At 38.7% G+C, this 999,445-nt stretch overlaps 1 protein-coding gene across 1 annotated transcript; it reads right to left on the reverse strand.

Moving 5' to 3' along the window:
* Window positions 1-39,746: 39,746 nt before the first annotated feature.
* On the reverse strand, window positions 39,747-590,963 carry HMCN1 (hemicentin 1). Its single transcript, XM_064276506.1, has 107 exons — window positions 590,434-590,963; window positions 468,048-468,118; window positions 441,679-441,837; window positions 437,341-437,463; window positions 390,151-390,322; window positions 387,858-387,964; window positions 372,180-372,300; window positions 370,991-371,254; window positions 368,952-369,096; window positions 363,874-363,995; window positions 360,070-360,345; window positions 316,032-316,173; window positions 314,784-314,911; window positions 311,180-311,293; window positions 307,278-307,436; window positions 299,835-300,029; window positions 289,223-289,318; window positions 287,841-287,968; window positions 286,396-286,540; window positions 283,325-283,437; window positions 279,250-279,409; window positions 278,203-278,371; window positions 274,120-274,247; window positions 272,279-272,551; window positions 269,801-269,896; window positions 267,131-267,325; window positions 265,798-265,928; window positions 265,484-265,631; window positions 263,331-263,457; window positions 260,344-260,498; window positions 250,159-250,437; window positions 249,171-249,452; window positions 248,329-248,437; window positions 247,106-247,275; window positions 245,808-245,962; window positions 241,237-241,360; window positions 205,671-205,772; window positions 204,574-204,750; window positions 203,361-203,512; window positions 202,365-202,488; window positions 197,944-198,119; window positions 194,782-194,878; window positions 189,772-189,894; window positions 188,854-189,015; window positions 185,778-186,059; window positions 184,536-184,703; window positions 180,779-180,892; window positions 180,125-180,211; window positions 173,696-173,887; window positions 170,796-170,969; window positions 169,137-169,250; window positions 168,213-168,358; window positions 164,024-164,174; window positions 159,040-159,234; window positions 156,492-156,605; window positions 152,237-152,424; window positions 151,108-151,204; window positions 144,765-144,926; window positions 143,598-143,711; window positions 143,279-143,481; window positions 142,907-142,988; window positions 142,665-142,796; window positions 141,987-142,136; window positions 139,300-139,459; window positions 136,714-136,838; window positions 136,290-136,473; window positions 135,703-135,800; window positions 134,488-134,766; window positions 124,356-124,552; window positions 119,467-119,548; window positions 117,786-117,922; window positions 116,747-116,888; window positions 115,379-115,523; window positions 114,865-114,992; window positions 114,405-114,561; window positions 112,363-112,484; window positions 111,721-111,885; window positions 108,550-108,657; window positions 107,814-107,951; window positions 107,548-107,682; window positions 104,355-104,624; window positions 101,603-101,793; window positions 96,783-96,996; window positions 95,063-95,197; window positions 94,482-94,672; window positions 92,868-92,949; window positions 88,370-88,639; window positions 86,505-86,675; window positions 86,197-86,367; window positions 80,264-80,434; window positions 79,699-79,869; window positions 78,851-79,021; window positions 78,511-78,681; window positions 75,097-75,246; window positions 74,365-74,502; window positions 73,049-73,170; window positions 72,437-72,674; window positions 66,035-66,097; window positions 64,154-64,273; window positions 62,907-63,041; window positions 59,977-60,090; window positions 59,229-59,354; window positions 57,108-57,236; window positions 54,387-54,737; window positions 49,446-49,565; window positions 42,686-42,812; window positions 39,747-41,172 (listed from the first exon to the last, which is right to left on the reverse strand). Exons 1-107 carry the CDS (start codon window positions 590,699-590,701, stop codon window positions 40,806-40,808), a joined length of 16,908 nt encoding a protein of 5,635 aa, XP_064132576.1. The 5' UTR covers window positions 590,702-590,963; the 3' UTR covers window positions 39,747-40,805.
* Window positions 590,964-999,445: the final 408,482 nt, after the last annotated feature.

Here is a 999,445-nt window from a genome sequence, read left to right on the forward strand (position 1 = left end):
TCAAAAGAAGATGGAAGGATTACAGAGTCACTGTAACAAAAGGAATTGGCCAAACCTCAGCCTTCCTCTATTTCATTGGCCAAATCAAGTCACAGAGCCAATCCCTACCACCGTGCAGGATGCTTACTTAACCACTGTGGCACCAGGGCTCCATTATAAGGAGAAGAAGAGGAAGAAATACAGAAAACCAACCACTGGCTAAAGTTAACATGATTGATTGAACCCTGTTCTCCCTCTTTTACTGAAATCTACTCATATCAGGTCTCAAGATGGTTTCTGGTCCTCTACCCAGCTATGTCTTTTGAAATTCAAATACAGCAAATCTGCTTTGAACAGGAAGGAAAAGACTAGCAACTCTGGGTAAGAGAAAAGCACCTCAAAGTATCAATCTTGGCCAGGAATTTCTTTACAGTGGCTATTTGGTTTAGTGAGTAAGAAAACTCCAAAAGCAACGCAAGATGTCTGCTATCAATTTCTCTCTTTGACACTATGTAAGGTAAGCTATTCACAGGTTCCAGGAATTAGGACGTGGATGTCTTTGGGGAACCATTATTCTGCCAACCACGGCAGCTTTCCAACTCCATAATAGACTAATTTTTTCTATCTTGTGTAATATGTTACCTCCAGTTTCCTGGGATTTTTCGTCAGTTTTGTCTGCCAGCCTTAAAGACAGTATTCTAGAAAATAGCTACTCTATTATCACTGCAGTAACATGCATTAAATCCTGTTGGACTGGGTGTGAAGGAATTAAACTGTCTTTTAGTATACAGGATTGTCTCAGGTTACAATGGGGCAATGGAGGAGATGGGATGGTAGATTAGGTTGATTGAGATCTTCACTTTAAAGATGCTCCGAAGCTCCCTCGAAGATGCTACCAACACTGTGGACATTAGGAGGCAGGGTGATGTCATTCTAAAGCAATTTTGAAGATTTATTTATTTTTTTAAATTTTTACTTAAACCCTATGAGAGGAAACATCAAGAAGGAAAGTAGACAAAGTAATTAAAAGGTTGATTCAGAATGATACCAAAGCAACTGATTAATTTGATCATTTCAATCAACTGGATAATTTCTCCAGGGGTAGGGGAATACATCAAACTTATTATTTGGTGTTATATATCAAAAGAAAGAAAAGGTTACAGTATTTGATTTGATTTTTTAGTTAATTATGACCATATAGAAGTTCTATTAAATTCCTTTTATATTCTAAGCACTATGCCAGACAACTTTATCTACATCATCGTATTTATTCCTCATAGCAATTGTTCAAGGTAGGTATTATACTCACCATTTTACACCAACAGAAACTGAGGCAGAGAAATTACGTTACCTGTCCAAAGTACCAGAGGTCAGAGTTGGAATTTGTTTACAGATCTGTCCTAACCCTAAACCACTTTTATCCACTGTGTGATGCTTCTAGGATGCTATAAACAGATTGATTAAGGAGCTGGAAAGAGGATGCCAATTAATGAAGTCTTAATTGTTCTTTTTTTCCACAGAGGATACAGTCTTATGGGTCATGTGTAAATGTGCTTCAGTTACATGGAAACGCCCAGGCAGGGGTTATTTAACGAGGATAATTATGTTTCTTTCTAGAAGAGTACAGGCGCCTTGCTTCCCATACTCTTTGTAGATCAACTTCCCCTTCTCTCCCTTCTTCCCATGTAGCTTAATATTAGTTTCATAAGAAGATTATATTGAGGTAATACATTCTGAAGGTCGAGACATATTTTGGTCTTCTCTGGAAGAGACATTAATTTCTGACCCTCTTTAATGTTCGTCTTTCATCCTTTTGTACAGTGATTTCCGCAGGATTATTTTTTCCCCCACCAGGATTTCACTTCTGAGGCATTAGAAACCCCCAAAAAATGGGTGAGCCAGTGAGAGGCGTAGGCCCCTGGTTAGACCCAACCCAATGACATAAGCTGAGAGACAATCTTGCTCTGCCAGATTTTTTTTTTTTTTTTAACCACGCTGTGCTGCTAATATGTTTTTCTGAACACACCCAAATCCCAGAGATTTTCATCCTTTCTGGAAAGAGAAATATTAAACCTAGGGCTTCCCATCATTCGCTTTGTCAACTAGCAAAGTGTTACAGAGAAAGGAACTGTTTAGATTCCCAGCAGGACTCCTACTGGGAGCAATGTTCCTCTTTGTAACAGAATCTTGAGGGACGATGACTTTCAGAATCATACTTGAGCATTTGTTGGTCAAAGATTTTCGAGATCATTTCTTTCTGCTGAAGAACTCAGTCAAAGGGAAAATGGACACCTGCTCTACTAGTTTGGAAAACGCAAGAACCCTTTAGCAGCAAATTCTGTGATTTATTTTCCATTCTTGACTTCGAGTGTTCTAAGTATCCCCATGGTTTGCTGGCAGGGAGGGACTGTGGGCTTACAATTTAAGCATAGGTTAAGCACTCGGCTGCTTACCAAAAGGTTGGTGGTTCAAATTCACTAGTGGCTCCATGGGAGAAAGACCTGGTGATCTGCATCCATAAAGACTCCAGCCTAGAAAACCCTATGAGGCCAAAAAAACCAAAGCAAACCCATTGCCATCAAGTTGATTCCAACTAATAGTGACCCTATAGGACAGAGTAGAGCTGCTCCATAGGGATTCGAACTGCTGACCTTTTGGTTAGCAGCCGTAGCACTTAACCACTTACTGAAACCCACTCAATGGAACCTAATAGCAACGACAACATTGACATGGAAAGCAGCACAGCATGGTGGAGCCAGGCAAACCTGGGTTTCAGTCCCAGCACTATCGTTACCAGCAATGTCATGATACATGAATAATTTAACTTTTCAGGTCCTTAGCTTCTTCACTTGTAAAATGGGGTAATAATACTCTTCTCAGCATGCTAGTGTGAAGATTAAAGAAGATAATATTTAACAAGTGCCTGGTACCCAATAAGGGTTGACACAGTGGGTGCAACAATGGGCTCAGACACAGCGATTGTGAGGATGGTGCAGGACCAGGCAATGTTTTGTTCTGTTGTACACAGGGTTGCTATGCATTGGAAGCGACTCGACAGCACCTAACAACAACAACCCAATAAGTGCTCAATGAGTGGTAGCTATTTTAATTTTTTTCCTCTTTTGCACCTTTTATATAGTTGACCTTCAATCAATTTTGGAGAGAAGGAAAGAAGGAAGGCAGGAAGCCCGAAAGGAGATGTTTAAAGTCACAGAATTTCTTTTTTTCTTCAAAATGCTGTGGTCTTTCTTTCTTTCTTTTTTTTTTTTTCAAAAAGACCACAGCATTTTGAAAAGAGAGAATTTTTTTCTTCAAAAAGACCACCCAAATGAGAAAAAAGCAAAGGCTATTCATTCAGTTTGCTATGGCAAGGGAACCAGCCACCATAGCTTGTGCTGGGCAGAGCCTCAAAGGCAGGTGGTAGAGTGAGAAAGCTTTATAGTTACAAAAAAAAAAAAAGCTTCAGGTATGCTCTGATAGGAGGCTGTCGGCACAGAAAGCTGGAGGCAGGCTAATTAGGAGTAAGGCACCCTACCTGATTAGTTAAAAACCAGAACCAAACACATTGCTGTCAATTCCGACTCATAGCGACCTTATAGGATGGAGTAGAACTATCCCGTAGAGTTACCAAGGAGCACCTGGTGGATTTGAACTGCCAACCTTTTGTTAGCAGCTGTAGCACTTAAGCACTGCACCACCAGGGTTTCCATGTGATTAGTTAGGGGAGTGCATTTGTCTTTCTTTCTTTGGTCACAAACTGGAAGCGAGGGCAAAAATTAGGAAAGCTGCCAATCTTTGCTCAAGCCCTAGCTGTTAAGAGCCGACTGCTGCTTTGGCTTCCTGGACTGGTTTCTGCAGAAGTTGTGGGTCAGAGTTCTATTTTTATATACGGTCTGGCCATTGTCCTTTTGAATCTCTCAGTGCCTTTCCCCTTTCTAAGAGATCATTGAAGTCTGCATTTGCTCCTGCTCACTTTTGCACATGCTGATCCTGTTTTCCATTGCTATCCACCATCTTTTTTAACCTTTGATTATAATAAAGCAACAAACAACAGTCATTGCACTCCCTCAGTGTACCAGTTACTTGGCTAGGCATTGTGGAGAATATAAAAAGAAGAAGATGATCCTTCTCTCAAATAACTTATTGTTCAGTAGAAGATATAATGTGTGTAACACAGGCAGAATAAGAGTAATAAGTAATAAGAGTCCATTAGAGTGCTTTGGGAGAAAGATGGGCAAGGGCTTCATATAGGCGGCAGCATTTGTGCTGACCTTAAGCAGGGTTTGGACTTGCAGAAAAGGAGCCCAAAGCCATCCAGGAGGGGAAAAAGCACAAGCAAATGGATGTTGGATGAATAGAGTAATAAAAAATCATCACCATAACTGCTATTAATGGAGGGCCTATTACACGTCAGGCCCTATGCTAAAAAAAAAAAAAATTTATTTCATTTGATTGTCAAAACACTTGTAAAGATAAATTATTATAAGTTCGAAATATCTCTGTTTCAGTCTTGATTAAAATGACTGTTATAGGAAACTTAAGCGTATTAGAACATTTGAGCTGTTGACACAAGTGCTTTGAGAATAAAAAAAAAAAATTTTTTTTTTTTTTATACAAAGGACTAATTAACCTTAGCTACTTCATTTTTAAGTGATAAATGTAAGAAAGAAGAGTGGAGAATATTAACCAGTCTGGTGTTTAAAGGTAAACCTACTTCTTTTTGGAGCCCTAGTGGAGTATGAATGCTAACCAAAAGTTCAGCAGTTCAAAACCAAATGGGACAGTTCAACTCTGTCATATAGGGTTGCTATGAGTTGGAATCAACTCAGTGGCAATTTTTTTTTTTTTTCTTTTTGGTTGGTTGGTTGGTTTTTAATCCTTTGACAGTGTTTGCTTCTTGGCAGGGCTTCAGATCAGTCCGTTTGATTGGAACCCCTGCTGAGAATCTGCATTTCTAACAAGTTCCCAAGCAACGCTAATGCTGCTGGTTAGGGACCAATTCCGAGACCCACTATGAGAACAGCGATTCTCAAAATGTACTAAAAAATTACCCAGGGATCTTGTTAAAATGTAGATTCTGATTCAGTACATCTGGGGGTGGAAATGCAAATTCTCAGCAGGGATTCAAACCAGAATGAACCAGTTCTAAGCCCTGCTCCTTGGGGGCACCCAGTGACTTGTGCAAGGTCATACAGTGATGAAGTGTCAAAGCCAGGACTTATACCCAGGCTTGTATAGCTCTGAAAAAGTAATGGTATTCAGGAGAGAGTAGTGGTTACTATTAACAAAAATTCTCTGTAGTTCTTCTAGTAAAAAATTCTGTGACAAGTTGGTTGTATTACAGTCAGCAATTCCCGAAGGACCTTATTTTAGAGCTAGTGTAGTGAGACACCACTTTGGAACACTTACTAGGTGGAAAGCTCCAAGAGAGAGAATGTTTCTTTCTTGGCTGTATCCATGTGGCATAAAAGACCACCTAGCACATGGCCATTAAATATTGTTGCATGAATGAAACAAATGAAATAATGAAATTAAAATGCTTACTTCAAAGTAGATCCTGTGATAACTTTAGCCTCATTCCTTTCAGGTACCCTGTTAAGAACTTTTAGTAGTTTCAATACACACCTTCCAAGAATATGTGTATTTAAAAGAGAAGACAGTGTCGTAACCCAGTGGAATGACTGTCAAATGGTATTTTTACAGGTTTGAGGACAGAGGATAGAGTGAGTGTCTCTGTTGGAAACTTGGAGAGACTATCCCTCAGACAAAGTAAAATGTAATAAAAGACTCTGGAAGAATTGACAAAGGTGCGTGGGATCGAAAATCCCCAAGGGGCTTGAGCCAGGTTCCATGGCAAAGAGCTGGTATCAAAGGACTTGGGCCAATAGGTCACCTGAGCAAAACCAAGGGCCGGTGGGCCACACAGTGTTGTTGTCAAGTGCAAAATGCTGCCCTGCAAGGGGTATGTAGGTCTGTAAACAGAAAGACTTGGCTTCCAATCCAGGTCTTCCACTTATCAGCACTGAAATAGTTGTGAACTTCAACTTCCTCACAAGTAAATGGGGATGATGATATAAATAAATAAATAAAAATAAAGTAACTTTTTAATAAGAAAGCTGTGAGAAAAAAAAACGGCTTGGTGCTTGGCATAGACTATTGTTGTTAGGTGTCTTCAAGTCACTTCCAACCCATAGTGATCCCATGTAAAAAAGAACAAAACACTGCCCAATTCTGCACCCCCCCCCCCCCCACAATCTTTGCTGTTTGAGTACATTGTTGCAGCCACTGCATCAGTCCATCTCATTGAAGGTCTCCCTTTTTTTCTCTGACCCTCTGCTTCACCAAGCATGATGTCCTTTTCTGGGGACTGGTCACTCTTGATAACATGTCCAAAGTACTTAAGATGAAGTCTTGTCATCCTCCCTTCTAAGGAGTGTTCTGGCTGTACTTCCAAGACAGATTTGTTTGTTCTTCTGGAAGTCCACAGTATATTCAATATTCTTCGCCAACACCGTAATTCAAATGCATCAATTCTTCAGTCTTCCTTATTCATTGTCCAGCTTTCTTATGCACATATGGCAACTAAAAATAACATGGCTTGGGTCAGGAACACCTTAGTCCTTAAAGTGACAATATTGCTTTTTAACACTTCAAAGAGGTCTTTCGCAGCAGATTTAGCCAATGCGATAAATACATCATTTCATTTCTTGAATGCTGCTTCCATGGATGTTGTTTGTGGATCCAAGAAGCATTGGTGGTACAGTGGTTAAACCCTTGGCTGCTAACTGAAAGGTTGGTGGTTTGAACCCACCAGCTGCTCCACGGGAGAAGATGTGGCAATCTGCTTGCATAAAGATTACAGCCTTGAAAACCCCATGGGGGCAGTTCTGCCCTGCCCTGTAGGGTCAGTATGAGTGGGAATAGACTCAATGGCAAAGGGTTTGGTTTGGGCATAGACTAAAAAAAAAAAAAAAAAGACTAAGGCACTCAATAAATACTGCTTTTACTTCCTCTATCAAGAACACAACTTGTAGTTTAAATAAACATGAACATGGCTGCGTCCCAGTTACCGTGTCAGAGGAAATTCCTGTTGGTACAGATTCTTCTCAACAGAGATGAGCAGTAAGACTCTACTGTGAGCTGTGCTATTTCTGAACAATTTTGGATTCAACCTCCCCGGGGAGACTAAGGCACACCGCTAGTTAAATGAACCCATAACAACACCTATAATATACATGTGCTGCCCCTTCTTGATGTTGAATCTCCCTCAACACTATTGATCTGGGACCCTCTTTCAGATGATTAACTTTGGGATTGGGTACACTTTTTTTTTTTTTATTAGTGTGCTTTAAGTGAAAGTTTACAAATCAAGTCAGTCTCTTGTATGAAAACGTATATACACCTTGCTATGTACTCCTAGCTGCTCTCCCTCTAATGAGACAGCATACTCCTTCTTTCTACCCTGTATTCCCCATGTCCATTCAACCAGCTCCTGTCCCCCTCTGTCTTCTCATTGTGCCTCCAGATAGGAGCTGCTCACATAGTCTCATGTGTCTACTTGAGCCAAGAAGCTCACTCTTCACCAATATCTATTTCTGTCTTATAGTCTAGTCCAATTCCTGTCTGAAGAGTTAGCTTCAGGAATGGTTCCAGTTTGGGGCTAACAGAAGGTCTGGGGACCATGACCTCCAGGCCCCTCTAGTCTAGTCAGACCACTAAGCCTGGTGTTTTTAAGAGAATTTGAGGTCTGCATCCGACTGTTCTCCTGCTCCATCAGGGATTCTCTGCTGTGTTCCTTGTCAGGGTAGTCATCGATTGTAGCCAGGCACCATCTAGTTCTGGTCTCAGGCTGGTGTAGTTTCTGGTTTATGTGGCCCTTTCTGTCTCTTGGGTTCATATTTACATTGTGCCTTTAGTGTTCTTCATTCTCCTTTGCTCCAGGTGGGTTGAGACCAACTGATGTGTCTTAGATGGCCACTTGCTAGAGTTTAAGACCACAGAAACGCCTCACCAAAGTGTGATGCGGAGCATTTTCTTAATACGTTTTGTTGTGCCAATTGACCTAAATGTCCTCTGAAACCATGGTCCTCAGACCCCTCCCTGTCCTTGCTACTCTGGCCTTTGAAGCATTTGGTTGTATTCAGGAAACTTCTTTGCTTTTGGTTTAGTCCAGTTGTGCTGACCTCTCCAGTATTGTGTGTTGTCTTTCCCTTCACCTAAAATAGTTCTTGTCTACTATCTTTTTTTTTTTTTTAATAATTAGTGAATACCCCTTCCCTCCCTTCCTCCCCACTCTCGTAACCATCAAAGAATATTTTCTTCCCTGTTTGAATTATTTTTTCTAGTTCTTATAATAGTGGTCTCATACAATATTTGTCCTTTTGCAACTGACTAATTTCCCTCAGCATAATGCCTTCCAGATTCCTCCATGTTATGAGATGTTTCACGGATTCATCATTGTTCTTAATCTTTGCGTAGTATTCCATTGCATGAATATACCATAATTTATTTATCCTTTCCTCAGTTGCTGGGCACCTTGGTTGCTTCCATCTTTTTGCTATTGTAAACAGTGCTGCAATGAACATGGGTGTGCATATATCTGTTTGTGTGAAGGCTCTTATTTCTCTAGGATATATTCCAAGGAGTGGGATTGCTGGATCGTAAGGTAGTTCTATTTCTATTAAGGAAGTGCCAAATTGATTTCCAAAGTGGTTGTACCATTTTACATTCCTACCAGCAGTGTATAAGTGTTCCATTCTCTCCACAGCCTCTCCAACATTTATTATTTGGTATTTTTTGGATTAATGCTAGCCTTGTTGGAGTGGTTGGTTTTTTTTTTTGTTGGAGTGAGATGGAATCTCATTGCAGTTTTGATTTGCATTTCTATAATGGCTAATGATAGTAAGCATTTCCTCATGTATCTGTTAGCTACCTGAATGTCTTTAGTGAAGTGCCTGTTCATATACTTTGCCCATTTTTTTACTGGGTTGTTTGTCCTTCTGTTGTTCAGTTTTTACAGTGTCATGTAGATTTTAGAGATCAGAAGCTGATCAGATTTGTCGTAGCCAAAAACTTCTTACCAGTCTGTAGGTAATCTTTGTACTCTTTTGGTGAGGTCTCTGGATGAGCATAAATGTTTGATTTTTAGGAGGCCTCAATTATCTAGTTTCTCTTCTGGTGTTTGTGTACTGTTAGTAATGTTTGGTATACTGTTTTTGCCATGTATTAGGGCTCCTAACGTTATCCCTACTTTTTCTTCCATGATCTTTATTGTTTTAGATTTCATATTTAGGTCTTTGGTCCATTTTGAGTTAGTTTTTGTGCATGGTGTGAGGTGTGGGTCTTGTTTCACTTTTTTGCAGGTGGATATCCAGTTATGCCAGCATCATTTGTTAAAGAGACTGTCTTTTCCCCATTTAACTGACTTTGGGCCTTTGTCAAGTATCAGCTGCTCGTATATGGATGGATTTATGTCTGGGTTCTCAATTCTGTCCCATTGGTCTATGTATGTCTTGTTGTGCCAGTACCAGCCTGTTTTGACCACTGTGGGGGTATAATATGTTCTAAAATCAGGTAGTGTGAGGCTTCTCACTTTGTTCTTTTTCAGCAATGCTTTACTTTTCTGGGGACTTTTTCACTCCTGTATGGTGATTTGTTTCTCCAGCTCATTAAAAAATGTCATTGGTGTTTGAATTGGGATTGCATTGTATCTATAGATCTCTTTGGGTAGAAGAGACATTTTTACAATGCTGAGTCTACCCATCCATAAGCAATGTATTTTTTTTTTTGTAGGTCTCTTTTGGTTTCTTGCAGTAACATCTTGTAGTTTTCTTTGTATAGGTCTTTTACGCCTCTGGTTAGATTTATTACTAAGAATTTTATCTTCTTGGCAGCTATTATACATGGTACCGGTTTGGTAATTTCCTCTTCGATGCGTTCTCTTTGTTGAGGTAGAGGAATCCAACTGATTTTTGTATGTTTATCTTGTATCCTGATACCCTGCTGAACTCTTCTATTAGTTTCAGTAGTTTTCTTGAGGATTCTTTAGGGTTTTCTGTGTATAACATCATGTCACCTGCAAATAGAGATACTTTTGATTCTTCCTTACCAATTTGGATGCACTTTTTTTCTTTATCTAGCCTAATTTCTCTGGCTAGGACCTCTACCACAATGTCGAATAAGAGTGGTGATACACGACATTCTTGTCTGGTTCCCATTCTCAAGAGAAATACTGTCAGACTCTCTCCATTTAGGATGATGTTGGCTGTTGGCTTTGTATAAATGCCCTTTATTATACTAAGGAATTTTCCTTCTATTCCTATTTTGCTGAGAGTTTTTATCATGAATGGGTGTTGGACTTTGTCAAATGCCTTTTCTGCAACAATTGATAAGATCATGTGGTTCTTGTTTTTTGTTTTATTTATGTGATGGATTACATTAATTGTTTTTCTAATGTTAAACCCTCCCTGCATACCTATTATGAATCCCACTTGGTCATGGTGAATTATTTTTTCGATATGTTGTTAAATTCTATTGGCTAGAATTTTGTTGAGGATTTTTGCATCTAAGGTCATGAGGGATATAGTTCTGTAATTTTTTTTTGTGGTGTTTTTACCTGGTTTTGGTATCAGCAATGTGTTGGCTTCACAGAATGAGTTTGGGAGTATTCCATCTTTTTCTATGCTCTGAAATACCTTTAGTAGCAGCGGTGTTAATTCTTCTCTGAAAGTTTGGTAGAATTCTCCAGTGAAGCCTTCAGGGCCAGGGCTTTTTGTTGTTGTTACTGTGAGTATTTTAGTTACCTTTTCAGTCTCTTCTTTTGTTATGGGTTTATTTAGTTGTTCTACCTCTGTTTGCGTTAGTTTAGGTAGGTAATATGTTTCTAGAAATTCGTCCGTTTCTTCTAGGTTTTCAAATTTATGAGAGTGCAATTTTTCATAGTAATCTGATATGATTCTTTTAATTTCAGTTGGGTCTCTGCGATTGGATACCCTTTTGCTTTAGGTCATTGTCATTGTTCTGTGTTCCCAAATGTTTAATGCTTTTTAGAAACTAGCATAAGTTTTAATTGATTGAGGCTTTAGCACTATTCAGGAAACATGTTTCATTTTGTCATTAGTTCAAGTGGAAGTCTGCTCTGCTCTTTGTCATGCAAACATTTGCTGCTGCATAGAAATCTCTGTTGGCCAAACACAGAAATTCCTTTTATTCTCAGGATTAGCATTCTGGTTTTTGGTAACCCACTCGTGCTAACCTCTCTTATGTTATACGATGGTTTTATTTTCAGAAGTTCTTTTTCTGCCAGCAGCAGTTTTCAATATGGAGCAGAAAACACTGGTTTATTTAATCTTGTACATAGTGCACACATTGCCACACTCGCATTCTAAAAATCGTTTAAACTCAGTACTTTCATTATGATTCCAACCGAAGCAATCATAATTAACTCATACTGTCCAATATCCAGGCTGTCTCAACTTGGAGTATACAAAAGGCCTCCTGCTATGCCATCAGCTTAATTAAATCATGATAATTCACAAACATATGACCAACTTCAATGCATATAATGAGATTTAGCATAGCTTTTCCTTGGTTTCCTATAGGCCTCCTACCCACTTAAGTGTGCTGTTGTTGTTAGGCCCCATCGAGTTGGTTCCAACTCAAAGTGACCCTATGTACAATGCAATGAAACATTGCCCAATTCTGAGCCATTCATAATCATTGTCATGCTTAAGCCCATTGTTGCACCCACTGCGTCAATCCATCCCACTGAGGGTCTTCCTATTTTTTGCTGACCCTCTACTTTACCAAGCACGGTGTCCTTCTGCAGGGACTGATCCCTCCTGACAACATGTCCAAGGTTTGTGAGACGTAGTCTCACCATCCTTGCTTCTAAGGAGCATTCTGGTGGTAATTCTTCCAAGACAGATTTGTTCATTCTTTTGGCAGTCCGTGGTATATTCAATATTCTTCTCCAACACACAATTCAAAGGCATCATTTCTTCTTCGGTCTTCTTTATTTGATTGAAAACACCATGGCTTGGGTCAGGTGCACCTTAGTCTTCAAAGTGACATCTTTAGGTCTTTTGTAGCAGATTTGCCCAATACAATATGTCTTTTGATTTCTTGACTGCTGCTTCCATGGGTGTTGATTGTGGATCCAAGTAAAATGAAATCCTTGACCACTTCAATCTTTTCTCGTTAAGTGTACGTTACTAAAAAGTAGGGTATCTGGTAACCTTGAATAGTCGTGTTATTTGCAAATGGCTGACAGTGTGTGGTTTTTTTTAATAATTTTTATTGAGCTTTAAGTGAACATTTACAAATCAAGTCAGTCACATATAAGCTTATATACACCTTACTCCATACTCCCACTTACTCTCCCCCTAATGAGTCAGCCCTTCCAGTCTCTCCTTTCTTGACAATTTTGCCAGTTTCTAACCCTCTCTACCTTCCCATCTCCCCTCCAGACAGGAGATGCCAACACAGTCTCAAGTGTCCACCTGATACAAGTAGCTCACTCTTCATCAGCATCTGTCTCCTACCCATTGTCCAGTCCCTTCCATGTCTGATGAGTTGTCTTCGGGAATGGTTCCTGTCCTGGGCCAACAGAAGGTTTGGGGACCATGACCACCGGGATTCCTCTAGTCTCAGTCAGACCATTAAGTCTGGTCTTTTTATGAGAATTTGGGGTCTGCATCCCACTGATCTCCTGCTCCCTCAGGGGTTCTCTGTTTTGCTCCCTGTCAGGGCAGTCATCGGTTGTGGCCGGGCCCCACCTAGTTCTTCTGGTCTCAGGATGATGTAAGTCTCTGATTCCTGTGGTCCTTTCTGTCTCTTGGGCTCATAGTTATCGTGTGACCTTGGTGTTCTTCATTCTCCTTTGATCCAGGTGGGTTGAGACCAATTGATGCATTTTAGATGGCCGCTTGCTAGCATTTAAGACCCCAGACGCCACATTTCAGAGTGGGATGCAGAATGTTTTCATAATAGAATTATTTTGCCAATGGACTTAGAAGTCCCCTTAAGCCATAGTCCCCAGACCCCCGCCCTTGCTCCACTGACCTTTGAAGCATTCAGTTTCTCCCAGAAACTTCTTTGCTTTTGGTCCAGTCCAGTTGAGCTGACCTTCCGTGTATTGAGTATTGTCCTTCCCTTCACCTAAAGCAGTTCTTATCTATTAACTAATCAGTAAATAACCCTCTCCCACCCTCCCTCCCTCCCCGCCTCGTAACCACAAAAGTATGTGTTCTTCTCAGTTTATACTATTTCTCAAGATCTTATAATAGTGGTCTTATACAATATTTGTCCTTTTGCCTCTGACTAATTTCGCTCAGCATAATGCCTTCCAGGTTCCTCCATGTTATGAAATGTTTCACAGATTCGTCACTGTTCTTTATCGATGCATAGTATTCCATTGTGTGAATATACCACAATTTATTTAACCATTCATCCGTTGATGGACACCTTGGTTGCTTCCAGCTTTTTGCTATTGTAAACAGAGCTGCAATAAACATGGGTGTGCATATATCTGTTTGTGTGAAGGCTTTTATTTCTCTAGGGTATATTCCGAGGAGTGGGATTTCTGGGTTGTATGGTAGTTCTATTTCTAACTGTTTAAGATAACGCCAGATAGATTTCCAAAGTGGTTGTACCATTTTACATTCCCACCAGCAGTGTATAAGAGTTCCAATCTCTCCGCAGCCTCTCCAACATTTATTATTTTGTGTTTTTTGGATTAATGCCAGCCTTGTTGGAGTGAGATGGAATCTCATCGTAGTTTTAATTTGCATTTCTCTAATGGCTAATGATCGAGAGCATTTTCTCATGTATCTGTTAGCTGCCTGAATATCTTCTTTAGTGAAGTGCATGTTCATATCCTTTGCCCACTTCTTGATTGAGTTGTTTGTCTTTTTGTGGTTGAGTTTTAACAGAATCATATAGATTTTAGAGATCAGGCGCTGGTCGGAGATGTCATAGCTGAAAATTCTTTCCCAGTCGGTAGGTGGTCTTTTTACTCTTTTGGTGAAGTCTTTAGATGAGCATAGGTGTTTGATTTTTAGGAGCTCCCAGTTATCTGGTTTCTCTTCATCATTTTTGGTAATGTTTTGTATTCTGTTTATGCCTTGTATTAGGGCTCCTAAGGTTGTCCCTATTTTTTCTTCCATGATCTTTATCGTTTTAGTCTTTATGTAGGTCTTTGATCCACTTGGAGTTAGTTTTTGTGCATGGTGTGAGGTATGGGTCCTGTTTCATTTTTTTGCAAATGGATATCCAGTTATGCCAGCACCATTTGTTAAAAAGACTATCTTTTCCCCAATTAACTGACACTGGGCCTTTGTCAAATATCAGCTGCTCATATATGGATGGATTTATATCTGGGTTCTCAATTCTGTTCCATTGGTCTATGTGCCTGTTGTTGTACCAGAACCAGGCTCTTTTGACTACTGTGGCTGTATAATAGGTTCTAAAATCAGAGTAGAGTGAAGCCTCCCACTTTCTTCTTCTTTTTCAGTAATGCTTTACTTATCTGAGGCTTCTTTCCCTTCCATATGAAGTTGGTAATTTGTTTCTCCATCTCATTAAAAAATGTCATTGGAATTTGGATCGGAAGTGCATTGTATGTATAGATGGCTTTTGGTAGAATAGACATTTTTACCATGTTAAGTCTTCCTATCCATGAGCAAGGTATGTTTTTCCACTTAAGTAGGTCGTTTTTAGTTTCTTGTAGTAGTACTTTGTAGTTTTCTTTATATAGGTCTTTTACATCTTTGGTAAGAATTATTCCTAAGTATTTCATCTTCTTGGGGGCTACTGTGAATGGTATTGATTTGGTTATTTCCTCTTTGATGTTCTTTTTGTTGATGTAGAGGAATCCAAGTGATTTTTGTATGTTTATCTTATAACCTAAGACTCTGCCAAACTCTTCTATTAGTTTCAGTAGTTTTCTGGAGGATTCCTTAGGGTTTTCTGTGTATAAAAGATCATGTCATCTGCAAATAGAGATAATTTTACTACCTCCTTGCCAATCCGGATGCCCTTTATTTCTTTGTCTAGCCTAATTGCTCTGGCTAGGACCTCTAGCAAATGTTGAATAAGAGCGGTGATAAAGGGCATCCTTGTCTGGTTCCCATTCTCAAGGGAAATGCTTTCAGGCTCTCTCCATTTAGGATGATGTTGGCTGTTTGGCTTTGTATAGATGCCCTTTATTATGATGAGGAATTTTCCTTCAATTCCTATTTTGCCGAGAGTTTTTATCATGAATGGGTGTTGGACTTTGTCAAATGCCTTTTCTGCATCAATTGATAAGATCATGTGGTTTTTGTCTTTTGTTTTATTTATATGGTGGATTACATTAATGGTTTTTCTAATATTAAACCAGCCTTGCATACCTGTTCTGACAGTGTTTTTTACCTGTCATGAGATTTATTCTAAAAACTGATATTATAAATGAACTGTAATAGAAAGGTTTACATAAACTCAGATTTTTTTGAGAGACCAGGAGAAAACTCTAGCTAGCATTCAATTCTATGCTAAAGCTACATTAAAGTTATGCTTGGAATAAAGTTATTTTTATAACAATTAAGCTGCTTTTGATTAATTAATTAAGAGTTGCTGTTCAATCCACCAACACCATGAAGTAAGTGATCTTGGATATGGATGAATTGAGAGAACGCATTGCAATGACCAGAGACACAGTCCACTGCTGTTTCCTAAATGAAGCCCTGTTGAGGAAATTCTCCCTGAAAAACTTCTGAAGCCCCCAGGATCTCTTGCTGTGGTTATTGCTTCAGTACTGCCAAAGATCTGTTTGCAGCCACCATGTATACCGAGTCATGTTATGTATAACTGGACGGTGCAATCTCAGATTCCAGCTTCATAAAGTCATAAGCAAACTGAATCTCATGTTGTCAATGTTGTTTGTTAGGTGTCATTGAGTCGATTCTGACTCATTGTAACCCCATGTGGCAGAGTAGAACTGTCCCATAGGGTTTTCTAGGCTGTAATCTTTGCAAGAACAGATTGCCAGTTCTTTCTCCCATGAGCACTGCTGACCTTTTGGCTAACTGCTGAGCACTTAGCCATTTGTGCCACCAGATCTCCTTTGCTGTCAATGGACATATTAAAAAAAAAAAGAAGTCTCCATCCTTAGTCTTCTACTGCTGTAGCTAAAATGATACTTGCTTCCTGGGTACAATGGGACAGAAGAAATTCAGGAGGATATTGAGATTATTCAACAATTTTATATTTTCTCAGACTGTATAAGGTTCTAATGTCCATTTTCCATTTGACTTATTTCCTACAAGATAACTTCATTAAGTAAAATAAAGTGTTCATGTTGTCATTCTTCACAACTTAGGATCTATTTTCCTTAGTTATCATCTGTTCATTAGATTGAAATTGACACATAAAGCTGGAACTACATTTCCCTGTGTAGTCCCAGGTCTGCATGGGTCACAAGATAAATTTGGTATGTGATTTGGAAGGTGGAAATAAGCATCAACCATGTTATTTTTCACATTGAGAAGGTCAACGCAGCTTAAATACTTGGTCCTGGACTTGCTGGCTCATCTTGTTAGCATGGGATCGCAACTGGACATCTTCAGGTCCTACCAGACTCTTCCTTCAGCTCCTTCTACATCTGGGCCAGGTGCGCTTTAGCTCCATTGGTGAAAAGTGCCAGCTCCTTCTGTAGGTCATCTACATTTTCAGTTGGAGAAGTGGAGTCTGTGAGAGATGAACATGAGTTCCAGATTGTCCTTGCCCTCCCTCGCCTGGGGGTCATCATGACTGCCTGCCCCGCTGACCTCAGATCCAGCAAAAATGGGGAAGTAACTGTTTAACCAGCTTCCACAATTTCTTGAGGTCAAATCTCTACAATAACCTACTATGTACAAAAATTCCCAGTGGTTTTGCTTCTCTGACCAAATCATGACTGATACAACTGGGATTTATTTTGGTGCCCAAATTCCTTTCCCTAGTAGAGTTGAGCCCACAAGGTGTTACAAACTAAGGATATACACTGATGCAACAATCCTGCTAGTAGTTGTGTTGGCAGGAAATTTAACGAGAATCTGAATATAAAGAAGTAAATGCTTACTAGTTTTGATGACTTTTAAGATTTTTTATACATTTATAATCTTATTATGTTTAGTAGTAGTTTTTATGGAAAATAATTCTACAGGAATAGGAATTCTTTGCTGAGTCTGTAATATACATTCTTTTAAAACACAGAATAAGATGCAAACTAGAAAACTTGAAAAAAACAAAACGGTATGCATTGCCCTTATTATTGAGTTGTTTTGAAAGCTTGGATCTTGAAATCAGGACAAACTGGGTTCAAATATTTATTGCTGTGTGAATGTGAGCAAGTCATTTAACATTTAATCTTTGGTTTCTTTATCTGTAAAATTATGCTTATCCAGAACTGTGATGAGGACTGAAAAACATAACATATAAAGACCAAACAAGTGCACAGATGAATGCAGGGTTTGCTACTCACTGCCATGTCCATTGCTACCTGTGCACAGACCTCAGACCTTTTTTCATTTTAAAATGCCCTTGTGCTTTTTTTTTTTTTATCATTGTTCCCAATACTGGGTAAGATATTCAGTAACTAGCATGTATTTGATGGCGTCCCTGGGTGGTACAAAGAGCTAAAGTGCTCAGCTGCTAACCAAAAGGTTGGAGGTTCTAGTCCACCCAGAATCAGGTTGGAAGAGAGGTCTGGTGATCTGCTTCTGAAAAAATCAGCCATTGAAAACCCGATGAAGCACAGCTCTACTCTGACATAAATGGGTCGCTGTGAATCAGAATCCACTTGATGGCAACTGGTTTACGTTGTTCAAGCTCAGTAGTATTTGTGGTACAAATACCAGAGATGGACATCTTTATTGCTGACGCATCGTACCTAGACCTGGTATTTACTGCATCTTTTTTTTTTTCCTGGGATTCACAGCAGGTAAAACTGACCACTCTGCTTGGAAATATGGGTGTATGCACTGGTGAATGTCTGAGACTGACTGGCTGGCACGATGTATAAGTTAAGGCTTTCTTGTTTGCAGATCTTGGAAAGCCTGTACATGTAGTTATGACTGTAGTCCAGTGGATGTCACCCTTGAAACACACAAATATGCTTCTTGGGTCTCCTTGGAAAGGCAAGGCAGACATTCCACAAATGTTTGCTTCTTTACCCAGGGTAGTGTGGGAAGTGACGGTGCTTCCAGACGACACCCGTCATCATGGAACCCTCCGCATTGCCTCTTCATCCAAGGGTAGAAAGAAGAGTTGGGAGGAGCCTTGCAAAGTACACTTTTATCTTTAGCGATGGTGTTTGTTGATTGATAGAATTTGGGGAATGCCTCTTGGTGAATTAATACATTTTAAAACGTTGTTTGGCTGTAATAATAGTTTCCTCACAGGAAAGAAACCTAGGGGTTCAAGGCACAGGAATGGGAAAGAGATTTACTTTTTACTTTTGTGTTTTTGTACTTTCGCTTATACTTTTCTAATAAACTGCTCATTCAAAAGTAAATATTAAAGAATAAATAAAAAATTGTTTGGCCAAATCTTTTGAGAGTATACTCTTTCTTCGTTGAATTATTTGTCCTGTTACTGACAAGGGAAATTTCCATTTTAAAAATACCTTGTTAATGTTCTTGTAGCTTCCCGTTCTTCAAACTAGTGTCTCATTTAGATATTAATGCACATTCATTTATTCAAATACTTACTCTACACCTAACTGTGCTAGGTAGAGTGGTGAGTAAAATATTTGTTTGTTTTATACAGGAGTTAATAAGAATTAGAGGTAAAGAAACATGTCAGTTTCAAAATTATTTTTGCCTAGTTTCTATTTGGATAAAGTTAAAGCTTATTTTAATACATAAGCTTAAAATAAAAATTGTACAGTTTATCATTTTATGAGTAAGAACTTATTCTCCGGTTGACAATCTCAAATGTTTCCCACCTGGGAGTGTAAATTGGCACAAGCGGAAGTCAGAGCAATCTGGTGATGTCTCAGAAGCCGGATCAGCACAGGATTTGACCCAGTGATTACACTTCTAGAGCTCATCCTCAGGTGGCAAAGAGGAATTTTCCAAGTATGTACGAGAAGGTTTTCGTAAGAACAGTTTAAGCTGGAGGAAAACTAGACGCACGCGTGAGGAAGTGTAATCATCACCGTTTGGTGGGACAGTTCTGCTCTGTTCTATAGGGTTGTCATGAGTTGGAATCAACTCGATGGCAATGGGCTTGATTTTTTTATTTTTTAGTGGGACAGTGGGAGCCCTGGTGGTGCAGTGCTTAAGAGCTATGGCTGCTAAACAAAAAGTCAGCAGTTCAAATCCACCAGCCACTCCTTGGAAACCCTGTGGAGCAGTTCTATTTTGTCCTATAGGGTCTTTATGAGTCGGAATCCACTCCATAGCAAAAGGTTAGTGGGACAGTGTGGCCAGGAGACTGCGGTTGCCAAAGCACAAAGACAAAGCCTCCTTGAATGACTCTCAACCATCCTTTTGCATTTGGGTTACTTTGTGTCATTTGTACTCTATGCAAAGTCCCAGGCAGAAAGATGGTGTTATGGATTAAATTGCGTCCCCCCCCAAAATATGCATTGTAAATCCTAACCCTTACACCTGTGGTCGTAATCCCATTTGGGAATGAGTTCTCTTCATTATGTTAAGGAGGCAGTATCAGTGTAGGGTGTGTTTGAAGTCAATCTGTTTTGAGATATAAAAAGAGCAGATTAAGCAAGCAACCAAGAGAGCAAGCAGAGACAGGGAAGATAGAGGCCACGCCACATGAGATCTCCAAGGAACCAAGAAACAGAAGCTGAAAAGGGACAAGGACCTTCCCCCAGAGCTAACAGAAGGAGAAAGCCTTCCCCCTAGAGCCGGCACCCTGATTTTGGATTTCTAGGCTTCAAAACTATGAGAGAATAAATTTCTCTTTTTTAAAGCCATCCACTTGCAGTGTTTTTGTCATGGCAGCACTAGATAACTAAGATAATTGGGAAGAGGAGGGATCTCTCTTTGGATGGAGCTTGGCTATGTCACTGTGGATCACTAATGCTATACACAGTGCACGATGCCCCTCCATAAAAGAGGGGAGTTACGTAAGGCAACACCTGACGAAAGCCCACTACAGCTGAAAGGGAAAATTAGAACGTCTCCGAATGTAATTGGTTTTAGTTCTCTCTATTGACAAGAATGAACTTCAGTTTGAAGAAGATAGAATGCTGTTAAGATGAAATTAAAATGTGAAGATGGATTGAGAGCCATCTGGTGGCCCTAAATGAATTCAAGTCTCTAGGACTAGCCAGCTTAAACCCTGGGCTACTGAAGGGACTAGAAAATGAAATTATCAAGCAGGCATCAGATATGTCCATCACTGTGGACGGAAAGTTGCTGGAAAACTTGTTTTGATTTTCAAAAAGGCAAAGAAGATTCTGGAAGAGTTAGGCCTTCAAGCAGACTGTTGAAACTTTTTAATTCTATGTCATATCAGGGAACGGTTGAATCACCTCAGATTATCAGGTTCCTACTTATGAGTCCCTGCTTTATTATTTTTCTTTAATTATTGTGTTCTTTTTTTTATTCCATACCCCATAGTCTATTACTTTTCCCAAAGGTCCCTGGGTGGCACAAATGGTGTTCCCGACTACTGAAAGTTTGGCGGTTCAAACCCATCCAGCAGCATCTTGGAAGAAGGCCTTTCTTCTGCTTCTGAAAGATTACAACCATTGACAACCCTGGGGTGCACAGTTCTACTCTGAAGCACGTAGGCTCACCATGAGTCGGAATCAACTACAGGGCAACTGGTTTGGTTTATTCCTTCTTTTATTCTGTACTATACCTTCACCCACAACCTCCACCACCTACAAACTCTTCCCCATACTCATTTTTATTAGTAGCAGTATTTCTGTTATCCATGTTCAGGGGACTCAGGGTATAATTTGAAATTTACCACTGGGACCAGAAAGGAAAATATTGGGAAGTGCTTTATTACAAGGCACCCAGTCTAAGGTAGAACCTAAACGACTTGGTTTGATCTTATGCCTGCCACTTATCCTTTCAGGACCTCAGCTTTCTTATCTGTAAAATGACCTCTAAACTTCCCCAACTGAAAATTAAAAATTCTTACTAACAAAGCAGGGTAGCCAACATTTCTGAAACAGAGGCCTTTGATTAGGGGCAGAGACTAGGGCAGTCTGAAACCAGCCCTACCGTTTGGCATACCGGCATCTGCAGATAAATCCTAGTAAGTCCTCATCTCTCTATTGGAACAGACACATCAACAATCTCTCTCTTGTTGCTTTTGGCTCACACTTCAAGGTTTATCCGGATCCAAGGTCTGAAACAACCTCCAAAGAGTGGAAGAACTGTGGAAGCAGCAGGCCAACAGTCAAGTTCAATCTGTAGGTCTGGTTATTGTTTCTGCTGCATAGCTAAGCATGTTTATTTTTCATCTCCATACTGTGTTGCCAAAGAGGTAATAATAACGAAGTGCTGCTCTGTAAAAGAAACAGCCCTGCATCATATGCATGTCCTTCTTTGATCCAACCAAGCCAGATGATAGTTATTTTGATGTCAAGAGAGTAATGACAAAAGGCCAGCCAATGCTGTAGCATTTTAGCTGGGTGTATGTCAATTGAGGACAGATGGGTGTTCCTGTTCTAACTGGAAGCTACGAAGGCTCAGTTTTATTTGAGTCCAGATGTAACAACTGGTACTGAAAAGTCAGCTCATAGGACTGAAGCTCCCTGAGAAAGGTTAAAGCCGCTTCTTTTCTGCCTTTAGTCTGGGAGTAACACCCTGCAGGCAGGAACGGAGTGGATGATAGAAGGGTTTGCTGATTGTTCACTCTCATCTGCTTTGAATGAAAGCTGGTTTTTGCGCTACCTGGGAAGAAAGATACTGTTTTGCTTTTAAGAAACACTTTTCTAGAGTTTAGCCCAATACTTTGAGTTGTGGTTTATTCCATAGTGAAATTAAAAATTGCAAGCAAGACGGGAAAACCATTTAGGCTTGATAATGTTAATTCAGTAAGTTTTAGCCTTACTTTTAATTTTACTTAATAATAAGTATATAGAGGTTTTGCCTACCTCTTCCAATTGCTTTCCAAATGCTGCCAAGTGCTCTATTTCCTCCTGTAACTCTTCTACAATTGTTGGTAGCTTTGCCTAGACCAGGAACAAGAACTGTCATGAAGACAAACATTCTGTGTATCAGTTGCAGCATGGACCGTGTTTCCTTTTCAGTGTCCAGTTCCAAGCTTTGCCAGAGAGGCAATGGCTGGATGACATCAATTTCCCAAGGGAATCTCATTTCAGAGCCGGATAACTCTTCCTTTATGGTAGTTGGAGACTCACCCATTTAAACACACATGATATCATTTATTCTTTTTAGAAATAATGAGGTTATATTTTCTCGGATCCTTGGGTGGTGTTATTTATTTGTTTGTTTTTTGGTCAGTGTGCCTCACTTTACTTCTTTAAGTTTTCTCTTGCCAGTAAGTCCACTTCTAGCCTCCCAAACCCCTTGAATTCTGGTACATTCTCCCTTAAGAGGAATGAGGCTAAAACCCATCAGACTTCATGACCTAGCACAAGGGCATTCACTCGTTTTGCTTTATGGAAAATAAACGAGCTCCAACTACAAAACAATCTATTCCTAAAATTCCTGTAACATTTCCCAGCTTGGGATGAGAATCAATAAAAGGAAACTTTCTGGGGCTGGTGGCATTGAGTATAGCCCTCAGGATCTCTTAAAACAAATTCTGTTTCACATCACTCTAGAAATAAAGTCAAAACTTCTTAAAAGGATTTAGCGGACACTTCATATTTTTGTATTTGCTTAATTCTCCAGCCTTTTAGCCACACTGAACTATTCAACTGCTCACCTCTGAGCCTCTACAAAACAGAAGCCCCCTTTAGAGAATGATCCCCTTCCAGTGACCCATTTTCCCTGCCCCTTTCTTTTCCTTACCACCTGGTTAGCACCTAGTCATCCATGGCTCAGGGTAGCACAGGCGTTAAGAGCCGAATGGAACCCGTCTTTACATCCTGGCTTTGCCACTTACTACCCATGTGAGTTTGGGCAAGTTACCTCCCTCTTTATGCCTCTGTTTCTTCGCTATACACTAGGAATAAATCATAGTACCTCCCTCATGAGGTTATTAAAGTATTCATTAACTCAGTTAATCTATGTAAAATATGTAGAACTGTGCTTAGCATCAAGTAAGTGCTCAATAAGGGTTAAGCCAATATTATTATGATTCAGATGGATGGAGCCCTGGCGGCACAGTGGTTAAGAGCTTGGCAGCTAGCCAAAAGTTTGGCAGTTTCAACCTACCAGCTGCTCTTTGGAAACCCTATGGGGCAGTTCTACTCTATCTGTAGGGTCGTCATGAGTCAAAATTGACTTAACAGCAATGAGTTTTGGTTTTTGGTCACATTCCTTTGGGATCATTTAGTCCTGGTTTAGTGACCCTACATCAGCCCTAATTGTACTTCTGTGCTTTTCCTTGTCTTATCACTTATTATGCAGTATTGCAATATAAGGAAAGAAGAACCTGCTGGATAAGCTAGAGCATTCGGGTCCACAGGCATTTAATACTGTCATCGCAGAGTAATTATACTTCACTTTCACTCTCTCCTATTTTGAATATTCCAATCACTTAAAGAATGCTCCTTGCATTCCCAAACCACTAACCCCACAAGATACCACATAAAAGTTTAGTTTTCAAAGGAGGAAAGATGAAAGCCATGTCTGTGGAACACCCAGTTCTTTCCCTACTGGGCTCATAGAACTTCCTCTAGCATGCTAATACACTGCAGGGAGCCTTGGAAGGCTGCTTTAAGCCTGTGCACATGACAGATTCTTTTTTTTTTTTTTTAACCAAGTTTCTCTATGCAAACTTAAGAGAATGTATTGTGCAGTTCAATAGAATGGAATCCTACCTCTGTTGGTAGCTCTATTTCTGCCACACACTTGGTGATAAATATTCAGATGTATGCAACGTACTTCTCTTTATTGTTTTTAATAGGATCATTTATTTGCTGGAAATGTTTATGGGGTGCACATAAAATCTTGCCCCGTTAGCAACTATGATCGTTTGCCATCTGTAAATCACTGTTATTTCAGGCTCTGGATTCACTGAGACTCAAAGATTTGAGACACTCAGCTGTGCCTGAACACACAAGAAAAACACATAGGAGAAAGAAGAAGCATTCAGACACTCTTCCCAATGCTTTCTAATATTAGGGAGGGAGGTTTTGTGTAAATCAGACTTCTGGAAAAACTGACCAAAGTTTTCATTTGCCATCCAGATGTTTCTATGTACTGCCCTGATTTCTTCCATCTCACTTTGTCTCTTTGACATCAAAACAGCTGATCTATTTAGTAACTACTCTTCAGTGCCTTTCACTAAATTTTTCATTTGATCTTACGCTGTTCTCTGGAACTCCTGCCTGTTCTATTTAATTGTTAACTGTTTGAACAGTTCTGATACTGCAATCCACACGTGAATGATCATGAAAGTATTAAATAACCTTATAGCAGCATGGCAGAAAATTGGCAGCTTCAACCATAACTTCAAGGATCTTTGACTTCAGGGGTGAACAGTCTATCATAAAGAGTTTCTGAGCAAATTTCAGGTGTCTTTAGGACAATACTCAATGTATTTTTTTTTTTTTCCTTCTATCTAGATTCAGGCAAATCAATACAACTCTCCCTACCAAAACTGTGTTAGGCACATGTTCATTCACTCATACATTTATCAAACAATTACTCGGTGCCTACTACATGCCAGGCACTTCACTAAGTGCAGGAGATACATTACTAACAAATACTTGGGTATGGACTTGGGGAGATCATGAAAACAGATAATCTCCATCTACTGTTGACAAGCATGTGGTCTTATGTGAGCAGAGGGAAGGGGAACCTGATCTAGTGGGGATTGGAGATAGGATTTCCAGAAAGACAGGAACGGACAATGCCTCTGCTAAATGCTAAAGCTATGTTCATAGGCAGCATTTTCATCTTGTAAAGGCATTTTACTTCAGGCTTTCAGCATAGCAGAATACCTTCACATCGAACTAGAGTCCAGCAGCGTTTCATTTCCAGCTTTTGAATGGGCCTTTGAAAATCCTGTGGAGCATTGTTCTGCTCTGAAACACATGGGGTCGCCATGAGTCAGAATCTACTCAACTGCAACAGGTTTGTTTTTTGCTATTAATAGATAACAACAGAAATATCTGGGACAGTGGTTTTCAATCTTTTTAAAGGAAAGCTTAACTGGGTTTTTAACTGACTTTATGCACATAGCCTTAACATAGAAAGCAGATTTTAAAAATGTTTGTTGAAATGGGTATTGGGGCCTATTTCAACCTAGCCATCCAGCCACCCACCTAGACTTTGCTGCCTAAAATGATTCATGAGGCAACCCTGGATATCTCAAGGCTCTAAGGAAAGCTATTGATCTAAAGTAGTGTAGGGAAAAAAAACAAAAACTCTCCATGTTAAGGACTGAACTAGGCTCAGTTGTAGATAGATACTAAAACCTTTTTCCAAGACCCTTTCAGCTCTTACATCAGAAGTGACATTTCACAGACACCTGACCTGACAAGGAAACAAAAGAAGATTCAGTGGGAGAAAAGAGCCATTAACTGCCACTCTTAGGCCAGGGTCTCGCCAAAACAAACAAACAAACAAAAAACACCTCTTTACACTCCCTGGCTTTGCACCAGCATATGAAGAGTGAGTTCTGAGCAAAGCTTGAAAAGAGAAACACATTCCATTGTCAGAGAGAAGTGGGGTGGGAATTCTAGTTGGGGGAAATAGGCACCGCTGATATTCTTAAGAATGATTGAGGGGTGTGAAGAAACAATGGATTGGGGTATACATTAGCCTGGAGATCATACGTAGATCTTTAAAAGGAGACAGAGATTATTGAGTAAGTAAAGGATCAGTTAGAAGAGAACCTGAAAACCCACAATGAGGATTTTTCATATCAAACCTCGGTATTGGCTGTTTCTCTTGATTTTGGACCTTGCAAATTTTCCTGACTATTGGAATGCGTTTTCTTCCTCACTGCTGGTTATTTGCTTTTGCCGTGACCTTCTCACTTTGTGTATATCCTGACCCTAGATGGCCTATTAGTTTGAATGCCACGTCTCCTTCTTCTAAGCTTTGGTCATGTAAGTGTCTTCATTCTGATTTGATTCCTACTTATAGGTGCCCTGACTATCAGCTTTCCTGTAAATCTTATTCACTTCTTTTCCTGCCTCTTTTATATTTATTTATGTCTAAGGGGTCTTGGGTGTATCTCCTTAGCAGCGAGATGGCAAGACTTCATCTCACATACTTTGGACATGTTATCCGGAAGGACCAGTGCCTGGAGAGGGATATCATGCTTGGTAAAGTAGAGGGTCACAGAAAAAGAGGAAGACTCTCAATGAGATGGATTGACACAGTGGCTGCAACAGTGGGCTCAAACATAACAACTATTGTAAGGATGGCACAGGACCTGGCAGTGTCTGGTTCTGTTGTATATAGGATTGCTATAAGCCAAAATCGACTTGATGGTGCCTAACAACAGCAACAACTCAGAAGTCCCAACTCAGGAGCAGCACAAACAGTTAAGTGCTCAACTACTAACCAAAAGGTTAACGGTTTGAACTAACCCAGAGGCCCTTCCGAAGAAAGGCCTGGCAATCTGCTTCTGAAAGGTTACAGTCTTGAGAACCCTATGGTACACAGTTCTATTCTGCAACACATTGGGTCACCATGAGTCTGAATCAACATGACAGCAAATTTTTTTTTTTTTTAATTTGCTTAGGGGACCTCACATCTCAACCTCAATTCACCGTTGAAGAGAGAGAATTGCTGATATGGTAGTTAACTGCAAGAATGTTAATGGCTCTTGGAGCTAAGGAGTGGCATGTTTAATAGGGTGAACAGAAGAGTTACATGCTTGAGCTTCTATCCAGGTATTCTCTTTTTCTCCTTGACCTTTCTTCCTTGAGATTCACAAATCTGTCTCTCTCACTTGAGATTCAATCTCTTGAATTTTGTAGTCTATCTCCCATGCAACTATAGGATGCACACCTTCTCTGGAAAGGCCCAGTAAAAAAGAAGCCTAAAATATCCTGTAGGAGTTTCGGCTCAAGAGGTCTCCATATTACTGACTGAGGCAGAGCATTCAGCTAGCAATAAAAAACATGCATTTGCTTGAACTTTGTAAACTGATTCCTTGTGTACACAGACTGACTGAGTGGCAAACTTTGGGTTGAAGATTTGGTTGCTGACTTAATATCATCTCTACAGCACTCACATGCATGTGGAAGCTGGACAATGAATACGGAAGACAGAAGAAGAGTTGACGCCTTTGAATTGTGGTGTTGGCAAAGAATATTGAATATACCATGGACTGCCAAAAGAACGAACAAATCTGTCTTGGAAGAAGTGTGGCCAGAATGCTCCTTAGAGGCAAGGATGGCGAGACTGCATCGTACATACTTTGGACATGTTGTCAGGAGGGATCAGTTCCTGGAGAAGGACATCATACTTGGCAGAAAAGACCCTCAACAAGGTGGATTGACACAGTGGCTGCAACAATGAGCTCAAGCATAACAACGATTGCAAGGATGGCGCAGAACTGGGCAGTGTTTCGTTCTGTTGGGCATAGGGTTGCTATGAGCCGGAACCGACTTGGCACCTAACGGCACCTAACAACAACGTGTCAAATGTTACTGCAGGTTCCAAGAAAGATGGAGACAAATCCTAATAGAAGATGATTCTGCTACTGAGTGCAGGCTGGTGGAAAGAAGAGAGAATTGACAAAAAAGGAAGTAAGCTGATGCAGCTAAGGCGGTGAAGGCCAGCATGAGCGCTGAGGTAGTAGAAATGGGAGAGAGGCGCTCATCCAGAAACCCTCGCGGAGAAATTCCAAATTCCCAGGCTGTTCCTCTGAGAATAGAGACTTTGAAATAGAGTTTTGGCAGAGCATGGTGATCGGGAAACTACAATCATTCTGACCAGTTACATGTTCTACTGCTGCTCTATCTTGGCAGTGAGCTTTCTGACTCAGTGGAGAGGTGATCACACACTGAAAACTTGGCCCCAACCTGTCCTCTCCAAGGACCTCTGGAATGCTGTTGTTAATCAGCAGAAGGGCCATCAAGGGTCACTTGACATTTTGAAAATGTGTTTTTGGTACATGGGCAAGCCTGTTGATACATTCTTTCAGTGTCCCCACAGACTTGGAACAGCCCGTGGCCAATGGGACATGTCAGGCACTGCCTCCACACACGGAACCGCTTTGTAGGGAAGCCCGGGCCAGAGAGCAATGAGGTCGTCTCCACTTGGAAGTGGAGGAAACTAGAAACATCAGGACAGTGTGGATTATAAGCTTGAAAATCAGACACGCTGGGAGCCTGCAAACCAACAGGAAGAGAAGAAAGGGTCTCCCTACAAATAAGCCCCCTAACAAACCCAGTGCCTTCAAGTAGATTCCAACTCATAGCGACCCTATAGGACAGAATAGAACTGCCCCATAGAGTTTCCAAGGAGCACCTGGTGGATTCGAACTGCTAACACTTTGATTAACAGCCGTAGCACTTAACCACTACGCCACCAGGGTTTCTGGTTTCCATAAGCCCCCTAGCACCAGAAAATAATGTAGGAGGCAAAGACTTTGTTTATCCCATTGTTCCCTGAAGAAAGTCTGGAAAGAAAGGAAAAGCAACTGTTCCATTGGGTCAAAGTGCATTATTAGCAACAGGGATGTACTTAGGGTGACCAGGTCATAGGGCTTATCCTTGGGACCTGAGTCAATAAAACTCCACCCCCCACCCCCCACTGCCACACACATAAACTTATCTATGTGTACATTCTTACTCTGTAAAATAAAGTTAAAATGAACATAAAATCTTGAGAAAAACAGGTCTCTGCAGGAGTGGGAGATGAGGGAACGAGGCCATCTCTTCCAATTTTGCCTTTTGAATATTAAGTAGGGGGTTGGTTGAATAAATATAAAGCCATTGGTATACATTTCATCAAAGGAGATATAAACATGTCCAATAAGCACATGAGTAAATAGCCGTGCCTTTTTAAAGGCAGCTGGTGGAGTCAGTCCTTTTTCCCTTCCACATGTCTTCCTACTAGGAGTCATCAATCCTGTTCCTCACCAACACCAATGCTATCTTCTTGTCCCTCACTCACTCAAAGCAACAAAAACACAGAACTCAGGGCAATTCCATTCTTCCTAAGACTTCTTCAACTTATAACTCTTTTTACCTCTAGGGCCTATATGGTGTCTGGTACAGAAGAAATGACGATATGATAATAATATCTAACATGAAGGAAATATATCTTTAGATTCTAAAGAAGTATAAGTAGGTATTATTAATATCCCAAGTTTAAAGACGAGGTGTAGAAGCAATGTGAGGCAGTGGGGGTAGGTCCTGAGGAGGGTTAGCAGTCCTTTACAAGGTAATTACTTTGGAGAAAGGGGTATAAAAGTTCTTCAGGCAAGAGGAACCTAACCTCCTCAGGCAGGGAAGAAGTATTACCTCTATTGGCAAAGAAGACTTAAAAGATTTGGGGTTCAAGGCCCTCAGCTTCATCAAAATCTGCTTATATGGCCCCATCCCAATTTTCAGGGTCCCACTTCTTTTCAATTAGTGCTCTATCTTTCACATAAGAGACACTGTGAGATTAGGAATTTAATTTGTGTTGCAATTCAGCCACCCTCGGGATTAGACTTTTGGTTTGGTTTTCAGAAACCTTAGCCTGTGGTTATAGAAAATAAGATTTTATTCTTTTTTTCTTGGTTGCTATTCAGCTTTACATCCCTTTCACAGGCCTTGAGCTAGGAATTTAAAGCTCGGGTGATCATTATTTTCTTTATCAAGTTCTCTAGTGTACTTAGAAGTAAGCAAACAGCCCCACTGTAATCCCATTTTGAATAAAATGATCTTTGGATGTAAATACTCAATTGTCCAAAGACTTGCCTTCCACAAGCACTTGATTAGAGGTGTCTATTTATAGGTAGTAATGGAGCCCTGGTGGTGCAGTGGTTTCGGCTGATGACCAAAGGGTCGGCAGTTCAAATCCACCAGCTGCTCCATGGAAACCATATGGGGCAGTTCTACTCTGCCCTATAGTGTGGTTACAAGTTGGAATCAACTTGATGGCAATGGGTTTGGGTTTTTCTTTTCTTTTTTTTTTTTTAAATAGGTATTAATATAAGTAACTGATTTGGCAGTACATCCTATGAACTACGTGTTCCTTTTACCATTAAAAACAGGATTGTGAATGCCATCAAATCTAGCCAGATCAAAGAAATAATTACAGAATTACAGTTAACTCAGAGCCAATTTAGAAAACCCATCCAAATCCTGATTCAGCTGGTTCGATCACAGGAGCTGGAACCAGTAGGAAGAAAGTTATATGTGCATGTGTGTGTGCACGTGTGTGTGCACGTGTACGTGTATTGCAATTTGGGGAGCTTATTTTTTATTATCACCAGTAGGATCTCTGGGTGGTGCAAACAGTTAAGCACTAGGCTTCTAACCAAAGGTCAGCAGTTTGAATACACCAGCCACTCCTTGGAAGCCCTGTGGGGCAATTCTACTCTGTCCTATAAGGCCGCTATGAGCTGGAATCAACTCATATAGCAATGGTTTTTTTTTTTTTTTTTGGTTTAGAGGAATTTCAGAAGAAAAGTCTGCTGGTCTGCTTCTGAAAGGTTGCAGCCATGAAAACTCTGTGGAGCATAGCTCTACTCTGAAACACACGGGGTTGTCATGAATCAGAGTAGACTCAATGGCAACTCCTGTAGTTTTGATCTTTTATCATCCTCTGTATAAAGTCTCTATAAAGTGTTGCCTCTGGGGTGGGAGCTTGAAGTCAGCATAGCAGGGAGTTGAAAAGGGAGTGCACTGGGGGAGAGGAAGAATAAACTGAAACCCACAGATAGGAGCTGGAACCCAGAAGGACTGAATGGAACCTGTGCTGATCTCTCCATCATCCATCTTCCAACTTTCATGGCGTTGGTCCCTTGCAGGAAAAGCTGGTGCGGTTTGCCAGATAAAAAATACATACCTGACCCAGGAGTTGTAGAAGATAAAGAGGAACTTGGTGGGAGGAGGAACAGCTATGCACCCCTCATTGTCTCACACCAAGAGGAGCCAGTGGAGATTGACAAAATCCATGAGCTGCAACAACGCCTGGTGCCCCAGCACTGACTTTGCAAGTGCAAAAGCAATATGGTTGCAGCTGCACTTTTACTTTCTAAATCTCATACAAACTGTCTCTTGTGGCCTGTACTCTAAACTGTTCAGAGAAAGGAAACATAGTCCCATTTTATTTAAGTTTAACCTGTTGCCATCTTCTTTTGATGTTCCCTGCATTGTTTAATATTTTCCCCATAGAATGCTTCACTATTGCAACTCGAGGCTTGAATTTTTTCTTCAGTTCTTTCAGCTTGAGAAATGCTGAGCATGTTCTTCCCTTTTGGTTTTCTATCTCCAAGTCTTTGCACATGTTATTATAATACTTTGTCTTCTTGAGCCGCCCTTTGAAATCTTTTGTTCAGTTCTTTTACTTCATCATTTCCTCCTTTTGCTTTAGCTGCTAGAGGTTCAAGAGCAAGTTTCAGAGTCTCTTCTGACAACCAGTTTGGTCTTTTCCTTCTTTCCTCTTTTTAGTGATCTCTTGCTTTCTTCATGTATGATGTCCTTGATGTCATTCCACATCTCGTCTGGTCTTAGGTCCTTAGTGTTTAATGCATCAAATCTACTCCTGAGATGGTCTCTAAATTCAGGTGAGATATACTCAAGGTCGTACGTTAACTCTTGTGGACTTGTTCTAATTTTCTTCAGTTTCAACTTGAACTTGCATATGAGCAATTGATAGTCTGTTCTGCAGTCAGCCCCTGACCTTACTCTGACTGATGACATTGATATTGAGCTTTTCCATCATCTCTTTCCACAGATGTAGTTGATTTGATCCCTGGTGAGGCCAACCTGTAGAGTCACCATTTATGTTGTTGAAAAAAGGTATTTGCAATGAAGCTGTTGGTCTTCCAAAATTCTATCACGTGATCTTTGGCATCGTTTCTATTACCAGGGCCATATTTTCCAACTACAGCTCCTTCTTCATTTCCAACTTTCACATTCCAATCACCAGTAATTATCAATGCATCTTGATTGCATATTTGATCAATTTCAGACTTCAGAAGTCAATAAAAATCTTTAATTTCTTCATCTTTGGCCTTAGTGGTTGGTGTGTAAATTTGAATAATAGTAGTATTAACTGGTAGGCATATGGATATTATCCTATCACTGACAGCCTTGTACTTCAGCTTAGATCTTGAAATATTCTTTTTGAAGATGAATGTAATGCCATTCCTCTTCAAGTAGTAGACCATATGATTGTCCAATTTGAAATGGCCAATACCAGTCCATTTCAGCTCACTAATGCCTAAAAAAATGCCTAGGATATCAATATTTATGCATTCCATTTCATTTTTGAAGATTTCCAATTTTCCTGGATTCATACTTCATACATTCCATGTTCTGATTATTAATGGATGTTTGCAGCTGTTTCTTCTCATTTTGAGTCATGCCACATCAGCAAATGAAGGTCCTGAAAGCTTGACTCCATCCACATCGTTAAGATCTATTCTGCTTTGAGGAGGCAACTGTTCCCCAGCCATCTTTTGAGTGTCTTCCAACCTGGGGGCTCATCTCTGGCACTATATCAATGTTCTGTTGCTGTTCATAAGGTTTTCACTGGCTCTTTTCAGACGTAGACTGCCGGGTCCTTCTTTCTATTCTGTCTTAGTCTGGAAGCTCAGCTGAAGCCTGTCTGCCATGGGTGATCCTGCTGGTATCTGAATTCCGGTGGCATAGCTTCCAGCATGACAGCAACATGCAAGCCCCCACAGTATGACAAACTGACAGACAAGTACAACCAGAGTGCTTTTTAGAAGCAAGGATGGCAAGACTACATCTTATATACTTTGAACATGTTGTCAGGAGGGATCAGTCCCTGGAGAAGGACATCATGCTTGGTAAAGTACAGGGTCAGCAGAAAAGAGAAAGACCCTCAATGAGATGGATTGACACAGTGGCTGCAACAATGAGCTGAAGCATAACAACGATTGTAAGCATGGCGCAGGACTGGGCAATGTTTCGTTCTCTGGAACATAGGATCCCTATGTGTTGGAGGTGACTTGATGGCACATAACAACAACAACAACCTGTTGCCTTTGAGTCCACTTCGACTCATAGTGAGAGGCTGGTGGATTCGAACTGCAGATCATTTTGTTAGCAGCTGAATGCTTAACCACTGTGACACCAGTTTACCCACTAAAAATATATCACAAAGAGATAGGGAGAAACCAGATCATAAAGGACATGTAGGCCATGAAAAAAAGAGGAATGGAAAGTAATCGATGGAGTGATATGATGTGATAGTTGTTTTTAATAGATCAATCTGGTAGAAAATGGGGTGTCACAGAGCAAGAGAGGGAAAGAAACCAGTTAGGAGTGTATGTGTGAGACAATGGTGGCCTTGCCTAGGACGGTGACAGGAGAGACAAAGAATTATATTTTGATGGACTGGATGTGGGTGTTTGAGTGAAGGATGAGTTAACCATGAATCCTAAGGTTTTAGCTGGAGTAACTGGGTGAATGGTAGTACATTAACTTAGGAGAGATGAGGGAAGCAGAAGGTCTGAGTGGTCATGCTTAAAGGCATGAGTATATTCAGGTATAAATATAGACAATCCAACTAACAGTGTCTTAAATAAGTAAGTAATGTATTGGTCTCAGACAACCAGAAGTCCTGGAGTAGATAGTCCAGTACTGATAAAGTAGTTCTATAATGTCACATAAGGTCCCAACATCTTTCCATCTTTCCCCATTCTTAGTGGGTAGATCTTTGTTGTCAGAGTTTTTGCCTCATTGTTGCAAGATGACTGTTGTTGCATCTCTATTCACTTTCTGAACATGAGAGGATGGAAAAGGCCAAACTGCCCCTCCACGAAGACTCTCCCTCTTGAAGTTATTTCCCAAAAGCCCACTACATGGTTCCTGCTTACATCTTATTGGAAAGAATGATACTATATGATCACCAACAGGAAGGTTGCTAAGGAGTGGGAGATATGTGAGTGAGTCAGCCATATGTCACACATATTAAGTTTGAGTTGGCTGAGAAAGCCAAGTGGAAATGTCAAGTAGCCAGCTGGACAAATGGGTTTATATCTTGGAAACCCAAACCAAATCCCCTGCCATCGAGTCCATTATCTTTGCCCTGCTTGGCTCTCCCCAAGAGACTGAGATGTAAAATGATCAGTTCTGGTGAGAGTGATATTATCTAGCCCTGTAAAGCAGGTTCCTGTGTACATGTATGTATGCATATGAAGGAAGTGTGGGGTTTGAACATAACTGATAACATGATAACACCTAAGTCTGCAAGCTGGGTTAATGTAAAGAATGAGAATGGGTTTATGGAGATGTGGAGGATTGCATGTGCAGAGGTCAGAATTCTATTATAAAACTAATCAGAGCCATTGCCTAACAGCTGTACTCTCGGTTCCCTATCCCTACATTACCCTTAACTTCACCTGTGACAAAGATAACATTTTGGGCTGTTCTGCATGATAAAAAGCATCTAATAATAGGTAGTAAATCTAATCTACTCATAATAGATTAGAGGTTGGCGGGCCAAATTTTGCCTGATTTTGTATAAAGTGTTATTGGAACACACACTCTTAGGCATGGTCTATAACTTCTTTCTCACTAAAATAGCAAAGGTGAGTAGTTGCCACAAAGACACATGGACCACAGAGCCTAAAATATTTACTATCTCGCCTTTTGCAGAAAAAGTTTGCTGCCCCTAGTTCAGATCATGCCCTTTTATATTAAAAATCAGATTAATTATATTGTAGGTAGACTTCATATAATATGTAAGAGATTATCTGATGGTTTAACTATTTGAGTCTAATATACCTATTATGCCAGGAATGACAACTTGAAGAGTAATGGCATTGCATTCATCTTTAAAAAGAACATTTCAAGCTCTATACTGAAGTATAATGCTGCCAGTGATAGGATAGTATCCATACACCTATGAGGAAGAACAGTTAACATGGCTATTATTCAAATTTATGCACCAACCACTAAGGCCAAAAATGAAGAAACTGAAGATTTTTATTGACTTCTGCAGTCTGAAGTTGATTGAACATACAAGCAGGATGCATTGATAACTACTGGTGATTGGAATGTGAAAGTTGGAAACTCAGAAGAAGCTGTAGTTGGAAAATATGGCCTTGGTGATAGAAACGATGCTGGAGATCATGTGATAGAATTTTGGAAGACCAACAACTTCATTGCAAATACCTTTTTTCACCAACATAAACAGCGGCTATACACATAGACCTCACCAGGTGGAATACACAGGAATTCAATCAACTACATCTGTGGAAAGAGAAGATGGAAAAGTCCAATACCAATGTCATCAGTCAGAGCAAGGTCAGAGGCTGACTGCGGAACAGACCATCAATTGCTCATATGCAAGCTGAAGTTGAAATTGAAGAAAATTAGAACAAGTCCACAAGAGCCAATGTATGACCTTGAGTCTATCTCACCTGAATTTAGAGACCATCTGAAGAAGAAATTTGACTCATTGAACAGTGATGACCTATGACCAGACAAACTGTGGAATAACATCAAGGCATCATACATGAAGAAAGCAAGAGGTCATTAAAAAGATAGGAAAGAATATCGTCTAGCTGAAGCAAAAGGAAGAAATGATGACGTGAAAGAGCTGAACAGAAGATTTCAAAGGGTGGGTCAAGAAGCGAAAGTATTACAATAAAATGTGCAAAGTCCTGGAGTTAGAAAACCAAAAGGGAACACAAACTTGGCATTTCTCAAGCTGAAAGAACTGAAGAGAAAATTCAACCCTTGAGTTGCAATATTGAAGGATTCTATGGGGAAGATATTAAATGACGCAGGAAGTATCAAAAGAAGATGGAAGGAATACAAAGAGTCACTACATCAAAAAGAACTGGTCAACATTCAACCATTCCAGGAGGTAGCATATGATTAGGAATCGGTGGTACTGAAGGAAGAAGTCCAAGCTGTACTGAAGGCACTGGCGTAAAACAAGGCTCCAGGAATTGATGGATTACCAATTGAGCTGTTTCAACAAATGGATGCAGCACTGGAAGTGCTCACTCATCTATGCCAAGAAATTTGGAAGACAACTACATAGCCAGCTGACTGGAGGAGATTCATATTTATGCCTATTCCCAAGAAAGGTGATTCAACCAGATGTAGAAATTATCAAACAATATCATTAATATCATGCACAAGTAAAATTTTGCTGAAGATCATTCAAAAGCAACTTCAGCAGTATATCGACAGGGAACTGCCAGAAATTCAAGCTGGATTCGGAAGAGGAAGTGGAACAAGGGATATCATCGCTGATGTCATATGGATCCTGGCTGAAAGCAGAGAACACCAGAAAGATGTTTACCTGTGTTTTATTGGCTCTGCAAAGATATTTGACTGCTTGGATCATAACAAATTATGGATAACATTGTAAAGAATGGGAATACTAGAACTTTTAATTGCACTCACGAGGAACCTGTACATAAATCGAGGCAGTTGTTTCAAAAGAACAAGGGGATACTGCTTGGTTTAAAATCAGGAAAGGTATGTGTCAGGGTTGTATCCTTTCACCAAACCTATTCAATCCATATGCTGAGCAAATAATTCAAGAAGCTGGACTATACGAAGAAGAATGGGGCATTAGGATTGAAGGAAGACTCATCATCAATCTTCATTATGCAGATGACACAACCTTGCTTGCTGAAAGTAAAGAGGACTTGAAGCACTTACTGATGAAGATCAAAGACCACAGCCTTCAGTAGGGATTACACCTCAACATATTAAAAAAAAAAAAAAAATTTTTTTTTTATATGTTGACAAAAATTCTTACAAATGGATCAATAGGTGACATCATGATAAACAGAGAAAAGACTGAAATTGTCAAGGATTTCATTTTACTTGGATCCACAATCAACGCCCATGAAAGCAGCAGTCAAGAAATCAAAAGACACATTGCATTGGGTAAATCTGCTGCAAAAGACCTCTTTAAAGTGTTGAAAACAAAGATGTCACCTTGAAGACTAAGGTGCGATGACCCAAGCCATTGTGTTTTCAATCACTCATATGCCTGTGAAAACTGGATGATTAATAAGGAAGATTGAGGAAGAATTGAGGCCTTTGAATTGTGGCATTGGAGAAGAATATTGAATATACCATGGACTGCCAAAAGAATGAACAAATCTGTCTCAGAAGTACAACTAGAATGCTCTTTAGAAGCAAGGATGGCGAGAGTACATCTCACATACTTCGGACATGTTATCAGGAGGGATCAGTCCCTGGAGGAGGACATCATGCCTGATAGAGGGTCAGCGAAAATGAGGAAGACCCCCAACGAGATGTACTGACACAGTGGCTGAAACAATGGGCTCAAGCATAACCACAATTGTGAGGATGGCACAGGACCGGGCAGTGTTTTGTACTGTTGTACATAGGGTTGCTATGAGTCAGCACCTAACAACAACAACATACCTATTAGATCTTTCATTTGCCCACTTGGTTTCCTTCCTTTGGAGACCTTCCCTTTTCTGCTAGTCATCTTATCTAGATTATTTGTGGAATTTGTAGGTGCAGAAGGCTGTAACATTTTCCTCGAAGCCCTGACAGACGGCTTCCACACCCTGTCCTGTATGCTGAGGGCACATTCAGGCTTGAGGATTGATGTCATTGCCTAACTCTGCTCATGAACTGGGGTACTTACGAGAAATTTCAAGGGAAATTTTGTCAAAAGTACTTGGTTAAAACCAAGATTCTAGCTGGATTTACTGGCTTCACGTAGAAATTTCCAAGTCAAATATTGTAGTAACCAGAAGTCTGTCCCTACTAGTGACTGTGCAATAGCTCATGTCTGGTTACTGCTTTGTCATGTTCTATGCTTCCAAAATATTGGACAGAGGAAATGAACAGAATCAATGCAGTTTAATTTTAGGAAGAAGCTCAGTGACCAGGGTCACACACTGAAATTATTTACCAAAGTAGGCTGTGAACCATCCTTTTTGAGTAGGGAGGAGTCAAGCGGATCCTTTGACTGTATGAATCCAGCCTTCCCCCAAGTGTCCAGTGGGATTATGATATACTGGGGAAAAAGGCTTGTGATTAAATACTTTGGAAAATGTTGGCTTGAACAAATTAAACCTGTTTACAAATGAACTTCCAAGAGTCTTTAAATGTCAGTGTTCATTGTACACATTTAATAAGAAGGCATGTTATGTAGTGTTTCCCAAACTTATTTGATCATGTAATCCTTTTCACTCAGAGTACCTTTATGGCAATAATTGTACTACAGAACACTCTTTGGTAAACAATGATTTTGGCTATCACCTATTTCAGACTATGGAGTAGATGATTTTTCCAGGTTTCTTTGAATAATGTGATTCTAGGAAAAAATTCTTCAGTCATAGGAGATGACAAAGACCTTTACTGGTCTAATACCTATTTGTTATGGATTGAATTGTGTCCCCGAAAACATGTGTTGTAAATCCTAACCCCTACACTTGTGGACCTGCTTCCATTTGGGAACAGGGCTTTCTTTGTTATGTTAATGAGGCCATATCAGTGTAGAGTGCTTCTTAAGCCAATCTTTTGAGATATAAAAGGAGCAAATTAGGCACGGAAGCAAGGAAACACAGATGGGAGAGGACAGATGCCATGCCACACGAAGACTGCCAAGTAACTAAGGAACAGAAGTTGAAAAGAGACAAGGACCTTCCCCCAGAGCCAACAGAGAAAGCAAGCCTTCCCCTAGAGTCAGTGCCCTGAACTCGGATTTACAGCCTCCTAAACCAGAAAAAATAAACTCCTGTTGCTAAATCCCTCCACTTGTGGTATTTCTGTTATAGCACCACTAAGAATCTAAGATACTATCATAGTAGGAATCAAACTCACTTGAGATGAAATATGAAGGAATTGTTTAGGTAGGTGATGAAACTGTCATGCAATGGAGAGATTGTTTGACTTGGAGTGAGAAGAGGTAGAAGGTATGTCATTTCTGTTACTAACTGTGTTATTTTGAGGAAGTTATATAAGTTATCTTAGTCCCAGGACCCTGACCTATAAAATCTGGATAATAATGCTACCTATCTCATGAGCTATTGTGATGAGTAAATTATGGCATGTATGACATATACAAGAGTCCCTGGGTGGTGAAAATCGTTAAGCACTTGACGAACAGCCAAAAGGTTGGCAGTGTAAACCCACCCAGAGGTACCTTGGGAGACAGTACTGGCAATCTGCTTACAAAAGGTCACAGTCTTGATACCCTATGGGGCAGTTCTACTTCGTACACATGGAATTGCCACAGGTTGGAAATGATAACAACTAACAACAACATAGCTATAAGAGGAATCCCTGGGTGGTGTAAATGGGTAAGTGTTTGGCTACTAACTGAAAGGTTGGCAGTTTGAATTTACCCAGTGGCTGCTTGGAATAAAGGCCCAGTGATCTCCTTCTGAAAGGTCACAGCTGAGGAAAACCCTATGATGCACAGTGAAACACATGGGGTCACCATGAGTCAGAATCGACTCAATGACAACTGTTTTAGCTATAAGAAAACAAATTTTAGGTCCCCAAAAAGTTACTAAAAAGGATGTGAAAATTTTATTTAGATTGGTTTTACCATTACATTGGTATTTTTTTTATAAAATAATTTTATAAAACAGTCCGTCAAGATATTGTATAGAAAATACACACTAAGGTAATATATATACACTTCATAAAAATAGAATACATCTTGGCAATTGCTTGCAAAGTCTGTTACCGCCACGTACAGTGTATTGACGTTTAACATTTATGCTAATTTTAACATATAAGAGTTTTCAAGAAAAACAAAGAAACCTGTCCCATTGATACTTTTCAAATTCTTTTCAATTGACAGGAAAATCTTTACAAAGCTGGAATGTAAAAGTTTTGGAGCTAATTGAATGGAAGGTTATAGGCAAAACGTTAGAGGAAAAATCGACGCTCTGAACAATCATCTGAGGACAAAATAATGTCTTTTTTCTATCATAAATGGTTCAGCTGATTTCATTAAATCATTGACAAAAATATTCTTATTATGGAGATTCAATCAAGGCGAGTACCATGGGATCAAAATAAACCTTCTGTGGCTAAACCATGTTTCTAAAATGAGTGGTGTTTCCTTCTTTCCTTAAAATGAAAATATGTGTATAAACCCTATTACAAAGCATCAGGACTTTACAAAAAGCTTCCTTGTAAGTTATTTCATAAGCTTTGATCAAAACATGTAACAACCAGGTTTATTAATCTAAAAATGGCTAAATGCTCAAAAATCCACTAGGCTTTGACTTTGTTGTTTTTGTTTTAAGGAAAATAATCTTGGCTACTTTGCTACTAAAAAACACTGCTGATGTGTCCTGTTAGATGTTCAGGACAATCTTTGGAAAAGTAACTGCTCCAGTGTAATAAATAAAGAAAATAATAAGGGAGTTTTCTAGACCTTATTAAAAGATATGACCATGATGGAATAATGAAAATACCTCAGCAGAACCAAGGAAGGTATGCAGAACAGAGCATAGCACCATTTCCAAGCTGCCAAGAGCGCAACTGTTCAGGAGATAGTAATCTGGAAAGGGACTTGATTCCCATGATTAATGCAGTTTAAATATGTGGATTAGTTTTTGAGAACTTCTTAGTATGGATAGGCAGACACAGCTATATAAACTATAAATGTGGTCTGATATTCAATGGTCCCATTGGCACTGTAGGATAAGGCTCGAACCCTCATGCGATAGGTCTCTGGTTCTTGAAGAGGTCGTGTTGTATACACCACTCCTTTCAGGTTTTCATCCCTTAAGGCGAAAGGAACAGTCTGTTCCTCATCTACCATGACGAACGTTGTCCTGGGATGCATCACTCCATCCTGCGTGTATGCAACCAGCCGGATTAAATCTTGATTGGCAGCTATTCCAAATGGGAGGGAGACAAGTTTGTATTCCAAGGCATAAGGGCTCAAGGTACATTCCAAATCATTGGGTGGACAGTTCTTGAAGCAGAACCTAAGGACAACAAACACATGAAATGCACAGAGTTATCCGAATTGGAAGCAGGAGAAGGCTTGATGCAGGTGATCATGATCCAAGACAACTTTGAGGCATTAAATGCAGGAGACAGTCTGACTGAAAGAGCAATAAGGCTCACCCCAAGTTCTAAGTCACTAACGCAAACCAGATGCCAGATGGCTAGGAGAGTATGCTGGTCTAGAATCAAGTATCTATCTCTCAGCTCCTTTAAAATCAGAAGTCTTTGGACCATGGAAGTAAGTGTAAATACACAAGGGTGTCTTTAAAACGAAACGTGAGATGTGGAAATAAAAGCGTCTGGAAGCAAGGACATTTTAAAGAGAAGAATACAACATTTTTTTTTTTTAATTTAATTTAAAAACAACATCTTTCCCAAAATAATTTGCAAGCTGAAATAGGACAGATTAATTTTTGGTTTACTTTCTAAAATGATAAAAAGTCAATTAGAATTCCTGGTGGGGGCAGGAAGACAACTTCCTTTTGTATTTGTGTTCAAAATTATTTTAGATTAAAAGTATTATATTTTCTTTTGTGAGAACTCATATTGGCTATTTATGAATCATCATGACTTTTAGATTGTCTGGCAGAAATCACTGGTAATAAAGAAGAAAATAAAAAGTACACAAAGCACCACTTTCTGAAAATACAGGTTCTTCACTCAGGTAGTTTTCAGAAGTCTATACATTTAATTTTCTTTCCCCTTTCAAGTCCCCTCAAACCAACTGCAAACACGTTTTTGGTGGATCCTGGACAGGCCGCATTTGACCTTAGCACAGTAGCTTGGTAGGCACCACCCAGAGGAAAACTAAGCATGAGCTCCAACCCACATTTGGTTTTAGAACCACCCTTTTACCAGCAGGGCTTATCAAGATGAACATCATCACTTGTTTTCAAGCACTCCATTAACTTGGTACGTGGCCAAAGTACAGAACTTCTGTAAGAGAGGGAGAAAAACAGAAGAGCGGAACCCAGAGAAGACAGTGTTTCAGACAGCAGAAAATGTAAGCAAGTGACATACGCAGGGTAGACTATTGCCTCATCCTTGCTCATCTCCATTCTCTAGTGGCACGGTGAGTCATCACAGTAACAGAAAAGATGCTGTTTGAAGTGTTCTAAGTGCTGAGAATCCTTAAAGCCACGAGGCGACACAATCGGAAACAGGAACATTTCAAAGAAAGGCAAGCTCTATCACCCCATAGAGCTAGCTGCTGAGGCAGACATCTAGATGTTGCACGGAGGATTACATACTGGGGAGACTGCCCCAGGAGACCTTGGCAGCCAAAAGCGATGGCTTAGGCTGCAGTGGTTGCTGCAGGATGAGCTCATTTCTTGCCCATTCATTGAAGAAGGAACACATTGTTACTTCATTTGCTCCTGGGGTCATTGACTTCCTGTGAGTTAAACATGACTACAGACAGGGTTTCTGGCCAAGGAGACAGAGGAAGAAGGATTTTCAAAAGCATGTCTGGGATGACAAGGCAAGACATACCCTGAAACAGGATCCCGTTGGTAGTTGGGTGGACAGGGTGTATTGATGCACCGGTAGCTTCCTCTCATGTTGAAGCACATGCGATTTGGTCCACAGTGCACATTCTGTTCCAGGCACTCATCAACATCTAGTAACAGCACAAGGAACACGCAGCATCAGCAACACGGTCAGAGAAGGCCCTCAAAGCAGATTTTTGGGACACTGAACTAGAACATACAAGCCCAGGATTCTACTTTTCACAAAGAAACTTGGCTGGACCTAAGATTTTTTCTTTTCTTTTCTTTGTGATTTAGGTAAAAGTTAACACAGTAAATTAGTTTCTTATTAAACAGTTAATACACATATTGTTTTGTGACATTGGTTGCCAACCCCATGATGTGTCAACACTCTCGCCTTCTCCACCCCAGATTCCCTGTTTCCATTCATACAGTTTTTCTGTCCCTTCCTGCCTTCTCGTCATTGCTTTTGGGTTGGTGTGCCCATTAGTCTCATATACATGATTGAAATACAAAGTAAGTTTCTCAAGTGTGTTATTTATGGCCCTATAGGCCTGTCTAGGAAACTCTGGTGGCGTAGTGGTTAAGTGCTACGGCTGCTAACCAAAGGGTCGGCAGTTCAAATCCACCAGGCGCTCCTTGGAAGCTCTATGGGGCAGTTCTACTCTGTCCTATAGGGTCGCTGTGAGTTGGAATCAACTCGACGGCACTGGGTTTTGGTTTAGGCCTGTCTAATCTTGGTTGAAGGTGAACCTCAACCTCAGGAGTGAGTTCAGTACTGAGTTAAAAGGGTGTCTCGGGACCATACTGTCAGGGTTTCTCCAGTCTCTGTCAGACCAGCAAGCCTGGTGTTTTTTTTTTTTTTTTTTGGTAAATTTAAATTTTGTTCCACATTTTTCTCTTGCTCTGTCTGAGACCCTCTATTGTGATCCCTCCCAGAGCAGTTGGTGGTGGTAATCAGGCACTGTTTAGTTGTTCCGCGCTCAGTCTGGTGAAGGTTGTGGTAGTTGTGGTCCATTAGTCTTCTGTGCTGATCCTTCCCTTGTGTCTTTAGTCTTCTCCATTCTTTGTTCCTGCTGGGTGGATCTAAGTTTTTCAATCACAAAGTGGGGATCCTGACACCTAGTGCATTTTTTCTTTCAGATTTATTGAGTATACATTTCTTTAACGTATGTGAAAGGACATGGAAAAATAAGAGCTATAAAATAGAGGGAAAGCTATTAAGAGCTCTCTGGTGTCTCTCTTGTATTTGGAACATAGAGTGCATTTGAGTTTTGGAAAGCAAATAATACTTTAAACACACTAAAAACAAGCTGAAAATTAAAGGACATTTTTTGTGGCTTTTTTTGTCAAGTGAAGAATCTCCTTAAAATCTAATTCTTCCCTAGAGTTTTGTTTGTAAGTTAAAATTGTTGAGTAGGAAGTAATGATCAGAGGAAGACTTTTTTGAATCGGGTAGTGGAAAGTAAATGAGTCGAGTCATTAATTCAGGGGAGACTGTACAGGTCAGTCAGATCATTTGGAGAGGGAGAAAACAAATGTAGTAATAGAACAGGATCAAATGAATGAGCCTAGAACCACAATCCAAGTTTGAACAAATGAAGCAAGGAGTCCAATTGAAGCTCAACTGCATAGGGTCATTCTCAGTTGCTATGATGACTGGATGCTCTAAACATACAAATGAAATAGTGTTTATTTTCTACACAAATTTGTTACATGAATAGAAAAATACCTAAATCACAAAAATTAGGAAACATCAAGATAGAACTGAAGAAAAAAAATTTTTTTTGAGCTTTCTGAAAATCAATGTCTTTGAGTAGTAATTCTTAATATGGGGTCATATTTGAGATTAGGGGATCTTTGAATCCTTTGAATTTACACGGAAATGGTTTTCCATGTCTGTATTTGTGTGTGAGGGGGAGAGAGAGAGAAAGAGAGGGAGAAATTGATGGCTGGATGGGTTTTCTCAAGAGAGGGTCCATAGAGTTCAACACATTTTCAGATTTGAGAGTCCAAAGAAGTTAAGAGCCAAATTTTAGAGCAGTGGGTACTTGGGTATAAAAATCTTCAACGAAAGGTGACAACATTGGAGTCCATATAGAGAGCAGCAGCATTTATTTTATCATGGCTACAAACCAATAGACTTAGCTCTCTATTCTAAATTATATTTTAAAAGCTAGTTGTTGTGAGAATATCCATTAACACTTTTATTTGAACAACAACAACAACAACAAAATGACCTTAGACTTCTTCTAATAGTCAGTCTGGTTGGTTTGACAATGAGTACAGACTTTCAAGTCATACAGTGGCCCCCCTCCATGAACTGAGAGAGTTCAACCTGGTTAAATCTGCAGCTCCAAGATTTTGATGGAAATATATTTAAAGCACATGTACATTAAGTAATGTGCCAGAAATGACATCCTTTGCAACTATTTAAATTGGTGATGAAAAATTTTAGAGATTGATTTTTAAAAATTATGAGAGAACTACAAAACCAAACCAAACCAAACCAAACCCATTGCTGTCAAGTCAATTTCGACTCATAACAATACTACAGGACAGGGCAGAACTGCCCTGTAGGGTTTCCAAGGAGTGGCTGGTGGATTCAAACTGCCAACCTTTTGGTTAGCAGCCAAACTCTTAGCCACTGTGCCAGCGGGGTTCCGAGAGAACTACAAGGTCTGCAAAATTTTTTTATGGGTATGCAGGCCAAAAAAAAAAAGGAAGACCACTTATTTTAGAGGAAGTCTAAATCAATTGGTTGGATACAACTATTTGGAACACTCCTTCTTTAGTATTTGACTAAAACTAAATGCCAATGCCTGAGAGAGAAAAATTACAATGAAATGGACCCAAATCAATTCTCTTTTGAGGTATGCCCTAAAGGTCAAATGCACCTGTATCATGGGGTTGGTTCCAAGACCAATGGGCATGGATAACTCTTTTGTCATTTCTCAGTAATAGGTGACTTTGTAGCTGTCTAAATTTAATGGTATTTATACTGGACTTGGGCTTTTTTTTTGGGGGGGGGGCTAGAGTTGTGAAGTTCTGTTGTGAACCCTTAATTAACTCAGGATTTTCTATTAAGAAAAAGAAAAAGGAGGGGAAAAAAATTTCAAGAGACAATATGTTAATCATGGACAATAAACATCAAATCTTACTTCTAAGTTACTTAGCATTTGAGTTTTTGTCTCAAAAATGAGCCTTTTAGATTTGGTTCCAAATTAATTCTGTTTTCTAAGGAAAACAGAAGCTTTGTAATTATTTACTTAACAACCTGCACCAAGTAAAAAGATATTGAACTAGCATATTATGGAGTAAGTCACTTACTTCACTTTTTAGTTATTTATACTACTGAATGACATAAGGAGCCTTCTATTACTAGTTTTACATGAGGACTAATTTTCATATATGAGCAAAACAAGTTTTTATTTCAGTTAAATCTTGCTTATTATCTCTGTGAACCAATTTCTAATTATGATTTTATCATCTCCTTGACAAAAGGAGGTTGTCTCAGAATGAAGTGAAAAGCCCGCTAGGAAAATGTAAAAGAAAATCAATTAGCCTTATCTTCCTTTCTCTTGTTTTTTTTTTTAAAAAAAATCCCTTCACACTCATGCTCCAAATTTTATGTTGGCTCTAAATTTTACAGTGAACACAGGCAGAAACACAGGGCTCAGTGGGCTGCAGGGGCCCATGATAATGGTGACACAGAGAGCAGAATATGGGCACACATGCTGGTATGCATAACAGGAGCAGCCACTTAACCACAGATTTTCATAGGCTAAATATGAATCTATAAAGAAATACCAAAATCTAGTATACAAAGTGTTTGTGCTTGGGTCCATGATCATGTACAATTCACAGAGAAAAGCTTTTATAAGTGTTTGGGTGGCTGGGCAGGTGGCTGTCCTTTCTCTTCAGTCTATTACTAACTCCTTAAGGTTAAACATCAGAATTCACTCCACTCATTCACTCTACTCACTCTACGCATTGGTCTTAGTAAAAAGAAGCCAAAGAAAATGGAGAAATCCTGCTGTCTCTGTTAACCAACAATGTGGTGATGTCTGGTTTTTATAAAGTCTATTATAAGAAATTATTATGTTAGAAATTATAGACATTTTATAACATAAATATTATTGGTACAAGAAAAGAACAAGAAGAGCTGAAACACTTTTATATTGTTTTAGAACATATGAATTAATTTAACCAAGTGCTTCTGGATACTCCTTTTTTTTGAAAAAAAATTTAGACTAAACATTTTGAAACATCTGTCTTATAGGAATTATATAAAAATTCAGACCCTTGATAAACATTATGGATGACTTTTTAAAAACATGGCTGAATTAGAACACTCATTTCAAATGCAGTACCAATACAGTGTTCCTACATTTTTGCAATTAGAATAATGATGCTTAAACTTAGCAGCATAAGGATCTTTTAATTTCTCCTCTCTACCTCTTGGGCAAATCATGATTGGTCATTTTTTTTGTGTGTGTGTTTCATTTTGCAGCCCTGTGACTGCTACTTTTTGATTAGAGTCTCTGTCCTTGTTCAATGTCAAATTCATTTTAATTCCTCTTTTATTACTGATAACATTTCTATCACTAACATAGAAAACTTTAATAAAATCATATGTGAATGAAAAGTAGTGTTTTGTTCCTCATAAATGCCTCAAACACTTTCTAAAGCTATAAAAAGACTCCAAGTTATTCTTTTTAGAGTAAAGGCTTCTTTAAAGGGCATAATTGTTTTCTCTCGTGTCTACTTAAAACCAGAAAAAATATGTAACCCTTTTAAATTGCAAACATTTCAAATGACACCTGTTTCTGATTTGTTCACATTATTTTCCACTCTCTGAAGCACAACTGAAAATTGAAAAACATTTTGAACTGAATGGGTGACAAGGACAATTAAAAAACAAACTGGAATAACTTAAAAAAGAAGAAAAATTCTTTAACTGCCATATGGTATAATTTAACCCTTTTAAATCTGACTAAGGGATTTTGAAGTTTGGGTTGTGTATGTTCGAATGCTCTAGTATCTACCCCGCTTCCTTCCTGTCTGCCTGGTACACCTAGAGGGAGTGTAGTTTTAGTGCTAGACATGGCCACCTCCTCAGCAGGGAAGTTATCCAACAAGGACAAGGTCAGTGCTCTTGTCCCAACCTGCTGCTACAGTTCAGTAACCCTGGTGCTCACAGCAACGTAGGAGACAAAAGGACTAATCTGGACATTGTGACATCAGGGGTCAGGTCCTACCTCTGATCTTGATTGTTCTAGGACACTGAAGCTCATGCAATACTGAGAATTTGTTTTATTATCTGTAGAAAGGGTACAAATTATTGCCCTAGACACATCTGTATTACTGATTAAAATAGAAACATTAAAATTTGAAAAACATGAGACTGTAATGTAAATATGTTACTTCGGTACTTAAAGTGCAGTAAAATATTCTACATAAGGTATATTCTTAATAAACATTTGGTGACTGATGGCTGAAAACAAAACTTATTACTGAGTTCACTTTTTTCCTCCAGCCCACATGCTCCAATGGAGCTCTCAGGGAGTAGGAATGGGTGGGTGCCGGTAGGGGAAGCTCATGGTAACTCAGGAGAAGCCATCACTCTTTCTGGTCTTCCCTCCAGGAACACATTTTTCATGAGATGAGTCCTAGTAAGTCTTGTGTGACTCCCACAGAGAGAGAAAAGTCAGCCTAAATTTGATTGTTACTGATAAAGTACTCTCTTGGAGATTTTATTGCTATAATTTAGAATATGATATAGCTTGTACATGACAGAAATTAATAAAATTCAGAAGCTTATTAAGACATACAGAATACTCCCAGGCATTGCCAACAAAATTGAGGCAGCATCTTAGAAGGTTTTCAAGATTTATAAACCACCGTTGCCCTTGAATCGATTTCAACTCATGGTGACCCTACGTGTGTCAGAGTAGGGGGGAAAAAAACCTGTGATTTTCCCCATAATTCTTATTTCTTTGTAATCTAAATACACACTGCGGTGTAATAAACCTGACCAAAGTACAATGCTCTCTCATGTTTTTGCATAAAGGGTAAACTATTGAGATTGATATTTTTTCCTTCTATCACTACTATACTTTGTCCAAAACTCTACTATAGCACCTATTACTTTGTATTTTAATTATTTACTTATTTTCATGTCTCTAGACCAAGGTCTGAAAGGGAAGGAACTGTTTCTTATTCATCTGTGTAAATGTTTTATATCCTACAATGTTAACACATGGTGGTGCTCAAGAATCATTTGTAGACTCAAAGAATGAAAGGGTTATTTACTTGATTACCCATTGACCACCCTAAAAAAACTGTCTAACTTGAGTGACAAAATATAAAACAATGCCTAAAGCCCAAGTAAATTTACTTGGACTGTCTCCATTTCCCCTTCCATCTTAGCTGAACTGTGAAAAAAAAAAAAAAAAAACGTTTGGAGAGGTCTATTCCCATTAAGTTTTCAAAATATATAATACGAACTGATTTGGGCATTCTAGTTCTTTCTAGAAAGAACATACCAAAAAGGTTTCTCAACTCTTTTCTTTGCTTAATTGCTTTCTCATTGCTTCTCCTACTTGTAAAAGTAATGTTTAAGATAAGCTTGCCTAATGGGAATGGGAAGAAAGGGGAAGCAACTAGATAATTATTCAAAAAGAGAAAACATTTCATTCTCACACTCTGCTATGTTGGTTTTAAGTTAAGTTGCAACAATAAACATAACAACACTCCCTTACCTTGACATGTCTTTCCATTCAGCATGAGTTGATAACCAGGTGGGCAGATACACTGGTAACTTCCAAAGGTATTTTTACACTCATGCTGGCAGACGTCTCTGTTTTCACATTCATCAATATCTGTTCAGAAAGAAACACAGTGTATAAATATGCAAAACAAAGGCAGAAACTGTGACAGAGCCAACTATAAACAAGTTGTTGATATATCGGAGAAAAATTTCTTGATGGTTTTACGTTCATGTGTTTAAAAATGCTCAATGCTGTTTTATACCAGGATATGTTTTTAATTAAGTCCGATATACACTATATTATAAAATATGAACATTTCTTCTGTGTGTAAGTATATATAAGCTGCAACCCAAAACTGGACAGTTTTTACATTAGTTAAATAAGGCAAGACTGAAATGACACAGGAAAGTGATTTGTACAAGGTCCTAACTCACCTTAACCTGTAACTCGTTGCCATCCAGTCGATTCTGACTCACAGGGACCCTATAGGACAGAGTAGAACTGCCCCTTAGGGTTTCCAAGGAGCGGCTGGTGGGTTCAGCCTGCTGACCTTTTGGCTAGCAGCTGAGCTCTTAACCACTGTGCCACCAGAGCTCCCACCATATTTTTACACAAAAAGGAGTGCACCTTCTGTGTTTCTTTGCTAACCTCGCCCTCCCCTGCAAGATATTTTTGAAAGTGTGCTATGCTAAATGTTTTTTTACAGCAACATGTAAAAAAAACTGGCATAGCAGCACTTATGAAAACACCTTGAGAGGGAGGACATGGTTGGCCGACAAATGTAAACGTAAAAGGCGAACGTTATTTGCCTATAAATATGGTAAACTCTTGACAGAACGATGGGACTTACTTAAAAGATAAAGTTTCTATTAACTGGAAAAATTATATCATTTTTTAATTATTTAAAGTTTAGTACTCTCTTTTTCCCTGTTCTCCCCACATGCATGGTTTTCCCAGTCAGTATCATCAAAAAAAAAATTTTTTTTAGTATCATTAGACACCACAAATATTTTATTTTGTGATAGAAATATTCTCTGAAATTTCTCATATAACTGTAAAGTACTAACGGCAATTATGTAAGTTGCCATTCAGCATGAGTTAATAGTCAGGTGGGAGATACACTGAGCTTCCCAAGGGTTTTTTCACTTTCATTTTAGCAGGTGTCCCTATTTTCACAGTCACCAACACATCTGATAGGAAAGAAAGTAAAAGTATATAAATATATATATATGGGACCCTGGTGGCATAGTGGTTAAGAATTCACCTGCTAACCAAAAGGTTGGCAGTTCAAAACCACCAGCTGCTCCTTGGAGACCCTAGAGGGCAGTTCTACTCTGTCTTGAACAGGCCACTTAATCTCTCAAGATCTGTTTATTCAACGGTCAGAAGGAGACATTGCTTATTTCACAGGTTTGTTGGGAGGTTCATGTACAGTACTATATGGGAAAGTATTTCATAAATTGTAAAGTCTATCCGTCTGCTGGTGGCACAGTGGTTGAGCTACAGCTGGCAATCAAAAGGTCAGAGCTATAGCTGGTAACCAAAAGATTGGCAGTTTGAATCCACCAGCTGCTCCCTGGAAACCCTACGTGGCAGGTGTAGTCTGTCCTATAGGGTCATTATGAGTTGGAAATGACTTGACAGCAACGGGTTTGGTTGGGTTTGATCTGTCTGCTATTACTAAACAAAGCCAAGAAAAAAACAATAAAAAGGGTAATTAAGAATAGGTTGCAATTCAAAAATTAATTGATATTTGCTTTCAGAATAAGAGATGTGGTTTTGGGGGCCTCAGATTTCTCTTCCCAATTGTACTTGGCTTTGGCTAATATTAAAATTTTCTCCTAGTCCCTGAGCATGCATCAATCAATGGAAGTGTGAAGACGGGAACATGACATGAAATGGAAACAGAAGTGCACTACGGTGGAATTAAAGTGAAGACAAAAGAGTGGAAACTGGGAAATGACTTGGAACATAAGAATCTGTTCATCTTGCATACTTTGCATATTCTGAATATATACGTGCAATGATTCCAAATCTGTTCATGATAACCTCTCATCAAATATTTATTTGCTAATGTTTTTGCATCATTTCAGTTAACTGAAGCATTCATTCCATAACCTGTGTTGTTTTCTTGTCTTTAGAATTTACTTTAACCAAAAGTAACAACACACATTTAAATCATGTTGAACTCCAAGTAGTTAACATAGCATTTCCCAGGGTATGAATTTTAAAGTGGTCCCAAGTGTCATTTCTGCCAGGGGCCCCTGCATTCAGAAGCAATGCGATGTTCACTCTTCCTATTAATCTTTGGAATCAACTCCTAAAAAAGCTAGATTTCAACCCAAGTTTAACAAAATTCTACAGCGTTAATTTGAATATTTTGTAAGTCATCTATCCCAGATGGTTAATTAAAAGGCTTTTGGTGTTTATCAAAAATTGTTCTTGTTTCATAATTTCAAAGCTGTTTGCAATCTCGTGCAAATTTCTTTATTAGTACCCAATACAACAAAACACTCACCATATTTTAAGAAATATCTAAGCTTATTTACTGCCCCAAAACAAAACTTAAATATCCAGCACTTATCTAGTTATAGATGTCTCTTTTAGCCTCTCCAAGATTGATCCTCACTGTGAAACAGCAGCTGCCTCAACCAGTGGATGGTTGTGTGGAGATGGTAATTCTGATAAATATCATGTTGGTTTAATATGAACACAAAGACACAGAAAACATTTATAAGAATTTACTGTGATGAAACCGTAGGTCATAAAATAGATAGTGATAAAGAAATAGAAAATTGGGAAAATTTCCTAAAATGACTTGGACCTTCAAATGATTTAGAAGAAAACAGCTTAATGGTTTACGATTATGGGAGGTGTGGTTGACTTCATTTACCATAGCATAAACAAAGACTTTGGGGTTGGAGGGTAAAGGTAGAACAGAAGAGAAGAGCTTGTCTAAAATCAAGGCTGAGAGTAGAATAGTAATGGGACATGAAAACCCTCCAGTGGGGATGATTATTTGGAAGAAACTTCAAAAGGCAAAACGCCAGATGTCAATTTTGTTGATAAAAAACTGTTTTAACTAAGAGTCAGATCAAAACTGTGGGCAAGAAAAATTACCAAGAACGGTTTGAATTAAGTTGAGAGTGGTGTTTGACATACTAGCAAGGACAGTGGCATTCCCCAGATTTAGTAATTCAGTAGTGCTTGAGCAAAAAAACAAACCAAACCCGTTGCCATCCAGTCAATTCAGACTCAAAGTGACTGTACAGGACAGAGTAGAACTGCCCCATACAGTTTCCAAGAAGTGCCTGGTGGATATGAACTGCCGACTTTTTAGTTAGCAGCTGTAGCTCTTAACCACTATGCCACCAGAGTTTCCAGTACTTGACCATATAGTAAAAAATGTAGAGACTTGTTAATGACTGCAATAATGGCTGAAGAAGGGGCCCTGGTGGAGCAGTGGTTAAGTGTTCAGCTGTTAACCAAAAAGTCAGCAGTTTAAACCCACCAGCCATTCCATGGGACAAAGATGTGTCAGTCTTCTTCTGTAAAGATTACAGCCTTGGAAACCCTAGGGGCAGTTCTACTCAGTCATATAGGGTCACTATGAGTTGGAATCAACTTGACAACAATGGGTTTGGGGTTTAATGGCTGCAGTTCAAATAGCTGAAGAAACTGGCACTATCCACAGTGATGGAAAGCTGATCATGCAGGAGAAGTTTCCACATCCATTATGCTAAGTTTCAGGCACATCAAAATGTCTAGACAGAAAAGTCCTAGTAAATATTTAACATAGAGATCAAAAGAACCAAGGGTAAAAGCTGAGTGTCCAGAGGGTTTGAGAATCTAATGGAGTAGAGGTGAGAAGAGAATCTGGGTCCACCTAAGAGAAGTTAAGGGCTTCGAGAAGGCCGGAGAAAGAGAGGACAAAAGGTGAAGTCAGGAGGAGAAGAAATGTTTAACAGAAACCACATTTAGGAGAGAATATACAAAGTGTAAAGCACTTAAAAGAAACGTAAGAAAATGTGGTTGAAATAATGACCTTTGAATTTAAGCAGTTTTTTTCTTGCCTCCCTCCCTCTCTCTCTCCTTCCTTGCTTTCTTTTTCCATCTAACAAATAGTGAAGCAATGAACTACATGCTCCTTGTGTTGTGTTTGCTAATTTCCCTTGGTGCCTAGCTCAATGACATGCAAAGCGGACACTCCCAGAAAACTGAGTTAAATGAATGACAGATGGTAATGTCTGCAACTTAACTGAAAACGAGATCTCAATTCTTGACTTGGAAATTATACTTCACTTTTACAAACAACTGAAATTACAGACTTGTGAGTTTAGATAAAGATATTGAAAGCACATATTTTAGAGGGAAGGAAGCAATGCTATTTTGTCCTGGCTCACATTATCTTTTAAGTGACTGACATAAGCACAAGATAATGGTTCTGAGAAGTTCTATGGGGAGTGCAGGATAACAGTCAACAGGGTGTCACTTGTCATATAAAACAAGCAATCATGTAAGTAGTTGAAATTGTTGCTTGTTAATCCACTGTTTTGGGATCAATCAGATACAGCCATACTCACATGGTATAAAGAGTACGTGGCATTATAGTATAATAAAAAACATATTCTGGATGCCACTGAAATTTATTTCTACATAGCATTAAATTGAGTAGCACTTACAGAAGTGATCAAAGGAAGAAACTGGCATAAAGACAACAAATTATTAAATGCACATCTGTAAAGAGTTTATCTGAATAAAATTTTAATAGTTTTAGGTACCAGAGTAACTGTCTTGAAACACTGAGTCATCTCAGATTTGAGGTCAGATGTAGCTGCACCCAAACTATTACAGGTGCTATAAATAAATATGCACAGTCTCTGGTCAGTAGGTGAGTCCACAGAAAGGAAATGCAATATGGCTGACATTTACCTACACACGTGTCATGGCTTGCCTCAGAGCCTTCAGGGCAAGTTTTCCTAATAGTCCTTCTAGTCCTGGAGAGAGATGTCCTGCTGTTTCTATACTCTGAGTAGGAACTGTAGAGATGTGAGTACTGTCTGTAATGCTGTTGAGGTTGATAGTTGTTTCTCATAGGGGAGAACCACGCAAGGTTATAGCTATTGTATCGATTGCCATAATTGGGCAGCCTCTCCAATCCAGCGCAAGATTTCCCGTCCCCTAATAAATGTTGTCCTGGGGGACAGGTACACTTGAAGCTGCCGGGGGTGTTGGAGCACTGATGTGCACAAGGTTTAGGCACTTGTTCGCACTCATTAATGTCTGCTCGTGTGACATGAGACATAAAAAAGAGAAAAATAAAAACAAAAACACACATACACACACAAAACACAGGAATAAAGAATCAGTCCGTGAAACAAATGGAGGACATTATATTACCCTCCAAAGCCAGGAATACACACAGTAATTTCTGCTCAACTGATGTAAACCACGGAAAACCTTTAATCGCCCAGTTTTAGAATACACAGAAAGAGTCTGTGTCACCCCCTAAAGGTTTGCTTCAATCTTTATTTGAACATTCTCTTTGGAGTAGGTGGCTCAGAAACCAGACAGTAGTTCTGTGAATCCATCCTCCTATTACTTTCAGTTGTGATGGCCTCAAGATCTAATGAACTCTGCCTTCAGTCTGTCTCCTTGTCTGAAAAAAATGACTTGGATGTTGTATCAGTATGGGCTAATTTGTCATACATTATTATATATAGTTGTAAGTCTAACACTGGCATCTTAAATCATATATACGCTATACACAAGTTTCTGAGTTCAACTAAGTAGAAACATCCTAAAATGTTGATATATGCATAGCTTCCTTTGCAGGTAAGAAGGTTCAAAAGACAGTGGAATCCAAAATTAATACAATTAACATTAAACTGCAATTATAAAAACAGTTGCAATAGTATCTCTAATACTATTAGAAGAGTTGACGCTTTTGAATTGTGGTGTTGGCGAAGAATGTTGAATACACCACGGACTGCCAAAAGAACGAACAAATCTGTGTTGGAGGAAGTGTGGCCAGAATGCTCCTTAGAGGCAGGGATGGTGAGGCTGTGTCTTACATACTTTGGTCATGTTGTCAGGAGGGATCAGTCCCTGGAGAAGGGCATCATGCTTGGCAGAGTACAGGGTCAGCAGAAAAGAGGAAAGACCCTCAACGAGGTGGATTGACACAGGGGCTCCAACAATGAGCTCGAGCATAACAACGATTGTAAGGATGGCGCAGGACCGGGCAGTGTTTCGTTCTGTTGTGCATAGGGTCACTATGAGTTGGAACAGACTCAACGGCACCTAACAGCGACAACAACAACAACAACAATACAATGCTATCTGTAAATATTGAAACTACATTTCTTAACTAGCTTTCTTTCTTTTGACAAATAGATCTTTCAGATAGATTACTAATTTTCCTAACCGGTTGAAAATGTTGGAAATATTTCATTTGTTTAGATGTAATTTTTGTAAGTATGTAACTATCTTTATGAAGGAGCCCTGGTGGTGTAATGGTTAAGCGCTCGGCTGCTAACCCAAAGATCGGTAGTTCAAACCCGCCAGTGGCTCCAAGGGAGAAAGACCTGATAATCTGCTTCTGTAAAGATTTCTGCCTAGTAAATCCAGTGGGGCAGTTCTACTTTGTCCTATAGGGTAGCCGTGAGTTAGAATCCACTTGGCACAAAACAACAACAAAAAACCTACCTTTACGCTTATTTCTTTATTTTTATGTAAGTGGACTTGGTCTTCCTGCAACCACCTTTGCCCTCCCAAGGTTTTACCTCCACATAGCTGCGAGAGTGATTGTTTCCAAATGTAAATCATTTCACCCTGCTCCTCTGCTCAAGATCTTGTATGTCTTCCCATTACACCTTTAGAATAAAATCTAAGTTCTTCGTCATGGCCGCTTTATCCTCTGCCTAACTTTGCTCCAACAACGCAGAGTTTCCTTTCTCAGGAACTTTGCTCTGACTGTCCCTCAGCCTGGAATACACTTGCCCAGACCTCTTGCAGCTGCTCCTTCATTTCCTTCAGTCTTTTTGAGAGGCTGCCAGGATCACAGTGCCACTACCCTACCCTACCCTGGGTTACTCTCTCCTCTTACCCTGCTTTAAGACAGAGTAGAACTGCCCCCCTAGATTCGAAGTGCTGACCTTTTGGTTAGCAGCAGTAGCACTTAAACACTATGCCACCAGGGTTTCCTGGCATATAGTAAGCTCTACAAGAATGGTAGATGAAATAATTATTTGTTTGAATATTGAGTTAATATGTTAATCCTTTACCCCTAAACCTTATACTGCATACTCAAACAAAATTTATCTATGTGAACATTTATGCCATGTTCATAGAGAGATAATAAGATAATCTAGATAATTAAGCTGTCACGGCAATTATATCACAGCCTCACTTTGATATGTGTGGTGTATAGTAGGTATTTAAAGTATTTAAAATGTCAGTATAAATTGAACTCAATATGAAGTCTCTGAAGAAGTAATCTAAATTACATTATGAATTACTTAAACCAATTTACATACCTTCTAATTGGAGCAAGAGAGCATTTGGGAATAGAGAGTGATCCTCAGCAAGTGGGCATGGCTAGGTACCTCCGTAAGTAGCTTCATTACTCAACAAGAGTTCCTGTTAACTTACCCATGCAGGGTTTTCCAACTCCTTGAGACCGATAACCTCTTGGGCATACACAATGATAGCTGCCTCTTGTATTTTCACATATCTGGTTATATCTGCACTGATGAGTCCCATCTTTACATTCATCAATATCTATAGACACGGAGGCAACAAAAAGTAGTAACATTTCCTCTTTCAAATCCCAAGGCATTATATTTAAAATAAACCTTCTGTAGCAATTGCCAAAGGTTGCATTTCTCAGCATTGTGGGAGAGACCATATCAATTTAAGATATAGAGTCAAAAAAACCTGAGTCAAGTTCCAACTCTGTCACTTATTGTCCTTTTCCTCCTCCTGTTCCCTAATAAGGAAGGAGTTTACATAAAAACTCATATAATCAGGTTTTCCTCACCCCTCCTCTTTTGGCCATCTTATTTGTACTAGTGGCTCTAGTAAGCTTGTTTATACGGATCTAGAGCAATAGTGTTATGTTGCTTCTGATCTCTGGTCCCACATTTACAGCTGCTAGCTGGACACCTCTATCTCCATGATGTACCAGTAGTTCAAACTCAGCAAGTTCCCAGTTTCGTATCCTTACTCCCTTATTTCTGACAATGGCACTCCTGTTTTCCCAGTTGACCAGGCTGCAAACATTAGTCGTCTTCTACTTATTCTGTCAATTGCCAAGACTGTGTAATCCTACTTCCTTCAATCAAACACATATACCCTCACATTTTCAATTCCACTTAACCAGATCTTTGCAGTACTTTCTTAACTGACCTTCTGACCTTTCCATTAATTCTCTTTATAATTAATCTTACACGTAATTACAGGCCCCATCTTCCTAAAACTATGTATACTTGCGTGAAACTATATATGGTGCCGAGCTGGGTGCTATCCTTACAAGATAAGAAAAATATTCATAGAATTACAGATGAAGAGAGTCTTTGAAATCCGACAGTCCAACTGCCCTAGTTTGTTTTTGATTTAAGCTTATTAAGAAAAAATTTAAACATACAAAAGTAGAGAAAAAAGTATAATGAACCTCCAAGTACCTCAACGTGCATCAACACATTGTCAATCTTCCTTCTTCTGTATTTCTACAGCTCCCACCCTCTTATCATATTATTTTGAAACAAATCTAACACATTTTACAACTTTATTAATATATATTTCAGAACAATTTTTTTTTTAAATCTCCTATTTTAAAAATGAGAAACTTAAATGCAAACTGCTGTATGATCTTGAGCAAGGTCATATAGGCGTCCAGAAGGAAAGAGTGATTTTAATACTTTCTATACTTTTTCTTCCTTTTCCACCCATTAACATTTCACCCAAGGTCCTTGTGGTCACTTCCATGGAACCTTGATCATCACTCCTGTAAGGTATGATCCGTCTCTCCTGGGTACACTCATACAATTGTATTTGCACCTTTTTAATGATATTTCATTCTGCCTTATATTACGGCTTTTTTTTTCTTTTTGTTTCTCTTGGTGGGGAGGGGGATTAGCCAATCTACCCTAGTAGATTATAAATATATGACCCGACCCAACCCAACCCAGCGCCGTCAGGTCGAATTCCGACTCATAGCGACCTTATAGGACAGAGTAGAACTGCCCCATGGAGTTTTCAAGGAGCGCCTGGCGGATTCGAACTGTTTTGTTTCTGTAAATTCTGCAGCTCATAGCTCTGCTAGCTTTGCAGGTTAGGGAGAAATATAATTGACTGTAATGTCTGATAGTCACTAATTTGATGTTTAAAAAAATATTTACTTCTAAAATAATTTTCTGAGACTTTAAAAGTCTTTACAAACATAATTTTTTCTTAACCCCCTAGATGAAATTCTAAACATCTAGGCTAAATTTCATGTTAGAAATAATGTTAGATAGTACTAAATTATGTGGGTATTAAACAAAGCCAATTATGTAACTGATTGGGGCTCAAAACTGTCCTAAGTCTTTATGGTGAGTTTCTATTTCCTGGTATAGTCATGATGGGGGGCCCCAGAACACAATCATATTAAAATTGGGAGCTAAAATCTGTGAAAAAAGAAAGATTTCCTTTTTAGATAAAATAAAAATGGATGCCTTACTTGGCTTGTTGATGGTAAATTGGTCTTGATCACTGAACTAGTCCTACACTTACCAATACAGGTTCCATTTTCTGCCTTGGTCATTCCGTTTGGACAAAGATCAATGCACTTATAGCCACCCCTGGTGTTCTTGCAGTGCTGATCTGGTCTGCATACGTTCTGTCTGCACTCGTTCACATCTTGATCGAAGAACAAAGGTAATATAGATTGAGAAAACGATTTCTTCTACTTTTCTAGAGAAACCATATCTTGGATTTTATGGCTATCACCTCTTAAACTAATACACATCTTTATTGCATAATCATCATGTAAGATTAAGGTGCTTAAATACAATAAGGTCTGTAACATGCTTTATTTTAAAACAGATTGATAAAAATAAAAAATGAAATAAAACATCACTTCACAGAGCTGGTAGACATGCCAACAACTTCCTCCTCCCGGAAAAATAAAAATTATATATATATATATAGTTTTATATATTGTATATGTGTACTACATATAGTATATACATACACATACATATATAGGTATACGTGTGTGTGTATATGGATATATACTTTTGCAGGAAAATTTTATAAATATAGTAGGGAAAATGTGGATAAAAATTATTTAATTAGAAAGTGAAATCTCCAAAGTATAGCATTTTCCTCCACTTTGTTTTTGCACAGATGATATTCAAGACACATAATAGGTGTCCAATGTATATGAATCAGGCCCAGGACACAACATATGTTTTTAGTTCAGGAAGCATTAAGAAGTTACAGAGATGCCATTGCCTTGCACTCAAAGCCCTTTACTTACCTATGCATTTTCTGCCTTTGAGTTGATACCCGGGTTCACAGCCACAGTGGAAACTTCCTATGGAATTGGAACAGCGCTGATGACAGGGGCTGGATTCCTGACATTCGTTAATATCTGTCAAATAAAACAAAACTTTCATTAGATGCTGTTAGGAAACCTGGTTTAATTTCTCCCAAATGTTTATTTAACTTTGTATGATTGTTGAATATTGTTATGTTTAAGATTTTCTAGTCTAATACATTTACTCTTATTTGAGCTGCTGAATAACTAATAGGATGATGAATTGCTGGAGAAGGCGTCTCTCTTCAATACTCCTCAAAGGTAATATTTGCTAATGCCTCAGAACTATGTGGATGCAACACTCCTCTATTTCAAGTATTTTACCGTATGGCTCCCACTCCTGTTTCTATGAAGTTTCAGTCCTTGGAATGTTACTGACAGACCGGGATTCTGAAGATAGGAAAAAAAAAAAAAAGCTAGGATTTTGCAATACCTTTTGAAATTGACCTTTCTTTCCCATTCTTGCTGCTAGTAGCCCAATGAAGGTCTTTCAAACCTTGTATCTGATTGGCTGCAGCAACTTTAGTATTTTTCCTTGTCTGCAGTTATTGCCAAATTAATTTTGTGAAACATCACCAGGGTCAGAGTGTAACAGAAAGAATGCAGACATGAACTCCCCTAAACTCCTGTGTACTTGTGTATTTCTGGTATCTTCTTTCTCTCTTTCCCTCCAGTTTCAAAGGAAGAGAGATCGTTTCTTATGAGACACACAGATAGGTAGATAGGTAGGTAGATAAATGACAGATGATTGATAGATGACAGATAGATGATAGATAGATGGCTGACAGACAGGCAGACAGCTCTCATCAAGTTGACTTTGACCCATGGTGCACTTCACAACAGAATGAAACGTTGCCCTGTCCCTCATCATCCTCACAATCACCGGCATGTTTGAGTCCTTCACCAAACATGATGGCCTCCTCCAGCAATTGTTACCTACTGACAATGTGTCCAAAACAAGCAAGTTGGAAAACGTTCTGCTGTGATCCAGAAAGTTTTCACTCATTAATTTATTGGAAGTAGATCACCAGGCCTTTTTTCCTTGTCTGTCTTGGCCTGGAAACTCCACTGATACCTGTCCATCACGGGTGATTCTGCTGGTATTTGAAGCTTTCAGCTTCATAGCAACACACAGGTCACCACAGTATGACAAACTGACAGATGCGTGGTGTTTTAGAACAGTCCCTCTGTTTGAGCCCTGCAGCCCATCTCCTCTCTCAAGGCTGTACTAGTCTCAAGCTCCTGCCACTTCTCTATCCTTCCTTATCTTACAAACCCTTCGAAAGAACAATCACCATATTTAGGCTTTTCACATCCTCCCCTTACATTCCATTACAAACTCAACATGGCCAACGACTTTTATTTTGTGCTTGTTTTCTATTTGAGCTTTGAATTTAATCTCTTAAAATCCACATATGTGTTAATTTATATAAAAGCACAAATATAATGACAGACTTGTTCTTTTTCTACAAGTTTTCCTTTTAGCCTCACTTAAATCCTCTCCTTGATTAAATAAAATGCTCCTCTTGTTTTTCCCAAGGTTCCCCCATGAAAATCCAACGAATCTCTTTAATTTTGCTCAAACTCTTTTTTCTCAAGACTATCAGTAACGTAATTCTTTTTTTTTTTTTTTTTTACTTCTTATTCCTCCCTCCCCCATCCTCTGGTAACCACTAGTCTTGCTCTACCTCCATGGATTAGCCTATTTTAGATACTTTATGTAAGTGGGATCAGACAATGTATTTGTCCTTTTGTGCTTGCCTTATTTCACTCAGTATAATGTTTTCAAGGTTCATCCATGTGGTGGCATGTATCAGAAGTTCATTTCTCTTTATGGTTGAATAATATTACATCGCATGAATACACCCCATTTTGTTTATCCATTCATCTGTTGAGGGGCAGCTGGACAGATGACACAATACCTTTTGGCTATTGAAAATAATGCTTCAATGAACACTGGTGTACAAGTATCTCAGTTGCTGCTTTCATTTTTTTTTTTTTTTGAGTATTTTTTTTTTTTTTATTATACCTAGGAGTGGAAGATCACATACTTTTAAAAAGATTTTTCTTAGTGAAGATTTTTTCTTCCATTTCTTTTTTTGTGTGGTCTCCCTTACCTCTTTTTATCCTCCTTTCCCACCAAAGGCAATCTACTTAGTAGTCTAGTATGAATCATAATATTCACTCTCTCTCTCTCTATATATTTGTTGTTGTTGCTGTTATATACACTTAAAGATATAAATTCATATTTTTTTTTCCTGTGGCTATTGCTTGTTTTTCAGTTCCATACACTTTTCTACACAAGTCACATATACTTTTCTACATTTTTGGTCTTCTCACTCAATAACACCTCATGGAAATCCCTCCAAGTCAAACAGTGGAGCTCCAATTTATTCCATGACACCTAATGCCTGTATAGTGGTTGATGGTGTAGATGTACCATAATTCATTCATTCTTTCTACTTTTGATAGGTAATTAGTTTTGCATTCACTGTTTTTGCCTTTGTGAAAAATCCTGCGAGAAAAATTCTAGCACTCTTATGCACTGGAGTTTTATGGAATAGATTCTAATAGATGGTGCTGCATAATCTCCTCTTTCAAATGGTAATGGCAAGATGTTAGCCCTCAAAACCACTGTGCTACCAGTATTTACAAAAGAAGTGTAGCCTATAAAACATGCAAAATGAAGTTCTGATTTAAGTTCTGTTGAAGGACAGAAGACCCAGTTGCTTGATATCTACCCATTCTGTTCCTCTTGATCCAGCCCTTCTCTTTGGAGTTTCCTGGAGAGTTTATTAAAATGATACAAGAGTCAAGTGGTCTTCATTATTAGAATAATAAAGATAAAGCTAGGGCCTCCATTTTCATACCTTGACAACTGAGCCCATCAGAGGTTCTCCGAAAGCCCATTCCACAACGGACCACACAGCGATAGGATCCAATGGTATTGTCACAGTCCTGGCCCATGTGGCAGCTGTGTCCACTCAAAGCACACTCATCAATATCTGCAACAGAGCAAGTAAGTCATTCAGCTGAGGTTAATGGAGAAAGCGCAGCCTAGGAGCCAGCTGTGAAATGAGATTAAGAAAAGCAATGAATGACACTTGAAAAACACTGGGTCATTTCAGGTGGATTAAACAGTTGACAAGCTCACAGCAGCATGGTGTGATAGCTTCACAGGCTGTCTGATCAACGAGACCACTTATGAATTAAAAGGTTTTAAAGAAGTTACTTCTCCTCTCTCAAATATGAGCTTTCTCGTCTATAAAATGAGGATAATAATTCCTGTCTCTCAGAATCACTTTGAAAACTAAATGAAACAACGTATATGAGGTACTCAATCCATACTAGACATTCCATAAAAATTATTCCCCTTCTGTACCCCTAACTCCCCCTCTCCTTTGCATTTGGAACAGGGCTTCCTGAGACACAGAAGGAGAACTATTTTCCCTTTCTCACTTTTGATTTATTTATAAAATTAGGCACTTATGCAAGTCCAATTTTGGAGGATACATAGAGTTTGATAGAAAAGTGTTTTTTGTTTTTTAACTACATACCCAAAATACTACCAGGAGTGTGCAATTTACTTAACTCTTTGTTGTTGTTGTGTATTGTTGAGTTGATTCTGACTCATAACAACCCCATGTGACAGAGTAGAACTGCCCCATAGGATTTCCTAGGCTGTGATCTTTATGGAAGCAGATTGCCAGGTCTTTTCTCCCACGGGGGTACTAACCACAGACCTTTTGGTTAGCAGCTGAGCACTTAACCACTGTGCCACCAGGGTTCCTTCTTAATCTCTTTATAACCTCTTTATTTCTTAGTTCATCGTTGCAAAATAAGGTTGGTGGCAGTTGTGCCTGCTTCCTTGAGGTGTTGTGAGGACTGAGTGAGTCATGGCAACATCCCTGCTTTTTGAGCGTACCATTTTGAAGCACTGCAGTAGTATTCCTTCTTTATTACTTTTTCAATGCAACGAAGGCCTGCTCTGCCTATTGCCAAGGTGGAAGCAGAGGGAGTAGGAAAAAAGAGGATTGGCCTAGCACACTTTTCCTAGGTCATAGATTGCCTTGGCCACGGCTTAAATGTGTTCATTGGATTTAAGCTTTCCAAATACCTTGACAAGTTCTTCCATCCACAGCTATGGTGAGGCCCATGGGACAGGAGCAATAATAGGTTCCCATGGCATTGTGGCAGGTGTGGGAGCAGGGATTCCGCTCTGCACATTCATCTTCATCTGAAAGAAGAAACAAGAAGGCCCAATCAGCATGTAAGGCCCCTACCCTTCTAGGAATCACTAAAGTCAGTAAAAATAGCTGCTTAGAGAGGTCAGTGAATTGAATCAAATATAAGAGAAAATGCTTCAGTGCCACAAAAAGGAAACACTAAATAAAAATTAATTTGGGGTTCCTAAATTATTTTTGACAGTGATTAGATGTTTAGATCATCTTCTGAAACAATGACTAAACCAATGACAATGACTAACATGTTGCTCATTTACCTTGATGGAAACACTGCACCTGCTTTAACATTTTCCTCACAATATTCCCAGGAGGTAGGTATTTTTATCACTATTTTCAGTTGTCAATGATAAAACTGAGGAATAAAAAGGTTAATTAAATTGTCCAAGGTCGCACAGGTCATTCTTGGCAGAGCTGGGACTGGATCTTAGAGACAATATTTTCTGAAGACCACCTCTTTTAGTACTATACCCAGCCCAGTGCCCTCGAGTCAATTCCGACTACATTACATTGCCTGCTAGACCACTACACCACCAGGGCTCCTTGAAAGAAAAGCACCATGCATGAAAACTTGAGCTCCTCAAACCATTTACTTAGCTGTTTACCCTATCTATGACTCATTTGTACTGGCACTTGGGTGGAATAAGGTTGGTTTAGTCATCGGTCTTAGGCCCACAGTCCTGGCCTATCTATGATTAAGCAATTCTAGGGTTAGGTGTTTGAGGGATGGAATATTGCTGTCTCACACAGTAGGATAAAGAATTTAACTTTACCCAAAGAATTTGGTCTTTATCTTTGGTTTCTGAGAGATAATCTCTAAAATCTTGGAATTGAAATGTCTTTGATGAGGCCTCAAGCCCACATCTAAGGTTTTATGCTAATGAGATGCCTCTTGAAGCTGATCATGACAGAAAGACCCACCACTTGCTATCTAAGACCAACCACAGGGGAGGGTGATTGATACAATCAATCATGCTTAAGTAAAGAGGCCCAAGTAATGACTCTGAACAGGGAAGCACCATGGGCTTCCTGGTTGGTGATAGAAGTCAATGCACGTGGGAGGGTAGTGTATCACTTTTTGGGATACAGAAGCTCTGTATTGGGAACCCCAAGACCTTGCCCTATGTGTCTCTTCATTTGTACCCCTTTTGCTGTAACAAAACTGTGATCAATAAGTACAGTGATTTCCTGAGATAGTAGTGGGAGCCAGCAGGTCAGATGTGAGGGTGGCATGGAGTCCCCCAAGTTTTCGGCTGGTATCTGAGATCTTGGGCAGATTCGTCAGTCTGGAAGACTATGAGGTTTGACCTAGCTCTAGGTGCTTCGGGTCAAAGGAAGAAGTACTACATGTGCAGTTAGAAACAAATTTGAAATGGAATTGATTGCATCGATCACAGATATTCACACACACCGAGGGCAACGAAGCAGCCACAATGAGTCCAGCATTATCTCTGTGCTCACTCCACCTCTGTACGTGGTCACTATTCCTGATATAGTTGATGCGGCCCCATGGAAAAAACATGGAGCTTGTAATCTAACTTAAGTTCAAACCTAGCTCTGCCACCAGATAGCTGGATGATCTTAGGCAGTTTACTTAACTTTTCTACATCTCAATTTCCTCACGTATAAAATAGAAAGTTTATAGGACTGTCGTGATGATTAAATACCTAGAACAATGGCAATGGGTGTCCAGTAAGTGGTATTCATTATAAACATTTTTATAAAAATAAAAACACGTTATTTATTCATGTACTTACCAGCACAAAAGGGTCCAACTGAGTCTAAGGTAAACCCGGAGGGGCACTGATTACTTCGATCTCCTACCACAGACAGGGAAGTAAAGTTAACTGACATTAGAATGTTAGCAGTTTGTTTCTTTCCAGTACAATCTTCCCTGGGAAGATATGCCAAAAGTGGAACACATGATGCAACACTGGAATAGGTGAAAATAAGCAGAAATAGAAATTTTTCCCATATTTCTTAACCAAGAACCAAATGAATCACAGTCCAGAGATCGTTGATTATTGGCAAGCTACCACTGGAAACAGATTTTCTGTTTAAGCTGTTTACATCAATCAAAGGAAAATTAAATAAAATTATTCAGTGATAACTAAAAAGGATTCAAGATCAATGTGCACACCAGGCAAAACCACAGGCAACATCCTATTCATCCAGCCTTTACACTTTGTGTTGTTCTAGAAGCAGGGACATTATTTTCCAGCAACTTAAAATAATTTGTGCCAGTGAAAAATAGAAACTCCATGAAGAAACCCTTTTGTGGGTCACTTTTGTGGGACTCCTTTATTTTTAGTGTCAAGTGTCTGCGTCCCTCATGTGTGACCAAGTGTTTTCCGTTTCCATGTAGTCAAAGCAGGGAAAAACAGGCAAATTGTGTTAGAACAGATTTGTTAGATGTCATGAAAAAAAAAATGCTAACAAGAAAGAGGTTAAAAGAGTTAGTTAGGGAATCCCTTTTTTGATAGGTCATGTAACTTTGTCTTGAATGAGTTATGCAGTTTGGCAAAAAATTTTCGAACATCTTTGACCTGCAAAAAATTAAACAAAACTTATCTTTCAAATTACCATAGTAATGTGTGTACATGTGCACACACATACACACACACACACAAACTTAAAAGACAACTGTCAATATGTGTTTCTCATTTCTCTTGGGGAAATTTTTATTTAATTCATATTGAATACCTTAGAAATCATCTTAGGTTGTCTTTCTATTTTAAATGTATGAACCTGTATTTATTGTTATTATTGGCCTATGTGCTCGTCTTAGAAGAAGTCTTGACATTAGTTAATTTTTCAGGTTTGTTCTACTTTGCAGATTCTCTGATTATAATATTGTTTAAGTCCTGCTGAGGACATGAAACTGTTCAAAAAACTGATTTATATACATATATACACATTTTTGGGATGTATATATATATACATATTTGGTTTACCTGAATGAAAAGGTTGACTACAAAGCTAGAGTACTGTTTGCTATTTCCAAAAGGTCGGCAGTTTGAATCTACCAGCTGCTCCTTGGAAACTCTATGGGGCAGTTCTACTGTGTTCTGTAGGGTCGCTATGAGTTGGAACCAATTCGAGAGCACTTAACAACAACAAGCAACCAAGTTGTCTAAAAAGTTCAACAAAAAGCAGAGGTTCACAATCAATTTCTACCCTGAGTGTAAAAATGGCCCTTAGAGCACCAGCGTTTTCCTTCCTGTACATGCCAGGGAGTGGGAATAGGATGGACAGGAGGGACAGAGACATCTGGGACACATCGTGAAGTAATTAGTGAAAGGTTGCTGCACGTGATAGAGGTGCCGGGAGCTTTGTGTGCTTTCTCATTTAAGCTTTCTTTTTTTTTATGTCCCTACTCCCACTGTACCCAATATTCTGATGAGGAATTTGAGACTGAGGTTATACAAATTGCCTAACATCAAATAGCTAGTATGTGCTGGGGTGAGACTCTAGATTCAAATTTGTTTGACTGCCAACCACTGAAATCAAGAATACAACTCGGGTGGTGGTTTTTACTGGTTTCATTTATTCATTTATTCAGACATTCCCTAATCCAACCAATTTAATGTGTGGAGCACTGTGCTGGGTATACAACTGGGGGAAAAAAATGTCATATAGACATAAAAAATTACCTGATATCATCATACAAAGTTATTAACTAGATTTTTGGTTCTAGATGGGAGAGAGATCTTCCACTGGGTGGCATTTGGGAAGTTTCTTTGGGAGATACTTTAGTAGCCATGATGATACGGTGGCCTATTAAAATACAGCAAGTGGTGGAAGACCACGGGACAGGTTTTATAATACTTCACTGTAGGAGCTAGTATGGCAAGATGAAGATTTGTCCCTTGTCCTGCGAGACTTCCATGGAGTTAAGAAAGCTGTCTGTAATTATCTAAGCCTGGAACTCATCTTCCAAATATTAAGCATTTTTTGCATAATCTAAATATACAATGTATTTTCCTGGAATGCAACTGTCATATAAATTGATGGCTGGCTGTACTTCATTTCACCTAGAACTTTACCAAAAGTTGCCCAATGTTTTGAAAGAAATCACACCAGGATTCTGCATTTAGGTTTGAGCATATGACTACTTCTCTGTGTCTTTTAGTGTAATCAGGTCCAAAGATTTACATATTTAAATAATAATATTTTATTGTGAATTGTTTTACTTTTATTTATTCTTTATATTATAGTTGGAGCCCTGGAGGCACAGTGGTTAAGATCTCAGCTGCTAACAAAAAGGTAGGCAGCTTGACTCCACCAGCTGTTGCTTGGCAACCCTATGGGGCAGCTCTACTCTGTCCTACAGGGTCGCTAAGGGTCAAGATCGATTCGACAGTAGTAAGTTTGCTTTTTTTTGGTTTTATATTACAGTTAAAGTGTGGCATTTTGAATTATATTGGCTAACATTTTAAATCCAAGATAATAGGTAATACAAAATATTTGCTTGTTTGTGTTATCGTAATTATGATCATTGCAGAAACTTTAAAAAGTATAAAACAAAACTGTGTAATCTTGTCATTTGTAACAAATTACTGTCGATATTTTAGTGTTTTTACCTGCAATCATTCTTATAAATACATACTTTAAAATTTTTAATTAGTTAGTATCTTACTCCATAGGCCAATAATTACCCAACTTTACTGATCATAAAAATTACTTGGGAAGCTTACTACATATAGATTTCTTAGTTTCACGACAATCAGATTAGGCAAGGGAGAAGCCCAAGAAACTGTGTTTAACCAGTATAAACCAGTGACTATAACCTTATAATCACTCTGGTGTGGGAAAGCCTGATTCGGATCATACTGTACACTGCTTTTCAATTATTATTATTATGTCCTGAACATTCTCCTTTGTCATTTGTTTGTAGTTATATTGTCAGTATCTAGAACAGTGTCTGGTACATGGTAACCAAAACCTCTTTTTGTCAAGTCGATTTGGACTCATAGCGACCCTATAGAACAGAGTACAACTGCCCCATAGAGTTTCCAAGGAGCACCTGGTGGATTCGAACTGCCGACCTTCTGGTTGGCAGCCATAGCTCTTAACTACTATGCCACCAGGGTTTCCTGGAATGTGGTAGGCACTCAATAATATTTTTTAAATGAACAGACGAGTTAAATATTACTTAAAATTATTTTAATGATTACTTAAGAGTTTATTATACAGGTGTGCCATAATTTACATACTAATTTCCTACTTCCAGGAAATTTATTAACGATTTTTCTATTATAAATAGCACTGGATGAAACTTCCTAAACATATATTTTTGACCATTTCTGTGATTTTCTTAGGATAGATTCCTAGAATGAGATAACTCAAAAATAATTGAAAATTTAAAAGGGTACTAGTACATACTCCTTTCCAAAAAAAAGGAACCAATTTTTGCTCTCTGCCAGCAGTATATGAGGAGTTCATTTCCCCATAGCTCTCCAATACAGGGAAGTTATACTTTTTAATCTCTGACAATAATAGTCAGAAAGTCGTATCACGTTGGCTTAATTTGCATTTCTTTGCTTAGTAATGAGGTCGACAACTTCTCACATTCATTTTTCTTTATGGTCGACAACTTCTCACATTCATTCTTCTTTATTACTTCCTTTGTGAATCTCTTGTTCATAGTCTTCATGCATTTTCCTATTGGGTGCTTGCCTTTTCTTACTGATTTGTGCGAGCTTGTATATATTAAGGTAATTAAGGTAAGTCATAGTTGTCCATAGCATGTGATGCAAATATTTTTTCTTGGTACATATTTCACCCTGCCACTTTTATGTTTTCTTCTCCCATAAAGAATTTTTTTGTAGTTAAATTAATTTTTTTCCTTTATGGCTTCAGCTATCTTCCCCTAATTAATGTTTAAAATAAAAATACTTTTTATAATTATATTTTAAAAACCTGTAATTTACTTTTAAAGATTTAACATTTTTATGAGATTTATATTTGTGACTTGTTTTGACCAGTGGTTTCCAAATGCCTGTGTGCAAACCAGCTACATTAGAATAATCTAGGGGCTGTATTAAAAATACAGATTCTCAGACCCTATTTAGACTTGCTAAACCAAAAATCTTCGGGCCCAGAAGTCTGAAACTTCATCAAGCCCTCGAAGTGATTCAAACGCACTGTAACCAAAGTGCTAGTCTAGACCAACATACCCAGTACCCCGTAGTAGAAGAGAAAGAACTTGCGGGATAAGCTACCAAGAATGCAAGCTTGCCCCCTGGTGGTCAATCAAAACTCAACTGCTGCTGCAGTTTTTGTAACTGACAGGAACAGCGTCAACAACAAATGGGCACTTGTATCAGATGTAATTCACAGAATCACAGTATTCAAGGATAGAAAGGAGCATTAAATGTCCTATAACGTATTTCCCTATATCGTGGGGCCTAAGTGTTCCAACAACACTCTTACAGATACTATAAATATGTTCAAGCAGTTTTAGGCTTGGAGGATTTACATGATAGAAAATATACTTGGCTTTTCAAGAATAATTTTAATTAGTCTCATATATACTATAAATTCATTTTTAGCCAATGTCCTACACCCATTAATCTTTTTGAATTGGATGGAGTAATGAAGAAGGTAGAAATAGAGGTCATATACTAAAACTAGACATAACAGGTAATGAGAAAAACATCGCTTTATTCCAGTAATTCTTCTTTCTTTGCAAGTGATCCAAATATGCATGCCAAGAGCAGAACGCGATGGCGGCGGCACAGTATGGGTGGAGGCGTGGGGCAACACCGGCTATTAGGCTTCATGAATCTGTGAGTACCTCAAAAAATGTAAATGTATACTCCCAGATTACTCTGACCTCAAACGTGATTGCAGCAGTTATGACAGACGCTGAAGAAGAAAACGGTCATGGGCGCAACGGCTGAAAGCAAGAGTAAATAGTGAAAATGAATGTTTAGTTTATCTGTGGAGCATGATAAAAGCCAATGGTGCTGTTTAAATCTGCTTGGGTCCATTTTAAGAAAGCTAGCACAGAGCAAAACAGCAAGGTCAATATGAATCATTTCAAGTTTCCTCAGTGGGATCCTAAGTTCACAACTACAGTCATGTAAACAGTTAGTGTCTGTAACATCACTGCTTGCAAGAGTCTCTCGGCATCAAAACCCCACAGAAGATGGAAGGATAATTGCTGCAGTGCCTCTGTGACTGAAAAGGAAATCTCAGGGGACAGGCACATCAAAGGCCCACACAGCATAACGGAATGCTGAGATTAATGATTGCAAAACTATGCTTGAGAAATGGAAAGCTGTTCAAAAATTATACTTTTGAGCAACAGGAAATGACAGTTGGAATTCTAATTACTGCTGCCCCATTTGTGGAAGCAGCTTTTAATTAAAGTACGGAAGTTTTTTTTTTTTTTTTTTTACTAGTTTAGGCGAAGACACACCTTTCACATTATGTCCCAGGAACTTATAAAATTCCTTGGCAAATATTAAATTCAGAATAACAAACTTTATCACCCAAAGAAAAATGTTTCTGACAGATTTTACATTTTAAACCCTCTTTTTCTGCATAAATGGACTAGAATGATAACAACTCTACGATGCTGTAAGGAGAAGATTAGTAAACCAAATATACTAGGACTCGGATTGGCTTTACCATAGGATTTACTTGCCACAAAACACAGACAAGACACATGAAAAACCTGATATCATCATGGTGGCAGTGTTGTTAGCTGCCGTTGAGTTGGCCCCTCACTCGTGGTGCCCTGATGAAATTCTGCCTGGTCCTGTGCCATCCCCATGATCTGCTGGGCATCAGACTGTTGTGATACATAGGGTTTTCTGTGGCTGATTTTTGGAAGTCGATTCCAGGCTTTTCTTCCTAGTCCATCTCAGTCTGGAAGTTCCACTAAAACCTGTTCAGCATCATAGCAACACGCAAGCCTCCACTGACAAAGGGGTGGTGGCTATGTCTGAGGAGCATGGGCTCGGAATCAAACCCAGGCCTCCCGCATGGGAGGTGAAAATTCTCCCACTGAACCACCGATGCCTCAATATCATTGTGTTCGGTGTATGCTCTAATATCCTTAATTTTTGAATGGCATCAGTGCAATTCATTTTACCCTTCCAGAAAGGACAAATGGCATAACAATATGGACTTCCCTGTAACCAAATTACCTTTGGAAATTGAAGCATGGATTTTAAAACCCAAAGTCTCTTTTAATTGGTTGTAGTCAGATTCCACAGAAGATGCACGAAGCGTTTCCACCAAGAAAGGCATTCTTCCGCGTGCCTGGTCATAGGAAATGGTGTGGTTCCATGTGTATGGGACGCTGATGCCATCGATGCTGAACAGCCGGGTTGAGTAGGCATACAGCTGCCCAGGACCTGTCTGAATGTAGTCTTCTGTGTAATCCTAAAGAGGACAATATGGATTTGAATATTAACATGGTTTATAATACAGACTTTTTGAGAGTGGATTTAAACTGCTGACCTTTTGGTTAACAGCCATAGAACTTAACCACTACGCCAAGAGTGAAGGCAACAACAACAAAAAAACAAACTCATTGCCATTGAGTAGATTCTGACTCACAGTGACCCTATAGGACAGAGTAGAACTGTACCCTAGGTTTCCACGGCTGTAATCTTTATGGTAGTAGATTGCCACACCTTTCTCCCACAGAGTGGCTGATGAGTTTGAACCATCAACCTTTCAGTTAGCAGCCGAATGCTGAACCACTGTGCCACCAGGGCTCTTCAATGTGAAGGTATGTTATTCTGAAATTTTACCTTTACAGCGACATCAGCAGGTGACTGAAGCTGCAGAACATAGCCACTCACAACGATATCTAGCAGCAAAGCACCATCGGAATCTAAGCCCCTGGCAATATGAGTCATCCGCAAGATTTCTCCTGGGGATTATAATGCATTCATTTTAACAATACAAAAATATGATCTGTGTGAACACAGAGCGGATTTACCTTACATACAGTTCAGCTATGTCATTCTCATTCAAACTTGAACAAACATAAACAATAAGGGAAACAGATTAGCATTTAACATGTCCCCAACCCTCCCTCCCCCAATTAAAAAGTTAGGCCTAAAATTTCCTTTTATGTGACAAAAGTGTGAAGGACTCCACACTTAAAACTCACAAGCAGTAGCAAGGCCAAAACAAAACCAAACCTGTTGTTGTTGAGTCAATTCTGACTAATAGCAACCCTAGAGGACAGAATCAAACTGCCCCATAGTTTCCAAGGAGCAGCTGGTGGATTCCAACTGCCGACCTTTTGGTTAGCAGCTAAGCTATTAACCACTGTGCCACCAGGGCTCCAAAACAGCAAGGCAGTTATACAAAAATGGATAGCCTGTGAGAAGGGATGAACAGCTTCACCAGCGAGACTGGCATCCCCACAAGACTGGCCACAGGGCTTTGTTCTTTCCGCTGCTTCAAAAAGTAGCAAAAGGTCATCTAGGTAAGTGGGTCGTCATGAAGAGATCCACTTGTCTTCTGGGATGATTAAATGCAAGTTAAAGGTATGCTCTCCCTCAGCCCTTCTTCCTTAAGGATCATTTCTACAGGGGCCCGATCGCCTTTAAAACGGTTGGAAATGGTGATGTACACAAACATTTATGCACCCAAAAAATAGCTAATGCATATTCATTAAGACTAAGGATAAAAGTAAAAAGCCTTTTGATCTGTTTATTTTTATCTCCATCTTTTTACCAAAGAGCACCTATAAGGTATCAGAATGTCAAGTTCACTGACAAAGCCTTTAATGTATAGCAATGACTCATTTTCCTGCTCTGCTTTGGCCTTTAAGACCCACTCTAAGGACTTAACAAGAAAAAGACACAGAAAAGAGGAGAAAAAACTTTTAGGGTATAAAACTCGCTATGCTACTTGGGAACACATGATCTCTTACAGGCCCCATGTCATTTCACAAGAAAATGTGGAATTGCTTTTATATCATTTCTAATAAAATTTCATCAAAAACTTTGAAATTATTCTCTGCAGGAACATATAACCTATTTTTCTTAACCACCAACTTTAAAGCAGCCATATTTTTTATACTAGGAGAATATTAAGTTCAGCTGACACTAACCAGTTGCAAATTCTACTTGGGTTTCTCTCTTGAAGACTGCATTGGTGAGGGTAAAGCCGTTGACTGCTTCTCCTATTTCCTTTGCTGTTGTCCAATAAATGGGATTTAAAATAGAAACTATCTTTCTCATTGCCGGACCTAAAGAAAAAAAGGATATATAAAGTAACAAAGCAAAATACCTACAGTCCATTGTTACTGTTTTTTCATAGCACTTTATTCATAAGGATGAATCCTTAATAATCATGAATAACAATAAAACATATACCAATGCATCATGTGCCTTTAAGAGCTTACCACTGTCACAGAGCTAAGGAGTATCAGGCTGATCATTTAGAAATCCTCCAGAGGTAAAAAATGATACTGGTGAGGAGGGAGCTTCTTGGCTCAAGTGGACACATGAGACTATGTGGGCAGCTCCTGTCTGGAGGAGAGATCATAGGGCAGAGGGGGACAGAAGCTGGCTGAATGGACATGGGGAATACAGGTGGCGAGGAAGAGTGTGCTGTCTCATTAGGGGGAGAGCAATAGGAGTGCATGGCAAGGTGTATACAAATTTTTGTATGAGAGACTGACTTGATTTGTAAACTTCCACCTAAAACACAATAAAAATTAAAAAAAAAACAAACAAACAAGTGCTCCTGAAACTTTAAGTGAAAATAGTAAGATGAAAAAGCATGTATAAGCTATTTTTAAAAAAGTTTATTAACAACTTTTATCAGCAAAGAGACTTACCAAGACTGCGAGGTACATTGGTGATTTCAGCATGTATTATTCTAGTATCAGAGTTAGGACTATCTGTTACTGTGGCATTGAGGAAAGCAATTCCAAATTCAACATCATTAATATTTCCAATAATGCCTCCTCTGGCTCGCTGTGGCCCACCTATTGGGGGAAGGAAAAACATTCCCGGATAAGAAAGCAATTCCATCAACATTCCAATCAAAATCCAAACCCACTACCATTGAGTCGATTCCACTCATAGTGACCCTATAGGACAGAACAGAGTTGCCTCATAGGGTTTCCAGGCTGTAAATCTTTACTGAAGCAGACTCGCGTGGAAAAGCTGGTAGGTTCAAAGCACTGACCTTTTGGTTAGCAGCTGAGTGCTTTAGCCACTGCACCACTAGGGCTCCTTCCACCAACATTACATGGGAGAAAAGATGGCCAATATTCAGAGATGCTACAAATCTTTTCTTGAGCATCAAAAAAGTTTTGATGACATCCGAATTTGAGTGGAATAAATAAGCTTTCGAAACATTCTAATTTCATGTAATATCCATCATCCCACACAAATCTAGGATCCTTCTGTCCACATCATAGTATTATTTCACAGTTCAAAAAATACAATGAGCATTCAGTCCCAAAGCCAAAATAAAGTATGTGTTTGTTGATTTGGGATGAAATGATGATGCTAATGAGAATTTATTGACCATGTCATGTGCTATCCCACTGCCCATCCAAAGCCATTGAATAGATTCTGACTCATAGTGAGAGCCTATAGGACAGAGTAGAGCCACCCTCTAGGGCTTCCATGGCTGTAAATCGTATGGAAGCAGACTGCCACATCTTTCTCCCACGGAGCAGCTTGTGGGTTTGAACCCCTGACCCTTTGGTTAGTAGCTGGGTGCTTTAACCACTGTGTCACCAGGGCACCTTTGTCATGTGCTATAGTAAGAACTAAGTATGTGTTAACTCTTTTAATACTATTAACAATCCTACAAAGTAGCCACAGTTTGCAGACTAAGAAACTGAAGTTCAGAGAAGTTAAGTGACTTTTTCCATCCTTACGTAGCTAGTAAGTGGTAGAATGAAAATCTGAACACAGGTCTGTTTAGCATCAAAACTCTTGTTCTTTTATCTCTTCTCTTTCATGTGGACACAGAGGGAAAGGAGGGGTTCAGTCCCTAACTGGCCCCTAAACCTTGTTCCAGGTCACTGGCAGCATAAATGTGGAGTATCTAGGAGGCATTGTTCAGTCTTGGGTTTTTAGAGCAAGATTTTCATCACAGTAGATCAGTGAGAAAATTATACCTGTATTGGAAAATAGCTTTGAGAAAAAAATTGAGAATGATATTATACTTTCAACGGTGCTATGAAATTCATACCAATACAGTTATTTTAAAAAACAATCGCACATTTTAAAAAAAGTACCTCTACGGTAATTTTATGTCTTCTCATTGTTCAACAGACTAGGGGGTTAGTTAGTGACTGCTGCCTAAATGAACAGCATGCTTTGACAAGACAGGTAACATGTTAGAAAGAAGGTAGCAGTGAAATTAATAAATACTCATTATTTGATGTCTTTAATTGAATACATTTTACAACAATCACTAGTTGCTTCAAATACTGTTACCATGTGTTAAACAGTGGGGAAAATACAACTGCATTCAACCTCAGGAAAATCACTAACTATGGCACCACACCATTTTTATTTGCATGGCTTTGATTATACTGAGAGAAAACCTTTTTTCATGTTGATTCATTTTCTGGAATACTTTCATTTGTTAAGTATTGTGTCAACAAAACAAAACAAAAACATGAAGGCTGCCTTTATAGAACTTATATCCTAATAGGAGAGACAGACATTAATCAGAATTCCACAAATAAACGGAAAGTTGAAATATGATAACATACGAAGTATCTAGTACTCAGGACAGTGAAAATAGAGTGGTGACCTGAGGGAGATTTAGACCTTAATAAAAGCCAGGGAGGGCAGGGGAAGAACTTCCCAGGTAAAAGAAACATTTTTTTTTTTTTTGGCACAGGGGAGGGGGGTGTTTTGCCACATCTGAGAAACCAAAAGGAGCAGAAATCTTAGAGGGTGACGGGGACCATATTCAAGATGATGTAGGAAAGTATGTAGTAGGGCCAATTGGGACCTGGTAGGCCATTTTGGTCCTTACCCTTAGTCCTAAGCAGGGACTAAGATGGGCAGAAGAACTACTACTGAGTTATTCTCTAAGTTGTTATTGACAAAGTTGGTTTTCCATTTTGACCTTGGTTACTCTACTCTCACAGAGGAGCTTCTCTTGAGTCCTAGTGCTCAACAAAAGTCTCCTAGATATGGCTACCTGACTGAAAAAAAAAAAAAACCTGACTAGGATCCTTAAAAATTTCTGCCAGACTTCTGTAATCCAAATTGTCTTGCCTGTTTTGGACTTCCTGCTACCACAGGAGCCCTAATAACATCAGATGCTGAGCTAGAAAATGCCTCGACTGAAACCAGAGATGTTACCCTGCTTATTTATTCGAGCCTCAAAAATCTTTGGTAATTCGTTGATATGTTGAACAAATTATCAAGCAGTTGGCTAGTAGACACTTGCCCTTTTAGGTTGTCTAGGTCCTATATATAGAGACCCGGTGGTACAGTGGTTAAGTGTTCCCTGCTAACCAAAAGGTCTGCAGTTCAAATTCACCACCTGCTTCTTGGAAACCCTATGGGGTAGTTCTACTCTGTCCTACAGGGTCGATGAGTTGGAATCAACTTGACAGCACCTAACAATAACAACGGATCCTATGTACCTTTCCATGTAATTCCCTTCTCTCATTCTGCTAAGGTCTCTGTCACTTTTCAGGGACATTTTGTTTCTAAAACTTTGGAAATTCTGATGGTTCCAAAAGTTCTAGAATTCTGAATTCGTTCCTTCTGATTTTTGTATCACTTAGAAGTATTGCATGACTTGGGTTATGGTACTCAACTCCTCCTATTCTTCCTCCTTGACTGAACAGGGTCCTGTTGTACGTTCCACACTAATGGTCTCCATATGCCCATCCGTGAATGAATAGCTTCCAACTGTGCACTTCTCTTAGATCTTCAGTCCCTGCCCCACCCTCATCTTGAGTTCTGAGTCTCAGTCTTGGTTTTCCTAACTCTCCCTTGCTCTTTTACCCTTGAGCTCAGGACTACAATTTATAGCTATGCATAATGTACCCTTTTAGAGAGAGGCCTGACGGGTGGCAAGCAGAGGCTAAAACCCTTGACGTAGAACTGCGCCAAACTAGAGGGAAAAAAAGTACTTTTTTTTTTTCTAATTCTTCCTCCTAGAGTTGGCATCATTTTGTAATTTATGGGCTCATAGTGGTATCTTTTCCTAATTTGCACAAAGTCTCTACATGGTTCTGCCAAAGTCTGATTTAACTGCTTACCAGGACATGCTTGTATATTGCATCTAGATGCCTGAGTAGCATCTCCTGTGCAGGGGCGGCCACTCTTAGATGGCACCGGATTGTCGCACAGCCGTTTCCGAGTCTTTTCACCTCCTCCACAAGAAGTAGAGCACCGGCTCCAGGCATGCCAGTTTCCCCAACTTCCATCCACTGAGAACAAGAATGCAATGGTCAACATCAACATGTCGGTTTTGAAATCAACACTTAGGGTGACTTTGCCTATACAGCTTCTGTGTTAAGATCTGAAAGGATGGGCTGCTACAGTGATCACCAAATGAAACGCCTTACTTGTGCTACTACCAGAAGGCAGGACTCTCACCAGGACACATGGCAGTGTTGCATCTCTGGATCTGGGAATCTGGCCCCCCACAAGCTCTTCCTCCATTGGAGGGGCGAGGGTTGTCACAGGTGCGGTACCGCCGCATTTGCCCTCCGTTACACGGCCGGCTGCATGTTCCCCAGCCACTCCAAGGACTCCAGTTACCATGAGCTACAAACACAGAATCATTTGACATGAAAATGAAGCCCTGTAAATGAGAAGTGTTAAACAATGACATCCATTCAAAAGATATGGAAAATCTCTCTTCAGAAACTTAAACATACAAATCTATGAAGAGGCAACTTCCAAAGGTAGCTGGTTTAGCGGACTAGACAGTGGGCATACATGTCAGTGATTGTCTTTTTCCACTTAGCATACATTTATTGAGTCTTAAAACATTCCAGGAGCTGGAAGGCGTGAATAAAACAGTCTCTGCCCTCGCTGAGCCATGGCTGTAACACTCAGGTACAGTCAAACTCAGGTTTCCAGATATTGTGTTGCTACTAAGGTCTAAAAATACAGCTTGGTGATTGAATTAAGGCCAAGAGCTGCCTGCTTGCCTTCCAAAAAGGAATCATCACCATCATGAAGTTAGCAGGTGAGGGTGCCATGGTCCTTGCACTCTGCAGCATGTCTTATATAAAACAAATGAAGTAGGACACAGCCTCTGCCTGTATAAATCAAAGACATCTGTGATATTACACAGCCACAACAGCAACCGTGTGACATTTGTTATCCTAAACCACAGGCAAAAGAATCAAATAACAGAATATTATAATTTTAAGGACCTGAGGCCTTAATGAAACTTTAAGGAAGTGTAACGGTGACTCACTATTTCCAACACTCACTTGGACAAGGGTCACTATTACAAAAATCGCTCTGGACATCACTGCCTTCACATTTGTGTCCTCCATACTGGGGGGCAGGGTCAGAGCAGTCCCTTGTTCTCTGTCTGGCACCCCCTCCACAGGATACAGAGCAGGCATTCCAACTGGTCCACGCTGCCCACTTGCCATCAACTGGATTTGAGGAAAAACATATGTGTGTTACTACCTGAAAGCGGTCAGATGAAACTCTGGACACTGTTAGACTGAGTGATGTTCTCGTGGGGCACAGTCATAATGCAATAGATTCTTATCGATATACTATTTTGGTAAGTTGTTGTTGGCTGCTGTTGATTCCAACTCATAGTGACCCAAGTGACAGAGTATAACTGCTTCATAGGGTTTCCTTGGCTATAATCTTTACAGAAGCAGACTGCCAGGTCTCTCTCCTGCAGAACCTCTGGGTGGGTTCAAATCACCAACCTTTGGGTTAGCAGCTGAGCACTTAACTACTGTGTCACAAGGGCTCCTTATCTTGATAAGAAATAGATGTAAAGTTATTAAAGGTATGACATTGCATTTCCCTTACCTGGACAGTGTCTTTCGTTGCAAACTTGCATCTGCGTTTCTGCTCCCTTGCAGTAGGGTCCATCAAACGACGGTGGTGGGTGATTGCACAGTCTTGTTCTCGTCTGGGTACCTTTCCCACAACTCTCACTGCATGCACTCCAAGGCTGCCAAAAGCTCCATGCTCCATGAACTGCAAACATCCCAAGAGACAGAGGTTTAGGCCACAGAAACGTGTTTGTTTAAAAAACAAACACAATTATACAAACAAATTAACTCAGTAACAAGTTAATTCATTCAGAATCCAAAGGAATTGAAATTGGACTAATGGAAACGTAACAAATGATGTTCTTTCTTTCTCCTTTTGGTTAGGTTTTCATGGGGATTTGCGTCTATAGACATGCAGAAGGCTGCCTAATGCCAAAATAAGAGCTTAAAATTATCCAAAAGGGTTATTTTATTAAAATTAAATATAATCAAACTTGCATATATAGACACGATTTGAGTGTTTAAAATCCCAGCTGAGTACTTGTGCTCTGGAGAAAGTGGAAGGACCTAGGAACAAGGTTGCATAACACTTCTAGAGGCGGTTATGGACAATATCAATATTTTCATAACAATAACTTAGACCCCAGACTATGAGACTGCATCTTTAAGCCTGATTCAGCTTCATTTTTCAATATGTACTTGGATCTTTCGTCAACACGATTACTTGCACAGTTGTAACTCTTTGAAAAATTTTTCCATTACAAAATGTTCACGAATTAACACACTTCTGAATAACACACTTGCTTCCTAAACAACAGAAAAAACTGACCAGCAGTTTCCAACGAGTGATGTTAAGGTCTTTCGGTAACTAACATATTACGGCATCTGACCGCAAGGCTGAAACAGCCTTATGTTTTCTACCAGGTGTATGGACTGAGAATCGGCACTACGGTTTCTCTTATGTATAAGTCACCAGCAGGGCATATTTCTGTTTTTAGGAATATTCTGGATAAGGGGTGTCTTAGTTATCTAGTGTCGCTATAACAGAAATACCACAAGTGGATGGCTTTAACAAAGAAATTTATTCTCTCACAGCCTAGGAGGCTAAAGTTCAAATCCAGGGTGTGAGCTCCAGAGGAAACCTTTCTCTCTTTTGGCTCTGGAGGAAGGTCCTTGTCATCAGTCTTCTCCTTGTCTAGGAGCTTCTCAGCACAGGGACTCTGGGCCCAAGGGGCGCACTCCCCTCCTGGTTCTTCATTCTTGGTGGCATGAGGTCCCTCTTTCTCTCTGCTTGCTTCTCTCTTTTATATCTCAAAGGAGATTGACTCAAGATACAACCTAATCTTGTAGACTGAATCCTGCCCCATTAACATAACTGACTCTAATCCTGCCTCATTAACATGATGGAGACAGGATTTACAACACATAGGAAAATCATATCAGATGACAAAATGGTGGACAATCACACAACACTGGAAATCATGGCCTAGCCAAGTTGACACACATTTTTGGAGGACACAATTCAATCCGTAACATGGAGTTCACAAAATGTTTTTTTAGTCACATGGTTTAACCAAGATATGGACCAAAATAGGTGCTTCAAGACCCATGCTAAAATATGCTCTTAGTACAACCTGTAAGATCAAAACAATAAGCTGAAAAGCAAGTAATGAAGTTATTACTTGCATGCTTTGTTTAGAAAATATTTTAAAATACATATTACATCTTCTTTTAATGAACTTATTTCTAATTGAGTTCACTAGCTATCCTTGTACTTTATAGACACAGACAAACACAAACACACAAATTCCATTTTAGCTGGCATGAAGTTACACTAAAATGTATTTGACTAAACTGAAAAGGAAAGATGAGAGCCTTTAAACATATGGTAGACACTACTCAAAACTACTTCTGCATTAATTCAGATTGCTGACGCTCATAATTGTCATATATCCAGTTGCCACTGAGTCAACTCTGACTCACGGTGACCCCATATGTGTCAGAGTAGAACTGTGGTCCACAGGGCTTTCAATGGCTGTGTGTGTGTGTGTAATAAATATGTATCAGAACATCTGCCACTTCAAATTCTTAACATGTACAATTTGATGACATTAATTGTAGTTATCAAGTTGTGCAACCTTAACCATTTCCAACTTTTCCCATCACTCTTAACAGCCTTTTTGGAAGTAGATCACCAGCCCTTTCTTCTGAGACACCTCTGGGTAGACTTAAACTTTCAACCTTTCAGCTCGTTAACTGCACCACTGAAGGCCAAAAAAAGAAAAAAAAATCCATTGCTGTCAAGTTGATTCTGACTCATGGTGACTCTATGTGTTACAGAGTAGAACTGCTTCATAGAGTTTTCTTGACTGCAATCTTTAAGGAAGCAGATTGCCATGCTTTTCTTCTGTGGCACCTCTGGGTTCCAACTACCAACCTCTAGGCTAGTAGTTGAACACCAACTGTTTGTACCACCCAGAGACTATACACACACACACACACACACTCAATATCCTAGCTCTGTCTGCTGCGGGAGTCTAGGCCCCCAATCTTATTTTTTAAGTTCTATTCTTTTTTTTTTTTAATTCTTGGATCCTTGGAGGAATGACTGATTCCAGGCCTGAGCCAGGGAAAGTACAAGATGTACCTGAAATACCTATTTGCATTAGCAAGTAAAGAAGTGCTCAAAGAATCATGGGGACATGTCAAGAAGGCACTGGAGCTGATGCGAAGGGGCCTCCACTAACCAAATCTGGAAGAACTTGAGTATCACAATAAGAAATGACTCAAAAAACAGCAGTAAATTATAAACCACTGAATAAAGTAAGACTGTCCTTACTGATATAAATTCAAATATAAAGAAATAAGAAAGAGACAAGTTCTTCTTTAAAATAGGCCAATGATAAATATGGAAGAAATTATGACATTAGTACATAACTCTTTCTCAGAGATCATAGTACTGATTCAAGCCAGAATAATCAACAGATGCTAAAACTAGTAGGTGAAAGTTTGATGAGAAACAAGATGTTTATATAGTCTCAAAATATCCCTACAAAATACTTATTAATTACAAAGGTAAAAACAGCAACTAAATAATGGAAGATACCACCTTAAATAAGTAGTCAAACTTAATATTACCAGTGTGGGAAAAACTGAGATCATGTACCTTCTGATGCGAGGCACTGAGAAGGACACAAAACCATTTCTGTGGTTTTCCTGCCAAAATGCAAATCCTGGGTCTAATCATGAGGAAATATTAAACAAACCCAAACTGAAGGTTTTTCTACAAAATAATTGGTCTGTACACTTCAAAAATGTCAAGGTCATGAAACATAAAGATAGAGAAATTGTTTCAGAAGATACCAAAGAAATATGACAAATAAACGCAATGTGTAATCCTGGATGGGATCTTAAATTTGGCAAAAAATTAAATAAAATAAATAAAGGATATCATAGGGACAAACAACACAATTCAATGTAGATTAGATAATAGTATTACAGTATTAGACAACGTTGCTGTTGTTGGTTGTTGTTAGTTGCCGTCAAGTTGATTCTGACTCATGGCTACCCACGTGTGCAGAAAAGAACAGTGCCATAGAGTTTCCAAGGCTGTGACCCTTTGGAAGCAGATCACCAGGCCTGTCTTCCAAGGAGCCTCTGGGTGGGTTCGAACCACCAACGTTTTGGCTTGTAGTCCAGTGCTTAACTATTTGCTCCACCCATGGACTCCTACTAGACAACAGGATTAAATAGTATCATATCAATGATAAATTTTTCAATTTTGATAATTGTACTGTGTTTATGTAAGAGAATGTTCATTTTTAGGAAATACACATTATTGGTGAATCTGGGTAAAAGATAAATAGGCTTTCTTTGTATTATTCTTGCAATTTTTCTTTAAGTTTGGCATTATATAAAAAATTAATTAGTACTAAAAGAAAATCTCTTCTGCTCCTAAGATTCTGACATTCCCCTGGATGAGAAAGACTCCCTTCAGCTATCTGCCCATTTTATAATGGCATGCTGATAAATGTTTAACAATCAGCTCTCTGAGGGGGAAAAAAACCGTCTGATCTGCAGCATCTGCTAATTTCCACGGTGTAAATATTCCCAACATGGTTGATATCTAGCTACCAATATGACATCACTAAATTCTCAGTTTGGAAGAGATATCACAGTTGGCTTTCATTCGTTGGCTCCACGATACCAGTGACATTATGCCAAAAAAAAAAAATGGCTAAATTCAATCAATTTTGAGGCTTGGGGGAATAACCAAAGAAAACCAAATAAAGAGTAAGCTCAACAACAGTAAGCAAATAAACAGTCAACCAATAGCTGCTGAACCTGAAGAAAAACAAACTGATTTATTTTAGGACATTTATAAATATCATTTAGTTTTTCATTACATAGGTATCATAGCTGATAATTTGTACAAAAATTGCTGTAATTAGGTATTTCTGGCTCTTTTTACTCTCAAATATTATGTTACTATAATTAGTTTTCTAATTCTTCATGATTTAAAAAAATTGTCTTTTGGTTTCTTTTCTTTTTCATGACAGTATTTGCAAGTTTTTATTTTTTTATTTTTTATTTTGATATAATGGGACTTCCGAACCATAAAATCAAGATACCCGGGATCTAAATGAGCAGGCTTGAGAATCAAATCAACCTACATTTAAGTCCTTGACTTACTCTTTACTAGCTAGGCAAACTCAGTGAATTATTTAACATTATGTTTTCTGAATCTTAGTTTCCTCCTTTGTACAGTAGGATGTAATAGCCAATGTAGCAGACAACTGTCCCTTTTTTGTCTGTCTGCATCCATTTTTTTTGACAATCCCAGCTACGGCGTCTCTCCCGGTTGTGCTCCATCACTTCAACTCATTGAGTTTGTTCAACATGCTTATCAATATCCGAAAAATATTCTGTTTTGTTTATCATTCTAGCCCTAGCACTTAGAAACGTGCCTCAGAGACAAAATAGGTGCTCAACAAATATTTGTTGCATGAATGAATGAACAAACAGTCCCTCTATTATTCCATGATTCCTTTTGGGCTGCCATTTAGTGAACAGTTATTATTCCTATTGGCTGCTGTTGAGTCGATTCCAACTAATGGCAACCCCACGTGTGCAAACTACCTCATAGGATTTTCAAGGCTGTGACCTTTCAGAAGCAGACTGCCAGTCCTTTCTTCCAAGGTGCCTCTGGGTGGGTTTGAACCACTAACTTTTTGGCTAGTAATATTATTCCTTCACCTATGAAAGTCCTTAATCTCTTTTCATTTTTCTCCCTAAAAATGGCTGGATTAGATGTTACCTAAGGCAGTGGTGGTTTAATGGTAGAACTTTAACCTTCTATCCAGGAGGCCTGAGTTTGAATTCTGGTCAGTGCACCTCATGCAAAGCTACAACTTGTCTGTCAGTGGAGGCTTCCATATTGTTATGATGCTGAATCGGTTTCAGTGGAGCTTCCAGACTAAGCAGACCAGGAAGAAAGGCCTGGTGACAGACTTCCAAAAACCAGCCAGTGAAAACCCTATGGATCATAAAGGTCTGATCTGCAAGGGATCATGGGAATGGCACAGGACCAGGCAGTATTTCATACCATTGTATGTTGGGCCACCGTGAGTTGGGGACTGACTTAATGGCAACTAACAACAACGAGGTCCTTTATTTCAAAATTTCAATGACGTAATACTTACGTTTTCTCTACATGGTTAAAAAATACACCACAGTTTGGAGCCTGTATCATGTTCCACTAAATCACATATTTTACTTAACATTGACTAATGCCGTACCTCTACAAGTTTATCCATGAGACAGATCTAAGAACACAGAGAATGAATATATTCAAGGGTAGAGGCTGTAGCGTCTTTTCACAACAAAGAAGTAAAGATATTTAAAACTTCTTAAAGGACTTACAAATATAAAAGTTTTGATTATCCCATATTATTGGGAGATACTCACCTGGGCAAGGCCTAATGTTGCACATGATGATTTCCACAGCATTCCCTTCACATGGTCGTCCACCATGTTGAGCTGATGGATCATTGCAAGTTCTGGTCCTGGTTCGGTTGCCATGTCCACAGCTCCTTGTGCATTCTTCCCAAGAACTCCAGGCTGACCAACTCCCGTCCACTATTCAAAGGTGAACAATTAATTACCCCATCAGATATCTTTTAATTGAAAGTACTAATACTGAGTCAATCTAAAGCTAGGGATGAGAAACATTTATCTGTTAAACACATGCCTGTTGGTTGAATAAAGAGATGTACCTGGACATGGTTTATTTTGACAGTTTTGCATTTCTGAATCTGAACCTTGGCAAGACTTTCCACCATTGGCTGGAAGGGGGTTGTTGCACAGACGGCTCCGCTTCTGGATACCTTTTCCACAGGTGACACTGCAGGATCTCCATGCAGACCATTGGGAAAATCCACCGTGAACTGCGGGTAAAAACACTGTACGTTGTCTCAGGTTTTGTAGATAAGAAATTGTAAACCACATTCCATTTAAAACATGCACTAAGTCTAGAGCTGAATTTGTAATTATCGAGACATTGCTATGGAAACAATTCCCTTTTAAGGTCTCAATCTAAGAGTGAGAGAAAAACCTCCCAACAATTAACTAGAGTTTCTCCTCAATCCCACTCCTGACTCGCACGGACATGATTGCTGTAAGAGTTAGAGAACAAGAAGTTAATATACTGGTTAACTTTAGGACAGAAATCATTCTTTAAAGAGAAATGTATGCATTGATCTCTGAGGATAAATTTGACTTACTTTTTTTTTTTATTAACTTTTATTGAGCTTCAAGTGAACGTTTACAAATCAAGTCAAACTGTCACATATAAGTTTATATACACCTTACTCCGTACTCCCACTTGCTCTCCCCCTAATGAGTCAGCCCTTCCAGTCTCTCCTTTCGTGACAATTTTGCCAGCTTCCAACTCTCTCTATCCTCCCATCTCCCCTCCAGACAGGAGATGCCAACACAGTCTCAAGTGTCCACCTGATACAAATAGCTCACTCTTCATCAGCATCTCTCTCCTACTCACTGTCCAGTCCCTTTCATGTCTGATGAGTTGTCTTCGGGAATGGTTCCTGTCCTGGGCCAACAGAAGGTTTGGGGACCATGACTGCTGGGATTCCTCTAGTCTCAGTCAGACCATTAAGTATGGTCTTTTTGTGGGAATTTGGGGTCTGCATCCCACTGATCTCCTGCTCCCTCAGGGGTTCTCTGTTGTGCTCCCTGTCAGGGCAGTCATCGGTTGTGGCCGGGCACCAACTAGTTCTTCTCGTCTCAGGATGATGTAGGTCTCTGGTTCCTGTGGCCCTTTCTGTCTCTTGGGCTCATAGTTATCGTGTGACCTTGGTGTTCTTCATTCTGCTTTGATCCAGGTGGGTTGAGACCAATTGATGCATCTTAGATGGTCATTTGATAGCATTTAAGACCCCAGACGCCACATTTCAAAGTGGGATGCAGAATGTTTTCATAATAGAATTATTTTGCCAATTGACTTAGAAGTCCCCTTAAACCATGGTCCCCAAACCCCCGCCCTTGCTCCGCTGACCTTTGAAGCATTCAGTTTCTCCCAGAAACTTCTTTGCTTTTGGTCCAGTCCAGTTGAGCTGACCTTCCATGTATTGAGTATTGTCCTTCCCTTCACCTAAAGCACTTCTTATCTACTAACTAATCAGTAAAAAACCCTCTCCCACCCTCCCTCCCTCCCCACCTCATAACCACAAAAGTATGTGTTCTTCTCAGTTTATACTATTTCTCAAGATCTTATAATAGTGGTCTTATACAATATTTGTCCTTTTGCCTCTGACTAATTTTGCTCAGCATAATGCCTTCCAGGTTCCTCCATGTTATGAAATGTTTCACAGATTTGAAATTTGACTTACTTTTGATTAAAAAATTGAGTTTGAGATTTTGAGTTATTAACTTGGCATTTACAGCTACAATCTGCTTTGCTTTAGTATCTTTAGTCTATAAACTGTAATGTGATTCTGTCCTGTCCCCATAATGTAGGATTATCTTAAGGATAAAGGAGATCTGGACTAAGATGCTTAATAAGTTTTATGGTTTGGGTTACCCCAGCTGCTCTTCAATATGAATATCTCTTTGATCCACTCACCCTGAACTATGACAGGCACCCTGACAAGGACAGAACCCATCATGTTTCGAGCAACACATTCATATTCAGAGGTATCTTCTTTCTGAGCAGCAGCAATATATAAGGAGTCATTGGACAACACATTAACTCGGTCATTCCAGGGGATGGGACGCCCTTGACGGGACCAAGAAATGGTTGGACGAGGCTCTCCAGTTGCCTGACAATTCAATATGACTTTGCCACCAGCATTGGTAACAGTTTCCACTGGCTCAAGAGTGATAATAGGGGGACCTATTGGAAAAAGCACACAGTGTTTTTTAGTTTTTGCGGAGTTGTATTAACATTTTATCATGTATAACCACTATAGCTTCCTGACTATTAGGTTGTAACTGCCATTGAAGGAATATTCACGGTTCTTTTTTACTTGATAAATGTCAAAAATTTAAGGTCCCCAAGCATATTAGCCTACCACATGGTCTCTGCAGTGAGGCTATCTGGATTCAAATCCTGCCTTTGTTCTTTATGACCTCTCTGAGCCTCTCGGTTCTTAAAAATGGTGCTTACTTCAGAAGGTTTCTGTTAGACTGAACTAAGAGGATGTAAGCACAGCTCTTAGACAGGGTAAGCACACAATACTATTGGTTATTCTTGTTGTCATTATTGTTATTGTCTGTGCCTTGGTGAACATTCATCTTTTTCCCTTTGATCATTATTGAGCTAAAGAATCATCATTCGTTCATTCTTTTTTTTTTTTTAATTGTGCTTTAAGTGAAAGTTTACGGCTCAAGTTAGTTTCTCATACAAAAATTTATGCACACATTGCTCTCCCTATAATGTGACAGCACGATCCTCCTTTCCACCCCGGATGTCCCATGTCCATTCAACCAGCTCCTGTCCCTTTCTGCCTTCTCATCTTGCCTCTGGACAGACGCTGACCACTTAGTCTCATGTATCTACTTGAACTCAGAAGCACACTCTTCATGAGTATCATTTTATGTCTTATAGTCCAGTCTAATCTTTGTCTAAAGAGTTGGCTTTGGGGATGATTTTAGTTCTGGGTTAACAGAGAGTCTGTGGCCATGTCTTCTGAGGTTCCTCCATTCTCAGTCAGACCATTAAGTCTGATCTTTTTACTAGAATTTGAGTTCTGCACCCCACTTTTCTCCTGCTCCATCAGGGACTCTCTGTCGTGTTCTCTTTCAGGGCGGTCATTAGTGGTAGCTGGGCACTATCTAGTTCTTCTGGTCTCTCATTCGTTCATTCTTTTGCTCATTCATCATTCATTTGATCAATAAACATGTATTGAGAGACTACTCTTTGCCAGGCATTATACTAGATGCGGAGAGGACAGAGATAACATATATAATTTCTAGTTTCAAGGTGATCAAAGCCTGCTTAGATGAAAGATAAGTAATTACTGATCTGTGTTATAGTACAGTTTATTTACTTGGGTGGTAATATAAGAGCATAAAAAACAGTAACTTAATAGAGCAAACATGTCACTGAAAACAGAGAGGAAAACAAAGGCATATTTAACGATTATTTTAAAAGTAGGAATGACAGAACTTTGTCACTGGGTAAGCATAGAGTAAGGGGAGAAATTGATGACCACTGGGTTTTGATTTGGGTAACATAGTGTTGATTGGGAAAATTCAATAGAACATAAGTGAAAGAACAATTTTGGTGGGAAGAAGTGAGACATAATTATGTGTGTTCATTTTGGGTTGCTGAGCTTGAGGTATCTGGGGACATTCATGCAGAAATGTTTAGAAGGCATCTGGATATTCCTATCTGAACTCAGACTAAAGATACTGGCTAGAAATATAGATTTGTGAGTCTTTCATAGGTGGATAAGATTGCTTCAGATGAGAGTCCAAAATGAGAAGAAGAGGAGCAAAGATAGAAACCACAGAGACATCAGTATTTAAGGCTTTAAAGACAAGCCTATAAATGATACTAAGACCTGACCAGTGATGTAGGAAGAAAATAGAAAAAAATGGTATACTGGCAACCAAAGAATGGGTTTCAAGAAAGACGGAGAGGTTAACAGAATCTGTAGTGGATGGTAGCTGCTCAAGTGGAGTCCTTGGAAAGAATGTACAAAGAGTTGTATGGAACTGATGCCAGAATGTTTATCTTTATACTTGTCTACAGTGTCAAGAAAGATAGAGTATGAAAGACTTCATGGGAGAGAAGAGACTTCAACTGGATCTTTGAGAACCAGTAAGAGTATATGGGTAGGGAAGAGAGAGGAGAGGGGAAACCACTTGGAGAGAAGGGGAAAGAGAATGGCATTGAGGTGGGATTTAGCTTAAAAAATATTTTTTTATTTTTTATTTTTAGACAATGAGGAGTTTAGAAAGAATTATTCACCCTGAAGAATGGTAGCATATAATGCTGGAAACAATGGTTGTAATCAATTCACGAAGAATCTTAAGGAGAATGTGGCACATAGTAGTAGTACAGTAGGTAAAAAAAAAAAAAAAAAACTCTCTATATATTGCTTTAATAAACGAATGCACTTGGTTTAAACCATCTTTTATCAGATTTATGAGACCACATAACCCCATTTTTCCCCTAAAAACATACCACAGGTTATCATTTGATAGATATGTATGTTAGTGAAACACTGCTTTCGATATCTATTAAACGTCTATTATCTATTAAAGGTCTCACTGAATAGAACTAGATGGTACCCAGCTACTGCTACTGACTGTTTTAATTAGGGCCACAATAAATGGACCCTGATAGAATGGGAGAAAAATGTGGAACGAAACCAAACACCAGATCTACTGGACTGGTTGAGGCTAGAGGACTCCCCAAGACTATTGCCCTGACATATCCTTCAAACCTTGAACTGAAACTAACCCCCAAGGTCACCTTGTAGCTAGATAATGAACTGGCTCAAAAAATAATGAATATCACCCGTAAGTACTATGCTCCTTTAAAAAATCACCAAATGAGATCAAATGGTCAGCAATTAGGGCTTTAAACCAAAGATGAGACTGTAAGGGGGAAAGGAAATTAGATAAATGGAAATGGAACAGTCAGAATAGAAATAATGAGAGTGTTCACACATGGTGAAGAATGTAACCAATGTCACTAAATAACCTGTATAGAAATTGCTGAATGGGAACCTCAACTGCTGTGTAAATCTCTACCAAAAACACAAAAATACAATAAAATGTAATAAAAAAAAAAAAAAGTCTTACTAAATGGTAGTTTGGTAAACACCTGTTAGGAAACCCTAGTCTAGAGCATCTCTTAACAGTGAATGAAAAAAATGCAAATTTATCTCATTAAATCCTGAATCTATTCACAAAATAAGTTGGTTTGCTTAAGTTCTCAATCCAATGACTTTCTCCTCAAGTCAGTCCCTGTAGACACTCCAATGGGCTATTGGAGTCATTTGTGTTTTTCTAACTATAAAAGATCTATCTTCCCATGGCTTTTACTAAGGGGCTTCATGATGAGCACGCGGCTTCCACTCAAAACCAAGAGTTAATTCATGGAAACTTGATAGCAATAGACCTGGAGCACTTCTGAGTTCATTTACATTTATTTTACTTGTTTTTATTTTTATCATCCTTTAGATGAAGGTTTACAAAACAAACTAGTTTCTCATCAAACAGTTTGTACACACATTGTTGCATGACACTGGCTAACAACCATAGGACATGCCAACACTCCCTTCTCAACCCTAGGTTCCCTGTTATCAGCTTTTCTGTTCCCTTCTGCCTTCCAGTCTCTGCCCCAGGGCTGATGTGCCATTTAGTCTTGTTTTGTTCCATGGGCCTGTTCAATCTTTGGCTGAAGGGTGAACCTCAGGAGTGACCTTATTACTGAGCTGAAAGGGTGTCCAGGGGCCATACTCTCAGGGTTTCTCCAGTCTTTATCAGGCCAGCAAGTCTGGTCTTTCTTTTTGAGTTACAATTTTGTTCTACATTTTCCTCCAGCTCTGTCCGGGACCCTCTATTGTGATCCCTGTCAGAGCAGTCATTGGTGGTAGCCAGGCACCATCTAATTGTACTGGACTCAAGTCTGGTGGAGACCATGGTAGATGTGGCCTGGTAGTCCTTTGGACTAATCTTTCCCTTGTATCTTAAGTTTTCTTCACTCTTCCTTGCTTCCAAAGGGGTGAGACTAGACATTCATTTTATTTTTAATAAATATTTAAAAATGACATCTTTGTGAGTATGTTGTCAAGAACTGGAGTAAGCTGTAAGAAAAGTATTCCACTGAATATGTTCTCAAAAAAGCTTTGTCACCAAGCAACTACAATTTTGGACTCCATTTTTTTTTTTTTGATACATTAGATAAAATAGAAAAAATTCCTGTATTAAAGTGTATCAGTTTTACGCTTGATGACAATTGCTCCGTCAACAGCAGAAAACTAAATTAGACACACTCGGAAAGCTACCATTAATGCACTTGCTATAAAGTTAAGAAAAGTGAACATTCTCTACTAGGCATTGTTTTTTATATCAAGTGTTCAGTTAGAGTTTAAAAAGTGGCTTACTTTGCAGAGTCAGACTCAGGCTGCGCTCCACCACACCAGCCTCATTGGTAGCTACACATGTATAGTCACCGGCATCATCATTCTATGGGAAGAAGCAGTGTTTTATAAAAATACAAGTCTATGGGGCAGGGAAAATCAATCCTTTCAGTATGATGCTAGTTTATACGAGACTTCATTTTTGAGAAGGCATTTTAATAGAAAGATAAACATAAGATGAAAAGAAATTTCCAGCCTAGCTTTGTCAAAATAACTATCATCCATCTTCAGAAGTAATAATTGGTAGGAAACCAAAGCAAAAATAACATTATTTTGTAATCACCAATCAGAAATTATCTTAAGATGGAAGCACACCAAAGCTTGTCTTATGGATATCTCAAAAGGCATTAAAATAATCAAAACAAATATTGGGTCCTTTCTAATGGGGATTATTAAAAAATATTAAGTTTGGCCTCTGTCTTTAGAGAGCTTGAAATACAAGAGAAAATGAAAAAAGATAATTTACTTATAATCATAAATCAGAGAAAGTAAGTCACAAATTTATACATATGTGTTATAGAAAATAAGTACTATATGAGTTTAGATTTGGTAACTAGTTAGAATCAGAGATTTTTCTAGAGGTCTTGTGAACAGGAGAATTCTGGCCTCAGTAATAGAAGTAGGAAATCAATACGGAGAACTGATTTGCAGGGAGTGCAGAAAGGTGGGAGGGGAAAGATAGATATTGATTTAATTTGAGGTTTCCGTATATTATCCAAATGGAAGTTTCTAGTAGGCAGCTGGAAATGAAACTTGGAAGAGGTTCAGGGTTGGAGATGCATATTTATGAGTCTGAAATTGTGTAGCAAAAATATCAATATTAGTATTAACACTGACATTAGAAGAAGTACCAAGGACTTCAGAAATGGTAGCATTTGTGTAGAAAAGAAGGGAAGAAGCGGTAACAAAGAGGCTAGAGACTTATTGTTACAGCAACTACAGGTAGAAATCATCTCGAAACTGAACAGGCAATCAACAGCAGCTAACGTGGAAGTGAAACCAAGGAGAACGAGACTGATTAGTGGATTAGACAGCACATTTTAATTATCGCTTTAATTAATTAAACTATGAAAGCACCTAAAAGGTTTCACCAAATGTGAACTGATAAATTATCCACATATATTGTAGTTGAGGAGTTTTTAGATAACATATTTCATTCAGTTGACCCTGAAATTAGAATAATCTAAGGAACCACTCATTTGCTGAATTACTAAAGTTTTAGGAAAAGTTTCATATAGTTGTGGGCTCAGTGATGGGATCTACCCTATAATTTATTTGTAACTGTGACTGTAATTCTTCAATTCCCTTGTTCTAAACAGATTTGAGAAGGTTATCTTCTTGCTATAGAATAATAAACGTCAATGTTGGGGACAAAGCAGTAAAATTATCTTACTACCCTTATTAATTTAAAAACGGCTAAAATAACAATTTGAAGTGTTGTTTCAGTGTTGTAAAGAATCCATCTATTTCCATTTTATGCTTTCAGAAGAAATTTAAGAGAAACTTTTCCCGTCGTGATATCACATGGGGCATTGACTTTGGCAGTGTACGCACATCAATAATTCCAGTGTCACTTACTACGGTGCCATAGATGGCCAGGGAGCCATTGCCGAGTTGCCGGATTCTGTGATTAATTTCAATATCCACTCCCTTTCTGCTCCACTGGATGGTTGGGACTGGGTCTCCTTTTACCTCACAATTCAGGACTGCATTGCCACCAAGTGGCTCAATCCAGTTGGAAGGGTAATCACTGTTGAAGGCTGGAGGTTCTGGGAAATAACGTAAGACACAAAGTAAAAGGAAGCTCTGATAATGTCTTTGTGACTTTGACCTATTTAGAAAGATAATTTAGTAAAGAGGGGAAAAGCCACTTTGGAACTCAAGGAATTTTCCAGAATTAACTGTTCATGCTCATCAACTAAATAATTTTGCCAATTACCACAACATACACAGATGATTCCTCTCTGTGCAATCTCTTTACTTACTGCTCATCTCATTTTTAGTCAAATGTTCATAATTTATTTCTCATGAATATGCATACCTGTGAGGACTGGACAGGTTAACAAATTGAAACTTATATTTTATAACTAAATAATAAGCAAAAAGAAGCCATTCATTATAAATAAACTATAAGTAAATAATAGAGCACTTTTACCTACCTTTTACATAAACAAATCCAATTGCCTTCACAAAACCAACGCTGTTTTCTGCAGTGCACACATAAGTACCTGAATCCTCTTTTGACACTCTTTCAATAACAAGTTCACTGTGTCCATTCACACTGTCAAAGTGGGCTAAGGGAAACAAGTAAGGAAAACAACACAAATGCCGCTCAGTAACCTAGGAAAATATTCATGGCAGTCAATATTTTGCCGGTTAGGTTTATGAGTTAGTCAGCAGCTGATACCAAAGAGGTCTCATCAAGGCACGGAAGACAGGGTTGTCCACAGATTTCTTCCTCTGAGCTATTTACTATGTTTATAGCCACTTGTTTGGAGAATAAAAAGAGCAGAAGAAACAGGAAAAGAGAATGAAAACAAACATCTTTTAAATGCATTTTAGATTTAAAGTGCATCTTTCAATTCAAAGTGTTGCTCAAAGCTGATTTGTATCCTTTCCGGGTTTCAAAAATCTTTCATTTGGAAACCTGATATTTTCTATTTCTTTTTATCTCATCACAAATTTTCTTCTCAAACAATTTACATCAAAAACATGAAACCCTTTTCAGTTATAAGTCAACCAATTTGGCAGGTCAGAGGAGAAATCACAAAACATATGCTAGTTATGTAATACTGACACCATGATCAAATTTGCAGTAATTCAGACTTCTCCAAAAAGGGCGATGATATATTTATTTCAAAAAATTTATATTTTTTTCTCAAAAAAAAGGTGATGATCTATTTATATAAGATTCGAATTATAAGGTTCGATGTAGAACATAAGGTAAACGTGCTAATCCTAAAACAACTGACATTAAATACGATTCTGATTAGACCAGCCACTGTCTAATTACATTAAATATGTTTTTGCATAATTTTCCCATCCAAGTTACCCTTTTAATTTTATATGGCTGAATGTTAAGTGGAAAGTTAAGCTTTAAAAGTTTAAAATCTAAATTAGCACTATACTTTCTGAAACCAATATGGATTACATTTTCTTAGATTTTGCTATTCCTTAAAACCAAAAAAAGCGATGTGTTATTGCTATTATTAAAGTGATATAATGGATGGACTCCAGTTATTAACACAGATCTTTGTAACAACAAAAACTCAACCTTATTACTACTTTTCTAGCAAGGTATTCATTAAACGCTAATAGTACAGTACCTCAGAGCTCAATTTTGGGAGACAACAACTTATTACTGACATCACCACTATGCTGATTTGTCAGGAAAGAGTGCTACTGCGTTCCAGGCTCTACCTTAACATGTAGCGTATATGTCATCTAGAAATTTTTTACATAAATTGATCTATACTTAGAAGTTGATTCATACAGCAGGAAGCAGAGTTCTCCTTGGTAAGGTCAGGGGGATCTCTGTAAGATCAGGATCTTAATGATGAAGCAGGTCCAGGTGATAAGCTTAGGTGCCTGTATATGCAATATTGTTTTCTCATGAAATAACTTCTTCTCTCTTAAAAAATCTACTTATGTACTACAATATATGGTCCCAGGATCAACTTATTCTTTCAAAAGAATGAATAGAAAATATATACTGGGTATAGAGTAAAATCCAAGCACAGATACACATTTTGCAGAATTTAAAGCAATCGATTCTTCACAGTAACTTCTCAATCAATTCCCATAGCTAGAGGAAAAGGAGCTTAGCTTAGAGTCCTATATGGGTTTATGTAGTCACTTCTTAAGACTTAAATCACCAACCTGGAATAACGTTGTTGTTGAAAGTCCATGTTAACTTGGGCAATGGAACACCAGTGGCTTTACAGCTTAATCGTAGCTGTTCTCCTTTGTTTAATGACACATCTCCAGGAAGTTCAGTGAAAGTGGGGAGGACATGTACAGTCAGGCTGACAGTATGTGTGTCTTCACCTGCAGCATTGTTAGCAACACAGGTATAGGTGCCAGAATCCTCCTGCTTAAATGAAAAATCATAGTGCTCAAAATTACATAAACTTACATCACATTACATGAAATACATAAAATTGCATAGTCTGGTCTCTAAGAAAGCACTCTTATCTAAATGAATAAATAAATGTCTTATCTAAAGACAATTTAAATTTCCATCTTTAGTCTGAATCATCAGGTTAGCTTGTACATAACATAAATTAAAATATGTAGGAGCTTAAACATAAATCCATACCTTACAGAACTATAACAATTAACTTATAGCAATAAGATCTCAGAAAACTTTAGGTCCAAGTTTGGACAGGGTTCTGCAATGTCCAAAGGAAGAATAAATAAGCCCAAAGGCTTGTAGTATCTTTCTTTTCTATTTTAAAGCAAAAAGCAAGTTTTATTTGGCATATATTCAAAAAGGTAAAAATGGGAAGTGAACAAGCATGCTGCCAGAGCCACGTCTGCCTGAGTCCAATGAAATATTACAGAGTAAGAGAGAACGGGAAAATGGACAAGCACACTGCCACAGCCATGTCTGCCGAAGTCCAAGGAAACTACAGAATAAGCAAGAATGGGAGAATGGACAAGCATGCCGTCACAGACATGTCAGCCTGAGTCCAAAGATGTTACAAAGTCATTAGTATACATTAACATTACAAAATGGACAAAGCCATTGAAAACATCATCTTTTCACAGATTGGCTAGAAACTGTGATCTTACATTTTGAATTGTCTTTCTTAACAATCATTGGTACAGGTTTCAGTAATGATAGTCTGGAGGGTCTTCACTGGGCCGACAAATTTTCTATTCACTAGATGCTGATAGAAAAACGTAAGAGTGGAAAGTCTTTTGTGTTCTCTTAGACTGGCTTACGTGAAAGGTTCCCTAAAAGATATTTTCCAAGATTATCTTATCTATTGTCTTTTTTTTTTTTTTTTTAACCTCAGGGCCCTGCTAATGTGGCCTTGTGAGTCCTGTGAGCCCAGCCCCAGCTGGGTCACCAAAGGCTGGTAGCATCTTGACAGCATAGTTGCCACTCTGGGTGATATGGCATCACAGACCACCAAATTTATCAGGAGAAATGACAATGAGTGAGGACAATATTATCTGCAATTCTGAAGTTCCACTTGCCAAATCCAATGGCCAGTTCTCAGCACTCATCTTAGTCGATGCATTGGCAAGATTTGACAGTTATGACTCCCTTCTCTTTGATAACCTGTCTTCACTTGGCTTCTAAGACACCAGTTTCCTAGCTTCCTTCTTACCTCACTGGTTGCTCCTTCTTCACGCCCTTTGCTGGCTTCTCCTCAACATTGATGACTTAATGTTGGGATACGATAGGACTAAGTCTTTGAACCTCTTTTTTTCTCTATCTAGACTCAATTTCTTGGTGATCTTACCCAGTCTTAAATCTTTAAATATGACCTACATGCTGATGATGACTACCAGTATTTCCAGCCTAGATCTTTCTTCCGAACTCCAATTATATGAATCTCTCACTCAAACTCTCTCGTTGGATGCCTAATACCAGTTGCCAGAGTCAATTCTGACTCATGGTGACCCCCTGTATTACAGAGTAGAACTGCTCCATAGGGTTTTCTTGGCTGTAATCTTTATGGAAGCAGATTGCCAGGCCTTTCTTCTGTGGTGCCAGTGAGAGGGTTTGAATTCCAGGTACTCACATAGATTTAAAAAAAACTCAAACTTATTATCTTAGGTTAGTGTTTGAGTGCAAACTGTTTGCAACACCTAGGGAGGGACCCTGTATGTAAAATAAAATAAAAAAACCAAAACAAAACTTACTGTTCTTGAGTTGATTCTGACTCATAGCGATCCTATAGTACAGAACAGACTGCCCCATAGGGTTTCCAAGGCTTAAATCTTTATGAAAGCAGACTGCGATATATTTCTCCCATGGAGCAGCTGGTGGGTTCAAACTACTGGCCTTCTGGTTAGCAGCCAAGTACATTAACTGCACCACCAAGGCTCCTGAATGCAGAGCAGACCTCTCAAACTCCTGTCCAAAAGAAACCTAATTTTTTTTTTCCTTCCTGTTCCAGCGGTAGCCTTGACATTCCCTGCCTATCTCAACTGATGTCAATTTTGTCTTTTCAGTTGTTCATGCCTTTGGTCTCAGACATTTGTGTGAGTCATCCTTCACTCTTTCTTCCTCACACCCTACTTGCAATTTACTAGGAAATCCTAGCTTCAAAATATAATCAGAATCCAACTGCTCCTCACCTTTTCTTTGCTAACCTTCTGGTGTGAGTCCCATTATCTCTCAGGTGGAACAGAATGCTCCATTAGCTTCCCAGCAAGTCTCTGCAGCTATCCTTGCCTCCCTACAGTCTATTCTCATCACAATAGCCAATGCAATCCTGCTAAACATGTTCGGTAGTATCTCTCCTCTGCTCAAAGCCTGCAGTATGGATTTTGATTCAGAGTAAACACCAAAATTATTACAATGGCCTACAAGAACCTACGTGATTTGGCCTCTACTTTTCTCTGATTTCGTTTATTCTTTGGTTTCACTGGTCTCCTGTTTCTCAACTACCCCTGACACATTCCTACCTTAGGTTCTTTGCTCTAGCTGTTTTCTCTTCCTGGTATGCTCCTCCCTGTGATATCTGCTTGGCTAATTCACCTTCTTCACGTTTTATTCAAATGTTACCTCCCCGGGGGGACTTCCTCTAGATACCTTTTTTAAAACTGTCACCACCACTACCCCCAACTCCTGATCCCCTTTTATTTTTATTCCACTCATTATCTTCTGAACGTGCCGATCACAGAGAAGGTGCTCAGTAGATGTTTGCGGAATTAATGATTGAATGCCTCTGGATACATTAAGGTACAGATTACGTACTTTTTCTTCTCTTTTTTAAAAGTTTAAGGATAAATATATATATATATTTTTGCATTGAAACACCAAAGATATTTACAGCAAATGTGGCATACAGATGTATAATCATTCATTATGAATACAATCTAAATTTGATTGCTTACTACACTTGTTACAGAAAGGGCACATGGGAATAAATCATATTCCCTGTAAAGGTTTCCCCTACCATCTCACTTTCCCATGTGATGAAAACTTAAGTTTAAAAATCAAGGATTTTATGGATGCAAAGAATATAAAAATTTGGATTGTATGTATTACTCACAAATAGACTTCTGCTTACCATCTCTCTCTCATCTGGTAGTTACAAGCTACCTTATTGTTGATATTCTTTTAACGTACTGAGTCACTTTCCCATTACAATTGTAAATTTTATTTTTCATTTTTAATTTCTCAAGGCCTAGGAGGGTGATTTATGGGCCAAATTCATCATTCTTAAACCTGGGGTGATGATGTCCACTAGAGATAATTAGCAGTTTAAAGAAACAAAATTACCCTTATTTTATTAATTCTAAAATCCACATTTTTTTTTCACATTTTAATCTCTCTGAAATTGGGACACAACTTAAAAATCAATGGTCTGTTATAGTTTAACTGGCTGTATATTTTTCATTCTTAGTAGTACATAAAATAATGGTGATCCTTATAATTGATGGAAATTCAGATTTGAATAAATATGACTTTGCTGGCACATGTCATTTGAGTTAGGGTCTAATGACACAGGCTCACTATGACTGTTTAATCTGGCAATCTACAAGTCTGCTAATTGGCTGAGATTATACTATAAATGTGCTCGATTTCATAATTTTAATCTGTTCAGATTTTAATCTGTTCAACTGTATTTCACCCAAATTTTTTAATGATACTTAGGCATGTTGAAAGGTTATAATAAAAAGGAATTAGATATGTGCAAAAGTTCAAAAATTGATTCACATTTTAATCATATTTAATATCTGGTGGCAAAGGTTGGCACCAAACCCCCAAACCACATAATCATTTTTAATAATCTAACAATTTTTTTTTTAAAAGTCATGTGGTATGTGCAGTTATGGGTGTCTGTTCACGTGGGCTTCTGCTGATAATCTGAGATGCTCCTGATGGTTACTATTCTGCAGAGCTGGAGAGGTATCATTCAACATACTCAGCAACATTGACTTCCATAGATTCCTAAGACTTTAGTTTCTATGTCAATGATTAGAAAAGTTATTTAAAAACCTGAAAAGATCAAAAAGTTGTTTTTTATATTTGCTTAATAATACATCAGACATTCTTGCATCTCCACTGTTATAATCATTCCCATACATGATTACATGCAAGGTCATAGTGACCCTATAGGACAGAGTAGAACTGCCCCCATAGGGTTTCCAAGGAGCGCCTGGGGGATTCAAACCACCGATCTTATCGTTAGCCACCGTAGCTCTTAACCACTATTCCACCAGGGTTTCTGGAATATAGCATAGGCACTCAGGATTTTTTCCAATAAACACAAATATTCACAAAAACACAACAATGATTTTTAGAGGGTGCCATTCATGAATTCCTACTGTTTGTTAAAACACTATTCTCAGCCCTGGAATATAAAATGAAATATGTTTAAAATTAATTTTCTGACCTAGATTTATAATTGTTCTTTTATTATTAAAAATTATATTTCCAAGCAAAGTTAGTAAAATAAGAAGGTGAATTAAAAATCTGGTTTACTGTATCTGTTCATGTTTATTAAACTTACCACGACATTTTCCAAAATGAGTTCTCCATATGGTTCAGCAGTGTATTTTCCTAACAAGTCAGCTAAAAGAACGTTGTCTTTTTTCCAGTTAATGGTTGGTGTGGGGATTCCATCAGCCATGCACGGAAGAATGGCTTGTAAATTCTCATTGACCGTGTAGTGTACTTCCGTACTATGGATTCTGGGTGGTACTATAAAAGGTTTAAAAAAGACAGCCATTCAGGATGTTGAGTTCAAGAATGTCTTTATTCACATAGAAAATCAGCACACAAAAGACTCTTTGGGGGGTAATTTCACTAGAAATACTAAAAAATATTGATTAAGCTATGATAAAAGAAATAAATATTTTTGATGATAGCAAGAACTCTAATATGTTTGAAATTATTGAGTATATTTAAATTTAATTTCTGAGCAAATGACTTGGAACTGGGTTGGAAGTCTGTACATTTTATTTGGCTGCCTGACTTCTTACTCAAGTTACTTCTGCTTAATGTAATGAAGTAAAACAAATGGACAAAGAAACAAACAATATCTAAAACCAACCAAACAAAACAAAACAGAAAAGTTTCTATGGTTGTATAAATGCTGCGTTGGTATCACAGAGCTATTGTGAGGATAATCTAATAAACGTCACTGTAGAACATTCACTTGATATTAAATACCACGAAGTGTTTTAAAAAAATTACAGTATTTCAAGTGTGTTCCAATAAATGCAATTAAAACCAGACCAAGACATTTGATATCAGTTTTATTTTACACTGTTTCAGAGGAAGTTTTTACAATGATTTCATAACTGTGCATTGTAATGCCAAGCCAAATACTTGTTTCTCTCTCTTTTTTTTTTTTTGAACTGGAGTTAGGGCAATATAAAAAGATGAATATAATACTTGAGTGTACTATGAAATACCTTAGTGGACTTAGAGCTAAGATGTTTACTTCTAAAGGAAATGTTTTTACACTAAGAACACACGACTGAAAATACAAAAATACACTCCTCTCCCAAAACAATTAATTTTGGAATTTTCAAACCTATCAGTGAGAAATAAACCAATCTTAATGACATAAAAAAAAAAGTTGATCTCACCAAAAATAAAGTTACTGTGCAAACTCTAATTTTTCATCCTTTAATTTTTATGATTACACAAATATTCCAAAATTATGTGAATGATTATATGCATAAATATTATAGAAATCTCAAAAACACAGGCATCTATTTTCCTGAATGGTACGACATAAATATTCAATTCATTTTTCATTAATTTATCCTGTATTTTAATTATCTCCTTTATCCTGGCTTCCTTGGAATTGGTATTTCTCTTTAGTTAATGGTTACAGAGCGGTAGCAGTAATATATTTATTTCAATTTTTCTTTCCAAAATGAAAAGTTCAAAGCTATGGCTGTATCTTTAATTTTAGCTTTGGATACACACCATATATTTTGATACATAGTGTCTTTAGTTTTATTATTTTCTAAATAACCCTAAAATAAAAACATTCTTTGACCTACTTGTTAGTTGGAAACCCTGGTGGCATAGTGGTAAGAGCTATGGCTCCTAACTAAAAGGTCAGCAGTTCAATTTCACCAGCCGCTCCTTGAAAACCCTATGGGCAATTCTACTCTATCCTACGGGGTCGCTATAAGTCAGAGTCGACTCGACGGCAAGGGAGTTTTGGGTTACTTGTGATTTAGGAAGGTATCTTTGAACCTGCCTTGGGTTGGGTTTGCAAGGTTTTGGTATTAAAACTTCATTACTAACTTCTAGCTTTATTGAACTGTGGTCAGGAACTGTGGCCCGTACTTTCAGTAATCACTTAGTACATGGTCAATTTTGGTAAATTTTCTACAAATACTTGAAGAGAAGGAGTATTTTTGTAAGGTAGAGGATTAATACGCATTGATTAGTTTAATTATATTAGTTGAAAGCAGGTCAAAATCAAAGAAGTGAGAAAACTCACAAATGGTGACTTTTAAAAAAATTTTGCTGAATTATTCAATTAAAAATATTTGCACTTGAAATTGTTACTGTAACTAAGAAGTTGTAGGAGACTCAAATATACTTGAAAAATAAAAAGGACCTTCACAATTTCTGAAAACAAAGAAAAGCAGAGACTCATCATTTTAACAAGTTCTCTCTCAAAATGGCAGCTGGAAACACAGTTAATTTGCTTATTGCTTTTTCTTACCACTGATATTAATAGGCATTCTATCTTTAGTCTTAAAATATACATGCAAGAGTTAAAATGTTTAAGTATTGCATCAGTTGTCTGAATATATAGGAAAAATGTGTAATTTTTTTGTTATAAAATACATGTATAAGTATTGTACAACTTAAAAGTAATGAATCAAATAGATTTCCAGTTCCCACTGGATTCAGGCTATATTTATAGTATAGTTCATGTCATGATTAATGTTGAGCCAAGGTGACTTGCAGCTTGAGAAATAGAGCAGAAGAGTCACAAAACACAAAGGGACTCCTTATAAGCCAAAGAGATCCCAACAGTTAAAGTTCATTAACCTGTCTATATTAAAAAATCTCTCTCACACACGTGCACACACACACACAAACACAGCCTACAGAAAACAGATTTGAAGGGCATGTGTACCTGTACACACACACACACACACACACACACACCACTCTGGATTGCTGGTTTTGCACAGTTTTGATTTCTATCATATTTGGCCTTACTGATCTTTTCTCTTTGCTATGGTAATGCAACAGCCTGAAATCATTTATGTTAAACCACCTACCATGGACAGTGAGTTTGCTGCTGGTGCTGCTCGATCCTGCCACATTAGCTGCCGTGCATGTGTACTGGCCAGCATCATCAATCTGGGCAAATGCTATTTGCAGAGCTCCAGAGCTGAGGATGCGCTGGCGGACTGTTTCCATAATTGCATGCCCGTCTTTATGCCATGTAATGTCAGGTGCTGGGAGGCCATGTGCCTCACACGGTAGCATGATGGGCTTATCCACAGCAGTGACATATTCCTTTGGATGGGGGCTAATGACTGGAGGAACTAAAAGACATCAAGTTTAAACTTCATCTTAAAACATGAGTGCAGCCTTCACATATTACAGTATCGCTCTAACAAACTGAAATAACATCGATAAGAAAGAAAGGCCTGACTCTACCAAATCACACAAAAAAGAATCACTATAGTTTGTTTTCATTGGAACATAAGATGCATCAGAAAATTAGTTTCCATAACGCTAACAAATAAATGCAAGTGATAATTAACTTTAAATGAGGAAATAACATGTATTCAAGAGGGTTTAAATGTCTAGAAAATTCTGGCTGGGTGGACAAAGGCATTTTAACATATGTACATTGTCTGATGCACTTCAGCTGCTTCAACTTCAGCTACTTAAACTTCCAAAATAAATCTCATCAAAGTTTGAAAAATATTCAGTTCCTCAAAGATACTTTTATTCATGCATTTCCTATTGTGCTTAGCATAGTGCCTCACATACAGTGGCCGTATTTATAAAGAATTATTTCAGTGAATGAACAAACGAATTCATTACAGAAAATGCTTACAAAGATAAAATTATTACCACTTCTTCAGAAACCTATGGAAGGGCTAATGATAATGTTTCGCTTCCTAGTGTTTCCAACAGAGTAATCGACACTTAGATATTAGCCTAGATATCCTACCAAGTGGTGAAGTATGCACTTAATTATTTAAACATGCTAAATAATCACGAATAACCGTGTTGAGATTATTTATAGCAACTAATATTTTTTGGTTTAATTTTTGCTTTGCCATTAAGTACTTTATCTGCAAAGCAGAGGTTTTGCTCAGAATAATTCATGCCTCTAGAACATGCAATTATGTCTGAGTGTTTTTGGAATGCTGAAGTTATTAGTTGTTTAATGCGCTTCTTTGTCCCATAGCTGCTCTGGTATCAATAATTTTAATCACCTGGTAGAGAAAAAGCCTTCAGATCTCTAACTTCTTTTCTACTACCTCTATATTGCTGAAAATCAGTGAATACTCCTCAGTCTTTATCCTACCTGACTGTCAATCATGTTCAAGTCAAATACAGTCAGCAACACTGTCCACTCCCTTCTTCTTGAAACACTCTCCTCTCTTGGGCTCCATGATGGCATAGTTTTCTAATTTTCCTGACTTCTTTGCCATCTCTTTTGTATTCTTTGACAGCTTTCTTTCCTTTATCAGACCTCTAAATAATGCAGGGTCCCAGCCAGAGCTTTGTCCTCAGCTATCTTCCTGACCACATTCTTTTTTCCTAGGTGATCACATCCAGTCTTGTGGATTTAAATACTCTGATGACTTCCAAATTTATATCTTAGACTATACTTCTCCTATGAGCTCCAAATTCATAAATATCAAGCTATATACTTTGACATCTCCACTAGGATTTCTAATAGTTTCCCATATTTAACATGATTAAACTGAAATCACGATTCTCTTCTTCCAAAACTAGTTCCTCCCCCTGCACTCTGCCATGGCACTATCATCTATTCACTGGCTTAAGCCGAAAGCCCAGGAAAGAGCATCAATTCTTCTCTTTTCCTAACCTCTCAAATCTGATTCATCAGCAAGCCTGGAAATTATCTCCAGAAATATCTTGAATCCTTTACTTTTTCCCTTCACCCCTGCAACACACACGGCTGCCCCACTGCTGGCCAGACCATCACATCCATCCTGCCTAGACTACTTTAACGGTTCCTCCAGCTCTCTTCTTGCCCTTTCTCTATACCATTATCTACAGAGCAACAAAAGAGGTCTTCTTAAAACCAAATCAGAGACCTGTTCAAATCCTTGGACAGCTTCCCGCTGTGCAGAGAATGAAATCTAAACTCCTGATGGTCTAAAGGTCCTCCATGGACTGGTACCACATACATTTCTGATCTCCCTCAAGTTATGCCAGCCTTCCCCTTGCTCACCACTGTTTGGCCACACTGGCTTTCTTTTCTCAGCTTTCTCCTGCCTCAGGGCCATTGTACATGCTGTCCCTTGGACACTCTGCAACCTTCACATCACTTATCCTAGCTCATCATTCAGGCTTCAGCTTACAGGTCACTTCCTGAGGGAAGCCTACCCTAATCATGGAAAAAGTAGTTCCTATGGACCCCCATTATTCTCCACCTCCACCTGTCATTTTTTTCTTTATATAGCAGATATCAGAATTTATGATTTCATTTATTTGATTGTGTAGTTGTTCTATTTTCTACTAGAAAGCAAATGCCGTAAGGGAAGGATGATGCCTATAATATTAAATATATCTACAGTTACTACCCCAATAAACATTTGTTGAATTTTGAAAAACAAGAAGAAATTAGATTTACAATCTTCAGGAAAGTGAGTTTTACTATATTCATTAATTTATCATAAGGAAATCACCTCATATTGAAATTCAAAATTAGCAAATTCAAATTCAATGGTATGGAATCTATTTCCAGGTCACTTCTTCATTCACAGACACAGTGCACGCAAGATAGTAAAATTATGTCAAAAATAATCTGTTAAATGTGGAGACAACAGGGAGAGAAAAAAAAGAACCTGCTTTATCTTCAGAATAATTTTTTTCCTGATCAATTTGGTGAAACTGCTGTTTAGATTTTTTTTTAAGTGGACAGTACAATAAACTGTTTCATAATGTTTCCAAGGTAATATTATAGAAAGCCTCGTTAAAAAAAAATAATAATAAAACCCTTAAATATATGCTATAATGAAATGAATTATCAAATGGAGGTTTATGGAAGTCCAAAATATGGAATTCTTTGTTTTTTATACAAACAATGACAAAAAAAAACCCAATTCATTTCATTTTTTCTTCGTAAGGATAATGTAAACTAAGTATATTGAGAAATATGGGGGAAAGGCAGTAAAATCATTTTAGACATATGCGTATTTGAGATACCTTGTTAAAAACAGCTTTGAAATGAAGACATAGAGATTGACTCTTAAGTACCTTGAACATTTAACTTGATTTTGCCCAAGGCAGTACCAGCTGGGTTGTGAGCCACACACATGTAAGTGCCAGCATCCTCTCTGACTGCTCTTGAGATCTGCAAGCCACCATTCGGAAGAACTGCATGATTTTTGCCTGTATCACAATTACGAAAGCCGAGAGTGAAACAAATGTTTATTTTCATCATAAAAAACAGTCATACCAACTTTTGAATTCTAAAACATAGAATTTGCCATGATTTTCTTGATAGAAACAGTGGTAGGTACCTGAAGTGATAACATTGATGCCTTCTTTTTGCCAAGTAATGAAAGGACTGGGTGTCCCTGTTACTTCACATGGTAATAAAATGGGATTGTTTAGAATGACATCTAGATCACTTGGCTGAGGCTGAATGACTGGAGGTTCTATAAAAATCGACCAACAGAAATAAATAACATCAGTTAATGGCAGAAATGTCTACTGTAGGCATGAGATTAAACACGGCCAAAGCTAACCCACTGCCGTCGAGTTGATTCTGACTCATAGCGACCCTATAGGACAGAGTAGAACTGCCCCACAGACTTTCCAAGAAGCACCTGGCGGATTCGAACTGCTGACCTCTTGGTTAGCAGCCGTCACACTTAACCACTACACCACCAGGGTTTCCACTATAATTCCAAAATATCAGTGAGTTGATTGTCTAAGAGAAAAGCAAATATTGGTCACGTTGTATTCTTTGAAGTCATCACTACAGCCAGTTTCTGTTATAACACAAACAGACCAGAAGCAGAAACAGATTATACAAATCCAAGAATGAAAATAATTTTGGGGTTGTTCTGTATTCATTTATCATTTTTGTGCCTTGTTTAGTCTATTGAAGAGTATCTGCCTAGCTTTCACATCCCCAAGATATTACGGTGGCTCATAGCTTTGGAGAGTACTGTCTTTCAAGAATTACAAATGCCTTGGGAAGGGGGGAAGAAAGAAACAGCACGTTTTTAATGAGTAAGTAACCTTTCATACCCTGGACATGAAGGGTCACATGTCGGTGTGCAGAGCCAGCTGCATTCCTGGCGATACAAGTGTACCTTCCAGCATGGTACAACTGGGTGGCAGATATTTCAATTGCTCCTAAAAAGAAAATGTTATAACATATATGCATCCTTGTTTATCTGGTTTTACAGATTTTGTCAGTTCCATTTTTGTGTTTTCTGCACCTAGCAGAAAACTTGCTTGGCTTATACTCATGTTTGTAACCACGGAAGTTTCTAGCACAGTACTTTTTTTTTTGTGACATTAGTTGCAATCCCTACAATGTGACAGCTCACTCCCGCTTGCCAACCTGGGTTCCCTGTGTCCATTCAATCAGTTCCTGTCCCTTCCTGCCTTCTCATCCTACCTACGGACAGGAGCCGCCCATTTGGTCTCGCGTATCTGACTGAACTAAGAAGCACACTCCTCACGTGTATTTTGTTTGTTTGTTTTATAGCCCGGTCTAATGTCTAATCTTTGTCTGAAGAGTGAGCTTCGGGAATAGTTTCAGTTCTGGGTTAACAGTGTGTCCAGGGACCATAGTTTCTGGAGTTCTTCCAGTCTCTGTCAGACCATTAAGTCTGGTCTTTCTGCGTGAATTTGCATTCTACTCCACACTTTTTCGCTCTCTGTCCAGGACTCTGTTGTGTTCCCTGTCAGGGTGGTCATTGGTGGTAGCCAGGAACCATCTAGTTCTTGTGGTCTCAGGCTGGTGGAGTCTCTGGTTCATTTGGTCTTTTAGTCTCTTGGACTAATATTTTCCTGTGTCTTTGATTTGCTTCAAGTGGTATGGGACTACTTGATTGCCGCTTGGAAACCCTGAAGACAGCAGACGCCACTCATCAAAGTGGGATGCGGAACATTTTCTTAGTAAACTTTGTTATGCCAATTGACCTAGATGTTCCTCCAAAACTATGGTACCCAGGCCCCCGCCCCAGCTACTTTGTCCCTCAATGTGTTTGGATGTGTTCAGGAAACTTCTTAGCTTTTGCTTTGGTCCAGTTGTCTAACACAGTACTTAAAAAAAAATTATTATTAACAGCTTTATTGAGGCATCCTTAACATACCATAAAATCTATCCATTTAAATGCACAATTCAATGATTTTTAGTATATTTACAGTGTTGTGCAACCATCATCACAATCCAATTTTAGAACATTTTCTTTACCCCGAATAGAAACCTTGTGCCCATTTAGTCACTCCCTACTCCCAACCCTAGAAAACTACTCATCCACTTTCTATCTCTACAGATTTGCCTTTTGTGGACATTTCATATAAAGGAAATCACACAGTATGTGATGTTTTGTGTATGACTTCTTTCACTACGAGCACAATGTTTTTGTGTAAAACATTTTCTATGTTTCTGACACAGCCAAAATACTCTGCCTTGCAAGCCAAGTTGCATCCTAGGTACCAAGCTCCCATTTTTTTTTTCCATTGAAAAAAAAAATGCAAAGTCTCTAAGAATAATTTGTATACACTCTTAAAGCCCCAGGATATTGGTTGTGATTTTAGCTTATCTCTAATGAACTTCCTCATTGCATAAGTTTCAGAAACATACATGTGAATCAACTATACTTTTAAGTAAATTGTTTTTTTCTCCTCAATATTAAAACTTTAAATTGTATAAATGATGGCTACTGCCACCCTGAGAAATTATCTATCATGGCACTTATTACCTAGTTTTACTTGCTAAACTATATAAACCTTAAAAGCAAAAAACCTGTCTTAGCTTTGTGTTCTCAGAAACATAGTCAAGTAAGTCTATTGTTTCAGGCACTAAATAAATGGTGAATGAATGGCCATTCTATTTGATGAAAGGAAGCAAGGCGGTATACTCACAGGTAGCTAGTGAATTTGTTAAACTTTAGGTTTAGCAAACATGTACATAAAATGCCAGTTATCATGCTTATCAGATCAGTCTTGTTAGTAGCTGTTGAGTTGGCTTTGACTCATGGCAACCTTATGTAAAACAGAACAAAGCAGTGCCCAGTTCTGCTCTGAGTCCACTGTTGCAGCTTTGGGTCAATCCATCTCACTATTTCCCTCATTTTTGATGGCCCTTTACAATACCAAACATGGTATCCTTTTCTAGCGATTGGTATTTCCTGGTGATGCATCTAAACTAAGTGAGACAAAGTCTTACCATTCTTGCTTCTAAGGAACATTCTGGTTGTATTTCTTCTAAGACTTATTTGTTTTGTTTTTGGCAACCCATGGTATATTTAATATTCTTCACCAACACCATAGTTCAAATACATCAATTCTTATTCTGTTTCCTTTTTCACTGTCCAGCTTTCACATGCATATGAGGTGGCTGAAAAGATCATGGGTTGAGTCAGACGTGCTTTAGTCATCAAAGTTACATTTGCCTTTTAAAATTTCAAAGAGGTCTTTTGCAGTAGATTTTTCCAATGCAACGTGTTGATTGATTACTTGACTGCTGCTTCCATGGACACTGACTGCTGATTCCAGTAGAATGAAATCATTGACAACTTCGATTTTTTTCTGCATTTATCATGATGTTGCTTACTGGTCCAATTGTGAGGATTTTTGTTTTGTCCATGTTTAGGCGTATTCATACTGAAAGATACCTATTTTTTGATCTTCATCAGTAAGTGCTTCAAGTCATCGTCATTTTTGACATGCAAGGTTGTGACATCTGCATGTCACAGATTGTTAAAGAGTTTTCTTCCAATCCTAATGCCACATTCTTCATATAGTTCAGCTTCACAGATTACTTGTTCACCATACAGATTAAATAAGCAAGGTGAAAGGATACAACCCTGCCCCACGTCTTTTCCAACTGTGAACTTTGCAATATCCCCTTGTTCTTTTCAAATGACTGCCTGTTCATCCATGTAGTTTCTACATGAGCACAATTAACTGTTCTGTAATTCTCATTCTTCATAATGTTACCGGTTTTAGATATTATTAGATATTATCCAAGATCAGTCTTAAATACTATTTATTATTTTGCTTCCAGATCTCTTTTTTCTTTTTCTTTCCCTAGTACCCTTCCCACTTTCACCACATTTCTTCCAGATGCCTAAGTCCAGGAATGTAAATGTATTTTATTCTTGTTCAACAAAAGGCCTGTTAAGGCCACCCATATATAATCAATTCAACTGATAGATGTTTAATCACTGAGCTTGGTCTTACCGGAGGACAGAACTCTATAGCCATCTCCCCTGGGAAGCAGTCTTATACCATTTTTGGTCCAGTGAATTGAGGGAAATGGAACTCCTGAAGCAGTGCAGGTAACTACTGTCGGGGTATGTCTGGTTACTCGGAAGTCCGTAGGTTCATCAGCTATGGAAGGTGGAACTAAAACAACAATAACAACAAAAAGAGAAAACTATACATGTTTCCAACTCTTACAGATTCCAAAAGCCTTCTCATAAAGCTTTTTCTCCCTTCTCTGAATGTAAATGTTAAAAAACAGTGGCTATCGAGTCTATTCCAACTCATTATCGAGTCTATTCCAACTCATGGTGACATCTAGTCTATTCCAACTCATGATGACCCCATGTGTGTTAGAGTAGAACTGTGCTCCATAGGGTTTTCAATGGCTGGTTTTTTGGAAGCAGACCACCACGCTTTTTTTCCAAGGTGCCTCTGGGTGGACTCGAACCTCCAACCTTTTGATTAATGGTCAAGCATGTTAACCATTTGCACCACCCAGGGACTCCATGTGAATTTGAATATTAAGTAAGTGGAAAAGGAAGCTCTCTTGAGAAGTATTGGAATGATGAAGTGGTATCATTATAATAACTTTTAATTCACATGCTAAGCCAGTTCTACCTTGTACAGTGAGATCCACGGTTCTCTTATCCTCTCCAGCAGCATTTGTCACAGTGCACTCATAGGTTGCAGTGTCATCCACAGAAGGGGAAATAATTGCTAGTGAACCTGAAGACAGAAGTCTAGAAGAGAGATTTCAAAGCAATGAGATACTATATATCAGGTTTAATAAATTTCTTCAGTTGCTTCAACATGCTACTTCAAAATATGCATCACTTCTCTGATAACTAAGACAAGTTTAAGTTTATATGGTAATGGGTTAATAGATCCTCAGCCTTGGCATTTAAGGAAGCAGTTGGGTGGAAAGGTTGTCTAAAGTGGGAATCTTGCATTTTCTGAATGCTTATGACATTGATGATAGCCACTGTTTACTAAGCATTGAATACGTTCCTGGCACCATGATAAATGCTTTGCATAATTATCTCTAAATTTCACAATAGCTCTGCAGGTTGGTATTGTGATTATTTCCACTGACAGATGTGAAGACTAAAACTCAGGCACTAAGAAACCTACTTATTGCCTCAAAGATAATAAGTAGCTACCTTGGTATTTAACTACAGGTCTGTTTGTCTAGTCTTTTTCAGTACTTCACATGTCTCCTTACATGTGATGGCTACCTTGGAGGTTCATGCATCAATAATGATGTATGAAGCTCATACAGCAATGAATCTTTCCCTTAACCTCTAACCAACTGAAAACTAAAGCAATCTGGATCAGTGCAAATGTTTAGGAGATTTAGTAAGCACACATCCATGATTTAAGTAACTGTAAATAAAAATCTGTTTTCTTACTTCAAACTGTGAACTGATTAAAAGACTAGAAATGATTTGATTTAATGGAAACATATTTGACATGCTTTTTTATTCAAGGGCATTATACATTTTCCATATAGCATATACCTTCAAGTTACTGAACTCCTAATCCAAAAGATGAAGAGGATGAGAAAGAGAGAACTGATAGAATTTCAAGTGAAACATTTCTAGTTTCATGTTTCCTGATGTATCAGAATTGATTTTTGTCCAAGTAGATCTACGAGAGCATTTGTTTTCAGTACCTTGCCAAATCTTTTGACAGGATAACTATCTATTAACTCAATTCAGATACAAGAAATTATGTTCACCTATTTTTTTTATAGCATCAGAAAGGAGCCCTGGTGGCGCAATGCTTAAGCTCGGCTACTAACCAAAAGGTTGGTGGTTCGAACCTACCAGTCACTCTGTGGGAAAAAGATGTGCCAGTCTGCCTCCATGAAGATTTACAGCCTTGGAAAGCATGCGGGGTAGTTCTATTCTGTCTTGTAGGGTCATTATAAGTCAGAATCAACTTGACAGCAGTGGGAAACTGCTAGTGATATAAAGAGTAGCTTTTTAAAAACAATGGAGCCCTGGTGGTGCAGTGGTTAAGAGCTCAGCTGCCAACCAAAATGCTGGCAGCTCGAACCCACCAGCCGTTCCTTGAAAATTCTATGGGGCAGTTCTACTCTGTCCTATAGGGTTGCTATGAGTCGGAATCAACTTGACGGCAATGAGTTTTTTAAAACCATACATTACCATATTAGGAGATGGCCGTAAATCAGGAGGAATGCAAAAAATTGGAGAAAATGATGTTTTTCCTTCCCACACGTGCTGCTACATACATAAATTACATATCAAGGTATAAAAAGTGATTTGTATTTACAACTAAAACTTGTATTTATATTTACAGAATATTTTGTTTTTATACCAAATGGTTTTTTTTGTTTTGTTTTTTTTTGTTTATCCCTTGTCTTTATAATATTTCATTAGGTGCTAAAAAAATAAAGTGGGATAAAAATATAATCCTATGGACTCCTAGAGGGCTTGGGTATGGAAAAGTTGCACTTATAATTCAGAAAAAAGGTTTTAGGCTGAAAAACGAATTCCACGTTAAGGAAAAAGGAAAGTATACTTTCTACATATTAGTTAATTCTTAATTTTTATATTTATTGCCCCATCAATGTTAATTCTTATAAAAATATTTTTCTAAACAGCAAGGTGGGATTTTTAAACAAAATCATTTTTTACCTGTATGAATTCTGATTTTGATCCACACTAAGAAGATGCCCATTTTTCCTCCAAGTGATTGATGGTTTTGGTATTCCAGTTACCTCACAAGCCAGAGTAGCTTGAACATTTACCATTACAGTTATGTTGGTAGGACCGGGAGCAATAGATGGAGGAACTAAAACAATATCACCAAATAAGAAGGGAATATATTCAACAAATAGTGCCATTTGAAGTATTTGTGCAAAATTAAAATTAATCATTGGTAACTTGTCTCATAGTTATGAACACAATAAGACTCTGTGAATTTAAATAGTGCATTGATGGTGCTAACCATGCTGGGGAGAAAACATGGGCCTTTATGCTCATGAAATAATGTAATGCATTTAAATAGCCCTGGGTGTCAAGGTCACTAGTTTAGGTTATTTGATCCAAAGCATTTGACCCAAAGACTGGAGGTTGTTTATAAAAGTATATTTACCATGGACCTGTAAATCTATTCGCCTGCGGTCCATTCCAGCAGCATTGGTAGCCATACACAAATACCGCCCAGCATCACTGACAAGTGCTGACTGGATAAGAAGGAATCCATTTTCCAAGATGGCATATCTACAACAAAGATCAGAAGTGATGGTCCCTGAATCAGTCTCATCTGACTCTTCTCCTTTTGATAGAAGGCATTTTTAAAGGCTTAGTCAAATCCACTTTTAGTCCTTTTCCTCTTTTAGATAAAACATATTTATAAGCCCTTGGTGGAAGAAAAGGATGCAAAGGTGAATAGAAAATGAGCTTGTGATATTGGGTGGATTATAACCATTGTGTTTTCAGTATGAGTCTTTGGAATTATACTTGTGAAACGCTCCATTTTCAATCTCATGTTAAGATGAAAAGACTAATTATAAATATAATAAAATAAAAATAATGCATTGGAAAAAGATTTAAGGATTTATGTTTCAGTTCTTACAGTATTTTTCATTCTTTTCCAGCATTGTTACCTTGCGTGATTCCCGGCTAGTGCAACACCGTCCTTTCTCCACGTTATTCTTGGGGTTGGCACACCTTCAGCGAGGCATTCCAATGGAATCGACTTATTTAAGTGAATGACGAGGCTCTGAGGGCCACCCTTTATATTTGGAGGAACTGTACATGAGATTCAATGAAAAAATTCAGTTATATTAATAGCATAGCCTGAACTAAGACCCTGAAGAAGTAAAGCAAGGTGAGCTTTGAGTCACATGCACAGCTTTGTCTACAGCTAATTTATGTTAGTACAATAAATAGAATTGAGGTTTAATTCCTAAAATCTTACAGAAGATACTTTGTGTTTAAAAACAAAGCATTGATGGGGGAGGGGGATTTTAAATCCCTGATATGGTGTGTGAAATTTGGTTCTCTGTGAGAGCGCCTTCAATAAAAATCAGCTCTGGCTTGATGCAAATTAAAGATGATATTTCTTATTTCTCCTTGGCCAAATAATGGTCAGAGAATGTTAACACTGGAACAATTTCACTTTAAATAAAGAACAGAAAGTAGTCTGTTTTAATGAAATGCACATCTGTGATTAATCATGCAAGTCTCAGAGCATTTATTTTATTAAACATTGAGTTCATATGGGAATAGAAAACCTGCATTTGAATTTTAGTATTAGAGGTATAACTTTGGCGGGTCACCACTAACCCATACAATTTCATATATTGAAAATCCAAAAAGGAGTCTCTTGAGGGAAAAGCATATTTTATATTCCTGAATTTTGACAAATTTTACTAGTTAGATTTTATTCTTCAGAGAATTACAGTACTACAGCAGTCTACATCTTGCTCATATAAATATATGTATATACCCATGCCACCATCAATAATAGTGAACTAAATCATGGGTCACTTGTCATCCAGGGATTAAGTGCCTTTGTTTCCTCAATGTCTCTGATGTGAATGACACAAAACATCAGGATGTACTAATAACCACCAGTCATATATTATCACCTAAAACCCATTGTCGTTGAGTCGATTCTGACTCATAGTGACCCTATAGGACAGAGTAGAACTGCCCGGTGGATTCAAATTGCCAAACTTTTGGTTAGCAATGTAGCTCTTAACCACTACGTCACCAGGGTTTCCACATTATCATCTAAGATAGAGTCATATATCTCTAATTATGTTTTTTTCTAAAACTGAATTAATTTAAAATATAGCTCCAATACAAATTGAGCATCTTGGTGTGTATGTGTTTTTTGTTTTTTTTTCCAGAAGATAACCACAAGGATTCATTTAGCATGTTCATTAAAAAGAAAAAAAAAAAAAATCATTTCTTTGAATGCCTCTGGTTAAATTTTTTAATTGTAAAGCAATTATAATTTTTCTTACCATGTACAGTGAGAATAAATTCTCTTGTAGTCTTTCCTGCAACGTTGCTGGCAACACAGGTATAATTGGCTGTATCATCTAGATCTGCATTATTAATTTGAAAGTATCTCCCTCCAGATAAAATTCGCACCCGAGGCATTGCCTAGATTAAGCAAGTAAAATTTACCATGAAAATGTCAGAAAAGGGGAAGAAAATGTTACTTTCCAGTATCAAATGTAACTATAGTGAACTGCGGAGCTTCTGTCTGCCAGCATGCTTTGACTGCTCCCTCACCATTTATTCTGGTATCAGAAACCCTGGGGAGCTATTTCTATGACTGCAGTTAAGGCAAGCACACAATCAGTGCCTCCACTTCCTCTGGCCACAATGACCCACTCAAGAATGGGCAGATGACTTGAGCTGGATTTCTATCAGAGCCCTCCTCAAGACTGCTGATGGTGGTGTTTGAGGGGAGGGAAAGGCATGAACTTTTTACTAGAATCACTGGATGTAAAGATGACAATTCTGGAGGCAGTCTTTGTCACCATTTGGGGACAGCCTGCTCTGAATTTAAGACAAACGAAACAGTTGAGAGTGGAAGAAAGAACCCAGATGCCTGATTATAAGTTCTGTGGACTATATTTTAATTTTTAACTTTTAAAGCAGGGTTTTTTGGCTAGTAAAAATTTTCAGAGTTGATTCTTAAAATGCCTTTCTTCCATGAACATCACTAAGTGCTACTAAGTAAGTCTCACTATAATTTCTCTTATCAATTATCTCTTTAAAAAAATAAATAAATGGGTTCCAGTAGATACACAGGTCAATTCACAGAGTATCTTGAATCTAAACACCTGTCTTTTGGCCTGTAGTCAACCACAAACTACTCCAGTAAAGGCTGAGAGGAGAAGGCCAATTCATGGACCCTGTAACCACTGCTACAACGCTGACTAACCAGTAGTCTTATGTTATTTTGTCTTCCCTACTAGCAAAGACTTCACAGTTGAGTTTTTTTTTTTTTTGGTCTCAAAATGAATCTGTAGAAGCTCGCAAAAGATTCACCTGTAACTGCTCTCCATTTCTCAGCCAAGTGATTATAGGTGGGGGCACAGCATCCGATTTACATTCCAACGTCACTTGTCTATTCTGTAATACGGTGAAATCCTGAGGCTCATCAGTTCCAGCAATATTAGGGGGTACTGGGTGTGAGAACAAATGCATAAAAGGCTTTCAATAAATGATATGTAGAATGATCCAAAGTATCATAGGCATTCAATGACTTGTTGCCACTCTAATAAATAAGAGGTATGAATTTTAAACATTACTTGATTAATTTATAGTATAAATAGTGGAATGGCTTTACTTTACTCAGCACTTTCATATACATTAATTGGTAAAATCCTTCCAACAACCACATGAGTGACAGGATAGGTGCTATAATAACATTATTATCACCATTTGACAGGTAAATTCACTGAAGCAAAGAGAAAAAACCAAAACCAAACTCACTGCTATCCAGTCAATTCTGACTCCTAGCGACCCTATAGAACTGCCCCATAGGGTTTCCAAGGCTGTAAAGCTTTACAGAATTAGACTGCCACATCCTTCTCCTGTGGAGTGGCTGGAGGGTTCAAAGCACAGAACTTTTGGTTAGAAGCCGAGAGCTTTAACCACTGTGCCACCAGAGCTCAGGATCCCTTTTCTAGGTTCTATGCTTGGTAATAGTTTCCTCTGAACACCAGATTTTAAAACCACCAAATCTGTCTACCCATTAATATTCAGAAATGTGTCTACTTTTCTACAGTGATCTTTTTATGTGACTGTTAAAGGTCAAATTTACATATCAATTATGACAGGTCTAATTTGTGTGTAGGTGTGTGTGTGTTAGGGGAGGTCTATTTAAATTCATGGTTATGAGAACTCATCGAGATCTTATGTTTACTTTTCTAAATGTTTCTCTCCATGAAGAGTAATTACCATTTCTATGTCAAAACAGTATTGGTCAGAGTCTTATTGGCCCAATTTTCCTAAAGGGTAATTTAGCAATAAGTTTCAAAAGTCTTAAAAGGGTGTTGTGTGTGTGTGCGTGCTTAACCAAACAAGTGTACTTATAGAAATTTACCAAATAAAATAATTAGGGGAATAGGTCAGTATGTAAGTACAAAGATGTCTATAATGGTATTGTTTATATTGGTGAAAATGAAGAAACAATCTAACTATCCAAAACTAGGGATATGATTAAATAAATGATGGCATATTAATATAATGGGACACTATGCTTTTTTTTTTTATGCAACCATAAAAATATATTTATTCTCATTAAAACATTTTCACCATACTGTTAAGTTTTTTTTTTGTTAAGTGAGAGACAAATCAAGTTAAATACTACATGCTGTATGATCGTATTTCTGTGACAAAACATATATATAGATAAAGTCATCTTTCTCTAGTGAGATTATGGCTGATGTTTGTTTTCTTCTTTATCATAATTACAGTCTACGGTTTTAAATCAACGAATATAAATTCTTTGTGCAGGAACAAAACAAATAACTCAAAAACTCAACTGAACTATCCTCAAAGAATACTTGATCAGTCAAATATAAGATGCCAATTTGTAAAATACAAATTGCCTAATATATAAACGTATCTCATGCTGTGCTGTGGAGTTACCCCCTTTTGCCTAGCGCGTGGCTTCTAAGTAGGTGTGTGTATGGTAGACTGCAGGACGTTTTGCCAGATTTACCATGCACTCTCACTAAATATTCTTTATCATCATCTCCTGCAGGACTGGATGCCAGACAGGTATATCTTCCTGTATCCTCCACCTGCAAAACCCAAACAAGTGAATTAAACAATGCCTAACCTGTTTGTTTTGGTGATGAGAATCAATATGCATGAGAATAAATTATCCCAACTGAAAATAAAAGTCCCAATGAAAAAACAACATATCCTTACAGAAACACAATAATTAAAAACTTCACAAACTGATTAACACTTGCGATTAGTGCTCCGATATTGAGCATTGCTTGGCATTTCTATTACATGTGAATCTACGTGTAAACAAGGTTTCAGTATCTGATCTCAGGATGCTTGCATGTTAGGATCTTTGTCCAGGAAAAGATGCAGGGGATCTTGGAGAACGCAGATATATAATGTACCTAACACCATACATGGCAGACTAGATATTCAGTGTTTATTAAAGAAATAAGTATTTATGGGTTTAAACTGTGAACTGAAAAGTGCAATTAGAGCCTTACTGAAGAAAATAAAGTCCATTTGTTAAATAAAAAGCAAATAAATAAAATGCCATACTATTAAAACAAAGCACATTAATCCTACATTTTGAATACACCTTTGATGTGCATCATGAAAGGGCTATAAGGCAATTTGGCTGTAAATAGCATCAGACTGAAGCAGAATCCATTATTACCCTACTAAAAATGGAAGTATTGCTTTAGAAACCCACAAGACGACTTTCCACTGGAAGCGTTAGTCTTCGTTCGTGTGTATGACATTGTGCAGACACAACCTGGGCGTATGCACATTTAGGGCATACTCGGGAAAGCAGTTGATCTTACTACTGTGAAAACAGCATTTGGAAGGGTAGAAAATGTCTATTTTCATTTTTTTTTCATACTTGGACTTCTCTAGAATATTGGGAATTTTTTAATTCTTGCGTTCAAGGTTGATTTTATAGCTTATGAAAAACTTTTTGGAGGGCTATGAAAATGCCTTCAAAAAAATTAAGACTAGAACATTTGGAAAAATAAATACAATTTTACAAGAACTACTTTCATACAGTCCTTTTGTTTATGAATTAAAAATGATGCATCGCTGCCTACAGAATAGCTTCTGAATGTTTTATCGTATTTTTTTTATTGTGGCGAAAGCATACACAACATACCCCATCTCAACAAGCTGCACACGTAACACTGATTATACTACATTTACCAAGTGGTGCAACCATTCTCTCTCTCCTCTTGCAAACCATTTCACCACCGTTAACATAAACTCAGTGCCACCTAAGCAAAAAGTACACTTTTCCCACTTCCGCCCCTGGTAACCACTAACAATCTTTGGTTTCTACATATTTGTTTTTTCCATATAAGTTACAGCATACAATATTTGTCGTTTTGTGACTTATTTTGCTTAGCATCATGTTTTCAAGGTTCAGCCATACTGTGAAGTGCATCAATACTTCATTGCTCTTTATGGCTGAGTTGTATTCTACTGTGTGTGTTTACCACATTTTGTTTATCCATTCATTTGTTGATGGGTGTTTTGTGTTTCTACCTTTTGGCTATTGTGAAAAGTGCTGCAAGGAACATTGGTGTACAGGTTTCTGTCTGTGTTCCTGCCTGCACTTCTTCTGGGTATATACCTAGGATTGGGATTGCTGAGTCATACGGTAATTCTATGTTCAACTTGCTGAGGAACTGCCAAACTGTTTTCCACAGTGGCTGTGCCGTTTAATATTCCCATCAGCAATGGATGAAGGTTCCAGTTTCTCTACAAACTTGTCAACACCTGCTGGGTTTCTTTTTTTTGTTTGTTTTTTGATCATTACCATTCTGATATGGGTGAGATGATATCTCATTGTGGTTTATCAAATTCATTGTTTTGTATCTCTCTAATGGCTGATGACGTTGAGTATGTTTTCGTGTGTTTGTTGGCCATCTGAATATCTTCTCTGATGAGCTGTCTGTTCAAGCCTTTTGTCCATTTTTTTGACTGAGTTGTCTTTTCATTGTTAAGTTGTAGGAGTTTTTAAAATATATTTTGGATATTAGGCCCTCATTGGATATATGGTTTATGAAAATCTTCTCCCAATCTATAGGTTGTCTTTTCACTTTTTTAAGTCCTTTGATGAACACAAGTATTTTCTCATCATACTTTAAAACTTCTAAACACTAACTCTTCTCTCCAACTCAATTAATTCCCAACAGATATTGCCTCTTCCACTTGTCTTGCCTTAGCCAAACTTGAACCATAAATCATAAACTCTTAAATCCTGTCTCCTCTAAGAAGTATGTCTTTAGAACTTATACCCTGGATACCCACAGCCATTTGTAACTACATTTTCTAAAGTGTGTTCTGTTAATAGAGTTATTTATAGTTAAACAGGTTTCATTAGAATATAATTTTGCAGAGGTGTCTACATGCATTATGGCTCACAAAGAAGGGGTATGTAAACTTTTCCAAACCTATTTGGACATCAATTTTTTTTTCTTTCTTAGAATAAATTACAGGACTGGCTACTGTTCCATGAAATATGTTTTACAAAACTTTTGTCTCTGCCACACAATTTGCAAAGCATCCACTATGTGCTAGGCATAACCATGTGTTCCAGATACATACACAAAAAGACAAAGTTCAGATATGTAAAATATAATGCAGGAAGTGCTATAACAGAAGTATGTGAAAACTGCTATGAAAATACAGAGAAGATGAATAAAGACTAGTTCTGGGACTTGGTCATATTTAATTTTACACATCTATCCTGGCAATGGGTTTGATACTGTTTTTAATGGTTTTATTATTGTTTCATGGAAACCTTGGTGGCGTAATGGTTAAGTGTTACAGCTGCTAACCAAAGGGTCGGCAGTTCAAATCTACCAGGTGCTCCTTGGAAACTCTGTGAGGCAGTTCTACTCCGTCCTATAGGGTTGCTACAGGGTTGCTTTGAGTCGGAATCGACTCGACGGCACTGGTTTTTTTTGTTTTTTTTATTGTTTCATATCTAATTGTATCTTATGTTTAGTTTTATTTTCCCTAGACAAGCTGAAATGTCTTTCAAGGCTGAGATATGTCTTGTGTACATCTGTATTCCCCACAATACCTAGAACGTGTTGGAAATCTGGTCAACAAATTCTTACAAAATTGAATTCAAGCCCCTTTGTTTTCTCGATAATATTGCATATTCTGCAGAACGTCACTATTTAACACTATGTGGGAACTTTGTCTTGTTTAGTTGTAACCAAACATTCCATTCTTGCATTTCAGATCTACTGCACTGGAGCCTTAAACCCTCTTTCAAGCTCTGTTTACCATTATTACTGTTGTTGTCTTCCATCGACTCGATTTCGACTCATAGTCATGTCACCCGGTAAGGACCTACCCAATCATCCTATGTGACAGAGTAGAACTGCTCCATAAGGTTTCCTAGGCTGTCTTCTTTATGGGAGAAGATCACCAGCTCTTTTCTCCCGTGCAGCGACTGGCCAGTTTGAACCGCAGACCTTCTGATTAGCAGCTGATGTTTAACCATTGTGCCACTAGGGCTCCTTTTCCTGTCTACCATTATTTCTTTATATTTATGCTTCTGTTTCACACACTCCCTTGTCTCCATGCTGATTGTTATGTAAGAACATTCTTTTGTAACATTTTTTTTTTTTTTTTGGCTGAAAATATATCGCCCAGGAGTTTTGAATCAGTAAGTAGTTTGACAGTTTAACCTGACTCCTCTCTGAGCTATTGCGATGTGTGATTTGTAGAAGAAGGAAATGGGAGACATATGTTCCTTGATGTTAGAAACAAAGCTGCACTGAGTTCTACTGCCTGGGCTTTTGAGCCGGACCCACACTTGAGTCTCAGTTCCGTTACCGAGCAGTGGCCGCCAAGTGCTGGGTCTCTCTGTGCCTGTTTTGGATTTGCTCAATGGGGATTAAGACACTGCCTCACAGCGTTGTCGTGAGGGCTGGCTGTGACAGACAGCCCAGTGCTGAACACACGGCTGACACCGTAGACAATTTACAGTCGTTAGCTCTCTTCTTGCAGTTCCCCTTCCCTCCTCTTTGCTCAATGAAGATGCAAACAGGATATAAATACCTAACTTTGTTATTCTATATTGAAAGGGATTTTGAAGATGATAATAGCACCATCAGCAGCAACAATTCTAACTCTTAGATTTCTATCTAACTCTTTTTAGACTGTGGCAAATGAAGTTTAAACACTTCATGTTAGAATATCTCACTAAATCCTCAACTGTATGAACTGGGTATTACTATTATTTTATCCCCAGTTTACAGATGAGGGCATTAGGGCCCAGACAGAGAATGTTTGTAATACAGGGTTTGTCTTTGTTATTAGAACAGAGGATTGTTACCATAAGTCATTTCCAAATATACTTCTCTCTAATATATTCATATTTCAGATAAATTTCTTCAAGTGCTGATTAAAAGAACTAGTCAATTTTATCATTTGAAAAAGTACATCTCTTCAGACTTTCACGTCTCCTAGTTCATTTTGGGAATCAAAATGCTATTTAAAGCCTCCATATATGTGATAATGGATTGCTTTTTGCCAGTTTAGTAAAGGGCTGCATGGCACAAAATAAGTGCTCAGGAAATATATTAGCCTTTATAGCACTGCGAAAATTGCAAGAGTTAACGTGCAGCTATCTTGCTCTCTTCAGAATTTAATGAGCTACCTCTTCTGGTTTCCTTTTAGTCACGTTACCCTGTAAGTCCCTACCTAGTCACACATGTGATAGAGCCAATCTACCTTTGCTAAAGTTACACAGGTGTGTGATATATTCTGGTGTAAGGACATAATTTCTCCAATGTTTTTCATGTACTAACAAGTGCAAAGTTTAACCTAGGATAAAGCAGTTGTATGAACGTTGACACCTACCTGAGCACTGTATATGCGAAGAACCTCTCCTCCTCCTAGAGTTTGCACCTGATGCAGCTGTGGAAGTGGCCGTCCATCTTTCATCCACATAATTTTAGGAGCTGGGATTCCAGAAGCAATGCAAGTAAGTTCAAGTGGATTACTGACAATCACTGATATCTCTTCAGGTTCTTCAGAACCATTAATATGAGGTGGCTCTATTTAAGAGAAATCAAAAACAATGACAAAATTAACTTGCTGTTTGATAAAAGACTGCTGATTATAAAAAGTTAAAAAGAATATCCAACTCAAATTTATGTCCACATGATATGAACTGATTAGAATAAGAAAACCCAAATGATAATTCCTAGATGTCATTGCCATTTTTCACTGGCACTATTTTAAAAAGTATGGGTTATGCCTTCCATAGATCATGAAGTAAATGCCAGGCCATTAGAAGGTAATTATAGGACATTAGTTGGAATTCTGATAATTAGAGCATTCTTATCTAACTGGGTGGATCTGAAAAGAATAAAAATGAAATCCATTTTGTACCATTTATTTAAAGAGAGGTACTAAAAAATACTAGCGTGTTTTTGCACGTTTTAAATACAGATTGATCTCACAAAAGCAAGAGGCAAATGCTATGGAATTTTTGCTATCGTATTTTCCATGAAGAACTCTAAGGCAAAAAAAAAAAGATTATGCAGGAGAAAAAAAATAGTTATATCAGGAGACAATGATTTCCGTATCAAACACATTCGTTATGGTTAGGCATGAATAATTTTATCTTTTCTTCCTTATACTTCTAAAACGACCTTTCTCAAGAGGATGTAAAAGAATTGAAGCACTGGGAAGAAATATTAGGGCCCTCAATCCAACTCCCACACCCCTCCCCCCACCAAGTTTAGAAATCCCTTTAAGACAGAATGCCCTTGTAATGATTATTCAAGCTTTCTATGGATGTTTCCAGCTTAGAATTTCATAAGGCAGCCAAAACAGCTGTTGGACAGCTCCAAAGGTTAGCTGTTTTCTAGCAGGCACATAGTTTAGAATAGTGGCTCACAGCAGAGTCTCTGGAGTCAGACAGCCTGAGTTTAAATCCTGGGCTCCAACAATTATCAGCTCAGGGGATTTGCATAAATCTCTAAAATGAGAATAATGATATTATTTACCTAATAAGATTGTTGTGAGGATGCAATGAGATAACCTCTATGCATTTTACAGGCGCGTTAAAAAAAAAACCAAATCTGTTGTCATCGAGTCTGTTCCAACTCATAGTGACCCTACAGTACAGAGCAGAACTGTCCCATAGGGTTTCCAAGGAGTAGCTGGTGGATTTGAACAGCTGACCTTTTGGTTAGCAGCTGTAGCTCTCAACCACTGTGCCACCAGGGCTCCAGGCACATAGTAAATGCTTAATAAATTATTACTACTATGTAGCAATTTAGGGGAGATGGTAGTAGTGGTACAGTTTTTTAATCTCTCCAAAATCGCATGTAAAAATAAATAAAGTATCTACATATCAAAACCAAACACTCATGGACAACATTTGCAAGAATACTGGATGACAAAATATCCCTACACACCTGAGAGTACAAACAGATAAAGACAAATCACCAAGACCTGTGTGGTATGGTGTGAGAGAAAGCAGAAGGAAGCAAGAGGCTTTTCTGAGAATAGGAGATTCACAATATGGCTAACAGATACTTACTGGAAACCACTGTAGGCCAATTTAAATAGAGCAGCTAAAACTTGGAGGGTTTATGCCTATTCCAAAGATCAACTCAGTAGCAATGAGCATCCCCAGCCCCCAAACTGTGGTTTTTCTTTAAGTATAATTTTGTTCTCAAAGGAACCAAGGCTTATTGGAGAAATATATAATCACAAGTCTGGGAAAGAAAAAGAACAAGATAAGCCTGGAACAGTTTGTCATACCAGATAGCAAGAAAGTTATCAAAGACTACTAGGGTCACATTCCAAAGACTCAGGAACCAACTTGATTGTGCCAAATATGAGACAATTTAATCACTGTAATTGTCTAAATTCTTCGGTTCATGATGATATATATTTTTAACAATGTTATTCAAAAATTACCTGGTTAACTTTGGAGAATGATATGGAACAAATCTGTTTTCTTGAAATCTGGTAGATTAATTGAAAGGATCAAGCATTCAACGGGCCTTTTCTCTGTGAACTGTTCTATGGGTAACTAAATAGTAAATGAGGGAAGCATCTCCTTATGACATTATTTCAGCTAATAAATGAAACAAAATGAAAGAGTGGATCTAGGCATTAAGCATTAAGAGCATCTATGACTGCAAAAAGAGAGATAAGCAGATATTACGTGCCTCCTTTTTTGGTAAAAGAAAACAGCTTGGCCTGTAATCTTGCTGAAGGGACTAAATCCAAATCTAGAGCAAGACTTTGCCCATTTGTAGGATCCACAGAAAACAGAGGAACATGTTGAACTAAATCACAAGTGTGCAACTGGCAAAACCCAGACTGTGGGAGAGTATACAGGACAAATGGCTCAAGTTCTCTGACAGATACAATGAAGGGAGAAAACAGGTGGGACAGTGCAGGAAGCTGTGAGATTAAAGGAGACCTAAATTTTTTAAAAGATACAAAAATTTAAGTAGGCGAGATTTAACTGTCTGAGGATGCAAACTTGAGGGATAAAATTATTTAAAAAAACCTCAGGTAAATGATTACCATAAAAGTCAGAATGGTGGTTACTTTTGAGGGCAGGATAACAGTTGATATTGAGATAGAGATACAGCAAGGGGTCTCCGAGTGGCCAGCAAAGTTCTATTTCTTGACCTGGATGGTGATTACAAAACTCTATGCTGTATAATAACTCATTAAGCTATATATTTGTTTTGTGTTTATGTATCTGTTATATTTTACAATGAAAAGTTTTATTATTTTTTTTAAGTCACTACTACTATAATCTCTACTACAGCTGTTGGTACCATTATTAAAATCTGCCTTCTAAAAATCTTTGCTTCTTAGATCTAGTTTTCCTGTCTGGAACAACAAAAAAAGGATACCATTAAATCTGTTGTCTTTTTCAGATTATTTGCTGGCAAAATACATTTTCTTAAGTGCAATTTAAGACAGACCCAAGATTTCCTGTGCAAAAGGTTTCAATAGCTTATATCCTCATTATGACTTCCAAGTCTTCCACAGCATGATTTTGGTCTACCTTTAAAACGTTATCTACTTTTGAAAAATATTTTATTTTGTTGTTGAGAATATATACAGCAAAACATACATCAATTCAACCATTTCTACATGTACAATTCAGTGACACTGATTACATTCTTTGAATTGTGAAACCATTCTCACCCTCTTTTTCGGGGTTGTTCCTACCTCATTAACATAAGCTCACTTGCCCAGAAGGGTTCTGTCTAATCTTTTGAGTTGCTATGGTCACTTTGATCCTATATGAAACCAAAATAAATAAATAAATAAATAAATAAAACACACCCATTGCTATCTAGACAACTCTAATAGAGACCTTATATAGTTATTAAAAAAGCATAATGCTCAAGGAAGACATTTTTTTACTATTTAGGCTATTGTTTGCTTTTAAGAAGACTGCAGGGGATATTTTTGGCTTAAGGTTTAAAGAATATCTCAGGGCAATAGTTTCAGGGGTTCACCTAACCTACATGGCTTCAGGATGTCTGGAGGCCATGAGAATTTGAAATTCTGTTCTGTATTTTCCCCATTTTGATCAGAATTCCTCTACGGAATCTCTGATCAAAATGTTCAGTAATGGTAGCTGGGCACCATCCAGCTCTTCTAGTTTTGTAGCAAAGGAGACAGTTATTTATGGAGGCAATTAGCCACACATTCCATTTCTTCCTCCTATTCCTAACTGTCCTTCTTCCTCTGTTGCTCTAGGCAAATAGAGACCAATTGTGCTGGGATGGCTACTTGCAAGATTTTAAGACATTGCCTACTTTTAATAAACTTATATGTAACCTAACTTTCAAATTTAGGACAGAACGAGGAGATATTGTGTGGTTTAAAGTCAGGAAAGGTGTGCGTCAGGGTTATATCCTTTCACCATACCTATTCAATTTGTATGCTGAGCAAATAATCCGAGAAGCTGGACTATATGAAGAACAGGGCATCAGGACTGGAGGAAGACTCATTAACAACCCACGTTATGCAGATGACACAACCTTGTTTGCTGAAAGTGAAGAGAACTTGAAGCACTTACTGATGAAGATCAAAGATGAGAGCCTTCAGTATGGATTACACCTCAACATAAAGAAAACAAAAATCCTCAAAATTGGACCAATAAGCAACATCACGATAAATGGAGAAATGATTGAGGTTGTCAAGGATTTCATTTTACTTGGATCCGCAATCAACACCCATGGAAGCAGCAGGCGATAAATCAAAAGACATGTTGGATTGGGCAAATCTGCTGCAAAAATCTCTTTAAAGTGTTGAAAAGCAAAGATGTCACATTGAAGACTAAGGTGCGCCTGACCCAAGCCATGGTATTTTCAATCGCATCATATGCATGGGAAAGCTGGACAATGAATAAGGGAGACCAAAGAAGAATTGACGCCTTTGAATTGTGGTGCTGGCAAAGAATATTGAATATACCATGGACTGCCAAAAGGATGAATAAATCTGTTTTGGAAGAAGTACAACCAGGATGCTCCTTAGAAGCAATGATGACAAGACTGTGTCTTACATATTTTGGATATGTTGTCAGGAGGGATCCGTCCCTAGGGAAGGACATCATGCTTGGTAAAGTAGAGGGTCAGTGAAAAAGAGGAAGATTCTCAACAAGATGGACTGACACAGTGGCTGCAACAGTGGTCTCAAGCATAACAATTGTGAGCATGGCGCAAGACTGGGCAGTGTTTCATTCTGTGATACACAGGGTTGCCATGAGTCAGAACTGACTCGACAGCAGCTAACAACAACAACAACTTCAAATTAGACTTAACTCTTTCATAACAAGCCCAGTGCTTTTGTGCACTATGGCTTTACTAATGTTTTTTTCCTTCCACTGGCACATTCTCCCTCATAGTATTATTCTCTATCTACTCCTGTCGAAACATTATCAAGTTTCCATTCACGTTAAGTTGATTTGTAAAAAAAAAAAAAATCCTTTCTTGATTCTCTGAAATGAGTGTAAGATCTCTGCCCTCTAATTTCCACAACATGTTGCTTGTACCACTTAAAAGCACTTATCCAGTTCTGCATTTGACTACATTCAATTATTTCTTCCTTCTATATATTGGTTACTTACTATGAATCAGTCACTGAGGGTACAAAGATTAATACGACACGGCCTTTATCCTAAAAAAGTCATAGTCACTAGACCTAAAACAACAACAATGAAATTTCCCAAGAGGGTCAAACCCCGGTCTCCAGATCTTAAGTGTGTAAAGTGGCTGTGAACTGTCTTATTCCACATCTTGTCCATGTGTCTTGTACATCGAGTAGAACAGTAGCTGTCCACACCCTGGTGACTCTGAAATTTATGTTTTCAGCCCAGAGCTCTCTTCTGAGCTCCAGAGTCATAAATCCAATCATCAGATAAACATCTCCATGTGGACATTTGAAAGCTACTTCAAACTCAACACGTCCACAACTGGTGCTGTTATCTTACTCCCTAAAACCTGGTCCTTTTTCAGCATTCCCTTAATCTATGGCTCCTCCAACTGTTCAGTTACACAAGCCAGAAACCTAGGAGTCATCCTGGATAGCCCCTTCTCTATCACTCCCCTATGTCCAAATCTACAGCCAAGTTCTAATACTCCTACCTGCAATTATGACTAGAATACATCCTTTTCTCTCCACCCCCTACCCATCACTCTAATATGAGCTATGCTACTGTTCACTTGGAATGCAGTCTCCTCCTTCTGGGGTGTAGTTACCTACCCTACCCAGTATTACTTCTTTCTTTCTTTCTTACTTACAGACCCCAATTTTGTTGGGGGTGCCAAAGTGCTAAACAAACAAACAAACAAAAAAAAACTCCTGCTTTTTCCAAGCCTCTTTAGCAGATAGCAGATAAAGTGGACAGGTGAAGATTCTGGCCATTGCGATATAAAAGGAAATAGTTTTGTGGGGCTTCTAAGGAAGTCCCTAAAGGGGCAATCTTTCCCCCTTCCAATTTTTCATCCATGCTGTAAAGACCATGAGAACTGCAGTTATCTGAATTGCTGAACCAATGCCAACAATGGCTTACCCCCAGGCATCTCACTCAGTGAGGAAAGTAAGTTATTTTGTGGTTTAGACTCTTGGTTATTCACAGTCAAACACAATTCCTAATAATATACAGGTCTCTCAGAATCCACTCTTGCCCTGCTCCAGGTGGTTCTCCATTTTATAGTCAGAGTGATCTTTTCAGACTGCAATTCTAAAAAAAATCCTTTGCTGTCAAGTTGATTCTGACTCATATTGACTCTACAGGACAGAGTAGAACAGCCTCATAGGGCTTCGCATGTTGTAATCTTTATGGAAGCAGACTGCCACATCTTTCTCTTGCGGAGCAGCTGGTGGGTTTGAATCGCTGACTTGGTTAGCAGCCGAGTGCTTAAGCACTGCACCACCAGGGCTCCTTGCAACTCTAATCATGATATTTCATTTATTAGAACTTTTAATGACTTTCTGTTATTTTGAAGATAAACCAAGATTCTTAATGTGGTCAAGATGATCCTTCATGGTCTGGACCCTGTCAAAAACCCCTAACTTTATTTTTTATAGCGCTCTCCCTTGTTTTCAATGTTCTAGCCAAACTGGACCTTTTAGAACCTCTAATGTACCATAACACCTCCCACCACTTGGTTAGATTTAAGTTGAAAATTCTGAACGGTAACTCTGTTCCAGGTAAGGAGTTTTCCAGGTTTTAATGGGATTAGCTATTAACAGACACTGAAATATTGAAACCTCTTTTTTTTTTTTTTAATTGGGCTCTAAGTGAAAGTTTACAATTCAAGTCAGTTTCTCATACAAAAAGTTATACACACATTGTTATGTGACCCTAGTTTTTCTCCCTACAATGTGACTGCACACTCCTTCTCTCCACCCTGTATTTTCCGTGTCCATTCAACCAGCTCCTGTCCCCCTCTGCCCTCTCGTCTTGCCTCCAGACAGGAGTTGTCCATGGGTCAGCTCACGTGTCTACTTGAGCTAAGAAGCACACTCCTCACCAGTATCATTTTATGTCTTATAGTCCAGTCTAATCTTTGTCTGAAGAGTTGGCTTCAGGAATGGTTTTAGTTTTGAGCTAACAGAGAGTCCAGTGGACATGACCTCTGGGGTCCCTCCAGTCTCAGTCAAACCATTAAGTCTGTTGGTCTTTTTATTAGATTTGAGGTCTGCATCCCACTTTCCTCCTGCTCCATCAGGGATTCTCTGTTGCATTCCTCTCCAGGGCAGTCATTAGTGGTAGCTGGGCACCATCTAGTTCTTCTGGTCTCAGGCTGATGGAGTCCCTGGTTTATGTGGTCCTTTCTGTCTCTTGAGCTCAGAAACCTTTTATCTTTATGGTAAGCCAGTTTTCGATCTATTTCAAGGAAAAAAAAAAAAAAAACCCAGTGCCGTCGAGTTGATCCCGACTCATAGCGACCCTATAGGGCAGGGTAGAACTGCCCCATTGAGTTTCCAAGGAGTGCCTGTCAGATTTGAACTGCCGAGCCTTTGGTCAGCAGCCGTGGCACTTAACCACTACACCACCAAGGTTTCCAATTTCAAGAAAGTATTATCCTTAATAACTCTTTAGCTTGGAAGGTTGCTCTTTGTATGGTGCTCTAGCAATATCATTGCTGTTTTTCTTCTTCAGTCTCTTCTCTCCAAAGTTCACTCTACTGTGATTCTGCTCCCGGGTTCTTGAATTCCTAGACATATAATCTTTCTCTTTTTCCTCACTGCCACCATTCAAGACTGTATGCCTGTACTTTCAGGCCTGTATGAGTACAACAGTCTCTTCAATTAACTCTCTAGTCTGTCACCAGAGGGAAATTTTTTTTTTTTTTTTAATGAAATCTGGCTGTAATATATCCCTGCTTAAGTTTCTTCCTTGGCCTTTATAATGAATTCCAACTCCCTAAGATGATCTCAAGGCTCTTCACAGTTTGGCCTCTGCCCATATTTCCAGTCTTGTTTCTTGCCACTCTTCCTTTTATACTCAGTCAGCTTCAATCAGTTCAGACAGACAATTCCAGCTCTCTCTTCCCTCTAGGTGAGAGATCTAGGCAAAAGGCCTCTAACCCTCACTTACTTCCATAGTCCTATGCTTCAGGTCTGAGGTTTATCCTTAAAGAGATCTTCTCTGAACCTTATTATCCCACAGAATATTATTTTAATTATACAATCCTCATTATACTAAAAAATACTTGTTCAGTAGCTGTGTTTCCCACAGATGTAGGAACTTAAGGATCGAGGCCACATCTGTCTTATTCAATGATGCATCCTAGTACCTGTCATATCATATTGTCACACAGTAGGTGTTCAATAAGTATTTGTTAAATGATGACTAGAAACATGCCTGGCACATAATATGTATGCAATAATTAATATGTGAATAATAAACGTGTGAGATCACATATCATTTCATGTTATTTCTTATATGCTGTGAATTGATGTGCAGGCATTTGTTACCTCTCCTACACACAGGTGTGTACATGCACACACACACACACACACTTTTTCTGCCTTTTGCCTCTAAATATTATGGAGTATTTCTTTCACTACCACACTTCTTTCGAAGAAGACTCATCCACACCAGAGTATCACATTTTACTTACTTAGGGAACAGTGGAAACTCCCCTTATCCAACTGGCAAATCTCTGATTCAGTTCAATTCAATCCAACAAATATTAAGAGTTCTCTGCTGAGCCAAATGCAGTGCTAAGCACTGGGAAAAGAGCAATAACTAAGATGGATGCTGTCCCTGCCCTCATAGAGTTCAATATCTAGGAATGAAGCAGACTTTTAAATTTACTAAATAATTAAATTTTAATAGGTGTTATGAGAAAGAATTGCAAGGCACCTGAAAGCATATGCTAGCCCCCACCTAACCTAGACTCTTGCCAACACTCTTCTTGCTGTTCTTTGTGGAGTGCACTCTGGGCTATGCAATGAGCCTGGGATGGGGGTAACCTATAGCTGTTGTTATATGCTATTTAGTTCCAACTCATAGCAACCCTATGTACAACAAAATCAAACACTGCCCGATCCTGCACCATCCTCACAATCATTGCTATGTTTGAGACCATTCTTGCAGCTACTGTGTCAATCTATCTTATAGAGGGTCTTCCTCTCTTTCACTGACCCTCTACTTTACTAGGCATGATGTCTTTCTTAGGAACTGGTCCCTCCTGTATGTGAGTAACCCACATCCTGGTAAAACACACACACAACTCCCCCCCCCCAAAGGTCTTAATTATTGAAATAATCAGTTTGTTTTATACATCTTCCCGTCACTTCCCAGGTCAGAATTTTTGACTTCAAGAAAAAAATATATTTTCCCTTTATACTATTTGTTTGCATGTAGAACATAGAAATAACATTTTAAATATTTACTTTAAATGGACACAAGAATAAATAGAACTACACTATTTGAAATGAGTTTTCCAATTATAATCTACAGACTGGATCGTTTAAAATCTATTTGGAATAACATATTATAGCATAAATGTTACTTTTTTTTCATTAAATTGCTTTTATCAGATATGCTTTTAGTTCTTGGAAAAAGTCAAAAAGCTACTTATCAACTGGTTGTATTACTTTTCTCAAGGAATAACGTTTTACAAATAGGAGTTTTCATTTTTTCAGCCAGATAAGAAATATAATAATTTAAATTTAACATGCTTCAGGTAAGAGTAAAGGTGAATTTCAAAATAGAAATATTTCAAAATATGAAATATGCAGTTCTCACAACTTTTGTCCCATAGCACAACGATTCTCGGAATTATACCTACTCACTAAGCTTTATTGCCACTTAATGTCCCAGTGGGCTCAAACACAGCAGCAACTCTGAGGACAGCACAGGGCTGGGCAGCATTTTACTCTGTTGTACATAGGGCCACCATGAGTTGGGAACGGCTCAAAACGGCACCTAACAACAATAGTTCTTAATTAGTCTACACTTATTACAACGTTGACATACCCAGGACCTTCAGGATAAAGTGTTTGCTGACTTCTCCAGCTTCATTTGAGGCGATGCAGGTGTACCTTCCCGAATCTTCAATCTCTGCTTCGATGAGCTGAAGGACCATTCCTCGAGTGCTTATTGTCATATGGGAGTCAAGCTCAAGAGGCTGGCCATCTTTAAGCCAGGACACACTAGGAGTTGGAGTCCCATCTGTAAAGCATGTCATTGAGGTGGGATTGCCTTTGACAATTGTGGTTTCCTCTGTTCCCATTGTATTGTCCATATTTGGTGGTACTAAACAGAAAAAAGAAAGGCAAAATTTATATACGGATATTTGAGATTAAATTAAAACATTTAAATTGTTCTACAATGTTTCTATATAAAAAAATAGCTTATAGAAAATATATACTTTTAAAATTAGTATGTAATTTATTGATGGCTTTAGCATAAACACATGTATTAAGTACACTAGTTATTAATCTTTTAAATGTTAGCACTCAAACTTCAAAAAATGTTTTCTCATAGGACATATAAGCAATGTATGGTCATTTTAAATTACTGTCATTTTGGACATTTTTTGGGTCATTTTTCAACTTCTTAAGTTTGTCTCTTAGTTATATTCTATGTAAAAGTTATAGTAGTATATTTTCAACCAGCTTATGTGGAATAAAGAAAATAAGATTAAATTCTAGAGAAAATTTTATATAATCCAACAAAAGTCATTTGTAGACTGTAAAAAAGGGTTGTTTAATTGTTCTGAGATGTGCTTGGAGATTCAGGAATGTGGACAAGGAAATCTCAGTATTTCCAAAATTGTAGGCTTTGAGTTCTCTCTCTGTGCACATACATACAGAGACACATATCCATCTACCCATATGCATTCATATTTTAAACACATTAAATGAGCTGCTAATATTAGATGACTGTCTTAACTTTCTCTTTGAATGAAAACTACTGTTCTTGTGTCTGGATTAAAATGTTATTTTTTTAAATGCACATCTGATCTACTGGAAAATTCCAGGTCAGAACAATATTTTGCCCATCATTGTGGTCCAACAAATATGGGACCTTTGGGAGAAAACGAATTCTTCCCTATTTAGCAAGATTCTATCTTACCAGTCTTTTCTGATATATGAGGAAGTACATTTCTAAATATCTGTTTAATACTGGACCAAATATGAGCTTGATGCTGGACGCACAGTAAAGTACTAGGTCATTTCTTCAACCTACCAAAAACTTGAAGGCTGTAATGCTTATTATCCACCCCAGCTCTGTTGGAGGCCACACAAGTGTACACACCAGCATCAGACACCTGAGCTCTCACAATCCTGGAAAACAATTTGACACAATTACTTTGATCTCATGCAACATGTGCAGAATACAGATGCCTCAAATACAATTTATTTTCAGTCAGCTACTGAAAATATAACAACCTGAGGAGTGAATATTCTTCAAATATACATTAATAGAGAATGACACTAACATGAAAATCACAAGATTACAGTAGATGTCTTCCTAATATTTCCTGCCATATACATAATTTTAGCTAAAATAGTAGTTCTTGAAAATAAAATTGTGATAACATGCTGTCTACGAAAAGATCCATTTTGTACAAATTTACAAAAATATGAGCCTTTAAATAAGAATAAAAACATTTCAATTTTATATTTGTTAACTTCAATTTCTAAAAACACACTGAAAGAGGGGGAAAAAGTCATATTAAAAGCTTAGGAAAAAACATTTCTTAAACACTGTTAAGATGAAGGAAAGGTCTACAACTACAGTTATTTTGTTGTTCACACATAATAAAAGCTGACCTGATAACCTGCCCTCCTGGCAGTAACCGGATATGGGAGGAAAGAGGTAGAGGAAGTCCATTCTTTAGCCAGTTTATCTGTGGTGGAGGTGTCCCTGTGGCTCTGCATTCAATATTTATTGAAGTATCCAACATAGCCATTAGTTTCTCTGCCTCTTCTTGATTACCCTTGATTACAGGTGGAACTATGCCACGCAGAAAAAGACAGCGAGAGAGAGTGGAGAAGGAGAAAGGCACATGTGTTACTACTTCAAATCATCTCAACTACAATCACTCACATTTCTGCTCTATATCCAAGGAAACACCAGTGGTGTCACATTGTAACAATAAATGTTTCAGACATCTACTGCTGGATTTTCATTCCCACTGATAGATTCCTAAGGTAGAGGTAGCATAGCCAAAAAAGGGTGATATCTCAAATTTACCATAGACATTCAAATGAAAAATTCGGTCTTCTTCTCCAGCGGGATTAGTGGCGACACACGTGTATTTCCCCGTGTCAGTTTTGAGAGCGCTGTAAATGTTTAATGTGCTGCCATCTGGAGTCACCCTATGGGAAAGGTCATAGAAGAGGCACTGAGTTGACTGATGTGGAGCTAAGATCTGGAGGGCAGTAGTTAAGAGTTATGGCTGCTAACCAAAAGGTCGGCAGTTCAACTCGACCAGGCGCTCTTTGGAAACCCTGTGGGCAGTTCTATTCTGTTGGATAGGGTTGCTATGAGTCGGAATCCACTGGACGGCAATGGGTTTGGCTTATATTTTTAAGATCTGGAGGCACAGTGGTTAAGAGCTCGGCTGCTAACCAAAAGGCTGGCTGTTCGAATCCACCAGCTGCTCCTTGGAAACCCTATGAAGCAGTTCTACCCTGTCCTGTAGGGTTGCTATCAGTAAGAATTGACTTCAAGGCAATTTTTTTTTTTTTTTTTTTTTAAGATCTAGAATACTCACTCCAGATTGTTGTATTCTTTTAAAAATACCATTTAAAATGATGTCTTCATCTTGGATATAATAGCTCAAATTTATTTCATTAAGAAGTTGGAAGGCCGTTAAAGTCTGAGCTAGTAAAACTGATGTAGATTTCAGGCAACCAAAAAAATTCTACAATAAGGTGCTTCATATATCAAGTGCCTCATATATCAAATGCCTCCTTCCGAGAAAAAGGAAACACACAAAATCAGACTAGGAGTTCTCTATCTCAATCATAAATAAAGACATGTTTTTCTCAGGGTTAGAGTGTTTTAACTTTAGTTACCAATATTAGGTTTGAGTTAAAGGACAATTATAAATATTCTGGTGTGAAAATTGAATAATGTTACATACAATGAGAAACTGAAGAAATTATACATCAAAAATCTACCTACAAACAGCTGAGTAGACCCTTACTAAGAAGGAACAGCATAGGATAATTTACTTTAACTGTGAGAACAACTCTGTATCATATACATGATATACTGTGTAAAAATTTTTTCAACAAATTGCTTAAGCTTTTCCTTCAAAGCACATAATAGTAAATGATAAATATACAATTAGATCATTAAAGATATCTGAGATTACTGTATTATTAGTTCTCTTCACACACCACTAAGTAACCAAACAAAACTTTCTGTTAGATTACTATCTGTAGTTCCTCCTACAATAGTGCCTTCTCAAATCTCCGAGTGTTAAAAGCAAATACTCAAACTCTACTATATCATATTATTAAATATGATTATTCAGAATGAAAAACCATAGGTGGGTCTAGCTGTATTTCCTCTTCTTTGAAATATAAATTTTAAAATTCCATATGAGTAAACAAAAAAGCAAGTTGTGAACAAGAATGGAAAGTAGTAAGCTGACTCTGGAAGAATTACTCTATTTTACTGAAAAGTTGTTTCACATTTAAATCTACACATATTGCGAAGAAGTGAAAAAATATTTTTCAGTACTATGAATATAAGAAGTTTAGGATACTAATGCAAGAGAAGAAGTGATAGACTCGAAGTTCCTAAGTACAAATATTATCTCATATCTTTAGGTTCCACCAAGTATCTAGTACTTGGCATACAGTAATTATGCTGTATTAATTCGGCATATCAAATCAGCTAAGAGCTGATTCAATAAAAACTAATTAAATATTTGTTAACTAATCAGAAATGCTTGTATCAGAGAATTAAAACTTACATCCTATCTCTAAGATAGTATTTGCTAATTTATGTAATCTTTTTTTTGTAAACAGGAAAATGTGTAAATTATAATATATAATAAGTATAAAGAAATAACATTTATTTATCTTTCTTTAAGTTGCATTTATTCAACTGATTGATTAGAAAAAACACTCCAAACCCTTAAATTTAAAATACTGGTCTAAAGTGATAAACCTTTAGCTTATAATACATTTAATTAATGTCTACATGTGTATTTATGATTCTTCAAATAGTTAAAATAATTCTGGTATGTGTGTACAATGGAGCTTTGCGATAAAGTAATGCAGTAGAGTACAGAATTTGAGATTGTTCCTCCAAAGGAATTTGTTGTTGGAAACAGCAGGAGATACTTGCTACATCATTATTCTATCTTTAATGTGGTCTGTGACATGTGTAACGAGTCAGATGAGAACTGGATTTTGGACAAACCACAATAAGGACTGAATTGGCTTAGGGTTTACTACGTCTTTTCTGAAAATAAGTCAAGCAGTACGGCAAGTAGACTACTTGGTGGTTTCACAACACAAAATAATGTCTAGGATTATTGATAATTACTGATTAGGATTAGTCACAAAACAAAAAGATAAAAGTTTGGCTCTCATAATATTGACAAAAAAAAGATCAAAATCTGGTCACATAAATTCTCCTTTACTTGTCCAAATTTCTATCATTTTTGTTTTTTTATCCTAATTTTAATCTTTGGTCAATATTATCATAGCCAAGTTCACAATGAACCTGAATTTAATATTTTTATTCATGAGAAATTGGAAGCATAAACCATTGTAAAAGACTTCACAATTTATAATGCAGCGGTCCTTTTAAACATACCGTATTCTTTCTGTTTCACCACTGGTTATGGGCTTTCCACCTCTAAGCCATTGAATAACTGGAGTGGGGATGCCATTTGCATTGCAGGCCAGCTCAACATTCTCCCCTAGAAGGACACTGACTTCGCTTGGCATTTCGGCACCAGCAACACTTGGAGGAACTTCAGAGAAATAATTAGGGCTTTCATTGACAAGGTACATGGATAAAAACTCTGATGAATACAACAGAATCATAGAACAATATGCCATTTCTATTTCACATTCTTCCTAGATCAAGGTTCAATATCAAACCATCATTAGCCACATAAATTATTTTTAAATGAGCAGTAGGAAAAGGAATCACTTCAATATTCCTGGTATACTTGTAAGTCAACATAATTATTTAGTTATAAGAGTTGGTGACAGCTGTTGATGACGCCTCATGGGCATGCTTCCCTAAGTCCTGGCTGGACTCACTCTTAGCTTAATACTAAATAGATGGCTTGGAATTAATGATGTTCTGGAGAATCTTACTTTTTAATAAAATCTTCCATAAATTTCTGAGGAGAGTATCAATGTGGGTTATTTATTTCTCCATGAGTCAAATTAAATTTTATTTTTTCTAAACAACAGGTAGGCTTATTGTAGGTTTTAAGATCCATTAGCTTCTGTTTTATTTTTCTATTTATCTTTGGTTTGCACTCTCAGGATTTGTTAAGAAATAACGTGTAATAAAAATACTGACAATGGTATTAGAAACTGATTTGAATTCCTGTTCCACATTTACTAGCAAACTTATGTAACTGCAATTTTGTGCTGGAGCCAGCTCCTGAGAGTCAATTTTGCACATGTCTTCCTTACCCATGTTCAGTGACATCACGTTGGTAGCCTGAAAGTGGCCATGGTGGGAGTACTTATACCACGGAAGCTGACAAATGCTACAAATTAAGGCCTTTTTGTCAGTAGAGTCTATGATTAAACATTTACCAATCCATCACTACACGATCTCTCCAAATCTCAGTTTAGTCATCCAGAAGGTGACGGTAATTATGCCAAATTTAGAGTATTAAAGATGTAAATCAATAACAATGCTAATAAGAGCCATCTTATATTAAGTATCTAATACATGACAAGCACTAGACTTTATGATTATACATAATATATATAATTTCTAGTCCAAAAACATCATAAAGTACATTTAAAGCCTGGCAAAATATTCGGTCATAACACATATACCATAATTGGCATTATTATTCTTAATGTGTTAAATATAATTCCACTTGCACTTTCCAACACTATATCTCTAATAAGCGAGTGTTTTTTTCCTTTTATGCTTCTGAAATCTCAAAGCATCACCAATCATTACATAGAGAGCACAAAACTGATACACGTGAACGTTTTTTTTGAGAAGCTGCCCTAGCTCATCATTTCCCGTCCACCTTATTTTAAATCTTTTATTGCAATTTAGGTGGAAGTTTACAGAGAAAGTTAGTTTCTCACTAAACAGTTAACATACAAATTGTTTTGCAACACTGGTTACCAACCATGCAATGTGCCAATCAATACTCTCCCCCTTCTCCACCCCAGGTTCTCTGCTTCCATTCATCCAGTTTTCCTGCCCTCTCATCTTTGCTTTTAGGCTGGTGTGCCTGTTAGTCTTGCATACATGATTGAGCTGTGAAGCACATCTCTCATGCGTGTAACTGTTGGCCCTATTGACCTGTCTAATCTTGGGATGAAGGGTGAACCACAGGAGTGACTTCAATACTGAGGTAAAAGGGTGCATAAATTTATTTTAATTTCACTTTTATTTTCAATATTTTGGCTTCAGCTTTAGCAGAACGCACAACAGGTAAAGAAAATATTCAAAATTTCATTTATAATTTATGAAAAATGGTTTTCATAATAACCATAATAAAATTATAAAAAACAAGCATTTCAACTTATTTTCAAGTTAGACTTCCTTTTCATTTTAAATATTGAGTCGAAAGTCATAATCAGAGGGTTATTGAAAGTCAAAATTATCTACGTATTTTCTTCAGTGCTCATTAGTCTGCTGGAATAGTCATCCACTAAATATTTGTTGGATGGATAAATGTTCCTTATTCTCACCCCAAAAGAGTGTAAGATTTATGTTTATTTGAAATTTATCTAACCTCCTACCTGTGGTTAGAAGAGAGTGCACACTCTTCATGAATTAAAGCTTACTTAGCCCTGGTGGCAGAGTGGCTAGGAGCTCAGTTTGCTAACCAAAAGGTCAGCAGTTCAAATCTACCAGCTGTTCCTTGGAAACCCTACGGGGCAGTTCTACTCTGTGCTATAGGGTCTTTATGAGTCACAATTGACTTGACGGCAATAGGTTATCTATATAAATAAGAATAGTTCTACAGGGTTAGAGTCAAATAAATTATGCCAGTTTTAAATCAACAAATAAAATTTAATATAATATGTATTGCAGAAAGGCAACAATTTAGTAAACATCAAAAAAAAATAGAGATCATCGAATTTCCATTTTCTTCTTCCGTATATATATCCATTTCCATAAAAACAGAATCTAGTGATAAATGCAGGACAGAAAATTGACAATATTTTTTGTTGATTTAAAGATATTTTACATTATAAAATATCTTTTTAAATGTAGAGTTACTTTGAACTATAAATGGAATATGACAAAGAAATTAAAGATGAATTTCAGTGTACCCCACATACCTTGAATTGAAAGAATGTAATTTTTCTGTGCCTTTCCTTCCACATTTGATGCAATGCATGTATAGTTTCCACTATCTGACCACTGAGACCGGGCAATTTGGAGTTTGCTACCTCCAGACAAAATATGAACTTCAAGTGAGCCAGAATTTTCTGTAGTTACAAACAAAGCAAAACAAAACATAAATAAGCTTTATTTTTAATATCACTACAATTCACTACGAAAATATCTTGCTTTATATGAAATAAATGTTTCACAAGTTCTTCCATTGTACTTTTATTTTAAATGAGAGTCAAATTTGAAGAAAAAAAAGATAAATACTTTTTGTAAATGAATAATTATTCTATGGTTAGTCTATATTTTAAGCTTATATTTCATTACATTACGTTTTCTTCAAGGGAGCCCTGGTGGTGCAGTTGTTAAGTGCTTGGATGCTAATTGAAAGGTCAATTCTCAGAAGAAAAACGTGGCAGTCTGCTTCCGGAAAGATTACAGCCTTAGGAACCCTATGGGGGCAGTTCTACTCTGCCCTACAGGGTTGCTATGAGTTGGGATCAACTTTAAGTTTTCTTCTAGTGAACACAGCTGTGAGCACAATACTGAAAATGTGCTAGTTTTTAAATCTAGTCAATTAAGAACAAAAGAAAACAACCACAAAAAAAAAAGCGTAACTGCCTTACCTATAGGCTTGTGGTTTTTTAACCATGTTATCATGGGAGGTGGGATCCCAGTGGCATCACATGTTAAGGTCACAGGATTGCTGATTGTCCGAACAACCTCTTCTTCTGCAGGCCCTTCAATACTGGGTGGAACTATAAGAAGACAGAAAAAAAATCATTTACCCTCATTAAGCTAATGAGGACAATTTCTTTCATTTGCATATCTGGGGGAAAAAAGAGTTGTATTAGAGTCAGATGCTCACCATATACATTGAGGTGGAAATTTTTATCATCCCGTCCTGCTACATTTATAGCTCTACATACATACTGGCCTGTGTCAGATACCTAAAAGAAAAAGATACTATTGTATGTGCTCCATTACGTTATAGATGACCAATCACACTGTTCCAGCGTACATTAAATCATCAGTCATCTTTATGCTCAGATGCCCCAGCTCTTATTTCCTTCTGCAATCCTTCCATTATTTTTAAGAAAAGAAGATTAATGGCATTGAAGACTTAATTTTTTATTAAAAATCATTTTCCCTAGAGTGAAGATAATATGCAACTTCCAACTATCTATCTTTTCCATCATCCCACAAAGGAATGACATAAATACAAGAATCAAAGATGCACCTCAGCTTTCTTGATGTGTAGCGTTTGTCCGTCTACTAAAATCTCCACGTGAGTGGACTCTGTTATCATCCGCCCGTTCTTATACCAGGTGATGACTGGAGGTGGAACAGCGTTTGACTCACACTGCAATGACACTGAAGTTCCCTCTCTTACATTAACTACAGAGAGAGATTCACTACCACGATCTTTAATGCTTGGGGGCACTGAGGGAAAGAAAACAAAAACAGAAGCAATTTTTTTTTTCATTAATGTGTTCAGATAGAAATATCTAATACCAGTTTAAAAATGAAATGATTATATGAAGAGAGTAAAAACAAACCATAAACAGTCAGGGAAACTTTTTTCTTGCTTTCACCAGCTTGGTTGATAGCTATACATGTATATTCACCACCATCAGATACCTTGGCCCGAATAATTTGTAGAGTTCGGCCACCTATAATACAAATTGAACAGTGATATAGAGGTTGTTCTCAGTGTTTAAGATAAACAGCAAAATCTGTCCTTTCACTTGGAGTGAAATGGATATAGAAGGAGTCCCCATTTAAAATGGAAGAATCGAATCAGTTTTATTTGATCCTTGCTTTATCATTGATTCTACTTCCTTATAAAGGAAGAAATTCACAGGATTTTTCTCCCCAGTAACCCAGGATGGGTCATAGAACTGTCTGATACAGGTTCTAGTGAACAAATAGTAAGTATACTTAGGAAAGATATGCCCAAATGCATTTTCTGTGCTTAAAATCATCTATCCATCTATTCTCAAAGAACTTTAATATTGATTAAAGCAACCAGAAAATTTATCCAATGAAAATTTATCAGTCTACCACTCCCACAGAATTAATAAGTTGTTCCTGAATTTCAAAATTTGCTGAAGAAGACCTTGTTACTGTGCTTTCCCACTAAAATCATAAAAGTCTACACAATCCTTATCCTAATGGCTTTAAATGGGTAAAGAGAGGCATTTAATGAGAACAAGTAAATGAAGCAAGAAAAAAGTTTGAAAAAGACTAAGGTGAAATGTCATTTGTAGTGAAATAAAGAAAAATGTGAACACTTATAAGAATATTATTACATCACATTACATTATATTACACTATTCCATTCCACACACACCACACCACACACACCACACCACACCACACCACACCACACCACACCACACCACACCACACACACCACACCACACCACACACCACACCACACACCACACCACACCACACACCACACACCACACCACACACCACACCACACCACACCACACACCACACCACACACCACACCACACACCACACCACACACCACACACCACACCACACCACACCACACCACACCACACCACACCACACCACACCACACCACACCACACCACACCACACCACACCACACCACACCACACCACACCACACCACACCACACCACACCACACCACATCATATCATGTACCACCTAATATTAAAGAAACTTTTGAGAATAATAGATTCTTTACCTGGCACAATGAGAGCATTTGCGTTTGGGTTGATGGGTTGCTCATTCTTGAGCCAGCTGAGATCAGGAGGTGGAAAACCAGAGACCTCACATGTCAAAGAGATGAAATTATTCACCACAACAGTCACATTTTCAGGGTTAGGACCAATGATACTTGGAAGAACTATAACAGTAAATGTATTAAAAGTAAAATCTGATGTTATCAGCACATACATTCCAATTTACTAAATATAAGCCAAATCACTATATTCTGCCAAAGCACTCAGTTCATGATATCATTAGTATACTATGAATTATTATTCTGGTTTCTACAAATACCTAAAACTTTTGTAATGAAAACCAATCTAGTTGTCTTTCTTCTTAGCATCCCTTATTTCTTCATCAAATTCATTCCCAGCAGTTTCATTTTTTCCAATTGAAAGAGTACCAGAATTTTCAAAAACAGATATTCTGTATTTGTAAAACACGGCTGGCAATTCTTTAGATGGTTTTGTCAATGTACAAAGACCTTTTATTAAGAACATCTGAATATTTTTGCTCTTAATATTACATCTTTATTTAAAGCTTTTCTTTCTTTTTAAACCAATGAAAGACTCTTTGGAAATTTAATGTTATGGTACCTATAAATAAATAATACAGATTATTTTTCAACAATGTAGATTGATGACTTTTGAGGTGAACAGAAAATATAAGAAATAAACAATAGTATTAAGTTCCTTGCTGAAAATCAAAAAGTAACTCAAAAAACAAAAGCAGTGCTGAAAGAAAAAGTGGACTAAAAACACAATGATGCAACACCATTTATCTATATTAAAATATATGCACATGAAGTAATGTGCATTTCATAAGAGCACGTGCAGGTGGGAGTAAAAATGTCATGCCATTTGAATAGTTTTGTATGAAGCACATGGGAGAATACAGGGGAGGAAGGGTCATAAAAATGAATGAGTGAATGAATGTATGAATGAATATATTAATAAGTAAGACATAGGTCTTGTTTATACTAATGAAGACAGTGAGACATGAACTAAGAAATATAATACAACACTTTGTTGTATTAAGACTGAGGTCTTAAACAACAAAAAGTAGAGCATGAAAAAGACAAAAATCTCTTTTTTTCTTTAAATATTATATGATTGATCATTTTTCATCCATTAGTTAATTCTAATATTCTTCATTCATTCCTTCATTCATTTATCAGACACTTATTGAATGGCTACTGTATGCTAGACATTGCATTAGGTGTTGAGGGTGCAGTGTGAAAAACATTTATACAATACTCATATAGATTTAATGATCTAGTGGGGTTGCCAGGCGTTGAATTAAAAACAACAGCTAACATTTTTTGAGGGCTTACCCTGTGCCTGGCACTGGTCTAAACACTTCACATATAGGATCTCACTGACGCAGCCTACAACCTTATGTATTAGATACAGCTCTTATCTGTACATAATAGAGGAGGACAATTGAGGCATAGAGAGGTTAGTATTTGCCTAAGGGTACAGAGTTAGTTATTGGAAAATACAGATTTGGAAACCAAGCAGTCTGGTTCCAGAGTTCTTTTCCTACTCACTATTCTGTACTACTCTAGTTTGGGGACCAGGAAACCCTCCTGGAGGAAGTGACATTTAAGATGAGACCTGAAATATGACCAGGGATTAGTTTAGTAAAGGAGAGAAAAGGGATGTGGCTTCTGGAAAGACGGCACATCATATGTCCCCTCTACAAGGGCCAGTATGTGACCCAGGCTGACCAGAGTACCATTGTGGTCCATGTGAGGACACAGGACCCAAGCAAGGTCAACTAGAATTATTTTTTTTAGGGGGTTTACTGTGACTTTTGAGAGAGAGAAGGTTTGCATTACACTTTGGACTGCATGGAGGACGAAGTGTGAAAATTGAAGAAGCCCTCTTGTTACCATATGAAATTTAAAAAGAAGAAAACAGGGCTGATAACAGAGAGAGAGGAACCAGATGGAGATAACAGTCAGAAAAAGAGAGATTGAGAAATGGGCAGAGTGAGACTGACAGACTGAAAAAGGCAGAATGAGAAAAAAAAGTAGAGATACACAAAGAAAGGGAGAGATACCCTAGACACATACACATATAGACACATCACGCAGAAACATATGCCCACAGGCACATAGAAGGACAGGGAGCAACACACTCATAGGCACACATACATAAAAAGACACATGTGGGGAAAGAGAGCCACAGGAACTTGATCCCACCAAATAGGGAAAAGAACATAGGACCTAGAAGGCTAGCAGGGTTTGAAGAGCAAAGGGCAGGGGGTAGGAGTAAAGGGCTAAGTAGATATCCTACAGGATCTTCTGGGCATCATTAAGAATGTTGAAAGCTATCCTAAGGGCAATGGGAAGCAGAAGGGTGGTTTGATCAAAAAATAATTTTAAAACTATTTGCCTGCAGCAGAGAAAACTGATTAGAAGGCTAGCAGGGTCTTATAAAAAAGTTAGGAGGCTCTTGCTGTAACCTGTGCCAAAGATTATGGTAGCTGGATCTGGAATGGTGTCAGAGGATCAAGTAAAGTGGGTATCTATATCCCAGACTATTTTGTAGGTAGGAATGTCAGGACTTAGTATTTATGGGTTGGGCTGAGGCAGGCAATGTTAGGGATGATGCTTAGGTTTCTGGCTTGAACAAGAGGTAGGTGGTGGTTTCCTTACTGAGAGAGAGATCACTGGAGGAGGAACTCATTTTGGGGAAAAGGTAAGGAGCTCAGTTTTATATATGTTGTTTCAGGGTGACTATTAAAGACATTAATGCCAATAAGAAGTAGATATTTGGATAAAAAATTTGGGGCTGTTGGGGAGCGGGGCTGGCTGGAGTCAAAATTTTGGACACTACTTGCACATAGATAGTAAGTAAAATTTGGGAGTGCATGAGATCACCTAGGAAGAGAATAAGCTCTAGAGTGCTAAGAACTGCAAAGTGTAACAGTTGGGTAGAGAAGAAGGAACTAGTAAAGGCAGAGAAATTGGAAAGGCAGGATATATACACAAAGGATGTGGGTGTTCCAGAAAACAAAGGAAGATAATTTTTCAAAAAGAGGGGGTCAAGAATGTCAAATGCTTGGAAAGATGAAGTAAGAATGATAAGGCCTGAAAAGTGCCCACTGGACTTATTAACAAGGATGTCATTTGATGAACTCAGTGACAGTCTCAGTGGAGTTGTGCTGGAATACAGAATGCAGTGGTGGGAGAAATGAGTGGGAAGCCAAGAAATAGAGACATTAAATACATATGGCTATTATAGGAGTTGGAGCCCTGGTGGTGCAGTGGTTAAGAGCTATGGCTGCTAACCAAATGGCTGGCAGTCCGAATCCACCAGCTGCTCCTTGGAAACCGTACAGGGCAGTTCTACTCCACCCTATAGGTTTGCTATGAGTCAGAATCAACTCGACAGCAGTGGATTTATTTGAGAAGTTTGCCTTGAAATGGGGGAGAAAGATAAGGAGTAGCTGTAAAGAATTGTTAGGTCTAAGGGAAGCCTTTTTTTTTTTTAAATGAGAGAGGTTATTAAATTTACATGCTGTTAGGAAGGAGCCAGTAAAGTGTGAGAATTTCCATATTTGAGTTAAAGAGAAGAGACAGATTTTTGAAGAGGTGGTGGACAGTGATCTAGAATTCAGGTGAGTGTCTGGCATTGGGAAGGTAGAGGGATGCTTTTCCCCTTTATTGTAACAGGAGAGAAAGAAGAAATGGCAGAAACAGATGCAAGAATGTTTTCAATTTGACGGTAGGAAGCTGAGGCGATTTTTGTGATACCTCCTTTTACCCCAGTAAAACAGGAGGTGAAGGCATTTTCCCAGAAAAAATGCAAGGGGGATGTCTGGCATTTGGATGGAGGGGTGAAGGTGTGTGATAATCATTAGGGAACAGAGACCAGAGGAGGTAGGCCAGGCAGTATGGACAGCCCAGTTGACTCTAACATTTCCTTCAGCCATGGTTAGCTCTATAGGTAAAGGTACAGTGCACTTGAGAAATGTATTGGGGGGGCAATAGAGAAAAGGAGCCCTGGTGGTGCAGTGGTTAAGTGTTATAGCTGCTAACCAAAAGGTTGGTAGTTCAAATCCTCCAGCCACTTCTTGGAAACCCTATGAGGCAATTCTACTCTGTCCTATAGGGTTGCTACAGGTCAGAACCTACTCAACGGAATTTTTTTTTTTTAATAGAGAAAAGAAGCTAAGTGAAAAACCTCTGAAATAAGACTGCCTGGGTTAAAATCCTGGTTCTGCACTTGCATTCTGTGTAACTTTGAACATGTTACTTATTCTTTCTGAGACTCAGTTTTCTCATCTGTGAAAGAGGTATAAAATGGTACCAAACACCCGGAGTTACTGGAAAAATTAAATGAAAAAACATACATAAAGCACTTGGCACAGCACCTGGTAGGTCAGTTTATATAATTAAACAGTCATTATATTGTGGTGGCACAATAGTTAAGAACTTGGCTACTAATGGAAAGCCACCTGGTGGCTCTGCGGGAGAAAGACCTGGCAATTTGCAGCCCAGAAAGCCTTTAGGGAACAGTTCTATTCTGTCACATGGGGTTGATATGAGTCAAGAATTGACTTGATGGCACCCAACAACATATTTTGTTGTTGTTATAAACATGTAGAGTTGAGCTTTTGTGGAGCAAAATTGATGAAAAGATAAGGGCTAAGACAAGTAATTAAAATGCTCTTCTATGTAAGTTAAGCTGGATGGGAAGGAAAGTGAAGACAGGAGAGAGTTAAAAAAAATTGACAGGTCAGTAGGCTTAAGGTTAGAGTGAGAAAGCATAAGTGTAGTGGAAGATAGTAAATGGTATGGCTTTAAGTGAAAATAATTTAAATGATTTCCCCCTCAAAATGACTTTTCCAGTATTTAAATGGGTTTCTGATTGTGGTTGGGAGTTAAAGACACCATTAACTGGTAAAGGAAGAAACACAGCCTGAACTCCATTTCTTAACAGTAAAACAACAGTAGCTACTTCCTCTCAAGTCACCTGGGGCTCCCACTTTATATTTCAACTGCGTAATCGGAAGAGAAAATATGATAAACAAACTGCAAATATTTATTTAGCAACTACTACAACTCCAGCTCTCACTCTAGGTTTAGGAAGACCGAGATAGGTAACACCTAGGAGCATTTATAATAAAGTAAATGGATAGAAGTAAAGATACAGTCTCATAAAAAGAACACAAGCAACAAACGTAACTGCTATAATTGGGGTGTTTATAATCTTCTCTTGATTGCATAGGGGAGGAAAAAATTAATTCTGTCTTAGGAAATCAGGAAAAATAACATTTTTGTTTTTCAGCATTTATTCTACTATACAGAATAGAATGTGTGCTTTCACAAGGATTATATACATTTTAAGTTTATACATTCTGCTTGGGAATTCATAACACAATTGTTTCTACCTTGGTTAGATTAATTCATCCAATAAGATATTTATTAAGCACCTACTGCATGTTAGTCACTGCGCTAAGCACTGGGAATACAACTACAAAAGTATTTCAAATGTCCGTTACACAAACACCAAACATTGCCAGATATCAATACTTGCATATATATGACATCAAAAAAGAATGTCATGATGTTAAGTAAAAGTATTTTGAGGAGAGAATTTTTTTAATAAGATAATTTTAAATTTCAGCTATTCCTAAAATGAGCTAGAATTTTATATATGTATGACATATGTAAAAGAAATCTTTTGTAATCATCGTTTACAATTTCCGATTTAATATTCTGGAAGCAGCTGTACCCTAATGGGAAAAAAACAAACAAAAACAGACAATTTTCTTGTGGTTTTTAGATATCCAACTGCCTTTTTTTTAGCAACAAAACAGTATTTATGAAGTGTCTAGCATGTATTGAGAACTTCATTTTGATGAAGTTTGGTGAATGAATTAGGTGAAATGGTGCTCTTCAGGAATTACCTAACTCCACAAAGTGATTTTTTCTTCTTTGTGAGTGAGTATATCAGGCACAGGAGGATATAGCTCAACATGAATCCTGAACTTGGAGAAAGACAGTGGCTCTAATGTCATATAAACTTGTAATGTTTGGAATTTCAAATTTTGATTTTGCTTTCAAATACATAAGAGTAACTAATTCCTCTTGAGGGACTGAAATAATATAAAAATGGTCTTCCTAGAAGATTTGTACTTTATAAATCCTTGTTATGGTGGGAAGAAAAAAAGGAAGAAACTGAATGAATGCAAGCTCTACACATTGCCCAAGTTCAGAAGTGTGAAATAAACTTACATAATCTAAAACGTGGTTGTGTGCTTTTTCATGAATAGTCTAACAGATGTTTTTGGAACTGAGTTCTTACCATGAACATTGAGGTTAAAATATTTTTTGGCACTTCCAGCTGTGTTCTCAGCGACACAAACATACCTGCCGATATCCGTTATTTGACTATTTAGAATCTAAGGAAAAAATGAAAAAATTCCAACTGAAATTTTTAATACAGCAACTTGTCATAATTGTCATTAATTTTTTAGGATTAGGGATATAACACATATAATACATATACTTTCTAGTTAATACCAGATGAACATAAAGAAAATTATACATAATAGTGCTAATGTTGACTTTTATAAGTCAGGTCAATCAAATAACTATTTATTTATAAAGATTTCCAATCAGAAAAGGCAGTTTTAAAGGTAGTTGTGGTAGATTGACTACAAAAATGTCCCCAATGGTTCCCTTACTTCCCCATCCACACCTCTTGTAATGTGACTTTGAAGTTCCACTCATCAAGAGATGGAGTTAAGATGCGAATGAAGTCTAGGTTGGACTTATCCCTTGCTTTGACCAAGAGTGTGATGGAAGTGACCCTAAAGAGATGCTGTGACCTTTTTCCTACTCTTTTGGAACGCTGTGACCACCCTGTGACTAACCAGGACTAGTCTGCTGGAGGAAGAGAGATCACATAAAGCAGTATCAGCGAGTTGTTGCAGTTGAGGGCACAGATACGTGAGGGAGCCCAGCCAAGATGAGCAGACTCACAGCTCTCTGCAGACACACGAGTAAGCCTAGCTGAGACCAGAAAACTTGTGAGCTAAATAAATGCTTCTTGGTTAAAATCATTAAGTCACTTATCAACTATCTCATTTTCTGACATTTTGCACTTACAACAATAGTAAAAAATCTATTATCCAACTATTTTGCATATTAACCATGTATGTCTGGCAGTAACAAACGCCGAGGTGTGAGGCAAGAGGTCGGCCGTTTAAATCCACCAGCTGCTCTTTGGAAACCCTAGGAGGCACTTCTACTCTGTCCTATAGGGTTGCTATGAGTCGGAAATGACTTTTTTTTTTTTTTGTATATGGCTACACATTTTTACAAATAAAATATTTAAAACCAATATAAATTATTTTACAAGTAAAAAAACAATTTTTATAAAGCACAAAGTCAAAATAGCTTTCCTTTTTAGGTTAGATTTTTGCTTTTACCTGCATAATTCTTCCATTAGATAAAAATTTACGATGGCCATCTTCTAGCAAAGGCTGTCCATCTTTTTGCCAGGAATTCCTTGGAGCTGGGCTGCCACTGGATAAACACTCCATCAGCGCGCTCTTGCTTACCAGTACGGTGACCTCTTCAGGGAGGTCACTATTTGCTCCCTTGATAACTGGTGGCACTAATAAGTGATTGCAACGGAGATATCAATGGGCAACAGGTATTTTCTAAATTATTCTAGTTTCTGGTAGTTTTTAAAAAAGTTCTGCATGATAATAAAGAGCCCCATAATCTTCAGTGACATTTTATACTATTAAATTTGGGTAGCAATAACAATATTCAATTTTATATTTTTTCTCTCCCTCTTCTTCACCTACCTTTGACTAGCCTTTCTCACAATATTATTCCCATTTAGCTTAATCCCAGCTCTCCCCCAATGCATCTTGTCCTGCTTCCACTATGACTGTGATTTTCAGTCATACAAACAAGTAGCATTTCCACGCATGAATAAATATTTATGTCTATTTGGTCATCTAGACTAGCCTGATAAATCAGATCCTTTAAAGTATAAGCGTTCAGATTTGGTCTCATTTTCAGTGGAATCCTTTGGGCTATTCAAACTTTGTTTCCCAGCATCAGTCTCGGTGGCATCAGCATCACCTTGGAGCCTGGTTAGAAGTGCAAATTCTCATCCCCACCAAGACTTTAATTAGAATCGCTAAGAGAAGTTCCATAACTCTGTGTTTTAAAAAGCTCTCCAGGTAATCCTTATGCATGCTAAGTGTGAGAAGCCCTGCTCTAGATTTTCCTACACATATGCATCCTTGTTTATAATATTATTAAAATTCCAGGTATATGGCTACCTTATGAGAAGTCACATATGCACACAATTTTTAAAAATAGAAATATTAGGTAAGCAAGACAATGCATGTCTTTTCCTCTTTTGTAAATGCAGAAATTCATTTTCAAAGTGAATAGGCATTTTTTATTTTGTTTTGAAAGCCTGGCTATTTTATGTTTCACTCTCTTAAAATGTGTCGTATCTTTAGCAATTCATAAAGGCTGCATGTTTTATGTAGATGCAGTCTTGTGATATTTGGGTCTCTCAAAAACTAAACCAAAAATCTGTAAAGAAAAAAATCACTGTTACGAGGACATAACAGGGTTGCAATGTTATTTTACATGTATATTTTTACATTCCAAGTTACGTGATTTTTAATATACTTTAGATAACATAAAATATATAACTTGAACTGCAGATTGGTAAATAATAAACTAGAGTTTCAGATTGAATGAAGTTATGACTCTCTGAAAGTTAATTAAATGAAATATTGAGACATAAAGACTTAATGCTTTTGACTGGAGCTGAACCATTAAGAGCTACTATGAAGTACACTATTGGTTCAGCAACTGGTATGTAGAGGCCTGTATGACAGCTCTCTGCCCTGACCTGCTTCTCCAGCTGCTTTAGGTGAAGGTTTACAGAGCAAATTAGTTTCTCATTCAACAATTTATACACAAACTGTTTCATGACACTGGTTCCAATTCCGGCAGTGTGTCATCACTCCCCCCACTACCACCCCAAGTTCCTCATTTCCACTTGTTCTGTTTTCCTGCCCCTTCCTGCCTTCTCCTCTTTGCTTTTGGGCTGATGTTGCCCTTTTGGTCTCACACAGATGACTGTTCTAAGGAACATTTCCTCACAGATGTTGTTTATTTATAGGCCTGTCTAAAATTCAGTTGAAAGGTGATCTCTGGGAGTGGCTTTAGTTCCACGTTAGAAAGGTGTCTAAGGGCCATAGTCTCGAGGGTTTCTCTAGTCTCTCTCAGACCAGTAAGTCTGGCCTTTTTTGTGAATTTAAATTTTGTTCTACATTTTTTTTCCACTGTAACCAGGACCTTCTATTGTGATCCTGGTCAGAGTGGTCAGTAGTGGTAGCCAGCCACCTACTATCTAGTTCTTCTGGACTCAGACTAGCAGAGGCTGTGGTTTCTGTGGCCCATTAGTCCTTTGGACTAATTGCTTCCTTAAGTCTTTGGTGTTCTTCACTCTCCTTTGATCTGGATGGAAAGAGACTAATAGATGTATCTTAGATGGCCGTTTGAAAGCTTTTAAGACTCCTGTCACTACTCACCTAAATAGGATGTAGAACAATTGTTTTTATGAACTATGTTATGCCAATTGACCTGGATGTCTCCTAAGACTACGGTCCCTAGCCTTCAAGCCCAGTAACTCAGTCCCATGAGGTGGTTCGTTATATCTAGAAAGTTTCCATGGCTATGGCTCCTGTGTGTTCTGTTGTATATAAATATACAGGAGGCACATACAAATATATATAGAAATGTCCACAGTCATACCTATATATCCACATGGGTGTACTCCCATACACTCTCTCCCATCTATTCTGCATACATATCTACCTATGTATCCACTCATAAATTATTGTTCATTATTACTGTTGTTGCAGGATTGTGTATGTTATAGTATAGTCTTTGCCTTTTACTCTTGCGTACCTCTCAGTGTCTTCCCTTATCTTGATTATGTTTGAACTGACTTCCCACATATAGTGTATTGCCTTTCCCTTCACCACAGTTAACTCATGTCTACTCTCTCCCTCCCATCCCTGGTAACCATCAGAGAATGTTTATTTCTGTGTGTAAGCCTTTTCTTGACTTTGTATAATAGTAGTCTTATACAATATTTGTGCTTTTGTAATTGATCTATTTCACTCAGCATAATGCCCTCCAGATTCTTCCATGTTGTGAGATATTTCACAGATTCATCATTGTTCTTTATCTTTGTTTAGTATTCCATTGGGTGTATGTATCACAGTTTGTTTATCCATTCATTGTTGATGGGCATTTAGGTTGTTTTCATCTTTTTCCTATTGTGAATAATGCTGCAATGCACATAGGTGTGCATATGTGTATTTGTGTTACAGCTCTTATTTCTCTAAGATATATTTCTAGAAGTGGGATTGCCAGATCATATGGTATTTCTATTTCTCACTTTTTAAGGAGTACACACTGTTTTCCATAGTGGTTGTAACATTTTACTCTTAGTTTATTAGTTTTCATTAACTCCTCAGATGTTTCCTCCTTTGACTCCATTTTTCTTTTCCTTTCTCCTACTTGTAAACGATCCCACAGTGATCTTCTTTTGACCTTCTCCTATTATTTCTATAACACTTTCTGTTGGGAATCTCATGGCTTTGAATATCACTTGTTTATAGATGACTCTCGAATGTATATTCTAAGTCCAGTTCTATTTCCTCCGGTGTAGTTCCATATTTCCAAATGCCCATTCAACATTTCACAAAAGTATCCTCGTACCATGTCAAATTCAGTACGTCCAAAACAAAATTCACTTTCTCCCTTCCCAAATCTGGTCTTTTTCCAAAGTCTTTTATTTTTATTAATATTGCCACCACCGTCTTAATTGCCTGCGATAAAAATCTTAGTGCCATCTTATACTCAGAAAATATAATGCTTCATATTATGTAATCACTTCCTCTGTGAAATCTTCCATCCTGATTACTTCCTATACGCACCCATGACCACTTCTTTAGCTTTAGTTCTTTTAAAGGAAGCATCTATTTGCTTCTGCTGCTAGTAACATCACCTCTCTTTTCCGTTGAAGGAATACTTCTTCCACTTTCAGTGCAGGCATTCACAACAGTGGGCACACAAACTAGGCTTCATCAGTCAGAACACTGCAACCCTTTGGCCACTGTAATTGATTCAGGGATGATACATGACTCATGCTTGGCCAATTAAACTTATGGTAATTCAGTTCTAGGGATTCAACTGTAAATACTGGGAAAGAAAAGTTTTCATTTGAGGATATAAGCCTAAAACTGCTACGGGCCAACTTGCCACCCAAGGGAATCCACACCTGAGGGAAAAGCTAAGACAGAAATGCAAACTCAAGTGAAAGAGAAAAGTAAACATTGGTTGACTTCTTTTGACCATAGAAGTCAGCCATGGGACTTTACAGGTTCATGAGTTAATGAGTTTTCTCTCTTTCTTGGGGGGAGGGGCTTAAGCCACTGTCTCATTTGATATGCATGAAGTCCTGACTAATATACTGTCATTATATACAAGACAATTAACTCTTTGGAGGAACTATCAGTTTCTGATGATCTCTGTAGTCTCTAAATTGCTTAGTGCAACATCTTGCAAACATTAGTTCCTCATAAATATGTTTCAGTGAAGGAATGCATAATAAACAACAGAAAATAAGCTCACAGAGTACACGGACGTCATACTGAAGGGAATCTTCTCCAGCCTCGTTCACAGCCACACATGTATATCTTCCAGCATCTTCTACTTTAGCCCGAGGAATCTGCAAAACTCGCCCTCCTGAAAATATATTCCAGGATGTTTACTTCTCTAAATCTTAGAATAAACACAGGTCATAAGCAGAAATATAATTCTTCAGGTCTGATGACTTCCATGCGATTTGGGCGCTGTGCAATCGCCACTTTATATACAAGAAAGAGGCACAATAAGGAGGTCACCGGACTGGCCCAGGATCTGCACCACCATTGCTGTCGAAGGACTGCCAAAAACTTCAGCTCCAACACCGCGGATGCTGTGTGGTTGCTGCCCAGCGTCGAAGAGCCATGCCTGGTGTTCGCCCCACTCGGAGTCCAGCCGGCTGCCTCCCAGCCCACCCCAGTGCCAGCTCCTTTCCCCTCCTTCCTCCCTCCATGCCTTCCCCACCCACCCAAATGGGCTTTAAACTTTTCCAGCCCCACCCACCCCTCCTCTGCCTCCTACCCCATCGCCTTTCCTGCTCCTCCTCCCACCACCTCCAAAGCCCAGACTGCTAGGCAGCTGCCACCAAGGGAGGAGCTGCAGCCTCAGGTCCCGACATGACATGTAGGGCACCCAGGAGCTGAGTAGGGCAGCGGCTTCACAGAGTCCGTCTGAGGTGAGTGCAGTTGGACAGGCAGCTGAGAATGGGCACTGGGACCACCCCTCACCCTACCACCCCAGGGCTGGGGAAGACTCCCAACCTGGAGAGCTAGCGAGAGACAGATCAGATCTACAGTACTTAGCAAAATACCTCTCCTATATCCTGTTCTCTGATGGAGATTTCTGAGCTGTATTATAACCTTATGGAACTACGGACATATATATACACACAAATATATGTATGTATATGACCACTTGCTCTTATGACATCTCTCATACTATTTCCTATATGGAGCCTGGTGGTGCAGTGTTTAGGAGCTCGGCTGCTAACCAAAAGGTCTGCCGTTAGAACCCACCAACTGCCCCTTGAAAACCCTATGAGGCAGTTCTACCCTGTCCTATAGGGTTGCTGTGAGTCGGAATTGACTTCACGACAACGGGTTTGGGTGTTTTTTATTTCCTAAATATTTCCACTGTCGCTTCTTTAGCCCATCCTCTTTTAATGGAAGCATCTATTTGCTCCTGCTGCTAGTAAATTCACCTTTCTTTTCCCTTAAAGGAGCCGTTCTTCCATATACATATATTCCATATATATACATATATTTTTTTTTCTGAGTCAGTTGAGGTAAGTTGGAGACATAGTACCCCTTTACCCTTAAATACCCATAAATGTTGTATTTAAGGACAAGGATCTCATAACAACAGAATAATGATCAAAATCAGGATATTTAAAATCAATACAAATATACAATATTAATACTCCATATTCACATTCATTATTGCTACAATAATTTTCCCCAGACTCAGATCCAATTCAGAATCACATATTACATTTAGTTGTCATTTCTCTGTAGACTCCTTTCACTTAAAATTTTTTTTCAAGGTATTATTTTATTTAATTGCGGTAAAATTTACACATGGTAGAAACCACTGACCTTAATTTGATGTGTTTTGACAAACTGTGGGTATTCTAATGTTTGACTATTCCGTTATTCCGTAACAATTTAAACAGCTCCTTTATTATCAGTATATAACATTGTAACTGAAATATTTGAAAGTGATATTTATTTATTTAGTGGTATCTTTACTATTTATTTAGAATAAATGCATTTAATGAACTGAGTAGTAACTATTTGAAAACATATTTTAGAATCTGTCATTAATAATTATAGACACAAAACTGATTGTCACATTGCACTATTAGACACTTGAAGGCACAAGAAAGCCAAAGTTTTTTTTTTTTTTCCTAATTGAGCACTTTCTGAATGCCAGACTTTGTGCCAAGTGCTTTACATCCATAGTCTCATAGAATACTCTCAATAACCCTATTGGATAGGTTTTATGATAATTACCCTCATTTTTAAGAAGAGGAAGTAGAGGCTTAAAAAGATGAAGTAACTGGCCTGAGATCAAGCAACTGAGTCACATTCAGGATGAATCAGGGCTGAGACCGAACCATAGGAGAGAACTGATCACACACCTGTACCCTTGACCACTGCACCAGTGACTCTAACAAAGGACTTCCTGAAGTTGATGGAGTGATCCTATAGTTAACTGCAAAAGTTAACTACGGTGGTCTATTCTATTTTCTAATTCTCAACCTAAGCTACATGGATACCAGTACCATTTGGCAGCCTGTGTGAGAGATTACATGTTCAGGAAGCTCATCAATTTAATTTGTCTAGTAAATTCCAAATGGTCGGCAGTTCGAATCTGCCAGGCACTCCTTGGAAACTCTGTGGGGCAGTTCTACTCTGTCCTATAGGGTCACTATGAGTTGGAATTGACTCTGCGTCACTGGGTTTTTTTGGGTAGTAAATTAAAAGAAACACACTTGGCCAAATCAGATTTTTATCCTGCTCATACAAATCCTTACCTGGTAAAATCAATACTCTATCACTCAAGGTCAGAGGATGTCCATCTTTGTACCATGTCAGCGTAGGAGGAGGAGAGGCATTTGTCTCACAGTAAAGAGAAATGGGATTGTTGATGATCACATCTTTGGCTTCACCACTCCGGCCGGTATCAAGCATGTTTCCTATTTCCCAGAGTTTTTGAAAACTTGGAGGAACTATGGAGGAAAAACATTAAATCATGGTCATGTGTGAATGCCAGTGTCTATCCAGTAAACACAGGTCCTGGCTGTATTTCACAAGATTGATTTGTAAAAATAAAAAATTAGATAATGTGAAAATATTTTCAAGTGCTTATACACCTACCAGCCCTAGCCTTGAGTCATTTAACCAATAAAAGTAGAAACTAGAAGTCGGAGCTGGTTCTCCTGTGGAAGAAAAAGAAATATGGGGCTTAGAAGGCCGTGCTTATGGCTTTGCTCTCCCTGTGAAAGGGCTGCAGTGCCTAGAGGGTAAAGGAGTCCACCCTCAAAGCTGTTGTCGTTGCTAGCTGCCATCACATTGGCCTCGCACTCATGGCGACTCCATGCACAAGGCCTTTCTTTTATAAGCATGGCTCATGAATATGACAATAATATGAAAAACTCATTTTGAGTAACTACTAAAACAATAGGGGCTCAATTCATAGTGTTTCCCAATTTTGTGCCTTATTCAGAAAGCTAACAAAGGTATGTAATCTGGATTCCCAAACCTATTAATAAAAATAATAAAGCATTCTCATAATTTTTGGGGGGAACAAGTATGAATCTTCTAGAAGGTGATTTGTCTGGACATCAAAAGCATTTAAAAAGTGTATAACATTTCCACTATTAGAATCTTGTTATAAAAAAATTAAAGATGTGCACAATACAGGAAAAGTCAGCACAACTGGACTAAATCAAAAGCAAAGAAGTTTCCTGAATACAGCCGAATGCTTCGAAGGCCAGAGTAGCAGGGATGGGGGTTTGGGGACCACGGTTTTGGGGGACATCTAGGTCAACTGGCATAACAAAATGTATTAAGAAAACTTTCTGCATCCCATTTTGGTGAAAGGTGTCTGGAGTCTTAAATGCTAGCAAGCAGCCATCTAATATCCCACCTGGAACAAAGGAGAATGAAGAACACCAAAGACAAATGGTAAAGATGAGCCCAAGAGACAGAAAAGGCCACATAAACCAAAGATTCCATCAGCCTGAGACCAGAAGACTAGATGGTGCCTGGCTACCACCGATCCCTGCCCTGACAGGAAATACAACAGAGAATCCCTGATAGAGCAGGACAACAGTAGGATGCAGATCTCAAATTCTCATAAAAAGACCAGACTTAATGGTATGACTGAGAATAGAGGGATCTTGGAGGTCATGGTCCCTGGACCCTTTGTTAGCCCAAGACTAGAACCATTCTTGAAACCAACTCTTCAGACTAGGATTGGACTGCACTATAAGACTGAAAATGATACTGGTGAGGAGTGAGCTTCTTGGCTCAAGGAGACACATGAGACTGTCTGCAGGTGAGATGAGAAGCCAGAGGGGGACAGGAACTGGTTGAATGGACACAGGGAATACAGGGTGAAGAGGAGGAATGTGCTGTCTCATTAGGGGGAGAGCAGCTAGGAGTACATAGCAAGGTGTGTATAACTTTTTGTAGGAGGTAATGGCTTGATTTGTAAAATTTCACTTAAAGCACAATAAATTTTTAAAAAATTAAAGATGTTCAGATCAATGACATCAGCAGGATGGTGGAGTAGGTAGTTCCAAGTTCCTGTCCCCCCACAGAAACAATGAAAAATAAGCAGATACTTCGTTGGAACTATGGAAAATAATCAAAGGTTTACAACAACCAAGTGAACACTGAATCAAGAAAAAAAAAAAAAAAAGGAACTTGAAAAGGTAGGAAAGCTTTGTGGCATTTTTACTAGCCTGTACTATACCTCTTCCCTGGCTCAGTGGCCCCCTCTACATTTCTGGTGTGAGACCTTGGTTCCTGATTCTGGAGGGAGCAGAGTAAACCTTATTACAAATTATATTGTTTGTCTGTTCTTACCTGTCTTGAGCGTACTAAAGCAAGGAGTTCGTTCCTGTTTGACCTACCTTGGAGCTTATTCAGGTGGAAAAGTAGCAGGTGTTGCTGAAAAATACTATATCCACTTGGGGCAAAAGAAAATGGTTGAGACATACAATAGACTGCCTAAGGCCTGGGAAGGAAAGCCAGGGAAAGAAATTTCTACGGGAAATTTGGACATTCAAAAGCACCCATGTATATGGGGACATCTGGAAAGTCACATCACACCTAGGATAAGATGTATGCTCAAAAAAGACCGGGAAAACTCTAAACTTTTACCTCAAGCTGATTTCTCTAGGCTCAGTGTAAGCTCAGCTAAGCCCTGGAGAGTCTCAGAACAAACCCAATCTATAGAGACTGGGAGAGGTGTTTCTTTTGTGTGTGTGTTTGTTTTGTTTTAGCTCCTGGTGTTCAAGCAAATCTTCGTTAAAACACCTGTTGATCACAAGTCAATGGAACAGAGACTTCAGCGACTGGAAATGAAAAAGAAAAAGTCTTTACAAAAATAGGCACTAAACCAACAGACTACTACAGCTTTCAGCAGTAATAATAAAAAAAGAAAGAAAAAAAAAGCAAAAGAATGAAGTTGGATCCCTACCTCACAACATATACAGTAAAATCTGCAAAATCTAGGACTTGTCAGAGAAGGAAAACTCAAATATTTTCCACTAAAATGAACAACAGAAACCCCTTAAAAAAAGGTGAAAAATTTGTGAGACCCAGAAAAGCAAAGCAATCCTGTCGATTTCCGACTCTCACAGGTTTTACTGTACAAATATTAACTCAAGATGGATCAATGACCTAATTAACAGTTAAAACCATAAAACTCTTAGAAGAAAACAGAGAGAAACCTTTATGAACTTGGATTTGGCAATGAATTCTTAGATATGGAACTAAAAGCATGAGCAACAAAAGAAAAAATAAATTGGGCTTCATCAAAATTAAAAAAAAAAGACATTACCAAGAAACTGAAAAGACAATCTACAAAATAGGAGGAAATATCTGTAAATCATATATTTGGCAAGGGTCTTGAATCCAGAATATACAAAGAACTCACAACTCAAGAACAAAAAGATAAACAACCTAATTAAAATATGGAGAATGAACCTGAGTGGACATTTCTCCAAAAAAGATATACGAATGGCCAAAAATCATATGAAAAGATGCTTAACATGACTAGTCATTAGGGAAATAAAAATCAAAACCACAATGAGATAATTCTTCACACCCACTAGGATGAACATTAAAAAAAAAAAAGAGAGAGAAAGAAAATAACAAGTGCTGGAGAGGATGTGGAGAAACTGGAACACATCTGTACTGCCAGTAGGAATGCAAAATGGCGCAGCTGCTGTGGAAAATAATTTGGCAATTCCTCAAAAAGAGTAAACATAGAATTATCATCTGACTCAGTAATTCGACTCCTAGCTGTAAGCCCACAAAATGAAAACAGAGACTCAAACAGATACTTGTACACCAATGTCCACTGCAGCATTATTCACGATAGCCAAAATGTGGAACCAATCCAAGTGTCCACCAACAAATGAATGGATGAACAATATGGGGTACATAAACACAACGGATATTATTCAGCCATAAAAAGGAATGAAGTTCTGATACAAGCTACAACCTTGGATGAACCTTGAAAACATAACGTTAAGTGAAATAATTTGTAAACATGTTGCCATTGAGTCAATTTTGATGCATAGCACCCTTTAGGACAGAGTAGAACTGCTCCATAGGGTTTCCAAGGAGTGGCTGGTGGATTTGAACTGCCAACCTTTTGGTTAGCAGCCATGCTCTTCACCATTGCACCACCAGGGTTCCACAAAGCAATACACCAGACATAAAGGGACAAATATTATATGATTCCACTTATACCAAATATCTCAACTAAGCAAATTCATAAAGACAGAAAGCTTAGAAGTTACCAGGGCAGAGGGGTAAAGGACAGTTATTACTTAACGTATACCTAGTTTCTGTTTGGGGTAACGAAAAATTTTGGAAAAAGATAGTAGTGATGGTTGCACAGCATTGCAAATGCAATTAATGCCACTGAAATGTACACTTGAAAATAGTTAAAATGACATTTTTATGATATATGTATTTTACTATAATAAATTTTTTAAAAATTAGAAGTAAAATTTTTAACTCCGGAAAAAAACAAAGATGTGCAAAAGTTTTATGTACAAAGATGTTTATAGTTAATAGTGAAGCATTATTAATAAGTAGTGAAAACTAAAAAACAACCCAGACATTCAACAATGGCATCTGGTTAAATATGTGGATATTCAACTGGTGAAACAGGAATAATTATTAAAAGTAATATTCCATATTGACCTCAAGAATAAAAATACTTACAGAAATAACAGCAGGTTTTATATCTTAAGCATTTTCTAAGAGCTTTACGTACTTTGTATCAGTTAGTATTCACCTCAATTCTACAAAGCATTATTTTAAAAGCGAGGAAACAGTCTAAAAATATTTAGGTCACATACCCAAATCACATAACTTTTTAAGAGTGTAAATCATCATTTAATGCCAACTCTGACTACTCCAAATCTTTTATGGTTTTCCTGCCTTCCATGCTCAATGGTATGAAGAAATCATCCTGATACATTATTAGAGGAAAGCTAATGCGACCAAGAAGCATGTATTATGTGATCCCAATTTTGTAAAATTAAGTATACATTTGAAAATACCAAAAGGAAACACGTTAACATAATTAAAAAAAGGTTAATCCTGAATAATAGGATGATTTTCTTCATTCTTAATTTCCTGAGTCCAAATTTCCAGTACAGAATTTATATTATTGTCAACAGGAAAAAAAAAAAAACTAAAATAAGCCAACTCAAATCTCTTTCCATAGCTTAGAACTTAAATTATTTACAATAAACATGTTAGTATTACCTTGTATATTTACATCAAAATCCAGTTCATCTTCACCTGCAATGTTAGATGCTACACAAGTATATCGGCCAGTGTCTGATATTTGAGCCTCTTTTATTTGAAGTGTGTGTCCATGTGCAGCAATATTAATGTGATCATCTGATTTAAGGGGCTGTGATTCAATCATAATAATGTTAGCATACACACTCTAATAAACCTTTCAAGAGATCATGCAGCTGATATTTTTTATGACTCTTAAAAAACATAGAAATAAAACAATGTAGAATATTCAAGATAATAATTTAATTTGATTAAACCAATTGCTTTGGAGTAATCTCATTTTTATTTATTAAAAATTGTACCTGATAAAGTTTTATTTATTGAAAATTGTACCAGGTATTTGTGGTATTGTATTTATACATTTTCTATGATAAAAATATATTCTTAGGAACTTTATACACTTATTTATGCAGGAAAAATATTTTCAGCTGATCCCATATTGAATTAAAAAAAAAAAGTCTTTTATGACAATTTTGTAGAAAATACTAGAAATTTTTATGAACAATTGAGGGTATTAACATAACCTGATTTCACTGAAAAACCATCCATGCTCATTCAGAAACATCTTCGCCTCATAAATGAAAAATTTTAACCTAGAGATATGATACGACATTTTATTGATAATATTACCTACACTTAATAGAATAGTTCATTCTCCTTCATTCCTTCAAGATTTTAGCTCCTGATTCACTGTTATTCCTTCTAATGATCTTTTTTTCATAATTCTTGGTGATTCCAGTACCTACAGTCTTCCAATGTTGTGTGTGCTCAGCTTCTTGACCTCCTCTCTAATTTTCTGTCCCTCCCTTTTTCAGTCACCCAATGTGAGAATCATACTCTAGATCTTATTATTACCAATAATTGTCTTCATAATCTCAATTTCAGGCTCTTATTCTCTGACCATCACTTCCTAACTTTCTAACTCACTCCCTTTAGCGTTCCAACTCCATCAATTTTTGGACTCTGTGAGATGACCCACAATCCATGACCTTTGCAACCTTTTCACAGCCTCTTATAGTCCTCATGGCCTCTATTCCCTCCTTATCCAGAGAAAAGTCAATCATTATAATCATCCTTGTTTAACTTCTCAGACCTTTACCCCCTTTCCCTTTATTGTACTCCCCTGGCAAAACCCTAGCCCTGGTTAAAGCTTACTGCCCATTCTAATTATTCTCTGGTCTACTCAAGGACATCCCTCCAGCACTGTATCCTCTCTTATCTATATTATCATCAATTTATTGTTTTCCACTGGACCATTTCTATCTATGTAGAAAACGGTATAAAGGTCAGGAGTTTGAATCCACCAGCTGCTCCTTGGAAACCCTACAGGGCAGTTCTACTCTGTCCTACAGGGTCACTATGAGTTGGAATCAACTTGACAGCAATGGGTGTTTCAGTTTTAAGCAACGGCAAAAAAACAAAAACAAAAAAAAACTGTCTTGATTGCAACTCACCTCCAGTTGTCAGCCATAATTTTTTACTCCCCTTTACAGCCAAATGAGTTTTACATGCTTTCTGTGCGAAATTTCTTTCTTTCCAACTTTTCTTGACTCTGCATCAGTCAGGCTTTCACCTTCTCTACTTTACCAGAATGACTTTTTCAAGGTCACCAATGAACTCCATTTTGCTAAATTTATTGGCCAATGCTGTCTTTACCTGATCTGTCATTGACATTTGACACATCTTGTCTCTAACTTTGAGATACTTTTTTTTTCCCCCTTGTCCTTAGGTACATGCCACTCCCTAATCTCCAACCTTTCAATGTAGCAGTGCTCTAAGGCTTAATTCTTGAATCTCGTCTCTTTCTATTTAAACTCACTTTCCTAGTGATCTCATCCAAAATCTTGGGCTCATCTTTGACTCATCTCTTCTCCTCACATTTTACACTTAAATTTATCAAATCCTGCTACCACCTTGGTTGAAGGAACCAACATCTCTTCCCTGGGCCATTACAATAGCTTCATAGCTGGACTTCATTCTGCCCTCCAACATAGAAGCCAATGTAATCCTTTTAGACCTTAAATCAGACCATGTTACCCTTATCCTCAAATTTTTTCAGTGGCTTCCCATTATACTCAGAATAAAGAACAACTGGTGGCACAGTGGTTAAGAGCTCAGCTCCTAACCAAAAGCTCTACAGTTCAAATCCACCAGCCACTCCTTAGAAACCCTATAGGGCAGTTCTCTTCTGTCCTATAGGGTGGCTATGAGGCAGAATTGACTCGATGGTAATGGGTTTTGGTTTTATCCTCTCTCTCATTGAATTTTCTCCATACACTTATCCCATCTGACATATGATATGTTTTACTGGTTTGCTTGTTTAATTTTTGTCTCCCCCAACCAGCATACAAACTATATATGGGCAGGGATTTTTTTTCTGTTTCCTTTATGGCTGTATCTCAGGACCTAAAACAGTGTCTGGTAAATAGTAGGTGCTCAATAATACTTTGGGACTGAATGGATCATTATTATCACTATATCAATTAAAAATATATCATAATTTAAATTTTCTGTGCCAAAAGAAAAACTTCAGAGCATGAATAAATAAAACTGAAAGATTCTATCAAACTTTTTATGGCCAATGCTGCCAATATCTTTGGAGGTTTTTCTCTGCTTTGCTCAAGTAATATTGCTTATCCACAGAGTGAAATAACAGAAGGGATATGAAAAATAAACAAAAATCAGAATTTCTTTGTACACATTCTAGATGACCAACCCAAACCCAGAAAGATTTAACAGTTTACCTAAAGCATCTTTATTAGATCAATTCTATAGTGTGAATTTGAAACTGTAATTTAAACATTTATTATGAAAAACAACAAAAAACCAAGTTGCTTCATTGCTAGTGTAATTTCAGTCTTTATCCAGTCTTTACGTGTATGTGTTTGTGCTTACGTGTGCATACAACAACTAAAAAAACCCAAACCCATTGCCGTCGAGATGGTTCCTACTCATAGCGGCCCTATAGGACAGAGTAGAACCACCCCATAGGGTTTCCAAGGAGCAGCTAGTGGATTCGAACTGCCAACCTTTTGGGTAGCAGCTGAACACTTAACCACTGTACCACCAGAGCTCCATGTAGTAACTAAAAGGAATGAAATAGCTTTAGGGAAAATTAAAACTAAAATACTACTACAATTTGAAAGGAGAAAGAAATTATCTGTTTCCCAATAAACTCATACAAAATTGGTATGGTACTATGAAGTGTGCCTGTAGTCAGAAAAGAAGCTGTAAACAGAACATGGTGGGAGTTCCATATTTTTCCTTTGGCAATGGCTTCCAGATGAAACTTGCTTATTTTATAAGAGACTTTTTTTTTTTTCCTAGCTGCCAACATTGCCAAATCCATCTAGGATCTGAGAAAAATAAGTCGTATCTTCCCTGCATCTCAAATCATGACTAAGACCTAAAATTCCATATGTGGAATTTAACTGACCATTTGGTTGATTCTGTGTAAAGCAGGACAAACAACAGTTAGCTATTTCACATCTGTATTAAGTACAGTGTTAACAGCAGTTTAAAAAATCTATTTTTGCCTGAAAAACTAGGACATATGTCTCTAAAACATGCATGGAACAAAACTGGTTGAATGAGAAATAAGGGCGTGTGGTCTGAAAGTCAGGCAATAGAACTGTGAAAGATCGCCCTTTTATTGAGAGTTTCTGATTTTTCCTAGTTAATTGTAATGGACACATAATCATGTCTTTTGGCTTTTTTTCCTACATCTTGGGATATTAAAAATGTTACTTATTTTAATAAAAGAGTTAAAGATGTTTAGAGAAAGTTCTGAATAAACTTATTAATACCCATGCTATGCTTATCATTCTAATCTGGGTTAGCACTGACTCTGTGTTTCCTATCTACAAAATTTACTTACTTATCTGATAAAACCAGGGAACAGAGACATGTCCCCTAACACCTCCAGCTAGAAGGTGGCCAGGTTATCACAGACAACTGTGAATATACACAAAAACAATCCTGCAAACTTCCAGTGATGGAATAATAATAAAATTGCTGAGCATGGTTCAGGGTTTTAAAGACCACATTAATTCTTTGAGTCACTTAAGCCTTGTTTATTTATTTTTTTTAATTGATCATTTTAATCTTCAAAAAACCATCAGCAAAAGAAAAAAAAAAAATTGTGACTGGCCTGTCCATCCTTGTACCAGCTGAGAGAGGCAGAAGGAATCGCATAAGCTTCACACTCCAAGGTCAAGGTGTTGTTTACTTTTATTTTCACTTCTTTAGGGGAAAGACCTGGCCCCAAGAGGTCACTTTTATTGATTAGGGGAGGAACTGCATAAAAATGAACATTAAAAAGTTAAACACTGGTTTTTTTTAATAGGTGGAATACCATGCAAATTGTATTGAGAATCACATAAGAAAATAAGGAAATAAAGGAGGCATTTCCTATGCTCCTCTTTCATGAAGGACCTAAGTTAGCATCTTATAAAACAGCAGCATTCAGATACAAAGTGTGAAGGAAAAGAGTACTGCCGATGAGGAGTAAATCCTTCAGGGAGCAGTTATATTTTTTTCCAAGTCCACGGACACAGTCTAGCATAACCGATAAAGTGCATGCTACTGGTCATCAAAGAGACTGAGCAAAGAACAAAAATCAATCTTTATAGTAGGGAAAAATCCTGAAACTTAGGACCTATTGTTACCTGTTGTTTATAGGTTAATTTACATTGAAACAGCCCCAAGTCACTGATGAACTCACCTTGGGACTGTTCTCTAAAGCATATACATTTAAACACTGTTTCATGGATGAAAAAAACTATAACTCAGCCCAGAGGGTAATTCAGAAGGAAAAACAGTAACTTAAGTAAGTGCCAATGACAAGTTCTTCAACAAAAAGTCTCTGAGCAAACTGAGCGAGCTTCTCGCATCTTTAAGCAATTGGGGTCATGGGCACAATGTTTAATTCAACTTCCATCCTTAATGAAGTAAGCTGCATAAACAAGTCTTTAATGTGAGTACAAATAATTATGAACCTATAATCAAAAACAGGATTGAAGAAGTGAGAACAATTGGTGAAGATATGAAAACATGGTGCTTTTTGAGAACTTACTGTAGACCTTCACTTCATAGTGCTTTATCATTTCCCCAGCCTCATTAGTAGCTACACAAGAGTATCTTCCAGCATTGTCTTCCTGTGCATTTAGGATCTGCAGAGTCCTGCCTCCTGAAAAGCCAGAGAACATCAAAGCCTCTCTGAAATCACAGTGGCAGCAGTGTATGCTCAAATTACCAGTTTTAGTTCTTGTTATTGGCATATTTCTTTTTATATAAGCCCATTCTGTGATAGACATTTGACAGGAGACAAACTACAATACAGATGGGAACTGCATGGCACATGATGGCAGTCACTAAGTCCTCAGTGCTCTTCTGTCGTAATGACTCTCATGCCCATTCGGTCCCTCCCAATGGGCCTCTGTACACTACTCTAGTCAAGACCCCTACTTCATGGTCTTCATAAACAGGTCCTCTGCCTTAATCCTCTCTCTCCTCTCATTTATTGGCTGATTAGTAGAGATTAATCTTCTAAAACAGTTTTTACTATGCGAGTTTCTTCCTCAAAAATCTTCCATGGTTTCCAATTAACTAAAGTATAAAGTCAAAGTTCTTTAATACAGACATTCACAGCATGACTCCAGCGTTCCCTCCTGGCCTTGTCTGCTAACACCCGCTGCCCACACACACAACGTCTCCCCTAAAGTGGGGGGTGAGGGGTACCCCCTCCATATGGTTAGGTCATTTTCTCATTGTACTTTTCCCATACTAGTGACCCTGCTGGATCTGAAACCTCTGCTAACTTACCTCCAACCAGCTAAATTCTATAACTGTGTTTAAAGTTTGGTTCAAGTTCTGGCTCTGCAACAAAGCTTTTCCTAACCACTTGGGCCCATGGTCAGTCGCAGTTTCTTCTTTCAAATTCTTATAAAATGTGTCCCTAACCCCATTTATCTTACTCCATGATTATTCGTGTCCCATGAATATTCACAGATTTGTGTTGCTAATTAACTTTTCACACATATTCTCTCTCCTCCATATAAGACTGTGTTTCTTAAAGCCAGTGATCATACTTCTTAATTCTATTTCCATAGTGCCAGGTCTTAAAGAGGAATAAACAAACTCTTTATCTAGATACTAATTCTCCTTTAAGATTCAATTCAACAAAAAATGAACTTCTACCCTTTTTGTCACTCTACATGTTAATGTACTTTAGAAATTAATTATGTTTTGGTGAACATAGAAGGAAATGCATTATTTGCATAAAAATATGCTGCATTGGTGGTGCAGTGGTTAAGCACTCAGCTGCAAACCCAAAGCTTGGCAGTTTGAACCCACCGGCCACTCTGCTCTGCAGGAGAAAGATTTGCCAGTCTACTTCCATAAAGATTTACAGTCTCAGAAACCCTATAAGGCAGTTCTACCGTGCCCTAAAGGGTCATGATGATTTGAAATCGACCGGATGGCCATGGGTTTTTATTTAGGTAAATAAAAATAAATAAATAAACAAGAAGGTAATTAAGGTACCTTTTTATTTAGGTAGTAATTTTAGGTATCTTAGATTACAAGATATATACAAATAATTAAAAATTTACATCAATAGAATATTATACAACCAACAGCAATAGGCACTTTTGTAAAAAATAACTAATGCTTCTGCTTTTCTATAATAATAGATGGAGAAATAAACCTTAAAAATCCGAAGTAAGCTAATTACCTGGAAGAATTCTAATATTTTGGTTAGATTCTAAAGGAGTTCCATCTTTAAACCAAGTGATGGTAGCTGGAGGATATGAATAAGCTTCACAGACCAAAGAAGTGGGGTTGTTAAGAGTAACAGTGACATCTTCAGGGCTGCCATCATTATCTACACCAGCAATTGTAGGAGATACTAAAACAGATTCAAAAAGTGATTAAAGAAATGTAGTCAGAAATTTCCGTTTACACATTTCTAAACTTCCATTGTACCTATTTGTGCAATTCCATTCTCTCACAGACATAGGAAAACAATTGGTTTTTGTTCTTATTTTACACAAAAGCAGTGAGATCCCTCAAAAAGCTCACAGGGTAATGGAGGATACAGGCACAAAAACAAGGAATCCTAACACGATGCAGTAAAGTCAATCATGGGAACTTTGTTTCAGGGATGGAGACATGACATTCAATTGGATTTGAGATAGGCAGTGTGAGAGCTCTCATCAGAGAAGGCCTCTTACAGGAGACATGCAAAGTGAGCCTTAAAGGATTAGTGGTAGTTAGTTAGTGAAAGAAGGGAGACTAGTCAAAGAAGGAGGGTATTGAGCAGAGGAGAGGTAAATAGTGAGAGGCAAACAGGGAATATATAAAGGATGGATTTGAAAGGGTCAGATTGGAAGGATATCAGTTAGAGACGGTACATTTGTTTCACAAGAGATAACGAGGGACTGGAGTAGAACACTGAGGGAACCATAAAGAAGAGGGAGTAATTACAGAAATATTTAGGAAGTCAATTGGCAGAACTTGATAGAATTTAAAGAGTGAGAAGAATAAGGGAGACAGACAAGTCCACGATAACTACTAGGCCTTTTTTTTTTTTTGGCTTGGAAATCTATTTAAACTGCAGTGAAGCAACAGAAACAGAAATTTCAGAAGATTTTCTCATTAGAAGAGGAAGATGGTTTGTTCAATTCTGAATATCTTAAATTTTAAGTGTCCATGAGAATTTCAGGGTGAAATGTCCAACAAGCAATTGCACATGGGACTCTTGGCCTTGGGAGAAAGATCTGGATTTTCAAAGTTACCAGTCTATAGAAAATGATAATTAAACCTACGGGAATGACAGTTATTACCTGGAGAGAGTATATAAAGTAAAATGAGCAGTGGAATAAGAGCAAAATACTTGGAGATGTTGCAGTGTTTAAATGCTGGACCAACTAAGAGTCCGTAAAAGAAAGAGAAAATGAGCAATCAAAGGTGTATAAGGATAACCAGGAAAAGAGCACAGTCAAGGAGAAAGTGATCAATAGTGTCAAAAACATTAAGATAAGGACTTAAAAAATAGTCATTAAATCTATAAGTACAGTAGTCCGTGCCAGAGCAGTGTCAAGAATGGTATAGGCTGAAGTCATCTTTCAGTGGGGCAGGGAATGGTTACAATACAACGTGATGGAGACAGTAGAAGGTGAGACTGTAGATAAGACAGATGGTGGAATAGATAACATATCAAAGAAGGTAGAAAGACACAGGATCTAGGGCATGATTGCAAGCAGTAACTGTGAACAAGAAGGATGCCTTAACCTCTGGGAAAAGGAGGAGTAAAGGCATTCAGTTTATGGCTGGGTGGACTGACAGTTGTAAAAGCTCACACTTGAATAACTGTGAAATTGGTAGAACAGAAGGCTTTTATTTAGATTCCTAATTCTTCAACAAATGACAGGAAGTAGGTAAATAAGCATGGAGGATAGTAGTGGGGGTAGTCAGATGGCATGACTTGGGATCCCTGGGAATAAAGAATGAGTGGTCTCACCTGAAGAGGGTTTCTGGTGAACTGATGTCTCTAGGAAGAGCTACATTTCCATTACAGAGGAGTTGGAGGGGGTTTTAAATCAGGTTTCCAGAGAGCATAGGAGAGGAGACAGGATTTGGAGATGGGTTACTACTGAGAGATGAGTCAGTGGTGGGAGGAATGTGGCAGGAGAAAACTTAAAGCTCTAAGGGAAGCAATGAATTTCAAGAGAGGAAAGGAGAGGCATTTGCCTTTCATACATTGACTAGGTATCACAGGCATGTTTGGAAGAAACTGGATTGTGAACTGTCATTCATAGAACTGTCATTCAATATATTCTGTTATTTGGTACTGTGTGGTAGATGCTAGGACTAAATCCCATACAAGACAAACAGGGGTTCTGCCTGTGAGGAGTTTATAGCCTTATACAATTATTATCTATCTATATCATTAATTTTGCACTTACTTACACTTTACCTAATACTATGCACTATGATTTAACATTTCTTGCACATATATATACATATACATATCTTCTCAGTTAGACTATAAGCTACCCAATGGCTATGCTCTATATGGGAGGTTTCTGAGCATGGAAATTTCTGTGTATTTCCATATAGTTTAGCCAATAACTACAAAAAATAATGGGTAGTCAGATATAGGTTAGCTGATTTTAGTAGGATGAAAAGTATTTTCAGATTAGTAATCAAATAAATAATTTTGTTGGTACATTCTAAATTTCAAAACATGAACTGCAATGAAAATGAAGAATCTATTTTAACTGCAATCATAACTTTGATTATGCAAGAGCTAAATGTATCAATAGGCTTATTCTCCTTATTACCCAGTGCACTCTTTTAACCTTTTCCTACTGCGTGTTCAATGTCTACCTTGTGCTCCTAGCACAAAATGCAGTGCCTGGAGCATAGTAAGTGTTCCACATGTAACAAATTAATTTATGAGTGAATTAATTAGCAAGCGAAAGAAAAACAGCAAGTGTACACAATGCTGGTCCTTCTCACGTAATGAAATACAACAGTAGAAATATTAAGTACATAGAGGAAGAAAAGAAGAAAACATAGGCTATAGTTAGGTGTGATTCTTCAAGACTTTGTGGCAAAGCTTAAACCTACCAAACACATTAAGACTGAAACTTTTGCTCTTGTCACCAGCTGTGTTAGAAGCCAAACACGTATATCTCCCTGTGTGTAATACTTGGGCATTGGTGATTTGAAGAAAACGGCCACCAGGCATGATGTGGTGGCTCTCATCTCCTTGGAAGAGCTGCCCATCTCTGTGCCATGTTATTTCTGGTACTGGGCTCCCTGTTAAAAAAAAAAAAAATTATTTCTGAGCACTGGCTAATAATTACTTCTACAACTTATGAACAATGAAAGGGGGTATTTTCACTTGCGTTTTTTAAATATCCTACTTCTGAAACAATGTAGTAACACTCATTTTAAAAATAAATTTGCAAACAGCCTATTTTATAATAATAATGACTATGCTACAATTTTTAAAAAGTATACATATATTACTAATGACTATCAAATAGGAATTATTTTTGGTCTAAGAGTTAAAAGATTCTAAATTAGTTTTTGTACTTAACTGAATTTTGCCATACCTTAGACTATTATAATTAAATATTTTATAAAAATGGTACTTTTCTTTTCTTTAGTGGAAAGGGGGTGACATCAACAAAATGGTGGTGAGCAGTTCTAGACTCTAGTCCTTCCACAGAAGCATCAAAGAAACAAGGAGAAACTGTCAAAATCATCTTTATCAGAACCATGGAAAATAGTCAAAGGTTTACAGCTGAATCAAGAAAAAGGCAACTTAAAAATGTAGAAAAGCTTTGTGGCATTTTCACTTGCCTTTACCCCACCTCCCTCCCCAGCTTGGTGGCAGTGTTGAAGACTGTAGCCTTGAAGACTGCAGCCTGTGTTCTCAGTGTGGTGCCTTGGCCCCTGGCTTCAGAGATCTTATTTACAAATTATTTTTTTGTCTGATCTCACCTGTCTAGAAACTACATGAAGGACTGAAGCAAGGTACTTGTCTCTGTTTCACCTAACTCAGAATTTACTCTGGGCTGACAAGTGGCAAGCATTTTTCAAAAAACAGTAAGGCAAATGAAAAACCCAGAGCCACCTGGGGCAAGAGATTATGGTTGAGAGAGAAAATGTTGTTGTTTAGGTGCCGTGAAGTCAGTGCCGACTCATAGAGACTCTATGCACAACAGAATGAAACACTGCGCCGTCCTGTGCCATCCTCATTATCATTGTTATGCCTGACCCTATTGCTGCAGCCACTGCATCAATCCATCTCTTCGAAGGTCTTCCTCTTTTTTGCTGACCCTCTATTTTACCAAGCACGATGTGCTTCTCCAGCGACTGGTCTCTTCTGATAACATGTCCAAAGAAGGTGAGGCAAAGTCTTGCCATCCTTGCTTCTAAGGAGCACTCTGGCTGTATTTCTTCCAAGACAGATTTGTCCATTCTTTTGGCAGCCCACAGTATATTCAATATTCTTTGCCGACACCATAATTCAAATGCATCAGTTCTTCTTGTCTTCCTTATTCATTGTTCGTCCAGCTTTCTCACACATATGAGGCGACTGATAATATCATGGCTTGGGTCAGGCACACCTTAGTCCTCAAAGAGACATCTTTGCTTTTTAACACTTTAAAGAGGTCTCTTGAAGCAGATTTGCCCAATGCAATACATTGCTTGATGTCCTGACTGCTGCTTCCATGGGCATTGATTGTGGATCCAAGTAAAATGAAATCCTTGACAGCATCAATTTTTTCCATTTATCATAATGTTGTTTATTGGTCCAGTTGTGAGGATTTTTTTTTTTTTAATTGTGCATTAGGCTAAAGTTTACAGCTCAACTTAGTTCCTGATACAAAAATTGATACACACATTGTTGTGACCCTAGTTGCTATCTTCCTTTTCACCCTGGATTTTCTGTGTCCATTCAACCAGCTCCTATCCCTTTCTGCCTTCTCATCTTGCCTCCGGACAGGAGCTGCCCATTTAGTCTTGTGTATCTACTTGAACTGAGAAGCACACTCTTCACGAGTATCACTTTATCTTATAGTTCAATCTATTCTTTGTCTGAAGAGTTGGCTTCAGGAAGGGTTTTAGTTCAGGGGCCATGTCTTCTGGGGTTCCCAGTTGTGAGGATATTTGTTTTCTTTATGTTGAGGTGTAATCCATACTGAAGGCTGTATTCTTTGATCTTCATCAGTAAGTGCTTCAAGTCCTCTTTGCTTTCAGCAAGCAAGGTTGTGTCTTCCGCATATCTCAGGCCATTAATGAGTGTTCTACCAATACTGATGCCACATTCTTCTTCACACAGTCCAGTTTCTTCAATTATTTTCTCGGTATACAGACTGAGTAACTATGGTGAAAGTATATAACCCTGATGCACACCTTTCTTGATTTTAAACCATGCAGTATCCCCTTGCTTTGTTCAAATGACTGCCTCATGGTCTGTGTACAGGTTCCACATGAGCACAGCAAAATGTTTTGGAATTCCCATTCTTCTCCGTGATATCCAAAATTTGTTATGATCCATGCAGTCAAATGCCTTTGCACAGTTAGTAAAACACAGGTAGACATCTTTCTGGTATTCTCTGCTTTTAGCCAAGGTCGATCTGATGTCAGCAACGATGTCCGTCTCTTCTTATGCATCTGGCTTGAATTTCTGGCAGTTCCCTGTCGATATACTGCTAAAACCACTTTTGAATGATCGTCAGCAAAACTATATTAATGATATTGTTTGGTAAGTTCTGCATTCTATTGGATCACCTTTCTTTGGAATAGGCACAAATATGGATCTCTTCCAGTCAGTTGGCTACGCAGCCATCCTCCAAATTTCTTAGCATAGACAAGAGAGCACCCCCAGCACTGCGCCCATTTGGTGAAACATCTTAGTTGGTATTCTCTCATTCCTGGAGCCTTGTTTTTCACCAATGCCTCCAGTGTAGCTTGGACTTCTTCAATACCATTGGTTCTTGATAATATGCTACCTCCTGAAGTGGTTGAACATCGACTAATTCTTTTTTGTACAGTGACATTGTGTATTCCTTCCATCCACTTCTGATGCTTCTTGCATCATTCAATATTTTGCCCACAGAATCCTTCAATATTGCAACTCGAGGCTTGAATTTTTTCTTCAGTTTGTTCAGCTTGAGAAACGCCATGTGTGTTCTTCCCTTTTAGTTTTCTAACTCCAGCACTTTGTATATTTCATTACAATATTTTACTTTGTCTTCTCAATCTGCTCCTTGAAATCTTCTGTTCAGGTCTCTTACTTCATCATTTCTTCCATTTGCTTTAGTTACTCTACATTCAAAAGAAGTTTCAAAGTCTCTTCTGACATCCACTTTGATCTTTTCTTTCTTTCTTGTCTTTTTAATGACCTTTTTCTTTCTTCATGTATGATGTCCTTGATGTCATGCCACAACTCATCTGGTCTTCAGTTATTAGTGTCCAATGCATCAAATCTATCCTTGAGATGGTTTCTAAATTCAGGTGGGATATACTTAAGGTCATACTTTGGCTCTGTAGACTTGTTCTAATTTTCCTCAGCTTCAACTTGAACTTGCATATGAACAATTGATGGTCTGTTCTGCAGTCGGCCCCTGGCCTTGTTGTGACTGATGATATTGAGCTTTTCCATTGTTTCCTTCCAGAGATGCAGTCAATTTGATTCCTGTGTATTCCATCTGGTGAGGTCCACCTGTATAGTCACTGTGTTGTAGAACAAAGGTATTTGTAGAGAAAAGGTCGCTGCTCTTGCAAAATTATATCATGCACTCTCCAGCGTTGTAACTATCACCAAAGCCATGTTTTCTAACTACTAATTCCTCTTCTTTGTTTCTAACTTTCACATTCCAATCACCAGTGTCTTAGGTATCTAGTGTTGCCCTAACAGAAATACCACAAGTGGATGGCTTTAACAAATTTATTTCCTCACAGTAAGTAGACTAAAATCCCACATTCAAGGCCTCAGCTGCAGGGGAAGGCTTTCTGTCTCTGTTGGTTCTGGAAGAAGGTCCTTGCCCTCAATCTTCCCCTGGTTGAGGAGCTTGTCAGGCACAGGGACCCCAGACCAAAGAATGTGCTCTGCTCCTGGTGCTGCTTTCTTGGTGGTATGAGGTCCCCAACTCTCTGCTTGATTCCCTTTCCTTTAATCTCTTGAGAGATAAAAGATGGTACAGGCTACACCCCAGGGAAACTTCCTTTACCTTGGATCAGGGAGGTGACCTGAGTAAGGGTGGTGTTACAATCCCACCCTAATCTTCTCTATATAAAATTACAATCACAAAATGGAGGACAACCACACAATACTGGGAATCATGGCCTAACCAAGTTCATACACACACTTTTGGGGGGACATAATTCAATCCATCACAACCAGTAATTATCAATGTATCTTGATTGCATGTTTGGTCAATTTCAGAAATTGGTAAAAATCTTCAATTACTTCATCTTTGGCCTTAGTGGTTGGTACATAAATATGAAAAATAGTATTAACTGGTTGTTCTTGTAGGCATATGGATATTATCCTATCACTGACAGTGTTGTACTTCAGGATAGATCTTGAAATATTTTTTTTGATGATCAATGCAATGCCATTCCTCTTAAATTTGTCATTACCAGAATAGTAGACATAAGATTGTCCAATTCAAAATGGCCAATACCAGTTCATTTCAGCTCACTAATGCCTAGGATATCAATTTTTATGCATCCCATTTTATTTTTGATGATTTCCAATTTTCCTAGATTCATACTTTGTACATTCCACACTCTTATTATTAATGGTTGTTTGTAGCTGCTTATTCTCATTCTGAGTTGTGCCACATCAGCAAATGAAGGTTCCAAAAGCTTGACTCCATCCACATCATTAAGGTCGACTCTACTTTCAGGAGGCAGCTCTTCCCCAGTTGTCTTTTGAGTGCCTTCTGACCGGAGGGGCTATATCTGGCGATGTTCTGCTGTTATTCATAAGGTTTCTACTGGCCAAGTTTTTCAGAAGTAGGCTGCCAGATCCTTCTTCCTAGACTGTCTTAGTCTGGAAGCTCAGCTGAAACCTGCCCACTAGGGGTGACCTTGCTGGTATTTGAAATACCTGTGGCAAAGCTTCCAGTATCACAACACGCAAGCCACCATACTATGACAAACTGACAGATGCGTGGTGGAGTGTTGGCTAGGATGTGTATAAATTGGAACCTTTGGGTATTGCTGGTGGGAATTCAAAATGGTTTAGCTACCGTGTAAAACAATTAGGCAGTTTCCCGAAAAGGTTAAGCATAGAATTACAAAATAAGCCTGCAACTCTATTAGACCTATGTATATACCCAAAATAATTGAAAACATGCACTCAAACAAGTATACGCACACACATGTTCATAGCAGCATTATTTACATAGCTAAAATGCAGAAATAGCACAAATGACTGGATGTATCAATTGTGATATATTCATAAAATGGAATATTATTTCACATTCAAAAGAAATGAAGTACTGATACATGCTACAGTGTGGATGAACCACCAAAATGCCATGCCGAGTGAAAGAAGCCAACCACAAAAGACCACACATTATGTGATTTCATTTATATGAAATATCTAGAATAATAAACCCATAGAGACAGAATGCAGATTAGTGGTTGCCAGGGGCTGGAGGTCAGGAGAATGCTTCATTGGTGAGCAGTTTACTGTGGAGTGACGGAAATGTTCTCGAGCTACACAGATATGGTACTTGCACAACCCTGTGAATGTACTAAATGTCACTTAATTGTCCACTTAAAAATGATTAATTTTATGTTATATGAACCTCACATAATAAGTTATTTAAAAAATAATGGAGAATGCATTTTTATCAAGATGATGAATTAAGATGATAATTTTAGTAAGATAATTAAAAAGAGTAATTGTATTGAATTAAAAGAAGTGACCAGTGTTTTTTATCTCCACAGAATCTTAGGCATTTTTTGTTTGTACTTCTAGCAGCTACATTAGAATTCAATTTCAACTGCCCATTACAGTAGCTATAGTTACTCTTTTTTAATCATTTCTACTTATATGTAGGCTTTTCCTGGCTACCTCCTCTTATTTTCTCTGCTTGCTCCTTTCTTTCCTTTTCTTGTTTTCTTACATTTCATTTCAAAGAAATAAGCAGGTGCTTTGGTGACATTATTGATAGTGGAGATTACCCAGGAATGAGATTCTAGTAGCTGGGAGCCCTGGTGGCAAGGTGGTTGAGTACTCAGCTGCTAACCAAAAGATCAGTGATTTGAATCCACCAGCGGCTCCATGGGAGAAAAGATGTGGCAGTCTGCTTTTGTAAAGATTACAGCCTCGGAAACCCTATGGGGAAGTTCTACTCTGTCCTATGGGGTCACCATGAGCCAGAGTCAACTTGGCAGCAATGGGTTTGGTTTTTAGTTTATTATAGAAGCTTGGCTTTTCCCAACTAATTAAGGTATACAGAGGAGGCAATGAATAATCACTTAATGGGGCGACAGCAGAAGTATGAGAATTGAACCTCTTACCCGTCACTTCGCAAGTCAGTGTAATGTTCTGTTTCTCTCTTACCCTCACATCTTCCAAAGTATTCTCACCCACAATGCGAGGTGGTACTAAATAAATACATAGAAAAAGTAAGTCACAACTCCAACAGCGGGGCTCTTATAGGCGTCAATTCTATTCCTCATTTGTTTATTAGGATGATATCATCACATTAACATGACCAAGTCTAATCTTAAGATATATAATAAAGTTATATGCCACAAATCCAATTATAATACAGTTTATTATAATTTTATTAAACCATAAAGTCTGGATAAAAATATGTCAACAAATCAATGAGTAAGAGCCTTTATTAGATGTTTATTTCCTCTGCTATAACCCTAACCAGGACTCAAGTTATTCAGTGTCTTGGATACGGTTGAACGATTGTGAAATGCAAGATATGGCATTTCAGCCACTTTAATCAGGCTGGTTGCTCCAAACCATTCTAATAGTAATTCTTGCCAAGTGTGAAAGTCCAGGGGCCAAATCACACATCAGCATGAGACTAAGTCATAAATAAATTTCAGCTGTGCTCCCAGAGTGGATTTGAGCCAGTTAGAATCTGAACCGACTCAACGGCAATGCGTTTTTTTTTTTTTAGAATCTTTTCTAGATATTGCAAATTACTGAAGTACCTAATACTGAAAGTCCAAAGATTTTTCTTTCTTCACCAGCTGCATTCCTTACAACACAAGTATATTGGCCAGCGTCTTCGCTTCTGGTCTGCATCAATCGTAGAGTCCTACCTCCTGGAAAAGCAAATCGCCAGATAACTCAAACAGAAACTAAATCCTTACAAGTTGTCCAAGCGAGACACAATTCAGGTAAAAATTTAACCAATACACTTCAAAGGCCTTTAAAATGAATTTATGTTACGTTTTAAGCCTAGATAAAGCAGACTAGAAAATTCAGACTAATTTTCTGGTTCAGTGGAAAAAACAAACGAACTAAAGAAAGCAACTTAAAATAAAACAATGCTGGATGGACAGCAAACAAAAAACGGAGTCTCACAGAGCAGATGAATTTTGAACATGATCTTACAAACACGTATACTGTAATACACAGAGGTGTTGAAAGAAGCCATTCTACATTGAATATGAACAAGGACGTGGAGGTAAAAAGATGTGAGTAATTGTACTTAATGCAGAGTAAAAAAAAAAAAAACCCAGTGCCATAGAGTTGATTCCGACTCATAGCAACCCTATAGGACAGAGCAGAACTGCCCCATAGAGTTTCCAAGGAGCACCTGGCAGATTCGAACTGCCAGCCCTTTGGTTAGTAGCCATAGCACTTAACCACTACGCCACCAGGGTTTCCTAATGCAGAGTAAGTAAAGGAAATGGCAAGAGATGAGGCTAGATGGGCTACAGCCAGCATCTGTGGGCCCTTTAAAGTCTTGCTAAGGAGTTTAGGCTTTATTGTGTACACAGAAGGCCATGAAAGTGTATAAACAAACAAAAGTCATGATTTGATTTGTGCTTTAGAAAGACAACCGTGGCAGGATGTTTAGTAAAAGATTCTCAGTTTGCAGTTGAACATATGAAAAGGGAATTTTAGATAGAGGAAAGGATCAACAACGCTGATTTGGGTGACATCAATGTGTAAGTGATAAGTGAAGGCATGAGAACTGACTTACTGGTTTTCAATTGTGTGCCATGGAACCCTAGAATTAGGATTTATATTATGTTTATAGTACTACAACTCTGCTTTTGGTTTTTTTTATATTTGGACTTCTATGTAACATCTTGTTTGAGGAAGTATTCTTCATTCAAGGAGAACATATAGACTGAAATGAAACTATAATATGATGAAGGGTGTAATTTGGAGGGAACCTCCATTTAAGGACAAAAGAAGAACCAGCAAATGAGCGTGAATTTTGATTCTTCAGAGAACTAAGAGAGGCACCAAGAGAGTAGGATCCTGGAAACCATTTCAGGAGTAAGTCTAAGAAAGAACAAGTCATTCTTAGATTTTGTAATTATTTCTATCTTGTGTATTTTTGCCTGTGACATTTGAACTGAAAAAATTTAAACAGTGTCCTATGAAATTTTCATGTAAATATTCACCTGCATCTAGTTTTCTCGAGTTTTCATCTGTTTTGTTTTTATAAACACAACAAGCTGTCATCCCATCCTCAACCCACAGAAGTGTGAAGTTAGTAGTACCAATGGTTGGATCTTATTTAGATATAGCCGATTATCTGAATTCAGTTTTGTTTTTTCCCAGTTGAATTTAGGCAAACAAAATTGAATACAGAAATAATTTAAACATGTTAAAATATATTAATTAGGAAAGGATTCAAGCTCTCACTGCAGCTCCAGATTAGTGAGACCATAGTATGATTACAGTTGAAAGAAATTTAAGCAATACTACTTCTATGAGTCACTGCTGGCTCTACCCACTCAACGTCATAAGTCTCAGGATCTTTCTTTTCTCTTTGTTCCCTCATCTTCTTACTTACTCCAGAGGAGGTGGAGGAGGGTGTTCTCACAATAAGTTATATGGAGACATTTATTGTACCTGTTAAATTTTAATAGCAGTTATCTGTTCTTGGCAGATGACTTCTAACAATAACAGGGCCTTCGCCAAAGTAATGGTTGCAGAAAAGCCTCACATAAGGTCTCAAGAGGACTAATCTTAAAGAAACAGAAGTGTGCAGCAGACCAAGCAAGGACCAGGCCGGTCATATGCCATTGATTTGATTCTCATTGATCTATTGCAAAGGGGACATGTTCAGACTGTAAAACTGGATGACTCCTCTGGCAGCACCACAAGGTGAAATACTTTTAATGTGGTTGCTCAGGGATCCCTAGCAGCTAGTCAGGTAATGCCAGGTGGTACTAAATGAAATGAAAACACCACTCCAGTAAATCTATAGTAAGCCAGAGTACATCACTCTGTGTTGCCTTTTATATCTACAGGAGTCTAATGTAGTTATAGTACTTAACAAGTGTTCCTACTTTTGCAACAATAAGGAATTTCAAATAATATGAGGGTCTTTTCAAGACAAGAAGAAAATGTGCTCAAATTTTTGACAACCAATTTTTAATCCTCATTACTACGCATTTCTTAAGGTCAACAGCGACTGGAAGTCCTACGACAATGAAAGCACCAGAGTAAGGACACAGGAAAATTTCCCAGGACAGGGAGTCCTTTTACCAGATTGTCTACGGCAATAATAACAACAAATGTGTATTAGCTGCTTTACACACATTACCTCATTTTGCCTTTACACCAACTCTAAGAAGCAAGTTATTAATTTTAATTATTTATACCTCCATTTTACAGGTGAAGAAATTGAAATTGGGTAAGTAACTTGCCTGAAGTTATGTATCTAGTGAGTATCATAAATAATAAATAGAGTTAATAGCAATGTACACTGCTCTTCAAGCTCCTGTCATTTATAGACCAAGATCACGGAGAAACGTATTCTTTGGGATATTTAGGCTAATTCCAACACTGCAGGTTCAAACCTACCACCTGCTTTGTGGGAGAAAAGACCTGGCAATCTGTTCCCATAAAGATTACGGCCTAGGAAACCCTATGGGGCAGTTCTATTCTGTCATAAACGGTTGCTGTAAGTCGAAATTGACTCCATAGCATACAACGACAATTCCAAAACTAGGAAAGGATCTTTTCTAAAAAAGCTTTCAAAAATGGGAATCTGTTTTGTTTGAATAGATTTAAGAGAATGGAGCCCCCTCCCTTTAAAAGTAGTTCATCTTGATTTTAAAGAATCTAAATATTTTTGAAGTTGTTTATATTCAGACCCAAATCTATCCTTACAATCTTCAGCACACTGAATTAGTTTTAGCCTCTGGAACAAGACAGAATCAATGTAATATTTTTCTGCATTATGTCTCTTCAAATATTTAAATTTAATTTTCATTATTTACCCATAAGATTTATTCTTCCAGACTAAATACAATCAGACATATTAATTATTTTGACATCATTTACCATCATGGTTACTGCCCATTGAAAATATTGTCAGTAAATACTTCTTCTAGCCTTCCTGATAAGATCTGTTAAGTACAACTGGCCTCTTAATTTTCTTATTTGAGAAAATCTAGCCTTTTTTTTTTTTTTTTTTTTTAGTGGTGTAGTGGTTAAGAGCTTGGCTGCTAACCAAAAAGTCGGCAGTTCAAAACCACCAGCTGCTCCTTGGAAACCCTGTGGGGCAGTTCTACTCTGTCCTATAGGGTTGCTATGAGTCAGAATCAACTCGACGGCAGTGGGTATCCATTTTCAGATAGCTTTCTGAGTCCATCTAAATACATATTATATAGTAAGCAACAGAATAAAAGAGAAAGATAAGACTATAAAAACACATAGAAAAATTTTGGCCTTATGAAGCTAACCAGATTATCAGGCTACTAGAATTTCTAATACCTGAGAGAGTTCTCACAGAACTGCTAAGACTGACAGGCCACCCATCTTTAAGCCAGGTTATTGAAGGCAGGGGAATTCCTGAAGCTTCGCAAGTTAGCGACACTGAGTTCTTTTCTACCACACTGATATTTTCAGGTGTTCCATGGTTCCCTACGATGCTTGGAGGGGCTATAAGACAAAACAAAACAAATAGTAAACAAAAAGAACAGTTGCCAATACATATGAAAAACCAAATACAAGATAGCTTATTGTTAATAAGATCTCCATTTTCTAGTCCATAGTAAGCAAAATAGGCAATCACAATGCTTATTATTATTTGCATGTATGTGTGACATTCCTATAAATAAAAATGTCACTTCTTCCCCACTATTAGCACTAAATGACTTTCATATGAATATTCTAAAAGTGGTGAATGATTTCACATGGGTCACTTGTCTTTTCTGATAAATTTCTAATATGAATTTGTGACCTTTATGTTACAGGCAGGATTTTCTAACAATTCTACTCCAAAGAATTTAAACTAATCTATGAGTTGGAATCGACTTGACGGCAGTGAGTTAATGAAAAGATACTTAAGACTGATTTTTCTTTTTTATGTTCTGATTCCTTTAGCTTTGACTCACACATTGGTTGCAAACCACAGAACATTAATACTTGGCTTTGTGTATGCCTTAACTGGATTCAATTTGTAAGATGTGTATTTATTAAATCTACTATTATTTCTATAGACTTAAAAGTTACAGTTCAGTTTGGATATATCCAATTAGGTGTCCCTGAGCATGTACATTTTTGGTATATTCTTTTTGACATTTATGGCTTACTTCAGCATAAATCATATTAAAGCTGACTTTTGCAAGAATCTTGCTCAACTGATGGAGAGTCAGAAATCTCTAAGGAACCTAGGTTTATATCAGCCTAGTCAAGACAATTAATTTGGAAAACATAATTGTGGAATTTTACACTGGACAACATTAGATCAAAAGCACTTTAGGACAACAATTATCTATTTTATTATTTTCCTAAAAGAATATCAGTATGTGCTTATCTCAGCAAAGCGAGAAATGGGCAGTAGGACATAGAAGGAGTAATGAATGACAAGACATATTTAGAGAAGTGGTGCATATATGGGAAAGAAGAGAATAGATATAAAAGACTTTCAACATGGAGGCCTACATCTCCCATCCAGGATACTATAGATTATATCGGCCAGAAAGCAGACCTATTGAGCCTCTTTATACTTACTATGTACACTTAAGTCATATTTTCTGTCAGTCATTCCTGCTACATTCACAGCCACGCACACATAGCGGCCTGTATCAGACACATGAATGTTCTTCAACTTAAGGATACGACCTTCATTCAGTATTTCCACTCCCTTTCCCTTGGCCAACGGGTGGCCATCTTTCATCCAGGTTACTGCTGGTTGAGGAATACCCTGCACCTCACATTCCAAGGAAATACTCTTTCCTCTAGTCACAATTACTTCAGTAGGTTGGCTGCCACTGTTGGATATGGTTGGACGAACTGGGAAAAAAAAAGAAAATTGCAAATGTTTGTTTCAAGTCTTACACAGAAATTATCATCAGCCAAAATTAAATAAATGTTGATGTCAAAATATTAACTACTAAAGAAGAGACCAGAATCAACCTGATGGCAAAGGGTTTTTTTTTTTTTTTTTTTTTTTTTTAAAGAAGAGACCCAGGAGTACAGGCATGGCATACAGTGACAGGTAGAGTTCTTCTTCAATATGTCTAAGTAGGATCACAACTAAAATAAAGCTATCAATACAGTAACTAAAGAATGTGGTATTTCCTATCTTACCTACTTTTTGAGAAATTATATACACATATTCAAACTTATCATTTGTGGCCCTGATTTACAGAAGTCTTCCTACTACTAACTTTAAATAAATATGGTAACCTAGCTCAAGGTATGTCCTCAATGAACATCTGTAGAATGACTCGTACAATTAGAAAGATATGGATACATCCTTGTCATAATTTCAACCACAGGAAATATATTCTTTTCCCTTTACCATAAAAAAGGGGGAGAATATTCTTAATGGGTGCATATCTACCATGCACTATGTTACTTGATCTTTTTGTGTTGCTCCTCTTCAATGGAATCCCATTGCTCTTAGTACAAAAACCAAAACATTTAAATGGTCTATCAGTCCCTGGATGGCTTCATCCTGCCTACCCCTCAGATTATCACAAAATTCTGTTCCTGAATAGTGTCTTGCCCACTCTTGTCACAAGGCAGTCTGAAATTCCCTTCCACCTCCATGTACCCTTGCCTACACTATCATATCCTTCAAATTTTAGCTCAAGAGCTATTCCCTCAGAGAAGCTTTCCCCAGATCAGTAAAACAAGCACATTCTTTGGTTATGACTTTCACAGGACTGTATTACTTTCATTTAAGCAAATCTCTGTTTGTAATTATACTTTGCTTAGTGGTTAGCCGTTTAATCTCTCTTTCTCCCCCTCTAGGCCAGCACTATCTATAGAAATCTAATGCAAGTCACATACGTAATTTTAAACTTAAAAAAAAAATTTTTTTAAGCACATTAAAAAATAACAGAAACAGATGAAATTTAGTAATACATTTTATTTAACCTGGCTTACCAAAAAAGTTACCATTTCAATATGTAATCAATTTTAAAATATTAATTTTTTTTTTTTTGTATAAAGTCTTTGAAATCCAGTGTGTATTTTATAGTGACAGCATATCTCAACTGAGATTAGTCACATTTCAAGTGCTCAATAGCCACATGTAGCTAGCGGCTACCATGTTGGACAGTGTTGCTCTAAATCATAATCACGATGAGCTCCAGGACTATTTTTGGGTTTGTTCACTGTCATATATGCCTACGGTCTGGCACATAGTTGGGAATTAATAAATATTTTGCACAAAGAAGTAAAGTATCAGGGAGATTGTGGTGTTTCTTTTGAGTGTGTCCCTTTTTTTGCTTGTTCTAATTTTTCTGCAATGAACATACACTGCCTTTGTAATGAGAAAAAATAAGTTAAATAATTTGTTTTAAATTTTGAAGTAGAACATTTCAGTACTGGAAGACTATTTTGTCTTGCCGCAGTAGAAAAATAGTAGAAATACAAAGGGACATCCCATTTTAAATACTTTAGTGATATGATATAGTAAACACACATTAAACCCATTTTTTACCATTTTCTTTCTTCTTTAGGATGAGTCAAATCACGTTAGGATACTGTAGCAGACACTACTAACTGGCTGACCCAACATCCGTTACAACTTTCTTCTTCCTTCCACCACTCACTACAGAAGTTGGAAAAGTTACACCTGATTCTCAGTCTTCTTTGAAAATTGGGATGGCCATGCAGATCAATTCAGATGAATAAAATCTAAACAGAGGTCTGCTGAGGAGATTCTGGGGAAGTTCTTGCTTTTCTGGTGAAAGAGAAACATATCACCCTTCCCCTTCTCGTGGCCTTCGATGTGGACTTGACACCACAGCTGCAACGATCATCTTGAGACCATGAAGGAAGGGCCAGGGGAATCCCAGAGCTCCTGTCCTGATTTGGTTAGATGCTGACCAACTTCTGTGACTAACTGCCAGCCTTGCACCCCTCATATGTAAGAAAATAAACCTCTACTCGCTTGTCACTGATCATCAATTATTGTTACTTTGCAGCCGAATTCACCTAATTGATACAGATCGTAAGTAAGAAAATTAGACCAACTTAAATACAGACATGTTGTAGCGGGAGGGCCAGTGGACCAGTGTCAGTAATCTCATGTACTAGTGACACTTCTACTACATACAAGCCATGTGACCTTGGTCAGCCACAGAAATCTCCACAGGCTTAGGTCTCCACATCTGCAAAATGGAGGCAATAGTTTTATGTCTTATGTAAAGACTAAATGAAATAATGCTAATATTCTAAACACTCTGGAATATTATACAAATTAAAATTTTTTAAATTTAGATATTTTTGCATATTGTAAATATACCTTATCCTATAATACCACCCTCCTTCCCTCTCCAACCCAGACATGTCCATTATCCTGCCCCCAACAAATCACAGCCACATTGACGTATCTGCTATTGGCAGGCTGATGCAGAGGGGACAACTGTATTGCTGAATAAACAACAGCCATAAATAATTGCTCACTGGTATGTCAGCACAATTTAAATAATGCGAGGTTCATAAGACAGTTGTTATATTATAACTATACCACTTTAAACGAATGTTAAAGATATGAAAAAAAAAAGTAAAAAAGAAAGAAGGAAAATTTTAGAAGAAAATTGTACCAAGGCCAAGCTAATTGATAACTTACCATAAACCTGCAGATCGTAGTCTTTTTTTGTAGTTCCAGCAACGTTCGATGCTACACACGTATAGAGCCCTGCATCAGATTTTTCAACAATTGAAATCTGTAGCTGCCTGCCCCCAGATAAAATTCTGACTCGTCCCGCAGAGTCAGCCAGGACTGGAGAGCCTGCAAAGAAAACCAAATGGCAGAATATGAGGCAAAATTATAAAGCATTTTGTATACATACTGTAAGTATTTATACTTATTTGCTTCCTAGTCCAAGTATCTAAATGGCAGATGATATTGTAAAGTAATCCCACCCCCCAGCCTGCAAAAAAAAAAAAAAAATGGAAGAAAGAGAAATGTTTTCCAAAGTTTACTTCTGTAATTTTTCCTTTTGTTCAATGTTATACTTGAAAGAGAACATACTTAGTAAACAAAATAAAATCTTAAAATCGTAAAAGAAAAATGATTTTTAGAATCAGCTAAGGATTTATATAATCTGATACTAATGCAAATAAATATTTTATGATGAATAAATTAAACATCTGTGCATCCAAAGAACCCAATCTTAAAATACATTTCAAAATGGTTACAAATACAGCAAAGATGTTTGCTTTGGAAAATGATTATTTTAAATCTATTTAAAGAAGAAAATCTGTTTTTTTTGAGTAGTCTGCCCTATAAGGCATTTGATCAAAAAAAAAATTAATGCAGAAAATTAATATCTCCTGGGGAGCAGTTAAAACTCTGAAAGGTGAAGATTTTAGCTGGATAAGTACAACACATCGTATGTTTAATATGAAGCAATTATACTGTCTAATATTTTGGTACATTAAGTCCAAGAAAGTTTATTAATAGATTGACATGCTTGTCAAAGAAAATATACATGTACTTCATGTTTTTATTTCATTTTATAAATGCCAAAGGATAGGAACTGACCTTTGTTATTCCAAATGAGATTTGGGGGTGGAATACCACTGGATTCACACAATAGACTAATGAGGTTCCCTTCAATAACTGTAAGTTGAGCAAGTTCATCAGAACCATAAATATTTGGTGGAACTGAAAGAAGAAAAAAAAAGAAACTTCTTGCCCTTATCTCATATACACTTTTCCTAACATGTTACATGTAAGAAAAAAGGCTTATACTCAAATGGCACAAAGAAAGCATTAATATGTGAGGTTTACATATCAATAAAAAAAAAAATACCACACTAAAAATCACCTATAAGGTTATAAGGTATAAGGAGCCCTGGTGGTGAGGTGGTTAAGAGCTTGGCTGCTAACCAAAAGGCAGGCACTTCAAATCTGCCAGCTGCTCCTTGGAAAACCTATGCACAGTTCTACTCTGTCCTGTAGGGTCGCTATAAGTTGGAATCGACTCGATGGCAACAGGTTTGTTTTTTGTGGTGTGCGCGTGTGCAGTATAAGATGTAAAATAAATTCATAATGGCAGACTTTCCATTTTCCATCATGCGTTATGTATTTATTTTACATCTTATACCACACACACACACACACACACACACACACACACACAAAACCTGTCACCGAGTTGCTTCTGACTCATAAATACGTAATGGCAGAGTTTCCATTTTCACAGATAGAAGTTTAATCATTAAAATATTCGTAGTAAAGTAACATAAAAAGAAGCTAATTTATTATAGGAGCCCTGGCGGCTAAGTGGTTAAGAGCTCAGGCTGCTAACCAAAAGGTCGGCAGTTTGAATCCACCAGTGGCTCCTTGGAAACCCTATGCGGCAGTTCTACTCTGTCCTATAGGGTTGCTATGAGTTGAAATCAACTTGAAGGCACACAACAACGATTTATTATAGATAATTCAAAATCTTACATCAAATAACTAAGGCATCTACCAAGGCTAAAATTAACCCAGCCACTGCTGCCTAGCCAGGCTTGATATCTCAGCTGCTGAAAAGGACTGGAAAACCTCAGGCATATAACATATAGTAGAGAAGAAGCGAGAGACTTGATGTAAGAAACAGGCGTGTTAGCTCTTCTAGACTCACCTCCAGCTTTCTCCTGGAACCTTCAAAGTGAAACCTGACTACCCACTCTTCTAAAGAGGCTGGAGTCTGCGGATGCTGGCCTAACCCTCTTCTGAGGACACTTTCTTGTTTGCAGTATTACCAGGTGGCAGATGCTTATGTCCCCAAGCTTCTGGGAGTTGTGGAGTGAGAGAATTCTCCTCACTTTCCAGTGCAGCTGCCAGTAATTGTTCGACCACTCCCACATAAAAGCCTCTATTCCTTCAAGACTTATGCCACCAATTTACTTCTCTCTCTCTCTCCGTCTGTCTTGCCATCCTGTGAATCTCCCCGTCATTCCTCCTCTGCTCACTGAACAATCTGGTGCCTGTTCTTAAACTGCCCCATCATACCTCCTCCTGTGTGAACTGAACATCCATGTGTATCTGCAATCAGTCTAACACGCTGGATACTCAGTTCCTTTATCTGCCCATCCTTTTCTCCATCAGAGGCCACATCATAGCCCTTGTCATCACCAGCAACATTCCTCTTACGAATTTATAAATTGAGGTCATTCTCTGACAACACATCTATCCTTCTAGATCTCTCATTTAGTTATTCCTGATTCTCGATTTGTCCAGTTGAGTCCCAAGTCCTTTCACCTAATTTCTCATTATCCATCTGCCTACTTTTTTTATTGACTTCTCCACCCAACTTAGATTATATGATCAATAATTTCAACTGCTCCTTTGCCAATCTTCTTAACTGCATTGCACTTTTGTCCTTTCCATTTGGCAAAACTCTTACTTGGATGAATCCTATGGTTTACTTTGTCATATATCAGGTCCTATCCCGTGGATTCTAAATGCTGCAGAAGAAAATAATACAGCTACACAGATTACCGCCATGATAAATTAATGACCTTTAACCTAAACACTACCCACATCTACCTCCATTGCTTCAATAATCATTAATACAAATACTCACAAATCTGCGTCTCTAATGCAGACTCCCTCTGAGATCTAGATTTAGATATCCAACTGACTGCTTGACATCTCAACTTGAGCGCCTTAAAGGCATTGTCAAACTCCACCTGTTCAAAACTGGAGTCATCCTGCCTTTGTCTCCTCTCTGAGGGAAGGATACTACTGTCCATCAAATTATTTCCCCTACTTATTTTATTTTAAAAAAGGATTTCAATAAGATTTTATAAATAATAGTCAATATCAGCTCATGGTCTCAATAATTAAAATTTAAACAAACATTAAAAATTAATGAGGGCTTAACATGTCACGGAAACCCTGGTAGCATAGTGGTTAAGAGCTACAGCTGCTAACCAAAAGGTTGGCAGTTAGAATCCACCAGGCACTCCTTGGAAACCATATGGGGCAGTTCTACTCTGTCCTATAGGGTCACTATGAGTCGGAATCGACTCAACGGCAACAGGTTTGGTTTGGTTTTGGTAGCATGTCATAAATGAATTGAAAGTAGTCTCTATGAGTTGGAAATCAACTCAACTGCAATGGATTTGGTTTTGGTTTTTCATGCTGGAAATGGAAGCGCTTCTTAACAAGTAGCAGATGGGCACACTGAGGTAAAAGTTGTGATTATTCGTAAGGGTTGCCTTAATTAGCAACAAATGATACAGGTTCAAGCCCATGTGGGCATCCATCCCTGACTCTTCTTGTTCCCTCATCTCTCCATCAGATCAATTAATCCTATTGATTCAATCTCTTAAATACTTCTAGAATTTATGTGTTTTGTTTCTGAAACACAAAACACAAATCTAAAACACATCTCAGTCCTCCTGGAGAAAAGGGTTAAGCCCTCAATTACTAGCCAAAAGGTAGTTCATATCCACCCAGGGGCATCTCGGAAGACAGGCCTGGCCATCTGCTTTTAAAAGGTCATAGCCTTGAAAACCCTATGGAGCAGTTCACTCTGCACACACACGAGATCACCATGAGTTGGAGCTGACTTGACAGAAACTAAGAACAATGCTATTCTATTGCTGTTAAAATCCAAACCACACTTTTCAAATTGGTTTCAAAGGCCCTCTTCCATCTGCCACCTTCTACATTCCCACTGTCCTCTCTATCACTCTTAGGCCCTATATCACTCTTAGGCTCCACAGCAAACAGCCCTTGGTTCACTAAATGCAAACAGAATTCTCCAGGTATTTGTAATGTTTTCATCCTCTTCACAAAGCTAACACCTATTCATCCTTAACGTCTCAATTAAATGTCATGTGTACCTGATACGTCTTTCCACATACCCACCTATCATAGCTCTCAAAGCATTTAATTTTAATTGGCTATTTAAAGGTATGTTTTCACCAACAGAGTATAAGTTTTGTGAGAGCAGATCTGTCTTTCTCAGTCATCTTGCTATCTTCACACATGGCATAGTGCCTAGTATCACCCATCCATCCATCCATGTCCAATTTATATGTTGCCCATTTTCTTCTTCCGGGAACACTACTGTCTCTTAGTTTCCATGACACAAATTTTACTCAGCTTTCCTCCTACCGACTGTTCCTTCTCGGTTTCCTATTTAGGGTTCCCTTTCCTGTCTTCCTTCTTATACTGGTGCATCTGAAAGCTACTCTACAGTAATTTTTTGTACATATTCTTTTTACTACTTCTAAGACATCCAACTTCAGCCTATATATTCGTGTCTCCAACTGTATCTTTTTAACTCATTAATCTCTTTCCTATAGGCTTGTCTCTCTGACTGCCTGGAGGTCATACACACAGCACTTTCAAAATGAATTCATCGTCTCGCTTTCTAATTGATCATCACTCCTAATTTTTCAATTTTTACTTGATAGCACCTAGCTCAATGTCTTGTTAATATTGGGAGTTATATGAATATTTTTGTCAGTTGAAAGACAAGGGGAAAGAAGGGAAGGAGAAATAGAGAGGAAAAAAGAGAAGAAGAGGTAGAAACAGGAGCTGATAATATATGACTAATATGTAGTAAATATAAATTTACTAGATAGCAAATTTTACTCTTTAAAAGTAAACAAATCCTTTTGCAGGTTGGATAATAGCATGCTTCTTATAATCAGCCTCAAGGATTTTTAAAAATGGTAATAATAATTCATAATTAACAACTCGTTTTTCTACATAAATGCATGCTTTTAAAGTTTTTCAAAAATATTCTTCCTTCACTGAAATCAAATTATTCCCCCTACTTATTTTATTTTAAAAAAGACTTTCAATACGATTTTATAAATAATAGTCAATTTCAGATCATGGTCTCAATAATTAAAATTTAAACAAACATTAAAAATTAATGAGGGCTTGACATGCCATAAATGAGTTTAAAGTAGTCTCTCTGAGTTGGAATCAGCTCAACTGCAATGGATTTGGTTTCGGTTTTTTATTCTGGAAATGGAAGCGCTTCTTAACAATTAGCAGATAGGCACGCTGAGGTAAAAGTTGTGATTATCCATAAGGATTGCCTTAATTAGCAACAAATGATAAAATTTCATGCAATAGAATAGCTTTTCTCCCCGGTCAGTATAGTAACCTCACCTCCCACCACACAAGTGTTCACGCTCGTGCACACACATACACACCTGACACATGATTTGGCCTATTGACTGGTTTTTCAATTGACCAACCCACTACTAATTCCTGGAGAAGGTTCAATCAGTATGAGATCCTAGTTGTAGATGCTAACAGGCATATTACTCAGCTAGAAGAGGAGAGTCGTACTATATAAAAATTATAATGACTAATATGTTTAGGCTGAGGAACTCTATCTATAGTTGATCTTGAATTAACTATACAAACTGATACTCAGGACAGTTCAACATCATCTAAAAGCACTTATTAGTGTCCACCTATGCATTACAATCATCTATAGATTATAGATGTGATTTTAAGAACTGACACAAAGAACAAAAGGTTAAACTAGAGGCTGTGTCTTTCAGTTTACAGGGAGTTGATCACACTTACCCCAGATGTTGACATTATAGTTTTTCTCGGTTTTTCCAGCAACATTTATTGCCTCACAAGAGTAACGACCAGTGTCTTGTACTTGAGCATCTTCAATCTGAAAATAAAATCGTACTTTGAAACCACACATTTTCTATTCCACAAGTAAATGAGATTTTCCATTAATGCTATCTCTGTTGTCTTATTTTTCATTTTTATTCTGAAGAATTTTAACATATAGAAAGCAGAGAGACCATTAGAATGAATGGCTATACAGCCATTACTCAGATTTAACATTTACACAGATTTACCAGGTTTTATTATTTTTTTTATCTATGTCATATTACATTTTAATCTGGTGTATACTGGTGGCTGTAGGTGTAGGAAAAAAAAAACAAACCCACTGCCGTCGAGTTGATTCCAACTCATAGTGACCCTACAGGACAGAGTAGAACTGCCCGATAGAGTTTCCAAGGAGAGCCTGGAGGATTTGAACTGCCGACCTTTTGGTTAGCAGCCGAATTTTTAACCACTACGCCACCAGGGTTTCCAGGTCTAGAAAGGCCCCTTAAATACAATCCAGATAATATATAAAAAGCCTAAAATTTCTGATAATTTTTTTTTAGAGTTTATAATATATAATCCTTATACGTCCAAGACACTGTTTAGTAAAATAATACCCCTATTAGTGGTTTATATGTCTTTTCCCCACATTGGGTTTGTAACCTTCCTCAAGCCAGTTATTATATTTAATTAGCTTCAATTTCCTAGTACGTAGTCTGGTGCTTGGTAGACAATTGGGTATTGGCAAATATTTTTCCACCTATTTATTTGCAACATGCATCAATGCTAATTCATCATTCATTTACTGACCATTCAGTAGTTAATGAGAACTTTGTGCTAAGCACTGTAGGTGAAAGATATAAAGAAATGTAATGTACTATATGGTGTCTGATTTAATGAGTTCACATACAGTTAAGAAGATAAAGCATATGAACATAAAAGAGTTTAATAATAATATAAAGTGTAAATAAAAATACTAGCTAATACGAGAGGTATGGCAAGCAGTATGTGATTGACTGCCAAATGAGTTTTCAATCAATAATTGCTAAAATATTCAAAAAAGGGAGAGTCACCTGGGTTGGAACGATTAGTGAAGGTATTTAGCATAGTAGGGGTGCATAGTAATAGGAACTCATTAAACACTTAGTAGTTGACCGATGTGAACAAATAGAGCTGGAATTTAATCAAAGCATAGATAGAAAATCCAAGAATATTACACCTGAAGAAGTACTTAAAATCCAACCTCGTTATTTTACAGATAAGGAAACTCAGAATCAAGGAAGAGATTTAAATTGACCAAAGTCCCATAACCACTCAAATCTAGACTCCAGATGCTAAGTGTCAGTAATCGCAGGCCTCCATGTCTCATAAATAGAGTCAGTAGGTGGAGTGCTTACTGTATGCCAGGCAAAATAAAATGATAAGACTCTGTTACATAATCAAGTTAAAAATGTGTGAGAATCGTTTCGGGTTCACAAAGTATATAATCTCAAAAAAGCTATGATAATTTAAACGGACCCGTTAGGTTTGAGTTCTGTAGGAGTTTTTACTTCCCTGATGTCTTCCCCTACCCTCCTCAATGGGACCTGCACACTGGTCTCCTGCTCACTTTCAGTGTAGAGAGTCCATGGATCTCATGATTCCTTCAACAGCACCTGCCTCCTGCCTTCCTAGCCCCATCAGAATCTGTGCTCTGAAGATACATGGATCCAATTCCCACGCAAATTTGCTAAGATGGTCCTAATCACATACGCTCTCCTTTAGCCGTGCTGGGACTTGTGTTCCCACAATTGTCTCCCCCGTCATTCAGTCAGAACTGAGGTTCCAGAACTTGGGGCTGTGCGTGTTTTTGCACAGGCAACTCGACTGACTTATTACTCTTCCCTCTATCAGTGATTCTGATCCTTCCTTCCTCATCCAGCTCCATAATTACAAGATCTTAATACCCAAGGTCTTTACCCTCTTGGAAACCCTGGTGGCGTAGTGGTTAAGAGCTGTAGCTGCTAACCAAAAGGTCGCAGTTCAAATCCACCAGGAGTTCCTTGGAAACCGTACAGGGCAGCTCTACTTTGTCCTATACGGTTGCTATGAGTTGGAATCGACTCAACGGCAAGAAGTTTGGTTTTACCCTCTTGCCTCCAACATGTACTTTCATGCTCCCTGCCCCTCCTCCCTGTTGAAGCTCTACTGCTCTTCCTATGCATTGACACACATCACCAACTTCATTTCTCAAGAATCTCTGTGTTTGCCAGTTATAACTTTCCTTTACCAAGAGGCTATGCGGTGTAGTTCAGTAGAAAGGACTCTGAAGCCATACTCCCTGTGTTCAAGTCCTAATTCTGCCACTTAATAACTGAGGGAAGATTACTTAGTCATCTGTTCTTCAACTGGGTTATTATAAGCATTCCAGTGGCCTACTGATTTCCCAAATTCTAACTCCTTACAGTGCCTTTCAACGTCAGTTCTTATTTCACTCAATTCGACCTTATCAACTTTATTTTCAAATATTTACTTTGCTAAATTCTTTTTCAGCTAAAAGATATTATTCTCTTTCCTTGATAAGCCCTTTCACTGCATCTATCCTTAAAGAGCCAAGTAGTCTTCCAAGACTCATCTAGCCAACCACAACTTCACCTTTGCTAGCCCCCCAAAATGTACTGTTTTTACCACCCAGTTGGTAATTAATTCAGTCTTTCTGTACTTAACACATTTTTTAACTGAACTGTTATTCAATTTTTCACATGCTAATGGGAAATTAGAAGACACCCAAGGGTAGGAAATGTGTCTTATACTTTTATATGTCACTATCAAGAGTATCTAGAATGGGTATTTGCTGATTGGTTGACTGACTGAAGATGAGGTGCTCCTTAAGGTATTCTACAATATTTTCCTGGATGCATTTTTTTTTTCTTTTGAGAAGACTTCTAGCTACAAATCTTAAAAGATAATTAAACATTTAAATTTCTTAAGCATAAAACTTAAAAATATTATAAACATCTACAATTAAATGGTTCCTGGACTTTTCGAACACGAAATTAGTAGAACACTCATAAAAGAGTCATAGCTAAACCATGAGGTTAAAAATAATACAAGAAGTAATAAATGAAACAATAGCTTTACCTTCAGCACGCTTCCATTTTCAGAGATACTGAGGCCTGGTTTCTTCAGCAAGGGGCGGCCGTCTTTTAACCAAGTCAGAGTAGGTGGGGGAATAGCATCGCTCTGACATAGCAACTCCACAGCTTGGCTAATGAGGACAGAGACGTTCTGTTCTTCTCCCATAATATTTGGTGGAACTAAGTGAAAGATGGGTTTTCCCTCAGGATAAAACAGACCAGCATACTGTTTGTCTTCATCGCTGTTGTTGTTGTTAGGTACTGTCAATTAGGTTCCAACTTAGAGCAACCCTACAGGACAGAGTAGAACTATCCCACTGGGTTTCTGAGGAGTGACTGGTGGATTTGAATTTCCAATCGTTTTGGTTAGCAGCTGGGCTCTTAACCACTATGCCACCAGGACTCCTTGTCTTCATTAGTCATCACGATATATACTGAATAACTTTATTGGTTCTTTTAAGATATAGAATCATAATCATTTTAACATACTCACTTTGCATCATTTGGTTCAGAATCAAATGTTAATAATAGATTAATGTGTTCCTCTTGAACAGAAATATTCATAACTTTTCATTTAGAAAATTTCTAGTACTGGAAGCTCTCCCCAAGTGTGCAGTTAAGAAACTTCTAGAACTGGATGTTGCTTCTTAAGGTTTTCAAAAACAAATTGCTCATAGAGTATTTTGGAAAAACAAGGAATTAAAAGCAAATACACTTTCAACATGTGTTTGAGTTTTTTTTTGCAAAAGAACTCAATTTCATAGTAGCAGAGGGGGAAAAAAACTGAAAGAGATTAAAGAAATCATCCTGTTCTACCTCACAGTGTGTAAAACATAAAATGGGTGACAGAGAAGGGCTTATTCAAGACAACATGACTGATGTTGGCAAAGCTAGGAGTCTTCGGAATCACAGTTTAGTGCTCTTTACGGTTTTCCACGGTGTCTGTCAATTTTCTATAGAATGAAATCATGCGAAATAAATGGCTCAGTAAAGAACAAACTAAATCAGCGACCAGCTAAGCAGCATACCACAATTACATAAAAAGAGGAAATGAACTGAAATTTTAATAAGATTAAAATTAGAATTCCCTGGCTATGAGACTTGTCAGCTGCTGAAATATGCTCATGGAGAAGTTTAAGGAATCTCCTCCCTTGGGTGCGTTCAGGCGTAAACAACCACTTGTCTTAAATGGTTTAGGTGCGGCCCTGCCAAAAACGAAAGTGTGGGTTTCATAACCTCTCAAGGATTCTTTCAGGCCTGTATAGTATAATTCAGAAAATATAAAGAAATAATGAAACCAGGCCCGTTACAAAAGGGCCATTCTGAAAAAGCAGAGACAGGCATATCCTTGACCATTTCTTACTAACTCCCATAAATACTCAGGATTGTAGAATACGTATCATATTTGTAGAGAAGTCACATTGTTTAAATTGCATTGAAATGGATAGTAAGGGGCTTTTCAGATGCTTCGGTAGAAAAAAGGCTTTTTTGGTAAGAAATATTAGTGGAGTCCATTCGCATTGTTTTGGGCTTGATACCCAACATTGTAGCAAACATGACAATGAATGAAAAAGGCTTAGACTAACAGCATGGTATTTCTGTAATTATGAGACTTCTCTGCTATCGTGTCTGCCACAGAGGGAAAAGAACATGAATTAAAAAGGCATTTTCATGGGCTGTTTCTGGACTTGTGCTAAGCCCAAAAGAACTGCTGGATGCTAAAGGAAGCAATACCCTGCACAATGGCTCGAACAGACCAATGGAGCATTTGTGCAGAGATTGGTGATGACCTTTCTGCTGAATCCAATAGCAAGCATACACAGACATCTGGCTCTCGATAAGCTTAAAACTAATCTGTGCGGGAACAGAAAACAGTTGGGCTGTTTCTGATATGCGACACATTAGGTAAAAAGGAACACAGTTTGTATGAGATTAAAACTGCTATAATATTACCAATGTAAGCACAATTAGTGCCATTTTCTAAAATATCATGAAAACAGATACATTCACCAGTCTTTTTCTTAGCCAGGAAGCCCTAAATTGAACAGCTGATTTCTACAGCTTGGAAATAATTTTGGGTAAAGTCTCTTGTCATTGGATAAAAAAGTACCATAACTGTGTAAGAATATGTTTATCTTAGATTATTTGCAGAATTCAGAAAAGAACAGAAATTCTTTACGGCTGTTTATAAAAGTGAAAGTCAGAAATAATTTAAGAAAGCAGAATGCTAATTTATTTCCAAATATTTTTCCTTCAATTACTTTTCTTTACAGCTAAATGAGTTGAATCAAGTTCAAAAGAAAACCAGATTTTAAAACTGAAAGGAAAAAATAAAAAAAAAAAAATAGAGCATTTGTTTTTCAAAGAATATAAAGTGAGCCTAATTACAGCTAAGAATATATATCACTGCAAACCGCATCTATTTTTTTATGCTCGGTCTCTCACTTTCAAATCTTGTTTAGTCTGAGAGCACAAGGTTCCACCCTTTCGATCCTTAGCTTCCTTAGATCTTATCCCTGTGTTGCTTAAGAAGGGGTGTGCTCTGGACCAATTTCTCTTCCTATACTTTAAACTTGTTACATTTAATTACCAAAATCAGAGTTGTGATAGGGTTATACTTGTGGAGACATGGAGAATGTGTGACCTCTAAGAAAGTTCTCTGAACTGAAAAAAAAAAAAAGAAATTTTTTTTAAAAAGGTACCATAGGAATCCAAAACTTTTTAAAACTCAATTCTCTTGTGTATCTCAGAATATAGCAAAATATAATCTGAATTTATAACACCAGGGAGAAAATTCTTTAATGAACTACTCTTGTAACAGTATGAAAAAGCCATTTTATCCACTTTCTACTCCTCCTACTGTCCTTACACTCAACAATGTAAATATGATGGCGACTTTCCTCTGAGGAGTAACATCCATTAGGGTCCAATTAAGGAGCTCTGGTGGCGCAATGGTTAAACGCTCGCCTGCTAACAGAAAGGTCAGTAGTTTGAACACACCAAGTGGCTCCGCAGGAGAGGAGACCTGGCGATTTGTTCCTGTAAAGATTTCAGCCTAGGAAACCCTAAGGGGCAGTTCTATTCTGTCACAGAGGATCACTATGAGTCGGGATCAACTTGACAGCACACAACAACCGGGTCCAATTAGGTACAAGATTACCAAGGTTACTGCTACAAATACGAGAATATGTAACGTATGGAAGCAATGCTAATAGTGGAGTATATATTAGAAACTAATTTCAGATTAAACATCTGTTATAAATTTATAATTCTTTAATAGCTTGCCATGTATATATACATACATAACAGCTCACCATTCAACTTTTACACCAACAGGAAAAATCCTGGCTTTCTGCCTGAAAGGGTAGTGTAAAATTATCCTAGCAACTGATAAAGAATAGTGATGTACGTTTCTGTAACTCCCGGAAAATATCAACTCTCAATCATCTCCCAGGCCCACTTTGACACTAACCAATGTAGAAAAACCCAGATTTTCATTACTAAAACTCAGCCAATATCAATGTCACTTCCTCTGTGAGTTTAGAGGAGCTATTGTATCACATACTTTTTTTTGTATTGTGTCACATACTTAGATTGATGGATGAACCATTCTCTAGGATATTTTATATTGGCAGCCTTCTAGTTCCTCATAAAGCATAAAAGTGACCCCATGAAAGAAGGCAGTTAGAATCCCTGGGACTGGGCATTATAAAGCCATCTGGTATTTCAGATGCATCACAATGGCAAAAATGGAAGTCAGATGTGGAACCATGCCAAATGCGACAGGGAGAGAAAAGACGGATGTCTAGAAAACCCTTTAGTAATCTGCTGATGATGACTGGGATTTATTACCTTCATTAGGTATACATGGCATTCATGTTGTAAAAATGGATATTTTTATGAGAAAAATTATATAACATTATACGAGTTACTTGTGATCATTACATTTGCTTTCAGCAAACTTAGGAATCAGTCCACGTGGTCTGGAGGAAAAAGATTAAGTCTTATATTTAGTATTGATTGCAAAACATGCTTATTGTAATTATAAGTAACAAGTAATAAAGTCACAGTCTTGAATACGATAGATGGAGAGAGCTACATGATCAGATACTTGCTTTGGTGAAGAGATTTTGTCTTCCAAAAGCAGAGGTGCTATCCAAAGTCATGTTCTTCACAGTACTCTACACAACCAATTACCTACGTTTTGGATGTATGCATTTTAATTTCTCACAACTTTAAAAAGGAAAATCAGTTAAAATCAAATATAAGGCAGAGATATGGAATTTGATTGGAATTGATCTTGTAATATTGTCATTTCTATTGTTCATGGTTCTTCATTGTCAACAAATTCCCTTAACTTCCTCCATGATTTTAGGACCTAAACACATCTATATTACAGCAGAAAGAATTATTAAAATATCTCACCATATACTCTGAGGTCAATGTCCCTTTGTTTTTCCCCAGCAGCATTCACTGCCACACAGGTGTATCTCCCCGTATCACTGATTTGGGCGCTGGTCAATGCTAAGATGCGACCCCCAGAGAGAACCTATCAATGATAAGAACACTCAATAACAAATATATCCCTGGCAATGGTCAGTCTAAATAGAATTCTTCTCTTATTTTATGAGGCTGATCAATTGACATTTGCTTCTAGAAGGATTTTCTCTTGGTTTTTTTTTTTTTAGGTGGGCAAGCATCATGTAATGTCTCTCTCCTCCCTGTGGAAAAATGTGAGGCTAGAACCAAACATGGTAATAGCCACTGAAAACAAATCTCTTTAAAAAAAAAAAATCTCTATATACAGGATTAATTGCAGGTCAAATTTCATTCATACTCACTACAGACAAAGAGATCCATGGAAGGTGGGGAGGGATGAGAAGAAGTGGAATTAAGAGGAGCCAATTCTCCCTCTAATTCTTTTTTGGGTGAGTAATTAAGAAGTTAACACTAACAGAAAAGTAGTAGTCAAATTCATTAGTCACATCCATTGCCCTTTTGTTCTACTGATCCAGTTGTACCTCTAAAATGCCTTTATAATTGTATTATGAAATTCTGTTTTTATTGTTGATAAACATTTCTTTATGTAAAGTATCTCTTGTGGTGGAGGTGATGGGGGGAGGTGTGAATACAAATGAAAAGTGCCTAAAACAAATGGGTTGAAATATGAATGCAAAAGCACCTACATATGAGGTAAGGAGATCATTCAAATGATGACCCTTAGAAATACTGAGCTTTTAAGGAACTGTTTTAAAACCCAGTTGCGGGTCCCTGGTATTTGCATATACAAATATGTACGTATTTGGATAACATTTGTTAATCATTCATTGTTCTCCAAATCTCTTCAACAGCTTTACCTGTTTGCACTTTCTGTATTGAATGATCAGTATGAGATTTCACCAAAGGAATGAAAGAGGGTACCTGAATTCCATTAGCAAAACTAGAGACCGGACTCCCATCTTTTAACCAGGTCAGACTTGGAGCAGGGATCCCTCTGGCTTCACATTCTAATCTCACCAGATTATTAACCACCACTGCCACCAAGTTATTGCTGCCAGAAATGGACGGAGGTACTGAAAGAGTAAGAAAAATAAATAAAATATGTTAACATTACAGAATATTTCATCTTTAGATAATGAAAACAATATGGAATTTTCCACAAAGTGTCTTTACAGGTTTTTTTTTCTTTGAAGACCTTTTACAAGCAGCCCTGGTGGTGCAACAATTAAGCACTTGGCTGCTAACCAAAAGGTTGGCAGTTCAAACCCACACAGGAGAAAGACCTGATGATCTGCTTCCATAAAGGTGACAACCAAGAAAGCCCTATGGGGAAGTTCTGCTCAAAGCAACATGAAGTTGCTATGAGTTGGAATTGACTTGATGGCGCTCAACAACAACAAACCTCTTTTACATCTCTCATCAGAGCCATCTGTGAGATAAGCAGGGCAAGCCTCAATATCTCCAATTTACAGATGAGGAAAAGGAGATTTGCTACTTGTTAGGATATCCAATTTCATGTCAGAGTTGAGGCTAGGATGTTCATTTCTTGATTTCCAAAATTATATATATATATGTAAAACCGCTGCCATCAAGTCAATTCAGACTCATAGCAACCCTATAGGACAGAGTAGAACTGCCCCATAGAGTTTTCCAAGGAGCAGCTGGTGGATTCGAACTGCCAACCTTTTGGTTAGCAGTCAAGATCTTAACCACTGTACCACCAGGGCTCCATACATTATACACACACACACACACACACACACACACACCCTCACCCCCACTGTAGTATATTACAATTTCTCTTAATGGTAATATTAGAGGTAATTACTTTAAATGCTTCTTAAACTAATACCTATGATTCTGTTGGAGAGTATTTACAAGTACATTCTTATAATTTGTTGATAAGATCAACGACTATTTCAATAACTCAACTAAAACAAATTTAAATTAAACAGCATGTGAAATTAGGAATTATAATAAGAATCAGGTTTATAGGTTTTAGAACACTGTGCCCTTAAATAAAGATGACAATAACACACTCTGCTAAATGTTTATACCAGAATTTTATAGAGGAACCTAGTCATGTTGAATGTTGCCTTGAGCCAGGATGAATCTAGAAAAAAGCAGCACTCACCGTGGACCTGCAGACTGTAAAATAACTCTGTAGCTCCAGCTGAGTTGATGGCCACACATTTATATATGCCAGCATCTGAGATTTGGGCACTTTCAATATCAATGATCTGTCCTCTGTTTAAGAACAACACACTTGTGGAACCTGAGAGTGGACGATTATCTTTGTACCATGTAATAGCTGAAAGGGGGAGGAAAGAGAAGACGGTCTGTAAAAATTTACGTATACTAAATTGGAGTTTATCTGAAATATTAAAAATGGTTTTATTCTTATGTTTATCATTCAAGTTTAATTTGCTTAAATAAACATCATTTTAGGATCGACTATTAGGGGGAGAAATTTCTAAAGAGCCAAGTCTTTCTAAGACTCCTGAAAATGATTTTAGAAAAAAAAATTCTTTATATTATCTTTAATGTCTCAATATTCCTTGATAGTAAATTTTCTACCTACTGTATTTGTGTTATGTATATTCTTCTAATCTATACAAATTTGATAATCAAAACCAAATACTATGCACAATGTTAGCCTTCAAAAATTTTATATGAGTGATTGAGACCTGGTGGCGCATTGGTTAAGAGCTCGGCTGCTAACCAAAAGGTCAGCAGTTTGAATCCCCCAAGCACTCCTTGGAAACCCTACTGGGCAGTTCTACTCTGTCCTATAGGGCGGCTATGAGTCAGAATCGACTTGATGGCAATGGGTACAGTACCAGTGATGTGAATCAACAAAACAAAATAATATTCTCATCAGAATGACTGTAACTTATTATCAAATGGATTAGTTTCATTAAGATAATCTTAAAGATTATAAAACTATTTTCAGCGTAAATGGTTGTAAAATACAATATGGGCAGCAAGAAGATTAAGGTATTCACACATTTCTCCATTGCTTCAATGGAGAAATTATTTCATTCAACTAAAAGCAATGAAAAATTTAAAATCTCATCTATCTTATCATATTCTTATTAACGTTTTACTCTTGAAATATATTCGATAACTTTTCCTTTGTTAGTAATTATTATATTTTGCTCATAAACAGTTTCATTTATTCCCAGAAATCTTCAAATGTTAGTAAGTTACAGAGTCCAAAAGTAAACATACCAGGCAAAGGGTTTCCAGCTGCCTTACACTCCAGCTGTACAGGGTTGTTCAGCACCACAGTCTCATTGAGCATCTTCCCTGCGTTCTCCAGACTGGGTGGTTCTAGAAGAGGCCCAAACAGATAATTAATTCACTTAAGTAAGATATGTAAACTCAAAAAGTTTGCTGAGTGGAAATGATATTTTCTTTCTTTTCTTCCTTCCACATATATACATTATATTTGGAATAAAAGCATACTATATAGGGTTTCTATGAGTCAGAACTGACTCGACATCGACAGATTTATTAAGTAGAATTGAAGAACAGGATGAAAAAAGATCCTAATATGTTTTCTGAATCATTCCTCTGTGTACAAATAGGAAAATCTTTAGAAAAGTGCATTAGCAGAATAGTAAAAGTAACTTAAATACATATTATTTTTATTCCAAGTACTGGTCTGAGGATGCATTCTCTACCAAGCAGTAATTTACACTATTTAAACTCTTCCATATCTCTTTCAATATCTACCTAGATCTTTAGACAGTGCTGTCTTAAACCGTTTCTGAAAAATGGAAATCCATTTTTTATTTATGAGTGTTTTTTCTTTTGATATAGCATTTATATACCATTAAATTTTTAGTACAATAAAACAGAAAACCAACGGCTTTAAATAATTACTGATAACACTGCTCTATAATTTAATGTACTTGTGAAGCAGGGACTCCTAAAGTCTTAAGGGGCATACCATAAAAGGAATAATAATTTGAAACAGAAATTCTAGATTTTTTGACAATATCTCAAGGACTGTGGTAGGGATTCCAGGCATGAAAAAATTACAAGGGCACTAAAAATGCTATTGATAACAAGTAAATATCTGAAGTTTATAGAAAAAAAACATTTTAAATATTTGCTAAATTTAACTCATTCAGTGCACTAGAGGGCCCTTCACTATACACACCACATGAAATCAATCACTCTGGAAATCTAGCAAAAATGAAAAACCACAGAAAGGTAACAGGAAAAAGAGTGATTAGAGCTAAGTAAGATGGCAGAAATAAGATCAAATACATAAATCAAGAACATAAGTATGAATGGGTTCATATCCTTGTTTAAAAAAAAAATCTCACACGGGATTAACATTACTTTTTTTAATTAAAGATGCAAGTGTATAAAAAGCACAAATAAAAGAACCACAAAAAGGTGTTACAGTAAAGAGTTACATATATATATCTCTCTCAAGACAAAGAGAAATATAAATTCCTGACAAACTGGAATAAGAAGAAAAATCATTAAAGGTGACAAAAAAAGCATGCTTTGTATTAACTGAAATGTTACAATTCATGAAGGGTCTGTTATAATGTCAATGCTTGTCAATGCTATATACATCGAATCATAAAGCAAAAATTGTTCAAAGAAGAATCTGAAATCTCTAACAAGTGGCATATTTCAATATATCTCCTTCAGAAACTGTGCAGTGAAACAAAAAATAATGTTATTGAAGATTTAAAAAATAAAATTACCCACCCTGATTGTACTTATATTTATTTATATTTATATAAATTTATAGTTAATAAAGTTAATATTTATAGTTTATTTATTAACTATAAAGTGGGGTGCAGAATTTAAATTCTTGTAAAAAAAAAAAAAAAAAGACCATACTTAATGGCCTGACTGAGACTAGAGGAACCCCAGAAGACATGACCCCTGGACTATTTATATTTATAGTTAATAAAGTTAATATATATATACAGTTAATATATAGTTAATAAAGAATATATATTCTTTTCAAATGCCAGTGGAATAATTTCAAAGAAGACTATATATTGTTGCTGTTGGGTGCTGTTGAGCCTACCCAACTGACAGCAACCCCATGTGACAAAGTAGAAATGTTCAATAGGGTTTTGTTTTTAGGATTATTCTTTTTAAAAATAATAATAAAATTGTGCTTTGGGTGAAAGTTTACAGCTCAAGTTAGTTTCTCATACAAAAATTTATACACAGATAGTTATGTGACCCTAGCTGCAATCCCTATAATGTGACAGCACACTCCCTTTTTCCACCTCAGATTTTCCGTGTCCGTTCAACCAACTCCTATCCCTTTCCGCATTCTCATCTTGCCTCCAGACAGGAGCTGCCCATTTAGCCTCCTGTATCTACTTGAACAAAGAGACACACTCTTCACGAGTATTATTATATGTTTTATAGTGCAGTCTAATCTCTGCCTGAAGAGTTGGCTTCGAGAATGGTTTTAGTTCTGGGTTAACATAGAGTCCAGGGATCATGTCTTCTGGGGTTCCTCTAGTCTCAGTCAGGCCATTAAGTATGGTCTTTTTACATGAATTTAAATTCTGCACCCCACTTTACTCCTGCTCTTTCAGGGACTCTCTGTCGTGTTCCCTGTCAGGGTGGTCATTGGTGGTAGCTGGGCACCATCTAGTTCTTCAGGTCTCACACTGATGGAGTCTCTGGTTTATGTGGCCCTTTTTGTCTCTTGGGCCAGTATTATCCTTGTGCCTTTGGTGTTCTTTATTCTCCTTTGCTCCAGGAGAGATGCTTCTTAGATGGCCGCTTTCAAGCTTTTAAGACCCCAGACACCACTCATCAAAATGAGATGCAGAACATTTTCTAAATAAACTTTCTTACGCCAATTGACCTAGATGTCCCCTGAAACCATGGTCCCCAGACCCCCACCCCTGCTACTCTGTCCCTCAAAGTGTTTGGTTGTATTCAGGAAACTTCTTAGCTTTTGGTTTAGTCCAGTGGTGATGACTTCCCCTGTATCGTGTGTTATCCTTCCCTTCACCTAAGATAATTCTTGGCTACTATGCAGTTAGTGAATTCCCCTCTCCCTCTCTCCCCATCCTAGTAACCATCAATGAATGTTTTCTTCTGTATTTAAACCTTTTCTTGAGCTCTTACAATTGTGGTCTCATACAATATTTGTCCTTTTGCAACTAATTTAACTCAGCATAATGCCCTCCAGTTTCAACCATGTTGTGAAACGTTTCGCAGGTTCATCATTGCTCTTAATCATTGTGTAGTATTCCATTGTGTGTATGTACCATAATTTGTTTATCCACTCGTCCACTGATGGGCACCTAGGTTGTTTTCATCTTTTTGCTATTGTGAACAGTACTGCAATGAACATGGGTATGCATGTATCTATTTGTGTGATGGCTCTTATTTCTCTAGGATATATTCCAAAGAGTGGGATTACTGGATTATATGGTAATTGTATTTCTAGCTTTTTAAGGAAGTGCCAAATCAATTTTCAAAGTGGTTGTACCATTTTACATTCCCACTAGCAGAGTGTAAGTATTTCAGTCTCTCCACAACTTCTCCAACATTTATTATTTTGTGTTTTTTGAACTAATGCTACCCTTGTGGGCTGAGATGGTATCTCGCTGTAGTTTTGCTTTGCATTTCTCTAATGGCTAATGATTGTGAGCATTTCCTCATGTATCTGTCAGCCACCTGAATGTTTCCTTTGGTGAAGCACCTGTTCGCATCCTTTGCCCATTTTTTTAATTGGGTTATTTGTCTTTTATTGTTAATGTTTTGCAGTATCCTGTAGATTTTAGAGATTAGAACCTGATTGGATATGTTGTACCAAAAATTTGTTCCAGTTTCTATAGATTGTCTTTTTACTCTTTTGGTGAAGTCTTTTGATGTGCATAAGTGTTTGATTTTTTGGAGCTCTCAGTTATCTAATTTCTCTTCTGGTATTTGTGCATTGTTAGTAATATTTTGTACACTGTTTATGCCATGTATTAGGGCTCCTAGCATTGTCCCTATTTTTTTCTTCCATGATCTTTACCATTTTAGACTTTATATTTAGGCCTTTGATCCATTTTGAGTTAGCTTTTGTGTATGGTGTGTGGTATGAGTCCTGTTTCATTTTTTTGTAGATGGATATCCAGCTATGCCAGAACCATGTAATGGACTTTGGGCCTTTGTCAAATATCAGCTGCTCATAGGTGGATGAATTTACATCTGGATTCTCAGATCTGTTCCACTGGTCTATGTACCTGTTGTTGTACCAGTACAAGGACGATCTTACTACCATGGCGGTATAATAGGTTCTAAAATCAAGTAGTGTGAGGCCACCCACTTTGTTCTCTTTTTTTCAGTAATGCTTTACTTATGTGGGGCCTCTTCGCTTTCCATATGAAGTTGGTGATTTCTTTCTCCATCTCATTAAATAACGTCATTGGAATTTGGATTGGGATTGCATTGTATGTGTAAATTGCTTTGGGTAGAACTGACATTTTCACAACATTTAGTGTTCCTATCCATGAGCAAGGTGTGTTTTTCCACTTATGTAGGACTCTTGGTTTCTTGCAGTAGTGTCTTGTAGTTTCCTTTGTATAGGTCTTTTACTTCTCTGATTAGAATAATTCCTAAGTATTTTATCTTCTTGGGGGCTGCTGTAAATGGTATTGATTTGGTGATTTCCTCTTCGATGTTCTTTTTGTTGGTGGAGAGGAATCCAACTGATTTTTGTATGTTCATCTTGTATCCTAATACTTTGCTGAAAGTTAGTTCCAGAAGTTTTCTTGTGGATTCTTTGGGGTTTTCGGTGTGTAAGATCGTATCATCTGCAAATAGGGATACTTTTACTTCTTCCTTACCAATTTGGATGCCCTTTATTTCTTTTTCTAGCCTAATTGCTCTGGCTAGGACCTCCGCCACAATGTTGAATAAGAGTGATAAAGGGCGTCCTTGTCTGGTTCCCGTTCTCAAGAGGAATGCTTTCAGACTCTCTCCATTTAGGATGACGTTGGCTCTTGGCTTTGTATAAGTGTCCTTTATTATGTTGAGGAATTTCCCTTCTTTTCCTATTTTGCTGAGAGTTTTTATCACGAATGGGTGTTGGACTTTGTCACATGGCTTTTCTACATCAATTGATAAGATCACGTGGTTCTTGTCTTTTGTTTTATTTATGTGATGGATTACATCGATTGTTTTTCTAATGCTGAGCCATCCCTGCATACCTGATATGAATCCCACTTGGTCATGGTGAATTATTTTTTTGATATGTTGTTGAATTTTATTGGCTAAAATTTTGTTGAGGACTTTTGCATCTAAGTTCATGAGGGATATTGGTCTGTAATTTTTTTTTTTTTTTTTGGTGTCTTACCTGGTTTTGGTATCAGGGTTATGCTGGCTTCATGAAATGAGTTAGGGAGTAGTCCATCCTTTTCTGTGCTCTGAAATACCTTTAGTAGTAGTGGTGTTAAGTCTTCTCTGAAAGATTCGCAGAATTCTCCAGTGAAGCCATCAGGGCCAGGGCTTTTTTTCTGTTGCAAGTTTTTTTCATCATTTTTTCAATTTCTTCTTTTGTTATAGGTTTATTTAGTTGTTCTACCTCTGTTTGCGTTAGTTTAGGTAGGTAGTGTGTTTCTAGAAATTTGTCCATTTGCTCTGAGTATTCAAATTTGTTGGAATACAATTTTTCACAGTATTCTGTTATGATTCTTTTAATTGCAGTTGGGTCTGTTGTGCTATCACCCATCCCATTTCTTATTTGGTTTATTTGCTTCCTCTCTTGTTTTTCTTTTGTCAGTTTGGCCAATGTTGATCTTTTCAAAGAACAGGCTTTTGGTCTTGTTTACTCTTTCAATTGTTTTTCTATTCTCTATTTTATTTATTTCTGCTCTAATTTTTATTACTTGCTTTCTTCTGGTGTTGAGGGCTTCTTTCGCTGCTTTTCTTTCCTATCTGTTTGAGCTGTAGGGTTAATGGTTTGATTCTAGCCCTTTCTTCTTTTTGTATGTGTGCATTAATTGCTATAAACTGACCTCTGAGCACTGTGTCCCAAAGGTTCAGGTAGGATTTGTTTTCATTCACATTTGATTCTATGAATTTCTTTATTCCATCCTTAATTTCTTCTATAACCCAATAATTTTTTAGCAAGATGTTTTTCGGTCTCCCTATGTTTCATTTTTTTTCCCTTGCTTTTCTTGCTATTGATTTCCACTTTCATGGCTTTATGGTCAGAAAAGATGCTTTGTAATATCTCGATGTTTTGGATTCTGTTAAGGCTTGCTTTATGGCCTAATATGTGGTTTATTCTGAAGAATGTTCCATGTGCAGTGGAAAAGAAAGTATACTTGGCTGCTGTTGGATGGAGTATTCTGTATATGACTATGAGGTCAAGTTGTTTGCTTGTGGCATTTATATCTTCTGTGTCTTTATTGAGCTTCCTTATGGGTGTTCTGTCCTTCACTGAAAGCAGGTGTGTTGAAGTCTCCTACTATTATTGTGGAGCTCTCTATCTCTGTTTTCTGTGCTGTTAGAGTCTCTTTTACGTATTTTGGAGCCCTGTCATTGGGTATGTAAATATTTATTATGGTTATGTCCTCCTGGTGTACTGACCTTTTAATAATTACATAGCGTCTTTCTTATCCTTTGTGATGGATTTTGCTTTAAAGTCTATTTTGTCAGAGATTAATATTGCCACTCCAGCTCTTTTTTGATTGTTGTTTTCTTGATATATTTTTTCCTATCCTTTGAGTTTTAGGTTGTTTGTGTCTTTAAGTCTAAGGTGTGTCTCTTGTAGGCAGCCTATAGACAGATCATTTTTTTTTTTTTATCAATTCTGCCACTCTCTGCCTCTTTTTTGGTGCATTTAGTCCATTTACAGTCAGTGTAATTATTGATAGGTATGAGTTTAGTGCTGTCATTTTGATGTCTTTTTTTGTGTGTTGTTGACAGTTTCCTCGTTTTACTTAATTTTCTGTGCTGCATCGTTTCTCTTTATGTATTTTCTTTTCATCTTTTTCATTGTTGTTGATTTTGTATTTTCTAAGTCTTTATGTTTTTCTTGTTTTTTATTTTGATTGTAGGATTGTTAGGTTCCTTTGCGGTTGGTTCCCTTAATATTTATTTCTATTTTTCTAAGTTTAAACCAATCTTTTATTTCTCTATATTGCCTTGACTTCTTCTCCATATGAAAGTTCTATGATTACAATATTTAGTCTCCCTCTTTTGTTTTAATGTTGTTATCTCTTACATACTGTGTATTTTTGTGCCTTCCCTATCTGGGTTGATATCTGGTTGTTCTGTCCTGTGTTCTAGTCTTGGGTTATGATCTGATGTTATTGATTTTCTAACCGGAGGGCTCACTTTAGTATTTCTTGTAATTTTGTGTTTATTTATTTATTTTTTTTACAAATTCCCCAAGCTTCTGTTTATCTGGAAATGTTCTAATTTTGCCATCGTATCTGAGAGACAGTTATGCAGAATATATGACTCTGGGGTGGCAATTTTTTCCCTCCAGGATTTATATCTATCATCCTATTGCCTTCTTGCGTGCATGGTTTCTGCTGAGTAGTCATAGCTTATTCTTTTTGACTCTCTTTTGTAGATCACTTTTTTGTTTATCCTAGCCACTCTTAAAATTCTCTATTTACCCTTGGTTTTGGAAAGTTTGATTATATGTCTTGGCGACTTTCTTGTGGAGCCTACCCTGTGTGGGGTTCAATGAGCCTCTTGGATAGATATCTTCACATCTTTCATGATATCAGGGAAGTTTTCTGTCAACAAATCTTCAGTGATTCTCTCTGTATTTTCTGTTACCCCCCCCCCCCCGTTTTGGTACTCCAATCTCTGATAGGCTCTTCTTCCTTTAAAAAAAAAAAAAAATTTTTTTTTTTTTTGATAGACTCCCACATAATTCCTTGGGTTTCATCTTTTTTTTTTTTTAATCTGATTTTTTCTCACATAAATTGTTGTCAAGTGCCTTATCTTCAATATCACTAATTCTGACTTCCATTGCCTCAGTTCTGCTCCTACGACTTTCCACTGAGTTGTCCAATTCTGCAATTTTATTGTTAATCTTTTGGATTTCTGTTTGCTCTCTATGGGTTTTTGCAGCCTGTTAAATTTGTCATTATACTCCTGTATAACCTTCTTAAATTCCTCTGTTGCTCTGTCTTTGTGTTCTTTGGCTTGATATGCATTTTGCCTGATCTCCATTCCGATCTCTTGAAGAGCTCTGTATACTAATCTTTTGAATTCTACCTCCAATAATTCCAGGAAGTTATCTTCTCCTGGGAGGTTTCTTGGTTCTTTGTTTTGTCACTTGCTGAAGCCATCATGGTCTGCCTCTTTATGGGATTTGATAGTAACTGCTGTCCCCAAGCTATCAATAAGTTATTATATTTATTAATTTTATGTTTGGTTACTCTGTCCTAGCTTCTTGTTTTGTTTTTACATGCTCAAATAGGCTGGTCATATGAGATACTTTGATTATTGGCATCTTTGAAGCTCTCACATCCTGTGATTAGAACTGTTACTAGTTATGTGGGCCCAGGAGTCCATTTACTTTCCTTTGTGTGGATTCAGCTCAGGTGCCCAGGTTATCAGTCACCAAGTGTGTGGTATAGGTTCTTACCTACAGTTCTAGAGAGGCAGGGGTGATTGGAATAGGCACAAGTATCTGGCTGCAGTAGAGGGTCATGTGCTGAGCAAGTTAGTGAGGGCTGACAGCTGTCCCTGAGTGCCTGGGTTGAAGGCGGGAAGGTGTGTCCTTGTTTCCTAGAGTGTGTAGGTGGGTAGGTTTTGTAGCCAGATTTGGGGCATCCAATGTTATTGGCTATAAGGATTAGGAGGGACCACTTATTCTCAGACTGCTGTCGAGGGTGGCTAAGTGGAGTGAGCGGAGCCAACAGTTCTCAGGTCCCTGAGGTGGTAAGTGAGAACCCTGCTTAATGGGCAGGGCAGTGTCAAATGCCATGAATCTGCCATGCCCCCTTAGCCATTGCTGTTGAAAATAGGCTTCAGGTATACCCTACTGTATTGTGCTAATGAGGTCCTACACTTTTGAAATGGGCCCAAACAGGTCTAGGCAGGGGTGAAAGGCATTCAAAGTCTGGCCCCCTTATGCCTGTGCCTAGGCAAAGGGGCTGTGCCTGCCCCAAGTTCTTGGCTTAAGTGAGCTGGCAGATTATTTTTTCCTTTTTGTTAATTTGGTCTGTCTCCAAAGCTGGGAGAATGACTCGGAGAACAAGATAGGTCCTATTTCTGGCCCAGAGGGCACAACAACCACTGAAGGCAGACCAGGATCCAAAGCAGAGCAACAGGGGGCGGGTAAATGGGAGAGAGGTACTTCCCAGAGGCAAGGGTTTTTTTTTTTTTTTTTAATCCCATGCAGTATGTTAGACGCTCTACTTAACTTTTGCCAATTCAGCACCACTTCTCCCTTGTTCTGGAGGCTTGGGCACACTCTCAGCTGCTCGTTTTCTCATGATGAAGAAAACACATCCCAAGCATTACTGCTTGCCTCAGCCTGTACACACCAGTTGGTCCAGCCTGCAGTGTGCCAGCCAGGTCAGGTCTGGCAATTCCTCTCTGCTTCTGAACTGTCTTTACCTCCTCCTGATGCTCAGTCTGACTCCTCAACTTTGTCTTTGATATTTAGGGATCCTGGGTTGTCATATATAATAGATACACTTTTTTTTTTTTTTCAGGTCTCTATTGTAAGAGGGACCACAGGAAGCATGTGACTATTCACCATCTTGGTTCCACCTTCAGTACAGTCTTCTTGGCTTTACGGTAGCAGATCACCAAGGGAAGCATTTCCAGGTCTTTTCTTCCACAGTGCCACTGGGTGGGTTTGAACTGCCAACCTCGTAGTCAGCATCCAACCACTTGACTATTGTGCCACCAGGGCTTTTTATATTAGGCCACCAAAAACTCAATAAAGCATTATCTAACCACAAGTCAACAAAAGTATAATAAAAAATAATATAAATAAAATAACAAAAATATAAAGCTACCCATACGGTGAAAACTTCATGACAAAGGAAGTCAAAGACAAAATTACAGGCTTAGTAAGGGAAAAAAGTGAGATCAGTTAACAACCTATGGGATGTCACCAAAAGAGTACAGTACTCAGAGGAAATCTTAAAGCCCTAGTTAATGTATGAAACAACTAAGAAATAATAAAAATACATATTCTAAGAAAGCAACCCAGAATCTAGGAAAGATCAACAAAATAAACTAAAAGAAAACAGGAGTAAAGAAGTAATAAAAATAAAAGCAAAAAAAAAAAAAAGGCAAAAGGAAACAAACAAGCAAAAAACAATGAAAAAAGACTATAAAACTCAAACCTGGTGTTTGGCAAGGCCAAGATAAAGTGTAACCTCAGTAGATATCCTCCGAAGTTAGATCTGTATTGTTGCGACTTAGAGAATTCATTATCACCCTCTTCCCAGCTCAGCAGTAGCCTTGAAGACCCTGAAGCCTAGAATTCACTTCTACAGCCCTTTGTACATTCATCCAACGCCATGTATTAACTCTTCCTGCTTAAAATGCCTAGAATGTTTCTGTTCTCTGAACTGAATTTTGGTTTGTGATATGATACTTCAGGACAAAAGACCCTTAAATGCAGTTACGTGACTTGGTTTGGTTTTAAGAAAGTGAATATCCAACTGGGAAATGAAAAATAATTAGCCCAGGACACATTCCTTCAAAACAATTATTTAAACTCTCACTTGAAACCCTCTGCATTGAAGTGCTCATTGAAGACTTTGACAGGCTGTATAGTTGCTATAATAAACCATTACAGTGGGAATAAGAAATGCAGGTGTTATGGAGTTGGTTGGCTATTTCTCGCTGCACTAGAGAAGTTAAATAAAAAAGAATGGGTGTCTGTGAGGATGGCTGAGTAAGGACCTCTGAAAATCCACTTATTCATAAAAGAAATAAGAACACTGGCAAAAACTGTCAGAATTAACATTTTCAGGACTCTAGAAATTAATCAATCAAAGGGTTGCAACAATCCTAGAAGTATATACTCAAGAAAAATGGCTAGATCTCATTAAGAAAAGCAAGTTTGTGGCTTGTGTTATTTTAATTTGTGCTATTCCCATCACCCTCTCCTCAGCTCAGCAGCTGCCTTGAAAACCAGCAGCCCCTCAATCACAGTTAAAATCAAAAAAAAAAAATAAAATAAACAAACAAAAAATAAAACCAGCCTAGTAGCCACATACTTTGGACATGTTATCAGGAAGGACCCGTCCCTGGCGAAGGCCATCATGCTTGGTAAAGTAGAGAATCAGTGAAAGAGAGGAAGACACTCAATGAGATGCATTGACACAGTGGCTGCACCAATGGGCTCAAACACAGCAACTGTGAGGATGGCACAGACCAGGCAGTGTTTCACTTTGCTGTATATAAGGTCACTATGAGTTGGAAATGACTTGAGGGCACCTAACAACAACAGCCAGTGGAAGGGACAGAATGGATGTGAAGTTCTTCAAAAGCACCAATTCCCAGAGAATTGTCACTATTTGACTTCTCTGGCAGATCCCTGGAAATCTCCACTCAGAGGATTTGTTTTTATTTGACCACACTAAGCTCACTCAGTACAAACAGCCTTTTCCTCAGGGATGTTCACTGAAAATAATCAGAGCAATTATTTAACATTGTAGCTGCCTGAGGCAGAGAAAACAATTGGGGCAAACAAGCACTTACCAAAAAATTTTAAATGGAAAAACTGGGGAATGAAACACATTTCTAGAAATCTGAAAGGCTGCAAGCATACACAGGTCTGGGGGCCCAGGGATAAGAGAGATCTGAGAAGACCCTAAACTCTCACTTCCGGCTGACTTTCAGGCTCTGCACAAGCACAGAGTGAAGGCTAAAGCAAAGCTGTAAACTGTCTGGCTGAGAGCTTACTTTCGCAGCACAGACACCAAAACTGCCTAGCTGAGTGTTGAAGGTGTGTCCAAACACACACACATCAAGACCCTTGTGAAGGCTGGAAGAATTATTGGTTCCAGGCACTTAAAGAAGTCTGTGCAAAAATTAGTTGGCCACTAAGGTAACTGAGAACAGACTTCAGTGGACAAATATGATAAAGAACAGGTACTTCACAGAGCTTGTTCAGGAAAGTCATTGTATTAGTTTCCTTTTGCTGCCATAACATATTACCTCAAACTCAGTGGCTTATGTTAAAGGGGGAGGAACAACTTGGAAAAGGAGAGTGTACAACTCGACGAATGTTATCAATTTTATTAAATTGGACATATAGAAATTGTTGAATTGGTGTATGTTCTGCTGTGTATATTCTCAACAAAAATTAAACATACTAAAAAAAAAAACCCAAAACTTGGTGGCTTAAACAGTACAAATCTATTATCTTACAGTTTTGTATATCAGAAGTTCAATAGGGTCTCACTAGGCTAAAATCAAGGCATCAGCAGAGCTGCATTACTTTCTGGAGACTGTAGAGAAGAATGGTTTTTTTTTTTTTATTTCCAGATTCTTAAGGCCACCCACACTACTTGGCTTGTGGTCTGCTTCCTCCATTCAAAGCCATCAACTGGATCAAATCCACACATCCTATCACTCTGAACTTCTGCTTCTGTCTTCCACTTTTAAGGGACCTTATGATTACATTGGGCCCATTTGGATAACCTCCCCACTTTAAGATCAGCTGGTTAGCAACCTTAATTCCATCTGCAACGTTAATCCCTCTTTGCTACATAACCTAACATATTCACAGGTTCTGAAGATTAGGATGTGAAGGCCTTTGGGGAGAATGGGCATTATTCTGCCTACTCGCTAAACAAACAAATAGCAGCTAAGCAGAAAAAACAGCAGCAGCAACAATAAAAAACACTGTTGCTATATTATATAATGTCTATTTTTCAACAAAAAAATTGTGAGACATGCAAAGAGACAAGAAAGCATGACCCACATACAGGAAAAGAAGCATCCAATACAAACTATCAATGAGGAGAACCAGATGCTGGATGTATTGATTAGACAAAGACTTCAAATTAGCTATATTAAATATGGTCAAAGAACTAAAGGAAACCATGTCTAAAGAACTAAAGGAAAGCAGGAGAACAATATCTTATCAACTAAAGACTATCAATCAAAATATACAAATTATAACAAGAAATAAATAGAAATTCTGGAGTTCAAAGGGCAATAAATGAAAAATCACTGGAAAGGATCAACAGCACATTTGAGCTGGCAGAAGAATCAAAAAACCTGAATACAATTGAAAGTATTTGGTTTTAAGAGTAAAAAGGAAAAAAAGAATGAAGAAAAATGAATACAGCCTCAGAGAACTGCGGGACATTATCAAGCATACGAGCCTGTGCATATGTGAGGCCCAGAAGAGAGAAGAAAGAGAAAGGGCATAAAGAGAATTTGGAGAAATAATACCCAAAAACTTCCCAAATCTGATGAAAAACATTAACCAACATATCAAAGAAGCTCAACAAACTCCAAGTAGGATAAACTTAAGGAGCCATGGGGTGCAGTGGTTAAGCACTTGGCTGCTAACCGAAAGGTTGGCAGTTTGAACTCACCAACCACTCTGTGGAAGATAGACGTGGCAGTCTGCTTCTGTAAAAATTTACAGCCTTGGAAACCCTATGGGACATTTCTACTCTGTTCTGTAGGGTCACTACGAGTCAGAGTTGACTAAACAGCAACGGGTTTGGTTTTTAGGATAAACTTACTGTAAAACTACAGTAAAAAAAACCAGGAGAAGACTGGCATAAAGACAGGTATATAGACAATGGAATAAAATTGAAATTACATTTATGGTCAAATGATTTTCAACAAGAGTGCCAAGATCATTCAATGGGGAGAGAAGAGTTTGTTCAACAAATGGTGCTGATACAACTGGACAGCTTCATGCAAAGGAATGAATTAGATCTTTTCCTCACAACATACACAGAAATTAACTCAAACTGGATCAAAGACCTAATTAAAAAGGTAAACTATATAACTCTAAAAGATAAAATTATAGGCATAAATTTTAGATAGGACACCAAAAGCACGAGCAAAAAAATAAATTGGACATCATCAAAATTAAAAATCTTTGTGTTTCAAAAAGATACTGTCCGCGGGGCCAAGATGGCGGACTAGGTAGACGCTACCTCGGATCCCTCTTGCAACAAAGACTCGGAAAAACAAGTGAATCGATCACATACATAACAATCTATGAACCCTGAACAACAAACACAGATTTAGAGACGGAGAACGAGCAAATACCGGGAAGCAGCGACTGTTTTCGGAGCCTGGAGCCAGCGTCCCGGTCAGGTAACCTTGGCGCCGGGCTTAGGTCTGGGCCCAGGGAAGCTGAACTCAAAAATCTTGTGATGGTGCAAACAAGGGGCACAGCCCTACCCCCCTGAACTGACCCTGGGAGGGGGCCCAGCCGGTCCGCGCAGGTGGCATGGCGACGCGGCTGGTGGGAGAAGTCCCTGGGAGGCAGCGACTGGTTTTGGAGACGGGAGTGCAGCGTCCCAGCTGGGAAACCTTGGTGCCGGGCTTTGGACTGGGCGCTGTCACGGGACAAGCACGGGGCGCAGCCCTACTCCCCTGAACTAAACCGGGGAGGGAGCCCAGCCGGTCTGCGGAGGTGGCACGGCGATGCGGCTGGCAGGACGAGAAGTCCCCGGGAGGCAGCGAATGATTTTGGAGCCGGGAGTGCAGCTTCCCAACAGGGGAACCTTGGCGCCTGGCTTTTGACTGGGCGCTGTCACGGCGCAAGCACGGGGCACAGCCCTACTCCCCTTAACTAAACCCGGGAGGGGGCCCAGCCGGTCCACGGGGACGGCACTGGACAAGAAGTCCCCAGGAGGCAGTGACTGATTTTGGAGCCGGGAGTGCAGCCTCCCAGCAGGGGAACCTTGACGCTGGGCTTTGGATTGGCAGTGGAGGATCAGATCGCGGCTTCAGCGGGACAGACCCCCAGGGGCAATCTCCACACAGCCAGCACACATAGGCGACACGCCCCTCGGGAATCTCAGATAAAAAAGTCATTCAAAGCAAGATAAGCAACTTTGGCTATATTCCGAGGTGCTACTCTCCTATCTCTCTGAACCCTCCCCCACCCTTCCCAGGCAGCTTCATTAACATTGGAATTTCCTGAGCCAGAGGGAGAACGGCTCTGGATCCGCGGAGGCTTTGCTTTTCCCTTTTTCTTTTTTTTTTTTTTTGGTCTTTTCCTAGCCCATTCTTCCGGCCTGAGAGAAGGATCCACAAAAAACCCAGGGACCAAAAATCCATCCCTAATTGGACTAAAAACACAGAACCAGTTCCAGCCAAGCATATATGACCCAAATCTCGGACTTTCATCCTTACAGGGAACAAGGTGGCTGTTATAATCCAAAGGCAGTTCTCATAGGGATCTGACTGCATTTTTTTTTTAGCGGATTTTCTGGAAAAACAAGTTTCCCAGGTCTGATATCTCTGCTTGTTCAACAGAGCCCTAACTGACCCACAACAGGGAACTGAGGGCTGAAGCTCCCCCCAGACCACCTAGCCTCTTCTTGCCTTAGGGATCTAAGGAGGGTGACGCCTACCAATCAGTAGAGGTACTTGCATTGGGGGCCTAAGGTACAGCTGCAGTGCCCTCCCACCAAGGTGCTATAGGAATAGAGACACATCTACCTCACTGACACTTGGGGGAAGGCTGTCAGCATCCTGCCCCCCCAAAGTGTGAACCCCAGCTGCTAATAGAATCTGGTGCACACAACTATCACCACTACTCCTCGAGGTGGATAGGTGTTAGGGTGCAGCACACACTTGATGAACCAAAATCAGATTCTACTCAAGAATAGTGAATAGATTCAGGCATACATATCTGGCAACAGCCCAACCAGCTGGTAATAGGTCATAAGTAAGTCAAGGGCTACAACAAACAAGACAGCACAATCTAGTAGCCCATCAACGTATATTGAAAGAAAACAAAACAAGATACGACTCAGTGAGCAATTATAGAATAAACCACTACTATATCTTATATCTTAGTGATGGCTCGGAGACAGCAGTCGATATCAAACCACATAAAGAAGCAGACCATGACAGCTTCTACAACCCCCCAAACAAAAGAATCAAAATCTTTCCCAAATGAAGATACAATCCTGGAATTATCAGATACAAAATATAAAAAACTAATTTACAGAATGCTTCAAGACATCAGGGATGACCTCAGAAACGAAATAAGGCAAACTGCAGAAAAAGCCAAGGAACACACTGATAAAACAGCTGAAGAACTCAAAAAGATTATTCAAGAACATAGTGGAAAAAGTAATAAGTTGCAAGAATCCATAGAGAGACAGCATGTAGAAATCCAAAAGATTAACAATAAAATTACAGAATTTGACAACTCAATAGGAAGTCAGAGGAGCAGACTCGAGCAATTAGAATGCAGAGTGGGAAATCTGGAGGACCAGGGAATTAACACCAACATAGCTGAAAAAAAATCAAATAAAAGAATTTAAAAAAATGAAGAAACCCTAAGAATTATGTGGGACTCTATCAAGAACGATAACTTGCGTGTGATTGGAGTCCCAGAACAGGGAGGGAGGACAGAAAACACAGAGAAAATAGTTGAAGATCTGCTGACAGAAAGCTTCCCTGACATCATGAAAGACGAAAGGATATCTATCCAAGATGCTCATCGAACCCCATTTAAGATTGATCCAAAAAGAAAAACACCAAGACATATTATCATCAAACTTGCCAAAACCAAAGATAAAGAGAAAATTTTAAAAGCAGCCAGGGAGAAAAGAAAGGTCTCCTTCAAGGGAGAATCAATAAGAATAAGTTCAGACTACTCAGCACAAACCATGCAGGCAAGAAGGCAATGGGATAACATATACAGAGCACTGAAGGAGAAAAACTGCCAGCCAAGGATCATATATCCAGCAAAACTCTCTCTGAAATATGAAGGCGAAATTAAGATATTTACAGATAAACACAAGCTTAGAGAATTTGCAAAAACCAAACCAAACCTATAAGAAATACTAAAGGAGATTGTTTAGTCAGAAAACCAATAATATCAGATACCAGCACAACACAAGGTCACAAAACAGAACATCCTGATATCAACTCAAATAAGGAAATCACAAAAACAAATTAAGATTAATTAAAAAAAAATACTCATAACAGGGAATCATTGAAGTCAATACGTAAAAGATCACAATAATCAAAAAGAGAGACTAAATACAGGTGGCATAGAACTGCCATATGGAGAGCGATACAGAGTGGTATAGGACAATACAAGTTAGGTTTTTACTTAGAAAAATAGGGGTAAATATTAAGGTAACCACAAAGAGGTATAACAACTCCATAACTCAAGATAAAACCAAGAAAAATGTAACGACTCCACAACCATAAAGTCAAACGCTACGAAAATGAGGATCTCACGATTTACTAAGAAAAACGTCTCAGCACAAAAAAGTAAGTGGAAAAATGAAATTGTCAACAACACACATAAAAAGGCATCAAAATGACAACACTACACACTTATTTATCTATAATTACGCTGAATGTAAATGGACTAAATGCACCAATAAAGAGACAGTCTCGGACTGGATAAAGAAACACGATCCATCTATATGCTGCCTACAAGAGACACACCTTAGACTGAGAGACACAAACAAACTAAGACTCAAAGGATGGAAAAAAATATATCAAGCAAACAATAAGCAAAAAAGAAGAGGAGTAGAAATATTAATTTCTGACAAAATAGACTTTAGACTTAAATCTGCCACAAAGGATAAAGAAGGATACTACATAATGATAAAAGGGACAATTGATCAGGAAGATATAACCATATTAAATATTTATGCACCTAATGACAGGGCTCCAAGATACATAAATCAAATTTTAACAGAACTGAAAAGTGAGATAGACACCTCCACAATTATAGTAGGAGACTTCAACACACCACTTTCAGAGAAGGACAGGACATCAAGTAAGAAGCTCAATAGAGACACGGAAGACCTAATTACAACAATCAACCAACTTGACCTCATTGACTTATACAGAACTCTCCACCCAACTGCTGCAAAGTATACTTTTTTTTCTAGCACACATGGAACATTCTCTAGAATAGACCACATATTAGGTCATAAAACAAACCTTTGCAGAATCCAAAACATCGAAATATTACAAAGCATCTTCTCAGACCACAAGGCAATAAAACTAGAAATCAATAGCAGAAAAACTAGGGAAAAGAAATCAAATACTTGGAAAATGAACAATACCCTCCTGAAAAAAGACTGGGTTATACAAGACATTAAGGAGGGAATAAGGAAATTCATAGAATGCAACGAGAATGAAAACACTTTCTATCAAAACCTCTGGGACACAGCAAAAGCAGTGCTCAGAGGCGAATTTATATCAATAAATGCACACATACAAAAAGAAGAAAGAGCCAAAATCAGAGAACTGTCCCTACAACTTGAACAAATAGAAAATGAGCAACAAAAGAATCCATCAGGCTCCAGAAGAAAACAAATAATAAAAATTAGAGCTGAACTAAATGAATTAGAGAACAGAAAAACAATTGAAAGAATTAACAAAGCCAAAAGCTGGTTCTTTGAAAAAATTAACAAAATTGATAAACCATTGGCCAGACTGACTAAAGAAATACAGGAAAGGAAACAAGTAACCCGAATAAGAAACGAGAAGGGCCACATCACAACAGACCCAACTGAAATTTAAAGAATCATATCAGATTATTACGAAAAATTGTACTCTAACAAATTTGCAAACCTAGAAGAAATGGATGAATTCCTGGAAAAACACTACCTACCTAAACTAACACATTCAGAAGTAGAACAACTAAATAGACCCATAACAAAAAAAGAGATTCAAACGGTAATCAAAAAACTTCCAACAAAAAAAAGCCCTGGCCCGGATGGCTTCACTGCAGAGTTCTACCAAACTTTCAGAGAAGAGTTAACCCCACTACTACTAAAGGTATTTCAAAGCATAGAAAATGACGGAATACTACCCAACTCATTCTATGAAGCCACCATCTCCCTGATACCAAAACCAGGTAAAGACATTACAAAAAAAGAAAATTATAGACCTATATCCCTCATGAACATAGATGCAAAAATCCTCAGCAAAATTCTAGCCAATACAATCCAACAACACATCAAAAAAATAATTCACCATGATCAAGGGGGATTTATACCAGGTATGCAAGGCTGGTTTAATATCAGAAAAACCATTAATGTAATCCATCACATAAATAAAACAAAAGATAAAAACCACATGATCTTATCAATTGATGCAGAAAAGGCATTTGACAAAGTCCAACACCCATTTATGATAAAAACTCTTACCAAAATAGGAATTGAAGGAAAATTCCTCAACATAATAAAGGGCATCTATGCAAAGCCAACAGCCAATATCACTCTAAATGGAGAGAACCTGAAAGCATTTCCCTTGAGAACGGGAACCAGACAAGGATGCCCTTTATCACCGCTCTTATTCAACATCGTACTTGAAGTCCTAGCCAGGGCAATTAGGCTAGACAAAGAAATAAAGGGTATCCAGATTGGCAAGGAGGAAGTAAAGTTATCACTATTTGCAGACGACATGATCTTATACACAGAAAACCCCAAGGAATCCTCCAGAAAACTACTGAAACTAATAGAAGAGTTTGGCAGAGTCTCAGGTTATAAAATAAACATACAAAAATCACTTGGATTCCTCTACATCAACAAAAAGAACATCAAAGAGGAAATAACCAAATCAATACCATTCACAGTAGCCCCCAAGAAGATAAATACTTACGAATAAATCTTACCAAGGATGTAAAAGACCTATACAAAGAAAACTACAAAGCTCTACTACAAGAAATTCAAAAGGACATACTTAAGTGGAAAAACATACCTTGCTCATGGATAGGAAGACTTAACATAGTAAAAATGTCTATTCTACCAAAAGCCATCTATACATACAATGCACTTCCGATCCAAATTCCAATGTCATTTTTTAAGGTGATAGAGAAACAAATCACCAACTTCATATGGAAGGGAAAGACGCCTCGGATAAGCAAAGCATTACTGAAAAAGAAGAAGAAAGTGGGAGGCCTCACTCTACCTGATTTCAGAACCTATTATACAGCCACAGTAGTCAAAACAGCCTGGTTCTGGTACAACAACAGGCACATAGACCAATGGAACAGAATTGAGAACGCAGATATAAATCCATCCACATATGAGCAGCTGATATTTGACAAAGGCCCAGTGTCAGTTAATTGGGGAAAAGATAGTCTTTTTAACAAATGGTGCTGGCATAACTGGATATCCATTTGCAAAAAAATGAAACAGGACCCATACCTCACACCATGCACAAAAACTAACTCCAAGTGGATCAAAGACCTAAACATAAAGACTAAAACGATAAAGATCATGGAAGAAAAAATAGGGACAACCTTAGGAGCCCTGACACAAGGCATAAACAGAATACAAAACATTACCAAAAATGATGAAGAGAAACCAGATAACTGGGAGCTCCTAAAAATCAAACACCTGTGCTCATCTAAAGACTTCACCAAAAGAGTAAAATACCACCTACAGACTGGGAAAGAATTTTCAGCTATGACATCTCCGACCAGCGCCTGATCTCTAAAATCTACATAATTCTGTCAAAACTCAACTACAAAAAGACAAACAACCCAATCAAGAAGTGGGCAAAGGATATGAACACACACTTCACTAAAGAAGATATTCAGGCAGCCAACAGATACATGAGAAAATGCTCTCGATCATTAGCCATTAGAGAAATGCAAATTTAAACCACGATGAGGTTCCATCTCACTTCAACAAGGCTGGCATTAATCCAAAAAACACAAAATAATAAATGTTGGAGAGGCTGTGGAGAGATTGGAACTCTTATACACTGCTGGTGGGAATGTAAAATGGTACAACCACTTTGGAAATCTATCTGGCATTATCTTAAACAGAAATAGAACTACCATACAACCCAGAAATCCCACTCCTCGGAATATACCCTAGAGAAATAAAGAGCCTTCACACAAACAGATATATGCACACCCATGTTTATTGCAGCTCTGTTTACAATAGCAAAAAGCTGGAAGCAACCAAGGTGTCCATCAGCGGATGAATGGGTAAATAAATTGTGGTATATTCACACAATGGAATACTATGCATCGATAAAGAACAGTGAGGAATCTGTGAAACATTTCATAACATGGAGGAACCTGGAAGGCATTATGCTGAGCGAAATTAGTCAGAGGCAAAAGGACAAATATTGTATAAGACCACTATTATAAGATCTTGAGAAATAGGATAAACTGAGAAGAACACATACTTTTGTGGTTACGAGCGGGGGAGGGAGGGTGGGAGAGGGTTTTTTACTGATTATTTAGTAGATAAGAACTACTTTTTTTAAGAACTACTTTAGGTGAAGGGAAGGACAACACTCAATACATGGAAGGTCAGCTCAATTGGACTGGACCAAAAGCAAAGAAGTTTCCGGGATAAAATGAATGCTTCAAAGGTCAGCGGAGCAAGGGCGGGGGTTTGGGGACCATGGTTTAAGGGGACTTCTAAGTCAACTGGCAAAATAATTCTATTATGAAAACATGCTGCATCCCACTTTGAAATGTGGCGTCTGGGGTCTTAAATGCTAACACGTGGCCATCTAAGATGCATCAATTGGTCTCAACCCACCTGGAGCAAAGGAAAATGAAGAACACCAAGGTCACACGACAACTAAGAGCCCAAGAGACAGAAAGGGCCACATGAACCAGAGACCTACATCATCCTGAGACCAGAAGAACTAGTTGGTACCCGGCCACAATCGATGACTGCCCTGATAGGGAGCACAACAGAGAACCCCTGAGGGAGCAGGAGATCAGTGGGATGCAGACCCCAAATTCTCATAAAAAGACCATACTTAATGGTCTGACTGAGACTAGAGGAATCCCGGCGGCCATGCTCCCCAAATCTTTTGTTGGCAAAGGACAGGAACCATTCCCGAAGACAACTCATCAGACATGAAAGGAACTGGACGGTGAGTAGGAGAGAGATGCTGATGAAGAGTGAGCTAATTATATCAGGTGGACACTTGAGACTGTTGGCATCTCCTGTCTGGAGGGGGGATGGGAGGATAGAGAGAGTTGTAAGCTTGCAAAATTGTCATGAAAGGAGAGACTGGAAGGGCTGACTCATTAGGGGGAGAGCAAGTGGGAGTACGGAGTAAGATGTATATAAACTTATATCTGACAGTCTGACTTGATTTGTAAACGTTCACTTGAAGCTCAATAAAAGTTAATTACAAAAGATAAAGATACTGTCAAAAAAGTGAAAAGAAAACCACAGAGTGGGAGAAAATATTTGAAAATAATATATCTGATAAGAGACTAGTATCTAGGATATACAACAAACTCTTAAAACTCAACAATAAAAAGATAACTCCATTTTTTAAATGGGTAAATGATTTCAGTACACATTTCTCCAAAGATCAGTAAGGTCAGTAATGCATAAAAAGATGCTCAACATCTTGGTTAATTAGGAGAGTACACACCCAAACCACAATAAGGTACCATTCCACACTCACTGGAGTGGCCATAATAAAAAAGTCAGGTAATATAAAGATGTGCAGAAATTGCAAGGATGTGGAGAAATTGGAAGCCTCAGACATCACTGTGGGAATGTAAAATGGTGCAACTGCTTTGCAAAACAGTTTGGCAGTTCCCCAGAAAGTTAAACACAGAGTTACCACACGACACTGCAATTCCACTCTTAGGTATGCACAAAAGAAAAACGAAAACACATATTCACAAAAAGATTTGCACGCGAATGTTCATAGCAACACGGTTCATATTACGCAAGAGTGGAAAGAACCTAAATGTCCATCACCAGGTGAATGGATAAACAAAATGTGGTATGTACGCACAGTGGAACACTATTCAGACATAAAAAGGAATGAAGTACTGATACATGCTACAGCATGGATGAGTCTTGAAAACATTACACTATGTGAAAGAAGCCAGATACAAAAAGGCTACATATTGCATGATTTTATTTATATGAAATGTCCACAGCAGGAAAATTTATAGAGACAGAAGGTAGATTAGCCAATGCCAGGTCCTGGGGGAAGAAAAGTGGGGAGTGACTGCTAATGGGTATGAGGTTTCTTTTGAGGGTGATAAAAATGTTCTGGAATTAAATAGTGGTGATGGTCGTATAGCTTTGTGAATATATTAAAAACCACTGAATTATATATAGGTAGTTCCCGGATTATGAAGGAATTCCATTCCTAAATCTGTCCTTACATCGAATGTGTGCTAAAGTCAGAACAGTTAGGTGTAGGTTCATATCTAACATTAGTGAAATGTTTATCTTGGTATATAGCATATAGTGGGCTTTCTAAGCATAAAAAACATTAAAGAAACACTTCCAGATACACTAAAACATCTTTAACATAAGAATACAATAGCACCCACTTGTTATTATGAACCATTGTATGTAGCTCAAATTTTTAGTATAATAAATTTTTGTAACTACGGGTTGTACCTAAGTCAGATATTTGTATAACCCGGAGACAGCCTGCAGTTGGGTGGATTTTATTGAATGTGAGTTATAGCTCAGTAAAGAAAAGATAACAAGCTCAGAATTTTAAATGCTTCAGGTGATTAAAAAAAAAAAATAGTTAATTGCTTTTCTACTCCGAAGAGTTAGAGATAAAAAGTATTACTTTACAGTCCTTTTCAAAATGCCTTCAAATGTCCTAAAGGAAGTCACCATTTAAACCAACTGCTTGGGAATGTTAAACACAGAATCCTGTAATTAAAGTAGGAAAGCTGGAGACCAAAGTACTCTGGACAGATGAGCTCTTTGGGTATGGTTACTAGCACATGGGACAAACAAGAAATAAGGGGGATGGAAACTTACTAAATTCTTGCAGGGATTGTTTTGCCAGAGAAATTTCAGTCCTGCCTACAAACTCCTATGATGATTCAATCCCTCGAGCACCAGACAAAAAGAGGGTTCCAGTCTAAGTCTGCATAATCAATACTTAACAAACCTGATTTCCTTTACAATCTTTGGTAAAAAGTACATACAAATATAAATTGCATTATTCCCTACTAGCGTTTAGATGGATAGTCTCACAAATTTGAATTTAGCAGAACACTGTTCTAGACAGAAGCCTCAGTAAGGTAACAGTATTTTGTGTTGAATTCCATTCAACCCGTTGGTTTTTTTTAACCCCGCCTTTCAAAAGCTGCACGCATATGAACAAAATCACAATACCTTCATTTTGCCACATTACAGGTTTGATTCTCCCTAGTTTTGAATCACTCAAGGGCATGAATTGATTCTTTCAAATCTTTAGTTAAATTTGAATTAATGCCAACTGCTAAACGTGATTTGGGTGTTTTCTTAACTACCTAGTGCTGCTATAACAGGAATACCACAGGTGGGTGGTTTTAACAAACAGAAATTGACTTTCTCACAGCTCAGGAGGGTAGAAGCCTGAATTCAGGGTGCCAGCTCTAGGGAGAGGCTTTCTCTCTCTGTCTAACCTGGAGGAAGGTCTTTGTCTCTTTTGAGCTTGTGCTCCTGGGCGATATTCGATATTCGTGTGGCTTGGCATCTCTATTCCCCCATCTCTGCTTCTTTTGCTTGCTTGTTTAATCTCTTTGATTTAAGGGACTCCCCTACACTAATCCTCTCTTGTTAACATAACAAAGAAAACCCACTCCCAAATGAGATTTTAACCACAGGCATAGAGAGTAGAATTTACAACACATATTTTTGTGGGATACAATTCAATCCATAACAGGTGAATTAATCTAACTATGAAATAGGGAGGAATAAATTTATCTATTCCAAGAAAAAAGTATTATAATGTCTCAAACCAAAGTCATCCACTAAAAAAAAAAGTTCCATACATTTCCTTTAGACACAAGTGAGCTAATAAAAAATATAGAAACAACAGAGAAGCCCTTTTTCAGTGGGAGTTAGCAGATGTTAGCCAAGCAAATACTCTAAAAAAAATTAAATTAAATTAAGGGGTGCGCTATTAATGTTTCCACCACACAACTAATAACAGACCTAAGAAGGTTCCTGGCCAACAGTAAAGGCAGCAGGACTTTAGAAATATTTGTTAAATTGCTGGAGCAGTGAGAAAGGCCAGAAGCCAACTACGTCTTTGCCAAAATACTCTTTTAGCTACCATTACAGATGCTGACTAGGAGCCAGGCACTGGGCTAAGCTTTTTACGTGTAATCTTTCATTTAATCCTTGCAGCAACATCCGTGAGAATGGTATTATCATTATCCTTCCCATTTTGTAGATGAGAATACTGAGTTTTTAAAAAGTGAATATCTAAGCCCAAGGTCCTACAGTTATTCACTGGCAGTGTAGGAACCCAAATTCCAAGACCCCGATTTTAACCACCACACTCTACTTCTGGGTGTGCTTTCACCTCGGTTGCTTTTTCCTGAGAAATAATTACGTGCAGATGAAATGAACATTTGAGCTATTAGACCCCAAGTGATCATTTGTTTTGTAGAAACATCTGTCTCACTTGGCAAATAGGTGAGGTTTAGATGTAATTTCATAGTTTGGTCTAGAGAACAAGAACTTCCAAAATTTTGGAACTTTGATCATCAAAAAGGACCACCCACTGAGGACTCATGCTTTCTATAACAGACGGAAGTTCCCCTGTAAAGGCCTCCGAGAATGTTCGTGTCATGATCATGACATGGGCTTCTAGTCCAGGAGACCATGCACCCTTCCCTCAGCTTTGGAAATGCTTTCTTGTCATGATTGAGAAGAATGACAGAATAAAAGATGTTTTTATAATAAAGGAAAATATTAAACAACTGGAATGCTGAGTTTCTTAGGATTGAACACTTTGGATGACAACTACAGTAAATGCATATTTGCTGTTTTTTTTACCCTATCTCTTCCAATACAGATTGGAACTAAAGCGAACCTTAATTTAAAACTTAAAAAGAAACTGTAAAAGTAGTTTCTTAAATTTAGAACTATAGATGGTCCCCAAATTAAGAACTGATTATGTTCCAAATGATAATGTATACCATTATTTGAAATTTACAATTTATTTGTTGCTCAAAAACAATTATGGTTAGCTTTGTAGGCTAAAACACAAAGTGTAATGGAAGACAGGTAAAGCATCTACAGTATCAAATATCTGTTAGGAAAATTTAAAATAATAACATAAATGACTATAGTGACCTTGCTGTTGTCATTAGGTACCACTGAATTGGTTCTAGTTCACAGTGAACGAAACACTGCCCAATCCTGTGCCATGTTCACACTTGTTGCTGTATTTGGGCCCAATGATGTAGCCACTATGTGAATCCATCTTGTTTAGGGTATTCTTTTTTTGCTGGCCCTGTACTTTACCAAGCATGATGTCCTTCTCCAGGGACTAGTCCCTCCTGATAACATGTCCAAAGTATATGACACGAAGTCTTGACATCCTTGCTTCTAAGAAGCATTCTGGCTATACTTCTTCCGAGACAGATATGTTCGTTCTTCTGGTAGTCCATGGTATATCCAATACTCTTTGCCAACACCGTAATTCAAAGGTATTAATTCTTCTTTGGTCTTCCTTATTCACTGTCCAGCTTTCACATGCCTATGAGGCAATTGAAAATACCATGGCTTGGGCCACACACACCTTAGTCCTCAAGGTGACATCCCTGGTTATGAACTCCTCAAAACAGGTCTTTTGTAGTAAATTTGCCCAGTGCAAAACATTGTTTGAATTCTTGAGTGCTGCTTCCATAGGCATTGATTGTGGATCCAAGTAAAATGAAATCCTTGACAACTTCAATATTTTCTTAATTTATCATGATGTTGCTTATTGGTCCAGTTGTGAGAATTGTTGTTTTCTTTATGTTGAGGTGCAATCCATACTGAAGGATGTAATCTTTGATCTTCATCAGTAAGTGCTTCAAGTCCTGTTCACTTTCAGCAAACAATGCTGTACCATCTGCGTATTGCAAGTTGTTAACTAGCCTTAGTCTAATCCCGATGCCCCATTCTTCTTCACAGAGTCCAGCTTCTGAGAATATTTGCTCAGCATACAGATTGAATAAGTATGGTGAAAGGATACAATCCTGAGACACACATTTCCTGACTTTAAACTATGTACTATCCCCTTGTTCTGTTCGAATGACTGCCTCTTGGTCTATGTACAGTTTCTGCATGAGCACAATTAAACGTTCTGGAATTCCTACTCTTTGCAATGTTATCCATAATTTGTTATGACCCACACAGTCGACTACCTTTGCATAGTGAATAAAACACAGGTTAACATCCTTCTGGTATTCTCTGCTTTCAGCCAAGATCCATCTGACATTACCAATGATATCCCTCATTCCACATGTTCTGAATTCAGCTTGAATTTTCGGCAGTTTCCTGTCAATGTACTGCTGCAACTGTTTTTGAATTATCTTCAGCATAATTTTGCTTGCATATGATATTTATGATATTGTTTTATAATTTCTGCATTCTGTTGGGTCACCATTCTTTGGGATGGGGATGCATATGTGCCCATGTCTTCCAGTAGGTTGGCCGAGCAGCTATCTTCCAAATTTCTTGGCATAGATGAGTGAACACTACCAGCACTGCATTTGTTGACCCATCTAAATTGGTATTCTGTCAATTCCCGGAGCCTGTTTTTTGCCAATGCCTTCAGTGTAGCTTGGGCATCTTGGTTCACTACCATAGGTTCTTGATCATATGCTACTTCCTGAAATGGTTGATCATCAACCAATTCTTTTTGGTACGGTGCCTTTGTGTACCTCTTCCATCTTCTTTTGGCGTTTCCTGCTGTCATTTAATTTTTTGTGCATAGAATCCATCAATATTGCAATATTGTACTTACTATGTGTTAAGTACTGTTCTAAGTGCTTTCTTATATTATTAACTCATAACAACCCTGTAGGATATGTACCATTACTATTCCCGTTTTACAAATGATGAAATTGAGGGACTACAAATTATAGTAACTTGCTCAAGACACACACCTGGTTAGTAAAAGAGTATTCAAGCCTGGGCAGTCTGGCTTCCTATTCTGCACTCTTACCTCCCATGCTACAGAGCCTCTCTTGAATGAGAATTTAGCTGCAGTACCAATAATTAAACCAAGCAACCACCAAAACTGCAGAAAGACACTGACTTTCACTCACTATGAATATTCTTTTTTTTCCCCTCCTTTTCCCCTTTAAGCTGAGAGAGATACTGGTCTACATCACCCATTAGAAAATGGAATGACTTACTTTATTTCTTTAGGGGGTCCCTGGTGGCACAATCAATCAAGTGTTTGGCTACTACCCAGAATGTTGGTGGTTGGAACACACCCAGAGTGCCTCAGAAGACAGGCCTGGCAATCTGCTTCCAAAAGTTCACAGCCTTGAAAACCCTATAAAGCAGCTCTACTCTGCACATCATGGGTTGGAATCAATTTGATGGCAACTAATAACAAAACAACAACTTTATTTCTCCAGTTAACTTCTCTCTCCAAATAAAGGTCAATAAGAAACCACAAGGCCCAAGGCCAAGGAATAAAATAATCCTGGCCAAGAAAGATCTGAATTACAGTCCAAGGACAAAGGTCAACAACCAGTCCCTAACTGTTTCAGGGATTCTCCACATAATTCATCAGATTTCTATGTGAATACTTTTAGTGATGAAGAATATCCAACTCCCTGGGCAATTGTACAAATCTTTAATGAGCTCTGATTACTGAAAACATGTTGCATATATTGGACAAAACTGCCTTCTGATAACTTCAACCCTGAATAACAACAACTGAAAACATTTATTGAGCTCTAATTGTTTCAAGGGGTCTTCTAAATATGTGAAATATCACTTAATTTCTACAATAACCCTATGAGGTAGGTATACAATTATCCACAGTTTATAAATGGGAGACCAAAGCCCAGAGAGAGTGCCTAAGTGGTCCAAGTGGCAGAGACTATATACCTGTCCTGACCTCTTGTGTTAAGCAGAATAAATCTAATCCATCTTCCAAATTTGTACAAATAGATTGCACTAGACTAGTAACCTAAAGGTTGGTGGTTTGAACCCACCCAGCATCACCAGGGAAGAAAGGCCTGGTGATCTGCTTTCATAAAGATTATACCCAGTTACCCAGTGCCGTTATAGCTAAGAAAATCCTACGGAGTAGTTCTACTCTGTAACACATGGGGTTGCTATGTGTCAGAATTGACTCAATGGCAATGGATATTTTCAAAATGGAAGCCCTTTGAATATCTAAGGATACAATTCCTTAGACTTTTTTTTTTCATATAAATGTAACTTTCTTCATTTTATCTCATTTTATCAACATTCTTCCTCCTACCTACTACTCTGCCCGAACAAAACCAACCCATTAAAGATCTAACTCAAATGTCACTTCTTGTGTGGTTGTCTTCAAATGCCCTGGTCCCATGCAGAATTAATCACTTCTTATTGTATGTTCACATAGCACTTGGTGCCTATCCAATGGTAGGCTAGTTAAATGCTTAACAACCAGTTCTCTGGTATAGTTCTGACAGGAATGTTGACTGATAACATCATTAATGTCAGTGAATAAGAAAAAAGTGAAATAAAGACGATATCTATCAGTAATTCACTCTTCCATCAATGACATGAGTCATGTCCTTGATAAATCACATAATAGTTTTTGAATAATGTAAGAATACTTTAAAGCTTCGTGCTTTTTACAATGTACAGCTAGAGACACTATCCTGTTAAAAAGCCTGCTGCCATCAAGTCGATTCAGACTTACAGCGACCCTCTAGGACAGAGAAGAACTGCCCCACAGGGTTGCCAAGGAACGGATGGCGGATTTGGAACTGCCGACCTTTTGGTTAGCAGCCATAGCTCTTAATCACTGAGCCACCAACTCTTTTAAATTTAATCTCCATTATTTACATTTTTCTCCATCGTATTCTTATGAGTAGAAAATCAACAAAACTATAAATGGAGTCCTGATTTGTACTATTTAAGAATTTCTAAGGTATAAATACTCCCATATGGCCAAGTTTAAGCTTCCAACATGACATCACTGGATTTGGGAAGAGAAGTGCAGTAGCACACCATTCTATAGCATTTCAAAAATACAGACACACTAGTAAATGTATAAATAAACATAGATAATAGCAAAGTAATTAGGAATAGTATTTAAACAATTATGTTTAAAACATAAATAAATAATACCTACCATCTTTGTGTGGAAACCCTGGTAGTGTAGTGGCTATGGCTGCTAACCAAAAGGCTGGTAGTTCAAATCCACCAGGCGCTCCTTGGAAACCCTATGGAGCAGTTCTACTCTTGTCCTAGAGGGTCACTATGAGTTGGAATCAACTTGACAGCAATGGGTTTGGTTGGGTTTGGTTTGACCATCTTTGTTTTTAATATAACTTAGTTAATTGTAAGATCATATAAATCATTCTTTAATAATGGCTGTGTTTAACAACCAGCTCATCCAATTCCTGAAAATTTAACAATTCATTCTCACAAGCCCGTAAGGGCCAGCCTCAGCACTCCATTGTGACTACGTCTGTTGCAGTAGTTTGTCATCTGCAGCATCAAAAAGAGGAAAGCACAAATGCTTTAGCTGAAGGCAGATGTGAATTCAAATCCCAGCTCTACCATTTACTCACAGGGTTCAGTGTTCTTGGGCAAGCTGTTAGTTTTTTTCTCTCTTTGGATTTTTGTTTTGTTAGATGTAAAATGGGACTAATCATATCAACCTGGAAGAACTGTTCTGAGGAAGAAATCAGATTAGGGACATAAAGTAGCAGAGAGCCTGACAAGAATTAGGTCTTTCGAAATGCTATTATCAATTATTTACATATATTTATCTACTCTGTTGTTGTTGGGTGCTGTCGAGTCGGTTCTGACTCATAGCAACGTTATGTACAACAGGAAGCAACTCTGCCCGGTCCCGTGCCATCCTCACAGTCGTTTATGCTCTCCTGAAATAAAATCACTTCAAAAGGAAGGATCATGTCATATGTTTTTGTATCCCCAGCTTCTAACATATCCCCACCGAAATGACTCCAATTCATGCAACCTTATGCGTGTCAGAGTGGAACTTTGCTCCATAGGGTTTCCAATGGCTGATTTTTCAGAAGCAGATTGCCAGGCTTTTCTTCTGAGGTCCTCTGGGTAGACTCAAATCTCCAACCTTTCAGTCAGCAGCTGAGTAAGCTAACAAATTAAGTGAAATGATGATTGCTTCCCTATGGATTTGTCAATGCCCCTCTTAATACATAGCCCTAGAACTGGATACAATTCTTTGGAAGTGCTCAAAGAGTGGTTCTGAAGTTTAAAAGTGATAGGCATAAAATATCTTCCAGTCTATAAGCAGTCAGTAAGTGGTAGAAGTTAACTGATACCTTCCATGTAACGGGATTAGCTTTGTTCTTGTTCCTCATAAAATAACCTTCTATTACTGTCTTGAAAGATTGATTAGCTCTTTTAAGAGCCTGAATTATCACAGCTACAGTAATTGAGGAAAGCCAAATAATACTCTCAGGTATTTCAATGTATGTTGTCTTTAACCCACTCTTTTCTAACCCTATTCCTGCGTAGTTTTTCACACCAGATTAACTCATCGTTTTAACCTCTGAAGTCTTTTTGAAGTCTATCATCATCTAATTCTCACTGAAGTCATCAATACAAGCATTGAAGAGGATAGTCAAGTTTGAAGTGTCATACATTCAATGCTCCATTGCTATCTGAGTGCCAAGATGGTAATTCAGCTTTCTTTCCAGATTCCTGTCGTATACACTGAGCCAACCACTACCTCCAGGTTGATCATAATCAGTACTAGATTAGAATTTCATTTCAACATTTATTCTTCCTTCTTCCTACCACACTTCCCTTTCCAACTCTGTATCCACTGATGTCATGCTGGTAGCTCGAACTTGGCCACGTGGGGGTATTTATACCATAGAAACTGCTAAATGCTACAAATCGGGACTTGATTTATTGTTTTGTTGATTGTCTAGTCATAAGAACGTCTTCTTAGATGAAATGTTTTATGCTGCAAGAGACTACCAATTCCTGTCTAGATGGTAAAAATCATCCACTACAACTATATCTTACCTCTATGCTATTTGTGATTCATACCAAGAAGATCGTTTTATACTCTCCGTCTGATTTGGTAGTTTTCAGTAAACGCTTACAATGACTAACCTTGTGTTCCTCTTTCTTTTCACATTAGGCCAGATGCCTTCCAGCTCGCTTCTCCTCTCTGATGATTTTCCATGTAGATATGCACCCTAATTGCTTTTCCTTCCAGTTAACATTTTGTACCCACATTTAGAATATTGGTTTATAGACTTGTGTTTCCCTGCGTACTGATTCTGCTTTCTCTCTTCTGTACGTGCTCTTTATTTGACAGGATGTTTTTGGTTTCTTCCACAGCCACAGACTCTGATTTTTGGTCATTCTTGACCACATTGGCAAGTCTCTTTGCCAGCTGTTATTATCTGGGCCAACGTTCCTTCAAGTACTGGCCCACAGACCATTTGCCTCAGAGATGCTGCTGCAAGAGATCTGGCACTGGGCCTGTATTTTTAACTTGCACCACATACAATTTTTATGCACACTGACATTTGAGAGCCCTGCTCTAGGCAGGTTCTTTCCAGACCAAGAGACATACACTCTGTCCGTCATTATAAAGTCTCCAGTTAAGTACTTCAAGCCAGTCTAGAGAACAACATAGGATTGTAAGGATGGTGCAGGACTGAGCAGTGTTTCATTCTGTGGTACATAGGGTTGCTATGAGTCAGAACTGACTCGATGGCACCCGACAACAACAACAAGAGAACAACAACAAAAAATACCTCTTTTTGATAATACATCAGAAAGTAGAAGTTGAGAAAGTTAACTGCTACCATTTATTAAGTGCCTTTATGAAATGGGAGATACTTTATGCCTAACACCTCTAAACTTCAATATCACTCTGCAAGTCCAGTACTATTATCCCCACAATAACCCTGAACCTCCAAAAAATTAGGCAGTCTGTCCAAGGACACACAGGCCATAGTTGGCATAGAATTTGAAGCAAAGTTGGCCTGACTCCAGTGCCTAAGATGGTTGCAATATACCATGCTAACTCATTTAACTGTCTCCTCTTGGCCAAAAATTGTTATTGTTGTTATGTGTGTTGAGTCAGTTCTGACTCATAGCAACAGGACAAAACAGAACAAAACAATGCCCGGTCCTGCGTCATCCTCATGATTGTTGTTACGCTTGAGCCCATTGTCACAGCCACTGTGTCAATCCATCTCGTTGAGGGTCTTCCTCTTTCGCTGACCCTCTACCTTACCAAGCATGATGTCTTTCTCCAGGGACTCGTCTCTCCTGACATGTCCAAAGTATGTGAGATGAAGTCTCGCCATCTTCTCTTCTAAGGAGTATTCCGGCTGTACTTCTTCCAAGACAGATTTGTTTGTTCTTTTGAGAATCCATAGTATACTCAATATTCTTTGCCAACACCATAATTTAAAGGCATTAGTTCTTCTTCAGTCTTCCTTATTCATTGTCCAGCTTTCACATGCATATGAGGCAACTAAAAACACCATGGTTTGGGTCAGGTGCACCTCAGTCCTTAAAGTGACCTCTTTGCTTTTCAACATTTGAAAGAGGTCTTTTGCAGCAGATTTGTCCAGTGCAATACATTGTTTGATTTCTTGACTGCTGCTTCCATAGGTGTTGACTGTGGGTCCAAGTAAAACGAAATTCTTGACACCTTCAATCTGGAGACCAGAAAAAACTACATCCAAGAACTGACTGAAACTGTTGGAAAGGAGAAAATACACAGCACGTACAAGTAGAGGAGAATGAGTCTGAGGGCAGGAAGACAGAAGAGAGGAGAACAAGCCTGCCACCAGCACACTCTTAGATGGAAGTAGAGAACTGAGTAGATCTGGAGAGTAGGAAGAGAAGGAAGGTCTTCTGGGGAACAAGGCAATTCAAGGTAAATTAAGGAAGAGCAGGGCCAGTCTGTTCAATTCCTTGCCAAGCATGGTGAGCCAATTCCAAGATGGTCTTATTCAGATATTTGTCTTCAAATTAACTACTCAGTGAAAAGATTAAGTCCTTCTTAAGGTACGTACTTTGTATGTGCTTTTATTTATAAATTAAGTGTTCATATTTGGGGAACTAGGGAAGAATACATTGGTTTATTGGAACCACTTAGAGAACTGATGATTTTAATCTTTTAACCAGCTGACTCAAATAAAATATGTCAAGAAGTAAATTATAATAATGTGATATCCTATTTAAATTCATTCATTCAATTATTCACTGTTGTGTATTGAATTGTGTCCCCTAAAAATATTTAAGTCCTAACCCCTATACCTGTGGATGTAATCCCATTTGAAAGTAGGGTTTTCTTTGTTGTATTAAAGAGACCATATCAGTGTCGGGTGCATCTTAATCCCATCACTTTTGAGACATAAAAGAGCAGATTAGGCACAGAAGCAAGGAACCACATAGATGGGGGAAGATAGACGCCATGCCACATGAAGATAGCCAAGGAACTGACAAACTGAAAATGAAAAGAGACAAAGACTTTCCCCCGTAACTGACAGAGAAAGAAAGCCTTCCTCTAGAGCTGGTGCACTGAATTTGAACTTGTAGCCTCCTCAACTGTGGCAAAATAAACTTCTTGCCCATTAAAGCCACCCACTCGTGGTATTTCTGTTATAGCAGCCCTGGATAACTAAAACAATCACTATTTACTCTTATTTGTTAAATATTTATTGACTACCTACTATACACTCAGAATTAAGCTGGATGCTGAGGCATGATGCTAAGCTAAATTGTTCCCTCTGTGTGAATGCCATTCATCCTTAATCTACGTGAGACTTTTTTACCTTCCTTTCAAGGCTCAGCTTAAACATCTCCTCATTTGTTAGGTCCTCCTCAATTATTCTCAAGCAACATTTAGTATATAAGTTTATTACAGGATTTATGTTGCACTGTAATTATTTGACTATATTTCTATCTCTCCCTCTGTGCATTCTTTAACTAAAGAAACTATGCATAACTTAGATCTATATTTCCAATGTCCAGCAAATAGCAGGTGTTCAGTAACTGTGGTGTGAATATATGAATGAATGAATAAATGAAAGATTGAAAAAGCAATCATGTGAATTAGAGAAAATTAATGACATACACATGGAGATCTTGAATAATTTTCTGCAAAAATCTTTGGCTGAATTAGTATAGTTCAAGCCTACAATTCTTAAATCTTTCTGATGGGTCTCCAGAGATCTGAAGTCTTAAATTCAAGGCCATATATACTTTCAAGTTTACCATAAGCTGTAATATTAATGGGGCATTCCACTGCCACCCAGGCTTCTTATTAAAGCACATGGGAGAAGATCCTGAGCCAAAGATAACTTCTACTCTCTCTTACACAGACAGGCAAGAGAATCACAGACAATGCTAAGGAACAAAACTGCTACTTCTGTCTTTTCAACAAAAGATATCTGTGGAACGTTATCAGTTAACAGAATACAAATAATTTAAGACACGAGGCAGTAGATTTATATATGGGCTCTATAAACAGTACGTCCTATTGGACAAACTAAAAACTTAATATGAGCAATTACAGCTACAATAATATAAAACATTTTCTAGGTTTTTTTTTATCTAGACTAAAATAAATGGTGGTTTCTTTTACTCTGTAATTCAATAAGAATGAGCCCACTATGTTAAAAGAAAAAGCCATAGAAATACTGTCAGCTAAGACGTGGAAATTCCATTACCATGCACACGCAGTTGAATGTGCTGTTGTGTTTCTCCAGCCGCATTGGTAGCCACACATGTGTATCTGCCAGCATCTTCCAACAGGGCTTTGGCAATCTGTAGAGCTCGACCAGAAGACTGTATCTAATTGGGAGCAGAAAGCATGGCAGCGTTTTGTGCTTTACACTTGGACTCGAAAACATTTGCTGAGAAAACACATTTAAATTTACAATCGCTAATTATATTTCCATGCCAATATCTTAATTACCTCTTGATACATTAGAGCCAGATCACTTCATCATACACAAAGGAAATAGACTAATCTGATTGAAAAGCTTTGCTTATTCATTGGAAAAGGCACAACAAAATAGCCTAAGGCAGCTTGCTGGTATAGTCATAAAACTTCACTGGATAATAGATTTCAGCACTGAACCTATGAGGTATGTGATGAAAATTTAAGTTATTAGAAAAAAAAATGTGGCCACATTTATATAACACTTCATAAATAGTTTTAAAACAACAATCTTTTTTGATTAAATGGTCATGGGGGCCAGAAAAACAACAAAAAGTTATAAAACCTGACGAATTGGAATGCGATACATTTCTCCCTGACTGATTTTCCTAATTTCCTTCATAAACCCATTGCAACAGGGTTCCACCATTTTGAAACTCATTATTCAGAAGTTACTCTTTGATTACTCAGCAGTTACTAATAGCCTCCAAAACCACAATATCCAGGGGCCTACTTAAGCTCATTCTTTCTTCCACCATCTACAGCATCTGGACCTGCTCCTTGAAACTCTACTCTCTGAGTGTCAGGGATACAGTATTCCCTCAGTTCTCATTATCTAACTTTCTTAGGAGATTCATTTGTAGAGTCCGCTTCTTTTTCCTGTCCTACAAGCAGGAAACCCATCTTCTTCAGAGGTTTTATCTGAACACGTGGCTTTGGTGAAAAACCCTGTGCAGACTCCCAAATCTACAGCTTTAGCCTCAGTATCTCTTCTGAGCTCTACATTTTTGTTTCCAAATATTTGTTGGATATGCTAGCACATGAAATCTAACACATCCAAAACTGAGCTCAAATGTTTCTCTTGTATCCATCCCTAAAACCAACTTCTCATTGCATGGTCCCAATCTTGCATAATGGTACCCACTTTCCTTCCAGTCTTAGGGTTTCAGAGCCTACTTTGACTCTCCTGTTAATTATACTATTGTATGTTTCTCAGATTCCCTACTTCTATTCCCACAGCCACAGTGGGATTGCAATACTGTCACAAGTAATGTTCCCATCTCAGCTGTCAATCTGTCTTGCCTACTGCTGCCAGAATAATTTGCCTAAAATGCAAATTTGATTATTTTACCAGTCTCTACTCAAATCTCATTCATGTCTCCCCACTTCGTCCAGGATGAAATCTAAACTCGGCATAGACCTCCAGGCTCACCACATTCTGACCCTAAATGATCTTCTCCCATGTAAACACCCACGTAACCTATTCTCCAGCTGCACCGTACTACATTAAGGAACACATTCATACATTTATATTCACCTTGGGACTACTGTGCTTGGCCTGTAAATGCCATAATTTCTTAAGACTCTGCACTAGGTAGATCTTCTATCCTTTTTCTTCTTACTCTTTATTCTTCCTTTGGGTTAACTCATCTGCGCCCATGGTTTCAAATATTACCTATGTGTAAATAGCCCACCAGAGCTCTATTTTGAGCTCCAGGACCCTATGCTCAACTATCTACCTGACGTCTCTATTACTTTATCTCAAAGTCCCCTCAACCCCCCAAAGTCTAAACCTCAAATCGTGGTTTTATCTTCTCAAACCTGTCCTCCTCGGCGTCTCCTTTCTCACTGAAATAGCATCACTACCCACGCAACTGTGTAGCTTAGATACCTAGGAGTCTCCCTTAACACCTCCCTTCCTCTTCATCCTTCATAAACAATCTATGACAGAGCACTAATAATTTAACTACTATATACCTCTCAAATTTATCCATACATCCTCATCTCTATGACCAGCATTGAGTCCAAATTTCTATCTTCTCTCTGTTCTAAACAAATGCCAGTATGTCCTAATTGGTTTCCATATATATAGTCTTCCTCCAATTCATTCTCCAGAAGGGGCCAGGTAAGTACTTAAAATGCAAACCTGATCATATCATTCCTCTCTTAAAACTTCAAAGGCCTCCCATTGTTTTAAAATAAAATAAATCATTAACATCACTTAAATGCTTAGTACCTGTTCTCTGGTCTCTACTTACACCATATTTCCGTTGCTCCCTGTTCCTCAGTTCAGAGGAACTCAACTTGCTTGCTTTCATGTCCTCAAGATGTATCCTGTTCTCTTTCACTATAATTTGTTTGCCCATATACTTCTCTGAAATACTCAGTTTTCTTCCATTACTTCACCTATTTAACTCCTTACTTATTCTTCAGATCTCTGCTCAGAAAGCTTTTTCTATGAATTTTCCTAATGCTCAAAGGTTTTCCTCATTATATGTTCTCATAGCTCTCTACATTTTCCCTTAAAATCACTCATCACAGTTTACGATTATCCTTACGAATGATTATGTGATAAATGTCTGCCTCCCAGGTAAAAAGTTGTTTACCTTCACTATGTTTGAAGGCTACATACTGAATCTTTCACTAGCATAAATGTGTAAGTTCCATCGGATTTGGAAAAGCAATAGTAAACGAGCAGATCCCCATCACTTCTACTGGGAACACAACTCATCACATTCTTCATTATTAAGAACTCACTGAAAGCAAAGATCAAGGCCACGTAAAGTCCGTTAAAACCCTTTCATACCACGGGCCTAGATGGCACGTCAGCCCCTTTTAATGCTTCCGGACCTCACAGGTAGTATGTTATTCTCATTCTAATGCATTTAGTGTCAAGGTGAGACCCTTTTGAAATGTGTGAAGCTCAGCAGACTGGAGTTGAAGCCTCACTGTTGTGTAGGTTGAGCATTCTATTAGGATGTGTTAGTTTTGTAACTAAACTCCTGGATGTGTTAGTTTTGTCAACCTTTGCTTTTCCCCCCCTTTATGGGTTTATTTCTGTGAGACAGGGCTTGCACACATAATTATGGCTTTCCTGTGTGATAGTTAGGAAGCTCTGATGGGTTTGTTTTGGTTTTTCTGTATCGTATTTGGAAAACCAGGGGTTCCCCATGTAACCTAATGGACAGGCACCACCAATAAATTATTTACCTAGTTCTCAGTGGCATACTGTTGTGACCCCAATACTCCTCAGCATGTTTTCTCCTTTTCAAAATGCGTGACTGAGAGCTTGACATAACTAATGCCATGATGTACCTATAAGTTTTTCTCCTTCCTCTGCCTGCCTCCTCCTTCGCGTACCTCTGTTAAAGACTTTGTTTTGACCTAATGTTAATGACTTTGTTCTTTATTTTAATTTGATGCAAATAAATTTGTTTTGTTCTGTCCAACCACCTATGACTTACAACCCTCCAAAGGAAAATCAGAGCCCAGGTGTCTGATATATATCTCTTTAGTCTGATAAAGAGTCTTTTGTCACTATGTTGTAATGAATAACTCCTCCAGCCAGGCCATCTGTAGTCAAAGACACTTCTAACCCTTGTAAAATCCTATATAAGCTCTAATGTAAAGTTGTTCTTTGGGACTCCTTAGAGACAGCCTGTGTTATTGCCGGGTTCCCAAGTGATGTATGCATCTCCTTAATAAACTTTCTCACTCTTTCTGACTTGGAGTATGTTTCATTGGCTCGACTGCCGCAGGGCACAGACCCTAATCGGGTAACACTGTCATGCCACAGTTCTGTGCCACTTGCCTCATTGGTGGATTGTATTGCCAGATCATATTTCTCAAAATCGGTATTATCAAACAAAAATTTAAATGCACACAATTAGTAAGCATGCATTCCAATACTGAAAAAACATGGCATCAAAAATGTTAACAATAATGGGGAAAAAATGTAGTAATGAAAGGGTTAACTAGATCCTAGTAGCAACATCTATTAATTCCAATTTTAAAATCTATAGATTATCCAGGATTGAAATCTTTTATCTTTCTATCTATCCAACTATTAACTGAACATGTACTCAGAGTTATGTGCCAGACTATTTACTATTCAGTATGAATAAAACACACGTGAATAAGGCTAACTGGATCTCTCCCTCCTGAAGCTTAAAAACTAGATCAAAAATGTTTTTCAAGACTTATTTCACTTGGGTTTACATAGGTATGACTTTACCCCCATCTTTTTCTATGGTGAACATATTGGGCATATAGTGGCTTATTACTGAACTATGTTCATCCATGAAATACTAGTTTTTCAATAGTTAAAACAAGCATAAACTAAAATAATAAAACACCAACCACCATGTTAAAATCACTACCACTGTTAAGGCTATTAAAGGTTTTAATTACTTCCATTCTGCAAATCAAAATATTAGGTTATTCTAAAAAAACTGTAAAGAAAACACATATTGTTCTAATAAAATTTCCACAAAACCTGCTCAACAGGAAAATCCATAATTAAGAAAGAAAAATGCAACGGAGCTTTCTCAGTTTGGGCTCAGTGGTATTCCTGCTTACTTTGAGGTTTCCTTGGGCAGTGTTCACAGGTTGGCCATCTTTTAACCATGTAATGGATGGATTTGGAATGCCATTGGCTATGCACTGCAGGGTGACTGGCTTGTATTTCACCACGGCTCTCTCAGAAAGGCCTGAGGACTTGATTGTTGGTGGAACTAAGTTTAAGAAAGAAAAAAAAAAAAGGAAAGGACAGAGGGAAGAAAGAAAAGAAAAAAACATAATAAATGGGGTCAAATGCTTAAAAATATGTATGCAAGAGCCTGAAACTTTAAAATTAAACAAATAGTGAAATAACTTCATTCCATGCATTAATTATATTTTTTAGCAATTTTAGAGATTACTGATCATTTAACTATGGATCTTTAATTCTCCAAAGAATAAGTAAAATGAATTACAGCTATTGCAATCCACATGTATGTTTGGTTTACATCTTTTGATATATATTTGATATATTTTCCTAGTCTAGAACTACCTCCTTAAATCACATGAGTTTCCAGCACCCATATTTATACTATATGACTCTGCCCCCAGGAGGGCTCACTGAACCCAGGATGGTAATTCAATATAAGCTGGGGCTGCCAGATTCCCTCTCTCAGGGATTTGAATTGATACCAAGAAGCAGGATTAGTTTATTCCATGATGGGACTGAAGAAATGGGAGGGAAAAAAAAAAAAAAAAACCCAGTGCACAGACAGAGTAAAGAATGAAGTTGACGTTCTCAGAAACCTCTTCTGATGGCTTCCAAACGGCTCTCCAGTTTCTGGTTCCAGTCCCTCCCTTCCCAAAGTCTGCGAGTGAGTAAGACATATAATACTCTGGCAAAGGATTACTTCTACCATTGGATTAATGTTATAACCTTAATGTGCCAGTTCTGTGAATGCACTTATTTGCCCTGAATTCTTCAATAACACCCTCAACCTCCATCTCTGGAAACTACTTTATTCACAGTCCCTCCTGTTTTGGCTAAACCCCTGGCAACCTCTTTTACTTCGTATCTGCTCTCTGCTTCTTCTATCTTATTTGTCCTCATTCCTCAGGCCCTGGTTTTCCATGCATAATACACTTCCCAACATTAAACTCTGACTAAATGCATTCATATGGTACCTCTTGGTTGAGTCCCTACATGTCAGTAAGGTGTCTGAAGATCTCCCATTATTTAACTCATATTCACTTCTTCTACACTACTGTCCAATATCCCAAAATGCATCTAAATTGTTGAGCTACAATCTGAATTAGATAATTAAACAATGCATAAATTAATTTTTACTTATGATGTTCCTGTCCCTTCTTCAGCGTACCATGAACAGTCACTTCAAATTCCTTCTTGTGATCCCCAGCAGTGTTTGTTGCCACACACCGATAAAGACCTGTGTCTGACACTTGAGCCTGGGCAATAACCAGTTTGCGTCCATTTAGTAAAATCTTGAATCCATCCCTTTCATCGACTGGCTGACTATCCTTTAGCCACCTATAGAAAAAAAAGCAAAAAGAAGTCTGAAAATATATTTTAAATTACTAGTTAAAAGTTGCTGTTGAGTTGATTCCTACTCATAGTGACCCTATAGGGCAGAGAAGAACTGCCCCAAAGGATTTCCAAAGAGTGCTTGGTGAATTTGAACTGCTGACCTTTTGGTTAGTAGCTACAGCGCTTAACCACTATGCCACCAGGGTTTCCAGAAAATATATACATATATACAAAATTCTTAGTTGTGTATCTAATTTCCCAGTTGCTCACTCTGTAAAACCAATTGTAAATGGGGAAGAGAAGGAAAAAGGAAACCTGGCCTAACACAGAAGTTCACATATTGTTGGATCCAATAACTGTGATTCGAAGGAATGTTTGAGTTCTCCACTCTTCTTTTACTGATTTTAGGCTACAGAAACAGGCAAATTCCCTTAAATATTACCCATTTCAAACTTTTAAATAATATTAACCAGGAAAATACGCACAATTCTCAGACATCTGTAAAATAAAATCCTGAAATCACAACAGTATTATGTTTTACATTTCTTATGAGAGTCATCACTTTCCGTTTAGCTTTATGACCATGTGTGAACATATCTTATTCTGATAGGAGTTCATGTGCACATTCTCTTCTCTTGTGTTTTGAAAATTAAAGAATGTTCAAAAAACATTTCGTGAATGAAGGAATGAGAAAAAAGAATCACTAAACATAAGTGCATGTTAAACTATTTTCCTATGTTTCATATATTTTTTTATTTAGAAGTTCACTAAACATTTTGGTCTAATATTGGCATGGCTTAATATCCTATCTGTATGAATCGAAAATGTAATTTTTAAGAACATATAACGGAATTCCTCTAATTAAGTAAATTTGGGTGCCCTATAAGGGTCAAGTAGACGTTACCCTGTACATGGAATATGTCTTTTTAAAAAGAAATAGAAAGAAAATAATTTCATGCAAATGCTTTTTAATGACACAGGACCTCTCACAAGGTAAGCTCTAAAACATTTAAATCAAAATGTGGGAGGTATTTAAAAACATACCAAAACCCTTACATGATAGTTGGTGGGGGTGAGCCTGTCACTTGACAATCTAGTTCCAGTAAGTTATTAACCATCACAATGAAATAAGATGTTTCATCTCCTCCTTCTACAGCTGGTGGCACTAGAAAACAAGGATGTAATGTACAATGAAACAAGTAGAAGAAAAAATACACCATTGCAGCAAGTAATATAATAGTAGTTTAGAAGGGTGGTAGTATCGTCGTAATCTGGTAGAAAAGGGGGATTTGCAACTCAATGGCAACCAACTGGTTAAATATTTTTTATTATAAACACTTGCCAGGATCAACAAATGTCCTTTTGATATATTGTGGATTTTTCTCCATTAATCTACTAGTATGGTCTGCTGATGCCCTGTGAATATGACATTTATTCATATTTTTATATTATCTATTTTTGTAAGAACGAGAGGGAACCCCCAAAATTGTGCCATCTATTCAAAAGCTTTCAATTATTAAGAAAGAAACAGAGGCTCAAGTTTGCAAGATGGCTCCCAAAGTTCAGCACCTAAGTTTCCTGTTGTCTAATTCAATGCTCATGACAGAAGACCATCCTGTCACTCACTGCAATCAGCTATTGTCATAGATATGAAAATTTATCAGTGCACTTACAAACACAAAGTATATCCATCAAAATTAGTGGAAGGTTTAGGCGAGTTTCCAGACCTTGGGAATTCCTGGGATAAAAACACCTCTTGGTAATATACAGTCCAGAGTTGAACAAATAACTAAACCTCCCTCGATATTGTTTTGTTATTCCATGAACAAAAAAGTATGTTATAAGCTAGTCAGATTTGCTATGAACCTGAGAAACCAGGCAATGACATTCTTATTTACCTAAGACATCAACTTCATACTTGATTTCCTTTTCTCCCGCCACACTGGTAGCCACACATATGTACTGTCCCCGATCGACCTCTAGGACATTCATGATTTCGAGTTTCTTCCCACCAGCTTCTATGCGGATGTTGTCATTGGCTTTCACAGGTACACCATCCTTTAACCAGGTGAGAACAGGAGGAGGGTTGCCAGCAGCTTTACAGTCCAGTGTCAGGGACTGGGCAACAATCACTTGCTTATTTAAAGGTGTGGTCAAGTCACCTTCAATCACTGGGGGAACTAAGTAGACAAAAGTATTACATCAGGCACTTTTTTGTGCAGTCACAAAATACATCCTACTGAAATAAAGGGGATATTATTTCTCATGTCGATTGATCGTAGGAACTATCTACATGTCCCTCTTCCTGTAAGCTGTTAAGGAAAGAATTTCTTAGTTCAACTGACCTGCAACTATTCTAATTATTTTAAGATATACTGTACTGTGTCCTCCTGATAAAGGACAAATAATGGAGACTGATCTTAGCGCTATCAACTAAGTTACCTACTCCATAAGAACCAAATGATCTAGATCAGGGACGGGTTAACCAGGAAGTATGGTGTGCACCAGCTTATAGTAGTAAGCAAGGTACTCATGGGCTTAATTGTGTTTACCTACTCATCTGTAGTGCATCGTGAAATGCAGGTAAAACTGTGCACTGTAGGTGAGTAAGTAAACACAATTAAGCCCGTGTGTACCTTGCTTACTGGGTAATCCATCCCTGGTCTGGATGCCCCAAGTGCCATAGAATAAGTGAGCCACTTTTTGCACACCTTAGACTTTATAAATATACATTTTCCAAATCATGGGACAAATTCTTCCAATTCCTATCCATGCATATTGAAAATGACCATTTCCTACAGCACTTTATTAGTGAACTAACTGGAAGTTAGCACATTAGAAACCATAGTGAGAAAGAATATAATTCAAACATATATTTTTCTTTACCATAGACATCCACGTGGAATGATTTTTCAGCAGTTCCAGCAACATTGGTTACACGACAGGTATATGTTGCTGAATCAGAGACCTGTGCTCGAGGGATCTGAAGAAATTGTCCTTTATCAATATAAAGTGCTTGTGAGCTGGATATGACTGGCTGGCCATCCTTATACCAGGTAATAGCAGGCACTGGAAGTCCCCGTGTTTCACACTCCAGTTTAATGACACTGTTTATCAACGCTGATGTCTCAGTGGTGACATTTCCTCCTTTAATACTGGGTGGAACTACAAAGGATTTCAGAACAAAAACAAATCTTCTAAGCTTCAGCATCTGCAGCAAAATCTGAAACGTTCTAGATGTTTAAATCACGCGTTTAAAGTGAATTCGAATTAAAGGGCCTACACAATGGCAAAGGTTTGGTTGTTTTTTTGGTTTAGTCTATGATTTATCTACTCATAATTAATTGCCTGTCTTATCAAAACAATCTTTATCATCCTGCTTTTGAGTTTCAGATTTTAGTAAAAGTAGAAAGTCACAGCTTTGGTTTCAGGGGTTCACGTAAGTCCAATAGGTCACATTAGAATAACTAAAAAGTTTATGTTTAACAAACTAAGCAAAACAAAATGAAACTCCACTTAAAGTAGATAGAAGAAGTTTGAAATCAGGCCAAAGAAACGAAAATGTGAATGTGGTACAATTGGACGCCCTCTCCCCAAGGAATACATAAGGTCTAAGTGCTTTCAGATCCAGCTACTGGTAATAGCTGTGGAGTTTTAAATTTTTGCTTCTTGCTTTTTTTTTTGGAACTGCTAAGAGCTCTTTCACTCAGCTTTACTCATCTAATTGGCTACACGTGTATTGTCCACAATTCAGCATCCTGCCTGGCCTCCCACATCACATGAGGACAGCACTGTTGGAAAAACAACTCAAGTGGCTTGATTCCTGCAACACATTCTTAACACGGTGATCCCAGAATTATGCTGTGATTGCAACAATTTAAATATTCAAATGGTATATGCTGATTTTGAGTCTTAATACAATTTTAATAAACTTTTTCTTTTAGAATGGTTTTAGATTTAGAGTCCTCATATACCTCACATCTGGTTTCCCCATCTTACATTTACTTGTACTGACATCTTACATTACGTACATTACATACAATTGTCACACCTAATGGAACAATGGAGCCCTGGTGGTGCAATGGTTAAAATGCTTGGCTGCTAACCAAAAAGTCAGTGGTTTGAACCCATCAGCCACTCCATGGGAGAAAGACGTGGCAATCTGCTTTCGTAAAGATTATAGTGTTGGAAACTCTATGAGGCAGTTCTATTCTGCCCTACAAGGTAGCCCTGAGTTGGAATCAACTCAGCGGCAACGAGTAATGGACCAATAGTGAGACATCATTATTGACCAAATACTGTATTTCATTTGAATTTCCTCAGTTTTTTAACCTAATGCCCTTTTCTTGTCTCGAGATCCCATTGAGGATACCACATTACATGTAGTTCCTACATCTCCTCAGGTTTCTCTACGCTGTGACAATTTCTCAGACTTTCCTAATTTTTCATGGCCTTAACAGTTTTGGAAGGCACTGCTCAAGTATTTTTGTAGAATGTCCCTCAATATGGGTTTGTCTGATGTTTTTCTCATGGTTATACTGGGATTAGTGGTTCTGGGGAGGAAGATCATAGAGGTAAAGTACCAGACTCATCACATCATATCAAGTGTACATATAATCAGGATGACTAATTACTGTTGTTGATGATTTGGTCACCTGGCTGAAGTAGGGTTTGTCAGGTTTCTCCACTGTAAAGTTACTCTATTCCGCCCCCCCACCCCCTTCTTTTAGAACACATTTTGAGATGGCATATTTTTAGAAGTGGCTGGGTGGTGCAAATGATTAAGCTCTTGACTGCTTGCTGAAAGGTTGGCAGTTCGAACCTGCCCAGAAGTGCCTAGGAAGACAGGCCTGGTGATCTGCTTCCAAAAGGTCACAGCCTTGAAAACCTTACAGTTCTACTCTGAAACACATGAGGTCGGACTTGCCTCGAAATCAACAATATCTATGTGAAAAGACATTTTCAAAGATAAAATTACATACAATCTCAAAACAGATCAGCATTAACAGCTTCACAATGCAACAGGTTTTGATGATGGTAAATACCAGCTTTGAACTCCAATTAAGTGAAGTATTATCCCTTCCCAAAATAATTTCATTGTTCTCATTAGTAGACTTGTATTTTTAATTTCGTTAATAAACCATTTGTGGAAATGTGTTTTCCCTCTTATTATGTAAGTACTCACTACATTATGTCCTTGCTTTTGCCTCACAGTCTGCAAAGCCTGAAATATTTATTATCCGGTCCGTAAAAAAAAAGTTTGCTAAACCTTGCAATTAATTCATATAAATTCAGGCCACCATTTAGAATGCTAAGAACAGCATTGTACTTAGGTTTTAAATTTAAATTTTGATTTTGTATTATGTCTTAGGTTAATCCGTAAATTACTGTATATCGAATTCTTGGCTCAGATTGCCAAATCAGCTGGTTAGTCTAATTAATTGACAGGAACATTAATAAAGAATGTAAGTTCAAAAAGTTTCTATCCTTTATGAATGTATCACAAATGAATAATACCATTTGCACTGAATCTTTTTAAAAGTTTATATTTATGAAATTGAGAAAAATTACTCAATTAGTGGTAGAACAATATATCTTTCACTGCTTATATTTGCCAAATAAATGAATATTTCACTTCTCATTTCATTTTAACTCATAGATACTTGCCTGAGAGCTATACTTCTGTTTGGAACTATAGATAAAGGTGACGGAAATGCTGCGCATTAAAATTTACTCCTGCGTGTATAGGCACAAAGAGTTTTATGCAACGTGGGAGGTTCTCAGGTCTCTGAAGCCCGTCTAGAAACCTCAGACTAAAAGCCATTGCTTCAGAACTACCAGTTGTGGATTTGCACGATCTCCCCATATGTTATTAAAAGCTCTTTTATTTCCTTCCTTTGTTCACATTCTTTCTTTTTCCTTCTTTCCGATCCCTCTCTTTCACGTGTATTTCTATCTTGCAGATGCATAGTTCCAACCACATGTTAAACCTGCTACCGTCGAGTCGATTCTGACTTATAGCGACCCTATAGGACAGAGGAGAGCTGCCCCATAGAGTTTCCAAGGATTACCTGGTGGATTCAAACCGCCGGCCTTTTGGTTAGCACTCGTAGCACTTAACCACTACGCCACCAGGGTTTCCATCCACATGTTAGTATGTTTATAAGGAAAATAAATAAATCAACTGTAGTGTGCAACACACTCAACGTGAAATCTACATAAATGTTCCTGACAGGTAACCAAAACATGGTATCTGTTATATATACATAAACCGATTGCCGTTGAGTCGATTCCAACTCATAGCGACCCTATAGGACAGAGTAGAACCAACCCACAGAGTTTCCAAGGAGCGCCTGGTGGATTCAAACTGCCAACCTTTTGGTTAGCAGCCATAGCATTCAAGCACTATGCCACAAGGGTCTCCTTTATATATATATGTGTGTATGTGTGTGTGTGTATACATATTCATCTCAAGGAAAAAAAAAAAATTCCATAAGTGAATAAGGTAAGCTTTTTTACCCACTTAGAGATACAAGAGAGGTTGCTAGTGAGGAAACCGTATTATTTCCTGAATTATAATACTCAAAACTTCACACTGTTACAATGCCTTTCATCTCAGACCATCCTGGAAGTTTTAATCATTGTAAAGCCCTCTCTTCTGGGTGCCTGAGCGCATCCTACAGATTAAACAAGAGGAACTGAAATAAAAGAACTCAATCGCATGGAAATAGGAGTCTTATGGAATCACCAAAATGTATTCATCACAGACCCTGGCAACAAAACAACAGTGTAGAGAAGACTACTCAGTTACTCAGAGAAAATACTGCACCTATTGTTTAAATGTCTGGCTCTGGCAGGAGGCCAATGGTAGTAATAACACTCTTGTTTAACTTGGATGCTTGTACAGATAATCTTTCAGTAATGCTACTCTTTTTGGGGGGACACATCTTTTTATGGCTGACTTCTTCCACAGGCTTCTATTTATAGATAGAAATGATTTAAAAACCTGCATTAAATTAAATTTCCTTGATTCAAGAAGGCAATTTGAGATTTATATAAGATACTAACATTAGAAAAAGGGGGAGACTTGGAATGGAGGTAAGGAATATAGTTATCGAGCTTGATCCTACATACATTTCAAGTTTTAATATAATACAATCACTATGTAGATAATGATAAATGATTAACATTTATTGAGCTCTTACGATAAACTAGGTAATCAATGTAAAATATCTAACCTTTGATCTTCACAATAACACTATTAAGTAGGAAATATTAATATCCTCATTTTATTGATGAGGAAACTGAAGCTCACGGGGGTTAGGTGATTTATCCAAAGTCACAAAGCTAGGAAGTAGCACAGGTTGGATCTGAACCCAAGTCTGTCATTTCTGAAGCCCAAGCTTTTATTAATCACTCAACCAGTGCTATCCAACTGAAATATAAAGTAAGCTACATATATAATTTTAAACTTTCTAGTTGCAGTGTGATGGATCACTTTTATTTGGCCTTTCTCACCACGGTTTTGTAAATCCCACCCCACCAAATGAGACTATGCAAATAAGATTCTCATGGCCTACTAAGTACACTGGACAGCCTACTAAAAATGCAAATAAGGTGCATGGAACCCTAACAAGTGGATTGGTTAGTTTTGCCATCCTACTGGGCTTAAAATGAGCCATCCCAGAGGTGAAAGAAGGGACTTCACTACCACCAAGAAAGAAGAGCTGGGAGCAGAGCACATCCTTTGGATATGGGGTCCCTGAGCTGAGAACCTCCTAGGACAGAGAGCTATAACATCAGACATGGTGCAAGACTGCAAGAAGCAGTGACAAGCATGGCAGAGAATTAGTAGTGGGAGAACCAGGAGAGGTCACAGCGGGCTTTTCCCAGCCTATGGAGTGAGAAAGCTGAGCAAGCACCCTCAGGCAGGAGGCTCACTGGTGGAGTGGGGTGCTTTTGAGCACTTATTAGTGGAGCTAAAGAGCTTTGTTACACTTGCCCCAGCAGGGCAGAGGCCGGGCCAGCCCAAGAAGTCTGAGGGGCCAAGGGGCTAAGGGCCGAAGGACTGGGGGCAGGGAGATCCCTGCCTGTGGGCACAGTCAAGAAGTGGTCCTTGCCAAGAAGCTGTCTTGACCGAAGAAGAACTGTATCCTGAATTGTAAACTGTTACTTCCCTAATAAACCCCATAACTGTAAGTATGGTTTGTGAGTTCTGTGTGGTCACTGCAACAAATTATTGTACCCAGCAAAGAGGTAGCGAGTGCTATGGGAGGGATGGCTGGTGTCAGAATTGGTAAAGAAATTTGAGACAGGAGGTATGTATGACCTCTGCCTTGTAAGAATCAGCCCTGGGTTGTTGATCTTGATTCTCCTTTTCCCTTATGAAGTTAGGGGAGATCAAATGCCACCACCATGCCATTTTTATACTAGTAGTGACACTAAAAACATAGAAAGAAACAGGTAAAATTAGCTTTAAAAATACATTTAACTTAATATATCTAAAATATCATCATTTCAACCTGGAATCAATACAAAAATTACTATTTCACATTTTTTATTCATATTAAGTCTTCAAAATGTGTGTATTTGATATGAGATATCTATCTGGAGTCCTCCTGACACAAAGGTTAAGTGCTCAGTTGATAATTGAAAGATTGGCTGTTCAAACCCACCCAGCAGCTTGCAGGAGAACCAAACCAAACCAAACCCATTGCTGTCAAGTCAATTCCAACTCATGGTGACCCTATAGGACAGAGTAGAGATGTCCAATAGAGATTCCAAGGAGCTCCTGCCTGTAAAATTTACTGCCAAGAAAATCCTATGGGGCATTTTCACTCTGTCACATAGGGGTCACTGTGGGTCAAAAACTGGCTCAATGGCAGCCAATAACAACATCTGGTGCTTATACTTAGAATACATCTCAGTATGGACTAGGCACATTTGAAATGCTCAATAGCCACATGTGGCTTGTGGCTACTGCATTGGACAGTGTAGCATTAGACCTTTCAATCATTTAACAAACTTTTCTTGAGAGGTACTGTGTACCAAACACTTTACTAGGAAATAAGGCGGTAGTATTAGAGCCCTAGTGGTGCAGTGGTTAAGCACTCGGCTGCTAATTTATAAGTCCATGGTTTGAACCCACTAGCCTCTTCGAGGGAGAAAGACATCACAATCTGCTTCTGTAAACATTACTGCCTAGGAAACCCATGGGGCAGGTCTACTCTCTCCTACAGGGAGACTATGAGTTGGAATCAACTCTACAGTGACAGGTTAAGGCTATAGATGTTTTTGTTGTTAGGTGCTGTCGAGTTAGTTCTGACTCATAGCAACCCTATGCACAAAAGAACGAAACACTGCCCAGTTTAGCACCCTCCTCACAATTGTTGTTAGGCTTGAGTCCAACATTGTAGGCACTGTGTCAATCCATCTTGTTGAGGATCTTCCTCTTTTTTGCTGACCCTCTACTTTACCAAGCATGATATCCTCCTCCAGGGACTGATCCCTCCTGATAGCATATTCAAAGTATGTAAGATGCAGTCTCACCATCCTTGCTTCTAAGGAGCATTCTGGCTGTACTTCTTCTAAGACAGATCTGTTCTTTCTTTTGGCAGTCCATGGTATATTCAATATTTTTCACCAACACCACAATTCAAAGGCATCAATTCTTCTTCAGTCTTCCTTATTCATTGTCCAGCTTTCACATGCATATGAGGTGATCGAAAACATGCGGTTTGGGTCAAATGCATCTTGGTCCTCAAGATGACATCTTTGCTTTTCCACTCTTTAAAGAGGTCTTTTGCGGCCAATTTGCCCAGTGCAATGCATCTTTTGATTTCTTGACTGCTGTTTCCACGGGTGCTGATTGTAGATCCAAGTAAAATGAAATCCTTGACAATCTCAATCTTTTCTCTGTTTATCATGATGTTGCTTATTGGTCCAGTTGTGAGAATTTTTGTTTTCTTTATGTTGAGCTGTAATCCAGACTGAAGGCTGTGGTCTTTGATCTTCATCAGTAAGTGCTTCAAGTCATCTTCAGTTTCAGCAAGCAAGGTTGTGTCATCTGCGTAACACAGGTTGTCAATGAGTTTTCCTCCAATCCTGAAGGCCCATTCATCTTCATATAGTTGGATTATTTGCTCGGCATATAAATCGAATAGGTATGGTGAAACGATACAACACTGGCACATACCCTTCCTGACTTTAAACCATGTAGTATCACCTTGTTCTGTCTGAATGACTGCCTCTTGATCTATGTACATATTCCTCACGAGCACAATTAAGTGTTCTGGAATTCCCATCCTCTGCAATGTTATCCATAATTTGTTATGATCCACACAGTCGAATTCCTTAGCATAGTCAATAAAACACAGGTAAACATCTTTCTGCTATTCTCTGCTTTCAGCCAGGATCCATCTGACATCAGCAATGATATCCGTGGTTCCACATCCTCTTCTAAATCTGGTTTGAGTTTATGGAAGTTCCCTGTCAACATACTGCTGTAGCCACTTTTGAATGTTTTTCAGCAAAATTTTGTTTATGTGTGATATTAATGATATTAAGAAACAACTGCAAACATCCATTAATAATTAGAACCTGGAATGTACAAATTATCAATCTAGGAAAATTGGAAATCATCAAAAATGATATGGAATGCATAAAGATTGATATCCTAGGCATTAGTGAGCTGAAATGGACTGGTATTGGTCATTTTGAATTGGACAATCATATGAGCTACTATGTTGGGAATGACAACTTGAACGGGAATGGCGTTGCATTCTTCATCAAAAAGAACATTTCAAGATCTATCCTGAAGTACAACGCTGTCAATGATAGGATAATATCCATACGACTACTAAGAAAGCCAATTAATACAACTATTATTCAAATTTATGCACCAACCACTAAAGCCAAAGATGAAGAAATTGGAGATTTTTACCAACTTCTGCAGCCTGAAATTCATCGAACATGCAATCAGGATGCCCTGATGATTACTGGTGTTTGGAATGCGAAAGTTGGAAACAAAGAAGAAGGATCGGTAGTTGGAAAATATGGCCTTGGTGATAGAAACGATGCCGGAGATTGATTGTTTGAATTTTGCAAGACCAATGACTTCTTCATCGCAAATATCTTTTTTTTTTCATCAGCATAAATGGCTACTATACACGTGGCCCTCAGCAAATGGAATACGCAGGAATCAAATCAACTACATCTGTGGAAAGAGATGATGGAAAAGCTCAATATTATCAATTAGAACAAGGCCAGAGTCCAACTGAAGATCCAATCATCAACTGCTCATTAACGAGTTCAAGCTGAAACTGAAGAAAATGAGAACAAGTCCATGAGATCCAAAGTATGACCTTTAGTATATCCCACCTGAATTTAGAGACCATCTCAAGAACAGATCTGACACGTTGAACACTAATGATCAAAGACCAGATGGGTTGTGGAATGACATCAAGGACATCACACATGAAGAAAGCAAAAAGTCATTAAAAAGACAGAAGAGAAAGACAAGACCTAAATGGATGTCAAAAGAGACTCTGAAACTTGCTCTTGAATGTCGAGTAGCTAAAGCAAAAGGAAAAAATGATGAAGTAAAAGAGCTGAACGGAAGATTTCAAAGGGCAGTTCGAGAAGACAAAATAAAGTATTATGATAACATGTGCAAAGGCCTGGATATAGAAAACTAAAATGGAAGAACACGCTCAGCATTTCTCAAGCTGAAAGAACTGAAGACAAAATTCAAGCCTCAAGTTGCAACACTGAAGGATTCTATGGGGGAAATATTAAATGACGCAGGACGCATCAAAAGAAGATGGAAGGAATACACAGAGTCACTATACCAAAGAGAACTGGTCAACGTTCAATCATTTCAGGAGGTAACATATGATCAGAAGCCAACAGTACTGAAGGAAGAAGTCTAAGCTGCACTGAAGGCATTGTCGAAAAAGAAGGCTCCGGGAATTGAAGGAATACCAATTGAGATATTTCAACAAATGGATGCAGTGATGGAAGTGCTCACTCGTCTATGCCAAGAAATTTGGAAGATAGCTACCTGGCCAACCTACTGGAAGAGATCCATATTTATGCCTATTCCCAAGAAATGTGTTACAACCGAATGTGGAAATTATCTAACAATATCGTTAATATCACATGCAAGGCTATAGTATTGACAAGAAAAACCAGGCCCTTCTCTTATGAACCTCACCTTCCTTGAGGAGAAACAGCCAATAAACAGACAAACCCCAAAATAAGCAATTACCTATCAAAAAGTGATATGTACTATGAGAAAAAAAGAACTAGGACAATGTGATAGAGAGCAATTGGGAGACTGCTTTGGATTGGGAAGACCCCTGTGAAGAAGTGACATTCTGAAGTATCTAAGGTTTCCTTGAGTGTCACTCTCGGTGGATGGACAGGAGGTAGGGCAGTGAGTAGAGCCACAGTTAACACAACTTGTCCATTGGATTCCATTCCTTTCTACTATATAAATCCTTGTGCCACGAAGTTCGTGAGCTTTCCTAAGGTGCCATTCTTAAAATAAAATGACCTTGGCAGTCACTTCCTACAGGGAACATGGACAATCGTGATGAAATGAGGGCTGTACAAACATTTGATTTATGTATAAGGTAACCAGTTAGAAAATACTTGACACAAGATCATACAAAAATCACCAGACAACTTGAAGGAATCCCTAAGCACTCAACTACTAGTCAAAAGGTTGACAGTTCGAATCAACCCAGAGGCACCTGGGAAGACAGGCCTGGCAATCTGCTTCTGAAACGTCGCAGCTTTGAAAACCCTATGAAGCAGTTTTACTCTGTACATGTGGGGTGGGTATGCACCATGAATCAGAATCAATTTGATGGCAACTAACAGCAATAATAAAATACTTTAAAACTGGATGCAACATTTTAGCCTAAAACATACTAAGGTAGGTTCTTTCTTCTCTTGAAATAAGTAGCATTCCAAATGTTCAGTAACAAATAAAAGAGTAGTTAATATTAGAGTTGCTGATTTTCAATTTATAACGGAAGTTTGTAAAAATAAAAAAATCACACTTACTGTGGACAGTCAGTTTTATATCCTTGGTTTGCTTGCCAGCTGCATTAGACACAGTACACTGGTAGCGCCCTTTGTCACTTCTTCGTGCATTTTTTAGACGTAAAACTTGTCCTCTCTCTAGAAGTTCAATATTAGGATCTCCCAAAAACAAAGGCCTGGAGAAAATAATATTTTTATTCTACGGATTTATTTTTATTTTATGTTTCCTCTTTTATCAATTCTAACAAAAATAATAAAAGTGAAGCAAAAAAATATGAATCAAAATTAATACAAAATACAGTGATGTGATAGGTAAATCCTATTCAGAAGAATGAAATTCTCAATCTACCTTTACTAATGGAAGTTAGGTAGTTATCATTTTGGGATGAAAAGTTTTACCATTTCAAATTTAAATTGTTTAATAATATTAATCAAAACCTTAAAGTGTCATTATCTGCTTCATTCATTCATCTTTTCTGGTTGCGTAGCCAAAACTTATACGATCATTTAGAAAAGACAAACTACAGGTTTAAAATTATAGTACTGGCAGTCCTCGGATTATGAAGGAGATCTGTTCCTGTGTCTTTAAGTCGAATTTGTAGGTAAATTGGAACAGGTGCATACGGTTCTTATCTAGCCTTACTGTAGTTCAAGAGTTAAGTGCTACGGCTGCTAACCAAAGGGTTGGCAGTTTGAATCCACCAGGCGCTCCTTGGAAAGTCTATGGGGCAGTTCTACTCTGTCCTATAGGGTCGCTATGAGTCGAAATCGACTCGACAGCACTGGGTTACTGGGTAGTTCAAGAAAAGGCTTGAAACCTTTTCAATGATATAGAAGCTGTATGTACAGCAAGTGGAGGTGATCGTGATAAAGAATTGGTTGTAAGCAGGGATTAGTTCAATCCTTTCAAAGTGAAGGCAAATTTACATAACATGAAGGGCAAGTCCAATTGTCCTAATTCTGATATATGTAACATGGGGACTGCCTGCAGAGTAGCTTCAGGTGAAGCAATACTATATTTAAAATAATTACTATAATATCTGGAAAAGTATTCACAATTGAATCAATAATTATTATCTACTAAGGCAATGATCATAAAATCTCTCTTTTAAAAAAATAGGTACTTAAAAATAGGTATTTAATGAATGCTTTTATGATCATAAAGACCGAACACAGCTTATATATAGTTGTCAGGAAGTCTTTTTCTACTATAATGTTATTGACACCTATAAAATTGTCACTTTGTATAATTGGCAGCAACTTTATTTTAATACTTGAAACATCATGGTTATTAAAGTCTGTGACAGCCTAAGAGTCATACCTTTAAAACTCATTTATCTTCTTTCAGGAGGACCCATAGCTAGTTTTTATAAAGTTTTACTGAATTAACTGCATGATAAATAATCAGATGCCTTGTTATATTAATAAGCCACTAGTCAGACTACATGGTTAAATGTATAACACATTTAATTTTCTATGGTAGCATCCTTTACTATTTCTTGGTATGACACTTTAAACAAAATCCTTAAGAGGTAAGAGAATAAAGCAACTTAGCTTAATGAGTTTCAATTCTTTAAAGGATGTGAATGCTTGATAATGTTACTCAAATTTAAATAACTTTAAAATTTCTATTGAGTGTTAACTATGCAAGAAACATAAAAATTTAAGCCAAAAAAAAAAAAAGTATATATATATATAAGGTTCATAATAAGAGTGGATCTCTTATTACCCCTAATGTGAGTCGTCTCTCTAGATTCTTCTTACCGTTATCAATTTGGTTTGTATTCTTCTGCATTTTTCTACTCACCATCACCCACAAATATATTACCAAGGAAATCTAAAATTTTAATACATAAATGGTACCATATTATTGCTCTGCTCTTCTTTTCACTTAACGATAGCTATGGAGGTATTTTTGGTACACATAGGTTGATTTTGCTCTTTATTTACTGCACAATGTTTTATTAATTTCATAATAATTATCTTGCCATATCCCTAATGGCTGGTGTTCCGGCAGTTTTTACTTCTCTGCCATTGCAGTGTTACAGTGAATATCACTGTACAAGCCCCACATATCTGACTGCTTCCCTTTAGCAGATACTCCAAAGTGTAATTACTAGATGACAGCATATAACATTTCAAATTTTAATAGATATCAACAAATTGCCCTTCTGAATTCTAACTGACATGTTCCCCAGGAGAGTACTCAATCCCAATTTTCCACACTTAGCCAACCCTTGATATTTTCAAAACTTTTTTTTTCCCCACCTGGCCAATCTGACCTGTGAAAAATAAAATCTTATTGTTTTCATCTACATTCCCCTAATTATTAAGGACAAGCATCTTTTAGTAGGTTTATTGCCTCATTACATTTCTTTTCTTAATTGCCAGTTCATACCCTCCATACATTTTGGCTATGCTGTTGGTGGTCTTTTTTTCATTGATTTGTAAAAAGCACGGCTATAATCCTTTATTTCACATGCTGCAAGTATTTACCCTTTGCTGCTTAGGCCTCAGAAACCTGCTCTCAGAAGCTGTAAATAATACACAAACTATGACCATGCTGTAAGGAAAAAACTCTTACAACTGATAGGGATCACTCTGCTGTTTCCACGTGGGAGAACTTTAGCATCCCTAAGTATCTGCACGCTGCCCAGTATCTGATTGCTCTTCTGTGGTTCCTTTTTTCTCCACATATAGAACTATCGTACGTATTCATCTTGGTGTCATAAGTAGATTTGCTTTTTAAAAAATAATTCCAACAATTCCATTTCATTATTAACCTTTGGACAGAGAATACTTAAGTCTCTAAAGTAAATTCCCAGCATCTGTAATCTGATAACTCATAAAAATGAAAGGTATTACAAGATTTTAGGACCTTTTTTGGGGGGAGGAATATTGTTTTTCCTTCCCATTTAATAATACTCTATGTGGCACAAATTCCCACCCATTTACACATCTGTTTCTTATCAATTGGACCCCATAAGAAATAAAGAAAAGGTACTCACTTGCCATCTTTGAACCAGTGAATAACAGGAAAGGGAGTGCCCTTGACCTGGCACTCAAGGGTACTGTCATAGTTGAGGACAACTGAGACTTCATTTGGGGAGCTGGCACCTATTATGGTGGGTGGAACTTGAACAAAGACATTTTATCATGAAAATCTATGACTTAGCAAAAAGAGGTGGAGAAAGCAGATATCCAGTGGTTTCGATAGTATTTCAACAAGATTTAATGTTCAAAATAAAACATTACACAATAATTCTTCTTCGTATCATCACTGTAAAATTTCAGGACTCAGACGTTAAGTTTAATCATCAGAACACATTCATAAAAGATTTGATAGCAGGACAATTTCCTGGAAGAATTACGATAGTAGAGAATTTGTTATGTAGAGTATTAAATCCATGTATAATAGGGGTTTAGGGTGTGAGTAGTGAAGCTCATATAATACAATTTACTTCTGCTAATTTTTTTTTTTATATATTTTAAATTCTACAATTTATGCCACAGTGCTGCTGGACATATACTACCTGTGTCACTTTTAAAGGGCTCTTTAGGCTAAAAAAATTTGCAAACCCTGGTGGCGTATTGATTAAGAGCTACAGCTGTTAACCAAAAGGTTGGCAGTTTGAATACACCAGGTGATCCCTGGAAACTCTGTGGGGCAATTCTATTGTCATATAGGGTCACTATGAATCAGAATTTACTTGATGGCAATGGGTTAGGCTAAAATCGGAGCTCTGGTGTGCAGTGGTTAAGTGTTCAAATGCTAACCAAAAGGTCAGCAGTTCGAATCCACCAATAGCTCCTTAGAAGCCCTATGGGGCAGTTCTACTCTATCTTATAGGATCACTATGAGTCAGAATTGACTCAATGGCAAAGGTTTTTTTTAAAATACGTTAATTTATCTAATTCTTTCCCCTCACACTTCATGTTAAGGTGCTTGGTTCACCTTCAGAACAATAGTCAGCCATTAAAGGGTTTAAGTAGGGGAGCAATGTGATCAGGTTTGCATTTTAAGACCACACACACTGGGTGCTGAGTGAAGAGTGAACTGGAGTGACAACTCAAGGGGACAGCCTTGTTTTTCCAGGTCTGGAAAGTTTTCCACATTTGAAAGGGAGCAGTCTTACCACTTTTCTATTGCTCTCTATTAGTGGAAAATATTTGAGTTTTCCTTCTCTGACAGGTTTCCACCTTATCCATAATGGAATGGACCCAGAAGGGTATACTGGAAATAGACAAACATTAACCCTCTGGCCTTCGCGGATTTTGCTATATATGGCTGTAGAGCTCAGAGAAGAAGTCTGACCTAGAGATAAAAACGTGGGAGTCACCAGCACACAGACGGAATTCAAAGTCCTGGCGGTGAAAGAGTGCCAAGAGAAATAATACCAGTAAAGGGAAATGCAAAGTGCTTTAGGCTTTGAGAAGACTAATGAAAAAGGAGTTATTTTAATGTTAAAGACCTCACTTCCCTCCCAGACTTACAAAGCATATATTCATCTTGATGGGCAACATACTGAAAAGGCAGAGATAAGTCCTTTTTTTATCACAAAGTGAACTTTGAATGGTAAGTATAATATCACAAACTAAAATTATGAAATTCTAAATTTAAGATTACCATTTTAAAAACTGGAAATGTTTAATCTCCCAATTTATTTCAGTGGCTACTCACTCTCGGCATTTTCTCCCATTAACTAGAATCAGAGATGAGGGGATTTAGTTGACACAAATTAATTAGAATGCAGGGCCAGGTGGGTTTGCTACCATCACCAGCTCAGGTATGAACCAGCAGTGGCTTCAAGAGACGGCAACAGCATGAATGAGTTATACCCTACATCAGCCTCTATAGCTACTTCCCAGAGTATTGCCTGCCCAGCAAACTGAGGAAACTGATAGAGTAATAATTTACTGCTTTATATGCAGGATAGTACCAAATGCCCAAAGATCTCTCCATGTGATAGATAATAAATGCCTTTAAACTTTCTATGTTTCTGGTTAACCAATATTAACAATAAAAGTAATAATATGGTGAAACAAGTAGTATTTCTCCTATCACTCTTTTCTTCTTTTTACGCTTTCATATACTCTGCTCAGCAGTCCTACATAACAAAGCCATCTGAATTGTAGTTTTTCTGAAGAACGTTTTGCTTACCTAGTACATCGATGTTAAAGTGCTTGTGAGAAGTTCCCGCAATATTCATCGCTTTACAGGAATATTTTCCTGCATCCTCTGGGGTGGCTTTAAAGAGCTTTAGAGTCTTCCCATTGCTCAGAATCTGAATAGTGCTACTTTCAGTCACCTTTGAGGGTCCAAAGGGTCAGTGTTATTTCCAATCTTAATAAAAATGCATAATTAGAAATTGATGTAAAACTTGTATATTATTATTGAGAAGGAATTCACAATGAACAATTTATTTCAGAGGCAGTCAGGCAAGGAATTATACATATCTGGAGGTCTCCAATTACCTGAGTATCATCTTTATACCACATAATGATGGGGGATGGAGTACCTTCAACTTCACAAAAGAGATTGGTGGCCTGATTTAGCAACACTGACACATTTGTTACTTGTTCTTTATCTTTTATTACTGGAGGAACTGCAAAAAGAGAGAAGGGTCATGAATAAATAGTTTAAAATAAATTTTATTTATAAATATTCTTTACATCTAGATAGCTGAGCTAGAAAGGCTGGTGATACTTAGGCAAATGCATTATTATAAAATGAAAAATTCTTGACCAATGTATTTATAAGAAACAATCCTTGTGCATTTTTACTTTAATTATGACTTGTGAATTTAGAATAAAAATTAGGATACATTTAAGGGAGAACCTTGAAACAAGCCTGTCCATTCCACATAGCACTCAAAAAACAAACTGCAAAGGGCCTTAAATAAGTCCAATGGTACTAATCACTGATGGGAGTGAATATTGCCTGGTGTCTATGAAAGCCAACATCTATCAAATTATAAAAGTACATACAATTTGACTCACACAAAATGACACATGTACAGGATTTTCACTGCAGCATTACTTATAATAGCAAATAACTGGTAACAACTTAAATGTACATAATTATTAGAGGAACATTAAGTAAATCATGGTATTGCCATACAGTGGGATGCTACCCATTAAAACCGTTGCCATCGAGTCGATTCCGATTCATGGCAACCCTATAGGACAGAGTAGAACTGCCCCATAGAGTTTCCAAGGAATGTCTGGTGGATTTGCACTGCCAATCTTTTGGTTAGCAGCCATAGCACTTAACCACTACACTACCAGGGTTTCCATTGCCATACAGTGGGATGTTATTTAGGTGTAAATAAGAGTAGGAATATTGAGTAATCCCCCAAAATAAATTATCTACTAAAATGGACAAAATGCAGAACGTATACATAATATTCTGCCATATGTGTTCCTTATTTTAAGTTTAAAAAGAGGGTAAAATATTATATATTCACATTTCCTTGTATATTCATAATATGTCTGGGAAGGCACACACACAACTGATAACTTTCCTTGCCTGTACTTGTCAAAACATGAGACTTTTTACTACACATCTATGCATCTTTTTCTACTATTTGAATTTTGAATGATATAAAATCACACTTAATCAAAAATTGCATGCAATTATAATTATAATAAGTAAATAAATATATGCAACTCAATCACCAGTTTCCTGTTTGATAATGTTTCTATTCACATTAAGTAATATTACATTGAGGGAATGATTTAAATACATAAAAATTTCAAACTGTCACACATACAGTTACATGATTTTAGCATTTTCATTCATATTTACCATGGACTTTGAGGCTATATTTTCTTTCTGTGGTTCCAGCTTCATTGACTGCCACACAGATGTACTCCCCACTGTCATATGGTGTAACCGAAGCAATGACTAACAATGTGCCATCTTCCAAAACAGAAATACCAGGCTCACTGCCTGTCAGCTCTCTACCATTATGTAGCCATTTGATGGTTGGTTTGGGGGTACCTAAGTAAGACATTAAAGTCTTGTGACGTTTTTGCAACAAAGTTAGAAATCATATTGAGAATCTATATCAAATATATTGAAGAAAAATAAAATTTTAGTCACAACTATAGACTGTTTTTTTTTATTATTTATTTATAGACTGTATCCTGAAGTACTGTACTACTTTCAAGATATTTCTCCTGGCATGGAAATTTGAAGAATTGTGGTATTTAATTCCTGGTTGGTCTCAAGAATAAAATTTTATCTAAGTTATTTTTATCAAGATATTCAGATGAGATTAAGCAATGCAATGTATTTTCTTGAGTGAGTTCGTGATGACTAGTGGGGAGAAAAAAAACTGTGTTAATCACATGGGCTAGACATTGAGAATTTTGAAGTGAGGACAAAGGAAGAGCAGAAATAAGACACTTCAACAGGAATACAATATGAATATTGTCCAATCAAATGTAGTACAAAATGTATATATATGATACGCCATTTAAACAGGCCTAATTTGGTAGAGATGAGGAACCTCTACTATCCACACATCTTTTGGAGATTTCATTCTGACAAAAATAGGACAATGGATCAATTCTTCACTTTTTATATTGAAAAGAAAGCTGAGAAAGCAAGGAGGGGAATTTCTTTCCTGGATTTAGCTATGATCAACATAGTGAATGGAAGTGATATGGTCACGGGTAAAAGTGATAAAACCATCTTAGAATGCATAATGGAATGGATCTAAAAGGATATATTGGAAACAAACAAACATTAACCCCCTACGAAGAATTTATTTATTTAGCAAACAATGTGCCAGGCATTATTCTAAGAACTTCAGAAATTTACTTAATCTCTATAAAGATAAAAAAGAAAATGTATTAAATAAAATTACTATGACTACATAAAACATTGCTACTAATCCAATATTAAAAGATAATAAAATTCTAATAAAGATGGACACAAAATCAAGGGCAAGCATAAAAAAATTTTTTAATAAAGGTGGACACATAATCAAGGGCAAGCATAAATTTTTTTTTTTTTAATAAAGATGGACACATAATCAAGGGCATGCATAAAAAAATGGCATGAATACACAGAATATATCATTAAGGGTAATCTCAAAGAGTTAAGTACTCTTAAAAATGTCTATGAAAATAATATTTGTGGGAAAAAATAAAACAAAAAGATTGGCCTACTCATTGTGGCCAATTGACCAATGAAGAGAAGATAAAACTCCTGGATTCCAGGTGTCTTTTCATGTTGTCAAGGACAAAAAGGAGTTACAGTCATTTCCTTATATCCTACCTATTCCTTTGTGTACTTCAATCTAACTTCTCAATCAATACTTGTTGAGATAATAAAAGAAAAAGTGACAAAGAGAAAATAAAGATAATTTCATGATCTAGACAAAACTCCTCATAGAAAAAGATAGTTAAAGGGCATCTAGCTGCTCTTAATGAACTCAAGAATTATATCCCAGCTGAAAACATACAATATCAATTCCACAGGAGTTTACTTGAAAATAGATCATTTCTTTCTCCTTTCAAATCATATTATTATTGTATTTTCAATTTTCTCTAAAGCTTTTCATTCCTTATAGTTGCTATATGAAGCCCTGGTGGCAAAGTGGTTAAGCGTTTGGCGGCTAACCAAAAGGTCGGCAGTTCAAATTTACCAGCTGCTCCTTGGAAACCCTATGGGGCAGTTTTATTCTGTCCTATAGAGTCACTATGGGTTGGAATCGACTCAATAGCAATGGGTTTGGTTTGGTATGGGTGGCAAGAAAACATGGTGGAATAGGAAGCCCAGAAATTCAGGGAGAGAAGGGACTTATTCGCCTCAGGAGCTGAGTGACAACCTGGTCCTATAACTACCAAACCAAAACAAAACCCCTTGCCGTCGAGTCAATCCTGACTCATAGTGACCTACAGGACAGAGTAGAACTGCACCATAGGGTGTTCAAGGAGCGGCTGGTGGATTTGAACTGCTGACCTTTTGGTTAGCAGCCGTAGCACTTAACCGCTATGCCACCAGGGTTTCCTATAATTACCAGTAGAGGGTAAATCTAGGAAAAGAGGCTGTTAGAAGTGCCCTGAACAAACAAGGGGAGAGTCCTAATTTATACCTTGGATTGACTGAGGCATATCTAGAATATTCTGGATAACTCTTGATGTCACATTTTAAAGAGAAACCTCGCCAAAACAGAATAAACTGAGAAGTAGTGGGAAGGAGCATGAACTATCTGGAAAGCTTACTTAGGTGAGTCAAGTTTGAAAGAATAAGAGGTCTTTCCATCACAAGACATAAAAGACCTGGAAGGGAAAAACACCTACTCAAAAAGCTGTTATATGAAAGAGGAATTAGTTTCTATGGTGCTTTAGTATTACTGTAAGGACTGATGAGGAGAGTTTTATGAAGATGAAGCTTTCGGTTCAATACAGAATTCTGAGCAGTATCGACAGTATGCCAATGCTTATATAGCCAAGTATTACACACCTCTTACAGGGCATGGAAATGCAATGCGTTGATTGGCCACTCTTTCTTGGAATGGAGTGTTATACGGAGGTTCAAGATCTTCCAGTGTAGGTGGTTCTATTAGAAAAATAAATGCATTATCACCAGGGTTTCCTTGGGAAAATTCAAACTCTCCTGAGGCATCATCAATATAACTCATATTTCCAGATCCCTGAGACATTTGTGAATCTAATGACTGCCCCCCAATGCATCATGCTACCTACAATCCTGCTTTCCTTCCTTTGTTCCCTGAGCTAAGACATCATGCTCTACCCAGTCATTCTTACATTCTTCTTTTCTCCTAACCTCCACATCCTATTGGTCACTAAATACCATTATACCTTTGTTCCCATAGCTGTACCTTCCTTTCTATCCTAAGATCACTGCTTATTTCAAACCCTTACTTTCTCTTAACAGAACTAATTCAACAGGCTTTTTATTGGGGTCCTTACCTCAAACACCTTACCTCTTAGAATGCTATTGTATACTGTCCTCAGAATTCTCTCAAACACAAATCTCAGTGTATGGCTTCCCTGATTAAAATCATTACATGTGCTCATTTTATCTATAGAATAAAGTTCCAGAGCCGGTTTTTCTTCAGTGTATCCTATCTCACTGAACAGCCCCACCATAAGCTCATTTCAGGAGGAAATCGGGAAGTCATTCTTAAGGACTCTATCTCCTTCACTCCTCATATTGAATCCATCACCATGTTCTGATTATTTCATCTCCTAATTATCTCGAGTCTATCCACTTCTTTCCTTAGTTACCACCCTCCTAGTTCATCTGCCATCATCTTTTACTCGAGCTTCTGCAATAATCTACAGCTGTTTGTCCTCACCTTCTCTAGCCCCCTTCCAAACCATTCTCTCCCAAAAGAGTGATCTTTTAAAATCCCAAATCAGACACATCACTTTCCTGGTGATAACTCCTCCAAGTCCTATCACTGCACTTAGAATAAAGTCCAGACTCCTTAACCTGGGTTCCTAGGTCTTGGATAATCTAGCCCATGATTGTGTCTCCAGCTTCAACACATGCCACTCTCCACTCAGTCAAGAATGCAGCCAGCTGGCTTTTATTTGTTTGCTTGTTTTTATCCCAGGGTCTCCAAAATATCGCATGGCCTTATTTTCACATTCTACGTTCTTTCTTACCCTGGAAGGTTCTCCCCAACCCACCCTCATCCCTCATTTAATATACTTCTATCCACACTTCAAATATCACTGCCCTAGAGAAGCCTTCTCTGGTTTGTCTTTCTGTTAAAGGTTCATATAACTCTACCATTTCATGATGACACCAACCGGTTTGTAATTATGTACTTATAAGTTAATTTTATTAATATCTAGCTTTTCCACTAAGAGCCTTGGTGGTGCAATGGTTAAGAGCTCCAGCTGCTAACCAAAAGGTCAGCTGTTTGAATCCACCAGCCACTCCTTAGACACTCCATGGGGCAGTTCTGCTCTGTCCTATAGGGTTGCTATGAGTTGGAATGGACATAATGGCAATGGGTTTGATTTTTACAGGTTTTTCCACTAGACTATAAACATTAAAAAAAAAAACATTAGCACTTAATAAAATCTGTCGAGTGAATGAATGAGCTTAACAAGCTCTACAGTAGTGTCCTAGCCATTCATCCAAAAAAGTATTGCAGTGTTCCAGGACTAAACTACTAAATCCCGGGCTAAGTACTATACTTGCTTATTTTTTCTACTTGCCTTCGTGTTGCCTATTTCCTCTGCCAGAAATGCTCTTTCCCTGATTTCCACATGGCTGACTCCTTCTAGTCAATAAGTTCTCATTGTAAGTATCACCTCCTCAGAGAAGTCCTACTTGACATTAGGATCTAAGGTCACCAACTTCCTGTATCATTACCCTATTTGCACTCTCTACACAGCACTTCTCACTATCCGTATTTTCCTGTTTATTTTTGTTTGTTTGTTTACTGTTTGTCTACTCACATTACAGAAGCTCATAGGAGCAGGGGTTTTGCCTCTTTCAGTTTTCTCTCCAGTGCCTAGAACAACAGACACCTCACAGGAGCCCAATAAATATTTGTCGCTTGAAGGACTAAATATTGATCTTTAAACTCTCAAAGCAAGGCCAACATCAATTGGGGCAACAGTGGACCTAGATTTCCTCCTGATCAATTTTCAGTGTATCTTACTGCTACGCGGTGAAATCCTACTCCAACGCACCATGCCTACTATTTCTCCCCAAGCAAAAACTGTGGGTGTAACTTTATCTGGGATTATTTCCATTATCTACATCATCCATGGCAACTTCAGTTTCAAAAATAAACATACTAAAATCGATGCAGGTGAAGTCCTAGTTAGTTTCATTACTTTCTGGAATGGTTCCCCTTTCCGAGTTAACTGAAGAGTCATACAGTTAGGTGAAAGTCTTCCTAAAGTGATCCAAGCCAATAACGCACTTCAGGGATTTTCCTATGCCAAAAATCACCTTGAACATGTAGCGTTATCTCCATTTCATCACTGCCTGCTATGTTAGTAGCAACACATGTATATATGCCAGTATCTGAGAGCGTGGCTTGGTCAATGCTTAATGTTCCATCTGGACCACTAATATGCCGCACTCCATCAACCAGCACGACGCTTCCACCTTTAAACCAGGTGATTACAGGATGAGGCGTTCCTTGAGCATTACACAGAATATCCACTCTTTGACCAGCTTGTACTTTCATAAGATTAGGACCACGTTGAATCTTTGGAGGAACTGGAAATAACAATTGAGTATTAATAATCCCAACTTTTAAAAATTCCGTCTTTTTTCTCATTCTAAATGAAAGTTCCTTACCAAAAGGCAATTTGAGAAAGTGGAATAGAAGTAATCTTAATATTTGGGCCAGTGCTTGGACACCCTACCTGCTGTGTGACCTACAGCAAGTCACTGGACTTCCTGAGGTCTGTTTCCTCAATAACTGACATATAATAATCACTTCTATACCAGTACATTTTCAGGATAAAGGGAAATGATAAATATAAAACTCCTAGTTCCACCCTTGAGGCACAGCAAGCATTAAAAAAACATTAGGTTTCCTTTAACTCAGAACTAACTCAAGGTTAGAAAACACCTTAAAAGGGTAATCTGGATAATTTCTATACCTATAAGAGAGTAAATCAAAAAGCATTTCCTTCTATGTACTGTACTCGTAGTTCTTTTTGTGGAAGGTTTCCTCAGATAGTGAAAAATGTTTCTCACAGAGGCCTTAGCTAATTTCATAGAAAATAATCAAGATAGAGTTTGTATTATTTCTGTTGACCTACTTACCCTTAAAAATCTAAGCAAATACTTTACCAAAATATTGGCAAAAGATTATTGATTTTCACATGAGCGCATTGTACATTGTACAATCAAGTTGGCTCATAAGGGTATAATTAGTATTTATTGATCTTGCCTCTCTAAAAAGCCCCCGTTTCTCTCTCCTTTTTTTTTAACTTAATTTTTAATAAACACTTTCTAAAGGCTGCCATTCACAGCAGTCTTAAAAGTTTGGTACTATTATTGTCATCATTTTATGAATTAGAAAGCTAGAGATAGAGGTTAGGTAGTACGTCTAATGCCCTAGAGCTAGTAGATGACAGAGCCAGAATTCATATCATCCTTCATCAGATTTCAAAGCCCATGAGCCACAGGACATTACTGTAGTGACTGACTTGAGAGGGAAATCAGGTTAATATTGTTTGAGACAAATTTTTTTTCTGATATTTGAATATTCAGCACCTACAAAGTGGCTGGCATAGAGTACATACTCAATACATATGTGTTGAGTGAATTAATAATTCAATGGACTACAGTAAATTCGGGGAATAAAGCAGACTAACTAGAGAGTTTCAAAGTAATCATAAAATCCTAGGAAGCAGATTTTTTCATTTGCTAAACTCTTTCAATATTGAAAAGAATAATTTAAACACTATTAAATTCCTGAAAATTCATATTCCCTTTTATACAAAGCTCACAGTTTAAACACTTTTTTTTCCCAACTGTGTATCAACAATAGTAATTTTAAGTGACTAGACTTTTTTTTTTAGACCTCTAGTAAAATTGAGATCCAAAAATTTAGCACTGTTCATTTGAAGAAGAGGGGGAATCATTTATAGATAGTACGTAAATTTTTCAGAGTAACATGTAAGAAAATCACAAGAGTCTCAAGTTTTAGAAAATGTTTCCATAATTTCATTACTTTATATTTAATTGGAGTTAATACCCAAGGAAACTGGGATGACGGGTTTTCCTTGTGGTCAGTCCACAGAGTTACCATATGACTTCCTTTCAAAACTCACCACGGACATTTAATTTAACGGACTGTGTCACGTTCCCAGCAATATTTGTGGCAACACAAAGATACATCCCACTGTCTGAAACACGGGTCTCAGTGATCTTCATTGAGCCAGAAGGGAGAAATGTGTGTCTAAAAGAAAGAAACCACACAGGAGATCACAGGCATGAGAATTTAAACATGTCCTCTGCAGTTGCACTTTGGCGTGAAATTACTACTCTGAAAGCAGGTTTTAAAACCAGTCTCCCATCTGTAATGTCATCTTTATACATGTTAAAAGTCAAGAAATTTCATAATTATCTTGCGCATTTGGTATGATGTTCTTGCAAATATGAAATCAGTTTTTGTTTATCTTTAACTCTATCCTAATGGTCCGAAATTGCCAAATAATTTTATATCCCTTTGCTTTACAAAGTTGCATCTATACAAAGCAACTGTATATCTTGGTAAACTTTGACTTTATTTTGAACATTTTATTATTTTCCTACAAGGCTTCATAGAAAATTTGTGTGTTAAAATTAAGGCAAAAGAAAGTATATATGTAATTCTCAGACATACTTTGAATATATTCCTCCTATTTTTTTATCATAACAGAAATAATGTAGTTGGTTGAACTAGATTTGTATATAAAAGTGCTATTACAATAATTGTGTTAAAACAGCCAGAAGGAGGAAGATACTAGATTAAAAAAACCCACTGCCATCAAGTCGATTCTGACTCATAGCGACCCTATAGGACAGAGTAGAACTGCCCCACAGAGTTTCCAAGGAGTGCCTGGCAGATTCAAACTGCCGACCCTTTGGTTAGCAGCTGTAGCACTTAACCACCATGCCACCAGGGTTTCCATAGATGCTAGATAGACCTACCCAATATCAAGACATTTTATAAAGCTAAATTAAATAAAGTGTGCTATTGGTCCAGAGATAAACAAATGGATAAATTAAGGGGAAAAATAAAACCTAAGCTAGTTGCTATCAAGTCAACTCTGACTCATGGTGACTCCATATGTGTATAAGTAGAACTGAGCTCCATAGGGTTTTCAGTGGCTGATTTTTTCAGAAACAGATTGTCAGGCCTTTCTTCCAAAACACCTCTGCATGACCTCAAACCACCAAGTTCGTACCGTCCGGGGACTTCTAAACTAAGGATCCAAAAAACCCATTGTCGTCGAGTCGATTCTGACTCATAGCAACACTACAGGACAGAGTAGAACTGCCCCATGAAGTTTCTAGATCTTTTGGTTAGTAGCCAAGCTCTTAACCACTACACCTCCAGGGCTAGACCCAAAAAAGGCCTAAGCATATATGAGAATGCAACATGTATTACGTAATATCAGATGTGATATTACAAAAAGTAAGGAAAGGACTGACTCTTCAAAAATGGTGTTGGGCAACTGCCTTTCCACATGGGAAAAAAGATCAAATTAGATCACTAATATCTAACAATGATTGTGAGGATGGCGCAGGGCTGGGCCCTGTTTCATTCTGTTGTACATAGGCTAACTATGAGTCAGAATCAACTCAAAGGCACCTAACAACAACAACAACAACATCTAATACTATACACATAATAAAAATTCAGACAGATTGAAGTTGAAGATATGAAAATAAAAACTTAAAAATATTGAACTAAAACACTGAAATTATGTTTATGATCCTCATAAAGACACAAAGATAATAAATCTGAAAAATAATAGACTAATACATCGAAGTACATAAAAATTCAAAACTCCTGTACAAGCAAAGATAACATACATATATTTAAAAGCTTAGCTGAGAGAAGATTTTTCAACACATACAATGGATACAACATTCAACGCATGCTAAGAACAAAGACAAAATTTCTACAATTCAATGAGAAAAATACAAGTCACTAGAAAGCTGTACGGCAGATTTAAGAAGGCAATTACAGGCAACGTAACTGGTCAACAAACAGATGAAAGCAAGCCTGCTCTCACCTGAAGACAGTTACAGGAAAATAAAAACAACTGCAAGATACCATTTCACACCCATCTAAGTGACAAAATTTTTAAAGTCGTTCAATACCATTGATTGGAATGAGGCAACAAGTGTATGGATATTCTGTCAATGGGAAGGTCAATCAGCACAGCCTCTTTGGAGAGCAATTTAGTAATCTCTAAAAAGCTGAAGGGAGCCTTTGGTGGCGCAGTGGTTAAGAGCTATGGCTGCTAATCAAAGGGTCAGCAGTTCATATCCACCAACCACTCCTTCAAAATCCTATGGAATAGTTCTACTGCTTCCTGTTAAGTGTCACTATGAGTCGGAATCGATTTGACAGCAACAGGTTAGCAAAGCTGAAAACGGGAATTCGCTTCGACCAGAAATTATAATTATAGGTACAGGCCTTAAAGAAACTCATGTATGTGTGCTTAAAAAACCAAAACAAAAAAACCAAACCCACCACCCCCCCCCATATGGTTTCCAAGGAGCACCTGGTGAATCTGAACTGCCTGCATTTTGGTTTGCAGCTGTAGCTCTTAACCACTGTACCACAAAAAGATATATAATAAGATATTCACTGAGAGGTTTTGTTTGTTAAACAAAAAAAAAAGAGGAAAAGGAAGGAAGGAAGGAAGGAATGAAGGAATGAAAGGAGGGAGGGAGGGACGGTGAGAGTGGGAGAGAAGGAGAAACAATCAAAATATTAATGCCCATAAATAGGGAAATGGATAAAAAAAAATGCAGAATATTCACACCGTAGTTAAAAAGAAAAACTAAATCTATATGGTTAAAAATGGATAAATGTTGATATAATAAAGAAAGCTGTAGAAGGATAATGTATGTTACCAAAAAAAAAAAAAAACCCATTGCCCTTGAATCGATTTCAACTCATGGTGACCGCATAGAATAGAGCGGAACTGCCCCACAGGGCTTCCAAGGAGCACCTGGTAGATCTAACTGCTGACCTTGGGTTAGTAGCCGTAGCACTTAACCACTACGCTACCAGCGTTTCCTATGTTATAATAGGGAAATTGAAAACAAACACAAAAATCAAAAACACAGAAAGCAATACTCAAACTATTTAAGGATGTGTATATATGAAAAAAAAATTTTTTTTTTTTTTTATATATGATGCACATCAAATTTGTGGTAACGTTTGTCCCTGGGAAGGGAGAAGAGTTTGTGAGTGGGGAGGGGAACAACGGAACTTCAAGTTTATTTTTTAACATTGTATTTCTTTTATTCAAAAGTATCCAAAGCCATTTTTTTCAAAGAAATACTAAAATATACATAGTCATTTTTCCCTCACAGTAGTAGAGAAACTACCGTAGCATGAATTTATAGCTTCGTAAATATACTTCAGCAACTCTAATAGGCAGTAGCTAGGGCTATAATTCCTATGATGCTGAGTCAAAATAGTCATTGCTACCATTCAATGAGAACTAGAGGCTGGGGATGTGAAATATGTGATGTATAATTCTTTCAGGTAACTATCATCCCTACTTTACAGATAGGAAATCTAAGGCTCAGAGAAGCTCCCTGAAAAAATTGCCAAAAGCTTCAGGCAAGCTTTAAGTGGTGGAGATAAATTTTAACTCATACCTGCCTGGCAACAAAGGTTGTGCTCTTAAAGACTCTGTATTCTGCTTTCTATGTCCCTTCACCTGTCTGATTATCTCAACAGGCCTTTATTTGTGTAAGGAGTTCCTCAAGAAGATCTTTGCAAAACCAGCCAATAAAAAAATCCTAAATATAGGGCACATATGGTGTTTTACCACTCCTACAGGATTCCTGGAATTCTATACTTGCTGCATACACTGTACTAACCATAAAAAAAAAAAAAAAAACCATAAGCTACACACAAATCTGCTCCATTTCAATCAATGCCATGTAAGATGCACCAGTGGGAAATAATGGCCAAGCTGAGTGTTATAGCATTTCTAATATGAAATAATGAATTAGACAATAGATAATATGTATACATTTCCTGTAGGCTCAGGTATACTTATGCATTTTTTTTTCAAATTTAAAAGCCATTTTTGAGACATTTGCAAATCTAACAGGCACTGTCATCTGTCCCAAGAGGTTGTATTTTTGTGTGTTGCAATTCATACCAGGTCTCCTACCTTGGAGAGAATGGAGAGATGAGCTGGGTCTCTCTGGCCCATGTAATTATGGGTGGAGGTAAGCTCTTCACTTCACACGGGAGTGTCACCTCTTCCCCTGCAATGACTGAGATCTCAACAGGTTTATCCTGTGACAATCCTAGTTGGTCACCAATCACTCGAGGCCTTACTAAAATAAACACATTTGGGGAGGGGAAGAGAAACAGTACATTAAAAACAAAATACAGCTTAATTTCCATTAAAATATTGGCTACTAATGTTCTTAAACAATTTACAAAAAGACATTGTTTATTCCAAAGTTTCAGGGCAAACCTAAACCTTCCCATTAATGTGTTTATTGCGAGAGGTGACAGGAAAAAACCAGAAAGTTCTTCTTTCACCTCTTCCTCTCAGAACACAACAAAGAGCTCTGCTGAAATACTATTTTAAAGTGTAAAGCCCCCACCTACCCCCCCACCAAAAAAAACCAAACCCACTGCCATCGAGTTGATTCTGACTCATAGTGACCCTACAGGACAGAGCAGAACTGCCACATAGGGTTTCCAAGGCTGTCATCTTTACAGAAGCAGACTGGCACATCTTTCTCCCACAGAGTACCTGGTGGGTTCAAAAGGCCAACCTCTTGGTTAGCAGCAGAAGGCTCTTTAACCACTACACCCCCAGGGCTCCCTTTTAAAATATGCCATCTGCAAAAGTAACCCCTCAAGGCAGAGCACTAACCAAAACATAGCTGAGGTTGGCTTTGCTAGGAGTTTTAAACTAACTGGTGTTACCGGAGCTGGTTGGGTGCAATAAGCATACCCCTTGGGAAAAACACCATAAAACTTTTCCGAAAGGCTATACAATTACTCTCCCTTCAAGTCAGAGTCTAAGGAGAGGAGGTTTTGGTTGGCAGCAAGAATGCATTCTTGTAAAAAACATAAACCTGGGGGAGCAGTTCACACTAGGGGTTCAGCCCTGGTCTTCTGGTAACATTTCTGGGAGAGGACTGTGAGTTTTGGCAAAGGTTGACAGTGTCAAAGAACAACATTGCCCCAAGACTCTCACCATAGACAGTCAGCTGCACTTTCCTCTTGGCATAGCCTACCGCATTGATGGCTGTGCAGACATACTCCCCGCTCTCCTCGCCTCCTGGTGACACCACATACAGACTTCCATCAGCCCCAGCAGAAAACTTAGCACTGCTAGTGGAAATCAGCTCTCCTTTCTGCAAAGCATAAGTGCAAAGTGTGTTTAAAGATAATAAAAGAGTGACTTCATGCCTGGAAGAGAAACAGAGGAAGAAAAAAAAAAAAAAAAAAAAAACCTCCAAAAGGAAAAAACACTAGATTAAAAAAATGCTAGTTTGAAGAAAGTTATTCATAAGAAAAATTGGACAAATAAGGTGCTATTTCTCCATGCCAAACTATACCTCCTTCATTCTGGAGCTACTAGCAAAGGGAGACAATAACACTGGGTGGCACAATGAGTCCTTACTCCATGGCATTTAGCATGAATTGACTATTATTCATGCTCACACCAACATTCTGAGTAGCAACTATCTCAACCCTCACTTTACAGGTGAATGTATTCAAGCACAGACGGGTAGAGGAAATTGCCCAAGGTCACAGAGCTTGTCTGTGGTAGAAGTGAGATTCCAACTCAGTCCACATCTGGAGCCAAACTCAAACTCTGTGCTGAACTGCAGTACAAAGGGTCAGCCTGGAAAGAAATTCCATTTTTGCATTTTACTTTTAAAATGCGTTCAACATCTGCTAGGTTCCAGACACAGTGCAGTCTGGGGATCAGCTTCACCAGCATTTTGCGTCCAGAATATAAAATGTTAACCTTTTTATTTAATTTACAGATATTAACATCTCCTTCTTCATATATTAGATTTTATATATATATATCACAGCGATCTTTTAGGACAGAGTAGAACTGCCCCATAGGGTGTCCAAGACCGTAAATCTTTTTTTTTTTTTTTTAATTGTGCTTCAAGCGAAAGTTTAAAATTCAAGTCAGCTTCTCATATAAAATCTTATACACACACTGTTATGTGACCCTAGTTGCTCTCCCTATAATGAGACAGCACACTCCTCCTCTCCACCCTTTATTTCCTTTGTCCATTCAACCAGCTCCTGTCCCCCTCTGCCTTCTCCTCTACCTCCGGACAGGAGCCGCCCACATAATCTCATGTGTCTGCTTGAGCTAGGAAGCACACTCCTCATCGGTATCATTTTATGTCTTATTGTCCAGTTTAATCTTTCTCTGAAGAGTTGGCTTCGGTAATGGCTTTAGTTTGGGGCTAACAGAGAGTCTGGGGGCCACGAGAAGGCTGTAAAACTTTATGGAAGCAGAATGCTACATTCTTTTCCTGGAAAATGGGGGAGTGACTGGTGACTTCAAACCACTGACCTTTTGGTTAGCAGCCAGGTGCTTAACCACTGTGCAACCAGGGCTCCTTCAGAAATTTTTAGGTAGATAAAAAATTAGTACATCAAAACATTTTGAATGTAACACTAAGTAATGAAATGCCACATTTCATTATTACGACATTATTTCATATTATTTTATATTTGGCTGATTTAAATTAATTTATAGAAAGTATGCCTTCTTCACGGCTATTCAAAAACACGAAGGGCTTCGTCAGGAAATGGGTATTCCCTCACTGCAAGAATATAGGTAAAACCTGGACAACTATATGTTAGGGATATAAAGAATGCAGTGGATTGAAATGTGTCTCTGAAAAAGATATGCTGAAGTCCTAACCCCTGGCACCTGTGAATGTGATTATGTAATAAATTGTTGCTATTGTCGTTAGGTGAGGTCCAGTCAGTTCCTATTCATAGACCACCCCATGCACAACGGGACAAAATGCTGCCCAGTCCTACGTCAGCCTTACAACCAATGCTATGTCTGAGCTTACTGTTGCAGCCACTATGTAAATCCATCTCATTGAGGGTCTTCCTCTGTTTCACTGACCCTCTACTTTACCAAGCATGATGTTCTTCTCCAGGGACTAATCCCTCCTGATCACATGTCCAAAGTATGTGAGATGTAGTCTCGCCATCCTTGCTTCTAAGGAGCACTCTGGTTGTACTTCTTCCAAGGCAGATTTGTTCATTCTTTTGGCAGTCCATGGTATGTATATTCAATATTCTTTACCAACACCAAAATTCAAAGGCATCAATTCTTCTTTGGTCTTCCTTATTCATTGTTCAGCTTTCACATGCATATGAGGCAACTGAAAACACCATGGCTTGGATCAGGCACATTTTAGTCCTCAAGATGTCCTCTTTGCTTTTCAACACTTTAAAGAGGTCTTTTGCAGCCGATTTGCCCAATGCAATGTGTCCTTTGATTTCTTCACTGCTGCTTGTATGGGTGTTGATTGTGGATCCAAGTAAAATGAAGTCCTTAACAACCTCAATCTTTTCTCCATTTATCATTGCTTTTTGGTCCTGTTGTAAGGATTTTTGTTTTCTTTATGTTGAGGTGTAATCCATACTGAAGACTGTGGACAAACTGACGGACAAGTGGGGATGCCAATTCCTGAAGCCTTGTTTTCCAACAATGCCTTCAGTGCAGCTTGGACTTCTTCCTTCAATACCATATGTTCTTGATCATATGCTACCTCCTGAAATATGTGAATGTTGATCAATTCTTTTTGATACAGTGACTCTATATTCCTTTCATCTTCTTTTGAAACTTCCTGTTTCATTCAATATTTTGCCCAAAGAATCCTTCAATATTGCAGCTCGAAGCTTGCATTTTTTCTTCAGTTCTTTCAGCTTCAGAAATGCCAAGTGTGTTCTTCCTTTGTGCTTTTCTAACTCCAGGTCTTTGCACATTTCATTATAATACTTTACTTTGTCTTCTCAACCCTCCCTTTGAAATCTTCTGTTCAGCTCTTTTACTTCTTCATTTCTTCCACTAGCTTTAGCCACTCTACATTCAAGAGCAAGTTTCAGAGTCTCTTCTGACATCCATTTTGCTCTTTCCTGTCTTTTTAACGGCCTTCTGCTTTCTTCACGGGGTAGCTATGAGTCGGAATCAATCTGACAGCAATGGGTTTGGTTTAGTACCTTACTTAAAATCAGTTGGTCTTTCATCCTTGGTTCCTGAGAAATAATCCTTGGAATTTTCTAGGTAATGAAGGTGACTTTCTTATCTAAAATCACCAGACTACACTTGAGAATTCATGTAAATGAGTGAGGCGTTGGCCATGTTACAAAGACTGTCTGGTCAGTTAACCTCGGGAAGGGAGTGGGACATGATTTAATCAACCATGCATACTCAATGTGGGCTCAATCATGACTATGCAATGAGGTCCTAATCATGACTATGCAATGAAGCCAATAAAAGGCTCTGAATATGGAAGTTCCCTGAGACAAAGATTTGGAGGCAGGAAGCTTATTTGAGAAATGATTCCCAGAGGCTTGAGAGGGAGAGAGGGAAAGTGAGGCATACAAAAAAGGAGAGCTAATAAAGGGCTTCACTGGTTTGGTTTCCTCTTTGGAATAATAGTAGTCCCTGTGCAGTATAAACAGTTAATGCATTTGGCTGCTATCAGAAAGACTGGAGGTTTGAGTCCCCACCTCCCCCCCGCCCCGCCCCAGAGACACCTCATCAGTAAATGGATAAATAGAGGAATAGTCACACTACATCTACGAAATGTCAATATCAGGCGGCTGCCTCGAAGCCAAAAAGAAAGGCTCAGTGATCTCCTTCCAATAAATCAGCCATTGAAAACCCTACGGAGCACAGTTGTATTGTGACACACATGGGGTCGCCATGAGATGAATTTGACTCAGTGGCAACTGGTATAGTACAGTCACAAGTTTCATGTATGACTAAAGATATTCAAATGTTATTTTTTAGCACACGACATAAACGAACATCACTAAAAACCAGCTGCCATCGAGTCAGTTCAGACTCATGGGGATCCCATGTGTGTCAGAGTATAACTATATTCCTTGGGGCTTTCAATGGCTGATTTTTCAGAGGTAGGTTGCCAGGCCTTTCTTCTGAGGTGCTTCTGAGTGGACTTAAACCTCCCATCTTTTGGTTAGCAGCCAAACACGTTAACCATTTGCACCATGCAGGGACTCCAACAAACATCTCTACGTGTGTCATTTACCTTGGACCAGATGATGGACGGTTTGGGAATTCCACTTGCTTTGCATGGTAATGTTACTGGAACACCTTCAATTGTACTGAATATCTGCTGCCCATGCTGAATGGTCGGTAGAACTAAAACACAAGCAGAATTCAGAATGTGAGCAGTTGTTCTTCCACTTAGCCTCATATGATTAAAGTTGAGCATTTTCAGCGTATGCTTATGGTTTGTAAAAACTATTTGTAAACGTTTTTAAGTTTGTAAAAAATATTTTATATTTTTTTCAATATCAAAACATACGAAAAACAAAAATGAAACTTTTTTTGATAGACAGCTACGGTAAGTTGGTCAGGGAGTATGCTGCGCAAACAAGAAAATACTAGAGTTATGATCTGAAGAATTTTGTAAAAACTTAAAACAAGTAGTAAATGATGGCTAATAAGTTGACCTTCCAAATAAAAAATAAGAGAGGACTAAAGAGAATTCATTTTTCCTGGGAAAACAAGAGAGAATTGTACCCTGAGAGCTAAACAACTACCACATCTTTTTGACCGGTGTCCATTATTACATATTAAGTTGCAGTGAGCTGACTTAAGTCCACCTATAGAGAAATGGGCTGTTTAACCATCACATATTAAATAATCTGTCGATATACAAGAATCGCTTAGCAAACTACCAAAGTTAACTTAGAAAAAAGGACGCATTTTGTTAAAAGGAACTTAACAGTAAAACTTGAAAGGTCTTGTGAGCTTACATTTAAAAAGACTAAATACAGAGTTCTAAGTCAGTATTTTTCAGTCAGAAAAGAATAACAACACCTTTTGACATTAGAAAGCAACTGGAGAATTATATGAGTAGAAGGAAAAGGAAGACTGTTGATCACTCCATTCTGAAAAAAGTATCAATACTCAATCTTTTGGAAATAATGATTTTGAGTAAAGGAGCTCCCATACATGAAAATTCCTAACCCAGTCCAAAGAATATAGTAAAAGCGCAATAAATACCAGCACATTTGCTTTCCATCCTCTGAAAAGATGAGGCTTGGAACTGCTTCTTGGAGCTTCATCACTCACTGCCTTTTTTGCCTTGAAGTTGTTAGACTTCTCCAGTTGTCATAGCTACCCATTAGTAGAGGTTTACCCGAAAAAGAGTTACAGAGACCTCAGTAAAGAAACTTTCATGGGAGGTTTATTTAGATTAAGTATGCTACATACTCATATTTTCCTATGACTGGACTTTAGATAATTTCTTCTTAAATGGGTTAGCAGCAAATTTCTAGTCCTAAGTAAGAATGCCAGGCTACTCTCTAAAGCAAGACATTTAATTTCTAGAATCATCATAAAATGCCAACTTTCACCTATGTTGACAATTTATGGCCATTTTCATAAATGTGTAATGAGTTTGAAAGGGATAAAGGAAAGTGGCAAGTTTAGGCTATGGTTTTGAAATCTGATCACATTTAGGTTTGGGAGAACAGTTTCTTTCAAGATTATCAATCTTCATAAGTTAATATCACAATTAAACTCTTTGTCATTTTACTTTGCAGCTATATATGCATTCATTCATTCATTTTAGAGCTGGGTAGAGCTTTTAAAGAGCATTCTTAAAAGGGAAGAGGCAGAGTGATGAAAGTGGCAATACTAATTAACAGAAATGCAGAGGTCTAGAGAAACTGGTGCTGTATCCCACCCAACTCAAAGACAAATCTGTTGGCTACAAAGTTGTTTCACTCATGATATATAGCTGGGTTGATATTTTTTAACTTATCAACTAAATCAGCTGCTCACTTTGGACTAAGATGAACTACGAAAGGATGTTGTGAGATGTAAAGACTGTAAAGATTCCCTGAATAATGATACGCTACATCATGAAAGCATAGATGACTTGGTTTGTCTCGTCTCACCCCTCTCATCTGGCAGACATCACAACTAATCATGTCACTCACTCTTTCACTCCCAAATTTGGGCTCAGACTTCTTCTTGACACAATATTCCAGGCAGGTGCTATAAGTCAAATGGAAGGTATATGGGGGGCATGACTGAACTAGATTCTTAAATGAATCCTTAAGCACTCATCAGGAAATCTATGGACTGATTCTCTTTAAAAATATTTAAACGTAACAGTACCCAGATCTGGCATTAGACATTTTCTCCTTTAGGCTGTAACTAATTTCTTGGTTGATTTGGTATTTTTTTTAAATAATATTTCTTCAAGAATATTTCCGATAGGGTTATTTAAAAGGAGAAGTAGCCATGAAAAAGGAAGATAATCTTCATCCATTAAATTTTCACCAGACCAAACAAAATTTGGAAACTACTGGATTAAGTGATTCTCCAATTCATGTGATAAACAAAGATTGAATTAACTACTAAAAATAAATATTCCATGCTATTTTCTTCTCTAAGATGCTCAGCCCTGTACACAAAGCTATTTTTAAATACTACATTTTTTAAAAAAGGAACGTCACAAATTCCTTAAAGGAAATACATAAAAAAGTTATGACAATTTCTTAAACTATGAGCTGTCACTTATTTATTGAGATGTATAAAGTTGGTAACTGGCAGTCGTGAATGGAAAAAGATTGCTTCTGGATTTTCTTCTTTGTGACCTTTATTTAACATGAAAGAAGACTGTTTGGCGCACATGAGGTGACCTTTAGAAAAGTTTAGGTCATTTCTAGCTGAAAGACAAAGGGGCCATTGGTAAGAACATGCTTTTTGCACAATCCAAAAATAAAAGGCAACTTTGGATGGTATAATAAGTTCAACTTGCCTGAAATTAAAATGTATTTTTAAAAATAATCATCTGAGAGCTGAGTTCATTTTTATCAATTAAGAAACCACTTACAAAAGCCCTTGGCCAGACTCAGCTGGTGACTCCCAGTGATGTCTTTCTGTGTACACAGAAAAGTGAAATCTGAAAACAGCATTAACCAATGTAAACATTGTTCAAGAAATAAAGCTTTTGGTAAGAACAACAATTAGGAGGCTTATCTCACTTCTTATAATTAGAGCAATAGAGTTACTTGATTTAAATATATTAACCCAGCTCTGAACACTTTTTGGAAACAATACAATGGGCAATTGTCTTACCGTGCACAACCACAGTGGTGGTTTTGTTATTGGTTCCAGCAACGTTACTGGCCACACAGGTATATTCACCTCCATCCTGAATACGAACTCTTTCAATATGGAGGCTCCCATCACTGCGCACAGTGATGTAAGGACTCTGGACCAACTAAAAGAAAAAAGAAGTCATTTTTAATTAAAAAAAAAATTACCTGAGCCAAATTGGGATTTACCTTTTTTTTTTTTTTTATTCAACTGGGTAAATGCCTTATAAAACATTTTAACACTTAAGTGAAAAATGATGACCATAAGATGTTACCAAAAGTGGTATCAATTGCATTAAATCTTGGCATACCTCAAAAGATTATAACTATTAACATTTGTAAGACAGTTATGTACATGCTGGAAAAGGGAAGAAATACAGACACCACTTGTTTCACATTTCTGTATTTTTTGTTAGCACTCAAGACTCGAATTACACTTCTGGCTTATGTTGTTCTTCTCCAAGGACCTTATTGTCACTGAGAAGCAATTTCGTATTTCTATTTTGGCACATAGGTGGTTACATCACAGATGCAAATGGTAGAGGACAAAGTCATCCAGTGTCATACATGTATGACATACATATAGAAACTGTGTCACAGGAGACTGGCAATATTTTCAGTTAAGATTGATCATCTCTAAATCTATACCATTTATGTATATATCTCAGGGCTCAAGCATTATCAAATTAACTTATAAGTGCATTTTTTATTCAACTAGTTGTGCTAATTTTTCTTGGGTTTTTATTTAAATATGAACAATTTTACATCTTCTTCTATACAGCTGATTCACTACTAATAGGTACTTTAAGAAGACAGTGAGAGAGTCTAAATACTTCTGGAAACCAGGAAAAATATGCTGAATGGGATGAAAATTTATTGACAGAGATAGCATATTTATGAGAAAATTTCATAGAACTGTGAAAAAATTTTATCTTTTCATAATCAGAAGTTACACATTGAAAAACTATGACACAATGTAGATCCACATTTTTAAAGAGTACATGATAAAATATATAATGTTCATAGTTAATATTAATAAAAAATAAATATTAATATATATAATGGGAGAATTTTATGGCAATATTGACATTTCATAATCCCATAGAAGGAAGCACATAAAAATGTTAATATGCTATGAAAATAAGTTAATACATGCTTCGGATTTTGCATATTCTAAATTAAGTTTATCAGTAACATTGTATTTAATGGGAGATTATAGAAATTACACCATTTCTCCATTTTACTAATCCCAAAACAATATGAGCTCCACAATCACATTAATACTGAAGAAAAGTTTTTGTACACTTATAAAAATGTATTTTGTATATTTATTCAAGCTGCTTTGATACTGTAATGGTTGGAATACCTTGCTTCTTCCTCAAGTAAACTAGGAAATGTGAGTACATGCATTTAATACATTCTTACCATGGCTGAGTTCTTAATCCACTGCCGTTCTGGAATGGGATTCCCAGCCAATAAGGTACAAGGCAAAGTAAGTTGCTGTCCTTCAATTACATTGGCCACTGGAGGACTGATCCCAATAAGAGGAGCAACTAAATCAGAAAGAGCACAGGTACTTTCAACTCTATTTCATCCAAAAGAAAGGCAAACATTTTATAGGCCAGAATATCTACTAACAAGGTTATGAAAATCTGAGCTTTTAGAAACAAAAGTTATAAATGTTAATGAGTATGAACTTGAAGGGAGACATAAGGACATCTGTGAGCAAGAAGAATGGCAAGAAGGCAAGTAGTAGTGAAGAAGTAAAGAGAGTAGGGCAGTCTGAAGCAGGGGTAAGATGGTAGAAGAATAGAAACATCAAAACAAGAAATTTACAATGTATTCTGTAGACAACTGGAGAGTAACTGAAAGCATGTACACAGAAAAGTGGTATCATCAGAAACATTCTTTGGAAATACTATTCTAAAAACTGAATGGGAGCTATTGGAGAAGGAGAAACCTGGAAATGACGAGATCATTGAGGGAGCTGCTGTAATAGCTCAAACAAATAAAATGAGATGGACTCTCCTACATAGAACGGCAAAGAAGTATTGTAAAAATACCCTCTTCTAGAATTCAAAGACCAAACTTAACTTAAAACAAAGTAAAATCCCTAAGAGATTTTATCTGTCAAAAATCAAGTTTACGTAGATGAATAAAAGTAGATACATGAAGAAAATATATGCAGGCAAAAGTTGTGAATTACTTGTCAAATAATGACAAATTCATGCTGACAGATTTAAAAATCACATTAAATGCTACAATAATTTAAACAATGTAGTACTAGTGCATAAATAGAATAGAATACCAAGGAATACGCATAAGACTATAAACTTATCATGTAATCAAATCGATATTCTAATCACTAGGAAAACAATAGATTATTTAATAAAAAATATTGAAACAAAAGTCTCACCACTTGGGAATAAAGGATGCTATATTCTTACTTTATATCAAACACAAAAGCAATTCCATGTGGACTAAAATGATAAATGTAAAAAAGATAACCAGAGAGGAGCCCCACCACTCTAAATATATATTCATATTTAAACTCAAATCAATTTATTTGATTCTACCTTCATGTCATCAAATGGAAAATGAGAAGCTTGGAGCAGATGCTCTCTAAGGTTATTTACAGTTGTAACATTCTGTGAAATATGAAATGGGGTTCAGGAAGGAAGGCTACTCTAGTAATCAGCTATTTACTTTTTTTTTTTCTTAAAGTGGCACAAGTAGTAAGAGATGAAAGTAAATAAAATTCTGATGATTCTGGAGAGTGTGGTTTCTAAACACGTAATTGATCTTACCAAGTCCCGTCACGATTACTGTTGCCTGGGATTGGATCTTTCCAAACTGGTTTTCAGCTTCACAAATATAGGTTCCTTTATCATTTGCCCATAAGTCTAAAAATAAGAGACGATTTATTCATTCGACACTATCTATGAAGCATTAACTATGTGTCAGTCACAGTGCTGATATATAGGAATAGAAACTATGGTACCCTTTCTAGGGGAAAAGACCCACACAGAAAGCAACAATTAACACTACAATTCGATAAATGTTCAATTAATACATTCTACATTTCAAAAAAACAATCTGTGGAAAAGGCGGGGCCAAGACGGTGGAGAAGTCAGACACTTCTTGTGGTCTCTCTTACAACAAAGACCCGAAAAAACAAGTGACACAATTATATATGACAATCTAGGAGCCCTGAACATCAAAGGCAAAGTTGAAGAACTGGACTGAGCAGCAGGGGGAGGGAAAGATGGTTCAGAAGTAGCGAGGATTTACCAGACCTGACCCGGCAGGAACCGGCACCCTGCAGGCCGGATCAGCTGATGAGAGTGATGAGAAAAGCAGTGACACTTGGGACACATTTTCCACATCAGGAGAGACTGATTGGCAGAGAGTCTACTCAAGCCTCCAGAACCAGTGAAAAGCAGCGCTCTATCAGTAAAGGCAAGTACATGCATCTAACCTACTGCGTGGATGAAAAAAACACTCCTTTGGGAAAAACATCTCTCCCATTTACCTGCCTCCTCCCCACTCTGCACCGGATTCCAGGCCAGCTTCAGAGATTGCCACGTCCCCTAGGCTGGATGTAGGACTGGTCATGCACTCTAAGCCATTCTCCTGGCCTTGGAGAGGGAAAAATTAACAAACGGGAAAAAAAAAATCTGCCAGCTCCCCTAGGACAAGAACTTAATGGCAGGCACAGCTCCTTTGCCTAAGCATAGGCATAAAGGGTCCTTGGACTTTGAATGCCTTTCACTCGTGCATAGACTTGTGTGGGCCCATTTCAACAGCATAGGCCCTCATTAGCACAGTACAACAGGGTACATAACTGAAGTCTAACTTCACATGTTTCAGCTATCTGGTGGAGAAGCAAGTTCGTGATATTTGACACTGCTCTGCCTATTAAGCAGGGTCCTCATATACCCACGTTAGGGGCCTGAGGACTGGTGGTTTCACTTGCACCACCTAGCCACCCATGACAGGGGTCCAAGGATAAGTGCTGCCTCCCAGTCCTTACAGCCAATAGCGTTTGGTGCCCATAGTCCAGCTGCAAAATCCACTGACCTACACACTCTAGGGAACAGGGATGCACTTTCCTCCCAGGCACTCAGGGACAGCTGTCAGCCCCCTGCCTTGTTCAGCACATGACCTCCTACTGCAGCCAAATACCTATGCCTACACCAATCATTCCTGCCCATCTAGGACTGTAGGTGAGAGCCTGCACCAAACATTTGGTGAACAGACTACCTGGACAACTGAGCTGAGTCCATACAAGAAAAGTAAACAGACTCCTGGGCTCACACACCTAGTAACAGATCTAACCACCTGGTGATAGGACATTAGAGCTTCAAAGGTACCAAAAATCAAACTAAGTCATATGAGCAGCCTATTTGGACATACAAAACAAGAAACTAGGACACAGTAAGCAAACATAAATAAATATAATAACTTATTGATGGCTCGGAGCCAACAGTCAATAGTAAATCATATAAAGAGGCAGACCATGACAGCTTCAGCAAGATTCCAAAACAAAGAATCAAGAAATCTTCCCAAGGAAGAAAAAGTCCTGGAATTACTGGAGGTAGCATACAAAAGATTAATATAGAGAATTCTTCAAGAGATTAGGAAGGAAAGTAGGTAAAACACAGATCAAGCCAAGGAATATACAGACAAAGCAACAGAGGAACTTAATAAGATTATATAAGAGCATAATAACAAATTTAACAGGTTGCAAGAATTCATAGACAGAAAACAGAAATTCAGAAGATTAACAATAAAATTTCAGACTTAGACAACTCAATAGAAAGTCATAAGAGCAGAATTAAGGCAATGGAAGTCAGAATTAGTGAGATTGAAGATAAAGCACTTGACACCAAATTATCTGAAGAAAAATCAGATAAAAGAATTTTAAAAAATGAAGAAACCCTAAGAATTATGTGGGACTCTATCGAGAGGAAAAACCCATGAGCAATTAGAGTACCAGAACAGGGGGGATAACAGAAAATACAGAGAGAATTGTTGAAGATTTGTTGGTAGAAACTTTCCTAATTTTGTGAAAGATGAGAAGATATCTATCCAAGATGCTCATCAAACCCCACATAAGGTACAGCACCAAAGAAAGACACCAAGACATATTATAGTAAAACTTGCTGAAACCAAAGATAAAGAGAATTTTTAGAGCAGCTAGGGATAAACGAAAAGTCATCTACAAATGAGCTTCAATAAGACTAAGCTCAGACTACTCAGTAGAAATTATGCAGGCAAGAAGGCAATGTGATAACATATATGAAGCCTTGAAGGAAAAAACTGCCAACCAAGAATTATATATCTGGCAAAACTGTCTCTCAAATATGATGGCAAAATTAGGGCATTTCCAGATAAAAAGAAGTTTAAGGAATCTGCAAAAACCAAACCAAAATTAAAAGAAATACTAAAGGGAGTCCTCCAGTTAGAAAACAAATAACAGAAAACATACCAAGTCTAGAACACGGGACAGAGCAACCAGATAGCAACCCAGGTAGGCAAGTCACAAAAATGAATTGAAGATAAAACACTGAAAATAGGGAAACAGAGACATCAATATGCAAAAAATGGCAAAAAAAAAAAAAAATGAGGGACTGAAAAAGGCACTCACAGATCTTTCTTATGGAGAAGAAGTCGAGGCAATATAAAGAAATACAAGATTGGTTTAAACTTAAAAAAATAGGGGTAAATATTAAGGTAACCACAAAGGAAACTAACAATCCTACACATAAAAATAAAAGCCAAGAAAAACAAAAAGATTCAGCAAATATAAAATCAACAACAATGAAAAAGATGAAAAGAAAATACATAAAGAAAAACAACTAAGCACAGAAAATTAAGTGGAACAAAGAAACTGTCAACAATACACACACGCACAAAAAAAAGACATCAAAATAACAGCATTAAGCTCATACCTAGCCATAATTATGCTAAATGTAAATGGACTAAATGCACCAATAAAGAGACAGACAGTGGTGAATATGGATTAAAAAAACACGATCCGTCTATATGCTGCCCACAAGAGATACAACATACACTTAAAGACACAAACAAACTAAAACTCAAAGGATGGGAAAAAAATTACCAAGCAAACAACAATCAACAAACAGCAGGGGTGGCAATATTAATTTCTGACAAAATAGGCTTTAAAGTTAAATCCACCACACAAAGGATAATGAAGGACACTAATTAATGATCAAAGGGTCAATACACCAGGAGGACATAATCATAATAAATATTTAAGCACCCAATGACAGGGCTCCAAAATACATAAAACAAACTCTAACATAATTGAAAAGAGACAGCTCTACAATAATAGTAGGACACTTCAACACAATCCTTTTGGTGAAGGATGGAACAACCAGAAAGAAGCTCAATAAAGACATGGAAGATCTAAATGCCACAATCAACCCACTTGACCTCACAGACATATACAGAACACCCTACCCAACAACAGGCAAGTATACCTTCTTTTCAAATGCACATGGAACATTTTCCAAAATAGACCACATATTAGGCCATAAGGCAAGCCTTAACAGAATCCATAGCATCAGAATATTACAGAGCTTCTTTTCTGGCCATAAAAGCAGAAATCAGTAACAGAAAAAGCAAGGAAAAAAAAATCAAACACATGGAAACTGAACAACACCTTACTCAAAAACTACTGGGTAACAGAAGAAATTTAAGGACAAATAAAGAAATTCACAGAATCAAATGAGAATGAAAACACATCCCACCAGAACCTTTGAGACATAACAAAAGAAGTACTCAGAGGTCAATTTATAGCAATAAATGCACAAAGCCAAAAAGAAGAAAGAGCCAAAATCAAAACATTAACCCTACAACTCAGACAGAAAAAGAACAGCAAAGGAAGGCCTCAGGCACCAGAAGAAAGCACATAATAAAAATTAGAGCAGAATTAAATGAAATAAACCCCCCCCCACCAAAAAAAAACCCAGTGCTGTCGAGTAGATTCCAACTCATAGCGACTCTACAGGACAGAGTAGAACTGCCCCATAGGGTTTCCAAGGAGCGTCTGGTGGATTCGAACTGCAGACCCTTTCGTTAGCAGACGTAGCACCTAACCACTACGACACCAGGGTTTCCTTAGATGACACAGAGAACAGAAAAGCAATTGAAAGTGTTAACAATACCAAAAGCTGGTTCTTTGAAAAGATCAACAAAATCGATAAACCCTTGGCCAAACTGACAAGAGGAAAACAGGAGAGGAAGGAAATAACTCAAATAAAAAATGAGGTGGGCAATATCACAACAGACCCAACTGGAATGAAAAGAATCATAACAGAATACTATGAAAAACTGTACTCCAACAAATTTGAAAACCTAGAGGAAACGGACAAATTTCTAGAAACACACTACCTACCTAAACTAACACAAACAGAGGTACAACAACTAAATAAACCTATAATAAAAGAAGAGATTGAAAAGATCATGAAAAAAAATTCCAACTAAAAAAAAAGCCCTGGTCCTGATGGCCTCACTGGAGAATTTTACCAATCTCTCAGAGAACAGTTAACACCACCACTACTAAAGGTATTTCAGAGCATAGAAAAGGATGGAATACTCCCAAACTCATTCCATAAAGCCAGAATAACCCTGATACCAAAACCAGGTAAGGACACCAAAAAAAAAAGAAAATTACAGACCAATATCCTTCATGAACTTAGATGCAAACATCCTTAACAAAATTCTAGCCAATAGAATTCAACAACATAATCAAAAAAATAATTCACCATGACCAAGCGGGGTTCATACCAGGTATGCAGGGATAGTTCAACACTAGAAAAACAATCAATGCAATCCCTCACATAAATAAAACAAAAGACAAGAACTACATGATCTTATCAGTTGATGCAGAAAAGCCATTTGACGAAGTCCAACACCCATTCGTGATAAAAACTTTCAGCAAAATAGGAATAGAAGGGAAATTCATCAACACAATAAAAAGCATTTATACAAAGCCAACAGCCAACATCATCCTAAATGGAGAGAGTCTGAAAGCATTCCCCTTGAGAACGGGAATCAGACATGGACACCCTTTAACACCACTCTTTTGCAACATTGTGCTGGAGGTCCTAGCTAGAGCAATAAGGCTAGACAAAGAAATAAAGTGCATCCAAATTGGTATGGAAGAAGTAAAAGTATCTCTATTTGCAGATGACGTGATCTTATACACAGAAAATCCTAAAGAATCCTCAAGAAAACTACTGAAATTAATAGAGGAGTTCAGCAGAGTATCAGGATACAAGATAAACATAAAAATCAGTTAGATTCCTCTACATCAGCAAAGAGAACTTTAAAGAAGAAATCAGCAAATCAATACCATTTACAATAGCCCCCAAGAAGATAAAATACTTAGGAATAAATCTAACTAGAGATGTAAAAGACCTATACAAAGAAAATTATAAGACACTACCACAAGAAACCAAAAGATACCTACATAAGTGGAAAAACACACCTTGCTCATGGATAGAAAGACTCAACATTGTGAAAATATCTACGATACCCAAAGTGATCTACAGATACAACACAATTCCGATACAAATTCCAATGGCATTTTTTAATGAGACGGAGAAACAAATCACCAACTTCATATTAAAGGGAAAGAGGACCCAGATAAGTAAAGCACTACTGAAGAAGAACAAAGCGGGAGGCCTCACACTACCTGATTTTAGAACCTTGTATACCACCACAATAGTCAAAACTGCATGTTACTAGTACAACAACAGATACACAGAGCAGTGGAACATAAGTCCAAACATAAATTCATCCACCTATGAGAGCTGATATTTAACAAAAGCCCAAAGTCCATTATTTGGTGAAAAGACAGTCTAACAAATGGTATGGGCATAACTGGATATCCATTTGCAAAAAAATAAACAAGACCCATACCTCACACCATGAACAAAAAATAACTCAAAATGGATCAGAGACCTAAACATAAGATGTAAAACTATAAAGATCATGGAAGAAAAAATAGGGACACTGCTAAGAGCCCTAATACATAGCATAAACAGAATACAAAACATTACTAACAATGCACAAACACCAGAAGAGAAACTAGACAACTGGGAGCCCCCTCAAAATCAAACACTTATGCTCATCAAAAGACTTCACCAAAAGAGTAAAAAGACAACCTACACACTGGGAAAAAATTTTGGACTGTGACAAATCTAATCACCATTTAACCTCTAAAATCTACAAGATACTGCAAAACCTCAACAACAAAAAGATAAACAACCCAATTAAAAAATGGGCAAAGGATACGAACAGGCACTTCACCAAAGAAGATACTCAGGTGGCTAACAGATACATGAGGAAATGCTCATGATCACTAGCCAGTACAGAAATTCAAATCCAAACTACATTGAGATACCATCTGACCCCAACAAGGCTAGCATTAATCCAAAATACACAAAATAATAAATATTGGAGAGGTTGTGGAGAGACTGGAACACTTATACACTGCTGGTGGGAATGTAAAATGGTACAACCACTTTGGAAATTGATTTGGTGCTTCCTTAAAAAGCTGGAAATAGAACTACCATCCAAAAAAAAAAAACCCAAACTCGTTGCCGTCAAGTCGATTCCGACTCATAGCGACCCTATAGGACAGAGTAGAACTGCCACATATGGTTTTCAAGGACCGCCTGGTGGATTCAAACCCTGACCTTCTGGTTAGCAACCACAGCTCTTAACTACTATGCTACCAGGGTTTCCAGAACTACCATATGATCCAGCAATCCTATTCCTTGGAATATATCCTAGAGAAATAAAAGCCATTACATGAATAGATACAGGCACACCCATGTTCATTGCAGCACTGTTTTACAACAGCAAAAAGATAGAAACAACCTAGGTTCCCATCAATGGATGAGTGGATAAAAAAGTTATGGTATATTCACACAGTGGAATACTATACAATGATAAAGAACAACAATGAATCCATGAAATAACTCAGAACATGGATGAATCTGGAAGGCATTATGCTGAGTGAAATTAGTCACAAAAGGACAAATATTGTATGAGACCAATATTATAAGAACTCAAGAAAAGGTTTAAACACAAAAGAAAACATTCTTTGATGGTTACGAGGGTGGGGAGGGAAAGAGAGGGGTATTCACTAACTAGATGGTAGACAAGGATTATCTTAGGTGAAGGGAATGACAACACACTATTACAGGAGAAGTCAGCCCAACTGGACTAAACCAAAAGCTAAGGGGTTTCCTGAATACAACCAAAGACTCCGAGGGACAGAGTAGCAGGGGTGGGGGTCTGGGGACCATGGTTTCAGGGAACATCTAGGTCAATCGGCATAAAAAAGTTCATTAAGAAAATGTTCTGCATCCCACTTTGGTGAGTGGTGTCTGGGGTCTTAAAAGCCAGCGAGTGACCGTCTAAGATGCATCACTTTGTTCCAACCCACCTGAAGTAAAGGAGAATGAAGAACACCAAAGACACAAGGAAAACATGAGCCCAAGAGACAGAAAGGGCCACATAAACCAGAGATTCCATCACCTTGAGACCAGAAGACTAGATGGTGTCTGGCTACCACCAATGACTGCCCTGACAGGGAACACAGCAGAGAGTCCCCAATGGAGCAGGAGAAAAGTGGGGTGCAGAACTCAAATTCTAGTAAAAAGACTAGACTTAATGGTCTGAGACTGGAGAGACCCCAGAAGACACGGCCCCTGGACTCTCTGTTAGCCCAGAACTAAAACAATTCCTGAAGCCAACTCTTCAGACCAAGATTAGGCTGGATTATAAAACATAAAATGATACTTGTGAAGAGTGTGCTGTGAGCAAAAATTAGGAAGACAACTCATGGAACAGACTCAGGAAAAGAAGAAGTAAACCAAGTCCTTTTGAAGGTCTCCCTGGAAATTCAGGGATTTGATAACACTGTTTAAAATTATTTGAACCTAGAGCCTAATTCTGTGTAAGAAGAAAGAACTTTAGAAATGATTATCTAGCATTTTTGGAGCCCTGGTGATACAGTGGGTAAGAGCTTTGCTGCTGTCTTAGTCATCTAGTACTGCTATAACAGAAATACCACAAATGGATGGCTTTACCAAGGAGAAATTTATTCTCTCACAGTCTAGTAGGCTACAAGTCCTAATTCAGGGCATCAGCTCCAGAAGAAGGCTTTCTTTCTTTGTTGGCTCTGGAAGAAGGCTCTTGTCATCAATCTTCCCCTGGTCAAAAAGCTTCTCAGGCACAGGGACCCCAGGTCCAAAGGATGTGCTCAGCTCCCGCTGCTGCTTTCTTGGTGGTATGAGGTCCCCAACTCTCTGTTCATTTCCCTTTCCTTTTACCCCTCTTGTAAGAGGGTGGTGCAGGCCACATCCCAGGGAAACTCCCTTTACATTGGATCAGGGATGTGACCTTAGTAAGGGTGTTACAACCCCACCTTAAACCTCTTTAACATAATCTAATCTTGCCCCATTAACCACAGCAGAGATTAGGAATTTACAACACATAGGAAAATTACAATCACAAAATGGAGAACAACCACACAATACTGGGAATCATGGCTTAACCATGTATGGTTTCCTCTTATGAGCAATAAGAAAGGCAAGAGAAGGTTTTAAACAGGGGAATGATTGCAATTTTGTAAAGTTTCAAGCAAAGCAAACAGATTTTAATCTACTGATAAGATTTGACTGAGAAAAAAAGCATCTTTCCGTCATGCATAGTTCCAAACCATCTTAAACAAAGAGTAGTGATAGAGTTTGTACTGCTCTGTTAACCATATACGTATAACTGCAGAACTGCACTTGGTAAACTTAAGACGGTGCCTACTCTAAACAAAGGAAAACGTTCATTTGGAGAAGAAAAATCAACAAATCACCTGATTGATTAGTTATATACAGGTTCTAACCAAGAAATTTTTAATATTATCAACTCTTGGACTCATTTTTGTAGAAATATAAACATTACAGAGAACTAAGTTTCTAATCACTAGGTTCTTCCAGAGAATTTAATTTAAACAACCAGTGGAACCATTGCTTAATGAACACTGGCCTCTTCTTTTATTATTTCCTTTTCTTTCATCTTCTCTTCTATATTTATTTTTAGGTCTCATTTTTGCTTCCTCTGGATTGTTTGTCATCACTAGAATTACTACCCTACTGGATAACTATATGAGCCTCCTTTCTCTCACCTCTCCTCCTATCTTCCAGAGGAATCGTTCTGAAATACTACCTTCATGTGCCTTTTCCTGCCCATGAAGCTTGAGGGACTCTCTATTTCTATCTCATCAGGTGCCTTTCTTCACGTTGACATTTCAGGTCCTACCTAATCTGAACCAATCTGATGAGTACTTCTCAGTAGGAACCTTTTGTCACAATCTACTCAGGCTATAGATGGTTAAATACTTGAGTGAGGGAACCCATATTTGACTTCTGTCTTCTCCACAGAGCTGAACACTTAAACACTTGTCATTAGATAATTTAAGTTTTATTTGGGAATTTAAGCAGCTAATGTACGTACATTTAATACTAGTTAAAAAACAAACAAACCTGTTGCCGCTGAGTGGATTCCAACTCATAGCAACTTTATAGGACAGATTAGAACTGCCCCACAGTGTTTCCAGGGAGCAGCTGGAGGATTTGAACTGCTGACCTTTTGGTTAGAAGGCGATTTCTTAACCACTATGCCACCAGGACTCCTAATATCGTTAATAAGCATGTAAATCACTAGATGGAGGCTTTTTACAAAACACTTCCAAAGACCCAATTACATTTTAAAAACCAATTAATCATCTAAATGTTTTTCCTCCCCTGGTGCCACCATCCAAATATTCTCAACACTATTTGAAAACATACAAAGTGGTTTCAAATATGTAGTTGCTTAATAGTTTATGGGTGAGATTTCTGGATGACTAAATATTTGATTTATTATTGGAATCTCTTGGTTCAGGTGGATACAGCTTTTAATCAAAGAGCTGCCATAAGGTCCCTCTGCAACTCTTTATGTATTGCTGGCCAAAAAGAATTAAAATTAACTAATAGTAATACTTTAGTTTTCTTTACAATAGTTGGTACAAGAATCAATAAAACACAAATACTTATCCACCAAGAGGCCCAGGTGTCTCTATTTGCAGAGAAACAATGAGGTATGAAGAAGTCATATTGTTTTATAAGCCTTTATAACAAGTTAAGGTCATAGATTTGAATAAAAATAACTCATTTATGGCAAGTCGAAATATAAAATTTTAGGACTATTTTAATGTGAAATGCAACACACACAAAATATATTAACTCACTATTTTAAACATGGCAATACCTATGTATGAAATACTATGAATATATAATACACATGTTCTTATTTGTATAAAATAAATTTCCTTTAACCTACTTAAAATAAAGAGTGCTCCTGTTCTGAGTTGGCTGATGGAGCTAACTGAAAATGGTCTTGAGAAAAGTGGCATGTTGTCTAATCTTCGCCATTTAATCCTTGGCTCTGGATAACCCTGAACATAGCAAGGTAATGTCACATTTGAGCCAATGTCCATAGACACATCAGTAGGTTCTTGTATGAAAACTGGAGGTGCTGAAAAATATTGAAAAAAAAAAAAAAAGATCATTGAAACAGTACACAGGCACATTAAACAAAAGCTTACTTGTTAAACAAACAACATATTGAATTTGAATCATGTCATTGTTCATATGGTATTATAAATTTATACATTAATTATCTCTGATATAGAAATAGTAAAAAAAAATTTTTTTTTGCCTTATAAAGATGCACAAAAGGTAAAACTATTTCCTTCAGGTGATAAAACCAAACCTATTGCTGTCGAGTCAATTCTGACTCATAGCAACCCCACAGGACAGAGTAGAACTGCCCCATAGGGTTTCCAAGGAGCACCTGGCGGATTCGAACTGCCCACCTTTTGTTAGGAGCCAAACTTTCAACCACTATACCACCAGGCTTTCCCCTTAAGGTGACAGATGAGGAAAAGAGTGAGAATTTAAATCAAGGCTATGTTAAATAAAAAGAATCTCACAATTTAGGAATTTGTTTTCAACTTTGGTTTATGTCATACTGCTCAAACCTTAAGACTTTCTTATTGCTCTTGTAAGGAAATTCTTTGGCACTTTCCAAACTTACTCCCTTCAACTGAGTTTTAAAATAAACTTATACTAGAGTTCTTTTTCAACAGATCACTATAAAACAAGCTTATAGTATTTAATTCTAAATTATATCTGTGTTTAAGATGGGGAATCAAGAATATGAAGGAACGGAATACCATATATATTAAAGGAAGAATATCTTAATATCTTACAGTTAAGAAAGGATTCAGAAATTATAAAATTATAGCTAAGAAGGCTATTGATAGCCACATGATTGAGGCAATCACAGGAGCCAGAAGAAAGGTAGAAACCTTGGAACACATAGCAGTATAGTAATAGGGAAGATGCTGTCAGCAGGGCCAAGTAAGTGAGGCTATCAGTATGCCCCAGAGAACTTACTGGTAATGATGTTTGAGGCATCTTGCAAGGGGAAATATATAAGATACTATCCGAGGCACTGGATGAAACCTGCTCACGTAGGACTGTAAGAGGAGGTACCCAACCAAGGGAGGTCTCCTTGATCGAGTCAAGGTTAAATGTTGTTTAGCAATTACAAGGATAATTATCTCTTACGAAGCCATGAAGTGTGTTAAGTGCTTGATGCTGATTATCTCATTTAATCTTCACAACATCCCTGTGACGTAGGTGCTACTATTATCCCAATTTTACAGGTACAGAAACTGAGACTCAGAGAGTTGACTTGCTAAATGTCACATGGAGTTGAGCAGTGAGGTTAGGATCCAAACCAGGTCAATCCAACTCCAGAGCACAATTCTTTGCCATTTTATCAGCTTCCCTTTCTCTACAGATTCTTACAACTGCCCACTGTCAGGCTGTTTCGACGGCTAACAAAAATGAGTTTGAAGATCACCTTTTTCCTTTTCATGGGAATTCTGGCATCTAGATGAACAGTTATCTTGGGAGCCGTGTTAGTGCTTTTTCTGAGCCTGGGTTCAAGGATTTCCTCTAACCTTGCAACCTCATCTCCTGCTATTTCCCTGCACAAATCCTAACCTCTGGCCTATCAGAACTCCTCAGTATTCTTCAAACAAGGATAGACCTTTCCTATTTCATCTCTCTCAATTGCAAAGTCTAGATCTCTAGCTATTGAAATACAATTCTTCGATCCAGTTCATCAAGGTCGCTCCTCCATCCTCCTCAGTTGAACTAACTCATTCCATACCACTCTCACGGCAATCGTCACACTTAGTCTTTTGTTACACCATAGGTCTTAGTTTTCCTATTAAACTGTAAATTTCTGAACAGTTTATATTTACACCTATATTTTTATCGTTAACAGCAACTAACACAGCACTTTGTGAATTACAAGTGATTGCTAGGTATTTGTGAATGAATTACTGGGTCAATATTAAGCCACTTCAACAATAATCCAGTGCGTGTGTGTTTGTGTGTGTGTATATGTGATGACAACTTTGGCCCACTACATTTGAATTCACACTTCCGAAGGAAACATGGTAATTTCAGAAACTATTGTTTGTTTATTGAATCTAAACGAAACAAAATTAAATTATATGCCACAAGTGGGCAAAATGTTTTTAAAAAGAAGTAGCGCATTTGTGTTTACATTTCTCTCATGAGAAACTGACTTACAAAAGTAATAGGCAAAATGAACATATTTTTAAGATAGTTTATAAAGTAGCCCAATGCTTGTACACCCTAAGTTTACAAGACCTAGTTACTTTTCTCTGGAGTGGTTAACAGTCACTTGTTCTCAGGCAGGTAACTTCTCTGAAAAGTGTAGGTTAAGTATAAAAGTCTCAGCATGAGTCTCAGGATATGTTAGGCTCAGAGTGTGGGCAAGTGAAATGTGGAGATGGGACAGAAAGAAACTCTAGAATAGCAAAAGGATACGCATAAGCCTGGGATCAACCAAGAACTGTAGGGGGGTTGGAGGGGGGAGGGAGGTGTTACTGACACATTAGGACACAGGCATCAGTGAAAATAATGACAAATCAGAATTTTCAGAGCTAAGAAAGGCAAGAACAAACATGTTTAAAAGGATAAGCAAAGCTCAAGTTGTGCCCAGAAAACTCAGTTAACACGGAGAAGTCATCTGTAGGGAAGGCACTTTGGGAATAGTCCTAGGCACAAGAACGGTACAAGAAATATGTAAAAGTCCACCAATCAGGGAAATTACTTGCTAGTACCAGAAAACAAGGCAAATGAGAATACCAGGCACTAGGTAAGCTGCCAAGACAGCACAAAGAAGACATCAATGACAAGTAAACCTCAAAAATGAAGCAATTCATAACTCAGGCCAAGAAGCCTTTTAAATACTTCCTACTCCTGCATACGGCCAACTTGGACTTCAAGTGAATTACACTGGGTGGATGGTAAACAGATTAATGAGAATAGGGGGTGGTGAAGCAGCCAGTACGTGTAGTACAACATACAGTACTGGTACAGGAGAGGCTGTGCTACTTACAGAGGTTAAGAGCCCATTGAGTGGTTTCAAATGGCAGCTCCACTACCTCTTAGTCTATAAACTTGGGCAAATTATTTTACCTCTCCCAGTCTGAATTTCCCTATGAATGAAAGAAGGATAATAACATTTTCTATCTCATGTTGTTAAAAGACATAATCTTTATAAATCATTTAGTAAATAGTAAACACCGAATATTAACTATCATTAGCCACAAATATTGTAGAGTTAATTTATTAGATCTCCTTGGAAACCCTACGGGGCAGTTCTACTCTGTCCTATAGGGTTGCTATGAGTCAGAATCTACTTGATGGCAATGGGTGTGGTTTTATTTTTTAGTTCTGGAATTTAATGTAGCTCTTTTCAATATCATCTTTGTGGCTTCTGCATATATTTTAGTCTACCAAGATTCTGTGGATCCCCTAAGTATTCGTGTGCAGAGAACTGTGTAGCACCACGGCACTGTTGTCACTTAAGAGTTATAGTTTTGTGCACGTATTATTTGGAAAATACAACAGTTAAAAATGGGTTGACCATTTTGCTCTAAAATCGACTCCGAAATTTTTCTAATTCCTTTAATAATAATTAAATATATATCTCCATATATATATTTGGTTTTATATTCCTCCCTATGACAACCCTTGCATTATATTGGTCAAACAGATTTTTCTTTTTAAAACAGCTGGACACACTGTTTTGGTTCTACCAAACCACTTAACACACAACCACAGACTAAGGCTCAAACCCTGTGTGGTGCTGAATGTTGCCAATAAAATTACTGCCAGGCCAACATTTGGTTTGATATAGCCAATCTTCTTCCTTCCAAATGAATTCGCAATTCACTACCCCTCTTTAAATAGAATAAAAATCATTGGTAACTTTCCCTGTTGACCTGAAATGTCCATAAGTTAAAGCCATGATAATGAGAAATAGGAAAAAGGAGACTCATTACAAGAAGCTAGAACTCAAAAATAATATTAAACAGGATTCCATTATTATTTTTTCAATCTAGTGTTGTCGATGTGAAGTAACAACCCCGCGAAAACAATCTTAAAGCCCAAAAAGGTACATGATATGGATAAAAGCATGTTTTTCTTCTTAAGTCATAAGGTACTTAAATATATGCCCAATAATTTTGGAATTCACATGAATAATTTTATGCACTACTACCAGTTTATTACTTAACTTGTTCCAAGTCCTTTTTAAAAAGCAAATTGAAACTGACTTTCATATTAAAAGCTCAGTGCTAAATCTTAAATACTATGAGTTGGAATTGACTCGATGGCAACGGGTTTCGTTTTTTTTTAAAAATAGAAAGGGAGTCCTGGTAGTGCAGTGGTTAAGTGTTTGGCTGCTACCAAAAACTCAGCAGTTCGAATCCACCACCTGCTCCTTGGAAACCCTATGGGGCAGTTCTACCCTGTCCTTTACGGTCACTATGAGTTGGAATCAACTCAACAGCAATGTGTTTATTATAGAGATTTAGATATATAGATTACAGATATAGATAGGTATATAGATACATATATCTATCTATATCTCTCTATATATACATATACATTCCTATATCACTTTCAAAACTGAAAGAATCAAAATGACCACGTAATTTGTGAAGTTAATATGCCCTTTTGATACATGTTGCATGGAGCAGATTCAGGGGAACAGCACTAACCACTAACATGCTGAATGTCCACCAAGTTTCAGTTCCCAAGCACTATACATGGGTAGTGTCTCATCTCATCTTTACAACCACCCTGTGAGGTAGGTACCATTTACATTTTATAGACAAGTCAGACAGAAAGGTCACAAAGTCAACGATGATAGAGCTGGGATTCAGAAACCCAATCCCTCTCCAGAGGAGTACATTCTCCTAACCACTACATAAATTTGGGGGATTTTTTTTTTTTTTTGCTTTTAAACCTAATAGTGATAACCACAACCATCAACATGACTGGATTTACATAGTTCTGAGCCGTCACATCCTCTGCCTTCTAGGATATCTAACAACAGTTTTATGTGAACAGACAACCTCTGTCAGTTATGATGACCAGGATTCTAACGACGAATAATGAAACAATTAAGGCATGACAGCAACAGGAATAACGCTGACTTTAATACTAAGTTATTTGGCAAATGTTAACAAGGATCAAGGTTACAATAAGCAAACAATTGAATTTATGTTAATTCCATCAGGGTGATTACTGGAATAAAAGTTGAGAAAGCCATCATTTTAGAGAAGGTCACTCTTGAACACGAGTGAAGATAAAGCAAAGTTCAGTTCAGTTCAAAGAATGAAGGATAAATACAAAACATTTGTTGGAATGTTCCTAATCCAATGTCAGTCACCCTAGCACAGACAGCCCCAACCCATACACAGTGTATCACTGGGCAGAACAAAGAACCTGGAAAGTCCAGAACCTAAAGAGATTACTAAGAAGGCAGTGAGTAAGCAAAGAAGAATGTGAAATAAGGTTAGATTTTACACAAACTTGGAGGGGATGAAAGTGTCATTCTCTTCTTGCTGGGAACAATTACTCGGGCTGCTTCCCTCTTTCTCTAAAAAAAAATAAAAAAGAGCTAGACAATTCTAAAAGAATGTTGGGTAAATATGAAATATATGTGCAAGACAGAGGGAGAAGAAAAGTCAGCAGATATTGAGAATTGAAATGTTGTGCTTAGGATGTTGCTTGAAAACAAGAATTTTGTATGTACTTGACCTTTATACCCTGCTGGTAGATCCAGAAATACCCTCCACCCAGAGATTCCAGTCACATTTCCAAGGCATTCTCTTAATAACCACAAAGTTTAGTCATGATTCAAACACATCTTGCCATGCCCTAGACAGAGTCTACAGCGGTCTTTGTGGCCATTTCCAGCTCTGCTGATTCAACCCCCAGGGTGTAATCTCAAAGAATGCAGAACACTCAGCAGATGGATGAGGGGCAAAGGGGTCATAAAAGATTCCAGGAGGAAAAAATTAGTTGACATAAAATATTAAAGTTAGAGAGCCATTGTATCCACTTCAAAAATTAAGATAATAGAACTAAAATGTTTTGTTACTTTATTCTTTTAAAAAATGCATTTTCTTTATAATGCCTAATTTTTGTTTAATAAAAAAAAAAAACAACTTGGCATAAAAATCATTATGTTGCTGTTGTTAGTTGCCGTCAAGTTAATTCTGACTCATGGTGACCCCAGCATACATAAAAGAAAATACAACTTAAGGAAATGTCATATTTTATAAGCTTTGGGTGATGCAAATGTTTAAATCATCTGTTTAAGTTAAGCAGCCAGGCTGAAGCTGTTTCATCTCATATTTTACCATACCGTGTGGAGAGTTTTTTAAAAAAGGCATGAGATGGAAGAACAAACAAGGAGGGAGAACCAATCTTCTACAGTAACACAACTACAGTTGTCATGTGCATGCTGTATCCCTGACATTGCAACGGACATTTATTTGTAGTTTGTACTTACTTTATGCACTGGAGAATAATTGCTAGTGAATTAAAAAAAAGTAAAAGCACAATTGCTACCTTTGCTGTCAACAACAACTCTAAATTATGGTCTAGGGCCAAAGTCTAATTTCTGATCTCTAGTTTTTTAGTTGTTAATACTTAAAAATTTGGTATGTCAGAGTAAATGACTCCTGAGAGGAAACTGGCAATAGCTGATATACTGGTTAAGCTCACAATCTCTGAAGTCAGAAAAAAAAAGGACACTTGCCACGGAGCTGGTTCTAACTCATGTGACCCGATGTGTAATCGAGCAGAGCTACGCTCCACAGGGTTTTCAATGGTTGAGTTTTTGGAGGTAGATCACCAGCCCTTTCTTCTGAGGTACCACTGGGTATACTCAAACCACCTACCTTTCTGTTATTAGTGAGCATATGAACCTTTTGCACCACCAAGGGACCCTAAAGTCAGAAAACCTTGGTTCAAATATCCAGGCTCCCCCTCCCTAGCTCTATGACTCTAGTCAAGTTGTTTAGCCTTCCTAACCCTCAGTTTCCTTCTTTAGAAAATTGAGATAATGATCGCATTACCCTCTTAGGGTAGTTATGAAGATTTAATGAGACAATGCATATAAAGGCTATTTGCACCATGCCTGGTACATTGAAAACAATAAATGCTAAGTATCATTATTATATTAGTTACTTGAAATGTTCACTTTACTTTTGCATTCTGACAACAATTTCTACCTAACTGCTTCAAAGTTATTAAACATGGAATACTAGCGGATTGACACTGAAATAAGTTTGTCTATCAGAGCTGGGATGCTTACAGCCAACATCCAGAGTTATCTTGCCAGTGGCTCTACCAGCATCGTTGATGGCTACACATGTATAATCACCAGCATCCAGATCTTGAGTTTCTTGAATCTTCAAAAGTCCCAAAAAAGGATCAATAATAAGGAATGTTGAGGGCCTCAACTCAAGATCCCCTAAGTCAAAACAAGGAGAGAACATTAAACACAAGTATTTACATAGTATTTACATTGACTCTGCTATTGGTTGGATTTCAAAACTTCTGAATAAAGTTGACCGCAAAGTTTTTTAAATACAAGCGTCTGGTGCAAAGCAGACACTTATTGTTTATGCAGTGAGAGAATGAAGTGTTTATTGGCACTGAGCTGATTAATTAGTTTGTTTTTTTTTTATAAGTCTACAGCCTAATAATCTATAGCCCAAAATCTGGCCCTATAATGAATTTTGTACAAATATTTCTAAATTTCTATGTACCTAAGTAAAGATAAGCTCTTGAAGCTACATTGGGGGACTGAGAAATGGTGGCATTTGAAACAATGACTGTGTTAGGTAAGAAGAAAATGGGAAGAAAGTTGAAAGCAGATTTCTATCATTGCTTCTGGGCAGAGTGATTTTGTTACTCAGAGAATGCTTGAGAGGCTAGAGATGGTCTTAGTTTGGCTAATGACTAGGTTTTTGCTTTGCTGAATGCTATTCAGTTAGATTTTGTTTTGTGAAAGGTATAAGCTGAGGAAGGCTGGGGAAGAAGGAACCACAGTTAGCTGAAGAGAATAGGGAAGAGCATGTTGGAGAAGAGAAAGTGTTGGTGAGGAAATTCCAACAATGGTAAGAGAGATTTTGTTACATGAACCCCCAGGATAAAAAAATACCACCACTAAAATCGTATTTTTCATAAAAGTTTTTCAAGTTGGAGTTATGGGTTTTTGTGGGGAGTGGTGGCAGTGGGGCTCTAAGGGGGTAAAGGTGTGAAAATGGAAATTTTACTTCAATATGAGGGAAGGATGGCCCAAGAAAGATGAATTTTGCCTGGGTTACCTGTATATGTTATGTTTCCCTTCAGCACCTCTAATCCCTTTAGAAACACTTTTATTTGAAGGCAAACAATGCCTCAACAAAGCTTTAAGTTAAATTAGGCTTCTCTTTATCCTTCCCCTTCCTCCAGTGGTGTCTCCCCTCCAAAGAACGAAATTAACCAGGACAACCAGTATAATAAAAAAACGTGCATAATAGACCTGGATGTTTAATGCCAGCTCATTGTCCACAGCTTTGCTGTTTGTTTGTTTTTGTGGAGTTCCTCAAAACTTCCAGGAGGTTTGAGGACCATTGTTTTGGAGTTTCGTAGCACTCCCAGATGTCAAATCTGAAAAGGTTCTCTCCAAAATCCCACACACTAGCCATGTGCCTCAGGTCTGAGGCCCATAGAATTAGGTCCCACCGCCACTAATGGGTAGAGGGAACCTGAGAGCTAGTAATTCTCTAGGACACTACAAGAAGCACCAACCAACAGTCTCAAGGCAATAGACAGACAATTTTCTTTTTGTTTTTATATTTTTGGAAGGAAGGGAGGTCAAAGGAACTCTAAATTTAAAAAAAAAAAAGTTACATTGATAACCAACAGTGCCAAAAACAAAGTATTTTTCAGCATTCCAATATTTAAAACCCCAACCAATCTTTAAGCTTGCTACTACATACCATGTGAGAATGAGAGAAGCAACTGGAGCCGAGTCTGTGTGCCTCTTGGAAATTTTCATAAATAAAAGCAGATGATGTTGACATAAACTTTTCCTTCTACCAGGGGAAGATGCAATGTGACCTAGCTGTTCATCAAGTATTAAAATGTTTGGATTAAAGTGCATTTAGATTTTTGGAATTTACTTCTCCCTTATTTCTTCTGTGTATGTCAGAGAGCATAATAGAATGAAATAAAGACCTTTTTGCTAGTAGTTTTTTTTTCCAAAGTGAAAAAAAATTTTTTTAATGTTTCAAGAGCAACCGTAATGAAACAAAATATAAACTGGAAAAAAACTAGTTCAATCAAGTTCACATTTGTTCACATTTTGATAGTCTCTCCTTTCTTGATTTCAACTGAAAATTTTCATCATCAAATTATTAAAAAGCCCTAGGAAAATACAGAACCTTTGAAATAAAAATGAAATAGGGATCACTTAGTTTTAATCTAATCCCTATATTAAATAACAAGATTAGAAATATACAGTAAAACAGATGAACTTTCCTGACAATCTATTGTGGACTGTAGCAATCATTGCCACTGGGGAGGGTAGATCTGCCTGTTGTTCAGAAACATCAGGGCAATTTCCTCCCAATATGGACTGTCACTACCTAATGCCTATATTCTATCTCTGCTGGTTCATAACTCAGAGTGGAAAATGGAATGTTATTTCCAGGGACCCTTGAACTGCAACATCTATGGCTGAGAGGAGAGTAATAAGGAGTCAATTCCAGAATCTTCCAGGTAGTGGCAGTCAAGAGAAGCAATTTGTACAGGCCTTCCTCCCTCCTTCCTTAGCTTCCAAGGCATTTGTGGCACCAGGGTGCCATAAAGACTAACATACTGAGGAGAGCTCCAATTTGGGAGAATAAAAGACTCTGGTTATGATTCTGCTGTATACAGGCAGAGATCTCAGCATGCTCCATTAATTTTTGAATTTTTAACATAAACGACTGATTGACATTAAAAAAAAAAAAAAGAAAACTGCCCCTAACACATTTTTTTCTGGATCTATTTAATTATAATGTGAATTTGAAATTGATATGTATTTCATTTGAAATTCAAAGTTTTAAATATTTTGAATAAGTAAAAATGAGTATATGCTAACTGAAATTAACCAGATTAAGGGGCAAATCCAGAAATGTTTTCTTATGAGAGAAAATATGAAGATTAAAAAGCAATTAACATGCAAAACCACAAAAACGGCATTATCTCCTACTTTTTCACCGTTTTTGATTTGTATTATTAAAAGTATTTGTTTTCTACATAAAGCGCTTCTTTTTCACCTCATGTTCCCTGAGAGTTTGAACTCGAGATGAATTCATAATTTTGTGATTACGACATCAACCCGTTGCTATGGGAACGTCTGTGATTTAACAAACACAATCATAACAATAGCGCTTTGTACTATTTAGCGTTTTTCATCTGAAGATTAAAAAGTATTTTGCAAACAGAATCTCAATAATCCTAGCAACCTCCCTATTAGGGTGTTTGTGGGAATTGCTCTTTCTCATAAATTGGAAGAATTAAGACAGAAGCAGAAGCAGGACTTTTTACAAAAAAATACCTAATGTCAGCAACAGCCTGGACGAGGACCCAAGGATATTCTCCCTAAGGTCAAGTAGCATATTACTGCTATTTTATTATAGACTCACAGAGGTTAATCTTTATGCAAGGGAACTAGACAACGCCTATACTTGATACAAGCCCCTGCATTCATGGCCTTGAAATACATTTGTCTCTCGTGCCTGTAAGTTTTAAAGAGTGTCTTATATTTGAGCACTTTATAGAATGCATCCTTGAGAACCTAGACAACTTTTAAATGATGAGAGCCATCTTCTCTAAAAAAGGTGAACTGGAATCAGGGAGGCTATTTTAAACACTAACTGAGTATTCTTGGACAATTTTCTACAGGAAACAATCCTAAACTAACAAAGAAAACGTTCAGCTGGATTAGCAAAGGCGGGCTTTTCCTCCTTTGATTTTCATGGTTTTGTAATCCACACCAGATGTCAAATCCTGAAATTCAGAGTTTTGAATTTTGCGCTATCGTCCCCAGTGAGAACATAAACACATTTTATGGGGCTACTAAGTCACACACCAAAACAAATTTTTAACAAATCTTTTTTTTTTTTTTTAAAGAGAAAACAAAACTAAGTGAATCAGACACAAATATCTTTAGGAACATACCTTTGAACCATTTAACTTGAGGTGGGGGAATACCAGAAGTTTGACATTCCATAACTGTTGTATCCCCAAGGGCAACCAAGAGCTCACTCTGAACTACCATCAATTTTGGAGCTTCTAAAAAGAACAAATATGCAAATAGTCAATGCCTAGTGCAGTAGCACATGCACTCTGTTTATGTTTCCTTAACGAATCAATAAAAAAACAATCAGCATTTATGTGCTTGCAGCTATTTCAATATTTATAAACGGAAGAAAGCTCCTGTAATATGCATGCACATGGATGTGTGGATGAAAAGATCACTTAAAATAATAGAAAAAAGTGCACAAAATAATTTTGATAAAACAGAGTCCAAAAAATTTAGGAAATTAATTGATAGGTCTGTATGAAAAAGAGGAAAACAATCTTGGAACATTGCATACATCTAATAAAATCAATAATAAACGAACAGAGAGAAGGATAATGATAACAGAAATACAATCAAAAGAGGGATGATGATAAGACTGACTTGGCTAAATTAAGGTTTGAAGATAATACAACTGCAGATAAATTTGTTTATAGCATTTTCTCCCTGGTTTTAAGGTTATTCATATCTAATTACAGAGATATTTACAGTCTAAGGCTAAAATTTTCATCTATAAAAAAACAGTCTCTGGTTTTGACTCTACTTCTCCCTTTGATGCCATATACAGACATTCCCTAAGTTTCTTTCCTTAGCTCTGTTTGCTTCACCCCCATGCCTAATGCTTTATTCACTCATACATTTTCTCTAAACTTGACATTTTAGGACCTCCTTACTTCAAATGAAGTATTTTTAAACAAACCCAAGAGTTAACTTCTCAAATATGTCACTATGCTCCTTGAGGAAAGCCTGGTGGTATAGTGGTTAAGAGCCACAACTGCTAACCAAAAGGTCTGCAGTTTGAATCTACCAGGCACTCCTTGGAAACCCGATGGAGCAGTTCTACTCTGGCCTGTAGGGGTAGCTCTGAGTTGGAATCAACTCGACAGCAACGGGTTTGGTTTACTCCCCTTGAAAACCTTCAGTGATTCCCGATTGCTTTCAGAATACTGCCTAAATCCCTTAGTTTGGCTTATAAAAATCACAAATTGGTGCATAATTTTCTATTTAGCCTTACTTTCCAATACACTTCCTCACTTATCACAAGGTATAAACTAAAAAACCAAACTAGTTGCCACTGAGTCAATTCTGACTCATGGTGACCCCATGTGTTTCAGAGTAGACTACACTCCATAGGGTTTCCAATGCCTATGATCTTTTGGAAGGAGTCCTTGGGTGGCACAAACTGTTAAGCCCTGAACTACTAAACGAAAGGTCAGGAGTTTGAATCCACCCAGTAGAAGCCTTGGAAGCAAGGCCTGGCAATCTGCTTCTGAAAGGTCACAGTCTTGAAAACCCTAATGAGTATAGTTCTACTCTGCACACACGGGGTTGCCATGAGCCAGAATTGGCTCGAGGGTAACAGGTTTGGTTGTTTTGGTGTGTGTGTGTGTGTGTGTGTGTGTGTGTGTGTGTGATCTTTTGGAAGTAGATCTCCAAGCCTTTATCACAAGGTATTATTGTTGTCGTTAATTGTCACTGAGTCAGTTCTGACTCTTGGAGACCCCATGGTTGTGGAGTAGAGCTACTTCATACGGTTTTCAAGGCTGTGACCTTTTTTGGAAGCAGATCGCCAGGCTTCTCTTCCAAAGCATTTCTGGATGAGTCCAAACCACCAACTGCTCAGCTAGTAATCAAGTAAGCTACATAAAGAGTCCAAAACACACTCTACTTCCTCATACCTTCCTGCCTTTGCTAAAGCTGCTTCCTATGAACGAAATGCCCTTTGCCACAACTCTTCAAATCCCACTCATTCTTCTAAAAACATTCTTCTAGACTGAGTTTAAATCCTGTCTCCTTTGAAAACTATTTGCAAATTCCGCAGTTAGAATTAATCTTCCCTTCTGCTCACTTCCCACTGTAGTACTTGTCTCTCTGCCTTGTTATAGTCCTTATGTTTCCACTGCTATTATGCAAGATCCTGGAAGGTGAGGACTATGTGACATTTATTTACTTATTTATTTATATTCTACAGTCTGTAGCACAGTATTTTGCACACTCTGGGTGCTTAGCAAGTTAAATAAATGTGTTGTATATTTTGGCTCCTATGTGAATGAACCAAAATTTGTTTCTCCAGTGTAGAGTTCTGTGCCAATCACTCATTCTACATTCCCAACTGTCTGTCCCCTCTCCACCTGGGTGTTTTGCCAATGTTTTTAGTTCTGTTATCTCCAAATCAGAGCCCATCTTCCCTTCTAAACTTTTTCTCTCTGCCACCTCTCTCATTTATATAAGTGAAACCATTTCTTTCCTGGATCCCAGGTTCAAAACCTACGACCCTTTTGTTTCCTCCCTCATCTGTCCACTCCAAATCCACTCATCTATCTTTATTGTGAATCTTGTTACACCCATTCTTCTCCACTGCCAGTTTCACTTCCTTATCACGAATGAATGGAGAATAAGGGTGAATCAGAGGGTCATTAATTACTGTACAATTCATAAACTAACACTCAGCTCATGGGGCCCTTACTCCTTAACCCCTCATTTGACTAAGAAAGAACAAATCAAACAGAAACATTCTATAGAGTAATTGCCATGAAGTAAACCTTCAATAAATGCTTGAGTGTGAAGGGTAAAAATGGGAGATGAAAAATGAAGATAAACCAGACAGAGTCCAGCGCAACTAGATGGTGCCTGGCTACAACCACTGACTGCTCTGAGGGGATCACAATAGAGGGTCCCAGACAGAGCTGGAGGAAAATGTAGACCAAAATTCTAACTTGCAAAAAAAGACCAGACTTACTGGCCTGTCAGAGACTGTAGAAATCCCGAGAATATGGCCCCCGGACACCCTTTTAGCTCAGTAATGAAGTCACCCCTGAGGTTCAACCTTCAGCCGAAGATTAGACAGGCCCATAAAACAAAACAAAACTGAAGGGGCACACCAGACCGGGGGCAAGGAATAGAAGGATGGAGGGGACAGGACAGCTGGTAATAGGAAACCGACAGTCGAACGGAGGGTGTTGACATGTCGTGAAGTTGGCAACCAATGTCACAAAACAATGTGTGCACTAATTGTTTAATGAGAAGCTGGTTTGTTCTGTAAACCTTCATTCAAAGTACAATAATAAAAAAAAAAAGAAAATAATACTTAGACAAGATAAATGACAGAAATACTATAATGATTTGGACTGTAAATGAGAAATATAAAATAGAAGTTGAGGTAAGCTAGAAAGGACATAGAATTTATTAATTTGAAAGTTAAACGTTGTGGAGAGCAGATGAATCGTGGAAGCCAAAACTTTGTGAATACTCTGGAACTGTCAGAATCTGGAAGCTTCCTTGATTTTTGTTGACCAAACAATCTATTTGCTCCCTGAATTTTTAAGTTAAATTAGTTACAATATTTGATTTAATCAATATGTGAAGTAGATAATTAAGTTATAATATTGTGTATAAACTTTCTCTAATACTAATTTTCAGAACAATATTGCTCTTTATGCTATTTATCCTATTTTAATTGTCTTTCAAACTGATAATACTTGCCAATGTATCTAAGTGTTGATGTTTGTTTATCTGTTCCAGCTGAATTACTTGCCAGGCAGCCATATATCCCTGCATCTTTGGGAACTGCATTTTTGATAAATAAGGTACCATCTGAGGCCATCCTATACCTAGGGATAATAAACAAAAAGAAAATAAAATTGAAAACACCATAATAATAGTGTCAAGGTGGTATAGCACCTTCCTTTCAAATATTTCAAAGTTAAATTTTTGGTATTCATTGCAGAAATGATTAGCATCATCACTTTGCAAACAAAGATATAATAATAATTTATTATTTCTAACATGTATCTAGCACTTACTATGTACCAGGGACTGTTCTAGGAGTTTTTCATTTATTAACATTTTAATCTTCATAACAACCCAATAAATTAGATACTATTATTATATCTACAGATGAGCAAAGAGGTTACATAACTTGCCCAAAGTCAGGGTCAGTAAGTGAAAGAAACGGAATTTGCACCCAGGCAATCTTGTTCCATGTGGTGAAATGCTAGGCTAAATTAGTCTTCGAAATGAAAACCTCAGGGATGAAATGCCTCACGTCACACCGTGAGTCACTGATGAGTCTAGGGACAGAATCTGGCTCAACTTCCTGGATCATACCTAAGCCCTCCTCCTCATGCCAAACCCAGAGTAATGGAAGCCCGATGGGTAGAAACTTTGTTGTTTATATTCCACATGTTCATTACACTCTGAGTATAAGAGGATTTAATATTTTTAAAAAGCATCCAGAAGAATATCTCTCAATGTAGTATGACAAAAGTGGACAGTAGTTACAAAAATGTCTAAACTCCCTTTAATCAAAGTTACTGTTGTGCCCTTTGCTTCTCCCTCTCTCTTCTGTTAAATCCTAGAACCATGCCTTTACTAGATTTGTTGAAGCTACACATTCCTTTACTCCATAGAATATTTATTACCCCCATTGTAGTCATCCAAGGTAAACCAAGTGTTACAGTGTTATGTCATACAATTCAAAGTATCAGGGGGTATTAGTCCCAGCTAAAAAAAAAAAAAAAAAATTGGATTCAAACTTAATAACCACAAGCTCTATAAATTTATCATTTATTATTTCTTTGACATCTCCTGGCCTGTTTAGAACAATCTAAAGCTGTGGGTTTCGGTCAAATCTCATTTAATCTTAGAGATTTGGTCAGATAAGTTTTGTCTGGAAATTTCATCAGTTTTTCTCACTCAATAAAAACAAAGAACATGATACAAACCCAGTACCTGTGTGAACCCACGATAAACATATCATTCATGGTCCAGGTGATCATTGGTTTGGGATAACCTGTTGTAGAACACATAATGGAGACCTCAGACCCTCCTGTGAAAGACTGATTTTTGGGCATCATGGTGACTTTGGGTGGTTCTGAAAATGAATAGAAAACAATGTCTCAGAACTTGGTGTGAGGAGCTTCCTTGTTAGGACATTTGTAGGCTTTTCACCACCACACATTTATTGCCCTCCTCTATGATGACACCACCAGGGATCTTGGCCTTCCTGTGCAGGAGGGAAACCAAAAGTAGCAAAAGCAGGATAAGTAAACTCCTAATGAGAGTAAATGAAGTTTATCCTAATGTCATGTGTTTGTGTCTCCACTGGGGACCCTGTTGGCCCTTGTTCCTACAAGCTGACCACTGTTTCCAGGCCAGGTCTCTAGATCGAGCCTTTGGCTCTTTCTAGATGGTGAACAGTTTGTAGCCACAACTTGTCCTGACCATGCTGTCTACTTTGTTTGGACTAATCTTTCTCTTTTTATTTACTAGGTTATAATTGTTTTGGGATTGGAGACAATGTCTTTCATATTATTCCATATTCCATTACATTCCACAGAATTTTAACATTCCTTGTATGTCATACAGTGGCTAGCATTTAACAGACACTTAAAACTGTTGATGGAATGCAGACCATGAACTATAACTTGGCTTTGACCTGTGATACCCACCACTCCATCAAGATCCTGCAATACTGAGCATTTGCCTCATGCCATTGGATACACAGGACCTTGATGCAAGAAGAAATGTCAATTATTGAAACCTCCTATTGCATTATAAAAAAAAAAAAAAAAAGACTTCTGAAAAGGAAACACTAAATGAAGAATCAAAAACCAAAAAATCAGAATCTACTGTCAAAAAGAAAAAAAAAATTTCTGGGGCAAACCCTGGGATGTTGATATATTTGGCCTAATCAATTACACATTTTATATCTACATTACTACACAGGAGGAATTCATCTTCAAAAAAGGTTCCAATAAAGAAATATTAAATGATTTTCTTAGTATATATATCCCCAATTAAAACAATGAAAATAAATTCATTTCCACAGGGTTTGAAAGAGATTCCATGAATGCTAATAAAATTTTAAAAATTCATTCAATACTTTTTTTTTTCTGTTCAATGATCATGTGCCAGGCACTGTGCTAAATTCTTGGGATGCCCTGATGAGCCAAAATGACACGAGGTCTGCTTTCCATTTACTTACGTTTTACTGTAAGTGAAATTGGGAAATTCAGTTAGTCAGTGAAATCTGTATATATTTATAATGTATTCTCACTACAATGTAGTCTGCAAATAACGTCTTAGTTTTACTAAATCAGTTTGAAGAATCTCCATGTATTTGAATAAGATACAACTGGCGCTGCTGGACGGCGGCAGCTAATTAGCCCTTAATCACTAGCAGCTTACAATCGCCACCCCCCCCGCCCTTTTTCCTGTTTATATTGTGTTTCTCAAATTATGATCATCTAGTCTTTTTTAGTCTTTGAAGTTAATGTTTGAAAAGTTTCTCCGGCCTGTGGACCTAGTTGATAGCCGCATTACCCCATGGATCCTTCTTGGTGAACACAGGGCTAGGGAAATGCGTGAGGTCAAAGGTAGACTGGCCACAGCCAGTAAGTTTAAATTGTGATTCCACCTGGAGTCCATCAATCCTGAAATGCTGGGGGGCTACTCATGCTGTGGGGTATTGTAGAGGATCTTCAGAAGATGAGGGGAAGGAATATTTCTTTCTCTTTAAATTTTATTGATTACCCACATTTATCACAAAAAGGGTTTCTCATGTCTAGCTCATATTGACACAGGATTGCTGCAAAAATTCAGGCAGCTTTTAGGATTTCATCTAAATATGGTGCCTTCCAAAACTCTGCCAGAGTTGCCCTAGCATCTCTCTCAGCAAGGATCCCACTGGTAGGCTTTGCAGACCAGATATCAAAGTGAAAGTTAAGGTCAGTTACTCAAACCAGGATACAGAGAGCTAAGAGGTCACTTAGCAAATAAAGCCTGGATATAGGGTGCTGCCTGGGGTCAAGAAATAAGTCTGTGTGCAACACACAGATGGGATGACATCATCCTACAGAAGGCGAGAAACCTACCCTTGCCCTGGAAAGAATATTCCTGCTGATAAGAAAATCAGAAAGGACATAAACAAACTGGATTTCCACCAAGTAACAGTTAAATAAAGATGGTCAAAATGATTTAGCCTTCACTTAATTAGGTTAAATAAGAGCATTATAGACCTAACTCTATTTGTTTCAACTGTTAAATTTTTTTAATTCATAAAAAAGCACCTCCCTTATGCATTTGTCAGAACCCATAGGACTGCCCAACATAAGGAGTGAACCCTAATATAAACTTCAGTTAATAATCATGTCTCCATATTGGAAACCACATGTACCACATGTAAGCAAATGTACCACATGAATACAAAATGTTAATAACTTTGTAACAGGAGAAACAGTAGACAGGGGTGGGTGGAGGAAGAGGGTATATGGAAACTTTCTATAAACCTAAAACTACTCTAAAAAGTCTGTTTAAAAATGCTTCTCTTGTTTTAATAGAGAAGAACATGGAATTGAAATAGTTCAACTCCATCAATGAAGTGAATTCATTTGCCCGTTAGCAAACCTAATCTAAATCTCTTAATTTATAATGTTATACCCTATTTTTGGTAGGAAAAAATAGTGCTGAAATTACATGAAGAAGACCAGAGTCCAATTGTAGACTCGGAGAGAAGTAATCCATTTTTCCTATTGGTTTTCAAGCTGATTTCATCACCACGACCGTCATCATCATTCCATTATCACCATCATCACCACTACCATCACCACCACCATCATCACCATCATCATCATTCCATTATCACCATCATCACCACTACCATCACCACCACCATCATCACCGTCATCATCATTCCATTATCACCATCATCACCACTACCATCACCACCACCATGATCACCATCATCATCATTCCATTATCACCATCATCACCACTACCATCACCACCACCATCATCACCATCATCATCATTCCATTATCACCATCATCACCACTACCATCACCACCACCATCGACCATCAACGCTGTCATCATCCGTAACACTTTGCTTTTCATTAGCCAAAGCAATGGGAATATACTACTCTTTCAGGTAAACTTTACAATATTTGTTCTTTATATTTTAATTATATAAAAATACAAAAAACATAAGTTTCTATAATTTCTCACCAATGACTTAAAAGAATTCAATATATATTATATAATAATAAAAATAAAAAATAAGCACTACTTTAAGAGTTGGGTGTCTGAACACACTATTAACGATAAACACCAAAATAGAGGATTATAAGTGAGCAGTAGTGAAAACCACCTTCACTCTGCCTGCAAAGATTTAAAACAAAAAAACAAATGCATTGCCATGGAGTTGATTCTGACTCATGGTGACCCCATATGTGTAAGGGTACACCTGCTTCATAGTTTTCAATTGCTGTAACCTTATACAAGTAGATCATTAGGTCTTTCTTCCGTGGCACTGCTGGGTAGATTCAAACCTCCAACCCTTCAGTTAGTAGCCCAGCACAAACCATTTGTGCCACCCAAGGACCTCCTACAAAGACGAGGGAAGATAGAATTCTGCCTGACTCTCTTGAAAATTGATAATGGCATCTTCACACTCCTGAGGCATGTTCTCTATCAGCAGTAAGTTAGGTCTGATTTATTATTATTATGCTTCCGGTAGGAAACACAAAGATGTAAGAACTTTCTCTTCAAGGTGATTCAACTACAAATTAATCAGATAATGCTAATGTTTTGAATTACCTAAGGAACAGTTGACAATATTACTCACCACTGGTATATCTAGCAAATTTCTGTGTTTCTATTGATTCACTCAACACATACTTATCTAACCTATTACATTTCATACACTTCTGCCCTCAAAGATCTTATCGAATACTCTATAGAAAAGTATACTATGTAAAACAAAAATAAAAACCAAACCCATTGCCATCTATTTGATTCCAACTCATAGTAGCCCTACAGGACAGAGTAGACATGTCCCATAAGGTTTCCAAGGAGTGGCTGGTGGATTCAAACTGCCGACCTTTTGGTTAGCAGCTGAGTTCTTTAACCACTGCACCGCCAGGGCTCCATACTATGTAAACGTAAGGGCTAAATCTATACTTCCAGTAGTCATATCACTGAAATGGAAGGTGAACTGAAGTTTGAGTGCCTATTATGTGCCAGGTATCTAACACTAGACCCATCATTTATTTTCCACAATAACTCTATGAAGTAAGTGTTACTGCTATTTCAAACATAAGGAAAATAATGTTCGAAAAGCTTAAATAATTTTCCCAAAGTTCCTCAAAGGTTGGGCTAAGATTCAAATTCAGGCTTTTCTGGCTCCATAATGTCTGTCTATACTTTAATGGAGATGAGAGCACTATCTATGCCACAGGGTTATTGTGAATTAGATTAGTTAATATACGTAAAATACTTAGAACAATGCATAGTAGGTACTATGCAATGTTTGCTATTATTATTTTTGTTATTCCATTGCATTATAAAGTATGACAAAATAAGTGATATATAAAAACAAATGTACAAAGAGGAGCCAAGATAGTGAACTAGTCAGATACATCTTGTTGCCCCTCTACAACAAGATCTGAGAAACAAAGTAAAACAGATACAGAAGACAATCTTAGAACCCTGAGCATCAAATGAAAGGATAAAGAATTAAATCAGTACCGAGTGGAAGAAGAAACTGATTGAAAACAGCGAATGAGGAGAGATACGGAGTGGAGGTGACCTGCCAGCCACTGGCACAGCATGGCCACCTTGGGACAAAGCTAGCAACAATCCCAAGTGAGGAACACAGAAAGTCAACTGCATGGAATTCCCCATAGGAGACAGAGAAACTGTACTGACAGACCCAGAGTGAAGCAAGGTGAGCAGAGCATGAAACAGATCTGGAGGGGAAACGACAAGAAGGTGGGCAAGAGCTCCAGGGATCCTGGCATCTGCAAAGCAGGGAAGGAGCCAGGACCTAGAGACAGGGCTACACATGAGCGGTGCTCCCTGACCATTAGGGTGGATGGCACATATGGAGTAACAGATCTGCAGATTGTAAACAGGAGGTCCCTTGCCCAACCAGACTATGGGCAGCTCCCCCTTCTTCATCCTTGATCAGGGCCAGGTCCTGATTGCTGGCTGCAGACAATGGGAAGTACCCAGGTACCCTCACCCAGCAACTAGAGGATCATGCTTCCTTTCCTCCCATCCTCCTGGTGACTGGAGGTATGAACTTCTCCATTCCCATAGCCCTGACCACTGGGGACCACAGTATGAGCACCCCATCTCCATCCCACCCAGCCCTATTCACCATCCCTTTCCCTGCCCACTGCTGAGTGGCAGTGTTCCAGAGCTCCCAGCTGCTTGACCCCATGCTCCTCTTGCTGCCCCATCCTGTTGAGCGGCATGGGAGACCCCTGGTGCCCTCAGTTGTCCAACCCCACCCCTACCCACTAATCCGCCCTGCTAAGTGCTGCAACAGCATTCCAGCACCTCCGCCCAAACTCCCTCACCCTTGGCATATAGCCCCATCCATCCAGTGAGCAGAGCAAAAGAGCACTCAGGTGGTCCCTGCCACCTGCCATGCCTCCTGGCTGTGGCCCTTCCAAATTGATGAGTGGCTATGAGGGCTCCCACACTGCTGGACCAACAACAGGCTTCAGCCAGCACCCATTCAGCTGAACCTCAGCTGTCTCATATGCCCAGTGAACAGCAACATGAGCTCACGCTGTCTGCCACTGTTCTCCCCACCCACAGACAAGTGGTGAGCACTCCTATACCATCAGATGAGTGATCAGTGAAGAGCCTGATCTGCCTGCCCTGATATAAGAAAAAAAAAAAAAAAGACAAAACAAACAAACATACAATCAATTAATAAATAAAATAACACCTTAAAGCCTCAGAAACAACAGACAATAACAAACCATATGAAGAAACAGGATAAGATGGCTCAAATAAATAGCCAAAAAAATAAATAAATAAAAGAGGCAGAAAAACTTCCTGAGGAAAAAATGGTAACAGAACTACCTTTTTGAATATAGGGTTGCTATGAGTCGGAATCGACTCAACGGCAATGGGTTTCAGACAGAGTCAACTACATCAGATAACAACCTGAGATTAAGACACACGAAAAACCAAAAAAACCAAACCCACTGCTGCTGAGTCGATTCCAACTTATAGCGACCCTACAGAGCAGAGTAGAACTGTTCCATAGAGTTTCCAAGGAGCACCTGGTGGATTCGAATTGCTGACCTTTTGGGTAGCAGCCGTAGCACTTAACCACTACGCCACCAGGGTTTCCAAGACACATGAAAGCATCACCCAAACATCAACCCAGACAAAAAATTTTCAAACGTACGGTAAAGCTGCAAAATTGAAAACAGGGAACAAGAGATGTCAGTCTGTAAACAATGACAACCTCAAAACAAAAAAAGAGAATAGAGTGTAGGTATAGTATTTCCACATACAGAGGAAGTCAATGCAATACCGAGATATAACAGACCATTTTAAACTAAGGAAGAGAAGGTAAATTCCATATAACCACAAAGAAAATTAACAAATCTACTCACCAAAAAAAAAAAAGGAGAAGAAAATCAAAAAGACTCAGCAAACATAAACTCAACAACAATGATGGAAAGGAAAAGAAAACCAATAAAAAGAACTCAGCACAGAAAATTAAATAGAACAAAGAAACTGTTAACACCATTTAACACCATAATAAAAGCATACCAAAATGGCAGCAGTGAATTCATACCTAACAATAATCGCACTGAATGTAAATGGTTTAAATGCACCAGTTAAGAGACAGAGAGTGGCAGAAAGGAAAAAAAAAAAAGGAACCATTAATATGTTGCCTAGAAGTCACACACCTTAGACACAAAGACATCAATAAGTTAAAAATCAGAGGATGGAAAAAAAATGTATCATGTGAAGATTAGCCAGAAGAGAGCAGGAGTGGCAATAATATCTCTAATAAAATGGACTTTAAGTCAAAATCCATTATCAGAAACTAGGAAGGGCATTATATAATGATTAAAGGATCAATCCACCAAGAGGACACAAGCATAATAAATATTTATGTACCCAATGACAGAGCTCCAAAATACATAAAACAACCTCTAACAAAATTGAAAAGAAAAACAGTTCTACAATAATTGTATGAGATTTTAACATGCCCCTTTTGATGATAGACAGAGCAACTAGAAAGAAACTCAACAAAAATACAGAACTAAATAACATATCATCCAACTTGACCTCATATACACACAGAGAACATACCACCAACCTCAGCATGGTATACATTCTTCTCCAACAGACATAGGTCATTCTTCAGAATAGACCATACATTAGTCCACAAAGCAAGTCTCAGTAAATTCAAAAACATCAAAATAATACAAAGCATCTTCTATGATCACAACACTATAGAACTAGAAATCAGTAACAGAAAGGACAAGGAAAATACTAAATACATGAAAAATGAATAACCCTTTACTTAAAATCGATTGGGTAATAGAATAAATTAAATATGAAATTAAAAAATTCTTACAATCAAATGAGAATGAAAACAACATACAAAGCCTTTGGGACACAGCAGAAGCAGTCCTCAGAGGAGATTCTGTAGCAATAAATGCACACATCAAAAAAGACGAAAGGACCAAAATCAACAACTTAACCCTATAACTCAGACAAATAGAAATGGAGCAGCAAAAGAAGTCATGGTCATCAGAAAAAAAGAAAACAAATAATAAAGATCAAAGCAGAAATAAATGAAATACAAAAGAGAAAAAAAATAGAATCAATAAGAGAAGTTGGTTCCTTGACAGGACCAGTAAAACTGACAAACCAGTGGCCAAATTGACAAAGAAAAAAAAAAATGGGAAGATACAAATAACCAAAATAAGAAATGAGATGGGTGACATTACAAAAGAACCAACTGAGATAAAGAAGATCATAACAGAATATTATGAAAAATTGTACTCCAACAAATTTGAAAACCTAGAAGAAATGGACAAATTTCTAGAAAGGCACTGCCTACCTAAACTAACACAAATGCAGATAGAAAATTTGAACAGACCCATAACAACAGAAGAAATTGGAAATGTTATTAAGAAAAGAAAAAAAAAACTACCAAAAATAAAAAGCCCTAGCCCAGACAGCGTCATGGGAGAATTCTACCAAACATTTACAGAAGAGTTGACACAAATTCTACTCAACTATTCCAGAACACATAAAAGGAAGAAATATGCCCTAGCTCATTCTTTGAAGCCAGCACAACCCTGATACAAAAGCCAGGCAAACACATCACTAAAAAAGAAAACTATAGACCAATAGCTCTCATGAATATAGAAGAAAAAATTCTCAACAAAATTCTAGCCAACATAATTCAACAGCATTTCAAAAAAATAATACATCATGATCAAGTTGAAACTCATACCAGGGATGCAAGGATGGTTCAACACTAGAAAATCAAACAACGTAATTCACCACATAAATAAAACAAGGGAAAAGAACCACACGGTCATCTCAATTGACACAGAAAAGGCATTTGATAAAATGCAAAACCCTTTTCTGATAAAAACTCTCAGCAAAATAGGAATAGAAGGGAAATTCTTCAATATAATTAAGGCCATATACATAAAACCAACAGCCAACATTTCTCTCAACAGGGAAAAATTGAGAGTATTACCCTTGAGAATGGAAATAAGGCAAAGGTGTCATTTATCACTATTCCTACCAATATTGTACTGGAAGTTCCAACCAGAGAAATAAGGCAAGAAAAGGAAATAAAGGGCATCCAAATTGGAAAGGAAGAAGCAACTATCCTTATTTGCAGATGGCATGATTCTCTACATAGAAAATCCCAGAGACTCCACAAGGAGGTTACTGGAACTAATAGAAGGATTCAGCAAAGTGACAGAGTACAAGATCAACACATGAAAATCTGTTGGGTTCCTCTATACAAATAATGAGGGCTCTGAAAAGGGAATCAAGAAATCAGTATCATTCACAGTAACCTTCAAAAGGATAAAATACCTAGGAATAAAGTTACCCAGGAACATAAAAGATTTATACAAGGAAAACTATAAAACACTACAGCAAGAAAATAAAATAGATGTACATAAATGGAAAAACATACCATGTTCATGGATTCGAAGACTTAACATTGTGAAAATGTCAATACTACCAAAAGTAATCTATAAATACAATGCAATCCGGACCCAAATGCCAACATTCTTTAAGGAAATGGAAAAACTAATCTCCAACTTTATATGGAAAGGAATGAGGCCTTGAATAGCTAAAGCAATATTAAAGAGGAAGAACAAAGTAGGAGGCCTCTCACTTCCTGGTCTCAAAAAATTACTACACAGCCATGGTAATCAAAACAGCCTGGTACTAGTACAATGAGAGACACACAGACCAATGGAATAGAGAGCACAGAAGTAAATACATCCATCTACGTGCAGCTGATCTTTGACAAAGGGTCAATATCCATTCAATGGGGAAGAAACTGTCTCTTTAACACATGGTGCTGGCAAAATTGGATTTCCATATGCTGAAAAATAAATCAGGACCTATGCCTCACATCAGGTACAAAAAACTTATTCAAAATAGCTCAAAGGTCTAGATGTTAAAGTTAAAACTATAAAGTTCCTGGAAAGAAACAGAATCAAAGCTAGGGGGCCTAATATTTGGCATAAATAGCTTGTGAAGCAAAACTAAAAAAGCATGAATCACAGAAGATAAGTGGATAACTGGGAATTCCTAAAAATTAAATACCTATGCTCATCAAAAGACTTTACCAAGAGAATAAAAACAGAACCTACAGGCTGGGGAAAATCTTTGGCAAAGATATATCTGATAAGGCTTTAATCCCTAAAATATATAGAAAACTTCAAAAATGCAACAACAACAAAAAAAATACAAACAATCCAAAACATGGGCAAAGGTCATTAACAGACAATTCACCAAAGACAACATTCAGGTGGCCAACAAATACATGAAAAAGATGCTTGTAATCATTAGTCACCCAAAACCAAACCCACTGCCGTCGAGTCAATTTCAACTCATAGTGACCCTGTAGGACAGAGTAGAACTGCCCCAAAGGGTTTCTAAGGCTATGAATCTTTAGGGAGGCAGACTGCCACGTCCTCCCAGAGAGTGGCTGGTGAATTCAAACTGCCAGCTTTTCCATTAGCAGCGAAGTGCTTAACCACTGCATCACCAGGGATTCATTAGCAATTAAAAAAAAAACATAGAGAGATGCAAATCAAAACTACACTGAGGTACCATCTCACCCCTGCAAAAACGGCAGTGATCAGTAAAAGAGAGAACAACAAGTGCCGGCAAGGTTATGAGGGGACTGAAACTCTTATACATTGCTCGTGGGAATGTGAAATGATACAACCACCACGGAAAACAATATGGTCCTTCCGCAAAAAGCTAGAAATAGAAATACGTTATGATCCAGCAATCCCACTCCTAGGTATATATCCTAGAGATGTAAGAGCAGTGACACAAACAGACAAATGCATACCTATGTTCACTGCAGCATTATTCACAAGAACAAAATTATGGAAACAACCTAAGCGCACTTAAATAGATGAATGAATAAACAAACTGTGGTACACACATACAATGGAATACTACACAACTCAAAAGAAAAATGAAGAATGTGAGAAACATAGCATAGATGAATCTGGAGGACATCATGCTGAGCGAAGTAAGTCAACCACAAAAGGACAAATATTGTATGGCTCCACTTTTATAAAGAGTCAAGAACAGGCATTCACACAGCAAGCAATGCTCTTTGATTGTTACCAGGAATGGGAGGGGGAGGGAGGGGGAATCACTTTCTAAATAGTTGTTGTTGGGTGCCGTCCAGTCCAGTCAGTTCTGACTCATAGGACCCTATGCATAACAGAATGAAACACTGCCTGGTCCTGCGTCATCCTCACGATTGTTGCTATGTTTGAGCCCATTGTTGCAGCCACTGTGTCAATCCATCTTGTTGAAGGTCTTCCTCTTTTTCATTGACTCTATACCACGCACGATGTCCTTCTCCAGGGACTGATCCCTCCTGATCACATGTCCAAAGTTTGTGAGATGTAGTCTCACCATACTTGCTTCTAAGTAGTATTCTGGTTGTACTTCTTCCAAGACAGATTTGTTCATTCTTTTGGAAGTCCATGGTATACTCAATATTCTTTGTTATCACCACAATTCAAAGGCATCGATTCTTCTTTGGTCTTCCTTTTTCATTGTCCAGCTTTGGCATGCATATGAGGCAACTGAAAAACACCATGGCTTGGGTCAGGCACACCTTAGTCCTCAAGAGGACATCTTTGCTTTTTAACACTTTAAAGAGGTCTTTTGCAGTCAACTGCTGCTTCTGTGAATGTTGATTGTGGATCCAATTAAAATGAAATCCTTGACAACCTCAATCTTTGCTCTGTTTCTCATGATGTGGATTATTGGTCCAGTTGTGAGGGTTTTTGTTACCTTTATGTCAAGGTGTAATCCATACTGAAGGCTGTGGTCTTCAATTTCATTAGTAAGTGCTTCGTCCTCTTCACTTTCAGCAAGCAAGGTTGTGTCATCTGTATAATGCAGGTTGTTAATGACTCTCCCTCCAATCTCGATGCCCCATTTTTCATATAGTCCAGCTTTTCGGAGTATTTGCTCAGTGTTTAAGAATAAGTGACAATTTTGGAAAACAGGATAACAGAAAATTTTGCAACAATAAAATAAATGTGTGGTTAAATAGGTAGACATATATGCATACATGTGTATAGGAAGGCACATGTAAGTATATGGATATGCATGTACAGGTTTATCTGCAGACATGTATATACATCTCTGTGTGGGCAGTATATATATTTGTATATACATTAAACCACATAGGGGCACACTTATGGATACTACCAAGACATAACCAAACACCTCACTGGATAGGTTTACTGAGTTTGAAGGCTTGGGACCATAGCCTCACGGGACAACTCGATCAATTGGCATAACAAAATCCATAAAGATAATGTTCTACATTCTAGATTGGTGAGTAGCATCTGGGGTCTTAAAAGCTTGCCAGCAGCCATCTAAGATACAACTATTGGTCTTTTCCTATGTGAAACAAAGGAGAGTGAAGGAAACCAAAAACTCGAGGAAGAAATTAGTCCACAGGATTAATGGCCCATAAGATCCACAGCCTTTTCGAGCCCGAGACCAAAAGAACTAAATGGTGCCTGCCTATCACTACCAAGGTTTCTGACCATGGACACAAAAGAAGGTCCTGGTTAGAATGGGAGAAAAATGTAGAACAAAACTCAAATTACTAAAAATGGCCACACTTACTGGACCAACAGAGGCCGGAAGAACTCCTGAGACTACCGTCCTAAGATACCCTTTGAACGTGGAACTGAAGCCATACAGTGGTTCTCTGGAGGCCACCTTTCATCATCATAACAGGTTGGCTTGTAAAAGAAACAATATCACCCATGAATATTGTGCTCCCTTAAATCAATCAACAATATGAGACCAAATGATCAACATTTACTCTAAAACAAAAATGAGAAGCTAAGAAGGGCCAGGGAAACTAGATTCATGGAATAGAACAAAAAGAATGGAAATAATGAGAATGCTGACACAATGTGAAAAATGTAACCAATGTCACGGAACAAGTTGTATAAAAAATTGTTAAATGGGAATCTAATCTGCTATGTAAACTTTCACCTAAAACACAACAAAATGTTAAAAAGAAAAAAACATATAATATGCACATATGTACTATCTATCTAGATTTTTGCAAATGAAATTTGATGACCACAACGCATGCATACATATTCCATTTAGGTCACATGCTGTATTTATAAATAATATTTATTATGTCTTAACTCCTGTGAAATTTGACGTGTTTCTAGCTACTCAAAATTTACTAGAAATTTCAATAAAAGTAGATAAATTTAGGTTTTTTCCTGTTTACTGGTGGGAAAAAATGCTAATACCTATGTCACCTGGCACAAGTTAGAAAAAGAATTATGATGATATAATAAGCATGTGGTTATAATAACATCAATTTCATACTCAGTGAAGTAATTCTAGTCATTAGGGACTTACTTCATCAATCATCTTAAGAAAGATTTCCTTTTTTATTAAAACAGTCTCTCTGATGACATGGACTAATTAATGACATACACATACTCTTTCCTGACAGCATACCCAACCCAGTGCCCTCCAGTCGATTCCCAATCATAGCGACCCTATGACGGCATAGAAAACAAATTGTTATTTCAAATATTCATACAGATATAACAATAAGGAGAAAAGGAGGCTTCATCTGGTCCTTTGATTCCACATGGCAGCATTTGATTATTGGAGCACTTTTACACACTCCACCTCTCACCTGCCCGTCAGTTTGTCATACTATGGTGGCTTGCATGTTGTCATGATGCTGGAAGCTATGCCACCCATATTTCAAATACCAGCTGGGTCACCCACAGTGGACAGGTTTTCGTGGCATTTCGAGACTAAAACAGACTAGGAAGAAAGACCTGGTGAAAATCAGCCAAAAAAAACCCTACAGATCACAACAGAATATTGTCTGGCATAGTGCTGGAAGACGAGCCCCCTAGGTTGGAAGGCACTTGACTTAGGAAATAATTAGTCATTATTCCCTGTCCTTCAGCATAAAGAATGTGACCCAGCTGGAGCTGGACTCACAAGGACACATCAACTGGGACCTGAGGTATAAAGACAATAGATGGGACAATCTTGGAAAATATCTTTTAGGGAACCTTTCACATAAGCCAGAACACAAAACATTTTCCACTCTTATCTTTTTCTACTAACATATAGTGAATAGAAATTTGTTGGACCAATGAAGACCCTCCTGACTGTCATTACTGAATCCTGTACCAATGATTGTTAAGAAAGGCAATTCAAAATGTAAGATCACAGTTTCTAGCCAATATGTAAAAAGGTGAAGCTTTCCATGGTTTTGCCCATTTGTGATGTTAATATATACTGACGACTCTGTAACCCTCCTTGGACTCAAGCAGACATGGCTGTGGCAGCACGCTTGTCTGTTTTCCCACTTTTGTCTATTCTGTAATTTCCTTTGACTCGGACAGACATGGCTGTGGCAGCATGCTTGTCCGTTTTCCCATTCTTGGTTACTCTGTAATATTTCCTTGGATTCAGGCAGACATTAGCTCTGGCAGCACGCTTGTCTACTTCCCACTTTTGTCTTTTTGAATATATGCCGAATAAAACTTTCTTTTTGCTTTACTAAATTTTGTGATGTTTTTACCCTACAGCACACTAAAAAGACAGTGGCTGCAACAATGGACTCTAGCACACCAACAATCATTAAGATGGCATGGGACCAGGCAACATTTCATTCTGTTGTACACGGGATCGTCATGAGTCAGGGCCAACTCAGTGGCAACTAACAACAAGAACAAAACACTATGCACTGCATATACTCAAATTTAACCACTACTCCTCTGTTCGGTCCCTAGAGAAGGACATCATGCTTGAAGTAGAAGGTCAGTGAAAAAGAGGAAGACCCTCATAGAGATGGACTGATATAGCGGCTGCAATGATGGGCTCCAACATAGCAACGATTGTGAGGACGGCACAGGACCGGGTAGTGTTTCATTCTGTTATACACAGGGTTGCTACGAGTCAGAACTGACTGGAAGGCACCTAACAACAACAACATAATTAGAAGATAGTCCATTGGCTAGTTTTTAGCGTTAAGTGTCTTTTCTTGAGTTCTCACAAAAAATCAAAGTAACTGCCCTCATTTTGAATAGCTCAAATCTACTTTCAACCCAAACGCCCAATTGACTTATATATCTGAAAACATAATAGGAACTGGTTGATAACTGTTCCCAAATATGTTTCACTGTGGGTGATGTATTTCCCCCAAAATGTTAAAATGATGTAACATCACACAATGTTATATGAGGAACTGGAAAATAATTAGTATTGGATTGCTCGACCTAATTTCTCTTGAATCGTAAAGACTGTAAAATGTATCTTACAGGATCTCTGACACTTCTTTTAAATATCTGTATTCCCTGTAGAAAAAACTGCTTCAAAAGTTACATGACTACCACTATGCTTTATTCTAATAGATGTGTACCCCCTGGTTTAGATCATTTTATTTAAAACATATTGCGCTTGTTCTCTAATTCATTGATTTCATTTCTGATTAGGGAGGTAACTCTTCTTAATTTTCAACTAGTGAAAATGGTAACAGAATATATTTTAACAATTTCAAATTTCCCCATGCCTACTAGATAGTTCCTCATACTCTTCCTGATCTCTCGACCTTCAGGGTACACTGCTCTCCTCATAAGTGCGAGAGCAGGTAGGTGACCAGGGGTTCCTTCCAAAGAGCAAAGAATGAAAACTAAAAAACAAACAAAGAAACACCAACAAAAGCCAGGGAGCAATTGTATGGAGAAGCAGACAGGGGCTACTGAAATCCCAAAACATATAAAGCCAAATGTAACATTTCCAAATGATTTCTCATCAAGGAAAATACGAAGACCTGGCTACAACGTCTAAAATGGTGGAATTACCCCTGAATGACAAAAATTCAGATGAACTATGATAGTTTATCTATGTGGTAAATATAATGAATTTCCTAAAACTTCTACTCTTGCTAATTTTGTCTTTCTTCCTTTCTCCATAATAGACTAGTGCTGTGTTGTCTAACACTGTAGCAATTAGACACTAATGGCTATTTAAATTTAAATTATCTAAAATTTAATAAAATTTAAAAAGAAGCTTAAAAATAGGCATACTAGCCATATTTCAAGTGCTCAGTTGTCACGTGTGGCTAGTGGTTACCATGAGAGAAGGCGCAGATATAGAACATTTCCATCATTGTAGAAAGTTCTATTAGACAACCCGGGACTAAAACCCAAACCAAACCCACTGCCATCGAGTCGATTTCGACTCATAGCGACCCTATAGGACAGAGTAGAACTGCCCCATAGAGTTTCCAAGGAGCGCCTGGTGGATTTGAACTGCCGATCCTTTGGTTCGCAGCCATAGCACTTAACCACTACACCACCCTGGACTAACAAAAAGCAGGAAGGTTGCTAATTCATTGACTTACCAGAAGGTGGTGCACTGGCAACAAAACACAGGCAAGGAGCTAGACTGAATCGATCTTGACAGTTACATGCTGGATTTGCAATAATTCCACACCCAAACACCAGTGTGGTTATTAAATGCAGTTAAAAACAGGAGACAAAATTTCAGAGATATACAGTGACATATTAAGACTATATTCCATTTTAATTATATAATCTTAATGACAAATATGTATTGAAGTTTCTTTTCTTAAAATCTACAATTTAAATTTTCCCAATATAAAAGGATGAAGATACAGCAAACGTTTCCTGCTTTGATAATTCATTTTAGGTAATTGATAATATAAAATTATTTAGATATTAATAGTTTCCCTTTAATTCTATATTTTTCTTTCCTTAAAAATAACAACAAAAACAAAATCATGCATTTGAGAAGTTCTCTAGGTGAAACGCTGGTGGCGTAGTGGTTAAGTGCTACGGCTGCTAACAAAGGGTCGGCAGTTCGAATTCTCCAGGCACTTCTTGGAAACTCTATGGGACAGTTCTACTCTGTCCTATAAGGTCGCTATGAGTCGGGATCGACTCGACAGCACTGGGTTTGGGTTTGGTTTTTTGCTAGGTGGTTAGCCAAAACAGATTAAGACAATAAACATGGTTAATAAGAAAGATGGAGTTTTAAGAGGTTTTCAGTCTTTCTCACTTAGGAAAACAACTAAATGATGTCTAGCATTGAGTATTACATTGTCCATCCTTCACTGGCTCCACTCTATAAGAATTTTCAAATATCACAGAATTTCTAAATAAGAGAGGAAGGTCAGATTTTAGGCTTACACTATCATTTGGCTTACAAAGAGTTGTTAGAGCCTATCGAGTCAGTTCTGACTCATAGCGACCCTGCACACAAGAGAACGAAATACTGCCTGGTCTTGCCATTCTCACAACAGCTACTATGCTTGAGCCCATTGTTGCAGCCACTGTGTCAATCCATCTCATTGAGGGTATTCCTCTTTTTTGCTGACCCTCTACTACTTTACTAAGCATGATGTCCTTCTCCAGGAACTGGTCCCTCCTAATAACAGGTCCAAAGTATGTGACACAAAGTCTTGCTATCCTTGGTTCCAAGGAGCATTCCAGCTGTACTTCTTCCAAGGCATATTTGTTCATTCTTTTGGCAGTCCGTGTTTTATTCAATAGTCTTTGCCAGCACCATAATTCAAAGGCATCAATCCTACTTCCACCCTCCGTATTCACTGTCCAGCTTTCACACCGTATTCATTGTCCAGCTTTCACATGCATATGAAGTAACTGAAAATACCGTGGCACCTTAGTCCTCAGAGTGACATCTTTGCTTTTTAACACCTTAAAGAGGTCTTTGCAGTAGATTCGGTCAAAGCAAAAGTCATTTGATTTCTTGACTGCTGCTTCCACGGGCACTGATCGTGGATCCAAGTAAAATGAAATCCTTAACAACTTCAATCTTTTCTCTATTTGTCATGATGTTGCTTATTGGTCCAGTTGTGAGGATTTTTGTTTTCTTTCTGTTGAGATGTAATCCATACTGAAGGCTCTGGTCTTTGATCTTTATCAGTAAGTGCTTCAAGTCTCTGCTTTCAGCAAGCAAGGTTGTGTCATCTGCACATCACAGGTTGTTAAAGAGACTTCCTCAAATCTTGATACTGCTTTCTTCTTCATATAGTCCATTTTCTTGGATTTTTTGCTCAGAATACAGATTAAGTATGGTCAAAGGATATAACCCTGACACACACTTTTCCTGACTTTAAATCATGCAGTATCTTCTTGTTCTGTTCGAATGATTGCTCTTGGTCTATGTACAGGTTCCACATGAGCACAAATAAGTGTTTTAGAATTTCCATTCTTTGCAATGTTGTCCATAATTTGTTACAATCCACACAGTCAAATGCCTTTGCATAGTCAATAAAACACAGGTATTTTCTTTCTTGTATTCTCTGTTTTAAGCCAAGATCCATCTGACATCAGCAATGATATCCCTCATTCCACATGCTCTTCTGAATCTGCTTTGAATTTCTGGCAGTTCCCTCTGAATATACTGCTACAACTACTTTTGAATGATCTTCAGCAAAATTTTATTTGTGTATGATATTGTTTGATAATTTCAGCATTCTGTTAAATCACCTTTCTCTGAAATGGACACAAATATGGATCTTTTCCAGTTAGTTGGCCCAGCAGCTGTCCTCCAAATTTCTTGACACAGATGAGTGAGCACCTCCAGTGCTGCCTCTGTTTGTTGAAACATCTCAACTGGTATTCCGTCAATTCCTGGAGCCTTGTTTTTCACCAGTGCCTTCAGTGTGGCTTGGACTTCTTCCTTGACTACCATTGATCCTTGGTCCTATGCTACCACCTGAAATGGCTGAACATTGACCAATTCTTTTTGGTTCAGTGACTCTGTATTCCTTTCATCTTCTTTGATGCTTCCTGTGTTGTTCAATATTTTCTCCATAGAATCCTTCACTATTGTAACTCAAGGCTTCAATTTTTTCTTCAGTTCTTTCAGCTAGAGACATGCTGAGTGTGTTCGTCCCTTTTGGTTTTCTAACTCCAGGTCTTTGTACAGTTCATTATAATACTTTGTCTCTTGAGCTACCCTTTGAAATTTTCTGTTCAGCTCCTTTACTTCATCATTTCTTCCATTTGCTTTAGCTACTCAACATTCGAGAGCAAGTTTCAGAGTCTGTTCTGACATCCATTTTTTGCAAACAGTGGCAAATAATAATTAGAATTATTATTTCATAGCATATTAGAAGGAAACAATTGAGTTTGTGGAGTCCCTGCATGGTACAAACTGTTAATGTGCTCAGCTTCTAAGTGAAAGGTTGGAGGTGCTTTATAAGAAAGGCCTTGCATTCTCATTCTGAAAAATCAGCCACTGAAAACCCTATGGGGCACAGTTCTACTCTGACACAATACGGTCACCAGGAGTCGGAGTAAACTCAAAAGCAATGGATATGGAAGTTTTACACATATGTATCGGTATTTCCTGAACCAGATTCAATTACAGTAACAAAATCTTCTGACTATCAAAAGTTGGTTAGGGTACTCAAAAAGGATAATTTCACATAAATATACAAAAGTCAAAATCAAAAGCATATGAAAGTGAATCTACACAGGACTTCTTGAAGCAAAGATTTAAAAATCTGGCAGTAATTTAAGCTGCCAGACAAATTCATTTGCTACCTTGTTTTCTGATCAAGGAAGCAACCGTGATGTGGCTGAAAGAACATTTGTCTTAGGAGTCTAGTCTGAGGTTCACAGCCTCCCGTCCTTTCAGCTGTTACTCCCTAGACTCCCATTTTGTCACGACCACAACACCTTTGAGCCTTCCTTTGTATTCCAATCTACCAGGCCCCACTTTTAGCCTTCTCTTCTTTCTTTATCCAGCCGAGACCCCACAGGGCATCATCACTGCAACTGCTTTTTTTCCACTTACCCTGACTTTTTGTTGAACCATCCTCACAAAACCACAAGTGTAAATGATTCCTCCAGTCTGACATGAAAAGGCAACTGAAGACTGCAGGGGGAAAAACTATACAATGATGACGCAGGAATGAGTTTACCTACTCAGATGGGCCCTCCACACTCAGCAAGACAGTATTCCTCTGTTCTCATCCCTCTAGGGCTTTACACATGCAGATTTCTCCATCGAGAAAGACTTTCCTCAATTTTGCCTGGCAAATACTGACCCATTTTCCAGGGGTTGCATCAGGCACCATCTCCTGTGCGAAGCCCTTTTCAATCTCTGTTCATCACTTCAAGGCAGAATTAAAGGCTCCTCTAGCACCCCAGAGTAGTTCTCATTACAGCATGTTGTTAATATTTCTTTGTTTAATTTACTCATGGTCTTTTTGAGAGTGAAGCCTTGGTGGCACAGTTGTTCGGAGCTCGGATGCTAACCAAAAGGTTGGCAATTCAAATCCACCAGCCACTCCTTGGAAACCCTATGGAAGAGCTCTACTCTGTCCCATAGGGTTGCTCTGAGTTGGAATTGACTCAGTGGTGACAGGTCTTTTTTTTTTTTTTTGAGGGTAAGTATAAAAATATAGTTGGCAATAGTTGATTTCAAGTCATTGCAACTCCATGTGTGTCAAAGTAGAGCTGTGCTTCACAGAATTTTCAATGGCTGATTTTTTTTGAAGTAGATGGCCAGGCCTTTCTTCCAAGATGCCTCTGGGTAGACTCAAACCTCCAACCTTTCAGTTAACATTAACCATTTGCACTACCCAGAGATTCTGCATGGGACATAGCATAACTGAAGATTCCATCATCATAATTATTGTCTACCAGTTTTGCTCTCTCAATAAATACTCCTAACATGTTGTTGCTGTTGTGTACCGTCAACAATTGTGATTCATAGCAACTCTACAGGACGGAGTAGAACTGCCCCACAGGGTTTCCTAGACTGAAAATCTTTAAGGAAGCAGATCACCAGGTCTTTTCTCCCTTGTAGCCGCTGGGTTTGTTCAAACCCACTGACCTTTCGGTTAGCAGCCAAGCGTTTAACCATTATGCAAATGTGGCAAATAAATATGCCTACTTTGTAGTATATTTAGCAAGTATTTCTATAGGAAAGTTATACATTCCTTGGATATCACTGTGGTGAATATTTGATACAAAATTTATCTAGAATATATTTAGATCTAAAGTCTTCTGATTCTTACTACAGACGGTAACAATAGGCAGTATTTTAACAGAGCATTTCATCCATTTGTGCTGATAATACTGGGGACTTCCAGCAACCAAGGCAGTGAATAAAATTAAGTTTTGAGAGCAAGTAATAATTTGGAGATCTTAATTTTAAGTATATGGTTTCACTCCATCTGAATGAAATCCACAAAGATGGCACTAGTATTTAAAACAAACATATATATATCTCTGGTCAACCCAGAAAAAAGAAAAGCTTACTAGCAAGACTTTGACATATTAAAATGACTAGGAAAAGAGAATCAGTTAATAAAAACCAATACTCCTTATTCAAATAAAGATATACCCAGTGCCATCGAGTCAATTCGATATAGGGTTCTATAAATCAAAACGTATTTTTGTGAAAATCTTGCAAAGGGGAAAATTGGAGGAGGTACTAAAGGGATCTTCCATGCTTCTCTTAGTGGACTACTCACTTACAAGAATACTTAATTATCAACTGAAATTCTGCATTCTGCATGTATTTTTTTTTATCCCACTTTCTTTAGAAAAGATTTAAAGCAGTATCCTAATAAAATTTCCTATAAAATTCCAGATCCTTGTTTTCTAATATGAATTTTTGTACTGTCAAACGTTTTAACTTGACATCTTGAATTTAATTGTTTCAAAATACTTTTGAATTTACAAAGAAATCCCTATAATGGCTATTTACTAAAAACAAAAAAAGTAAACAATATATAGAATAACATTTCACATTTTATAGCTATACAATAAGCCTCCCAAGTAAGTGGGACAGTTACAAGTAATCCTGTCTAAAGATCAAGTGAGGCTGTCATCTCAGTTCTAAGAGTCTTTGAGGTAAATATGTGTTCACCATTTTAGTGAACCTCATACTCTTAAAAAAAATTTTTTAAGTGCTCAGAGAAGAAAAATAAGCAGACTTGAGAAAGAAGGGTTTACATAACTAGCAATTTATAAGAAAACAAATTTCATATCAGCAATGCTTCTCAAAAGTAACCTTTTCTCTTAGTAAGAGCCTTGTTAATTAAATCAAGGTCTTTCCTCATCCGGAGTGGCTCAGGAGTGTGCTACCACAGTTTTTGGAGCTGGGGCTATGTTTGAATAAAGATATAAGAGTCAAAGAGTAAGGATTTTTTTTTTTTTTCTACATAAGAAAACAGCAACTCAGAAAAGCTAGCTCGTTCAAGCGAAACCCGTTGCCATCCAGTCAATTTTAACTCACAAAGACTCATTAGTATCCAGAAATAAAAGCGATATCTTGCACAAACAAGTTGAGAGACTAGATACAGGTCCACTTCCAGAAGTGAAGCAGGTTCGATAAACCACAGTTGATAGTAAAAGAAAGTAGAGGGGAGCAAATTTAGGTATGGGAGGTTTTTGCTTTTATGTTTCTTTTTTTAAATGAATGAACTGTAATTTGAACTTGAAGAAGGAAACCTAAGTCAAAGTACATAATACACGAAAGCTAAAGCTAATAAGAAATGCCACTACAGACACACTGTGTATGATCTTATTTTATGTTTATATCAAATGACAGTTTCTCTTAAGCGGCACTATTTCTTAATTTATTATTTCTTATTTTGAAACATATTTTCTTGATTATTTCTTAATTTAAATATCAAAGTAATAATGCAACTTCATAGAATATTTAGAAAACCATTATCCATAATTCAATTCCCCAATAAAATTAATGTGAACATTTTAGTGTATTTCCTTTAAAAAAAATCTTATATCCTATTTACACTGTTTAAAAATAATTTGTCATTTAAATAAATTGTATCAAGTACAGAAAAGTATAAGTACAAAAGTCACTTATAGGTAACTGTCCCCAAACAACCATACTCACATTTTTGTATATATCAGTCCAGTTTGTTTTTTTCTACTAGCATAGTGTTGGAGGCTGCTATTTGTCTGCAGAGCTATACTGCTGAGTTTTGTGGTAAACCCTGCTTAAGGGAATCCCTTTCCTAAGGAATTTCCTGTTTCTAATTATACCATTATCCACATAGTGAGGAATTCTCATAATGAAATAAGCATATTAACCCATTAACATTCTAATATGCTCATTAGTGTGCTCGATTCAATCATAGTTACTGAGGTCAGCATTTCTTCTCAAGACTCTTTGGATGAATTTTGTGCTAAGACTGACAACAGTCATCAAGGGAAATTCACAAGTCCTTTATAGTCTGTCCTTTTTAATTTTGATTTCTTTTTTCTTTTTTTAAATTGACTTCAGGAAGCTAACTGGCACCTTCAATAAATTGTTTTAAGTATGTGTTTGGTATTTCTTCCAAACCATTGAACATTTGAGAATGTTCTTTTGATGGCTTTTCATAGGGAAAATTTGATTGGGCCTTAACTTCTTGGGTCCCAAACTTTTCTTTAAAAACTCCATGAATCTCTTCTCATTACTGTTCCATTAAGGGGGTCTCAACTGCAAACAACAGAAAATAGTGCTAGCTAACTTAAACAGAAAAGGAATTCAACGGAAGCATATTTTCTGAACTACAGAATCAAAAGGAGACTGGATGTCAGGCAGAAACTAAGGGAAGCCAGGCCGCTGACAACACAGCCAAGGTCACGCTAAAGAAAAAGTCTATTAGAATGACAGTGCTAAACCACCAGGACATTTGCTTCTGCTGCTTATGGACTCTGAATTCCATGTTGCTGCCAAAACTGGAGTCTTTTAAGTGACCATGGTCTTGGCAAGTATCAAAATACCCTGGAAGCATCTTACTGGCTGACTTCAGGCCATCTGACCTGCCAGGAACTGGGGAAAGGAATGATCTGATCTCCTTTGTTTTCTGTTTCCCATTAACATAATGAAAAATTCCTCCCCAAATTAGAAAAAGTGTACAGCACTGGTTAACGGCTATGGCTGTTAACAAAACGTTGGTAGTTCAAATCCACCAGCCATTCCTTGGAAACCCTATGGGGCAGTTCTAGTCTGTCTGGTAGGGCCACTATGAGTCAGAATTGATTCAAGGGCAACAGGTTTTGTTTTTTCTTTTTTTGTGGGGGTTCAAATCCTAACGAATGAAAATATGACAAATATCCACTGCGATTATGTTCTAATCTTTAGCACATGTGAGAAGTATGACACTAACCTAATTTTATCCCTCAGTTTACAAAGTTATTTGTTAGCTTGTGTGTTTGTAGGGATTTTTTTCTTTATGCTAGTAATCTGAAATTTCAGACAGGATGTGTCTAGATGAAGTTCTCCCTTTGTTGACCTTGCTTGATTTGCTCATCCAGGGAGACTTTATTTTATTTTTCCTTTCTAGGACAGTTTTCTTCAATTATTTCTTTGACTATTTCTTTAGTTTCAGTTGTCTTTGCTTCTTAAACACCTATAAGTCTTAGATTGATGTTCAATTCTGTCTTTAATTCATATTTTTTTTAAATTCATACTATCGAGGGCAGAACGAACATGGCACTATAGACAGAAGCACCACGCTGTCCCTCCACAGCAAAAACCTGGAAAACTAAATACAACAGAGGCAAACATCAATTCTGGAACCCTAAGTATCAAACGAAGAGATAAGGAACTCAACCAAACACTGAATGGAATAAGAAACTGACAGAGAACAGAGAGTGGGGAGGGATACATGAGGAGATCCCCTATCAGCAAATGCAGCATGGAGTTGCCACCTTGGACTCCTATCGGATATCAGCAGACAGTGAGTATGGGAAAGCAGCTTCACGAAGCTCCCAGTGGAAGACAATGCATCCGGTAACCGGTGATATACGCTTTCCCACCTCCATCCTTCTCCCCTCTGCTGTATCTATACTGCTTCCTAGCTGGCTGATGTAGCTCGGCCAGAAGGGAAGTGCAGGGTCCATGCCACTTGGATTTGCCCCAACCACATCAGAGATCGGCAGACAGGGAGTACAAGAAAGCAGCTTCAAGGAGCTCCCCAAAGGAGAAGAGCACACAAGACCAGCAATATATGCTTTCTCACCTCCCAACCTTATTCCCACAACTCAGTCTCCATCACTTTCTACCTGCCACAGTCTCTTGGCCAGGAGGCACTGGTTCCACCCCTGTGCCACTTGGATTTGCCCCACTCACTCTGGCCAGCTCCATCAGTACAATTTGTTTGTTGCTGGCATTCCTTTTTTCAAATTCTTTTGATTTCCTCCCTGCCTCTCACCACTTGCCCCTCCTTTCTCTCAAACACCTGGCTCCGTGTGGCAGCTTTGCTTCTTCTTGAAGGTCTGTGAAGCACTGCTCAGATGGGGAACTGCTTCCCCGCTCTGCACTGCCATGTTAGTGGGATCCTTTTTTTTTTTTTTCATTTTGTTTTGTTTTTATTTTTTTATTTTTCTTTTCATGGCTTGGGAGCCCCTTCTAGCAGGGATGTACTGCCTGGTTGAGGAACCACTTCCCCAGCCTGCACAGTAAAGATACAGAAGAGCTAAAGGGCACAATCAGCCAACTTGACCTCATATACATATATAGAACACTCCGCCCAACAGGTGCAAACTACACATTCTTTTCCAACACAGATGGAATATTCTCCAGAACAGACCACATCTTAGGCCACAGAGCAACCCTCAACAAAATCCAAAACATTGATATAATGCAAAGTATCTTCTCTGACTACAACACCATCAAGGTAGAAACTAACAGGGAGATCAAGGAAAAAAAATCAATTACATGGAAACTGAATAACACCCTCCTTAAAAACCACTGGGTACTAGAAGAAATCAGAGATGGAATCAAAAAATTCTGAGAATCAAACAGGAATGAAAACACATCATACCAAAACCTTTGGGACACAGCAATAGACGCATACATCAAAAAAGAAGAAAGGGACAAAATCAAAACATTAGCTACACAACTCGAAAAAGTAGAAAGAGAACACCAAAAAAAAAAAAAAGAAAAAAAGCCCACAGCCACCAGAAGAAAGGAAATAATAAAGATCAAAGCAAAAATAAATGAAATAAGGAATAGAAAAACAGTAGAAAGAATCAACAAAACCAAAAGTTGGTTCTTTGAAAGGATCAACAAAATCAAAAAACCACTGGCCAAATTTACAAAAGAAAAACAGGAGAGGATGCAAAAAAACCCAAATAAGAAATTAAATGGGGGACGTTACAACATACGCAACTGAAATAAAAAGGATCATGAGAGAGTATTATGAAAAACTATACTGCAACAAATTTGAAAACCTAGAGGAAATGGACAAATTTCAAGACACACTATCTATCCAAATAAACACAAAATGATGTGAAAATCTGAAAAAAACAATAATAAGAAAAGAGATTGAAGAGGTAATTAAAAAACTCCCAACAACGACAACAACAGAAAACCCTGGCCCAGATGGTTTCACTGGAGAATTCTACCAAACATTCAGAAAGGAGCTTACACCAGTACTACTCAAACTATTTTAGAAGATAGAAAAGGAAGCGATACTTTTAAATTCATTCTACGAAGCCAGCATAACCCTGATACCAAAACAAGGCAAAGGAACCTCAAAAAAAGAAAATTACCGACCAATATCTCTCCTGAATATAAATGCAAAAATTCTAGCCAATAGAATTCAGCATCATATCAAAAAAATTATACACCATAACCAAGTAGGATTCATATCAGGTATGCAAGGATGGTTCAACATTAGAAAATCAATCAACATAATCCACCACATAAATAAAAGGAAAGAAAGGAATCACACGGTCATCTCGATCGATATAGAAAAGGCATTTGACAAAGTCCAACACCCATTCCTGATAAAAACTCTCAATAAAATAGGTATAGAAGGGAAATTCTTCAACATAATAAAGGGCATCCACGCAAAACCAGAAAACCCCAGGGGCATAGTGATTAAACGCTATGGCCGCTAACCAAAAGATTGGCAGTTCAAATCCACCAAGCACTCCTCAGAAACTCTATGGTGCAGTTCTACTCTGTCCTATAGGGTTGCTATGAGTCCAACTCAACTCAACAGCAACGGGTTTAGTTTTTTGGTTCTTTATGGAAAACCAACAGGGAACATCATTCTTAATGAAGAGAAGCTGAAAACATTTCCCTTGAGAACAGCAACTAGACAAGGATGCCCTTTATCACCACTCTTATTTAACATTGTGCTACAAGTACTAGCTAGGGCAGTAAAGCAAGAAAAAGAAATAAAGGGCATCCAAATTAGTAACGAAGAAGTTAAGCTGTCCCTATTTGTGGATGATATGATAATATACATAGAAAATATGTTACCGGAGAAAGGCCGCAGTTCTTATCTTCGGTGCAGGAAAGAATTCAAACACTGAGACAAATGGTGCCAAGCAAGCAGAGGTTTATTAGCAAGCAGAGGGTTAGGAGTAAAAGTACACTTGACTAGGAAGCCTCAAGTGGGCTCCTCAGGTACAGAAAGACTCTGAGTGCCCCAATAGTCATTTTCTTAGGGTTTTATACTTCTTTTTTTTCTTGATCTGTCTCTAGTAACATTTAAAAGCCAGGACAAGATCCCCCCCCCCCCCGCCAAGAAGACTATTTCCTTGGCTTAAGGTTTAATTACCATGTTAGAGATCTTATCAAGTTAGGGTCTTTATTAAGTTAGGGGCTTTATCAAAGACCCCTGTAAAGATCATTTCCTTGGCTTAAAGTTTAACTATGTAGGGACCATCTTATTGAGGAATGTCACCATCCCCCTGCCTCTTCCTCTTCCCAAGTGCAAGCTTTCCCCCTCCCCCTTACAAACCCAAAAAGACCCCACAAGAAAACTACTGGAACTAATAGAATGATTCAACAGAGTAGCAGGATACAAGATCAACATACAAAAATCAGTTGCATTCCTATACATGAATAAAGAGAATGATGAAAAAGAAATCAGGACAACAATACCATTTATAATAACTCCTAAAAAAAAAAAAAATGCTTAGGAGTAAATCTAACCAGGGATGTAAAAGACCTATAAAGAAAACTACAAAACACTACCACAAGAAACCAAAATAGAGGAGAGCGGGGCCAAGATGGCGGACTAGGTGGATGCTACCGCGGATCCCTCTTGCAACAAAGACTCGGAAAAACAAGGGAATCGATCACATATATAACAATCTACGAACTCTGAACAACAAGCACAGACTTAGAGACGGAAAACGAACAAATACGGGCAGACAGCGACCGTTTTCAGAACCAGGAGCCAGCGTACCAGCCGACTACCTGGAAAATCTAGTTTCCCAGTGATGGCTCGGAGACAGCAGTTCATATCAAAACACATAAAGAAACAGACCATGACAGCTTCTCCAACCCCCCAAACAAAAGAATCAAAATCTTTCCCAAATGAAGATACAATCTTGGAATTATCAGATACAGAATATAAAAAACTAATTTACAGAATGCTTAAAGATATCACAAATGAAATTAGGATAAATGCAGAAAAAGCCAAGGAACACACTGATAAAACTGTTGAAGAACTCAAAAAGATTATTCAAGAACATAGTGGAAAAATTAAGTTGCAAGAATCCATAGAGAGACAGCATGTAGAAATCCAAAAGATTAACAATAAAATTACAGAATTCGACAACGCAATAGAAAGTCAGAGGAGCAGACTTGAGCAATTAGAATGTAGACTGGGACTTCTGGAGGATCAGGGAAACAACACCAACACAGCAGGGAAAAAAAAAAAAAATCAGATAAAAGAATTAAAAAAAATGAAGAAACCCTAAGAATCATGTGGGACTCTATCAAGAAGGATAACTTGCGAGTGATTGGAGTCCCAGAACAGGGAGGGGGGACAGAAAACACAGAGAAAATAGTTGAAGAAATCCTGACACAAAACTTCCCTGACATCATGAAAGACGAAAGGATATCTATCCAAGATGCTCATCGAACCCCATTTAAGATTGATCCAAAAAGAAAAACACCAAGACATATTATCATCAAACTTGCCAAAACCAAAGACAAACAGAAAATTTTAAAAGCAGCCAGGGAGAAAAGAAAGGTTTCCTTCAAGGGAGAATCAATAAGAATAAGTTCAGACTACTCAGCAGAAACCATGCAGGCAAGAAGGGAATGGGACGACGTATACAGAGCACTGAACGAGAAAAACTGCCAACCAAGGATCATATACCCAGCAAAACTCTCTCTGAAATATGAAGGAGAAATTAAGATATTTACAGATAAACACAAGTTTAGAGAATTTGCAAAAACTAAACCAAGACTGCAAGAAATGCTAAAGGAGATTGTTTGGCCGGATGACCAATAATATCAGGTACCAGCACAATACAAGGTCACAAAACAGAACGTCCTAATATCAACGCAACTCAAATAGGGAAAGCACAAAAACAAACAAATTAAGACTAATTCTAAAAAATAAAGAAATAAACAAAATAATACACACAACAGGAAATCATGGAAATCAATAGATAAACGATCACAAAAATCAAAAAGAGGGACTAAATATAGGAGGCATTGAACTGCCAGATGGAGAGTGATACAAGGCGAAATAGAAGGATACAAGTTAGGTTTTTACTTAGAAAAATAGGGGTAAATAAAAAGGTAACCACAAAAAGGAATATCAATTCCAGAACTCAAGAAAAAAGACAAGAAAAACGTAACGACTCAATAAACACAAAGTTAAACATTATGAAAATGAGGATCTCACAAGCTACTAAGAAAAACGTCTCAGCACAAAAAACCATGTGGAAAAATGAAATGGCCAACAACACACATGAAAAGGCATCAAAATGACAGCACTAAAAACTTACTTATCTATAATTACGCTGAATGTAAATGGACTAAATGCACCAATAAAGAGACAGAGAGTCACGGACTGGATAAAAAAATACGATCCATCTATATGCTGCCTACAAGAGACACACCTTAGACTTAGAGACACAAACAAACTAAAACTCAAAGGATGGAAAAAAATATATCAAGCAAACAATAAGCAAAAAAGAAGAGGAGTAGCAATATTAATTTCTGACAAAATAGACTTTAGACTTAAATCCGCCACAAAGGATAAAGAAGGATACTATATAATGATAAAAGGGACAATTGATCAGGAAGACATAACCATATTAAATATTTACGCACCTAATGACAGGGCTGCAAGATACATAAATCAAATTTTAACAGAATTGAAAAGTGAGATAGACACCTCCACATATATAGTAGGAGACTTCAACACACCACTTTCGGAGAAGGACAGGACATCCAGTAAGAAGCTCAATAGAGACACGGAAGACCTACTTACAACAATCAACCAACTTGACCTCATTGACTTATACAGAACTCTCCACCCAACTGCTGCAAAATATACTTTTTTTCTAGTGCACATGGAACATTCTCTAGAATAGACCACATATTAGGTCATAAAACAAACCTTTGCAGAATCCAAAACATCGAAATATTACAAAGCATCTTCTCAGACCACAAGGCAATGAAGCTAGAAATCAATAACAGAAAAACTAGGGAAAAGAAATCAAATACTTGGAAACTGAACAATACCCTCCTGAAAAAAGACTGGGTTATAGAAGACATCAAGGAGGGAATAAGGAAATTCTTAGAAAGCAACGAGAATGAAAATACTTCCTATCAAAACCTCTGGGACACAGCAAAAGCAGTGCTCAGAGGCCAATTTATATCGATAAATGCACACATACAAAAGGAAGAAAGAGCCAAAATCAGAGAACTGTCCCGACAACTTGAACAAATAGAAAGTGAGCAACAAAAGAACCCATCAGCCACCAGAAGAAAACAAATAATAAAAATTAGAGCTGAACTAAATGAATTAGAGAACAGAAAAACAATTGAAAGAATTAACAAAGCCAAAAGCTGGTTCTTTGAAAAAATTAACAAAATTGATAAACCATTGGCTAGACTGACTAAAGAAAAACAGGAAAGGAAACAAATAACCCGAATAAGAAACGAGAAGGACCACATCACAATAGAACCAAATGAAATCAAAAGAATCATATCAGATTACTACATAAAATTGTATTCTAACAAATTTGAAAACCTAGAAGAAATGGATAAATTCTTGGAACAATACTACCTACCTAAACTAACACATTCAGAAGTAGAACAACTAAATAGACCCATAACAAAAAAAGAGATTGAAACGGTAATCAAAAAACTTCCAACAAAAAAAAGTCCTGGCCCAGATGGCTTCACTGCAGAGTTCTACCAAACCTTCAGAGAAGACTTAACACCATTACTATTGAAGGTATTTCAAAGTATAGAAAAAGACGGAATACTACCCAACTCATTCTATGAAGCCACCATCTCCCTGATACCAAAACCAGGTAAAGACATTACAAGAAAAGAAAATTTTAGACCTATATCCCTCATGAACATAGATGCAAAAATCCTCAACAAAATTCTAGCCAATAGAATCCAACAACACATCAAAAAAATAATACACCCTGATCAAGTGGGATTTATACCAGGTATGCAAGGCTGGTTTAATATCAGAAAAACCATAATGTAATCTATCACATAAATAAAACAAAAGATAAAAACCACATGATCTTATCAATAGATGCAGAAAAGGCATTTGACAAAGTTCAACACCCATTTATGATAAAAACTCTAACCAAAATAGGAATTGAAGGAAAATTCCTCAACATAATAAAGGGCATCTATGCAAAGCCAACGGCCAATATCACTCTAAATGGAGAGAACCTGAAAGCATTTCCCTTGAGAACAGGAACCAGACAAGGATGCCCTTTATCACCGCTCTTATTCAACATCGTACTTGAAGTCCTAGCCAGGGCAATTAGGCTAGACAAAGAAATAAAGGGTATCCGGATTGGTAAGGAGGAAGTAAAGCTATCACTATTTGCAGATGACATGATCGTATACATGGAAAACCCTAAGGAATCCTCCAGAAAACTACTGAAACTAATAGAAGAGTTTGGCAGAGTCTCAGGATATAAAATAAACATACAAAAATCACTTGGATTCCTCTACATCAACAAAAAGAACACCAAAGAGGAAATAACCAAATCAATACCATTCACAGTAGCCCCCAAGAAGATAAAATACTTAGGAATAAATCTTACCAAGGATGTACAAGACCTATACAAAGAAAACTATAAAACTCTGCTACAAGAAATTCAAAAGGACATACTTAAGTGGAAAAACATACCCTGCTCATGGATAGGAAGACTTAACATAGTAAAAATGTCTATTCTACCAAAAGCCATCTATACATATAACGCACTTCCAATCCAAATACCAATGTCATACTTTAAGGGGATAGAGAAACAAATCACTAATTTCATATGGAAAGGAAAGAACCCCCAGATAAGCAAAACATTACTGAAAAAGAAGAAGAAAGTGGGAGGCCTCACCCTACCTGATTTCAGAACCTATTATACAGCCAGAGTAGTCAAAACAGCCTGGTACTGGTACAACAACAGGCACATAGACCAATGGAACAGAATAGAGAATCCAGATATAAATCCATCCACGTATGAGCAGCTGATATTTGACAAAGGACCAGTGTCAGTCAATTGGGGAAATAATAGTCTTTTTAACAAATGGTGCTGGCATAACTGGATATCCATTTGCAAAAGAATGAAACAGGACCCATACCTCACACCATGCACAAAAACTAACTCCAAGTGGATCAAAGACCTAAACATAAAGACTAAAACGATAAAAATCATGGAAGAAAAAACAGGATCTACCCTAGGAGCCCTAATACAGGGCATAAACAGAGTACAAAACATTACCAAAAATGATGAAGAGAAACCCGATAACTGGGAGCTCCTAAAAATCAAACACCTATGCTCATCTAAAGACTTCACCAAAAGAGTAAAAAGACCACCTACAGACTGGGAAAGAATTTTCAGCTATGACATCTCAGACCAGCGCCTGATCTCTAAAACCTACATGATTCTGTCAAAACTCAACCACAAAAAGACAAACAACCCAATCAAGAAGTGGGCAAAGGATATGAACACACATTTCACTAAGGAAGATATTCAGGCAGCCAACAGATACATGAGAAAATGCTCTCGATCATTAGCCATTAGAGAAATGCAAATTAAAACTACGATGACATTCCATCTCACACCAACTAGACTGGCATTAATTCAAAAAACACAAAATAATAAATGTTGGAGAGGCTGCGGAGAGATTGGAACTCTCATACACTGCTGGTGGGATTGTAAAATGGTACAACCACTTTGGAAATCTATCTGCTGTTATCTTAAACAGTTAGAAATAGAACTACCATACAACCCAGAAATCCCACTCCTCGGAATATACCCTAAAGATACAAGAGCCTTCACACAAACAGATATATGCACACCCATGTTTATTGCAGCTCTGTTTACAATAGCAAAAAGCTGGAAGCAACCAAGATGTCCGTCAACGGACGAATGGGTAAATAAATTATGGTATATTCACACAATGGAATACTACGCATCGATAAAGAACAGTGACGAATCTCTGAAACATTTCATAACATGGAGGAATCTGGAAGGCATTATGCTGAGCGAAATGAGTCAGTTGCAAAAGGACAAATATTGTATAAGACCACTATTATAAGATCTTGAGAAATAGAAAAAACGGAGAAGAACACATACTTATGTGGTTACAAAGGGGGGAGGGAGGGAGGCAGGGAGAGGGCTTTTTATTGATCAATCTGTAGATAAGAACTGCTTTGGGTGAAGGGAAAGACAACACTCAAAACAAGGAAGGTCAGCCTAATTGGACTGGATTAAAAGTAAAGAGGTTTCCGGGATAAAATGAAAGCTTCAAAGGTCAGCGAAGCAGGGGCTGGGGTCTGGGGAACTTGGTTTGAGGGGACTTCTAAGTCAACGGGCAAAACAATTCTATTATGAACACTCTGCATCCCACTTTGAATTGTGGCGCCTGGGGTCCTAAATGCCAACAAGCGGCCATCTAAAATACATTAATTGGTCTCAACCCACCTGGAGCAAAGGCAAAGGAAGAACACCAAGGTCACACGACAACTAAGAACCCAAGAGACAGAAAGGGCCACATGAACCAGAGACCTACATCATCCTGAGACCAGAAGAACTAGTTGGTGCCCGGCCACAATTGATGTCTGTCCTGCCAGGGAGCACAACTGACAACTCCTGAGGGAGCAGGAGACCAATGGGATACAGACCCCAAATTCTCACTAAAAGACCACACCTAATGGTATGATTGCGACTAGAGGAATCCCAGAGACAATGCTCCCCAGAACTTCTGATGGCACAGGACAGGAACCATCCCCGAAGACAAATCATCAGGCATGAAAAGGACTGGTCAGTGGGGGGGAGAGAGATGCTGATGAAGAGTGAGCTAATTAAATCAGGTGGACACGGGAGAGTGTGTAGGCAACTCTTGACTGGAGGGGGGATGGGAAGATAGAGAGAGAGGGAAGATGGCAAAATTGGCACGAAACGAGAGACTGTAAGGGCTGACTCAATAGGGGGAGAGCAAGTGGGAGAAGGGAGTAAGATGTATGTAAACCTACATGTGACAGACTGATTGGAATGGTAAATGTTCACTTGAAGCTTAATAAAAATTAAAAAAAAAAAAAAAAAGAAACCAAAATAGATCTACACAGATGGAAAAACGTATCATGCTCATGGATAGTAAGACTCAACATTGTGAAAACGACAAGGCTACCCAAGACAATTTACAAATACAATGCAAGTCTGATCCAAAATATCAACAACATTCTTTAAAGATATGGAAAAACTAATCATCAACATTATATGGAAAGGGAAGAAGCCCTGGATAAGTAAAGCACTACTGAAGAAGAAGAATAAAGCAGGAGGACTCACACTACCTGACCTCAGAACCTACTACACAGCTACGGTAGTCATACCAGCCTGGTACCGGTACAATGACAGGTGCATTGACCAGTGGAACAGAATTGAGAATCCAGGTGTGCATCTATCCACCTATGGTCATCAGATCTTTGACAAGGGCCCAAAGTCCATGAAATGGGGAAGAGACAGTCTTTTTAACAAACGGAGCTGGCAAAACTTGATGTTCATCTGCAAAAAAATGAAACAGGACCCATAACTCATGTCATACACATAAACTAATTCAAAATGGATCAAAGACCTAAATATAAAGCCAAAAAGTATGAAATTCATAGAAGAAAAAATAGGATCAACACTAGAGGCCCTAACACATGCCATTAATAGAAAACAAACCACAACCAACAAAACACAAACTTCAGAAGATAAGCTAGATAACTGGGATCTTCTAAAAATTAAACACTTACTCTCATCAAAAGACTTCATCAAAAGAGTAAAACCGACAGACCGGGAAAAAAAATGTTTGGCTATTACAGATCAAAGAACAGTCTAATCTCTAAAATCTGAAAGAAAATCCAACACCTCGACAACAAAAAGACAAATAATCCAATTAAAAAACGAGCAAAGGAAATGAACAGATACTTCGCCAAAGACGACACTAACGCAGCCAACAGACACATGAGGAAACACGATCACCAGCCATTAGAGAAATGCAAGTCAAAACCACCGAGAGATACCACCTCATCTCAGCATTACTGCCACGACTCAAGATAAAAACAGGAAATACTAAATGTTGGAGACTGGAATTCTCGTGCACTACTGGTGGGAATGCAAAATAATACAACCATTTTGGAAAACGATATGGCACTTCCTTGTTGTTGTTGTTAGGTGCCGTCAAGTCGGTTCCGACTCAAAGCGACCCTATGCACAACAGAACGAAACACTGCCTGATCCTGCGCCGTCCTTACAATCGTTGTTACGCTTGAGCTCATTGTTGCAGCCACTGTGTCAATCCACCTCATTGAGGGTCTTCCTCTTTTCCGCTGACCCTGTACTCTGCCAAGCATGATGTCCTTCTCCAGGGACTGATCCCTCCTGACAACATGTCCAAAGTATGTAAGACGCAGTCTCACCATCCTTACTTCCAAGGAGCATTCTGGTTCTACTTCTCCTAAGACAGATTTGTTCGTTCTTTTGGCAGTCCGTGGTATACTCAATATTCTCCACCAACACCACAATTCAAAGGCGTCAACTCTTCTTTGGTTTTCCTTATTCATTGTCCAGCTTTCACATGCATATGATCCAATTGAAAATACCATGGCTTGGGTCAGGCCCACCTTAGTCTTCAGGGTGACATCTTTGCTCTTCAACACTTTGAAGAGGTCCTTTGCAGCAAATTTGCCCAAAGCAATGCGTCTTTTGATTTCTCTACTGCTGCTTCCATGGCTGTTCATTTCACCAAGTAAAATGAAATCCTTGACAACTTCAGTATTTTCTCCGTTTATCACGATGTTGTTCACTGGTCCAGTTGTGAGGATTTTTGTTTTCTTCATGTTGAGGTGTAATCCATACTGAAGGCTGTGGTCTTTGGTCTTCATTAGTAAGTGCTTCAAGTCCTCTTCACTTTCAGCAAGCAAGGTTGTGTCATCTGCATAACACAGGTTGTTAATGAGCCTCCAATCTTGATGCCCCGTTCTTCTTCATATAGTCCAGCTTCTTATATTATTTGTTCAGCATACAGATTAAATAGGTTAAGGTGAAAGAATACAACCCTGACGCACACCTTTCCTGATTTTAAGCCAATCAGTATCCCCTTGTTCTGTCCGAACAACCGCCTCTTGATCTATGTAAAGGTTCCTCAGGAGCACAATTAAGTGTTCAGGAATTCCCATTCTTCACAGTGTTATCTGTAGTTTGGTATGATCCACACAGTCAAATGCCTTTGCATAATCAATACAACACAGGTAAACATCCTTCTGGTGTTCTCTGCTTTTAGCCAGGATCCATCTGACATCAGCAATGATATCCCTGGTTCCACGTCCTCTTCTGAAACTGGCCTGAACTTCTGGCAGTTCCCTGTCGATATACTGCTGCAGCTGTTTTTGAATGATCTTCAGCAAAATTTTGCTTGCATGTGATATTAATGATATTGTTCTATAATTTCCACATTTGGTTGGATCACCTTTCTTGGGAATAGGCATAAATATGGATCTCTTCCAGTCCGTTGACCAGGAAGCTGTCTTCCATATTTCTTGGCATAGACAAGTGAGCACCTTCAGCGCTGCATCTGTTTGTTGAAACATCTCAATTGATATTCCATCAATTCCTGGAGCCTTGTTTTTCGCCAATGCCTTCAGAGCAGCTTGTTCTTCAGTACCATCGGTTCCTGATCATATGCCAATATTCAAATGATTGAATCTTGACTAATTCTTTTTGGTATAATGACTGTGTATTCCTTCCATCTTCTTTTGATGCTTCCTGTGTCGTGTAATATTGGCCCCAGGGAATCCTCCACTATTGCAACTCGAGGCTGGAATTTTTCTTCAGTTCTTTCAGCTTGAGAAATGCCGAGCGTGTTCTTCCCTTTCAGTTTTCCATCTCCAGCTCTTTGCACATGTCCTTATAATACTTTGTCTTCTCGAGAGGCCCTTTGAAATCTTCTGTTCAGTTCCTTGACTTCATCAATTCTTCCTTTTGCTTTAGGTGCTCGACACTCAAGAGCAAGTTTCAGAGTCTCCTCTGACATCCATCTTGGTCTTTTTTTTCTTTCCTGTCTTTTCAGTGACCTCTTGCTTTCTTCATGGATGATGTCCTTGATGTCATTCCACAACTCATCTGGTCTTCAGTCACTACTGCTTGATGCGTCAAATCTGTTCTTCAAATGGTCTCTAAATTCAGGTGGGATACACTCAAGGTCATATTTTGGCTCTTGTGGACTTGCTCTGATTTTCTTCAGTTTCAGCTTGAACTTGTATATGAGCAATTGATGGTCTGTTCTACAGTCGGCCCCTGGCCTTGTTCTGGCTGATGATATTGAACTTTTCCATCCTCTCTTTCCACAGATGTAGTCAATTTGATTTCTGTGTGTTCCATCTGGCAAGGTCAATGTGTAGAGTCACCATTTATGTTGGTGAAAGAAAGTATTTGCATTGAAGAAGTTGTTGGTCTTGCAAAATTCTATCATTCGATCTCTGGCATTATTTCTATCACCAAAGCCATATTTTCCAACTACTGACCCTTCTTCTTTGTTTCCAACTTTCGCATTCCAATCGTCAGTAATTATCAATGCATCTTAACTGCATGTGTGATCAATTTCAGACTGCAGCAGCTGATAAAAATCTTCTATTTCTTCACCTTTGGCCCTAGTGGTTGGTATGTAAATTTGAATAACAGTCTTGTTAACTGGTCTTCCTTGTAGGCATATGGATATCATCCTATCACTGACAGTGCTATACTTCAGGATAGATCTTGAAAGGTTCTTTTTGACGATGAGTGCAACACCATTCCTCTTCAAGTTGTCATTGCCGGCATAGTAGACTCTATGATTGTCCGATTCAAAATGGCCAATACCAGTCCATTTCAGCTCATTAATACCTAGGATATCAATGTTTATGCATTCCATTTCATTTTTGACAATTTCCAATTTTCCTAGATTCATATTTCGTACATTCCAGGTTCCGATTATTAATGGATGTTTGCAGCTGTCTCTTCTCATTTTGAGTCATGCCTCCTTAGAAATCTAGAAATAGAAATACCATATGATCCAGCAATCCCACTCCTAGGAATGTATCCTAGAGAAATAAGAGCATCACTTGAATAGACATACACACACTCATGTTCACTCCAGCATTGTTCACAATAGTAAAGAGATGGAAACAACCTAGATGCCCATCAACAGATGAATGTATAAACAAACTATGGTACATACACACAATGGAGTATTATGCAACAATGAAGAACAATGATGAATCTGCAAAGCATCTCATAATATGGAGGAATCTGGAATAAGTCAATTACAAAAGGACAAATATTGTATGAGACCACTACTGTAAAAATCCATGAAAAAGTTTACAAAGAGAAACAATCTTTGATGGCTTTGAGGAGGGTGAGGCGTGGATGAAATAGCACTAAATAGACAATAGATAAGTGGTAACTTTAGTGAAGGGTAAGACAGTACACAATACTGGGGAAGCCAGCACAGCCTGTACTAGGCGAGGTCATGGAAATTCCATAGACACATCCAAACTCCCTGAGGGACTGAACTGCTGGGCGGAGGGCTGTGGGGATCATGGTCTCAGGGAACATCTAGCTCAACTGGCATAACAGTTTATAAAGAAAATGTTATACATTCTGCTCTGGTGAGTAGCATCTGGAGTCTTAAAAGCTTATGAGCAGCCATCTAAGATACTCCACTGGTCTCACCCCTTTGAGAGCAAAGGAGAATGAAGAAAACTAAAGCTGCAAGGGAAAGATTAGTCCAAAGGACCACAACTACCATGGCTTCCACCAGACTGAGTCCAGAACAACTAGATGGTGCCCGAGTACCACCAGTGACTGCTCTGACAGGGATCACAGTAGAGGGTCCCAGACAGTACTGGAGAAAAATGTAGAACAAAATTCTAACTCACAAAAAAGACCAGACTGGAGAAACCCCAAGAGTATGGCTCTCAGGCACCCTTTTAGCTCAGCAATGAAGTCACTCCTGAGGTTCACCCTTCAGCCAAAGATTAGACAGGCCCATAAAACAAAACAAGACTTAAGGGGTACACCAGCCCAGGGGCAAGAGCTAGAAGGCAGGAGGGGACGGGAAAGCTACAATAGGGAACCTGAGGTTAAGAGGGGAGAGTGTTGACAAGTGGTGGGATTGTTAACCAATGTCATAAAACCATATGTGTACTAACTGTTTAATGAGAAGTTAGTTCATCCTATAAACCTTCAACTAAAGCACAATAAAAAAAAATTCAGTATTCATCTGTTAGTTATTTTCCTCAGCATTCTGAAAGAACTTCTCAAGTTTATGCACCACATTCCTGATTTTATTTTTATGTATTATAAATTCTGCTCTTCAGTGCCTCTAATTTATATTTGCATTCTAGTATTCCATTTTTAACCTCAAATCCTTTCTTATTTCTTCCATCACTTTCACTATTGTCCTTTCATCATAGCCTGATCTGGCTTTATAAATATACACTCCTGCTTGAAAGAGAATAGGTCTTTTTGAAAGACATTGGTTATACCAAACATTTTTTCCTGTCTTTAGAATAAACTACTTTCAAAACATCATTTCTTCTAAGTATCTCCTCTCTTTCTGTTACTGGATTTTTTCTTAGGTCCCATGCATTTTTGTTGTTTTGTTTTGATAGATTTCTTTTTCTTCAGCTTCAAATGAAGTGACATCTATCCAGGCCAAGGTCTGTGAACAAAGTATTTGGATGGACATTCTTTTCTAGCCGAACCTCCTTTTTAGTTCTGCAGCTGAGTGAAAACCTTAGGTACATGACTCCTTGCCCAATTCTCAATTATGAAGCTCTTCTGGCTGAGAAAGAATGCTCTCCTCTGCCACCATCTGTCTCTAAAACCCCCAAGTGACATGCCTATCAATTCTTCCTTTGCCTCCAAATATTTTTACTGATGGGAAACAGATCTCTCTGGGGCCAGATTGCTTGTCTCCTTCCTATCCTGCTGTTTTTCTGACTGTATCTTAGAGGTATCCAAGTGTATGAGGAGAAAGTGTTCTGTCTTCCTAAAAGAATAACAGTTTCTTATTGAAGAAAACCATGAAACAGAGGAACAAAGATAGCATCCCCCTATTTTCATGTGAAGAAAAATAAGATGGACCACTGATTGAGACTGTCATTCCATTGACTTTAAAGTATAAATATTATATATGCTTATTAATACTGTATATGGAGTTGTTGAGTGGTGCAAAGGTTAATGCACTTAGCTGCTAACCAAAAGGTTGGAGGTTCAAGTCTACCCAGAGGTGCCTCTGAAGAAAGGCCTGGTGATCTACTTTGGAAAAATCAGCCACTGAAAATCCTACGGAGCACTTCTACTGTATATTGACTCAATGGCAACTGGGTTGGTGTGACTGGATATTATACATACATATTATACAAACTATTTTTATATAATATAAATAAAATTCCTCCCAGGTTTTTTCCCACTGTTAATTGCTACTGTTGGTTTTCGGTGTTCTTAGTTTTTGTCTTTTTGAGATCCTTATAGATATTTTAGTTAGGTGAGGAGATAGCTAGACATACGTATTTTAAAGCATAAAATTCTTGCAAATTATATTTTGTAAAACTACCAAAATTCTATGAACAATGGATTTTAAGTCTTAAAAGTATTTCAGATGACTGCCCTGATAGGGAGCACAACAGAGAAATCCTGAGGGAGCAGAACAGTGGGATGCAGACCCCAAATTCTCATAAAAAGACCAGACTTGATGGTCTGACTGAGACTAGAGGAATCCCTGCGGTCATGGTCCCCAAACCTTCTGTTGGCCCAGGACAGGAACCATTCCCGACGACAACTCATCAGACATGAAAGGGACTGGACAGTGGGTAGGAGAGAGATGTTGACGAAGAGTGAGCTACTTGTATCGGGTGGACACTTGAGACTGTGTTGGGGTCTCCAGTCTGGAGGGGAGATGGGAGGGTAGAGAGCGTTAGAAACTGGCAAAACGGTCACAAAAGGAGAGACTGGAGGGAGGGAGCGGGCTGACTCATTAGGGGGGAGAGCAAATGGGAGTATGTAGTAAGGTGTATATAGGCTTATGTGTGACTGACTTGATTTGTAAACTTTCACTTAAAAAAAAAATTAAAGCACAATAAAAATTATATAAAAAAAAAGTATTCCAGATATATACAGCTTCCAAACAGACCTGTGGAGGCATAACGACATAAAATGAGGCTATGAATTAAGCTATCGGTTCCCTGTAAGCAAGAAAACTATTTCTAAGTATTCATTCAATTCAGGTAACTATTTTATCTTTGAAATTTTCTAGAACGTTTTTATTCCTGCTTTTTAAAACATTTAACTGCATAAAACATAATTAATTTATAATAGAAGACAATGCCAATAGTTTACAGCCATATCATTAACTCTATTAATATTCTCAGGAATTATATCCCTGGGTATAGCAGTTTCCTTTATCAAATATCCATAGTTTTTCAATACTGCATGCAACCATAAAATAATACAGATGGCCACAAGTAGCTACAGTCTCTCATTTCCTATTAAACAGTGTCATAAATTCAAGAATATATTTTTTTGTTAGGTTCTTAAAACATGCTTATTCATCAACATTTTTTTGTCAAGCTCAAGGCCAACTTGACAAGTCATAAAAGAATGACTCTAAATGGATTTACATCACAGCAGATCATTTACATCACAACTATGTTGCTGTAAAAAAAACTAGCATAGCCTGCTTACAAAAATACCTCATGGGGGAGGCAGTGGTTGGCAAACAAATGTCAGAGGTGCACATTTGCATAAAAACATAGTATATAACATCTTACCTCAACACTTATTTAAATCACTGGATAATAATGATTCTATTTTACTAGCTAAAAAAGAGTCCAGGGCTTCCCTTAAAAATATGCATTTCTAGGTAATACAGCTCGCTCTGTAGAAAAGATTTAAATGCTCCTTTCAGTTGTTGTTGGAATTACCCTAGCTGCCTACTAAAAATACAGCTTTACGGTCCCCACAGTAGACCTATAGAATCAGAGTCTTTGGACATGGGGTTAAACCAAAACCAAACCCGTTGCTATTGAGTCAATTCTGACTCATAGTGACCTTCCTTATAGGACAGAGTAGAACTGCCACACAGGGTTTCCAAGGAGCACCCGGCGGATTCAAAGTGCTGACCTTTTAGTTAGCAGCCATAGCTTTTAACCACTACGCCACCAAGGTTGGGGTTAGGAATCTGCTTTTCATTTTTAACAAGTTCTTTGGATAACTCCTTATCCACAGAGGTTGAAGAATCACTGCTCTAATGCACTAAAATGAATATTAATGGTCTAAAAACTGAACCTGGGGATACAAGGAAGGTTCTGATTTTATTTTGCTTTTCCTTTCTCAGGAACTTCAGCTCAAGAACCAAGATCGAATTTCAGAAGTTCGTTGTCATTTATTTTATCTGAAACAATCTGTTTCGTTCAATTGTTCCAAAGTTCTTGTAAATCATATTTCGACTTAGATTGTCACATTATCTAGGCAGTATAACCATGTGGAAATGTAGTGAACCATTTATAAAAGCAATGTTTCCCTAGAGATTTCACTCACTCAACTAACAAAAGACACATACTCGGATTGCAGAATATATCTCAGAAACCAGGAAGAAAACCAGAATCAGACATCAGCCGTTTTGTTAATTCTCACCATAGTTTCACTTTTCTGCCATTAATAATATTCATTTGAAACTCAATGGTCATTTGCCTAGATAATCTTGTTAAAATCACATGAGAGTGTTACTTCAGGCACGTTGTAAACTTGTTCCAATACCATAACCAAATAGCCAGGCCCAATTCTGATGTAACCAGTCTTCCACATCAGGGATTTGAAATGAAATACTTTGCTGGGGCAGCAACTAAACCTTTCAGTTTTATAGTGAAAAACTGCTGACAGTAATTTGCTCATTACGTTTAGACTCCCAGCTAGCCTAGAGACATTTGGAAGCCAAATGTAATTTTAATAAAGTGAAGATTTAGAGATGTTTCTAATCTTCATTTGACAGTCTTTAATGAGATATATAGTTTAACACACACTTTTAACACACTTGTTTTCAGCTATCTGAACATTTAGTCTATTTAGACATAACTCAAGAACAGTTTACCATTACTTTATAATTTACTAAGGACTGTGTATATGTGCATGGGTGTGTGTGCATGTTGGCAACAAATAAGGTTAAAAACTCTGCTTAAGTTTCAGAAAAACTTTACTGGGACGAGAAGCATCGTAAATTTTTATTTAAAATAAGTGAATTAGTTATATACACAAATAATATAGTACTCAAAATTGTGAGGGAACTTTATGAAAAAATTATTAAAACAATTAGAAATTTTTTTAATTCACATTTTTAAACTATTAAACCATTCAAAGACAATTTCTATTTATATTCTCCTAAAATAAAACTCTTCAACTACCCAACTAGTAGGGTTAATTTTGTTTGTTTTAAACTCATCTATTCGTTAATGATGTCTTAGTTTCCAGTTTAGACAGCTATAGACCACTGAAAAGACACAAGCATCCTATCATTCAAAACTGTCACTGTTTGTGTAGATACTGTCACTCTTTGGTGGCAGGCTTGAGAGGACAGTGATCTAAGGAGGAAGACAGAAAAATACCATAATTCAGAAGTTAACACAAGTACCATACCTTGTACTGTGAGGAACACTGAAGCAGCTGATGATCCTCCTTCACTGGAAGCGATACAGTGATATGCTCCGGCATCACTGAACTTGACATTCTTGAGCTCCAATGAGAGGTTAGCCAAGACCTTAATTCTCGCTGGGTCTGCCAGTTTGATATCTCTGTCATTCCTCTGCCAGGTTAGATTGTAATCCACTGCACTGACGACGAGACAGGTCAAAACTGTTCTTTCTCCAGGAGTGATTGTAATATTATTAGGCACTTGGATGACAGGAGGGGGCTCTGTGTGAAATCAAAAGGTTCAAATCATGAGATCCAAAGGCCATTTTGCTCACTTACAGATATGGTTTGAAAATTTAATGAGTATTTATTGAAGAGCTAATACGAAATATGTAGAACAACAGAAGTTATTGATGAATGCATATGCCTATGACCTCAAGAATGCTGTCACTGATTTAAAAGATGTGTTCAAAATGTAGCACGCATTTGTATACTAAAGTATACCCCAGCCCAAATCTATAAACTATAGACATGTAAGAGTAGAAGAAGCACGGCAAAAAGATACGATTAGACTATTTAGGACTGTGGACTGAGGCAAATATTGTATTGAGTTTTGATGAAAGTCGAATTTATAGATATTTTAAAAAATTTAAATATGCATATACATATTTAGCGTTTTAAAGAAAATAGCCCACAAAATATAGTAGACATAGGAAAGATGTGCCAATATCTAATATAAACCAAACCCATTGCCGTCAAGTCAATTCCAACTCATAGTGGCTCTATAGGCCAGAGGAGAACTGCCCCATAGGGTTTCCAACGAGCAGCTAGTAGATTCAAACTGTCAAACTTTTGGTTAGCAGCCAAGGTCTTAACTGCTGCGCCACCAGGGCTCCAAGGTTCCTTATAATAAGTAGGGTTAAAATCTCATTAACAAGACATGCATGGCAACAGAATAAGACAATTATTCCCCCAGCCAGCATGGGTAATGGTTTTAAGAAGGTTAAGTGAATAGTAGGGTTAGTCCTTTAATAAAGTCATATATACACAGATGTACGCAAAAGGCATTGTCTTGGATGTATATTTCAGAAGTTGCCAAAAGCCAATTGCTAGTTAAATATCTAACCAACATTTCTGGACAGAATCGCATATTGCTCTAGTTAGCTGTGAGGCCCATATGCTTTAAAATTATTTGATGTGAGAAACCACTATTGAGCAATAACACAGCAATAAATACTATGGAAATCTGTGTTAGCTGGAAATCCATCTGTCTGTTTTAGTTTAAATGCAAAAGAGTATCAGAACATTGAAGATTAAATTTTACCCTTCTACTATACTATTTAAAACTGAAACTATTTAAACCTGAAAGTGATTGTGTGTGCGTGTACATATTCACGTTCTATCAAAATCTTCTGCAGATCACAACATGTTTTATATATATACATATTTTTTTTTCTCTCTTTAAATGAATCTCTTCAACTATACTAGGGATTTTAGGAAGTATTTAGAAAATGCAAAAGTCATTATAGGCGTGTTGTGGACACTCAGTGTATGCCCAGATCCCTCTTCATGACCGACACACTCATTTCCCCAGCTGCCTGATTGTTGGCTATTGACTCAGTCAAGACTAGGCCCCCTTCCCACGGCAACCCTCACGCGGTGATTTTTCAATGAAGAAGCAAAGGTCAACTCTCTTGCCTCAATTCCAGGCCACCACATCTCCAGAGGTCCCCGTAGGATCAGTGGAGGCCCCTGTTGCAATTGCATCACAGCTCAGGTTCTCCCACTTCCCTTACTCTCTAGCATGTGCTTTGCCCTGGAGAACTCCCCAATAACCCTCTTGCATGCAATTCTCTGCATTAGAGTCTATTTCCTGTCCAAATACAAATGCAAATATGTAAAATGCCAGCTTTCCTATAACATACAGGGGGAGATGAAATTTGGAATAATGATATACAATACCACCACTGCACAGATACCTGGAGATAATAAATCTTACGCCCACCGAAATATTTATGCAAGTGTGAAATGATTTGGTAGGGAGGGAGGAAATGATGGGGGGAAACTATAGCAGTTTGAGAAGGCAGCCAAGATTATAGATCACCAGAAATGACTGGTCCTGGAAGTATGAGGGGCAGCAGGCCTAAGTGAAAGCCTGACTGAGGCTAGGATTAAGGGACCAGAGAAGGAGCCTCAAAACTGAGGGAGGATTCATACTAGAAGGGCATGTGTGGAACACACACATGGAAGTTACTGACACAACTGAGACAAGTTCATAACAGTCAGTTTACAAGTTCTTGCTGGCACTTCCCAGTTATTTCTGCAAGACGTCTGAATCAGCTCACTCAACCCTCTTCCCTGTTGTCCTTCCCTTAATTAATATACTGGGAAAAAAACTCAAATGCTCAAGTGTTTGTTTTCCCAGAAGCTCAAGAATGTTGACACCATTCCAGTGCTTGCCTAGATTATTGGAGATGAAAAAGAAAAAAAAAACAAATAGTTTATGATGTATGTCAACTGGTTAAATTGAAAACATTTCAGAAGACAAGATTTATTTTTCTAAGAATAAGAGAATACAAATAGTTTTACTGCAAGAAGAAGGTACTCGGCTGACTTGCACGCCTCCGTTTTAAAGTTCTGTTTGGACATATTGACAGCAAGCAAAACAAATTCTAGGCTTATAAACAACCTTAAAATTATAAAACTTCTTTTGTCTTAAGTTGTCTCGAGAAAAATGCCTATCTATGCTCAGAGCAGACACAAGCATCCTTATGAACTTGGCAGTCATAGAAAAGCAGCCACATTTAGGTCAGCAGAGGGTTGCAATTAAACAACTAACAGCAACACTAGTCTGCAAGGCAAGGAGAAAAGAATTCAGTCAAAACAAAGTGTCCAATAAAGTTCTAGGTCTATGCCAAGTAAGTGTTTACTTAAATCCTGATCACTGATTATATATGGTTATCCTTTTTTTTTTTTTTTGGTAAGAATTCTGGTAATTAGAGGAAAACAAATTTTTTTCAATTTACTGTATTCTCTCTCACAAATATCATGAGAATTGTCTTCCATTTATTCATAGGAAACATACAATCTGAATGTAAAATAATTAGCATTCCTTCCACCTTCCTTAGTACCAGTATTGTCAATGAGATCCCGTGTTCCTAGAATCTGCTCACTTTCATAATTGTCTTCAATTTAGATGTCAGAACCCACTGATATGAGCACTCTGCTCACTATGAATACAGGAGCCAGGAAAAGAAAGTTTATATGACCATGTAAAAAATTTTGTTAAGCCACTATAATAAAAAAAAAAAATCAATAATAACAATCATGATTATGATGATTTGTTGTTGTTAGGTGCCATGGAGTCAATTCCAACTCATAGCGACCCTATGTAAAACAGAACAAAACACTGCCCAGTCCTGTGCCATCCTCACAATCATTGCTATGTTTAAGCCCACTGTTGATGACAATAAAACCTAGTGTCTATTAAGTGCTTCTATGTGTCAGGCTCTCTTCTATATACTTTACATATTATCTAGTTTAATCCACATAGTTTCTTCATGAGATAGAGACCATTACTATCCTCATTTTGTAGATTGGGAAGCCAAAGCACTAAGTGTTGAGTAATTGACCCAGGTCATACAGCTGATAGGTGTTAAAGCCAGGATTTGGGTTCAGATTCAGTGCGGAGATAGATTATAATCAAATAATCATAAGGAAAATTGTATAAATGCAAAATGATTAGCAAATAACCCATCTCTATAACTGCGTCAATACTCAGGCAACTACAAAGACACTAGTGATACTTACCTGATACGTCAAAAAAAGTCTGTGCCTGTCCAGTGCCTGCCCTGCTGATGGCTACGCATTCATAGAAGCCTTCGTCAGATAACGTCACTTTCTCAATCTCCCAGTTCACACTGGCAGATTCTCTGGGGTAAGAAAAGAGAGCCTTTCAGTTACTATAAAAACAAGGGCAAGTGGAAAATAATGATTTCAGTATTCGTTTTGAAGCATTCGTTTAAAAGAATGCTAGAAAGAAAATAAATGAAGCCGCAAAGTTCTTATATAACTTTGAATTACAGAATGAGACACTGCTTTTTTTCCTCCCATAATTAGAAAGTTAAGCTCTTCTGCTCTGAGCAAAAGATACAACAAAGGCCAGATAAATTATGGAGACTGAAAATGTCTTTAAGGAAACATTTTCTGACTATGTCAAAATAGAAGATGATAGAGCTGACGGCAGAAATGCTTATAAAGCCCTCCTTCCTTCCCCTATCTTTTCCAGTTTTTGGTCATGTTGCATGAGGTTCTTAGTCAAAGCAATTTAACCAGGTAATTGAAAATTTTGAAGGGAGAAAACAGGACTTTTTTATTCTAAGAAGATAAATTGTCCTTAACTTTCTTATATATAAGTTCCACATGGAGCTATATACCATATCTGATTATACACACACACACATACAATGAAGAATGAAAATAATTATGTTTATTGTCAAGATCGACGTTTTAGAAAAAAAAAAAATTTAATCCCTGTTAAATCGTTCATCCATTCATTTAATACTTATTCTTTGTCCTCTAACACCAGTGAAATTATTTCTCATTTCCTTTAAGTGTCCAAGTAATGAATATTTAATCCTTGTTTGAAAGATTCCAATCATCTACAAAAACAGGTATTACCCTGTTTTATAATATGGTTGAAATATCATAAATGTTCTCATTTTTTTCTTGCAATTATCTTTAGCTGTTCATGCTCTTGTTAAACACTCAAGATACAGATTAAATACAAAGCCTACTGCATAGTCAACATCTCCAACTGGAGTCTGAATGTGGCATAATATGTAATACCTCATAATGATAAATCCAGGTCACTCCTTATCCAAACAAACCACACCAATCACCAAATAACCATGAAGAACTTACTAAGCTCTTAATCTGGATTCATCGCTGACCTAGGGTTTTTAAGAGGAAGTTAAGACACAGGTTCTTATCATCATATCGGCAAAAAACCAAGCAAGGTCACTACTCCAGATATTTCAGTAGCTAAGAATCTTCACTTCAGTACTCATTTATAGGCTGTTTGATGTTGTTTCCTAACTTAATTCTGTACACATTATGTACCACTGGTCCTTACTGTCACTTTCAGGAGACAATGAAATATTACTCAACTCCATAGTGCCCTGATCACCTAAGCTGTATCCTGAATGCTTAATAACAGTATATTAAGTACAGCTTTATAAATAATGTTATCATCTCGGTATTGGTAAACTCCAGGAAGGTAGGAATTTGGAATACATAAGTGTTTAGTGTTCTTTGCAGTGTCTACTTCAGAGCTGAGCATATATTAGAATTTATCAAAAGCTTAGATTCATGGAAATTTTGGGACAAAAAGTGACTATTCTTGTAGTCCCAAGTTCCTCATTTACAAAGCAAGAAAATGGAAATCTAGAAAGAAGGACAGGTAATTTGTTCAAAGGCACATAACTAGTTTACTGATTGGAGAATGTTCTTTATTGTTATATATCTACTCCTCACTTATTGATTATCTCATTATCTGACATTTCACATTTACGACAATAGTAAAAAATCTACTATCTGACTATTTTACACATTAACAATTTTTTACGTTAGACAGTAACGAATGCCAAGGTACAAGGCGAGAGTAATGCTGGCTGTGATGGTTAAGGTTGTGTCAACTTGACTGGGCTGGCAGTTATGTAATAACGTAAGTTGGCAGTTATGTAATGATGTAGTTACCACCCATTTTGTGATCTGATGTGGTCAGCCTCCATTTTCACATAATGCTGATTTTTGCACAATGACCTGGTTTTTGGAACCTCACCACTTCCATGAGCGAAGAGTGGGTGTATTTGTTCCTTTCTTGTTTAAGAAATACTGAATGAAAACGATTCTTTTTTTTCTTGCAGCCTTCTCAGTTAACATTAAGCACTATATGGCTACAATTAAAAAGTTCTAATGGGTGGCCTTTGGAAATAGGGAAGAAAGCATAAAAATAAGGAAGAAATATGTCCTGCTGCTAACGCAGATAAATCCTCTCTTACATTCCCTAGTGACCAAAGTGGATGACATAAACAAAGACTAAGTCATGTCTTCAATTATTAGGAAACTTAAGGCAGAGATATATGAGTAAATGAGGCAGAGATATACGAGGAAATGAGGCAGAGATACGTGAGGAAATGAGGCAGAGATATATGAGGAAATGAGGCAGAGATATGTGAGGAAATGAGGCAGAGGTATATGAGGAAATGAGGCAGAGGTATACGAGTAAATGAGGCAGAGTTACATGAGGAAATGAGGCAGAGATATATGAGGAAATGAGGCAGAGATACATGAGTAAATGAGGCAGAGATATATGAGGAAATGAGGCAGAGATACACGAGGAAATGAGGCAGAGATACACGAGGAAATGAGGCAGAGATACATGAGGAAATGAGGCAGAGACACATGAGGAAATGAGGCAGAGATATATGAGGAAATGAGGCAGAGATACATGAGGAAAGGAGGCAGAGATATATGAGGAAAGGAGGCAGAGATACATGAGGAAAGGAGGCAGAGATATACGAGGAAATGAGGCAGAGATATACAAGGAAATGAGGCAGAGATATACGAGGAAATGAGGCAGAGATATATGAGGAAAGGAGGCAGAGATATATGAGGAAATGAGGCAGAGATATATGACGAAATGAGGACTGAAATATCAGTCCATCATCACCCATGACTAATTTTGCCTCCAGCGCCTCACATCCAAAATGCTTAATGTACATCAGCAAAGCTTGTCATATCTTTGGGCCACAGAGCTGGAAAAATGAGAAAAGGAATTTTTGTGGCTTACCTCCCAGAGTCTGTGTGGAGGTAATGAATTAATGTTTATAAAGTTTCCCAAGTGTCTCTAAAAAAGGTTATTGTTTAAATATGAAGTAGAGTTATTTGACTCCATCAGTCATATAGCTTCATCATTTGATATCCTGGTGAGAGTATTAACCAGCAGCTAAGTAAATCACTGAGATGTACTATGTAAAAATAGTAGCAGGAAATAGTACAGTTCAAACTTTAAAGAATGGAAATTTTTCTAAAATTATAATGAACATTCCTGTCATAGATTTTTCTTAAAATGACCTCCCGTAAAGGCATTGTATAAACTGAGATTGACAAATAGTGTCCTATGGAAGTTACTTATGTTAATATTGAATTAACAGTGTAAAAGTTTTATAAAACATTTCCTAGAGTTTTTCCCAAAAATGTATTTTGTTTTACAGTAAGTTAAAAACAACACTTTCCAGAAATCATCGTCCTCCCAGTTCTCAAAATGAACTCAGTAACTATCACTAAGTTACTGAGATTTGTCTAAAGGAGTCGCCCATCTTCACAAGGAAAATTGGTGCCTCCTGGCCCACTCCTGTTGATCGTTACATGCACTAGCTATATGTGTTCTGGTCCACCAGTACCTCCACCCTTAGCACACACCACATCTCCCTAGCCTCATTCCCAACCCTTCTCCTCCTGGCTTATTGGGATCCATCTACACTGACCTCCTTCCTGTTTTGTTTTGTTTTTCCCCCCCTGGTCCATTTCTGCCTCAGGGCGCTGCAGTTGCTGTTTCTGCTGTCTGAACACTCTAACCCTAGACACACGTGCAACTGGCTCTCTCGCCATCGTCAGGTCTTTGGTCTAATGCCCCTTTTCCTCAATTTTAAAATTGCAACTTACCCAAAACCCACCCAAAACCAAACCTACCTATGTCTAGTCGATTCCAATTCATAACGACCCTATGGGACAAGGTAGAACTGCCCCACAGGGTTTCCAGGGCTGTAAATCTCTATGGAAGCAGACTGCCACATCTTTCTCCCATGGAGTGGCTGGTGGGTTCAAACCACTGACCTTTTGGTTGGCAGCTGAGTGCTTAACCACTGCTCCATCAGGGCTTTTTTAGCCAAAACCATACTCTCCCAACTACTAGTATTCCTCATCCCATTTAACTTGCTCTACTTTTCTTCCCCAAGTCTTAAGAGTCCCTGGGTGATGCAAACAGGTAATGCACTCAGCTGCCAACTGAAAAGTTGGGGGTTTGAGTCTACCCGGAGGTGCTTTTGAAGAAAGGTCTGTGATCTACTTCTGAAAACTTGGCCATTGAAAACCCTATGGAGCACAGTTTTACTCTGACACACATGGGGTCACAATCAGAATTGACTTAATGGCAACTGGTTTTAGTATTTTATCACTGAAAATCATATTCAGAGGTAGATTTACCCTGAAACCAATAAAGATTACGCTTTAAGGCCTCTCATTTAAAACATCCACTACCTTAACTTTGTATTCATAATTTTGTATTCTTTGCCTTAACAAGGGATTCCTAATTATATAAAATTCCGATCCTATAAGACTTTAATCCACCCTTGAACACTTTTTTTTACATACTCTAGAATTTGCTATAATATTACATCTATTATATTTTGTCTGTCTCTGTCAATTACAATATAAGCTCCAGGAGGGCACAGATTTATGTCTGATGTGACCACTGCTATATCCTAAGACAGGAACACTGGTGTCACAGTGTTTAAGCACTTGGCTGCTAACCAAAAGGTTGGCAATTTGAACCCATCAGCTGTTCCACAGAAGGAAGATGTGGCACTCTGCTTCCCTAAAGACTACAACCTTGGAAGCCGTATGAGGCAGTTCTACTCTGTTCTATAGGTCTCTGTGAGTTGGAATCGGCTCGACGGCAAAGGGTTTGGTTTGTTTTTTTTATATCCCAAGACTATGGAGCAATTAAGTGAGAATTTCCAAGAAAAAATGTGCATCAAAATCATTATCTATTTGCATTCATATTTTAATGCTATAAATCATTATTAAAAGAAACATTTACACACTTTAAATACTGGTCTACTCCGAGTGTAACTCCATTTCTGACAAAGCTCAAAGTAAAAGGCAAAAGACTCTCAACAGAGCAGGGAATTAGGCCTGGCTGCAGGTAATATCCTGGGGTTTTCTTGGGCATTGTAACTTTGGGAGCATCTAGAAAAAAAGAACATGGGCAAGAAGGTCACAAAACTGTTGAGCATTTCCTGTGAATCTGTTCACAAGCATTATAGTCATATTATGCCAAGAAACTCTCTGCATTCCAATTAATCCAAATCCCTGAAAAATCATATTAACTACCTTTATTGGTTCAAAGCCCATTCATTTCCGGATATCTTTTTGGGTATTCATTAACTATGGTATTGACTGAATCTAAACCTCCACTGATTTTAAGACACAAAATTATTTTTTGTACCAATAAGATAGAAAAAAGAAAAAAAACTGTCAAATACGTTACATTATCAATTGCAAGGCATGTTTTAATTTCAAAAATATAAAAGTATGAAAATAACCCACATATCCTAGAGTCAAATACATAGGGTATTTCAAAAATTAAATACATTTTGTAACATTCAAATTGGGTGCTACACTGACTAACTTTGAATACTGTATATGAGAAAATACTTAGGTTGGCTCTACTCTCACCATTCTACAACTATTAAACAACAGTGACAGAATTTCCCAAGGGAACCCTGGTGGCGCAGTGGATAAAGCGCTTGGTCAGTAACCAAAAGGTCGGTGATTTGAATGCATGAGCTGCTTGGCAGAAGGAAGATGTGGCAGTTTGCTTACATAAAGATTACAGCCTTGGAAACACTATGGGGCAATTCTACTCTGTCCTCTAGGGTAGCTATGAGTAGGAAGCGACTCAACGGCAATGGGCTATGGGTTACAGAATTTCCCAGACCACAACCTTGGGTATAAAATGGTAAACTCTTGTTCCTCTACCCGATAGCATAATTTTAGAAAATAATCCTCTATACCTTTGTCAGTCAATGGTGCAAGCTAAAGTCCGAAAGTTTTGGTCAGAGTTTAGCCATCAGCCTTCAGAAATAGTGCAAATATAGCTGATGTCACCAAATAGTCCGTAACCTGTGATTTCATCTCTGTCTAGTAGCAAATAATATAAGTAACTAGATTAGAATTAACTAAGTAACTAACCAGGAGAACTGGCGGCACAGTGGTTAAGCTCTTGCTCAGCTGCTAACAGAAGGGTCAGTGGTTCAAATCTACCAGCTACTCCATGGGAGAAAGATGTGGCAGTCTGCTTCCAGAAAGATTATAGCCTTAGAAACTCTATGGAGCAGTTCCACTCTGTCCTACAGGGTAGCTATGAGTCAGAATCGACTCAACAGCTATGGGTTTGTTTTTGTGGAGTTAACTAATAAACAAAATAAATAAAGCCAGAGTAATCACCGCTCATTTACAATGAACTACTGTTCATGGAGGAGAAAGTTATATAGTTTTCAATATATAAACATTTACTCAATTTAGACAGTTTAACCAAACATATGTGCCAGTTTTTTTTAGGAGGAGGAAGAGTACCAGAGTTTCCTAGTTTGAGTTTCTTACATTCACTAAGAAATAAAAATTCCCAGATCTATGATCAGTAGAGCCCTGATGGCACAGTGGTTAAAGCACTGGGCTGCTAACCAAAAGGTTAGCGGTTAAAACTCACCAGCTGCTCCAAGGGAGAAAGATGTGGCAGTCTGCTTCCGTAAGTACTTACAACCTTGGAAACACTATGGGGTGATTCTTTTCTGTCCTATAGGGTCGTTATGAATGGAAACTGACTGGGCGGCAGTGGGTTTGGTTTTGGGATTTTATGATCAATAAGACTTAACATGAAATTTCAGATGTGTTATTTTATGGTGAAAAATAATTGTGTTACCTAAATGTGAACACCCATTAATTTGGTAACAGTTAAATGTGAGGATATTATTTATGATTTATAGTTTTTTTTTTTAAAACCTATCTGACCATACCAACCCCCTTAAGCCATCAATAGCAAAATATGCTAGTGTTGAAAAAAAAGAAAATAATGTCTCACCTGGGACAATACTAGAGAAGGAAACACTTGACACTCTCTGGAAGAGATAACCATCCTTATCATAGCCTGTGACTTTAAGAAAGAAAGCTTCATTTGGTGGAATGAAGTCAGAAATATTCCATATGCCATAAGGTTTTTGATCTGGGTAGTATTTAATAGGCACAGTCTTGAGAGAACTGCCTGATATACTTAGAAGTTCAAGACGATCTACTCTAGCTGGAATGGAAATTCCAGAAGTATTCAGCAACACATAGGTAGGTATTCCTACAAAAGAAAGATTTTATCATTTACGAGTAACATGCAATTGAGGTTATATACCAAATAAGTATTTCCATTACAATAACAGATAACAAGTACCACAAGGATAAGTACTACAGGCTGTCCTACCAATTGTGGATGAGTTGTAGAATCTTTTCTACATAAAAGAGAGTTTATCCATGACCAAAGAAACTCCAGGAATCTGGAGTCATTATTCTTATTCTATTTTAACAATGTTTACATGTCGAAAAATCAGAACTGTGAACATTGTGTTATAGGATGCTTGATTACATGGACATTTTTAAAGATTCACTATCGTGTACCCTTCCAGAAATTGCAGCAATACAAATAAAAGAATAACCAGAAAAAAAAATTAAGAGTCACAGGAGGCATGAGCTTTTTTTCTAGTGATAAAACCATGACTCTACATATGAATAAAGTAAGAGGAATAAGCTTTAAAAATCAGCAAAAATTTCATCTTGGAACATGGGTACATGGTATCGTTAATTTTTTCAGCTATATTTGCACACACATTTTCATCAAGACACCAAAACAAATGGTAGACTTAATAAGAAAAAAAATCTCAAAGTCTAAGTCTGTGGTCCTCAAAGCTTAGTAAGTATGGAAATCTATAGGGGTGTTCACTAAAATGCATATTCCTGGGCCCTGCCTTCTGACTCAGGAGCTCTAGGGTGGGGCCTAGCAATCTTAATTTTTAGATTTTAATTTCCTGAGTGAGTTTGATATTATTGGTCTTGGAACCACACTTTGAAGAAGACTGACTTGGTAAAGACAGCAATCATTTTAAAAGTAAAGATGCTGTGTTTCCCAATTTTACTGAATATACAAAATTACAAAATCACAGACAGTCCAAGAAATATTCTTGATTAGGTATTGATTGTGCCAGTTTAAGAAATGTGCACATACAAACCTTGCACCGGTCTGCTGACTGTTTTTTTGAAGTCCAGGGTCGGCTTTCGGGAAAAGCCAGCTCGGAAATCGATAGTACTGAGGCCAGTGATGCGAACAGAGTGCCTTCCACTGCTTGAGGTCTGGAAAACGTTCAACGACAAACTCCGTCAGCAATCAGTCCAGGATGCTGGTCACACTCAACACTAACCAGTGTGGGAAACTGAAGAGTGGTTAGGATTTACGCCGAATAATTGAAGCTTTTGATCTGGTGTTATGAACTTATGATTCCATATTTTAAGCACAAATTTGGTAATATTCCACATATTCCATGGGCATTTCTCTAAAGTACAATTCAGGAAAGAATTATCGCCTTCCATATATGAGATCTAGGTTCGATTCCCAGCCAGTGTGTACCTCAGTGAGAGCCACAACCTATCAGTTAGTGGAGGCTTGTGTTCAGGTTTCACAGAAGCTTCCAAACTGAGACAGACTAGGAAGAAAGGCCTGGTGACCTAATTTCAAAAATCAGCCAACTAAAACCCTATGGATAGCTATGATATAATCCTGTTGCGCATGGGGCCACCATGACTTAAGGGCCACCTTGATGCCAGCTAAGAACAAGTACTACATGCAGTCTCAGGGTGATGAAAACGGTTAATGGTCTTAGCTGCTAACCAAAAGACTGGAGGTACAAGTCCACCCAAAGGCACCTCAGAAGAAAGGCCTGGCTATCTACTCCCCAAAGTCAGTCCTTGAACACCCTATGGGCACAGATCTAAGCTGACACACATGGGATGCCGACTTGATGGCAAGTGGTAAGTATTGTATGGCCAACGATAAAAGACAAAGATATTTGGTTATTAGTAAATGGATTTGAAGTAAACCTGAAAAAGTTCCATGAGAGCATGGATCTTTGCTTTGTTCACTGTTATACATATGCTTGATGTTCAGCAAATATTGATGCAATGGATGAATAACTAAAAATCTCCCACAAATAGCACCTAGGTTCAATTCTGAAAAGAGTTTTCTATTCAGTATTTTTACTTTTGAGTTTTTCTTTGCCTCTGGGAAGATTCAGCCAGGACAAGCACAAGATCTGACCATCATTCACAATTTATCTGACTGGCATCCTCAGCTCTGCAGTGTCCCAGCCAAGGTGCCCAATGCTCAAGACACAAATGTGAGTAAAACTTGGTCCTCACCGTCTAAGAGCTCATGGCCAGTGAGGGAAATAGAGAAATATAACTCCTTAATGTGATACACTAAATGCAATGACAGAAACACATAAAAGGTATTTCTGGAGCATAGACTAATTGTAGCTCAGCTAAAACTTTCTAAAAGGGGTTAATAGCTCACCAAATCTTCAATGATTAACTCCTGAAGTGGCATGTATGTGCATAAATAAAAAATAATTTGGATTAAGGTCACAGGATAAAATAGTAATACTAACGTTTATAAGACACTTCCTCTGTGCCCAGATTCCTTAAATACATTCGCTTATGTCATCCACATACAACCCTATAAAGCAAATAACATTATCATCACTGTACAGATGAGGAAATGGAATCACCAAGACATTAAATAAACCAAAACCCAAACCCATTGCCGTCGAGTTGATTACAACTCATAGCAACCCTGTAGAACTTCAAGGAGTGCCTGGTGGATTCGAACTGCTGACCTTTTGGTTAGCAGCCCACCTTTTAACCACTACGCCCCAGGGTTTCTAAGACATTAAATAGCTTGCCCGAATTCACAATGTTTATTAATTACAGAAGTGGAACTTTAATGCAAAAGTCAGGCTCCCAGCTCTTCACCACAGCGATACATTGTCTCCCAAGAGCAAGAATTAGTCTCTACCTGAGTACGTCTCAAAATAAGATCTCAGCAGGGATCACAATAGAGGGTCCTGGACAGAGCTGGAGAAAAATTAGAACAAAATTCTAACTCACAAAAAAAGATCAGACTGGCTGGCCTGACAGAGACTGGAGAAACCCCGAGAGCATAGCCTGACAGAGACTGGAGAAACCCCGAGAGCATAGCCCCCGGACACCCTTTTAGCTCAGTAATGAAGTCACTCCTGAGGTTTACCCTTCAGCCAAAGATTAGACAGGCCCATAAAACAAAATGAGACTAAAGGGGCACACCAGGCCAGGGGCAAGGACTAGAAGGCAAGAGGGGACAGGATAGCTGGTAACAGGGAACCCAAGGTCGAGAAGGGAGAGTGTTGACATGTTGTAGGATTGTTAACCAATGTCATAAAACAATATGTGTACTAACTGTTTAATGAGAAACTAGTTTGTTTCGTAAAACCTTCACCTAAAGTACAATAATACATATATATATATATATATATATATATATATATATATATATATATATATATGAGATCCAGGAATGTCTACACCAAAATCACTTGGGTTGTTTGTGAAAAATGCAGATTCCTGAGCCCCAACTCAGATTTACTGAATCAGAATCTCTGGTCAGTGAAGTCTAAGAATCTGCATTTCAAAAGCCACCTAAGACTAATGAACAAGAGTTCATCATTATTTTATTACAAAATTCTGTTTAACATAAAAAGAATGCATAACACAACACTTTAAGGGTGAGAGAAAGCATTTATATGACAACACCAGGACACCAAACATGGATTTCCATCTCAACACTGAGAAGGCACACATATTTAGGGATCACAGGAGAGTCAGGATGCACTAGAACCATACATATGCTTTTCATCTGATGAACAGCCAGATTTGCCCACATATGGTTAAAGTTAGGATGCCTCCAGAGCTCTACAGAGTGTTCCCTGAATCATTATGGCTGCTTCTTATTTGGCAATAAGGAGAGGAAGGATGAAGAGCTATGTCCCTGGTATTGTTGCCATCAAGTTGACTCCGCCTCATAGGGACCCTATAGGACACAGTAGAGCTGCCTCACAGGGTTTCCAAGGAGTGACTGGTGGATTCAAACTGCTGACCTTTTGGTTAGCAGCCATAGCTCTCAACCACTGAGCCAAAAATACGAAGAGCAATAAAAACTTAAATAGCGAAACATATTAATTTTATGTTTCTAGATTATACTGTAAACAGTAGGAATGTCTTCATGTAATTTAAAAAGGATTGTAAATAAGAGATACTTCCAAGTGTGTCAGTTTTTATAAATAACCGCAGCCAGCTCTGGATTAAGCAGAATAATGGGAGTAGGAAGTTCACAAATAAACCGAAATGATGGTTTAAAAATATAATATAAAGGAAAATTTTAAGCTGATTTCATTAAAAATCACCTCGTGTTTAAACATGCATTTGTCATTCTTTAGTCTTTCTCTTAAAATAATTATGACAATACTTGGATAACATCTTAGGAGCACTAAACATCATATTAAATTTATTAATGAGAAAGTGATAATAGTTTACTATGTATTAAAATAACCTACTATTTTAATCACTTTTCTTATCTGAGCTTCCCATTTCCAAATATTAGTGCAATAGAAACATTACATTTATAAGGATAGTACCATCAAGTTGATTTCAGCTCATGGCAACCCCATGTGTGTCACAGTAGAACTGTGCTCTATAGGGTTTTCAATGGTTGATTTTTTGGGAGTAGATCAACAGTCCTTTCTTTCAAGGCACTTCTGGGTGGACTTGAACCTCCAACCTTTAGGTTAGCAGCTAAGCATGTTAACTGTTTGCACTAGTCACCAAATCCTATAAGGATGGTAACCAAAAAAAAAAAAAAAAAAACCGACTGCCGTCAAGTCCATTTTGACTCAGTGACCCTGTAGGACAGAGTAGAACTGCCCTATAGGGTTTCCAAGGAATGGCTGTTGGATTTGAACTACTGACCTTTTGGTTAGCAGCCAAGCTCATAACCACTGCGCCATGAGGGCACCATCAAAACCAAACCAAACCAATTGCTATCGAGTCAACTGCCACTCATAGTGACCATATATGAGAGTAGAACTGCCCCATAGGGTTTCCAAGGAGCACCTGGTGGATTTGAGCTGTTGACTTTTTGGTTAGCAGTCTTAGCTCTTCACCACTATGGCACTAGGAGGAAAAAGTATTAACATACACAAAATATACACTGTATAAAAAACTAAATCGTTTGCATAAATAATCACTTTTAATCCTCACAAAGTACTCTATGAGGTAGTACTATTACTATCCTCATTTCACAGAACAGAGAGGTTAAGTAACTTGCCCAGAGTCACAACATATATAGCAGGTGGTAGAGCCGGGGTGTAATTTCAGACAACAAGCCTCCTGAAACCACACTCTACAGCTACACCATGCTTCTCTTATTTATAATGGTCTCGATGAATTTGACTGTGCTAGTTTGAAGGTAAAGGTTGAGAATGCTGAACTGCTCAATGTAAAGAAGGAGAGTCATACGCATGTCTGGGGCTATTCAGAGAAGAAAAGCAGAGAGGTGATAGGGAGAAAGTAAAGGGATTCACAAGGAGAGAGCAGAAGGGCACAAGGTGCTTCCAGGCATGACCCCCAAATCTACAAGTAAACCTACTAAACTCATAAAAATGCTTGTTTTTAGTGCATCTGCTGCGACAATTTTGAAGGAGAGTTTTGCTTTGCATCAAAGCACAAAAACTTAGAATCAACATAGAAGAAATCAGGAGGCATGGAGACCATAAGAAATTAAACTTTCAGGAAATTGCAGAAATGCTGGGAGAAGACTTTGGATTCTAACAATTACAGACTTGGTGGGATTGGAGGAAGACTAAATGACATGAAGATCTTGGAGGGGCAAAGAGAACTAAGCTAATTCTGTAACTGCACCAAGCAGAAACTCCCCTCTGCTTTCCTGTCCAAATTATTGTAGCAATCTTAGTAACACTATTCTGTATATATAAAATATAGATTGAGACCAAAAATCACTGCTTTAATAGCTTTTTTTTTTTAATTTGGCCTGTTAAAACATGTAGATAACTGTGAAAAGTAAAGGGTTTTGTTTATACAAATCCAAGGCCCTTAATTAATATTTTATTTAACAATCATACTCAAGGTCTACTTATCTCCCTTTATTATAATGTTCTTCCAGAAAGACTGACATTGATTTGGTCTATATTGTGCCAATGAAGAAAATTTAAAATAACTGAAATGGTCCTTTAGTTTTTTTCATTGTGGAATCCAATTCTCAAATGGATAAATACAGCTCTAACGGTCTAAAGAACAAGATTCCCAGTAGTGCAAATTTCTCCCAAGAGATTTGAAAGACAGCTACCTGTACATAAACCAAGAGGAAGTCTTTCAAACAGAACAAGGGCATACTGCATGATTTAAAATCAGGAAAGGTGTGCATCAGGGTTTTATCCTTACTCACTACTTACTCAATCTGTATCATGAGCAAATAATCCACAAATCTGGACTATATGAAGAAAAACGTGACATCGAGATGGCAGGAGGACTCATTAACAACCTGTGATATGCAAATGACACAACCTTGCTTGATGAAAGTGAAGAGGACTTAGCCTTTATTGATGAAGATCAAGGACTACAGGCTTCAGTATAGAGTACACCTCAACATAAAGAAAACAAAAATCCTCACAAGTGGATGAATAAGCAACATCATGATAAATGGAGAAAATATTGAAGTTGTCAAGAATTTCATTTTACTTGGATCCACAATCAATGCCCGTGGAAGCAGCATGCATTGGGCAAATCTGCTGCAAAAGACCTCTCTGAAGTGTTAAAAAGCAAAAATGTCACTTTGAGGGCTAAGGTGCACCTGACCTAAGCCAGGATATTTTCAATCACCTCATATGCATGCAAAAGCTAGACAATGAATAAGGAAGACCGAAGAATTGATGCCTTTGAATTATGGTGTTGGCAAAGAATACGGAATATATTACAGACTGCCAGAAGAAGGAACAGATCTGTCTTGGAAAAAGTACAGCCAGAATGCTCACTAGAAGCAAGGATGGTGAGGCTTTGTCTCACGTACTATGGACGTGTTATCAGGAGTGACCAGTCTGTGTAGAAGGACATCATGCTTGGTAAAGTAGAGAGTCGGCAAAAAAGAGGAAGCCCCTCAACAAGATGGACTGACACAGCAGCTGTAACACTGGGCTCAAACATAGCAACGATTGTGAAGATGTACATGGGGTTGCTACGAGTTAGAACCAACTCAACAGCACCTAACAACAACTGCTCTCTTAAATGGCACTATATTTTTGTATACTATTTCTACTCTGTAACACATGGGGTCACCTGAGTCAGAATCAACTCAATGGCAATAAAGAACAGCAACGACAGCCAACGATAGCTCCCTACAAAACCAAAAGTAAGTAACTGGGCAGCAGTATTAGAGAAAACATTTATGCATGCACTTCATCACAGAATATCTGGAAGGGTCAAACTTGCACAGGGCTACCCCATCCTATGGCTTCTGTAGTTAAGAAGAGGCAACTCTAACAGCAGCATATCGTCTCTGAACGGGAAATTTTCTAGGCCCTAGACACTGAAGAGAGTTTGTAGGGACAGAGATTCTGAGGGTTGATGTTTCAAGTAGTTTATTCATACAATTAAAAGTATTCATAAAGAGCTGCTTTACTCCTCTGTATTTGGAGTGTCATATTGGTCAAGCTGTGGAAGGGTCTGAGTTAGGAACCTGAATCAGGGTCTGAGTGTGAGCTGAGCTGAGCTGAGGCAAAGTCAGGATTTGGCAAAGATGAGATTATACTAGATATCTATTGGAGGCCTAAAACTGTAAATAGATAGCCTTGATCCACAAAAAAAGTAAGAGAAAAGAATTAGCAGAGTGGACCACGTCTAGGTTTCTGAATTGGAGCGACTCTACCAGGAATGAAGGCACAGGAGAAGCTGAAGCACCATGAAACAAGCACCATGGAGAGCTCCAGGAAAAATGAGTTGCTCCTAGGAGACCTCAGCTCTCTTGCAGATGGATCTGTTTCTCAGTTTAGGAACGAAGGCCTATTAAATACTTCTCTATATTGAAAGTCTCTTCAGGACAACAACTATGCCTTATTTATTGTCCACAATATATTAAACAATAGGCATTTAATAAATGTAGGTTTAGTAAATTATTTTAAAGCCATCCAACTACCTCATGTTGTTGCTTTCCCTAAGATCTTCTTAGGAGCAGCTAATCAGATACATCAAGAATTCACTGAATTTTTTGACCATGTATTATGCTAAACATGTTCACATGTTGTTTCATAAAATCCTAACTCTAATATCTGAAGATGATTTTTTAACATAATATGGAAACCAAGCTCAAAGAAGTATGATTACATGCTTAGGTTTACAGTAAGTTAAGTGGAAACTAATTCCAAGTTCAATGCTCTTTCTCATACAGCTAAGTTCATGTATAACATTTTACAGCATAATCTCTGGGTAGATTTGGACCCTTCGGCATAAAAAAAAATAATAACGTTCTCTAACTGTTAATTTGTCCTTATACACTTCTTGGTATCCTTGTACTTAGGAAAGGCCAGGTTAGTAGGATGCTGGTAAACTGCTCTCCAGGAAAATACAAATTCCTAGTTGGTGATATTTGCCTATTTCCATGGCTGACTTCCAGCTTCCAACGTGATGTCACTGAACACAGATTTGAGAAGTAAATAATTGGCTCACTATGAGCCATTATGAACCAGTTCCTGAATACCATTGGGTCATGTAAAAAGTTCTGGCCAATGAGTTATAAGGAGAGTGAAGTGCATCACTTCTGGGATGAAATGGAAGTGACACAAACAATTTTTTCTAATATAGTCAATGTATGCTCTTCAGTATCTCCCCCAATTAAAGTGACTGAAGAGGCTGCACGTTCTAAATTATGGTGAATCTTCCATCAGCTTGGGTCCCGAGTGACTAGGTGGAGCAGGACATTCTGTTAACCCCTGCAGGACATTCTGTTAACCCCCACAGGACATTTAACATTAGTGAGGAATGTTAACTTTCTTGTATTAAGCCAGTGAGAATTCCTCCTAGCCCTAAGTGTGGAACCTGCCCTGTTATCAGTTGAACTAAAGTTGAACTAAAATTTGACTGGAGAGATGAATTTCATTTCTCTGTCCCAAAGAGTTTTAATATTTCACAAAAGGGCCAGTGATTCCTACGTAAAAACAAACAAAAAAGGTTTAAAGGCTTTAGGCGGTGTCTGCACTAAGAGAAAGTAAAGATACAATTAATAAATATTCAAGGGAATGAGAATTACTACTTCCACCATTCATGAGTCAGGAGCTGTTTACGCGCTTTACTAACATTTCATTTAACTCAGACAATATGAAGTAAGTATTATTTTCCCTCATTTTACTTAGTGAGGTTAAGCAATTTCTCCAGGGTCTAAAAGCTAGTAAGTAGTGGATCTTGAATTCAAATTAAAGTATTTGCTCTTAAATAATAATAATAAACTATTCTTTACAAATTAAAGAATATGATGATTTTCAGTCAAATATTTATTGAAGATCTACTGTGGGCCAGGCATTTTGCTAGGCACAAAACTATAACAATTGCAGCTAGATATAAATACCATCATAATGCCATCTTTTTATTAGGTGATGTGTGTTCAGAGAAATGGGATAAGAAGAAAAATGTACCCAAAGCAAAAAATAAATCCTACTTAAATACATGTATACACACAGACATCAATGCCTGTGGAAACATGAAACAGCAGTCAAGAAATCAGATGACGTATTGCATTGGGCAAATCCACTACAAAAAAAAAAAAAGACATCTTTAAATTGTTAAAAAGTAAAGACGCCACTTTGAGGGCTAAGGTTTGCCTGACCTAAGCCAGCAAATCGCCTCATATGCATGCAAAAGCTGGACAATGAATAAGAAAGACTGAAGAATTGATGCCTTTGAATTATGGTGTTGACAAAGAATATTGAATATACCATGGACTACCAAAAGAATAAACAAATCTGTCTCGGAAGAAGTACAGTCAGAATGCTCCTTAGAAGCGAGGATGGTGAGACTTCATTTCACATACTTTGGATATGCTATCAGGAGGGACCAGTCCCTGGAGAAGGACAGCATGCTTGATAAAGTACAGGGTCTATGAAAAAGATGTACTGACAGTAGCTGCAACAATGGGCAATGATTGTGAGAATGGCACAGGGTCAGACAGTGTTCTGTTCCATTGTACATGAGCTCGCTATGAGTCAGAACTGACTGGATGGCACCTAACAGCAGCCAACAATACAAACTACACACGAAAAAATGCACATTTATATATACAAGTGTACAGGTAGCTTTTAAAAAAGGAAGCATTCCATTTGGCTGGCAGGCCAAAATCACTGGGAAATTTTCCAGGAAAAATCTACTATAAAGCATTGCATTGACTGAAAAATTGAATTACTACCACATCTAACCATTTAAATACCATACCTGGTATAGTCTGCAGGTTTATTGAAGGGAGCCACCAGGTGAGAATAATTGGAGGCCAGCATAAAAATCTTCCTGTGTGGTCCTTTGTAGATTTGAGGTTCGTTTAACTATGACTCCTAAACAAGCTTTTACCACTTGAGTATGATTTCTAAAATATTCTTATCCTGTTGAAAAGGTATTAGTAGGCTCTGACAGCCAACATAACTATCTAAAACTAGAATATTTCTACTAGTCTCAGAACCTCAATATAATCATGTGGCTGTGCACACCTCCTTCTCCACTTGGAAGATTATCTAAGGACAGTTTATCCAAATTTACTTAATGGAAACATACCCCACAGAATGTGTTAAATTATAATGATCACACTGATAATCCTAGACTAATAAAAGACACTTTGTACCACCTAAACCCATTGGGTGCTGACATTTATCTAACTTCTTTGCAATGATCTTTCTTCCCTTAAGGGGTAGAGTACAAAATTTGGCCCCAGTGTATCTGTGGTTATATTCAAATACTCTACATATAGATATAGCTGCCTGAATGGAAAATTCACACTGCTTCTCAGAAATAAGATCCAGGATTTGTAGCTTCCCTACAAATGGAAATCCAGGGATGTAAAACTACCTTCTTCTCTTTTGTTTTCAATAAAACTTTATGCTTTTTTCAGTGACTCCTTTTTAGCACGCTTTTATCAGCATCAGATGCAAACGAAAACATTGGAGTCATTTATATGAACTATGCAGATGAGTGGAAACCCTGGTGGTGTGGTGGTTAAGTGCTACGGCTGTTAACCAAAAGGTCGGCAGTTCGAATCCTCCAGGTGCTCCTTGGAAACTCTATAGGGCAGTTCTACTCTGTCCTATAGGGTCACTATGAGTCGGAATCAACTCGATGGCAGTGGGTTTGGTTTTGGGGTTTATACAGATGAGTTGACTCATTTTCACTGTTTAGTGAGAGCACCCTAATACATCACAGTAAAGCACTTACCAGGGTTTCAGAGGGAAACCACAGAAAAAAAATAAACTGCACTTCTCTAGCATTTTAAATCATGGACACATTATTTAAGTGTTGTGCGTCAATACACCAGCTGTCAGCTAACTACACCAACTCTCCTGTCTGTTTCCCTAGATCAGCAGAATAAATACTATATATATATATTTATATAGCTCTTCCTCAGGCACTGCAGCATATACTAGTAACAAAGTCTGATCTTATATTAAAATAGAGAAATAAAATGTATACAATAATAAATGTGATATAAAGGAGAAAGTGATCTATGTCAAAACGAAGGTAAAGAAACATTGCAATAGAAACTCAGAGGGAAAAGAGATCATTTCAGATGGAAAAGTCAGTAAAGACAATGAAAATGTTGCCATTTGAGCTGGGCCTTCGGGGATACTTACAATTCACACTGAGAGGAAGGGCATTCCAGGCAGAAGGGCTAGCTTGAGAAAAAGCACGGAGTAAGAGAATGTGGGGCGGGTAACAGAACAAAATCATATTTGTCTAGAATGTAAAGGCATGTGATGGAAGAAAACTAGAAGATTGGTTGATTTGGGTGGTCTTCAAATGCCATGTTAGGTCAAATAATAGATTATTCCCCATACTTGGGATAAAAAACTGCTATATTAAACATTCGGAATGCCATTATTAATTCCACTGATAGAGCAGACATTTTCCAAATAGCAGAGTACATGGGAGATAGCACCAGGGATAGGCTATCTAATCTTGGACATTTCTCTTCTTGAGAAAAAGCACGTGTAAAGTGCTATCATTCATTAGCTGTCCACAAGGGAGCTCCAAAGTCAGCAGCAATACTTATGGTAGTTGATTCAGCTCAATTTCTTTTGCATCAACCTCATACATTCTTTTGGAATTTCATATAGGAACAAAAGAAGTTTATTTTAACTACCTTTTTTAAATTTTATTTATTTTGTTGTTGTTGTTGAGAATATACATAACAAAACATATACCAATTCAGCTGTTTCTACAGGTACAATTTAGGGACATTGATTACATTCCTTGAGTTATACAATCACTCTCGCTTTCCTTTTCTGAGTTGTTCCTCCTTCATTAACATAAACTCACTGCCCTCTAAGGCTCCTATCTAATTTTTTGAGTTGCTGTTGTCAGTTTGATCCCATATAGACAGTTCTTAAAAGAGCATAATGCTCAAGGCAGACCTTTTTTTTTACTAGTTAAGCTAAGCTATTGTTTTGTTTTAAGATGACTTTAGGGGATATTTTTGGTTTAAGGTTTAAAAATTATCTCACGGCAATAGTTTTAGGGGTTCATCCACCCTCCATGGTTCCAGAAAGTCTGGACTCCATGAATATTTGAAATTCTGTTCTATATTTTCCGCCCTTTTAGCAGGATTCTTCTATGGAGACTTTGACCAAAATATTCAGTAATCGTAGCCAGGCACCATCCAGTTCTTCGGGTCTCATGGCAAAGGAGGGATTTATTCATGGAGGCAATTAGAGCCACACATTCCCTATCCTCCTCCTGACTCTCCTTCTTCTGTTGCTCCATGTGAATAGAGACCAATTATTATACCTTGGATGTCTGCTTGCAAGCTTTTAAGACTCCAGGTACCACACAACAAACCAGGAGGTAGAACAGAAGCACTAGACATGTTACTAGGCCATTTGATGGTTAAGGTTGTGTGTCAACCTTGCTAGGACATGATTTTCAGTGGTTTGGCAGGTATGTAACTATGTAGTTTGGCAGTTATGCAGATGTAGTTATTCTCCATTTTAATATGGTATAATCACCTCCATGATGTGATCTGATGTGATTAGGCAATCAGTTATAAAAGTAGTTTCCTCAGGGGTATAGCCTGCATCCAATATGTAATGGACATCTGGCAAAGTTCACTGGCTTTTGCTCACTCTGGATCCTGCATCCAGCTCGTCATCATCTGACCTCTGTTTCTTGGGACTTGAGCCAGTGGCCTGCTGTATTGCCTTCTGATCTTGGGATTTGTTGGCCTCCACAGCCCGTGAGCCAGCAGCCTGCCATCTGACCTGCCAATCTTGGGTTCATCAGCCCCTGCAACTACATAAGTCAGGAGAAGTCTCCAGCCTGACACCTGACCCAAGGACTTGGGACTTGCTATCTTCTACAAGAGCATGAACTATTTCCTTGAGATAAATCCCACCACTTTATCCCTCTCTCTATATATACATTCTTTTATATATATATATATTTTTTTTTATATCCCTGATGGTGCAGTGGTTAAAAGCTTGGCTGCTCATCAAAAGGTCAGCAGTTCAGATGCACCAGCTGCTCCTTGGAAATCCTATGGGGCACTTCTACTCTGCCCAATAGGTTCGCTATGAGTCAAAATTGACTCTACAGCAATGGGTTTGGTATACATACATATATACGTGTAAATATGTACATATGTATGTATATAAACCAAATGCATATATATGTATATATATTTTATACATATATATATGCTCATATTTATATATGTGTATGTATATATATACATAAAACCCAAAAAACCAGACCCATTACCATCAAGTCAATTCTGACTCATAGAGACCCTATAGGACAGAGAACTGCCCCATAGAGTTTCCAAGGAGCAGCCATAGCACTTAACCACTATGCCACCAGGGTTTCCATATATATATATATACACACACACACATTTCTATACATGTGTATATATATATATATACGTATACATATGTATATATAAATCAAGCCAAGCAAAACCAGTGAAGCATATGTGTGTATATATATATCCACCCATATATGTATATATGTGTGTGTACATGTATATATATACATTTATATACATGCATATATGCGTGTGTGTATATATATACACACTCATGTATATACACACGCACACATATATATACATATATGCGTACATATGCTTCACTGGATTTGCTTCTCTTGAGAACCCAGCCTAAGACAGGCTAATTAACTGGGATGATCCACGAAACCATGACCCTAAATCTCCAAACTAAGGAACCAAATCCCATGATGTGTTTGGTTGTACATAAGCAGCCTCAGCAGCTACTCTTCTCTTGTTGTTGTTGTTGTTAATATACCTATCACACAGCTTTTGCCAATTCAGGTTTTTACAGGTGTACAACTTATTGACAGCAATTACAATAATCGGCTGTGCAACACTACCCTTGCTCAATGCAATTTTTTCATCACTGTACTCTGGTTTCTCTTCAAATCGTATACATCTTTTGCTTTTTAACTATTATTTTTAAGGGATTCCTTTTTCTAATTATCGATTAACATGTGCTTAGTGCCAGTTAAGTCTGTAGCACAGAACATGGCTATGAGCGGACACTGAGTAAATGTTTATTGATGATGACTGAATGAATAGGTGTAGTAGGCATGGGGTAGAACAACAGACATGTAGTATCTCTCCTCTAGGTGATATCTTTACTTAAGGAAATACTACAAGTAACAATCTAAATTGTCTGGAAATTAGTCCAAATACTTCACAATAAATTGGTAACAATATGAACCAATGGTATCACTTGCAAATATTTCACAATCAATAATGGATAAATAAATGTCACTGTTCAGGAACCAAGAACGAATTACCACAATGGAGTTGCTAACTCAGGACATTGCTGGCTTAGGTCATGCTTAGACTGATATAATTTGGGGATAAGGAGACACAGCACTTCTTATTCTCCTTCCTACCATAGTCACAGAAAGTCAGACTCAACACTAGTCATATTTTGGACAATTTGGTCAAAATAACTAAAACATCATGTCTGGCTACATTTATTTAAAATATCATAACAACAAAATATGTCATCTTTACCAATCAAATGCACTCAATAAATATTAAGCACCTACTACGTGCAAGGAACTTGAATAAAATAGGCAGATGGAACTATTTCTAGTCCATTCATTAAGAAGTTACCAGATTTTCTTTGTACCCACACCATCATCCCCTATTATTCACCTCAAAAAAATTCACATTACAGTTTCCACTTTCCCTACAGGACTCAGAATTCTGAAAATAAAAAACTAATACTTTAGGACTTGATCAAAGTTACAATGGAAGCTTTCACTCTTTGAACTGGGGAAGTTACTGTACGCATTCTTTAAAAAAACAACAAACGCTGGCTGACATGAAAAACTGGTGCCTCGGATTTATGTATCTTAACACCTCCATGCACTTTCACAGTGGCTCGATAGTTTGAATCATGACCCCAGTAATCCTATTTTATTAGGTAGGGGACAGTATATACTGCATGGGGTTTCTTCATTTGAGTTCTCCCAGAAGGATTCAGAACAAGTCTTTTATTTGTGAGGTGCAAGGAATGCTGGTAAAGGAGGGGAAGTGATAGAGGCAAATGACAGCAGCCAGTAACGGGTGTTTTAAAGCCTGCTCCCACTGTGGAAAACTGGAGCTTATTTCTGAGGGGACTGAAAGCTGCTCTTGAGGGGTGTTGATTCCCCACAGAACAGCCTTCCCTTATTCTGGGAAAATCTCCTCAGACACAGAGGTAAAGGTATTAGAGCTGGAAGAAGGCCAGAGCACGCTGAAAAGTCTAAGAAAAATGGATGAGACACTCACAACATCCACTACTGTGGGTCACACATATCATCTGTAGCAGAACTAGATCTCAGGTTTATAGTCTTCTGAACTTGGGGTGTATGTTCTTTCCTCCATACTGCCAAAATTCAGTGCTTTCTTAAAGTGAATATATGCCATATAAGATAATTTCTAGGATACAAATACCATTTTGTGTTAAAGAAAACAGTGAATCTAGATTCACTAAGTAACAACAGCCAACGCTACCTGAGGGCTTACATTGTACCAGGAGCTATGCTAAGTATTCGATGTGTGTCATCTTAATAGCACAGTTCTAAGAAGTAAAGGAACATTATTGTCATTCCCACAATACAGAGGAGGAAAACAAGGCGCAGAGAAGTCCTGTTCCCAGGCAATACAGTTTTCAAGTAGTAGTGTTAGAATTCACACCCAGGTAGTTCCACACCAGAGTCTACGCCCCTCGGCATTATTCTCTATTGTCTCCATTTCAGATTGTTTCCAACGGAAGTGAACAAATCAAGCAATCTAAAGATCTGATGATAGGAAAACTATTTGAGAACTGTGAGTGCTTCTTGTGGCATAGATAGCTTTCATGGTCATCAAAACTTAACACTACCAAATTCACTTGACCAAGGAACCCCTACAAATGCACTATGTGTATTGCTTTTTTATGAAAGGTGCTCTCCATGCTTATAAGAGCAGCTATAAACTACTGTATACACGTCATAGAACATGCCACACCAAAACAGAGTAGTAAGTAGGCTTTGTGAAGTAACAGTACCTTCACTGTCCACATTCCAGCTTCTGGCTCTTTTACATTCACCACCTTGGCAGAGTTATGGATATTTAAAAGCTCGTTCAGGCCAAATCCCTTTTTTATCAGCTTCCCTGGAAGACGGACATAAAGGAAACAAGCATGATATTTCTCTTTTTTTTTTTTAATGCATATTACCTAAATTAACACTACATAAATCTAAGAGCACAGTCTGATTTCAAATAAGAAGGAGGCATTTTTTACTGAAGTGTGCTGCAAACCAACCTGAAGAATTATTATTTTCTATCCCATGGCTGAAACGAAGGGCACTCTATTTCCACTATAAATTACCTATTATGTGTATGTGTGCCCATAGCTTAAAATGTTATTTTATTTGTATCTAAAATGTACTTGATTTTAGGGTTTCTGGGCTTTGAAACTGAAGCAACACGTTTCCATTTGTTATGCTGATTCGATCTTTAAATGAGAATTACTATCGGCAGACTGTGATCCTGTTTCCAAAGCCAGCCAAGATGACAATTACTATGGTTACTGAGAAGTTATGGTGCAGTCGCTAGAGACATTTAGATTAAATAGATGGCAAACACAGTAAACTGGAATAAATGCCTTTTTTGGAGATCATTCAGGACATTACTAACACGAGTATATCTTTGCACCAAGTACAAAACCCTAACCAGTTTTCCACCAAGTACAAGAGATGGCTTTTAAGGGTCATCATAATAACTGAGGAGGCAGTGTAACCAAGTAACACGATACCATCCCCTACTGACCTGAGGTTTATCTAAAGTAGCTAATAGTTGGGACTTATACAGGTAGGAAAGCATTTTTGGAATTAACCCATAGTTTACTCACTGGACCCTTGGCTCTCCTTTTGCAATTATATAAACAAATCAGTTATAACAATTCTATGTTTGTATCGCAAGTTTTACAATCATTGTATACTCAACGACTTTTTAACGGAGAGGAAACATAATACAATCGATACAGGTACTTTTAAGTATCCAGGTAGTACCAAACAAAAAAACCCAGTGCCGTCAAGTCCATTCCGACTGATAGTGACGCTATAGGACAGAGCAGAACTGCCCCATAGTTTCCAAGGAGTGCCTGGTGGATTCGAGCTGCCGACCCTTTGGTTAGCAGCCGTAGCACTTAACCACTACTCCACCAGGGTTTCCAATCCAGGTAGTAGAAGAAACAAATCTTTCCTGGGTAGCATGGACGTTATTAGAGTGGAATGCAGCTTCAACAGACAAATCTGTTTATGAGGCTAAAGCTGTGGCAGTCTTAAAAAAGGTTTTGCTTGTTTTTTAACTGAAGTTTCAGTTTGATTGCCAGTATACATGGAACCTCTGAGGACAATTTGAAAGGCTGTTTTCTTTTAGGTGTTAGTTATTTTCTCAGACTCAAATTAATGCAAAGTAAATTAAAGCATTTCTCTAATAAAAATATAAATTTCACTTTTAACAACTGTCTTCTGTAAACGTAAACCTTTCCAAGATGATTCAGTGAAAATTTAGACAGTCGTTTTAAAAGTTTTTTTTCTTAAAATTCATTTAAAAGTAACATAAAATACTGAATTGTACTGAATTACTTGCTATGAAATATTTTGAAATATTTCCTCATACGTAGATTAGGAAAATAAAATTTTAGGATCAATTTAAATATTATGTTTATTCATTAAACAAACACACTTATTGTTCAAGATATTCTTCCAGGGGTTAAGATTGATGAGCTGATGTTTAGTCAGTATTTGGTAGCCCCTCTTCTTCTCTGAATATTTACTGATTTTTTTAATAATATTTCTTTTTAATACAGTTCAGACTACAATTAATTTACTAAATCTGATCTGTTTAAGTCATTAAAACTTTTAGCTTTTTGAGTTTCATGTTACTTCAACAATAATTAAGACTAAAAAAAAATGAGATTTACTTTTTAAGCATCTTTGCTAGCCACTTCTGAATTTATTGAATTTTTTCATAAAGTTAGCATTAACTTGCCATTAGGAGCCCTGATGGTACAAACAGTTAAGCACTCGGCTGCCAACCAAAATGTTGGAGGTTCGAACCTACCCCAGTGGCTCCGTGGGAGAAAGACCTGGTAAGCTGAGCTGCTCCCATAAAGATTACAGCCTATGGAAACCCATGGGGTAGTTCTACTCTGTCACATGGGGTCACTATAAATCAGATTCAACTCAATGAATGGCACCTAATAACAACAACCTGCCATATATAAATGTGCAAAAACTATTTTGCCCTTCATGGCTTTTGTATTTTATCATATGAATTTAGATACTTCTCACCTAAAGGATTGCGAATTTCAATCACTGGAGAAGGGCCACTCAGAGACACAGTAACCTCTTTTAGGCTGGGATCAAAAGGAATTTGCCAAACGTTCACAGCCTGTTCCAAATGATCTGTGGATAAGAGGTGAACTTTGGAGGCCTGCACTGCTTCTTCTACCCATTTTAGTACCTGTAACAGACAAAGAGAAGTGTGAGTGAAATCAGAAGACGCTTACAGTCCTTTTACTCCCACCGCTGCTACTAGATGCAGCAGTCTGCGCTGGTTAATCACATGACTCAGATGCTTTCTGTACCGTGTGGGGTTTACTTCAGTCATCAGTGAAGACAGGACTTTTCCTGTGTCTGGTTATTGTAGCAGATTCAGAATAAAATGCAGATTCAAAATAAAATAGCCCACGCTCAAATTTCAAATTTCCTATTGGGATAAAACATTTAAAATGAGATTTTATCTACAGTGTCCAAAAAGCAGTAAGTGAAGCAGGTGGAGATATTACACACCATTTCTATTTCTCAAGAGAAATGAAAAGAACCTATTAAAAATCGTGGTATTGCCAATGAGGTGTGATCTCTTTTCCCTCCATTCTTTCTTTCTGGATTTCATTTCTTCCCAGAGGCAACTGACAAAAGACAGCTACTTCAGCAAGGTATCAAACCCAATTTTAGTAGATTGGGTGCTTTAATTGTTGAAAAATAATAACCAACAAAATACTCATTTTATGATAAAGTCAATAAGTAAGAGAGTAACTCGAAAGTAACTATTGTATTTAAAGAAAATGGAAAAATATTTCAGATTAGAAGGAATTTTAGTGTATTCTTGAAAAACCACCTTTGGGAAAATGTTAAGAATTTTGGTTACAAAAGGGTGTTCGCACCTTTATGTGAACAAGGAAAACTTGTAATTGACAGAAGTGGTCTGCAACAGCGAAGACAATTTCCTATTAGACAACCAGTGCATGTCTGCACTGGGACTGCTTAGCTGAAATTGCTACAATTAATTCTAAATCATGATAATCACTAATCTTCCACAGGTCTTTCTCTGATTCATATTTCCTTTAAGGCTGTATCCTATCATGAACAATTCCCCTTACAATTATACATGAGACACTGCATAAAACTGAATCTTAAGCTACTGTCAAGCTATTCAAAGTAAATAAAACATTTTTAAAATTTCAACAGAGACAGTCACAAATAAATGCATCAAGCAAGAAATATTCGGCAGTATCTTTGTTCTCTATAAAAGATATGTAAACAGAGAGAGAGTGAGCCCTGGCTGCTAGGTGGTTAAGAGCTACAACTGCTAACCAAAAAGTCAGCAGTTCAAATCCACCAAACGCTCCTTGGAAATCCTATTGGGGCAGTTTTTCTCTGTCCCATAGGGTCACTATGAGTCCGAATTGACGCAATGGCAATGGGATATATATATATATATATATCCCTCAGGTAAGGAAAGTGGCTAAAACATCTCATCTTATTAACAACATGAAGCAATTATGTTCATTCATTAAACAAATGTTTATTGTTCAAGGTACTATTCTACTAACCCAGGTACTAAATATTGAAGTGCTTATATTTACTCAATATGCAGTGACCCTCCTCTTCTCTGAATTAGTATTTGTGGAATTTTTTACACATATTATTTATTTTTAATATATCTTCCTGCTTTCCCTCCGAGGTCAAGAACCACATTTCCTATTTCTTTGTATGCCCAAAACCAGGTGGCATGCAATGTCAATGAAACTGGTCATGATGATAATAATAATGATTAACCCACTACCCATAATAATGATATCTTCTTAAATAAAAGAATGTTATGGGAATTCAGAAAACAGGTAGCCCTTGTTGGAACAATGTATGGCATGTGCCCCTCAAGTACTTGCCACATAGTAGATATTCCAAATGATATTAGCTTCCTCCCACCTCAACTAAATTCCCTTACCTTCAGTTTGTTGAATGTTTCAACAATGACTTCAGAAGCAAAGTGAAAAACTCCAGCCATGAAAGTCAGACAAAATTTTTGCAAATGAAAAAGTAAGGTAAAGGCATACTAGACAGACAGAGGAACTAAGTAAATGCATAGAAATAAACTCATTGCGTCGAGTTGCTTCCAAACCATAGCAACCTTATAGGACAGTAGAACTGCCCCAGAGGGTCTCCAAGGACCGTCTGGTGGTTTTGAACTGCTGACCTTTTGGTTAGCAGCCATAGGTCTTAACCACTGTGGCACCAGGGCTCCTCACAGATGAATGGAGCAGGAAAACCAAATCTATTACAATTAATTACCCCAACAATCAAATTTATATATACCTTCAAAATTTAACCTCATAAAGAACCTGGGATTTTGAACACAAAATAAAGTTAATATAATTGTCTCAAGAAGCAGGTGACATTTTTTGAAAAATGGATTCTGAGTGATGAATTATGCTAGAACAGAAAGATACGGATTTTTCTGCCTATCAAATCTGTTCCTATGTCTACTGAGGCCATGTAACTAAATATATATAACTAATATTTTACCATATATTTAACATATTTTAATAATCAGAGTGTTGACATGTTTATGTCTTATATGTGAAATTTGGCTGTAAGAGTCTACCTAACTCAAGGAAATGGAAATGATCAATTTAGGGGCTAAGAAAGCATTTGATTAATTTGACTGATAATAAATAACTTTGGAAATAATGTCTGATGTAAATACTGAAGAGGGCAAAGGACAGGAAGAAATCTGACAAATGGAGAGAACATTTGTTTTAAGAGCAAGACACTTAATGTGTTCATAAGTGAGTCTCGATGAAAAAGGGATTAGAAAGCAAGTACCACCCAGAATTATACGGTATCTCAAATCCAATAATGAAATGCAATAGTATTAAGTAGAAACAGAAGTGAATTTTTGCATCCATCCTTCTTTAAATTTACAGTACTATTTCTGAATGGTCCTTTAAATATATCTTCCCTTCAAGCCCAATGACAGCTTATACCACTGAAAATTTATCTTGTTGTCTATTGATTAGGCATTAAAATCACCAAGTTTTAGGCATTCTTATGAAAATGGAACCCCTTCTAATTTAAGTGCATTTTCATAATGCAAGTGTGTTCAAATGGTACAGAACATAAGTAGACTTTGCTTTACTCTTAATACCATTTCCAATACATCAACATTTATGAGGCTTTCACAAAGGGATTACCATGTATCATAACATAACTTGCTGAGAAAGACACAGTGCAGACTTCTGTCAAGAGTCTCAAATCACTTTTTTATTCACTTATAAGAACAATAAAATTGAAAACAGATGCAACCCATTTTATTTTTACACAATTCAAAATACAGATACTACCAACAAATGAATAAGAGTAGATCACTACAAGCTACAGAACACATCACAAATGAGGATTCTGATCTCTCAGATTGTCACAGTTAAGAAAAAGAAATCTTAATTTTTTAACTATGAAAAACATTCTCATGAGATGGGAAATGATCATCTATTATGACAAAAGGAATGAAACTGGAATGATGTGAAAGCCTTTGGATTGGTGTGTTTTTATCAACACAAGGACTTTTCAAACTGCTAGTGAACCATTTACTATACATTAAAAGCTTTCATGTAAAAATGGTTCTCTAATGATTTGTAGCTTATAACTGGAAAGAACCTTAGAGATTATCTAACCCAATTCCTTTATTTTATAGATGAGGAAACCGGTATTTGAAAGAGTTCTTGTACCTTTTAAATAGCGAACCGGACAGATTCTGGCTCAATAGTTATTTTTATATAAGTACACTGTATTCCTGAAGACATTCTCTTAAACATTCTGCATCCTAAGTAATAATCTATATAAAAACAAGTTCAAAGGTCTGTTCAACTTTGGAATGAGATGCTCATATCCTTTTAAAGCACAAAACCAGCATACATTACTATGTATTATGAAATACATAGTATTAAGTAGAAATGGAAGTGAAGTCAATTTTTGCATACATCCTTCAAGAACAAAAGTTGAAGAATAGCTTTGTTTGGAAAGGTCTTTCTTATGTAGTGAGTTATACCTAAATGGACTTCCCCAGGACATCCCTTGTCTTCTTGGTAGAAAATATGGCAAACACGATTTGGTGTTAAACCCAATTGGTAATTATGCATTTATTTGTATTTTTGTTGTTGCTGATCATCTGTTTTGCCTACTAAAAAGTAAGCTCCATGAGGGAAGGGACCATGCCGGATTTGTTCACCCCTATATCCCTTCAAAGGAGCTCTGGTGGTGCAATGGTTAAGCGCTTGGCTGCTAACTGAAAGGTCAACAGTTCAAACCCCCTAGCCATTCCATGGGAGAAAAGACCTGGCTGATCTGCTCCTGTAAAGATTACAACCTAGGAAACCTTATGGGACAGTTCTACTCTGTCCTACAGGATCTCTATGAGTGGGAATCAACACTTGGAACACATCAAAAACAACATATCCCTTGAACCTAATATAGTGCATGGCATATAATAGATTCCTGATAAATATATGTGAGATAAAGGGAGAAAGTGACGGAAAGAGGGAGAAAGGGAGGGGGAACTGTATATCAGATCTTTACTCTCAGAGTTAAGAGTGTGCCAAAAGCTAGCATTCTGACTCTGTGTTTATTTGTGACAGATTCCCTCTCAGCTCTGAATTTTCAGCACTAAAGCTGAGTAGAGTTCAACCTGTATGTGTCATCTTAAACGTGAGCAACAGGCTGTATTTAGAGTTTATTTATTTATTTAGTTCGTTAGCTTGGGATTTAAAAATGCAAGCAAGAAATCTTTGGAATTAAGCCAGTTTTTAAAACAAATGTCAAAATGCATGCTTCTTAGTAGCATTTGATTCCGATTTTTCAAGGTCAGTAATACTAGAAAATTGCTCAGAAAATGTATGCAAGGCTATTGTTATCTGACACCATTCATGGGGACCCAGTGCACGATGGGATCAGACCATTGTGATCCACAGAATTTTCAATGGCTGATTTTTTTTTTAATAGATCACCAGGCCTTTCTTCCTAGACTTAGTCTGGAAGCTCCACCGAAACCTGTTCAGCATCACAGCAACACACAAGCCTTCAATGATAGATGGGTGGTAACTGCACATGAAGTGCACTGTCAGGAATCAAATTCAGGTCTCTTGCCTGGAAGGCGAGAATTCTTCCACTGACCCACCACTGATGATAATCTGGTTGGGGATATAGGACAAACATGCATAAAACACAAACTAACTACCTCTTACCTTCAAGCAATAAATAAGATCAGAACACAAATGCCCAATTTATATTATTAAAATGTGATTCACTTTTCTACTTAAAAGGTTTTAATGACTCCCAGTTACGTCCATGGTAAAGGCCTAGCCACGGGTGTACCAAGGGTTGGCAGTGTGAGTAGTCCACGCTGGATGCAGGAAATAAATGGATGTGTTATCTGTAGAGAATTTTACTGACTGAAAGTTGTTCTGCCTTTACATACCACCAGGCCCTGGCAATTAAAAACAACATCAGTGATAAATCACTCCTTCTTGAAAAAAATCTTTCATTGATCTAAGTTCTAAACAATTGCCCTGATTACTGTTGAGTTTTAAAAAGGCATATGTAAGCTTCAAGGGAGCACATTTTCGTTATTTTCCCTTTAAGAAACACTGCATTCTACATGGAGGTTAATTCAGAGAACTCCCAGTTATACACGAGGCGCCTGACCGTGAAAACTCTGCTTCTCATCTTCACTTCAAGAGTAAGTATGTAGGGGTGCTGTACTACATATTTCTGTGTTTAAACAGTAGATTCAAAATAAGTCATAATAGCACAGGAGTGACATAATTTGATTCCATGTATAAAGGGTCACTCTGGCCTCTGAGTTGAAATTAGACAGTAAGAGTGCAAGGTCAGAAGCAGGGACAGCAGTTAGGAGACCACTGCAATAATCCAAACAGGAGATGATGTAACCTAGACCAGAATTTTGGCAGCGGCTCAGTGAAAAGTAGCTAGTTATGGATGTTTTTGATGGCAGAGTTGACAGGTTTGTTAAAGACTGGACGTGAGGGTCTGAGGATGATTCCTCAGCTTCTATTAACCGACACTAGAAAGACTGCAGAAAAAGTTGGTTTGAGGGGGTGGTGGAATGAGGAGGAGAATGTAGGATGCCATTTTCGACAAATACCAGGGTCGTCATGAGTAAGAATTGATTCAACAACAATTAACAACAAAAAAATTAGACACTGAGGTTGAACTATAAAGGAGACAGTCAGATATATGAATCTGGAGTTCAGTTGAGAGGTCCCAGTTGAAGATAAAAATGGAATTTAAAGACATGACACTCCCCTCGCAGCCCCTCCCAAACAAGAACTTAGACAAAAGGGGAAATATATCATCCTGTGAAAATAAACTTAGCTATCAGTACATAATGGCTCAGAATAGAGCCTTAGAACAAGTCTCCCCTTGTTCTGATTCCTGCAAACCTTCAGACGATGATTATCCCTCTTGTATGTGCACCTATAGAAAGAATGCACTAGTCATGCTGACGTGAATGCTCTAGATGGTGGCAACCAGATTTCTCATCAGAGATGAATGAGCTGGCATTCTGATTTTATCCATCAGTGCTGTCAGTTTGATTAATGACAGCCTGTTATACAAGGTCCTTTCTTAGAGCACTGACAAACCGAGTTTCATAGTTCGCAATTCCATTGAAGAAATGTCACCTTTCGAGAACTCGTAGGAGGGTCTCTCCCGGCAATACTAATTTGTATTACTCTTTGTGTATCAGGTACCTATTTAATTTGGAAAACTCTACAGTGAATTTTACCAACAGTAAGTGTTCATTAAACAAGTATAGTCAGTGACCCATTGTACAGATCATACATGCTCATGCTGAAGGTTTGCAAAGTAAGAAATAATTTACGTGTTATAAGAATTTTCAAAAACAGACCTGCTGGCAGAACTGAAGTTTTTACCCAGTTCATAAAGAATACAGGAGTTGGGAGAGGGGTTAGAAATTGGAAGGGCATCAGAAATTTTGGGTTCAGTGGGACACTAGATAGGTTGATGAAAAGAGTAGCTCTCAACTTCAACTGAATGAGCACCTAAAACTGAGGTAAAACTACCACGCCTCTGACATGATGAAAGGTTTCTAACGTGCAAACAGCTGAAAAAATAAGAGCACACTTCAGACATTTCTGAAGGGTGAAATCATTCCTGCTAGCTCTTTTAAACTGTCAAAGTGTATTTCATTAATTTATCTTCATAAAATTCTTGTGTGTCACAACTTCAGTGTGTTACAAATGATTGAGGAAATTTAGCTTGCCAGAAAGTATGCATTATTTAAAATAATAAAAATATAGAAGATTGACTTTATCATTCATGTCTCCCACTGGATCCTTTGTTGTTCGCTTAGTGTTTGGTTTTGTTCAGTTTTATTTATTTACTAAATACCTGTCTGTTTTCAAGTAGCCAAATCTCAGTGAGTTCAGCTGTCCCACGGAAACTCTTTATAGTTATAAAAAGGAAAAGTTGCAAAAATACATAAATACACACACACACACACACACATATATACAAACATAGGTTAGTTACGGTCCCACTCTTACTCCTGGCTTCGTTGAAGGCAGGAAGAAGTCCAAACCCTGGCTTAACTCTTTCTCCCCACTCAACCCCTTTATTTATTCATCTGCATATACATAGAGACATACAGACACACATTTTTTATTAAGGACCTGAGGTAGGAAATGAGGTAGGAGCTGAGAATAGAGACAAGTATAAAAAAAAACACAAAGGTACATGGTTACATGAAACTCCATCTCACATAAAATGGAATCACTAATCTGGAGTCCACGAATGGCTTCAGGGGCATCTATGAACTCCCTGAAATCATATCAACTGCATATGTAGGTGGACACAGTACACAGGAGAAAGGTTCATAGTTTGGCAATATTCTCAAAAGGAGATAAGAAGGCAGGTTTTCAAAACAACTTTATAAAAGTACCCCTCTTCTGTAAAAAGTCTTTTACCTTACTGAACAATATGCTTTTAAGAAGTATCTGAACATCTTATTTAAAATAAGTAAATTAGAGTGTGAAATAATTTACTTTGCAAAGGAATTCCTCAATTTATAATGGGCTACAGGCTCCTTTCCAGTATCTGTTTATAAGTCGTTAAATAAATAATTAAGAGAAGATGAAACTATGAATTAAAGTATTCCATTGTACTACAGACTAATTATTATTCAAAAACTAAAATAAAATATATTTTAACGTACATTGTTGTTAGGTGCCATCGAGTCAGTTCCGACTCATAGCAACCCTATGCACAACAGAATGAAACACTGCCCGGTCCTGCGCCATCCTTACAATTGCTGTTATGCTTGAGATCATTGTTGCAGCCACTGTGCCAAACCACCTCATTTAGGATCTTCCTCTTTTCCACCGACCCTCTACTTTGCCAAGCATGACGTCCTTCTCCAGGGACTGATCCCTCCCAACAACATGTCCAAAGTGTGTAAGATGCAGTCTCATCATCTTGCTTCTAAGGAGCATTCTGATTGTACTTCTTTCAAGACAGATTTGTTTGTTCTTTTGGCAGTCCATGGTATCTTCAACATACTTCGCCAACACGACAATTCAAAGACGTCAATTCTTCAGTTTCCTTATTCATTGTCTAGCTTTCACATGCATATGATGTGGTTGAAAATACCATGGCTTGGGTCAGGCACACCTTAGTCTTCAAGGTCACATCTTTGCTTTTCAACACTTTAAGGAGGTCCTTTGCAGCAGATTTGCCCAATGCAATGCGTGGTTTGATTTCTTGACTGCTGCTTCCATAGCTGTTGATTGTATATCCAAGTAAAATGAAATCCTTGACAAATTCAGTCTTTTCTCCATTTATCATGATGTTGCTCGTTGGTCCAGTTGTGAGAATTTTTGTTTTCTTTACATTGAGGTGCAATCCATACTAAAGGCTGTGGTCTTTGATCTTCATTAGTAAGCGCTTCAAGTCCTTTACACTCTCAGCAAGCAAGGTTGTGTCATCTGCATAATGCAGGTTGTTAATAAGTCTTCTTCCAATCCTGATGCCCCGTTTATCTTCATATAGTCCAGCTTCTCGGATTATTTGCTCAGCATACAGATTAAATAGGTATGGTGAAAGAATACAACCCTGGCACACACCTTTCTTGACTTTAAACCAACCAGTATCCCCTTGTTCTGCCCAAACGACTGCCTCTTGCTCTATGTAAAGTTTCCTCATGAGCACAATGAGGTGTTCTGGAATTCCCATTCTTTGCAATGTTATCCGTAATTTGTTATGATCCACACAGTCAAATGCCTTTGCATAGTCAATAAAACACAGGTAAACACTTCTGGTATTCTCTGCTTTCAGCCAGGATCCATCTAATATCAGCAATGATATCCCTGATTCCACGTCCTCTTCTGAAACCAGCCTGAATTTCTGGCAGTTCCCTGTCGATAAACCACTGCAGCTGTTTTTGAATGATCTTCGGCAAAATTTTGCTTGCATGTGATATTAATGATATTGTTCTATAATTTCTGCATTCAGTTGGATCACCTTTCTTGGGAATAGGCATAAATATGGATCTCTTCCAGCCAGCTGGCCAGGAAGCTGTCTTCCATATTTCTTGGCATAGACCAGAGAGCACTTCTAGTGCTGCAGCCGTTTCTTGTAACATCTCAATTGATAGTCTGTCAATTCCTGCAGCCTTGTTTTTCACCAATGCCTTCAGAGCAGCTTGGACTTCTTCCTTCAGTACCATCAGTTTCTGATCATATGCTACCTCTTGAAATGGTTGAACATCTACTAATTCTTTTCGGTATAAAGACTCTGTGTATTCCTTCCATTTTCTTCTGATGCTTCTTGTGCCTTTTAATATTTTCCCCATAGACTCCTTCCTATTGCAATTCGAGGCTTAAACTTTTTCTTCAGTTCTTTCAGCTTGAGAAACACTAGGCATGTTCTTTCCTTTTGGTTTTCTATCTCCAGCTCTTTGCACATCATTATAATACTTTGTCTTCTCGAGCCACCCTTTGAAATCTTCTGTTCAGTTCTTTCACTTCATCATTTCTTCCTTTTACTTTAGCTGCTCAACATTCATGAGTGAGTTTCAGAGTCTTCTCTGACATCCGTCTTGGTCTTTTCTTTCTTTCCTGTCTTTGCAATGACCTCTTGCTTTTTTCACGTATAATGTCCTTGATGTCATTCCACAAGTCGTCTGGTCTTCAGTCAATAGTGCTCAATGCATCAAATCTATTCTTGAGATGGTCTCTAAATGTGTCTGTCAGTTTGGCGTACTGTGGAGGCTTGCGTGTTGCTGTGATGCTGGAAGCTATGTCACTGGTATTCAGATACCAGCAGGGTCACCCATGGAGGACAGGTTTCAGCTGAGTTTCCATACTAAGACAGACTAGGAAGAAGGACCAGCAGTCTACTTCTGAAAAGCATCAGCCAGTGAAAACTTTATGAATAGCAGTGGAACATTGTCCTTTAACGTATAATGAATCTTAAAAATAGGTATTTATGTGTCCTGATCTGCCCTTCCCCAGTTTTACTGGAATCAAGCTAAAATACAAAATTATCTGGCTTATTACTTGACATTTACCAAACCTATTAAACAAAAACTCAAACTTACTGTTGTCTATTTAATTCCAACTCATAGCAACCCTATAGGACAGAGTAGAACCACTCCATAGGATTTCCAAGACTATAATCTTTACAAAAGCAGGTTGCCACATCTTTCTCCCTCGGAACAGCTGGTGGTTTAAACCAATGACCTTTCTGTTATCAGCCAAGGGCTTACCCATTGTGCCACTAAAGCTCCTTCTAATCCTATTACTCCCTTACAGTACATAACTAGTGAAGGTGAGCAAGATCTCTCCCAAAGGTCTCAAAATACAGAATTCATTCACAGAAAGAATTTAATAAGGGATAAGATCTATTTACTTGGGTATATACATATATTTTGAATTGAAAAGACTGATAATGTCAAATTAAACATTTACAATGAGGAGGTATCAGAACAATTATGGCCACATAACTTCCCACACTGGCTGCTGGAGGCAGACTTATTCTGGAATCCAAATCATAACGAAAGGTTGTTTTGGTGGCTACCATTTAAATAGCACTTATAAGCTAAGCCTCATGCTAAAAACTTTACAGATTTTACCTTGTTTAATTTGTTTTATAGCCTATAAGTTAATTATTTGTATTTACATTTTTTTCAGTAAGGAACACACAGTAGGTATAAGATATAAGATTCAAAAAAAAAAAAAAGGCACAGGATTCCAAATGCCATGCTCTTAACCACTATAATCTTGTAACATAAGGTAAAGCTGTACGGTATTCTCATTACTGCCCATGCCTACCTTTAAAAGAAATCTTAGGTTCCAACTGTCCCAGTGAAAGAAAGAGAGAGAGAGAGAGAGTGGAGGGAGGGAGGAAGGGAAGAAGCAATGGATGAATGGTTGGGTGGATGGATGATGGAAGGGAAGAGGGAGAGGCAGAGAAATAGAGAGAAAAAAAAAACAACGAAGGGAGTGAGGAAGAAAGGAGACAAACTAGACTTTGAGCTGCTAATCTAAGCTCGATACAGGGGATTTTTCAAGCATAAAGTTGACTATGTGTAATATTCAATTATGTTCTGGCTTAAGAGGTCTTCCCCTACTGACGTAAATCCAAATACTTACTGAGTTCAGTAATAAAATACAGAAAATAATTTAGATGCATTTAACATTTAACCATATTTGGTTCATTAAACTAATGTCACAGTAGAAGTGGTCTTATCAGTAGGCTGGAAAGTCTCATAGTCTCTAGACTACAATTTATTTCATCACTAATCAAAGCCATACAGGACTGAAAAGACTCATTTTGCTGGCTGAGGATCCCTCACTTCTAGACAGTATTCCGATGGGTACTGCAAACATTTGCCTTAATGACTAAACTGTTCCTATGCTTCCATGTTGATTTGTACCCATTCTGATTGAACCATTCTTTAGGTATCTGTAACACATTCAATCAAGTTACAGTCAAATTTCACTGAAATCTGGGCCTCTAAAAAGGAACATTTTGTGATCTTAAAGAGAAGTGCTCATGAGCTTATCTTATATTCAATATTTCCAAGTAGCTTCCTAAGAACTACCAACATCCTCAAAAGCAGTATGTCCATGTTTAGGAAGAATCTATTGAAACACCACACTGCAGAGCTCTCTAAGTGCACTCAGTGGGTCGGTAGGGAGGATTGTGAAGGCCCATTCATTTCACAGGTTCTACGTGGCACAAATACTAGTAACAATGTGTGCTATATGCAGTCAAAAAGAGGAGGTACTAATGTAGACTAAATTATTGGGGAACACTTTACAGAAGTGGTAAAAATTCAACATTAGACAATTTTGAAAAGCTGGCACCACGCACAGAAACCTCACTAATTCTTTCCAGATTCCCTCAGATCTTTAGAAACGACCATTCAATTTACATAACAACCTGAATTTTTCTGGAAAAGCTAGCAATAATATAGGTGAATACTCAGCAGTTGCCAAATATCTTCAGTCTCCCTTTTCAATTATTGTAAAACTTTATTAGCTCCCCACAACTAAACCAACACTGCAGACATGGCAGTTGGCAACAACTATACAAATCTTACGAGGTCCTAAGGGGAAAAGAGAAAAGCAAAGCAAGACTCCAAACTCGGGAAGTAAATGAAATCAATGGGTGAAGTCAGAGAAAGTCAAACCCATCAACACACCAAATGGTAAGCCAGACGTCTGAAAAAGAAGAGATTACAAAATAAAGAGGATACAGAAGGAGGACATTTTCACCAGTGTGGGACTGGGGAGGGAAAAAAAGAAAAAGTATTCAATTTATAGCCTCTGAGGGTCTTTGGGGGTCTTTGGAGCAAATACTGTTCCTTTTTAGCTAATTATCACAGTGTATTAAAAACTAAGAAAAACAAAAAACATTGCCATGGGGTAGATTCCAATGCCTAGTGTCCCTAGTAACAACTGAAGTAATAATAAAACTGATTTATGGTCTAGAAAGGGATTTTAAATTAGGACAGTAAACATTTAAGTACAGTCATTTTGCCAAATAGCAGATTCTGAGCTAGATACACAAAGGCGTAAAAGTACATTCCCTGCGACGGTAATTTGTAAGACCAGATTTAAACAATCAACATACACATCCATTTGGCATCTGATACCCTAAACTGGGATAGCATATCCTCTGTTTGACCTCTAGTAAACTGCTTTTTGCGAGCAGGGAAACAGTTCTGGGGCTGTGACGGAAAAGTAGTGTAAAAATATCTTAGCAAAAGATAATAGAACTTAAATGTTTCCCCAAATACCTCTTAGTCAGGAGCAGACCCAAGACGTGTGGGCCTAAAGTTTATGCTGTTTGGGGACCCTCTTTAAGAAATGGAATACAACATCACAAATACAAAAGTAGGTACAAAAATAGTTACTTTGAATGAGAAAATAACTCATGCACAATTCAATTTGTTAAAAGCTCACAAATACTGCAAATGACAAAAAATTGAGAAAAATAACAATTTCATTATTATTAATACCCATTTTGATGTATGCATCAAAATTATCAAGCGTCTATGATACTTTTTCCCTTGCATTTTTGGTTGCATACGCAGATGACAAAACCTTGCTTGGTGAAAGTGAAGAGGACTTAAAACACTTTCTGGTGGAGATCAAAGACCACAGTCTTCAGTATGGATTACACCTCAGCATAAAGAAAACAAAAATCCGCACAACTGGACCAATAAGCAGCATCATGATAAATGGAGAAAATATTGAGGTTGTCAAGGATTTCATTTTACTTGGATCCACAATCAATCCCCATGGAAGCAGCAGTCAAGAAATCAAACGAAGCATTGCATTGGGCAAATCTGCTGTCAAAGACCTCTTTAAACTGTTAAAGCAAAGGTGTCACTTTGAGGACTATGGTGCACCTGACCCAAGCCATGGTATTTTCAATCGTCTCATATGCATGTGAAAGCTGGACAGCGAATAAGGAAGACCGAAGAAGAACTGATGCATTTGAGTTATGGTGTTGGCGAAAAAGAGGAAGACTCTAAACAAGATGGATTGACACAGGGGCTGCCAATAATGGGCTTAAAAAAGGCATAACAACGATTGTTGAAGATGGTGCAGGACCGGTCAGTGTTTCTTTCTGTTGTTCATAGGGTTGCTATGAGTTGGAACTGACTCAAGTGGACCAAACGACAACACATTAGTTTTGTACCTTCTTATTTCTATACATATTTATTAATACATAATATGTACTTACCCATCTAGTAGACATTTGGAAATTTGAAAGGGATTAGATAGATTTCATGTCTTAAAGTTGATTGTTTAATTATTAAATGAGACTGTAATAATATATTTAAAGTAGGAATCAGACGACAAACTTTTAAATGCAGTAATTTATGTAATGAACTAATCATTGTCCAGCATACCAGGTGAAGAGACAAATCGCAACATTAGATATTCTTTACCCTATGACAATGAATGGTCTTCCTCAGGCTCATTCAGTGAAAGACTCTTAACGTGCAAGCTATCACAGGCTGGTTGAACTCAGCACTCAGAGTTTCTAAACCACAAGAGAAATAGTTGAAAATTTATCTTGATTCCATAAAACAATTGCATTGACCCCTGGGTTATTTTCTAAGGCCTTATCTTGTTTTTAGGAACATTTCAATAGGAGTAGACCTTTCTCATTTCTGAGCCATAATTAACTTTATGGTAATTAGCAATTTAATCTGTATATGACTTCTGGAGTTAAATATGCTGAAGTCATCATCTTTGACATTAGAGTAATTAAAAAATATAGACTTATAATTCAGTAAGAAACTACATGTCTTGGCCAGGGCATGACTAGGAAAGAATATTGGGAAGAAAAAGACTACAGTGTTTCTCTCAGCAATAATAGGGTAGAGAAATGGAATTATAGGCTAATTAAATGAATATCATCTAGCACTTCAAACTCATAAAGTATCTTGGAACATATGGAAAAAATCAATGGAAATATCAATTCATTAAAGGTTTAATGCACAGATTTTAAACCATGGCATTCATTTGCGACATTTATTGACAACAGAATGGGGAGCGAGCCCTGGCAGCACAGTGGTTAAGCACTTGACTACTAACCAAAAGATCGGCAGTTCAAATCCACCACCTGCCCCTTGGAAACCCTATGGGGTGGTTCTACTCTTTCCTATAGGTTTGCTGAGTTGGAATCCACTGGACGGCAACAGGTTGTTTGGTTGTTGTTTTCCTGACAATAGAGAGTTGCGTAGCAGTGAGGTTCAAATATTTAATTTTTTCTTGACCTACACAGTAGAATAATGCTAGTATTAATTCAAGACATTTGTAAACAAAAAACAACCAAAAAAAACAAAACCCATTGCCATCGAATCAATTCCAACTCTTGAAGGCGCTACACAATAGCTGCAACAATGGACTCAGGCATACCAACTATGGTGAAAATGGTGCAAAACCAGGTGACCTTTCATGGTCTTATACAAAAGGTTGCCATGACTTAGTGCTGATTTGACAGAAAGTAACAACATGATACTATCAACTATAAGTTGCACCATTATTTTATGTTCCAGTAAGAAAGGAAGACCACTTCCAACTAAACTGTGAAACATCACTGATTGTAAATAAATTCCAATTTAAGAGATATTAATTTTTTTTTAAAGTACGTCTTAGAATGGATGAAAAATGTACTATAACAGATAATAAGTATTGCAGATGATCAGGCTAGGAAGGGGTCCGCATGGCAGGCGTACTACAGGAAGGATTTATGCTTTAAGTGGGACATAAAACACCCCCCCCAAAAAAAAAAGACTCACTAGGGTTCAGTCTATTCCGACTCATAGCAACTCTATAAGATGGGCCTTAAAGAATGGACAGAGAAGAAGTTAAGCGCTGGGAGGAAGGTGCATTCGCTCCAGGTTAAGGAAGTTTTGGGAGCAGAAGTGCAGAGAAAGCCAAATATCCAACACTGCGTGTGAAGGCAGGGAGGAGAGTATACTAATTAGAGTGGGGAATGGAGAATTAGGAAATACCTGGAGAAATATCTCGATGAGTAAAGTGAGGCCAGATTATAGAGGGGTTGGAATTCCAAAGTAAAATATTTGGACACCATCCTATTGGCAGGAAGGGTCAATTTTCTGTATAAGGATAAGACGTGATGAAAGTAATATTTGAGGAAGCTTATCTTACAGTTCTGGCTGAACTGGATGGGAGAGACTAGAAGTAGAGAAATAAGAAATTACTGCAGTAATACAGGTGTGAGGTGATGAAGACTTGGGCTAGAGTGCTGACAACGGAAAAGTGTATTAAACAAAAATTTCCACAATGGATTTTTATGACATATTCCACATGTAAAACTAAATTTGATGATGTAGCAACCACAGCTTCCTTAAAAAAAAAAAAAAAGTATAGGTGTTTCCTTTTTCTTGAATCATTTGAACTAAGACTGGATATTTGAAGATGTTTTTGATCTATAAATACACACTTTGTACAAATAAAAGAGATAAATGAAAAAGACTTACAATGAGAAATAAATATTCCCAACCTTTTCCAGTGATATTCACTGTAACTTTATCTTCAAGGTTTATAAACATTGAACCAGAGAATCTCTTGGATATTTACCTACTTAACTAAGTATGTGAGATGTTTACTTCATTTAGATCACATATGACTATAAAGCCATTCAGCATGCCCATAACTGAGTATTTTCATTCTCTCTCTTACTCTTTTTCTTCTCCACTAAGAGTCTCTTTTCAACAAAGCATGCAAACACAGGACCTCGAACACTTGTAGTTCTTTATACGAATACTGAGGCTTGGGTAAAGTACTGTGCTCAATGAAATGGGACAAAATCTGTGTGGTCTTCATCACTGAGTTACGCAAATGATGGATATCTGTCTTTAGACAGAATCTCAAGGGCACAATAAACATTTAGATGATTCTTAATTTTAAAAAGTTACAAACCCCAACAACATTCTTCACTGAAAAGGAAAAATTAATGACCAACTTCATATGGAAAGGAAGGAAACCAAATATTGCCCAAGCAATATTGAAGAAAAAGAACACAGCAGGAAGTCTCACACTCTCCAGTAGCAAAACAACCTATACAGACATTGTAATCAAAACAGTCTGGTATTGGTTCAGTGACAGACACAGAGACCAGTGCAACAGAACTGAGAACCCAGAATTAAACTCAGCCATTTATGGTTAACTGATTTTCGACAAGGGGTCGAAGTCCATTCAGTGGGGCAGAAACAGTCTCCTTAATAAATTGTGCTGGCAAAACTGGATATCAACCTGCATAAAATGAAACAAGACCCACAGTTCACACCACACACAAAAATTAACTCAAGATGGATTCAAGGCCTAAATGTTAAACCTAAAACTATAAAATTCCTGGAAGAAAACATAGGCAGAAAACGATGGGACCTATCCTTTTGTAAAAATAAGACAACAAACATTTCAACAAATGTACAAATAGAATAAGACAAAATAGATAAGGGGGACCTCATAAAAATTAAAAAACCTATGCTCATCAAATTAAACAGACAACCTACAGCCTGGGAAAAAAATCTTCAGAAACAACTTATCGGATAAGGGTCTAATCTCTAAAATCTATAGAAAACTGCAAAAACTTGACAACAAAAAAAAAACCCAATAACAAAATGAGCAAGGGACATGAACAGAACCTTCACCAAAGAGAACACCCAAGCAGCCAACAAACATATGGCAAGATATTCATGATCATTAGCCAGTACACCATATACGCTCGTTGCAGTTGAGTTGATTCCAACTCATAATGACCCTATAGGACAGAGTAGATCTGCCCCACAGGGTTTCCAAGGAGCACCTGGCGGATTCAAACTGCCGACATTTTGGTTAGCAGCCATAGCTCTTAACTACTATGCCACCACGGCTTCCCATTAGCCATTAGGGAGATGCAAATCAGAAGTATAATGAGATACCATCTTACCCCAGTTAAAATGGCACTGATTTAAAAAAAAGAACAGATAACAACAAATATTGGTGAGAATATGGGGCGATTAGGACCTTTATCCATTGCTGGTGGGACTGTAAAATGGTACAACCACTATGGAAAACAATATAGTGCTTTCTCAAAAAACTAGAAATAGAACTACCCTATGCTCCAGCAATCCTACTCCTAAGTATACACCCTAGAGACCTAAAGATAATGGCATGATCAGACATATGCACACCTGCATTTATTGCTGCTTTATTCACAATAGCAAATAAACAGAAATGGCTGACATGCCCATCAACGGACGAATGGATAAGCAAATTGTGCTACACGCATAAAATGGAATACCATAAAGAACAATGATGAGTCCACGAAACATATTACAACATGGATGGACCTGGAGGGCATAATGCTAAGTGAAATAAGTAAAGCATGCAAGGACAAATATTGTGTGATCCCTCTTTTATAAGAAGACAAAAATAGATATATAGAGACCAATGTTCATTGGTGGTTACGGAGGGGGTAGAAAGTAACCTTTAGATCATAGAGATTTGTTATTATTATCATATAATAAGCAGGTATTTCACAAAAGAAGATAGACAAATGGCCAGTAACCACAAAGAAAAAAAAAAGTTCAATATCATTATTCATAAGGGAAATGCTAATTAAAACCACAGTGATACTTAAAAAAAAAAAACTTAGATGACTAAAATTAAAAAGACTGACAACACCAAGCGTTAGCAAGAATGTGGATCAATTGGAAATCTCATATATAGCTAGTGGAAATGCAAAATGGTACAAACACTTTGGAAAACTGTCAGGCAGCTTCTTATAATATTAAAAATATACTTACCATAAGATCCAGCAATGTACTGTTTGACATATATATTTAATGTTTTTCAAACAAAAACAGAATACATTGTCAAATCAAATCTACACAGAAATAAACAGAGAACAGGTAAAAGCAGAATTGTCCAATAGAAGCTGGAGGGAAGCTCAACTTCAGAGTTGCCAAGATCTACCTCAAACAAGCTCCACAAAGCACAATTTAAAACCATTCACCTGCAAAATCAATAAACTGTTGTTGTTAGGTGCTATTGAAATGATTCCGATTCATACTGACCCTATATACAGCAGGAGGAAACACTGCCGGATTCTGCACAATCCTTGCTATGTTTGAGCCCACTGTTGCAGGCACTGTGTCAATTCATCTCATTGAGGGTCTTCCTCTTTTTTGATGACCCTCTATCTTACCAAGCATGATATCCTTCTCCAGGGACTGGTCCTCCTGATAACATGTCCTAAGTACATGAGACAAAGTCTTGCCATCCTCACTTCAGATGAACACCCTGGCTATATTTCTTCCAAGACAGACTTGTTTGTTCTTCTGCAAGTCCATGGTATATTCAATATTCTTTGCCAACACCATAATTCAAAGGCATCGATTCTTCTTACGTCCTCCTTATTCACTGTCCAACTTTCGCATGCATGTGAGGGAATAGAAAATATCATGGCTTGGGCCAAGTGCACCTCAGGGCTCTATGTGATTACTTTGCTTTTCAACATTTTAAAGAGATCTCATACAGCAGATTTGCCTGATGTAATATGTCATTTGATCTCTTGACTGCTGCTTCCATGGGCATTGGCTGTGGATTCAAGTAAAATGAAATCCTTGACAACTTCAATATTTTCCCCATTTATCATGATGCTGCTTATTGGTCCAGTTGTGAGGATTTCTGTTTGCCTTATGCTCAGGTGTAATCCATATTGAAGACTGGAGTCGCTGATCTTCATTAGTAAGTGCTTTAAGTCCTCTTCACTTTCAACAAGCAAAGTTGTGTTATCTGCATATCGCAGGTTGTTAATGAGTCTTCCTCTAATTCTGATGCTGTGCTCTTCTTCATACAGGCCAGCTTCTCAGACTATTTGCTCAGCATACAGATTGAATAAGTATGGTGAAAGGATACAACCTGATGCACACCTTTCCTAACTTTAAACCACACAATATCCCCTTGTTCTTTTCTAATGACTGCCTCTTGGTCTACATACAGGTTTCTCATGAGCACAATTAAGTGTTCTGAGTTCCCATTCTTCCCAATGTTACTCACAATTTGTTAATGATCCACACAGTCAAATGCCCTTGCATAGTCAATAAAACACAGGCAAATATCTTTCTGGTATTCTCTGCTTTCAATAAATAAATAAATAGCATAACTAAAAAACAAGAGATTCATTTATTTGATATTAGCACAACAAGAATAATACATTATACAACAGATAATCCTGGTTAGAACAGGAGAAAAATGCAGAACAAAAATTCAAATTCTTAAAAATGGCCAGACTAACTGGACCACTGAAACCAGAGCACTCCCTGGACTGAGACTATTGCTCTGGGTCTAGTGTCCTGAGACAGTCTTTAAACCCTGAACCAAAACTATCCTCTGAGATTGCCTTTTAAAAGAAAAGCAGAGTGACACACAAAATAAAGGCTATTACCTGTTACATCGGTGCTCTACTAAAAAAATCTGTGTAAGTCAAAAAAGGAGCATTTATTCCAAAGCAGAGATGAGAATATTAGGGGGCAGAGATCCCAGAGTACTTGTAAATGGAACAACAAGAACATAATGAGAATGTTGACACAATGTGAAAAATACACCTAGAGGGTTGCTATGAGTCGGAATTGACTTGATGGCAAAGGGTTTGGATTTTTTTTTTTCTGGTCATTGATCAATTTGGGTGGAAATTGTCAAAGAGAAACCTAACTCACTGTGTAAACTTTCAGCAGAAACACAATAAAATATTTTTTTAAAAAAGAATACATTAATTTTTCTTATTATTCTTGCAGGTAGGGAATAATGTCTTGAATGTCCCATTAGAATCTATTCAATGAAGCCAGGCTAATAGTGTCTCTCTAGGTGGGAGTAAGCTTTGCTTCATTCCACAGCTGCATAAATCAATATATATTTGGAAAATCTACTATGGTCAATGCATGTAGCCAAGTAAGTGCATGTGCCCTTTAAAATAGCACTTAAATGCTAACCTCCTAAAACAAAAATAAATTTAAATTTCTCAAAAAAGTTATTGAGTTCCACAGACCTTCAAATATGCAATGAATGGTTTTCCATCAAGGTGCTAGTCTTTTCTACATCTGTTTAGGCTAGACATAGCTAAAAGAACAAGTTCTCTTGTGAAATTCTGAACATTTACTTCCAGGCTTCACCTAAAAAGAGGAAGTATAAGAAGTGGGTGAAATGGGAAAATACTAAAAGACTTATCCAAATATTTTTGAAGCTGTGAAAATATTCAGGGCAAGTTTTGGCCAAAGGTACAAATTGATTTTTGTTTAAGAAAAACTGGTGACTCCTATTGAGTTTACTTTGGAAAACTCATCTGAAAATGAGCTTTACCCTGTTTAATGTTGCAGGCTGAATTCATAAATGACATTTGTCTAAATCCATGAATTCAGCACTATGCCTTACTCCACATTTCTAATAAAAAGGGAGGACACTGTGTGTGTGTGTGTGTGTGTGTGTGTGTGTGTGTGTGGCGGGGGCGGGGGGGGAGGGATCAAGGAAGCCAGAATCAGGATACAAATCCTTGTGACATTTCTGCTACTGCAAAATATTTGAAATTTAAGACAAGTTGTTGATTTCCTAAAGAGGATAAGAAAGTGAATTAAATTGCTTCTGTCTTAGTTGTCTAGTGCTGCTATAACAGAAATACCACAAGTGGGTGGGTTCAACAAACAGAAATTTATTTTCTCACAGTCTAGGAGGCCAGAAATCCAAATTCAGGGTGCCAGCTCCAGGGGAAGGCTTTCTCTGCTGGCTCTGGAAGAAGGTCCTTGTCATCAATCTTCCCCTGGTCTATAGCTTCTCAGCGCAGGAACCCTGGGTCCAAAAGATGTGCTATTCTCCTTGCTCTTGTTTTTTGGTGGTATGAGGTCCCTAAGTCTCTCTGCTCACTTCTTTCATATCTCAAAAGAGATATACGAAAGACACAACCTAATCTTGTAGACTGAGTCCCTGACCCACTAACATAACTGCCGCTAATCCAACCTCATTAACATCATAGAGGTAGGATTTACAACACATAGGAAAATCACATCAGATGACAAAATGGTGGACAATCACACAATCACAATACTGGGAATCATGGCATAGCCAAGTTGAAATACATTTTTGGGTGACATAATTCAACACACAACATTATTCCCTTTGGCCCCCCAAAATTCATGTCCTTGCCATACATAAAATACATTCATCCCAAAAGATGAAAAAGTCTTGAATCAGAGCAAAAGTCTTGAATCAACTCTAAGTCTAAAACCCAAAAATTCCTCTTCATCTGTGAAATCTGGAATACAAGTTATCTGCTTCCAAAGTACAGTGGTGAAAAAGGCACAAGCTAGACATTTCCATTACAAATGGGAGAAACTGGAGGGAAAGAAGGAATACCAGTCACCAAGCAAGTCAGCAGAACATATTACATTAGCCCTCAAGGCTTGAAAACAATCCTCTGTTCTCTGAGACCATTTAGACAATGGCCCTGCTCTCTAGACCCTGGCCATTGGACACACTTTCCAGATTCTGGGTGGAAGCTTCTCTGCCCTGGGCTTCAGCTCTGCCATTCAAGCCCACTGGGACAGCAACTTTACTCCCTCGAATTTGGACAGCTCCATTCTCTTAGTCCATCTGAGTGGCGACTCCACCCTCTCTGCCCCAGCGGGCCCTGTTCTTCTGCCCCTTGGGCATGGCAGCCCCACCCCCTCAGCTTTGGGCAGCAGATCTAGCCCCATCCTTCTGGCACTCGTGAATGGCAGCTCCACATTCCGGAACCCAGAGTTGAAGAAGATCTAACTCTTTGAAACCTAGGAGGCTGTGGCTCCACCCTTAGAAACTCCAGAGGTTGTGGCCCTACCCTTTGAGACTGAGGCTGTTCTGCTTCCTGTGTTCTTTGTTCCCTCAGCTTCTGCTTCCTGGTTCCTTGGCCTTTGGGCCCCTTGGGCCTCACTGCCAGCATCTGCCCTGCCTCGACAAGTGTTTCAAAGCTCTTTCCACTGATAAGCGTCTGGAGGCACCCCCACTCCACTAGTAAACTTCAGCTGGAAGGCACTCAGCTCTTTTGCTCCATTGGTCAGCAAGTCTAGCTCCATCAATAAATGCCCAGAGGCACCCCATTCCACCAGGAAGCTTCCTGCACAAAGGCACTCAGCCCTCTCTCTCCGAGGGTCAGCTCCAGTGCCATCTCTTTCAGGTCTCCTGGTTCTGCTGATGCTGTTTCTCTGATGCTGCCATTTCTCTGATGCTGCTTCTTGCCATCTGTGCCATCACTAGTGTAACAGCTCTCCTCATTTCCTTCTGAGTCTTCACCAGAATTTTCTGACGTCCATAACTCTACCAAGAGTCTCTTGAAGGTAATGTAAGCTTTTACTATTAGGCACTTTAAAACTCTTCCAGCCTCTATTCATTCACAGTTTCAAAACTGCTTCCACATTTTAGGGATCTGTTAGAGCAGCACCCACTCCCAGTACCAAATTCTGCCTTAGTTATGTTGTGCTGCTACAACAAAAATACCACAAGTGGATGGCTTTACAGAGAAATTTATTCTCTCACAGTCTGGAGGCCAGAAATCTGAATTCAGGGCACGAGCTCCAGGTGAAGGCTTTCACTCTCTGTCGGCTCTGGAGGAAGGTCCTTGTCAGTAATCTTCTCCTGGTCCAGGAGCTTCTCAGTACAGAGACCCTGGGTCTGAAGGATGTGCTATTCTCTTGGCTCTCATTTTTTAGTGTTATAAGGTCCCCCATCTCTTTGCTCATTTTTCTCTTTTATTTCTCAAAAGAGATTGACTTAAAACACAGTGTAATCTTGTAGATTGAGTCCTGACTCATTAACTGCCACTAATTCCACCTCATTAACAGCATAGAGGTAGGATTTATAACACACAGGAAAATCACATCAGATGACAAAACAGTAGACAATCACACAATACTGAGAATCATGGCCAAGACAAGCTGAAACACATTTTGTGGGACACAATTCAATCTATAACACTTAGCAAATCAGATTATCCTTTTGTCTGTTCTTTCCCTAGTCCTGATTTTCTCACTTAACTATCCTATGCAAGACAATGTTAGTCCATAATAATAATGTTGCTACAGACAGTCCTGTTCAGAAACGGACTTTCTACACTCCCATGTACTACGGTAATGTCAGTATCACAGCAAAAATTACCTTTTATTTATTATATATGAATCATCTCATATAAAGTAAATCTGTGTAATACATTTCTAATAGCTCTGTGAAATCTCTACTTACTTACATTTAAAAAACTACAATCTTTAGTTTTTATTATCCTAGTATCCTATTAGGAAAACAATAAGGCAAAGAAGAGAGTATATTTAGTGGCAAAAACAATTTTAACAACTAAATCTGTGGATATACAAAGAGGACAATGTTACATAAAAGTCAAAGGAAGCAAGAAAGGGGGTATAGAGGCCTCCAAATTTCATTAAAGAATATCCCACGCCATTTGCAGAAAGGAATGTTACAGAGAACCCTGGACCCTGAGCAAAGGACCTGGATTCTAGGTTATGCTCTGATGCTAGCTGACAATCAGCATCCCAACTTATATCTTTTATACATAGGTAAAAGACCTCTGTGCACAATAAAACTATCCGAAAAAAAAAAAAAAAAGGATGAGGGATTTTATTTTAAATAATGTTGTCAGGAAAAAAAAGAGACATTTGACTAAAGGCTTAAATGAAGTGAGGAAGGGAGTTACGTTGAAAATGAGGGAAAAGACTGAATTATAGTATCAAGAGAAAGAATATGTACAGAGGCTAGCCAAGGTTGGGAAAAACAAACATCTAGGATAAGAAAGGGAAGAGATACCAGGAAAGGAGGCAGAGAAGGAATGGAGATTTAAGAATATCATGGCATAGACACTTAGAGCAAGACAGTTTCAAGAAAGCAGGAATGGTCAACAATCATTACACTTTACAGAGTGAGGAGAATAAGGACTGAGGCAACAGTCACTGGAATGCATTAAGAGAACTCTTCTAATTGGGTGGAGAGAGATTACAGAATAGACAGATGTGAGGAGACAAAGGAAGTAATTACCACCTAAGAAGTTTGGTGAAGAAGTGGAGTGTGCTTGAAGAAGAAACAAAATACAATGTGGAGTTTGGTTCTTTATTTTACTTTCGGACAGGAGACTTGATCTCTTTGCTCTTGGATTCAAAATTCAGATATCTTGAGACACCAGATCTATGTGTAATTCATTCTTGCATCCCCATAGCTCACAGCATACACCGTGCATATAAACCTGTTTCATAACTGTGTGGGATGGGTTTTAAATTCTAGTTTTTATTGGACATGCCTTCACTGTTTTTCTTTATTTTAATAGTAGTACATAACTCAATCATTTAAAAAATTAAGAAAACACACAAAAATTATTAAAATTACCTATAACTATACCATCCAGTGATTACCATTATCAACATATTTCATATAACTTTTCAGTTTTTCCTAGAAATATGCACTGCTGTTGTTGGGTGTCATTCAGTCAATTCCCACTCATAGTGGCCCCATGAGCCAGAGTAGAACGGCTCCATAGGGTTTTCTGGGCTGCAATCTTTATGGAAGCAGATCACCAGGTCTTTATATGTAAATAAATAGACCCTACAACCTTACCGGATATACAATTTTAATAAGCATTGCTTGAATAAATAATAATTTGAATAATTTGTTTTTATTATTATTTAAAGTAGTGTTTATTCATTATCATATTATTGAGTTGATTTGTTAATTTAATAAATATTATTTAAATGAACAATGGGCAAATTTTACAAATGGTTTTACCAATTCCTGAAGAGTTTCTTCCTGCTTATAGAAGATACTCATATTCAAATTTTAAATGGTTTAACCATACCACGTATCTTTTTTCTAAGTTCATATTACATAGGAGGTTGACAAAATAACTCAAGAATTGCAATTTTAAGATGAGTAATTTGTTTCTATTTAAAACTATAATTAAGAATTTGGAAAAACATTTTTCCCCTTTTCTCTTCATTCAGTCACACCAAAACTGTTTAAATTATATGATATATGACCTTAAAGGACATTATTCTTCTGGGGCTTAGCAAGAAAAAGAAAAGCCATTTGACTCTTTTGTCACAAAGCCAAGTCGTGACCAAAATGTTGAATAGGCACTCTCAAAAGTAGCTCATACAATCTCTCAAAAGATTTTGCTTTTAGAACCCTATTATAGTTGGTTCGTTCTAGGAATGTATAAGGAAACCTGGAAAATATATGAACCATGGACTCTTTTTCCATTTATTTATCCTAGGTCAAAAGGAAATTTCTCAAATAAAACTTCCTTTACGTTGACTCTTAACTCTTTCATCTCCTCTTCGCTATTGCAGAATAAGCAGTAAACATTAGATTGTCCTGATGAATATTCTTATTTATGTAGAACCAAGTGTATATAAGCATAAATACATGTACCTGGCATTTACATAAGATTTTCAATCATGGAACTGCTTACCACTTCACTGGCTAACCTAACGTTGTCTACTGGTTCATGTTATACAAAAAATATATATTTTTAAATAAGACCTTAAGCTGAGTTTTTTCACTCTTTTATAAGAAATGCCTTTAGCTGCTTCTTTAAAAAAAAAAAAAAGTCACATGCTTCTTCAAAGGGTTTAAATTACTTTTAATTGATATAATTATTTCTGCCAAAGATACTGAGTCTTTTCCTGCTACCTTAAAATAATATTTATCTCCTATGTTTGGCACAAAATTTGTAACTTTTTCTTTCAGTTAGGTAATTAAAAAAGGAAAATTATACAAATTTTTATACGTCTAGAGATTAACAGCTAACTTGAGTCAAATTATTAAATTATTATTCCTAAAGGAAAAATAACAACTGTGTTTTCTTCTTGATTATATATTATGTAAGGGCAGTAGGCACCGCTTGCTCTGGAGAAAAGATATAGCAACTAGACCTATTCTGTTTTTCCCTTTTCTGTGGTAAAGACTGTCCTTTGGTATCCTGGGTACATACATCTCTTGGTGTGATGGACCAATTGGCTTAGGGTTTCAGGAGCTTTTTGAAAAGGAAGAGACTGAAGCCCCAAAATGCTTCTTCACAAGATTTAAATTAGGAAAACTTCTTGGATGGACCAGGGTGACCCTGACCAAGGAAAACACATTAAGGGCTTAAAGAGGAATCTGGGCTTGTAACACAGGTTCAACACAGGGTCTCAGAGTTCCTGGAGAGGGCTGGCTGTTACAGCTCACATTTTGGCTACAAGGCCCTCTGATCTCAGCTATCCTGGCACCCTGTGGCAGTGCCAAAGGAAATCTGCAACTGGTCTCTCAGGACTTTCTGGTTCCCTCTCTCTGTCTGTACTTTGCAAGTAGGACTAACTAACCCCCTTGTTGTACAAATTCTTAGGATTTTTGGACAGTGAAATGGAATGAGGCGTTCTCAAGAGGAAAATGTTAAACTTTCTGGTAATATCTCAAGCTAATGAAAAAGATCCTAGTGTTTACAATCACAAATTGGTACTCTATTTTTTCTTAAGTATTACAGAACTTTCGAAATACTTGGGACATATGACTTCACTTGATTTTCACACACACACGCACGCGCACACACACACGCACACAAAAGTTCCTGCTGCATATATCTTTGTAATTCCTAGATCAGATAACTGAAATGTAATCGCTTTCTCAAGAACTACTTAAAATCTTCATACAGATTACGATACTTTTTGAAACATTAGATGTTATCTATAAAATATGTTAATTCTCTTATTTTTTTTCTGAATTTCTCTAAGCTCAGATACACTCTGATCGATGTACATATACAGAGAGTATGCATATTATTTTATATTAGATATGTGCTTACTCTAAAGAAAAAGTTTGAAAAGGATTCCGTAAGATTAGATAAAATGTTGTTGTTGTTGCTAGGTGCTGTCGAGTCAGTTCTGACTCACAGCGAACCTGTGTACAACACAGCAAAACACTGCCTGGTCCTGAGCCATCCTCACAATTTTTGGCATGCTTAAGCCCATGGTTGCAACCACTGCATCAATCCATATCATTGAGGGTCTTTCTTTTTTCTCTGACCCTCCACTTTACCAAGCATGACGTCCTTCTCCAGGGACTGGTCGCTCCTGATAACATTTCTAAAATACATGAGGCAAAGTCTCACCATACTTGCTTCTGAGGAGCATTCTGGCTGTTCTTCTTCCAGAACAGAAAGATAAAATAGGAAAGGAAATATGCAGATAGCTGAGGCTGTGTGAAAATGGCTCAATAGAATTTTATTTGTCTCAACATTCCAGATTTTCTATATGTTCCCTTGTGGTCTCCAATAGGTTAACTAGTCAAAAGATCATGGTCTGTGACTTCAGTGGCTAACTAATTGTTTCAGTTTTAAATCTCAAGTATTTGGGATGTTTTTCTCTTAACTGAAATCTATGGTTTTCACAACTTCAGTAAAAGTAAAGACCAAGCTCTTCAAATGGGTAGAACAGCAAATCTGTTTCAGGCCAGTGCAGATTTTGAACAAATTTTTCAAAGACTTTGAGATTGACACCATATCTTTTTGATAGTTAAGACTCTTGCAAACTCAGAGCTGACCACGTTAGCTCTGATATCTTATAGTCCTACTCGATATTTATTTCAATTTTTAATCAAAATATACCTGTTGTTTTTTTTTTTTTTTTATACCTGTAATGAAACAAATTTCTTTTTTTCTTCGTTTTGGTCCTATTAAATGCATGTAACCTATTGGCCAACATTTCTTCCTTTTCTTTTTAAGAAAGATCTCTCAGGCTTTTTTTTTTTTTTGGCTATTTTAGAAAGAGGTTTTAGCGAGGGGTATCTGTTTTGTTTTCTGAATTTTGTAGTCCAATCTCATAATTGTTTTATGGTGAATTGTGGAACAACACTACCATATTGAAAATTACATTCGAGGCAGTGAGCTCCACTGTGTAGATATGCCTTCCACTGCACCTCACAGACTTTACTACCACACTTTATAACCAGTGCTTCAAAGAGCTTTCAGAGCCAATGCATGAAACCATAAAATGGAAGATGAGCATTCTCATTTTGGCAGGGCTTATCATTTTGAACAACGATTCCCCATCCCACTCCATCCTCACTGTTTCACTTTGCAGGACAGAGGTGAGCTGGACTCTTCATATATTTTGCTTAAATGGGATTCTATCAGGAAAAGTCACCTTTTTCTTTTTTTCTATTTGCAAGGATTGTTACCTACTGCATATCCTTTAAATGTCATTTTGAAAAACTGTTCACATGCTCAGAGGTCTATAGGCATTAGATAATATTTTAAACTATAAATTATGTGTGTTATTTTTTGTCTTATCTAAACAAATGAAAACATAAAGCAGGCATGGCTTCGTTTAACCATATCAGTGACCTATAAAGCACTCCCAGGTGCCTTGGAGTGAACAGGTAACTATGAGACTTAAACATTAGCATTTCCAGCATACACTCAGGTGGACAACATGTCTGTCTTAGCACAACAGAGAATGGAGGGATTCCACTGGAACTAAGGTAAGTATTCCATGTTTGCTGATGTGTAGACATCCGTATTACTTTAAAATAGGAGCTTTGAGCTCCCTGCTTGATTTCTGACATTTAATTAGGTAAATTCAAAGAAGGGATAAGTGGAAACATTTACACATTGTTTTTACACATTTCCTGCAGCTTTCCAGAATATTATAGTGGTCTCTGATACATTTTCATATTTCAGAGGAAACACCCGTTTCTACTTATTTTCAAGGTCAGCAGTGAGGTTATATTTTTCAAATAATGTCTGGAGTGAAACTAGAGATGGGGGGGAACAAAATGGCAGAGACCTCATTTCAGAGCACTTACTGTTCAAAACCCCAGGTTTCAGACAGTCTCATCAGTAAGCCCATATGAGGAAAGCTCTTGGTCAGACTTCTTGTCATATGTGGGCTTTAGCCAAAATAGCAGGTGAGGGTTGTGCCAAATTCACAGTCTATCAAAGCTTACAGCTTTCCAGTGTTGATACTGACATCAGTGAAAATTAGTATCAAACTAGCAAGAGAAATAAATCCAGTAATCTCTAATCTCTGAGGCTTTTTATTGCCAGGTTGTTGGTATTTTTTATGGATGTGTTACAAGATTGTCACTTCATTTTCCTGGGTTTCAGTTACTTCCTCTGAAACACCTCATGAGTTCAACCCTCCCCTTCCCATTGGAAATGCCTCAGTGGAAAATGTAAAGGTGTTTTCTTCATCTTCGAGTCTCCATTCCTGTTACAGCCAGAAGAGAAGATCATCTGTTCTGTCCTCATCCACAAAAGCTCCATGGACCTGTCTGCTGCTCAGCTCCAGGAAGCTTCTCAAGCCCAAGTCACCTCCTTTCTCTTCCATTCTGGGCACCCAGGGACTCTGCCTACTTTCCTCTCCTCTCAGCAGCTACAGCCACTCATGCTGACTCCAGAAATGCTAGCAGGAGAATGGAAACTATTCTCCCCAGGGCTCCCCTACCCCCACTACTTACATAAGAGGGTTACTGTGAGGATTACTCAGAGTAGTACCTGGCACATAATAAATCTGTAAGAGTTATCTGTATTATTATTGGTGCTAATATTATTCCCAAAACAAGCAGTCGGACTTTAAACAGTCTTTAAACAGTTTTATTGCTATTCCTGATGGGAAAACAGAAAAAATGACTTATACAAAGAAATTGTAAAAATTCAAGAACCTTCCTACAGTTCTGTAGTAGTCCTGAATCTGTTTTCCCTCACACTTTTGTTTGTACATGTGGCACTCACCAAAATCCTCCTCTCCTGCTTAGCTTTCCTCATGATAAGGGCACCCCCAGGACCTATGATCGAAGGGAATCATTGGTGCCCTCTTTGACAAAGGAGCAACTCCTGACCTTAAGGATATCCAGACTGGTGATTTCTACTTCTGGAATACTCTATTCAGCTTAATATATGTATTCCTTATTTTATTTAATCCTCACAATAGTCCTGTGAGGTAATTAATATGCCTGTTTTCACATGAAGAACCTGAGTCTCAGAGAAGTCCAGTAATAACATAAGATTGTTCTAGCTAAAGGCAGGGAGGTAACTCAAACCCAAGTCTCTCTGATTCTAAAGCCCCAGAGTTTCCCGTTATAACATGATGCCTTTGTCTATCTCATCACAGATGGGCACTATATATGTATGTGTATATATATATATTTAGGAAACCCTGGTGGCATAGTGGTTAAGAGCTATGGCTGCTAACCAAAAGGTTGGCAGTTCAAATCTACCAGGTGCTCCTTGGAAACCCAAAGGGGCAGTTCTACTCTGTCCTACAGGGTCACTATGAGTCAGAATTGACTCGATGGCAACGGGTTTTATATATAGTTTTAGGAGAAAAATTATAAAAGGTTGCTGGAATATTTCAATTAGCACATATCACTAAATAAAAATAATGGCAGTTAATATTTATTAATGTGTTCTAAACATAAAAATCCTATGATGTAGGTACTAACTTTCACCCCATGTTAAAATGAGGAAACTGGGACACAAAAATTACATAACCTTTCTAAGTTAAGCCTGGACTCAACCACTATGTTATGCTGCTTGTTTCAAATATTTTCTGTTTGCCCCTCCAGATCTGTTCTCTACCCTTCTCCATCCAGCTCTGTGCCCTGGGACACTGACCTTTGTGGACTGCCTCAAGAAGGCTCCCTGGTCCCTTGGCTTCTGGTTGGATTTGTGGAAACAGAAGGCATGAGCAGTAAAAGGGAAGGGGTGAAGAAAGAGAAGTTGGGTATCTATTCATCCCTGCAGGGCTGGTTTGCCTACTGGAGGCCACAGTTTGTGATAGGTGGCCCTCAGCCTAGGTCTCACTGTGTGCTATACAAGATCTTTCTCCTTCCCCTTCATGACTAGGGGGAGTGTAAGTGCATCCATTGTCTCTAGCCCCTTGGTGCTTCATCACCACTGTGAGCTTCTTTTAGCCCTGCCTACATCTTTGTAAATTGTTCTTCATTAAGCTGTCTTTTGCCCCTGTTGAGTGAGTCATCTGTTTTCTGCTGGGATGATTGCTGATACCCTGGCTCTGCAATGGATAATATCATCCTTTAATCATTATTAGAGTACAAATTCTGTAATCAGACCATCCTTCTCCCCTTGCTGATATAGGTAAATTGATGGTAGGCTCTCCAGAACACTGTGACTTTAGCAGTTGTTGAGATGGTTTTGCTTAGAAGAGAGGAGGGCTTGTCCCCGAGATTCCTAATATTCTGGACTTCTGCCACCCTGCTACCTATTCAAAGAAAAATGGAAGCCTTTCAGTGCCTTTCCAGACCTTGAAAAAGTAGAGAGCAGTAAAACTGAGAACAGACACCCAAGTCTATCGCTAAGGAATAAAAAGGGCAGGAAAAAATAGGGTGTGCAGTTCCATTGCTTAAGAAAAAAATTAAAAGACAAGTAGCTTAATTTTTTTTTTAAGGCTTAGTATGTGCTAGGCACTATTTTAACAAACTTACATATTTGCTTAATTTTGCGTGGCAGTTACTCTGTGCTCCTCTGAAGCCCAAAGGAGTTAAGTAATTTACCCAAGGTCATGAAGCTAGTAAGCGGTGAAGCTGAAATCCAAACCCAGGTAGTCTGGCACTAGATACCTGCTGCTCACACTAATCAGCCAAGGCAGCAGTCGGGGTCCTGAGGAATGGAGACTATGCTCTGGTCCTCAATGAAACCCAGGAGTCTGCCTTGAGTGAAGCCTCCATCAGCTATCATAACTTTGTACTCTAACTACATTCCCTTACCCCTTCTAGCCTTCTTGAATACTGGGACAGCACCTAGTTGGCCTTTGCTTCCCCGGTGTCTATGATGACTAACATCTGGTTTCCCAAAAGTTTCTCGAATGAATGAAGATTAAATCTCTTAAGCATCACTTTATTGTTAAAACCACATCGTCTGATGACGTCAAGAGGGAAGCCACAGGGAAGAACTTATAGACCTGTGTTCAAGGGTACAGTCTCAGGAGACAGACTGCACAAGTCACCTAAGCTCAAACCCTTAATGGCAGCTTAACCTTGAGCAAGATCCTTTAACTCCCTAAGCTTCAGTTTCCTCACCTGTAACATGGTGATAATGATAATGATGTCTTCCTCATAGGGTTGTGGTAAGGATTAAATGAAATAACCCTTGTTGAATGGCTGGCACATAATTAGCCCTCAATCATTATAAGTTGTAGCTTAATTGTCTTAATCACAGGACAATTACCAAGGAAAGAAAAGAGGTGTGAGGGTCTATCATGCCTAACAAAGAACAAGGGTCTAGAAGAAAATGCTTGTGCCAAATAGAGCAACACAGGTAAACACTCTAGTGGAAGGCAACCAGCACACATGTTTTGAGTGCTCACAAGGTACACTGGAATTACAACATCCTACATCAAAGAGCTGCATTAAGATATATTGTGGGACTTCAAAATATCATTCACCTACTTCAAAATATATAAATGATTTGACAGTTATCTCCTTATTTAATAAAATGTCATTCTGCTATAAGATAGACAGCTAGCCAATATTACTTACAAGTAGAGAATAGACCCAACCACCATCATGGAATATCCAGGGAGAAGTTCTGGGCTTTTTGGTCTGTGTTTTCTATTTTTTGCTTTGTTTTGTTTTTAAATATGGGTATTGAGGGAGGTGAGGAGAAAGGATAGAGACTCTCAAAACAAATTACAATCTACGTCTGCCACTAATTAACAATGGATCCTTTTGTGTTAGCTTCTTTGACACAAGGATATAGCATCTGTGAGTAACTCTGAGATTTTAAATTTGGACTTTTTTCTAAACCCAAAAGAAGAATTAATTAGATCCACTGGCAATCCTGCAGCTTACATAAAAATGCAGGAATAATACCACAATGATTTAGTTCCTTTTCCATCTTCAAAGGTGAATTAAGTATGCCCTTGAGGTGTGTTTTAACTGGTGTTTCCAAAACGTAATACCATACAATGATTTGTAGACCACTGATGCTCAGCCAAATTATTTCTTCACTTTTGCTTCCCTTTTATGTTAAATAAAGATGAAAGATACCTAGATTGTCTACTTAAATCATTGTTAAAAAAAAAAGAGAGAAGATGAAAAACTTCCAGTTAACTTAAGAGAGAGTTGATATAAAATAATATCCAACTAGGTTAGGAAATTGATGAACTAGGTTAAAAGGGTAAAGCATAATACTCTACAGTCTTCTTTAGATGAAAAATTGCTCCTCAGTGAAATGAAAAGACTTTCCCACATTTCTGGTGTTCAGTAAACACGCAGATATTTTGTATAGCATCTTTTTTTCCTTAGAGTTTATAATGCTTATATAATGGGACAGTTTGGAACAATAAGAAAAGAGAACTGGCTAAATTATGTACCCTAAACTTTGCCAAACCTATTTAAACACTCTCATGCTGCTTCCTGTTAACAAAGTCTCTCTCATTTTTTTTCAGCTTGGTAGTTTTCTTTAAGTAACATATAGGCTTACACATTTCCAGTACGCCCTTTGCAATATTTTTCTTACACACAGGAGAAAAGAAAACTTTCCCTCTAGCCTTTTCCTGGATTCTTTCACTCAGACTTACTTCTCAGCAACATTTACCCATCTGGTTTCTAATAAACATGGTAGCATAGTCTCCCCACTTCAAAAGCAAACTAAAACGCTACCACAAGGAAATATGTTGACTAACACAAAGTAAAAGAACCAACTTTCTACACTATAAATGAATTTAATTTCATCTTATTCCAGTCATGCTTGATGAATCTTCAAGATGACAATTAATTTCATTGCTTCTGAAAATGGAATCATTATATCTGCAGAGAAGCAGAACCATTTCCTCTATTGGAAAGTCTGTCCACTGCCAAGAGGGTGGCCAGCAGCAGATCCACCCAGGCTGCTCTTCACATACAAAGCTCTCCACTGAGCACTCTTCCAGACAACTGACCAAATGTTGTATCTCATTAAGTAAAGGTGATTATAATGATGGTGGTGTTGTTACTTGTCATCAAGTCGGCTTGAACTCATGGCAACCTCATGTAAAACAGAACAAAACATTACCTGGTCTTGTGCCATCTTCATGATAGTTGGTATGTCTGAGTCCATAATAATAGTAGTTAATGTTTATTAACTACTGCTTACCCTATGGCAAACCCGGTGTGGATCATTTTACATGCATTATTCATTGAATCGTATGACAACTCTCTGAAATAGGTAGTTCTATTATCACCACTCTACAAACCAGGAAACTGGGGTTTACAAACCCCATGTCACGAAAAATACAGAATTTTTAAAATTGAGGATGCATTTATCTTTAGGTAACTGAATACTCAATTCTAACTGGCTTGAGCAATAAGGTCACTTGCTTAACTCTGCAGGTTTACCATAAGGATGAAGTTGAGTGTTGACTTCATCTACAGGCTCAGGATTTTCTTGGCTCTTCATTGCTCCTTGTATTTGTGTCATTTTCAGACTTGTAGCAAGATGCCTGGATCAGATCTGGGACCATATCTAGAGGAAGAGAACTTTTCCAAGACACGCTTAGCTAAATTCCCCTTGAGTCTCATTGGCCCAAAGTAGATGAGATGTTCTTTCCTAAATCTATTCGTTAGGGGGATGAGATTGCTATAAGTATTACAAATGGAAGAGAAGTAGAATTCTTTGAGTGGCAGGGGGCTGGGGACATCACAAAGTGCACAAAAGTAATGGACTCCATGGATCCATTTGACTCCGGCGTCCAAACTCTTCACCAATGTGAGTTATGCTATCCTCCATGAGATACTTTTCTTCAGTGTTTTATTTTATTTGGAATATTAATTCAGCGTTTCAAATGACTACAAGAACTATACTTTCATGATTCTGTTTACTTCCTTTAAAAGCACAAACAGCATTTTAGCAACTATTATTTACAAGTAAAATTTAGGGATGCTAAAAATTTATGTTAGAAAGATAAATTCTATTTTTCATTGTCAAACTATACAGTTAGAGATTACATTAAGTTACATTACATATATCCAATATGTGCCAAACAGAACCATAAGAACAAATAATTACAGTGGTGAAACCCGTGAGAGCCAGAACTCTACAGAACTGCCTTGTTTTTCCAGGTCCTCTCTTTCAAGTTTTCCATCTTTGACAGGGTACAGTCTTACCACTTTTCTATCGTTCATTTTAAACCAAAACCAAACCAAACCCATTGCCATCAAGTTGACTCCAACTTATAGCAACCCTACAGGACAGAGCAGAACTGCCCCATAGGGTTTCCAAGGCTGTAAATCTTTCCAGAAGCATACTGCCACGTTTTTCTCCCAAGGAGCAGCTGGTGGGTTAGAACTGCCTAACTTTTCACTAATAGCCGAGTGCTTAACCACTGAGTCACCAGAGCTTCCTAGCTCATTTTAGCGAAAAATATTTGCGTTTTCTCCCTCTAACATCTTCTTCACACAGGTTTGGCTTTCACAGGTTTTCAAAAGTGTAATGGTAATGCAATAATAGTTGTATGTCCAAAGCATAGCAATAACTCAGAGAAAGAAATGACTGACATTCTTTGGACTTTCAAGGAAAGATTCAATAGTAGGACCCTGAGCTCAACAGACCAACCAGACAGAAACACAAATAAACCCAAAAAAGAAATTTGAAGAAGATTACATGTTTGGGGAACAGCAAAATAATGTTGGTACTGCAAAAGATTAAGAGTATTGTGGTGGTGATTTCATGTTTCAGTTTGGTTAGACTATAGTGCCAGTTGTTTGACAAAAAATGCCAGTCTAGATGCTGTTACGAAGTAGTTTACATAGAATTAAATCAGTTAGCCTTAAACAAAGGAGATTACCTTCCATAATGTGGGTGGACCTCACCCAATGCATTGAAGGCCTTAAGAACAAAAAGTGAATTTCCTTAGGGAGTATTATGCCTCCAGACTGTAAATAAATATCTTGCTAGCACTCGTTCACACTTTCCATCATCTACCTATGGATTTTGGAATATAAGACTATAGGAATCTCCAACCTGTCACCTGACCTACAAATTTTGGATTTGCCAATCTCCCCACCTGTCATGTGGGCACATGAGCCAATTCCTCAAAATTTCTCTCTCTCAGTTTATGCCTGTTTTCCTGGTGTATTGGTCAACAGCACTCCCACTTCCTTTCAAATGTATCCCTACGCATACACCATACCTATGACTAAACTTGATCTTGTTTGCCATCTTAAGTTTATATTTTCTGTGAAACTTGATTAATCCTTCACAGAAGAATTGCTGTTTTTTTTTACAGCAATAAATGGAAACTAAAGAACAAAAAGCTTCATTGAGAGCTCAGATTTCTAAAATTTAATTGTGTTTATAAGATAGATTGGAATTGTATAAACACATGAATAGTGAATGAATTTACTAAACACTAAAAAAAAAAAAAACACTACATTGTATTAATCAAAGATCTATTTCGTCACAAAACAGGCTCTTTTTTCATAATTTATATCTAACCACTAATCTGCAAAGTAACATTTTTTGCAATTTATACCAAATTTTTGTAAGTTATTAACCTTGTAAATTATTTGGTATCTATAAGTATTGTTAAAAATTATCTAGGACTATAAAAATAATGCATCATGCCACAACATGGCTGTTAATAAAAAATAAAGTATACCTCTATAGGGCTATTTTCTCCATTTAGGACAATAATAATATTTTCAATTTTGTATAATTCAATTTTCCCTGAGTATGTATATATAAATGGAGTCACACTCATAGGACACAGCCATGGTTTTTCTGGCTCTGGGGCCAAGCTACTAATAAAGTTCTACAATCCCCTTCAAAAGTTCACTCTGTTTTGGGAATCTCCAAGATGTGGCTAAGTGTTCACAAACAAATCTGAGCAGCTATTCTTTCAAATGCCTTAGGTGCTGGCCATGTTTTTTCTCACCTCTTCTCCAGAACCTTCTTTTGGAAACCACCATGTCCACTGGGCACAGCACCTTCTGTTGGCTCCAACGGTCTATATGTCTCACTCAACACTACTGCTATTTCCAGCCTGAAACCTCACAATATCTTAAACATGTTGGTGTTCTTCACAGATGCAAGAAAGAACAAAGCTCTTCCTCACTCATCCTGCACTTTGTGCCGGTGACACTGACTGTACCCCAGGGTCTTACAGAGTTCTGCCAAAAATGTCTACCAGCAACATTTCACATCATTAGGTTCAACTACAGTCTACAGGATAGGACAAGAAGCCCACTTTCTGAGAGGGTCCTGCACTCTTCCACAGCCCCTTTCTTCCCAGGCTCCCAAATTCTCACGCAAATGTTTATATAAATTAACACTAAGGGTTCCCCCTGTAGTTGTCAGACCCTCCTTGGTACAATATGGACTCAAGCAACAAACCTCTATATGGCTGTCTCTTCCAAGAACACATTTTTTTAGACTAAAGTAACCACCCAGGTTTACATATCTCAGTATGTTGATGAAAAATATCTTGGCTAGATTATTCGTTTTCAAAAATTGCAATACGTTATTAGTTCCGCCATGATATATTAACTCTTTTGTAGTAAGAAAACCACTGAACCATTTTATTCAAGACACACAGGAGTTTGTCATGAAATTGACAGAAGTTGTTTAGATCAATCTAATGTAAACTATGCCCACTTAAAACTTTATCTTTCTACTGGCATGTTTCTGGAAACTTAAGTGTGAACGTAATTAATTAATTATGTTTTATTATCATGAGCAAAGCCAAGGCACATCTCCAACACTTTTTTTTTTTAAGAAAATATCAAGATTTTCTTACTATATATTATAGCTTTTACTATCATAAAAGTTTTTATGTAACTATGTAGTTAATAACACATATTTAGTTTTAGTTATAGAGGTCAAACTTCACTAGAATTTTGCTCACTAATAACTTTGTTTCTCACATCTAGGTTAGTGCCCAATCAAGGCCATTTTACCAGTTATCCAAAAGTACTAAATCAGAAACACCAACCACAGAGGCGGAGCTGACACGGCACTATAGACAGAAGCACGATGCCGTCCCTCCACAGCAAAGATCCAAAAAACTAACTGAAACAAAGAAAACGTCAATCCTGGAACCCTAAGCGTCAAATGAAGAGATAAAGAACGCAACCAAGCACCGGATGGAATACCAAACTGACAGAGAACAGAGAGGGAGGAGAGTTATGAGCAGAGGTCTCCTACTCAGCTAATGCAGCACAGATTTGCCATCTTGGACTCCTGTTGGAGATCAACTGGCAGGGAGCACGGGAAAGCAACTTCACGGAGCTCCCAGCAGGAGACAGAGCACCCGGTAACCAGCAATATACACTTTCCCATCCCCTACCCTTCTTTCCCCTGCTTGGCCTCTGCTGTTTCCCAGCAGGCTAAGTGACTGCGGCCTGGGAGGTGCTGGTTCCATGCCACGTGGATTCACCCAGCCCCCACACCATCCGGTTCCTTCAGAGCCATTTCATTGTTGCTGATGTTGCCTTTTTCAGCTTCTTTTGGTTTCTTTCCTACCTCTCACCTCCTCCCCCCTTCTTTCTCTTGAACACCAGGCTCCGTGTGACATCTTTGCTTCTTCTTGACAGGCTGTGAAGAGTCACTTGGCTAAGGAATTTCTTCCCTGGTCCACGCCTCCATGCTGGTGGGATCCTTGGGGACTTTTTTGTTTGTTTGTTTGTTTTCTTTTTCTTTTCATGGCTTGGGAGCCCCTTCTAGCTAGGCTGTACTGTGCGGTTTAGGAGCCACTTCCTGGGTTTGTGCAGCCGTGACATTGGGATCCCCAGGGGCTTTTCTTTCTTTTTTTTTAATGTATTTTTTTCTTTATCTTATTTCTTTTTGTCTTTCTTCATCTCTCAGTTTCTCATCTGTCTCTGCTTACCTTCTTTTCCTGTCTCCTGAATACCTGGTGCTGTGTGCCAGCTCTGCCCCTTCTAAACAGGCTGTACCCCAAAGCCTAGGGGCTACTTTCCCAGTCACCAGTGGGATTCCTAGGGACATTTCATTTTCTTTTTAAAATTTTCATTTGTTTTTTTATGTCTCTTTTTCTTTTTTCATTTTTGTTTTACTTCATTTCTTAGTTTCTGGTCTCTCTACTCCAACGGCAAGCTTCTTCAGCACTTTGTTTGTTGGGTTCCTGTTTCTGTTACCTCTCTCTCTTCTTTACCATACCCATCTAAGCTCCACACATCACAATGTCCCCCTTCCCTCCTACCTACCTGCACTGTGTTCTGAACATCACACCCCTGAGCAGCACAAGCACAGCCTATCAGAACCTGCCCTGCACTGACCCCTGACCCACCCTGTCGGCCCCAGTACATGCCACAAACAATCCATTCCAGCCCCTCCCCTTCAGCCATACCTGACCTGTTGCACCATACCTGAGTGACCAGCTCTACCCATTGGACAAGGAGGTGAAAAGTATTGTGCCTACAGATGAGCGAACAACAAAGAACACACAGCCCACCTCCTCAGACATAACCAAATAAAACAAAAAAGCAGGAGGAAACAAACAAATCTACAATCAATAAATGAAGAAAATAACTACTGAATGTCCCGAAGACAGCAGACAATGTCAAAACATATAAAAAAACAGAACAGGATGGTTCCAGTAGGCATCCAAAATAAAACACCAGATGACTTTCCAGTAAAAGAAAAGGCAACAGAACTAACTGATAGGGAATTCAAATCTCTAATATTCAGACCCATCCAAGAGTTGAAGCAAAAAGCAGATAAAAATGAGGAAAAAAATAGACAAATTAATGGACAAAGCAGACAAATTCATGGAAAATACAGGCCAAAAAAAGGGAAGAATTCAGGAAAATAATATGGGAACAAAATGTCAGAATAAATTCACAACTAGAAATCATATAAAAACAACAATTAGAAATCCAAAAGATTTAACATCAAGATTTGAAAAATGGACACTATCATACAGGGTCTGAGGAGCAGGTTTGAAACGACGGAAGACAGGATCAATGAAATTGAAGACAAATCCTTGGATACAACTCTGTTTGAGGAAAAATCAGAAAAAAGAACACCGAAAAATGAAAAAAAACCTGAGGATGATGTGGGATACAATCAAAAGCAAAGATTAGTGAGTGGTCAGAGTCCCAGAACATGGGGAGAAAACAGAAAACACAAAGGGCATCATTGAAGAATTGCTGACAGAAAACTTCCCTTATATCATGAAAGATGAAAAGCTGACCATCCAAGAGGCTCAACAAAGCTCATATAGCATAGATCCCAAAAGAAAACCACCAAGGCATATCATGAACACACCTGCTAAAATCAAAGACAAAGAAAGAATCCTCAGAGCAGCTCAAGAAAAATGAAAAGTCACATACAGAGGGGAAACAATAAGAATAAACTCTGATTACTCAGCAGAAACCATGCAGGCAAGAAAGCAATGGAACGACATATATAAAACCTTGAAAGAAAAAAAAATTGCCATCCAGGAATAATATATCCCGCAAAACTATCATTCAAATATGATGGTGAAATTAGGACAATTCCAGATAAACAGAAATTAAGGGAATATGTACAAACCAAACCAAACTTACAAGAATTGTTAAAGGGAGTCCTTCGGTTTGAGGACAAACAAAATCAGACCACAGCCTGAATCTAGAACACAAGATCACACCAGCCAGATACCAACCTAGGAAATGAACTCTCGAGGACTATTCAAAGCCAAAAGATTTACAACAGGGAACCAGAAAGGTTAATCTGTAACAGACAACAAAGTCAGAACACTAAAAGAGAGAATAAACTGTGTAGATATAGAACTTTCTAATGGAGAGGAAGGCAAGGCGATACCAAGTAATAGTAGACCAGTTCAAACCTAGGAAGATATAGGTAAATTTCAAGGTAACCACAAAGAAAGTTAACAAACCTACTCACTAAAATAAAGAAGAAAAACTTAAAGTCTCAGTAAAAACATAATCTTCAAAAACAGAAGAAAAAAAAATCCACAAATGAAAGGAATTCAGCACAGGACAGTAAGAGGAACAAAGAAAAAGAAAATGTCTGCACCACAAAAAAAAAAAGCACTACAAAATGACAGCAATAAACTCACACCTATCAATAATTACACTGAACGTAAATGGTCTAAATGTACCCATAAAGAGACAAAGAATGACAGATAGATTAAAAATACAGGAGCCATCAATATGCTATCTACAAGAGACTCACCTTAGAAACAAAGACATAAATTCATTAAAAATCAATGGCTGGAAAAAATACATCAAACAAACAACTACAAAAAAGGACCAGAGTAGTAATACTAATCTCAGATAAAATAGAGTATAAAACAAAATCCACCATAAAAGACAAAGAAGGGCACTATATAATGAATGGTTAAAGGAAGAATCCATCACAAAGACATAACCATGACAAATGTCTACACATCCAATGACAGGACTCCAAAATACATAAAACAATCTCTAATAGCACTGAAAAGAGAAACTGACAGTTCCTCCGTAATAGTAGGAGGCTTCAACATTCCACTCTTGGTAAAGGACAGAACATCTAGAAAGAAACTCAACAAAGATACACAAGAGCTAAAGGACACGATCAGCCAACTTGACCTGATAAACGTACATAGAACATGCCAACCAACAGCTGCAAAGTACACATTCTTTTCTAACACACATAGAACATTCTCTAAAATAGACCACATCTTAAGCCACAGAGCAACCCTCAACAAAATCCAAAGCAACTGAGAAAATACAAAGTATCTTCTCTGACTACACTGCCGTCAAAGTAGAAATTAACAACAGGAAGAGTAAGGAAAAAAAATCAATTACGTGAAAACTTAATAACACCCTCCTTGAAAACCACTGGGTAACAGAAGAAATCAGAGACGGAATCAAAAAATCCCTAGGATCAAATGAGAATGAGAACGCATCATTCCAAAATCTTTGGAACACAGCAAAGGCAATGATCAGAGGACATTTTATAGCAATAGATGCACACATCAAAGAAGAAGAAAGAGACAAAATCAAAACATTAACTATACAACTTGAACAAATAGAAAGAACAGCAAAAGAAGCCCATAGCCACCAGAAGAAAGTAAATAATAAAGATGACAGCAGAAATAAATGAAATGGAGAATAGAAAAACAATAGAATCAACAAAACCAAAAGTTGGTTCTTTGAAAGAATCAACAAAATCAACAAACTCCTGGCCAAACTGACAAAAGAAAAACAGGAGAGGATGCAAATAACCCAAATAAGAAGTGAAATGAGAGACATTACAACAGACCCGACAGAAATAAAAAGAATCATAACAGTATTATGAATACCTATACTCTAAAAAATTTGAAAACCTAGAGGAAACGGACAAATTTCTAGAAACACACTACCTACCCAAACTAACACAAAATCATGTTGAAAATCTGAACAGACCCATAACAAGAGAAGAGTCTGTAAAGGTAATTTAAAAAAAAAAAAAAAAAGACTCCCAACAATAACAGAAAAAGCTCTGGCCCAGATGGATTCACTGGAGAATTCTACCAAACATTCAGAAAGGAGCTTACTACAGTACTACTCAAACTATTTCAGAACACAAAAAAGGAAGCAATACTTCTGAATTCATTCTATGAAGCCAGTGTAACCCTGATACCAAAACCAGGCAAAGACACCACAAAAAAAAAAGAAAATTACAGACCAATATCTCCCATGAATATAGATGCAAAAATTCTCAACAAAATTCTAGCCAATACAATTCAGCATTATATCAAAAAAATAATACACCACAACCAAGCAGGATTCCTACCAGGTATGCAAAGATGGTTCAACATTAGAAAATCAGTCAACATAATCCACCACATAAACGAAAGAAAAGAATCACATGATCATCTCAATTGACACAGAAAAGGCATTCAACAAAGTCCAACAACCATTCCTGATAAAAATTCTCAGTAAAATAGGTATAGAACGGAAATTTCTCAACATAATAAAAAGGGCATCTATACAAAACCAACAACCAACATCATTCTTAATGGACAGAGGCTGAAAACATTCCCCCTGAGAACAGGAACAAGACAAGGATGCCCTTTATCACCACTCTTATTTAATATTGTGCTGGAAGTCCTAGCTAGAGCAATAAGACAAGAAAAAGAAATAAAAGGCATCCAAATTGGTAATGAAGAAGTAAAACTGTCCCTACTTGTGGGTGATATGATACTATACATACATAGAAAACCCAAAAAACTCCACAAGAAGACTACTGCAACTAATAGAAAAATGCAGCAGAGTTGCAGGATACAAGATAAACAGTTGGATTGCTGTCCGCCAATAAAGAGAATAATGAAAGGAAATCAAGAAAACAATACCATTTATGATAAAATAAAAAATTTTTTTGATAGCCCTCCCAAAATAAAATAAAAAAAAATTTTTTTTTAATGAAATACTTAGGAATAAATCTAATGAGAGACGTAAAAGACCTATACAAAGAAATCTACAAAACACTACTGCAAGAAACCAAAAGAGACTACATAAATGGAAAAACATACTATGCTCACAAATAGGTAGACTCAGCATTGTGAAAATGACAATTCTACACCCAAAGCAATTTACAAACACAATGTAATCCTGATCCAAATACCAACAACATTCTTTAAAGAGAAAAACTAATCATAACTTTATGTACAAAGGGAAGACGCCCTGGATAAGTGAAGCACTACTGAAGAAAAATAAAGTAGGAGGACTCACACTACCTGACCTCAGAACCTCCTATACAGCAACAATTGTCAAAACAGCCTGGTATTGGTACAACAACAGATACATTGACCATTGGAACAGAATTGAGAACCCAGATGTAAATCCATCCACCTACGGTCACCTGATCTTTGACAAGGGCCCGAAGTCCATTGAATGAGGAAAAGACAGTCTTTTTTGCAAATAGAGCTGGCAAAACTGGATGTCTATCTTCAAAAAAATGAAACAGTACCCATACCTCACACAATACACAAAAACTAATTCAAAATGGATCAAAGACCTAAATATAAAGCCCAAAACTATAATGATCATAGAAGAAAAAATACGATTAACCCGAGAGGCCCTAATATACAGCATTAACAGGATATAAACCATAACCAACAACACACAAACTCTAGAAGATAAGCTAGAAACCTGGGATCTTCTAAAAATTAAAGACTTAGGCTCATTAGAAGACTTCACCAAAAGAGTAAAAAGAGAACCTACAGACTGGGAAAAAATTTTTGGCTATTATAAATGACAAAGGTCTAATCTCTAAAATTTACAGGAAAATTCAACACCTCTACAACAAAAAGATAAATAATGCAATTAAAAAACTGGCAAAGGAACAGACAGTTCATCAAAGAAGACATTCAAGCGGGCAACAGATACATGGGGAAATGCTCACAATCACTAGCCGTTAAAAAAAAAAAAAAAAGAGCAATGCAAATCAAAAACACCATGAGATACCATCTCGCCCTGGCATTACTGGCATGAATCAAAAAAACCAAAAATAACAAATATTGGAAAGGCTGTGGGGAGAGCGGAACTTTTATATACTGCTGGTAGGAATGCAAAATGATACAATCATTTTGGAAAATGATATGGAGCTTCATGATCCAGCAATCCCACTCCTGGGGATATATCCCACATAAATAAGAGTCATCACACAAATAGACATATGCACACCCATGTACACTGCAGCAATGTTTACAACAGCAAAAAGATGGAAGCAACCTAGAGGCCCATCAGCAGATGAATGAATAAACAAACTATGATACATATGCACAACAGAATACTACCCAACAATAAAGAACAGTGATGAATCTGTGAAGCATCTCACAGCATGCATGAATCTGGAGGGCATCACGCTGAATGAAATAGGTCAATCGCAAAAGGACAAATATTGTATGAGACCACTACTATAAAAATTCATGAAAAGGTTTACACACAAAAAAGAAACAATCTTTTATAGTTATGAGGGAGTAGGGGGTGGGGATGGAAAAACACTAACTAGACAATAGATAAGTGGTAACTTTGATGAAGGGTAAGATAGTACACAATACTGGGGAAGCCAGTACAACTTGTACAAGGCGAGGTCATGAGAGTTTCCTGAGGGACAGAATTACTGGGCTGAGGGCTGTGGGGATCATGGTCTCGGGAACATCTAGCTCAATTGGCATAACAGTTTATAAAGAAAATGTTCTACATTCTACTTTGGTGAGTAGCATCTGAGGTCTTAAAAGTTTATGAGCAGCCATCTAAGATACTCCACTGGTTTCACCCCTTCGGAGGCGAGGGAGAACGAAGAAAACCAAAGACACAAGAGAAAGCTTAGTCCAAAGGACTAATGGAACACAACTACCATGGCCTCCACCAGACTGAGTCCATTACAACTAGACAGTGCCCGGCCACCACCACTGACTGCTCTGACAGGGATTACAATAGAGGGTCCTGGACAGAGCTGGACAAAAATGTAGAACAAAATTCTAACTTGCAATAAAACACCAGACTTACTGGCCTGACACAGACTGGAGAAACCCTGAGAGGATTGCCCCCAGACACACTTTTAGTTCAGTAATGAAGTCACTCCTGAGGTTTACCCTTCAGCCAGAGATTAGACAGACCTATGAAACAAAACAAGACTAAAAGGGCACGCCTGCCCAGGCGTAAGGACTAGAATGCAGGAGAGGACAGGAAAGCTGGTAACAGGAAACCCAAGGTCAAGAAGGGAGAGTGTTGACATGTCATGAGGTTGTTAACCAATTTCATAAAGCAATATGTGTACTGACTGTTTAATGAGAAGCTACTTTGTTTTTGTAAACCTTCATCTAAAGTACAATAAAAAAAAAAAAGAAAAAGCAACACAAACCAACCTCATTAAACAATAGGAACTACAAAAATTCTTGAGTCACAGTAAAGGAATTCTAATTAAATTTATGCTTAAACTTAAATAATTTGTCACTATAACATACTACAATCTAGAAATTAAAGCATGAGATAAATCTATGCTTCTTCACATTACGTTAACGCCTTATCGGCCTGTGGCCTATAAATGAAACGTTTTGGTTCCAATCGTTTTTGAAATCGAATCTGTCACAATTAGGTTGATAACTAGTAATAAACTGACTCATTTTATTAAACTTACCTCATTAACTTGTTTTTTGTCCAGATGGAACACTTGACCAGAACTTGTAGAGGCAATTTCTTCATAGACTTTATATCCAATGTGGTCCCTGTCATCACAATCTCCAGTGAGCACAAATACCACCTAATTTAACAAAAAAAAAATTAAAAGGTTTCCAGAAATAAATCAACATATTTTATTCTTATGAGTTGGAATTGACTCAACAGCAACAGGTTTGAGTTTTGGTTCATATTTATTATTCACCTATTATATCTTACATACTACTAAGCAGTTGGTATATCCAAACCCCAAACCAAACCCACTGCCATCAAGTTGATTCCGACTCATAGCGGCCCTACAGAAGATAGTAGAACTGACCCATAGAGTTTCCAAGGAGTGCCTGGCGGATTCGAACTTCTGACCTCTTGGTTAACAGCAATAGCACTTAACCACTAAGCCACCAGGGTTTCCCGTTAGCATATATATATATAACCAACATATAGTTATGTGAATAAAACATAATTCTTGACCTTGCACATGTATAATAGCAAACACAGACGGGAGCGTAGTTATCTACATTTCATAAGTATAGACTAAAAGCTATGCAATGCAAGCTTTGACTGTGCTAGATTACAAGATGGTCTCAATTCCACATCTGTCCCTGTTCCCATGCACTGTGCCATGTGATTTTTCACTTTCTCTCACTAAAGTAGTGAGCTTATTTTTTTCTTCTGAGATTGCCCATGTGACTTGCTTTTGCCAATAGCATGAGGCAAAAGAGTCATTCTAACAGTTCTGAATCGGACTCAAGAGGCCTTGTAAATTTCTGCTTGGATTCCGGTATTTCTGCCATGACTGTGAGAAGGACATGCCTCAGCTAGACTACTGGTCTCAGAAAGAGGCTGAGAAACCTATGAAGCAGGGTCAAGGGAGTCCAGAGCCCAGCCTAGATAAATCAACCCCAAAGCATTCCCAGACATACAAGTAAGCAAGCCTAGCCTAGATCAACTGAACTGTATAGAAATGTGAGAAATAAATGCTTATTTATTTAAGTCATGGAATGGTGGGTCAGTTTGTTATGCAGCAATAGCTAACAGTCAACAATGACTAACTTTGACCCAGTAAGATTCCATGTCAGAGTTGATATTTGAAATATAGGTCTTCCTTGCTAGGCTCAGTTAATATTTGTGAAGGGAAAGGCAATACACAATATGGGGGAAGTCAGCACATGACCAAGGCAAAAAAGACACTGAGAGGAATGCAAGAATAAAGGGCCTGGGATGGTAATTACTATAATATAGACAATCCTGCAATTTAGCAAACAATAATTTATAAATGGATACATACGTAGATAGGTATGCTAAAGAGGTGTAGGAGGATATAAAGGAACACACCCACCTACAGATATAGGTTGGGTTGTGGATATGTTTGCATACATAATTGTAGGTGCTACATGTACATTAATATAGATAATAGAGCACACAAGGGGCACAGTCATAGAAACTTCTTAGATATAACCAAACGCCTCCTCATGGGTCAAAGTTCCTAGGCTTGAAGGTGAATGACCACAGACTTGGGAGACATCTACGTTAATTAGTACAACATAGTTCATAAAGCCAGTGTTCTGCATCCTACTTTGGTGAGTAGTGCCTGGGGTCTTAAAAGCTTGTGATTGGCCATCTAAGACATAACTATTGGTCTCTTCCTGCCTGGAGCAGAGGAGAGTGAAGAAAACCAAAGACTCAAGGGACAAGTTAGTCCAAAGGACTAATGGGCTATATGAACCACAGCCTACATGATCCTGAGACAAGAAGAACTAGATGGTGCCTGGCTACCACCACTGACTGCTCTGACTGGGATGACAACAGAAGGTCCTAGACAGAGCAAGAGAAAAATGTAGAACAAAAAATCAAACTCACAAAAAATACCAGACTTAGTCTGACAGAGGCTGGAGGAACCCCTGAGACTACAGCCCTAAGACGCCCTTCTGTCCAGGAACTGAAGCCATTCTCAAAGACCACCTTTCAGCCAAACAATAGGCAGGCCCATAAAATAAACAATAACACCTGAGAGGAAAGTGCTTCTTAGAACAATCAATTATATGAGATAAAAGGACATTTGCCCAGAAGCAAAGATAAGATGGCAGGAACAGGTAGAAAATCCGGACAAAAGGAAACAGGGAACCCAGGGTGGAAATGGGGAGAGTGATAACACATTGTGGGGAATGCAACCAATGGAACACTTCAGTTACAAACTATTGAATGGGAAACTAATTTGCTCTGTAAACTTTCACCTAAAGCACACAAAAAAATTTAAAAAACAAAACTCCCTGCTAGCATATGGGTGTTTAGTATATGACTAGCCAATCCATAGGTCCCTGGGTGGCTCTAACTTTTCGTGCTGCACTGCTAACCTAAAAGTTGCTAGTTCGAACCCACCAGCGGTGGCACCTCAGAAGAAAGGCCTAGCTGTCTGTTTCCATAAAGATTACAGCCAAGAAACCCTACGGAGAAGTTTTACCCTGTAACACATGGGGTCACCATGATGAGTCAGAATCAACCCAACAACAATGGGTATTTTGTTTTTAGCCAAACCAACCTCCATCTAAAAAAAAAAAAAACCATTGCCATCAAGTCGATTCTGATTCATAGCAAGCTTATAGGGACACAGTAGAACTGCTACAATAGAGTTTCAAAGGAGCAGCTGGTAGATTTGAACTGCTGACCTTTGGTTAAGCCAAATGCTTAACCACTATGACACCAGGGCTCTAGCCTCCCAAATATTCTTTCTATGGCATGGCATCTGATCCTAACATTTAACTCCAATGGTTTCCCACTATCCATATGACTGAGTCAAACTCTCCACCCTTCATTTAAAACGTCTTCCTACCTGGGCTCCATATACCTTTTCAGCCTTATCTCTGCCCTCCTCTCCTGCCTGGATGTACACTATTTGATCATGCTCTTTGCTCTCAAGCTCTCTCGGCCCTTGCCTACCTGGTAAACTCCTGCACATTCTCCGGAGCCCTAGGAGAAATGACCTCTTTGCCAAAGCCTTCTTACCTCTCAGTGCCCCTCATCCACCTTCCAGGCAATATGCATTGCTTCCTGGGAACTTTATACCCTAATGTGATACATGCTGTAGAGGTATGTACAAAAAAAAAAAAATTTTTTTTTTTTTATGTACAGTATGGTTTTTATTTACATATCCATCTCTCCTGTTTCCCTGGGGAATTCCTCCCACTCAAGGGCTGGGTCTTATTCATCCATATGCTTATTCATTACCCTCAGGAATATTTGTTGGGTAGAATAAGCTGCATCACCGTCAGGTTTTACTCTGTGGTCAATTCCATCTTCCAAAGACACCCACAACAATAACTTCTGACCTATATCTTCTTCTGCAGGGTGACCTTGTCAAGAGTCTAGTTTCCCTCCTCTTGTATCCACGTGGGCTTGCGACTGCTTCTATCATTAAAATGGGGGCAGAAGTGATGCTGTGTGACTTCTAAGCAGGATCATAAAAATCAATGCAACAGGTTAAGACAGGAGGACTCCTCCACACTGTTGCCCTGAGATACTTCATAACCTTGAATCCAAACTATCCTGAGGTCACACTTTAACTAAATAACAAATTGACTCATAAAATAAAAAATATTACCAGCGAGCACTGCGCACCTTTAAAAAATCATCTATATGAGACCAAATGGTCAACAATTACTCTAAAGCAAAGATGAAGGAGTAAGGGGACAAGGAAACCAAGTTACTGGAAATGAAACATTCAGAATGAAAGTTAGTGAGAATGTTGACACATTGAGAAAAATGTAACCAATGCCACTGAATACTTTGTGTAGTAATTGTTAAGCAGGAACACAATTTGCTCTATAAATTTTCACTGAAAACACAATAAAATATTATTAATAAAGAAAAAAGATCAGATAGGAAACCTAGGGAGCAGTGAGTTTATGTTAATGAGGAAAAAAGAATTCAGAAAAGGAGGGTGGGAAGGGTTGCACATCTTGAAGAATTTATCCAATGTCACTGAATTGTACACGTAGAAGCTGTTGAACTGGTATATGTTCTGCTGTGTATATTCTAAACAATAAAAAAAATAAATTTCAAAAGATATTTTATATAAAAAAACAAGGCTTTCATATGGTATATTCAAATATCACATAGAAGTTTAATATGTTTAATTTAAATGACACATGCATAGAGAAGTACCAATATACTGATTGATAATTATAATTGTTGTTATGTGCCATACATGGATAATCAAAAAGGAGAGGCCGCCTCTGAGTTGCTTCTTTTCTCTTACACGCTGCATTGAGATGAAAACGTTTGGGAGTTGATTCCTACTCACTTGAGACTGTTTCTGCTGGATAAGCTGCAGCACCTCAGGGGTGAGCCGGTAATCTTTGGACCGTGCATCAGTGAAAACATAGATGAAAGAGCCAGGAAGAGAAATTTCCAAGGCGATTTTTATAGCTCCAATACTCATTTCTGGACAGTCACCACCACCCTGTTCAGAAACAGAGAGAAAAATGCAATTATTTCATCAGCAAGGACGAAAGGGGCATTTTAGTTATATAACAAGTTGTTTGAGGACGTTTAAACCCAGACAAATTCTCTTCCCTTATTTTCTGTCAGTTTCCTATTGGATTCATCATTTTGAAGGTAGGGGAACTGAAAAGATATAAAGTGATATGTAGCTAGAAAAACCTATATTTATAGGAAATTAATCCAAAATACAAAACATAAGATTTTAGTTTAGTTTTTAAGAGCAATTGTTAGATAATTTTTAGTTAATTAAATGTCAGTTCACTCTCCCACTCTTTTACATGACTGTTTAATATGCCCCCGTTCTTATCCCTTCTCACTCTTATTTGATGACCTTGCTTCTTGTTGCAGCCAGAAAATAAAAATCAGTCAGAAGAGGACGTTCATCAGCTCCCACCATGATACCTACCAATTTAACTGCAATAAACAAACGCATCGCTGTTGAGTTGATTCCGACTCATAGCGACCCTATAGGACAGAGTAGAACTGCCCCATACAGTTTCCAAGAAGAGCCTGGTGGATTCGAACTGCCGACCTTTGGTTAGCAGGTGTAGCTCTTAACCACTATGCCATCAGCGTTTCCTCATCTGCAATAGCAGTCACGTATTCTGCCTTATCAGAGAAGGAACTGCTGTGCTCATCACTAAGGCTAAATACTCATCTGTACCCTAACTAAGGACATCGCTCCTGTGACTGTCCCCTCTTTACTGGATTATTTCCACCAGCAACCAAACATACTGGTGTATCTCCCACACTCCTTCAGTTTCTGCTCAAATATTACCTATCAGAGAAGCCTCCCAAGAGCACCTTGTATAAAACACACTCTCCTCACTATTACTCTGCTTCATTTTTCCTACTAACTCATGATCACTGTGTTTTATTTTCCACTTAAATAGGTTGAGGATGTTTTCCTAAACATAAAATGGCCTCCTCCCTAAGAATAATTCTTGTCACATTTATTTCCTTCATAAATATGTGGGTTTGTACATAAAAAACTGAGCATGCTGTATTTATAGTTTTACATACTAATTTTTTAAATTTGGGATTATGTCATGCCTATGTTTCCATGTGATCAACGTTCTTCAAAATTGCAGGTTTTATGGTTGTACACTATGTCTATCTTTCACAATTTAGTCAACTATTTATTATTAAATCTCTTCCAAATTTTCCTCTATTACAAATATTATATATATATGTATATGTATGGAGTCCCTGGGTGGCATAAATGGTTGAGCACTCAGCTGCTAACTGAAAGCTTATTGGTTCAAATCTACCCAGAGGCTCCTCAGAAAAAACATCTGGCAATTTACTCCCAAAAGCTCACAGTCATTGAAATGCTATGGAATGCAGTTCCACTCTGAAGACATGGGGTCATCGTGAGTAGGAATCTACTCAATGGCAACTTGTTTAGTTTTATATGTACAACGAAATCTGTGAGAGCCAGAACTCAATGGGACTGCCTTGCTTTTTCCAGCTTTTGAAACTTTTTGGCCTTTGATAGGGTGAAGTCTTACCATTTTCATATCAATCTCTATTGGTAGAAAATATTTGAGTTTTCTTCTCTGACAGGTTTTTGCCTTACACAGGTTCCAGCTTTTGCAGGTTTTACAATACACATATATATGACTCATGTATGATTATTTCCTTATCATACAAGTTCATAGCTACAGGGTCAAGGGAATGGATTTTCAACCAATATGTTTTAAGCAACTAAAAACTTCTAAGCACACAAAACATACAAGCATTTTAACTACTGCACCATCAGGCTCCTCTGTTAGAGTGACAAACATGAACAAGTAACTGTCTTGTCCTGAAGGAGCCCATGGTCTAAAAAGCACAATAAAAAAATGACAGTCGGGGATGATGGAAGTCTTGTGGTCTCAGGGCCCACCAGAATCCAATAACAAGTAAGAGCTCTTTGTAGAAAATAAAAAGTTACCTGATGAAAAGAATAAGGATTTATCTCTACACTCCAAAGATTCTATTTGATTATCCTTTTGGGGCTTTATCTAGGCACCGAACAGTCTCAGATTCTGATTCAGATGCTTCAAGTACTGTGGGCCTAATTAGGGCCATAAGAACCAAGTACTAGAATTGTTTACACTGTAGTCCAGATGAACTGGACAACCTTCTCTTGCATTGAATTCCACTCAAAACTCAAGGTTTGTGGGTACATTTGTTAAATAAGTGGAATGGGGCACCAACTATTATGAATTGCCTCTGAAATTGTGAGCTCCTATTAAGTATCTGTCATCTCCTTGATGGTAAGACTGGAAGCTGTAGGAACTTGATCTTCACTTTGGAGAAGATATTAGCCATGTTGTTGTTGCTGTTGCTGTTGTTGTTGCTGTTGTCAGGTGCTGTCGAGTTGGTTCCGACTCATGGCAACCCTATGTACAACAGAACGAAACACAACCCGGTCCTACACCATGCCCACAATTGTTATGCTTGAGCCCACTGTTGCAGCCACTGTGTCAATCCATCTCATTGAGGGTCTTTCTCTTTTTTGTTGACCCTGTACTTTATCAAGCATGACGTCCTACTCCAGGGACTGATCTCTCCTGATAACATGTCCAAAGTATGTAAGACACAGTCTCACCATCCTTGATTCTAAGTAGCATTCTGGTTGTACTTCTTCCAAAAGAGATTTGTTCGTTCTTTTGGCAGTCCATGGTATATTCAATATTCTTCGCCAATACCACAATTCAAAAGCATCAATTCTTCTTCTGTCTTCCTTATTCATCGTCCAGTTTTCATATGCATATGATGCTACTGAAAATACCATGGCTTGGGTCAGGCCCATTTAGTCTTAAAGGTAACATCTTTGCTTTTTCAACACCTTAAAGAGGTCTTTTATCCTGGTGGAGTAGTGGTTAAGTGCTACGGTTGCTAACCATAAACGTCAGCAATTTGAATTCAGCAGGCGCTCCTTGGAAACTCTATGGAGCAGTTCTACTCTGTTCCATAGGGTCACTATGAGTCGGAATCAACCTGACAGCAACAGTTTATCAGTCATAAAAATATCAGTCATAGGCCCCCAGAAATCTTATTGAGCAAGCAGTCCCTTCTATTTTCGCAAGATTTATCTCCAACCTCTATTACTTGTCTTTTCAAGGCATTGAGCAGATAATACTACTCTCAAAAACTTAAATATACTTGTATTTCTAGGTCATGCTTATCTCTCAAGTTCCAATTTTCCATTTTCTATTGATTGTTAGAAATCTACTCTTAGACGTTCTATTGTTCTCTCCAATTCAATGTCTAAAAGAGAACTTATTATATTTTCCCCAAGCATGTGGCGGCTATTTTTGTCAATGGCACTATCTGCCTAGATGTTGTTGTTGCTGTGTGCCATCGAGTCAATTCTGACTCATAGAAACCCTATAGGACAGAGTAGAACTGTCCCACATAGGGTTTCCTAGGCTGTAATCTTTACGGAAGCAGACCACCACTACTCTTCTCACTTGAAACGGCTGGTGGATTCGAACCGCCAATCTTTCAACTAGCAGTGGAGTACTTAACCATTGCGCGGCCAGGACTCCTTTCTGCCTAAACCAAACCAAACCAAACCCATCGCCACTGAGTTGATTCCGACTCATAGCGACCCTATAGGACAGAGTAGAACTGCCCGATAGATAGTCAGGTTCAAACCTCAAGTTATCTTTGACTCCTCCCTTTCCTTTTACTTAACTAGTGGTCAAATCTTATTCATTCTACCATCTCCAATCTGTCCTTTCCTCCTCACTTCCTACCATTCACTCCTGTAATCATTATTTTTTATTATATGTATGTAGTTCCCCGTCTGCACTTCTCTTCCTGCCACCAAATTTTATTTTTCTTGCAGTAAAGAGCTAAATATATCACTTTCCTGCTTAAAATCCTTCACTACTTGTATTGGATCAAATAATCTTTCCAGCTTCATATCTACTACTGCTCCCTTCTCTGAAATCGTTCCATCCAAACTGAGACTACTTTCTGTCCTTTGAATACACCTCTGCCTATACAGTCACTATGGGGAAACCCTGTTGGCATAGTGGTTAAATGCTACGGCTGCTAACCAAAAGGTCAGCAGTTGGAAATCACCAGGCGCTCCTTGGAAACCCTATGGGGCAGTTCTACTCTGTCCCGTAGGGCTGCTATGAGTCAGAATCAACTTGACGGCAACAGATTTTTTTTTGTTTTGTTTGTTCTTTTTTTCATTGTCGTTGTTTACCGGGCCACTATAGGGTCGTTGGGAAACCCTGGTGGCTTAGCAGTTAAGACCTAGGGCAGCTAACCAAAAGGTTGGCAGTTCAAATCCACCAGGTGCTCCTTGGAAACTCTATGCGGCAGTTCTACTCTGTCTTATAGGGTCACTGTAAGTCAGAATCTACTCGATGGTAACCAGTTTTGTTTTTTTATAGTGTCGCTATGAGTCACAATTGACTCAATAGCAACAGGTTTGGTTTGGTTTAGGGTCACACTTAATGCCTTTAGTACTTTCACTCATATGATTTTTTTTTTTCAACAGCTCCATCTCCACCATCAAACACTCCTCCCCAATATATGCATGTCTAAGTTTTACCCATTAATCTGTAAGCTCTTTGATGACAGGAACTGTGTTTTGCTGAATCCTTGAGTCTTCAGTTCTTAACATCTTGCTTGGCATAATCACTGAGTAAATATTTGTTGAAATGAACTATTTTTACTTCAAAGTTGAGGTACTATGCCTTCCCCTCTTTAAAAGCTTCTCTTCTCTTTCAGTTTGATATACCTCCCAACCCCTCAGATGTCCTCTAATGGCTTTTCTCTTTAATGGTACTTACCATATCTTCCTTTGCTTGATAGCTATCTGGGGAGTTATCATGTTCAACAAATGCTACTAAATGGAGTTTTGTATGCTAAAAAAATGGAAAATAGCTACTGGGCATATTAATAATTTTGGTATGTTGGAGGAATAATTTTTGTTTGCAGCCAGCTTTGCATATCTGTAATGAATATGCTGCACTGCTTAAAAAACTTAGATTCTTATTGCATTTTCACAAGCTTTAACAAAAAACAACAACAAAAAAATTTTTTTCCAAAGGTGATTGACATTGTACACCAGAATATAAATTACAAGCATTTTTGAATGGCCAAGTGCATAGCACAGCTTGGCGGTAGTATAATTCCAGGGAAAGATGAATTGCTTTTTGCTAATTGTTGCCTAGTATCACTGCACTAAAAGTCTTCTAAGGATCAAACATCAGAACAGCTAAGAAATCTCCAGGAGTACGTGTTAAGAATGGCAGGAATGATAAACCTTGTCCAGCTACTGAGTGAAGGAGCCTCTGAGCAAGTTGATTTGGGTTCAAATTTGCTTTAAGGGGACCTAGAAATTCTTTAGTTCATTCCTAATCCCTACTCAATAGTAGACTTTGGAGGCCACTGGAATCCTTGAGAGTGACTCCAAATGTATTCAGTCCCTTGTGGTACCCCCATAGCTTCAGTTCATGTTAGAGCTTGAATGTGGTCCTAAAAGAATATATGAAAATGGGACTCTTAATCCTTTAATTAATCCTTTTTGCACTATCATTTTAATAGATAGGTTTAAAACCACATATTTATAAAAACCAATATAGTCAAACAACATTTTTTAAGCCTTGGAAACATTCTCACGGGAAAAAAAAAAAGGCATCTTTGTAGAACATTGAACTTCATATATATGGCGAGGCTTAATATTGGTTAACATCCAAAAGAAAGATTGGGATTAATCGACACTGCTATAACCCCACAAACCATTTCACAAATAAAATTGCAATGAAGGGGAATTCGTATTTCTTGAACTTCTTTTATATCATACTCTCCAAAATGAACCCTTTGACTTTTTTTGGAGAACTATCAGAAAGTCTCAAAGCAGCCAGAAAATTGGGAATGTCAAGTGAAAAGGAAACATTTTCACTCCCACGTATCAGAAACACAAAATGGAATGCTTATAAATCCCTTAGGAGTGATTTGTATAGCTTAGTTAGTTTTCTCCTGCTGTAGAAATTTGTGTATTTTTTTAAACAACAAAAAATGATTATTCTGCCTTGAATTTCATATTTGCAGACACAGGTCTTATAATCATACTGACTATAAGACTTTCCCAAGAATAAAACTCTTCTCTTCACTATCCTTCTGCTTGTAGCAGTTAGTGGCTAATTCAAAGTTAAAAGTAAATGCTAACTAGTAATTAATATCTTAGTGAAACTGTATGTCTGTACCACTGTAGATGCTGGTTCCTGAAAGAAAATTAAATTTCTTCTTTTTCCAAAAGAAGTTACATTGTAAATGTTAAAACATTATAAAAGTTTTTTAAAGTCTTATAAAATCTCCTTATTTCATATGTCATTTTACTTTTCTAATAATTTTAAATTATTATTAAGCATGACCTGGATTAACATGAGCTATTAAAAAAAGAATGCTTTACATCCTCCCTATCTACCATGCTAGCCAAAAGGTCGGCAGTTCAAATCTACCAGACATTCCCTGGAAACCCTACGGGGCAGTTCTGCTCTCTCCTACTGGGTCACTATGAGTTGGAATCAACTCAATGGCAACAGGTTGTTTTTTGTTTATGTACTATGGTAGCTTCATGTGACTACTGAGCACTTGAAATATGACAAGTAAAACTAAGGAACTAAATTTTTTATTTTACCTATTTTTATTAATTAAAATTTAAATTTAAAAAATAAAGCAGGGCTAGTTTTTATATTGATGACGTCAAAATGATAATTTTTGGATATACTGGTTTAATAAAAAAGATTATTAAAATTAATTTCACCTAATATTAAATTGTGTATGTGGCTCACATTATACTTCTTCTGGTGGATAGCACTGCTTTAGAATGATACATTTAGTTTGGTCACATAGTCTTTGTTGCTGACTGTCACTTATAAGGTTATGGCTTTGATCAAAGGATTTTTGATAAACTTTGCTTCCTAGCAGAAGTGATTATAGGTAAAATTCAAGTTGCCTTAATTTATTAAGAGTCAGTAATTAAGGTAGAATTAATTTTTAAAAAATAGATAAATAACAAACTGCTGGTTTGTTAATCGTGTTTCTCAAATAATCAACTGATCCTTGATTTTCAGTTTTGAAGAATGAGAATAGAGAAAGTGTTGCTAAAATTGATCATTTTTATAAATAAGCCTCAAAAATTCAGAAAGTTAGGTAAGATTTTTGAAAGCCTCATGTACATGTGAAAATTTTTAAAAATCAGGGCAATGGAAATGTGACTTAAACTAAAAAAAATAAAGCCAACTGTTTTAAGTTTCAGTTCCAAACTTTAAAAATAAAAAGGTAGCCCTTTAAGTCTTTAACAGTTTCTGTTTTGATTTGAATACCTAAAGGAAAAAAAAAATGTAGAATAACAGTCCATAAAAAAATCTATTATAGAAGAATTTACAATTGAAGAGCTTGAATCTATGAAAAGTCTCATTAGTTTAACAGATATCTCAATGGAAATATGTCACTCTACCTTTATTAACTCAATGAATGTCTACTCTGTGTCAAGCACTGAGATGGCAGGCATTCTTACACACACTATGTTATTTCTTCTTTATATCAACCAATGAGGTAGGTATCATTTTTGCCACATTTTATTGGCAGCAGTAAATCTTGAAAACCCTTCCCCAGAGTCACACAAATACTAAGTGAAAAAGCAGGAGTTTGAACTCACTTCTACCTCATGTCAGAGTTCACGCTAACTCCAGTGAGGCATTTTATTACCTTCATCAACTTCTGTGGTTGCAAGCAAGTAGCTTGTCTGAGACACTTTTAAAAACACATGAGGAAAACACCTATTTGTTATGGACTGAATTGTGTCTCCCATCTGTGGTACCTGTGAATATGACCTTGTTTGGAAATAGGGTCTTTTGAAGATGTTATCAGTTATCATGATGACATATTAAAGGAGGATGCGTTCTAAATCAAATCTGAGTATTGTCCTTAGAAAAAAGGAGAAGAGACATGGAGAGACAGAGGAAGAACAGCCATGTGGAAGATGCATCAACAAGCCAAGGGAACACCTGGGGCTACCAGAAGCTGGGAGACACAAGAAGGGATCTTCTCCTAGAGGCTTATGAGGGAGCACGGTCCAGCTGACAAGTCAATTTGGACTTCTAGCCTCCAAAACTGTGAGACAATATATTCTTGTAGTTTAGAACCATCCACTTTGTGAGACTTTGTTACAGCAGCCCTGTTGTTGTTGTTGGTTGCCAGCGAGCAGATTCCTACTCATGGTGACGTCATGAGTATAAACCAGAACTGTGCTCCATAGGGTTTTCAAAGATGTGACCTTTCAGAAGCAGATACCCAGACCTGTCTTCCAAGGTACCTCTGGGTAGGTTCAAAATTCCAACCTCTCTCCTAGTAGTCTAGCACTTAACTATTAACATCATCCAGGGTCTTCCTTATAGAGGCCCAAGGGAACTAATACACCCCTCTTTTGGACACCCACAGAAGATCATTCTTCTATTGCAGCATTCACCGGGTTGTATTATAATTCATCTGTTTCCTCCTACTAGATTGCTTGTTCCTTGAGGACCTCCATAGGTGTTCCATTGCTGTTTGATGAATCCATGGATGAATGAATAATAAGTAGATGTGTTAATGAGATTGTGCAAAGCAATCCTGGCCCAATATAGGCACACGTGCTATATGCAGCATGAGCTTCACTCAGGCCTAGTCCATTTCAAGCTAAGCACCCCCAAGAGTACAAGTGCCAAAAAGTTGATCTTTAACCAAGCTCAGAAATATATATATATATATCCCATCTGAGTGATATATAAAACTACTCACGCCTACCTACCCCTCTCCCCCAATCTCTCTCTCTCTCTCTGTCCTGGGAGACAGTCAGGTTTAATACTTAACAAGAGAAAAACAAGTATGGTTATGCAAATATATTCCCCCAAACCACACACACCTGCTCACACACACACAAAAATGAAAAGTGTGATGGAGAAGAACAGTGTAATGCACTGAACTGCACAAGTCCCTAAATGCATGTAAGAAGGGTCTGGCTTTGTTAACTTTGTGTTTTTATTTGAACCTTGGAATATACCTAATTAGTATCAACAGGCACATTCTTGCTCAGAGCTTTGATATTTGTTTTTTCTTTATAATTTGAGTGATAGCTATTAATTTACTGTCAAAGACCCTTCAGACAGGAAAATGTGCACTGAAAAAACAGAAGCATGTGACCTTTTACAGTAAATGTTGCTCCTGGAATGAAAAAAAGAAAGAGAGAAAGCCTATAACCTCAGCGTTGCAGTGATAATTATGTTCAAAAGATGAATTCCTAGAAAGAAAGATCAAATAAGAATGAACAGAAATCCTGTCAGTGAAGGGAGTAATAAAACAGATTTTTATGCAGCCTTTTCTAAATACAAGGCAGCGTGGGAGTGGCACTAGAGTAAGCCCAACCTTTAAACTCTGAGAAGAGCTGGAGAAAAATGAGGTCTCTGTCCAAAATCTAACGGGAAAATGTCCATCAACTGAAGGATCCGAAAACCAGGAACGCTAATCTCAGGGCAGGCACCCTCCCATGCCTTCTTGCTATTTATCTTTCAGCCAACCCATTTCAATTCCTCTGTTCTCGCCATCCATTTACACCTAACCAGTATTTATACAAGGGGTTTTCCAGGTATACCTAACTCTGAACAGTCAAGAAATTAAACTTTTATGATAGGCTCATGCCTGAGTTTCACCCAAGCCTAGCCCATTTCAAGTGAAATAATTCCAAAGCCAAAATAGTTGCTCTTTAACCAAGCACAGAATACACACATCCCATCTTAATAGTATATAAAACTAACTCTCCTACCCTCTGTCTGTCTTTCTCTTATTGTCATTACATTAATTACTCTCACTCTAACAAAAGTATTTGGAAGAAAAGCCTGGTAATCTACTTCCAAAAAATTAGCCATTAAAAACCCTATGGAGCACAGTTCAACTCTGACACACATGGGGTTGTCACGAGTCAGAATCAACTCAACAGCAACATGGGTATAACCTACTGAATTTCCTCTTTTGGCATGGTACCCACTTTGTTTGAGAAGGTCTTTATTGTGTAATTTGTCCTTTACCTTTAAAACTCAGTTACGAAACTGAGTCAAACACAAGTTGAACAAAAGTATTCGGTCTCACCAGAAGAACTAGATGGTGCCCGGCTGCAACCGATGACTGCCCTGACAGGGAACACAACACAGAACCCTTGAGGGAACAGGAGAATAGTGGGATGCAGACCTCAAATTCTCATAAAAAGACCCGACTTAATGGTCTGACTGAGACTAGAAGGGCCCCGGTGGTCATGGCCCCCAGACCTTCTGTTGGCCCAGGACAGGAACCATTCCCGAAGCCAACTCTTCAGACATGGATTGGACTGGACAATGGGTTGGAGAGGGATGCTGGTGAGGAGTGAGCTCCTTGTATCAGGTGAACACTGAGACTATGTTGGCATCTCCTGCTTGGAGGGGAGATGAGAGGGTAGAGGGGGTTAGAAGCTGGCGAAATGGACACGAAAACAGAGAGTGGAGGGAGAGAGTGGGTTGTGTCATTAGGGGGAGAGTAACTGGGAGTATGTAGCAAGGTGTATATAAGTTTTTGTGTGAGAGACTGACTTGATTTGTAAACATTCACTTAAAGCACAATAAAAAAAAAGACAGGAAAAAAAAAAGTATTTGGTCTCAGTTCTCTCTTAAAGTATAGTTGTATGATTCTAGGATCAGAAAAACATAATGTACATGTGGAAGGCATTAAGTTGTATTGGATTTATTTTAAAATGTGCATCCCAGGAAGTATAAAATAAATCAGAACTATTGCAGAGCTTTAATACATCAGTGACAATGACAGTGACGTGTGCTGGGATTCATCACTTGTTGCAAATTATAATAGGAATGTACTGAGAGACAATCAGAATATTTCAGAGGCCAAACCTCAAATCTCCATAATCAAAATAAAAGATGTTAGTTACATCGCCAAACAAGCCCTATGACAACTGGATCCAAATCCAAAGCAGCAAACAACTGCAGACCTCAATTCCATATGCATTAGAAGTTGGCATTCACAACTGTTTTTTTTTTCTTTCTAGTTAGAAACGTTTTATTTAAATGTGCCGAATAAAAACCTACATTTTCAGATCAAAGGATGTTAATACTTTCAACAACAGTGTATATTATCTTACTGCTGTGAATTTACAGAGTAACGATCCGGATCCATTTTGATTAAATGGTTGAAATACCCTTTCTAGGTTATACTTTACAGACATCAAAAATCTCTTATAATAACGTAAACAAAATCACTTTTCCCTAAAAGGTGAACTTGAGAACTTCAGTTCATTCCTTCAGGACTTGCACTTCTGGGTGGACTCCTGACAGGCAACAACTTCTTTTTGGAGATGGTGATCTGGACTTGGATCGGTTGCTTCTTGGTCGTGAAAGAGAACTGGATCTTGATTGAGATTGGAAACACCTCAGTCCTGACCTTGACTGAGATTGGAAACGCCTCAGTCCTTTTACAGAACCAGACCTAGATCTTCTGAGTGAAGCTGATTTCGTTCGTCAAAGATACAGATCTTGATCGCTGAAGAGATGCTGATCTTAACCTTCATCCCCTGCCATTACTAAGGATCTAAAATCTTCAGCAACTGCCTTCCAACTTGTTGAAACTTCGTCCGTGTAAGGTATAACGAGTTTATTCTCTAGCTTTGTTTGCTCTTAAAAGGATATTTGTTTCAATTCAGTTCAAATATTGACAAAGAATATACTATATACCAGGCATTCAATATCTTGCTTAATAAATCTGTAAATGATGTGCCTTCATAATGAAGTTGGCCATGTTTTAAAAATTTCAAAAGCTTAATAATTCATATGAAGTATGATAGACAGCGGTGCTTTCGAGAGAGTAATGACCCAGAGGCAGATGAGAGTGGCAAAAATATCACCTCATAGCATCCAATTATCAGAAGACATGTGGATGTAGGCAGGGCTAATTCTAGGCAAAGATGGAAAACTGGAAAATGGTATCTTGGTATTCAGTCACCCCTTTAGTAAATCTCTCCTCCTCTATTTCTGAGGTCCCTGGGTGGTGCAACTAGTTAAAGTTGTGGGTTCAAGTCCATCCAGAGGAGCTTCCAAAGAAAGGCCTTTGAAAATCCTATGGAGCACAGTTCTCCTTTGACACACATGAGGTCACCATGAGTCACAATCTACAACAACTGGCTATCTACTTCTCAGAGAATTCCTTCCTCTCTCCTTCAAGGATTTTGTCTGTGCCTTTTTACTGTGATCTTCTCCATCAAATTAAGACACTGTCATTGCCCTGATCAAGAAGATGTCCTAGTCTCTCCTAACAGATGCCTCCCCTTTTGCTCAGGAAGCATAACCCCTGCTTTTGCGTGCAAGGACAGGGTCTAAAGAAAATCCTTGTGTCCAATCATCATTCACTTATTCAAGAACTAGGTATTCACCTTGCCATACTTCCTCTGAGCAGGCCTTCTTCTTCCCAGCCCTCCTTCTGCTATGACCCTTCTCTATCTCACCTCTGTACTATCCAGACTCCACCTGCCCACTGAAATTTCTTCTTTCTGCTCCAGCTCTTTCATGTGAATTTTACATACTTTCCAACACATTTGGTATTACCTTTGTTAGTGGCTAGTTAATGAAGGAGGTTGTAATGCCATGGTTCCTTTTTTTTTTTTTAAATGTGGTTTAAATATATATATATATATATACACACACCTGTTATTTTATTTATTGGCTAAAAAGTTTATCAATACAATGATTTTTTTATTAATAAAAGCATTATAATTTATGAAAACATTACATTATGGGGAAGTTTGAGATGGACAATTTTTGTTGTTTTAGAGCTATTGGTCATTAAACAAAATTAAGGAAAAAGATATAGACCACCTAAAAGGAGGAGACTATATTATATGACACAGTCGAAGAAGATTAAAAAAAAAAAAAATCAACATGAATACAGTAAGACGGTGACCTCTTTTAAAAGTTTATAGGAGGAAACCTGAGGAACTTGGCTGATGGCTGGACCAGTTCTCCATAATACGATATGCCTGCCAAAGAAAGACGATATCACTTCCAGCACCAACAGAGGCCCCCAGTTTGTGCTCCAGAGGAGGATCCCAGGCATCATCTGGCAAGGAAGACCAATATTATCGAATCTCTAACCAGTATTAGTTCATGTCTAGGGTATTATTAGGTTTCTGGGAGGAATTCGAACATCTGATGGGGTAGTTGGACAAATAATCTTCAAAGTCAATTCCAATTCTGCCATTCCACAATTATTCTTGAAAAATTTTCGAAGCCTTAAGAATAAAAAAGATAGCTGCTTGGAGAACTGCTCACAGCGGTACATTCCACCTGCTACACATGGAAGCAATCGGTGGGCCCTAAGATCGAATGTAGGGTAAGACTAACTTAAAGGAGTTCTGATCTCTTGAAAAGTATCATTGCAATGCACTATTTCTTATTTTAAAGGCATTATTTACTGTTCAGAAGCTAGAAAAGCAGGGAGCCAGTAACGCCTGGAAAAAAATGAATACCGTCAAGGAGAAAATGACCACTATGACTAAATGAACACTTTGTTGTTGTTGTTGCTAGGTGCTCTTGAGTCAATTCTGATTCATAGCAACCCTATGTACAACAGAACAAAACACTGCCCAGTCCTGTGCCATCCTCACAATCGTTGCTATGCTTGAGCCCATTGTTACAGCCACTGTGTCAATCCATCTCATTGAGGGTCTTTCTCTTTTTTGCGGACCCTCTACTTTACCAAGCATAATGTCCTTCTCCAGGGACTGGTCCCTCCTGGTAACACTTCCAAACTATGTGAGATGTAGCCTCGCCATCCTTGCTTCTAAGGAGCATTCTGGTTGTACCTGAAGACTGGTAATAGCTTATTCTCTCAGTAAGTACATTCTCACAAGAATATAGTAACTGGAAAATATAGTCTCACAGAAATAAAGGTAAACCTGTCAAAAGTTTAGAATATTCACACATCCAAGAGGCATCTCCTAAGACAAATACTGTTTTTTTTATAATGAAGAATACATGTTGTTTTTGTTGTTGTTGTTGTTAGGTGTTGTCGAGTCAGTTCTGACTCATAGCGACCCTATGCACAACAGAATGAAATACTGCCCGGTCCTGCACCATCCTTACAATCGTTGTTATGCTCAAGCTCATCGTTGCAGCCACCGTGTCAATCAACCTCGTTGAGGGTCTTCCCCTTTTCCACTGACCCTGTACTCGGCCAAGCACGATGTCCTTCTCCAGGGACTGATCCCTCCTGACAACATGTCCAAAGTATGTAAGACACAGCCTCGCTGTCCTTGCTTCTAAGGAGCATTCTGGTTGTATTTCTTCTAAGAGAGATTTGTTCGTTCTTTTGGCAGTCCATGGTATATTCAATATTCTTCGCCAACACCACAATTCAAAGGCGTCAACTCTTCTTCGGTCTTCCTTATTCATTGTCCAGCTTTCACATGCATATGATGCGATTGAAAATACCACGGCTTGGGTCAGATGCACCTTAGTCTTCAGGGTGACATCTTTGCTCTTCAACACTTTAAAGGAGTCCTTTGCAGCAGATTTACCCAATGCAATGCATCTTTTGATTTCTTGACTGCTGCTTCCATGGCTGTTGATTGTGGATCCAAGTAAAATGAAATCCTTGACAACTTCAATCTTTTCTCCGTTTATCATGATGCTGCTCATTGGTCCAGTTGGGAGGATTTTTGTTTCCTTTATGTTGAGGTGCAGTCCATACTGAAGGCTGTGGTCTTTGATCTTCATTAGTAAGTGCTTCAGGTCTTCTTCACTTTCAGCAAGCAAGGTTGTATCATCTGCACAACACAGGTTGTTACTGAGTCTTCCTCCAATCCTGATGCCCCATTCTTCTTCATATAGTCCAGCTTCTCATATTATTTGTTCAGCATACAGATTAAATAGGTATGGTGAAAGAATACAACCCTGACGCACACCTTTCATGACTTTAAACCAATCAGTATCCCCTTGTTCTGTCCAAACAACTGCTTCTTGATCTGTGTAAAGGTTCCTCTTGAGCACAATTAAGAATACATAGCAGTGGTAATTTTCCTGAGATTCAAATTCTTTAGTTTTATTTATTTGGCCTGTCAGTACTCCTTTTGCAGTAATGAAGAATGAATTGTAGTGGTAATTTTCCTGAGATAAAAATCCCTTGGCTTTATTTATTTGGGCCATAAGTACTGCTTTTACAGTAAGGAAGAATGCGTTGTACCATGTTTTGAGAAGTTTCATGAAAAATAATAAAAAGTCTATGAAGAAAGCTACTAGGATAAAATGTATGTGCAGTCACTGCCAGATGCCTTCATGTTTTGCAAATTTTCAAAAAATAGAATAAAACGATTTTATCATTGACTCACATCAGTAGGATTTACAACGTCCAGCATCCGCTGGGACATATGTGATTCCAGATAATGAGTATCAAAATCCATAACTCATAACAAAAATTCTGAATTGATCCTTTAATCAGCATGCCTTCATTAGTGAAAACTGATAGTATGAACAAAAATCCAAAGGGGAAAATAATTGGGTCTTGAAAGGGTTAAAATGCACCTTGCTCTCTGTCTCCTCAGGTGTATGTGAGGCCTCAGGTAAATAAGGTTATCACATTGAGAACATTTGCTGAGAAAAGCGATTTTAGATTTATAATTAACCTTGTCATTTGCTGCTCAGTAATTTTAAGTACGCCAAAACTCAAAGTCAGTAGAGATAGGAGTGGAGGTAAAAATCTCTAAGGAATAAATTCATTTTGGTGAGGATGAGACCGACCTTAAACCCACATAGGTCTTTAATTCTCTATTTTCCTACTTTGAAGTAAAGACAAAGAGAAACTATATAAATAAATATGTTAATTTGGTTAGATTTACAAGGTTACTTTAAACAAGTATTTAGAAGGAAAGTGGCATGGCAATCAGGGAAACTGCCTCTGGCATTAAATACCTCCAGTTTTGAGACCAGCCTTGCTACATGCCATTCTGTGACCTGAGTAAGACATGTTACCTAATATTTCAAATCTTGAGATCCCTCATTTGTAAAGAGGAGTATTAATATTTGTGTGGCTTTGAATTGAGAGAATGGCTTTAAACCACTTGCAAAACCTTTCACACGGCACATGTTCCATAATCGTTGCTTATTTCAGGGTAGTAATATTTAGGGATTACTTCACTTAAAGAAAAAACTTTGGAGAACTAAGGGTAGTAGTAGTAATAGTAATACTGGTAGTAAGTTTATCGAGCCTTTATTTTGAGTCAGACAATGCAATGTTCTACTTTCTTGCAGCTTTTGCATTATCAGACTTTGTTCATAAATAAAATGCATGTCATTACTCTTGAAAAAGATATATAAAGATTTATAAATACCTCTAGATAGACAAATAGATAGATGGACAGATGGATAGATGGACAGACGGACAGACAGACGGATAGACAGACGGACAGGTAGATTGGAGGAGCCTTAGTGGTACAGTGATTAAGCACTTGACTGCTAGCTGAAAGGTAGGCAGTTCGAACCTATCAGCCGGTCCTCAGGAGAAAGCTGTGGCAGTTTGCTTCCATAAAGATTAAAAAAACACAACCAAACCCCCTGCGGTTGAATCAATTCCAACTCCTAGTGACTCTATAGGACAGAGTAGAACTGCTCCACAGGGTTTCCAAGGCTCTGCCACATTTTTTCACCTAGGGAGAGGCTGATGGGTTCGAACCACCAAGCTTCCCATTAGCAGCCAAGTGCTTAACCACTGTACTACCAGAGCCTAGGAAACCCTGTGGGGCAATTCTACCCTGTCCTACAGAGTCACTGTGAGTCAGAATTGACCTGATGGCAATGAGTTATATACAATTCGTGAGTCAAATGCACATTAAGAAAACTTAAATGGAAATAAAAACTGCTTTTTTAAGTTGAATCATGTACAATACCAAAAATGAGGGTGAAAATCACATCTTTCATATCTCTACATTATCTCTCTCTATCCTGATTTCTAGTCCCTTCCTTTCCCTTTCTTCAGTCAAGGTTTTTTCTTTTTTTAACTTCTTAATTTTTTCAGTTAGATTTTTATATATCAGGCTGATTTAAAAAAAAAAAAATCTATGTGGAAGAATTTTCTATAAACCTAGAAATAAAAAGCACACTTTTACACAGTAGCATGATTTGAAATATCAGAAAAAACCAAACTGGCATACTAAACTATTCTTTAAATTCAGTTGCATTATCTTTTCCTCCTCTTTTTAACAGTTTTTGCCTATCTGGATATGGTATTTCATGTTCTCCTTCGGCAGTTAATTCTAATACCAACTGTTGTTATGCTACAGCGTAAAGCTTTCCCCCTAATTTCAGCCTGTTATGGTTTAAATCTATTCTTCTTCATAAACCCGTCTTGTTGCTACGTGATGACAATGTTCCACGTATTTTCGGACTTATTCCTCTTCGTTTTTTTTTTTTTAAGTTGATTTTATTAAAAGACTTCACAAAGGAAAATTAAATTATGTGTGAAGCTTTTCAGCTTCTGGGAACAACTACCTATATAAAAATTAGAACTACAATTGCTATTGCAGAAATACTTTCTTTTTTTAACATTTCAAATATCTTACTAATATGCTTTTTGTTCTTTAAAACATTGGATAAAAGGTTTGAAAGCGTATCACTGCCAATACTAGTTTCTGAAAACCAACAAGCTTTATAGTTTCTTTTAAAGAATGTGACCCTGAGGCAGGACTTCACACTCCATATTTACAAGGGTATTAATTCCCAAAGCTCTGTGTGATTTGAATACCATTTGTTGTCATTTGTCATTCCTGTTCTTCCCTAGAGGGAAACCTCATTTGCTTTTTAAGTTACTTCTCTATATTCCAGATGAAAGAGGATAAAGGAAAATGAAATTAATGTTATAAATTTAATCATTTAATTTAGGGTTTTTTTTTTTTTTGCTAAGTTATTCTTGGCAAATTTTAAATTGCTTTGCCTCAAGATACTTCCACATTTCTATAAGAAAAATAGCTGAACCTAGTGTAATGTCAATGGGTGATTACTTAATTTACCTCAAAACAAATTCAATTTTCTTATTTTCTAAACTATTACAAATATACAAAGAAAATTTTAAAAGATTTTTTATTTGAATCCAAGTTAGTTTTAAGGGGACAAGAATCCATGTTGCCTTTTATACCATGATTTTGGAAGAGCATGCGAGCATGCATGGCATGAATGGTTTGCGATCTGCTGCTAACCTAAAGGTTGGTGATTCGAACCCATCTAGCAGCTCCATGGGAGAAAAGCCTGGCAGTGAGCTTCCACAAAGATTGTTGCTGTTAGGTGGTATCGAATCGGTTCCAACTCACAGCAACGCTCTGTACAACAGAAGGAAACACTGCCCGGTCCTGAGCCATCATCATGATCATTGTTATTGTTGCAGCCACTGTGTCAATCCATCTCGTTGAGGGTCTTCCTCTTCTTTGCTGATAGTTATTTTACCAAGTGTGATGTTCTTCTTCAGGGACTGATCCCTCCTGATAACATGTCCAAAGTACATGAGACAAAGTCTCCCCATCCTCGCTTCTAAGGAGGATTCTGGCTGTACTTCTTCAAAGACAAATTTGTTCGTTCTTCTGACAATCCATGATATAGTCAAGCTCTTTGCCCACACCATAATTCAAAGGCATCAATTCTTTTTCGGTCTTCTATATTCATCACTCAACTTTCACTTGCATAACAGGTGATTGAAAATACCATGGTTTGGGTCAGGCGCACCTTAGTCCTCAAAGCGATATCTTTGCTTTTCAACACTTTAAAGAGATCTCGTGCAGCAGATTTGCCCAAAGCAATGTGTCGTTTGATTTCCTGAATGCTGCTTTCACAGGCATGGATTGTGGATCTAAGTAAAAGGAAATCCTTAACAACCTCAATATTTTTGCCTTTATCATGATGTTGCTTATTGGTCCAGTTTTGAGGATTTTTGTTTTCCTTATGTTGAGGTGCAATTCACACGAAAGGCTGTACTCTTTGGTCTTCATCAGTAAGTGCTTCAAAGCCCTCTTTGAGTTCAGCAAGTAAGGTTGTGTAATCTGCATAACGCCGGTTGTCAATGAGTCTTCTTCCATTCCTGATGCCCTGTTCTTCTTCATATAGTCCAGCTTCTTGGATTATTAGCTCACTATACAGATTGAATAAGTACGGTGAAAGGATACAACCCTGACGTACACCTTTCCTGACTTTAAGCCACTCAGTATCCCCTTGTTCTGTTCAAACGACTGCCTCTTCGTCTATGTACAGGTTCCGCATGAGCACAAAAAAGTGTTCTGTAATTTCCACCCTTCACAATGTTATCCATAACTTGTTATGATCCACACAGTTGAATACCTTTGCAAAGTCAATAAAACACAGGTAAACACCTTTCTGGTATTCTCTGTTTTCAGCCAAAATCTATTTGACCTCAGCAGTGATATCCCCCGTTCCATGTCCTCTTCTGAATTGAGCTTGAACTTCTGACACTTCCCTGTCAAAGTACTGCTGCAACTGCTTTTCAATGATCTTCAAAATTTTACTTGCGTGTGATATTAATGATGTTGTTTAATAATTTCTGCATTCTCTTGAATCACCTTTCTTTGGAATGGGCACAAATATGGATCTCTTCCATTCAGTTCACCAGGTAGCTGTCTTCTAAATTTCCTGCAGCACTGCATCCACTTGTTAAAATATCTCAACTGGTATTCTGTCAGTTCCTGGAGCCTTGTTTTTCAACAATGCCTTCAGTGCAGTTTGTACTTCTCCCTTCAGCACCGTTGGTTCTTGATCTTATGCTACCTCCTGAAATGGCTGAGTGTCAAGCAATTCCTTTTCGTACAGTGACTACGTGCATTCCTTCTATCTTCTTTTGATGCTTCCTGCATTGTTCGATATTTTCCCCATAGAATCTTTCGATTTTGCAACTCAAGGCTTGAATTTTCCTTCAGTTCTTTTAGCATGAGAAATGGTCAAGAGCAAGTTTCAGAGTCTCTTCTGACATCTATTTTGGTCTTTTCTTTCTTTCTTACCTTTTAAGGACCTTTTGCTTTCTTCATGTATGATGCCCTTGATGTCATCACATAACTCAACTGGTCTTCAGTCGTTAGTGTTCAATGCATCAAATCCATTTGTGAAATGGTCTCCAAATTCAGTTGGCATATGCTGCAGGGTGACTACAAGTCGGAGTTGACTCAACGGCAACAGAAGAAAATACTCAAGGTCATACTTCGGCCCTCAGGGACTTGCTCTAATTTTCTTCAGCTTCAATGTGAACTTGGATATGAGCAACTGACGGTCTGCCCCCAGTCAGTCCCCGGTCTTGTTCTGTTTGATATTGAGTTTTTCCATTATCCCTTTCCACAGAGGTAGTCAATTTGATTCCTGTGTTTTCCATCCAGTGAAGTCAGCATTTATGTTGCTGAAAGAAGTATTTGCAATGAATAAGTTGTAGCTATTACAAAATTCTATCATACAATCTCCAGCATCATTTCTATCACCAAGGCCTTATTTTCCAACTACAGATCCTTCTGTGTTTCCAACTTTCACCTTCCAATCCCTTGTAGTTAACAATGCGTCTTGGTTGCATGTTTCATCAATTTCAGATTTCAGAAGTTGTTAAAAAATCTTCAGTTTCCTCATCTTTGGCATTAGCGGTTGGTGCATATATTTGAATAATAGTCATATTAATTGGTCTTCCTTGTGGGTGTATGGATATGATCCTCTCGCTGACAGTGCTGTACTTCAGGACGTATCTTGAAATGTTCTTCCTGATGACGAATGTGACGTCAATCCTCTTCAATTTGTCATTCCTGACTTAGTACATCATACAATTATCCGATTCAAAATGGCCAATACCAGTCCATTTTGGCTTACTAATGCCTAGGATATTGATCTTTATGCGCTCCATTTCAGTGGTTAAAGCAATGAACTGCTAATCAAAAGACTGGCGGCTCAAAACCACCACCCACCCCACAGGAGAAAGATCTGGGTGTCTGCTTCCATAGATTTACAGCCTTGGAAACCCTGCAGGGTCTCTACAAGTCATAGTCCACTCAATGGCAGTGTTTTCTTTTTTTCTCCCCAATTTTTCTAGATATATACTTTCGTACATCTTATGTTCTGATTGTTAATGGATCTTTGCAGCTGTTTCTTCTCATTTTGAGTACTGCCACTTCTGCAAACGAAAATCCAAAAAGCTTTACTCCATCCACATCATTAAGGTCGACTCTAAGGAGGCCGAGCTTCCTTAGTCATATTTTGAGTATCTTCCAACCTGAGTGGTTCATATTCCAGCACTATACCAGACAATGTTCCATTGCTATTCACAAGATTTTCACTGGCCAAATTTTTCAGAAGTACACCGCCAGGCCCTTCTTCTTTGTCTTAGTCTGGAAGCTCCACCGAAACCTGTCCACCATGGGTGACCCTGCTGGTTTTTCAAATACCAGTGGCATAGCTTCCTGCATCACAGCAACACACAAGCAACCACAGTGGGACAAACTGATAGATGCATGGGGCCATAAAGATTACACCGAAAAAACCCTATGGAGTAGTTCTACTCTGTAACACAGAGGATCACCTTGGGTTGGAATTGACTCAGTGGTGACGGGTCTGGTTTTTTTGGTTATTAAAAATGATAAAAGAAAAAAAAAAAAAGAACCAAAGAAGTTCTAGAAATTGTACACAAAACAAAATTTATTGTCTCAGACTAAAATTTTATTAAATTTATTAAGTATCTCAGGTTGGTTTATGAAGTTATAAAATATTTTCTAGGCATACATCAAAAAGAAAACAAAACATATTCTTTAGGTTAGGTGTTATAGTAATGATGCAGCCTAGAATCTTTCCCTATTTGATCATTAATGTTCCCCGCCCCCCAGTAATTTAAAAGAGAATAATGCACTAGAAACTTGGAAAGTTAAAACACTTCCATGGTATCCCCAGTGCCTGTAGCAATGCCCAATGTTGAATGAAGGAAAAAAGAAAATGTTTTCTTTCTTCCGTGGCTGGTTGCTCTAATTAAGCATCCCTCTTAAGATTCCAAAACAATGAAACAATAAATCCCACAAGATTCAGTCTGTCCAGAGGAAACCTCCAGAAGAAAGGGACACCACTTTCATTCTAAGAGAAAAAGATTGATTGCTGTCTTGAACAGAGCTTACATGACCTTATAGAGTCACTCTGTATCAGGTTCAATTCCAGAGGATTACGGGGGAGAGAGCTGGGGAAAGTATTAATGGAATATGAGTCAGAAATCACGATCCTTCACCCTGGAGATGAATGGAGCAGGGAGGATAAGGGCACTCCCAGAAGATCCTTCTGAACAAAAGAAAGGGAGAGGCAGGAAATCAGGAAGTTCTGATGCCAGGATGCGTTGAGAATGCAGATACTTCTAATCTGGACAGATTTTCAAGAAAATAGCCCAGCTGTATTCTCACAGAGGGAAAAAAAAAATGAATACAGTAAATCCCTTTCTAATATTCTATTGACTAGAAATCTCCATTGCTTGGCATTTCTGAATCTATAATACAACGAAAACTGATAAATAGGTTTGTAAAGTATTTTTTGTACAGTCAAGTTTAAATTATATTTAGTATAATGTTACTGCTAAATTCCATTTTTTAAAAAGCCACCCATGTATGACATTTATTTATTCAACAGCTATTTAAAGCCCACTCTGTTGTAGACACTGCTCCACGCCACAGGTCTTGCCCTTAGAAGATCACAGTAGAATAGAAGAACATAAGCATTTAAACAACCAGGGCAATTAAATTCTCAATCCCATGACCATATACAGGATAGAGTTTTCTATGAATGATTTTTCCCAGATAATCTGGGTGTCCAAAGTGACAAAGAATTTGTTATGTTCGGGGAGATAAAAGGAAGCAAGTAACTAATGACTGAAAAAGAACAGCGTGGTCTAAGAGAAGGGCAATAGAAGATTGTTCGTGAGAAAGAAGAAAATTTAGTAAAAGAGGAAAATAGTCAAGGGATGACTGTATAAATCTATTCAGATAGCTATGAAATATAGTCCAATTTAGTATATAATGTAAAAATAGTGGGATGAACAAGAAAAAAAATCACCACTGAATGCATATTTGGAATGTCAAACTTTGAGTTTTTCACCATATGCCCCCATTATGTGCAGCTCCGAATCAAGGAATTTGCCCAACAGTGAAACCAATCAAAATACTATACTTCAAACCTTGACGCAGACCATTAATCTGCACATACTGGCATATTCATTCATTTATTCATCACAAAAGTGGGCATATTCTAAATAGCGGGTATTTTACTAGGGGATTCAAGGATGAGCTAAATCAGATGCAGTCCTTCAATGTGAAACCCCAACTGCTTTGTGATGGACCAAGTAAAATACAGTCATAGCAAGATATGACCAAGCCTGAAGGGATAGGGCAGGATTCTCCAAGGATGTGTCATTCAAGATGAAACTCTGAGTATGAACAGACGTTTAAACGAGGTAAGGGGAGTGTAGACATGAGGGGCAGGATGAAGAAAGACTGCACATCTTATGCAAGGAGAACAGCATGTGCAAAAACCCCATGGAAGGAAGGGTGAGAACATAGATATGAGCAGAATCTGTGTCTAAACCAGAACTGGACTGAGGGAGAGAGTGGCACTAGATGGGGCTGAAAGGTAGGCAGGTCTCAGGTCATTCAGAACCTTGGAAAGAATCTGATGAGATGAGTGGAGGTGGGGATGAGTGAATGGGGACTAGGATGAAGAAGTTCAGAAATGTGTTTTGAGATAATCGTGTCTGCAGAGTTGAGAAAGCACTGGAAAATTTGCAATGGTCATTTAGAAGAATGGGAGATTTAATTGACCAAAGAAACATAATAGGATCATGGGAATATTAAGAGTTCAGTTGAGACAGGGATTATGAATTTACAGTGGAGTCAGCTTGACATATTATATGACTTTCATAGCAGTTGGTCACCTGTGGACAGGCATGAATAATGCAAGAAAGTGTGGTCATCCAAGCATGAGGTGTTTTTCAGGTGATTTGAACAGAAACACAATAAGCAAGGGAGTAAAAGTTTTGTTTTTGTTGTTTTTGTTGTTGTTTTTTTTGAAATGATAGAACTCTAAACTACGATGAAGCAAAGAGAAGAAAGGCGGGAGCTAATGGCCTGGGAGAAAATATAGAGGCCAATGGACTGAAGCACTTGATGGGAGTGAAAGAGCGGCTGTAGTGAAAAGCTGAACCAACAAGCTGGGTGAACAGATGGTTGTTGTTGGAAGTTAACATGCTCGAATTAGTGATTTGAGACATGGAATAGTTTGGGGTGAAGACAAGGTCCAGGGGGTGTCTGTGTGAATAGAGTCTGTGTGAATAGAGTGGATGAAAGGTCACTGAAGAAGAGAAGGTTCAACTGAGGGGGTACTGGGTAGGTCATCCCCATAAATGTCGAAGTCACAGAGAATGATGGCCGCCCTGGAGGTGGAAAGGTAGCCAATAAACCAAGTGTCAATAGCTTAGGTGAATGTGAGAAATTGGCTAAAAAGTCTGTAAATAACAACAGAGACCTTGAAGGGTAATACAGCAAAACTGCCTCAAGGAAGCATGTTTTTGTAAACAGACTGGAGAATAATGATCTGAAAGCAGCATACCTACCCTACTTCCAAGCCCTGTTTTCAGAATAAAGTTGAAACCAATGTTATTCATCTTCTCTAACAACAAAATTAATGGAGGCTGGGTGGCATAAGCAGTTTGCAATAGGCTTCTAACCCAAAGGTTCGTGGTTCAAACTCACCAAGTGGCACTGTAGAAGAAAGATCTGGCCAACTGCTTCCATAAAGATTACAGCTAAGAAAACCCTATGGAGTAGTTGTACTCTATAACACGTGTGGTCGCCATGAGTTGCAATCAACTAGACAGCAACAGGTTTGGTTTTTGTTTTTGTTTTTTAATAACAAAATTAGTTATCCTTACAGCCAACAATTTCATATAGTCGACTTATAGCATAGAATATCAAAATTATCTTAGTTATACCTGTTGTGGGGGAAGAATTATTAACTGTTCCTTATGTTTCTAAGTGAAGAAAGAAACTCAATAGAGCAGGGGTTGGCAATTTTTTTTTTTTTTCTGTAAAGTGTCAGATAGTAAGTATTTCAGGCTTTGTAGACCAGATGATCTCTGTCACAACTCTTCAACTCTATTGTTGTAGCATGAAAGCAGTTTCACAAAAACCAAAAAACCAAACCCATGCCGTCAGGTTGATTCCGACTCATAGTGACCCTACAGGACAGAGTAGAACTGTCCCATAGGGTTTCCAAGGAGCAGCTGGTGGATTTGAACTACTGACCTTTTGTTTAACAGCTGAGCTCTTAACCACTGCACTGCCAGGGCTCCATAAAGGCAGCTACAGACAATGCATAAATGAATGGGCATGGCTGTGTTCCCTAAAACTTCATTTACAAAAGTAGGCAGTGGGCAGCATTTGGCCCATGGGCAGTAGTTTACTGACCCCTGTTCTGGAGTCACACTCTTGGTCTCTCTCTTTACCCCATCACTCATTCTTCCTCAGCAGAAGATTGACTTATCTGACTGGCAAATTTGGGAGAAGGAACTGGGTAATCCCTTCTGGGTCTTTCCTTTGCAATTTTCCTGCCCACAGAAAGCATTTTTTCTGGTCATTCAGCAGTGTTAGACATTATGTCAGTAAATCTGCTGCTGTCGAGTCAACTCAAACTCATAGCAACCCTATAGGACAGAGTAGAACCGCCCCATAAGTTTTCCAAGGAGCGGATTCAAACTTCCGACCTTTTAGTTAGCAGTCATAGCTCTTAACCACTACGCCACCAGGGTTTCCAACTATTTGAGTAAGGACATCAAATTCAAGGAACTGTTAGCAAGCCACATTCTCTAAACACTGTATTCGTAATAAAGATAATAATATTTTGAATTCAATATGTCCCACTTCCATACCTACTGCTGCTCAGCTGGTTCAGAAGTCAGGAAGGAAAAATAGGTGGTGTTTGTTGGGGTCCCTAATAACCCAACGATTACTTCTTTCAGATTTACAAGTAAGGAAAATCAGCCAAAGATCCATGATTTTCCATCCTCCCAGAAAAAGTAAAATTGAAAGCAAGCACTCACCTGAACATATAGCTCTCTGAGTTCATATTGAAATTTCTTGGGATCGGTGGTAATTGTAACTGGGCCAATTTCTGTAAAGATGAAAACAACATAGGTCAATAAATAGTAATCAGTAGCATTAATTTACTGTCTTTTCAGATGCCTCGTCACTTTGCATCACGTTTACTTAAGAAGAAGAAATAGCAAAACGGGAAAGACTATATCTCAATAGCTACTAAACTATAACTTACAATTTACTGTAAATTATCATACCAAAAAGAGTGAATTCTTAGCTTTGGGAAATGCCAAAGGGAGTAAAAAATGGCACAGGATTAAGAGTCAGGAGGTCCAGTAACTGTCCTCTCCTACTCTCACCAGTGGAGGAGTATTTATTGAGCACCTATTTTGTCGATAGACTCTAATCACTTATTCACCCTATAGTTCAGTTTCCTCAAGTATAAAGTGTAAAAAGTATCTATGACTTTTCCGTATATTCAAAATAAAAAGTATAGTATGAAACAAACAAGTAAATAAACAATCCTTTACTGCAAGTTACAGATTGAATTGTATCCCCCAAAAATATGTTTTGTAAATCCTAACCTCTATGCCTGTGGTTATAATCCCATTTGGGAATGGGTTGTCTTTGTTATGTTAATGGCACAGGATTAGCGCAGGCTGTGTCAGAAACCCTGGTGGTGTAGTGGTTAAGTGCTAAGGCTGCTAACCAAGGGGTGGGCAGTTCGAATCCACCAGGCACTCCTTGGAAACTCTATGGAGCAGTTCTACTCTGTCCTATAGGGTCGCTATGAGTCGGAATCAACTCGACGGCACTGGGTTTGGTTTTTTTTTGGGGGGGTGTCTTGAGTCAATCTCCTTTGAGATATAAAAGAGATTAAATAAGCGAGGGAGTAAGAACAGACGGAGGAAGAGAGACTCCAAGCCACATGAAGATTGCCCAGGAGCGGAAGCTCAAAGAGGATCTTCCTCCAGAGCCAACAGAGAGAGAAAGCCTTCCCCTAGAACCAGCACCCTGAATTCAGACTTCCAGCCTCCTTAACTGCGATAAAATAAATTTCTGTTTGTTAAAGCCATCCATTTGTGGTATTTCTGTTATAGCAGTACTACATAAGTAAGACACTGCATATCCCCTAAAGTTATTAAGACCTTGGAAAAGCGCAGATACAAGGATGTTAAAAGTGCAGGAAACAGTCCCTATCACTTCCTTCCCCATGGTTGGCTGGCCATCCATCACTATCACCATTCTCCTGAGCTGGCTTTGCCTGCTAAAATTTTCTTTGGGGCTGTGGCAGCCATCACACTGCTCTGATATATTACACAAACCACTGCTTTAAATAGGAAACTGTGGGGCCACTGCATTTGCTAGATAGCCAAGAACTAAGTCAGGGGAACAGTAGGAGCCCAAACACCAGTCTGGGTAAGTTGATTTTTTTTTTTTTTTTTTGAAGGGGTAGGACATAGTATATCTGTAGTAAGTAGTGTAATCCCCAAAGCTCAAGCTCTTAAATAACAAAAAATAAATCTTTAAAATAGATAAACTGAAAGTAGACTTTATAGAAAAAGTATCATGTATTTAAGCAATAATATTAAAATTCATCTCAGTATCATGTGCAAAGACATTAGTATCTTAAATTCCCAGGGTGGATAAAAAGTTTCCTATTTTTTTTCTAATGAAAATATTGGCTGTATTCAAAACTATAATGTTCAACCACAATACAGGATTATAAAGATACTTAAAATTTAGTTTTACAAAACATTTTCTAGCTTCAAAGGCATACTGCTAGTAAAGGACTTAATAGTCTCAACAGACAGTAATTAATTAGCCAGACCTTCCATAATGTGCTACACGTGGTACAAAACAAGGCTGTGGGATTTTAGAAATGAATGAGGTAAAATTGAAAAGGAGGCACCATTTGTCTGACATAACCCACGTAATTTTCTTAGAAATTACATGAAAAAAAAATACCTCCACCCTTCACTATAGATCTTAGACAACTTGCAGTACGAAAAAGGAATGGCAAGGAGATTGGAGAAGCTAGCTGTGTGAAAATGCAAACATCTGCGTTCCATACAAAGAAGACCAATCATTAGCTGCGTAAAAGGCATTTCCCAAGTATATGGAAAATCGGAGCAGCCTACTCCCTCAAGACTAAACAAAGGCATATTTGCAATGGAATGCAAAACAGCAAAGAATATGCCAGGCAGTTACACCCTGACATATAAACTGTCAGCGGCATTGTCAAGCCAAGCTTCTATGTTCCTACATGGGATAATACTGAAATAATCCTAGAATTTAAAACTCGAGAAGTACAAATGAATACAAACAATACCAGAAAAAAACAATTACATAAGACTAAAAAGTGTAGGCATGTAGGAACATCGCCTATAATAATAATTAAAAAAAAAATAGCTCCGGATATACGCCTGTTCTACAAGAGTGGAGATGAAGGGATGCTATTAAAATAAAAGCACTGATTAGTCTTCATTTTAGTTACCCAGGGACTCTCAGATATACACCTGTTCTCAACAAAGATAGGAAATCTCTGCCGAAACTCATGAATAAACATTTTTGCAAACCACACTGGACAGCTGAGATAAATCTTTTATCAATACTCAGGAGAGGTAAAGGCTTGCGGAGCTGCCATATCCCTCCAGCTGTAAGCATCCTTTCCAACTATTTTGAATTGAACGATATAACTCTTTGGCAAAATCAACCTTCCTCCCTTTCAGGACTTGCTCCCATTCCAGTCTTTCTCTTCACTCAGTAGAGTCCTGTGCCAGCTGTGTCCTTAGCAATTTCCACTTCCCTTCCTTTTTGCTCATGTTGGTTGCATCCCCTGCCAAGCCTTTGATGGCATTCAGCAGGTACAACTTTGTCCTCTCTTCCTGCCTGAACATGGTCCTCCATTGCTTATAAAATTAAATGCGAACTTGCCAAAGCACTCCGGGACCTCTCTTCTATTTATCCAGTCTTCAAACTTTATCAACACCCTTAGCATGAAGCTCCTGCTCATCCTCACCATCCCCATTGTCCTTCATCTCTTATGCATCTCTCATTCTACAAGGCCCAGTTTAAGCCCTCTCCTTGAATCTTTTTCTAATTTTCTATAAGTTGTTTTGATAATGCTTATGTAATAAAAACATGGGAAGAATGAAGGTGCCTAACATTTAACAAAATACAGAGACCAGCTCCACTTTGTTGAGTTTACCACCTTGTTTACAAAGAAAACCCATCAAAAAAATATTACAACCATGGATCTCCAAATTGAATCACAGACCCAGAAGGGGTACTAAAGATCATTAGACTCAACCCCAGTACTTTACAGACAAGAAAACCTGAGGTCCAGAGAAGAGGGAATGGAAAAACTTTGATGGTGAAGAAAGAGGTTAAGATTTTCAATAGCATTTTCTACACTAAGCAACCTGCGCAACTGACTGAATTTCCCTCTTTTCCAAGTTCCATATTCTATCCGATGGTTATGTCACTGCCAAATTTCTCCTTCTTTCCTCTGACAATGGGAAGGATGGGTCATGCTCAAATAGCCCCTAATCTGACCACACGATACCTAGAATTCTTTATTGTCATATGCCTGGATGTTATCTTTAATAGAACAATTTTTTTTAATGTCATAATATTTAAAAATTAATGTTAATACAGTAACTAATGAATTTGCTTTCCCTAACTGAAATCCTGAACCTGTACTTTATTTCTGAAATCTTCCTTGATTCGTCCTGAAAACAAAAAAGTTTCTCCTGTTTTAATCACTGCTGTCTCATTACCTTTTTCATGCTTCTATTTTCTGCACTTATTACATTGTGCTGTAATTATGTATTTACATTTTTATCTTCTCCACTAGACCATCAGGATTATAAGCATGTTTGTTCATCCTTGTGTTATCACTCTTACACAGTATTCACTATAATTAAACACACAAAGAAACACCACTGGAAAATTCCTGCTCAAATCTATTTAACAAACATTTATCAAACACTTACTATATATGGTTGCCACTGGTACCACAAGGATGGGTTATCACAATACCATGTACCTGTGACATCATAGCATCTACTACATGAGATTATGATTGCCTGATTGCTTTTCCGTCTCCCCCACTCGATTTTCAGCCCCTTGAGGAGATGGGCTGTCTCAGTGTACATGTAGTAGGTTCTCAAAAAATATTTAAAGATGGAAGGGAGGGAGAGAAGAAAAAATTAAAGTCAAATCCAAGTCTTCATATCCTTTATTTCTTGTTCTTTTCACATCGCCATGCCTCCGTACTAGAGCTAAACACCCTACTACGAAATCAATGATGACACCGATTAGTCAACTGATTGGTACTAATTTGCAGCTACTAACCAAATGGCTGGCAGTTGGAATCTACTCAGAGGTATCTTGTGAGAAAAGGATTGGTGATCTTCTTCCAAAAGATCCAATGAAAACCCTGTGGAGCGCAGTTCTACTCTGAAACACATGAGGTTGCCATGAGTTGGAATCAACTCCACAGCAACTGTTGCTTTATTTATTCATTTTTTTGTAATATTAGCTAAAATGGCTTGTTCTTTACTTTAATCAAGCTATTGATGCAGATGATCAATAGACATAATTTTCGACATATAGCTCATTTCAGAAAACAAAAGAACCACTCAAGTAACCTGTATTAAAATACAAACATAAGAAACATTTCATGCTTCCAGAGAACGCTTTTGATTTAAAAAAAAAAAAAAAAAGTGCCTGAAATTCTAAAGCAGTCCTTCCTCTTTGCAGTAATTTTGTTATTTCCCGTTTCCTAGGGATTTATCGGATGATTGGACACAGTTCCAGCATCTCAGCCATTGTTCTCTTAATCTGAGTTGCTGGATTGTACTTGAGAAAATAATGGAAAGAAGTTTACAATGTAATATTTTCTTTCACTGCTTCACTTGGCAAGATCAATATCCAGTTCCTCACTTCCTTTTTCCTTTCCACGAACAGATTTCTGCTCCTTATAGGTTTTCTTTACTCAGAGTGGTTCCTTGATAATTAGGAGAATATTTACTGCTGCCTTCTCGGGTCTAAATACTGCCTGTACATGATTTGATAAGAGTGTTCACAATTTCATTCTTCTTTTTTTTTAAGCAATTCTTGACTTTATATAGTTACAAATGAATAAACACGTGAAAAACTAAAATGAGAACCCTAAACTGCATTATCCACCACCCATCTGTCAGTTTGTCCTACTGTGGTGGCTTGTGCTATGATGCTGGAAGTTATGCCACTGGTATTTCAAATACCAGCAGGATCACCCATGGTGGACAGGTTTCAGCACAGCTTTCAGACTAAAACAAACTAGGAAGAAAAGTCTGGTGACCTACTTCGAAAAATCAGCCAGTGAAAACCCGATGGATCACCACAGACTATTGTCCAATATAGTGCTGAAAGATGAGCCCCCTAGGTTGGAAAGCACTTAAAATACACAGTGGCCACAACAATGGACTCGGTCGAGCATATCAACAATTGTGAAGATGGGCAAAGGCCCGGGCAACATTTTGTTCTGTTGTACATGGGGCCGTTATAAGTCAGAGCTGACTTGACAGCAACTAACAACAAAAACAAATTGCGTTATAAATGAACCAATCAGTATTTGCTAGGCATTACAGAAGAGGAAAAGAAACACATGGATCACGAGGCCTAACATGATAGAAGCTTAAATGTAGTTAAAAACTAGCAAGCTATTAAAAGTTAAGAGAAGTCTAACCCAGCATCTGAGAGCAACCAAATGATACAGAACAGATGGATAGTAAGTTCTCTCAGCTTCCAGAGGCAAGAGAGAGACCTCTGAGCTCTAGAGAAATACACAGTGAAGACACCAAGGAATAGAGACAAGGAATGAGATGGGACTTGAAGAAAGCACCAGATTTAACAGAGGGTGACAAAAGAGAAAAGAAATTCCAGGCTTCTAGACATGGACTGCTCAAAAGCCCTTCAATGGATCAAGGCTCAACATGTTCTCCTCTCAAAAACTCTACTCTCAATCAATTAATTTAACAAATCAATTCTAATGTCTTTTATGTACACAGGATTGGAAGTGTAAATATACATATTCAAAGCATTAAAGATTTTATGAATAAAACTAGTAAATTATGTTCCCTGCTTTGGAATGCTACAGAAAATCAGAAAGTTACATTTACTTTCACTCTTTTCAATTTGATCTACAAATACTCTCTCCAGATTTCTCCATTCTCAATTATAATGTTGCTATCCAAAATCATTTTTAAATTATTTGCACCTAAGCCACAAAAACAGGGCTGTTCTCTGATTTTCAGCCGAGCTAACCCCAAGTATATTTTAGGACTCATTTAACTGAGTACATGCTTCCTCGCATTAGAGCAGGTAATTCCTAGGACAACTTAAAGGCCCTTACTGACTGTTTTGGCGATGAAGTGATATATTCGCTGTGTTTTATACAATTAAGGCCAGTGATGAATTCATGTATAGCATGCTATGTAATATTTAAGAAAAGAGCATTCTGCTCCACTATCCAAAAAGTGTGTTCATGATGACATGATGCGCTGTATGGTAACCTTAAATATTTGCATTTTTTTTAAAGGCAGAAGGTATATGCACAGTGCAAGGATCATTTCACTTCATGAGCCGCTGAAGCAGGATATGGGAAAAACCATGGACATAAATTCATGAATTCAGAAATGTTACACAGCTGTTTAGAACAGGAAGCGAGGAAGAATGCAGTAATAACTGACGCAGGGCTTTGAGGTATACTGAGTGGGATGTTATTGCTTAGGCTGGCCTTCAGCCAGGGCAGCAGCACACTTGCAAAAACAGCCATGGGGTTTTTAATGTCCAACAAAGTACAGACTCTGAGTCGTACACTTAATCTTAAATACAAAGTGGCATTTTTAACCTCCAAACATATCCCACGCATTGGCAAGGTATTTTCACAGACGAGAAAGCGTGTAATATTGTACCTTACGCTATTTGATAATGCGATAAATTTGATTTCATTAAAAAGCATCCCAATGTCATCAAGGTACTCCAAAAGCAAACAAAAGAAAATAAACATCACGTTCAAGAACATTATTTAAATTTCAATAATGACATCCTTATAAGAAAATGCGTTTTAAAATTTAGGATAAAAATATTGGAAATCATTTCAAAGTTTTAATTGCTCTTAGATCATTCTTTAAGGTGAACGTTTTCCTAAATAAATCTAGATATCAGATAGGGATAAAAAAAAAGAAAAATTATAGACATAAATTTAAAAATGTTGTTTGAGAAAAAATATATATACATCTGTTTGCAAGCCCTTAAAAAAGGATAACTGACATTGTCCAAATTTCCACATTAAGAGAACAGACTTAACTTCAGCCTTGATTTTGTCTACAAAAACTAAACAAATTTATGCAATCCTTCGATCATATTTTCAGGGAAAACATAATTCAGTGATCCAAAGGACCTACTTACAAAGTAAACATTTTATGTGTAAAAATATGAGAATCAGACACATTGCCAAAAATATGATAGACGCTTTTTAAAATACATATAAAATGGTATGTGTGTGGTTTTGCCTAAACACTTCCATTGATTTATTTAAGAAACAGACACTACATACTTAAGGATACTTCAAATTGTCAGGAGGATGCAGAAACAAATACTTTTAAAGAGAAAGTCTTGAATATAACAAAAAGAAATATCTGGCTGTGTCTTACAAATTAAAGGGCCAGCTTCATGGGTTCTTGACCAGTGCAGTTTACAGGGCCCCATCTCCACAGGGCCCCCACTTTGGGCTTTCATGCTTTGCAGCCACTGTCTTGAAATTCTTAATAATTTTATCTTTGAATTTGTTTTGTAAGTGAAGTCCAATGGGAACATGCACTGGGGGCTTGGATCCTTGGCTCTTGCGTGGTCCCAACTCTCTTCTCCTTCAGCAGAATTGTTCTCTGCCATCTGTTTTCCCACTCTGATGCCCCAGGCCCTACCCCAATGTCCTCTCCCTGCTCCTGTCACCTTCCAGTCCCAAAAGAGGCCTGGATGTGGGTGTGGAGAGGGTTGAAGTCCGGGCTCAAGTGCCCTGCACCATCTCAAAACGAGGTATGGTGGTGGCAACCCCCTCTCCAGACTGGCAGCACTGCAGTGCTGGCAGGAGGCCGGAGGCCAAGTCTCAGCGGAGGCGAGCCTTTCACCCACTCCCAGGCCAGGTACCACCCACAGTGCAGCGATGAGGTTTAATTAGCCTAGGGAGTTGCCTGTCTTCCAAGGGTTGGGGCAACAGAGTCCATGGGAAGGAGAAATGTCTGACGGAACTTCACTAAACATCCTCCTTCCAGCCAGGGAACACGCCTGCATGCGGCAGCTGGCGGCAGGAAACCTGGCTGCTCCGCTGGGGAGGAAGGAAGTCAGCATTCCTAGGCAGGGCCTGCATGTGACTGTGATGGTCTGTGCTTACCCCACAGGTATCCCCACAAGTATCACAAGTATCCCTGCACTCAGGAGCGCAACCTCACAGGAGCCATACCTGGGGCATCCTCCCTTCCTCTTTTCAACCTTCTGAAGTCTGGCTTAAATTATTAGGGTCAATTTTTATATTTTTTATATTAATTCATTTATATTGTGCAATGTCAATTTTAAATGCAAATATCAGAGCATATAACTCCTAGTGGAATACCTAACAGAGCCCTGGTGGCACAGTGTTTAAGCACTGGGGCTGCTAACCAGAATCTGCAGTTGGAACCCACCAGCCACTCAGGGAGAGAAGGATGTGGCAGTCTGCTTCCCAAAAGACGACAGCCTTGGAAACCCTATGGGACAGTTCTGCTCTGTCCTATAGGGTACCTATGGGTGGGAATAGGCTCCACGGAAACAGGTTTTTTTGGAATCACCTAAATTATACAACTGGTATTTCAGGGCTTGATCCCAGATGATGCCTCAAACTGACCAGAAGAGAAAAACACAATCCAGGCTTAGGAAGCTTGGGAGGAGGAACTATTTATAAATCTAGAGACAATATGACTATTACAGGTTTATCATGACACTAGGCCAAGTAGTACTTCTCTTGAAAGACATAAAATATTTTTTAAGAAGAACTAAATATTAAAAAATGTGTATTTTCCTGCCAAGTTAATCTATAGATTTAATGCATTTACCATAAAAAAAACTCAAAGGTATTTTTTTGGGCTTGTTTGTTTTTAGAACTTAGCCAAGTTATTCTAAAATTTATTTGGAGAAACACGTGGGTAATTATACCAATGGAAATGGACAAAGGAGGGCTGTAGAAGGACATCACAGCATTAATAACTAAGGCTAGGAGAATAAGAGTGCTGGAATACAAATAGATATGTAATATCAGATGTGTAATAAGTGAAAAATAATGAATAATGTATATACAAGCTAGCATTTCAAGACAAAGTGGATAAACTGGATTATTTCTTTAAAAAATGTTTAATTCATATTTTACAGTATATAGCAAACTAAAGCCTAAAAGATTAAATGGCTAAATAGAGCCATTATAATTATTTTAAGCAAATATAAATTAGAATGTATATTAGATCGATAGGATAACAATTTTTCAAAGCAATATATAAAGTCACAAGAGAAAATACTGACAGATACGAAGCTACAGAAATTAAAATGAAAATTAAAACCTAAAATAAAGGAGAAAATTTATATCAACTAATCTACACTATTTAAAGAGATTATCCTAATTTATAAGAAAGAAATAAGGCATTGATCAATGCATAAAAGGAAAAGTCATTAAAAGTAGGTAAAAGTAGGGCAACAAAGAAACAAGAATAGGAACAATGTTCACACTGGGTTATGGTCAAAGAGATGCAAACTGCAAAAACTTGAAGAATTTATATTGTATAGAAAGAAAACTTTTTTTTTTCTTTTTTAAGATCGTTACTCAAATCAGTGTTACTATAAATCTGGACCATTCATACCGTTGGCAGGATTACAAGTGGTTACCACCATCGTGAAATATAGTTACTTCATTATTAGGTATTTTAAGTCTTGTGATAAAGTCATTTGCCTTTTCATTATAATTCACTGAAAACAAACAAAAAAAATTGACATTATTGGGATGTCAACAAAAAAAGTCACAAGAGGTAAATGAATAAAAACGAACATATGATCCTTTAAATAATATGATGTAGCATTAGTCTAGTGTTCCAGGTAGAAACGTGAGCAAATGTTTACCATATAACTTTAAATAAAAAAGCAAAACACAGAATTCTATATACCCTTTGATTGTGACTACCTATAAAGATACAGATATATAAGGACAAATTCTGAAAGGTGACATTAGAATTAAAATTGATATATGGCATAGGTGAGAAAATAAATACCCTTTTCTTCAAAAATTTCAAATTAATGTTTTGTTTTTATAATTCAAGAAGAAAGGGAGGAATTTCACTTGATCACATACAAACTAGAAGTTGTTGTGTTCATGACACTTTGGTTGTCTGTGGTTATTAATTTGTTTATAATGGTCACTGGGAAAGCACTAAAATATTTCTCCGCATTAGGCAACTTAACAAGGAAAGCATTTATTTGTGGCATTACCCATTCATGCTGTGAGGGGAAATATTTAAGTATTTAAAGTCTAATCAAAACAGTCATTGTCTGGATATGGTGTTCTTTTTCAATTCTCTCCCTTTAAGCTTTCATCTTTCACTCTTGGCAATGTCACCTTCCTACCATTAGTCTTGACTGAATATACAAAGAAGTCCTTTTGATTGACTGAAATGAAACACCAAAATCCAACCACAGCCAAATTTTAATTTTCTTCGGCTGCTTATTTTTTACACTCTCTTACAATGATGTAAATCTGTTCATATTTACATGTATATTTTTCTTTTTCTCCATAAAAATATGAAATATCTAGTACAATTATAAATACTCAACATGAAACTGAATCAGCAATGTGAGTATCCATTTTAAATTTAAATGCTGCTTCTAATACGAAGAAGTCCAGAGTAGTTACATTAGTCGGTAATTAGAAGCATCCCAGATTTGGAAGTTACATAGTCTTTAAGGTCAATGAAGTTAATTACTTCATTCCAATTTAAATCTTCTTCAAAGACATTTTCGACATAAAACAGGCCTGTGCACTGTGCTGATACTTGATAATGAGAAAGCATGCATATCCGACCTACCCCACTCCCTCTCTTCACAAGTCACCAACGCTTTGCAGCAATTGCAAGGGGAGGCGTGTGTGCCCCCCACCACCAGTAGGCTGTGGCATATATCCAATACTTTCCAAAAGCTATAGACAAGGAACAAGAGACATTCTGTGGCAGTTCTCTGGCATGGCAGTCGTCAGTCCACTCCTACCAGCTGGTATCACACACAAGGTTTCAATTCCTCACCTCCAAGTTCTCATGCTTCCCTACTTAACTCTGAAGAACATTCCTGTTAACTGATTACATCAAGCCTTCTCTTTAAAACCTGAACTCCAAAAGGCAGGGATTGTTTCTTTGTCATACAATCTGTACTTAAACCAAAATGCAATAATGAACATGTGTTTTACAGGCATTCGTTAATAACAATTAGTGGGTACACTGAAAGGGAGGTTTAGCGAAGTGAAGTTCCCAACCAAACTATTAAGTGTTTAGATTGTTGCAGATTCAGACCCAATAACGAAATCTACAGAGCCTAGGTGAAAAGTGGCATAGGATTTCATATTGTTCACTCACATGGCCCACCTTTATACTAAAGGCTTGATCTAAGTGGGAGTCTATTTTTTTGGTTACAAGCCCAGGCAGCAGAGTAAAAACTACTTGGATTGGAATTAAGAGACTGCTGCATACTAGCTATACAAACATTTTTGTTTGTTTTTGTGTTTTGTGTCAGAGAGGGGGAGTCAAATTCCTTAATCTCAATGACTTTCATTTTCCTCTTCAGGAAAATGAGATAATAATCATATCTATAACACAGAGTTGTCATAAAAATTTAATGAGAATAACATGCTTGCTGCAATGCTTGGGTTAGCTCAAACCAAAAAAAAAATCAAACTTTGATTCCGACTCATAACAACCCAGTAGAACAGAACAGAACTGCCCCACGGGTTTCCAAAGAGTGGCTGGTGGTTCGAACTGCCAGCCTTACAGTTAGCAGCCATAGCTCTTAACCACTGTGCCACTAGGGCTCAAACTGCAATAAATACTAATTCTGGTGTTGCTGCTGCTGCTACCGCCAGCAATTTTCATGACAAAGTCAAAGAACCATGCTGGGTTCTATGACTGGTTAAATAAATAGTTACTCTAATACAAGGACCAATCTTAATCTGGGAGTTTAGAAAAAAACATTCTTTTATACCTATCATTGCTTAAAATAATTTAATGAATTTGAATTTCCATTTCAAAAAGGCATTAGTAACTAACGTACATTCTTAAAAATCCATACCTCCTAAAAAAAAAAAAACCTTCATATTTTTACCATACATACGATGGAAGTCAACGTCTGATCACATTTATACAAATTTTTAGATAACTAAAATTCTACTTTCTTGCCTTTGGAGGTAATGAAACATCATTTCTCATCCTTGAAATTGAATCAAATCTTATAATTTCAAGTTACACGATACAGTATTTCAGAACTATGCTTGATATTTTTAATTTCAACTTCTCCGATACTTAAAAATACAAACACCCAAATAAGATTGAGATAAAAGTAGTATTTACCCAAAGGAGGAAATAGGAATCTGGTTTAGGGTTGCTAATTGTATTTTACATGAAAATGCTACTGTCAGGTTATAGCATCAATTCAATAGTCCCAAAATAATCTAGACAAATATCCATCTCTCCTTTTTTGTTTATATATTTTTTTTTATATAACAGGCTGTTTCTCCCTTTGCTTATCTAACTTTCCTTCAGATTTTGACTCAAATTCCAAAGTTTTAGGAAAGCCTTCCTAGATACCTCATCCCATAGAAATCACTCCTTTGAATTCTTTTACTGACATGTCTTATGTCTTTGTTTGGTATTTGCCACATGTGGTAGGCACCTTTAAGATGGCCACCAATGGTCCACCTCCTGTCATTCACAACCTTGTGTAATTTCCTTGAATGTGAGCTGGACCTAATGCCTTGCTTGTTTTGAAGAGAATAGGGCAAAAGTGATGAAATATCACAAGATTAGGTTATAAACTACGGCTTCTGCTTTATGTGCCCTCTCTGGCTCCCTGGTGAAACCAGCCATGTTGTGAGCTACCCTATGGAGAAGCTCACATAGCAAAGAACTGGAGGCCTCTGATAACACCCAGCAAGGACCTGATGCCCTTAGTCCGACAGCTCACAAGGGACTAAATCCTGCCAATAACCATGTAAATAAGCGTGGAAGTGGACCCTTCCCTAGTCTAGCCTGTAATGACCCACAAAAACTGTAAAATAATTAATATTTGTTGTTTTAAGACACCAAGCTTTGAGGCAATCCATTACACATCTGTAGATAACTACATTCATTTAACTGCATATATTCAATCTCCAAAACTAGATTACAACTGCTCAGATTACAGAAACTGCTAAATTTTTAATGTCCAGCACTAGACAGGGACTCTCACCGATGATGGTGGAGTTACAGAAATAATTAGCCAGACAACAATTTTGAACAATATATAGAAATAACTACTTTAAAATGTTCACAATAGCAGTTTACAGAGAAAAGGAAGTACAGTCCTTGTCTTCAAGAACCTGCAGTTTAATTTGCCAAATAGAAAATGCATGTGTGTGTACATGTATATATATGTGTGTGTGTGTGTGTGTTTAATCAGTGAATGCTCACAATAGAAATACACAAATACATAAATTGCCAAGCTTAGAAGTGAACATTTAAGTATTACATAATTAAGCAATTGAAAAGTGTGATGGTTGAAGAAATTGCATAAAAGTAGAATGGTTGTTTAAAAAATGTCTAAGAAAAAGAAATACTAAGTGATTACAAAATCTTTTAAAATATAACATTTATGGTATTTAATCCTAAAAGCATTAGAGAAATGGTAAACCACAGAACTTCTGGGGCCTCTCACACATTATCTCTGATGATACCCATGAACCTCATCATGGTAATTAAGTCACAAAAGTCAAAGAGACAAATAGATGCAAGCATCGACTGAAGAAAATTCAAGCAATTAAAATTGAATTCAAAACCCTATAGAAGTTAGCACTACTAGGTAATCACGATGATGACAAGTTCAATATTTTGTCTGTTTATCATTTTCTCCGTACTGCACTGGGCAAATTTGCTGCAAAAGACCCCTTTAAAGTGTTAAAAAGCAAAGATGTCACTTTAAGGAGTAAGATGCACCTGACCCAAGCCACAGTACTTTCAATCGCCTCGTATACGTGTGAAAGCTAGAAAATGAACAAGGAAGGCCAAAGAAGAACTGATGCCTTTGAATTATGGTGCTGGCAAAGAGTATTGAATATACCACGGACTGCCAGAAGAACAAACACACCTGTCTCGGAAGAAATAACAACCAGAATGCTCCTTAGTAGCAAAGATAGTGAAACTTCATCTCACGTACTTTGGACAAGTTATCAAAGGGACATCGTGGTTGGTAGAGGGCCAGCAAAAAAGAGGAAGACCCTCAATGAGATGGACCGACACAGCAGTTGCAACAATGGGCTCAAACATAGCAATGATTATCAGAATGGCGCAGGACTGGGCAGTGTTTCGTTCTTTGTGCACAGGGTCGCTATGAGTTGGAATCAACTCGATGGCACCTAACAACAAGAAGTAGGTAATCATGCCCTGTGCTTGGAGCTGAGCATTCAAAGCCTAGTAAGATAGTTTACATTGCAGCTGCATTATTATAGGTATTTATGGTGCTGTTGCTGTTGTTGCTAGTTCCCGTGGAGTCAGTTCCAAAACACGGTGACCTTATACATAAGGGCACAAAACATTGCCTGGTCCGGTGCCATCTTCATGATCATTGTCACGTTTGAGTCCATTGCTGCCGCTATCGTGTCAATCCATCTCATCGAGGATCTCCCTCATTTTCACTGGCCCTCTACTAAACGTAATGGTTTTTTCTAGTGAGTGGTCTTTTTAATTCTATAAATCTCAGCCTATCTCTTGAGTTTAGTATTATAAAAAAGCTGGATATGTTTGGCCGTGATTGTCAAGGCTGTGTGTCAACTTGGCTGGGCCGTGATTCTCAGTGGTTTGGCAGTTATGATGTAGTTTGGTAGTCATATAATGATGTAATAACCTTCATGGTGAGATCTGATATAACGTGATCACCTTCATGATGGGATCTGCTGTGAATAGCCAATCAGTTGAAAGGGAGTTTCCTTGGAGGTGTGGCTTGCATCCAAAATAGGTGGACTTTCTGGCAAGGCTTATGGACTTTTGCTCCCTCTGCATTCTGCAGCTGGCTCCTGTTCATCTGACCTTCAGTTCTTGGGACTTGAACTAGCAGGTGATCTGCTGTCTTGCCTGCTGATCTTGGGATTCGTCGGTCTCCGCAGCCTCTGAACCAGACGCCTGCTATCTGACCTGCCAGTCTTGGGTTCACCAGATTCTGCAGCTACATGAGTCAAGAGCAGCCTCCAGCCTGACCCACAGACTTGGGACTTTCCAGCCTCTACAACCGAGTGAGCCATTTCCTTGATATTAATCTCTCAATATGTACACATTTTACTGGTTTTGTTTCTCTAGAGAAGCCAGTCTAAGACACTGGCCCAGGTGATAGGGAAGGATGTTTAGAAGGTATTTTCTGATGAAGGACTAGAACAGGCTGATTTTTTAAATTATTGAGTGCCTCTTATTTGACAGCACTGTACTTGGTGCTAGGGAACCAACTGTGGAGGACACAGACATGATCACTTTCACTGTGGAATTCATAATCTTAAAGAGGAAACATAGAATAAAACAAGTAAACAATAGAGGAAAAAAATAATTGGAATAAGTGTTACGGTAGAAATAAGGAGGCTATATTCAGACAGAAATAATAGGAGGAGAGGCTGCTTAATATTACAATAACAAGGGAAAACTCTTTTATTTCTTTTGTGTGAAATGCATGTTATAATCTTTATCCATTTTTATATTGGGTTGACAGTCTCTTTGGGTCACTTTGTAGAAGCTCTTTATCTATTAAGTAAAATATATTTTGTCTGTGATATGAGCAAAAAAAAGTTTTCTAGTTTGATATTTGTCTTTAGAAGTTTGTTACAGCAGTTTTGACCATGCAGAAATAGTTTGCTTTTATATAGTAAGTAAAACTTACCAATATTTTTCTTACGCTTCCTGTTTTTTTATCACAGTTGGAAAAGCTTTCTTCATGCTGAAGTTATAAAGAATGCTCCTATGATGTCTTCTAGTACTTTCATGGTTTATGTTTTACATTTATATTTTCGACCCATTTCAAATTTATGCTGAAAAAAAAAATTTTTTTTTTTTTTTAAGGTATGAGGTATGAATCCGTTTTTTTTCCAGGTGGCTACTCTGTTGGTTCATCATTATTTATTGAAAACCATTATCCTCATTGATATTACATGCCACTATTATTCACATAATGTATTCCATATTCTGTTTCGTTCATCTTTCCCTTTATGTACCAGAACCAAATTGTTTTAATAACTGAGGCTTAATAATATATTTTAATAACTGGTAACGCTAGGTCCCATTATTACTTTCCTTGTGCTAAATTTCCCTGCCTGTTCGTGCCTGAATATTTTTCCAGTCAACTTTAGATCAGCTTATCTAGATTCAAAAATAGTCTATATGTATGTTTGTACATTTAACAATAAATTTATAGAATAAATTCGAAAAAAATGCTACGGTGCTCAGACTTTCCATGGTGTATCATTCTGATTATCGAAGTGTTTTGTGTGTGCGTGTGAACTTTAACAACTTTTTAAAGTTTGGGTTGTTGTTTTTGTTGTCAATTTCATATAGAAGTTTGTACAATCTTAAGTTTATTAATAAATAGTTATTTTATAATTATAAATATTTATAAAATAAAATTATAAAATATAGCTATTTTATCATTTTTATGTTAATATTTTTAACTGGGGTCTTTCTCCCAATAGACCTCTAAATGATTGTAGTTTTATCTACACAAAATCTACTGAATTTTACTTATCAATTGTTTCTTTGGCCACAGTACTGAATTCTCGAACTGTTTGTAAGAGTTTTCACCTGATTCTCTTTTGGTTTTCCAGGTAAATATTCATATGAGCTATAAATGTTTTTCAATTTTTATATCTGTAATTTACTTCTCTTGTCTAACTGCATTGGTTATTAGTCCAAAACAACATCAACTATTAGTGATGATAATGGGTACCCTTTTGTTCTTCCTAAAATTAGCAAGAGTGCTTCTAGTGTTTCCCCATTAATGATGATGCTAAATTTAGAATCAAAATAGGTATATTTTATCAGATTTATCAAACATCCATTTATTCCTATTGTATTAAAAGGATTTTTATTAAGTATGAACATTAAATTTTATTTGATGTTTTTCACACATATGGCTATAATCATGTGTTTTTTCCTTATATCAAATGTTAATAGATTCCTTTTACTGAATCATTATTACATTCCTGAAATAAATTCCCTTAATCAGGATGCTACTTTCAATGTGTGTGACATTCGGTTTGTCAACATGTTACTTAGGACTTTTACATAGTTAATTTGCCTAAATATGAATAGTCTAAAGTTTTAAGAGCAATCTTTATTACATCTTGGTGCCAATATCATGTTTGCACCATTTTAAAAACTGTGAAATTTCCTTTTCCTGCTCTCTGGAATAGTTTAAATACTGTTGACATTATCAGGTTTTTAGGAATTTGGTAGAATTCTCTTGTGAAATCATCTGGGCCTGGTGCTTTTGATGATGATGCTAGGGGTAGCTTTCTCTATTTTTGTCTTCTTCTGAGTTAATTTATCTGTGGGAGCCGTGGTGGAAGAGTGGTTAAAGCACTCAGCTGTAACTGAAAGGTTGGTGGTTCGAACCTACCAGCCACCCTGCAGGAGAAAGATGTAGTAGTCTGCTTCCAGAAAGATTACAGCCTGGAAAACCCTATGGGGAAGTTCTACTCTCTCCTCGATGGCAATGGTTTTTTTTTGTTTGTTTTTTTGGCTTTAATTTGTCTGCTTTAATTTCCCTATCTATTCGAACGTATTTTAGTAAATTAACTCTCTCTAGAAATTTAACCATTATATTCTATTTTTCAAATTATTTACCAAGTTTAGTAAACAAAGTTTCTTATGAGTTTAAATTTTTAGCATTTTGATGTATTTTTCTTTCTTACATTACCTAAATGTGCCCTCTCCATTTTTTAAGTTAATTAACTAATAATTTCTTCTTTCCCAGAGAAAAAGTACTGATATTTATGTTATTTAATTCATTTATTTCTGTTTTTATGTTTATTAATTATCTCACTTTTCTTTGTATAGGTCAATGCTGTTGATTTCTTCCAACATCCTAATTCATTACCACTCTATGTCCAGCCAGCGAGTTACTGATTCAAGTGTTCTCCATATGTGTCAGAATAGAGCTGTGGGGATACTTGTATTTTTCTCTTGGTGGTCAACTTTATAATTCTATCATAAAATTATAATGTATATTATATATTTCTTTAAAAACAACCTGTTCATTTCCTACAATGAGCAAGGACATTATTAATGTATTTTCCATCCTTCCTTGCTTCCTTCTCTCTCCTCTGTCAACTGATATAGGTCCATTATCTTCCATAGCGTTTACCTTTGCACTGTTAACATAACTATAACTCAATTAAGAGGTATTAACATTTTTTGAGCCATTGACTCTTTTGGTAGGCTGATGAAGACTATAGACTTCTTCTCAGTTAATATTTCTAAATGAATATAATATAAAAGGTAGAATTACAAAGGAAACTAATTATATTGACATATAGTTACAAAAACATTATAAAGTAATAATATATGTGTTCCTTCCTGAACTCATTAACTAACAAGATTTAGTGGTGGTATAGCTAATGTAATTGCAAAGACATTTTGAGATATGTTTTTTTTTTTAAACAGTAGTAATGTCATAAGAAAATATTTTCTCAACTTCTACTGTTAACAAAGTCACAATCACTGTTAATACTTCTGTAACTTATTACCAACACTGATAATTGAGAGAAATGTTAGATTTCAGTTACAGATATAATATTTATATCCATGTTAATATTATATAAATATATTTTAAAAATTAAAAAAATCTCCATTTTTTCCCCCACACAAATTCACAAACCTCTGAGTATTATTCATGCTCCTTAAAGAGGTCTCTGGATTCCATGTTAAGAACCCTTATACTATTACATGTTGTCTTCTTTAAATGATATTTCCTGACACTCATAATGTCTATTGAAAATGAGGAAATAAACATATTAAAATATTATATCTTTTTTCTTCCCCATCGCTCCACTTTTGTAGAGTTTATTAGCAATATTATTAGCAGAACTAATATTTACAGTCTGTTCTTTTGCCCTAACCCCCATATTTCTTTCGGGCTTAGTCAAAGAGTTACAGAGGTTCAGTGTCCACGGCTGTACTTTCACTAAAGTTTTTTCAGTCATCTCTTGGTTGACTGTAGTTCATCTTCTAAAAAAATTCCCGAAGACGTCTCATGGGAACAATAGTCCCTGAATCATGCATGTTCAAACTTGTTTGCTATTGCCTTTGTACTTAAGCAATATTTCTGCTGGTTGTAAAATTCTTGAGTCACACTCTTTCTCTGATGATTTCGTAGGTGTTGCTGTACTGTCTGCTAGCCTGGAATGTGCCATAGGGACGTTTACGGACACTTCAATCTTTTTCTTCTAAAAGTGGCTTCTTTCTTGGTCACCCAAAGTATTCTTTCACTTCCTCTGAAGTTAAATAATTTAACTTGGATATGTTTTTATGTTGATAACTATAGTGCAGTTTCCATTGAACTTGGTATGTCCTTTCAACATGGAAATTCAAGTCTCTTTAATTTTTTTTTTTATGGAAATTCTCTTTATTTGTTTCTTTAAGTATTCATTTTGTCACATAATTTCCATTTTCTTTATCAGCAATTCCAATAATGCATATGCTAGCACTTGGTTGCTAAGCAAAAGGTTGGTGGTTCCAACTCACCCAGTGGCTCTGCAGGGAAAAGACCTGGTGATCTGTTTCTGTGAGTATTAAAGCCAAGAAAACTCTATGAGGCAGTTCTATTCGGTCACATGGGGTCATTATGAGTCAAAATCAGCTTGATGGCACCTAACAACAACAGATTTCCTTTACCTGTCTTCTATGGCTACCATTTTCTCTCAAGTCCTTTAAGCCCTTTTTAAATTTCCGTTACCATTTTGCTCACTTTTCTCATGTTCATCTTCTAGGTTTTTGATGTTTTCAGCAGTTTATTCTTTTTTTGTGCTCCTTATCACTTTACATTTATTTCTGTGATGGCTTTACTTTTCTCTTCCAGTCCATTTCTGAGCCTAGCTTTCTGTTCACCTACATTCTCTTTTCTGAGTTTTTGTATTTCTGATTTGTACTAATCCTTCATAGAGGCATCTATTTAAAGTTTTATCTTGCTTTATTTAAACATTTCAGCACAATGTTTGGTAAAAATTTTTATCTGTTTTATGGCAACATTTTTTTCTTTTCCTGATGAGTTTTTCTTAGCTGGCATTTTGTTTCCCTCTTCATTTCCTCCTTTTTTTTTTTTTTCCTGTGATTTTTTTAAAGAGATTTCGGGCTGGTTCCTTTTTGTATCATTTGCCACTGAAATAAGTTTTTTTTTTTTTTTTTCTGTACGAGCTGTTTGCTGGACGCTTACATGGGGAAGGGCCCAGGGTCATGTTCCAGGCTAACAGGAATGTTTCTCATGATGTGGTTTTGTTTGTGTGTTCATCTGCCCTTTACATTTCCTCAGCCAAGGGACATGGCAGCTGTGGTGATTTTCTAATACAAACACTCTCTTCACTGCAACAGAGACTGGCTGTTTGCTCAAAGTACTTCATGTGCTGAGCCAAAGCCAGACTGGGTCCTAGAAAGCTCCTGCCCCTGCTGGCACACACAATTTGTTCTGCTACAAAATGGAACTGAAATGTTGCATATGAGAGGGTATCTCTCATCTTGAAAACTGGCTCTTTGCAACAGTAATTGGAAAGGTTAGAAAGGAAACTTAGGAGACAGCAAGTTCATGTTAATGGTTGAGGAACAATTTGGAAGAGCAGGGTGAGAACGGTTAAGCAACTTGAAGAATATAATCAATGTCACTGAATTGTACATGTAGAAACTGTTGTATTAGTGTACGTTTTGTTAGATATATTTTCAACTACGAAATAAAATAAATTATACACACACACCAAACCAACCAAACCAAACCCACTGCCGTCGAGTTGATTCCGACTCATAGCGACCCTACAGGATAGAGTAGAACTGCCCTGTAGAGTTTCCAAGAAGCGCCTGGCGGATTACAATTGCTGACCCTTTGGTTAGCAGCCGTAGCACTTAACCACTATGCCACCAGGGTTTACACACACACACACACACACACACACACACATTTAGCTATGCAGCTGCCACGTTCTGTCTCTGCCCCTGTCCATCTCCACATCCTCCTATACAGTGTTCACTACTCTGGGCAGACATTCCTCCTTTTTGAGGGTCTTGGATTTTAGTAATCTCTTAGTTTTCCCCCAAAATGGTCATCTGTATTTTTGTTTCTCATTCATCCTGTTGCTCTGGGTAATTTCTGGGAAGAGGAGTGGATAACGTGGCTTTAAACTACCACATTCAAACCACAAGTCCTATTCTAAGTTCTTTAGTTTTTAGCCTTAACAATTGAACGTTCTTAAAAGCCATATATTTTATATGTTTAGGAACTACGTAAGTTGGAAGTACTAGGAAATAATAATAATCATCTGCTTTGTGTCTGCACTGTACATACATACACATTTATTTCATTGCGTAAACCTCAAAACAGCCCGGCAAGTTAGGCATTATAATCTTCATTTTACAGATGAATGACAGAGCCCAGATTTCTACCTGTATCAATCTTACTCTAAATTCCATGATCTTTATTCTCCACCACACTCAAAAAAACTTCTGTTCTCCAAAGACAATTTTTAAATGTTTAATTATCATGAGAACAAAATAATTCCTGATTGAGTAGACTGTGGCATTATTTCTTTGTCTTGGAATCTAAAGGTCTTCAGTCTCCTCCAAATACCTTTCTTTAAACCACTGCTTACATATAGAAGGAAAAATTTTAGAGCAAAAACAGTTCCATTTTATTGAACAAGGACTGGACTTCCTAAACTGTAAAACCACAAAGCCCAACATAACACAACCAATATGCTGTTTGGTTTTGTCCCCTAAGCAACTAACCAAACACTACTATAAATTTTGCCTGCCAATAGATTTGACAGAGATTAAGAATGTTGATACATCCCCTACCTAAAAATTAACTTTGAACAAACAAAACTTAGATAACAGACCAGAAGAAGATTACAAATGCTTCACTTTGATAAGTATCGATATAATTATTTCATGAACTTTCTTAGCTCACTACGAGTATGAAAACTCTAGACATGCATATTTCAGACAGAAAGAGCAATTACTACCATACTCTTCTTGGCATTCAAAACAAAGAAAGCATTGCAAAAATTTTTTTCTTTTTTAAAAATAAAGTTTTTTTAAATGTTTAACTGATAGACTCTAAAAATAGCACTGAAGCAAGACATAACAGAAAGAACACTGTATTTTGACTCAAGACCTGTGTTTTTAATCCCAGTTCTACAATGTTATTTGGACAAGTTACGTAACTATTGAGCTTCAGTGTCCTTGATTGTAAAACAGACTTGTAAATACTCAGTGTTTCTGTGTGATAATACCCATGTAAACACTGAACACAGTTCCTAAACACGTAATAGATGTTCAATAAGTACTTACTGAATCTGAATAACAATACGATCAATTTCTTACTTCTTTCTGTTGCATCGAGGCCTAACATAATGATGGTAATAAAACCCTAGTCCCAGTTTTTCTCTAGGATACAGCAGCCATTGTAGTTAGCTTTAGATATCAATGTTCCATTTATATCTTCCTCTACCTCTGGCCACAATACAGAAGCAAGAGTTAACTTTAGAGTGGAGTCAGAGAATTTTCCATACTATTTTAGTTTTAACAAAATAGATCTGTTGTTCTGATGGAATGAAAAATTTAAAAAACAAAGACTACGGAATAAAACAAACATGAGTACCAATTCTGGTGTTGCTGCAAATTATATAACATCCCTAAAACTTAGTTTCCTTATCTGTAAGATTCTGACCGACTGGTTCGAATTAAATGGGACAAAGCCGTTGACATCGAGTCGATTCCAACTTATAGTGACCTTACAGGACAGAGCAGAACTGCCCTATAGGGTTTCCAAGGAGAGTCTGGTAGATTCAAACTGCCGACCTTTTGGTTAAAAGCCATAGCTCTTAACCACTGTGCAATCAAGGTTCCATAAACAGAACAAAATATGTAAAACAAAGGCAATCCCAAAAATCTTTACAGTTCCAATTGTGCTTACAACCAATATATGTGTTTATTCACTCCTGGGATCTAGCACAGAGTTTAGCCTGTAGTAGGTGTTTATTAGTTTATTAGTTTCCTGCAAAAGATCTCTTTAAAGTGTTAAAAAGCAAAGACGTCACTTTAAGGACAAAGGTGCACCTGACCCAAGCTGCGGTGTTTTTAACTGCCTCATATTCATGTGAAAGCTGGACAATGAATGAGGAAAACCAAAGACCTGATGGCTTTGAATTATGGTGCTGGCAAAGAGTATTAAATTACCATGGACTGCTAGAAAAACAAACAAATCCATCCTGGAAGAAGTACAGCCAGAATGCTCATTGGAAGCAAGGATGGCAAGACCTCATCTCAAGTACTTTGGACACGTTATCAGGAGGGACCAGTCCCTGGAGAAGGACATCATGCTTGTTAAAGTAGAGGGTCAGTGAAAAAGAGGACAACCCTCAAAGAGATGGATTGATACAGTGGCTGCAACAATGGGCTCAAGCATAACAACGACTATGAGGATGGCACAGGACCAGTCAGTGTTTTTGTTCTTCATACATAGGGTCGCTATGAGTTGAAACTGACTAGATGGCTCCTAACAACAACATTTGAAGTATCTAGTTAATGCAGAAGGACCTTGGAAAAAGGGTTTGGCAATATACTTAAAAAATTAGCCATTGAAAACCCTATAGAACACATTTTTACTCTGACACACACAGGGTAACTATGAGTCTGAATCAACTTGACAGCAACTGGTTTTTGGTTTGGGTTTGTTATAAGCCATTGCATATCTTACAGGGAGGGGGTATTTTATTGGGTTACACAATTTGCAGTTCTGAATTTTTTCAACCTCTGATTTCAAAAAGAGTACAATTTATACTCAAAAGATAAAAATGAACCAAATAAATGCAAAGAGGACTATGTGGAGTAAGTGTTTGTGGTGGAAAAAGGCCACAAGAGTCTAAAGAAAAAGAGAACACCACTTTCATTCAGGCCAACAACCCTGGTTGCTTCATACGTGGAGTTTGAAGGTGAGACAGCCTGGGCTCCAATCCTGGTTCAACCACTTTGTACATGTGTGATCTTGGGCAACTTACTTAAAATCTTTTAGCCTCAGACTCCTCATCTTTAGAAGAGACCTTCCCAGGGCTGTTGAGAGGATTAACCATGATGAAGCATAAAGCCCAGCACCCAGGACATTTGAGTTAACGACATCATTGTTATCATTTAAGTCTCACAGTCAGCACAGAATATTTTTACACCTACTGCCATTCCTATCAAACACACGCAGAGTCAGTTTCCCATGGAATGTTGATTGACGATGTTTAGAAAACAAACACTCATTTACTGTTAGTTCCAAATTACTCAGATATGTTCAGAAGGAAAAAAAAAAAAAAAAAACTAGAAATGATAGCATGTTAGTAAAGCACTAAGAATATAACAATGCACTTGACTGAACTATGAACCTAGGTAATTTAATTACTCATTTCTAGATGTCTGGATTGTTTCAGTTCTAAATTCAAAATGCTGCCTCTTGGATAAATCTTGTTCCTAAATTAGAAATAAGACAAGCAGGTCCTTTGGGTGGTTTATTCTTCCAGAATAGCATATTTTACTTTGGGTCTATCTTCTGGCATTCAGTCACGTGAACTGCTCAGTGGGCCTCACTTGGATTTCTTTAAGACCACAAAGGCAAAAGGTGTCCCACTAGGAAACTCAACTAACTTCAGACATAAAAATAAACATTGTTGCCAGAAATCTATGGTAAATAGAGGCAATATCAAATTTAAAAAGTAAATTGGGGCAATAAGAATAACATTTAAAAAAAATATCAATATGTATAGCTATGAAATTAGCATTAAACATGATTTACACTTTACATTAAATTCCTAAGAGCAATTTTTTGGCTTATGTTGCCATATTTTCACACTGGTTTTCCATGCTCACCTTGGATACAACAAGAAGTTCGTGAAAATATCAGTATGAAGATTTTAAATTTTGCTGATTGTGAAAAAAAAAAGAACTAGCTTTTTCCATAAAAACAATATCTCAAGACAAGAATACTCCAAAGAATTTATCAAACACATTCAAAGATTTATGCAAAAAGGAAAAAAAATTCCTTAAAGTCTAATAGGAGATATTTAAATAATGATGATCCTATGTAATATTTTAAATAATGTTCACACCTTGGGGAAAAACTCATGATAAAAATATGTATGAAAAAAAGTGAAATGCAAAATGAAATAATCCATATAACCTCTGTTTGAAACAAAAAAGAGAGAACAGTGAAACGAGAAAAGAAAGGAGACTAAAACGAAATATATCAAATTTTAACAGTGAGATTCCATTATAATTTTGCTGATTTTGTTTTGTTCTTTATACTTTTACATAGTTTCCAAGTTTTGTACAAAGAACACAAATTTCCTTCATAAACAAACAAAAGTTCCTGAATCTGGAGTATTCTTGTCAAATAAGACATTTCCTGCCCATTACTCAGATGTTTTCCATCAAGAAAAACACTTCCGATACTCACAATTATGGGATCACAAATGAGGAAGCTCAAATCTTCAGCTAAAATATTATTTACTTTGGATGCATTAACTCCTTTAGGCAAGTAATACACCATTGATTCTTACTGAAATAGGGGCCTGGGTGAGGGGCTTTAGTTCAAGACAGTTATTGGCAGCAGGAATGCACCCTTGGATATTCTAATGGACTCAATCCAGTGAATTAATGTAATTGTGTAAATAAGGGTTTTATTTAATTAACTCTGAACATCATCAAGTCTTTCCGGTTACTAGGCGAATGCTGCTCCAGGCAGGCAGAAGTCAGAACACCCAGTTTCCATACATTTGGGGCTCCTCGTTTCAGAGCAACATGAACAACATAAAGCTTATCTTATAGCAAAGTGATTATCAGGTAACAGCTTCACTTCCTAGGGCAGGGCACACTACCTCTCAGCCCTACAGAATCATCTGCTTGCACAACCACGTCCTCAATGCTCAGCCATCTCCTTGGCTCTCCTGAACCCTCCTCAAGTTGGCAGAGCAGAAGGGGATCATGGACAGGCTCTGCTGCTAAAGCATCTTCCTCACCTTAAAGAGTAAAATACAACGAGGTTGTTCCCATAGCTCAGTAAGGCTGAAAAGCTTGAGCTAGGAGCTGGCTGGACTTAGTCATCACACACACATACAAGTTTACTTGTTATCAGACTCTCATATGTCTGATAAACAAATTACATTCTACAGAGCTGGCTTGGTTTGGAGAGCCAAATGTACTGATTCTGGGGAGAGAAATCACCTACCGCTATCTGCAACTCAGTAGGGATTATAATATGCTTCTCTTAAGTTTGGTTATTATCTATTTGTTTTTACTAATATATGACAGAATAAGCATGTCCCAGAAATTTCTACCCATAAAACAATTCATCTCCCTTAGATCAACAGACCTCAAATACCTAACGAACTCTAGTTACTATGAATTTAAACCAGAGAGAAAACAAAACTTGGCTCTAGCTTCTTCAGAATCCCTCTTAGTGTATTTACCTCTAGCTAAATAAAGCCACAGAATTCAACCCTTTGTATCGGTGGTCTCTAATGTGAGGTATACATATCCCAAAAGGGTGCACAAGAGTATTTATATGCAAGAAATTTCTGCTTATACTTAATCATCTCAATCATATGTTTTTGTGTTTTAAAGTTAATATGTTAGAACATAGTACAAGTATGTTATGCATAACTTAATATATTGCTGGTATATAAACCCACTGCTGTTGAGTCAATTCTGACTCATGGCAATCCCATGGGTTACAGAGTAGAACTGAGCTCCACAGGGTTTTCTTGGCTATAATCTCCGTGGAAGCGGATCGGTAGGCCTTTCTTCTGCACATACATACACAATGTTTTTATCAATAAGGGTGTTTGATTTTTAAAAAGTTTGACATTTGCTGATCAGAACTGGTGAAGGAAAATGTCTACATAAAGTCTAAAAGTCTAGATAAAAATTCAGCGTGCTAATATCCACCTGAGCAAGTATCTTCATCCAGCTGAAGGCAACAGATGGTCCATTTCACCTGTGACTTATTGCAAGCGCTTCATACAGTATTAAAATATTATATACCCTACTGACAGTCTTCCCCACAAAGCATTTTCTGATGGCTCAAATGCTTTTGGCTAATGGTCTTCAGCTTGATTTTTATTGTATTAATCTCCTAAATCCCACAGCTGCTAAAGAGCAGCATGTACCACAAGCTTAAATATATTTTTCAGACTATGCTTTAAAATTTGCTACTTGTAGCTTTATTTGAATCAAATAAACAATTTTAATTTCCAAGAGAGGGAAGGAGAGATTACTGTGAAATTGAAGTCACTGGGAACAAGTCTTTCACTTCCAACTAGTTTGATCTGTTTTAGCAACTAAGAATATCTATTAATTGAGGTTGTCTCAGCTTCATAATTTTAAATCCCAGTTCAAGGAACGGGAATGAGGAATTCCTTGGGGTAATAAAACGAATAGAGCGAAATTCAGTTCTGAATACTTGTATGTTTCCCTAGCTTTAATCCTCCTGTGTAATAACAATGGAGCCCTAGTGGTATAGTGGTTAAGAGCTCAGCTGCTAACCTAAAGGTTGGCAGTTCAAATCCACCAGCCATTCCCTGGAATGCAGCTGTTCTACTCTGTCCTGTAGGGTTGCTATGAGTCAGAACTGACTCGATGGCACCTGACAACAGCAACAACAGTGTCCTTCAGAGAAGTGGTCCAGGTGAATTGAAAGAGAGGCTCTTTCTTTCCCATTTCTTTTGTGATCAATGATCCCAAGCCAATTTTGTCTCTCAGAGGATAAGAACAAAATAACCTCAGCCTTCCCTTTTAAGTCTTCTCTCCCAGCTCATCCCCTCATGTAACCTTCCCTGGCTAAACTGCTTTCCAACTCCTGAGATTCTATGTGCCAGCAAGACTTTCCCAAGCTGACAATTCCCAATCAAAGGCAAACTGCATCTACATATTTGGCAGAGCCATTGGCAGTGGCTCTCTTACCCTCTGCCACCTTATCACACCTCATTGTGCTTTTTTCCTTCCTGCTACCTCCTTTATCTACTTCCTGCCCCTTCCCTGGGTTTTTTGGGTGTTTTTTTTTTTTTTTTTTCCTTCTCCTGTGCCTTGCTGCACCTTTGAGAGGTCATGTTAAACATGTTATATGGAATGATACTTGTTAGTAAAAGGAAAATAAAACTACATTTCAGGATATTGGTTGGGGTTCATAATATGGAGTTATTTTACTGACTTTTCCACTGAAGAACTACCCAGTGGTTCAATATAGGGCCCCCATTGTGTTGAACTTCTCTTGTTTTTAAATATTTGGGACTATTCCTTGAAAGACTGCTTCTTTCTCTAATTCTTTTGAAATAAAAAAAAAAGAGTATTTTTTAAAATAAAATATTTAAGAAGAAGGATTACAGATGGTTCCTGGAAAACCATTTGAATCAGAGAAGCAGGTGCAAAATAATTGAGAGGTCAGGAAGAGGATAACTAGTCAATTTAAATGAGCTATTTCTCTCCAATTTCTGGCTAAATTATGTTTGTTTCTGAAAGAGCATAAAGACAGATTCAGATTTATTTAATACCTGAGAACTCATGGACAACTAGAAAATGTGACAAAAAATGATAAATAGAAAAAATGTTATTTTCAAAAAAGGGAAAAGAGTGGCAAATACTGCAAAGTATATGTGCACTGGTAAACTAATTTCAAATTCATGAAAATGTCTAAAATGGTCCTGAATATTTGGAAAAAAATGTACATGAATAAAAACAAAATATGTCAAACTAGTAACAGCTCCTTTTTAAACAATGGCTACTGTAGTGATATCAAAAACCAAACCAAACCCACTGCCGTCCAGTCGATTCCGACTCATAGCGACCCTGTAGGACAGAGTAGAACTGCCCCATGGAGTTTCCAAGGAGTGCCTGGGGGATTTGAACTGCCAACCTCTTGGTTAGCAGCCATGGCACTTAACCACTAAGCCACCAGGGTTTCCACTGTAGTGACAGATAAGGAAATACCTAACACAGCTTGATTTCAGCAAACAATTTGGTAAAAGTTCTTAAGTCATTCATGTTCAACGAGACGGAAACCTACGCCCAAGCTAAAGGTTCTTAAAATGGGATTTAGTTTGGATATGTTTTACATTCTACATTTAAGTTTTCAAAAGTATAGAATGGCATAAAGCTGGTGCCATTCATTTTTCATCCAATCTTAGTTATCGGGCACATATAATTTCAATTCTTATGAAAAACATATTTGAACTTAGGCCAACTGCAAGCTTTATATTAGTCGATAACATGAGCTCCCTAACAATACAGCTAAAAAATTTAGGGTTAATAAAAATAAATACTGCATTATATCAAAGAAGGTAAGAATTCACTATAACCCATTCTATTCAAACCACATCTGGAGAACTGCATTCAATCGTATGTTTTAAGAGAAGAAAGTGGTCAGTTGGAGTGTATCCAAAGAAGGGTTATCAGGTAGGGAGGTGTCTTAATCTGGAAAGTATTTCATACAAATATTTAATGACCGCAGGATAACTGTCTCTAGGCATTTTACAGGCATGTCATTTAGAAGAAAAGGAACTTAAGTCAATGGGTAAAAGAGAGAAATAGACTTCAGCTACATCATGAAAAATTTTCTAATAATTACAACTGAAATGGGATGGGCCACTCTACCACTGGAAGCATTTAAGGGCAGCCTGGATGATCATCTTCAAGGATGTCATACTTGGGCTTGGAATGATTGAATGATTGACTGGGTGATTAACCATTGAAATCAAAGATAATTACTACACAGTAAACGAAATGTGGAGAGAGGTATCTAGGAGCAGATACTCCACCTGGGAGGGGGTTGGAAGTTGAAAGGTTTTCTAGAGAAAACCTGCTACCCTTGAGGTGATTTCAACTCACGGCAACCTCATGTGTGTGAGAGAAGAACTATGTTCCATAGGGTTTCCAATGGCTGATTTTTTGTGGGTGGATCTCCAGGGCTTTCTTCCAAGATCCTTCTAGGTGGACTTAAACCTCCAACCTTTTGGTTAGTAGCCAAGTGTGTTAGACTGCATCACCCAGGGAGTCCTAGAGAAAATAACAAACGATCTGAGTTTTGGAGAATGAGTTGGGCTTAGCCAAATGCAGGAGCAGGATAGTTGGTGGAGGGAGAACATAGGAAAACAGTAACTTTAAAGGCACCAAGGTGAAAGAAAACCTAGTAGGTGTGAGGACTAAAAGTAGTTAAGCCTGGCTAAATTGCTTTCCAACTCCTGAGATTCTATGAGCCACAATAGCTCTTCATGCTCCACATAGAGTGCAGACTAATAGGTTTGTCTCAGTCTTCCTTTTCCATGGTTCAGAGTCTGAATGTAGACAGATTAAGGATAGGCTGCGTCCTTTCTGGGCTCTGTCTAAGGAAGATATCCTCACCTGGGTCACTTTATAAATATAGCGAAGATATTGCAAAGGTCTTAGTGAATTTAAGGCTAAAAGGAGCTAATCAACAATTTTCTGCAACTGTGTAATATGCTATGAAGAATAAACTGTGGTTCATGACCTTCAGGATTTTAAAACTGACTGTTATTCATGATCCTAAAGCATACACAAAGCTCTAAATCTACGTAAAATTTTCACTGTCTAAAATGTGAGCTGCTTTATGGTGACTCTTCCACTCCTCCATAATCTGGCCCCAGCCTTCCCCTTCAATCTTCTCTCTTACCTCATACCCTCAGCTACCCTACCTCAGGGCCCAACCTCTCTGCTTATTGCTATGCAATCATAATCTGAAGTCTCCACTCCTGCCTCTGTTCCATCTGTTCCTTCAGGTTGGATAAACCCCCCTTCCACTGCTGCCTCTTGCTGCCCACCCACCCTTCAGGGCCTAGCTGGATGGCCCCTACCCCAGGGGACCTTTGCATTTCCACTCCTGCCTCTCAGTCAGAACAACCTCTTTTGCCTTTGTGGACCCATAGCCCTTGAGGTTATTCTACATTGTCTTTTGAATATACAACTTGTTTTCCCTCCTGGGCTCAGGGCTTACTGAAGAAAGGAGGGTTTTTTATATTCGCCTTTGTTTCCCCCATTGCACCTAGTAAAGCACCTTGCTCAGAATAATGTCTTAACAAGCTCATTTATTCAATTTATTCATGAGTATTTACTGAGCTCCTGCTATGTGCCAGGTACTGTTCTAGAAACTGGGAATACACTGGTGGAAAAAAAAAAAAAAAAAAAAACAGCAATCCTGGCCCTCATGGAGCTTCCATGGGGGGCTAGGTGGAGTTCCAAGCAGTAGACTAAAAAGAGGTCAAGGCCACAGCATCAAGATTGACCTGCAGTCAGCATCAAACCATCATATGACAATCCATGTTAAAGCCCCGCTACTTTATGCTTTTCTCTGTTTCCAGACTTCCCCCCAGCTAGACCCATAAACAAAAAAACATTTTTTTTTTTTTTTTGAAATTCCAGGCACTTACCCTACCAGACTTTTCAAATCCATAATATCCTAAGACAAGATGTACTCAAATGCTTCAATCCTCACATTGGGGCATTAGGACTGAGTCATTCTCCCCACTAGGGTGTTACCCAATGCTGACCACTGGTTTTTCTATGTTATGTTCCAAGCTGTTTTATTGCTAATCAGATACAGCTGGTATTAGTGTACTAAAGTCATACATCATTATCTAAAAATTATTCTATTATGGGCAGGGGAGACATAAATAAATAGTTTTAGTCTTCCTCCTATAACCAATAAATTGAACATATATTGGGAAGTCACAGTGGGTTAAGCATTATACAAAGAGATATGAAAGCTGTGGTTAGGGATTCTGGGAATCTCTTTTCCATTTACTATATTACAAGCATCCCCAAAAGTACTGAGAATAGTCCCTAAGTACTTCAACACACAATGGCTGCTTTTCAAACAGGAAAGTGGTAGATCAAGATATTCCTGGTCCTTTTACAAAGTCAGTTTAGCACAGTTACTGCATTAGTAACTGCCTGTAACTTGATTTTCTTACGGGTCCTTCAACTTTCCATTCTAAACAGATAGTAACACATTCCATGTTCACGCTAGACATTCTTCTTTACATGTGTAGTGTAAAAAAAAAATTTTTTTTTCTGGCTGAGGAAAAAGACTTCCTCACTGTACTAGTCCTAATTTTTGCTTGTGACAAACTTAGTCCATGAATTCTTGCCTGGATTCTGACCCTGAGCCTATTAATTCTTTCATTACACAGTCCCACGGGTACAGTACTGCTAAGGAAAAACAGCATTATCACCAATCGATGCAGTACACGGTAGTATTTGATACTACAATAAAAAACAAGTCAAACTTATATTCAGCAACATAAAATAGTAAACATTTCAGCAAGGGATTCTAGCCATCTGTAAGTCTTAGGTGGTCAACTTGTGAGCAGTAACAATCTCTGAAAGCAGCAATAGCCTCAAAATTGAAGGGTTGCACTAAATAGACAATAGGTAAGTGGTAAGTTTGGTGAACGGTAAGACAGTACACAATACCGGGGAAACCCGCACAACTCGATGAAGGCAAAGTTATGGAAGCTCCATTGACACATCCAAACCCCCTGAGGGACTGGATTACTGAGCTGAGGGCTGTGGGGACCATGGTCTCAGGGAACATCTAGCTCAACTGGCATAACATGGTTTATAGAGAAAAGGGTTCTACATTCTACTTTGGTGAGTCGCATCCTGGGTCTTAAAAGCTTGTGAGCAGCCATCTAAGATACTCCGCTGGTTTCACCCTGTCTGGATCGAGGGAGAACGAAGAAAACCAAAGACACAAGGAAAAGATTAGTCCAAAGTAGTAATGAATCACAACTACCACAGCCTCCACCAGACTGAGTTCGCAACAGCTGAGATAAAAAGGAAAAGGGACTGAGCCCCTAAGCAAGGAACCCGGCAACACCTGCAACTTACTTACAAAATTATGTGCTTGGCTAATGACGCAAAACCCCCCATCCTGGAATGTGCGATAAGGAAAGAACGAAGTACTTCCTTGTAAGATGTTTTCCAGAAGGACCGACGTGATCTGGTTCCTGCACCACGCACACACATCCTCAAGGTGACTGACGAATGTACTCTACTACCTGATGCAAGTACCTGCGAAAGGAACCGGCGCAGCGTGGGGGACTGCGCAGGTGTAACACCCCATAATAAGTCCTGTCACCCAGTCCCAAGAGCCTTTGCTACAGGTTCCATCTTAGATTCCAGGTGTGCGTGCAACCTAATTTACTGTGCACCGCTATTCTGAGAAGTACCCGCCCCTTGAAAAAAGCCTACTAAATATTCATTACTCTGTTATCCTTGCCAAATTCATATAAGTCCCAAAAAAACCTTCCTTCAGGGGAACAGAGGCTAGCGTTGCCTGGTCCCTCTCTGTTCCCCACTCGCGAGCCCTCACTTTCTTTCTACAACTAATAAACCTTTGTTTGTGTGGAACCTCTGAGCCTTCCCTGGTCCTTCTTGGTCAGTAGAAGGCAAGAGCCTAGGCAGAGCTTGGTTCCAAGCTGGAAAGCCTTAGCCGACAACACAACTAGATATTGCGTGGCTACCACCACCGACTGCTCTGACAGGGATCACAATAGAAGGTCCCGGAGAGCTGGAGAAAAATTCAGAATAAAGTTCTAACTCAAAAAAAAAAAAAAAAAGACCAGACTTACTGATCTGACAGAGACTGGAAAAACCCGAGATTATGCCCCCAGCCATCCTTTCAGCTCAGTAATGAAATCACTCCTGCAGTTCACCCTTCAGCCAAAGATTAGACAGGACTATAAAATGAGACTGAATAGGCAAATGAGACTGAATGGGCACACCAGCCCAGGGCAGGGATGAGAAGGCAGGAGGGGACAGGAAAGCTGGTAACAAGGAACCTAAGTTGAGAAGGGGAGGGTGTTGACATGTCGTAGGGTTGGCAACCAATGTCACAAAACAATATGTGTATTAATTGTTTAGTGAGAAGTTAGTTTGCTCTGTAAACCTTCATCTAAAGTACAATTTTAAAAAAAATCTATATGAGATGGCACTGGGTACTGGTATATGAGACCAAAGACCAACAATTACACTAAAGCAAGATGAGAAGATAAGGGGTCAGGGAAACTAGAGCACTGGAAACAGAACAACCAGAACGCAATTAAAGAGAGTGTTGACATATTGTGAAAATTTAACTAATGTCACTGAACAATTTGTATAGAAATTGTCAAATGGAAACCAAATTTGCTGTGTAAACTTTCACCAAAAACACAATAAGATTTTTTTTTTTTTAAAAAATTGCAAGGTTGTTTTCATAACCAGTTTGATAAAGCCTAATGGGCATGATTGTTGGTTGCACTTATTTTCATGGATTGTAAAACACAGTACATGTGTTTTCAAACGTAGAGGAAACTTAAATACGTGCATAATATTATCATCAGCTTGTTACTGAACACACTACGCCTATTTCCCCCTCCAGACTGTACAGCTAGTTAAACGTGCTAGAGTTGGTATTAAGATTTAGGTTTCTTGGTTTGATGTTTTGAACACTAAAAAACAAAATAACTCCAGAGCAAATAATCTAAATAATGGGAGAGGAAATTTGAAAATTCCTATTAAATATAAATCCATTCTTTCATTCCACAAATCATCTTAGACTACCTTCTATATGTAAACCCAGCTCTAGGTAGGCAGGATGCAAGAACATGGCATCCACTTACAAGAATTTAACATTATTGTAGACACAATTGTATTAAGAAAAAGAACATAATAATATATTCAATTTGTAAACAATTGACAACCACTTTTTATATTAAAAAACTAAACCTTAGAACTTGACAAATTTCTCATCCTACTTCATGACCTGCCTCCATCTTCTCATAGTCTGTTAAACAACACGTTTTAAAGGTTAATTACATCATTCTTAGGATATGGTTCTTCAAAATTACCTAGTTAATATTTTTGAGCGATTCATCAATCATTAGACATGTATGTTGAGCTATAAAACTTCACATTTTGCTATTGGCTTCACATATGTTTTTCTTATAACCAACGGAATAGTTCACTTTATTTTATAGCAAGAAATCCCGACTTTTTTTACCCTTCACAGAACTTAAATTCTAGTACTTTTACAATAAAATTCAATAAATACTAAGTCAACAATGTAATTAAAAGATACTCTCTTGAGAAACAATAAAGTAGGAAAGATAAAATAGATGCATTCTTTGCCAAATGAGACTTCAGTGGCTAATTAACTAAATACTGTTTCAGCAAGAAAAGAAACATGAAAGCAGATGTTTATCTTCAACTGTACCCAGACTAGACTGAGAGTAATTTGTTTAAAAGAACCCAACTTAAATTGTTTGCCTATTATTAAAATGTAATTGTGTGTGTGTGTGTGTGTGTGTGTGTGTGAAAGCCAGTATACACTAAGAAGAGTATTCTCCCAGCCTGGTTTCTAGCACTGATTTTCAATTTCACAGTACATAGAGGTGCAAAAAAAAAAAAACTATATATATTTAAAAGGCAAGGGAGGAAAACATTTGTCAGAGACTACAGTCATCACCAATTGCTTCAAAGGAGTAAGTGATACAGTTACTGTTCTAAAAGAAAACAAAACTCAAATTTGAAGGCCTCGTCATCTTCAAATTTTCAGGTTCTATCTCCACTGAGGTTAAATCTAATCATATCTAAAACTTTTTTTTAATTGCTTTTTGAAATTGCAGTTTATCACCCACAACAAAATATGCAGTACCTTGCAGCACAGAATAATAAAGTGCCATAATAGAGAAGAGATATGTAGGCCGAACATGCATAAATGGACTAACACCATCACAAACTCCACTATTTCTCCATCATCTTTGTATGAGCTCCATACCCAATTCATCTACCCATTGTTTCCTCACTCTTTTTCTATGATGAGTCTTAACTTGGTTTCGCAGTTACTTTTACTTCAGTTCCTGGTGTATATTCAAGGTAAATCTAATGTACAGCAAAATTGTAACTATTTGGATGACATTAAACCCAGGGTCCAAGTCCATAAAATTCATGTCAGAGTGAAAAAAATGCTATTACATTCCAAATCATGGTTCTATTATATACATAATTTGATATGTGTAGTTCATACCATGATATACAAAATTCCTTACAAGATTATTGACCAGGATTTTGGCTCTACCACCTAAGTCAACCCTGTGGAAAAGGCCATTTGTTATTCAGCATTGGAATACAGCTCCACCTACTGGTACTTCTAGATCCATGTTAAAAACCTCTCTTAGAGGTTAGTCTAAATACGTTTATTCCAAACTGACCTAATACTTCCTTTTGCAGTATATCTTGCAAGAGTAATTAGGATTTGATTTTTCTTAAGATGTGTCCAAAATTAAGATTATACGTGAAAATATAATGGTTCCATTTATTCATCCAACCCTCACACTTCCACTATGTTTTTACACAAATATGCATTAATCACTAAGAGCGATTAATAATATCAGAAAAATGCTATCTCTATTAATAAAGAAACTAAGAAGCACTTATTATTTTCAAAGAAATAAAAAGAGAGTAAAATTGAAAAACAAATTGAACAGGAAAAAAAAAAACACCAGCAAGAACAAACAAACAAAACCTAAAACTAATTGCTCCTCTGTCACCAGTAGCTCCAGTCAATTAATAATTTTGGCAGGCGTCTATAGGTACAAGAAATAAAGAGACACAGTGATGTTTGTACAGAGGAAAACAACTGCTACATCAACAGTCCTATCAGTATACTGCTGTCCCTGATAGAAAAGCTAAGAAAGGTCAGCTTACTCATTTTCTGAACATTTCTGAAACAATCCATGCATGTTTGTTATAGGAACCAGCAGTCTAATAAAAATGTTCACATACCTTGCAATATAGAAAATAAAGGGTAAGGTATACAGGCTAAAACTGCATGCTTATTTCATTCCATGATACCTGAAGAGTCTGGATTCATAACAAAGGTGGTCAACAATAAGCTCTGCAAAATTGGCATCATATAGGATAACAAGATGGATTTGTTTACAAAAAAGCACGCATTGACCTGCCCTCTATAAACTTTCAGTTTGTAAATGGCATACCTCTAAAATAGTCGGAATTAGTCATAGAAGTAAAAGGACCATAGATTCAGAGACCACTAAAAATTACTAGAAAGTATTACCAGGATGAGCAAACATTTATATGACTGCTAAATTTCTAATGAAGTTTGTCATTTGACTCAACAGGAATTGCTTTCCTATTCTATTACGTTTCTGTTTAACCTACCCCATTTTGCCTTTGATGACCAGGGAAATTTAAGAAACAGCAATATAACTTATTGCTTACGTTTTCACATTTTATCTAGGTAGTCAAATAAAACTTCAGTAATTAAACTTAATTCACCCTATTTCCATGGACCCACCTTTTTAATTTTAATAGTGAAAAAAGTTATATAAATAAGTATATACTCATTCATTCATTCAAAAATAGTGAGCACCTATCATGGGAAGTTGAATAGAGCAAGGCAGACACGGAGTTTACAGTGTAGTTCAGACACAAAAATTAAACAAGTCCCTACTCAGTTGTTGTTATCATTTCAATCAAATGCAATGAGGAAACCATTAGGAAATGCTGTCATGGAGAAATCATGTGAAAATCATAGCCATGTTACAAAGTTAAACACTGGTTTACCATTCAATCCAGCAATCGCACTCCTAGGTATTTACCCAAGTGAGATGAAAACATGTATCCACATAAAAACCTGCACATAAATGTTTATAGCAGCTTTATTCATAATTGCCAAAAATTGGAAGCAGTCGAGATGTCTTTCAACAGGTGAATGCGTAAACAAATTGTTGTACATCCATACAATGGATTATTATCCAGCAATAAAGAGAAATGAGTTACCAAAGCACAAAAAGACATGGAGTAACCTTAAACGCATACTGCTAAATGAAAGAAGACAGTCTGAAAAAGTTATATACTGTATGATTCCAACTAGATGACATCCTGGAAAAGGCAAAACTATGGAGATAGTGAAAAGGTTAGTGGCTGCCAGGAGGGAAGGGGAAACCCTGGTAGTGTAGTGGTTAAAAGCTATGGCTGCTAACCAAAAGGTCAACAGTTCACAGCCAGCAGACATTCCTTGGAAACTCTGTGGGGCAGTTCTACTCTGTCCTACAGGGTCGCTATGCGTCGGAATCGACTTGACAGCAATGGGTTTGGTTTTTTCGGTTTAGGGTGGAAGGAGGAGAGAAAAGAGATGAGTAGGTAAGCACAAGGCATTTTTAGGGCAGTCAACTGCTCTGTATGACACAATAATGGTATACACATGACATTAAGCCTTAGCCAAAACTCATATAATTGTACAATGCAAAGAGTGAACGCTAATGTAAACTATGGATTTTAGTTAATGCTAATGTATCAATATTGGTTCATCAGTTGTAACAAATGTATCATCGAAATGTAAGACTTTAATAGGAGAAATGACCTGCAGGGGGGAGGGAATAAATGGGAACTCTCTGTGCCTTCTGCACAATTTTTCTGTAAATGTAAAATTGCTCTACAAAATCAAGACTACTGTATTCAAAAAACTGTAGTCGTGTACAATGTGGAAAAAAAAACTCATAACGCTTAGCTTTGTGAAGCCAAAGCACTTGTACATTTGGAAATTCTATGCTGTTTTCTCAGTTACATAAAAAAGGAGTTAAATTTCATTTCCATCTCACTGAGCATAACGTTTATCAATGAAGGAGTGTGTGTGCATTCTACGTCAATATTGTGATAATTAAGAGCTAGAGAGCAATTTAATGGGCAACTAAATTGTTGAAATCATTTTCAATACTTTTCATCAATTATGCAGTAAACGGAACCTCTTACTTTATGGATAAATACGTGAACCGTTTCAAAAGCCCACTACCTGCACTATTTATCTTAAAAATTTCACAAAGGGGCTTTTAAATGTGAAACAGACAATAGTTATAATTTTCACTTCTTAGATCCCAAATATTATGTGTTTGATATGCAACAGATAATCATAGAATGTGAAAAAGCCAATCCATTGACAGCAAGTCAATTCTGACTGATAGCTACCCTATAGGACAGAGCAGAACTTCCCCATAGGGTTTCCAAGGCTGTGATCTTCATGGAAGACAACTGCCACATCTTTCCCCCACGGAGTGGCTGGTGAGTTCAAACCACCAACCTTTCAGTTAGCAGCCAAGTACTTAACCACTGAACCACCAGGGTTCCTTGAAAAAGTTATCAGACATGTCAAATAAGAAATCACTAATTCTTTTGGAGATGTACATAGCAACACACTGCTTTTTTTTTTTAAGGAATAGTTCTAGAAAGCTAAAATTATATCCATTTTTTCAAGTCAATTAGCTTTTAAGATGACCCAGTCTCTCTTCTGTATCTTTTACATTGGTTTGAGTGGGGGGGGGGGGGCAGGAAGGTGGCTACTCATGCTTTTCAATACAACATATCAAATATAATATAAATATTATATTTAAATTAATGTTTCAGTAAGAATAGATTCACTGACAGAAAATCAGTACAATAATTAAGATAAGGTACATTAATAATCTGCCCATCCACCAAGCACTTTCTTTCCTTCTTCTCATCACTTACATCATACCCAGAATCCCTGCCTGAAGTAAATGACTAAACTCGCTCAGCTATTCAAGTCCACTCAGAGGCTACTTGGGAGAAAGGTCTATCTACTTCTGAAAAATCAACCATTAAAAACCCTTTGGAGCACAGCTCTACTGAAGCTTATAGGGTCGCCATGAGTTGGGTGGACTCCACGACAAATGGTTGTTTTATAGATATATATAAGTGGATATCTATATGTGTTACGGTATATCCTAAAAATACCAACATACTATTGAGCAAATGTAAATTTTTAAAACTTGACCAGTCCTAAATAAAAGTGTTAAGTCCAGCTGATCAAGCATCCATGGAAGGCGGGGCACACATACTTCTTCAGGGGCGTGGTATAAGAGCATCTACTGGTCCCTTGAATAGCCCTTTCTCAGACTGAGTCCCTAAAAATTACTGCCTTTTTTAAAGCACTTTTTGAATACAAGATCACTCCTATCTTAATCCCTAAATATAAGGACATGTGGAAGCAGAATAAACAAATAGACTAAAACTCATAGATACACAAAACATTTGAGATTGAATGTCAAGGACACTAGAAAAACACTCCGTGACAAGCTTAACTGGTTTGAAAGATTGGGGTTGTGGGGTAAGTTTTTTTTTTTAATAACCAAATGCAGATGTTGAAGGGGAAAAAAGTTTAGATTTTTGACACTATTCTTTGCTAACAGAATTGCAAATATTTTCCATAAGCAAACAATGTTGAAATGTCTTAATTTTTTTTCTTAAAACCACCACCCTGCTGAACTTTGAAAGATGGAATTTATCAGTTTACTGTTAATGAGCTAGTAAATTTGATATTTGAACAATATTTTTTGTCCAACGTTTCATTTATTTTCCATACACTTTATAAATTTTAGTAATTATGGGAAGAATGATCTTCCCACACTGTGCCCATTTGAAGTGTGTGTGTGTGTGTGTGTGTGTGTGTGTGTGTGTGTGTGTACTGAGTTGGTATTTATTCAATCACTTTTTAAGAGCATATTTAAAACTGTCCATAAATCTGCTATGAGATTAAATAATTCACTTTACTACATACAGCAGTTTAGATCCATCTTCACGTAATGCGTAAAAATACCTAAGTACTCAATGTCAAATCAGAAAAAAATCCAACAAGTAAAAACATTAAAGCAGGTTTTCTTATATTTGAGCTTTACTTTCAGTCATGATTGTGATATCTCTGAATCTTTTAATTGGACCAAATTCCTTTTAAAGTTAAAATACTCTCTGATTATATTTGCTGTCTTCACTTCCATCTCTTTCCATATTTCTGTGTGCAAAATCCAAAATTGTCCCAATTATTACAAAAAAAATCTTTCTAAATTCAATTATAAAGCAGTTGCCCAAATGAAGTATTAAAATCTCACTGAATACTAGAAAAACTGACAAATGGAAAGCTGAATAATTCAACTGCAGTTATCTCCCCCTCACTCCATTTAAGAGTGTGATGAGGGCTCAAGTGAGTTTAATCCTCCCATGTTTTGTAGTGTTACAACCAAAGTGTCAAAAGTTTACTTTGCAATTACAAAAATCACTGAAAATATATTGAGCCTGCCTTCTGAGTATTTATTTCCTCACTAGAGAAGACTAACAATAAATAGAACCAAAAGAATCTCAGCATACAGAATAAAAATTCACACCAAAGAGAAAAAATAACAATACTACAAGAATCACCACAAATCTGTGACAAACGTTTTGAAGTTTCTGGTGGGTAATGGTAGGATTTTGAATGGCTTCCAAAAGAGTATCTTAAGCCTCTCAGAATGGTAAGTAGTGACTGAAAGCAGTTCACTAAATCTGGTAAGTGTAGACAAGGTCGAAATAACTTTCAGTATACTTTATATCTGGCTCATCCCAACATTCATATATCAAAAAGTAGGCTAGAATCCTACTTAGTATTTTTTTTTCCCAGGAACTGCACAGTAGGCATTTCAGGAATATTTGTTGAATGAAATAATGAAAAAAAGAGTAAATAACAGGATGAATAGGTGGAACGCAGAGTACTATTAAAGTAGTAGAACTATTCTGTATGATACTATAATGGACACAACATTATGCATTTGTCAAAACCCATAGGACTGTACAATACAAAGAGAGAACCTAATGTAAACTATAGGCTTCAGTTAGTGCATCATATCGGTCCATCAATTGTAACAATGTAAAATGTTAATAGGAGAAAAACTGCGCAGAGGGGAGGAAGTAAAGAGGAACCCTGCACAATTTTTCTGTAAACCCAAAACTGCTCTAAAAAATACAAACCAAACCCATTACGGTCAAGTTGATTCCAACTGCCCCATAAAGTAGAACTGCCCCACAGGGTTTCCAAGGCTATAATCTTTACAGAAGCAGACTTCCATATCTTTCTCCCTCGGAGTGGCTGGTGGGTTCGAACCACCAACCTTTCCATTAGCGGCCAAGTGCTTTAACCACTGCACCCCCAGGGATCCTCCTAAAAAACAAAGTCTGTTAAAAAAAATAGTAAGTAATGCCTAGGAATTTCGTGTGTGTGTGTGTGTGTATGTGTGTAAACCCTGGTAGCATAGTGGTTAAGAGCTACAGCTGCTAACCAAAAGGTCGGCAGTTGGAATCCACCAGGCGCTCCTTGGAAACCGTATGGGGCAGTTCTACTCTGTCCTATAGGGTCACTATGAGTCACAATCAACTCAACGGCAATGGGTTTGGTTTGGGTTTTTATATAACCCAATGCCGTCAAGTCGATTCCGACTCATAGCGACCCATTTATATATATATATGCACATAAACACACATATATATCTCCCAATTCATTGTTAATAGAGTAGAAAAGACAAAACACATTTTATTAATCATGAGTATCTCAAAGATTCCTATAAATAAAGTATATTATAAAGGAATATTTCAAAATCAAAATTCTTGGGGAAAACTGCCAATTTCCATTTTCCAGAAAATGGCCTTAGTCTCCATCTCTGTCTGTAAAATGGGGTTTTTACTATGGCTAAAGAAAATACTTGGCCTCTATCTCATTCTTAGACATATGTTAGGAATGAATGAGATGTTAATAAAATGCTTATAAGTCCTTCAGGAAAAAAATGCTACATGAGTACTATCATAAAATAAGTCAAAATATAATTTGACAAAAGGTAATTACCCACTCGAATCCTTTGGCTCTGGATCACAGAAGAGGAGGGTGGGTAAAGTAACCTTGAACATGGTCTGGTATAAATTAATAGCTATCCATTCCAAAGAGCTGATCCATTACGTACTGCCTATTGCTATTTCCCTTCTGAATATTTCTGACTCTTATGAGAGTTGCCCAAAGATCCGTGTTGGATGCCATCACATTGTTAACAGTCAAAGAATGAAATATTGACCCACCAAGAAAAGGAAGTTAACTCCTCATGTCATTCAGGTGCCTGAGGAGCAGACAAAGTAGAACGCACTTTCAAGGATGTCCTTATTTCACACAGTTTATCAAGTTACAAAGATAAACATACAATATGAAATGCAGCTGTAGGTTTATCCTCACAAAAAGAAAACCCTGTATGAAGCACCACAATCCATTCAAAAAATTTAGAAAACAGTCAATACCAAAAGCAACAGAAATATCAGAGATAATGTGCTTGGGTTTTGAGTGATATTTTTCAACGAATTATTTTTATAACTCTTTAGAAATTTCATCACAAAGCAGAACTGTCTGGCTACATCAACAAAAAAAAAAAAAAATTCAGGATGTTCCACAACTTGTTTCTAAAGGAGAATATTTCTGCCCTTTTTTTCTTCTAACATGTTTTCTAGATATTTATTTTTTAAAAGAAAACTAGCAAAGTTATACTACCTAATTTTTTGTCCTATCTTTCTGACCACAAAGGAAAAAAGACTTCTTATCAAAAAAGAAATTTTGTAGAAAAGATCCAATGTAAAAATATAAAATTCATAAACATGAAGGAAGTGATACTAAAGATAGGAAGGCAGGCTCATTCTCACAATTCATCAATAATGTCCAAAAGTTTATTTTAAAGGAGTTTTTGAATATTAACACCAAAACAAAGTCATCTAAGAATAGCTTTTGGCCAGAACTAGTTTAATCTCAAATGTGTGTGTGTGTGTGTGTGCGCTTGAATGTATTTGTATGTAAATGTGTGTATGTATGTGTGTACATGTGAGCCCACATATGTTTGCATCTGTGTGCAACTGAACGCATGTGAATGTGTATGAGCATGTGTGTGAGTGTGTGTGTTGGTGTGTGAGTGTGCTAGTTTGCTTTTCTCAATCTGATATAATGTGCACATGTTTTAAGAAGTTATCTATTTTCAAACTTATAAACTACACAGAATGTATAACAGCTAAACAGGTCCAAAATATTACATGTAATTACTGCGGAGAAGAGTGGCAGAAGAGAAAAGGCCAGAATATGGACTCTGATACCAAAATGTAAGTCTTTATTTGCCAAGGATTATGTAATTTTCCCACCACTCATCTGTCGCTTTGTCATACCGTGGTGACTTTCGTGTTACTGTGATGCTGGAAGCTACCCTGCTGATATTTCAAATACCAGCAGGGTCACTCACAGTGGACAGATTTCAGCAGAGCTTCCAGGCTAAGACAGGCTAAGAAGAAGGACCTGGCAGTTTACTTCTGAAAAAAATTGGTCAGTGAAAACCTTATGAATAGCAGTGGACCACTGCATGATATAGTGCCAGATGTGCCCCTCAGGTTGTAAGGAACTCAAAACACGACCAGATAAGAGCTGCCTACTCAAAGTAGAGTGGTCTTAATGACGTTAAGGAAGTAAAGCTTCTAGGACCAGTGTATGCTGGGGCGACATGACTCAAAATGGAAAGAAACAGCTGCAAACGTCCGTTAATAATCACTAAAATGTACGAAGTATGATTCTAGGAAACTTGGAAATTATCAAAAATGAAATAGAAAGCATAAAGATTGATATGCTAGGCATTAGTGAGCTGAAATGGACGTGTATTGGCCATTTTGAATCCAACAATCATATGGTCTACTGTGCTGTGACTGACAAATTGAAGAGGAAAGGTATCACAGTCATAGTAAAAAAGAACATTTTAAGATCAATTCTGAAGTATAACACTGTCAGTGATAGAGTAATATCCATACGCCTACAAGGAAGACCACTTAATATGACTACTATTCAAATTTACGCACCAACCACTAATGCTAAAGATAAAGAAACTGAAGACTTTCACCAGCTTCTACAGTCTGAAATTGATCAAACATGCAATCAAGATGCACTGATTATTACTTCATTGGAATGGGAAAGTTGGAGGCAAAGAAGGCTCTGTAGTTGGAAACTATGGCCTTGGTGATAGAAACGACTCCAGAGTAGAATTATAGAATTTTGCAAGACCCACGACTTATTCATTGGAAGTATCTTTTTCAACAACATAAAGGGTGACTATATATGTGGACTTCATCAGAAGGATTACACAGGAATCAAGTTAACTACATCTGTGGAAAAAGATGATGGAAAAGCTCAATATCATCAATCAGAACAAGGCCAGGGGCTGACTGTGGAAAAGACCACCAATTGCTCATATGTAAGTCCAAGCTGAAGGTGAAGAAAACTAGAACAAGTCTACAAGAGCCAAAGTATGATCTTGAGCACATCCTACCTGAATGTGGAGACCATCTCAAGAACAGATTTGATGCATTGAACATTAGTGACCAAAGACAAGACGAGTTGTGAAATGACATCAAAGGTATCATATATGAAGAAAGCAAGAGGTCATTAGGAAGAAAGAAAAGACCAAAATGGATGTCAGAGGAGACTCTGAAGCTTGCTCTTAAATGTAGAGCAGCTAAAGCAAATGGAAGAAACGATGAAGTACAAGAGTTGAACAGAAGATTTCAAAGGGCAGCTCAAGAAGTCAAAGTAAAGTATTACAACAAAATGTGCAAAGACGTGGAGCTACAAAACCAAAAGTGAAGAACATGCTCAGCATTTCTCAAGCTGAAAGAACTGAAGAAAAAATTCAAGCCTCGAGTTCCAAAATTGAAGAACTCTATATTAAATATATCATGGACTGCCAAAAGAATGAACAAATCTATCTTGGAAGAAGTATGACCAAAATGCTCCTTAGAAGCAAGAATGCCAAGATTGTGTCTTATATACTTTGGACATGTCATCAGGAAGGACCAGTCCCTGGAGAAGGCCATCATGCTTGGTAAAGTACAGGGTCAGCAAAAAAGAGGGAGACCCTCAACATGGATTGACACAGTGGCTGCAACAGTGGGCTTAAATATAACAATGACTGTGAGCATGGCAAAGGACCTGGCAGTGTTTCGTTCTGTAGTACATAGGGTCACTATGAGTAGGAATCGACTTGACAGCACCTAACAACAACAACAACATGGGCAAAATATTGAAAGACACAGGAAGCATCAAAACAAGTTGGAAGAAATACACAGAGTAGCTCTACCAAAAAAAATTGGTCTATGTTCAACCATTTCAGAAGGCAGTATATGATCAAGAACTGACGGTATTGAAGGAAGAAGTCCAGGCTGCACTAAAGGCATTGGCAAAAAACAAGACTCCAGAAACTGATGGAATACCAACTGACGATTTCAACAAACAGATGCAGCGCTGGAGGTGATCACCTGCCTATACCAAGAAATCTGGAAGACAGCTACCTGGCCAACCAACTAGAAAAGATCCATATTTGCCCCATTCCAAAGAAAGACGATCCAAGAGAATGTAGAAATTATCAGACAACATCATTAATATCACACACAAGTAAAATTTTGCTGAAGATCATTGAAAAGCAGTTGCAGCAGTACGTCAACAAGGAACTGCCAGAAATTCAAGCTGGATTCAGACAAGGACATGGAACGAGGGATATCATTGCTAGCATCAGATGGACCTTGGCTAAAAGCAGAGAATACCAGAAAGATGTTTACCTGTGTTTTATTGACTGTGCTACAGTACTTGACTGTGCGGATCATAACAAATTATGGATTACATTGCAAAGAATGGGAATTCCAGAACACTTCATCATGCTCATGAGGAACCTGTACTCCGAACAACAGGCAGTTTTTTGACCAGAACAAAGGAATTCTGCATGGTTTAAAATCAAGAAAGGTGTTCATCAGGGTTATATCTTTCACCGTACTTATTCAATCTATATTCTGAGCAAATAATCCAAGAAGATGGACTATATGAAAAAGAATGCCACATCAGGACCGGAGGCTCATTAACAACCTGTAATATGCAGACGACACAACCTTGCTTGCGGAGAGCAAAAAAGACTTGAGGCACTTACTGATGAAGATAAAAGACTACAGCCTTCAATATGGATTACATCTCAACATAAAGAAAACAAAAATCCTCACAACTGGGCCAATAAGCAACATCATGATAAACAGAGAAAAGATTGAAGCTGTCAAGGGTTTCATTTTACTTGGATCCATAATCAACATCAAGGAAAGCAGCAGTCAAGAAACCAAACGACACATTGCATTGGGTAAATCTGTTGCAAAAGACCTCTTTAAAGTGTTCAAAAGCAAAGATGTCCCCTTGTGGACTAAGGTGTGCCTGACCCAAGCTATGGTATTTTCAATTGCTTCATATGCATGTGAAAGCTGGACAATGAATAAGACAGACCGAAGAATTGATCCCTTTGAATTATGGTATTGGTGAAGAATACTGAATACCATGGACTGCCAAAAGAATGAACAAATCTGTCTTGGAAGAAGTACAGCCAGAATGATCCTTAGAGGCAAGGATGGTGAGACATCATCTCACATACTTTGGATATGTTATCAAGAGGGACCAGTTCCTGAAGAAGGGCTTCATGCTTGGTAGAGGGTCAGCAAAAGAAAGGAGGACCTGCAAGGAGATGGATGACACAGTAGCTGCAAGGATGGGCTTAAACATAGCAAGGATTGTGAGGATGGTGCAGGACTGGCCAGTGAACTGACACGATGGTACCTAACAATAAACAACATGTAATCTTCAACAGGAAACAATCATATTGCACTGTTAAATGTTTTTATATCATATACAGTTTTTGAATGTTCTTAGCTGGAATAAGGACTTCAACAGAACACCTGTTACATATGTTTTACAGTCTTCAACATACAAATAGCTCAACATTACACATTCACCATTTTACTAAAAATTATTGTAACCATAAAGTCTTGTGAAGTTAGAGTTGTTTCAAATTCAAACACATAATTTTAAGTATTCTCAATAAGTGAGGAAAAACCGCACCTTCTTTACTAAAGAAATGTTAAGGAAAAATGTGTAAGATAGGAAATGAGAATGTGAAACCTGTCATAACAAGACTAACTCAACCCTCTCAACCTATTGCCTACATTAAGCCACTTCATACAAATTAGATGTTGCCAAAACACAGACAGCATCTTGCATTTGTATTCACAATATAACACCAATATGAACTCTTGTAGTGGGCTATATTTAATTTTCAAAATCTGAAAAATACAAGGCTCTTCCAAGGAGCAAACCAGTTTGCAAGGGTAAATGAAGCAAAACCAATAGACATGAGAGATATTTGGTAGATATTTCTCAATTCAATTACTCCCGTGAGAACTTATAAACATATAATGTAAATCTGAGAAAAGGACTGCCTAGATATGAAAGACAGTAAAGCCCAGCAGTTGAGAACGTGGGCAGTAGAGTCAGATTATCTTCCAACCAATTTCTCACTCTTTTAACTATTTGGGCACTTACCCTCTTAGTAAGATTCCTCATTCATAAAATGGGAATAATAAGAGAACCTACTTTGTACACAGTTAGTGTAAATTTAAATGAATTAATAAATATAAAAAACTGACAAGAGTGCCTCAAACTCCATAAGTTCTCAATAAAAGTTACCTGTTGTTACATTAAGTGTGTGTTTACATGGAGAATCACTCTACCACCATCTCTTCTCGATTGACTCTTGCCATGGGGAATATTTTCCCCCAAAACTAAAAATGACAAGATCCTCTTTTATTTGTTGTTGCTGTTAGGTGCCGTCGAGTCGGTTCCGACTCTGAGCGGCCCCTATGCACAACAGAAGGAAACACTGCCCGATCCTGCAACATCCTTACAATCGTTGTTATGCTTGAGCTCATTGTTGCTGCCACTGTGTCAACCAACCTCGTTGAGGGTCTTCCTCTTTTCCGCTGACCTGTACTCTGCCAAGCATGATGTCCTTCTCCAGGGACTGATCCCTCCTGACAACATGTCCATAGTATGTAAGACGTAGTCTCACCACCCTTGCTTCTAAGGAGCATTCTGGTTGAACTTCTTCTAAGACATTTGTTCGTTCTTTTGGCAGTCCATGGTATATTCAATATTCTTTGCCAACTACACAGTTCAAAGGTGTCAGCTCTTCTTCGGTCTTCCTTATTCATTGTCCAGCTTTCACATGCATATGATGTGATTGAAAAGACCATGGCTTGGGTCAGACGCACCTTAGTCTTCAGGGTGACATCTTTGCTCTTCAACACTTTGAAGAGGTCCTTTGCAGCAGATTTGCCCAATGCAATGCGTCTTTTGATTTCTTGACTGCTGCTTCCATCGCTGTTGATTGTGGATCCAAGTAAAATGAAATCCTTGACAACTTCAATCTTTTCTCCGTTTATCATGATGTAGCTCATTGGTCCACTTGTGAGGATTTTTGTTTTCTTTATGTTGAGGTGCAATCCATACTGAAGGCTGTGGTCTTCAATCTTCATTAGTAAGTACTTGAAGTCCTCTTCACTTTCAGCAAGCAAGGTTGTGTCATCTGTATAACGCAGGTTGTTAATGAGTCTTCCTCCAATCCTGATGCCCCGTTCTTCTTTGTATAGTCCAGCTGCTCATATTATTTGTTCAGCATAGAGAATAGGTATGGTGAAAGAATACAACCCTGGTGCACACCTTTCCTGACTTTAAACCAATCAGTATCCCCTTGTTCTGTCCGAACAACCGCCTCTTCATCTATATAAAGGTTCCTCACGAGCACAATTAAGTGTTCTGGAATTCCCATTCTTTGCAGTGTTATCTATAGTTTGTTATGATCCACATAGTCGAATGCCTTTGCAGAGTCAATAAAACACAGGTAAACATTCTTCTGGTATGTTTCTGGTATTCTCTGCTTTCAGCCAGGATCCATCTGACATCAGCAATGATATCCCCGGTTCCACATCCTCTTCTGAAACTGGCCTGAATTCCTGGCAGTTCCCTGTTGATATACTGCCGCAGTCATTTTTGAGAGATTTTCGCAAAATTTTGCTTGCGTATGATATTGTTCTATAATTTCCACATTTGGTTGGATCACCTTTCTTGGGAATAGGCATAAATATGGATCTCTTACAGTCAGTTGACCAGGAAGCTGTCTTCCATATTTCTTGGCATAGACGAGTGAGCACCTTCAGCGCTGCATCTGTTTGTTGAAACATCTCAATTGATATTCCATCACTTCCTGGAGCCTTCTTTTTTGCCAATGCCTTCAGAGAAGTTTGGACTTCTTCCTTCAGCACCATTGGTTCCTGATCACATGCCACCTCCTGAAATGGTTGAATATCAACTAATTCTTTTGGTATAATGACTCTGTGTGTTCCTATAATAACTCCTGTGTATTCCTTTTATCTTCTTTTGATGCTTCCTGTGTCGTTTAATATTTTCCCCATGGAATCCTTCACTATTGCAACTCGAGGCTTGAATTTTTTCTTCAGTTCTTTCAGCTTGAGAAACGCCAAGCGTGTTCTTCCCTTTTGGTTTTCCATCTCCAGCTCTTTGCACATGTCATTATAATGCTTTACTTTGTCTTCTCGAGAGGCCCTTTCAAGTCTTCTGTTCAGTTCTTTTACTCCATCAATTCTTCCTTTTGCTTTAGCTGCTCGACACTCAACAGCAAGTTTCAGAGTCTCCTCTAACATCCATCTTGGTCTTTTCTTTCTCTCCTGTCTTTTCAGTGACCTCTTGCTTTCTTCATGTATGATGTCCTTGATGTCATTCCACAACTCGTCTGGTCTTTGGTCACTAGTGTTCAATGCATCAAATCTATTCTTCGGATGGTCTCTAAATTCAGGTGGGACATATTCAAGGTCATATTTTGGCTCTCGTGGACTTGCTCTGATTTTCTTCAGTTTCAACTTGAACTTGCACATGAGCAATTGATGGTCTGTCCCACAGTCGGCACCTGGCCTTGTTCTGACTGATGATATTGAGCTTTTCCATCACCTCTTTCCACAGATGTAGTCGATTTGATTTCTGTGTGTTCCATCTGGCGAGGTCCCTGTGTATAGCTGCCGTTTATGTTGGTGAAAGAAGGTATTTGCAATGAAGAAGTCGTTGTTCTTGCAAAATTCTATCATTCGATCTCCGGCATTGTTTCTATCACCAAGGCCATATTTTCCAACTACTGGTCCTTCTTCTTTGTTTCCAACTTTTGCATTCCAATCGCCAGTATTTATCAATGCCTCTTGATTGCACGTTTGATCAATTTCAGACTGCAGCAGCTGATAAAAATCTTCTATTTCTTCATCTTTGGCCCTAGTGGTTGGTGTGTAAACTTGAATAATAGTCGTATTAACTGGTCTTCCTTGTATGTGTATGGATATTATCCTATCACTCACGCGTTGTACTTCAGAATAGATCTTGAAATGTTCTCTTTGATGATGGATGCAAAACCATTCCTCTTCAAGTTGTCATTCCCAGCATAGTAGACTATATAATTGTCCGATTCAAAATGGCCAAACCAGTCCATTTCAGCTCACTAATGCCTAGGATATCAATGTTTATGCATTCCATTTCATTTTTGATGATTTCCAATTTTCCTAGATTCATATGTCATACATTCCAGGTTCCAGGTCTGTCAGTTTGCCCTACTGTGGGGGCTTGTGGGTTGCTGTGATGCTGGAAGCTATGCCACCGGTATTCAGATACCGGCAGGGTCACTCATGGAGGACAGGTTTCAGCTGAGCTTCCAGACTAAGTCAGACTAGGAAGAAGGACCCGGCAGTCTACTTCTGAAAAGCATTAGCCAGTGAAAACCTTATGAATAGCAGCGGAACTTTGTCTGATATAGTGCTGGAAGATGAGCCCCCCAGGTTGGAAGGCACTCAAAAGATGACTGGGGAAGAGCTGCCTCCTCAAAGTAGAGAGTCGACCTTAATGACATGGATGGAGTAAAGCTCTCGGGACCTTCACTTGCGGATGTGGCATGACTCAAAATGAGAAGAAACGGCTGCAAACATCCACTAATAACCAGAACCTCTTTTATTAGTCCCAGTTTTTCCTGATTATTTTTCATTAAGAAAAGAGAACTGTGAATGCAGCACTGAGTGGTAATGATTAGAGTACATTAATCAGCCTGCCCAGGGTCAACTCAAGTACTGGCAGAGGCAGCCTGGAGTGATTCAGGCAGAACACAGGGTGACATGCTGGCTGCCTCACACAACCTTCACAAGTGCCTTTTGCGCTCACTCCACGGCACAGAGTTGGATGTACGTGGTAAAGACAAAGAGAGTGAGAGACAAAGAGACAGAAGGAGAGAAAAAGCGAGAAAGACAGAGAGAGAGAAAAAGCACATACACTACCACAAAAACAACTTTGCCAGAATTAATTCACAGAAAGATCATATGGTTAAAACATTTTTTTCTGAAGGGAAAGACAACACTCAATACAAGGAAGGTCAGCCCAATTGGACTGGACTAAAAGCAAAGAGGTTTCCGGGATAAAATGAATGCTTCAAAGGTCAGCGGAGCAGGGGCTGGGGTCTGGGGAACATGGTTTGAGGGGACTTCTAAGTCAATTGGCAAAATAATTCTATTATGAAAACATTCTGCATCCCACTTTGAAATGTGGCGTCTGGGGTCCTAAATGCTAACAAGCGGCCATCTAAGATACATCAATTGGTCTCAACCCACCTGGAGCAAAGGAAAATGAAGAACACCAAGGTCACACAACAACTAAGAACCCAAGAGACAGAAAGGGCCACATGAACCAGAGACCTACATCATCCTGAGACCAGAAGAACTAGTTGGTGCCCGGCCACAATCGATGACTGCCCTGTCAGGGAGCACAACAGAAAGCTCCTGAGGGAGCACGAGATCAGTGGGATGCAGACCCCAAATTCTCATAAAAAGACCATACTTAATGGTCTGACTGCGACTAGAGGAATCCCAGCGACAATGTTCCCCAGACCTTCTGTTGGCACAGGACAGGAACCATCCCCGAAGACAACTCATCAGGCATGAAAGGGACTGGTCAGTGGGGGGGAGAGAGATGCTGATGAAGAGTGAGCTAATTAAATCAGGTGGACACGGGAGAGTGTGTTGGCAACTCTTGACTGGAGGGGGGATGGGAAGATAGAGAGAGAGGGAAGATGGTAAAATTGGCACGAAACGAGAGACTGAAAGGGCTGACTCAATAGGGGGAGAGCAAGTGGGAGAAGGGAGTAAGATGTATGTAAACTTACATGTGACAGATTGATTGGATTTGTAAATGTTCACTTGAAGCTTAATAAAAGTTAATTAAAAAAAAAACATTTTTTCACACAAAAAAAGTAGTTGACCTAAGAAATGTACATGTTTCTCTTTTGTCTTCTGTTAATAATGAGGTGTGACAAAATCTCAAAAATAATATGATCAAACTTAATTAGCAGTCACTTTGACTAAATGCTGATATTTGGACTTAAATGTTATTAGGTAACAATGAAATCGTTGAGGGAAAATATTTGAACTTTAGCCCCTCCACTTGATAATTGGGGGGTCGAGAATGCAAGACTCACACTTGTTCACTTCAGAAGCATTATTTAGGGAGTTGAATTACCAATAAAAACATGTATTGGAACCATGCTTGTAGATAGGAAGACTTAACATTATAAAAATGTCAATTCTACCACAAGCAATCTATACATTTAATGCAATTCTGATCCAAATCCCAAGGACATTCTTTAATGAGATGGAGAAACAAATCATCGATTTCATATGGAAGGGAAAGAGGCCCCGGATAAATGAGGCATTACTGAAAACGAAGGACAAAGTGGGAGGCCTTACTTTACCTGATTTTAGAACCTATTATACCACCACAGTAGTCAAAACAGCCTGGTACTGGTACAACAACAGATACATGGACCAATGGAACAGAATTGAGAATCCAGACACAAATTTATCCACATATAAGCAGGTGATATTTGACAAAGGCCCCAAAACAGTTAAATGGGGAAAAGAGAGTCTTTTTAACAAATGGTGCTGGCAGAACTGGATATCCATCTGCAAAAAAATGAAACAAGACCCATACCTCACTCCATGCACAAAAACTAACTCAAAATGGATCAAAGACCTAAATAGAAAATCTAAAACGATAAAGATGATGGAAGAAAAAATAGGAACAACATTAGGAGCCCTAATACATGGCATAAACAGTATACAAAACATTATAAAGAATGTAGAAGAAAAACTAGATAACTGGGAGCCCCTAAAAATCAAACACCTATGCTCATCCAAAGACTTCAGCAAAAGAGTAAAAAGACTACCTACAGACTGGGAAAAAGTTTTTAGCTATGACATTTCTGATCAGCTCCTGATCTCTAAAATCTACATGATACTGCAAAAACTCAACTGCAAAAAGACAAATAACCCAATTAAAAAATGGGCAAAAGATATGAATAGACACTTCACTAAAGAAGACATTCAGGTAGTTAACAGATATATGAGGAAATGTTCACAATCATTAGCCATTAGAGAAATGCAGATCAAAACTACAATGAGATTTCATCTCAGTCCAACAAGGCTGGCATTAATCCAAAAAACACAAAAGAATAAATGTTGGAGAGGCTGTAGAGAGATTGGAACACTTCTACACTGCTGGTGGGAATGTCAAATGGTACAACCACTTTGGAAATCGATTTGGCGCTTCCTTAAAAAGCTAGAAATAGAACTACCATACGATCCAGCAATCCCACTCCTTGGAATATATCCTAGAGAAATAAGAGCCTTTACACAACGGATATATGCACACCCATGTTTACTGCAGCACTGTTTACAATAGCAAAAAGATGGAAGCAACCAAGGTGCCCATCAACAGATGAATGGATAAATAAATTGTGGTATATTCACACAATGGAATGCCATGCTGTGAAACATTTCATAACATGGAGGAAGCTGGAAGGCATTATGCTGAGTGATACTAGTCAGTTGCAAAAGGACAAATATTATAAGAACTTGAGAAATAGTTTAAACTGAGAAGAAAACATTCTTTTGTGGTTACGAGAGGAGGGAGGGAGGGAGGGAGGGCGGGAGAGGGGCATTCACTAATTAGATAGTAGGTAAGAACTACCTTAGGTGAAGGGAAAGACTGCACATAATACAGGGGAGGTCAGCACAATTGGACTAAACCAAAAACGAAGTTTCCTGAATAAACTGAATGGTTCCAAAGCCAGCGTAGCAGGGGCAGGGGTCTGGGGACCATGGTTTCAGGGGACATCTAAATCAATTGGCATAATAAAACCTATTAAGAAAACATTCTGCGTCCCACGTTGAAGAGTGGCATCTGGGGTCTTGAACGCTAGCAAGCAGCCATCTAAGATGCATCAATTGGTCTCAACCCACCTGGATCAAAGGAGAATGAAGAACACCAAGGACACAAGGCGATTACGAGCCCACGAGACAGAAAGGTCCACACGAACCAGCAACTACATCATCCTGAGACCAGAAGAACTAGATGGTGCCTGGCTACAACCAATGGCTGCCCTGACAGGGAACACAACAGAGAACCCCTGAGGGACCAGGAGAGCAGTGGGATGCAGACCCCAAATTCTCATAAGACCAGACTTAATGGTCTGACTGAGACTGGAAGGACCCCGATGATCATGGCCCCCAGGCCTTCTGTTGCCCCAGGACAGGAACCATTCCCAAAGCCAACTCTTCAGGCATGGATTGGACTGGACAATGGCTTGCAGAGGGATGCTGTTGAGGAGTGAGCTTCTTGGATCAGGTGGACACTTGAGACTATGTTGGCATCTCCCGCCTGGAGGGGAGATGAGAGGGTAGAGGGGGTTAGAAGCTGGCAAAATGGATGTGAAAAGGGAGAGTGGAGGGAGAGAGCGGGCTGTCTCATTACAGTGAGAGTAATTGGAAGTGTGTAGCAAGGTGTATATGGGTTTTTGTGCGAGAGACTGACTTGATTGTAAACTTTCACTTAAAACACAATAAAAAGGATTTTAAAAAGTGTATTGGAAATATAATACAAAATATTACAAATTCTGCTGTAACTATGAAAAGCATTTGAATTTCTTTAGAATAAGAGAAATGTGATTACATTTCACATGCTTTTCTCATCTTCTCAGTCTAATGTTGGGTTAAGTAACACTTATAGAAAAGACTACCATGAACTCAAGGAAAAAAAAAAAAAACCTACCATCAAAATAATTTTTCCCCACTGAAAAGCTAATTGAAATGATTCAGGCTATGTTTTCCAATAGAATCATTCAGAGGTAAAATTTCTTCCAAACTCTAGTCTCATCCACTTTCTAACCTAACAATCATAACAAGTCAATAGGGAACGGTACAGTTAAAAAAAAAAAAAAAAAAACAGAACTAGGTAAACAGACACTACTTCAATACAATGTCCATTGCTTTCCAACAGCAGGAATCTGTAGTCTTGCCGTAACATCCTAAGCCCTCTCTGAAGTTTAGAAAGCAAGGGTTTAGGAAGACTAGAAAAGGGAAGTGCTACAGTCATGACAGGAAACAATTAAGACAGACATAAGGATTTCTGCAGAATCAGGTCAAAGTAAGGACACATCTAAGAAATGGCCCAAGGTAAGAATAACAGACTAATAATAAAGTAATGGCAGGAGGCTGGGTTAGGAGGTCTGTTTGGTGCTAAAAGAAGCCATCTTTGGAGCACATAAAACTTTAGCATTGAAACTCATAAATGACTTTTTTAAAAATCTACAAGTATTATAAAGTATTCATGAGGATTTTGGGGATGTAGGGTTCCATGGTCACTTCTGGGATCTGCAGGAGGAATCTGAGGTAAATCAGGCTATCTTCCTCTTTAATTAGTCAATGAAGCAGCCTCAAGGAGAAAAAGCCTTTAGAAGAAAAAAGCTAGATATTTAAGTTTAAGAAATAGTTATTCCAGAAGACTGTCAAACAAACAAACACCAACAAACATCAAAATCATGATGATGACTAGAGTTATAATGTGAAAAACAGCAGATGTTTCAGTAAGCAGACATTATACCAAACAAGGCTTTACTTACTGTGGTTGTTAGGTGCCGTCGAGTTGGGTTTATTGGTATTATTTTTTTTCACTATCTTTGGGGAATTAGTAGCATTACTAACCTTTGGAATTATCACAATCATACTTTGATTACTAAGAATTTATTTTGAAAGCACAGAATATATGGAATTCGCTCTTTAGCTATTTCTCTCAATTTTCAAATGAAAATTTTAAAAACAACAACATGCTGATGTTTTCCAAGCTCTGAATGACCCAGCTAATTTTAGGTCGGGGGGAGGGGGAATAACGATTAAAAATTCTCTCTTTTTCCTTTTTGTACCAATGCACACATCTGGTACTCTATGACAGATATTTCAGAAAGACAAAAACTTTATCTTTGTTGACAAATAACTAAAGGATCCAAGAAGACTCATTCTGAGGACAACATTTGAATGATATCCAAGAAGCAGTGACCAAAATTTGTTGTGAATCCTGGAATCTTGGATGCCTAAGGAAACTTGGATATTATCTCTTCCAATCCCTTGGAGATGACAAAATTGAAGGACTGACTTACCTAAGTTTACACAACCAGTTAATGGAAGAGGATTAAACGGATCTAACAGAAATTGAAAAAAATATATATTGGTATAAAAAGCAGTGTCTGAAGTGTAAAGAAATTTGTAAAACAACTAAAATTCTACTTAATCCCACTTTCCTGTTCCTGAACAGGAACTGACTGTTCTGAAGTGTCTTTTCTGCTTTATCTTTTTCCTGCTCCATTCTTTAAATGTTAGGAGAACATGGAGATTTACTTTTCAACTCCTTTTTTTCCCCCCCATAACAAATCCTATTATAAGGTAAAACTCACTGGGGAAAAAAAAAATACTATTGAAAAAAATAATGGATCTTTCAACTTAAATGACCATATGTTGCCTGAATTCCACAGATATTCAACTTGCTTCTATAGGCTTAAGTTACCATGGTGAGTGTTTGTAATAAAACTATAATGATAAAAATGTCAGGAAATATATATTTGAAGGTGTTTTAAAGGTTAAAGTAAGTTTAGAAGAATTTATCTTTCCTTTTTTTTCTTATCTCACCATTTTTGCTCCCCAAAGTCATTTCCTTCTAGTTTTCTTAAAGAGAAAGTATTTTTCTTGAGTAACGTTTACTTTGGGAGGAGTTCCCAGAACCAAAAAGTTCATAGAAAATTCTGACATCCTTCTTCTTAAACCTTTTGCAGTCAACTCGACTCTGATTCACAGTGATCCTGTAGGACAGAGTAGAACTGCCCCACAGGGTTTCCAAGGCCATAATCTTCATGGAGGCAGACTGCCACATCTCTCTCCCAAGAGCGGCTGTCGGGTTCAAACCTCTAACCTTTCGATTAGCATCCAAGTGCTTAACCACTGCATCACCAGGCCTCTTCCCTTTTTTTTTATAGATTGGTGCAAATAAGCAATCAGAGTCCAAGACTCAAAGAGAAAAAAACTACTTTTGAATATGCAGTAGGAGGCTGATTTTCTGAATTATTCAATCTCCCTGTTGTATATATCTAAAGTCTCCCTTTTCTCCATTACCTTTTTTTTCTTTTTATTTTTTATTGTTGTAAATATATACGTAAAACAGAATATCTGCTAAGTCAACATTTTTCACATGCACAATTTGGAGACACTAATTACATTAGTTGTGTGTGGAACCATCACCAACATCCATTGCCAATATTTCCATCACCATAAAGAGAAACTCAGTGCTTAAAGCTTTCAAGTTTCTACAATTAAAACAACAAAAATCCCATACACTTCCCTGTTTCCCTTATTACCCTCCGCTGCCATCCTTTCTTCTCCCCTCTGTAGTCAACCAGATAATAACATTTGTCTATTGTCTTAAGTTATCTAGTGCTGCAACAACAGGAAAACCACAAGTGGATGGCTTTAACAAGCAGAAGTTTGTTCTCTCACAACTTAGGAGGCTGAAAGTCCAAACTCAGGACACCAGTTCCAGTGGAAGGCTTTCTCTCTCTGTTGGTTCTGGGTGATGGTCCATGTTATCAATATTCCCCTGAGTTTAAGAGCTTCTCACCTCCCACTGAAGACTCAGTGTTAGTAAAATCTGGTTTCTGCCCCCAACACTTTACCAAAACACTCTAGATCAGGTCATCAGTGACCTTCATGACACTAAAGTATATAAGCAGGTCTCAGTCCACAGATTATATGATCTCTCAACAGCACAAGACACTACTCCCTTTTTTGAAACTGTCTTTACATGGTGACCTTGACATAACCTTGTCTTGGTTTATCATTCTTTCTGTGTGTCTCATTTGCATGCTCATTCTTCCTCACCTGGCCAATAAAGATTCTGCAATCCTAAAGGCTGTCCTAGGCCATCTATCTACAATCTCCCACACTGATCTCAACCATGAAATAGTGACTCACAAACGTCTGTCTTTAGCCTAAGGCAGCTTCTCCAAGGTCTCATTTTTACTGAAGTGTCTCTAAGGCACCCCTATTTCAACACACCAAAAGCAAAATTTATAATTTTACATGCATCCTCTAATTTAGGGGTTATCATACCCTATACCTCCTCCAGTCTCATTCTTCCCATTTCCAAACAATCACCAAACTATATCCATTTTACCTACTAAATAACTCTTCGATCTTTTCACTTTTCCCATATCCTCAATCACAGCCTTAGCCCTGCTCGATCATCTTCTGTCTCCTAGAGGACCTAGACTACTATGGAAAGAACTCCTAACAGTTCTTCCATCATACACTATGACCTCTTCTCTAATCCATTTTCCACAAAGAGACAAAGCGATTTTTCTGAAACATAAATCTAACCATATTATCTATTTAAACTCTGCCAAGAGTACAGTTTGAGCTCAACTACTAACCTAAATATAGGTTGTTGGTTCGAACCCACCCAGCAGTACCAAGGAAAAAAGGCCTGGCGATCTCCTTCTGTTAAGAGTACAGCCACAGAAACCTTATAGAGTAGTTCTTCTCGGTAACACATGCGGTCACGATGAGTCAGAACTGACTCGATGGCAATGAGTTTGGTTTTTTTGTAATATCTTCCTCTTAGTTTTAAGATGGAGTTGATACCCCTAAATGGCCTACAGTGCCCTTCATGGTCTGACTTTTACCCATCTCTCCAGAAATTCCTAATTCTCTCCACACCTTTCAGCTTCTCCAAAAAAAAAATTTTTTTTTTTTTTTAAGTCATCTTGCACATTCTTATTCCATAGGACCTTCCCTTGGCTTCCTTTTCCTAGAAAGCTCTTCACTCTACCCTCCCCTCTAAAAAAAAAAAAAAAAAAACTCCCCTCTAGTTAACGCTTATTTCCTCCTTGGCATATAGGTCAACCCTGGGGAAGTCTGCCTTGGGGAACACTTGCCTGGACCCCTCAACTAGTTTATACTCTAAGTTTTATTTTATATTTTCAGCTGTTTGATCTGACTTTTTAATCAACTTCTGCCTCTTCACGAGACTATCAGCCAAAAGGAAAAGAGACTGTGTTTGTTTTTGCTTTTCACCATCCCCAGTGCCAAGCCAAATGCCTACCACATTGTGGGAGCTTAATATATATTTGCTGAATAAAGATACAAATGGCCAAACTAGACACTGGGAACACTGACCATTAGGACAACCTGAAGTTGTTGGAGAGTTCATGGAAGAAATGGAACATTGTATCCAGTCACATGGGCGGCTATTTTTCCAGAACATTTATTTTTCTTAGCGCGATAATATCTTAGCCAACTGACTCTTCTGTTTCGGCACTCACCGCTGACATGAATCTTTCTGAATCATTGACCAAACACTAACCAGCAAGCTTTTCGCAGCAGTAGGTTATGATTTTTATTTGGGAAGGAGTTTGTCGTTCTACTCAATTCAACTAAAATTTTTAAAAAAGGTGGGGGGAAGTATCTCCTGTGTATCAGGCATTATACCAGGTGCTGTGGCATAGTACTCACTTGTTTTAATGTTGCTGTTTTATTTTTAAATGTACCCAAAGCAGCTCATCTTTTACTTTTAAAAAGTTTCAAAGGTCATAGTACTGAACAAAGATGAGTGGAAACACTTTCTTGGTAAAGTCATTATAAACAGTTATTTGTTTTCTTAGATATCATATAAATCGATATTTTAAAAATCTTTATTTTCCACAAAAATAAAACAGAAAAGATATTACCAGATTTTCATACCACAGATATGGCCTAAAATATTCTCTAATTTTCTCTTTAACATAAACAATCCATAAATAGTAAAGCAATTCATAAATTGGACGTGCTTAATTCAAACACCTTAGACATATGAAAACTTTTGCTCAAAGCTATAATTCATTTGCAAAACAATTTAATGATGAAATCAAGATTATAACTGTTCCATTTATAATTATTTATCATAATACCCTTCAATTAAATAAGTATCTACTTTTATGTGCTAGGCACTTTTCACTAATATTCAAAATAACCTGTAAAATAAATACAATTAGCCATGTTTAAAAAAAATTTTTTTTAATTATTTATTTATTTATTTATTTTGTTTACAGGGGGGAAATCGAAGCTTAGAAATGTTAAAGACTAAATAGATGACTAATTTCCAACATGTAGTTAAAAATAAGGTGACATGACTATGGTAGTCGCTGCTAACATTTTTCATTTAGTCAATCAACAAATATTTAGTTACTACCTACTATGTGCTAGATGCTGGGACACAACAGGGAATAAGATAGGCATCATCTTTGGCCTTCATTGAGGCTACTGAGCATATCTTTTAAAACCAATAGTTGAAAGAAGTCAGAGACGTAATTTAAGAGGAAAACCCTAAGATTTTGATTCTTTAAGCAGCTGTTTTTTAGAATTAAAGAGATAAGAATATTCTTATTTTTCATATACTGGACATGCCCTCCTTCATGAACTATCAATGTAAACAGCGATCATGTATTTTTCTGGGAACTTCAAGCTATAAGAAGAGATCCCCACACTCAGGACATTCCTATGGGAAGCTGTAACATAGAATTTGGCACCCAAAAGCTCATCATGATTTTTGTGTTGCATCCTTGGCATAAGGGCACCAAATTTAGTATGTCACTACAAGGTCATTTCAACAGTCAGAAATTGATGGTTTGTAATACAACCAACTCAACACGCAGCTCCTTGGGAAAAAAAGGTTTCTCTTGGGAAGAAATTTTGAAATGACTCTTTATTTTTGTAGGATTCTGTGATTACATGAAGTCACAAGATAAAAATGTAGATTTCTTGAACAGCTAGGAACTGAAATATTTGCGTTGGCAGCAGAAAGTTATAAGTAAATCTAAGGCACTATAGCTTCCGTCAGCTAGCGGCCAGTTACTATGGAATAGAAATTTCACAAGCTCAATTATGACCATTCCTACCTTTACAATCCTCCTATTTGACACTCAGTTGTGGGACCCTTTTATGTAGTCCAGTGTGGAGTGCACTTATTAAGGTACGCTTACTTCTTTCTATTGTAAAATACATGCACGTTATTCCTTCAATGGAAAGACAAGACTTCCAGTTGCTCCCAGAAATGAACAATGGATCCTTAATAGAAACAATTTCAGACCTGACAGAAATATTCCAAAAGTTAAGGTTCTAATCTAAGAATTCCAACTCTAAATTTAGTGATATTACTTTCATTTTCCTTACAAAAGTCATATTTTGGCAATGTCATCACAACATTCTTTGAATCAATGTCCCACTAACATTCAATAAAACTTAGCTAAACACATAATTTGGGCCTGAGACTGTGGCTGCATTACAGACCTATTAGTATTCCTCTGTTATTTTCAACAAGGTTTAAAAAAATTTTTTTTTCTCTTTTAAGAAGCAGGAAACAAAAATGGCAAGAGGCCCTGTTGAAATGGGCAGAAGGTTATTGACCATCCCATAATAGTTGTTTTTCAGAAAAGTCTACTCTTGTTACATTTTTGTTGCAACATTCACAACACCTCACCATGATTGGTTGGTTCACCACGTTTCCTCTCTTCTCCTGGCAGGAGGGCGAGGCGCAGGCGCGCCAACTCCAAATTTACCTACTATATGACCTTCCTGGGGTGGCAGTAGCAAGCCATCGCCATTTTTTTAGGGCTGTGCGCAGTATTTTTACAACCGCGTAAAAAATTCACAAAAATTATGCAGACTGCACACCATTGCTGGACTGAAGATCCTCCCCTCACTGTTCATGCATATGTATGTCACTCCCTATAAAGAACCAAATCTGCCCTGGTTCAGGGACCTGGCAGCCTTAGGTTGCAAGACCCTGCCTGCCTCCCTGTTTGCAATCTGTGAATAAAACTTTCTGTTCTGTTCTTCTGTTCCAACCCCGAGTCTGAGTGACTTCAGTTTGCTGGTCTGCTGGGCAAGAAGCTATTAGTTGACAGCTGCACTATCAAGTAAGACAAAACCCTGGATAACTGAAGCAAATCATAACATTTCCCAAAGCTGACTATTTATCACAAAATTTTGCAGAAATCAAGTAATAGCATTGGCACTGGTAAATAAGTGCCATTACAGTCAGAAACCATTAGCATTTGGAATATATAAGCACTACTTACCTAAATACAGTTAATGGTTCAGCCTTCTGATAGTTCTTGACAAAAATTTAGCTCACTGGGTTCTGAACCATTTTTTAGGTCTCCATACACAAGACACACCAATTAATAATATCTCTCATTACATGCAGTGATTCTCAACCAAGCGGGGAGGAAGGGAGTACCAGCCCACTTCCAAATGGAGTATATCAGAATCTTCCTGGGGGCACATATTATTCTTAAAAGACCCCTCTAAACCCTGGATAATTCTTAAAATGACTCCCCATAGTCTGTTTTAAAAATTATTAACTTCAATATTCAATATTAATCTTTTGACATTCACAAACATTTAAAAAATTAGTCAAAATAATTCTTAATTATGTAGACATTTTTATTTTAAGGTACCTTTTAAGATGGACAGAATAATGGTGCCTCAAAGATGTCCACATCCTGATTTCCAGGACCTGTAAATATATTACCTTACAGTGCAAAAGGGGTTTTGCAGACATGATTAAGTTAAAGTTCTTGATATACAGAGATTATCCTGGATTATCTGGGTCAGCCCAACCTAATCACAAGGGTCTTCATAAGAGGAAGACAGAAGGGTCAGAGAGAAGACATGATAATGAAAGCAAAAATCAGAGTGAAATAAAGAAGGAGCCATGAGCCAAGGAAAGCAGGTTGTCCCTAGAAATTAGAAAGGACAAGGAAACAGATTCTCCCCTACAGATTCCAGAAGGCACGAGGTCTTGTAACATCTTGATTTAAGCCCAGTAGAACCCAATTTTGGACTTCCAATCCCCAAAACTGTAAGATAATTTTCTGTTAATTTAAGCCACTATGTAGAAACCCTGGTGACATAGTGGTTAAGAGCTATGGATGCTTACCAAAAGGTCAGCAGTTCAAATTCACCAGGCGCTCCTTGGAAACTCTATGGGGCAGTTCTACTCTGTCCTATAGTGTCGCTATGAGTTGGAATTGACTTGACAGCCGTGAGTTTGAAGCCACTATGTATGTAGTCATTTGTTACAAGGCAGCAATAGGAAACTAATACAGTACCACTGTGTCAAGAATTTTAAGATCTATGAGCACCATGCTAGACTTGACATAAACTGCATTAATCTAAATGTATCTACACAAAACCAAGAAGAAATTACTGGAATTTTAACAGTCAGCAGGTTATTTTCTCCATAAACCCTGGTTCATGTTATACACAGACTATTTGTTCTTGAGTCTAATGCTGAAAATGTTGCAATAAAAGAAAGTATTGACAACAACTATTGTAAAACTTAAAAACTTATTAATGACCCATTTTTTAAAGTCCTTCATTTTAATAATTAAAGTATGGTTTCCTCTAGTGTGAGGAGGATGATGATGGACCTACCAGTGGTTGGTAGGTGCTATCACAGCAGCCCCAATCATGAAATACAAATATGAGGTGCAGTCATCAGGATGATCGTGAAATAATTGTGAGCTAATGGGAAAAACCCAAGTGGTAACTGTTCTCGGTCATTTCTATGTCTTGTTGCTGTTGTTAACTGTCATCAAGTCAACCTCCAACTCATCATGACTACATGCACAACAGAACAAAATACTTCCCAGTCCTGCGCCATCCCCGTGATGGGTTGTGGGTCAGACCATTGTGATCCACAGGGTTTTCATTGGCAGATTTTTGGAAATAGACCACTCTATGTCTTAACAGGGGTTATGGATTAAATTGTGTCCCTCAAAACTGAGCGTCAAATTGGCTAGGCCATCATTTCCAGTATTGTGTGGCCGTCCTCCATTTTGTGACCTGATATAATCATCCTATGTGTTATAAATTCTAACCTCTATGATGTTAATGAAGCAGGATTAAAGGCAGTTATGTTAACGAGGCAGGACTCAATCTACCAGATTAGGTTGTATCTTCAGTCAACTTCTTTTGAGATATAAAAGAGAAAAGCCAGCAGAGAGGAGAGGAACCTCCTACCACCAAGAAAGAACAGCCAACAGCAGAGTGTGTCCTTTGATCTCTGCACTGAGAAATTCCAAGACCCATGGGAAGACTGATGACAAGGACCTTCTCCCAGAGCCTACAGAGACGGAAAGCCTTCCCCTGAAGCTGGAGCCCTGACTCAGACTTCTAGCCTCCTAGACTATGAGAGAATAAAGTTGTTTGTTAAAGCCATTCACTTGCAATACTTCTGTTACAGCAGCACCAGATAACTAAGACAGCAGGTAACAAATCACTTTCAGAGTTTTATTACAAAAAATTACATATTATAAATGCCATTCTTTAATCTACATAATCCCTAAAAAAGAAAACGCACAAAGACGTTACGTTGGATGGTTCAAGTTTGTTTTTTAACATTGTTTCCTTTTGAAAATAAGACATTTAAATACCAAACCTACCACTGAGAAACTATTTTTCTCACCGAGATGATACTACCAAACTACCAACAAAAATTAGCAGGATTCTTTGAATGGTCTTTCTCATAATTGTGAAGGATTTATGTCAGTACACTGAAATTTTTATCTGTACCTTACTTGCAACAAGGCTGCAACTATGAATATAGTTTACAGCTATAGAACTAATGATTGCTATGTAGTTCACGCAAGTAGCAAATAATTGTTCTTATTAGCATGTTGATGCCACCTCACCAAGTAAGTCAACCAAACTCATCACCACGCTACCTTCAGAGTTTTCCTTCTAAAATGAGTACTACATTTCTATTACATGTCTTTTAAATTTTTATTATAGTTATTCATACACATGCCTATTTCCTTCACTAGATGATGAGTGTTACAGGTTGAATTGTGTTCCCCAAAAATACATACTGAAATCCTGGCTATATTAAATCAATTGTCCTGCAGTAGAGTTGATTATCTTCCATAATGTAAGGTAATGTAATGTAATGTAATCAACTTTCATAAGGCAATCTAATGTAATGTAATCAATCAGTTGAGGCTGTACCAGTATAGGGTGGATTATAAACCTAATCACTTCTGAATTACAAAAAGAGCAGATTAGACACTGTCATAGATTGAATGGTGTCCCTGAAAAATTTGTATATCAGCTTGGCTAGGCAATGATTCCCAGTAGTATGTGATTGTCCACCATTCTGTCACCTGATGTGATTTTCCTGTGGGTTGTAAATCCTATCTCTATGATGTTGATGAGATGGGATTACTGGCAGTTTTGTTAATGAGGCAGGATTTAAATTACAAGACTAGATTGTGTCTTGAACCAATCTCTTTTGAGATACAAAAGAGAGAAGCAAATAGAGAAACATGGGGAACCTCATACCACCAAGAAAGCAGTGCTGGGAGCACATCGTGTCCTTTGGACCTGAGGTTTCTGCACAGAGAAGCTCCTAGACCAGGGGAAGACTGATGACAAGGACCTTCCTCCAGAGCCGACAGAGAGAGGAAGCCTCCCCCTGGAGGTGGCACCCTGAATTCTAGCCTCTTAAACTGTGAGAGAATAAATTTCTCTCCGTTAAAGTCATCCACTTGCGGTATTTCTGTTATAGCAGCCTGGATAACTAAGACAGACACATAAATATGCACACAGGGGGAAAGACAGATGCCTTGTGAAGATCACCAAGGAACCAAGGAATGCCCAGGAATACTCACACGGAAGTCATCAACAAGGCCGAGACCTAGATTTAGACCTTTAGGCTCTAGAACTGTGAGAAAATAAATTTTTGTTCTTTAATTAAACCTACCCTCTTGTGGTATTTGTGTTACCTAGTTCACGAGACAGTGAGCTTCTTGAAGGCTAGGCTTATTGCCACATTCATCTCTATATTCATTGCATGGAACATAGTAGGCATTTGATGTTTACTCAATGAATCAATCCATCTGTCTACTAGTACCCTTCAATCTCATATTGTCCTGCACCTAAGGGAAACATATTCAAGAGCAAAAGACAGCAAAATTACCCCTGACAAGCTCAGCATTTATATGAATTTGCTTAAGCTATTTACAATTGTCCTGCACATTTACGATGTGTTAAAAATTACATCACTTAATCTGCATATATGAGCCAATCATGGCTAATTTAGTCGACGGTATACTTTAATTTCTCTATACAAGGTCAGAAATATACTGTTGGGCAGTTAGTAGTTCAAAACTTAGTGAATAAAATCGGCAAATAAAGAACTAAGAAAAAAAATGAGCTCATCTGGTTTTAATCATTAAAATTTATTTCAAAAAAAAAAAAAAAGAGGTTATACTAGTAGTTAACTGTAATGCCCCAAGGCAGATATCTCTTTTCTAGCTTTCTTGACTACGAAATGAGTAAACTACAAAAGACGTTTGGCCAATGATTTATTTTATTAAATACAGGACAAAACTTTCATTGAAAAAAATTAGAACACAATAAGGAAAACAAATCAGAATCCTGTCTCTTAACCACATATTCTTAAATAGCACTAATAAAGTGAAGATTTAAGACCAGAGACATACCAGCAGATGTGCTTTGTCCATTGAGTAGCACTTTATTTATGTGCTAAGGAGAAAAAAAAAGACTTCTACCCAACAGGTTAGGCCAACTATTGATAGCTGGAGTAAAGTAAATGGATGGAGAACTGAATAAATGCTCATAAGAGCAAATGGAATAGGATTTTGAGAAAATATTCTGGCAACTAGAAAAAGCTAAATTTTAAAATAAGGGTTTATTTTTTAAATATCTTCAATGTTCAATACTTTTATCAATGATCAAGGTAAGGGGTTTGGAGACTACAAGAAATCAAATTCTCAAAATCCATTTAAATCTTTGCTTTAAAAAAAAATTACTATTGTTAATAAGGAACCCCACCTCTTTCTCCTTTCCCAGTTCTTATTTTTTGAGATCCTTCTTTTTTTTTTTTCTGAATAATCATAATCCTTCATATTTCTGATTTCAAATTTAAATTTTGTTCAATCTAATCCCAGGGTTTTTGAAAACTACTTGAATAAAATGTTGTTTACTACAAAGGGAGCCCTGGTGGTACAGTGGTTAAGCATTTGGCTGCTAACCAAATCCACCAGCAGCATCTTGGAAATCCTATGGGGCAGTTTTACTCTGTCCTATAGGGTCACTATGAGTCAGAATTGACTCAACAGCAATGGATTTTACTACAAAGACTTTCTAATTTCCGATGGGATCTTGTGCTACTTCATAGTCTTTTTTGTGCTACTTACTCAGTCTTTGTTGATTCACTCTTACTGCCAAGATAAGAAAGCAGTGAAATTTTTCTCCACATCCCAAATTTTTAATGTAATCCACATCTGTGGGACAAAGAACATGGCTTGGTCCCTAGACTTTGGTTTCTGAAAATAACCCGAGCAATCAAGATGCTTTTGTTTTCCAAAATAGTCAGCCAAGTAGCGGCCACACAGGCCCCACACACAATTGAAACTAATTTCAGAAAGGGAAAAAGAAGCCCCGGTGGCACAGGGGTTGAAGTGATCAACTGCTAACTGAAAGGTCAGCACTTCAAAACCACCAGCCACTCTGTGGGAGAAAGATGTGACATTCAGCTTCTACAGAGATTTACAGCCTTGGAAACCCTATGGAGTTGCTACAAGTCAAAATCGACTCAACGGCAGTGGACTTTTTTTTTTTTTTGTTCAGGAAAGGAGAAGGGCCTAATGCAGTCACGCATTTTCATTGATTGGGTTGATTATACATTAAGTCCCAAGCTATGCATATTCATTAACGTCTCAATGAATAGGGGACCCAGGACCTTCAAGGGCTCTCTTTGGGCCTTCCTGGATTGATGAGATTATCCATGCAGGGGCAAAGTGGCAGGTCCCTGTGGATAATGGAACTCTCCCAGACCTTGCCTGATGTGTGTCTACACTTGTATACTTTCTGGTTATAGTAAATGGGTAACTGCAAGTATAGGTAACAGTTTCTCTGAATTTCATGAGCCATGATAGAGAATTAACAAAGCCATAGAGGCAATGAGCCAGCAGCAGCTGACAGTACAAAGCTGATTTGTGCAGACACAGTTCCAGGTGGCTGAGCGATAATGAAAGGCTGCATCAGCAGTCCAAGAAGAAGGATAGACTCCTTCTAGCTTGTGACCTAGTTCCACGTGGCTAGAGAAGACGGAGGGTGGCTAGGTGGTCTGAAGTGCAGGGAGTTGTGCAGACTCCTGAGCCTGCAGCTGTTTCCCAACGACCTGGCCTCAGGTAGTCAGGGATGTTTTGACTTGGCTCAGAAGAGCTGGGGAAGAAGGTGTAATGGATTGAATTGTGTCCCCCCAAAATATGTATCAACCTGGTTAAGCCATGTGTGGTTGTCCTCCATTTTGTGATTTTCCTGTGTGTTATAAATCATAAATCTCCGCCTGTGGTTAAAGAGGATTAGGATGGGATGTAACACCCTTGCTCAGGGCACACCCCTGATCCAATGTAAGAAGAGTTTCCCTGGGGTGTGGCCTGCACCACCTTTTCTCTCTCAAGAGATAAAAGGAAAGGGAAGCAAGCAGAGAGTTGAGGGACTTTATACCACCAAGAAAGAAGCAGTGGGAGCAGAGCATGTCCTTTGGACCCAGGGTTCCTGTGCGGAGAAGCTCCTGGTCCAGGGGAAGATTGATGAGAAGGACCTTCCTCCACAGGCGATAGAGAGAGAAAGCCTTCCCCTGGAGCTGACGCCCTGAATTTGGACTTCTAGCCTACTAGACTTTGAGAAAATAAATTTCTCTTTGTTGAAGCCGTCCATTTGTGATATTTCTGTTATAGCAGGACTAGATACCTAAGACAGAAGCCTTATTTAACTCTGGGGTGGTTAGGGTGAGAACGGTAGGGATTTGTCACAGAAGTGCCTGGCAACAAAGAGCAGAAATGTGGGAAGGTGAAGCCTGGATCTACTTCCAGCTAGGAATTGTATTCATGCTGATCCTTGCCACAGTCAGTGACAAAGTTTGGATTTTCCCTTTGGTAACATTGCAGCCTCACTCTACAACGTTCATGGTCAATTAACATAAGCCCCTTCTACTTCCTTTCTTTCTACCTAAATTTTTTTTTCTGAATCTTACCATCTTTCCCATCCTTCCTGTTTTATTCACACAACAACAAATAATTGTTGAGAACCTACTATGCGCCAATTACACAGTAAGCATGAACAAGATAGAGTCTATACCCTAGAGAGACTTACTGTGTACTGAGAGAAACAGACATGAAAGTGAGCTGTGCCATTCCATGTGATTAGTACTACATGAGGTGCCACGGGAGCTCATAGGAGGCAGCTTTTATATCTAAGAGTCAAATGGTTTTCCAAGGAGTTTAGGTCTAAGTTTAATCCAAACTAAGAGCAGGAGCTTCTCATACAAAAAAGTTCCACATCAATAAAGACAGACACCTGGAAGTGAGGGAAAAAGTAAGTTTGAAAAACTATAAATAGCATAATATCGGCAACACACATTTTGTGATGGGGTAACAGATATATTTTTTAACAGATATAGATGATGTTAGACCTTACATATGGAGGCATTGGTGGTTCCACGATGGAATTCTCGCCTTCCATGTGGGAGACCTGGGTTTGATTCCCCACCACCACCCATCTGTCAGTGGAGGCTTACTTGTTGCTGTGATGCTGAACAGGCTTCTGCGTAGCTTCCAGACTAAGACAAACTCGAAAGAAAAGCCTGGCAACCTACTTCCAAAGATCACCCAGTGAAAACCCAACGATTCACAACAGTCTGATCCACAATTGATCATGAGGATGGTGTAAGGCAAGGTAGCGTTTCATTCTGTGGAGCATGAGGTCGTCATGAGTTGGGGGCCAACTGGATGGCAGCTAATAACAACAAAGACCTTATGTTCCACACTAGTTTCTCAAAATAAATAAACAGGGAAAGGACTCTCGGGTGAAAATGTTAGTGATCGCCTCCCATTTCCTCTCAACCAGGGTAGCACCCCTCTACAGAGGACAATTGGGAATGTGTAGAACATTTTTTGGATGGCACAATGGGGAGTGCAACTAACAATTAGTGCCTGGAGGCCAGGGATGCCAGACATCCTGCAAAGCTTGGGAGAGTCCCTCACAAGGAAGAATTGTCCCATCCAAAATGCCAATAATGCCCCATTGAGAAGCATTGCTCTGGGCCATGAGACATCATACTCTCCACTCCTTCTTCAGCGCCCCATTTCTGGAGGACCAGACAGTTAAATAACCTACACGTACAAAGATAATAAGGATCAGAAGCGAGATTCACACCAAGCCTATCTGACTGCAAAGCCCTGCAGCTTCACTCTATTACGGCAAAGCAGTGGTATGGAAGCCGCGTGTAAAGGGCAGTGTTTTAGGAAGAACTGAATAATGGCCAGCAGCATCACGTTCTACAGAAAAGGAGGCTGAGACTGACCAAATCACTTTTTGTTTTGGCAACAAGCATGTTGTTGGCAACCGCTGGAGAATAGTAGCTTTATTACAAGGAATACAGGAAGGAGTGATTGGGAAATGGAAATTTTGAGTAGGTTTGAAGTGTGCTTTCAATAAATTTGACAACGAAAGAATACTTAATATTAGAGTAGTAGTTTGAGGGGGTTGTAACCTCATTGTTGTTTTGGTCAGGAGGCTGTTTATTTGGAGTAGGTGATCTGTGCGCGCACGTGTGTGTGTGTGTGTGTGTGTTTCACGAATGATAGGAGAAGCTGTTTGCAAGTGCCAGCTGAAACAGAGGAGAGTGTTTCAAAGAAATAGAACCAAAACAGGTATTTTTTCAAGGAAGAAGAGATATGACAAACCCTCAAGTACTACAGGCCTTTCAGACAGAAACACTCTGGCAGATCCTGTTGTTACAAGCAAGTAAAATTCAGAGTTGGGAGGAAAAAACAGCATAGAGACTACACCAATAAGCAGTAAAGCCCAAAGATTATCTCTGACTCTGGAGTAGAGGCTCTGTGCTTTGGTCCACAGGAGTTAAGAGGTAACCTATAAAACTGCCTCTGATGACAGCCAGGATAGAGGCACAGGAGTTATTGTCAGATCACCACAAACAGCCATGACAGATACTGTAATCATGATGATACTGTAATCACAGGGGCCACAATCACAGAAATGGTCTCTACTCAGAAGCGTGGGAGGAGCAAACAGCCGTGCCATTTGTCACTCTTTGGGTTGTTATTATAATATGTGACACAATTGCAGTAAAATTTACAAGGATATTTCCATTGCACAAAATCACAAAGTGATCAGTGTGTATGACATGCTTTCTAATTAACATGATCATTCATTTTTTGTTATATCATAATGAGAACAGAATAATTTCAAAATGTTGGCCGAGCTATATCGAAGTCTGAAAACCACATCATGTGTGCTAGCTAACCCTCACTGGAGCGATTTCCCACTGTCCCTGCAATACTAGTGAGTGTCCCACAATCTCCTCAGACTTCATGAGACCCAAATGGCTCACTATTTTCTCACCGCCAACACTCCCCCCCCCCCCCAATTTGTTCCTTCTCTTAACTAACAGGAGCCCTAGCGGTGCAGTGGTTAAGAGCTACGGCTACTAACCAAAAAGTCGGCAGTTTGTATCCACCAGCTGCTCCTTGGAAACCCTACAGGGCACTTATACTCTGTCCTATAAGGTTGTTATGAGTCAGAATCAACTCAATAGCAACAGGTTTTTTTGTTTGTTTGTTTGTTTGTTTTCCTGAACTAACAGAAAATCCATTCCCCCTGCTCAAGCTAGGCACATAAAATAAATATCTGTGAAGTCACACTAATATTCAATAAGGTATCGTTATCTATGATTTCTTGTTATTGCTTTCTTGATACCAGTGGTAGAAAAACTGACAAGTACTATGTGTGAATTTTAATTATTTCATAAAAATAACTTACAAGTTTTGAGAATTTCTAGCAAAAGCAAATGTAAATAAAATACTCTTATTTGTCTATTGCAAAACACCTATAAAAAAATGGGTTTTTTTTTTGCTTTACATTATTTCATAATTTTTCAGAAAAATTCGGGTTAGCCACATACTTTAAATGTGTTGCTTTAAAGGCAAAGAAAAATAATCAAACCCCCATGATTTCTTCCCACCAAGCATGGAAGGTTTTTACTGAACAAATTACTTGAACTTCTTTTTTTTTTTTTTTTCCTGAGTATAATTTTGAAAAGAAATATCTGTTAAAGGGAAAAATTGCATTTGGGGACAACATCACATCCTCACAAAATGAAACAAAAGCCTTGTTCTTCTGAGAACAGACTAGGACATACCATTGTACAGCTCAAGCGAGCTCAGGAAATGTTTTAGTGATATTCCATTATCCCCTGAGACACTTAACTTCAGCTCATGAAAATACCAATGTCTCAGGGATGAAAATTACAATGGCTTCCTGCAAAACCCCCCTCTAGGCTATGGGGCTAATTTAAACAACATGGCAAAACTCCAACCAAACCTCAAGCCGTAAGTTAAAATGTCTACCATTTAAAAGCTGATCCGTGCATTTATCTGTCAACAGTAAATCTTTTCTATTTCAGGTTCCACATGTTTTACATGTTTCACAAAAATATAAAGAAGGCAAACTGCATTCTGATGTAATATTAATTTTCACTATCTCTCAAGTCTTTTGGAGATGGGATGAGGAGAGTAGAAGGCTGGGCAGAGTGCCTTGTATAGTTATAAGCATTCAACAGATATCTTGAATATTTTATAATGGCACTTAGGTAAATTCATAGATTAAACTATATCCTCTCTTTGTCTATTGCATTGGCATTAGAGAAGTGCCAAAATTTGTAATAATCCTTGAAGTTTTTCAAAAACTAAAATCAAAATAGAAGGCAATATCATACATTTCAACCTCACCAAAGGGTTGGCCTGAAAATTATTTAAGTCATCGGGTTATGGACTGTAGGAGAGAGCAAACTAAGCTGATTTTTAACGTAGATTTCTATTATTCTAGAGTATCAATGTTTGGGGGTTAACAGGAAAGAAAGATTCAGTGTATATTAATCCAAGTGTACGTACTGAACCAATCACTTGGGCCTGAATTCACTTACCTGCTATTTGGCTCTCGATAAGTCACCTGACCTCTCTGAGCTTTAGCTCATTATCTGTAAAAAATAAAAACTAGCTTATAGGATTAAAAGAGAAAATGTATGTCTAAGGGCAGTGGATGATACTTTTCCTCTCTCTCTCGTCTAGCATTTGCTTCTTCTCCCCAAGATGCACGGGCAGTGCTGGTTCAGCAGTAGAATTCTTGTTTTCTATGCAGGAGACCCATGGCGCAGGACTGGGCAATGTTTTGATCTGTTATACATAAAGTCACTGTGAGTCAGACTCCACTCCTCAGCACCTAACGACAATGATGCAGGAGACCCTGGTTCAATTCCTGGCCGATGCATTTCAAGAGCAACCACCACCCATCAGTGGAGGCTTTTGTGTTGCTGTGATACTGAAAAGGCTTCAGCAAAGGTTCCACCATAAGAAAGACTAGGAAGAAAAGCCTAGATACTGACTTTCAAAAAGCCAGCCAATGAAAACCCTGTGGATCGCTCAACTATTTGATCCTACTCTGCACGAGGTTGATGGCAGCTAACAACAACAACCCTGAGATACAGAAAACAAACAAAAAAGCCAAACCCATGCCATTTCATAGCGATGCTATAGGACAAAGTAGAACTGCCCTATAGGGTTTCCAAGGAGCGGCTGGTGGATTTGAACTGCTGACCTTTTGGTTAGCAGCCAAATGTTTATCCACTGAGCCACCAGAGCCCAAAGATACACAGGTAATATATACTCCAGCATTTTACTAATTGAGTATTTCAGTCATTGAGAGAGAAAGAACTTGCCAAAAAGAGCTGAAAAACAGCAATGGACACGTTCAGGATTTTTATGATTTTTCTCTCTGTCCTGTTCTGGCACTAGTGCCTCCCTTCCCAACGCCATTTCCCTGTGAGCTCTCAGGCAATACAGCAGCTGATTTTGTATGTTAGCATAGCATGAGCTTTGAGGAACTGGCATCCCTGGGTACTGAGTGTGCTCCTGCTAGTCTCTCCAGAGTCTAATTCAGTGAGGTATGTGCCTGCAGATTCCCACTCTGCCAGCCCACAGGGAGACACCAAGCCAAGCTGGAGTTCACAGCAGCTTCTGAGAAGGGCACTCTCTGCCACTTTCGATCCCAGGCTCAACTGAATTCCTCTCATTTCCAGTAGAAGGGGTGTCTATCTGCCTTTTAGGTCAATTTTTTTTTCCTCAGGAGAGCTCATGTATAATAGCAGTGCTCCACACATTCCCCTTACAGGTTCAAGTTTAAAGGAATATGTTTTAACTTTTTAAATTATATGAAAAATAGAAAAATAAGAGAAAACATTGAAAAGCAAATTCATCTCATGTTATGAGAGGCAAGTCCAAAAAGCGAGTCTCTACATTGCTCATTTAATTTTGAAGAAAACAAAAAGGCGGGGGCGGGGGGGGAGCTTTCCACGTCATGCTGGCAAATACGACATTGGGGTGACACACAGCATAGGATTTGATGACACTAACCCACAAGTGGTAAAATTAGGCCATCGACATGACCCAAACCTAGAGATGGGGAAAAATTCTACAGTTTTAATTTGGTTCTGCCATATTTGATTTATGTGAAAGCTTCATGTTGGCTTTGTGTCTGGAAATGCGTCCTTCAATATTTTTAACATTAATAATTCGCAGGTTGAAATCTGTGGTTAAATACATTTTTAAGAGGGTATTTGCAACTAGAAAACGTTTGCACAATGATAACACTGCAACTGCTGGAATCAGATAAAGCCATAGAACAGATTTCCAAGAAGTCACAGAAAGCCAAGATGTGAGAGAACCCCAGATGAGGCAAAGAGAGCCAAGACACCATTTTTAATACAACGCCCAGCCTCTCTTCGCCTATGTGCATTTTCATTCTAAAACATGTTGTTTCTTATTGGTCAAATAGTCCACCCCCTACAAAGAAGTAAATGACAGAAGAAAAGGGTAACTATCATTCATGGGGAAAAAAATGCTAAATACAAAATAACGGGCACGTAGACAGAACATGGAAGAATACGTATTGCATAAATGTAAGTTCCAAACACTGTTTTTTGCATTTCCATGGAAAACTTCGTGTTAGGGAAAATGATTTCTGGGCCTTCAATTTGGAAACTAAAAAAGGCTTACTTGGAGCCAGATAAATAACAACATTGTCATAATGGTATAAAATCACAGTGCATTCTTCTTTTAAAATATCTCAAAATGCCTTACAGACATTTTTCTGTTAATCTACACTTTTTGTTAACCTACATGGGATTCCCTGAGATACATTTGTAAAAAAAAAAATTTTTCAGCATTTTGTTTATTGTGGGTTTTAGTCATAAAAAGAGTAATGATTTGCCAATGACAGCTGATAAGTAGAGACAGAACTGGGTACCAGGGCACCCAACCACTGTAACAGACCTCTCTCCTTTCAGTAGGCAATGCTGTTGTATAATAGAGTAAGTTCACAAGAGCAATACTTAAAATCCTCTAAGTGAGCAGAATGAGCCATAAAAAAAAAAAAAAAAAAAAAAAATCCCACTGAAGAAAATGAATCTTTTACCTCAGAATTGTCCTAGGACTTGTTTATGTTAATGAAGTACTTGATTTTTAAGGGCAGCCTCCTATCAGCCACAAACAGGATCATATCACATTTGTCATGCTGCAGAAAAATCTTCCCTATTTGGCATTCCAAAGAGTATTACTTAGCTTTATTTTTCCTCATTAATGATGATTACCCTTTTCTTCTGTCATTTATTTCTTTGCAGGAGGTGGACTATTTGGCCAAAAAGAAACAACTCTAATTTTGTGTTAGGATGAAAATGCACATAGGCAAAGGAAGGCTGAGCTTTGTATTAAAAATGGTGTCTTGATGCTCTTCTAGGGCAAGATGGCAGGGTGAAGGTAAATTTGGTTTTAAAACACGTATCAGCTTTAAGAAATATATATAAACCATGGAGGGCAAGACTCTGAATTAGTTGAGTAACTTTCAATATTTTAAGTTATAAGTGGGAAAAATTAGCTTTGAAGCCAGATCACAGAATCCTTCTTCCCAAAAGTCCAGCAAAAGAACAAAAAAAAGAATAAAGATAAACAAAAAAAATACCACAGCAATCGATTAAGAGGCACAATCATAATTCACTATCTTTTAAGAAATGGTGCGTGACCAGAGGAGAGTAAAATGAAGATTCTAGAAAGTGGTTCACTCATTAAAAAACCACAGGATTCTGTGATCTGGCTTCAAAGCCTATACAAAACAGTTCAGGAAGGAAGAGGAGTGAACAAAATTCCCAAATTTTCCACTAATATTTCTAAATTTTTTTAAAAGAAGCAGCCTAAGGAGCACACCTACCCTATGACCAAACAATTGTCTTCCCCAAAATTTATTCAAAATAAATGAAAACATACATCCACAAAAGGACTTATACAAGAATGTTCATATTGGACAAAAACAAAAAAAAAACCCAAATGCCCATCAACAGGACAATGCATGAACATATTATGGCAAATCACAGAGGGGAATACTACTTAGTAATGAAAAAGGAATTGATACATGCAACTATAAAAAACAGAAATGAAGGATGGGAAAATACACTGAAACTTGAAGCAGCTCTGGAGTACTGAAAATTATAAATAATTTTCATTTATAAAATAGATATCATTTATTCATTTTATCATTATATTCATTAACTTAATTTTTACACTTACATAGTAAGTAGAAAGATTAAGGAGTCCCTGGGTGGTACAAATGGTTAATACGCTTGACTGCTGTTGAAAAGTTTGAAGGTTCAAGTCTACCTGGAGGAGATTTTGAAGAAATGCCTGGCTATCTACTTCTGAAAAGTTAGACATTAATAACCCCATGGAGCACAATTTTACTGTGACACACATGGAGTCACCATAAATTGAAACTGACTGAACGGCAACTGGTTTTTAGAAAGATTAAGGACACACTGCATGGCTCCATTAGTCTTTTACTTAATTGGTTGAGTGAGCCCCATTTTCAAAGGCAATGCAGATTCTATTTTAGTTACAGAAAACAGGAAGTCATGATAATGTAACTGCCACAAAATAAGAAAGAAATTTGTATTTACTTGTATTTACTCCACACTAAAGTATAGCTATTTTGATTGTATAATGACTGCAAAGAAATAAAGCAAAAAATAAAATCTCTTATACTTATTGTTGATGCTAAAAGCTAATCACCACCTGAAGGGAATATTCCTCACATGCCCACATGCAGGAAAATTCAGTGACAGCCACTGGCAGTCCACCCTCGGAGTGAAGAAAGTATGTGGCCCCTAAAAATAAACTAATTAAAATGGAGAAAGACAGCTCTGCCCTCCAATTATTAAATACACAAGAGAGATAATTTAAAAGGTTCGTAAAAGCCTCTGAGAAGAAAATTGGAGTGAGTTTACAAAGAAAGTAAATATGAACATAATAAACTAGGCCCAACAACAAATATAAACAGGAAATACCAATGACTTATCACCTATTAAACCACACACTCTGAGCCATAAATTGGGTTTCACAGAAAAACAAACCCAGACTTCACAGCATTACATTTCAACATATAGAAGAGTCAATGAAATCTGAAGAGAGAAAACACAGCTTCTCTACACAGGCAGTCCTCAAATTACGAATGAGCTCCATTCCTAAATCTGTCTTTGAGTGGAATTTGTATGGAAGTCAGAACAGTTAGGTACAGTTCGTATCTAATGTCAGATAGTCAAATGTTTGTATTAATATACAGTATATTAAAAAAAATTTTTTTTATATAATGTACCTTTTTATGCATAAAAAACATTAAAGGAACACTTCCAGATACACTAAAACATCCTTAACAAATAATAATAATAATGTTTTGATGCGTATCGCAAAGTAGCACCTGTTTGGTATTATGAACTATTGTATGTACCTCAAATTTTTAATATAATAGGTTTATGCGGGTTGGTTCATTACTATGGGTTGTACCTAAGTCGGACATTCGCAACCCTGGGACTGACTGTACCTTCCACTGCTATTAATGGCATTGTCAATTACCACAGTATACTGCAGAGGCTAGTAACATGGCTGACCTCTTTCAACAATGTTAAAGCTTTCACCATCCGGGCCTAATAAACACATGTTCCCAATAACTCCTCCAGTGAATAAGCCCCTTTCAAAAGAGAAAAGGGACTCACGTGAACACTAACCTTTTGATTAGAAAGCACATACTTAGTGGACTATGAAGGACTCCCTGGATTCACATGCTTCAGGCTGCACTCACAATCGGTTACATCAAATCTCCTTTTGTTTCTCTCCAGTGACTTTTTGTCACCCTGTTACATGACTCCTAAACAACTGCCTCACCTAGCTTTCATCCAGATTCCCTGCAAAGCACACCGCCCTCCCCAGTTGCAAGACCATAGGAGCCCTTCTATCCAGATGTGACTACCTTTGCAGAACTTCTACAATATGGCAGATAGAGACAAGTTTTCAAAATAATCCCCCAGGTCAACTGAAACATTTATGATATCCTTTTTTTTTCCACCTGAAAAGGCTCTCTTATTCTTTTCCTTGTTCTTGAAGTCTTTCCTCAAGCATCTTTCATATACTCTAGAATTGGTCAAGGAAGAGTATATTCAGCTGAGAACAAAGATATCTGAGTTATAGTCTCTGTTTAGTCCCTTAAAAGCTAACCAGCCTTGGGTATCTGCCCTTGGCAATCACTGGACCTCAGATTCTTTATCTTCAAAGTGGGTGGATTTTGGTAATTCCATTTCTATTTCTAAACTGCCATTAATCTGTAAAACAGAGAACACCTGAGAGGTAATCTGTTGCCTTCCATCGCACTTCATCCCTCTCTCATTTTAAGTGTTTTAAGCGCCTAAAGCCCCTGTCTTAGTTAACTAGTGCTGCTATAACAGAAGTGCCACAAGTGGCTGGCTTTAACAAACAGAAGTTTGTTTTCTCACAGCTTAGGAGGCTAGAAGTCTGAATTCAAGGTACCAGCTCTAGGGGAAAGCTTTCTCCCTCTGTCAGTTCTGGAGGAAGATTCTTGTCTCTTTGAGCTTCTGCTCCTGAGTGATTTTCATGTGGATTGGCTCCCCCATCTCAGCTTGCTCACTTGCTTATTTAATCTCTTTTATATCTCAAGAGACTGACTCAAGACACACCCTACATTAATCCTGTCTCATTAATATAACACAGACAACCCATTCCCAAATGGGATTATAACCACAGGCATGGAGGTTAGGATTTACAATACATAATTTGGGGGGATACAATTCAAATCCATAACATTCCACCCCCTGGACCCCCAAAATTCATGTCCTTGCCACATACAAAACACATTCACCCCATCACATTATCCCAAAAGTCTTAAATCAACTTCAAGTCCAAAATCTCAGCTTCTGAATCATCTAAATCAAATATGGGTGAGACTTTAGGCATATTCCATCCTGGGGCAAAATTCCTCTTCATCTGTGAAATGTACACGTTACCTGCTTCCAAAGCACGATGGTAGAACAGTCACAAGGTAGACATTTCCATTACAAATGGGAGAAATTGGAGGAAGAGAAGGGCACCAAAAACCAAACCAAACCCGTTGCTTTCGAGTCGATTCCAACTTATATCAACCCTACAGGACAGAGTAGAACTGTCCCATAGGGTTTCCAGGGAGCAGCTGATGGGTTTGAACTGCTGACCTTTTGGTTAGCAGCCACAGCTCTTAACCACTCAGCCACCAGGGCTCACCAAGCAAGTCTGAAACTCAGCAGAACACCTTACATTAGTTTTCAAGGCTTGAAAATAATCCTCTGTTCTCTGAGACCATCTGGGCAACAGCCCTGCCCTCCACACTCTGGGTGTTGACTAAGCTCTCTGGAATCTGGGTGGAGAACCCTTGACCCTGGGCCCTCTGGGCTGGTAACTCTGCTCACTTGGCTCTCAGTGGTCCCATTCTCCAAGTCCATTTGAGCAGTGACCCCATCCTAGGCCCCAGCAGACCCTATTCTTCTGCTCCTTGGGCATAATAGCCTCATTGCCTCAACTTTGGGCAGTGGCCCCATCCCCCTCACTCTTGTGAACTACAGCCCCACACTCCAGAACCGAGTTGGTAAGGATCTGACTCTTTTAAACCTAAGAGGCCATGACCCCACCCTTTGAAACCAATGCGGCCCTGCTTCCCTCGTGCCTTCCAAAAGTTCTGCTGATCTCCAAGCTGCTCCAGGAATGGTCTTTTTTTCTTGGAATATAACAGATGCAGCTCCTTTGCCCTGTTTTCTGCCTGTAGAATTCCAAGAGGCAGACAGGGTTCTTTCTTTTCATTCTTTCTCTGTTCCCTTCAGTCTGAACTGATGGGTTTTCTGCTGTGGTAGTTGGTTAGATCCATCAGTCACAGGCTTAATCTCTTTAACAAAAGACTGTGTAGCCACATCCTTGGTAAAAATTCCAGGACACATGTCCTTGGTTTGTACAACAGTTTTCCAAATCTTTCTTTTTTTCATTTTGCACAATTCATTTTTAAGTCCATCTCTTTACTCTAGCATTTTATTATGAGCAGCAAGGAGAAACCAACATGGCCCCTTTAAGATCTTGCTTAGTAATCTCAGCTAATTGGTTAATTTGAATGTAACTGTCCCCAAATTTTCATTTAAGTCTCAGGGACTAGGTCTAATCATTCACTTAAAAGTATTTATCTCTAATAGTAAGCTAAATTATCTGGAAAATTTATATGGTTTATTAATTGTTTATAAATACTTGTTTAAAAGTCAAATAACTCCAAAACGTGTGACGGAAGTCAACAATATCACCTATTAAGTCATCAAATCACTAAATGGAATAATTTCCAATCCCCACCTAATTCAGAGAAGCTGCTACACATATATACTCCTCCCAACTACCCAAATCCCTCCTCATACTTCACCCTCAGTGATGAGCAGGGGGATTGGCAGGGTCTCTGAGACCAGGGGCTAGAGCAAGAGCTTTCCTGGGCCCCAAGAGATGCAGAAGGAACCAAAAAAGAAAAAAACCTATTGCTGTAGAGCCAGTTCTGACTCACAGTGGCCCTATAGCACAGAGTAGAATTGCCCCATAGGGCTTCCAGGGAGCAGTTGGTGGATTCAAACTGCCAGCCTTCTTGGTTAGCAGCCATAGCACTTAACCGCTATGCCACTAGGGCTCCACAGATACAACCAGGTCAGGGAAGTTAAGAAAAACCCACATATCTAGCAGAAAAAAAAAAAAATAGCAGAGAGGAGTTTAAAATAAAAATTTGCCAAGCCAAACCAGAAACTGGGGTAAATGGAGAGTATTTTGGGAACGTCACTAAAAGCAGCATAATCGCTTTTTGCCAGTTGTTACGTGCCTTGGTGCACAAGATGTCTGAGTAAGGATAAATATTAAAAGCTAAGCTGATCAAAGCCTACAAATTGGAAAAAAAAAAAAACTCGAAAAGCAATTTGGTAATACGCATTGATTCATAAAAATATGTGTTATCTTTGTTACGACAGTTCTACTTTGGGAATCTTTTCTGGGCAAATAATTCAAAATTCAGAAGGAAACCTGTGAGCACAAAGATGTTTCTACAACTTTTTTTTTTACCAACAGGAAAAAATAGAAACAACCTACATATCCAACATAAACCACTGATTATACTTTTTTTACATTCACTCAATGAAATTAGCTCCAAAGGCTATGTAGCACCTATGGAAAAGGATGAAGAAGGGCTTATAACATCTCATATTTATGTTCCAGTCTCAATTATGTTAAGAAAAAAAAAATCATACATGGAAAGGCTCTACCTAGGTATATAAAAGATAAGGGTTATGTCAGAGTGTTAGCAATCCCTAAACTTTACACTTTATCTTCCAAACTTTGAATACTGTAGTCATCTTACATTTTAAAAGTTTAACTTCAAGTCAGCAAGAGAATTATGGAGGCTGAAGCATCATAGTGAGATATCATCCAACAATTTACACGTGCATTCGCACTAAGGGCAGGAAAGCTCCCATCTCTAGGAAGGCGTTTGGGTGGATTGCCACAGAGGTAAGTCTATTGCCTGTTAGAGGTCCTGGCCCAGTTTGACTTCACTTCTTGGAAAGTCGCAGAAGCTCAAAATTTAATAAGCCTCATCAGTATGGTCCAAAGAATATGAATTAGGTGATAATAGTATGTGAGGTTTGACTCAGAGAAAATCTAAAATAGCTGCTTCTGCCTCAAATAAGCCCCAGTGTGCCTAGCCACTTACCCTGTCTGATCAGGATGAAGGAGCATATGGTCACATGACAAGCTCTGCTGACCTCTCCTGTCTTTACTGTACCAGACCTTAACTGGGTTAGCCTGTCGGCAATGGCATAGGAAGTCAGTAATCTGGAATGCTGCAGTCCTGGGGCTTCCTCCTTTTTGAGCACACACAAAACCAATCTCTTAAACACTGCGGTTGTTAGGTGCTGTCAAGTCCATTTTTGACTTATAGGGACGCCATGTGACAGAGTTGAACTGCCCCATAGGGTAAGCTTTACAGGAGCAAATCACCAGGTCTTTTTCCTACACAGCAGCTGGTTGGATTTAAACCACCAACCTCTCGGTTAGCAGCCAAGCACTTATCCATTGCACCATTAGACCTCCTTTCTTAAACATTAACCAAAACCAAACCTGTTGCCATCAAATTGATTCTGACTCATAGCACCCCTACAGGACAGAGTAGAACTGGCCCATAGGGTTTCCAAAGCTGTCATCTCTACGGAAGCAGACTGCCACATCTTTCTCCTGCAGAGTGGCTGGTGGGTTTGAACCACCAACCTTTCAGTTAGTAGCAGAGTGCTTAACCACTGTGCCACCAGGGCTCCTTTCTTTAACATTAAAAAAAAAAAAAAAATTTTTTAATGTTTAACATTAAACAGATATAATTAGCTCCCCCATTAACACATTGACAAATCATTATCCAAATTGAGATTTGTGTAATAATATTATAATGTGACCCTGTCCTCTCTGTTCTTAAAGTTTTTGTCTAGCCCCATTTGGCAGGAAAAGCCCAGGACCCAGCTCTTACCTGGAATGGTGTAAAACTGGTATAAGCAACAGGAGTGACAGGGCCTGAGCTAAGACACCACACAGAGCTGGGTGTGGCACGATCATATTGCCTTTAACTAATAGTCTGGTGACCACAAATGCTGCCTTAATAAGGCCCTGCACTTAAATGTCCTTTATTTTTGTTCCTGCTCAATCAATCAGTTGAAAAAGAAGGATAACCAGCATTCCAGTTGCCATGGTGTTGACTCCAACTCATGGTAACTGCACATGTCCCAGGGTAGTACAGTAGGACAACTATGCTCGATAAGGTTTTCGATGGCTGATTTTTTTGTCAGTAGATGGTCAGGTCTTTCTTTCAAAGTGCCTCTGTATGGACTTGAACCTCCAACCTTTGGAGTCAAACACATTAACTGTTTGCACTATCCAGAGATTCCTAACTAGAATTATCATTGCAGCTAAATGACTGCTGTATAGTGAAAGAAATTGAGTATTAGCAATAAGCACATAAAAAAAAAAAAAATACGGAGTATAAATTCTCAAAAAAAAAAGGGCAAGGCATACTCCCACACTGCCATAACTAGAGGCAGTTTCTAAGGGTGAAGACATGTTACTTCTTTTTTCCCTATCCGGTTTACAAGTGCATAAAGATCAGGTTTCTCAGAAATTCCTGTTTGCCTTTAGGTCGTCTGAAATGGATTTACTCCCTTAGAAAACGAAAGCACTACCTTTCTTCAGGAAAGATTGCAGACAGGTATATGCCATACTTTTTTTTTCTTTGTGTGTTCGTTTTCACCTCTTTTTTTAAACATTTATAGAGCCCACTTGATTTTCTCTATCTTGTACTTACCCAGTCTTTCACATTTTATCTACACTAAGGTTTTAAGTGGAATCTCTGTGTACTGCAAACGGTTACCCCTTCGGCTGCGAACCGAAAGCTTGGAGGTTCAAGTCCACCCAGATGTGCCTCAGAAGAAAGGCCCAGTGATCTACTTCTGAAAAATCAGCCACTGAAAACCCTCTGGAGCACAGTCCTGCCCTGACACACATGCGGTCACCATGAGTCGGAATCGAGTCATCAGCAACTGAAAGAAAGGTTTAAAGTGAAATTATTTTTTTCCTTAGAATAACTTTAATATCTATTCTCCCTGCAAAAACCTAAATTCCTGTTTGGTTCTCTCTTGACTTCAGTATTCTTCCCATGCAAAGCTCCTGCCAAGCTTCCCATCACCCTCCAGACCTTTCTGAACGCCTCTGTCAAGAGCATGGTTATTTTTTTGCTCCTTTTTTTGGTAGAATCAGTCTCCTGTAGTTCCTCCTTAAATTCTTTTGCCCTCATCATAAAATCTACTAGAACTCACTCTTTGCTGTAGCAGATTGCAAAAAATAAAAAATAAATAAATAAAGGTCAAATTCTCTATATGCACACCCTTTGCAATGTGACTAGAGCTTCTCCCATCAAAAGGCAGAGTCTATTTTCCCTCCCCTTGAATCTGGACTGCTCTTGGTACTTGCTTTAGCCAACAGAAAACAGCCGAAGTCTTGATGTGCCATGTCTAAGAGTATGCTTTAAGGCACTTTGCACACTTCCCCTCACTCTCCTGGAACCCTGCCAGCCACTATGTGAACAAGCCAGGGCTAACCTGCTGGATGGCAGGAGACCAGGAGTAGCACAGCAAGCCACCTCAGCTGTCATTCTAGAGTAACCAGGCCCCAGCTGACTCGGCAGCTTGTCACTAAAACACCACTGAGCCCAGCCAACACCAGAAGAACTGCCCAGCTGAACTTAGCCACAGTTGCTGACACTCAGAACTGTGAGCTACATAAGTGGAAGTTATTTTAAACCTCTGAGTTTTGGGATAATTTGTAACACAGCAAAAACTAGTGTTATTGCCATACACATTCCTTACCAGCTGGGCCTCTTCTCTTCCCTGTTACTTTACTATAGCCTAGATCTATACGCTACACCAAACGTTCCTGATCAATCAGGCTACCTTTTTACCCAAGCCACGTGTAATAAATTATTATATTTCAACACAAAATTCTCCTTATTCTTTCTCCTACTCATTTTACACGTGCCTTCCTATTGAGCAAATCAGCCATCTCCTGTAAAAGTTCTTAATTTTTTCCAATCTGTCTTCTAGTCTATGACTGAAGTAGACAGGGATTCAAATCAAAACATGAAAACATTCGTTAAGGTACGAGCCCAGGGTACTCTCACCTAGAAGCATTGTATCTGGCCCTCCGTGACACAGACTGTAAGCTTTCTGGACAAGGTCTACTTCTGCCTTTATAATTAGACGTGACTGGTGTTCAGTAAACGAACACTGAAGAATAACAGCACAGAAAGTAGAAACTATATCCCCCCTACCCCCGCTACATGTTACATTCGAAGGAATTATCCTTTATGGCATTTAACCTGAACTTTATGTTTTTTTTCCTTGCTAAGGGCTATTAACATTAATATCGCACCACAGAGGGGGGTTTTGTTTTTCTTCTGATAGCCATCTTTCAACAAGTCTGGCTGCAAGTAAGTGAGATCAGTACTTCAAGTGCCAACTATTGTGAGGCTTGTTGTCTGTACTTGCTAAACTTTATTTTCCTCATCGTTTGCCTCCATTTCTATCATTGACTTTATCTTGTAATGAAAATTAATGCCCTGATTTAAATGAATGATATGGAATATGATCTGTTACGCCTGCTGGCACATGGTACGCTTCACCTCGTTACTACATTCTTAAAGAATAATTAGCATCTCTAGGGATGAATTGGATATTGCGTATCCAACATTCGAAGATCCCCTTTAGTCACAGTTTGAGAATGGTGGTTCTACTCTTTCCACACAATAAGCCTCAGTTGTAAGTTTTAGCACTCCTGGAAAGTGAAATTATTCTCTGGGGGACCCAGATTATGTTACCGGGGATCAGTTATGTGCTGGTGGAGCCCAGAAACCTTCGACTTGCATGCAGATAAACCTGACTCTATAGCTCTAGCTCTGCATTTCTTCCAAAGTTATTGACACTCTTTAAACGCTTTAATTAAAGCTGATGAGCGAAATGGAGACTGAGACCATTTAACTGAAATATTTATTTCCTAAACCCACAAGTGTTCATATATAGTCAGATAATCGAAACCAATATTAGGCTTTAGCTCCACTTGCTGGAGGCTTGGCTTATGAATCTGTATGTGTATCTATGCCTGTATCCATAAATCCATATCTGTGTCTAGGTCTACATCTCAGTTGAATGTGGAAACTGAATCAACAGACAATGTAAATGTAATGCATTTTAAATGATCTTAAATAATCTTTATATATTGATAATTCAAAATATTTTAAGCATGTCATTTAATTTCAAATAAATTTAAATCTAAAGTCTACCTGCATAAAATATGTCTTACCAAATCTACTGTTACCCAAACATAAACAAGTCTCTTCAGAGTAGAAAATACTATAGCTAGTGTACATTAGTTTTGTGATCAGTACCCTAGTAATTCTTTATTATTTATTAAGGAATGCTTTTAAGATGACGTATGTTCATCCTAACCTTTTTAGCTGTCTTCGGTGTCAGGATTGGTCCGAGTATTCTAGCGCACTGTATTTCCAGAAACAGGACCTTCTCCAGGTTTAATGAGCCTAATTAAAGCAAACATATTCCAGGTGTCTAAAGCGTTTGTTTTAATTGCATCTTTTAATTGCAAGGAAAAAAGACAGCTCAAGCTACCATTATTAACCGAGGGTGGTATTAAGAATATGGGTGCATGGACCCCAGGAGTAGCTTAACAACCAGGCCACAGGAAGGCGAGGAGCCATTTCACGATGGGGCCCCCAGAGACGGGACCCAGACTGGAAGCGGCAGGAGACTGCGGCCCTTCCCTCTGCCTCAGTGGTTGTCAAACTTTAAGAAGAATCAGAATCAACTGGAGGGCTGTTAAAACAGCTTGCCGGGCCTCACTGCAGTTTCTGAGGTAGGGCCTGAGAATTTTCATTTATCTTTAATTTCCCAGGTGATGAGGGGCCCCAGTGGCAGAGTGGTTAAAGTGCTAGGCTGCTGACCGAAAAGTCTGCGGTTTGAACCCACGAGCCGCTCCGAGGGAGAAAGATGTGACCGTTTGCTCCTGTAAAGATTTACAGTCTTGGAAACCCTATGGGGCAGTTCTACTCTGTCCTATAGGGTCTCTATGAGTTGGAAACAACTCAAACTTATATCACATTACTTACTCGTTTATACATAGACTTTATTTGAGCTCTCTGGATCTCATTTCATGTGCTTCAGACATGATAAGATCGTTGGAGGTTGTCAGCAATAGATATAGCAGCACTTCCATAAGCGAGTGGTAAGGGACCAGGGCAGAAATGTATCCCATCCCAGGGATAAAGCTCTACTTTAGTTTTTATTTACTACCTGCTGTGATGTTAATATTAGATCTATCAGTCAGGAAGTATGAAAAAAAAAAAAAGGATAATTTATGGAGACCTCATGGGAGAAGTGATGTTCAAAAGGAAATCCATAATACAAACATGAAGAAGTAAATATCAATACGGGTCAGAGTAATAACCCAGCTCTTCCTGAAAATGGCATCAGATACTAATGCTATATAAAATGTGGTAGTTGCTTTAAGTGACATCATTTGCAATACCAAGCACATTAACCCTAAGTTCTTACCAAAATACTGGCTATGGGCTCATCATCTATGAGTTTATCTCAATCTTTATGGAGCTTACTTGTAATGTTGAACCACACCACGCACATCTTTTCTTTCCCTCACCCCTCACTTCCCAATGCAAAGCAGAAAATCATATTGTTTTCTTGTCTCAAAATGTCCATTAACACAGTATTTTGGTATATACTTGCCTTCCTTGAATCCATGTTATGAAATTCCATCAGCTACTCCTGCCCCTAAACATTTCTCCAAGAAGTTGGTGACGAGAGTTGCTAGACCATCCTTGGCCACAAGCACGCATACATGTAGCTATTAGATAACTGGCTTCCTCCCCACGTTGGATGAGGATCTGGGTCCTCATGGACCCCGTCAGAAGGTCAGCGTTCAGCTCCTGGGTCCTAGAACACATTTTCTCTTTCTGTCTGACCTGAGTAAACGGCTTGCATAATCAATTGTCTACAGGTACTCTTCATATTATATAAGACTCCCTTGCATAATATGAACTCTTAAGCATACAATAAAGGACGCTACAAATATTACAACACAGAAAACTTAGATCGTGAATGGGCACAGAGAGATGATGGCGTGAGTGGCTTTAAGTGAGTTATGTAATTTCTGGGAGCCTTACCTTTCTCCTCTGTAAAATGGGATTCATGTCAAGGTAGTAAAGGGTTAAATGAGAAAATGCATGTGAGCACTTGGCAGAGTACTTCTTTTAAAAAACATCAGTTTCTTTCCTTTTCTTCGACAATATATAATAGACAGCAGAGCCTGTATTGAACTGTGAGCTTGCTCTTTATTTTTACCAAGAATTTGGGTAGAGGAGCTATGTAGTTCCTGGAATAGCTCCATCAGCTTATTCTGACAGTTAATTAATATACAGAGGCAGATGGCAGCAAGGGGAGGGAGCATCGCTAAATGATGTTTTTAGACAAAACCCTTTCTGGGTCTCTGCCTTCAGCTTCATTATTCCGATCCTCCACCAAGGTGATCTTTCAGAACTAAATCCTCCATTTTGGAATCTGCCTTTGTTTCTCTGTAATTTCTTCCAGCTCTTGACCCCAAACTTGACCTTCGGAATTTTCCCATAAGCCTAAATTCATCTCTGTGGATGTCTGCCTGTCTCTGACTGTCCAGTGCTTGTTCTCGGGTGTCTCCATGGGCCTCTCTGCCTTTGCACCCATAACCGGTGTCAGCTCCCTCTCACATTTTGCTGCAGAAAATGGAAGCTCTCCTGGCGTGATTCATTGCCAGTGCCCCTGGGTCTTGCAGCCTAGGTGCTCCTGGATCAATGAGCCCCTTTTCCAGATAACCTCAGCCAGAAGATACTTCTTTTCTGCTCATGCTCCTACCCTATTCCTTAACCTTTGGCCATGACAGCTGTGAGTGTAAATAAAGAGATAAATCAGCCAAGGGAGAAACTTCTGTGATTCAGAGAAGACAAGGAGGAGACAGACAATAACATTAGAGGAAAGAACCAAGAAAATGCTTTAAATGTCTAAAAGTTTTCGATAAACAACAATCAGTAATAAAACACCTGGGATCTAGTGGTTTTAGCCAACATCTAAATCTCTTCTACACTAAAAGCTTTCAATTCACGCTCTGGGAGTATATATCCTTTAGGATATTGCTGACACTTTTATTAGCAGGACCAATGTTAACATGGACTCCCTTAATTAAATAATATTATGTTTATGGTCAATATTACTGAAATCATCTAGCCTGTCCTATTAGCCTCTCTACCTGACTTTATCACTCGCAGAAATAAAATTTCCTTCTATTCTGATTAGCTCGTTAACAGACTGATATCATAGCTACTTCCAGCTGCCCCACTTTTCTTATTTATTCAGGAACATGACTATCAGAGCTAAGTTTCAGAATTAACCTAAAATAACACAAGCACAAATCTCATTCACATTTATTACAGCAGTGTCCAAGCAAAACATGAGCCCCTTCTTCGGGTTACAAGTGCCCACAGGATGTGCACTCAAATACACACTCTGGCATCTGTAAATGAAAAGTCCTGTGTAAACATCTGAAAGTCTCTTCCTGCTGAAGTTAGAACTTCAATAAAACGAGTAATTGCAGTTAAGAAAAAAAAGTACAAAGATATTAAAACTATCAAGTCAGCCCCTTTTAAAAAACAATAATGTCAACTATTCCTGTAGACACAGAAGAAATGTAGTTTACAAATTTCCTTAAAAACAGAGTAAATCATTACTCCAAAATGCCTTTTTTTCCCCCCTTGCTTTTCCCTACTGTACAAATCACACAAAGTAGTCTACACAGAAAGCCTCTGGTACCCAACAGCTGGTAAAGCTGGAATGCCTGTTGCAAGCCTGTTTAAACAGGTTAACAGGCCAGGAAATTATGCTTTGTATGCAATTTTTTTTTTTATGCAATTTTAATGGCAAATACCATTTGAAGACATTCTCTCATATTTAGCACTATTCTTTCTCTCATGCTAAAGCGCTTACATTTGTTGTTGTTAGTTGCCATCGAATCGATTCCAACTCAGGGCAACCCCATGTGTGCAGAGCAGAAATGCACCATAAGGCTTTCAAGGCTGTGACCTTTCAGCAGCAAATCACCAGGCCTGTCTTCCCAGGTGCTGCTGGGTGGGTTCAAATGGCCAAGCTTTCTAGCGTTTAACCATTCGCACCACCCAGGGACTCCAAAAAGTTAAATCTGCCATCCTTCTTTTGAGATTAATTGTATCAGATTATTATTAATAGCGTTAGAATAATCAGAAAACTAGAGTCAGAAATCATGGATAAATCATCCCCAAATCCTATTAGGCCAAAGTATCCAATTTCTATACCACTAAAATTGTTCACTTTTCTAGAAAACATACATTCCATTTACTTTCATATGCTGAGATTCACTTTATATAGTATCTACTTCCTAAATCATAAAATGGTTTGCTAGTCTAGATAAAGTAGTTCTCCAGCATTTCGTTTACTTTACTTGTCCTTCACTTTGATGAAGAAATTAATAGGCAACGAAAACATCAGAAAACAGGTATCTGTAAAAACGACAAGTAAAGGAGCTGGCTGGGACACCAAGGTAACGACATATAAAATTAGCATACTCATGGGAAGAGGCTTGTGACTATAGACACATAAAACTAAAGAAGAACCTAACCAGGAGAATGAGATGGGCTGGTGGGGTCTTAGGAGAGAGACGATTGACTATTAATAAGATTGGAAGTCTAAACCTCTTTAGTCCACCTCCCTTGTAGTCAGGGCCCCAGCAGAAGTTCACACACCTATCAACAAAGACAGCCTCATCACCCTACCTTTGATGTCTGAATGCGCCTCAATTTCACCACCTGCTTTGTGTCCTTGAGCCTTGACATGCTGTTCCCTCTAATTTCTTCTTCCCCAACTGCATCTCTGCTCTCTCACCCAAATCTTATTGCAATGCTCCTGCTTGGGGAAATGTGTCCTGGCTTCTTGTCCCAACCCCATACCACCTTCCATTGAAGACCAGGTTAGGTGCCTTACCTGTGTTTTACACAGGTGGGAGAGTATAGTGATGAGGAGCATGGGTTTTTGGAGACAGACGGGCTGGTTTCAAACCTTGGATCTACCATTTACTAATTGTGAGAATAAAACCCTGGACTGGAAAACTTCACCTCTCTGGGCTTCCCTTCCTCATACATAAAATGTAAATAATATCAATATTTACTTTGTAGAGCTGTTTTAAGAATTAAATTAGTTAATGTACCTACATCTTAACTAAGATGGATAGGAAGTATTCAAGAAGCATTAGCTACTAGTATTATTTCCACAAAACTTTCCTCATACCTCATTATATTATATGATGTATTATATTATCATTGTTGTTTTTATTATTTCTATTTTCTTAACATTACCCTACACATGTTATAAGCTCTGGGGAGAGGATCCTGTATCATTAATTATTGCATTCTGAGCACGAAATACAGAATAAACCATGTAATCCAAACCCAACCAAACACACTGCTGCTGAGTTGATTCTGACTCATAGTGACCCTAGAGGACAGAGTAGAACTGCCCCATAGGGTTTCAAATGCTGTAAATCTTTACAGAAGCAGACTGCCACATCTTGCTCGTGTCGAGTGGCTGATGGGTTCGAACCGCCAACCTTTTGGTTAGCAGTCTAGCACTTTAACAACTGCATGACAAGGGCTCCTTAAGCCATGTAATAGGCACTCAATAAATATTTAATGAATAAATCAGTACATGAATGAACGAGTGAATTTTTGTCAGACAATGTCTTTGCCTCCAAAGCCATGAGTCTATCCTTCCATTTAAGAAAATTTTTTTTTTTTTTTTTTATCCCTATAAGCCCACTGTCCATTTTTGGACACATCCTTCACCCACAACTACAGGGGCTCAACTGCTCTGAAATTACTCCCTGCCTTCTCTCTCACTGAGTTCCAATACGCATTGCCTTTCTTCTGGACTTGAGTCTGCTGTTGGCATACTCTTTACCCATGACTTGGCTCGTGGACTGAACTACTTGATTCTTAGACTTGCTGGGTGTTTGGATTTGGCATGTTTTCTGGATCATTTATATGACTTTGTACCCTAGCTACACATAAGAAATGCTCTGCTGCAGGTAAGCATCTGGACATTTCCTCATATCTAGTCTATATCCTACTCCCACCAGCAAGTGAGGGCATATCAAGACAACATCTCCCAAAACATGGCTTTGTTCATCAACTAGGTAGCTCTAGAGAAAGAAGAACTGTTTGTTCTGAATATCAACTAGATTCCATTTTTGGTACTTTCTCATTATTATAGTATAATGATAGTTGGTGATGGCAATAATCACTTGATTCAATGTATTCAGCATCATTTTACTCTTCTATGTTTTATTAGTTGTAATGTTTAACACCACCACCAACAACAAATGTTTAAGAATTTCCCACATCGTTTCCTAATCCCATCCCAATGTCCACCACATGTAACAAAGTGTTTTTACTAAAAAAACTATAGGATGATATGGATGGGTTATGACACTAAAACAATGTTATCTCACCTATTCACTCAAAAAACATCTATTAAATTCCTACTGTTGTCATGTTTTAAAATAAAGGATAGAGATGCAAAGATGAATAAATCATACTGTACGCCTTAAAAACTTCAAAAAAGTTAGTGGATTTAAATTTAGGTAAAAATAATCCTTAGACATTTGTAATAAAAGCGTACGTTCTCAATTCATCTCTTCACCAAAAAAAAAAAAAAAAGATGGTACCATCTTGACCTTGAAGGCTAGCTGCCTTTCTTTTGAAGTATATTATGTCTATTACATCTAATTAAATATATATATATACCAATGGCACTGGGTTATATATAGAATATGCAAAAAGATCCTCTCTCCATATGATCCTTCATTCTTAGGTCAGAACAGAGTCTAGCAGAATAACCAATTCATTACAGTGCCCCAGGTCTTAGCATTCCAGGGGACATCACAGGAAAGGCGGGGAGGGAAGCAAAGCTCAACACTCATAACTGAACTCTCTTTCATTCTCATCATCTGTACAATGTATTCACATTACTGCCACAGTCAAAATGGTGGAAATGTATTCACGTGGCAAGGAGGAAATAAGGGGAACAGACAACATTCTCAGGTATTTATACTTCCAGACAGTGCAAAAAACAGGTTCCGGTCAAGTTTCCCTATATTTACATGTCTACTTTTTTCTTCTAGTATAGCTGAAGCCTTTCAGGGACAGGTGTAATCCGTACTACTAAATCTTCAACTATGGCCTTCAGTAATGTTCCTGTTTTGTTTCCTCTGCTAATACAGTTCTAAGGGTCACTGTTGAGATAGCCTGATGTTACGGCTTTGGAAGCAGGAATACCTGGGTTTGAATCTCACTTATACTACCTATCGGCTGTGTGACCTTAGACAAGCTATATAACCTCTCTGGCTTTCATTTAGGTCATCTATAACCTGGCAGAAATAAAATTTACTTCACAGATTTGTCATGAGTATAAAATGAAAGACCTATACAAAAACACCTACCCAATTTTGGCTTTTGAACTATGAGTCAAAAATTAATTTTTAAGCTAGAATAGAAGTACCATAGGATCCAGCAATCTTACTCCTTGGAATATATCCTAGAGAAATAAGAGCTGTCACATAAATAGATATATGCACACCCATGTTCATTGCAGCACTGTTCACACTAGCAAAAAGATGAAAACAACCTAGATGCCCATCAACGGACAAGTGGATAAACAAATTATGGTATATTCACACAATGGAATACCGTGCAACGACAAAGAACAATGATGAATCCTCAAAACATCTCATAACATGGATGAATCTGGATGGCATTATGCTTATTGAAATTAGTCACAAAAGGACAAATATACTATTATAAGAACTCAAGAAAAGGTTTAAACACTGAACGAAACATTCTTTGATGTTTACGAGGGTCGGGAGGGAGAGAGAAAGGAATTCACTAACTAGATTAAAAAAAAAAAATAGTAGACTAGAATTACCTTAGATGAAGGGAAGGACAACATACAATACAGGGGAAGTCAGTGCAACTGGACTAAACCAAAAGATAAGAAGTTTCCTCAATACAACTAAACACGTCGAGGGACAGTGTAGCAGGGCAGCGGTCTGGGAACCACAGTTTCAGGGAACACCTTAATAACAAAGTTCATTAAGAAAATGTTCTGCATTCCACTTTGGTAAGTAGCATCTGGGGTCTTAAAATGTAGCCAGTGGCCATCTAAGATGTATCAATTGGTCCCAACTCACCTGGAGCAATGGAGAATGAAGAACACCCGAGACACAAGGAAAATATTAGCCCAAGAAACAAAAGAGCCAAATAAACCAGTGACTCTATCAGCATGAGACCAGAAGAACTAGATGGTGCCTGGCTACCACCAGTGACCACCCTGACAGGGAATGCAACAGAGAGTCCCTGACAGAGCAGGAGAAAAATGGGGTGCAGAACTCAAATTCTAATAAAAAGACCAGACTTAATGGTCTGACTGAGACTGGAGGAATCCCAGAAGACATGGCCCCTGGACTCTTTGCTAACCCAGAACTAAAACCATTCCTGAAGCCAACTCTTCAGACAAAGAATAGGCTGAACTATAAGACATAAAATGATACTCGTAAAGAGTGTGCTTCTTAGTTCAAGTAGATACACGAGACTAAATGGGCAGCTCCTGTCTGGAGGCAAGATGAGAGGGCAGAAATGGGTAAGAGTTGGTTGAATGGACACGGAAAATCTGGGGTAGAAAGGAGGAATGTGCAGTCACATAGGGAGAGCAACTAGGGCCACAAAACAATGTGCATATAAATTTTTGTATGAGAAACTAACTTGAGCTGTAAACTTTCATCTAAAGTACAATTTAAAAAATTAATTTTTGAAAAAGGAGGAGGAGGGGAGGAAGGTAAGGTAGGAAAAAGAGTAAGAAAAGGAGGAGAAGGTCGAGAAGAACGGAAAGGTTTTGTAAATCATGACTGTCATCAGGTACTGAAATTTTGACCCTATCGTTTCAAAGTCAAGAACAGCTATAAAATTAGAATAATTTAAAAGTCATAAGCTGGTGGTTTGCTTGAGAGGTTGCATGTAGGTGAGTGAAGAATTAATTCATTTTTCCAAAAACCTAACAGGGCTGAGAAAAGGGAACTGACTTTTTGTGGGCAGCCCTAGAGGATGTACATATCTCCCAACAAGATGAGTTACAGTCTGAATGCCACAATTATCAAGGGGTGCTGAGTGGTCGTAGTGAGTCAGGTTATCGCCATTTTCAGCACTGCTCATCTGTCAGTATTTTAAACAGGGGTGATTTGACTATTTGTTATTGATTCATCAATTCAACAGATATTTATTCTGTCCTCCAATTCTTCCCACCAGGACACTATAGACTAGTAGAGAATACATGATAATATCCATAAAGAACCAAAATTCAAAGAATAAAATTATAAATATAGTAAAAAATACACAGATGAAATACAACAGGGACTCCAAAGAGGGAGGCATTGCTTACAGTTGGCATTCTCCAAAAAGGCTTCATGAAGAAATCAGCACTCATTTATTCATTCACCAAATATATTTTGGTATTCTCTCATGAATCAAATACTATTTTAAGAGTCTGAAACACATCAGTTAACATGAAATTTATACTCCAGAGGAGGACAACAATAAATGAGCATATACATTTATATATATACAATAATCATTTTAGGTAATGATAATTGTTTTGAATAAATTAAAATAGGATAATCTGATGAAAGAAATTTAGGGCAGGAGGCTACTTCAGATAAAATGGCCAAGAAAGGCCTCTCTGGGAATTAAGCATTTCAACTGAGACCTGAGAACATTCTTGGCATAAAACCCATTGCCAATTTCAACTCACAGAGATTCAATAGAACAGAGTAGACCTGCCCCACGCCTCACAGGGTTTCCAAGGCTATAATCTTTTCAGATACAGACTGCCACAGCTTTCTCCCTCGGAGCAGCTGGTGGCTTTGAACCACCGACCTTTTGGTTAGCAGCTGAACTGCTCTACCCACTGTGCTACCAGGGCTCCTTAACTTTGGCATAGAGAATAACAAATGCAAAGGCCTTGAAATGAGAATGAGCAGAGTATAATAGAAGTTTTGTAAGAAAGCTGACATATACAGTAAAACATGCAAAAGCTGAAACCTGTGTAAGGTAGAAACCTGTCAGTGAAGGAAAACTCAAATATTCTCCACTAACAGCAACAGAACACTGGTAAGACTGCACCCCATCAAAAGTGGAAAACTTGCAAGGCTGGAAAAACAGACCAGTCCTGTTGAGTTGTGGTTCTCACAGCTTTCACTGTATTGCAGTGAGAAGGGTGGGAAAAGGGGGCATAAAGAAGATACTCAGGGGCCAGATCACCTTTGGCATCATAGGCCATATTTTAAATCTATGGGAAGCCGTTGAAAGGTTTCTCATATGTAGAGGATATGATTTATTTCTGTTTTAAAAGATTACAATGGCTATTATGTGGATAGTAGTAAGACAGACCAGATGGTAAGCTATTATATAAATTTAAGAAGGAGAAGATGATATGTGAGAGACAATAGTGGAGTCTGAGAGAACTGGAAAGATTCAGAACGTATGTTGGAGTTAAAGAGAGCAAAATGTGTGTTGGTTAATTGGTGTGTGCATGCACATATGCACATATGTCTGTAGAAAAACTTGTTTGACTTTAACCATTTAGAGTATCAGTAGTGAAGAAGGACAAGCTAAGGGAAGAAATCAGTTGCTCTCGAGTCCAACTCATGGTGACCCCATGCGTTGCAGACTAGAACTCTGTTCTATAGGGTTTTCAAGGCAGATAGCCAGGAGGGAACAAATCACCAGGACTTTCTTCGAAGGTGCTTCTGGGTAGGTTTGAACCACTAAACTTTTGGTTAATGGTGGAGCACTTAACTATTTGTATCACCTTAATACTTACCGGGTACCTGCTATATCTAAGCCAACCAAAACCAAACCTGTTGCCGTTGAGTCAATGCCAACTCATAGTGACTCTACAGTGACCTTATAGGACAGAGCAGAACTGCCCCACAGAATTTCCAAGGGAAGAATGGTGGATTCGAGCTGCCCACCTTTAAGTTAGAAGCTGTAGCACTTAACCACTACACCACGAGCATTTCCCCTGCTATATCTAGGTCCTTTATATGTATTACTTCATTTAATCCCAACAACAGCTTGGAGAAAAGATTGAGAAGATTCAAAATGCCTTTAATAGGACTTTCTGAACAAAAGATTACAGAGAATGGGGAGAGGAAACATTTGAAAGTTTAATAGATAAGGATAGACTAGAATTGAACAAAAACTTAAGTCCTCAGGTTGTGGAGACATACCAGGTTCCAAGCAGGAGAAAAAATTCAAATCCACACTTAGACACTTAATAGAACTGCAGAAACAGGAAGACAAAGAGATGATAATGAGAGAAAAGGCAGCTTTCCTTAAAAAAAAAAAAAATTAGACAATAGAGGCTTCTCATCAACAGCAAAAGAAGCTAGCTTTAATGGGCAAGTTAGGTACAGAATTCTAAATCTAACTAAACTACTAATCAGGACTTAAGGTGCTATACACAGGTTATCGAATAAAGACTAAAAGGATTTCCTACTTATACACCATCTCTGAAAAAGCTACCAAAGAATGTAAAGAATGTAGGAAAGCATGGAGGGGAGGGGTGGGATAAGAATACAAAAGGAAGGAATAGGAGGCTAGAATTAACAATGAGTAAAGAAATCAGTAAACAGCAAGGCAGATCTAAATTAACATTGACTACATAAACAGAGGCTGAAGAAGAATTGATGCATTTGAATTGCAGTATTGAAGAAGAATATTGAATATACCATGGACTGGCAGAAGAACGAACAAATCTGTCTTGAAAGAAGTACAGCCAGAATGCTCCTTAGAAGCAAGGATGGTGAGACTTGTCTCAAGTACTTTGGACGTGTTATCAGAAGGGACCAGTCCCTGGAGAAGGACTTCATGCCTGGTAAAGTAAAGGGTTGGCAAAAAAGAGGAAGACCCTCAATGAAATGGATTGACACAGTTGCTGCAACAATGGGATCAAAGATAGCAATGATTATCATGGCCCAGGACCAGGCAGTGTTTCCTTCTGTTGTACATAGTGTCACTATGAGTTGGAACCAACTTAATGGCACCTAACAACAACAACAACAACACATAAACAAAATGACTAGTTTGGATGTATTTAAAAACAAGGTAGATCTAAACTACCAGCCAACAATAATATGTAAGGTGAGAAGAATATGATCAGGGTAAAGCACTCTAAGACCCTTATATGATGCAGAAACATAGAGATACTGATTGAGTTTATTAAGTCAATTTAATTGAGGGTAATGATGAGAAGAAGAGAACTGAATGTATAATTTCCAAACCAATTGAGACGGGAAAAAAAAATTAAAGAAAATTTAATAGAAAGCAGGAAAAGAAGAAGAAAGAAGATTACTAAAATCATAGTAGAAAATACAAAATAAGATAAAAATAGAAACACAAAAATAATCATAATAAAAATAACAACATGACTGTTAAAAATAGTTTAAAAATAAAAGAAGGGAAAAGATGTGTGGGGAATACATCCAAATAGGGTGCAGCATTATTAATTCCAAACAAATGGATTTAAAGGCAAAAAAAATGTATTATTATGGATGTAGACAGCCATATACTTAATGATAAAATTAACAATTCACTAGAAAGGCAGAAAAATCCTGAACTAGCATGTACCTAACAAAATAGTCTTAAAGTAAAAATTGACTGGTGTTACAAGACGAAGTTAACAAAACCACGATCACAATTTTTAATATAACTTATTCAAAAACTGGTAGATCAACTGGGCAATACTGATAAGATTGAGTATTTGAACAAACTTGATCTTTTGGATATACGAAGAGCTCAACACTCAACAATTATAGGATATATTTTCCAAGTACATATGAAACATCTATAAAAATTCATCCTTGCATTAAATAAATATTAAGTGCCTTCTGTAAGTGAGAGGGAGACACTGGCTAGTGCAAATGATTAATGTGCTTGGCTGCTAATCAAATGGTTGGAGGTTCAAGTTCACACAGAGGCTCCTCGGAAGAAAGTCCGTGAAATCTACTTTTGAAAAGTCAGCCACTGAAACCCCCATGGAAGACAGTTCTTCTCTGACACACATGGGGTCCCCACGAGTCGGAATCCAGTCAGCGGTAAGTGGTTTTTACATGACAGAGAACCTTCTATATGAGGTTCTAGGGAATACAGTCAAAAAATTAAGTCCCTGCTTCATGGAGCTTATATTTAGATGTACTCTTAAATAGATGTATTCTCATCATCTTTAATGTCAAGCAGTGCTAGGAAAAAAAAGAAAAATAAAGCCGATTAAGAAGATGTAATCATATGGAGAGCTATGTTAGATTGGGTGGTCAGGGAAGGCTTCTCTGAGGAGGTGACTTTGAACCAAGATCCATACGAAGTGATGCTGCAACCCATGCAAGGATCGGGCAAAGAGGAAACAGCAGGGGCAACAGCTCTAGAGGGGGAGTGTGTCTGGATTGTCAAAAAACAATAAAAAGGACCATACACTAAAAGTGAAGTAAATAAAGAGACCAGAAAGGTGAGGTAGGAGTGATGAGATCTGACTTTCATTTTGAAGAGATCCTTCTGGCAGCTCTGAAGAGAATAACAGGGAGGCCATTTAAAGTGGCTGGGCTAGATGAGTAGGAGTAGAGATAAATTAGTAGAGCCAATAGAACTTGTGGAGGGACTGGATATGGGATGTGACAGAAAGAGAGGTGTTCAAGATGACTCCAAGAGTTTTGTCCTGAGCAACTGTGACAAGATAGCAACATCTTTACGAAGATGAGGAACAATGGAGAAGAAACACGAGTGGAAGATGGTTGCAGATAAATGTGGGATAGCTGTTAGATGTACTAATAGAGATTTAAGAAGGCAGTAGTTCCTCCTGTCCCACTTCTGTGTTGGTGTTGCCCGCCTAGTACCACCTCTGGCTAGTTTGCTGTTGAAACTTATCAAAATCATCATGGAAGATGGTCAATTTGTTTTCTCTCCCCCAAACATCTGTCAGTTTGTCATACTGTGGGGGCTTGTGTGTGGCTGTGATGCTGGAAGCTATGCCACCAGTATTCAAATACCAGCAGGGTCACCCATGGCGCACAGTTGAGCTTTCAGACTAAGACAGGCTAGGAAGAAGGACCTGGCAGTCTACTGCTGAAAAGATTTAGTCAGTGAAAACTTATAACAGTGGAACATTGTTTGATATAGCGCTGGAAGATGAGCCCCTCAGGTTGAAAGGTACTCCAAAGACAACTAGGGAAGAGCTGCCTCCTCAAAGTGGAGTCGACCTTAATGGGGTGGATGGAGTCAAGCTTTCGGGACCTACATTTGCTGACGTGGCAAGACTCAAATGAGAAGAAACTGCTGCAAACATTCATTAATAATAGGAACATGGAATATACGAAGTATGAATCCAGGCAAATTGGAAGTCATCAAAAATGAAAGGGAACACATAAACATTGATATCCTAGGCATCAGTGAGCCGAAACAGACTGGAATTGGTCATTTTGAATCGGACAATCACATGGTCTACTATTTCGGGAACGACAACTTAAAGAGGAATGGCATTGCATTCATAGTCAAAAAGAACATTTCAAGATCCATCCTGAAGTACAATGCTGTCAGTGATAGGATAGTATCCATACACCTACAAGGAAGACCAGTTAATGTGACTACTATTCAAATAAACGCACCAACCACTATGGCCAAAGATGAAGAAACTGAAGATTTTTACCAACTTCTGCAGTCCTGAAATTGATCAAACATGCAATCAGGATGCACTGATAATTACTGGAGATTGGGATGCAAAAGGTGGAAACAAAGAAGGACTGGTAGTTAGAAAATATGAACTTCGTGATAGAAAAGGATGCCGGAGATCACACAGTAGAATTTTGCAAGACCAATGACTTCTTCATTGGAAATAACTTTTTTCACCAACATAAACATGTCAGGAGGGATCAGTCCCTAGAGAAGGACATCATGCTTGGTAAAGTAGAGGGTCAGTGAAAAAGAGGAAGACCCCCCAATGTATAAACAGCGACTATAAACATGGACCTCGCCAGATGGAATACACGGGAATCAAATCAAACACATCTGTGGGAAGAGATGATGGAAAAGCTCAATATCATCAGTTGGAACAAGGCCAGGGGCCGCCTGCAGAACAGACCATCAATTGCTCATACGAAAGTTCAAGTTGAAACTGAAGAAAATTAGAACAAGTCAACAAGAGCCAGAGTACAAACTTGAGTATAACCCACCTGAATTTAGAGACCAACTCAAGAATAGATTTGATGCATTGAACACTAATGACTGAAGACCAGACGAGTTGTGGAATGACATCAAGGACATCATACATGAAGAAAGCAAGAGGTCATTAAAAATACAGGAAAGAAAGAAAAGACCAAATGAATGTCAGAAGAGACTCTGAAGGGCAGCTCGAGAAGACAAAGTATTATAATGACATGTGCAAAGACCTGGAGATGGAAAACCATCTGTATTTCTCAAGCTAAAAGAACTGAAGAAAAAATTCAAGCCCTGATTTGCAATAGTGAAGGATTCTATGGGGAAAATATTAAACAACTCAAGAAGCATCGGAAGAAGACAGAAGAAATACACAGAGTCACTATACCAAAAAGGATTGGTTCACGTTCAGCCAGTTCGGGAGGTACCACATGAGCAGGAACCAATGGTACTGAACGAAGAAGTCCAAGCTGCACTGGCGAAAAACAAGGCTCGAGGAATTGAGGGAAAACCAACTGAGATGTTTCAACAAACAAATATAGTACTGGAAGTACTCACTCATCTATGCCAAGAAATTTGGAAGACAGCTAGCTGGACAAATGACTGGAAAAGATCTATATATATGCCTATTCCCAAGAAAGGTGATCCCAAACAACAACGTCATTAATATCACACACAAGTGAAATATTGCTGAAGATCATTCAAAAGCGGCTGCAGCAGTGTATCAACAGGGAACTGCTAGAAATTGAAGCCAGATTCACAAGAGGATGTGGAACCAGGGATATCATTGCTGATGTCAGATGGATCCTGGCTGAAAGCAGAGAATACCATAAAGATGTTTACCTGTGTTTTATTGACTATGCAAAGGCATTCGACTGTGTGGATCATAACAAATTATGGATAACACTGCAAAGAATGGGAATTCCAGATCACTTAATTGTGCTTATGAGGAATCTGTATATAGATCAAGAGGCAGTTGTTCGAACAGAACAAGGGGATACTGCATGGTTTAAAGCCAGGAAAGGTGTGCATCAGGGCTGTATCCTTTCACCACACCTATACAATCTGTATGCTGAGCAAATAATCTGAGAAGCTGAACTCTAGGAAGAAGAACGGGGCATCAGGATTGGAGGAAGACTCATTAACAACCTACATTATGCAGATGACACAACCTTGCTTGCTGAAAGTGAAGAGGACTTGAAGCACTTACTGATGAAGATCAAAGACCACAGCCTTCATTAAGGATTACACCTCAACATAAAGAAAACAAAAATCCTCACAACTGGACCAATAAGCAACATCATGATAAACGGGGAAAAGATTGAAGTTGTCAAGGATTTCATTTTACTTGGATTCATAAGCAACACCCATGGAAGCAGCAGTCAAGAGATCAGAAGACCCAGTGCACTAGGCAAATCTGCTACAAAAGGCCTCTTTAAAGTGCTGAAAAGCAAAGACGTCACCTTGAAGACTAAGGTGCGCCTGGCCCAAGTCATGGTGTTTTCAATCACCTCCTATGCATGTGAAAGCTGGAAGATGAATACAGAAGACGGAAGAAGAATTAACACCTCTCAATTGTGGTGTTGGAGAAGAATACTGAATATACCATGGACTGCCAAACGGATGAACAAATCTGTCTTGGGAGAAGTACACCCAGAAAGTTCCTTAGAACCAAGGATGGCGAGACTATGTCTCACATACTTTGGACATGTTGTCAGGAGGGATCAGTCCCTGGAGAAGGACATCATGCTTGGTAAGGTAGAGGGTCAGCAAAAAAGAGGAAGACCCTCAAAGAGATGGCTTCACACAGTGGCTGCAACAGTGGGCTTAAGCATAACGATTGTGAGGATGGTGCAGGACTGGGCAGTGTTTCATTCTGTTGTATACAGGGTCGCTATGAGTTGGAACTGACTCGATGGCACCTAACAACATAACAACAGTTTTCTCTGTCATGGAACTAATTCTACTCTACTCTGCCCCTTTATTTGATTTCCCTATAGGACTTTCTCAAGCAAAATTGAACTATTTGGTGAATGACTATTACACTGAGTTCATTCATAAATATCATCTCCTTTAAACATTTGTTTTTTGGAAGGAATTTTAAGTAATGGGTGAGAACCTGTTGCACACATTTCTTTTTGACTCCAAATTCAGTGACATCATATTAAAAAAAAAAAAAAAAACCCACTGCCATCAAGTTACAGTTTAAAATTGGCCATGGGGGGATATTTGTATCACAGAAATCAGCAAAAGCTACTAATGAGAGCCTCCCCCTCCTCCAGCCCCACAGCCAGCTGTTAAATACTTACCAGCTCACCACTGATTATACCATCACATTTTATACAGAACAAAATGGATGCCCTTAAAGCTCAAATGACCTGCCCAGGTACAGAGCCAAGACCTACATGTTTTGTCTCTACGGCATTATTTCCCTTATAGGATGCTACTGAGTCCTTACTTTATGCCTGGTTTCATAATAAATGTTTTACAAGGATTTTTTTTTTCTATTCCTCACAACAACTGTACACAGGAAGTACAATTGTTATTCTCACAATAATGATAAGGAAACTAAGGCTCGGAGAAGTTAGTAACTCACTAATATTCCAAGGCAGGTCTATTTGATACTAAAATCTGCCCATTCAAAACCTGTGCCATTGTGCCTAACTCTATCAATCTCTACTTTGTCAAGGTAAGTCCAATCAACTGTTAAATTTTTGTTAATGTAAAAGGTATAAAAAGCAGTAACAATATAAAAGGCACAAATTAAGTCCATAAAAAAATACAATAAATATAAATATTAAAAAGAATAATAGTTTGGAAAAGGAGAGCAAGAATGGTTGCACAGCTTGAAGTATGTAATCAATGTCACTGAATTACACATGTAGAAACGGTTGAATTGGCATATGTTTCGCTGTGGATGTTTTCATAACAATAAAAACAGGTTAAAAAAAAAAAAAGAATGACTTTTTCTAATACTTCAGGAAAGCTCCTCAGAGGAGGTAAAATTTTGGAAAACCTTCTACTCATAGAAGGAAAAGGTCTGGCACGTGGGAGACATTCCAACACAGGGTGTGGCTGAGGAGAAAACTTCAAGGCAAAAGTGAAGATCCGATCAAGGGGCTGGTGAGCACGTTCACCTAAGAAGAGCGGGGAAGACCCTCCGGGGAATACAAAACAATGGAAATAAAGCTTTCTGTGTGTTCTGGTGGAGAGCTTTGAAGTGGGAATAAGGAACTAAACAAAAAAGCAAAACAGATTTCACTTTGAATCTCAAAAATTGATATTCCGGATAGTGCAAGGCCTTCTGAGAACTTTTGTTCTCTATTGTTTAATTAAATAATTTTCTTATATTTCAAAAAAATATTCTCTTGACCTTCTACTTCATAAAAAATATCAGGGAATCCTGCCTGGAGGGGAGATGAGAGGGTGGAGGGGTTAGAAGCTGGCGAAATGGGCACGAAAAGAGAGAGTGGAGGGAGAGAGTGGTCTGTCTCATTAGGGGGAGAGTAATTGGGAGTGTGTAGCAAGGTGTGTATGGGTTTTTGTGTGATTGTAAACTTTCACTTAAAGCACAATAAAAATTATAAATAAATAAATATATATATATATATATATATATATATATATATATATATTAGGGAATAAGATCTCTCTCAAGTCTTTATCTCCTCTCCATTACCCACCAGCCTCATTTAACCCGCCTCTCTCTGTCAGATCTTGGCAAGAACAGTTAGGAGTTGCCTAAAGCACTTCTGGTGGCAATCAGTGCCTGTGAACTTCAAGGAATTCCTCCCACCTGCTATAAAACCATGCTGAAAGGAAAGCTCTCAGAAATTTGGTGCTAATAGGAAAGCTGATCCAATTAGCGTGTTTGAAGTTTCCAAAAAAAAGAAACTGAGGGGTATACAAACACAGAAAACTATGGAACCCACACATGATTTTCAAAATCCCTCGCTCCTATATCATTCTCCCCATTTCAAAATTAAAGTAAAAACTCTCAACATCTCCAAAAAAAGAAAAATCAAATAAAGCTTTATTAAAATTCATGCTTTAAGAGTAAAATTCACAGATGTCTTTAAATTCAAACTATTTCAAGGACTTAACTATCTCCCCAAACACAATAATTCCTCTCTCCATAGCTCCCACTGAAAACCATGTTCCTCTTCAAAAAGGTATCAGAGCTCAGAGACAATGAAACTCTGTTTTAAAATTTTGATCAGAAATTTCCAAAATAAACTGAAACTAGCTAATAAAAGATGCAAAGAGTTTTGGTTTTGTTTTAATATTAATTGCTGAGTAGTCCCTTCGCCCTGCCTTCTTAGACACATCTCCTCAACCTCACACATGCATCAAAACCAAAGAAGGTAAAAAAAAGTAACTTACTTTTTTTTGGAAACTTCAAACACGCTAATTGGAAAGCTATTCATTTTCGGGACATTTTGAACATTTTGTGAGAGTGCATATAATATAAGCCTCGGTTGCCTCATGTGTAAAATATAGATAGCATCTGCCATTTGGAGTTATTTTGAGGTTTAAATGAGATAAAGCATATTACGTGTCTAGCTCAGCTCGTAACTCACTGTCCTCCTTGCCATTCTAAATCTAGGTATCAATGTACCCACTATTTAAAAAAAAAAACAGTTGCCATTGAGTAGACTACAACGCATGTGGCCTCGTGTATAGAGTAGAACTGTGCTCCACAGCGTTTTCAATGGCTGATTTTTCCAAAGTAGGTCACCAAGACTTTCTTCCAAGGTACATTTGCATGGATTCAAACTTCCAGCCTTTCCGTTAGCAGCTGACCACGTTAAGCTTTTGTACCACCCAAGAACTTCATATCTACCAAAGACGTAATTCATATGACTGATGATATTGAGCTTCTCCATCGTCTCTTTCCACAGATGTAGTCAATTTGATTTCTGTGTGTTCCATTTGGTGAGGTCCATGTGCATAGTTGCCATTTATGTCGGTGAAAGAAGGTATTTGCTATGAAGAAGTCGTTGGTCTTGCAAAATTATATCATTCGATCTCTGGCATTGTCTCCGTCACCAAGGCCATATTTTCCAACTACTTATCTTTCTTCCTTGTTCCCAACTTTTGCATTCCAATTGCCAGTAATTATCAATGCATCTTGATTGCATGTCCGATCAATTTCAGACTGCAGCAGCTGATAAAAATCTTCTATTTCTTCATCTTTGGCCCTAGTGATTGGTGGGTAAATTTGAATAATAGTCGTATTAACTGGTCTTTCTTGTAGCTGTATGGATATTATCCTATCACTGACAGCGTTGTACTTCAGGAAAGATGTTGAAACATTCTTTTTGATGATGAATGCAACACCATTCCTCTTCAAGTTGTCACTCCCAGCATAGTAGACTATGATTGTCTGATTCAAAATGGCCAATACCAGTCCATTTTTCAGCTCACTAATGCCTAGGATATTGATGTTTATGCATTCCAATTCATTTTTGACAATTTCCAATTTTTCTAGAGTCATACTTCGTACATTCCAGGTTCCGATTGTTAATGGATGTTTGCAGCTGTTTCTTCTCATTTTGAGTCATGCCACATCAGCAAATGAAGGTCCCGAAAGCTTTACTCCATCCATGTCATTAAGGTTGACTCTACTTTGAGGAGGCAGCACTTCCCCAGTCATCTTTTGAGTGCCTTCCAACCTGGGGGGGGCTCATCTTCCAGCACTATATCAGACAACATTCTGCTGCTATTCATAAGGTTTTCACTGGCTAATGCTTTTCAGAAGTAGACTGCCGGGTCCTTCTTCCTAGTCTGTCTTAGTCTGGAAGCTCAGCTGAAACCTGTCCTCCATGGGTGACCCTGCTGGTATCTGAATACCGGTGGCATAGCTTCCAGCATCACAGCAACACACAAGCAAGTCCACGAGAGCCAAAATATGACCTTGAGTATATCCCACCTGAATTTAGAGACCATCTCAAGAACAGATGTGATGCATTGAACACTAGTGACCGAAGACCAGACGAGTTGTGGAATGACATGAAGGCCATCATCCATGAAGAAAGCAAGAGGTCACTGAAAAGACAGGAAAGAAAGACCAAGATGGATGTCAGAGGAGACTCTGAAACTTGCTCTTGAACATCGAGCAGCTAAAGCAAAAGGAAGACTTGATGGAGTAAAAGAACTGAACAGAAGACTTCAAAGGGCCTCTCAAGAAGACAAAGTAAAGTATTATAATGACATGTGCAAAGAGCTGGAGATGGAAAACCAAAAGGGAAGAACACACTCAGCATTTCTCAAGCTGAAAGAACTGAAGAAAAAATTCAAGCCTCGAGTTGCAATAGTGAAGGATTCCATGGGGAAAATATTAAACGATGCAGGAAGCATCAAAAGAAGATGGAATGAATACACAGAGTCATTATACCAAAAAGAATTTGTCGATATTCAACCATTTCAAGAGGCGGCATATGGTCAGGAACCGATGGTGCTGAAGGAAGAAGTCCAAGCTGCTCCGAAGGCATTGGCAAAAAACAAGGCTCCAGGAATTCATGGAGTATCAATTGAGATGTTGCAACAAACAGAGCAGCGCTGGAAGTGCTCACTCGTCTATGCCAAGAAATATGGAAGACAGCTTCCTGGCCAACTGACTGGAAGAGATCCATATTTACGCCTATTCCCAAGAAAGGTGATCCAACCGAATGTGGGAATTATAGAACAATATCATTAATATCACATGCAAGCAAAATTTTGCTGAAGATCACTCAAAAACAGCTGTAGCAGTATATTGACAAGGAACTGCCAGAAATTCAGGCCAGTTTCAGAAGAGGACGTGGAACCAGGGATATCATTGCTGATGTCAGATGGATCCTGGCTGAAAGCAGAGAATACCAGAAGGATGTTTACCTGTGTTTTATGGACTATGCAAAGGCATTCGACTGTGTGGATCATAACAAACTATGGATAACACTGTGAAGAATGGGAATTCCAGACCACTTAATTGTAAGCTCATGAGGAACCTTTACATAGATCAAGAGGCAGTTATTCAGACAGAACAAGGGGCATACTGATTGGTTTAATGTCAGGAAAGGTGTGCGTCAGGGTTGTATTCTTTCACCATACCTATTCAACCTGTACCCTGAGCAAATAATATGAGAAGCTGGACTACATGAAGAAGAATGGAGCATCAGGATTGGAGGAAGGCTCATTAACAACCTGTGTTATGCAGAAGACACAACCTTGCTTGCTGAAAGTGAAGAGGACTTGAAGCACTTACTGATGAAGATCAAAGACCACAGCCTTCAGTATGGACTGCACCTCAACATAAAGAAAACAAAAATCCTCACAACTGGACCTATGAGCAACATCATGATAGACGGAGAAAACACTGAAGTTGTCAAGGATTTCGTTTTACTTGGATCCACAATCAACAGCCATGGAAGCAGCAGTCAAGAAATCAAAAGACACATTGCATTGGGCAAATTTGCTGCAAAGGACCTCTTCAAAGTGTTGAAGAGCAAAGATGTCACCCTGAAGACTAAGGTGCACCTGACCCAAACCATGGTATTTTCAATCACATCATATGCATGTGAAAGCTGCACAATGAATAAGAAAGACCGAAGAAGAGTTGACGCCTTTGAATTGTGGTGTTGGCGAAGAACACTGAATATACCATGGACTGCCAAAAGAACGAACAAATCTGTCTTGGAAGAAGTGCAGCCAGAATGCTCCTTAGAGGCAAGGATGGCGAGACTGCGTCTTACATACTTTGGACATGTTGTCAGGAAGGATCAGTCCCTGGAGAAGGACATCATGCTTGGCAGAGTACAGGGTCAGTGGAAAAGAGGAAGACCCTCAACGAGGTTGATTGACACAGTGGCTGTAACAATAAGCTCAAGCTTAACAACGATTGTAAGGATGGCGCAGGACCAGGCAGTGTTTCGTTCTGTTGTGCATAGGGTCGCTATGAGTTGGAACCGACTCGACGGCACCTAACAACAACAACAACAACAGACTTAATGTACCTAGGTCTATAGCAGTGACAAAAAATAATATGGTAGCTGTTATCTATTAGAGATAAAAGTATGATACTAAGCCATTGTCAGTAAGACATGTGAGATGAGGTGTTTGTTCAGGGGTCCCTGTCACCCATACTGCACTCAAAATTGCTGTCCTGGATCAAACCAATGGTCAACCTCAGAAATTACATCCAGGATGCTGAGAGCATCTAGGAAAAAAATCACACAGTTAGACAGTGTTCAGGCATTAAAAATTCATCTTCTAAACCACAACTCTTCTTGGAAATAGCAGCTGACTTCATTAGGCTCCGACTCTCCCAGGGCCTGAACCAGTATCTCACATTTACAATACACCCTCAGTTAGAACCCTGCAACCAGCATATTCCACCCTGTTTTACATCACCGTCATCTGTGCAAACCACTCATTCTTCTCTCTTACTCTCATCCTCTGTTTCCTCCCTCCTGTTCTATTCTTTCACCACCCTTTGCCCTCATAAACCATCATCCCACAGGAAGCTCCTTCTACCTCCCACTCTAACTGAAACAAGGTTCTCCCTTCATGACACCACCTCTCCCACAGCCATTCCCAATAGGATCTGCTCGTTCTCCACCACCCCACGTTCACCAGAGTCAGGAGGTAGGTTTTATTCACCTTCAGTCCGTTACTTCTCTACCTTCCTGAGAAAACACCTGCCATTTTGAGGTGCATGCCATCTATGACACCCTCTAAGCCTCTTCATCGTGGTGAACTGCCACCTGGTGACTTCTCAATAATTCTTATTAAATAAAAATTTGATGCCAGACTCATCGTCTTTCTTGACATTCTAAATCCTGATATTACCTGAGTTACTTTAAACATTCATGTTCAACTGTACAACCTCAAGTGCCTTGATCTCCTCAATCCTACAATTTGCATCCTGGTTTAACTTCTTCCTCTACCCAGGCGAAATCCTATGATGGATCACTTCGGCTATTCTTACTATAATCTCAACTTCTTTTCATACTGTCATTCACACCCAAAATCCCAACTCTGTCAGTCTAGTACATTGAAATTTGACCCCATCATCTGTCATCGCTTCAATCTCTCTCATCAGTATGCTCCTCAAAAAAAAAAAAACAAAACCCAAACCCATTGCCTTTGGGTCGATTCCGACTCGTAATGACCCTTTAGGACAGAGTAGAACTGCCCCATAGGGTTTCCACGGAGTGACTAGTAGATTCAAACTGCCAACTTCTTGGTTAGCAGATGTAGGTAGCTCTTAACCACTGTGCCACCAGGGTTCCTGTTAGTTAATGGAAGGAACAAATGTGGGGGTGGGGGGTGGAAGGTGAGAAAATAGTGAGCCATTTGGGTCTCAACCATATCCTATCTCTACAGTCACACCTGCTCAACAAAATCCCTGTCCTGGATCAAACCAACTGTCAACATCAGAAGTTATACCCAGGATGCTGAGGGCTTCTAGGGAAAATCACAGAGCTAGCTAGACAGTATTTAGGCATCCCAAATTCATTTTCTGAACCACAACTCATCTTGGAAATCCTTCTACATGACCATAATCAGCTTCTTTCTCCAAAACTCCACCATTGATCTAAAACTTCTTACCCTTTCATCTCTTCTGTCCTCTCATTTAATGACCCTCCTGTCTGTTTCTTAGAGAAAAGACAGGTTTTCATTAGAAAAGAAGTCACCCAACAGCCTGCATCCCCACCTATCACCTTGTCCATGGCCATGCCCATCTATGACCCACTTCTCCCCTATCACAGTGGTCAGAGGTCTTCACCTGCCTACAACCAGTCTCTATTCTTTGCATCCCATCCCCTCTTGTTTCCTCCAAGTCCTTGTTCCATAAATTATCTATTCTCTTTGCCATTTTCAATCTCTTCTCCTGTACTGACTCTCATCGGTGATTCACCACTCGCTCCTCTTTCCCATCTTGAAAACAAGTATTCAAAGTCCCAATAACTAAAGTTTATTAAGAACTTTACTTTGTGCAAGGGATCATATAAAGCTTTGGGCATCTATTATTTCAGTCAATCCACACATCAACCTTATAAAGTAATAATATTACTTTAGTGAAAATGAAGCACAGAGAAGTTAAAATCATACAGCAAGTAGCTGGTAGAGCCAGGTTTCCAACCCAAGCATTGGATTCTAGAGCCTGTGTTATTAACTACTAAGTTATGTTTCATGAAGGAAACATACTGCACTTACTAGTTCCATTTTCTTACTCATCATTTCGGCTTTCTGGTCCCACACCTCCAATAAAACTCTCCTTTTTTAGCTCAATATTGTCTACTCTTTATTTTCAGTAACTATAAATGAACAGAGTTGGCCATGTCTCTTGCTTACAACAAATAACTTTTTAGATTCCCAAACACTGCTCATTCCTGTTTCTCTTCCTATTTACCTGGATACCTCTTTTCCAGAATCCTTTATGGACTTCTCTTCTTCTAATTGTCTTTTAAATGCTTGTGTTCTTGGGAGTTCTATCTTGTCTCCTTTCTTTTCTCAGTTTACATACTCTCCCTGGATGATCTCATGTATTCCGATTGCTTTAGCTGTCATCTATATAAGTTTCAAGTGGACAGACAGCTATTTGGCAATATTCATCCTAACACCGACAGTTGGAAGTTCTGAGGAATGATACCTGGATACTGACAGGCCACCCAAACAGATTCATATAGGGGAACACTTTCTTTGATAAATTCACCATCAGTCAAGTTCTGGCTCTCAGACTTACCAACTCAGAAACTTTAACTTGACTCTGTCAGAATATTCTAAACAAAAGAGAATAATCTATAGAACTGCAATGCCAAAATACGAGTTATATAACTGAACCTGATGTATGTGTCGGCCTAACCAGAGCATTTTCTCCCCGTAAGAAAAGTACAAGAGGTTAAATTATCAGAAGGCTGTTTTGTGAACATGTAACCAGAACAAGGAGAGTTAACAGTATGATCTAAATATGCAATGACATCATAATATACTTACAAGGATAAACAGTCCATCACCACAGTTGACATATTCCTAATGGGTAGCATAGAATGAATAAATACCCTGAGCCCTAGACAGAACTTGGTTGTGCCAGCGCTGAAGTCTGCCTCTGTGACTCTTTTTCATTGCTGATCCCACCACACTTTTGGTTGTTACTTTATGTTAGACAATATATAAAGAGCTTATTATCAAGGCTTACTGGCCTGTGGATAATGCTGTTCCTTAAAGCTAACTTTGGACATCTTTTCTCTTCCATTCTATGTCAATTTCATGTATTAATTTACAGAACACAATTGTATTTCCCTTTTTTCTAAGTTCTTAGGGCCAAGTCCAACCCATTGAATCTTTTTAATAGCTCAGAAATTGCTCTCCTCTAGTTATCTCAAAATTTCTCCCCTGAATTGCTGCAATGACCTCAGATTTCAACTGAGTCCCCTGGACTGCTTTGCTCCAATCCATTCAAGAGATGCAAACCCAATCATGACACTCATAACTTATAATCCTCCAAGGTTTCCCACAGCACTTAGGGTGAAATCCTAACTCCTTAATGCCTTGGTTAAACTGCTTTTACTCCTGCACTTTTCTCAAAGTACACTTCTAGGAAATCTTTGCAAACCATCGCCCTCTTGAATTTGAGATCAGGTGCACTGTTCAAGGCACACACAGCATCCTGTGCTTCTTTCCACTATAACATTTATCGTGGTATATTACATTGTCATCATTCTTGCCCTTCTCCTATAGATGGTCAGCTTCTTGTAACCTGTGCCTCATTGTCTTTGAACCAAGAATACCTAGCATAGTCTCTGACAAAGAGTAAGAAGTCAGTGAGTGAATGAATGAATGAATGAATGAATATAATGGCTTATCTGTCAGTCTTTAGATTCCCCTGTTGGTTTCTCAGGAGCCCTGGTGGCACCCGGTTAAGAGTTCTCCTGCTAACCAAAAGGTTGGCAGTTCAAACCCACCAGCTGTTCCTTGGAAACCCTATGGGGCAGTTCTACTCTATCCTATAGGGTTGCTATGAGTCGGAATCAACTTGAGGGCAATGGTTTGGTTTTGTTTGGGTTGATTTCTCAATTACCGAGCACTGGCCTGGGGCTAAAGGGGACAATGTAGCAAAGGATACATGCTTTTTAAACACTGCATATATTAGAATGGTGCTAAAATTGATCTGGTTTGGATTGTCCTTTGCCTGTAGGTGTACTAATGGCCAAGTTATACAAGTAGATAATTTTTTCTATTTAATTTTTTAGTCTTATTGCATAAATGCTCTTCTATTTTCCTTGCTAACTGGCTTCCCTCCAGTATTTTTCAATTTGTGTTGACAAATTTGAGTCATTCAACAAGTAAGAGCAACACCAGTCATTCTACAGAACTTTTAAAAAATGTTTCACGTGTATTATTTTACTTAATCTGAGCACATCACTAAGGTGAGGAAGGGTGGTATCGCAAACACAAGTCCACTTTTAATTTTTTCCTATTCTCCACAGAAATGGGGAAATCTTCATGCGGATTACTAGAAAATACAAAACGAAGGTTGAGGATCCCTGTAGCAGATTCACCAAAACAATATGGATCCTTTGTTTCCACAGCGCTCCTTGGAAATTAGCTCACTTGTGACAGTTCCTTCAGCAGTCTAGTCAAAATTGGGAGGTGGGCAGACTGCCTTACAGCATACAACTGAGACATTCCAGACTGTATACAAAGCCCTCACAAAATCACCAGCTATACAAACATTCAATGACTTCCCAAGGCTCGGGCACTTATCTGGGTCACAAAGATTCTTCCATTTCATATTCAAAAGGCCAAATTAGAAAATTATTATGTTGTCGCTATGAGTCGGAATCGACTCGATGGCACTGGGTTTTGTTTTGTTTTGTTTTTTTTAGCTTTATTACTCTTATTGTTGATTTGATTTCAAAAAGTAAGGTCACAGATTAAAAAGGCAAGATTAAAATTTCCAGAGAAACCACCTGTCTCCAACATTTCTTCACTAACTCATTCATTCATGCCTGAAACATTTCTGGAGTCCTACTGTGTGCCAAGTCTGTAAAAGGAATGCACCAGTCCCTGCCCAAGGAGCTTAATGTGTAGTCGGGGAGAAAGATAAGTAAGCAGAGTTATAAAGTTCAGGATAGGCCATCTAGAATAATCACTGTCCGTTTAACTAAAGAACCATAAAAAAGACAAATTCTGATTTACAACTTGCAAACAAAAAACAAAATGAAAACTTCATTCGATGAGAGTCATAAAGGATTCTGTTAAATGGGAAATACTCTTACTACATTTAATTTATTTAATTTACCCAAATTTGATCTTTGTACTTCAGCAGAATGTTTTTATTGTGCAAAGCAAAACATCTCTACATATCCTCAGAAAACATCCAGTGATATAGGATTCACCCTCTCAGCTTAAAATATTTTATCATTCTGGGAAACAAAGGTTATCATTGTCCAATCAAAATACCTCACTCTTTAGTTTTAGTGCATTTTCTCCAGTTAGATTTCTCTTGCATCTAAAAGACCAATCCTTTTTCTTATGAAAAATTGTTTCTCTGTAGGATGGAGGCAAAAGGAAATGAAGAGTTTCTTGGTCTTTTTTCTATACATCCTGAAGCTGAAAACATTTCAAAGTGAAGTTCAGTTCATATAAATTTGTATCTGTTTTCAGGGCCTGAATGTGCAACATTTTCCTTATAAAAATCTTTCTGTACATTATGATTTCAGGTAAATTATCTATTGCTCAGAAAAATATTCTAAGAGACACTTTTTTAAAAAAGAAGTACTGCACCATACAGAGAAAATCCTTGAGGATTCATAGGTTTTATTACAATGAAGCTCTTAAACATAGAGGCATGTAATGGCGGTATTTCTCCCAATGAATCAAGTCCTTCTATTTTGAATCTCTTTGCAGTTCATTTGCGTTTAATTATATTATGATAATTAAAATCATGGACTTTGGTAATAACCTACCAATGCACTACTTTTATAGCTGGAGAAACAGAGGTCTGGCAAGGTTAAATGCTTCACTTTGATGACAAGTAGCTTCTAGTCTTCTGTTTCCAACTGGCTGTTCTTTCTACTACATTACATTCGCATTTTATCAAATACCAGTTAAAACATTTATCAAAACTAGATTCTACGGATGCCTCAGGAACAACTGTTCCAGTAGTTGGACACAGCAACAGAGTTACAAAGATTTCCAAAACCTCTTCTCCCATTCTCTTTTGAATTCAGTGCAAACAGGCTTTTGCTTCCATCCTTTCACTGAAGCTGCTCTTGTTGAGCCACAAGTGACTTCCGCACTGCTAACTCCAATAGCCAATTCTCAGTCCTTCTCTTAATTGACTGATGAGTCCATCTTTCTTGAAACACTTTCTTCTCATGCCTTCTAGGACAATATGCTCTCCTCCTGCCTCCCTGACTTCAATTTCTCAGGTTTCTCTGCTGGCTCATCCCCATCTCTCTGACTACTCAACACTGGACTGTCCTGGGGCTCGGTCCTCAGACCCCCTTCTATTCTCACTGCATAATCAGCGTGTTAGTGGTTCCATCGAATCTCACAGACTTAAATACCATCTACATACATGCCTTTCAATCTCTAAGTTACACCTCTTGCCCAGAATTCACCCCTTGAACTCAAATCTCATATATTCAATTGCCTTCTTATTATCTCCACTTGGATGCCAAAAGGCAGCTCAAACTTAAACATATGCAAAAATAAAAGCTTCATTTTCCCTCCCCAAACCTGCTTCTCCCTCATTTTTCATCTTAGTAAATGGCCATTCCACACTTGCATAAGTCAGAACCTACCTCGTCATCTGGTTTTTTTGTTTGTTTCCTTGTTTTGTTTTTTTTTTATGCCTTACATCCAGTCCATGAGCATACCTTTTTGGTTTTATCTTCAAACTATACACAGACTCCAGCTATTTCTCAAAATTTCCAGAGCTACAAACTTGGCCCAAGATATACCATCAACCTCTGCCTGAATCACTACAATAGTCTCCTAGCTATTCTCCCTGTTTATGCCCTTGCCCCACTTAAGACTATTCTCAAGCAGGAGTCAGAATGATCACGTGAATGCATAAATCAGATCATGTCACTGCCCTCCTCCAAACCCTTTTGTGACTCCCATCTCACGCAGAGTAAAAGTCAAAGTCACAGTGGTCTACAAGCCCTTTCATGTCTGGCCCCGTCATTTCTCTGACTTCACTTCTTAACTTCTCCCTAATCACTCACTGTGCTCCAGCAACACTGGTCTTTTCACTGTTCTTTGGACATGTGGGGATGCTTTTGTCATGAAAGCTTTTCATTCATGGTTCCTCTGACTGCAACAGTCTTTCCGCAAATACCCTTATTGCTCCCTCCCTACCTCCTTTAGGTCCTTGTTGAAACCTGTCCTTTTCAACTGGGGGTTTCCCTGACCACCATAATTAACATTTCAACACTTTCAACCCACCCCAAACTCCCTCTGCCTTTTTCCTGTTTTTTACTTTTTTCCATAGCAATTACCAACATTGGATATACTATAGGTATGTGTTCATTATTTTCTTTACCACCTAGCTCCCCCTAACAAAATGTAAGCTCCATGAGGGCAGGGGCTATTACCTTTTGTATCCTCAGTACCTAAAATGATGCCTGAAACATATGAGTGATTGAGCAGCTGAGCGAGTGAGTGAGTGAGAGAGTGAGCAAGCGAGCGAGTAGGAGAGTGAATGAGTAAGTATATGAAAATTGGCATAAGATATCCTGGGAAAAAAGTGGGAACATAATTGTGAAAGGGGAGAAAGAAATTTTCTTTATATAAAGCAACCTGTTAAACACACTGCCCCATTCTCCTTCCTTCCATCTCTTGTACCTGTTTACAGAGAGAAGAGGAAATGAGAGACTGAGGGAGGAAAGGGGCCATAGCCAAACATAGTCCATCAGCCCTTCCTAAACTGTGTTCTGAGGAAAACAGTAATCCATTTTGAATGTTGTAAAAAGCACAGTAAAAATTACTACGTTAAATGTGATTATGGAAGTAGAAAACCCATCTTAAGCATCAAACCAAATCCACTGCTGTTGAGTCGATTCCGACTCATAGCGACTCTCTATAGGACAGAGTATAAGTGTCCCAAAGGGTTTTCAAGGAATGGCTGGTGGATTCGAACTACTGAGCTTTTGGTTAGCAGCCAAGCTCTTAACCAAAGGTTGGCTTGACTTCCCATGACTCCTGATCTTCTTCCGCACCTTCTCCTGATGTGGGTACACTGTGGGTCCTATGACACTGCATTTCCTACACGCACATACTCAATGATTTCATCACCTCATTGCCACTTTTTTAAATGTTCTTCCTTCTCTAGTCTGTATTTCATGTGTGTTTTAATTTTTATCCTAATCCTCACCTCCAAACGTATACCTTGCCCCAAATCCTAATGCAGAAGTCCAAAGGTTTTTGTCAAAAGCCTTAGACTATGCCCCAAATCTTTTCCATTATTTCATCTAGCTAAATGTGATAATAGTTATCAAAGGCTTTGAAAAGCTGAAAGTTTTCAAGGTTACTATTATAATTATTATATTAAATCCCGCATACTTTTTTAAGTGTCAGTCGTATCACCCAACCACAGGAATTTATGTCAGGGGCTATGAAAAAAAAAAAAAAGGTAAAAGCATGGAGTCATAAAACGTTTGCAGTAAGACTGACCTTACAGATTTTCAAATCCAATTCTCTTATAGTTGAGGAAACCGAAATTCAGAAAAGTAAATTCACTTCTCTAAACAGTGAAAGAGCCAATCCCCATGCAAGGCCCTTTCTATCATTCCAACCTGATGATCAATCAGAACTACAAATGAATCAGAAACTCTTAATGATTTCACACACAAATACACACAAAGTCAGAGAGAGAGAATGTCTCAGATTCACACAAAGATAATACAGTCTATTAGAGTGAATTAGAAGACTAAGCTTAAAGTTAATAGTGTTTTACCTTCTACTTCCTTCTTCATCATCAAAAAGATTTTAAAGATAGTCTTAGATAACATAAACCTTTGGTCACTTGTCTCTATTTGGAGTCACAATGGAAAAACAATTAATATTTTTACTGAACTATACATACAATTAATTTTGTGGAACCAATTTAAGTAAATCATGTTCTCATATAATTTAACTCAAAAAAACACTATTAGTCATCTGTTATTAACATGCCAAGTTTCCCCCACTTTGAACTATGATTGCTAAACTATAGGAAAGTCAATTCCTGCAATGTGCAAAATTTCTCATTTGGTAACAATTGGAAGGGGCACACGACCATACAATTTACTCAAATAATCTTTCGTATCACCTCAAAATACCATGATGGTCCAGTTTCCATTTATGACTTGAGCCAATTTCTGTGTTCTGTTTGCAGCAACATAATTTCACAAGATTTTTTTTTTTCTTTGAGAAAAGCAATTTGTGGTGTTAATTACAGAAAACAATTTTACTTTATTTTTAAGCCAACTTCAGATTCATCCATATAGAAGAAACATATTTAGGCTACTCTGAAATAATAAGAACCCTGAACTGCACCACAATTGCCATTTAATGAATTAAAACATCATAAACACATGAGGTGTTTGGTAAAACAGTAAACACAGCAAATGGCCATTCAACTCTTTATTCAAATATGAAAAACATTCCATATTTAATTAGTGTAGAAACTAAATGTATACATACATACATAAGTATATATATGTGTGTATACATATTCACAAGTATATATATATATACTATATACATAAGTGCGGGCATATGTACATACAAGTGTGTGTATGTACATACAAGTGTGTGTATATATATACATATATATATCCCAAAAGAACAGGATATGTTATTTCTATCCTTTGAAGAACATGGAAATCGCAGAAGCTTCTATTTCCCTCCAAATTTCTCCCAGTGACATTTTCTGAGACAGCTGAAGCCTGCCACATTTAATACCTAGCAATAATTCGAATTCATACATGTTTGCCAAACACACAAGGAAAGAATTCGACATTCTCAACAGCAGGCATTTGTGAAGAGGTTGTGTCAAGGCCTTCTAGAGAACAGAGAAAATTTCAAAGCAGGAAAAATGTAGGAGAACGGTGGGGGAGGAATTTTTAGAAACCACTGCTTTATTTCTTCAACTGGGCAGCAGCAACGCCTGCTAACGAAACTCAGGTGGATGTTACACAGCACCCCCGCCACCCCCCTCCCAGGCTCCCCCTGCCAGGCTGCCCTCCATGATGACAATGAGGGCTCCTGTGAGCCTCACACAGAGGTGCCACTTTAAAGAGAAACTGAAAAAAGTAAATAGGGTCAAATTACAGTGGAGTAGCTGAAACTCATGGCTGTAGGGCAGAAATAGAGTCATTTTGCTTCAACTACCTTTAAAGCACACAGACATTTCTAAATGCATTTCTGCTGGATGAGACACAGACATTATGTTTATACCCATGTGTGAACCTAACTAATGATGACTTGGTGCAAAGATGAACAGATGCAGTTAGGAAATGAATGGCTTCTCTCTTTTATCTTCATCCTTCAATTCTACTAGTAGTTATTACTTACAAGCTTCCCTGTGTCTCACACAACAGGTTTTTCTTTCCCCCTCTTACGTGAGTTATCCCAACAGTGCATTTTCAACCTGGAAGTGAAGCTGTTAGAGAACTGCTGCTGAGTACCCATGTCCAAGTCTGCCTTTTTTAATTAAGTATGTTTCAGCTCTAAGTTGAAAAAAATCAATTAAGTCTCATTTTGATGTGGTTGCTTACGACTCTTAGTTCTGGTTTTCGTACGGGAGGGGGGCACTGTACAAGCTGCCTGAACAAGCCATCTTACTCCAAGACTAAAACTTGAGTAGGTATCAGAGAGCAAACCCAGATGCCAGAGCAATTCTTTGTTCCAGCTGTATTCGGTTACACATTTTGTAAAAAATGATTTTGAAACTTTCTGATACTAGAACAATTTCATAGCATTAGAAATCATGTAATCCTGAGAAATAACAAATACAAAGAATAAATATTTCCCTTACCTGGATCATGGAAAGGCACCAAGGCAAAGTTGAAAAGAGGTCTCTTGGGTCTTTTCAAAGACGTCTCCAAAATTTTAGAAGCCCCTTCGATAACTTGAACTAAATCATCATACATAGAACCAGTCACATCAAACACAAAAGCTAACGTCGAGGCCCCCTCGGGAATTTCCTCAGCCCTGCCCTCCGACTGGGGGCTTGCATCTTGAGCTAGGGAAGAATAAAGAAGAGAAAACAGGAATACCGTGTGGACAGTTTCCCAGGAAATCATTTTTCCCCCCTGGGCGCCTAAGAACTGTGCTTAGCCCTCCTCAACAATAGGCAGAGGGTTTCCTCTCGGAGCAACTCATTAATTAGACTCTTGAAATTTCTTTGAACTAGCAACAAAGTCTGGAGCTGGGAATCAGATGTGTCCAAGCACCAACTCCTCTTGGGGCTGCGCGGAGCAGAGATGCGGCAGCTTTTGTCTAGACGCTGCTTCCTCCGGAGCCTCTGGACTGCTCTCCGCCCGCGGGCGCTGGGTGGCGCGTCGGAGGGTGTGAGACAGGCGCCGCGTCCATGCCCCGGGGGCAGCCGTGAGCCCTGCGGCCGGAGTCGGGCTGCCCTCGCCGCCGCTGCCGCCGCCGCCGCCGCCGCCGCTGCCGCCGCGCTCCGGGCTGGGTAGCGACTGGGGCTCCCAACTTTCCGCTGCTGCAGCTCAGGAGCAAGGAGGGGAGTCCTGGCTCGGCCTCGCCTCCTGATTGGCCAGCTGCAATCCCCCTTCCTTTGCTCTAGACCCCCCCTCCCTTGAGGATAACTCCTTTCTCCACTGTTTTTAGGGTCAATTCTGTACCCGCAAAGCGCTCACAGTGTCGGCTGCACTCCACCCGGCACTCTTTCTAACTTACAAAACCCTAGTGTAAACAATGCCTTTCAAGAATGTGTGGCGAAGACCCAGACTGAGGGACACCACACAAACTAGCACAAAGGGAATTTTCTTTTTCTGATGTGTACAACGCTGCTTCAGACGCCTCTTCCATAATGCCCCCCCAGAAGCCAGGACGCCGCAGCCCAGCCTCGGTCCCACAGCCCACAACTCAGCCCAGCCAGGAGGGGGAGCTGGAAATTTCTCTGGGCTGGGCCGCAGCCGCACTGTCTTTGATCTCCTCAGGGATTGTGAAGCTGAGGGAAAGGGAGGGAGGAGAGAGCTGGATGTGCAAGGAGCCAGAGGAAAAGGAAAGGGCTGTTTGAGGGAAATGAGAGACAGCAGGAACTGGGGAGTCACTGATTGTAATAGGGAAAGATGACAGAAGAGAAGGAAGCTGGATGCGAATACAGGATGGAAGCCCAGCTGAAAGGATAAGGAGTTGAAAAAGACTAAGAAAAACAGCGATGAAAATGGGAAAAAAGATGAGAATTCATAATAACATTAATAATGTTCATGGTAATGAATTTGTGAATTCATATTAAAGGGAAAACTGAATTTTCTTTAAATTTTATTAGCAAGATTCCTGTTTGCTGAGCAGTTTGAACCCTCCCTTCAGCACAATGAGGCAGAATATCCCCCATTTCACCTTTCCTGCCACGGACAGCCCTGTGGCAAGTCACAGCCAAAGGCCCATAAAAAAGGTGTTCCCCTCTATGGCATTTTCTTGCCAATAAGTAAGGAAACCTCACCCTGGAAAACATTACAAAGTTTTTCCGTGCTGTAATTACTATATAAATTATAGTATTAATAATAGAGATAAGAGGCAGGCAAAGAAAGTCAACTATAAGTTAAGGATTCTTCGCTTCATTTTAATAAAAATATATTTCCTTCCTGGAAAAAGAGTTGTTCCCTGGATCCGGGCATTTAAAGACGGGAAAACAAAGATATCTTGATTCATGTTCAGAATGTATATTAGACCACCCATCTGACACAGACACAGCCTGAGGAAGAGCTAGCTCCCATGAGCCTTATATTGTTGGCAACTGTCTTCACTTTCAGTCGCAGCGGCTGTGGGACCTGAGTTTATGATACCTATAAGTCATGTCACTTAAAGGAAGCAGGCAGGCTGTTTGAATTGAGTGGGAATATGAGCACAAAGGGGGAACATAACTTTCTTTCCAAGGAGTGTTTAGAGAATCCTGTTTGAGTAGTCTATTCCTTTGTTTATTTAAAAGGAATTTCATTCTAAGTCATAGAGCTTTCACTGAGACCTGAGCTATTCCAGGTGCTCAAGGGAGTCTGTAGAGTCTAGTGATTAAGAGAACCTGGGTACAAAGCCCAGCAATGACGCTTAGTAAAAAAATTCAGCAAGTTATGTAACTTCTTTGCAACTTCATTTATTCATCTGTAAAATAGGGATAATAGTAGTAGCTGCCTAATAAGGATTAAATGATCCTGAAAAGAATGTTGTTGGGTGAAATCCTCTATAAATGTCAATTAGGTCAAGTTGTTTGATTGTAGCTGTTGTTGTTGTTAGGTGCCATCAAGTCATTTCTGACTCATTGTGACCTTTTGTACAGCAGAATGAAACAGCGCCAGTCCAGCAGCCACTGTGTCAATCCATCTAATTGAGGGTCTTCCTCTTTTTTGCTGACTCTCTACCGTACCAAGCACGATGTCCTTTTCCAGGGACTGGTCCCTCCTGATAACATGTCCAAAGTACATGAGACAAAGCCTTAACATTCTTGCTTCTAAGGAGCACTCTGGCCGTACTTCTTCCAAGACGGACTTGTTCATTCTTCTGGCAGTCCATGGTATACTCAATATTCTTCGCCAACACCGTAATGCAAAGCCATCAGTTCTTCTTTGGTCTTTCTTATTTGGTCCAGCTTTCAAATGCATATAAGGCCATTGAAGATATCATAGCTCGGGTCAGGAGCGCCTTAGTCCTCAAAGTGACATATTTGCTTTTTAACACTTCAAGGCCTTTTGCAACAGATTGTTTGATAGTGTTGTTTGAATTTTCTATATCTTTACTGATTTCCCCCTACTTCTTCTATCAGTTAAGAGCCCTGGTGGCATAGTGGTTGAGAGCTACAGTGAACTATGGCTGCTCACCAAAAGGTCAACAGTTCAAATCCACCAGGTGCTCCTTGGAAACGCTGTGGGGTGGTTCTACTCTATCCCATAGGCTTGCTATGAGTCAAAATAGATTTGACGGCAATGGGTATTCTGTCAGTTATTGAGAGAATGGTATTGAAATCTCTGACTATAAATGTGAATTTGTCCATTTCTCCTTGGGGTTCTATAATATTTTGTTCATGCATTTTGAAGCTCTGTTATTAAATGTGTAAATATTCAGGATTATTATGTTTTCGGATTATTTGACACCTTCATCATTCCTGGTAATATTTTTTGCTCTGGAATATATGTTGTCTGATAGTGATATAGTAACTCCAGATTTCTTTTGGTTTAGCATGAAATATCATTTTCTACCCTTTCACTTTTAGCCTACTTGTATCTTCATATTTAAAGTGTGTTTCTTGTAGTCACCATACAGTTGGGTCATGCTTTTTTATCTAATCTGACAGACTCTGTCTTTCAACTCAGGCATTTAGACAATTAATATTCAGTGGGATTATTGATACAGTTGGATTTAAATCTATCATCTTGCTATTTGGTTTCTATTTGTGCCATCTGTTCTTTGTTCTCTTTCTCCCTTTTTTTTTTTTTTTTCCCCTGACTTCTTTTGGAATAACTGGATTTTTTTATGATTCATTTAATCTTTATTTTGTTGATTAGTTAAACTTCTTTGTTATTTTAGTGATTGTTTTAGAGTTTATAAGGACTCTTGGTGGTGCAAGTGGTTTGCATTTAGCTACTAACCTAAAGGTTGGTGGTTTGAACCCACCCAGCAGCAGCACAGAAGAAAGGCTGGTGATCTGCTCCCATAAATGTTGCAGCCAAGAAAACCCTACGGAGCAGTTCCACTCAGGAACATAGGAGATCACCATGAGTTGGAATCCACTTAACAGCAGTGGATTTGGTTTGGGTTTAAGGTTCATAGTATCCCTAATCACAGCCTCCATCACTTCATGCATGGTATAAGAACTATACTTCCGTTTCTGCCCTTCCAACCTTTTTGCTATTATTGTTATCCGTTTTATACATACTGTATTTTAAACTTCATACTACATTGGTGTTATTTTTTGTTTAAATAGTAAATTATCTTTCGAAGTGATTCAAATGAAAAAAAAATATTAACATGTTTACTCATGTAGTCATCATTTCTGTTGTTGTTCATTCTTTGTGTAGATTCAGATTTTCATCTGATACATTTTCATTCTCCCTAAAGGGCTTGCCTTAACATTTCCTGCAGTGCAGGTCTACTGGTGACAAATTCTTACAGCTATTGTATGTTTGAAAAAATTTCCTTTCACCTTTGTTTTTGAAAGATATTTTTGCTGAGTGCAGAATTCTGTTGTTGTTGTTGTTAGATGCCATCGAGTCGATTCCAACTCATAGCTACCTTATGTATAACAGAAGGAAATATTGCCCAATCCTGCACCATCCTTGCAATCATTGCCATGTTTGAGCCCATTGTTGCACAGCCTTGTTGAGGGTCTTCCTCTTTTTTGCCGACCCTTTGCATAATGTCCTTCTCCAGGGACTGGTTTCTTCTGATAAAATGTCCAAAGTAAGCGAAACAAAGTCTCACCATCCTTGCTTCTAAGAAGCATTGTAGCTATACTTCTTCCAAGACAGACACAGAATTCTAGGTTGACCTTATTTTTTAATTTCAGTACTTTAAAGATGCTACTCCACTGTCTTTTTACTTGAACTGTTTCCAACAAGCTGTTTCCAATATCACCTTTATATTTGTTCCTAGTGGCACAGTGGTTAAGAGCTATGGTCAGCTATGGCTGCTAACCAAACGGTCAGCAGCTCGAATCCACCACCCACTCCTTGGAAACCCCATGGGGCAGTTCTACCCTGTCCTATAGGGTCGCTGTGAGTTAGAATAGACTCATTAGCAATGAGTTTGGTTTGGTTTTGTGTATATGTACCATGTCTTTCTTCTCTGGATGCTTTTAGAGTATTTTAATTTTTATCGCCATTTTGAGCAATTTCTTTATGTTGTGCCTTAGTGTAGTTTCCCTCCTGTTTCTTGCCCTTGGGGGTTGTTGAGATTCTCGGATCTGCGAGTTTTCACCAAATTTGGGGGTTTTTTTGGCCGTTATTTCGTCAAATATTTTTTCTTTCTCCAGTTCCCTTTCCTTTGGAGACACCAATTATACAAATATGAGGCCAGTTAGAGTTGTTTCACAGATCAGCAATGCTTTATTCATTTTTTTAGTTATTATTTTCTTTTCTCACTGTGTTTCATTTTTTATAGCACCCATCACTATTTCTTCAAATTCACTTATCTCTTCTCTCCAAAGACTAATTTGCTGTTGCTCCTACTCAATGTATTTTTCACTTCAGACATTGTAGTTTTGATATTGAAAAGATCAATTTTCATTTTTTTACATCTTCCATTTATCTTTTTAAGTGTATGAATAAATAGACTATAGTTATGATAACTAGTTTAATATCTTTGCTAATTCTAAATTCTGTATTAGTTCTAGATCAGTTTCAGTTGATCAGTTTTTTTCGTTATGGGTCATATTTTCTTACTTCTCTTCATGCCTGGGAATCTTTGACTGGATGTCAGACATTCTGAATTTTACTTTTTTGGTACCAAATATTTTTTAAGACTAAGGATAAAGTCATGGAAATCTACTTCCAAAAATTTGCCAGTGAAAATCCTGTGGATCACAACAGAACATTGTCTGACTCACTTATTTTGAACAAGTCATCAGGAGAGATCAATGGCTGGACAAGGGTATAATATTTGGTGAAGCAGAGGCCCAGCTAGGGCAAGGGAGACCCTTGGTGAGATGAACTGGCAAAACAGCCACAACGATGGACTTGAACATGCCAGTGATCATGAGAATGATACAGGGCCAGGCAATATTTTGTTTTGTTGTACGTAGGTTGCCATGAGTCGGAGTCGACTTGACAATAGCTATCTGTTGACCTATCTATACATATTATCAGCTTTGTTCTGGGACAGAGTTAAGTTATTGGGAAACAGTTTAATTCTTTGAGGATTTGTTTTTTTGTTTTTCAAATTTACTAGGTAAGACCAAAGCAGTGCTCAGACTAGGGCTAATTATTCCCCATTACTGAGAAAAGATCCATCTGTGTATTTTACTCAATATCTTGTGATTCATGAGGTTTTCCAGTCTGGAGGCACTATTCTTAGCCCTGTTTGAGCACCAAGTACTGTTACCTTTAATCCTTTCAAGTGGTTCTTTCCTGTGCCTTGGATAGTTTTCTCACACGCATGTGCTGATCAGTGCTCAACTGAATACTCGAGGGAAACCCTCTTCAGATCTCTGGAGTTCCCTCTACATAATTCACTCTGGTATTCTCTCCTGCAAACTCTAGCTGCGTTGGGCTCCCTGGGCTTTGCGCTCCTTCGCTTTACCTCAGCAGTCTGCTAGGCTCCACCTAGCTTCTCCATATACCATTTTCATTACCTGAAAATTTTGTAGGATATGCCTCATTTGTTCCCCATCTCTCTGAAATCGTTGTCCTTTATCTAAAGGGTAAAGAAAGTAATGCTTTTAATGCATTTAGCGTAGTACCTGGTAATGCAGTAAGAACTCAGTGAAAGCTAAGCATTATTTTTGTCATTATGTTTGTTTCAGGATACAGCTTTGAAAAGTTGTACCATGTGCATACGCACTGGGGACACAAGGCATTGAAGGAGATAGATAACTAGAGAGGCTCTTTGTTTATAGAAGGTCTTTTGGAGCTTCACTACTATCCTGAAATCTAAGGGGTGGTAGCAACTAGGAATGTGTTTAATGTGCACAGGGCATTGAGGTAGGGCAAGATGGGTAACCTAAAAAAAAAAAAAAATTAATGCCACTAAAGTTTTTTTTTTTTTTTTTTTTTTGGAGCCCTGGTGGCACACTGGTTAGGAGCGTAGCTGCTAACCAAAGGTCGGCAGTTCAAATCCACCAGCTGCTCCTTGGAAACCCTATGGGACAGTTCTACCCTGTCTTATAGGATTGTTATGAGTCAGAATCAACTCAATGGTATTTTTACTTAGTGTGTATATATGTAGATTATATATATTTTCCATAACCTCATATGCCTCTGTCTGCTACAGTGTCATGTAATAGGTGATTACATGACTCGAGACATGGGCACGACCAACATGTGCTCTCTCATTTATTTTCAATAATGTTTGACCTCTGCTGAAATGCAGATCTCTTGGGAAAACGTAATCCCTAGGACAGAAATCTTGTTTATACTTTAGAATAATTGAGTCCCTGAAGGAAGATTTTGACAGCAGGCCACCAAGAACCACAAGAATGTGAATTGGGAGAAAGTGACTGAGATAGGAAGGGAGGAGGGCATATGAAGGGGGTAGGGAGACATGGACACAACGGACAATGACACTTAAGCCACAGTTTTGCTTGGGAATAACTATACATTCTAGCCCTTTTCCTGCTTTTGTTATTAAAAACAGCCTCTGTAAGGTTGGAAGGAATACCGGTCTGTAAATATAGTTTTACTTTAGCCAACAATTTTTTCAGTTCTGTCACTCACAAGCAGATCATTCTGAACATTCATTTTAGTTGTAACATTCTCCAATGGTCTTAGCCCAGGTTCCCCAGAAAGCAGAGCCTGAGCTGAATGCCTGGGGTGTGATCCCAGGGTTCAGGCACAAGAGTGGGGGAATGAAGCATGAACAAAGGCAGAGCCAGTGTAAGGGTGCATTATCAAGCTGACCTCTGCTATAATCTATTGGTTACCCAATACAGTGGAGCTGTCTGAAGAACCTTATATAAGGTATCTGTATACTGTTGTTGGAGGGAAGATGAGAGTGGGTGAGGCAAAGAGGAAACTACCTACCCATTGGCTCCCATGCCCATTGGTCAAAGGTTATCCCATGGGACTTAAACAATCCCACACTCATGGGTCCCACATACATGGGTGCTGAGCTGGTTTCATTAGCATCCTGCTCCAAGGCATCAACAGACAAGCCCACAACAGAGGCAAGATCCACAAAGGAGATGCCTGAGGCAAGATACTGTCAGGTTGCACCTCTGCAAAGCTGGCTGGAGCTTGGGTGCTAAGTCAGGTGAGGTTAAAAGGATCTCAAGTGGTGAATATGAGGCATCCGATAAACTGGCCTAATCCAAAATTTGAAACCCTGGTGGCATAGTGGTTACTACTCTGTCCTATAGGTTCACTATGAGTCTTTGGAAACCCTGGTGGTGTAGTGGTTAAGAGCTATGCCTGCTAACCAAAAGGTCAGCAATTTGAATCCACCAGGCGCTCCTTGGAAACTCTATGGGGCAGTTCTACTCTGTCCTATGTGTTAGCTATGAGTCAGAATCAACTTGACGGCAACATGTTCAAGGTTAATCCAGAGTTCTTTGGTATTATTCAATATTGCCTCTTATTTGACAGATAAAAATATTAAAGTCTGAAAATGGCATAGTTAATACTCTAAGCCCAGATCTCCTGTCTCTGAAGTCATAACTGTACTCAATCATTGACTTATTCATTCCTCAAGAAATTTATGGAACACCTATTATTTATGCAGGGATTATGCTAAATTCTAGAGACAGAAAATTCAGTCTCTGTCTTCAAGGCCCTTACAGTCTCACAGGGAGGAGCAAACAATATAATAATGCTCTGAAAGACAGAACCCAGTGTTCTAAGGGAGCAAACAAAACCAAATTTTTCTCAGAAAAAGGGTCTCAGAAATGTGGCATCTATCAAGTAAACACTGAATGTATAGAAATTTACCTGGCCTCAGGCAAGGGAAGAGTGGACGTATTCTACTGGTAGAATTGAACATATAGTTAGACAGGAGAAATGACGAGAAAGGGAGCCCAGCATCAGCCCATTAGCAGCCTTCTGTACCAGTCGTGAGGGCTTGGATTATATCCTGAAGCAACATACAGACACTGAAAGACTTTAAGCTGAAGAACAAGAACATTAGATTTATACTTTAGAAAAATCACTCAGACAAGGAGTGAGAGAGGGAATAAATTAGGGAAAAGGACAGAAATAGGAGTCGGTTGCAGCAATATTAACAACATCCTTCATGTATTGACCACGTAAGTGCCACATTTGGAAACTCTGGTGGTGTAGTGGTTAAGAGCTATGGCTGCTAACCAAAAGGTTAGCAGTTCGAATCCACCAGGCGCTCCTTGGAAGCTCTACAGGAGAGTTCTACTCTGTCCTTACAGGGTCGCTATAGGGTCACTGTGAGTCAGAATTGACTCAGATATGGTTTTGGTTTGGCGCCACATTTTGTTTTAAAATGCTTTAAATGCATTAACTCACTTTGTTCTCAGAAAATTCCCTTGAGAGAGGTGCTGTTATTATCTTCATTTTACAGATAAGGAAATTGAGATGTAGAGCGTCTAAGCAGTTTGCCTAAGGTAGTGAGCACCAGAGTCAGGACTTGAACCCTGTCAATCTGCAAGGCCTGTGCTCTTAACTGCTTTGCAATGCTGCCCTCTGGCTATAAGTTATGGGCATGAACTAAAATAATAGCAGTGGATAAGCCAAGGAGAGATGGTGTATTCAGTATCAAAATTGTTTGGTAATTTTTATTTGCTTTTTTTATGAAAATTACTGCATAGATAGCTCCAAACAAGCACAAACCAGAAACGCTCATCACAGGCTCTGGGGGCAAAAACAGAGAAGAGGAAAAAGTAAAAGAACTGCTCTTACTTTTTACCAGGAGCTGATATTTGTCCTGGATCTCTCTGAGACCGGGATTCCTCCAGGAAGGACCCAGGAGGGGACAGAAGTGGAGAAGGGAGTAGTTTCTGGAGATTACTTACACATGGAGCCTGTTATGGCACATTTCCAGTTTCATGATAACAATCACCACATTAGGTCTCAAAGGTCCTTTGACGTAGATTCTCATCATTAATGTTATATTTGGGAGTAAAAAACTAGGCATACAGGAAGGTGAATCTTTAAAAAAAAAAAAAAAATAGTCCAGAACTTTGATAGCAAAGTTGATACCAGAACTTTGCTTCCAATTTAGTTTTCTTTCTTGAAATTCTTCTACCTGCCCAGAAGATAAACCTCTGCTCGCTGATGAAGTATTTCAATCCGTATAACCTAACTTGAAGCATTCACCACACTGGGCCTTATGAAAAACACTGATGTGAAAAAAAAAAAAAAACATTTTCTGAAGATGAATGCTATAAAGCAGTATATATAATATATATATAAACCAGTATATACATGCTTTACAGTAAGCTGCCTCCTGCAAATCACTAAATGGTTTGATGTCATCCTCAATGTTGCTGTGTGTCGTCGAGTCGATTCTGACTCATAGCAACCCTACAGGACACAGTAGAACTGCTCCTTAGGGCTTCCTAGGCTTAATCTTTACAGGAGCCTTTTTTCCCACAGAGCTGCTGGTGGGTCTGAACTGCCAACCTTTTGGTTAGTGTCCAGTGCTTAGCCATTGTGCCACAAAGGCTCAATGATCCTTCCCAAAATGAGACCCGGGGTTATTTTATGTTTATTTTAGCACATTTCTACAGGGTAAGTAACATGCTCTTACAATCGAATTAAAAGTAGAGTATTTTTGCATCAACTATAATGGTTGCAACTGGTGAATTATGAAACTAAAAAAAAAAACAAAAATTTAGATTTTTTTCTTCTATTTCCTTGAAAAGACAATAAAAGGACAGAGAGCCATCATGTCGTAACTGGAAAATTAATCTTATCAAATATTCTTTTGTACTAATCAAGTTATAAATCTAATTGGCTTATATAAAACAGATGTTTACATTCTTTTTCTCCTTTGGTGCTAATGTCAGGAGAAGAAAGCACAGAATAACAATGTCATGGAGCACTTTGGAGAATGTAACATTCGTCTTTTATTATTATTATTTTCATTAAATATGTGGTCACCAAAGGGGACAGCCAGAAGGTAGGGAGAACACTAGGGTCTAATCTCTACTCCTTGTGTAGACAAAATTCCCATTGTCGGCAATGGAACAGGAAATATGGTGAGTAAGGAACAGGCAACTAGCTCATAGTAAAGTCAGAGAGGACACAAGGCAACATGAGTCCTGCAGCTTGTCCAAAGGGAGCCTCCCTTTTGGGTCAGCCACTGCGCAGGTTCTCGAGGACTGGCTATAATTCTGGTTTGCTTTTAAATCATGATTTTCTCTATAAGGACCTCAGCTATCTACTCCTTTCCCAAAAGAAAGACCAAGAGAGACCCTGTAGGCTACAGTCATACTATTTGGGGAAGAGTTTTGAAAAGCTTAACTGAAGACATAAAGGGGAAGAGAGACCGAGCCAAGAATACCTCAGTTTCACTTTTTGAAAAATGTTGAATAAATTAAAACCTACCTTCAATGAGCCCTCAGGATGCTTCTCAAACCTCTCTCCTCTCTCACAGGTCACAGCTGCCCCATTAAGTCAGGGCCCAGGCAACACTCACACACGTAGTCTTTTCTGTTCCTTTATCCCCATTCAAAAGCTAGACAGGGTTTTAAAGATCATTTTTCTACTCCAGAGCCTTCATTTTACAGACAGAAAACTGAGGCCCAGAAAATGAGTTGTCCAAGATTGCACAAAATAATTTGAGATAGTACCAAAAGGATATTTTCGGCCTGTAATTATCACTCTTCTACCTCATCAGATGTTTACTGAGCGCTTACTATGTCCCACACACTACTTTAAGTGCTTAATATATATTGACACTTCTAATCATCTTTATTCCTCATTCTAAAACTACGAGGCAGCTTTATAATGATCCTTATTTGACAGAAGCGGAAACCGAAGCACAAAGAGGTTAGGTCATCTGTCCAAGTTCCCAGCTAGTAGGTACTAGAGTCTTGACTCAAACTTAGGCCATCTGGCTTACAAGTCTGTGCTCCTATCCACCACACTCTGGCATTGTGGGGAAGGCCGGTGATCTTTCAAGTCACAGAAGTAATTCCCTTTTACCATTAGTACATGTTTCGCATATATGAGGACCCAGGTTCAACTCCGGGCATCTCCAACAATAGTTTGTGTTCTCTTAATGGATCCCTGGTGGCACAGTGGTTATGAACTTGGCTGCTAACCAAAAGGTTGGAAGTTCGAATAAACCGGCTGCTCCTCAGAACCCCTATGAAGCAGTTCTACTCTGTCCTATAGGGTCACTACGAGTCTGACTTGACTTAACAGCAACTGGCTTTGATTTTTTTGGTATTAGTAGGTCTAGGCTGCTAAGAGGTATTCACCTAGATCTTCACACTTGTCATCGCTTGCCATTTCATCTTTCTCCCTTGCACTTTTATTGCCCTCCTCTGGTCCACATTTTTCCTATTATTTTATAATAATATTGAAAATTTTAATAAGGAAACTTGGAAATGTATAATTACTTTAAAGTGTATTTCAAAGTTTCATCATTAATATGCTGTGCATGCTATATTAGCCTTTTCAGAAAGATAATATTACAGTTTTGGTTTCTTTTGTATTGTGAATTGTTCATGAAGATTTCTTTGACCTGGAATGAACTTTTTCCTGATCCTAAACATAATTCTGAGCTTCCTCCTTCATCATTTACCAATGCAAACTAATTTAATATTTTTCTCACAATACCATGCATTTCTACAGAGTAAGAGCAGAATTACTCATTTTTTTATAATCTTATAGTACCTGCTACACAGTACACATTCAGTAATGTTTCTTTGATAAATTGCTGAATTCATTATGATTAATATAATGACAGTAATAATTGCCATCTAATGATTACTTTTCACCATCCATCTGTCAGTTTGTCATACTGTTGTGGCTTGTGTGTTACTATGATGCTAGAAGCTATGCTGCTGGTATTCTAAATATCAGTAGGGCCACCCATGGTAAACAGGTTTTAGTAGAGCTTCCAAACTAAGACAGAAGAGGAAGAAAGGGCTAAAAATCTGCTTCCAAAAATCAGCCAGTGAAAACCCTATGGATCACAACAGAATATTGTCTGATACAATGTTGGAAGATGAGCCCCCCAGACTGGAAGGTACCCAAAATGGACAATAGATGCAAGCGTACCAGTGGCTGTGAAGATGGTACAGGACCAAGCAATGTTTCATTCTGTTGTACATGGGGTCACCAACAGTCAGAACCAACTCAACGGCAACTAACAACAATGAGTGTTTCAACCATGTACTTAGCACATAAGTGGACTCACATACATGAACATGTTTAATCTTCACAACAATTTTGTAGGGTAAGTATTTCTACAATTAATTTGGAAATGAGCAAACTAATCTCAAAAACGGCAAGTAACATGCCCAATATCACATCGTTAATAAGCTGTACATCCAGGAGAAAAAAACAAGTCTTTCAGAGTTCTTTCCAGTATTTTTTATAGCCACCTTGCAAAATAATTTCATTATCAGGCTGCACATGACATTTCTAGGAAAATAAATTGTCTCTAGAGAAAGTCCACAACTTCTCGGTCAATTTCTTGTACTGTGGTGGCTTGCATGACTCTGTGATGCTAGAAACTATGCCACTGGTATTTCAAATACCAGCAAGATCACCCATGGTGGACATATTTCAGTGGAGATTCCAGACTAAGAAAGACTAGAAAGAAGGACCTGGCAGTCAACTTCTGAAAAATATTGACCAGAGAAAACCTGATGGATAGCAATGGAACACTGTCTGATATAGTGCTGGAAGATTAGCCCTCAGGTTGGAAGGCACTCAAAATACAATGAGTAAGAGTTGCCTCCTCCTAGTAGAGGGGACCTTAATGACGTGGATGGAGTAAAGCCTTTGGGACCTTTATTTGCTGATGTGGCACTACTCAAAGTGAGATGAAACAGTTGCAAACATCAATTAGTAGTTGGAACGTGGAATGTATGAAGTAGGATTCAAGGAAAATTGGAAGTCATCAAAAATTAAACGGAAAGCATAAGGAATGACATCCCAGGCATTAGTGAGCTGAAATGGGCAGGTATTGGCCATTTTGAATTGGACAATCATATGGTCTACTATACCAGGAATGACAAATTGAAGAAGAATGGTGTTGCATTCATCCTCAAACAGAACATTTCAAGATCTATCCTGAGGTACAACGCTGTCAGCAATAGGATAATATCCATACACCTGCAAGGAAGACCAGTTAACATGACTATTATTCAAATGTACACATCAACCTCTAATGCCAAAGATAAGAAAACTGAAGACCATTCTGCAGTCTGAAATCGATCAAACATGCATTCGAGATGCATTGATTATTACTGGTGATTGGAAAGTGAAAGTTAGAAACAAAGACAAAGGATCACCAGTTGGAAAACATGGCCTTCATGATAGAAATGATGCTGGGGATCACACAACAGAATTTTGCAAGATCAACAACTTATTCATCAGAAATCTTTTTTCAACAACATGAATAATGACTGTACACATGGACCTAACTGGATGGAATACACAGGAATCAAATTGACTACATCTGTGGAAGCAGACAATTGAGAAGATAAATATCATCAGTAGAATAAGATCAAGGGCCAACTGCAAAACAGACCATCAATTGCTCATATGCAAGTTCAAGCTGAAGCTGAAGAAAATTAAAACAAGGTCACGAGAGCTAAAGTATGACCTTGAATATATACCACCCAAATTTAAAAACCATCTCAAGAATACATTTGGCACATTGAACTTTAATGACAGAATACATCAATGACATCATACATGAAGAAAGCAAAGGGTCATTGAAAAGATAGGAAAGAGAGAAAAGACCAAAATGGATGTTAGAAAAGATTCTGAAAATTGCTCTTCAACACTGAATAGCTAAAGCAAATGGAAGAAATGATGAAGCAGAAGAGATGAACAGAAGATTTCAAAGAATGGCTCAAGTAGGCAAAGCAAAGTATTATAATGAAATGTGCAAAGACCTGGAGTTAGAAAACTCAAAGGGAAGAACATACTCAGCATTTCTGAAGCTGAAAGAACTGAAGGAAAAAGTCAAGCCTCAAGTTGCAATCTTGAATTATCCTACAGGGAAAATACTGAACAACGCAGGAAACATCAAAAGAAGATGGAACAAATACACAGAGTCATTGTACCACAAAGAGTTGGTCAACATTCAGCCATTTCAGAAGGTAGCATATGATCAAGTACTGATTGTACTGAAGGAAGAAGTCCGAGCTGCACTGAAGACATTGGTGAAAAACAAGGCTCTAGGAATTGATGGAGTACCAATTAAGGTGTTTCAACATATGGACACAGTGCTGGTAGAACTCATTCATATCTATGTCAGAAAATTTGGAAGAAAGCTTTCTGGCCAACCAACTGGAAGAGATACATATTTGTGCCTATTCCAAAGAAGGGTGATCCAACAGAACATGAAAATTATTGAACAAGATCATTAATATCATACACAACTAAAATTTTGCTGAAGATCATTCAAAAGCAGTTGCAGCAGTATATTGACAGGGAAATTCCAGAAGTTCAAGCCCGATTCAGAAGAGGGAATGGAACAAAGAGTATCATTGCTGATGTCAAATGGATCCTGGCTGAAAGCAGAGAATACCAGAAGGATGTTTACCTGTGTTTTATTGACTGTGCAAAAGCATTCAAATGTCTGAATCATAACAAATTATGGAAAACATTGGGAAGCATTCCAGAACACTTAATTATGCTCATGCAGAACTTGTACATAGATCAAGAGATTGTCATTCGAACAGAACAAGGGGATATTGTGTGGTTTAAAATCAGAAACTGTATGTCAGAGTTGTATCCTTTCACAATATGCATTCAATCTGTATGTTGAGCAAATAATCTGAGAGGCTGGACTACATAAAGAAGAACATGGCATCAAGATTGGAGGAAATTATTGACAACGTGGGATGTAGCAGATGACACAACTTTGCATTCTGCAAGTGAAGAGGACTTGAAGAACTCACTAATAAAGAACAAAGACTACAGCCTGCAGTATGGATTGCACTTTAACATAAACCCGAACCCAGCGCCATCGAGTCGATTCCGACTCATAGCGACCCTATAGGACAGAGTAGAACTGCCCCATAGAGTTTCCGAGGAGTGCCTGGCGGATTCGAACTGCTGACCCTTTGGTTAGCAGCTGTAACACTTAACCACTACTCTACCAGGGTTTCCCCTTAACATGAAGAAAACAAAAATCCTCATATCTGGACCAATAAGCAATATCATGATAAGTGAAGAAAAGATTGAAGTTGTCAAGGATTTCAGTTTACTTGGATCCACAATCAACACCCATGGAAGCAGCAATCAAGAAATCAAAAACATAGAGCATTGGGCAAATCTGCTGCAAAAATCCTCTTTAAAGTGTTAAAAAGCAAAGATGTCACCATGGGGACTAAGTTGCGCCTGACACAAGCCATGTATTTTTAATCACCTCATATGCACGGGAAAACCGGACAATGAATAAGGAAGACTGAAGAAGAATTGATGCATTTGAATTACAGAATTGGTGAAGAATATTGACTATACCATGGACTGCCAGAAGAATGAACCTGTCTTGGAAGAAGTACAGCCAGAATGTTCCTTAGAAGCAAAGATGGTAAGGCTTACTTTGGACATGTGATCAGGAGGGGCCAGTATCTGGAGCAGGACATCATGCTTGGTAAAGTACTTGTTGTTAAGTGCCATCAAGTCAGTTCCAACTCATAGCAACCCCATGAACAATAGAATTAAACAGTGCCCAGTCCTGCACCATCCTCACAATTGTTGCTATTATTAAGTCCAATGTTGCAGCCACTGAGTCAATCCATCTCCTTAAGGGTCTTCCTCTTTTTCACTGACCCTCTACTTTACCAAGCATGATGTCCTTCTCCAGGGACTGATCCTTCTGGATAACATGTCCAAAGTATGTGAGACGTAGACGTAGATGTGAGATGTGAGACGTAGTCTCCCCATTCTTGCTTCTAAGGACTGTACTTCTGGTTGTACTTCTTCCAAGACAGATTTGTTCGTTCTTTCGGCAGTCCATGGTATAGTCGATATTCTTCTCCAACACCACAACTCAAAGGCATCAGTTCTTCTTCAGTCTTCCTTATTCATTGTCCAGCTTTTGCATGCATATGAGGCGATTGAAAACACCATGGCTTGAGTCAGGAGCACCTTAGTCTTCAAGGTGACATCTTTGCTTTTCAACACTTTAAAGAGGTCTTTTGTAGCAGATTTGCTCAATGCAATGTATCTTTTGATCTCTGCTGCTTCCAGGTGTGTTGATTATAGATCCAAGTAAAATGAAATCCTTGATGACCTCAATCTTTTCTCCATTTATCATGGTGTTGCTTATTGGTCCAATTGTGAGGATTTTTCTTTATGTTGAGGTATCATCCATACCGAAGACTGTGGTCTTTGATCTTCACCAGTAAGTGCTTCAAGTCCTCTTCACTTTCAGCAAGCAAGGTTGTGTCATCTGCATAACGCAGGTTGTTAATGAGTCTTCCTCCAATCCTGATGCCCCGTTCTTCTTCCTAGAGTTCAGCTTCTCAGACTATTTGCTCAGCATACAGATTGAATAGGTATGGTGAAAGGATACAACCCTGACGCACACCTTTCCTGACTTTCAACCATGTAGTATCCCTTTGTCCTGTTTGAACTGACTACCTCTTGATCCATGTACAGATTCCTCATAAGCCCTGTTAAGTGTTCTGGAATTCTTATTCTAAGCAATGTTATCCACAATTTGTTATGATCCACACAGTCAAATGCCTTAGCATAGTCAATAAAACACAAGTAAACATCTTTATGGTATTCTCTGCTTTCAAGCCAGTATCCATCTGACATCAGCAATGATATCCCTGGTTCCACATCCTCTTCTAAGTACAGTTTGCATTTCTGGCGGTTCCCTGTCAATATACTGCTGCAGCCGCTTTTGAATGAACTTCAGCAAAATTTTGCTTGCATGTGATATTAATGATATTGTTCGATAATTTCTGCACTTGGTTGGATCACCTTTCTTGACAATAGGCATAAATATGGATCTCTTCCATTTGGCAGGCCAGGTAGCTGTCTTCCAAATTGCTTGGCATAGACCAGTGAGCCCTTCCAGTGCCGCATCCATTTGTTGAAACATTCAATTGGTATTCCCTCAATTCCCGGAGCATTGTTTTTCACCAATGCCTTCAGGGCAGCTTGAATTTCTTTCTTCAGTACCATCGATTCCTGACCATATGTTACCTCCTGAAATGCTTGAATGTCTACCAATTCTTTTCGGTATAGTGACTCTGTGTATTCCTTTTATCTTTTCTTGATGGTTCCTCTGTTGTTTAGTATTTTCCCCATAGAATCCTTCACTGTTGCAGCTCATGACTTGAATTTTCCTTCAGTTCCTTCAGCTTGAAAAATTCCGAGTGTGTTCTTCCTTTTTGGTTTTCTATCTCCAGCTCTTTGCACATGCCATCATAACACTTTGTCTTCTCAAGCCATTCTTTGAAACCTTCTGTTCAGTTCTTTTACTTCATCATTTCTTTCGCTTTAACTACTTGACTTTCAAGAGCAAGTTTCAGAGTTTCTTCTGACATCCATTTAGGTCTTTTCCTTCTCTCCTGCCTTTTTAATGACATCTTGCTTTCTTCATGTATGATGTTATTCCACAACTCGTCTGGTCTTTGGTCATTAGTGTTCAATGCATCAAATCTATTCTTGAGATGGTCTCTAAATTCAGGTGGGATATACTCAAGGTCGTACTTTGGCTCTTGTGGACTTGTTCTAATTTTCTTCAGTTTTGACTTGAAGTTGCAAATAATTAATTGATGGTCTGATCCGCAGTCAGCCCCTTGCCTTTTCTGGCTGATGATATTGAGCTTTTCCATGGTCTCTTTCCACAGATGCAGTCGATTTGATTCCTGTGTGTTCCATCTGGTAAGGTCCATGTGTATAGTCACTGTTCATGTTGGTAAAAAAGGGTATTTGCAATGAAGAAGTCATTGGTCTTGCAAAATTCAATCATGCAATTTCTGGCATCGTTTCTATCATGAAGGCTGTATTTTCCAACTATCAATCCTTTTATCCAACTTTCCCATTCCAATCACCAGTAATTATCGGTGCATCCTGATTGCATGTTTGATCAATTTCAGACTGAAGTTGTTAAAAATCTTCAATTTCTTCATCTTTGGCCTTAGTGGTTAGTGTGTAAATTTGAATAATAGTCATATTAATTGGGCCTTCCTTGTGGGCGTATGGATGTTATCCTATCACTGACAGCGTTGTACTTCAGGCTAGATCTTAAAATGTTCTTTTTGATGATGAATGCAACGCCATTCCTTTCCAAGCTGTCTTTGGTAAAGTAAAGGGTCAGTGAAAAAGAGGAAGACCCTCACTAGACTGACTGACACTGTGGCTGCAACAATGAGCTCAAACATAGCAATGATTGTGAGGCTGGCACAGGACAGGGCAGTGTTTCATTCTGCTGTACATATGGTTACTAGGAGTCAGAACCAACTCCACAGCACCTAACAACAACAGTAAAAAAAAAAAAAAATAGAGAAAGTTAATCGTCTAAGGACAAAAACAATTACTTAAATCATCTTGTTTAGGTGAAACTTAATATTACTTAAATCCAGTTAGGTAATTAAAAAGCTATAGAAGAAGCAGTAAGGACAATTTGGCAGGATATAGCTTAAGAAAAAAAAAAAAAAACTCTTTTAGTAAAAGGAAATCTGTTCATTGGAATGAAATATCCATTAGTGTATGTGACCAGCTTCCACTAACCACAACGGACTTTGAAAACATGGTAGATAAGTGTCCTCATGTGGATTTACTTTATACTGAAGAACATGAAAATGTATTCGCAGTTTAGAATGGTTGATATAATCCATATTCTGTTTTCATTTTTATTCTAAGTAGAGTTTTTAAAAAGAATGAAACCTTTCTTCTCCTGTAGCAGACCTCCCTCCCACATCTTCAAAATAGGGATTTCCCTGGGTTAAAGCTTTGATTATGAGTACAAAGAATCCCAGAATGTAGGGAGGGAAAAGAGCTTTGAAAACCAGAACACCACCTACCATTTTAGACAGCTGGGAATCTGTCCTAATTTTTTAAAGAACAGAGGAAGAAATCCTAACTCCTTGCTTATCTTACATTCCAATGTTCAGTAACTCTCTTTGTCAGAATATTTTTCCTTCTATTTCTTTTACTGTAGTTTAAGGCTCTTTCTTCTTGTTCTGTTTTCAGAAGAACTACAGCTGGTTACAATGTTCCACATTTTTTCCCCCAGATCAATTAATAAAAGAGGAAAGGTGTTGGCCTCAATTAATAATGAACTGGATCCAGGCCTTCTACCCTTACTTTTTTTTTTCCTTAAATAATTAAGTCCTGTTTAAATCTAATATTACGTTATTCAAGATGCAACAAATAATTTCAGATTCCTCTGAAAAAATTAGGGACTATAACATAAGAATCAGTATAAATTCATATTTAACTTAATACAGATATAGATACATGCATAGAAATATTTATAGACAGGTATACATATAGATGGAGCCCTGGTGATGAAGTGGTTAAGAGCTCAGCTCCTAACCAAAAGGTCTACAGTTCAAATCCACCAGCTGCTCCTTGGAAACCCTATGGGGAAGTTCTACTCTGATAGGGTCACTATGAGTCAGAATCGACTCAACAACATGTTTATACACCTATATACAGGTTAGTATACACACATATATTTCCTTACTCTGGCAGCTAATAGAGCCTAGAAGCAATGACACACCAGTAGCACCCTGATCTTAGTTTTGAACACCTTTTTCCTGTAAAAGGAACCAGGGCTCCTGGGATACATGGCTGATTCTAGGGTTGTGGCAAGGAATATGCAAAATGAGTTTGGAGCATAGTATAGGAACAAAAATTAAGGAAATACTGAAAAGAAGAAAAAGAAAAGATGATGGTACGGTATGTCAAAGAGGCAAAGGACCCAATTAAGGAGGTCCCAAAGTTCAAAGCTGGAAAAATCTGAGCAAAATACTAAATAACATAGAATTGGATTATAATCCAAAGTATAAAATAAATATCCTTGAGTCCAAACTGATATAAATAAATAAGTAAAGAAACAAGCAAACAAATGGAGATTGGCCAAGTCATAGATATTCCTCCCTCAAGAAGGTGGAGGATAAACTCCTGCCCCTGAAGTATGGGCTGCCCACACAGTCACTACCTCAGCCAGATGATCAGCGTTTTAATGGTAAGTCATGAGGATAGCATGTACCCTTGATATGATGTGATGAAAATGGCACTTCCTTTCTGTGGACTTCCAAGAATCCTCCCAAGTCTTCCTGTCACAGTGTAGGGAAGTGTAAGGAGACATGACAAGCAAACGCAATGTGGTATCGTGGATGGGATCCTGGAGCAGAAAAGGGGCATTAAGCAAAAACTAAGAAAATCTGAATAAAGAATGGAGTTTAGTTAATAATGTATCGACATTTGGTTCATTAATCATAACAAATGTACCAAACTAATGTAAGCTGTTAACAACAGGAGGAAGTGAGTGAGGGCTATATGGGAACTCTGTACTACAAAATAAAGAAAATAATTTTATAAAATATTTATTTTATCTACATAAATATTTATTTACATAACATAAAATGCATAAATTATAATAAATTTATAAAATAAAAAATATGTGGCTCCAAACCATTTTTAATGAGGCATGAAAAGGATAGCATGAAGAAATGCAAGTGATATTTTATTAGTCCCCTGTCACCCATACAATAAAGTGAATGAAACAATTCATAGTAATTCATGAATGTATTTTAACTGCGCAATAAAGTCTTACACTTAGCGGGCTGGACATCTGAAAGAAATTCTCTTGGGCCTTCTGGATATCGGGCTGAAGACACATAAAGGATAAATAAACATTGAAAATGTGCCCTAAAACAATAATACTATTGCTTATTGCCAGGTGGCAAATCATTGCCACTGAAACAAGGCTTAGAGAGTATAGTGGTGGTAAAAGAAATTCATGATTTTTTTTTCAAAAACCTATCTATAATAAATTGCGACTGTTTTACTCAATTAATCAGAAAAGCTTGCTAATGAGAATAAAGTCACTAGCACGTGAATCACTTCCTTTGACTTATTTGGTGATGAACTTCAGCCCAATACTAGCCTGTTGCCTTGCAGCCCTTAGTTAATGTGGGACAAGAATATGCCTGGATCAGCATAAACTCAAACCCTCCTCCACTGGAATAATTGCTTAAACAGAACATCTTATTGGTGGTAGATCAGGTGTGTTGTTTTCCTATAGAACTTGACCTGTATTAACCCAGGCATGGTACCTGAGCAGAGTTGAAGTGAGTTCTACTACAAATTTTTCTTGGATTTGACAGACAAATTTCAGCAAAATCCTTCCACTCACACTGTAGCTAAGCCCAAGTCCCCCAGGAGAGGATTTGCTGTATCATATTTAAAGCATCTCCATAAATTTCTTTTGCTGTGACTTACAATTTGGCCCAAAAAAAACTAAGCAGAAGAGTGCAAAGAAAAAGGTTTCTTCCCACTGGGGTCAGGGTTTATGCCTCTAGGTCTATTTTCAAAACATAAATGCACAATGAGCTATTGGAAGTGTGACGACTCAGTAAGTCATTCCCAAGGGCATTCCTTAATGCTAAATATTTAGCTATATGTTAACACTGAAAGTATGAAATTAGAAATGGCACTCTCCCAAAAAAAAAATACTTAACAGATGCTGAAAAAAATAAATAAATTCTGCATTATGCCAACAAATTCAAACTACTAACATTGCTGGTATCTTCCTATGTAAGGAACAAAAGTAACAAAATAAAACAGCTCCACACCAAAAATGACAAAATAAGTTACATAGCTATCCAGCAGGTGCATATTGACTCATAATTTGTATTATATCTTTCAACTAAATTCAGCCAAAAAAAAAAAAAAATCACAGTTTGAGTCTTTCGGACTTGTAAGTCAGTCAAGTAGTCAAGTGATTCATTTAATTCAACCACAAAACCTGTTATTAGTTTTCCGAATCTTACTTTCACAAATCCAGCCTAGCCAGATATTAATGAAGAACTGGAATTTTCCTAGGGAAAGTTCAGCAATACCCTTGGTCTTCTGCTGATGTAAAGCTGGAGATAAAGCTCACTGATTTACGAAAAGACCAGAAATTTCTTTTCAAGTTCCTAGCAGAGCCATTCGGAGAAATCACCCACAAAAATGATTGCATTCTAAAGGACAGGGGAGCATGAGAAGTTTTCAGCCTACTCTCAGCCACTACCCCACCTCACACATGTATATATTTGATCACCATTTATTTACCTACCAAGTCATTTAGTGACCAGTCATTGAACACCTTTAGACACTGTGCAAATTCCACAAAGAGATGGTCGTGCTCCAGCCACATTACAATCCGCAGATGTCTAGAGCTTCGTGGCCATACAAATACATAAGCGTAATTCTTACCAGGCATGTTGGAATCTTAGTAATCAACACTATGCCTTATCTTTGCTTCCACTATGTTACTACTCTTATTTGCGTTCAGAAGGTATTTTATAGCCTATGATTTCCACGAAATAGCCATTTTATACTTAACTGTTTAAGACCTGTAGAGGTATTCAGAAAGTGTGAAAACTAATATTGCCCTCTGCGGGCAGATTCCTCAAGTAAAATGCTTCAAAACTTGAACCAAGCATTGTGTGCGTTTTGCCATTTGTACCTTATTCCTCAGTCTTCTGGGATACATTTTAACATTAGCAGGTTAGAGTTTGTTTCTTATATGCAATATTTGGAATTCTTTCTGAAACAAAGTCCAAAAGCCTAGGCAGCAATGACAAGCACATTCAGCAACAACCAAAATGAATGCTTTTTAAAACGCAGTCCTACCCCCGTTATGCAAAGGCATTGTCTCACAACACAGCGGATCAAAATTCAGTATATCTTAATCTCATCTTAGTGAACCTAAATCCAATTATCTAAGACTCTCCCGACTCTTGCAAACAAGATAGCCGTGAAGTTTAAGTAGTCTTTGTCAACCCATGAAACAGATAATTATGCCTCTCTTTTCACCACTGAGGTGCATGACCTCGTGTTTCAACCTCAGATGTGGCATGGGCTTTGGGGATGTGATTATCTCAAGATGTTAGTACAAACTCTCAGTGTTAAAAAATAAGTTTGAGAGGCTTTGTGATAAAAATTCCTTGTTAGTTTAAAAGATTTGAATTATACTTGGGAGTAGCTGCTACCATTCTTTAATGAGTTTCTCTTTCTTGGTAAATAGAGATGGATAAAAGAAGTTTTGGTTGTGAACTCCTTGAGAGCAAACGCTCTCTTCTTTCATTTTGTATTTCTAGTACTTAGCATAGTATCCCATACTTATTGCCGTCGAGCCAGTTCCTACTCATAGCAACCCTACTGGGCAGAGTATAACTGTCCCAGAGGGTTTCCAAGGCTGTAATCTTTACTGAAGCAGACTGCCACATCTTTTTCCTGCGAATACCTGGTGGGTTCGAGCCACCAACCTTTGTATTAGCAGCCGAGTGCTTAACCACTGCACTACCAGGGCTCCTTCAGTGTCCCATATATAATATATATGAAAGGAAGGTTTGTTGAATGGGTAAGTAAATGCATCATTCCACTTAGTATGCTTAATCAAATTAGACTTTATTTCCCAATCAGATGCTTAGGTCAGGGTGCAGTATGGTGTGGTAGAAAGTGCATATGTTTGGGAGTTGTGCAGACTTGGAATTAAATTCTAGTTTTTACACCCAACTGCCCAACCCACTAAAAAAAAAGTTTTTACACCCAGCTGTATAGCAGGAAATTCACCAAATCTCTCTGAACTGAAGCTTTCCCATCTGTAAAATAAGAAACATAATGCTTTCTTCTTGGGTCAGCGTAGGGCTTATATGAGATAAAATATGTGAAGTATTCAGGAAAGTGCCCGACACATAGGCGGCAATCAAATATTTAATTTCTTATTCTTTCAGAAAAATCACAATTTCTTTCTTTTTAATCAGTACCATAGTACAAACACCCTGGGTGGTACAAACAGTAACTGCAATCAACCGTTAACATGAACAGTTGGAGGTACAAGGCCACCCAGAGACACCTAGGAAAAAAGATCTGGCAATCCATTTCCAAAAACTAAGCCACTGAAAACCCTATGGAGCACGGTTCTACTGTGACACAAATGGGGTCATCTTGAGTCAGAATTGACTCAGTGGCAAATGGTTTTTATAGTAAAAACTTAGCTCTGATCCATTTTGAGAAGAGAAGAAAAGAAATCTGTTATAGTTACGTTGTTTACAAGTATTTCCTTCCCTTACGGGAAATATATGTGTTGTTGTTATTGTCGTTAGGTACCGTGGAGTCAGTACCACCTCATAGTGACCCTATAGGACACTGTAGAACTGCCCCATAGGGTTTCCAAGGAGCAGCTGGTGGATTTGAACTGCTGACCTTTTGGTTAGCAACTGAGCTCCTAACTACTATGCCACTAGGGCTCCAGGAATAGGTATAGATATGTTTATTCCATAAATATATATGTAGACCATATATATACATACACATGCATATTTGTTGTTGAGTCAGCTCAAACTCATCGTGACCTTATGTTTAACAGAAATGAAATGCTACCTGGTCCTGTTAGATCTTCATGATCGTTGGTATGTATGTTTGAGGCCATTACTGTGGTTACTGTATCAGTCTTTGTCCTTGAGGGTTTCCCACATTTTCACTGACTTTCTACTTTACCAAACATGATGTTCTGTTCTAGCAACTGGCCAAAGTTTCTCCCTCCTCACTTCTAAGGAGCATTATGGTTGTATTTGTTCTAAGACTGATTTGTCCTTTCTTCTAGCAATCCACGTTATATTCAAAATATTCTTTGTCAACAACCAATTCGAACGCATCGATTCTTCTTCCGTCTTCCTTTTCATTGTCCAGCTTCTCCACGAATGTAAGGCGATTGAAAAGACCATGGCTTGGGGCAGGCACATCTTAGTCATCAAAGTGACATCTTTGTTTTTAAAAACTTTGAAGAGATCTGTTGCAGTAGATCTACCCAATGCGATGTCATTTGATTTCTTGACTGTTGCTTCCATGGACATTCTTTTTCTTATATATCCCATATTTGGCTTTCTTTAGAGCTTCTATCGAGTTGGAAAGAGGTTACGTATGCTGGAAAAGGCACTAGAGGAGTTAGTTTTACACAAGTCATTTTCTAATTAAATTAAAATTAAAAAAATTAAATTAGAGATATTGTAATGACACCTTCATTTTGATTAATGATTTACACATTTCAAAACATTTTTATCTGTATGCTCTCACTTCAGTCTCACATTAGACCCCATTTTATTTATTTACTTATTTATTTTTTAGCTTTTAAAGCTCAGGAAACTGAGGGAAAAAAAGAAAAAGGAGCTGCCAAAATGATCTGGTCTAAAAGCTGTGGGGAATAGAATCAGGAGCCCTGTGTTCTGACCTTTTGTCCAGGGATCATCCCTAACCCCACCTTGAGAGGCAGTGCTACAAGCTTCTCTTCAGGAGCTACCATTACTTGCTCGCCAGTGCCCCCTACCTTCCGCATTGAGCACCGCAAACTGGAACCAAGCCCTCCCCTGTTGCCAGTGGGATTAATTATGGTCCACCGGCTGAAGGAGACAACAAAGTCATGAGTCCTGAAGCTCTTTTTTTTTCTTTTTTCCTCAGTGGCTCACAATGAGACATGTGGTGAGTTGTTTGGAATTAACTACTTTTCCAGGGTTTTACAAAGCCTGAATGCCCTTGGTGATATTTTTTAACAATTCTGGGGGAAGTTCTCAGTTTATTTTCAACATTAAAAATGATACAGCTAGTGTGAGCTGAATGGAAGAGTTGAGGGTCTTGTCTGTAGGACTACAGACACAAAGTCTCCATTACAAACAGCTGTGCCTGTAAGTTTTCTTCTGTGATGCATTTATTGACATTCTTGTTGTGTTGCCCGTGCTAGCTGGTGGCCAGCTGTTTTCATCATATTTTAATTAGAGAAGCTCCCACACCATCAAGAAGTGTTCTGTACAAAGATGTACAATGCCTCTCTGCTGCTGTTGCTGTACCAGCTCTACCTCCAGGTCCAGACGTTAACAATAACTCTTAATCTTGCAGTTCCCCACCTCCAAAAAAGTGTTATTAATCTGGGATCCCTGAACCTTTAAAGAATTTTTACTCCCCTGAAATTGTATGCAAAATTGGGCAAGGATAGTTTTATGAAGATAAGGCCAATACCGTTCAACAGATTATCAAATGGATCCATTATTCAAAAAAGATGATAAAGAAAATTGCCTATCTACAGGTACTTCTTTATATTAATTTTTAGTGAAAATAGAATAATAGCTGTTTCTCATCTAAAAAGTTCCATCAGCAATGGGAGACTCATGGGATAAATCAAAGACTAATAAAGTAGGGATAAAGCATGGGAAAGGAAAGTTAGTACAAAGAGTATGTCTTAGTTATCTAGAGCCACTATTAACACAAATACCACAAGTGGATGGCTTTAACAAACAGAAATTTATTCTCTCACAGTCAAGGAGGCTAGAAGTCTGAATCCAGGGCACCAGCTCCAGGGGAAGGCTTTCTTTCTCTCTATAGGTTCTGGGGGAAGGTCCTTGTCATGAATCTTCCGCTAGTCTAGAATCTTCTCAGGCACAGGGACCCCGAGCCCAAAGGATGTTCTTTCATGTTGGTATGACGGCCCCATGTCTCTCTGCTTTCTTTTGTCTTTTATAACTTAAAGGATATCGATTTAAGATACAACCTAATTTTGTAGATTGAGTCCTGCCTCATTAACATAACTGTTTCTAATCCTGCCTCATTAACATCATAAAGGTAGGATTTATAACACATTGGAAAATCACATCAGATAACAAAATGGTGGACAGTCACACATTACTGGGAATCAAGGCCTAGCCAAGTTGACACATATTTTGAGGGAAGCACAATTCAATTCATGACAAAGTATATCTAGCAAGTAATACATGATGCATTGCTTAAAAGGAGTTATAACACAGGCTTTACTACCGTAATTTTACTTAAATTCTTTGCTATATTAACAATGTGTATGTGCAGACTTCCTAGAAGAGGTTTTTAGGGAGGCAAACGTCATCTTTATAAGCTCATGCTGTGCCCCCCACTAAAGTACATATCAAATTTTCATAAATAATAATCTGTAGATACACTGATTATAATTTGTCCATATCCACTTGCTCTTCTCTGCTCACCTTCACATTAGCCAAATGGTGAAGCCAGTTCAAAGTTATTGTCCATCTCCCTTCTCTATCATAGCACAGAGGGTCACAGAAGCAATTCTGAATTTGGCAAATTATGCAAACACCAAAATGTGGCATTGCAGTTGGAAAAATCACTAATAATGTTTCCAATACTTGCCTTCAAGCTCAAAATTTAATGTGAAATCTCATTAAATTCCTACTTGCTGACTGCCTCTATTTATGCAAGGCATCGTGCCACCATCTTTAACTTTATTCTCTCTTTCTTCAACACTTCTCCCTGCCCTGCTTCCACATCACACTCCCTCTCACCTTCTTCCCCCACAAAAACAGGGGGAAAAAAGATAACATAAAGAGTAGACCTTCTCTCTTAAAAGCCTGTGAGAAGCCACCTACGATACTCCACCATTCTCACCCTTTTGGGAACAAGGAAGAATGAAGAAAATTAAAGATACAAGGGAAAGATTAGTCCAAAGGACTAATGGACCACATCTACCACGGCCTTCACCAGGCTGAGTCCAATAAAACTAGATGGTGCCTGGCTACCACCACTGACTGCTCTGACAGAGATCACAATAGAGGGTCCTGGACAGAGCTGGAGAAAAATAGAAAATAAAATTCTAACTCAAAAAGAAAAACCAGACTTGCTGGCCTGACAGAGACTGGAGAAACCCTGGGAGTATGGACCCCAGATACCCTTTCTGCTCAGTAATGAGGTCACTCCTGAGGTTCACCCTTCAGCCAAAGATTAAACAGGCCCGTGGAACAAAACAAGACTAACAGGGTGCACCAGCCCAGGGGCAGGCACTGGAAGGCAGGAGGGAACAGGAAAGCTGGTAATAGGGAAATCAGGGTTGAGAAGGGAGAGTGACATGTGGGGTTGTTAACCAGTGTCATAGAAGAGTGTGTGTACTGTTTGCTGAGAAACTAGTTTGTCCTGTAAACCTTCATCTAAAGTACAATTAAAAAAAAAAAGAGTAGACCTTCTCTGGGGACAGAGAAATCTGCCCAGAACTGACTTGCACGGTACTTAAATTTTTGGCAACAATTTCTACAGCCTCTCCATGTCCACCCTCTTTGTATTACTGTTGTTTCCTTTCTCTTAAGAATCTCTCAACAATTTACTGCTTCTAAGAAGTCCTAAAAAACCCACTCTGTCACTAACTAGGGCCATCTCAAATCCAATGCTTCTTACTATCCTTAATTTGGCCAATAACTGAATCTCTGAGAAGAGAAACCACAGGACTCAGGGAAGGGAACTGAGAGAATCTTTTTTTTTTTTTTCCCCTCTCTCTCTCTCCCTTTTCCACCCTGAAATTAAAAAATAAGCTACTATAAAGGACAAATATTGTATAAGACCAATATTATAAGAACTCAAGAAATAGTTCAACCAGAGAAGAAAATACTCTTTGATGGTTATGAGAGGGGGGTGGGAGGGAGGGTGAGAGAGGGTATTCACTAATTAGATAGTAGATAAGAACTACTTTAGGTGACGGGAAAGATAACACACAATACAGGTGAGGTCAGCACAACTGGACTAAACCAAAAGCAAAGAAGTTTCCTGAATAAACTGAATGCTTCGAAGGCCAGTGTAGCAGGGGTAGGGGTCTGGGGACCATGGCTCCAGGGGACATCTAAATCAATTGGCATAATAAAATTTATTAAGAAAACATTCTGTATCCAACCTTGAAGAGAGGTGTTTGGGGTATTAAACACTAGCAAGTGGCCATCTAAGATGCATCAGTTGGTCTCAACCTGCCTGGATCAAAGGAGAATGAAGAACACCAAGGACACAAGGTATTTATGAGCCCACAAGGCAGAAAGGGCCACATAAACCAGAGACTACATCAGCCTGAGACTAGAAGAGCTAGATGGTGCCTGGCTACAACCAATGACTGCTCTGACAGGGGCCACAACAGAGAACCCCTGAGGGACCAGGAGAGCAGTGGGATGCAGACCCCAGATTCTCATAAAAAGGCCAGACTTAATGGTCTAACTGAGACTAGAAGGACCCCAGTGGTCATGGCCCCCAGACCTTCTGTTGGCCCACGACAGGAGCCATTCCCAAAGCCAACACTTCAGACAGGGATTGGACTGGATGATGGGTTGGAGAGGAATGCTGGTGAGGAGTGAGATTCTTGGATTAGGTGAACACTTGAGACTATGTTGGTATCTCCTCCCTGGAGGGGAGATGAGAGGGTGGAGGGGGTTAGAAGCTGGTGAAATGGACATGAAAAGAGAGTGGAGGGAGGGAGCAGGCTATCTCATTAGGCGGAGAGCAATTTATTTATTTATTTTTTAGCAAGGTGTATATAAGTTTTTGTGTGAGATACTGACTTGATTTGTAAACTTTCACTTAAAGCACAATAAAAATTGAAAAAAAAATTAGCTACTAGGTAGGAAAAAGATGGGAAGACAAGTAGAGAAGCAGCAGCAAAATGCATACGCATACATGCATAACATAATGAACAAAATTTTTGGTTGGAAAGGATAACTGGACAGTAAAATGAAGTCCATGTTAGTAATGAAATGACAGCCCTAACAACTTAATTTCTGTAAAAAAATTAACTTGTCTCGCTGCTAGTAAAATCTCAATTTCTGGGTGTCTGGGTTTTATAGATTTATTAGTACAATAATGGAGCACGACCAGGCAGTAAAAAGTTACTGATTTGAAGAAAAAAAGTAAGTTCCACAATAAAGTGTGTAAACTTTGTTTCTCAATGCCTGAGGCACTGTTTCCAGAGGTTTAGTTAGCCTAGTATTACATGCACGTACAGAATATCAAAATAAAACTTCAAGAGGGAAATTAAATAAGTTTTTTTTTTTTTTTTTAAGAAAACTAGTTTTACTGTGAGATGTATGCTGGTCCTCACATTCTAAAATATATTTCAACAGCTATAAAAATTTTCACATTTCACATTTACTATGTGGTTAACACTTTGTTTTCAGTTGTACTATATTTCTGTATCACATCACATCTAAACAAAATTCAGTCAAGATCTAAACAAAATCCATCAAATGTTTTAAGGCCTCCTGAAATTCCATCTCCTCCACAAAGACCTGCCTCAGTAAGGGGGCAATCTCCTGTCCCCTTACACCATCCTCATTTTCGCAGTATAACACCGATAAATCTGATCTCATTGTCAGCACTTTTAAGAAAATGATGAAGTATGCCGGGAGGCGAAAGACACACAAAGCAGTTATTATCAAAGAGGTGGTGAACAGGGGAAACAAAACTACTGATGGCTTTGAAGTTAAAGACTATATCTTTTTCACTTTTTTATTGCCAGTACCTAGATGATGCACACAGTTAAGTTCTCAGCTGCTAACTGAAAGGTTGGAGGTTCAAGTTCACCCAGAGGTGCTTCAGAAGAAAAGCCTGGCAATCTGCTTCTCAAAAAAAATCCGTCATTGAAAACCCTATGGAGCACAGCTCTACTCTGACACACATAAGTTTGCCATGACTTACAGTCACCTTGAAAACAATTGGTTAGCTTCTTTGGTAGTATAGTGTCTATAATATGAATGAATGAATGAACAAATGAATGAAAACCATACAGTGGCAAATTTAATATCTACTTCCTCTTGAAATGAGCAATAACCAAATGAATTATGACCTTATAGAAAGAAGATACTTTATATTCACTAAAAACAGTTCGTGCCAGACTAACCAACCCAGGGTTCTGTTCTTTGCCCTATCCTGATGAACTTAGATCATAATATAATCAGCATGTGTGTTAGTTTTTGAGAACACCTGTAACTAAATATCGCACATAAACCGAATGTTTTAAAACCACAGAAACGTACTTCCTAATAGTTAGGGAGGCCAGAAGTCCAAAATCAAGGTGTTAGCAGGACGGGCTCCTTCAGGGGGCTCTGAAGGAGAACCTGTTCCGTGCCTTTCTCCACACTTCTGGCAATGGCCAGCAATTCTTGGCCTTCCTTAGCTTGTTGATACACTCCAATTTTCGTCTTCGTCGTCATGTGGCAATCTCCTCCCTGTGTCTGTGTGTCTGTTTTCTCTTCTTATATGAACACCAGTCATTGGATCACGGCCCGCCTTAACCCAGTATGGCTTCATCTTAACTAGTTACATCTGCAAAGACCCTATTTCCAAGTAAGGTTACATTCTGAAGTTCCGGTGGACATAAATATGGGGGGCACACCATTTAACCCAGTACAGCAGGTAATCAAATTTTTGAATGTTACAAAATTGACAAGGGCAGTTAATGCACTAGGTATCACAACGGAGATTCTCCTTTATCTTCCAAGGCCTAAAAAATGAACCAAAAACCTTCTATTTGAAATTTTAACAAAGATAGAATTTAAATGTTTATGCTTAGATTCAAGAGAACAATTACATAAACTTAAGAAGGGGAAGCTGGGCTCTATGGTAATTTGCATGGGAAAAAAAATCCAAGCATTTCAGTTGACCACAGTTCCATATGAGTCAATGATGTGAGGTAGCTACCAAAAAGTTAATGTAAACTTTAGCTGTATTAATAGAAATATGCTATACCAATCATGACAGCAAATAGCCCGCTGTATTCTGCATTAGTCAAAATCCATCTTTGCCCTCTACTATGATACTTTATAAGGAATAGTGACCGATAGAAGAGTATTGAGAAGAACATAACCAAGATGGTGAGAGTCCTTAAAAGCATGCCATATGAGGATCATTTGAGAAAGTTAAGGCACCTTTAAGCATTGTGCTCTTTTAAAGAACTATCTATATGGGATCAAACAGACAACAGCAACTTGAAAGTTTAGATAAGAAGCTTAGGGTCAGTGAGTTCATGTTAATAGTGGGAAAACAATTCAGAAAAGGTGAGTGACAATGGTTGTACAACTTGAATAATGTGATCAATGTCACTAAATTCTACATGTAGAAATAGTTGAATTGGTATATATTTTGTTGTGTTTATCTTAATAACAACAGTTAAATAAAATAAAATTTTTTTTTAAAAAAAGGATAAGAAACATGGAGCATCCGAGGTGTGGGAAATGGGTGCTAGCCTTCAGATTTGTTTTTCTTTGTTTACTCAACCTCCAAGGCACCAAAGTATAATAATAATAATCTTTGGCTTAAAAGGAAACCCTGGTGGCATAGTGGTTAAATGCTACGGCTGCTAAGCAAAAAGTTGGCAGTTTGAATCCACCAGGTGCTCCTTGGAAACTCTATGGGGCAGTTCTACTCTGTCCTATAGGGTCACTATGAGCCAGAATCGACTTCACAGCAATGGCTTTGGGTTGGCTGAAAACACATTCTCATATTGATAATGTAGTAAGATCCCATGAACCTATCACCCAATCCCCCCCAAAAAAGGATCCTTGACAATAACTTCTACCTCTGGCAAGGCCACAAAGGATATCTCTGGCAGATGGCCACACAGTAGCTCCTATCCCACCTGTTTTTCTTACAATGTGATATTAATACTTCTTCCATTGAATAGTGGGTTATATGTACTCTTCCCTTGAATATAGAAATATCACTGTAACTGCCTTAACCAACAGAGTTTGGCAAAAGTGACAGTATACAACTTCTAAGCCTAGATCATAAAGCATACCATACACTTCCACCTTTCTCTTTTGGGATGCAGCCGTAATGCTGTGAGGGAGCACATAGTGGCCCACGCTGAGAGTTCACATGGAGAGGCCATGTTTAGCTGTTCTGGTCATCATTCAGCAATAACTACTAGATAGTCCCAGGTGATCACATTCCCCAATTGTCAAGTGTCAAGTTTTCTCCATCTTTCAAGTCTTCCTTGTTGAAGCTTACACATCGTGAAGCAAACACAAGCTATTTCCATTGTGCCCTGTTCAAATTCTTGACCTATAGAATCTGTGAGTCGTGGAATGACGTCAAAGGCATCATACATGAAGATCAAAGACTACAGCCTTCAGTATGGATTACACCTTAACACAATGAAAACAAAAATACACTAGACCAATAAGCAACATCATGATAAATGGAGAAAAGGTTGAAGTTGTCAAGGATTTCATTTTACTTGGATCCACAATCAATGAGCATGGAAGCAGCAGTCAAGAAATCAAACGATGCATTGCACTGGGCAAATCTGCTGCAAAACACCTCTTTAAAATGTTTAAAAGCAAAGATGTCACCTTGAGGACTTGTGCCTGACCCAAGCCACGGTATTTTCAATCACCACATACGCATGCAAAAGCTGGACAATGGATAAGGAAGACCGAAGAAGAATTGATCCCTTTGAATGATGGTGTTGGCAAAGAATATTGAATATACCATGGACTGCCAAAAGAATGAACAAATCTGTCTTGGGAGAAGTGTGGCCAGAATGTCCCTTAGAGCGAGGATGGGGAGACTTCGTCTCACTCCCTTTGGACATGTGATCAGGAGCATCTCGGCGTAGAGGCCTCAGTTACAAAGAATGCACTCTACTCCCAGTGCAGATTTCTTGGTGATGTGAGGTCCCCATGTCTCTCTGCTCGCTTCTGTCTTTCATATCTCAAAAGAGATTGGTTTAAGACACTACCTAATCTTGTAGACCTCATCACTATAACTGCCACTAATCCATCTCATTTCATCATAGTGATAGGATTTAGAACACGTATGGAAATCACATAACATGGTGGACAATCACACAATACTGGAACTCATGGCCCAGCTAAGTTGACAGATATTTCCGGAGGACAAAATTCAACCCATGACACACATGTATGTAATGCCTATACTACTAAAAATGTATACAATTATTATTTTTTTTATTTTTAAATACCCTGTTAAGGAAAAGTATTCAAAATTGGAAAGGGGGAGCAGGGGAGTTTCTAGCTTTCAAGATTATACAGGGGTGGGAGGCTATCCAAGGATTATCTAGAGGAGTGTCATTGTTTTATACACTGTTTGTTGTTGTTGTTAGTTGCCATCAGTTCAGTGGTGACCCCATGCACAATGAAACAAAATACGGCCTGGTCCTGTGCCATCCCCATGTTGGGTTGAAGATCAGACCGTTGTGATCCACAGGGTTTTGATTGGCTGATTTTCAGAAGTAGGTTGCCAGGCCTTTCTTCCTAGTTTGTCTTAATCTGGAAGATCCACTGAAACCTGTTTAGCATCATACTGCCCATTGCTGTCGAGTCGATTCCGACTCATAACGACCCTATAGGACAGAGTAGAACTGCCTCATAGGGTTTCCAAGGAGCGGCTGGTGGATTCAGACTGCTGACCTTTTGGTTAGCAGCTGAGCTCTTAACAACTGAGCCACCAAGGCTCCGTCCAGCATCATAGCAACATGAAATCCACCATTGACAGTGCTGGATGCGCTGTCTGGGAATCGAACCTGGGTCTCATCATGTAAGGCAAGAATTCTGCCACTGAATCACCAATGCCTTGGCCCGAAATTATCGTAAAACTTGTAGACTTTTGTCCAGTAGAGATGCCAATAAAGGCTGCTTTGTAGAACAGATAATCCCAAAGATTATGGTGTAGTACCCTATAGGATATTAACTCATTTGTTGTCGTTGTTATTATCTAGTCCAGCAATCTTATGCTAACATCCCTTTATTAAGTTACCTATAAATACCTAAGTCCTCAAATGCTTTTTGAGTCAGTCTTAACATCTTACTGATTCCCTCATTAACTAATGAGCTGAGTAAAATCATTGACGTGTGTGTTTTATATTTGCATGAGAGTTATGGTTTTAATCTTCTGAAAATTATACTTTAACAGTCCTGAGAAAGCTTATTAGGAAAAAGAATTACTACAGCTAATCTTTTACAAAATGAAAAGTTGTTTGGCAATGTGAATGATCACTTTCTAATTCATCTGTTACAGAAATTCAGAGTTTTCCCTATGAGTTTTCTTGTAGCTGGGCATTCCTGTGTTCAGGTCATTGGCACGAACACACATAGCTGCCACTTGCCACAGCCAGATAAGTTGGCAGAAGTTGGAAAATCGCTCATACAACTATATTAGCAATGAATTCAAAATCACCGTAACAATTGCCATAGGCTTCCTTTTCTTTGCTTATCCGACTCTTTATTAATGGTCTGAGAGATAAGGCTCATGTTACCACAAGCACACAATGACTGGCTAGCTCCACAGATGTGAGATACAGTTTCATTCCACTTTTCCTGCCAACACAGGAAAATAAACAACAAAGCTGTACTCTGAAGGAGTAGGCTTGTTGGTTTAAGCTGTTTTGCATCTTGTTAATATGTAATGCTCATGTAACGCAGAAAACATTTGGCAACACTTGGAGCCAAATTTCTGCTTAATTCATGACTACTTGAAGCTATGTGAATTATAGGCCCACACATCCAAGATTTAGAAGGAATAAAGGTGTACGCAATTCAGATTTTAATTAATCATGTTATAGATAATTCACAATCCAGTGAGTCATGGATTTTAAAGCCAAATTCAACAAGCTCCAAATAAGAAAAAGAAAAGATATTATGGAGAAGAGTTAGTCTCTTCATAGGTGCATCTTCCACTATACAAAATGATTCATAATAGGATCTTTAAAAGAGCAAAACCCCATAGTGCTCTAAACTTTCTTTTTCTTCCTTGTTTTATTGCTTCTCTCTTTCTCAATACAAATGTTTAAAGCAGTGTGATAGAATGAGCAAGACTGGTATTACTGGCGGTGTGTGGCTTTGGAGAAATCCATTCATCTCACTTGTATAAGATTTCCTTATCCATGGGATGAAGGCGTGGGTCTAGTGGAACTGGAAGACTATTCAGCTGCATTCCATGACCTCAGAACCCCTTTCGGGAGGACACACTGTTTGAAACAATATATTTCTAAAATGATATGAGGAGTCTCTGGGTGATGTAAGGTTAAGGACTCAACTAATAACCAAAAGGTTGACAGTTCCAATCCACCCAGAGGCTACTTTAAAGAAAGTACTTTAAAGATCACAGCCACGAAAACCCTACAGAATGCAGTTCTATTCTGAAATATGTAGGGTTGCCATGAGTCAAAATTGTCTTGACGGCAACCGGTTAAAGAGATATGAGGAAAAAAATTACCAGAAGACACCCATAACCTCAACTCACTTGGCTTAAAAAAAGAGGACCACGCCCTGTGATGGGATCTATTCACAGTGCTAATGTATTTTGTTGAAGTTAGGACACACAGTGAAAAAGAACACCCAACAAAGCAAGTTCTAAGGAGCCATCGTAGTGCAAATGGTTAAGAGCTCAGCTACTGACCAAAAAGATTGATTGGCGGTTCGAACCCACCCAGCAGTTCCACAGGAGAAAAACCTGGTGATCCGCTTCCATAAAGATTACAGCCAAGAAAATCCTATGGTGCAGGTTTACTCTGTCACATGGGGTCACTATGAGTCAAAAAACAATTCGATGGCACCTAATAAACAGTAACAACAATCAGAGCTCTAACAATAACTAGTTGTTTGGCCTTTGGCATGTCACTTCATCTCTGTAAAAGGAAGGCTTGGAACTAGCTCTCTTCCAGCACTAATTTTCTCTGTTCATTTGGTTTAAAGATATGTATCCAGTAGCTTGCTCCAGCCTATATTTTCTGTTTCTTGGCACTTCAAATAGGCCTTCAGAGCATGAACCCTAGTTCTGATGCTCGAAAGCTGTATGACTTTGGCAAGTCACTCAAACTTGCAGAACCTCAGTTTTCTTGTCTGTAAAATGGGTACAGAGATGCAACTTATAGCACCTATTTTTGAGATTAAATGATTAAACATATTTTAAATACCTGGTAGGGTAACTAGAGTGTAGTTTTCACTCAATAAGTAGCAGTCGTTTTTACTGTTGGAGCCATAGTATGGTAAGGTTTTCAAGCTGAAGGAAAACATTTGTGTCATTTTTTTCAAATCTTTCTTCAAAGATATAAATTTTCTTTTTGATTCAGGGCAACTCAGTTGTAACTTCAAGGTTCCCTGTCTAGAAGTGAAACTAAATTTTAGATTTTACAACAATTTTGTTTCATGGGGGTATAAAGATTAACAATATAATGTTTGTGATTTTTTATTACGCTGCAAATGGAAAACACTATCCACCTGCCTGAGGCCTTTTACTAAAATTTTTAAAAGTCACCGAGCTATGAAGTGAGTAGCATCTGGGATCTTAAAAACTTACTAGCTGCTATCTAAGATACTACTATTGGTCTCTACTCATCAGGAGCAAATGAGTAGGAAGGCAACCAAAATCTCAGAGAAGAAACAAATCTAGAAGACTCACAGCCTTCACGAACCTCAACCTCATCTACCCTGAAACCAGAAAAACTAGATGGTGGCGGCTACCACCACTAATCTTTTTGACCAGGGTCTCAATAGATGGTCCCAGGTAGAATGGGAGAGAAATGGAGAATAAAACTCAAATTCTTAAAAAAGGCCAGACTACCTGGACCAGCTGAAATCAGAGGACTCTCTGAGACTATTGCCCTGAGACACTCTTTAAACCTTGAACCAAAACTATCCCCTAAGACCACCCTTTAGTGAAATACCAGAGTGGCACACAAAATAAAGACTATTACCCATAAGAACAGTGTGGTACTAAAAAATCATCTCTATGAGACCAAAAGGTCAACATTTACTCTAAAGAAAAGATGAGAAGATAAGGAAGCAGGGACACTGGAGTACCGGAAGTAGAATGACCAGAACACAGTTAAGAGAATGTTGTCATACTATGAAATATGTAACTAATGTCACTCAACAAATTTGTGTGGAAATTGTCAAATGGGAATCTAACTTGCTGTGTACACTTTCACCAAAAAAAACCATAATAAAATATTATTTTTTAAAAAGTCACTGAGTTAAACGTTTGCACTGAATATGATAAAGTGGATGACAGAGCATATTAGAGTAGAATTATAGTTATGGAAGAAAGTTTCCTTAGCAACTGTAAAATCTCTTCAGCTGAAATGACTTCTTGAAATGTTTGTATAATGTCAGTACTAATATTAATTCAAATAGTATATTATTCTTTATAGGCTCTGAAAAATATGGGCAGTGTGGGCTTTTAGAAGTCAACCTGAGTTTCAAATTTTTAACTTTAAGCATCAACTGTAAGCTCTCAAAACACATGAAATTCATTTTATCTCCAATTGCCAAATCTTATAGATTAATCTATAAAAGTCTGTTGCAACCATTGTCCAAAGTGGTATATAGGTCTAAGCTTAACACTGGTAATGTTTTTGCTTTAGTTATTCTAGAGTTGTTTCCATTTAATGGCATATCAGTATTTTGTCAATCTCCAATGTCTAACTCCAACCATTATAGAACTTGCTACTGTTGTGAGGGGAAAGACAAATCTCTTTTCAATACACCATGCCCAAAGGTCACTGGATTCTGAGGGTAAACTAAATCTTCAAAGCCTTGAAACAACGGCAAAAAATTAACAATATTACAATTAATTGAACCTATACCTTTTATTGAGCACTTACTATGGGTCAGATGTTTTAAATACAGGCGCATTTAATACATATATACTTGATTTAGAAACTCCAAAAGGTAAGCATTATTTTTCTCCACTTATCAGATAAGGAAATTGAGGACCAAGGAATTTCAGGGACTTGCCCACAGTTACAAAACCATCAAATGACACGTTGTTGCAAGTTCTGGGAATCCAGGAGTGAGTGAAAAAAACAAGCACGATCCCTACTTGTAGAGTTTATATTCTACTGGAAGGCACAGATAATAAATGAGATACGTAAGTAAAATGTATATAGTATGTGGGCTTTTGTTGTTGATAGGTGCTATGGAGTTGATTCTGACTCAAAGCAACCCCATGTGACAGAGGAGAACTGCCCCGTAGGGTTTTCTAGGCTGTAATCACCTGAGTAGATAGCCAGGTTTTTCTCTTATGGAGCGACTGGGTGGATGTGAACCACCAACCTTTCCATTAGCAGCTAAGAGCTTAACCATTGTGCCACCAGGACTCCTTGGTATGTGGGATAAGCGCTAAGGAAAAAATAAACACTCCTTGTCAGAGGAGTGTTGCAAGTTTAAATAGGATGCCATGAAGTGAGCATGACTTTTGAGTAGACCTGAAGGAGTGAGGGAGCACACCTTGTGAGTGTCTGGAAGGAACCTGCCCAAGCAGAGAGATCAGTCATCAAAACCAAAACCCACTGATTGCATCAGAGATAATTCATGGCCACCCCATGTGCTTCAGAGTAGGACTGTGCTCCATAGGGTTTTCAATGGCTATAATCATACAAAACTAGATCACCAGGCCTTTCTTCCGAGGCACATTTTGGTTAGTAGCCAAGCACAAATGGTGTGTGCCATCCAGAGATGCTAATCACCAAAAGGATCTGGCTTTTCTGTACCAGGACCCTCAAGGAGGCCCTGTGGCCGCAGCAGAAGAAGGGCAGGACATAGTTGGAAGAGATGAGGTCAGAGAGGTAACATGAGCCACTTCGAGTGGGTCTTGAAGGCCACTGTGAGGACTTGGGCTCTTCCTCTGAGTGAGGGGAGTGTCACTGCAAGATTTTAGCAAAGGATTTGTGGAAGTCTGACTTACATTCTAATAGGATCAATCTGGTTGCTATGAGCAATAGAAGTCATGAGAAGTTGTCAGATTCTAGGATTAGTTTTCGGGTAGAGTCACTAGAATTTGCCAGTGCAGTGCAGACACTCTGGAGGAGGACATTATGCTTGGTAAAGTAGAGGGTCAGCAAAAAAAGAGGAAGACCCTCAATGAGATGAATTGACACAGAGGCTGCAACAATAGACTCAAGCATAACAGCGATTGTGAGGATGGTGTGGGACCTGGCAGTGTTTTGTTCTACTGTATATATGGTCCCTGTGAATAGGAACCAACTCAATGATGGCACCTAACAACAAGGATAATATGCAAGCAAATGAGCATAATAAAATACTGTGCCGTGTTAACTTAATTCTGTAAATCAAATCTCATGTAAACCCACAGAGCTCTGACCTTGACCACAGCACATCAGTCCTACCCTTGGCTGGAAATGCATGGACTATAAGCTGCATCGAGCACTGCTATGCACCAATGGATGCCACAAAAGCTTTTCTATATCATGGGGAGGGAATTAGGAAATGAAACCATGGGATGTTATAGTTGTCACCTGTCTGCTTTTCTTGGACCAAGTTAAACCATATGTTGGAGTATTTCTTACAGATCTCCCCAGTGTTTTGCAGGTTGTAAGCTCTGGATCCCTTATGGAGTTTATTTAAGGCATGGGAACCCAAAGATAATGGGGTTCCACTTATTGGCTTCTTCCATTCTAGCACTGACTCAAAAAACGGTCTCCAAAAGTCTCTCTAACCCTTAAGAAACCCGAAACTAGTTTCTTGAGGTAGCAAACAAGTGCCTTAGAGGTAGAACTCATTCTGAAGTAAACTCAATCCAAATTATAATTTTCTAAATACCCATTTATAAGTTTCAACAAAGTCATTTTCAGAGAGCATCCATCCTGACCTACTTTTTAGAGATATCTATTTTTTTTTTTTATAAACCAGGATCCTATGATCCAAAAGAATTTACATTTTAAACATCTAGCCACAAGGTGGAGATCTAAAGCAAAGATTAGCTTTCAGAGCAGGCCTCAGCTGGGAATCCAGAAAATTCTTAACTCAGGTTAAAGTTGTTGACATTCTCAGAATGTGCCAAAATTATTTTAAGCTAGAAGAAAACACAATGCTTATGTAGTGAGTGTTTTAAAGGCATGAGAAACATATATGGTGTGCCAGAATTTGAGGAAGCCCTGAGCAGCACGACGTCAGGTGGCAAAAGGAAGACATCAATCATATTAGATATTTCAACTATTTGACCTAAAGTAGGGAGGTCACTATTATTACAAGCATATCACTTGATCGTGTGTTGTTGTTGTTAGGTGCCATCGAGTCCGTCCTGACTCACAGCGACCCTATGCACAACAGAACGAAACACTGCCTGGTCCTGCACCATCCTTACAATCGTTGTTATGCTTAAGCTCATTGTTGCAGCCACTGTGTCAATCCACCTCATTGAGGGTCTTCCTCCTTTCCGCTGACCCTGTACTCTGCCAAGCATGATGTCCTTCTCCAGGGACTGATCCCTCCTGACAACATGTCCAAAGTATGTAAGACGCAGTCTCACCATCCTTCCTTCTAAGGAGCATCCTGGTTCTACTTCTTCCAAGGCAGATTTGTTCATTCTTTTGGCAGTCCACGGTATATTCAATATCCTTCGCCAACACCATAATTCAAAGGTGTCACTTCTTCTTCGGTCTTTCTTATTCATTGTCCAGCTTTCACATGCATATGATGCAATTGAAAATACCATGGCCTGGGTCAGGCGCACCTTAGTCTTCAGGGTGACATCTTTGCTCTTCAACACTTTAAAGGGTTCCTTTGCAGCAGATTTACCCAATGCAGTGCATCTCTTGACTTCCCAACTGCTGCTTCCATGGCTATTGATTGTGGATCCAAGTAAAAAGAAATCCCTGACAACTTCAGTCTTTTCTCCATTTATCACGACGTTGCTAATTGGTCCAGTTGTGAGGATTTTTGTTTTCTTTATGTTGAGGTGCAATCCATACGGAAGGCTGTGGTCTTTGATCTTCATTAGTAAGTGCTTCAAGTCCTCTTCACTTTCAGCAAGCAAGGTTGTGTCTTCTGCATAACACAGGTTGTTAATGAGTCTTCCTCCAATCCCGATGCCCCGTTCTTCTTCATATAGTCCAGCTCCTTATATTATTTGCTCAGGGTATAGTTTGAATAGGTATGGTGAAAGAACACAACCCTGACGCACACCTTTCCTGACTTTAAACCAATCAGTATCCCCTTGTTCTGTCCCAACAACTGCCTCTTGATCTATGTAAAGGTTCCTCATGAGCACAATTAAGTGTACTGGAATTCCCATTCTTCACAATGTTATCCATAATTTGTTATGATCCACACAGTCAAATGCCTTTGCATAGTCCATAAAACACAGATAAACATCCTTCTGGTATTCTCTGCTTTTAGCCAGGATCCATCTGACATCAGCAGTGATATCCCTGGTTCCACGTCCTCTTCTGAAACTGGCCTGAATTTCTGGCAGTTCCCTGTTGATATACTGCTGCAGCCATTTTTGAATGATCTTCAGCAAAATTTTGCTTGCATGTGATATTAATGATATTGTTCTATAATTCCCACATTCGGTTGGATCACCTTTTTTGGGAATAGGCATAAATATGGAGCTCTTCCAGTCAGTTGGCCAGGAAGCTGTCTTCCATATTTCTTGGAATAGATGAGTGAGCACCTCTAGTGCTGGATCTGTTTGTTGAAGCATCTCAATTGATATTCCATCAATTCCTGGAGCCTTGTTTTTTGCCAATGCCTTCAGAGCAGTTTGGACTTCTTCTTTCAGTACCATCGGTTCCTGATCATATGCCACCTCTTCAAATGGTTGAACATCAACTAATTCTTTCTGATATAATGACTCTGTATATTCCTTTCATCTTCTTTTGATGCTTCCTGCATCGTTTAATATTTTCCCCATGGAATCCTTCACTATTGCAACTCGAGCCTTGAATTTTTTCTTCAGTTCTTTCAGCTTGAGAAATGCCAAGCGCATTCTTTCCTTTTGGTTTTCCATCTCCAGCTCTTTGTACATGTCATTATAATACTTTACTTTGTCTTCTCGAGAGGCCCTTTGAAATTTCCTGTTCAGTTCTTTTACTTCATCAATTCTTCCCCTTGCTTTAGCTGCTCGACGTTCAAGAGCAAGTTTCAGAGTCTCCTCTGACATCCATCTTGGTCTTTTCTTTCTTTCCTGTCTTTTCAATGACCTCTTGCTTTCTTCATGTATGATGTCCTTGATGTCATTCCACAACTCGTCTGGTCTTCAGTCACTAGTGTTCAATGCTTCAAATCTATTCTTCAGATGGTCTCTAAATTCAAGTGGGATGTACTCAAGGTCACATTTTGGCTGATGCACTTATATAAGCCCAGACACTTTATGGCTGATATTGAATAACTAATTCCCCTTTCTCCTACAGACATTGGTCCCAGACCAGTGGTTTTGAAGATTCTAAACCAAGAGTATGACTAAAACACTCCTCTAGTTTTATTTCATTTATATTCATATATAGCAGTGGGATTGATTTACCAAGTGAGGTTCCTGGTAACAGCAGAAAACTCCCACCTTCTTTTTAAATGAGTGGCTTTATTGGTCTCCCCAATTTTTTTTTTTTTAATTATACACCAAATATACTTGCTTAATTCACAAACTATCCTCCAGGTTTACTTACCCAGAAGTTTTTACAATAATCTAACTTTCCTTTAGTTTCTTTTAGTGTGAATATTATTCTTCCCTATAAGATCCAACCAGCAAAAAAAAAAAATTCGAAGAGAGCACCTAAGCTAAACAATAAGTAGAAAACATGGTACCATGTTTTCTGCCCACTTCTTCTACCTTTTTAACTTACTTAGAGGTCACATAACAGAAGTTAGGAGTCTCTGGGTGCTGCAAGCAGTTAAGCGCTGGACTGGACTACTAACCAAAAGATTGGTGGTTCAAAGGCTGGAAAAACTCTATGGAGTACAGTTCTACTCTGCACACATGGGGTCGCCATGAGTCAGAATCAACTGGAAGGCACCTGGTTTGGTTTTAGGGTTTTATAACAGAAGTTCATTAAATTGACTAGCCTCATCCTCAGGTAAAATTCTTGGCAAGGTAACTCCTTAAATCTTTTCTGCTATTTTTGATTGTAATGAAAGACCTCATTGGTGGAAATGATTTTTCTTCCCAGTTTACTCAGGATCTAAGCTCTTCAACGTTTAACACATCAAGATTTTGATCACCTTCTACTGGGTTGCTGTAAGTCGAAATCAACTTGACGGCAACAGGGTTTGTTTTGTTTCATTTGGTTTACCTTGAAAAACTAAAAGAAGGCAAATACACACTCAAGAATTATTGCTTTCAGCGATTAGGTAGGAATTTCCCTTTATTCCTTAGCAATGGTTTATCTCCTTACCTCAGTCACCTGCCTGTATTACAACTAGTAGAGCAGAATTACAAACTGTTTATTTAGATAAGCATCAAAGTTTGGGACGCTGCTCTGTACATGAGAGACCTTTGATCCCATGCACCTTGATTTAGAAATCAAATTGGAACTCTAACAAGAAAGATTTGTCTCTTCCGCTACTTTCTGGTCTCAGGGAGTACGGAAATACCAACAGCCGGCTTCGGGATAGTTTAGAACTTCCTTTTCCTGCTCTGGACTAAAGCAAGGAGAAGTGAAGAAACATGAAAATGTTAACCAAAAAGCACAATAACCTTTTGCAAACCACCACAACATCTAGGTTAAAATTAGTTCAAAAGTTGCCTGTTTACTTAACCCCTGTAAGCTTATGTGACACCATTTTAAACCAAAACAAAATCTGTAGAAAACTTTCAGGTACCGTGCATGGGCTGGTTTGCTGAGAAACCTGAAAGCATGAGTGAGAAACATTCTTCAGGGGGGATCTTCCAAAATCCAGGTACGATGCGTGGGCCAGATGATCAGTTGCTAGATGGAATAGCAATAGGGGCTGCTCAATTCTCAATTCCTCTAGGCAGTGGCTCTCAAACTGTGCATCAGAATCACAGGGAAAGCTTGTCTGGGCTGGGGTAGGAGAATTTGCATTTCCAACAACAAGCTCCCAGGTGCTGTTGATTCTGCCGAACTGAGAACACACTTTGAAAACTGACCACTGGTTCTAAGTAATTTTGCCTGTGAAAATGGAGAAACGCTTTACACCTTAGCAAATGTTGGGGTCTCGTTTTAAAAAAGGAAGAGAGAGAAAAGAATTAGCAGGAATTCGGACTTGGGATTTGAATCTGGATCTGTCCAAAGCAGTGACTATGTGCGAATTGCTTAGCCTCCCTGTACCATACTTTCCTTATCTGTAAAATGGCAGCAGTAGTAATAGACTGTCCCCAAAAGCCGAGTGAGATAGTGTACACAAAGAGCCTGGCACACAGCACTCGCTAAATGTTCATTATTATTTTTTAAAATTACAAACACTATTGGTTAAAAAAAAAAAGTTCATATGTAAGTCATATTATCTTATAATAATAGAATAACGATAGGAGATAGGTTAGTCAGGATAGAGCCTAGGTTTGTTTCGGATTTGAATTAAATGAACACAGAGCGATCCAGTTTAAGGAACAATCTCTTTGCTTTTAAATGAATCTTTCATAAAATTCCTGGCTCTTTCTTGAAATTACCTACAATTCCCTTTCTTGCCATCTTAAAGTTCATTTTAACTTTTATTTCTTTGTCCTGTTTCTTGCTGTTTTATTTCTCTACCTTGCTATTTACACCAAACATTTTTTTTTTTTTTCTAACAAGGAATAATTCTAGTAGTCTTAAACTCCTATATAGTGGAGTTAGCCCTGTTCAGTAACCAAGTCAGAGTTTGGATACAAGAAGGATAATTAATAAATTGAAGCAAATTAACAACATACCAGAGAGAAACAAACCAATCTAGTAATATTCAAATTAATCCCTCCTGTCTGGTTTCCACATGAACGTGGCATATGTGCTGTAGTGTATTATACCCCAAAATAAAGGGATAGCTAGAGGAAAGTGACCAGCTGTTCTCCATCTCTTCCAATGATTAGAAATTAGAGAATTTTGTTTGATAAAGGGAACCGCTCATTCACGTGTTAAACAAATTTTCTTTGTGAACCTACTATGTGCCTCTCCTTGTGACACTGGGAATATACTTGTGAGTAAAAAGAGACTCAAGGACTGACCTAGTAGAGCATAGTCTAGTTGGGAAAGCAAACATTAATCAAATAAGCACAAAAATATATAAATAAAGACAAACAGTGATAGGTGCAGTGGGAAAAAGCATGGCTGAAATAAAAGCAGTTAAGAGGGAGACCTGATCTACTTGCGAGAAATAACATTTAAGATGAAATGTGAAGGGTGATGAGTTAACTAAACACAGTGACAGTGGGGGTGGGGGTAGCACAGATAAAACCTCTCTGGGAGCTATTACCATCTATGCCAAGGGTATGAAGTGAGAGACACATGGTGGCACATCCAAAGATATAAAAGGAGACCAGAGAGGCTGGAGGTCAGAGGAAGGAGGAGGGACAGACTGAGGGCCATGTGGATCTTCATCCTCAGAACAGTGGGAAGCCATAGAGGGATTTTAAATAGGGAATTGGCCTTGCATTCATTGTCAAAAAGAACATTTCAAGATCTATGCTGAAGTACAACGGTGTCAGCGATAGGATAATATCCATATGCCTACAAAAAAGAACAGTCAATACGACTATTATTAAAATTTACACACCAACCCTAAAGCCAAAGATGAAAAAATTGAAGATTTTTAACAACTTCTGCAGCCTGAAATTGATCGAACATGCAATCAGGATGTGTTGATAATTATTGGTGATTGAAATGCAAGAGTTAGAAACAAAGAAGGATCAGTAGTTGGAAAATATGGCCTTAGTGAAAGAAACGATGCTGGCAATCGCATGATAGAATTTTGCAAGACCAATGACTTCTTCATTGCAAATACCTGTTTTCACCAACATAAACAGCGAACTATACACATGGACCTCACTAGATGGAATACACAGGAATCAAATCGACTACATCTGTGGAAAGAGACCATGGAAAAGCTCAATATCATCAGTCAGGACAAGGCCAGGGGCTAGCTGCATAACAGACCATCAGTTGCTGTATGTAAGTTCAAGTTGAAACTGAAGAAAATTAGAACAAGTCCACGAGAGCCAAAGTATGACCTTGAGCATATCCCACCTGAATTTAGAGACCATCTCAAGAATAGATTTGATGCTTTGAACACTAATGACTGAAGACCAGAATAGTTGTGGAATGACATCAAGGACATCGTACATGAAGAGAGCCAGAGGCCATTAAAAAGACAGGAAAGGAAGAAAAGACTAAAAGAGATGTCAGAAGAGACTCTGAAACTTGCTCTTGAACGTCAAGTAGCTAAAGCAAAAGACAGAAATGATGAAGTAAAAGAACTGAACAGAAGATTTCAAAGGGCGGCTCAAGAAGACAAAGTATTATAATGAAATGTGCAAAGAGCTGGAGATAGAAAACCAAAAGGGAAGAACACGCTCGGCATTTCTCAAGCTGAAAGAACTGAAGAAAAAATTCAAGCCTCGAGTTGCAATAGTGAAGCATTCTATGGGAAGCAGGAAACTTTTATGGAAGCAGACTGTCACATCTTTCTTCCATGGAGCAGCTGGTGGGCTTGAACTGCTGACCATTTAACTGCTGCGCCACCGGGGCTCCTTTAGCCAAATTATACCAGTTGCCATCAGGTCAATTCTGACTCCTAGTGCCCCTATAGAACAGAGTAGAACTGCCCCATAAGATTTCCAAGGAGCGGCTGGTGGATTTGAACTACCGAACTTTGGATACCTGCTGCAGCTTGCTGTGGCTCATAACCACCGTACCACTTGGGCGCCAGTCATAGTATACCCACCCAGTGCCGTCAAGTCGATTCCAACTTATAGCAGCCCTATAAGACAGAGTAGAACTGCCCCATAGAGTTTCCAAGGAGTGCCTGGCAGATTCGAACTGCCAAGCCTTTGGTTAGCAGCCGTAGCACTTAACCACTACGCCACCAGGGTTTCCCAATCATAGTATTGATGTGCCTAAAAGCTTGTGGATGGAATACATGATTTATCAAGGTCCCTTCCAATATACTCTGACCTGGTTAAGATGAAGTTCTAACTCACACTGTCAGGTGACCAGCCTTATGTGTGAGATTTTTTTGTCTTATTTGAGGGCAATTGAAGAGATCACCCAAAATGCCTATCCTCCTGGGTGCCTCAACTCACCAATTGATATTTCATCTTTTGTGTGGTGAAGGCTTATCATTTTTCAGGAATCATTTAAATAAATACTTTCCAGAAAAAAATGTTTGTTTTCTAGTTACCAGTGAAGACAGGTTAAGAACCAGCTGAGAACAATCTTCTGGAAAAAATAGGGTTGTGGGTCTGAGGCAGAGAAGACATAGGGGTGCTGAAATAGAGTGGTTGAAGAGGGATGGGACACCAAAGTCAAAGTCACCTCCTTCCTCAAGTTTGCCTGGGGCTAGCCCTGTGAGTGAGGAGCTATGGGAGTTGTTAGAAGAAGCAAGCTGATATTTTAAATTGGTTTTACAGAATTTTCTTCCTTCACAGAGTATTGCCCAAGAATGAGGATGAATTCCAACCACACATTTTCTAATCAGACCTTCATTATTAGAAATGATCACAGTAAAGGCAGAGGGATGTGTCTCTGATCATAGGATTCCTCTCTACCATAGCTCAGGAGACCACTACTTCTCTTTTTCTCCCTTTCAACCCATTCATGTGCTGAGGACATTCCCATGTTTTTCTACATGGTTTCCCTCTGGTAAAGGCGGTGCAGAGGACCCAGAAACTGTGGCCACTTTCATGGCACCAGGCTGTTTATTTTCTCTCCCTCCAGCAAGTCTGGGTCCTGACCCACTGGCAATACCCTTACACCTGAGACAAGTCCATTACTTTCTCTTTCTCTAAAGCTTACCTCCACTTTTAGTGAGAACCTTTCCCCAATCTACTCCATGCTGTTATTAAAGGGAGTCTCATTGCCAATAGGTTTATAAGAGTTTTCCTGGAGTTGAAATCCTCTAAGGTCAGGAAGATAGCAAAGAGTGGACAGGTGACAACTTGAATCACATTTACCTGGAGTGATTCTTGAAAATGCAGGTACTAGGCCCTGCTTTAAATCTACTGGATCGGAATCTTCATTTTAATAAGCTCTCCAGGTGATTCCCAGGCACACTAAAGTTGAGGAACCATTGCCCTAAGGCAGCTACCTCACAGCCCTATATGAACATTGCTGTGTCTAGAGTTAGGGGGAGGGATGAGAATGGGTTGCACATAACCCTCAGCCTTTGTCACCCATGCTGTGACCTGAAGAGCACCAGCCCTTAGGTCAGTCAAGAAGATCAGTTAGGAATCTCTTCTTGGAAAAAAGGTTGAGGACATTCCTCTGAAATGCTTTTCAGAGTGAGGTTTGAGAAAAGGTAGGATGGTCATCATCTATTCTCCACATAGGATGACACCATCCCTCTAGTGGGCATGTGGAAACATGGACCAGAAGATCACATTGTTGACTGGTGGGTGCTGTGGGCATTTAGAGCTCAGGGGCCAGACACCCTAATGCCCTGCCTTCTGTGGACCTCCCACACAACGAAGAATAATAACCGCCAAAATGCCAATAATACCCCAGGATGAGAAACCTTCAGTTACACCTGTCATGATACTGGATGCAGATATTTGAAATTTGGTATGGAGTCTTCTCTTTGTCCTATACATTGCATATATTATATGTACTTCTGTGTCAGTGAAAAGAATGTATATAAGATGCCCAGCACAGTGTTTATTGTAGGAAGTTCTAAGTAATTATTGATTTGATAACTGGAAATGAGTAATTGAAGATTAATTAAAAATATTATTTTTTTCCCCAAGGTTTGCCAATTTGAACATAATCCGGAGTGGAAAAAAGAAATGGGAGAAGGTTGACATAACCTGTTGTTAATTTACAACGTCTGTGTGAAATATCTTGGTAGCCTGAGGTAAGTCCAGCATCTGTGAGACTACCATTCCCTAGTATCTTTCCATCATTGTCAGTAGCAACATGCAACTCTTCATTGAAGTATACAGATTTTTACCGAAAATTGGGAAGATAAAGGTCTTGCCCTTGAAACACTGTACAGGATTATTTGGCCTTAGCTTTCACTGATATTAATGGTAGTTTCTAAGATAAATTAAGCTGTCTATAAAAATAAATCCACTTTCAAGAATCATAATTTGTACCAGACTCAGAAAAAAAAACAAAAATTCTTGCTCAAAAACGCAGTTGAAATGGTATTCTTGCCAGAAGCAACTTCCTTTTTAATGGAAGGAGAGACGTCAAAGCCGTAAGTATATACATATGCTGCGAGTGTGTCTAAAATCTAAACGTAGGACTCTCTGAATCAACTTTCTCATGATATAATTAGCAATTCAGTAATTTATATTATCAGATAATATAAAAATGAAGAGGGATGGAGATTGAGAGATGAAACAAATCACACAGGCAAAGAATAGTGACCCTCGGAAGATAAAGCTAGAATTCGCCATCTTTTTAAAATACAGATGTTATCAGTAACTTCCCATCACCCTGAAGATGAAATCCAAGTGCCTTGACTTGTCCTGCAAGTCCTGTCATGAGCTGGCCCTTTCACAATGCATTTCAAGGGCAAAGAAAAGTATGGGGAAGCATAATATTAAAAATTATATATTATAAAAAAGCAAAAAGAAAGCACCACTATGAGAGACGGAAGGAGTGAAGTTTTCACGTTAGCTTTGCCACTAACCCTGCCCAAGGTACTTGTCACCTATGAGATTGTGACAGAAACTGGCTGATATCTGAGACCCATGGTAGCACTAACAATTTATTAATTCATTCAAATTTCCATTTCATTTCAGAGTTGCTAAGTATGTCAGCAAGGCTTGTGATTTGTCTGTTTCGAATCTAATCTTTCTCGATGAATTGCCTTATACGTTAACACACATTGAACAGTGTCTGCTCATAGGTCAAACGCTGGTATCTTTTCAAAGTAGAAGAAAGACTTTTTGGCAGCGAAAGCAAGCAAAGAAATTTGTACTGTCTTTCATTTTATTGGAATGTAAGTTTTTAAAACTCCAAGTGTAGTACATTACCCATCTGTTCCTGCAAACATTCATTGGAGAAGTATCCTTTAAATTCCAACTGAGCTGCAACAAAAAGTTGTTTTGACAATGTATCACATTGAAGCAATTCAAGTTTGTGTTAATTCTAAAAATAGGGAAACTTTCCTGGTAGCTGTTCATCGCAGGACATTTTTGGTATCTTTCACAGTGATATTATGAATATTTTTAATAGTTGAGTTCTCCCAAAGACTTTTTCCAAAGAAGCATGTTTCTAAATCAATTTTTTAAAGAAATCCAATAGAAGCAAAGATAGTATGGAAGCAGCTGTTGAGGAAAGGAAAAAAAATCTCAGGTTGGTTTTTCATCATTTCTTTTAGGGATCCTATGCTGCTTAAATAAAATTCTAAAATAAAAATAAAACATTTCATATTACTCTACAAATCAGTGTACTAGAAAACACAGATATATAGTGGTTGGCTCAGAATATATAATCATTATATTGTCATTGGAATCTCTGGTGTTGCGATCAGTTAGGCGTTTGGCGCTAACCAAAAGGTTGGAGATTCGAGTCCACCCAGAGACACCTTGGAAGAAAGGCCTGGTTATCTAATTCCAATAAATCAGACATCAAAATCCCTGTGGAGCACAGTTCTACTCTGACACACATTGGATCACCATGATGCAGAATCAACTCAACAGCAACCTGGGTTTTTTTGTTGTTGTTGTTTGTTTGGTCACTAGAGTCCCTCGGCAATGCAAATGGCTAATGTGCTCTAGCTAGTCGAAATTTCATTCAAAACAATCCAGTCCCCAGAAATCAAGTTGAATCCTAAAAGGGAAAACTTTTATGCATGTCTCAAATCTAAGTTCTGCAAGAAACTAGCTTCTTGGAGTCTCCTCACGGCTTCCTGCCCCTGCCTCCCCATCTTGCCTCTCCTCCTGCCAAGCAGCTACCTGTGCTGAGGACCTCCCTTCACAAAAGAGCCCCAGGGTGCATGTAGAAGCACCCAAGCAAAATTCAGAGGTTTGAATATTTCCTGTTACCTGTACTCATTGTCATGATGCTGATGATGGAATTGGGAAATTTGCAATAGAGCTGTGCTCTGGTAGAAAAGGAAACAGAACAATTTCAAGTGTAATAATGAGGGTTTACACTCTTTGGGAAAAAGAGCATTAGGCAGAGCTCTACCATCACGTAAATAAATGTTGCAGGGCTTATCGATTTGTGTCAGGTAAGAATAACAGAAAAAGACATGACTATATAACCACCCTCTACTTCCATTCAACTGAGGAGACTTCGTCCTGGCCAGATGGGCTGAGGTGAAGTTGAGAAGCCTGAAGGCTAGAAGGAGTTATACTGGAGGGCTACTGGCCAGAGAAGAAGCCCTGGTGGTACAGTGGTTAAAGAACTTGGCTGCTAATCGAAAGGTCTGCGATTTGAGCCCACCAGCCATTCCAAAGGCGTAAGATGTGGCAGTCTGCCTCCGTAAAGATGACAGCCTTGGAAACTCTATGTGGCAGTTCTACACTGTCCTCTAGGGTCACAATGGGTTGGAATCAACCTGACAGCAACAGGTTTAGGCTTTTTGGTTTTGGCCAGACACAGGAAAACAAAAGAGATGAGCAAAGGATAAGGGGTGAAAGATGCAAGACAGCCTGTGTGAATTGAGTTCACGAAGAGATCTTGGCAGGAGAGAGATTTGGAGAAGTTCACTATGGTGAAGATAAGATCTCCTCCTGGAATTTTCTTGGGACATTGCAATAAACATTTAAATTGCCTTTAATTATTTTTCATTGCCTGAATGGTGTTTTTTGAATATGACACCATCTGCAAGGGATCTCTTCATCCCTTCGGCACAACTTGAAATCACAGTCTTTCCAAACTACAAATCTGATTATGTTGCTTCTCTTCAAAAGTTTCTAATTACCCTCCTTAGCACTGCCGAATCTGGCCCCCACTTAGGTTCAGTCTCATCTCCTGCCATCACTCAAATTTTATGCTCCAGACATATATAAAAAGTGTAGTTCCCAGTACTGGGGAAGCCAGCACAACTTGTATAAGGCAAGGTCATGGAAGTTCCACAAACACATCAAAACTCCCTGAGGGACCAAATTGTTGGGCTGAGGGCTGTGGGAACCATGGTCTCGGGGAACATCTAGCTCAACTGGCATAATATAGTTTATAAAGAAAATGTTCTACTCTACCCTGGTAAGTAGCATCTGGGGTCTTAAAAGCCATCTTTTAAGCAGCCGTCTAAGATACTCCACTGGTCTCACCCCTTTGGGAGCAAGGAATAATGAAGAAAACTAAACATACAAGGGAAAGATTAGTTCAGAGGACTAACGGGCCACATCTACCATGACCTCCATCCACCAGGCTGAGTCCAGTATAGCTAGATGGTGCCTGGCTACAACCACTGACTGCTCTGACAGGGCTCACAATAGAGGGTCCCGGACAGAGCTGGAGAAAAATGTAGGACAAAATTCTAACTCACAAAAAAAGACCAGACTTACCAGCCTGACAGAGGCTGGAGAAACCCCGACAGTATGGCCCCCGGATATCCTTTCAGCTTAGTAATAAAGTCAGTCCTGAGGATCACCCCTCAGCCAAAGATTAGACAGGCCCATAAAACGAAATGAGACTAAAGGGGCACACAAGCCCAGGGGCAAGGACTAGAAGCAGGAGGGGACAGGAAAGCTGGTAATAAATAAAAATAGGGGACCCAAAATCGCGAAGGGAGAGTGTTGAGATATCATGGGGTTGTTAATCAATGTCATAAAGCAGTATGTGTACTGTTTAATGAGAAACTAATTTGTTCTGTAAAACTTCATCTAAAGTACAAAAAAAAAAGTGTAGTTCCCAAAATGCATTGTGCGTTCACAGTCCTTCAGACCTTTGCAATGTCTGCTGCTTCATCAGCTTGAAATGCCTCCCTACGCATTCTTTTGTTCATCTACTTATACCACAAATGTTTTTTGAACGTCTGTTATATGCTAAGCAGTGTTCTAGGCACTAAGTGACCAAAACAGTGAAAGACAACAATAACAACAAAATTGAACAGTGAACAAAACACACACACACAGAAAAAAAAAGACAAAACCTTGCCTACATGGGATGTCCCTTCCAGTGAGATTCTTCATGCCTTTCAAAACCCACTCCAAAATCAACAATCCACAGTGTGTGGACTTCGTATGCAGCCTGTTTCAAGCATGCTGTTCTACAAAAAAAAAAAAATGAGACAATAAAGGAAATTTAAATCTGACTGAATATTTATATTAAGGAATTATTGTTAATTTTTTGATGATATAATGGTATTGTAGTTACACTTTTTAATATAAAGAAGTCTCTGTCTTTTAGAGCTATGCACTAAAATATCTATGGATGAGGCCTGGAATTGAATTCAAAATAGTTCTTTGAGGGGTCGCAGGTAGGGAGGGGAGAACAGTTGAAACAAGGCTGCCCATGTGTGGATGATTGTTAAATTATCTCCTTTGCGTATGTTGGAAAATTTCCATAATACAAAGTTTTAAAAAGGAAGAAAATTACAAGTAAAGATGCAGTGTGGACTTCGTGCCCTCCAACAAACCTCCCCTGGTGCCCCCACTCAAAGCCACACTCCTGGGCCCCAAGAGCCCTGTTCTAGCCTCACAGCCCCGTCTGGACTTGGCTTATCCCCTCATCACAAAGTTTTGTGACTGTTTGCTCTTCTGCACACTCCCAAGAGACAGTTAGCTACTTGAGGGCAAGGACTGTGTCTTTCTCATCATTCTTTCACCAGCTCCAATTACAGTGCCTGGTGGAGGCACTTGAGGTCATCTTTGCAAATGAAAAAATCAAAGGCTGTGGAAATCAGATGTCAATGAATGTCACTTTGATTTCAAGGGAACAGAAGCTTGGTAGCTGCCTTTTGCACGAAGCAAAATGATCCATCAGATGAAGTCCTATTTATTGAGTTCCCCACTGTGTATGTGACACTGTGCTGGGTACCACATGCTTACGCCCTCCTTACTTTTTGAACTCACTGGTAATGGTTGTCTCCCTTCTTTGGGGTCTCCATGAAAGACTGGAGGAAGATGCAGGAGTGCCCATGTACAAGTGCACAAACACAAAATGAATTATTTTCTTATCTTTGGTCCCTTCAGGATCTAATTCAAACACCAAGAGAGCTAGTATCCTTGTAGCAATAGCTAGCGTTTCTGCTTGCTTATTTAATATATCCTTTTAATAAACAGTATAATATTCTTAGTTGTTTAAAATGGTTGCTAGGCCTCTTTCATGAAGATTTAGTTAGCTGAGAATAAAAACTACTTTGTTTCCCGCCACCCCCCCACCCCCGGGGTTTCTTTCTTTCCTAAATGAATTAACAAACAAAATATATAAGCATATTATTTCTCCTATTACGGGTTTGAAACTTGCTAAATAAACGTCTGAAAATTAATTGCAGGAAAAAGAAAATGAAGTGTCTAATACAGCAAAATAGCTGAGGAAATTTATAGCTCACACCAAGCCAACAAGAGAGGATGTCAGCATTTCTGGAAGGGTAAAAAAAGTGATCCATTTTTATTTGCTGAACAATAGAAGACAAAAATAAAAGATTTGAAGGTTTTGTCTGTGACCAGAATTTCTTAAGCACATCCTTTTCCTCTGTGTAATAACGGTAGCCTTAATAATTAGTCAGAAGCTGGTTAGATGCTTTAAAATAATTGTGATTTAAGGTTTTGAGGTCCTCTATTAGGTGTTCTTTTTTTTTTTTTTAATTAGGTTAAAAAAAATTTTTTTTTTCTTTTATTAGGTTAATGGGAAACCCTGGCGGCATAGTGGTTAAGAGTTTGGCAGCCAACCAAAGGGTCAGCAGTTCGAATCCACCAGGCACTCCTTGGAAACACTATGGGGCAGTTCTACTCTGTCCTATAGGATCTCTATGAGTTGGAAATGACTTGATGGCAATGGGTTTGTTTTTGTTTGTTTGTTTATTATGCTAACATATAATGCTCTTTTGTGACTTAGATAAATCTTCATCATAGCATATTAACATGTTGTTTTCCAATATTCAAAAAACTTTTTAATGATTTTATGGGGCGAGGAGAAGGGATTGTTACTTGGCTATCCCTCCTCTGACATTCCAAAACTGGAGACCTTACTAAAAACCCAGATAACATCAGTTTTCTACTTAGTTAACCTTTCTTCTTACAGCTTACCTAAATATACCAAACACTGTGTATTCAGAATGAATGCCCTAAGAGACAGATCTCCCTTATTTTTCATTTAGAAAAGTGGAAAACGATCTCAACACAGCCTACCTCCATTGTTCTGACAGTTGTCAGGAAGCAGTGGATGACATGAGTCTCTACTCAATCCCGGCCAATCGGAAACTCAATGCAGATAATAAGATCAACCTCATGATAAGATGAATAATACGCTCTAAGTGGTTAAAAGCTCTGCTACCATCAAAAGGTCAGCAGTTCGAACACACCAGCCGCTCCTTAGAAACCCTATGGAGCAGCTGTACTCTGTCCTATAGGGTTGCTACAGTCAGGATCTACTCGATGGTTTTGTTTTGGTTTGTTTTTTAAGGTACAGTAAGTTCCCAGGTCACAAACCTCAGACTTACGGACAACTCGTACTTGACCTTTAATGTTACGTAAATTTGCCCTCACTTTCAAAGGATTGAACCAACTCCTACCTGCAACAAATTCTTTGTCGCGATCACCTTCACTTGATGCACGTGCAGCTTGCACATCATTGAGAAGGCTTCGAGCCTTTTCTTACACTAAAGTGAGGCTAAATAAAAACCGTATGCACCTGTTCCAACTTACCTACAAATTCAACTTCAACACTGAAAGAGACACTTAGGAACTGATCTCACTCATAACCGGGGGGCTGCCTGTATTCCCCTCTTCCAGGCAGATAGTCTAACTTGATTTGAGTAAAATCATTCCATCTGCCAAGAATTCACATCAAAGAGAGTACCTTCAAAGAATATACCCTTAACTTCCTTTACTCTTTTATCACAGCTTTGAGCTTATTTTCATTAGGAGCTGAAACAGTGACAACATTTCAGAACCCATGCAAATCCTGCTCTATGATGGCACAATCCCAGAGCTAGAAATATTTTTCAACACATTTAATTCTATCAGTTCTAAGGAAATCCATAGTTTGCAAAAGGTATTAACAAGCCACAGGGCATAACAAAACCAGAGAAGGCAGGACCACAGTTGCAAATTCTCCACCACACCTGTACGGAGCAGGGCCCATCTATTACAACCTTCGCTATCATAAGACCACATAGGTCATGCACCTTGGAGACACTGAATATATTCTTACTGAATATATTTACTGAATGAAAAAATGAATGAATTTCAGAAGTTTGGACTGATGAAGCAAGGTCAAATATGAAAAGCCTGTGTTATAGGAGAATAGGCATATGGAGTTGTACAGAATTTTGTTATACTAAGAACGTACTAAAGCCAAAAAAAAAAAAGGGGGGGGTTGAGAAAAAAGTTCAGAGAAATTCCTTTAATGATAGTCAAAATAATATTTTTGATCCATTATCTAAATTTTGGTAATATTTTGAAATATTAAATTACGTATTTAAAAATTTAAGTATAATAATTTATAGTAATAATTTTCATTATCTATTAAGAAGTAATTTATGAAGCTGAGAGAACTACCTACCCATTCCTGACTTTCAATAGTCTTTAATATGGGGAACAGCATCTACTTGCCAAAGCCAGACACCTGGCTTGAACTCTGTCTTGTACTCTCCCTGTCTCTTCGCCCCAGCTACTTGATTATCAAAGTGTATTGTTCCTATGATCTAACTAGGTCTTCTTCTTGTCTGCCTAGAAACCTCCCACTCTTCCTTCACAATTCATAATTCTGTCTAGCCTAACCTGACTCCCCCAGACAGGCTTAGGCCTTCCTAACATAAATAGCCATATTTCTATTATAGCATAATATTATAATTATTTGAACCTTCCCTTGTTTGGGAAAGGTGCACCAGAGCCAGTTCAGGTTAGGTACACTGATGGGGCAAGTCCAAGCCAACATCCACAAGAGGGAGCCATAAATCAGGAATCAGAAATTATAAACAAACTCCAGAGCCAAGGAATCAAATTAAAATGGTACCTGGAAGACAGAGCTAGGACCTGGGAAATGGAGCAGGGTAGGGATGGGGTCGACTGAAATAAGAGCAAGTTAGCAAAATGAGAAAGGATACAGAACATTTGCCACAAACACTGGTGGGTCCGAGGCTCACATTTACATGAAGGACTTCAGGTACATGGAAATATTAAGCTGTTTGACAGAGCAAGTCAAGACAATCAGTCAGGGATGTTCTGTTTACATGCAAAATGGACGGTAAGCTACTGAGAGGGTAGATGCCCAACCTCCCCTCCAAGCCAAAGGGAGCCAGGACCATGGTTCAGCTGGGATTCCAGAACTAGGAGTGAGTCTGTGGGGTAGGTTGGTTACAGTGAGGTAACTGATATCTGTGGCTCAGGACTAAGGACAAGAGTGGAAGGAGTCAAGAAGTCTCCAAAGCACTCACCAACTTGTTCAACAAATATACATTAAGTGCCTAATGTGTGCCAAACATTGTACCAGGGCCCAATGATGCAGTGAAGGAGGCCCTATACAAGTACAAATGAGTGCGTGTTACAGAGCAGGACTGCTCATCTAGTCACCATGTTTAATGAAATCATGGAAGACGAAAATGGAACCCAAACCAGAGTCAGGAGCAAAGAGTCAGTGAACAGATAAGAAGAGCTAGAGGAGTTCAGGAAACCAGCCTGGGAAGATGGGAGGAGATAGCACAACACAGGGCGACTGAGCCCAAGTGGAGAGCTGTTGAGGTGTTTGAACCTGTTCAAGGGAGGGAAAAGATCTTTGATTCATGTTCCCCACCCCAGACTATATAGCACAGTGTGTGAAGTAGTCAATAAATATTTGTTGAATAATTTAATGAATATGACAGTCTTACTTTTAACATAAGGAGCCCTGGTGGCACAACAGTTAAGCACTCAGCCATTAATCGAAAGTTTGGCTCTTTGAACCCAATAGTGGCTCCACAGGAAGAAAGACCTGGCAATCTGCTCCCATAAAGATTACAGCCTAGGAAACCCTATGGGGCTGCTCCGCTCTGTCATATAGGTTGTTAAGATTCAGTCTGATCCATAAGAATTGTTTTTTAACCAACAGTCCTTATAAAATTCTATTCTGATGGCATGTTGTTGTTGTTAGGCGCTGTTGAGTAGGTTCTGATTCATAGCAGCCCTATGTACAACAGAATGAAACACTGCCAGGTCCTGCACCATCCTCACAATCATTACTATGATTGAGGCTGTTGTTGCAGACACTGTGTGAATCCATCTCACGGAGGACCTTCCTCTTTTTTGCTGACCTTATATCTTACCAAGCATGATGTCCTTCTCCAGGGACTGTTCCCTCCTGATAACATGCCTAAAGTGCGTGAGAAGTCTCGCCATCCCTGCTTCCCAGTAGCACCCTGGCTGTACTTTTTCCAAGACAGATTTGTTCTTTCTTCTGGCAGTTCAGGTATATTCAATGTTCTTTGCCAACACCATAATTCAAAGGCATCAATTGTCCTTCTGTCTTCCTTATTCATTGTTCAGCTTTCTCATGCATATGAGGAGATTGAAAATATCATGGCTTGGGTTAGATGCACCTTAGTCCTCAAAGTGACATCTTTGCTTTTCAACACTTGAAAGGGTTTTTTTGCAGCAGATTTGCCCAATGCAATATATCCTTTGATTTCATGACTGCTGCTTCCATGGGTGTTGATTGTGGTTCCAAGTAAAATTATATCCTTGACAACTTGAATATTTTCGTCATTTATCATGATATTTCTTATTGGTCCAATTGTGAGGATTTTTGTTTGCTTTATGTTGAGGTGTAACCCATACTGAAGGCTGTAGTTTTTGATCTTCATCAGTAAGGGTTTCAAGTCCTCTTCACTTTCAATAAGTAAGGTTATGTCACCTGCATATCACAGGTTGTTAGTGAGTCTTCCTCTAATCCTGATGCCACATTCTTCTTCATGTAGCCCAGTTTCTTGAATTATTTGTTCAGCTTACAGTATGGTGAAAGGGTACAACCATGACACACACGTTTTCTGTTTTTAAACCACACAATATCCCCTTGTTCTGTTCCAAAGACTGCCTCTTGGTCTATGTACAGGTTCCTCATGAGCACAATTAAGTGTTCGGTAGTTCCCTTTCTTTGCAATGTTACCCATAATTTTGTTATGATCCACACAGTTGAATGCCTTTGCATAGTCAATGAAACACAGGTAAACATCTTTCTAGCATTCTCTCCTTTCAGTCAAGATCCATGTGACATCAGCAGTGACAGCCCTTGTTCCGTGTCCTCTTCTGAATCTGGCTTGAATTTCTGGCAGTTCCCTGTCGATGTGCTGCTGCAATCATTTTTTAATTATCTTCAGCAAAGTTTCACTTGTGTGTGATATTTACTGATATTGTTCTATAATTTTCACATTCTGTTGGACACTTTTCTTTGAAATGGGCACAAATATGGATCTTTTCCTGTTGATTGGCCAGTGGTAGCTGTCTTCCAAATTTCTTGGCATAAACAAACGAGCACCTGCAGTGTTGTATCCATTTGTTGAACGATCACAATTGGTTTTCTGTCAATTCCTGGAGCCTTGTTTTTTTGCCAATGCCCAAAGTGCAGCTTGAGCTTCTTCCTTCAATACCATTGGTTCTTGATCTTATGCTACCTCCTAAAATGGTTGAACATCAACCTATTCTTTTTGGTACAGTGACTCTGCATATTCCTTCCATCTTCTTTTGATGCTTCCTGTATCATTCAATATTTTGCCTATAGAATCCTTCAACACTGCAATTCGAGGCTTGAATGCTTTCAAGCTTGAGAAATACCAAGTATGTTCTTCCCTTTTGGTTTTCTAACTCCAGGTCTTTGCACATTTCATTAAAATACTTGACTTTGTCTTCTCAAGCCACCCCTTGAAATCTTCTGTTCACTCTTTTCTTCATCATAATTTCCTCCATTCCTCCATTTGCTTTAGCTGCTCTACATTCAAAAGTTCCAGAGTCTCTTCTGTGATTCACTTTGGTTTTTTCTCTCTTTCTAATGTTTTTAATGACTCTTTGGAAACCCTGGTGGTGTAGTGGTTAAGTGCTACAGCTGCTAACCAAAAGGTCAGCAGTTGAAATCTACCAGGCGCTCCTTAGAAACGCTATGGGGCAGTTCTACTCTGTCCTATAGGGTCACTATGAGTTGGAATCGACTTGACAGCAATGGTTTTTTGTGTGTGTGTGTGTGTGTGTTTTCTTCAGATATGATGTCCTTGATCCCATCCCACAACTCATCTGGTCTTCAGTCATTAGTGTTAAATGTGTCAAATCTATTCTTGAGATAGTGTTTAAATTCAGGTGGGATAGACTCAAGGTCGTATTTTGGCTCTGGTGGACTTGTTTTAAATTTCTTCAGTTTCATCTTGAACTTGCATATGAGCAATTGATGGTCTGTTCCACAGTCTGCTCTGGCCTTGCTCTGACTAACGTTATTGAACTTTTCCATCGTCTCTTCCCACAGATATAGCCAATTTCATCCCTGTGTATTCCATCCAGTGATGTCCACGTGTATAGTTGCTGTTTACTTGTTGAAAAAAGGTATCTGCAGTGAATAAGTCATTGGTCTTACAAAATTCCATCCTGTGATCTCTGGTGTCATTTCTGTCACCAAGGCCGTATTTTTCCAACTACAGATTCCCCTTCTTTTTTTCCAATTTTCACATTCCAATCACCAGTAATTATCAATGCATCTTGTTTGCCTCTTTGATCAATTTCAGACTGCAGAAGTTGGTAAAAATCTTCACTTCCTCATCTCTGGTATTAGTGGTTGGTGTATAAATTTGAACAATAGTCATGTTAAGTGGTCTTCCTTGTAGGCACATGGATATTATCCTATCACTGACAGTGTTGTACTTTAAGATAGACCTTGAAATGTTCTTTTTGACCATGAATGGAATGCCATTCCTCTTCAATTTGTCATTCCCGGCATATAGAACATATGATTATCTGATTCAAAATGGCCAATACCAGTCTATTTCAGCTCACTAATGCCTAGGATACTGATCTTTATGCATTCCATTTCATTTTTGATGACTTCTAATTTTCCTGGATTCATTCTTTGTAGAGCCCACATTCTGATTATTAATGGATGTTTGCAGCTGTTTCTTCCCATTTTGAATCTTGGCATACCAGCAAATGAAGGTCCAGAAGTTTAACTCCATCCACTTCATTAAGGTAGACTGTACTTTGAGGAGGCAGCTCTACCCCAGTCATATTTTGAGTGCCTTCCAACCTGAGGGGCTCATCTTCGGGTACTATATTATACAATGTTCTGCTGCTATCCATAAAGTTTTCACAGGCTGTTTTTTTCAGACATAGAACACCAATTCCTTCTTCTTAGTCTGTCTTAGTCTGGAAGCTCTGCTGAAACCTATCCACCATGAGCGACCCTGCTGGTATGTGAAATACCAGTAGCATAGCTTCCAGCATCACAGGAACACGCAAGCCACTGCAGTACGACAAACTGACAGATGTGTGGTGGCCTGATGGCCCAGTTTATAGATAATTTAGTACCCTTTTCTTCTTTCTACTACTCCATTTCCCCTCCTGGTCCACCTGTCTCTGCCTAATCATTTTGGAGCTTGAGTCTTAGGAATTAAAGAAGAGGAAGGGTGCGAAGCTGAACAATCAAGTTGGATATTTTGGGGGAAGTAGTGCAGTGGTTTAGAGGTCAGACTGCCAACCAAAAGGTCTCAGCTCAAATCCACCAGCCGCTACTTGGAAACCCTATAGGGGAGTTCTACTCTGTACAATAGTATCATTACAGGTTTGGCGTTTTTGGTTAGCAGCAAAAGATTTGATAGGCAAAACAATTGTTTATTTTTTATTTTGATTTGGCTATATAATCCTTTTATCTGTTACCACAGACATAGTAAAAATTGGCCAGCCATCATTTCATTTTGCTATTAGAAAAAGAGCCTAAGTGGTTACAGTTCACAGCTAGATAAAATGCTATCTGGCTTCTTGTGGAAGCCTTAAAGGATGTTATGTAATAGAGGAAGAGTCTTATAGGGACAGCAAGGTCACTTGATGCTTTGGAGCACGTATTATCTTCCCACTTACTACCTTGCAAACGTGGGCTTGTGCACTTGGTTCTTTCCCCAGCTGCCTCCGCCAAGTCCTTGGCTGCATTACTGAGAATCTATCTGCTTGTTTCTCCTCCCCACTGGGGGAAGTTGCAGTAGGAAGTTCAGTCAGGGTCAAGAAGGCTTGTTTCCTCTTCCTCCTCAATGGATTTATTCTATAAACCAATTTGTCCTGCCAAACAGAAGGAAATCTTCATTGTATTTTCACACTTCAGCTTCCCTAACGCAAGCGCTATCTTAAGAGTTGTGATTAAGAAGCTATTTATTTCAAGTACTTTTTTGTTTTTTCCTGGATGATGATGGGATCAAGGCTTGAATCTAGAAAACAGTTTGTGAGAATTTCTGGAAGTATAAGGTGTTTATCAGCACTGATAGTGGTAGTTTGAAGTTATCTTACTCCTTTTGAGTTCTGTTAGTCTCTAAGGATTCTAAAGGAGTTGCTTAAAACTTCATCACACAAATGCTTTGATTATGAACCTTTCTGAAGAGTAAAATGTTAGTAAGCCCCAATTCATGACTGGGCCTGTGTCTAGTAACACTTAACACCTCAAAATGTCAGGATTATTAAAAATGAGTCTTCCTAAAGTTGCAATAAAACTTTATCTGTTTCTTCAGACCATTGAAAGGATGCCATATGTTATTTTAAATGTGAAAATATCAGATTTCAAAAAAATCTTTTTGGAAATGTGTAGGGAAATATATGAAGATCAGAAAAATGGTATCTGGAGAAAACCACCCATAAAACCATAGAATTATAAATAATGAGGTGAAAATGGCCTTAAAGTTCAGTGCAGATGATCAGCACAGTGGTATCACTCTGCATATGAAGAAGCTAAGGCTGCTCAGAAGATGTGACTTGCACTTAGTGACAAAACTCATAGGTGGAGAGCTAGGTTGAGAACATAGGTTCTCTACTCCCCAAAGTCGACAGGCTGTGTGAGAGAAAACTCTAGGCCACTGCACCTCCTCTCTTCCAAAACTGCACATTTTCCATATGATTTTCTGAGAAGTACTGCTCAATTTAGCAAGACATGTTTCATATTAAAATTCCAAACTAGTTGAGGGATATGTCTCCATGAATTTCCTTAAACATTTCCAAATGGACTTTTTTGTTGTTGTTGTTGCTCTTTTAGCTTATTGAACTACATTTGGCCTTTATTCTCAACTCAAAAACTTAGCATAAAGGCAAGGCTTTGGAATTTTTTTTGAAGGTGGAGATTTTTTTTGTATCTGAGCTCTTAGATCTTCCACAGACCTTATTTATTTTTAGCTAGTTTGACTTTCCTTTTTTAAGCTCCTTTGTTTTCGTTTAACTAACCATTATGGATTGAGTTGTTCCCCCCGCCCCAAAACATGTGTCAACCATGATTCTCAGTATTGTGTGATGGTCCAGTTTTGTCATCTGATGTGATTTTCCAATATGCTGTAAATCCTACCTCTACGATGTTAATGAGATTAGAGGCAATTATGTTAATGAGGCAGGACTCAATCTACAAGATTAGGTTGTGTCTAAAATCAATCTCTTTTAAGAGACAAAAGAGAGAAGCCAGCAGAAAGACAGGAGGACCTCATACCACCAAGAAACAAGAGCCAGGAGAATAGCATGTCCTTTGGACCTGGGGTCCCTGCGCTGAGAATCTCCTCAACCAGGGAAGATTGACGACAAGGACCTTCCCCCAGAGCCGACAGAAAAAGAAAGCCCTCCCTTGGAGCTAGCACCCTGAATTTGGACTTTTAGCCTCTAGACAGTGAGAGAATAGATTTTTCCTTGTTAAAACAATCCGCTTGTGGTATTTCTGTTATAGCAGCACTAGATAACTAAGACACTCAGGAAGTGTGTTCATCCCTTCTTACCTCTTAAAATCTTTGTCTGGTTTAGCCATAAAAGTCCAAATACAGTTTAACACCTAATAACAGAAGAGGTACAACTGGAAAACAGTGACAGTCTTGTTAACTTGAGCAGTACTTCTCAGAAAATCATAGGAAATACAGATTCTCTGATTATTAGCTGTGCACCTGTTAGCACTGAATGATAACCACCACCTTTCCAAACTCTCTATTTCCAATATACTTTCGACAAGGTAAAATATGGTCATCCCATTGGAAGTTTGAAGACAGCAAAATATATATCAATTAAAAAGATGAAAGATGATGAGCATGGAGATTTTATTTCTCCAGGCTGGTTACGACTTTAGAAAACTAATATTAAATAAAAATATTAAAGAATTTTAAATTCAAATCTATTTAGTATTCTTGAGCAGTTCATCAAAAATAAATGTTGGCATGTCATCACCCAACAAGTTCAAAGCTCTTCCTCGCTGGTTGAAAAAGAGACCTCATGTTCTGTATAATCATGCTGAAAAGACTTTGATTTTACAGAAAGTGGTCCCCAACTCCAACCAAGAATTAGAAGAAGGAAAAAAAAAAAAACCCAAGTTGTCGAGTAGAAAAAAATTATTGAAGTGTCAGTATTAAATTTGGCTGTAAACAATATTGGTATACTTTTGTCCAAAGCAGTGTCACTGGAATTGGTATATAATGGATGAATAATTATTTTGCGACACAACCATGTATTTTACTAAAGTACCACCCTTATGTAATACAAAAGTGAGCAAGTTTAAAAACTCAAAACCACCTGCCACCTCTAAAAATCCAGTTATATGCACCACTGTTATTCAAAGGTTAGTAATCTCCTCTAGATCTCTCTTTGCATTCTCCACCGTTGTCCACCAACCCACTTTATTAAGTCCATAAAGCTTCTGAATCCTCTACAGCTCATCCCACAATGAAAGCTGACCACCTGACATGCAGGGCTGGTGCTGTGAAAACACATGAATCCCTTCCCAAGACCATGATAACCTGAGTCAGCAGTGAACACATTAGTGAAATACAATTGCTGGTTTATGGAGCGATTCCAATTAGCCACTGAGCATGAGGCATCTTTTAGTTCTCCCATTGTTTAAAGATTCATCCAATTTGTTTGTCCATAAGCCGAGTGGGCATAAAAGAGGAGGCAGTGAAATCACGAGCTGATCTGTCCATCTAAAATAATTCTATTATTTAAATAATAATAGTAATTTTAAGCCTAATATTAATTCGGAGTCCTGGCGGCACAGTAGTTGAGCGTTCGGCTAATAACCGAAAGGCCAGCAGTTTGAATCCACCAGCTGCTCCTTAGAAAACCTATGGGGCAGTTCTATTTTTTCCTTTAGGGTTGCTATGAGTCAAAATTGACTTGATGGCAACGGGTTTAATATTAATTCAGTTTTCTCTTTCCATGTGGAATTTTGAACGGTAATAAGTAACAATCTTCAAACAATAAAAATGACTAAAATGCTTTCTATCAAAAGTTTTTATTGACCCATAGGATAATCTAAATTCTTTGAAAGGAAAAAAAAAAAGGCTCCAAAAAGGCCAAATAAAATTATACTACCACCACTTCCATCAAAGTAAAAAATATACAATTTTTCAAAACAAAATAACTAAATGGAAGACTGGTATAGCTGATCTAGATAAGACCTTAGGAGGTATCTTGCCCCAGCCCTTCGTTTGATAGAGGGAAGAGGTGAGGACCAAACAGGTTAACCGATTTACAGAAGTCAATGGCTAGTATGTGGATAAACTAGGAGTAGACCAAAACCAAACCCATTGCTGTCGGGTTGATTTCAACTCATAGCGACCCCATAGGACAGAGTAGAACTGCCCCATAGAGTTTCCAAAGAGCAGCTGGTGGATTTGAACTGTTGACATTTTTGTTAGCAGCCAGAGCTGCTAAGTATGCCACCACAGCTGCAGAAGTAGACAAAAGGTCACATGAATCCTTGTTCTCTGCCCTTTCCCGGTAGGGCAAAGTTTGCTGCATCCTCCCACATCCCCTTTTAGGATCCTTTCCCCATTTCCCATTGTTCCAAGTGCCTAACCTATATCCTGCTCCTGGGCTTTTTTCAGTTAACTATTTGAGTCAGAATCAACTCAACGGCACTGGGCTGGCTGGGTTTTAAATCTGGAAATAATGTCTTAAACCAGTGTGTGGTCTTAAACCAAAGTTTATGTCCATGGCATATTAATAGATGTTGCCTAACAAAAGTGTTTTATGATAAAATTGGTTTGGAATATACTAAGTTAAACGAAGATTTCTTTCTATAGGATGTTTTCAGGTCTTTAATATGCTGATATGCAAATCTACAAATATAATACCCTAAAAACGCTGGTGGCGTAGTAGTTAAGTGCTACGGCAGCTAACCAAAGGGTTGGCAGTTCGAATCTGCGAGGCGCTCTTCAGAAACTCTATGGGGCAGTTCTACTCTGTCCTATAGGGTCGCTATGTGTCAACTCAATGGCAGTGGGTTTTTGGTTTTTAACCTTGTTTAATTACGTCATAATATGTAAAGATATATTAAACATAGAGCTTATATCACAGATGCTATGATAAAATAAAACAAAATTTGGAAAACATTGTAATGTAAGTTAATTCCTAATAAGCTTATTTCAGAAGTTCCTTTCCAGAAATATCAACATTTTTAATAATTATGAATAAAATCAATGATCATTTTGAAAATTTACAAAATACATAGAAAATTAACCTGGCCTCTAGTCATACTAGCCAAAGAGAAAAAGACATCCAGAGTATTTGATTTTTAAAAGGTTAAAAAGGTTTTACGATGTGAAGGAATTAAAATTTAAGATGGCATTTTATATACTGTAAAATGAGATACTGAGGCAGAGGGGGAAGCAGAAGACTTCTGCCAGCTACCGTCAAATCACTTCATATACACATCTGCTTCCTTGTAAAGCCAACCCTAATAACAGAGGGCCGTTTCTTGAATGGAAACCCTGGTGGCTAATGGTTAGTGCTATGGCTGCTAACCAAAGGGTTGGCAGTTCAAATCCGCCAGGCGCTCCTTGGAAACTCTATGCGGCAGTTCTACTCTGTCCTGTAGGGTCGCTATGAGTCGGAATGGACTCGACAGTGCTGGGTTTGGTTTTGATCGGTGATTTATTGAACACGTGCTGCATGCTAAACTGTGCCTAACTCTCTGAGATAGACCATATTATAATTCAAACCTAAATTGGTCTGGCTTCAAAGTTTATGCTATTAACCTCACTATAACACACCTTCCTCAGCCTGTCTCAATGACCAAAGTTCCAATAATTCGTACCTGAATCTGCTATTTTTCGTTCATACCACAACCCCAGAAAGTGCCAGAATTTAAGCCAGGGTTTTGCCAATATTTCAGAACAATTACCTGTGTGAAAAGTTGAACTTCTCCTCTGGAGTAGGCACTTTGGTTTCTGCAATAGATGACAATGTTATAAACTAGGCAGGTACAAGGTTACAACTGAATTGATTCCAGTTCCAAAGGGGCTCAGAACCAGTGCCAGCTAACTGCAAACCCACTAGTTCCCTGTAGTCATGGCCTCTCTCCTTCTAGTCTAATGCTCCTCAAAGTGTGGTCCAATGACCCATGCATGACACCCTTCAAACTTTTCATTATGAGTATGTGAATACTTCTACCTTCTAATGAAGGACAGTAACCTTCATCCCTGAAGAGTGTGACAATGTAAACCGAAAATATTTAGCTAGCTCTAGTCAGACAAACAAACACATATACAATTAGCAAGAATGTGCTAAATCAAAGCTATAACCACACCAATAGAGACGTGAGAAAAAAAATTGTCAGAAGCTTAAGCCCATGTTTTCACAGGGGTGGGGGAGCTGGGAGAGGATGTGTTTCTCTTCGTTTAGCTTGGGTGAAAGCTGGCTTGGGTCTTTTTTTGCTTCCTTTCCCACCTCCTACTAAACATGTCACAGTAGAATTAGTCATGTCGATATTTAATTTAGCAGCCACGTTGTCTCCATTTCCTGCAATCACTGAACATTAATGGGGAGCTGTTTTCCACTTTCGACATTAAGTTTTGGTTATCCCCAAACTCACACCCTCTTCCCACAATCAATCTTCCCCATTTTCAAACCAAACCTCTTCTATCTAATAATGGTTCATCGCTTCTGGAATTCCGCGTTGTTTGTGTTATGTAGTCGGTGCTTCAGAGAAACTGAACGAAGGATATCAAATGAAAGCATTAAATCAAACTTCCCCCAAACCACACTCATTGCTATCGAGTCAATTCGAACTCATAGAGACAATATAGGGCAGAGTAGAACTGCCCCCACAGAGTTTCATAAGCTGGAAATCTTTCCAGAAGCAAACTGCCACATCTTTCTTTTATGAAGCGGCTGGTGGGTTCCAACTGCCAACCTTTCAGTTAACAGCCAAATGCTTAATCACTGCGCCACCAGGACTCCTAAATCAAACTCCGGACCACCTGAATCAGATCTCTCCAGTGGTAACCCTTGGGTATCTGCATTTTCCTATAATATTTTTTATAATTTCCTTCCCATTCTTTTGCCTTATTGCAACCCTGACTAATCAGACATAGACATTATGGATTGACCCTGTTCTTCTTATGGCTTCTTTCCAATTGCTCATCTTTTTCTTTTTGTTCTGCTTTCCAGGAAATACCTTAATTTTATCTTCTAACCTTTCCACTGAATTTTTGATTTTGCTATTATGTATATATGTATTTTAAATTTTATCATGCTTTAGGTGAAAGTATACAGTGCAAATTAGTTTCTCACTCAAAAATTTGTACACAAATTGTCCTGTGACATTGGTTGCAATCCCTGCAATACGTCAGCACTCTCCCCTTTCTCTTTGTACCCTGGGTTCTCTGTGCCCATTCGTCAAGTTTTCCTGTCCCTTCCTGCCTTCTCACCTTTGCTTTTGGGCAGGTGTCCCCAGGTGATCTCATATACTTGATTGAACTAATAAGTATGTTCCTCACGTGTGTTATTTTTTCTTTTACAGACCTGTGTAATCTTTAGCTGAAAGGTAGACTTCAGAGGTGGCTTCAGTCCTGAGTTAGCAGGCTGTCCGGGGGCCACAGTCTTGGGGCTACCTCCAGTCTCTGCCAGACCAGTAAGTCCGGTCTTCTGTTTTTGTAAATTTGAATTTTGTTCTACATTTTTCTCCTGCTGTGTCTAGGACCCTCTGTTGTAATCCCTGACAGAGCAGTCAGTGGTGGTAGCCAGGTACCATCTAGTTCTTCTGGGCTCAGGCTGGTGGAGGCTGTGGTTCCTGTGGTCCATTAGTCCTTAGGACTAATATTTTCCTTCTCTCTTTGGTTGTCTTCATTCTCCTTTGTTCTGGACAAGATGGGACCAACAGATGTATTTTAGATAGCTGCTTGCAAGCTTTTATGGCCTCAGATGCTACTCACCAAAGTAAGATGTAGAACATTTTCTTTCTGAATCATGTTATGCCAATTGACCTAGATGTCTCCCAAGACCATGGTCCCCAGCCCTCAGCCCCAATAACTCAGTCCCTCACGGTGTTTGGATGTGTCTAAGAAGCTTCTATGACTTTGTCTTGGTCAAGTCGTGCCGACTTCCCTTATATTATGTGTTGTCTTTCCCTTCCCCAAAGTTAACATTTGTCTACTATCTAGTTAGTGATTAACTCTCCCCACTTTCCCTCTCCTTTGTAACCGTCAATTTTTTTTTCCCTGTGTGTAAACCTTTTTTTGGTGCCATCATATTTTTAATTTCTAAGTCCCCTGCCTGTTCTCTTAATTTTTCTTTTTTATATGGTATCTTGTTCTTTTTTCTGCTTACAATGGGTTTGTAGTCTCTAGAGGGAAAGAGACATATAAAAAATTAAGGGCAAAAGTCAGTTAAACTCCTGTGATAGATCTAAATACAGGCTGCATGGAGATCACAAAGGAGGCAGGGTGAGGAGCTCAGGAAAGAGCCAGGTCTTGAAAGACAGTTGCTGTGTGCTAGGATGCCAGTACTGGGAGAGAGGGTTCTGGGTAGGTGGGATAATAGGAGCTAAACAAAACAGAAGTACAAAGAGCTGGATGTGTGAAGAGTCAGACATGTATAGCAGACTGTAGTTCATTCAGCACAGCCAGGTAGATGTATAGACTAGGGAACAGACAGCTGGAGAGTACATTGAAGACTCCAGTTCTGCCTCCTCCCTGTATTCAAGCCCACTGTCATGTACTTTACCGTTCCTCTCATTAAAGAGACAGGATCTCCCCCTATCTCTTGAATCTGGGCCAGTCTTATGCCTTGATTTGGCCAATAAAATTCAGCAGAGATAGTAGTGTGCCAATTCTGAGCCTAGACCTCAAATCATGTGTGTTTCTGCTTGTGCTCACTTTTGTACCTCTGTCATCATAAGATGTGCACAGGCTAGCCTGCTGGAAGATGAGGGACATGTGGAGCAGAACCAAGTTGCCCCAATTATCCCAGCTAAGTCCTCCCTAGACCAGCCAACAGCCAGCCGACCGTAGACATAAGAGCAACTCCAGCAAAGCAGACCAGCCAGCAGACCACTGATACAAGAGAGAAATAAATGTTTCTAATTGTATGTCCCTGAGTTTTTGTGGCTGGTTGCTACACAGCATCATTGTGGCAAAAGATAAGTGATATGGAAAGGTGATCAGGTGTAGAGGTCTTATATGATATACTAAGGAATTTAAATTTATGCTTTATGAGCTAGAAATCTTTGGCAAGTCTTGTCTTAGTTATCTAGTGCTGCTATAACAGAAATACCACAAGTGGATGGCTTTAACAAACAAATTCATTCTCTCACAGGCTAGGAGGCTAGAAATCCAAATTCTGGGTGCCAGATCTAGGAGCTGTCACCAGCTCCTTGTCAGCTCTGGGGGAAGATCCTTGTCTTCTTTCAACACCTGTGGAACCACCATCCCTAGGAGATCTCCATGTTTCTTGGCGTCGATCTTCCCCCAGGTCTAGGATTTTCTTAGTGCAGGGACCCCAGGTCCAAAAGATGTGCTCTGCTTCTGGCTCTGCTTTCTTGGTGGTACTGAGGTCCCTATTTCTCTGCTTACTTCTCTCTCCTTTTACCTCTTATAAGATAAAAGATCATGCAGGCCACGCCCTAGGGAAATTCCCTTTACATTGGGTCAGGGCTATGGCCCTAGTAAGGTTGTTGCATCCCACCCTAATCCTGCCTCATTAACATAACAAACATAACATAATCCTCTTTAACATAACCTAACCCTGCCTTATTAACCACAGACAGAGGTGATGATTTACAACACATCACAAGATGGAGGATAATCATTCAGTAGAGGGAATCATGGCCTAGGCAAGTTTGCACATATTTTGGGAGGACTCAATTAGATCCATGACAAATCTTAAGATGGGAGGAACATCACTTGGTAATTTACTTTGGAAAATAACTTCGGCTGCAACGCACAGGTTAAGTTGAAGGTAGAGTCTCTTGCAATAGTCCATGTAAGAGATAATGAATGTGTGAATGAATGAAATCAGTGAGGATGGTGAGGAGAAGACAAATACTAGAAATGTCAAAGAGGTTGATGATATAACACATAGTAACTGGTTGGTTGTGGAAGGAGCAGAAGAGGAACTCTGGCAGGATTCCCAGGTTTGGGGTTGTGGTAACTGTATATGTAGATAGATGGTGATGCCGCAAACTGAACTGTTCATGGAGATTTGGGGCAGTTCAGGGAGGAAATACAAGTTCAGTTTAACCATATTGAATTTGGGTCCCTATGGGGATGGAGCCCTGGTAGTGCAGTGGTTAAATGCTAGGCTACTAACCAAAAGTTCAGTGGTTGGAACCCACCAGCTGCTCTGTGAGAGAAAGATGTAGCAGTCTGCTTCTGCAAAGATTGCAGCCTTAGAAACCCTACGGGGCAGTTCTACTCTGTCCTATAGGGTCACTATGAGTCAGAATTGACTCAACAGCACCAAACAACATGGAGATATTTGAGATCTCTGGGTGGTACAAATTATTTGCACTCAACTACTAACCTACAGGTTGGCATTGCAAACCCACTCAGCGGCACTGAGGAAGAAAGGCCTAGCAATCTACTTTGGTAAAGATTACAGCCAAAAAAAGCCTATAGGCAGTCCTACTCTGTAACACATGGAATTGCCAGGAGTCAGAATCCATTCAATGGAAATGTTTTTTGCTTATTTGTTTGTTTTATAGAATATTCAGGTAGACGTTTGGTAGTCAGTTCTATGTAAAGATCTGCAGGTTAGCATGCGGCTCAGGATTTTTTATAGCAATGGTAATTCAAGAAATCACTGTGTACAGATAGTAAGTGAAGCCATGAGTTTGGATGGGATCACCCAGTGGAAGAGTGGACATAGACAAAAGAGCTAAGGACAAGGTACTTGGGATAAGCAGTGTTTAAGGTGCTTGCTAAGGACAAAGTTCCCAACAAAGAGTAAGAGAGATATAAGGAGAGTCAAAAATCTCAGAAGGCAGAGGAAATTTTCAAGAAGAGAAGAATCATTGATATCAATTTCATGTCAGCTGTATCTCTCCCGTTAAATAATAAGTGTCTATCAAAAAAAAGGCGGGGGGGGAGGGCTATCATTGCTGATATCAGATGGATCCTGGCTGAGAGCAGAGAATACCAGAAAGATGTTTACTTACTGTGTTTTTATTGACTACGCTAAGGCATTCCACTGTGTGGATCATAATAAATTATGGATAATATTGTGAAGAATGGGAATTGCAGAACACTTAATTGTGCTCAGACCAAGAGGCAGTCATTTGTTCAAATAGAACAAGGGGATATTGCATGGCTTAAAGTCAAGAAAAGTTTGCATCAGAGTTGCATCCTTTCACCATACTTATTCCATCTGTATCCTGAGCAAATAATCCAAGAAGCTAACTATATGAAGAATGGGGCATCAGGATTGGAGGAAGGCTCATTAACAACCTGTGATATGCAGATGACAAAAGTTTGCTTGCTGAAAGTGAAAAGGACTTGAAGCACTTACTGATGAAAATCCAAGACCATAGCCTTCAGTCTGGAAACCTCAACATAAAGAAAACAAAAATCCTCACAACTGGACCAATAAACAATATCATGATAAATGGAGAAGATATTGAAGTTGGGAAGGATTTCATTTTACTTGGATCCACTATCAATACCCATGGAAGCAGCAGTCAAGAAATCAAGCGATGTATTGTGCTGGGAAACTCTTATCGCAAAAGACCTCTTTAAAGCGTTAAAAATCAAAAATGTCACTTTAAGTACTAAGGTACGCCTGACCCAAGCCATGGTATTTTTGATAGCCCTATATGCAATCAAAAGCTGGACAAAGGATAAGAAAGACCAAAGAAGACTTGATGACTTTGAATGATGGTGTTGGCAAAGAATATTGAATATACTGTGGACTGTCAGAAGAACAAACAGATCTGCCTTGGAAGAAGTAAAGCCAGAATGTTCCTCAGAAGCAAAGACAGCAACACTTCGTCCCACCTACTTTGGACATGTTATCAGGAGGCATCAGTCCCTGGGGAAGGACATCATACCTGGTAAAATAGAGGGACAGAGAAAGAGAAGAAGACCCTCAGTGAAATGAATTGACACTATGGCTGCAATGACGAGCTTAAGCATAGCAACGATTGTGAGGATGGCACAGACCGGGCAGTGTTTCATTCTGTTGTACATAGCGTTGCTATGAGTCACTTTGGAACCAACTCAATGGCACCTAACAATAACAACAACAACAAATTTTAGATCCAGAAAGGGGTTTAAAGATCAAAAACTCAATATTGCAGTGACATTTACAAGTTATTTTTCCAAACTTAATAATTTTATGAGTTGGTTTCTGCCAACCTGACAAAATGAAGATAAAATATTTCTCAAAATATTTAAAAGAATTGTTTCAAAGCTTGTAGAACTGCTTTTAAGTTCCATGAAATTTAAGACAGAAAAGAAAGAATTTTTCTGAAAGCCCATAGTAAGATCTTTTTGTTCTAATTTCAGGTGGCTTTCCCTAGGGAATACTAGAACAGATGTTTAATGGACGTAAAGGTCATCTCTCCCTAGTGCAGGGTATCTGCCTGTCTGATTATTTATAACTTGTCATTCTCATCAGCTGATTTAAAAACAAGCTAGGAAGCTTTCAGGCCAAATGCACAGGGACTTAGAGGAGTCTGCACTATTTGATCTTATGACACAGAGCCTCTGTTTTAATCTTGCCCTTCCACAGGACAGAGAGTAAACATAGTTAAAATAGTCTGCAGTGGTAGTGTTGTTTTGTTTTATTTTGTTTAGCGTATACTTCAGAAAAACTTATTTCATGAGTTTCTCCTTGTAAAGGAATGTGAAATCAACACTCCCAGAAAGTAAGGAAATTCATCCAAATATTTGGAAGTAATTCAACTTGGGATTTCTTGAACAACCTGTTCTAAGTTGTATAGATATCACTGCAGTCTAGGTTGTATGGTTTTCACCAACAAGGTAAATGTCAGGAGACAGTAGAATCCATAATTCAATCGGAATAAGGAGCCCTGAGGATGCAACAGTTTAGTGCTCACCTGCTAACTGAATGGTTGATGATTCAAGCCCCCATCCGGCGGCTCCACAGGAGAAAGGCCTGGCAATCTGCTCCAGTAAAGAGTACAGCCTAGAAAACCCTATGGAGTGGTCACATGGTGGCTATGAGTCAAAAATCGACTTGTTGGCACAAGGAATATTCCTGAAACAGAATAAATCAGCTGTCTCTAACCATTGGAGAGGGCCATTTCATCAATTTCAGTCTGACTATAAGAAAAATTAGTCTTTGTACCAACAGGTTTCCCACCCAATGGTGAGAAGGGCTGGCTTGTCAGTTTCAGATGAAAGGAGTCAGAACCTTCCTAGGCTAGGGGCTGGGTTGAGAGAGAACCTCAAACCCTTGATCAACCTCTGTGAGGACTACAAAAATTCTGGCAGTAGGACCAAACCAAACAAACAAACCATTTGCCATTGAGTCAATCCTGACTCACGGAATCCCCATTTGTGTCAGAGTAGAACGGTGCTCCACTGGGTTTTTACTGGCTGATTTTCCAGAGATAGATCACCAGGCCTTTCTTCCAAGGCACCAATGGGAAGACTCAAACTTTCAACATTTTGGTTAGCAGCCAAATGCATAAACCATTTACATCACCCAGGGCCTCCCTTTCCAATCCAAAACCAATCAAACCTCTTGCCATCGAGTCAATTCCAACTCATAGCAACCCTACAGGACAGAGTAGAACTGCCCCATAGGGTTCCAAGGAGCAGCTGGTGGATTCGAACTGGTGACCTTTTGATTGGCAGCTGAGTTCTTAGCCACTGCGCCACTAGGGTTCCCCCTTTCCAATAGCTCCAGCAAAAGTCTAGGCCCTGATGTAGCTCAGCTCACGTACATGGGTTGTGTGCCCATGTAAAATCTGTCACTGTGGACCCAGCCAGGTCTGGCCTACAACCACCACTGTGAAGCCTGTGGAGAGAGAGAGATGATGATGCAGATGTACTGGTCAGTCCTACCCTAACTGAGTGAAGTTAGAATGGAGAACTGTTGGTCTCCAAAAAGTAAAAAAATTATTTCTGGAAGAAGAGGATAGGAATGCTAAAAAGCAAAAAATTATTTCTGGAAGAAGAGGATAGGGATGCTAGCCACTCTTAAATGCCTTAAAGCACTTAATAGTGCGTGGAACATAATAAGAGCTTTAAAAAATAGTACATAAAAGAAATAATGAGAGTAATAATAATGATCATGGTAATATTTCTGAGACATAAATTGATGATTATGTCTTGTGAAGATAAGATCATCGTTAGTTATTTTAGTATCAAAATCCACTGTTCTCTCTACAACTTGTTATTTGGTCTACTTAACTGCTAACTTGGATGTAAATGATGTCAGTGCCATATGCCAGGCACATTAACTGTTTGTACCATTCAGGGACTCAAGCATGATTATTATTGGGAAAAAAAGAAAAGACCCATCACCTGTCAGTTTGTCATACTACGGTGGCTTATGTGTTGCTATGATATAGGAAGCTACGCCACTAGTATTTCAAGTATTGGCAGGGTCACCCATGGTGGAAAGGTTTCAGCAAAGCTTCCAGACCAAGACAGCCTAGGAAGAAAGCCTATGAATCAATCATGACAGAATGTTGTCCAATGTAGTGTTGGAAGATAAGCCCCCTGGATTGGAAGGCGTTCAAAACTACAGTGGCTACAACAATGAACTTGAGCATACTAATGATCATGAAGATGGCACAGAGCCAGGCAACATTTTGTTCTGTTGTATGTGGAGTAGCCACGAGTCCGAGCTAACTCGATGGCAACTAACCAAAAAAACAAACAACAAACAAACCCAGTGCCGTCGAGTCGATTCCGACTCATAGCAACCCTATAGGTCAGAGTAGAACTGCCCCATAGAGTTTCCGAGGAGCGCCTGGCGGATTCGAACTGCCAAGCCTTTGGTTAGCAGCCGTAGCACTTAACCACTATGCCACCAGGGTTTCCTGGCAACTAACAACAACAATGAACAGACAAAGAGGATATACAGTGACTCAAGGAAACTGACATTTGAGTACAATAAACAATGTTCTGTTCTAGTAAATGAGTAGTAGAATGGGCACTCAAGAATCCTGGCTCCTGTTCCTGCTTCAGTCATCACGATGTGCCCTCGGGTTAATTTGTACCTCAGTTTATCCTTTAGCAGAAATTTCTGTTCCAGCTATTTCATCTAGCATGATTAACAATCTCTGGGCCTTTATTCGGGTGGCTTTTTTTTCACCAGCCTCAGGTGTCTTTCCCTTCCTCCCTGACTATCTAAATCAGCCCACAATTTAAGGCCATCACTGCTATGAGCACTGCTCCAACTCTCATTGATCTCTTCTCTAGCTCAGATCAAGACCAAGCCAAACACATTGTCATCGCGCCGATTCCGACTCATAGCAACTGCCCCATAGGGTTTCCGAGGAGCAGGTGGCAGATTCAACACTGACCTTTTGGTTAGCAGCCAAGCTCTTAACCACTGCACCATAGCACTTTGTGAAGTCATTGGCAAAACCAGCAAGATCTTTCTTTACAGAATTGTGCCTATAGCACAATTTTGACACTTAATCGTGTTCTTTTGTATTGTCCCCTGTATATCGTACATGGTATACCTCATTTTTCAGTTCTTCCTCCTGTGGTTTTCGTTTGGGGATTCTGAACTAGGTACGCAGCTTTAAACGTGGCACACTTTCTCTTCTCTTGGCAAATACCACTTCTTAAACACCAAAACGACCCTCCACTCTGCCACCCTCTTCCTCACTTTTACTTTTCACCTGGCTGGATCCTACTCATCCTATTCAGCTTAAATGTCCTCTCCTCTGGTTAAGTCCCCCTTGACCCTAAAAGTTAGGATAGGTGCTCTCTTAAGATTTTCCAGAGCGTCTTCAATAGCCCAGGTAAGCATGTTCTTTGTGGCTCTTATCAATGCTAAATCTCCAATAAGCCTTTGATTTATTTGGCAAGTCAAAAATAACTCACAGGAAAAAATTAGAGAGCAATTTAATACTAGATGGCATTGTACTCACTAAAAGTACATGAGGAGTTCAGCAAAACCGAAAATTAAAAAAGGTCTTAGGAATGGTGTGTTTTATTCATCACACACTTAGCCCTGTGCTAAACGCCTAGAACAGGACAAATAAACAAATAGCATAATTGGAGTGAATAGTTGGAGGGAGGAAGACAGAGAGGAGAGAGAAAGGGAGGAAAGGAATGAGGGAGGAAGGGAGAGAGGAAAGCAGGGAGGGAAGAAGCACCTAATAGATGGCTAAGCTTGAGCTGAATGTATAAATACAAGACTGAGTAGATTATTTTTGTATATGGTTTGAATCTCTTATAAATACGAATTATACAATCCTTGCTTTTTTTTTTTTGCTTTAAGACGGAGATAAAGCAACACCTTAACAAAAAACAACAAAGAAGAAGGAGAAGAAAGAAAAACAACAACAAAAAGAAAAGAAGTAGAGGTTTGGGACAGTAAAGGTGAAGGAAGTTAGAATGAACCACGTCTACAAAATACTATGTTTTATAATTTTATATCCTTTTTCCTTCTAGAATGTCTAAGAAGAGATATGTCACAGTCTTAGTCATCTAGTGCTGCTATGACAGAAATACCACACATGGATGGCTTTAACAAAGAGTTTATTTTCTCACCACCCAGCAGGCTAGTAGTCTGAATTCAGGCGCCAGCTCCAAGGGAAGGCTTTCTCTCTCTGTCAGCCCTGGAGGAAGGTCCTTGTCATCGGTCTTCCCTTGGTCTGCGAGCATCTCAGTGCAGGAACCTCAGGTCCAAAGGATGAGCTCTGCTCCTGGCGCTGCTTTCTTGGTGGTATGAGGTTCCCATGTCTCTCTACTTTCTTCTCTCGTATATCTCAAAAGAGACTGGCTTAATATACTACCTAATCTTGTAGACCTCATCAGTATAATTGCCACTAATCCATCTTTTTACATCATACTGATAGGATCTACAACATATAGAGAAATCACATCAAAAGGTAAAATGGCAGACAATCATACAAGTTGACAGATATTTTGGGGGAGATACAATTCAATCCATGACAGACACCAATGTCTTTAGTTGTCTGCAACAGATTCTATTTTAAAGAAGCATTGCTTTTAACTAAGTCAAGTCCTTTAAACTTTGATCCCACCCACCCACTGACATCGATTCTGACTCATAGCAACCCTACAGGACAGAGTAGAACTGCCCCATGGGGTTTTCAAGGAGTGCTTGGTGGATTTGAACTGCTGACCTTTTTGTTAGCAGCCAAACTCTTAACCACTACATCACGAGGGCTTCCAAACTTTGATCAGGGGCTAAGAAATCCTATGATTCTTAGCCCAGATAGCATCTCTCAGACAAATCTGGGATGCATTTCCTATGAAGCAAAAAACAGTGAATTAGTGGCATGAACCTTAATAAAGAGTTTGGGTGATCTGTTGTTTATCAAGCCATTGGTCTGTGTACATTGGGCTTAATGAAATAATCACTGTGCAGAAACGTAATACACTCTGGGAACAAATCTTGAGTGTTGTACCCAGGGAATCTAATATGAAACTTGAAGCAACTAAATAAGAGGGACAGGAAAACAACCCAAGCTGTTATCTCTTATTGAGTCTATTTTCTCCTAGAGAATCCTGAGAAAACAAAAGTCGTTTTGTTTGAAGTGTTTTTGCCTTGTTCAAGTCTGAGAAAAAAAAAAAAAATTCCTTTGAAGTATTTACAAATTAAACATTGCTGAAGATTACTTCTTCCTTCATATCCAAAATATTTACTAATTCTGTAATTGGGTAGTTTCACCTTTCAAAAAATTATTTAAGTAGCATCTACTTGTGCCTCGAGCTAGGCATTGTGGAGGATACAAGAGAAATAAAATGGCATCAGCATCACCTAGGAGCTGCTTAGAAATGCAAATCCTTGGCATCCACCCTAGACCCACTGAATCAGAGTATGCATTTTTTAGCAAGAGTCCCAGATGGTTTGTATGTGCTTTCAAGTTTGACAAGCAATGTTGTGGTTGTACATTCGAATCACATGGGGCAGGGGGGCTTAAAAAAAAGTCTGTTGCTTCAATCCTAGCCCCAGGAATTCCTATTTAATGTGTATGGGGTACAGCCTGGGCACTGGGATTTTTCCAAAGATCTTCAGATGATTCTAATGTGCACAGTCTGAGAATAACTGCAAAGGAGTCAGTGGAACCATGCAGTGGCTTTGATCCCTGTTGCACCCTGTGGCTGCTGCTGGTCCACAGAACAAGTAGAAGGTTTTTATAGAAGTCTACATACTCATCTCTTTAAAGTGTTAAAAAGCAAAGATGTCACTTTAAGGACTAAGGTGTGCCTGACCCAAGCCATGGAGTTTTCAATTGCCTCATATGCATGGGAAAGCTAGACAATGAATAAGGAAAGTGGAAGAAGAATTGATGCCTTTGAATTACAGTGTTGGCGAAGAATATTGAATCCACCACAGACTGCCAGAAGAATGAACAAATCTGTCTTGGAAGAAGTACAGCCAGAATGCTCCTTAGAAGCAAGGATGGCAAGACTTCATCTCACATACTTTGGACAAGTTATCAGGAGAGACCAGCCCCTGGAGAAGGTCATTATGCTTAGTAAAGTAGAGGGTCAGAGAAAAAGAGGAAGACCCTCAACGAGATGGATTGACACAGTGGCTGCAACAATGGGCTCAAGCATAACAACCATTATGAGCATGGCAAAGGACTGGGCAGTGTTTAGTTCTGTGGTACGCAGGGTCGCAAAGAGTCGGAACCCACTCAACAGCACCTAACAACAACGATGATGTATGAACCAGAAATTCTTAAGACTCAAGTTTTTAATTTCTTTGGTTCTATTCTGTGATTCACTGTACTCTATGACTTGGTCTTCTGTGTTAAATATAAAAAAGAATGGCATTGCACTGACTATACCCATAACCTTAATCATAACTAAGTGAGAACTGACTTTAGCTAATTCAAAAGAAATTATGTTGCATTCTTGTTGCACTGCATATAGTTAAAAGGATGTGGATTTCCAATAATCTCTTGTTCTAATAGACAATTTTAAAAAGCATTGAACTTCCTAGATTTGCTGGGAGGTTTGAATGATAAATTACAAAGAATGCTGCACAGTGTCTGGCACACAGTAGGTACTCAATTAAGGCTTACGCTCTTCCTGTTTCTAGCTACATTGAATCTTTACTAATTCTCAATATTGTTATCTGAAAGTATTTTTTGTTGCATAGTTATCAAAAGACACCAAAGGTCATTTGTATCATGAAATGATCTCAGCTTTGCAAGTGTGTCGAAGTTATATTTTCCCATAAATAAACACCAACTGATCTCAGCATGACAGAGTTTGGTAACTGGACTTAAAGCACTTATAGTATACCACTTTGTTCATTATACAATGCTCAAAAGCTCATAAAATTAGAGCTAAATGAGGTTAAAAGTCATCTGGTCCCATCCCTTCACTTCTCAGACAAGAAAATTACATAATAGGAAGTTGGTTTATCCAAGGTCAGATTCCAAGACTAAAAACCAGCTCGTTCATCTCCCAGCTCCCTTCCCCCACCAGTTCTTCAGTGAGGAAGATGAACTGAGCATGTCACTTAGGGAGCTTGGCTGGTCTTTTAGGCAAAACTTCATACAGTGACATTCTACAGATAAAATTGGCACAGCAGGCCTTAGAATTCAAATTTACTGGGGGGCTCACAGCTGGGCTTAGGGGGCTCTGACTTATGCTAGCCTGTAGTACAAGAGATTGATATGTTTAAATGTTAATGTTTCTTTGCCCTTCTAGCAGGGTATAGCCCTTTTTAGTGGCAATAATATTCCTGTTATTATTACAAGTTTATTACAGTAATATTCCTATTATAGGGTTTCCCCTGTCCAATATCAGTAAAGCTGGAAATGAACCTGAAAGAGTAAGTGCTGAATCAAAGTCAGGGAGATATCTAGCTTTAGGTATATTTACACTAGACCATGGTACAGTCTGATGAACCCCCTCCTCCTCTGTGTCCTTCTCCCCAACACATGCATACCCAAAACCCTCCATTCTGCTACCTGGATTATTCATTTTAGCAAGATTCAGTGCCATTATCAACTGGATAACTAAACCAGTTTCCATCAAGTCAAGTGTAGAACTGCTCCACAAGGTTTTCAATGGCTGATTTTTCGGTAGATCCGCAGACCTTTCTTGCAAGAAGCCTCTGAGCAAATTCAAACCACCAACCTTTCAGTTAGCAACCAAGCATGTTAACCATTAGCACCACCCAGGGACTCCCTCTCTTCTAGACAGTACTGAAGAAACTACCAGAGGTTGACTATCTGATTCCCTTTTTCCAGGCTCCATCATAACCATTTCTTATTAGCAGATCTTTCCTCAGAGAGATTAAAGGTAATAGCCGAACTAGAGCTTTCCTTTACCTTTTATCCAGCCTTAGTCTGGATAGGCTCCTAGACCTTACTCTTCCAGTTTTGACCTAGGAGATTTCCAGACTTTTAACGTAATTAGAGCAGATAGTTATTTTTGTCTGTTGGGTACTGATTTATCAGTATAATTCTTGGAGAACAATCTTACTGCCTTTATTTCTAAGATTTTAGGGAAACTTGATGTTGCTATAATATGCCAAGTAAACAGCACATGACTCTATGTAAGAGTGCAGCTTCACCATCCCAGATTCTGAATCTTATTTCGAACACTTACACTAACCATGTGGCTTTGGGCACGTTGCTTAACCTCTCTTTTCCTTTGGTTTCTTCGTCCTTAAAGTAGAGAAAATAATACCACACTTCATAGGTTTGCTGTGAGGTTTGAATAGTAAATTATGAGGGGCTTTTGCACAGGGCTTAACACACAGCAAGTGCTCAACTAAGGCTTATTGTCATCCTGTTTCTTACTACATTGAGCATATAAGCCTTACTTTACCTGATATCTACTTGTTCATCTATTGCTTGGCAATGGTCTCTGAGATACTCTTACCCTATTTTTTTTTTTTTCTCTCAGTGAGAGTTAAGGTTCCTGAGGACAAGAACTGGATCATGCATACCCATCCTCCTAACCAGAGATCAGAATTCCCTCCGTGCAAACACCAGATTTTCAGGAGAAAAATAAATAGGTTGAGAAAAGCCTATTTTTTAAGGCGGAAGAACTCCTAAACCACCGCCAAGCACATGAATGACTATCTAATTTAACTTAACCTGGAAAATTATTCTAGAATTATATAATTTTCTGGGTAACAGGAAGAACACAGTCTATTCACTAAGTTAGGGAGAAATTTCTTTTCTTGAGTCGTTTGCTCACACGTGTATTACAACATTGACCCTAACATACTATAATTTATCTCTTTACAGGTCTGACTGCCTGTGAAATCCTGAAGGATAGATTACCTAATGGTTATATTCTCAGGATCCTCTAGTCGCTGAAAAGATTTTATCGAATAAACCAAACCAAACCAATCCCATTGCCAACGAGTTGATTTCGACTCACCGCGATGCTATAGGACAGAGTTGAACGGGCCCATAGGGCTTCCAAGGAGCGGCTGGTGGATTAGAACAGCTGACTTTTTGGTTAGCAGCCATAGCCCTTAACCACTGTACCACCAGGACTCCTTTTGTTGAATGAACTACTATAGAACTATGAGGCTGCTCTTAAGACACTTTGGTGAACTACAAGACAAGACACCTGATTATCACAGACTTTCTTCATTATTTGGTTTCTCATCATCTAAACCTATATACTTACTTTCCCAGGCCCTTGTAAAGCCTCTCCCCCAACCAGTCACACCTTTCAAATTAGACCATCATGATACAGACTAGCAGAGACCCTGAGGGATCCATTATGTTGTAGCAGAGGCAGCCCTGATGGAAACGTTTAGCTTCCAAGGGAAGTCAGCCAGCATCCACACTCTACTGTCCAATGCCATCAGCTTTGTATCTGCCATAGAATCCAGAGGTCAGCAACAGCTGCAGCGGTGACTTCATATGGCTAGTTGTTGAAGGTGGTGCTAGCTGCTGCCCAGCATCTCCTGGTCCCGCTTGTTTCTGATTCTGGTTCTCCAGCCCTCCTAGAGGTATGAGCTGCCCAGTATCTTCTAGATAAATCCCTCCTCTGCCTAAAATATCTAAGGTTCATTTCTGTACCCCTAATTGAGAACTTTGCCAAGTCCAACTTTGCTCTACCACAAATTGTCAGAATGACAGTCTTTTCTAAATACTTTGGGATTAGATTATCCGTTTGCAAAAATGACCATTTTTGATGGTATGTTGAAACTCCCTTCCATTTCTCAAGTTCTTTGGTTCCACTACGGCAGTTTCAGTGAAGGATGTAAATATTACGTTAAGCCATTACCTGTGTTTCTCATTCATTCATCAACAAATGTGTGTGTGCGCCCGCACGGATGTTTGTGCACGTGTGTGTGCCTTCTAGGTGGGTTGATGAGATATCACAGTTTGTCCACTGTTCCTTGTACCTTCTAAGTAATCTGGTCAGTAAAGGAGTTCTGGGCTTTTGGTGATGCAAATAATATTAAGGCCACCACTGAAAATTTTAAAGGCACAGTTGACCATCAGCTTACTGCATCCCATACAGCATGAGTCACTGAAGGCGGAAGAAAAGATGTTCTTTGGACCCAGCTTAATCGTGATCTGTAGAGCTCTCCCATACAGTGCCCTCACGGGGGGGTTAAGTATGTTTAATGTGTTCCCTTATTATTCATGACCGTTACATGGATCAGAAGGAGTCGTTCCTGTCCAAGAAAGAAAGACACTGGCAATTCGGTTGCAGAGTCACTGGGCCGCACTTATAAAGCAGTTATGTGAAAGGAAAATCCAAAAGAAAGCCAAATTACACACGGCTGGTTACCTGCCATCAAACCAGCTGTGGTTATTCTGTTTCCCTGGTCTTTATGCTAACAAAGGGCTCCTGTTCTTTGGCACTTACCGGGAAAAGGCACTAATTTTCTTTTCACTTACGCATAGCTATCTCTTCCCTATGAGATTTAAATAGGGGATTAGCATAAAACCCTTGGTCTTTCTTCTATTTCTATAATCTAGAAGCCTTTCAGTGGATCTGATAAGAGCATTTTCTTTGCAGTTTGACACTGAGAGGACACCTTTGAAGGGTTATTACGGGAGCCAAGCTGTTCTCCAAATTTCATAGGGAGTGAGTTATAGTCTCTGACCCATAATGGATTCAAAGGAGCTTCAAAACAGCAGAATCCATACATTCTAAACAGCGTATATTCCCATACTTTTTCTCCATGCAGAGAAGTATATTGTGCATTTTAAAAATACAATTCCTTTTTTTTTTTTCTTTTTTGCTCTAAAACCAAATTGGGATAATTTATGTGAAATACAGGATGCTGGTCTTTCATGACTCTTGGTAAACTCCCTTAAGATTCTCATCCCCACATTCTAAAGGACATTACGCCCAGATTTGCAGGACAGTCAGTTACCATTTAGTTGAAACCAAGCAATGTCATGTCCGTTTTATTTTGGCAAGTCCTTTCTTCTTATAACCAGGTCTACATTCATCTGCAGCCAAGGACTAGCTTTAGTGACGGGAAGAATAACTTTTACATTTAGGAATTAGAGTCAGGCTCAAGCCTTAAACACTTCTGGGGAGAAGAACCTGTCAGCTACTGTGGCTTGCCCTCTGTGCAGTCTCTGAAATCGTACAGGCTGGAGAGCACGGAGGTCGGGGATAGGGAAAAGGTGGTCATTAGGCTGCCTGGCTTTCTTTCCCTCCCTTGGCCAGTACCCAAAGGCTTCTTAAATTGACCTTTTGTCTGCCTGAGTGAAGTTAACAAAGATCAAAGAAAAAAAATGGTTAGGAAAGAATTATGAAAGGGTGATTGTTCTTTATTATTCTTCCCAAAACTTGGGGTCTAGAATGTGCATAAATTGGCAGTTCTTAACAATTCAACAGAAATAAAAGAATTAATCTTAGGCACAGGAGACTTATTTCTCAAGCAAGCAGGAACCTGTGGAATTGTTACATCCTTGAATATTTGAGGCAATAACTCTTTGATTAAACTTACCATTTATCTAGAAACAAGTTGTACCGGCCTTTGTATGATTCTGCAGCAAGAATTGGATATGTCTTTCACACATGCCACAGCCCACTGCTCTGAGGTTGTGCTGTCTGTGTTGTCTTTCATGGGTCTCTACTACATCATGTTTTAATTAGGCATTTCTTCAGGACAGATGTAGGCCATTGTGAGATGAATGGCCAAGATTAGCAGTTTTGTCCATGGGTAGGAAAATACCTGGTTTTATATCATGGCACCAATTTGTGACTTTGGAATCATCTTCACAGTAATCACCTGTTGAATATCATAAGCCTTCAGAATGCAGTGGGAAGAATGTGAGTTCTGAATCAGAAAGACTTGAGTTTGAATCTCAGCTTACTGTTTATCAAGTAACTCTTCTGTGTCTCTTTTTTTTCTGCACAATGGTGTGGTAGGCTGTCTCCAAGACAGCATCCAATGATGATCTCCTGGCATTCATGTCTTTGTGTAATCCTCTCACTTTGTAGGTTGTTTGGAGCTAGTGCTCTGCTTCTAATGAATACAATACAGCAAAAGTAATGGGGTATCACTCCCAAGATCAGGCTACATAAGGACTGTAGCTTCCATCCTGGGCTTCTCTCTGTGTGTCTGTATCTCTCTCTGTCTGTTCTCTGTCTCTCTCTCTCAGAGTCCCCACTCTAGAGGAAGCCAGCTGCCATGTTGTGAGTAGCTCCATGGAGAGGCTCAAATGTCAAGGAAACGATGTCTCTGGCCAACATCCAGTGAGGGCTTGAGGCCTGCCAACAGCCGCATAAGAGGGAAGTGCAATTTACTTGAAGCTTGGAAATGGATCCTTTACCAGTTGCGTCTTGGGATGACTGCAGCACTAGGCAATGACTTGCGAGCAGCCTGGTGAGAGATCCTGACTCAGAGGACCCAGCTAAGCCAGTCCTGCATTTCTGACCCAAAGAAACTGAGTTAAATAAATGTGTGTTGTTTTAAGCTGCTAAGTTTTGGGGAGTTCTTGTATTCAGCAATAGAAAACTAATACAATTGGAAATAACACCTCTATTCCAAGGTCATTGTGAGAGTCAGAGATGGTAGACACCTCAGATTTTGTTATATAGCCACTTCTGCATAAATGGTAGCTCTACTACCAAGTGCCTCTTCTATGTGGGAGACCGTTCTCTACATCATTTACATTTTGAAATATTTATAATGCACCGTGGGTTAGAGGAGAAAATGGTTTCCTTCAACTCCATCATTAGCCCTGAATTAAAATTAATTTGAAAAGAAAGGAATTGTGCTGGTGGATGCTGGCAAAAAGGCAGACTGGCAGGTCTTTGAAAAGTAGAGGCTTGATTGAGGTAAAAAAGGAAGAAAACAGGATGAGCTAACAAGGTGATATGGAGAATGAAAATGTCCAATACAGACTAGGATTTAATGCTCTTAAGAATAAATGCCTCAAACTCCATTCACTGACTTAATTACCCTCAGGGCACAGTCATTTTCAAAATTCCAAGATAGCAGGTAAAAATATTAGTGATAAAAGGGTTAAATCATGTTAATCCTGGGCTAGAACATGGTAGTCAAAAGGAGAGGAGTTTGGAGAGGTGAGCAGGGCCAGATAGCACAGCATTTTGTACACATTTTAAGAACTAAGCTATTCCAGCATTAAAGGGTTTTAAGTACAATGATGAGATTTTTTTTTTTTTTTTAAATAAATGATCACTCTGACTGCACTATAGAAATAAGATTAAAGGTAAAAGGTAATAGAAATTGCAGGAAGACCTGGCATCTTAAACTAGAGTGGACATGAAAAGAAGGGGATGAATTAGAGATATAAAGACAGAGTCCAGAGGACTTAATGATAGGTTGGATATGGGAGATGAGAGAGAATGGGTAGTCAGTGCATGCTCCCAGGGTTTTGGCTTTATCAACTGGTGTGATGGTTAAAATTGTGTGTCAACTTGGCTGGACCATGATTCTCAGTGGTTTGGCAATTATATAATGATGTAGTTTGGCAGTTATGTAAGGAGGTTGTTTGGCAGTTGTGTAATGATGTAGCTATCCTCCATTTCCTGATATAATGTAATCACCTCTATGATATCATCTGATGTGATCAGCCAATCAGCTGTAAGGGTAGTTTCCCCAGGGGAGTGGCCTGCATCCAAAATATGTGGATGTTCTGGCAAAGCTCACTGGCTTTTGCTCATTCTGGATCCTGCATCTGGTCTGCAGTTCTTCGAACTTAAGCCAACAACCTACCGTATTGCCTGCTCATCTTGGGATTCATCAGCCTGCATAGCCTGTGAGCCAGCAACCTGCTGTCTTGCCTGCCAGTTTTGGTTTTGTAATCTTCCATAGCCAGTGAGCCACAGAACTGCCACCTGACTTGCCAATCTTGGGTTCATCAGCCCCCGCAGCTACGTGAGTCAGGAGAAGCCTCCAACCTGACAGCAGACCCATGGACTTGGGACTTGCCAGCCTCTACAATCTCATGAGCCATTTCCTTGAAATAAATTTCTCTTTCTCTCTCTCTCCGTGTGTGTGTATGTATATAAACATACATACGTGTGTGTGTGTATATATATATATATATATATACACTTCACTGGTTTTGCTTTTCTAGAGAACCCAGTCTGAGACAACTGGGTAAGTAGGAGTGCAATTTAATGAATAATAAAAACAGAAGGGAGAAATTGGCAGAGAAAGGTGAAAGCTTCAGTTTTACACATTAAGTTTGTTATGTCTGTGAGACATTTAAGGAGAGATATCAGCAGGCTGGTAGGTATGTGAGTCTAGACCTCCAAGTAGAAGCCTGGTCACTCATCAGCTGTGAAACTTTGGACAAGTCACCTTATAACTTTAAGCCCCAGTTTTATTATCTGCAAAATGAGCCCCAGTACTTGTCTGACTTGATAAGGTGGAGGGAAGGATAGACCAGGTAGCAGGCATAGAGGGCCTCTGTAAACTCTACTTTGGTATAGATATGCAGAGCCAATCTCTTTTGAGATATAAAAGAGAGAAGTGAACAGAGAGACATGGGGAACTCACACCACCAAGAAAGCAGCTCCAGGAGCAGAGCATGTCTTTTGGACCTGGGGTTTCTGGACAGAGAAACTCCTAGACCAAGGAAGGATTGATAACAAAGGCCTTTCTCCAGAGCTGAAAGAGAGAGAAGTACTTCCCCTGGAGCTGACACCCTGAATTCGGACTTTTAGCCTACTAGACTGTGAAAGAACAAACTTCTGTTCGTTGAAGCCATCCATTTGTGGCATTTCTGTTATAGCAGCACTAGATAACTAAGACATACCTCCTTACTTAGTTCATACCCTTACTCAAGTCACATCCTTGCTTGAGTCACACCTTTTATCTTATAAGAGATAAAAAGAGAGAGAAGCAAAAAGAGAGGGGAGGGGCCTCACTACCACCAAGAAAGAAGAGCCGGGAGCAGAACATGTCCTTTGAACCCAGGGTCCCTGCACTTAGAACCTTCTACCCAGAGGAAGATTGATGCCAAGAAACGTGGAGATCTCAAAGGAATGCCAGGCCCACAGATGTTGAAAGGAAACAAGGACCTTTCCCCAGAGCTGGCAGACAGCTAGGAACAGCCCCTATATCTGGTGCTCTGAATTCAGACTTCTAGCCTCCTAACTAGTAAGAGGAAACCCTGGTGGCTTAGTGGTTGAGAGCTAGGACTGCTAACCAAAGGGTCGGCAGTTCAAATCTGCCAGGCACTTTTTTTTTTTTTTAAATAGTGAGAGAATAAATTTCTATTTGTTAAAGCCATCCACTTGTGGTATTTCTGTTAACGGCAGCACCAGATAACTAAGACACAGACTAAAGTGACTTAAGGTTTTAATTTTATTATCAAACAGTTGTTGTTGTTTAGGAAACTATATTAAGGGTATAACGTGGAGAAAGTCTTGAATAGAACAAACTTGTCATGGAAGACGCTTCCACATGAGTGCATACTAATAAGACTAAAAAAAAAAAAGCTACCTCTTTGAAAAAACAAAGGAGTGAAGACAGTTTCTAACTCTGAAAAATGATTTCAGAAATTAGTTCAAACATACAGATTCTAGGATCATGGAACATGGGCAACACTTGAGGCCTGCTGCCGATGCTTCTGTAATGGTTAATGTGTGTCAGCTTGGCTAGACCATGGTTCTCGATGGTTTGGCAGACACTGTATAATTGCCTTCAGTTTTGTGATCAGATGTGAGCAGCTAATCACTTGAAAGGGGAGTTTCCTTGGGAACGGGGCCTGTCTCCAGTATACAAATGGATGTTCTGGCAAGGCTCGATCTGTCTCTTGACCCTGCACTCTTCCCATTTCCTGACCTCTGGTTCTTGGGATGTAAGCCTGCAGAAGTCTCTGATCTGCCACCTGACCTGTAGATTTTGGATTCGCCAACCCCTGTACCCACATGAGTCCACAGAGGCCTCCAGTCTGCCTTCTGACCTGCAGATTTTGGACTCATCAGCCCCTGCAACCACATGAACTAGTAGAGGTCTTCAGCCTGCCACCTGACCACAGATTTGGGACTTTCCAGCCCCCACAATTGCATGATCCATTTCCTCACAATTGTGTGAGCCATTTCCTTGAAGAAAATTTCTTTCTATATATATTTATATACTCTTCACTGGTTTTACTCCTCTATAGATAGCTCCCAAGCCAATCCATTATTCTCACTGCCTCATAGGGTTTCCAAGTACATAAATCTTTACGGAAGCAGACTGCTACAACTTTCTGCCACAGAGCAGGCTGGTGGATTCGAACAACTGACCTTTCAGTTAGCAGCTCTTTTTTTTTTTTTTTCTATTGGCATAAAGAAGTATAAAAGTATAGGGTGGTGCATATTATGTATAAAAATGTAAACCAATTGACTTCGGTTTAGTTTGATTCAGGGCCAAGCTTGTGCAGTTTACTTCTACACATTACATCTACCCCTAAAACAATTTAAGGGTCTTCTCTGGAGTCCTGGTTAAGAGCTTAGCTGCTAACCAAAAGGTTGGCAGTTTGAGTCCACCAGCCACTTCTTAGAAACCCTATGAGGGCAGTTCTGCTCTGTCCTATAGGGTCACTATAAGTTGGAATCAACTCGATGGCATTGGGTTTGGTTTTCTCTTAGCCATGCTAGTTTCTAAAGTAGTAGCATCTACTCATATAGTCTCTCTGGAATATACACTGAATACTAATCCCACCACACCCACTGTCATCTCAGGAAGTTCCTATTCCCTTGGCTGGTTCTTGCCTTTGGGACACAAAGATCCCAGTCATTTGCCCTCTAGGATTCCAACTGAAGGCTTTCTAAAATATATACTCTCTGTTTCCAGCCTTTGCTAACAAAATTGATTGAACTGGCTTCTGGCTCTTTCCATAGGACTCTCACCCTTGACCAGCGTATTCTGATATCTGATTCCTGTTTTCACAAGCTTTGATTTATTCTTCCTCATTCAACTCCTAGATTTTGTCCTGAGGGCCTCTCTTTGACTTCAAGTTGTATGTCCCTTAAACCACTAGCTTTCTCAAAACCCACATTTACATCTAAAGAGGACCCCCACCTCTGCTGACAGAGGGTATATTTTAGTTCTCACACACTGTGAAGACAGGAGTTTTGTTATTATCATAAGACCGGTAGAGTTGTCTGGGTAATTTGAAGGATATAAAGAAAATAATCTATGGAGCCCTGGTAGCACAGTGGTTAAGAGCTACAGCTGCTAACCACAATATCAGTAGTTCGAATCCACCAACTGCTCCTTGGAAACACGATGGAGCAGTTCTACTCTGTCCTATGGGGTTATATCCTAAATTAAGGGCAAGAGGTTGAACTGAACTTTTTAATGAAGCCGGGCAGAAGAAATTATAGGAAAAAAATGCAGTAATGAGAATGGTGTCCTTTTTAGATAAGATAACCTCCAAATGAGAGGTAAAAATGGACTAGAGTTACTCTAAGCTAACGACGAAAAGCATCACATAGCATGTAATATATAAGATTCAAATAGAATATAAGAGACAAATTGAATTATTCTAGATTAAAAAAATAAAGCTATTTTAAGGAGTAGCGTAAGAGTATTTCAACTTCACTGATGAAGACAGGTGAGAAGAAAATGAACAAAAGCCAAACTCAATTCTGCCATCTACTGCTTAGCTGCAGAAACCATATCTGGTGGATATCTGAGTCAGTTCCAGACCCAGGGTCACTGCCAGAACAACACCCAGTTAGAGAAAGACGAGATGGAAGCCATTGAGATTATGTCCAGAGGATGCACCAAGGCTAAGGCCAAGTCTGTTTGTCAACAAATAACAGAGACTGAGTTTCACTTAACCCAGTGAATAGGTAAACCAAGCCAGGGTTTCATAAACCAAGCCAGGGTGGCATAGTGGTTAAGTGTTTGGCTGGTAATCAAAAGGTCAGTGGTTTGTATCCACCAGCTGCTTCTTGAAAACCCTATGGGGCAGTTCTCCTCTATCCTATAGGATCACTATGAGTTGGAATTGACTCAAGGGCAATGGGTTTTATATATATATAAATATATTACAATTTATTATAATCATAAGAGCGATAGAGTTGTCTGGGTAATTTGCATATGTATATATACATGCACTCATACATTATTAATCATTTTCCACACCTCTTTAAAGTTCTACCACCACTGGTAGAAGCTGAATCCACATAACCCCTTTGAATGCTCAGCAACACTGTGGAAAGGTAGCTGCACCTATTTTACTTTTCTGAGTATTTCATAGACCTGAAAGTAACAAACTGTCCTCTCTTCACTCGCTCTCCAAGGGACGATGGATCTTTAGATGTTAGAGTGAGGGTCAGGAAACACGCATTTGAGGTCTATGTGCTACTCTTCTTGAGCAATAATACCTTTAAAGGACAAAAAAAAAAGAAAAAATTAGTGAACATAATTTGAAAGACTGTATGGTTTTGCCTCCCTGACTTATGACTTCCATCTCCTTCTTGGGTTATATTTGGACAACAAAAACTCATAGCATATTATGTTTGTAGTCAACAATAATTGTTGTTTTTATATGGTTAAGAGATATCTAGATTCCTGGTTCTGATAGTGAGAAGGAACATGATAAACTTTAGTCATGGTACAGTTATCGAGTTTTGATGATCTCTTGTCAGTTGCCTAGACTTTAAAGTAAGGATCAAGCATTTTGAAAAGACCGATGGAGAAGTAGTGGTTAAGAGTCCAGGTTTATAGTCAGGAAAGCATGGGTCTGACTTCCATCTCAATTGCTCATCAATTACTTAACTGTGCCAAACCTCAGTTTTGTTATGAACTGCTATGAAGATATCTATTTAAAAAAAAAAAAAAAAAACTCAGAGTACTACTGGCAAAAAACAATACTAAATAATTATTATCGCTATTAGTAGGGGAGTGGTAGTTCACTGGTAGAATTCTTGCCATCTGTGAGAGAGACCCAGGATTGATTTCCAGCCAATGCACCTCAAGTGCTGCCACCACCCATCTGTCAATGGAGGCATGTGTGTTGCTGTGATGTAGAACAGGTTTCAGTGGAACTTCCAGACTAAGACAGACTAGGAAGAATGGCCTGGCAATCTACTTCTAAAAATCAGCCAATGAAAACCCTATGGATCACAGTGGTCCAATCCTGTTGTGCATGGTTTTGCCATGAATCAGGGGTCAACTTGACTAGTGGCAGCTAACAACAGCAGCAATCATTATTAATAGTACTAAAATCAGTTGAAGGTCTACATATATAAATATATTATAACTATAATCTCATACTTTTTGTGATACTTTATGATTTCCAAACAATTTTGCTTATATTAACTCATTCGATGTTATTTAATCCTCACAGTAAATCTGTGAGATAGTAGGTATAACTATCCTCTACTTTATGGACAAGGCAATTGAAATTCAACGAGTCAAATGGCTTACCAAAGTTTACATAGGCAGTTTGGTGGTGGCCATAAGACTATGGAACTCACACACCTGGGTCTTTTGATGTCACTTCAGCTGCTCTGAAAAGAGAAGATCTGACCACTGAAATGTCTTATCTCGCTCAAGGGATCTCAGTAACGTTCTGAGCCTGATTAGTTTTATCCTGTTTTTCACATAGCCTGAGGCAGAGGTTTTCAGTTACTAAAATCTTAATCTGTGGTGCAGTGAATTACTTAATATGGCCCTCCTAGCCATAGACTTTGTAACTGCCACCGAATGACTGGGTGGGACTATACGATGTATAATTCCTACACTTAGGTTGGTTTATGAGTATTTAAACAAATGTTTGCATTCCTCACATATAAAATCCCAAATGGCACCTTCATCTGATTATGCTACTTTCTCTGAAAACTCCTCATCATCGACAGGAAGTCCAAACTGCATAACTGTACACAGAGGTCCTTCACTATTTCTACCTCCTTCTCTGCCCTCTTTCCCCTCACTCCCTACACTCAAGCCACTCTAGACCACTCACTGTTATACAGAAGTACCCTGTACCATCACACCTCCACGCAGTTGCCCCCAGTGCCCCTCTGCCTTAAGTGTCTTCCTCCTTGCCTCCCTCCACCTTCTCCATCACACTGCTCAAACGTCCCATCTCTCTAAGGCTCGCCTTTACCAATCTCGTTTTCAGTAGGAATTGCTTTCTTATCCATGTTTCCATGGCACTTCACCACATTCCTTTTTCTTGTACTTATATTTTACCATCAATATTTGTTTGTCTAGGTTCTCCACTGGACTGTGGACTCCTTGATGGCAAAAATCATAGTCACCTTTAGAGCCCCACAGCCTCGAGTGCAAGTGTTTGATTTACAAATTATGCAGAGTTAAAAAGCTGCAGGTGACATCTGAAATTAACTAATATCACACCTGAGACACCTAATAAAAACAGATCTTCGCAAATCTCCACGTGTCTGTCTTAGAAGATTCCATGTAATTGGCAAGTGCCAACCCAAAGGTACACCCATAATCAAAAAAGAGAGAGACGTGGTACCACACACTGAGGGGGAAAAAAGCAAAATCTTTCCAGTAAGTTTTCAACAAATAATAATGGATATTATTCATTTATAAGTCAGGGTTCAAAATAAATTTAATATTTTATCTTTTAACCATTCATTGTACAGTTTTGAGTGACCTGAAGGAATTATCAATTTTTTGTTTTTCTCAGGTCTTAAACAATTGTTAAATTGTCATACAACTACTAAATAGATTTTAGGGCTGTCCTGGTTATTTAGTGCTACTATACCAGAAATACCACAAGAAATACCACAAGTGGGTGGCTTCCACAAAGAGAAGTTTATTCTCTCACAGTCTAGGAGCCTAGAAGTCTGAATTCAGGGTGCCAGCTCCAGAAGAAGGCACTCTCTCTCTTTTGGCTGTGGAAGAAGGTCCTTGTCATCAATTTTCCCCTGATCGAGAAGCTTCTCAGCACAAGGACCCCAGGTCCAAAGGACACGCTATGCTCTCGGTGCTTCCTTCTTGGTGCTATGAGATCCCCATGTCTCTCTGCTCACTTCTCTTTTTGATATCTCAAAAGAGATTGGCTCAAAACACAATCTAATGTTGTAGATTGAGTCCTTCCTCATTAACATAACTGCCACTAATCCCATTTCATCAACATCGTTGAGAAAGGATTTACAACACATGGTGAAGTCACATCAGATGACAAAATGGTTGACAAGCACACAATACTGGGAATCACGGCCCAGTCAAGTTGACAGATATTTTGAGGGGACACAATTCAATCCATGACAAGGACTAAAATATCAAATATGAGAATCTCGTGGGTTGTGTCATTCATGGCAGAATTTAGAAAGTGTGGTATCCATTACGAGACTTTTAGATAAGATAGTAAAGGATGAAAGGCTTTTAATGCCTTATTAAGGAAAAGGAGGATACCCTGGTGGCATAGTAGTTAAGTGTTAAGGTTGCTAACAAAAAGATCAGCAGTTCAAATCCACCAGGCGCTCCTTGGAAATTCTATAGGGCAGTTCTACTCTGTCCTATAGAGTCGCTATGAATCAAAATTGACTTGACAGCAATGGGTTTTATCATGGAAGAAGGAGCCCAGTGGTTAAAGCTCTTGGCTGCTAACCAAAGATCAGTGGTTCAAACCTACCAGCTGCTCCCCGAGAGAAAGATGTGTCAGTCTGCTTCTGGAAAGATTAGCCTTGGACACCCTATGGGGCTGTTCTGCTCTGTCCTATAGGGCTGCCATGAGTCAGCATTGACTAGATAGCAATGGGTTTGATTTTTGGGTGGATCTAGGAACAGGTTAGAATTCTTTTACTCTCTCCTAAATATGATGCATGGATAACTCTTTCCACCTTTTTAAAATTTTATTTAAACTTCTTAATTTTTGGTAAACTTTATATTCGCCAACTCAAATATCAATATATATATATTTCTATCCTTGAAACCACAAGCCCTTCCTGACATTATTTTCATATTGTTTGTTTTGAAATTATCATTAACCTGGGTGTTCACAAATTCATTTTGCTTTTGCCCCCACATTCTCACAAAACACTCAATTTTAAAGACTTTGTAAACACATTCTTTCCCCCCAAATAATGTGCATCCATATGGTTCTACTGGTCAGTTATATCTTTTTTGAAACAATTTTCTGTAATTTCAGGGAAACTTCCTTGGTAAATTTCCAGTAACCACCATAAAATAAAAGTTGATGGAAGAGGTGAAAGGAGGTTAGAAAATAGTTGGGGAGAAAACTCACAAGTTATTACACACTTGAAAGGAATAATCTCCAAGATTCAAAACATTCACAACTCTTTTCTGTCCTTGTGCTCCTTAGTGAAAACAATCTCTGTTAAGCAGAAGCAAACCCATGAAGCTCATGAATAACTTGCATTCTTCTGCTGGAGACCAGCCAATTACCCTGGGACCAAATTCCTGTTTACTTTGTAGTGAATGTGGGAGACAAGCTGCCTGCCAGTAGCCGTTAAGGCAGTAAAAACACAGCCAGAGCTGTCACAAGGAAGAAATCACAAAGCAAGTTAATTTGTGAACTTCAAGGACAGAGATTAAATACTGTGCAATGAAGCTCAAATGGTGGACTTGTCTGAAAAGGGAAGAATCCTAGGACTTAAATCCTAGGACTTAAAGAGTGACTCTGGTTCACGAGGACCTCATTATTATATCCTCAAGTTCCATGTTGTAAGTTTTACAATTATTTGGACATAAAGTGTATTAACAAAAACCACTGGATAGAGCATAGAATGGGCCGGTGCTAAATAAATTTCCAATGCCGTAACTAATGATATTATATTGAGGTAGCAAAATAATGGGAAATGGAAATGTATCCACCCCATGTCCCATCTTGGAAGACCTTGGAGGTGTTTTCCAATGTTTTATCAGGAAACATGAGAAATAGCCTCTCAAGACCAGGACCCAGAAGTATTATCCATTAGAACTTTATATCTAGTTGAATGGAATATACACACTGGTGCTGGGGGGTCTGGGTGTCTGGGGAACATAAGCAAACTGAACACTAACAGAAGACAAATATTAAACCAAGTATAAAACTTAAGGCTTTAAAAGGAAGCAATCTTTTTAAGGTTTTGCTGTTATTGTTTTGCATTTTGATTTAACAATTAAGGCACGATGCCTTTTTTCATCCTTTAGCTCAAATGTTATTTTCCTTCTTTGAGGCAATAAAGGCTCTAACAAGAGATTATTCAACTCTGCTTAGTTTGAGTAATCATTAAGCCATCTTCTAATTTTTCCCAAAAGCATTCTCTTCTCTTTCACACATTTTTTTTCCTCCAAAAAAGGACATGTTAATTTCAAAGTATCCCCAAATCGCAATCAGAAGGGGGAAAAAAAAAAGATGTCAGGTGAATTTCCCAGTATGGAAGCCCAACATGGTGAAGTGTATTCAGAATTCTTCACGTATTTATCTCTCTTGTCCCTCTCCATCCCACATAATATTTTCCTGGTGACAGTGATTTAAAAGGCACGTGGAAGGGCATGGTTATCCTTGTCACCACTCTCAGAAGTTAGAGGTGTCCTAGTTTCCCTTTGGAGCCAATTATGGATGTCATACATGAATTTATCTTATCCTTTTTGTTTTGGGTAAGCTGTTTATATTTTTAGCAGATGACACTCCTTGAGATAATGAGTTCCACGTTCCATATGAGAGGAAAAGCATTTATCAGATAGAGTAAATAGGAAGGGAAAGGAAAGATCCAGGGCCTTATTTGCTGCCCTGGGAGTCAGACCTAGACTTGGCCTTGAATCAAGTGATTATAGGCAGCTGACGGACACTATTGTGTATATATATATAATTTTCTTTTTTCATTTGCCTGCCTCCTCTGTGGGATGGACACATCTTGAAGGCAGAATCTCTGCCTTTTCTCAGCACACAGACAGGATCTGGCATATCAGAGGCCCATAATGAATGTTTGTGGGAAAAGAATAGATTGATGAATGGATGGATGGATGGATGGATGGATGGATGGATGGATGGATGGATGGATGGATGGATGGATGGATGGATGGATGGATGGATGGACGGACGAACAGATGGATGGATGGATGGCTGTTACTGCAGACTGGGGGGAGGACAAGTGAAGAGCACTCTGAAATAATTTCTCTACATCAAAATTTTGTCAATAACAGCATTTCTCTACTAAATTCCCAACTCTTGAATTTCCCACAAAACTCCTCATTGAAAAATACTAAATCTATTTAAGAAGTTAACTTTTCATGTTAATTCTTTAAAAAAAAATTGTATGTATTATTTTTTAATGAAAAATTGAAGTAGGTATATTTTACTGTCCAATGTAAGACCAAGGTTTGAGGCTACAGTGAATTTACAGAAATAAAAACCGACCATAAGAAATGTATGCTTTTACTTAGTAGACATAGCTATAGATAGAAATGATCAAGGAGTCAATACAGAAAAGATAAAGAGAAAGCTGAGTGGGTTGGAAATGCAGTGGGGCAACATCAATTAGAGGAAAACATTCCATCACCAGCTGCAAACTGCCTAATTTTGGGGAAGTCAGTTAGCCTATGAGTTCAAAATTCCTCCACTACAAAATGAGAATAATGATGCCTATTTTACCAGCCACATAAAATCAGAGTAAGGACCTAAATTGGATGATATTCAACAATAAGGCTATTAACTTCTCTGGTGCATGTTTCTGAAGGGCAAGAACTCTTTTTATTCACCTTTGTAGCCCTCGTCCCCAACACAACGCCCAGCATGTAGTACGTCCTCCATCAGTGGTCACTGAATAAGCTTTGTAAACTTTAAATGGCCAAAAGAATGGAAGTTGTTTTATTGGTTACAGCACAGGCTCTCAGGTCAAAATCAGAGAAGGAATGCACAAAACAAAAAGCAAAGATTGTGTGTGTGTGTATGTGAATGTTCTGTAATTATACAGAAGAGAAAGAGAAGAAAATTGAGAATGTCTGCATGAGATGGTCAAAGAGATATCAAAAAGACACAGTGACATGATTTATTATGACACTGGCAGAAAAGATGTTATAAAGGGAAACAGAAATTCAAGTTGAAAAGAAGATCAAGAAAATAAAGACACCCCTACCCTTTCCCTTATCTTCTGTATTTATTCAGTTTATGTTCTTCTGTCCCACTACGTGCCATCTTCTGAATGATGTTCTTCCCATGACTTCAATCCACACTGATTTCCACCTTCTCTGAACTACTAAGTTTTTGTATGTGTGTTTGTTTGTTTTATCTCTCATCTGTTGTCTTCTCACTGCTTATCTTTTTCTAGCTGTTCATGAAAATCTATTCTCCCCTTCCTTCACAATTTCTAGACTTCCTTGAAGTTAGCTGGTTTAATGATTACATTTTTTCCAATGGAAAGAGGCTGGAAGTAATGTACGCCACTGTCAGGTCCGGCCCATGAGACCTCCCAAATGTCCCCTCCATACTAGTCCTCCTTCCCAAAGGCTGGATGATGTCAATGATGACCAACATGTTAAAGATAGCAGAGCTGCCACCGGCTTGAGTTCTTGAATAACTGCATAGAACAGATGATATGCACCATCATAGAACAACCAAGAATAACCTAACCAATTACCTGAAGGGAAATAAACTTATATATATTTTTTGAGACATAAGATTTGGGCTCTATTTGTTACAGTCTCTTCTGGATTTGAATTGTGTCCATCCCAAATATATGTTGGAATCCTAATCCCTATACCTGTAGATATTATCCTTTTTAGAAATAGGGTTTTTTCTTTGTTATGTTAATGTGGCTCTGTCAGTATAAGATGTCTTCTAAACCTAATCACTTCTTAGTTATAAGGAGCAACAAAGACAAGGAAGCACAAATGGGAGAAAGATAGATGCCACATGAAGATTGCCAAGGAACTGAGGAACAATGGGACTACAGAAGCTGAAAGAGAGAGTGCCTAGAGAAGTTGACAAACATTTTTGGGGGATACAATTTAATTCATAACATTTCACCTGTTGACAACCAAAAATTCATGTCTTTGCCACATGTGAAACATATTCACCCCATCAATGGTCTTAGTTCTTACTACTGTCTATTTCAATGATATAAACTGGGCTTTTACTTATAAGTATTATTTAGTTAAGAAATATTATCAAAGACTTACTAAATCTCAAATCCTGAGTAGAAATGATAAGATTTGTTTAAACAAAAAGTAATAATCGAAAGAAATAGTACTATCAAGAATTCCTGAAAAGCAATTGGTAACAACTCTTCCTAACATTGGAATCATTTTTGTGTTTAAATACATCAGCCTGGTTCTGAACAGTCCAATATCTCCCAGCCCATGCCTAGGATTCATATGTTGAGAGGACTGTGGAAAATCTTGAACAGGGACTTAGTGCTCTTAACAATGTATTGGTCAAGCATAGTTCCGCACCGGTTTCTCACTGACACTATACAGCAGCCCATTTTATGAGAATGGACTCACCTGGGTGCCAAGATAGAGGTATCTTAGTTACTGTCTTAGTCTGGGTTCTCTAGAGGAGCAAAACCAATGAGATGTATATGTAAAAAATAAAGTGAGATTTACTTAAGGAAATGGCTCACGCAATTGTGGGGGCTGGCAAATTCCAAATTTATGGGTGAGGTGGCAGGTTGGAGACCTCTGCTGGCATGTGGAGTTGCAAGGGCTGGCAAATCCAAAATCTGCAGGTCAAGTGGCAGGCTGGAAACTTATTCAGGCTTACAACCCAAGAACCAAGGTCAGGCAACAATAAGAATGCAGGGTCAAGAGAGAGAGCACGTGAGCTTTGCTAGAACACCCTTTTATATACTGGAGGTAGGCCACACTCCCCGTGGAAACTCCCCTTTCAGCTGACTGATTGGCCAATTACATCATATTACATCATGGAAAGTAATCACATTATATTACATTATGGAAGAGCACCCAATCCAGCATCTGCCCATCCACTGAGAATCATAGCCTAGCCAAGTTCATACATAACATTAACCATGACAGTTACCTAGTAGTGCCATAACAGGCGTTCCACAAGTAGGTGGCTTTAATAGACAAAAATTTATATTCTCATTGTTCTGGAGGCTGAAAATCCAAATTAGGCTCTCAGCCACGTCAGTTCCTTCTGTGAGCCTCTCTTCTAGTTTCTGGTGTTTGCCAGTGATCCTTGTGCTCTTTGGTATCTATCTTCCCCCTGTGTGCATCTCTGTGCCTATTCTGGTCTTTTACTAACTTAGAATTGATTAAGTTTAGGATCTACCCTACATTGGTATGATGTCATTAACCTAACAAAAGAGAACCCCTATTTCCGAATAGGATCACATTCATGGGGGGGGATCAAATTGGGGAGCACAATTCAATCTATAAGAGAAAATTAAAAAAAAAAAAAAAAGTCTGAGGCACAAAGATGTTTGCTTTCATTCCCTGGTGCAGGCAGAAGTAAATGTAAATATATGTACAGTGGAGTGGGTACTTCTCATTAACCTGAATGGGATTAGCTGCAGTTATGTTCATGATACAGAGGCAGAAATGAAGTATCAGATTCCAAGGTATTCAGGATATTTCTACTAAAACTTTGGGGGTAGGAAAAACGACATTTGTTTACCCATCCCAAACGGACCCATTTTTCCAAAGAATGTTGAAAAACTAGTATGGCCCCAGTATGGATTCACCTAAATCCAGCGTATTTGATGAACTTGTGAGATTACTGAAGGTGAATTTCCCACCATAACCATTAATTACTGGATTAAAAAGAGCTGCTCAAAAAAAATAAGCATCGTGTTAAAACCTGTCCTGCCCATTACTAAACTTCTCTACAAGATCCAGTGATGTCCTGTGCTCAACCTAGTAGGATACGTGACACTACACATGGCCAGCAGCCATCACTTCAAGGAGTTTTTAACCCTTTAGAAGTGGTCTCTCTTTCTCAGAGGTAACTGAGGAACTAGGAAAGTGCCAATACAAAAGCGAGCAGACCTTTGATTAATGTACCCCTGGCATATATTCTATCAGGCGTGTGGGTTAGTGCTCTGAGCCCACCACAGGAAAAATAAAATAAAAGCAGCCACTCCACAAATGTTGTCAGCAGCATGTAGAAACATTATTGTTCACATTTCAGAATTACTTTCTTCATCCCAGAAATTTGATTTTGAAATTTTCTCTGATGATGTATTTCAAGACTACCTAATATATGGAATTCATATCAGAGCCTTTGTGATTTTTAATTAAACCAGATATGTTCTTTTAGTGGCTCAAGAAAAGACCCTATCTATTGAAACTGTGTCACACTATGGCACAAACCCTAAGAACCTACTGCCATTATAAATACTATACACAATACACATAGGAAGTATGTGTTTGTAGGCTCTAAAAAAGCATTCAAGCCTGTATGTTCTCTGCATGTTCTCTCTCTCTAGGATTTCTTCTATTCCAACAAGTTCATTGGTAACAACATAGTATTTCGAAAATTATTTAGGTTCAAATCCTGGCTCTCCATCTTACTAACTCTGGGACTTTGGGCAATTTATTTACTCAACTTTTCTGTTCCTCAGTTTCCTCGTGTGTAAAATGAATTAACATATGTGCAATGCTGCCTGGCATATAACAACAGCTCGATAAATTGCATAGATGACTTCAATATTAGAAATTCTGTCCTCCTTTATCGTCCTGTAGAGCCAATTGCTCTAACTTCCTGCCCCAACCAGAACTGCACTGAAAGATTCAATGGGCGTCTTAAACTCAACAAACCCCAAATCAAATCCATCATACTCTTACTCAAGCCAGATTCCTCTTTTGTCACTATTTTATTTTCTGAATTTTCTATGATTTCCAAATCCAACCAACTGTTAATATGAGTTTCATCCCTAATTTTCGTTCAGTTCCCACATATAAAAAGGAGTAAGGAAAAGAGAGTTAGACTACAAACATTAAATGCTGACACATAACTCTTAGTCAGCAAAGAAAGCCTGCACAGGAATTTTATAATTGGATGTTTGAAGGAAACAGTGGCTTGTCCTGAGGCTGTTCCAGAAGTTTCATTGTATTTTCTGTAGCATTGCTTATTTCTTAGCAGATAATGTTTGCATTCATATATATCCCCAAGAGAACAAGAGAATAAAACAAAATTTAATATAGCTGTTAAATAATACTATGCCATTAAATTTCTTGTTTAATGCTTCTTGTTAGAAGTTTCTGAACAGTTTATACTTAGTCTCTTAGTGGCAATTAAGAAAGAAATAAACACTAAACCCCCCTAAATCACAGAAATTAATCGGTATGTCTTAATCTCAATAAGAAACAATGATACAATTCCTTAGATTAAACACAGCAGAGATTTTCATATTGTAGGAGCACCACGGAAAAGGCTAAATCCCCAAATATAGAGAGACTAGGAAGCTGAAATAAAAAGGTCTTAGCATGAATAAAAAGATTAGATCCTTATATTGAACAAAGGTAAGAAAGTTTTGGTTGTTGTGCTGAACGCCTTTCAGCCATGATCTCATTTAGCCAGCAGAGATAGAGATATTCTTTGCTGTTTGTAAACCATTTATACGCTCTAGGTGCCAAGCTGGAATGCAACAAAGATGGCACTTTATTGCGAAAATAGAATATTCAATTTGTCTTCTGACGCTGTAGAGGCCACACACATTTGCACGGATGCTGGACCTACGCTACTTCCAGACAGGGCCAAGGTTTCCCAGAAAACTGCTCTGGTTATAGCTCAGTGCTCCATGAGGCACTCAGGGACCTTCTAAAGCTTGAGACTGTAAGGCAGAAGTAAGACTCTCCTGCCCTGGGAATGAGAGTAGAACTGCAACGTGCCTCCCACAAGACCCAATTCAGAGAAAGGCTCAACCCCAGCGAACCAGTCACCAAATGGAAACTGTCCTCTCACTTTCCACCCACCTTCACCGCTTCCTGCCAGAAAAACAAGTAAGTTCTGCTGCAAGAGAATCTCCCCTTTGACTCTTTTCCTTTTGGCCTAATTAACGTTTAGATGTTCTTTCTCATAATAAATAAATGTCCTTGTTTCTTGAGGGTCATCTGGAAAAGCCAAAATTCAGCCAAGACATCAACACATCATAGGAGCTGTTTTCCCAATTTCCATGGCAGAAGGTCACACATGGAGAATTCTTACAAGCTGTAACAAATTAATGCAGGCACAAGGTTGAAAAGGAGGCTTGATTAATTTTTAACTCTCTGGACCTCAAGTGCACCCAGTTGAGTTAATCCTACTCCTTCGTTCATGGCATTCTGTCATCGTGGGTTTGTGCAAGGTCTCATCCTTGTTTGTTTCTTCTCCTCCTCTTCTGCCCACATTCCCATTTTCCTCCCTCCTATGGGTATCCACTCTTATTTGTTTAATATGTGTCAGATATGTATGTACCCCTAAAAAATCACATTTTTTGTGTCCTTATACATTTTAATTTATATAAGTGGTACCGTGTTATAGCTTAAATTCTGTTTCTTTTTTTTCACGCAACACTGAGTTTTTTGTTTTTATTTATATTGTGTTTTAGGGGAGCGTTTACAGGCAAATTAGTTCTCATTCAAAAATTTATATACAAATTGTTTTGTGACATCGGTTGCAATCCCCACAATGTGTCAGCACTTTCTCTTTTTTCCCTTACACCCCGGGTTCCCCATGTCCATTCATCCAGGTGTCCTGTCCCTCCCTGCCTTCTCGTCTTTGCTTTTGGGCAGGTGTTACCCATTTGGTCTCATATACTTGATTGAACTAAGAAGCATGTTCCTCACGTGTGTTATTATTTGTTTTATAAGCCTGTCTAATCTTTGACTGAAAGGTGGACTTTGGGAGTGGCTTCAGTTCTGAGTTAGCAGAGTATCCAGAGGCCATGGTCTCAGGGATTCCTCTAGTCTCTGTCAGAACAGTAAGTCTGGTGTGTTTTTTTTGTGTGAATTTGAATTTTGTTCTACATTTTTCCCACTGTGTCCGCAACGCTCTATTGTGATCCCTTTTAGAGTGATCGGTGGTGATAGCCAGGCACCACGTGGTTCTTCTGGGCTACAGCTGGTGAGGCTGTGGTTCCTGTGGTCCATTAGTCCTTTGGACTAATATTTTCCTTGTGTGTTTGGTTTTCTTCATTCTCCTTTGCCCCGAACATGATGGGACCAATAGATGCATTTTAGATGGCTGCTTGCAAGCTTTTAAGGCCCTAGACACTGCTCACCAAAGTAGGATGTAGAACATTTTCTTCATGAATTATGATATGCCAGTTGACCTAGATGTCTCCCGAGATCATGGTCCCAAGCCCTCAATCCCGGTATCTCAGTCCCTTAAGGTGCTTGAGTGTGACTAGGAAGCTTCTATGGCTTTGCCTTGGTCAAGTTGTGCTGACTTCCCCCATACTGTGTTCAACACTGAGTTTTTATATACATCCATGTCACTGTAATGAGGCATTGGTAGCTCAGTGGTAGAAGTCTCACCTTCCACGCAGAAGACCTGGGTTTCATTCCCACCAGTGCACCTCATGTACCGCAATCACTCGTCTGTCAGTTGAAGCTTGCCTGTTGCTAAGACTCTGAACAGGTTTCAGCTGACCTTCCATACTGAGATGAACTAGTAAGAAAGACCCAGCAATCCACATTAGAAAATCAACCCACGAAAATCCTGTGGATCCCAGCAGTCTGATCCACAACTGATCATGGGGGTGACACATGATCAGGTGGCACTTCATTCCATTGTGCATGGGGTTGCCATGAAACAGGTACCAACTTACTGCAGCTAACAACAATGTTGCTGTTCATATATCGAAGCGATATATGCTTCCAACGATGTACAGGTATTCCATGTGTACTCTACATAGTAATCCCTTGTCTTAGACATTGCAATTGCCCCCATCTCTTAACTTTGTGGCGTTCTTGGCCGAACAGAAATCCTTAATTGCGCCACAGTCAAGTCCAATAGCTTTCTCCCTTTTACAGTGTGTTTAGATCTTGTTGAAATAAGGTAAATCACAAAGGTATTTTTCCAGGTTTTCTTTATTAGCTTTATAGTTTTGCCTCTCGCTTTTAGGTCTTCAGTCCGTTCAGACTTTATTTTTATTTATAGTATGTGATAGAAATCCGTATTTGTTTTTCTCCAACTAGCGAGACTGTTTTTCCCAGCACCATCTACTCATAATCCATCCCTTTTCCACTGGTCTGAGATACCGCCTCAAACATGTGCCAATTTCCCAGTCATACATAAGATGTTCTGATTTCCCTTTCTCTTTCATTTGCATAGTTTCTGTTCCTGTGCCAGAGCTTCACTTTGTATTATCGATTGCTCATATCTGGTTAAGAAAATGTTTTCCCTTTTTACTTCTTCCACAAATTTATCTTTTCATGTATCTTTATTTTTCCATATAATTTTAGAAGCAATTTGTCAAAACTTCTGAAATATCCCTGTCATAATTTTTATTAAAAATATATTGAATACATGCCTTAATTTGAGGGCAGCTGGCATCTTTAAAATCTTACATCTTCCCATACATGAACACAATATATTATATGGTTTAGTAATATCTTGTTTTGTATGTTTTAAAATAGAGTTTTTAAATATTCTACATAAAGGGCTCATGCGTTCTTCATTTTATTAATACCTAGAGGCCTTGTAAATTTTTGGCTAATTGGAATGGCATCTTACTTGCTTTTGTATTATATAGCTGATTATTACTATTGTAGAGGAACATTTTAATTTTATAATTTAGTCCTGTATCAAGCAAACTTGCAAAACTTTATTAGCTCCTAATAGTTTGTCTATTGACTCTGTCAGATTTTCTCTGTTGATGAATATATCGTCTGCAAACAAAGGCAGTTTCAGCTCTTGCGTTTAATCCTCACACCTTTATTTCTTTTATTGAACTGTCCTGTACAGTAACGATTGTTTTTGTTAGGTGCCCTCAAGTTCGTTCTGACTCATAGTGACCCTATGTACAACAGAACGAAACACTGCCAGGTTCTGTGCCATCCTCACAATCATTATGCTTGAGCCCATTGTTGCAGCCACTGTGTCAATCCACCTTGTTGAGGGTCTTCCTCTCTTTCGCTGACCCTCCATTTAACCAAGCATGATGTCCTTCTCCAGGGACTGATCACCTCCTGATAATATGTCCAAAGTATGAGACATAGTCTAGCTGTCCTTGCTTCCAAGGAGCATTCTCGTTGTACTTCTTCCAAGACAGATTTGTTCATTCTTTTGGCAGTCCATGGTATGTTCAATATTCTTCGTTAATACCACAATTTGAAGGTGTCAGTTCTTCTTCAGTCTTCCTTATTCATTGTCCAGCTTTTGCATGCAAATAATGGTTAAGTGTATTTAAAAAAAAAAAAAACCCTGTTACTGTCGAGTCGTTTCTGACTCACAAGGATTCTGACTCATAACGAGCCTGTAGGACAGAGTAGAGCTGCCCCATAGGGTTTCTAAGAAGCGGCTGGTGGATTCAAACTGCCGACCTTTTGGTTAGCAGCTGAGCTCTTAACCACTGTGCCACCAGGGCTCCATGCCAACTAATTTAAGCTTATTGGTCATATTAACTTGATCTTCTACATTTCACTTATTTTTATGTGCTTTATTTTTCAACTCCTGAGATAAATGTAATAAATTTCTAACTACAGTTGATTTCCCTACGTCTTCTCAAAGTTGTCTGTTGTTGGCTTATATATTTTAAGGTTATGCTGTTCGGTATATATTTCCCTTTGGTTCGAATTTTCTTGGTCTGTTGTTCCTTTTACCAGTATATACGATTCCTATCCTTCATTTTTTTTTTTATTCTCTTCCAAAAAATGTATTGTAAAGCTCTTTGAATGTTTGAAAGAACTCAGTTTGATAACTATGTAGACTGATTTGTGTGTGTGATTTTGGTTCTTTGATATTTGTAGGAACATTCAAGTTTTTCATTTCTTTAGAGTTGTTTTTCATGTAATATTTTTGTCTAAGAAGCAGCGTCTTTCAAATAAGTTTTCAATTATTTTCCACAAGATTCTCCATAGTAATCTCTTATTATTTTGTATTGATTATGTTGTATACAAAAGAAGCCCTGGTGGCACAGTGGTTAGGAGCTCAGCTGCTAAGGAAAAAGTCAGGGGTTCAAACCCACTAGCCACTACAGAAAGATGTGGCAATCTGCTTCCATAAAAATTATGGCCTTGGAAACTCTATGGGGCAGTTCTACTCTGTCTTATAGAGTCACTGTAAGTCAGAATCGACCCGACAATAATGGTTTATGTTGTAAATACGTCCCTGTTTTCACTTCTAATATTACTTTTATTTCTTCTCTCCTCTTTTCTGATCAAGCCTTTCACAGGTTTGTCAATTTTATTAGTCTTTTCAAAGAATGAACTCATGGTCATTAGTATTCTCTTCCTGCATCTGGTTTTCTATTTAGTTACCTGATTTTATTTTTATCTCCATCTTCTACATTCTCTGGTTTACTTTATTCTTTTTTAAAACTCTAAATTTTGATGAATAGTTCACCAAGCATGTTCACACTTTCTAACTTTCTAATATTCAGTTTTAAAGGCAATGGATTTCTCTGAAATACCGCTTTAGCTCCTTGTGCAAGTTTTGATATGTGGCATTTTTTGTTATCATTTATCCCCAACCACATGTTAATTTTAATTATGATGTTCTTTTGGATCTATCAGTTAGTTACTTAAATTGTGTTTGAAAATTCACAAATATAAAGAAGGTTTTAATTACCTTTTTAATATGCAATCATAAATATCATGGACCAAGTAGCATGTATGTCATGCATTTTTTAACATGTGTTCAGAATTTTTTCAAGGCCAAGTATGTGGTCAATTTTTCTAAACAATCTTTGTGTTCTTTAGAAGAGTATATAAGCTCTATTTCTGGGATGCTTTGCTCTATGTTATTTGATTTGACTTATTAATTTGCGTTGTTCAAACCTCATATTTTCTTAGTGATCATTTGGTCTGTTCAGAATATGAACTACTAAGAGAGATTTGTTAAAATCTTTCACGTGATGCTAGATTTTACTAACATCTCCCTATTAAAAAAACAAAACAAAACATTGCAATCGAGTCAATTCTGACCCATAGTGACCCTATATGACAGAGTAGAACTGCCCCATAGGGTTTCCAAGGAGCGTCTGCTGGATTCAAACTGCTGACCTTTTGGTGAGCAGCCATAGAGCTTTACCACTACGCCACTACGCCAATATGTCCCCATAGTTCTACCAAGTTTCACTGTATGAATTTTGAGGTCATGGAATTAGGTGTATGGAAGTTTCACAAGTGGTGAATTAGAATTTTGATTTTATATAATGATCCTCTTTATTCCTAATGATTTTTCTTTCCTTAAAGTAGATTTATCAATAGAAAATCCATTAAACCTATGTTTTAACGTCTTTCATCAATTTGAGAGTATTCTCAGTCATTATCTCTTTAAATGTTCCTTTTTCCCAAGTCTCTCTCTCCTCTCCTTTGGGATTACAATTACACTTTTTAGACATTTCACTGAGTCTCACAGGTCCGTATTTTTCATTCTTTTTTCTCTATGTTCTCCAATTTGAATATTTACTATTGACTTGTTGACTTCTGGGGCTACTTTCCTTTAAAACTCATCCACTTAGCTTCTAATTACAGATACTGTATTTTTCAATATTATAGTTGCTGTTTGTGAATTTCGACTATCTTCTGTTAGTATCTAAAATTACATCTATATATTTGAATATAATAATCATATTTAAAGTCCTGGTCAGCTAACTTTAATATTCAAATAACGTGTAGGTATATTTCTATTTTATGTTTTTTTTCTCTTAGTTTTCAGTCATGAGGTTCTGTCTTTTAATGTATCTAGGAGGGTCACTATAGGGTCGCTATGAATCAGAATCGACTCAATGCCAACAGATTTGGCTTTTTTTTTTGGTTAGTATTTTTAAATTTAATGTTGAACTTTTTGTGTGAAAATTATGACAGTTCCAGATAATATTGTCTTCCTCCAAAAAGCGTTCAACTTTCTTTCCACTAGGTTAACAAAATGGTGCTTATCAACTGTCTTAGTTATCTAATGCTGCTATAATAGAAATACCACAAGTGGATGGCTTTAACAAACAGAAATTTATTTTCTCACAATTTAGAAGTCTAGAAGTCTGAATTCAGACTGTTGGCTCTAGGGAAAAGTTTCCTGTCTCTGTTGGCTATGGAGGAAGGTCCTTATCTTTATACCTTCTGCTTCCTGGTTCCTGGGAGATCTACAAATGTCTTGGCATCTGTTTTGCCCCATCTCTGCTTCTCTTGCTTGCTTAATTTCTTTTGTATCTCAAAACAGATTGACTCAAAACACACTCTACACTAATCCTGCCTCATTAACATAAAAAAGACAACCCATTCCCAAATGGGATTATGGAACCACAGGCATAAAAAAGAGGTTAGGAATTACAATACAAATTTTGAGGGGACACAATTCAATCCATAATATCACCTTAATTCAGTCGGGTACTGTTCCAAATCAAAACTGTATATCAGCCCCTATAAAACTCACTTTATCACTACGTTGGTTCACCAGGGTTTTCCTGGAGGTATAGTTTTCATGGCCCCTACAGGGCCTTACATTCTAACTTTTTTCATGCAAGATTGCTTTTCAGTGACTTTCCAGAGGGTGAAAACCCAGTTGCCATTGAGTCAATTCTAATTCATGGTGACCCCATGTGTGTCAGAGTAGAATTGTGCTCCACTGGGTTTTCAATGGCTAATTTTCCAGAAGTAGATCACCAGGCCTTTTTCAAGACACCTCTGGGTAGACTCAAACCTCCAAACTTTTGGTTTCGAGCAGCCGAGAGCATTAACCATTTGCATGACCCAGAGGGAAGCCAAATAGACCCCAAAGGACTTGTTGAGTTGCAGGTGATATAGTAAATTTGTTCAAGAAGGTACAGAAAAACACAACTATGATGAGATGACAAAAAATGGAACAAACTATTTTAGATGTCCCAAATGAACATCTAACAATGCAAAAATACAGTATCTGAAATTTAAAATACATTGCATGGAATTAGAGGTACATTAGACACTGCAGAAGAAAATATTAATGCACTAGAATACAAACAAATAGAAAGTATGCAAAATTATGTACACAGAGAGAAAATGGCTCAAAACATTAAGAAAGTGATACGTGATCAGCGATGGAAAAAATCAGGTAGTCTTATACACATATACAGGTAGTCCCCGGCTTACAGTGGGGTTTCTTCTGACAACTCTGGCATAAGTCAGTTTTGATGTAAGTCAAATACCTCATTTTTTTGTTTTGTTTTGTTTTCATTGTTATTGCCTTGTATTATCAGCATCTTTATAAATCCAATCTTCATTTATCTTTGGGGCTGGACACATAACACATAAACCTTCAGATATACTTTCATATATACATACATACATGAAAAAAATACACAAATCATAGAAATTTACTCCAACCATGAGGAAGAGTTGGATGGCTTTGGCATTTTGTCAGTTGTGGGAATAACTGTACTTGTGGAGCGTTCTGCCTCATCTGGATTATCTTTGGGAATGGGGATGGCACTTCTAGTCAAAACAATTAGTGAGAGTTGTTTTTTTCTTCATATATTTTGCACTAACATCTCACTGCTTCCCAAATCTGCCTATCAGCTTTAGCAAAGAGATCAGCTTTTGCGTCTATGTTTTCAAGAAACTGAAGCCCCCGATTTCATTCAGAAAAAACATCAGCTAATCCTTTCACTGTAAAATTTTTTGACAACTTCTCTCCTTCCTCTTCCCCATTTTTCTTTCTTCTTCAGTATTTCTTTCCTCTTCAAAATCCATTAAGTCCTGATCTGTCAATTCCCCTTCTTTGTGATCTATGAGCTGTTCCACATTGGCAGTACGAAGTTCTAAATTCAACATTTTTGCCACATGGATGATTTTCCCACCAATCTCTTCTGTCATATTATCCTGATCGAATGTTTGGATTAAGTTCACATAACTCAGCAATTCTTTCTATATCCCCTGCGTGCATTTTCCTAAAACTTCCTCCCAGGAAGATGCAATGTTCCAGATACACTGCGTATATTATAATTCATCCAGAAATTGTGTAATGTTGCTATAGCCCCATCTGTTGTAGCTATTGCCTAAGCAAACGTAGTCCATAGGTAGTATGCCTTGAAGGTGGCAGTTACACCTTGAGCCATGGGCTGACTCACAGCCATCATGTTGGGAGGTAGACGCACCACTTTCACGTCTTGATTTAGATCACCTATGTGAGGAAAGATATCCTGGGCATTATCAATAAACAGCAGAGTCTTGAAAGGAATGCTGTTTTCAAGGCAGTAGGGGCAAAATTCTGGGATGAAATTATTTAAACACCAGTTTTCGAATATCACAATCGTCATCCAGGCCTTGGAGTTACTCCTGTAGTAGACTGGCAGCTTACATTGAATGCTTGGGGGTTTTCAGAATGGTAAACAAGAAAAGGCTTTAATTTAAATCCAGCAGCATTTCCTCCAAGCTGCCTTGTGATTCTGTCTTTAAATACCTTGAAACCAGGCATTGACCTCATCTCTTTGTGAATATAGGTCTGTTCTGGTATCCTTTTCCAAAACAAACCTGTTCAGTCCATGTTGAAAATCTGCTCTGGTAGAAATTCTTCCTCATGTATTATCTTGTCCAGCTCATTCTTGAATTTTTCAGTAGTTTTTTGCAACATAGGCGCTTCCTGCTTCTCCAGTTATATGTATGTTATGTAAGCCAAATCTGTGCTTGAACTGATGAAATCGGCCCTTGCTGGCATTAAAGTACTCGCAGTAATCTTATCCTTGCTGTTCCTGAAGTTTTACAAAAACGCTGCGTGCTTTCATATGAACTGCCAGTAAACTCATAGGAATCCCATTGTGGATTTTGTCTTCTATCCAAATCATTAATAGCTTCTCCAGCTTGTAAATTGGCCCTCTCCTCTCCTTTGTTGGAGCCCAGGTAACACAGTGGTTAAGAGCTCAGCTGCCAGCCAAAAGATCAGCACTTTGAATCCACAAACTGCTCCTTGGAAACCCTATGGGGCAGTTCTACTCTGTCCTATAGAGTTGCTATGAACTGGAATCAACTGCAGAGTAACAGGTTTTTCTCCTTTGTTAAAACTGTCAATTTTATGCCAGTCACTCCTTTAACTGCCTCCAAAATCCTATTCTTATCCTTAATGATTGTCGAAAAGTTCAAATGGGACAGCCCATCCTTACATGCTATTGCACCAGTTTTTCCTTCCCTTATCATAGGCCTTAATGATCTTTATCTTTATGTCCATATCTAGAGCCTTCCTCACCTTCTTTTCTGGATCATAACTTTTAATGGCATGACTTCTTTTGCTAGACATATTGTTGAGGGTATAAGCAGTGCAGGTGTTACAGTTAGAGAAACTTGAACAACTCAGCTTCAAATTAACAATTGATGTTTCTTATGGTAGGAAACGCTGACTAAGATCATGCTACAGGCCTGGTCTACACTGAAGTTGGCATCAGTGTTGTAACAATGAAGTTGGAGTTGTAACAATGAAGTTGGAGTTGTAACAGCTGTCAGACACTTGTGCAGTTCAATTGTTGTATGTCTTTAGAGGTGAAAATTGCCCAACTTTCTATCTGTTAGGACTCCTGAACAACAACACTGACTTCATGTAGGCCAGGCCACAGCCTGCTATATGACAGTGTTTGAACAATAAATCCTAAAATTGAAAATCTGCAAGTGAACATCAGCAAATTATGCCTTGCCATATTGTAAAAAAAAAAAAACGTGGTACATATTACTAACGATAAGATGTACAGAAAAAAGAGATAGGCATAAGTGCAGTTTGTCATAACTCAAATACATCCTAAGTTGGGGACTACCTGTAATTGGGGTCCTAGAAGAAGAAGAGGAAGACAGAGGGGAAAAAATGGTTGAAGAAGTAATAGCTGAAAATTTTCCAGAGAAAATAAATTTGTTTAAGACTATTAACCTTTCAGTGAGAATAACTCAAAGGGTTGAGGACACTGAGAGCAACATGAATAGTTAATTTAAAAACTAGGCATATGATTTTGAGTAGTCTTCCTTGGCTCTTGATGAGTTGAAAGACGTTACATACACTGCTCAGTTGTTGCCATTTGAAAAATCAATTCTGAGTTTGAAGTGACTAAAAAATTATCCCCTATAAGTGGTCATTGTGGAGCAACTACAAGTGGGAATATGTTCAAAGACTTTGAGTAAACGCTAATTCAGTACAACCTGAAATAGAACCTGCTATGATGTGTTACAACTGCTGATGGTGGTAAAAACATGTAAGGTGCAAAAATAATCCACTTGAACAATTTTACAAAGTTATGAAAACTACTCGTAGCGACCCTATAGGACAGAGTAGAACTGCCCCATGGGGTTTCCAAGCAGTGGCTGGTGGATTCCAACTGCCGACCTTTTGGTTAGCAGCCATAGCTCTTAACCACTGCACCACCAGGGCTCCACGAAAAATATAAGCTACATAAATTATGTGGTTATTCATTGTATTATTCATCTGCATGAATATGAGGATAATATTAATCTAATATCAAAACAAATACATTATAAGAAAGAAAAATTACAACCACTTCTCATGATTAATATTTTAACAAATTGAATTATAAAATGTATAAAAAGATAACACATCATGACCATGCGGGTTTTATCCCAGAAATTCAAGGTCAATTTAACATCCAAAATTCAATCTACGTAATGAACCATATTAATAGACTAAAAACCATATGAAAAAATGAAGTCAATACAAAATTGCAAAACCATTTACGATTTTTAAAAAATCTCTGCAAAATAAAAATAGAAACTTCTTCAGTCCAATAAAGGGCACTATGGAAATCCTTCCCTAACATTGTACTTATTGGTGAAAGAGTGAATGCTTTCTCTCTAAGTTTGGGAACAAGGCAAGTATGTCCACTCTTCACTTTTATTTGATATTGTACTAGAGCTCTTAACTACTGCAATAATGCAAGAAAAAGAAAGAAAAGGCGTATAGCTTGGAAAGGGAAAAGTAAAACTGTATTATCAGTCAATATGATCATCTGTGTAGAAAATTCTGAAGAATCTACAAAAATAAATACTAGAAATCCAGAAGGTCACTGGATTCAAGGTCAATACGAAAGAACAAACAAACATATTTCTATACATTAGCAGCAGGCTATTGGGAATTCAGCTTAAAGTGTGGTAGCATTTGTAATAATACCAAAAATAAGAAATATTTAGGGTTTCGTTTTAAAAATATATTCAAGAACTATACACTTAACATTAGAAAACATTGCTGAGAGAAATTTAAGAACTAAATAAATAAAATATACATATGCCAGGTTTATGGATTGGAAGACTAAATATCGTTAAGATGTTAATTCTCCCCAAATTGGTCTACAGATTCAGTGCAATCCTAGCCAAAATTCCAGCAGGCTTTTTTTGTAGAAATTTATAAGCTGACTATAAAATTTTTATTTAAATGCATAGAATCTAAAGAAGTCAAAGCAATTTTTCATAGGAAAGTGGCTGGAGGATTTATATATATTACCAGACTTCAAACTTTACCTCAAAGCTAAAGTAATCAAGACAGTATGTAATTGGTATAAAAAAACACCCCTGTTGCCATCAGGTCAATTCCAGCTCATAGCAACCCTATAGGACAGAGTAGAACTGCCCCCTAGGGTTTCCAAGAAGTGGCTGATATTTTTGAGCTGCCAACGTTTTTGGTTAGCAACTGAGCTCTTAACCACTACGCCACCAAGTCTCCTGTAACTGGTATAGGAATAGGCATATATATCAATAGAACAGAATAGAGAATTCCAAAATAGCCTATACTTATACAATCAATTGAAGCCTAAATACTATCTTCTTTCAAGACAGGAATGACATAAGATGATGACTTGAGAAGGCAATCAAGGCTTCTTTTCAGATGGGAAAGTGAATATGTTTAAATGCTGCATGAGAAAAATCAGTAGAGAGAAAGGACAACCACACAGAAAAGAGATGAAAAAAATCAATGAGTAATATCATAGAGAAAGAGGCAGGATAGGAGAATCAAAGGCAGAGGAATTTGGCTTGGACTGAAAAGACACCTCCTTCTTTGAAAGTAGATAAACAGATTAATGTGTGGTTCCGAATGAGAATTTCAGAGAGTTGGTGTCAGGTAGCCTTGAGTTTTTCTTTTTTTTGTCAAGTAGCCTTGGGTTGTTTTTTTTTTTTTCTTCCCCTGATAAGAAAATGGATATGTGGTAGGCAGAAGAACATTCTCCCAAAAATGTCCACATCCTGATCCCTGAAACTTGTAAATATGTTATCTGACATGGCAAAGGGGAATTAAGGTTGCTGATTAGCTGACCCTGAGGTGGAGAGATTAGCCTGGGTCTATGTAATCACAAGGGATCTTACAAGTGAAAGAGGAAGGCATGACCATCAGAGTCAGAGAGAGATTGGAAAGTGCTATGCTGCTGGTTTCTAGAAGCCGCAAAAGCCAAAGAAACGGATGCTTCTAGAAGCCATCTCCATTCCTGGCTCCTGACCCCATCTTTTACCTTCAAAACCAGCAGCATAGCACTTTGGACACTCTGGACAGCAACTGGGTTTTTTTTGTTGTTGTTCTTTAACAGACATATACGAGTCGGAATAGACTTGACAGCAACGGGTTTGGTTTCTGGTTTATAGACATATAAATTACTTTTATTATGATCAGTGGCAGGATTGAAAACAAAACTTGGTTAGCTCTAATTTACAACTGTTTTGGAAAGATGACTAATCAAGGTCCTTGCTCCTAAACTAAACAACCAAAGAGTAGTGTTTCTTTTTTTAAGAGTTTAGACAATTCTTCTTTTTGAAAGACAAATTCCTTAAAAATTCGTGGTTACAAAGGCAGCGTGCTCTGGGTTTTCATTTTAGCTCCACCATTTATTAGGTGTGTGAGTTTAAGCAAGCTATTCTTCAGACCTTTAATAGCCCTCCTCTGTGAAATGAAGATAATAATTACACTTGCCTCACAGGGTCCTTATCAGGATTAAATGAGATGATGCCTGTAAAATAAATGTCACAACATTAGCTAATGTTATTACTGCTATTTTTATTCTTGTGAAGAGTTTTCTGAAAATGTCAATAACAAAAAAACTTAATTCAGGCAGTTAGCTTATTTGGAACGTTTCGGCAGCAGTTTTTCTGCCTCTTTCTTTGGACAGTAACTGATGACAAATGTATTTGTTTTCTTTACAGCTTGGCTGAATAACATGACTAGCACCAATGTCTATGCAAGACACTGTAATTGTCAAAAGCAACCATGAGTGGAATGTGACATTGGAACGAACTGATTAGCTGTTGGATTAAATAATATAATTTTGAAGTATTTCTTCGCTTGTAGTTTATTTATCTCATCAACCGTGCCAGGCAGAACTACCATTTATAATTTCTGCAATGACACTGGACTTCAAAACTAAGAGCCAATATGTAATATGAACTAAAGAAATAAGTGTTAAGGGAGAATTCATACCAAAACACCATAATTATACCTTGTGTTTGTAAGTAAAGTTAGCAAAATCACTTCATTCTTTAATAGCCTTCTTAACCTGAGTTATATGTTCAGTCCTGTATCATATATGTAACTAAGGGAGAAAATCTTTCCTGGTTTCTGTTGTGAATAAGGGCTCTGGTTTTGATTTTGCCCTTGACATAGCCCTGATATCCTACGGTTGCATAAGGGACATGCAAAATACTGCAATCATTACTGGCTAATCTGGAAGTCACAGACAGACCCAGGGAAACAGAGAACTTAATGAACTTATACCATTTTAATGAAAAATGTTTAAAATAATTATTGGTAGGATAATGTTCTGAAATCATTCCAATATTGTTAATTGATGTACGGGTATTTAAATATGCTGTGTGATACATGTGGGTATATATTTATACTTAAAAAGAAGAAACAACGTATAATTTAAATTTCTTTTCTTGAATTCTTCTTGAAATCCCAACACCTAGTCCCCCCCTCCAAAAAAACAAAAAAAAACCCTACTGCCGTCTAGTCAATTCCAACTCATAGTGACCCCATAGGGTTTCCAAGGCTGTAAATCTCTACAGAAGCAGACTGCCACATCTTTCTCAGAGCTGCTGGTGGTTTCAAGCCACTCACCTTTTGGTTAATAGTAGATTGCTTTAGCAACTGCGCCACCAGGGCTCCTAGCACCTAGGTCAGTGTCTGCCAAATTATAGAAAGATGGCTAACGAGATGAGTGAATGACTACATGAACGGAGTGATAAAGGCAAGAGTGATTAAACGAGATATTAGCTTTCCAAGTGTCTCAAAGCATTAAATGAAAACAGCAGTTGCAGTGCACTTAACAAGGAATGTTCATAAGGGATGGGTTTGAAAAGCACCACAATTTAACACACGAAAAAGTAGTGTAAGGCAGCAGCCACTGGATACTGGAGCAGATGATCAGGCTACACATTCAAGCCACTGTATTGTAAACAAATCTCTTGATAGGCCTTTAGGTCAAAGGGAGTATAACGTAGTATTTGTTCAGCCTGATCCTCTCAGTGTAGTCATTTGATATTTTATTTCTTTCTGTGGTTCCTGCTTGAACAAGAGAGAGGAATTACCATATCAAAGGCTTTAGCATCCTGCATCATGACAAAACTTTGAACTCTGGTGTTTGAGGAAGAACAAGAAAAATGCTGAGAGGTGTAACATGGCCATGGATCATCTGGTAATTAAGTGCTGATGTTAGACTGGTCACTTAAGCATTCCGGCCCTCAGATTCCTAATGTGCAATTTGAGAAGGTAGAATTAGATAGTTACTAAATTCTCTGCAAATTTCATATTCAATGATTCCTAATTAAATATATGATATTTTGTGGGAAATATAAAGAGCTTGGTAGTTGAGTCCTACCTTTACTTCCTCTACTAATTTAACAGTAGCTTTTCTAAATTGAAAAGATTTGCTTTTTTCCTTAATTTGCTGTTATAAATATTTCCTGTTCATGTAATGGGACTGAGAATGATTGTGTCCACTGCCCACCGTAGCCCCCTTCCAGAACTGAAGCCAAGAAGAGAATGGGTTGAGAAGACAAGAGCCTTGTGACCTAATTTCTCCAAGAAAAATTGTAAGAATGAAGTTATGCTCTAGATTTCTATTGAGCTCTGCCTGGTGGGGAACATCTTGTATTGAGGAAGATGGAAGTTAGGAAAGGGTTGTAAGCAAAGAAGTGACCGGGGAAACAGACGAAGATGAGGGACCATTGTGGATATGGACAGAGAGGGTTTCCCAGCGAGTTTTAGAGAGGTAGAGAATTAAAGAAAGGTAAGGGAAGTATGATAAATTTTTGCTGTGGACTACATACTTAGGTATCTCATTCTTCAAGAAAATGGTAAATGATCTGGGTTATTTCTAAATTCCTTTTCTGTTTAATAAACTTGTGTTAGAATAGTTTTAGATTTAAGAGCCCCTATTTTTTTTTTATATATCCCACACCCAGTTTCCCCGATTGTTAACATCCTACATTTCCATGGTATACTCATCACAAGGGGCCCTGGTGGCACAATGGCTAAGTGCTAGGCTATTAACTGAAAGGATGGTGGTTCGAACCCACCAGTGGCTCCAAAGGAGAAAAGACCTGGCGACCTGCTCGCATAAAGATTACAGCCTAGGAAACCCTATGGGGAAGTTCTACTCTGTCCTATAGGGTCACTATGCCTCAGAATTAACTGCACAAACTCACCACAACTATCGAACTAATATGATACATCATTATTAACTAAACTGTATGCTTTATTTAGGTTTCATTAGGATCCCACTCAGGATGCATCACTTTTAGTCTTATGTCTCCTTGGAAACCCTGGTGGGTGATTAAGAGCTATGGCTGCTAACCAAAAGGTGTCTCCTTAGGCTCCTCTTAACTGTGACAGTTTCTCAGACTTTCCTCGTTTTTGATGACCTTCACAGTTTCGAGGAGCACTGGTCAGGTATTATGTCAAATATCCCTCAATGTTATTTTGTCTGATGTTTTTCTCATGATTAGACAGGGATTATGGGTTTTTGGGAGGAAGACCACAGAGGAGGTTATTTTCATTATATCATCATCAACGTGGCTTTTCACTGATGATGTGAACCTTCATCACTTGGCCGGGGTAGTTTTTGCCAGCTTTTTCACTGTGCGAAGTTATTGTCTCCCTTTCCTCTCTGTGCTCTTTGGAAGCAAGTCAGTAAGCACAGTCCACAATTAAAGGTGATGAACTATGTTCTACCTCGTTGATGGGGGGGTTATCTACATTAAAAACTTGAAATTCTTTTGCATGGGAGATTCCTCTCTTCTACCCTATTTATCTGTTTCTTCAATCATTAATTTACATCAGTATGGATTGTGGGTATTTATTTTATACCTTGGGTTATAATCCCAAAGTTATTTATTTCATTGCCTAAATTCCTTTTTGTGGCTAATTTTTTTTCCCCTCCCATTTTATTCCCAGCCAGTAACCCCAATGTTGGATATATAGTAGTCTCTTAGTAAAATATTTGTTGACAGGCTAAAAGAATGAAATGAACAAAGTAATACAAATGAATTAATTCATAACAGTAGGCGGCAATGGTTTAATCTCTGGAATCACAGGACTCTAAATTCCTAAACTATAAATCTCTGCATCATCTCTTTAACACGCACCCTTAACACTGGGCTTGCTCCCATGGCTAAATGCTAGTCAATGTCATGTCTGATGTTGTCTGTCTAGGTTTCCTTTTGTTATTATTATACTTTAGATGAAGGTCTACAGAACAAACTAGTTTCTCATCAAACAGTTAGTATACATATTATTTTACGACATTGGTTAACAACCTCACGACATGTCAGTAGTCCCCTTTCTTGACCTTGGGTTCCCTATTACCAGCTTTCCTATCCCCTCCCAGTCCTTGCCCCTAGGCTGGTGGGCCCTTTACTCTCATTTTGTTTTATGAGCCTGTCTAACTGAGATTATTTTTTTGGAACATAACCTGCCCACTGCCACCGAGTCAATTCTGACTCATAGCGACCCCAGGGGACAGTGTAGACCTGCTCTATAGGGTTTCCAAGGAGCACCTGGTGGATTCAAACTGCTGGCCTTTTGGATAGTAGCCGAACTCTTAACTACTACGCCACCAGGAACACAGCCTGAGGATCTCATAATTCTTCAGGCAGTCTTTGAGGCCTTTCCTATTAGCCTAGAAGAATGACTTGGAAGAATCTCCCTGCATGTTACTTCCTTTGTACTTTCTACACTCAGATAAATGGTTTGTAATCTGGGCAGTATGTTAGCTATGGTAGTATACGATTGCTTAGACATCCCATTTAAGGAAATCACATAAATATGTCATGAGTCCTTGACACTCCAAGTTTTTCCTACCTGTAGGGAGTGTAGTTGAGAAAAGCTTGCTAGTCTCCATGACAGCTGTAACATAATCAGGACAAGCTCCTTGAGGGTATGCATGTGCTAAACTTTTGTTCTTTCATCTATTATTGCTCTGTTTATAACATAAGTTTAAGATTTTGATGCCATTCCAATGACCCCAAAACTTACGTCTTTACTTCAAAAAACAGTACATAAAGTATCCTGAAATAAAGTATGGCTGTGTTTTTAAACTTTGGTGTCAGCAACACCAAAACTACAACGTACAATGACATAGCCTCATTTAAAAACAGATTTTAACTCCACTGTATCAATCAAGGTGTGCTAAGTGCTATAACAAATAACTTCAACATCTCAGTAGGTTGAGAAAATAAAGGTCTATTTCTCACTCAAGCCAAGTTCAGCGTGGAGGAATCTGATTAGAAAGTCCTTCTGTATGGTTTTCCATCCAGTCACATGGATGTGGAGGATGAAGCATGCATACTGAAGAGCACCTGTGATGTTTTAGGCGCTGGCTTGGAAGTGGACTACATTATTTCCACTCCTTTCCATTGGCCAGTGTTAGTTCTGTGGTTCCATTTAGATTCAGTGTGGGACTGGAAAATGCAGTCTTCTAGGGCCCAGGAGGAAAAAAAAATAAGTTTGTTGAATACACAGCATTGTGTCTGCCACAGCTGTTTAAATTACTTTCCAGAAATAAAAATAGATTTCAACATAATTCTCTCTTTTTCCTTTATTACTTTCCATCCTTTCTTACCACTGTTTCTCAATTTCTTTTCAGGATTCTATCCTTCTACTTCATAATCTGATGTTCTCTGTGATTCTATCCTTGGCAAGAACTCATCTCTTCTCATCCTATGTGTTCTTCCTCAGTGATCATCTCCATTTCTGTGGTTTCAGCTACAACCCACATGCTGGCAATTTCCACATGTATTTCTGCCATCCAGTTCTCTCTCCTGACCTGCTGGTTTGTATTTTCAAATGCTTACCAAGCATATCCATCCAAGTGAACCAGAGCTCTCAAAACTGAACATATCCCAAGCTGAATTATTATCTTCCTCCTAAAATACAATCTTGTTCCTCTCTTTTACTATTTCAGGAAATGGCACCATCTCACAGTTGTTTCTCAAAACTTAAACTTGCAAGTCATTCTGGATTTTTTACCTTCTTCTTAGCAATGCATGCAAGAAGGTCCTTTTATCTGTACCCCCTAAATATCTCTTTAAACCTCGCCTCTTTTTTCCTATTATCACTGTTAAGTATCTTAATTTAGGTTTTTATTGTCTCTATCCATACTATTATAATCACCAATTAACCATTAATAATCTCTTAAATCCTTCTCCTGGAGTCCATTCTCTATATGGCCACCAGTGTCATATTTTTAGATACAGATCTAATCATTTCACTCCCCAACCTAAAATCTTTCACTGGCTCCCCTCTGATGAAAGCTATGAATCTTCTCCTCAAAGAAAAAATGGGACTTGTGACAAGGTCAACCTTCCTCATAATTCCAATACCCATCTTCCCACATATCTCTAGCTTGGCTGTTCCTTCCTCAACAATAGCAGGATAGAAAAAAAAAAAAAAAAACTAAACCCATTGCCATCGAGTCAAATCTAATTCATAGAGACCCTGTAGGGTAGAGTAGTACTCCCCCATAGGGTGTCCAAGGCTGTAAATCTTTACAGAAGCAGACTGCCACATCTTTCTCCCACCAAGTGTCTGGTGGGTTCTCAGCCAGGGATCGTTAATAGCAGGATACTAAGGGGAAAGTTTTGATTGCCCCAACTCTGAATGTGAATGATAGAAAGTAAAAACAAGTTAAATACCATTTAGAGTAAACCAACAGTTAAATGCCATGAAACCAAACCCAAAGAGCCAGTGGCAATACTCAATTTGAGGTTACGGCTGTCTAGACAACACTTGAGGCCAGTTAGAACAAGAGCATGCTGGGCACAAGTAGAGTCTGGAGCAACTGGTTCAAGCAACATTGGGGCAGCAACAGCTACTAGCTTTTATTTGTTGGCTACCGGGCTCAGGGAAGAGATTGGGGGCGGGGTGGGGATGAATGGCAGCCCCAGAGAAACATTTTGGGCAGTCGTTGTTGTTGTTGTTAGGTGCTGTCAAGTCAGCTCCAACTCATAGTGACACTACGTACCACAGAACGAACACTGCCCAGCCCTGTGCCATCCTTACCATCGTTGTTATGCTTAAGCCCACTGTTGCAGCCACTGTGTCAACCCATCTCATTGAGGGTTTTCCTCTTTTCCACTGACCCTGTACTTTACCAAGCTTGATGTCCTTCTCCAGGGACTGATCCTTCCTGACAACGTGTCCATAGTATGTAAGACGCAGTCTCACTATCCTTGCTTCTAAGGAGCATTCTGGTTGTACTTCCTCAAACACAGATTTGTTCCTTCTTTTGGCAGTCCAGAGTATATTCGATATTCTTTGCCAGAACAATTCTTCTTCAGTCTTCCTTATTCACCGTCCAGCTTTCACATGCATATGATGCAACTGAAAATACCATGGCTTGAGTCAGGCATACCTTAGTCTTCAAGGTGATGTCTTCACTTGTCAACACTGTAAAGAAGTCTTTTGCAGCAGATTTGCCCAATGCAATGTGTCTTTTGATTTCTTGACTGCTGCTTCCATGGCTGTTGATTGTGGATCCAAGTAAAATGAAATCTTTGACAACTTCAGTCTTCTCTCTGTTTATAATGATGTTGCTTATTGGTCCAGTTGTGAGGATTTTTATTTTCTTTATGTTGAGGTGTAATCCATACTGAAGGCTGTGGTCTTTGATGTTCATTAGTAAGTGCTTCAAGTCCTCTTCACTTTCAGCAAGCAAGGTTGTGTCATCTGCATAACACGGGTTGTTAATGAGTCTTCCTCCAATCCTGATGCCCCGTTCTTCTTCATATAGTCCAGCTTCCCAGATTATTTGCTCAGCATACAGACTGAATAGGTATGGTGAAAGGATACAATCCTGATGCACACCTTTCCTGACTTTAAACCACTCACTATCCCCTTGTTCAGTCTGAACGACTGCCTCTTAATCTATGTACAGGTTCCTCATGAGCACAATTAAGTGTTCTGGAATTCCCGTTCTTCGGAGTGTTATCCATAATTGTTATGATCCACACAGTCAAATGCCTTTGTATAGCCAATGACCGAAGACCAGACAAGTTGTGGAATGACACCAAAGACATCATACATGAAGAAAGAAAGAGGTTATTGAAAAGACAGGAAAGAAAGAAAAGACCAAGATGGATGTCAGGGGAGACTCTGAAACTTGCTCTCGAATGTTGAGCAGCTAAAGCAAAAGGAAGAAATGATGAAGTAAAAGAACTGAACAGAAGATTTCAAAGGGCCACTCGAGAAGACAAAGTAAAGTATTATAATGACATGTGCAAAAAGCTGGAGATGGAAAACCAAAAGGGAAGAACACGCTCGGAGTTTCTAAAGCTGAAAGAACTGAAGAAAAAATTCAAGCCTTGAGTTGCAGTAGTGAAGGATTCTATGGCGAAAATATTAAACGAAGAAGAAAGCATCAAAAGAAGGTGTAAGGAATACACAGAGTCATTACACCAAAAAGAATTAGTCGATGTTCAATCATTTGAAAAGGTAGCATATGGTCAGGAATTGATGGTACTGAAGGAGGAAGTCCAAGCTGCACTGAAAGCATTGGCGAAAAATAAGGCTCCAGGAATTGATGGAATATCAATTGAGATGTTTCAATAAATGGATGCAGGGCTGGAAGTACTCACCTGTCTATGCCAAGAAATTTGGAAGACACCTACCTGGCCAACCAACTAGAGGAAATACATGTTTATGCCCATTCTCAAGAAAGATGATCCAACCGAAAGTGTAAATTATTTAACAATATCATTAATATCACATGCAAGCAAAATTTTGCTGCAGATCATTCAAAAGCAGCTGCAGCAGTGTATCGACAGGGAACTGCCAGAAATTCAGGCTGGATTCAAAAGAGGACGTGGAACCAGGATGTCAGGTGGATCCTGGCTGAAAGCAGAGAACATCAGAAGGATGTTTACCTGTGTTTGATCGACTACGCAAAGGCATTCTACTGTGTGGATCATAACAAATTATGGATAACATTGCAAAGAATTTTGGGCAGAGTGAATTTAAATTCTAAGTGAATCCAAGTAAAACCAATGTCCTATCTCCCTAAGACAGAGAATATACGAAATACTATATAAATAAATTCAAGAAACTCTCCAATTTGAAACTGGTGGGGGGAGGGGAAAATAAAATTCTAAAGAAAAGCCGCTCCTGTTTAGAAAAGATAAGTCAAATAATAACCATAACTTTCATGTTTGTTTGTCTTTTCATTCAGTGTAGATAAAGAAACTTAAATAACGGGATAAGAAATTTACCCAATAATACACATTGGCTCTCAGTTCAATATTCCACCTACCAGAACAGTGTATGGGGCCTTGGTGGTGCAGTTGTTAAGAGCTGTACTGCTAACCAAAAGGTCAGCAGTTCAAATCTACCTGCTACTCCTTGGAAACCCTATGGGGCAGTTCTACTCCACCCTATAGGGTCACTATCAGTCAGAATCAACTCGACGGCAATGGTTTTGGGTTTTTTTTTTTTTTCTTTTTTTAGAACAGTGTAAGGAGCCTGTTGGCACAGTGGTTAAGCACTCAGCTACTTAACCAAAAAGTTAACAGTTTGAACCCACCAGGCGCCACTCAGGAGAAAGATGTGGCAGTCTGCTTTCGTAAAGATTGGAAGGTGTGAGGAGCTGGTTCTAAGTGGAAAGCCGAGTAAGCTCTCAGCCTTGGAAGTCCTATCTATGGGGCAGTTCTATACCGTCCTGTAGGGTTGTATGAGTAGGAATCAACTTGCTGGCAACAGGTTTGGGTTTTTTTGGAGAACAGTGTATCCCAATCTAGAGGTTGAAATCTTCAATGAAAAATATCCAAGTTACAAAAATAAGTATAATATCTGTTTAAGAGTGAAACACTAGCATCAATCTCCAAATCCTAATTATCCCTCTATCAGTTGGGATGACATTCTGCTGCATGAAATAATTTACCCAATGCCTTACACTTCCTCTGTTCCCCACATTTGCCACTGATTAAGACTGTTTTCCTATATTTCTTCGAAATTAGTTGAATAAAATAGAAGATTGTTCATTTTAGCGATGGAACTATATATAAAAATTCTGCTACACCATGGTTGGTTGATTCGCTTACAGAACATGGACTCATAAAGAGAGTGGGACGTGAACTTTTTTAATTAAATATTAAGAATAAATCCACTGGGGCACATACAATACCTAGAACATATAAGGACAAACAACACTAACAAAGAAATCAAACAGCTGAGATCAAAAGACTTCCCAAAAAAGATACAACAGCGAGCTCAGAATATAAATCAGAATTTCTGGGTGCACAGTTGAGAGCTTACTCAGCTTTCCACTTAGAACCAGCTCCTCACACCATTTCTCCACGCATTATAACATCCTAGCCACTATTTTAAGCTTTAGTTGCAAAACAAAAAAAAAATCATTTTATTGGATAAAATAAATTTTACTCATTAACAAAATGTGTGAATCTTTCAGTATTTGAAATATTCTGAGTATTCCAAGTTAATTCTTTCACTCCATTTAGCTAACTTCATACCTATTTTGTCTGAAGCACTCTGCCGTACCCTATGGGAGGTGAAGCAAAGCAAGAGTTGAAATAAAGATAAGCCATGGCCCTCAATACACAAATTTGAAGAAAGAGACAAAACCTTTACAAAAACTGTTTTTAATACAACCAAAAAACAAACAAACAAAAAAAAACCCAAAAAACCAAACTCGTTGCCGTGGAGTCGATTCCGAGTCATAGAGACCCTATAGGACAGAGTAGAACTGCCCCATAGAGTTTCCAAGGGGCACCTGGTAGATTCGAACTGCCGAACTTTTGGTTAGCAGCTGTAGCACTTAACCACTATGCCACCAGGCTTTCCTTTGATATAACAAAAATGATAAATGCCGTAAAGAAGATATGGCAAATTCTGAGGACATTCAGAAGAAATTATGACTACTTTAATATTAAATTTTGACTGTTTCAAACATACGTTAGTAATATGACCTTTTTATCAGCTTGGAATACAAAGATGTTTTTATCTCCTTTATAATACTGACTAATTACTATATTAACGAGAAATCTAACAGCTCTGTTTGGGAACCACCATTGAACTACACAAGTTTTTCAAGGTCTACTCAGCCCAAAGTAGTCAGTCTTACTTCCAGATACCAAGTGAAGAGAACCAGAAATTCTAATAAGCCCGTGTCCTGATTGTTCAGTAGCAACCACAACATGTAGCTACTGAACCCTGAATGACCAATGGTTGCTTGTCCACAGTGAGTGAGTTCCTTGCTGGTCCTCGCTGCAGTTCTTTTAGGTCACCATCAATCACATAGTCAGTCATTGCATCTAAAACATGACCCCAACAACCTAAAGTATGTTTCTGGCTTGGCCAAGAGTAATTTCTACCTTATCCACACATTCTTCCTCCTGCATGCAAACCCTGGTATTAAAACTGGGACATCAATTCTGCACATTGTTTAAGAGAGTTTAGAGTCCTCCCTGACTGCAAACTTCAGTTACCATTAACTTTGTCAATCAGAGTTGTTCTCATAACATTGAAACTAAAAAGAGATGGGGTCAGTTTCTTGATCGTTCAGTCTCAGGAGTTTCCTTGGGTCCTGTGTAAATTTTCTTACCTTCTCCTCCCCAAATCAGCTTCCCTACCGAGGGCTGTGGTGAGGAGCTGCCTTTATCAGGTCCTCCGCCCCCCGCCCCAAAAATTACACAGTTACTATTTTCCCTAATATTTGAGCTTGTCTTAAAATTACTGTGTAGCTTTTGTCGGCTCTCTGGAAGAGTTTCAATGTGGTTTTAAAAGATACATTCTGATAGAGTATAAGGTCTGAGTAAAGCCAGAAAAAAAAAAATTATATATATATATATTTATCAGACCTTGTGTATGAGGGTTGTTATGGGATTCATTTGATATACATTCCGTTTTACAGGCATCCAACTAAGCAACTGACAAAGAGAGAGAAAAAGCTCTGAGTAGTTTTCCTTAAGAAAGGACAAATGAAGCTAGTAAGTTTTCTTACAGTTGAGAAAAAATGTGATTGTCAAGTTAGGTGTGAGGCCACCAGGGAGAGGCACATCACACCTGTAATTTCTCTCTGTCAACAATAGCCCTGTGAATCAGAAGCATGATTTCCCATTGCATTTAGGAGAAAGTAAGAGAATGTGTACATGAAACTCAAACAGCCAGAGAACTAAGTAGTGCTAAATGAGGAAGCTAAAGACAATCAGAAGACTGCCCCAAATCTTTAGTTAAATCTTTTAGCAAAAAATTGAGTTGGAACTGACTTGACAGTATCTAACAACAACAGCAACGAGTGAAACTATTAAAAATTTAGTACACTCTCTGGGGTTGTTAACCAATGTCATAACAATATGTGTGTACGAAGTGCTTAATGAGAAGCTAGTTTGTTCTGTAAACCTTCGTCTAAAGTACAATTAAAAGAAAATACAAAAAAAAATGGGCAAAGGATATGAACAGACACTTCACCAAAGAAGACATTCAGTCAGCTAAGGAAAATCAAGGAAATGCTCGAGATCACTAGCCATTAGAGAAATGCAAATCAAAATAACAATGAGATACCATCTCAGCCCGGCAATACTGGCACGAATCAAAAAAACAAAAAATAACAAATGTTGGAGAGGCTGCAGGGAGATTGGAATTCTTATGCACTTTTGGTGGAAATGCAAAATGGTACAACCACTTTGGAAAATGATATGGTGCTCCCTTAAAAAGCCGGAAATAGAAACACCATATGATCCAGCAATCCCGTTCTTAGGAGCATGTCCTAGAGAAATAAGAGCTGTCACAGGAATAGACATATGCTCACCCATGTTCATTGCAGCATTATTCACAATAGCAAAAAGATTGAAACAACCTAAGTGCCCATCAACAGATGAACGGATAAACTGTGGTACATGCACACAATAGAATACTACACAACAAAGAACAATGATGAATCTCACAACATGAATGAATCTGGAGGGCATTACGCTGAATGAAATAAATCAATCACAAAAGGACAAATACTGTATGAGACCACCATTATAAAAACTCAAGAAAAGGTTTACATACAGAAAGAAACAATCACTAATGGTTATAAGGAAGGGGAGGAGCAGGGAGGGCAAAAAAAAAAAGTGGTAACTTTGGTGAAGGGTAAGATAGTACACAATATTGGGGAAGTCAGAACAACTTGACCAAGGCAAAGTCATAGAAGCTTCACAGACACATCCAAACTCCCTGGGGGACCAGGTTACTGGGCTGAGGGCTGGGGACCATGGTCTCAGGGGACATCTAGCTCAATTAGCATAACGTAGTTTATAAAGAAAACATTCTACATTCGACTGTGGTGGATAGCATCTGGGTTTTTAAAACCTGCCAATGGCCATCTAAAATTCACCTACTGGTCCCACTCCATCTGGAGCAAGGGAGAATGAAGAAACCAAAGACAAGGGAAAGATCAGTCCAAAGGACTAATGACCACATCCCCACTAGACCGAGCCCAGCACAACCATATGGCGCCCAGCTACCACTACTGACTGCTCTGACAGAAATCCCAATAGAAAGTCCTGGACATAGCTGGAGGAAAATGTAGAACAAAATTCAAATTTACAAAAAAGGACTAGACTTACTGGTCTGACAAAGACTGGAGAAACCTCGAAAGTTTTCGAGACACCCTTTTAACTCAGGACTGAAGTCACTCTTGAAGTTCACCCTTCAGGCAAAGATTAGACAGGTCTATAAAACAAACAATAACACACGGGAGGAAAGTGCTTCATAGTTCAATCATGTATACAAGATTATATGGGCACACAAGCCCAAAACCAAAGATGAGGAGGCAGGAAGGGACAGGAAAATTGGACGAATGGAAGTGGGGAACCCGGGTCAGAGAAGGGAAGAGTGTTGACACATTGCGTGGTTGACAACCAATATCACAAAACAATTTATGTATTAGTTGTTTAATGAGAAACCAATTTGCTCTGTAAACTTTCACCTAAAGCACAATTAAAAAAAAAATCTCAGTACAGTAACTTGGCCAACAGCATCTTTGGCCAAGCTGAGGATGAGCTCCTTTTCAGACTAGAAATGGACTAGAATTAAAGTTGGGTTATATTTGTATGCATTAATGTTGAAGTATGCAACTCTACAACGTAATCAAGGCACTACCCAGCACTTTGTGACAACGCAATCCTAATGGGAACAAAGCGTTTGGAGGAAATGAGATAACTTTTGAGGATCGGTCTCTGAAACCCATAATTGAGCCTATGAAGAGACAAAAACACTATACAGATTAAAGGCAGAAAGAGTTTAAAGTCCCATCCAAGATTTATTTTATGTTTGCATTGTGGAATTTTTTTTTTTTTCTGTTTCTCACATAAACATTTTTATCAATAGGGAAAATAAACACATAAATAATGCATAGTTTATTTTTAAAAATTGCTACCTGGGTAATTTTGTAGGAATATCATAGTCAGGCCATATTTTATTTCTTGAGAAATAAAGATACATACTTTTTTATTGTACAGTTACTTCCATCTTTCTTTGTAACCCTTACAGAATTGTGTTTTGTTTCACACTTGAGCACTGAACTATCAGGCCTTTTGTTTGCGACGGTTGATAATTCTGGTTTCTGTTGATTTAAGCAACAAAATCAAAGCACATGGCCTTACTGAGGGATTAATGGCCAGCCAGAACTGGCCACAGAATCATGACCCACAAGAATGATCTTTCACCAAGGTTATTATTGTTTTCTAATGCTGAAATCAAAACAGGGGAAGCAGGTGCAATAAAACAGCAGAGTTTCAATTATTTTAGACACTAATAAGGGATTGTTTCTAGGAAACGAATGTTTGAGACAGATGAGTCAATTTGAAAAACATTTCGTTGCTCCTTTTATACGAAAATTCTGCCATAACAGCTCCTTGTACATCAGCCAAAGTACTTATTTCACTAATTCTCTGAAGAAATATGGGGATTAAAATAAAGGAACTAAAATACTTAACCCGCGTATTATCATTGGCTGTAGAAACTAGTCAAAAGCTACACGTTTGCACTAAATAACCTTCCATGTAATCACATCTTTTAATACAGTACACATGAAAAAAAAATTTAATTATACCTAAACCTGTGTCTCTTGAGGTACTTACAAGTAGTACTGGGGGATCCAACAGTTGTTTTGAATATTCTAAAATGTCTAATGAAAATCACATGTTTGTCTTTGTTAGAATGCTTGGGATGACTAAGATATCAAAATTATTTGCTTGTGGTTGGAATTCAGTCAACTTAGTATGGAAATAGTGGTTAACTTCAAAAAATACTTTTATTCATAAATATTGAGAAATGACTTATAAACTGTTGTTTGTGATTTAGATGACAACATCTTTCACACAATTGGATTCTTGGGGGAGAGTGATAAAAAGGACTCTGGGTGGGGCTCTGAGTGGTGCCTAGTCAGCTTCCCAGCCAATTACAATGTAGGGCAGAGGCTATAAGAAAAGGTATGTGTGGTTCTCAAATCCTACGAAGTCTGTAATCAACCACCAAGGAAAAAGCAGGAAATAGAGTTTCTCCAAAAAAAAAAAAAAAACCCCACTACCATGGAGTTAATTCTGACTCATAGCAACCCTATAGGACGGAGTAGCACTGCCCCATAGGGTTTCCAAGGCTGTAACCTTCAGGGAAGCTGACTGCTGTATCTTTCTCTCACAGAGCAGCTGGAGGGTTTGAACTGCCAACATTTTAATTAGCAGTAGAGCTCTTTAACCTCTGCTCCACCAGGGCTCCTCTCAGAGCACATAGGCAAGACATTTGTTGGATGGCAAGATGCTTTAGGAGCTGAAACCAGCCTGTATAACCACCTACAGTCTGCTTTTGAGCATATATCCTAGGAAGTCCCTAGGTAGTGCAAAAGATCTGCACTTGAGCAAGGTCATGGAAGCTCCATAGATACATCCAAACTCCCTGAGATGCCCAATTACTAGAGTGAGGGCTGTGGGAACCATGATCTTGGGTAACATCTAGCTCAACTGGCGTAACATAGTTTATAAAGAAAACATTCTACTTTCAACTATGGTGAGTAGCATCTGGGGTCTTAAAAGCTTGTGAGCTACCATCTAAGATACTCCACTGGTCTCACCCCATCTGGAGCAAGGGAGAATGAAGAAAACCAAATACACAAGGGAAAGATTAGTCCAAAGGACTAATGGACCTCAACTACCACAACCTCCACCAGACTGAGTACAGCACAACTAGATGGTGCCGAGCTACCACCACCGAGTGCCCTGACAGGGATCATAATAGAGAGCTCCAGACAGAGGTGGAGAAAAATGTAGACCAAAATCCTAACTCACAAAAAAAGACCATACTTACTGGCCTGACAGAGACTGGAGAAACCCTGAGAGTATGGCCCCTGGACATCCTTTTAGCTCAGTAATGAAGCCATTCCTGAGAGTCACCCTTTGACCGTAAGACAAAAGGGACACACCAGGACAAGGGCAGGGACTAGAAGGCAAGAGGGGACAGGAAAGCTGGTAACAGGGAACTCAAGGTTGAGAAGCAAGAGTGTTAACATGTCAGGGGGTTGGTAACCAATGTCACAAAACAATACGTGTACTAATTGTTTAATGGGAAGCTAGTTTGTTCTGTATACCTTCATCTAAAGTACAATTAAAAAAAAAAAAGGTTTGCACTTGACCACTAACCTAAAGGAAGGCAATTCTAACCCGCCCAGTAACACCACAGAAGAAAGGCGTGATGATCTGTTGTTTCTGTAAAGATTACAGCCAAGTAAACCCTATGGAGCTAGCCCTGCTCTGTAACACATGGGGTTGCCATGAGTGAGAATTAATTCAATGGCGATGGGTTTTTTTTTTTTTTAATCCTATTTGTTAATAGCTTTTAAGCCCAACCATGACATTTCAAAAAGTTTTGCTCTTTTTCAATAATTACATGTATATATACATATATGGAGCCCCTGTGGCACAGTAGTTAAGCGTTCGGCTGCTATCCAAAAGGTTGGCAGTTCAAATCTACCAGCCACTTCTTGGAAACCCTATGACAGAGTTCTACTCTGTCCTATAGTGTCGCTACAAGTTGAAATTGACTCAATGACAATGGATTTATACGTACATACGTGTATATATATATATATATATATATATATATATATATATGCATTTCCAATGCAGAGACTGGAGTAGCATAAACTCTGTGTTTCTGTATCAGCAGGGGAATTCATCTTCATTAGTCCCAAAGGAAAGAGTTGATGGAATTTTGACTTTCAAAGTAACTTGTACATTGAAGGGCAGAAATTAGAGTCAGATGCTAACCAAAGCAAGATCATGTCATCCTTAACACACAGTGATCAATGCCTACCTGCTCCTTTGTTCTTATTTTCCCATCTCACACATCTTTTCGATAAAACTCATAATAAAAATTAAAAACTTCTACCCACCCTTCTACCTTTTGTCATGCGATGCTGGGGCAGGAACTCTGCAAACTACATTTCTGCTTTGCCTGTTGGCCACCAGAGGGAGACTGAAAGGCAGGCCCTTCCTGCTTTCTTCCTGTTACCATCATCACCTTAGCAGTGACCCTCACCCTGGAATAGATAACTTGAACATTCCTGCTCAGAGGTACAGTTACTTGCACTAGCCAGACAGTCTTCCCAGCAATTCTGAGCTCCTGAGGTACCAGCATCTGCTGGGCAGCACCCCAACCTCACACATACACACACTTCTGAGTTCTAGCTCCATTGGGCAGTAAAGACAGACTTTGTGAGGGAATGTATGCAGGAAAGACGGTGATGAAGACAAAGCTAAGATTCTGATCAAGAGCAGTAGCAGCTCCTTATAGTCATGCTCTCTTTTTTACATCAGTGTCCTTTCTTTGGTTTTTCATTTCTCCAGTGCCCTGTTAACCAGTTTCTAACATTAAATTCTCACTGTTGAAACCTGCAATGTAGGTTCTGTTTTCCTGATTGTTCACTGACTACCATATTTTTATGCAAATAGCACACACCTTCTATATTTGTTTGCCAATCAAACCCTGCCCCCATGAGGTATTTTCATAAGCAGCACTAGGCCAACTTATTTTTACATATTGCTGTAAAAAAAAAAAAATAGCATGCTTATGATAACACTTTGTGGGGAGAGGGAGCAGCTGGCAAACAAACGTAGTGCATTATTTGCGTAAAAATATGGTAATACACCACCAACCCAGAAAATCAGTTTGTTTTTCGTGTCTAAAAAAGTCAGATGAACCAGCTTTACCCATGTAGGTTAAATCATTAACAAGTGTTAATTGAGCTGTTCAATATACAGGCACAAGATATATGACAATAATAAGACACAAAGCCCAGACCCAGTTCTCGTGGAGCTGTTTCCTCATTCAACCGCTGTGCTCTAGCCACATTGGACTTCTTCAGTTCCTCAGATAACACGCTCTCCTCCAACTCAGAGTCCCCACACAAGCTGTTCCCTTTGCCTGGAACACTCTTTCTTCAATTCACTTGCTTCACATGCATTTCTTTTTCAGGTCTAAATTCATGTATCACTTCCTCAGGGCAACCTTTCCAACCCCTTCAGAGGAAATCAGGCATTCTCACAGTACCCTGTATTTTTTTTTTCACCACATTTAAAAGAGTAGAAGTTAAATAAATAATAAATAATTGAGGAATTAAATATTTGATGCTGTAATATACGTTCTAGTAGGGAACAAGCCATTTCTGTAGAATGTTACCTATTTTACGATTTTTCCCCAGTTATTTTAATTGTGTAGTAGTTAAATAACAGTAGACAGAACAAAAGATAACAATTATTGAACACTGTGTACCAGGAAAGGAGCCCTGGTGGTGCAGTGGTTAAAGCACTTGGCTGCTAACTGCAAGGTCGGTGGTTTGAATCTACCAGGTGCTCTGCAGGAGAAAGATGTGGCTTCTATAAAGATTACAGCCTTGGGGCAGTTCTGCTTTGTCCTACAGGGTCCCTATGAGTTGGAATCAATTTGACAGCAATGGGTTTGATTTTTTTTTTTTTTTTTTTTAGTGCACCAGGCTAAGGAGCCCTGGTAGCACAATGGTTTAGCACTTGGCTGCTAACCAAAACGCTGGTGGTCTGAACCCACCCAGCAACTCCATGGGAGAAAAGACTTAGCAATCTGTTGCCATGAAGATTTCGGCCTAGGAAACCCTATGGAGCAGTTCTACTCTGTCCTGTAGGGTTGTTATGAGTCATAAATGACTCGACTGCACACAACAACATGTACCAGACATTGTACTAAACACATTATGGGTATAATCTCATTTAACCCTCCTGTTACGGATTGAATTGTATCCCCCAAAAATATGTGTTGTAAATCCCAACCCCTATACCTGAGGTTATAATTCCAATTGGGAATGGGTTGCCTTTGTTATGTTAATGAGACAGAAGTACTGTAGGGTGCCTTGAGTCAATCTCTTGAGATATAAAAGAGATTAAACAAGTAAGCGAAAGAAGCAGAGAGAGGAAGAGACATACCCACCCACATGACGATTGACTCAGAAGCAGAAGCTCAGAAGAGACAAGATCCTCCCTCCAGAGCCAACAGAGAAAGAAAGCCTTCCCCTATAGCCAACACTCTGAATTTGAACTTCTAGCCTCCTAAACTGTAAGAAAATAAATTTCTGTTTGTTAAAGCCTTCCACTTGTGGTGTTTCTCTTATAGCAGCACTAGATAACTAAGGCAGAACTTGGTATCAGGTAAGTGGGTGCTGCTTTAACAGATACCTAAAAAGCGAAAGTGGTTTTGGAATTGGGTAATGGGTAGAGGCTGGAAGAGTTTCAAGGTGCCTAACAGTAAAAGCCTAGATTGCCTTGGAGAGACTATTGGTAGAACAACGAACATCAAAGGCAATTCTGGTGAGGGCTCAGAAGGAAGTGAAGAAAGCTATAGAGAAAGTCTTTATCGTCGTAGAGAATACATATGGCGCTAGCAACAGAATGTTCCTACAAATGTGGATGTTAAATGTGCTTCTGGTAAGGCTTCAAAAGGAAATGATGAACATGTGATGAGACAATGGAGGAAGAGCGGTGTTTTTTATGCAGTGGCAAAGAACTTGTCTGATGTATGTTCAAATATTTGGTGAAAGGTAGAATTTGTATGTGATGAACATGAATATCTGGCTGATGAGATTTCTAAGCAAAATCTTTAAAGAGGCCACATGGCTTCTCCTTGCTGCTTATAGCAAAATGTGAGAGGAAAGAAATGGATTTAAAGATGAATTGTGCAACATGAAAACAGAACTTAAAGATTTGGAAAATTCTGTTGTACAAACTAACGACACGTGTCATAGAATTTTCAGCAAAGATGTGGCTATACTGTCTTTTGTTAAAGAGATTAAGCCTGTGACTGACAGATCTAATCAACTACCACAGCAGAAAACCCATCAGCTCAGACCAAAGGAACAGAAAAAGAACAAAAGTAAAGAACACTGTCTGCCTCTTGGAATTCTACAGGCAGGAAACAGGCCAAACATCTGTTGTCCTCTAAGAAAAGAAAAGGACCATCCCTGAAGCAGCATGGAGATCAGCAGAACTATTGGAAGGAGAGTGGGAATCAGGGCCTTCTTGGTTTCAAAGGGTGGGGCCACAACCTCCTAGGTTTCAAAGAGGCAGATTTTCACCAACTCGGTTCCAGAGCGTGGGGCTGGCATTAAGGTGTACCAGGGTAATGGAGCCATCACCCAAAGCTGAGGGGGCAGAGCTGCCATGCACAAGGAGCAGAAAAAGAATGGGGCAGAAGAACAGGGTCTGCCAGGGCCAAGGGGGTGGGGTCACCACTCAGATGGACTAGGAGAATGGGGCCGCCTAAAGCCAAGGGAGCCAAGTTTCCATCCCAGAGGGCCTGGAAGGTGGAGCTAAGGCAGGGCCAATGGGTCTCCACCCAGAATACAGAGAGTATGGCCAACACCCACATTCTGGAGGGCACAGCCATTGCCCAGATGGTCTCAGAGAACAGAGGATAATTTTCAAGCCTTGAGAGCTGATGTTCTGCTGGGTTTTTTATTTGCTTGGTGGCTGTCATCCCTTCTTTCCCTCCAATTTCTCCCATTTGTAATGGAAATGTCTGCCTTGTGCCTGTTCCACCATTGTACTATAGAAAGATAGCTTGTAGTCTAGATTTCTCAGGTTCACAGATGAAAAAGAATTTTGCCCCAGGATGGAATATGCCTAAAGTCTCACCCATATTTGATTTAGTTGATTGAGAAGATGAGATTTTGGACTTGGGGTGGATTTAAGACTTTTGGGATAATATGATGGGGTGAACGTGTTTTGTATGTGACAAGGATCAGAATTTTGAGGGTCCAAAGGATGGCATATTATGGTTTGAATTGAGTCCCCACAAAATATGTTGTAAATCCTAACCGTTATGCAAGTGGTTATAATTCCACTTGGAAATGGATTGTCTTTGTTATGTTAATGAGACAGGATTAGTGTAGGGTGTGTCAAGTCAATCTCTTTTGAGACATAAAAGAGATTAAAGAAGAGCAGAAGCTTAGAAGGGGCAAGGGCCCTTCCTCCAGAGCCAACAGAGAAAGAAAGACTTCTTCTGGAGCTGGCACCCTGAATTCAGATTTCTAGCCTCCTAAACTGTGAGAAAATAAAGTTCTGTTTGTTAAAGTCACCCACTTGTGGTATTTCTGTTATTGCAGCACTAGATAACTGAGACACTCCCCAACAACCTTAAAAGACAGGCGCTATTCTCATCTCCATTGTACAGAGAAGGAGATTAAAGCATAAGGATAGCAAGTGGCCTCAACAGGGTCATACAGCTAACCAGTTATGGGGCCAGGATTCCAGGCACTCTTCCTCCAGAGCCTGTGCTTTCAATAAACGAGTAAATGAACAAAGCTGATGGTCAGCTTGAGAAGATGAAGCTTATACTTAACAGACAGACAATATAGACTAAGTTTGAAAAAATGAGGGCAGACATTAAGTGTTACCAGAGCTCAGAGAAGGGGCAGATTCCTAAGGCAGGAGTAATGAAGAAAGTTTCACAGAGGGAGTGGAACTTCATCTGGACCTTGAAAATAAGACTGCCCTAGACAAGGAGAAAGGAGAAGGAAGGACTTTTAAGAAAGAGTGAACCATGACAGAAAATGTCCCTCCATCCTTCAGGTGACCTTTAAAAGCAAAGGAAAATACTGGAAAAATTTTAAGATGCAACTTTTTTTTTTTTAGGGTTGAGATTTTTGAAGACTCTCTGCCTAACAGCCAAAAATAAGCACAGTTACTAGTTTCTTATAAAGGGCTTTTAATCCAAAAAGGACAGTCACAAAGAAAGCTGGAACACAGGGATGCAAGCCAAGATGCTGCAAAGCAAGTGACAGGCTGCTTCAGAGGGCATTAGGACACCATGCCTGCCATTGGCCACTGCAGATAGAGTGCGACCAAGCCACAAAAAACTGGCAGAGTACCATTTGTCCTGCAGAGCCAGGCAGCAAGCCTGTGTTCCAAAACTGACACTGAGCTAGGACTCAGCATTCTCTGGCAAAGGCCAGAATAAAAGAAAGGAGGCAGGATTTGACAGACAAGGTCATTCAAAGCCAAAAGCAAAAGAAGACACTTATAGAAATGAGTTAGGTTGTAGAGCTGTTACTATCAGCAAGGTAGAAATGGCAGTAGATTCTCTTGAGGCATAGGCTTGCAGACAGTAGGAAAACTTACGGAAGGACCAAAAGACACCTGGATCCAGGATAAATTTTTACTTCACTTAGGAAGAGTAGAAAGTTCAGCATTAACATGGACCTTCATGAGCTGTGGCTCAAATAAACCCAGCTGGACCTCACTCTGTCTACCCCACTTTGATTTTGATACTTACCTCTTGGCAAATGATAAACTTTGTCCTATTTTGAGACAGAAGACATTATTAACTATTTTGTTATGGTTTTGTTTTCTTTATTTTATTTAGCCTTTACTGTTTCACATTGTTAAATACACAAACAAGAGTGAAGTATAAGTAATCTAAAAAGTCACCTGAAACATCGCCATCCAAAGCTAAACATTTAGATAAAAGTCTTTCCCAACATTTTTCTATGTACAAACGCATTGAGATATGTATATGCTTTTGCAAAAGTGGAGTTATATGTTTCTCAAACTCTTTTTTCTGCTCAACAGTATATTTAGGATGCTCTTTCTCTGACAGTAAATACATCTCTTCATCATTTACCATCGGTTTTCAAAATGAGAAAATTGATGTCCAGGAGAGTAAAACAACTAATCAAAGCTTCAAAAAAATCAATTAAGCGTGCATTAAACATGAATTTCTATGTCACACTACATGAAGAAAAGTTAAAACCAATATGGACCTTGATGATTAGCAGGCATGCACTGTCAAAGATAAATGGAAAGAACCATAGAAATTACAAAGCCTGGGGGGCAGATACCCATATTCCTAAAAATACTCTTAAATCAGTTTATTGTCTACAGAGCAGTTTTACAGAATCACTTGATTTTTCAAAACAGTCCAACGAATTACCTAAATCAGCTATTTGATTGATGTTATCTTACATCATCAGTCTCTCCTTCTCTGCTGTATCATTCCCTTCTACATAAAATCTTCTGCCTGATTTCTCTGCTTCCAATTCACAGCAACTCATTCGTAAAGATAATTATTCAGAATTTGCTGTCTTCACTTCGTTTGATTTGTTCTTCAACCTACTCCAATCTGGATACCAGCGCTGTTGCTTCACTGACTTCCGCTTTACTAAATCCGATAGACATGTCTCTGTCCTCATCTTTCTCAACCTTCCAGCAGCATTTCTTGCATGAAATGCTGAAAACTTTCTCTTCTCTTGGCTTCCATGACGCTACACTCTCCCGGCTGTTCTCTCTTAGTTTTCTTTGCCAAATTCTACCCAACTTCTCAGTGTTTAAGTGTTCAGGAATTTTTCCTGGGCCATCTGCTCTTCTCTAGTTATACTTTTGCCTTAGTGGTCTCAACCATTCCAATGGCTTTATGGACACTTACATGCTGACCACCACCAAAGTTCTGTCTCCAGCCCTAACCGCCTCACTAACTTCTTAATTATTCTCAGATCTGTCCACCTGTTTCTGTGTCCACTGCCAGCACCCTTCTTCAAGAAGTGCTTAAAGGTCAGGCTCTGGAACATCTCTACTTTTTAGCTGTATGACCTTGGGCAAGTTACTTGACTTACCTTTGCCTCAGTTTCCTCATCTATAAAAAGGCCTATCTTATTGGGTTAATAGGGTTGTGAGAATTAAGGAATCAACATATGCAAACTGTTTAGAACAGAAATTGGAGTTTTCTGAACTGGAGTATGGCCAACTAACTCTTATTGGGCCATTTTCCTGCAGATAACAATGCTAAAAAATAAAATAAATAAACCACCCAACAATAAAAAGGAATGAACTACTGATGCTTGCAACAACATAGACGAATCTCAAAATCATTATTGTGAATGAAGACATAGGCAGAAGAGTACATATTGTATGATTCCATTAATATGAAGTCCTAGAATAGACAAAACTGCTCTGAAATACTTCAGAATATTGGTTGCATGTAGAGGTGGGTGGAGAGGAACTGACTGGAAAGGAGAATGAGGGAACATTCTAGGGTAATGTTAACATTTTGTACCTTAATTAGGAGGAGTCCTGGTGACGAAGTGGTTAAGCGTGTGTCTGCTAACTGAAAGGTTGGCAGTTTGAACCCACCAGCTGCTCCATGAGAGGAAGATGTGGCAGTCTGCTTCTGTAAAGACTACAGAAACCCTATAGGGCAGTTGTACTCTGTCATATAGTGTCTCTATGAGTCAGAATCGACTCGATGGCAATGACTTTTTTTTTTTTCTCTTAACTGGAATTTGCGTTTGTCAAAACTCATCAAATGATACATTTATATTTGTGCATTTTAAATACTTATATTTAATTTAAAAGAAAAAATTATCAAAAATACTGATCTCTAGTTAATTGAATACATGATGGAATGTTTAAGAGTTAAATGTATTGATGTCTATACTTATTTTGCAATGCATCAAAAACTAAGATGGACTGTGAGAAAAAAAGGTAAAGTCTAGCATCTTGTGATAGGTATATGGGTGTAACACTATAATTACTTCAAGTTTTCCTTATTTTTGAAAGTTTTTATAATAAAATGATAAAAAAAAAAAAAAACTAGTTAAGCCAAACCTGTTGCTGTTGAGTTTATTCTGACTCATAGTGAAGTGACCCTACAGAAAAACTATACAGTAGGTAATAAATTTTCAAAAATTTTTATTCAGAACTTGGGCAAAATAAGTAATCCATGAAAAAAAAAATTGCTTATAACAGTCCAAGTGCTATAGATGTAATAGTAATTATTATTTGATCTACTCTTATCTTGCCTGGACAACTGCAATGGTCTCCTAGCCAGTCTTTCTCCTTTCACTTTCTCCAATTCATGCTCCAATCAGCTGCTCAAATGATACCATAAAAAAGGGAAATCTGGACGTGTTGATTCCTTCACTTAAAACACACTAATGGCTTCTCATTGCTCTTACAATAAAATTTAATCTTCTCAGAGCCCACAGAGCAATGTGACATGACTCAGGGTAAACCAGCCACTAGTGAGAAGAGACACAGAGCAATAACAGGCTGAGGAGGGTCCAAAACCAAAAAATCCAATGCTGCAGAGTCGACTCCAAGAAGTGGCTGGTAGATTTGAACTGCCAACCTTTTGGTTAGCAGCATGGGCTCTTAACCACTGTGTCACCAGGGTTCCAGGAGGGTGCAGACCACATATTTACTGGAATGTGTACAAACTCTGTCTGGAATGTGTACAAAACTCTGTAACAGCTCTACCCAAACCAGGTCACATTTACTTGATATCGGCAATTGAGAATGCCTGGTCCACTGGTTGGATCCAACTTCTTGTTTGACCAGGCACAAAACCAGAGCCATCTCTGTCCAAAGAATGATTTCCTCCACTGAGCTACTGGAAGTATGCTATTCAGAGAAAAGACTCTAAACCAATAACGACTCTATAGACAAGTGATTATAATACTTTTCTCAAGGCATTTCCAGGCTGCAGAGTGCTTAACAAAGTGCTCAGTTAACTGGCATAGATCTCAATTTTTCCTCTCTGTCAGCAGTTCTTCTTTGAAGACTGTCCCCAATCCTGACCAACTGCATAAGGACACAATTCACTGAGCACCAGCCACTTGTTTGAGTTGGAAAAAAAGAGGGGAGGAATCTTAGAATAAAAGAGAATGCACAAAGACATTCTAAATGTGGTACTACAACTGATGAAGTTGGTTCAGCATTTGAGAAATTTCATTTTATAGGCTGAGATTACAATAATAAGTGTGTACCAAGTGTCACACTAAAACCTGATCCATGAATCTGCCACTCTGCCGTAATAATGGAAGGCTAGACTTGTTCCAATAGAGGAGTGAGCTACGGCCAACTTTTGATTAATGAAGGACAGCTGAGCTGATTTACAGCTTCTCCGGGGGTCCTGAAAAGCCACATTTCTGTCACATGCACCATTTTAATGTCAGATTTCCTGCTCCAGGGCTGGGCCTGGAAAGGAGCCATAAATTATTTTCAATCAAGCACACGCCTTTAGCTGGCTGGAGGAGTTGGGACATCAATCTGCCTCTCTTTTGTGAGAGCAGGGGAAGGCCAAATATAACCCAAAGAATCTCAAGACGCTATTTTCAGTCATCACCTCTTGCATGTCGCCTCATTGTTCTTCTTGTCTTCTCCTTCGTCCTGCAGATTACAGCTGAAGGACTGGTAGTGTTGGTAAAGAGGTCGGTGCTTGGGTGCTACGGGGGCTAATGGGCTATAACTGTAATTAAGGATTCAGCTTCTACATAGTCCCTGAGAAATTCATTCATTCCATTAATCTGGCATTTAATAAGCATCTTTTTTCTCCCCGCAAAGAGCCCTGGTGGCACAATGGTTAAACCCTCAGCTACTAACTGAAAGGTTGACAATTTGAACCCACCCAGTGGCTCCATAGGAGAAAAGGCCTGGTGACTTGCTTCTGTAAATATTACAGCTTGGAAAACCCTATGGGGCAGTTCTACTCTGCCACATGGGGTCACTATGAATCAAAATGGACTCAATGGCACCTAACAATGACATTATCCCCCACCACTCATCTGGAAAGCACTAAATTAAAGCACCTTCTAAGGAAGCCATTCTGTGTTGGAATAATTCCCAGTCATGACTGTGCTTCTGTATCTCTTGCGGAGCTTTGGGGGAAAAAATACATATTTCTGGGCCCGACTCTTCAAAGATCCTGATTCAGTATTTCTAACAGAGTTCCCAGCATCTGTATTCAGATGTGAAGCCTAGTTCCCTAAATATCATTCCTATTCACCTATCTGGAACATCTTCCTCAAGCCACATTCTCTCTGATTGTGGTGTCTGTTTAGTCCAAGCTGGTAATTAGCTAATTACGTAATGTAAACTAAATCAGGACCTGTCCCCTTCCACAAAAGACATCCATTCATCCATTCAACAAACGCAAACAAGCACTGAGCCAGGGCGAGCAGTATAAAGACCATCATCCTGGTCTTCCAGAGACAGCAGTCCCCACAGAGAATACACTCGAGGGGCTTTTCAGACCAAGGTAAGGTGGTGTTTTAGGGGAAGATTTCCAATGTCAGGCAGTTTAGCTGCCACTTAATCTGATCCAAGGTAGAGCTGGCCTAGACCAGCTTCTGATGATTCAGGGGAGGAGAAGAATTTCTTCCTTATCCCCCTTGGAAGTAGCAGCCTGGAATATGTCCTCCTGTTTAAGCATACGGAAACCCTGGGGGTGTAGTGGTTAAGTGCTACAGCTGCTAACCAAAAGGTCAGCAGTTCAAATCCACCAGGCGGTCTTTGGAAACTCTATGGGGCAGTTTTACTCTGTACTATAGGGTCGCTATGAGTCGGAATCAACTCAACGGCAACGGGTTTGGCTTTTGGTTTGGTTTAAGCATAGAAACCTGAATGGCAGGACAGAATGATCTTAGGAGACCCCAGAGAATCTAAAAAACAGATCAGTGACTCCCATATAATCAGGAGTTGGCGAAGAGCATTGGATAAGTTTAGAAGATGATTAGTGCATGCCTGACTTATGCTCTGCCTAATTTCCATTATACAATTGACGTATTTGACTTTGAGATTACCCATGCCAAATCTTTTTTCTTAATAATCTGGAGTTGGCCATATTACATTGACTAAAACATGCAATTCTTTTATTCTCCAGCTCAGGAATGAAATACTGAGGAAAAATCTGTGTGATCTTGGGCCCAAGAGGTCTAAGTTTTGGATTTAAGCCTTCCATGAATACACGGTTAGGAAGCATTATTTCCTCAAGGGCACTTCCATTCCTGTGAATACAGAAATCATCAGAGGCTCCGTGTTTGGTATGCAGGAGGTGAGCAATAAATAACTGCTGAATTTAATTCTTCAATTCTGACTGAATAGGAAAAGTTGGAGGAGAAACAGTGACTAGTATGGGCACGTGAGTAGATTTCAAGTGTCGGAAAGTAGTAACCAGAACAAGTCTGTCAGACTAATTGGAACCTTTAAATCAGTTGAAGAAAGTTTGAAAAACATGTTTTGGTTTTCTCATTCTACCCCACTCCCTGCAAAATCATTACAACACAGCAATGGAAACACCGATAAAGTAAATAAGCTTTGCCTTACTGGCATGTAACACATTATTGGATAATGAGTAACTGGCTAATCATAAAATCACAATAGACATTTAAAAAGTTAAATGCTTTTGGAAAGTAACTTGAGGGCACCTCTCAGAATTCCACCCACAGACTTTAGACTCTACCTGTTTTAGGCTGTGATATGATGGCATCACATGGCTTGGGTCTGTCACGGGTTGCTAGCTGTGTACGTAGAGTTGGTTACTCAGGCTGCAGAGATGCACATCAGCAATCATCAGGCAAAGCTCATTTTGGATGTCTAGCATTCTGAATGTCAGGACAATTAGAGACTTAATGGAAGGAACTCCGAGACAAAAAAAGAAAAGAAAACCTGAGGTCACAAATAAAGAAGCCTGAGTTTTATTTCTTGTATGTACTTATTCATCTTTTTCCTCCTTCTGACCCTTCCTGATGCTTCTGTTTCTAGTGCACATACACACAGGATTGATTCCCGTATTCCTTTTCTTCTTCTATTAAAATGATGACACTCATCCTGCCCATTTGGGACGAGCATGCCACAGATAAAATGTAAAAATCCCCTCTTGTTACAGGACATTTATTAGTTGGAGGCCAAAAACAACAAGACAGAAAAGGGCATCATAATAATGAGCAAAAATCATTCAGATCATGCTCAGCCAAGAATTTTTTTTTTTTCCTTCTGAAATACAGGGTGGCCTGTAAAGCCACTCTCACTGAAGCTGAGGCACTTTGGCTAGGATATTTGATGAAGGGAAGGAGTAAGCATTTATAAGCATTTCCAATGAACTCATTAGCAGAGCATATAACATTGGTGGAATCTCCCATCTCTAACATTTCATGCATTCATAAAATTGGAAATAAGAAATAAATAACTAGGGTTAATCATGAAACAGCTAGGCTTGTGAAGCCAAGCAGAAAGTCTGAATTTTAAATAACAGCAGGCTGAGAAACCAAAAGCTCAGAAACTATACATGGACTCAGAGTCAAAGAAGTGACCAGTTTGGCAGTGAACCAATGTGGAACAGAGTTTGATCTGGAAATGGATGAGGCCCAAGAAGTAAAATGAAAGCATGAGAAACGCTAGACTAAGGAAAAACAGTCCCCAGCAAGGAGAACCCGAGCCATGACTTTCCTTCTGAACTTGTTTGGCTCACTCAGTGAGACACTGGTAGCCTCGGTGAAGTTTCAGTGTACCTCCAAAGGTACACCTGGCTGATCTGTCTGCAGGGCCCCTGCTAAGTGATGAGAATCCAATATTCTGAAGCTGCAATTAAGTTGACCATGTATATCTTTCTTTTCACAACATTGCCTGAGCAAAATCAATTCTGTTGACATATTTTTCTCTGAACTAGACCATGAGGTTTACAGGGAAAATGACTGTATTATCCACCCATGTATCCCTCATGCACATGGTAGATGCTAAAAAATAATTTACTAAATGAATAGACCAACCTTAGGGCAAAAATGACCTCAAAAAAATTGCTGACAGTCACATATTCATTCAGCATACGTTTAGTGTTAGTACTAGCTGGAAACCCTGGTGGTGTAGTAGATAAGAGCTACAGCTGCTAACCAAGAGGTCTGCAGTTTGAATCCACCAGGTGCTCCTTGGAAACTCTATGGGGCACTTCTACTATGTCCTATAGGGTTGCTATGAGTCGGAATTGACTCAACAGCAATGGGTTTTTTTTTTTTTTTTTCAATTGTGCTAGCTAACTGGGGATCCACGCCTGTCATAGCTCATGTCTCAAGGAGGAAGCAGCAACAAAGACAGAGTAGCAGTGGGGAGGAAAAGAAGACAGGCTGAAGAGACAGTGAGGAGCTCAAACCACAGGACTTGCCTTGTTTCCCACTGAGACAGAGTGAATGGACAACAAGGAAATTAGGAAGAGCTTGGATTGATGAGAGAGACCTGAGAAGGTTCAGTCTTAAGGTAAAAACCATTTGAGAGAAAGGAAATAGTTGATGCAGAGAAAACCCAAAAGGGCCCAAAGAAAAATGGGACCCAAAGTACAAGAGAGGGCAGGCAACAAACTCAGATGCCTTCAGAGACGGTGAGTTCTCTACATCATAAGGCAGCCTCATCCATTTTTAACAGCTCCCCTTGAGTGTCTACTTTGATATACCTTTTGTCCACTGACCCTACTTGGATTTAAATTCATCTTCTTTGTGACAGCCCCTCAAATACATAATGATGGCTATCATGTCACCATTCTAACTGGTGCACGTATGAAAGGATTTCAGACTTTTCACCATTTGGTCATTCTCACACTTTTAGATGGACTGATCGAAAAATGAAAGGTATAAGAAACGACAACATAGAGCTGAAAACTATTATTGGCAATGTTGGGAAGGGAGGGTAATGAAAAGGGAAAAATTAAGCACCTACACTGGCTCCAAGCACTGGGCTAGGCCTTTTTCAGACAGACCAAAATGCTACAGGGATCTGAAGTTATTTTATGATGCATTAGACTCTTCTTTCAGTTCGTTTCCCATTTACCTTCCTACAGGATTCTCTTTTATGAGGTCAGTCATGTGGCCCTTAATATACATTAATTCCCTTTGGCATTCCCTATTCTAAGGGAGGAGCCCTGGTGGGACAGTGGTTAAGAGCTCAGCTGCTAACCAGAAGGCCGGCAGTTAGGATCCACCAGCTGCTCCTTGGAAATCCTATGGGGTAGTTCTACTCTGTCCTGTAGGGTCGCTGTGAGTCGGAATCAACTTGATGTCAGCAGGTCTGGTTTTGGTTTGGGTATTCTTAGGGAGCCCTGGTGACACAGTGGTTAAGCATTCAGCTGTTAACTGAAAGGTTGGCGGTTCGAAGCCACCAGATAATCTGTCGAAGAAAGATGTGGCAGTCTGCTTCCATAAAGACTACAGCTTTGGAAACTCTAAGGGGCAGTCCTGCAGGGTCACTATGAGTCGGAACTGACTGGACGGCAACTGATATTCTTCTGTATTAAAATGCTGATGAGTACTGCATAAGAAGAATTAGGATAAGTGTTTCATAATCTTTTAGAAGCAAATGTGAGGCATTGAGCCATGACAAGTCTGCTCTATCTTTGGAAATCATAAGTCACCCAAACAACATTTCCTCTGTGGCAAATTGTAAAGAAAATGGATGTGACCGTTTTATTTTGTCATGTGCTGCCCCTAAGTTATTTGTCCACATCAGGAGGTGACATAAGAGAGAGGTATACTGAAGTCATTGTTTTGTTTTTGCCTACATAGATGATTAGCTTAATAGTTCATAGAAGAAGCAAAAGAAAGAAATTGATCAATCAAGGAAGAAACATTAATTTCTTCTAGATATTAGAATCTAGTCAGAAGTTCTCTCTTCCAATTGCATTTTAATTTGCCTTGCAACAATTAAAATCATATAGCCCTCAGGAAAGTGTAGAATTTCTTCCTTTTTTATGGATTTAGAGTAGAAAAAATGTCAGGCTAGGCTCAATTTACCCCTTTTCTCTGGAGAATCATGACCCTTTCAAGTAAGCGTTCTCCACATCCTGTCAAACTTTCCTGTCACCGCACTCCATTTTATGAATGAAAACTCAAATTTTCAGATGTGCAACAAATCTAAAGCTCTAGGGCCCAACCAGCGTCATCTTTCCCTCCTTGAGGTCTTGTTCTACGTGTATAATTTTGCCATCAAGTCGATTCTGACTCATAGGGGCCCTGCAGGACAGAGTAGAACTGCCCATAGGGTTTCCAAGGAGTGCCTGGTAGATTTGAACTGCTGACCTTTGGATTGACAGCCAAACTCCTAACCACTACTCCATCAGGGTTTCCTCTACATGTATGGACCTTGAAACAGAGCTAAACAAAAAATAGGCCTCGTTCACTCTCAACACTATAGGATCTTCATTGTCCTTTCATAGGAAGTTTTAGCATCACCATTCACCACAACTGACTCTTTTTAAAGCAAAACCTAGCATAAACTGAATAAACCCTAAAAATCAGCTCTCCACTTCCTGCAGCCTCTAGCAGTCTGGACTATCATGGGCAATGTATTCAAACCTCCCACTGATGATGTTATCAAATCTGTTTAAAGTTCTATTCCAGGGGTTTGTGTATGGCAAAGATGAGGCCGTCTGTTGGCTTAATTAAACAACTCCTCTATAAATAAACACACGATATTTTGAGAGCATAGTGGGACCTTGAACTAACATCAATCAGGTAATTTTACTCCCACCTTCATTCTGCCACACCTTTCAACTTGATATGTCTCTAGAGTTTCACTTCTATATTATAAAATATTCACAGCAATTGATATCTACCATCTTGAATCTAATGCTTTCTCTTAACTTTCAGTCGATTATAGCTCTTTTTTTTTTTTTTTTTGGCACGTTTTCTTTCTCCACGCTTCTAATCAGACTTTGTTTTTATGGCATTAAAAAAAAATAAAGCTGTTGTCAAACACTATATAAGGAAATGGTTTCCTTGACAACCACAACCACAGGCAAGCTGTAAACACTAATCAGTTTCAGGTGTTTGAGTTCAGCCTCGTGACAGTGACATAGTCTCTAGAAGAAGAAATGTTGAAAGATTGGTATTTAAGATCCAAAATAAATAAATGACTACCTCAAGGACACACACAAAGAAGGGAAAAATATTGCTTAACATGGAAAGTGGTATTTATCTGGAATGTTAGTTTTATTAATTCTGTGCCAAATGCTAATTCCCTAATAGGAAAGAGTCTGGGGTTTAAGCTTCAAGGTTATCGATAAAACACGAGAAATTTGGTCAAAAATGCTCTTAAGAGTATGTCTCTTGTCAAAATTAAACATAAAACATGGAGTATTAACTTAAAACAGTTTCTGAAATATTTCCATTGTTTAAAAAAAAAAAGTTTTATAGCTCACCTAAGTCAAAGACTATCTCACCAGTAACATGAAAATATACAGCTCACATGGATTGTGAAAGCACTGGAAAGATCCATCAGAGATTGTGTATAATGTGATGAGCAAACCCAAGATAAAAAATACTATGAGCGTATAACTCCCACATGGCCCAATTCTCCTTCTGAAATCTGGCAAGGACAGAATATTATTTAAAAAAGGAAAATAAAACCAGTTTATTCCCCTAAACTATTACTAATTTGGAAGAATCTTCAGACAGGCTGGAGCCAGGGTAACTGAACTGAAATAAATTATATAAACAATCCTATTTGGGCTTATGTGTGTTTAAGAAACCAATGTGCAAAAATATGGGCCTGGGGATATAATCAAGGAAAGTAGTGGAAATTCATGAAAACTTGGAGACTGGGTCACCAGGTAGGTTGGACAGATGTAGAGAAGATATATGGAGTTTTACATAAAAGCTCTGAGAGATTCTGTGAATGTGGATATAAATTAAAGAGGGCAAAGGCAGGTGGGAAGGAAGGAAGAAAGAAAAGAAGGCAGGCAGGGCAAGAGGGAGAGAGGGAGGAAAATGAAGAGACCTGGGGAAAATAGAGTGGGAGACATTCATCAGTACTTTGAAAACCAAAAAAAAAAAAAAAAAGTCAAGGGGTAACTTAAGCAGAGGTCCCAAGTACCATTCTGAGATGATTCTGGGCAAAACAGTTTCAAAACGAAGTCAAAGAGATGAATCTAGAGTCTAGGCAAACAAGAACCTCAGTCCTCCATGGACTCAGAGAGCTCAAAGGGAGCTTAAGTTTTTTTCCAGGTTTAAATTATTACCATAGTGTTCCACAGATACAGAATGTTGGGGCTCTGTTCATTCATCCATGGACCGGAATAGAGCCAGAGAGTTGCAAAGAGAGCTTTGGCCCTGCCCACAACCACTCTTAGGCCCACACCCAAGAGGAGGCACAGTGGCCTTTGCTCAGGTGGCTCTCATCTTTGAATTCTCAACATTCATATGAGGAGTTCTACCATGGGATCTGGACATAATCATTACAAGACCTTTGCCATCAAGTCAATTCCAACTCATAGCAACCCTGTGGGACAGAGGAGAACTGCCTCATAGGGTTTCCTAAGCTATAATTTTTACCGAAGCAGACTGCCACATCTTCTTCCAAAGAATGGCTGGTGAGTTCAAACTGCTGACCTTTCGGTTAGCAGCCAAATGCTTAACTGCTGCGCCATCACGGCACCTTAATCATCACATAGCAGAGTGAATTCCAGGAGGAATGTGTCAGACAGAATCTCATCAAAGTCATTGCTTTCAATACTTCAAAAGCTTGGTTAGGAAATCTATTATGGAGGATTGCCTAAAGGATGGAAAATCCAGACATTGTTCTACATATTCTAAAATCTGTCCTTGATTGATCCAGGCCAGTTGAGATCTTAATACCTACACTGCCTTATTTAGTGCTAGTCATCTTGTGATGACTTTTATTTATTTCTGTTTTAAAATGCATTTATTTATGCCTCACATTGGGCATGGAGCCCTCGTGGTTAAGAGTGGTTAAGAGCTACGGCATGTTATGGCTGTTAACCAAAAAGTCAGCCGTTCGAATCCTCCAGCCGCTCCTTGGAAACCCTATGGAGCAGTTTCTACTCTGTCCTATAGGATAGCTATGGGTCAGAACCAACTCAATGGCAATGAGTTTGTTTTGTTTAGTTTTTGTCCTACATAGAATTTAAGATAGGAATTTTTGTTGAATTGAGCTGTCGAGTTATGCCATCAGCCTTTATTTGAGGAATGTTATAGGAAAGACTTCTATGGATCGCCTATTTTCTATCAAGCTATTATTGAGAATGTTGCTCATTATATTTCAAAGTGTCCTCTTTATGAGGACACACTGGAAATATTGCCCTCTTGCCTTGCGCTTCTCCTCTGCCACTGACTTGTTCTTATCTTATGGGCACTGAATCATGTATTGGACCATTTTTCTCTCAGGACACATTTTTAACAAAATGTCCTAACTCGTTAAATTTTTGTACTAGTTAATGTGTACAGCACACTGAGTGAAAATACAGTGAGTTCAGGGCAGTGCCTTTCTTGCCCACAGACAAGAGAGGCAAGCATACCCCACTGGGGCTGAATAAGAATCCAACATATTTAGACCTGGAAAGGAATTTGAGCCTCTCTTCTTCATGGCATCTGCACAGTAAAAGCACAGATCAACACCACCTATAAAACCACCATCTTCCATGGGAGGGTAACTTCTGGGGAAAGAAGTCATGTAATACCACCCAATTTTCCTATAGATGCATAAGATAAAAACTACTCTATATTTTATATAAATAACAAGCTTGAGTTCATTATTAAAATGTAATGTTTACTTTATCCCTTGTGTAGGATGGAAACAGCTTACCCCTCTGAAGGAAAGTGATGGTTTTCCCCTGCTGGCTCTGTAAGTGTCCTGGCAGGCCCATCCCTACAGCAGAGGGAACAAAATGGGGAGAGGCTTAAGGCAGCCAGCTCTCTGGAACTGCCCTGGAAGCCACTCTCCACCACCCACCTCGAATGGGCCTGGCTTGTTCTAATTTCATTTGGCTCCACACACAGGGACTCGCTGCCTAGAACTTTGGGTTGGCTGTTAACTTGAGCTTCTGTACTGAACACTGCTCTGGCTCTTTTCCTTTACCTACTATTTTTTCTCACTATCCCCATGGCTCTATACTTTGCAAGAGATACTTTGCCTAGGCCATCAGGAGAACCCACCTTCTCCAGTCCGCAGTTAGTCCCTGAGCCAGGATAGCCAACTGGTTCTGGTTTTACAACTGCAAGTTCTATGTCCCGGGAAAGCCCTCAGTCCCAGGCAAACCACAATGGTTGGTCACTCTACTCCCAGCCCCCACTGGTCATACAGCAAATTGATGGCAGAATCAAACCTCATTCATTTCACTCCACACCTAGCATGGGGGCCCCGGGTGGTGCAATGGTTAATGCGCTCAGCTGCTAACTGAAAGGTTGATATGGTAGAAGTCCATCCAGAGGTGCCTCAGAGAAAGGGCTGTCCATCTACTTCCAAAAAATCTGCCACTGAAAGCCCTATGCTCTACTCTAACACGCATGGAGTCGCCATGAGTTGGAATTGACTCGATGGCAACTGGTTTGGGTTTTTTTGTTGCTATTTATATCTAGAATGCATCTTTTAAAAAGACAACATTGTGAGCAAATTTAACAGAACTGAATTATCTAAGTGTGGAAGAGCAACATGGATCTATCAATGGCAAAACTATAAGCTCACAGCGTTATCTTCCACCATGACCCTTCATGCTTCAAACATGACTCTGCTGTCTTTCACCACTGTGTGCTCAAGTAATATAAATTAATTTCCAAAATTGATCTAAAGAAAATGCACTTAAAGTATATCTGCTATGTAAAAAACAATGAATTCTAAATCAAAGTAAGAAATGATTTTAGAGTGATCGAATTTTACTGAATCTACAACTCTCTCCTCCTTCAGTGTAAACAACGATAACTGCTATGAATCTATCTCAGAAAATAAAGGCGAAAAACAAAATCCTGTGCCCAGAGAGCCCTGATTTTACAGACCAGGAGATGACCAAATTTCTAAAACATCAATGCCATAACCCCAGATCAACAGGAAGGAGACACCGGAAGCAGAATGGTCAGTACATACACAGTCAACAGGATTCACACATCACAAATTCGTCACTGCCCCTTTATGCATTTCTTAGATCATCCAGCCTGAGAAAATGGGTACACACAGGAATTCCTGTTTACCATCTGGTCTCAGTCATTGGATTTTGAGCAACCAACACATGCATTCATTACAGTTCTTTCTAGTGAAGAACATTTCCTTACACGGTTTAAACAAAAAGAAAACAATGCATAAGAATCTCAAAGCTCTGACCTTTAAGTTTCCATACTTGCTGATATACTCAAGAAAAGATGTGCACAGTATATGTGAGAATACACAGACTTAGATTAACTCAATGCACTTAATTCTGGAGAAAATATCATCATTCTGTCTTATGTGATGGATGCCTGGATAGATGACTGGATTTCGAAGGTCTCAAGTTAAGCTTCTAGTTTATTCCTCTAAATCTCCAGGGCTTTAAATAAAAACGATCTCTTATATCTTTACTATAAGTCTCAGGTATGAAACTCTTCAGCAGTAAAACATCGTCAGAGCTAGATATGTTTTATAATTGATTATGTGTCCACATTATTCAAATATAGGAGACCAATGCTGAAGCTACTTTAAGATAACAATGGGAAAATCAATTGCAATGAAGAATGCTCCAGAGATGGGAATGCTAATTTATTGCAGACATTTGTGACAAAAGAGAAAAGCTGGTTATTTTCCTTAAAAGAAAATTGGAGTCAGACACAGTAAACCTATTGACATCTATTGGAAAATTAATAATATGGCAATTTAAAGTGAACTAGACTTTTTTTTTCTTTCAGTTGTCATTCTCTCTACTGACTTCCACAGTTAGAGGTACAGTTTGAGTTTTACATATTGGTAACTACATCTTGGAATAGCAAGCCCTGGATTTAGAGACAGCAGATATTGGCTCAAGTTCTAGCTCTGCGGTTTACTAGGATGGGACTTGGAGACATCACTCAACCACTGAAGTGATAAAGCCTGAACACAGAAGAGGCTTAATTGTCTATGAAGTAAATTGGCTTAAAATTGTGCCCAATAAGTGTGCCCCATTGTAATAGATTGAATCATGTCCCCAAAAAATATGTGTCAACTTAGGCCATGATCCCCAATATTGTGTGGTGGTCCTCCATTTTGTGACTGTAATTTTATGTTAAAGAGGATTAGGGTGGGATTGTAACACCCTTATGAGGTCACATCCCTGATCCAATGTAAAAGGAGTTTCCCTGAGGTATGGCCTACACCACCTTTAATCTTACAAGAGATAAAAGGAAAGGGAAGTAAGCAAAGAGTTGGGGACCTCATACCACCAAGAAAGCAGTGCCGGCAGCAGAGCACATCTTTTGGACCTGGGGTTCCTATGCACAGAAGCTCCTAGTCCAGGGGAAGATTAATGACAAGGACCTTCCTCCAGAGCCAACAGAGAGAGAAAGCCTTCCCCTGGAGCAAACACCCTGAATTTGGACTTCTAGCCTACTAAAAAAAAAAAAAACTTTTTTTTTTTTGACTGTGAGAAAATACATTTCTCTCTGTTAAAGCCAACCACTTGTGGTATTTCTGTTATAGCAGCACTAGATGACTAAGACACACATACTGGGTGGTGACACTGACCCAGTTAAATCTCTCTTGTGAAGTAGAACTCTGAAATAAACACACAAAAGAGGAAACAACTAAATTGGAGGAGATGAAAAGATACATCATCAAAGCTCTTGAATCCTAAAATAAATTCAATTTATATCCATACAATGGAACAATATGTAGCCAATAAAAATCATGATTTGAAATGTGGGAGATTTTAATGATATGGGATTACTCTCACAAGTAATTATAAGTGGGGGACAATGTAGGATATAAAGCTCTATGCGCACAATCTTGCTAAATCTGCTACCCATACGTAAAACTCTTTGCCGTCAAGTTGATTCTGACTCACAGTGACCCTATAGGACAGAGTAAAACTGCTCCATAGGTTTTCCAAGACTGTAATCTTTACGGAAGCAGACTGCCACATCTTTTTCCCACAGAGCAGCTGGTGGGTTCGAACCACTGACCTTTTGGTTAGCAGCTGAGCACTTAATCACTGAACCACTAGGACTCCTTTTACCCATAGGTAGAACCTAAAATAAAGGCTGATAAGGACATATGGGGTCCTGAGTGGTGCAAATGGTTAACGTGCCAACTGCTAACAGAAAAATTGGAAGTTCAAGTCTACCCAGAAGCACCTCGGAAGAAAGGCCTGGCAATCTACTTCTGAAAAATTATCTATTGAAGCCCCTATGGAGCACAGTTCTGTTCTGAGGCACATAGGGTCATCATGAGCTGCAGGTGACCCAACAACCACTGTGTTTTTAAAGACATATACCAAAATATTTATTGGCATTTATCTCTGGGTAGTATTTACAACAGCTAAAAACGTCAGAAAACAGATAAAAATCTTAAACTGGGTAATTGACAAAAGTTTATTTAAGGAACTACTTATAAAGTATGGGCAGGGTCTAGGGGTGTGCAAATTCCCAGGGTAGGCACACCTAGGCCAGCAGGGACAAGGAGAGGGAGGCTGTCCAGGACCCGTAGAGAGAGAGCTATATGCAGAGGACCACATGACAGGAGCTATGACCTTCAGTCAAGGGACACAGACAGCTGGCAGCAACCCCACAGGGAAGAAGACGGGAGAATAAATAATAGCCCAACCTCACTCTCCTGATAGTGCAACACATTGGCCAAAGTCGATGGGGAGTCAGAAGGCTGAGGAGCCTTTGGATGCAGGTCAGCCTCCCCAGGCACTCAGCAGAGCACAGAAGGATGGATCTAGAAGGAAAAACAAGGTGATTCCATTTTCCTCTGTATTCTTAACTGAATTTTCTGTATTTTCTATCATGAACAGGTAGAACATACTTATAGCTTCACATTTTTTTCTCCTAGGGGATTCCATTTTTGTCCTTGTTTGCAGTGGGTTGAATGCAAATGAAAATATGAGCATGGGTCAAAAAAAAAATGATTAAAGATAAACAGAAGAGGCAATGAGAGATTATGGAGAGAGTAACACATGGAGTGATTCAGGGAGACGAAGGACATAATTGGCCAAGCAACCAGGTTTCCAGGTCTCACTGACCCAGCTCCATGCTGTTCTGCATATGAAAGACTCATAGTAACAGACATAATAGTGATTTTTAAGGGACTTCCCTGGGTCTTCTTTGACATACACAAGCAGCTCTGAATGAAAACACCATTTCAGAGTCACCAAGGCCCTTTTCAGCATCCCGAAGCCATTTTGCCTTCTCATGTCTCTGATCTAAATGCATCTGCTTTCAAACCCAAAATGTTTCCAATGTACAAAACCAAGCAGAAGCCACATCTGGCAGGTCACACAAGAGTGGCTGGTTTCAGTACAAGCGGATGTCAAACCAAGCAAACCATAGTCAGTGGCCAACGCCTGCAGATCAAATTAGGAACAAATTGTGTGGTTTCCACCTCCCCAGAGCACCCTTCTGTAAGGCTAATAACCTTCAGTACATCAAAAGTTCTTACTGAGCATCTAGGACACCAGAATGGCTCCAGTAGAGAGGGCAGTGATGGACCCAGGAGCCTGGCCCCAGGCAAAGGTGACCCAGTGTAGGCACAGCTTGGTCAGGCTTCATCCATCCAAGGCAGGTGGGGTCACCTGAGTTCATTTCTCTCATCAACTCTGGTCTGCAGCTGCTCTCTTAGCAACTTGCCGTCACTGCCAGCAGTCATAGGAACTGGAATTATGACCTTCGCCTCAAGCTCCAATTCTGAAAACAAAAGCCACAGCACCTCCAGTTCCAGCAACACCTAATTTACAGCTGAGCTGCCCCTGTATATTTCAGGCCAAGGCAGCCCCTGGTGTAGGATGGGGGCTACCCCATTAAAGGGGCAGTGGGGGAGTCTGTTGGTCCCATGGCAGATTTCCAAACCTAATCAAGAAGAGACCCGAAACAGGAACGGATCAATGCTGGGCCTTGGCAGCCTGTCACTCTTCAATTAAACAGACTTCTAACTTGACATCATTGTCAACGTAGGAGAGATGAGCTTGGTTATGAACAAGCAAAAGCATGTTTCACTTAAAAAAAAAAAATCATATTAAGTATGGAAGTTATTAGCATGGATTATCAGCTGGTAGGCATCTCTGGAGATTCCAAGTCTTTAGGAATTTCTCAAACAGCGGATTTAAGACATATTGAGGAAGAACATTGTCCAATGGTTTCCCTAGTGCAACTTAGCTTTTCTCCTAAGGAAAACAGCTTAAGCAATTTGCATTGCACCATTTAAATGCAATCAGGAGTTAGTCTTTCTATCAATGGCATTTGAAAATAGAAACCATTAGAAATATCTGGGCTGGAAAAGACTTTAGATAGCACTGTTTTTAATTTGTTAAGCAATAAAACCATTTTTAAGATAAATCTTAGATGCAACCTCAGTATATCTAGAAAAGATGAAGCAAATATTTTATTCATATAAATTTATTTTATAAATGCACTTTTCAGTTAAATACTCACTATAAAGTCAGTCACTAAGAACAAGGACATTTTCTGGATGAATGAAATCAGGATTTATAGATGACTTGCAGGCTTTAATCAGTTTTAGTATCTAATTTATTCTGATATTTTGTTGGCAACTAGTTTTGCAGGTGATAACAGGGATTCCCGCTGATAAGTAACTGTAAATGGTAACAGATTTTTTTTTTGTAACAGCCTTATTTGTAACCTTAAAATATTGTTTAATTAAACAGAGAGAATGAAAGAAATTTAATTCCAAAGTCTGCACTAAAATAAGTTAACATGGGCAACATAATAATAAGCCGATGGTCTCTGAAGAGATAAAAGATCCATGATATTATTTTTTAGTGATTGTGGGAGAGACACCAAGCTAGCTATGTACTTAGCAAAACTGGCCCCTTTTCTTCCTAGGTCCACAGCTCAAACACATTTGCCAGTCTTCTTTGTAGCCATCTTTTTGTATCTAGCCAAGGAAATGTGAACGGAACAAATGTGCACGCCTTCCAGACCTGGCACTTGCAAGCCTCCCACAGGCAATTCTCCACTCTTTCCTCAACTGGCATCTGATTGAAAAGGACTCTGAGGCTCTAGAGGAGGGCACAGCCACAAGATGGAAGGAGCCTGGTTCCCAAAGGACCATGTGGAAGGGCATCTGCAAATCAGGACCATCCTTAATATATTTGGGATAGTAAAACATAAACTTTCACTGTGTGAAACAACTATGGTTTTGTTACAACAGCTAGCATTATACTGAAAGTATGTTCCATATATTGCCTGGGGCATACTCATACTAAAATATTACTTGTTGTTTTCTGAAATTCAAATTCAACTGGGTGCCCTGCAGTCTTATTTGCTAAATCTGGCAACTCAAGACCCAGGATTCTTCTACTGATTACTTTCCTCAGTTTCCAAGATGATGGCATTCATATTCCAGAAAGAGAAGATGAAGTGAACTGAGACTCCTCAAAGCTGCTACACTACAATTCCACATGCATCTCATAGTCCAGAATTTAGTCACATGGCCATGCCTAGCTGCAAGGGAGCCTGGAAAACATCATCTTTATTCTGAGCAGTGGTATGTTCGCCTAAAAGTTATATTACCATGGGAGTAGGAATTCTGCAGAACAACTACTGGACCCAACCACATGCCTCTTACCAGAAATTTTATTTTATGAAACAGTGTACTTCTCTATTATTATCTCATGTGATTTTTTTTTAAGATTAAAAATAGAGTAATGTGTGTGAGCTTGCTTTTTGACCAGATAAACACTTAAGTGTGATTTTGTTCTTCCCCACGAAGGGTCTACAGGCATTATCAATAAAGTCTGTAAATTGTCAATGAGAGGCATAGGTCAGTAGAGTTAGAGACCGGTATGAGAGGGTTAAAGAGGGTACCTTCATAGAGAGACCAAACCAAAAAACCCATTGCTGCTGAGTTGGTTTCAACTCATAGTTGGGAGCAGCAGGTGGATTTGAACTGCCAGCCTTCTGGTTAGCAACCAAACTCTTAACCACTATGCCACCAGGGTTTCCTGTGGAGAAGACAGTACTTGAAATTACCCATGATGATGGATAGAACTCAGAAAAAGTGGAGAGTAAAGGGGAGGAAAATTGTGAGGGGAGGGCAGCTTAAGTAAATGCACAGATTTGGAGATAGGAACTAATCTGAATACAATTAAGGAGCTATTGCAGAAATTTCAAGATTCCCATTATTCCCATTCGGAGCCCTGCCTTGCACCTTAGTAATTATTTTCTTTGAAATGGCAGATAATAAGTTGATATTTAACAAGCTAAAAGAGCAATTTCTCTTAGTTCTGGAATACTTCTTCCACAATTTTTTGTTGATTGTCTCCAATGTGCTAAGCATTGGGGATATACAAATGAATGAAATGTTTGGTTCAGAGAGGCATGCGAAAATGACAAGATGATGCACTAAGTGCTGCACTGGAAATATGTATAAAGTGTCAAGGGAGCATTGGGGAAATGAGCAACTAACTCTTCACGGGACCCAGGGGAGACTTCACAGAAAGTGACATCTTTTGGTGAGGTAAGAAAAGACTAGAAAAAGGGATCAAGAAAACCACAGAGATGAGTTCTCCTAGAAGAAACAACTAAAATACAAAGGCATGGCATCACTGCTGAGTCTAGTAAATTGTGGGTGGAATGATGGATGAATATCAAGGATTGTCAGGAATATAAGTGGGAATGGTTGACTTTGCCATGTTATACAGACTTCAAAGCATGGATTCAGAAGACCTGAGATTGAGTCCAGTCTCTGTTGATTATAAAGCTACGTGGTTTTGGACATATCATTTAATCTTTCCCAACCTCAGTTTCCTCATCGGTGAAATGGGAATGATACACATGCCAGTTGTGACTATTCCTACTATTATTTTGTGCAACAGAGGCCTTTGGAAATTTTAAATAGGGAATGTACTTTAGAAAAACATATCTAAGTGCAATGCATGAACTGGAAATGCAAACGATTAGAGGAAAGAATAGGGGGCAGTGGTAGTTCAGTGGTAGAACCCTTGCCTTCCATGTGGGAGACCCTGGTTCGATTCCCTACCAGCACACCTCATGCACAACCACCACCCGTCTGTCAGTGGAGACTTGCATGTTGCTACGATGCTCAGGGACATATTAACCAGTAAGCTTACAGAAAGCAAGATACTAAAACCAAAAAACCTTATGTTGTCAAATCCACTCCAACTCATAGTGACCTTATAGGACAGAGTAGAACAGCTTCATAGTGTTTCCAAGGACCGGCTGGTGGATTCAATCTGCCAATTTTTTGGTTAGCAGCCAAGATCTTAACCATTGCGCTACCAGGGCTCCAAGCAAGGTACTACACGGGTTTAACTGTGTTTACTTTTTAATATATAGCACACAATTTCACATGTGTTTCATCACATCTTTGATGTGGTGAAAAACAGGTGAAACTGTGCACTACAGATTAGTAAGTAAGCACAACTAAGCCTGTGTGTACATTGCGTATTGGGAAATCCGTCGCTGATGATGCCGAATGTTTCAGTAGAGCTTCCAGACTAAGATGGACTAGGAAGAAAGGCATGGTTATCTACTTCCAAAAATCAGCCAGTGAAAACCTTATGGGTCACAATGGTTCAATCCATAACTGATCATGGAGATGGCACAGGATTGGCAGCATTTCAATCAGTTGTGCACAGGGTTACTATGAGTCAGGGGCTGGCTTGATAATAGCTAACAACAGAAAAAAGAATACCTCCAGTCCTGCTAGGAACTTGAACTAAAGAACTAACAGTAGGTACAGAGAGGAGAGAGCTCTTGAAGAGTTCAATCAAGAGGTTTGCCATTCAAGTATTTGAGAAGAATAGGGAAGACAGTCCAGGATAACTGAGGTTTCAAGATCGTATACATACATGCTATAGATAAGGCAGTTACAGAAAAGTAAGCACTCTTTTAGGGAAAAGAATAAGTGCTCCTTATAGACCAGGAACTATTCTAAAACAACTGTAGTGGGGTGAATGGTGGTCCCCAAAAAGATATGTCCATATCCATGATAGTTAATGTTATATGTCACCTTGGCTAGGCCATGCTTCTCAGTATTGTATAATCATCTCCAAATTCAGGGTGCCAACTCCAGGAAAAGGCTTTCTTTCTTAGTCAGCTCTGAGGGAAGGTCCTTGTCATCAATCTTTCCCTGGTCTAGGAGTTTCTCTGCACAGGAACCCTGGTTCCAAAGGACAAGCTATTCTTCTGTCTCTTGTTTCTTGGTGTATGAGGTACCCCTGTCTCTATGCTTGCGTCTTTCTTTCATATCTCAAAAGAGATTGATTTAAGACACAATCTAATCTTGTAGATTGAGTACTGACTCACTAAGATAACTGCCTCTAATCCTGCCTCATTAACATCATACAGGTAGGATTTACAACACATAGGAAAATCATATCAGATGATGAAATGGTGGATTATCACTCAACACTGGCAATCATGGCCTAACCAAGTTGACAGATATTTTAGGGCGACACAATTCAATTCATGACAAGCAGCATGGGCGAAGGCACTGAGGTGAAGGATAGCTTGAAGTTTACAGGAACTACAAGTATTCAGTATTACTGAAGCAGCAAGAAGCCCAGCTGAACTGGTAAGCAGAAAAGGTTAGATTAAAGACCTTCTAGTGGCACAGTGGTTAAGAACTCGGCTTCTAACCAAGAGGTCAGCAGTTTGAATCCACCAATAGCTCTTTGGAAACCGTATGGGGCAGTTTTATTCTATCCTATGGAGTTGCTATAAGTCAGAATTGACTCAATGGCAACAGGTTTGGTTTGATACATTTTAATACTCTGTTTTATCGACTTATTATTCCCAGCCCCTCCACTTGCTTCCTTCACTCCTATTGATGTTACTGGTTGCCATCAAGTCAGCCCCAACTCATGGTGATCCCATGCACACCAGAATGAAATGCTGCCCAGGACTGTATCATCCTCACGGTCAGTTGTGGATCAGACTATTGTGATCCATAGAGTTTTCACTGGCTGCTTTTCAGAAGTAGATTTCCAGGCCGTTCTTCCTAGTCTATCTTAGTCTGGAAACTCCACTGAAACAGCGTCATAGCAACATGCAAGCCTCCACTGACAGCTGGGTGGTGGCTGCACACCCTAGGGTGATATATTTAAACCAAAAGGCATTTTGTTGTAGTTGTTTCTAATGAAGATGTGCCTCAGATCAGTCACTAAAGATTGGAGGCTCATGTTTCTTCTGCCATCACCACTCTTCAACCCTGGCTAAAGTGCACTCTGGCCCTGAGGCAACGATGAGCAGAGGACAGGGGAATAGTTACAGGCACAAGGGCCTGAGAAATCTACTGAGACGAGAGGAGGGACAGTGGCTAGGCCAGTCACTCCCCACTGCCCCAGGGGCTTGTCTACAGCCCCTCAGTTAGAGAGCAGGGGAAAACAGGTTTCTCTTTAATTTTTGTTTCCATGACATAAAGGGACAGGAACCTAGATACTTAATTTTGCTCAGTGCCATTTCTTTCCTCTAACATCAGAAAAAGACTTTATCGAGAGTCGCATGGCTACTCCAGCTGCCACCTCAGTTGGAGAATCTTCCGCTTCAAGTCTCTCTCGTGGCCACTTCCTGAATCACCCTCTGTTTTCCCACCACAGATTCTGCCTTGAAAACTTTTTGTCTGGTTAAAACAGAAGGGACACTCTGAATACACCTCACCTCCTCCAAAGCCTCTCCCTGTCTAACATTTACTGCAGAAAGGTAGTTTCACAGAAGAGACAAGAGCAGTACAATCTACCCACGCAACACTCGTCAACTAGCCCCAACTCAAAAATAAGACACAGTTGACTGAGCTCCCTTGGGAACATGCAAATATTTACTGAAAGGAAATGATTCTGCATATTCAGGTAGAAGAAATGCCTAAGAGAACAGGTTCTGACAAGATTCACCAGTGTGGCCCATGGGCAAAAGCAACTTGGCCAGACAAACACCAGCAGTTCCTCCCAGGAAAGTGGTGCCTGTACAGGACAAGTTGTTTTCTTTATTCCCCAAGAGCATTGGTTTTGCATTAAAAAAAAAAAAAAAAAAGGAGAAGAAGAAGCTAGAACTGATCAAAGGCCATTAGGGGAACAGCTTCTCTGAACTCTGGCTTGGAGGTTGGTTCAGAGTCAGTCAATGCTCCCTGGTAAAAGACCACTTCCAGTACCAAAAAAAAAAAGTGTACAATTTTATGCTACAAAGGAATATGCTACTGTGACATGATGTCTGGGGGGAAAAGTTCTGTTGTGGAATCATGAAGGAATTTTAAATACTCAGTGTGTGAACGTACTATAAATATAGATGGAGGGGAGAGGGTGAAAACCAACACTAGATGCCATCAGAGAAATAATTTGTAAATATTTGTTTTGTGATAAAATCAAATTTTTTTTTTTTCTAAGTTGTTCCTCGGTGTTATAAACAATTAGAAATAGAAAACAAAGACACCCCCAGAGAACAGACGTTTTAAATGCTAAACAAGAGAGTACTTTTCATATAATGTGAAAACTAACATTCAGGAGAAAGAAGCAGAATGTGATTTTGAGACTAACTACCCGGTCCTTCTAAACCTGACATGAAAGACAGAAGAAGCAAAGATGAGAAGTTTTCTTTGAAATATGGCAGAAAAAACCTTTGAATGTAGTTTCTGTAAAATATGTGTCATGGATTGAATTATGTCCCCCCAAAAATCTGTATATTGACTTGGTTAGGCCACGTGTAGTTGTTCTCCATTTTGTGGTTTTCCTATGTGTTATAAATCATAAACTCTGTCTGTGGTTAAAAGGCTTACTCAGGTCCCCGGAAAGGGAAGCAAACAGAGAGTTGGGGACCTCATACTGTTACCGAATAAGGTTCTTGCCTCTCACTGGTCAAGAATGAGCGGGTAAGGCACATAGTTTTCCACACGAGCAAAGCTTTATTGAAGAAGCTTGCAAGCGGAGACTAGGAGGGCGTAGAGCAATGCTTACCCTCATCTCCCAGAACAAAAGATTGGCCCAAGTTTTTTAAAGTTCTTGGGTGGGAGAAGATTCATGTTTATTCATAGACACAGGCGGGGATATGTTAACTAAGGTGCGTGCAGGCCAGCTTTCCAAGATGGCTCCTGTCCCGGAGGCCTCTGGGATTTGTAGCAAGACTTATTATGGGGTGTCGTGCCTGCGCAGTCTCTTGCTCCCTGGGTTCGATTCCCTAGCTGGGGCTGTAGCCCCTCACTGCCCCTGGTGGAAGGTCACACAGTAGTCACAGCTGGATGTTCTGTGCATGTCCCTGGGCCTGGTTTATCTCCAGCTGCTCCTGAAAGGCAACTTTAAAGAAGTTTGCAGGCTATTTTTAGATAGCCTGCCCCATTGTTCTGGTGAATGGCTTCGTTTCTGAGCCCCGGCCCATTTGTTGTTACTTTGTTTGCAGATTTGGGGGCCCCTCTGTTCCCTGTCTTACTAAGTCTCTAGGTTCCACACTCAACCCCCTATTACCTCCCTGGTAGTATAGCCTATTTCACTTTTACTTGGTTCTCCTCTAACCACACCAGTCTCTCCGCTATTTCTCAAACAGGCACCCTCTCATCTCAGGGCTTTGCTCCCTGTCTCAATACCACCAAGAAAGCAGCTCCAGGAGCAGAGCGCGTCCTTTGTACCCCAGGGTTCCTGTGCCTGAGATGCTCCTTGACCAAGGGAAGATTGAGGACAAGGACCTTGCTCCAGAGCCGACAGAGAGAGAGACTTCCCCAGGAGCCGATACCCTGAATTTCAACTTGTAACCTGCTGGACGGTGAGAAAATGGATTTCTCTTTGTTAAAGCCATCTTCTTGTGGTATTTCTGTTATGGCAGCACTATTTCTGATCATTGATAAGTTTTTGTCCATTAGTAGGAAACAATCCATATATTTACAGCTAAATTGCTTTTGGAAAATCTGACTGAAAGGAAGAATTACATCTATTCAAAGCCTCGTAACCTGTTTTTCCCCTTTTATCCTTGAATGTCACACTTCACAGACTGAAAACAGACTCTGTGACTCAAGAGCTTAATTACAAGATTTCTAAACTTTTCCAGGAAATCTAGGGAACTGTATTTTCAAAATAATATCTTTATAAATTTGGTTTTACGTTGTTTCAAAAAAAACATTTATGTTACATTTTAACTTCCCCCTAAATGCAGATCTGCAAAGTAAAATCAAGTCTGTCAGTCCACACTTCCTTCTGAGTTATATTCACATTCCGTAGTCAGAGTAAACTGGCACACAGGGCAACTCCCTGTCTCCAAAACTGCAGACCTAAAGTTGACATGCACATGGGTCTAGCAGAGAATTTTCCTGAATATATCCAGCATCCAGCACCAGACAAGTCAATTTAAGGTCTAAGGAAATTGAACTCTGGTCAGCAGCTTTTCATTTATATCTATTATATTGTCCACCAATAATCACTGTCAATATAAGTGGCATTCATTTATATAAGTATCTACTGGGTGCTCACTACACATAAGGTGCTCTTCTAGGCACTAAGGTGAACAGGGTCCACCATGTCCCTACTCTCCCAGAGTTTACAATCTAAACTAGAAGCAGGACTAGAGAGAAGAGAAAGGAAGAGGAAAGAATGTTTCCTAATGGAGGCACTGTTGACATCAGAGGCTGGTCTGTTGTTTGTGGTGTAAAACATCCTTCAATGTAGATTTGCTCTTTAAAGTGTTGAAAAGCAAAGATGTCGCCTTCAAGACTAAGGTGTACCTGACCCAAGCCATGGTATTTTCAATTGCATCAGATGCATGCAAAAGCTGGACAATGAATAAGGAAGATGGAGGAAAAATTGATGCCTTTGAATCACAGTGTTGGCAAAGAATATCGAATATACCATGGACTGCTGAAAGGATGAACAAATTTGTCTTGGAAGAAGTACAACCAGAATGCTCCTTAGAACGAAGGATGGCAAGACTACATCTTACATACTTTATACATGTTGTCAGGAGGAATCAGTCCCTGGAGAAGGACATCATGCTTGGTAAAGTACAGCATCAGCAGAAAAGAGGAAGACCCTCAATTAGATGGATTGACATAGTGGCTACAACAGGACAAAACACTGCCCAGTCCTGCACCATGCTCACAATTGTTGTTATGCTTGAGCCCATTGTTACAGGCACTGTGTCAATCCATCATGTTGAGGGTCTTCCTCTTTGTCACTGACCTTCTACTTTACCAAGCATGTTGTCCTTCTCCAGGGACTGATCCTTCCTGACAACATGTCCAAAGTATATAAAATGCAGTGTTGCTATCCTTGGTGATTGAAACAATGCTGGAGACTACATGATAGAATTTTGCAAGACCAATGACTTCTTCATTGCAAATACCTTTTTTTTCACCAACATAAACGGTGACTATACACATGGACCTCACTAGATGGAATACACAAGAATCAAATCAACTACATCTGTGGAAAGAGATGGTGGAAAAGCTTAATATTATCAGTCAGAACAAGGCCAGGAGCCAACTGCATAACAGACCATCAGTGCAAGTTAAAGTTGAAACTGGAGAAAAATAAGAACAAGTCCACAGGAGCCAAAGTATGACCTAGAGTATATCCCACCTGAATTTATACACTATCCCAAGAATAGATTTGATGCATTGAACTCTAGTGACCGAAGACCAGACAAGTTGTGGAATGACATCAAAGACATCATACATGAAGAGAGCAAGAGATCATTAAAAAGACTGGAAAGAAAGAAAAGACCAAAATGGATGTCAGAAGAGACTCTGAAACTTGTTCTTGAATGTCAAGTACCTAAAGCAAAAGGAAGAAATGATGAAGAAAAAGAACCAAACAAAAGATTTCAAATGGCAGCTCGAGCAGACAAAGTAAAGTATAATGACAAATACAAAGAAACCAGAGATAGAAAATCAAAGCAAAAGAATATGCTCGGCATTTCTCAACCTGAAAGAACTGAAGAAAAAATTCAAGCCTTGAGTTGCAATGGTGAAGGATTCTATGGGGAAAATATTAAACGATGCAGGAAGCATCAAAAGAAGATAGAAAGAATACATAGAGTCATTATACCAAAAAGAATTGGTCAACGTTCAACCATTTCAGGAGGTAGCATATGATCAGGAACCGACAGTACTGAAGAAAGAAGTCCAAGCTGCTCTGAAGGCATTGGTGAAAAACAAGGCTGTGGGAATGGATGGAATGCCAAATGTGATGTTTCAACAAATGGACACAGCACTGGAAGTGCTCACTCGTCTATGCTAAGAAATTTGGAAGACAGCTACCCAGCCAACCGACTGGAAGAAATCCATATTTATGCCTATTCCCAAGAAAGGTGATCCAACTGAATGAGGAAATTATCTAATAATATCATTAATATAACACCCAAGTAAAATTTTGCTGAAGATCATTCAAAAGCAGATGCAGCAGCACATCAATGGGGAACTGCCAGAAATTCAAGCCAGATTCAGAAAATGACGTCGAACCAGGGATAACATTGCTGATGTCACATGGATCTTGGCTGAAAGCAGAGAATACCAGAAAGATGTTTACCTGTGTTTTATTGACTATGCGAAGGCATTCGATTGCGTGGATCATAACAAATTATGGATAATATTGCAAATAATGGGAGTTCCAGAACACTTAATTGTGCTCATGAGGAACCTGTACACAGATCAAGAGGCCATTGTTCAAACAGAACAAGGAGATACTGTGTGGTTTAAAGTCAAGAAAGGCATGCATCAGGGTTTTATCCTTTCACCATACCTGTTCAATCTGTATGCTGAGCAAATAATCTGAGAAACTGGACTATATGGAGAACAACAGAGCATCAAGATTGGAGCAAGATGCATTAACAACCTGTGTTATGCAGATGACACAACCTTGCTTGCTGAAAGTGAAGAGGACTTGAAGCACTTACTAATGAAGATCAAAGACCACAGCCTTCAGTATGGAGTACACCTCAACATGAAGTAAATAAAAATCCTCACAACTGGACCATAATAAACGAAGTAGTCAAAGATTTCATTTTACTTGAATCAACAATTAACACCCATGGAAGCAGCAGTCAAGAAATTAATAGATGCACTGCATTGGGCAAATCTGCTGCAGAAGACCCCTTTAAAGTGTCAAAAAGCAAAGATGTCAACTTGAAGACTAAGGTGCACCTGACCCAAGCCAATTCCTCATTTGCAGGGAAAGCTGTACAACAGATAAGGAAGACCAAAGAAGAATTGAGGCCTTTGAATTGCAGTGTTGGCAAAGAATATTCAATATACCCTGGACTGCCAAAAGAACGAACAAATCTGTCTTGGAGGAAGTGCAACCAGAATGCTTCTTGGAAGCACGGATGGTGAGACCATGTCTCATATGCTTTGGACATGTTGTCAGAAGGGATCAGTCCCTGAAGAAGGATATCATGCTTGGTAGAGGGTCAGCAAAAAAGAGGAAGACTCTCAAAATGAATTGACACAGTGGCTGCAATAATGGGCTCAAGCATAACAATGATTGTGAGGACGGCACAGGACTGGGCAGTGTTTCATTCTGTTGTGCATAGGCTCACTATGAGTCAGAATGGACTTGACAGCACCTATCAACAACAACAACCCACTCTTAAAATAGGGTCCATAAATTGTAATAGTAACGCCACTGAATATTAGCTATATGAAAAGCACTATTTTGATGCAATGTAATTTTTACCTACAGATGAAAGAGATGACACCCAGGGCAGTTAAAGGCTGTTTACTGTTTAAACGCTGCCACCAATATCTGTGCACCATGTAGACTTCACTCGAGATCCTATTGCAATATAGACATAACTTGCATCAGTTCAACAACTCAATACAAATGCCATTATGGCAGAATGAGCAAAGGTTAATCTCATAATCTATTAAAATTCATCTCAATTCAATCTTGAATTTTCCCCTCTTGATTATTATGTTATAATAATAGAAGCATGCTGACATAATATCTTCATGGCAAATTAGTATTAATGCAATAAGATACAACAATCAATGGTGAGATACAACAAATTAACGCTCCACTGGGTTTCTCTTATAGTCTTTTGAGTTAAATTGGCTATAAAATTATACAATGCTATTTTAAGCTTTATAATTTTTAAATGAGTTTTTTAATGAAAGTCTCTACAATTCTAGTGAATATACATTAAATTTGTGTGTAACAGCAATCAGTAAGTGCATTTTTAACTGCCCTTTACTCTTGGTAATGCCTATAAGACCACATATGTTTTACACAAAGAACTTTAATGCATATAAGACTACATGCATTTTATAAATAAGTAGTAATCAATCATTGTGAGGAAAAGTCTTAAGAAGTATGTCACTTTTAAAAAGTATGTCACTCAGGGAATTTTTCTCTTCATTATTTTTTTAACTGAATATGGTAGTAGATTTTGCAATAATGACAAGAACAGATTAGATACTCATTTTTTAACCTAGAAATAGTCCAATTAATATCTTATAGCTGGTACCAAGAACCCAACCCAGTACCCTCGAGTCGATTCCAACTCATAGCGACCCTATAGGACAGAGTAGAACTGCTCCATAGAGTTTCCAAGGAGCGCTTGGCAGATTCGAACTGCCGACCCTTTGGTTAGCAGCCGTAGCGCTTAACCACTACGCCTCCAGGGTTTCCTCAGAGCTGGTAGTCTAACTTTAAACATATGCTTTATCTGATGAGTTAAAAAAAAAAAAAGACTGGGAAGTAGAACTCCTCCGGAGAGGAGTAAAAAGATTGTATCTGCCTTTTATCAGTAAGCCATAGAAGTAGTGAAAAGAGTTTGAGTTTGGGAGTTTGACAGATCTATGTTCAAATCCCACCTTAGCCTTTTTACCTTGGACAAGCAACTTAACCTCTCTATTTCATCCAAAAATTGATGGTGGGAGAAATGAGAATAGGAGGATTAGAGCAAAAAATACCTAACACATGGTATTAGTAAAGTCCTGAAAACACTATCACTATTCAATAAAAAGAGCAAATGCTAAACCTCATTTTTTAAACCCTCTGTAAAACTCTCTTTCTAAAAAGAGAAGGAACCCCCACCTGGCGAGTGACCCTATGTCTGGAATTCGCTTGATATGGCAGAGTCAAACTTAGGTGACTTTTTCCCCCAGTCTAGGGCGAATCATTAGCCTTAGAGCAGGTGGTAGAAGGTAAGAGGAAGAAAGAGCATAGACTGGAGTGGGGTTGCATAGATATGGTTGCCGTTGTTAGCTGCCGTCAAATCAGCCCCCCATGCACAATGGAACAAAATGCTACACAGCCCTATGCTATCCCTATGATTGGTTGAGGATCAGACCTTTGTGATCCAGAGGGTTTTCACTGGAAGTAGACTGCCAGGCCTTTCCTCCTAGTCCATCTTAGGCTGGAAGCTCTGCTGAAGCCTGTTCAGCATTGTAACAACATGCAAGCCTCCACTAACAGAGAGGTTGTAGCTGCACATGAGGCGCATTGGCTGAGAATCAAATCCAGTTCTATTGCGTGGAGGTGAGAATTCTATCGCTGAACCGCCAATGCCTCACAAGGAGTGTCCCAGTAACCCACTGCCATTGACTGACTCCTAGCAGCCCTACAGGACAGAGTAGAACTGCCCCACAGGGTTTTCAAGTTTTTTTTAATCTTTATGGAAAAAGATTGCCACATCTTCCTCCCCCAGAGCCCTGGTAGGTTCGAACCGCTGACCTTTCGGTTAGCAGCAGAGCTCTTAAACCATTGCGCCACCAGGGCTCCCTACAGAGAGGATAAACCCATTGCCATAGAGTCAATTCTGCCTCATAGTGACCCTATAGGGCAGAGTGGTTGCATGCTCTGCTGCTAACTGCAAGGTTATGGGTTTGAAACCACCAGCTGCTCCAAGGGAGAAAGATGTAGCAGTCTGTGTCCCTAAAGATTTACAGAGAGGATAAAAAAAACCTGTTGCTGTCGAGTCCATTCCGACTCATAACGTCCAGTGACGTGACGACAGAGGGGAGGAAAAGGAATCTGGAGTGGATTGTCTTGTAAATCTGGTTTACCACTCTGCTTCATCTGTGCATCTCCCCTGCTGATTTGAGAGCAACTTGAGAAGCTGGGACTATGTCTGAGTCGTCTTGTGCTGGCCACAGTGCCCAGCACAGAATTTACAACTTGGTGCTCAGTGCATATTAGGATAGTGGGAGGAAAGAATAAACAGGTGAAGGAAAGGAGCTGCGGAGAAGGGTAGGAAAAAAAGGGCAACTGAGAAAAACAAAGAAGGAAGATAGGAAAGCAGACAGGAGGAAGAGGACAACAAAGAGGTTGTTCTTTCGTATAAGAATCAGAAATTATACTCTGATTACATCTGTGTTTTGGTGACTTTTTAACTTTTACTTTATTAGTATAAGTTTCTTTGGTCCAGCTGAACTAACACTAGGAAAGGTTTGTACAGCAGGAATAGAACTATGAGTGATGGTCAGAGCAGCTTCACCAGCTCTAGAGGGGGTGGGGCTGCCGCCGTGAGGTGGGGAGCCATACAACCATCCCATTAAAGGTAACTCTGTGATGTTTAATCCTTTCCTTTCACACTGACCCTCCTAATTACAGCCTGCTCACACCTAAGGCACAACCAAGTCTTACCCATTTCTCTGCATAATCCCTCTGCAAGTCTTTTCTGAACTTCAGCCTGTTTCACTTTACCCACTGGCTTCTGAGATCCGAATTTCTTTCCTTTCAACTTCATATAATATATAGCTCAAAAAAAAAAACCCTTTGGTGTCATACCCCTTCTTCATGACTTTTCTTAAACCCTTTTTGTCTTGGCTTCCTTACCTGTCACATAAAATTTACGCTCAGTCAATTGGTTTTGATCATAGTGCTTAAGAAGCTAAGGTCAAAGGTTAAATACCAGAAAAACGTTTGAATTCCATGACTTAGAGCATGAGAAGAATCTTAATAATGATTTAATACAACCCCCTTATTTTACAGATGAGATTATCAAGCCCCAGAAAGATTATGTTCACATAGAACATACATTTATCCATAACCGTGGAATGATCTTTAATCTTAGGCAATCATTTTGAAAATTCCTATTTTGAATTTCCAGAAGTCAGGCAAGAATGTGGATTGCATCCTATAATCATCACCCTCCTGGAGGAGGTAGAAAACCTCAAAGCCCTTTTAAGTTCTCGTCCTAATTGCTAATACCTTTCTCATGGAAGTATGTGTCCAATCCTGAGCCCCAACTTGCGTTTCTCTATTATGTCAAGTGACTACTGAGGAGGAGAAAAGCCATACAAAGATCACGGATAGGATGCAGAGTGTGACGGTGAGGTGCACAGATCCTGGAGACACACAACGTTATCTCTGCCACCTCTAGCCGTCTTACTTTGAGCAAGTTTCTTAACGTCTCTAACCCTAAGTTTTGTAACTGGGAAAGTAGGGCTAATAATAGATCATACCTTAAGTTATTGGGAGGGTTAGATGAATAACCCTGAGTCAGCCTTCCCTATTACCATTCAGGCTTTCACTTGTCACATGCGTCACAAGCCCAGACCCTCACATTTCTCATGGAGAGCTTCTTCCTGGGTGGGAGAAATCCAGTCTCCTTTCCTAGCAGATGGCCTCAGCCGGCAACTCCTCTGTCCAATAGAGATGTGCTAACAATATTAAATCCCAAGAGGGAAGGGATGAGATCAATCCTTTGTATTACTAGGAAGCTTCTTGGCACCTTGTGGAAATAGGTTTTCACTTCCCCTATAGGGTCGCTATGAGTTGATATCAACTCTACAGCAATGGATTTGGTTCATTTGTTTTTCTTTTCCCCTATCCCACACACAACAACCAGCAACCACTATATACGAAGGAGCACAGAAAGGGGCTCCATTGTCTGAACAAATAAAATCCTGTCACATCTTTCCTCAGAATAAGGCATGCCTGTTCCTATAAATTTGTATTTCTGAAAAAAGCCAAATAAACACTTCTTCCTAGAACAAAGATCTGGTCCAAGCTTGTCTGATTGTCTAACACCAGAAACACACTTTTAAATAGTTATTCTTAATGTAAAACACTTCAAAATTCCTTCTCATTGGGCAACCCTACCAAATGATAATCATATCATTTATTACATTATTATTGTATCCTAGGCATTTTTCAAGTGTTATTTCACTTACTCCTCAAATAGTCTTACCAGGCCAGTACTATTATGCCCATTTTTCAGATAAGGATATCGAGGTACAGTAGGGTAAAATATTCTGCAAAATGCCACTCAGCTAGCACAGAGCAGAGCGAACATTCAAAGCAAGCTATATGATTCTGTAACTCAGGCCTTAACAGCATTTCACTTTACAGAATTTTGCACAAATGCAATATAACAAATGACTTTTAAAGGGTAACCATGGCAGAAAATTTTAAATCTAAGACTCAGCTAGTGACTCTGAAGCTCAGTAACTGCCTAAGGGCAGAGGGGACTTAGAGCAAAGGCCCAAGTAAGGTACTTGTGTTGTTGTGTGCTGTCGAGTCAATTCCGACTCATAGCAGCCTCAAGTGACAGAGTAAAGCTGCCCCCATGGGCTTTCCTAGGCTGTAATATTTACGGGAGTAGATTACGCAGTGTTTTCTTCTGCTGAGCCACTGGTGGGTTCAAACCACCGACCTTTCAGTTAGCAGCCGAGTGCTTAACCATTGTGCCATCCATCAGAGCTCCCTAAATTGTATGTAATGGGCCATATTTGCGATGTCTAATGACTGCAGGAGAAACAGAGCCGTTTGGCGGCCTGCATTGCTAGAGCTTTATTATGGTATGAATTGTGTCCCCCCAAAATTTGTGTTGTAAATCCTAGCCCCCTATGCCCATGGTATAATCCCATTTGGGAATGGTTGTCTTTATAATGTGAATTAGGGAGGATTAGTGTAGGGTGTGTCTTGAGTCAATCTCTTTTGAGATATAAAACATATTAAACAAGTAGCCAAGAGAAGCAGAGATGGGGGAAGAAAGATGTCAAGCAACATGAAGATTGCCCAGGAGCAATCTCAGAAGAGACAAGGGGCTTCCTCCAGAGCCAACAGAGTCAGAAAACTTTTCTCTAGAGATGGTGCCCTGAATTCAAATTTATCGCCTCCTAAACTATAAGAAAATAAATCTCTGTTTTTTTAAAGCCACTTATCATGGATTGAATTATGTCCCCCCAAAAATGTGTGTATCAATTTGGTTGGGCCATGATTCCCAGTATTGTGTGGTTGTCTTCCATTTTATGATTGTAATTTTATGTTAAAGCAGACTAGGGTGGGATTGTAACACTCTTACAAAGGTCACATCCCTGATCCAATGTAAAGGGAGTTCCCCTGGGGTGTGGCCCGCATCACCTTTTATCTTACACAAGATAAAAGGAAAGGAAGCAAGCAGAGAGTTGGGGAACTTCATACCCCCAAGAAAGCAGTGCTGGGAGCACAGCATGTCTTTTGGACCCAGGGTTTCTTCATGGAAAAGCTCCTAGTTGAGGGGAAAATTGATAAGAAGGCCAACAGAGAGAGAAAGCTTTCTCATGGAGCTGACACCCTGCATTTGGACTACTTTATTGTGAAAAAATAAACTGCTTTTTATTAAAGCCATCCACTTACGGTATTTCTGTTATAGCAGCACTAGATAACTTTCTTTGTCCTCCCACTGACAGTTCAGCCCAGGATTAGCTGACACCCATGGAATGGTAGAGCCCATAAAAACCTTCCAGGAGACATGGCATATCCTAGTTCCTATTCCTAGTCAATGTCAAATCTCAAGACAAGCTGAAAGACATGTATAAATTACAAAAATAGTTAAAATGACTTTAACTCAGAGGCTGTCATATCCTATGAGAAATTGTTGAACAGAAAAGATAGATGATTTATATGTACATGTATAAAACAAATATATGTATGTGTATATATTTATATAAACATAAATATATACATGCACATATAATATTGTAAATATCTTCATTTAAGGAGTGAGACATAGTGTGTGTGTGTATATATAGCTTCCCATGATTAAAAATCACCTGTAAAGATCAGAGAATTGATCCCTGATAGCTTTGAAATGGCATATGATTTACCAGTTATAGCATCAGAAGCACGTGAACCCTGTACCACTTGTCTGGGAAGTTAGGACAGAAACCCTGAGATCTCAGTAAGTCATAGTTCTTGGGAGGCTTCCTAGAAGTCAGGGAACTTCTCACCCATGGCTACAGATACTGGGGCAGAGGCAGTGTCTTGAGGAGGATGTTAGTGGGATGTGTGTGGTAAAGAATTCAACCTTACCCAAAGGATTTGGTCTTTGTTCTTGGTTCTTGAGAGATAATCCCTAAAACCTTGGAATTTCCCCAGTGATTGAAGTGCTTTGATGAGACCTCCAAACCATACCTGAGGGTTTATGCTAATCAGGTGTCCCTTGGTAGGGGCTGACCAGGCCAGAGGGACCCACCACAACCTGATACCAACCCAACCTCTGGGGAAGGGGACTGATTAATCAACCATGCCTACATAATACACACACACCAGTTGCGGACTCATAGCGACCCTGTAGGACAGAGTAGAACTGCCCCATAAGGTTTTTAAGGAGCACCTGGTGGATCTGAACTGCCGACCTTTTGTTTAGTAGCTGTACCACTTAACCACTATGCCACCAGGGTTTCTGCCTACGTAATGATGCCCCTAAAAAGGCTTTGGATCAGGAAGCTCCATGGGCTTCTTGGTTGGTGATAGACATCCATGCACAGGGGAGAGTAGTACATCCCTTTTGGGGACATGGAGGCTCCATGTTCTTCACAGACCTGGCCCTATATGTCTCTTCATTTGTATAATAAAACTGTAATCATAAGTATAGGGCTTTTATGAGTTCTGTGAATCCTTCTAATGAATTATCAAGCCTGAGGGAATAGTGAGAGACAGCTGGTCAGAAGTGAAGGGACTCTGGAGACACTCGAGCTCACAGCTGGTATCATGAGGAGTTAGTAGGAAAGCCCAGAATTTGTAGCCAGCAGGTCAGAAATGAGGATATCATGGGGACACTAAGCTTACAGTTGGCATCTGAAGTATTTGGCAGACTTGGCAGTCTTTTTAACCTGAGATCTGACCCAGCTCCAGTGGTTAGAGTCAGAGGAAGAAGTACTGCATGTACAGTTGAATTGGAATTTAATTCCTTCAATTTAGGTGGTGTCAGAAAAGTGGAAAGAATAGATTGTATTGATTTGGTTGACACCTCATAGGATGCCTTCTCCAGGAACCCATTTGTCATTTTGTCAGAAGCTATTGAGTTCTTTCAAGTGCTCAGAGTGCTGGACGCTTTGCACCCGGAGAGAGTAATAATAGGCAGCAGAGATGAAAACAGTATCCCCCAGAATTCCACCTGGGCACTGCCCTTCCCTTGCTCCTCTTTATGACCCCAGACTCACTCTCAGCTTCAGCCCAGCCTCATTCCCCAGATCTTGTTTCTTGCCCTTGCTTTCTTTGGTGAGGCTAAGGGCTCAAATCTGTGTCCGTCCTTTGGTCCCATGAACACTGACTCTTGTTTTGAGGCAGCTGTCCCTAGACCTTGGCTCTGTCCCACCTTGCCTTTATTCCCAGCTCTACCCTGTCCCACTCTTCCCAACCTGCCCACCTTCCACCAACCCCACATCCTGCTTACTCCTTCCCCAAGCCTTGCATTTATGGCTGCCCACACCTGACCTGAGCTCCTCACTCCTATCCACCATCTGTGCTGGTTCAGTTCCTCACTTTGCTATGTGACAGTGAGAGGGTATCTTAGTCATCTAGTGCTGCTATAACAGAAATACCACAAGTGTATGGTTTTAACAAAAAGAAATTCACTCTCTCACAGTCCAATAGGCTAGAAGTCCAAATTCAGGGTGCCAGCTCCAGGGGAAGTCTTTCCTTCTCTGTTGGCTCTGGAGGAAGGTCCTTGCATCAGTCTTCCCTTGGTCTGGGAGCATCTCTGCACAGGAACCTCAGGTCCAAAGGACATGCTCTGCTCCTGGGACCCTTTCTTGGTAGTATGAGGACCCCATGTCTCTCCACTCACTTCTCTCTTTTATATCTCAAGAGAGATTGGCTTAAGATCTTAATCTTATATATCTCATCAATATAATTGCCACTAATCCATCTTATTACACCATAGTGATAGGATTTAGAACACATAGGGAAACCACATCAGTTGACAAAATGGTAGACAATCATATAATACTAGGAAACATGACCTAGCCAAGTTGACAGATATTTTTGGGTGACACAATTCAATCCATGACAGAGGGCTACTGAATCTCAAGCTGAGACCCAAGCAGTGTTGAGGAACCATTCTCATGGTTCTTTCAAAAATACTTTAGGGACTTCCAGCCAACATGGCTCCATAGACAGAAGCACCATGCAGTCCCTCCACAGCAAAGACCTGAAGAACTAATAAAAACAGAGACAAACATCAATCCTGGAACCTGAAGTGTCAAGTGAAGAGGGAAAGAACTCAGCCAAGCACTAAATGGAATAAGAAACTGACAGAGAACAAGAGCAAGGAGAGATATGCGCAGAAGTCCCCTATCAGCTAATGCAGCATGGATTCACCATCTTGAACTCCTGTCAGAGATCAGCAAACAGGGATCATGGGAAAGCAGCTTCATGGAGCTCCCATCAGGAGACAGAGCACCTGGTAACCAGCGATACATGCTTTCCCACCTCCCATCCTCTCCCCGCTGCTCTACCTTGGAGCTTCCTGGCTGGCAGTAGTGGCTCAGCTAGCCAGGAAGCGCAGCATCTGTGCTGCTTGGATTCACCCTGCCCACATCGGAGATCGACAGACAGGGAATACAGGAAAGCAGCTTCATGAAGTTCCCAGCAGCAGACAGAGCACCTGATAACCAGCAATATACACTTTCCTAACACCCACCCTTCTTCCCTGTTCCAGTAGGCATCCAAAATAAAAAACCAGATGACTTTCCAGTAGAAGAAAAGGTGCTAAAACTACCTGACAGGGAATTGAAATCTCTAATATTCAGAGCTATCCAAGAGTTGAAGAAAAAGCAGACAAAAATGAGAGAAAAATAGACATATTCATGGAAAAGGCAGACAAATTCATGGAAAATATAGACCAAAAAATGGAAGAATTCAGGAATACATTTCAGGAACAAAATGCCAAAATGAATTCATAACTAGAAATCATACAAAAACAACAATTAGAAATCCAACAAGATTTCAGAAATGAACAGTGTCATAGAAGGGCTAAGGAACAGGTTTGAAATGCTGGAAGACAGGATCAGTGAAATTGAAGACAAAATCTTGGATACAACTCTGTTTCAGGGAAAATCAGAAAAAAAAGAACAAAGAAAAATGAAGAAACCCTGAGAATTATGTGGGATACAATCAAAAGGAAAAATTTGTGAGTGATCAGAGTTCCAGAACAGGGGGAGAAAATGTAAAAACACAGAGAGGATCATTGAAGAACTGCTGACAGAAAACTTCCCTAATATCATGAATGATGAAAAGCTGACCATCCAAGAAGCTCAGTGAACCCCATATAGGATAGACCCCAAAAGAAAATCACCAAGGTACATCATAATCACACTCACTAAAACCAAAGACAAAGAAAAAATCCTGAGAGAAGCTCAAGAAAAACAAAAAGTCACATACAGAAGAGAAACAGTAAGACTAAGCTCTGATTATTTGGCAGAAACCATGCAGGCAAGAAGGCAACGAGATGATATATATAAAACCTTGAAAGAAAAAAAATTGCCAACCAAGAATAAAATATCCCGCAAAACTGTTGCTCAAGTGTGACGGTGAAAAGAGGACATTTCCAGATAAACGTAAATTAAGAGAATATGTAAAAACCAAACCAAACTTATAAGAATTACCAAAGGGAACCCTTTGGTCTGAGAACAAACATCAGACCACAGCCTGAATCTAGGATACAAGATTGTATCAGCCAGATATAAACCTAGGAAATGAACTCTCAAGGACTATCCAAAACCAAAAGAATTACAACAGAGAATCAGAGAGGTTAATCTGCAAATGACAACATCAGGACAATAAAAGAGGGAATAAACAATGTAGGTAATGAGGTTTCTAATGGAGAGGAAAGCAAGGCGATACCAATAATAGACTGGTTCAAGCCTAGGAAGATATGGGTAAATTTCAAGATAACCACAAAGAAACTTAACAAACCTACTCATCAAAATAAAGACGAAAAACATAAAGTCTCAATAAAAACAAAATCTACAAAAACAAAAGAAATGAAAAAGAAATCTACAAACAAAAGAAATTCAGCACAGGAGAGTAAGAGGAACAAAGAAAATGTCAGCGCCACAAAAAAAAGCACTACAAAACGACAGCAATAAACTCACACCTATCAATAATTACGCTGAACGTAAGTGGCCTAAATGCACCCATAAAGAGACACAGAGTGACAGAATGGATAAAAAGGATCTGTCAATATGCTGTCTATAAGAGACACACCTTAGAAACAAAGACGTGAATTTATTAAAAACCAAAGGATGGGAAAAAATATATCAAGTGAATAACTATCAAAAAAAGCAGGAGTGGCAATACTAATCTCAGATAAAATAGACTTTAAGACAAAATCCACCATAAAAGACAAAGATGGGCAGTATATAGTGATTAAAGGGACAATCCGTCGTGAAGACTTAACTATAACAAACATCTATGCACTCAAAGACAGGAATCCAAAAAACATAAAACAAACTCTAACAGCACTGAAAAGAGAAATTGACAGTTCCACAATAATAGTAGGAGACTTCAACACACCACTCTTGGTAAAAGACAGAACATCTATAAAGAAACTCAACAAAGATACAGAAGAGCTAAGGGGCACAATCAGCAACTTGACCTCATAGACATATATAGAGCACTCCACCCAACAGCAAAAAAGTACACATGTTTTTTCAATGCACATGGAATGTTCTCCAGAATAGACCACATCTTAGGCCACAGAGCAACCCTCAACAAAACCCAAAACATTGAGATAATACAAAGTATCTTCTCTGACCACAACACTGTCAAAGTAGAAATCAACAACTGGAAGAGCAAGGAAAAAAGAAATCAATTACGTGAAAACTGAATAACACCCTGCTTAAAAACCATTGGGTAATAGAAGAAATCAGAAATGGAATCAAAAAATTCCTGGAATCAAATGAGAATGAAAACACATCATACCAAAACCTTTGGGACACAGCAAAGGCAGTCCTTAGACGCCAATTTATAGCAATAGATGCACACGTCAAAAAAGAAGAAAGGGACAAAATCAAAATACGAGCTAGACAACTTGAACAAATAGAGAACAGGAAAAGAAGACCACGGCCACCAGAAGAAAGGAAATAATAAAGGTCAGAGCAAAAATAAATGAAATAGAGAATAGAAAAACAACAGAAAGAATCAACAAAACCAAAAGCTGGTTCTTTGAAAGGATTAACAAAATCAACAAACCACTGGCCCAACTGACAAAAGAAAAACACGAGAGGACACAAATAACCCAAATAGGAAATGAAATGGGGGATATTACAACAGACACAACTGAAATAAAAAGAATCATAACAGAGTATTATGAAAAACTACACTCCAGCAAATTTGAAAACCTAGAGGAAATGGAAAAATTTCTAGAAGCACGCTACCTACCCAAACTAACACAAGATGATGTTGAAAATATGAACAGACCCATAACAAGAGAAGAGATTGAAAAGGTAATAAAAATAACTCCCGACAACAACAACAAAAAGCCCTGGCCCAGGTGGCTTCATTGGAGAATTCTACCAAGTATTCAGAGAAGAGCTTACACCAGTACTACTCAAACTATTTTAGAACACAGAAAAGGAATCAATACTGCCAAGTTCATTCTATGAAGCCAGCATAACCCTGATACGAAAACCAGGCAAAGACATCACAAAAAAAGAAGATTACAGACCAGTATCTCTCATGAATATAGATGCAAAAATTCTCAACAAAATTCTAGCCAATAAAATTCAGCATCATAAAAAAAAAAAAAAAAATACACTACTCCCAAGTAGGATTCATACCAGGTATGCAAGGATGGTTCAACATTAGAAAATCAATCAACGTAATCCACCACATAAAAAAAAGGAAAGAAAAGAATCACATGATCATCTCAATTGACACAGAAAAGGCATTCAACAAAGTCCAACACCCATTCCAGATAAAAACTCTCAATAAAATAGGTATAGAAGGGAAATTTCTCAACATAATAAATGGCATCTATTGGTTTTTGGGATGCAAAACCAATGGCCAACATCATTCTTAATAGATAGAGGCTGAAAACATTCCCCTTGAGAACAGGAACAAGACAAGGATGCCTGTTATCACCACTCCTATGTAACATTGTGCTGGGAAATCCCAGCTAGAGCAATAAGGCAAGAAAAAGAAATAGAGGGTATCCAAATTCGTAATGAAGAAGAAAAACTGTCCCTATTTGCAGATGATATGATACTATACATAGAAAACCCAAAAGATTCCACAAGAAAACACTGGAACTAATAGAAAGATTCAGGAGAGTAGCACGATACAAGATCAATATACAAAAATCAGTTGGATTCCTATACGCCAATAAAGAGAATGACGCAAAGGAAATCATGAAAACAATACCGTTTATAATAGCCCTTAAAAAAAAAATACCTATGAATAAATATAACCAGGGATATAAAAGACCTACACAAAGAAAACTACAAAACGGTACTGGAAGAAACCAAAAGAAATCGACATAAATTGAAAAACATACCATGCTCATGGATAGGTAGACTCAACATTGTTAAAATGACAATTCTACCCAAACCAATTTACAAATAAATTCTTTAAAGAGATGGAAAAACCTATCATTAACTTTATATGGGAAGGGAAGAAGCCCCAGATAAGTAAAGCACTACTGAAGAAGAAGAATAAGGTAGTAGGACTTGCACTACCTGTCCTCAGAACCTACTATACAGCTACAGTAGTCAAAACAGCCTGGTACTGGTACAAAGATAGACACATTGACCAATGGAAGAGAATTGAGAAGCCAGATAGAAACCCATCCACCTATGGTCACCTGATCTTTGACAAGAGCCCAAAGTCCATCAGATGGGGAAAAGACAGTCTTTTTAACAAATGGTGGTGCCAAAACTGGATGTCCATCTGCAAAAAAATGAAACAGGACCCATACCTCACAACTTATACAAAAACTAATTCAAAATGGATCGAAAACCTAAATATAAAGCCCAAAACTATGAAGTTCTTAGAAGAAAAAATAGGATCAATACTAGAGGACCTAATACACAGTGTTAACAGGATACAAATCACAACTAACAGCACACAAACTCCAGAAGATAAACTAGATAACTGGGACCTTCTAAAAATTAAACACTTACTCTCATCAAAAGACTTCACTAAAAGAGTAAAAAGAGAACCTACAGACTAGGAAAAAAAATTTGACTATTATAAATGACAAAGGTCTAATCTCTAAAATCTACAAGAAAATACACCTCTACAACAAAAAAACAAATAATCCAATTAAAAGATGGGCAAAAGAAATGAACAGACACCAAAGAAGACATTCAAGCTGCCAACAGACACGTGAGGAAATGCTCTCAATCACTAGCCACTAGAAAAATGCAAATCAAAACCACAATGAGATACCATCTCACCCCATCATTACTGACACAAATAAAAAAAAACAGGAAATAACAAATGTTGGAGAGGCTGTGGGGAGATTGGAGCTCTTATGCACTGTTGGTGGGAATGCAAAATGATCCAACCATTTTAGAAAATGATATGGGGCTTTCTTAGAAAGCTAGAACTAGAAATACCATTTGATCCAGCAATCCCACTCCTAGGAATCTATCCTAGAGAAATAAGAGTCATCATACGAATAGACATACATACACCCATGTCCACTGTAGCATTGTTCACAATAGCAAAAAGATTGAAACAACCTAGATGCCCATCGATAGATGAACGGATAAACAAACTGTGGTACATAAACACAATGGAGTATTATGCAACGATAAAGAACAATGATGAACCTGGAGGGCATTATGCTGAGTGAACTAAGTCAATCACAAAAGGACAAATACTGTATGAGACCCCTACTGTAAAAACTCATGAAAAGATTTACACAAAAAAAGAAACAATCTTTGGTGGTTACAAGGGAGGGGAGGGATGGGGATGGAAAAACACTAAATAGACAATAGATAAGTGGTAACTTTGGTGAAGGTTAAGACAGTACACAATAATGGGGAAGCCAGCACAACTTGTACAAGGCAAGGTCATGGAAGCTCCACAGACATATCCAAACTCCCTCAGGGACCGAATTGCTGGGCTGAGGGCTGTGGGACCATGGTCTCAGGGAACATCTAGCTCAATTGGCATAAAGTAGTTTATAAAGAAAATGTTCTACATCCTACTTTAGTGAGTAGCATCTGGGATCTTAAAAGCCTTTTAGCAGCCATTGAGGATACTCTGCTGGTCTCACCCCTTCAGGAGGAAGGAAGAATGAATAAAACTAAAGATACAAGGGAAAGATTAGTCCAAAGGACTAATGGGCCACATTTACCATGGCCTCCACCAGGCTGAGTCCAGTACAACTAGATGGTGCCTGGCTACCACCACTGACTGCTCTGACAGAGAGCACAATGGAGGGACTGAGCTGGAGAAAAATGTAGAACAAAATTTTAACTCAAAAAGAAAGACTAGACTTGCTGGCCTGACAGAGACTGGAAAAACCCTGAGAGTATAGCCCCCAGACATCCTATCAGCTCAATAATGAACTCACTCCTGAGGTTCACCTTTCAGCCAAAGATTGGACAGGCACAGAAAACAAAATGAGACTAAAGCGGCATGACAGCCCAGGGGCAAGGACTAAAAGGCAGGAGGGGACAGGGAAGCTGGTAACAGGGAACCCAAGGTTGAGAAGGAGAGTATTGACATGTTGTAAGGTTGTTAACCAATGTCATAAAACAATATGTGTACTAACTGCTTATTGAGAAACTAGTTTGTTCTGTAAACCTTCATCTAAAGTACAACAAAAAAAATTTAAAAATACCTTAGGAGGTCCCAACAACCTTCTTCAGCGTCAAAGAGAACTCACATCTCAATAGCAAGCTCTCTAAATCCCTGCTCTTCTCCCCACAGTGTAGACACTCCCAGGACCCAATGAAAGGAATTTTTTTTTTTTTTAGTCTAACAGCAATCATAAGACATTCAACATTAAACTCTGTGGTATAAATTATAAGGGCTGAAGGAGAGGAAGATGAATAAGTACATTGTGGAGGAAAGATTTAATTGAGAGCTTGAAGGGAAAGTGTTGTTGTTGTTGTTGTTAGGTGTTGTCAACTCAATTTCTGACTCATAGCCACCCCATGTGATAGAGTAGACCTGCCCCATAGATTTCCAAGGCTGCAATTTCTATGAGAAAAGGAGCCCTGGCGACATAGGTTAAGTGCTGGGCTACTATCTGAAACATCAGTGGTTCAAATCCACCAGCTGCTCCAAGGGAGAGAAGACTTGGCAATCTGCTTCTATCACTATTACAGCTTTGGAAACCCTATGGGGCAGTCCTACTCTGTCCTATAGGGTCACTATGAGTCAGAATGCACTTGATGGCAATGGGAATCTTTATGGGAGCAGATTGCCAGGTCTTTCTCCTGTGGAGTAGCTGGGTGAGTTTGAACTGCCAACCTTTTGGTTAACAGCTCAGCACTTAACCACTGCCATCACTGGGACTCCTTGAAGGGAAAATAGAACAGGATAAGTGAAAAGGAGGAATAAGAATGTTCTAAGCAAGAACATCCTAATCAAATGTAAAGGAGTTGAAGTTAATATACATCTACTCTTCACTTATCGACGTGGTTAGGTTTCAAAGGTCAGGTGGTTCTGTGAAAACTGGCATTATGCAAAAATGGAGATGACCACATCAGATCACAAAATGGAGGTTGATTACATCATTATATAACTGCCAAATTACATCCTTTCATAACTGCCAATTACATCACTATATAACTGCCAAACCACTGAGAATCATGGCCAAGCTAAGATGACACATAACCTTACCATCATAGCCAGCGTTACTCTCACCTCACACCTTAGCATTCATTACTGCCAGACATACGTTGCTAATGCACAAAATAGATAGTAGATTTTCTACTATTGCCATAAATGTGAAATGTCAGGTAACAAGATAGTCAGTAAATGAGGAGTAGGTGTAATGAGATGAAGATGAAAGATCAGATGTGAATATTAGGGGGCAGTGAGTTTATGTTAATGGGGAGGAATAACTCAGGAAAGGAGTGTGAGAATGGTTGCACAGCTCAAGGAATGAAATCAATGTCGGTAAATAGTACATATAGAAACTGTTGAGTTGGTGTATGTCTTGCTGTGTATATTCTCAACAACAAAGAAATAAATAAAATTATATATTAAAAAAGCTTTTGGAAGTAAAAAAAATAGAACTATTAATAAAGTGCTGATTGAACTTGAAAGTGTCACATTTTACATTTTCTTATGAATTAGAAAAAATACTAATAGATTGGCTACACCTGCAGTGCAGATTTTTAACAGTGGGCTTGTTTCATAGGATATTGGGTGAGATGATTTTCACCTTGTCTTAGATATTTAGTGCTGCTATAATAGAAATACCACAAGCGGATGGCTTTGACAAACAGAATTTATTTTCTCACAGTTTAGGAAACTTGAAGTCCAAATTCAGAGCACCAGCTCTAGGGGAAGGCTTTCTCAGTCTGTCAGCTCTGGAGGAAGGTCCCTTGTCTCTTCAGCTTCTGCTTCCTGGTTCCTCGGAGATCTCCATGTGTCTTCGCATCTCACCCCTTCTCCTCTGCTGGCTTGTTTAATCTCTTTTACATCTCAAAGAGATTGACTCGAGATACACCCTACACTAATCCTGCCGCATTGACAAAACAAAGACAACTGCATTCCCAAATGGGATTATAACCATAGGCATGGAGGTTAGGACTTATAACACATATTTTTGAGGGACATAATTCAATCCATAACATACCTCATTATACCGATCCCATAACTAGAATTTACTTTGAAAATTCACTTTATTTACTCATTCGCTTTCTCTTTGGCATATGAAACATTTATTCATTTGGCTTCCTAAGAGGAAGTTAAAAATTATTCTGAGAATATGCGCTTGACTCCCAAAGTCATCTACTTAGCAATTAACAAATATAAAGAGCTAGGGGTGTTGAGGGAAACTATGGGAGGAATGAACAGAAGAAGGGGGGTTTCACAAACAAATTCACCACAACTTTCAGGATAGATTAAAATTTGAGATCTAGTTCTAATATTTTCATTCAAAATTTAAACTTTTTAAAGACTATAAAATATTTATATTAGGGCTAGAAGTTAGGGGTTGTGCACTGAGAGGGTGAAGAGGACAGGAGCAGTTGGCAGCGATAAATGTTTAAGGCTCAGACCAACAGTGGCCGTTCCATGTTCCTGAAATAAATTGCAAACCAAACCGGATTCTTGAGCAGGTACTTTGAGCCAAGTAAAGTATGAAAGCGTACTCAATGTCCTAAACCTCATGTGTACCTCTGATGAAGCCAGGACACAGTGCTTTTCCCAAAATGATCTTCAGATTCACACAGCAACACATGCACCCTTCTGTCAGCAATGGAGCCATGAAAATAGCACTGGCCTTTATGTCCCCTGCCCCATGTCCTCAAAAAAGTCTAAGTGGAACTGAAGGTAAACAAGTACCATGCCAAAAAAGATTAAGTAACAGGGTTTTGACACATTTTTACGACTTTCCATATTTTGTGGGTTTTTAATAGAGGAATCTATGCTTGTTCATAAAAATTATTTATTGTTTTACAGCAATAAAAGATATATTTAAAAACACGGTTCATTTAATAGAATATTTGCAATCTTTAACATATGTAATGACATTGACATTTGATATTCTGTCACGTAAAACAGAACTGTTACAAACCAGTGAAAACTGTAAAAGTAGTAAAAAATAATAATAAGGTAAAATCATAGCTTATACAGATAAAAAATAAATATATCAAAGATTTTATTTAACTCAATTATTAAATGAAGAACCAGGTAGATGTTACAACCTGTTCAAACGAGAAATTAAAGAACTGTTGATTTACACACAATAAATGAATGTTGAAATAACTTTTTCAAATGGAAACAAAACTGGTATTTACTTGGGGGGTGGGGGTGTAGAGGGGGGCAAGAGGGTTGACTCCGAACCAGACAGAAATTATTTGCAAGTCTACATGGAAGAATTATTTGCATTGCTGTCGGTTACTTAAAAATTGCAGAGCTAAAATACAGCCTAGTCAAAAGATATGAATAGACACTTCACTAAAGATGACATTCAGGTAGCTAACAGGTATATGAGGAAATGTTCACGATCATTAGCCATTAGAGAAATGCAGATCAAAACTACAATGAGATTTCATCTCACTCCAACAAGGCTGGCATTAATCCAAAAACACAAAATAATAAATGTTGGAGAGGCTGTGGAGAGATTGGAACACTTCTACACTGCTGGTGGGAATGTCAAATGGTACAACCACTTTGGAAATTGATTTGGCACTTCTTTAAAAAGCTAGAAATAGAACTACCGTACAATCCAGCAACCCCGCTCCTTGGAATATATCCTAGAGAAATAAGAGCCTTTACACTAACAGACGTACGCACACCCATGTTTATTGCGGCACTGTTTACAATAGCAAAAAGATGGAAGCAACCAAGGTGCCCATCAACGGATGAATGGATAAATAAATTATGGTATATTCACACAATGGAATACTACACATCGATAAAGAACAGTGAGGAATCTGTGAAACATTTCATAACATGGAGGAACCTGGAAGGCATTACGCTGAGTGAAATCAGTTGCAAAAGGACAAATATTGTATAAGAACACTATTATAAGAACTTGAGAAATAGTTTAAACTGAGAAGAAAACATTCTTTTGTGGTTACAAGAGTGGGGGCGGTGGAAGAGGGGCATTCACTAATTAGATAGTAGATAAGAACTACTTTAGGTGAAGGGAAAGACAGCACACAATACAGGGGAGGTCAGCACAATTGGACTAAACCAAAAGCAAAGAAGTTTCCTGAATAAACTGAATGCTTTGAAGGCCAGCGTAGCAGGGGCAGGGGTCTGTGGACCATGGTTTCAGGGGACATCTAAGTCAATTGGCATAATAAAATCTATTAACAAAACATTCTGCATCCCACTTTGAAGAGTGGCATCTGGGGCCTTAAACGCTAGCGAGCAGCCATCTAAGATGATCAGTTGGTCTCAACCCACCTGGTTCAAAGGAAAATGAAGAACACCAAGGACACAAGACGATTATGAGCCCAAGAGACAGAAGGGGCCACATGAACCAGAGACTACATCATCCTGAGACCAGAAGAACTAGATGGTGCCTGGCTACAACCGATGACTGCCCTGACAGGGAACACAACAGAGAACCCCCGAGGAGTAGGAGAGCAGTGGAATGCAGACCCCAAATTCTCATAAGAGCAGACTTAATGGTCTGACTGAGACTAGAAGGACCCCGGTAGTCATGGCCCCCAGACCTCCTGTTGGCCCAGGACAGGAACCATCCCCGAAGCCAACTCTTCAGACACGGATTGGACTGGACAATGGGTTGGAGAGGGATGCTGGTGAGGAATGAGCTTCTTGGATCAGGTGGACACTTGTGACTATGTTGGCATCTCCTGCCTGGAGGGGAGATGAGAGTGTGGAGGGGGCTAGAAGCAGGTGAAACGGACACGAAAAGAGAGAGTGGAAGGAGAGAGCGGGCTGTCTCATTAGGGGGAGAGTAACTGGGAGTGTGTAGCAAGGTATATACGGGTTTTTGTGTGAGAGACTGACTTGATTTGTAAACTTTCACTTAAAGCACAATAAAAATCATTAAAAAAAAGCCTAGTCAAGACAAAGGTACATATCCCTACGGCTATGTTTCTCTCTCTCTCTCTTTTTGTTTTTTCATTATTAACTACCTTAAGGAAAATTTTTAGACATTTTTATCTGATTTTGCCTTGCCCCAAATTAAATAGTAAGAAGTAAGATTTTGTTGGTTAGATTTGAGCTTTGGAAGGCCACAAACTATTGTGATAGCTAAGATTCTTTTCATTTCCTCAAAAACCCATTTTTGCTCCTTGGGGACAATTAAAAATCTATGTCCTGTAGAGTCAGACAATCCCCAGGAGGCTCCCACATTCCACTGAAAGGACATCTGGTAATTTCTTTAACATATTTCAAAGTCTTATATTTCCTCTTACAATACAATGCTGTCATTTTTTAAAACCAAGGATTTAAAAAAAATTTAACCCCTCGAAGGGGCTGAAAGGATAGTTTATACCAAGGGTTAGCGAACTACAGCCCACAGACCAAATCCAACATGCCGCCTATTCTTGAAAATAAAGTTTTATTGGAACCCAGCCACACAGATTGTTTACATATTGGTTCATACTGTCTATGGCTGTTTTCACACAACAGCAGAGTTGATTGGTAGCAACAGAGACCTCCTAACCTCCAAAGCCTCAAATATTTACAATTTGGCTATTTACAGGGAAAGTTTGCCAACCTCGGATTGATACTAAAACATTGATAGTAACTGCCTCTGGTTAATAGAATAATTAATTTTTTTTTAATTACTTTTCTATATTTTCTATAAATATATTTTACTTACTGAGGAGACAAAATTTTTTAAAATATATTAAGCATCAATTGTATACAAAGTTCTTGAAGGATAGAAGTATAAGATATGGTTCCTGCCTTAGAAACTCTGATGGTGTAGTGGTTAAGAGCTATGGCTGCTAACCAAAAAAGGTCAGCAGTTTGAATCCACCAGGCACTCCTTGGAAACCATATGTGGCAGTTCTACTCTGCCCTATAGGGTCACTATGAGTCAGAATTGACTTGATAGCTGTGGGTTCACAAAAGCTTCTAACCTAATATTGCTTGAATTAATTGATGTATTTGCTGTAGGAGGTTCATTGCATACATTTACTCAAGCAAGCTGAAAATAGGAAAAGCATATACGGACAGCTAGAGAGAACAAAATAGTTTTCTTACACATGAGCTGGGTCTGTGTCGATTTCTAGATTAAATTTCAGCCTTCTAAGCCTTAAATATGAAAGGAAAAGGTGATTTAGTGGTTCATTAGGACTGAACTATTTACTTCAAATTATTACAAAAATGATAAGAAAAAACTATGGTTGCTATTGACCTCTAGAGAACATTCTATTATCTCTCTATTAAGATTTTATAAATACTGAGGTCATGAAATTCAAAGATATCCTGGAAGGAACTGTGAGATGCCTTGTAGATATACAGTATTTCAGGACTTAAATTGCCCTGAGTCACGTAAATCTCTAATCCTTTCCTGTCCAAGTTTCAAAATATTGTAACTTAAGAAAGCAGCTCAATTTAATATGTGGCATTTCATTCAGTTTATTCTCGCCAGATCCTGGAAACTTACTTTCCCATAGATCTTATGCTCAAAGGGTATCTTTAATCTCTGAATGATAATATTTTATGTCCCCTAGAAGCTGTTCTTCGTAACATAGGATTCTTGGATGCCTAAAACCATCAAGACTCAGAAGAACAATTTTTCTCATTGTTCAATTCTAGGAATTTAAAATCAGGTGCCTTCAAATCCAGGATGTTTACAGAATGAAAATTGTACCTATTTATAAGATAAATAGATAAATAAATTAACTAATGGGTACTTTGAAGATCAACAAAAAAAAAAATTTTTTTTTGGTTCAAAATTCTCCAGGAAACAACTATAAGACTGATAACATTAAATTAAAATCAATTCAACAATCATTTGAGGACCTAACATAGCCATTCTCAACTATATTGTCATGGTGCACAAATGTATTCAAATCAATTGTGAGGTGTATCTCCAGTAATCTATCACTAAAGGTTAAAGTACTGAAGTTTGCAAATTATTTACTTTTTTTAGAAATTAAAACTGATTCAGGATTATCTCTATAATAACCATTTTCACTCACTTGTCTTTTCATATATGTTGAATAACAAAGAAATAAGACATTAATGCCAATGATATGGGCACTTTGGTCAGAAGCATCTGGCACGTGAACAATGTCTGTTATTTGTACCAAAGAATTCAAACCTGTAGCCAAAAGGAATTAGTGAGGTAATAGAAAAGGGGAAGGAGGAGGAGGGGAAGAGTAGAGAAGAGAGGGAAAAGAAGAACAATGACCACTTGAGGAATGGGCAAAGAAGGAGGAGAGCCCAAAGGAGACAGAGAAGGAACAAATGGAAACCAGGAGAGAGTGGCATAGTGGGGACTAAGGGAGCAAAGTCTCAAAAAGGAGGACATGGTGCGCAGTGTCAACTGCTGCTGAGAAATTAACGTTGCTGACATGAGACAATCAGAAGCCCCTGGCAGCCTTAGTAAGGGACAGAAGTCTAGAATTAAAGCCTGACTTGAAGAGTTAAAGGAGAGGAAATAGAAGCAGCAACTGTACACTGTTTGCCAAAGTTTAGTCTTGCTGGTTCTTGAGGAAAATAGGACAGTAAAATAATTAGAAAGAGCAGGCATTTTTAGGAATTTTTAGGAATTGGAGAGACATGAACATGTCTATGGGCCTTGAATAATAAAGAGGGATAGGTTGAAAATATCAGATAGACGGAAGAATTGATGGAGCAAGTTTCTATTCCCAGAAAAGGCAGAAGGGGATAGGATTATGAACAAGGACAGGTCTTGAAAAGGAAAAGGCACACCTCTTCCTTGGAAACCGGAGGACAGGAGGTATGGGTGTGTACATTCAGAGGTCAACTTGTCAGGGAGAGAAAGCCAAAGTGTTTACACCCTAGAGACCTGCTTTTCTCATTGCAGGAGAGCCATGATCATCAATTGAGAGGGATGCGGGCAGAGCAGGGACATGGATGGATCTTGCAGAGAGAGGGAGAGGAGGATGGACAGAAAATGACTGCTCCAGGGGGCACCTCAGAAGTCCCACCTAAGGAGAAAGGGCCAGAAAGAAAAGAGAAAAGGACCACAGGCACAATCTTAGGGAATGTATGTATTTTCTGGAAGAAAGGAAGCAAGAGCCAGCAAAGACATCTGAAAGAAAATGGTCATAGAAGTGGGAAGAAAACTGCATTGTCATAGAAGCCATGGTAAGAAACAGTTTTAAACAGAATGACTAGGTGGGAAAAAGGTGGTGCTGATCAACAGAACCCAAAATATAAAGATCTTTGGATGATAAAGATGGAGAGAAATCCACTAGATTTGGTAACAAGGAAATCATTAGTAATCAGGAGAATCTTTCTATAAAAGAGGTAAAGATAAAACCAGATTTCGTGGAGTGGTAATAAGGAGTTTAAGACAGTAGACAGTTATAGGAACAGTCCACCTTTTTAAGAACTTTAGAAGTGAATAAAGCAGAAGACAGGAGTTTGAGGAGATTATAGTATTGTGATATTTTTCATATAAGAGAAATCTGAACGTGCTTATGTTTATGTTTGGGTATGTGCACGTGTGTGTTTCAGAGGGAGGAGGGTGCCACTATAATTCAGCAACTCAGCTACCTCACAGGATTACTGTAGGAATTAAATGAAAATACATTATGAACTGAAAAGTACCGTAAAAATATTAGCTATCTTTGTGTTCATTATACACAAATTCTCATTTACTGACTGTGAGAAACACTATCCTGCTTCCTGCCATTCAAAATTCCATTTACTGTTTTAGATGAACACAGTTGTGAGTCAATAAACTCTATCTTCAGGCTTCTCTCCTTGTAGCCACTAAAATTCTTAACAGCTCTGAAAGATGCAAACCCCAGACAAATTGAAATCGTAGTTGCCACCTGGGAAAGGTGAACATAGAAAAATGGAAAAATTATGTTAAGCTGATTTCTGTGGTTGGTAAACTTCCTCAAACACCTGCAGGTTATGGGGACAAAATGCTGACTTTGGGGATTAGCTTAATTTTTCTTTCTGCCTTTGGGATCTGTTGTTAATTTAGTGAAACATATTCCTGCCAGGCAAAACCCAGGTAAGGCTTAGGTCAAGTTATAAACCCAAGCCTTTTATCACACTCTGACAGCTGGAAAACTATGTCTGGAAAATGCCATTATCAGAAAAAAAAAAAAAAATGTATATTCTGCTTTGGGCTCTTTGGCTTGAGGTTTTCCTTCCTATTTTAAAAGCCACTAAGGAACTAAAAAGTTTGCAGCTAACAGCTAGTAAAGTAATTAAATTGTATTTGGGCCAAAATAAACAGAATCCATTCATTAGTATGATTGTATTACACCCCAAGATTTTGTCTAAACTCCTTGTAAGAATAGATTCTCAAACTATCAACCCTTTATACGAAATCAGTGGGCCTTTGGAACAGATCGATCTTCCTACTTTGGTATCATTTTAGGTTTTTGGAAGCAAGTAGTTTACCCTATCTGGACCTCAATTTCTTCCTGTATGAAATGGAGACCGTAAGAGTTCTCACGAAATTGAGCATCCACACCCTCATTGGGCACAGTACCTATTGGACATATCATCCTTGTCTTCACAGAGCTTAAGACATTCAAAAAGCAGTATTACTAAAATAGCATTTCCATCTCATAAAGACTGAAAAACTTGGGCACTCAGAGATTAGCTATGGGTTTGAAACAGAGAGAATCTGTGGAAGACCTGGAATAAGGAGCCAGGTATGAAAAGGTGAGAAGGGATTCACAACAGATTCTTAATATTGGCCACTTCGGAAGAAGGTAGGGACAAGATGGAAGATGGAAACTAGAAGAGCTCGAATGTCTTTTTAATGGATATGTGATCACATGCATGTGCTGACTCAGCATGTGTTGGTGTTTTGTAAATTTTGAAAAGGGATCTTGTAAATATTTAAAAAGCAGTTTAAAGAATCCATGTCTGTTTATTTTATACTAATTAATATATAAATTGTTAAATCTGCCTTTTAAGAATCAAAAATAAAGATAGCTTTATTTAAATCCACATTTGTTTAAGGGGGGCAGCTTCAAGCAGGAAGCTTTATACAAAACTATCAAATGTAACACTTGGCAATCACATATTTCCTCATATCTAGTGCATTTCCTGGGCTGTCTCCAGAAAATTTTGAGAAGATGCTTAGTAAGGAACAAGAATATTTCTTTATGCCAGTCTTACATAAGAATCACATTGCCAGCAAGCCTTCCAAGCCAACCTTGTCATATGCTGCTATCTGCTAAAGACAGGAACAGTGCAGGAAATTGCTGGAAGAGGAATGAGTCACGGGCAATACCTGCCACATGCATTATCCACAAGGTAAGTGCATGTCATAAGACAAGGCCACAGATTCCCAAAATAGTCTGAACCTGTCACTTAGTACCCAAAATAATTTCTCAAGAAATAGCTCTTTCTGAAGGGACAAATTACCCCATCAGCATAAAATGACATTGTCATGAGAGTGTTGGATAATGTCTTTAAAAAAAAAAGAAAGAAAAATTCCTGGTTGTCACCCTGACTTGAAAATTAGAAATTAAAATTACAGCAGCCAAAAGGAGTCAAAAATTATTTTCTAAAATTTTTCCTCAGTTCCAGTCTATTTGAAATACTTCCCACAGAAAAGCCACAGTAGAGGTTGGTCAGAGAATCCATCTGAAACAACTGCCAGGTAAACTGAAAAGTGAGTGCCTTATAAAGACCAGAAAGACTGGGGCTTCCCCTGGGGAGAAGCCAGAAGAGGCCCCAAGGTCCAGGTTCTCGTGCATATGTCTGTCAGAGAGAAATGTCCTGTCACAGAGCACATGCAAGAGATGACTGAACACGAAACGGGGAAGACCTCAAATGTCTAGCCAACATAGGTCAAGACCAACTAAAGCTGAAGTCTGCCAGTTCTCCCAGAAGCTACCTGGCCATTCATTATCAGTGTAATCTGAGAGCTTGTGGCACAATGTGAGGAAAACAGAGAATGTTCAATCATAGAAATCACCAAACCCACTCACCCTTCTTTATGAATAATTAACTTGGTCTTTCCAAAGCAACAATTTGCAATGAACTACAGCATCGAACCACCACTCATCTATCAGTTTTTTGTACTGTGGTGGCTTGTGTGTTGCTATGATTCTGGAAGCTATGCCACTAGTATTTTAAATATCTGCAGGGTCATCAAAGGTGGACAGATTGCTGTGAAGCTTCCAGACTAAGACAGATAGACTGGGAAGAAAGGCCTGGCTATGTACTTCTAAAAATTAGCTAATGAAAATCTAGTGCTAGAAGATGAGCCCCTAGGTCAGAAGGCACACAAAATACACACGCAACAATGGACTCAAGCATGCCAATGATTCTGAAGCTGGCACAGGACGGGTTAACATTCGTTCTGTTGTACGTGGGGTTGCCATGAGTCGGAGCTGAACTCACGGCAACTAACAACAACTGCAGTGTTGAGATCCAGGGTAAAAGCAGTTGGGAGTAATGAGGCAAAGAAAACTGCTATTGGTAAAAAGTACTAAGCAGTGAGGATGATTTGGTCTTCGGTGTGAGTTGGAATCAACTTGACGGCAACAGGTTTGGTTTTTGGTTTATATGCTAGGGCAGATTAAAGGCTGTGCTCATAATCACCTCACTCAAACTCACATTTTTCCAGCGCAAGAGAAAGGAGCGAAGATACAGCTAGAGGTGCTGAGAATTGTCCATAACCTACACCCCATCATACCTCTGCCTCCAAGGAAGTATGTCGAGTATGCAAATGTCATCCAAATGTGTATCCCACTACAAAAAGTTTAAAATCTCCTTTCTAAAGAGCTACACTTTGCTGCCAGACAAAGGTTCTGTGATACACCCATGCACTTCCCAGTATCTAAACACAGAATTGCTTTACAGAGATTCAAGAGGATATTTGAACTCCCATCTGTAAACCTGTCAATATTTATTGTTTTTCCTTTGTTTAGATACAGCAATCCTCAAGCTTACTCTAAAAAGTACAGAAATGGGAAGTACCAGAAAGGATTTGAGAGACATATGCAAATGGCATAATAGAGCACAACTTAAACCAGATGGCTTAAGCAGAACGGGTTGCAATGGAGAACAAAGAAAACTTGCAAGAGGCAAATCAAAGGAAAATCTGTCCCATGCTCTACTGAAGACCTTGCAGGCAACTTATTTGGTCAGCCCTGCTCAGACACAGAATGATCATCCTCAGGTCCTCTACCTTCCAACAGGCAGAAAGGAAAGAGAACGCATGAGCAAGCATCGGAGGTCTACTGCACACCAGGAAACACAGTAGATGCAGAAGAAAGATCTCATTTCATCTTCACAATCTCAAGCATTAGATATTACTATCCTCGTTTTACAGATGAGGAAATTGAGAACCGGGTATCTAAGTCCATTGCCCATTGTCACACTGCCAGTCCCTGATGGCGCTATGATGAAACTCAGGACTCTCTGGCCCAAGGCTGCTCTTTCCAAGAAGGAAAGTGCAAAAGAAGGTCAAGGTCCTAGTTTCAGGTTGTTTCTTAGAAACAGAAAATTCATGTGCTTTTGGATATAAAAATTTTCTTAAGGAGAGTAAAAAAATAGGAGAGAGAAAAATAATAGGGATTTGGTGCTTCCTTTGATTAATATTTGGAAGCTCTGTAGAGGGAGAGGCAGTGTAAGGGAATGAAGAAAACTATTTGTGGATTAGTTTAATGGGATGGGAGACTAAAAAACCATGTGGGGTGTTCCTGGCATTTAAGACTAGACATTTTTAAAGTAACAGAACATAGCTATGTAAGAGACTTACTCTTTATTTTAACATGTCATTTTGTTCATCTTAGGATCAGGGCTTCTTGTTGTTCTTAGCTGCCATCAGTTTGGCCCCAATAATGGAGACTCCATATACAATGGAACGAAACACTGCCTAGTCCTGTGCCACCCCCATGATTGATGGGATCACATCATTGTGATCCACAGGGTTTTCATTGGCTGATTTTCAGAAGGAGATCACCAGGACTTTCTCCCTTGTCCTCCTTAGTCTGAAAGCTCGATGAAACCTGTTTAGCATCATGGCAATAAGCAAGCCTCCACTGACAGATTGGTGATGTCTACGCATGAGGAGCATTGGCTGGGAATCGAACTCAGGTCTCCTGTATAGAAGGCAAGGATTCTATTACTAAACCACCACTTCCCCCTCTAAAATACACCCACTCCTCATTTATTGACATGGTTAGTTTCCAAAGACCAGATCTGTAGGGTTTCCCAGATTGTAATCTTTATGGGAGCAGATCGCCATGTCATTTCTCTCACCTACTGGCTGGTGGTTTTGAACCGCTGACCTTTTGCTTAGCAGTTGAGCACTGAGCCATTGCACCTAGGGCATTCACTCTGAGTTCTAGGGCCAGTTCCAACTCTGCTTCTTTAAGACTGTGTGACTTTAAGAAAAATTAATTTAACTGTCTCTGCCTTAGTTTTATCATCTATAAGATGGGGATAATAATAGTAACTATTTCACAGGACTGACAGAGTAGAATTGCTCCAGAGGGTTTCCAAGGAACAGCTGGTAGATTTGAACTGCCAGCCTTTTGGTTAGCAGCCGTAGCACTTAACCACTACACCACCAGGGTTTCCCTTATTGAGTATGCACTCAATAAATATTACCTATGATAGGTCTGTTGGTGAAGATCAAATGAAACATCTACAATCTTTGAGAGATATAAAAATTGGTATTAGTATGTCAGTAATAAAATGGACAATGTATCTTCTTTAAATTGATTTATTTTGCACTTGACAAAGATGCATGGGTTTCTTCTCACATCTTCACTCGAGTGTAAACTCATCTATAAAAGGTAGTTACTCATTGCTATTTAAAATTCATATAACAACATTTTTTTTTTAATATTTTTAACTCATGCAACACTAAGGTTAACCAAGATTTGTATGGACTCATTCTTTTGGAATCTTGGAGTTTTTTTCTAAATGTTCTCTGAATTCATCACATTAGAGTAAAAAATCACATTAGGCTGATAATAAGAGTCCTGGGTTAGGATTCTAGCTAATTGGCTCTAGGCAAGTCCCTCAGCCTCTCAAAGCCTCTGTCTCTTTATACATAAATTACCAGGTAGGAGCAGATAATTTCTAAAGTCACATTCAATTATAAAATTCCATGAGTTGTAGGTTAGGATAAACATCAATACTTTTGTTTTCCTCCAGGTGGATTTTAAAGGACTTGCTGAAAGTCATACATTGGGAATTTCAAACAAAAAACCTCCCATCATTCTCCTGGCTCCCAGACTGGAACTTTCAGCTCCGTGAATCTCAAATTTTTCAAATCAAAGCCCCATAGAAGTCTATTACCTAAAAAGATGAAAATAAAGACAATTGAGGAAAAATAAACTCCACAACTCTCTGCAAGCTAACACCACCTGACAACACATTTTCAGTTTTAATTTCTTTCAGGCAAAATGATACCTCTACTAGCTTAGTGGTAGGAAATATCAAAAAAAAGTTTTCAAAGATAGATGAATCCAATTCATCCTATTCACACAGCTTAAGACCAACAAGCCACTCTCGCTGCTGCCATGCATTGGTTTTAAAACTGTCCAATATAAAAACACTCCAGTGGTGAGCAGTACATGATACCACCTGTGCCCAGCTAATGTAATTAACACTACCTGGCAAAGGACAATAAGGAACATAGTATGTTGGCTGATGAGAGAAACGGAAATCTACCATGTTCCTGGTAGTGATAGTAATATCAACCAAAGTAGACTTCAAGACAAGTAATACTACCAAAAATAGCTGGGCGGGGAAAAAAAAAAAAAAGCTGTTGCAGTCGAGTCAATTCCAACTCACAGTGACCCTAAAAGACAGAGAACTGCCCCATAGGGTTCCCAAGGGGTGGCTGGTAGATTCAAACTGCTGACCTTTTGGTTAGCAGCCAAGTTCTCAACCACTGTGCCACCAAAAAAAAAACCAAACCCATTGCCATCCGATTTCAACTCATCGTGAACCTACAGGACAGGGTAGAACTGCCCCATAGAACTTCCAAGGAGTAGCTGGTGGATTCAAACTGCCGACCTTTTGGTTAGCAGCCATACCTCTTAACCACTGCACAACCAGGGCTCCACTGTACCACCAGGGCTCTAAAAATAGAAACATTCCATAATGATAAGTAGGTCAATTCATTAAAAAGATATGGCAATCTTAAATATGTATGTACCTAATAACAGAGCTTCAAATATATAAAAAACAGATAAACCTGAAAATGATTTAAATCCACAGAGTTAGATATACTGAGAATTCTTCTTCCAGTAATTACAACAAATAGAAAAAAATCAATGAAGATATAGACTTGACCAGCACTATCAGCTTGATCTATTTGATATTTATAAAGCAAAACAACTAACAACTGCATAATATACATTCTTTTCAAATGAACGTGGAGCAATCATCTGGAAGGACCATATGATAGCACATAAATCAAGTCTTAAAAATTTCAAAGAACTCAAATCATAAGGAGTGTTTTTCTGACCACAACAAAATTAAATTAGAAATCAATTATCAAAAGACGTATGGAAAAACCACAGAATTTGGAAATTGAGAAACATTTTTCTAAATATATCATGAGTTAAAGAAGAAATCAAAATGGAAATCAGAAAATATTCCAAACAAAATGCTAATAAAATAAAAATTTGTGGGATGCAGCTAAAGTTGTGCTTAGAGGGTAATTTGTAGCTTTGAATGCTTATATTCAAATAATATAAAAAGAAGAAAGATTTAAAAATAATTATGTAAGCTTCTTTATGTATAAAGTAGCTGAAAAAAGAGCTGATTATATCCAAGATAACTAAAAAAAAGAAATTCTTAAAGAATGCTAAACGATGAAGTGATAGACTATAGAGAAAATCAGCCAAAAGCTGTCTTTGAAAATATTTTTAAGAAGTGATAAACCTCTGTCAAGACTGATCAAGGAAGAAACAGAGAGAAAGAGAATAAAAAAACTGCTAATCAACAAGTTGATGTTCAAACCCACCCAGAGCTGCCTCGGAAGTAAGTCCTGCTGATCTGTCCTGAAGGGCCACAACCTTGAAAACCCTATAGAGCAGTTCTACATGTTATTGTTAGTTATATATGTATAACTATATGTATATGTTGTTAGTTATATATGTATAACATATGCATGTATATCTACATATATCTCTTTATATATATATATATAAAACTTGTATCCAGAGGAGATAGTGGTGGCATAGTGGTTAAGAGTTCAGCAGCTAACCCAAAGGTCAGCAGTTTGAGTCCACTAGCCACTCTCTGAAAACCCTATGGGGCAGTTCTACTCTGTCCTATAGGGTCACTATGAGTTGGAATCGACTCAAAGGCAAAAGGTTTGTATCCAGAATATATAAAGAACTACTGTTGTTGTAGGAGCCTTGGTGGCACAGTGGTTAAGCACTTGGTTACTAACCAAAAGGTCAGTGGTTTGAACCCACCAGCGGCTCCGAGGGAGAAAAGGCATGGCAATCTGCTTGCATAAAGATTACAGCCTAGGAAACCATATGGGACAGTTCTACTCTGTCCTATAGAGCCACTATGAGTTGGAGCTGACTGGGCAGCACCCAATAACAACAATGGGGACTTGGAGCCACCCCATGTGACAGAGTAGAACTGTCCCATAGAATTTTCTAGGCTGTAATCTTTATGTGAAGGAGCCCTGCTGGTACAGTGGTTAAAGGGCTTGGCTGTTAATCAAATGGTTGGCAGTTTGAACCCACCAACAGCTCCATGGAAGAAAGAGGTGGCAGTCTATTTCTGTAAAAATTTACAGCCTTGAAAACCCTATGGGACAGTTCTACTCTGTCCTATAGGGTTGATAAGAGTCAGAATCAATTTGACGGCAATGGGTTTGGATTTTTTTGGTAATATTTACAGGAGTAGATGACCAGGTCTTTATCCCTCAGAGCTACTGTGTAGGTTCAAATCTCCAACATTTCCATTAGCAGCCCAGCACTCAACCCATTTGCCACCAGGGCTCCTTCAATAATAAAAGGACAATACATTTTTTTTTTAATGGGCAAAACTTGAAAACTATCAAGAAGCACATGAAAATGTCCTCCACAACATTAGTCTTCAGGGAAATGCAAATTAGAATCACATTGAGATACAACTACATGCCCTCTCAGATGACTTAAATTAAAAAAAAAAAAAAACTGACAATACAAATATTGGCAAGAATGTGAAACAACTAGAATTCTCATATATTACTAGTGGGAGAGAAAAATTTGTCAACAACTTTGGAAAATCATTGTTCATTAATAAACCATACATATCCTTACTCTATGAAGTAATAATTTAACTCCTAGGAATTTACCTACAACAAATGAAAACATGTCCACGCAAAAACTTTTACAAGAATGTTCGTAGCAGCTTTATTCATAATAGCCCAAAACTGGAAACAACCAAAATGTCTATCAATAGGAGAATGGTTAAACTGTGATACAATTATACAAAGAAATACTGCACAACAATAAAAAATAACAAGCTGCTGATACCCATAACAACATGAACACGTCTCAAAAATATCAATAATATTTTGATTGGATGAAAGAAGTCAGACACAAGAAAGTGTTCTATTTATGGAAAGTTCAAGAATAGGCTAGATTAAACTATGGTACTAGAAATCAGAACAGTGGTTGGGTATAATGGGAGAATTGTCTGCAAAGACACATAAGTAAACATTACAAGTTGATGGAAACGTTAGATATTGGCTGCATAGGTACATTTGTCAAAAACTATCAAACTTTCTAATTCAGATCTGTGTGTTTTATACACCAATAAGCGAAAAATCTAGCATTTTTAAGTACTGTATCTTATGTGAATTATAATGTAGATATGTCCTACTTTTAAGAAAAAATTATAAATGAGCTGATTAGGGGTTGTGATTAATCAGGATGCAACATGAGTTTTGCTTTACCTGGACACTTGCATGGGAGTTCTCCTAAATACAGTTGGTCCTCCATAACTGTGGGTTCAGCATCCACAGATTCAACCAGCCACGGATTTAAAACATGGGGGGAAAAAAGTTCCAAAAATCAAAACTTGAATTTGTCGCATGCCGAAGCACCCCGCTGAATCCACAGGAATGCAGTGATGTGTAGGCATCCCCTGCTGTAGCCTCCCGCCATTTCACAGATCCTCAGTCTCTCCAGCACTTGTTGTTTCAGCACGGTTGGCCTGGAGTCTCCTTCCTGCTCTACGTGTGTTGTGTGTACCCTTTGTTTCTGTGAAAAAACGGCTCCTAAAAAGCAATGAAGTGGTCAAAGCAATCCCTCAAAGGCTAAATGTAAGGGGTTGAGGAGAGCAAGACGAAGGAGTTTCAGGCTAGTAAGGGATGATCGGCTGGCTGTGTAAAGCACTACAGCCTCAAGAACTTCAAGATCATGGGCAAATCAGCATAGACTTATGCCAAGGCAGCACCAGCATTCCTAGAAGAGCTCTAGAAACTCTTAAAAGAGAAATGCTACCTTCCAAAGCAAGTCTGCAACTATGATGAAACTACTATTTCCATAGTATTTTAGGCATTACAAATAATCTAGAGATGACTTAGAGTATACGGGAGGATGTGCGTAGGTTATATGCAAATGCTACACCATTTTATATTAGGGACTTGCACATCCTCGGATTTTTGGTATGGGGAAGGGGGCACTGGAACCATGGATACTGAGGGATGACTGTAATAAGATCTCTTAAAACCTAAAAAACCTAACCCATTGCCGTTGAGTCGATTGCGACTCCTAGCGACCATATAGGACAGAGTAGGATTGCCCCATAGGATTTCCAAGGAACGGCTGGTGGATTCAAATTGCCAACCTTTTGGTTAACAGACGACCTCTTAACCACTCTGCCACAAGGGCCCCAAGATTTCTTAGTAAGCAGAAAATATGATTAGATTTACAAATACATAGTTTAAAACAGCATTTAGGAGCACATGTGTTGCATAAAGAATCACCTCAAAAATTTGAAAATATTTCCTTCTAAAAAATCTCTGAGTCACTTGACTTACCAGCCCCAGAAGAAGTAGATATGAGATCCTTTTCCAAGGAAACAGTCCTCATAGTAGGCATGTCACAACTGGTAAGCTACCTATGTGAATTTTCCTAAGATGCAGTAAAAAACGTGTTTCAAGAGGATCGAAAGAGCTAAAAGAAGCTTTTGAATTCACCAGCCAATCTGGCTACATATGACATTTTCCTGCATGGGCAAGCATTTTCAGTTTTATCTTGAACTATCTATTGCTATCCTTTTAAAAGCTGTTTTTGCACATGCAAACTTGCCATTTCACATATAGAAAAACACTGAAAATGTCTCTTGTAAAAAAAAAAAGTCAAATGGTCTTTTTAAAATTGGTTACATTTTTATCTTCACTGGGAACTGGTAAAACTAAGTTGTCTAAGTCGTATCAACTAGTATGAGCCTTAATAGTATTAACTGGCCATGGTAAATGTGACCTACATAAGATATAAACAAGGCATTTCTTTGGTTATACAGTATAACCAAGGCATTTCCAAGTACTTGCTTTCTTGATGGCCTTCTCACTGATTATTTTAACTCTAATCATAGCATGATTTATATAAAAATAGAAGAAGTCAATCCCAGGACAATGGATCAAAAACATGTAGTCAAGACTCGGCTTCTTAAAAATGTACACAATACCCTTTCTTCCCAGTAACAGACAGGCACCAATTCTACCAATGCCTTCCCATTCCACCAATAAGAGAACTAACTGGTGCTTCACCTTGGATTCAGAATAACACATCACTGCCATTGACTCTGTCTATGTTGCCACGGTCAATGTCAGAGTTCAGGGTCAGATTGGGCAAGAAGAACACCAAAAGCAGATCCACACACTGGCCCCTAGTGCTGGCCTGGTTTTGGTAAAGCAAAAAGATCTGCAGTGCTACTATCCAATGTCATTCACTGCCTTCATAGCTAATACCACATTGGGGATTGTTACTGTTGTTAAGTGCCATCTAATGGGTTCCGACTCATAGTGACCCTATGCACAACAGAATGAAACACTGTGTCACGCTCATAATCATTGCTAAGTTTGAGCCCATTGTTGCAGCCACTGTGTCAGTCCATCTCATTGAGAGTTGTCCTATTTTTTTCTGACCCTTTATTTTACCAAGCATGATGCCCTTCTCCAGGAACTGGTCCCTCCTGGTAACATGTCCAAAGTATGTGAGATGAAGTCTCACCATCCTCACTTTCAAGAAGCACTCTTGCTGTACTTCTCCCAAGACAGATTTGTTCATTCTTCTGTCAGTCCACAGTATATTCAATATTCTTTGCCAACACCATAATTCAAAGACATCAATTCTTCTTCAGTCTTCCTTATTCATTGACCAGCTTTCGTATGCTTTATCAGGTGATTGAAAATATCATGGCTTGGGTCAGGCACACGCTAGTCCTGAAAGTGATGTCTTTGCTTTTCAACACTTTAAAGATGTATTTTGCAGCAGATTTGTCCAATGCAATACATCATTTCATTTCTCCACTGCTGCTTCCATGGATGTTGGTTGTGGATCCAAGTAAAATGAAATCCTTCACAGCTTCAATCTTTTCTCCATTTATCATGATGTTGCTCATTGGTCCAGTTGTAAGGATTTTTGTTTTCTTTATGTTGACCTATAATCCATACTGAAGGCAATATAATCCATACATTTGTCAGTAAATGCTTCAAATCTTGGCTTTCAGCAAACAAGGTTGTATCATTTGTATATCGCGGGTTATTAATGAGCCTTCCTCTGATCCTGATGTGACTTTCTTCTTCATAGAGTTCAGCTTCTCAGATTACTTGCTCAGCATAGACTGATTGAGTATGGTGAAAGGATACAACCCTGACACACACCTTTCCTGATTTTGAACCACATAGTATCCCCTTGTTCTGTTAGAATGATTGCCTCTTGGTCTAAGCACATGTTCCTCATGAGCACAATTAAGTGTTCTGGAGTTCCCATTCTTCGCAATGTTATCCATAATGTGTCATGATCCACATAGTCCAATGCCTTCGCATAGTCAATAAAATACAGGTGAACACCTTTCTGGTATTCTCTGCTTTCAGCCAAGATCCATCTGACATCAGCATTAATATCCCTCCTTCCATATCCTTTTCTGAAACTGGCTTGAACTTCTGGTAGTTTCCTGTTGATGTAGTGCTGCAACCACTTTGGAATGATCTTCAGCAAAAAATTTTACTTGTGTGTGATATTAATGATAAAATTGTTCAATAATTTCTATATTCTATTGGATCACCTTTCTTTAGAATGGGCACAAATGCTGATCTCTTCCAGTCAGTTGGCCAGTTTGCTGTCTTCCAAATTTCTTGGCATAGATGAGTGCCAAGGTGCAGAGTCAGGATGAAGGGCCACAGTGAGTAGGGACCTTGTGTCTAGAGGTTGTGCAGGACCCAAGGTCCTCAGGAGGAGATGCCAGTTCAATGCCAAAAACCAGGCAGGACTAGCCATAACTCTGTGGGCAGCGGCTCAAGATGCACAGCTTCTAGCTTCAATTTGCTATGTAGCAGATATGCAATAATGATGACCCAGTGGTTAAGCTCTTGGCTGCTAACAAAAAAGCTGGCCATTCTAAGCCACCAGCTGCTCCATGACAGAAAGATGTGGCAGCCTGCTTCCATAAAAGATTTACAGCTTTGGAAACCCTGCGGAGAAGTTCTACATATATGAAGTCCTGGAGCAGTGGTTAAGCACTTGGATCCTAACCAAAAGTTCAGTGATTTGAACTCAACAGCCATTCCATGGGAGAAAGATGTGGCAGTCTGCCTCCACAAAGAGTACAGCCTCAGAAACCCTTTGGAGCAGTTCTACTCTGTCCTACAGGGTCATCATGAGTCACAATCAACTTGATGGCAATGCATGGGTATGGGTGTTGTGTATAAATACACTGGAGGGACAAGACCAGACCAGCCACACTAATCAGAGATGTGAGATGATGAAGATGACAGCACATCACCCAAGCCCCACCCTGCCACTATACTGATATACAATTTCTTTCTGCACCCAGTTCACATTAGGGAAGGAGAAGGAGAAGGTGAGACTCAATTACAAAGGGAAGACAGCTTCATAAGGAGTTTGAATTTTAAACTGATTTAATATATATCTAAAAGAAACTATTTAAATTACATTTTACTAATAACTTTCATCCCCTCTCCCACAGCCCACACCCCCCCACCACCACCATTAGCAGAAACAGGAGTTTGAAAACTAGATTAGATCAGCTATATATTAAAAAAAAGAATTAAGTACCTTTCTTTGTGCATCTGAGTTACATTAAAATAATAATAATAATAATAACCAGTAAAAACTGTTAAGCTCTCACTATGTGCCAGGCACCATTCTAAACCCTTAAAATTATTAACTCATGTATTAATCACAACCATTCCATGTAGTAGATAGTATTCTTATTCTTATTTTACAAATGAAAAAATTTAAACACAAAATTACACAGTAAGTGACCATTTAGAGACCATCTCAAGAATAGATTTGAAGCATTGAACACTAATGACTAAAGACCAGACAAGTTGTGGGATGACATCCAGGACATCATACATGAAAAAAGAAAAGGTCATTAAAAAGATAGGAAAAAAGAAGACCAAACGGATGTCAGAAGAGACTCTAAAACTTGCTCTTGAACATAAAGTAGCTAAAGTGAATGAAAGAAAAGAAGTAAAGAAGCTGAACAGAAGATTTCAAAGAGTAGCTCAAGAAGATAAAAAAAGGTATTATAATGAAATGTGCAAATATGGAGTTAGAAAACCAAAAGGGAAGAATGCACTCAGCATTTCTCAAGCTGATAGAACTGAAGAAAAAATTCAAGCCTCAAGTTGCAATTTCATGTATGGGGAAACCCTAGTGGTATAGTGCTTAAGAGCTACAGCTGCTAACAAAAAAGCCGGCAGTTCAAATCCACCAGGTGCTCTTTGGAAACTGTATGGGGCAGTTCTACTCTGTCCTATAGGTTGTTATCAGTTGGAATTGACTCAACAGCAACAGGCTTGGTTTTGGTTTTTATAGGTAAAATATTGAATGACACAGGAAGCATCAAAAGAAAATGGAAGGAATACAGAATCACTGTCAACATTCAACTATTTCAGACTGTAGCATATGCTCAAAAATCAATAGTATTGAAGGACGAATTCCAAGATACACTGAAGGCATTGTCAAAAAACAAGGCTCTAGGAATTGATGGAATACCAATTGAGACATTTCAACAAATGGATGCGACACTGGAGGTGCTCAGTTATCTATGCCAAGAAATTTGGAAGACAACTACCTGGCCAACCAACTGGAAGAGATCAACAATTGTGCCCATCCCAAAGAAAGCTGATTCAACAGAATGCAGAAATTATCAAACAATATCATCAATATCACACACAAGTAAAACTTTGCTAAAGATCTTTCGAAAGCAGTTGCAGCAGTCATCAGCAGGGAACTGCCAGAAATTCAAGCAGGATTCAGAAGAGGACATGGAACGAGGATTATCATTACCAATGTCAGATGGATCTTGGCTGAAAGCAGAGAATACCAGAAAGATGTTTAGCTATGTTTTATTGTCTATGCAAAGGCGTTTGACTGTGTGGATCATTACAAATTACGGAAAACACTGCAAAGAATGGGGATTCCAGAACACTTAATTGTGCTCCTGAGGAACCTGTGCTTAGACCAAGAGGCAGTCATTCGAACAGAACAAGGGGATACTGTGTGGTTCAAAATCAGGAAAGGTATGTGTCAGGATTGTATCCTTTCATCATACTTACTCAATCTGTATGCTGAGCAAATAGTCCAATAAACTGGAGTATATGAAGAAACATGTGACATCAGGATTGGAGGAAGTCTGATTAATGACCTGTGATATGCAGATGACACAAACTTGCTTGCTAAAAGCCAAGAAGACTTGAAGCACTTACTGATGAATATCAGAGACTACAGCCTTCAGTGTGGATTACACTTCAACATAAAGAAAACAAAAATCCTCACAATTGGACCAATAAGCAACATTATGATAAATGGAGAAAATATTGAGGCTGTCAAGGATTTCATTTTACTTGGATCTGCAATCAACACCCGTGGAAGCAGCAGTCAAGAAATCAAAAAACATATTGCATTGGGCAAATCTGCTGCAAAAAATCTCTTTAAAGTGTTCAGAAGCAAAGAAATCACTTTGAGGACTAAGGGGCACCTGATTTAAGTCATGGTATTTTCATTCACCTCATATGTATTCGAAAGCTGGACAATGAGTAAGGAAGACCGAAGAAGAATTGACGACTTCAAATTATGGTATTGGCAAAGAATATTGAATATACTACAGACTGCCAAAAAGGGAACAAATCTGTCTTGGAAGAAGTACAGCCAGATGCTCCTTAAAAGGGAGGATGTCGAGATTTCATCTTACTTACTTTGGACATGTTATCAGGAGGGACCGGTCCCTGGAGAAGGACATCATGCTTGGTAAAAAGAGGAAGACTCTCAACGAGATGGATTGGCACAGTGGCTGCAACAATGGGCTCAAACATAACAATTATGAGGAAGTGCATAGGGTTTTGTCGTACATAGGGTCACTATGAGTTGAAACTGACCCTACAGCACCTAGCAACAACAGCATTAGTGACAGAACCTGGATACACACCAGGCAACCTAGCACCAGAGCCAGGACTCTTAGCTTCTCTGGTACACTGCAGGTATATTTGCGTAAATTTGACTTTGCAAACTAGCAAGCAGTGTAGCTGGGATTTAACCCTGATGGGTCTAGCTACAATTTTGGGTTCCTTCCACCACGCTGTGGCTTTTGCCTGCCTGTTCTTCCTTTCTTTTTCCCCTTCTTCTGATATCAAGTCCGCTTTTCCTTTCGGTAATAGCACCTTTCCATAAAGGGATGGCTATCAAGAATCCTCACCAAATCCAGCCAATCAGTGAAACTGATAACCTTGGACAGTAATTGGCTCACGAGTCAGCAAAGTTTCCAAAAAAGGCCAATCAGAATCCTTTTCAGGAATTGAAACCTACCCTCTTCTCTTCTGTGACATTCGTAGACATTAGTCATTGTTTTTGGTAACCCAGCATCTGAACCACCCTCTGTATTTGCGGTACCCACCACCTCAGAGACATGGAAAATGACAGGACGTAAGCATAAAACCCAAGCCAGGATAATCAGACATAAACACTCCAGATTTTGATTAGAAGTTAATGGCCCAAAGAAGTGGAGACTACACAGAATCCACTTCTAGAGAGGGTGATATATGACAGCATCTACACCCAGTTTCCAGAAAGAAAAGAGAGAGGCTGAGTTCTGGCAACAGTGTTTGATGTCCAACGTCCGAGTTGGTATCCACAGCGCAAGCTGCAGTAGCTGAGCCACTGTGGAAGCTATGGTAGGCTCAGCGAACCAGGTCTGTAGAAAGATTGTGATGTGCCATGTAACCTCCAGGTCTTGTCCTCCAGCCCTCCTTCAAATTCTGCAAGCTACCTGACATATTTTTAGTAAATCTCTTGTACTTATAAAATAGCCAGTTAATTTCTTATGCTTGAAACTAAGAACCTGTATCAGTCTCCTATTGGTGCTGTAACAAATTACTGCAAATGTCATGGCTTAAAACAACTCAGTTATTCTCTTATACTTCTGGAGGTCCGAAGTCCTAAAATCAAGTCCAGAATTCCTTTCTGGAAGTTCTAGAGAAGAATCCATTTCTTTGCCCTTTCCAGCTTCTAGAGATCTCCTCCATCCGTCTTCAAAGCTAGCAATGTTGCATCTCTCTGACCATTCTTCAGTAGCCACATTTTCCTCTGACTCCATTCATCTGCCTTCCTCTTCCACTCTCAAGGACTTTTGTGATTACACTGGGCCCATCTGGATAATGCAAGATAACCTTGCCCTTGGGTGGTACAAATAGTTTGTGCTGTACTACTAACCTAAAGGTTGGAGGTTCAAACCTACCCAGCAGTTCCATGGAAGAAAGGCCTGGCAATCTGCTTCCATAAAGATTACAGCCAAGAAAACCCTCAGGAGCAGTTCTACTCTTTAACATATGAGGTAACCATGAGTTGGAATCAACTAGATGGCAACAGGTTTGGTTTTGGGTTTTAATTAACAACTTTAACCCCCTTTGCAATCTTAACATCCCTTTGCCATGTAACCTAACATGTTCACAGTTTTCAGGGATTAAGACGTGGACACCTTGGGGTTAGGGGGCATTATTCTGCCTACTTTGTTGTTGTGTGTCATTGAGTTGATTCCAACTCACAGTGACCCTATATGACAGAGTACAGTTGCCCCATAGGGTTTCCTAGGCTGAAATCTTTGCAACAGCAAATCGTCCGGTCTTTTTTCCCTTGGAGCCACTGGTGGATTCAAATTGTCAACCTTTTGGTTAGCAACCAAGCACTTAACCATCGCGTCACCAGGGCTCCTTATTCTGCCTACTTCAGAATCTAAATGATGCAGGTATCTGTGTCAGATACGCTTACAGGTATTGGACACTACAGGAAGTGGGAGCAACCTGGAAATTATCTGGTTAACTTGGGATGAATAGAATAAAACTCCAGTCAGTATTAATGCATGAAACTCTGGCAGCCCATGGCAGCCATGGGCAAAGAGCAATGAAATTTTTACCAGTGGTCACCTGGAATGAAGAGCTCATTGAAGCAAGGCTTTAGAGGACCCAGTGTCACATAACTCTATAGCAGGAATAAAGAAATGCAAGGACAGTGAAGATAAGGTGGTTGTTATTAATGATATTTGACAGCTAAAAGAAGGAGAAGAAGAAACTCGAAGCCCAAAATTATTACCTCAAAATACAGACCAATAATCAGGAGCTTCCTGTAATGGTCTTGTAAGAATTTTCTATTTCTTGTTCCTGCAGTTCTGTTAGTCCGAAAACACATGGAAGAGTGATCTTAGGTTAACAATGTCAGATCTCTTAAAAGAAATTAAGGGCACTATGCATAACAACGATTGTGAGGATGGCACAGGAGCGGGCAGTGTTATGTTCTGTTGTACATAGGGTCTCTTTGAGTTGGAACCGACTCACTGGCACCTAACAACAACACGTTTGCCAATTAATAATGTCAGAACTCTTAGAAGAAACTGAAAGCATTTATGAAGACAGGCAGGCAGTCTTGCAAAATTCTATCATGCCATCTCCAGTGTCATTTCTGTCACCAGGGCCATATTTTCCAAGTACCAATCCTTTGTTTCCAACTTTTGCATTCTAATCACCAGTACTTATCAATGCATCTTGACTGCATGTTTGATCAGTTTCAGACTGCAGAAGCTGGTAAATCTTCACTTTCTTCATCTTTGCCTTTAGTAGTTGGTGTGTAAATTTGAGTGACAGTAGCATTAACTAGTCTTCCTTGTAGCTGTATGGATATTACCCTATCACTTGAAGTGTTGTACTTCAAGACAGGTCTTGAAATGTTCTTTTTGATGATGAATGCAACATCGTTCCTCTGAATTTGTCATTCCCAGCGTAGTAAGCCATATAATTATCTGATTCAAAATGGCCAATACCAGTCTATTTCAGCTCACTATTGCCTAGGATATTAATGTTTATGCGTTCCATTTCATTTTTGATGACTTCTAATTTTCCTAGATTCATACTTCATACGTTCCACATTCCAATTATTAGTGGATGATTGCAGCTGTTTCTTCTCATTTCAAGTCGTGCCACATCAGCAAATAAAAGTCCTGAAAGCTTGACTCCATCCACGTCATCAAGGTCGACTCTACTTTGCAGAGGCAGCTCTTTCCCAGTCATATTTTGAGTGCCTTCCATCCTGAGGGGCTCATATCCAGCACTATATCAGACAATGTTTTGCTATTCATAAGGTTTTCACTGGCCAATTTTTTTCAGACGTAGATTGCCAGGTTCTTCTTTCTAGTCTGTCTTAGTCTTGAAGTCTGCTGAAACCTGTCCACCAAGGGTGACCCTGCTGGTATTTGAAATTTCTTCTATTTGAATGTTGCTTCTAACCAAGGAACTCACTTTATAGCAAAAAAAAAAAAAAAAAAGCCTAACATGCTGGTGCCCATGAGAGTCACTGTCTTGCCATTTATCCCATTCCCAGGAAGACATGGCCTTAGAAAATGGATGACTGATGACTCAGTTACGGTTTCAGTAAATACCTTGCAAATCTGAGACTCAGTCCTGGAAGATTTCCACATATGTTGAACCAAACCAAAAAACAAACCCATTGCTGTCTAGTCAATTTTAACTCATGGCAACTCTATAGGACAGAGTAGGACTGCCCCATAGGGTTTCCAAGGAGCGCCTGGTAGATTTGAACTGAGCCACCAGGGTTTCCTATGTTGAACCAGTGACTAAATATTTGGTGTTATTTCTCCTATATTCAGAATACATTAGCCCAGGACCTTAGCTGTGAAATGTTAAGTGGCATCTCTTGATATTAGACTTAATGACCTCTTTGCAAAGTGTGATGGTTAATTTTATGCATTAGCTTGGCTAGGCTATGGTACTCAGTTTTTGACCAAACACCAGTCTAGATGCTGTTATACAGAAGTTACATATGAGTAGATCAGCTGCCTTTAAGTAAAGCATATTACCTTCTGCAATGTGGGTGGGCCTTATCCAATCAGTTTAAGGACTTATGAGCAGAAAGGGAATTTGCCTAGGGTGCATGCTGCCTCCAGACATTTTGCCAGAACTCCCGCACTCTTCACTCTTCTATGGATTTTGGAACATAAGACTGCTGGAATCTCTAGCCTGTCACCTGACCCACATATTTTGGATTTGCCAGTTCCCCGCAGTCACATGAGCCAATTCCTTAAAATCTGTCTCTCTGGTCTCTTTCTCTAGAAAACCCTAACTAAAACACAGAATTTTTTGCTCCCCACCTCTACAGCTATGCAATCTTCTAGTTTAGTGACTTTAATGTTCAAAAGTGGAATGCTTCCACCAAGAAAGTTAACTGTTCCACTACGTTAGAAGCTAAAACTGCCACTTTGACACTTCAGGCTACTGAAATGATGGGTCAACAGTCAAAAAAAAAAAGAAGAATGGCAATTTTGTTGGCTTCTATGATTGATCCAGACTATAAGAGGAAATAAAATTGCTGCTACAGAGAAAAATCCCAGGAAACTGCCTGCGGTGTCACCTAACATTGCCATGGCCAGATATCCTGACTTTGAGATCCAAGGGCAGAGATCCTGGATGCCATAACGTTTGAGATTGCAGGACGACTACGTTTGTGGATGAGAAGGGAGTGTTTTAAGTTGTATGAGGAATCATTTCATTGTTAGGTAAGGGATGGCTTTTTTCCAATATGTATAGGAACTATATGAAGAACAGAGTACGCTGATATTGAGTAGCCAAAAAGGTAGACTGTAGTGGACTTTTGCCATTCTTTTTGGATGCCCAGGATCTGAACTCTCTTACAATGTACTATCCCTTACCTTAGAGACATAGGTCACCGCCCACTATATGTCACACCCACCATTTCCTGCCTGATGTGAATACCATGAAATGCTGGAACTCCTGGAAGATGCATTTTCTGAGGCTGAAAATGCCAGATACTTGCTTTTGTCACCTTCTTTGCAATCACATGACCCAGGCTCCTGACAATTAGATATGGTCCATCCAGACTTTGACTGGAAGCAGGTGATGCAAAGAAGCAAGGGCAACACAGAATCCATCCTAGGAAGGGTGATGGCAGGGACAGCAGGGACAGTCATTTCCAGAGGCAGAAGTGGCAGCATTCCTAATGGCGGCATGCAGTGTTACAGTGTGGGTGGCAGTGGGGGCTGTGGTATTTCTACTCAGACATTTTGGGTGTCATTTATGTCAAACTCTACAGCAATCTTAGAAGTTCTGTACTACCCAATTTTCTTTTAATAATTTTTTTTCTGCTTACTTTAACAAGAGTTAGCTTTTGTTAATTACAACTAAGATTCCTGACTGTTTCAAATACTAAGAGCAAGTAAGGAGCTGCCGGGAGTAATTTTTGAAGAGGACCTGCCTGGGACCTGCCTGATCTAAGAGGTACAAAGAACTAAAAGCTGTGGAAACAAAAGAAAAGCCATGATTGTTGAATATCTACATCCAGCTATACCTGAAATCCAGATTTTGCAGTGATAAAAAAAAAAAAAAAACCCAAACCCTCTGCTATCAAGTCAATTCCAACACATAGCGACCCTATAGGGCAGAGTAGAACTGCCCCATAGAGTTTCCAAGAAGCGCCTGGTGGATTTGAACCACTGACCTTTTGGTTAGCTGCCATAGCACTTAACCAGTATGCCACCAGGGTTTCCTTTTCAGTGATAGGAGCCAATAAATTCTCTTTTCAGCTTTAACTAGTTTAATTGGATTTCTGAAACATACTACCAAGAAGTACTCCTTCTGAGGAAGCAGGAGATCAGTGGGATGCAGACCCCAAATTCTCATAAAAAGACCAGACTTAATCGTCTGACTGAGACTAGAGGAATCCCGGCGGTCATGGTCCCCAAACCTTCTGTTGGCCCAGGACAGGAACCATTCCCGAAGACAACTCATCAGACATGGAAGAGACTGGACAATGGGTTGGAGAGAGATGTTGAAGAAGAATGAGCTACTTGTATCAGGTGGACACTTGAGACTGTGTTGGCATCTCCTGTCTGGAGGGGAGATGGGAAGGTAGAGAGGGTTAGAAACTGGCAAAATTGTTACGAAAGGAGAGACCGGAAGGGCTGACTCATTAGGGGGAGAGTAAGTGGGAGTATGGAGTAAGGTGTATATAAGCTTATACGTGACAGACTGACTTGATTTGTAAACATTCACTTAAAGCTCAATAAAAATTATTAAAAAAAAAAAAAAAGAAGTACTCCTTTATACAGCCACGACCCAGGATTATCATTCTCAGCAAATTTGTGGAACAGAGGTACTGCAAAGGTGCCGCTATCTTACGTTTCCAGAAGACACTGCCGATACATATTCCCTCTCCTAGGAAACATGAGTGGTGCCTATGTTGACTATCACCCAAATTCTGAGATTTCTTGAAGTCATAAACATTTGGCAATTTTTTTTCTTTTTCCAAAAATAACACTTTTTTGGTAGGAAAAAATCAAAAGTAAAGATAAATAAGAAGAAAAATTAATTTACTTTCCTGTTACACAGTTATTAGCATTTCTAATATTTTGTTACATATCTCTTCAGTCTTTTTCTTTCACATTTTTTTCAAAGCCAGAATCTTAATGTATATATTATTTTATAAATTTGTTTTCTTTTTTCTTTTACTTAGTACTTCTAAAACATCTTTTCATATTTTTCTACCTCATTTTTGAGAGAGGGAACCACAAATTTTACGGGGGTAAAACCTATATACAATACCAATTTTAAGTGTAAAGTTCGATGAGTTTTGAAATATGTATAAAGTTGTTTAATCACCGCCATAATCATAATATAGAACATTTCTATCATCCAAAAATCTGCCCTTACAGTTGATCCACTCCACACACACCAGACCTCTGGCCAATATTGATCTGATTTGTTGCTATAATTGGAGAGGTTGAGCACGGAAGCAACATGATCTAGTGTACATTTGGAAAGGAATTCTCTGTCTATTGTGTTGAAAAGAACTGTAAAGGGACAAAATTATGACCTTAAATTTCTGCAGTGTCTAATCTGCTGTTAATTTCATCCAGTGTATTTGTCATCTCCAATGTTTTATTCTTCATCTCTAAAAGTCTCATTTGGATCTTTTTTATATCTTCAGTTTCTGTCATCATTATGTTCATGCTTTCCTCTACCATTTTGAACATACCAAACATAATCAGAATAGCTGTTTTAATGTCCTTTTCTTCTAGCTCCATCATTTCCGCCATTTCTGAATCTCTTTCTATGGACAGATTTTTCTTCTGGCTATGGGTCATGTATCCCTACTTCTTTCCATGCCTGATAATTTTTAGTTGGCTGTCAAACAAGGGGAAAACCTGGTGGCGTAGTGGTTAAGAGCTACAGCTACTAACCAATAAGCCCAGCAGTTCAAATTCACCAGGTGGTCCTTGGAAACTCTACGGGGCAGTTCTACTATGTCCTATGGGGTTGCTATGAGTTGGAATCGACTTGATGGGAATGGGTTTGTTTTTGTTTTTTGTCGCCAAACAAGGTGAATTTTACATCATTGATTGCTGGACTTTTGTTAAATTTCTTTAAATGGCGTTGGATTTTGTTCTGGTGTGCAGTGAAGTTACTAGTAATCAGTTGGATCCTTTTAGCCTTTCTTTTAAACTTTATTAGGGCAGATCCAGAGCAGCCGTTAGCCTAGGACCAATTTATCTCCATTATTAAAGTAGTAATTTTCTTAGGATTCTACTGCATGAAATCTTGCCACTCTGACTAATGGGAATGTGAATATTTCCCAACCTTACGTGACCCAGAAATCATTCTACCCACTCCTTCTAGCAGTTCTTTCCTTAACCCCAGATAGCTTCCTGTCATATGTATGCAGATCAGTACTCAAAGATTTGAGGTAACTCCTGTACAGATCTCTGGAATTTTCTTGGTGGAGTCTTTCATCTTCCGGACTCCACCCTGAAAATCCTAGCAGTCTTAACCTCCCCAAACCCTGATTTCTATCTCTTCAATTTTGCAAGACTAGTAGCACACCACCGCTGCCCCCTCCCCTCAAACTGTGGCCTGAAAACTTCCCCCAGATAGTCATCTAGTACAATCTTAGTGCTCACCTTGTTTATTTCTTTTCTCTCAGAGATCAAATTCTGCACTGTCTGCTGTCCAATGTCTGAATATTACTATTTCACATAATTTCTCTGGTTTTTTTAATTGCTTGAGGCAGGATGGTAAATCCGAACCTCTGTCTTAGCTAGAAGCAGAAATCTGCTGCATCATATTCAACGGACACCTAGAATTCCACCGAATGGATCTACCACACTGGGCTACAGGTATTTAAAAGCAGGAAACGGAAACCGTGCCTTGTTCACAATTGTACCCCAAGACTCTGGGGTACGATAAAGTTTCACATAGAGCAGGGCTCAATAAATATTTATTGACTAAATAATATTAATTTTTTAAAAAATAATATTGAGGCTGTTTTATTTATTTCTTTACATAAAACTGCTGAATATTTTTATAGCTAAATCTTTATGAATCCTATAATTATTTCTTTAGGATGCATTTCTATAAATATGGCTTAAAGACCAGACAGATTTTAAGGCATTAATATTTATTTCCAAATTGACTAAACAGAATTAATTTACATCCTCTGAGCAATAAGCTTCTCATGAATGCTTCTGTCTCTATATTGTCTAACAAAATTGGATATTGCATTTAAAAAATCTTTGCTAATTTCTCTGATTTAAAAATGTTATTTTTGCTGTATTAATTTCTTTGATTACTATTTAGGTTGATCACTGCTATCTTTTGTTTTCATTTGTAATCCTTCTGAAAATTGTCTATTAATCAAAACTGTTTTGTGATTTGTCTATTAATTAAAGAGACTGTGGGAACTTTTAACCCCTACAAATGTTTATCCTATATTCAGTGCAGCATCCAAAGCTTAGAAGGGTATTTGTTTTTTAAATATTGTCTTTCTATCATTATAATTAAGCCAGCTCACAACCAAAGAGCTCATTTGCTATTCAAAACAATGGACAGTATGCTCAAAATATCCAGCAGTCTGGTAGACTCAAACAGCCAAAGAGGCAAAGAAAAGAACCATAATTAAAAGCACTTTTCACAGGTCAAAAGTGTAAGCTCATTAATGTTTTACTCAGCAGATGGCATTAATGAATAACCAAAGATGCATGGCCATTATTATGGCCCCATCATTATTTCTTTGATATAAATGGCTCAGTAGATGTGAGGCACTTACCCAGATGATGAGATTCAGTAATTAACTTGGTACCTGGTCTCTCTTCCTACAGAAACACCCAGCTGGGTCAATAAAGGAAGATGCATACTACTGGAGTAAATAAGAAACATTCTCGCCTTATGATTTGCATTATCTACAATTGCAAAAAAGTAGAAATTCCCAGTAATGGAATAAATGGCTAGCTAAGTACAAGACCACATCTAACTAAAGAAACATGCTGCTATTGAATATACAATTTTTCCAAAAAATTATTAATAACATAGGGAAGTGCTCATAATATAATGCACTAAATCACAACTATGTGAAATATATATGATTTTAAATATATGCATAGCTAAAAGTCTAGTAGGAAATACACTAGAGTATTAATTATCTCTGTGTAGTGAGATAATGAGTGATTGATTTTTTTTCTTCTCTTTACTCTTATAAGGACCACATATTGCCTTTCTAAATCAGGTAAACAACAGCACCAGAAGCTATTTTTTAAAAGAAAGAGATACATACCAAACTGATAGCGGTAGTTATCTCTATGAAGGGAAGTGAGACTACGATGGGGAAATAGGGACTGCTCTGTCTGTGCTCTTAGAATTCTTTATACCAAGGATGTACTTGTGTATTACTTATGAAATGAAAACAATTTTTTTTAACAAGAAGAATGGCGGAATATATTTGGGATATTTTCTTGGTTTAGTGTTTTGTATTTTATATCTAAATGTAAGCTTCCATCCTAACACTGCAATTTAAGATAATAAAAGGCACTCATGTTAATGTTAGAAAAAAACAAATCTAGATTTCTAGTCTAGGTCTCTAACTTAACAGCTGTGTGACCTTGGCCTAGTCAATTGACCTCTCCGTGACCCAAAATTTTCGTTTTTTTTAAAACATTAAAGTGATACTTTCCTGCCCATCAGCATGATATAATTTAAATGAAAACACCTGTGAGTCATAAAAACCCCAAAAAAAAAAAAAAAAACCCATTGCCATTGAGTCAGTTCTGGCTCCTAGTGACCCTATAGGACTGCCCCAAAGGGTTTCCAAGGAGCAGCTGATGGATTCCAACTGCCTTTTTTGGTTCGTAGCTCTTAGTACGTAAGCACTATGCCACCAGGGCTCCAAAACACTCTTCAAATGTAAGCCATCAGTGGACAATAACAAAAGTACACTGACACAGAACAGAGAAGACATTTTTTCCAGAGTTGTTTAGCTTTGCCTTCTGAACAAGGGGGATTTAAAAAGTGTGGGGATGGTACTTAAATAAATGGAATGAGAGAAGCATGATAGTGGAAGTAACCGCACCACCACCAAAAGAAAAGAAAAGGTAGCATTATTCTCTCTCTCCCTCTCTCCCTCCTTCCCTCCTTTCCTCACACTTAACAGATGAAGAAACTGAAGTTCAGAAAATTAAATCGACTTTGGACAATTTGCAGACTTCCAAATGTCTCATACAGTGAAGGTACAGAACTCACATTAATATACTAGACTGTGGAGAGTTGCACTAAAAGTGCACCTGCAACTCCCTGCCACAGTGCCTCTGGGTACACGTTAAGTCACTTAAGGAATAACCACGCTCATACTGGGAATACACACAGGGAACCCTACTTCTCTTCACGTCATCCTCTACATCTTCCCACTGGCATGAGGTCCAGGTAGGAGAGAGAACTGCCAAGCTCCAATTAAAGACCACCCCCCTCCAATGTGGGCACTAGCTCTATCCATCCTTGACATTACTCCCACAATTCTCAGGTCCCACTGCTATATTGTTAGATTTTCTTTTATATTTGATCTTGATCATTGCCCACCATCCCTCATTTCTCACCAGAAAATTTTCTTGACTCTACCCTCAAATTAAGGAGCGCTGTTGGCACAATGGTTAAGAGCTCGGCTGCTAATCAAAATTGTTGGCTGTTCGAACCCACCTACTGGCTCCGCAGAAGAAAGGCCTCACAATCTGCTCCTGTAAAGGTTAAAACCCAAACTCATTGTCTCAAGTTGATTCCAACTCATAGCGACCCCAAAGGACAGAGTAGAACTGCCCCTCAAGGTTTCCAAAGAGCAGCTGGTGAAATCAAACTGCTGACCTTTTGGTTAGCAGCCAAGCAAAGACTACAGCCTCGAAAACCCTATGGGGCATTTCTGCTCTGTCCCATGGGATCTCTATGAGTAGGAATTGACTCAACGGCACTTAACAACCTTCAAACTGTATCTAGAATCTAGCCACTTCTCACATATTTCATTACTAACACTCTGTTTATGGACTGAATTGTGTCCCCCAAAAAGATGTGTTAAAGTCCTAATGCCTGGTGCCTATGAATGTGACCGTGTTTGGGAATAGAATCTTTGAAGATGTTATCAGTTAAATTAACATGAGGTCAAACTGGAGTAGGGTGGGTCCTAATTGATGGTGTTGTTATAAAAGAGAAGAGACACAGAAAGACAGAGGAAAGACAGCCATGTGATAACAGGGTTATGGTGCAGCTGCAAGCCGGGGACCATCTGGGGCTACACAAGATGCAAGAAAGGAACTTCCTCCACAGCCTTTGGACAGCTCATGGCCCTGCTGACATCCTGAATTCAGAAAAACTAACCTTCAGAACTGGGAGACAATAAATTTTTGTCCTTATAAGCCACCTAACAAACCAACCCACCACCCTTGAGTCAATTCTAACGCCTAATGAACCTGTAGGACAGAGTAGAACTGCCCCATAGGATTTCCAAAGTTGTAATCTTTAGGAAGCAGGCTGCCACATCTGCTGGTAGGTTCAAACCGCCTACCTTTTGCTTAGTAGCCAATCACTTAACCACTGCACAACCATGGCTCCTTTATAAGCCACCCAGCTTATAGTATTTGTTATAGCAGCCCTAGGAAACTAATACACACACTGATCAAACCTACGATCACCTCTGGCCTGGATTATTGCAATAGTTTCCTAACTGCTCTCTACTTCTGTCCACGTACTTGGCATACATCATTGAAAACTGACCAAAACAAAAAGAAAAAGCAAATGGAGCTCACTTTCCAACTGGAGGAAACAAACAACAAACAATAGAATATACTGAGTACCTTGAGGCCAAAAATCGCAGCATGATAAAGAGGACCAGGAGTGGGGGCTGAGGTTGTTAGGGCTGCCATTTTAAGTAAAGTGGTCAAGGTTTGTTTAATTGAGAAGATGACATTTGAGCTAAGACTTGAAGGAGGTAGCCAGAGCATATCTGGGAGGAGAGCATTGAAGCGAAAGAGAACAGCCAGTACAAATGCCTGAATGTGGTACCAAGCCTGATGTGTATAAGAAACAAACAGAAGGTGGGTGTGTCAGAAAAGTGTGTGAGCAAAAAGGAGGAGAGTGGAAGGTGAGCTTAGAGCAGAAATGGAGCGGCCAAGATCACTTAGGGCCTTAGAGGCCGTTGTGAGGACTTTGGCTTTAGGAAGCCATTGGCAACAATGGGAAGCTGTTGGAAGTTGCAGCAAAGAAGTAACATGAGCTACCGTACGTTTTGAAAGGATCATCTGACTGCTGTGTTGAAAAAGAATTATTTAAAAACAAGGATATTATTGTAAATTTTACAGAGGACAAAACCAAGGCTCAGAGAGGATAAGTGGTTTGTCTGGTGTCACATGGCTAACAAAACAGTAAAGACTAGATTCTAACTCTGGTCTTTTTTAGCTCATGCTTTTCACCATTGTGTTACATTTCCTCAGTGAGTAAGGTGCCCATATTTGCCACTTTGCCTGGGCAGTCCTGGTTTCCACACGTGGTCCAGGCTTGATTATTAATTGTGCTCTTCTTTCACCCTCAAATATGCCCAATAAGCAGGGGTGAGGCTACGTGGGCATTGTCATTAGCACATCAAGTCTGTAACTGTCAGCTCCTTTCAGGTGACAAGGAGTCATTTAACTCTGGGAGATAAATTAGAAATGCCCCAGTAGAAAAAATAGGGCGTTCTTGGTCAATGTTCTGCCTTTGAGTTCCCACACCCTCCCCTATCTCTCACCAAGGCCTCATACAGGTAATTCGCCAACTCACTCAGCCCCCAGCCATTTCCTTCTACTACCTGATGGACATTTTTGAGTCAGATTTGTTGCCAACATCTGAATATGCCTAAAGTCATATACCACGTTATGCTCAAACTAGCTCTCCCTTTAGACTTCTGATATCCTATTAATGGAGCCATTAGTCACCCAGACTCAGATTCAGAGTTATCTTCCACCTCCTTTTTTGTTCTTACCCTACTCCCTTCCCTCAATCCTGCCACACAAGTCTGTTGGTCACCACCATACTTCAGATCTATATGATTTCAAATCTGGGGAACTGTAATAACCTTCTGCTCCTGGTCCTGGCAGAAGCTTTATTGGAAAAATCTTCCACAAGTATTGCTACCATCACAGCACTCCCTTTTCCAAAACATACACCCTCCAGAGTCCATCCCAACTCACAACTTCTCCAAAGAAGCCTTCCTAAGTCCTTCTGCAGAAAGGTATTTCTCCCTCCGCTAAATGCCCATCAAGTCTCTGTGGTGCAGTGAATCACTTTTATATGGCTTTTCTAGCCATGGTCTTGTAGATCCCACAAAATGATTGGGTGGAACCAGCAGCCAGAAGCAGCAGTGAAGTGAACGTAGCATCTGGCCTGGACCACGGTGCACCTGCCCAGAGATATAAGAATGAACATGGGTAATTTGGGGAAGGGTAAGTGGTTCTCCTTTGGGAATCTCTTGTTATTGCTTACTGTTTGCTTTCTATAAATAATAATGGCTTTCATTTTGCCAACACTGTGTCTTACGTGCCTGGGTCGATCACACATGAGCATAGCCCCCATAGAATGGATGATGCCAGTGGGTGTATGTGTCTCATCCTTAGCAGTCTAATGGCTGCCTGCAAGTATGAGGCACAGGGTGTCTGCGTGTACAATGCAGATAGACAGACATGTACATGTCACCTCTTATTTGGGCCATTTGCTCAGCGGTCTTACCACCTGGTACTATTATCTTTTCTCTTCAATTAGATGATGGGACCCCTGAGGGCCAGGGCCCTATCTCAAGTATTTTTATGTCTTCCTGAAGTCTAACATGGTGCCTGATGCTAAATGGTTTCCCCCATTTGTGGCGGGAGTACTGCAGCTAGTGCAGCTAAGGGATGCATCCAGTGAGAGAGCTCAATAACAAGACGAGAGTCGGGGCCTAGGCCTCTAAGAACAACTTTCCAACCTTCCTTAGAAAATCTATAGGGAAATAGCTACTAGATTAGTCATAAACTCTAACACCATTTCGTCAAACCCTTCTGAGAAGACTGTCTTTATCAGTACATGGTACCAATAATTTCAAAAATGGAAGTATACGATAATTCATTTGCCCTAGGCAACACTGCAGGACTTTGTGATCTTCTTGAGTACCTTTTTCACTTACATATATTTCCATTCTGGAAATCTTTCCTGAATTTTTATTTCTTAAATAAAAAACAGGGATAAGTTGATCAAAAGAAAACAAATTTACGTTTCTCACATCCAATACACCCACATGTACTGTGTCATTTAACTCCTCTATTTCTTTGAAATAGTTGTTCAGGAGGAAAATTTGGGTAAAGCAGAAAAAGATCTAGACTGGGAAGAATCTGGCCACTCAATACAAAGTATTTCAGTATCTCTGTGTAACACTGAGCACTATTACTTTTGTTCTAAAGTATTTGTGTTTCACTTTTTCCATGGCCCTTTCTGTGATGGTGAAGTTTACGTATCAACTTGGCTAGGCTATGGTTCCCAGATGTTTGGCCAAACACTAGTCCAGTTGCTGTTATAGAGTAGCTGTATGTGATTAAATTAGTTGCTCTTACATAGAGCATATTAACTTCTGTAATACAATATAATGTAGTTACTTCACATCTAATGTAATGTAATCTACTCATCTTCCATAATGTAACCTAGTCTGATGCAATACAATCACTTTCTATAATGCAATCTAATCTAATGTAGCTTCCTCATAAACTAGAAACATTGAGTTAGATAACCTTTTCAGTCTTCAGAAAAATAAAAATTAAAACCACAATAAGATAACACTACCAGAAAAACAAACCTGTTGCCAGTAAGTTGATTCTGATTCATAGTGACCCTATACAGCAGAGTAGAACTGTCCCATAGGATTTCCAAGGAGCGGCTGGTGGATTCAAACTGCTGACCTTTTGGTTAGCAGCTGTAGCTCTTAACCTCTGCACCACCACTCCAGATAACACTACACACACACACACCTCAAAAATCTAAAATTAAAAGGATTTATAATAGCTAGTGCCAGAGAGAGACCCTGGTGGTGCAGTGGTTAAGAATTCAGCTGTTAACCAAAAGGTCGGCAATTGGAATCTACCAGCTGCTCCCTGGAAACCCTATGGGGTAGTTCTACTCTGTCCTATAAGATTGCTGTGAGTCAGAATTTACTCGACGACAATAGGTTAGTTTTTGTTTTTTGGTTTAGTGCTGCAAAAGGCATGGAGAACTAGAACTCTTTACATCACTAGTAGGATAGTGCCAAACAATTTTCCAGAGTGGTTGTATCAATTTTTTATTCCTACTAGTGATGTAAAGAGTTCTAGTTCTCCATGCCTTTCGTAGCACTAAACCAAAAAAAAAAAAAAAAAACCCTGGTGGTGTAGTGGTTAAGTGCTACGGCTGCTAACCAAAGGGTTGGCAATTCGAATCCACCAGGTGCTCCTTGGAAACTCTATGGGGCAGTTCTACTCTGTCCTATAGGGTTACTATGAGTCGGAATCGATTCAATGGCACTGGGTTTGGGTTTTCTTTTTTTTTTTTTATGACACAGCAAGTCCACTCCTGAGTATATGACCAACAGATATGCACTAGACACATACTAGAATAGTCATGGCAGCTTATTCAAAATTGCCAAAAATTTGAATGGATATTATCAATTGTGGTATAATTCATACCCTGAAATCCTGCATAGCAATAAAAAAAAGTATTTCCACCTCACTCACAATACGAATGAATCTCATAGACACAAATGTGAGAACTAGAAGTGCATGATTCCATTTATGTGACGTGCAAAATTAATCTGTGGTGACAGGCCAAAATAGTGGTTACCTTGGAGGGCTTTGATAAGGAAGGGGCATGAGAGAAACTTCTGGGGTGCTGGAAAAACTCTATATCTGGATCTGAGTAGTGATGAGATGAATGTGTACATATGTAAAAATTCACTGAGCTGTACGCTTCAGCTTTATGCTCTTTTTGTAAACTATAGCTCATCAAAAAGGCAAAATGTGTGTGTGTGTAAACATGAATAAGTGAAGAACTGCACTTAGATCCAAATAAACAGTGCCACAGAGTATTGGAGAAGCACCTGAACAGCAAAGTGAACCAATATACTAATGGGTTTTAGCTGTCTGCACACATGATATGGGTAAACTGCATGGATAAAAGCTAAAGGAGTCTTACTATTCATAAAAATGTGATGTCAATCATAAAGAAAATCTTGCTAGACCTTCTCTGCTATGTATAGACCGTACCCAGGGTATTGTGCTCATTTCTTTTTTCAGTGCTTTAAGGAGAACATCAGTCAATTGGTATTCTTCCAGAGAAAAATAACCATATGCTCAACATCTGAGGAAAGGCTAAAAGAGTTAAGGGTTGTCAGCCTAGTGGGGGGGTGGCGGGGGGGAGACTTAAAGGGAAACCAGATTTATTCTACATATCTATAGAAGGCAGAACTGAAAGTAATAGGTGAAAGTTGCAAGTAGGTAGATCTTGTTTTAACATAAGGAAGAACTTTCTAAATAATTGAGCTCCCAGCACATGGCCTCAAGAGGTAATGAGCTGATCAAGCAATGACCAAACAATGACCAGATATACGCTTGTCAGAGAGGAACCCTGGTGACATAGTGGTTAAAGCACTTGGCTGCTAACTGAAAGATTGGCAGTTCAAATCCACCAGCTGCTCCTTGGAAACATTATGGGCAGTTCTACTCTGGTCTATACAGTCGCTATGACTCAGAATCAACTCAGGGCAACAGGTTTGGTTTTTTTTTTTTTTTTGGTTTGGGAAACCCTGGTGGCATAGTGGTTAAGAGCCACGGCTGTTAACCAAAAGATCAGCAGTTCGAATCCACCAGGTGCTTCTTGGAAACTCTGTGGGGCAGTTCTACTCTGTCCTGTAGGGTCGCTATGAGTCAGAATCGACTCGGCGGCAGTGGGTTTGATTTAATAGGGCTCACAGTTGCTGCAATTAATATTTCTTTAATTATTAATGAAAACAGAGACATTTAAAAGGATTGTCTTCAAAAAAAAAAAAAAGCACTAAATTCCACACTAAATCCTATACTATTCAATTTGCCATCCCTCAGTTTGAGTCTGTTTGAGCCAAACTGTCCACTACCCTGACATCCGTATTTTTTCTTTTTTCAGCAGTGAACATGGAGCACTTGCGTAATTTAAAAAAAAAAAAAAAAAATCTTGATGGAAACAGTGGCAGGTGGGTGGAAGAAGAATAGAGAGAAAGGAAAAAAAAAAAGGTTATATTTCTAAACTCTATTCTCTTTGTTCTTAATAAAATTTTTTTTAAAAAAGAGCAAAGTCTCCATTGATGAATAAACTGTTACAAGCCATAGTTCAAGGCAAAGCCAAAAGTGCAGGCAAGGAATTCCACAGAGACTTTGAGTTGTATCCACTCTAAAACACGTGCTTATCTAAGTCAGAAGTGGGGAAGAAAAGGAAGGCAGATGTCTATAAAGGTCCACTTCAAAGTCAACGAATCTTGGATTTTACACATTTTTTTTATTAGAGTCTGAAAGGTTCTCAACACCATTACCAGGAAATACTAATGTGTAACCTAAGAAAAGGCAGGTGAAGAATCCATAGTACCTTGGCCTCTTTAACGCTGCTTGATGGTCCTTCTATGTTTACATTTTTATATGTAATCAAGCTTCAAAGGAAGTTATAACTGGAAAAAAAAGTCCGAGAATGGCTACTGAGTTATCCTCTCAAGTTCTGACGTGTCATTATCACTTCCTAAGCCTGAGCCAAGTGAGATCCAAAGTAAATGTTGCTTCTTCCCCTCCAGAACCCATGGGGAGGGGTCTGCACCTTAAGCATTTCAAGGTACAGACACTTGCCAATTACCTTAATCCTACCTCACGTACTCGCACCCAAGCCAGGGCACTGGGAAAGAGGTAATTCCAATTAGCCTTTGTTCTAAAGTAATAGCAGAAATACCAGTTTTTACTAACACAGACAGAGGTGTAATTATTAGGGTCTCCCTTTTAAAATGCTAGAGCTAAAATGACTTTTAACTCACCACTGAAATTAAGAAAAAAAAATCTGACACACCCCAATTTACAACTGAAAATGTACACTTAAAAATATTCTGACTGCTTTTTATAAAACCATTTAACCTTAGATGTATCATAAATTACTTTTTAAGAAAAATAGTAGATATTAAATAAATTTTGGGGAGTCCAGATACTTCAAAAATTATATAGAGAGGGGAAAATTCTAGAAACAAAGATAGTAACTTTTAGGAAAAAAACTTGAAAAAGAAATCTAGCTAATAAATTGCCACAATGATGACCTTTAAAACTGTTGTTGGTTGTCACTGAATAAATTCCGACTCATGGTAACCCCAGGTGTGTCTGTCAGAGTAGAGCTGTGCTCCATAGGATTTTCATAATCGAGTTGAATTTTCAAAATGTATTAAAGTTGTAAAGTTTATAACATATAGGCCCTGGAGTATGAAGTGAAAACCAGTTTGTTCCACGTTCATCAGGTCCAAGGATTCACAAAGCTAAAGATGAAAGGAAGGGGCTGTTAAAGCAACTGTGATTTGTTAGCATGCTAACCTGCGCCTGGAAGTTTAGGTGGTGACACCTTATAAAGAGAGATTAAGTTCAAAAGACGAAGACAGAATAGAAAGCCAGGGTTTGACTAGATGAGAGATGATGCAAAAGAAATAGGCTGAGGGGAGCCCAGCAGGAAGCTGTGTGCCTGCAGCAAAGCAAGGTGAGCTAAGTAAGGTCAAAGGACAAAATCCAGAGACTGCTAACTGCCTGGGGATTCAAGTAGCTTCAAGGAAAAGCACTCTAGCCTGCAGTGAAAGGTATTAAGTCTGGGACTAAGCCCAAATCAGCTTCGCTTCTCCAGAAACCTCAGAAGCAGAGAGAAAGAAATAGGGAGATGAATCAGCCCCTTCCAGCTCTGGAGGGTGGGAGTCAGGATGCAATAAAAGGAAGAGCTCAGTTATGCAGAGGCACAGGGGTTCCCAGCTTCCTACAGCTGAGCCAGAGGGATAGTGTTCAGGGCCTCTTAATCGTTAACTGATTCCAAACAAAGGAGGATAAAGAAGGATTACATGTAATCTGTGCCCCCAAATTTTCTCAGTAATAGAGGAACTTTTGCACTAGAATCCGCTGACAAAGATCTGTCTCCACTCTGGACAGTAAACTGCATGAGAGCACAAGGCTCCCCTGCTGGCAGAGGCCTGGCCAGGAGGAGAACAGATGTTGATCCACTGAGTAAAGGGGGAGTGGTTGAAAGACACAGCAAGGCTGTCTCAGTAAGGAGTGGGCTTCAACTCCCAGATGGTCTTTCTGGAGGCAAAGCCCCTTTGACTCCTCTTAAGGGTGAAGCATTGAAAAGCCTGGAAGAGAACCTCCTGTTTCAGACCTGCTCTGGTGGGTCTCTGTGGGAGAAAGGACCTGACGATCTGCTCCAGTAAAGACTACAGCCTAGGAAACTCTATGGAGCAGTTCTCCCGTCACGTGGGATCTATAGGAGTCGGAATCACAGCACACAACAACAATTGGTGGGTCTGCTCAGCTCGCACCTGGCATGTGCCTGTCCCCTGAGCATGGCAAGCCCAGTGTCTTAGTTTGCTAGTGCTGCTACAACAGAAATACTACAAGTGGGTAGCTTACCAAACAGAAATTTATTTTCTTGTGGTTTAGGAGGCTCCCTGTTGCCGTCGAGTCGATTCCGACTCTTAGTGACGCTATAGCTATAGAAGTTGAAATTCAGGGCACCGGCTCTAGGAGAAGACTCTCTCTGTCCAGTCTGAGAGCAAATCCTTGTCTCTCAGCTTTTCTTTTTGAGTCCTTGGTGATCTCCACGTGGAATCAATATTTGTCCATTTGTGCTTCCTTCTCTGTGCCTCATCTGCCTTTTTTGTATTTCAAAGGTGACTGGCTTAAAACATACCCTACACCTGCTACGATCTCATGAACATAGCAAAGAAAGTCCTATTCCCAAATGGGATTACTTCCACAGGTACAGGGGTTAAGAATTTACAACACATATTTTGGGGGGACACAATGCATCTGTAACACCTGGCTTTTATCACTACGTTTTCAAGTTGTGATGTTCCTGAGTATGGCTTCTCTTACAAACAAAACTACAAAGAAGCCCTTCCTATTATATAACCCCTTTGATTCCGATTGTGTTAGTCAGGCGGTAATAGATGTGGGCAATGGAAATCCCTTTCTGCAGTGCTGTTCTGCTCCTTTGATGCTTCTGTGAGTTGTCTCTGTTTCTTGTCACCCTGTGAATCAAGCTTTGTTCTGAGCTACACGACCAGAGTTAGATCTAGGGGTCACTAATCTAGGGGTCACTGTCCCCCTAGATCCAGTATGGCTACACGCAAAAAAAAAAAAAAAAAAAATTTTTTTCAAGGCAGCCAAAATCAGCTTATAAAAACAAATCAGATCTTGTAAACACTCCCCTGTGTAAAACACTCCCTGAATTCCTGTCACTCTTCAAATAAAATCCAAACTCCTTATCTTGACCTCCAAAGCCCTGCATGACCTGCTCCGAATCAGCTTCCAGCCACCTCTACCACCTCTCTTTTCTCTCTGTTCCTAAGGCCGCCTATCCACATAGGCCTGAATGCACATCTTCCAGGAGGTTGGCTTGCAGTGAAAGAGCTAATGGTATTTTCTCTTAGTCTACTGGTACTAAGAAATAACCCGCCTTGTTCTGAAAAGATTTAGCATCTCTCTTAATCATTGTCTAATCAACATAATCAATAAAAGTAGACATGTAGTCATTTTCACAAATCCAGATTGGAAATTATGCTTCCAGTCTTGGTTGGTCATTATTCTATCACATGTATTACTGCTTCTTATGACTCATGTATTTAGCACATACATTGAGGGCAGTGATGGTTCAGCGGTAGGATTCTCACCTGCCATGCAGGAGACTCAGGTTCGATTCCTGGCTAGTACACCTCGTGCACGGCCACCGCCTGTCTGTCAGTGAAGGTTTGCATGTTGCTATGATTGCTGAACGGGTTTCAGTGGAGCTTCCTGACTAAGACAGACTAGGAAGAAAGGGCTGGAGATCTACTTCCAAAAACCAGCCAATGAAAACCCTTTGGATCACAAAGGTCTGATCTGCAACTGATTATGAGGATGGCGCAGAACCAGGCAGCATTGTGCTCCGTTGTGCATAGGGTCACCATGAGTCAGGGGCTGACTCTCCCACAGCTACCAACAACATCGTTCAGATGCGTATCATTCTTAGCTTGGATGATTATGTTGATTACGTGGGGAGGGTACTGTCAGAGCTATGACCTAGACAGTGGACATTAACATTTCCACAAATACCACGGAGAAAAACGTCTGTCCTGGAAAACCAGGATCACCCTCACAGCAGAACATCGTCACATTATTTTAACACAACACAGCTTTTTCCCTGATAAAAGGCATTTGGCATGGAGGATGCTTTTGCTTTTCTTTGTTTTACTTGCAGCGTTTGCAGTTGGTGCCCAGCCCAGGACTGGGTCTTCAAATGGGCTCATTGCCCATCTTACCAACTGCTCACAGGTTCCGAGAGAAAAATTTGCTGCTTCAGCATTCCAGGTGACACAATGGAAAACACAAACTCCTGGAGCTTATGAATCAAGCATCTCCATGTGATCTCAGCATGGACACATCATGATTGAGTGCAAGCTTTAAAATGAGTGGTCGTGGACCCGAGACCTAGTGACGTAGGAATGTTCTGCCTTCTCCTGACAGTGGGTTGGGGAGAGGCTGCACCATTCAAAAAATAAGTATGAATTATCATCACCACTATCACTTTAAGACTTGCTAAGAGCAGCAGACACCTTGCTTGCCAGATGGTTAGACCATGGGAGGCAGTACTGGATTAGGCTTCCCACAGTATCCAAGCAAACGAGCCTTCTCTCCAGATTTAGGAGCATATTGGCCCTTAGAGAGAGCAGCCCTTTTCCCAGGGTCCCTCTCTAGTCTCTGGGTCATTTCCTCTGAAACTGCCAGTGTATAGAAATATTGGTAGCATGACATGGTTAAAGTGTTTACTGGATCTTTTACTGTTACTTGAAACCCAGCTGACCCACCACCCAGCATACTGCTGGCAGCCATCTAAAGAAAGCTTACCAATCGCTTGTAACTTGCTAACTCTGGTTATTCCCTCTCCCTTATTTCTGTTCCCCACTCCATTACTGCTCTCCTAGGCATCCACTCATTTACCTTAATCCTCCATTCCTTTTCCCACTCACCACTGAGCTCAATTTCCTCTTTGCAACTTTTGGCCCTCTCTAGGACACAGTTTGGAAACCCTGGTGGCATAGTGGAGAACACAGTTTATGTTGACGCTCTGTCTCATCACCCTCTGGATCTATTTGGCTAACTTAGTCCATGACCATCCAGTTGTGGCCTACAGCCCACCTAATTAGTGACCCCTGAAAAGATGTTCAGACATTAGGACTTCAACAACAATGTAACTTGCCAGCTCCACCAACTCTCAAAGCTGAATCTCCAGTCCTTTCTCTTCCTATTCTCATATCCCAAACCTCTACCTCTTGCACCTGAAACTCAACATCATTAAAATCAAATGTGTTATCATTCCTCTAAACCAAATTTCTTCCAGGTGACTTCTCTCTTTCTGTTCACAGTACCATCATTATTCCCCTCACTCACAAATGTTAGTATACTAGCCTCCTTTGCATTCCTTTTTCTACTCAAGGACTTCAACATGCTGTTCGCTCTGCCTGAAATGCTCTCTGGCTAACTCCCATTTATTGCTCAAGTCTCACCTTTAGCACTCTCAAACCCCCTCATAATTGCTGATTAGGCCAACCCCCCCCCTTACATCACTTATGACTATTATAATCTAAACATTGTATAATTATGTGCATGGTGTCTGTAGACCTGCACCACCTACTACAATAACCACTAGCACATGAGGTTAGCCCAAATTGCTATGTGCTATAAGTATAAAATTTTTTTTTTATAAGTATAAAATACACACCAAGTTGCAAGGACTTAGCACAACACAAAGAATATATCTCATAAATATTTTTATATTGATTATATGTTGACATGATAATATTTCAGATATGTTGAGTTGTATGAAATATACTATCAAAATTAATTTCACCTGCTTCTTTTTACATTTTTTTTTTTATGGGACTACTAGAAAATTTTACAATATGTGCTCACATTGTATTCACGGTACAGCACTTCTGTAGACCTTGACCTCCATGATGTCAAAGCCATCTTGTTTGTGATTGTATTCCTGGAACTTAGTATAGTGCCTGGCACTTAAAAAACCCAAATCCGTTGTCGTTAAGTCAATTCCAACTCATATCAACCCTGTAGGACAGACTAGAACCATCCCATAGGGTTTCCAAGGAGTGGCTGGTGGATTCAAACTGTGGACCTTTTGGTTAGCAACCAAGCTCTTAACCACTGCACCACCAGGTCTCCACCTGGCACAGAGTAGGTGCTTAATAAATATATTTTGAAAGAATAGACTTTTCTAGACAATCATGATTTAAATCTAGGGTTTTTTTTTTTTTTTTTTTCAAGAAATAGAGGAACCAAAGATAAACTAGAGAGAAGAGCATCTAGCAGCTCACCTCTCCGGAATCCCATGCTCCTTGCCTACCACAGGCATCAGAGCAGCTCTCAGCCTTGAAGATTTAGTTATGAGGCAGGGTCCAAACGAGTCAGAGTGGGATGCTTACCACCAACTTAAATTGACAGCATAAAAAAACAATCCATCTAAAACTACTCAACAATTAGATCTTATCTTTCAAAGTATGGATAGACTGCTGAAACAGATGACAATAAACAAAATAATCTGTGGAGTAAGAAAGGATTAAAGAGGCATTCATGTGATCTAAGCCACTTTCACAAATACGATCTCATGGACAGCGTCTTAGTCATCTATTGATGCTATAACAGAAATACCACAAGTGAATGGCTTTAACAAAGAGAAATTTATTTTCTTACAGTCTAGGAGGCTAGAAGTCCAAATTCAGGGCATCAGCTCCAGAGGAAGGCTTTCTGTCTCTGCTGGCTCTGGAGGAAGGGGTCTCTGTCGCCAATCTTCCCCTGGGCTAGGAGCTTCTCCATCCAGGAACCCAGAGTCCAAGGGAATGCACTCTGCTACTGGCACTTCTTTTTTGGTGGTATGAGGTCCCCACTCTACTCATGCTTCCGTTTATTCTTATCTCTTATAAAAGGTGCAGCCTATACCCCATGGAAAGTTCCTTTACGTTGAATCAGGGATTTGACTTTAGTAACAGTGTTACAATCCCACCCTAATCCTCTTTAACATAACCCAATTTTACCTCATTAACCACAGGCAGAAATTAGGATTTACAACACATCAGAAAATTACAATCACAAGATAGAGGACAGCCACACAATACTGGAAATCATGGCCTAGCGAAACTGATACACATGTTATAGGGGGGACACAATTCAATCCATGACAGATAGTATCTGATTTACTTATCTCAATCCTGAGTATCAGAAAGTTCTCCCTGACTTAACTTGAATTAATTCTATGGCAAAACATTTAACACAAATGTGGGAAAGACTGGAGAACCTAAAAAGTCTATTAATGTCCTTAAGGACTGTTTTACCTCCATGTTGGTTGGCCAGGAACTGTTCACTCACTTTCATGGCATCAACACCACTGTGAAATGACTCAGTGATTCCAAGTATCTGTATTGTGTCAGACCAAGTTCCCCATGGTTGGCATTAATAGTATGTTGCTTGAGGAAGGAAGAAGCCAAATTGTCTTGTGATCTCTAAAGACTAATCCAGCAAGAGAAGCACTGGTTAGTCACGGACAGGAGCATGGGGATTAGATGCTGTTCAGCCAGATATATCAGGTGACAACTAGAAGAGAGCAGCTGAGAGGCAGGATGCCAAGAAAGCAACCTAACACCACGAGTCTTAACATAAACACCCATTTTATCTGCGACATCAAGTACTCATTACTTCGCAGTATCACCACCTTCCCCAATAACAAAGGAACAAGAAATAAAAGCTTACACATGCCAGAAAGCTACAACTCTGTCCTTTTCTGATGTTTCAAAATTCAAAGAGCTGAGAGACAAGCAGGTGGTAGATCCTTAGAAGTGCCATAGTGAGCTTTAAGCTTTCTCAAGAATACAGAAATAGTCTGGACTTGGGAATAAGATGTTCAAGTTCCTACCTCTTCTATCAGCTATTAGTTTCAGAATCATTGAAATGACATGTATTAGACCTGGTGAATTACATGTTGTTGCTAGCTGCTGTTAAGTTGGCCCCCAACTCATGGCAGCCCCATACACAATGGGATTGGACCATTGTAATCATAGGGTTTTCATTGTCTGATTTTTTGGAAGTAGGTTGCCAGGCTTTTCTTCCTAGTCCATCTTAGTCTGAAAGCTCTGCTAAAACCTGTTCAGCATCAAAGTAACACGGAAGCCTCCACTGACATACAGGTGGTGGCTGCGCATGAGGCATGAGGTACATTGGCTGGGAATCGAACCTGGGTCTCCCACATGAAAAGTGCGATTTCTACCAGTGGACCACCACTGCCCTACCACTGCCCCTGTTATTGTCCATAGCTGGAATCAAAACCATTCTTGAGACCCTGCTTGTAGCAAATGATTTAAACTGCAACAACCTCATCACTCAGGGCTCTTAGCCCCCCTACAGTCAAGACTGCATCCATTCCAAAGAAGTCTTGGAAGGCCACAAGACCCAAAAGGACACTTTCTCTTCCATGAGACTTTTCCAACTCTAAATCCATCTCTCCGCACCTCCCTAATAGAGACAGACACACTTTTAGAGTAAAATTAGAGCATGGAGAAGAACTAAAATAAGAAAAAACAAAAAAATGAGAGTATGTTGAAAGGGCACATGAGCCAATGGCTCTGAACTGGAACAATCTGAACAACAAAATAAATCATGATTAAAAAAAAAACATTGAGTCAATTTCAACTCATGGCAACTCCATGTGTTGCAGAGTAGATGAGCGCACGCTATTTGCACCACCCAGGGACATACATCATGATAGTATTAGATTATAACCCATAGCAAAAAATAAATATCCATGAGTCTGCACTGAAATAAATCAATGCATAAATAAATAAATTGGGAAGAGGAGACAAACAACTCTTCTTTACAGAAGAATCCCAATTAATAAAAGTGGAAGTAGCACGAGAAAAAAAAAAAATCACCATTAGAACACCACAGTAATACTTACTGCAGGCAAGTTCCACAGGTGGATGTTAAAATTAAAAAAAAAAAAAAAAGTAGTGGACAGAAATTAGAGGAGAAACAGGGTATTGGCAAGGTCTCAAAGTATCTCCCCCAAGATACTTATTAATTACAAAGAGAAAAAATAGTAACTTTACAACATGTTACTGGCGATGTTAACTGTGATCACCTTAACCAGGTGGTGATCACGGTTAACATCACCAGTAACATATTGACTAGTAACATCACCACTAACATCACCAGTAACATATTGACATTATGAAGCCCAGGTTATGATGCACTGAGATGGGTATTGACATTACTTCTGTAGCTTTCTTGCCAAAAATGCATGAGAAAACACCAGACAAACCAAATACAGGGACATTCTGCAAAACACCTAGGCAGCAGTCTTCACAACTTTCAAGGTCATGAAAGTCAAGGAAAGACTGAGGAGCTGTCACAGATGAGAAGGGACTAAGGAGATGTGATGACTAAATGAGATATGAGATTATGGATTGGATCCTGGAACAGGAAAAGGACATTACTGGAAAACTAGCAAAGGCCAAATAGAGTCAATAGTTCAGTTATTAGTACTGCACAGATGTTAAATTATTTGATAATTGTAGTATGGTTGTGTAATTGTACTAAACACTTGGGGGAAGCTGGGGGAAGAAAATACAGGAACTCTCTGTACTATATTTGAGAAACTTTTATGTAAATGAAAAATCTTCTCAAAATAAAAAGTTAAAAAATGTAAGTTAAAACCCTGAAGGAGGGTTGTATTCTTAACAACTGACAGAAAATATCACAAATATAAAAGACCAACATATTCAACTAAATAAAGTTTCTAAACTTTGAATATGTAAACCCTCAAAGACAAAAAATAAATAAATACTAGATTGAGGAATACATGTGGAGAAAATACAAAAGTCAAGAAGGTGTTTAATATCTTTATATGTAAAAGAGATTATTTGTATAAATTAATATAAATTGTTAAATAGTAAAAGAACAAACATTAAATAAAAGGAAAACGAATACTGACATTCCACAAAACAAAACAAATAAGAGCCAAAGCAATGGAACTAATGCTCATCTTCACTGCAGTTAAAGAAAAACAAATTATAACAATAAGGTAGTATCATTTTCATCTAATAATTAGCAAAAATGTCAGTAATAATAATGGCAAATGATGGTAAGAACCCAGAAAAAACTGGTACTCATAAACTTCAGTGTCAACATTGCTCATCTGACCAACCTTTGACTTACATGTGCCTCTTAACTGTCTTCCTAGTATCTCAGGCTCTACACTGATCCACGTTAGGCCATACCCATGGTTCAAGCTCTACCAGCTCTGGGAGAATTTTTAAAAGCTTTAAAAACGTGCTTCTATTAAACAAAGTAGCTTCAAACAAACCAATTTGGTTACTTAATTTCTATTTTATTGTTTCATTTCAAATGCATTCATTTCTTCTCCAAATGTTTTCAAATACTTACTATTTACTATGAAAGCTGGACAAAGCATAAGGAAGCCAAAGGAGAATTGATGCATTTGAATTATGTTGTTGGCAAAGAATAGTGACTACACCGTGGCATGCCAAAAGAATGAACACATCTGTCTTGGAAAAAGTACAGCCAAAATGCTCCTTAGAAGTGAGGATGGTGAGACTTTGTCTCATGTACTTTGGACATGTTGTCAGGAGGGACCAATACCTGGAAAAGGACATCATGCATGGTAAAGTAGAGGGTCATTGAAAAAGAGGAACACCCTTAATGAGACGGATCGACGCAGCAGCTGCAGCAATGGGCTCAAACATAGCAACAATTGTGAGGATGGGGCAGAATTGGGCAGCAATTTATTTGGTTGTACATAAGGTTGCTAAGAGTTGGAACCCACTCAACAGCATTTAGCAACCACAACTATTTACCAGCATTTTCTATATGCCAGGTGTAAAACAGAGAACAAAATAGACAGAAATCCCTAACCTCATCAAGTCCACATTTCAGTGAGGAGAGAATGACAATTTTTTTTTAAAGTAAATAAGTAAACTACATTAGCATTTTAATAAGTGATAAGGGCTGTAGGCAAAAAAGTAAATAAATCAGAACAGCAGGATAGGTAATGTCAGAGTAAGCAGGGAAGATTTCACTGAAGAAGTGCATTTAGTAAAGACCTGAAGAAGGTGAGAAATTGGCCTTGGATATCTGGAGAAGAGAATTCCAGGCAGAGGAAATAGACTGTACAGAGGCAGGAGTATGGCTGGTGTATTTGAAGAACAGCAAGCAGACCAGTGTGACTAAGAGCAAAGCAAGTCAGGGGGAGAGATATGGGAGATAAGTCAGAGAATAGAAGAAACAGATCCTACAGGGTTTTGTAGGCCAATGCTACACAAAGTGACAGACTGCAAGAAAACAAAGAGATGGCACCAGAAGGTAAATCAATGAACTGTTTCCTTCATTGAGAAAGTCTTTTATGAACAAAATATCAAATGTCCTGATTTTAAAACCTTGAAGAACTTGCTAATGAAGATCAAATACTACAGCCTTCAGTATAGATTACACCTCAACATAAAGAAAACAAAAATTCTCACAACTGGAGACCAATGAGCAACATCATAATAAACAGAAACTATCGAAGTTGTCAAGGATATCATTTTGCTTGGACCCACAATCAACACCCATAGAAGCAGCAAAAAAATCAAGCCATGCAATGCACTGGGCAAATACACTGCAAAAGACCTCTTTAAAGTGTTCAAAAGCGAAGATGTCCCTTTGAGGACTACCGTGAGCCTGACCCAAGTCATGGTATTTTCAACTGCCTCATATGCATGAGAAAGCTGGACAATGACTAAGGAAGACTGAAGAAGAACTGATGCCTTAGAATTATGGTATTGGCGAAGAAGACTAAACGGCACCTAAAAACAACAACATTTAAAGCTAAAGTAATCAAAACAGTGTGATACTAGTATAAGGAAAGACACAGAAAATGGAATAGAATTGAGGGCTTCGAGATTAACCCATACATCTATGGCCACTTGATTTTTTACAAATAAGCCTAGTCCATTCAGTGAACAAAGAATAGTCTCTTTAATAATTGGTGCTGGGTAGCTGGATCTCCACATGCAAAAGAATGAAGCTGGACCCATACCTCACACTGTATACAATAATTAACTCAAAATGGATAAATAACCTAAATATAAGAACTAAAACCATAAAACTCTTAGAAGAAAACATAAGTATAAAACTTTAAGACTGTTTTTTGACAATAGATTCTTAGATATGACACCAAAAGCATGAGCAACAAAAAACAGAAATAGATAAATTAGATTTCATCTAAATGAAAAAATTTTGTACATTAAAGGACTTTACCAAGAAGGTGAAGAGATAACCTACAGACTGGGAGAAAATATTGTGGAAATATGTATCTCATAAGGGTTTACTATCCAAAATATATAAAGAACTCTTACCAGACAACAGCAAAAATACAAACAACCCAATTAAAAAATGACCAAAGGACTTGAAAAGACATTTCTACAAAGATATATAAATGGCCAATAAGCACATGAAAAAACGCTTAAGATCATTAGTTATTATTGTTAGCTGCCCTTGAGTTGGCCCGACTCATGGCCATTTGCAATCTGCTGTTAATCAAAAAGTTGGTGGTTCCAACCCATCCAATGGCTTCACTGGTGATCTGCTTCTGTAAAGATTATAGCCAAGAAAACTCCATAGAGCAGTTCTACTCTGTAACACATGGGGTCGCCATGAGTTGTTCATTATTAGGGAAATGCAAATCAAAAGCACAGGGAGACACCACCTCACATTCACTAGGATGGCTATTGTCAGAAAAATGGAAACTAACAAACATTGGAGAGGATGTGGAAAAATTGAAACCCTGTGGTATTGCTGATGGGACTGTAAAATGGTGTAGCCACTATGAAAAATCGTTTGGTGGTTCCTCAAAACATTGAACACAGAACTACCACATAACCCAAGAGACATTAAAGCAGGGACTCAAACAGATACTTATACCCCATTGTTCACTGCAACACTATTGACAACAGCCAAAATGTGGAAACAACCCATGCCCATCAATACGTGAACTGATAAAATGTGGAATATACATACAAAGGAATATTACTGAGCCATAAAGAGAAATTAAATTCTGATACATGCTGAGTGAAATGTCTGCCATATAAGAGTAAATATTGTATGATCCCACTAATAAGAAATGTCTAGAATAAGCAAATGCATACAAAAAAAGGTTACTAGTGGTTACTAGGGGTTGAGGGGAGGAGAGAATGGGGGTTATTGCTAACGGGGTACAGAGTTTCTGTTTGGGGTGATGTAAAACTTTTGGAAATGGGTAGCGGTAATGGCTGCATAGCATGGCAAAAGTAATTAATGTCACTTAAAAATCATTAAAATGGCAAACTTTTCTAAAATATATATTCTACTGCAATAAAATTTAAAAAGTAAAATAAAAACAACTCTGCCTGCCCCTAGCTCTACTCTTTAGAATGCCTCACTGTGCAAGGCTGGGTGATCTTCCCTGGGGATATGGTCATAGAGACCCTGCCCACATGGGCAGGGCAGTTTGGCTGGGTGAGGCCAGGTGACTATGAAACATCTCTCAACTCTACAGTTCTAGGCTTCTATAAAATTTATTTTGATAGTGTTTTTTTTTGTGGGGGGGGCAATTTTTTGTCTTTCCTCTGAAGGAAGTAGTTTCCAGTTCAGGAAGGGGATGGGTGATTCAAAATGATTACAAGCAACAATTACATTCCCTCCTCCGCTCCCCACCCCCCAGCTGCAATCCACAGGCCTTTAAAGTGAATGTTAAAAATAAAAATATGAATAACAATATTATCACCACTACCTCCAGTAAATGGAGCCCTGGTGGCGTAGTAGTTAAGAGCTCAGGCTGTTAACCAAAAAAGGTTGGCAGTTCAAATCCACCAGCTGCTCTCTGGAAACCCTATGGGGCAGTTCTACTCTGTCCTATAGGTTTCCTATGAGTCAGAATCAACTCGACAGCAATGAGTTTGGCTGTTTTGGGTTTACCGCCAGTAAATATACATAAAACCCACTGCTCACATCTACAAAGCAAAAGCTCAGAAAATGAAGACAGCTTATATTTAAATAAAAATAGTAAAATTACTGCAGACATGTTCATGAACCCTGCTATTCCCTTACTCTTCTTCTTCCCCCACCACCCTCCCACCAACCAGCCCATAATGCCAGTTTCACTGATCTTCCCAACAACAACAAAAAAAAGGCTTTCAAGCATTGGAAAGTATCAGAAGGGCCCTGCTGAGCCGGCAGCTGGGGAAGTGTCACGAGCCACTGAACTCTAAAATGAGCTGTCTCTGTAACAAAAGGTCCCTTTCCCTTGGAACAACTTCAAGAGATCACACACTGAGGTCCCTGTTGCTCATTTTGTATTCCAGTTTGATTAAACTGAGAATTGTTCTGTGCTCGTGGCTGTTGGGAACACCAGGTGGTGGATTCTAGAGATAAAGGATTACATAGATCCTTTGTTAAAAACAGATGTGCCCGTTGTACAACTTACAATATTTGAGCACAAGTGCTCAGGAAGTTCCCAGACCTAACAGTTTTGCATAGGAGACAACCAATAAATCCTATTCCCAACTCTCCTGTGTCAAACGGTTGCTGCTGATGGTTAAGCATACTCTAGCCACTGGCTAAAAATGAAAGAAACTAAAAACTGAGTATTTATAAAACCAGAAGTAAACCAAAGTGAGGAAGGGAAGAAGAAATGCGTACAAGATGAACAACAGTTGACCTTCATAGATCCTGGAAGTTCAGAAAAAATGAAATGGTTTATCTTCTTGACTATAAACTCCTGGAGGACTGGGACCACATGTTCTTCAATGCTCTTCCCCCAGTGCCTCACGCAGTGCACTGTTCATGAAGATGTTTATTGTTGTTGTGTGCCATCAAGTCCATTCCAGCCCATAGCAACCCTGTAGGACAGAGTAGAACTGCCTGATAGGGCTTCCTAAACTGTAATCTTTATGGGACCAGATTGCCAGGTCTTTTCTCTCACAGAGCAGCTGGTGTGTTCCAACAGCTGACCTTTTCAGTTGGCAGCCAAGTGCTTAACCATTATGCCACCAAGGCTCCTGGAAGATGTTTTTTTAATAAAAGTAATAATAACAGCTAACATTTTAACCATCTCTATGTGACTATTAGTTTCCTATTGGTGACTAACCAATTACTATAAATACTTGTTGTTGTTGTTAGGTGCCATCAAGTCAGTTCCGACTCATAGTGACTTTTTGTACAACAGAACAAAATGCTGCCCAGTCCTGCCTGCACCATCCTCACAATCATTACTATGTTTAAGCCCCTTGTTGCAGCCACTGTGTCAATGCATCTTGCTAAGGATCTTCCTCTTTTTCACTGACCCTCTACTTTACCAAGCATGATGTTCTACTCTGATTTGTCCCTCCTGATAACATTTCCAAAGTGAGACAAGTCTCACTATTCTGGCTTCCAAGGAGGATTCTGGCTGTACTTTTTGCAAGACAGATTTGTTCATTCCTCTGCCAGTCCATGGTATAGTCAATATTCTTTGCCAAAGCCGTGATTCAAATGCATCAATTTTCCTTTATTCTTTCTTATTCATTGTCCAGCTTTCAATGCATACTAGGTGATTGAAAATACCATGACTTGGAAATCTAGACTTTCCGGAGCCATGGAGGCTGATGAACACCCAAAACTATTGCCCTACCACAATCCTTCAACCTTAAACCAAAAATATCCCCTGAAGTTCTTAAAACCAAACAATAGCTTAACTTGTAAAGAATATCTGCCTTGAGCATTGTGCTCTTTTAAGATCTATCTTTAGGGGATCAAATTGACAACAGCAACTTGAAAGATTAAATAGAAAACTTAGGGGGCAGTGACTTTATGTAAACAGGGAAGAAACAATTCAGAAAAGGATGGTGAGAATGGGTGCACAACTCAACGAAAGTAATCAATGTCACTGAATTGTACATACAGAAATTTTAAGTGGTGTATGTTTTTGCTGTATATATTCTCAACAACAAAAATAAAATAAAATAAAATATTGAAAAAAATAAAGAAAGAAATACCATGGCTTAGGTCAGGAACACCTTAGTCCTCGGAGTGACATCTTTGCCTTTGAACACTTTAGAGAGGTCTTTTGCAGCAGATTTGGCCAATGCAGTATGTCGCTTGATTTCTTGACAGCTGCTTCTATGGACATGGGTTATGGATCCAAGTAAAATGAAATCCTTGACAACTTCATTCTTTTCTCAGTTTATCATGATATTGCTTATTGGTCCAGTTGTGAGGAGTTTTGTTTTCTTTATGTTGAAAACTGCCAGAGCAGATTGCCAGATCTTTCTCTCTCAGAGCTGTTGGGTGGGTTCAAACTGAAAAGCTCTCGGTTAGCAGCCGAGTGCTTAACCATTGCACCACCCATGAGCTATTAAATGTAAACCATGTGGAACAATGTCTGTCAATGTGGTAGGCCCCCCAGAGATATCCTGCTCTGCTCCCCAGGATGTGATGTGATGCCATATTGCTCCCCTGATTATGTGACGTTATATATGGCACTGTTGACCTTAAGACAGGGAGATTATCCAGGTAGGTCTAGTCTAGTCACACGAGCCCTTTTAAAAGCAGAGAACTTTCTCTGGCTGATGGCAGAGAGGAAGTCAAAGAGATTCTGAGCATGAGAAGGACTTGATACACCACTGTTGGCTTTGAAGATGGAGGGGACCAAGCGGGAAGGAATATGGGCGGCCTTAAGGAGTTAATAGAGGCCTCGAGCTGACAGCCAGCAAGGAAACAGCTGCAAGGAATTGAATTGGTCAACGAGGTGAATGAACTTAGAAGTTGATTCTCCCCAGAACCTCCCAAGAAGGGCAAGCTAGTAAACACCGTGATTTTCCCTGTGAGACCCTAATAAGAGAACCCAGTCACGTCTGCCTGGGTTTCTGATCTACAGAACTGTGAGGTAATAAATAGGTGTTGCTTTAAGTCACTGTCTGTGGATATCAGATGGATCTTGGCCAAAAGCAAAGAATACCAGAAAGATGTTTACCCATGTTTTATTACACAAAAGCATTCAAGTGTGAGGATCATAACAAGTTATGGACACCATTGTGAAGAATGGGAATTCCAGAACACTTAATTATGCTCGTGAGAAACCTGTACATAGGTCAAAAGGCAGTTATTCGTACAGAACAAGGGGATACTGCGTGGTTTAAAGTCAGGAAAGATGTGTTTCAGGGTTGTATCCTTTCACCATACCTATTCAATCTGTATGCTGAGCAAATAATCTGAGAAGATGGACTCTGAAGAACGGGGCATCAAGATTGGAGGAAGAAGCATTAACAACCTGCGTTATTGCAGATAACACAACCTTGCTTCCTGAGAGTGAAGAGGATTTGAAGCACTTACTGATGAAGATCAAAGACTACGGCCTTCAGTACGGGGTTGCTATGAGTTGAAATAGACAGCATCCAGCAACAACAATCCTCACAATAACCCTATGAGGTTCTATAATCATCCCCATTTCATAGATGAGGCACAGAGAGATTAAGTTGTTTGCCAAGGTCACCCAGCCAGTAAGTAGCAGGACCTGGATTTCAACTCAGGCAACCTGGTTTCAGTGCCTACCTCTCACCCAGTTTTGTCCCCTGCTATTGCCTTAACTATTTCTGGAAATAATGGATAATTGTATAATTATATTAGATATAAGATGAAAAGACAATGCTACAAATGGTGACAGGACCAGCAGGAAAAGACTTGTTTCCAACGATGAGTAAATTTTTTATCTCTATGTAAGATATTGTGTGTAAATTCTTGTTGTCAATTTTTCTGTGAAGGGGTTCCACCAATCTCAAAGACATACGTCTTAGAGAACTGCATTTACCTGAGAATTTCCTCCAACAAAATTCTCTCCCTTTCCAGACTTAAGCTGCAAGTGAACCCCAACACTAAAACTTGTGAACAGTAAACATGTGAGGCCAATATGGAAATAGTGTAACTCCTTCTGACATTAAAGCAACACAGTAGATCATCCCTCAGGCCCTTTCCTCCCAGCCAGGCATGGCCGTGCCCTGTGATGGATACAGAAAGTCGTGCAGGACAATGCCAACGTACCGATTGGAATTCCAGGAAAACACGCATGAAAAGAAGAATCAAAAGGGCCAAACAGTGGAGTTGAAATAGCCCAAGAAAACGGAATGACCAAAGGCCGAGGTCATTCCTCATATCTGAAATTTATTTTATATGCCGCTAGCTCTTTATGAGGGAGCCCTGGTGGTGCAATGGTTAAAGCGGTCAGTTGCTAACCTAAAGGTCAGTGGTTGGAACCCACCAGTTGCTCCACGGGAGAAAGATCTGGCAGTCTGCTTCCATAAAGATTAGAGCCTTGGAAACTCTGTGGGGCAGTTCTACTCTGCACTATACACTGAGTCAGAATCAACTCAATGACAGCGGGTTTGGTTTTCGTTAGCTCTTTATGTGGGTCGTGTCCTCTTATTGCTTCACTGGGATGAAGTAGAAAGAACACTGGATTTGAAGGCAGAAAGCTTGAGTTCTAGTCCTGGCTCTGTTTGTTATGTGATCTTGAATAAGTCACTTACTGGCACCCAGTTGTATCAAATGAGATGGAACACCAAAATGTTCATCCTCCCATATTTCTATAGCTAAATTATCCAATGTGAGCATCGAGCCATGTGGTTAGATTGCCCTTAAAAGTTTCATTATAATCTACAACTAAGAGAAAAAAATATTTCTCATGATACCTTGATTTTGACCTTGTGAGACCGAGTCAAGCCTGCCTGAACTTCTGAACTACAGAAGTGTGAGATAATAAATGGATGTTGTTTTAAGCCGCTGAGTTTGTGGTAATTGGTTATACAGCAATTAGTATCTACAAATTCTTTTTTTCAACAAGTTTAAAGAAAGTCACCTTCAAGCATACTAACATAAAAGTCATGGCTATACTGCATCAGCTTCTGGGAAGCAGACCATGGCCAACCAGTGAGTCCCAGAAACCCAGCGGGTAAGTGTACATGGCCAAAGGGAGATGGTTCAGAGTTCTGCAATAACTTTCCATCACCAAAGATATGAACATGAATATAATAACTGCCTTGCAATTAGGCTGATCATCCATGCAAGAAATTTCAAGCCTTAAGGCCCTCTTAATTGCCTGATACAAATACTTAAAAAGCATTCCCAGAATAACCTGGAACAGCAGGCAAAGCAGCTCAAAAGGGAGGCTGCTTTGAGTTGACCTACAAATGGTCCCAATTATCATACTGCAAGGACAACTTTATGAGAAATGCTATACACGCACACATGCACACACACGTACACATACACACACTCCTCCCAACCAAGGTGACCACCTCAAGGGCAGAGACTATGCCTTAATGTGCTATAGTTGTTAGCTGCTGTAGCGTTGGCTCCTGACTCCTGCTGACCCCATGTTCAACAGGATTGGATTGTTGTAATCTATAGGGTTTTCACCGGCTTCTTTTTGAAAGTAGATCATTAGGCCTTTCTTCCTACTCTGTCTTAGTCTGGAAGGTCTGCTGAAACCTGTTCTGCATCATAGCAACATGCAAGCCTTCACTGACAGACGGGTGCTGGGTGTGCATGAGGTACGTTGGCCTGGAATCAAACCTAGGTCTCCTGCATGGAAGGCAAGAATTCTACCACTGAATCATCACGACCTCAACATCTTATAGTGTTAAGTGTTATTTAGATGAACAAAGTCTAACAATACTTAGAGCATCATACAGTGGCCCACTGGAATAAGTTTAAATATTTCAATAAGCACCCTTAATTCATTTAGCGTCTTCTACTTGACTTAAACATTATAGATACTTAAATGTTTCCTGACATGATTTAAAAAAGTAAAAAACAAAACAAAAAGCTAACTTGGAGAGGTTCAAAAAGGGAGGGGAGAGGGCTATCAAAAGAAGAGTCAATGATTTGAACTAATTAAGGGCAGGTTGTTGTTGTGTGCTGTCAAGTCAATTCAGACTCATAGTGACCCTATATGGCAGAGTACAGCTGCCCCATAGGGTTTCCTAGGCTGTAATTTTTATCGGAGGAGATACCCAGGCCTTTCTCCCTCAGAGAAACTCAGCAGGTGGGTTTAAACTGCCAACCTTTCAGTTAGCAGCCAAGCACTTAACCATTTTGCCACCAAGCGTCCTTCATTAAGGGCACGGCCAGGTTTAACTACAGAAAAGTTTGGGGTTAACTTTGAGGAAGACAAGATGATATGGTGGAAAGAGCACACCCTGGACTACTCTGAAGTCAGATGGACCTGGATTCCAATTCTTCCTTCACCACTCATGAGTGATGTAACCTATAAGCAAGGGCCTTAGCTTCCTGACGCTCAGTTTCCTCCCCTATAAAATGATGATAATAATATGTGAGTATGATCGGGAGAATTCCCCCGAGAGAATGTATACAGAGGGCCTCACACAATGCTGAGCACACAGTTGATGCTTAGTAAGTTTAAGACATTTCTTTAGGCTCATTATTATATACTGAGAAGCCCTTTATCTTTTCCTATGTTCCACCCCCTTCATCAGTGACTAGGAATTTTACCTGCCAAATGAGTCATTCACCAGGAGAATGGTAAGTCTCTCAGTAGAGTGCAATATTGTACAGATACTAAAAGTAATCAAAATATTTGGATAATGGCATAGACTATGGAAATAAACTTTTTAGTTCTAAACTTAGCTTCATCATTTACTAGCTGGATAACTTTGGCCAAGTTATTTAACATCTTTGTGGCTCAGTTTCCTCATCTGTAAAATGAAAATAATAATCAAACTTAGCTCATATGAGAATTAAATGAGTTAATAAAACCAAAACCAAACCCATTGCTGTCTAGTCAATTTCAACTCATACCGACCCTATAGGAAAGAGTAGAACTGCCCCACAGCGTTTCCGAGGAGCAGCTGGTGGATTCAAACTGCCAAGCCTTTTGGTTAGCAGCCGTAAGACTTAACCACTGCGCCACCAGGGCTCCAAGTGAGTTAATAGAGAATTACTACTAACAGTGCCTAGCACGACATAATCATTTGGTAAATGTTAGCTGTTATTATTAAAAATATTACTAGCTGTCGTCATTACTCTAAACAGCCTTATATATGCAATATCTTCAGAAGAATGAAGGAGGAAGGCTGGTGTCTGGCGTGAGGCAAAACTGCAGAAAAGGCATGGCAGCAACAGCAGACAAGACTGTATGGGGTAGGAACTAGTATTCAATGGAAAAATGAGCTGTGGGAAAAAAACATAAGTAAACATCTATATAATGCTCATTGTATGCCGGGCAGAGTCCCTGGGTGGTGCAAATGATTAACGCACTTGGCTGCTAACCGAAAGGCTGGAGGTTTAAGTTACCAGAGGTGCTTCAGAAGACAGGCCTCGTGACGTACTTCTGAAAAACCAGCCACTGGGTACCCCACGGAGCACCGAGCTACCCTGACGCGCACAGGGTTGCCGTGACCCCACGGGGCACCGAGCTACCCTGACGCGCACAGGGTTGCCGTGACCCCACGGGGCACCGAGCTACCCTGACGCGCACAGGGTTGCCGTGACCCCACGGGGCACCGAGCTACCCTGACGCGCACAGGGTTGCCGTGACCCCACGGAGCGCTGAGCTACCCTGACGCGCACAGGGTTGCCGTGACCCCACGGAGCACCGAGCTACCCTGATATGCACAGGGTTGCCGTGACCCCACGGAGCGCTGAGCTACCCTGATACGCACAGGGTTGCCATGAGTTGGAATCAACTCAACAGCAGCTGGCTGGACACGCCAGACACTGTGCTGAGCATTTCATGTGTATTAACCTAGTCTGTCCTCCTAACAAACCTGTACATTATCCACTCATTTCAGCCTCAAAACAGGCCTATGAGGCAGAAACCATTATTATTCCATTTCGCAGATGAGAAAACTGGGGAACCGAGAGGTTAAATAACTTGCCCAAAGCTGCACGGTAAGTAGTAGAATCAAATAAATGAAACTAACTGCAAGGGTTCATGTAGAAAAACTTTATGTACTATAAAATTTCATTTTAAATTAGTGGCGAAGCGCACATAAAAGTTAGCTCTCTAGACTCCCACACTAACTTTCTTCCTTTTTGAAACTTCACTTACAAAGGCTTAATATTATCTTCCCCCTCAAACGCTTGTTAAAATTTAACTTAATCCTAAAATAGGAAGACTCGACTATCCCCTGTGATACATTTTAAGAATTGCCTAGAGGAAGAATTCCCTTTACTTTCAAATCCAAAAGAAGATCCATTCCCAGGAAGACCCAGCTCTCCCAGGAGTCCAGCCTAGCCCCTCAAGCCTCCCCTCAGGAAGCCAGCATAAGCTCCATCAGCTAAGGTGGGGTTCCATATTTTGGGGAATTGCTGCGAAGTCCAGGGAGCATGTCATGTTTTGTGCATTCCAGATGGAAAACGAGGCATCACAGAACTGCTTCTCAGAACTCCTTCGTGCCTATTTTAATAGACAAATCAATCAAGCCCCTGAAGAAAATGTGTTGAGGAAGGGCCAGGCAGTCTCACAAAATTGGCATCCCCAGGATTTTCCATTTCTGCTGATTACTGAGAGAGAAAAAAAGATTAAAAAAAAAACAAAGGCACAGCACTGTACAGTATAACGTTTCAGTAGAAGGTAACGGATGCTGGAAAGAATACAGAGAGAAGCAGTAACAGTTAAGATTTTTTTCCTATAAACTAGGGGTACAGGAAAGATTGAAGATCACTAGTGGAGGGCCTTAGAAGCTATAGAAGCTTAATAATCTTTTCTGTGAATTAACCTCTGTATTTAATACATAAGAATGGATGTACAAAAAATGACTTATTGAAACTAATTGTTTTCATATTTAATAGATACTTCTCTGAGCAAAAAGAACCACTGCAGGTTGTTTTACATTATAAATGCCCTGAAAGCGCAATCCAAAAAAAAAAAAAAAACCCCGTTCATTGCCACGGAGTTGATTCCGACTCATAACGACCCGATAGGACAGAGTAGAACTGCCCCACAGGGTTTCCAAGGAACGCCTGGTGGATTTGAACTGCCAACCTTTTGGTTAGCAGCTGTAGCACTTAACCACTATGCCACCAGGGTTTCCCCTGAAAGCTCAGAAGATGCTCATTCCGTTAACAGGGTATTAACTAACACAAAACTTCTCAGACCTATATTTATCGTGGTAGCAAGAGGACAGACATTCCCCACCAAAACACACGAATTTTCCCTTTGGCACCCCAGCCTTGGCAGTATAGAGTGTGACAGGCGTGAGAAAGACCTCTCTCCATCTGAACAATGTGTCAAGAAATCTTATCACAAACCTCAGAAGTGACATTTTGCTTCTCCTCTGTGTGGCACAGAACCATTTCACACCTGCTAGAGAAAATAGAAAAGGAGCCCTGGTGGTGTAGCGGTTAAGCACTCAGCTGCTAACCAAAAGTTCAGCAGTTTGAGCCCATCAGGTACTTCACGGGAGAAAGATGTAGCAGTCTGCTTCCATACAGATTTATAGCCCTGGAAACCCAATGGGGCAGCTCTGCTCTGCCCTATAGGGTCGCTAGGAGTTGGAATTGACTTGACTGCAATGGGTTTGGTTTGGCTTTGGTAGAGAAGATAGTGTGCCTGTAAATAACATTTTTCAAGGGAAAATTTGAAATCAGCTCCAAAGCACTGTACATAACACCCATCTACCACAACTACTACACCACAACTGATACACAGATCTCAAACACATGAAGATAATGAAAATAATGTTAAAAAGAGAAAGAAAAATGGGTTATTATAATGACACAATTCTTATAATTAATCCTGCTGGGCAATTCCATTTGTAATTATTATTTTCAAAGACTTTTTCAAGACGTGAAGAAAAAGTAAAATAGACACTTTATCCAATTCAGGATGCAAATTTCATTCATTCATTCATCTTAAGCTCCATGAAAGCAGGAATTTTTATCTACTTTGTTCACTTCTGTATCTCCAGCTACTAGAACAGTGCCTGGCACACGGTAGACGATCCACAAACATTTGTTGAATAAGTTCATGCAAGTATCTATTGAGTGATGACATAGTGGTTAAGTGCTACAGCTGCTTACCAAAAGGTCAGCAGTTCAAAACAACCAGGCACTCCTTGGAAACTCTATGGAGCAGTTCTACTCTGTCCTATAGGGTCGCTATGAATCAGAATCAACTTGAGAGCAACGGGCTTGATTTTGGTTTGGTGGGATGTTATTAGCTGTGTTGAGTCAATTCCAACTCATGGTGACTCTATGTGTTACAAAAGAGAGCTGTTCCTGAGGGTTTGCTTGGCTGCAATCTTATCTTAATGAAAGCGAACACCCAGGCCCATCTTCTGCAGTACTGCTGGATTGAGCACAAATGTTTTGCAACACCCAGGACCTTGTAATAGGGCCCAGGGATATAAAAAGTTGCTCACAGTCTGTAAAGGGCACTGGCCCAGCTCCCAATTCATGTATCCAAATGCTTCCTTGAAATGTCTACTAGGTTTCTCAAAGTGAACACGGCCAAAACAGAACTTTTTGTTTCTGCAACTGCCCTCCCATCCCTTGTTCCAAAGCAGTCCTACCTTTGTCTTCCTTGTCTCAGGTAACAATACTGCCATCTACCCAGTTGTTCAAGCCACAAAAACATAGTCAATTTCACTTCCATGTTTAGTCCCTTTGGTTCTATCTCTGAAATACATTTCTGATCCATTTCTCCATTACCTCGCTAGTTTAAGCCACCGCCATCTTTCCCCTAGGCTGCTGTAACAACCTCCTAACTGGTCTCTCTGCAGCCACTCTTGCCATCCCTACCTTCCAGTCAAAATTATCTCTAAAGCATAAACCAGGTCATTTCACTGCCCAATTTAGTAGTGGCTTCCATTACACTGAGAACGAAGTTCTAATTCCTTACAATGGACCCCAAGCTCTGCCTCTGGCCCACCTCCTCCCTCTCACATGATGCCCCTCTTCCCTCCTGCCCACTGCGCTCCAGCCACACAGGGCTTCTTTCGGTTTCTTTAAGTGTTTTCCCACTTCAGGGCCTTTGTACCTGCTCTTGCATCTGGAATGATGAGCTCCTTCTTATGATTCAGCTCTCACTTCAAATGCCACCTTCTGAGAGAAGTATTCCATGACCACCTGACCTTAATTTCTGATTCTAAATTACCACTGATGCTTACTTACTTGTGGGTTAAGAACTAAGAGGTCTCCAAATAGAGCCAAGCCTGAACCTTTCATTCCATCTCGAACAACTCCAAGGGTCAGAGGAATTACTTCACTAGTATCTACTTGACTTCTTTCTCACTTTCAGATCATCTGGTTTTCTCAAACAACCAAACGAGTCAGACAACCCTGACCCCATCCACAAGTGGGTTGGCCTTACTTTGACACTACTGCCACTGAAATAGAAGCACTTTGGGGTGGGACTAGGTGGGTCTTGCTGGGTGTCCTCTACCCAATTCTATTACATCACTAGGGAGGGATCCCCTAGCCAAATAAAAGGTACAGCCCAACAATTCCATCCCTACATATACTATATATTGTTGTGTGTCATTGAGTCAACTCAGAAGGTTTTCTAGGCTGAAACCTTTATGAGAGCAGATCATCGGGTCTTTTCTCCCACAAAGCCGCTGGTGGGTCTGAACTACTGACCTTTTGGTTAGCAGCCTAGCACTTTAACCATTGCACCACGAGGGCCCCTTCATTTACTATATATTTACTGAAAATTATGCACATGTACCTCAAGAGACAGATGAGAATGTTCATATTAACTTTGTTTATTAAAAAAAAAAAAGTTGCTGTTGAGTCTATTCAGACTCACAGTGACCTATAGGACAGAGTAGAATTGCTCCCATAGGGTTTCCAAGGCTGTAATCCTTATAGAAGTAGACTGCCACAACTTTCTCCTGTGGAGTGGTTGGTCGGTTCAAACTGCCAACCTTTCAGTTAGCAGCCGAGCACTTTAACCACTGTGCCACCAGGGCGCCTTCAACTTTATTCGTATTCATATCTAAAAATTGGAAACCACTCAATGTTCATCAACAGTAGACTAGATTAATAAAGTTTGGGATATTCACGAAACAGAATACTATATAACAATTAATACCATGTGTAAGCGTATGGATGAATTTTACAAAAATAATGTTAAACAAAAGAAACTAAACCCACAAGAAATACATTTTTATATGGCTCTCTATATTAAAAAAGTCAAAAACAGGCAAAACGCAACTACAGTTAGTATAGTCAGGAATCAAACAGAAGTGGTAAAACCTTAAGGAAATGCGAGGAAGACGCTACCATAAAAATTAGGAGAGTGTTGCTCTTTGGAGTGGAGAAAGGGGTGTGTGGAATGTCTCTGGGGGATGTTGACAATGTGGAGAGATTTTTAAAAATCTGGGCATATCCTCGCTAGATGGAAAAGAAATTCCCCAGGAATTCTTGCCTCTTGATAACAAATAAATCCTAATCTACTTAAGCATTTTTGCAAGGTTTTCTGTTAAGCACAGCCAAACACAATCCTAGCTGACGCAGCAGCTGATACAAGAGGGGCAACGAAGGAAACAAACAAATAAAAATGTGTTTCTCAGAGGTAATAAGAGAACCAGGAGAGCAGGTTAGGTAGGAAGGACAACCTGAGGCCAAGGAACTGCCGCAAGTGGTCGAATAGGGTGAGAACATGAAAGAGGCCATTTTACTTGGCAATTGGATGATCAGTTTCTAAGGCAGTAAAAAGAAGGAAACTAGATTAATGTATTTTCATTACTGTGTTTAGAGATACTGTATTTATGCTTTATTAACTCATGAAATCTGTATATACTTATAAAACTTTTCTGATTAACTTTTTTTAAATGGCCAGAGAATCATGTACTAACATATCTCAGCTATCATAGCAAAGAGAACCAGTGGAAGCTGAGCCAACTTCTAAGAGGTTAATTGGCATGACTGTTCTCATTAGTATTCCCCTAGCCACAACCAGCCTAATATATTTTTCTCAACATGATGTGAGATTCTATGAAAGAAAGGGAGAAGAAAAAGGAGGAAGGAAGGGAGGGAGGAAGGCGGGGAGAAAAGAAAGAAGGAAATATTCCTTGAGGGATCGATACAATGCAATTAGTATTACAATACAGGTATACATAAAGAGCAGTGGAAGTATATACAAGAGAGTCAGGAAATATTTCTCAGTAGAAATTGTTTGTAAACAGACCTGTTGCTGTTGTTAGGTGTCATCGAGTCAATTTCTACTCATAGGACCCCATGCGACAGAGTAGAACTGACCCATAGGGTTTTCTAGGCTGTAATCTTTACAAGATAAGACTAGCCAGGTCTTTCTCCCACAGAGCTGGAGGGTGGGTTCAAATCACCAGCTTTTTGGTTAGCTTAGCAGTAGAGCACTCAACTGGTGTGCCACCAGGGACCTCAGCTGAGACCTAAGAACAGTGTAATTAGCCAGAACAGGATGACAGGGAGTGCTCCAGGGCCAGATCAGAAAGGACCATGAGAAATATATTAAGTATGTTTGTCCAGGTATATCTCTCTCAAGGTTCCTTTTCATCGGTGTGCTCATATTTCACAAGTAACCACTATTTTGAATTATGCCAACTCATCTGGCAATCTGAAACTTTGGCCATCATCCAACAGACTACTGACCAGATTTTGCCAGAAGTATTTTAGGTCCCAGATAATACCCTTCCCAAAGCAAGACCTATTACTGTTATAACATTTGGCCTCATTTATTTAGGCTTACTAATGGACATGGAGGTCTCTGAGAGCCCAAATGGTTAAGCTCTGGACTACTAACCAAAAGGTTGGGTGTTCAAACCCTCTCAGAGGCACCTCGGGAGGCCAACCTGGCAATCTGTTTCTGAAAGGTCACAGCCTTGAAAACCCTATGGAGGAGTTCTACTCTACACACATGGGGTCATCTTGAGTTGGAATTGATTCAACAGCAACTAGCAAGAACTAGAGAGAACATGGCAAAGAGGAAACTCTCAAATCGCCCTAGTCATTTATTTGGATACGGACATTCAGTCCCACATATACTACCAATGTAGACCACATGGGGCCTTACAGGGAGACCCCACATACTCATTTTATATCCTTTAATGTCAAGGAGAGTCTGAAATGGCCTAGATTTAAGAGTAAATATCTCTGCTTGTCTCTATTAAATATAGAAACACAAAGTGACGAGGGTAAGAAAAAATCCCTTTTATCACCTTGCCTTTACATGGCATGCTCAAAATTACCAGATTAGTGCACTGTGTAAACAACCTTCTGTACTTTGAGTTCTTCACCATTTACTCCTTGTTTGTAGCTCAAGGAGGTACGGGGGTATGGGGAGTAGGTGGGAGATGGGAGAAGTAGGTGGGTAGACAGAGTGTGAATAAAATTTTAAAAATCATCCTGTAGCTTAGTATAGAAACCTTTAAAGGATCTTACAGAAATTATCATTACTAAAATATTAGCAGCAGCTTGGACTCCTATCTAAATCCTCACGCCCTGCTAAGAAAACCTAAGTGATGAAATCAACCTTACGCTTAAAATGCGAAGAGAGAAGTTTTAAACATGTAGATCTTGTATTGCTGTACTTCACAGGCTACAGTATATCCAGTTACTAAAGGTATTATGAGCCTTGCCTGAGATAACCAAACCAGTTGCTACCAAGTCAATCCCGAACCGAGGCAACCTCAGGTATGTCAGACTAGAACTGTGATCCATAGGGTTGTCACTGGCTGATTTTTCAGAAGCAGATCAACAGGTTTTTCTTCCAAGGTGATTCTGTTTGGACTCCTACCTCAGACCTTTCAGTTAGCAGCCAAGCATGTTAACCCTTTGTACCACCCAGAAGCTTGCATGGAATAGGTGCTCAAAGATTTGTTAAATAAGTGAACCAGTGAATGAGAATGAATGGATAAAAAGAAAAGGGAGAAGGAAGTTCAAGTATAAGAATTAAAAATTAAAAAAAAAAAAAAGAATTAGCAATGTATAAATGTGTTTTGAGTGGTAGACATTAGTTTAAATAGAGTTTAAATCATTATCATTGTCCAAATAACTGATGGTTGGGAGATGACTGGCACCAAAAAAATGACCTATCATCCCAATGAAGCTATTAGAAAGAGTAGACTAGAAACCAGGTTTTAATTCTTTCTATTATCCTCACACATGTGCCCTCTAAACATCCCTCGTCCCTGTTGCCCAACCTCACATTACCCAAATCTCTGACCCCAAATTTTTTTCAGGGCTTCTAGAAAGGTAATGTGCCTTATTCCCTTTGTTCATTGCTTTAATAAGTTATTGAATCTCTACAGACACTGCAGTTAGGCTATGGTCAAAGAAAATCAAGACACACTATCCTCAGGCTGCTTAGGGTCTGGGGATGGGGGGTGGGAATATAAATGTTGTTGTTAAATGTCATCAAGTCAGTTCCAACTCATAGCGATCCTATGAACAACAGAACAAAACACAGCCCGGTCCTGCACCATCCTCACAATCACTGTTATGCTTGAGTCCGTTGCTGCAGCCACTGTGTCAATCCACCTCATCGAGGGTCATCCTCTTTTTTTGCTGACCCTACACTTTACCAAGCATGATGTCCTTCTCCAGGGACTGGTCCCTCCTGATAACATGTCCGAAGTACATGAGAGAAGTTTCGCCATTCTTGCATCTAAGAAGCACTTTGGCTGTACTCCTTCCAAGACAGATTTGTTGGTTCTTCGGGCAGTCCATGGCATATTCAATATTCTTCCCCAACACCATAAATCAAAGGCATCTGTTCTTCTTTGGTCTTGCTCATTCATTGTCCAGCTTTCACATGCAGGATATAGGTGAATAAACAAATTACAATATAAATGTTGTTGTTCTTAGCTGCCATCAAATCGGCCCCAACTCCTGGTGACCCCATGCACAATGGAACAATATGCTGCCCAGTCCCACACCATCCCCATTATCAGTTGCAGATTGGACTGCTGTGATCTGTAGGATTTTCACTGGCTGATTTTTGGAAGTAGATCTTTAGGCCTTTCTTCCCAGCCTGTCTTAGTCTACCATGGAACCACCACTGCCCTCATACAGTATAAAGATGCATATTTGGGGCTTGGAAACACATGGTACTTCCAGAGAAGAATAGGTCTAAGACAGAATCTGAAGATGAGAAAACATTATGCAGATGGAAACGAAGAGGGAAGGTAAGGGGTTGGTTCAAAAGTATTGCAGGTAGAGGTAACCGCATATGTGAAGGCTCCGAGTTGATGGATTAATACTCTAAGGGTATCTTTCTGGATGCAACTTTTATTTAAAAAAAAAAAACAACCCACAATCAGCCACCTTTCTAAGCACAGCCACACTGCTTTCTGGTCTCCTCACTGGAGAACACATGGATATACTTCCCATCGTAGCCCATCCTCTCCTGTCCTACCCTACTGTCTCAGTCTGGATTCTCTAGAGATGCAAAACCTGAAGTCCCAAGTCCATGGGTCAGGTGTCAGGCGTCAGGCTTCTCCCGACTTACATAGCTGCAGGGGCTGACAAACCCAAGGTCAGCAGGTAAGACAACAGGCTGCTGGCTCTAGTTCCAAGACTCAGAAGTCAGATGATAACCAGCCAAATGCAGGATCCAGAGCAGAGCAAAAGCCAGTGAGCTTTTCCAGAAAGTTCATATGTATTGGATGCAGGCCACACCCCCAAGGAAACACCCTTTCAACTGAATGGCTGCTTATAGCAGATCTCATCATGGAGGTGATTACATTATATCAAATCTCACCACAGAGGTGATTACATCATTACGTAACTGTCAAACTGCATCATAACTGCCAAACCACTAAGAATCATAGCCCAGCCAAGGTAACACACAACCTTAACCATCACACCTTCCTTCAAGGCACAACTTGGCAATTCATCTTGTCCTGCCTTAAAATCTTACATTTACATAGCCCTTTTTTGTTTTCAAACTGTTTCCACATATGTGCCTTTTCAATTATTGTGAAATCTGTAGTGTTTTATTGAACTATTAACCAACACTAATTTTAAAGGTCCTTTCTTCTCAACTAGATTGTAAGTTCCTTAAAAACGGGATCTTGATGGTCTGTGTCTTTGTTCCTGGCACAAGACTTTGTCAGGACAAATGCTTCCTATTTCTTAATTGGTTAGTATGTGGTTTACGTAAGCAAAAAGGATAGCAACAAGATTACCACTCAAAACTACCAGTCATCAGGATTCTTGACTGTTTTCAAGGGAGGAAGGGAAATGACTAAATTTTCTAGGTGTCACTTCCAATGGATCTACGCAGGGATCCACCATCATGAGAAAAAGGCCCAGGTAGCTTCTGACCTATAAATATGATAAATTTAGACCAGGGGTTCAAATAGTAGGGTCAGCATGATGCTAAAACCATTTTCACTTCAATAATGATTCAAGCTTTGGGTCAAATATTCACTCTTTGCTGAGAAGCTGCTAACCACTGAATCTCCAGTACCCCTAAAATTTCCATGGGGGAAAAGGAGGATTCTCTTCAATTACCACTTGAAAAAAGAGAGACGCTTGAGCGTGTGACAGTAAATTTCCAACAAGATTATGCTCAGAAATTGGAAGCAAAATTTCTAGTCACAATAAAAGGATGCATATAGCTAGCTCCTCGGATAGGAATTTTGAGACCAAAAAAAAAAAAAAAAAGATTGAACTTTGAGAAAGGTCATTTTCCTAGAGGCAGCATCAGAGAACTTTGTGCTTTTATTCAGTTCGTTGGTTTACAAAGGTGTGGTTGTATATAGTGAAAACAAGTTCCAGTTCCCTGTATGAGATGTCCAACCGCAGAAAAGCCATTCTGAAGCTCGTAGGCATCCTTCGGTTAGATGGAAAATTCCACTAAAAGTGATAACATCATACTAGCATACCAGTACTAGCTGATTAAGTGATAAGTCTCGAATGTATTTCCACATAGAAGGACTATCTAGCAGGATTGCTGCTGCTGGTGGAGATAATTGGTAGTTGCCTGGTAAAACAACACGCGTGTTTTGTCATTTAGGGCTTAGCAGATATAAAGGAAGCTTAGGTTCCCCTGCGCTACTCACTATTAATAATAAACTGGCTCTGAGAGGTTTCTAATTTATCTTTTATTAATTCAATAAATATTTATTAAACACATACTAAGCTCCAAGCCCTGAGCTTGGGCAGAGGTGATTAAACTCTGGGCCTTGCCATCCAAGAACTAACGACAATGTGATGAAGACAGAAATGTAAAACAGATAACTTTGCTGAAGTGTGGTTACGTGTTGTGATAGAAGTATGAGTAGAAGAGAGTGGACTTAAGAGCATAAAAAGGAACATTAATCATTCCGATAAATTCTAGACTGCTAGAAGGGACATCAGCAGCGCTAACAGTAAAGTAACTAAAGTTACTGGAGCCATTCTTCAACTGCTTTTTTGAAAAACCACTTTTTAAAACCACTTATTTTCCTATCAAGAACTTTACTTGATGATTCATTCATCAGTCTAAGACCCATAAATATCAACAAAATGTAACACAAGCTTAACCATACCCGGTGACCCACCCGCCTACCTTCAAAGTATGGGTCAACCCCAGTGTGAGCTCAGGGAAACCAAGCTCAACCAAAATAGTCCGGAGAAGCCATATGGCCTCTGCTCACCTTTGATCAGAAAAACAAGAGAAGACTGAGTCAATTCCAAAGGCAACCTGAAACACAGATGGAGTTCTCTGTACTTCCAATTCCAACTCATGGCAACCCCCTGTGTGTCAGAGCAGACCTGTGCTCCACAGGGTTTTCAATGGCTGATTTTTCAAACACAGATCTCCAGGCCTTTTTTCTAAAGCACCTATGGAAGGACTTGAACCTCCAACCTTTTGGTTAGCAGCCAAGCTTGTTAAGCATTTGTACCACCCAAGGACTGCCTGCAGTTATAACAGAAATACCACAAGGATGGCTTTAACAAAGAGAAATTTATTCTCTTACGGTCTAGTAGGTTGCAAGCCCAAATTCAAGGCATCAGCTCCAGAGGAAGGCTTCTCTCTCTGTTGGCTCTGGAGGAAGGTCCTTGTCATCTATTTTCCCTTGGTCTGGGAGCATCTCAGCTCAGGAACCTCAGGTCCAAAGGACATGCTCTGCTCCCAGCACTGCTTTCTTGGTGGTGTGAGGTCCCCAACTCTCTGCTTGCTTCCCTTTCCTTTTATCTCTTGAGAGATAAAAGGTGGTGTAGGCTGCACCCCAGGAAAACTCCCTTTACATTGGATCAGGGAGGTAACCTGAGTAAGCGTGGTGTTACAACCCCACCCTAATCCTCTCAACATAAAATTACAGTCACAAAATGAAGGACAACCACACAATGCTAGGAATAATGGCCTAACCAAGTTAATACACACATTTTGGGAGGGGGACATAATTCAATCCATGACATTCCACCACTTTGGCCCCCCCAAAATCACATTCTTGCAACATGCAAAACATATTCTCTCATTATATCATAGCAAAAGTCTTAACTCCAAGTACAAAATTCAAAAATTCCTCTTCATCTGTGAAATCTACAATACAAGTTATCTGCTTTCAGAGGTACGATGGCAGAACAGGCACAAGCTAGATATTTCCATTATAAATGTGAGAAACTGTAGGGAAAGAAGGAGTAACAGGCACCAAGTGAGTTAGCAGAACACATTACATTAGCCCTCAAGGTTTTGAAAATAGTTCTCTGTTTTCTGAGACAATTTACACAATGACCCTCCCCTCCAGACTCTAGGTACTGGCCACACTCTCCAGATTCTGAGTCAAAGCCCCTTATCTCTGGGCTTCAGCTCTGCCTTCCAAGCCCACTGGGACAGCAACTCTGCTCCCTTGGCTTTAGACACACCATCCTCTTAGTCCATGTGAGTGGCAACATCACCCTTAGAAACACCAGAAGCCATGGCTTCACCCTTTGAAACACCTTAGGTCATGGTCATACCTTTTGAGACTGAGGCAGCTCAGCTTCTTGTATTCCTTGTCTCTACATCTTCTGCTTCCTGGTTTCTTGGTCTCTTGGCTCTTCAGGCCTCAAGTCCACTTCTTATCTGCTGAGGCAAGTGTTCCAAAGCTCTGTAGCTCCATGGATAAGTGCCTAGTGGCACCATACTTCATCAGGAAGCCTCCTGCGTGCAGGCACTCAGCTTTCTTGCTCCATGGATTGGCAAGCCTAGTTCCACCAATGAGTGCCCAGAGGCACCCCACTCTGCCAGGAAGCCTCCTGTGCACAGGCACTCAGCTCTCTCCGTGGGTCAGCTCCAGCACTGTCTGGTGCTGGTCTCCTGGTTCTGCTGCTGCTGGCCCTCTGTCACTGCTGCTCCTCTATCCATTTACAGTTTCAAAACCACTTTCACATTTTAGGTATGTCAGAGCAGCACCCCACTCCCTGTACCAAATTCTGTATTGGTCATCCAGTGCTGCTATAACAGAAATATCATAAGTCGATGCCTTTAACAAAGAGAAACTTATTCCCTCACAGTCTAGTAGGTTACAAGTCCAAATTGAGGGCACCAGCTCCAGAGGAAGGATTTCTCTCTCTGTTGGCTCTGGAGGAAGGTCCTTGTCATCCATCTTCCCTTGGTCTGGAAGCATCTCAGTGCAGGAACCTCAGGTTCAAAAAGACACCCTCTGCTCCTGGTACTGCTTTCTTGGTGGTATGAGGTCCCCCACTCTCTGCTTCCTTCCCTTTCCTTTTATCTCTTGAGAGATAAAAGGTGGTACAGGCCATACCTCAGGGAAACTCCCTTTACATTAGATCAGGGAGGTGACCTGAGTAAGATGGTGTTACAATCCCACCCTAATCCTCCCAACATAAAATTACAATCACAAAATGGAGGACAACCACACAATACTGGGGATCATGGCCTAACCAAATTGATACACACAGTTTTGGGGAGACATAATTCAATGCATGACAATCAGAGTCCCACCAGGGTCACCACAATTGAGTCAATTCACAGGGAGAAGGAAATGCCTCCATATCACATCCAAAAGTCTCTCCCTGCATTATCCCATCTCCAGCTGAGAGATGTGGCCCTCTCTCCAAAGTTATCAATAAAGATGTGACACAGAAGGGAAAAAAAAAAAAAAAACATTATTCTGGATCAGACCACAAACAACTTTGTGCAATATTCTGCTTTCTGACTAGAAAAAACAAAGGCCATTTTATAAAAGACTTCTACAACTGCACACCACCATCCTTACTGCCTTTTAATGATGGATCTGTCACTCACTAATATGTCATTTCCTGTGAACTAATCAATACTATCAAGGTAGAAATTTATATATATTTCTAGAATTTAAACATTAATTCTGACTTTGAATGTCAAGACGTATCCTCTGCTTCTAGCATGATTCTATGACTCACTGAATAAGCGTGTTTGCACAACTCAATCATTCAACAAACATTTATTGAGCTGTGGGATACTACAGTGAGCAAGACAGACGATGCCCCTTCTCTGAGGGTACTTAAACGTTAGTGTAAGACATAGACAATAAACAAGTAAGCACTTAATTACAGATAATGATGAGTGCTGTGAAGAAAGTCTCAGAGTCCCAGTGTAGTGCAAACAGGTAACGCCTGCCAACTGAAAGGTTGGAGGTTTGAGTCCACCCAGAGGTACCTAGGAAGACAGTCCTGGTGATCTACTTCTGAAAAATCAGCTATTGAAAACCCTATGAAGCACAGTTCTACTCTGACACACAAGGGGGCGCCATGAGTCAGAATCGACTTGATAGCAACTGGTAAAGAAAGTCAGACAGGGTGATGGGAGAGGGAAAGATAAAGTGGGCACAGGGGAAATTACTTTAGATTGGTTATCAAGAAAAGCTTCTCTGAGGAGGTGACATTTAGCTGAGACCTGAAATTTTTTTTTTTTTTTTTTTTTAATACCAAGAAGCAAGCACACACATCCGAGGCAGAGGAACTAGTGAATACAAAGCCTTCGGGTGGGAACAAGACCAAGGAACCCCTGCCCTAGAGGACTTGTGTGTCCTTCATGACTTCATAAACTATAATCATAAGTCCTGTCAACCTTAATCTTTCTGGACTAAAGAATGCAAATCACATTCATGAGATAAATTTCTATCCCTCTTTATCACTCTAGTTGCCAAATTCTCAGGATTATTGCCTTGATATTCTTTCTCAAGCACTTCTATCAGGTGAGCTGTAGTCACCCAGCATTGCCTGTTGATGATTAACATCAAGAGATCAAGGAAAACAGATTTTGCAAGTCAGTCAGCCATAAAATTCTTAGTAAGGCTACGGGAAATGTAGTGCAGCTGTTGCGGAGCTGGGTTTTCATTCCTGCATAAACCCCACCTTGCCCACTCCCTCACTCCATCTCACTTTGTCCCAAGAGACCTGATAGCTGTGTTAAGTAATAATCTTTCTTAATCTACTAGAAGTCAGTAGTTATCAGTTAAGGATTGTCTTTCTCTTTGCTTTATGTTGAAATATTCCTGACTAAGACCCTTGGGCTTGGATGTGGTGGTACTAAATGAATCATTTAGTGAAAGTTCCAAGATTTAGCCTGAAACGCTATTTACAAGAATAATTTACAAAAAGATAAACCTCCTGATGAGCTGGCTCACTAGGTTTAGAAAGCATCATAAAATTAGAAACAGGCCATATTCTGTGTTAGTGATAACTACATTCTCATGTTGAGAATGGCTATACTTTCTCTGCATTCTATCCTTTCATTATCCACACAAATTAATTGTTCAGGCCTGAGCTGCACAGTTGTGTAGACTATTTTCCCCAACCTGTTCTGAGTCTCCACATTCTCAAAGTTTTGGGGAGCTGCATTATTGATACCACCTTTGCGTTAGGGTATGTTATTCTCTCTCAATCATACCTTCACTTATTGGCCCACACACCTGTAGAGAATGGTAAGATCTACTTTTATGTTTGCAGAAAGCCATCACAGTCTCATATTGAAGATATTGTTCAAAATATCTTGAAAGTTTATGCTTCCATGGCCTTTTCATGACCAGTGGGACATATATGTCCCACTTGCATTTTTGGCCTTTGAGGTTTATTGGGACACTCAAATCCCACTAGCAGTACATGCTTGCATTAGGGCAGGGCCTTGTGTAACAGCATAAAATGGAAGGAAGTTTGTTGGTGCCACGTTGCTGTGATGAGAGGTTAGTGTGTGAGGTAATGCATACAGGAGGAGTACTTGTGCTAAGCTGTTGTCTCTTTTACCTTCTTCACAGCAAGATAAGCCTTGTAAGTATACTTACTGTTCCCCTGGTGCTGCTGTTAAGGTGCTGTTTTTGTGATTAGGAAATATTCAATGGAATGACTTCTTTTCAGGGACCATAAAGTGTAATCACATGTTTTAGCATGTTCAATGAAGGACACTGGGACATATAAGGCCCACTTAGCTTTTTTGTTTATCAGGCTTACGTGCAGGAGATAAATCTTGCACATTCATATGTCCAGAGGGACATATGTGTCCCACATAGTATTTCCCAAAATCCATATTCCCTATCAAAAATTCAAACAATCATACAGTATGCATTCCATTAATGAAAAAACATATCGATAGAAATTTTTCTTAATTGGGTCATGAAAGGGCTAGATTGATCCGATTTTATAATTTCTGTCCTATACCTTAGGGTAGTTTTCCATCACAGAGAAATTATACATTTATGGTCACACAATGAAGAGTGCCAAATATAGTCAGGATACCTAAATTCTAGTCCTGGCTTTGCTTATTCGCTCAGCAAACACTTATTCATACCTATTATGTATCAGACCCTGCATCACTAATGGAGGGAGGAGGGTTGAGGATTTTTTGTTTCTTTATTTGTTGTTCTTGTTTGTGTTTTACTTTGGGCAAGTGACTAAGTTGCTCTCCGCCCCAGTTTTCTTATCTGTACATATATGTATATACAAAGAGATCATTGTACCAGATGATTTCTAAGGTCTTTTGCATTCTAACTAAATGTCTTTGCTTCTAAGTCCAAATCTAACTTCCCTATTGTTTCTCAGTCATACTTTTTTCTAGCTGAACTGAGCTTCTCATATGGAAATTACCATTAAATTAAAAGTCAGTGCTAGTCGTATCTCCTAAAACATTAATATAATTTCCTTGATTCAGAAGGGGAAAAAAAAGCTTATAGCAATCAATTTTTCTGGAATTGAGGATTATTTGTAAGAATAACCAATAAAAAAGTTACACTGTATATATTTACAAAAAGTCAGAAAGCAGTAATATATTATTAATGTCTCAGAACTAGTTTACTCAAGAAAAAAATCAAGTATATAAGCAATGAAAACATAAATAAAAATTGTAAAACCCAAAGATGCATGGACAATGTAAAAGACAAGTGTGATGGTTAAAGTTGTGTGTCATCTTGGCTGGGCCATGATTCCCAGTGGTTTGGCAGTTATATAATATGTAGTTTAGCAGTTATGTAATGATGTAATCACTCTCCATAATGAGATCTGATGTGCTTAGGGGAGTTTCCTCAGAGATGCAGCCTGCATCCAACATATATATGCACATTCTGGCAAAGCTCTCTTCCTTGCCCTGAATCCTGCACTTGGCTCATCATCATCTGGCCTCCAGTTCTTGGGACTTGAGCCAGCTGCCTGCCGTATTGCCTGCTAATCTTTGGATTCATCAGCCTCAGCAGTCTGTGAGCCAGAGGCCTGCTATCTGACCTGCCAATCTTGGGTTCGTCAGTCCCTGCAGCTATGTGAGTCAGGAGAAGACTCCAGCCTGACACCAGACCTACAGACTTGGGACTTGCCAGCCCCTACAACCCACTTCCCTGAGATAAATCTCTCTCTCTCTCTCTCTCTCTCTCTTTCTACATATATATACATATATATGGACATATGTATATATGTATGTATATGCTTCACTGGTTTTGCTTCTCTAGAGAACTCAACCTAAGACAACAGGTATACAATTATGTTGCTGGTGACACTGTACATTCTTCCTGAAGAATAATTTGATAACATGTAAGAAAAAAAAATTTTTTTTAATAAGGATCATAAAACTGGTTGTGTAGATTGACTACAATTATAGTCTTAATCCTTCACATTTCCATCTCTTGACTCTGGGCTCAACCATGTAACTTGCATTAGCCAATGAGCTTCCTCTCTCTCCACTTTTGCTACTTCACCATAACCATCAAAACATGCTCAGGTTAGCCTTATGGATGTGTGTGAGAGACCCCCGAAGGGAAGCCAAGTCTTCCCATCTGGGGTCACCAGTTCCCCTGAGTTGAGAAGATGGAGCTGGAAGTCCATGGAAGCTAAAGCAGTTAGTGTTTGCAGGGCAAAATGCCAGAGAAAAGAGAGCTCCTGAAATCTTCAGAGGGAATCCCTTGAGTCTTCAGATGAATAATGATCAGCACATTTGTGTGAGAAAACTGCTTAAGGCCTGGGAAACAGCCACCCAGAAGAATTAAAAAGAATAATCCCCAGACCTCATACAGTGTCAAGAACAGTTCTTGTCCTCACTTGCTAGAGTGGAAACCTCATAATTCATGAGGCATCAGACAGAGTTATCAGAAAGGCTTGGCCTGAGCAGTAGGGCAAAATCAACCCTAGACTAAATGTTGCTCTGTTCCCACCTAGAAAAGCAGTCAAATTCACCATGTCTGGCATCCCATCAAAAATTACCAGTCACACAAAGAAACAGGAAATTATGAGCCACGATGATAAAAATCAACTCCAGCCCATAATGATATAGTTGATAGAATTAGTGACAAAGACAGAACAGTTATTAAAACTGCAGTCCATATGTTCAAGAAGCTAGAGGAAAGTGGCATAATTAATGTTAAGTAGAGACTCAGAAGATATAAAAAGGGCTTGAATGATTTGATAAACCATCAAAATATCTGGAAAATCCTCAAATATTTGGAAACTGAAAATGCTTATAACTGTGATGTTGCCAATCTCCTTCCTCTACCAGCACTATAAACATAGGGAACAATGCAGATAATAATAGTTGAGATTTACTGAGGATTTACTATCATTGGTTTACTAACAATTCACCATCATTACTATCATTTAGTGTCACTATTTTACATGATTTAATTCTCACAAAAACCCTATGAGGTAGATTCTATTATTAACTACCTTTTAGGGATGAGGGACTTGAAGATCAAAGAAGCTAAATGACATGCCCAAAGTCACACAGCTAATTAGAGGTAAAGCTGGGATTTAAAATCAAACTGGCTGGCTCCAGAGTCTGTGCCTTAAACAATACACTATGGCTAATTTAGGGAATGGTCAAGGAAAGATCACAGTTGAGTGTGGATCCATCTCCTGAGGATGCACTAACACTATCCAAAGTCCCATGAAATGAGAATTTCAATTGCTGTAAGAAATATAAACTTCACAAAGACCATAGTTCCAGGTCAGCAAATAAGCTCATTTTCTACCTTTGGGAATGTGGCTAAGAGAAGCCAAATATCAAAACTTGTGAGCTTAAACTAGATAGAACAAGGGGAAAGCTGTTCTATATATTTACTGTCACCAAACCATGGGATTCTGTTGCATCAGTCATCATGATAGTATAAGTCTACAGCAGAGACCCTAGCATCTCTAAATCTATCTGTATGTACTGTATTGCAACCATCACCACCCATCCCTTGACACTAACCTTTCTAATGGACACTTCTGTATTTAACCATGTTATCTTCTGTCAATCTTCCTCCCTCCTTAATGTGACTTTACAGATCTCCGATATGGTGTCATTCATTCAGTGCATATTTCATAGTTTATGAGAACAATTTTATTTCCCGATTCTGGAGAACAACCTTACCATTATTTCCTTCCTCCCTTCACCACTCAGCCCATATCCCACTTAAATATACCACTCTGAGATTAGATCTAATTTCAAATGTGCAATTTATATACACACTATAGGTCGCTATGAGTCAGAATCGACTCAAAGGCAATGGGTTTTGTTTTGTTCTGTTTTTGTATATATTCATTCAATAGTCATTCAGCAAATATTCATTGAACCGGTACTATATTCCAGACCCTGGGATACAGTGATCAAAACAGACAATCCCTTGACAAGCCTATTGAGCCCACATTCCAGCATTTGATCCTTTCATTCACAGACATGAGAACAGTCTTATAGTCACACTCCAATTTGCTGATATTGTTTTGTTTGTATGTTTTAATAATTCCCTCCAGACTGGGGGAAAAAAAAAAACTTGGTTGTTCCAATTGTCTTCATCATTCACTTATTCAATACAATAATCCATAAGACACTATTTTATATAATCCATGTCTTTTCCAAAAAGAGGTGAAGATGCTCACAATAGACATATACAATAGTGCAATTAAAATATAAACAGTGAAGGAAAGCCATGAATATCTGGAGGAAGCAAATATTCTAACTTTGAGTGCTGATACAGTTACTATAATTATTAATAAATGTGGCTTGGAACTTTCTGGCAGCCATAGCAAAAAGAGAAACACAATTTGTAAGAAGTTGTGCTTTGTGTTAAGAAGAAAAAAAATTAATGTACACATACACATTGTCTTCCACTTCCTTCCCACGCCCCACCTCCCCGCCCCAGCTGTCCTTTAAATATTACTTTTCTCACCCAGGCTTTAGCTAGAAACTAGAGGGGAGGAAAAATCAAGATTATACACCGCAAGGAAGTTCAGATATTCTGTGTGTTATCTGAAAGAAGAATTACGTACAAACCTTGGTATCCAAAAAAGGTGGCTATGATGGCAAGACTTACTTTGGACATATCATTAGGGAAGACCAATCACTAGAAAAGGGCCTCTTGTTTGGTAAAGTAGACGGCCAGCAAAAAAGAGGGAAACCCTCAGTGAGATGGAGTGACATAATAGCTACAATAGACTGAAATATACCAGCAATCAAGAAGATGGCAGAGGACCAGGCAACATTTTGTTCTGTTATACATAATGTCGCTGTGAGTAGGAGCTGACTCAATGGCAACTGACCAGAACAACAATGACATTCTGTTATGAAAGTTGTCCTCACCTAGGAAGACACTCTTTGAGAGCATGTATAAATTATTTCCGCATCATTTACATTGGTTAAACTATCCGTCATCCTTTGCCACTGAGTGGGCAAGCAAGTGCTCTTCTGTGAGACTGTAAGTAATTGTGAGCCAAAATGGTGAGATGCTGAAATCATCATCTGGAAATTAACAATGGCTATTTTTAAGTCAGGTTTTGATTTGAGGAGAAAGGAAAAAAAAAACATATTCTAATCTACTTCTTTGGAACAGCAGTAATCAGCAGATGCTTGAAATGACAAAACTCAAGGAATTAAACTTTTCCCTCATTTAAAAATCTGTTCCATAGCAACAAAAAAAGGCATCAGTGGGTTTTTACTTGTCAAACCCCTGGAAAATGGACTATCTCCAAATGGGATGTCATTTATTTTTATAACATATATTATTAGGCAGACATAAAAAAAAAGAGGGAAGAAAGAAAGATTATTACTTTAGAAGAGACTATTCTATAGGTTACTTATTTATTTTATGGTCTCAAAGTATAGAAAAAGGTACTATGAACGTATCAGTCTATTTCTTTGACTCATATATTATTGTCAAGTCTCAAAGAATGTAAGATGGCATTAGAATCCTTTGCTCTTTCCCTCTGTTTTTTTGGGCTTCATTGTAAGATCTAACCTATCATTGTTGTTGTTGCATGCCGTCAAGTTGATTCTGGCTCGTAGCAACCCGATATGTCAGAGTAGAACTGCCCCATAGAGTTTCCAAGGAGCGACTGGTGGATTTGAACTACTGAACTTTTGGTTAGCAGCCTGAGCTCTTAACCACTGTGCTATCAGGGTTCAAACCCATCATTAGAATGTCATTTAACTTCGTTCTGAGTTCTATTGCTGGCCCCTGTGGCAAAAAAAGTTAAATAAGTTACTGGAAAGGTCCTCATCAGTCATTCACTCATTCAAGTAAGACTTATTGACCCTACGGCCAAACGGGACTCTAGACACTGGAGGTAGCAGTGCATAAAACAGGCTATCATCCTTGCCTTCACGGAATTTATATTCTAGTGAATAGAAAGTAAGTCATATGATGAATGGGCAGTGCTGCTGGGGAGGGGATGGCAGTTTGAAAGAAAGTAAAAGGTCTCACTGGGAAGGCGATTGTTATGGATTTAATTGTGTCCCCCAAAATATGTGCTGTAAATCCTACCCTCTATGCCTGAAGTTATAACCCCATTTCGGAATGTATTATCTTTGTTATGTTAATGAGGAAGGATTAGTGTAGGGTGTGTCTTGAGTCAATATCTTACAAGATATACAAGGAGCAGATTAAGCAGCAGAGATGGGAGAAGATAAATGTCACGCCACATGAAGATTGCCTTGGAGCCAAGGAATAAAGACCTTTCCCCAGATTCAGCAGGGAGCAGACCTTCCCCTAGAGCCAGCTCCCTGAATTCAAACTTATACCCTCCTAAACTGTGAAAGAATAAATTTCTATGTGTTAAAGTCACCCACTTGTGGTATTTCTATTATAGCAGCACTATAAAACTAAGACAGTGATATTTCAGCAAAGATCCAAGCCATATAAATAACTGTGGAAAAGCAACCCAGGCAGAGGGAGCAGGCCTGAGTGGACTGAAGAATAGCAAAGAGGCCAGTGCAGCTGAAGCAGAGCCATCTAGAGGATGAGTAAGACGATTCAAGCCAGTGAGGTAAGTAAGCATCATGGAGGGCTGCATAGGCCATTGTGAGGTCTTTGGCTTTTACTTCAAGTCAGATGAGAAGTCGTGTGGGGTTTGAATGAAGGAAAGTCATGATGCAACACATATATTTTAAATGATCACTCTGTTTTGTGTTGAGCACAGACTACAGAGGGTCAAGCAGAGAAACAGAGAGACTCCATAGGGAGCTATTAGGGTGGTCCAAGCAAGCGATGATGGAAGCTGGGACCAGGGCTTGTGTTGTCTGTGGTGAGAATATGCCCTGCAGATGGCTGCCCACTCAGAAGTTCTGGCCTACGTGCTAAAAAAAAAAAAAAACTAGACGCTAAGAATCACATATTCCTCAAAAAGATTTTTTTTCCTCCTTTGTTGTCTTTAATAAAAGTATCAGTTTTGAAAGCCAACAAGTCGACATTTACATGGGGGAGATTGCCATAAAAGCTCTATTGCTAATGAAACTAAAAAAAACAAACCAAACCCATTGCTGTTGATTCTGACTTGTGGTGACCTTGTTTTTCAGAGTGGTGCTGCACATAGGGTTTTCAGTGGCTGTGACCTTTTGGAAGTAGATTGTCTGGCTTTCTTCCATGGTTCCTCTACAAGCATGGTAATACAGGCAGTCCCCGACCTATGTCATAGTCAAGGTACAATGAACTGCACTTACAACCATCTGTTTTTTTGTTTGTTTGTTTTGTACATCTTATCATTAGTAATATGTACTGCATACAATGTTGGAGCACAATATTTGCTGATGTTATCATTCTTAAATGTTCATTTGTAGATGCTCAAAGATTGGGTTTATAAAGATACTGATAATAAAAGGCAATAATAATGAAAACAAAACAAAAAAAAGAGGTATTCAACTTACATCAGAACCGACTTACAATGACATCATTGGAACAGAACCCTGTCATAAGTTGGATACTACATATACCTCTGTTTTTAAGGGCTGATGTTTATTAGCTGGAACTTCTGGATAACTGATAATTAAATAGGAATTCTCATTTACCCTTTTTGTGGAAGCCTTTTCTTACACGTAGTCAGCTCACTTTCTGCCATAGTAAGTCCTATAGCATGATCAAAATTAAATTTATCTTTGATGACTGAAGATTTGCATTACCTAATTAATAATTCATTGGGGCCCTGGTGGTGCACTGGTTAAGCACTTGGCTGCTACCCAAAAGGCTGGTAGTTCAAACCCAACAGGTGCTCTGAGGGAGAAAGATGTGGCAGTCTGCTTCCATAAAGATTACAGCCTTGGAGGCATTTGACAAAGTCCAACACCCATTCCTGATAAAAACTCTGAGCAAAAAAGAAATAGAAGGGAAATTCCTTGGCATAATAAAGGGCATTATACAAAACCAACAGCCATCATCATTCTAAATGGAAAGAGAGTGAAAGCATTCCCCTTGAGAACAGGAACCAAACAAGGATGCCCTTTATCGCCACTCTTATTCAATATCACACTAGAAGTCCTAGTTAGAGCAGTAAGGCAAGAAAAAGAAATAAAGGCATCCAAATTGGTAAAGATAAGGTAAAACTATCCCTATTCACAGATGGTATGATCTTATACACAGAAAACCCCAAAGAATCCACAAGGAACCTACTAGAACTAATAGAAGATTTCAGCAAATTAGCAGAAGACTAGATTAACATACAAAAATCACTTGGATTCCTCTACAGCAGCAAAGAGAACTTCAAAAAGGAATTCACTAAATCAATACCATTTACAATAGCCCTCAAGAAGATAAAGTACTTAGGAATAAATCTAACCAGGGATGTAAAAGACCTATCCAAAGAAAACTACAAAACACTGCTGCAAGGAACCAAAAGAGACTTACATAAGTGGAAAAACATACCATGCTCATGGATAGGAAGGCTCAACATTGTGAAAATGTCAATACTACCTAAAGTGATCTACAGGTACAATGCAATCTGATCCAAATTCTAACAGCATTCTTTAACAAGATAGAGAAAGAAATCACCAACTTTATATGGAAAGAGAAGAGGCTCTGGGTACGTAAAGCATTACTGAAGAAGAACAAAGTGGGAAGGCTCACACGACCTGATTTTAGAAATTATTATACAGCCACAGTAGCCAAAACGCCTAGTACTGGTACAACAACGGGACACATAGGCCAGCAGAGCAGAATTGAGAAACCAGATGTAAATCCATCCATCTATGACTAGTTGGCATTTAACAAAGGGCCAAAGTCCATTAAATAGGGAAAAGGTGGCCACTTTAACAAATGGTGCTGCCAAAACCGGATGTCCATCTTTAAAAAAATGAAACAAGACCCATACCTCACTCCATGCACAAAAACTAATTCAAAATGGATCAAAGACCTAAATATAAAATCTAAAACGATAAAGATCATGGAAGGAAAAATAGGGACAATGGTAAGAAAAAAAAAAATGGTAGGAGCCCTAAAATGTGGCAAAAATCATATACAAACCATAACTAACAATACACAAACATCAGAAGAGAAGCTAGATAACTGGGAGCTCCTAAAAATTAAACACACTCATCAAAAGACTTCATCAAAAGAGTAAAAAAGAACCTACAAATTGGGAAAAAATTTTTAGCTATGATATATTTGACAAAGGTCTAATCTCTAAAATCTACAAAACACTTCAACATCTCAACAACAAAAAGACAAACAATCCAATTAAAAAATGAGCAAAGGATATGAACAGACACTTCACCAAAGAAGATATTCAGACAGCCAACAGACACATGAGGAAATCCTCACCATCATCAGCCATTAGGGAAATTCAAATCAAAACTACAGTGAGACACCATCTCACCCCAGAAATACTGGCACTAATCCTAAAAACACAAAATAACAAATGTTGGAGAGGTTTTGGGAAGATTGGAACCCTTATGCACTGCTGATGGGAATGTAAAATGGCACAACCACTTTGGAAAATGGCATGGTGCTTCCTTAGAAAGTTAGAAATAGAAATACCATCGATCTAGAAATCCCACTCCTAGGAATAAAAAAAAAAAAAAAGGAATATACCCTAGAGAAATAAAAGGCATCGTACAAATAGACATATGCATACCCATGTTCATTGCAGCACTGTTCACAATAGCAAAAAAGATGGAAATAGCCTAAATGCCCATCAACAGATGAATGGATAAACAAATTTTGGTACATACTCACAATGGAATACTATGCAACAACAAAGAAAAATGATGAATCCACGAAACATCTCATAACATGGATGAATATGGAAGGCATTATGCTGAGTACCCTCACATGTCTGTCAGTTTGTCATACTGTGGGGGCTTGCGTGTTGCTGTGATGCAGGGAGATATGCCACAGGTATTCATATATCAGCAGGGTGGGCCATGGTGGTCAGTTTTCAGCTGAGCTTCCAGACTAAGACAGACTAGGAAGAAGGACCAAGCAGTCTACTTCTGAATAGAACTAGCCAACGAAAACCTTATGAATAGCACTGGAATGTTGTCTGATATAGTGCCGGAAGATGAGCCCCCCAGGTTGGAAGGCACTCAAAACATAACTGGGGAAGAGCTGCCTCCTCAAAGTAGAGTTGACCTTAATGATGTGGATGGAGTAAAGCTTTTGGGACCTTCATTTGCTGATGTGGCACCACTCAAAATGAGACGAAATAGCTGCAAACACCCATTAATAATTGGAACCTGGAATGGACGAAGTATGAATCTAGGAAAATTGGAAATTGTCAAAAATGAAACACAGGAACATCAATATCCTAGGCATTGGTGAGCTGCAATGGACTGGTATTGCCATTTTGAATCAGACAATCATATAGTCTACTATGCTGGGAATGACAACTTGAAGAGGAATGGTGTTGCATTTTTTGTCGAAAAGAACATTTCAGGATCTGACTTTAAGTACAACACTGTTAGTGATATTATCTATACGCCTACAAGGAAGACCAGTTAATATGACTATTATTCAAATTTATGCACCAACCACTAAGGCCAAAGATGAAAAAATTGGAGATTCTTATTAGCTGCTGCAGTCTGAAGTTGACTGAACATGCAATCGAGATGCATTGATAATTACTGATTATTGGAATTCAAAAGTTGGAAACAAAGAAGGATCGGTAGTTGGAAAATATGGCCTTGGTGATGGAAACAATGCTGGAGATAGAATGATAGAATTATGCAAGACCAATGACTTCTTCATTGCAAATACATTTTTTCATCAACTTAAACAGCGACGACACGCATGGACCTCACCAGATGGAACATGCAGGAATCAAAGCGACTATATCTGTGGAAAGAGACGATGAAAAAGCTCAATATCATCAGTCAGATTGCTCATATGCAAGTTCAAGATGAAACTAAAGAAAATCAGAGCAAGTCCACGAGAGCCAACATATGACCTTGAGTATATCCCACCTGAATTTAGAGACCATCTCAAGAATAGATTTGACATGTTGGACACTAATGACAGAAGTCCAAACAAGTTGTGGAATGACATCAAGGACATCATACATGAAGAAAGCAAGAGGTCATTGAAAAGACAGGAAAGAAAGAAAAGACCAAGGTGGATGTCAGAGGAGACTCTGAAACTTGCTCGTAAACGTCAAGCAGCTAAAGTAAAAGGAAGAAATGACGAAGTAAAAGAACTAAACAGAAGATTTCAAAGGACCACTAGAGAAGAAAAAGTATTTATAATGATGTGCAAAGAGCTGGAGATAGAAAACCGAAAGGGAAGAACATGCTCTACATTTCTCAAGCTGAAAGAAGTGAAGAAAAAATTCAAGCCTTGAATTGCAATAGTGAAGGATTCTACAGGGAAAATATTAAACAACACAGGAAGCATCAAAAGATGGAAGAAATACACAGAGTTATCATACAAAAAAGAATTAGTTGATGTTCAACCAGTTCAAGAGGTGGCACGTGATCAGGAACCGATGGTACTGAGGGAAGAAGTCCAAGCTGCACTGAAGGCACTGGTGAAAAACAAGGCTCCAGAAATTGATGGAATATCAAATGAGATGTTTTAACAAACGGATACAGCACTGGAAGTACTCTCTCGTCTATGCCAAGAAATATGGAAGACAGCTTCCTGGCCAACCAACTGGAAGAGATCCATATTTATGCCTATTCCCAAGAAAGGCGATCCAACTGAACTGTGAATTATCAAACAATATCATTAATATCACATGCAAGCAAAATTTTGCTGAAGATCATTCAAAAACAGCTGCAGCAGTATATCAACACGGAACTGCCAGAAATTCAGCCTGGATTTAGAACAGGACATGGAACCAGGTATATCACTGCTGATGTCAGATGGATCCTGGCTGAAAGCAGAGGATACCAGAAGGACATTTACCTGTGTTTTATTGACTATGTAAAGGCATTCGACTGTGTGGATCATAACAAATTATGGATAACATTGTGAAGAAAGGGAATTCCAGAACACTTAATTGTGCTCATGAGGAACCTGTACATAGATCAAGAGGCAGTCATTCGGACAGAACAAGGGGATACTGACTGGTTTAAAGTAAGGAAAGGTGTGTGTTAGGGTTGTATCCTTTCACCACACCTATTCAATCTGTATGCTGAGCAAATAACCCAAGAAGCTGGACTATATGAAGAATGGAGCACCAGGATTGGAGGAAGACTCATTATGCAGATGACACAATCTTGCTTGCTGAAAGTGAAGAGGACTTGAAGCACTTATTGATGATCGAAGACCACAGCCTTCAGTATGGATTGCACCTCAACATAAAGAAAACAAAAATCCTCACAACTGGACCAAGGAGCAACATCATGATAAACGGAGAAAAGATTGAAGTTGTCAAGGATTTCATTTTACTTGGATCTGCAATCAACACCCATGGAAGCAGCAGGCTAGAAATCAAAAGACCCATTGGATTGGGCAAATTTGCTACAAAGGACCTCTTTAAAGTGTTGAAAAGCAAAGATGTCACCTTGAAGACTAAGGTGTGCCTGACCCAAGCCATAGTATTTTCAATCACATCATATGCATGTGAAAGATGGACATTGAATAAGGAAGACCAAAGAAGAATTGACACCTTTTTATTGTGCTGTTGGCGAAGAATATTGAATATACCACGGACTGCCAAAAGAATGAACAAATCTGTCCTGGAAAAAGTATAACCAGAAGGGTCCTTAGGGGCAAGGATAATGAGACTGCATCTTACATACTTTGGACATGTTGTCAGGAGGGTTCAGTCCCTGGAGAAGGACATCATGCTTGGTAAAGCACAGGGTCAGCAGAAAAGAGGAAGACCCTCAACGAGATGGATTGACACAGTGGCTGCAACGATGGGCTCAAGCATAACAACAATTGTAAGGATGGCGCAGGATGGCAGTGTTTCATTCTGTTGCGCATAGGGTCAGTATGAGTTGAAATCGACTTGACAGCACCTAACAACAACAACACAATGCTGAGTGAAATAAGTCAATCACAAAAGGACAAATATTGTATGAGACAGCTATTATAAGAACCCAAGAAAAGGTTTACAAGCAGAAAAAAAAAAATTCTTTGATGGTTACGAAGGTGGGGAGGGAGGAAGAGGGGAAACCACTAACTAAATAGTGGACAAGTATCAACTTTGGTGAAGGGAAAAGCAACACACAATATTGGGGAAGTCAGAAAGCACAACTGGACCAAAGGAAAACCGTGCAAGTTTCCTAGACACAGCCAAACACTTTGAGGGACCAGGTAGCTAGGGCTGAGGCTGGGGACCATAGTGTCGGAGTGCATCTAGGTCAATTGGCATAACAAGGTTCATAAAGAAAATGTTCTACTTCCCACTTTGGTGAGTAGCGTCTGGGGTCTTAAAAGCTTGCAAGCGGCCACATAAGAAACATCTACTGATCCCATCCTGTCTGGAGCAAAGGAGAATGAAGACAACCAAAGACACAAGGAAAACATTAACGCAAAGGACTAAAGGATCACCTGAACCAGAGATTCTACCAGCCTGAGCCCAGAACTAGATGGTGCCCACAGGGATCACAACAGAGAGTTCCAGTCAGAACCGGAGAATATAGAACAGAATTCAAATTCACTAAAAAAGACCAGACTTGCTGGTCTGACAGAGACTGGAGGAACCCCCAAGAGTGTGACCCCCAGACATTCTACTAACCCAGAACTGAAAACCACTCCCAAAGCCCACTTTTCAAAGATTAGACAGGCCTATGAAACAAAGAATAACACATGTGAGGAACGTGCTTCCCAGTTCAACTAAATATACAAGACCAAATGGGTGACTCCTGACCAAACGCAGAATGAGAAGGCAGGGAGGGACTGGAACTGCATGAATGGACACAAGGAACCTGGGGTGGGAAGGGGGAGTGTGCTGTCACATTGTGGGGATTGCAACCAATGTCACAAAACAATATGTGTATAAATTTTTGAATGAAAAATTAACTTGAGCTGTAAACTATCACCTAAAGCACAATGAAATTAAAAATAAATAAATAAGATTACAGCCTTGGAAACCCTATGGGGGTCACTATGAGTTGGAATTGACTCAGCAGCATCAGATTTAGAGCTAATAATTCAAATAAAAAGATCTCTGGATATAGACGTAAAAGATACATGAAATTGGCCTGAATTTATACTGACCCCAAGGATTTTTTTTTTTTAATGTCGTACATTTTAATGTGTTTGTCATTATTACACATTTTTCAATTAAGAAATGAACTCTGGTTAGTGGGTGATTTTGGCTAATCAAGACCTGGATTTTTCCCTGTGAGTCCAGCCTTTGAGGGTCACAGTCTACATCGCTTACCAACTCTGTAGCTGATTATGACACAAGCCAAATAATCATTAAAATTAATTTTCTTGTTTCTGAAATAAATATACTTCTAAATTCAGCCACATTACTCAAAGCATACATCCAACACCCTCTTCCGTCATAAGCCTGAATTTTTATAGCTTCCCCTGCTCTTCTCTTTCCCTCGACATTTTTCTGGACTGACAGAACTGCTAACCAAATTTTAAATCAATAATTATTTACATCCTCCTGTGCATCTCAGTGGAATTAATTTGAGTTGTCCACATTTTTAACTGCTTTCTCAATAAACCTCGGTGGCAATTTAAATATAAATATCATCAAGTCAGACTGGATTGTGGCAAAAATCACCACTCTTAAGTGCTCAGCCTGGAGCTCAAACGGTAAAAGAAAAAGAAATCTGGAAAAATGAGGAGAAAACTTTCCAGTCAATATTGGGCACAGTGGAAAATATGCAAAATTTCCCAGTATATAGCTAAGAGCAAAATTCCAAAGGAATGTTGCAAACACACCATTTACTAAACTTGTTAATTGCCATAGAGTTGGCTCCAACTCATGGCAAACTTATGTATAACAGAACGAAACGTTGCCAGGTCCTGTACCATCTCCATGATTTTTGATATTTTTAGCCCATTGCTTAGGCTATTGTGTCAGTCCATCTCATCAATCATTTTCTTCATTTTCACTGACCCTCTACTTCACCAAACATAATGTCCTTTTCTAGTGATTTAGGAAACTACCTGGTATAAATCCATTGTCACCTATTAACTTTTTAATTAATCATGATTTTTGATTCTTTGAACACTGAGAATGTACTAAGCCCTAAATATTGCATTTAACGCAGTCACTCTACATATAAAGAATAACCACTAAGTCTTTGTGTGACCCACAAACCCATGACTGAGACAGAAAGCACTCTGACTCTAAAGTCCAGCCCACTTTCATTCAGAATTCAGCTCTCCATTCAGGGAATAGTCATTATCCAGGCTCAGTATGTTCTTCTGAAGAATCTTTCCTTTCCAGGTGTCCCGTCATTTTGTGTAATTAATGAAGCCAGATAAAAAGCATTGCTTTGTGTTTTCTGAAATACACTTCGCACAGAAAAAAAATCCTTCTTTAAATTTTTTTTTCCAATCAAACTTGAAATACTGCAGCTTCTTCTGTGAGCCAGAGATAGAGTCTAAATCCACATCAAGGCTAGTATCCAGCAGGTATCCTTGGTGAACATCACTAATTGGTCATGACTTTCATGAATCTGGACGTGGCTTCAGAATCCTTCTCAACACAGCCACTATCAATTTATTGGAGTTGACGCACAAGATTAAACTTAATTAGCATCCCTGGCCCAAACAAAATGGGATGCCACAAGTTACTGGTTGTCTTTTTCCACTCTCCTCCCCCTTCGTACCAGGGTTTCCAATGACCAATTCAGCCTCAATTCTTGACTGGCCCAACTAGTGTTGGTCTCTATGTTAACTAAAGCGTTTTATGAAGACTAATCAATCAATCAAACAAACAAACCCATTGCTGTTGAGTCAATTCCGATTCACAGGGATCCTACAGGACAGAGTAGAACTTGCCCACAGGGTTTCCAAGGAGTGGTTGGTGGATTCAAACCAGCAACCTTTTAGTTAGCAGCCACGCTCTTAGCCACTGTGCCGCCAGGGCTCCAAAGACTAATCAAAGCAGGAGTAAATTCAGGTTTTGTGGAGCCTGACGTTTATACAGTTTGAGGGAAGGGAGTCCCTTTTAGGAAAGAATACAAAATTATACATTCAAAACTTCTACAGCCCATTCCTGGGTTTTAGAAGAGTCCCGTGCAAGTGAAAGGCCTAAAGCTTAAGCCTCATTAGCTTCAATCAGTAAATCTGCCACTGTCAGAAGCAAAAAACTACCTCAAAATCAAAACTCTTCTGTAACGAAGGGTTACTCCCTCACTTCCATCTCCTACTCAAGAACCTGCTCCTTCAGCTCCATATGTCTGCATCGTGTCTGCATCTTGCTCTAAATGGGCTTTGCCGCTATCGCCTTTCTTTGTCTTCCAGTTGGCGTTGATTCATGGCGGCCACAGGATAGGCAGGTTAGGAGACGCAAACTTGTAGCTGGGCTAGAGAAGGACATAAGTCCCAGGCAATAGTGCTGTAACAGTTAGTGTGTCAACTTGGCTAGGCCATGGTTCTCAGTATTATGTAATTATTCTCCATTTTGTGATCTATGTATCCTCCTTTTTGTGATATAATGTAATCACCTCAGTGATGTGATCAGCCAATCAGTTATAAGGAGAGTTTCCCTGGGGGTATGGCCTGAACCCAACATATATGTATATAGATAGATAGACAGATGTTCTAGTAAAGCTCACTTGTTTGCTCTGGATCCTGTTTCTGGCTAGTCATCATCTGACCTCCAATTCTTGGGACTTGAGCCAGAAGCCTGTCATCTGATCCGCTGACTTTGGTGCTCACCAGCTCCGCAGCCCTGTGAGCCAGCAGCCTGCCATCTGCTCTGCCAATTCTGGGTTTGTCAGCCCCTGCAGCCAGGAGAGGCCTCCAGCTGATGCCTGACCCACGGACTTTGGGACTTGCCAGCCTCCACCACAGCTTGAGCCATTTCCTTGAGATAAATGTCTCTCTCTCTTTCTCCCTCTCTCTATATATATAAATATACTTCACCAGTTTGTTTTTCCAGAGTACCCAGCTAAGACAAGTGCCAACTTATTTCTCAAGGGATATACGATTTGGTTACTTCTGGCCTTGAGATTAAACAGAGGTCCCATTTTGAGTGAACCAGAAATAACTTGGCTCCAGGATTTAGTAGATAGGGGCAAGGCACCCACCTCTCCCTCACATCATTGAAAAGTGAGACGGAGGCTTTCTGAAAATGGGGTGTGTAATTTACATAAAAAGCCCAGGCCTTTCGAGGGGAAAGGAATCAAGAGCCCTATGTGTTTCCCAAGATATTCGAAGTTATAAAAGCTGATGTGATGGATGCTGTAGGCTTTGCCCAAGGCTGAATGCCAAAAAAAAAAAAAAAAAGCCACTGAGATTCCTGAAGAAAAAAGACACCATAACAGTTGAATGAGACTAAACCAGATGGCTGGCTCAGAGGGGACCTTGGTTCTGTATCCCCACAGTGGCTGCCACCATAGCACTGGTACCTCATAACCTCCTGAAGCATCTGTGAGCAAGCAGGCAGGCTGAAAGACCGATGACACTGCAGAGCTGTAACTTTGGGAACACAGACATTCTTTAGTGCAGAGTATACATAGCTGAACATAAAACTGATAAATGAGAACCAGCTTTTACACACTTAGCTTCTCCTTTCCCCTAACCTCCCTCCTCACAACATCAATCAGTTTCCACAGCATTTTCTGGAGCACCCAGAACCCCCTGGCTCTAGTTCTTCCAAAATGGGCAGTGGTCGGTTTGGTGACAATGGCATGCCTAGGATTCTATTGCATTTCCAGCATCTGGGAATCCTTCATAAGCCTATTTTAAGGAAGCTTTTTAACATAGTATAAAAGGTATGGATTTGAAGGTCAGAGAGAACTAGGTTTGAACCCTAGGTCCACCATGCACAAGTTGTATGACTGTAAGCATATTGATCTATTTCTGTGAACCTTGGTTCTTCACCTGTAAGCTGAAGTTACTGTGGACAAAAACTGAGTGAATTTGCCTAAAATGCTTAGCATAGTATATGCTCAGTAAATACTGCTTCCATTCCTTTACACTTCCAAGGAATTTCCTGGCAATGTTTGGCCAATGGGAAGTTTTAATTTGGAGTATGGAATTAAATGGTGGTCAAAATAAACCTCTTCATCTGAGGTCTTAAAAGCTTGGGAGTGGCCATCGGAGAAGCACCAATTGGTCCCAACCCACCTGGAGCAAAGGAAAATGAAGAACACCAAAGACACAAAGAAAACATTAGCCCAAGAGACAAAAGGGCCACATAAACCAGAGACTCCATCAGCCTGAGACCAGCAGAACTAGATGGTGCCTGGCTACCACCAGTTACTGCCCTGACAGGGAAAAAAACAAAGAGACCCTGATGGAGCAAGAGAAAAGTGTGGAACAGAACTCAAATTCACATAAAAACACCAGACTTAATGGTCTGACTGAGACTGGAGGAACCCCCAAAGCCATGGCTCCCGGACTGTTAACCCAGAACTAAAACCATTCCTTGTGCCCACTCTTCAAACAAAGATTAGACTGGACTATAAAACATAAAATAATGCTCTTGAAAAGTGTGCTTCTTTGTTCAAGCAGACACATGAAACCAAATGCGTGGCTCCTGTTTGGAGGCAGGATGAGAATGCAGGAAGGGACAGGAGCTGGTTGGATGGACACCGGAAGCCAGGGCGGAAATGGGGACTGTGGGGATTCCAACTAGTGTCACATAACAATATGCATGTAAATTTTTGTATGAGAAATTAACTTGAGCTGTAAACGTTCACTTTCAGCACAATGAAAAAAAAATAATTACAGCAAAATAAATAAACAAGCCCACTTATCACCATCACCATTATTAGCACTATAAGTCTATTATAAGTCATAGTCATAGCAGCTTCTAGAATAAAGTGATAAGGATGACAAAAGGACCACACTTACCACAAATTGACTTTAGTTTTGAACACTAAATAAACACTGGGAAATGAGATAAGAAAACTAGGCATAAGTATACTTGAATTAGATGATAAAACAGACCCAAAAAATGTAGATAGCTGTAAATGTGGGTAAAGAACAAAATGCATATAGAATCAAATGACAAGAACCTGAAGTAACTTGCTTTTGAGCAGGCAGGAGAGAAAGTAACCAAACTGGCTTCAAGAAACTTTCCTAGCAAACCCCACCTCAGATGGATCATTCACTCTGAATTCTCTCCAACCTTAAATATACAGGTTGGGTTCCTCAGCCTATACTTATCTATATTGATATATTGCTTTATGTTTCAAGTTTCATCTCTCTAAACTTATCTTCAATTCCCCCTGAGAAAAAATAGTAGCTTCTATTTCTTGTGCATACTCCCCTTGGGTAAGAACAATGGGGAGAATAAAAAAGGAAGGAAAAAGGTAAAAAGAAGGGAAGGAGTAAGAAGAGTGCAGAAAACTAGGCTTCTTCAAAAGGAAGACTAGAGTTTGTAGTGAAGTATCCCGTTAAGCTCATGCTAGGATTCTGCCCATGGTACAAGCTGTTTGCTCTTGGCTGTTCTACTCAAATAGATGAGTCCATCTTCAAGTAATAGATGCTGTTGGAGGATTCACCATAAGGAACCATCCGCCATGCTTTGGTGTGAACTATCAACAATAAAAGAGAGAATTCATTTAGAGGCTGCACTGGTCATTAGTGACTAAATGTGGGAAGCAAATGCGATACTTTCCAGGACAGTTGTTACAGATAGGGACAAGGCAGCAGAGCAATTGCACAACTGGTTTTATGGAGGTCTTTGTCTTTGAATCTAAATCCAGGTACCTAAAACGAGGTATAGGTAACATTGGCAGAGTAAGTGAGCCTGACCAGTATTCAGTCCCCTTCAACTCTATACCACTGTGATAAAGCGGATCATTACACCTGCTCAAACATGCTACCTTCTAGAAGTGACCCCTCTCCTCCATCTCTAAATTCCCTTAGCACCTTAACTTCACCACCCAAAAGCCTCTTAATAAGCACTGCATTGATTTATAATTCTTTGGGTTTGTGTCTTTTTATTTCTACTGCTTGTAGATTCTCTAAGGCAATGGCTTTGACACATTCAACACTGATTCTTACATAAGACCAAACCTAGAGATTTTTACTGAGTTTACAACGAAGAAACATTTGTTGCATAAATTAATAAAATTAGTAAATGTCTGAAATTTGTTCTCTTGTCTATTTCTTCATTTGAACTTGAGTCCCAAGATCCAATAACTATGTCAAACAAAGATAAGCCAGCATGATCTAAAAGCAGAAACATTTGGTAGAAGGTCAGGAGATAGAGTCTAATCCTCGAGCTTTTAATGAATGGAAAAATGAACCCTGGTAAATCACGTAACTTTTCTATACCTCTGTCTCTTCATCTGCAAAATGAGGGGAAAGCATATCTGTTCTGCAAAGAAACAAAGGAAAGGAAAGGGAGGAGACATTTATTGGGTGCCTAAATATTTTTTTTTATAGGGCGCACACATGAATCATCTCACACAATTCTCATAATAGCCTGGCCATAGATTCCCAGTTTTACTGATGAGGAAACAGCCTCAAGTAAAATTACTTGCAGAAAGTCTCTCAGTTACTAATTGGCAAGGCCAAGACACACACCCAGAGAATCCAACTCCAAAGTAGATCAGGACGAGCTGTTCAACACAGTGAGAGCCACTGCCCTGCCATGGTTGCCAAGGATACAAAAGAGTACAAGGTGAACTAAACAGAAAGATCAATGACTAGGAGAGGAGGAAACCATGTAAAGAAGTAATTACATCAGAGTGTGTGTCTAGGATTCTTTCCACCCCACCCTGCCACTTTTAATGAAGCTGTGAAAGATAAAAGTATATAAAAGAATGTCACTCAGTCAAAAGGAGTATTTTAAGTTGTTGTTGTTAGGTGCCATTGAGTCAGTTCCAGCTCATAATGACACTACGTACAACAGAAGGAAACTGCCCTGTCCTGTGCCATCTTCACAGTTGTTGCTATGCTTGAGCCCATTGTTGCAGCCATCACATCAATCCATAGTGTTGAGGGTCTTCCTCTTTTTCACTGACCCTCTACTCTACCAAGCATGATGTCCCTCTCCAGGGACTGATCCCTCCTGATAATATGTCCAAAGTATGTGAAATAAAGTCTCTTCATTTTAAGTTTTATGCCTAATACCCCTAGCGGCATAATGGTTAAGAGCTACTGCAGCTAATCAAAAGGTTGGCAGTTCAAATTTATCAAGAGCGCCTTGGAAACCTGATGGGGCAGTTTTAGTTTCTCCTGCAGGGTCGCTATGAGTCAGAACTGACTCAACGGCAATGGGTGCCTAATACCAGGAGCCCTGGTGGTATAGTGGTTAAGCGTTTAGCTGCTAACCGAAAGGTCAGGAATTCAAACCCACCAGCCTCTGTGGGGGAAAAAGATGCAGCAGTTTGCTTCCTTAAAGATTTACAGCTTTGGAAGACCTGTGGGGTTATTCTACTCTGTCCTATATGGTTACTATGAGTCAAAATTGACTCAACAGCAGTGGATTTGGTTATGCCTAACACCTTAGTAATTGTACTGGGGGATATACTTTAAAAAATAAAAAACAACACTCAATGCCTGCCCTCCAGGAGCTTACAGTCTCATTGAAGAGACAAGATATATACTTAAGGACTATAATACATAACATACTGGTTAATCTTAAGTGTGATGCGGTTACAAGTTTAGGGGATGGAGAGAATAAACCCTTGAGGTGGGGCAGTGACACCTATTCCCCACATAGCTGGAGGTCAGATTGCACAGTTCAGCTGTCTGAAACACATACATTAAGTCTTCTGAACATAAGAAGAAGCTGACACAAAGATGCTGTGCTAAGGAGTCCTACTTTACTCTTAACCAACCCCCTTAGACTAGGGCCATCTAAAATGTACCAGGGGCCAGGCCAGTCAAGGAACTGAGGGAAGGGAGCTGGATAGACACAGTAGCCAACTAGACAAAGTATGTCCTTCTAGAGGATAAAAGCACGAGAGAAGAGAGTAGAAAATATTGCAAAAGGCAAGAGAGTGTGCACATCATGGTAGAACATGATTAATGATTACTAATTAATCTAGGCCTCACTGAGGTTCCAAAAAAACCAAAACCAAAACCAAACCCAGTGCCATCGAGTCGATTCCGACTCATCACCAAGGTTAAAAAAAAAAGTGCTTAGAATTCAGTAAATTCTTTTTAATGTGACAATGTTGGTAATTATGATACTTCAAAAATAGTTTAATTGAGAAAATATTAGCATGTGCAGTGAATTTCACTTGTATAGAAAATTCACTTATATTCTCTTAAGATATATTTTCTTAAATAATATATATACATAGGTATGTATAGGTATATATACTAATATATACAATTATATATACATGTTTGTATATGTATATGTGTATATACGCCAATACATACAGCTTAGTATATATATTAGTACATATCATACATATTTAGTATACATATACATGTGTATATATATATATAAACTATATATTCTCTTAAAGGGTAAAATTGCTGTGGCTATTCTATGGCTATTTTTTGCCTTTGAGGCTGCTTCACAACTATCACAGTACAATGAAGACAGTGTTGTCCCACATCAGGGGCTAAGATTTTCTGAATTTCACATCAACTAATTACAATTAATTAATAACCCCCAGGTTTCAGTAGGTTTATAGTAGGAAATATTCTACACCCATATTCTGGCTTTGACTGCATGTTCCTGTGCAGTAGCGTCACTTCTTATTGAAGCAATATTTTAAAATGTTAACAATTTTGCTTCTCACTTGAAACAATAATATTAACTTTTATTCATAAATCTTCTGTTCCTCTCATATGCCCAAGCATTGCGAACATAACACATGAAATTAAAACATCGAAATACATAAAGGAAATATCAAAAGAAAGTCAACCCAAAACTTCGGGCATCATTGATTGGTAATTACAAGGCAAACAAGTAGTGGAAGTGTTTTCTGTCTTATTGTTTCTTCAGTATACTTCACTTTTGTATTATCATGAGTCCTTTTACAAGCAGGATTTTCTTATCCTATGGTTGAAGTAGTGTTTAAAGTATATACATATAACCCCTAGGTTCAAGTTCAATGATTCATTCTTATTATGTATTCATCACGTTAAAACTAATATGCAGTTTCAGAATTCTTTTCTCTGTGGCGCATCACAAAGGAATGAATTTTTTGTCCTCCTATACAAAATAACAAAACCAACCAAACCCGTTGCCATCAAGTTGATTCCAACCTATAGTGATGCTGTAGAATGGAGCCCTGGAGGCATAGTGGTTATGAGCTACAGCTGCTAACCAAAAGGTTGGCAGCTCAAACTCACAAGCCACTCCTTGGAAACCCTATGGGGCAGTTCTACTCTGTCCTGTATGGTCGCTATGAGTCGGAAGTGACTCAATGGCACCTAACAACACAGGACAGAATAGAACTGCCCATAGGTTTTCCGAAGGGCAGCTGGCTAAATCAAACTGCTGACCTTTTGGTTAGCAACTGACCTCTTAAGGACTGTGCCACCAGGGCTCCCTGTACAGAATAAGAGCTGCTAATTACCTCTTGGTTCAAACAGGATAACACTTGAAGGGAAAAGCCTCAAAAAATAATAGATGGAAACACACACACCGCTTTTTTAAAAAATTGATCAGAACATGTACACCTCTCTTCTTCTGAACAGACCGAATCCCATTTACTAGCACAACGAGCAGAAACAGTGTGAGCTCACTTTTAATATTTCACATGCCCTATAAAACAAATATGCCCTTTATGACTGCCTTCAAATATCTTCAGATGTTGAAAACCCTTTGATTAAGGAAATAAGAATTTACCATGAGGCCAGTACCCTTATTTTTTGATGATTGTTTAAAACCAGAACCAAACCCTTATTTTTTGATGATTGTTTAGGAAAACAAATCGCTTATGCAAGCAGTCACAAAAGAATGGGGTTAATTTTTTTTTTAAGATTTTCAGAGACTAAGGTAGGAAAGGTCAAGTGTTAGATGACGTGAAGGGTCAAATTCCTCTAATGGAACCATCTGCATTTGGGCCTCAGATGCTATCAGCTGGAATTAGGTGTTGTCCTCCCTCCCATTTATCCATTTTCCTTCAAATTATTTGGGAGAAGTCTCATAGAACTAAAAAGACTGGGACCCAGATTCCCTCCAATGGGAGTCACAGGGCTTATTCCAAGGGTTGCCAGGTTGCAAGACAGGACAATAAGTGTTCCAAGAGGAAATTCACCATGGTGGTCAAGGGTCTAGACAAGCAAGTTTCCCAGTCAGCAGGCAGTACTAGCATGGACACAGTATGAAGTTGGTGCCACCGCTCATCGGAAGTTGCTCTATATGTGAGTGCCTTGGGGAAAGTGCTTGTGTGTATAAACTGAAAGCTGTTCTACTAAAGAGCTCACCTGGGGATCAGATACCATTGCTGGGAATTCTCCTGACTGAACAGAACACCGAAAGGGAAAATGACCTTTCTCTTACCACAGACAGATGAACAAAGTCTACACCAGGGTCACCATGGAAGTGAGTGAAGACTCAAGACCTGCAGGTGAGCCAGTTCACTGAGAAACATCTGCTGACTTCCTGTTCCCACCATCACCACCAGCAAGGTGGTAGCAAGGAAGCATCAAAGAGCACTAATTCATGCCCACATTGTTTATCAAGGGGAACCTTAGGAGTATTTAGAGAGAACAATCCTCAGAAAAGATGAGACACTCCTGCTAATAAAGTGGATTGGGGGCATTGGGATTTGTAGAACAAATAATCAGCTAAGAGTTACTCAGCGCTTTTCATACAACAAGCTTTGTGTTTTACAAATTTTATATTCTTTAATCTTCAGACCTATGAAGTAGGTACATAATTATCCACATTCAATATTGTACATGAGGAAAATTAGGTTTAGAGCAATTTAGGGATTAATCCACAATCACACAGCTGGTGAAAATCAAAATTCCACAACCCATGCTGTCTAATACAGTAGCCACATGTGACCATTTAAATTAAAATTAATAAAAATTAAATAAAGTTAAAAATTCAGTTTCTCAGTTGCACGGGCCACATTTCAATAGACACATGTGACTAGAGACTACTATAGCAGAAAATGTCAATTCTAGAACATGTCCATCATTGCAGAAAGTTCTATTTGACAGCGCTAGTGTAACCACTACACAAGTTTCAGGAAGATTAAAGAAACAAACTAGTTTAAACACACACACACACAGAGAAACTTTCCCCTCACCCTGTCCCCACTGGTTCTAGGGGTGGGAACATCCTCTCATTCAAGCATGACTGGAAAGAAGCAGAATGTCAATACCATCGGTGACATCTGTGTGTATGTAACTCAAGAGATCTGTAAGAGCAAGCTTCCTACTTACCTTCACGTGTTAAAGGACAAATCCTCTGATGGAGAAAGGGATGGTATCTTAGTTACCTAGTGCTCCTGTAACAGAAATACCACAAGTGAATGGCTTTAACAAAGAGAAATTTATTTTCTTGCAGTCTAGCAGACTAGAAGTCCAAATTCAGGGTGTCAACTCCAGGGGAAGACCTTCTCTCTCTGCTGGCTCTGGAGGAAGGTCCTTCTCATCAATCTTCCCCTAGACTAGGAGCTTCTCTGCACAGGAACCCTGGGTCCAAAGGATGCGCTCTGCTTCCGGTGCTGCTTTCTTGGTGGTATGAGGTCTCCCTCTCTCTGCTTGCTTCCCTTTCCTTTTATCTCTTGTAAGATAAAAGGTGGTGCTGGCCATATCCTAGGGAAACTCCCTTTACATTGGATCAGGGATGTGACCTTAGTTAGGGTGTTACAATCCCACCCGAATCCTGTTTAACATAAAATTACAATCACAAAATGGGAATCATGGCCTAACTAAGCTGACACATATTTTTTGGGGGGGACACAATTCAATCCATGACAGATGGACATCCATGTTACAAATTGAAATGTAACCAATTCGTGCTCACAGGCTGGGAAAGCAGGCATCACATTAGCTGTACAAGTATCATACCAGTACCAGTTGCCATCGAGTTGATTTCGACTTATGGCCACCCCAAGTGTGTCAGGGTAGAACTGTGCGCCATAGGGTTTTCAATGGCTGATTTTTCAGAAGTAGATCTCCAGGCCTTTCTTCTGAGTCTGTCTTGGTCTGGGAGGAAGCTCTGATGAAACCTGTCCGCCATGGGTGATCCTGTTGGTATTTGAAATACCGATGGCATAGCTTTCAGCATCATAACATCACACAAGCCATCACAGTACACAATCTGTCAGACACGTGGTGGAAATATGTGTGTATCACTTCTTAAAAACACAAATGGAAACACCACGGTAATAATTATTTCCAAGAAAATGCATCAAGGAATGCTAAAATTAGTGGATGAGAAAGCATGATGTGAAATAGGATATTTAGTCTCAAATTATCTCCCCATAAGACACTTACTAGTTACAAAAGAATAGTGACTTGACAGTGGAGAACTCTGGCAGACACCACCTTAACCAAGTAATCAAAATTGACATTGCCAGTAATAAGACATATCAGCATCATGTGCCTCCTGACATGTACTGTGAATACCACTTTTGTGGTATTCATGCCAAAAATTCATAACCTGCATTTAATCATAGGAAACCATTAGACTCAAATTGAAGGACATTCCACAAAATAGCTAATGAACACTCTTCAAAGGAGCCAAGGTCATGAAAGACAAAAAAAGACAGAGGAACTGGAGGAACTGTCCCAAATCAAGATAGGTTAAAGGACATGAGCAGGACAATTGAAAAAAAAAATTGTAAAAGATCTGTAGATTGGTTAGTAGAATTGTATCAATGCTAATTTCTTGGGCTTGAGAGTTACACTGTGGTTATGTAAATTGACAATGATTGAGAAACCTAAGTGAAGAACAGGAATTCTTTGTATTAATTTTGTAACTTTTGTAAGTATAAGATTATTTCAAAATGAAAAGTAAAATGTCTTAAAAACTAAAAACACAAATGGTAGGGTTCTGTACACATTATTCTCCATCTTTCATTTCTCATTTAAAAATATGTCTTGGGGATTATTCTGTAACAGTATAAAGACTGCATTTTTAAAGGATATCAAATGTCCCATTATATGGATTTATAATGTATTTAACCACTTTCCTGTTAAGGAACACTTGGGATGCCTCCTAGCTTTTGTTATCACAGTGTTGCAGTTAACATTCTTTTATCTAAGACTTTTTGTACATGTGGCAAAGAGAGCCACTCCAAACGTGGAATAAACCAGTGTCTCCCTCACTGTAAGCCTTAGATTTCCTGCTAGGGATTGTTCAGGACAGAGTAAAAGATGTGGTCAAGACATTTGTTAAATGCACATTCAAGAAAAATAATGCATGTCTTATTTGCTGATACTATAAATTCCCAAGTTTGCTATTAAAAATGAACCAATTTTTAACATTGTCTTGTATATTGAATGTCAGTTGTTCCCCTTTTAAATATTTTGATTTGGGGGAAAAAAAAGCCTTCACAAAATTTGCCAATTAAAACGTTTGAAGCAAATAAACAAACAAATAACACAAGAAATTACATCTTAAAATGGAACTTCAAATACACCTGTCTTCTCTGGGAATTAAGACTTTATGGAACCACATTGTTGGTGTACAAATCATCTGTTATAAAGACCTGTATCCCAAAGCACATACAAGAGTTTAACATAAACCTGATAGTTAAAAGAGCTGAACAGACCCTGAATGTTGTAATAAAATATTAAACTCCATTAACAAAAAAATCATTGTATTAATAATCAGAAAGCTCTCAACTTGATAGAATGAGACTAGATAGAGAATAACTTATCTTTTTCTTCTTCTTCCTGTACTAAAATCATAACCCTGCTTCCTTTTCATTTACTACTTTAAGTTATTTTTGCAAGTGAACAAGCAAGGCTTCCTGATCCCAAGTCCAAGAGGAGATTTTTGAACTTGTTATTCTCATAATTCTTGCTCTCAGAGTTTTCTGTGTCCTTTATCATTCCAACAGCACCTATGGAGCACTATGCCAGGTATTTTTTCAGGGTGGATTTAATGGAGATGACAAGATTTTAGAAGTGATTTGATGGAAACGTTAGGAGACTGTATTGGTTTCCTGTGGCAGGTGTAACAAATTATCACAAACTTGGTGGCTTAAAACAATAGAAATTTATTCTCTTACTCTCCTGGAAGCCAGAGTCCAAAATCCATATCACTGAGTCAAAATCAAGGGGTTGGCAGGGCTGGGATCAAATTGACAACAGCAACTCGAAAGGTTAGATAAGAAGCTTAGGGGGCAGTGAGTTTATGTTAATGGAGGAAGAACAATTCAGTAAAGGAGGATGAGAACAGTTGCATAACTTGAAGAATTCAATCAATGTCACTGAATTGCATGTGTAGAAATTATTAAATTGGTGTATGTTTTGCTGTGTATATTTTCAGCAACAATAAAAGAGTAATAAAAAAAAACCAGATTGGCAGGAAATTAGATTGAAACAATGTCGTCATCAAGGGAAACCCAGAGATGACAGATCCCAGGCTCACCATGACTCTGGACTGGAAGCCAACAGTACTTTCACTTATTCATGGCTTTTATAAGATTTTCCCTGTCACCAGACAATTTGGACTTCCCCACCAGCGCCCAGGGAGCCAAATGCAGTCAGAGACCCAACAGACAATCACAGCAACACCCCCGCCATAGCTCTAGCTACTGGAATGCCTTTTCCTTTCACAACCTGTTTGTATTTCCATCTCATCCTGCTCTTTTCACCAGATGGTCTGCTAGTTCTTATTATAGCTAAGGATTTAGTCAGATTAAAATAAGCCCTCCATAGTTATCACCTAAATTTTAACTGAAGCTTAATGCCTGTCTCAATTTTTACATTTGTGATCTTAGTAAAATGTATTGAGGGGTGAAGGAGAGGTGAACAGAGTGACAAAGACAACTGCGCTGTTTTCCTTCTACCCTTTGGGAGAGACTAAGGACACTAGGCAATTTCCCATGGGACTAATGATCTTAAATTCTTCTTACCACTATAACTTGACTGCCAGACAATATCCTCTACATACAGCCTGGGAGGACCTGCCAATTCTGGTTAGAAAGGACTGATTGCTCTTTAGGAAATAGAGGAAGTCGGTCCTAATATAGGAGCACCATTAAGCTTTCGGTTGCTAATCAAGAGGTTGGCAGTTGGAATCTACCAGCTGCTCCTTGGAAACTCTATGGGGCAGCTCTACTCTGTCCTATAGGGTCACTATGAGTCAGAAACAACTCAACGGCAGTGGGTTTTTGTCCCGGTATATGTCTCAGATGAGACACTATGTATGGCTTTAGGCTTCTCTGCTAGAAGATACTCCAGCTTGGTGCATAAGCTCCTGGGTCCAGAATCAGACTCCTGCGAGCAACATTTATCATTTGTGTGAACTACTTCACAGGGATTGTTTTCAGGGTTGAATAAGATAATATATGAGTGATAGTCAATTTCATGTGTCAATTATTCAATCAAATACTAATTTAGGTGTTGCTGAGATGGTAGCTTGCAATATGATTTAATCCATAATTAGTTGACTTTAAGTAAGGGAGATTATCCTAAATAATCTGGTTGGGCTTGGTTCAATCAGTTGCAAGATCTTCAAAGCAAAGCTGAGGCTTCCTAGAAGAAGGAATTTCACCTTTAGATAGCAGCTTCAGTTTATGCCTCAGAATTCCAGTCTGCCCTTTCAAACAGCCTGCCTTACAGGCTCCAAACCTGTACAATCTAATTTCTTAACATAAATATATTTTGTAACATGTAGTGGTTAAGAACCATGGATGCTAACCAAAAGGTCGGCAGTTCGAATCCACCATGTGCTCCTTGGAAACTCTGTGGGGCAGTTCTACTTTGTCCTATAGGGTCACTATGAGTCGGAATAGACTCGATGGCAATGGGTTTTGTTTTGTTTTTTAACTGGTTCTGTGTCTCTGATTGAACCCTAACTGACCCAAACCACTGACACGCCATGTAAAGTTCTTAAGGTAGAGCCTGGCACAAAGTAACGGCTCAGAAAGTCTTTGTTAATATTTTTGTTGGTGGTGATGGTAGTGGTTCCGTAACAAACTTGTGGAATTTTCCAGTGTTGTTCCGATTTCCAATATTCTTTCCCATTGACCCCAATGAGTACATTCCTACTTGTCAGATTATGTGATTCAATGTTTGGTTCAGAAAATAGTCGCTAAAAATGCTCCTCTTAACAGACAAAGAAACCTCACATTCCAAGCCCTGTCATGCCATTTCAACAGCCCAATAACCAAGAAACTTCCCAATAGAAATACATTATTTAGGCAATCATTATCTAAGAGAAATTCTTCACCCTTTGAGTATTCAGTACAAATTCTACATTTGCATTCCAGTTTTTTTTTAAGCCCAGGAACTGCATTTTTTCTTTCAGTTTGCTTTCATTGTATTCTCAATACCCTGTCAAATATATTAATTTGCACCTCTTCCTTTCTTCTTCTGCTATTTTCCATTTAACAAAACAGAATTCCTTAAATTCCACAAAATACTTCTATGAAGCAAAGGAGCCTCTATTAATATCCTTATATGTCTACAACTGCTTCAAGTTTATAACAAGAGTCATACAAACAACCCTTAAATCTAATGAAACCACATTTTCCACTTGCCTAAATATCCCATGCAAATTGGAAGTGAATTAAAATGTATCTTCTCACTTTTCTTTCTAATAGTTTCCATTACTTCATGACTACCTTTTCCTTCAGAAGTATGCTTTATTGGCTTGCCCAAAAGTCACACTAAAAGTCACACACAAAAGTTTATTGGCACACTAAAACCCAACAAAACCTGTTGCTGTCAAGTTGATTTCCACCCATGTGTTATAGAACTGCTCCATAGAGTGTACTGGCCCGTAATCTTTATAGAAGCAGATCAACAAGACTTTCTTCCACAGCACCCTTGGGTGGGTTCAAACCACTCACCTTTAGGTTAGTAGCCAAGTGCAAGCCATTTGTGCCACCCACTCTCATGGAACCCTGGACAAGAATGAGAGATAAGTAAACACTACTTGGGAGACTCCAACGAGTGTCATCAGGGAGGTTCAGGCAAAGTGTCACAGTGATTCTGAGAAAAGAAACATCACATCTGATTGGATGGGTGGTTTAGACTGAGAAATGCCTAATGATGGATATGGCTTCTGAGATGGCTCTTAAAGAAAGGCTAGGACTTCAAAAGAGTGGTAAAGAAGCAGGGGTCATGTCAGAGAAAGAAAACAACACATTAGCCCTAGAAGTGACTCACTTTATAGATGAGGAAGTGAGACCCAGAAAAGAATTTTATCAAGGACACATAGCTAGTCAGTGGCACTTAGAACACCAAAAGAACTACAGTGCCTTTTGTCTGCAGCTTCTCCATTTCTTCTAGTCATACATATGGGACTGGCACCTGAGCCACTGGTCCTTCCACTAAGAGACCATCAGGGCTAATCTTTCATGCCATGTGTCCCTTTTTACTCAACCACTCCCACAAGTCCAAAACTCTATTATTGATAACATCCATTTCTCTTCAGCCTGAATTTCCATACTCCAATGTCCATCTCTCCTACCCTTCTCTACCTTCCCATCTTTTCCTGGAGCATCTGAAACTCCCAGCCTATCTTCATTTTCTCTGAATGGTTCCTTCACCTTCTTTCCCTAATTAAAGCCTTGTTCTTCCTAAGGACACAAGCAAAGATTGCTTTTTCTTTATATAGCTCATAAATTTTGGAATCGGTTGTTGTCCTTCTAGCTCCCAGTGCTATGTTCAAAGATTTTATTTGCCTTCCCTGTTTAAAATGCCCAGTTCATTTGAAGGATATACCATCAGACTACAATTTATTCACTTCCGCCTCCCTGTAGATCACCATATATCAATCTCCTGATCATTCCCACTCTCACTGATGACTTCTTTCCCACTCCATCACCCTGCATGTCTTCATTACCTTCCATGCCTAAGCAACCACTCACAAGCAAACCCTTTTAACTACTTTCCCCCTCTCTCCCTCCTTCCTATTCATCTGGCAAAATGCCAAACCTGATTATACTCAACTTTGCCTACGTCATCGCCATATTCTAGCAACTGAAGTTTGCTAAAGAAAGCTACCTAACATTGCTAACTAGTTTCTCCATAAATTCATGACACAGTCACAAATGGATACCCAATACTTTCTAACAACTCTACTACCCTTCCCAGTACTTTTGCTTTCTCACTTTCCAAGGCACCTATTTCATACCTTCTCCTCAAACCTCCCTGTCTCACCTCAGCCTGTGATCTTATCTCATAATTTCCTGAGAAATTAGAATTTAAACGGTGCTCCCTTATCTTTTCACCACCAAATCTACATATCTACCTTCTTCTATGCCTATTCTTTTTACCTGCCCCCCTCCAGTTACTAAGGTAGATATATTTCTTCTGCTAGAAAAGCCCACCTACTCCACTTTGATCTCTAGATGCATATTCTCTCATCACCTTGCAATCATATACTCTATTATGGATTGAACTGTGTCCCCCACTCCCTCCACATACGTATTGAAATCCCAACCCCTATACCTGTGAATGTAATCCTGTTTGGAGGTAGGGTTTTCTTTGTTGTGTTAATGGCTCATATCAGTGTAGAGTGTATCCTAAATCTAATCACTTCTGAGTTATTAAAAAAAAAAAAAAAGCAGATTAGACACAGATGCATGCAGGTGTGGGGCAAGGGAGACATGCCATGTGAAGACTGTCTACAAGCCAAGCAACCAAGGAATTCTTGGAATTACTTACTTACAAAGAAGATATTGACACAGTTGAGACCCTGATTTGGACTTTTAGCCTCAATAACTGTGAAAAAATAAATTTCTGTTCTTTACAGCCTCCACTTGAGATATTTGTGTTATGCCTTCTCTCTCCTACATCCTCTATTTTTTCCTCTCTTCTAAATTAGTGTCTTGAAATACAATCACATTCTACTTTCTCTGATCTTAAAAGTCGTCTTCCTTTAACCCATGGTATCCTCAGTTATCCCCATTTCTTTTTTTCTGTTCATCAAACAAAACCCCAAAACAGTTTACTATATCCCCTGTTCCCACTTTCTCACTCCCTGTCTTGGTCATCTAGTGGTGCAACATGGAGCATAAAATTCAAACATTTATGGAGAGAAAACTATGTACATATAAAACAAAACAACTGTACCTTCCTGGTGGAAGCTTTGAATGTATTTTCTTTAAAACAGTTTCCAAATTTGAGTAATGTATTTCTTTCTCTAGTCATTTTTACAACAGATTGTATTCTCAGCTATCTGGAAGGATTCAAGTGACAACTGAACTAAAATGGAGAAGAAAGGTCTAATTCCATGTTTCTCAAGGCATGTTCCACTGACAATTAATGCATTTGGTTGTAATGATGTTTACGACAAAGTCTATACTTTCATTTGGGTGATGAATCATTTATTTATGATCTTTAATTAGGTCCAGACATTGCCTCATTGCTGTCTCATTCAAGAAGTATGTCTTCCAATGAACCCTGGTGAAGCCTATTTTTGGTTTTGTTTTTCTGTTAGGGTTGTATGTATGTTAAAAATCAGGAATTAGGTTTTTAGATGCTATGCTTAGGCCAATAGCTCTAGGCCTATAAACCTATGCCTAGCATAAATTCATTTTTATTAGAAAATTTGAGACTATATAAGAAAGAACTACTGGAGCTGTCAGTTCCTAAGTCTTACTGACCATAAATAAGGTAGGTATATAGGAAGGAGGAAACCCTGGTGGCCAGGCACTCCTTGGAAACTCTATGGGGCAGTTCTACTCTGTCCCATAGGGTTGCTATGAGTTGGAATTGACTCATGGGCAGTGGGATAGGAAGGAACCACAAAACAACTGTGTTCTGAGAGTAATGCTCACTCTATTAAAGTAAAAGCAAAGAAATTTATTGAGAGTAATATTTTTCTCAAATTGGGGAAACACAGAGCAAAGAGGAATCTACCAAGTGCTCCCAAGCATGGAGGGAGAGGTATGCTTTTACACTAAAGATGGGGGAGAGGAGTGTGTGGTGATCACGTGGTCACAAGGTGGTTACATCATCAACAACTCTATTTTCAACTACTTTCTTCCTGGAGTAAACTCATTCGCCTAAAATTACATTCCTGACCCCACCCTTATTTACTTAGGAGTGGCTTGGGACAAGAGCCAGGCCAGTTAAACAGATGATTGATAGGGGGCCAGGGTCTTCTAGTCCCACTCAGCCAGAGGCCCAAGGCCATATGCATATAAATGAAAAGAAGTCAAGGTTACTTTCTCAGGAATGCAGAAGGAAGAGCTTGTAACAAGATGGAGCTTTGATTCAGACATCATGTCAGCCATTTTATTATGCCAAGTGCCTCAGTTTTAGAGGTTTGTTATCAAAGTTCCAACTTTGGGTGCCTTAGGAGCTCAGAGGAGGTAGAAATTCATTATCCAATACCATATCCTTTTGTTACTTGATCTTTGCAATTGAGCTAGTAGTTCAATTGGTTAGTGAACTATTGTAAGGGCAAGAATGATACTGATGGCCTAAATGTTTTGGAGCCAGGCGGCCTGTGTTTCAATCTCAGCCCCAGCTTGTATCAGCTATGTCACTTTAGGTAAATTGATTAATCCCTTAAAAAAACAAACCAGTTATTGTCAAGTTGATTCTTACCCACAGTGACCCTATAGCCTCAATTTACTCTTCTGAAAATAAGGGTGCTAATACATAACCTCAGCAGACCTGTAGTTTGGATTTAACGACACAGTGTATGCACAGTCCCTGGTTCATAATAAATGTTACTTACCTTCCCATGAACAATTTAACATCAGGAATCAGCAGAAGATTCCATTATATCACAACTGTTTAATGATTCACTTAGATATTCACTTGAGTACTTGCTTATATGTTGCCTCTTTAGAGACAAAAAGATTTCCAGACCTTTGGCACTCGGTGAGAAAGCAATCTCTATTTGATGACCAATTTCATGGATAAAATTCACAGTTTTCAAAAGGTGTTGAGTTAAAATATATACTTTACATAACAAAGGAAAATATGTGGATCTGGCTAGATTTTTTAAACTGGATTTAGTCTGTAACACCCTTTGAGCTGACTGGAGTGTGTGCTACAGAGCAAAGGGAAGGAAGTAGTTTCTTCAACTGAAAAAAACAATGATGATGATAATGCAGAAGAAAAGAAGCAGATATCAGAGTAAAACAAATTCTATCACAATGTCCCTTTGACTTCACTGATAAATACATGGTAAATGCCACACTAGTTAAAACAATATTATTTCAATCCCAGTCTTTGCTCTGAGCAGTCTGCAACATGGCTGTTCTCACTGAGAATACCAGAAATGTGTTTACCTGTATTTTATTGACTATGCAAAGGCATTTGACTGTGTGAATCGTAACAAATTATGGATAACATTACAAAGAATGGGAATCCCAGAACACTTAATTGTGCTCAGAAGGAACCTGTACGTAGATCAAGAGGCATTCATTGGCACAAAACAAGCGGATGCTGCATGGCTTAAAGTCAAGAAAGGGATGCATCAGGGTTATATCCTTTCACCATATTTATTCAATCTGCATGCTAAACAAATAATCCAAGAAGCTGGACTGTATGAAAAAGGATACAGCATCAGGATTGGAGGAAAGATCCTTAACAACCTGTGATATGCAAATGACGCAACCTTGCTTGCTGAAAGTGAAGAGGACTTGAAGTACTTACTGTTGGAGATCAAAGACTACAGCCTTCACTATGGACTACACCCCAACATAAAGAAAACAAAAATCCTTACAACTGGACTGATAAGCAATATTGTGATAAACGGAGAAAAGATTGAAGTTATTGAGGATTTCATTTTACTTGGATCCACAATCAACACCCATGGAAGCAGCACTCAAGAAATCAACGAGACATTGCATTGGGCAAATCTGCTCCAAAAAACCACTTCGAAGTGTTCAAAAGGGAAGATGTCACCTTGAAGACTAAAGTGCACCTGATACAAGCCATGGTGTTTCCAGTCGCCTCATATGCATGCAAAAGCTGGACAATGAATAAGGAAGATCAAAGAAGAATTGACACCTTTCATTGTGGTGTTGGAGAATAATGTACTGCAGACTACCAGAAGAACAAACAAATCTGTCTTGGAAGAAATACCGCCATAACGCCCCTTAGAAGCAAGGATGGCAAGACTACCTCTCACGGACTTTGAATGTGTTATCAGGGGGGATCAGTCCCTGGAGAAGGGTATCATAGTTGGAAAAGTAAAGGGTCAGTGAAAAAGGGGAAGACCCTCAACAAGATGGATTGACACAGTGGCTGCAACAACAAGCTCAGGCATAACAATGATTTCAAGGATGGCACAGGACCAGGTGGTGTTTCATTCTGTTGTACATAGGGTCTCTACGAGTCAGAACTGAGTCTACGGCACCTAACAACAACAACAGCAGACTAAAGAAATAAACAGAAAATTCACAAAAGAGAAAATAGGAAGTCCAATATTTATTTCTAAAAAGTTTAACCTCACTACTATTCAAGTAAATGCAAATTAAAGGTACTAGATAATATTGTAGCTATGAAACTGACTTAAATCTTTTTAAAATATCAGTATTCAGAACAGACAAGGGTAAGAGTAAAAACAGGAGCAATATTTCCAAGGGAAAGTTTAGCAAATTTTTTAAAAGTTTAAAAACGTTTCATACTTCTGACTCAACAAAACTTTTAAAAATATATTCTAATAAAATAATCATCATCGTGTCAAACTTTTAGCTAAAAGAATGTTCAAAATGGTAATATTTATAATAAAAAATTGACAAGTGCTCAAAATGGAAGCTTGTTAATTAAATTATGTTACGTTCATACAACAAAGTTGTATACAACCATTGAAACTGTTGTGGAAGAATATTTAATAATACAGAAATATATAATAATTAATTGCTATGTAAAAAAAAAATCTATCAATAGTGTGGGTAGTACACTAGAAGGAAGGGAAAAGGAAGAAAACACACCAATATAGCTGCCTTCTGTATCTACAGGTTCTACATTCGCAGATTCAACCAGCTGTGGATCTAAAATATTCAAAAAGTTCCAAAAACTTAAACATGCCACGTGCCAAACACTATGCAAATCCATGCAAATGAAGTGATGTGTAGGCATATCCTGTTGTAGTCTCTTGCTATTTCATAGATCCTCAGTCTCTCTCCAACTCTTGTTATCTGAGCATTGTTGCCTCACATCTCATTCATTTGATTCTTGTTGTCTTGGTTATCTAGTGCTGCTATGACAGAAATACCACAAGTGGATGGCATTAACAAAGAGAAGTTTATTCTCTCACAGTCCAGTAGGATAGACGTCTGATTTCAGGGCACCAGCTGCAGGGGAAGGCTTTCTTTCTCTGTTGGCTCTGGAGGAGGGTCTTTATTACCAGTCTTCCCTTGGTCTGAGAACATCTCAGCACAGGAACCTCAGATCCAAAGGACAAGCTCTGCTCCCAGCACTTCTTTCTTGGTGGTATGAAGTCCCTCTGTCTTTCTGCTGGATTCTCTCTTTTATATTTCAGCAGAGATTGGCTTAAGACACCATCTAATTTTGTAGATCTCATCAATATAACTGCCACTATTTTTTTTTTTAATCCATCTCATTACATCATAGTGATAGGATTTACAACACATAGGGAAATCACATCAGATGACAAAATGGTAGACAATCATTCAATACTGGGAGTCACGACCTAGCCAAGTTAACAGATATTTTGAGGGGACACAATTCAATCCATGACACTTGTATTGTGTGTACGCTTTGTGGGAAAAAAAAAAAAAAGGCTCCTAAAAAGTAATTAATTAGCCAAAGCAATTCCTCAAAGGCTAAGTGTTGAGGGGGTTGAGGAGAACAGGAGGAAGGAGTTTAAAGCTGGTAATGCATGGGTGGGTAGCTTTGTAAAGCACTACAGCCTCAAGAACTTCAAGATCATGGGCAAATTGCATTGGCTGCTGCCCAGGCAGCATGAGGGTTCCCAGAAGACTTCAAGAAACTCACAGGAAGAAAGGCTGCCTTCCAGAGTAAGCCTCCAATGTGATGAAACAACTACTGACATAACATTTACATTGTATTAGGTATTATAAGTAATCTAGAGGCGATTTAAAGTATACAGAAGGATTGCGTAGGTTATACACAAATACTACACCACTTTATGTAAGGAATTTGCACATCTGCAGATTTTCATATCCATGGGTGGGAGGGGGGTCCTGGAACCAATCCCACTTGGATACTGAGGGATGACTGTATATTAAAAGTAATTTACTCTGGATAGAATTTGGGTGATTTTTTTTTTTCTTTTTGCTTTTAAAATCTGTATTTCCTACAATGTATCTGCACAACTTTGATAATTTTTAAAGAAAACGTAAATTGTCCAACCATCCCAAACCATCTTTAAAAATCATGAAGAAAAGTATAACTGGAGAGAAAATGATAGAACCTGGAAATTATAGATCACTCCCAGACAAATGCCTAAAGAAACATGTTTTGTGAAAAATTAGAATGTGATATATAATTACTAAAGAAAGATGAATAGCAAATATTTATTAAGGACAAAGTGATTTCAAACTAATGCCATAAAAAAAAAATGCCATAGCTTTTATTTATTCACTGCTAAGTTGGAGATCTGAAAATACTATAGACATCATATGAACAGATTTCTGCAAAGTATTTGGCACTTCCCTACAATATCCTGTGGATAAGATGGTGTAAGTAAATCTGAGTGGATTACAAATTTGCTGAACAATCCAGACATCTAAGACGGTTGGTTAAGAGCCCACTGTGCTAGTAATGGAGTCCTGGTGGTTCAGTGGTTAAGTGCTTGGTTTCTAACGAAAAGGTCAGCAGCTTGAATGCACAAACCATTCCTTGGAAACCCTATAGGGCACTTCTTATAGGGCCGCTATGAGTCAGAATTAACTCAACAGCAATGGGTGCCAGTAATAGAAGAATACAAAACAGAATCGAACAATTCCTAGAATCCAATGAGAATGAAAACACATAATACCAAAACCTTTGGGACACAGTAAAAGCAGTGCTCAGAGGTCAATTTATAGCAATAGATGCATACGTCAAAAAAGAAGAAATGGAAAAAATCAAAACATTAGCTCTACAACTCCCACTAATAGAAATAGAACAGCAAAAGAAGCTCATAGCCGCCAGAAGAAACAAAATAATAAAGATCAGAGAGGAAATAAAGGAAATAGAGAATAGGAAAACAACAGAAACAATCAACAAAACCAGAAGTTGGTTCTTTGAAAGGATCAACAAAAATGTCAAACCACTGGCCAACCTGACAAAAGAAAAACAGGAAAGGATGCAAATAACCCAAATAAGAAATAGATGCAACAGACCCAACTGAAATAAAAAGGATCATAACAGAGCACTATGAAAAACTGTACTCCAACAAATTTGAAAACCTTGAGGAAATAGACAGATTCCTAGAAACACACTACCTAGTAAATTGACACAATCTGAAGTAGAAAATCTGAACAGGCCCATAACAAGAGAAGAAATAGTAAAGGTAATTTTAAAAACTCCCAAAGAAAGCCCTGGCCTAGATGCCATCACTGGAGAATTCTACCAGACATTCAGAGAAGAGATCATATCAGTACTACCCAAACTATTTCAGAACATAGAAAAGGAAGCGATACTTCTGAATTCATTCTACGAAGCTAGCATAACCTTGATACTGAAACCAGGCAAAGATACCCCCAAAAAAGAAAATTACAGACAAATATCTCTCATGAACATAGATGCAAAAATTCTTAACAAAATTCTGGCGAACTGAATTCTGCATCATATCAAAAAAATAATATACCACAACCAAGGAAACCCTGGTGGCGTAGTGGTTAAATGCTATGGCTGCTAACCAAAGGGTCGGCAGTTTGAATCTGCCAGGTGCTCCTTGGATACTCTATGGGGTGGTTCTACTCTGTCCTATAGGGTCGCTATGAGTCGGAATCGACTTGACGGCACTGGGTTTTTTTTTTTTTTTTCTTCACAACAAAGTGGGACTCATACCAGGTATGCAAGGATGATTCAACATTAGAAAATCAATCAATGTAATCCACCGCATAAATAAAACAAAAGAATCACATGATCATCTCAATTAACACAGAAAAAGCATCTGATAAAGTCCAATGCTCATTCTTGATTAAAAAAACTCTCAATAAAATAGCAATAGGATGGAAATTCCTCAATATAATAAAGAGAATCTATACAAATCCAATAGCCAACATCATTCTCAATGAAGAGAGGCTGGAAACACCCCCCGCCCCCCACCACCGAGAACAGGAAGGAGACAAGAATACCTGTTATCATCACTCCTATTTAATATCGTGCTGGAAGTCCTAGCTAGAACAATAACCCAAGAAAAGGAAATAAAGAGTATCCAACTCGTTAAGAAAGAAGTAAAACTAACCTTATTTGAGGACGATATGCTACTATACATAAAGAACCCTAAAGACTCCACAAGAAAACTATAGGAACTAATAGATTCAGCAGAGTAGCAGCCTACAAGATAAACATAGAAAAATCAGTTGGATTTCTATACACTAACAAAGAGAACTAAGAAAAGGAAACTAGGAAAGCAATGCCATTTATAATAGCCCCTAAAAAAATAAAATACTTAGGAATAAATCTAACCGGGGATGTAAAAGACCTACACAGAGAAAATTACAAAACACTACTGCAAGCCAAAAGAGACCTACATAAATAGAAAAACATACCACGCTCATGGATGTTGTTGTTGTTGTTACATGGATAGGTAGAGTCAATATCATGAAAATGTCAATCTTACCCAAAGTGATCCACAAATACAATGCAATCCCCATCCAAATACCAACAGCATTCTTCAATGAGATGGAAAAACTAATCATTAACTTTATGTGGAAAAGAAAGAGGTCCTGGGTAAGTAAAGCATTAATGAAAAAGAACAAAGTAGGATACCTTGCGCTACCTGACCTCAGAACCTACTATATAGCTAAGGTAGTCAGAACAGCCTGGTACTGGTACAATGACATGCTCATTGACCAATGGAACATAATCGAGAACCCAGATGTAAATCCGTCTACCTACAATCACTTGATCTTTGACAAAGGGTCAAAGTCCATTAAATGAAGAAAAGACAATCTTTTTAACAAGTGGTCCTGGCAAAACTGGATGCCCACCTCTAAAAAAATGAAATAGAACCCACACCTCATACCATACACAAAAACTAATTCAAAACGGATCTAAGACTTAAATATAAAACCAAAAACTATAAAGATCATGAAAGAAAAAATAGGGTCAACTCTAGGGGCCCTAATATATGGTAAAAATAGGATACAAATCATAACTAACAATAAGCAAACACCAGAAGATAAACTAGATAACTGGTATCTTCTAAAGATTAAACATTTATGCTCATCAAAAGACTTCGCCAAAAGAGTACAAAGAGAACCTACAGACTGGGAAAAATTTTTGGCTATGACATATTGGATAAAGGTCTAATCTCTAAAATCTGTAAGAAAATCCAGCACCTCTGTGATGGTTAAGATTGTGTCAACTTGGCTAGGCCATGATTCTCAGTGTTTATACGTGATCACTCCCATGATGGGATCTGCTGTGAGAAGCCAATCAGTTAAGTTCCTTGGGGGTGTGGCCTGCATCCAAATATAAGCAGATGTTCTTGCTTTTTGCTTGCTCTGGATCCTGCAGCTGCCTCCCGTTCATCTGACCTCCAGTTCTTGGGACTTGATCTATCAGCTTATCTGCCGATCTTGGGATTCATGGCTCTTCACAGCCTCTACCTGCCGATCTTGGGTTTGCCGGCCCCTGCAGCTATGTGAATCTAGAGAAGCCTCTATCCTAATCCACAGACTTGGGACGTTCCAGCCTCTCCGATCTTGTAAGCCATTTCTTTGATATAAATTTCTCTCTATATATATTTACACACGTTACTGATTTTGCTTCTCTAAGAACCCAGCCTATGACAACTCTACAACAAAAAGACAAATAATACATTTAAAAAATGGGCAAAGGATATGAACAGACATTTCACCAAAGAAGACATTCAGGCAGCTAACAGACACTTGAGAAAATGCTCATGATCACTAGCCAATAAAAAAAAAAAAAAAATTGAGAAATGCAAATCAAAACTATAAATGAGATAACATCTCATCCCAACATGACTGGCACTAAAAAAAGAAAAAGAAAATAACAAATGTTGAGATTGTGGGGACCCTGGAACTCTTATGCGCTGCTGGTGAGAATATAAAATGGTAAAACCACTTTGGAAAATGATATGGCACTTCCTTAAAAAACTAGAAATAGAAATGCCATACAATTCAGCAATTCCACTCCTAGGAATGTATCCTAGAGAAATAAGAGCCATCACTTGAATAGACATATGCACACCCATGTTCATTGCAGCACTATTCACGATAGCAAAAAACGGAAACAAGCTAAGTGTTCATCAACAGATGAGTGGATAAACAAACTATGGTACATACCCACAATAGAGTACTATGGGACAATAAAGAACAGTGATGAATCCACAACAAATCTCAGGGCATTATGCCGAGTGAATCTGGAGGGCATTATACTGGGTGAAATAAGTCAGTCACAAAAGGACAAGTACTTTATGAGAACACTATTATAAGAATCCAAGAAAAGGTTTACACACAGAAAGAAACAATCTTTGATGATGATGACAAGGGAAAGGAGGGGGTGGGGAAGGAAAAATACTAACTAGACGGAAGGTAAGTGGTAACTAACTTTGATGAAGGGCTAGCTAATACATGATACTGGGGAAGTCAGCACAACTCAATCAAGGCAAAGTCATAAAAGCTTCGTAGACACATCCAAACTCCCTTAGGGACCTAATTACTGAGCTGAGGGCTGGGGACCATGGTCTCAGAGGACATCCAGCTCAATAGAACTAACAAGGTATATAAAGAAAACATTCTATATCTGACTTTAGTGTAGTATCTGGGGTGTTAAAAGCCTGCAAGTGGCCATCTAAGATACATCTATTGGTCCCATCCCGTCTAAGCAAAGGAGAATGAAGAAAACCAAAGACACATGGGGAAGATTAGTCCAAAGAACTAATGGACCACAACTACCACAGCCTCCACCAGATTAAGCCCAGAACAACTAGATGGTGCCCAGCTACCGCCACTGACTGCTCTGACAAGGATCACAATACAGGGTCCCATACAGAGTAGGAAAGAAATGTAGAACAAAATTCAAATTCATGAAAAAAGACCTTACTGGTCTAACAGAGTCTGGAGAAACCCCAAGAGTATGGCCTCCAGACACCCTTTAACTTAGTGCTAAACTCACTCCCTAAGTTCACCCTTCAGCCAAAGATTAGCAACGTCTATAAAACAAACAATAACATATGGGAGGAAAGTGCTTCGCAGTTCAATCATGTGTACGAGACTAAATGGGCACACCAACCCAAAAGCAAAGACAAGAAGGCAGGAAGGGACAGGAAAACTGGAGGAATGGAAACAGGGAACCCAGGGTGGAAGAGAGAGTGTTGACACGTTGCAGAGTTGGCAATCAATGTCACAAAACAATTTGTGTATTAACTGTCTAATGAGAAACGAATTTGCTGTGTAAACTTTCACCTAAAGCACAGTAAAAGAAGAGGAAGAAAATACATGTATATAAAGAGGGCTCAGAACAAAACAAATCAACGCAATATATAAAACAACAAAACCTCAGTTTTAATGTGATGCTGGGGTTGGGGGTAGCAATGGGTAGTGGTGGGGACTGTGGCAGAGCACATACCCATTAAAGAGGGCAGACCAATATTCAACCTCAGGCTGAACCTGGACACTGCAGCCAGATCTTCTGGGGTGTTTGTTTTTTAAGAAGCTGTCAGTCCAGATTCGTATGTGAAATCTCGTCTGTTGTTAAATATTGGGTGAAACAATAAACCTATATGAGCCAGTTAAAGAAAAAAAGAGCCCACTGCGCCAATATGAAAAGAAGTTCCTAAATGAGTGCCATAGAGTTTCCTTAGTGGTCTTTTAATATTTTTATCCATAAGTAAGATAGTACAACTTTCAAATGTGTAGATGACATCAAGCTGGGAGATAAGAGAAAAAAACAACAGAATAAGTCTCAAAACTATCTTGGCAAGATGGAATGCAGGGTCACAATCAACCCAGGAGCCTGAAAAGGAAAAAGTAGATTGCTTCTAGGCTACCAGCTCATACTGATTTGTGAAAGATGTTGGAACACTGCTGAGAGGAATTCTGAAGTAACACAGGATTCTGGGAAAAGACGGTTGAAATCAATCAACGATCTCTGGTGATAAAGAGTTGGGGTCACATCCCTACAATAGTGTGTATCATTCTGATATCTTGAAGGTAGGGATTTGTTTACTTATTCATTCATTTATTGAATGACTACTTACACAGGTTTTCTATATGGTTGGGGGAAAGAGTGTTGAAATCATTCAGCAATGCCTGGAGTTGTGGTCACACAGTAAACTGTGATAACCTGAGAGTGAAGGAAAGCATTTGTTTATTTATTCACACATTTATTTAACAACTACTCATGTAGAGTTTCCTGTGTTGCAAACGCTCTTCTAAGTGCTTCACAAATATTATATCATTTAATTCTCATGACAACCATATGCAATAGATACTATCATTAAAAAAAAGGGAAACCATGGTAGTGCATTGGTTAAGAGCTATGGCTGCTAACCAAAAAGTCGGCAGTTCAAATCCACAAGGTGCTCCTTGGAAACCCTATGGGGTAGTTCTACTCTGTCCTATAGGGTCACTATGAGTCAGAATCTACTCAACAGCCACGGGTTTGGCTTTTTGGTCTATAGGAGAGAGGTTAGGTAACTCGCCAAGTTCAGAGAGTTAATAGGTGGCACAATATGGGATTCAAGCCCAGAAAGTCTATTTCCAGAGCATGTGCCCCTAGCTGCTACACTATTATGCATGACATTTTGTACAACATATATTTGATAAATTTTACAAGGTAAATTTAAAATTTCAAAGTTAGGACCAGGATATACTATATACTGCACAAATACAGAATGAGAGAGACAGATTCATACCAAAAAAAAAAAAATAGGAATTTAGTTCAGGTCCAAAAAGAATAATTCAACAGCCATTAAACTAATAAACTTCAGATTTCATCACTAGGGGGAAAGTAAGGAGAGGAGTGGAAGAAAACAAAACATTTACTGACTGCCTATTGGGTGTCCGGTACTTTCAATATATAATATTGGATTTGCCCTTCATTAAAAAACTCAGAGGGGGGTGTTTATAGTCAATTGATTGTATTATTGGTTCCAATGGCCTCCTTCATTCCATGTCCTTTGCCATGTGACTTTCTGCTGCTATCAAGAGATGGAATCTGTTTCCTCACCTGTTGAACCTGAGCTGGGCTTACTTTGGCCAGTAGAATGCAACAGAAGGGGCATTGTGCCTGCTCTGGGCCTTGGTCAAGGGGCCTTGTGTGCTTCCACTCTCCCTCTGTAGGAATCCTGCCAGCTTCCATACGCGAACAAGCCCAGACCAGCGTGCTGGGAGATGAGAAACCGTTTCAGTCATCCCAGCTGAAGTCATCCTAGACCACACCAGCCGCCAGTCAACCTACTGACTTCAGATACATGAGGAATCTACCCAAGATGAGCCTATCCTCTCACAGTGTCTTAAGACCTGGTTGTTGCTTTAAGCCATTTTGGGGGGTGTTTTGTTACAGTATTATTTTTTTATATATAGATGTATAAACTGAGGCTCAGAGAAATATTCAAAAGCACCCAATTCGTAAGCGGCATAACCAGAAGTCAAACCCAATTTATTTCATTTCAAAGTCCAGCCTACTAACATTCTACCATATGTATAACATTCAGATATCGCAGTAATTGTCTCACTGAACTTTGCACTAAACTGCCCATATATGAAGTACTATATTTAATTCTACACAATCTAAATGAAATAAACCCAGAGGAATATAAAAAGAATTTTGTGAAGTGAATAAATTTTAAAAAAAGAAAAGGTTTATTTAGGTTGGAGAAGATAAAACTTATAGAGGACATAAAGAGAGGGATAGATTATTTTCTCTTGCTCTTATTTCATCTACTCTGATCCCTTCAAGCAAGAGCTCCCCACCACCACTCATGCGAAGTTACATCTATGCCTTCATGTTTATTACTGGATTTAGATGTTGAACTCTCTGTCTTCACAGTCTTCATCACAGGAGGGTCTTCTTTTTTTTTTTTTTATAACATTTTATTATTGTTTAAAGGAATTGGCAAAGAAGAAGTCGTTGGTCTTACAAAACTCTATCATGTGCTCTCTGGCATCTTTTTTGTCACAAGGCTTTTCCAACTACCCATCTTCTTCTTTGTTTCCAACTTGCGCATTCCGATCACCGGTAATTATCAGTGCACCCTGATTGCATGTTCATCAGTTTCACACTGCAGAAGTTGGTAAAAATCTTCAATTTTTTTCATCTTTGACCTAAGTCGTTGGTGCGTAAATTTGAATAATGGTTATATTAACTGGTCTTCCTTACAGGCATATGGATATTACCCTATCACTGATTGTGTTGCACATCAGTATAGATCTTGAAACGCTCTTTTTTTTTATTATTTTTATTGTGGTTTAAGTGAAAGTTTACAAATTAACTCGAACTCTCATACAAAAATTTGTAAACACCTTGTTATATACTCCTAATTGCTCTCCCCCTAATGAGACAGCACACTCCTTCCCTCCACTCTCTCTTTTCGTGTCCATTCGGCCAGCTTCTGACCCCCTCTACCCTCTCATCTCCCCTTCAGACAGGAGATGCCAACATAGTGTCATGTGTCTACTTGATCCAAGAAGCTCATTCTTCCCCAGGAGCATTTTCTATCCCATAGTCAAGTCCAATCCCTGTCTGAAGAGTTGGCTTCAGGAATGGTTCCTGTCTTGGGCTAACAGAAGGTCTGGGGACCATGACCTCCAGGTTCCTTCTAGTCTCAGTCAGACCATTAAGTTTGGTCTTTTTATGAGAATTTGGGGTCTGCATCCCTCTGCTCTCCTGCTCCCTCAGGGGTTCTCTGTTGTGTTCCCTGTCAGGGCAGTCGTGGGTTGTAGCCGGGCACCATCTAGTTCTTCCGGCCTCAGGCTAATGTAGTCTCTGCTTTATGTGGCCCTTTCTGCTTCTTGGGCTCATAATTACCTTATGTCTTTGGTGTTCTTCATTCTCCTTTGCTCCAGGTGGGTTGAGGCCCATTGATGCATCTTAGTTGGCCACTTGCTAGTGTTTAAGACCCCAGACACCACTCTCCAAGGTAGGATGCAAAATGCTTTCTTAATAGGTTTTATTATGCCAGTTGACTTAGATGTTCCCTGAAACTGTGGTCCCCAAACTCCTGCCCATGCAGGTCTTCTTGACCTTTGAGCTAGGTAGCTCTAACCAGGCCCATCTCTGCCTCAGACCATAAGTGTCTTGAGCACAATTTTTTTTTTTTTAATTCCTTTCCAGGTAACATGCCTCCTAGCTCGACTTGGCCTTTGAAACTTGCCTCACAATACCACAACAGGAAGTCTCTCCATACACATTTTCTTACCTGGCCTTTCCCCACAATCGGCGGCTAAAACTGACAAGGTTTCATTAGATTTTAGCTCAGTAAACAGTAGGTATATCTAACAATTAAAACCTGCTCCTGCCGTCGAGTCGATTCTGACCCATAGTGACCCTATAGGACAGAGTAGAACTGTCCCATATGGTTCCCAAGGAGAGCCTGGTGGATTCGAACTGCTGAACTTTTCATTAGCAGCCGTAGCTCTTAACTTCTACGCCACCAGGGTTTCCATCTAACAGTTAGATTTGTCAAATAAAAGCACAAGCCTTCATGACACGATGAAGACTCCATCCCAGGAAGCATTGCATGTTGCCTAAGGAATCCTCATGATGTAATAACTTGGGTAGCACAGCTGCTGTAACAAATACATGCCAAGATTTTAGTGGCTTAAAATAAAAATATTAGGTCTCTATCCTGTATCAATCCAATGAGAGTGTTTCTCGGTGATAAGTAGCTTTCTTCCACGTGGTGATTCAAGGATCCAGATTCCTTCCTTCTTGTGGCTCCACCATTTTGTGGCTCCACCATCCTCTGAAAACATGGAATTTTTTTTTTTAATAGTCATAACGTGGGAGAAAAAAGAGAATATGTAGTAGGTACCTCCTCCTTAACCACTTCAGCCAACAAGTTATGTGCCCCATTCATTAGTGAGGACTGGTCATATGTGCTTATCTAAGTGCAAGGAGAATTGAGAAATGCTGTTCTTGGCTGGGAAACCACCTCCCAGTAACTGTTCCTCACTGTGGACAGTGAATTCAAATCTCTAGCGGACAGCCAAGTATCTCTGCTGTAGTTGTACAGTAAACTAGATGGACTTTAAGTTTTGCTTGAACTCCAGTTCTCAGAAATACTTAGTGCAAAAAATATTCATTTGTATTCTCTTCAAATTTCTACTTGAAGACAATAGTCATAATCTCTTACACTAGATTTTAAGAACTTTGAGGGCAAGAATTGACTCCTTTGAACTTTGTGTGTTCAGAGCCCAACACTGTCTATGCACACAGTACCGAGGGATATCTGTTAAAAAAAAAAAAAAAATCTGTGGGTAAATAAATTGGGCAGCATGTTACTCAAGGTTCCTTTTATAAAAGGAACCTAAATTCATTCTTGAATTCAATATCAGGAATGTTTGTATCTCAAGATAAATGTATCTACCTATATGCTCCTGCCACATTAAGCTAGCTGTGGTTCAGTGAACATGTACTATTGTGGTTCTTCCTATACTTCAGGGTCCCTAGGGGACACAAATGGTTGGGGTGTCTACTAACCTAAAAAATTGGCAGTTCGAAAACACCCAGCAGCACCTTGGAAGAAAGGCCTGGCGATCTGCTTCTGTTAAGATTACTGCCAAGATAAACCCTATGGGGCACAGTTCTACTGTGTAACATATGAGGTCGTCACAAGTCAGAATTAACTCCATGGCAATGGGTTTGGTTTTTGATTTCCTATATTTCCACATAGCTGCTAACCAAAAGGTCAGTGGTTCTAACCCACCAACTTTTCTGCAAGAGAAAGACGTGGCAGCCAGCTTCCATAAAAATTACAGCCTTGGAAATCCTATGGGGTATTTCTACTCTGTCCTACAGGGTCCCTATGAGTCAGGATAGACTCGATGGCAACAGGTGTGTGTGTATACTTCTAAACAAAATAATACATTCTGTTGCAATATATTACAGTTTCATACTCATTGGATCTTTAACTGGGTATTAATCATTATTTTTCCATGTGAAAATCACTTAAGCAGAAGTATTTTTAGAAAATTGACTGTAACTCAAACCAAAAAAATATTTCATAAGCATATTATTTTGTATTTCTGCTGCAGTATTTATAAAACTCAAAGCTTTGCTTGCCTTAAAAAATTAAATCTTTAATTTTTTTCCAGATATTATAAAAGAAAATGGACTGAATAGACACAGAAATACAGGGTGGAGAAAAGGAGTTTGCTGTCTCCTTAGAGGGAGAGCAACCAGGAATACATAGCAAGGTGTATATAGGGTTTTTTATGAGAGACTGACTTGATTTGTAAACTTTCACTTAAAGCACAATAAAAATAAAGAAAATGGAGACTAACGCTAATTGAACACCTACTGGGTCTTTGATGCGAGGTACTTCATATACTTTACTCATAAAATCCTACGTCAACTTTGGGTGAGATTAACGTTATTATCACTCTCCACAGATGAGCAACCTAAGGCTTGTTGTTTCTGTTGTTGTTAGGTGCCATCAAGTCAATTTTTCGCTCATAGCAACCCCATGTGACAGGGTAGAACTGCCCTATAGGGTTTCCTAGGCTGTTATCTTTATGGGAGCAAATCGCCAGGTCTTTCTCCCTTGGAGCTGCTGAGTGGGTTCCAACAACCAACCTTTCAGTAGCAGCGGAGTGCTTAACCTAAGGCTTATTAAAAAAAAAAAAAAATCACAAAATTAGTATATTGTTAGATCCAGAATTCAAATTCAGATGCATCAGGCTCTGTGGGAGGTTGAATAATGGTCCTACAAGATATCCATGCCCTCATCTCCAGATGGAAACCCTAGTGGTGTAGTGGTTAAGTGCTATGGCTGCTTACCAAAAGATTGGCAGTTCGAATCTACCAGGTGCTCCTTGGAAACTCTATACGGCAGTTCTACTCTGTCCTGTAGGGTCATATGAGTTGGAATTAACTTGAGGGCAACAGGTTTTTTTGTTTGTTTGTTTTAATCTCCAGAACCTTATATTGCAAAAGCAACTTTGCAGACGTGATTAAGTTAAGGATCTTGAGATGGGAAGATTATCCTGGATTATTTGGGTGGCCCCTAAATGTAATCACAAAGGTCTTTGTAAAAGGCAGGAGGAGGGAGATTTGCCTGCAGTCAAGAAGAAGGAATTGTGACCAGGAAAGCAGAGATTGGAGCGAAGCAGCCATGAGCTAAGGATTGCTGGAAGCCTCTAGAAGTGGAAGAAGAAAGTAACAGATTCTCCCACCCTGGAACCTCCAGGAAGAACCAGCCCTGCTGACACCTTGATTTTAGCCCCTTAAGACTCATTTTGGACTTCCAACCTCCAGAACTGCACAAGAATAAACTGGCGTTGTTTCAAGTCACTAAATTTGTGATAGCACCAACAGGAAACTAATACAGGCTGCAAATTTAGAGAAAACCTTAGTTAAATCAATTTGGTGCAGCAAACATCAGTGTGATTTTAAGGCAAAGTACTTAAGCTTCCCCCTCTCTCAGGAAAAACCAGCAGAACTATGTTAGACCAGATAGGGAATTTCCAAATATGAACACCTTCTAAGTACACTTTAGCCACATCGTGACTATTCCAAAGTAAAATTTAGAAAACTTTAGCCAAGTGCTTCAGCAGATCTTCCCAGCTGGGAGGAAGAAACAGTACAAGTGCCATTCCCTCAGGTAGCCAAGCCATAAAACCCTGCAGAACTAAATCCAAACTTTGAACTGAACCCACAAGCCTGAGGTGTCCAACACAAACCTCAGTAGAACTAGTTGTACTTCCAGTCTTCCAGTAGCAAAACACTTTTAAACAAGAACCATATTATATTTCCAACTCTTGGGGCAAAGCCTTGCATATGTACTATAGTAGCCCAAGGCTGGAATTTACCAGGGAATGATTCAGGAAAAAAAAAAAAAAAAAAAGCTTGCAAACTCTCTAGCCCAGATGGAAAAACAAGCTACTGGCTTTGATGCAGTACAAACTCTGGATTTCATGCCAGCAATAGCCTCCTCCAGCGTTACATTTGGCATGAGAATGGGAATTATAGTAGTTGGGATCACACACACTTTCCAATGCAAAGTATTACCGTGAACTGAAAGTTTGTTTATATCTTCTGTTGTTCACTGAGACAATTCACGCTGGCTCTCACGTCCACTGTCCAGTGCTACGCTCTCAGGGGAAGTGACTCAAGCAGGAAACAACCGCCAAGGCAGGAGAAAATAGAATCTTCTGAATGAAATTAGCTTTTGTTTTCCTGCCCCCTTTTGACCTTTATGGATATTTCTGAATGAAAATTTTTATGTGTTAGCTTTCCGAAATATTCAAAGAGGTAAGACTCTGAGGTATAAAGAGCAAAGTTGTCTGTATAGTTAGAGAAGTTTCTTTCATGGGATTGCACTGTAATCTGACTGAAGATAACACATAAAGATAATGATAATGGTGGTAATAATCTAGAAGAATTGTAACTGTAAAGATTTAAAGTCATGAAAATATTTTACTGAAATCCTCAAAGACATAGCTATTCTCAAAATTTTAAATTCCATTTAATCCCATGTTGGTCTCCCTGAATCTCTGATATTATGGGTGTAAAACTTGTCAGAAGTCCTGTGAACCGTACATTCAATGTCTTAAAATGGTTTTGGCTCTGACTTTTATTCCAGATCCACTATCAGAAATGGTCTACCTGACGCTCATTAAAATCAAATTGGTAGACAGTAATTGGGCATCAATTATATACAGAATGCTGTGGGAGATACAACAGTCTGTGAATCAAAGTCAGTGCCTTCCCAGGGATTATAATCTATCAAAGAGAAATGACATAAATTGCAAGATATGAAATAACAAAGCTTTAAATATAGGTTCAAAGAAGCAGAAATCCATGACAAAGTCGTACGTGGTCAATCAGCAAATAATTCTATAGGCGGTGGCTGCTGTGGGAGTTTACGGGAGGAGGAAGTCACATCAGAGCTGCAAGGCTAGAAGGAGAGAAGATAATTCAGTCATTTCCGTTGTGTCGTGGTGAGGTTGAAGCACAGTGGGTAACTGTTGTGATGGAGATGAACACAAGCACTGACTCATACAGATCATGTGTCAAACCCCAGCTCCACTACTTGCCAGGCATCAGTCCTTGGCAATTAGACACCCTGAGTCTCATTATCCGCCTCTGTAAAATGTGGTAAGCCTACCACCCAAGGTTGCACTTTGTCTAAAGTGAGAAATACATGTAACGTTCTCAGCACATAGTAGATGATCAATAAATGTTAAAACCTTTCCTTTGGCAGTGGTTATTTAGTCCTCAATAATTTTTTTTTTTTTTTTTGTGATTGCCGTGACACTGTTATTCTCCACAAACCCAAGCATATATTTTATTTCGGGGGTTTCCTGAAGCATTCCTGTTGCCGTTCAGTTAATTCTGACTCATGGCAACCCCAAGTGTGTCACAAGAGAACTGTGCTCCATAGGGTTTTCAGTGGCAGATTTTTTGGTAGTCGATCACAACTTTTGGTTAGCAGGTGAGCATGTTAACTGTCTACACCGCTGTGAAGATTCTGCTAATTACTGTGTTGTGAGTTTCAGGTTCCCCACAACACGGAGAAAGCCCTGTTTAAACTCATCAGTATTCCCTTAAGCTAAGGGCAAAGTCACCAAGTGCTGCTCCTAGTTAGAGAACTAAATTTTTCCCTAATTTCCATCCATAAAGAAAAAAAATCTCTTTCAGATTTCATTATTAGACTTAAAAGAATCTAATTCTATTCTCATAGGCACTGGTCTTTCCACAGATTTGCTCAGACACATCTAATTACCTTCTACAGCATCAGTCCAACCAGACAGAACTGAATGTTAACAAGACCAAGGCCCCTCTTGGGACTCCCGTGGGTTCATGAGTTTTGCTTGTTTTCATTGTCACAGAGCGTATGGATAAAGCTAACCATCTGTCTTAGAATTTCTTGCCCATAATCACCAGAGAGACTGCGAAGGAAAGCATAGATACAATTAACCCAAACCTACCACCAATACCAGCCATTTGTTTGGGGACTCCCTCTCTGCTGGTAGGTGGACAGTGATTCAAGGCTGCAAACCAGTGAGGAAGAAGGAGGAGGTTGTTCTCTACAAGCCAAAGCTTAAATAAAAATGAAAAGTCCTAAATTGATTATGAATTCAAATGGTACAGAGTCTCTTCCACAATTACCAAACCAGAGAACAGAACTGTCCCTTTCTTCTTTACTCTTGCCCCCATCCTCAAGCTAACATTTTGTAACTTTTTCCCCATCAGTTTCAAGATCGCCTTTAGTGTTCTTTTTAATACGGATTTCACCTAACGAAAAAAACCTGTCTTCCCTGCTTCAAAATATCTACGTTCATTTAATACAGCCTATCACCCATTTCTGAATTCTCACAGCCTTTGTTTATTCTGCATTTCTGCTGATGTCATATGGAGAGGAATAAGGCATGCAAAGTCACCACGACAGTGAAGACCGGATGGATAGTGGAGTGCTTGACCTTCCTCAGTCATAAAGATGGTTAAATCGTGTGTCACAGGTAGTGTTGTGGTGTTCCTGTAACTGCCCAGTAAGACACAAGTTTCCAGCTTGGTCACCACAACATCACACAAAGATATTCTTCCATCAGAAGCATTTTTTTTTAAGCTCCTGCCTTTGCCATGGGAGATAGAAAAAGTTACATATTTCCTCAATTCTATGATGCATTTTTTTATGATGCATAATTTTCACATTTTCTTTTGTTGTTATTAGTTGCCATTGAGACACCTTTTTTTTTTAAAAAAAAAAAAGGTCTTTTGCAGGCAGATTTGCCCAATGCTTCTACTGCTGCTTTCATGGGCATTGATTGTTGAGCCACATAGAATGAAACTGTTTACAACTTCAACTTTTTCTCCATTTACCATGATGTTGTTTACTGGTCCAGTTGTAAGGATTTTCATTTTCTTCATATTCAGGTATAATCCATACTGAAGGCTGTGGTCTTTGGCCTTCATCAGTAAGTGCTTTAAGTCATTCACTTTTGGCAAGCAAAGTTGTGTCATCTCATCTGCATATCACAGGTTGCTAATCTTGATGCTGTGTTCTTCTTAATATAATCCAGCTTCTTGGATTATTTCTTGAGCATAGATTGAATAAATAAGAGTGCTTGGTTTTACAATTAATGGCATCTTAGAACAGAGGGAATATGGTTGTTGCACTGAAGAAAATAGAGAGGGGCTCAAGTTTAGAAGCAAAAAGTCACAGAATCTATAACTACCCCCTGGATTAACAAGTCAACATTGTGCAAGGAAGCCAGCATGGTACAGAGTTTATTGAAGAAAAGTAAAGCCATGTGTTATGGATTGAATTTTGTCCCAGAAAAATGTGTGTCAATGTGGCTAGGTCACAATTCCCAATATTGTATGGTTGTTCATTTTGTGATTTGATATGATTATCCTATGTGTTGTAAATCCTAACCTCTATGATGTTAATTAGGCAGGATCAGAGGCAGTTGTGTTAATGAGGAAAACTCAATCTACAGGATTAGGTTGTATCTTGAGACAATCTCTTCTGAGATATAAAAGAGAATTGAGCAGAAAGGAAAGGGACCTCATTACCACCAAGCTAGAAAAGCCAGGAGTGGAGTGTGTCCTTTGGACCCAGGGTACCTGCGCTAAGAAGCTCCTAGACCAGGGGAATATAGCTGACAAGGACCTTCCCGTAGAGCCTACAGAAAGAGAAAGTCTTCCCCTGGCGTCGGCACCCTGAATTTGGACTTCTAGACTCCTGAACTGTGAGAGAATAGATTTCTGTTTGTTAGAGTAGTCCACTTGTAGTATATCTGTTACAGCAGCACTAGATGACTAAGACACCATCCAAAGAAACCAGCTGGTTTTCTACCCTCCAAGCCTACTCTTTGAGCAAGAGCCTAGGCATACCTCAAGACAGCTCTGCAATTAGTCACCCATGTTCTACAGCAAGACGTAATTGTCCCTACACCAGTAGGCCCAGACAAGAATGGTGGGGTACCTATAAGAGATAACAGTGAACATTCTTCTCTTAGCCACACCAGTCAAGGGTCATTACCAGTTCCTTAATACAGAAGACCTAGAGGATAGGATCTGAACCACCGTACATTCTTCACAGTGCTCTCTGCTTTGTGAATCAATCAGGACAACAGATAACTTTTCTGGAAAGCCGAGATCTGACCATTCAGTGATCCCTGCTGGGATTTGCAACAAGGGTTACAGGTCACAGCAGTTCATCTGGATTAGGACACTCAGGAGTAACTAATTCCTCCTAGGACTCTTGTATTGTCACTGCTCCTCTTTCTCCCCACTCTCACTTCTCACCCTTCATCCTTCAGGGACTGCTGCTATTTCCCACATGCACATTACCTCAGAATCAAATTCTTTTAGAAACTCTGAGGTCAGTTAATTCTAACTTGTTTCCGATCTTTTTAACATTCGGTTACTGTACCAAGTTAAAGGAACTTCAGACATCTTTCCTGTCCTATATTTTCTTTATCATTCCACACCGCGGTTCTGTGCTAGATTGCCCATCGTCAATAGAGCATCATTGTCAAAACCTGCTTCTGGTCTCTTCTTCATTGTGGAGAAGCCAGGAATTACTTTTCCCAGAATCCCCTTCACCATATGATCTGTCAGTTGTGCACACAGGATTTGGAAGGTAGTTGCAGGCTGACACAAGGGCCAAGAGCAGACATGAGGTTCAGAGCAATTTCTGGGCAGGCTTTTGAGAATCACTCACCTCCCTGCCACAGGCTGAGATAATCAGTGTTTGGCTCCCAGAGTGTTTGAAATTTAGAGCAGCTTCTGAGCAAGTTATTGAGACCACCAGCTTTGGTGCTGCAGGCTCCTCCATCCTTCCAAGAGTTGTGACAGGCTCTAATTCATACTTGGAATTCGTGGAGTAGCTTTTTATTTTCCTGATCTAAGCATGAGAAGCCCTAGTGTCTCAATGGTTAAGTGCTTGTCTGCTAACCAAAAGGTCTGTGGTTTGAACCCACCAGCCACACCATGGGAGCAAAATGTGCTCCGTCTGCTTCCATAAAGATGTCAGCTTTGGAAACCCTACGGGGCAGTTCTACTTTATCCTATGGGGTTACTATGAGTCAGAATGGACTCGACAACAACAGTTTAAGCATGACCAATAAAGATTCTTTCCTTTACCAGAAGTGGATTGTGCCTGGCTACCATTACTGAACATTTTGATCAAAGATTCCATAAAAGAATCCTGATCAAAAGGTGGGAAATGCAGAATAGAATTTCAAGTTCTCATGGAATCCAGACTTCCTGGTGCCATGAAGGTTGGTGAACCCCTAAAACAATTGCCCTGAAATAATATTTAAACCTTAAACCAAAAATATCCTCTGAGGTCTTCTTAAAACCGAACAGTAGTTTAGCTTAACTAGTAAAAAAAATGTCTGCCTTGAACATTATGCTCTTTTAAGAACCATCTATATGAGATCAAATTGACAACAGCAACTCGAAAAATTAGATAGGAACCTTAGGGGCAGTGAGTTTATGTTAATGGGGGAGAAAAAACTCAGAAAAGAAGGGTGAGAATGGTTACACAACTTGAAGAATGTAATCAACATCATTAAATGGTCCGTGTAGAAACTGTTGAATTGGTGTATGTCTCGCTGTGTATACGCTCAACAACAACAACAAAATAAATAAAATTGTATGATAAAAAAGTCAGAGGTTTACCTGTGTTTTACTGACTATGCTAAGGCATTCAGCTGTGTGGATGATAACAAATTATGGATAACATTGCGGAGAATGGGAATTCCAGAAATTTAATTGTGCTCACAAGGGATCTATACATGGATCAAGAGGCAGTCATTCAAACAGAACAAGGGGATACTGTGTGGTTTAAAGTCAGGAAAGTTGTGTGTCAGGGTTGTATCTTTTCACCATACCTATTCAATCTGGATGTAGTCAATCTGTATGCTGAGAAAATAAGATAGGAACTTTTTATTTTGAAGTTCGACTATTTGAAGCTCGACTATTTGAAGAAGAACGCTGCATCAGGATTGGAGGAAGACTTATTAGCTACCTGCATTTATGCAGATGACACAACCTTGCTTGCTGAAAGTGAAGAAAACTTGAAGCACTTACTGATGAAGATCAAAGACCACAGCCTTCAGTATGGATTACACCTCAACATAAAGAAAACAAAAATCCTCACAACTGGACCAATAAACAACATCATGATAAACAGAGGAAAGATTGAGGTTGTCAAGGATTTCATTTTACTTGGATCCACAATCAACACCCATGGAAGCAGCAGTCAAGAAATCAAAAGATGCGTTGCATCTGGCGAATCGGCTGCAAAGGACCTCTTTAAAGTGTGGAAAAGCAAAGATGTCACCTTGAAGGCTAAGGTACACCTGACCCACGCCATGGTGTTCTCAATCACCTCATATGCATGCAAAAGCTGGACAGTGAATAAGGAAGAAAGAAGAAGAACTGACACCTTTGAATCGTGGTGTTGGTGAAGAATATTGAATATACAATGGACTGCCAAAAGAACAAACAAATCTGTGTTGGAAGAAGTACAAACAGAATGCTCCTTAGAAGTAAGGACAGCGAGACTACGTCCCACATATTTTGGACATGTTATCAGAAGAGATCAGTCCCTGAAGAAGGTTATCATGCTTGGTAAAGTAGAGGATCAATGAAAAAGAGGAAGGCCCTCAATGAGATGGACTGACACAGTGGCTACACCAATGGGCTCAAGCATAGCAATAATTGTGAGGATGGCACAGCACTAGGCAGTGTTTCGTTCTGTTGTGCATAGGGTTGCTATAAGTCAGAACTGACTCAACGGCACCTAACAACAACAGAAAAAATAAAATAAAATACATAGGAATAAATCTTAACCAAGAATGTAAAAGACCTATACAAAGGAAACTGCAAAACACTACTGCAAGAACCAAAAGAGACGTACATAAATGGAAAAACATACCATGCTCATGGATAAGTAGACTCAACGTTGTGAAAATGACAATTCTACAAATACAATGTAAACTTGATCCAAATACTAACAACATTGTTTAAAGAAATGGAAAAAACTAATTTTATATGGAAAGGGAAGAGGGCCCAGATAAGTAAAAACTACTGAAGAAGAAGAATAAAGTAGAGGACTCGCACTACTGGACCTCAGAACCTACTATACGGACACTGTCTTAGTCATCTAGTGCTGCTATAATAGAAATACCACAAGTGGATGGCTTTAACAAAGAGAAATTTATTTTCTTACAGTCTAGTAAGCTAGAAGTCCAAATTCAGGGCTTCAGCTCCAGAGGAAAGCTTTCTGTCTCTGTCAGCTCTGGAGGAAGGTCTTTGTCATCCATCTTCTCTTGGTCTGGCAGCATCTCAGTGCAGGAAACTCAAGTCCAAAGGACACGCTCTGCTCCCAGTGCTGCTTTCTTGGTGGTATAAGGTCCCCAGCTCTACACTTGCTTCCCTTTCCTTTTATATCTTATGAGATAAAAGGTGCTGCAGGCCACACCCCAGGGAAACTCCCTTTACGTTGGATCAGGGAGGTGGCCTGAGTAAGGATGGGGTTACAATCCCATCCTAATTCTCTTAATATAAAATTATAATCACAAAAGGGAGGACAACCATCAGAATACTGGGAATCATGGCCTAACCAAGTTGATACACACATTTTTTGGGGGAAATAATTCAATCCTTGACATCTACAGTAGTCAAAACTGCCTGGTACTGGTCCAAAGACAGGTACATTGACCAATGGAACGGAAGAGAGACACCAGATGTAAATCCATCCACCCACAGTCACCTGATCTTCGACAAGGGCCCAAGTCCATCAAATGGGGAAAGAGAGTCTTTTTAATAAACGGTGCTGGCAAAACTGGAAGTCCATCTGCAAAAAAATGAAACAAGACCCATGCCTCACACCATACCCAAAAACTAATTTAAAATGGATCAAAGGCCTAGATATAAAACCAAAAACTGTGAAGATCATAGAAGAAAAAATAGGATCAACGAGAGAGGCCCTAATACACAGCATTAGTAGGATACAAACCATAACTAACAACAAACAAACTCAAGAAAATATGCTAGATAACTGGGATCTTCTAAAAATTAAACACTTAATGCTAATCAAAAGACTTCACCAAAAGTGTAAAAAGAGAACCTACAGACCAGGAAAAAACTTTTGCTATTACAAATCCAACAAAGGTCTAATCTCTAAAATCTACAGGAAAATCCAACACCTCTACCACAAAAAGACAATTCAATTTAAAAATGGGCAAAGGAAATGAACAGACACTTCACCAAAGACATTCAAGTGGCTAACAGACACATGAGGAAAAGCTTGAAATCACTAGCCATTACAGAAATGCAAATTAAAACCATAATGAGATACCATCTCACACTGGCATTACTGGCACGAATCAAAAAAAAAACAGAAAATAACAAATGTTGGAGAGGCTTCAGGGAGACTGGAACTCTTACACACTGCTGGTGGGAATGCGAAATGGTACAACTATTTTGGAAAGTGATACAGCACTTCCTTAGAAAGCTAAAACTAGAAATACCGTAACATCCAGCAATCCCACTCCCGGAACTATATCCTAGAGAAATAAGAGCCGTCGCACAAATAGACATATGCACACCCATGTTTACTGCAGCATCGTTCATAATAGCAAAAAGATGGAAACAACCTAAATGCCCATTAACAGATGAATGGATGGTACATACACACAATGAAGTTTTACGCAACGATAAAGAACAATGATGAATCTTCGAAGCATCTCACAACATGGATGAATCTGGAAGGCATTATGCTGAGTGAAATAAGTCAATCACAAAAGGACAAATATTGTATGAGACCACTACCATAAAAACTCATGAAAAGGTTTACACACAAAAAGAAACAATCTTTGATGGTTACCAGGCAGGGGTGGGGTAGGAATGGAAAAACACTAAATAGACAATAGATAAATGGTAACTTTGGTGAAGGGTAAGGCAGTACACAATACTGGGGAAGCCAGCACAGCTTGTACAAGGCAAGGTCATGGAAGCTCCATAGACACATTCAAACTCCCTAAGGGACGGAATTACTGGGCCGGGGGCTGTGGGACCATGGTCTCGGGAAACATCCAGCTCAATTGGCATAACATAGTTTATAAAGAAAATGTTCTACATTCCACTTTGGTGAGTAGCATCTGGGGTCTTAAAAGCCTGTGAGTGGCCATTTAAGATACTCCACTGGTCTCAGCCCTTTAGGAGCAAGGAAGAATGAAGAAAACTAAAGATGCAAGGGAAAGATTAGTCCAAAGGGCTAATGGGCCACAACTACCACAGCCTCCACCACTCTCAGTCCAGTACAACTAGATGGTGCTGTCTACCACCATTGACTGCTCTGACGGGGAGCACAATAGAGGGTCCCCGACAGAGCTGGAGAAAAATGTAGAACAAAATTCTAACTCACAAAAAAAGATCAGACTTACAGGCCTGACAGGGACTGGAGAAACCCTGAGAGTATGGCCCCCAGACATCCTTTTAGCTCAGTAATAAAATCATTCCCAAGTTTCACCCTTCAGGCAAAGATTAGACAGGCCCATAAAAGAAAATGAGACTAAAGGGGCACACCAGCCCAGGGGCAAGGACTGGAAGGCAGGAGGGAACAGGAAAGCTGGTAATAGGGAACCCAAGGTTGAGAAGGGAGAGTGTTGGTATGTTGTGGGGTTGTTAACTAATGTCATAAAACAATATGTGTGCTGTTTAATGAGAAGCTAGTTTGTTCTGTAAACCTTCATCTAAAGTAAAATTAAAGAAAAAAGAAAGAAACAATCTTTGATGATTACGAGGGAGGGGAGGAAGAGGTGAGGAATGGAAAAACTATAAATAGACAATAAATAGATAAGTGGTAACTTTGGAGAAGGGTAAGACAATACACAATACTGGGGAAGCCAGCACAACTGGTACAAAGCAAGGTCATGGTATTTAGAATTTTACAGAAGCTTAAAAAAAAGTGTCATTTTTGTGTTTGATCCACATTCTTAGTTATCCTTCACAGACATATATGCAGTTTCTTTTGGGAAAGTGTCGAGGTTATTGAATTGTAAAGGAATGACAAAATTTAGTCAAGATATTTTTTTCCCACCACATCACGAATGGCCATTTCTCTCTCCCATCCATGAACACACACACTAAACTTGGAATAGGCATTTTCACAGCTTTGCTTAAGGCCAATCTCCATCTATGGGCAGTAGGGTGACAGGTGGTTGGTTATTCCTTCTCTGTACGTAGAAAAAAAGAAATGATTTTATCATTCAAATAAAATGATGCAGCTTTTCAAATGAAATTGTGGAAAAAGAATTACATAGATAATTTACTTCCTATAATATATAACATTCTATTTGCCCCCCAAATAAAGGTCCCTGGGTGGCACAAGAAGTTTGCCATAGGCTGCTAACCTAAAGGTTGGCTGCTGAGACCCCTCTCCCCTCAGTGGCTCCATGGAAGAAAGACTTAGCAAACTACTGCCATAAAGATTACAGCCAAGAAAAGCCTGTGAAGCTCAGTTCTTCTCTGTAACACACGGAGTTGCCATGAATTGGAATTGGCTAGATGGCAATGGGTTTGTGTGTATATTTCTTTTTTTCTGCATGGCTATCTCTGTTTCTATTCATCCATATGTGATCGTCCTGAGTCTTCTCCTTCTGAGTGTCCTTTATTTCACCCCCGTACAGTGCTGTCATTGATTATACAAACTAACCTCCTGGAAACTTTGAAGATGTCATTTGGGAGGGTCCCCTGACTCACAATATCTTTCCCCACTGGTCTGAAATTATATCCCTAGAAATTCATTTTGAGGATCTTAAGGGCTTTTTTTTTCCCCCCCAGTCTTCACTGATCTCTTCAGCAGAGAGTAAATCCTCTCTCCTGGAAACTGCTAACACTCTGTGGTTGTGGCTGAAGTACTGGGCGAAGGATCCAAGGGGAAGGAAGGAGAGGGAGAACAGGCAGGGATAGGAACTTATTGTGGGACAAATTCAATCTGACTCAAATACAAAAGCATTTCTAGAAGCTACTCAGCTTATTGTACCATTGTTGAAATTTCTATTGTAGTCATTCTTAGGCCAAAAGGATGGCAAATAAAACTATCAAAGTTATGAACTACACCACACTAGAGTCAGTAGTTAAAAAAAAAAAAAAAAGGACAAGTTAAACCCTTGTCGGGGGTGGACAGAAATGTGGTCAGTTTCACTGTACCATGTCCGGAGTGTTTGGTTTTGTTTGTTCTCCACACTTCCTTCCCCAATTGCACCACATCCCTTATACTCAGAGCAGACATTTCTGATCAAAATGTTGCAGGTCCTAAAAGGTCAAAGGAAAGGGTCTCAAAGAACAGCTGTCACAACCATCAACCATGAAGCAATCACCACAGCCCTCTCCCCGCAGCCCGGAGCGCTTCACCTTCAGAGGAGGTACCGCCAAGAAAGAATCAAAACTCCATTATTCCAGTCAGAGCCCAGTCAGTGGCTCTGTGTGGCTGGCCTAGGCAGAGCTGGGAGGGAAGGGCCTGATCTGAGCCTGCCTAGACTCTCCTTTCACTGCCCCTTGGCCTAGAGTCCTTCCCCAAAACTGCCTCCCACTCCCACATCCACAGACCATGAACAGCGTCGCCATGATCTTGGACATTCTCATTTTATCATGAGACCATTGAAGACTATAAAGAGGCTTCAAAAGAATTTCAGAACTGTGGAGAAAGATTTCATATAATTTCAGACCTGTGGAGAAAGACGTTTTAAGGTGGCGGACCTCTCAAGAGGGTGCCTTCAGAGTTCCCCACACTCTTTTCCCTCCACTGGCCCTCACAAGAGACCCTCAGTGACCTGGCAGCGGGGGACTCTTCCTTTGGCTCAGGCTTCACAGAGAGCACCTTGAGCACAATATCTCTTGCTCAGACCACCTGAGGGCCATTCTACCTTTCCTTCCTCAGAAGGATCTTCAGAGCCACAGAAGGGTAAAGCCATCTGTCTCAGTTTACTAGTGCTACTGTAACAGAAATACCACAAGTGGGTGGCTTTAAAGAACAGAAATTTATTTTCTGAGCTCAGGAGGCTAGAAGTCCCAATTCAGAGTCCTGGCTATAGAGGAAGGCTCTCTCTGCCAATTCTGGGGGAAGATCCTTGCCTCAGTTTCTGTACCTCGGTGTTCCTCAATTCCTTGGCAATTTTCATGTGGCACCTACCTCCTTCCAGCCCACGCCCCGTTTGGGCTCATTTCTATATCTACTCTGTTCTTTTGACAACCCAGAAGTAATTAGGTTTAGGACACAGCCTACACTGATATGGCTCATTAACGTAACAAAGAAGGCCCTATTCCCAAAAGGGATTACAGCCACAGGTTGGGATTCCAACACGTATTTTGGAGGGGGACACTATTCAATCCATAACATCACTGTTTTTGATTTAGCCATGACGAGTAAATGCAAACTTTCTTTGAAGAGAAACAGTCCTAGCATCTAAAGTATGTAAGAGATGTTTCAAAGAGGAGAAACCTGTTGGGGATTGTCCCACTGGTGTTAGCCCAAGGAGGATGCACACGAACATCCTGTCCATGAACCGGGGATGACACCATCCAAAGGAGGATAATGGGTGTCATGCGTTATCATAAGATGGTGGCGGATGGGGAGCACCATTCAGTGTGATACATTAGGAGCTTGTACAACATGCCAAGAGTGTGACAGGCTGGGATCCCCCACACTTGACAACTCGACAGAGTGAGTAATCTGCTATTCTCTGAGACCCAGCAAGAGCATACGGTGTTACTTTCGGGCTGTTTGTCATCTAAAGCAGCCACACCATTCTTTTTCCCTTGTTTACTTTCATTGACTACAGCAATAACTATAACACTTTCTGAACTCTGGCTATATAGCAGGCGTGTGGATTAATTGCTTTGTACTTATTATTTCACTTAATCCTCACACTATTATCTCTGTTTTATATAGGAAGAAACTGCAGCAAAGTGAAGTTACATTAATTATCCAAGGTTACAGCTAGTAAAAAAAAAAAAAAGCTGTGTTTGAACAAGGAACTCTGACTCCAGAGCCCTTAACTACTTCTTTTCATCAACCTACTTTCATGAGGCAACATGATTTGGCTAGAATAGCATAGTGGGGAAAGCACAAGCTGCAGCCTCACAAAGAACAGCATCCAAATCCAGGCTCTGCCACAGTGCCAGATGCCCATGGGCAAGTTATTTAATCCCTCTGTGCTCGGTTTCCTTGTTATATAGCATGGGAATAATTCACAAAAAACTCCAGGCAAAGTAACTTGTAAGTGGTATCTCTTCTTAGCCTTACTATTATTATTTTCTCTTCAGGCTCTGGTCTAAGATAAAATTGTGACTATAACACAATAGAAATGTATTAAATATAAAATAATGCCTTGCAATGTGAGTTTACACTGATTGATTGTGGTCGTTGTTAGCGGCCGTCGAGTTGGCCCCTGACTCATGGCTGCCCCTGACTCATGGCGACCTCATGCCCAATGGAATGAAACATTGCACAGTCCTGCACCATCCCCGTGATCATTTGCGGATAATATCTCTGTGACCCAAAGGGCTTTCGCTGGCTGATTTTTGGAAGTAGGTCACCAGGCCTTTCTTAGTCCATCTTAGTCCGAAAGCTCCACTGGAATCTGTTCGGCACCATAGCAACATGTCAGGCTCCACTGACAAATGAACAATGGCTGCACATGAGGCGCATTGGCAGGAATCGAAGCCAGATCTCCCTCATGGAAGGCAAGAATTCTACCACTGAACCATTATCGGCTCCTTTACACTAATTAGTGCTACTAATTTAAAGTCATCATATTTAGCTCATTCTTCAGGAAAGACAAGATTTATATTGACCCTTCTTTTTCACCTCCTTTTTAAAATCATTAAAAAAAAATTTTTTTTTTTTTTTTTTACTAATCACTTATTAACATGGCATTTTCATTACCCCTACGGCATCTCAATCCCTTATAAATACTTAATGAATAATTTAAAACTCATGTTTAATTTATTATATACCCTTAGAGCAACTATTTTCATGGCCTGATCCTGGTTCGAGTTCTCAGAGGCCTTGAGGCACAGGTGGCTCTCTTAAAAACATATTTCTCTGTCTTCTTGAGGAATTCTTTTAAAAAGTGCTGGGATGGGCACCTTCGTAGTAAACTGACAGTAGATTGCATACGTACCTATTCACCACATTTGAAGAAACACTGCTTTTTTTGGCCTGGAAATTAGTTATGTGCCCATACTTTCCATTTCCTGCTTTTCTGGATTATAGTTAAAGCATATGACATAAGACAACGTGACTGGTTCAACTATTTCCTGGGAAATGATTGAAGGGAGAATTACAGGTGAGAAGCGGGAGTGGGAGACAGATAAAGAGTGGGAAATGTACGTTTCCTTAGAGAGATAAGCAATACCCAGTGTGGGGAGGGTCCAGTCAGTAGGGAGGCCGGGATCTTCCCTTCGAGTTATCTAGATGCTCTCAAAGGAACAGCCAGGAAGGTGTAGAGCCCTTTTCTCTGCTGGTGGCCTGCACTCTTCTAGAGCCAGCATGCCTCCTCAATTATGCATCACCCACTGGTCTGGAACAGAAATGGGGTCAGAACGCATCTTTCTGCTGAATCTAGTTCTATAATTCATCAAATGATTTATGTTTCATTGACATTTAACTTGAGTTTGTTCTCTCCTAACACCTAAATTAGGCCTCCTTGTAAGTGACTATTATTTATTGAGTCGATTCTGACTCATAGCAACCCTAGAGGACAGGGCAGAGCTGCCCCATATGGTTTCTTCCCAAGGCTGTAAATCTTTACGGAAGCAGCCACATCTTTCTCCCACTGAGCGTGGCTGGTGGGCTCGAACTGGTGACCTTTTAGTTAGCAGCCAAGCTCTTTAACCACTGCGCCACCAGGGATTATTAGTTTGTAGCGATGAGAAAAACAGGAATACAATCAAGGGTAAATCACTTCCAATTAACATGGTCTGGGAGGTATTGGGGAGTCCCTGGGTGGTGCGAATATTTAACACACTCAGCTGCTAAATGAAAGGTTGGTGGTTCAAGGCCACCCAGAGGCACCTCAGAAAAAAGGCCTGGCAATCAACTTTCCAAAATATTAGCCACTGAAAACCCTGTGGAACACAGCTCTACTCTGACATGGTAACTCATGGGGTTACCATGAGTCAGAATCAACTTGGCAACAACTGGTTTGGTGTTTGGGGGAGCACTGGTTTTATTTGGACTGCTGCAGATGATTTTTTTTTTTTTTTTTTTTTGAGGAAGTACCTGCACTTACAGGTCTCCCTTACTTGAGGGTGGTGTGATGCCAAAACCATGAGGGGTCCAGCCAGCCTCGGGAATCCTCTCTTTCCCTGGGTGAGGGACTCAGAGAGGCCTTACACAACTAGTCGATGTGATATTCACTATTTCCACAACAGATGGACCAGACTTACGGCTTACTCTAGAATTATCTATTAAAATAATTGTGCGGGTTTTTTTCCCCTCCAAAAAAACAGACTAAATTACTTCTACTAAGCTAATATGAAAAATGGCCCAAGATGGGGAGCAAAAAAAATTACGTTATCTACTTGAGAATGTTCCCCGAGGGAAAAAAACATTATGTATATTTTTGTCATTGCTGTGTGCTGTCAAGTTGATTCCAACTTATAGGAACCCCATGTGACGGAGTAGAACTGCTCCATAGGGTTTCCTAGGCTGTTATCTTTACTGGAGCAGACTGCCTCATCTTTCTCCTGTAGAGCTGTTAGTGGGATCGAACCATCGAACTTTTCGTTAGCAGCCAGACATTTAGCCATTGTGCCACCAGGGGTCCTTACTTAGATTTTATTTAATGCAGAGTGTTAAAAGCAGCTGTTGAGGGCAACCATGTTGATTTCCATCATATCTCTCATTCCATCATGCCTATAACACAGTAGGAGTCTAGGAAATATTTGTTAAACAGAGAAAAGACATGCACCTAACTTAGCACACACCAGCATCCAGAATCATCTTACATAATACATTCAAGGAGAGAACAAATACATTTTGTATTCCTCAGAGCATTAACTCCGTGCAACACCTGCTTGCTGTGAGGTCAGTTTTCTTTCGGCAAAGTAGCAATTAGCTTTGAAACAGACCTTCTTTGGATGCAGATTACAAGAAAAAAATATTATCCTTGGGAGTGGTCATAGCCCTTTATATTGGCAAATTCCTTGATGCTCAATTTCATTAGCTATTTTAAGAATAAGACCCTGGAGTTTCAGCATTAGTACTCCATTTTACAGATAGTAAATGATAAAAAAAAAAAAAAAAATAGCTGGTAACAATAACAGCTGTCATTTAGCTATGTTACTTATAAGGTCCCTGGGTGGCACAAACAATTTGACCTTGACTACTGCTGAGTGGTTTTGAGCTGTCAACCTTTCGGTTAGCAGCCAAGTGCTTTACCATTGTGCCATCAGGCCTCCCTAACCAAGGAATAGTGAGCAAATAAATGACTGTCGTTTTAAGCCCCTGGGTTTTGGAATGGTTTATAATGCAGCAATAGATCATGAATGCTTGCCCTTTTATTCCTTTCTTCCCAATATGTCCATCACTTACTTGTAGACTAAGCTCCAAAGTCACTCCAAGAAATTTTTTACCGATAGAAACTTCCCACAAGGCCAGACTCACTCAGGTTTATGTACACATCCATATCTGGTATGGCTCTAAAGTCATGGAGACCCCAGGGCCTCCCTAAATACCTTCCCAATCCACTGGCTGATGCCTGGAATCTCACCGTTAAAGCTTAATTCCTTACATAAAAGCATAACTGCCTATTAAATTTTAAGAGTCTCTGGAAGGGATAGCAAGTTTTTGCTTTGATTTGTGCTCTTATTATAATATATACAGGAATAGAAAGTGACCCTAACTAGGGTCACATTCCCAAAGAGAATGTTTTCATTTTATTTATTTATTTATTTTAATGATTTCTCAACTCAATGCCTGGATACAAGCCTTTAGGGATATAGATGAAATAGCTCTGTGTGCACTTTCAATATTTAATTAACCATACATAGTTAAAATCATATTATACTAAAAAAGTAACATATCAATTTGGAAAAACTTCTTTTTCCACTCTTACATACCATGAAGTTTTTGATTCAAAATTGCTGTATGTGTCTTTAGTGGAGCAGTTTTCCATATCTTTAGAGACACTCTTTGGGTTATCTGACAGTTTTCCAGACACCATCCTCTTTTGATTTAATTTGTGTGTGTGTGTGTATGTTTTAAACCATGATGCTGCCATTGGAGTTTTTATCCCAAGACACAAGTACCTGTTCACAAAACACTGAGACAATTGTTTTTTTCCCATTCATCCTGTGCGTGTAGATTCATGGTCTTCACAATGTAACCACTTAGAATATTGCTTTTTAAAGCGACCTTCAAAAAGCTCGTTTACAATGATATCTAAGGCTTGCAATTTAGGGACCTTATCCCAAAGGGAAGGAGCCCTGGTGGCACAGTGCTTAAGTGCTCAGCTGCTAGCCAAAAGGTCAGTGGTTCAAACCCACCAGCCACTCCATGAGAGGAAGACATGACAGTCTGCTCCCGTTAAGATTTACAGCCTTGGAAACCCTGTAGTGCAGGTCTACTCTGTCCTGTAGGGTCACTATGAGTTAGAACTGAGTCCATGGGAATGGGTTTGGGTTTTTTTTAGATCCCAAAGAGAGGATTAATTAAACGCATGTTAAATATCTTTGCTTCCTTTTTTAATAATTTACCAGAATAATTTTACCACCATAATTATCTAAAAACTTATGAATTGCCTTGAGTATTGTATTCTTTTAAAGAACTGTGTATATGAGATCAAACTGATGAAAGCAACTTGAAAGATTAGACAGGAAACTTAAATGGGCAGTGAGTTTATGTTAATTGGGAGGAACAACTAAAAAAGGAAGGTGAGAACGTTGGCACAACTGGAAGAACGTAATCAATGTCACTAAACTGTACATGTAGAAGTTGTTGAACTGGTGTGTGTTCTGCTGTGTATATTCTCAACAACAACAAAAAAATAAATTATTAAACAAAAAATAAAAGTTTGTGAATTATTGAGGTCATTTTAGGCTAATACGTCTTCCCTAAATAGTGCCTTGTGGTTCACAAAGTCATTAAGGTAACATCGCATGATGCGAAAGACATTGGAAGGATGTAAAGTGATTCCCTCTTCTCTAAGAGGTAATTTTTTAGGGACAACTAAACCCCTGTTTGGCTTGTATTGTAACACATGCTCACTCTAGAAACTTCAGACAAAAAAGTTAGAGAGGCAAAAATAAAAAGTCAACAATAATGCTTTCAACATTTTGGTTTGTTTCCTTCTAGTCCTTCTTCCTATTTATTATTGTATAATATGTTAATTATATTATGAGGTAATGATTTCAGCATTTTGGTTTGTTTCCTTCTAGTCCTTCTTCCTATTTATTATTGTATAATATGTTAAATTCAATCGGCTCTCTTTCTACTTGATACCATAAGCATTTCCCTTATTAGAAATTCTTTGTAAGAATAATGACATTCCATCATTCACTTAACCACTCTCCTCTTGCTGTCCATTTAGATCATTTGAAGGGAGGACAATATCTCCAGCACAACCAGCCCCTTGCTCCTTAGTATGATAGTTTGATTTATTTTTCCTTTTTACTTTACTGGGCATCTACCTGAGTAAAACATACCAAAAATTAATACAGGACTGTCCTTGCCCTCAAAACAGATAGAACTGTAAATAATTAATTGCATAAAATATGATAAATGCTTGATTAAAGGTAGATACAAAATACTGCAGCCACAAAAGGGAAAGAAGCCTGACTGCATAGAGGAGGAATCAAGAGAGGTTTCACAGAGGAGACAACATTTGAGAACTTGGGGGCATTTTTTTGTTTGTTAATTGCTTTTTTTTTTTTAAATAAGTTTTAAGTTTGAAAATGTTTGCAAAGTCAGGAGAAATTATTCGGCATCTTTCCCCATCTAGATTCCCAGGACAGAGCACATTTACTAGGTGGCAACCAGCCTGAACACACCTTTATTATGCAACAATTGAAGGCTTCCTGAACTAGGGACTATCCCTTAGAGCAGGTTTGTAGAAGAGGAAAAAGAGCATGTGGGCACCTGAATCTAAAGGGGTGGGACAAGAGAGAAGCCAGGTGTGGGGACCATGGTCTCAGGAAACATCTAGCTCAATTGGCATAAAATAGTTTATAAAGAAAATGTTCTGCATTCTACTTTGGTGAGTAGCATCTGGGGTCTTAAAAGCCTGTGAGTGGCCATGTAAAACACTCCACAGGTCTCACCACTTCAGGAGCAAGGAAGAATGAAGAAATCTAAACATACAAGGAACAGATTAGTCCAAAGGACTAATGGGCCACATCTACCATGGCCTCCACCAGACTAAGTCCAGTACAGCTCGACGGTGCCCAGCTACCATCATTGACTACTCTACAGAGATCACAATAGAGGGTCCTAGACAGAGCTGGAGAAAAATGTAGAGCAAAACTATAACTCACACACACACACAAAAAAAGACCAGACTTACTGGCCTGACAGAAACTGGAGAAACCCTGAGAGTATAGCCCCAGGACATCCTTTTCACTCAGTAATGAAGTCACTCCCAATGCTCACCCTTCAGCCAAAGATTAGACAAGCCTATAAAACAAAATGAGACTAAAGGGGCACAACAGCCCAGGGTCAAGGACTAGAAGGCAGGAAGGGACAGGAACACTGGTAATAGGGAACTCAAGGTTGAGAAGGGGAGTGTTGACTTATTATTGGGTTGTTAACCAATGTCATAAAACAATATTGTACTAACTGTTTAATGAGAAACTAGTTTGTTCTATAAACCTTCATCTAAAGTACAATTTAAAAAAAACAAAGAAAGAATCCAGGACAAGTGCAAGCATGAAAGGCCAGAACCAGCCTGGCCTCTTCCTTGTCTTGCTCAGACCAGCCCTCCACGCCCACACTCATCAATGCCTTGCTTTGCATTCCCGTGTTCCACATGCATCACAATGATATGCACAGCCTGTGCTGTCTTTTTTAAATGTCCGTGTTTCATCTGCCTCCATTAAACAATAAATTCTGTGAGTTTAGTGGAGACAGCAATAATAAAATTATATAGAGCCCATGGCCTGGATTTGAGTCCCACCTCCACTCCTCATGGACTCTATGTGACCCTGGGTAATTCCCAGCCTCCTCCGTGCCCTTATTTTTGCCCAAGCAACCTTATTACCTCCCTCTCATCTGTATACGTGGCCACAGGCAGGCCACAAATGTGGCCCTCCTGGCCACACTGACCCTACAGATTTTCCACCCCAGATTTGTCTCTTGTTTTTACAGGGAACCTTGGATCTGGCATTTTCTAATGGACTGAAGGCCACCATACACAGAACTTAGCAATCTATTTCTTTGTCCCATGTTGGGAAACCTAGGCCAGTCCCAGTTTCTGGATTTCTGGTCAGACCAAGCCACAGCCCTGAAGCCTGCCAACTGCCCAAGTGGAACAATCTAAAATCTTTCCATTCAAAAAATGGGTTGATAACATGGACGAATCTGAAGGCATTATGCCGAGTGAAATAAGTCAATCACAAAAGGACAAATATTTTATGAGGCCACTACTATAAAAACTCATGAAAAGGTTTACACACAAAAAGAAACAATCTTTGATGGTTATGAGACAGGGGAGAGGTAGAGATGGAAAACACCAAATAGACAATAGATAAGTGGTAACTTTGGTGAAGGGTAAGACAGTATGCAACACTGGGGAAGCCAGCACAACTTGTCCAAGGCAAGACCATGGAAGCTCCATAGACACATTCAAACTCCTTGAAGGATCGAATTGCTGGGCTGAAGGCTGTGGGGACTATGGTCTCGGGAAACATCTAACTCAATTGGTGTAACAGAGTTTATAAAGAAATTGTCCTACATCCGACTTTAGTGAGTAGCATCTGGGGTCTTAAAAGATTCTGAGCAGCCATCTTAGATATTCCAATGGCCTTACCCCATCTGGAGCAAGGGAGAATGAAGAAAACCAAATACACAAGGGAAAGATTAGTCCACATGACTGATGGACCACAAGTACTACAGTGACCACCAGCCTGAACCCAGCACAACTAGATGGTTCCTGGCTACCATCACCAACTGCTCTGACAGAGTTCACAATAGAGGGTCCCAGACAGAACTGGAGAAAAATGTAGAACAAAATTCTAACTCACACACACAAAAAAGACCAGACTTAACTGGTCTGACAGAGACTAGAGAAACCCCAAGAATATGGGGCCTGGACTCCTTTTTAGCTCAGTAATGAAGTCACTCCTGAGTTCATCCTTCAGCCACAGATTAGACAGGCCCATAAAACAAAATGAGACTAAATGGGCACACCAGCCTAGGGGCAAGGACTAGAAGGCAGGAAGGCACAGGAAAGCTGGTAATAGGGAACCCAAGGTCAAGAAGGGGAGAGGGTTGACAAGTCATGGGTTTGGTAACCAATGTCACAAAACAATACGTGTAGTAATTGTTTAATGAGAAGCTAGGTTGTTCCGTAAATCTTCATCTAAAGTACAATCATAAAACAATAAATAAATAAACAAGAAATGGGTTGATAGTAACTCCTGCTTTACTTACCTTTCAGGATCACTCCACATTTCAAAGCAAAATCATTTTACAATTTCATCTACAAAAGCACTCCTGCATATATTTCTTCGGAAATATTTCTTCAGAGCTGTCACTTTAAGACGTCAATTCAGAAACAGCTCATTTGTTGTTGTTAGTTGCTGTGAAGTTGATTCTCACTCATAGTGACCCAATACTGACCCAACAAGACAGAGTAGAACTGCCCCATAGGGTTTCCAAGAAGTGGCTGGTGGATTCGAACTGCTGACCTTTTGGTTAGCAGCCAATCTCATAACCATTGTGCCACCAGGGCACAGTGCCTAGTAAAGAAGAGCTACAAGGTCATTAAAAACAATCAAGTCTTAATTCAAATAACACTTTCTCAGAGGAGTGTTCTGTGACCAGCCCACCAAAAGCAGCCACCACTCCATACCATTGTGTCCATCATTCACTCTCCGTTTACTGTCTTCATAGCACGTGTCACTGTCTGAAATTATTTTGGTTGTTTGTTTACTTGTTCATTGTGTGTCCCCCATGAAACAGGAATCTTGTTCAAATGCCTAGCATAATGTATGACACAAATGACAAATTAGCATAAATGAATAAATGAACAAACACATAGAAAATGTGACCCCAAAAGCTAAGTCTGACACAGTGCGAGGTCCTGGAGGTAAAAATATAAATAACATCCCTGCCCTTTGAAAGCTCACAGTCTAATAAGAGAAAATAGGAACCAAAATAATTGCACTACAGTGTGAACAGGGTCATAACAGCTATATACATAGATGCAGAGGTAGCACAGGTGAAGGGACCCAGACACTCTCTGAAAGAATCGATTTCGGAACTCAGTTTTAAAGAATTAATGGAAATTTACCAGGTAGGTAATGGGAGAAATTCCTTTCAAAAGGGCTCCTTGCATCTGTATTCTGATCTATGTATAAATCATTTCCTCACCCATGGAAACTCGGAATTAAAAAACACCTCTGATATCAACTAGTTCAATGGTTCTCAAAAAGGACTGTGGTGGTTTTAAAATATCTGTACAAATTCTCTGATACCCTTCCCTTCTGGGGAGCCTAATCCGTTACCCTTGAATGTGGGGTATACTTAGTGATTTGTTTCTAATTAACAAAATGTGACAAAAATGGCAGTGTGACTTCGGAGTTTAAGCTCTAAAATACATGTGGCTTCCATCTTACTCTCCCTCTTGAATCGCTTGCTCTGAGACAAGCCAGCACCATGTTGTGAGGACACTCAAGGCAAGGAACTGAAGTCTCCCACCAATAACCAGGTGAGTGAATTATCTTGGAATTCTCCAGCCCTGGTTAACTTTTGGACTGCAGCCATGAGACTCTGAGCTAGAACCACAAAGCTAAGCTACTCCATTGGAAACCCACAGAAACTGTGAGATAATAAATGATTTTTTTTTTTTTTTTAAGTCACGAAGTTTTGAAGTAACTTGCTATACAGCAATAGATAACAAATACAAGGACCCCAAAGAGTTTGTGTTGGAGTTATAATTACTGATATTTACCAAATTAGAAATTAGAACTCAGAAGTTTTTAAATATTCATGTATTAATTCAACTAAAAATGACAGTAACAAACACATTACATGTTAACATAAATGACATTTTATGAAAGTAACTATATTTTGCAAAACAGAAAATATTTTACCAGAAGAATGGCACTGTTTTACATTTTTACAAATCTTTTTCATGCCTGGCTTAATAGAAGACATCTGGATTCTTGTATCTAACCTCTGCGTTTAATCTGTTGTAGAAATCACAGATCCTATGGCCTCTGAGGAGCCCTGGGGGCACAGTGGTTAAGAGTCTGGCTGCTAACCAAAAGGTCGACAGTTTGAATCCACCAGCTGCTCCTTGGAAACCTTATGGGGCCGTTCTACTTTGTCCTATAGGGTTGCTATCAGTTGGCATTGACTCAACTGCAATGGTTAAGATGACCAGCTCAATTCTGTATGAACATCTTAAAAGAACTGCTCATGAATTATTCCCTTTTGCCAATTAGTCTCAAGGATCCTGCAGCCTTTTACCTCTATCCCCATAGTGACTGTTTTCAGATATCAGGCCTCTAGAACTTGTAGGCTTAAAATTCCTGGGAAGGTAGAATTAATAGATCATTGAAAACAACCCATGCAACTTAGCACAGAGATACCTTTTCTGTTTAAGGCAGAGCCTTCTTCTCACATTAGACATCCAAGTCACATGTTTTAAGTTCTTCCTATAATATCATTAAAGCTTGGTTCACACTTCCATATGTCTCTGTCAAATAACTTAAGCTTATCTGATCATTGAAATTGCCCACCAGTAACCCAGATTTTCTGAAACCATGGAGACTCCAGACAGCACTCACCAACCTAGGATGTAGAATATTACCTTTATGAGCTGTGCTATGCCAACTGACCTAGATGTCCCCTGAGACTACAGTCCTGAGCCTTCAAACCCAGTAACTCAGTCCCTTCATGTGTTTGGATATGTCTAGGAAGTTTCTTTAAGTGCCCCATGTACTCTATTATATATATGAATACATACGCAGTGCACATAAACATGTATATACATATACCTGCAGATACACCTGTATATACATGCTCATGTGTTCGACTCGACGGCACTGGGGGTTTTGGGGGCGGATATTCACATGTGCATTCCTATACCTGTATATGTATATATGTCTACCGATGTAACCACATACATATTTTGTTGGTTATTATAGGTTATTATTATTGTTGCAAAATTGTCTGTTATAATTTTTACCAAAATTGTCCCATATTCTTCAGTATTTCTCAACATCTTCATTTACCTTGGACAAGTTATGCAGACTTCACCCATATTGGATATTGCCTTTCCCATCACCAAAAATAACAAGTGTCTACTATCTATCTAGAGGGTGATTCTCCCTCCCCACCATCCCTGGTAACAATAAAAGAACGTTGCTTTCTGTGTGTATGCCTGTTTTGATTTTTTATAAAAATGATGCCATACATATTTGTTCTTTTGTGACTGACTGATTTCACTGAGCATAATGTCCTCCAGATTGATCCATATTCTGTTTCATGGACTCCTCGTTATTCTTGTATGTATGTATTTATTATAAAAACATGATGTCGGAATGCACAGATTTTGTGTGTTTTTTGTATATGGTCTTATTTTATAACATCAAATTCTTCCCACTGAACCTCGCAGATCACATTTGAGTTAGTAGTGTGGAACAGCAGCACCGTGTGGGCTCAGGTATAGTCTTGAATTGGGTTTGAAGCCTGCTGTACCAATTATTGACTCTGTGGCCTGGAGCAAACTGTATAAATTCTCTAACCTCAGTTTCCTTACATGTAAAATGGAGGTTAAAAAAAAAATTGTAAGGAGTTGTCTTAAATGTCTCATAGGATTTAATATGCATAAAGTCTACGGCCCTTTGCTAACTATTATTTATATTATGAAGCTGATCAACACTCGTGGCCATCTGATCACAGTCTTTTTTTCTAGAAGACAACCTTGCCCTCATCTCTCTCCATTTTGCAACTGTGTTTCCAATTAATAGTCTCATCCCCATCATGGGACTTCTATGTTCTACAGCAAATACAATAACTTAGTGAAGGAAGAAAAGAGAATAGGAACAGAAGGCTGGAGAAACAGAAGAGTGAAAACAAAAAGAGGAGACAATTTTTAAGTTTATAAAACAACTTCTATCACAATACTGCAGACATACAGTAGATCTGACTTTGTGAACAGAGAATGGAAATTTCTTCATAAAACATCCTGGGGTGTAAAGGCAGAAAACTTACAATAATGAACTGCCCAAAGATGGTTGAAGAAAAGATCTTCCCCTAATACTGCCCCCTTTTTGTCACATATAAATGCCCAGCATTCACATATAAACTCATTGACTTCACCACCAGAAAAGCCAGGAAGTCTGAACTAGTTAAGTACATTAACAAAAAGGCATTTTATATAGGATTTTGAAGGGTCGAATAGGGAGAACTGAGAGACACAGTTCCAGGGCTTGATAAGGCCTTAAGCACATGGTATTAAACATGTATAAACTGGAAACAATAACAGAGACCTTCGGAGAAGTGTATAGGAACAAATTAAGTGCTCAGTTATCTTTGGGTAACCCTCATGTCCAATAGTTGCCTTATTAAAGGTGAGAAGAAAGATAGGTCATAGGAGCTCAGTTTAGAAGGGCAAAGATTGGGCTGGAGAGCAGTTGGGCTGAGCACCTGCCCCTGTCGAACAAGAAGGAGAAGATGCTTCCGGGTGGCAGAGGGCAGAGAAGCAGGGAACCCACCCAGGAGCCTTCACAACATTGCTATCTGTGTTTAGAATAATATTTATTATATGTATTTGAAATTTATTACAGAAGGAAGAGTATTGTCAATGGACCAACTTTTAACGGATAAATAATTGGCAAGCTAAGAGCTCTGTGTTCAGTTCTCAGATTAATCACTGACTTCTTGTTTGTTACTTGGAAAGCTATTTAGTCTCCATCACTTCTATTTATCCATCAATATAATATGGGAAAGACTATGGCCTTGCCCCGGCTCTTACAAGTCTGAGACCTGCACCCAGAGGGCCACCACCCATCAGGAGAGCCACCCTTCAAGCACCTCTGAATTCTACATAATCTGTAATGAAAAACTGCTGTACAACCACAGCTGCCTGTGGAGAAGGGAAATGAGTGGGTTTTGAAATCTCATGCAAGAATTCAAGAAGTAACCGAAGGGAGAAGAGTGAGTGAGAGTGGGAAATGGACTGAGGTATCAAAGGAATTCAAGACATATGATGAAAAATAAAAGAAAATGTAAGACAGAGGCACAATACAATTTGCAAACACTACAGAAGAAAATATCTCACTTTCTAGTATATTCTGAGGATATAATAATAACAGTAATGGAGAAAACTTTTAAAACTCTGATTGTTACGGTTTTACAATCCAACAGCATAAATAAAAATATCAGTCAATTGAAATTAAGAAGGAAATCGAAAAAGAAAATATAGGTTGGCCTGAATTTTTTATTTACTTTGCCACTGCCTATGATACGTATGCTGCTTTCTCACCTATTAAACTGCACCCTTCAAAATTTTGAGTGCATTGTCAAGTTTCCTTATTTGGGCCTTTATAGGGTCACTCTGAGTCAGAGTTGACTTGATGGCAATGGATTTAGTTTTTTGGTTTGTCTTTAGAACTAAAATATGTGCTTGCTCAAAAGTTAGTCTTCTGATCCCGAGACTTGTATTTGCTTCTCTTTAATCCGCCCTTATTAAATACACCTCTAAGAAATGACTTTATGCATCTTACAACATAGCATACACTGTAAAATATAGGTTTCTGTGGGACGGTAACTAAAACCCTGTGCAGTTTTGCATAATGTTACCCTGAGTCCTTGTATTAGGAGATAGGCATCTACCAATGCCTTTCACTTCATCGATTCCTAAAGTCACCAAGGGCAACCTACACGTCTTAAAACCAAAAAACCCAAACCCATTGCCATGGAGTCAATTCCAACTCATGGCAATTCCATGTGTTACAGAGCAGAACTACTTCACAGGGTTTTCTTGGCTGTAAGCTTTGTGGAAGCAGATCGCCAGGCCTTTCTTCTGAGACACTGCTGGCAAACCATGTGTGCCAACCAAGAACCTTCTACACGTCTTAAAAAACCTAAAACCAAACCCGTGGCCATCGAGTCAATTCTGACTCATAGTGACCCTGTAGGAAAGAGTAGAACTGTCCCATGGGGTTCCCAAGGTTGTAAGTCTTTATGGATGCAGACTGCCACGTCTTTCTCCTTCAGAGCAGCTGGCGGGATTGAACCACTGATGTTTCGGCTAGCAGCTGAGAGTTAACCACTTCACCACCAGAGCTCATCAACAAGTCTTAGGCCTCTACAGAAAAGCAGAAAGAGCAACAGCGACAGTATTTTTTGTGTTTATTTAACGTTGTTTTAAACTGTAGCAATCTTTGCCTCTCTGTAACTGCCACTGGGTGTGGAGGAGAGCAAACAGACACATGAAGGGTGTCCAGGGCACTAGGACTTTGATCCAGACAGCTCCGTCCTCTATAGTCCCTACACCTGCAGAGCTCACCGTAATACGCTTCTGTATGAAGTCACCTTCTTCCCTTCTCATTACCCCTTGACTCAGGTGTTTCAGTCTGAGAGAATTCGTCTAGCAATACTCCAAAGTTATTTGCTGGCTTAAATTTAAAAAGAAAATAAAAGCTGGCAGAACAAGGATGTTAGGACCAAGAATTTACTCAAGCAAATGTAAGAAACACGACTTTAATTTTTTTTTTTGATCCAACTTCTAGCTATGAAAAGTACAGTAAAGATGCAAAGAAGGGCAGACAAAAAGAATGAAAATTGTACTGTCCACCAGAATCCCACACTTTCCTCTGCTTTTCCCTTAACCCTGGCCCCTCCCCAAGTATCCTTTACTAGTTCCTCCTCATCTCTTTGGCTTTTTTTTTTTTTTAACAGCTTTGTTGAAGCATAATTTACATGCCATAAAATTCACTCATTTTAAGTGTACGGTGATTTTTAGTAAATTTACAGAGTTGTGCAACCATCACAACAGTTCAGTTTTAGAACATTTCTTTCACCCCAGAAAGGTCCCTCAGGCCCATTTCTTTGACTTAATGAGCAACTTAGTCTTTGGAGCACTTCCTTTTATCTATACTCATTCCCTAGATGATATCATCTGGTCCTCGTGTTGTACATACCACATCTGTATCGCCACTCTGAACCTCCTCCCTAAACTCCAGACTCATCCCTCTTAGATGTCTAACAGACATCTCAAACTTAGTATGCCCAAAACCAAGTTCTAATCTCCCCTTAAAACAGCTCCTCTTATAGTCCTCCCTAACCAGTTAATAGCAACTTGCTAGTCTAGTTGGTTGGTTTGTGGAGTCTAGTTGGTGGCGTAGTAGTTAAGTGCTACGGCTGCTAACCGAAGAGTCGGCAGTTTGAATCCGCCAGGCACTCCTTGGAAATTCTGTGGGGCAGTTCTACTCTGTCCTATAGGGTCGCTATGAGTCGGAATCGACTCAATGGCACTGGGCTTGGTTGGATTTTTTTTAGTCTAGTTGGTCTCACCAAAACCCTTGGAGTCATCCTTGATTCCTCTCTTTCTTCACATGCCAACACCCAGTTGATCAAGAAATCCTATTGACTCTATCTGGAAAATACATCCAGAAACCAGCCACTTCTCACACTTACATGGCTACTACCTGGGTCCAAGCCAACATCATCTCTCACCTGGATTATTGCAGTAGACCCATTACTGGTCTCCTGCTTCTATATTTGTGCTTATACTCTATTCTCAACACAGGAGCCACAGTGATTCTTCTAAAGTAAGTCAAACCAGGTCACACCTCTTCTTAAAACCTTGTAGTGAATTCTCGTCACACTTAGAACAAAAGCCTACTTCCTTAAAAAAAACAGGGTCCTAAAAGGCCCTGCTTGAGCTGGCTGCTATAAGCAGTGACCTCAGCTCCTATTACTCTCCTCCTGGTTCACTCAGCTTTGGTCTCACTGGCCTCCCTGCTCTTCCTCACACACACCTGCCTCAGGGCCTTGGCACTGACTGTTCCCTCTGCCTGGAAGGCTTTTACCCAGAAAACTGCCTGGCTAATTTCTCTACCTCCTATAAGTCTTTGCTCAAATCTTACTTCTCAATGAGGCCTACCCTCACCACTATATTTAGTACTGCAATCTGTCCTCTGCTAGCACTCTCAACTTCCCTTACCTTGTTCTGTTTTTTCTTTTTGCAGAGTATTTTTCACCCTTTAACTTAACAACCTTTTCCTAAATTTCATACGAAAGAGTAAAGGGCCAAGAAGAGCCAAAACAATTTTGAAGGAGAATAAGGAAGGACATTAGCCCTACCAGCTACAGACACTTGCTGTAAATCTGTAGTCATCTCTGCACCATTGACCAATTGAACAGGAACTTGGTATGTGACATTTTGGCATCATGAATCATTGAGAAAAGAAGGACTATTTAATAACTTGTGCAGGGACTACTGGCTTTCTATTTGGAAAAAGATAAAATTTGATCCCTATTTTACATTATAATAAAAGTAGATTCCGGGGGGGATTAAGGGACTACACACAAAAAAAGAAAATTTTCAAACCTTAGAAGAAAACACATGAAAATATCTTTATGACATCCAGGTAGGGAAAGATTTCATAAACAAGATAAAAAATGCACAAGCCATGAAGGAAAAAACTGACATATCTGACAATGTTAATACAAAAAACCATCAGTGTAACAGTAGATTTTAAAAAAGCAAATATATACTACAATTTAAAAGATTATATTTACGATATAGATAATTGAAAAGACTTTTTTCCAGTATTTATATATTTTTTTAAACCCTTACTAATCAGAAAATAAAAGATCCCAGGTGGCCCAATGGTTAATCACTTAGCTGCTAACCAAACGGTCAGTGGTTCGAACACACCAGCTGCTCCGAGAGAGAAAAGATCTGTCAACCCATAAAGAGTACAGTCTGGAAAACCCTACGGGGCAGTTCTACTTTATCATACAGGGTCTCTAAGAGTTGAAATTGACTCAACAGCTCACAACAACAAGAAATCAAAACAAGAAAAAAGGCAACCCAATAGAAACACTGTTTAAATATATGAATAGTCCATTCACAGAAAAGGAAATGTCTCTGGCCAGCATACAAATGAAAATATGCTCAACTTCACTAAATGAATACACAATTAAAAAAGTAATACCCTAACAAAAAATAAAATTAAGTCTGAGAAGACCAAGTTTAACTGATAAGGACGTAGGGAAAGGAAGTGACTATACACCCTGCCGGAATGTTTTAACTGATATAACTATTTTGCAGGACTATTTGGCAGCACCCTGTAAAGTTGAAAAGGTATGTATCCACAACCCAACAGTTCCATCTTTAGAGATATACCTAAAGAAATTCTCATATATGCACAAGGAATTGTGTACAAGCATGTTCACTGCAGCTTTGCTTATGATCAACAAAAAAAGGAAAATAATTTAAGAGTTAAAAGCATCAGTACGGTACATTTCAAAAAAACGTGATGTGAATTTAAAGAAAACAATGCACAAAAGCATATTGATAAGGATTTTACTCATGCTAATTTTTTTAATTTTAAAATAATAATAAAAATAACAATGGTAATACAGAATGTTAATTATAAATATAAACACATCTACCAAAAATGTAAAACATAGAGATGAAATAGATACACGTGTTTACAGTAAATCACAAAAACAGCCCTAATTTTCCACCCATCTTACAAATCCACTACCCTTTACAATGTGACTTCACTACTCCTTCCATCAAGAAGTAAAGCCTATTTTCCCATCCATTGAACCTGGGTGTCACAAGACTTGTCTTCACCAACAGAATGCAGTGGAAGCAACTTTTTGCCAGACACTACTCTCCCTTTTAGAACTCTGCTGTCACCATGTGAATAAGCCTGGGCTAGCCTGCTGGATGATGAGCAACACATGACCTAGCCAACCCCATTACCCCAGCCTACAGCCAGATGTATGACTAAAGCCATACTAAGACAAGCCAGCACCCAGCTGACCTGTCATTTGACCACAGACACATGAGCAAGTCCAACCTAGATCAGCCCATCCTAGGTCCTATCAGTACAAACGCCCAGCTGACCTGTAGACTCATGAGCTGTAATAAAGTGTTGTTATTTTAAGTCACTAAGTTTTTGGAGTGGCTTTTAACCCGATATAACTACTATATCAGATTACTATATTGCATAGTACCTGGGGTCTTAAAAGCAACAGATAGTTGATACATATCAGAACAGTTGTAACCTCTAAGGAGAGACAGAAGGGAAGTGTAAAATGGAGGGTAGGGAGCACAACTTCACCTCTTACACTTCATTTTCTAAGAATTTTAAAATTCTTAAAATCTGTATTAAACCTGGTAGTTGTCACTATGAGTCAGAGCCGACTTGAGGGCAATGGGTTTAGTTTGGTTTTTTGGGTTTTTTGTTGTTGTTGTTACATTATTTTCAGAATTACTCTGAATAATTGAAATGTTCCCTAATTTCTTTAAAAAGAGCGCCATCATTATTTCAGTTTTTGCCGTGTTTGTATGAATATGGTAGAACTGGACATGACTAAAAGATTTGGTTTATCATTTGGTTTTTATGCAGCCTGGCTGCATAAAACTTGGAAATGTTAGACCTCACCTTAAGCAACTGACCTCATGAGCCACAGTGACTCAGACTGACCAAATATTTTGATCATACCCATATAAACAAGAGCTAAGAGAAAAATATCAAACCCTCAATTAATCAGAACCCAAGAAACAAATTTTCTTTCATGAAAGAAAAGTTAACTTCAGAAGAAAACAAACCAGTAACAAAGATGTTCTTTGATTTCCAGATTAAGTCCGAGGGTCAGTGCTGATTCAAGGTAATCTCATTTATTTTCAGTATTAAGGTAGGAGAGTGGATACAGACTTTTGGGAAATATTTTCGATGAAGACTGAGATAAAACAGGTTTTATATTTAACCTTCATTTTACAAAAAAGTTAAATTGGAAAGAAATGGAACAATGGAGTAAATAGGTAGCTTTGGAAGACTCAAACACTTCATGCCTTAACATTCTTCAGTCCTCCATGAAGAACTGGAAAAATCAACTAAGGCTAGAAAGAATCTGCCCCAAGAATAAAATACACCCCCAACTAGTTTGATTGTTCCCTGGTACAGAATAAGAACATATCAGATGAGAGAACAGAGCTCAGGCCTTTCAACAAAGATTGCATGTAGCACCAATCACAATATACAACCTCCAACCTGTACTCCGAACAGAAGATAAACAAGTCTCAGATAAGGTGCAAAGTGTCCATAAGAATCCACCCGCATCAGAGAAAACTGAAGCTCAATATACTTTAAAAATGAACAAGGTAAAAATTAATGGCATATTATATGACCTCACTTACGTAAAAAGACAAGAACAGGCAAATGTATAGAGACCAAAGTTTATTAGTGGTTACTAGGAATGGGAGAGAGGGGATTATTGCTTACAGAGCACTGATTTTTAGTTTATGGTGATAGAAAGATTGCATTGATTAAGGGTAGGGTAGCAGAGTCAATTAAAGTAATTGCTGTCAATAAGTTGCATACTTATAAAAAGTTGGATTGACAAATGTGTAATAGATGTACTTACAACAACAACATGAAAAAGAATAGCTACTAAGGCTGCTATGTGGGATTTGGTTCTTTGGTTTGGAGGTTTAGGGTCATGGTTTTATGGGACTTCCCAGATAATTGGCTTGTTTAGTGCTTCTGTTCTACCTACAAATTCATTGCTTAGTATCTGGGGTCTTAAAAGTTTGCAAGCAGCCATTCAAGGCTCAACAATTGGTCTGGATCAACATAGGAAGAAGTAGAGACAGGAATAGGAGAAGGAAATGGAACTGGTAGCTAATTGCCTCCATAAACAACTGCCCCCTTTGCTATGAGAGCAGAAGAACTAGAGGGTGCCTGGCTACCGTTACTGAACTTTTTTTTTAATAATATTTTATTGTGTTTTACTGAACATTCTGATCAAGATTCTATAGAAGAATCCTGATCAAAAGGGGAAAATTACAGAACAGAATTTCAAATTCTCATGGAATCCAGATTTCTGGATCTATGGAAGCTGGATGAACTGCTAAAATTATTGCCCTGTGATAATGTTTAAAGCTTAACCCAAAAATATCCCCTGAAGTCTTCTAAAACCAAACAATACTCTCCTTAACTAGTAAAAGATGTCTGCCTTGAGCATTATGCTCTTTTAAGAACTATCTATATGGGATCAAAGGGACAATAGCAACTTGAACGATTATATAAGAACTTTAGGGGGCAGTGAGTTTATGTTAATGGGGGAGGAACATCTCAGAAAAGGAAGGTGAGAATGGTTGCACAACTTGAAGAATGTAATCAATGTCACTGAATTATACATGTATAAATTGTTAATGTATGTTCTGCTGTGTGTAGTCTCACTAACAACAAAAATAAATTATTTTTTAAAAAATCGTGTTAGTATCCTCTAGAATAGATCACATATTAGGTCATAAAACCTTTACAGAGTCCAAAACATCTAAATATTACAAAGCATCTTCTCAGACCATAAGGTCATGAAAGTAGAAATCAATAACAGAAAAATCAAGAAAAAGAAATCAAATACTTGGAAACTGAACAATACTCAAAAAAAAAAAAAAAGACTGGGTTATAGAAGACATTAAGGAGGGAATAAAGAAATTCATAGAATGCAACTGGACTGAAAACACTTCCTGTCAAAACCTCTGGGACACAGCGAAAGCGGTGCTCAGAGGTCAATTTATACTGATAAATGCACACATACATAAAGAAGAAAGAGCCAAAATCAGAGAACTGTCCCTACAACTTGAACAAAATAGAAAGTGAGCAACAAAAGAATCCGTCAGGCACCAGAAGAAAACAAATAATAAAAACTAGAGCAGAATTAAATGAATTAGAGAACAGAAAAACAATTGAAAGAATTAACGAGACCAAAAGCTGGTTCTTTGAAAAAATTAGCAAAATTTTTTAACAAAACCATTAACCAAAATTAACAAAACCGTTGACCAGACTGACTAAAGAAATACAGAAAAGGAAACAAATAACCAGAATAAGAAATGAGATGGGCCCTGTAACAACAGACCCAACTGAAATTAAAAGAATTATATCAGATTACTATGAAAAATTGTACTCTAACAAATTTGGAAACCTAGAAGAAATGGATGAATTCTTAGAAACACACTACCTACCTAAACTAACACAATCAAAAGTAGAACAACTAAATAGACCCATAACAAAAAAAGAGATTGAGAAGGTAATCAAAAAACTCTCAACAAAAAAAAAAAGCACTGGCTCGGACAGCTTCACTTCAGAGTTCTACCAAACTTTCAGAGAAGAGTTAACACCACTACTACTAAAGGTATTTCAGAGCATAGAAGAGGACGGAATACTACCAAACTCATTCTATGAAGCCACCATATCCCTGATACCAAAACCAGGTAAAGACACCACAAAAAAAGAAAATCATAGGCCTATATCCCTCATGAACATAGATGCAAAAATCCCCAACAAAATTCTAGCCAATAGAATTCAACAACATATCAAAAAAAAATCCACCACAACCAAGTGGAATTTACACCAGCTACGCAAGGTTGGTTCAATATTAGAAAAACAATTAATGTAATCTACCATATAAATAAAATAAAAACCATGTGATCTTATCAATTGATGGAGAAAAGGCATTTGACAAAGTCCAACACCCATTCATGATAAAAACTCTCAGCAAAATAGGAATAGAAGGAAAATTCCTCAACATAATAAAGGGCATTTATTCAAAGCCAACATCCAACATCACCCTAAATGGAGAGAGCCTGAAAGCATTTCCCTTGAGAACGGGAACCAGACAAGGATGCTCTTTATCACTGCTCTTATTCAACATTGTGTTGGAGGTCCTAGCCAGAGCAATTAGGCTAGGCAAAGAAATAAATGGCATCCGGATTGGCAAGGAAGAAGTAAAATTATCTCTATTTGCAGACAACATGATCTTATACACAGAAAACCCTAAGGAATCCTCAAGAAAACTATTGAAACTAATAGAAGAGTTCGGCAGAGTTTCAGGTTACAAGATAAACATACAAAAATCAGTTGGATTCCTCTACATCAACAAAAAGAACATCAAAGAGGAAATTACCAAATCAACACCATTCACAGTAGCCCCCAAGAAGATAAAATACTTAGGAATAAATCTTACCAAAGATGTAAAAGACCTATATAAAGAAAACTACAAAGTACTAGTGCAAGAAACTAAAAGGGACCTACATAAGTGGAAAAACATACCTTGCTCATGGATAGGAAGACTTAACATAGTAAAAATGTCTATTCTACAAAAAGCCATCTATATATACAATGCACATCCAATCGAAATTCCAACGACATTTTTTAATGAAATGGAGAAACAAATCACCAACTTCATATGGAAGGGAAAGAAGCCTTGGATAAGTAAAGCATTACTGAAAAAGAACAAAGTGGGAGGCCTCACTCTACCTTATTTTAGAACGTATCATACAGCCACAGTAGTCAAAGCAGCCTGGTACTGGTACAACAACAAGCACATAGACCAATGGAACAGAATTGAGAACCTAGATATAAATCCATCCACATATGAGCAGCTGATATTTGACAAAGGCCCAGTGTCAGTTAATTGGGGAAAAGACAGTCTTTTTAACAAATGGTGCTGGCACAACTGGATATCCATCTGCAAAAAAAATGAAACAGGACCCATACCTCACACCATGCACAAAAACTAACTCCAAATGTATCAAAGGCCTAAACATAAAGACTAAAACGATAAAGATCATGGAAGAAAAAATAGGGACAACGTTAGAAGCCCTTAATACAAGGCATAAACAGAATACGAAACATTGCTTAAAATGTTGAAGAGAAACCAGGTAACTGGGAGCTCCTAAAAATCAAACACCTATGCTCATCCAAAGACTTCACCAAAAGAGTAAAAGGACCAGCTACGGACTGGGAAAACATTTTCAGCTATGACGTCTCCAACCAGCACCTGATCTCTAAAATCTATACGATTCTGCTGAAACTCCACCACAAAAAGACAAACAATCCAATTAAAAATTGGGCAAAGGATATAAACATGTGCTTCACTAAAGAAGATATTCAGGCGGCTAACAGACACATGAGGAAATGCTCTCGATCATTAGCCATTAGAAAAATGCAAATTAAAACTACGATGAGATTCCATCTCACTCCAACAAGGCTGGCATTAATCCAAAAAACACAAAATAATAAATGTTGGAGAGGCTGTGGAGAGATTGGAACACTTATACACTGCGGGTGAGAATGTAATATGGTACAACCACTTTCGAAATCGATCTGGAGTTTCCTTAAAAAGCTAGAAAATAGAACTACCATAAAAAAAAAAAAAAAAAAAAAAAACCAAACCCAGTCCCCTCGAGTTGATTCCAACTCACAGCAACCCAATAGCACAGAGTAGAACTGCCCCATAGAGTTTCCAAGGAGCGCCTGGCGGATTTGAGCTGCCAACCCTTTGGTTAGCAGCCGTAGCACTTAACACTATGCCACCAGGGTTTCCTAGAACTACCATAAAAAAACAACCATATGACCCAGAAATCCCACTTCTTGGAATATATACTAGAGAAATAAGAGCCTTTACATGAACAGATATATGCATACCCATGTTCATTGTAGCACTGTTTACAATAGCAAAAAGCTGGAAGCAACCAAGTTGTCCACCAAAGGACGAATGGATAAATAAATTATGGTATATTCACACAAATGGATAAAGAACATCGATAAAGAACAATGATGAATCTGTGAAACATTTCATAAATGGAGGAACCCAGAAGGCATTACGCTGAGTGAAATTAACCAGATGCAAAAGGACAAATATTGTATAAGACCACTATTGTAAGATCTTGAGAAATAGTTTAAACTGAGAAGAACACATTCTTTTGTGGTTACAAGAGGGGGGAAGGGAGGAGAGTGGGAGAGGGTTATTTACTGATTAGATAGTAGATAAGAACTACTTTAGGTGAAGGGAAGGGCAACACTCAATACAGGGGAGGTCAGTACAACTGGACTGGACCAAAAGCAGTTTCCTGAATAAACTGAATGCTTAGAAGGTCAGCAGAGCAGTGGTGGGGGTTTGGGGGCTTTGACTTCAGGGGACATCTAAGTCAATTGGCAAAATAAATTCTATTAAGAAAACATTCTGCATCCCACTTTGAACTGTGGCTTCTGGGGTCTTAAACACTAGCAAGCGGCCATCTAAGATGCATCAGTGAGTCTCAACCCACCTGGATCAAAGGAGAATGAAGAACACCAAGGTCACAAGGTAATTATGAGCCCAAGAGACAGAAAGGGCTACATGAACTAGAGACTACATCATCCTAAGACCAGAAGAGCTAGATGGTGCCTGGCCACAACCGATGACTGCCCTGAAAGGGAGCACAACAGAGAACCCCTGAGGGAGCAGGAGAACAGTGGGATGCAGACCCCAAATTCTCATAAAAAGACCAGACTTAATGGTCTGAAAAGACTGGAAGAATCCCGGCGGTCATGGTCCCCAAACCTTCTGTTGGCCCAGAACAGGAACCATTCCAGAAGCCAACTCATCAGACATGGATTGGACTGGACAATGGGTTGGAGAAAGATGCTGATGAGGAGTGAGCTACTTGCATCAGGTGGACACGTGAGACTATGTTGGCATCTCCTGTCTGGAGGGGAGATGGGAGGGTAGAGGGGATTAGAAACTGGCAAAACAGTCATGAAAGGAGACTGGAAGGAGGGAGTGGCTGACTCATTAGGGGGAGAGTAAGTGGGAGTATGTAGTAAGGTGTATATAAGTTTATATGTGAGAGACTGACTTGATTTGTAAACTTTCACTTAAAGCACAACAAAAATTATTTTTAAAAAAATTATGTTAGTACATTATTGATTCACACTCAGTTTGATATTTGTAAAATAAATGAAGATGTTATATGTTCATTCAGTCAGCTTATCCATGCACAAAAAAAAAAAAAATGAAAGAAAGGAATATGAGATGTAGAAATGCAAATGAAGCCCTTACAGGGAACACAACAGACAGTCCCTGATGGAGCAGGAGAAAAGTGGGGTGCAGAACTCAAATTCTAGCAAAAAGACCAGACTTAATGGTCTGACTGAGACTGGGGGAACCCAGAGAACATGGCCCCCAGACTCTCTGTTAGCCCCAAACTAAAACCATTCCCGAAGCCAACTCTTCAGACAGAGATTAGACTGGACTACAAGGCATAAAATGATACTGGTGAGGAGTGTGCTTCTTAGCTCAGGTAGATACATGGGACTAAGTGGGCAGCTCCTGTCTGGAGGCGAAGTGGGAAGGCAGAGGGGAGAGGAGCTGGCTGAAAGGACAGGGGAAACACAGAGTGGAGGGGAGGAGTGTGTTGTCACATTATAGAGAGAGTAGCTAGGGTCACATAACAACATGTATATAAGTTTTTGTATGAGACACTGGCTTGAATTATAAACTTTCACATAAAGCACAATAAAAAAAATGCAAATGAAGCACTCTGCCTAGAAGAAACCACAACTCAAGGAACAGAGGAATAAAAGAAAATACCCTGTGAATGTTTTCTCGGCAGATCATTAAAAGATTATGAACTCAATAAAACACAAACTCAAAATAAACAAGAGGATAAAACAATAAAATAAGATTAAAAGAGTTTGTAGGGTTAAGAAAACTAATTGAGCAGCAAAACCACACCAATAGGCCAAGGGTCTACAAACTATGACCAGTGAGTCAAGTCCAGGGCTCCACTTATTTTTATAAGTAAGATCTTATTGGAACATAACCACATGCGTTCATTTATGTATTGTCCATGCTTGTTTTTGCACCTTAGCAGCAGTGCTGAGTAGTTGCAAGAGAGGTCACATGGCCCAGAAAGCCCAAAATATTAACTAAGTGGCCATTTACAGAAAAAGTTTATCAACCCCTGGACTAGAGAACTAATATATTTAGAAACAAGCTCGGCCCTCCTGTCCTGGGCTCCCCTATTTCACCTCTGTGCTGCTGCTTTGAAAGTTGGGCCTTGAACTTGAATGTTCACAGGTGGTAAATGCAGAACGAGTTGGTAGATCACACTTTGGGCCTTTCGAAGTTCAAACCAGTCCCCTAAGGACTACAACAGTATTATATGCCCTGAAAAAATGTAGACTTCTCAGCCTAAGCAAGTACCTTTTGATAATATACAATTATAGCATCTAGCATTTACTTAGCACTAGGGTTTTTTTTTTATATGTTAGGTGGAGCCCTGGTGATACTGTGGTTAAGAGCTTGGCTCCTAAAGAAAATGTCGGCGGTTTAAATCCACCAGCTGCTCCTTGGAAACCCCATGGCTCTCTTGGGTGTTTCTTATTATTGAATGGAACATAAATTTTACTTGTTTGGAGATAATTATAAAGTCTTGCATAGAAAGTAAACTTGTTTAGAAATAAAATGTCTCAAAATGTACATATCTCCTTGTAACATTGTCACTATTTTATACATTCTCCATGATCACTACCTTTCAATTTTAATTGCACTCAACTGCCTAAGTCATGTCAGAACATACTTTGATGTCATTACCTAATCAAACATTTCAGTACTTATTTTTCAAACATTTATCCAAATCCAAACTGTGGTCTAGGCACTGTGTGAGATGCTGGAGACACTAAGGAAGAAGGTTCATGTTTTTTTGGAACTGAAAGTCATCGCTCCAGATGAGATCTTCCAGAATGGATATGTAAAACAGGAATGGAAAAAAAAAAAAAAAGTTTCTTCTCATATGCAAACTCCAATCATTTGGTGGCTGCCAGAAGCATTTTTCAGAATTATAAGGCCATATCAGGGTTCTGAGAAAAATTGCCAAAATCAATTTAGCAATGTCTCTCATGGGCGTATGTGACATAATTAACATTGTATCTAATTTATTTTGTATGTTCACCATTACTTCTAGCATTTAAAGAGAAAAGACCAAATACAGAATACTGGGTAACATCAATATTTAAGTATGGCCACTTCGGGCTCCTTATGCTTCTGGATCAACAGGCAAGTTCAGTCTTAGTCATCTAGCTTTGCTATAACAGAAATATCACAGTGAATGGCTTTAACAAAGAGAAATTTATTTTCTCACAGTCTAGTCCAAATTCAGGGCGTCAGCTCCAGGGGAAGGCTTTCTCTGTCAGTTCTGGAGGAAGGTTCTTGTCATCAATCTTCCCCTGGACTAGGAACTTCTTGTAGGAACCCCAGGTCCAAAGGACACACTTTGCTCCTGGCACTGCTTTCTTGGTGGTATGAGGTCCCCAACTCTCTGCTTGCTTCCTTTTCCTTTTATCTCTTATAGATAAAAGGCAGTGCCGGCCACACTCCAGGGAAACTCCCTTTACATTGGATTAGGGATGTGACCTTAGTAAGGGTGTTTCAATCCCACCTTAATTCTCTTTACCATAAAATTACAATCACAAAATGGAGGACAACCACACAGCACCAGGAATCATAGCCTAACCAAGTTAACACATATTTTGGGGGGACAAAATTCAATCCATGACAAGGACTAAGGTGTGCCTGACCCAAGTCATATTTTCAATGGCCTCATATGCATGAGAAAGCTGGACAATGAATAAGGAAGACCAAAGAAGAACAGATGCCTTTGGATTATGGTGTTGATGAAGAACATTGAATATACCATGGACTGCCAGAAGAATGTCTTGGAGAAAGTACAGCCAGAGAGCTCCCTGGAAGTGAGGATGGTGAGACTTTGTCTCACATACTTTGGACATGCTATCAGGAGGGACCAGTCCCTGGAGAAGGACATCATGCTTGGTAAAGTAGAATCAAACAAAACCAAACCCAGTGCTGTCAAGTCGATTCCGACTCATAGCGACCCTATAGGACAGAGTAGAACTGCCCCATACAGTTTTCAAGGAGCACCTGGCAGATTCGAACTGCCGACCCTTTGGTTAGCAGCCGCAGCACTTAAACACTACGCCACCAGGGTGTCCTGGTAAAGTAGAGGGTCAGCAGAAAAGAGGAAGACCCTCAATGAGATGGATTGACTCAGTGGCTGCAACAATGGACTCAGGCATAACAACAATTGTGAGGATGGTACAGGACCAGACAGCGTTTCATTCTGTTGTACATAGGGTTGCTATGAGTCAGAACCTACTTGACAGCACCTAACTACTACTATCTTCCATTGTTCTGATGCAACACGTACACATCTCCTTTACATTTTTTGCTAAATTATTGAATTTCTTCTGTTACATATTGTTTTCTGTTTCATTAACGTGAAATATGATATTAATACTGAATATTTAAAACTCTTAGGATATCAAGATTAGCATTTGAGTGGCTCTCCTCAACTAAAGTTCAATAACAAGTTTTGGGTTTTCAGGATCTAATTGATTAATATTTCGGGTTTTTAAAAATCCTTTTAGAATATACTAAATCCTCAACTTGGTTTGGGAACTCCAGTGTAACAATTCACTAAGGAATATTGAATTTAATTCATACTGTGGTGGAAAAGGAGAAATAAATGTATGCCTAAATGTGATTTCTCAATTCACTAAAATTGTAGGAAGCTAACATTCAAGTTGTAAGAGTCAGCAGATTAAAGAATAAGGAGATGAGTACAGCCAGATGAACAGTGCATCCTTGGCCCGGTTTGCCTCACCTCACCAATGAGAACCTGGGAACACCAGTGTTTCTACTCACACATCGAGCTTCTTCTAGGGGAAGGATTGAACACCACGTGTCAGATTAATCTGACTTTACCACACTTTTATGCATCTGAACAAAGAAATTAAATCACGAGGCACAGAAACTGAAAGAAGCTAAGTTGTGGCAAAATAAACAGTAAGCAGAGCAGAGAGTCAAAATCTAGAGTCTATTCGCCACTCTGATGCCAATGAACATGATAGATTGTCTTGTCTGGGTCACTGTTTCCACATCTAAAAAATGAGGGAGTTGGGTTCTCTAAGGCTCTTTTCTGCTTTAATTCCCTATGACTCCACGATAGGAAAGCAGAATAGGAAACCAAGAGAAATTAGAACAGATATCAGCTTCAAACTCAAGCTATTGGAGGAAAGCCCTTGTTTTTAAGATTAGGGTTAAAATTTCAGAAATTTAAGGGGAAATGGCATGTAAATTCACACAGAAACAAATATTGGTCAGTCCTCTGGGCATGTTTTTAAAGCCATAGACCTATTATAAACGTAATTTATGATCAGCTAAAATGTACTTGTAGAATCAAATCATCTTTGTAAAAGGAAAGATGAAGGAAACGCCAGTCTAGTCCATCATAAGTCATCAAGCTAATGATCTAGGCTCTGTCAGTAGCTTGTGTAACAATAAATCCATTGTTATCAAGTATTAAAGGGTAAGATTTGTGTCACATAATTTAAAATCCAGGATCAAAGTTTTGTTGTGGCACATACAGACTACCAGTCTGTTACTTCACGATCACATTTTATGACATTTGCTGTATTTTTTCCATTTATTTTTGTCCAGTAAATATTTAGTCTTAATTTTTGGAGAAGTTCTTAAATCTGAACCAATCCAAAATATAGTCAAAATTTCCATTCAGTCAAGCTAGTTATTATTCATTCCCTGAGGGTTAAAAATAATAATAATTAGCCTTTAATTACAGTCCCAATGACCAATATAAGGAGGTTCAAACAAAAACAATCAAACCTGTTACTGTCGAGTCAATTCCAACTCACAGTGACCCTTTAAGACAGAGTAGAACTGCCCCACAGGATTTCCAAGGAGCAGCTGGTGGATTCGAACTGCCAACCTTTTGGTTTTAGTCATGCTTTGGAGTTAATGTGCTCATCTACTAACTAAAATGTTGGAGGTTCGAGTCCACCCAGAGGCACCTTGAAAGAAAGTACCACCGATTTACTTCTGAAAAATCAGTCACTGAAAACCCTATGGAGTATTGTTCTACTCTGACACACACGGGATGGCCATGAGTCAGAACTGACTCCACGGCAAGTGGGCTTTTTTTTAGTGATGCTTTGGAAAAGACTATAGCATTATATATATAGTCTTTTACAATAAATATATAGTGATTGATTAAACCTGGAATTCAACAAGATCATTATCAAGAATCAGGAGAGTTAGTCATCACAGCAATTGTGTGAGGTAGGCAGAAAAGATATTATAACCCTTTGTTTGCAAAGGAGCAAAGAGAAGCTCATCAGGGCTAAAAAAATTTGCTGAAGGTCACCCAGGAATAAAGCATGGACACACGTCCAGGTCTTCCAAAGCTAAGTCCTGGGTTCTTTCCACAGTGCCACATGACCTTTCCAAAAGTGGTGCCTTGTTTAGTTCAGTGCGGGCTATTTACCTGTTTTACTTCATTGTTTGGATTCATAGTGACTTGTCAAGATTTTCTTGGACTTTCCTCCAATCCCAACTATTCTGTTAAGTTATATATTTGTGGTCTTGAATATAGCCCTTGAGCCAGATGCAACACCACTCTCTTGCCTGGAGAAGAAGACCTGAATCCTCCTACAGGCAGAACCTGGAAATAACAAAGGGCTTACACACAATGACATGGTGATAATGCTTCAATATGATAGAAGGAGACCATCACTTACAGTGGGCCCCTGGAGCATAGAATAGGCCGGGCATTTGGAAGGAACTCTATAAATATTTGTTTAATAAATGATTGAATGAACACAACCATATTGACCACTTCTGGTTTAGCCCAGTGGTCTCCAGGATAGGCGCCATGAAGCCCAAGGGCTACATCATATGATCCACTGAGATGTGGGAAGGAAAGGTTAGAATTTCTACATAAAATTTTTATCTCATCTTTTTAAATTCCTGTTTGCTTTATAATCTATATGATACATCAGCATAGTGGTACATGAAAATAATTTATAAATAAATATACAACATTAGGATTATGTAGACAAGGTTTTATTGACAGAGATGCATAATAAAAAAATAAATAAATAAATGGAGACAACTAGTTAAGAGCAATTCAGCAGCATTGATTGCCCTCTATGAGCTCAACAAAATCCCCAAGGCACCTTAGACAGTGGTTCTTGAACTTCAGTTGGCACACGAATCATTAAAAAATGTAGATTACAGGGTTCCATCCCCAGATATACCGACTGTGGTGGGGTCTAGGAATTTGCACGTTTTAACAAAAAAGCAAGTAATTCTACTGCTGCAAGTAGTCTCAGAAGAAACACTACCTTACAAGGCTGTGGTGAACTGGGGGATCTCCTCTCTCCCCTGCCAGCATTGCCTTTCTGAAGCCCCGAAGTAGTTGCTTTGAGAAGTAAAAAGAAGAGGGTAGGAGTAACCACATACTGGTCAAGTGTTTAACACCTTGAAGAAAAAAATACACTGATAATAGCAATGATGATGATAAAGTTAGCCACTATTTATTGAGCATCCCTTTAGTATACACTATTTCTAATCATCACAATACTCCCGCAAGGTTGCTATCAACAACCTCATTTTAAAGAAGAGAGAATGAGTCTCAATGAGGCTAAGCTTATTACCCTAGATTTTCAATCACTTTTCCTAAAAGCTTTGAGGTGTAGAAGAAACTTTGTTTACAGCTTTCCAACAACCCATTATTCCACTAATGTGTGGGAGAATTAGGTTTATGATCTTGATCCTTTTTCTGCATTCAGATGAACATAATTCAAAGATGACTGAGAATCAGATCTCTGGTTTCATCACTGCCAACCACTGTCTTTTCCTTGTTCACCACGAGCTTGGAAAATGCAGAGATAGTTTATCTGTGCCCTACTGTGATAATCTACCCACAAAGAAAGTTAATTAAGAATGATGACACTTTTAAATACAAATACTCCCAAGCACTTACATAGAATTTTACTTTTCATGCCCTTAACTACCATCTGTAAAATGAGAGACTTGGGCTAAATAGTTGTTTAAATCCTTCTCTCTCTAAAAGTAAACAATTATTACTTACCACAGCCTTCAGCAATGCATGAAAGTCATTTCTTTAAGAGGCTCCTCCTGGTTTCAGTGTCAGAGCCATCTCCCAGTTGAGTTCCACACTTTCCAATTCCTCTCTTTTTTTTGTTGTTGTTGTTTTTGTTGAGAATATACAGCAGAACATATGCCAATTCAAACAATTTCTACATGTACAATTCAGTGACATTGATGACATTCTTCAAGTTGTATAACCATTCACACTCTCCTTTTCCAAATTGTTCCTCTCCTATTAACATAAATTCATTGCCCCCTAAGTTACCTATCTAATCTTTCAAGTTGCTATTGTCAATTTGATCCCATATAGGTTGTTCATAAAAGAGCACAATGCTCAAGGAATGCCTTTCATTTTTGTCTGCCATGCTGAAGCAAGTGGGTCACCCTTGGGAATCCCACACTATCCCCAGCTATGGTGGCTGTCAGGGACATGAAGCAAGGGTACTACAACTCTGTAAATTTTAAAACTCCAGTCTAGAAAACCACATTAATTACAGTACTACCTTCTCTCCTGGACTGCTCACTCTGAGGGAAGCTAGCTGCCATGCCATGAGGACGCTCAAGAAGCCCCACAGCATAGAATTCAAGACGGCAAGGAACTAAGGCCTCCAGTCAATAGCTATACGAATGAACCACTTTGACTTAATGATACACCATTTTGGCAGTGGACCCTGCAGCCCCATTCAAAACTTCAGATGACTGCAGCCCTGGCTAACATTTTCATTACAACCCCTTGAGAGACCCTTGTCCAGAAACACCCAGCTAAGCCACTCCCTGATTACTGACCCTCAGAAACTATGTGAGATAATAAAACGTTTATGTGTTAACTTAAACACACATGTACACATACACAACAATAGCGACACTGCCAGGACTCACCTATGAGATAGAATACCCAATCCACCCCCTCAGAGATTTGTCCTAGCAGGGAATCCACCCTGAACACAAAAACAATGCTATGTAATTGTGTTTTATTGACTCCTATTTCTCTATCAGCAGTCTTCAAAATGGTTATCAGGAATTAGCATCCCCTCCCCTTCTCCCTCCCTGCCTTCCAGGAATGATAAATGGAGCAGCCGTCAGTCTGGTCTTAAACCATAAACTCATTAAGTGCTGGCCCTCATATCAGATCATTTTGACCCTGAACTGTTCACAAAGCTTATGTTATGTTTTCGTGACCAATTACATGCACTCTATCTACTATGAAGAAGGCGTGACCATTGATCTGCCGCCTCCAAAGTTCTCTCAGAGTGTTCAAAGAAACTAGATTGGCCTATGTGGTCTGCGGGTGTGGCATTCATACTACTGAGTTATCTCTTCTACCTTACTCTTTTGAGATTCCTAGGAATTTACATAAACAGGCACCAAAAATGAACCATGTATTCAATTTTGGCCCAAAAAGACAGTGAGGTAAGTGGAAGCGAATTCTAATTATTCAAACAAGGAATTTGTGAGTCTTTGGGCCTTAATCATGTCTCTACGTAACTGTAAATATGACCATTAAGTTCTTGGGCTGGTGCAGCATGCCACTGTAATAAGATAAGAATCAGCCTTGTTTCTACTTGTTCCATATGGGTATAGGGGGCATATACTGACTACAGAGTTCATTTTCTGACTTTAAAAAAAATTCTGTTATGAAAGAGTGATGCAGTTGGAACTAAAGAATGAAGCTAAATATGTACCAGTATATAATGATGTTTGGAAAGTTTTTTTTAACTTCCTTGTCTGTATTTTGTAAATCATAGGTTTTTAGTTTGAAATGCGTGCCACCCACATGAAATGGCTCTGACACAATCTAGTAGCCTTTTTTCACTTTCTCTGTCTTTGTTTTATGTTATTTTGCATGGACTTTCCTTAATCTGAGCATTTTTTCAGTGATTTGTTATCATTTAGTTGCATAAACAAAAGGCAGAGTATGAAATAACTTCAGCCACTGTTTAGATTTGCATGGCTGTTTTCCTTTGTACCATAAAACTTTCTTTATTGCTCTGGACATGCATTTAGAGCAGCTGTGTCACCTTCCCTTTTCTCCATTGGCACCACCTATACGATTCCAAACAGGCCCAGTTTGTACCATTTTGCCACTCACTAGCTGTGAGACATTCGGCCTCAATTTCCCCAATTTTCTATGGGAAGATTTGGACAAGACGGTGTTCACGGTCCTTTCTCATGCTAATTTTCTATGAACACAATTAAAAAAAAAAAAAAGCTTGTAAAAAAATTAACTCTGACAGCTACAGCTATAAAACTTAAACCCCTCAAAAAACCAACCCCACTGCCATCAAGCTGATTCTGACTCACAGCGACCCTATAGGACAGAGTAGAACTGTCCCATAGGGTTTCCAAGGAGCTTCTGGTTGGATTCGAAATGCCGACCTCTTAGTTAGCAGCCATAGCTCTTAACCACTACACCACCAGGAGTCCCTGGGTGGCACAAATGGGTAAGCACTTGACTGCTAGACAAAAGGTTGGTGGTTCAAACCTACCCAGAGGGGCGTCGATAACAGGCTTGGCAATCTGTTTCTGAAAGGTCACAGCCTTGAAAACTCCACGAAGCACAGTTCTACTCTGACAAACGTGGAATCCCCATGAGTCAAAATCAACTTGACAGCAACTAACAACAACAACACTTCTACTGAGCTCCACTTGGAGAGTGGAATGTTGTGTAAATGCCACTGTGACAAAACTTAAGTCATATAAAAATACTTGGACCCAAGAAAATTCCAGATAAGCTTCCAACATTTCCTTCAATTGTTGATAGGCTTTCAGAGAACTCAGCCTCTCCCTTTACACTCTGCATCTCCCACTCTTCAAGAAAGGGCTCTCTCCCCAGTGTGTCCCTTGATTGGAAAAAGTTCCATGTGGGCAGCTAAAAAGAATAATATCACAGCACTGCAACCAGCTTATTGGAGTTGTTTGCAACCTGGCTTCGGCCAGTGAGATGGACTAAGGGGAGAGCGGAAGTGTATATAGCCTTTCTCTTTTATCAAATGTCTTCACCCTCCTTTGAAAGTATGTCTGTGTGTACCCTGTTCTGGAGCCCTGCTGGCAGGCTGGCAGTTCAAATCCACCAGCCGTTCCTTGGAAACCTTATGGGGCAGTTCTACTCTGTCCTATGGGGTTGGTATCAGTCAGAATCGACTCAACAGCAACAGGTGTGGTACCCTATTCTACTTTGCTATCCTATTCAACAAAATCACAAGCTACAGGCTTGATCCAGGCTACAGAGATGTTTTCTGGGTCCTCCACATTTTAGGGTGACCAAACATCCCAGTTTGCCTGGGACCGTCCCCATTTTCAGAAACCCTAGTGACATAGTAGTTAAGAGCTATAGCTGCTAACCAAAAGGTCAGCAGTTCGAATCCACCAGGCGCTCCTTGGAAACTCTATGGGCAGTTCTACTCTGTCCTACAGAGTTGCTATGAGTCGAAATTGACTTGATGGCAACGGCTTTTTTTTTTTTTACAGGTCCCCGCTTTAGCACTGAATCCCTCAGTTCCAGGCAAACCGGGATGGCTGGACAAAACACTCTATTAAAAACGATAAGCCAAAAGTTCTTTAAAATATAAAGTAGCTGCCAACATTTAAATATCAGCTGATTTCAATAAAAAATTTCAGATTTGTGGCTTCTCTTAAAATTGAAATATCTGGCACCACTGCACCCTCTCTCATGACAACAATCAGCAGGAGCTGAGTAACAGCTTAGGTGAGTTGTGTTATTTCCAGGGTCCCATAGTCCCTGCCACTCCATATCACCCCCCAACAGTGAGGCTGAACACCAACCATTTGTTATTGTCCTCAAGGTATTTTTCTTATGGTAAAGTGGAAAGTGAAACCTTCCTTATACCTGTGGTTCTATCCCGCCTGGGAGGTGCAAATGGCTAAGTATTCAGCTACCAACAGAAAAGTTGGCAGTTTAAGTCTACCCAGAGGTGCCTTTGAAGAAAGGGCTAGCTAGCAATCTACTTCCAAAGAGCCGTAGCCATTGAAAATCCTATGGAGCACAGTTCTATTCTGACACACATGAGGTTGCCATAAGTCAGAATTAACCCCACATCAACTGCTTTTTGTTTTTGTTATTTCTTTTTTTTTTTTTGGTTGGTCCCTCTATCAAAAAGGAGGGGAGAATAAAAGATCTACCAATAGGAGTGGTAGCGAAGAATATTCATACTCATTTTCTAGACCTGGCCTCTGCACCCAGGTACGAGGCCTCCTGGCCCCTCTAGGCAGTCAGGTGGAAGTTCTGGCACATATCATGAGTTCTGTCATTTGTAGTTGCCTGGTGAGGTTGGTGCCTTTACTCAGGAATAGAGCAGTATGGGCCAATGTGCACAGGCTGCTAGTGTCTTAGAAACATTATTACACAATATCTTATATATTTGAAACTTCCTGACAGGAACTCAATTTCTATCATTGCTTCTGCCTCTTGTGAAAATTAGATAAGGCTTCTCTTCCCCAACAAGGGTTTCTAGAGCATCAGCCCCTCTAATTAATTTCTGTGCTTCATTAATCTTGAAGTCATCAAGGACTCTAGGCAAACACATGTAACCTACTCCTGGTAATCAGTTGGAATATTCTTTCACATGGAAATATTTATAAAATGAAAATCTCCTACCAAACAAAAAAAAGTTTGGCAATCTTTACATTCTCATCTGTGTTGTCAGAGAGTGACTCCTTATCTGAAAAAGCCAGACTGAGCAGCTAGCCTGGAGAAATAGCAACTGTCAGCTCCATAGGGGCAGGATGGTGCCTCTTCTGGCTCATCATTTTATCTCCAGAAAGCAGCACACACTTGCTTTACAGTAAGCACTCAAGTAGCATCAACTGAATGAATGAATAAGTGTATAAATGGTGCAGAGGAAGGAGTAGGCTTTGAAGTTGGGAACCAAAAGCCAAACCCAGTGCCATTGAGTTGATTCTGACTCATAGCGACCCTACAGGACAGAGTAGAACTGCCCCCATAGACTTTCCAAAAAGCGCCTGGCAGATTTGAACTGCCAACCCTTTGGTTAGCAGCCGTAGCACTTAACCACTACGCCACCAGGGTTTAAAGACATGTTCAAATCCTAGTTTCTAATCCCAGCTCTTTACTCTCCTTAACCTGGTGTCTTTGAACAAGTCATCTCTCTGAGCCTCGGTGTCCACGCTGGCACAACTGGAATAAGAATATGCCTCATAGGGAGGCTGTGAGGATTAAATAAGAAAATGTTCAATGCCTAGTACACAGTAGGCACTCAATAGAGTAGCTATTTAAACAGTTGAAGTTCCTGGGTGGTACAGTCAACACACTCAGCTGCTAACTGAAAGGTGGCAGTTTGAGTCCACACAGAGGCACCTCAGAAGAAAGGCCTAGTTGTCCACTTCTGAAAAAAACAGCCACTGAAAACCACATGGAGCACAGCTCTACTCCAACACACATGGGATCACCATGAATCAGGGTCGACACGACAGTACCATATTTTTGCACAAATAACGCGCACCTTCTAAGTTTGTTTGCTAACCACGCTCTCCCCCACGTGAAGTATTTTCATAAGCACCTCAATGCCAATTTTTTTTATAGGTTGCTGTAAAAAAAAAAATTAGCATAGCACACTTATGAAAATACTTCGCAGGGAGAGGGTACGGGTGGCAAACAAACATAGAAGGCAGGTGTTATTTTCATAAAAATATGGTAACTATTTTTTAATGGTTTTTTACAGAGTCCTCACAAGGGAAACTGAAGAGAATGAATGAAGGAATCCTTACGCTATCTCTAAGTGCAGAGTTCTTACTGGGAGAATTTGAAAGTTTTAAAGAGTTTTTAAGTTTCCTCAGTAATAAAATAACATTCTTAAAGGCACATTCTAAAACTTTGGTGAGGTTTTTGTACAGCTCAATATTCTTAAATGAGCAGAGGGCTCCAATTATCATTTCATACTGATTCCATTTAAAGTTAGATTTTAAAGGGTGTAAGATGGATAAACCAACAACATCCATAATTGCAATGTGCTTTTATTTATATTAAAAAGCATGCAGATGCAAGGTTAAGAATAATAAGAATTTGTGGATTTTCTTTCTAATATTATGAAGTAAAAAAAAATACTGCATTATGTGTCCCTGTATAATGTATACAGTATATTTTATGAAAGTGAATGAATAGATTCATTCAAATAAATAAAATACAACTTCAAGAACTTCAAATAATAAAAGTGAAATCAAGTAATGGATTTCTTTCTTTGCCAATACCACAAAAGATTATATACTTCTCCCTTCCTAAATTTATCTTTTAAGAAAATTCCCAATCTAAGATTCTGTGCAACTTAAGCCCTCCCTAAGGTCTTTGACCTCAAAAATACTATTTAATATGATTCAACTTACTGCATAATCTAGAAAAACATAAAACAAATTGATTCTATCACAATTATAATGTAACCACAACAATGGACTCAAACACACCAGTGACGATGAAGATGGCACAAGACTGGGCAACGTTTTGTGCTGTTACACATAAGGTGGCCATGAGTGGGAGCCAACCTAATGGTAACTAACAAGAAAGGTTTGAGTTTAATCACTGTCCTATGCTGGGGAAAAGTGTACATGACCAGCTGTCAGAAACAGTGTCCAGGCTGACTGATCCCATACTTTTCTTGGAAAGCTATCAGGTGCAAATAATTTCACTCTCCAGGACATCTCAGATCATGGCTTTATTGAGCTTGACTCACCTGAGATTAATGCTTTAGGAATGGTAAAGCACTAATTGTATTAATTTGCCCACCAGTACCATCTACAAAAACCAAACCCAGTGCCATCAAGTCGATTCCGACTCATACCTGTAGGATCACTATGAGTCAGAATCGACTTGATGGCACTGGGTTTAGTTTTTGGTTTGGTACCATCTACAAAAGACTCTTTGGCTTATTTTTAGGGTAAAGTCATTGCTGAGCACAGATGAACATCAAGATTAGCTCACTTTGTTTTAATCAGTTGTCTCTCCATCCTGCATGACCATACACACCTGTGTATTGTGGATTGGCCCTCATCATCCAGTCCAACTCCCTTCCAATGTGCCCTCCTGTGCTGCAGAGACTGGAAAGCTAACACCCACATCTCCCAGACCTCCTGGCAGCCAGGGTTTTAGTTTTAATTTGCCTCACCGATCAGGTGTGCTGGCATAAGGTGGGGAAGATCCAAACAAGCTGGAGGACAAGCTTCGCTGTTTTTGTTCTTCCTGCTGGAGACACTGGAGTGGCGGTGTTTGGTTTTTCTGGGGTAGCTTCCTGATTCTGACAGTTTCTGATACTGCTGATCTCCTTCTCACACAGGTATCCTGATCCTGGCATGGAATTGGTCCCAGAGCCAGCAGCTGGCACATCAGCTTCCCAGTTCTGCTACAGATCTCCTGAATGAAGAAGAGCAGTCCCCCTTCCTAGTCCACTCAGTGTGTGCCTTTCAAGGCTGTTCCTGAAAGCCCAACCTGTTTTTTCAGCCTTCTTAATGATTCTGTGAACCATATTCTGTAATTAATCCCTTCCAGTTTAAACACTTCAAGATCTATCCCAAAGTACAACATTGTCAGTGATAGGATAATATCCATATGCCTACAAGGAAGACCAGCTAATACAAATTTACCCACCAACCACTAAGGTCGAAGATGAAGAAACTGAAGAATTTTACCAACTTCTGCAGTCTGACATTGATCAAACATGCAATCAGGATACACTGATAATTACTGGTGATTGAAATGCAAAAGATGGAAACAAAGAAGAGGGATTGGTAGTTGGAAAATATGGTCTTGGTGATAGACATGATGCTGGAGATCGCAAGATAGAATTTCACAAGACCGACGACTTCTTCATTGCAAGTACCTTTTTGCACCAACACAAACGGTGACTATACACATGGACCTGGCCAGATAGAATGCATAGGAATCAAATCAACTACATCTGTGGAAAGAGATGATGGAAAACCTCAATATCATCACTCAGAACAAGGCCAGGGGCCGACTGTGGATCAGACCATCAATTACTCATATGCAAGTTCAAGTTTAAACTGAACAAAATTAGAACAAGTCAACAAAAGCCAAGGTACAACCTTGACTATATTTTGCCTGAATTTAGAGATCATCTCAAGAATAGATTCGACACATTGAATACTAATGACTGAAGACAGGATGAGTTTTGGATTGCCATCAAGGACATCATGCATGAGGAAAGCAAGAGGTCAGTTAAAAGACAGAAGAGAAAGAAAAGACCTAAATGGAAGTCAGAAGAGCCTCTGAAACTTGCTCTTGAATGTCAAGTAGCTAAAGCAAAAGGAAAAATGATGAAGTAAGAGAACTTAACAGAAGATTTCAAAGAGGGGCTCAAGAAGACAAAGTATTATGATGACATGTCCAAAGAGCTGGAGATAGAAAACCAAAAGGGAAGAACACACTCGGCATTTCTCAAGCTGAAAGTACTGAAGAAAAAATTCAAGCCTCAAGTTGCAATAGTGAAGAATTCTACAGGGAAAATATTAAACAATGCAGGAATCATCAAAAGAAGATGGAAGGAATACACAGACTCACTCTAGCAAAAAGAATTGGTCGATGTTCAACCATTTCAGGAAGTAACATATGATCAGGAACCGATGGTACTGAAGGAAGAAGTCCAAGCTGCACTGAAGGCACTGACAGAAAACAGGGCTCCAGGAATTGACAGAATACCAACTGAGATGTTTCAACAAACCGATGCAGCCCTGGAAGTGCTCACTTGTCTACGCCAAGAAATTTGGAAGACAGCTGCCTGGCCAACAGACTGGAAGAGATCCATATTTATGCCTATTCCAAAGAAAGGTGATCCAACCAAATGCAGAAATTATCTAACAATATCGTTAATATCCCACACAAGCAAAATTTTGCTAAAGATCATTCAAAAGCAGCTACAGCAGTATATGAACAGGGAACTGCCAGAAATTCGGGCTGGATTTAGGAGAGGATGTGGAACCAGGGATATCATTGCTGATGCCAGGATCCACCTGAAAGCAGGGAACACCAGAAAGATGTTTATTTGTGTTTTATTGACTATGCTAAAGCATTTGACTGTGTGGAGCATAACAAATTATGGATAACATTTCGGAGAATGGAAGTTCCGGAACACTTAATTGTGCTCATGAGGAACCTGTACATGGATCAAGAGGCAGTCATTCGAACAGAACAAGGGAATACTTCATGGTTTTAAAGTCAGGAAAGGTGTGTGTCAGGGTTGTATCATTCACCATACCTATTTAATCTGTATGCTGAGCAAATAATCCAAGAAGTTGGACTCTATGAGGAAGAATGGGGCATCAGGACTGGAGGAAGACTCATTAATAACCTGCATTATGCAGATGACACAACCTTGCTTGTTGAAAGTAAAGAAGACTTGAAGCACTTACTGATAAAGATAAAAGACCGCAAGTTTCATTATGGATTACGCCTCAACATAAAGAAAACAAAAATCCTCACAACTGGACCAATAAGCAACATCATGATAAACAGAGAAAAGACTGAGATTGTCAAGAATTTCATTTTACTTGGATCCACAATCAACACCCATGGAAGCAGCAGTCAAGAAATCAAATGACACATTGCATTGGGCAAATCAGACGCAAGAGATCTCTTTAAAGTGTTAAGAAGCAAAGATGTCACTTTGAGGACTAAGGTGCACCTGACCCAAGCCGTGGTGGTTTCAATTGCCTCATATGCATGCAAAAGCTGGACAAAGAATAAGGAACACTGAAGAAGAATTGATGGCTATGAACTGTGGTGTTGCTGAAGAATACTGAATACACCATGGACTGCCAAGAGAATGAACAAATCTGTCTTAGAAGAAGAGCAACCAGAATGCTCCTTGGAATCAAGGATGGTGAGACTGAGTCTCACATAGTTTGAACACGTTGTCAGGAGGGATCAGTCCCTGAAGACAGACATCATGCTTGGTAAAGTAGAGGGTCAGCAAAAAAGAGGAAGACCCTCAATGAGATGGATTGACACAGTGGCTGCAACAATGGGCTCAAGCATAGCAACAACTGTGAGGATGGCGCAGGGCCAGGCAGTGTTTCATTCTGTTGCACATAGGGTCGCTAAGAGTCAGAAGTGACTCAACGGCACCTAACAACAACAAGCTTAAATTTGGTAGAGTGGGCTCTCCTCTTTGCAACTGAACCCTGACAGAGCAACCCTGAAATTGGCGGGGAGATCTAGTCATTCAGTAACTCCACTGTAGCCCTGGAACTGTTCTACACTCTGGGGATGCTTGATAAACAAGGCAGATAAGATCCAATAGTCAAGGAGCATTCATTTAAGGGGTAGAGACAGAAACCAACAATATAAACAAACAAGAAAATTTCAGAGATAAATGTAATGAAGACACTAAAACAGAGTAACTTGACAGAGAGCAACTCTGTAGAGGAGGGAGACTGTGTTGAATAGGGTGATCAGGGAAGGCCTCTCTGAGCAAGGGGCATCTGAGGCAAGACCTGAGTAACAAGGCAGGGTCTGCCATGTGACCACCTGCAGGTAGAGCTTTCCAGGCAGTGGAAACAGAAAAAAGACAGAAGAATGAGATGGTCATATACAAGGTGCAGAAGAAAGGCCAACGAGCACAGAGAAACAAGGTAGGGGGCCAAGATGTATTTATTTGTTCAAGTACTTATTCCTTCATTAAATATTTGTTGAGCACCAGGCACTATTCGCAGTGCTTTGATTACAGCAGTGAATAAAACAGACAAAAATTCCTCTTCTCACGGATGCTATCTTCAAGTGGTAGAGAGGGAAGGAACAATAAACAAGTAAATAAGTAAAATACATACTGTATCAGATCAGTGGTTCTCAACCAGAGATGATTTTGTGCCCCAGGCGTCATTTTGCAATGACTGAAGACATTTTTCATTGCTACAATTGGGTGGAGAGAGACAGTATGCTGCTGGTATTTTGTGGGTGGAGACCGAGGATGCTGCTAAACATCCTAAAATGCACAGGGAAACTCTCAACAAAAAAAATTACCCCCAAAATATCAATAGCACCAAGATTGAGGAAGGCTGTATTAGTTGGTAAAAAGAGTTATGGAGAAAGAAAGCAGAGAAAAGGATAGTGAATGCCAAGGGGCAAGCAGTTCAAGAAAGAACTCACTCAGAAGATGGCATCTGAACCAAGACCTGAAGGAGCAAGGCTCCTCAGCAGTGCCAATATCTATGCAAAGAAAACTATGTCCATGGAAAGAAAACTGTAGGGCAGGGAATGCATATGCAAAAGCCCTGAGGCAGGAGCATGTTTGGCAAGTTCAAAAAGAACCAGGAGACCAATGTGGCCAGCTGCGGCAAAGTAACCAAAAAAGGAGAGAAGCAGAGATGAAATTGAAAAAGTTACAGGGGCTAAGATGTGTCAGGCTTCGGCTTGTGTGCTGAGAGATACAGAAGGCAATTAAAGAGCTTTGGGCAGAGCAGGGACATGATTTCTGACTTTGTTTTTAAAAGGATCACTCTAGCTGATCCTTTGGGGAATGATTCATAAAAGAGCAAGGGCAGAAAGCAGGAGAACAATTAGGTGCCATTAAGTTGATTGCAAGAGAAATGGAGGCAGTGAGGATAACAATCAAGTTTCTGGCCTGAGCCACCGGAAGGTCTGAGTTGCTGTGCACTGAGATGGGGAGGGCTGTGGGAGAAGGAGGTTGGGGAGGCGACCGAGATCAGGCATTTCATGCTGGACATACTCAGTTTGCAATGCCAACTAGATATCCACGGGCAGCTGTCACAGGCTGTGAAAGGTCTGAGTCTGGGATTTAGTAGAGAGGGTTGGGCTGAATATATAAATCTGTTGGAATCAACAAATGGATGGAATCTAAAGCCGCAAGATGGGTAAAATCATCAAGGAAGTGAGTGTGGAGAAGTCTGGGGACTAGAGAGCTAAGGAGGACCAGGTTGTGCAGAATACTTATCAAAATGCTAGAAATGCCTGGTCAAATCTTTGACTAGAAAAGACAAGTTATAATCATAGCTCAGAATCCCCTTTATAAATGTGTGACTATTGTTTAACCTTCATATAGTTACCTTTCAGATTAATTCTCAAAAGTGGGTGATTATGACTATAAACTTCTTATGGAAAACCTTAAATCAAGATATTTAAAGCTCTGATAGCATGGATTACTGCAATTGTTTAAGAATTCCATAGCTGAGCTATAAAAATCATCTAATCTGAAACCAAAATATTTAGAGACGAGGAGGCTGAGGCCCCACATGGCCAGGACATAGAACTGAGGGACTTTAGAGGGCCATTTGCCAAAGGTCATATAGCTAGGTAGAGGCAGATCCAGCACTCAATGCTAAATCTCCCATTTCTAATTCCAGAGCTCCTCCTGCTTTGTCATGCTGACAAGTCCAGCTCAAAACAAAGAAAAAACTCTTCAAAAGTAGACATTTCAGTTGGGGAAGAATGTTGATTTGTTTATGAACATTGATATTCACAAAATTCATCCAATAGACAGCCTGTAGCATAACGCAGGGCACCTCTGTATATGTAAAAGAATAAGAACGACTCTGTGCCCTGAACTCAAGAAACACCAACCCTATTGTAAGGAGGTAAAATAAGCACCCTGGCAACTGGCCCTGTTGCTCTAGCAGCTAAGAGTTAGGTAGTGAGTCAACATGAGGATGTAACTTGGTTACCCCAAGATTTCGTTCTCATCCTGCAATAAGCAAGCCAACATTGAGAAAGCTACTATTCAACCCTGATGGAATCTTCCATGATGCTAGCAGTAATAGGAGGGAGAATGGTCCTGGGCTTTGCATGGACAGTGCAAGAACTGATCTTCTTATCTCAAAGCACACTCACAAGAATGCACACCTGCTTCCCTGGGACGGAGAAAGGTGGTGAGAACTGCTAAGGCCCCAGTGTACATAAAGAACAGAAGCATCAGCATAGGAAGTGAGCTGGCCCAGTCATCCTGTGAGTCAGCAGTGGAAGACTCAGCATCCTACTCAAGGCGTAGCCACTGACCCAATATCCGCTTCTATCCCCAGCAGGCTAAACCCAGACAGGCAGTGCAGACCCAGGCCGGTTCTAACCAAGTGGGAGGGAGGAGATGAACAGGAGAGCTTACGTTCAGGCCATGAATAACCCATACGGCACATCCAAGGAATCCAAAGCTGACAGCTTCAGACTCCAAAGCCTGTCAAATATATCAAGGTTCTCCCTCTTACAGGGCATTCGAATACCGTAGGACAAAAGGCGGGTTGCTCATTTTTTTGCTCTTCTTTTTATAATTATTATTTCTAAACAAAAGTACCCTTAAAATGTTTTCTTTGGATATTTTTTTAAAAATGGGTACAAAGGTTCTTTTCGGGAACTCTATTTACTTCCTTTCTCCTAGGCAGCAAAAAACTATACCAGAGACAGGAAATTTGGTTTAGTAGAAACCTTCTGCTGAAAAACAGAACTACCAACAATAACAGCAGCTTCAAAAAATCACAGAGTACAATAATCTAGATTTCCAGAGCAAGTCTTTGGATGGAAAGCTCCCCATTGTTGCCCTTTGGGAAATGGGGTCCTTAAGCAAGTAACCTGAAACCTATTTAGTAATTTTACCATGTGGTAGAGCCCTTGCTTATTTTCTAGGCCACTCTTAGAAGTCTGTATAAATTCTATCCATACTTCAAGGCTAAGTTCATATGCCATCTCTTCTCTGAGGCTTCCTCGATTCCTCCAAGACAAAGTATATGTGTGTGTGTGTGTGTGTTGGCACCTCTCTTATGTAAAGTATTACATTCAGCCTTGTGTCTAAAATCTACTAGACTACAATGCCCTTAAATCCAGGACTCTAGTTTGCAATCTTATATTGTCCCCCATAGTACCTAACATGGCATTTTTGTATAAAAATAGGAAAATCTCATATAATACTAGAAGGCCACCAGGCTAAAGGAGATGTTTCTAGATTTTTGATATGTGTGGAGCATGTATAAATATGTCTACAAAAGCTACTACTCAAATGGAGCATTTAAGGTCATTCCATGTCATTAAATGCGTTCAGATAGAAAGTGGATAATCACTATTAAGAGATGCTGTAGATAAAGCAGTAGGGGAAGTAGACCAGATGACCTTTAAAGCCCTTTCTAACTTTGTGTTTTGATATAATTTTTAGAAGGCTTTGCCAAAGCTGGAGCTCTGGTGGCACAACGGTTGAGGCTCAGCTGCTAACTGAAAGGCTGGTAGTTTGAATCCTCCGGACACTCCTTGAAAACTCTATAGGGCAGTTCTACTCTGTCCTATAGGGTTGCTGAGTCTGGTTGTTTGTTTGTTTGTTTGTTTTGCCTTAGGTGGGTAATCCTGTTTTCTACTGCCTCTGTGGACACTACTGCAACTAGGAGACTACTCTAGCAGCTTTTTCAAACAGCCCAGTTAAAGCAATCCAGCTTACAGCTTCTAAGGAATACATTGCAGAAGCCTTCTAACCCTGACATTATCCCATCCTCACTTTATTTAATCATCACAAAGGCCAATGGTTCAGGAAGCCCATAAAGCGATTGGTACCTGCACTCTTTAACTCTCACGCCCAGGTTCAGATATTCAAGTTTATGTGCCAACTTTATACTCACTTGCTGTGTGCTCTTGGTCTCTCCAAGCAGAGTCTGAGAATGATCATCCTGATATCTACCATTGTTGCTCTTTTTCGCACACCCTGTCAGTGTTCAACATTGCATGGACTTTTGGCTGGCCCTATTCTTTCTCAGTAATTTCAAGTGGCAGATTAGTGGCAAAGAGTTGAAAATATGCCCCTTGAATATGCCACACCTTCTGATTGTCAACGTTCCTTAAGGTAGCATTGTCATACACAAAACACTACTGAAGAGGACTATGACTAACGCAATGGCATAATGTATTAGTAGTATTCAGGGACTAAGTTAGAAAGAGGGTTTCAGGTGGCACCACTGGTTAAGCGTTTGACTACAAACTGAAAGGTTGGCAGTTCAAATCTACCCAGAGGTACCCAGGGGCCTTCCAAAAGAAAGGCCTGGCAATCTACTTCTGAAAGATCACAGCCACTGAAAACCGTATGGAGCACAGTTCTACTCTGAAACACATGGAGTCTCCATGAGTCAGAATTAACTCAAGAGCAGTTTGGGTTTTTTGGTTTATCTATGGCTCTATCTATCTTTCTTTCTATTTTCTAATCACAGCACATATCGGAATAATGCTAGTCCCTATGTGCTGTGTATATAAACTCACACAAAGCAAACTGAAGGGATGGAAATTAATCAGGGCCCATGTAGCAACAGGAGTTATCGTATGATAAGCTGCTTCTTTTTACTATTTGTTTTACTACTTTGAGAGAAAGGCTGATAAATCAGAAACTACCACGGCGGACCTGTCACATGTTTCTTTTCACCAACCTTTTTGCCATATAAATCTCTCTGTGAGATTAACACAATTTTCTCCAGTTTATTCTTCTCAATATAAGGGTAAACGCTCAGTATATCAAATCCTAAAGTATAGTTATCACAAATTAAAGTAATTCCAGCTAATTGAAGAAAAAAAAAACTATTTAAAAATCAACTGTGGTGTTTTCAAGAGCTTTTTTATACCATCAGTGGGAAAATGTGATCTGTCTGGTTATCTATGGAAGTAAAATGCAAAGCAACCAAACTACCTCCTGTGGTAAATAGCCCAACAAATGAGAGCAAAGAACTATCACTGCTTCAGCGAGTAAAAAGACTTCACTGTCAGGCTCAAAAACATTGTGTTGATTCACTGATTGTATATGAATATAGTGAAAAAAGTATATCCTAATACATTTGTATGAGTCATAGTGGCACAGTGGTTAAGTGCTCAGTTGCTAACTGAAAGGTCGGCAGTTCAAACACACCAGGCACTCCACGAGAGAAAGATGTGGCAGTCTGTTTCATAAAGAGTTATAGCCGTGGAAATCCTATGGGGGCAATTCTACTGTGTCCTATAGGGTCCCTATGAGTCAGAATCAACTCGTTGGAACTGGGTGCGTGGGGTTTAACAGGTTTGTAATGGATCCAACAAAAAGACAGGTTCAAACCTTTTTGTAAGGGCCTTACCTTGTTAAGAGATTGGCTGATTACCAAAAGGTCAACAGTTGGAATCCACCAGCTGCTCCTTGGAAACCCTATGGGTCAGTTCTACTTTGTCCTATAGGGTCAGTATGAGGACAAGTGTTCCTAACCTCTTTGGAAATACCGAATTTAGGCTTCCATAGCCTAGCACTTACTGGTTATTTATTAAATAGTTGTTAGATTGATTTAATTCAAATATTCACCAAATCTGACTGGTCAAACACTATGAAGTCACATTTACATTGATCAAAAAAGAAAGAATAGAAGACATCTCACCTCGATTGCTATAGAGAAGAGATCTGATGCATTTACAGCAGGAAAAGGGAAAGAATCCGAGGAGTTATCGGACCTTCGGTAATTCGTTGGGAAGTTGTAAAGGAGGAACCATGCCCCCTCACTTTCCTACTGAAAATCATTGGCCAGGCATGGAAAAATCCCATACCCAGTGCCTCCGCTTTCTTTAACCAGTTCTGCTGGCATCCTGACAGACCAATTTGGAAACCATGATTAATCCCTTAGTAAACAGAAAATAGGCTCTGGAGCCAAGGGAAGCCAAACCTGAGTCACTCTCTGGAGACTCTACCCCTTCGCCAATATAGCTTTACCTCCTCCTCCAGGAGCTGGCTCGCTTGCCTGGTGATTTTCGGCAAACAGAGAGGCCTTTCTGTTGTGACAGGAGCCTGGTGAAGCAGAGACTGAAATGTCTCTGGAAGTAACTGACTATAAACTGGGTAACCCAGATACATGCAGAGGTCACCATGTCCTGTATGATTCAAATGAAATTGGCCATAACACCATTCTATATGAAGTGGAAAACCCAGTATACTTCCTTATTTCTTCAGAAATAGGGGGGTGCAGGTTGGAAATATGCATAGATTTCTCTTCATCACCACTACGTCCAACTTGGTTTGGTCTGCCGATCACCCTGCCATGGCATGAGTGCTATTATTGCTTTTGCCCCATGCTGGCTCTAAGTCCTTCACATGCACACCTCACTTTATTTACTTCCCCTCAAATCTCACTGATTCAAGGTCCTAGGTGTAACTAACTTTTGTGGGAGATTCCAGGCAATGAATGGAAAGGATTTCATGGAAGTACCAAAAGGAATTTAAAAGTAAAACTCAAATATCCCTGTTCTTAAAAGCCCTTCAACCACCTTGGTCCCAGAAGTTTCTTACCAGCTTCTCTTTTGTCACAGGCTCTGGTCTCCTGCTCTGCCCACTCCTTCCATTTTCTAGCTCCTCCCCTCCCCGCTTTCCCCAGCTAACCCGTTGCCAAAAATTCCTATCATTCTACTATGTAAAGTAACTTTTTTTACCTGTCTCCTTACAGACTGTGTTCTCATCTTGCACTCTTAAGACATTTCCCTAAACAAAGACTCCTCTTTTCCTAAAAGGAATTTTACGGCCAAGCGTTCAACCACATTTTCATATACACACATATACATGCATACATGTACATATACCTGATAAAAACACAGGATTAAAGATGTAAATTCCCAGAAGGTGTGCCCATGGGACTAGAATAGGAGAACTGGAAAGAATGAGAGGTTTTTTAAAATTATGCTTCAGCTTTTAAACATAATTACTGATTTTCCCTTACTTTTCTAGGGCGTGATGTTCACTACAGATATTAAAGATTCTCCGTTTCTATTTAACTTTCTGAGGCCAGATGAGCACAAAGAAGGCTATCTCTTACAACTCAGGGACACATACACTGTGACAGCTCAGGTCATCGCTTTTTTCTGGACCCGCGTGTTATTTCAGCCTACGCGCGCGCACACACACACACACACACTCACCCTTTTGGATCTTGGAATGCATTTCCTCCTTTCATCTCTGAATCAGATCCATTCCTCAAGGTTATTCTATATGAAGGCTCCCAGATTGTGGCAATTTACTTTATTCTTTCTCTTATTTTTTCATTTCATTTATGTAGCCATTTCCTGCCTAATAGAAAGCCAGTTGTCATTGAGTCACCTCCAACTCATGGCAACCGCATGTATGTCAGAGAAGAACTGTGACCCATAGTGTTTTCGATGGCTGATTTTTCAGCAGGAGGTCTCCAGGCCTTTCTTCCGTGGTACCTCTGGGTAGACTTGACCCACCCGCCTTTCATCTAGCAGTCTAGTGTATTAATCCAGGGACACCTCCTTCCTAATCAAAAATCAAACGAAATCCCTTGCCGTCGAGTCAATTCCAACTCATAGCAGCCCTACAGGGCAGAGTAGAACTGCCCCATAGGGTTTCCAAGGAGTGGTTGATGGATTCGAACTGCCAACCTTTTGGTTAGCAGCATTAGCTCTTAACCGCTGTGCCACTAGGGCCCCCCTTCCTAACAGTGATGTAAATTCTCTGGGGTCAAACACTTTCTTTGTGTTCCCCCACATTAACAAGCACAGTTCTAGATATACAACAGATGCTCAGCAACTGCCTGTTGAATTGTATAGGGAGCAAATCCTCTGGGCGAGCCAGGAGGCCGTGGTTTTCTCTTTTCCTCTCCCTGCTGCAGGCATCTTTAGGCCTCAGAACAAACCACCATCCCCACTGATGCCTGATGTTTGTTAACAAAATTAAAAAGATACAATTCTGGGCTAGCCACCTCTTCCTCCTCAGGAAGTCAGAGGGGACATGATGTAATAGGATATTTCTAGCAGGATTAAAAAGATGCAATTAGTCACTTAGGCTGGGGTATAAAGTAGCTGGGAGAGGAAGTTTGCTTCGTTTCCTCAGCTATGGTGCAGTTTTGGCACACATAGTATAAGTTTACAGTCCACCTAAGTGGGCCTACCTGGCCGGGGGGGGACCAGCAGTAGGCAGAGTCCCACTTAAGCCCCTCACCCATGGCACAAAGTAGGGTATGCAAGGAAGAGTCATCATCTCTGCCCAGACAGCTTTTGAGGCGGACTGCTGATTATGGAACCTTTCCAGCTGTATGCTGTCTGATTCTTGTAAGTAATAAAAGCTACTTTCCATGTGCTAGTGTGTGTTCAGGTGCTGATTGGAAGGACATGATGTTTAGGGAACAATCTGTATTGTTATTGGTGCCCTTTTTCTAGTGGCCTCCCGGCTATCTAAAAACTGGGGGCAACCCGTGAGCACCACGCAGATTTGGAGTGTTGTCTTACAGTTATGGCGCGGTCAAGCAGGACATGTTGTCCAACACATTGACATTGAATTAAACTGATCACAGCAGCACTTCTCAGGGCATAAATACCATAATTACGGTTAAATTATGGTTAACCACAAACATTAATACAATTTTTTGAGGTGTGCTAGGGAAACCAGGATCCTTAGAAATAGTGTTGTACCGGAGATTTAGGCAGCTTTTAATCTCAAATTCATTATCAACTTTTTTTTGTGACCTTGGGCCAGTCATATAACTACCCTGGGCATCATTTTTCTTATCTGTAAAATAAGAAAAATAAACACCTGACCTGCTCAACTCACACAGTATTTGTAAGGATTAAATGGGAATACATATACAAAAGTGATCCGAAAAGCACTGTGCACAAGACAAACTATTACTATTGGGATGTTGCAGAAATCTCAAAATGAGCTTGAATATTTTCTCAATTAGGAAACACTAGTGGCATGGTGGTTAAGAGCTACAGCTGCTAGCCAAAGGGTTAGCAGTTCGAATCCATCAGGTGCTCCTTGGAAACCCTATGGAGGTGGATCTACTCTGTCCTATAGGGTCTCTATGAGCCGGAATCAACTCAAGAGCAATGGGTTTGGTTTTTCAGTTTATTAATTAGCATAGCTTACAGACAAAAAAATTCCTCATATTTATTATGAAGCATTTTGTCATAAATAAGTGCCACTGCTATTTTCTGTGAACATATACTTACCCATAAAGAAATATTTATTGTAGCCCTTTAACCTACGCAAATCTTAGCTATAAGCAAAACATCTCCTGTTTTCTCTCTTCTCCTCAACAGAATTTGTTTTCTTTCCTGTGGGATTAGCTATCATAGGAAAATTAGGGTATATAAATGCCATCTTTGATGCTAACATTATGAAAATTATTGCATTTTAATGTTCAATGGGAAACTATACCAGGAAAAGTACTTCAGATGTGGCTAATTTTATTTAACACAAAATAATCACTGTTACTGGAACTTCAAATTTTTATTGGAAACCAGACTTACTGGATATATTAAGACTGGAAGAACCCCCAAATCTATTGCCTGGGAACAACTTTTAAACCTTAAACCAAAACTATTTCATGAAGTCATCTTTAAACTAAACAGCAGCTTAGCTAAGTAAGTAATGTTTGCCTTGAGCATTGTGTCCTTTTAAAGAACTATCTACAGGAAATCAAAATGACAACCTAAAAAACCAAACGAAACCTGCTGCCATCGAGTTGATTCCCACTCCTAGCAACCCCACAGGACACAGTAGAACTGCCCTATAGAATTTTCTTGAGCTGTAGTTTTTACAGAAGCAGATCACTGTAGGTCTTCCTCCTGTGGAACCTCTGAGCAGGTCTGAACCACAAAGCTTTGAGTTGGCCGCTGAGCACTTAACCATTTCACCCCCGGGGCTCCTTGCCGTGCTGTTAGCTGTAGGCTAATTAGTACACACTCTCTAATCTAGCATTGGAGGTCCTCCACTTTAAACCATATCAGCAGTATGCGGGTAGATTCTTTGTAGTTCTCAAATATCCTTTGCACACCTCTCGCAAGTAGGACACACATCCACTTGTGGTTTCAGCTGGATGGAGTGTCCTCTTATCCATAAAGTCTGAACCAACTGCCTAGATGTTTCTGACAGGTACAAATCAATATGATCTCTCCCTCTGCACTGAACTCTCTGGAGCAGTGTGTTCCTTTTTGGTGGTGTTCAGTATACTCTCTCTTGAATCAGAATTACTCATGTACTTTCTAATCCCTCCATGCATTATAAACCCCTTGAGGGTAAAGATTATCTCTTCTTTGTTTTCATATCTTTTGTTGGACCTAGCACAATAATAAATATTTGTAAAACTGAAAACTGACAACAGAATTTTGACTGTTGTTTAGCACTTCATATCTGCTCAAATCTCTTTTAAACAGCACACAGATGTAGTTATGTATGATCTCTCAGGCTAAAAAAAGATTCAGATATTACCAACTAAACAATAATTTTTATGTTTCCCAGTAAATAGATGAAGTTGATAATTTTTTCTATCCACTTTAGAGGGGAAGAATATAGGAAAGAAGGAATCGAGTCACAAATGAGTTGGCTGTAGACCCTAGAAACTACTGTAATGAAGATTATTGTTGTTGTTGGGTGCCGTCAAGTCAATTTCAAGTCATAGTGACCCATGTGACAGAGTGGAACTACCCCATAGGGCTTTCTAGGCTATAATCTTTATGGGAGCAGATTGGAGCCACTGGGTGGGTTCAAACATATTTTGGTCTGATGGATTGCTTTTGTGTGCCCTTTCTCTCCATGGTCTTGTAATTCCCACCCAAGTGGGTGGGACTGTGCAAATAGGGTAATTGTGGCCCAACCAGAGGATTCGTCAGTTTTGCCATCCCGCTAGATTTGAAATGAGCCATCCCAGACATGGAAGAGGATCCCACCACCACTGAGAAGGAGTGCCGAGAGAAGAGTGTGTCCTTTGTACCCGGGATTCCTGTGCTGAGAAGCTCCTGGAAAGAGGAGATGGAAAGAGAGAGAGCTGTAACACTGAAGACGGCAAGAAGCAGTGGCAGAGAAACAGCAGCAGGAGAGACTGGCAGAAAATAGTGTGGTAGGCTTCCCAGCCCACAGAGTGAGAAAGCTGGGTGCCTTTAGGCCGAGGCTTACGGGTAGAGTGGGGTGCCTCCGGCACTTCTTGGCAGAGCTAAAAGAGCTTTGTAACACTCGCCTAAAATGCCAGAGGCTCAGAGCCAGGGAGAGGCCTGCTGTGAGCTTGGCTGGGAAGAGGCTTTCCTCATGGAAGAACTGTATCCTGAGCGTTCCTAAACCTGAATTGTAACTATCACTTTTCTAATAAACCTCATAATTGTGAGCATTGTCTGTGAGTTCTGTGTGGCCATTGTAATGAGTTATTGAATTGCACAGAGAAGTAGAGTTCTGTGGGAGGGACAGTTGGTGTTAGAATTAGTAAAGATGGTGAAGAGAGGAGGCATATCAACAGCCTTGGGCTGTTGATCTTGATTCTCCTTTACTGTTTTGAAGTTAGAGGAAGTCAGATGCTGCCCCCATGCCATTTTTACACATATATATGTCACACATGTCATATGTCACACACACACATCCATATATACATCTCTAGCATTCTCTTCTTTCCTCCTAATAGCAACCCAATTTCTTTTTGGAAAAAGGAAATTTCCCATGGTGTGTTCAGTCTAGTAAATCTAGATCATGCTTCCGTGGAAGCTGAGAAGACCAGATTCTTTCTTGCTTCCCATTAACCCCAGCCAAGATGCAAGCATATGAGGAATTGGCCAGTCAGGTGCTGTCCCCTGGGCTTTTAAAATCTGAGAGAGACACAGTACACAGCAGTGACTCTGACCATGAGAACCTTTCTGCTGCACCCAAAGTTCTAGCCTATTTCTAAGCCTGGTTCTCCAACATCCCATCAGTTCCAAGCGCCTCACCACCACCACCAATTCTATCGTTCCAATAAATACTCTTTAGCTTGAATTAGTCAGTTTTTCTTACCAGCAGCCAAGGAAATCTCACCATCGTATAATCTCTCACTACCATATTACCTAGCCTCTCTTTTCCTAGCGAATAACCTTTGTTACAAATCTAAATGAACGAAGAAAATGCATATAAAATCCTGTTAATAAGTTTTATAGAGCACAAACAAATTTTGTTGTCGTTGTTAGACACAACTTGTGAATTCAGTACATATATATTAGTTTTTCTGAAACTTTAAACATATACATCAAAACCTTGGTAATTTTTTTAATTCCTGAATTATTTACATATATATATATATACATATTCCAACTCATAGCTACCCTATAGGACCGAGTAGAACCACCCCATAGGGTTTCCAAGAAGCAGCTGGTGGATTTGAACTGCCAACCTTTTGGTTAACAGCTGAGTTCTTAACCACTGCACCACCAGGGCTCCATATAGATACAGGCACTAGCTTAAATCTTGTGAATCAGCATGTGTTCTTCAAAAATAATTAGTACATACCATAATATGACTTCTGTTTCATATTTTACCTTTACCATACAAGGAATCCTAAACCAAATTGGAAGCCAAGTTAGTAGTTAAAACCAGTAACTGGGCACTTCTATTACACGGGATGATTTACCCTCTGGTTTGCACAGTTTTCCATTTCACACATCAGCCAAGCAGAAACAACTGGTTGCTAAGCAACAGCTTTCCTCTCGAACCAAAACTGGAATACATAGGAGGCCAATTTAAAAAAATACAATACACATATATACGGAGTTAAAGAGAGATCCACCCCTACAGTCTGGCTGTTTGCCCAGAATGTTTGTCCTGAATATTGAATTCACAATGACGGTATGTGAATTCTGGATACATTTGATCCATGAACTCTTTCTTTGGTAACTATATCACCTTGTATTTTCTTTCAGTATCTTCCTCGCTACCTGAAAAACTGTGAAGTGATATAGAAACCAGGCTTTTGAAGCAAATTTCTTTTAAAAAACTATATGTAAACAGTACTCTTAGGTTTGGGTGAATCAAGTCCTTCCTAAAGTAGCGTTAATATTCTTGTTTTGATATTGCTGTCTTGGTTAAAATTATATATTTAGTGCGAGAATACGCTCCAGTGGTCAATGGTGACTACCTTAGGGAAATGACCATTCACTTTTTACTATATGCATTCTTTATAGAGAATAACAATAAATAATAATTTAAAAAAATATTCCCATCAAGTCAATGCCAACTCATAGCAACCCTAGAGGATGGAGTGCAACTGCACATAAGGTTTCCAAGGAGCAGCTGGTGGGTTTGAACTGCCGACCTTTTGGTTAGCAGCCTGAGCTCTTAACCACTGGGCAACCTGGGCTAGTAGCTATTGGGTTCTTATGAAGCTCTGGGCTCTTTACACGTATCTAAGATCATTGCGTGCATTACCTACAACATCAGTATTCTGCAATTGGTAGAAGAGAAACAAGGCTCAAGGTGACTCCTCTAGAAAGCAGCAGAGCAAGCCAGGCAGTGAGTCTCCAGGTCTTCAAGACTTCGCTATTCCGCTTCTTACAAGGTGGTTCAATTACTGCCTGCATACCTTTATTATTATTATACTGCCTCAAGGCAAACAGAATTGTAAAAATATCTGACTGCTCAGTTCATTAGTGGTTTTTCACCATTGCTTTAATCAACCTTACATCAGCAGGAATTAAGAAAGGAGCCCTGGTGGCACAGTGGTTAAGGGCTTAGCTGCTAACCGGAAGGCCAGTGGTTCGAACCCACCAGCTGTTCTGCAGGAGAAAGATGCGGCAGTCTGCTTCCATAAAGATTGCAGCCTAGGAACCTTATGGGGCAGTTCTACTCTGTTCTATAGGGTTACTATGAGTCTGGCTCAACAGCAACAGGTTTGGTCTTTGGGTTAGACATCAAGAGCTTAAGAGAAATGCAACAAGCGACAAGGACCAGCATATGGGCTGATTTTAGTCAAAAGAAAACTGAAATTGTGCCAATTCAACTGAACTTGTGGTCACATGATGTGCTTACACAAAAATAGATCGTGCAGTGGCAAAAGTTTGTAAGGAGTCTCTAAATAAATACTTCTGGGAATTGATTTTCTTTTAAATGTAAATTCAGTGATTTTTTTTTTTTAACAGTATACCAGGAAAAAACAAGAAGACAAATTATTTTCATTTATTACACTTGGTAACAAGTATTCTGTCAAAGTATTTTTACACTCCTTTCCTCCTATTATTTTAATTTCTAAAAAGGTATATACTGATAAAAAGCTATGCTCTAGTATGTAAGTTTCTCTTCTCCTTCCTCACTTTCCAGCTCACTGTAGGAGAGGTGAGTGTTACCAGCAATACAAGCAGAAATTATTTTCTCCTTCAATAATTCCCCCCCAAGGAGGTAAATAAGGTATTCAGAGTGAAGAACCATATAAACCAGACCAGAAGAGGCCCAGTGGCACACATGCAAAAATGTTGCTGATTGGTTTAGGAAAGAAAGAAAACCCCGAATGCATCTGGTGATCTCTTTGTGAAGATTTTTCTTGTTCCTTTATCCATTCATTCATTCTGGGTGAGGAACTACCCTGGTGCTAGAGACACAGAAGCGAAATGCACACTCCTGTTGCAGGAAGCAGATGCATAAACCTGTCATTGCAGTTTAACGTGCAAAGTGCTGTAATGGAGGTAAGAAGAGGGTCATGGCAGCCATGGGAGGGACTGATCATCTCAGAAAAGGGGAGAGAGGAGGACTTCTATGAAAGGGTATATTGGTGGTGAGTCATGAAGAATGAGAAGGCATTTGCCAGAAAGGAATTAGAGTTTCAGAGTTAGAGTTAATATGTGCAAAGTGCCAGCAAGATAGTAGGCCATGATAAATGTGAGAACAGTGAGAATTCCTGTACTGCAGATTAGGCTAGGGAGATAGGATGGGGCCAGGAGGTTAAGTATTTTATTTACTACAGCACAGAATTTGGACTTTATCCTGAGAGCAACCAGGAGCTGATAGAGACGCTAGAAGACAATGAAGCATGTTATAAATGTAAATGTTATAAATCATGGCAATATAAAATTTTTTTAACAAAAGACATAGCTAATTTTTTTTTTTTAAGGTAAATTGGGTAGAGAAGAGAATGAATCGATGTCTACACATGCTAATTTCCTCAACTTTCATAGCAAGGAAATGGATAGGCACATCTAAAAATTAGTCAGAAGACAAAGGCCGTGTATTTTATTCAGTCATAAAAAACAAGGGCACCAAGAGACAGAAAGAGCCGCATAAACCAGAGACTACATCAGCCTGAGACCAGAAGAACTAGATGGTGCCTGGCTACAACCGATGACTGCCCTGACAGGGAGCACAACAGAGAATCCCTGGGAGCAGGAGAGCAGTGGGATGCAGACCTCAAATTCTCGTAAAAAGACCAGACTTAATGGTTTGACTGAGACTACAAGGACCCAGGAGATCATGGTCCCCGGACATTCTGTTAGCCCAAGACAGGAACCATTTCCAAAGCCAATTCTTCAGACGGGGATTGGACTGGACTGTAAGACAGAAAATAATACTGGTGAGGAGTGAGCTTCTTGGCTCAAGTAGACACATCAGACTATGTGGGCAGCTCCTGTCTGGAGGCGAGATGAGAAGGCAGAGGAGTACAGGAGCTGGCTGAATGGACATGGGGAATACAGGGTGGAGAAGAGGAGTGTGCTGTCTCATTAGGGGGAGACCAACTAGGAGTACATAGCAAGGCATATATATGTTTTTGTATGGGAGACTGACTTGATTTATAAACTTTCACTTAAAGCACAATAATGAAAAAAAAGAAAGAGAGAGAGAGAAAGCAAGGGTGGATTATCCAATAGGCAAGGTAAACACAGTGCTTACCTTGCTTACCAGATCATGTGTAGTGAACAATTTCACTACAGAGTAGTAAGTAAGCACAAGTAAGCCCCTGCTTACCTTGCTTACTGGCTCATTCACCCATATCGGGGATTGTAAATTTGAAAAGAGGTTTTGATTCTGTAGGAAGGTGCTGTGAGGTTGGGAGAGAGACAGAGGCCCGCCATACCTAGATGCAGAGTCATTGACGTGGTGAAAAAATATGAAATTGTCCACTAGAGATGATCTGGTAAGCAAGGCAAGCACCATGCTTGCCTTGCCTATGAGATAATCTGCCCCTGATAAAAGGCAACCACTAGATGAATCCTAGAGCTAACAAATATCAGGACGTAATTTAGGTGGACGGTTCTGTGAGGTTGCTTCCCAACCTTCACAGCAAGGAGTCATTTGACACTGTCCCTCCAAAAAAAAAAACTAAACCCATTGCCATGGAGTCGTGGAGTTGATTCCGACTCATAACGCTATAGGACAGAGTAGAACTACCCTATATGGTTTCCAAGGCTATACTCTTGACGGAAGCAGTCTGCCACATCTTTTTCCTGCAGACCTTTCGGTTACCAGCCAAGCTCTTAACCAGTGTACCACCAGGGCTCCTAGATACTACCCAGGGTTATTAAATCAAGAATAAGGAATCAGCTGAACTTAAAATATTTGCCTATGAAAAAGGACACTTGTTCTGGTTAGACAGTGTGCTTGGTAAAGGAGATGTTTACTTTTTGTTGACTGTCCTTTTACACTGTTTAAATGTTTGTTTGTTTGTTTGTTTGTTTGTTTGTTTGTTCCAATGTTTTAAAACTTATTTATGACAGAGAGATGTGGGGAGGGGAGGAAGAAGGGGAAGGAGACAAAGAGAGGGAAGGAGGGGGAGAGAAAAAGAAATTTGCAAAAAGACCTCCATTGAGGAGTGACTGGACACACGGTTTAACCAGCTCTTTGAATAAAAGCAAATGGGAATTAGCCTAAAAGAAAATATATGGAGAGCATGATTTGTAACTTAAAGATGAGGTCAAATATAAAACATTAAGTAGTCCTGGCTTCTTTGAAGCAGAAGTAAGTTACCAAAGTTACATTTTAGTTTAAAGGCACTCAGCCAAACTACACCCAGTTTCCAACAGACACTTGTTTGGAAAATAATTAACTCTTTCACTTCCTGGCTTCACAAATAAAATTCTTTAATATATCATATAAAGTATATAATAGCCATATTTCCCAACCAAAAACTGAGATTTGAAATCTGACGAGTTTTTCAGAGCTATGAATGTATTACAGAAAATGGCTTTTCAAAGTATAATGTTAAAAAAAAAAAAAAGTTAGCTATAGAATAAATCACCCCTATTGAAAAGAATATTATACATAAAAGATCCTTCCAGGAAAATACTTCCTCTTGTGTTGATACTTCGAATTCCTTGCACTTGGTGCAAAAGGCAAAAAGAGCACGGATGCTTTCTTTCACCTTTTCTCTTTCACCACTTTCTCCAACTATCTATACATCATGGGATCACCTCTACAAGGCAGCTTTTTACCTCCTGTCTCAGGAGTTAAGTCTCCAAAGGGATATTTATCGCTCTTCTAGGTTCAGTCAGCCTTCACTTAGATTATGAAGAAACTATTCTTTAGCCCACACACTAATGATAAATCACAGGCTCCTAAAGACTTGGATGAGCTCAAAATAATTAGTACTAGTGTCATTTTTTTCTAGTTTAAATATAGGAAACCTAAGAAATAAGAAATTTCAATCTTTTAATCATGAGTTAATTGAGAAAACACTATTGGTCATACCACATAGGTGCTAAATTAACAACTTGTTTTCTATTTCTTCACTGCTTTTCATGCATATTGAGGAAGTTTCAAACCTTATTAAAACTGTCTTAATAATTTAGAATGGAAAAACATCACAAGGTTTAAGATTCCCTTGGAAATATCATCTTTGCTTTGTGACAAAATCCCAACAAAATCTTTTTAAAGTCACATTAAAACAACTTACAGAAGATTATGCTGAAAAGAGTCAGTATCCCTATTTAATAAAAAAAAAAAAAATCCATGCCATCATTTCTCAGAAAAAGAGAATGATATCAACTGCACCATATGCAAAAACGCCTTAAAAATATCTCTCATGGTAGGGTCATCTACACAAAACATCAACGCGTAATCAATCAGCCCTTCCTCTTTTTGCAGAAAAGAAATATATATTTATTAGGCCATATTCATAATACTTAAAAGTATAGAGGTATTGAGGTTGTCAAGAGTTCAAATCAACTTGACAGCAACTGTATATCCCCCAAGGAACTGAAAAGAGGGATCCAGATACTTACACAGCAACGTTCATTGCAGCACTATTTACAACAGCCAAAAAGTAGAAACAACCCAAATGTCTGTCAAGAGATGAGTAGCTAAATAAAATGTGGTTTGCAAATACAATGGAACATTGTTGTCATTGTCAGGTGCCGTGAGGTCGTTTCCAGCTCATAGCAACCCTTTGTACAACAGAACGAAACACTGCCCATTCCTGCCCCAACCTCACAATCATTGCTATGTTTGAGTCCATTGTTGCAGCCACTGTGTCAGTCCCTCTCGGTGAGGGTCTTGCTCTTTTTCACTGACACCCTACCTTACCAGGCATGATGTCCTTCTCCAGGGACTGGCCCCTCCTGATAACATGTCCTAAGTGCCTGAGACGAAGCGTCGCCATTCTCATTTGCAAGGAGCACTCTGGCTGTATTTATTCCAAGACAGACTAGTTCATTCCTCTGGCAGCTCATGGTATCCTCTTCCCCGATACCATAATTCAAAGGCATCGATTCTTCTTCAGTCTTCCTTATTCACTGTCCAGCATTCACACGGATATGAGGCAATTGAAAATAACTTTGCTTGAATCAGGCACACCTTAGTCCTCTTTGCTTTTCAATACTTTAAATAGGTCTTTTGTAGCAGATTGGTCCAATGCAATACATCGTTTTGATTTCTTGACTGCTGCTTCCATGGGTATTGATTGTGGATCCAAGTAAAATGAAATCCTTAACAACTTGAATATTTTCTGTTTACTATAGATGGTGTAATTAAAAGTTAGACAGTTGGTTCGTGGCAGTGAGTTATCATTCAGTTGGAATCACACATCATTTGTCCTGTCCCTGGGATTGGACCCAAGAGCAGGACCAGAAGCTTTCCTAAAGCCAACAGCCCTCTGGGTCATGAGGCAAAGAGTTTACCTCCACCCCCATCCCAACCAATAACAATAACACCTGAAACCAGAAAAACAACTTAAAAGCTCTGAAAATGAGTTTCTTTTCCTACTTTTGTCATCAAAACTGATTTTTGTGGAAAAACCTGAACAAAACAGATGTGGGCTATTTGTTGTCTGTATTGCACCCAGTGTGAATATTCTTACTTTTCTCTGCAGAAATATTAACGTGTCTGGTTAATGGGGCACTGTCCCAGGCTCCTCTGAGTGTGGAATGAACACCCAGCCTGTGCACAATCTACATTCTGCAGTCTGATGGAAAACAGATCTGAATTCAGAAAGACAGCTGGTCCCAAAGGTTTTTTATTGAAAGAACTGCGCACCAGCCTACCATCTGATTATGCTTGTAGCAGAGAGGGTACCAGGTAGGTGCCACTACTTCGAAATCAGCAAAATTCTTTTTCGGCAATGCTCCCACACATAATCCGCCCCTTCAATTTTGAGTGTTTGCAAACAGTATGAGCTTAACATTTGTTCCATTAAACAAGTGAATACATTGTACTAGTAGGTTTCCATTTTAAGCAGGACTATGTACAAAGTAGTAACCTCAGGGTTACAAACACAATGAATATAAACAACTATTTTTAAAGTTAAACACATTATTCTCTCTTCATTGTTATTGTTGTTGTTAATTGCAGTCCAGTCTATTCCAGCTCATGGTGACCCTATACTCCCAATTTAAATCAATTTAACTCAAAAAATGGTTTTTTGAGACCCTGCTATTTGCCAGCCACTATGGTGGGTAAGAGCCCTGGTGGTGCTATGGGTGCTAACCAAAATATCAGCAGTTCAAATCCACCAGCCGCTCCTTGCAAACCCTATGGGGCAGTTCTACTCTGCCCTACAGGGTTGCTATGAGTTAGAATCAACTCGACAGCAACGAGTTTGTGTTTTTTTTAATGGTGGGTACAAGGACCCCTGGTGGCGCAGTGGTTAAGTGCTCAGCTGCTAACCAAAATGTCAACAGTTCAAACCTACCAGCCAATCTTTGAGAGAAAGATATGACAGTCTGCTTCCATAAAGATTACAGCCTTGGAAACCTTGTGGGGCAGTTCTACACTGTCCTATAAGGTTGCCATGAGTCAGAATCCACTTACAGCAACAGGTGTGGTTTTTGGTTACGGTAGGTATATTGGTGAATGGAACAGGCATCTTCTCCTGCAAGAAGACAATGATTGAAAAGTAGATAAACAAGGTTCACCTTTTCACTTATTCATTCATTCAAGAAATATTTATTGAGTGCAAGAGTCCTGGTGGCACCGTAGTTAAGAGCTATGGCTAACCAAAAGGTCGACAGTTTGAATCCACTAGGCCCTCCTTGGAAACCCTATGGGGCAGTTCTACTCTGTCCTTCAGGGTCACTATGGGTCAGAATCTACTCAAAGGCAACGGGTTTGGCTTTTGGGGGGGTTACTACAAACCAAGCACTATTCTAGGGGTTAGGGATTTAGCAGTGAATAAAACAGAAAAATTTCTACCATCATAAAGCTTATATCCTCGTAGATGAGACAGATAATAAGCAAAATAAAATTTAAAATAAAGAAATAAATATAAAGCTGAGAAAAAAAGAGTGCTAGAGTGGGGACACAGTTTTAGATAGGATGAACAGAAAGGTCTCATGGATAAGGTGACATTTGAGTAAACCGGTAGAAATGAAAGACAGTCATGTAAATATCTGAGGGGGGTGGTAGTGTTGCAGGCAAAGGGTATGCAGCAAGTACACAGGCCCTGAGGTTGGAGTGTATATGGGCATCCTGAAGGAATAACAAGGAGGCCAGTGTGGCTGGAGTAGAGTGAATAAGGACAAAGAGTAGTAGGAGGTAAAATCCATGAGGTGGAAAGGAAGGTCATGTAGGACCATGTCACTGTAGTCTTTTTTTTTTAATTAACTTTTATTAAGCTTCAAGTGAACGTTTACAAATCCAATCAGTCTGTCACATATAAGTTTACATACATCTTACTCCGTACTCCCACTTGCTCTCCCCCTCTTGAGTTAGCCCTTTCAGTCTCTCCTTTCGTGAGAATTTTGCCGGCTTCCCTCTCTCTCTATCCTCCCGTCCCCCCTCCAGACAAGAGTTGTCAACACAATCTCAAGTGTCCACCTGATATAATAGCTCACTCTTCATCAGTGTCTCTCTCCCACCCGCTGACCAGTCCCTTTCATGTCTGATGAGTTGTCTTCAGGGATGGTTCCTGTCCTGTGCCAAGAGAAGGTCTGGGGACCATGGCCGCCAGGATTCCTCTAGTCTCAGTCAGACCATTAAGTTTGGTCTTTTTATGAGAATTTGGGGTCTGCATCCCACTGATCTCCTGCTCCTTCAGGGGTCCTCTGCTGTGCTTCCTGTCAGGGCAGTCATCGATTGTGACCGGGCACCAACTAGTTCTTCTGGTCTCAGGGTGATGTAGGTCTCTGGTTCATGTGGCCCTTTCTGTCTCTTGGGCTCTTAGTTGTCGTGTGACCTTGGTGTTCTTCATTTTCCTTTGCTCCAGGTGGGTTGAGAAAAATTGATACATCTTAGATGGCCGCTTGTTAGCATTTAAGACCCCAGATGCCACATTTCAAAGTAGGGTGCAGAATGATTTCATAATAGAATTATTTTGCCAATTGACTTAGAAGTCCCCGCAAACCATGTTCCCCAGACCCCAGCCCCTGCTCCGCTGACCTTTGCAGCATTCATTTCATTCCGGAAACTTCTTTGCTTTTGGTCCAGTCCAATTGAGCTGACCTTCCATGTATTGAGTGTTGTCTTTCCCTCCACCTAAAGCAGTTCTTATCTACTGGTTAATCAATAAGAAACCCTCTCCCACCCTCCCTCCCTCCCCACCTCGTAACCACAAAAGTATGTGTTCTTCTCAGGTTTACTATTTCTCAAGATCTTATAATAGTGGTCTTATACAATATTTGTCCTTTTGCCTCTGACTAATTTCACTCAGCATAATGCCTTCCAGGTTCCTCCATGTTATGAAATGTTTCACAGATTCGTCCCTGTTCTTTATCGATGCATAATATTCCATTGTGTGAATATACCACAATTTATTTACCCATTCATCCGTAGATGGACACCTTGGTTGCTTCCAACTTTTTGCTATTGTAAACAGAGCTGCAATAAACACGGGTGTGCATATATCTGTTTGTGTGAAGGCTCTTGTATCTCTAGGGTATATTCCGAGGAGTGGGATTTCTGGGTTGTATGGTAGTTCTATTTCTAACTTTTTAAGATAACGCCAGAGAGATTTCCAAAGTGGTTGTACCATTTTACATTCCCACCAGCAGTGTATAAGAGTTCCAATCTCTCCGCAGCCTCTCCAACATTTATTATTTTGTGTTTTTTGGATTAATGCCAGCCTTGTTGGTGTGAGATGGAATCTCATCGTAGCTTTAATTTGCATTTCTCTAATGGCTAATGATCGAGAGCATTTTCTCATGTATCTGTTGGCTGCCTGAATATCTTCTTTAGTGAAATGTGTATTCATATCCTTTGCCCACTTTTTGATTGGGTTGTTTGTCTTTTTGTGGTTGAGTTTTGACAGAATCATGTAGATTTTAGAGATCAGGCGCTGGTCGGAGATGTCATAGCTGAAAATTCTTTCCCAGTCTGTAGGTGGTCTTTTTACTCTTTTGGTGAAGTCTTTAGATGAGCATAGGTGTTTGATTTTTAGGAGCTCCCAGTTATCTGGTTTCTCTTCATCATTTTTGGTAATGTTTTGTATTCTGTTTATGCCTTGTATTAGGGCTCCTAGGGTTGTCCCTATTTTTTCTTCCATGATCTTTATCGTTTTAGTCTTTATGTTTAGGTCCTTGATCCACTTGGAGTTAGTTTTTGTGCATGGTGTAAGGTATGGGTCCTGTTTCATTTTTTTGCAAATGGATATCCAGTTATGCCAGCACCATTTGTTAAAAAGGCTATCTTTTCCCCAATTAACTGACTCTGGTCCTTTGTCAAATATCAGCTGCTCATACGTGGATGGATCTATATCTGGGTTCTCTATTCTGTTCCATTGTTCTATGTGCCTGTTGTTGTACCAGTACCAGGCTGTTTTGATTACTGTGGCTGTATAATAGGTTCTGAAATCAGGTAGAGTGAGACCTCCCACTTTCTTCTTCTTTTTCAGTAATGCTTTACTTATCTGAGGCTTCTTTCCCTTCCATATGAAGTTGGTGATTTGTTTCTCCAACACATTAAAAAATGACATTGGAATTTGGATCGGAAGTGCATTGTATGTATAGATCGCTTTTGGTAGAATAGACATTTTTACTATGTTAAGTCTTCCTATCCATGAGCAAGGTATGTTTTTCCACTTAAGTATGTCCTTTTGAATTTCTTGTAGTAGAGCTTTGTAGTTTTCTTTGTATAGGTCTTTTACATCCTTGGTAAGATTTATTCCTAAGTATCTTATCTTCTTGGGGGCTACTGTGAATGGTATTGATTTGGTTATTTCCTCTTCGGTGTTCTTTTTGTTGATGTAGAGGAATCCAAGTGATTTTTGTATGTTTATTTTATAACCTGAGACTCTGCCAAACTCTTCTATTAGTTTCAGTAGTTTTCTGGAGGATTCCTTAGGGTTTTCTGTGTATATAATCATGTCATCTTCAAATAGTGATAACTTTACTTCCTCCTTGCCAATCCGGATACCTTTTATTTCTTTGTCTAGCCTAATTGCCCTGGCCAGGACTTCCAGCACGATGTTGAATAAGAGCGGTGATAAAGGGCATCCTTGTCTGGTTCCCGTTCTCAAGGGAAATGCTTTCAGGTTCTCTCCATTTAGAGTGATATTGGCTGTTGGCTTTGCATAGATGCCCTTTATTATGTTGAGGAATTTTCCTTCAATTCCTATTTTGGTAAGAGTTTTTATCATAAATGGGTGTTGGACTTTGTCAAATGCCTTTTCTGCATCAATTGATAAGATCATGTGGTTTTTGTCTTTTGTTTTATTTATGTGATGGATTACATTAATGGTTTTTCTGATATTAAACCAGCCTTGCATACCTGGTATAAATCCCACTTGATCAGGGTGAATTATTTTTTTGATGTGTTGTTGGATTCTATTGGCTAGAATTTTGTTGAGGATTTTTGCATCTATGTTCATGAGGGATATAGGTCTATAATTTTCTTTTTTTGTAATGTCTTTACCTGGTTTTGGTATCAGGGAGATGGTGGCTTCATAGAATGAGTTGGGTAGTATTCCATCATTTTCTATGCCTTGGAATACCTTCAGAAGTAGTGGTGTTAACTCTTCTCTGAAAGTTTGGTAGAACTCTGCTGTGAAGCCGTCCCGGCCAGGGCTTTTTTTTTTGTTGGGAGTTTTTTGATTACCTTTTCAATCTCTTCTTTTGTTATAGGTCTATTTAGTTGTTCTACTTCTGAATGTGTTAGTTTAGGTAGGTAGTGTTTTTCCAGGAATTCATCCATTTCTTCTAGGTTTGCAAATTTGTTAGAGTATAATTTTTCATAATAATCTGAAATGATTCTTTTAATTTCATTTGGTTCTGTTGTGATGTGGTCCTTCTCGTTTCTTATTCGGGTTATTTGTTTCCTTTCCTGTATTTCTTTAGTCAGTCTAGCCAATGGTTTATCAATTTTGTTAATTTTTTCAAAGAACCAGCTTTTGGCTTTGTTAATTCTTTCAATTGTTTTTCTGTTCTCTAATTCATTTAGTTCAGCTCTAATTTTTATTATTTGTTTTCTTCTGGTGCCTGATGGGTTCTTTTGTTGCTCACTTTCTATTTGTTCAAGTTGTCGGGACAGTTCTCTGATTTTGGCTCTTTCTTCTTTTTGTATGTGTGCATTTATCGATATAAATTGGCCTCTGAGCACTGCTTTTGCTGTGTCCCAGAGGTTTTGATAGGAAGTATTTTCATTCTCGTTGCTTTCTATGAATTTCCTCCTTGATGTCTTCTATAACCCAGTCTTTTTTCAGGAGGGTATTGTTCATTTTCCAAGTATTTGATTTCTTTTCCCTAGTTTTTCTGTTATTGATTTCTAGTTTTATTGCCTTGTGGTCTGAGAAGATGCTTTGTAATATTTCGATGTTTTGGACTCTGCAAAGGTTTGTTTTATGGCCTAATATGTGGTCTATTCTAGAGAATGTTCCATGTGCGCTAGAAAAAAAAGTATACTTTGCAGCGGTTGGGTGGAGAGTTCTGTATAAGTCAATGAGGTCAAGTTGGTTGATTGTTGTAAGTAGATCTTCCGTGCCTCCATTGAGCTTCTTACTGGATGTCCTGTCCTTCTCCGAAAGTGGTGTGTTGAAGTCTCCTACTATAATCGTGGAGGTGTCTATCTCACTTTTCAATTCTGTTAAAATTTGATTTATGTATCTTGCAGCCCTGTCATTGGGTGCATAAATATTTAATATGGTTATGATTTCCTGATCAATTGTCCCTTTTATCATTATATAGTGTCCTTCTTTATCCTTTGTGGTGGATTTAAGTCTAAAGTCTATTTTGTCAGAAATTAATATTGCTATTCCTCTTCTTTTTTGCTTATTGTTCGCTTGATATATTTTTTTCTATCCTTTGAGTTTTAGTTTGTTTGTCACTGTAGTCTTAATGAAGTGAACAGAGAGCTCTGAAGGATTCTGAGCTGAGGAGTGACTGATATTTTAAAAGGTTCATCCTTCTATGAATGTACTGAGTATGGAAGAATGTCCAGAGAGGAGATTCGCCCAGGCTAAGACATCAGTGAAGGTCTCCTTGAAGAAATAATTTTCAGGCCTAAAGAGGCTGTTTACTGTGGGAAGTTAGCTCTAAGGAAAAGGAAGGAGCTTTTCCAGACAGAAGGAGCAGCTATGCTGATAGGAGGGAGAACAGGGCAGCAAGCATCTCATACTGTAGAGCTGATGAGCAGAAAATCATTGAAGGGCTCTAAGCAGACGAGTGACATTATCTGCCTGAGGTTTTACAAAGATTATTCTAGTTGCTTTTTGTAAAATTTAAGGGGCAGTGTTTTCCAAACAGTTCATGACTCATCAATTCAGAGAGTCACCAACTAGCTTTCTTTCTTTTTTAGTGAAATAGAGTAGAAAACATCAGAATGCCTCACAGGTTGTAAGGGTAAATATTGTTGCAGCAAACTTTAAGCCAGCATACACATATATTCACTTACGTGTGTGTGTGTGTCATCGTCCAAAGTTTGAAAGTCACCTAACTAGAAGGAAGGAAATATAAAAAGGTGGAACACTAGAGAGGCTGTGCTGTGATCTGCTGGAAGGCTGGCAGGTTGTTGAAACTATAATAAAGAGAAAGAAATAAAGTGTTTGGGAGAAGTTTCAGAGACTCTGGGAATAGATGTGGGAGCAGAGGGAATGGTCAAAGGTGGTTCCAGAAACTGGATACATGGTGACTCCATCACTGCAATTGAGAACACAGATGGGGGTGATGATGAGTTCGGTTGTGGCCATGTTGCCTGCAAGACACCACCATGGAGATGTTCAGTTTCATAGATAGGTCTGATCACATGATGAGGTTGGATACTGAGATGTGGAAGTGGTCAGCACTCATGGCAAATAGAATTTAAAAACTGAAGGGTTATCATAAATCAACCCATGGTATATTACAGTCACCTCACGTAATATTTGGAGCATACTTGCTGTTGTCGCTGGGTGCCATTGAGTTGATTACAACTCATAACAACCCCATGTGACAGAACTGCCCCATGGAGTTTTCTAGGCTGTAATCTTTATAGGAGCAGATCTCCAGGTCTTCCTCCTAAAGAGCTGCTGGGTGGGTTTGAACCACCAACCTTTCAGTTAGCAGCCAAGCACTTCACTGCTGTACCACCAGGGCTCCTTAGGACATAATTATACTTAAAAAAAAAATTATCGTTTATCTGAAATTCCATTTAATAAGGCATCCTGTATTTTATCTGGCATTCCTAATTAGAGTTCAAGGCCCCTCAAAACAGAGAGGACATAATGACAATAATCCAGACAAGAGGTAAAGAAACCCTAAAACCAGTGTTTCATAAGAGATTCTTTGCTTAACTAGTACAAATGCAGACTCTAAAACATAAAACTGAATCATTAACCTATCAATTAGTTATAAGCATAATGGCCTCCTACAGCTGGGAGGCCACACATTCATGATGGACTGACTCACTGTTGTGGCTCAGCTGGTGACTGGAGTATCTCACAGAACACACACTCCTAAAGAGGGAGGCAAGAGATAACACCCAGTCAGGCTGTCCTGAGGGAATTTATCTGTGGGAAGAAAGTGCAGTTTACATTTTCACTTCAATAGAATGTATTTACAGTGTTGAACTTAATGCGAAAACAAAAACTGAAAGGCCTTATTGTTGATATAGCTTTCCTTCAGGAGAAATTTTTTAAACCCAGGGACCTGGGGGTCTTCCGTGTTTGCTGATAGATCAAGGCCTTGGAATTCAGCTTATATTGTCTGAAGCTTCAGGGTGGTAGGAGCACAGATGCCCTGAAAGAAGAAAATATTATGTATTTTGAAATAGTTTTGATATGTTGCATTTCTTTTTGTTTTGTTTTTCCACTGGCTTTTTTTTTTTTTTTATGCCAAATTACTCAAATCGTGGGTCAGCATATTGGAAATGTGTGGGTTGAAAAAATTTCTCCTGAAGAAAAGCTACATCAACAATAGGGCCTTTCAGTTTTTATTTTCATAAAATACATCATTACATAACCACCAAACCACTGAAAATCATGGTCCAGCCAAGCTGACACATAACCTTAACCATCACAGGTCCCATACACCTTATTTACATAGCCCCACCCAATTATTGTGTGGGAGTCACAAAGATTATGGCTAGAAGGGCTGTATTAAGTAATTCACTGCACAGCAAATAAAAATATGGTATGTGGATTATTTCTCAATTTTTTTAAAAAGTGGAGAAATATAAAGGTTAAAGTAAAAAAAAAAGTGGCTGGGTGAGTATGAGAAATTAGAGTGTAATTAGAGCACTATTTTTTTTCTTAGACGCAGTAAAAGTAATAATTTTTAATTTTAAAAAACAAACTAGAAATTGTCAAGTTAGCCTAAACATCACCAAAAACCAGACAACGTAAGTTTTTTAAAGACAAAAAAATGAATGTCTTTAATTTCAAAGCAAAAGTGCTTCCTGATTGCCTAGAAAAAATAATAAAATGACTGACATCGGTCAAGAGAACAGAAAAGCATGGGGGGGAGGGGGAAGGTACCTAAAGTGAAAAGTTTTTCTGGATTCTTGGCCAGCTATTTTTAAAGGAAAATGTTTTTCAAAATACTTATGGGTAATTTGGCACAATGGTTAAATGCTCGGCTGCCAACCAAAAGACTGGCGGTTCCAATCCACCAGTGGCTCCATGGGAGGAGAGACCTGGTGATCTGTTCCCTTAACGATTAGCCTAGGAAACCTTATGGGGCAGTTCTACCCCGTCTTATAGGGTAACTATGAGTTGAAATCAATTTTCCAGCACACAACATTTTAAAGACAATTTATCTTTTTTTTTTTTTTTAAATAAAGGCTGTATAATAAAAGTGAATCTTTCGTTCCACTGTTTAGTAGATTTCAAAAGCACTAGGAAATTGTCTTATGAATGATCAAGACAATGTTTTATGAATTCCCATAAACTGAATAAGACAATACAGTAAAACCTGTGTAAGTCAGAATCTGTGTAAGGTTGAAGCCTGTCAGAGAAGGAAAACTCAGACATTTTCCACAAAAAGGAGCGATAGAAAAGTGATGAGAATGCACCCTGTCAAAGGCAGAAAAGTTTCGAGATCCAGAAAAACAGGGCAGCCCCACAGAGTTCTAGCTCTCACAGGTTTCACTGTATTACGCACTCGCAATAAGTCAGTCAAAGTGCTTTGCAAAGTTACCTGAAGCCCTACTGGTGCACAGCTATGGCTCTAGAAAAGGTGGTGCTTCCCTCCTTAAGTTGGAAACCACAAGGAGGAAATAGCATACAAGGGCTGAGATTTTCTTTGAAGTCTTCCTCTTAATTCACATGCTCAGCTGAGCCTGTCTTGTGTAACTAAGGGGGCCTTAGTGGGTGGGAAAAAAATGCTGGTTTAGGCAATAAGAGAGAGAAGCCCAGTCTGGCTCCTGAGACCTCTGCTACATGATTTTGGATGACGAAGTTAATTATCTGTAACAAAGTCTTCAGGAAGATGTAGGTAAGTTGCCTGGTACATTGTAAACGTTTAACAGACTCGTAGGCCTTGCTGAGGACAAGTGTCAGGCCTGCCTTGGCATGTCCGGACTCAATTTGGGTGAATGAGAGTTATCTAAGGCAGAAGTCTTCAAATTGGGGTACCATAACCCTGAAGACTTTCAAGGAGTTCACGGGCATGAGTAATGTTAAGAGAATCAATGTTCAAATCCTTAACTTCCTCTTGTCTTCTGGTAACATGGCTCCCCTGAAAAGAAAGGAAGCTGCCCTGACTTGTGGTTCCCTTTCCCACATCCTCTTTCCCAACAGCCCTGTAAACACTTTAGAAAAGAAAGGGAAGGCAAAGAACCACTGGGCCCTATACATTCTGTGTGCTTGCTCCAGGGGTAAACACCTCCAGGCCACCAAACAAAGGTGGCCTGAGAAGATTTTGGGAGTGGAATCTACTTGTCTCTCTAATTCAGAAGTGAGGGTGCATGGACATTTGTTTAGCCACGTTTCCTTGCACTAAAAAATAAAGTCAGCCTTTTCCTGACAGAAAGAGTAAGTGTGATTTGGCCAGATATTTCTCTCACTCACTTTACAAACAATGCCTGCACTGAATGAGGCAAGCCTGCAACTCCAAGATTTTGAGGAAGAGGTATTTAAAGCATGAAGATGATGTAAAAGATGATTCTTTGTACAATATGTTTAGATGTTGACTTGAAAATGTATGAAGCAATACAAAGTTTTGTAAAAGTGTTTTAAAGCTTTTAAGAGCAAAATGTTTGAAGGCCACTGGTTTGAGGAACGTAACCTAAGAAAAAAGGTATACACTGACTTATACACATGGTTTAATGACAAGCACAGGTCCTCTGAAGGAACAGGTGATTTTGAATACAGCGAGATTGTTCCCACTGTACAGGGATTTGTGCCCATGCCTAGGAAATAGCACCAGGTAAGTAATCATATGGAGCCACATTGCCCAGACATTTCGGGAAACAGCTCAAAGCAGCACTGTTATGAGGCCACTATGACACAAATGAGGGGTGATATACTACCTTCATTAAGGTGCCTATCTCAAGAGCCACAGAGCGTTGGGAATATCTGAAACCACAAGGTAGCTAGAGAGACCACAGAAACTCCAAATCTCTTGTGAAATGGACCTTGGGGACTTCCTGCAGCAGTTGGGAGGACTTGGGAGGGGCTCCAACTCCCTCTATTTCACCCAGTCTGTGGGGTCAGCATCTCATTGCTGTTGTTGTGAACCCACTGGGCACGGTCTCAGGAAACACTTGTAACTCTTTAGACAAAATGTCTAGAACTCATTACATAAGAATTGCCTTTCTTCACTGTCTCCACCTCCAGCCCTCTCCTCCCAATTAAAAATAGGAAACTGAGCCCCAGAAAGGTTGACTTGTTAAAGGTTCTGAGGCAGTGCCTGGTCAAGCTGAAAGGAACTCAGGTCTTTCCATTTCTGTCTCTACTCAGTGCTCCTAATTTCAAGTTCAGAATTCTACTCACAGACTAGACACTGATGCAAATACACTATCTCAGACGGGCAACTTTCTTCAGCCACATTTTTCTCAAGTTGTTTTTCATGTCATTTGGCTAGGAAACAGAGCTGGCTCAGATTAGGGCAGCAAGCTGGGTGTGAAGTTAGAACTGTCCCTGACTCACCAGGTGAGTCACTCCACTTGGGCGACAGCTCATCCTCCCACAGGACAAGTCTCCCGGGAGATGTGGCTGAGATTTGTCTGGATGTTGAGTGATAAACATGGATACAACACTATTTTTCCTCCCTCATTCCGTGTGAAGTATTCCTCCCTTTGATAGTGTCACTCATTGCAGGCACTTTGGGGATCCAGTTGGGTAACAGAGGCCCTAGTTGCTAAAGTGAAGAAAATTCTTTTTTACATTGAGAATTTGAATAAGGATTTACAGTCCTGCTCAGCAAAGTACAGATAAAAATTAGCATGAACTCCACGTACTCATAAGACAGGTCAACTAAGGAATTTCCAACAAAAATTGTCATGTAGCCACTACACTAAATGTAAAGACTTACACTTCATGTGCTAAAATAAATTTTCAGATTTCTTTGTTAAGGACTCCTTGCTATGGGGTCCAATGTTATAACCATATTTCTGCAATGCTCACACTTCTAGTCTAAATTTAATACAGCCCCCTTGTACACTAATTTCTTCCAAACCCATCAGGTTACATTAACCCTGGGTGATTTGAAACAGTCTTCTGAATCATTTTTGTATCAACCCATTTTTCTATAAATTGTTATTTCTGACCCAATCCAGCTCACAAGCAACCTTTATGACCTAAACACACCTCCAAATATGACTTAGAAAGGGCCTGGCAATTATAAGGAAGGAAACTTCGCTCCCTCCTTTCACACGAGGTAGATATCACTCATCAATCCCCATGCTTGTTCCATTAAACTGAGACTCAGTCTCAACTCCCCTCAATCTAATACTCCAAGCAACTAATTGGAACTAACATCTAAACCGAAATCTATTTACAATCCTGGGATTAGATTAAATCACTAGGAAATCTCAGCTCTTCCTGAAAGTTTATGTGAACATACCAAATCTCATTCCTGGCAACCTAATGTCACATTCCTGATTACTCCAAAATTCCAGCTCTTTTTGAACTACACATTAGAATTCTAACTTGTATCAGGGAATATCTTCAAGTGGAAGGGAGGGAAAGGAGCAGCTCATCTACTTCCTATTTTCTTCAAATTCTTCGAAGTGAGCAGAACTAGGGTTTCTCAAGTTGTCTAGTAAGTTGGTCCTGAGGGTCAGTTTGATTTGACTTCAAGTCTAACATCATATGTGTTCATATTTTATCTGACTTATCCATCCTTAAAATAAGCCCAGTGTGGTCGGGTCGATTCCAACTCGTAGCGACCCTATAGGACAGAGTAGAACTGCCCCATAGAGTTTCCAAGGAGCACCTGGGAAGTAAGAGCTCTAAAAAGTAGTCATTGCCTAGTTATTCTCAAATATTGGCAGAATTGTTTGAGAACTGTAAGATCACTCATTTGTAACTGATAAACACTATGAAAAAGTAATTTCAGGTCATATAAATACTTTTTAAGATTTGCAGAATTAAGGGAAGAATCTTAGAGTTGGTACCAGAATCAAATGTATCATAGTGTACTCCTTAGAACAGATGAGCAGAAGGAAATACCCACTAAGAGGGGTCCTGTGATCAATTAAAGTTTGGAAACCCTGCACCCAAGATCCTGCTCTTGGAGGGTCACAGGGTACATTTGCATATTAAAGGCCATAAAAAGTCCTGCACTAAATAGGTAGACAGGCATATTTACTTTTGCCAAAACCAAACTTTCGGAAAGCATTGAAACTTTGTTTTCCATTCATGGAAGGTCTGTTAACAACTCTTCCAAAGAACACACTTTAGGAAATCTGAGCAAGTCTACATCCCCTTGCCTTAACTAGAAACATAATCTAAAATATGAAACCAGGTGACCATTCTTGTAAAACATCTGCAGACCTGAAGATTTTACCAATTCCCTTCACAATCTCTGTGTAATCGCCCACAGGGTCAAATTCTTTATTTTATATACTCTCACAATGATATCCTTGCTTCCCAGTTTTTTCCCTGTTAATCTCTGCCTTGTGGATATGGGAAATTTATCAGCTTTCTCCTATGAGAACCCTCCACGAACACTTTTTTTGTTGTTGTTTGATGCAAATAGGATTATGTTTCTCTCTAGATTAATATCCTTCAGTAGCTCCCAATTTCCTTTAAGACAAATACAAATTCTAAAGAGTAACTAACGAGTACCAAAAAAACCCAAACCCATTGCTGTCCAGTCAATTCCTACTCATAGTGACCCTATGGGACAGAGTAGAACTGCTTTGTAGGGTTTCCAAGGAGCACCTGATGAATTGGAACTGCTGACCTTTTGGTTAGCAGCTGTAGCTCTTAACCACTGTGGCACCAGTGTTTCCAACTCAAGTAAGGGCTCCTGATTTCCTGCCCAGCTTCATTTCTTTTGTTGTTTACTGGGTGCCCTCCTTACCCCATCTCCACCATAATCCACTAGGGACTCATCAGACACACCTTGTTTTTATTTTGCACACACTTTCTAAAATGACTTTCCCTATCCACCAGGCAAACTCGTATCATCATTCAAGTCTCAGGTCAAACTCCACCTCCTCTGGGAGCTTTCCCAGATGGCTGCCCACACAGGCTTACCTGCTCATTTTCCAGCCTCCCATAGCACTTGGAACTTCCCTCTCTTAGCACTATCACAGTAGATTATGGCCATTTATTTCAATATCTGTTGCCTCCCCCATACAAGTATACCCTACCACAGTGCCTGGTATATAGAGTAAGCAGGTAATAAACATTTGCATAATGAAGTAATTCATAAAGAAGCAGGCACAAGAATTTAATGTGCTCGGCTACTAACCAAAAAGTTGGAGGTTCAAGTCCACTCAGAGGCATTTTGGAAAGGCCTGGCAATCTACTTCCTAAAAACAGCCATTGAAAACCCTGTGGAGCAGAGCTCTACTCTAACACACATGGGGGTCAACTTGACAGCAACTGGTTTTCTGATTTTTTCTACCAGGTTTTTTTCTAACGTATTCTATTTTCAACCCCCTAATCTTTTAATTTTTTTCTGAAGAACTTCTCCAGTTCACCCACATCCCTAATGAAAGGAGGAACCCAAAACTGGTCCTTGTGCAGTATTCTCTAATATCGCAAGCTCAATGATCTTTCTTCTGGCTGAATTTATAAAGAATTTGATTCCAAAACTTATTTTAAATTTTGGTATTTCTTCTCACAAAAGCTTTTAAGAATAAAACAGGAATTTAAAATTAGAATTCGGGTGGATGTATAAAATTACAATATTAGGGATAATTTCTGATTTCTTCCAGAAAATTACTTCTTTCAACAGTAACACAGCTAAGAATTCTCAAAGCTGTGAACCGCTTTGACTAGGTTATATATTACTTTACAAATCTTTTTATTAGAGAAATATATCCCAGGCACTAGGAAGAATAAAATCTTCTGAACATTAAAGAACTTCAGGTTCCTTAAAAGAAAACATTTTTAGTACCTTTAAAAAAAAAAAATTTTTTTTTTTTTTTAGACTTAGAACTATGCAGTGCAAATGAGTTACTTAATATTACTCTTCTAGTCATAGTTTTTGTAAGTCGTACACAATGATTGGGTGGGACTATGCAAATATGGTGCTTGTGGCTCACCAAGGGAATTGGACAGTTTCCTGCTAATGTGAATAAGTTCTTTGGAACTTGTGATGGTTAAGATTATGTGCCAACTTGGCTGGGCCATAATTTTCACTGATTTGGCAGTTATGTGATGATGCGGTCATCCTCCATTTTGATTCTGATGTAATTGTCCTCCATTTTGTGATATGTTGTAACTCCTAGCCCCTATGCCTGTGGTTCATCACTTGTCTGTCAGTTTGTTGTACTGTGGTGGCTTACATGTTGCTGTGATGCTGGAAGCTGTTCTACTGCTATTTCAAATACCAGCAGGGTCACCCATGGCAGACAGGTTTAAGCAGAGCTTCCAGACTAAGAAAGACTAGGAAGAACTTCACAGTCAGCTTCTGAAAAACTGGCCAGTGAAAACCTTATGAATAGCAGTGGAACACTATCTAATATAGTGCTGGAAGACGAGTCCCTCAGGTTGGAAGGTACCTAAAATATGACTGGGGAAGAGCTGCCTCTTCAAAGTAGAGACAACTTTAATAACGTGGATGGAATAAAACTTCTGGGACCTTCATTTGCTGATGTGGCACGACTCAAAATGAGAAGAAATAGCTGTAAACATCCATTAATAATATGTATGAAGCATGAATCTCGGAAAAATGAGAAGTCGTCACAAATGAAATGGAACACATAGAGATTGATATCCTATGCATTAGAGAGCTGAAATGGATTGGTATTGGCCAATCATATGGTCTACTATACCAGGAATGACAAATTGAAGAGGAATGGCATTGCATTCATTGTCAAAAAGAACATTTCAAGATCTGTTCTGAAGTACAATGCTGTTGGTGATAGGATAATATCCATGTGCCTACAAGAAAGACCAGTTAATATGGCCATTACTAAAATCTATGCACCAACCACTAAGACCAAACCCAAGGATTTAGAAATTGAAGATTTTTACCAACTTCTGTAGTCTGAATTTGATCAAACATGCAATTAAGGTGTGTTGATAATCACTGGTGATTGGAATGCAAAAGTTGGAAACAAAGACGAATCAGTAGTTGGAAATTATGGCCTTGGTGATAG

This window comes from Loxodonta africana, chromosome 25, assembly GCF_030014295.1.
Source record: "Loxodonta africana isolate mLoxAfr1 chromosome 25, mLoxAfr1.hap2, whole genome shotgun sequence".
In the NCBI taxonomy this organism is placed as follows: Eukaryota; Metazoa; Chordata; class Mammalia; order Proboscidea; family Elephantidae; genus Loxodonta; species Loxodonta africana.

Bases quoted from the DNA above. Each gene is read 5' to 3' on its own strand.
- HMCN1 (XM_064276506.1), bottom strand. From the start codon at position 590,701: ATGATTTCCTGGGAAACTGTCCACACGGTATTCCTGTTTTCTCTTCTT. The intron at 241,361-245,807 runs GTAAGCAGGAAT...GCTCCCAATTAG, and splicing joins CTGCCCAAGGAAACCTCAAA to ATACAGTCTTCTGGTCGAGC. The intron at 173,888-180,124 runs GTAAGAGGTTCA...TTTTTTTAACAG, and splicing joins ACTGACTTGCGAAGTGACGG to GGAGCCCAGTACCAGAAATA.